This window comes from Zootermopsis nevadensis, unplaced genomic scaffold (genome assembly GCF_977971745.1).
Source record: "Zootermopsis nevadensis isolate Lab colony 2312 unplaced genomic scaffold, Znev_1.0 Znev_ptg000061l, whole genome shotgun sequence".
In the NCBI taxonomy this organism is placed as follows: domain Eukaryota; kingdom Metazoa; phylum Arthropoda; class Insecta; order Blattodea; family Termopsidae; genus Zootermopsis; species Zootermopsis nevadensis.
In genome coordinates, this window is record NW_028259192.1 from 509,990 (window position 1) to 1,473,315 (window position 963,326).

The following is a 963,326-nucleotide window of genomic DNA, read 5'->3' on the forward strand; positions in this document are numbered from 1 at the left end:
GGTGGTCAGAAAGAGGGGAGAGGAGGTAGAACATCGCTTTGATGCACAACGCAAGTCTTTTGTGCGAGACCTGCTTACTGGAATTTAAGTGACTTATATTCTCTTCCACGTTCTTCCTTCTTACTTTTAAAAGTTTGCCTGAAAAATAAATAATTATTTTTTTAAGTAATTTCGGAGGTATAATTTTGAACAGTGCTGTAGTGTAGGGTATACGGTGCTAAATTCCGTGCATCATCCGCAACTTCCGAACGAGTAGACTGTACTTCCAGCGCTTACCCTGGCCTTATGAAAAACTGTACAGGCCGGTAAAATAGGGCATTCATTTATTATGCTAATTTAGAGAATAATTGTAACTTGTTCATGTTTTGAAATCGACGTAACCTTTTGCTTTTTTCACGGCTACAACACAGATTCTGTTATTGTTTTTGGGGTCAGTTCAAATACGTTCTAGGAAGCCTCTTACTTGGCACTTAACAGAGCTACTTTTTCAATAAAATTAAGACAAAACAATCAACTGCGGATTTATTTGTTGAGGGTCTTTATTTCATTCAGGAACCTGGCGACAGTGTTACCAATGGGATTATCAAAAATCCGCGAGATTTGTGTTTTTTTTGTTGAAGGAATTAGTTCAAGAATTCACGCCACTTGCAGGTAAAGAACAGCAAAAGACTTCTGTGGCCGCTGGAAGTTTCCCAATCGAATTGGACGCTCCGGTAGGAGACATTTCCAACTTCAGTGTCCAATCAGTGGTGGGCCACGATATTTAAATTGCCCGAAGTATTTTTCTGTTGTCTTACAAGGAGTTTCTGATGCTGACTGGAGATTCGTCACTATCGAGGGGGGCGGCATTTTTGTTATCGCGACTTTTTCGTTCAAAGAACTGCCTGGCACGATCATCGCATTGCCTCGTGCGCTGATAGGCGATGGAGCGTGTGCCCGCTGAAATCATTTTTGACGAGACCACTTCCTTATGGAGATTTTAATCCCGTCAAAGAAAATTTTATCAGCTGCTAGGAAGTAAGTCGAGCTGAGAGCCAAATGGCGGGTTTGTGCTAAGACGTAGAAGTAAATCCCCAAAGAGCGGTATTAATTATAGAGTGTGCATCCATAGTTTACGGCGTCGTACGAGGAACAGATGGGGTTAGAGATCTGGATTATCGCGAAGATGTAACGAGGCATTTTCAACGAAAATAACAAATTATTCACGTCGCCTTTAAAGAGTGGAGGATGTGCCCGAGCCAAAGATAATCAGAGAACAATCTGCTAACTATTTATTTCACAGCTAATTTCTGGGGGGGGGGGCCTAGTATTAAAAAAAGGAGTTCGAAAAGTCTGGTATTACAGGAAAAATATGCGTCAGATTATATTTCGGGGCCATGTCGTGAATCTGTTAGATTCCAGTTTTGGTCAGCGTCCGTCTTACAGAAATCATCCCTTGCGGGACTCGAACCCACGTCACGTTTAAGGAGTGTCGGCCTTTGTTTTCAGTTTTAATATTCGTTTCTTAACCTCGAAGATGAGACAGCGTTTGCCCGTCACAAATATCAAGTTGTTCATCATGTTTAGTGAAATTTCGTGTGTTTATTCTAAGAATGTTACGAACCGCATAATGCAGGATTGCGGGCTTTTGAATGAGTTGGGACATTCATTGCTTATAAAATTGTATGTTTATCGCTTTTCGTAGACAAGGAGTATGAGCGGCGTGCGACTCTCGACTCAGTCGTGTGTCCCATGGCCACTCCGTTTAGCTCGTGAAGCCGGACTTCGCTTTCAGATGCGAAGGATCATTTCTCTCTGTCGTGATTCTGCGTGCTGGAATTCGCTGGCTGGAAAAGCGCATTCCCCCGCAGTTCGACTGTGATGCCCTCTGCCGCTGTCTTTGTAAATTGCCGGTCTCCTTGTCCGACTTTTTGTTGTGCATGCACACGGATGTCAGGGTTTGGTCAGTCATTATTTTATTTAGCGACTACTTTCCAACTGTATTCCGTGATTTGCGAATTGGAAGGGACGTGGGTTGAAGACGTCGTCGTCTATTTTAAGACATTAGGTGTCCGTCCCTATATTTGACTGGGAGACTGAGGAACACCAGGGAAAAAACATTAACCAGAGTAGGTACTTTCTCCTGGCCGAGGTTTGAACTCGTAACCTTCCGAGTAGGAAGCCGTAGTTAGGTCTTAGCCGACTTTGTGGGTCATTGTCTCTTGTACACGGGGGCGTTTTGCCAGAATGTGAGGAACCAGTTTGCGCGCTCGATTGCCAGTTGACAGTTGCATTGTGTGGCCGAGCCCAGTTTGGTTCCAGGACACTTTCTTCGCGTGTCTCGAACAGTTTTGTGACGCTCAAGTCTTCTGCCACTGAGGTAAGTCCATGACATCGAAGGGGTGTTCAAATTCTTCTGGGCTGCTCTTCGATTCCTGCTTCTCTGTATTTTTCCGCCACGCAGTTGCCTTTTGAAACAAAACACATTTGTTTGTTCGTAGTTTACGTAGCTCAGATTACATATCGTACGACGCTGCGATGATTAAATAAAGAATTAATTGGAAAGGACAAGGAAGGAATCGGTCATGGCTTCATTTAAGGTACTATCCAGGCACCTGCCTCGAGGAAAACTACGAAAACCTCTGTCCTGATTGGCGATATCTGAACCCGGGGCCTTCCGATTACGAAGCGGATGATCCTAGCCGTTGCTTTCCCGTTCACGATAACGCGTGATGCTTTTTAAGCTCGAAGGAACGAACGATAATTTAGAGCGAAAGTGCGACACGCCACTCACTGCTAGGGTAAACTCGGTTCATCACGAGTACTAACATGGCGTCCCATGATGTTCATTAATTCAGCCAGTCGGTAGTAATAACTGACGAGTTCGCTCTGTGGACATTCGTCGTCCTCATTTTACCCGACGGTTATAAAAAAATGGGCATCGTTAAGAGAATTTTAGGGACATAATTTTCAGTTTGCTTAAAAACACGAATTAGACCACATGATTTAGTGACGTAATTGTTCATGCCGGGTGTACTCTTTATATAACGTATATAACGTCTGCCCCTAAACCCCCCAGTTTATAAAATGGGCGTTGTTAGTGGTTGGCGTGCCACTGAAAATCCAACCGAAACGGCAGTTCGCGGTTCTTGCTTCATTTGTCGTCGGCTACTCGAAATGTCTCTTGTGGGAGGAAAAGCCTAGAACACAAGTCACGCTTACGTCTGTGTGAATTTATGAACGAGAGTGAGTTTCGTTTTGTGTGTCTAGATGCAGACATTTTTGTTTATGTGCATTCATGTTCGCACATGACACGTGTGTACACACGTGTGTGAGTACGTGTAATTTATGTCGACCGCGCACGTAATGTAAGTTACTGTAGGTTTTTATTCAAATTATTATTTGGTAGTGACTGTCTGAAGGAATGTAATGCTGGTCTTAGGTGTTTGTTGTGCGTGCGTGCGTGCGGTCGACTCATATTCCAACGATCACAGCCTCGTGTTAATTTATTTAAGTTCTAGTAATATTCAAGCAGCGACGTCGGTGGAATTTAAAGGCAGTGGTAAAGGGGGGGGGAGCCCCCTAGTCAGTCTGTCCGTACACAGAAAATAGAACGGTTTTTATGAGCCCTGCGTGCTGATTTGAGCTTGGAGGCCAAAGATCGGCGCCACTGTTCCGAAAATACTCCCCATTGTTTCCGAGAAATATTTAGAATTGCTGACACTTGGAACACGCCAAAATAATTTGAGGCTCTGATCACAGCGATTGCTGACAGAGGTCTCTAGTGTACTGGGAGGAGAGCTTGTTCGCGTGTTTCCTGTAATTTGTTGTGTTGGCTCCTGAGGGGACTACACAGCTGAAACAAAAGAACACCTCCGTGCGAAATGAGAACGGGAAGTCCCAGCAGGGACTAGGTACAGTAACAAGTTCGTTTATTTAAGCAGTAAATCGTGGTTCTGGTTTTGCGTTGCTCTCCGGAAGATTGCGTACTGCAAGTCTGAAGGTAAGATAATTTGCTTCCTGATTAAAACGATTGGGTAAATTCTGGAGTGTGGAAGTTCGACGGCAGTTTTGGAACACGTGTTCTGTCGCAGTCTGCGTGCGCCAAGACGCAAATGCGAGATGGCTGGATTAATGGTTGCGCCCTCGTGGCTTGGGTCTTGTTTCTTACTGCCATAGCATTTTCAATTGCCGTGTTCCCTTCAGAAATTTAACACTTAAATAATGTCCACAGATGCTACATGAGTCTTGCGTCTGTTCCGAACAGGGTCACAGTAACGATGTTTTGGACATAACTAGGGCGATTCGCCAGTTAATCTTCAAAATGTTCGCCTCCGACGAACTCCGTGACATGAGTTCATCTTTAAAAACTGATAATCTCTAACCAGGTCAATAAATCTTCAGCTTTGTGACACCCAAGATTCATATCCGTGTTCACAAAAGCCCGCCACTGGTCCATATCCTAAACTGGACGCGTTCAGTCAATACCGTCACGCTTTGTCTAGGATCCATTTTAGTATTGCCCTGCCATCGATTCTCAGGTCTACTAATTGATTTTCCGACTACAATTTCGTATGCTTTTCGCCAGTCTCTTCCATGCGTGCTACACACCTGGCGCCTCTCATCTCTTACTGTCACCCTAATTACATTCAGCAAAGACTGCAGACGTTTCGTGCATGCAGCGTTCTGTTACGCCACAATCTCTGGTTCTGGTAGTGCGTGTTTAAGAATTAATTGCGCTCGAAGGCTCTGTCGCAAAGTTACTCTCCCCATTGAAATCCGCATCCGGTATTTGTCTGCAGGAGCCCTGCCATTCCTCAGAATATTCTCTGCGTCTTATCGCGAAGGCAAGTAAGTGTAGATTGAAATAGGACGGACGGACAGACAATACAAGCGACAGTCAAACTGATTTCAATGGCTGCCTGATGTAATGACACGCACTGCGACAAAGGAACCTTCCAGAGCGACGATAGTGCGGTCTCGCAAGCGAAGGCCCTCTCAGCTTGTCTTGTGCCCGCCCGGTTTGAATCTCGGACGGAGCACAAGCTGTCCTGACTGATTTTTGCAGTTTTCCTCAGTCCTTCCAACCGAACGTGGAAATATTTATTACCTTGGAACAGACATACCGCTTCCTGTCCAACTCTCCCCAGTTCACCGTCGATCTATCGATGCGCCCATCTCAATCTAGTTTATTTAACTACGCTGTGTCAAATGCAGACGTTACTTAGGGGCGAACGATTCCATGAATGGTAAAGGGTAGAATTGCTATCAGAAATTGCGCAGTGTAAAACTGAACACTAAATTATTTCGTGTTTTCTTGAAAGTAGATCTTCGATGAAAACACTCTCCTTTCCCCCCTGTCTTTTTAAATTACTGTTCTGACGTCACAGGTTGGATGTTTACAGTTTCAGGCTCAAGATGTCTCTCTAAGGTGGAATATCCCGAGGCAACGTCACTGTAAAAGCGTAACAGTTCCATTTTTAGTCGCTGTGAAGGTAGATGTCAGCTCAGTTCAGTTATGACAGGTGGTGACATCTACACTCTCCTCGTGTGACTGATTCTTCATGTAGGCGTAATTTTAGTTTTCCGGTGTACTTGTTCGTTTAAATATTTCGACTGTACGTACGTAGATTTTTTTTCCCAGCGAGTTATAAAAGCTGCATAAAGAATTTTCTGCTGTAATATATATGACAGTACCCCTTTCCGAGGCAGTTGCAGTCGTCCTTTATTTCCGCCGTCATAACCTGTTAAATCTCACTGGCGATGAACAGAGCAAAGTAGACATTTGCTCACTTTGCAGCCCAGATTGTTCGAAGCCTGCGCCAGAATTGTCTCTTTTTTGACATAATCTGCGCATGTTTTTTTTTGAATAATCTGGACACAAAATAATTAAGATGTACTTAAAATACTTCAGGTCTTGTACTTTTCCGTCTACGCTCCGTGCAGGTGAGGATCTGCTGTATTAATGAGGTTTTTAATTATTTAAACTCCAATTTTTAGCAGATTAAATTCGGGAAATGCTTTGTGCCACTCAGTTGAGAGTCCATCTTGCCGTCTCGTGTCGTATTTTAAACGCAGATTGTTTCTTGATACGCGCGCACGTGTCTGGTGTCTGATTGCGAGCGCGCGGAATGTCCCCGGAAACGTTTTCAAGCCTTCGAAGGATTTAATTACAATATTTTGAGTTGAAAATCTCTACATGGGGCCCGATTATAAACCTTTTCGGAGCTATTGCTAAAAGCTAAGAAAATGGCTGTCCGACTAAAGACGACGTTGTTTGGTTTCTGTTCTAGCCGCGTGCGTCCAGCGATTTTGTTAGTTTGTCGGCCGAAATGAGGTGCGGTCCGACTCGTTTCGACCGCATCTCAGTTTTTTCGCGGGCAAAAACTTTGTCCAAGACCTCGCAGTTAAGAGGCCCTCGGTTATAAGCGGTCTGTTGGGTGTTAAGAAACGGGATTTGCTGTGCGTTCTGGTTGATATGGCAACCAAATGACGCTGATTTACTCAACGAATGATCCTCACGTTACTTCAGTTTACAGCGACAGGTCAGTGGCGGATGAGAATTGGCCCTGTGCTGACATGCCACTTCACTATTCGAAGCACCTAATTAGACCCATCGTAGGGCATCTGATATACACACGTAGTCGGTGTATAGTTCGGATTCTCTGAATATCAGACCTCAGGAATCGAATGCCGGTCCTCCAGAATGCGAGGCATGTGTTGATGACATTCCGACCCAGTGAACGCTGGATGGGGAGGGCCCCTCTCCGCTCATGAGGGCCGCAGTCCATAAAGCAGTCCTGCTTCGGAAGGAATAAAGTAGAACTGACTGCGTGTAGCAGAGTCCTCGAGAAGCTGCTGGTTGCTCCTCTAGTTGATGAATCCACCCGAATAATGTGGAACCCGAAGGCTCATCGCCGTGCTCACAAAAGCCCTCTGCCGACCCGCGTCCCTCCCAATCCAGACACTGTTACAAGCTCAGATTCACGTCACAGAAGCCACCCGTTCCTGGAAGCAGCGAGCTGATCGTCCGTCGTTCGTTCTTTGGGTCGGAGGCGTTTTTAAATTCCGTAAAACCTTTCTTTATGGCTCCTGGTAAACATCGCAGGTGAACGCATTTTGGTGTTCCCCCCCCCTCCCTCCCCCCACACGTCCTTTATAGACAGTTTATCCGCTGTTTACCGCCCCAGCAGAGTTCCTCGTTACTGGCTCGCTGTTCATTTCCCGGACTTTTACTGTCTCGTGCGGAGAAACGCCAGGCATTTGCCGTTCGCCTGGTCTGCAGAGCCTCGTCGATTGTTTGGAACGGCAAGATTTCTAGGGGCTGGAGTGAAGGCAGTGTTGGACTTGGAGCCATGAAATAAATCCTTTTCACAAACAAACGACAAATTTTTCCTCTAAATTCTTCCGTTGTTTTGGTGCGTTTGCCGCCTGTGCCAGGATTAAGAAAATCAGGACACGGAAGATATTTTTTCTTCGAAGGCACTGAAGACTCGCGTTATGTTTGCGGGTTTAATAAAGCGAAAAAATGGTAATCTAACTCTAAATTGTAAGATTTGAGGTTTTCACAGCGGTGAGTATGAAGATTTCTAAAAATAGTATTAAAATATATTAAAATTGTCCGTCAATCACAATAAAGTAATATTACTTTATTGTGATTGACGGACAATTTTAATATATTTTAATACTATTTTTAAATAAAATCACAATATGACGCACCTACAATATCTTATGAAGATTTCTGTCTTCTAACTCTAAATTTATTGCAAAAAATTTAAAATTAGATCTACAACGAGCACGTCAGAATTAATGTTGTATTTTAGTTTTCAATCGCCTCACCAGTTTTCTCGTTCTTTGTTGCAGATCTTGTGAACGTAGCTGCACTGTGATGGACCGAGATCACGTGACGACGGTGAGTTTGATGCATAAGTGACAATCTTTGATTTTTTTTGGGGGGGGTATAAGCGCTATCCATAAAAGTTGCGACAAACGCGGCATACAAGGTCCATGTTGAATTTCCTTTTTAAGAACGTAAAATATGTCTCTCCCTGTGAGATGAAGAAGGGATGCCATCACCTACAATGTATAGAGTAATTAATGTTAAAGTTTTTTGTGTCGAGCAGAACAGAGAACTGAGGTGAATTAAGATGCAGTTTTTTTAATATTGCTAAAAATTGTGCCTTTGCATACGCGTTAACCACCAGGTCGACGGCTGACATTTGTACCAAAGATGTATTGACGGAGTACTCGAAGGCACTGCACCCTGGCTTTGCTCTGACGTAACTCTGTCTACAAACATAATCCGTATTCAAAAGCGCATATGCGCGTCCATTCCACGTGCGTGGTCAATATCAGATCATTGACAGTGGGGACTGAGGAAAACTGCGAAGGATCTCAGGATAGCCGATACGTGGGACAATATTCGAACCCGAGACCTCCTGAACCATTCGGCCGCTATTTTGCAGGCAACAGAGAAATAATTTATGTTTCTGGGAGTAACACGTTTGAACAGCGACACGTATTGTCGATTTCCTCGGAGTGAGTGATCCCCACGCACGGCCTGACAACCTGCAGAAAAGAACCCTTAATATGCCGTTCTACGAACGGAGCTTTCCTGTGCGTTAGGGCAGATCGTGGAACTGCCAAGCGCGCGATTTGAACTTTACTGGGGACCCGGGTGCTTGCAGTCAGAGAGAGTCGCTGGCACGCCTTTAAATGAGTCCAGTCCGTACCGCAAAGAAAACACGACGCTTCACAATTACAAAGATCAACTGGTCAATGCAGTTTTAAGGAAATAAATCGATATTTTTAATTAGAATCATACGGAACCCAATAAATACAAAATTAAATTTTGCTGAATTTTGATAAGAGGTGGGACATAAGAAATTGTCATTGGCCCCAAAAGTGTTAACCAAAGGAACAAACGCCAAGCGTATCATACGCGAATTTTGTCCTGTAGCCTGCAGCACGTCCGATCTGCCGCTGGGAGCTTCTGGCTGGAACTCCACTCATCGCTGGAATCGTTTTCATGATTCTTTCTGTTGCCATGACTCAATCGTTTCGTTTCACTGAGACGCTGACTTAAGTAGGCAGTAATTGTGGCTCGTACGTGCATCTGACCTCATCTTCGTGGGCCACGCGCATTTGCACGTTGTTTCAGAGTGCTTTCTGCCTGCAGGTGCTCGAGACTGGTGATGTGTGAGCCTTCAGGCATGGAGTCCTGGCAGCCAATCCCACGCGCGCAGCCCTTCGTCCCGAAGCGAGGCGGGTGGTATAACTCGCAGGCGGTCATCGCCCGGCCCCTCGGAAGACGACGTGTTCTCACGAAGATATTCCAAGTACGTACGACGAAGACGACTCTGGCTTCGTCTGGGCGTGCTCGAGAAGTCTGGCTTCAGTTCTCGCCCCCAGACACGCACGAAGTTGTGACTTTTCTCCCAGTCTCTGATGTTCGATATTTGACTTTGCAACAAATGCTCTAATATCATCCATTGCCTGAGATGTTAAATGACTACATATTCTGATTTATAGGAGCAGAGAAATACCATTCGCCATTGGTCATCCTCGTCTGCTTCTGAATGTTTTCGTACTTTTGCTGTGGGAATGTGCGACACTTTTAATTTAGAAATAACCTTAAATAACCGAAACGTGTTAACATTAATTCGTCCATGTCGGATATTTTGGTTATACTGTCCTGGCTATTTACTTCCAAAATTTTATGTAAATTTATGCAGGAAATGTTACTCGGCTTGACAAGGAATAATAGTCCACTTTCTTTATGAAACCCGAAGGCTCATCACCGTGTTCACAGAAGCCCGCTCCATCCTAAACTAGCTGCATCGACTCCTATCTCCCTAAGGTCCACCCTAACGTTGTCCTCCCACCGACGCCTTGGTCTTCCCAGAGGTCTCTGCAAGAGAGAACTTGTGTCATAATTCATTCACAAAAAGAGGCAATGTTTTTTTCGAATGGGGATAATTCTGTAACAAGACTCATGGGAAAATCTCTCGAATTATTGAGAAAATAGTCTTTAGATTTGTCAGCCCCCAGTCCTCCACCCCTTGAATTCCTTCCCACTGATGTTCTTCTGTTTGCGTGACCAGAGGAGTCGATTGGCCGTTCAGGGCGCGAGTCCGTAAGTCCCTGTGAAGATTTGTCTCCAACTTGGTTCATTCAGTGAGGGCAAAATGCTAAAAATAAAGGTTCCAAAACTCTGACAGTATTTGTAAGAGAGATATGTTGAAATTAATTTCTGGGACTCACTATACACTTAGTACTTTTTAATCTATATCATTTACGCGCAATAACCAGAAAAGTAGTGCAGGGAAAGCAAGTCTTAAACACGGGTGGATGGATACATAACGAGATGTCACATTTGCAGGAACGAGTGAACATGGCAGGTCTTTTTCATTATTCGTTTCAGGGGCTGTTGGTTGTGGTCCTGCTCATTACAATCGGCATTAATATCATGTTCATCCTGGACACGAGCAGACGTCTTCACGATGAGGTGCTGACAACAGGTGAGAGAATCATTTCATGTTCCGACTTACAAACAACTTCCAGGTCATTGATTGATCAGTCTTTGGGCTATTTGATGCAGCGTTTCAGTCGAGAGTGCGCGCTTGTTTAAGGACTGGGCCGGTCCTGGCACTTCGGATACGGATTGAGCGGCCGTGAGTAACCGCCACATTACTGAAAAGTAGTTCCTGCAGCTGTTTAAACGGTTTTGATGGTCGTGCATTTATTCACAGTTTGTATTCAAGATGAAGGTGCACATTTTAATAATATGTTTATCTGATAAAGAAACTTGAATTTCGGACTTATTATAACGAACTTTCAACATCAGCCATTTTCGTATTCGCCACTGCGTGAACCTCACGTCCTACTTAATTTAAATATGAACGGCTCGATTTCTGTTGAAAAGTCGATGATTGATGGGCTCAGATGCTGTAGTTATCAAGTAAGTTATTTGAAAATGCAAACTGAAAAGGCCGAATTTAACAGAACCAAACTTGGTGGAATGGCTGAGTCGCTGAGAGTCACTTAGACGCAAGGCCCATGTTTGTTTTTGTATTTTCAGGGGGTGGTGAAGAACTGGTTGATGGGAAGAACCGGAGGAATAACTTGAGGCTGCAGGAGAGCCAGCCCAAGTCCCTCGCCATTGAGGTCGTCAGCAGTCAGTCCAAAGTGTCCGTGTCTGTCGACGGGACAACGGTAAGTCGCAGGAGTGGCTCTGAATTCATTCATTTTATACGAAAAACCTCGTTAAAAGCGAGAAACTAGGAACGAGGCTTATCTGTATATTTTTATAAATGGAGCCACTGGTCGTGACGTGTTGGACGTCCAAAACTTTGTTTGTCGTGCGAAGGACTAAACTGGCCGTTGTTAGGAGCGTGTTGTACACTTCTGGTAAAATTGTCTCTGATGTTAATTCATTTTTCGAACCATGAGAGTGTTGCAGTGCCTGAAAATTTGTTGAGAAGAATTTTGTCTTCTGAATCACAAGTCGAACTTCGTAGACGTTTAGTAATGCGAGTTTGATGGTCTTAAGAATTGCGCAACAGCAGCCTTCTGTGACTGATTCCAAGTCGGAATAGATAAAGCTTTGTGAAAATGACGCAGAGTTTGCATTCATGTTAGAAAAATAAAAATTTGGCATCACTTCTGGGAAAGTCTGTCTCTAATTAGAGATTTCCAAGCAGAAGTGTGTCGTAAGAAGATTAAAATTCATAATCTGATTAATTATTATTTAATTAGCTGCAGAGGGCAGATGGTGGGCGTAGCCTGAGTGTGTATTTTTCTGAAACATTGAAAGCATCGGCATTGAATCTTGTCAGTGGTGAGGGTTGAAGTCTGCATTTGGCGCATTGCCACGCCGACTACCAAGTCTTCCGATGGCGTCAAATGAAATGAATTACCGGTAATGTTCCTGCCTACAAAGCTAATAAACTGCAATGAGAGAAATTTAATGTAAATGTAGCTTGCTAGATCCTGGAAGACGATGAAGAGCACAAGAGACGGGGCATCCACGTTCTGGTGTTGAACCAGGCCAGTGGGAGTGTCATGGCGCAACGCACGTTTGACACGTACTCTCCACACGAAGACGAGGCGATGGCGCTGTTCCTGAACATGGTGTCTGATGGGAGAATCATCATATTTGCCATAAAGGTATAGAAAACCAAGTTGCCGATTGACAGAGTTTGGGAAACCTTTAATAGATGTCACCAGTGCCTAGGCGTCACTTGTGTTGCCTTCACTGCAACAGAAATGTTTGGACGCACGCACTTTATTACAGTTTCTTCAACGCTTTTGTGTTTGACTTGATTACGTAATATCAGATGGCTTTCAATTTCTGTTTCAATTGCAGGACGAAGGGACGTTTCAGATGAAGCAACCCGCGCGTGACCTCCTGAAACGACTTGGGTCCAAGAGAGCGCAGGTTATTGGCTGGAGAGACATGTGGGCAATGGCGACGCAGAAAGGCGCAAAGATGTTCGGAGAATCGTATAGCAAGAGTACCGAGTTCAACACCTGGGGAGCTCCCGTAGTTCTTCGTACGGAAGTTCCTCTTGTACCAGTGGAAGGTAAATGTGCATTAACTTTTAATTGTTCAGATCTTGTCTTGCATTGAACAAAAACAAATCATCAGTAATTGAATTCATTCTAATTCTTTAATTTGTTGAAGGGCCTGAGAGTGGCGAGAAATTCAGTTACAGGCAAACGCCCAGAAAGAATCTAAATAAAAAATAAAGCTAATACAAAAAGTACAAATGCAATAATAATCTGAGCCATTATGACAAGAAGAAAATTATGTGATGTTCAGAGAAATAATTTTTTTTTGCTAGTTCCCACTAACATAAGTGTTCTATGTGCACCAGTTTCTCTATTCAGAACTCAGTGCTCTACCGAGTTTACTGCCCTCACCTAAAAATCACACCCCTCTTCATCCCCTCACCCCTCGCAAACCACTGCCTCAGCTTCCCACAAATACGTGTGAAGTGTTACATCAGCGTCTTTTGTGCTACTGACACGACCTTGGATGTGTGACGTCATGACCACGTGACGTAAACCTGACAGTTTATTATTTAAAATAACCTCAAAGGTTGTTAATAATAAATAAATCGCAGTCGGAAAGTGTAGCGATAAAAATTATTGTGTCATAACTACTATTAAATGGCTCTAAGCAAATGCGTGTGTCCGCGTAGTAGTGCGATGTTAAACTCTTGTCACTACGTTAACTGGACCAGAGGCATGTGAAACTAGTGTTGGATTTAAGAAGGATTTCAGGTGAATGTAGGAATATTTTGTTGGATCATTTGGGGACACTTTGGAAAAGTTATCATTGGTATTTGGTTTAATTTTAATGTTTGTATTTATTGGTGTTTACATGTCATAGGCTCTTAGCTGTTGGCAGATGGAACTGAATTTAATTGAATTGAATAATAGATTATTCTACGGACATAACTCGTAGACGTAGTTCTCACCCAGACTCTGACGCACATTCACAAGTGCCATGTTTCTGTAGATTAGATACAGTTTATGTTTCAGTCATTTCGGTGTTGCTAATTGCTGAAATGATGTAACTGCTTGCAGACAGCGAGTGTGACTGGGCGGATACGGAAGAAAACCGACGACGAAGGGAGTTCTGTAACCATATCGAAGGGTATGGGAGCGTGTGTAGTTGCACAGACCCTGCCCCACTGATTTTCAACCCTGAACCAGTAAGTTCTGTGTCTGGTTGAATGCTTAATTTTTTGCTCATTGATAGTTTGGAAAGAAGACGCTTTTGCGCTTGTTCTAGATCGTAAGTGTGGCCTGTTATTTGTAGGCTGCTGAATAAGACATCAGTTTTGCCTGTCTACTGAGTCTTGTATCTGTCAGTGTTAAATTCTTGCGAGTATGTTATAAAAATTTAAAAACCTAAATTAAAAGGTTTTTTTTAAAAAAAGGAACTGATTAAACATGAATTTCTGTCATTTAGGACCATTACATTACAACTGAAGAATGTGTGTGGAAGGAGAGAAAGATATTTGTTAAATTATACTTTGGAAAAATATGATGTTGGGTGGTAAATCTTCACACAAAGGGGATCCTGTAGTGACAAAGTTTGGGAACCTAACCTAACCTAACATAACCTAACCCAACCCAACCTAACCTAACCTAACCTAACCTAAGCTAACCTTACCTTCCTAACCTAACATAACATAACATAACCTAACATAACATAACCTAACCCAACTTAACCTAAACTAACCTAACCTAACCTAACCTAAACTAACCTAACCTAACCTAACCTAACCTAACCTAACTTAACTTAACTAATTGCACGTGCATGTTTTTGTGTGTGTACTGGAGATCAGAAACTTCCCGATCTTCTCCTGTTTCCAGGTTCTGAATAACCAAGTTCATGACGTGCCTGTCGCAATTATAGCCAGCAACAGGCCTCACTACTTGTATAGGTAAGTAAATGTGGTACTGATTCTGGCACATTTTTCTTCTCTTCGAAACATCGCTGTTCTTGCAGCATGTGCTGGAATCACTTTATAAAACATTAATTTCAATTTTAAAAACTGTCAGACTAATTCAGGATTCACAGAAATGCTTGGTACATCAGCCCCAAGTGACGTAATGCCAACTTGACCTCTCAGATGAGCCATTCTTAGCGGTGCACTTCTGTTTTTCAAATTATGTGGTATCCACAGATGAACAACGAATTACAAAAGGTAGTGACGGAGGAGATTTTCCGTCTTCTGGGTTGTTGCGCTGTGTAGTCTGGTCGATGTTAACCAACGTTTCAGAGGTCATACTGCCTCCGTCATCAGAGTATGAAGACTTCCGTCTTCTGGGTTGTTGCGCCGTGTAGTCTGGTCGATGTTAACCAACGTTTCAGAGGTCATACTGCCTCCGTCATCAGGGCGATGAATGTCACCCCAGAAACGTTGGTTAACATCAACCAGACTACACGGCGCAACAACCCAGAAGACAGAAATCTTCAAATTTCTTATTGACGGTGAACAAAGTCGAATGCACAGAGGGATACTAGTAAACAGCAGGGAATATGATTAGCGAGACCAATCGCTCACCAAATACGTCAGCAACTTCTAAGACCTTCTGCTTCTTTGTTGTCGCAGGATGTTACGATCTTTGCTGTCAGCGCACGGAGCAAACCCAGAAATGATAACAGTGTTTATTGACGGATACTTTGAGGAACCTCTTGAAGTCACCAAGTTGTTCGGGCTGCGAGGAATTCAGCATACACCGATCGGAGTTAAGAACGCTCGAATATCACAGCATTACAAAGCGACGCTCACCGCCACATTCAACATATTTCCGAACGCCAAGCATGCCATAGTTTTGGAGGAGGACTTGGATGTATCACCAGACTTCTTCAAGTGAGTCTTTGAGGTCCAGATGGATGTACGTGTTTTCGCTGTCTATTTATGTACGAAGATCAATTTATTCTGTTCATTCTGAAATTAACTGTTTCCTTAATCAATGTCTTACCAGTTTACAAATCACAGTCTTGAAATAATTGTTCCGTTCTTCTTCCAGATGCATTTTTTCACTTATTCACAATAGCACTTCGGTTTGCTGGCCCGTACTCGGCACTTTGCACCCGCGCAGTTCTGCCCTTAACCCGTCTTTGCGGTAATTTAAATTCTGCGCTGCTTGGCGAGGAGTGGTGGCCATTTAAATTTTGCTCTAAAACACTTTATTTATCATAACGTTTGAACTATATAACATATAATGATCAATTCTTCACTGAAACCCTCTTAACCCGTTAATCCAGTAATAAACGTGGTTTGAACTTTTACCCTGTAGTAGGAATTTGACCACAAAAATTGCCATAATTTCTGAAATATTTTTCTAACGAGTGCCAAATTTTGAATGAATAATGAAAAAATCACATATGAGATAAAGGAACAACAATAAATATTTTTACAATTTAAAATGCATAAGAGACCTTTAGTTCAACTTCCTGTTTAATAAATCCTGTTTAGTATGGAACATCCTGAAACAGGAATCAACACGCACTTTGGCCGCTCCTGTGGCCCTGGATTTATGGAATGTTCTGTGTTTGTAAGGTAGTAAGTACATCCACTGTAATTACTGAGATAAAATTTAGAACGCGTGCTTGCATAATATGAATACGAGACTTGAGGGAACCTCAGAAACACGAATGGAATTACGCAACCCGCATGAGAACTAAAGTTGATTGGCGAACGTTTGAACCGCGTTTAGCTTTTGTCTGTTCAGATGAGTGAGGCTTTGGTATGAATGTCATAATGGAAAAAATGTGACAGAGAAACATATTAAGTCATTAAAATGTTGGTAATGTTCCAACAGAAGGGCGTTTTATGGACCCAAAATGCTATTTTGCCGAAGACCTCTTAAGCAGCAATTTATTGTATCGTGCATGTAATTAATGGTTCCTGGATGAAATTATTTTGATTTCATAAGGAGGAGACCATTGTACGCGGTGTCCTCGTGAGTGGATCTTACTCTTTTAGAAGTACTCCATCAGCGTTGTGGTTTATCGGTAATAATTGGTTTTCTAGTTACTTCAGTCAGACCCTGCGCTTGCTGGAGGAGGATGAGATGATATACTGCATCTCGGCATGGAACGACCAGGGGTACGAACACACTAGCGACGACCCGAGTCTGCTGTATCGCGTCGAGACGATGCCGGGCCTGGGATGGCTTCTCAAGAGATCTCTGTATAAGGATGAACTGGAATTCAAGTGGCCAACTCCAGACAAGGCCAGCATCACTAATTTTCTCTGATTAGTGTATATTCCTGTTTTGCACGAAGTGCGTAAAATGGCCTACGTGAAAGGGGACTCATCTCTGCCTGCCCATCCATCTGTCTACGTGTTTAATCTTTCTAGAAGTACCAATTTTGCTTGTCTACACTTAAAGTTGTTATTAAAACTTAATTTTGGCCATTGTAATCATTACTTTAAATTAATTTGAAGTTGTGCTTTTGTCTGAAACAACCCGTTACACAAAAGACAGTACGTAACATAAGATAATATCTTAGAAGAGGTAAATATTTACTTGAATATATTGAAGAGGGGAAGAAATTTATTACTCAGCGAAGTATGGCGTCTGTTACAGTTGGTTAGCTACGCTGCTATAGATTTATGCATGAAGCAAGTTTTGAACATAAAATGCAAATTATGTGCGCTGTTTGGGAGAGCAGAGAAAAATATTTGTATTTTTTTCTATCTGCCGTTCTAATGGGAGGATTGCCGCTGACAGTTCCGTACTTTGTTTTCAAGATGTGGGACTGGGACATGTGGATGCGTCTACCCGAGGTTCGGAAGGGAAGGGAATGCGTGATTCCGGACGTGTCTCGGACTTACCACTTCGGATCTTCGGGTCTTAACATGAACTCGTACTTTCAAGACGTCTACTTTAAAAAACATTCCTTCAATACTCAGCCCAGTGTCGAGCTCAAGAATGTGGACAGGTGACTTTATAAGAATTACCTCTTGATACTGTAAGAGAGGATGAGAAGGTGATGAACCTTGGTGCGTTAGTCATCAAGTTTATCATCTGATGACTGTAACTCCTGATCAGCAAATACTACTTATTATTTTTCTGGGGTTAAAGTAGCTGGAGTACGGAGTGGCACATCCACCTCCGTGTAGAGTTGCGGTTGAAAGTATGTGGAGCTTTGCGTCGTCTACATGACGTTATCCAGCACAGTAAATCCTTGTGACAGGTACATCATTGGTGGCAGACGATGCGCATTACAGTTGCATTGACCATGAGTGTTTACTACTCGGCATTTTGTGAGGGTTTTCATATCTCTTGCAATTAGCATTAATTTTAAGAAACTGTTCCAATGTATTATGTGTATCGGTGATAGTGCGGCTTTTATTCACTAACCTGGAAAAATATTATAGCTAATTCTGATGATCGTATGAAATTTTCAGTTTATAGTTCAGAAAATACTGCTTCAGAATATTTGTATTCCGTGGATATAAACACTAAAAGTACTGAAGTTGTGGAATTACGAGGGAAATTTTTTTAAAAAATTGCGGTAATACTTTTGATTATGTTTGTTTTTTGAGAAAAATAAATGTAATGTATAAATTACCAGTTTCAACATCATCTTGCCTATTGTACAGTTTGAAGGAGTATGATATTTGACGAATGCTTATTTTTAGTGTGAAGAAGAATAACTATGAGGAGCTGATAGTCAGCTTGATAAAACGGGGCACGGTGCTGGACCACAGCAAATCACCATGTGAAGAGAACTTCGTACCAGACAAGAAGGTCAGGACGCCCGGAATCTGTCTGATCTTTGAGACGTTTCCCGTGATTTCCTCGAGTCCCTCTGTTCAGAATGAGCCTAGTTCACATCTGCGTCTGTTCAGCTTCTCTACAGTTAATACACTGTGACAGACGTTAATTCTTTGAATTCTTCTTTAAGTCTTTCTCACCCATTTGTAAATCCACGTAGTAACACGTCAGTGACGGCGGTTGCATTTTTAGTGCTTCTGAAGTAGATCTTTGCTGATCTTAAGTATTTCCTTGATTAATTCAAACTTATGTCACTCTTCAAATAACATGGTAACTGTATTTTATTTTAGGGCGAAGTCAACATCATGTTTATCAAAATGGAAGAACCAAAGGATTTTGTAACGTGGCTGCAAGTCGCCAAGGTACGTTCACAAGACTTTACGGCCGTGTATATTGGAAGCAAAATTGAAATTTTGTATTTCAAATTCTTTATTTTTATTTCAGTGCTTCAAGATTTGGGATCTTGATGCTCGGGGTTATCACAAAAGCATGTGGAGAATGCATTTGAAGGGCAGCGAAATGCTTGTCATCGGCGTTCCAAACTCAGAATATGCGTAAGTGCAGAAAATACAGAAATACGCTCATGTTCCCTTAAACCGGTTGTTATACGATAATTTCTTTTGGTGTATTGATGTCTTATGCAAAAATGTTGTGTGGACAATTTAATTTTTGTGAATTGCATGGAGAATATCTTGACAGCTGAATAATTATTTAACGTTTCCATTTTAAGTATTATTTACTTTAATTCCAGTATGGACACACCAAAATTTAAGTATCAAACATAATAAACACCACAGATATGAATTCTGTTACTGCATTTAATTGTGTATAATACACGTCCTTATTATTGGTTTGGGAAGTTATAAAATCAAGTATTCACTTTGAAATAAGTAAATTACAGGTAGTGGGGAGGGTCAGATTTAAATACGGAGATATGATGATGGCACGTACATAAGTGAATAAGTCAAAAAATGTGCAGTGCATTGAGAATTAGTAATTATTCTTGAAAATATGTGAGTAATCTTGTACTTAAAGTTATTTCCTGTGCTGCCGTCAGTTTCTGCGCCTGTTTTGTTCCGTCCGTTATCTGGTTACGAGGTCGTCATAGACGTTTCAGTGCAAAACTGATGTGTGTCCACTACTGTTTCATTACTTGGCAAACACCATTTGTGAAATAATGTTTGCAGTGTTATTAAGCGGTAGAGACATTTTTTAAACTCCTTGTTGAATGTGCCTTTACGTGACATGTTTCAAATCTCACTTTTCAGGAAATACAAACCTTCGAATATCACTCCAATTTACTTGGAACCTCAGAAACGTAAGACTAAAGTTAGGTAGCAGGACTGAGTACTGGAGAGTTTCTGCTGTCCAGCGTTGCCATAATACCAAGTCATCTGCGAGCTGCGCCCATTGTCCAGCAGGCAGAAGCTGCTGACCGCTTGATGGATCACACACATAATTTCCGTGTCCGTCGAGAAACCTTGTCTTTGTAATTCATAAGATGCCAAAACTGTGCGCTGATACGTTAATGTGTTCTTTATGTTGTGTGACAATAATAGCGAGATGTATGCATGTTTACAAGAATGCCAAGTGTGTAAGTGAATGCATGCCTCTAGAAATGGGAGAGGAACAGCTGTGCCACAAAAACATAGATATCTAACGCTACAGTGTCCTTCTCATTTGTTATTGTGCTACATAACCCACTCTTAGAATTTGACTTGGGGTTGGTCGGTGCTCTGCACATTGCGATTTACTGTGGCGTAAACTGACTGAAACAGATAATGGGTTTTAGGTTTTCACAGCGGTGAGTCTAAAGATGGCTGCCTTCTGGGTTTTTGCGCTGTGTAGTCTGGTAAACATCTTCCGGACTACACATCGCTGCAACCCAGAAGACGGTCATCTTCATATTCGTCGCCGTGATAACTGCTAATCTCACGTGACTGAAATTGTTTCACTCATTTAGCTAGCCAATTTCTAGTGGGCTGGAGGTGGATTATTTTAATTGCTGACCGGAAAGGCAGTGATTTAATTTGTAATCACTTGCACTCGATCAGGGATATTTTATGTTAAAACACTTCAGTGATACCAACAAAGATTCCATATCCCCTGTGGCCAAAAATGGGCCGTCTGGCTTGTGTCTTTCAGTTAGGTCTTTAACACAATGTAAATAATTAAAATTGAAACTGCTTTTAAAATAAGAGAATAATGAATAGTGGGTTATGACCATCGAAATTTCAGCGGAAGGTCTCTGAATGTAGGCACTATATTCACAGTCTTGCAAACTTTCAGAATGTACTGTATCGCCAATCTTAAATCAAACAACGGCTGACAAAAGTTCAAGTCTTCATGATTCATAGCTCATGTGGGAAAATGACGGGATGTCTTATTTATGCTGCACGGGACACGAATCCAAATCCTTCTTCATCAGGTTATGGCCGGCCGTCGTCACAACCGATCGGGATCTCTCGGCTTGATTTCGAACATTAAAACTGTTGACCTGCCAAGGGGCACTCTCAAAAATGTTGTTTTCTAATAAAGACAAAGTCTCGAGATAATTTTGCCGTTATGAATTGTGTGACGTAGGCCATTGTGCTTATCCTTGTTTCAAACTGCATTACTGAAAACTTTATATCAAGCGTAAAGTGGCCTTTGCTTTGGTGCCTTTTGATGTATAACGTAGTACTGAAGTTCAAAACGGGAGTAAGGCTCAGCGATCTGTGCGCACATGTCTGTGAACTGAATTATTTGTGTTACGAACTCATGATGTGGAAGCACGATGGAATAGAAACTATAAACTGTGTGAGCAGTAAAAATCTATGTCGTTCCCAAACATTGCACTGATGCGAGATTGACGTGTCTATAGATGGGGCAGATTTTCTCTTTTGGAACTCTTTAATTTTTTTACTGAACTTCTCTTAATTTTAGAGCTTTTATTTTGAAATTTTAAAACCTACATGAAGACTGTGTGTTTATACAAATAAGTATTGTGTTCATAAATCTTCAGAACGTTTTTGTCATTATGCAATTTCGAAATGTTTAAAAGTATATGAGCGTAGTTCTTTGAACAGAGAAGCAGAACAAAGATGTTAAATTCATTACATGCCTGCTTTGCATTTATGTTCTTTACCACTACTCTCAAAGCTGTTGTGTTTATTTTATCATTTAAAGGATTTAATCTAATTTTTCTTATGTTATTTATGATCAAATCTCACCCAAATATAAGTAAAAAAGCTACGTAGTTTTGAAATTGGGAAACTCTTGCTGATGATATATTCATAGGCACATTCACAAGTTCAAAATTGTCGTGATCTGAGAACTGAGACACTATCTGAATCGTAAGTCAATTCTTGTACCTTAACCAGTTTTTGGAATTTTATAGGCCTTATAATTTGGATTATTTGATGGTAATTTTCTGTCCAATAATCCAGTGTGTGAATAGTGTCGTAAAGTAAATTGTTCAACTTCATAAATGCTACAGCCTTTCTGTTAAACATTCTTTAATGTAGTCGGTGTTTAACGAAAAAAAATTTTGTCCAAAATTAAATGTAATCAGTTTGTTGTAGGGGCTGACAGTACATGTAGAGGACGCAGTGATGCTTGCCTAAAAGCAGGTGGTACTGGAAAGTGGAGGATGGGAGCTGGTCGGGTGACAATACGCAGAAAGTAGTGCAGAGTAGGTATTATCGTGCCGTAATATTTTATGAACTAGACTAGTTTATGACCCATAAAAGTTGATGGCAATGAACCTTTCTTTTGTTAAACAGTAATACAGCTTATAGCAGCTGTAAAATGTCATTATAAAGTTAATTAAATGTTAAACATCTTCACAGCGACTGAAGCCAGATTCCTGACGAATTCACCAACCAATTAACTCCAGACTCTCATCAAATGCTTATTCTGCCAGACCCCACCATAGGCACCACCATAGCCTCGCTTGCATTCCTTGCTTCTGGGGTCACCACTATCACAACTTCATTTTAATTTTTTCCGTATTGCATAAACGGCACATTTATACGGACGTTGGATAGTTAGGAGTAGATTACAAGTTTTAAAATAAATTTATGTTTGAATTGTACTGTGTTTTTATCTTAGGGATATTTCTTCTTAGTATGAAAGTAGCTGGGAAAATTCTTTGGTCTTTCAAAGAATATTCTGAGAAATCTCTCCTATGTAATGCTTTCATTGTTTTATTAAATAATGTTTCTTTAATTATCGGATTTTAAAGAACAGCAAGCAAGTCGCATATCAACGTTTTTGTGGCATGACACTCTCTCACACAATACTTGGAATCTCAGCAAGACATTTTTGTTCATTGATCAGCGACACAACAGATGATTCTTAATGTTTGAGCTGAATTTTTACTGTATTGGACCATGTGAAGAATGATCTTTGTTAAAGAAAAGATTTTAAAACATGCTGAAGAATCCTCCCAGAACATTTTACTCATGCACTCCACGGCAAAATAACACAGTTTTTGTCACGAGATGGCTGTTATTTTAATGCAGTCTGAACGAAAGTGCAGCAGTTATTCTCTATGTTTGGATGTAGGGGATTTAATCCGCTGCCAGCCAGACTTTGTCTGCGAGGTGTAGCGTTATGCACAACTGTCTGGATAATATGTAAACAGTGGTGCTTGGTTGATCAAGGTTCAGTAGCAGCGTGGACTTCTTTGTGCTCGCTGTGTTTTGTTCGTGAGATTAAAAAGGTAAGCAGATGGAAGTGCGATTAAGAGACTGCATTCGTGTGTAATGGATCTCTTGGAATTTTAAAGGGCCATGAATATCCTCAGTGCTATAACTGGCAGAATGTGATGGATTTATTAAGTAACACTTTGCTTAAAATCATTTATGACAGTATATGAGGTCTTTAATCTTAAAAATAAGTTTTTAATTTCTGTGAAATTTTTAGTCTAGTATTTTTTTTAAAAAAAGATTAATTTCCAGTGCAGTGTAAGTTGAGAGTGATTATGTTGATGTTATTTGCAGTGAGGCATTTATGCTTGTTTTGACATGGAATTTTTTTCTGATATTCCTCAACCCATGTCCCCAACATAGCCCACACGTCAAGGATTTGCTACCCATATTAAATAGTAGACCCATTCTGCCAGCCGTAATTCTCATTTTCTGTTTTATAATCATGTCATTTCAGAGCAGTGGATTTCTTCTGTTAATATTTGCATGACATTGAATTTTTAAGAATGACTCCTCATTGGACGTGAAGAGTTTGTAAGAGATGGTGATGATTTTAACAATTTTATTAGTCAGGTCTGTTTCCTATTTTACTGAGATTGTTTTCAATATTGATGATTTTTTCCAGCAATATTAAATTTAATCAACAGTTCCGAATTAATTGGGTGTTCACAAATTTGTTTAGTAATAAGATCTTGTTTGGTCTACCACAGCAACAAATACACTGAAATGGATGTCCAACTTTGTTCCATTAGTTTTGCAAGTGAAAAATCCTTAGTATATAATTTCAAATTACCCTGAATATGTATGATTTGAGGTTTTCACAGCGGTGAGTATGAAGATTTCTGTCTTCTGGGTTGTTGCGCCATGTAGTATGGTAGATGTTTACCAACGTTTCAGAGGTCATACTACATGGCACAAGAACCCAGAAGACAGAAATCTCTTTAACCTGAATAAATAAAATCAGTGCCATTTTGTAGTGTCCTAAAAATAAAGGAAATATCTGTACAGTCCCTAGATGAAGCCTGGATAACTTCCGTGTTCTGCTTGGCCTACTTTTATTTTGATGTAAATGTACATGCATATTTATCAGAGTTAAAGTGGCTTACTCTCAACTGAATGAAACTGGCTTCAACGTACTGTATTTTGCTTTGGAGTGTGGTCTCTCTCAGACTGAGGTATTTTTCATTGGCTGCTGTGTGATACTGTTCTTGTGTACTGGATCAGAGAGATTTATAGCTATGATAGTTTAATGTTATGAACTGAGTTGAATATAAACTTTGTGTATAATATTTAATAATATTTTTATCCAGCTGTATTTGAAAGGTAGGATTTTTCAGCAAAAGAAAGTTTATTTTCATATGGAATAAAGTCTCCCCTCTGTACCATAAATTCAGACTGTATTCTTTTAAATGCATACCTGAATCCTTTTTGTGTGGTTCATAATAGACGTTGGTGCCTGGTACAAAATTTAGCTGTTTCATGTGAAGTTTGTAGATGTCAAAGCAGTCTAGTGCAAGCTTGCTCTTGTTACACCATCTATCATTCAGAAATCATTACCAAGCTTCTGAATTCCATTTGGTAAGTACCTGATTTGATTCCTGTCCAACCAGAGTACTGACTTTTCTGATATCAACCCTATATCATTCCAATCAAACTCACTGATTGCTTTTACTATGTATCAAATAGAAACTAATTATAAAATTAATAAGAGACATGACATTTTCAGGAATTGGTCACATATGCTGCAAATGTAAAAATGTGAGTTTGAAAACAATAATGTTTTAGTTTGTGTGCATAAGTCAAACGTCTAATTAGAACATTTCGCTGGTTAAAGTCTCCATGTTTAATTCAGTAAGAATCTAGTTCTGTATTATTTTCTGTCAAAAAGGAACTGAAGGACACAGAAATTAGAAAAATGAAATACATGTACATAGAATATTACAGTAGTGAGCTGAAAATGTGTTCTGTCTTGTGCTGGATGATGGAGCTCTTGCTGCAAATCTTTTCAGTGGGCTTGGCATTTCTCTCAAATCCCCAGAACTGATGTTGGTAATAGTTTGCAGGTTATGTTATAATGCTTTTAATAAGGTTCATAAAGGTAAAGGTGATATGCTTAATTAAGCACCATGCCATGTATGGAAGAATGGAAGTATAATTCCATGTATTCTTAACCATGACATGATACAGAAATATATGGCAGGGCATGTAGCATATGCAGAGAATTCATAAATGTGTACAAAAATGGTTCATAAACGTGTTGACTAAATACTGTCGGTTAAGGACCGGTAAAAAAATTGCAAATTACTAAACAGAAAAACCATTTACAAGTTTTTAACATCCACATTAGAGGGCAGGTAAGTTAACACACTTATCTTTCCTAAGAATCGACCATAGAATATAGCATATAATCGACTCGAAGAAGTCGATTTACTTCGAAGGTTTATGTATTCAGCCAATAGAGAGTGGAGATGGCAGACTGCAGACCACGTTAGAGTGGTTTTAACAGCGGCTGTGTGCGTTTTATGTTCGGTGTTTGGTTAGCGTAAGCCTTGGCTATGGCTGCAGATGATAGACTTAGAGTAATCGCTCGTCATCTTGGTGCGGGGAAAAAGAATGTTTTTCAAATGTCGGCAGCAATGCATTTATGTTCTTCTGAAAACCAGTCCTTTGAACCTGTTCGTGGGCGCGTAGCAGTTCCGACTGGGCCACAAAGCGACGCTAGAAAGCAAAGAAGTAAAACTGTTGATAGTGTTGTTCCTAAGAACAGGTAAGAGTTTTTATTGTATTTGTGTTGGGTTGCACAACATTTCGTTACGTATTTATTTCTTATCAGTGCTCCTAAGGCATTCAGCTATGCATTTTTTGTTTTTATGTCGGAGATTGACGTTTCCGATACCAAGTTACGTAGCAGGTGGTGATTGTTAATAAAAAGAGGGATTTTGTGGAAATAATGAGAAAGATTCTTTAAAACTGGACTTGGATTAAGTTTAAACATGCTTTGGGACGTAGGTAAAAGGGATAATAAATAGTGTTTGGAACATTGTTCGATCTGAAAACGTTCAATCGAAGCAGGATTTAAGATTCTCATGGCGGTGAGTACGAAGATGGCTGTCATCTGGGCTGTGGCACCGTGTAGTCTGGTAGAATTTTACTAAGGTTTTAGAGGTCGTTGCTGCATCCATCATAAGGGCGATAAATAAACTTTTACCAGACTACATGTCACAATAATGCAGAGGACAGCAATCTTCAGACTCACCGCTGTGAAAGCCACAAATGTTACAATTCTATTATGCTGTGGGTAATAGCCTATGTGGGCCCTAGAATAACATTTAATTTGTCTATGAAGGAAGAATGATCATTAAACTACTGCTGGGTGTCCAGTGCGTAGTCTGGCATTTCTGTGAGGTGGACATAAAATGTCAGAGACCTTGCATATTTGTTTGTGCATATTATTATTGGCACATTGCTCAGTAATAACAAATCATAGTGATAATAAACATAGCGAAAAACTGTCATAATTATGCTAATGTGGCTGTCAATACACAATCTACAGATGTCATGTAAATTATGTGTGCAGAAGTTTTTAACTTCATTAAATCTTTGCTGCTATAAGGAGTTTTTGGCAGTGTATATTTTCACTATAATGTTGACACGTTTGTTGTGCTATGTAATATGTGAAACTATTGCTGTGATTGTAATTCAGGGATAGGTGAGAGCATGTGACAGTACATTCATTGTCCAGGATCGTCCTTGAGCTTTTTTTTTGTAAAAAAAAGGAAGGAAAGTAGGCGTATGGTAGATATCACAATGCTTTCTGTTACCAACTTTTGAAACCATTAGCATTTATGAAAATTAGTGTACATGTTGTGCTGCTGGAGGTCACCCAAACCTTGTATTTTTTAATATCCTGAAACTGGTAATAGCAACATCGTGGGCACTTGAAAGTGTGAGGGAAACAGTAGCACCGCTTAATACAGAATGCTGAAATTACGTAGGTTATCAAATAAAATTATTAAGATGAGTTCCTTTATACAAAGGACTGCGTCTGCGTAGCACCAAATTTTGATGCCCACAGCTGTTATTTACGCTGTTTAGTACCTATTTTTGAAACTATAATTTAGTTCCCTTCTTTCTCAACTACAGTGTTTCTAATTTTATTCCCTCATTCACATCTAATTTTATATGGGTTTTCCTGTATTTCTTAAATCTGCAACATTAGTACAATTTATTATTCTCTTATAAGTTACATGCTCATTAATATTAAGCCATTTGCTTCTAAATCCTGCAAAATGTCCCAGTGTTATTTTTTCTAATTCTTCTCTTAATATTTATTGTTGTAATAGGTTATTGAAAAATATGCAACTTTTATTGAGGTTATTTTTGTGTGGATATAGAACATTAAATGTATCTCAGAAATTGTGTGAAATATTGTTTGAAAGTCAGCATTTACAGACATGGTGTTGAGGTTATATCTGACAGATTCAACATAGAATTTTTTGTGGGTTTCCTCAGTCCCTCCAGGAAAATTCCAGAATAGCATCCTAAATTAGGATGTGGGCGGTTTCTTACAGATTTCTCCTATTTATTACTCAGTGATCATCCCATTAATGTACATTGTGTATTCTAAACTTTGGTTAGTACCATTTGGAAAACCATAAATAAATACATAAAAATAAAACACTGTGACATTTTACAAGGGCAAGCAGTTATAAAGAAATATTGATCCAGAATTTTAATTCATGGTCTGCATTTCATTTTATTGCTATATGTATCATAAAATTATTCTTCACTTTACAGGTCAGGCATTCAATGCCTGCTGTCACTTCAGAGCTAATCTCCTTTTTAGCCGTCCTACATTTTTTCTTCTCTGTGACTTATACAGAAATGCTAATATAGGCAGTCACTCTTGATTATGAACGTAAATTATGGGACTGTGACATCAAGAGCATAATACTTGTGTACATTCAGGAAGTATGCTTTATGAGTTACACCTGGAACTTTTTTCGCTGAGTTAATAAAGAAATTGTGTAATCAAACCCAAATTCTCACCTTCAACCTTACAAATACCTGCATTGTTTAGATTATTAAAAAGGTTAATTAACAAAAATAACAATCATGTGAATACACACACACACAAATAGTTATCTGTACAGTACTTTTTCATATGTCCTTGTTATCATCAAGTTTTCGTATCATTATTTTTCAAAAAAATCTTTATTTTGTTTAAATTTTCCTGTATATCTAGAATATATACAGAATAGTATTGTATAATATCTATAGAAGAATTGTCATGTTCAGAGACATTAGCGTGCCTTCTGTTTCTGTTATGCAAATACTAAAATAGTTGTTATCAGCACAGTGCATTTTGATGTGTCCTTGTCGTTGTCAGTTATTTTAAAGAATATTAATTGTCTTACATTTTACCATAGAATGTGCTGGGTTTTAATGTCATTCAGACAGTTACTGCATTTGGAAGCGTTAGTTTCTTCGTTGTATGCCTGCTATGTCAATTTTTATCAGCAATGAGAACCTAAACACAATTCCTAAATAGAGGCCCACCTCTTGTTGGCCATCCATAATTCTAGGGCAAGACAGTGGATACTGTTTAATGTCCATGTATGGCCACTGAGCTGAGGTACTTCAGTCAGTGAGCGACTGGGTTACAGATTATTTAAGTGGGGTTTGATTCCTGGCACTGGTGTCTTATTCTGAGCAATATTAGCGATCGGTGTTATCTGTTTATTACTCTCCATTATTCACCTGTAGTCATTAATATTACAGACATCAACTGACAAACTTTGTTGAGACTTGGGATGAACATTTATTCGTTGGAGAGATCTCCTTATTTTAACTGACTTACTGGAGCGGAATTTTCCTTGAGAACCTGATTGCAGTTAATCAAGAAAATTTTCATCTTTTATGGAATCAAATGGTTCATTACCAAGTTCACAAGAGTCCGCCACTGGACTGTATCCTGTCCCTGTGTAATCCCATCCACATTGTGGCACCATATTCTTTAGTATTATCCTTAAATCTGTTTCTAAATCTTACAAAAGGGCCTCTTCCCTACAGATTTCCTGTTTAAAATTTTGTATGTGTTTCATATCTCCCATATGCATGCTACATGCCATGTCCATCTATTTTTTTATTCGATCGTTGCCATTGTATTTGGCAAAGAGTGCAAATTTTGAAGCACAGAACTGTGAGACTTTCTCCATCCTCCTGTTACTTTGTCTTAAATACCCTTAATCTAGGTCCTGCCCTCAGAGCAAGGCACCAGATTTCACATGGGCACAAAACTTAAAGTTCTGTCTATTTTAATTTTAGGTTTTCAGTTCAGAGAGAAGAAGAAACAAGATTGTGATCTGCATCGTAGCAAACTGTCTCCAGAATTTAATCTGTGAACTTTTGTTAGAATGACTTTTTTTAGGGAAATTGAAAGTAACAGAATGCCGACTATGTAACACATTTTCATTATTTACAAATAAATTATTGTACAGCCAGAACCAGTGGAAAATGTTTTTATGTTCCTTTGTGTATCGTCTGCACTCTGGTGTAAGGTTCTGGAAGGTAAAGTGGTAATTTACTCTCCGTTGTAGTGACAGCAATGCGCTTAAAATCTAGTGGTGGCTTTATTCTGTTTTTTTTTTTAAATGTAGGTTGTATTTCTTTTTATTTAAATACACTCTTGTCAACTGCGTAGGCTGTTACGAGGACTGTCAATATTTATTGGGAAACGTGTGAATTAAAACAGTGATTCGCTGCTTCAAGGCACGTACTTGTCCATGTGCGCACATGAGCACATTTAGCAAAGCTATAAAAGACATCATCCAGGAGAATTCTGAGATTTGAACTTGGTTCCCACTGGGGATGACCCAAGTGAGCAAAACAGTACACCAACACATTTTGGGGTTGTTGTTGATGTGAATTAGCTGATTATTTTATCTCATGAATGTCCAATACCTTTGAATTTCTTATGTTGTGCAGTCTTTATCTTGTCGTTCATTAGGTGTCTCTTTCTTCCTTCTTTTATCCTTCAATTTCTGAACTTGACTGTACTCCTTCACAATCTTTCACAGAGGCGGTATACAGTCAAACCAACAACCGGCTCCAAGTCGGTTAATGCACGGCGTGCATTGCGGTAGTGCAGTGTTTCCATACCGAGCGCTTTAAAGGAGACCAGCCAAATAGACTCTTATTGGATTGTGTGGGACTGCATGACAAAGAATTTGAAGGCATTGAACATTCATCATGCCTGTCTGTTTACAGATTTTCTTGCTTAGTTCAGAATGTACTTCTTGACTTCTGTTTCAGGCAAGAGTTGCTAAAATGGAATGGTTGGGGGTACAAGGATTCAAAGTTTGTCGTGGAGAACAGAATTATTTCCTTCACAGGAAATCGGTATGTCATCTCATTCCGAGTGGTTTTGAGTAAATGGGTTTGTATGATTTGTTTTTATGTGTTGAAAGTAACGGCACTTGTCATTTCTGTTGCTAGGTATGCCATTGGCGAACTCTCTCTTCCCTTTTTCACAAAGTGGGTTTTGGATAAATTTGATATTGATTGGGATTCTGCAAGAAGTTCTCAGCCAATGCCTAAAGACGACAATTTACCATCGCCCATTGTGGATGCAGGTACTGTCCAATTCTGTGATTTAGATTTGGTACACTATTCCAGAGCATATTTAAATATTTTTAGCATGTGTTAAGTTGCATGCCATTTGTGTGATCCACTATTATTTGCAGTGTGCTGCAGCCTGTATTTTACTGTAAATGTGCCAGCGACTAGACAAATCAACCACTAATACTTCTTGGTGATTTAACCTGTCAGAATGTTTCCTTTCAGTATAGTCTGTTTTAGTGAAAGATTTCCCAAGCCTGGAGTGGGGCGTGGTAGTAAAAATAATTTCTTATAACATGTCACCACATATTTTTTCGATCTATGATGGCTCGTTGTTTACGATCGTACAAAAAGTTAAATATAAGTAGTTTTCTCTTTCGTACAAGAAAATATCAAACAAATCCTGCATATTTTTCTAAGATCTGACAACAACTTCATGACACTACATAAATAGCACTAGCGTTATTTTCATCTCATCAGGTGACTGTTGGAGTTGGTGATTTTAGAAGATTAAAAAAAGGCGTAGATGCTCATATTGATTTTTTTAATTGACTCGCTAAGAGCTGTCGTTGGAAGATAAAAATACTTGTTCATTATTATTATGATAGATCTACTGACATGTGGAAAGCAGCAAACTGACAGAAAACTGTTTTCTTAAAGGCCATTTATTCTGTGACGACACTGGTTTTTAAAATGACATAGTAACTTATAGGTAAATGATCAGCTAACTCAGAATATTCTGTCCCATTGGTGTATAACATTTTTTAAAACTAGCTGATAAGGCTTAGCAGGTAATGTTTAATTTTTGGGGCTTATGTATTAATAACCCGTATCCCCGAAGGCCTTATCAGTTGTTTGTTGAAACAAAATTTGTTTCAGTTGTATCTTATCTTAACTACACAACTTCTGTCTTCAGTTCATCAAGGATTTGTGACACACTGTTTGATTTGCAGTTTGCATTTTCTGGGCACCAATACTTTGTGAGCACACTGTGCTGTCCATCCTACGAAGTGAAATTTTATGTGTGACACCAAGATAAGTGCCCACGGAATATGATTTTGGGCTGTGTTGATCGGTTGAGATCAGCAATCTTACTTGACATAAATGCTCGTTATGATTCTGTTTCACGTAGTAATTTTGAAAGTCAACTTTTGTCGCCCATGTACTCTTGATCCAGGTGGTCACTGTAGCGTACCACCAAACCATTAATCCTTGGAGTTGAACTCTGGTTGGCCACCCTGTGGTATGGGGCTCTCAGTCCTCTTTTTCAATATGATAAAGATTAATAGTTACTCAGGTAGTCAAGGAATTATTTTTTTTGCATGGATCTCGAAGGTTCAGCACATTTTTTGCAGAAAGTTATTCCATTAAATATGTTAATGTTTTGTATATATTAAAATAAATTCTAAATGAAACAGATGTGATACTTCTTCTGTTTCTTACGTTTTTTACTTATTATTCATGTGGTTAGCCATTTTCAGAAGGTTTATTGATATATAATTATTAAGCATAATTTATTTATAGGTTAGATAGCATTCAGTGTACCGAGGCTAGTGAAAGGATAGCAATGTAAATACTCCCAACTGCTTTCGTGTAGAATATTTAATAGACGTCCTCTTATGCTACGCATTTAAAGTATTCAGTGTGGATACGTACTAAATTTCTGTCTGTGTTAAGCACTTGACATCCTGCCTTCGTATGAGAAAAGTAAACTTTGATTTATGTGTGTAGAATACTTAATAGCTGATGCAAGTGAATGTGCTTAAGCGCTTATTACTTGTTTTGTGCCAGACGAACGTAAAGTTTTTTTGTTTACTTATATTTCTCTGCTTGTATGAAGCTATTTATGTTAACGAGCTGTAGAATAATTAGCAATAAAAAACTATTTGCAGTTATGGTGGTTAATGTACTTTGTGGAGTTGTAAAAATGTGGAGTCATTATTTTGTTTAGTGATGACAAAACCTTAGAGGTCAAATCATGACCTTGTGGGCTGTGGGTGTCCCACTTGTGGATGTTGGTTTGATTCCCGGTTGACCACACTTGTAGTCTTGTTTGGGATCTTGCAGCATTTATTTATTTTCAGTCCATTTTCTTCGCATCGTCTTCTTACGAAAGAACTGTAATAGTTCGCCTTTCTTCTGTTGAAGGCGTAAGTGGCTTAAGTATGTTTAAGAATGTATGGAGCTTTACCTTCACTCACGTTGTGCCTTTATGGCGTGATACTCGAGCAAAATATTTCTGTCCGTTTCAAGTCAGTTGTGTTGTTGTTATTTAAGCGCCGGTTTTGAATATTATCCTGTTGACAGGCTGACCCACAGCGACGATGATGTCGATAACAACGATAATGATAATTCTTTGATTTGTGAATTTGTGAAAGAAAGTAGAAATGATGCATTTAATTATATTTATTGCAGAATTTCTAGATGAGTTGCGTCACCTGCAGATGTCTTTTTCTCTTGATGGCGTCGATCGCTTGATACGGTCACATGGGCACACCCTGCACGACATCTTTATGTTGAGAGAAGGAGCGTTTGAACGGATCGCAGACATAGTGGCTTGGCCAGGTGAGGCAATGTGGCATGCAGGTATTTTGGGAAAGTAGGTAAAAGAAAGTGAATGAATCTATTAATATGGGCGACAAACAAATTGTGGGTTGCGTTACTAGGAATGTGAAGAGAGATCTATTGTAATCACTGCTCTCACTGAATACAGTGTTTGTACAACACTTTATTTCCTCACCAAGGTTGCTTTATGCTAGCTGTTGGAGCTTTGTAAATATTCTAGAATGTGTACAATAGACTTTTTGTTTTGTTGGAAGTTCAGAATTAAAATATGGTAAATTATTTTTTTTTCTTTGGGAGTATCTATGTTGGTAGGTAAATAAGTCAGTTTTATGTTCAGAAATAATATTACCTTGTCACACATTGCAGTCCGTGTGGAGAGAAATTTGTAAATTCTGCCTTGAGGTACAATTATGTAATGATTTACAGTTGAATGAGTCATGAGTAATTTTGGAAAAAATTGACACAAAACTGTCCCCTCACTCAGTGTGAAGCACCATTCAGACGCTTTCTTAAGAACTTTGAGCGTGTGATGATATGATATCACAGATTAACAGATTGTTTTCTAATGTGCCAAGCTGTGTTATTTAAATATGATTTCAAATAGAAAATTACCCATTAAAAATGATGGGAAGATCTAAAGTATTAATTAAAACACATTTTTATTGAATAGTCTAACAAAGCAGCATATAAAAATTAAAAAAATAAAAGAACTTACTGTTGCTTAATCAAGGAATATAATCTGGTTTAATGTAGTGCAAACAGTGATTTTAAAAATTGAACATCCAACCAGTATATATGTCAACGTACATCAGACGCTGTACATTATTTGATCAATTTGAAAAAGGAGATAGATATGGTAATTTGGCGAGAAGACGTGAAGAGGAGAGGCAGATTCAAAACCAGGCCCAGATGCTAGAATACTATTAAAAGTGGATTCCACATTCATCTCCAGGACACCAAATCTTGATACGTGAACTGGATGATCAGGGAGGCCATTGAGATTGAGCTACGGTCAGCAGCGTGAACAGGGAGGATGCTCTGTCATTCTTTTACAGATTATATGAGGTCATGTGAAGGCGTCTTTCAGTCCCAGACAAAACATTTCACCTACCACATGAAGAAACCTTTCTTAGTGGCTTTTGCCGGATAAATTAGAAAAAGATCATCGTCAAACAGGTCATGAAATATATTGTACTTCTGTTGTAGCGTGGGAGACGTCCGGAAGTTTTTTCGTGACTCCTTCCATCTCCTTACAGATTCTTCCGTGTTCCTGCCGAGGTGCTGAAAATGTCTTTAAATGTAAGAGAATTTGGTGTGAAGTGCTGAAGCAGAACTCATTGATTAGGATAATATGTCTGTTATAGAATGTCACGATGACATTGTAAAGTTGGTACAGCTTGCACAGAAACATGACGTTGTCATCATCCCTTTTGGCGGGGGTACCAGTGTGTCCGGAGCGGTGTCCTGTCCTGCTGAAGAATCTCGCACGATTATGGCCTTGGATACTTCACAGATGGTATGAAGTAATTTGATATTTATGTTTTCACTGCTTAGTTTTGTGATGTGTGGGTTAGACGGTGGTTCTCAAACTTCTTATATCTGCGAAACCCTTTTGATAATTACGCACTTTTGTAGAACCCTTGAAACTGAAACTTATATTTTTTAAGGAAACAAATTTTTAATTTAAAACTGGATATGCAGAAAGGTCCACAACCTACTTTTATAAACACGAAATATTTGCTTTCCCGATGTGACAGCAGGACCTGATTGCCGGCCACAAGGGAGTTGAAGTCGGATACAATTTTGAAAAGGGCCGTATCCTAATTTCGTGGTCTTCGTTAAACCTATATCAGTATTATGTATCTCTGCTGCTAGAAATTTTGAGAATGGTGTTTCACACGTATGTAGATTTAAATGGAAGTATCTTCTTCTCAGCTGTACTTGAAATGTGTGAAAAATCTCTCTTCAGACCAGCTCTAATTTGTTCAGAGGAATTATTGAGTGCATCTTTAAAATCTGTGTTTTTTTGAAATGTCAGTCAATTGTTTTGTTAATAATCCTCTGTGAGAAGGAGCATAATCAGGTTTCATAACTACTGAAAACCTTTGGCAGGCGAAAAATTCTCTCTCGATGCAATTTTCAGTTTTTATAAATGTTCTGATATTTCTGCAAGGACATTGTCACGTACCTGAGTCTGAAGTCTGTTAAAAGACTCGTCCAGCGTTGGAAAACAGCCTGTGGCGTGTTTTAAGTGTATGTCCTTCAGAACACTCAGTTATTTTTGTGCTGAGATAGTTGTACCTTGGGATAATAAATTCATTTCAGGATTATTATTGTGGGAGAGGGGGTTATGCCCATCTATCTTGTGTTCATGTTGTCTGTGAGTATAATACATGTGATGAGTCTCATTGCCGACATGCTGGGGCTTGTTCCGACAGAATCGTATTTTGTGGCTGGATCGAGAAAACTTGGTCGCGTGCTGCGAGGCTGGGATTATTGGCCAGGACTTGGAACGAGAGCTGCATCAGCAAGGATTCACTTCTGGACATGAACCCGACTCATATGAATTTTCAAGGTCAGTTTTGATCAGTGTGTTTCCTGGGCTGCTCAGCCTGCTTTCATCGCACTGTTGTATGCGGAATGTGCATCAATCAGATTTAATTTGGAACAAAATTGACAAATGTGGAGTACCACTTTACATATATATATATATATATATATATATATATATATATATATATATATATATATTTGAAGTTTTTTTAACAAAATTAAAGACAGTTATATTATATTTTACCAACAAATGACATAGAAGTTAGACATATGTATTTTTCTCTGTAATCCATATGTTTTTGGGTGTATTTTGTGTAGTGTCAGTCCACTATATTTCTGATTCCATCAGCGTAAAGTGTCTTCTGGTTAGGTCTTAAGCTGCATCTTTCCGTGACTCATTTCAGATGCAATATTATCAGTGATGTCAGTTCTGGGTGTTCTACTGATCTGCTTCTTCATCTCAGCGCAAGTTAGTGGCTTTTCAGGATATGTATCATCAAAACACGTTGGCAGTTCTGTAAAACCTACCCATTCATGAACATTGCCGTTGCTCATACGTTAAATTTTGCCACTTTTGGGTGTCCTCCGACTACAAAATCAGATCACTTGTATTTGTTGAATTCTGTCATTGGAGCCGCCATGTTAATTTCAGCACAGCAGGATTTTTCTCTTGGCCACGACGTCCAGATGGGCTCTGAGACCTGCCCAGCCTCCTATCCAGCATATACCAAGGTTCTTTTTTCAGAGGGAAGTGGTTGGGGCATGTACCACTCACCTCCATCTAGTGCCAAAGTTAAGAATGCATATTTTACCGTGTCTTGATGCTGCTGATTAATCTGTGTTGGTTTCGTGTTCAGCTTGGGCGGCTGGGTCGCCACACGGGCGTCAGGGATGAAGAAGAATATGTATGGCAACATTGAGGATCTCCTTGTACACGTGCGCATGGTAACTCCTACTGGGGTGTTGGAGAAGAGTTGCCAAGTGCCAAGAATGTCGTGCGGTCCTGATTTTAATCACGTAGTTCTCGGATCGGAAGGTTCGTTGTTTGGCTTTATGCATTTATATTCTGAGCTCCAGTAGACATATTTTAACATACCTTAACCCTGCGCTTTGCCCACAAAGTTTATTTTTCGTCTTTGGGTAAATGGATGTAATTACCCGAAACAGTTACGAAGTGCCAGAGGAAGTCACAAAATGTATCTCTTACAATATTATTGAAAACATTGCGTGCAAAAATTATCTCAGATTTTGGATTTGTTTTACTAGCAGATACTTTCGTTCTCTTAAATAATGAGATCTTAGGGGTCCTAGATGAGACTTTTTGTATATTTCTGAGTTCCTCTAGGCAAATGCTGGAATATGCTGTACTTCAAAATGGGTCATCTCCCTCGCTGCTTGCCGCACCCTTCCATATTTATTATTCTCAGTCCTATCTTATACCAGGGACTACGCTTGTGCTCGTGTTTGGAGTGCCTTAAATGTTCTCTTAAACGTGATACCTACTCTAAAGAGTCGTACGACAGCATTTTTCTCTTCACGTCACATGTTAATTACATTCATTATAAATTTATATGCATCCCCCCCCCCTTTCTTACCTTTTCAAAATGGAATTGAGTATGCGTTATCATCCCAATTACATAAATTCTGTGATACAGTACCTTGTTTATCTGTTTGTTTGCTTGTATTTGTTTTGCATGCCTTCTTCTTCTTCTTTTAATCTAATTTTCGTAATTTAATTTAATTAATATTACAAAGATATTGATGTATTCATCAGCAGTTTTCCTTTGTGTACGAACTTCCTCTACACTCGTGTAATTTTTTGATAATCTATTTGTTGTTATTGGCCTCCTGGCTGTTCGTGCAGCACGCCAATAATAAAGAATTGAAAACATTGAATTTTGTTGGCAATCGTGGTAGTCGTCTTTCATAAAAAGCAGGGCGACCTGCCGATTGACTGTCAGCTTCTCAACGACTTTGCTCTCTGTACATAGTGAAGTTATTTATTCCTTTATTTTCGTGTTCTGGACGTGTTTGTTTCTCCTTTCTAAGGGACCCTGGGAGTGATTACAGAAGTGATAATCAAGGTGCGTCCATTGCCGAAGTGCAAGAAGTTTGGTTCTATCGCGTTTCCAAACTTTGAGTCAGGGTTCCTGACCATGCGTGAGGTTGCAAAGCAGGTAAGAGGAAACAAACATGGCAGTTGTAGCTCAAAACTTTTTTAACGCCTTGAAGACTTCTGTAAGTGGCGTCATGCGACCCTAACCTCGCAGCTACTTTCAAGTGGCAACAGTTGCAGGCGTCTTCTTTTAAAAATATCTCGGAGATGTGGTACGGCTGTTCGGACAGAGCGGCTGGCCCCCACGCGTAGGGAAGAATGATGGCGAAGTGCGAGGGGCATGTTTTAAAGAAATTGTGGCCGTGCTATTTGTGTGTTAAATCAGGATAGGAAAGGAAATGAAAAATACTTGAGGTTGCAGCGTGAACACTTCTCGAAGGAAGAAAGTAGTCTGTTAGGAACTCGTCTGAGAAGACGAAGACTTTGACAGCGTTGGTGTAGTGGGCGATCGGGACAAATCTTTTGGTTCTACGACGGAAACGAATTATTTGAACGCACAAGTGTCTGTTGTATGCTCGGGAGAAATGTGGTTTCAGGGAGTGAGTTTTCCTGTATTAAATGATCATAATTTTATGTTGGACTATATTTTTAAAGGACGTATTCTTTTGAAGTTGCATGTGACACTTTATTCTCATCATTGGGTTCACAACTGCTGTGAAAATTATTTTGAGACGTGCGATGCGTTCTTTGTTATTGTGCACGAATAGTGAAAGTGGCGTATTTTTCTAATTTGCCGTAATGCATTCAAGAATTTCAGTAACGTGGAAGTCCTGCTGAAACTGAAAGGTGTTTTGACATTAAAACTTCTTTTGTGATGGTTTAGTGCATTTGTCGTTCTACCGGTTGTTGCTGTTAGAAACATGGAAATAAGTTAATATATAAACATACGTATCTACTCTTCTTGTTTATGTCCAAACAAAATTATCTGAGAACGATGTTAAGTAATCACAAGATGTTTTGGTGGAAATGTTAGTAGATCAAGAGAGAGGGGGAGGGAACTGGAGAAAGGTACGTGAAATGCAAGAACGCGCACTCCTGTGTGAAAGTTGACCCACAAGTGTGGAAACAGCTCGAGGAAGAAGTTAAATCAAGGAGCGTTAGGTTGTGAGTGGTCTGCGTGACTCGGATAAGGAGAAACAAGAAATGCAGATGAAATTTTGATTGAGAAATGTCATTCAGGGTCAATATTAAGCGGTTGTGACGATGGTGTTACACTCAGGGTCGCTAAATTCTTGGACTTTGTCCATCGTCTGGAGGATGGAAATGTTCGGTTTCCTAAACGCCGTGTTCTTCTGAATACCATACGATGGACGGACTCCAAGAATTTAGTGATCCCGAGGTCATTCAGAGTGTTCACATGGAGAGCCGCTAAACAATGACGAGGTAAATTGAAGGGAAGTAATTTTACTGATAGCTCAGGTGGTAGTTGCCAGCGTCTTACTATGAAGGATCAGATTTGCATTCAAGGCAGCCTGAGTTGGACGTAGTGGCAGTGGGAAGGGTTTCTCTGTGAATTTTTCTCTCTTTTCCTCCACCACTGCTCCATATTCACCCGTGTATCATCTGGGGGATGGACAGTAGAGGCCTCAGTTATACGGCTACGTTTTCGTTCCAGAGATGCCAACCGGCATCCATAAGGCTCATGGACAATGAGCAGTTCAAGTTTGGACAGTCACTGCGACCCGAAGCGGGGTACTTTGGCCTCTTACTGGATGGCCTGAAGAAGATGTACATTACCAAGATAAAGGGATTTGACGTGGACCAGATGTGTGTCACCACTTTAGTGTTTGAAGGTACGTATGAGAGATTTTATTTCAAGCCTAAATTAAATTTGAAAGATTTTTGCGAAGATGTTGATGTTGGTAAAAACTGCGCGGTGTTGTTATATCCTCGTGATTTACGTCTGTCTCATAAGTTTTCATAGCTGCCATGTTGGCGTTACTTACGGTTTGTCATTTATTATAAGCAGCACATTTTGTACAGGTGACCCTAATGACGTTGAAGTTCAAGAAAAGAAGATTTACGGAATTGCGGCTAAGTATGGTGGAATTCCAGCCGGAGAAGTAAATGGAGAACGGGGCTACATGCTTACTTTTGTGATTGCTTACATTCGTGTAAGTAAATTTCTGCTCTAACTTCAGTGTTGCTTAGTGTTTGGCTTGTATTTAAGTGTTTTAAAGAAATCGGTCGCGGATCACGATTTCTTCCTTTGCCTTTCTTGAACATTTAAATAAGTTCCGGTTACTGCTTATTCAGACAAATAATTTGTTATGTGCCAGAGGCGGAACGAACGCGTGTAAAGTGAGGGGATAAGATGATCGTGTCTGTAGTGTGCGTTGTACACCCATCATATACTACATACATGCTGTTCATTAACTGTTAACACTTTGTTTAAAATGTTCCTGATACGATATCTTGTTGTCCCGTTTGCTCTAAAAATAAAGATGTTCACCTGCAGTGTGGAATTTGGCATTTTAAATAGTGGTAGCTTGTTTTACCATAAATAGTTCATCACATATGTCTCATTAGATATCGTTTTCCCCCCTAACAGGACCTGGCCTTGGAGTATAATATCGTTGCAGAATCATTCGAGACCTCCGTTTCATGGGATCGTACTCTGTCCTTGTGTAACAACGTTAAACGTCGGTTAACAAATGAATGCAAAGGTAATTATTATTGTTGTTATATTATCCACTGAATCAACCCTTTGTAGCCATTTTAATGACATCAATTCAAGGAATTGTTTTGCATGAGGAAACCAGATCTAAAATTTTGTTTATCGTTAGTAAATTTGTTTAGAAAACTTTGTTTGTTTGTGTTTACTGTGCTTATGCAGCCACTGTATTTGTAATGAGTCCAAACAGAATGTAGAGACTTGTTTGTGATCTGCCATCATACCGATTGATGACCTCAAGAGACAGCTTTTTGTCAATGTAAACAAAAGGTATTTTGTGTAATTTTGGCATATTTATGTAGATTAAATGTAGTGGACTCCAGCATTTTACAGACAGAAAAGGCTTAAATTAATTCATAGGTGCCTAAGTGAGAAACATTGCTTGACTTTGTGTGCTTTTCCCTCCAACCTCCGTCCCGTCTTTTTTTGTGCCCTTGACGTCTAGTAGTGTCTGGCAAAAAATGAGCAGATGTTTCTCTTTGTTTCCAGCTGCCGGCATCCAGCACCACCTGATCTCTTGTCGCGTCACTCAGACGTACGACGTGGGCAGTTGCGTGTATTTCTATTTTGGATTCAAGTGGAATGGCGTTGGCAACCCGCTCGATACTTATGAACGTCTGGAGCAGATAGCTCGCGATGAGATTTTGGCTTCGGGAGGTAGTCTCTCACACCATCACGGCGTTGGTAAATTGCGATCAAAATGGTTCCCGTCTCAGGTGTCAAAGCTAGGGGTCGACCTGTACCAAGCCACAAAAAGGCAGCTTGATCCTAGAAACATTTTTGCAAATGGAAATATAAGTAAACTACATTCATGATTTTCCAGAGACGTAACTTACGACGGTACAGAATTTTTTGGCTAGTCATTAATTGAGAAGTAAAATGAAAATAGAAAAGAGAAAGGCGTGAAATAACTGAACTGTGTTAATTGTAAAAAAACTCTTATTTTTGCATTTCATTTGTTTCTTTGTGAATCATGATGTATCATGTTATCATGTTGCTTTGCGTAGTTCAGGCAGGATTGATTGTGACAGGTAGAAAGGAATTAAGTATGTGTTCAAAATGGCTGTCTTCTGAGATGTTCTCGTAGACACCGATCAATTTCTACCAGAGTACGTGGCGCGTCATCCCGGAAGACGGCTGTCACTGCGATGAGAACGCGAGGGCCCAGTCTTGTTGGTCTGCATGGTGCTGCCACCCAGTTTGAAGAATCTTAACTGCAATGTTGTTTAATGTCAGATGTTTTGAGTACAATTTTGACGCTTGTGGCAATATTTCTCAATTTTGAGAAAACATGTTTTAGTATTGAGAATTTGGTTGTTTGTTGGGTTTTTTGTTTGTTTTTTTTGTTTGTTTTTTTGTTTGCATGACACTTACGTGAGTTTAGATTTTCGCTGTAAGATTATGTTCATGTAATACGCAGCAAAAGAGTTAAGGAACGAGGTGTGAGTGAATAAAAGGATGACGCTGCAGTCAGTTTCGGGGGTAACGGAGTGAGATCAGTCACTTCTGATTTTATAAATCACCTTTACGTAGCTGAAAGGAAAGAATTTTGATTGCTATAAGTACGTGATTTCAGGGTTGATGAAATATCAAGGTAAGTGTGCATTTAGGTTGTACGTTCTGAACGTCTGCTGCTTTGGAATGTGGGACGTGTCACGACTTGTCCGTCTAGAAGGAATGGAAGCTGACGGACTTCAATGGAGCATGTTAGCGCTTAGACAACTGATAGTGAGCAGGAACCAAGGTTGGACATGAAACGTTACTGAGAACGCTGGATCGTTGTAGATAAATTGCTTGTTGGGGAGCCCAGTGCAGATGAACTTGATTGCTTTGTACTGTGCACATGTTCCACTAGCATCTGTGCAGTTTGTGCACGTTTTGTATCTCCACACCCAGATTGTGTTGCCGTGGCACGTAGCTAGCCTTGAGGACTGCGTATTCTGTACTGTGTTCATGGAAGCCATTGTAATATTTTGTGTTATTTTTTTAATGAAAGTCTTCTTTTAAAGTGCCTTATGTTTTAATTGCTTTAAATTTGTAACATGTGCAAAAGTTTTGGCTTATAGAGCTTTATAAGGGGCTTGTGTTCGTGTGTGATGGGTTTATGGCTTATTTTTAAGTCCAGTGTTTTATATGAAGTACTGTACAGAATGTCGTGCCATTATGTAATGGTTGTATCCTAAAATAATGGTGTTACTTGGTAATAATACAACATACTTGTGTGGTTCATGAGTGAAGCTTAACTAATTGATGTAATGATCATTTTCCCCCCACAGTTACGTGAAATATGGTGTGTAGGTTGGCGTAGCAGGTATGTATGCATGTGCGTTACTTTGTAGAGACATGATTTAATTCCTGGCCAGGTGTTGGCTATCCTGAGACATTGATGGTTTTTGCCTTAAAATAGGTCTTTGCCACACTTCTGCCCTTCACAGTTCATCATTCATGGAAATCAAATAATCTACCAACTTCTAAACTATATATATCATACTCTTGCATTTCTCATTTTCATGTTTTTATTCTGAAACAGTTAATCATTCACGTTCTTTCAAATAACTTTCTTTGTTGCTGTACGAAAGCCTTCACATTAATGTATTTTGGTTTCTGTTAATTTCATCATATATTTGTGGTTAAGCAGAGTGGTTTGGCCTAAGATCCGAAGACTTATTTTATTATCTGGGGGAAAAAACTATGTTGTGTGGCTTTTTTAAGCTGCAAGTTTCCTATAACCTCTACTTCATTTTGTCAATCAGTTTTGCATTGTTCAAGAATAAAACATTTTTATTATGAATGTTCATAAACTGGGTAACAGGAGTGAACAGTTATACCAACCTCTAGTGTCTGCTTATTTGACGAATTAGTCTGGTTAAGTGCAGTACATAAACGTGGACCTAATCTCTATATCACTATAATATATATGCAACTTTATAAAGTTTATTCAAGTTATAAGCAAGAGGAATCACCAGCGAAAGTGTAAACCTAACGTCTTAATATATGAAGAGAGAAAAAGTATTGCTATCGGACTTAACGAAGGTTGCGGAATTTCTATATTTCAGGTTACTCTTGTTGAGCAGTGACACCTGTGAATATTGTACAGTTGCATATAGTAGGCTGTGAATGAGCGAACAGTCGTTTGTTTCAAGGTAGTGTTTCCGTTCCCGTAATGGTGGTAACATTTGTACGTGAGGCTGTGGAGTTCGTGTGTATCGTGGAATGTGAATTGGTGTAAACTTCTGGACGATTTATTCTCTTCAAAATAGGAAGCTAGAAGTTGTCAACAAAGTTACCAGTCAAGTAATATCGTGTCGAAGAGCTCTTTAACCTGAAACCAACAGAATAGCCAAAGTGAGTACTTCGTTTGCATGCATGTAAACCTAAAACTACTGGAGTTGATGTGTCCATAACGATCAAAAGAGATGTAGCCTATGATCAAACTGTATTCGTACATGCCTGTCGTTGATTTCAGACGCGTTCAACAAGAAAATAATACGTTCGGTTTTGGTGTTTGTCACATCGAGGCTACCAGTACATAAACGGAACATATTAGATATGACTCAGACTGCACTACAAAATGTCTTTCTCCGTAAAATGTACTAAAGGAAGAAGATTACGTCACACATAATATTTACTTTATTAAAATTTAAAAATTTGTTAGGGCAACATGTTTCGATCCCATATGATCATCCATGATGGACGTCTTCGCTTGTTTGGTATGGAATTTCTTTGTCGTGCCATATGTGGAGTTGTTTCAGACGTTTCTCTTTTCCTTGAGTGTTCGTGCCAGTGCTTATAAGTTGCCATGGAATAGGAGGTGCGTTACTGCCTAAATATGCGTGAGTTATGTGGTTGTTTATTATGCAACTTCTATATTATTCTGTCTAAATAATTTCGTCCTGATGGTGAGAACTAAAATGTGCCCCATATTTATGAGGTGTTTGTGCAAGTCTTTCTAGCATCTCTCTCTCTCTCTGCGCGAGCTGCCCAGTTTGGGAAATGCAGCGTTGTGTTTTGCGTAGGCCTTGGTTGTTCCAGAAATAAAATACGAAGAGTTTTTAATCGCGTGTTTATCTCATCTTTAATTGATACGGTCGTAAAGCTTCGTGATGACAATTAGCACTGTCTTTAAGACGATTAGTTATTGGTCCCGAAACGGGCGTGGGTGCTTTTATCCACAACCTGACAAGGGAGGCTGAGCCAGGGGGCACGCTACCAGACGCATTCCGCCATCACGACATCCCTGGTTGAAACAAAGAAACTTATACGCGTTTCTAGACGACGATTACAAACTGTAAAATCCGTCGTCGTGTAATTCTCTCTATTCACCTATTTGTTCGTCTCTGTTTTGACCGTACTTAATTATAATTGCGTTATTAAATTGTTGAGAGTCGCGGAGTGAGGTGAGTGGTCGTCCCAGCGTGCACCGCGTGCAGTCTATTTGTTGTCGTGCTTGTGGTTCGTAATTGCGCTCGGGTTTATCATCATTAGACCCACACAGCTGGTCGCGCCACAGCGGGTAGTGTCACATTACCCTAACCCCAACCATTTCTCGCCTTAGAGACACCTGCGTGGTGTTTGCTGGCTTCTTTCAAGGGTTTTCTGGTCACTCCCACGCTCCGTCAGCGCTGTTAATCGCACAAAATTTCCATCTCAAAGATTAAATTCTAAATTATTTCTAAAATAAACACTTTTCAGCCTTTATTGATTAAAGTAACTCCCGCAGGTCCTAAACCAACAACCCCAAGGCCCACCTCCCTAAGATCCATCTTGATGTTATCCTCCCATCTCCTTCGTCTGACCAGTGGTCGTCTTCCAGAAGGATTCCATACCAAAATCTAATATACACCCCCCATGCATGCTACATGTTAAGCCCATCGGAGCCTCCTAGATCCCACGCTGCATAGGCGAACGCGTGTAGTTAAAACAGCGTCTTTAAAATTCCAAGGGCCACTGAGGAGGACATTTCGTGGTTTTCCGCAGTCCTCCTATGGGAGTGCCTTGTTAAAACGTACAGCGAGAACCTCAGAACTTACAATCTTGAAATGGTTATTAAAATAAGGTCAGAGGACGTGTGTGGGACTCGTGTGGCCTCGGGTAGGGTCCTTGAGACTGGGTGTCGTACATCAGTGGTTCTGAGACTTATTTTGCTCCCGGCGCGTGTAACTTCGATACGAAACGTCTGCTTCGGAAATCTCTGCTTCAGTTATCCACCCGCACGTGGCAGCCGTTCTTAAAGCACGCGGCTTCACCTGAATATGCTGCATTTTAAATAACTTATTAACAGCCAGAAAAATCAAACTGAGTTTTATTTATAAAGGAAACTGCGGGAAAAATTGCAAATCGAAGAACGTTTGAGGGCGTGTAGCACAGACGAGAGCGATGAGAAATTAATGCAGAATTTTAGAGATGGGTATTGGATTGAGCTGGCTCAGGGTAGGGACGCTGGAGGGATTACGTGCGTAACTGTGTGTTTGTACGTACGCGCGCTCATGCGCGAGCCCTTTTATTTTTGGGAAACTCCGTCTCTCACTTTCAGAGACGAACGTGAGAATTGTTTTTGACCTTGGAATCTTACGTCTCGCCGTTTGTGTTTCAGAGATCGTTTCACAATTTTCTAGCCACGTCCTCGCACACATTTTAGACTTTTTATTATTATTCGTAGGGGCAGTAAAGGCGACACTGATCCTCGATGTTACGCCGGACATTAAGCACTCGTCTTGTTCTTTTACCCCCCTCCCCCCCTTCCAGGTGCCCCCTTAAATCTCCTAATGACGGGCTAAGGCAGAGGACGCACGTCCCTCCCACACCGCATTGAATAATGCAGTTTGCTGTGCGGTGGATTGTTCTGGATTCAGCTTTTTTCTAATTTTATGCTCCGGTTAACTTTTGCTTTGTGGGCGCCGCGGGTTGGGGGGAGGGGAGGGGGGGGGCAACGGGCGTGGAATATTTTATAGCTGCGTCGTATGGAGCGTGTGAGCTTTTTGTGGTAACAGTGAACGAAGGAGTTCGCCCTCTTCGAGAACAGACGTACTTGAGACTGTGACAGGTGAGTAACACGACAGTACTGTTAATTTCGCGTTGTTCCTTTACTCAGGATAATGCTGAGACACAACTGGTGTTGCCACATTACGGTAGTCATGAAGCTGACAGTCGCTCAGTCGTTAATTCGTGTTTGTGTAGAAAAGATCGTCAGACTGTGTAGCAACTAATGTAGGCCGATCGATTGATTAGATCGTGCCATAATTTAAGGAACTGATATATCGACATTTGCCTGAAAGGACTGAGGAAAACCATGAAAAATGTAGATCAGGATAGCCGGTTTCCGGGCCGAGATATGAACCCTGGACCTCCCGAATACGAAGCAAGGCCGCTAGCTGGACACACGGCCGCTTCTTTGAGTAACATCACGTCTTATTTTGGTTTCTTACGTGATCGGATTCCGTGGGCGATCGGTGGCCAAACAAATTTTAGTTGCGTGAGCAGGCTAGCTCAGTCTAATTGGCCTTTCTCGAGTCCAGGTTGGCCCCGGGACCATACCACAAACCCTCTTATAAGGGCGGCTATTTGCATGGGATAAGGCGACCGGAACGTAAAGCTAACCTAACCTCCGTCTTCTTGCGTGGTGCTTAAATCTTTTAAAGCCCAGTGGTAACTATATATACCACATGCTTTAATGACTAGTAAGTTTATTTAGAGATTATTTCGTAAAACAGCCTTAACCAACTAATCGTTGACATAGAGCCGATCTGTGTTTTCTTCGCGGTACGGACTGGTTACTTAGATGAGCTTCGGGGTTAAAAGAGTTGACAGTTTGTTTCTGAAACGTCCGCTGTAAGGCAAAAATGATGTCGGCTGTGTAGCCTCTACAAATATTCCTGTTTCATTAATTGAATTTATTAATCGTCTGTTAATACTACTTGTTACGATTACGTGCATTTATTAGGCTCTTGTTGTGATGTGTTACTTTAGAATGCACAGTAAAGATTCGCGTTATTTAAATTAATTACAGTCTAAAATGTTGAGTCTTCATTTGCCTAAGTAGCGCATAGGAATCACATTAAGTGTGCGCCTGAACATTGCTTCCAGTTTTCTTACCCGGATCTGAGATCTGTAAGTTACTTCGATTATGTGGATGTTACTGCGTAGGAGAACTGAGTTGATCAGAACTCCTAGATGACTCAGGAATTCCTCATTGGGGCCTCTGCGCCTGTCTCTCGCGTACAAGAAGAACTCAATCTAACAAGACGTGACTCATCAGCGCTGTTATTGTGATACAATTTAATTACGGAATCGGAATTTGTGCTTCAAGTGACTACAGAATGCTGGTCTTGGGAAGGCCAGAGAAACAGGGCGCAGGTACAGCTAACAGGCATTGTGCTGAGTGCGTTAATTATCCATCTGGCGATGGCTGAAATTGTACATTTTGTGGGTACTGTAATTGGCAGATATTCCGATTAATTTTAATTGCTCTAATTTTACCCACGAATTCACACGGCTCTAGAAATTCATCACGTGGTTTTTGAATGAAGTTGTTAAAAATACGTTTATCCGTATTACAAACTTACATCGAGCAGGTTAGCTTAGCGATACAGCTCTAGACTTTCATTCTGAGCGTGTCGGTTCGAATCACGGCCGGGCTAACGTCTATCCCGAATTTAGATTCTGTTTGTCGTGCGTAGTTGAATGAATGTTTCTAGGTTTTATTCCAGTGGCTGGCAGGATGACCTTACTGACGAAGTGGCCCCAGAATCTGCTACGGGCACTGAGGAAGGAAATCGCAACAAACCTCAGTCTCCGCCCCGAGCGTCAAACTCGGGACTTTCGGAATAGGAATTAACCTCAGAGGCGGGTGAAACGCATTCGGTTGCAGAACTTACAGGGTTTAAATTGCCTCCGGTCTGATTAATCCGTGGCCTGCGTTGTTGTACAGAGCACAGAGCCATTCGTTGCTTGGTAACGTTGACCAAAATGTCATATCACGTCTTTAGATTCCAGAACTTGGACTGAAATAAGACTAACTTTATGCTTATTTCTTGTTTCGCCTTGGGCGATGTGAGGGGCGGTGTTAGTTCAGTTGAACAGGGCACTATCGCCGACGTTTCGGATCACCTTTCTTGGAGTTATATGATATAATTCTATAGTAAATCAGTTGTATTAGTCCTAGTGTGAATATTTATGCCCGTAATGTTTTTGTTCGCTCAGAGCATCAATGAATTAGGAATTTTAGCGACTTTCCCCCCCTTCAAAGAGGAATTTTAAGAGGTGCAGTCCTCTTTACTCTCCTCACAGCGGCTTCGAATCGTTATCAACTGACAGCGCCGATCGCATGTCGCGGGAACTGACTGTACTTAGTTGACCTGGCTGTTGGTCCATTAACCACTCCACTTCGAAATGGGGCACTTCACTGACCGACCTGCGTCATCTGTTGTGCTCAGTTTCAGGCCGTGTCATTAAGAAGCAAGTGGATATTTTCCTTCCTTGGAAGTAACTCGCTGCTGAACTGTGGACATCGTCAGTGGGACAAGGATTTGATTGACGTTATAAATTCTTTGTTGTCTTGTGAGAGACGCGAATCTCTCGCTTGTTTGATTCTGTAGCGTCGTGGGAGCTGAAGGGCTGTGAGCAGATAAGCGAGCGTGTTTGGCTGATGCGAAGGACGGATTGGGAATCTTTTTCATATTTGGTCTTCATCGTACTCGGTTCGCCACAGTCGTTTCTTGTTTGGTCTTTTTCCACACAGAAATTTATAGTCCACTCTAAGCCCCTTCACTTACACCACAAACACTAAGAGAGCGGTAGACTTAACAAATAATGAAATTTGGCGTTTAAGTTAAAGTCTCACATCACTCTTCTCTGTTTGCATCAGCAGGTTCTTTTCATAGCTTTAAATTTAGAGATTTCATTGGATGTTCTTCTGGGTCTGAATCGTGCGCTGTGTTCAGTCACTTCACAGTGGCGTTTAATTAACTATTAATAATTATTCCAGTTCTGAGCAGCATGAATCCTATAATTGGTATTAGTAGCCCATTTGTCGCTTGTTAACGTGCGTAATATATCCGTATTACGATATTTACCCCCCCCTCCCCCTCTGTACGTAACCAGACGCACACGTACGTATTTATCGCTGTTAAACAGCTACCACCAGACCGTGTCTAATTTACACGTAAGATTTGCGGACAGGTTCGTTGTAGCCACATGTACTCGTATTGCCGATTTATAAAATGTTTCTGATATGCATGAAAGTCGAAATGTTAGCTTTGTGTACGTTTTTTTTTGGGGGGGGGATTTAATAATGACTTTGCTCCAAACTGAGCGACATCTATCGTTAGACGTTGGTAAATATCACCTCCCTTTTACCTAAAAGTATTGCCTTCGATTTCTTCAGTATTACAGCATTTATTCGAGAGTGTAATTTATTATTGAGCCCAAACTACGATCGCGATAAACCTAATCTAAAGCTGAGTCTTCTGTCTGTAGCTACATTTAAGGGCGTTTGCTAAAATGACGTATTTTATTCTGAAAGACCGACACTTCTCTGGAACAAACACATACGCGTCACAAAACACTGATTTATGTACGAGATACTTGTAATGGTTAGGCTGATACTAGGTCTAATAACATACATATTATTTCCCTAAAATGGCGGACATACAGAGAAAAAGTTCCTGACTTGAAGCGAACCATTAAAGAAATACTTCTGAGGACAGGCGATGGGTTGGGAGACGCCCGGTGATCTCGCACGCGACAGGTGTAATACAGGTGTGCAGCGGTCTTAGATGAAGTTTCTGACGCTTAAACTGGGAGCAACGGCCGGTCACTTGATGGCCGCCATTACTGCGACATACGCGTTTTGCTTGGTGTTAGTTAGTGATAAAGCTTCAGATGCAGTTGCTAATGTGCTCACTCTTTTATGACTGATGTGAACTGTAGAAATATGTCGTCTGTGTAACTAAGCAATTTTTTCTCTTGTATCTCCAAAGATAAAGTAATAGCAGGCAGTTAGTTTTCGTAAATTGTTTCCGATACTTCTCGTACTGAGTGATTTTCGAACAGTTAAGGTAGACAAGGACAATAGGCACTGCTTTGTTGCCTGCCAGGCAAACAAGCTTTTTTAATAAATCGGTTAGCGCTGGGTTTTTGGCGGCTGTTGCAGAGTTCCGCTTATACGAAGCCGTTTCCGAGGTCAGGATTTCTTCGGCAAAGCCTTTGCACGACCGCCAGAAATTTCAAAACTTCGTACTTGTCCTTGTAGAATGGCTGCACTTCCAAAATCTGTGGTGTTAAGGAGAAGTGGGTGACGTTAGAAATTTTTGTTTTAATAATGAGATGACCGAGTGGCACATCTACGTCCATAACAGAATGGATTGAAAACTAATCATGGAACTAAATCACAATGCTTTTTAATCAGTTTCGTCGAAAACTATGTCTTCTCCTGAATTGTGACGTAACACCACAGATACTAGCTCTGATTAAATAAATATTAGTGATCGGTTAATTTTTAAACACTCTGTATAAGGCCACATCCATTACAACTGAATAACCGTGTTCAGTTTCGTTCACGCCCCCATACGTCTGAATCTCCATCATCTGTGCCCCGGCTTCTCTATACGCGAACTGTACACCTGGAGGAGAGTAGCGGATGCTGGCGGTGCAGGAGCTGGGGGAGGGGGCAGGGTTTCACAGCATCCTTAGCGCAATTAGGAGTCTAGATAGCAGTGCAGAGGTTGTATCCATCAGCTATGACTCAAGGAGTCCCCATGGTAACATCAATAACAAAAGTATACCAGAAGGCGATAAATTTGCGCAGATACCGGGTTGTTTTTCACTCTGCGATTGGTTGGTTCTCCTCATGCGATGGAAGGGTCCCTAAAGATGCATATAAAGGAGGGAGGAAACCTTCCCCTACCCCCTCTACAAGAATGTTACTGTCACATTTTAAATGGACGATGGAAAAGACAAGTTATGTATGCAAGGCAGAGGTCAAGATACGAAGTGTACAAATGCATCTCTTCTTTGTACTGGTGTCTTCACACGAAATGAACCACTGTGGGCCAGTTTGGCAGTGTGCAGTTTACAGCCGGTCCAATGAGTTATTTCATTTGAGACTACTTAAGATATTCTTAAAAGTAATTTCTTCTGTGGAATTTGCAATCCGAAAATGTTTATTGTAATAAATAATCACATGCAGGGCCCAGGGGTTTAATTGAACAGCTGACCAATGAATTATCTCCTTTTAGGGAATCCACATTTTCACAACTTGTTTTTGCAAGATATATACTTTCTTGTTACTGTTAAGTTTTATACAAATTTGCGAATGCTGTGTTACCTGAATCCACTTCATCTCCACGAGAATATGATACGGTGGCACTTGCTATGAAAACGTACGAATGCAAATGTAAACTGCGAGATTCTCGGACAAATTTAGTGTTTTCGTAGAAGTGCCAAGTTCAAATGGATTTGGAAACAAGGAATTTCGGATTCCCCTGACTTCGTCCTGGAATAAATACGGGACTTGACAATGCCTAGGCCACAATTCTGTCACGGGTCACCAGTCATAGGAGGAGGATCACAGTTCTTCGTAGTTCTGCACTTAATCGTGGGTTATTTAACGACGCTGAGTCAGAGGTTGTGAACATTTAAACGAGGAAGTCGTCTACGACCACTTCTAGATGATGTCTAGTATGAGGTGAGGTAAAGCTGAAACTTTTGAGATCAGAGATGTTATTTTTGAGGATTATGATGATGATGTTATAGGGTTTACCGCCATGTGCACTCGTTGGTATATACAAAGTTTCGGGGAGGCATACCATCTCCGCCTTCAGGGCTGAAGTTGGAGACAGTACGTTTGCCACAAATGCTGGCGTCCATCGATTAGTCTACTCGGCGCCAAAACTGAAATAAACATCGTAATCTAGCTCAGACTTGTTTTTAAGTAGACCCATGTAATGTACTACAATTGCAGAACGTTGTTTGTAGGAACGAGGGTGGGCGGTGGGAATGTGAGTTTTCCTGAACGCCCGTCACCAGCAGAATTAATCAGAGCTGAAAATAATTAGCGTCGTGTTGCTTAAAGTCAGAACATTGGCCGTCATGTGAGTCCCCTGTTCCTGCAGGATGGATTGGGAGATGCAGCGCGCATATTCCTTGCTTATTAACTGCTGTTTGTTGAGCGGAAACTCGTCACGTCCTGAAGACTCTCTGATGTAACTTCTCATTCGCCTATTTGTTTTAATGCTAACTGACGTCCTTAAGTAACGATTACGTCCGTTTAGCTCAGTGGTGACGCGTGTGGCTGGCGTTGGAATTGTACCCTGTTAGAAAAGCGTTGTGTTTGCTGGGATTTTTGTCTTTTTCCTCAGTCCCTTAAAACATTCGTGGATTGTCTTGAATAGGCCACAGTCTCTTCATAATAATGGTATGTAGTTGATTCAGGGTATGAAAAAAGAGAAATGAATAATAAGAACGACAGAAAAAAATGTACGAATTTCCCTTTTAAGAGAAAGACAAAGTAAAGTACCAGACAAGGAGAACTGGACGTTTGTTTGTTTGCTCTGAAGCCTTGTAGCTCTAGAGTCAGACTTCGTATTACAATTTTTCACGGGGTGCGTTGGACCAAACGCCTGCCTCCTGTGTAATGCATTTCTCAAAAAGATCATGTCGAACATTTTCAGTGTCAGCTTGCTTCCAATGGGACGTACGCCCGGAGATAGCTTTACGTCGTAACAGGTGTTGAGAACGCTGCATTTAAATGACCAAGTTGCTTTCATGCTTTGCTGTTAGAGGATCTTGGGTTATCTCCTTCTTACAGAGCGTGAAACGTCTTATTTAGAAAGTAGGCTTACGTTAAAGCATGTCATTTACTTTGTGCTTTGTATGGGTGCGAAACATGGTCTCTCACTCAGAGGGAGGAACACAGATTGCAGGTGTTTGAGAATCGGGTGTTGAGGAGGATATTTGGGCCTAAGAGGGAAGACGATGGGGCGTGGAGAAAACTGCACAATGACGAGCTTAAAAATCTGTACTCCTCCCCCAGTATTGTGAGGGTGATTAAGTCGAGAAGAATGAGATGGGCTGGGCATGTAGCGCGCATGGATGGGACAAGAGGTGTGCACCGGGTACTGGTTGGGAAACCTGAAGGAAAGAGACCGCTGGGGAGACCTAGACGTAGATGGGAGGATAATCTCAGGCGGGATCTGTGGGAGATAGGAGTTGAAGGAGACTGGATTTTGTTGGCCCAGGACAGGGTCCGGTGGAGGGCTTTGGATAATTCGGTGATGAACCTTCGGGTTCGGTAAGCCATCTAGTTAGTTAGTTAGTTAGTTGCTTAAATCGTAAACATACACGAACTTCCATTTTTCGTAATTCATATCGATTTCCGGATGTCAAAAATCCGTCGGATTACCGTTCATGGCATAAATTACTGGAAATTCTGTACCAAATGAAGACTGCGGTGTTTGGAGGCGTGTGTACGTCTTACGAAAGACGTCTCGTTGCGGCGTCCTGTAAGCCGGGCGACGGAGTCGTCGCCTTGCAGCTCAACTTAAACTTCGTAGTCGACGCACGTATTTTATTAACAACCTAACTGATGAATTTGTATCTTTCTGGTAAATACGGGTCGTGTTTAATTCGTTTCCCTTTGTTGTGGAATTTTTGTCTCTCCGCTACTTCATATTCCTGCCGCGTGGGGGCACAACTTACAGCGCGAGCCTTCACATGAACCTACTAATTAGCCCTTAAATGATAACGTAAAATGTTGGAACTCTTTTACCAAATGCGGAAATAGCACAGGTCTGTTTAACAGACTTTCGTTTTGTCTTGTTATCTCGTTAAATATATTTATATGGATACATATAAAAAAAATGTTTTTGTACTTTTTGGAAACTGCATATAAAATTCATCAGTTGTCGCTATGAATCTGAAATGACGCTCGAACAGAGTTCTTCTTGAACGGCAGACAGGACTTTCGGGTAGTTGTAGTCAAGGCTGCTTTTATGGCAGTCGCGTCTTATTTCCTTTAAATACACTTTAATATTATCTTCCCTTCTGCGCCAAAGTCTCTCGAATGGAGTCTTCTCTCCAGGCTTTCCAACTGAAATTCTGTCGTGTTTATTCCTACCTCGTGCGTGCTACGTGTTCTGCTCATCTTATCCTTTTTGATTGATCTGATTATGACAGTAATATTTGTTGATGGAACCAAATTTTGGAGCTCCATTGTACGATTTCCTGTCATTCCATCCCCCGCAGGTCTGTTTCATCCAACAGCTATTGCAATAAACCAGGAGCCGGGATAACTCAGTCGGTAAAGCGATTGTTTACTGGGGCAGAGGATTTTTCCTCTAGCCTCTGCGTGCAGACCGGCTCTGGGGCCCACCCAGCCCTCTATCCAATGGGTACCGGGTTCCTTTCCCGGGGGTACAGAGCGGCCGAGACTGGTCACCGGTTGAAGGACACCGATTTGCACGTGCTCCTTTAATTGTCGATTGTATTTTTATTGTGGCGATACGTCGAGAGAAGACGTTTGAAATAGGAATAATGGAATCCACGTCAGAATACTTTAAGGAGATGGAACGAGGCCTTTGACAGATGGCATAAGAATAGTTGCAACTGAACTCGTGCGTAACACGCGACTGGCAAGAAGTGCGTGTGGCTGACCCGGACAGAAATTGGCCCACGTTTTATGACTTAATAGTCACGAACATAACATTTGCCCGTTTAGAAATTGTAACCAGTTGGAATATCACATAACACATAATCGCAACGTAAGGCATGACGTAAGTGATGCAGTAAATCATCGTGAGAACTGTACATCTGCAAAATTGTTTAAAATGGCGTATATTGTATGAGGTACGGAAGTTAATTTGTGTGATGAGTTTAATATCGCCACTACCAAAGTGCAAATGGCGTACCCGGAAGGAGACTGGTGCAAAGTGGACGGCTTGTCAGATGGCGCGCGGCGTCGTGAGGAAATGCAGTGTGACTGACGTCGGCGACTGAGAGAGAGAGAGAGAGAAGGAGTGAGTGAGGGACCCGTGTCCCGTAGGATTCGCCCTGACACCGGAATTCTTTTCTTCCGCTGTCTGGGAACGCAAAAAACAAGGGAAAAGTAAACCAAATGTTTCAAATTAATTTCTGGAAAAAGAAAAATTTAAAAGCACGAATCCTACGAGATCTGTGGGGGGAATCCCTGCTGGATTGTGTTCATAAAATTTTGAACACTGAAATATGAATGACACGAGAAGGGGATTTCCACGCAAAGGCTTACTGCATGAATAAATTCTATCACGGAGTTGAAATAACACCAGTCCCTGGACACAGGAATGGAAATTAGCGCGAGTGATTTGCTCAAATTAAGAGGAGAATACATCTATATTTGTCCGGAATAATTTATTCGTGTCTTTTTCATAAAAAACAGAGTTTACGTTTGTTCCATTGTGAATAATTGTAATCTTTTTTTATGTTTTTTTATAAATAAAATATTAAATTGATTTAAAAGGAGTTTCGACAATTTTAATTGGAGAAAAAATATAGAAAATAAGACTTGAGAGAATTTCGTATCGAGAAACCACAGTAATTGATCTCCGTTTCAGCTGTTTTTATATGTAAGCTGCGTGGTTAACGAGATATTGCTTCAACTAGAATAAATAATAAGCCCATTGTGAATGACGGATTGGCGGTGATGCGTAGTTCGAAGCTTTTCAATTTCTCTCTCTCGTTTGGAAATAATTGTATGCGTTATTCACGCAAACCGTGCGCACTTAAGCTGGTATTCTAACGTTAACGCACAGTGGAGACTGTTTTTCCCACCCGCGTGTTTAATATCTGGCATTACCCATCGGATTTCGATTGAATCTGATATTTAGGTCTGCTCTAAAAGTTGGGGAGATAATTTAATTTTGTGTCGTGGCGGTGAAGTAGGACCTGTAGGCTACATTAAACTGAAATGGAACCGTAGTTCGCATACTTTAAAAAAAATGCGCATTGCACACAAATGGCGTTAAATATGGCCAAGTCTGTGGTTACCGTCTGAATATTATTTTCCTGAAATGATAAATATAAACAAAGTTTCTGAGAAGATAGCGTTAACTGCGGACACTCGTCGCCTGCAGCCGCGCTCTGGATGTTCATGATCGTGTTCACAAGAGCGCGCTGCCTGTCCTCACCCAGATACAGACGAGTCCAGTGGGTCTCACCCTTTCACGTTTTTATAATTTTTTATCGCACAATCGTTTTCACCTTGCGTGCTACAGTCCCCTGCCCATCATGTCGTCCTTTACTTTAACACCCTAATCATTTGTGCCGAAATACAAGGAATTATAATTGTTGATTCGTGTGGTGTGAACAGCTGTGCAACAAAGCTCGTTATCTGAGAGAGCTGCTGCTGTTCATTTGTTTTGGCTGCTGTGATATCCCTTTCTTGCATTCGTCTGCTTGTCTCTACTCCACACGTCTCATCTACGAAATACCAAAACGGATTTAAATAACAATTTTTTTTTGAGTTTACACTGAAAATTGTCAAGCGATTTTAATTTTCGTTTGTGTGAGGTTAGGTTAACATATAAACCAATTTTCTTTAGAAATGCCTTCTAGTATGAGAATGTTCAGAAGACAGAAAACGCGGACTTACTTAGAATTTACGTCTTTGATATTTTCCATAATCATTGAAACAGCTTTGGAACAATGACCGTCATTGTATTTTGTTAATGTTGAAGATTATTCATAGCTTCATACATAAACAGCTAATAATATTCGTAATTTAATTTCAATTGAAAAAGTAGTGAAAGGGATGTCGGATGTGATTACGCGTACGTAATTTGTATTCGAATTAGAAATATACGTCGTCTGAATTTGTTGAATGAAATGAGTTGAACGTTTTATTTTTTTAGAAGAAACTCAATATTTGTATGTTACAGTACATATTCAGTGATATGAAATCTAACTTAATTTTAATTAACCGGTTAACAATTTGTATTGTAAGAAATGAAAATGAGTACCAGGGAGGAATTTTGTGCGACAGAGAACCGACCTGGAAAATACGTGAGCTCCGGGAGGCTCATCGGCTGTGCGGGATTGTATTCTGAAGATAAAGATGGCCGGAGGCGTAGCTCATTGCTTTTAATGATTTTGACGTCGTAACAAGAAGAATCGACGCATAGTTTTTGAAGTTTGCGGGGCCCCGAATTTTGTCTGAGCTGTACAATGGAGTCGTCTCTGCTCAACAACTGTGCAAAATATTGCAAGACTAATTTGCTGTCTGTCATTAAAAACGAAATTTATTTACGTCCGATTCATACAGCATTCTTTTTACCATGTAATTAGCTTCCACTCATAAAGGAGCTTTGATTTAGTTCGCTGTGCAGGTCGTAAAATAAGTTCTTTTGTTTTCGCGAACGTTTTAATTAAGACTCCTTAGTTTTCATCTCGTTTCTCCCTTTTGTGCCGAGAATTGTCTGCAGTTTGATGTCACTCAGCCCTGCCTTTTGTAGCAAATGGTCCCGGAACAGGGAGACTGGACGGGGATCATCTCCTTCTCTCCTTCGTCCTCCTGCCTTATTCTTCTTGTCTTTGCTTCTGTTCCCTACTTTTCTTTCCTCTCATACTTGATTTATCTTCTTCTTTATTTCTGTTTCATTTTTCCTTCATTCTTTTCCCCATATTCTTACCATTTTCGTATTTTAGTCTCTCTCTCTTTCTCTCTCTCTCTCTCTCTCTCTCTCTCTCTCTCTCTCTTCTTTCTTCCTTCCGGAGAACACGTGCTCCGTCCCGCAGACGACAGGACCTTCACGAGACGCGATACAAACCAGAGTTGGTTTGAAGAAGTCAATCGTTGTCTTGGAGACGATAATGCAATGGGCATTTCTTTGCCGAGAGACCTAGGATTCCCATTGCTATGTGACGGCGTCAAAGAGGACTAATTTTGGAAAAAAATACCTTAATATTGTGATGTGCAGATCCCTAAGTCCTTCGAGGCGTTTGAAAGTGTTAACCAAGTGCTTTGCCTGTAGGCGCTGGTGAAACCATATAACTTTGATCCAGTTCCTACTCGGCATTCAAATTAATTCTTTCCTGATGTGAACGAGGTTTTTCGCTGGTGTGGTAATGCACTCGATAGTGTCCACAACCTAACCTAACCTAACCTAACCTAACCTAACCTAACCTAACTTATCCTAACCTAACCTAACCTAACCTAACAACCTAACCTAACCTAAAGTGTTGTTTGGAATTTATTATTTATCGTGTTTGTCGTTCAGACTTTCAAGTATCTAAATAACCGGAAGTCTGGCGTACTCCATGGAGGGGAATCGATCAGCTGCTCGATAAACTCCCCTCCCCCACCCCCGTCTCTGATGGATGCAATAAATCCATTCCCTGGCTCACAAGGAAAAGCCATTCTAAACCCTCTGTTTCAGTTTAAATGTTTTATTAGTCCCCAACCTAACCCTTAAGCTGGTGGACTGGCCGTTGTATGCTGTCCGCAGGAGATTATCAAATATAATTGCAATTACTCTCCAAAGGACTCACTCAACACGAATTATAAAGGTTTGCCTTTTCCATAACGTAACAATTAGTCTATCCTGTTCATTTGATTAAACCTGAACAAGTTGAAGAACCATTAGTTTCTGTGCAACAGACAAAATGTCTCCAAATAATCCTGTCTAGGAATAAATTTTAAAAGAGGACTTGATGAGAGGTGTGTTTTCAAAAATTATTTCGACACCTCTTGTCTCTCCGTCCCGAGACTTTTTCAGCATGTTTTAAGAGTTTAACGTGTCTTCAGTAACATTATTAATAGGGACATAATATTCACGAAGTTTTTCTTCATGCAGTTTCCCCTCATTCGGTCTCTGCCCGATCCGAAAGTTTTCCGAGCAAGTAATGTTGACGAGCGACCATTAATTTTCCTCAGCAGAATTGATTTTATTTCGCATTTTGCAGTCTTTCGATTTAACTTATTTAAATCTTGGTAAACAAAACGTAAAGTTGAGATTTGAGGTTCTCAGGGCGGTGAAGGTGACGACGTGTGAATTTGTAGGTTGATGAAAACGTTTAGGAGGAACCTGCAACCATCATCTTCAGGGCTGGGAGACAGTAGGCCTTTGTTTCTCAGAAACGCTGGCATTTACGTATGAGTACACATGACGTCACAACTCAGAGAAACGACATCTTCAAGTCGTAAATGATTTACGATGAACAGCAAAGGGTGTAGCTTCTTCTGCAAGAGAAGTGTTGCCTTTTTGTAACAAAAACGCTTAGGGTGTTTGCTCTACGCAGTGGTATCTTTCAGATTTTCCTTAATGAATTTTCACACATTTTCCAGAAGAAAGCTCCCGACTTTCAGTTGACTGGTTAAGAAAATCGCATTTAAATCTTACAGTTAATTCCCACCTGCAAATGGATGATAAGGTGTTCCATAATTATTTTTTTCTTTTAAATGATTACTGCACCGTGAAGAACCAGGGCTCTCGGAACTGAATTCAGAAAGATGTGGACAGGATGCCCCAAAATACTTATCACATATTTGTGGAGCGATTAACTGCTGTAGATATTCGGTGACATAACCTGCATTTCATTAACGTTTAACTGTCATCTCAAAGTCCGCCACGTGACGTCATACCTATTGAGTTCGCAACGGTTATTATTCTTCCATCTACTTTTTGGTCTATAATGTCGTTTTCCAAGAGAAGAGTCTACGTACACCGGGCTAAATTGTTTCATGAGGAAGTCCTCCGGATGCGGATTTGCGGACTTCCTTACACTGCCTGTATGCCACTTTTGCATGTTACCTCTCTCTTTCGTTTCAATAGGGCTTTATATATTGTAGCAAAATCCGCTACTAATTAAGTATTTCAGAGCGCCGTTTCATTGAAATGCAGCAGCAGTCAATAGAAGCATCAAACCGAAAGTGAAATATGATGAAATTACTTATCATTCCCCTGCAGAGCAGACCCCTCTATGAAAGATTCCCTGAAGTATCCTTTCTTTCATTGCGGGCTTATGGAATTACAGGGGATGTGAATAATAGCTCTGCCAGGACGCGTTCCAGCTTTCGACCCGAATACGCCAGGTTAGTGTTCAGGTCTCATTAACTGCAGCATTTTGTCAAAAGCGGCTCGTGAATCTCAAGTCGTCCTATTTTCCGTCTTGACGCCGACGTTAGCTGCTCTGGACGTTTCGTAGGCGCTGGTTACAGACACCGGCCTCGACGCCGCCTGATTAGTTTAGCTCCTAATGATTTTGACATCCCTGATGATATCCCCGTGTCAACGTTGAAGGCGTCCTGGTGTCTGTACCGATCTCAAAACTTGCCTTCCATCGCCTCTCATCTTTACACTTTTAATTACATTTATGGCGTCGTGTGGACTTATGACGCTACACCTGCGCAGTGGCAGTTTTCAGATTCTGTAATCACTGGACCAGTAATGGAAATAAGGCGAGCCTAGTAAATGTTGTCTATAGAACGGGACAGGCAACGCGTTCGAAAGTTCGCTGGTATGATATTCACGGACGTTGTAAATCAGTGTTTGTATTTCTGCTGTTAGTAACTGATACGGCGACAGACAGACACACACACAATTTCTTGCTGCAAAGCCAACAACGTGAATAAAAGATCCCGTCACCCCCCCAATATGTTTATAATATTATTAATAACATTGTGGATTTGAATCCTGTTCAGCACGTTTCAATAATTCAGGATTATCTTCAGGCACTCTCGTAGATATATTTTTTATTCTGAAGCAGAGTTATGTGTGACCTGCCACTGTCTAGAATTATGCCTTACAAAAATTATTATTAAGTTAAGAATTACAAATTAAATATTAAATATTGTGTTTTTGCAGTTAATAGTTGGGAGTAATATTGAAAATATTGTTTCTTATAGTCAAGAAGATTAAAATAATTGTAAATTTTACATTTGGCTGTGTAGCTGTAGATAATAGCATAAAATACAGGCAAAATAAAACATACATATGTTTAAAACATAAATATTTTAAATACTAGAAATTTGTTTGTTTTAATTTTTATGATACATAAATTTAGATAATTATAACTCTGCTTCAGAATAAGAAATGTATCCACCGAGGGCCTGAAGATGATCCTGGACCTTCGAAACATGTTTCCCAGAATTTAATTCTACTTTGTTAATGTAACAAATACACTGTATGTGTGACTGAATCTTTGTTCCTTTACATATAACGTCGCAAGAAGAAGGAAATATTGAATATTTTTAATTAAAGTGTCAAACAAATGTAAGAGTGTTCAAATAATCGAACCCAGTACTAAAGATTACAGTTGCCTTTGGGGGCGTGTCAGTTAATTAGCTTGTTACTCAGTACGAGGCCCCTGCTGTGGCATGTAATGTCTGCGAAAGCATTTACCCACGAGTTTAAATATTTATGTTTGGGTGTGTTAATTACGTCGAAATTTAATTAATCCTTGCAGAATGAATAATGCAAAACGCCTTGCTCCTTGCATCGCCACTTCATTGCGGCGTGCTACGTAGAAAATAATTCCCAAAAGTCAGTTCTTGCAAAAAATCTGCGCAAATTCCTTTTTCTTTGGGGGGGGGGGGGGTGAACGTAAAAGTCTGAATTTATTTTAAAACCGTAATTGATTTTGGTCTAGCGGTTAGAACGCTGGCCTTGTAATCCTGGGGTCTCGGGTTCGAATTTATAACTTGTGTTGGGCAAGGCCGTGGTCTAGGCAACACGGAGTTTTCCTCCGTGGCATCCCAACAATTACTCCATTCACACACAGAAGAAGGCAATGGCAAACCACTTCTGGATCATCTGCCAAGAACGTATATGAACAGGTCCCAGTCCGAGAAAAGGATGGAAGGATCCTGTTCATATGGACCTGTCCTCAGACAGAACACTAAATAAAAGGCGAAATTAAGATGGAAGTCCCTTATTTTCAAGGATACGATCGTTTATAAATTATTTCGGTCTGGTAATAGCACTGACGGCTGAAATAGCTAATGAAAATTCCTTCTTTGGAATAACGATGTCTGTGAGAATGAAGTTCTTAGTAGGTAAATTTTTACAGAGAAATGAAAGTTACGTAAGTGCAGATTCGATAAAATACAAACATGATTTCCTTGTGCTGTGAGCCACTGCAGTTTTGACGGAGACAAGTGTGGATAAAATTACTTAATCAAGCGTACGACCTGCATGGAGAATGATTCAGTTGTAACGATTAACATTTTGCCTTCATTTCGCTAAAAACATTTCCGTGTCCCACGCTTCGTTAATTTTTATTTCTAAAAATAACATCGCAATGCGTGTTAACTTCTTTTCGGTTGTCTGTGGCAACACAGAAATCCGATGTCATAACAGTGGATGCCGCTAATTATGTGATCAACACTTGCAATTAGGCTTCTGCCATATTGCTGCTGTTAGTGACGAGTTGTAGGCTTACAATATTCATACCGATTTTTACCAATTCTTACACTCGCATTTTCGTGTCAGGGTCCGGGCTGTTCAGAACATAATGCAGTATGTTCGTAGTAGAAGAGCTATTTTTAAGGAGACGTGTTTTACGTTTTAAGAACCTCGTCTTCTTAAAATAACTGCACGTTCGCGTTCATTTCTCTTCAGCTTACGTTAAACGAATCCAGAGGTTGGAATCCAGCTGGAATATTGGGGGGGGAGGGGTTATGGTTTTATCTTTCTCTGCAGGAGGGAAATGAAGCGAAGAGCACGGGGGGGGGGGGTGAAAGCAAGTTCGGCGAATAGTGTATCTCTGTTATTTCCTGAGTCATTATCGTATACTGAACGAAGTTTTCGGAAAATTAATTACCACGTTTCAATTTCCGAACCTGAATTGTTAGAATCCATTACCCGTGCCTTTAAAATGATACAACTGGGATGAGGCTCTGTGTATAGGTCGAGTTTATTACAATGAGAATACACTTTATAAGATTATTATCCGCGTATTCGTCCTGCTGAAATTAATACGAAACGTGTTTTAGCTTAATAGTGTCTGAAGATGTTAGTGAGCTGTGTTTATTGAAACTTGACAGCCGCCTCTCTGTCTGTATTTCTCTCCTGTCAAGTCAAATTGGAGTCAGCGTTCGTCACAGCTGATACGAACGAATGGGCCCTGATTAACGCTGAGTTAAACTGTTCGATAACACCCAACTGTTGTGTGGTCTCTCTTCCTGTATTTCCGTCTGGTTTTGAACTCAACCTTTTACAGCGTGGCATAGCCCAGAAGTTGATGTGTCCTATTCACTTTTGAAATCTTGCGATGCGCTTACGTTACCGAGAAGAAATTTGTCTAAATTTTGATTTTCGTAAAGCAACTTTGTAGGTCTATTAAATCCATTGAATAATGGGTGTTAATTGAAAATCAAAGCAATGGTTACATATTCAAGAAAAAATCTCGGATTATAAAATAAATTGGCACATTTTTGTTTCTACATTATCCAGGTAAAATAATCTACAATCAGCCTTTTACTTATAATAACGAGTGTTTAATTTGTTCATACTTTATTTAACGACGATGTCAGCAGATCAAACTACTTATGTCGCATTGAATGATTAGAAGGGATATGCAAGGAAGATGTCGTTACATACTTTAAGGAACAAGTGGGCAATCGCTTGGAGGGACTGAGGAAAACCAGGAAGAGCCTCAGGAATATCAACCACTCGGCAGCGACTTTGTGTTTCGGTATGTGCAATTCTATCTGCAGAATGTAAATGAAAGCAAGCAAATACAAACGCACGCGGTTCTTTTAAAATTAAAATTACGCAATTATTTTACTGAAAGCCTTCATGAAGACGATGGTATTACAGAATAGTTACATGTACTCCCTGAGTGCAGTGTGCTTTGGAGTGGATCGATCCTGAACACAGTCTTTGAGTTCAAAATGATTCCTACACCTTTTGAATAGATCGATACTCTCGCGAAATACGCGATAGTCACAATAATTGTTAACTCCCCTTCATTATATGAATTTCAGAGGTAGACTCCCTACGTCACTAAATCATGGAGATAAAACAGGTCTGGTCGGTAATTAAATGTTTCCATTGTAGGTGCTTCACCGTTGTGAAGAAAATCAATGCCGTAAGGGGTACATCGATAATTCTGTTGCACGAATCCAAATAGTAGCCCGTATTTCTAATTTGGTTTCAAAAATTGCTAGTAATAATTATGGTATAGCTGCAGACGCAGTTGTGTAGTAATTTATTGAAGCCTTGTTCTGAAGACCTCATGGCTGTTTTATAATAGGATTTCCTGTGCATCGTCTCTTCTGCCCCTAGAAGTTATAATTTCCGGCTGGGGAAAACGAAAAGAGAGGTTTAGGTGTGGGGGGGGGGTGCAATGTTAGGGGAAGCTACGTTTTGTCCAAGGCATCGTCACACGATAGGCTGTAATTAAATGCGTGTTGATCTGAATAAATGCCGTTCTATTCTGATGTCAGCGGAACGGTTTCGAAAAATGTTGCAAGTTATCTGAAATGCAGGGATTTGAAGACTGGCTGTGTAATGACATATAAATCACTTCCGGGATGCAGAATCTAAAAGTTACGACGACTCTTTTGTATGCAACAAATTTTGGAAATTTCAAACACGTGTAAATTTATATATTTACGGGTCTGAACGTTATGAAGATTTTAAATTCTCTGGGTTAGCACTCACAAAGAAAACCTAGAAATAAATGCATTGTATCTGCCATTGTTTTAAATTTGCAGTTTTACCTGATGAGTCATTTGGATTTAAATATGATTTAGGTTAAAATAAATTTAGGATTTGTAACCAAAATTTTATCTGCAGAGAGTTTCCTCTAGTGTTCATGGAACGGAAATTCGTTTGAGGCGGAGTTAAATTTAATGCCCGGGGCCTAGAAACAAACGCAGAGAAAAATACGTATTTGTTCGTGTCTCGTCGCCAGACCGTATAAGAGAATCATTATGCAAAGACAATTGAAAACTTTGTAGAAACTCAAATATTTACAAACGACGGTGACAAACCAGAATTGCATTCACGAGCAAATGATGCTTGCTACATGCAGTTCAGAATAGTTTGTCTTCTCACCTGCGACATGAAAATTTAAAGATAAAAAACTTCAGTTCTAATTGCTGTTGTGTGTGGGTGTGAAACCTGGTCTTTCACGTTAGAGGAAGAACGAAGGTCGAGGGTATTTGAGAACGGGGGGGGGGGGCTGAGGAGATGAGAAATGATTTCAGAATGCTGATAAATAGGTTGAAACTGGGTTTTGGGGGTGTGAGTTGGATTCATCTCGCTCAGGACAGGGGCTGGTGTCATGCTTTTGTAAATACGGTAATGAACCTTCGTGATCCTTGAAATACGAGTAATTTCTTAACTGTCTGAGGGCACTGTCAGCTTCTCAGCAAGGAACGGTCCATGGAGTGAGTTAGTTTGGGGTAACGCCATTGAATTTGGTGCACAGATTCTATCTTTGGGAAATCTGAAAATATTTTAAAATTACTTTGTGCCCACTCGTTTTGAGAATTTGTTCTTATGAGGCCCCCCTTTGCCCCTAACGATATATGTACTTGACGGAGTACCTGGACCTTAATGTCTGACCCTCGTGTTAAAAGGACCTGTAGGTCTTAATGTGTTAACTGGAAAAAATTGTTAACGACCTGTTTGTTTGTTTGTTACTTTCATAGAAATTTTCTTTCTTAGGGAGCTTCATTTATAATCCAATAACGTAACCAGATTTCATTCCTTATCACATCAGTTAATATTAAACTAAATTATTACCTCAGCTGCATTACATACATTGGCTGGGATACACGACATACGACATAGACGTGCTATTAAGTCGTAGAGACAAATCATCGATTACCATTTCGGATGTTAGCCTCGGCGTAGTCACACGCTCTTTCGGCTCTGGATCAGACTCAGTTTTATCCACGTCCAACGGTGGTAGAATAATTAAGAGAAAATCCTACGTCTTAACTTACACACAGTAACATTTAATGTAGGATTTGAGGTTTTCACAGCGGTGAGTCTGAAGATGTCTGTCTTCAGGGTTGTTGCGCCGTGTAGATCGCCCTGATGACGGAGGCACTATGACCTCTGAAACGTTGGTGGAAATCTACCAGATTACACGGCGCAACAACCCAGAAGATAGCAATCTTCAGTAACGTTTTAATTGCTGCTAATTAAACTGATTGGAATTTTTAAATTTGTTTATTTTTTGTACAAAATTCTGGTGTGGCTTTTAGGTGTCTGAAATTATGGAACGGAACAGACTATCAAGTTGTGAAGTCTTTGTTAATTTGTCACCTCTTCGTTGATACGAGCAAACGAAGGAACGCTGAGTTTGAAGACGATGCCTGAGCACAAACATTAGCTGGTTTGTTTTTTGCATTCCTGCTTGGCATTTCGTGGGATAACTTGAGACTCATCGATTGCCCAACCATCCTATTGTCTGCGGCCTTACTTATCAGTTTGTTTCCGCATTCAGCCGCTGTATACGTAATGGCGCTTTGTTCGGCCCACGGTTTATTTGCGAACTTTTACCTGGGAAAAGTAATCTCTCTTGCAAGTCAGTGCAATCTGGCACAGGTCGCACAAAAGACGGGGCAAATCGTTACGTACGCGGTGGAGGCAGAAGGCGAAGTGCCTCTCCAGTCTAATCTGCCGCCGTCATACGCGAACACCGTGTGAAGCGTCCTTGAAATCCGCTGTGCTCGTGGCAGGATGAAACTAGGCGAAACAGTTGTAATTGCATTCTACAGCACACACGAGTCCGTAAACAGTGCTTCATCAATTACCCGAGAGAGTCTTGTTAAAACAGCAGTCGTTTGTTTACAGAGGGCAGGTTAGCAGAGCGCGCGGTGTCTGCGGAGCGTTTAAGTAGCCGCTAAACTGACGACGCGGAAGGTCGCCCACCCACTGAATGATTATATCTGTTTGGTGTTCTGAAAGCGAGAAGTTCGGAAGGCACCGCAGGACCGGGGTCGCCTGTCCTTTTCGTTAGATCTCGATGGTTAATGAATGGACCGCATTAGTTGCGTTGTTCATTCTCTCTCTTTGTTCGATTTTCCCCTTTCTTTAAATCTTATTCTTTTTCAACGAAACAAACACCTTCTCTGTAATCCTCATTATTTGTACTTCCCTTTACTTTCATCATGCTTTAAGTGTCTACGCAAAGAATTTTTTTAAAAAAATAATTCACATATCTCGCTCTGTCCGTATGACACGTGACTGAACTCGCGAACTACTAAACGGATTTTCAAGAAATATGATTCAGGGGAATTTTACTAAATTTTGCAGACACATTCCAATCCCGGCTAAGAACAGGGAAAAAAAAAACGCGGATCATTCCACGAGTGCCAGACACTCCGCGCCATGACAACGTTGACGTCACCGGGCCCAGGTCTTCCTTTGAGGAACAGAAGTTCTTGTCCTGAATTGACTTTTCATTTTCACACAGACGACTGTCTCTGGGCTATAAAGCTGTGTACACTGATAGCAATTTACCGACGTTTCAGTGGCGCTACATCAGCTGTTGAAGGAGGCAACGAGCACATCTGAAACGTCCGTAAACTTCCATCAGCCAACTTGATTTCGTAAACCGTTCCCTTAGCTGTCTCTTTGAATTGTTCCATCCTTTGTTCGTCTCTGTTTCTGGTTTTCTATTAATCGCGTCCTCGTCGACAGCAGTTCAACGCCTGGAATCCAGCGTAGTTTATGATCGATTGCAGGGGTCTGTAGTGTAAGCTGTTGTAGTTGCTCAGCTCCTCTTGCCCTGATTTCCGCATCTCTTCCCGATGCAAATCTCTGGAAATCATTTCTCCCTCTTCCATCTGTACGTAGGTTTGTATGTGTACCCGACTTAACACGTTCTTCGCTCCTGAACTTGGAAACCAGAAGTTACCGCCAGGGCCCGTTGTGGCGCTGCTGCTGCCGGAAGTGGCGTGCATTAGTCAGACGGACGCGCGTTTGAGGCGTTGTTATTTCTCCTTCCCGCGAGTGACGAAGAAGAAGCCGGGACGGGAGATGGAAGTACGTAAATATTCAACAACAATTTCAGGGCAGAAATCATAAAGGTTACTTTTGTATCGCGCGGACTTCCGGACCTACTGACCTCGTATTGAGGCAAGGTTTCTACAACAACGCAAGCTTCGCCTTGTACACAGTCGTTGCTGCTTGCAATTGTAAATGTGTTGAAGAGAATTATTATTATTATTATTATTATCCCATTAAATATTCACCACTTTATGGGGTATGTACTTCCATGTACCCGAGACAGACCTTGTCCCTAAGGTACATAGGGCAGCAGCTATTTCCGGGATCCATATTGTTTATAGTAAGTGCCACATGTATTATATAATTTTATTTTATAAAAGCGTCTTTCAGATGATGTATGAAGTTCCCAAAATGGCGGTCTTATGCAGTTCCCTGATGTATTATTATTATTATTATTATTATTTTGTATTAAGAGTTCGTACTGAGTAAATGTAGCATTCATTGTATAATTAGCATTTGTCTTAACTAGAGTTGAACCGTTTTCGACATAATTTAATTATCTTAGATGAAGACAGTTCCAATTACATTTTTCCTGAACATCAACTCGAAGTGAAGACAGTTTTTTCTGCAATCTCCGCACCGACATAAACTGTGTTGGTGCTTGGTTTCTGAACTGCATAAGGAAGCCAAGTTTGCGGAAAACTGGTTTATCCATTCTGGAGCTTAGAGCAAACAGACACACAATTTCATTTTTAGGTACAAGATATTAAAATCGAATTTTGTTGAGTTGGAAACATGTTAAACGCCCACCTCATGCAGCGAAATGAAGTTCCAAGATGGCTAGACCCATAAACACGTGCTTTGTTTAGATTTGTATAACTTTGGCCTCAGCTTCATTCTTTCGACTTGACTCACATTTGAGATATGCTCAAGTGTTTTGGTTGATTGTCCAAGTACATTTCTCTTTTAAATTGACCAGTAACGTTCAAATTCATCCTTATGAGGTTCAGATATCCACGCTTTACTTTTGTTTATTAAACCGTGGTCCAGTGAAAACTTTTAATTAAATTTCAAAAGTTCGAACTGACAGGCGGCATTCGTAGACCGGATCACACCGTAAACATTGAGATAATATTAAGAAAATTGGTAGGCGTGTGAACTTGGTGATAAGGCTAATGTAATGGGAGGTCAGAAGTTAGGAGATTTTTGACTGCTCGCGGGACGACGTCTGAACACAAGAACGCTTTACCAGCCGAGAGCAAACGTTTGTTGGTGATCTTATTGCGGTCCTAAGGCTGTTTGCGCTGTGTGAATTCATTAGTCCAGCCTTGCTTAAATGGCGACTGTTGTCAGAGCCAACTGCTCCGGCAAGCCTTACCGACCTCCGGCTTCCTCATCCTCTCACAGAGCATGGCTACGCAGCTATTGAAGCTAAATAAGAGCAGGGCCACTCTGTCGGATATTTGGACAATTGCAGCTTCATTCGTTTAAATTCAGTTGCTTACTACCAGCTTCGTTTTCAGGGGCGGGGGGCTCAAATCTGGACCCGGAGACCGGCGATATTGACTGGGGAGAATTTCGCGGTTTTACTCAGTCCCACCCAGGCAAATGCCGGGATAACACATTGAATAAGGTCATGACCACTCAGTTCCTGTTCCCTTTCCGTTCATTATTCATCGATAATTCTGTCAATCAACGCTGCATACTCTCAGATGCAAAAAAGCATGTTTCCCCATGTTGCACTGTGACCCGTTTTCGTTGTTGCAAAAATTTCGCCAAACAGTGGTCTTGGTTCACATTTCTGCAACCAGAATTACGGAAGCGCACGAGTTTCGAGGTTCGGTGGGCAAGACACGGGCCAGTGGGGCGAAGCGCCTGTATGGTGTCCAGGCTTATGTTTGCCTCGCCTACTCGGCCAAGCCCCTCGGGCGCAGTCTTGGTTTTCTGGAGATCTGGGTGATTTAACCTGAGAGGGTAGAAGGAAGGCATCAGAACTGAGGGCAAAGCCCAGGGAGAGGCAAGTCAAAGGGGGCGAAGGCCTCGGTTAAAGAGAGCCTCTCTGTGTGGTGGAATCTGCCAGGTGAACGAAGCTGTCGTTGTTCAAACGCGGGCTTGCTTCTCCTCGGGTTATGTATAGGTTTAATGAACTTCGGTACTCTGAGAACGAGGGCTTAATGTATCATCAAGGTTTACTTCTGTACGACGTCTTCAATGCTTTTTGAGAGGAACTTTTTTGTAGGCCGGTCTGAGTTGTGTTGGGATCCGATTTCACGATTTTCATCATCTGTGATCAGACATGTAGGGGGCATCCGTCAAGGGACAATGCCCCTCTGCAGTTAAATCTGAGGTGTACTGGAAAATGACGCTCGAGTCTGAGCTGTCCACAGAAATACGGATAAACGCCCAGAGGAAAGGGAACTGGAGCAGAGAAAATTAGGTACAGTTGGAAGGGCGAGGGGTTCCTTTGCTCGCGCATGTTTTTAGAAGCGTTAGTAGAAACAGAAACAAATTAGCAGATGACCTCTGGCTGTTCGAGATTTCCGCTTTGCTTCACAGTGCGTCAGTAGCTACTGCGTTCTTTGTTTGATCTACTTCCGGTAGAAATGGCTCGGACAGCCCCTGGCAGTTCTACCAACAAATTTGTTGATGCGATACAGAGCCACGTGACGTCACAAAGATGGTCGCTAATTGAGTGGGAAATCTCTACAAGAAAGTTTACTATTCGGGCTAATAACTAATTTGTAGGTTGTGCTGTTTAAGTTTCAGTGTTGGAAGCCCGTGCTATTCTTTGTTTGAACTAAGGCACTGGGAATCTTAACGTTCTTTGGCCGTGTTCTTAATCTAGCTTGTGGTTCACTGCACACTTTCCTGCTGAATAGTGATTATACGTATATGAGATTTTACCACCTTCATAGGGCTGCTAGAACGCCAGAATATCCTGACTGATGTTTGTTGTGCAAAGCGTGTTACTGTTAAGTCCAAATTTTACAAAATTCTAAAGAATTCTCAAAATTGTAGAACATTTCAAAATTTTAAGAAAATATTCCAGTTTATTCAAAATTGTCAAGAATTTTCAGAGTTTTTGATAATTTTAAAAGACTTTTAAAAATATTCAAAATTTTTAATAATTTTAGAAATTTATAAACAGTTTAAAAATTCTACACTTTTGGAAACTTTCACATTTTTCACAGATTTGCAAAGACTTAAAATTTAAAGAAACCATTTTCAACAGTTTTAAATTTTTAAAAATTTTGCGTCAAATATGAGTCTCATATATTTAATTTACTACCATCGATCTACACTATCAACAATACATGGCGTGTTTGTAGTTTAACGACGCTGTTATACCGTTGAATGTTAGAATGATTAATATTAATACATTGAAGAAGATATGGAAGGAAGTGTTCGTTGCTTGATTTAAGGCAGTATCCCCCCCCCCCCCCCAATATTCCTGTAGGGACTGAAGGAACCACCGAAAAACCTGAGTCTGAGTTTCCTGTGTCAGGACCAAGAATTGAACCCAATTTCTCTAATATCATCTGCGTCTAGGTGTTGCAAGCGGCCTCTCCCTCTCAAGACTTTTTTGCCAAGATTTTGTGAGCATTTCTTATCTCCATCGTGCGTACTGCATTGCTAGCGTAGCGTATCCTCCTTAATTTCATCATCGTAGTAATAACAGTGGTGAAGGATACGACTTACGTAACTCCCATCATGCAATTTATATGACCTATCCTATTTCGCGACGTTCTTGGTTTTTGCGGTGGGGAATTGGTAGCACCCGCCAAACCCCTAGGCAGGAGGAACACCCATTATCGGTTGTCCGCGACTGCTTATTCAATCCTAAGCTTCCGGTGACCGTCTCTTCCATCTGCAACCTGAGGACAGGGGACACACTTCATGTTCTTTAGCCCAAACGAAACATGATCCAGCAACAAAGTACGGGCTACTAATCGACGGCTGAGAAGTTTTAGAGTCACCCAGACAATTTCCCACGTTTAATGAGTTCTGATCTTTCTTTAGTCTGTTGATGAGAACTCGCCACTTCATCGTATCCTGAGTCAGTCTGAGCATTCATCTTCAAAATCCGTTTTGATATTATCCTACATATTCCTGAACCTTTCGAGTGATCTCCTCCATTAACGTTTTACGACTGAATCATGTACATATTTTCTTCTCCCATGCGTGCTACATACCCTTTGAAAATTATCATTATTTCAGTGTGTATTTTCAGCTACAAGTCATCCTTTGGTGTATAAGAAATTTAGGGGCCCAAAATCTTTTGACTGTACAGTATTTTACAGCTTTTTATCGGCCCTGATTGTTGTGTGCGATCCCAGTTTCTATATTCTTAAGGCCTGACATATGTCTGTCTGTCTCTGATGTTGGTCTTTTTTAAACCCACGCGCCGTAGCACTTGCCAAACTCCCCTCATACATCTCTGATGTTGCCGTAACGAAGTTATTAAATTAAATTAGTTAATTCCCGATATTTCGTTAAATGGACAAGGAAGGTAAAATAATAAAAATAAAATAAAAATCAAACAAGCAAACACGGGATTGGTTGTTAACACTTGTGAGTTTATGGGTCTGCGGTTTTGAAATTTTGTGTTCAGTGTACAGGACGGCCACAAATTGGAGAAAATTAAGAAAGTGTTCAGCTAAGGATAAGGCGAATAAGAAAAGAGGGCAAGCCTTTAATACATAATGGGATACAATGAAAATGTGTGAAATAAATTGCTCTGAACACCAAAGAAAATAATCAGATATTAAATAAATAAATAAACAATAAACCCGTGTTCTTTCATCAGCTGACCGATCCATTCTTCATTTGATCATGCTAATTAAGCGTGGAAAAGTGAGCCAATTATGAAGCTCCTCATTATACGAAGTCCAGCTTCCTTCTGTAAGGTCGAAACGATCACCTCAGTAGAGGACTCCGCTCTGACACCCTCCTCACTGCGTCCGTCGTCCATCCAGTCGTTCGTATTGACCGAGGCGTCGCGTCCGAATCTAACGAGAAGTTGCTGACAGTTTGTTCTGAGTATCTGAGATTGTATCGGTGAGATGGCAGCTCACGAGTTTACCGAAAGTAATCAAGGAGGAAAGGTTCAGGTGGCTGCGTCGTTTGGTGGATTGGAGCCTCTAATACATTGTTATGTGTGGACGGTAATGGATTCTTTACAAACTTTTTAAGGCTAAGCTGAGATTGATTTATGTTCTTTTATACAGAATCTATTTCGAAGTACTTGGAATTTGAAATGTAAATTTATGTACAAACGTTGCATTGTTCCAGTTCACAAAAGACGTAAAAGAAGCTTGTATGAATTTCTAAGAAAAGGTAATGCAAATTTCTTCCGGTTTAGTCAAGACGTAACGTGTACTTACGTCTCAATTAGTTCAAGAAATTTTAACCACACTTAAAATTACTTAATTCTGATTGAAACTCGAGTGTCGAGTGGCAGAGCGGGTCACGTGGCGTTGTTTATCTTGCTAGATACGTTTTCGTTTTCAGACACGAGATGGGAAGAAGAACGATTCTGAACCGGGCGGTACAGAGCAGTCCCCGTACTTAATGGGCTCTTAATTTATTCCCGCGAATAAAATATTGATTTGTCTCATTCGTCCCAAAATATTTTAAGTTTGGACGATTATGCCGCCAGCTGTTGACTTACTGCACATAATCAACTGATTTGTTAATGGCGTTTCGAAGCCCTTAAATGTTATCGCATTTTGGAACGGTGAACCGTAACCTACGAATAAATAAATAAATAACATTGCTGTCAGCTTACTGACAGCATCTGTCTATCTCTATCACTCCTCTAATTGTATTTTGGCGTGGAGAAGTGCATTTTATCTCGCTCTGTATAAATAGAATCGAGATCTTTACTTGCAGTTCTGTTTGCAGCCTCGTGAAATGCACTTCTGACGCAAGTCTCTAGTGTGACGCCATCTTAGTCCCCAGTGTTTTGACACCGAAGTGGTCTGAAAGATGGCGTGCCGTTGAGAAAAGACTCCAATTTGTCTTTTTGTCATTAATCCCTTTAGCTGAGTCGAGTTCACCATTTCATTTATAGGTGGCTCTGTATCTCGTCTACTCGTGAGATATCGAGTGTTTCCAGCATTTTATGACTGGACATACAGGAAAAAAAAATACATAGACTATTTTACATCTTCATTTACCCGATTCTGATCGTTTCGTAATATTACGTGTCTTCCTTTACTCTGATGGACCATGTTTCACACACGTACACGTCAACATGGCTGTTGTACGTAAGACGTTTTTTCCTGTGTTGTTTAGTGATTCTGATTCTGATAATAATACTCGTATTAGGCCGATACGGAATGTGTTCTAATTCCAGCTTGTACCTACGTCGGTCATAAATCTCGTATTTACGTCTGGTCGCTGTGAAAGACAACAGATTTCTTACTTTCGGGCCCAGTTTATAAAACATACTCGCATCTCGTAGTGTCAGAATTTGAGGACGGAACACAATTGGGATGCTTATTGAATCGAGCGCTCTGTCGCGTAGGTTGGAAGTCTAACAAGCTTGTACATAATAGCCGAAGACATCGACCGTGTGAAAGGAGGATGGATCTGCCCTTTACATAATGGTCTATTGGTATTCAAAAGCTGTCGGTGGTAGGAGACACATATCATCGCTTTATGGATACATTTCGCTTGCAAGGGTGGGTTGGCGAATGGCAAGGACCTCGCTCAACTCACGACTGGATATTTTATTGCGAGGAGAGGAAAGATGTGTTTGTGTTTGTGTTGTTGTCTGAAGTGACACGGTGATATGTGAGAGTAAAAGCAAGTGTGACGCAAAGACGGGACGAGCAGAGTGGGCACAGAACGTATTATCCGCCGTTGAATTCACGGATTAGATAGTTTTGCTACCTGCTCAGGGTCTACATGTGTGATATTTTAGTGATTAGCTTGGACTCAGTGTTTGGAATAATTGTCTGGTGATACTGAAATATAATTTCAAGATTCCGACTATGTTAAAATTGTTCTAAAATTGTCATATTTTTAATTTTTCTAGGGTCTCTGCATTTCGTTTACCTGTTGGGTTCTTTTTCAAAAAGGATTTCTAACATTCACCCACCTACTTTCCATCCCTTCTGTTGCGTGGGTCTTAAACCTGGTCCCTCGCCGTAAATGTCTCTGTTACGCTCACAGAAGTCAGTTTGTCAGTCGCCGTGTTCGCTGAGTTGCCCCGGTCAACCCCAATCTAGCGCTCTTATTGGGCCGAAATTGTAGTTCAAGACATTGCTGGCGCCTGCAACAATTTGATTCGACTACATGCAGTACACGGCTGGCAAAGAATTTGTCGCATTAACACGGTGACCTCTACTGAAATATATCTGAAGTCATTCGTGATCTGTGGTTGTCACGGCTGTCTTCTGCAACGCAGCGGCATGCAGTCTGACAAAAGTAATTCCTGCCTCCATCATCAGGGCGATGGCAGTCGGTAAACTTCTACCGTCTCTCTGATGATGGAGGCAGTAGGGACCTTAAAAAATATTCGGTTTAGTCAGAAGGTCCGCGGGGTCACACGAGAGGCGGTTGCGCTTTTAGGGACGGAGTCCACCTCTGGATTATTTTCGGTTAGGTTGGGTTAGGTGCATTTAAGATTCAAAATCTGCAAAAGACGTCCCTGGCGTCTGTGTGTATTGTTTCGTTACGGATTTGCAGACTTGTTTAAACAAATTTCAGCTTCCTAGAATTTTGTTAACGAAAGCAATTAACGAAAGAGATGTGTACGAATTTCGACTGAAAAGTGCATTTTAAACAGCTTTATTTCTTGAGCGGCGACGGGACGTTGCGTTCACAGGAGATTGGAATTGTCCCTGAACCACTGCGGAGGTGTCAGATTTGGTTTAGCCGGTAAAGAAACTTGAGGCGTGAGGTCACCCAAGTGGCTCCTCTAAGTCAGCGTTCGTCAGGCGTTTTGCTGCCACGAAGTCCTCTTGGCGCTGATGATTGTATTTTTGCGGACTCCTCGAAAGAACGCCTGTGTCTTCGTTGTGACGCTACATTCAAGTGGTTGAGATCAGCCCATCTCGTAGAAGGAGACGGATTTATTACATTTTCCTAATGCGATGGGCGAAAGTTCGCTGAAGTCGGGTGTAGTGTCAGAAAACGTTTATCCTCACGTCGTCTTCTGCGGAATTTCGTCTTGTAGCACAGCCATTGCTGTTATTAATGTCTTTTGAAAAGATAATTAGTGTACACGAAGGTTAATTTCCTCGTGAGACCGTGTCACGATTGAAGCAGACGGCTTAACATTCGTAAGACTTGAGGTTCTCACAGCGGTGAGTATGAAGATATCCGTCTTCTGGGTTATTGCGCTGTGTAGTCTGGTCGATGTTAACCAACGTTTCGGAGGTCATACTGCCTCCGTCATCAGGGCGATGAATCGACCAGACTACACAGCGCAACAACCCAGAAGACGGAAATCTTCATACTCTGATAACGGAGGCAGTATGACCTCTGAAACGATGGTTAACATCGACTAGACTACACAGCGCAATAACCCAGAAGACAGAAATCTTCATACTCTGATGACGGAGGCAGTATGACCTCTGAAACGCTGGTTAACATCGACTAGACTACACAGCGCAATAACCCAGAAGACGGATATCTTCGGCTTAACATTCGTTTTTCTATTTAATTCGTTTATTGGAACTTCAGGATTAGAGCTATTACGTAATCCCACATTTCATGAAATAGCTGTTATGCATATTGAAACGAAACATGTTTTGTTCCGTTCGTGCTATTTCAAAATTAATGCCTTGGAATCAACTCTCTCGCCATTTATCACTTCTCGTTGCTAAGACTAAGCACTTTGTTTGTCGCGAACAGATGTTAAATGCAAGCTCCATTAAGGTAATTACCTATTGTGGACACTGTTTGAATTTTTCATGCGATGGAGTGGACGTGGCACTTTGTAGCACATCAAGATCCGTGATCCACTGATGTTGGCATGGAAACGTTCATTAGTGATGGAGCTGTGTGTGTGGAGCGGTAAGGCGCTGGACGGTGTCACAGTGAACGGAGCTCTTCTGCAAATGGAAAGCTTGATTGGCCCACAACAATTCCTGAGTGAGTCGCCGTTTATAAAAAGAGTTGTGAAATTCCGAGGCTGGAGTTTATAATGTGTGGAACTATACCTCAACGCCTCTATGCATTTTCACGGTGAGGTGGTTAATTTTAAGCAAAGGGACTTCAATTGGCTCGTATTTTGCAGAAGAGGCTCCAGGTCCCAAGTAATTTACGCTGACGTGCTTAAATGGCTTTTCTTGAATCAATACTTGTCACGACGTGAGATTGTGTTCCTGCAATTTGAAGCCGAAATGAAAATTACTCTCGAGACGGAGTCCGTATTGTAGTTTCACAAGGACACTCTCTCTGCTGGAAGCATGTCGAAGGAGGACGACGAAATACATTTCCATAATTCAGTTACACTTGTTTTGTAAACAGCGTATCTGATGTAATTTGCTGCTGGAAATTGAATGGCATTCACTGTGCGCACATTACGGTTCATTTACATATGAAGTCGCCAGTAGTTGGGTCATTAGGCAGTCTGCTAAACACCGATCACCGCTGTGCTTCTGACACGTGGAACTTTGTTTTGTGACAGGAGCGGCTGAGGCATACAAAGTTCCCTTCGTGTTAGCACAAAGTTGTTTCAAACTAATGACGTTTCAGTTATTACGCTGTAAGGAATTCGTGAAGCGAAATACGCACGATAAATGCGGAGATTGTGAGACTGATATTTCCGCTTGTCGTAAATCCCAATCCACTGTATTGATCGCCGAACGATGTTCTGGACCCGAAACAAGTCAGTTAGGTGGCATCATTACACCGCTGTCTGGGACTGAAGCTTTATCACCTGTACGACAACTTTAAGGCTAGTTCTGGACGACTGGACTGATGTTAGTCGGTAATAATAGACACTCTAGAATCGCGTTTCCCATCTAATAACTTCCTGGTGTCAGAGACGCGACCTTCGTGTTCGTATTGAAAGCCGGAACTTATTCATTATCCGTTAATAGAGCCTGAGTGTCGTTTGTTTGTTGACTTTAGCGAGTAGCTGAAAACAAAATATGAGTCAGAAGAACTGGAGGGTGGAGACGACTGGACAGGGCTAGACGTACTGGGTGATAATATTAAAATGGATCATAAATTAATTGACCGGTGGAGAGGTCTACGCTGTAGTAAAGGAGCTTTGGGTTCTACAACAGGCGGGGAATTTATTGACCAGCTGAGCGACTGTCGGTTTCTCAAGGACTTTGCTCGGCGGAGTTTGAGAATCTGAGACACAGTTTGAATACGTCGCAGGTTTAACGTTGAATTCTTACGAGATACGCGTGTAACGCAGTTCTGCCTGTTCCGCCACTGTTTACACATCAATGGTCCCCTTTGGCTGCGTGTGTGGGTGGACGTTGTTAGTTTTCATTGATGTTGCGTTTTGCAGACGTAATCCGTAACGAGTAGACGTGGACGCTTTCTTTACGTGGGCTGTGGTTTGTACGGTGTAACTGAAATGCGATCAGAGAGAGCTAGCTGCCCGCTTCAGTGTTTCGGTTCTAAGCACCTCGTATTTGATTCTGTGTAAAAATGTTGTTTTGCAATTGATGTTGGTAAAACTGCTGTCATTATTTACGAGATAAATTGTTAGTATTAGCTGAAATTATGAATTGTAAAATAGTATCAAAGATACTGGACTGAGAGCTGTGTTTTAAGTCCACCTGACGTCATATTTTCAGGGGCTTAAAATGTCGCGTTTGATACATTTCATTGCCTCATCTTTATCAATTCCTCGTGGCGTCTGTTTCGATTCTGTCTCTGAGAGTTTGTTTCTGTTTTGTGCGGTCGAAATTCGAACTCCATTTCGACAACGGAATCATCCAAATTCGAAAGAGTTCAGAGAAAGTTTCCTGCTTTGTGCCACGGTAATTACGAATGCATTTTAGTTACAGTAAATATCTCAGGCGGCGTCTTGATGACTTCCCTTATCAATTCGTTTAAGAACAAAATTAGCTTTTTTCCGTGTTTGATTTTGCTATTGTCCTGACCTCTGTACATTTACGGTTAGTCTTAATTTCAAGGTCAGAGGCGTACTGCGTGTTTTTGTGCAGAAATTGCCACTTACAAGGAATAAAATGTTTTGCTTGTTCAAATCTTATAATCTTAGACCTAACCCACACCCAGAATTTACTTCTAACTTTTATTGTCCGTATTCTGTGCACTCGGATCTTGTTTATTTTCGATATCGTAATGTCTTTTCCTTATCTTTACGTTATTTATAGATTTTATTCTATTTTTAACTCGTCCTATTGTTTTAGAACTTGGTTGTTACCGCCCTTATTGATTACTGTCAAGCAAATGGATTAATTAGTTAAGTAATTCAGTCTTTATCATAATAATTATCATCATCATCATCGATAGTCGGTGACGATTGTGATGAACGTCAGAGCACGTAAGAGCAGAACTGCTCTTCGCTTCCAAGTTAGGTTCAAATTCCACTTCGGGTGTAGATTTTGTAAACATTTACAATCATCGTTATTGTGGGGTTTGGATAAATCCAGTTAAGAGTCATCCGCAAAAGACTTGCTCGTGTTGTGTTGGTGGATGTGTATTCACGTTATCAGACTATTAAATTATTGTGATTATTAATATTGCTGTTATTACGCTGTGATCAGATCGTCGCCATTTGTAAGGCTGGTAAGTGGGCGGTAAAATACTCGATTAGTATTTATCAGGCAGAAGTCCGTTACAATCTCCATAGTCTTACTCAGTTCCTCCAAGACACCACTCATGTCGAATCCTGCATTACATTAGAATTTATATAACTTTGTACTTATCGCAGAGGGATGGAAGCGGTGTATTTAACGTCATTTCCGGTAACTCAGAAAATACAGAGTCGAATGACAAGTTGGATTAATGTAAGATGACTTTGAAGAGATGTGGAAAAAATCAATCTTGGCCTAATTTTTGTGCTGTCCATATATTTACCTGGGGAGGCTGAGGAAAAACAGGGAAACTTCAGTCAGCATATCCGGTGTTCGGGCTGAGATTTGAACCCTAGACGTTCCGACATACGAAACATCGTGGCCATATATATATTCCATACACAGGGGTTTGCCACAGGTAACCTGCGTCGTGGCACGTGAAGACACAAGCCGGTTTCTGAAGGCTAAATGTCGGATTGAGTCTCAGATCAGTTTGTGTTCAGCTGTTTGCCACGAGGTTCTGTTTAACGATGTGTGAGACGCTTGGTGAGCTTAAAGCGAAGAGACCACGTCACTGATGGGAGAATATTATTAAAACGAATCTTTGGGAAATACGATTTGGGATGGCGATTGGATTCGTGTGGCTCACGACAGGTATTGCTGGCGGGGTTTTGTGAACACGGTAATGAACCTCTTTTGGACGGCATTACTTTAGTCAGCAGTTATGTTGAACAGTAACTTAATCCGAGTTTCCCAGTGCCTCATAATTGGAGGGAACGGGAGACCGTAGTTTTGTGCCGGAAGTAATTTGCGTTCTCTTCCTACGTCCTTCACGCCACGTGGCGACTTCGTATGTTAAGAGTACAGCATGGAATGTCTCGTGATGGAAGCCACATTCCACCGCTCAGTTTAAATAAAACAAATGCAAGTTTTTTTGCTTGTGTTGTCGAGGCTAGAATCACGGTTTTCTGAGGCGTTTGTGACTCACAACAAGAAATTACAGCTTACACAGAAAACCACACCTCAGTTTTTTATTTTCTTATTGGATTTTAGGTATTTGTAAACGCATTCTGTAAAGACAATGGATGTTTATTAACGAAAGAAATGCTTTCTAGACAGAACATCAAGGCAGAATGTGTCTCGGAGTTGAGCCATCAAATGAGATTTACGGAGTTTATCACCCTCATTTCTTCGCATCCCTTAATTTAAGCTTTTTTTTAAGTATGCGCAACTCCCCCGTGTTTATTTTAAAATTGTAGCTAGAATCTTACATCTGTGTGTTGTAGAGACACAAGTGTCCACACTGTTTGATATCCAGAATTTCCCACTTCATCTTCCTTAGGTACAAATTTCTTTTTCTGAAAACTTCTGTTGACGGACGTTTGTAATTTATGATATTCTCAGAAAGTAAGAAACAGCTGTTCATGCAGTTAAATCAATTGGAAAAGTTTTTTTTTGTTCTATATATGCCTTGATATTTAGTGGTTTTGAGAGCAGCCGCCATGATATTATTATCTGAAACAAAGTACGATTGTTATTAAAATCTTAATAATTTAAATCAAAACCACGAAAGTTATTTCACATCTGCGCGTGACATTTTAATGTCTTCAGTTTTGTTCTGCGGTCCTGCGTTTAACGACCGGCCGCCTCTTGAAAGTTGTCACCAGCCGAGGGAGCTCTTCTCATCCGTCGGAGGAGCCCATAACCAATGTTAACTATATACACGTGCTTTAAGTGGTTCTGTGTGCCGGAGGAGAACGCTCCTCATTTGTCACTGGCTGGAGGACATTTTCGTAGTACAGTTCATTCGCTTTAGGAATGTACATTGTTCGAAGCCTGGACGGTGTAATTTGACCGGACATCGTCGTGTGGCGATACGCTCTACGTCATATCCTGGATATTCCTAACTCGAATCTCGGACAGGGGACTGTCCATTGTCACTTACGCATCTCTTAATTAATTTATGTCAATTGAAATATTTAAATATCTATGAGACTTTCCACTGCGCGTTCCTTCCACAACGTTGACAGATATTGGCTCATAAAATCTCTGCTATTCAGCCTTGTGCTAATTATAAACTTTTTGCGTTGAAATAAACCAAGATACAATTTTGTTGTTTACATCAAGAAACTTAAGAAAATATGCACCCACAGGGGGGGGGGGGAGATCAGAAGGGTGCAGTTGCTTTAGTTGTGACGTTTCACGAGTACGGTGTAGGTGGAGAGACATCTGAATCTACGCGGACGTAGCAGGAAGTTGGTCCACTCTTTCGGTGGCGAATAATTAATACTTACTGCTGTTATTATGAACCCACTATCAATTGCATCGAAATCGTTTGTTCCCCCGAAGGATCGATCTTTCTGCATTGTCGAGTCTGTTTCTGGTTCAATTAAAAAGTTAAACAAATATAACGTTGTGATCGGGCTAATTAAACATGCGAAATTTGGTAATTTATGAATAAACCAAATAGTACTACTAATGATGACGTGATATATAATGGAAGATCCTTTGGAACCCTATATGCACGCCATGACTAAGTGCGAAGTGTTTTGTAATTGTTCCTAAAACGGATAATGGGCAAAATTCAGTCCCTTAAAAGTGCATAAATTATTTATATTATGCTAATACCAACTTAAAGTATGTGAGTACTGTAAAAAGTACTTCAGACATATTGAGTGCGCATTTGGTGGCTTGCGCTCAAATGTGTGATGCCAGTCTGGAATTGGGGAGTTTAAATTCCACCGAGTTAAGTTGGTTCGTTGCCAGAGCGCTTGGGCTGCTGGGTTGGAGGATTAGATCACAACATAAACACGGGCTGGGATTTCCGTGGCTCATCTGTCCGTCCAGAAAATGTTTGCGACGGATGCTTGTAAGCAAGGCACCACATTCTGATTCGTGTTTCATTAATCATCACATCGATAAACGGATTAAATATTAAAGCAATTAATTTTAAATGACATGAAAATTTTATATTTTAGTGTGAAGAATCGAATTTCGAACAAAAATTGCACACTCGTTTTCGAACGTACGTAATAGAGTTTTCATAATGTCGGAAAGAAACTCTCAGTAAAAGCCAATCAATGCAATTATATTGAGAAGAGTAATAAACCTTCTTTCTAAATCCTTCATGATTGAACTGCTTAAACTATTAATGATATCCATTATTTAGTTTCAAATTATACAAAGACTACTCCAGGCACCGAAAGTTCTGCTTCTAAAGACTGGGGCACAATGCAAGATATATACAATATAGTGTATGAATAGATCCATCTATACACATCTATAAATTTTGCTACCCTCCTTACTCATTCTGATACCGACTCCTATAGAATCGTCACTCTCTCTCTCTGTGGCCTGTTCAGTATCCTGGCTCCTTCTCCCTCTTCGTGGTTTATTATCGAATCACGAAAGTTTGCAACCCCTCTCCCCACTCTCAGGCCTTCCTTTATCGTATCCTCGCCACATCAACACACCATTGGCCTTTGTATTCGTTCCTGTACCTGAAATCTCGTCTCTTCCCACGTATTGTCTCATCTTTTGTTCGGAGTAAACGGAGGAGTGAAAGGAGAATGTATAAAGAAAGACAGGATAAAAAGGAGACTGCTTACAGGTGAAAAGAAAATCAAGAAACAAAAGCACTTCTAACATTCCCCCCTTTTGCTCCGCCCCCCCAACCCCAAACTCCCGGGAACATTCGGAACAGAAAACAGCCCCCCGTTGTGTGTCGCGCGGGTTGAGCGCCTTAACACCACGGCCGGACTTCGCCCCCGCAGGTCTGTACTTCTCTTCACGTGACCCTTTCATACGAGTGACCTGCTGCCTCCATCATCAGGGATTATCAAGAAAGACTTTGCTAGGTTAGAGGACCGACTGCTATGACTCGAGATGTTCGTTTTCTCAGGCCCACAAGCAAATTCCGGGATAGTACCTTAAATCATGCCACGACCGCTTCCTTCGATACTGTTTCCAAATCATGAAATATCAGTCGTCGTATATGACGACGCTTCTGATGTACTGGACTTATGACAGCGTCGTTAAATAGGAAACCAATGAATAATAAAGCAGTACAAGGATCCAGTTGCATGATGTGAGGTTCTACACACAACTTACGTCCGTCCGTCTGTTCATTAGGTAATTCTGGTAGAATTAACATTACTCCCGTTTAAACGTCAATCAGCGTTTGTAGTAGCCGTGCCTGTGTTTGTCCTGAATGTACGCACGTGAAATTTCGTGTAGCCGGAGATTCTAGAGACGTCCGTGAATTGTGTGCTCAAGATTGTCAACATGACGAAGGCACAACCTTTTAGGAAAGAACTCTAAAAAATATTGAAATCTCAGCTCGAAATTACAAAATTTGATCTTTGTTTTGGGTGAAAATATATTATGCATTTTAAAAATAGTTATTAATTGAATAAAATATAAAAAAAAATTGTCGTAATGGACGTATAAACGGTCTTAAGACTTTCTGGGGTTTCTGTAAAGCTAATCATATATGTAGTTGGTGTTAATTATGAATAAACATGGGGGTTTGCCTCTTCTCACTGTTTTCGCGAGGAGAGCCGAGAGTACACGATCACTCATCTCCTTGCCCGCTTGAAAGCTAATGAGTGTTTACTTGCAAAGTAGTTAGGATGTAGGGCCACGAGGCACAACCCAAAAACCGCGGTAGAAACACGAGGTTTCAGAATTGTTTTGCTTGCATCTTATACGCGGAGCCTCAATTACCGACCCTCTTTGCTACGAAGGCTGTCTTCTGGGTTGTAGTGCCCTGCAGTCCCGTAGAAATCGACCAACGTTTCAGAGATCCTTGCTGCCTCCATCTTCAGGGCAATGATTCGTTCTGATGATGGAGGTAACGGGTAACATCATAGAACTAATTTGCTCCCAGATAGAAGACGGAGTCTGAAGGGAGTGGGGGGGGGGGTCAGGAAAGAATAGTCAGGCAATGCAGGTGCCCAGTTTCAGGATAATAAATTGCAGAAGTGGGAGGGAGGCTGGCCTGTACAGATTTCATCCCTGTCTGCGCCCCGAGAAACCTCCTTCCACCATATTTTCTTTCTCTCATCATCCTATATCCGTTTTTTTTTTTTACTGTTCTGTGTTTACGTACTTTTCTTCCAAACTCTCAGTTTTGTTTCCATGTCCATTTTAACGGAAGACTGTTGTCATCAGTCTTACTGTCTTGTTTCCCAGATATGAGAACCGTCAGGGACATTAGCGAGCGAGCGAGCGAGCGATCCATCCATCCTGCCGTGACGAGACCTTCTGTTGTCGTCCCCACCAAAGGACATAGCTGAAGGGAAGGATCCCGGGCTCTTTTGGTGCAGCGTCGTGTTAAATGCGGAATGTAATGCGCTTGGTTAACGCGAGACGTGTCACTGCGTTACTGTAACTTGTAATAATGACTGCAAGTTGCGAATTCGAAGCTAGATTTTAGAAACAGGCCTCTGGGTACTTGAGGTATTTTCGATTGCCTTGGTATCGCATTGAAGGCTTTATTAAATTCTTCAAACTTCGCCGCGTCTCAACAGTTTAACTACGGAGTGGTCATCCTCTCTTGCTGTGTTATCGTGAAGCTTCGGTTTCAAATATGGGCCCGGAGACGGCTATCCCGACTTTACTTCTCCGTGGTTTTCTTCAGTTTTTCCAGACAAATGCAGGGACATCACGGGGAATTAGTCCATGACCGCGTCGTTGAAGTAACCACAGATGATGATAATCAAGATTTTTTTAAGCTGCTTCTAGCCGTAACAGTGTACGGTGACTTCTCTCTGACTCTGCAGGTCATGTTCCCTCTTGAATGACGTCTTCTTAAGCAGTTTTATAATTAGATTTTGGCAGCCGCTCCTTCACATTATCGTGAATCTCATGAATGTGATTGTCCTTGTGGTTCCTTGCCATTTACATATCAACAGGATTTGAAATTTGGCTTTTTGGATTTATTTGGCATTGCTCCTGGGTTTGATTTAAATTTAAGTTAAAGGACTTACTCTCATCTGCATTTTAATTTATAATAGTTTGATACTCACAAGTCTTGCAATGTTTAGTAACACAGTTACATTTCAGATTTGTGATTCGGAGCAAATTGCGTATTTCTTGTCGCAGTAGATAAAGAATTCGAACAGCGAATCCAGTTTCCTTCATACAAAAACAAATATATCTCTCCGACTCGTTTTGTGGCATGAGATGCATAGTTCCACCGTCAAATGAGGAATGGCGAACAATGTTAACAACATATAGTGCGGTAGTGTGAGAACGCTGACATCTGCGGGATTATGTCGATATTACACATCAAGGCTTTTACTGCGATGTGCGTCAACACTTAAGTCCCTGTAGAATCGTATAATAACATTCGAACACAAACACTGTCAAACACTTCTCCAGTCTCTGTCAACTTTACCCAAGTACCTCCTCGCTCAAAACGAAACGTGAAAGACGAGGTCTAATTTCACACGAACAATTTTATTTTTTCGGTAGAGAATAGGAATCAGCGGTTATAAATCACGAGAAGAATACACGGAGCAAAGCGGACCATTGTCCACGTTGAATCGAAAACTATGGCAACAGAAGATATAAATAATCTGCAGCGGTTGTGCGATATTTATGGCGGGTATCTTGATTTAGCGAAGGTCTGCACCTCACTACAGCGGGGACCTCACCGTAAGAGACAGTCTCCGGAGCAGATACGCCTCTACAATTTATAACAAGGAATTTGAGCTGCGAGTTACAAATCCTTTATTTAAGATAATGCAATCGAGCAATAGAAATGTTTCTAACGTGCAGAACGTACGACAAAAATTAATTAACTTTTACAAGTGTTAAAATAAATAATTGATATGATTTGTTTGTTTTAATCTATGTTCGACGTGATATAACTTCACTGTAGATGGCGTCTGGTAAAACTAGGAACACCTCGAATCGAACCTGACCTTACCAGAGGATTCGTAGGCAGGAGTCGAGAAGAAACCGTGTAAAATATTAAATTTTCGTATTTGAAAATCATCTTTTGTCATTAGGCCTTGGGTGTGTTTTATCCAGGGTGTGAAACCTGCTATCTTCTACGTGATCTTCCAGGACTACTTTTCCGTCAGTGGAGTTTATTTGCAGGCGGAACTCATGCATGATACGTGGTTTTCTGTTCACCCGCGCTGTTGCTTTGCGCCACAACGACTCGGCTTCTCAAGTGGCCAGTCCCTGCTGTCTTCCTTAAAACACTCATTTTAGGTGTTGTCAGTTTTTATATCCTTGTTGTGGCGTCTGCTCCTGTGAAGTCAGAATCGGCCCCGTAACACAAATCTCTCTCCTCCCTGCCTCGGTCTTCATTTTTGCATACAGTGTCGTTCAAGCGTCCGCATGTTCTGGTTGACTTCTTTTTCCTTTAATTCTGTTAATTTTGCTTTAAATTTTGTTTTAAATTTCCAGTTTAAAGCGCAGTGACTCGTCACTTGTCAGTATTTTTGGTCCTGGCTGTACGGCCCCTCGTTTATCATCTAACCTGCATTTAAGGTTCTCAAGGCGGCGATTTCGCGCCGTGTAGCCTGGTAGGAGTACTCATCGTCCTGATGATGGAGGCAGCAAGTACCTCTGAAACGTCGGTACAACCCAGAACACAGCTATCTTCAACACATCATCTGATTAAAACACTGCATTTGTTGCTCTGTTCCTCAATTTATTCCCAAGTTTTGCCTTCATATATCATCTTTCCACGCCCCTTTCTTAATCGACGTCTTCGTAACAATTTTCCGTCTTCCTTGATTTTGTAGAATCGTTTATTTAACGTAATCGCAACACGAGGCGAGCATGTTTCGCCTGTAGGCTATCGAAAGTTTTCGCTACATCAGCAGAACAGAAGAACGTCGGTTTGTTGCATTCTAGAATATTCGAGCTGCTCACGAGTCGCAGTATCACAAGAATATCGCATGTGATGTCACTGCTATCACATGCCCCGCAATTAGCAAGAAGTCCGTGTTATCGCCACGAGAACCGTACAGATAATTTAGAGGGGGCGTATTGCAGCGTGGAAGCTCTCGTGTCGAGGGGCACAGAGGCCCGCAACCACGCATAGCACGAGCAAGATCTAGGCAGAGAGGAGAACTCGTCAACAGCCACATTTAAACTTTTCCCATCATGCACTGCAGTGATAGAGGAACACGGCTGAAACTGCTTCTGGTCACGGACGGACGCAATGTGGCCATCTCTCATTTACGCCGTCACGTCACGCGGAACGAAGCGATTTTTAAAAAATTAAATCTTTGTTAGTCGTCGGTTAAATCAGATTGCGCTCGTCCTCTTTTGGATTTCTAAGAGAACGAGGAGAGAGTCGAAGTTCGTGTAAATATTATTTAAAAAGCAGACTCTTGTATGACCCGTCAAAGTTTATGGAATTGAAACATTTTTGTTATGAACAGCATTAAAATTTATCTACGTAAATCGCGTTGAATGTCTTTAAATGTGGAATCATCCTCACGGCCAGTAAATTTGTTTGAGGCTACTTTTGCTACGAGTTGGCTCTTAAACACACGGATTTATTGATTATTTCGTGAGCCAAAGGACGAAAGTACAGTTCATCCATCAGGCACTTCAGCTGTCGAGAGTTTGTTCCACTTTCTTTGGCTTATTCGTTGAACAAAGTTTACATGTAATTTGTTCGTTTCTTCATCTCTGTTTCGTTCATCAAACACCTTGATGTCACGTGAGCCACCTTGATGGACCTTTTATTAAAATGACAGATGATTCAGCAACACACAAAACTGACACATGCGGAGATTAGCGGAAGCTTGTTGGACGTTTTTACCACAAACTCTACGAGTACATGTTGGTTTCATTCCCAGGACAAGAAAAGAAAAAAAGAAGAATTTTTAAACTAAAGTTGGTACACTTGGTAACAAAGATTTTGTGTGTTTGATCGGTGTATAGAATGTTATGTGGTTTAGGTTTTCCTTATGAAGTTCTAAGCATTTAATATCAGGCTAGAAATGTGTTTGGCCCCTTTAACGATTGGAGAGCCCCCATCGTCTTGAGGCTTGCAGAATATTCCTTCTTCAGGGCGGCGACGGAAATGCTATGTTGCTTTTCGCCTTTGTATACGGAGGAGTTCACGATCGTGGGAGGGAAGATTGTTAACAGGACGAGGTAACATCACTCACAAAATGCACTTTTTGGCATGTGTTGTTAATTGGCGTTAATTAATAAGGGTGTGATAATCCGGACACGTAGCACGCATCGGGAACAAATAAATGCTTGAAATATTTAAGGAAGCGGATTGCGATGATGTGACTTCGTTTAACTATCAAATCTAAAACTTCTTGACGATGGTGAAGAGTCATTTGAATAAAAATTTCCTTGGATATTATCCATCGTCTAGTAAATATAAAACGTAAAACGACGTTTCGGAGATGGGACTCTATCTCCGGAGATAGGGATTAGCTCTATCTAGTGGGCCCAACTTTGTAGGAACCTGAAGACGGAGATAGAGTCCCATCTCCGAAACGTCGTTTTACGTTTTGTATTTTATATTTTACTAGACGATGGATAATATCCAGGGAAATTTTTATTCGTTTAACTAGCTTAAGGAACTGTGATGACGAATAATCGAGTTCGTGAGTTTCTGAACAGCTGAATATCACCCCATCCGTACCTTGGAGTTAGGCATAGCTTATTTAATCTCTTTCATTAGCAGCAACACTGAGGTTGTTTATCTCAACTTCGTGTTATATTTACTAGTATTAGTATTAGTATTATCAAGAGCTACGAATTGGGAAGGAGCTGTCGTGGCGTATTTCATGCCGGAATTTTAGTGCGTAACTTTAGGGGAACATGAGTCGTGGCCTATCCCGAGAAGAAGGCAGGGACGTTCAGCACGACAAGCAGTTGATGCACGTTTGGGGAAACTTTGTGCTTAGTGGTTGGCATCATCGTGAAGTTTTGGGTACAGGTTGGTGATGGCGTAGGGCGCGTTATTAACATCGGTTGTAAAAAGAATGTCCGGAGGCTTTTATTAACACTGCACCGCGAAACTGGTGCTTTATGCACGAAGCCGAGTGCATTCTGTAACATTAGGCTCAGCCGCTGTAAAAGGAAGTGGCCTCGTTGTTGAAGTGAACTTGATGTCGGAGGATGGGTGTAATAACCGGCGGTTTGTTCGCTGGTTGGGAAGAAACCAGGTGATGTTCAGCATCGAGCTCGTTTGCGCGCGGATCGATTTATGTAAGGCAGAGAGAACATGGCAGGTAGACCGCGCGGGTCGGCACACCGTGGTTCTAGAGACCTGAAACAGGCTTTTGCTCGCTCCAATCGGACAGAGGCGGCCGTGTCCTTTAATGGTATCAGGGAAACTGCTTGAACATCTTGTCAGGTAAGACCAACACTTTTAACTTACTTTCATCTTAATAGTGAAGACGAACTCGTGATATTAACCTACCCACGCGGAAAGAACTGACGGATTTTTAGTAAAATTTGGTGTGGACATCATGCCACGAGAGGGTGTCTGAACATTTAAATTTGTAATGTTTTGCTGTCGGTATTACCAACTGAGCAAACTTGTCAAGTGCGGGAGGAACGCTGGCATAACACTACAGACGCAGGAGCCTAATATTTTGTGAGGCAGTTCGACAGCGAAACCTCGGAATATTATCTCCATAACAAATTTCCTGTCGTTAAGGTACGCGGAGTTTAAGCCCTGTACCAAAAGACCCCGAGATATACACTGTCCCCGCCCTAGTTAATCGCGGAATTGGAGGAGCGTGGGGGGGGGGGCATGTCAGAGGTCGGACACACGGGATTGGTGAAGTCAGCAGCCACTATTATGATATAAAAGGAAAGTAGGTTAACAGAAGACATTTGTGGGGTTTAAGTTGCGTTTTTGTTTGCAATAAACATAAGGCAATGGACGGCTGTGAAATGTGTGTCGTCAAAATGGATCTCGTGAGTGCTGTTGATCGGGACGCAGATCGATATCTCTGAATCGTCCTTCTCAGTGGCCTGCACGTCAGTCCTACTGGTCCAGTCGCAGTTGATGGCCCCTTCGCCTCCGGCCTTCCGCTTTCACCCTGAAAAATGATCTTTCCATTTTCTAGGCGTCAGGTCATCCGTGCAAAAACTCTCTCTCACCTCAGAAGAGAGTTTTCTTGATTGAGAATGCGATAGACTCTCAGGTAGTCAAGAAATTTCCAGACCCGCAACTCTCTGCCGCGCCTCTGAGCTGCATTTTACGTTTTGTCGTGTCTTCAGGGCAGGCCTTTCGTTTAATCTGTGACCGATTCATTGCCTGCTCCGGTTTTAAATCTTTGCCTCCCCGACATGACGTCGACAGGCAATTGTCATGCGGGAATTGCGGTTTGAATTTCTGCCGATTTCATTCAAACTACGAGCTTCACTTAAACGTCGTTAATATATTGCACTTGTCTGGATGACAGACATTTAAACCTTCAAGCTAACTTAGTTATAAATGAATTACCAACTGGGAAATGTATATATTAATAGAATCGGCGGATAAAGTAACATATCAGCCCCAAAAAGTTTATTAGGGACACTCAAGGACGAATGGTTTCGGTGGATTTGTTAACTTTAGTTCGTATTCGTGGAACGCATTTCTTTAATCGGTTATCATATGTTATTATAAAATTTCTGTGCCTCCGCCCATCATCTGGTGGGCGTAGATGGAAGGATAATATTAAAATGAGTTTTTAAGGTAAAAGTGTAAGACTGACGAGTAGATTAATTTGGCTATGGATAGAGACAAATTGGTGTTTTGGTTCCGCAAAAGACGGGCAATTCCTTTGACTGCTGAGCTTGAACCAACCTCATTTATGGTATTTATGTTTCTACCCATCGTATCGCCGTCCCATCTTATTCCACACATCCCTGGTTTTCTCGAACTCACTGATGCCATGTAGCCACTAGTGTTCGCTCGATTGAAGACGTACTTTATTTGTTTAGACGTGAGACACGAGTCCATGTTCTCGATTCACTTCTCAACGTTCTGCGGTGCAATGCAACATAAATATGACTTTTTGACCGTCTTCATGTTTAGTTCTGTCTTGTAAAAAAAGTATATACGTTTCAAATTTAAAACATTTTACAAATTGGGATCTAAAACTTGGATTTCCTTTACGTTTCACGGGAAGTGATATGAATTTTCGTTGCATTTCCCAGTCTTGAAGCATAGACATTGAAGTTGCTATTGAATCTCTGCGCGAACAGTTCTAGCGGGTTTATGAAGTTACAAAGATTTTGAGGTTAGGTAACGATATGCAGCGAGGGGTTCGCCGTAGCTCCCAAAGAGGAGGACGTAGGGAACTGGAGGAGATGGGTCCGTGTCTGGAGGGAAATTTAACCAACTTGTTTCGTGCCATGCAACAGACCACACGTGAAAAGGCAGTGGAACAGAGGCAAGAATCCTTACGGATGATACTTCTCTTACATCGGGAAGATATTTCATAAAAGTGATTTGGACCCCGAACTTCGTTCCTTCTCGAAACGTTGATTTTTTTTTTTTTTTTGATATTTGAGTCGATTCGATGTGTCCAATCCAGCACAGAAGGTGTCTTCCTTTAAACCTTTAGACAAAGCAGTAGACATCTTTCGGAATGGTTCTTAATTTGAACATGAAATGACTGGCGAATTTAAAGTGCACCCACGTGCCTCATGCGTTAGTGCACTGTATCTGGTAACTGTTTTGACATCAGTGTTTTGCAACTGTGGTCCGCAGCCCACCTACGGTTCGTCGCGTAATTTACGCCGATTGTGCGTCGTCTGTTTTACACCGATTAGTCCTTGGGTGATTAAAGCGAGGATCAAGTAGAGAAGAGATGTTGTTGTAACATTTAGTTGGAAAACCTTTAGGAAAGAGGCCATTTCTGAGAACTAGACGGATGACAGGATAATATTTAAACAGGCTCTTAGAAAATGGATCTCGAGGGTGCAAAATAGTTTTGTCTGGCCCTGAAAAAAAGGTTCATGACGACGGAATTTTTGTAAGTTCGGATTTCTAAACAAACAGGGGTTCTTATTCCTCCACTCAGGTACTTACTTTGGGGGGGGGGGGGCACTGCCCATGTGGCCCTTTCCTTGTTTTTCTGATTTTATTTCATGTTGCTTTGGATGTTCTGTTTCTGTACTCTGTGTGTTTATAATTACTTTATCACTGGCGATGCTGAGTTTCCTCTCTGTCTTACTTACATCCGCCGAGCGCCAGCCTCCCCCCGGCCCCCCGTTCCTTAAGAACCAACGTACTGAAAACACGTGTACCCTGAAGACATGAAGCCTCGCTGCGTACCCCTGACATGACCCGGGACTCCTTGAGGCGGTACACGCGTTCCTCTCCACTCAGGGGGACTTCTGAAAGTTGAAAACGTCCCCCCCCCTTCCAGCCGCAGTTTACCTGCTCGGGGTCATGTGAGAAAGAAATGAGCTGCGAGTGGGAGAAAATATTGAACACGTAAGGGACCGCATTCAGTGGCGGAGGGCGATGCGTGCAACATCGGCATATGTGACGGCCTTCGGAATCTGTAGGGGTTACAGAATGTGTCCTCATCCAACAGCTCTCTGCCCGCAAATGCCTTGTCGCGTCGACTACGACAGAGTTCGTAAGAATTACGGCGCACTCGTGCGGGGCCCGCGGCTCCACGGAGGTTCGTTAATCTTTGTCTTGTGGGGTCGCGGCGTGGGTGCTATAATGCGCCAAAACTGCTTTGATAATAAAGCATTATACTCTACAATTTAAGGTCCATTAGTATTTGCTTCACTAAGTTGCTGGATCGCAGGTTATTTATGTGGGTTGAGGGCCTCGGACTATGACGGGAGACCCGGAATGAGAGTCAGGGAATCTCTGCGTCAGAACGCGCGTTTCGGGCTGGGGCGCGCGCACAGATGTACGCATGCGTGGCGCGCCTGTTTTGTTACGGAATTGAAAGAAATAAAATATCTCTCGTGCGCCCTTCACACTTTCTACTTATTTTTAAGTTCAGTTGAATGTGAATTATTTTCGTTAGAACGCCATAATTTCACAGTTGTAACAAAATGAATGCGTTACCAACTCCGGAATACAAAACTGTAGACTGTAAATAAAAATTAAAAAAACTTTGGCAGTTGATGCAGTGTGCGAGTAATCAAGCTGAGAAACGGAAGCTGAATATTTGCATGGGTTTTTGTGTCTGGACGCTATTGAAAATGGAGAATTGAGAGATAATGTTACAATGCAAAACTAATCTGACTAAATCGTACCCACAAAGTTCCGCTAACATTTATCTAATTAAAAGCTATCCTCAAACTACGTTGAATTTTGTTGTTAATGCAGTAAAAACATCTCAAAGTCTGCCACTCACAGACCCTACATACGTCACGTGGCGTTTTTTGTTAAAGTTCGTAACAACATTGTTTTATATTCATATAATTAGTAATGTCTGATGTTTTAATACAAACGCATTTTTTGCGTGGTAACTGTGGTAACAGCTCATAACAACACACACGGTGACCGAACTACCCCTCTGGCGGTGTAATGCCCGGTAGCAATGCGACAGTGCAAGGCGAATTTGTTCAAATTGTCATGAGCCCGGGGCAGCTCTGTTTAATCTGCTGCAAATCGGCCTCCTCTCACCAAGGGCTTTATCCGCGATTGTACCGAAAGTAACATACGCAATTACAGGCTGGACCAAAGTCAGTCATGTATGTCCGCATACGCGAAATTGTTGCAGATATTCCATCATGGAGGAAATCCTGTTGAATGAATACAGAGCGGAGAGCCGGCAGTTCATTACATCGGACGTAAACTTGTAGATAATTCGAGTAGCTGGACATTGGGTTCAAATCTGACGCACCAGATGTCTCCCCTGCCACCAATATTACCGACGTACAATTAAAATTAAAATCTTGCACTATCTTTTCCAATTTGTTTTTATGTGTTTTCGATTTGGATTTTATCTTCGGAGCAGAGAATTTCGTTCAAGACAATGTATTTTTAAAATAATTCAGGTCTATACACAAACTTTATTTACAGATGTTAAAATTTAAAATTTGCGCTATTTTTAATTATAAAACACAAACATGACGCATTTAAACTTTAAATATTAAATCTTGTCCGTCTAATCACAATAATTCAGGTGTATAGAAGTATATGAAGCTTCAAAACGATAAATAATTCGTTTTGAAGCTTTATATAATTATATACACCTGAGGATGGTTCTTTTAGGAATTGAAACATGTCGTGAAACATGAAAAATGATGATCTAATGTAAATCGAATATTTCGATAAAGAACATCATTTAATAATTTAAATATTTTAAATGTTAATTATTGTAATATTTTAATATTTAATAAGAATTATTGTGATTAGACGGACAAGATTTAATATATACTTATTATATCACAATATGACGCAACTTTACCATCTTACAATGTATATTGTTTGTAATTACAGTCACATCCGAAACATGGTAAATAATTATCTGCTGGTCTTACACCTTCCCTTTCGTTCTTCAATTTGAAATAAGTTCAGCGAGCAAAGTTGGAAGGAATTACAACTTCCCTGCTGTAATATCTGTTCCTCTTTAATTACTCGTGTACACGTAAATGCACGCAGTTTAATTTGGGTTGAACATAAAAAGAGTGTAATAGCGAATGTTGTACACTTTTAATAGCTCGTTATAGCTTCTTTGCACTTTCCCTTAGCCATAATAATAATTATAATGAACGTAATCACCAATATGAATTAATTGTGGATGTGACTGTACAAGACTATTTGTTACATTAATTGAACAGAGGCAAAAAGACGTCGATTTTAACCGAAGACCGAGATCGAGAAAACAGAAAAGCAGTTGAGTTGGACGATCAGTTGTTCTGGAACATTCCTCACTAGAATCTTACACTCGATCACAATTCATCATCATCATAAGAAATATGTTGTGATCTTTGCGAAATTAGTCTCATGTTGGTTTCTGTTCTTTTCCAAATCGGATCAAAAGGATGAAGTGGACATGGACGGCAGAGATGAGAAATTCATAGAACAAAAAGTGAGAAAACATCTAGAAAAAACACTTCCTCACAGACACAGGCGTGCGTGGGATTATAATATTAAAATGGATCTTCAGAAAATATGATACGAGAGTGTGGAATGAATTGATTTAGTTTAGGACAGATGTCAGTGGGGGGGGGGGGGCTTTAATGAACCTTCTGGTTCCATAAAGGGCGGGGCATTCTTTGAGCAGCGGAGCGACTGGAGTGGAGTCGGTTGTTGGCTTGTAACAAGTAGCCAATTTTCGTGTACTCTTTGTCATGACGGTAATTGTCAAAAAAGTTTTAGAAAGGAAATGTACGAAGTCGTGCTGCAAAGTAATGCATTGTAATTATTTTCCGTGGAAAGCGGCCAGCTGTATCATCGAAAAAAAGACTGGCACTTTTCTTCGAATATATTTTGAGATTTAATATTTTAAACATAAGTACCCTTGCGGCCCACGAAGCAGGGCCATGAGTTTGTCGCTGTGCGTCGTGTTGGCGGAACGCTATCTTGCCCGTCTTCTCGTCCGACCTCCCTCATTTTTGTGAAGAGATGGAGTGAGTAGAGTCTGGGAGGCGGGTGGTCCATGACAGTGAATCCTCACGTTGCCATGTCAGGACAAATTCTACGAATGAGTTCTTTCGGTCTTTTCGGCGTTCCAAAGCTGCGCCGAGTTCGTGTTGGCGCTAGTGGACTTTGAAACCTGAATGCATACGCCACTGACGTCCCGGAAAGTAGAGAGAGACAAAATTCAGAACTATGAAAATTTGAGCAAAATTGCGGATGGAGAAACAGAATGAAGCAAGTGCGGTTAGTCGACTCAGCTACGTGGATTTTGGGTGTAGCTCTAGAGTATATTAGAGTTCCGTGTGTCCTCGTATTCTAGTGATTGAAAGTCTTTCCGCTGACAGAATTTGCTGTTATTTTCATTTAATTTCCCGTTGTCTGAGCTGTTTTAGTCATGCTCAGCGTGTCGTGGCTCGGTCGTCAGGCTTCTCGTTGCCATGGAAGTGACAGATATTTTTAATTAATGTCCAGCACAATATTACTTTCGCTGATAAACCGTATCTGAAGCCTTTAGACAACAAAATGGTCTTCATCTTACTTGTCACAACTTGTTCATTAAATAATTATGTTATTCTCAGACATTAAAAATGTTACGCCTGTGTGTAACTCGGATCTCTGCAGGTCAATGCCTGCCTGTTTCTTTTTTTTTTTTTTTTTTCAGACGTGCATTCAGTGGTATACGCGTTTTCAGATGACTAGTGATTGTACCTTCCTCCCTATAAATGCAAATAAAATGCATTTATCAATTACGTCATCACGTCAGAATATTGCAGTCAGAGCAGGAAAAATAGGATTTCACGTGTAGTCCAGGAACTGATTCCTGGTCAGTTTCATTCAGTTGTTTTTCGTAACTCTGCAAAACGGCCCCGGAACGCTGTAGGCCCACGTGAAACGAGCTGTTTGCGAGGTAATCCTGTTTGTCGTGCGCTGGCATCGTAATGCAACACAGATACATATGAATACCTGATGCTGATTTGTGCGCCCGGGGTTTTGTGCTACAACTACCACGCCGAATAGTGTCCACAGTCGGAATACTAGAAAGATCTCTTTTAACTTCTATTCGATTACCAGTTTCATTGAAGCACAAAACAACAGCTCCAATGTTGTTCCAGAATTGCCCGTCATTCTCCTGCAGCGCTGTGCTGGTCGCTTGGGACCGACCAGCGCGACAGGATAGTGGAGCAAATGGACCAAAACTTGCAGCATCTCCTTAGGGACCGTCCGTGGGCGGAGGTGGGGCGGGGCGGGCACAAATCTGGGCGTGATCCAGCCAAGAGAATAGTAAAGCCGGTGTGGGAAATGGAGGATAAACTCCTTGAAAATCCCTATCTGTATTTTCAGGTCGATCTAGGTTCAGGTAAGTTTCATGAAGCTACTATTTCGACTTCTCACCCTCTGGTAAACGTAACAAAACTAAATTTCTCAGACTAGTAATCAGCATTCGTAATTCGTGTTTGGGAGATCCAGAGTTCAAATCTCGGCCTGGGAATCGAGTGTCCTGACAGATTTTTCGTCAGGTTCCTCGGTCTCTCGAGTGACATACCGATATTTTTCATTAAATTTGGCCACTACCAATTCCTTCCATGTTGTTTTCAATTTATCATTCATTTGTTGTAAAAACATTCGATGCAATGTGTTCTGAGCTGTCACTGTCGTAAGTAACCTATGGATAAGTAAATTACTTTTTCATCATCAAGGAGAGGGAATATAAAATATACATGATTTGAATTATAAGAACGAAACTAATCTTATATTAATAAAATCCAATCTGTTACTTCGTAACTTGGTGTTAGCGTTTTGAAATATATGGAATTTGGAGTCAGTTACAATTGGCCTTTCCCTGTCTCTAATGTGTTTGACGATGTGCTCAGTTACATATACGTAAATGATTAAAGATAAGGTTTTGAAGTCTGTAATAATCGTGTGTCTAGTTACTAACATATCATGATAACAAGATTTAGTTCATTTTAGTGTATTTTTTTCAAATAGAAGCTTACTGAGGAAGAAAGCAGTTTCAATTAACCGAGTCTTCAGCCTTTTTTTTTTTTTTCCAATTTCAAGGAAATAATTTTTTAATATAAAGTTTGTAGAAACATTTTACATCCCTCAGAAATTGGTCCGTTTGCTTCACGTGAAACTCAAGGTAAAGATCTACTCGGTCTTTTCGAAACTCAATCACTGTCGCTTTCGTAAGAAGAGATCTTGAGAAGTGAAATTTGAAAATTAAGTTATCCTAAACTGCAGGAATGGACTCTTGAGGTGAAATCAGGGTTTCGTTTACTCTAAACATTATGTTCTCACCTTTCTTCTGTTCCATATTCTCGTCAGCTGCTCCTCTGTTTCTGCATTTCGGTTCAAATCTTCCGTTTGTTTTCCTTTCCGACTTGTGCAGTAGACTCGCTCCGACGCTGCGCGCCGATGACTTCCGAGCAGCGTCTGATGCCGGGCGAATGCCAAGTGACAGTTCCCTTTACCTAACAAGAAGAACAGAGTTTGATACATCTCGTTTCATAGGCGTTTTGTCGAACAAATGTCTGTTATCGGTCCTGACTGAAGCCTTCTTCGAATTGTTGAAGACAACATTGAAAATGCGTTGACAAGTGACTCCCAGGTTAGGTTAGGTTGCCACAAGAAGTGTTTTGCCATCATTCCATGAGCTTCAGCAGGTAATTCACATCAGTGTAATTAAAACCGATGGGATGAGTAATGTTCACCTTAACGTTTGTATTTTAAAATAACATTTATCTTTCTGCTGGTAATATTCAGTGTCTTGGAGGTAAGACTATTCTTTACGCCAATTGAAAAGGAAAGAAGCCTCTTTTCAGTCACCGCTGTTCTTACTACTGAGCTTTCTTTTACACGTGGAGTGAGTAAATTTCGGGTTACTACCGTTTGTAGGAGAAGGGTGGCCAGCCCTTAAAGACGGAGGTGTTACAGAAAAGAGAACAGGGATGCGAACCAATGGTCTGTACAGTGCAATGCTGAGGACATGGCAGCAGAACCGTGTATAAAAGGCCTTATTCAGTGTCACCGTCGGATGACCACTGGCGGCACGGTAAGAGCAAAGACCACATGGTGATGTCACCCGATTGAGGGGGACGGTTGTGTGCCCTGGAGTACCAGACGCGGTCAAAAGAATGAGCGCTCGTCCGCCTCGGCATTGCCTCTTGCTCGTGGCGTAGCACTCCCAGGTTCTTAGGCATTTCTGATGACGACCAGGTCGCTCAGGGGTCGTCTCCTTCGTCCAAGGTGCCGGGGCACTGCCACTGTTCTCCAGGATACTCCATAATACTCTCGGCTAGAACACTGACTTGTGCGAGCGTCGTCGTGAAGCCACTGGAATGTTTCAAGAGTTCTTCTCTTTGCCTCCGTTTATCCATAGTTGCTTTATCCGGAACGGAGTTTTTTGTCTGTGTCGTAATTAAGTTTCCGGTAATCGAGCCGGGTTTCGTCAACATGAAGACGGCGTAGAAATAGTTACGCCCTGTGATCTTGTATATCGAGACTACAATCAATAAGCTTGGCTAAAATGCAGCGTCAGCAAATGCACGGACAAGCAGGAATGCAGTTTATCCCAGAGGACTTACAACTAAAGGTCAGCCCAGTTAGGGGAAGTGGGGGACGAGATATCACGTGGAATTGTAGGAGAAGAGCAGACAGGACTGGGGTGGGGGGGATGTTCGGAGGAGTTTTCACGTTTTGAAAATAAGGCGTTCTTAGTTGTGTGCTTTGGATCTTTTTATATCCGGCAAATACCTTACATCCATTCAAGACGGTAATCTTAAATATTATGCAGCGAACTGCTGAGTTGTTCACCTCGTGCTACAGTCAACACAACTTGGATTTTTTGTATCAGCGATTGACACGAATGTACTCAATTATGCGTTTCAGAAATTATCCACCCCCTAAATTTGCTGTTGTTTGACGTAAGAGAAGGACAGTTAATTATATAAAATCTAGGACCTGTGGTTTACACGGCGGTGAGTCCGAAGATGGCTGCCTTCTGGGTTGATGCGCCGAGTAGTAAGGGCGACGAGGCAGCAGTTACCTCTGAAACGTCGGTAACATTCTGCGAGACTAAATGGCGCTACAGCTCATAAGACAGCCTTCATATGAAATGTGCGTTACTAATTCGATGTTCGTTTTGTCATACATTGCTTGAAGTTGTTTCATTCTATAAAATATCCCTGGAAAGTCTGGAACAAGATACAAAGATATGTCGACAACGATGGTAAACCTGGAGGGTAGAGGTGGGATTGCAAGCGAGAAACTACACCTGACTTATCTATATTAAATCTTCTGCGAGTTCAGCTGCCCCTGTGAAGGCTGCAGACGGCAGCACTTAAAGACAAGCGGAAGTCTTGTGAAGTTTTCCTCACAAGCATATTGCTTCCGGTTAGGCGACGACTTGTGAAGATTTCAGACGTTCAGCTCGTTACTTGTACTCTCCCCTTTGTGAACCATAGTTCAGGCCGGTCAATTCTTCCGGTTAACTAGAGCCTGATTCACGCACGCTGGCATCCACGGATATTCCTTTTATTCTCATGAGCTCACTGCAAAAATCGCATACGTACAGTAACGTTAAAAAGGCGTTTATTAAAAAAAAGCTGATGGCAACAACCCCATTTTCGATGGTGCAGTTTGCTCTAGCGTAAAGTTACGAGACTGTATTTCATATGGTCCAGCGGACACGTGTTCGAATAGAACTTTTAACAAGGCTTGAGTTGCTGTTGTGCTGAGCTGACATGCCGAACGTGTCTTCCGTGTTCAGGCTGTGTTCATCGGGTTGCTTCGCTGTTACAATTTACATGTGTATTTTATGTTCCACCGAACGGTAACTTACGTTGCATATTTTCTTATTTATTTATTTATTTAGTTTCAAAAAATGCAAAACTTGGCTGTATGTTAATATTGTGGACATGTCACTATAACTAGTTTCTATTCGTTCTTTGCACGAAATGCATAGCGAGAACGCATTGTGGGCTGATAATTTCTATCCGTCTGTCAAGTCGATTTAACTCGAGAACCACTGGACGGATTTCGATGAAATTTGGCGTGGAGGTTGTGCCATTCTGCCTAAGAATCGTACTCTTGAATTTGCTATGAGTGGTTATGAGGAAAGTCTTGAGGTGCTGCGGTCTGGTGGCCTAACTGTGAACTATCGAAAAAGGCGGTTTTATTTCTCTAAATGAACGTTGCACACGGCGCATGAAGATATTATGTATTTTCCGGCACAAAAAATATATTTTCCAAGCTTGCTTGATCAGGAACCCACCAAGGTTCAGTCACACTGCAAATACGTTTATTGACATTTTCGGCACGAAAGAGTTGATTGTTTTAAGCATGTGGTCATAGTTGTTTAACCTGTGACAGTAGACAATGATCATACTTAAATTAACATGGCATAAGCGTTGGACATTGAAACAGCTTGAAGATGGTTACTGTGTAGGTTTTTTGTTTAATTCTGCGAGGTATTACGAACTTTCTGAGAACGGTAGGAGCCGCGGCGATGTGCGACCGCTCATTGGTAAGATGACGTCGACCTGATGTCCGGAATATTAACAGCTGTGCAAAGTTACGCTACTTTGGGTAAGCGCTGTCGGATGTAAGAATCTTGCTTCGCTGTGTGGAGGGCCGTGGGCGATCGAACAGACGATTGGCGAAATATTAGGTTCTCAACGGGGCGAGTAAGATGATAACCGTCTACTGCGATCTTGGTAGAAATTTATCGACGTTTCAGAGGTGTTTCAGAGGTGTTTCATTGGGGTGAGCAGTCTTTCGTTTTAATGCATTGTTTCCAATCTGTAAATATCGGGAAAATATGGATGTGCACATGTGAGTTTAATGCTCACCTTAAAATGTGAATTAATTTTGAGATGTCCACGTGTAACAGTTAATTTGCAAAGCAACACTGAAAACTGAAACCAACAAGACAAGTAAAATTCGGCGTGCAATTTACAGAATTAAAGTTGCTTTTTCCATCTATTTTGCAACTTTGCGGTAGGATGCTTTACATACAGAATTTTCCAAAATATGTGCATACACATTCAGCGAACTAATTAAAGACATTTTAATAAACTAAATCATTACATACGTCACAATTGGTGAATTAGCGAATCTAGTGTTGGTGTTAAAAATGATCTCTTTTACCTTTGTGGTACGGTTGACAACTGACTGACAAGTTGCTGCTGTGTATACATGATTTTGGGGCTTCCTATACGCGTTGGAAGGGAAGTCCGCATTGATTAGATCAAGTATTCGAAGATCCGGGACTTAACTGCTGATGCAGGTATTATAGCAGACAGGATAAGACTGTAATAACAAACAAATTTTGTAATTCTGCGTATCAGAAATTTATAAGAACATTTTCCTCTTCTGAAACTGCGTTTTTCTTGAGAGAGAGATACAGTTTCTTGGAAATTTGTCGGTTAATAACGTACTTCATGGCGGTTCGTGTAGTCTTTTGTAGACAGAATATAGATTATGTTTGCTGTGGCCAAATAATTGGATTTTGTGATGGTTGAGGTTGCTTGTCTCACATGAAAAACGTCTATTTTAACATTTTTTATTCTGTAGCTGTGTCAAACGCTCATTACCCTTTCAGTGTTCTGGTAATACCAGTTGTTGACGACTTTAGTATATGATAATACGTTCGTGTTATAACCGCACGGGAGATAAAGTTGCCAACGTAATTGGCCGGTTGTAGGCAGATTTGTGGGTGGATCTCGCGGCTGAACGGCAATTAGTTTGGTCATGGCAAAGCACTGAATTAAAACTCGCAAATTTTGGCAGAAGTACCGAGAAGAACAGGCCGCTTGAGAGTGCGGTGTCGAATATAGTGGCTTAATACCAGTCATATGAGGAGGAGAGCAACATGCCCCTGTCTGTCTGTAGAAGACAAAGCTTTACACACGGTACACGTGTTAGGAAATATTAGAAGCAGGGCAACCAGTTCGGGGTGGGGGTGGGGGGGTTGGGGGTTGCACCTCTGTGTACGTGTTTGTGTATTTGAATTCTCTGCGTTCATTTGAAGCATTTGCTTTGAAGTTAGCATTTCAGCACACTGGAGCCGCACGAAATGTTAAATTAGTGATCCGTAGTCTCTCAACTGTAACTATATGCTTACTCCACGGCTTCATTAACATTACGCTCGGCTACTTCGTCCAGTGTGCTTTAATCAAACGAATGTTCCAGAGGATATTTGGCGATATTTTAAGTGTGGTGTAATAATCGCAACCAACAGGACAAAAAGTGTACAGCAGGGTACAGACATGTTGTAAGTCTACACAGTAATAACACAAAGCTTAGATTATTTATTAAACAAATAGCGACGTGGATGATTATCGCACTGCTCAGACAGCGAGAGCAGAAACATCTTGTTCAAGTTTCATCTCATTCGGGACAACGTAACCACCCCTCATTCAAAAGTGAACGAGTGTGTTTCAAAATTAAAAAGCATGGCGCAGAGGATCGCCGATGTATTTCGTACATACTTATGACATATTGTCACTCTGGGCGGAAATTAAATATTTTCCGTGTAATATTTGCACTCCCCAGAAATAATGTCGTCTTCACCGACATCACACACGTGCCCAAAGTTTAGATTACGAAGACTGCCTCTACATACATACATACACGTATCACAATCAGTGGCGCGCCATTGTGTTTCTGACTGAACACGTCTGTAATTGACAGGAGTCATTTACGAACAGTGTTCGGTCATACGAACGTTTTATGATCGTCATGGAGACGGGAAGCGATTAAAGTTTATCTCTACATTTTAAGAAGGACGTAGGCGTTGTAATGTTGGATTCAGCAATATACTCTTTTATGTATTTAACCACACACAGACACTAGACGCCATGTTTGCAGTAACACCCAGCGTTATACAGTAACACTGTTTGTTGACGTAAATTATATTTTCTAAAGTAAGTGTCTGAAGATGGTCGGTCTCCTAGGCCGAAACAGGTCCTTCAAAACAAAATATTCAGTTGTTTTATTACATGAAAAGTTGTAGTGGGTGACGGTGAACCACGAGTCACGTCATAGTACTCCGGCAAATCATGATTGAATAAATGTCACAATCGAGCAGTTTGGATCCACGTGTTCCCTGCCGCGTTCTAATAAGGAAGCTGTGTCCTGGCTGTGGCGTCGCGGAAGGCGGGTTTTCCTCCGGAAGATTCCATGGCGATGTCCAGACGATCTGAATATGGATTTGAGCTCGAACACTGGACAACCTATTATTCTTCTTAGCAGCGCTGTTTCTGTGGAGAAGTTAACTTGAGGGCAACATCTCGCAGATAGGATCTTGTGGATTTAGCCGTTGCCTGCGCGCTTGATCAAGTATTGAACAACCTCGATTTAAAATAACGGGTGATTCATAAATAAGTGTACAACGAGTTAGTTACATTGAAGTCCAGTGTCACCGACCGCCAATTTGTAGCGATCTGAAAGTTTTATTTACGCGGTTAATGGATGCTGTATCGTTCCATCGCGTCACATCTTGCTTGATCAGAGTCCGTCCAAGCGATTGCCGTGTCCGACGTGGCAGTGTCCTGAAACTGAGTGGGGGTCAGCGAAAACGGAGCACACAAAGAGCCTTCGTTTGCCGGGTGTATGACGTTTCGGCAGACGTGGTGGTGGTGGTACAGGTGACTGAGTGAGATCGAGCGGGTTTGCCAGCCGCTGAGACGCAGACGCAAGCATCCGGATGCTGTATTAGGGGAGAACGGCTTCCTTTATGTCGTTGGAAATAAAAGTGTTTGAAGAATTCCGCCGAGACGCAGATCGTGGACTGAGAATTTATGTGTTTCTGTAAACACGCGCATTTTGCTGCAATGTTTGGTATGCAAAGACGAATGTCGGAATTATTCTTACTGTTACGTGGAGGGAACTGACAAGTACATATCCTTCTCTTTCCAGACAGTGACTCAGCGCTTGTTCGAGCCACTGACGAAAGTCAACTGATGGCTCACCCCCCGCCCCCACCTGTCCCGGCTGACATTGCCTTTGGAATAAAAACGCCGAACCGCATCGACACGGATTTCTACCCGGCCCCTGAAGGTCGTGCCTGGTTGCGCCGATCGCGTTCATAAAGGTAAGTCGTGGCCGGGGTGCGCCCATAAACCCGTTGTTACGCTACGTGCGAATGTGTCGTGTCGATCTGTTTATTGTGTTTTGTTTCTGACTATACGAGAAGCCTCTTCCGGGGGGAAAAATCTCGGCAGAGTTCGCCTGGATAAATGATCTGGACGAAGAGAAAGGAGTACACTGCAGTGCAAAGACAATTTATCATTTTACTTCTTCCTGTCTTATTTCTCTGTAACTCCCTCGCCCAGGTGAGCCAAATACGCGCAGACTTGACAAATTATACCTGGAGTTTGTTCTAGGAGCGGGCAAATTGTGGGGGGGGGGGGGGGGGTGTTTGTGGACCACGTCGGATAACCCGATTGCGGGCTTGCTCTGATGAAGAAGCACTTTAAAGAAGAAACTTAACAGAAATGTTCACTTAGACTTCGGCGTATGCAGAGCCACAATAACGCTCCAGGCCCAAGCGTATGAAGGATTCTGTAATATGATAAGGAATGAGCGGGACGTACCAACATAACAGCCCGCACACACTCATAAGACTATGTTAGAGGCGCGTTTTCTTACATGGTGTAGACGTCTTGGAACTCCCTCTTTATTCCAGGTCCACGAATTTGCACATCGCCACACGGCCCTATAAACAATTTTCGTTGGGCTTAAGACTACTCTTTTTATTAATGGTCGTCCTGCACAGTCTGATAGGATATTGCAAATTATGATGGCCCGAAATTTTCCCTACATTCGATTAATTTACGCACAATCGCCATTCAATGACCTTGAAATGCAGTAGACCTGCGTTATCTTTCCGTGCTTGTTCCGGTCTTAGACGGCTCATATCAGATTCTCATTACGTGGACAGAATCTACGAGTCATTAAAATATACAGGAATCTGTGCTTCCTACGACGTTATATTTTGAATAAGTTGGAGAACTGAAACAGGAGTGTACAATACGTCTTTGTTAAGTGACTGAAGTATTAATAAAGATGGCCCCAATGACTAGGAAAAATAATGCAATGTAGTAGTCATTTATGCTTTAAGACTGCAATTACGAAACTGTTGTAATTGTGACGTAATGGATGGTGACATTCTGTTGAACACAAGAGCACAAGGCGAGCGAATTCCGACGTCACTCATTGGTTATCCGGAGTTTGACTCCCACCCTTTGTCTCGAGTGGCAGCTGCGACTACTCGAAGGATCAGTCGAATCTTATGATGATGTGCTCTCTGGCGGTTGCCGTGTTTGAGGAGGGAGGAGGCGATGTTGCTCAAGACTGACGATTTATAATTTTAGGAAATTTGAAAGTCGTTGAAAGCGAAGCTGCCAGATAAAATGAAGCAGTACATAGGAAACGGAAAGGAAGGAAGGAGGAATTAATACCAAAGAGAATATTCAAACAGGGGATGGGGCGGGGGCGGGGGCTTTGTGAAGTAGCGATGTATAAATTAAAAAGGCAGTGAGCCCGAAGCGCGAAAGATTAAAAAAAAAGGAATACGAAGAGAGGAAGAAACCAAAAGAAGAGAAAGTGAAATGGATGAGCGAAGGAAGAGAACAGCGGGAACACGTGGTGGAAACGTGAACAACATGAAAATGAGTAGATCAAGATAAAGCGGGGAGCGATGCGGGTGTGAAGAAGTGAAAGGAGAAAGACAACTCAGTCTGAGGCTCCGTTGTCCGAGAATGAGTTAATTATGTCCTTGTGAAGGGAAAAATTCTGTACGTGCCAAATTCGTGGGAAATATTTTTTTTGTTCGGAAACAGAAATATTTTGTCTTCTGGTAGAAGTTTACCGACGTTACAGAGGTCGTTGTTGCCTCCATCGTCAGGGCGATGAGTTATCATGTATCAAGTCAGGCAGCAATGACCTCCGAAACGTCGATAAACTTCTGCCGGACTACGGGGCGCTACGACCCAGAAGACGGCCGTCCTCGGACTCTCCGCTGTGGAAACCTCAAACGCGACTTGGCACTTTGGTGAACCCCGACCGACACAAAGCAAAATTGCGTTCCGGACTGCAGTGATTTGACTGGAGACAGACGCGCGTGTTCGTAAGGAGCATCAGTTGCGTTACCGAACTCAAGACTCCGGTTTATTGCCGGGTTTCGTCCCTTCCTCTTCGTCCCGCGTGTCGTCGCCTGTCTACGTCCTCTTCTCATATCGGGGCCATGTTCCTTGTTCTTGTTTCGGGAGACGCAGCGTCGAATGTTGACAACGAGCTGGAACAAATGTTACAGCGTCACGTATTTTCGCTTTTACACTTCCGTCTTCTTCTTCTTCTTCTTCTTTTCTTCTTTTCACCGTCTTTCGTCCACAGTTGTTTTGCAAAGTTGGTAATGCGTTCCTGTCGCTGTGGCTGCAAAGTGCAGCTGTTTCGTCGTTCTCGTAACAAATGTTTCAGCCTTCATTGAAACGGTGGTCTGTCCGTCCGTCCGTCCCTGCATGCCTGAAAATTACGCCTGGTGATGCAGTTTGTGACACGCGGTATGGAAATCGTGCAGCGAAGCTCCTCCTCGCATTTTCATTTCTTTGTCAGCCATACGAACGTATGAGAGAGACTGTACTGACGCTAGTTTAATTTAATACACAGACCTGAAATTTTGTTTTGTGGGAAGGCTCGGGGGATTTTTAGGGAAACTGAAACTAGGAGCTGGTTTCCCGCTGGACACATCCCCGTGTGAGGTGTATTATCGTGGACCGTGGTCGTGGGTAACAGCCCACGTCGGTCTGCTTCCTGTTACAGCTCCACGCTTCAGTATTAGATGCACAAATCTGCAGGATTTCTTCTAACGCGGTGCGAAAACTAGTCTGTTACGATAATATCGACGAATTGGCATCTCGTGTAATGCCGTGGTCTATGACGAGACAACGGTAAAATATATTCCATAACGAAAAGGTTTGAATTAAAACGAAAATACCTCAGTTCATTTGACCTCATCTCCAGATATATCAGCTCGAACTCCTGATGCTTAATGTACAGATCCCACCCTCGATTCTTAGCCCGAAAATCGGCTGTACTGAATGAGGCATGTCGTGGTTTTACTCAGTACCTCCAAATGCTGCGATCGTATACTGACTTAAGATAGATCAACAATTTTGTTTGCTGCTGTTACTGGTTGATGATTTTAAGTAGCCTTTACATACGCCGATGAAAAAGCGTCATTAAATAACCAGTAAAACTCAACAATGACGAGCGTTTCTGATGCTTGATGTGATCGGTGTAACTGTTCCTCTGTACGACTGTTTTGTTTGTTTAGTATAATATTAAAAAGTGTTCGGAACGCAACACAGAATCGGAATAGATGTGTGTGTGCGCGTGCTCTCTTTTTGATGAGTTGGTAACTTAAGTTACTTCCTAAGTCATTAGTTTTAGAAAACTGAAGTGTGAAAATAAATTTAAAATACGATTAATATAAAAGTGCTTGCCGCCAGAAATCAATGCAGAGATCCATTCGGAGGGATGTTCAGGCCACGACGTTCCGAGACAGATCTGGCCTAGTGCGTTGTGTGCGTTCTGGTGAAGATAATACGATCTCTGGCGTTCACAACTTTTGTCTAGAATTTGCGTTGTCCTGTAACTGCGCGCTTTCGAAGTGTATTTAAGGACCGTTGTTAAAACCCGTCAAAATATACGGGCCCCAGGGGGGGGGTGTATGTGTGGGGGCGGAGCGCGTATGCATGCACGTGTGAACGGATGGGTGTGTGGACACCTGTGTGTTTTCTCTGGAGAAATAAACATCCGGTATTCTCAAGACACAGAGCAGAAAATTACAGTCATAATTTCTGTAAGGAGAGCTGATGAAGAACAGCGGACAAAGACCATTTTCACACATTGCATTTTCTTATGTGTTCTCAGTCTGAGGTGCGGTGCAAACACCGAAGTCTGCACTCGATGCAAGTGTTCTTCGCACAAACAGATTTGTGTATGAAGTTTAAAAGATTTTCTGTTGAAATTGAAACAGCTGATTCAGTCTAACTCCCTTGAAAATTTCTCTTAAATGTCAGACGACCGAGAGTAGTAGTGTTTGGTCAGCCCTGTCGGTCTGATAGACCGCGGTTCGTTTCCCGACTAGGTCTTTCTTAAATGGAATTCTGTGTCTTCATCAGCAGTTCGTCCGAGATTCCCTGTGCTACTAAGACCAGCATTTCAGAATCTTCTAGGATCATAATTGTGAAGTCTGCAGGATTTTTCTTCGAGTAGTTTTAACCTGCGAATTGTGTAGAAGCGAGCTGTCAGATTCACGCCCCCGGACGTGTTTTCGCCGAAATTCACTGACATTGAGCGTCGTGTAATCCAGAAGCTGTCTCAATGCGAGAGCGAAGACCTGAAATGAGCACCGACTGTTCTGTCTGTTACAGTCCCTTCCCATTTGATAAGATGGCTGAAGCAGAAGGCAAAGGTGTACTTTTAGATTCCATGAACTTAATCGCCACGCAGTTAGACCGATTCATTTGCTGTGGTGAGTCCGAAGATGGCTGTCTTCTGAGTTGTAGCCCCGTGTAGTATGGTAGACAGCCACCAGCGTTTCAGAGGTCCATGCTGCCTCCTTCATCAGGGAGATTTACAAATTGTCAACCCATCTATGTGCCCAGCACGTCCCTTCACTTTGAAACTACATTGCGTTTGCTAATATTGCCGCAAGTCGCGTTCCTGTCCTTGATCCATCCGCTGACTGTTCGTTTCAAGAAACTCTTTCATTCATCGTACCATAAACAACGACTTTGTAATCTCCGTCAAAATTCTGAGTGAAACCAAGACATTAAGCCAAGAAAGCATGTAGTAGGTACGTCGATACAGGCGAGGCATGGTGGCTAATGGAATTCGTATTTGTGTCTCTTTCGAAATGAAGGCGCAATCTTGGTTTTGCGTGACTCTACTGTTCGCTTCACAACTTACAACTTTCCTTCATTCGCTTGTTAGAGACAGATGTGCAGTCGCTTAGAAATTATATACCCCAGGTCTCTGTAATAAGACAACAGATAAATAAATAGTTTTTCTTAACTCTGCTGTGTTTTAGAATATTGCTGACAGAATCCTTTACACCTCTCTCATCTGTTCAAATGTCTTCGAAGGAGGCGTGTGTTAAGATTTGTGTAGGTAGGTGGGTGTCCTTTGTATGAAGAATGCCTTAAAACAGGATATGGTGTGAAATATTAGGTTCTCACAGTCTCCTGGGTTGTAACATCGCGTGGACTTGTAGGTAGATGCCAGCGGTTTCGAGGAACACACTGCCTCCGTCTTCAGACTTGAAGATGGAGGCAAGCTGTTTGTCGAAGGATTCCAGCAGCTGTGGCTGTCAGTGGACGGACTTTAATAATTAGAGCTAGAAACTTATGTTATATTGATGTTGGTCCAGTGGCTGAACATGCAGAAAGAATGTTTCTCCGAAACGTTAGCCTCTGACTCTCTCGACATATTCGTCGCCACGGCAACCTCAAATCTGATGAATTGTGTTCTACGTTCACCGAACAACCATTTCATTTTGTATTGTAACTGTTTTGGGTAATTGCATTCCCCTCTTACAACCATTACACAAGTCTGGAAGTTCCTTTGGGAACTATTGCCTACTTCTAGGGAAGGGGAGGGGAGAATTTTTAACCAGATGATGGTACTCGAAAGGACACAGTAGTGCTATTCTGGAATTTGCCCGAAGGGGTTGAGGGAAATTTATAAGAAAGGTTGGCATCGACGTCATCGGGAATCGATACAGCGCGTTACCGGTACATAGTCGCATTATGGGCTGGGGTAATTACAAGTAGTTGGAATATTTGGGACATTTCTATTTTTAAAACCCCGAGGCACAGCGGATTAACCGTTAGTAGTGAAAGGGAGGGCAGACTGCGCATGTGCGGACTTTGACGTAAAGCTTTAGGATTATTATCCACTCTACTAGGGAGATCGAGGCGTAGGGCACGTAGAATGACTGACAAATTAAAGTGAACCTAAAAGAAACAGGATTCAAAGTTGAATGGATTAATGTAGCCTAGGACAAGCCTCAACGTAAATGCAAACGTTATAAAAATGTCTTATGGAGAAACAAGTTATTTATAAATTCACTACAGACAAAGGAAATCAGCAGACCGCCATGTTTTCTGCCATGTCTGCCAACCCTGTTTCGCTGAAAATTAGAATTTATGTTTTATGACATCGGGACAGATCTCGGCGGCACGAAGTTCATAATGATTTCCTTAAAATTCAGATAATTTGTTCACAATATCTTTAGGAGGGAATGCAGTTGTTGATCTTACACGCTTTTACTCCGTCATCGGCTTTGTTCGTGGGCCTTGGCCTACCAATTTCTCTCTCTTCTCCAGTTTTCCCGGCACGCATTTTGCTTGCATTTTGTGTTTCTCCCACACACACTGCTCCTTGATTCGATCGCCCTTATGATATCTGACGAAAAGTGCCCTTTGTCAGATCTTTCTTCCAGCCTTCATTCTGTTAGGAAGGAAGAAACTTGTAACTGAAGAATCGACAGCTTCAACACTGAAGCCTGTGGTTGTAAACGATTCAGAAAGATGTTTTTACTAGAGCCATTGCTTAAGGGCGTTTTCTTCCGTTATCCTCGTCCTCCGAAACGTCTGTTTGTAAAGTGACTTCCCCACAAGATTCTGTACGCATTTCTCCCTCCACCACAATACACGGCGAATCTTAATACTCTGAAATCGAGCAGGTTAGAGTAGCGGTGAGAATCTAGATCTGTATGTGGTCTGTACCGATTCGAATCCCGGCCGAACTACGAGCCATTGTGACATGTTCCTCGTTTTCCTGTCTCCACTTAACAGAGATGCAGGAATGATCGCTTTAAATAGACCACGGCCGTTTCCTTCCAAATCCTCGTCTAATGACCATTGACGAAACGTAACAAATAAAATGTAACATCAAACAAAGATTCTTGCATTTCAAGCACGAATGAGGTGAGTTGGGTGTCAACTGGACGTTGCGCTGTGTGTATGAGGGCAGCTCTTAATTTCTTCATCTGCAGGGTGGAAGAGTCGGCTTTGGTCTGGCGTGGCACCATCACCTAGCAACAGCGTCGGCACTCGCTTCGTCGAGGAAGTCTTCTGCATTCGCCGCCCCACGTCATTTCGATAACAGTCGGGGATATTTGCAGGAAGGGTTGAAATGGCGGATTTTGGTTCGCAAGGCGACATCGCGTAATAACTTATTCCTTCTTATTTACCCGTTAATGGACGCATTTCCCCTTCTTCCGTCTGTTCGTGCCACTCTTTCTCTCTGAGGTCACATTTTCCGTTTCTGCCATACGCCGGCTCATTTGCCCCATTCGTCTAGTTCAACCCTAGAGCCACTACCACCACTGCCCCATTTTACAGCTTTATCGATCGCACACCTTGAAATATTAAGATGGCAGCGTGTCACCGGGTGCCTAAAAAGCAACGTCCCTGAAAATGTCTACAGGCGCACGACTCTCATCCGACATGTGACATTGCATTTCGCTTTCCCGACTGGTTCCTTTTCAACTACGCGAATTTAAGCGAGTTGGAATACTCCGTTGTCACACACAATGCTTTGACTTCCGGAAAATGAGGGTAATTTCAATGTCTTCATCTTGTGTTGGTGATGAAGTTGATAATTGTAGTTTATTTTCTCTTCTACGAACGGATATTACAAGGAAGAAGCTGCTTAAGTGCCCACGATATCCATAAAGTCACTCTACGGATATTCATAAAATGTTGTATCAAAATCATCTTTTAGTTTAATCCAAAATAACAACATGGCTGTCGCGCAATCCCTGTTTGTCTTTCAGTTTATAGCTGGTAACTAGAAATCACTGTGTTAAATTATGCGTTTATGCATATATTAAAGACAAACCTACAAATACATTTTGTATACGAATCTCTCTCATGTATTAATTATGAAAATCACAGTGAGTGGCCGCATCAATCTCTCGTATTATATCTGGAAACTTTACTGCGTCGACGAAAATTAACAACCCAATCATTAGTTTTTGTTTGGAGGAACCACTGAGCGGACGGAATGTTTTGGAGGGAAATTCCAATCTTACGTTTCGGTCTCACTTGTTTCCGTGCAGTCTCGAATAAACACTTAAGATGAAAATCCTTGAGTCCATTCAACCAGACTGACACAGAGCCTGTTAGGGTGTTAATATTAGGAAGGGTTCCGAAAGGTGGATACTTATCTCTACCTAAATCGTACGCAGAATAGATCTTGATACCTTGTCCTCCCTCCCGCCTCAAGTGACGTCGCTCGCTCTTACGGCTGCAGCAAGGATTTCAGGTCAGCCTGAATGGCAAATCTGCCAACCTCAGTGGCGCAGTATTTAAACCGTTTGGGATTAAGGGTCCATGTGTCATTTGTTTTTATGGAATATTACCACATACCAAGTGACAGACTAACTTTCCCTTGTGTTACACTTAATTTAAAATCTTCTGAAGCTTCTGTTTTACTAAACAACTTTCAGACCGAGTTCAAGCCTTGTACCTGACAACTTCGAACAGGAAGAAACGAATTTCTTTACATTACCTTATCAATTCCAGTCAAACTGCAAAAATATTGCAAAATTTAACGTTTGTAATGCATAATATAATATTTTCGTACAAAATATATGAAGCGGGGATAGATTTGTACTTAACTTTTAAATAGGCAAACTGCTTTAGGGTCCTCCTTGAGATGCTGACAGTCGCTCAATAGTTCACCGTCTTCACAAAAGCCCGTCACCGCTAACACTGTTATGACGGATATGAGCATTAGCATGAGACACTGATGATGATCTGTTGCTAGTCGAAACGCGTCGGAACCCTCGAGAACTGCTCGCGGGCCAACAGAAAAGATCTCTATTGGTCAGCCATTCGTTTGATAATAAAGCGATGTCCTCCGTTGGTTACCAGCGCGTTAGTTCGTTGTTGCCGGCTAGCTGCCAGCCAGCGTCTGCACGTGACGGCAGGTCCAGCGTCGGATCAGCGCTCCTTATAACGTACATTACTGTTTGATGTCTCCATATTCAAAAAAATATTGGAATATCGGCGCGTGCAATCTGTCCTCCGTCACCCGCGCATTTGGCCGTGACACAAGACCGCCATCAGGCGGATCCCGACCCCGAAGCCGATAGGCGGTCAGGGCCTGCGATTTCCCGTCCTTTACCACGAGCTCTGTCATTCAGCGCGATTTTTCCGATGTTTGAACCGCAAGCACGTGACAGGGTTATTCATGAATGAGGGAGCGGAGTACCTGCCAATAGTTGGTAAGTGTGTAAGTTATGAAACACCCTGTTATGCAGTTTATATTTCCATATTTCTGACACTTCCTCTAGCTACGGCCAAAATAATTTCCTAAATGCCGAGCTTAAGGACGCCGTTCACGTGTGTTCTTCAGCGAAGGAAACAAATTTTTGTGCTCGTAGAGAGGAATAGGCAAAGTGCTTCTTTCCGAATTTCAAGTTATGAAACTGCAATTGCGCGAAGAATTTTGCGTGAAGAAATGAAGTTCTTTCTGTCACACGTTTTGTCCGTCCGAACGAAATTTTAAAATTCTACGGGCTGGAACTGACTGAAATAATGAACATCGAAGATGCTAAGGCAGTTTTGTCGAATTGTGTCCACATCAAAATTCCTGTAATTAAGTTTAGGATTTATATTCTCGTCTGTCTAATCACAATAATTCTTATTAAATATTAAAATATTACAATAATTAACATTTAAAATATTTAAAATATTAAATGATGTTCTTTATCGAAATATTCGAAAAATGGTGGTCTAATGTAAATCGAATATTTCGATAAAGAAAATCATTTAATATTTTAAATATTTTAAATGTTAATTATTGTAATATTTATATTCTCGTTGAGATAAATTTCATCGTAATACTGAGATTAAATCGTAGTAAACATGTTTCAGAACGTGGCGTGTATTAGACTGGCCAATCGCGTTGTTCAGTGGGAGTGTTTCTGGGAGATGATGGCAAGAGATGGAATGTTTCATACAGGACCTGTTTACTAATTTGGATAATTCAGTAACGTTTAAAGCGTTGAGTAACATTTGTATTAAAAATAATTTAATATTAAAGAATGCGTAAATACATTTACTGAAGGCCAAACAGACGGCCCGCTGGAAAAAGTGTTTGCCGAGGCTCGCCATTTATCGGAGTAATTCAATTTAAGAATCGATCAATGTCGAAGTTGAAAGTGAATGTGAAGTCATTTTACAGCGTATAAGTTGGTAACAAAACTAATGCAGCATGTTTTAATGAGGCATCTTTATACCTCACAGAACACTGTATTTTACGTACTAAGGAGGTGATGTATTTCGCAATCCAGTGCTGAAATTTCAGGCGATTACTAACAAAACAATAACGAAAAATGCGGACGGAACTTCGTTTGTGAACGACGACATTGAGAGCTGCTTCAAAGTCTATGTTGAGGAGGTGAAACGAAGGCCAATTCTTTATGTAAACAAATTTGAATAACCGGACTTATGCTAGAATATCCTGTTTTAAAACTGAGCGTTTTAAATAGAGCAAACTTCTGCAATGGCAGGAATATTCCAGGACCTACGAAATGCCTTTCGAAGGTCATTTCATAATTGTCATTGTTTTTCTAGGGATTTTGCTTTAAGCCGGCGAATTCCGCGCACGCTTGTGTAAATAGGTTAAATGCTGTGTTTAATGCATTTTTCTCAGGTTTAAAGTTCGCGGGATGTGTTCAGACATGTAAGCAAAATGGAACTGAAAATGAAATGAAAAGAACTGAACTTACAATTATGTTAGTGTAATGACTTTAATCAACCAAAGGTCTTACATAGAACGCCTAAACGTAAATATCAAGCAGCAATTTTTACGTAAAATGAGCCAAACTGGTTCAACATAAATTTAAATATTATTTAAATTATCAAAGATGAATTTACAGTTACGTACTCCATTCTGTAGTCGTCAAAGAGGACTTAAAATGCGTGACTTTCTTGAAATACTTCAGTGTTTGTATAAAATAATAATTATAAAACTCGAGGTTTGTCTCTTCAAAATATTTTATGATATTATTCTAGAGGAAGACGCTGGTAGACGTCAGAGTGTCCATAGCTGAGTGAAAAGGGGACTGATGCTGTTCTGAAGGCGACCAATTTTTTCTCAGTCTTATCAGGATTCAGTCAGCTGACACAATTTAAAGCTGAAAATATTTCCGTGTTCCAGTGTACTGAAATTGTGCTGCCGTTCATTCGACCAGAATGGCGGACGTCGCCTCGACGTTTACTGTCCAACTCGCGTCACATTTTTGAATAAGAAGAGGTCGCAGTTCGGATAAAGCAGTGTCTAATCAGTTTAGACGTTTAACTCAGTATTAATTCACTGAGAACTGCAAACATAATGCGACCAATCAATAGACCACGCAGTATGGGACGAGGGGTGGGGGGGGGGTGCAGCTGTTATATAACCACTGCCCCCGCAAAATCCTGTCATGAATAGCACGGCACAAACCCGCGATGACTGCGGGGGTGGGGGTGGCCGGCCATTGTCTCCGACGCTCTCCATTATCCGACGTCCTGTGGACATGATGTGTAGTCCATGGTACTAGATATGTCGTATTGCTCCTCAGATTGTGGTGAGCGCCATTGTTCTCTGCGGCCATGGACTGCCAGAAAACAGTCGGCGAAGAGCACTTCGCCCGCCGGCCATATTCATGTCTTTGCCCAGGAAGTCGATTAGAACAAAGCGGATCGCAAATATTCTGTCAAGCTGATGATTATTTTGTGCTCGACTCCGCTGGACCAGGGGTAGAGTAACAAAGTCATTGCCCCTCATTCAGTAGGTCGGAGGCTTATTTGCGTATTCTTGGGGCCCGTGCAGGCTCTCATTGCACTTCGGTGTAGGCTGTGACCTGCCAGCGAATCATTCATAACCACTGTATCGCCGTGAAGTGCTGTGGGGAGGTGCCTGGGCTCTACTCTTGATTTATATTAATCGGGAATATAGAATTTAATCGTTTCGATGCCAATTTTCATGTTCGATTTACCTTCATTTTGTGCGTTTTCTGCAGAAAATTGTTTGGCAGACTCCTTCTCGAAATTCTCAGATAGTCGAGTGGTTTAGGTCAGCTGCGAAGCCTTTACTGAGTTTCGGGGTTACAGTAAGGACCGGGTCATCGGGCCTGCTTCTGAAGAGTCAGAGAGCTATAAATATCCAGTCCACTTCCCTTCACTTCAATTTTGTGTACTGACCTGTATTGTACTACGCGATACTTGCACGCAGGCTGCTAGGCAGGTTGCAGTGTGGATGTTCTGGATTCAGCAGCAACAGCGTCTCGCTTTGCTCTCCCGACTCTGGCTGTGTCTTTCCAGACAGAGTAATTTAAATTAGTTTATTTCTTGTTGCACGTTTTACGCAATTAGCGTCTACCTAATTAAACGAGCTCGGGATGTGCATTTCGTCCCTGAATGCACTCAACATCCTTTTGGGGTTTTTTGCAACAAGCATTTAGAGGTATTAAATCTGCTTTGTTCTATAGTTCACACTTTGGCTACCAGATCGCAGCACCTCAGTGCCTACCTCACGGATTATCCTCGACTTTCATTTTATAACCACTGCTTATTAAAAGTACGTTTTTTAATGAGACTTTGTAGAATGGCGCAACCTCCACACCAAATTTCATCCAAATCCGTTCAGTCGTTCTCGAGTTTAGGAGAGACTTATGGACGGACGGACGGACGGACGGACGGACGGACATAATGCGTTTTCGCGATGCACTTCATGCAGAGAGAGTAGGCAACGAAGTCGGCCTGATGGTACCAATGTAAAATTACCCCCCCGTCTGCATTTTTTGAGAATTTATCCGTATAAATTATGCAATTAAGCTGAATTTAATAATTTGCTTTGTAAGTCACGTTATTGAAACATCTGTAAATCGCATTAGCACAGCACAGACGAATTGCTTGCTGTTTTCCAGAACCCAGCCGCGTCTCTCGTCCTCGCAAATTGGATTTATTGAACGACCTCACTCTTCTTATTATAAATGGACAACGTCGTTGGGAAAATGTCCCATTCCGTGGCCTTTGATCTTGTTGACAAAACAATTTTGCAGGATGACGGAATGCCTTGTCACTGGTCTCAGTACGTCAGGAACTTTGTAATGAAACGGTAGCACGAAGATGGATTGAGGGAAGGAAAATGCGTTTGGGCCAACCCGTCCGCCGCTCCAGTTCTCCACAGCCTTCTAGATGTGTCCGTAGCAAAAGTGAGCCAGAGGACAGAAACAATGAACCGAACGAAATTGACGTCTTGTTTTACTAGGAATAATTAAGGCCCTATGTGGAGTCTGTGACCCCAGTCGCGTGTGTGTTGGTATTTGTGCGTCGTGAAACACTTCCATTCAACGCGTGGGTTTTAAATGTCAAATGTATGGCGCAGAGGGAGGGTTGGAGTCAGTGAGGGGTGTAACGTGCGTGTGTGTTCGTGTTTAAGAGAGTCCATTTAGCATCTCTAAGTTTACTTGAACATGAGCGTACTTTATGCAAATTGTTAATTCTACTTTTTGTGTGTACGAACTATTACTCACTGTTTTATTCATTGTTCAGCACTACGTCAACAAAAGCCTGACAAATTTTTGCATGTGATGGGGTCAGTCGATCATCTAAGTAAGCCTAAGCGATCATTAAATTGTTCGTTTGAAAGGTACTTTTGAATTGAAACAGACCGCAGGACGTAATCTTTGGGTTACGATATTATTAATTAATTAATAAGTTTAGAAAATTATACATTAAACTACTGGGGATTTTAGAATACAAGAAAATAAATTTGAGTTAGACAACACCGTGAATTGGTTTTAAAGTCCGATCCAGTAAGATAACAAATGTTTTATGTCTGTTGGGGGGTGGGGCGTGGGGGTGGGGGGGTGTTGGTAGAACTGACTGTGATATGACGCGGTAGTATCGATTACAGTGACGAGATGGAGCTTCATGGCAGGCTGGGTTATCCCTTTAATCCAATGAGTTATGGACCGTCAATAAACTACACTCGAGTATACGCGATGAATACTTGATACTGCCACAGGGCGGACTCGCGTCTCGCGAAATGCAGACGCTCTGACCACACCGAGAGTCCTTACTGATTAATTAACAATTAACAAGCAGTAGTAACTAAACGGGAAGCTGATAGTGTCTAAGCTAGGAAAGAAATTCCGCGTTCTTTATGAAACCGCGTCCACTGGTCCATATCTTGAACCAGACGAATTCAGTCCGCTCCCACACACCCCGTTCTTAAGCGGGCTTTATGTGAAAGATTATGTTCCATTTAAATTGTATCCCTCAGCTAAAATTATGAAATAATATTAGTTTATAGTCAAGACTGAAAGAATATTCTTGTATGAAAAGTGGTCTTAGGCCCAAAATAGGATCTCACAGGCGGAGAACGAGCTGGTTCCCGCTCCCTTGCACCCATGAGCTTCCTCAGACACTATTGTGGTCTGCTGTACTAGAGGAGAGATTTGTGTAGATGAATAATTTAACGACGGCTGCAAACAAGATGTCGTGGTTTTCGATTCCATGGGAATATTGAGGCTGATTTTGTTTCTACGGTTCATACAGCGACTTTCACAGCCACGTGACCTTCATCCAGACTGACTTCGAAAGAATTCCGATCTCAGACCAAACCTTCTTTTGGTTTGACTGAGGACACTTGCCCTGAACATACTCAATTGCCGTTGCGTAGGATAAGCCACTGCAGAATTAACAACATAGGGGGTGTGGCAATAACTGAAATTGCTGTCGGTGTTTGTGTTGGGTTTTGTGATTGGATATGGCGTAACCAGGAATTCATGGACACTGAAATTGTCTTCGTGGAGGTCTGATATGCGACCGGAATGCAAAAATAGAGCATACTTAAAGTGCGTAGTAAAAATGTTTTTGGAACGCAAGCAATTGAAGCATGGCGAGAAAATAGATGATAACATTAATGTAGATCTTAGGTATGGATTAAAGGATCTTGTTCAGAATTATGTAAAGTGGCGGAGCTTCAGATATTTCATTGTCTTCGACCGGAGGGTTATGTTGAAAATAATACTAATGCATGTATATTCTTTATTTGAAAGAAATTTACGTTTGCATATAACGGTCAATGTACAGTCGTGTGAAAGTGTTATGTTAGCGAGCGCTAAGCATTGGGATGATAGAGTAACTTTAATCGTGAACGTCATCGTGTATTTAATTTGAATTTTTGAATGGACTTGTTTTGTTTGTTTCAGTGAGAACTAGGAATATAACTGTAACTGTGCAGTTACATTTGTACAGTCTCGCTAGACGCACAGACACATAGAACAGTAGAATCTTTCAAAGCGAAAAAAGAAATATTGAAGGGTGGGTCTAGAAGCCGCTCCCTACTTTCAGATTGCACAGACTTGATCCAGCGTGTGTAAATAATGACAGAAGGAACTTGTTCAGATTTTATTGGTCTCCTGGCAAAGTACACTTGTGGGGTAAGGTCATTAAAATGCTGGCATTCCTTAATTTAATGTTGATATTTTTCGAATATTTTCCTTTGGAGTATGCAGACCGCTTTAAACCTTAATCATCTTTATTTTTTGCTAATGAACGCCGTATTTGCCTGTTGTGACACTGCATGGAGCCATACGTCATTTTGTTTGTATTTTGTGACGTGGACGATTTTACAACAGAACTTAAGATGTGCACTTAACCAAACAGCAGGTCTAGAATGGTAATTACTTGCCTTTGACGAAGTGAAGGTGTTCGATTTGGAATTCATGCCGGAGCGACTGTCCCCAAAATAAAATTTGCCACGTTAAATTTATCGAAACTCGTTCGATTGTTAATGGAATGTTCTAGCTGACTGACAGTGTCGCCACTCTTACGCCATTTTTTTACCCTCACGAAAAGAACGACGACAAGAGCGATATTTATCTGCGTGAAAGAGAGGATGTACGTATTCGGCGCATTACGGACGATGAAACATTTGCCGCTGCGTTCTGATATTTACTTCGTCCGACGATGCGAGCGACAGATAGCGGGCTGGATGCGGACATTTTTCCTCTTTTCAGCGACCGGTAATAGTTAATTAATTCCCAGTTTAATTTCATTCGAATCCCTTTCATTAATTCGGTACATAAAATGATCAGCTTTCGCGGTCTGGATTACAATTTATACTACACGAAATATTTAGGCTTATAATGAGAAAATGCTGCCTGACATCCGTACAGCGACAACAGCGACACAAATAAAACGTCAGTATTACGAACTTCCCGTTTAGAATGACAAATGCTAGGTCTGTGTTGTCACAAAGGACAGACCGATACCACCAAGATATTCGACACAAAGTAACATAAAGATGTTACTTTTATCTCCGACCTCGTTATTATCTGATTTTCGACAACGGATTTCTAATTATTAATCTTTGTTTTTGGCTTATAAAACAATTATCGATCCAGCGTTATTAAGGCTTTGACCGGGATGTTAAATCTTATGTGGTACCGCCTGATTCGACTTCTAATGGTTAAGTGAAGTGTTTTCTTCGCGGTACGGTCTGGATTCGTAAATATTATGAAGACGAGCTTCGGCTTCAAAGGGTTAACCAGCTGATTTTCGTAATGGTGAGGTGTAGTGTTTTCTTCGCGGTACGGACTGAATTCATAAATAATATTCAGACGAGCTTCGCCTTCAAAGGGTTAACCAGCTGATTTTCGTAATGGTGAGGTGTAGTGTTTTCTTCGCGGTACGGTCTGGATTCGTAAATATTATGAAGACGAGCTTCGGCTTCGAAGGGTTAACCAGCTGATTTTCGTAATGGTGAGGTGTAGTGTTTTCTTCGCGGTACGGACTGAATTCATAAATAATATTCAGACGAGCTTCGGCTTCAAAGGGTTAACGGTACTAATGTGTGGTCTCATGGCTCAGTCCTTGAGGACGCCCGGATTTATGTCACGAGCCGTTGGTTGAGAAACACTCAGACGTAGGGACAACGGGACTGAACGCCTTCAGGAGCCTTGAAGACACCAGAGGTATAATTCTGCGAAACTTAAACCCCGCAAAGTGCTGTCGCCTGTCGTTCTTGTCTTGAAACAAATTAATTAAGAATCGTCGCGCTGTGCCGCTGGAAATATGAGAGGTGAGCCCATGTCTGCGGCGACAAGAGAGGCAGGAACTTGTTTTGTGATGCAAATGGGAGTGGAAATACACACGCCAAAGAGAATTAATCCTCGTGTAAAGAGTTACTGTCGTCTTTCTGGAAACCCGAATGAATGTGCAACTTGCAACAGGAGGCTGCCTGAGGGCGGAGAGATGAGCGTAAACACTGAACGAAATACGCGACAAACATCTGACGCGAGCTCCTGCCTGATACCTGCGTCTCCGGGTGCAAGTTATAAAGAGTTACTCGGCGATTACTTTTAACACGGTGTGCCGGAGCGGACATTCGGGTAAAAATGCTTGCATGGCAGGGAATATAAAACATCCCATGAATAGAAGCTTTATAGACTGGCCTCCGCACGGTGTTACAGTGGTGGAATCAAGGATACTCAGTTTTGCAAGGAATTTTGGTATGAGGCGATAATTCCTTTGAGATTAACATGCTTAATGAGTGTCCTGAAAGTCAGAGATGACAGTATAAGAAATTTTTGAATCCAGAAAGATAAATAGGTGACTACTAGTTGAACCGTTTGTGGGTGATGGAATTTTTTTATTCTCGCGATGGGGGTGAGAATGCGTCTTTGTAGAACCGCGGCCATCTCGTAGGTGATGATAACACCGGTGAATGTCTTGAGAGTGGTGGAATGATATTAAAGAGGTGGGTGGGAAACCGGAAGATATCCCAACGCTCACACTTGGACCACCCTGGACGTGAACCCGGGACTCCGCAGTGAGGAGATGGCGATATACCGCCTTATAGGAGGAACTAGGCTTTGGGAGACAGTATGAAAAGATGGAAAAGTGATTCTTCTTACAAGCGTTAGTCTGGACGGTCTAATAAGAGTAATTATTGCAGTCTTCTAGGCTGTAGTTAAAATTTGATGTCATACACTACGAAACCGCAGGAATAGTGAGCGAGTTAACGTGGGTGGGTGTTATATGACATTCAATCAACCACTCAGATCAAAAGTTATTATTGCGAAACACAGGGACACGATAAAAGATATTTTAAGAATGTCGTTTTCTAAAAAAAATAATGAAAGAGGGGGGAGAGATGAGTATTGTGTATAATCAATGCTGTTTAAGACCAAACATTCGACGTAGCTATCGCCCGAAATCCGAAGTCTTGCATTGAACTTCAGTCGCGAAAACCTACGGACAAGAAGAGTAAGTATTGCGCTCAACACGAATTTATATTTTCTGTCTTACAATGTCTTTGGCGATGGTGTAATATGTCTTCCCTGTTTCCTCGATTTTAAGGCTCAATTTTCCGAATTTTAAAATTTTTGAATTCCGTCTTACGTTTGATGTGTCCAAGCATAGATAAACCGTCTTTTCCCTGAAAAACTATCACCAATCAAGGGTTGCGCCTTTCAGTCTATGGTGTCCTAAAATCGAGTAAATTCGGTATTTTACGTGTTTCATGTTGGCAAGAAGTCTTAAAAATTACTTTATTCCGGAGGATGGATCTTCATTCGCCTTTAGGTAGAATAGAGGGGAGACAGTACTGTGCTGGATCCGGTCGAACGAGGTATTCCCGATCTGTAAGACTTTTTGAAAATACACTATCAGGATAGTAAAAGATAAAACAGGAAGAATTATACACCGTAGCAATAATATATTGCGAGCATTCGAAATGAATAGTACAACCTTAGTTTATTTGCAGTAGTCATCTGAAAAGACCGCAGTGAAGTTTGAATTACAAAGGAAACCACTTCGTTTGATAACCTCGTGACAGTAGTTTGTAAGAACGTGCCCGGTGGCTACAGCTGCACGTTTGCTTCGCTTGTATTTAACTTCCTTTGAAGCCGCGTGTCGTCGGCAGGAGAGTAAATAAATTACTTAACATAATTCAAGTTTTCTGAATGGATTTCAAACAGAAATTCCTAAAAGGCAAATTCGGTGATAATTACACGGGGTACTTCAGAGCTGAGTTTGAACTGAACTGAGCAAATATCAGAGTCCTAGAAACAACCCTCGAAACAACGAAACAACCTTTCTCTTCTCTGCCCCCACCTCGACTCGTCAGCTTAGATAAATCGTAACACCGCTGACTTAACATTCATTCAGTCGTCCGAAGTGCAGAGTAGCACAGCTTTTTATATTTTCTATTACTCCTTTGAAGCCGAAGCTCGTCCTAGTAACATTTACGATTTCAGTCCGTACCGCAAAGAAAACGCAACACTTCACCAATACGCAGATAAACTGGTTAATGCTGTTTAGGGAAATAATCGTACATTCTGTGAGCAAAATGGAATCATTCAATAGACTTAAGGTGGTGGTACATATAATTACCACTGAACGTTAAAGGGTTGAAAGGGCCAGGATCCAGTGGCTGACTGCTGCGAAAATTGTGATAATTCTACGGATTCTGCAAAGGAAATGTCGTGGCTTTCTGATCATCTTCAAGAAAGGTCACGCACTGTGAATTTATTTATGCAGACTTGTCTAGCAGATTTTTGTCTCTCGAACGATTTGAAAATTAATTCCTTTATGAAACACAAAAATATACAAAATTGCACATGACAAGAGAGAGGAATTCCAGCCGCCATTGAAAAGCTGTTTTTATCATAATTATTTTTATTGTCATGAGCGACATAGAATATTTAAACCAGCCTCAGATAAAAATGAAAACGAAGAACAAGTATTGGAAGACACTTATGAATATTTTGGATACAAATTATTACAGCTCATAAAAGTTTGTAACGTTGAAATCGAGCATTGAATTAGTTAATACAGTGACACGATTAAATTAAGTCACATTTACGTAAGCACGAAGTCCAGTGAGGTGACAGGTGTATGAGCCAGAAGATTCAAGCAGTGCACTGGAAGCCAGAAGGTCCAGGTCTCAGCTGACAATAGGAAAAGTCATTTAAAATTTTACTCAATCGCATCTTTTGGACTGCTGAAAGGAGAGTTTCGAATTATAAAATTTGATGATGTTGATGCGAAGATGAAATTAATAAATGGTGCAAGAATGACCTATCCCCCCGCCGAACGTATTTTGTTCTGATAAAGTGAAGAATCTTGTGGTTTGTTCGAGAAGATGTGTTAAAACCTGGGGGTCTTAGACTTACACGAAGAAACATGGCTGACACACGGTCAAGCGCTGTGTGGATGTTTTATCGCGTCTTGGAATAAAACTGCTTATAAGTTTTCATTTACGTGGGTATAAAGAGTTAATTTTCTGTTCGTGCGGTCGAACTCGAAAAACCCCTGCTCCGCTGTTGGGGGGATTTGAGTGCAGCTCTCCACGAAACTTTACAAGCCAGAAATTCAAGCGAAACACCGGTCTTCGTCTGAAAGCTGGGCCTAAATGCTCGCTAGTTGCTCTCTCCTAACAGCTCCCAGATTTTGCGGTTACCTAACTTCATCTTCGTCACAGATTTTACGCCTCGCCTGGACCAAACTACGAAGCAGCGCGTGCTACGATGCACATGGCGGCAAGCGATATTACAAGACCCTAGACTCTGCGATGTGGCGCAGCCCCCCAGAGATTCCAGATGATGATTCTGTTCCTTCAATTCTTTATTATTATTAGTGCGCTGTATCAACGGTCAGAAGGCCAATTACAGATAAGCGCAAGAGAGGAACACAAGAACACAGTAAAAATATAAAAGGTGAAACAAGCAGAATGTGTACAATCACGTGATTGTAGAGGACATTTATACATAAAGGCAACAACAAATTTTAACTTTCCAGAAATGTGGATTTCGAGTGTTCCGTTCGCTGTTCCTGTACCCCACACGGCCGTGTGCGTGCGTTCCCTCCCGCGATATTCTCATACTTCTAAACAATTCACGACGCAGCAGATTAGCGTAGGCTACGCTTGCGTGTCTCATGTTTCCTTAACTCACGACGTGTCGAATCGTTTGATATTTAAGTCCGGTTTCCGTTTCCTTTGAAGACTACTACAAGGTTCGTGCCGCGGCAACGTTGACACGGTTCAGAACACCTAAAAAAAATCTCGAAAGAAAATGTGTGCACTCGAGTACAGTCCTCTGACTTCGGGGGGGGGGGGGGGTCTACACCTTCTCTAGGAGGGTTAATGGTCGAATTACAATAAACAGAAGCTCGGGAAATTTTTTTTCCGAACCGGAAATCCTCACGCGTCTTTTGCAGCGTGCATTTAGAGGAATTAAATACGCAATTTTCGATAGTTCCCACTTTGGCCACCAGATCGCACCACCTCAGTGCCTGCCTCACGACTTTCGTCATAGCGCAGTTTATAATTTGGTTGACCAAATGTGTTTTCTTCTATGTTCCTTTTCACAGTCCTAGGATTTGTCGTGGACGAAGCGGTTCATGGTAGACGATGCTGTCCCCTCGTTGGAGTACTGATTCAGAGGAATTAATATGCAGAAGGTGGCTGTCTCCTGGATCTTGAGCCATGTAGTCTGGTAGAAGTTTACCGACGTTTCAGAGGTCCTTGTTCTTCCATCATCAGGCCGATTGTCACCCTGACGATGGAAACGGCAGCAACGATCACCGAAACGTCGGTAAACTTCTACCAGACTACAATGCGCAAGGACCCAGAAGACAGCCATCTTCAGACCCACCGCCGTGGAAACTTCAAATCGTACAATTAATTTGCAGTAACATTGATCTATGCAATCGATTTTATTTATTTTTCATATTCTTGGCTCTTCTGCTGAGTTCCATGTCCTAGTGCAAGGAGACTCCTGCTGTCAGCGCACAATGTGAACAACGAGAAAAAGGAACTGGACTTGAACCTGTGATCCCAATGCTCAGGAACCCAGAATGTGCGCGTCTCGTGGCCGATCAGATCTCCTCTGGGTTTTGTGACGAGACAGTTCGCCCAAGGAACGCTCAAGTGTCGGAAGTTGTACGTAAAACGGAGATCAATATAAGCAAACCACAGCACAAATAAACGTCAGTAGCGCGGAACGAATTCATTTTATTGACGGCAGGTACCAACTTGTCAAAGTCATCGATAATAGAAATTGAACTTGGCTGTTTCAGGGTGGAACGATTTTAACAGATTGTCGTTGGCGGACGCGCGTTCAATATAACAGGCGTCTTTCTTAAAGAGAACGACGGATGGTCCGAGCTCCGAGTGTGCCGCGAAATTTTGTGGAAAATCCAGTCGCTCTCCGCATTCTCTGTCGGTCTGTGTGCACGCACAGAGAGAGAGTCGTCTCACATCCCCCGGTTGGAATGCAATTGGATTTGCAGCTGGATACACACGAGGTGATCGGACTGTCTAGGTACGCCGTGTGCCTAAGGACTGGCAACGTCCTAATAATTGTTCCCTGACGGTCTGCGAGGCTGTTTCAGAACAGGACGACCTGGAGAGTATTTTGAACTGAAGATTAGTGACGAGGACTGCGAATATGGAGCTGTAAGAAAACAGTAATGCTGTCCCGCTGAACGTCATGTGGCGCTTGGGGGGAGAGCTGTGTGTAGCTCCTACTCATTCTTAACCTCGGCCCTATATAGGGTTGAGTGGTCAGCGTCACACCCCGGGAAAAGGACCCCGGTACCCATTGGATAGGAGGCTGGGTGGGCCCCAGAGCCGGTCTGGACGCAGAGGCTAGAGGAAAAATCCTCTGCCTGTGTAGGGAGTCGAACTTCCGCCAAGTATGGAGCAAATCGGTTTATCCATTCTCCAGTTGTAAGCGAACAGTCACGTAAATGAACACGTGTAGGCCTATCCACGATTTAAAATTTATTTTAGAGATAATTCACACACGGGGAAGGCACTTTTGTAATGTGGAAGAATGCTGTTTCCAATTGCTGTAGGGATTTTATAGTTTTACTCAGTTTTTGAGGGCGGGCTGGGTTTATGGATTCTGTGAAGTGCCTGAGACAAACAAAGAGAGACCGACGACCTGCTAAAGAATTACGCTGAGCCAAAACTGAATGCTGTTAACTAAAGGCATTTTGTTTATTCATTTGTTTCGTTATTATTTTTCTCTGAACGACTTTGGCGATCGTCTTGTATTATGTCACTTTCTTTATTTCTTCTGGACTTTATCCATTGTCTGTTTTTAAGGAATAGGGGAAAATATAACACCAGGAGTACTTTTAAGACAAAACACACTCAACGTGATGGACTCACAGGAACCAAACAAAGCATCAGGACTCTGCAAGTAACAAAGTGTATTTACAGTTCTCTCTGTGAGTGTGGGCAAAGATATACAGAAGGAACGGGCAGACCGTCAGAACTTGGAGTTACGAACACAAACAAATTCTAAAACAAGAATTACTGGAGATATCAAAACGAACTCACCGTATGGACCGGGATGAAGTGAAGTCCGTTCAGAGGAAGTGTAAGCAATCTGCCCACGTGACGCGCCGGAAGTTCGCAACCGAATTGTAGCCGGTTGTTAGGGAGGAGGTCAGAAGGAGTCAAGAACACGGGATCTCAAAACGGTGTGTAGGTCCGTGATCTTCTTGGGCTCAATTTTATCATCGTTGACTTCCAGAGACATTAATGTCAGACTGAGTTAAGAGTAATCTCGACCGTCCATATCACTTCATGGCGAGTATTATACGACCTGGTCTTTATTTTTTATTTAGTGTTCTGTCTGACGACAGGTCCATATGAACAGGATCCTTCCATCCTTTTCTCTTCTCGGACTGGGACCTGTTCATATACGTTCTTGGCAGATGATCCAGAAGTGGTTTGCCATTGCCTTCTTCTGTGTGTGAATGAAGTAATTGTTGGGATGCCACGGAGGAAAACTACGTGTTGCCTAGACCACGGCCTTGCCCAACACAAGTTATAAATTCGGGCACCGCCGGGAATCGAACCCGAGACCCCAGGATTACAAGGCCAGCGTTCTGACCGCTAGACCACCGTGGGAACGAGGTCCTATTGTAGTTTTTATGCGAATTAGAATTGGTTTATGCATTTTAAATTCCTGATTTTTACTTTATTTTGGTCTTATTATTTGATTTGAGCTCCTTTGTCCAGTCTTGCTCTTGCCAAACCCCTGTTCCGGATCGAAGTGCCCCTGCACTTGTAATAGTGCATTATCTCTCGCAGATAAGATCCTACCGCCGTATCCAGCAGGGTAGATGTTCTCCCCCCCCCCCGTTACGTTTCACCTGAAGACAAAGTAAGATCCAGTGAATATTACATAAGGTCTACATAAAATTCATGCATACAGTCAAAACTGTGTACACATTAAATAATACCAATGAATGAATGTTTTTGTCACTGATGATGACATCTTGAGGTCGAAACGCGTTAAAAATGGCACAAAGTGCTATTTAATTTGTAAACAGTTTTGATCGTGTGCATGATTTTTATATATCAATACACTGCACGGTATGCAAGGTTTTAAGATGAGGTCTGTAGTTGAAGTAGCGTCGTTAAATAGACTGAAAGTATTAGTTGCAGACGAAATGAAGCTGCGTCTTTGTTGTGACGCTAAAACCCACCGGATTGATTCTTGCCGTCGCGTGGTGTTGACGTTTGTTCGGTTATTGTTAGGACAAGCGACAGGGCGCCCTGATGAGGACCAAAACGGAGTCGTAACAGCAAGAAGAACTTCGCATATCGCAGCCACAGCTACTGGCTGTACGCCTACACTGCGTCGTTAAACGCGTTGCCAGAATCCTACGCGAATGATAAGATCTCTTAGACTTGTATGAAGATCCTAATTCGAAAATGGTTTAAATGAAACTAATGTCCGGCTACAGCCAATTAATTGTGTCTCAGATTGGAAGGAAACGAGAAACATTTTAAAACTTACGTACAGACGTTTTCCACGTACGTCGTCGCTTCTGCTGCTGTAAGGATCTGCGTCTTTTGACTGCTCTGTAGACGATGGAAGACGATTACACTCTCACACGCCCTCTGTAAGTACACGGTGAAACGAGAGCTTCATGGCGAGGTCGTTCTAATGTATTTCTCCTTCTGCCCGCTTGTTTTATGTTTAAAACTAATGTACGTGTCTACGCAAAGAGTCTACAAAGAGCTACAAGAGCGAGGAACGAAACTTCATAACATTTTTCGTAAACAATCCGTTGCAAAGACAGTAACAGAGACTTAAAATAATCGTAACCCGACTTAAGCAGTGTCATCACGCCTTGTATTTGAAAAAATTATCATGATCTATGATTCTATACTTAACTAAACGAAGACGAAGTGTTTATAACCTCCGTTCTGTGCAATACCTCTGCTATTTATTAGTGTAGTGAAGTGTACACATTGCAAGCATTCATTGTGATGTGTGTGCAGTTAAGCAGTTCTGCCAACTTATTTGTATCTGCAGTGAACTTCAAAATATGTCCAAGGATGCCATTTCATATCGAATATTTAAGTTGTCCCAAATTTGAGCACTGTTGTTAATAGCTTGACTGGCACGCCTATCAAATGTCCGCGTATGCTGTATGAACATACGGCGGACTTGTAAAACGACGTGTTTTTAAACACCCTGTAGTGTCAAGTTAACTGCCGCCCAGGTGGTGTGGTTTTGAGCGCGGAGAGGCACAGAAATAGTCACCGCTGGAAGGGGTTTGTGGAAGAGCTATTTTTTGCAATTCTTATCAACGCCAAGAGAAAAACGTATCCTCCTAACTTCAGGACGAGTTTGAAGGTTCGGCCACGATGCAGTCTGTAGGCCTGTAGCGCAATGAACTCGCACTCAGTTCGATACTTAGCGGCGTCTGTCCATTGCCGGCGTCTATAACTCTTGGCAGCGTCAGCCTTCAGTTTAAACTGAACACGACTCATGGATCCCTTCAACGGGACAAATCACACCTAGTTGGCAGTTTTACTCAGTTCCACCACAGTGCCAATCAAATTGGCCGTGGCTACGCTCCGTTGACGGTGAACTTCTCGCATCGTTCTAAGTTGATGCAGACCTGCACAAGCATTGAATAATGAACAATTAATTGCTGTGAACTGTTTGTGTTTGCGAAGCAATTTGGATCCTTCACTATTCGCCATTTATTCCATTTGGCGTCGTGAGACCTCTGCGAGCAAGATGGCTTACCGTTCAGTACGATAAAAATTAGTCGTCGCTCGTGTAAAACTCAAATTGACCTTTCTCGGTGTTACAGTATCGTAAAATAGGTAAAAATTAGCACTGGAACTTATAAAACAGGTCATTACCCACTCGTCGAGAGCCTCCAGCATTGATCTCTTCCGACGTCTTTAAAATCAACAAATTTGTCATTACTAAATAAGCTAAAGGTCAGTCGGTGTGACCTTCGCCGATGTGCTCAGTGCGTAGTACAACGGGACAGGGCCCACTAAGCTGCAGCGAGTACCTTACCCTGGTGGCATGCACTGACGATGAAGACAGTAGGGTCCTCTGACTGCACGGCAATACATCCCAGAAGACAGCCGTTTTCATCATGGCGTAAGGAGATTGGTCAGTCCTCAGAAACCCCTCCGAATTTCTATTGGGACTCAACCCCCGGGGCTTATGGCGACGAGTAGAACGATTTTCTCGTGGCACAACACGTGTTCATGCCCCGGACAAGATTCAAACCACTGAAATACTTTTTGTTTAAATCTTGTCAGTCTAATCACAATAAAATTTTTAATAAAAATGAAAAAGTGATGTTCTAATGTAAATCGAACATTTCGATAGAGAATATCATTTAATATATTTTAAATATTTAAATGTTAATTATGGTAATATTTTAATATTTTTAATAGGAATTTTATTGTGATTAGACTGATAAGATTTAAACAAATATATATTTAGCACAATATGACGCAACTTTACATCTCGCTGAAATAATTCTTTGGTCATAAGCGGCTTGACGAGGAGACTTAGATGTCAGCAGTTGAAGTGGGCAATAGGCCCGGACAGGAAAGAAAAATTGTTGTGGTGGCATTTGCTCCGTCCGTGGCGACGGGTACAGAGTCTTCCCCCGTCCCCATATCAAAACTGCAGCGGAGCAAGTCACGATACTACCAATGTCAGGGGGGCGGCTGACGGCGAAGTGATGAGGGGGGAATGGAGGGGAAAGAGACACGCAGCGAGAGAGAGAGACAGAGACATCGAACGCCCCTCGCCCCGTCAGCCCCAGCCGGCGATGCGCCACCGACTTGTAGCTGCTCGCTCGCTCGCCCAGTTTGAATGCAGGTGTCGCCTCAGTGTGTGCGCGGCGTTCGATGTGGCCGGTGTTGAGCTCGGCTCTGCGCGCGAAACGACTTCGCTGTTAGACTACGTTACCACATTAGTTAGAGGCTGTGTTAACCACACGTGTTAGGAGAACCAGCCTTCGTGCCCAAGAGTTATCAACCGTCACAGGGGCGAGGAATGTGGAAACAGGTCTGTTAAATTAGCTTCTCTGTGTAATAAAGTTAAGGCGGGCAGAGACTTCTTGCCGTGTTGGTGGTTGTCTGTGCATCAGGGACGAGTCGTAACTGACGCCCAGTGCCTGACCCGTGGGAAATATGACGTAAAAGTCTTGTTTGGTGCCGGGAACTTGCCTCTTCATGTCCGTTACAGCTATTAAGATATTTATTGCTCCGTACATTATTTTTAACTCTCTCTAATTACTGTTTTTTATGTCAGATGGTTAATTTCTGCACGAAACAGATGGCTTTACTTTTGATGTTGGTAACTAATAAATAAATTAGTGTTAACAAAATGGATTTTTTGATGCCCGCGTTCCCGTCTTAAGTTCTTTCTTATACGCTGTTAATCACGTGTGTGTTGAAGATACAGATTGACAGCTTGTTAATTAGTGGTTGGGTGAGGTTATGGATTCACACAGCAAATCTGTTTGCTACTAATACGGGCACAAGTTCTAATAGGCGAGACGAAAGCGGTGTTGATGACATGGAAATGTCAGTAGCCTCCGTCTAATTTTTCGATAATACAGCTCGTTGGTTTGCGGGCAGGGAATTTATAGGATAGGAAGAATGTGTTTGTGGTCTGGTGTAAACGTTTCACTGAAATGGTTGTTATGCTTGTATCCCAATTATGTTTCTGCAGAACACGAAAGAGGCAGCACTCGCGAACGTTGGAAAGGGAGTCATTTCTCCTTTAGTTCACCGCGTATTAAAATGGGGTTGCTAGTACCTGGGGACATGATTTGCGCGATTGTCAAGAACTTACTCACGAATTAGTCAGAAATCAAACCTGACTCTAGTCATAATCATTTACATGTTCAGCTGTTAATGTTACAATGTAATGACTATCGATGTGGAATCTCGGGATGCCATTGAAATAGGAAATGGTTTTTTTAACACCTGACTTAGAAGTAGCCGCGCGCAAGGAAATTAGTTGCAGATTAAATAAGTAATGGGTAAGAATGCATGTGAAAATGGTTACCGGATAATTGGGCAGCAGCTCTTGAAGCTTGTTATTATTATTATTAATGTGGTTAGTACTGCACGCGTGGACTTTATTCTGACGTGGCCGCGCGCCAAGTTCAGCAAGAACTATGAGTTCCATCCGCCTTGTGCATTCCCATTTGACTATTTTACAGTTGACCATCCGAAAAAAGTAATGCTGACGTAACAGCTACCGTTTAGGGAGACAAATAATAAACGTAAAAATATTTTGTGTAGATTAGTAGAGCGAATATGCAGTTTGGACAGAATCTTAAAATGTAAATCGCGTGGATTTATGAACGACATTTCCTCGTAATGTAAAAGTAGCATTTCGAAAAGCAAATTGTATTTCTAACGCGATAAAATGAGCATAGCGTAGTAGGGTTTGAAGTGTAAAGATGGCTGTCTTCTGAGTTGTAGCGCCGTGTAGTTTACCGACGTTTCAGAAGTCCTTTCTGCCACCATCGTCAGGGTGATGAATAAACTTCTGCGATATTACACGGCTTTACAACCCAGAATGCATCCATCTTCGGAACATAGCTGATGAACATTACATAGGGACGATCATTTTACAATTTAACTACGTATTTTATGAGCACAAACGAATTCGTGAATGGCGGACAGAGCAGTCGGTGTAGTGACCGGGTCACTTACTGGAGGACCGCAGGTTGCTGAACCCTCTGTGACATATATAGGTTGAGAAGTTTGAAATGATTTGGTAGGAAACACTTCGGTGTCCGAACGCGGTTCTCCAAATTAAGAGACCACAACGTCTGTGTGTTCAGTTCAGCTGTTTGGACTGTACCTGTTACGTAATCAGGGCGTCAGATTACTTGCACTGGATTTCATGAATGTAATTTACGTTTAAACTTAAACAAGTTTATTATTCGATTCAACCGTAACTGACTCTGACGCCAGATCATTGTGTCAGTGAAATGACATAACAGTGTAATTGCAAAAATAAACAAATGCATTTTTAAAATAAAATACAAACACTAAAAAATTGTGTAAAATTGAATAATGACCAGTACGAAAACACAACATGATTCTGCGATATAAACTCTGAGCATTTTTGTTGATTTTTCGTTATCGTGTACTGTACCAACTGACAACAGCACCGGAGGAGATGAAAGTAATTAGAGAAACTTCTGTTTTCGCGGTTTTGTGGTTTAACGTGAAAATGTAATTCAGTTTCTCCCGAATACAAAACTTTGCTTGTAGAGGCTTCTTCACAGCGATTGGTTAGTAATGCTTTTTATGATGCCGTATCTTAATGCAGGAAAGTGTTCTTTGAAAAACGTTTATTCACTGAGCTGCTCAGAATAACCTCTGACTTTAAATACCCTGTCCAAAAGAGCCTGCAGACGAATAAGGTCCACACGCCCACACCTCCTTCTTTAAGATACATTTTAATATCATCTTCCATCAGTCAGTTAGCGTCATGATAAGTTCCATCTGACACCCATCATCAAGAGCAAATACATCTTAAAGTAGATCTGTACTTAGCTTGTTCTTTCTTAAGATAATTCATAAGACAATATTAGTCTCGTGTAGGTCGAAAATGTTTTTCAAGATAAACCATAAACACTTGATATTCGGTTTCATACTCAAAAACCTAAATTTTATACGGCAGAGATTTTACTGAAGTTGCATGGATTTTGTTCCGTTCTGTACATTATAGAAGATCGTGTTTTCCTTCGAAACAATTTGATTCTTAATTGTTTCGGATTTGACATTAGTGTACGCACGTGACTGTGGTGCTGTTCATGACAGTGCACACAACATTTTAGCGAAATATGTTTACGTATGTTATAGCGTGTCGGTAAGATTCGATCTAGGAATTAAAATATTAAATACTATTCGGATAACGAGCGTTTCTCATGCTCGAAATTTGGTTAACCAGCCATTTAAGACTTCAAATATGTAATAAAATTACGAAAAACTCGGAAATCGAGACGTGTAAAATGCCGTACTACATCATGCATTGGTCCAGACTTTCGTCTTGCTTTTTTAATGATTGTTGCCTGGAAGTCCTTCCGTCTGCCTCTTCCAGACTTGAACGGAGATGCTGTTACCTGTTTCTGAATTCGTCTGGAGACGCCGAGAATCGCTATAAATATTACCCCCAGTGCTGTCAGCAACGCGTATGAGGCTCGAGATGCGTTTTCCACTTCTTTATTTATTCTTCTTCTTCTTCTTCAACTATTTTCGTCCTTTCTCGATCATAATTTCCTTCCTCTCTTTCCTGTTTGTGTATTTTATTTGTCGCACGTCCTTGCTTTATTTTACTGTTTACGCGTCTTTCGTGTTTCCTTCCCGCCCTCATCTTTTGATAAAATCGCCGACGGAGGTGGAGAGCGCTAATTGGTTTCTGCGTTCTTTTCGACGTTCGCCAGTTCTGACTGTCTTCGAGCGTCGTGCGTCGGGATGTTCCGTGATGTCACGTCCCGTGCGATCGGTTTGCCCCTGTAGTTCGGTTACCCGCCGTATCATCACACTGCAGTAGTGAAATTCGGGTAATATCGGACTCGTATCAGGACAGAACACGACCGCGTATTTGGTTTCGCGATTAGCAGGTTTCGCTCTGCGTCCGCATTTACTGAACCGTGCAATGGGGATTCCACAAATGAATACTAATACACAGGCAGAACGGAGTTTTTCTCTTTCAAATACAAAACCTGGAACTGTACATTTTAGCGGCACTAGTATAATCGATAACGCTACTTTTACTACACGCTATATGGGTTATTCAGCGATGATCTACCAACAGCTGAGATACTGAACATGTTCGTTCAGTCTTAAGACAACTAACTGGCTTGTACTCAAGATCCGCGCTCGGCCAGCTAACATGGCGCGGCTTCTCGTCGTCTTAACCACTCGTTAAAGGCGAAACTCGAGGGAGTACGTAGGATTTGATGTTCTCACGATGGTCTTCTGGGTTGTAGCGCCGTGTAGTCTGGTAGAAGTTTACCATCGCCCTGATGATGGAGACAGCAAGTACCTCCGAAATGCTGGTAAGCTTCTACGCACTGGCTCCCAGGTTACTTCTTTCATGTCTAGAACTCATTCAGTGCTAAGTGGCTTCTGCAGTTGATACAGTGTTATTAAATAGCCGTCAGCGGAGACCGCGCGATGTTTAATGACGTACGAATCGTAGTGGTGCATGCAGGAGTAAGCGATGATCTTATTGAACTATCGCTCTGTTTCCCTGAAAAGGCCGTCCGCTGGACACCGACATTCGGAACATCCGAATTTCGAAACGGGAGACGTCAGTTCGATCCTCGGAGGACACAGTTTGGCCTGTTGCGGTTAGGCTAGACGAACGCTGAAATAAAGCTTTTGAAGTAATGTGCCCGGAAAATGATTTTCTAACTGAATGTCGCAGTCGAGTGATGAACACGTTGGGATTCCGGGCTCGAATCTCGGCGCTCGGCTTTATTCTCTCTGATATTACCATCATTCATCCTCAGTCCCTTAAAACAGGCCACGACCTCGTTATTTAACGTCGTATTCCGTTTGTCGTTATAACCTCTTTAGTGATAAAGCGTCGATAATCGACTGAACAGTCGACCAGTGTGTTTGATACTGTGTGGTGTCGAGTGTAGGAATACGTTGAGATTCTAATGTTTTTAAAAGTACAATTTTCTTGATTATTGTGTAGGTTAGTTTTAGCCACAATAAATCTTTCCTGCTGTGTGTTATGATACTGAAGCCATGAAATTTACTTCGCAAAGATCATCAGAGCAGTGGGCGACCGAGTTATCTCAAAGTTACGAAGTTACGGATGCTGCGTTATTCACCAGTAAGAAATACTCATAGGCCTTCTGCGAGTAATATGAATCGAGTATTTCACTTTTAAATTCAAAAATGTGCCTGTAAATGTTATATACAAGAAGTAGGGTAGTTGGTAGGTCATGATCCAGCCGTAATATTTATAACTTTATAATTCGACATCCTCGTGTCTGCACCAGGGGGCGTGGAACTAGGTGGGAGAGGGTGCAGCGGGGAAGATTGAGGGAGGGGGTGACTTGTCTGTGGGGAAATTGCACTGTAAATACCACTTTTCACCATGTAATATCAGGATGACAACTTCGAGGAAAATGAAATGAGCGGGAAATATAGCACGCGTGTCAGACATGACATTTGGTGGGAATGAGATAGGAGTCGGTCATTCGCGAGGCTTCTACCTACACGGAAAGACGCGCCTACACAAACCTGAACCGTGACGGTATTTGAACCCACGATCGCAGTTATTCGTGTGAGAATACACTGTATCTCAAATAAACAGGCGCAGATGTCTGAGAACGCTGCTCCATGTTGAATCTGCCTTTCTAACCTTTTGTGTCTGAGGCGTCCTGGGAACGGTGTGCTGCTGTGTTTATTGCAAACATTTCGATTTTCAGTCGTTCGCTGTTGATTACAGCAGGCTGTGCAAACGATGTCTTGTCCGGCCAACAGGTTCCCTTCTGCTCCCACAATGATCGCTGACTATGAATACAATTAAGTACCGGGTTTTATTGGTACGTTGTTTAACCGTGCAGTTTAAACTTCGAAGGTTTTATTGCATCGAGGCAGTGGTTCAAAGTCCTGCTTGGAATTCTGGGGATTTCCTGGTTCAAATCTCCTCCCGAAGCCTAGCTCTTTCGGCTGAGGAAGATCGTGGTTTTAATCGGTCACTCCGGGCATATTCTGGGATCGGAGTTTTCGATTTCCCTCGTAGTTTATTGTTTACGCTGTACAGTCTGAGCTACTGACAGCGTCGTTAAATAAACAACTAATGAGGGGGAAATCCTCATTGAGATGGTGCGGGCTGCGGTGAATTGAAAAGGCGAGTAAAGAAAGAGGTCGTGGTCTATTTTAGAACGTTATAACGGATTTCGTACAGAAGGTCCATGTATGGTTTTCCAGTTACCACTGTCCTCGGCTGCCCTCGTGTTCCCGTCGGTTCGGAGTCTTGTATCTGGGATCTGAACCTGGTGGTGACTCTGACTCGAATGTAACCCAGGTCGTCAATCCTGTCCACAGCCCATTCGTGACATGAAGGCTTAGGGAGTACCTCATTCGAACTCTGGAGGAGGTAGGGTCTGCACATTCTTAACCTTGACACCTGTTGGACGTCTCTTTAACATCGTCAAAAGAGGAGACGCTGAGGTGGGGGGGGGCCCTCGGTGTGCGTCATAGATTGTCTACGCGTGGTGGTTTTGCCTTTCCCGGGATTCGAACTCCTGTGATCCATGCGGTAGCTGGGATCTTTTCTGTACTAACTGGAAAGAAGTGTTTTGTTTGATTGGTTGATTTTTTGTTATTTATGTTAGGGAACCTGATGAAAGGTTGTAATACGTCATACTTCCGGGCTGTAGTTATCAGGAAATGCCCAGGATGCCTTTGCCGCTGTACACGGGCGTCCGATTTATCTGCGCTGTGCTGACTGGCTGCCTGGGTTTTTGCTGATAGCGGCCACGCCAACTTCTGTTCGTCACGAAGACTGGCCTCGGACCTGCAATTCTGGGCACTCGCTACGATAATACGATCTGTCTTTCCGCCTGTAACAGCTGAAATGATTTCCACTGCATTTGGTGTCGGGGAGAGTAACTGGAATGTGCCAGTTTGGTGAGATACCGGCGAACGCCCTAGAATTGTCGAGTTCTTGTGCTGCGTTGTCCCAAAACACGACCGGAATGTCGTGGCGGAAAACGGTCGTGTTCCTGCCGAGAATCGAACCACGATAATGGCAATCGTATTCGGTGACTGACAACTCACACTTTCCCATATCCTATGAGTAATGCGGAGGGGAGGGTTTCTGTTCTTCGTAGACGCTGATCGCTTACCTGCTTTCAAATCCGAGGGCCGTTCACTTGAATTCCCAAAGAGCGTAAATCTTCATAATGTAGGACCGTTCGTCACGGTCGAGAGGTTGGCACTCCTACTTCTGAGTCGGGAGGCCCCTGGTTCGGATCTCCGCCCGGAGACATGCTATCCTGCCTGAGGTCTGCCGTAGTCGTTTCCAGTTTCCTCAGACAAATTCCGTCGGGACAGTTCCGGAACTTGGGCGCTGTACAGTCTGAGCTCCTGACTGACCACAAATACAATTCGGGGTGTGGAGCGTTTTGCATCTTTTCCCAGGCAAGTAAGTTCCTACGCGTGTTTTACAGAACTCTTTTATTTTTTATTTCCCTCGTCTTTATTAATTGGGTTTCCAAACGAGGAGCTTTTTATAACACTAGCAAACACGTTTTAAATTTGTGTAATGGGGGACAAAGTACTTCGACCGTGAGCTGGAAATTGTTTCAGTGGATTATATGCAACTCTTATAGAAATAATTCCCAATGTCGGTTTATGTAACGGCGGTGTTCTGAAAACTTTATGAATCAAAGGAGAGACTTTACAAAGGAAAGTAAATATTTGAAACGGTCCTTTGAGACGGGAGTCGAAGGGTCGATACAGAAGGTCGCTTTCCTGACAGACGTCACGTGACGTGAGTAAAATTAAATTTGCTTTGTGATGTAACTACGTATGAATTTTTTCTTTTGTGAATTGCTGGTCTGCGTGCGTGCGATTTTAAGACATCATAAAATTGCTAAATGTGTACTAATTGCGTTTGTGATCACATGCGTGTTCACATACACACGCAATCATGCAAATTCCATTTGGAAAATAATTTGCCTTCGGCCTTTTGTATGGGTGTAAATCCTGGTCTTTTCTTAGAGGAAGAACGCAGACCGGGGGTGTAGGAGAAGAGGGTACTGGGGAGAATATTTGCATCTAAGAAAGTTGAAGTGACAGGAGGCTGGAGGATACTGTTTAATGTCTGTACTCTTCACCAGGTGTCACCAGGATGGTAAGATAAATGGGATGAGGTAGGCGGGTTGTGTGACGCGTTCGTACATAAGCCCAAGGGGAAAAGACAACTCGGAAGACCCAGTCGTACGTCGGAGGAAAATATTAAAATGGAGGAGATAGGATTTTGGTTATGAACTGGATTTGTCTGGCACGTGATAGGAACCTGTGGATTCTTGTGACCACGATAATTAACCTTCTGGTTCCATGAGAGGAGAATTTCTTAAGTACCCGAGCGTAGATAATTCAACTTCTCAAGAAGGACTCTGTTCCGTGTGGAGTTTCTAGTTTGTTGGTTGGTTTATAAATTATGACTTGCATTACATATTTATTGTCGTGTTTAAAAGATTATTACATTGATGGTTAGTAAAGCCTAGAATTAAGTACCACATGCCAACGCTCAGCTGTCTGCTTGCTTCGAAACGATTAAATTATGAGAAGAAATTTCAGCAGTTTAAGTTAAATAACAAGAGAGTGAACGTGTCACGTAAACATGGACCAGGGCAATGAGGATCGGAGACCTGGTGGCCCAAATTGCTCTCCGCAATTGACACCTCGATCCGACAGCGCCATTTTAATGCTTCAGGGACTGTTATTTTCGTGGAGTCGCAGCATCTCTGAGTTTTGTCCCGTCCGAGTGGGAACACACTGTAGCTCAGCTTACACTGGGCGATGTCTTGTGTCATTTAAATATCATCGCGAATATTTAGTGACTGCGCCTAGTAATAAATAAAGGTTAGCATGAACAAGCTGAAGGACTATAAAAGAAAATTTGAAGAATAAGATCATACGAGCTAAGTGTAGGCGCGCGGACTACTTTTTATAAGTAGAACGGAAAAAGGGCATTACAGCCTTGTTACAGAGTTGACGGTCCCCGATTAGGCCCGCGGTGGGGGCGTTGGAAATATATCTTTTCGCTCGACGTCCGTAATAGCGCTCGGGTCACACCCAGCGCCGTATCCGACGTACGAACTGCTGAGGTGAGGAAGGAACAGTCGAGTTTTGCCAAAGTACGTTCATCCTGCTGACCTATTTTAATTTCACGTCCTCAAGAGTTTCAAATGTCATTTTTGGAATCGTCCATCATGACTCTGGAGTCGACGCAATGACTGCAGTGTAATTATCTCTACAGTCATTGTTCGCTTCATATCTTGGGCAGAAGATTTTACTGCCATAAAACAGTGGTATTTTAAAATGTTTTTAGTTTTTGGTTGGTCACCGCGGAAGAATACCCGCTTTGTATCCGAAATCCCCCAAAATATGTCGATATTTTGTCTTCCAGTACAGGGTAATATTATAACGGAACTATGAAGTGTTCCAGGAACAATCTCATTTGGTTCGCCGCTCTCCTACCAAACATTCGACGCCAGATGACCGTCGTAATTACTTCTGGGCGAGTAGGGTCTTCTCTGCTGGCGAGCGGCCCTCGTGGTAACTTCGTTGAGCTGCTCGGATGTTTAACTTTCTCCGTTGACAATTTAGATTGCCGGAGCCCGAACAACACACTTGAGAGAGAGCAGAATTGTTGCCGCCGGCAACTCGAATCTGGCAGTCGGTATACGGAAAGGCGTGCAAGGAATCTTTTATGTGTTTTGGTCTGTTTTGTTCTTTACAATTCGCTAATCTCTGTGAAATGTGACGGGGAAAAGTATAATTTTGAAGATATCCGTCTTCTGGGTTATTGCGCTGTGTAGTCTGGTCGATGTTAACCAACGTTTCAGAGGTCATACTGCCTCCGTCATCAGGGCGATGATCGCCCTGATGACGGAGGCAGTATGACCTCTGAAACGTTGGTTAACATCGACCAGACTACACAGCGCAATAACCCAGAAGACAGAAATCTTCATATTCACCGCTGTGAGAACCTCAAGTCTTACAAGTATAATTTTATCGCTGTAGCATACTGTGTGGTGCAGTGAGTTTGTGGCTAGGTCAATCTGCAAAATCGGGAGGCTGTATCTTTTTATTTCATAATATATAATGAAGACGGATGTATTTTTGCTCTTATGTGTGGTGGTTGTTAAGGCTTCATCTGTAAGAATATCTGCACTTTATATCGGCGTTCGACTGTCGATTGGTATTTCATATTCAACTATGAAGCAATTAAGTCAAAGTAGAAACGTCTGCGATTGCAACTCCTTGTTACTTTATTGTACGTGGTAAATATACACGATTACCGGAGGGGTTCAGTGTTTTTCTGAGAGCGACAACTATTGGTAGTTAATGGTAACTACTCCCATTTGTTTTCAGAAGTCTTGACTTAACAAACAGCGCACGAATTGTTTAATGGATTAAACTTTTAAATACTCCTACATAGGAAAGAGTTGTAATGGCTGTCTCTGCCATTAACTGTTCGTGTACTGACGAAGGTTGAAGGAAGGTGAACTATCTATACATGTGTACGTAGTAACGAGCAGAATGCTTAATATTAAATCTGTCTCGTTGTTTATAAACCTAACTCGAGACGCCAGTGGAAGTAGCAGGAGACGACGTCTGTTGGCGCAAATAAACATCCGTTTTCCGAAATAAGTTCCAGACGGCTCTCGGCATTAATAGCTCACCGTCTCTCGCCCTTGTTATGCGATTCTTTCTTTGTGGTGCCTGCAAACAATGTTTAAGTAGGCTCAAGCTTTATAATTCCGGCTGTTTTATCGGGTCTGCTTTCAAGCAGCGGAGGTTTGAGTTTTGCTTTAAAATATAAATAAAGGATGTGAGTTTCCGTCATTCAGGAGCGGAATTATTACAACAGTCCTAAATTTGTTACACTAAGTACCTGAAATAGAGTAGTTTTTGAGTAGTCACTCAGTACTCATTGAATCACTTAATAAGTTTCCCGTATTCACAGGACTCCGCTAATGGCATGTATCCTTAAGCCAGATGAATCCATTCCACACTCTCAGATCTATGTTAATGTTATCATTTCATTAGCCTGTCTCTCCCAAGTAATTTCTTCCTTAAGATTTTTCGACTAATTTTTTTTATTTTTGCATCTTTCCCGTGCGTGCTACATGTCTCTCTCATCTTATTATTCCTGATTTGATCACTGTGCGGTTTTCTCCGCACTTATGTCACTGTTTCACCAAAAGCTAGTTACAAGGACGCGGTGGGCAGATTCATCGCTTAGGTGCAGACGCCGCCTCTCGGGTCACGACGTTCACGGACGCATTTGTGCATTCTGGAACTGTAAGGACTGAACAAGTGGAGGATGGTGAAGCTTTCTCGTACAAGACGAAACGGAATTGATGCTAAAGCAGGCCACAAAGGCGTATCTCGTGAGACTCTTTGCATTTATGTGTTTAACAACGTTTCGGCGAAAATTTCACTTGCCATCTTCGAGGTGAATGTGTAGTGGGGCGAGTACTGGAAGCCTGATCGCAGGTTCTGATTGGTGGAGCGGAGGACTGAGCCGGCGTCCAATGGGAGCGGAACATCCGGGGGTGAGAAAGGGCTGTGACCCTTACGTAGTTGCGGGGATTGTTCAGGTATAAAATGTAAATAGGAGGCCCCTGGGGGTCAAGGCGGTAGTTCGCAAGGCTACTTTGATTTCATCGCAAATCATTCCCATTAATTGCAGACTGGCGTCTTGGTAACAAAGCGGTTGCGATCATAAGGAACCTTCCAGCCTCATTCTGGGAGTAGAACACGAGCCTCGTGTTTGTTGCGTATATTTAAGAACCATTCTGTATATTCTTGAGGAACTGCGTTTCTGCTGTAGGCCTGGGAGATTATTTAATTTTTTTTCCCCAGACTAATGGCATGTTCGGTCAAGACCGTCTTCTTCAGAATCCCTACCCGTTCACCATTCATGACAGTATTTCCGTCATTCAACGCCGTATTCACATTGAATTTTAGCAGAGTCGCTTAATCTCTGGTTTATAGCGTAAGAGTCTGTTACTGGTAAGTAAATGTCCCCCTTCGCCGCTTACCAGCGACGAAGGTTCAGTCGGTATGGAGCAAAGGCGTGAAGGGACGACGCGATTGCAAAGAAATACGAAATTTGAGTTGTTTCATTGCTGCTTCGCTTTTTGTAATAGGCCACAACATCTCCCTGTTCCTTTCAGATCATCATTTGTCATCCTGAACGTGTTCTTGTGCCACCAGGCAGTTGATACAACGTCTTAAAATGCCAAGCCGAGGACATTTCACCGCCACAACCAGCATTAGGAATACTGTAACATATCTTATGTTCGATCTGAATGTTTTGAATCGTATAAAAGTTTGTAATTTTTGTTTTTTTACAAAAGCTTTAATATTTACATTCCTCTGTCTCTTTATGCATTTAAAATAAAGCCGTTTTCGTATATCTAAGCTCCACCCGTTGAAAACCACGACTTAGATTCCAAATATGACGCTCTGTTTACTCCTTCTGTTACGAAACGTGTTTTTCTCGATACCTTGTGATGAATTAGGTTCTTAGCTCAGCCTTGGAACTACGTCGGGACTGATTCGGGTGCCTGAAACCTGTTCGTGGTAAATAACGAGCGGAGTGACGCCCAAAACCGAAAAGTGGTCTTCTTGTCAAACCTTGGGATTGGGCGGTCCCGGGATCAAGTCACCGTCGGTGGAGTTCTTTCGCTCCGTCAAAATGCGTTGATGGCAACTTAAAATATGCCACGACTTACTCGTTCCTCGTTCTTGATAATTTGACGGTATGTCGACTGTGCAGCTGATAAAGTGTTCTTAAATTAGCTACACCGAGTAATAGTAACAAAATCTCAGGCGGGATCTATGGGAGACAGGAGTTGAAGGAGACTGGATTTTGTTGGCCCAGGACAGAGTCCGGTGGAGGGCTTTGGTTAATTCGGTGATGAACCTTCGGGTTCGGTAAGCCATCTAGTTGGTTGGGTCCACTATTTGGGAAGCCTGAGGGGAAGAGACCTCTGGGGAGACCTAGACGTAGATGGGAGGATAATATCAGGCGGGATCTATGGGAGATAGGAGTTGAAGGAGACTGGAGTTTGTTGGCCCAGGAGAGGGTCCGATGGAGAGCTTTGGTTAATTCGGTGATGAACTTTCGGATTCCGTAAGCCATCTAGTTGGTTGGGTCCACTGTTTGGGAAGCCTGAGGGGAAGAGACCTCTGGGGAGACCTAGACGTAGATGGGAGGATAATCTCAGGCGGGATCTATGGGAGATAGGAGTCGAAGGAGACTGGATTTTGTTGGCCCAGGACAGGGTCCGATGGAGGGCTTTGGTTAATTCGGTGATGAACCTTTTGTGTTACCTAAGCCATCTAGTTAGTTAGTTAAGTATTAGTAAGTAATAATAGGTGTATACGATATCCGAACCCGAATCTAGGAAGCGAATAATTTGTTTTCCCTTCTGTTCGTGCTTCATTCTCTGTGACTTTGCCTTTTTAAAATAGAATTTCGTGATTTGAAATGGCGACTGCAGCATTCTTGATTGTGGCGTCCTGAATATGAGTACGTAGTTTCTTCTCAGACGACCGCAGTTTACAAAGTAAAAGTAATTCGCGAGTTTCAGAACAAATTTTACAACAAAATCCCCGTGTACGTAGCCCTGTTTATCTGTTACATTTTTACCTTCTAATTAAAATTTTTCGGTTTCTAGCCGGTGGCTGTTCGCCGCCATAAATGTAGCCACACAGATTTCGGTTTGTAGGAAGACGAGTTGATTCCTGCTTACGTAGTTCTGTCTGTTACAAACTCTGTTTACGGACTCTGCGTGAGCTTTTGACATCGGAGTCGGTGTTGCCGTGTGAGACGTGTTCCGGAGTTAAGTGGGCGCGGGTGGCCGAGGCGATCTCCATTACTAGCGCCAAACGACTTCAGGTCGTTGCTGCTCTGAAGCCTGGAGACCACCGTGCGGCGCCCTGCGTCGCTTTGCGTAAACAAAGGGAGCAAGACTGATTGTGAGGAAGAGAGAACCTCCCCATATGAAAATATGCGGTTGTGATTATAATAAAAACTCGTCAGATGCTTTTATTGGTGTTTTGGTGTTTCTCACGCTGTGTGTGATGAAGTACTCCGAATGTGGCGATCTGGGTCCACAGTTACTTTGACTCATGGTTACCAACGGAAGTACCTGCTGACGTCACCGCCTGTGTTGCGTCAAGAACACGTTTGGCATTTCAGTGTACCCCTTTTCAGTGTTCTTGTAACTTGTTTCAGAAATGAAAGACGTAACTGAAAGCATGTTTGTGGTGGTTTTATTAAATCTGAAATATAATTAAATTGGGGGTACACTTCGGACAGACACAAGCTCGGAAAGTGTAATTTATGCCGGAAAACACGCGATATCATCATGCGTTCTTTGCAACGCACGTTCAGATGCACTAAATTAGCTTTGTTCGATAGTTCCCACTTTGGCCACCAGATCGCAGACTTCCCTCATCCGTCATTTTGTTATCACCGCTCGTAGGATATAAAAAGTGCGATTTTGAGGTCAGCCTCCACATCAAATTCCTCTCGAGTTAATCGACTGGACAGACACGATCGGCCGTAATACTTCCTCGCTATGCATTTCGTGCAATGAACGCATAATAACCGGAAAGTCCAACACTGCTGAATGTGGTCAATGTACTCCCCGCGCTAGTTAAGATATCAGGAAGGAGCGGCGGTGCGAAGTGAGCCGACCCCATGGTTCAGAGACAGGGACCGAGCGTTTCTACTTAAAAGAACCGCTTGAACAGTCGACGATTCTTCAAGTGTTGTTATGCTCGCCCCGAAGAGCCCGCGTAGCTCCGAATCCACTTGCTAGCTGCTTTCTGCCCTGTTACCTCATTGCTAGCTGCCACGACTGGTTTCACGCTAAATGGGACACTGTTTAATAATAGCGAAGAGGGCCGTTTCACACTATCCTTATTCAGAGACGACTCTCGTTATACGCGCCTTCTCTGTCCTTGTTTCCGCGGCCGCTGAGTTGCGCGCGCAAGTGCCGTTTCTACTCCGTTCTCTATGAACTCAGGCCTCTCATAATGGCGTGATACTCGGGACGTACGCGAGCTATCGATAGATTCGAAACTTCTTGGCGGCGTTGCGTCAAGCCATTCACGATACGCGAGCAGTGTCGAATGAGGAATGACAAGCAGCAGCGGTGACCTGTCACGATCCGCTCCTGTAGGAACAGTAGAAAGCCAGATAATCCAGGATAGCCGGTTTTCCCAAGGGTTCAAGTCTGCGTAACCCTCGAATGCGTGACGAGCACTTTTCCGAGTTTCGCTGTGTGTGTGTTTGAGAGAGAGGCGACTTTGCAAGGGACAGGAAACTTTCTTAAAGGCCATGAATTGATATGTACAGGGCGTCCCAAAAAGTTGTATAAACATTATAGTAAGGAGTATTAACCTTGTTTGTTGTGTTTACGGGAGGTGGTCATTTCGAAAACGTACACGAAGGACGCAAACGGATTAAGTCTTTGCAGCCGTGGAACCAATTCAGATACCAATGTAATGTTTTTCGAGGTTTTTAAATAGTGAAAATCCAAGGCAATAGTCGAAAGTCTGTTTTTAATTACGCTGTACAGTTGTCAGTGATACCTACTTAGGTACCATGAAAATGTTGCAAGTACGTTCCTTGAATTGAAAACTTAGGGGCGTTCAGCGACTGTTTGGAAGTTCTGAATATTGCGTTCATTAGCGTAAGTTTTGTCTTCGTAGTTTTGATGAAAAGTAGGTAATTGAATGAGCACTTGAAAATTAAGTGCGTTATAGTCGTGGAATGTGATATGGATTGTGACGCCGTGCAGCTGCCCTCCGAAACGTCGGTAAGCGCCTACGAGACTACGCTGAGTTTAAGTCCAGAATAACACTGTCCATATTTTCTCAGCCGTGAAAAACCGCGTGTCTCACGTACGGAACGTTCCATTTCGCACGCAACGCAGAATTTCGATGGGAATTGATATTCGAGAATGAAGACGCATTCTGCTCGTGCACAGCTTACGGGCAACTGGCGTGAGCAGCGGCCTAGCAACTAGGGTGACCTTGGTTCGAGGGGGATGGGACGGAGTGTTACACGGAGCTGGACCTGCTCGCAGTTTCAATTTTACGCCACAGTTCGCCATTTAAAACTTATACACCCTGTAGATTATACATAGCTACCGTGTGTTTCCTCTGGGTTCAGGCCCAGAGCAGTGCATGCAGGAATTGTGGTGGACAGCGAGTCAGTGGCATCGTGAACATGCCCCCAGAGACGCATTGCCGCCCTGCCAGGGCGACATGTCATCAGGTCCGACCAAGCAATTTGCTGGACTGAACAAAGTAGCCCACTTTACTTATATACAGAATGCCCCAAAAATACGTATACATATGTTCGATAAATTAAATTAAATACATTTTAATATATCATTACGTATGTCAGTAGGGCCACTTAGTGAATTAGCTTATGTAGTTTAATCTTGTGCTGTGCACGTGTCTGCAATTACGAGAATATGACATTCAGTTATTTTGGACTTGATTATGTATCCTGTTATGAAACGCAAGAGTTAACGATTACGACGCAGATGCTCGACGTCCCTAATTTTAAATGATGTGTCTTTCCTTGCAACCCATTGTTTTACATCTTCGCTAATAATTTTATTGGGGTTTATATCGAGATGTTACGGCGGAAGTCTCAGCACAGGACGTTCTTTGCCTGCTAAAATCTGATGACTCACAAAATATTCGTGCTTTGATTTATTTAATTTGATTAAATCGTACAGTCGAGCTTTCAACACGTCACAAAGTGGGATGTTTATTTCCAATAGCCAGGCTTTCATTTCGTCCTTCTTTGATTAAGACGTCGGTGGTTTGTCTGTGATTCGAGGCGTTATCAATGACCAGAAAGGAGATTGCAACGAACAGGTGGCATGTTGTTAACACAGCACAGACTGTACTGACCGACGGAAACTCCTTCCTTCCTTCATTGATTGGTCCGCATACTGGGCTCTCCCTACAAGGTCAGCGGCCATGATCGGTGGATTCAGTTCTACTGTTGGTAGACGGGCATTAAATGCCTCATGCCCTCAGTATTTGTTCATATGCGTTTAAAATTAACGGTATTAATATTTTATAGTATCGTTAAACGTTTGTTTCGTACGACGTATCGTTTTCTGCCTGATAGTGGAGGACTTGAACACACAAAATACACTTGTACGTGATGCGTTTTGCGTAAGTTTAGTGTTGCTGTAAATAAGTTTATGTAATATAATCTATGTTTCGTTTGACAGTGTAAAATAATTGTATTAACGCGCTAGGTAATTGAACCTGTAAAGTGAAAAATGCTGGTGTTTAAGCAATGAAAAATACGAGCTCCGATGTAAAAGTTACGTTTGAATCCGTTCCATTCCATTCCAGTGTCGTATTTGTGTCCACACCCGATCTTTTGATAATTCCGTACTTCAGAAGTACTCTGATGCACAACTCTTTTACTCGCTCTGTGGAGGACAGTCCTCCTTTAAAATGTAGTATCTGGTCAGCTGATCAAGAAAATCCCAGTTTTTTTATGGCCTGAATATATTTTTAGTTTTACTTCAGCTACAGTCGATATCGCAGCACTGCGCATGCGCGTGTTAGCTTCGCCGTGAGCGTCCAATTATCTGCTTGCGTGTAATGACTCCGCATTGCATGAACGAAATTTTATTAATCTAGATATTAATAGTTATTATTGAAAGTGTTTCGACAGAATTTGCACTGGCGCTGACTGCCGCTCCTCTGGAAAAATAAACGAGCCTCTTCTGTTTGCAACTACATCGTTTATTTTGTACAAAATTTGGTGCCGCGGTGAGGTGAGGTATGTTTGCCAGAAACGGCCAAGGGCCAGAGAGTCCCCCGTGAAAATAAGCCCGTCGTTAAATGTCTTGTCACGATTCCTGTAGATGGAGAAGCATTCCATAATTAACAGGACTGGGGAAATGTACCTTACTCCCTGGAGTACACTAACATTGCAGTGTTGGACGCAACAGGGGTGTCCAAGGTAATTGTTACGATGCGGTGCAAGAATGACCTAGGTTCACGTTGTGGCTATTGTGCGACTGGGAGGACAGGGGTGTCCAGGACCGGAGGCCAGTGGGGCAAAGCGCGCTGGGTCAACGTCAGAATAATAGATTTAGAAATCCCGGATATGCCGGGCAGAGGAGAGGAGGCCCGGGGGCAGAGTCCCTGGAGGTGTCAGACCCAGGAGTTTACAACCCAGCGAGGGCAAGACTGAAGGGGAATCCTTACGATTTTCCGAAGGGAGTGGATTCCCTTTTCCTGATCCCAGATGACGCAAGCCGAAGGGATTAAAGGCTTGGGCGGAATTATTTGCCGCGGGGGTTGGACATGGGTGGAAGTCTGAAGACTGCAGATCCTGCTTTCGGAGCGCAGTCCTCTTATGCGGGGGACGCCATTCTGGTTGCATACTTTGTGTCCGGGTCCGCGACGGAGACAGACAGACTCGAACCGGCCCGTAAGGTGTTCTTCGCTCATGCTGGAATGTGCAGTGCGCCTGGTAATGTCGAGATACGCTGACCGTGGTCGACGTCTAGTGTTTCCGTGCTCCTTTCCCGTTCGACGGCCGTGTATGCGCGGCCCTGTACTAATAACAAGGTTTTATTTTGTTATTTTTGTCTACATTTCGGCCCACAAATCAAGTTATTGATGTAATGATTCTGAAATACTATCCGGACTTAACGTGACCGCGTTTAAGCGTCTGTGGGTGGTCTGCATGTGATTCCCCGTCCATCCATTACAGTTTCTCGTTACTGCGGCGCCAAAATGTGGGACGGACGCGTGGAAGAAAGAGTCGATTGAAAGAGGAAAGGAATTGACATCCCGTTTGTTGTAGAACCCAAACAAAGCGATGTTTGTGGTGATGCTTCTCCCACAGATAACGCTTTTGTCAATAAATAATGAAAATAAAATATTTGCTTTACCGTTGATTGCGTTTACAAAGTAAAACAGCGCTGACGTAACCTGTCGGTGAAGTAGATTCTCTGAACGGAGTGTTTCAAAATTCGGTTTTTGTTTTAAAGAAACAAAAACAGTTGTCCGTTATTGTATTGTTTAACATTTATCTTTTTTATATTTACCGGAAGTTGAGATACAAGAAAAAGAATGTCCATTACTGTTTACTTGCAATAACAAATTTATTAAAATCGGGCGCTTTAAACTTACCGAAGTATTTTTATTTTTGCTTCCAAAGCCAAAAAAATCATCAATCCTGATTTTGCTTAGTGAAGTCTCGAAATGTAAGGCAATTCGAAATCCTTGAAACTGCAAGGGGACTCACGATCACGCGATCTGTGCCTCTGATACAACAGTTTATGTAACATTTGATAGTTAACTTAATTTAAAATTACTTCCTCGTGTCACTGCACGTTTTGCCGATCATAATTTTTAAATATTTCTTAAAACTTATAATACTAGGTCTTTTTTGTTGTTTCGCGACCTTTCAAGGTAGGAACAACATTTGACTTTAATTGTCGTAAAATTGTAAAATGTTTGGTAGCTGATAGCATGAAATTATTTTCTGGTAATTCATCTCAAAGTCACAGAACCTGAGGACAGAAGGAAATACGTTTCGGATTTAATGACAGTAGGGGATGAATTACTGAATCTCCGTAAACATGCGCGCTGGTGATTACACATTCTTTTACGTAATTCGCAAAAGAAGATAAAGTGTTTCAAGTAACTCAGAATGCAAACTTAGCGACGAATCTAAACTTTTGGGTTGCGGGAACAATTCATAGGGACGATGTTCTCTTCTGTTCTTATTACACGATTAGTACAAAATAAACGCAAGAAATTGTTCGCCACGTCCGTCCGTCCGTCCGAATGTTCCAACTACAGAAGCGCAGGACAGTTTTGGACTAAATTTAGTATGTCGCTGTCACTGCGACGACGTTGCTTGCTCTCTCAGTCGTCGTCTGCACGCGAAGGACATCTGGAATGCAGAAAGTCCTGGTCTCTGCAGGAGGGTCAACGTTCGACTCAAGGATCTTAAATGGGAGAAGCGGATTCTTGTTGGCGTGTTCTGATGTTTCTTCATTACCCTGTAATAATTGACGTGGTTTTAATCACAGACCTCAAGAACGAACTGTTGAAGTGAGAAATTTCGTCGTTCGGATGTTTTTTTTGGAGGCAACTTTAAACGAGACCCGGCATAATTCGACTCATCACACGTGGAGAAACTTACCTGGCTCTGCGTCCGTGCGTCTACTCCGTTAAACATTACGTAGTCTTACAAATAAATGCTAATATGAAGAAGACGAGAAATGCCGAGTAGCATTCCTCTCCTTCTGTACAGAGGACCAGACCTTTTGGATCTCGTACCTTAATAACCTGTATTTGAAGGGGAAGGGGGGAAATTGGTTTGTCGTTACCTTTTGTTGCCCGTTGTCATCATCATCATCATCATCATCATCTCCTCCCCTCCGCGCCCCCAGAAGAAAATTATCATGGCAATAAGACAGAGAAATGAGATGCAGGACAGCGAAGGCCAATAAGAACCGAGAGGAGCGGGGGAAGGGGTCAGTTTGCTACGGGTGCACCAAGGATATAAACCGAACCTGGTCTGACTGCATTTCTAACATTTTCCAGCGGCTTAAACAACGCTTTAACCCTAAGAAGCACGAAGCTCGTTTAAATAAGAATTCAGTTCTTACCGCAAAGAAAACGCGACTCGTTTCCATTACCACGATCAATTCCTCGCAGTCGCCGTTTGTCTGAGAATCAGATTAAATCCGTGAATATGATCTGTGGGGAAAAATTGCAGACTTACTGAATTGAGAAAGTTCCTTTCAAGGAACATGGTCTAGTCAGATGCTGTCGACTGAAGTCAACATCTGTAGATCGCGAATGTCGACCAAGTTGTGTTTAGTTCGACAGTCGCCAACTGCGAGGCGCTGCGTGTCGTCAGACGCCTCAAAGTGTCAGGAGAACGTGCATCTAAGTATTAGAACCGAAATGATGTTTAGAGCCGAATTGTAAGGGGAATTTCTGTGCTTTTATGTAGAATAACAGAAATTTATATAATTCTTTGTTAGATACGCTTTCGGCAAAGGTAAAAGGAGTGTACGAAGTGCAGGCCGTACTTCATCAAAAACGAAACCTATTCATTCATGCCAAAGAATGGAGGTTTAAATTTATTATATTTGTAACAAAGATTCGTCACCTCATTTGAAATAAAAAAATGACATTCGTATTTTTGTTGCTGTAACTTTAGAAGCGTAAATGAAAACACGTAATTATTTAAAGCTTCGTATGTCTTGATTCTTAGCATTTGTATTCGAATTTTAACTGACCGTATTTTCTGGCATTGTGCAGGGTAGGTGGTCAGAAATGCTCCTTTCAGAAAACAATTATTTTCTGGGCCTTTTTATAAAAAAAATAGAGGTCGTAATTTTTTTCTTAAAGTAGCCAAATTATCCCAAAAGTTGGTGCTAGCATTTCTTAAAAACCTTCTCAATATGACAGAAGAATAGACTCTTAGCGTGGCACGTGGTACCTCCGTGTTTCTGAAGGGTTTAGAAGTTGAGTGTTTTTGGAAGTACCGAAATATCTTGTGTGTCTGACCGTAATGTTGCGTTTGGAACAAACTCTCCTGCCTCTGAAGAGGACACCGGTTCGATTCTTGTGTGATTGGCAACATAATTGAGACTTAGCGAGAATCCATCCGGTCATGGTGTGCGTCGAGGTTTGACATGCTGTAATGTTTCCTCCTGGAATGATCTGTTTGCCAGTCTTGAGTAATCGCATTGTATCGAGCGGTAACTGGATTTCCTGTTGTTATTTAATTGTAACAGCTGTTAGCGAGTGTCCATCTACATCGCAGTCTGGCGTTCTTCGAGGTCATTGTTTACAGACTTTTGAAAATATTCCACATCAAAGTCTCTATTCTGCACGAATTCTCAGTGGTCTTATTTCAAGCCCTAATCGTATAATGTGCGTCGTGTATTAACCGACTAAAGGCCACTTGTTGGTTTGATTCTGATACAGTCACGTTCAGAAATAAAGATGTAGAACAGCCAATAGGATGAAGGAAGGTCACTCCGCACCCAGCTGATGTAAAGACTGATGTTTTCAGGTAAGAGTGTACAGCGGTTTTGAGATATGAATTTGTTTTGCGGGACTGCATAACATAAAGTTCTAAAGCACCGAATGGCAGAGAGTTTTTAGTTTTTTTGAGGAATTACTGCTACGTACGAAAATACGTCCTGTTTCGTCCAAGACAAGACCATCCAGTTACGGTGTCCGCCTGAACGTCCTCCTCTGCTCTCAATTTCTTTACGTCAATTCTGTCTCGCTTAGGTGTTGGTTGCTGCTCTCTTTGTCTCATACCCCAGAATCGGATTTTCTTTATTGTAGCCAACCCCCGCAGGTAAATTCCCCTAGAAATTAGGCCACACCTGCTCCTGCCATTCGCCCAATGCGCTGTTTCAAGGTCATGAACGCCCTGCTGTGACGCGAGGTGGTGTGTCGTCTCTCCTCTTTATATGGACGTTTGTTAGCGACGACCGCTTCATATCCGCTCATTATGAACTGCGACGCGTGGCTTAGGCCAAGTTTCCTGGAACGATTTCCGTGGTTTTGCCCCGGTCAGGCAGGTTTAAAAATGGACGGAGACGAATTTCTTTAAAATTCTTCTGCTTGTACGTAATCTGGGTTCTTAGTTTCTTTTTACCTTGTCCATCGTCTGGTGTTATAAAAGACTGGACGTGTCCTCGTCTTCGGGTTAGGGCTCATACTCTGTGGGGTCCATTAGAATCACGTAATTAATCCCAGTCACTGGGTACAATTAATAACAAAAATTTTTAGGGGAAATTTGGGATGTTTGAAATTACTATATACGCTTATGTTGGGAATTATAAATTATTGATGATACAATTCAGGGATTTATTTGTGTACGTGGTACACATTCCCTCGGCTTGAAGTCATATAACTTTAGCTTTCTACAATTGTAACATTAGCATATTTATAAAAGAATGTATATTGCATTGGTCGCTAAAGGGGATCGGAAACCTGAACGTAGGCGTTATTCTACGCTCTGCGTCAACTTTACCGCGACCGAGTTCTGCGTAAAGCTCGTTAAAACAGCACTTCAGTACTTCAGGCGTTCGCAGGGTCGTCATGTTGGTATTATTGATGACAGGGAATGAAGTTGGGCGTGTCCAATGCGATGCTGCACAAACCATATTTTACGAAAATCAATCAATATCGTCGAAACATGTTAGTGGGGGGGGGGCACGTACTTGTACGCATAAATTCCGCTTGATGACGCAAGAATGTGTTCTAGAAAGAGGAGAATTTCCTCACATCTCGCTTGACAGATTGTGTCACACGAAACAGCTGCTTCTCTGCCATTAAACATCCTGTGAGTCCGCTGTCTGCGGCCGGGGCTGGTGGCTTTTCCCAGTCAGAAGGTCTGGCAAAATTGGCAATTATTAAAATGTTGCCAGGGTAAGAGGCTGCCGGATGTAGACCAGCGGGTGGCATTTATTTTGCCGACCAAAACGATAATTAGCGGCAAAGCGCAAGACTTCGTCCCTAACTCTTGCAAACTGTGAGTGGATGACAGTGCCGCACTACGAGAAACAAATGGGGGTGTGTGTTTACAACGACTTAAGGACCTGACGAGTTCAGCCGAAGGGTTTTTGCTGCTGACGGGGAAGTTGTCTTTAAAAAATCCTTGGTTGGAGGGGTAGCTAGGAGATGAAGCAAGTGTGAATAATATTTAAAACTCCAGTCCCTACCTCAAAGAAAACGCGACGCGTCTCCACCATAAAGACCAGTTTGTTAGGTCTGTTTAAGGAAATAACACGTATTTACTGTGAGAACCATACAAAATATATGCAGAGATGTTGATTATTAAAGCAGGTGGTACGCATAGTTACCACTGAACTTTGAAATTGTGTATTCATTATAATTCATGGTCGTTTACTTCACCTAACAAAGTAGTTTAACACGATTTGTCTACAGACATTAGTGAACCAGGCATGATAATTGTAAGTTAGGTGCTTGGCAGACATTCCGAACAAAAGCTTTGTTACAAACATTTGACATGAGGGAATACTGGAGGGGATGCTGGAGGAACCCTTTGGTTTCTTACGGGTGTAGGCCGGCCTGCCTGCTTCTTTTGGAAGTCTACAGACTGAGTTGATGTTCGCGGTTCAAACTGCTGTGAATGTTTGCTTCGTACGAGAGGCTGTGTGTTCCGAAGTATGTAGATGAAAGCAGTGTTTGTATAACTCTGTGAGATGTCTGCGAAGTTGGGAGAAATGTGGGCAGAATACAGTGTTACAGAGCCGTTAAAGGCGGTGGTACATACAGTTACCACTTGGCTTTTGACGTTTACGTTTTCAGACTCGCAGACTGCACCGAGCTACTCCATTCCTGTCATCCAGAGCCTACGGTTGGTAGGCCTGCATTATTCTCTAACTCGATTTGTTTCCGTACCACGTCACTCACCCACGTTAATGGTCACTAACGCAACATTCCAACCACAGAGTAAATTTATGGGTTCTGTCTCTTTCCCACAATAAACAGTCACCATTTTCATAATGAACTTACCGAATAATCTGACATAGCGGTAATGCATTTGAACAGCACTGCCAAAAACACCTGGGCCGAATTCACAGAGAGACAGACATAGACGGGACCATAAGGTGTTAATGCGCTCACGGTGGTTCGAGACTTTAGTAGGAAATCCTGGATGAAGAATAATTTCAAGCGATGGTGCGGATTGACCCTGAATTAACCCTAAATACGTTCCAGTAACAGACACGTCAATGAACCGCTGAGTTGTAAAAACCAAAATTGTAGGGTCGTCTCATCGACCATATGATTTTCCAGGTGGTCTCTGCCCCACTAATAATAATCATTCTAGAAAAATTGAAAACAATTTCGCTGATGACACGGAAGCCGTAAGTCACGAAAGTGAAAAGATGCGGCGTGTCCGTGCGCAAATTCTTTTACCCAAATGAACGGGTCTCTGCGAATTTCCGTCTTAGAAGGTTCTCCGACCCAATCTTCCTCTCTAATGTTAGGCCAGCGTGACTTTTGACTGACGACGAATCACGTACAGTAACGATCCATCTCCATCGAAATTCTCACGTCATCAGTGACAAGGAGCAGTGGCGGCTGCTGCAGATATTTCCAGTTAAAAAAATATATCATAACGGATAAAAATAATTGTGCTCGTCAGTGACTTAATGCGTGCATAATTAATGATAAGTTGCGGTGGTAGGAGATATAATCTATAATTTGACAAGCTATGGTTGTAATAAATGGCAGGCTTATTAAACTTCCTGGCACTTACGTATTATAGCTAACTCGCAGTGGCGGATCGCATGGAAATTGTAATACACACTACTAATTAATAACGTTTGCCCCCGCCTTTTTGGCACATGTAGAGATATCTGAAAATGTATTTTCTATAAGAAACTCACAGCCCTCTGTACGATAGAAATCAGACTGAATCAGAGTTATGGCACTTATTTTAGAAGCACGCAGCTCGAGAAATTTAAAATCTGCGTCACTCTTGCTGAGTGTCATTACAACTCACTTTGGACCTGTGTTTACGTTTCGAGATGAGAAATGCTTTCCAAACTTCAGCTGGGAGGAAGACGTAGGCGTATATGGGAGGATAATATTAAAATGGGATCTCTTGGAAGTAGAGTACGAGAATGTGGGCTGGATTCATCTGACTCGGAATCCGGGTCAACGGTGGACTCTGGTTACCACGGGAATGAGCCCTCAAATTATTTTTGTGGCGGAGCATGTATTGATAAGCTGAACGCACTCTCAGCTCGTCTAGATGGACGCTGCTACATGGAGGTGTGTTTCTGGGCTGTTATTTTGTGAAGACGCAGCCTGCTCTAGATCCGGATGTACGAGTGTTTTTGTAAGAGAAAAGTTTTAAGCTATTTCTTTTGAAACCGTGGCGTGTAGCCCAAATATTTATCAAGGTTAGTTGGCGAATACCGGCCAGTGAGCGACTGACAATCCTGAGAGACACTGCACAATTATTTTTAAGTTTATCCGACGAACTTTCGGTGCACGGCTTAAAAATGTCACAGCAGCTTCTCCCACAGACATCCAAATTAAACGATAAAAAAAATTCATTCAGCGATACAGAAAGCCAGAAATTCATAAAGATCCCTGCACCAACAAAATATCCAACCTGAAATATACATGCGAACGAATTAAAGAACGAGGAAAAGTGCGCAGAAACTCGGAAATTCTCAGTCATGACGTAATTTTCGTTTAACCGGAACATGTGTGTGTGTGTACTATAAATCACTCTTGCATGCTACTGAAATGAGTAAAACAAGGCTTCAATAGAGAGAAACGAGCGGGTTCTGCCAGCCGCTGCAAATTATAACTACTGACAACGTGCTCCAGGTACTAATTCGCGTTGTCACTACTGCAGGAATTAATTTTTTATTCGGCCGTCGTCTGCGAACACGATTTCCATCTCCCCCTCTGTCCTTCTGTTTCAGGATCAGACCAGAAACGAGTAATTGGGAAGGTGTAATAAAAAGACACGGGATCGTACGTTACAATAACGCGAAAAATGTTTACGTTTCGTTCATCGAATTCTCCAGAAGAAGGGAAACACGTGATTCGGCAGCGCGCAGAGCAGCGTTATAAGCTGCCCGTCCGTAATTTTGACACAGGTGAAAGTTTAGGTTCTCACGGCGACAGTCATGAAGATGGCTGTCTTCTGGAATGTTTGGCCGCGTGGTCTCCAGACTTTACACAGTCTCTGGCACTGAACCCGATCTTAAACGAGTTGAATGTAGTTCACAATGGACATTAAACTTTTCCCCTAGGATCCATTTCAGTGTCACCTTCCTGCATCTGTGTCAGTCTTTCAAAATGTCCTTCCCCGCAAGATTCTGCACGCGCTTTTTGGTTGGTTATTCGACACAATTATGCGACTTTTGAATCCATGTGGTGTTTAAATCTGCAAACAGCTCTGTCGTCTTCATAGTAAAAGTTGTTATCCTAGTGCTGTTTGAATCTGAGGACTTCCGTTCGACACCGAATGAACTGCGACAGGACCTTGTCAGTAAAAGTTGGCTGGGACCTTTCAAATCTGCTCTTATTTAATCAGGAAGATACGTCCAGTGGCCTGTAATAATATGCAGAGAACGGGAGACAGAATGTTTAGTGCGCTTCAAAAATAAGATTATTATTTTATATCTTAAAGATTATTATTATCATAATTATTATTAAAATTATTATTCCATCTATTCACCATTTTACAGGACATTTACTTCTATGTACCTGAGACAATCCTTGCCCCTGAGGTACATAGGGCAGCAGGTATTTCCGAAATACTTTTTGTTTTTAATACGTGTTACATTCATTAAACAGATTTCGCTTGAGGCATTATATATTTTACATGAGCGTCTTTCGAATGATGGACGATGTTCCTAGAATGGCTGTTTTCTGAAGTTCCCTGATGTTTTGTTCGCCCGGGATGTTGGCCCCAAATATTTTTTGAGTGACTTTGAGAGAGTTCCAGTTTTATTATTATTATTATTATTATTATTAATTGAGGATGAGGAAATATAATTCTCGCGCGTTTTGGATAATTTTTGTTGTTTGTCAGAATTCGTGAACGTAGTCTGTTTCCTGCGAAAAGTATTTAGTAATTTGTTATTTATTTATGGACGCTGTCAACAGCTCAGGTTATTCAGCGCGCCGATGCGTTAGTAAGAAACAACGAAAAAAAATTGATGTTAATGAGACAAGATGCCAGGGCGTGAATTTTTATTTATCTCGTTAAGGGAAACCTCTAGTGGCGCGTTCCAGCGAACACAAAAGACGGACGTCGTGCCTACCATGAGTGACGGATGTCTTCACAAGAATTACTTTCTTTCATCGAGTTGGTTAGATGAAAGGGCTAGCGATATTTTTTAAGCTGAGAAACACACAGTCTTCCCCGTTAATAAACCTCATATTATTTCTTGCGAAAATGCGATTTTTTGTTGAAATTATCTTTATGAATAAAATCGCTTAATCCTTGGCAGAAAGGAAGAGGTAGACTCAGCGTAACCCTGCGATGGCACGAACGTGTCACCCACACACGCACGCACGCACAGACTTTGGACAGTCGGATGCTGTGACCATGAGGTGTTCGTGCTACGCGCGCATGTAAAGAACGCCTCTTAATGAGAATCCACTACGAAAGAGACATTTATTCTTGATCGAGTAGCAAGTAGCCTGCAGTGTACAGAACAGCCCTAATGTGTAGATAATTCCTGTTTCGTGTTCGTGGTTGTTTCACGTGATTTCATCAATTCGCTAACTAATGGGTGCAATTATCATTCTCTCTGGAGAAATATTACCGAACGAAAGAGCAGAGATGCTTTACGTAGTGCCTCGTAATTGCGGTACAAAGGAAGTCAGGAGGAAAGAGTTTATTATCAACTTTACAGACAGCTGAAGACGTTTAGACTTCAGTACTTATTTTGTCAGACAGAGAACGCTGCTGAATGGTTTTGGTGAGTTGTGTACGCGTGACAGTCACGAAATTATGGAACTAGACTGCCTACCACGTTTTAAGAGGTTGTGAACAAGTACGAATGACGGGCTTAAGCTAGACAATGAATTTCTTCATAACTGAGTACTCGATAAACTTCCTTTTCCTGCACAAAATATATGTAAGACGTTGTAACGACCTGCGTTCCACCAGCACGTTGCGCCATTTTTATTTCCCCTTGCGTTAAGCCGTTTTTGAAACGAAAGGAGAAGTCGACATGAGCGCGGATGTCAGGCTACAGATAACAAACTTCATCCAAATACCAGCAGTTTCTGAGGTTAAACACTAACTTATTTGCTCACTTTGTGCACAGAACACATGCACATTCCTCCCTCTGAGCACGCAATCCCGTGACATTTGACACGTGTAAGCCAATTTGAAGCTTGGCTTCGAAATATCTTTAGACCACGTGTTTTTAAACACGTACAGAAAAACTTCGGCGATTAGGAAAATAAGTAGGCCAACTTAGTGCCTGAACAGTATCTTCAAATAGGCCACGACATTCATATGCACTCTTTAATGCATTTTCTAGTTCTATTATACCTTCTGTAATTGGCTAATCGTCGTTAAATAAAGTAAAAGGAAAATCATATGTGAGCTTTGATTGTCGATCGTAATCTACAATTAAAATCTCGACGTCGATGTTTGTTAAGCAGTTCTCGATTTAGATTTAATTAAATTCCGTCTTCGGAAAGCGTGGTTGATAAATTCTGACAAATACAGACAGACAGATGAAGCGTATGAAGACTAAACGGTTGTAATGTGGGTGGCTCCCGCGACCAGTTTCACACTCCGCCAGACAATCCGATTGTATCGCGTTGATAAGGTCGCTGAAGTACCTTCCAACTTGTCCTTGTCTCTTTCCTCGGAATCTTCACAAGACATCAGCTTTATGCATCTCAGGATGAAGCTCTTCAATAGAACATTCCTTCCCGCTGACCGCGAAGACCTCCGAGTGTTCTTGGCCTCGGCACTGTATGGAGGTGAGTGCGAGCTTCACGCTCAGGCCGAGTTGTCTCCCGAAAAAAGGAGGTCGTGATAACCGTTGAATAAGTGGATAGACGGACTGGAGTAGGCGAGGTGTCCGGCTGGGATCGAACCGTGGTCACCCACTCAGTGCTAGGAGGCTGACGTGTTTGCAGTAATTTAGACTTGAAGCATTCTGAGAATATATAACGATGCTGTTTCTTGTGTAGAGGTCATGATGATATGTGAAGGATCCTGAGTTGTGAATTCGAGCGCCGTAGGAACCTGAAGAAGCCTCCTTGTGGCCTGTTCGAAGCTGCCGTACGAGCACTCGACTGGGCAGATTGAACATCGCGAAAATTCGAGTAAGAATACCCGGGGTGCCAGTCGAGTTTCGAACACGGCGTCCCGTGAAGCTGTTTGACACAACGCGGTGTAAATTTGCTCGGTTTGGTGACTTTGGGGAAATGCTGATGGGCTGGTTCTGCCCATCAGCCTGTTGAGTTTGCCCCATCGCACGCCCTCCGCTGGAAGACACCTGCTGGATTCATTGAGGTCATAGGGCGTTGTCGTTGACTGACATCCGTGGCGTTATTAACAGTGGGCGGACAGAGGTGTCATGTCAGCTCGTAGATCTGAAACAGTGCATTTATTCACACTACCCATTGCAGGGCTTTGGCTGTTCGATGCGATAGTATCAGACCAGCCTTGCGCTGTCCTCGGTTCGAGTCCCACTCAGAGATTGGGCTGAATACCAGTTCGTAACTTGTGTTTCTGCCCTGGTAATGTTCGCACCCCCTACCTTCAGAGCAAAAAATGGATTTCACGGTTTACCTCTGCGATTATGATAATTATTAGCGATGGGAAGGATTGATTCTTAGGCAGTTTGAAAGGGAGTTTAAGTATCTGCATTGAAGAGAGGGAAGGAAGGAAATTAATACCAATATCAATATAATATTAATGAATATTTAAGAAGCAACAGCAGAAATGAAAACTTAGAAACGTAGCTGATAAAAACTTCATCTAACCTCGAGAAGCCAACCGTCACTCAACTAATCAGAAAGCCAAGAGTTCATGACCGTGATCACAACAGCCCGCCAGCAATTTCTTACCTAAACCAGATGAATCCAGTCCGTGTAACTTCATGTCTGAAGTCCGCATATTTAAAATTTCTGAAACAGGTTGAAACCAAGCTCTTCCGTTAGGGCGAAACTGTGTTTCCTAACCATACAAAAGAACAATTTAAATTATATTTATGCGTATTTTAATCTTTGTGTTTTTAGGTGCGAGACGCGAAGATAAATAACGCTTTGATCCGCGAGGGTACGAGCGTTCCGCGAATTTAATATGCTTTTAATTTAATTCTGTCGGTCACAAGTATTTGAACGTTGACATATTTTCAAGTGCTTCGGCAACTGTCTTGTGGGGAAAGCAATTCTGTCCTGCGAATGCATGAAAGTGAAAATTCACGCGGATGAAGGGAATGAAATTTGAAACGAAATTCATTTCGGTTGAGTTCATTGGCATAATTGTTTCAAACTGATCACTGCGGAGGATAATGAACATTTTCGTATAACTGGCTAAGCATCATTTGTTAATAAACTTTGTTACAGGTTTTGACAGAAGGCAAAGAAATATCTGCACTGCAGATAAATAATTAAACCAATGGAATATTCCTCGATTAATTATAGTAGAATTAACATTGGCCAGATATGTTAGATGTCCCATGTTACTCGGATATTTACGATTCCAGGATGAATTTGAGTTCTGAGACCTTCAGCCCCTCCACATTTTCAGTTTTTTATTTGAGACAAATTCTTTGAGCAGACCTTTGTACGAGACGAACGCTTGGAACGCAGAGAAGTGTCTAATTGAGATTTCTGTAACTTTTTTTTTTGTGAGAATGTAAATGTTTTAAAAGTATACATTTCCTTTAAACTGGCATCCCTGATTAAACGCCTTAACCCCCCCAAAAATTACCGTTTTAATGGTCAAATTCCTTTGTAAAGTAAGTACTTTAGAATCTGTTCCATTTCAGCTGTTTACCATTTCGCACTGCGATTCACTTGAAAATTGTCAGAGCTGCAATGAAGGTATTTAAAAGAGCACGTTTCTGTACCTCTTTCCTCTGAGTTTGCTGTGAGCGAGTGCAGAGCAGGATAAAATAAATGAGGACGTATGTGGCGGGCTTAAAGGATATTTTATAGGCGCCATAACAACGTCTTCTTGCGAAGGGATGTTTCCTGGAAAACCAATGAAACACGCGCCGGAGTTTACAGCTCAAGAATTTAGGAATCATGCTGACAGTGAAGATCGGTTGGCGAAGAATTCTTATTAAGAACAAGACACAAACAAGGAATTTGGAGGGAGGGGGGGGGGCAGTATCAGGAAGATAGAAGCGTTTAGTTTTCAGTCGCTATGGACACAACTCGGTAGCATTGTTTCATAGAATGGCACAGCCTTGAAAACGTGAAGGTGGCGTGGAGGTACGCTGTCGATAGCTGACTGAAGCGTAGTCAAGGGACGGTAAAGTGCCTCTGTCGGGAATCGAACTCAGCCATCCAATACGTCGTGTGATACTGTGCTAGTCCCCGGCTCGAGCGTTGGCGCGGTCCACTTCTTCGACTCTTAGAACGCCCAGGACTACGTCGACGGTCTAGAACAGCGCGTTGTCCTGTGCAAAAAGGACCTTGAAGTGTTTAGGTTCCTTGTCGTCATAAGGATCTTGGGGTTATTATGCAGTATAAGAAGTCTTGCCTCGACGTGGTTGCACGGCGGAAGGTAATGTAAATGTTAACATTTAAATGTTTAATCTCAATGGTTACCTTTTCTGTCATGGGGTGGGTTCGGTCTGCCAACCCACGTTTAATCTCATTGTCGTTTATGCCAGGTTCATGCAACGTTTTTCGCGTGTGCGCTGTTTGAAATAGACGACAAGAATGTGCTATGTTTTTACGTAACGTGATCTTTAATGTTGTCCTAAGAAGTGAGCGTTGGAATGAATGAATTTTATTGAAGTATTATGGTCCTGTCTCTCCACTTGAAACAAGCCCGTGGTGGAAAGTGTCTCAGCTGTGCGTCCCATCGGTAGGGCATTAACTCGGTTCACGTTTCCTGCCACGTGAAGAGACGATTTGAAGCCACTCACGGGATGATGACAGAAATCGCTCACGTTCACGGTCGTAACTCTAAAGTGCCATGAATCAGACGCCGTACTGCTCATGGGCCCACCATGGATTTCGGCGAGGTCTGTAAATTGTATTTGAAATTTTTTTGTAAATGGACACGTAAGAATATATGTATTTTTTTTTAGCTTGTACAGTGCAAATGTGAGATTTGTGTTGCTATCATATTTGCAATAAATGAACATTAAAGTCAGTAAAGTATGCAGAATAGCGAAGAGTGTGTTAGCGAAAGAGGAGTACGCCGGTGGAGTACGCTATTGTTTTTGTGGTAATAGGACCAGGTCACCCTGCGCTGCTGTAGTGTAACAGCGTTAGTCGTTATCCTGGCATCAATATGTCCTTTCATTCCGCCATTTTACAAAGTGTTCCTACAGAATTTTACAATTTTTTTTAGAAAATATAAAATTTTCTTGTCTTGAATCTCCAACGTTCGTTGCCGTCAAAACAGAAGTCTGTCATAGGATCTTACCCTGGGAAAATTAATATACTTCTCATATTAATTAATCTAGTTGTTGTAAGGTATAATAACATTAAGCTTCCACGCGTACCTTTTTTGTACATTGCCTGTTTCAATTAAGCTTTTCCAACTGAATGTTCCTACGTATTTTTGTCTTCATCATGCGTGCTACGTACCCGCCCATCGTGACGTCATAATCCTAATAGTATTCGGTGAGGGGCGCAGCTACCCTCTACCTGCCTGTCATTTTATCTCTCTCGGTCCAAACATTCTCTAAATAATCTGTTTTTAAAAAACTGAATCTGGGTGCATCGCGTAGCGTGAGAGACCAAATTACAGTTTACGGGTTTTTATATAGCAGGCGGTAGGATGAAAGAATTTTTCTCGTGAATACAGTTACTGCTTATCACAGATATTTCAGCTTTGAAACATTTCGAAAGGATGTTTGAATCACATTAATATAATAATGATTCGTCCCGTCTTCTGATGACCAGACCCGAAACACGAAACTCAGCACTGTTCTCGTTTTGTCTCTTCACAGTGAATGGTTATAACCTCGCCCTCCTCCTCTCGGCGCCGAAATTGAGGACCGTCCTCTGTCTACAGTCCGTCGTGACCGCTTGATAATTCTCCCTATATATATTTCTTTTCACTCGGTATTGCAGACAGCGGAGAGCGACGGTGAACCCTGGATACATTAAACGTCACTTTTACGTAAGTTTCGTCGTAGATATTCAAATGCGACAGCAGTTTTATGTCAGCCTTCGAGCTTCGAGTACCGTTCAGACCGAATGTACTTCTGAATCGCCTTGCCGGACGTACGCCTTCACGTTTCTGAATGTCTAATGAAGTTTATTTTATGTTCTGGTGGATTATCCTCGTACACCAGGTATCAAAAGAATTGATTAGGGCTGTTTCAGTGTTGCCTTCTCGCTTTGGATAATCAGATTTGAAGTCCCATATAAATGCAAAGTTGTGGGAGTAATAAACACGCCATAAATGCGAAGAAGTAACTTTCTCAGACTTTTTATTTAATCTCCACGAACTTAAAGTAATATGGAAGAACGCGAGTCCTCGCTGCAGGAACGGAACCGGGGCTGGACCGACGGCTGACTTTTTCTTAGCAACTTTTGGCGTTCATGAAAGCAGCGAACAGAAGTAATTCTGCACACTCGGCGGTGATACGTGTAATTTTTAATATATATAATTCAGTCGGATGTGGCGTCTGCTTGCGAGTGTCGAATTCAATCGCCAGGTGCACCCTCAGTGTTTGTTCGTGGAGACCGACCCAACACGTGCGTCTTTACCGCGTTTGTGTCACGACGAAACTGGAGTTCCATAATTTGGACTCTTTAAATTTTATTAAAATGTGTTTTAAGGAAGTAAGGTTGGAGGGTGCGATCTGTCTGAGGTTTGCGGACCTACAGTAGGCTGTTGTGAGCGTGGTGATGAACTTTTTGGATCTCACAAAAAAGGGCGGGGAGTTTCTTGACTAGCTGAGCGACTATAAGATTCTAAAGAATAACTCTGTTGCGTTGACTTGGTGCAGTATTACATATTACGTGCTTCAGAGTTAGAGTTGGATTTTTCACGAACGGCGAAAACTTGTTTCGTTATGAACCTTTTTAAAGCTTTAAAAAATATATTCAAAATGAGAAGACGAGACGAACTTCTTCCGATAACAACGAGCTTGATTTATTTGGCTGAGTAAAGTTGGTGAATTTTAAGAGTTCATCTCCTTGGTCTCTCCCCTCCCCCTCCCCCAAACCTCCGCTGGAGCGCCCGTAGGTGTGAAGTACGAAGTTCAGAGATTACGAATTTCATAAGCAGGATTTAGAGCAGTTTCTGGGCGAGGGCTCAAGTCCCTTCTGGTGATGATCAGTGGCGTGTCTTGGAGAAGTAAACATAAATATTTGTATTCATCTATAAATTTGCGTATTTAGTTGTAATAACAAAAATGTGGATTTAATTCCGATGCTAAAGAAACTACCCTGAGTTAGTATTTTACACTTTTATTATTACCGAAACATTAAAAGAAATCCTCGCTGTTACTCATATTGTTTATTTATTTACGTATTTTTAAGCTCATGATTTGTTTAACGACACTGTCATTGTGTCAGACTACGTAACTTATAATGACAGAATGATTGAGTAATTGTAAAGGGTCGCGGCCTAATTTGAGATACTTGTGAAAGATACAGCGTCGTGTAATATATCGCGATATTGTTTCCTTTTGCGTGTTTAATATTTTTTGAACGCTCTGCATTAAACATTAGCTTGCCCGTGTTGCTAAGAAGAAACTGAATTTTGTCTAAGTTTCTCTTACAGAATGTGGTGAAAGTTAAAGCTAAATTGGGCCGCTCTTAATTCCCTTTGTGAGTTTTCTGAAATGCCGTGCGAGTAACTTTCCGTGCACCACACAGAAAATCTTATGTATTAAATAATTTCATTACTCAGTTCTAAAACGTGGGGTAAAGATAACAAACAATTTTATTCAATGAAATATTCTGGGGCAGTAAGTGTTGTCGGTTGTCCAACGTTTCGGGGACCATCTTTAGTGCTGAAATATTAATTTCTATGTTTAACTAAAGTGGCTTCGCTGTTATGATAATTGAACTCAAAATACAAATGTCCTTAGAGAGAGGAATGTTGGTTGCATTATCGAGTTCTCTTGACGTGGGTCAGGTGGTTTGGGCCCTCTTACAGCTGAGAGACAGCCAAGAGGCGAAGTTTGATTTCTTTTCCAAAATGTAGCTGTCTACATGAAAATGACCTCATTAAACTTCATAAACTTCGCGATTTAAAATGTGGTTAAGGGCTATGAAGTTTAGCGGAATTCCAGAAAATTAATATAAATAAAATAGGGACCAGTTTCGAGGGCAGTGATTGACCACAAGAGTAGCGTTAATAGAATAAAGCATAAATATGACATTAGAGCGTAAGTGTAACAGAGAATCAGCAGGTAGTAGACAGAATACGTGTCATCTTCCTGGGGTTATCGAAAGAATACTTGTTACTTTCGCTCTAATGGAATTAAAACGCCATTGGCGTTGTGAAACGTTTATCATAGGTGTCTAATACTACATGTTCCTAATTAGGCCTGCATCTATACGTTTTATTTTAAACAATTACTTTGTGAATCACCAAGTTTCTTTCACGGATTCTAAAGAAAAATGAAAATTTTCTTCATTAATTTGTCGTCATTTTCATTACTTTAGATAAAGTTGTGTTTTCAAACTAGACGTATTATTGAGACGATGAAATGAAGGAAGGTGCGATGGTCAGGTAATGCAGCACGCATGGGGGCGACGATGAAAGCGTGTATTATCTGGTCGGAAAACCAGGAGGCAAGACACTTGCTACTGGGTACAGACGGGAAGATTCTAACCGCACTGATGCTCTGGCCTTCATCCGCCTCGGCTTAGCGACAGTCTGCGTGCTTTTGTGAACACACCAGTGATTCTTCGGGTGTGATTAAAGGCGAGAAATATGTTCACCAACTGACCAATAGCTTCTTCTCTGTCCGTGGAATTTATTGATCGGTGGAGAGTGTATTGCGGTTAATAAAGTAGTTACTCGGTTGGAAATGTACAGGCCCGCTCGTGCCACTGCTCAGTATTTGTCATTAATTATTTTCATCCTTATTGTTTCTGTACCTAAAGCTCGTGGATGTCAAGGAGAGTGTTCTGTGTCATTGCCAATTGTCTAGAAATCTGATGGTCGAGCTTCGAGGCAAATTGAGGGTTACAATTGCCCGATATGGACCATAATGTAATTTCCTCCCCAACTTTAAGTGCTTACCCCACACCACGCGCAGACTGGTCGTAAATGCCGTGGGAAATGAAACATTTGGGTAGAGGCGATGTTCCCATTTCGTGTTCAGTGTGTTCACTTCGTACGGAAGTCGTGTACCACCGGGCAACGAGGTGTATCCTCCGCGATAAACATGTGTTGTGGTAATGCACATATTACAAATACGTGTATGTGCTTAAGGGACGGGGCTGGGGGCTGTCAGTCAACTGATTATCGATCCTTTACGTTTCGAAGATTCGTGATGATATAATTATTTTTGCTGTTTCGTGTTCTTGCATTCGGTGCAGATTTAAGTCTGTTTCGGAGACGCCCGTGAGTGGCGGCGAATATGATGACGCACTTGTGTGTTGAGGCGTAGTGTGGACGCTTTTCGCTGTTGAGAATGCTCGCGATAAGTACTGACTGTCAGTTGGATCCAATCGTTGTTTCATCTTATATTTTAATACTGTAATTGTATATGTAGCGATTTTAATCGCGTTGGACTTGGAATTACAAGCAGTGACTGTACCTCTGATCACGAAAAGTCTTCTCAAGATATTGTTTACATTAGTCTGTATGAAAAGCAGCTTGTCTTTTAACCGTGTACTGTAAACGAATCTGATGATGTTACTCGTAAGAAATAAATATTATTTTTATTTTGTATTTATGTTGTATGGTAAACCTGTTAATATTTACGCATATAAAACTATTTTGTTGTGTGTGAGACGGGCTAATGTTTTCATATATTTCCTAAATTATCCCAGAAATGAGTGATATAACGTGGTATTGATAAGGTTAAATCAAGGTTTGCAAACAGGCCTTTGAGGTTGTATTTTATCGTTCCGACCTAGTCAGAGTCTGTTCTACAGAAATAAAGTTCCCGAAATAATTATAATTAATCTGCGTATGACATTTGAAACTGCAAGCTATAAAATCTACAGTCTGTAGTCGTGGTTCGACCCTAAGAGGTAAATTGTATTTTGCTGTTGGATTGCAGGACGTAAACTTAATTTGCGAAGAAGGAATATTATTAGCAGAAAGCCTGTAAACGTGTGTGACTGCGAGAGAGAAAAAGCTATATGGATCCTGCTCCGAACTCTGCTCTCTTTTTAATACAATAAGCCAGAGTCTGTCTGCAAACTTCCATTCTTTCTTCAGGTATAGACAGTTAATAAAACAGAATTTAGCGTTGTTTACACTTCGCTGTTTGTCTTGTGTGAAACATTTAAGTTGTCGTAGTCGAATTTCCTCTGATTCTGTTTGAAGGCAACTTTAAGACGTATACATGTTTATATATTTAATCTAAATCGATATATCGACTTTGTTATTCCGTGTCATGTGAAGTTTTAATATTAATTTTCTTTTCTTTTGACAGTGATGAAGGGAGGCTGAACCAAAGACTCAGAACTGTAGCAGCGACGGGGTGCACGAATACACCATTGTGGCGGTGAAGAAATAATAGTGCGTGGTTTCGAGAGAACTTTAGACTGTCTTGGCGCGTGTCAGGGCGGCGGCTGTAGACCTGAGTGGACGCTCCTCTCTTACGACTTCATTTGTGTGTGATGGAGCTCTGTAATCAAACATATCGGTACGGATTTTAGGCCTTGCTCCAGGTCGAGAATATAAATTTGCGGTCCTACGATTATCTGCCAGCAAGGTGAATAGCATAACAAACAAGTAGAAACCGTTTAGCACAATTACCTCTCGCCTTTGAGTCAAATAACATGTTTGTTGAAAAGACTACTACAGGAACCAATTAATTAAACACTACTTACCACTGCGAGAACAAGTGTTTCGTTTGCAAGTAGCAGTCGTCATGAAATATAATTGTGTTTTGCCACTTTGAACAAATGGAAAACCTCGTCCAGCGCCCATAAAGTGGTCATTAAAACTACGTAGATCCAGTAAAAAGTATAAAAATCATCATCCCAGGATAAAGTGCAGAGAAGACAAGGCCTGCTGTGTTTATAGCCTGGGAACGTTGGAAGATTATCGCACAAGTAACCAAATCTCGGAAACAAATATTGGTTAAGGAAGATAAAACTTGCCCACGGCTTCCTATTTAGAGGGCGTTTGCGCTCTTATGTTTATTGCGAGGTGAAGAAGGAGAGAAAGTTGTAATGTGCGTGTGAAACCGCCATGTTTCTGTTTGCACCGCGCGGTTTGTGTCGCGACTGTCAATTGAGTGCGTGTTTTGTTTTCGTTGTGTTTCTATATTCGGTCGTGGCGCTGTACGCAGGGTTAGGGCTTCTCGCTTCGTTACAATAACAATTTCAATAATTTTTAATTGTTTAAAAAAGAAAAGTGTTTCGTTATTAAGTGTCTCTGTTGTGACTGGAAGTGAAGCTGATTTTTCTGAAGTTTTGATGTCTGATGAACTCCTGAAATTGCTGCTGCTGTGACGAGGAAGACCTCCTGGTTCAGCATCTGCGTCATTAAGGTAAGTGATAGATAAGTCACTTCTTTGCCCTTTCGTCTGAATATGTGCTCATTAATTTTCATGGATTTGTGAGGTACCGAGGAACACTCACTTATCGAAAGTAGAGAATTGATTCTTTGCATGCTAGAGGAATATTATTTATTCAGGTTGGTTGTTAAAATATTTTCCTCGCACAGTCAAATGTTTCCGCGTGAGAAAACCTTGGCAGTTTGTGTTTAGAAATTTAAACTGAGTGACGTAACATTTTCTTCGATCTGTGATCAGCGCTAAACGACATCTTCTGTCTGCTTCAATTCTTGACGCGTCTAAGTTTTGTAACTCTGTGTCCTTACGACATTCGAGGTAGCTGTTCGTAGGGGGAGGGGAGGCGCACGAGAAAACCTGTGCTTAGGAGCAGAAAATATTTTCCTTAAATGAAGTAATCAACCGATAGAAAAAACTGGCTCAGATATGAAGTTTCCTGATATTTCCTATGATTTTACATTACTGTATGAATACACAAATTGTTTCATAAAATATGTCTACGAGTTTGTAATTTGTCATCGTAAGTAAATTTACGACCATTGCTGAAGTAAGTAGTAAGTGTGGACTAGCGGCCGGGGGCAGGAAATGTCTTGACTAAGTGAGCTACTATTAGCTTGTGCGACATAGTTTATAAGACGGTTTCATGACTTATCATTGAAAGGAAGTGCAGTTGAAGACTGGCTTTAACCTCTTGCTACTGCACGTTTATTGAATACAAATGGGCGAATGATTTTCGGTTATTGACCATAGCTCAGAATTTCATATTTCTGTTCTGATTGGTTGCTGTTGTCGTCCCCTCCCAGCCTCCGAAAACTTCTCACGACTCTGAAGAAAGTGGAGTTGTGGTGTATCTCAGAGTGAGTTGGTTTTCTTATCCGGTTCAGATATGAGTCGCCCAGATCTTCCCAGAAGACATGGACGGACATACATCTCGATCAGAGACTATTTTGTGTTTCGAGCAGTAGCCCAGTAGGTCGGAGATGATGCTGTTACAAACATAACAGATCTGTTCTGAACTTAAACGTGTCGCTGTAAGGTCAAAGTGTGTACCTTGCCCGAACTCTCACACCTCAGTTCGTGCTTCGACGTGGAAGTGTCTGCCCGCTCCAAAGACGTCCCATCGCCGCTGCCCTCTGTCCAACGGCGTTGCAACTAACAGTCGTTCATAAATTTAAAAATTGCTACACGGAGATTCGATTACGTGCTAAGCTTTGGCACGTCCACTTATACGGGGTACCTTTAGTAAATTTATAAACAGATGTTAACGAATCCCGTTCAAGCGTAGGCCACAAGAGAACGAGGAACTGTTAATCTTCCAGAGGTTTTACTGATGTCAATGAAATTTGCCTCTCCAGTGCAATGTCCTTTCTAGTTCTCTGTGATCCAGCGAACGAATTAAATTTTCGCGCGCGTTTGTGGTGTCTGGCAGACATTGTCAAAGTTTCAATGGGTCAACCAATTAGGATCGGAGTGAATTTCCCCGATTGTTTGTGCAACGCTGCTCCAAAACAACACGGCAGAACAAAACAAAACAAAATATCGCTGCGCAGAAATACATGCCGCCTCCAGTTTTTATGAACCTGTATGAACAAATGAAATCCGAATAAAGTAGCGTATAGCAATTTGTATTTGTGTCTGTGTGCGCAGATTAAACAGAAGGGTTTGCAGCGTATTTGTTCGTTGAAGCAGGTGACAGTAAAAACAAACGTTCTCCATATTTCGGGACATTACGTTCGCATGCAAATATAAGAATAACCTCTAAACAGTATCTGCGTTTGGACGCTTATGTTGTGAGTGCAGAGAACTAAAACATGGTCGTTGAGTAGCCTAAAAACTGCCGGAAGAAGTCGACGCGTTCTTGTGGTCACGTCGTGAGAGCTGACCGGCGTTAAGGATACATAATTGCTGTCATAGCAACAGCGGCAAGCACACTTCAGACGACAGGTTGAACGGCTGGAAAGGCGGAAGATTTGCTCTGATTGATACAAATGAAATGGAACTGCGTTGTTTATTTACGCAAGACGGGGTTAAAGGTGATCGCTTGCTCCAGGGTCGAAGCTGAGAACGCTGACGGTAGTTGTGTGTCCCTTCATACAGTTGCCTTAAAATAGGCCGCTTTCAGTAATTAACAAAATTAGGTAAGCCTGGTGTAGTAACTGGTCGTTTTAAGAATGTTCGGAAAATGAAGTTCTCCGTTAAAGTACATGTGTCCCTTTTCCGTGTACAAGATGGATTCTGTGCACACTGTGGTCGCAAGACAGAGACGGCACGCCGATGGTCATCTGCTCTGCCAGCGAAGAAATCGTCGGGATCGATTTATTAAGACGTGTGTTCCTTGCGCAAAGTGCGTTTAATGAACGCAGGAGAGGGAGGTCGGCTTTGCGTGTGCGCGTGGCGAATACCGAAAAGTACTGAAGGTTTTCTCCGAAACTTGGTACTGAGAAGTCTAACAATTTTACGGCGAATTTAATTTTTGCTCGTATCGGTCATTTATTTTTTATTATTATTAGTGTTCTGTCTGAGGACAGGTCCATATGAACAGGATCCTTCCATCCTTTTCTCGGACTGGGACCTGTTCATATACGTTCTTGGCAGATGATCCAGAAGTGGTTTGCCATTGCCTTCTTCTGTGTGTGAATGGAGTAATTGTTGGGATGCCACGGAGGAAAACTCCGTGTTGCCTAGACCACGGCCTTGCCCAACACAAGTTATAAATTCGGGCACCGCCGGGAATCGAACCCGAGACCCCCAGGATTACAAGGTCAGCGTTCTAACCGCTAGACCACCTCATCTTATTATTATTTAGTGTTCTGTCTGACGACAGGTCCATATGAACAGGATCCTTCCATCCTTTTCTCGGACTGGGACCTGTTCATATACGTTCTTGGCAGATGATCCAGAAGTGGTTTGCCATTGCCTTCTTCTGTGTGTGAATGGAGTAATTGTTGGGATGCCACGGAGGAAAAAGAAAGAATTTTTTGCTGCGAAGGCAGTGACGTCTCTGGCGGAATCAAACAACCAGCAGTAAGTGCGCCTAAAGACCGTCTTGCACAAAGAACTCACCTTTTGACAAAAAAACTTCTTCATTGTCTGTATCCTTATCTGATGCATTCTTGTTTGTCGGACATCTATGAGTTTGAACTTACAGTAATTATGTTAGAACTGTCTATCTTGCAATGAGACATATAAATTCATCACCGCATAAACAAAATTCCTCCTTAAGCTCTGTCATGAATTAACTATTCTTTGTTGTCACGTTATATTTTTCATATATCAGCTTTATTTTCATTTTCTCATGTAGGCCTAGGCGTTTCCCTTTATAAAGTCTTCTTCACTTCTCTTACTTCCTCATCGCCCGAGTTGTCTCTGGGTCGTCGTCGCAGTCCACCTGATTAACAATTTTATTTCAAGAGAGTCGATCACGAGATTTCCATTCGATGTATATAATTGTGATATTATGTCCAAAAGCAGAATATTGTTACCGGAACAGAGTTTAGTTTAGAAAGACATTTCAGTGTTTATTAAAAAGAAAACGCATCCGATCACATTATTTTACCAGCCTACCAACTCTACATAGTGAAGGACTGATGAAGTCATTACAATGACGCAATCAATTACTTCGACCTGTAAACATGCTTCTAGGCACAAATTTATTCCAATTACGGCACGTGATTATCACAAAGCGTTTTAATAAACTACCAATGCGGGCCAACTCCTCTCTCGCACAAGACCACTTAGCAGGAATGGCCTTAATTTTCTCACAATTATGAAAATTGTGATGGCATTTAAGGTTTTGCTGTGATCTTTCCATGACCTCCGGCGCAATTACCACCAGCAGTGTGAACGAGAGGGACGATGGATAGGCCTATATGAGGGATCAGCGAACCACGTTGTTTGTTAGTGATAGGTTATTCAGCGAGAGAGAGAGAGGTCGTCACTGGCAGGGAACTGGAAGGAGAGGCAGAGGAATTTGCGGGTTGCATACGCAAATAAGACAAACCCGTGCTATTAACGCGATATTGAGGAAATCTGAGACGTGTATCAGAATATCGGCTAATACGGCTGGCAGTCGAGACCTGAGAATACTTTGCGCGAACATTCTCTGACGGCCGTAAACTTTCGAAACTCAGGAAGTTGACGGAGCTTTGGTTTGATACATGAAGCATATGGCCGTAGCGTTGTGCCTTTCCGCTGTTCAGTTCCTCCTGAATATTTGAACATATAATAGAACGAAGTTGTTGTTTTTCGAGCTTTCAGGTAAAACGGCAACGTTTTTATAGACTGTGACGACACGTGGCTCAGTAGGTTACTAACGCAGTAAACCGGCATCACAACTCCAAGAGCAAAAGTCTCTTTGCAGCGCACCAGTGTAAGTGCTCACACTTACGGGAGGCCAAATGGTTTATCTTCGCGTGAAGACACTTGGAAGTTCGGGGCTTATCATTCCGCTAGTCTTCAATGTGCGAGTGCCGCAGAATTGTCAGTCTTCACACAACCGAAGCCTCGCTTCGGGCACTCGTTTGGAAGTGCGAGATTAAACAGGACGCAACTTGAACTTGGATTCCGAGGGTCTTAAGATGGGAGATGAGTGGTTCCCTTGGCTGCGTCCTGATTAGTGGTGTTGAACCATCCGCTTACCAGAGAACTAACCTGTTATGTTCGTGTCTATTTATATTTGCGTACCAAGACGACCCAAAAAAACAAATTTTGTTTCCTTCCTGCCATTTAAGCCTGCGTGTACAGTCCGTCCCACAACCTCATAATATGCACGTAACAGTAACGGGAGACGAATGTATTGCATTCATTCTTAATCTTTTCTCCTCTGCTGTATTTTGGTACTGGGGATTTCACTACAGTCTCTCACGGTCCTTAATTCGAATCTGGGTACAGTTTGTTCGTTGTGCCAGAGGACTGTGCATGACGTAACACATTGAATTAATTATTAAATACCCTATATATGTATATTAATTTACTAAAGACAAAAAACCTTCAACGTGAATGTACTTTTTTTTTACAGTTGATGCATTGCTTTGATTGCCGTTGCCATGACAAAGCGTGCCCGTCAGTTTTTATAAACTGCTTTCTGCAAGGGAAGATTCAGAAAGTCGTTCATAAATATGTAAAGTGAAATCACTTGAACTCACCTTCCTTAAGATTAGCCTCGCTGTCAATCTTAGTTAGGGCTTGGCGTTGTAGCAGGAGCAGGAAGGGGCGAGGTTCTTAGTTCAGCAAGAAAATTGCCAGAGATTGAGGGCGTGAAGCGGACACAAAGACGATTTAATGACTTTTAAAATGTAGTTTGTTTTTGCGGCACAGTACCTAGATACCTGGAGCCATGTTTTGTTTTTTTTATATATTAAACACTGATTAAAAATTACAGATTTTATACTTAACTTCTTTGCATTTCCTGAATCTAAACTTGTGGAAACTATTTTTTTAAAGTTGATGGCTGTCTTCTGGGTTGCAGCGTGGTGTAACCTGGTACAAGTCACCTTGATGTTTTGTATGGGTTTATCCTGTAAATTTTCTTGAATAGAGAGTTGGCCTTGCATTCGGTTGCGGTCCGAAGTAACATCACATCTTCCCAGAAATGATTTTGTGGTTGCGTACACAAAATACGTCGACAATGCGACGAGACTTTCCGTTGAAGCGCCAATTGTCTCTCTGCAGATTTCCTTGAAATAAACCATGCGTATCCTTTAACTTCAGCATAACCACCGTTTCATCTCGTACCTGTATTTGGCAGACCGCTGTTAACTTACGAGCTGAGCAGGGCTGAAATTCTGTCACGGAAACGGAGCCCTCGTGTTTTGAAACCGGAACTTGTTCCCGAGCCCTCGGGGTGTAGCAGCAAGTTGGAACGTTGTCATATTTATTATTGCTTCTGTTATGAATAGGCGAAATTCAGAATTCACATGTGGAAACAGTGAAGGACGTCAGGCTGCTGTAAGGAATGAAAATAAGAGACAGAACAGTCGGAAAAAAGAACGCAGGAACAGAGAATGCAGTAATATGTGTGATAAAAAAACGCGAAAGTATGACAGCGAGGAGGAAGCAATTCTAGACGAGCCCTCCCCCCCCCCACCCTCTTCAATCCACAGTGGATTTTCTTTTTTCAATGTTCTGGTTTCATTTGGAACTTCACCAGGTTTTTGCCTTCTCCCTTCCATTCGCCTGAATCTCTATCTCCGTTCTTTTGTTGAAAAAGTTAAAAATAAATTGAGAAACTTTCAGCAAAAGGGACTCAACATACGCGCTCCTGGCGGCTTGGCATCTCAACGAAGTCGCGTACAGCCCGGAAGAAACCACGAGGAGAATTATCTAAGAACTTACTTACTGTTCTTCAAGTTATGCCCCAGCCTACGTCACTGGTTCGTAACCTAAGGCAGATGAATTTAGTCGTCACCCACATGCCCTGTGATACATTTTAATATTATTCTCTCACCAACGCCTTGGTCTCTTCCGTCACAGATTTGGATAACATTGTGCGCGTTTCTCGTCTCCACCCCCCCCCCCCCCATGCAGCTAACAATGTCTGTGGAAGATTACCAGTCATAAAGCTCTTCATTATGCGGTTCTCTGTCCGCGTCAGTTTTCAAATTCTCAGACGTCCTTAATCACACTCATGAACGAAAGCGTACAATAGCAGTTCTTTACCTTTTAAGTCGAAATGGACGTCTCGGTGTTTACGTCATGTAGATCCGTAAGTGGATACCGAAGTATCGGAGAGACACGTACTGACCATTTTCAGCCATCTTCCCCGATGCGTCGGTTATGTGCCTCAAGACCCCACGGCGTTAGAACCCAGGAGATCAGCATCGATGCCTTCACTCACGTGAGAACCTCAAATTTCGCCTTTTTTTATTTTTACGGTTTTAGATCAAACAAGAAAAGACGAAACTTTCTAGAATAAAGGGTGACAATTAAGTGCAATACTGAAATAAGAATCAGTAAATTAAAAAATAAAACTGTTGCGTAATGCATGGGGCAGTAAGATTACCTGTATAGGTGACAGACAGAAATGCTAACCTAACCTAAACTAACCTAAACTAACCTAACCTAACCTAACCTAACATAAACTAACCTAACCTAACCTAACCTAACCTAACCTAACCTTACATAACCTAACCTAACCTAACCTAACCTAACCTAACCTAACCTAACCTAACCTAACCTTACATAACCTAACCTAACATAACCTAACCTAACCTAATGAGACAAATATGAAGCAGAGCAGGTTAGCGTTGCGCCATCTCTCTGCTCTTTTGTTCTGGAAGCGCTTCTGTGGTGACGTAATCGACTAACTTGAGTTTCACTTGTTTTCCTCAGACTTTCCGGGGGGGGTAGGGAAATTACCTTGAGTTTTTAAGTGGTCCACGACGTCTGCTTCAAAATCCATAAACCTGCTTCCACTTATCACCGTCTTCCTGTCTTAATCCGCATTGCATGATCCCTGCAGTAATGACAGCGTCGTTAAATAAGTAAACTGGCAGCAGAGGAGGGCACAGGAGACAGGAGACGAGAAGATGACTTGCTCCTGCATTCGATACTTGGCTCTGCTTCAGGTGTCTTATTTTTGTGGTGCCTGATCTTGATACAGGATGGACCAGTTTGTCGCTGAAGAACAAGCATCTCCTTACGAACATGCGCTCATCACTTGCTGATGGTCCAATTGTCTTTGGGTTCACGCCCCGCGCCGTGACCATGTTTTAGTCATAACATACGTTTTTTTGGTTGAAATTTCTGAAGGACACACGACGCACGTGTAGATGGGAGAAAAATACTAAATTTATGTTAAAAAGGAGTGAGAATGGCAGCAAATGAACTGGATTAATCTGGCTCATGTAGGGACCGGCGGCGAGCTCTTGTGACCACGATGTTTAATTTTTCGCTTCCTCAAAGGGCGGACAGTTCCTACTCGGGGGCGTCGTCCCCAGTGAGCTTTCAGATGTTCAACTTTGGTCGTACAAATTCATCGGAATTCGTCTTACACTGGCGTTGTGACCTTCGGTGCGTGTTTCTGTGTCGTGAACTTTGAACACGACGTTCTTGTGCTAAAACTGCCACGTTGCTAACATACTGACGACCTTATCCATTGATGGACCGAATTCGTACTCTCGTCTTTCAGATAACATTATTCCGGTATCACGGTCGTCCTGAAGTTCGGGTAGAACACACACACACACAATCCAGAGACCGAATGCAATTTTCTGAAGCATTTTGTCTGTTCTCTACCTCTCTCCGTGAATACTGGAAGATTGCCTTAAAATAGACCACGATCGCTTCTAAGTCCTTTCCATTTCTCGTTAGAAGCCCTCATTTAGGGCTAATTCAGAGCAAAACAGTTGAGAAATCACTGTTAAGCGATCTGTCGTAGTATAAAGTTCAGTTCCTGTCGATTGGATTTAGAAGGCGTGGGTGGCCTCTCTTAGACGCCTTTCTATTTGGAAGTCAGTCCGAGGGCCGCGCTCCAGTTACTGTCGGGGCAGAACAAGAGAAGGGGGGGGGGGCAGCGCTTGCCAAGGTGGCCGCGTGCCAAGTAGCCCATATGCTAAGTACTGTTCTTCTTTGTCTTTTTCTAGTTGGTAACATTGTTTGGTCCACTGGACTCGTTTCGGGGTTGAGGCCAACTCGCTCGTGGTCTGCGTTAAGAGACAAACTAGAAATGATAGCTGGCGGCTTCTTGCTGGACCACGACGAACCTGCAGCTAAAATCTCAGCCGGCGGTCCGCCAACGCCATAAGATGCGTCTGTGTATTCACATGTTATTTAGCGGCGCCGTATCAACTACAGTTTGTATGAGATTTGTTTGACACATCATCGTCAGTGAGCGGATTTCATCACTGAATATGTTACTGGTTTGTTAATTTTCGACTACATCCGTCGTCTGTCGAGGTTTTTGCAATCACCAGATATAGCTGGAGGCATTTGGACACATCAGGAAAGCTCGGTCTACCGGGTCCCACGAAAAGCTCGTTTAGGTTAGGTGGCCACTGGCCCGGGAATGTTTCATCGACGCTGTGGGTTTGATGAGCACAGAGTTCATTTTGCGGGTACAGACTTTGAAGCACCATTATATAAGGTATTTGGGTTGACATATTTGAACAATCTAGCGATGATATATGGGCCCACCGAGCGCACCCCCCCTTTCCATGTGAGATAAGATAGCTTAGCAGAGTGCTCCAACATGGCCAGACTCCCACAGTGGGCTGTAGACTCCTGGATGTTCACCGTTAATACTGAAGGTCGCCACTGAACATGACCCTGGGTCACTTCACTCACCGCCCATATTCACAACCTGCTTTCCTATGATTATTAGTCTTATGAAGTATCTTCACACCTTCTCGGCTTTCCGAGTTTTCAGGTCGTTTTCCGACGAAAATTCTGTTCTTATTCTTAGTTTACCCTGCCCCATCTACATGTTCAGCCCATCAAATATCACTGTCCTGATAACATTAGGTAAAATCATGAAGTTTCTCGTCTTTTCTCACTTACATCATCCAAATTAGTTGCTGTTCTATATTCGGGAACAAAATGAAGGTTTCCATATGAGTGGTCTTTATTTCAGGCACCGTGTAGGTACTTATCGGATGGAATGGAGACAGAGTGGTCAGAGACCATGACTAGGGACAAAATCTCAGGTGGTCGGGTTGAGAAGGCTCAGTCATCGCTGTCGCCGAGGTCGAGGCGTAATATATATTTGATATTCCCGAGGAATAGCTGGGGTTGTGACTCGAAGCGCGGGTCCACTGAGTTGTCCATGATCGTGCCGTGTCCAGCGATAGGATTTAGTGGCATTACAAATTTAATGCCCCCAAGGCCACAGCAATGTCGTACAATGTAGGAACGTGAACAGATCGGGGGCACACGAGAGTGAAGACAGCTCAGAACTCGCAGTGTGACAAAGCTAGAAACGCTGTGCTGGTAAGTTTGAGCCGCGCGGTGATGTTCCTCCGCGTTCGTGGCGGCGGCTGTAGGATAGTTTAACCCTCGGCTTCAACAGCTGGACGTCAGTGTATTTTTCGATGTGTCGGAAAACTTGTCACTTAGGCTGCTTTTATTCCGCGGTCTTTGGCAACAGCGGAAGGCGCACGTGTCTCGTGTTACAAGGAAAGCTGCGCCCAGTGCTTTGGAGGGCGTAGGGCCTACTCGCACGGTTCATGCTCGTCGTCGCCTTGAAATATGCCGACACTAACTCTGCGCTGAGCGATGTTGTTTTATTTTTACCTACGCCTCTCTGCTCTTGCGCGAATTTCTTCGCTCTTTTTAAAAACAAAGTTTTCGAAAATAAATCGACCATTTCCTTCCCTTGTCGAAATTACGTTGTTCGTAATTGTCATAATAGCTTGCACGAGCTGCTGCTATCATCATCATCATCATCATCAGTCATCTACTGTCCGCTAAGACAGAGGCCTTCAGCTAGGCGCGTCATTGCTGCAAAAGAAATTCAGATTTTTGGACACACTGTTAAAAAATTGTCCCATTTGGGGACAGTTTCTCGATACGAGAGTTTGTAGATCGATTATGCGCATTCTGTTCAGTTTTGTCTTTACTTTTTTTATTTGTTTATGTGTTTGCCTGTCACAGGTCGTTCCCTCTAACAAAGGAATTGAATTATTATTGCTGTTAAATCTGATTGTCAATAATTCGACCTGACACGTTATTTTTTACAATGCGTTTTCTCGGTCAAAGATTTTCAGTGTTCGCTGCCACGTGATTACGACATGAAATATGAAGTACTTTTAGAGTGCCCTTTGGGCAGTGATGAACCTGCTTCTTGTTCATGGCTGTGTACGTCTGAGATTTGAAGCACCTGATGATGGGGACGGAGTTGATTTTAACCAGCCGATAACCCGAGAAGACTTATTAATTTTGGTAATCGCGAAAGATTCAGATCGTAACACCTTTCAAACTAAAGTTATGCCATCCTGCATAGCGACTCGACCCAGAAGACAGTCATTCGGTGAAGAATGGGGCCCGTTCGTGACGTCTTATGTATTTTGCCTTTCTGTCGAAACGAAAGAATGTGGTGACCGATGCAGTCATTGCATTTTGTGACAGTATTGAAAGACAGTCTGGCCATGAAATTAATCACAGTTTGCATTCTGTAACTTTTTAATGGAAAAAGTTATGAAGTCACGAAGGAGAAAAAAGGATAATCCTCACTACACTCGAAGCACGTGAATAAGAACTTTCCTTCTACAATTCTTTTGCAGGCCACCGTTGAGGTCAGTTTTCCTGTCTTCCTTTCACAGTGGCATCAGGAACCGTGGTCTTAGACTCTTTTTTTTTTTTGGGGGGGGGGGTCCAACTTCGTTATGAACTTTAAATTGACATAGGCCTGTAGTCATGTTCCTTATCAAGATGTTGGTGAGAGTTTTAGACCTTAAGCTGTGCTCCTTCCCCACACCCCGAGGTTATTCGAGGGTTGATATGGAGGGCGCATGTCAAGGCGTCAGCAGGGCGAACGCCTGAACGATTTTCGTACTCGACGCCCTCAGTGGCTGAAATATCACTTAAAATGCTGATGCTAAGCTTTTTACTTTGCACAGTAACAATTATTTTTCATTGTACTGCCTTAAATATACTCTACTCAAAAAAAAAAATTAAATTAAATTTGTATGGCTTAATTAGATCCACAGTTTAAGCTATGACCAAGTGTACAGCATTTTTCACGCTAAGTTCTTTCGAACTTAAGCGCCATTTAAGTAAAGGTTCTCTGTGACAGACACGAACCAAATACAGATTCGCGACGTTCACTCTTTTGTAAATATAACGGAGATCCGGCCAGTGGTTAATGTGTTCCACCCTCTGGACGGACAGACAAACACTTGTTGCATTCGTTGCAATAAGCCCGCAGTGCAATTGTACGAACGCACTGCGCGTTAGTTAGACGTGGTTTCGGAGAGAGTGAGCCTGTTCTTGTCGCAAGAAAGGAAGTTAACGCCACTGACGTGAACAGTTGAAGCACTTTAAGTCTGACGGCCGTTGATCGATGGACTGGCTGTTGTGCATTTGTCACGAAATTTGTGTGACAAATTCATTTGACTCGGGGAGCAGATGAATGAAATGTTCGACCCAGAAATGCGGGTCTGTGCGAGATCCAGGCAGAACATGATTCTTTCTCGACTCACGGCACAGCTGAGGGGAATCGATTAGATATGGGACTGAATTCGAGGTTAATATTAAAGTTGATTTTTAACTAATTGAGTCGGAATGTTTAAGCAGAACTCTTAGAAGGTGGAAAGCGTCTTGACCAGGTTAGCGACGATCAGCTTCTCAAGATGAACTTTGCTTCATGGAGGTTTTCTGTCTCTCCAATTCTCCGCGACATCCTCTTCAAGGCGGTTTAGCTATCGCGAGTGTTATCAGCAAATGAGATGTTTTAATCGTGTTCTCAGTTTATCTAACGGAAGTTAACAACTTCTCAAGTCATTATGGCGTCGGACATGGCGGACGGCTGCCAATAATCAGTTCGGGGGGGCTGAGTTGAAGGAAAACCGTATAGAAAACCAACCGGTCTCCTGGTCGAGATTTGAACCAGTGACCTTTTACTTTCAAATGCGATGCTGAAGTTGGCTAGAGACCAACTCGACGAGAACTTTGTTTCTGCTTTAAATAGACGGAAGTTAATCAGATACGTTATTGACGCCTTTTGGTGACTGTCAGCAACACTGCTGACACCAAGAGCCCGCCAGTTCCAACCGTCCTCCTGTCAGAAGTCCAGTGCGCAATCACGGTTTCAGCCAGTTCTCCAAACACACGACCTCCTTGAACTGCGACCGTGTTATTGAGCACTCTAGTTCATGGGCGTGCCGCTACGAGTGGACAGCGCTGGCAGTAAAATGGACGACGTAATTACCAGTCGTGGCGAGGAAGAATGTAATTGACACTTCTCGGTGTTACGAAGCGTAAAAGACTCTACGCATGTGCAAGGAGGGTCGACATGAAAGCTGTCTTTTTCACAATTGGTTTCGGTGCTCTGTTGTTGAATACTCAAATTTGTTTTTCGAAGATGATCAGCAGTGGAGATACAACTTGAATGAGACAGGCGGGTGGAGATAATAAATAGAAACAAAATTGTTGTCGGAATACCCGAATGGAAGACCCACGCGTTTAGTGTGGACACAAGGATTTTAAGTGAATGGTATATAAAGGTGTGTGCTGGATTAATATAGTTCAGGGTAAGTACCAGTGGTGATCTGTTTTGAACACGGCGGCGAGTCTTCGGTTTCCGTAAAAGTCAAAGAATTCGTTGACTAAGTGAGTGATTGCCAATTCCCAAGAAAGTTTTTGTTCAATGCAGATTAATGCACGACGCCGACAGAGCGGATTGATTAGTGGTGACGCCAAAGACTTGTTCTAGGCTCGAATTCCGATCGAGGAACGACTCATTCAGACTGCGTTATTTTTTTTTCAGTTGTCCCCCCGAAGAATTGCGTCATTGAAATATTAAAATACGCTACGAACACTTCCTCTGACATCCTCCGTAAATGACTGATTGCACGTCTCTCGTTTGACATGATGTTATCTTTTCAAAATCGAAGGGGATCTGCGTCATTTCATCGGCGGTAAACACCCGACCCCTAGTGCCAAGATTCTGAATGCGTGGGCCATTAACTGGCTTCTGGCTGGACGGCCCGGGTTCGGATTCCATTAGTGATGTCTCCGCCACGGCCAGTGCTGCCGCAGTGACACCTTCTAATCCAGAATTTTCTCGTGATACTTGAAGCTCGCGTTTTGTTGAAGACTAGTGAAGAGTTTTACTTAATGTCGTCTCTTCGGAGGCGGGAGCTGTCTTCAGACCGTTGCAGATTTTAGAAGTAGAAGGCACTGTCTCTTAATTGGTGGTAGACGTAGGAGCTCGCGAACCGTCTAGCCCTGACGTGGGTAGTCGCTGTTTGCTATTTTCGATTGCATATGCCAGGTGCGCCTCATAATAGCAGCCCACGCACGGGGTATTCCCACTACGTCATGGCTAAGTCTGATTGTTAATGTCCGTACTTCGACTCTTGACATGGGAACCAGCTTACTTGTTGTTCATCGTTTCCGGAATAGGGCATTTAAATGTACCGGAACAGACCGCCGATGCAGTAATCATCACACCCTCCTCCTCCTCCTCCTCCTCCAACGGTCACATTTTGATCGTGTTCTTTAATGTTGTGACGCCATATTTTATGAAGTTTATTCCTGAAGATGTAGGCGATATATTACTCCGAAGCATTGTTTTACATGGCTACATAGCGAAGGTTTCAAGGTAAGACATATAAGACGCTGGAATTATTTAGGTTGCCTCTCTGTGAAACTGTTTTCCAATTAATAATGTACTTTAATCAGTGTACAGGTTTTTACGAAATTGTGTATAAAAATATTCCAGGGACGGTGACCCTGAATCAGCATTTGGTCCACGTATTTACTGTCAAAAAATGTAAATATGGCGATGACACTTTTTTATAGAAGGAAATAACTTCTTTCAATGATAGTCTTAAACATTTCGTGGAGGTTCGATTTCAGGTTCTCATGGCTGAGATTATGAAGGTGGGTATATCACCGCGTGCCTGTGGTCAGGTACATATTTACCGACGTTTCAGAGGAGCTTATTGCCTGCGTAATGAGGATGATGAGTCGAGCTGTCAGTCAGTGTCTACCAGACTGCACGGTGCAACATCGTGGAAGATAGTGTACATTTGTTCCTCTCAAGAATCTCATGACAGAAGTGTGAAGTGGCCCAGTTTCGTTGCCGCAACGTCTTAAAGGCCTGAAATGAGGGAATTTTAAGCCTGGCGTGAAGCAGTGGCTTCAGGCTCCTCTTATCTTAAACGTATTGTATGGATCAGTGTTTTAGCTCAAGAGCTGTCTAGTATATCACGAGGACTTGTCTGACAAACATATAATAACCAAAAAAAAAATGCATTTGACATCTTAAGCAAAGCAGTTAATTGCAAACAGTAGTTACTTCACTGTTTGAAGAAAGTGGGAGACAGTAGTTTTGCCAGATGATTCATGGTCTTCGTGTACATAGGCCTATATCATGACGAGGAAGGCAAAGTTGGAGGTAGCTGACCTATGCAGCACTGAAGTACGAATTCCTAGTACAGACCGTGTGTCGAAAGAACTTGTTGAAATTGCTCCATGCAATTGACTGTGTTGACGAAACAAGAAACGTTTATAACAGGTGACTAGTAATCACGAACGCCACAAGGCCTATAATAAACAGTTCCGACCCGGAGGGCAGTCCATTCGGAAACGGTGAAGGAGGGCTGATATCGGCCTTTGTCACGAGGTCAGCGCTCATTAGAACAAGAAGATTCACATTGCATTTCCACCAACAGTTTAGTGAAAAGAGCTGATGGAAGAAGACCACCTGGAAAACCAAGATGTAGATGCAATTGCAACGTTAAAACATGTAAGCAGAACATCGGGTTTGGACTGGATTAATCTGACTCAGGATAGGGATCAGGAGTGGGCTTTTGTGAACACGGAATGAATCTTGAAGTCCCACAAAACGTAGGAAATATCTTGGCCAGTTGAGCCGACTATGATCCTCTGAGTGAAGACTGCGTTATGGAAATCTCACTTCGCGCTTTTGTCAATAAATTATTTTTTTTCGAGTGTTATTTCAGGTTTTAGTTTCGCTGATAAACACGGTGCCCAGCGCTAGTATCGTGGTATGATTTAACGGTGACTGAATACAATGAATTGTGTTTTGATTTGCCTTTGACAATCCCAGACTACTGTTGATTTACGTTAGCAATATGTAGCCCTATGTTTTATACACTACAAATAGTTTCGTACAACAAACAAACAAACAAGCAGACAGACAAACATACCCTGCAAATAGTTTGGAATAGGAATAGGTATTTAAAATTTGGTTTTCACAGTTGGTATGTCAGCCTTGTGGCGGAAGAACAGCTCAAATTCCAGCTGGATAATATCCTTTTATCTGTTCGGCCCGGGAACATAGAATGCAGATACACAGGGTGAGCACAAAAGAACTTCACACTTTCAAAATGACACAGAAGACAAATGCGGTCTCCTTTGAACTTCACGCCCACACCAGTTGATAGAAAAACTCTCAAAGTTTTGCCTATAAAGACCCGAGAGATTGTTATTGCGAGCCTCCGCTAGATGCCACTAGTTTTGAAAATGGCTGCCCCCACAGCAGAGGACTTAGTGTGTTCTGCAGTTGGCGAAGACAGAGTCTGTAACAGCTGTCCAAAGGCCATTTTGCACAGAATTTTACATGGTACGACCCCACCCCGCCGAGAATCCACTTACGCCGTAATCTTTGCCAGAGTCAGCGAATCACAACTTCCATAGCGTCCATCACCAGGTCCACTCTGCACGAATGTTGGGAGGAGTTCGATTATCGTCTCGATATCCGCCGTGTGACTCGCGGAGCAAATATCGAGTCTCTGTGAGATGTGTACAAAATTTTGAGTGTTTTTCTATCGACTGGTGTGGGTATGAAGTTCTAAGTACGCGGCATTTGCATAGTGTATCATTTTGAAAGTGTAAAGTTCTTTTGTGCTCACCCGGTATATTTGTGTCTGTAACTGTTGGATATATCGTGTATAATTTACACAGTTTAAGCGAAACTACAAATGTCCATGTGTGCGGTACGGACCATCGGCATATTTTGCAATCGACACTTTATACTAAAACAGAAGGCGTGTTCCGTTTGACAATTCTTTTATTTGGTTTCGATTAGTTTCAACACCAGTAGCCAGGAATTTTGTTTTGTTTGTTGAGTAATCTGAAACATATTCTCGCGAATGCACAGGCATTGCAGATGCTCGCCTGATAATTACTGATTCTGTTTTCGTTTCATCCCGAAACATTGTTTTTTCCTTTCGGGCGTCCTGCGTCAACTACTTTAGAGCATGGCAAGCCAGGAAATGGCCCATTCATAATATCAACAAACGTTCTTCCAACTTCTTCAGTTCCCATAAGGAATTCGTCTCGTACCAAAACGCCTTACAACATTCAAAAGCGATATTTCTGCCATGGTTCTTTCTCTCTCACACGAGTGTCAAAAGAGCGCTCTTTACGTTCCCTTCATTACGATCCTCGCTGTGCAACAAGCAGCGTTGAAACAACATTATATTATGTAAAAGTCTCCCTGCATCCCTGGCGTAGTATCACGCGTTTCATTTAAGTATTGAACACGGAAGTGTGAAAAGAACTTTGTGAGTGTTGAAATAATCCTTTAGAATGCTTGGCGTGACAATTAGAGCGCGCCCGTTTTCTGCGTGTGTCATAAATGCGTCGTACAGAGTAATCTTTGTCAGAGAAAATACACCGGAACCCACCAGGCTGCGCTAAAAACAATTTTAAAAATTTTGATAATCGGTTTTGTGAAGTTTAACTTTAACCGACTTGACTGAATTAGAAACATTTTAAATATTTTCCTTTATCATTATTTCTGGCCATCGGGGAGGAGATACTTAGTTCAGTGACATGGAAACGGAGAATTCAACCTGGCGATGGTCGTATTGGATCGAAACAAGTTGTTTACGTGAACAGAATGTGTTGAAAAACCAAAAATACGTGACACTGATCCAAATCGCAGATTTTATATGTGAAATATTTAAGCGAAATTCAATATTTAGGTGTTATAAAAAGGTTTCCAACTGCTGTACACAAAAGATTGTTTCTTGTTGCTGTCGGAATGTTTAATCTGTCTGCGTTGGTGCCCAGTTCTGTTCTTCGCCTTCCAGATAACACCGGGACTCAGCTACGTCACAAGCGTCTGCTAAGTTGGCGACTAAGTTCGTATTTTGTTCCCGACTGAACTTAGAAAGCATGGACGTCGTAAATCACTGTGTAGCCGACGTTTGTACATGAAGACAGTTCCGCGCCGAGAGGTGAACGCAATTTATCCCTTGTCATTGCTGTCCTTAACACCGCCGAAGAACACGTCTGTTTCCAATTAGTGCCCTACATCGTATTTGCAGCTCCAGTTCGACTGCAGCTTCATTTGCCATCTAAACGAGGCTGAAAGCTTTCATTCAACGTATAGAAAGAGAGACGGAAGTGGAGGTTTGTGAGCCCACTCAAATTAAATTCTAACGAGAAAATAAGAGCATTTCTCGAGAGAATATTATTGAATTTCTTTCCCATTTCCTCAGTAGACCCTTAAGTTTCCATCCTTCAATACCCAGAGCTTTGGAATTTCTGTCTGAATTTATCGTTGACTGGTTTCAGTTTACACGAGAATTAGGACTGTCGAATTTCGTTTGCACGGACACTGACAAGTTTTAAGCGACGACTTTCGAAGTAGCTTTTCTTTTTTTGCTGTAGAGAAGACGAGGGGCGCGGTCCGTCCCTCAGACTCGTCAGTCGTTGCTGGTCCAGGTGTCAGGTCGAGCGGAAACGAAATATTGCTGAATTCCGCCAACAGTGACGTCATAATATTATTATTATAAGATAGTATATTTGCGTCATATTGTGAATTAGGTTAATATTTTAATATTTTCCGTCAAATCACAATTTTTAATAAGATAATAAAATATAAAATATTTAAAATATCATTTCACGTTCCGCATCGAATGTATCTTATTAAAAATTGTGATTTGACGGAAAATATTAAAATATTATTATTATGTCGCCTTTGTGGTGCACAGTGAAATATTTGCTTTATATTCAGAAGTTTTTTCAGTGGTTTGGCGGCGAGCTGCTTGCCCGACAGGAACCCCCGCATTGCCATCAGAATTCTTGTGAGAATAAAATTTTAATTTACCTCTAACTGAAGACGAAGTTTCCCTACACAAGTAACGGACTATTGTTTGATTTCTTTGTTTTATTTGCATGTGTGCGTGTGTGATGGACGCTTCTATGCGTCGCATTGTTTTGTGTTTGAAGTGGACTCTGCTGGCGAACTAGGTCCATTGTGATCGGCCTGTGGATCGCAATACAGACGAGCGGGATGTTTGCTCGGTCAAGGTCAATGCAAGATTCATATACAGCGCATGCAAACCCAGAGATGTGAAAATCCCGGCGGACATGTTGCAGATGTATTGATATATGTTTTATCGTCAGCTGGACACGAATGCTTTTGTACGAACTGCATATTTGTAGCTCGTGGCCAGGGGAGGGCGTAGTTGGGTGAATTCAGTTGTCCTTAATAATAATTTCTGCTCATTTTTCCTCAAAATGAGCAGAAATTATAGTTATTTTATATTATTTTTATTAAGACACTGCTTCGTGTAGGTACAAACTTTTAGTCGATTGGATTAAGACACAGCATCACGCTTATTTAAATTTGTTCTCGAAAAGTAAGTTTTTAATGAAATTCAAGAAAAATTCTGTCTTAATGTTGGTAGAATTTGTCCCTAAAGGCTTTGTTGTAGATCTCCTGGCAGGTGTGAAGACACGCCATGAGACGTATAGGGAGCGTGGAGGTAAAATTCCACGCATTCTTAACTTATGCGCCCGAAAGTGCGAGGCACCAGCTTCACTCTCCGCCCGTTTTATCCCCGTCATAATAATTATTGATATCCCTCGAATGAAAGGCTGAATATCTGAAACATGGTCGTTCGTAACGAGGGATGTTTGAAGTTGTACAAACAGTAGAAGAATGGAGAAAATTACACAATGAGGAGCTTCATAATTGGTAATCTGCGCAGAAGAGAGGCGATAAGTATACGCAGAACTGTAATCATCGCCCTGATTGTGGAGGCAGCAAGTTCCTCCGAGTATCTTCAGACTAAACGGCGTAACATTCCAGAAGACAACTGTTTTCATACTCGTCTCCGTGGGAACCTAAAATCTCGCCATGCAGTTGGAAGTTTTGAAGACCATTTGGGCTACCTAGGCGTCGATAGAGGATAATATTAAAATGGACCAAGATGACGCTTGAAGTGAGGGTGTGGATTGGATTCATCTGGCTCAGAATCTGTGTTGACCGTATGGGTGTGAGGGATTTGTAGAAGAGGGGACTTTGCTGCGTCTGCAAACGACGGACTCTGCGCTGGGAAGGAAAGAGAGAGCTCCCACCGCCCCGATCGTGAACTGAGTACCGTATTTGTGCCTGCCTCAAAACACAATTTACGATGCCAGCGAGACAGGCAAGGCGAGGGGGGTAAGTACAAAAATCAGAAATTATTTAATTTGCCGCTAGCTTGAGTGGCGCTGCCACTGCTCTGTGGCCCGATACGCGTCAGTGCAGGGGATCGCGGCGCCAGACCCCAGGGGCGCAGTCATATATTTTGTTACATAAAAAATTCCTGCCCTCCAAAATGTTGCGGTCTTCTCACTTGAAAGCCCCCCCCCCCGCCCGCCCCCCACATCGCAGGACAGACCGCAGAGCGGAACGAAAGAAAGAGAGAGCGAGAGCGAGAGAGGGAGTGACAATGTAGGAGCCGCGGAAGCTGGAGGAGATGGAAATTCGTTTACAAAAATGTCAACATGATTTTGACAACTCGTGTCGGCGCAAGAATGCTATATGTGCCTCGTCCAAAATTTTAAACGCTTCAGACACTTTTTTAATACTTTAGTACTGTAGTTTTTTTGCAGTTTATTTATTTATATGCTATTATTTATAATTTTTCTAAAATTATTATCAGACAAACACTATTATTCAATAAACATGCGATTGGTGGGACGTGCAGAAGGAACGGGACATATGTGGAAAATACGATCCAAATGCTAACTGAAATGCTGAAGGAAAGAACCCACTTAAGAGACATAGACACAGATGGGAGAAGAACGTTAAAACGAGGGCTTGATCTTGGCACAAAACGGTCCAGTGTCCGGTATTAAGAGAATTCTTGTCATGTGTACTAAAGGTCAGCCGAAACAGAATTGTGGCCGTTCCGAGGGTTTGCACGGTCTGGCACAAGTTTTAAATTCTCTTTGAAGACCTTGGAATATTGTTGAGGGAAATTGCACTGAGTGGCTGACGAAGATGTGTCAGGTACACACAGAATAGAATTTGCTCTTGTTCTCGGTCTGTGAACACGTGAAGTTTAGAAAAGCGACGATAGACAGGCTGTCCCGCACGAAAACGTTGCTAGCTACAATAAAAATGTAGGTTAGGTTAGGTTAGGTTGGGTTAGGTTAGGTTAGGTTAGGTTAGGTTAGGAAAGGAAAGGTACGGTGAGGGTCTTGTGTAATTTAGGGTGACCGAAATTGTATTTCGTAACTCATCTGTCGTTAAACAATAACGTTTCTGTTCATCTTATTCTATTTATGAAGTCCAGTTTTATGACGCACCCTATAAAGTGAAGTGAAACGCTGTTTTTATTAAAGACAATTTTAAATCTTTTAAAATCACATAGATATAAAAAAAAGCCTTAAACTTTCTAAATTTGCAAAAAAAAAACTGCTAAGAGAGCCTAAAACACAGAGTGAGCAAAGTAAATAGAATTTAAAATGACATATATTTAATTAAATTATATTTTTAGCTAATTGTGAATTTGTGTTTGATTTTAGACTTACGTACAGAGCGGAAACGTTTTCTGTGTTCATTCGTGAAGGGTTTGCTTCTTCGTATCGATTGGCAGAGTAGCGATGTTTGATGGCGTATGTAGTAGACATATTTTCCAGACCAATTGTTTCAACACTTGTTACGTCATTGGCTGTGTGTTTCGCCTGTTGCAGACACGAATCTATTTTCTCCTGCGTCTTCTTCAACATTCGCCACCGATAAAAAACGCTTAAATAAAATTTGCTGACCTTCGATATTTGATCTTTCATGTCACCCGCAAATTGTTCTCTAGAATTAATCAGTTCCTAGAAAATGCGTGAGTTTGATTTGAGCGTTGTGTGGAACACCGTTTCAAACCGTGGTCCAATTAGACCGACAGACACTGTCTTGTAGATTACGAACGCATGTGCGTCGTTTGTTTATAATTTCCTTGGCATTTCGTGCGCTCGCGTCGCTTCATTAGCGGATGTCATGTTTCACTCCCCTGTCGGTTGTTTGTCCAGTGGCGCTGTGGCGTATCGATTCAGGTCAGTGTATCAGAACGAAGAAGGAAATTGCTTTAATGTTTTTTGAGGCCATATACGTTGAATGACCTCTGTGAGTTATTTCAATGCCTGGGAGCGTTTCATTAGAACCCCTGCCTATTATCTAGCACGTAAAACATTTATATTCATAGCGTTTTGTTTTCTTTTAGAAATAACACGAGAGAGAAACAACGAGGTCCTGTTTTTGTTTAAATTCCTTCTTCCACTGCCCTAAAATACCCTTCATCCCTTCTCTCCCAACGTTATGCAACCACCGCAGCTATTTACGTGTATTCGTGTATCGATGTTATGTGCTCCACCGACCGCATTTCTCTTATGTACGACGTATTAACGTGTCTGAAAACATTATTCGTTTTTAAGTTGTGTATCAAGTACCTACTTCAAGCGTGTGATAGGTTCATTAGGTAAGTCTGTTTAAGTCGTCATTAGAATTGTCAGTAAGTCGTCATTTTGCCTACAGGGTGTGTTTGTTGGTTTCATGTTATGTTCAATGCAGACAGCAATTATTTCTTAACATCTGAGGTTCTCACGGCTTCGAGTTTGAATACGCCCCTTGTAGATGTTAGAGCGTGCTGCGAAACATCCTCAAACGAAAGTCGCCCTCGTCATTTATTTAGATGAGAGTGGTCTTTGTAGTGGAGACGCTCTGTGTTTTCTTTGCGGTACGGACTCAATTTGTAAATAGTATTTAGACGTGCTTCGGCTTCAAAATGTAGAGTGCGACACAGTCAGCCAATTTAGGAAAGAAACAAGAAACTTCCTCCTGATCGTCGTGTCCACTCACGAACCCACGTGGGACGATGTGAGGGCGGGCGACGGCCCGCACCGCGACTTGGAACCGACAGTCGTTGGAGTAAAGGAAAGGAGAAATGACTGGGAATTGAGAGAAAGAACGAACAGAAGCAGGAGATAGTAGCAGAGTATGAGACGGACTTAGGAAGAAATACGTTTATAAAGGAAGAAGCAAAGTGAGGAAGGACGCAAGGAAACTTTGATTAAAGAAACAGACTTTACGCACGGCCGGGCAGTTTTCTTCGATGCGCGAAGCGATTTGCATCCCCTAGAAGCCGCGAAGGTAATAGTGAAATTGCACAGAGAATGTCTTTAAAGACATTTCAGTTACGCGTATTGATTTGTCAACCCATCGCTGATTTCGGATTCACTTAAAATTTGTCACGTTTCGGTTGGAAAGCTTTTGCAAAAGGTGAAGAATGAGACCTCGGAAACATTTTCGATAATCGATATGTTATTCTGTGACAATCGAATGTTTCTTTGTGCTGTCGTACCATAACTTTTGCTTCGGATGCTTTTCTTGTTGGGATCGTTTGTTGCTATTCAGCGGCGCTGTGTGATCTAGTGAACTTATGTCCAGTGGTGAATTCGAAGGTTTCACAGCTGGTGAACGGGAATTAACCAAACGAGGAAGGATCAGATGCCACGCAGACGTTACTTACAATGAAATAAGAAGTAAGTTGCTTCAAGGCCGTCAAACAAACCCCAAAGATGGTGATGGCTGTGTTCTGGGTTGTACCGACGTTTCAGAGGTCCTTGCTGCCTCCATCATGAGGACCCAGAAGACAGCCATCTTCGGTCTCACCGCCGTGAAAATCTCGAATCCTCATTGACTTATTTCGGTTTATCAGGACAAATGATGGGTCATTACCTTAATCTAGGCCAGCATCACTTTCTTTTACATCCTTCCTAGTTAATTTTCCTGCTGCTGTTCTGTCGTCAGATGCCACGTAGCTGACATCGTCGTCGAATAAACCATAAAGATATTCTAAGCCGTACAGAAGGCCCAAGTCTGAGGTTCTTGCGTACTCCAAACTGAACCCCAAGCTGGAGGACCACCTCTTTTCGGATGTCTGGCGATCTGCTCCCTTCGGAACCTCGTGTCGTGATTCCGAGCGAGCCACTCAGCTTGGCGCCAGGATTTCCTTGCCTTGACTTCCGGTGTGAGTGTCAGTCATTATTTTTATTTTTCCGGGCGCAGCCTTGAGTCTCGCTTCACTCGTGGGTCACGCCTCGCGTGAAACATAATCAGGATCAAGATTTATGTCGAGGTCCAGAACTGTGTTACAGCTCACGTGGGGTCTCGCCTCGCAACGAAACCCTGGAGGAGCGTGCAGGTGTTGGTAAATTATGCGTAGTTTAATTAGACTTGTGTGTGCGTGCGAGTGCCAGGTATGCTCTTCGCTGAGTGTGTGTCCTTCCAGTACGCCTGCTATGAAAATGTTACGCGTAATTAACTCCCCGCTGTGTTTCTCATTCTGAGATAGGGTGAAACACGTCTGGGTAAACATACAGTTTCAGAAACCTGCTGGCTGTATTTCTAAATAATAACATTAATGTTCATCTCCAGGCTTTTAGCTCTCGCATCTTCTACCAGCGTTTCCGTAATTAATGTTTATTTAATTGTATCCGTTTCATCGTCTTGGACGTGTCTACGCAACGTAAAATAACTTCGGCCTCCGTGTATGCATTGCGGTACAGCCTACTGAATTGTCGTTTAGTCTTAAAGACGGATTTGTATTATACTCCTTACCAAATTTCTTGGTCGACTGTTTTGTATTTCTGTTTCATACCCAAAATGTCGCTGGGGTTGCCGCGGTTTTCCTCAGTCCCACCAAGAAAATGATGGGGCGAGTCCTTAAAATAATAGGTCAACACCGCTACCGTCGAATTCCCTTTCAATAAATCATTTATAGTCATCCCTCATTTGACGGTATTATCTGAAACGTCGGCAAACGTCTAGCAGGCTACCGGATGTACAACCCAGAAGACAGCAATCTTCATACTCACCCCCGTGAGAACCTTAAATTTCACCATATTTTATAACACTTGAAATTATTCCAGGACTATTTTCTTCACTGTGCATTAATTCTATCTTTCTTCGCTGTTGTCTGCAATCCTGACAGCGCAGTTAATTAAATAACAAATGTAAATTATGTAGAATTTCAGGTTTTCACGGCGGTGATTACGAAGATGGTTGTCTTCTGGCTTGTGGCGCCAAGTAGTCACGTAGAAGTTTAACGACGTTTCAGAGGTCCATGCTGCCGCCATCATCAGGGCGATGACCCTGATGATGGAGGTAGCATGGACCTCTGAAACGCTGGTAAACTTCTACCAGATTACACGACGCAAAGACCCAGAAGACAGCCATCTTCAAATAGAACTTGAATGGGGCTGTAAGTAATGGCGGACATTTACGCCGAACATCATGAAACTGTGGTATTATAAGTGCGAGAATGTAAAGAGACTTTCATCAGAAGAAACATTCTGTCCCGGTTCCATGTTCTGTTTGTAACAAACGAAGTGCAAACGCGTGAACAGAACGAAAATGCCTCGGAGTTTGGGTCGTCATGTGAAAGTCTTCGGGTTACGAAATCGGCTCTTTATTTAAAAGTGCAGCGAATGTGTTAACAATCCACGTGATATTTTAGGACAAGAGGAATCAAATATGCAAGTAATCGTGGGTGCCAGCAGATGTTATGGAAAATGTATGAATAATTTCGTATTAGCTAGCGAATTCTGCTGCTCGCATCTTACATGTGATTACGTACATCTTTGGAAGTGGTCCAGTTGGCACTTGGTGGGAGAGGTTCTATTCACGGACTGGGTAGCGGAAATAATGGCTTATTATTATTATAAAGAGCGAACGAGTGTTAGCTCAAAAGTTGTGCTTTTAAAATGGTGTCGTTTGACTTCAAATTTTGACGGAATGTAACTTTACTTAACTTTAGTTTCGGTTTTAAGTTAAGGACGACTGAGGTTTTGAACGATAGTTTTATCACAGGATTTCCGTATATTTTTAGTTTCGATATTATTTTAATTCAGTGCCTTAGTTAGAACGATCTGGTGAACAAAGTTATGCTATGTCTGAGTAGAACACCAAATCTTACAGTTAAGAAATATGTGTGATTCTGTACCCAAAGTTGTGTTAAATGAACTTTGGTTTTAAAATGTGTAATTGCTGGAACCTGTTCAATGACTGCGTTCTTCTACGGTTTGGGTAAAAGTGGTATAAGTTATGCAAAGAATTTTGGAATTCTTCGGTACTTCGCAGTTGTGGACAAATGGCCTCTTTCAGTTCGTGATCGAGTCCCAAAGCTAAATGTTAAATTTGTACGCTCGGTAGTTTAATGACGCTGTATTAACGATGGAGGTTGAATCCCCGCTGAATGAGAGGCGACTTTGAACAGTGACTCCGGGACGGAGATTTATCTCGAGCGACCAAATTATAAGCAAGGTTAGTCTGTCTGAGGTCATTAGGAGAAGCAGTTCGATTTTTTGAGCTACGCCATTCATCGCCGAAATGATTCGACACGAAAAGAAAAAGTCATCGGTGTTTTTAGCGGAATTGAAGTCGGCTAAGAAGTTGTGATCGCTCTGTATGTACGCGTCCCTGGCGACGAATATAAAAATCATGAGCGCATATGGAACGCAGTTTGAGAAACAGCGTGTTGTGACGACACGAGACATTGAAAAGTTTAGTTCTCCGGGCGTCGCGGACTTCCGGTATGAATCATCTTTTCTTCTTCAATTGTGCTGTTTCTGTATTTCACTTGAGTTCGTTTTTAATCGAAGATCGTCCCTTTTGTCTCCTACTTTGCTTGAATCCTGCTCTCCCAACCGTTGAAAATTACGGTTTACAGTTTGCCTTTGGATCAAAAGTTTCCAGTACCAAAAACGGGCATGCGCTTACGTCCTTACGACTTCAGACAATTCCCCCAATAACAAGTCTTTCGGGTCTATTTTTGCTTGATTTTATTCCATATATTTGTAATATTAATAATGCATTTTTTAATACATTATCGTGTTCCTGAAATGTACTTAGTGCCTCTAACTAGACGAGGCTTTATTTTTGCAACGTTCATGGGATCCAAAAATATGAAGAGACATACGCCTGTTATTCAGCTTAGCCTATCCTATTTTTAATTTTTTAAAAAGTTTTAAAACAATCTCGTTGTAGTAGCCTCGTGTAGGACTCAATAGCTACTTAAATCATTTACTCTCCAGTGTTAACTGTATGTACCACTTACTGTCATAATCAATAACTCCGCATTTTTCAATGAGTTTTTTTATTTTGGAGGGTGGGAGGGGGGGTTGTATGACATCGCAGTGAACACTAATATTTCCCTAGAAAGCATTAGCCAACCGGAATTTATAATAGAGATGCTTTGTGTTTTATTTGAGGTAGAAACTATTTTATTGGGTTAATATTATTTGTAAGAGCTGCTGCTTTAATGGACCAAAACGCTCAATCCCTTATTGTTATGTTGATGGTGATAAATAATATTAATTTCACTTCGCTGTATCGGTGGACTGTTATAAGAAATGATGGTCATCTTTTAAAAAGCACAGCAAAGTTCAGGAACTGGTCTGAAAATACACAGTCGTGGGGGAGGAGACAGGAAGTCATCTGCAGTGTTGAATCGACAAACCGAACTGTCTCCGTCTTCACGGTAGAAGATGGAGACAGTGCGTTTTCCAAAACGTTGGTGTCTACCGCAAGAGACCGAGGAAAATCACGTCTGTACGTTGTGTGATTAGCGACTGAGTTTTGAGACAGTCACACTCATGTTCTCATCAGGTGACAGCGTGTGGAACTCTTTGTCGAATTCCCTTCCTTCAGCTGTTCTTTTCAATTTCAGGAGCCAGACTCGCTTTGCTGACGTCAGACATCTGCAACTTGGATTACTGGATGACAGGGTTTTCGATATATTTCAGCGCCAATTCTGACGGACGGTCTATATAAAACACATTCTTGAAACGTCGGTTCTTGTGGTTCTGTCTAGACTCAATGCTGTTCTTCTCTGTGTGTTATACATCCGTTGAAACTGTGTCCAGAATTGAACAAATTTAATGTTGGAATTCGGACGGCGTTCGTGGTTTCTCATCAGCCTTGTCACTTCATCTACCGGGTAGAACATGAGTTGCCATTTCTGCTCGCTTGTTAACGTATCTTTCCGGGCATCCACATGAAGCGAGAAATTGCTCGTAAACTTCGTCTCTTTGAATGAAGGACGGCTCAGGTGTCAAACGTCAGTGGTCCATTCGTGTCTCAGACGTCGAGCGTCTGAGGCACTGAACTGGGCAAAGTATTTACTTCAGCTGCACGTGGTTGAGGTACCCTTCGCATTCTTTCCGAGAGTGAGAACGACGAAGCTACAGAAGGCGGGCACTGAAGTCGCCCATAACTTTGTTTCAGGATTGTTAAGTCGCTTCTTCTAAGATTGCCTCCTAAAGACTGTTCAGAGGACGTGGAGGTTTTTTTTATGAACTGGGTTTAAAAGACCAAACTCGTAACGACAGCTTGCGGAAGACGGACGCCTGGTGGTTATCTTTTCCCCTATTCACAAGTCAGTGCAGTGCAGTACGTTAAAATGTTTTCTTTTGCGTGTCAGACAACGAACTTGCAACTTTCTCCTGTGCAAAAAGAAATTTTGATTCCCGCAGATGTCCAGGTGCTAAATAATTTATGTCTCGAGGCCGCCCATGAAACATTCGAGGCTTCCGTCTGCACGTGAACATTGGCAAAGTAAGTCAGTGACAATTGCTTTGTGGTTACGTTTAGGATGTCCTCTTAATGCCTAACACAGATGCTTAAATGTTATGTTCGTCGTCCATGTCGAAGGTCGTCTTCACGTGGCGCGCAAACTTGCACAGAGTTGAGGAGCCATCAGCTTCGAAGTGTTTCTTCCACCTCAGAAGTTTGCACAGACGTCATTTGTTAGCTTGGACGGGGGAGGAAACGAAAGGAAATGCTCAGGTAGAACGGAATGTAGTGGCATGATGCTGGTGACAAATTTAGTAGAAGTAGATCGATTAGTTGTGACGTCACAGGGACACAATCAGACCGGAAGCCTTCGTCATGCGCCTCACTTCCGTCATAGAACAAGTGTGTTATCGTATGATGCAGCCAGGAGAACACATTTTCCAAACTCGTTCTTTGCAATTCTTCATCTCGCAGTGTTCTTTGTTCCGTAGGTTCTCAATGTCCAACCATAAACGACCTTAAACATTCGAGATATCTGGGAACTTTTAAAACAACATAAACGTATCTTAAGAGGATCTCTGTTTTATGATGTGTACCCAACTTCTGTATGATAATCCAGTGACATCGGTGCAGCTCATTTGTTAACTTCCTGTAAAGTAAGAATTTAATTGGATCGATTTGAGTCAAAAATTAAACCCTCCTGACAACGTTTAGCGTACGTCTCCCGTTATCAGATGTGGTAGAATTTCCTTCTAAATTGAAGGCCAACTTTCAGCACGTAACAATTTCATAACAGCGATTTCAGTAACTGCCGTGTCCAAGGCAGCTGCAGACGGAAACAGGCCTGTTAATATGCTGTTCCTGTGATGTTCAGTGAACTCTGTCCACGCCCCAGACTTCATAGAGCTGAGAAGGGAATTATCGCTTTGCTAGAAAAGAAATTTCCCTCTATTTTTTTTAAAAGAAGCAGAAATATCCTTTCCATATTCCAAGAGTCCGCCACATTCCACATTCTCACTGTTATCCATGTTAGCCTTATCACCCCTTCTGTAACACGGTCTCATAAATTATCTTTCAATTTAGGTTTTCCGATTAAATTTATCTGTTTCTTCTATAATGTTTGTTATTTATGCTACATGCCTCACTCTTCGGTGAGTTCAGGCAGCCACGTGTCTTCAAAGTTTCTGTGTTTGCGTTGTTCGAGAGATCGATGTGCAGACTACCTATCATATCGCACTCGTATCGATACATACATTTGTATAGCGGAATGTAGGTACCCTCTTGTGGGTTAAAGGTTTTAAGATAAATTTAAAAAAAAAAATGGATCTTCTTCCCCTCCAAATTTCTGACACAGACGACTGGATTTTAAATAGCCTGCAGGCATAATCGTCTTTTACATTAGCTCTGGTGATTACCCACGTATTTTCGTAGTGGTAATGATGTCTTAACAACCCTCATGAATCAAGTACCGAAGTTAATAAAATTCCATCTCGAATCTCTTGATGGCGTTACACCGAAAATCTGATGGTGAAATGTTTATGTTGATGACGGACATCACACGCTTTGCTTCTCAGCCAAGTTCAGTTTATTTTGTAAGATTCATTTGCATATTGTCTTCCTTCGAACGTCTGTAAGCGCCAGGCGAGCTGTTTCGACCACATCGTCTGCATATTTCATCCTCCTTGCCGTCACTTGTCTGCTCTGAGAGAGCGATGTAATCGCAGTTTCTTCTGTACTAAATTTAACTAAAGGGTGGATTTAAAGTACAGCGAACATTCCGGAAGGACATTCTCGTTCTTGTGACATTTTATTTCTAACATAAAATTGACATGCAAGGTTTACTGCTGTCTCGTGTCGTGTCTGTTCCGTGAACGAAAATATACTATTTTTTTTTTCATTCACCGCACAGAACTGTCATTTTTATTTCCTCCCGCCACACACACCCCCCCCCATCACCCCTAGACCGCTTTTGAATTTATTTCACAACGCTCACTGAGTTGATCTGGGACTGTATTGACATTTATGCAGAGCTTTGCGTTCAGTTCGGTCCGCTGCTTACCATTCACACATCCATGTGTAAAAATGATGTGTGGATGTACAGAGACATTTAAGGACACTCTTATTCATTTGCACGAGATTATAAGTTATATTCATCCGTCCAAATTATTTGCTGACATGGGTACCATATTCTGGTGTTAAGTGACAATTTATTTTATTTATTTAGTGTTCTGTGTGACGACAGGTCCATATGAACAGGATCCTTCCATCCTTTTCTCTTCTCGGACTGGGACCTGTTCATATACGTTCTTGGCAGATGATCCAGAAGTGGTTTGCCATTGCCTTCTTCTGTGTGTGAATGGAGTAATTGTTGGGATGCCACGGAGAAACCGTCGGAAGTTTTTCTCCGTGCTTCCGATACGGAATATGCTGACTTTTCGCAACGAAAACTTGAAATAAAAAATAGGCCGATTAATAGCGATTTGAATCCGCCTGTCGTTGAGGGTTTTTAAGTGATGTTGGAATTTAGTTGAAAGAACTCCCAGACAGCCCCAGTAATTACGTCTATGTTCTATCTGTCATGAAGATTCGAAACGATTCAATTTTGCTGTGTATCTGTTTAAAGAATCAAGTGCAGGAATATCGGAAATTGTAAAACAGCGAGATGTATTTAATGTATTACGTCATGTATCATATGCGTCCGCAGTGGAGTACACCTTTCCCCTTCCGGGCTATTTCACTTTAATGATTTGCCCTCATTGGACTCGTGGTTAGCATTTGCTCTTTGACCTCTGATTAAAACATTGAAACAGGAACAAAATTTGTCCTGGAGTTTTTACTATGTAAATATTTTTATTCGCTCCCCGTCTCACTTGTTAAATTTTTGCATCCGTTAGTTTCCTTCTGCGAGGATTGGTCGTGGTGGTACGTAAACTTTTGGAAGTAAATTAACTATTATATAAGGAAATAACCCCAAAAATTTTAATTGTTCTGTTTGTTACATATCGTATTTCCTTGTAACTTTACTTTGCTGTCATTTCATTAACTAACTAACTAACTAGATGGCTTACGGAATCCGAAAGTTCATCACCGAATTAACCAAAGCCCTCCACCGGACCCTGTCCTGGGCCAACAAAATCCAGTCTCCTTCAACTCCTATCTCCCATAGATCCCGCCTGAGATTATCCTCCCATCTACGTCTAGGTCTCCCCAGAGGTCTCTTCCCCTCAGGCTTCCCAAATAGTGGACCCAACCAACCAGATGGCTTACGGAACCCGAAGGTTCATCACCGAATTAACCAAAGCCCTCCACCAGACCAACAAAATCCAGTCTCCTTCAACTCCTATCTCCCATACATCCCGCCTGAGATTATCCTCCCATCTACGTCTAGGTCTCCCCAGAGGTCTCTTCCCCTCAGGCTTGCCAACCAATACCCGGTGCACACCTCTTGTCCCATTGATGCGCGTTACATGCCCAGCCCATCTCATTCTCTTTGACTCAATCGCCCTGACAATATTGGGGGAGGAGTCATTGTGCAGTTGTCTCCATAAACCATCGTGCCATTTTCATTATATGTCTGCAGTTTTATTAATTAACGTGTATTTGCAAATGCGATGATAATTAATCAGCTATTCGCCCAGCCTTCAGGTTGGTTCAGAGTTAGTTAACAGTCTGATCGTAAGCTTATCCTCCTGTTCCTTAGTAAAGTTGCGGCGATGACAGAGAGTTTGTCACGTAGCGGGCACTCATCGTGAACTAGGAAGTGAGATCAGAATATTAATCAGTTTGAAGTGGAAACGCCTCATAAATACAGCCGAGTTTCGTAGAGACAAGAAGTTGTTCTGTCGTCCAAAAAAAATACAGGCGTGTGAGTTCCTTAAAATTTTATTTTCTTCTGTAAGTATTAATTCAAAAGCAAATACTGACATTACTTAAATACGTCTTTTATTTTCCCATCCATTTTATTTGTGTCTTGAATCCGTTCCGAAATTTTTATATTTTTCTGTTTTTCAGTTGAATTATTTATTTTGAAAATATTTCTCGTGTTTATTATACGTTGTTTCCGCTAAGTGCATGGTTAGAACGCGTTATGGGTTGTCTTGTCTGTCCTGTCGATTCAACTCGAGAACCACTGGACGGATTTGGATGAAATTTGGTGTGGAGGTTGTGCTATTCTGTACGACCTCAAAATCGTACTTTTGAATATCCTGCGGATTGCAATGTAATGCTAAGTCATTTAACGATGCTTTGTCTGCTAGATAGGTTATAGAGCCCCGGCAATCGGAGGAGGAAACCTGTAATGTCTCAGATATTTTGACTCCGGTGTCAGTATTTTAGATAGCATTTTCAAAGTAGTATTCCCGAACTTGCTTGAAGAAAGTGGCGAGAACTTAAATCTGTCGTTCCGAATAAACCCATTTTTTAGTCGATATTAGGTACTAAGTAAGAATAGCCACCAGTGGTTAGAGGCGGTACCATTTTCGGTTTTAGGTATGTTGGCAGCCCTGTAGTGACAGTGGTCTCCGAGCGGAAAGCAAGGACCAATTACGGGTCGAGACAACAGTGAATGATTTATTTGTACTCAGGAGAGCCGGGTTTGGTTCGCGTTCGAAATCTCTTGAATTATTTCAATGCGATTCAGTTGCGTTGACATAGAGCGGTGGTGCGTTGTGTTCAGCTGTTTGAATGCCCCGAGAGAACACACTGTTAATACCGAAGGACCGTGCACAGTCGGCGAGTTCCATGTTAAGCGGGTCGCCTGCCAGCACGGCGCGGTGCGTCACATAAGACGACTTTGCTTTGATGTTGCCAGACGCAACTTCAAAGTTTCACACGGGCGTGTTATATGTCTTTATGTAGTGTGAAGGCGACCATTAAGTACCACCAGATATTTCACTGCAGGTCTGCATGCATATAACTGTATTAAACACATATCGACTTACCAGATGCTAAGTAAAAACTTTATGCACTTGACAGGAGGCGATTTAAAATTACGAGCTTCGTTACGCTTTTCAGACAGAATTCGAATAGTGTCACGAGATGAACCTTGCGATATTTTCACATTTCTCGGTTCGTGATCACGACAGATTCTCTTTTTTGAGGTCCCCACGGGCGAATATTGGGAATGTAATCCTTTCGCTGTGGAAACGAGGCGACCCCGGAATGCCTTCTGCAGCATATCTAAATTATCCTGGAAATACAGGCCCCTGACTCGGTCGTCATGAGATCGTTGCATTCGGAGGACGTTTCGGGCGCAACTAAATCGCGTACCGCCAATCCTAAATGCAGTCGTCATTGGTCCTAATTTCCTTATCTTGCGACGCTGACATTTATTCGGAAATTGTTTAACATTTTCTACAGCAACGGCCTGGATGCTTTAAAATTTGCTCCAACTTTCCGACCGTTTACGCGTGAACGGGAAAATATTTTCACGAAGACGGCCGCCCTCTGGACTGTAGCTCCTCGCAGTCTGGTAGGAGATTGTCAACGTTTCGGAGGTCCTTACTGCCTCCATCATCAGGGTGATGAGCGAGTGACAACCGAGAACACAGCCATCTTCAGACTCACCGCCGTGAAAGCCCCAGGTCCTTAACGTGGGTCTGTGTGCAATGCTGCTCCAATGACACAAAATGAAAAGGGGAGTCATTTAGGAAGTTCTGCGGTTATACGTAGATCAGTGATTTTAGGCCGCATTGCGAGTTAGGTCTTTCCTGTTCTTGAATATTCTCCTTACGCAAAACTTCTCGAAAATATTTTTGTTTCATTTCACACAGTATTTTGAACATTACTTTTCTCCCGTTCAGTGGAGCGCGGTGCTCATTGGGGCGTCTGATTTAAATATCGCTGCAAGTGTCTCGGAACGTCTTCAAGAAAGGTAGGAGGAAGGAGAGGCCACGATTGATCTACAATCGACTTTGTTCGAAATCTTTGTAGTTTCATCTTTTCCTTCTTGTCCCTTGTAGGTATTTCATTTGTGAGTGAGAGGGAAATTTGCTTCTTAACTCTAATTTTAAATTATTCGTAGGATCACAGGGTCTCTAAAGGAATGCTACGGATTAGACTTAAGAAGGAGTCAGTTGCTTTTAACAAGCCCGAAGTTTTGCAAGTCTCAAATTTAGAAAGTATTAATTTCTAATATCAAGGTGACAGAATTTACGTCGTTCCAAAGAAGAGTGTCTTAAGGGCATTCAGGGGCACACACCGTGTTCCATCAGATTTCCAAAGAAATTCGTGGACTCAGGACTCAGACTGGTGAATTCTGGCAGACCTCGTTTCACGATATTATATGAGTAATTTGGTTGAACTACAACATACATTTTGAGATGGTTGCCTCTCCGACTGATGCTGCCTTGAAAATAACAATCGTGTGTGCCATAAATGTTAGATTTAGTTGTTATAAGTTTAAAAAAAATTTTGCAGTAGAACATTTTATAGCCGAGGGATTCTGGGTCTCGAGGCTTGAGCATTAAGAATTTTCAACACCCAAACTAGAACATATTGTGGGGCTAAGCAAGCCTACGGTCTGTCCCAGCGAAGAGGATTCACTCTTGCTGTCCTCAAACCTTTTAATATGTCAGGTGGTTTAACATATGGGCGGCTCTTTTGAAGTTGTAAACAAGCAGCGTTTGACGCAGGTTTCCCTGGAAACTGGTAAATAAAAACTGTGTTGTTGAAAGCCAAAATTAACTTCAACAGACGTAACACAGAAATCAAACCAAAAACTGATTATGGAAAAGTAATCTGGTTTAATTACACTGAATATTTATTCCATTTAGATTGAGGTTCATCACATGACTAAGGATGTCATTTGATTGTCTCCTTAACAGCTCTGGAGTTCAAGTTAAAATGTTTGGTAGTTGGTTTGCTTCGTGAATAAATTTTCATGTTCACTTTATGCACCTAGCTTTAAAAAATACGACGCGGAGACGATCTAGTAATGATATTACAAACTCGTACGTCGTGAGGAAGAATTTCCAAAAGTTTTAATTATATTACTGAAGTCTGTTCTTTGCTGAAGTCTCAACTCGAAATGTTTTTAGGCCTCGATTAAAACGTGAATTTAACCCGAAGTACGAATGTCGCCTAAATAACATTTAACACTTCAGTTTATACCATAAAAAACAAACTACAATGCACCATTGCAAACTCAGTTTGTCGACAATGTTTGAGGACGTAATTCTGCTTAAAGTGGGGGGTATCTTAAGATATCCATAAATACAAAATGAAGAGTTGCTGATTGGGCCTTACTCTTAATCTAGCTCTAATACCTTTTAATGTACAAGTGTAATTTTTGCTGTAATTCTCCCACGCTACGCAGCGAAAAATCTCAGCTGTACTTTGCTGTGAGTAACTTATTCTGAGAGATTCGTAGTTAGCACAAGATCGCTTTGAGCATAATCGTGTCTGCAGTGTTTAAATTCGAATGAAACTAGACGAACAGGAAGATAATTAATATAATTAACGGGATCATCTTCTGCTCGTGTTCTTGAATTTTCAGATCGACAAGACTCGTACTTAAGGATGTATAAAACATGACGAACTTAACTGTACTTTAGAGTCTGTTGCAGAATTTAGGGCATTAAACTTACAAGTACAAATGTAAACTGAAGCCAGAATATGCCGCGTGGTACATTGAAATAATCCCGCAATTTTGTCTGTTTAAGTCGTCCAAATGGAAGTGAGGTGTGTTTAGAAAGAGGTTGAGGATTTCTTGTTACGGATTCGCACTGCACCGTGTTTTGGATCTCGCAGTCCGGGCTCCGTTCTGGAAGGGAGGGCTGGCAAACCCTGATTAACTGCAGCATTTCTAAGCTAATTATTCGGCACTAACTGTGGGATTGCCTTTCCGGGGCGTTGGGAGGCTAATCGAGGTTTTGTGGATTGTGAACGGCGAAACTTTGGGCGAGGGGCACGGAATATGGCGACCGACGGTGGCTTTGTTTAGAGCTAACGCTGGCAGGCTTTGTGAAACTTCTGGCGTTACGACGCTCACCTTATGGACGCGCTGGAAACGTCGGTGGTCGCGTTACCACTCGTGCTGTTGGCAGCTTTCTTGTGCTGCTCCTGGCTTCGACCCCCCCCTCCCAGGTTCATGGGGTAATTCTAGCCTTGTGGCTTAAAATAGGCCATGACCACTTCCGTACAGTTCATAATAATTAGTTTATTACGCTGTGTGTGGTTGTCGGAGCAGCTCTGACTGATGGGAGAGGGAATGTGTTTTGTTTTCCATTTGCTTCGAGCTGTCAGGAGTTCAGAAGCCTTTATGGATAAACACAGATTAACAGATCGAGGCAAATAAAAGAACGAATTGACTCAGGTACATCGTTATTTGTTTTCTTGGAAGCGCGTAATTTTGGTGGCAGTTTGTAGTGGATCCAATTCTTCTTTGTTTTCCAACCATCTTTACGTTCTTCGTTTCGTAATTGAGCTTTTTTGTAATAAACGTATTCCCATTTGATCTTTCTTTATTCTTTTTTGTTAACTTTCTTTCTACTTCTGCCTTTATACTTTTCGTCCTTTGCCTTTCTCTCTTTCTGTTCCATTGCATTAATCTGTTATTTTTACTCCCTTTGTTAACTTAAATTTAATTCATTTAAGTTTTTTTTTCCGCTCTCCTGTTAATTATGTTTTTCGCAGTTCCCAGGATTTCGCGCTTGTAGTGCGCGGTGTTCGCATTCCAAGCCACAGAAGTGGAACGAATCAACTGCAAGCCACAGATAAACGCGAGCGGGAACTACCGGCTGTTTGCATATGTTACCTAGGCAACTGATTCAAAACCGATATATAATTAATTGTCTGTTTTAATACTGGAAAATGCCCTACTTTCTGAGCGACTGTGTGTGTGATTCTTTTCTGCTCAAGACACCCTCTTTCACGTGGGATTAGTTTCTGTGTGACGGTGTTTTTTTAGGACTGGTCCAGTTCTTTTTGGCTTTTGTTTTGTTCCTTCTTAACCAGGATCGCATCTAAAATATTTGAAATTTACATATCCTCAGATGAAGTATGGCTTATTCATCCACTAATAGCGTGTTCGTACATCCAGGACACAGCGAAGTATGAATTAACCTCAGACGCCGATTACATCATCCTTTATACACCGACTCTGTACCATGATAGATGATGATGATGATGATGATGCAGTATGTAGGCAAAAAGTATACCAAACCGATCGCATTTATTTTCTTTTTTACAGTAGTAACGAAAGGTTGCTTCTCTGCTGCAAATACCTGACTTGGGGGGGGGGATTTTGCATTTAAATTTGCAGCGTAAATAAGATTTCGGTTCATGTCAGTTCTGTAAATTATAGTTAGCCTTGTAATCCTGGGGTCTCGGGTTCGATTGCCGGCGGTGCCCGAATTTATAACTTGTGTTGGGCAAGGCCGTGGTCTAGGCAACACGGAGTTTTCCTCCGTGGCATCCCAACAATTACTCCATTCACACACAGAAGAAGGCAATGGCAAACCACTTCTGGATCATCTGCCAAGAACGTATATGAACAGGTCCCAGTCCGAGAAAAGGATGGAAGGATCCTGTTCATATGGACCTGTCGTCAGACACAACACTAAATAATAATAAGATGAGGTGGTCTAGCGGTTAGAACGCTGGCCTTGTAATCCTGGGGTCTCGGGTTCGATTCCCGGCGGTGCCCGAATTTATAACTTGTGTTGGGCAAGGCCGTGGTCTAGGCAACACGGAGTTTTCCTCCGTGGCATCCCAACAATTACTCCATTCACACACAGAAGAAGGCAATGGCAAACCACTTCTGGATCATCTGCCAAGAACGTATATGAACAGGTCCCAGTCCGAGAAAAGGATGGAAGGATCCTGTTCATATGGACCCGTCTTCAGACAGAACACTAAATAAATAAATAAAAGAGCAACGAACTTAACGCACACTGTGGTAGCGAGACCCCATATTTTGCCACCGTTTAAGGTTTACTGATGGCTGTTTACATCAACAAGGATTGTAATTTCTGTCTCACATCATGGCCGTGTCTGTCATGTTAAAGATTTGAGAAGAACGATATCGTACGATGTTCCCTGCAGGTGAACCAATAATATTTGTCTAAAAGTGGCGTTGTACGAGAGTTAGGCTATTTGGGATCATAATTATTATTGTATTTTAATTAGTATCGTTATGATAGCGAACTCCATGAGGCTAATGTTCACTTGGGTGAGTTAGGTTAACGCACGGACCTTTGGTCGATGGGGAATGAACCGCTTTGAAGGAACTGCTGTGGAAGATGGTAGGAGGACGACATTAAACGTTTGTTAGAGGGGTGAAACGTAAGTGGATGATGTCCAAAAGCGGGATTTGGTGGTAAAGAAGTGGGGATCTTCGGGGTTTTGCTCTTATGTAGGTACATCGTCTGGTTGGTGGAACATAATCTTACCCCTTCACAGAGTGTGAATAGAATGTTGTCTGTTTTCTGCTAGAAGAATGGCTTGCAGATTCTGTACGGTGTACAACTCATAAAATTCCGCAACTTATCTTAAACACATTTTCGCCTATTGAATATTTAACGAGCCGGGCGCAGTGGCCGCGCGGTCGCTGGGACCGTGGGTTCGAGTCCCACTCAAGGCATGGATGTTTGTCCGCGTCTTTCTGTGTTTGTATAGGTAGAGGCCTTGCGTCGGGCTGATCACTCATCCAAGGAGTCCTACCACTCTCCAAATGGATCAATAAAATGAATAAATAAACCCCGACACCTACGGGCAAAATAAGATGAGAGAAAGACAAAATAATTTCCGACTCCTGTCACGTGTTGTTGTCGTATGAAGTACACAAGACGGGAAATGCCTTAATTTGTAAATGTTTGTGCTCCGCAATGGAATACACCTTTTAACTTTAATTTTATTCATACTTTAATCGATTTAAGCTCTGTACGTCAGCCCAGTCACGGAGAAGCTAATGCTGTGGTAAAGCAACTACCGAGTTCCGCCCTCTGTGTGTCGTTAATTTTGATTATAGCAAGACCGTGGGAGATGCGACAACGTGGACCATTCATACGTCTTCTGTACGCGTCATATCATTGGCGCTGCATAAATAACGCGGCTCTTACGTTAATTGTCACTTCCTGAATCCCCTTTAAGCAGGGAGAGACGCAGCTTAGATTGAAATCGTAATCGATTGTAGGATTTTCACAAACTAATTAAACGAGGCGTTGTGATATCGCAGGTGTCATTTTGGGTTTGACGCAGTGTGAAACTGTGTTCTGTTTCGACTCTGAGTTGTTGTTTAACGACGCCGTCGACGTCGTACTGGACGTTCTCGGCTGCGTTGTGAGACGAGGACGCGTCGTCATGATTTCAGGGAAATTCGCAAACGTGAGTAGTTTCCTCAGTTTAATTAACAGCTGGAAAGCTTGTACCTGCTTCGTCCGATGAGAACAGAACAAATGTGCGAGCCGATGTGGGATGGGTGTTAGATAAATCGACCGTGGCCTATTTTATGTGCCATTCCGACACGGGATGGGAAAAGTCGCTTAGGCTGAAAGCCTCGTTGTGCCGACTTGGCTCTATTTCCAGGGACAGCCTCGGCTGGAATACTGAACCTCAGTTCCCCTCGGTTGCCCGTGGGTCCCTGAACTCTGTCAGTCCTCGAAGGCGCAAGTGCCTCCCGAGTTGACCTCCTGGTTCTGTCGGCCCGTGTGCGGTTTATATAAGGAGGTAACCGACTTTGGTGACTGGAGCCTTGCGGTGTTCAGGTGTGGACATGCCAGGATCTTCGCATTTACATTTCCTGTTCCTGCTCGCTTGACCGATTTTACTGACCTCATTTTGACTACTCGGTCGCCGCCATTGCACCTGAGGCATAAAGCAGCTCTCCAACATCTTCTGTGTAACCTACCGTAGAGATTATAAAAGGTTTATGTGACGGATGTGCCTTTTAAACAACAGTCCCATTGGACTTGATTTTAAATGTAATTTAAATGAAAATTACTTCAAAGTACAATTTTAACTACATACAGAACTACGTCAATTTTAATCTTCAGTTTTACCTCTGTTTTCATATCTAGTTGGCATAATATACAAAGATTGATCTGAGGATGGCATAATTGTGCCGAAACATATCGCCGTAATAAAATTTAAAAAATGTTAGAATATCACGTGTGTTAAAGGTTTTAATTACTACATAATTTTGTGACGAGGTTTGTATTCATTAAACTTTGTCTTTCAAGGACAATGCTATTACAACTCAGTGAATTCTTGTATCAACTGTTAGAGTCATTTGCAAGATGCAAGCAAAATAGCTCTGCAGATCGCGAGGCGATGAAAAGCCACAATTTATGCCTTCATAAAGTCATGGTCACTGCATTTATCCCATTTAAAAGTGTTCCGAATATCTTCACCAGTTGGTACTCTGTTGTGACTCAACTTCCGTATTTCACGTGCCGTCTTCATTATGTGCTGAAGGAACTCATTTCGGAAGCAACAGTTTCAGCTTTTATTGTGTTCAACAGAATTTCGCAGCCACGGGACTGGAAATCTGATTTTGAATCTGCGGAGAGATTCGGACCGGGCGCGACTTGAGCTAACCTGCCCGACAGGAGTTGTTTCGGATTGCGGTTTGAACTGTAATCACCAATAATATCATGGCGGCGGAGCGTTTAAAATCAAAGCGCCTTTTATGGCGTTACTCGCGTTTTTCCCTTGTCCTTAACAAAGCTAATGAAATAAAAACTCCGAAGCAGATAATTACTCGGTTGTGTGTGGATAACATGACGACGCAATAACGAGGAAGTACCTGGCGCCTTTGTATTTATAACCGCGTTTAAATTTTTAAGGGCTTTATTTTTAAACCTTTAACGAGTAAGGAAGTTTCGTTTGGTAGGGGATATCTTCGTACCTCAATTAATATTGTACGTGTTTTAGAAATCGGATCTTGTAAACCTAACAGGATGGGATTGCATGCAAAATGTATTTGGGCTGAAGTAGGCGTGATACCATACATCGAAAGCCACAGAGACTGTCTCTAGTAGCGTATAAAATGAGGTGCAGATTGGAAAATTGACATCCAATTTTGCACGTAAACTCCTTGGATCTCAATTCAGACGTTATCAGTACAGTATGCAAATCGCTTTACCTCGCTTATCCGCCACTTTGCTCCGTTTGATTGTACAGACACGCTAACATTAACGAAGTCTTGTATATATTAATTACAGATAAGTTATGAATGTGTAAGGCACACCATTCATTTTTAAGGCAATTTGAGATGAATAAACATAAGTTTGAAATAAGGTTATCATGCTCTAAGTTGGATATATCGGGAAGGAAGTATGGAGGTACTGGAGCGGCAGACGTGTATATTCCTAAAGGGACTGGCTCTTGGATTTATCGTTCAAGAAAGGGACTTGGCGGCCTTCGTGTCCACGCATTCCTCACTTACAACGGTGAACTCTATGATGGAACTAACCTGAACGCCTTAGGACTGATGTTTGCTTACCTTTAAGCGAGCTTCTGTCTGGGAGTCGACGTCGGGTCTTTGATAATAATTTCCCCTGTGCAGTTCTTTACTTGAACTTATCTACTAGCTTGCGATGCGCATGATACTTGCAATAACAAACAAACATTTGCCTTGATATGGCTGGCTTTTATAGCTTATGACGCAACACAACTAAAATTGAGTACGAAACTGAAATCATAAGCAGAACATCCCCCATTTAAAAGGGACTCTTCCATCCTCCCCTATGACACTCGAGTCGACGTCACCCTAGTTGCTAGGCCGCTGCTCATGTCAGTTGCGCGAAAGCTGTGCAGGTGGGAGCGTGGAGAAAGCGTGTTGATTCTCGAACGTCAGTCACTTTGCATCGAAATCGTTCGCTAAGCATTTGCCAATTCGTGTCCTGACAAGGACGTACCGAGAAAGGCACCGATGCAAGGACTCGTGTCAGAATGTCGGGACACAACGAAAGTGTCTGTCTGTGACGAGTGCTCATTTGGGTTTCATCTTAATAATAGAAATTCGTTTTACAATTAATTTTGTGTGATGTGTCTTTCATTGAGAAAATAATATAAATTGGACAGATGTTATTGCCTGACAGAAAATACCTGGACTTGGCGAACTTCGGAGTTATCAGGTCACATAGTGGTTTTTTTTTTGAGTGCCCACACGAAAGATTCCAATTTAATGTTTTACATTCTCGCCGATGTCCTTATTTCGAATTCTATCCATAAAACACAGTGTGCTTCTGATAACCAATTGATCTGTGACGAAATGCATGGTACTTAAATGAAGAACAGTTGTCGGGTCATCGCGTTGTATAATTGAAATAACAGGCCTGAATTTCGTCAGGTAATGTTCTGTCCCTCTACGGGAACATCGTAGAAACTTAATATTACTAACTAGGGCAGTCACTTAATCCCTTATGGCAATGTCAGTTCGTGTCCCGCAAGTGAGTGAGTGACTAACCATGAAGAGGCGAAGGCTCCGCGGATGAGGCGTCGGAACAGACAAGCGAATACACGGTTTATAGTTGCCACACTGACGGTTTCAGCAGATTCGTTAACAAGACCGAACACCAGCCATTACAATTAGTCTCTTGCAAGTGTCGTGTTGCATTGTTTGTAAATATCATTGTTACTGCAATGTAGCCTCTCACAATTGAAGCTGTTGTACCACGTCTAATGACTACTTACGTAGACATCTGAACTTGGCATTGGGATAATTATACCAGACACGATTATAATGTTGGTATCCCTGTTTAGTGAAATTCTAATCCCACACAAAACACGGGGTGGGGGGAGAGACAACAAACGGCCCGCGTGAGTAGTTCTTTTTGAAGTTTCGAGATCCCCTCCGCGATGTTAGTGGCTCTGTGTCTCTCGTCTGCTGTTGCATTGTCTTTAAGTGCAAATGATATCCATTACCACTTCAGTGCGCTTTTAGCTGTAAATGCTAGGGTTTCACCAGCCCGAACCTTCTACCCTTTAGCGGCTAAGTTCAGTGGTCTATATTTCTGCCACAAAGTTCCAGTCCCTAGACCAGCAATCGGCTCTATCTGCCCTTCCCACAAACAAAGCGCGCTCTACGCCAGACAGCTGTGAAGAAAAATGGCGTGGATGAATGAGTGAAAGGATCCACACAGCGTCTCCAGCAAATACGACGCCAACACTTTCAAGGGAGGGGCTTAAAATTACTGTTGTTGTTAGGGCGAAGACTGTCACTTCAACAAAATGACCTACAGATGGCAGGCACGACTTCACTACAATTTCCTGTTCTTTGGTGACGTCAAACACTTCGCTTGTTATTATAACCAGCAGGGAGGTCGAATTTTTTTTTTTTTGAGACTGTCTGCGACAGAGGGGGAATTTTCTTTGCGTGTTAATTAAGTTGGCGTTAATCTTCTTTTTGAGTTGCAGTAATAGTTTATTTTTTAGTGTCTACTGACTTCAAAACTAAAGTTTCTTACTGTCATTGTAAAAGCCGTGCTTTCAGCAACATTCACTGTCAGAATTAAAATTATCTCAGTACTCGGTGTTGCCAACTTGATAAATGAAATACATCGCCTGCCATTCAGGGCGAAGCGGGTACATTTCTTTTTCGGAAGACGAAGCCACGGGCTGATCGAGGAAGAGTAGGCCAATTTTCCGAGGGGCTGCGGAGTTCATTGAAAAGGTATTCTTGTGCGTACGTCAGCACGTCCTTTGAAGTCCTTGTTTTTTCGGAGCTACCGAACTTAAGAGGTTAATACAATGCACGTAGTTAAACAACGATGTAGTGAGTCCTGAAATTGTGTCCTCGGTCTGAGTTGTCACTTTCGACGTTACTCATCGCCAGTTGATGCAGCATCGTTCAGTAATTTACGAACCGCTACATTTTCATCCACTGGACACAGTTTTAAGCCGGTTGAATCCAGATTAGACCCCCTGACTTTCCCACTGCTTCATGAAGACCAGTCGTGCACTGCTGATGTATTATCTAGTGAAGGTAAGTGAGATGGGTTAGACATGTAGTAGGAACGGGAGATACGAGACACCGCATCGAATTTTTGTAGTAATTTCTTGGCTAGCAGAGCGAATGCTGGCTTCTGGGGAGGAGGGAAGGTTTCCTAGGAATACGAGGGCAACTCAGCAGTGACCAAACGTGTGGTCACTTGTGATTGCCATAAACGTAAAGACTTCCACGGTTAAAGGTCGCGACTGAGCCGCCCAGATGGCACTGCGCGGAGACAGTTGACTTCAATTGTAACTGCCAGCCCGAGAACTTCTTGGCCGTTTTATGACAAGAAAATTAAAAGAAACCTCCAGGTTGAAGGACTGCGCTAAAAGGTATTCTACGAAACATATCAATTAGGGTAAAGTCGCATGAATGCCCACGTTCCACAAGGGGTGCAAGATAAGGGCATTAACATTTTATAACCACGAGCTTGTAATAGCTGCCTCTCCGTATTCAATTTTGTATGAAAATGAAGCATGCTGATGCGGCCTATGTATTCAGCGCTTTAAAATGTCTCCCCACTTCTCCTCGTCTCTCCCTCTCTCTCTCTCTCTCTCTCTCTCTCTCTCTTACCTACCGATAACTTCATCGGCGCAGTTTCCCGCCCTTCTTCTCACCTCGTGCGGTGTGCGGGCGGATCCATTCGCCCCGTTCTACCCTGTGCCATGAATATTGATATCATTTCCGACTGGCATATGTCAGACATAAATTAGTGGCTATGAAAATCGAAATCGGTCTTGAAAACATTCGACCACCAGTCTCTTGATTTAACCTCTCGATATGCGTTAACATCGAATCACGGTGGTCTAGCGGTTAGAACGCTGGCCTTGTAGTCCTGGGGTCTCGGGTTCGATTGCCGGCGGTGCCCGAATTTATAACTTGTGTTGGGCAAGGCCGTGGTCTAGGCAACACGGAGTTTTCCTCCGTGGCATCCCAACAATTACTCCATTCACACACAGAAGAAGGCAATGGCAAACCACTTCTGGATCATCTGCCAAGAACGTATATGAACAGGTCCCAGTCCGAGAAAAGGATGGAAGGATCCTGTTCATATGGACCTGTCGTCACACAGAACACTAAATAATAATAATAATATGAGGTGGTCTAGCGGTTAGAACGCTGGCCTTGTAGTCCTGGGGACTCGGGTTCGATTCCCTGCGGTGCCCGAATTTATAACTTGTGTTGGGCAAGGCCGTGGTCTAGGCAACACGGAGTTTTCCTCCGTGGCATCCCAACAATTACTCCATTCACACACAGAAGAAGGCAATGGCAAACCACTTCTGGATCATCTGCCAAGAACGTATATGAACAGGTCCCAGTCCGAGAAAAGGATGGAAGGATCCTGTTCACAATAATAAATGTGTTAACACTACCGCCAGTGATAAAATTGTACCAGGTCACCGTGCAATATATCCGCGTGTATTTGCACCTAAATATGATTTGTACTTATCTGAAGAGGGTCTTCCTTCACCCAAAAATTTTATTTACATCATACTTCGGTATGCGTATTCACGTAATATTTAAAAAAAATGCGTACGAATCTCCTGGAAGATTCAGAATTAGGAAGCATAAAGCTGAGATGGATCTCGGAGAAATTTGGTATTAAGAGTGCAGATGGTTGGAAATGGTAGAGAATGCCATCGAGCGACCAGTTTCGGATCGAATTAGCATTTGGTGAATATAAAATTGTACTGGAGGTGAAATAATTGTTTAGAGGCTACCATTTGCGTCAACATGTCGTATAATTGACGCGTGTTTAAACGACCATGATTGATTTATAACAGAATCAGAATGTTTTGTGTTGTAACTGTGTTTATGTGGGCCTGTTTAATTTCCCTGCTGACGTACTCCATTACAAGTTAAATGTTTTTAAATAGCAGATTTCGTGCGAAATTGAAATATTACTCCCTAAAGGCGCTATCAACGTGTCTTACTTTTTCCACAGAATTTCACGCTCTTGGTTGTGTTGAAATTCGGTTAAGAGCACCGAGGTCGAAGATTCTCAAACGACATGGCATCCGTTCGGATTATCACAAGAATCGATCAGTTCGTGATATTTATGTTCATAATTAAATCATGTTACTGAAAGTCAGAGACGAGCAGACATACTGCTTCAATGCAGTTACAAAGAAAGAATGCCTAAACACAAAATCTCTTGAATTATTCATAAACAAGACGTAAGACAGTCGTGAAATAGGCTTTGCTGTGAGTAGACCTTTCCATGTATGGACAAATACCGCTGTATCCTGACGATGATAGAGAATACCAGATATAAACTTTTTTGTGACACGAATACGTACCGGGCGCCGTAAATATTAAGACCAATAACGCCACTGATCACCGTAGGATAAAACAGATGTCTCGTGGCCTCCGATCGCTGTAATTCACACAAACTAATACTTTATCACTTTATTCAAGTCGGGATATGAACTCGTGGTCTCACAGGTTATGGACCTTTGTTCTGTACTTGCGTCTGGATTTTCAGTTCGTCACTGCCAAAATTTTATGCTCAGATGTGCATTTAGGGACTTAGCGATCGAAGAGCTACGTACAGAGCCGTCCGTATGCAAGTTTCCAGGCGCCCTCTACTTCTGTCCGATTTAAAAAAAAAAACATTGGGATGCGCCGACAAAGTTTTGTACAACTTTCAAATAAAAGGAAATCGTGAAGAGCCCTTCGACGATTCTCAGGCTATAAGAAGCGGACGAAGACACGGGGACGGTCGTAGACTCATTTTATGAAAATTCTTATTGCGTAAGCATGGTAAAGATGGACGCAGCTGCACCAAATGCAGTGATTACAAGAACAGGGTTGAGACGATAGCGGGGGGCGGGAGACATGCGGCATTTGCATATTTAGGAAAATATTTTGTGACGGGTTAATCCAGTGTTTGCGAAGATAACATTAATACGAATTTTAATTACTCCTTAACTGGATTCATTACGTAGGACTTTAAGTTTTTAATTGCGGTGATTCTGAAGATGGTTGTCTTCTGGGCTGTAGCGATCTCTAGTCTGTTAGAAGTTTACCGACGTTTCAGAGGTCCCGGCTGCCTCCATCATCAGGGTGATCGCCCTACTACACGGCGCAACAGCCCAGAAGATACCCATCTTCTGGATTTATTACGTTGAAAATAATCTATAAGTTTATATAAATTGTAGATGGTTGATTCCTGGCATGTTGATCCGCGATCTTCGCCCTGATGATGGAGGCACTAACCACCTCTGAAACATCGATTAATTTCTATTACACTACGCAATTCAACATCCCAGAAGAGAGCGATTTTTACTCTCGCCGTGAGAATTTGGAGTCTCACCTACCATAATTTTGTTTTTATCAAGTTTTAGCTGTTATGGAAATGTCTGTCATTGTCAAATTACAGCTCTAAATTATGTAGTCATATGAAGGGCTACGTAACTCGCTCAAGCGCCGAAGCAGTCACGTAAAGAAGGTAAGCAGGGTTACGCTGAACCTACGAGAAGGGTGAGGGCAGGCATATTACTCCGGTAAGCGTTTCATTGATTTCTCCCGGAACCGTGTCCTGAATTTTGCATGAGTTTATTTGTGTACGTTTGTAGCCCGTCCAGTGTACAAACCATCACAGCGGACAATAGTTGTTCTCTCTGCGGTCTGATACATTCAAATGGAATAAAACCCTCTTGTGATGAATACCGTTTTGAAGACAGAGACCACACAACCGCTGCTTTGCATTCGGCACAATAATTAATGGTCATTTTCAGAGCGGGTATTTGGGAAGAATGGTTACATAATTCTGCCATAAATGAGGTTTAGGCTCACAAAAGTCTGCATTGAAATCAGCCCAGTTCAGTGATTTTCATGGACGTTGAGACCTGCTACCTCGCTTCGTGTCGAAAGCGTAATAAGGCTCGAACTCCTTCTCCGCTGCAAGAAATTGGAATCTCTCAAATCTCCTGGGCAAAAGACACGCGAGTGGTTTCCGATGCGGGCTGCTGCGATGGGATTTCTTTGGAACCGTCTTCCCTACTATTATATAGAGCGCATGTAATTTAAAGTCTGCAGGGTTAGGCCTACTTGTCGACACATTTCCGCGCTGCTTCTGGTGGCCTCTGCGACGAAGGAGGAAGTGTGAGGGGGAGGGGGAGTTACTCTAAGGCCCTTTATTTCATGGTCGTGCCATGTTTTGAAAATATGATTTCGAGATTCAAATTACCTGTCGACAAATCACCCTGCACGGAAACGCCACGGTTTGTACGCTTTGGGCGGGGTCTCAAATGGATCATTCTGTATAAGGTAACACAAAGAAACGCACAAACCAACTCCTCTTAGGGCGGTATCGCACTAGGATGCCAACGGGAGGCCGTGGCGCAGCTGCCAGCATCTCGGCCAAACTCAATGTATTAATTTAGTAGTCATATATCGCACCTGGCATCCGTCTGGCAGCGCTTCCAACTTGGCATCGCTGTCAACCACGATGCCAAGTGAAAATGTTACTGGCATCGCTGCCACGGCCAAGGACAAATCAACGTCACACGACAGTCTGAGGCCAGTCCATTGACGTCCGTGCGTGTATGTGCTTGTGTGTATTTCTGTTTCTTCCAAACGTGGATAATTTCGACACCGAAAGATTGATAATTGAAATTCAGTCCCCGACTATGGGATTCATCTGCTATTGAATACGCAAACCGGGACTTGAAAAAATGAAACTGGGTAGAACTTGTGGAAATATTTGGAGGAGGAGATTTATTTACAGTAGAAAAGAAAGAATTAGCTAAGAAGTGTTTCTATGGCTTTATTTGTGGGGCCCCTTTCCAATATGGCAACTTGATTTTTAAGTTTTTTTTTGTTTAGTAATCTATGCATCTATCTATATATCACAAATAATGTGAATTAAGAAGAAACCTGCTTTTATAATTTTTTATTAAATAAAGTTTGTTCATGTAATATTACATGTGATTTGCAAGAACTGAAATATTTCAAATTCAATAATGGTATGGACGTGCAAAGTGTGTGTATGGATAATTTTTTTTTACTTATTTCTTTATTACAGAATTGAAATTCACTCCAGGTATGTAGTTTTGATAAAGGTAAATCTCATTTTCTCAAAAGTGATAAAAGTGGACATTTCTCCTTGCTAATAGCCTTTCATTTCGTGATCTCATAATGTTGATCCATCTGTTCGCTCGACTGGCGTCGAAAGCTGGCAGCTTGTCTGGCAGCTGGACGCCATGGCATCGCTGTTGGTGTCGCTGCCATGGCATCCTAGTGCGATACCGCCTTTAGCGTCTGTTACTTATTAAACACACCGAATATCTAACTTCAGATCTTTACACGACATTTAACTTAAGAGTTTTGACATTGAAGGTACTTTGTTCTTCAGTATTCATAAATACAGTGGCTGGGTGGCAGATGACCGCATGTGTCGATGTCGCAGATACACCGGAAAGCTTTGTCGGATCGTTCACGGCACTTAACTGGACCACGTTAACCGTAAAGTTCGTCCTGCTATTTTTCCGTCAATTTGCTTTATATCCGTTCCTCACGGGATACGGCATTTTATGGTTCACAACTACCAGGAAAGTTATTTCGCGGCATGGAATAACCACGAGGCTTAAGCTTTCCTTTGCGCGAGCTCATTATGCCTTATTTATGAGCCTTCTTCCAAGAAAACTGTAGATTACGTTGCGTAGAAGGAACCGGGATCTGTGGAACTAAATTATGGGCCGAAATTAAATTCGGAACCTGCTACATTTGTAACGGATACAACTAATCTCTTTAAATATATTCATGATATTAGGTATAAGAAAGTAATTTACTTCAGCATATTACGATACATACCCCGGACATGCTGCTACCCGCCTGCAAGGTCTTCACGGCCCACAGCAGACATCTTCAGCGTCAAATCACAGATGGATTCATTTGGATCAGAATGTAACTCATGGATGGATTCTTTAAATTGAATAAAAATGGAGTTTATTGAACTGGTAACTATTAACTGATAAGGAATTCATGTACTTGGTTGGTTGCTTAATTATTTAATTTCTTGTTAGTCAAAATGTATGCCTAATGCTTTGACAAAAAATCTTCTCTAAATAGTAAGGGTGACAATTACACCGGAGAGGAACATAAACTATTTGCGGCGATTACAAACTGACGCTGTCTGTGTGCCGCGGTGTTTGATGATGAAACAATTTTGTGATTATAACTGCACGTTTGCCTGATGATGGCTACAAAGAACATTAATGGAAAGTTAAAAACTTGAAGCTTTGCCTCGTATTCAATATAAAACGTCTGTGGTTTCGCAATATTCACAAATTCGCGCTTGTTCGTCGCGAAGAGTTGTCGTCGAATCCTTGCACGTCGTGCAATTAGGCCTACGCGTGTTACAAACTCCTGTCACGTAACAGCTGCGAAAAGCAAGCAAATCGCTTGCACGTAGCAAAAATGTTGCTCTTTAAATTGAAACTCTCATTGAAAACACAGAGAGGCGGTTCGAATTAAAAGTCACGGGAGACGCGGTTTTCACAGTGAGTTTTGTTTGTCTACACGAGAAACGTCCGATTCATAAAACTGCAAAAGTTGAGGGAAACCACACAACTGAAAATTAACACTCAACAACACGTCAATGGCGAGTTAGTAACTGCGTTTTAACTTTCATCTCCCGGTAACGGGAGATGAAAGTTTGGTACAAAAATGCGATAAAAGTAACTGAATTAAAATATTTTAATAAAATTACACATAAAATGAGGTCGGTACCTCAGAGGATTAAATAAAAGTTGTAAGCGCGTTCGTAATTGAGAACATGTGCTCATATTTTGTATTCGACCTCCTAGCGACTGCGTTCATGCAGAATTGCCATCTTAGGGTCATCACGACGCATGTGACTGTAACTTGGATTGAGGCGACATTTCAGGTTCTTATGACGGCCAGTATTGTAGTAAACGTCTACCACACTGCGCGGCGCAACATCCCAGAGGAACGATTTCTTCATGATTTGAGTAGTTCAAATTTGACCCGGAATTATTATTGTTCGTTGTGAAGATTGATGTTGACCGATGCTATTTTTGGGCAGCCAATTATGTACATACACGGGAAGAGTAATTAGAGAAGTCTGCTAAGTTTGAAAGGCACTTTATTGATAGAATTCCGGGTCACATTTAAACCTCCTACGTAGCTGTTGCTTGTAACAAGTGTAATCGTTTGTTCCTGTCTTAAGGGATGTCATGTAGTGTATCAGTGTCCATTTATGCGTGATCCGTACAGGAAACGAAGTATCCTAACAGCGGTGGAGTCGACTAGCTCAGTGCACTTTCAGCTGAGGGGTAACCCGAATAACCAAGTGCGAGGCTGCTGGACTGAGCTTGTGCGCTGTTACTCCGGCAGGAATATTTTGCGAATTTATTTCTGACCTCCTGTAGCTATTGGCTGTCGGCAATCTTGCACGTGATGCACGGAAACCATGACATTGAACACCTCATTTTAAGTACAAATTTTCATTATTCAAGTACTTGTACCATTCTCTCAAACATGGCGTGTCGGGGTACGTATTGCATTAACTGCTCAGAAAAAATGCCATTGTTTCTGGATTATGATTGTACATCACCTTCATTTCTGGCGGACTCACGGAGTCTCAGTAAGATAATAGCTTACGTCATTCCGCCAACATCCAGACTGAACCAATTAAAACGTAGCCCAAAAAGAATAAGCGTCCCTTCTACGGTACAAAGTGAAATCACCTCACCCGTGACGTTCAAGTCGTCATCCTGATTGCTACGCCGCTGCGCACGCCAGTTGCGCGAAATCTGTGCCGGTGTATTCACGAACGTCACTTGGCGTCGAAATCGTTTGCTGCAGGTCGTGAAGAATTTAACAATTTGTATCCTGAAACGGGAGCCCGGAGCAAGGCACCAATGCAAGGACAATATCAGAATATCGGGACACAGGAAGTGTCTGTCTGTGACGTAACTTCGTCGAGCGATAAAACAGCTGAAATTCCGGTCGTACCGATTTCAAGCAGTGCATCAGCTGCGACAACGGGACACGGCTACAAGAATTCAATATCGATTGTCGTTTGTTTCGTCGCTTTGTGCGTGAAGCAGAATTTTATTTTAAATAAAATCTCTGCAATCTATGTTTGTTATTAATAAATGGCGGTGAATTTATTTATTTATTTACTTACTTTGGTATCAGAATATTTGATTTTAATTAATTTTGGTTTATAACGTTCCTTGACAAAAGGTTTCTGATAATGGTATTATCTGAATATAGAAATCATAACAACAGCTTGAAGCCTATAACAAAACTTATTATGAACTTTAACAGATGTCAGTGGGTGTTGTCAAAACAAGCACTGAAGTGAAACTGCAGATTCTATTATCCAGCTTCTCTCGTTTGTTGAGAACAAATTTATTTTTCCGTTGTCCTCGGAATGGTCTTCAGTATCACAACAGAGACAAATGACAGTCGCTTGAATCTTTGTAGCAATTAACATTTGTAGTAATTGCCTGGCTTGCATCATCCGCTTAGATCACAAGTGTTCGGGATTGAACAATAATTTAATCTTCAACCGCAATGTATTTGGCAGACGTCGCGGATGTTGTGCCCATTCGTACGCCCAAACTAATGGCGTGTCTTGATGACTGATGTTAATTTGCTGCCCAGATCTGAATGAAATCTTCTGCTTACGTCCAATTGATTCCGCATGGAGACAGTTCGCGTGTGTTTAACTCAACTGGCAGAAGAATTCACTTCCGCAGTGAACTGATGTTTCATTTGCAGAATTATCCTTAGCCAATCATTAAAACAAATTTCCCATTGATTAGAATATGTAGGCTTATTCTATTGGCTATTCTGTATGAATCTTAGAGTCTCTTACACTGACCGAAGTTAAAATGTAACAAGATTTTTAATTTACAGTACCAAGGGAAGATTAATGCACATTAAGGGGGCTTTAGAACAATTATATGAGAAAAAGAATCCATCATTCTTGGCTAAGAAAATAAGCCAGGTACAAATTTTTGTTCCTAAAAGGGCGGGGAATTTCTCGACAGGCCTAGGTACACTTGTAAGAGGACTTTGCTTTATGGAGTTGGCTGGTAACTTCAAGGAAAATAACAGGGTGTGTCAAAGTTATTTACAAAAAAATATTTCTTCACTCTCGATTGGCTTCGCTACTTAATGCGCGCTCATTCACAATCTCCCGGTTGTTGTTATTTATTTACTTTCGACGTTGAGTTCGTTTTTGCGCCGCTGGTGTAATCAACATGGCAGCTCCGCGTCCAAAGAACAGCGTGCAGTGATTATGTTTTTGTGGGCTGGTGGTTTAGAGGTTGGTTGTACCGAAGTTGCCTCAGGCTGTCATCAGAATATGGCGAGAGAATTTTATGTCAGCGAAGTGCCCTAGCAAGTCTTTCACAAGGCTGACCACGGATGATTAGGCAGACCGGCTGCTGTTCTGTCCACGATAGACTTTCTTCATTTCCACAGAGAAAAACATCTCACACCGGCAGAGGGACAACCATTTAATCCAACCTGTGGCCCGCCCTACGACGCGGTGCCTTTCGGCGTGACATTGCCACTGGTGACGAAAGGTGGAACCATCGTTGTGAGCCGGACAGCGGTCGCTCAAGAGTGGTTTAGAACCATTCGGTGTTTGCTGTTGACACGAGATAAAATCTCAAGGAAGTTTTCTGGGACGTTTTCAACGACCAGCCCTTGAGCGTTGTCAGAAATGCTGCTGGCATGTTGAAGCTAGCGATTAGCGCAGGCGACGTCTGTCACAAGGCGCTGTACGTTAGTCGAAGCTGTTCAAACATTCCGCCTGCTTCGTTTTGAGTCCTAGAACATGGGCGATGTATAGAGCCGTGCCTAACCTTGCCCGTCAAGACTGTCGTTTGTTTGGACACATGAAGAGTATTTCAGAGGCAGCCACTTCAACCGGTCGCTCATCGCCTGCCCCGTATCCGAAAAAGTGTATCTTTGAAAGCTCTAAAAGAGCGTGTAGAACACGGCGCCGAGTGTGTTAACAGACCGGATTCTGTGTTAGAAATTACTCTTTTTTTTAGCTAATTGTAATAACTTGAATTAAGTTTTTAAACTTATGAGTGGCGAGATAAGTTGAGGAATGGCGTGTTTCGGAACTTGTAATTTCTTAGGTTAAGAAACTCATTTGGAATGAAACAAAACACTTGTCATTTTGATAGGCAAACTGCTCTTCACGTTCTGCAGACCGCGATACATCAGAGCCCGGCTATTAAAATGTGGTGGTTCTTTCCCCGAACAAATAAATCGTGAGTTATATTGTAAATGTGAAAGTTTTGTAGAAATATTTCCGTTCAGTAAGTTACGCTGTTTCATTTGTCTCTTCCTTGTGTTTGAAGTCCCCCCCCTTCTACTTGTATCGAACGTAGTCGTGTTTGGTTTAGGTATATCGTTTGCTTCTTGTATTTGCCAACCTCGTTTGCTTCGGGCCAACATAATGAATTTCAGATGAAACGGTGAATTTGAAATAAGACACTCAGTCGCGACTGAAGAGGCGACTGGCGGATAAAGTTGGCGCTAAGAAAACGGGGTTTGGCGATGTGAACTGGATTCGACTTTCTCAGGGTTGCGTCCAGTGTGTGAACGACAGCGAACTTCGGATTCCATAAAAAAGGCAGGGCGATTTTTGACTATATACTCGACTGTCAGCTTTTCAAGAAGGTGTTTTACTCCATCCAGTTAATTAGTTGGTTAATACACATATATTTATGTTATTATTGCAACTTTTTCTATCGTGTCATTATAAATCTTAAGGCGTTTTGTAATCTCATTTAGTAAAAAAAATATTTGTTGACAGTCATCGTAAGAAACTGTGTCGCTAAATTCGGTCTCTGTAACACATAAGTGTTGTGACTTAAGTTGAATATTTTTGTGTCAAGTTATCCAGTCTCTCATGAACTGATCATTTGAATTACGCATTACCAACGTTATAAAATTAACAAAACCCATGGAGCAGACTCGTTATTGAGACTACTCAAGAAATCAGCATTTCCCTTTGCTTAATGAAATTGCTTATTTCTTCGTTAACGAGAGTCGGCCATTAGTCTTAGTGTCGACCCGCACATGCGCATTCAGCAGGTAACTTTATAAGCTATCGTGGCAGAGATTCGTCGCGGGTTTCCTCAGTCACTCTGACAAAATTTCAGTAGTGTGCGTTAGATAGTGGTACTAACACTTAATTCAAGCCGTCCCTAATCGTATTTCTCATTAATAATCCTTTTAGTCGACGTTGTATGTTCTGAGCCCCTGCCAGCGTCGTTGTGTGAACCGCGGATAAATAAATAAATATATTTGTGTCTGAAATGAGGTGTCATATCTCATTGATAAATGAAGGATTTTGATATTTCAACACTGATCTCCTGCTCCACGTGCCATCCACTCCCTTGTAGCACGTAATCTCTCTGCGACAACCACGAAGAGCCTTTGTTCCTCGTGCAGCTGGTGCCACTGGTCGGATCATTTTCATTGTCTGAATTGTTATATAGCAACAACACATAACCTCAAAAGTGATGGACGTGGAGCCCTCTCATTAACTAATCCAGTATTAAAAGTTGTTTCCCTATTGCTGACAAGATAGGGTACAGAACGCAAACCTTGAGGCACAAGGAGTATTTTTAAAATGAACACACTGATGATAATTTTGAGGCTAAACTTTCGATCGGAAATTGATAACGCGTGTATTGTTCTAAATAGACCAACACCGCAGAGTAATTTTAATGTATTGTGGTTAATAATACACGCCGAGGATAGTGGATAACAGGTGTGGGGTTTATAAGTTGTTGAGGCATGTTTCAAGTAGCGGTTTAACTAACTAACTAACTAACTAACTAACTAACTAACTAACTAACTAACTGCTCATGTAATCGCGGTGTTTACGTGGCGTTGGGTGCGAACAGCTCAGGTTTATGCCCGCACTGCGTCGTGCTGTCACGTGGACACCGAACACTTCGTGAAGTCCGACATTAAGTTAATGTCGCTCTCGGGTGCGATGTTCATCGTCTTGTACCGTCAACTTCCTTCCGAAGTGAAGACGTCACCTTTTTGGGGGGAAGTTGCATTATTGAACACCCATTTAAAGTGCGTTGAGCAAGGCAAACACATTCTACGGTCTTCGATAATGCTAGTTCGATGTTGAGGCAACTGTAATCTAATTCTGAACGCTTCAGAAATAGGCGATAGCTTTCTTGTGTACCTTCGGCCCCCGGAAGACACTTCATTGCTGATACGGTGGCTGTGTCTTGTCGCCTTGTTGGCAGCTTGCTTCGTACGTCATTTAACGATGCTGCATCAAGGAGTTCGGGATTGATGGTGGTCTTTGAAAACAGTTCAGAACCGAGGTGCATTGTGTGATACCAGGTTCGACGTAGCATTGCAGGAGTAAGCATAGTTTAAGTACTCCCCGGTACTTAACTAAGCATCGATACAAACACACGTGTGGTTGGCTTCATGCGTTCTTAACCTCTACAGCGGACAGAGGTGAGTCGTCAGCTTCACGATCCAATAGGTTTACCCCCCCACCCCCTCCAGGAAAAATAAATCCAGTGGGGTGGGCCCAGACCCAGACGTGGACGTTTCGACAACGAGAAAGGTCCTCTCATGCCAATAATCGAACTCTGGATGTCACGCCCTGAGCGTCGCCGCAGAATTAATGTTTGTGGATGTGTTTATCGTAGCGTCCTTCGGCTTTATCGAGGTTACGAATTCCCATTGGTGATGTCTCGTGTTGAATGATCGGGATTTCGGGTGGCCTGCCCCACAGGCGCCGGTGAAAGGGCTCAGCTCTGACTGAACACCGCGTTCAGTTAAGTCTCATCCCCACCAGGAACAGTATCGCGTCTTTTTTGGGACAGCAGAAATCATTATCGTTACGTCTGAAAATAATTTCACTTGTCTTTCTCTGAACCGCAGTCGGAAGAATGATCTGAAATTCGTTTGACTGCGGATCTGTCGTGGTTTTATTCCACGCCTTCTTAATGGAAATTTCCGTTTCCCTTACGTCAAACGCCATTTTTTTTTTTAAAACTTCAGTTCTTCACGCATTTTGGTGCAGCGGTGAACAGTTGAGGAGTTTCTGCAGAGAAATGACGCGAGTCCTAAATTAAAGTTTTTGGGTAATCCGTTTTCAGAACCTGAATTTTGTTGAAAATTTCTCGACATTTATATTTCGTACCAATGGATGTTCATGTGTTGCAACTTACGAATATATTTTGTTTAGTTATACCGAAGGAAGACCAAAAATGGTGGACATGAGTTGGTTTTATTTTAAAATACGGCAATAAAGAGCGGTTTTTTGCAGGAATGATATTGTTTACTGATGCAACCAAATGTATCCTGTAATATGACGACTGTCTTATTTTGGGGTAACGTTTTTTTGTAGAAATCCTCCAGTTTCCTGCAAGGACCGCACGCGACACTCGGTGTTCTTAGAGCATGGCCGTCTCCAAATTTATGGCAGACATCGGCCGAGCTTGACGCTGATATTTCTGGGGTTCCAAGTTCAGATGAACTTAATCTTTCGTTCTGACTTATGGACAGTTCTTGTCCTCTTGAGTTCTCGGCTTAACTTCGCGACTTTTCGTCTAAATTGTCGCTTTGCTACGAGCATCTGCTTGAATGTCGTGATGAACTTCAGCCTTCCGCGTGTCTGTGTGGCCCACACTTTTTATTCTCCCCGTTTCTCAATCGTATATTCTCTTTAGTCGTCGTTCTCATCTATAAAACAACAGTTTCACTTACGTAACGCAGAAGGGAAGAAGGAAAAGGACTGGCACAGGCTACGTGATGAATAAAAAGGGCGGACTTTCCAGTCTCACTCTGTTTCGGTTCGCAAAGTGTAATTTCACCCATCCCTCGGTAATTTGTGGTCACGCATGCCTTGTCACGTGCCTTGTAAGCGCGTACGCTCAGTGACACTTCGAAATATCAGTTTCATTTGGTGCGGAATGATTAAACGTATAATGACTGGTTACTTGAAAGTTGTCAGTTGGTCTCACACCCTAAGATTAAATTATTCCAGGTAGTTTCGGAAGAGGCAGTAAGACGGTGGATGGGAGGATTATGTTTAAAAATATCCTACAGGAATTTTCGATGTGGTTCAGGATAGGGACCGGTGGTGGGCCTTTGTGGACGCAATGGAATTTCGGGTTTCAGGAAAAGTGGACAGAACTTTGTCACTGGGCCTGGGAATACTAATTTCTCTCGACAGGCTTTCCTGTTCTCCATGTAATTAGTAGGAAATCACATGCAGGCGATCGAAAGGCAATGTTTATTTAATGATGACGTATGGAGCACTGACCATCGCGATTGCATTCCTCAGGTTCATTATGAGGAAGCGATTTGGCGAGCGGGCACGCGTTTTAGGACAGTTTTGAAAATAAATACGAGTGGGTACGTCGAGTTACTCTTGGCTTTTTCCTTTAGCAATGTATCTTCGTCTCTCCTTTAACCGTAACACCAGTTTCTGACTAATTTTCGCCTGTATGTCTGTCTGTTGCTCTCTCCAGTGACACAAAATTGTACTCGAATGGTGCTGTCAATTTAAATAAACCATCCCAGCTCTTTGTTATCGTCTCACTGTTTTTGATGCTAATAAGCGTCGACAACTTTAAGAAGCAATAAGAAATACATGAAGAGACACATCAGATGATGGGTCGGAGCTTTGTCGGAGTTGATTTGCCGCCACGCCCGGCGTGAAGAAACACAGGAAGATGGAAGAACGTGAGCAAACTTAATTCGAGAATCCACTTCACCGAGTCGCAGGATCGATTCGCCTTCGAGTGCCTTGTGCTAGTGACGTATGGGGGCGTGGGGCTGACTGTTCACTCTGCGGCCTCTCTTTCACGAACCCCTTCAAAATTCTGAAGATATGTTACAATGACAAATGCCGCTCGCCTTCATACGCTTCCATTTCAGTCGTGGCAGATCAAACGAGAACGTGTGATCAGTGAGGCGGAATTCGAAATTAATGATCATTTAGTTGCCTTAACATTCTACAATATTTGTAGCAACATAAACTGGACATTCGCGAGGGCTCATCGCAATCGCACAAGTTGCCCCACCTGTTCGTTCCTACGTGGGGCTGGCGTGCGTTGCATCGAGGAAGATAGGCGGGCTATCTCAGAGCTTGAGCGCGTTCGCAGTAGCTTCTGTTTCCCCACTAGGTTGTCAACCGCAAAGGAAACTAGTGGTCAGTACTCTTGCGTCGTACTCGGGAGGTCCCGGACCGAAATCTCAGTTATCCAGATAAATAGTTTTATTCAGTGCCTCCAGATAATTTCGGGTGTAGTACCGAAAAATAGACCACGGCCACTTTTCCCCTGTATTTTTCAGTTTATTATCCTTCATATTATTCGCCGTGCGAGCGAGGTATAGACAGAATCGATAAGTGGAAATAATCTAATATTCTTCTCTCACAATAGCCAATGTCACGAGTGCCTGCGCGTGATTCGAACTCACGTTCTGCCACGGGTAAGTCGCATTTATAGCTGTCGTTCTGGTCTGCCCAGTCAGCTGTAGTGGACCTCATTCAGCAACTAGCTCGCAGCTCCCGGTCCTATAAATGAATTTTTAGACAATGTTTTCTAGCTGATCGTCTGCAATCCTCTCTTCCGACACCCAGGAGGCGGTTCGTGATTGGTTTAGAATTGGTCCGTTACGGGTCTGAGGTTTTTCAATTGACGCCTTAATAAAAAAAAAATGATGAAAGAGTTCTTTCTCGTTGTGGGTTTTCGTAAAGCTCTGTCAGAGAGACACACGCAACCTCATGGCGTGTCTCTAGCCCCGTGTTGTATTTTAATACCTGAATCATAGAACTCGGTGCCGGCGTCCCTGCTCCAGGAGTGTTTTCCCGTGAACCTCGGGTTTCACGGAAATCCGTGTATCAGACCACTCCTTCTTTTATACCGGGTCCATACGCGTTTTCTCATTCGCAGCGACGTGGGAAGATTAAAGCGTACATTTCTAAAGCAAACACCTTCGTATCAGTTTATCTGGGCCCTGCGCAATGTTTGTATCCGAAGCCTCACAGTGGTGCCAACTCCTTGTAATTGAATCTGTGTATTCCTGCCTGTCTGGTATAAGCATTAGCAGCCACGTGAAATTCCCAAGGGGATCTGTGCTGTGGTATTCGTCGCTTCTTCGTTTATGAAATTTTCTGAATTATTTTCACCTGTAATTTATTTTAAGCCCTAGGTCGCCAGACTGTGGTTTTGCGCCCCACGTCCTCTGGATCAGGAGCTTCTTGCCCTCCTCCTAACTAAGTGCTTGGTTGTCAGGTGGTCACGCTGCAGTTAAAGTGTTGATACTTTCATCTCACCAAGGTTGATGATGTTGATGATTGGTGTGTGTGTGTGTGGGGGGGAGGGGGGTTGACATGATAAATTCCTGAATAGAAGAGTTCGCTTGGGAGACATGCGAGGACAATATTAAAATTGTTCTTGAATAGAATGTGACGACATAGACTGGGTTTATGCAGCTCATGACAGGGGCCGGTGCTGGTGGTTTGTGAAAACTGCAATGAATCTTCTGAGATGTAAAAAAACTTCCCCCGAAAATGTTGCGGTATGGGGGGGGGGGTAAGCTTATTGTGTTGCGTGCGTCAAATGCAGGGCTATGCCGACGCTGCAGTGACGCAACATCCTTGAGGCTACGTCACGAGTATTTCCGTGCGTGGCGTGTATTTCATCATGGATGTCATTTATTCTTACAGAACGGTTGCCATAAAATTGTTTCGTAATGAGAAGTCTCCCTCCCATTGACTCCACTGAAATGACAGTCGCATTTCGTTTATGAAGACCAATTTTTCGTTGTCCTGGTTTGGAATCCCAGACTAAGAACAGATTATTTGCTTTAAAGCTGATCATTCCTTCATTGGCTTGCTTTCACGAGTATTAGAATGTTTCTGCCACTTTTATTGAAGCTGTAATCATCTTTCATGACGTATTTTGTTCCTGAGACACTTCGTTGAAGAATGCAGTCGTGTATTCTGTTGAAACTCCATTGGGTAATTAGTTTAATGGGGAGGAAGGCAGTGATGAATTTTATGATAACTATGATTATCAGTCTTGATGAATCACTAATTGCCCTGATGAAGGAGCCAGCAGGGACCTCTGAATCGTCGATGAACGTCTACCAGACAACACGGCGTTACAACCCGACAGACAGCCATCTTAATTTATTTTAAGATAGTCGGACCATTTTAAGTTTTCATACATCAGATTATAGAACATTTGTTATCGTGGTAATTTTGTTGCCACGATGAATAGTTCAATGCCGTGTAAAATCGCGCATTTCTGAAGACTGATAGGCTCTCCGATTGTAATATTAACTACGTAGGTGCATTAGGCCCTTGCAATTTATTTATTTCGCAGTACAAATGCAACGGCGAAAGTCGAATGATATTTTGTTAGTGGTAGATGCATTTTGGTAAATATTTGTTGTGTTGCTAGTAGTCTGACGCGGTAAGTACTTTGTGATTCGTGTATTTCATTCGCACGGTATTTTGGTTTGGGGAAAGTGGTTTTGAAACACGGAATTGTCGGAAAAGAAGTGCTTGGATTTCTCGATCACTCCGACACATTCACATGCCGCTATGTAACGATCAACACATCAGAAAAGTTTTTGTTTTTTTAAGCAAATTTATGACATCGAAAGCGAAAATGGATCTGTCACTGTTTTGCAAGAATCGATCCTCGCCTCACGCGTGACACCAGCTTTGTCGTACTTGGATTCCTGGTCGATGGGATGGAAAATGAAGCTCACATCCCAGCATCCAGATCTCACGACGTACCTATTGTTTCATGACGTGTGTGCAAAGACATTTTATACTCGTAGGAGGAAATTGCCGGAGCTGTAGCGAAAGTTTGTCTGAGCCTGTTACCTTGTACCCGGGTCATTTTTATGTACGGAAGAGCTGAAATGGTTCTCATACCAAGACCTTTCTTTAATTTATGGATGAGAGAGTTTGGGGAGTTGAGCTGAGCGGTTACTGCTTCTTGCGGGAGGCTGAAACATTCGACGTCGAAGATGGTCTTGAGAGTTACATTGACGTTTGGACTTATCGGTGGGTACCAGCGTTTCTGATGAACATGCTGCCTCAATGTTCAGGGCTGATGATGGAGGCGGCACAGTCCAGAAGACCATCGTCCACATCCTCACTGCCGTGAGAATCACAACTCTGAATGACCGGCGTCGGTGTGACCTCGTAGAACATTCATTCTGTTGCAGGCTGGTGGAGCGCCGTGCACTTTGCCGGCCTCGTTGCAGTGTTCCGAACAGAGCCCACCGGCGGAATCATTTATATGTTATGTAGGCGTTTTTCGGAACATGTCCAAGCCTTCGCTGTGCGTGCATGCGCACAGCTCTGGACTTTGATTGATCGTCGGTTCTCGTGTTCTGCAGTGTGTGTGTGTACGTACTAGGAACGCGTGTTGCATGGTGACAGTACGTGCTGTGCGCAGGAAGGGCACAAGGGACAGTCACATTTCCGTGTCTCGTCCAAAATGTTCATTGCGTCGTGTTTCCCCTTCATCTGCTAGTTACAGATTTGAAGACGCTGGTTCACGAGAGAAGTTCTGTTACTCGTATTTGCTGGCATATATACACATCAGTTTGTTGTCAAACATTAATTAGTTCTTGGCATTGTCGGCTGCAAGTTTGTAAGTTCGCTGTTAACTCCGATGGACGTCGGAAGACAGTCTGACATCTCAACCTACGCAGATTTAGAAACATGTTTCTAGTTTTGAAAGGAAGAATATTTCTTTTATTTAAAGTAAAGTGGATGACCAGTTCGACACTGAAGGTGAAGGAAATGCTGATGTCTTCGTTATTAATTTTAAACCCATAATTCTTCAACGTCTGTAGCAGTAGACTTGCTTACCCACTGCTCCTGTCTCTGCTGTTGAAATCAGCTGCGTCGCGTCGCGTCGCGTCGCTTTGGATGGTGTTCCGTCCTTTATCACCAAACGTTAGTCTGACATCCGTATTCTGCCTTAAACTGGTCAGACCTTTCTGTTCCCGTGAAGGCAGGCGTCCTCTTCTTCTTCGAGTATTCACTAAAGGCAGCTGTTGTTAGAGACCGACACAAATATTTAACATTTGTTCCAGAATCTTAGAATTCATGATTTATGACCATTTGTGCTTTCTAAGCACAGACTTAAACGTGATTCCACCTCTGCCAGTCCGGTTACTTATCTTAACTCCGTCGCGTCTCTGTGAGTTCACAGAGACAGGCTGGTTCTCAGTTGGTTACACACCTTTTTGATCAAGAGACAACTTCTTTCTGGAACCCTTTCTCGTTCATATTTTTTGAAGTCTTCACTTCCACAGGAATCCACTCAGGACCTTTGCTTTCCAACATATTAATTAATTAATTAATTTTAATTCTAAGTACCTTTCGTTTCCTGATGATTTTAAAATATACCACGTGAAGTACTTCAGTCTGACACACTTCCTGTGCAAAAATAATGTTTCGAAAACTGTATGGCCCTCGATGTTGGCAAAATATGATTATGTAACCTTGACACATCAACTGAAATTATAAATTGCGTAATAATCTTATTTCACGTTCTTGAAGTCTTGTCGTTGGACTGTGATCTCTGTTTTCATCGCCGCATTGACTACACGTTTTTACTCAAGGCTCAAAGCGTAGTGTTGTCACTCGTTACATTCCGTGTTCCACTGCTGATGGCCTCTGTCCTTTGTTCGCCGCCCTCTAGAATATAATTCTGTTGTCTAGAACCGCGGGACATCGACGGATTCCTCCGACCTCGAAAGAGTTAAAAACTGCGACTCCTCGTGCCACAGCCGACGTTTCCGTGCCCGTGCGATACGACAATTATGAAGGTATTTCAGTGGGACTGAATCCCTCAACGCCTTATTCAAAGGGACTGTCCTTTTTCCTTATTAACGCGTTTAAAAGCAAAATTATTATTCGATATTTTATTCTGTCAGTGCGCGGGTACCCGCTGGGATAATCTGACACTGCCCTACATTCGTGGTTAATCACAGTTTCAAGGTCAGACCGTCAGCCAGATTTATTGCTGTTTGTAAGGACAGAGACATTTTAAACCAAGATTATGTTTCTCTGACGAACATTTTTGGCATTAATTATAATTGGTTTTTTCTTTTAATTTTCCTTTCCATGCTCTCTGCTTTTGTTTATTCTGCATTTGGACTGCATTTATGTTAGCCCTTAAAATGTAATTTTATTGTGCGCTGTTGTGGGTTTAGTGCGTATCTGCAAGTAGCCATGTTCGGCCGTTGTCAGGCCGTGAAACAGAATTTCCTAAATGGGTTCATCGCTCATCGGGTCCTTGTCTCGAGACCTGCGGGTTGCCGATACCCGCGTGCTGGCCGGGCCATTATCCTTGATGTGAGTCACGACGGCTTCCTCCCTCCTGGCTTTCTGATCAACCGGTAATTTATTACTGTCTATACTTAATGAGCCAGTGAAGAGATCTGAGGAGAAGAAAATTTCTTCCCTCATTTCAACGAGATTAAATAGGATTTGCAGATGGTAGAGCGTCTTCAGGAAATAATCCCCACGATTTCTTCTGTCCAGATTGGCGCCTGCAGTCGCCCTCATTTCTTCTTATTCTTCTTCTTCTTCTGTCATTCTCACCCTCCCCTCCCCTTCCTCCTATCTTTAGCAACCTCTCACCCTTTACTGTACCCCCCACCCCCTCAACCACCCTGCCGTCCCTTGTGTTTGCTAATTCTGTGTCCTGTGGTGACAATTTCGGTCGCCATTGTGAGTAAAATGAATTACAGAAGCGGGTTCTGTTCGACGTCACTTCCTCCAAAGCGGTTCCGGGCTCTTGTCCAATTGTTTTCGTGAGAAATTTCCGTGAATGTGACTGCATAACGAATTTTACGCGACGCTTCCAGACGCGTTAAAATCGAAACGAACTACGAGTTCCAGAGCGCCGAAGGCGATGAGACACACCCACGATCCCTCGGGAACTCGCGAGCTTCAGCGACACCGATGTTTATTTTTAGCGTGGTCGAAGACCATAGTTTTGGTAAAGTGGTTAGACTTATTGTTCGTGCCATTTAACTTTGCCCCTAATGTTAAAGGGAACGCCGTGGGAAAGGTTTGTATGAGACGCTCTGCGCATGCTCTCCTCAAAAGACGTGAGCGAAGTGCATTTGTAGCAATGGAGCGAACACCGCCGCACCGAATGTTATTTGGTCGATGGATGCGTGGTTTGCCTTCCCGTTGCGTAAACAAAGACGTAACTAGCTGAGCCAAAATCATCAGCGCTCAATGCAGTCGCCAAGTAAACTGACGCCGACGATGTATAAATTGGATTTTCAAACATGGGGCAACATGTTTTACGCTTGAGTAGATAAAAGTTTAAACGTTTAGATGTTACGGGAGCCACAAATTAACATTAATTCAGATTAAGAGAAGAAACACTAGGACAGTTTTAGTCAACAGCCAAGAAATCTTTATAATCCTGTTAGCTTCCCAAAACACTCACAAAAGTTATCAGTTCATTCCGAAAATCGTGGGTAATGCATGATCTTTCGTTCAGAGCTGACAGACCCTGAAATTAAGACTTGGAAAATGGACGACGTACTGCGGTCCGAATTCTACGAATACGGGAGGGGAGTCAAATGGGGTGGGTTGAGATCGGTCAGACGCGTTTAGTACTGAAATGCAATTGGTGGAAAATGGTAACCTAATCAACACCGGAGTGGATGAGAGTACAATATTAAAGTTGAATTTGTTGTGGAGGTACAAATGTGATAAAGTGTAAGTGGTTTAACGTCGTGTTTAACGGTGGAATTTTGCAACAATTATATTGAGCCCCGGTTAATTACTTCGGAGTTAATGAGCTGTAGGTACACACGGATCATCCGTTTGAGTGCGGTAAGAATGACGTTATGTCGTATTTCAAAAGTACGCGTTGTACGTGGCACGTGTTTTGCTCTCCTGTGAAATTCGCCATCACATACGATTTCTCCCTTTAGGGTATACGTAAACTACGCATGGGCGTTATGCAATAACGAGCCCCGAAGTCTCGTGGGGACTAGATATTTGCTCTGTATCCATTTATATCTCCCCAAGTCTTGGTTATTAGACGCGAATTTTGTGGTTGTGCAGAATGGAACTCTTCTGTGGCATTTGTCTGTTAGGGGTTGGCCAACGTGTCAGGTAGCAGGGACACTAATCCATCCAGCGCATACAAACAGGTTGAACTGTGGCAAAATAGGAACCTTCCTGAAATAATTGAATGCAGAATTCGGTTAACGAGTTGCTCGTCACTGTCCGCTTTGGAGGCTGAGTCAATACAAGTCGTCATTAAGCGACAGAACAAATGTGTATTAGAGTCACGTTGATGCCATTTTGTGTACCCTGGACTCTTGGCGATTAATGGAATATTTGCACACACAAATCGCATTAAAATGTCCCACTCCGACGTTATCGTGTGACAGTTCACAGAGCAAAGCCTCCTCACCTCTTACATCCCCGATAAAATGTTCGTAGGCGGTAATGTACAATTTTAAGTTAGTTCAACAAAATAACAAAGTCGGTGGAATCAGAACTGGTTCGTCACTTCTGTCCCTCACAACCTTCTATCCTGACATCCGTTATGTTATCTTTCCATCTCCTTCTTTTTCTTCTAAATACACGCTTTTTAAAAATTTCATTATCCAAGAATACTTTTGACCCATTCGCTCTACGAATATTTTTCTGTATGTATCGCAAAGTATGCAGACCGATGTCCAAATTCCTCAGAGCAGTGTATCTCAACCCATGGTACGCGTGCCACTGGTAGTACGCGAGCCAATGTCGAGTGGTACGCGAAGTAAGTAAGAATATCAAAATATAATATTAACATAAATAATTTTTCCCTGAACTCATTTGGTTAGTGATACTTTTAATTTGTTGAATTAGAATTTGGTGGTACGCCAACGAAAAAGGGGCGAGAACCCGTGCCTCAGAGGTTTCTTTGGAATACAATCTTTATAAAAGTATTCTTAAACTGAGTCCAAACTTTATGCCTGTAAAATATCTAAAAAAATTTCAGTGACTACGCGTTGCAATATAAAATGTTTTAATTGGTACCCAGCGCGCCCACGATAACTCACCTCATCACCCATCTTGAGTAGTAAATGCTGGTTCATGTAGTGAAAATTATCGTCGTCTTTATTCGGACCAGTTGGTTCGTTACTTTTTTAACAACCGGTCCGGCTCTGATCTGCAGGAACCGCTTTAGGAAGTCGGTGGAGTTCCGTATATAGGAAGACAATTTTCCTGTTTAATCTGTTTTTAAATTTCCGGTTCCTCGCGCAAAATCTTTCGTTTGTTGGAAGTCGTGGTTCATTGGCTTCTTACAGGTTCTACTCTAGACCGACACGTGCATCCCGCAAGGCCGTGTTACATCATGACGCAATGATACAGCGATTATTAACACCTGAAAGGACCGAGGGTTTGTAATGACAGAAAACGCAATCAGTGAATTGAGTAATCACTCTTCCTGAGCTTAGATTTTAATTTAATCGTACAAGTCCCTTGTTCCCCCACGCCGAACGCTTTCCTGTCGTAAATGAAGAGAGAGATACACAGACAGTCTTATCTGAATGCGCCGCGACGTATTTTAACCAAATTAAATAACAGCTGATGTGCGTCTTCAGCGAAAGAAAATGTAAAGCCACGCCTGGAATTCGAAAGGAAACGTCTTAAAAATTGATTGGTGTTCCGGAAATTTCTCGAGCATCTGTGATATTCGTGGGTTGCTAACCGCAGTGCGAGAACTTCGAGAATAAATGTTGTATGTGTTTTTCTTCGAGAAACGTCAACATGCTTTATTACGACGTCAGATATTTGCCTACTTTTCTGTTAGTATCCGGGAGGCGGTTTTGTGCTTAACTTTCAGAGTTGACACAATGTCCCCCTAGCTCCCTGTTGCACGTAGGATTTTTTGTGCCTAAAGTGAAATGAGGACAGGCCCACTTTTATTTTCGTCATTCACCTGAAAGTTAAGAAACAGGTAAGACGCCTGTGCGAAGTGATATTAATACCCATAACATGCGAACGATATTTCGTACACAGCTAGTTGCCACGCCAGAAGTTTGCACGGCCGCCAGGTTGGTATTTCTGTTGAACAGGAGCTTACAAAACACAATTATTGACTTGGTGTTTAGACGAAGTTTAATTAAAATCAATCACTTCTCTCTGTTGTTATGAGACGATCAGACTCGACTCAATGTCCTTCAGGATTGTAAATCCTGGGTTTTACAAAAGGGTTCTTTGAGCAATGTGTTTGCGGACCATAAGTGATTCAAACCTTGCAGTTTGTATACCAATTTCATACATTATCAAAGTGGAACTCAACTAGTTTTACAAAATAATTCACTATGTGATAACTCACTGGTTCGACCAGATTGCTGGTGTAGACCGCGGGCAACATCGTAATGCTTTATGAATTGCTTAGTGCCATCTGTGGTTTGGCGTCGGGTAACCCTGGATACCAAACGAGGTCTGAAATCACCCGCGCCCTCATCCCACACCGCCAAAACCACGCTCGTCATCCGCACGTTAACCCGGACCGCCAAATGTTGAAGCTCTGCGAACAGCAGGTATACGGCACACTGGAGCTGAAACCGATGACCAACGCTCAGCTTTTATGACTTCAACAGAAGGCGAATGTTGAGGGTAGTGACGCCTGGTGCGTACGGGGAGAAGCAGGTCAGTTAAAGAAGCCGATGAAGACGTTTGAAACGTAGTCAAAATTGAGATCCAGAAATTCCGCCACAATATTTTGCATAAAGTACCCGTTCTTCCATCGATTTCCAAAAAACTGAAGAGAAAGAGAGAGGGGGAGGGGAGACTGTGTTCGTGCATTTAAGAACCAGTTAAAAAAACATCACGCTGTACTACGGACTCCGGACACATTTTCATTCCTTCTTATACTAGTTTCAGTAGGTGTTTTTCTCTGACGATTTTGGTTTTCGCTGTCACTCATCTCATAAGTTCCTTTATAACCCATGCGCACCTGTCGTATGCGGCAGGCAGGACCAGCCGGCATGTATTGCAATACGAAGCCCCTGCGGTCCAGATCTGCCCCTAGAATAGACTCAGAGTGTGGATCGTGTTTTCGTCTGTTGTAGCGAAAGAGACGAGGATTACAGGCACGTAGTGTACGTGCTCCGAGCGCGCGTCCGCTGTATCTGTATCAGTCCTTTGGACTGAGCTGGGGTGGCGTTATCTGGGCGAGACCTGAAGTAGGAAGATGGCTGTCTTTTGGGATGTTGAACCGCGCGTTTCAGAGGAACGTCGTATCTGAATCATAATTCACCCTGGTTTTTTGAGACAGTGAGCTCTTCTGAGACGTCCGTTGTTTTCTGCCAGACTGTACGATGGGACGTCCCACAAGACAACACGGTTATTGACTACGGGCGACGCCAGCTGCCAGGCCTATACGCGCGCCCTCATTCAGAATGACCAAGCGACGTTTCGCCTGAGGAAGTGGAGCCCACAGAATAGCCGAACTGGCACAGTATATGAAAGGAGTTCGGTCGTCGTGCAATTATCCTCAAGTAATCAACGCGAACATGATGTCACGTGATCCATAATCATTACGGATTGCTGAAGTCTTGGTTCGGTGACGTTCAGAGGTGATTTCCTGGAACACAAACAAAAAATTTGTAGTAAGAACGCTGACAGTTATTACTCGGCTTTTTTTCGATAACCCACGAAAATAATTCCTCTCGGAACCGTAAAATTTGCATAGTAGTGAGATTGGATGTAGAAGTCAATCATGGGGGTTGGCAACACTGATATTACTACCGCAGCAAATGAAGGTTAGGTTGCAACCTGCCGGCCGTGGGGCTTTTTAAATCGACACGTTTCTGTTCTAAATATACGTAAGAGAAAGAGAGAGACAGACAGACTGTGAGTCCTGTCCTGTCGAAATTACTCCAAAAATCCCAAACCTCTTCTCTCTTCATCCAGTGCTCGCTCATTATTCCTCCTACAACCCCCAACCCTCTGTCGTAAGGGAATGTTTCGGTTAGAGGGGGTGTTTGGATGATAGCTCATGAATTATTGAAGACTCATTTACTCTCTTCAGTGTTCCCCGGAATTTCTGCTAAATTGTTTTCTTTTAAGGCCGGTACACTTTCTGGACAGGCACAAGACTTCGCCCGCTCTTAAAAGCAGATTCATTCTGTCGTTAATGTAAAAAGGAAACATTTATCGCATCTTAATTAGATATTTATTATTCAAATCAAAAAGGAATTTTAAATAAGCCCCCCCCCCCCCCCCCCCCGAAATGTCTCTGTGTATGCCAGTCGGATCTTTAAAAACCCAATAATCTTTACATGACATTAATTTTGAAGCAAGCGGACGGGTCTTTATATTTGCAGGTAAATCTGCTATGAACACTGATCTTCACAGAGCGTCTTGTCGATCGTCGGTGTCCTCGTATCAAGTTTGCACGGCGTCCGTTCTTTTCCGGTCTGCGCGCGTGTGTCCTCAGTGGGCGATTACGCACAGCAAACACGGCCATGTCTCATGCTGAAGCTGTGAAGATTCAGGGTTTATTGTGCTCATATATTTCGCTCGACTTGTGGAAGATATTTGGAGCCAAGAGACACGGGGTGGAGGGTGACTGGGGAAGATTGCGTAATGACGAGTGGCATAGGTTATACGCGTAATGTTCAGAATCCATTATAAGCGTAATTAAAATTGGAGAGTGAGACAAACGGGGCATGTAGCACGCATGGGAGAGATGAAAGTGCTTTCAAAACTTTAATTGGGAACAGTAACTTGGAAAACCTAGTCGTAGATGGGAGGATAATATTAAAATGGATCTTAGGGAACTGGATTTTGAGGTTGTGGAGTGGACTCATGTGGCTTAGGTAGGGAATGGTGGCGACCACGGTAATAAAGGTTTTTGGTTGCCTAAAAGAGGGGAATTTCTGTTCGGATGTCAAGGACTCTACTCCATGGAGCTTGTTAGTTCCATTTGTGGGGGTGTGATGCTTCAGACATCTGGACTTAGCAGATTGCAGTGTGTTTGTGTTTTATATAATTCCGCTTTTTAGAGAAACTGTATTGACATTGCCAATTAAACTCGAACAGCAAAGTGGCCGATTCGGAAATGCTGTTCTGTTTATTGTGAATTTAGCAGCGTTACTGGAATTACATTTTTATGAACGTAGAGCTAGTACTGATTGATTATTTGTAGCTTTTCAGGATGCAAATTTCTTGTTACAATGTAGATATATATATAAAACGAGTGAAGGAGTTTACATTTGTACTAATAACGTGGCGAATGTTAAAAGAGTCACTCCCGTTCAACCCGTTTTTAATAATCAGACATTTATTTTCGTTCCTTCATTCTCATTCTCGTTGATTAAAGTCTTAATCCGTAGGGCGGCTGTGAAGAACGCCTCCGAAGGAGCGTATTTAAATCAGAAGCTGTTGGTTCTGTGCTGACTTCGCTGAAGACAGATTCAGCCGTTCCGGGTGTTCACAGGGACTAATTTGGCTGCTGCTATTAATGTGCTGAAGAGAACGGAGAGAAGACCGACTCCTTCCCCCACTCTGCCTCTTCACCACAAACTTAGATTTATATAACGGTACCCAGCCCCGTACTCATGCGCCATTCTTTCATGCATGTGCGCGAACGTTTCTCGTTTGTATGGAGGTTAAGGCGGTCTTACAACGAGGATGTAATGGAAAGGCAAGCGATAAACGACGTTAAGTCGTGGACACAAACACAGCGAAAGATGAACCAGGGCGTTGATTGATTTTAAATTAATGTTCTTATATCTTCGGGACCCGAGAGTTATTTTTCTCAAGACAACGGCAGCGATGTGAAGTCTGCACGTCAGCGTTCTTGAGAACAAGGCGGGAAGTAACAGGATGCTGGAGGAAACTGTACATGACGGGGAACTTTCTGATTTGTTCGCCACGTCAGGTTTTATTGGGGTGAGCAAATCAGTGAGGGTGAGATGCGCGGTTTAGTCGATAAATCCTTTTGTAAAGACGCCACTTGGAAGACCTGGACACAGATTGGACGATGATACTAAAATGTATCTGGTGGACTAGGTTGGATTTATCTGACCTGGTGACCTGTCGCGTAAGTTTCGGCAAAACAGAAGGAGGGGTGGGGTAACTTGGCAAAGTGTGCTACTGTTAGCTTTTGAGGAAGTTCGTGTTTACTGCTCGTTGGAAGAGGTCTTCACGGTCAGTACCCGGGCTTACACGCGCCTAAGAACTAAGAGTTGAAAGAAGAGTTTCGATATTTGTTTATACATGCGATGTGCAGTTGAGTGATGCGTACCGTAGGCAGAACGGGAATGGACCAAATAAGGCTTGAGTGTTGAGGGGCGAGGACTGGCCGTGGAAGGGGTTTAGACCCCGCAAATTCTGTGTTCCGCTTGTAACCCCCCGGTGACGTGTAACGACCATAACGCTCGCTTCGGTTCTGTTTATGCAGCCACGCCCAGGACATGGAACTTGACAGCCTAGCCGAAACAGGGGAGAGTCGATAACGTTGGGCAAACAGAATTTGCCGCGGAAGGATTTGGAGATGTCAGCCGAAACTCGGACATTCATCCGGCCTCTCGGGTTTTCCGATTCATGCGAATTCCTGTTTCGCCTGTAGATTTGTGTCCAAGGGCTGCTGGAGACTGCGCGTCTCGAATTGCTACTGATAGGTGACAGCAGTTTCGCCACAAGCCTTTCATTTTGATGTTGAAACTTTCCCCCCCCCCCCCCAAAAAAAAAAAAAAAAAAAGGGGGGAGGGGCATCTTATATGTGACGTAAGCATAGTGAAAATTTCTGGACAGAGGCCATTTTTATTACCCAATGAGAAAACCTTTACGCAGCTTCCAACTATTACATGATTTGTTCCGTTTCTGTTAGCTGATGCACGCCGATTTCTAAGTTCTATCTTGTACCTCTAAAGCCTGATTTAAACGTTGATTTTCCTTTTAAAAGCCTGCCTAGCTCAGTCAATATAGTGATTGGCTACGGACTAGACGTCCGGGGTTCGATCCCCGACGGGGACACAGGATTTTTTCCTCTAGCCTCTGCGTCCAGACCGGCTCTGGGGCCCACCCAGCCTCCTCTACAGTGGGCACCGGGATCCTTTCCCGGGGGTAAATCCGGCCGGGGCGTGATGCTGACCACTCACCCCCATCTAGTGCCGAGGTCAAGGAAGAGAGGAGCTATACCTCCACTCCCCCCAAGCGCCTACATGGCGTGTAGTGGGACAGATTCACTTTTGCTTGCGTTTAAAGAAATATATTCTCGTCACTATAATAGATTTTATTGTGTGGTTAGTCGTCCTGATTCAGGTAGCCAGTAGTATATATCATTAGAATTAATTCCAAATGTTTTTCCAGTGCACTTCGTGATACTTGTGTTGAATCCTACTTTTCTTTCGGGATATTTTATCTTGAATTTATATAACGGATGATCATTTGCTGTCGGAACGTCGCCCCCTGGTGTTCAGCCAATAGCTCTGTTCCGCGCTGCGTTTATGTAGGTCATACGCCACACGCGATGCGGGTCCCGTTGGCCACTATCGCCTCCTGTTTGCTCGTTTTCATCAGTGAATGCTTTGTCGTCAGTCCTACCACTAGAATATCACGTGATACGCATATAAAATTTTGTTTACAAAGAGTGAAAAATGACGGTTAGTAGCAAGCGCCAGGATGCTGAACACGAGAGAGGTCAAAATTAGGCCACGCACAATTTCATAGATACCACGCAGATTTCTAGTTTGTCGCTTATTCTAGACAAGAGGATTTGACTTGTGTTGAAGCTCATTTAACGTCGCTGTTGAAATACGTGCAGGAATTAAACAAAGCGAGCGTGTGAGACGGTGCACCGATCACACACGGAAATTTTTGTGAATGTGACGTTCTGCTTTGGTTATTATTTGGAAATTCAGCAATAAACCTTTTATGGAAAGTCTTGAGGCCGATTTACTTCACATCCGAAACAATACGAAAGCAATTTGGCTTTTCGCACGTGCACTTTCTTGTCTAAGCGTCGTCTCTGGACCACTGATCCATGTTCAGAACGGTTTTCATGAAACTTGTAATTAATATTTTTGCTCGTGGCTACAGTAACCGGACATTACTTTTTGAAGGCAAATTTATGTTTAGAACAGAAATTAATAACCAGAATCGGTTGTGATGTGGAAGGCTCGCAACACGTCACAAGTTCAGGGGCGTCGCATCTGCTACGAGACTGCGAAGAATCGAAATTTTTCGGACCACAAAACTATATAAAATTTTAATTTACGGAACGTGGTTGGTTCTTGAGTACAAGGTTTAAACTTACCTCCCAGTTAGGTTTTTTTCTGAACAAGGTTTTCGGTTGAATAAGTCTCAGTTATTGGAGCACGACAACGCTGTGAAGTCTTGCGATGTGTTTGTCGCCTGCCCCTTGTAACTTTGTAACTCCGTCTTACAGATGCTATTAAAGCTCTGCCTTGTTAACACACGTACTAAAGAGTGGAAAACGGCTATGATATCACGGCAGAACGGAAGGAATTACGGAATACATCGCACTGTGACCTTTCTGAAATACCAATTTCTATAAGTCGTGATAAACATCTGTAGACAGATCGAAGCAGTGCCTGGACGATTATGCCGGATCGTATTTATTCTAACGATATCTAGTTGTTGCAGTGCGTGACTTTGTTTGTGAACACGTGAATTGCTTGATGTATGGTTGCGCAGGAAATTATACAGATAACGCATTACTTTGACGTCTACTGATGGTGAACAAACGCTCAGACGGCGTAGCCCTATTTGCATACAAAATACGAAACGCGCAATGAAAGTTGAAGGAATATTAATTTTCCGGTATAGATTTTATTACAGCAGATAAATATTAGATAACACATAAGAACATCGTAAATCTGTGAAAATATTTAAGCGACTTTGAAAGAAGAAAAATGACGATGTGACTGTGAATTTTTGGAAGTGAGTGCCTGGGGCGACTTCATGATTTGGGAAAGGAATCTGCTGTTACTAGAGAATGGGTGGAAATGTTTTTCTACGGCCGTGGCTTCAGGAAGTTCGCCTTATTTCCTTAAGAACACGTTGTCAGCCTTGTTTCTCGTATCTTCCGTGGATAAAGCTCGGCGATCGATCATTGCCAATTTTCGTCGTTTCTCCTTCACACGTAACAGTGGCTGTCCTCGTTATTTGATAGTTTTCCCCCCCCCTTCACCTACGTCATTGTCACCTTCCTCATCATCTTTGCTGTTGTCGCCTACCAAGATCTGCAATTGCTGACTAGAGGTCGCGCGAGCAGTCGTGCGCGATGTGTAAGTCGAGAGAGGGGGTGTCACAACGCGCAGTGCTGCCACCACAAACTTCGGTGGTTCACCCGTGAACCTCATGATCTCTTCTGCGGATAAAACGCTTGAGTGTCTTCAAGAATTCTAGGAGCTTGTGTGACGCCGTGTTTTGTTGTAGGCGAATACCGATGTTCATCCTAAATTGTGGCGAGATTCAAGCCGTTCACTTCCGTGAAAATCTGAATCCTGGGAAATAATTCTCAGTGCTCTGGGAACCTGGAAAAGATACTCTATAAATACATTTCCCGTGTCCCGTAGTCAACCGTAACTTAAAATACCACAGTGAAAATTTAATTTTTAACGTCCAGTATGCAAGTCTGTTATCTAGGTCAGAGTTGTTACAACTTTTATTGCTGGGTACGTTTGAAAAAAAAGTCAATTGTCTTTGATAGACGGAAAAAGTAATGTTTTACTCGTGCGTTCATCGGAGGCCATTTTTATTGTGGAAACTACCGAGTGTCTTTGTTCGTCCGATTCACGAAGTAGAACTTAAAACTCGTTAATAATGAATTGAGTCTTGAGACTTTAAATTACTTGGCTCACAGTGGCTTCAGGTGGTTTTAACTTTGTGAGGAAAATAACTTTTGCGGCGGCGGCTACAAACTTACACATTATTTAATATTCATAAAGCGTTTTCTGTCGATATCATCTCCAGAAATAAAACCCAGCCGTTCATTACTTATTCTTGTGTTAAATTGACGAGAATGAACCTCTTTTATGTTGGACAGCAACAAAATTTGTCGAAGATTACCTTTTCAAATCGCATTGAAACTAAAAAAGGTTTTTAAAACTCCTTTGTAAAGAAAAATTTACTGTGAAAATATCTTGATGTTGACTGGAACCAGATTCCTTGCTAACCCACCGGTCGCCTGACTCCAGACTCCCGTCACAGGGAGAGTCCGCCAGACCCCACAGTACGCGCCACCATGGCTTCATTTATATTTCTTGCCGCCAGAGGCGTCACCGTCAGTGCACAGCTGGGAAGGCGCAATTATGATGATGTCAGGTGTGACGTACATTGGCTTTTATTTTAGGAACAGATGTGGCTGAACAAATAAGTTGAAGCAGTTAGAAAACATGTCAAGGGTGCGATTCAAGAAGATGACGACACTCCTACGTCACAGTTCGTCCAATCACTTGCCACTGCAAATGCGCGGTGACCTGTCGGAAATCTAGACTGAGGTGTTTCGTGGTTTTACTCAGTGTTGCAGTTGAAGCCTGTCACTTTTGTTCGTTGCCAGTACCAGGGTAAGGAGATTCGGGTATTTGGGCAAGTCCGGTTTGGCGAAGTTGCAGATGGTTATGCAGCGTGAACAGACGATTTAGACACGAACGCAAGCCTCAAATGGTAGGGTTTTTTTTCTTCTAAATTTCGGGTGCATGCGAACGAATCTTTGCACAAATGCACAATTATTTTAGATTTTTAAAACAAATTCAGTTTCGGGAGAAGATGTTCTCTGTACTGTCGTCCCGTCCGGATCTTCGATGTTGCCATGGCCCGGGTCTGAAAGTGGAGTTCAAAATGCGAACGACTGAAATTCCAAATGTTCTTCTCCGTGAGTGGGGAAAGTCGTCTCTCGACGTGGGGGGGCAGAACATGAGCGGAGGGTGAGGGGTTGATGGTGTCTCGGAGGAAGTGTCCGGACCCAAGAAACGGAAGGATGAGATGTTCATACCTGGTGTAGCGCGTTTCACGGTGTTATGCACAGGCCGTATGACCCAAAGTGACGTGTTTGATGGCATTTATGGTTTCGGTTGCCAATTGAGAATATTTCATGAAAAGAGACTTTGAGATCGAATCACGCCATCTTTGTACTTTTAAAGTAGATGGGGAGGTTGCGAAGGAGCGGGTATTTTTGTCGAAGTAGACGATGAAACAGAGCGAATGGAATTTGGCCTTCTAGAAGACATCCCGTGGATGTAGTTTAGGCTGTCAGGATGGGAAGTCTATGAAAATGGGTCGTGTCTGAAATAACCTAACCTTAGTCTGAAAAGCTTAAGAATGGAGACTGCTTTGAAGGTGCTTCATGGGAGCATGGAATTAAATTAAATTAAAAAGGTAGGGCGTGTGGACTGGTTTCAGGGCACAGTTGCGGTCTGCTGGCAGGCTGCTTTCCGCGAAAGAAGGCGAATTTCTTGGCCGAGTGAGCGGATTATCGCTTTCTTAAGATGAACTAACTCAGTTCCATGAAGTGGGCTGGTCTTACAGAGATTCAGCGCTCACAGGCCCGATCTTCAGTGACCTGACTAATCCGAGACGAGCGTCGTCTCAGTTTCTTCCGCTTTCATTCAAGTTCCGGGGGGAGACGCGGCGTTCGACTGGACGGTGGATGTGCTTCGGATGTTTTCCAGCCGTGCGGTTTCGAGTAGCATTTCGTTATTCACGTGCTTTTGTCCCGCTGAAAGGACGGGAACTCGGACTTTGGTTGCTGTTGGCGCTTCTGTGAGCCAGCGACTTTTGTGGGAGCGTTCCTACAAGAGCATGTGTTATCTGCAGCTTTCGCGGCGACAAAATACAATGAATTCTTCTCGGGTTACCGGCTCAGTACTCTGAGGACGAGGACGAAGTCGGTTTCCGGAACGCAACCACCCGACACGTCTGGTAGCAATTTTAGCGACTGTTTTGTCGTAATTCCCCCCGTCTGTCGGGGGTTGGAGGGTGAAGGAAAGAAGCTGGGGTGTGAAAAGGGCCCACATTTTCACTTAATGAATCAAAAGTTCTGGGAGGGAAAATACAGGATTTCGTTTGTTTCACATCCTTCCAACCCCCCTCCGCCGCACTACAGCTCAGTGTTTGAAAATGGCTTTGACTCTCTTTGAATAGCATTTCTGTCGCAGTTCTTCGGTATATGAAATATCTAGAATGAGGTGAGCAATTTGTTATGCACTCAATTCACTTCCCTTATAGAATAGAATATTATTTAGGAATGTATACGTATTTTTTTTATTAAATTTGGTTTAAAATTGCTGTCATAGTGCCACGCGATCTACCTTATTCTACAATCTTTCGAGTATCAGGACTTACGTGTCGAAATGGAAACAGTTTTCCAACTCGATGACCTCAGAGCTCATATGGCCACAAACCTACGTCTTTTAGACGATGTTAAGTCTTTACAAATTTTCCATTAAACATTTCGCGTGTTGCATTTACCAACAACTGCACATTAAGTTTGTTTGTGTTAGAAAAGTCTCACGTCTAGTTGATATTTTGTGCAGTGATGGAGCACTGAAGTCTTTGCTTCGAAGTTTACTCGAATGAATTGCTCTGGATGCTGTATTTGGAATTAAGCTTCAGATTTCTTCCCAGAGATTCCTTCTGAAAGAGTTGTTACATTTTTAAATATTCCATCACTGCATTAGCATATCTTACGGATGCGAAAATTGACGTGTGTATATATATACAACACAAACAAATGTTTCATGCTCCTCTGTTACTTGTTTAAAACTGTTTGTGTGGCAGTGACGGAACATTAAAGAGTGTATTTTGTCAGTGGAGTTCAGACATTACGCAGCCTGCAGAATTACGTCATCGGTACGTGCGAAATGTTACTCTGGTTGGTCGGCCTAAAGACAAATTGTTACAAAGGGCCCGAAACTGCTCGTTTTCCCTTTAATCCGCCACTAGCGTAGCAAATTGAACTCCTCGTCATCTGTTCCAACAGCTGACCCACCCGCAAGATCGAGTCTTAAAATGACAAATGCCGGTGCATGTGTACTTGTCACATCCGCTTTGTAGTTTCGCACGGAGGAGAGACAATGGCGGCTGGAGTACGTTGCTGATTGGTGCGCGTATATCTCCATAGGTCACGCATTCTGTACAATAGGAGCCGATTAGATTCAGGGAGTCGTTCCTAGCGCTCAGTCCAGGATCTTTTTTTGCGTTCAAGATAAACAAAACTGTAATCCTCCTTGTAATGCGAAACTTCGTATCGTGAATTACGGAGAGTGGAGGCTTACAGATTTGGGATTCACAGAACGGGATGCTGAGGTGAATGTAGGGCGGGACCAAAGAGCGATGAAGCACTGCATAATTAGAAGCTTCATGATCTGCGCTGTTCGCCAGATGGTGTGTGGGAGATCGAATTAAGAAGGCTGTGATGGAGACTAGCGCCGCCATGTGTGAGAGTGATGAATCTGAAAAAATTGAAGAGGAACGCGTAGATGGAAGCCTAATTATAAATTGATCTTGAAGGAATATCTTGTGTACTGGGTCCATCTGGTTACTCTTTATTTTTAACACCATAGCAAACCAAGTGAATTTGCTAAACTGCCCGTGGTTTAACTAGTCTATTCATAAAACTGTGAAGGAAACAAAGTATAGTCTTTGCATTTATTAATAGGGCGCTGTATTGCGCAAGGCTGTACTTTGTTCCTACTGTGAGTGCGGTCATTAGGGGAATCGATGATAATTATGGTTTGTTTCCTTACAGGTATGTTCACCTGCGACTCGAGGCTGTGTCAAGTGATTAGCAATTGGTAGGTAAATCAACACACCCGGCGACCTGAAAGAGACGCTGGTACGTTTGTGGGCACTCAATTCAATTACGCGTGCAGTGGAAAGATTAGTTGCTTGGAAATAATTTTGGATGTTGTTATTAAACGGCTGGAGATAACATTTTTGTCAAGTGACATGAAAGGGAGAATTGTCCAAACCTTGTTTGAAATGTACAATCAAATCCTCGATATTCAGACACACGTGGAAGGTGAAATAGATTTTAGGAGCCGTACGTTCCAAAGGCTTTGTAGTTAAAACTCACTTTGCCTACTAAGCCTTTTACATTCGCAACTGAACCAACAGTGTGACAGCAGAACGCAAATGTTAAGTTGTATCTTAATGTTATCAACATTCCCGTTTCTTGCGTATGATTTAATCATGCATTTTGTGTCACCTGATGTTGGTCGTTCAGTACATCGAAACATGTAGTAGCCTTGAAGTACATAATAATACAGGGTGAGTACAAAATAACTTTAGACTTTCAAAATGCTACACTAAGGAAAATGTAGCGTACTTAGAACTTTGAACCTACACCAATGAATAAAAATTATAGTAGATTTTTTAAATAAAATCAGTTTACATTTATTGCTGAATTTATGGACACACTGTAGGATTTTACGAAAAAAAATTTCAAAGTGGAGCATTTCTTGTCCTTATCGTTTTCTGTAGCTCAGGGTGTGACGGATGGACTGCTGGCTCTTTGGTGATTCACATGTCGTCATTTTTGCAGAACATGTTACATGGTGTTGCTCCCGTAGCCGTCGGTTTCCATGGTAACAGTACAGTCTGCTTGAACCGAATTTCTCGATTGCTTACGTTACCTGCGCTCGAGTCCTCGACCCAGTGCTCGGGCATGTTCTGTACGCCAGATGATGGGGGCAGATGGCGTGTGAATATTAACAACAAATTTCCGTGTCAGTCAGATCCAGCGTCATAGAAAGTTCAAAACTCTGGGTCTGCCTGGGCAGACGCTTTTTCCGCTGTTAATAAAAGAGAGAGAAGGAAATACAAAACAGGCAACCAAATTGGTTAATTCCCCATTGGAATCAAACTCTCTTAAACAATGGATTTACTAATTGATTGATGACGCACGTATGGTCTGCAACATATCCGCAATCGGAAGTCTGTTTCAAACTTTGCATACGTGCGTGCGTGCGTGCGTGTGTTGTGATGGAGCAGGGCAATGAGATGGGTTGGGAATGTAGCGCGCGTGGGGGATTATACGAAACACACGAAAACGTTATTCAGAAACGTGAAGGGAAAATGCCTCTTCTAAGATCTAGACGTAGATGGCAGTAGAATGATAGAGTGGTTAAGAGGTAATTGGCCGGCTGTTATCAACACGTGCTCTGTAAGGGGCGGGGGAGTTACTTTTAACTTCTCACCAGAGACTAAGTTCTGTGCAAAGGTAAGAACCGTCTAATGTCGTAGAAGTTGACCGACGTTTCAGAGGTACGTACTGCATCCATCATCAGGGCGAAGCATCAAAAGGATCAGTGTTCTCTGAAACGTCGGTCACTTTCCTCGCGACACAGTATCCCAGGAGGCTGTCATCTTCGTACTCGGACGCCTTGAGAATCTGAGATGTTACGTATTTAGTGCTTGTGTCCGAATCGAAAGTTTCAGCCGCTAGCAGACCGAGCACTGGGGGGCAGAAATCGTATTTATTTAGTATTTCGAGTTGTTTTCGATTCCTGCCCATGGGTAGTTAAATATTGAATCGAAGTTAATGAAATATCGTCTTCGGGGTAATCATAATCAAATATTCATTCTGATTCGAATGTGATTGCTTTGCGCTTTTGCATATTTAATTTGACGATCCTTGTGAATCCGTCGTGAACGTGCGCCTGCGACTGGAGACAGCAAGGAAGTGTTCGGCGTGGACGAACCGGCGCATCGCATTGCGTGGCGCAATGTCTGTGTAATGTATGCGATTTTAACGCACAAATAGCATTATTCTGTAATGTTTACTTTTATTATGAACACACACACTCATCGTCTCTCCGCTGGGATTTCGAATGAGCTGAAACTCGGAAAACTGGTGTCGTAAAATGTTGTGAGGACGAACAGCAGGGGTGGCTCATAGTCTATAGAAAACGTTGCTTTCATCAATTTTCATTTTCTCGAAACTGAAGATGGATCCTTCAGAAATGTCGCAAACCTTTCGTATTATTACACATCATCAGAATTAAGGAGAGGGTGCCCCAGTGAAAACCGAACCTCTTCTATGAGTAGAGGACGCGAAATATAGTAAGTGTTTCTTTCCGAGCTCAGATTTGTTGCATTACTCAAGTCTTAAGAGACTCTGTGACTCACAAGTTTGTTTCCATTATACGTGACTGTCAGTTCATGTGCATAATAACATTTTCATTTCCTCTTGATAGGCGTCATAATTGAATTTTATTAAAAATTCCGTCGTCTCTTTATTTACTCCAAGTAAATATGATCATTAACAAAATTTAACGTGATTCATAAAAACACTGTCCTCGTGCTTTGACCGGAAAGTTAAGAACCAAGCTGTTTGATGAGCACGTGATGTTTATTCATCAGATTAAAAAATGTCATTGAGCCTGCGTTTTGAAACCCAAAACGTTATCAACACCTTCTAAAACCAAAAAAACTTTGTCATTGTATTTATTCCTTAGCCATTTTGTATTATGACAACATAGTGTACCGAGATCAATTTTAATATTATCATCCTTTCAAAGCATTGCATTACGTTTCGTGATCATGATATCTACGTCCCCTTCAAATACAATCGCATGTTCCATCTCTTTCAAATTCTTGGCGTGATTTCTCTTATCAATTTAGGTTGAGAATGCGGTGTTTACATGCCTGTAAGCCAGTTCAGATCAAAGCCGTGAAAGGGCATGAGTTCTACTCCGAGCGAAAGTATTTTGATTGTCGGTACAATTAACGAGAATTATTTTGTACGATGTCGCGTTATAACTTGAGAAGCTATAAATCTATTTATTTCGATTAACTTTTAAATTGGAAGACCTTGCTGGTTCCCCCCCCCCCCATCCGCCGTCATGTGTGAAAATCACCTGAAAGTAGCATCCGAAATCTGAATCACATGATACAGTCGGTCACTCCAGAGTGACATCTGGTCTCACGAACAAGGATCGGGTGTTTTTTGCACAACATTTCAGCTGATTCAGAAGGTGAAGATGGCCTCTTCTGCGTTGTTGCGCCGTGTAGTCTGGTAGATGTTTACCGACGTTTCAGAGGTCCTAGCTGCCGCCTTGGTGATGGAGACTTACGGCCGTGAAAACCTTAAATCCTGCTCAGATTCAAGGAAGTCTTGTTGGAAGGAACGTTTTTAATGTCTGGTGCTTTGATCAGAACTGAACCTCTAGTCTGTAGTCCAGAGGAATTAGTCTCTTGAGCGCATCTTGTAATCAAACATAAAGCCATTTGTAAGACTTGAGGTTTTCACAACGGTGAGTATGAAGATTTCTGCCTTCTGGGTTGTTGCGCTGTGTAGTCTGGTCGATGTTTACCAACGTTTCAGAGGTCATACTGCCTCCATCATCAGGGCGATGAGTATGAAGACATCCGTCTTCTGGGTTGTTGCGCTGTGTAGTCTGGTCGATGTTTACCAACGTTTCAGAGGTCATACTGCCTCCATCATCAGGGCGATGAGTATGAAGATATCCGTCTTCTGGGTTGTTGCGCTGTGTAGTCTGGTCGATGTTAACCAACGTTTCAGAGGTCATACTGCCTCCATCATCAGGGCGATGAGTATGAAGATATCCGTCTTCTGGGTTGTTGCGCTGTGTAGTCTGGTCGATGTTTACCAACGTTTCAGAGGTCATACTGCCTCCATCATCAGAGTATGAAGATTTCTGCCTTCTGGGTTGTTGCGCTGTGTAGTCTGGTCGATGTTAACCAACGTTTCAGAGGTCATACTGCCTCCGTCATCAGAGTATGAAGATTTCCGTATTCTGGGTTGTTGCGCTGTGTAGTCTAGTCGATGTTAACCAACGTTTCAGAGGTCATACTGCCTCCGTCATCAGAGTATGAAGATTTCTGCCTTCTGGGTTGTTGCGCTGTGTAGTCTGGTCGATGTTAACCAACGTTTCAGAGGTCATACTGCCTCCGTCATCAGAGTATGAAGATTTCTGCCTTCTGGGTTGTTGCGCTGTGTAGTCTGGTCGATGTTAACCAACGTTTCAGAGGTCATACTGCCTCCGTCATCAGAGTATGAAGATTTCCGTATTCTGGGTTGTTGCGCTGTGTAGTCTAGTCGATGTTAACCAACGTTTCAGAGGTCATACTGCCTCCGTCATCAGAGTATGAAGATTTCTGCCTTCTGGGTTGTTGCGCTGTGTAGTCTGGTCGATGTTAACCAACGTTTCAGAGGTCATACTGCCTCCGTCATCAGGGCGATGAATATTCAGACTACACAGCGCAACAACCGAGAAGACAGACATCTTCACAAAGCCATTTGTTTCTTGCTGCACTTAAACAATTAGTCTGTTAAAGTGAGCCCTGTGTATTTGCCAAGAACATCCAGAACTTCGTGTCGTGTTCTTCCGAAATGTGCGGAAGCAATTAGTTATTGCGTCTCCCACTGCCCCCACAACTCACCTTGCCTTAATTACAAGTAGAAGCTCGCCTTTTGTTCAGCTAGACGTCCATCCAGGTGAAAAATGACCTTCGTTGTCCAGAGGAGCGTCATGACAAGACGGCCACAAACGCTTGAGTCACGGCATCCTCCGTCCTTGTTAATGACCAAGACTAATTGTTCCTGCTTTAAATAGTCCAAGCAATTTGTACCGGGTGAGGGATGTGTTCAGTTGGACGCAACAGCCTCCTTGAAACATTGTGCTCCACTGCGTGGGCGTGTCGGAAATGATGAGGATCTTCAGTAAATATCACGCGTTCTGCACGCACATTCTGGATGATAAGGCGGCTAACATTTTCGTTAACATTGTCCCCCCCCCCCAACTATTGTCTATTTTCAAAACCAAAACGTGAAAAAATTATTACATTTCATTTGTCGCACGCTGTCTGAAAAGGAAACTTACTTGGTTTCCGTTTTTTTTAAAAGAAAAGTCTTTCAGGTCGCCTAAAATCTTCAACGCGTGCCACACGTTGAGAACAACTGTCCAGGGTTTTTAATAATGCGACACGCAGGCCACGCGTTATAACACCGTGAAACAGACGGGTTTTATTACATTGTTCGGACTATAAATAAAAACAACCGATCCGTGAACTTAGTGGAAACACCTCTAATTGTTTTATTCAGCCAACCGCTGGCAGCCGACTGTCACGTTGCTAATTCATACACACACACACACACAAGCTGGAAAGAGCTCTGAGCCGTAAGTGTGCGCTGCGTATTTCGTTTGTTTCCAGCGGTAAACAAATTTAGATTCCCCGTGGATTACGAAAATCATCGCTGCTAGAACAAACATCCAGCCGAGGAACAGCACCGCGCAGTTACGTGCTTCATGAAATTAACCTTCATTTGAAATTGTACGTCATACCTTCGCATTTAACGTGTGTTTGGGTGCACGGAGACTGCTTAAAACGGAGATACGGGCGACTTGAAAGTTTAATACGGATGATTGCATCCAGATAAAAAAAATGTATAGATTTTATCGTTCATGTCCGAATGTCCTCCTTTCCTAAGACAAGTCCAACCGATCTTAGCGTTTCCATTAAAGCGAGAAACATGGATACTTAAATTTCAAACGTCTTATTAAAACTTTGCTGCCTGAAATTTCTCGAAAGTTGTTTAAAAACTCAGTCCCTACCGCAAAGAAAACACGGCGAGCTTAAATTTGAAGCCGGTTTGTTCACGAAACGCTTGAAACACTGTGCGACAAAATACATAATATCAATGAATGTTAACGACTGTGGTATATATAATTACCACTGAGTTTTGAAAGGATTAATGTTTATAGATTTTAAATGTAGAAGACAAAAGAACATACTCTGAACTCCCCAAGACTTTCATCTGCTCTCAATTTCTTCTTAGTGCCTTTCCAAAATAATTTAATTCTGATTTATCTCAATGGATTCATTAGCCGAATTTACTCTCATTGTACGGATTTGTGATTACGAGACGTTGATGTGTTTGTAGGGCCTGCGGTACTTCGTTTCTGTGTCTTTACTCCTGGAACTGCGTAGCGTCTAATTGAGCGTCTGTGCTTTCGCCCCGCGAATTATCATCTGCAGGGGCAGTGACTGACGTGGTTCATCCACTTCTGAGAGCAGAGTTAAGTATGGGAGCGGGGAGAATTTACGCGAACATAGATTTAGTAAAGCTTCAAGAGTAGATACAGGGATAACATTAAGATGGATGTTACAGAAATAGATTTTGTGGATAGGAGGTCATTTGACCTTGCTTAGGATCGTGTACGGTGTTGTCAAGATTTTCAGTTCTGTTGCTGTAAATTTATTTATTTGATATATTAATGTTATCACTTTGTGTATAAACATTGACACGAACTATGACAGTAGTTGCAGCTTCCTTAAATGTATCCTGACTCAGGGAAGGATGTGAAATAACGCGAAGATGAATGAGGCAGGATTAAAATAAATAGGTTAAGTACGACCTCAGGGCACGGCACATTGAGTTACACATTTTAATGCTCCTACATCGTGAATGATTTGTGTTTATAGTGGATACTCATGTTAGTGTTGATCAGTAATTAATGTCTCATAGACCGGAGAAGCTCGTTGTTGCTCGGAAGTACGCTGCTTTATAGACGAAAGTAATCTCTGAGCAAATTTTAAATTGTTTAAAAACCGGATGGCCGCTGTTCGATTCCGGTAACACCACCGTCTTTTTAATATTGTTTTGCGTGTGGTGGTTAGCATTTACGTTAATTTGTCAGTTTCGAGCTCCAGGACATTTTCATGGAATGTCGTGTCCCTGTATTTGTGAGAGAACACAAATTTTGCCAGTCGTAATTTTTATTTATGATTTAAAGTGTCGTAGACAATCACGAGGTGCAAGGCCTATACTTCCTTTTCTCCGTTCTGTGATGTTAATTATCGCATTTCTTTTTAGCTACTCATGCGAACTTGAGTGTGGTTACAGGTTATAAGATTAGTTACAAATCCGGCGTGAGACGTGACTTCATATTTTATAGAAAATTAAACATGACGGCGCCGTGACATTGTCAGTTCACAGCTGGCAACTCGGGGGTGAGGTAGGGTAACTGTTGACCTCTACTAGCGGAAACTTCGTATCACAAAAGACCGCTGACTGCAGACCGTTAACTTTTATGCCCCCCGCTGACCGCCCTGTGGTCAGATACCAACCAGTGTTGTACCTGAAGATATTTGAGAGAAGATATTAACATACGTTTGCGTTAGACAGCTTTTTAAACTAAGATAGATTAAGCAGGGCATTCACCTGACGACGGATCCAATGACCGGGGTTTTATTCTCTTATAGTAGCGAATTATTCTGTCTATTGGCAGTCACATTTGATACTGGGGGGGGGGGGTGTATTTACCAGGGGTTTAAGCGGTCGGAGCGTGAAGATGCCACTCACTTGCATGCAGTAGTAATGCCAGTCTGACGTCATATTCTTCCCTGTCTTTTCTTCGATGAAAATTTCGTACAATATCCTCCTTTCTCGCCCCTTCAAAGCACATTATTTATATTCATATGTTGTAAATAGCGCCCATATTTTATAAGAACTCTTGCTGGGTACAGTTAAAATTACTTACATGAAAACTTCAGGGTTCAGGAAGGAAACGCACACGCTTGACATAAATGACCCGGGAGGTTTCGTACTGGGGCACGTCTTTAGACGGCGATCGTGTAACTTTGTACACAATTAGAATTCAGCTCGAGTGTGCGTATCATGGGGAGTTTGCGGTGTTTGGGGACAGGAGACAGAAGCTGCTTGTTCCCTGTCCTGGCCGCATGTAGAGGGAAAAGTACAGCTCTATGTTATACGGAGGCATAACAGATATCCGATTTGCCTGTCGTGGACGGACGTCAGACGTCGAATAACTTTCAGTGCTCTTACCCATGTCGAATAACACGGTCTGTGTTCAAGCCTGGTCGATTTCGGAGGGGCTGATGGGAAAGAAAAACAAATGGTGTCTCAGTTGTTGTTGTTGAAGATACGAAAATGATTTTTTTTTGGTTCATGTTGGTTCAGAAAGACGGAAGAAAGTTAAGTTCAGACTCAGTTAATTTCTGTTTTTAGTATATAAGAACATTGTGATGGAGTTCTCGAGTTCTGTTTGCCTTTAAATACATTTCTCTCTGGAAAATCTTAGACTAATGTCTGTACCTTCCGTCTAGACTACGTTACCAGTGTCAAAGCAATTGCAAACTCTATCTTATCCTTCCATTTTGTAACAGACAGTGTAAGTTTTCTGGACTTTACTTTCATCACAAACGAGTAGGCCTCCAACAAGCATACGCTCTGATGTGTTTTCCTGGATGGGAAGTTACCTCATTGCAAATTTACAATTCGGTGATCCTAAAATCTGGCAGCTGCTGAGAGGTTTCTGTTGGTGTTGCTAGTGCTCTCAGTGTGCTCCGTGATTTAGCTGCTAACGCACATTCATGAGCACGTTGTGTGTTCTTATCTCGGGCAAACGATAAACTAGGCAGCTTATTGTAGATTTATCACGAACTCCGGAAACACTCGCCTATAAGCGGTGCCACATTCCGTGAGAAACTCACGTTTTTAATAGTATTAAACAAAAATGGCTACCCACTGCGCTCACGGGTCTCTGTTTGCGGCCCTTACGTCACTGACAGACGGCTCATCGCGTCCGACGTCGATGCTTCTACTCAGGATACAGGAGGAGACTTACCACGATCTCTGAGATACGATGTTTGATCAAATGTTTTGTTTTACAGAAAATATTTACTGGCATCTAATAATAAACACTGTTCTCCTTCACCCACTAATAACGTTATGAAAATATACCCAAGAATACACCAAAGTCACTAAAATTTATAATGAATTTAAGCTGTAAGTGGGTTTAAATTACGCGTTCCATAACAACGCTTTGATAATCTTACGTATTGTTTATTTACCTTCATATCATATGATGTAAGACAGAGGAAAGGAAGAAAGAAATTTGTGGTAAAAAGATCATTATTATGAGCTTAAGATTCCTTAGTTTTATGACAATTTACGGTTGTATCTAAGTTACACGCAAAAGAGTGCGTACTGTAGATGGGGTGGGACAGTAGCACGCATACGGACGTGAAAAATTCATCTTCATCTGGCATACATTACAGAAGTCAGCTGATAAATACTGCTTAGGGAAATAATCACTGTTCTTTACGACAGTCATACAAAACTCTTTGCACAGTGCGGACAAAATGTAGAGTTACTATTACATTAGGTGGTGCATATAGTTACCACCTGACGGTTTCATTAATACCCTCACCGAATGGGTTGTCATGATGTCGATAGTTGCCCGTGAAGACGAATTAGTCCTCCAGGCGCTGTATCGTGCTTTAATCACGTGTTTGTAAATGATAAAAAAATAACGCGGACACTGTCAGTTTCGTATAAGCGCCATATTGAGTATTCCGAATCAATCTTAATGTCGCCAACACGGAATGAAGACGAATTATGACGGAGCGGTTCCTGCCCTGGCTTACCCTTGTTTACCTGCAATTAATTCGATTGCGGGGACTTTATGTTCGTAATGTTGGTTATTCTGACTTCGACCCAAGATAAGCAGCGAGTCGTTTAATCTTCCGCGCGAATTTCCTTGTGAACAGACAGCCTGCGTCTTATAAATGAATGGCCAGGCATTTTGTGCGCTCATGCAGGCGTTTCTGAGGGAAGGAGAAAGTTGTCAATCGTTAATTATGGATAGAACGGCGAAGAAAATTAACTGACGAGAAGCCTCATCAATTATTGAAGATGGCTGCCTTCTGGGTTGTAGCGCCGTGTAGTTGGCTAGAACTTTATTTATCGCCCTCATGATGGAGGCAATAAGGACTTCTGAAACGTCAGTAAAATTCTACCAGACTAAACGGCGCTGCAACCCAGGAGACGGCCGGCTTTGGACTGTCTGCCGTGCGAATCTCAAGTCTTACGTCATAATTTATCGTCTTCGCATTGAGTTAAGACTGAGACGGACGAGGTCTGTAGCACATACGAGCGAGATATTTTAGAGCAATCTCTCAAAAGAATAAATCACTTGAGAGACCTAGGGGTATTTGAAATGGGTCTCTGACGAATGTTTATGAAAATGCCGAGTTTTGATCTGATCATTCGATTTCCTTCAAACAGAAGATTTTCCGAACACCCAAGTAGTATTCATGGAAAACCATGACACGGAAAGGAATAGTTGTTTGTTCTTTCAAATGGTTCTGACTTAGTTTAAGCGGTGCGTCGCGTTTAGGCTTAAGTTAAAAATGAAGTGCCGATAATATTATATCAAACCATGACGTATTAGACAAGACAAAAAATAATTAAGGCTGAAAGTTCGTCGTTTATTCACGTCCTGAATAATTGTCGAGGTCGTTACAGGAAGGACATGATGGGCTGGGCATGTAGTTCGAATCGAAGAGAAAGCGAGGCGCGTAGCTCTTTTCGACATCGGTAGGGATGCATCTCAGTTGGTGTTCGCTTGGCAGACAGAGATTAAAGGGGAGGATAATACTAAAATCGAACGCTCTATCGAGTTTTATGTCTCTCTTTCCAGTTGTGAGTTAATGATTGAAGTGGCGTGCGAGATAGTTAATCGGGTGTTAATTGCACTTAAACAGAAGAGCCGAACGCTTGACTGTGTAAGCTTCTAACCACGCATCAAAACAAAATTTATGTGCTAGTTAATTGTATGTTCTTGGGGAGGAAAATGTTGTAGCATGCGTCAGTGCGTGAGTGTGCTCTCCTTCCAGCAGCAACACGCGACGTTTTCTCCTGTGTTCGACGCCAAGAGACGGAACCAGGCGAGGACGTGGCCGGCTACACCGCCGCCCCTGTGAGCAATAAATTAAATTAACAACTTTTCCTACGAAGTTTAAGCTTGTTAAAATCTTATCGGTAATCCGCAGTTTTCTATTACGGCACGGAGAACCGCCGACGAAAAAGTCCCTTGCCGCTCGAAACTTTAAACTCTCGCCCGGTTACTCACAAACGATGTGATTGAGAGTTGACTCAGTGAATGGCTTTGTGGCTGGAGACAGTCTCCGAAACGTCGGAGTTCATTTACGGATCGACTTTTAATTCTAGTTACCGAAAGCTAAGAAGTTGTTGAGTAAAGATTTACATTGAAGATGAGGCAGCTTTCTCCCTTTATCAACCTCCCTTTATCGTCCCGAAGACCGGCTACCCTGACCGGATGTTCGCTGTCTTCCTCCGTGCCTCCAGACAAATGCCCGGAAAACACGTCACTTCCTTCCGTATCTATCAAATTTGTTAATAATTATGACTCAACGCGAAACGCAATGTGAGATGTTGTAAGCGCCGATAAGTGAATCATGAATGAATGAACTCGAAGGAAGGGGAGGAAACAGGAAGGTGATCGAAGGGGCAGGTCTGTCTGTGGCCTCGTGTTCGTTGTGCGTTACCGAAGTTGTGATTTGAATAACATGGGGCTCGCTGCTGGTATTCATGATTCACAAGGCACGACCTTGTTCATCCACTTGACTTCGGACAATTTTTATCGTCGTCTCAGACTTTATGCAAATCCTATGAAGTAAGTTCAGAATTAGTTCCGTTTACTCAGAAGCTGATTTATGCATTACGTCTGTTATAGAACACGACTGCTAGCATTTAAACTCCGTGAAGCCGGACGGATATCCTACAGGCCAGGAACACGCGGACGAATACAAGCCGGTTCTTAAAGCGGATGAAGCGAAATTATTACCTCAGTATCTGAAAGTCTGAACATTTATGAGATTACACATGAAGCTCAGTTGCGACTTTCGTGTGTGTTTTGTTCTCCTCGTGCTGTCACTGAGATTATACTTATTGTTACCTGGACTCCATTATTTTTTGGCTGAAAATGTCGACTGAAGTCCGTACTTAATCGTACAACTATAACATTTCAAGATAGCTGGAAAATCAAAATAGGTATGTGAGTATTGAGCAGAGTGTAATTGATGTTCTTGGAACAGAGATTACGTACACTTCAACTCCGACTTCTCACCTGTCGTTGCTTTGAATTGAGTCATCCTCAGGCGCCAGCCGTGGTCGCCGAGGTGTTAATTAAGACATGCGAGATGTGCGGAACACATACACGTGTGTGTGTGTGTGTGTACACAGGATAAATGCTCAGTGCCTCCGAATGGTTCATGTACGCACAACGTATTAAGGCTTCGACCGGGATGTTCTTTTGTTAAATCTTATGTGGTACCGCCTGATTCGACTTCTAATGGTTAAGTGAAGTGTTTTCTTCGCGGTACGGTCTGGATTCGTAAATATTATGAAGACGAGCTTCGGCTTCAAAGGGTTAACCAGCTGATTTTCGTAATGGTGAGGTGTAGTGTTTTCTTCGCGGTACGGACTGAATTCATAAATAATATTCAGACGATCTTCGGCTTCAAAGGGTTAAAGTCTCTTGGGCTGGTGTGGAAAATATCGCCACCGCGATGTACGTTGTGCATTAGCCAACTAACAGCCAGTCGCTGGTTTGTTTGTATACAGCCTTTGTAAAGAGATTTAATGGAGTACAGTCACGTGCAGAAATTAGGGCATGGAATAAGGAATATGATGAAGACACGTGCTGCAGTACGAAATAAGGACTGATGTTTTCGAGTAAGAGTGTATAACGGTTGTAGTGCGGGGCTGCATAACGAGAATTCGAAGGCGTTGAACATTCGCCCTATTTTATGTGTGTGTAAGCTTTGTATGTACATGCACACATAAATGTAATGTTGGTTTCATGAGCTAGTTAACGTGTGTTATTGACACAACCTGATACTGAATATCTGGTGAGCTTGGTTTCGACTCCCTGCTGAGGCACTGTAGTTCGTGTCTACTTCGCCCGACCAGGTCTCTGGTTCAGTAGACAAGCAGTGACCAGCCAACCCATTCCATGTTCAGTGTCTTCATGTAACTGACCTCTGACACCCAACGATTTGCTGACATTCATGTGCGACGGTTACCGTCCGTGATTCGCTGTCTGAAAAAACTCGGTTTGATTTCCTCGACTTATCTCCCCGACTGTATCTGCCTTGTTACCTTTAAGTATTCCTCCACATCTTTCAAAGGTTCTGCACCGCTTATACAAAAGCCCATCATCCTGACGCAGACTAAACGCCCCCGGACTCGCAACCTGCAGTCCTGGCATCGTTTGTACTGTCAAGGTCCCGTCTACTTGGCCTTCCCTTATATGAGTCTGGGAGTGGAAATTGAGTGACGTCAGTGTGGGATCAGAGGAGTGAGATGAAGTTGCAATGCGTTCGAATCTAACAGCGAAAACCTAGAGACAGGAATCGTTTGCTGTTATAGCCTGGAACTTCAAGATGATTCACCAATGATTAACTGATAAAGTTATGGAACTTAGTGGTCGCGGTCTGTTTAATTGCAGTTACGGAATTTATTTGGTGGTGGTGATAAATCGGGAAGAGCGTGGAATGGAGAAAAAGCCATTCATTTAGATAATTGCCTGAGTGGTGACTAGGGAAAACTACGAAGGGCAATGGCAGCCATGTTAGCCGGCATCCGAGTCAATACTTAAACCCCGTACGAACGGAAAATGAAGTCACAGTGACGAGAAGTTCTGCCGCAAACTGCCCCTGAGTAGTTACGTGTAATTAATTGCCTCAAAATAAAGACTTTCATCAACTTTTGTTTTGTAAAATAGTGAAATTATGTCTAACCACGAAAACTGTTCTAAATCACTCGTAATGTCCTTTGATCTCATCCGTGAGAAATCTGACACAAAGTGAATTTATAATGATGTTTTAACATCTGGATATCTTGCGATAATTGCGTCATTGATTACTTTGGAACCTAACAACTTCTGTAGTGTATAAATACAATAAAGATAGTTCCCTTCTTTAGTTGAAGTCGAAGGTTCATTATCATTCTCAGCAGCTTGGTACCGTCTTGAACCAACTGAATCCACCCCCAGATATTCACATCCACATTACCAATGAATAATTTAAACATTTTGGCAAACCAATACACGGTCTGGATTCTCTTTCGTACTTATTAAACTCTGCTCTCTTTAGGATGGAATATGAAATCAAGTAATGAGTCGATATTACAGCTGACAGCTGCAGTGTATAGTCTCACGGGGGAGTTGGCGAATCAGTAACAACTCTCATTCCAGAGGTACCCGCTTCGAAACAAATTCGATGACCCACAATATCTATCTCGACTTTTCCGCCCCTCCTACAAAATACTGGTATAAATATCTCCTTGATGCAGAACCCTTCTTTAGAAAGCGAAACAACTCATCTGAACAAGAACGGCCCTACTGTTTATGGAAAACAATTCTCAGTTACCGCGATCATAACATCCCCACCCTGAGACTATTTTCTCAGCCATTTTAATTCAGTTTACATTGTCTCGCATTATTTTGTTTAAGACCAATCTTAATGCTCCCTCGTCTACACCAACTTTTCTAAAGGACGTTTCCGTCCTCTTATATTTTTACCTTCCCGTCTCGTTCTGTCCGTCCTCGTACTCTTATTATAAGTCTGACGGCCATGTATGCATGGGCAAGCTTCATCTGTCCTCCTCTGCCTGAGGCGCTGATACGATATTTCTGTTCAGTGATTTTGCTGGCACCCGAAAACTGTCCGCGGCTTCCTTCCTCTACATTTGTTTCAATTCTGTGTCTTCCATCATCAGATCAGTTCTCTGTATCATCTTCAGCAGACGAGAAAAATCACGTGATGCCAAATTCTGTCGCGATCCTTTAGTAGAGAACCCTCCGTCTGAGCTCAGGAAACACTTGCCATTCCTCAGAATTACACTGGCTTACATCACTGATTCTTATGTAAGTAGTTAAATCCTTGTTTGGGTGAACGTGTAATCTGTGTCAGATTTCATTTGTACAGGCGAAATAATTGCATCCCTTCAATCTTGCTCTAGTAAATTCACAGAGTCTTAAACTTTTGCGTTTCGAGCGGGGAAAGTTGTCGCCATTTTAATGGCGTAGCATAAACTGCTGGAATGGGTTTTACGACTTCGAGACAATCTTATCCGGATGAAAGCCAGCTGAAGAGGGATATCTGTTACTTCCGCTTGCGGGCTCTTTCGCGCGCTCACTTGACGCATTGTCGACGCGCTCAGTTACAATTATCTTGGCGGAATCCCTAATTACAGAGCGTTCGCCGACATGATTGTCTCATCCTTGGACCTGGAATACGAAACTGAAAGAATTTCAAGTGTCTGTATGTCTGTCGCCTTCTCGTTCCTCGACTTTTCTGAGGGCGAGGCGACTCCTGGCTCAGACGTTCAACTGTTCACCCGACCGTCTGAACGTTTCACGCCCGTCAAACTACAAACCCACCCATTCACCCCCCGCGTTCACTCATTCGTTACCTTGTACGGATGTGTGTCTCGTTATTGACGCATGAAGAATCATAATTTGAAAATGGCTGCCTTCGGCGATGATCGCCCTGATGATGGAGGCGGTAACAGCCTGTGAAACGTCGCTAAGTATCTGCTAGACTTAAAGAAGGCTTGTTACCTTCAGAGTAGGATATGAGATTCTCATGACGCTAAGACCAAGCCTTCCGTCATTCTGTAGTTATGGGGCCGCCTTCTGCTTTGACCATTTATACGAGAAATATAAGCTTACTCAATGCGTCTTAATACAGTTGGATTAAGTCCATACTCAGGCTTTTAAACTTTATTTTAGCTCAGGCATGTCTCAGAGACAAAGAAACACATCTTTAAAGTCACATTGATCGAAATTTAGTAAAAATAGCTTATATTACCACAAAATCGCCAATTATAATGACATTTCATGTGATAGAGTAATTGATTTTAATGGCCACGAATCACGATTTTTTTTATTTCAGTTTTTGGACAACATCGCGATTAGATATTTAGGATCTGTACATATATTACGCATGGGAAGGCAAGGGTTTTATATTTTAGATGTTGGCAGGAAATATCAATAAAGATAACTCGTTGGAATATCAATGGAGAGATAAGGTACAACGATATCGTATCGTACAATATGTTATAATAAAATCGATCTTAAGGAAACGGGTTACGAATTGTAATGGATTAGTTTATATTATGGTTCAGTGGACTGTTTGTGTTATTGGGATTCAATACCAGCGGGAAAGTTCATTTATAACTAAAGAATATTGATTGTCCAAAGAAAGCCCTGATCTCCTTTGACAAATTCGTTTTGTTTGTTACACTTTATTCCTTTCGGTCTGTCTGTCTGTCTGTCTGTTTCTTTCGATTTATCAGTTGGCTTGTCTACCAATTTTCGTTTCATAAAATTTTATCGGGGGAATAACCGCAGATTTACAAGCAGATTGAACGTTCACTAAATCCGACCTCTACTTGTGATTCCCTAATACGTATGCATCCCGTCGCACTTCAGGGCGTCCTCTGTTCCCCGTATAAAATCCCGCATTGCCGTCAGAGCAGAGTGTGGTCTCTGGTCCCAACATAAATCCATTCACACTGCCAGCAGGTCGGTAAGCCCATCCAAGTAGTCTACAGCCTTTGCAGATTCGCTTCAATAAAGATCCTCCGCGGGTTTACTCGACTCAAAATTAAACTCTCATAAACTTGCTTAAAGAAGTTTCCCGAGTCGGACGTAATTTACTTAAAAGTAAACGGAAACCTAGGCCATACACAAATCAGAAAAGGAAATACAATTTCGGCGCCTTATTGTGATTGAAAAGCAGCGTGGAGGCTTTTGTTTGGTACAGAGCGCAGAATTATAAACAAAACACGAGCGGAAAATTAAGATCGCTCCTATTCTGAGTTGTTGCGCGGTGTAGATCTCCCTGGTGATGGAGGCAGCAGGGACCTCTGAAACGTCGGTGAGCGTCTACCTGACTACACGGCGGAATAACCCAGAAGACATCTTCAGACTCACCGCCTTGGTAACCTGAAATCCTACATCAGAGCGGAAAATGCTTGTTTCTCCTAACTGATAAATTCTGTTTCTTAATGAGTGAGTTTTCAGGTTATCACAGCGGCTAGCATGAAGATGATGAGTGTTTTGGGATATTGCTGTTTGTAGTCCGGGAGATATTGACTGGATGTCACGTGTTCTAACTTTAATTTCCCCTTAATTTTCGCTGCCAAACTGAAACCTACTTAAATACTTAGTACGTCCGCCATTTTAAAACAGTTTGCCTTAAGGACAGTTACATTTTTGAAAGTTTCTTACCATACAAATTTTTTCGATCCCATTCTACGTGAATTTATGGATTAATAAATTCTCGTATTTGTTCTACAGCTCATGGTATCATTTTTTTTTTGTTTAATAACAATAATCATATATGGCGAAGTGTTCGCATTATGAAGCTCTGTATTGTGTGATTTTCTCCAGGCTCCTGTCGTCTCTGTCCTGAATCCAAATATTCGTCTCAGTTTCCTCTTCTGAGGCACTCCCAATCTTTGTTATGAATTTCAACACGTTCCTAATTCGCAGTTGGCGGCTTTCATATGAATTTGCATTTGTATCACTCTTAATTCCTAAAGGCTGTTTACGAGTTTCAAACATCGTTATTGTTTACAAAAACGACACAAGTCTCCGATTTACGCCCACGCCCTCGTGTGGTTTGACAGAGTTGACAGTTGGTTTAGCAATTAAATTCCCTCCTTGTCAGACTTTTCTGCACAATGCCAGGAATTCACAAGTATGCGATATGCAACGCACATTTTATGGAATTAATGAAAACAGGAATTTTGTTCAAACCATCATTTAAAAAGCCACGTCATCATTTGTTCTGCCGTTCTTAGCTTGAAACATGTGTGTATTAATCAGTTCTCTTACGGTTACGTGTCATACCTTGGTTAATAAATTAACCGTAGAATAAATATACAAACTGCAACAAATGTCGGTGTTGCCATGGTAACAGGAGTGTCCTTAACATTTTTATTTGGAAAACGCGGACGTCGCCAGAGTTATTTTAGAAAATTTTAGAAAATTTATTTAAGTTGTATTAATATAATGTACACTCGTTAATGCACGGAATAATTTTTACACATAGGTAATGCATTGTTTTGTAATCGCAAATTAAATACTCTCACTTAGGTTAATTTCGCGCGAATGAAAATGTAAACTAATGTCTTCTGTCTGTGGCCCTGTCACTCTTGAACTCTGTAGTGTGAGAAATGAATGGAGCGAAGAAATCCATTAACGACGGAAGAACACATTTTCCAGATGAGTTATTTTGCAGTTTTATCCTCCGGTGATCTCTGCTCCCATTTTTCGTTGTAAATGTATAGCCTTCAGTGCTACCAACAGTACAGATACTACACTATTTCCTCGTGGGTCTAGTTTCTACACACACAGGAAACACGAGAAATATAATCTGAAAGCAGGAGACTAATTGAAAAATATAATAATAGATGGAAGGATGACATTAAGCTGTATCTATATGTACCTCCTACTTTAACGATTCGTAATTCGGCGTTTTAAAAACAGGGTGTTCTTGTGGCTTTCACGAGTACGCAGCGATTATTTCCTTAAACAAGATTAACCAATCGATGTCTGTAATTGTGAAGTGTAGTGTTTTCTTCGCGGTACGGCCTGAATTCTTAAATATTATTTAAAAAAGGGTTAAAATTGATGCTGATCATTTACCCCATCTGGTGTCGAGGTTAAGAATGAGTAGGAGCTATACCGTCTCTTCCCCCAAACGCCTACATGGCGTATAGCGGGACAGCATTTTTTTTTTTTTCAATTTTGTTTACCGACATTGAAACTCGCGTATGGGACTAGTCAGTAAGTTTTTCGAAACACCAGATTTGTGTCTGGAGTATTAGATTACTGCCTTCAAAATGTCAGTATGAGGGCTTCGAAAGTCTCGACCAAGTATTTAGCATTCTTCGTATTTGGGAGGTTCCTGGTTCTGGTCTCGTCACAGATTAGGGCTGTCCAGACTGAGGCTTTTTGTGGTTTTTCAAATCCTCCCAGGGACGCAATGACCGTTTCCTTCCATATCCTGTTCAATTTTTTTATCCGACGTTATATCTTGTAGTCTGAGCAAACAACAAACAAACAAACAAACGTGTATGCGGAACAAAGTCTAGATAGTGAATAATTTTAAGGTAATCCACCATCGTCAGAATCCTTTAGAACTGAATTAACATAAAACTGATTTGAAAAATACGTGGACTGCTTTTGATTCTTGTGGAGTCCAGCAGATGAACAAAATGTCGCCGTTCAGTCGCTGAAGGAGGCCTCAGGAAGCTCCTCGCCATGGCGACAAGGCACGTGTAATGTTGGTACACGTAGTTCGTTTCATTGTTTGACCGTGTTCCACACCCCCTGAATACAAGGTATTTAACGTTAAATCCGAGATTATCCACCGAACTGTCTGGTTCCCATAATGAAGATTAAAGGGCACAATTTTCCACTTCCCTGAAAGCTTTCCTCCCAAAATTTGCATAAAACGACTGTTAGAGGATTTGCCATTAAAAGAGCAGACACGTGGTCGGATTATTCAGCAAATTCTTGTCGAAACGAAAGACGTCTTGTGCATTACAAAGAATTCATAGCGAGATGTCTAATTTTTAATGGGCTTCTAGCAAGTTTCGAAAAGCGGCCTCAAACGAAAATATTAGAAGAAACATTGAATATTTTACCTGCGTTCGTATCACAGCTTTCATTTGTATAGATTCTGTAGCAAAATGAAACGGCACAGACGAGGAACATTGTTTTGAGATGATCCAACGTATCGAAATTTTGAAACGAAGTGGACTCTGGTACATTCTGTATTCGTATACGACATACAGGATGTTTCAAAATTCTATCGCAAATTATAGGGCGACTGTATGTGTGAACCACACTTACTGACACCAGAGAGCAAATTTTGTTGCAACATGCAAATCCTCGCTCATTTCGCATTTCTGATAACTGATATTGGATTATTATAAACCGTGAAATTTTATCTTGTATAACTTTTATCGGAAGAATTTCCACACCTTTTTCATTGGACCTTTTATAGTGATGTCCTAAATGTATATCATTTTTTCACGTAACTTAGGAACATCCTGTATAATATTCCTCTTTACTGAACGATGTGTTACTTTCTCAGTTCACTTGCAAAGCTGACATCACTTAATATAGCTCTTGGAAAACATCGTGGAGCGAATTGGTGGCGGTAAACACGACGAAGCTCGGACTGAAGGGGGCATTAGGATCGGTTGTTGAGTGACGTTCTGAAAACACGCGGGGCTGAGAGAAATGAAACAAGAAGGCGAAACACCTAAGATTAAATGATAAGTAGCTTTATGTTTATTATATTGCGATCGTTGTATTGCAACGTTTATTTAAGCAATGAGATGCATGAATTTCAGTCCAAAGAGGCGACTACGCAGATTTGATTATGGCGTCCCAGGTCATGGTTCGGATTATTTGGCGCGTAACTGATCCTGATTCATGTAACATTAAACATATGTAAAAGTTATCAGGATATTTTCAAATATTTCTTTAATTAATCTACGAGCTTTGCCTTCTGGTTTCCAGCTTTCCAAACCGCTTGTTACATGACTTTTTGAGCGCGTGACATCTGTCGAGTGGGATTCGAACCCACAACACTTTTGTTCAGGAGCCATGCTCTGGATATCAGCGGAATTATAATTTTAATATGTATATATACATCACTTGATGATATGTTGGAAGAAATTACGGACCAGGTAAAGATGTAAAATAAGTACATTTTGCCATCGCTTTGACGGGCCAACGGTTCATTACAGATTCACACGTAGACCTGTCACACAATTGTTTATTTTTCAGTGGAACGCAAAAGAAAACAGAGAAAACTCTGCCTTTATCTCCGGCTTGGGCTGGTCTGCGCGTATTCAGTGTTTAATTAAAAATTACAAGGATCCTCCCGTCCTCCAGATACTTCCGTTAGCTAATTAAACCAGGTTCGCTGTTTTCGAGGAGATAAGTTATTAAATTACGTCGCTGACTCCTGTATCCCAGTCATTCATCTTTCAACACCTTTCTTCAATAACGCTTGAGCTGTACGAGCTGTGTGTACTTTGGTCTGTATGTAACTTGCTAGAAATACGGCGTTATCTTCCGTGCATCCTGTGTTATTGGTATAATAATTTATTCTTACACTATCGTAACGAGGTGTCGTAGTCTCAGTTGAAGGTACCACATGGATAGAAAATTTACAGTTAAACGTCGCACTCAAACTGCTTATATGAGCCGCTGGATAGCGAAGAGCCGACTAAGTAAACACGCTTTTAAACTTGTTTACTTTATCCGGCTCAAAACCACAAGCAGTAAAGCGTTTCCTGTGAATCAGACTAGCAAAGTATTTAAACTACTCACCCACGTGTCTTCTGGATAAGTATTTATGAAATTGCTTGTTGAAAAGTGTGTGAACGGGAGACAGGTTTGTGGGTTCCCAAAATATTGTTTGGGAGATGTCTGTGGTGATATCAGATTAAAGTTAAAGGCGGCTCTTTGTACTGAAGGTAAGAAAGAGGTTGAAACCCTTCGACCCTTCAACTGCTCTCCTACCGAACTTCGTCAGTTGAAAGCGCTGGCCGATATCGGCCCTTTCCAGTCGATGTGACCACTGTAGGATGAACCCTCGGCTTGTAGCTCTGAGGCGTCTCTCTGACATGTTCTATAAACCTCAATTTTCTCACGGTTGCTGGGATTTGTAAGTTTTCCTCGATTTCTTTACCTCATTTCCGATCTAAAACCCGCAACCGCGTCTCGGCTGCTTCTGGCCTTAGTTCGTCTCTTCTCAGGGTCCAGCTGTCACTGTCGTGTCCGTGATTCTCAATTGATGAAGCAGCTTCAACAGCACTTTTTACGTATTTTATATACTTTACTCTATCTAAGTGAAGATTTCCGTCTTCTGGGTTGTTGCGCTGTGTAGTCTGGTCGATGTTTACAAACTTTTCAGAGGTCATACTGCCTCCCTCATCAGGGCGATGAGTATGAAGATTTCCGTCTTCTGGGTTGTAGAGTCGTGTAGACTGGTAGAAGTTTACCAACGTTTCGGAGGTCATACTGCCTCCGTCATCAGGGCTATGAATGTGATCGCCCTGATGACGGAGGCAGTATGACCTCTGAAACGTTGGTTAACATCGACCAGACTACACAGCGCAACAACCCAGAAGACACAAATCTTCATACTCATCGCCCTGATGATGGAGGCAGTATGACCTCTGAAACGTTGGTTAACATCGACCAGACTACACAGCGTAACAACCCAGAAGACAGAAATCTTCATACTCATCGCCCTGATGATGGAGGCAGTATGACCTCTGAAACGTTGGTTAACATCGACCAGACTACACAGCGTAACAACCCAGAAGACAGAAATCTTCATACTCATCGCCCTGATGATGGAGGCAGTATGACCTCTGAAACGTTGGTAAACATCGACCAGACTACACAGCGCAACAACCCAGAAGACGGATATCTTCATACCCATCGCTGTGATAACCTCAAATCTTACTCTAAGTACTTTATCTCGAGCAAATGCCGTCATTTTCGCTTTATGTGAAGAGACGTTCAAACTATATTTCCCTGCGATCCTCTTGATTAATGGAGAACGTCTTGTGATTCGTCTTAGTTTCGACAATTATTCTGACCGTCGGTAAAGAGGAAGGCTCCATCCACAGTCAAGTGCGTCGTTAGTATGTCAAATCAATTGCGGGCAATTTCTTCTAAGTAAAGACTGAATAAAACGGGGGAATTGTTTCTGTTGTCATGTTGCCAACACTGATCGTTACGAAATTGCGGGAAAGTTCTGATGATGGCGACTCAGGTAGCAAGAAACGCAAAATAGTGAGCAGTGAAGTCTTGCGATCGTGAAACGAATGCACCCGTAAAACTTTTGTACTTACAGTGCGATCTGCAAAGATAATGCAACAAATTATATTTCTGTTCAACATAAAAGCGTGATTCTTGTCAGCTTTGAAGGGTCACAGAACGCGTTTGAACCTCTGAATATTCTTGTTCCATGCACAAGTGGCCCACCCTTCCTTGTTAACGAAAGCCTAGTCTGTTTTTGGGATATAACTTTCAGTTTCCACGTGGGTTTGTGGATATTTTAATGTCTAAAAGAGAGTCTTAGTGGTTCTACGTTTTGTTTCCGGGTACAGCCTCCTTCAGTGATACCACATCTTCTATCCAGATCGCTAGCTATCACAGCATGATAACTTTTGTTTACATTTTCGCAGAACTCGTTCGTGAAATATTATAATTTTACAAGTCTCCTTCTCTCCTTTGCTTTTGGAGATACGCACTGACAGACATCTGCCCTCTTTAAGCCTCAGAACAAGAATTAATTAACTTAAAATGTATAAGAATGAACTGTGATAGATATGCAAATATTCTGTACCAATATGGCTTCTCCAGTAGAAATCCACCCCCCCTGGAGCTTCTCTGTAGTATGGAGTCAGACTTTTACATTGGAACTCACTCAACCTTATTTTCTGTTTTAAACAAAATTTTATACAGTGCACGTGTGAATTTCAAAATAAGGTCTTTTCTAACGCTGAGAGATTAGTGACGCTTTAACAGATTATTTGTGTGTCGTATCCGGAACATGAAGGTAGCAACAGTCCGCCCCGTGGCTCGTAGCCGTCAGACAGCCGTCCGTTGTTGTTAGCTTGTGCTGGACACGTGAACAAGTCGGCCGAACACTTTCGCAGAATTATACGGGCAGTCTGTAACACGGCGTGTTCCATTTAAAACACGGCCATAACTATACGCCAACATTTGTAAGCGTTGTTGACATCCATGTAACAATACAAAATATTTCTTCTCTTGTAAGGATTTGCCTGCCACGTTCTTGAAGCCACACAAACGCTTCTTCTCTCCCGACATTATTTCGCCATTCGGTGTAATGTTGAAGCAGATGATTTCACTGCGTTCTGCTCGTGAACGGACCATGCTCGCGGCAAAGGGTGGCCTGAACTGGGATATTAGATTTTTCACGGCAACGCCTGATACCTGTTTTGTGAGGACACAGTCCTGGCGACGTCGTGTTCCGCATTTCTACAGGAAGGGACCGACTTCGATAATAACAAGCTTCCAGAGAAATTGATAGGACCTCGTTCTCTGGCCTCACTCCACTTGATTTTATCTTTTGGTGGCACATCAAGGATCCTGTGTTCGTGCCTCACCATTGACTGCCACTTCGATGGATGCTGCTTGGAGGACAAGCGATGTAGTGGCCGGGATCGGTTATGGAAGGCTCTTTTCTGGTAGAGACTTCGCAGAAACCACGATGGATCTTTCTGGTGGTATTTGGACCTAGGTTTTTTTATGTAGGCTTTTGCAAAGGAAGATTACCACCGACCACGTTGTGATGGTCATTTAATTAATTAATTAATTAATTAATTAATTCCTGCGGACTCATATATTTCCCCGATGACTGTCAGGAGTCAGAGTGACAGGAGAATAAAACTTCCAAGCATTTTGCGTCTGGGCCTGGGTTTGAAGAATGTGGAGCCTCGTTACCTCGTCCCCCATACACCATGACACGTGATAGAAATGTTTGTTAAGACACATTAAAGCCTCTTCTTACCAACCCCTGCTTCAGGTAAAGTAATTTTACTGCAGACTGACGAGAACGTGTTGGACTCTAGTTTCTTTGTCTTAATGAGTCCAAGAGTAAACTGTTGGACTCAGAAGGAGCGAGACATCCGTCACCTTGATGGAGAACATGTCACACAGACATCCTGTGACCCCCTCCCCACCACCCCAGCTGGAACACGGATTGATAACTTCTCCGTTCCCGTGGGAGTTGCGCTCGCAAAGTTGTACTTGCGCAGTCTGCGTCCTGGAGGGATTCTCACCATTCCTCTGCACCCAGAAGCCCACCGCTGTCTCTCAACGGGTTTGGAAGGGGCGCATCCTGTGTCTTGTGCAGGTAACCGAAGACGATGTTGCTCAACATGACAGTGCCTGATGCTGTTGCCCGGTTTTAACCAAAATTGGCGCGTGTCGGCAACATTCAGCGCTCTCTAGCCGTTGCGTTCAAACGGTCATGGCGAAAAGCTGACATGCGCAGTTTCGTAACCTTTTCGTGAGCCAAATTTGCGTCTGGGGACGCGTTTACAGATTTATCTTTCCGCTGTTACGCACCGTTGCAAGTACATCGGCTCGAAGTGGCTCGGTGCTCCGCGTAACGGTGGTAATTGTGAAGGGAGCGTGGGATGTCCTGTGCTCATCAGGGAGCTGATGATCCCGGCAGAGGGACGTAATCCCACTCGCAGGAGAAATTGCGCGGTCGGTCCGTGTGACCCGGGCGCCCTCGGGGGTGTACAGCAGTTTGATCGTGGAAATAAAGAGGAGAGGTAACTGTGGGTGGACCTCAGAGTCTCGGCCACTGGACCGACCATGTAGCACGCACTCGCGTCCTGTGTTTCTTTTGTGTAACAGCCAGGACCGTTCCTTAAATAAGCCACGGCTGATTCTCCACATCCAAAATAATTCATCTCCCAGTCTTTTAAACTGTAACATTATCAATAAGAGGACAAATGTAAAGAAAGCGGAGAAACGTAAATGATACAAAGCTCGTCTAATAATATTTAAGAATTCAGTCCGTACCGCAAAGAAAACAGCACACTTCACCATTACATAGTTCAGCTGGTTGACGAAAATAATCGACGTTTGTACTGGGATTCATACGAAAGCTATAAATACTGTATGTGGACAAAATACGAAGTAGCTTAAAATCAAGAGAGGTGGTACATATAGTTACCACTGTCGTTTAAAGTGTTGCCGGAAGAGTATTCCGAGATGAATAGATTGCTTCTCTGGTTTGTGAAATGCATTAGGTATGAGCGGTTACATTTAAATTTCGGTTCGTGGACACCATAATTACCAAAATTTGCGCCTGGGCTGTTAGCCTTGAGGCTCCAACGTTTAACGTCGACTTGTTAAGCAACCCACCGCCATCTGTAGCATTTCAAAACACCCGTCGCATGATTAATCATATGAAACTTTTTTTTTTCGAGAAAATACCACTTTCATTATTTGTGGGCTGTCAACAACATAACAATGTCTCTTCAAACAATTTGTGTGATGATATATCACCTGGCAGACAGAGGCTGAAGACATCGAAAACTAATGACACCCATTATTCAAAATGTTGACAGGTTCTTAGTTAATTACCTGGTACAGAGTTGTATGGGCAAAGTATTTGCGTTTGAGGAAACCTTACATTTTTTGTTTAATTGTCTAATCCAGTCGATTTGAATGAAATGTAAGCCATATCTAAATTTATTCGACTTTCCAGTGCGTTTAGAAAATAGTGATTAAGTCTGACATTTAAAAATAATACGATTCGTGTTGGTTGCAATCAGCCTACATCTGTCTCAGTTATCCCTATCAAGAACAATAATAATTTAAATAATTTATTAATTTGTATAAAAACAGCAAGATATTCATTCACTGAAAATGAAACACAGATTATAAAATATAAATACATTAACTACTGCTGTATCAAAATTTATAAAATAAAACCTAAAGTTTCTGGACAAAAAAATCTTTTTACGTTAACTAACTAGTCATAAAATAATACGCCAGTGTTTGAAATACAGTCCTTTAAGAAGATGTGGGTATTCGTGCAGAATATAAAAAGAAGATTGTTAATGCAGGAAAAATACGTGCTATTATATATCCATGTGCAGTCACCATGACGTGGTGCAGGCAGATGATGTAAAAACGGCTTTTAAAGCCTTTAAAATGTGCCAGGTTGGAAGTGCTTTGTAAAAGATCGTAACATACCAAAATTATATTAAAATCGTCAGTTAAGATTAAACTTAAGATCAGATCAAATCCTGGAGATACAATTTTGAATTTTGCCTCTCTGTTTACCTTGTCTAAAGTCACAAGTATTAACAACATAACTGTATATATTATTTTTATGGAAGGCCAAAATTTTGTCTCTCCCCAAAGAAATGATGATTTAGTAACGATATTTAAGGGCGTGGTGCAGATGAAGATGTGAAGATTCGAAAGGTTAAGTACCAAAATACTGGAGGCTGGAGTGAAGTTCACGGATAATGGTGTGATAGGACAATCCCAAGAGAAGAGATAACTTGGGAGACCTGGGCATAGATGGCATGACGTCTTTGATGAATGGGGTGGTAACGTGTGGACTGGTTTCAGTTACCCCATTACAAATGCCAATAAAGTTTGTGATTCTATAAATATGGTGGATATCTTCATTGTCTAAGTTAGTGTCAAGTGCGAGAGGATAATTGCTAGCCAGAATAGGTTTCAGGCGTTCGGGTTAATTGTTCCCTTGTCATCACGTCTTGGCTCGCCCTGAGGCCGTGGTCTGATAAGGCGATCCGTAGTCATAGAGGATATGCTGAACAAACAGCTTCCTGATTGGTTAGCCTCCGACATAAATTTATAATCTTGAGGAGATTATTACTCAAAAGGGTTTTAAATCTTAGCATTCGTACAACAAATGTCAAAAGCCTAGTTCTAACAGAATCTGCGAAAACTTTAAAATATGTATTTAAATTTCCTTAAATATCCAAGAACGAAAATGGAGCTTGACTGAACCTTAGCAAGATGTCATGAAGTATTAGCTTACCGAGTTTGAACGAAATCGGTCAGGTGGCTGGATGCTTCTACTAGCGGACAGACAGACAGACAGTCTGAAGATCATGAAAATAAAAGTCTGTGTTTTTGTAACTCAAGTAAGACTTGTTATTATGGAGAATGGCATCTGGACGTGGAGTTACGTGGCTGTGAGCTTTGTTACTGTGGATTTACTTATGTCCAAGGCTGCCTATCCTTAGTTATCTGGATTCTTGGATTTCCCACGAAACACGTAAGTCCATACCGCAGACCGCTCAAGTATGAAATTAGATTGTCCTTCCCAGACGCCTTAAGAGGATTCGGGAGCTGACAGTGTCCAGGCCCCAAGAATGCGGTGGAGAATTTGCGTTCAGCGGCCACCGGCGTCTGAACTGGGGGCGTCAATGACGGACACACGTGGCGCTACCTCTGATCGAACTTGGTGTAGCGACATCTTCGACTTTAGGTGATAAACTGCATCGAGTGTTGAACGTTTTTCCAACGTTTCGAGAGACATTTCAGGTGCTGTCTTCATGGTGTATGCCTTCGGGATAGGTTAGGATTCACTTATACAGACCTATATAAAGACTTCTTAAGCCCGGAAAAACACAGTCATCATGAAGATGGTAACTACAGTGCTTGTCGATACGCTGAAAAACCTACTAAATTTGATGGGACTTATTCATGAAAGCCGAAGTTAAACATGATATTTGTTGTGGAAAGAATGTTACATTATAAAATTAATTCATATTGTGCCTCTAACAATTTATTCAAGATTCATGTTAAATTGTAATAAGTGTAAGTCAGTCTTGACTGACGTGATAATTTATAGACTCTTTACTAAGGAATTTATATTTGAAAACTCACGAATAAAATTTATTCAGAGCTGTGTCAGGAGGCCGTACATGATGAGAAACAGACTTACATATCGAAATGAACACTTCCAAGCGTACAAACGTTAATAGTTGTATTTTTCACCTTCCATATTCGTATCTGACAGGGAAAATGGACGCGAGTTCAATTAGTTAAATTAATTAAGACATAATCGTGGCGTTTGCCTCGAGGAACGAAGGACAACTGAATTAAATCTCTGCTGGTTTGTAGCAGACTGCATTATGGAAGATTTTTATACCCCGTCCCTTATAAAAGGGGCAGGCGGGGGGTACATTTCGGGTGGGATTAAATCCTTCCAGATTCATTTCGATGGAGCGTGGTCTGCGTGAGCCTACGCCGAACAATTCTCACATGGCTTTAGGGGCTGTAAAATGGTAAGAAATAGACGGAAAAGACGAGGAGGGGATAGTGGAGGAAAGAGTTTGTTATTTGCCGGGAGGTTACGTGAGACGAATTATCGAATTTCGACACGGGGCAGAGGATCCGTGTCGGTGGGATGATTTGGTGCGGGCGGGCACCTATCAGTGGTTCCGAAGACCAAGGTTCTGGGATAGTTTGACTCGAAACGGGAGAACTGACTGCTAGTATCATTTTTAGTTATAATTCTCACCGCGATTTTATCTGTTCCACAATATTTTGTTGTAACTGCTCAGTTTACGAGAAGATTCTTAACAGAATCCTCAGAATTCCTATCTCTCCAGTCCAAACTATTAGCAGGTACTCGCCAAACTTAACATTAGGGAACGGAAGTTGTATTTTAACTGAATGTCCGCTGTAAGTAGTACTTAACTAAGGTAATCGATATGTGGAAGGCACGATTTTTGTGCTATCGATTTCGAGTGGAATTTTGGTACATATATTTTAGTGTTTTAACACAAGGACAAGTCGTGATTCTGTTTTGTTACATACAAATTCGGAGTCGTATTTTAATGCCTCTGTTCTGGAGGTTTCTGAAGTTGACGATTGTCATTATGTGGGTCTGTGCGAAACTTTCAGCCGAGTTTTGCTGCACAAAAAGCCGGAAGTTCTGTAGTCTCTGTACCATTAATGCAAACGAAGAGTAGTTTCTGGCACGACAAGGCGGTGGAACGAGAGGAGAATCTGGCAAATAATTACTAATGCCCGTGTATTCATCCGTAAAGATAAATGCCAGTTTATTTCAAGTTATTTGCAATTTACTGTTTGGCCACAGATAATATTAGAACAATAACCTATAACAGGCGTGTCATGGAATTTGAAGTTAGAGAAAAGTGTATGCGAGTGACGTACTTCCGGAAATACAAAGAGATCATTATCGATTGAGAACGGTTGTTTCATTGCAACAGACAGACTAACAAAAACCAATAACAGATTTCTGAAACATCATGTCGATGATTTCTATCCAGTGTCAAAGTATGTAATTCGTTCTTCCACTGTAGGATACCAGGTACAGTCTTTTTTTTTGAGACGCGAATTTTAAGAGTACTAACCCAGTTCTGAATTCGAGGTAGGAGAGACGTTTTCTGTTATTAATCTTATTCAACTTGGCAGACATTGATTCTTCCACCTCTTTATTCTGCTGCAGCATAAGAAAACGGCTTCTGTTCCTATAGAAACCGTGTGATCGGGATCGGCGTGCTCAGTGGCGGCTGGTGCACACGTGTCGCCGAAAAATCCTGCAACGAAGTCGCACAGACAGTCGAACAGAACAAATTAGCGGAATATTATGGTAAAATTTTAGTTATGATTTCTCTGTTCGTTATGTGGGAAATATTTTTTAATAGTTACGTTCAAATAGAGACTGAGAAGTACGTCAGATTTTTCCTAATCGCCTAAAGTCACTGACCTTATCCGGTGACCTACTTTTAAAGATGGAAGTTGTTCAAGATAGTCGCGAAAACACCAAGCTACTCAATCTGAACATAACAAAAATTTTGAGAATTAAAAAATTGTTTTATATTAAGTTTTTACAAACATAAAGGATAAAATAAAACTGTATGAATCGTATTATAGAAACTTATTTGTTATATAATTTCCCTAAAGAATCTGAGGTAGTTTATAAAATGTCTGGGCATTCCATAGAATGCCTGAATTTCATACTTTGCCTATTGACTTTAGGTATTCTATACATTGCCGGATTCCATAGTTTGCCGGTAACATATTCGCGAGCAGAACTCGTGCGAATTCTGTCAATTACCTTGCATCGTTTGCTGAAGTTTGTTAAGCGTTTCGCGGCACATATCTTGACAGGTTTGTGCCGGATTAGACAACAATACAAGGTCTGGTAACAATGCTTCAGAACGCAGCGAATATTCGAGAAAAGATGGACAATTTTAGCATCTTCCTGGAAAATAAACACAAAATACAACTCGTTTCTTCTGTGTTAAATTGATCGCTAGGTATTTGGATGACTTTATAATTATTTTCGACGAATCTTTTACCACAGCTAAAGACATTCTAGAGATCATAACGACATGCACAACAATTTAAAATGCAAAATGGGAGCAGAAAATAATAAGAAATTAATTTTTAGACACACAAAAGAATTCCAATTAGGCATCTACAGGTAACCCACATTCTCAGACGTAATAAAACATCAAACCATCCTAATTCTCACAAACGAGCTGCATTCAATTTCCTTGTGAACAGATTGCACAAAATACTATTTTCCAAAGAGGACTTTGATAAAGAGACTAAGCTTATTCAGAAAAATATCATAGAATAATGGTCATAATTCTAAAGACATCAACAAATCCTATGACGTAATCAAAACACCAAAACCCCCAGAAAACTGAATACCACATCAGATTGTTGACTGTACATCCGAACTGCCAGACATTGAAATGAAACAAAAATAAATTCTGAGTGCAATATAGAAATAAGGAGTTGGGTCATAGCTTAGCTAGCAAGTACTTAAAGTGTCTTTAAATGACAAACTCCTCGAAGACTTTATTATTGTGAAGATTCAGAATAGGTTAGGTTAGGTTAGGTTAGGTTAGGTTACGTTAGTTTAGGTTAGGTTAGGTTAGGTTAGGTTATGTTATGTTATGTTAGGTTATGTTATGTTAGGTTAGGTTAGGTTAGGTTAGGTTAGGTTATTTTTTTCCATTATTTATTTTTTCAACAGATAAACGCGAGAGAGGACTATCAAAATTACTTTGGGACAAGTTTCGAAATATACAGTTTTGTGATTCATTTAAAACAATTTGTGGATTGAACTTTGACGCTACTTGTCAATAATTTTCGTCTGCATATATAAAGTTACCGACCCTCGCATTTATAAGCTCGAATTTATAGATACAAAAACATTAAATGCCATTTTGATGTACTAAGTATCCATGTCGTACCGTAAAGTTAAACAGTTTTGTCACGTTTTTCTTCTGTTATGATTTGCAAGCGATTTGCCGTTAAGAGACTTTCAGTGAGATCTTAGGATGATCCGGCCTGACTCCACGGTCCATGAGACCGCTTACCGAGTCATCCGCTGTCTTGACTGGGTTCTGCGGTGAGATCTGATGTTCTGGTCGCACTGAAGTTCGGAATGTTATGACACCGTGCAGTCTCGTCGTCTGTACCAGCGTTACTGAAAAACGAACGCGCTGCCACCATCTTGAACCCCACAGGGAGTCACAACCCACGAGAATAACACTGTCAAATTCTGTAGCTTCTCTCACCTTACGATCATGGCTGCTAGGCTCACATATTAATAATGCATAAGCATTTTCTCATATCACTTGGTGCATACATAACTTTACTTGTTGATGAATTGTAAAATAATCTGAAGAATTATGATTAATTTTTTTTTATCATAAAACAACCTTCAAAGAAATGCAGTTGATAGAGGGAACCAGATCATGTCGAAAACTGTCTTAAGCTGAATCTGTGTGTGTCTGTTTTCCATCCGAGAAATTTCCCTAAACACTCGTTAATTCCTCGCATGCTGCGAGCCTGTTTCGAGTGCGGAGTGACGCGTGAGCTCGACAATAACGTTGCGCAGAGACGCCGCTGACTGTCGTGTGGCACGCCACGAATATGCAACAATACCGACATGCCCCCTCCCCCCGAAACGGTTTTTCGAATAGAGTGGCTCCCGGGTTCTTAGCCGGCGACATTTGAATCACAATGTTCCTCGCACTTCGCCCGCCTTTCACACTTTGCTTAGCTATAAATATCCCTCTTTCATGCTGTGAATGAAATATTACACGGCATTAGCGCCTTCTGGCTCCTTCTCGCTTGTTACAGCGATAATCCGCAATTATAAACCGGAACGAAATGACTTCGGTCTTGCAGATTCGCGAGGCGGTCCGAGGGTTCGACACTTCTCTCTCAGCAAAGCAGACGCGAGGAGAGGTTAGGTTAAGTTAGGTTATGTAGGGTTAGGTTACGTTATGTTACGTTAGGTTAGGTTAAGTTAGGTTAGGTTAGCTTAGCTTAGGTTAGTGGGCGTGTCCATTCGCATTAATTCTTGAACGAATGTCGAGAAATCTTCTTTTGACAGACTACGTAAAATAGATTTGAGGTTATCACGGCGATTAAAATGTGCGTTGGTATCTTCTGTAATGTGACGCCTTGTAGTTTCGTAGGTGGTTACCAGAGTTCAGTAGGAACGCATAGCCTCCATCTCCAGGGTTCCATCGAAAAGCTTGTCACCACCGATAAAAATACCTATCGTCATGACAGCCCAGTAATGCGGGAATGAATGGTCGACTCTGAAGTGGCGAATAATTGAAATTAATGCTAAATTCAATGCTTGGCGTCATTAACCCCCAGTATCAATCTGCTCCGTTGCTATGGTAAGTCTGTTTAATTAGGCTTACTATTGTTTATAATTGTTTAATTTTAACCGTCTAATCACAATAAAATATTTTATTAAATATTAAAATATTATTACTACAATTAACATTTAATATTTAAAATATTTAAAATATATTAAAATGATGCTCTTTATATCGAAATCTTCGATTTACAATTAGGGCATCATCTTTTTCACGACATGTTTCGGTTTTCAATGAACCATCTTCAGGCTTACTATGTACGTGTACTTATATACACAGCAAGGCAGATCGGTAAGTGTCGACTCTTTGAGTCATTTGTAATTGACTAATGGTAAATAATGGTTTTACTTTTAGGTTATATGTTGTCTTGTTACACTTTTCGGTAAAAATGTGTTCTTAAGTACCACCGGTGATTTTTCGTGAGAACGTAGCGAGCAATTCTCTATTCATGTATTATGTGTGGATAACAGTACTGAAAATAATGAATGCATTCTATAATTGTGCTCTTCGTATTTTCCGTTCCACTTTCACAGACCCTGAACTCAGAATCCTGTCACCCGACATCCTGAAACTATTTTCTTACCTCAGGGTAAAACAGAAAACAGCGGGCAGAATTACATTTCACTTTAACAGCTTTTAGTTATGAATCCGAAAGACAATTTTTCTCAAGCGTAAGATATAAAAAAATCGAATTTAATCTGCTTACCGTTCTAAATGTAATTTCGGTTCTTTATTTTCGTTTTTGAAACTAAAATGCCGTTTGTTTGCTGATTGGGTACTTAAGTGTTTTTTTTTTTTTTTTGGTGAAAACACTTGAATAAATTGTTTAAGTACGAAATGAGTGCAATACTTTGATAGGCCTTTTCAGAGGATCAGATATTAGAGGCTCTAAGAAACAAATGTAGGTCATTACTTATGGACAGGCGGTCACTAAGGATGGGGGCAGCACGAGTAGAAATCTCGAATAAATCTCATTTTGCTTCGAAGCTTAACACATAACACCTTCTAGGAACATCAGAAGTCGCGCTGTCCTGGCCCCCGGCTTACACCCCCCCCCACCCCCCACCCCCCACTGCCATCTGCCGCCCCTTCTGCTCAGAGTTCACGGTGTAGCAAAGGGACAGACGCCTTCCCAATTCCCTACTCAAGCGCGAGCAGTGGAACGCCATTCTGCCTTCCAGCATGTGATTAAACTTCACGTCACTTCACTTCAGTTTATTGATTGATAGAAACGTGTCGTTTTGTTCTTTTCACATACGAATATTCAGTTTCTGTAATCTCGTCACCTGCACCCACAAAGACCAACAGGAGGTGATGAATGTAAAAAAAATTTTTTTTTTTCTTAGAAATGGAATTTATAAAACATTCATTGTACTCGCGGTGCTTTGCATTCTCATAATTCGTAGCCTGCTATTTTTTTTCTATCTTTTTTGTTTGTTTCTTTGTAAGAGAAAGTTTGAAAGTCAAGTGGTAAAACTGATTCGGACCTATTTGTCACTAATCAAAATTGGAAGGCAACAAATCTATGTTCCAGTGACGTTCGCTATAAAAGCGACAGGCGATGAATAATCCATCAACATTCTCTACTGGTCAGACGGGCGTTTTTTGTATAGACGCTTGTTGGAAGTGGCTTACAGATTGTAATTTTGTTTATGCATTGGCTAATATAATATTTATACGCGTCGAAAAGAAAGTAATTTCAGATTATTGAAGAGTGTACTAGAATGTAATTAGTTTTGCTGGAGGAGATACTGGCATCTGATACTGAAGCACTTAAAAATTTGTTTCAATCATAAGAGAGTAATCACGCACAAAGTTCAGCCAGTTGCATCCACTCCCATCTTATCTTATCTCCTTAGTGTTTCAAGAGGTTTCACCACCAAAATTCTGTACATATTTCTTGTGTCCCCCATCCGAGCCCTAGGAAACGTACTCTAATATGTAAAAGTAAATTATAATGACTTGGTTTTATGTGATTTAATGTTTTTGGTAGGAGACGAGGAGACAGGGTCGCTGTAACTGTTAGGAAAACGTATAGTTTAATAGACGAAGTTTTGTGATCACTGTAAATTATTACGTTCAATTTAATCTTTCAGGCCATAAGCTCATACATGAACCACGATGAACTGTTTAATTCAAAGTGAAATGAATTAATGTATATCACAACTGAAGCTTGTCTGTTCCATGTATTAAAAAAGTTCTTGACTTTTGTTCAGAACTGCTGTTTCTCCCTGAGACGATGAAACAAACAAACAAACAAACAAACAGAAGCTTGAATTTTCTGATGACGAATGCACTGCGCAGGGACTGTACTGTTACTGAGAGCCATTTGTTGGCATGCGTATCAATCCCATTGCTCTGTCTCAGCCCGAAATTTCAATGATTCAATATTTTCATCGTGTTTTATTTATGTTATTTGGATTGTCAGTGGCTGGATTTTTATTCCTTGTCTCTGCTGTTCACCGCCTTCGCCGTTCTGTGCGAGTACAGTCACTACAAGACAAGTGACGACTTCATAAAACAAGTATGAACATTGTGACATGTCAATCTGTGATGTTAAATATAACATTATTTCTCAAATCAATAAAATCGATGTGAAATGGATTTGTGTCGCTAACCTTAGGTGCACGGAAGTTTGAAATAGCGGCCAGTCCGTATATAAATTATGTATCTTATAGATATTTATTAATAGTTTAACAAACGAAGCTTTTTCAGTAACTCAGAGTTGTAGCGTCTAATGAGAGGATGATAGTGGGTAATGAATTAGAAAGGATGCGGAAAGATGCGGTCGTGACCTGATTTAAGGTACTATTACGGTATTTGCCTGAAGTCACTGAGTAAAACCACGAAGGCGCGCCACCCGTCAGGATGACCGGTTTCCGGGCCGCGATTTGAAGCCGGGACCTCCCGAATGCGAAGCGGGAATGATAACCACTCGACAAAGACGTTCGGTTATGAATAGTTCTTATATGAAATTGCAATGTATCGACTGTTGTGTTATTTAGCGATATTTTATCGACTCCATAAGGTACAGACCCAGAGCTTCGAACGATCGTCTGAGTACATTATGTAAGGATGTGGTCGTGGCCTATAGAAAGGCTTTAAAAGCTGTATGTAGCATCAGGTAGACAGTGGAAGGACGATTATGACTTAATAACTGGGAAACACTTGGAAGGAAGTGGTCGTGGCCAATTTTTAGATTCTGCTCTAGTGCTTTGTTGGAGTGAACGAAGAAAATGAAGAACGAATTCCACTGAGATTTGGCTTAACACTTACAAGGCGAAATAATATTATTTTTCGAGCAGCCAGCTGTTTCTAAGACTACGTGTGTCTCTCCATCTTCAAGGTATGTTTGAAGAATTACTAAAGTCGCTGATATTTTTTTTATAAATCAGCTGGCTGATTATGGAGTGTGCCATTCGGTACTCAGATTCAAAATAAATGCATGGTTGCTCATAATGAAGTTGTTCAAGGGTATGGAAATATTACGGATCCTCGTGTCGAAGCCTGTAGATTTGCATTTGGCGTGCTACTAAACTGTGCTCACGTGGCTGGCGATCGAAAGAAAGTAGGAATGGAGGAGCGAACGTAATAAATTGTGGGTCTAAGATATTAGGGAAAGTAAAAGATGTTCAGAAATGAAGGCACGTATTACAGCTTTCTGTGGACAGAAGATGAAAAAGTAGACATAATTGTTCCTCAGTTTATTCAATTAGTTTTCTATGCGTGAAGTTTGTCCTTAATGTTTAAAATTTCGTATGGTAAAGCTGTTTAACGCTTAATATAAGAAGCTTCAGTGGCACACGAGGTCGTTGCTTATAGAGAAGTGTGGACAATTAGTTTTGAATCGCCCTCACAATTTCTCCAGACGTTTTGCCACCGGATAAATGAACTAGTTAATCGATTTTGTGGGTGCACTGTCTTGCCAACGATTGGGAGGTCACGTGATTGATCTGTGCAGCTGCTGTTCTGACTTGTTTCTCGTAACTGTGCAGATAAGACGTAAAATAAATTGCATTTCTAAGTCCAGTGTTTGTAGTCAAAAGGTAAATAATCTGATATGCAGGTCTGAGAATGGCGGTCAATGGATTTCGGAGGTTTGTGGCTGGATTGTCGTTTACATTACGACGTGTGTACGCTATATAGGCTTTGTATTTATATAAAGCAAAGAAGCATCGCTTAGACCAGTGGCCTGGAGCAGTCAATGTTATTAAATTATGATGCGGGAAGACGATAGAAATTCTGTTGCGTTGAATTTTGTAGGAATTTTTCTTTTGTCATGTTTCTTTTGTAAGTATTATAATATAATATATGTTATTGGCTGTCCTTCTCGGTTGTGACGTCATGTGGACTCGTGGGTACTTACCAACGTTGTGGAGTAACTTTCATCTTTGAATTTCAAATGTCAATATTACGTGGAATTTTATTTCAAACCCGCCATTAGTTCAGTTAAAAAATAAAGACTCATTTCTGCCACTGGCAGTGTTAAACACCGACGTTCTATGAAAAAAGTATCCTTTGGCAAAAATACCATCTAGGGTTTTTTTTTGTAGATAGGTTAAAGTATGTAGCAGTTGGTAGCAGCGTCAGTCATCTGGGTGGCAATATGGCTGACGGTGTTTGCGTGTAGTATGAAGTGCTTTCAAGGACATGCGATTCTGAAGTGAGGTAAGATGTACTTTTACACATGTTTGTGATATGTTTTGTAATTTATAGGACGTGATGCTTCGTATGGAAAATGTTTAATGTGTAAATCTATTACAACGATTCGAAACTACGATTTGTTGGGTGTATTATAATTTGCCGCTGTTAGTAAGGAAAGTTTCGTGTAGATGGCAGCAGATATTTGAGAACAGAAGACGTGCGTTTAGATGCCAGTAGTACGCGGGCACTCAGTTAATGTAGTACATGAAATTCAAGATACAAGCCAGCTTCGGCGAACAGACTACCCGATTTTTCTCCTGTGGACAGAGGGAGGACATAGAATTCGAAAATTGGGAAAGAATCAGGAGTCTTGACGAGGTCTCATTTCGAAAACAATCTCGTTGAAAAATTTGAAGTTATTACTGCAGCGAATATGGAGATAACTGTCTAGTGGGTTGTTGCCCTGACGTTTACCGACGTTTCAGAAATTATTGATGTTGGAAACAGTAAGCAACTCTGAAACGTCGGTAGGGCGCAACAAATCGGAAGACAGTAATTTTCAACTAGACGAAATTCTTAAGTAAAAAGTACTTATAACAGGAAACTTAACTGAAAGTTTACCATTAAGCATATAAATGCTTTACTTTCAGGTTTAGGTAACAACCTTGCCTTACACACACGTGAATACTGAATGTTAATTTTAATTGCTTGAATTTTTAATCACAACTAAGCTCTTAACCAGAAGAATATAAATGGATATAAGTATTCTTCGACCACTGCTTAGTACTAGTTCAGTACTTTAGCTTAGAGGAATATTTGAAAATAAATTCACTCTTTCATCCAACTTTATTGGAGGGAGAAAAGAATATTTTCAATCGAGACGATTTACAAGGAAAATGTTAATTTTCGAATACGACATGGGCTGATGGTGTTTCAGCATCCGTCTGAATGAACATTTCCACCTAACTTTACCTAACCAAAGTGACCTGACCTAACTTCACGTGGCACAGTCCTTTAGAATCTGACAGTCACTGAGATAGTGAGGAAATTCCCCGCCTTTATAAAACCCCAAAATTCAGAACAGTGTTCACAACAGCTTGCTAGCAGTCTAATTCGTGAGCCAGTTGCATCCAGTCAACACTGCTAGCGAGACACGTTTCGATATGGTCCTCCAATGCACGACTCTGTCTTTCAGGCTTCCAGACAAAAATTTTGTAATATTTTCTCATCTCCTCATGCGTTCTGCAGCCTTGCCCTTATTTTATTTGAGGACTAACTAACTTACTAACTAACTAATTGGATGTCTTACCGAACCGGAAGGTTCATCACCGAATTAACCAAAGCCCTCCACCGGGCACTGTCCTGGACCAACAAAATCCAGTCTCCTTCGACTCCTATCTCCCATAGATCCCGCCTGAGATTATCCTCCCATCTACGTCTAGGTCTTCCTAGAGGTCTCTTCCCTTCAGGCTTCCCAAATAGTGGACCCAACCAACCAGATGGCTTACGGAACCCGAAGGTTCATCACCGAATTAACCAAAGCCCTCCACCGGGCACTGTCCTGGACCAACAAAATCCAGTCTCCTTCAACTCCTATCTCCCATAGATCCCACCTGAGATTATCCTCCCATCTACGTCTAGGTCTCCCCAGGGGTCTCTTCCCCTCAGGCTTCCCAAATAGTGGACCCAACCAACCAGATGGCTTACGGAACCCGGAGGTTCATCACCGAATTAACCAAAGCCCTCCACCGGACCCTGTCCTGGGCCAACAAAATCCAGTCTCCTTCGACTCCTATCTCCCATAGATCCCGCCTGAGATTATCCTCCCATCTACGTCTAGGTCTTCCTAGAGGTCTCTTCCCCTCAGGCTTCCCAACCAGTACCCGGTGCACACCTCTTGTCCCATCCATGCGCGCTACATGCCCAGCCCATCTCATTCTTCTCGACTTAATCGCCCTGACAATATTGGGGGAGGAGTATTTGGTAAAGAATATCTAACAAATAGGAACTTCCCTTATTATGAAGCCTCATGTCACTTTATTTTGGTGTACATCTGTGCCTTTAGAAGTTGTGTATAGAAATTGACGAATAATTTTCACTAACCTCCGGAAATAACGTGGCTGTAATCTCATTTTAATTCAGTAGTCAACGAATAGTGTCGTTTGGCCGTGAGCTGTTCGTTAGTGGGGGCTGCGGTGTACACCCCTGGTACAAATGAACCAGGCCACATGCAAACGCAGAACTAGCGCCAACGGGCTCTGTTTGTCACACGTACAACAAACTGAGGCAACGAGATTGTCATCAGGTAATTATTTAATTATTAATGACTAATGAAACTGTCAGAGTTTTTTGTGCAAACTTCACAGCGCCCCCCCCCCCCCCAAAACGTGCTTTGTTTATGGCATTATATTACACTGTTTATCCGCGTAGCTCGTTTTTAGATTGATGTTCGTTCTCGTCTGGTGACAGGAGATAGGAACTCATTTCGAAATGCAGTTGGTGCTGTCAGTATCTTAATCCAGTCAGCCCCTTCTCTGTCCTACAGGCGCATCGCTCGTAAGGAGTTTTCAGCACACCTCAGAATTGCAAGACAACTTCATAAATTGCATTTCATGTTCTCAGCACAAAGTAATAGGGTGTTCAAAAAGTTTCCCGCGTCACAGCCACCTAACCACCAAACGGATTTATACGAAATTAGGAACTGCAAATTTCTCTGTGATCCATATTTTAAACTGTTAACGAAGCAAAGATTGGACTCGTATCACATCGAACAAGTTAGGAAATTAGAAACGGTTTAACAGTTCTCGTGCCTTCGCCGTAATTTGTTCCTTGATTTCTGCGACTTTCCGGGAAAGTTCTCGGCGGGGGACTCCCCACGAACTCACTCACTTCCTACCGAGTGGGTACTTGGGGTTATTCAGCCAGAGCCATCTACTGCTGAAATCGAGAATGGATGGAGTTTTACCTCCAATCCCCATACGGCTTCATAGTTCGGAGTGTGATTATTTTAACATAATCAGCTCTGTCATCGAATAAAATATGTTTGGTACAAGGCCTAGCCTTGTCTTGAAAATGATTATGAAATTCTCACAAAACATGCAGTTATAATTCTCAAAAATTGTGCGTTTTCAGGAAATTTTGTGTGTGCTCGCGTTTAAGTAGCATTGGCACTGCACTCCCGCGTCGTATCTGAATGCGTCTAGAAGTTCACCGTAGGTCAACATTTTCGCTGTAGAAAAGAATGTTTTCCTATTTTGTATTATTTTATGTAGCCAAACAGCCTTCTTGTTGTTAATGTTTCTGTATATAAATTTGGTTTGCTCCTTCTCAAGGGACGAAGACAAATTATCTGAGATGTATTTATATGATATTTTAAATTCTCCCATATTTTTGCACCAAATAACATATTTCTCAAAGCAAAGTAACTGGTACGAAACTTTGTATTGCACGATATTGTTTTTGTTGTTGGTGTTGTTGCTATGTGTGCTTTTGGCGTTGAATTACAATGAAGATTTCGAAGAAACCAGACCGAAATTACAAAGGAAAATAACAGAAACGTAATAATTCCTGAAGTATCGAAGGTTAAATTGTATTCCGTGGTAAGAGAAAAGAGGTAAAGTTCTCTTTGCGGTATATTAAACACCACGCCTTAATGACCTACTTATTCTTGTGTTCAGATAAAATACCAGGCTATGAAGACGCAGACCCTTAGAGCTCAGTGGTAACTATATGTACCACATGCTGTTAGAGTCAGTAAATCTGTATTTTGTATGTGAATTTCATATTATTCATACTGTAAGCGTAGATTATTTCCTTAAACAGCAGCTGATCTTTGTGATGGTGAAGCATTGTGTTTACTTTGCGGTACGGGCTGGATTATTAAGGATTAAAAAGCTTCAGACGGTTCATCTAATGCAACGCTATAAAAAGTATGGGGAAGCGGATTGTAATTTTAACCACGGCCCAAGATGACTGTTTGTGGCCAGCATCACGCTTCGGCTACTTTACCGTCTTATGGGAAGGCCCTGGTGTAGAGCACAGCATAGGCTAAGGTATCCGGGCCTTTTGTGTCCTTTGGGGTACAGAAATTCGAAGAGTAAAATTTTGCTCGGTATTCTACCCACCACCACCACCCAGAGGACACTTTGGTATTCATAACGGAGAACACACGTGACCGCTTCGGTTGTTGTTCCCCGTAGCTCCGGGCCGTCGGGTCTCAGGAGGTCCACAGAAATGCGTCTGTGTGATATCTGGTTTAGTCCTAACTGCGATGTAATGACGTTTCGGGTACCCTCGTTTTCGGTGCTACGAGGCCGGGGAGTTCGGTGAAAAGGGTTGGCACACCGTGGACGCTGAACGATCTTCTAGTTCTTGGGTATTTAAAAAAAAGTGACAGTTGAACCACGGTTCCGGAGAATCTGACGTAAATACGTCTATACGGAAAGGAAGTTTATATATTGGCTTTATTCTAAATATTTCCTTTATATATGCTTTACAGTTGAGTAAAGTTTGATTAAGACATTGCTTAATCAACTTGAATTAGTTACGCTTAAGATGGGTCTGTGGTAGCTGAATGTAATGTAACGTTTTCTAGGTAACAACAATTCCGAGTAAACACGACGTTCCCTAGGTAACCAGGCTACACTTTTTCGTTTCCCTTTTTCGTTCCCCTTTTTCATTCCCCTTTTTCGTTCCCTTTTTTCGTTCCCCTTTTTCGTTCCCATTTTTCGTTCCCCTTTTTCATTTCCCTTTTTCATTTCCCTTTTTCGTTCCACTTTTTCGTTTCCTTTTTTCGTTTCACTTTTTCGTTTCCCTTTTTCGTTACAATTTTTTGCCAAATGACCCTTCCTTATAGACGTATTTACGTCAAAAAACTGTACGAAGTGTGGACGAGGGGGTAAGGATTTATAGCAAGGAGAGGGGATTGTTTTATCGCTGATTCATGTTCAGTTGTTTTGTTGACAGGGACTCAACCCGCTGTAGATACGTGTTTGTGGCAGAACTGATAAAGTATGATCCTCGGATGTGATTGTTCTTTATGAGCTTAGCGTGTGTGGGCATCACGAAATTGTTAGCTGGAATTTTCCCTTATAATTATTGACGCACGTTAAGTTGGACAGATGGAATCTTACCGGGAAGGGCTCGTAAACCAGGTGGGGGGCGTGCGTCAGAGCACTGACATGCCTAGAATACTGGAGTACCGAATAAGAAGAAGATGGAACATCAGAAAAAAAGCAGTTTTGTATTTGTATGAGAGCCGCATAGTTTACAGTGACCTTTGAATAAAATGGAGACCTCCTGCTACATCTCTTGCACGGGGCAGACTCCTTTAGAAGCCGATGGTCGCTGAGCTATTCAAGAAATTCCTCGCTCTTTACTACAGTGACATCTTATGTTTCTGTGTTACATTTTCCTACTTCAACGTTACAATTCCGTTCCATCTGACCACATGTATAAAATTTGTAACTTGTGAACGAAAAGTGTATCTGTTAGAAAACTCTTTTAATGTAATAAAACAGAATGTTAATGCATAAATTTTTATGTCCCACCTACTTTAAGAATCGATATATGATGTAGTTTTATTTTTAAGTGTTTCATATGGTTTTCAAAGTAAACAGAGATTATTTCCTTAACCGGCTTTAACCAGTCGATCTTCGTAATGGTGAAGTTTAGTGTTTTCTTTGTGGTACGTTCTGAATACTTAAATACTTTTAGAGGAGCTTCGGCTTGTGAAGGTTTAAAGCAAGGCCGTAATTGCGTGGTTCGAGACATGCAGTGCCTGAAACCTTCAGATTTCCAGGATCCCGAGTCTGAATTCAGCTGTGGAACTGCTGCTTATTCACATATTTCAGAGATGGTGGAGATATTTCGGTGATTTGGTACCTCACACAAGGAGACACGCTGTGTGCCTTAAATAAGAATTTTGAGAACTTCTGGCAGAGCACCAGTTGGGCTGTGGAGGAGGCTAGTAGAGGAGATGAGAGGCATTCTTCCGTGTCATGTTACAAAATATATGTTTCTCCGCAGCTACAGGTCCTGCTTGAAGTTGGAGATCTCTGGAAATTCATTGCTTTGTTCTTATGTTTGCTGCATTATATCGTGCTTTTATTTTGTTCGAAGCAGATGGTGGCACAATGCAGCTCGCGTGTTGTAACCCAACATCCTTCTTATTAAGGTATGAATTCTGTGGGCGGAGATGCGATATATCACACGCCCTTCCTCCTTCTGGTTTGATAATTGCGGTAAAGACAAGATGGTGGCGATTGTATGAAGGTGTGTTGTCACTGAAGACATGGTGTGTGTTCCGAAACAAAACCACCTTAATCTCTTTGTTCTTAGTCATACTCCCAAAAGCCTTAAGGAAAATTTTTATTTAATCGGAACCGGTTACTCGATCTGAACCCTATGTTTGAATGATAAAATCAAAAGGACTTCATGGCAAAACTTAAAAGTCATACTATAATACAGATATTTTATTAGTGATGTTATTGTTCGTTATGCCGAGGGAAGTTTTCGTCCGTCCGACGTGGTGTTGTGTTACATTCTATAAAAATTTACCGTCTCAAAATATGCTCGCTCTTCGAAGATATATTACCATGCATTGTTTCAGAACCACATTCCAACTCACATATTTGTGATTCTGTCATGTATTTATCATCAGTTGTAGGGATTTGAATTGTGCAAATTTGTGGTTCCATTCCAAGACTTGACGTTTGTACCAAACTTTGTGAAAATCGCTCGGTTGGTTCGAAACTTAAAAAAGGACATACTTGCATACAAACCGCGTGGTAATCTTATCAGTCTGCTTTTACTGAAAGGTAAATGCCCTCTTGAGATAACCTACCGCTTAGAAATTGCACAGATTTTGTTTTGCAGAAAGTGGACATGTGAAACATGTATGAAGTTACTTAAGTTCTTCGTTTTAAGTAGAGAAAAATACAGGAGTTGAGTCAGTCGACCTCGCTTGTCATGGAGTTACGACGTCATATGTGCGTAAATTTAGGGTTGTCATGGGATTTTAGGTTATCACAGCGGTGAAAAAAATCAATGTTTGTATAACGCCCTGTGGACTTGCATGTAGATACCGACGTTTCGGATAAACTTACAGCGTACAACTTTAAGGCTAAAGACGGAGACAGCGTGTTTCTTTGAGTGTATGTTTCCAACCTAAGCTGCGAAAAATGTTTGACGTTGATGTGAACTCAATGACAATGCTGAAGTATCACGGCTATTTGAACTTCGATATTCGCAGCATCAAAGCGAGGCGAAGTGGACCGTCTTGTCAGCGTCGAGTTAATCGTCACTTCTTTTGACGATGCTCCACCGATAGCGCATATTGGGGAGGGTCCGTGAAAGTGATCAATTCCTTTACACTTAGAGGGAAGATGTCGGGGCCAGCTTCAGCGAAACTTTTGTGGGTTTTATTACAGCAAAAAGGGGAAACCGGAGTAGGATAATTTCGATCAGAACGACAGCTGTCCTGCCCGAGATTGTAATTAAAAACCGTCCATTTCGTTAAGTGTTGAAGGATATATTGCCGGCTTTATCATTTGTAATTCTGTCGTAATCACCAAATGTTCACCTTTATTTGGTTCAGAACATTTAGCATTTTCATAAAAGTACTTAAAAATTAAAATGTACGGAATTTCAATGTTGCCTTTTGTCTAGTGTGTCCGTCGCCTTAGTAGAATAACAGAGATTAACAAGTTTGGATACGTGCTGGTATACTGCGTTCCAGCCTGTTTTGTCCGCTGAACAATGTTAATTTGAACCTCGGAGCGAGTCACTTACCAGAACGGATGGCAGGAGGCCGCGTACAGTACACTCCAAATAAAATATCACCACGTTATGTATCACAGGAAAGTCGATTTTGATACACATCTCTAGAATATTAACACTGCAGAGAGTATTATCTTCTTCACAACTCTTCGGTCATCTTCCAATTCCTCCGCTCCTCACAGACCATCGCTTCATCGATTCATCACTACCGCTGCAGCTGTTCGCTCCATTATCTTCAATTATCATGCGTTCAATAGCGTCTTCGATTATTCCTTCTTGCTCATAATAAATTTGTTCTAGTTTCTCCACATGCTGACATACAATATCCCATTCCTCTTACCAAATTTCTTCTAATCTCTGGCGACACAGATGCTCGACGTCCCTAATTTTAAATGATGTGTTCTTGCTTGCAACCCATTGTTTTACATCTTCGAAAATAATTTTATTGGGGTTTATATCGAGATGTTACGGCGGAAGTCTCAGCACAGGACGTTCTTTGTCTGCTAAAATCTGATGAGTCACAAAATATTCGTGCTTTGATTTATTTAATTTGATTAAATCGTACAGTCGAGCTTTCAACACGTCACAAAGTGGGATGTTTATTTCCAATAGCCAGGCTTTCATTTCGTCCTTCTTTGTGTAAGACGTCGGTGGTTTGTCTGTGATACGAGGCGTTATCAATGCCCAGAAAGGAGATTGCAACGAACAGGTGTCATGTTGGTAACACAGCACAGACTGTACTGACCGACGGAAACTCCTTCCTTCCTTCATTGAGTGGTCCGCATACTGGGCTCTCCCTACAAGGTCAGCGGCCATGATCGGTGGATCCAGCTCTACGCGAGAAGACGGATAATATAATAGCATAATGGAGTGCAACGTAATTTATACTTAATCTTTACGGAAATGTTTGGGGCGATAAATCAAAAATTCCTGAAACTGGAGGGAGATGCCACAAGTCTTCTGTTGGAAATCCTGTTGCTCAGTTAGTCTGTAGTTAATGACTTAATCAGATGGATTGAAATACATTTTGCTATCTTTGAGATTGGGACAGTTGGAGCAAATCTTTACACGACGAACTGAAACATAATAAAACCAGTAACCCGTCTTTCAAATGGAGAACGAACACGCAACAATTTTTATCACAGCGATCAACGCAGAGATACGTAAATGAAAGAATAATTGGTCCTAATATCCTGCTGGAGTGTTTAGTAAAAGGAGACGCCTTCATTGATCGCGTAGGCTCGCCCGTCGCACAGGCAAATGCCATTATGTTATGTTGGTCCGCGCCGTGAACACTGTTATGATGATTGCTTGCGTCAGTAAGTCTAACGTGCGTGAATTTTGTTGGTGGATAGAATTCCGGTGTTAATTCGTTACTTGAGCAGGAATACAGTTTGTATTTGTGCAAAGTTGGTCGTCTGCCTCCTTCTTTGTCCGTCAGTGGATGGGACGATAATGTTAAAATGGTCATGAAAGGAGAAATGCGGCTTGAGCTGTGCGTTCACTTCATCTGACTGTACAGAAGGTCCAGTGGGACTCTGTTCTAAACACTCCGATGTACATTCAGGTTCCACAAAGGCGGAAAATCGTCCAGACTCGCTGGATGACTGTCGTGTTTATTTTTCATTGTTTTTGTTGATAATTCTAACGTATTGCAATGTGTCCAAAAATAACCGATCCTTACGTAACATAAAGTAAACTTGCCGAAACGTGATATGATGATCACGCGTGCTCAAGCGTGACTATGCGTGACGTGCGGTCACGTCATGACAAGGGATTACCATAAGTGTTCAATTGTGACGAATATTTACAAGTCGTGAGCAAACGTGACTAAGCGTGATGAAGCGTGATGAAGCGTGACTAGGCGTGATTTACTGTAAAGGCGTAACGAAATGTGGCGGGAAGAATCGAATAATGACGAATTTTAACAAAGCGTGACCATTGTTGACAATGCGTGACAAAGCGTGACCTGACGTGACGTTCTGTAACGGCGTGATGAATTTTGGCCATAAGTTTCAAATCGTCTCAAAAGTTTAAAAAAATTACCGAACGTAACAAAATACACTAACCTAACCTAACCTGACCTAACCTAACCTAACCTAAACTAAACTAACCTAACCTAACCTAACCCAACGTAACCTAAGCTAACGTAACCCAGCACATGCTAACCACTATTGACGTGTAGCTGATAGATCGGGAGGAGGGGGTCGGGTCAGTGGAGGTCATCGTTGACGCGAAGAACAGGAAATTAGTGCTTTTGGAAATTAAAACTTTGTTAAAGAATCTGGTTTTACTTTGTCTGAGTCTTCTGTGTTTCTAGGCATAACATAAAGTTTCGCGAACCGTAGATAGGGAATGATAGTCATGTGACAGGGTAATGTTTGCCTCGGTCTACCCGTGCTTGAAACACTGTCATGATTTCTCTGCAGGACAGATTAGCTAGCGATGAATTATAAGATGGTCAGCGATTAATAACTTGGAGGGGATCTGGAAAGAAGCGGTCGTGGTCTGATTTAAGATTCTATCTTGCATTAGTCCAGAGGTACCGAGTAACACCACGAATAGCCTCAGACGGGGTATCCGGGCTCTGGGAAGTAAATTTAATCTCGGATTCTCTGCGTAGGATATACTGCGTGGAAATATTATTTGTATGATTTGATAGCTGTCAGACGTAACTGAGTAAAAACGCGTCCTTCCTTCCAGATCTCTTCTAGAGTAACTACGGTGCTTAACTCCAACACCCGAATTGATTTCCGGACAATGAGCGAGCACGTGAGGTTCGAGTCTACGTCACACCGTGCCGTCGAACGGTGATGTCACCCAAGGAAATGTGTGTTTTTATAGGAACAGCGGTCTTGAGTCTTAAGTACTTACAGCGTCTTTAAGCAAACTACAAATAAATAAATCGCTGATTTGTGTTGACAGTTTTCAGTATGCGGCGAAGCATAAGGTGTGGAAAAGTAAGAAATTGGCAGCGCTACAACCCAGAAGACAGCCATCTTCGTACTGAACGCCGTGAGAACCTGAAATCATTCCAAGCCATGAACTGTACTTTCCTTCCCTACCTTGAACTTTCATAAAGGAGTTGAGGTGACGTCCTGTGTCCTCTGCGTTATTTTATCCCCACTCGAAGCCGCCTTCTGGTGCTAGGGGTTTGTAAAATACTATTGTTTCCTATTGACTCGCATTGCTTTGCGTGCATTCGAGTTTTCTTTCGTATTTATTGATTTTAATATTTCGCTTTTGTGAAAGTTTTGTGTGATTCAAGTTTTGGATTCTGAAACTGCAGTACCTTTCAATTTTGTTTTTAATTTTTCCTTTCGAAATCCCGGTTTATGCATCGGAGAATTTTTGTTATATGATAAAACTGTTAATATCGTACGCGTGTTAATGTTTCGTTAATTTTTTTACTGTTTCTGTAGAACGAGAGAAATGGGTGTATGGATATTTCAGAGCGACGTAAGTTACTTATAATGAGTGCGAAGTACAGATTTAAACTGGACTCGCATCTGCATGAACCACGCCTAGAAAATTATGCCTTAAATTTTCTAAATTTTTCGGTGACGCCCCTTTACATGGTGAGTCAGTATTTATAACACCATTGGTATGAAGGTTATTTCAAAAATCCTCCGCAAAATTCTTATGTGAAATTTATTATATATAAGTGTTGTGTATAAAGAAGATATTTTATTAGGCTTTGTGCAGGTTGGAAGATACTATTTTAAAACGCGAAGATATAAAGTGTGTGCCAGTAGACCCTCCCTGTCGAAAGTAGTGATGGTGAAATGGTTGAAATGTAGTCTTTTCACGCCTCGTTGCATTCGTAAGAGCTTGAGATGTACAAAGAATAACACAGAACTTAATCGGGCTTTTACATTGCAAACTGAACACATACAGTGTGTGTCAATAGACCCTCAATGCCACAGTTAGTGATTTAAGCATGAATACAATGTTATGTGCTTACAGTGGTCTTCATCGGCTGTAGCCTTGTCTTATGGTGCACCGTGTTGTTCGTATTTGGTAAATGCGGATTGTGAAGCAGTTCATATCTTGTGTGGTCTGTGGTAATAGACCTTAGAGATACTCACCTGTTTCCCCTGACGTTGGAATTTAAGAGCCTTATCCACAATTATTCGAAGTTAACATAAATGATAATTAACAGCTGTTGATGTGTAGAGGTAAGACGTAGGTGAAACGATTAGATTTTATCTTCAGCATAGGAAGTTTAGCCTCGTGCTGAATCCGAGAAGTTCTCCGTCTGTCTGCTTCATCTCATAACCTTTCGTGGCTCCAGATTTGGTTTATATGGCGTTTGGTATAAATAGTTGGTTATGATGTTGATCTGTGTTTAATTAAATGCGTACGTCAGGTTTTGTGTGTGTTAGACTGACAAATGCCGGACTGTGTTGAAGCAGGGATGGTTGATAGGCGTAGTCCTCGTTTTTCGCCTTTCAGGTGAAATATTTGGCCTCGAAACAGAAATAAGGGAACGGACATCAACATGAAAAATTCCAGTCACTGCATACTGGATTCGTAGAATGTTGTAGGAAGACACGATAAACGTAAAGTCAGCTCGTTCACGTATGAGAAGCAATTTCATGAATAAACAATCATGGAGACACAGCACAAATAAGGGGAATTAGAGAGGCGGCCGTCTGCGTGCAGTTGCTGCAAACAAACTCCCAGCGGGGCCGATGGAAAATCTCTCGAGAAATCAATTGGACTGCATTGGCTGTTGCCTTGATTCGTCTTCGCGCAGCCTCCTTCTTCTCTCCACATGGTTACATACAGGGTGTTCGCAAACACGGAACTCGTGACGAGGCAGTTTGTTCTGGGGACCGAACGAGGAAAACCAAGGAAGATGATGGTAATGATTTGAACTCGGGATTTGTAGGTGAGGGGAGGTCAGAGAGGTTAGATCGATTTTAGTCGTAAAGAGAGGTAGAATTCAGGTTTGCAAGATGACGTCGGTTTTGAGAGGTGAGATAACATTACCGATTGGAGATTTCGAAGATTTTTTCAACTTCCGTTCGGTTATCTTAAGGTAATTTATGTGAAGGTGAGTATGGGTTTAAATTATGTTAGCTTGGTTTAGGTTAGGATACGTTAAGTTAGGTTAGGTTACAGAAAGGTGAATTGCGAGTTCTATCTCCAATTGCTACACTACTTAATTACTTACAAAATATTTATAGAACTCTTCATGTTTATAGCCACGTAAAAATTCTACCACAGATGCAATAAATTTGAATCCATGTGAAACAATGTTTATTCTTCAAGAAATAACAGATTTATAGACGAACAACAACCCGCTTGAGTTTGTAAAATGTGCGTTAAACATGATTAATATAGCCCTATCATTCCTGGTTTATTCCTGCAATGAAAATAATTTGATTAAATCTGCGAGTGAAAATTTCCCAGCCCATCTACCACATCCACGTAACGTCTGATATTTCGACACCTGATGATATTGTTCACTTAAAATAATCGAGTGATGACTTCCCGAATTAGGCACTGTTCGTGGGACACGCTGTACATCCAAATTTACTTTAAAGTTTATGTTGCATCTTTTATCTCTGTTCGTGTATTACCTGTAGGCTCACATGTCTGTGATCTAACGAGCCGCCACTGGAAGCAGTATTTTTTTCTGCTGACGAGAGATTTGGTGTTCCAAAAAATTTCAACTGAGTAAGCCCTTGGCTAATCATGGAAAATACTTCTCCATTTTCATGAGCTGTATATCTCGCTGTAGCTTGATGGGCAGAATGGCTGTAGCACCGTGTTTTGCAAACAAAATGTCACATGCATGAACGCACTTTGTGCGTGCAATATACCTCTGGCCACGTTATGAACGCAGTGCATGAAATGTATTACTTTGACTACCTTTAGAGCATAATTATTCCGTATGGTACACAGTCGGCACTATCGAAGGTACAATCGATAGCATGTTAATGTAGTTGCTGGTTTCACCATAATCCTGCGTAGTTACATGTTTCGAAATTGTCTATACTTCAGTGCCCAGTTTATTTGCGAGCGTTATATTGGTCTCCAAAGAAAAGTTAATAAAACCAAGTACAATATGAGACTCTTAAGAATTAAAATCTTGAGACATTCGTAAGAAACGAGATGTGGATAATAATATAATTTTTTTCACAGTAATGAGACCAGACGTGGTTCATACAGAAGTTAAAAATTCTATTATGAACTAAAATGACTGCATTTCATCAACTTTAGTCGGGGCGAATCTGTGCGATAGAGATCCGTTAGAAGAAAATACAAGGGGGTCATTTCTCCTTTGAATCTCACTGTCTCAGATCAGGGGTTGGTAATCTAGTTGCTTTTCTGGGTGTATTGGTTTCCTTCTACTCCGAAACTAGTGACGGAAGGCAGAACGCACAGTTTTTGCTCCGACTGCAATAACTTCCAAATCATTTAATGCAGGGTTCATATAAAAAATATAGATATTTAAAAATTCAGAAGTTTTTAAATGCAGTGTTATAGAGAAAGAATTGCGAGGAACAATTAATGACGTGTACATATTATTGTTACACTTGGCGCACTATTTCTATGTGAAATATGAACAGACGCAAAGAACTGCTTGTCTGATCTGATTTAGAGGATGCACTGTTCTTGTCTTAAAGTAAAGTCCTCATGCCCATTTACTTAGATTCTGCCTGTTATTAACCTATTTGTCTCACTTCCTCGTTTTAACCTTCTACGTTTACGTTTCATACTTTTTATAGCCTCTCGTTTTAATGATCTATAAAAAGGACTTAAAAAAGATCATCATATTAACTTAAATAACAGCGAAACATCGTTCCCCCATTGAAGTCAACGTATAACTAACTTAAGTAGTTAGAGAGTAGTGGGTCTCTTAAATTTTATAGTAGCTTGTTTGGAAGACATCAGTTTCTGAGGGGAAACTTGGCTGTGGCATTAACTCGTGACGAACTCCAGGCTCGGCTCGGGTCGGCTGTCTGGAAGCGGTAGGCTTTATCGCCTGTCGTTATTTTAAACGTTTTCAGGAGACGCACGTGGAAAATGGAGCACATGTAATGCAATGAAAACGTGTAATAACTCACGCTGATTCGGAACTCTTCTTATGTGATGTTCTGAGAGACAGCTTTGTTTCCACTGAGTCACTGGCGTTTCGAAAGTTGGGCTGAAACTTTTCGTTTACAGTGCTATCCTACATATTATCCGTGGCTTGTTTAACGACGACGTTAATAAATCACGCTGTATGACGTCAGACGAGGTAAGCACTCGGTAAATATTCAATTGGATAGGGCGAGGAAGGAATTGGCCATGACCCTTTTTAAGGTACTATCCCAGCGTGTACCAGGAGGGACTGGATAAAACCACGAGAAGCCCTTAATCCGGGCTGAGGTTTGAACCGTGTATTTCCCGAATGCGAAGCAGGAGTGCCAAAGATTTTGCTGTAACGTTCCATATGTGTGCTTCTATACTATAAATTTTCCCTTCTGTATGATTATGGTACCTACTGTGTCCTTAAGAACAGTACAATAAAATAATTTAACAACATTGAACACCACGACTCGAACATCCATGCTTGACTAATAGAATATTCTAATTCCCTGTTTCAGTGCCTCGTAAAATAAGATTTACTTCAGATCCGACATTTTGTTTCATTTTAATAAATTATGTTGTTTTTTTTGTAAATGCCCAGCTATGTTTTGTGCGTTTCAACAGATGAAACTCAGTGACTTTTATGAAGTTTGGATAACACAGGGATATTTTTTGTTTACGTTTGGAGAGAAGTGTTTCACTGTGATGTTTCCCACACTGCTGTTCGAATCGATATTGTTGTGGTGAGGAAATATATTCCGTTAGTTAAAAATGTCAGTAATAAAAGAGTTTTCCGTCAAAACCAGCTTTAGAGGAAGTGAGCGTAATCCTTATGAACAGCACGACAGGCATTTCAGAACATTATCAGCTTCAGTTGGTCCCAGTGATAATAAATCATAGTGAACAACTTAATCTAACCTCAGTGCTTCAAGGAGACAATAAGGCGTTGTAATTGTGTAAGCACAGCTTGTAATGTTCATAACAGTTATCGTAATTTCAATGTTAACCCGTAATAATTATTTGCAGAAGACAAATCCGTCAGAACGAACCGAGAAATTTAAATCGTTGACTTTAAACACATGAAACATCCAACAGAACGTTTCTCCTGTGTCTCCTGCTTTAACCATATTTTAACAACTAATTAAGAAAACTGTTAAAATGCGGAACAGTTTAATTATTTTAGTGAATTTTGTGATGTATCCGCCATTAAACGCATCTGCCGAATGCAGACAAGAAGAGAGAGGCCTGAAATGTTCACCGCACTTTAAAATTACGATAATTAATAAGGCAGGGAGATAAGAATGTAGTTAGAACAACGGACTGCCTGGATACGATTTAATTTTAAAAGTTAAACAGGTACAGGACAACAGGACCTTAAAATATGTTTTGCAAACTGTTGCTTGTCTGTAGTATTATGGCGACTGGTTGAGGACTGGACGACCGGGGTTCGATCCCCGAAGGGGGCAGAGGATTTTTCCTCTAGCCTCTGCGTCAAGACCGGCTCTGGAACCCACCCAGCCTCCTGTCCAATGGGTACCGGGGTCCTTTCCCGGGGGTACAGAGCGGCCGGGGCTGTATAAATGTGTGTTTTATCATTTTATATTAACAGAACAGTAAATTTACTAGTGATGTTTGTAATTCAATTCATTTATAATGACGATAGCAATAATAATATTGCGACTTGTATTTTTTTTGTGAGAATAAATGTGATATCATATTTTAAGGAAAGCACATCATTTGCAGATATTCTGAAGTGCTCAAGAATAGAAAAAAAAACATATGGACCAAAGAAGGATGATGGGAATTTAAGAAATTTAATAACGAGGGACGTAGTGTTGTTAAGGCATTTTAATCTGAGGGGGTGAAGGGGGGATTGTGGAGATAATGCATTCAGAATTTTAACGGGGCAACGCTTGGAAAACATTTTCTTTGGAGGCCGATAAGGACACTTTAGAAGAACATAAAAATCCATAATAGACAGGTAGTTTGTGATGATAGCGGATGGCTAGAACTGGCTCGGGGCTGTTGTTACTTAATAATAGTAATATCATTACCATCGTTCTTATTGGCTAGAGGTAAATTCCGAAACGGCTCTGTAAAACGGTGCAGACCTGCTTAGAGTTTAAGGTCGCTTCAGTTTGGAAGACGCGGTGTTCAAGCACGCGATGCTGTGTGCGTTCAGTGAGGTTCAACCGAGGCAGATAAATGGATCTGCTGCACGAAACAGTTTCTTCGTTGTGAACCATAAGCCGCTGGAGTGGACGTTAACCACAAGCATAACTGCAATCAATTCGCTGCTGAATGCAAAGTATAACTTTTCACTGAGCCAGGTGAGGGCAATCCACACTGTAACGCTCTTTCAAGATCCATTTTAATATTATCCTTTTCCAATCTACCACCTAGGTCTTCCTACTGGCGTCTTCCGCTGGGATTTTCGGCTAAAATGTATTTTTGTATCTCTCCGTTCGTGCAACATGCATTACCCATCGATTTCCCTTGACGTGGTCATCGTAATATTTTCTGGTGAGAGCAGACGTTTCGAAAGGCCTCGTCACTCACCTGTCGCAGAAATGTAAACAAAGTTATGCTCTCCTGCTACGCGCCATGTGCGCGCTGAGGGGGAGAGCAGGTATAGCTCCTACTAATTCTTGACCTCGGCACTAGATGGGGTTAGTGGTCAGCGTCAGGCCTCGGCCGCGGTTTGTCCCCAGGGAAAGGACCCCGGTACCCATTGGACAAGGGTCTAGGTAGGCCCTAGAGCCGAATCTGGACGCAGAGAATCCTTTGCTCCTGTCGGGGATCGAACCCCAGCATCGAACCGTCGTACTTTATTTAGTGTTTTGATTTATATGCTGATGATAATGTTGCTATGGAAATTTATGTATTACCTTCGGAATTAATTGTTGTGGCCAGTAATGATGGTGGGAACTAGCTAATCCCCGTCTACTAATGACCCGGGGTGGAGGGGAGAGGGGATGCTGCGGACTGTGAATACGAAACTCGGGGGGGGGGGGGGGGCGTATGGCACTGTTTTCAAATGTAAAGTGGCGTCTGCTGGTACTTCATTAGTATTTGCAACAAGGTGGCTTGTGTGTGTGTGTGTTTTTTATTTATTTTGAAAACTACAGCGGGAGTTGGAATGCTTTGATCAGCGTTTCATTACAAACACATATATATATATATATATATATATATATATATATATATATATATGCTTCCTTGCCCTCTCTGCTTTATCTCCATTAGGTTTTATTTTTTGAATATCAGGCCAGTATTTATGATTTATTTAACCTGTATTCTAAATCGTGAAACGGTCTCCAGAAATTTATAGCCGGAGGGCTTTTGGCTCTTTCATGATACGTATTTCGTGTGTGCGTTGCTTTTAAACTGCTGCACGCAGAATGCGTACCATCGAAATTAAGTTTTGTTCAGTGTCTTACAGCTTCCGTGTAAGAGCGGAAGTGTGCACTGAAACTAATTTGTACGGAGTTATCAACTCGAGTCAAATTCATCCGTTTCTCCTAGACTTTTGTGATTGACGGTGTTTGATACAAGGATTCTGAAGATGAAATTTATAACCGAGAGGTTAATCGTAAGGCGAGACTGGGAAATTACTGCAGAATAAGGGATTTTATAATTCACACTTCGCATTAGTATTGTATTCGTAACATAAAATATTTTTTTACGGTGAAGGGTTACTAGCACTACGCCCAACCCCCAAGCTGGAAGACCACCCCTTATCGGCCGACCTCTACTCCTTACCTGAGGACGTGCCTAGTTAGTTATTAAATGAGGGTGTGGCGGTACAGAGTAAGAGACACGATAAATGAGTATAAAGTTTTAGTCGGAACACCTGAAAAGGAGACGCCACTTAAAAACCTAATATTAGACGGGAGGATAATACTAAAATGGTTCCTAAGAAGGTACGAGGTATGGCTGGACTCAGTGTGGTCCTATGTACAACGTACTGAAGATATGGGTTGCAATTTTAGGCTATCTGAGCGGTTCTGTCCCACAGATTTAATAGCTTGTCTGATCGATTACTGTACAATGTTGCAGAGGCAGACAGTTTGAAACGTCTGATCTTAACTTGAAACGTACGTAACCCTGTTTTTTTTTCCAGACCACTTAGCCCTCTTTTCGTCTAAAGCTTTGTTGCTTATCTAGAGCCACATTTATATGTACCACGTGATATTTAAGCGTTCATCCTTTGAACACCTTGTATTTAAATGCAATTTTTTTTGGCAAGGTTGTTTGTAGAGATATTTATTTTCTGGAGGGGGGAGAAAGACCACCTAATAGAAGGTTCCCAGGCAATGTTCACTCGTCCTTCTGGTATGGATGAAGTAATTGATAATTAGTGACTGCTTGCTAGACGGCGGAGTTTTGATTTGCTTGTTGTTTGAATGTTGCAGCTATAATTTGTAAAGTTAGGTAAGTGAGTAATTCTAAAGGGGAGAGGGGAGACATTTTGATGAACTGAAGTCGGGAGAGCTTTATGAAAGGATGCAGTAGCAAGTTTAAACTTGCGAACTCAGCATTTGCTTATGACAGAGGGAAACTTTAAGGCCAAATTTTATCTAAATAATATTCAAGAATTCATTCCTTACCTCAAAGAAAACAACACTTCGAAATTAAAAAGATCAATTTGTTAACGCTGTTTAAGGAAATAATCGCTCTTCACTCTGAGAATCATACGAATCCTATAAACAATATCTGTGGGCAAACTGCAGAGTTACAGAATGTTAAAACAGGTGGTATATAAAATTACCACTGGGCTTTAAGGGGATAAAGAAAGTACACATAGAAGCGGGTTCTTTCAGTGTCCAGTCCGACCTCCACAGAGTCCCTGCTGTTTTTTTTTTTTGCATTACATTGCATTACGTTACGTTACTCTGAGAAATGTCTCACTAAACGCCGAATATGCCCTGTCGTTGCCCGTCATTGGGATTTCTTTAACGTCCGGCGCCTGACACGAATAGATTAATAATTCACGAAGCTTGCAATCAACAAACAGTAAGTCCCTGACAGGTTAAACTTTGTCCTGATGATTGTGATTGTCTTTTGCAGGTAAGAAGTTGGCCAGAAACGTTCAAGCGAGAAGCAGCAAACATTTGAATATGTAAGTAGTTATTTATTATTGGTTTAAGTACACAACATAATAAAGATGAAACTTGTGTTTTATATTTGTGCACTTTGGAAATGACGGAGAATGTTTTTATATCATGTATTGATTGTGAAATTAGAAACGTGATGTTATTATAATAATTAAAAATTAAAGAATCGAATAGTGTTATTAACAGCATTAATAAGATATATATTTATCTGTATCTCACTCTAAGACACTCACATCTAAAAGAGACGAGTAACAAAGAAGGAAATCATCATCATACGCCGATCAGGCTAAGGATTAGATGGGCAGGACGTGTAGCACACAACAACGTGGCATGTAAAATGCGCACGTTTTAGTTGGGAAACGTTTTCGGAGCAACCTACTTGTGAGACTGCACGTAGATGAGAGGATAATATTAAAATTGAATGTAATGTGAGCGCGTGGACTTGGTACAGCGTACTCTTACTGATATTGTGACAGGCTGCTATGTCGCGTGGCATCGAATCGCTGGGCTCCGTTAAAAAGGCCGTGGATTTTTAAACCAGGTGAGTGACTGTCTCCGGCCTTTAAGTCTGTTTTCTAGTGTTTCCCGTTACGTTGTTTTTGAACTTACGATTTCATGAAGTTTAAATATTTTGTTGTTGTCCTAGTGATTATATTATTGTTGGATGTCGACACTCCTCAAGGTAAATGTTCATTTCGTCTAAATTCAGACATTCTCTTTCTTTCTTTCTTTCTTCGTAGTATCAATCATTTATCGGTTTTCTGCAGTTCACTTTGCACTGGCGAAGTAGTAACGTAGTCGTAACGTCACGTGTCTTTACCTCCTACCTCGCAGTTAAAAATCACTTGATGAAACAGGACACATGAGAGGGCAGAGGTAAAGACGTGAAAGGAAGGTACGTATAGATAAATAAAGAGTTACGAACCTTCACGGGCAGACGAAGGAGAAACTTAAAACGGACAAGTTCAATTCTCTGTGAGTTTTCGAGTTTGTTCGGGCCGTAGAATTTTCGATGTTCTGTGTCTAGTCGCGTCCGTGCCAGTTAACTCAATTGTTTTTGACGTAGTGGCGCCACTGTCTGAATCGAACGGACGAAAAGTTAACGAGATGGGGGGGGGGGGGGAAGGTCTGTAGTTTTATGAGCGAAACAGTTTCAATAAATACGAGGGAAACAACATTTTTTTTTTAAAAAAATACGACTTTCATTTGCCTCGAAAGTAACTTTGGCAGTGCTAAAGAACACGCGCGGATAACTAACACGCCTTCGCTCGGTTGCACGTACTTGGTTTACATTGTTTCGTCTCTGCAGACGGATGAAGTAAAATGTCCTTTCGGATCATTTGCCTTCCTGCCCCCTCTTCCCACTCGTGTGGGTTCTCCCTCCTCAGCCTTAATCTTCGAGGCTGAACACTTCTCTCCTGAGGATGGACGCAGTATGTTCCTCCGAAACAGTGCTGTGTACGTAAAAGTACAATAGCACGCCAGTCTCACCGCTGAATCGATAACGTTCAGTCTGGAGTAATTCTGATATCGATGTGATTCATTGGAGGAAATATCACGTGACACCTTGTAGAAGCCATTATCGGTTGGTACTCTATTAACATGCTGTATCACCTGTAGAATCTGTATATCATCAGAGTGAAGGATGTTCATGGATTGGGGAAATGCGTGTATATAAACAGTGGCGCTCTGTTTCATTAGTAATACTATTATTCCATCTATTCACCACTTTATAGGGTATTTACTTCTGTGTACCTGGGACAAACCTTGCCCGTGAGGTACAAAATGCAGCAGATATTCCCGAAATACATTTTGTTTTTAATACGTGTTACATGGACATTATTTTATTAGATGATGGATAATACGCAAGAAACTTTTTATTTTAATACATTCAAGAGAATTTCCTCTACTTTGCTTCTAATACTCGCCAAGTTCCATCCTTTTCAAAATCATCATTAATAATTTCTACTAAAAACACTTGGTAAAAACATTAAAACAATTTGCAGTGTTCTGGAGCATAATCGACTGTTTTACGCCTAGAACACAAGCAATCAAGAGGCGGTTGTTGGATTTAGCAAACGGGGCTATTGCAGTCGTAAAAAAATAAGCTCGCCCTTAAGGGAATTATAAAAAAAAATTCAAAAAACAAAAAACTTCGTCTCATACAAGAAATGCAGTGTTTTACAGCAGAGTGCGGGAAACATATAAAAGGGAAATTTGACTCCGTAAAGGTGGCTGTGCTTCAAGTCAGAGACCCCCACGAGGCCTGCGCCTTCTGTTAACGCAAGCAAGGGACGGAGTTCAGCGTTAAGATGCGATCATGGCGTTGGGGCGGAATACTTGCCCGGGCCGACTGAGATGAGTCGCCCCTGAGCTTTCTCGCCCTCTCTGACCTGTGTTAGCAGCACTGAGAGAGAGGGGGCTATAATTGCGTTACGGTAAACAGTAGCTGGAACAACGTCGATGTAAAATGTCGGCTTGGAAGTAATTTACCCTCTCCGTATGTACAACTCTCGCCCCCCGCCTCCTCGTGCTTTCGTAGTGGGACGAGGTAAGGAGGTGGACGATCTCCTTGACTCCCCGCGCATGAACACAGAGTGAGGGCACAATGATGTTACAACTTTTTTCGCAATGCTCAGAAATCAAATTAACTTCTCTCTGATTCGGAGTTTTACAAAAGTTTCAGATTTAAACATAATCTCATTTCAGAGCGAAGGAAACAAGGCATGGCACGACACAGACTCTCATTTACTTGATAATTAGCGTTATGATACGACCTTGCGTAGAGGCTGGTCTGCGGTTCCTGTCTCCTTCTTCCTCCGGACAGACGCTGTGGCAAACTACGGGTAAGATTGAACTTTCATTTGGACATAACGTTGGGTATTCGGCCCCATTATAAATTTTACTGTTTGTGTGTCATCGTGGTTACTTCGCCTTAATCGACGTCATGGAAACTGTTTCACTGATTTCGAAATTGACGTAATGACTCCGTACGTCTTCCCGTGCGAACACGTACTCGACGTCATTGCTACATCGACGTGGCGGTCGTTCCAATTATTGACGTGGGAGCAGCACTGTCGCTATTCAGGGCCGTGTCTGGTATAAATCAGTTGACAAATAAGACATCAAACGGCGTGAAATGTCCAAGTTCGATTACGAGAAATCATGAATGATTAAAACAACACGTGATTTGTGTACGGTGACTTGTAAATGACTGTAGTGGTGGTAGATGTTTTGAAACCCGTTGAGTTTGATCCGTTAACCTCCAAAACGGACGGAGCTAAGGGCGAATACTTTTATGGTACTTGTAGTTTCGACGTTTTATGTTGTACAGCAACAAGAATGTGGCGTATGGTCTTTCTAAATGGAATCAACTTATTCCATCGAACATTCTCCAACCAGCCAAGAGATTCAAGCACACCTTTTACGGAACCAGAATGTTTATGTCCTAATTTCACTATTTATTTTGACACTAACCTCCCACCTAGACTCAGTCTCTTCCCTTCTGATCTCCCGACTAAAATTCTCAAATCTTTCTTCCAGCCTCTTTCAGATTGCTGATAATTTTCTATGTAAAGTAGATACAATATGAAGCTCATTACATTTAAACTAAGCGTGATTTTAAACTCGTAAGTGTCTTAATAAAAACGTTTTAATCAGTTTTATTGTGGTTTCGATTTGAAACTCTTACTAAGACAGAGCTCCACGTTTAAAGTAGCCTGAGAGAGAGTTGTTTTTTTTTAAAAAAATTCCGTGGATTATTCAATCCGGTGACAAAGGAGCTAAGTCGCCATTAGTTTTTCCTTTTTGCTCTGTTTTCCTTGGTTTCACATGAAGCCGTGTTTTAGTTTCGTGGTTGTGGTCACCCATCCGCAGAATTATAAAACCACTGTTGTTGGCAGAGCCAGCTACCGACAGACGCTTCGCATTAACACAGACGCACACAACAGTTGAGTCAGTAGAATAGACGTCGTTTAAATCAGAAATGTCAAGTAAAGATTCGGTTTGCGCCTCTAAAGAAAACACATCGCGTCACCATTACAAAGATTAATTGGTAATGATGTTTAAGTAAGAAATAAGATTTCATCCAGAAAGTGCTGTGGTCTCAGGTGTTCTTTAAGACTGCCCAATCTAAATTAAAATTCAAACTGCTCCACAATTTTTTCACAAGCCTCTCCAGTTTAATGTTTTTGAAAGTTAATTTAACTGTTCTCGTTTTGTTGCGTGCGTACAGACAGACCGACGCAGCGATTTCATATTTTGAACGGGCGTGCGGGAGGCTGACGAGCGAAAAATGATGTAACGCCACTGCCTGCTTGCTGAGCGAACTGAACATCTGTAACGAATGTTTTAGCAGAGCCAGTGAGTCGAACGCTGATGGCTGGCCGCATTTTTGTTTTCCGAATTGTTCAGTATTATTTGAACTGTGTGATTTCATTCACATGAAAAAGAAAGTGTTTATGAAGTGTGAAATTTGCAGACATTTTAACTGATTTTAATCGCACACAACCGAAATCATAGCATTTTTTATTATTCTAAAATTATGTTGGATATTATCTATTTGTAGGATGTAATTTATTTATTTACGATTCAATTACTCCCGTAGTGGAGTTTGTGTAAACTACATTATTTTACTGGTATTCCAGTATAGCAAACTCCTCTGCCATTTTACCACTAGAACGGAAAGCGTTTCAGATAAATCTAAAACAGTGGGCAGTATCCAACGTCATATTCGTATAATAAAATCCGTGGTGTGTGTACACACACACAAACACACACCTGAAGACGGGAATAGAGCGAACTCCCGAAACGTCGTGTGTATCACGTACAACTCAAAGATTGGGCGTGGTCCAGGATAATATCGGCCTAATTAACCCTTTGAAGCCGAAGATCGTCTGAATATTATTTATGAATTCAGTCCGTACCGCGAAGAAAACACTACACCTCACCATTACGAAAATCAGCTGGTTAACCCTTTGAAGCCGAAGATCGTCTGAATATTATTTATGAATTCAGTCCGTACCGCGAAGAAAACACTACACCTCACCATTACGAAAATCAGCTGGTTAACCCTTTGAAGCCGAAGATCGTCTGAATATTATTTATGAATTCAGTCCGTACCGCGAAGAAAACACTACACCTCACCATTACGAAAATCAGCTGGTTAACCCTTTGAAGCCGAAGATCGTCTGAATATTATTTATGAATTCAGTCCGTACCGCGAAGAAAACACTACACCTCACCATTACGAAAATCAGCTGGTTAACCCTTTGAAGCCGAAGCTCGTCTTCATAATATTTACGAATCCAGACCGTACCGCGAAGAAAACACTTCACTTAACCATTAGAAGTCGAATCAGGCGGTACCACATAAGATTTAACAAAAGAACATCCCGGTCGAAGCCTTAATTACCTTCGTCACATTTATAGAATAAACTTTAGTTTTATAAACTTAACAACGCGCAGAATACTAGATACAATTTATTTCGACGTGAAATGGAATAATATTGGGGGTGGGGGTTATCTGAGATCAAATTTATTTTGAAAAATGAAGTTTTTGGATTAATATGTGGTGTCTAGCCTAAAAATTCACGTGGAAGTCTTTTCGAAGGATTAGAGGTCGTAGCTCCTCTATGTGGATACATATTCTCATTAATGAACTTCATTCTAAATAACCAAGACATTTTTCATACTAGTTTCGCTGTGCATATTGAATCAGCTTCACAGATCAATAGTCAACCTCTCACGTTTTTTCATAGAATTGCAAATGACATCGGCATTTCTGTCAGACTAAAATTTTATCTTACAGTTTGAAGTTGTAATAAAAATATACTTAATGACAGACTTGTTTTTACTCTGTTGATGAATTTGTAATAATAAAAGAAAGTCGTAATGTTCACATAGATTCTCTTGTATTTATACCATGTAACGTTTTTTAAAATAAATTTGCAACTTTTCGCTGTTTTATGTGAAATGTTTTATTATGACTTTATATACATCCAGTTATTATCTAAGTTATGAATCCAAGAATACACTAAATATTTATCTGCGTGTAAGTGTTAAGCGTCAGTATTTCTCTCCAGTTTTATTTTTTCTGGATGCAGTTTCACTCGTGACTCGAGAAAATTTATGAAGATTCTTCTGAACACTGGCTGCACTAATATATCGCAAAGGGGACTTCCTACCACCTTTCCAGTGTTTACAGGCGTTCTGGAAAAGTATTACTAAAGCACGGTAAGAATCCACTGAAAACAAAATCCCTGCTATTGGAAATTCTGAAACATGCGTCCGCCATTTCCTTGGCAACGATTCGAAATCGAAAAACACAAGACAGTCACATCATAAAGGCTGAGCACTTCGTTAAACACTGTGTAATTTCGCATTCATGGCAAATACTTGTTCGTTCAAGGGTTATCTAGGGGAGGGGGGGAGAGACAAAAAGCAAACTCTTTCCTGGTATTCATTTTGTCTGTTTTAGACAGATTTTGAACTCTTCTCTTACACTCAACCGCCTTCCACCCTAGCTCATTTTCTTCTCAGTCTGTTGTTTTACTTTTATGTCTTTTTATCTTTATTTTCTACGTCAATGAATTTAGAAGAACTCGATTATTTACTCATAAAAGAGAGACGGAGACAAGAAAATAACAAAGTAAAATTACGTGAAGAAGTGCCCGGAGATAAAACAAAACAACATGAAAGGAGGAGAGGAAAAGAGTCAGAGCACTTAACGATTCATAATAGAAACATTTTTTATGCCATGAATTAAGTGCGTGAGTGAGTAAATAAAAGAAATGTCTTCCCTGTGATGCGTTTGTAATGTCTCTTAAACTCTTTGCAAAACGAATGCCTCGAGACCAGCAAAATACCAAAATTACGCGTAAATATGTACATTTGTATTCGGTGAAAACGGGGTCGATAGAACAGCGTGCTACCCTCTCGTTCACTGAGATTGGTCCTCTTGAGCTGTAACACCGCGTGCCCTTGTTTCAGAGAAACGCGCAGTATCCATCTTAAGTCCTGAAGAAGGAGGTATTATGTTCATCCGAAACGTTGGTTTCTGTCCATGCGTAGGCCCGATTTCTAAGTTTGTGTCCTATGTCACGTGAGAACTAATTTTACGGAGCACAGTCCTCATTGAGAAGCTGACAGTAGCTCACTTGGTCAGTAAATTCCGTGCCTTCTTTTAGAACCTGAAGGTTCATTCTTATTCACAGCCACTGGACCCTCTCTTGAGCCACCTTAATCCAATCCACTCTTTTCTGAGGTTCATTTTAATATTATCCTGTCTGAACACAGAGTGATCTTCTTCCCGTCGGGGTTTTGCAACTAAAATTGTGTATACATTTTTTGTCTCCCATGCTCGCTACATGTCCATGCAACCGCATTGTCCTTGATTTGTTAATGCTAATAATAAATGTTTTTTTAAATAGTGCAGGTTACGAAATTCCTCGGTACGCGGTTTTCTTTAGAGTTCTGCCACTTTCCTTCTTGGGACGATCTATTTCGCTGTCACCCTGTAGTTCTCAAACAAGATCTCGATACTGTAGATCGCAGAAATACATTCTGTCATTAACTCTTCGTTTTCAAGATTATAAACACAATAATAGGCCTATTAGTGTGAATATGAAACTGATTGTCTATGCTAGTAAGTTATCATATAAATATCATCCCTGGTTTTAGTTTTCAGAATTACTGAATGTGTTATAGTTTTTATTCTGGGTAGTGATTTTTTTATATACTGGAACTGTAGACAACTTGGAAGTTACAAAGTCAACCAACAACTCGTAAAAATTTATCGACGTTCATCGTCCTGTTGAAACTTTACGAAAAATATGAATTTTTCTACTAATTAACTTACGTCAAGAAATGCGTTCAACATCACGTGAGTTTTAATGGCGAAAAGTGAGCCGCGATTTTAAGGCAACTTCTGAACCCGCTTAGGACTGGCAGATGGAATAATTTTCTTAAATGAAGTTTATAAACCACGAACATACGTCCCTGTAATTATTTCGATACAGCATTTAAAGAGTTCAGTGAACTGATGCAAAAGTGATAATTGATTGTCGCAACAACAGAATTCGGGTTTAATCGATTCATTGCATTCACACAAATTCTACATTAATTAAATTAGATACCGATGTGTAAACATAGTTGGATATAATGTTGCAGCTTTGAATTGAATGAAATAACGCATTTTTAATGGTTACCGCGAAGTAATGAGGTGAGTGATGCAAACATCCATATCAATACACATGAATGCGTTTCAGTCCTACTTACCTGGAAGGCTGGCCGGAACACAATGTCGATTCTTAATAGAGTCTGAGGGTTTTTTAACCACAATAACACGCACTTTGTTCGATTACTTACCTTAACGTCTGTAAACTTCTACCAGGCCACACGACGGAAATGCCATAACTGGTGGAATTAGGGATTAGATGAACAGCGATTGCTATTGGAACTCGACGAAACCAGAAGTAACATCAATTTGGAATCGGAAATCCTGAAATGAAATGCTATCTTGGGGGATATGTACTATGTTATTTTTTATTTGTAGTGTTCTGTCTGAAGACAGGTCCATATGAACAGGATCCTTCCATCCTTTCTCTTCTCGGACTGGGACCTGTTCATATACGTTCTTGGCAGATGATCCAGAAGTGGTTTGCCATTGCCTTCTTCTGTGTGTGAATGGAGTAATTGTTGGGATGCCACGGAGGAAAACTCCGTGTTGCCTAGACCACGGCCTTGCCCAACACAAGTTATAAATTCGGGCATCGAACCCGAGACCCCAGGATTACAAGGCCAGCGTTCTAACCGCTAGACCACCGTGGCACATGCACTATGTATGGGAGAATAATATTAAAATTAACCTCTCAGAAGTAGAGCAAGCTCTGAGGATGTGGACTGGATTAAAGTCGTCATCACTGTCCTGACCCCATCACTTGTTAATGTAAATCGTTTGACATGAAACTAATTACCGTATCCAGCAAAAGTTGATGCAAATGGAAAACCGCTGTTGGCGAGGAATTCCTGTATTATATTCATCCAAGCTTTAAACATTAAGTCGTGTGTCATAGCAACCAACATACATGGCATCGTTGGAGTCAGTTTATTTTACTGCATTTAATCCGGTTGCTTTGAAGTCGGCTCAGGAACAGCGACTATTTACAAGTACACACACAGTAAAGAAATGAGGGTCGAAGTTAAACTGTACAGGTAGAAAATTTGGTATCGCCGTTCGGTTCGTACAAAGAGGGGCGTGGCACTTCCAAGTCGATGGGTGTCCAAATCGTAAGCACCGCGTCTAGGCGAGACGCTGACATTCAAGCTGGAGACACGTGACCCGTCCCAAGATGAAGCTGACAGCCACGCAGTGATCTGATGAACACCTTAGGTATGTCGGGGTTTGTCTTGTATTAGGAGATCAAATTAAGTCATGGCGTACCCGATATCTTATGGATCTCAGCTGTGATGTAATCGGCTCTAACAGCGCTGTTCTCCTGCCATGCAACACGACAAATTTAATGCATCTCTTGCCAGCATCAATTGCTAGTAGTTTTATCCTTACATTTATCTTCTTCTTATTCTATGGCTCTCCGGTCCGTATTCGGTCCATGGCCTCCTCAATTCTCCTCTTCCATTCGGTCCTTCCGAGGTTGAGGTTTCGAAACGTCTTCCTTTTTACGGTGCAAGGTTGTTAGCCTTGCGACCAACCCCCAACCTGGAGGACCAGGGTACCTGTCTTAGCCTGACCTCTCCCCTTCGACCAATCTGGCTAGGGAGGCCCTACCAGTAGCTCTTGGGGTCACTGAGGTACTCGAGCCCCACCACCACGACAAGGTCCAGGTACCATTAAGTGGGGTTATCCTTACATTTACATCTATTTTATTCAGAATTTTGGCCAAGGTTCTTAATTATCAAACATCGTTACAGTTACGTATTCTCGTCCAAGCTATAACTTTATCATGTTAAACTGTTCAGTACTCTAAAATTGCGCACTTCAATTCCTTTTCGCCTTTGTTTGTCAGGGCGTACTTCCTCATAAACATACCCCTTTGATATATCGCTTTCATCCTTATATAGAAACAACCCGCGGCAATTCTGTCAGTGGAATGGCGCTGGAAGTCCCGTCTACATCACACAAACGAACATCTGTGGACGAAATGGGTTTCTTTCTCCGTTGGTAAAGGCGGTGGGAACGTGAAACTGACCGCTAGCACTTTCTTGCAAAGCTCCAGAATGTGCAAAACTACGCGTCTGGTCCCATGTACTGTTTTATTTCAAGCAGCTTATGCGCCGTGCGCCATGTTACGGTTTTAAACCCTCAAAGGGCGAAGCCTACGGTGGTGGCTGATGGCAGCCGCATAATTGTACACAACAGGCCTGTGCGTGCGTGCACAGCTGCTCTGATATTTCGTATGCGTGCAGATTATCTTCGTGTAGTTATCAACTTTTCCAGCAAGATCACGAAATTCAACTGCAAAACAAAAAATTCCCCAACCTAGTTAAGCCCTAGTCCCAGATATATCAACACATTTTTAAACGATTCATAGACGGAGTTATTTTTCGTGGTAATAACGTTTTAAAGTCACTGAGTGGGATTTCGAGAATTTGTTTTACGAGATTCGTTCAGAGGGCAGCCAACTAATGTTAATGCCCGCTCTTCAAAGCAAATTTGTATTCCGCCCGGCGATAAAGAAGTTTTTATCAATACGTACCAACCATTAGCATTTGATGTAACATCTCGTATTCTGCTTGTGTTCTGACGCTAACTCGGCGCTCCGTAGATCAGTTCTGACGTCAGAATCGAAATATGTGATTTTGGATCTTGAGATACATGAATTTTGATCTTAAGTATGTGCCATGTTTGTCGTGCTGTCAAGAATGCATGGTTATCATTCTGGGCAGTGAATCCCGTGAAATTCCGCGGCTGGAGGACTCCCCACCCAGTAGGTCTTAATGCAAAGTGTCCGATCGAGACTGGCATGTGTTCACAGGTTTTAGTCAAACTATCCAGATCCGTTGCAGACAGACGTAAGGCTTGAAGAATTTTAATAAACGCCCTGCAAGGAATTGAACGTCCTTAAAAATTGAAATTCGTGTTTTTCGTCAGCATTACGTTCAGTTATAATGAAATAAGCATTTTCAGAGATTAAACCGCGAGTTACAGAATTCATAACATCATTTTAAATACTTTCATACACGATCCATACCAGATCGATGGTACTTTTATTAATGCGCCTTACTCTGGTGATTTGGGAGACCGGGAGCTAACTTCTGTCTCTAACGTCCGGCCCTTGGTATAAGTATTTTCACAGTTCTGTTGCTGATATGTTTATTTCTGCTTTTAATATCAAAACCCCGGAACTGTTGAAAAATATGAAATTAAATGCTGAGTTGGGGATTATAAATTGCCGCTGGTGAGGATTCAAAATCTGCTTCTGCGTAGGATAAGATAAACTTTTTTATTCAGTCGAAACCAGATGGCTGACACTAAACATGTCTGGATACTCTGACACAATTTGGAAGCATTTCAACCTACTGTTACATGCCAGAAATACTTTACAGTCTCAGGATTTTTGCAGTCTAGATCGTAAACTTGTCTGCAAAACGTATTAAGCGATATTTTGAGTTATAAATAAATACGTAATATTGAATTATTTACGATCACGTGTGAAACACACGCAGATAACGAGGTCCAGTGAGAAGGAACAGAAATGTTAAGGTTTGATGTGTAAATTTGAATGGTTGGTTTATTTGCTTTTAGAGTAAAGGATATATGAAACAGAAAGCAATTTTCAAGTTTGTCGGATATGAAATATAAAAGTTTGCGATATTCGTAGTATGTTTTGCCTCAATTTCAATGTTGTCTTGAACTGTTCCCGATAATATAAAGAGGTTCTTATTAAGATGTTACGCATTCTTAGTTGTTGTTAAGAGATCGATCTGAAATCGCGGCTGAAGAGTTTGTGTGAGAAATGAGGAAAACCAGACTAAAAAAGTGGACAGGCGTTTTTGGTTCTTGACAGAAGCCAAATTTTCGAACAATGTATGCTGTGTTGTGCCAGCCATTGTGTGGGCTGATCATTTAAACACGTGCGCTGTCCTCAGAGTTATGTTTTCTCCTTCTGTGACATGGTAAAACCTCAGTCTAGGACTACAAGTAGTCGTTCTCTGTTGTCAGATACCAAAGTTTCGGAGGTTGTTACCGCCTCCATCATCGGGGCGACAAATAAACTTCTACCAGACTACACGACACTACAAACCCAGGATACAGCCATCTTAATACTCACCGCCGTGAAAACTTCAAGTCATATTTAGTTAATTGTAATAGCATTTATAAGAATATGAAACAGTCCACACGAAAGCACTGCGTACGATTTATTTTTCTAAAGGTTAACCAGGCTAAATGCGCCTCTCGAAAAGAAAACGAATTTCGTACTGCGTTCAAGGAATTTTAATGTTTGTAGCGAATTATAAAAGTCTTGGACAAGTTTTAGCCTACGTCGTAATGGCTAATGACTTTGTTTGAACGCCACCAAATGACGGACTACCAACTTTTGTACACACACGTTCTGAAATGAGCAACCAGCAGCAACACGCCTCACACATGCGTACATACGCAGAGCGGAGTATTGCGTGCAATACGCCTTGCGACGCACAAACGAACAGCTTTACAATTCTTACAAATCTTTAGTTAAAGCAGAGACCATCATTGCTTGAGTTATCGGGAGACAGAAATGCATGCAGGCAAGGCGTAAGAATTAATCTACTAAAACAAGGGACCGAACTCAGGAACGATGTAATAAAAAATCCAATTTCTTCGGGCGAATGTTTTAGCGAGACTTTCTCCCGTCTCTCGCAGCAGAGACCTCGTCCCAGCGCCACCACCTGCCACCCTTCATTGTCTTCTAGTATTTCTCCTGCCATTATTTCCAGTTGATTTCAAACACACCATTTGCTTTGTTTCTTTTGTCCGTAATACTTTCATTCCCTCATACAGTTTCTTTTTGTGTTCTGAACGAGTTTTCAATTCGGTTTGTGCACACACACACACACACACACACACACAGAAGGGAGCATCTGGGAAAAAATTGTCTTACGACCGTGCAACGAGCAGAGTCTGACCATTTAAAAACATGCGGCCGTCGACATGCGTGACAGAGGGACAGACTAATACGCAGGCAGTGTCATTTCTAACATAGACAGTCAAAATCAGGTCCCCCCCTCTGACCCTCAACTGTGCAAAACACTCTCCTAACCTTTCCCGTCACGTCTGAGGCAAAATCATCTTAGTTGCTAGGCCGCTGCGCACGCCAGTTGCGCGAAATCTGTGCCGGTGTATTCTCGAACATTATTTCGCTCTGAAGCCGTCAACTCTGTCAGTGAAGCATTTAACAATTTGTATCCTGAAACGGGAGCCCGGAGCCCGGAGCAAGGCACCAATGCAAGGACAATATCAGAATGTCGGGACACAGGAAGTGTCTGTCTGTGACGTAACTTCATCGAGCGATAAAACAGCTGAAATTCCGGTCGTACCGATTTCAAGCATTGCATCAGCTGAGACAATTGGACACGGCTACAAGAATTCAATATCGATTGCCGTCTGTTTGTAGTAGTCAGGATTGCGTTTTAAATTAAACGCTTCGTACAGACACATATCAGAGGATAATCTGCCCTGAAGATGGCACCATGATGGTGTATGGAGGACGTGGCGATTTGTCGTGACACTACTTCGAGACAGATGGCTACTCCTCTCACTCCAGGGGAAGGGCCTCAGGCAAACATCCGACGCGATACTGGGCTGATTCTTCCACGGTCCCGTATGCACCAGACGACGAGCAGACTTGACGCTGCCCCAACCGGGAATAGAACCCAGACAGTCATGGCCACTCATAGTCACAGATTTATTCATGTGCTGTGATGAAAAATAAAATAAAGCAACTCTCTTTACGTACATTCTATCCATTGGATATTCTAGAATAAGAATGTTGGACTCTTACTCTACTGAAAGTTCACTCGGGCGATTGAAATGGTTAATGCAGGCTCTGAATACGGAAGTAGAGAAAGATAATTAAACCTCTGGCTGTCAAAAGAAGCAATTCAATTCGAACAAGGGGTGGAGGTCTCTGCTCAAACTTTATTCGCCCATATCCGAACGAAATTAAAAATAAACATTGGCATAGAACGTGTGACTTCTCCTGCAGCCATTCGCGGAAAGTCTGCATGGTGCTACACTTGAATTCGTACTACGCAAGTCTACTGCTTGGCTTCGTTAATTTAATTATACTGCGTTTGCGTAGCCTGTGAACACCAGGCTCTGAAAACTGTCTCCGGCATTCACGTCAAATACAAATCAGGTACGCCAACTTACCTTAGGAGATGGCCGGTGGAATGCGACAAATTCAAGTTTCTGAATTCTTAATTACGAGCAGTGGAAATGGAGAACTTGTGACCAAGGTCGTGGCCTCGAGGTCTGCTGGTGTGGTCTGTTAGTCGTAGTGATGTTAGGTGTGGGGATCATTGCTGGCATTAGTTATGTTGGTCCTCCTGGAAGTTGTGTCAGTCGCCTTAGTCGAAGGGGTTGGCTACTGGTTGTGGTGGCTGAGAACTTTTCTGTTGGTAGCAGTTTGTCGATTCTTCGACATCTTATTTAGCTAACATTCAAGCAGTGGCTTCTACTTAAATTAACTAACATAAGCAGGACGAAGATATCCGTCTTCTGGGTTATTGCGCTGTGTAGTCTGGTCGATGTTAACCAACGTTTCAGAGGTCATACTGCCTCCGTCATCAGGGCGATTCATCGCCCTGATGACGGAGGCAGTATGACCTCTGAAACGTTGGTTAACATCGACCAGACTACACAGCGCAATAACCCAGAAGACGGATATCTTAATACTCACCGCTGTGAGAACCTCAAGTCTTACATAAGCAGGACGACTTGTACTTTGCACCTATGTTATTCTTGAAACTAAGAGATGTCGTACACCTTCGGTCGTACAAAAATTAATTAAGAAGTATTTGGGACGAAACAGCTCAGTCAGTCTAGTGGCTAGACTACGCAAAGTTCCACAAAGTTAGAGCTTGTTGTGTGGTTTGTAGAAAATTATAAAATCCCATAGAAGTGAAATGCATTATGCCTGTCGTAAAGGTCTCTGCTTCCGAAATGGTCAACGATAAGAACTTTTACCCCAAAAAATGATTATTTTTACATTAAAATAAAAGTTGCAGTTCTGGAAACAGTTCCGTACAAAATTCTCTCTTTCGTCAGACCACAAGAAGAAAATAAACAAATTCTCACAACATGTACTAGTAGACTATACATAAACCATGAAAGAAGTTAGGCTACAAGCTTAACAGACGTTTCAGTTCCAGAAAAGTAGTATGCAGGATGTTTACTCGACGTAATCTTGGCCTTCAGTTCCAACTTACGAACTGGTTCAATACGTAAGAACAGTTTCTTAATTTTTTAAAGCAGATTCGTGACTTATACGTACCGCCCACTTTAACATTCAGTAATTCTGCATTTTGTCCACAAGTTGTATTAGTGGGTTTCGTAAGATTCTCTCAGCAAACAGCTGTGATTTCCCTAAATACGATTAATCAACTGGCCTTTTAAATGCATAAGAGGTTTTTTTTTTTTTTGTATTTTGGTAATAAGCTAAGTTTAAAGTAATATATATACGCCACGTCTTAGATCTAACACCTGCTTCGAGCGATTACCGGAAATATCCAAGTCACTCAGACAGAAGAATGAAATCTGTCATGTTGACGAAAATGTACTTCTTGGTTTTGTGCTTGATTTATTATGAGCACACGGTAGCATAAACACTGGCGACTGAGTATTTGTAAGTCAATCAATCAACCCATCACTAACCAGAAATACAAAAGAAAATATGTAATCGAAATACGTATCTATTCCTCCACTCTCACAGAGTCACTTCTGTACTGACATAAACCTATGAGCATTCATTATTTCATACGACAATACCGAGGACTGACAAAAGAAACCAATTCTGCAGTTAAAGCAGCAGAGACTGAGCCCGGTACAAGGCACAAAGCGACCCCCCCCCCCCCCCCCCAATCCATGAGCTACGAGGGCCCCAGTATTTTCTCACAAAATACAAGACCAGAATAGCAAAAATTTCTAACTTCATACTGAAAGGTTCTGTTTCCACAGCTCCGTAGTTTTAATGGACTTTTTTTTTTTTTTTTTTGAGGAAATTCTCCGGCCGAAGCTTCTCCGACTAAATGAATGAAGATGACTTTTCTGTCGTCTCGGGAGCTGTTTTTCTTGCATAAAAAATATTCGTGCTGCCATTTTGATCTTTTATCCACACAGCTTTATGCCATGTGTAGCGCTGGGAGAGAGAGAGAGAGAGAGAGAGAGAGAGATTTCCATTGGAAACCAAACTTTTAACTTAAGTGCTGTTTCGAAATTCAGAAATCTACATGTTACACATTTCAACTCACCTTTGTACGTACGGTGGCTTCGCGATTAGATTCTCAGCAAAATTTCGCGTCCTTTATCAAATCTCGGACAGACGAAGCTAGCAACTCCTATTGAATTCTTGGTATGTGCTTAATATTTGCAGATTTTGAGTCTCTGAAAGAACCTGTTTCATTGAACGTAGTATCTAATTATCTTCAAGTTCTAAAGAAAAAAAGTAATGTCATAATCACGACAATCATTTTCGTCGGTGGAAAATGATTAACATTTAAAGCGAGTTCACAGAAACGGGTTGTTAAGAGTATGTACCTGTTTGATGTGGCTTAAGACAGGAATTAATGTTGGTTCATTGCGAACAAGGTAAACGGTATTTAGGATTTTTAAGGGACGGTAAAATTACGGATTAATGCGAGGGATGAATCTGCCCTATGGACGTATTACAATTGTGTTCCTGACGACCAGTACAAATTGACCGCTTACTCGGACGTTGAGCCGTGTAGTCTAATAGAAGTTTACAGACGTTTCGGAGGTGTTTGCTGCCTCCATCATCAGGGCGAACCCTGTTTACAAGTCATCTTCATTACGATGATTGTTGATAAGAAAGGAAGCGATGGTTGCGTTAATCCTTACAAGTAGATGAACCGCAAAACGATTTTCATAATAAAATTCTGTCGATTTGTTCAACGTTGTTGGAGTAAGGGGAAGGTATTTTCGTTTATAAAATTACTTTAAAGTTCCTGACACGCATTGGTTAGCAGCCTAGATGGATCTCTATGAAAATATCAATAATGCCCTTGCCAGGAATCGAACCACGGACGTGAAATCCATGCCTATAGGATTTTAGTAGTCACTTCCGACAGCAAACGTTTGCGGATAGAATTTAAACACTGTCAACATATAAACGGGACGTAATGCACTGGACTAAACAAACGCGTTTATACACCAATATTTAGATTTGAAACGTGATTAAATTGGACAACTGACTGGCGGAGTACAATGGTATATAAGGGGCAAAAATCCGGCCTTTAAATCTGCATTTATTTTAATCCAGGGAAACAAAAAAATATGCAAAGTTTAATCTCCAGTGGCGCTGCTGTAATCCAGCCTCCGACCTCGTCTTTTTAATTAAGAACTAGAAGCGACATTGCGTCCGGGTATTTGTGGCAGAGGGTAATGGTCCCCTCGGGGTTCCTTACGCGTCACATAACCATGATTCTTAAGCAGTGGAGCCGACACGCTAACAACATATCTTGCGCTTAAGGACAAGTAGATTGCTGTCTTTACTAAGATCTAGTAACACACCTGTGGTACAGCGATGCTGTAACAAGTACTGATGGTGAAGATGATTCTACTCAACTCTCTGTTTTAAAGTTCTTGACAACAGCTGCATAACCACGATTCATAAGAACCTTAAGGCTTCCTTAAAATCTGTCATAGGTGCAAATCAGAATAAAATATGTTACAGACGTAATAAATCAGCTCAAACAAAATCAGTTTTAAGCACTGGCATGCTTAGGTCACAGTGTGAACATAATTCGACTTTTGTTTCGTGTTCGTCGCCAGAAATACGCACGCTTTCAACGATCCGATGTGAGAGTCTCGACACTCATCACGTTTGATTCCATTATTCAACTTCGCCTTACCGCATTTCAACAAATCGTGAAGCGACAAATATTCTCCTGTCTGTGTACACAACTCCCAGTAAGCTGCTTCGGAAGTCGTAATGGTCTTATGCGATCCGTGATTGAATTGTAACAAACGAAGACCACGGGGATTGACATTAAATTTAACAGAAAAAGGAAATCTGTCAGAAAATCTGCAGACAACGTCGTCAACATTAAATATCTGGGCGTGAATATTAAGAAGGAGGATCTGAGGACGATGAATTTCATATTTCGGAATAAATAGTTACAGAGATCCGATGTTATTAGACCTGGAGATCAACATGTATAATGAGCAGAAGATTAATCGTGCATAAACGAGACGGTTTGCCGCTTTGCCAGTAATACATGCTTCAGTAGCTGAGGCAGTTTTGCAGTCAAAAAATGTAAATCTGAGGCCCCTGACAGTCGAGGCGGTGGCTCGTATGGTCCCATAAGGAGATTGCCAATCATTCCCGCCTAAACATTGGCGATAAATCTTATATAAATAATGTGCCATGTCTCTGCACAGTTGCCATATCGTCCCAACAAACCGACTTCGGCCATATTTTTTTGGTATATTTTTACCTGTTACTGTTCATTTGTCTTCCCACTGCTGAGTAACCCTAAAAAAAAATTATATTCAGCATGTTCAAGGCCTGGGAAACGTGCATTTTAATAAGAACAGTTTAAATTCATGAGATGATAATGTTGCGTCATATTGTGATGATTATAATTGTTTAATTTTAACCGTCTAATCACAATAAAATATTTTATTAAATATTAAAATATTATTACTACAATTAACATTCAATATTTAAAATATTTAAAATATATTAAAATTAAAACCGAAACATGTCGTGAAAAAGATGATGCTCTAATTGTAAAATCGAACATTTCGATAGAAAGAGCATCATTTTAATATTTTAATATATTTTAAATATTTTAAATATTGAATGTTAATTGTAGTAATAATATTTTAATATTTAATAGAATATTTTATTGTGATTAGACGGTTAAAATTAAACAAGTTTAAATTCAGTTAAGATAAAACGTCCTGGGAAATTTTAGTTGTGAAAACAGTGTCTTTTAGATGTGGTCAGATCATAAACCACTCTTTGGAGGTGGCAGTACATTAATTTGTTTAAAAAAATGCACGGCGTAAACGCGTGGAGTTTGGTAACTTCTAAAAGCATCAGTATCACTCTAATTGACTTTATTAAAGACATTTTCAAATAAAATCCTTAATAAAAATGTGTAGTTCCACTCTGCAAGCATTTTACTTTAGACGTTTTATTAATAAATTGTAACAACTTCAAAATTAATATTTATCGCGATTACATAATAAAATATACACAACTTTTAATTTTGTGGATAAATGTAACATATTTGTATTCCGCGTGATAAGTTTTTCAGATATCGTCTTTTGTTCCCTGATTGAACTTGCGGATTTGCAGAGTCATCTACTGGCATTATTATTAAACCCACGATATCACTCTTGCTTTCAGATAAAGAATAATTTCCAGCGACATCAAAACTCTCTGTGTTTAATCTACACTTTTACTCTACGACGCACAGTACAATTTCAAAAAAACCGACGTCAGGATGATGCTATAATAATTAATTTGGATGTGAATGAAATTCAAAAGATTACACTTGTTAAAAATAATAATATTTCTTTCGAGTTCTTAATTTGGCTAGTTGTTTGTTATTTTGGCAGTCACTTTAAAAGTAGTTAATCTGTTTCGACACTTCTGTCACCACGGTAGAAGTTGTAAAAAGATTGCTTATGAAGGTATTACACTTGCAAAACCATACAGAAGTTTTTTTTCAGTTTAACAGCGGGTCTCATTTATAAGGCAATCGGAAATCGCAAATTCAAAAACTTTCCCATCGCGTCGCAAGCGAAATACCTCCTCTTCTTCTCGAGAATAGAAAACGGTGCCTCAGTTCAGGAAAAAAACAATAGAGAACGACGTTGAAGAATGCGTGTTGAAGTCCTTCGTAGAAGTGTTGTGCTCAAAATTCCTTTCCGAAGGGTTTGCGGGGGGGGGGGGACGAAGGGAGGAATCCGGTGTCTCTTTAGCCGAATTCCACTTCGACACTTTGTGTGTTTTGTCAGTCAGGTTTTTACCTTGCGTGCGCTTATTTTATCGCTGGAATTGGTGTACAGGATTCTCGCAAAAGTGTTTGTTTGTTGGTTTCAAAACTGCCAGTGATCAGGTACAATGGAACAATATTTCTCTCCTGTCTCGCCCCCCCTCTTATTTATTGGGTCCGAACCAGTTTTCGATCATGAAAGAATAACAAATGATGCAAATTTTGGGATTGCCTCTTTCATTTTCTTCAACGTGCAAACATTTTAAAAACACAGATTTGATTTTGTAGCTTCTGAACTGATACGTCACTCTAAATTCTTTTCATAACATAAAATTACCTACCTAAATGGATCAGGGTCCCTATTGAGAGACTAACAGTGCCCAGCTGGTCATCGTTAGCCTTTTTTCTAAGGACCCGAAAGGCGTATTACCGTAGACAATGTCTGAGATCCTGGGATATTTCATTACCTGCGTTTAAGAAGCTGGCACATTTCAATGCTTTGAGCGAGAGGAACTCTCATTTCATATTTCAATCGGAAGTTTAAGTCCCAGCGATGCAGGACTTCGCCTGTGCGATGCTTATCCGTTTTAGACTGAAGGAAGGCTCCAGATACGAGTGCGGACTTCGAAATCCTTGCGTCGCAGAGTGAGTGCATGTATAGCTCCGTTAATCGGCTGACAGTGTGAGATTTCTTTGGTCTTAGATCGCTCGTGATCAGCATTATTAAATTTTTCACAGTCTTCATTCCACTTTCTCTGTCTTGGGCCCAAATATTTCAAAAGCCCTTTTCCTGTCTTTTCCCTTAACGTGAAAGACGAAGGTGACTTGCACTGTAGGATGACATCAATAGATCTGGACAGTTTACATGTTTGACTTCTTTCCGTAACAAAGTTTCTGTCTTGCTCCTATCATACGAGACAAATTGACCCCCGTGTTCAGTCGCGTCCCCAGGGTTGCAGGCACCTGCAGCCAAAGACTGCGCTGTTGTTCCAATGACACCGAACTCTAGGGAGGACTGTGGTTGCCTTACAGCTGTCCCTCCGTCGAGGAACTAAATTCACGACGAATAATGCAGTCGACATGTGGCAGTGATACCTGAGCTTTCAGTAAAATAATTTTGGATTTAATTTGAATAAATAAACGTAATTATAGCGATGATTTGTATTTATCAGTCTCAGATCTGCCACCAAGTTGTTATCACCCTAATCAACCTAGACGCTTTGAGGGATTCATACGTCGTGTATAACCTACGCAGTTGATTTCAGAGCACTGAAAAAGGTTCTGCGCTGGTTCAGGATTGGGTCCACTCTCGGAGACAGATCGTATCTTAATCATCGTCGCGTTGTAATGCCACGTTTCTTTCGTTATGGAACAAATCACGTTCTCATGGCGCCTGTCATCTTCGATAATTCTTTCCCAGTATTTGTAAGTTAGGAACGTATAAACGCTTCGTGGTGTAGCAAATGTCAGCATTCTTAGGGGACTCTCCTGGCCTTAGACCTACGTGATGAAGGAAGTGAGCGTTCGAGGAGAAACGGAAAGCCGGAGGGAGGAAGAGTGCTAGAGAATTTTTATCGTGCTATGAAGACGGTGTGCGCGAAATGTTTAAAATTCCCATCAAGAAACGAATTATACGTGGAGATTATGGTCACACTGCAAAATACGAATGAAGATGGAACAAAGCGTGTCTTGAGATAGGTAGCAAGGAAGGAGGGGAGAAGGAAATGGTAAAATATGTTTGTCAGGGGACACATTCCGCTATGGGTCACATACGTGGGGGTGAAAAGTGGATTCCATAATGCAGGCTTCCTTCATATCTTTGTTTCTTCTATTCTATTTCTTCTGTTCTCTTCTTTTTCACTAGGTTTCCATTCTTACGCGTGTGGAAATGAATCAGTAATGCGGAATTGAGGAAAATAAAGTCGTGGATGCGAGCGGCCTCTGCGTGAACCCAGAAACCGCTTATAAAATGTGTTCTCGCTCGTTGTATTGCACATATATTTTTTCCACACAAAACAACAAACGTTTCGGGAAGATTTATGACCCCTGCTTTTATTTTAAATTCTTCTGCCCGTAAAGAAGAATTGATATATAAAATTGTTTGTATAGACAAGTGATTCTTTTCTCTTAAAATATTAGCCTGCTGCTGTAGATGGTCGCTACTCCAAAGTTGACAAGTGCGACTTGAAATGTTTTTGTCGTCGGCATTCGTATTTCTCAGACCTGTGTTCGTATATGTCGATAATATATCAGCCCATATTTCACGTTCCTAGCCACGTTTCTTCATCACTTATGGCAATGAAACCAAGTTTTAAATACATGAATATTTCTGTCCTCTGGGTTGTTGCACTGTGTAGTCTGGTCGATGTTAACCAACGTTTCAGAGGTCATACTGCCTCCGTCATCAGAGTATGAAGATTTCTGTCTTCTGGGTTGTGGCGCTGTGTAGTCTGGTCGATGTTAACCAGCGTTTCAGAGGTCATACTGCCTCCGTCATCAGAGTATGAAGATTTCTGTCTTCTGGGTTGTTGCGCTGTGTAGTCTGGTCGATGTTAACCAACGTTTCAGAGATCATACTGCCTCCGTCATCAGAGTATGAAGATTTCTGTCTTCTGGGTTGTTGCGCTGTGTAGTCTGGTCGATGTTAACCAACGTTTCAGAGGTCATACTGCCTCCGTCATCAGAGTATGAAGATTTCTGTCTTCTGGGTTGTTGCGCTGTGTAGTCTGGTCGATGTTAACCAACGTTTCAGAGGTCATACTTCCTCCGTCATCAGGGGAAATGAGGAATGCTTACAACATTTTGATAACGAAATCTGAGGGGAATATGTGACTGGAAGGTGCAGGTGGGATGATAGTATTAACATAGATCTTAGTGAAGTAAGATTGGAGGTTTTGTGCTGGAATGATCTGGTTCAAGATGGCGACCGGTGACAGGCTTTTGTGAACAGGGTAATGAACGTTTGAGGTTTACAGAACGCGGGGAGTGCCATGACCAGCTAAAGCTATCATCAGCTTTCCCCTTTTACAACTGTTACGTCTGGAGACTGATACGTTCTTCGAATTTCCTGAATCAAAACGACGTTTTGTTGTCGTCCTTTTGGCCGGGTTGCGTGAAATTCTCCTCGCACGTGGATGAAAGGCGACAGACACTACGCGGACCTGGCTTTCTTAAGGAGATGGTTTCATGCACCGATTTGCCGATAAAATGTTTTCGTGCTGAAGAATGTGAACAGGATATTAAATGTAGGCGGAGCAGTGTGACATTAATTTTTTTCCTTCAAATTTCTGTGGAACCTGTAAATAATCGTGAACGGGGTGGCAAGTGTTACACTATTTTTCTTGATTCCTGCAGTTTCCGATCGAATGTGGCGCCTATAACTTGGCGTGGCTTCGCATTCGGAAATAACATTACTGCGAAGCAATGAACACCTGATATTATTGTTAATAATGTTGTTAGTCTTTTACATTGCTATTGTTCATATTGGCACATTTGGAGGAGGGCTGTCTAGTCGTGTTGGCACTTCTGGGATGACGGATTCGCTATGAGATCACAAATGCTAGCACATAACATAATATAATTTGAAACAATGATGATGATAATAGTGAAGGAAAATTTAAAACTGTAATGTAATCCATCACGTTAAAGTGTGGGGGGCAGACATTGGGAGGAAAAGAGTCTTACAAACAGGCTTTATTCTGAGTTTTGTGCAATCTCGTTTTTATTTCCAAATTTGTGCCTAATTCGTCCAATTCTTGTAACATCTGTTCTTCAGGACACAAAGGTATAACACCAGGCATTGGTTCCAAGTTTGTTCTCACTTGGATGATGTCAGAGTTCTAAGTGAAAACAAACATATTTCAAGGACTTCGGTGATTCACGAGACTGCATATCCGGTAAGTGTCTTTTACACACAACATAACAATTCTCGCGTGTGGTGATAAACATGGTAATAAATAATCTCGTTGCAATCTCTTAGCAACCAGACGGGTTCGTGATGACGACATCCACCACTCCTTCAACCTTGCCAGACGCTCGGTCATTGAACAAACCAGAATTGGCCCACAGTGAGTACCTCGCGGTAGAAGATCCTCCTCGTTCCAGCGTTTCGAACCATCCTGAGAGTCTGCATCGAACGCGCAGAATTTTTGTTTTACTACGAATTTGGTGATTCTTTGTTCTATTTACATTGGTTTTGTCTGTTAGCTTCTGTGCTTATAACCAGTGAAATTAAACGTGGTATTAGCGAATATTAACACATGAAACAATTAAAGCTGAAAGCTGCAAATGAAATCAACAACTTACCCAGTAGATTTCTAGGCAAGAGGAATTTACTGTGCGCGGTGTACAGTGGTTTAACCATCATAACTCGGCCTTGCGGGATTACAAATTGCCGTGTCCTCAGGACACGTGTAGTGCCAGTCGCCAGGGCCTAATCGCTGAAAGCGAGAGACATCCTGCGTCGAGGTAAGGTTCACACTGGGACACAGGGATTTTCAGGACGTGGCTTGCAGACTCAGAGCCACGTTTTGCCCTATCTTATTCACTCGCCGAGGGAAATGCGACACTTTATTAAAAATGCCATTTCATGAGGCATACTTTTGCAGAAACTCCACATTTTACTCAGTAATGTTTTTAACGGATCGAGTCATTGGTGAGATACTTAACGTTGCTTATACATTTCTGTTGCTGTCTAGTGTTCACCGATGACGTTTCTCATGTAAGCTGAATAATTTGCCTTCGGCCGACTTATCGGCAGGTACCTACGAGATTATATTAAACTTAACTGTTTTTCATCGTACAAGAGGCTATTACTATGTACGCGAGCCTCACAAAACACGTCAGAGGACCTCATGCGGCGCGCGATCTGCGGTTTGATGACCGCTGTTCCAAGAGATGAGTAATTTAAATTAAACCTCTAAAGCCGGGTTCACACCTGCGCGTTCTGCCGTAACGCAACCCTGCAACCTTTTAAGTGTCGCGGCGTACATGTCAAAATTTGCTGTTTATTTACAGAAACAGAGGGTAAGGCTCGTCATGTAGTAGATACGAGGGGCACCACAATTTATTTTAATGACAGAATTTCCTTTTCTTAAAAGAAAAAAATTGTTTCGGCGAATATGAAAATTTGAAGGTGTTTTTAATACGAAACGTCGGGGAAAATACTTACTCGAACTTAATAAATATAAAGGAAGAAGTGCATGAGGACACGTGCCAGGCATAGAAACCAGAAATGCACGCAGTATATTGATTATGAAACGTGAAAATATCTACTTCTTCGTGGCGTGTTCCTTCGACCTGGTCAGAACATAAGACGCTTCATTGTTTAACGACGCTGTTAGTGGCTCAGACTATACAGCGTCGATTGATAGTGCCATTGATGAATGGGAGGGGATGTGGAAGGAAGCTGTAGAGGCACAGTCATAGAATTCCCAGGAGTGACTGAGGAAGACCACGAAGAATGCTTTCAGGGTATTGGGCCTCTGGGCCGACATTTGAAGCAGTGGTGCTTGAATCTGCTCGGTAAGAACGCTGTGCAGGACTGCGCTTGGTAGACCTGAGTGGAAATTTCACGGACGTTTCGGAACTTACTGCTGGCATGCGTCCGAAATGCGAGGCATCTCTGACCACTGACTCGATGTTCCGGAGCGATTAGCTTTAAGTTCAATTTGTTTATTACGACGCGTGAATTATAAAGCACATTCAGAGTCTGGGCGTTGTGTGATCCTTTGGAAAATCGGGTGTGCGCTACACGCCATGTTGTCTACCGCCGTTCATCCGCAAATTTTATGGTGGCATAGGCGTTTTTTTTTTCCTTCAACTGTCGTCTTTTGTTCTGCAATCCAAGTCATATAATCCATGGGCTACTACGACACGGTATTCAGTTCGAAAGTTTTTTGTTCGAGAAGACAATATGAAAGCGGTAATGAGGTATAACGTGCCTCCAGTAAAACAATGACCCCTTTTCGACTGTCGTCTCTCCAGTGTGTAGAATCCATAATGAACACTGTCTGCTCGCCTTTGTTCGCTCAAGGTAACGAAGCCGTGCTGTCGGTTGTCTCTGCATCCATCGCTTTCTCGTGCGTTGTAAGCAAATTACATTTGCACTTCAAGAAGACGACATGAGAGGCGTCCTTTATCCGGTTATTAAATAGAGGAGGATCGCGTTATGTGGAACACATACCACGTGTGTGAGAAACAAGAATTGCACGCGAAATTTTGGTTATGAAACCTCGTGGGAAGTTTTAGGGCTGATGAAGGCAGGTGTTAGGATAGCATGAATAAGTAGCGTGTGGATATGTGAACAGGATTGGACTTCTTCAGGTTGCAGTCCCGTGACGATATTTTCGTGAACACTCTTGAGCACTTTTCTCTTTAAATTAGTTTAGATTTTTTTTAAATGAATTCCTTGTAGCTTAGTTTATAACACAATTACACAGCATGAGACAACTCGCATGCTCTTGTACAACGAAGTTTCGCGGAGGGCACGTGGTTCTCCGAATTGTGACGATGTGTGGGAGGGACTTCGTCTATAAGACAGAGTGCCGTCACAATCCAGAAGACACGAGTCCTCAATGTCACAGCGTCGGTGACGAGACCGACAGAACACAAGAAGACTCCTGATTTTGAATGCGAATGCGTTTCGAAACGGTAAAAACGTTACTTGAAGTTTCTACAGCGAGTAAAGTCGATAAAGGGCTCTCAGGTCACCACCCGCGTCGAGTGTCGAAAGGAACCACCGTTTCGGGATCGGATCCCTGATGATGGGGACGGAGATGCCTGCCGAAACGTTGGTTTATATGGCAGATTCATGCGGTTAGTGACCCGAAAGCATTTTATTGAGTGAGAATATAGTTTTACCAGAACACTTCCACGTGGTTACTTTTCTGAGATTACTTTGTAAGTAAATGTGTAGTAAATGAGCTGTTTATGGCTGTCTCAACGACATTTTTAGGCCTATGGTGGCTTTAAACCCCTGCCTTCAGTGACCCCAACGTTATAACGGTTAAAACGTTTCAGGATGTTTTACTGTCATCATACTAACGCCGTACAAAATTGACCCTTAAAATGTATATAAAGTTTGGTTCAGCTTTTATTGAATCCACTTTTCTATGTAGAAGAATCTGAACATTTGAAGGAATACAGGGTGTTCCAAAAAGATATATACACATTCGTTGAATTGAATAGAAATTTTAATAAACTAAAAAGTTACATACGTCAGAATTGGCACGTAGTGAATTAGCGAATCTGGTGTTGGTTCTCGAAATGTTCACCGTTATTAGCTTCGTGGCGCAGTTCGCAACGGCGAGCGATTGAATGAGAAGCTGTCGTTAAAATTCAGTTCCTGCGGAAGGCGGTTCAATTTCTTGCCGGATCCTTTGAACTGTTTCTGGCGTTGTGCTGTACACCTCGTCCGTGAAGTAACCCCACAAGAAAAGTTTAGGTGGGGTTAAATCTGGCGAACGTGAGGGGGTACTCAACTTATCCTCTTATGTCCAATCTGTCGATCGGGAAAAGTGTTGTCAAGACAGGACCTGACATGACGATGATAATGAGACATTAATTCGCGTTGTCGATTCAGTTTGGCTTCCTTTCAAGAGCGGGCTAATAAATAGTATTCGTCCCATTAGAGGCTGATATTAAATCGGAATCATAATAGAATCGCCCGAGGAATATTTTTGTTTAGGGCCTAAATGAAAGTAGATTTCAAATAATTATCTAGGCACGGGATTTGTGATGTCAGATGTTTTGCCTTATGTCAGTCACAGTCTGGTGAACGCATTCAGTGCCCTAGGGATTTTGTAAAAGTACTGTAGAGAGTTTTAGAAGTTTGTTGGGTTGTGAAGAGCGACCAGGTGGAATTTAAAAATCAATTACCGTGAATTAAATAAAGTTAAAAGTGAATCCCTTTTCCTTTAATACAGCTTAAGTTTTATCCTCCCATCACAACATCATATAATAGGTAATGTCAAATGCATGAACCTCTCTTTTCCTGCCATAACGGGGCATTTTCAGAGTAAGAAGCCTTCAGACAGGCGTTTACAGTTGCGTGAGTCCCGCCAGAGTGAAACGACTGTGATGTTAGGCTCAAAGCGAATACTTAAATAATACTTTCAGATAGGCCTCGACCGCTTCCTGGAGGAAGTTTTCCCTTCGTATCGTTCGCCTCAAACCATGACGTTGCCAGAGAGAATTAATCGGTCAGAATCTTACTTTCCAGATGTGGGCCGATAATAGAAATTTCTGATCTGCTGTTTGCGAACAGGAGGGTAACAGTGGGAACCCAACTCCTTTAGCCAGTGGTTAGTGTTGAACAGCTTCGACACTGAGCTCACTCATCTGGTGGTGGAACTCGTTCGTGATTTTTGATGACAATTGAACTCTGATATTGATATTTTTAGTAGATTCACGCAGTAGGCTTATGCGGTTTTGATATAAAAAAGTGAAAAAAATTCATACTCAGTTACCTGATTTAACAGTAATTTATTATACGTATAACTGCCAACAGGTAGGAAATTTGTTGTTCGTCCGACATTTTCAGTGGAATAATTTTGAGCTAATTATGTCTGCACAATTGTTCTTTGTAATGGAAGTGTTTAATCTTACTATCCACGGAAGAGGCTAAACTGGCTGGAGAATTTTAGTCACGAAACCTTAAGGCTAGATACCTTTTCAAACACAGGAAGTTGGCATTAAAATCGATCTTAGGAGAACGTGGAGTTATAATGTGGACTGCATTTATTAGCCTCGGGATACAAATCAGGGGGTAGACTCAAAGACGATAATGAACCATCAGGTTTTAAAAAAAAGACAGCGAATTTATTGACCAGATGAGCGACTACTAGTTTCTCAAGGACTGAATTTCGTGGATTTATGCAGTGTATGAACCAGGCACATAAAACTTAGCACTAGAATATCGGTAAGATTAAACAAACGCGGGTCGTGGTGTCGCTTCAGATTAATAACAGTTCTTTTGTTCAGTTTCGCTTTGAAACTCGAGGTTTTAATGTGAACGTTCTTAATCCCGTCGTTCTGAGATGAAGGAGACTTGGCATAAAAACAGTTCTATTGGGAGTTACGCATGGAATCCTAATACCAGCTCAATGAGTTTGCGTAACATTTTAGCAGCCATTTTTATGGGGGCTTAGCAACGAGATGGTTTCTTTATCCATTAGTGCGTGTTTTTTTTTCCACGGAGTTACAATTGATGTGAATCTAATAGAAGGGGCTTGCGATTAAATATATTAGCTGCTCTGAGACTCGAAATAGACCATGTACAGCGGAGAACGCGCCTGGAGTCTGACGATAACACTCAACTCTCTCTGGCGTCGAAGTTACGAATGCGTCGAGCTGTGAAGTCCCATTTCCATGGACCGAGGCTTCATTGAACACGAGGACAAGTTTGCCTCATCATTGCACGGTCATTTTTGACAGTGGTTTGTGAAGATTACTATGATATTAATTTTACCGACCGTCGGGGTCGAGTGGTTAGCATTCCTGCGTCAAATGCGTAAGGTCCCGGGTTCAAATCTTGGCCCAGAGACCGGCTATCCTGACTGAGGTCTTTCGTGGTTTTCCTCAGCTCCTCCAGGCATATGCCGATATTTGACCTTGCCTTAGGCTACTACTGTTTCCTTCCACATCCTTTCCAATTCATTATTCGCTGTCAGCTTCTCATTGGGCGCTATATTGTCTGACACACTGAAAGCGTCCTTAAATGAAAAGATTTTATTTACAGTCATACGAATACGAGAATAACATTTTTTTTAAATTTTTATACGAGCATAATTTTAAATAACAGGCAGTGCGTAATATGAAAACAATGAATCATCGTAAAACTTCATCGTTCTGAATTTGTTGCCAGTATTAATGCATTTAGTTAGATCATTTCTTCTTAGATAACTGTGAGACGAGCCGAAATGCGCCATCCTAACTCGACGTAACTCGTGTGGTAAAACAGCTAGACGTCCAGTCAGTGAAGAACGAACTCCATTTCCCGAGTAATCGATTAGGCCTTTTCGATGGCTCTAAAAGGAGAGAATATTACAGTCACCTTGTACCACTCTGTCTTCCAGGACAGGGGTATCCAAACTGCTCACAAGTGGGTCCCTGGTCAATGAACTCTATGCCGACATTTTTTTAATATAGGCGTAAAATTTTCAAGCCTAGGGTCTTCTCGCATTAAAATGTGGTACAATTAATTGAAAAAACTACAGTATTTTTTGGAATTGTTTCCGATATGCAGAGCTTAAATTCTTTAAATGTATAAATGACACAAAATTGTGGTCTAGGCTAAAAGGTAATGTTACACACTGCAGTGGCTGTCATGCGCGTTTGCAACTACTAAACTTTTGGTCGTTATGTTTAGTAAGAGAAAATGAACGTTAATAAATTTGTCATGGGCTGTATTTTGAGAGCCCCCTTTCTATAAGAACAAACATTTTTTTTTTTTTTTTGGCTGAAAAGTGTTTCAATCAATGAACTGCCCAGAAAATCGAGACAGTTGCATTTTGTGTTGAATGAAAGCAATAATATCGCGCAAGATTTACACTGGAAGTGAGAAATAGTTGGTACGAATTTCGTGAAGTCTGCAGACCCTAGACTCAGCTTCTGATGACTTTTCTTTGAGACGGCTTTTTTCCGTCGGCGTCCGGTCTGCTTCCTTTCAAACCATTCACAGGTGAAGGAGAGCGACTGTTGCCCGTGACACTCCATTCATTGTCTTCGAAAATCTTCTATCAACGAGGCCAGAGACTGAATCCCCGTAATCAAGAGGAATGCGGAAAAGCATCTTATAAATCTTCTTCAGCCCAAAACGAAACGAGACATAAATGTTTTTCTTTTCCTTCTTCTTCTTCTTCTTCTTTTCGAGAGAGCGCCTGAATCAGTTCCAGAAATCTTATTTTTCTGCAAGGCGCATTGTACATTTCAGTCTTTTGATAATTGTATTGGATGTTGTTTGTGTCTTGTTTCGTCTTCACAGAGATTGCATTCATATGAGAAATGCCTGCTGGCATTGCTTTTATTCGTTTCTGAACGCACTTCGTTGCCTTCCTCCTTATAACCACATCTCGTCCGTATTATTTGTTTTACTCGCAGAAAACATTTATTAAGGAACCTAATATTTCAAGATGGCTGTCTTCTGGATTGCATGTAGCGCCTTGTCTTTTGGTAGACGTACACAGACGTTTCAGAGATGCTTTTACTGCTCCCATCATCAGGACGATGGGTGCAGATTGACATAAAGTTTTAAGAGTTCGTAAAGAAAACCTTGAAAATGACGTGTGATTTAACTAGTTGTAAGTGCAAATTCAAAATTTCAGCTTCTCGTTGTGATCGGTTGTAATGCTGAAATCGAAAATTTGTCGGACAATTTTTGCCCAATAAGATTTCTGGTCTACGTTACCTTCCGTATCGAATGTGCAGAATTGTGTACTGAGCGCGTAGCGGCTGTAGACCGAAGACGTCATGACTTCGTTAATGTTGCAATAACGTGATGCTGTTGTGATTCTGTTTTTAGTCAAACAAGTGGATTTTGTGTTATTTTACGAATAAAGCCAGAAGCACTTCACAGGATGAACAATCTGCAGGAAAATTGCTGGAGTTGAGAGGCTTTGAACCTACTAATTTATGATGTGAAAATAAGTGACAGACCAGGACATAATGTCTTCAATTAGTGAACAAGAAAAATATTCCATTGGGGGTATGCATTATATTATTTGCAGTAATCATTATTCCCTGGTGGGCACCGTTCGCAGGGTTTCTCGTATTTGTTCAAACCATGGACACATCGGAGGAGTCATTTTGGGGTTTACGTGTAGAACGGAAGGCGCGTAGATTAATTTTGTAGCATATTAGAAAATTTTCCGCCACCAATGATGGGAAAGTAGGATTTAAAAACACATTTTTATTTAAAATCCTAACCGGAACGTAAGAATTGCAGATTTTTATAAAGATGATGATATCTGTGTTCGTCTTCTGCGTTGTAAGGCCTAAGGAACTTTAGGCATATTCCCATGTTCGGAAGTAAGTTACTACCTCCGACTTCAGACCTGATAACGGAGGCAGTATGTTCCTACGAAGCATTGGTATCTGCCTACAAGACGACTCGGCGTCACGACTCCAAAGGCAAACGCCGACATTTTCTCCATTCAAGTTTCTTCGTTGGAGTCTCTGCCTTATTTAGATTTGCCATCTTTCGTGATTCCATCAAAGCTCAGTCTTCAGATGTTCAGTTTGTCTCCATTCTAATCTCGTAGCCCTGCAGATTTATTAATACGCATTTAATGACGATGTTTATACTAAAATGTAATTTCAGCGTCGTAGAAACGATAAAATTATAATGTATTATGAATTAGAATTAAAGGAGAAGGAAGAAGTCGTGGCTCACTTTAAGCTGTCGTCGCAGAATTTGCCAGCATTGCCTGAAAATGATTTGTGACACGCGTCAGGATACTCGTTGTCGAGATTCTAATTTAGGATCTCAAATACAAGTCAGTTGCGCTGAAACGACTATCAGTTTATTTTATATATATTTTTTTATTAATTATAGAGGCATGGAATTAAGGCACTGATCCGCTTATTCGAAACGTATTTTATCGGTCTAGCGGTTAGAACGCTGGCCTTGTAATCCTGGGGGGTCTCGGGTTCGATTCCCGGCGGTGCCCGAATTTATAACTTGTGTTGGGCAAGGCCGTGGTCTAGGCAACACGGAGTTTTCCTCCGTGGCATCCCAACAATTACTCCATTCACACACAGAAGAAGGCAATGGCAAACCACTTCTGGATCATCTGCCAAGAACGTATATGAACAGGTCCCAGTCCGAGAAAAGGATGGAAGGATCCTGTTCATATGGACCTGTCGTCAGACAGAACACTAAATAAATAAATAAATAAAGTATTTTTATATTTCAATTCAGTGTCAGTTTTGAAGGTGGTCCAATGTTACGGCAAGTATATCCAGACACAAATAATTTTCGTCATTTAATTATCAAAGTCTATTTACGGAGTTTTCTTTAAATTAAATACAGACTGCACCCCCCACCCCCAAACTCCACTGCAAATGCTAAATGTTTCTTTAAGCACGTAAATGACTTCAGTATGTGCGCTGTGTTATGTAATACGTTCGACATGTGGCCAAAATGAAAAAGTCTCCAACAACAAACTGGACCGAACATCCCATCCCTTTGTGCTCCGGTCTCCCTTAATCACTTGATAGAGAAACTAACAAAATAAACTTTCCTTTGAGTCTCATCCCACGGTCACAATAACTGACACGTTTTGGAAGATGAACACCGGCCATGATGCGAAAATTACATCGCTTTATGCGATATAAATTACACAGGACCACACAAAGGATGCAAAATTGGCAGCAGAGGACACTAGAAAGTCCATTACGAAAGTTGTTTAGATTTGCACTGCCTTTATGGAGTCCATGTGAGTTCTCCGTGCCCAAATCGAGTTTCCTCACAGTTCTAAAAAAAATCCGCTTATAGATAGGCCCATGTACATGTAATTCAAATGTACAGACCATGTACCAGTTAAAATTCATTGATACAGGATGCTGTTTAAAAGGCTAATCGCATACTCGGCTGTCTGCAAACAAAATTGTTTGTCTGTTACCGATTCTCTCATGTAATGCAGGTGACACGCATCCTCATCTTAATTTATGATCTGTCTCAAAAACGCGAAGACAGCTTTTTCTACATCATTTTCAATTTATCACTTGCAATCAGCTTACAGTGCTATGCCGTTCAACGTTTAAAGACATCATTATCTGATCGAAAACTTGAAATCAACCAACTCGCTAGGTGTCGTAATTTTGCTAGACATTAAACTATTTTGTCTTTGACTGTACCCGCTCTGTTGTTCAGGGGGCAGTGAGCGTAAGATTGTGATATACAGAATGTAGATTTTGTGTGAATTTTTCTAGCTACTGGATATTACTATATGTATCTCCTGTTTTCGCTTTGATATGGACGTAGCAAATCTCCAAGTTTGTGCTCGAAAGTAATCAGGCTTGATGACGTCATGACGTCTTCGCAGCGTCGCGCCGTGTTTGTAAGCGATGCTCGCTACTGTCGGGGGCGGGGCGAGAGTGTACGGGTTCCTCTGTTTGCTTGACGTTCAATGGGGCACGCGGTGTTATTTATACCTTACCTTACCCAAGTCAGTTTACCTTTGGAGTTGACTGGATAGAGAATCGGTTGAATCCCTAGGGATCACTGGATTTTCAAACGAAAACCCTTTCATCGGGGCGACTTGTTCAGTGACGGGGAGCGGCACATTGCCGCTCATCTTACGGTAAATACTGTAAACAAGTTCTCATTATGGCCACCAGATCTCAGCACCTCCATGTCCTCGTCACGACTTTCCTCATCCGTCATTTTGTTGAGATTGGTTTGGCATGTAGCAGGAGCTTTAAGGCTGTGAAACGCATATTGAATTCGATAGGAAACCTGAGTGGAAGAGTTTACTTGGGAGATCTAGACGTAGATGGGCAGGTAATATTACGAGGATGTTAAATATAATTTATGTAAAGGTGTGTGCGAACTTGTATCAGATGGGACCTTGTGAACAAGACAATGAACTTGTTCTATAAGAAGCAGGGAGGTTTTTTGGACAGCTGAGCAAATATAAGTTTCTCAGTGCCTTCGCTGTATGCAGATAATTAATTACATATAGACCGTGGTCATTCCAACAGCATGAAATGTGAGTTCTTAAGGATTCTCGGAGTCCGTCTTGGCTTCTTTGATCTCATTTTCCCAGAATTCCCTAGGCGAGGGCTCCTAACCTTCGTAAAAAAAGAAATCTTATAAAATTGTATGCCTATATAATTTTCACGTCGCTGAAACTTAAGAATGTTCTGGAAATATCTGATGTCTGGTGCAGCTTAATTCTTGCCGAATTTTGATTAAGTACGGTACAAGTTTGCTCACGTAGTTTTGCTGAATATCCGTCGGTCAGGAGAGATTGATGGCCTACGTCACTTGACGATTTCGACTCATTTAATTACGTCTCCGTGTACACGGAGTTTAAAAATTTTCTTGCAGAAATTTAATGCCAGTGTTCGGCTGAATTCATCGTTTCGTGACGATGTGCCGGAATAGATTGCATGCAGTTTACGTTATAAAAAACAGCGTTTATTACGGAAATACTCAGGCCCCGTAATGATTTCTTAATTACAATCGTTCTGTGAATCATGTTGCCACGTATTCGTGTGACTCTTTCCAATTTAATTTAATTACTTTAATTAAGTTCCTGTTTATTATTATTCTTGTATGTTTGTTTGTTGTGTCTAGTGGATATTTATTTAGCTAACTGATCTTAATAAGTTATTATGTCGGCCCTGCTTTCACCGTGTTAAAGTCGGCTTCTTCCCGACGTTTCAGAGGACCATGCAGCCAGCATCGAAAATCAGGATCAGTATCGAGACAATTTCATCTTTGTTTAATCTTTCTGCATTGTTTTAGTGGCTTTCAATTTTGTATCGTAAATTTGTTTTTGCAGTGGGTCGAGTTATTACTTACTCTGCTTTTCATACTTTCAGCGCTATCTCCTTCCTTGAGGTTATTCCGAAACTTTAATATTCTTTGAAGATCCTCTTTGGCTTTGCTGTTGAAAGTAGTTCATTTGAAAGAATAAGACAGGAAATAATACGGGCTTCAGAAATGAGGGAATGAGCGAGAATTTTATTTTTTATGAATTCATGGACGAGTGAATGTTTGAATGAATCGAATTAGTAGATTGGATGAATAAATGAACAATCGGAAGCAAGAATGAATGACAGAAGACATTGAAATTAGTATTAATTTTAACTTTTGAACAGGAGAATTTAGTGGGATGAATGATGGAAATAGAGAAATAGGCCAGTGTGGGAAGAGACAATATGCAAACGTCAGAGGTGCGTCGGTCGAAGGGAGAGCAGAATTTGCTCGCGAAAATATTGAACAAACCACAAGTACAGTGGGAAGGGGGATAGCACTTCGGTACAGTCTGTGTCTAACAAAAATGCACAGAGAAGAAGATGCAAACGGTGACTGAGGGTCTTAAAATTAGACATGAAATTAGTGGAGTTTCGGCACTGATTAGGCTCTTGCGAGTGGCTTTATCTGACCCCGCCGATGCAATCCCCACGCTTCATCAGATGACAGTAGATCACCCGAAGCATTTGACGGGACAGGGCAAAGACGTACCCACGAGAAGGTGTGTGTGGCCTAGTTTCCGTAACACTCTTGACATCCATATTTTGGTTAGTGCCTGAGGAATTCAGTTGGTACTCAGAACTGAACCGTCCGAGTAATTGGTTCTCCGTTGCATCGGCGCGTAACATTTCTTACGTGTATTCAAGAGGTACCCCCGTTCGAGTCTTGTACGATGTACAGATACCCGTCAATTTTTATGGGTAGTTTATCGTGAAATGGATAGAATTGTTAACCACTTTTCGTGTTCCGTAAAGTGTAAAGGTTTAGTACAAACGTCGTTTAGCACGTCTCAGAATTCGTCAGTAACGCCTCGAATGATTTTAGTCAGCAGCAAAAGTTCCGTTCGGGGTGACATTTCGTGGCTTGTCGAATCGATCTTGTCAGTTTGTTCCTTCAATTTCCTGTTACCCGTGTTCCTCAGCCGCCCTTCATCCTGAATGAGTAAAGAAATGTGTTCGCGTGACGTGTGTACGTACATGTTGATGCGAACACATTAGTGTTTAGTGTTTTATTTAACGTCTCCTGATTTCATAGTTTCACGAACGAGAAACACAAAAATCAAACTTTGGCTTTCGGGGGGGATGAGCCCCGTTGAATGTTGAAACTTGTCCAACGTTTCGCCAACTATATCAATTGCCATCTTCAGGGCGAGTGTTTATTAGTTGGGGGTTTTCGGAAGACTTGCATAGAACAGGCTGCGATGCTTTTCGAAACGATGACTGACTTCGAACGTTCTATGGAACTCGCCCCTGAAGCCAAAGTTGTTCACCGAACTCCAGCCGGGAAAAACTGAGCAAAGCAGACGAGGATTATTTAAATTGAATATAATGTACGAAAACGAGCAGAAACAGTGCGGGACCGGCGTTATGAAATCACATTTAAAAATTGTTCAAGATTACTTTTTATTATATATTTATTTATTATTTTCAGTCTATACACAAACTTAATTTTTAAAATGTTGTTTTTAAAATTAAAATTAAAATTTAGCGCTTTTCATCGTTATTACGACGTTACATTTCAGCGCTAAATTTTAATTTTAATTTTAACAACAACATTTTAAAAATTAAGTTTGTGTATAGACTGAAATAATAAATAAATATATACTGAATTTCAACACAAACATGACGCATCTAAACTACAAATTATTTTTTATCGTTTGAGGAATTTTAGATGTTCGAGGCAATTATGTGTTGACAAACAAATACGAATTGGCCGTGATTTGAGGCTGTGTTTGTGTTTGTTTCATGGGAATTGTTTTATGTGGGGCCATGGCAGATGCGTGTCGTATACTCCGGAAGAACGTGGTCATATGATTTTGAAACTACGTGTAGTGACCGAAACGGGCTTCTCTTTTATCATATTTTATTCCCCTTTCCACGTGCTGCCCGAGTTGCATTATAACGATTTCGCTTGGTTTGCTGTAGACGCCAGCTTCGGAATCACGTATGGAAAGAAGAATCGTCTCCCGTTGTTGGGCTACAGATGTTGCTTAATTGTGACCACCGGTCTGGAAGTCAAGTTCCTGCCTTAAATTTCCTATTGCGTTTCAACATTACCGCTTAGTGTCCAGTTACGCCGAAGTTCGTATTGAAATGGCGAAGTTGAACGTAACACGTAATAAAGTTTATCGTGCAGGAGAATTTGTTACGGATGGTGAACACGTTCAGTTGAAGCGAATGACGTTCAGATACAGCCTGTCGGCCACTGACGCGGAATAAAGTTGTTTGATGCAAAGTCCGAAAGACGATTGGTCCTTCTGTAATGAGTCGCGTAGTAGACACGTGGCTTAGGTTAGCATTACACCTTTTAATTGGCTGGAATAAATAATAACATCAGCCACTTTATATTTTCTCCTATACCCTGGCCTTGTAATCCTGGGGTCTCGGGTTCGATTCCCGGCGGTGCCCGAATTTATAACTTGTCTTGGGCAAGGCCGTGGTCTAGGCAACACGGAGTTTTCCTCCGTGGCATCCCAACAATTACTCCATTCACACACAGAAGAAGGCAATGGCAAACCACTTCTGGATCATCTGCCAAGAACGTATATGAACAGGTCCCAGTCCGAGAAAAGGATGGAAGGATCCTGTTCATATGGACCTGTCGTCAGACAGAACACTAAATAAATATATAAATAATAACCCTGATATTGCTTTCTCAGTTTCCTTCCGTTCTGTCTGCCTGGCGACTGCTAGGAGATTATGTAATATGAAAACAAAACGCGATTTATGTACACAAATATTTCGTCACTGTATAATCGTATACGGTTAATGCATGAAGCGATCCGTTTGGCATTTAAAACATTTAACCGCAGTCCATATAAATGGCGGTTGTGTGATGTCACGTTCTTTAGTACTTAAAATCCGGCATATAGGTCACTCTTTTCGTAACATTGTTCTCAAACTGTGGTGGTAGATTTTCTCTTGAATCGAAATACAAAGTTTTTCTACCAACTCACTTCATTTCACATACAATTTCTTATAAGATTAAGGGCTGAGGAACTAAACAGATTAGAATTCCTTGCAGTTTATTCGAGAGACTAGAAGGAAAACTTGAAAAACACTAAGGAAAATTTGTTAATATACAGATTCAATATTGTTATTAAATTCAATATAATTTTGCTTGAGATAATTAATATCAGAGCCCTGTGTGAGAAAAGATAACCACGCACTTTGATTTTGCATGGATAAAGCCTTTGGAACGGGGTGTTAATAAGGCAGCGTAGTCTGTGTTTAATGTTGTGTGCATGTAAGAGCCAATGGGGGAACAACTTCACTACAACAAGCTCATACTGAATAAATTGGCATAGTTGCTGTGGTAACGCTCGTGGTTTGTAACTTACCCCGAGTAAACGTCCTGTGAGACTGTTCTCAAAAACACGGCAGCTTGTTATATAATTCTTCCACGTCAGTAAACCTCACGGAATAAGATTAAAACATTCAAATGTGTTTCGTAATTATTATTTGTGATTTGACGATGGTTCTAATAAGAGCTGGTTGTATCTCGATAAAAGTTTCGTGGCTCTCTTTACGAAGTTGTATAATAGACGCTGATTGATGGATTTTCGTATTACTCATTATGAAAATGCTGCAATTCCAAATCACCAGCGCTTAACATCTAACTCAGACTGCACAGCGTAGGATGATGGGATGATTAATGGATCACGGATACGAAAAGACGTGAAACGATCCTGGGCATGGCCTAATTTATGATTCTAAACCCGGAATTCGTCTAAAGGGACTGAGGAAATCCTCGAAAACCTCTTCAGGCCGCGATTTGATCCGGGGACCTCTGGAGTACGAAGCAGAAGTTGTAATCAGTCTGCAGTGAGGTTACATCCGGTTGTGTAGACGTACGATGGCGTGTTGATTGCATCTGCATTTCTTTTGCGAAAGGCAGATCACGTTGATTTATTTTTCTATTATTTCTGTGAAAATAAACTACCTACATCACTGTTAAAAAAATCCCCTTGTTTCAACACAAATACATGCATTGATTCAAAATAAAAAATGTTCGATAAACTTTCATTGGTTGAGATGCTGGGATTTTTTTTTTAATTTTACAATGAGGTTAATTTTTGACTTACGCAATTTTCCTCAGAAACATTTAAATTGTTGTTGTAAGATTTTCTTTGCCAATATTCTTCTATCTATGCTTAGACTACTGATTAATGACTATATCGAATGTTGTTAATATCACACACACAGCCATCGCGTCTAACATTACTGGAGAGTTAATGTGTAATCGTAATAAATTATTATAATACTCTGATTGAGCCTGTACAATTATTGCCTGCACATTGAAACCGTGTACAAGAGATAGTTAGCATTGTGCCGGATATAATGGAATAAATTGATGTAATCCTTTGTCAACACTTGGCCATATTATCGAAGCATTCGCAATTTAGTTCCTAGACCAGGGCCCCGTCGCACACCTGCTCGGTCCTGGTTGTGTTATTTCGAAATAGTGACCCAAAACAGTTAATTATTTTAATCCGTCTTATCACAATATTTAAAATTTCTTATAATTAAGATAATAAAATATCATTGATGTTCCATATCGATTGATCGATTTACATTTTGGAACATTTTACACAACATGTTTCAGTTTTTATAAAACCATCATCAGGTGTAAAATATCTACGAACTTAAAACTCAAATGTGATTCCATTTGGTGAATCTTTCTGTTTCAGGATTATATTTTTGAACAGATGGCGATGTTAGCTCTTTGTACAACTTATGGGCCGTTGTCTGTTATTTGGTGTCATACCAAGTGTATGTTCTCTACACTCTGAATAGCATTTGAACTTCTTGACCGATTTTCACGAAACTTGGTTTGAGGCTAGGACCGTGGCTATATGGAGCAGAGTTCTTATTGAGAAGCTGACTGTGGGTCAGATAATCGAGAACGCAATGTTTCGATACCTCGATCAGAACCATAAGTTAGGAGACGGCCTATAGGCCACTCATGAATTTAGTCCGAAGTGCGATATTTTCTTTTGATAGGTTTGCCTGTTTGTCGATTACTGTTTTGTGTGAAGGTTCTGAGCTTGAGTAAATTTCTAAATTGTGGTGTTGCAACCACGATTGAATCGAAGCTGACATTGCACTGGAATAAAAATTAAGGCACATTTCCGTTTATTCTGCTAAATATTTACGTTGCGGATAAGGGACTTTACATTCACAGTAGATTAATATTTAATATTTTCCGTCAAATCACAATTTTAATAAGATAATAAAATATAAAATATTTAAAATATCATTTCACGTCCTGAGGACGGTTAAATATAACCGAAACATGTCGTAAGAGACGTTCCAATTTGTAAATCGATCATTCGATGCGGAACGTGAAATGATATTTTAAATATTTTATATTTTATTATCTTATTAAAATTGTGATTTGACGGAAGATATTAAATAAATTCACAATATGACGCAAATATACTACCTTATTCACAGTAAAATAAATAGAGTAATCTTCGAAAACTGTTCTCGAATTCGAGGTGATTAAGTTAGCGAACTACATAAGAACGCACGACGTATTGCAGTCAGTTGATAACCTGTTGCCGCTGCAAGCAGATTCCTACTTAAACACAACGAAGACCTTCGTGAAGGAGATAATTGCACTTTTATGATACCAGGAACATTGTTCCTAAAATCTTATAAGCAGCCATAAGTACCGGATGATCGAAAATACACACAACCCAGATTAAAATAGGTATTGATGACTGGATTAAGAAACACACTGTCACTGTGACTATACAAGAGCCCGTGCGTCATTCAACAGTCGAAGTGCAAGGATGTCTTTTTCACAGGTGCAACGAGTGTTTGTTTTAGAACGCTACCCGGCGTCTCGTTCTTACGTAACTTGCCTTAAGGAGTTCAGGGACACATTTCCCGATCATCCTGTACCGAACGAATCGACCGTATTTTGTCTGGTTAACAGTTTTCCGTCACTGCAGAAACTCTTCGTTTCAACTTTGCTAGGAAAGATCAAGAAACATGAAGATTAGAACTGGCCTGTGACGATGCTGATGACAGTTGCTTGAAAGGAAATCGGTCAAGAGATTGGTGTCTTCCGGGTTGTTGCGCCGTGTAATCTGGTAGTGTCCACCTACACGGCGCAACAACCCAGAAGAAGTACCACCGTGAAAACATCAAATCCTACGAAATTGGTCGAGTAATAAACATGGGGGGGAAATAAAATACGTTCATGTTTAGTCATTAGATTCCAGGGTAAATCTATACTTAAAGTCAGAATATTTGAACATTATAAGTGAAAATATATGAATTGATTAATGTAGGCCTTTTATAAGCTTACACGTTCATTCGATATGTTGAATGTCTTCCATTATTCCGATGAGCCTTGAAAGGAAGCGTAGTTCCTATTTAAGAACATGACTTAATCCAGCTCAAAGCGTATTAAACGTAAATATTACGTCTTACGCACTGCGGAAAACCCACATAACCTCACATTCGTTTCAAAGTCTATTCTAGGGAAGACTGAACTTGAATGGGCTGTCTTTTGCGAAACAGGATATAAATTCCGTGAACTTCTGGAAACTGTAACTTCGATACAGAACGAGAAAAATCACTGACGTCCTGGTCGAAATTCCCACTTGTAACTCGATGTGTTCTTTGGAGTGGTTGGTAACTTCAATATATATATATATATATATATATATATATATATATAATGTGCCAGCAGATAAAAGGAGAAAGGAAAATGAAACATAAGAACAGAATGAAAATTGTGGATCGAAACTCGGAGGAAAGTATGGAAGTATTTTTTCTGTTGCAGTAGATCAAGGATGAAAAGCCTGGAAAGGACCTACTTCTTTTTTCAAGAAGACGAAATAAAATGATTTCCATTCCAGCGAACTGAATATAATTGAGTCTCCCGTCCCCCTGGTTCTCTCCTTCACTGTCTGCCGCATTCCGCGTCCCCCCCCCCCTCCCCATCTACAAGGTACAGTGAGACACGAAACAGATAAGGAGTGAGTGAGGGGGTGTGGGGGGTGGAGACGTAGTCGAAGCGTCGAATCTGTTCGCTGTGGGTTTGGGGCGACCGCCGCCCGATTGGTCTTGCGGGAAACGAGTACGGATTTTATGTGGCAAAGGAGACACGACGCGCCTTAAATCCCCACGCGCACTTCATTTCTGTTATAAAGTGACGTGTCCTTCGTTACGATGCGTCAGGTTAGGTTAGGTCAGGCTAAGTTAATTCAGTGACACAGCAAATCTTACAGAGTGGAACAACAAGCTGAGCTGAGCTGAGCTAACCTATCACGGGCATGCACCACCGGCAACATAATTTCATGGGACACGGAGCTAAGATCATTGCCTTTTGTGTGGATCAATGATCCTGCTGATTACGAAGTTGAAGCTCTCTGTTAGTTTCTTAAATGTAGAGTCCAGTTAATGTATTAAATACCCACGTGTTCTGTTATATAAGCTGATTCAGTTCCTTAGCTGTAACGTACGGATGATTTTTTTTATTGCTGTATGTTGGTAGACGTGGTACAGCTGCGAAAACCCCAAGTGTCTCATTTTTTACGCAGAGAATGCTCTTAATTAAATTTATGTATGCAAGGATTGGTGGTCATTATTTTCAGAACTTGTTAAACAGCTCTCTTCTTAAGTGCAGTGGCGTAAAAGTACTCGGCTATGTTTTCCAAACGCTGTTCCCGTGATGTCGAAGGATGTCTGAGATTGAACGAGACGCCATCGAGGCGGAGGGGGGGGGGGGTGGATGCCCCCTCTGGCCTTATAGAGCAGAAATTCAATAACCTTCCATACTCCATGGCGATACCAGGATCTAAACAGGAACGATTATTATGCAAAGAGGTTGGGAGTTTTCAATAGAAATTCGATATCGCGTCCTCAGGGCTGACTTTCCGTCTTTGCGTGGTACACGACAGTCACGTTATTTGCTGCAAGGAGATGGAAAGTTAAAGGACAGCGTTGTCGCTCAGGTTTGTTTACGTCCGTATAAATGTGTGCTAGGTTATCGTGGACATCCTGATTAAAGAACGTTAAAATGTGAACAAAGGACACGCGCGGTCGATAATTTCTTAGAATCGAGAACAATTTTATCAGTGAATTTAAATAGTATATAATACTTCACCTCCATATCATAATGTTATGTTCAGTACGTTTTAAAATTTCACCAGTCAGCAGAAACACAAGGCAGACTCTTTAATCCCTGCTAGGCGTCAACTTTGTCTCTTTATCAACGCAGAATATTGTTTTTTATCCGCTGAGGCACAGTTATCGAAATTAATACGAACGTGACGTAAATATGTGCAAAGTGTCAATGCTTGTTTTATTCATTATAAACCTACTTGTTTTGTTTAAATAATGCTAAGCGTATGATAGGTCTATATTTTTATTTAGTGTTCTGTCTGACGACAGGTCCATATGAACAGGATCCTTCCATCCTTTTCTCTTCTCGGACTGGGACCTGTTCATATACGTTCTTGGCAGATGATCCAGAAGTGGTTTGCCATTGCCTTGTTCTGTGTGTGAATGGAGTAATTGTTGGGATGCCACGGAGGAAAACTCCGTGTTGCCTAGACCACGGCCTTGCCCAACACAAGTTATAAATTCGGGCACCGCCGGGAATCGAACCCGAGACCCCAGGATTACAAGGCCAGCGTTCTAACCGCTAGACCACCTCATCTTATTATTATTTAGTGTTCTGTCTGACGACAGGTCCATATGAACAGGATCCTTCCATCCTTTTCTCGGACTGGGACCTGTTCATATACGTTCTTGGCAGATGATCCAGAAGTGGTTTGCCATTGCCTTCTTCTGTGTGTGAATGGAGTAATTGTTGGGATGCCACGGAGGAAAACTCCGTGTTGCCTAGACCACGGCCTTGCCCAACACAAGTTATAAATTCGGGCACCGCCGGGAATCGAACCCGAGACCCCAGGATTACAAGGCCAGCGTTCTAACCGCTAGACCACCTCATCTTATTATTATTTAGTGTTCTGTCTGACGACAGGTCCATATGAACAGGATCCTTCCATCCTTTTCTCGGACTGGGACCTGTTCATATACGTTCTTGGCAGATGATCCAGAAGTGGTTTGCCATTGCCTTCTTCTGTGTGTGAATGGAGTAATTGTTGGGATGCCACGGAGGAAAACTCCGTGTTGCCTAGACCACGGCCTTGCCCAACACAAGTTATAAATTCGGGCACCGCCGGGAATCGAACCCGAGACCCCAGGATTACAAGGCCAGCGTTCTAACCGCTAGACCACCGTGGCGATAGGCCTACGTATATAGAAGGATAAATGTACGTGGGTAGGCAGGTACGCTGTATTTTGCAATATTGGACGCAAATTAAAACTTGTGGTAAATAATCAACATATGCACAGGGAAATTATCTTACGTGGGCTACCGTTAATGTGGTCACTTCCTTGCTTGAGTGCAAGCTGTACCTTGCTGTGGAAATGCTTACTCGGATTCGAACCGGGAACGATTGAAAGTAGAGTTTGAACGTCAATTGAAGCCTATTAAATGTTTGACAGTAACCGTTCGTTATTGTGTGTAAGTTTTTCGAACAGAAATTAAAGGAGACTCCGCCTTTGTTCCTTACAATTAAGTAACAAGTTTTGAAATATGTTCTGTAAACATACCGAATTTGTAAGATGCATACGGCAAGACTCGGGCGAGTGTCTTTTCATTAAAGTGACTGCGTCTGAGATGTATTTCGGGAGCCCTGCCATTCTGAGGTTTGTGCGAGATGCTTCGTAATAAGATTGTATTGTCGTTTGTCTGCCTGCTGCTGGAACGCGAAGTGACTACTCCCCCCCTTCCATGACCCTGTTTCTGAGGTCTTCTTTGTAGTTCCGTGTCGTGTTCCTTACACTATGTAGGTGGCTGTACCCGATAGAAGGTCGCGTAAAAGTGACGTAAAGGTTTGCTTTCGGTTCGATTCTTGAAGTTCGGACTTCTCTTAGCTTTTCTCGTTAGGTCATTCACTATGGGGTTGATATTAGCGTGTTGTTACGTGGATTGTCCAACTTGGCGTGAAACCCGTCGTGGCAGCGAGCGAACTACCGGGACAACGCAGAACATTGGGGGTCGCGTGCTAGGAAGTGGGTTCCGAGCTAAACTGGACTGTGTACTATGCAGGTTGTGCCAACGTAAACGAATAAAGTGTAAAGGGAATTTTGTGAGAGAACTTGATTTAGCCGCATGCGTGATTGTTTTCCGTTTATAAAAGAAAGTGTATCTTCAGGGCGTCGATGACATCCTTTGAGGATAGAAGGGTGAAGGAGGTTTTGGGAAGTTAGCAAGTGACAGGCGAGCGATTCGGTACGCGCAGGGAACGCTCCAGACGCGGACATCAAGGTATAAAAAAAAAGAAGTTATTTTATAAACACACGAGACGGTGCCTTTATCCGACGTCGCGTTATTGAATTCTGCTTTAACTTTGTTTCAGAGACAATTTCTTGAGCTCCGAAACTCTGTTTATTAATTTATTTTATTTTCCATCCTCGTCTAAAAATCACTTACCACTGCTGTCGTCTTTATTTTACTTATTTAAAGTGTATCGACCGATAAAATAATTTAATTAAAAGTTATATATGACAATAAGAAGCACACATTTTATGATTCCACTAAATATAAATGTTTTGTAGGATGAACCGTTTCTGCGTTGATCGATGATATTCGATTTGAGGCAGATGCATTGTACGATTTATATTTAATCGATACGAACCAAAATTATATGCGGTGTAGACGATCAGTACAATATTTACTGTAATTCCGCTCGGGTATCACAGCTATTACGCGTACGAAAAAATGAAGTCGGAAGCGAGATGTTACTCCGAAACGTCTGTAGCCACCTAAAATACTACACGCCTCCACGACCCGGGGTGTTCAAAGACAGGCAGACGTCACCCTAATTTGATCGCGTTGTACAGTTTGCGTAATGAACGCGGCGAAAGGTGTTACTACGCCGTGAATGATAACGGGTCTATGTGGCGTTGAGGTTGTCTGACGAACGTGTATCAGTGTACGTCTCTCACCTGCTTTTGATTTCTTAATCTAGGACCTCGCCTAACTTCAGTAGATTAAAATTATCAATACTTAACGTTTCGAGGGGCTATTCGTCCTACTTCTTCAGGTGTAAAAAATGCCGGAGGTAGGTGAAAGCATCCTGTTGGATTAAGGCAGACGGAGCTAGGCTAACTCTCTATCCGTGTCCCCCGCAGGCCATTTTTTTTACACATGGAGAGGACGAAACGTCCTTTCCAATCGCCCTGTTTTGATATTTTTAATCTATTGACCGTGGATGAATATAAAGATATATTAACAATCCAACAGTCAGGTTTTATTGATAGATCGAAATATACGGACTCACTATTATGTGTTCGTTTTATGTATTTTATGAAAATAACGAAAAACAGTCACTTTTGTTTGCAGTGTAATTTTTATTTCAGTCCCTCCACGCAGCCTTGACTATGAGTTGTCATCCTAATTACAAAAATTTCTTGATTTTGCATTTTCTTTGTTTGTTTTTATTTTTCAAGTTTCGTTCACCTTTTAACGTGACTTTGTCTAATTGAATTGTTTATATTATGACGATGGCGATGTTTTCAGCAAAGTTGCCTTTGTATATTTTCTTTCTTCAAACTACGTATTTTTTTTACAATCTGTTTTAATTTTGCTTATATCTCTGTGCTGTTTCTTTAATTAGCCTTCTCGCTGTTGATTCAGCACACTGACAAATAAAGAATTGAATTGAATTGAATTATGCCGTACACGAGCTTTCTTATTCTTTAACGATAGTCCCTCATGAGCTTCGAAATGATAAGTAATTATGGGTTTATTATAGATAGTGACACACATAGGCCTCTGTTTAATTAACGTTGTTGGTAGAACTGGCAGAAACAGACATGTTTGACCATTCATTCGCTTCGCTGATTCGTTTGCTGAATTACAACTGTTCCCGAGGCATCCGTGCTGTGAGCGATTGTCTTTTGAGCATCCTCATAGATAATTACAATCCAGAGATTGATTATGCATCATAATGGAAATCACTGTGCAAACATAAATGCTCCGAACTGGGTTCAACGCAGGTCGATGACAATCACAGAGCTCGGTACTAGTGGCATCTAGTGGAACATCGGTGAATGCGTCGGCATAAAATTGTTCGGGTTGCGTCTGTCTGTGGGCAGGCTCAGGCCAGTAGGCCTGTAATAATAAAATAATAATAATTATAATTTTATTATAAAACCACCAGTAATAATTTAAGAACTGTATGAGAAGGGAAAGAACTGTAGAAGAAATGAATACCAGAAATTAGCAAATTTACATTTTTATTTTCTCCTTGGTTTGAAATTCAATTACATCTCAAAATAATTCGACTGCAGTCCGATAGAAATTTACGGAAGTTTCGGGCATGAACACTGCCTCCATCACCAGGACGATGTGTGTATCAAGGTTTATAAGTATTTTTACAACAACACAAGCGCCAAATACGAATTCACATGAAAATTATATTAAAATTCGTAATGAAGTAGGTATGTCTCACTGTCCGCGCGATCACTGCGTTGACGTTTGCAGTAACTTTTAACGGCTGTGTTTGTAAAATGTAACCAGTTAAAAAACAGTAACAAGATACACGCTTCAAATAATGAAAGAAGACTCGATGTGGCGTTGGTTGACATTTTCTGATACTCGAGTGTTTGGTCCCTTGAAGGACCCCAGGGTCCTTTGTTTCGCCTGTTCCGCCCCCAAGTTTCTCGGGCTAAAATAATGCGGTGGGTAGTGACTGTCCACTTCGGATGTTCGTGTGCCTCCGGCCGAAGTTCTGCGTAGATACTTCCGGTTCGCACTTGAGGCCACTCGGCCATATTAAAACTTACTGTACTGCAAGGGTCCTGGGGTTGAAAACTCTTTGAGGAGGAAATGATAATTGAAGAACAAGGCAACTTTATCGGTCGTCCGTTTTTTTACATTATTTCTTCTCTCCTCCCTTGTATGTTTAATTCTTTCAGCATTTCGGCTTGTCTTCATTCAAACTCGTAGCTTATCCCATATTCCTTTCTTGCTTTCGTTGTCTGTTTTCCTTCCACAATGTTTACTTTTGTTCTCTTCCTTTGTTTATTTAAAGACACTTTTCAGTAGCTCAGACAATATAGCGTCGAATGAGAGGACGGCAGTGAATAGTGAATCGAAAAGGATGTGGATGGAAGAGGTCGTGGCTCAATTTAAGGTACTATCCAGGTATCTGCCTCGAGGATCTGAAGAAAACCACGATAAACCTCAGTGAGAGTAGACGGTCTCCGGTCCGAGATTTCAACCCGAATACGAAACTCGAACACGACGTTCGGCCAACATTCCTCAAAACCTTGTACTGATCTTGTGATCTTGAAATGACTTATCCATGACCTCAGACTGACATAAATATGGTCAATAAGGTTCTTACAGATCGGCAGGAATATGCATTTCGAAAAATGACTGTAGAATGTCCTTGAAAAATTCAGAGCCCTCTATTAGGCAAACCATTGGACTGATTTTGTCGAGACCTTGACATGTCACTGATCTATCTGTGACCTAAAAGAGACATGAATATGGTCACAAAGATCCCTGCAGATCGGCAGAAATATGCGTTTTAAAAAATTAACTTCCATGACCTTGAAAATTTCAAAGGAATCTATTAGGTAAGCCCTACGACTGATTGTCGTGAACTTGACATGACACTGACCTGTACGTGACCTCAAACTGACACGAGTGTTTGTCACTCAGATTCCTACAGATAGGCAGAAATGTGGCTTAGAAAAATTGACTTTCAAATTACCTTCAAAATTTCAAAGGCCTCTATCCGGCAAACCCTTGGACTAAATTTGTCGTTACCATGTCATGAAGATGAACTGTCTGTGACCTGAGAGTGACGCGAGTGTTGTCACTCAGATTCCTACAGATCGATAGAAATGTGGCTTAGAAAAATTGACTTTCGAATGACCTTCAAAATTTCAAAGGCCTCTATCCGGCAAACCCTTGGACTAAATTTGTCGTTACCATGTCATGAAGATGACCTGTCTGTGACCTGAGAGTGACATGAGTATTGTCACTCAGATTCCTACAGGTCGGCTGAAATTTGCGTTTGAAAAAATAACCTTCGAATGACCTTGAAATTTAAAAGCCCCCTATTCGGAAAACCCCGTGACTTACATTGATGTGCCTGTGACATGACCTTGATTTATCTCCGACCTCTAAGATTCGTGAGTATTTTCAGTGTGATACATAACCCTTCGTTACGTGCTATTATTTCTATAAGTAGAATAATAACCATTAGGCTTTTATTCCGGAGGTACTGGTTCGTATCTCGACCGAAGTGCCGATCATCATGAATGAAGTATTTATTTGTTTTTACCATTGCATCCAGCTGAGTGTCGGGATGCCGCATGGCTATGTAATGACCACTTAGTTTCACGTTCTTATAGACCCATTTTTCAAGATCAGAGTACTGTATCATTCAACGCCATGAATTTATGTTGCTGATAAGAGCCGACGTGCCTCTCTGACGGAAAGGTGTTATTTGCCTACCGTGATCCCCTTTTACGCCTGTTGAGCAGGAAGCCACCGTAACTACAAAGTGAACGTTTGATAATCCGCGTCTCTTTTACAAAATAGCGAAATTTTTCCACCCCCTGGAAGCTCAACGCTTGGCGTGAGGGTGTTCTTTCCTGGAAACATAAAAGAACAAATTTAAACATATGGAATTAATAATGCAGTATGCCTGTGCAGTTTGTCCTGACCATTTAATAAATATTAATTACTTTGTTATTGTTCCTTTTACCACTGTAACGAAAATGAAGATTAAAATTTGCATATTCATGAATGTGGAGGGCGAGTCGTAGTTTGTACCCTGCAACTTGAGTTATGCAGCTGAAATTATAACACAAGTTAACTTCATTAACGCCAGGTGTTTTCATTACTGCTGTGTGGTGGTTAGAGGATACACGTTAAGTTCTTTCGGGCTTAGCAATTCTGACGTGAAAGATGACATTTGGTTTACGAAGGCACTGAAATTTTGTGGCGAGTGAAGCCTTCAGAGGAGTGAACTACTTTATTAACAACGTAACCAATTTTATTGATTAGAGTACCTTGCAAATTATCCACAATAATTACAGATTTTAAGGCTTAGGTTCAATGTCTTTTCTAAACTTTATGGCCAAACAAATCCAAAGTCATGTCACCGGTGGGGGGGACGTTCTCTAGTTATGGAGATCAGCTGGGGATACATATACTTGTTCAATTTTATCAGTCTAATCACAATAAAATATTATTATTAAATATTAAAATATTACAATTAACATTTAAATATTTAAAATATATTAAAATGATGCTCTCTATCGAAATGTTCGATTTACATTAGAGCATCATCTTTTACACTACATGTTTCAGTTCTAAATGAACCATCTTCAGGTGTATAATCCATATAAACTCAAATGTAATATCCTAAGTGCAATCATATCATCTCATGGGGATACATACTTAATAAGCAGTCGCCGACAGCCGACAAGGGGTGGCTCTAGCTTGGAAATGTGACTGGAATATAACAACTCATCGTACACGACTGGAATGTTCAAGACATATGGAAGACGTAGTCGTAGATTGGAGGATAATATTAATACCGATCTTAATTAAATAGTTTGGGAATGTTTATGCCGGATTCATCTGGCTCAGGATAGGTATCAGTGGCGGGTTCTTGTGAACACAGTATTGAGCTACTGGTTCCATAATATCAAGGTTTTCTTTTCTTCTGTTGCTAAATGAAATACTGTTATCGTCTTAGGTACGACTCTCGAGGTGAAGGTAGACAGAACTTATTGTTATTTGTTAGAGTACGTGAGGCAGATTATGAAGTCCTGAATACGCTTTTCGAATGAGGACAATGCGGTAGTTACGTTCGCTTGCGAAGTTTTGTCGGCGAAGTGACTTTTGGAAACACGTAATGAAATGTAATACCCCCGCCCTTTTTTAGAAAAGTGTGATTGATATTCTGATATTGGTACATGAGTACAAGTTAAAGATAATTGAGATTCCTTCCTTCTCGATAAAATAAGGGGAGATGTATTTTGGTAGCGCTTTAATCCCAAGAGAAAGGAAAAAGAAAGGTGTAAGGAGAAGAATAACACAAGAAAGCTCTCAACGACTCAGATCGATGAGTCGATTCTCGTTGCCCCGCTGACAGCACTTTGGTTCGGGCATCGAGAAGAAAAACGGAACACAGCGTCGAAGTCATTACACTGGTAACAACTGATAGAGTTTCATACCCACGTCGGCCATTTCTCGCTCCACAAGACATGTGGGCCCCTGGAATTCAATTGCTGTTTGCGAACCGGCTTTGTTTTCTGCGCACGCCGAGAAGCGTGGCGTTTCGTCAGGGGTCGACTCTTAGGAGGAGAGAAAAAGCTGAGATTAATTATAAAAGTAAGAAATGACAGACTTAAGGAAGTAAAGAACTTAACTTGAAAGGAATTTTTGGCAGAAAGAATTGAAGATCCAAAGAAAGAATAAAACAAAGAATAAAACAAAGGGAATTAAAGAGAGAAATAACTAAGTATCAGTTCCATTTTTTTGTTAGAATGAAGATCAAAGTGGCCAAACATCCAAGTTGTCTTATCTTTTATCTCGGGAGCCTCAACGTTGTCGGGTGTAATCGTATAAAGTGTTTTGCTTTATCGCAAACTGCGTCTCTCGCCCAGTCGAGGTTTACCTGTTACTCTCGATAAACCATTCCGTAAGGCCCCTGTCCGATCCATTGAGTCTTCCGCCTCAGTGAAATTCTTCCTATTCAAGTGCGCGCATTGCCTCTAAACACTTCCGCGTTCCTTCTCAGTCACACTGCAAAAGATCTTCCTCTGTGTTCCTGTTTTAAACTAGACGTGTTTCTTATCCATTACACTAACTAACCAACTAGTTGGCTTACAGAACCCGGAGGTTCGTCACCGAATTAACCAAAGCCCTCCACCGGACCCTGTCTCCTTCAACTCCTACCTCCAGATCCCGCCTGAGATTATCCTCCCATCTACGTCTAGGTCTCCCCAGCGGTCTCTTCCCCTCAGGCTTCCCAACCAGTACTCGGTGCACAACTCTTGTCCCATCCATGCGCGCTACATGCCCCGCCCATCATCCATTACACTACTGCAACTAATTCCACTTCGATATATATAAGAGACATGTGCGCCGATGTTAATTCTATGCAACCCGCTCTTCCAAGATCCAGTGTGTGTGTGTGGGGGGGGGGGGTGCCGCTCCACAAAGCACTCGGGCTGGGAGATCGGCTGTCCTCGTTCGTATTCTGGAGTTCAGGGTTTCAAACCTCGGCAAGGAGACCGCTTATCCTCACAGACAATTTCGTGTTCTTTCTCAGCCCTAATTATGGTATAGCGCTCTAAAATATGACCGCTCCCTTTCATTTATCTTCAATTCACTGTTCACGATTCATCCTGGCATTCGACGTTACATAATACAGGACGTTGAGATACCGCCGTTAAATGAAGCAAGACTCGGTTAATACGGCCGTCGGCTTAGACGTTAATTTTTCATCCTTATCTGTTGATGTTATGGTGTGGATTAGATTAAGCCGGCTCAGGATAGTATCGAGCTTTGGGTTTCAGCGTGTTCTGTAATGTTAAAGGCGGCCATTTGTATGAATATTGGATTCTGTATTATGGCTTTGCATTTAATTACCCTGGAATCAGGTCTGCGAATCTCACTATTAGTCTCGATCGACTTTTCTTAATTCGACACCTGAACCTGCATTGGTTGGTTACGTCTATGTTTCCACTGGTATCGAGTGTTGGTCATTGCAGTTGAAGGACAGTGAGCGACTCGTCTCTTGAACTGGTCTGCTTTGAGCGACTGATACAGCTGTTGGTTACGTCAAGAACTCTTCTGTCATGTTAGCGTCCCAAGTTTTATTACGTTCAATATAAAAGGTCGCCATTATATCTGCCCTCAGGTACTTTAATACACTCCACATCCGCGCAACGCGTGCCTTTAACATCCAATTTAAAGTTGACTGTTAGAAGATGTCCTTATTTATATGTTTCTGCGAGGTCTTTAAACCCCCCCACCGAACTCTTAAACGTAAGGACTACCCATCGTCGGCTGTCCACTTTAGGACGCGCCATGCTATGACGTCTAGGACCGACTCACCTGGGTAGAATGTAAATGTGATAGCGTTTCTTGGTGTGGGCCTGAGCTTAGCGGATTCCCTGCTGCTGCTCAAATCTGTTTTGTAATCTTGATCCAGTTTGGATTGCTGAACTGATTTAATTCCCAGCTGCAGTTTTACCCCTCGGTTCAAGTGGGTTTGGTGTCGGTGATGTTAAATTGGTTGAAAGCGCCGTTATAGCCCTCGGTCATTCTGTGATCTTTCTTGTTTCCAAGGACTGAAAAAATTCGGGGTTTTTTAACTGACAAAGCTCTGAAGTTTCTTGAATGTTGAATTCGTTTCTGTCTTTTTTGTGCCAGATTTTAGCGTTTTCATGCGCTTGTCTTTTGTAAACTGCGTTAAGTGTTAGTATCTTAGTCTTTTTCGCAATTAACAGAGGTCTCTGAAACCTTATTTCACTTTTTGTATGAACACTAATCAAAATTTTTGCTCAGCTCACGTGTTTTCACGTAGACGTGTTCTATGAAAAGGCTTAATTTCGTACTGAATCCGCCCTATACATTTTCAATCATTGTCCCATGATACATTCTTACAGGAAGTTCTGTCGAATGCTGGTTTCCACCTACACTCTGATTTCCTATTTATTGTACAGTATTACCAATTCAAGATGGTGGATGATGCACGTTCTTAAATCTAACAGAGCAAACGTGTCGAACGTAAAGTTACAACTGGAAGTTGACGCTTCCTTGTGGAAATGTGCATCGTCTGTCTATGTAATGCATAGGATGCAGTTTGTCAATGAAACGCGTGGTGCACCTGGTCGCTATGCAAATAGCTGTGCATATGCCCCTGGCTGAGCGGCAACACGACTGACATGACAGCCTGTTTATTCCATCTCACTTGTAAACAACTATTCTACCTTAATGACGTAATTCGCCAGGGAATGGTCAGTTCTATGAACCCTGGATGTATCATAATCACACGGACACTTTGCTCGATATCTTGGAAAAGCAGGGTTCACCAGGTCAGTTCTCCGATGGCGAGTTACGTTGCAGAGTTCCAAAGGATGGCAGGTTAAATGTGTGGCCTGACATCATGACGTCAGAATATACTACGCCAAATTGTTTGCTTGGAACTTTTGACAGATCGTCGTAGAATCTTAACACATTATCGTGGGTGGATAATTATCATTGCTGCCCTAGGTCCTGAAGTGCTGATCCCTGTTGCAATAGACAGAGTATGGTTCGCAGAGTCGTTAATAGAGGGCAGTGCTCGTCTTAACAGGTTACGTAAAATGCAAACAGTAGAACTTCTGACGTAAAGAACAAACGTAATTTCACAGTGGATCTGTGAGCAGGAGGCCTCACGTTGCTGCAAACTCTTCAATGGACTACATCCAAATATAGCTCACGATACTTTAGAATTTTGTTGTAAAACACGAAGATTTCAGAAAATCCGGTATCCGGACAAACGTTCTACCCAGGGACCTCCCAGATACGGATCAGGAGTGAGTGATAAGAGCTCAGCCCGCGACTTTGAAGAGGGAACAAGCCGGTTGTCCCCTAACGCGAGAGAAGGCCACTTCACTGCACGACACGTGTTCAGTACGAGCGATGCTGTGGTGCGCACGTGTCAGTATGAACCGGATACAACAGGTCTCATTTATCACGCGACGCCCAGATAACGGGGAAAGGGGGGTCTGTAAACGGAAGTGATAAATTGCAAGCCAAACGCTAATTGTAAAGTGTTACAATTAAGTCTTAACGATTAGAGTAATCCAATATTGCGTTACCAAGGTTACAATTCTTCTTCCAGCGGAATGTCACGGAGCTGAAACACGTGACTGAATTGCATCCTCCCATCTGTTCCTGGGTCTTCCAACTGGTCATCTTCCTCCAACACTTCCTTTGAATACCATCTATAATGTGATTCTTACTTTCTTATCTATTCCATGGAATTTTATCAGTGGTAATATCCCAGGTATTAGAATCTTTGCACCACTTCTATTTCATGTTCGTTGATCTTTATATGATGCTCTAATGATCTCCTTCTTGTTTGTATTGAGGCTGACTGATTTGCGGACTGCGAGTTCGAATCCAGGTGTGGCGTATGATTTCACGTCCGTGCGTCTGTACGTGTCTGTGTGTTTATCACTCAGTCAGGAGTGTTGGCGGGCCTTAAATCACAAATATTGAACCAGTTAGGTGGATTTTGCTCATGAACTGGATGTAATCCTGCCTTGAAGCTGTTCGGTAAATTTCTTAAGGCCAATGCTGCAGACTGACACAGGAGTGGTTCTAATGCCACATAATTTGAGACCCAAAATTTTTGTGTGGTGAAAAATCGTTAAATATGTACAACTCTACTCTAGTATTTAATATTCTATTGGATTGCTATAAATAGCTGGGCGATAACTGGCGGGTTATTGAGGTTCGGATTGTGACAGTTTTATGTGAAGATAGATTACAAAATACTTACACATGTGATCTGAATATGTTTGCTAGTTAAGAATGCCAGGTGTCATGACACATTTTTTATATAAACAGTTTACTAAATTCTACAAATATTAAATTATAATTGATGCTACCTTGTCTAATTAGGAGAAAGCGATGGTGCCTTTAGAGCAGAGTGGTGTCTTCGTTTCTTCTACGAACCAAACCTTCGTAAGGAGTATGAACTGAACTGTTGCTCATTAACTGGACTTCAGCGTACGTTTTGTGTATAGTTCACAGTTGTGCCACTAGTGATCTCTGAAGTAGAGTAGCTCAGTAGTGAAGTGTTCGTCTTGATATTAGCAGCTTTTAATCCTACATGACAATGCGATGCCGTGGACGACTGCAAAGAATCACCACTTCGGCTACACTGTCCTGGGCAAGCCTCCAAACATTCCGGGCCACGGGCCGCTTGTCTTAACCAGTAGCAACTAATTAAATGAGATTAATCTGTGTGTTGGCTGGGTGTTCCGTCAGCTGCTTGCTTTGTTAGGCAGATGTGCGGACCACTGACAAGACGAGTCAAGTTTCAGTTCAAGATTTACAAAGCGACCGCAGTGTCAATCAAAGAGACCACCTGCTACGCTGTAACGCTGTCTGTTGTTCTGTTGTTTGTCTCTGATATACAGGGATTATATGTTCGTCCTCTCTGCCTCGCCCACAATCTGTAGGACCGTGGAATCTCAGAAATACGATTTTCAATTCTGGTTCTTCGCAACTGACGTCTTGGACTCCGAGTCCATCTTAGAGGCTGGCGGTAAAGAAACTCTCTTCCCTTGATAAGAAGAGACAGTTGTTCGTCCTTGTCCTCGACGGGATGAATAAGGATTATTCGTAAGGACGCGAAATTTAATCAGTGCACGTGAGATTTTGTGAAAAGTTGTTATTTTGTGTGTAATTTGCAGTTGGTTGTAAGTGATCACGAGCGTTTCAAGGGAACATTTTGAGTGATAATCAAAATGGAATTGGCTCCCATTATGAATAGGGGAACTAGATTATTTTAATTTCTTTATTTTTATTTAAAACCTCAGGTGGTCAGTACATTCCACAAGAGGCATTCATTACCAAACGACAGGTAACTAAAGATTAAATTTGACGAATTTCGGTGTTTCCATGTATTAGACAAGGACAGTAGATTTGTAGTTACCAGCTGTTTTCAAGATGTTTAAATCATTCAGTGCAGAAGAAAAGCCCTCGAACCGACGTCTGACGAAGAGGATTCTTCCGTAGGACCTCAGGATTACTTACGTGCTGAAAAAATTAACATCATTCACGACAGTCCGAAAACGGACCATGTCGTGAGATAGTTGAGCCCAATTCACAGCTTTGTATAACAAAACGTATTGTACTGTTATCTCCTTCGACGTTTTCTGGTCTCCCAAATGTTATTTGATTCTGAATAAAAACTGCGAAGTGCCTCATTGCACGCTTTCTTTATCGGTTCCTGAACACTAGCTGTTTAAGGTCGAAACAGTTTCATCAGCACCTTGTTCTTCACTCAGCGTGAGGCGTCACGTTCCACACGAATACAAAATCAATCGGTACATATATTTTAATACAATAATTTATTTACCGTCTATACACAAACTTAAAAATGTTGTTAAAATTACTTAAAATTATAACATTTTTTCATTAGATACTAGATCTTGTTACATTTTAAATTGACGACATGTTTCGATGTGTATTACACCATCATCAGGTCTATCAATTTTAAAAACTGTTGCACATCTTGCTTTGCGTATATTGATTTGTTTGATTTTTAAGTCTCTTCCTTTAAATGTTGTGCTTGGATGTTTTATATCTGTAAAATTAATTTTCAAATCATGATTTTGGATATTGACATAGGAAATATAATAATTTACAAATTTAAAGAGTTATTACCGTAATATAACGTAATACAAGTAAAATTGATTGACCTGATGATGGTGTAATACACATCGAAACATGTCGTCAATATAAAATGTAACAAGATCTAGTATCTAATGAAAAAATGTTATAATTTTAAGTAATTTTAACAACATTTTTAAGTTTGTGTATAGACGGTAAATAAATTATTGTATTAATAAACACAAACATGACGCAATTAAGATATAAAATATATTTTAATCTTTACGTCTCCGGATAGGACACAGAAAAACAGGACTTTTATCCTCAATTATAAAATTATATTCTCTGAAATTATATTTATGAAAACGTGTGATCATTTGTTGAAGTTTATAACACTGTAATTTAAATGTTTTACTCATTATTTAGTATGTGTAAGGAAAGCTGTGGATTTCGCAAAGTTTGTTTAATAATTAATTTAATGTAAGTAGATTCCATTCTCGGAAATGTGGTTTCTGATGTTACGTTAGATAATTCACGTACATACCTTGCGCAAATAGCTCTCTGCTTATTTCACATGCCACTAATAGTTCAAAATTATTGTAAAACTGAACAATTATGAAACTTTACTCATTTCGCGTAGCCATTTCCGTAATTATTACTGCAGCCCAACCGTTTGAGTTTGTTACGAGCTTGTTTGCTACAGTTTTGGACTCAATCCTGTAATAAAAGTTTGCGATAGTGAAATCGTTGCCTAACTTGTGGAGAGCAAAGTTCAGGGTTTAAACTTCTGACCACGTGTGGAAGGGAGAACTGCGTGTTGAATTCGTAATAGTGTACAGAGTTTCATATGACGATGTTCGCATGCCAAGACATGCGGAAACCTCGCTCCAAAATGTATAAAATTCTCTTGTGTCATTTATTTTTACAATTATTTTTATTACATTTCAGACGGAAAATTCAGGTCAAAAATCTCGTCGAATCTTCAGATGTTGCTGGGAATGTTAATACAAACAAAGTCTGAATGCACGACATGATTTCTCCCCTTTACAGTTGGGTTATCGTTTGTTTGTTCGTCCGGTTGGAAGATTATGAATCCACGGTTCATGAACTTTCTGGACCTAGGCCTTCGTAGAATACGCTGCTTTTGACGTAAACAAGAAGAAAGTAAATTGTCTGTATGAAACTAAACGTTTACTACATTTAACGAATTCAAATGGACCAAAACCTGATCGACTATGAACAAACTGAGATCAAGGAAAATTATCATCGAATAATACGGCAGGGTGCACGATAATTCAGTGGTGATTCTTTCCACCAACTGCAAACGTTTCAGATGAAGCGAGGAGTTTTCAATTTTGCTTTGTTTGTCTGTAATTACATAATTTATATGCATGAAATAAAAAAATACATAAGGACGTCCATGTTACATGAATGTAATCGTTAATCACCTGCAGTTGGCATTACATTAATTCCGAGTTCCATTAAATGTGCCATGTGACTGCGCGAAGCTTCGACTGAGGCCATGTTCCCTTCTGGGAAATGCCTGTCACGTGCGACGTAGGCGTCGAACTTTAGCAAACAGCCTGTATCTGCCTGCACTGAAGTACACTCGTGAGCTGTACAAGTGAAGAAGACACTTCTGGGCTGTTTTGGTAGTAGCGTCAGAGGTCAAGGGTGCTCCACGCTCCCAAGACTTTTCTCTCTGCGCACTCCAGGGTATTAGAAGACAATGACACTCCATTCTATTGTTATTCTAGGCCACTTTTGTGTGGGAGAAGCAGAGAAGAGGAAGCCTTGTCTGTCGCCTAGGGAAGAAACAAGAAACAAAAACAAAAGAGATGCAGAACTTGAAACTAAAAGACAGCTTGTTTCAGTTGTTCGTGATTGGTTTTTACTGGCATGTACTGTGGGGGTTCAGAAAGCATCCAACAGGTCATTGACGAGACGTATTCGGCTTTTGGGGGGGATTTTATAGCCTCACTTGAAGAGAATGGAACTTTCACAGAAATTAAGACATGAATCGGATCGTCTTTGCGTTTGTAAATGACACTTACGTATTTACATTTATAAAATGGCGTTAAATTGGTATCTACGTTAGCTGAAAAATTCGGATCTACTCCTGTAAGTGTTGGTGACATACGTTTACACGTCATGATGTTGTGTAATCAATAGGGGTTACTGAGGAAAATATCATGGTCTAATCATACAGAGTCTGTTGTTTGTATGAAACTTTTTAGGATCATTTTAATGTGATTTTAAAGTTGTGACATTTGCCGTCATTATAGTGTGATTTCTGTTTCTTTTGCGAGAGTTTTCACGTGTAATTATGTCATGACATTTGTGGGTAGAAGACGTGATGTTCGCGGAATTTCCTGTCCAAACGAGTCCGTATTTGAAGTCCGGATGAACTTTGTCCTTATAAGCATGGACTTTTTTTATATTCCACTAAAAAAATTAATTATTTTGAGACAGCGAGGGTGTTCCATTATCCCCGCACACGAAAAACACCCTGAGAGAGTGAAACACAACCGTTCACGTGCGGCGAACCGGCCCTTGCTGCCTTGTCGTGACAATGCGACATTTGGATTTCACCCCGGCGAAGAAGTGAGACACTTCGTCGTAACTCAGTTCGATTCCGTGACACAGAAATCGTGACAGTGATCCCGATGTCGCGGCATCGGACCTTCTGAGGTTTCACGGTGGCAAATGTCGTTGGAATTCGATGTCGTGACCACGGTGTCGTGACTTTGTGTCACACGAAAATGACCCTTCGGAACAGAATGGGCTGTGGCAGGTCGTAGGGGTAGGAAAAGGCGGGTACATTTCGCTTTCCCGTCTGGTTTGTCCGCTCTGCGTGATGAATTTTGATACTCCTGGATATCCGGAGACTTTCCCTGCACCCATTCCACCCAGTTTCCGGGATAATGTCTTCGCACAAGCCCTGACTACGTCGTCCGCCTCCCTTCACAGCTTATCTTACACAATGTTCTAGCCCCATTTGACGCTGCATAATCTTGGCACAAAACCGCCACGGTGGTCTAGCGGTTAGAACGCTGGCCTTGTAATCCTGGGGTCTCGGGTTCGAATTTATAACTTGTGTTGGGCAAGGCCGTGGTCTAGGCAACACGGAGTTTTCCTCCGTGGCATCCCAACAATTACTCCATTCACACACACACAGAAGAAGGCAATGGCAAACCACTTCTGGATCATCTGCCAAGAACGTATATGAACAGGTCCCAGTCCGAGAAAGGATGGAAGGATCCTGTTCATATGGACCTGTCGTCTGACAGAACACTAAATAAATAAATAATAATAAATAATCTTGACACACGGCGACAGTGATGCTTATTCTTCAGAAGGTATAGATGTATGATTGAATTCTGTAAATCGTCACCTGAACTTCAGATGTTTTCTTTTCCATTGTCTCCTTCTCTTGGAAAGTACGTATTACAATGAAAGCAAATTTTGAAATGTTGCATAAAATATGAACCTCTAAACCACCGGGCAATTATATTTGTCATCTGTTGTGACATTCGTCAACTCTTCCATTTTGCTCACGGAGTCGCTTTGTGGGTTTTGCGTGATTCTCAGATGAAGAGCGATTAGTTTCTTTAACAGAATTTCATCTTTGTAATGGCGAGGCGTTGTATGTCCTTCAAGGTAGGAACTGAATTTTGAAATGCGTATTACTCACGTGACCTGAGGTTTCGCTCGGTGAAACATCAGTGTAAAAATTTGTGGAACGCTTTCAAATAAGCGAATAATGCAGATGACAGCTGCCGTTAGGGCTGTCTGTTTGAATGTCGGACTGCTAGCTGGAAGTGAGGATGCACCCGGAAGGTCCTGCGACCGGTCACTTCTACCACGCCTGCAGTGATTCTTCACGGTCGTATGACACTTTGTTAAGTTTTTAACCAAATTCTATGTTACATTGAATGCCTCTTATGTAGCCTGCCCAGTGCCAACAAAATTTTTAAAATATCGCTCTAATTTAGCACCCCCTTTCTCGTTTACATCATCGCACTGACTCAAGGTCAATATCGGAATTAAAAATTCCAGTCGAATGCAGGAAGACTGCTCAGATTTCTTCTCATGCGAACAGCGTAGAACAGTCCAATTTTCGTAGCACCTACAAACGCTTTGTCTTGTATTCAACCTACTTTTAACGTAAGGACGAACGTGCACTGCCTGGGAACATTGACAGTCGGGAAAGTTTTGTTTCCTCCTCTATTCGGCCTTCAGAAGGCAACATGGCGATTAAATTACGCTGCTTCGACTCCAGACTGGTTTCAGTCGATTATAGAGAAAAGTGAAAATGTGTTGCGCTCTGCACACTTTCTCAGAATTTAAGGATGTCGTATATTTATAGTTTTCGAGTTGTATTGCACTTTGGATGCGTGAGACTGCATACTAAGTTACGAGCAGACGTTGTTTGTGGTACATGTGTGTCCTTTACTCTTGCCTCTGTAGAAGTGGATCGTAAATTCTATCCGGTTTTTACAGATGTCACGTTCTCCTGTGTTTAAATATAAATATTACGTAGATCGAGTAATTCTTGTGAAACAACTTTCGCTACCATTAAGATACAGCTCAGCAAATCTTAGTTGAAACGAAACGTACATTTCTCATTACGCAGATTTTCTGAGTCGACCCATTAGGATTAAGATACTCAGAAATAACGATGCCGTGGACCCATACAATGCGGAGGTCAAGGGACAGACTTTGCATATGCACGGTCACAAATAATGTAAGGATAGTAGATTACGGGCAGCGGGTTGCAGATTATAAGGCGTCATTTAAACCCATTTGAAGTCCGAGCTCGTCGAAATAATTCAGTCCGGACCGCAAAGAAAACATTGTACTTCAACATTAAAAAGATCAAATAGTAGTCGCTGTTTACAGTGAGAGTCTTACGAAACCCATAACTGAAAAGGCGTTTTGCAATCCACTTTCTTTCATGGATGCCTGTATTTCATCCCAATCTTACTGTTTCTTTACAAGATTCGTAAACCCCGCTGCGAGTAAGTGCAGTGGATTCCGGTTTAATTGGGACACATCGGGACTAGAACACTTTGGCCCAATTATGCGAAGTTCCACGTAAAGAGTTAAAAAGATTTGTTCTTTTAAGATTTATCCCAAATAAACGGCTGCCCGGGTTAACCGATGGACCAATTAACTGGAATCTACTGTATCCGAAAAGGCTGGTTAACACTTCGAGGCGTCTTTTTCAGGGGTCATGTGGTATATCACACGCTATTAAAATACCAATGGTGGATATTCGAAGGCTAATTGTGCACTGCGTGTGGAATCTTGAATTAGAATACTCTGAAGAAGTGATATAAAGGCGATATGCTGTTGGAAGCTTTTCAGTTGGTAGCTGATACACTTGAAGTACGTAATCGCTGCCAAGTTTTGAAGAGAAATTTATTCGGTAAGGGACACATAAGGAAACGACATGAATAAGGTACATAATGACACGAAATTGAGCTTTGATGATCATGTAACGAGCAAAATGAAATATTATGTAAAATAAGCGATGTAATGAAATTAATTATAATTTTACATTATCTGTGAAAATAATTCATTTAGTTTTTTTGTGACGTCACTTTGATGTTATCATGCGAGCCACGAATAAATCCAACAAATAAAGGAAATACAGTGGAACCTCGATATACCGCCCCTCGTTATAGCGCGGCTGTGATTATGTCCCCTGGTACGATTACATATGTTTTATATTAGATGAATGTCCATTTCAAATACAACGCGGCTAGCTTATAACGCTGGCACTGAACCTGTCCCCTGAAACCCGCGTTATTTGGAGGTTCCACTGTATTGGAATATTTTCATTGTTTGATTGAGAACACTGATAACGCTGTAGCTCAAGGTCAGACCATGGCATGCTGCAAGTGTGGTTCAGTTATAGTCTGTTTCTACCGAGTGTGGTTGCCGTAATGTGAATATTGTAATAGAATTCTGTCAGGTATAAATGGACTAACATTAACGATTATCTGGTTTAAGCCACCTCTAAATAGTGGTGCATATATATATATATATAACCATTCTTTTCCATTATAGTCCAATAATCACTTCATAGTCGATATCCAATTTTAGCCATGAAGTTATGTATGCATGCTCCACTACTTGTAATGTGTGCGTGTTTAACCTAAATCCTACACATATTTTGAGAGGTTAGGTTTTGGTAGGCGTCGCAGTGAGATTATCGCTTCTGGTATCTTCTCGCATAGCATAAAACATGACTGGGATTGGAGCGATGTTTCGAAATGCTATTCCATGACGTAGATGTTGTACGAAATTCGTGACTTCTAAAATCATATCAGACTGTGCATTAACAATTTGCTCTGTGAATTTATTCTTATTAGAATAGATTATAATCTTTAGTAACAAAATCCATCTGGATTACTTGAAATTTAATGGAATTATGTAGATGATATTCCCGGCTTTTCTAATTTTTGACAATAACCCTGGCTGATTTGTTCTTGTAAGGGACAAACAGTAAGGATTTAAGAACATGTTCCTTTATTTTTATGTGGCTCAGTACAGAAACTAGAAAGTTTTTCAGTATCGGAATGTTGGTAGCAGGAGCTATTGATCTACAGTGTACGCAGAAATTGAGAAATGGCCTGAAGGCATTGAAACTTCTGAAATTCGTATCTTTACCGACGGACTTTCAAAAGAAACTCGTAATATATCAGCAAATCCTTGTTCATTGAGTGGAACAAATAGGAACAGTAAATGTGCACGGACATAACTTTTATTAAACTGGAAACTTTCAATCTTCCACGTGTGGATGTATATATATATATATATATATATATATATATATATATATATATATACCCGAAATAATAATGTAACGTATGGGCCATGGTCACACTTGATCGCACACGGCAAGAGACAAGCTGTTAAAACCGGAAGGAGATGACGCACAGAAATCAGTCGGTCCTTAAGGGAGAAGTCCTTTCTTCCATTTCTCCTTTGATGCGTAAAAAGGACTTTTATTAAGAGGAATATGTGGTCCGTGCGCTCCCGACTGGCTCCTTGCTTGTTTACGATAAGTACTTTACTTGTTCATACTTGTTCAATTTTATCAGTCTAAAATATATTTTAAATATTTAAATGTTAATTGTAATAATATTTTAATATTTAACAATAATATTTTATTGTGATTTTAAATATTTAAATGTTAATTGTAATAATATTTTAATATTTAATAATAATATTTTATTGTGATTTTAAATATTTAAATTTTAATTGTAATAATATTTTAATATTTAATAATAATATTTTATTGTGATTTTAAATATTTAAATTTTAATTGTAATAATATTTTAATATTTAATAATAATATTTTATTGTGATTTTAAATATTTAAATGTTAATTGTAATAATATTTTAATATTTAACAATAATATTTTATTGTGATTTTAAATATTTAAATGTTAATTGTAATAATATTTTAATATTTAATAATAATATTTTATTGTGATTTTAAATATTTAAATGTTAATTGTAATACTATTTTAATATTTAATAATAATATTTTATTGTGATTTTAAATATTTAAATTTTAATTGTAATAATATTTTAATATTTAATAATAATATTTTATTGTGATTTTAAATATTTAAATGTTAATTGTAATAATATTTTAATATTTAACAACAATATTTTATTGTGATTTTAAATATTTAAATGTTAATTGTAATAATATTTTAATATTTAATAATAATATTTTATTGTGATTAGACTGATAAAATTGAACAAGTATATATTCAACACAATATGACTCAACATTATCATCTCATGATAAGTACTTTCTTCAGATACCAGGTGTCCCTTTCGTTTTTAATGTGACATTAGTCTCGTCGTCTGCAATAAGACAAGTGCGACCCACAGAATTGTCCGTCGCGTTATTGTTTCTGTATGAAAGCGAAACTTGGCGTCTCGTTTTGACTTTGTCCACGCTTTAAAGTCACGGAGCTTCCGCCCTTATCACAGCAAATGAAACTGTCGTAGTATTTCATTGACTAAAGGCTCCGTTATACTGAAACGTACGGAAAATATTTAATTCCAGCCCCCAATTTAAGCTTTCAACGCGGCAGCTAATTTTTATATATTTATACACTTTTTGTGTACGTCTCCAAACTCAGATATGGATCATTCGAGAACTGTAATGGATCTTTGGAAAGTTTGTGAAATATCTTTATCAGCTGTAAAATCTGTACCGCTACGCGCCATGTAGGCGCTTAGGGGAAGAGGTGATATATAGCTCCTACACGTTCTCATCCTCGGCAATAGATGGGGGGTGAGTCGTTAGCTTCACGCCTCGGCCATGCTTTACCCCCGGGAAAGGACAGTGAGTGTCCCACTGTGTTAATTTACAGTTTCTACAGGTTCTGGTCATACGTTGGTGGTACTGACGGAATTATTTTATTTTTCAAGAATCTTCGCGGGAACAAGGCTGTTACAGGTTAAAAGATTTTTAATCAAGACGCAACTGGGTCGTAGCTCCATCTTGCTCGTCAGTAGTTCACTTAACGACTTGGTAGAGGGCGCGCACTGTCTCCTTCCTGTTATGTTTGTGGTACCAGCAGTTCATTAATGAAAGTCGTGTAAACATTATGCGTGTGTGATGTGTTCATATAGCAGTGGTTGAATCGTGTAGCACTTTTAAAATAAGGCGTGTTTGTACGCCGTAGCCACAGCATTAGAGTGTATTCTGATGACAGAAATACTCATATACGTTTTATAGATCAACTGTGGCTCATTTTGAGGCCGTGCTTAGCCATCAGTTAATATTGCATGCCTCATTATTAGAGCCCCTGGCATATCCGGACTTAAATATTTACATGCCTCCCCTCCATTGCGGCGATGTGGGATAACTGTTCTGTGCCCGGTGGATCTGTGAATGGATTATGAACCTGCACGATAATTTTCTTTGCCCACGTTTCGCTAAAGACGTCGAAGGAACGGGAGAGCCCCTTTGCGAGTGTTAACGAAGAGCTTCACAGTTGTACCCTGCGCCAAATTCAAGGTGGCGAAACACTTCGGACATCTGGAAAGAGGATAAATGCGTACAAAATTTTAGTCGGAAAACGTGAATCGAATAGACTACTTACGAAAAATGGGCGTTGACGAGAGGATAATATTAAAATAAATGTTAGGGTAAGGAGAGTGTGACGTGGTCTTTACTGTATTCACCGTCCTCAGGACAGGTTAGGTTAGCTTAGATTAGGTTAGGTTAGGTTAGGTTAGATTAGGTTAGGTTAGGTTGGGTTAGGTTAGATTAGATTAGATTAGGTTAGGTTGGGTTGGGTTAGGTTAGGTTAGGTTGGGTTGGGTTAGATTAGGTTAGGTTGGGTTGGGTTAGGTTAGATTAGGTTAGGTTGGGTTAGGTTAGGTTAGATTAGATTATATTAGGTTAGGTTAGGTTGGGTTGGGTTAGGTTAGGTTAGGTTAGGTTAGATTAGGTTAGGTTGGGTTAGGTTAGGTTAGGTTAGATTGGATTATATTAGGTTAGGTTAGGTTGGGTTGGGTTAGGTTAGGTTATGTTAGGTTAGATTACGTTAGGTTGGGTTAGGTTAGGTTAGATTAGGTTAGGTTGGGTTAGGTTAGGTTAGGTTAGATTAGATTATATTAGGTTAGGTTAGGTGTTTGTTTTGAACACGGTAATAAATCTTCTGGTCCCATAAAAGTTTCGGATTTCTTGACCGCCTGTGCGATTGCCAACTTTCCGAGAAGAAACTTGTTCCACGGTGCATCTTACGCCATTATCCTCAACCCGTCGGGGAGAGGGCTACCGGTGGCCTCCGCCACTGCAACCAGCGTCCCGACGCCTCTACTCACTTATTCTCCAATCTCCGGATGTCCGGATGTACAAGGCAGAATCCCCCAAGAAAGGGAAGGAGGAGGCAAATTGGACCGAAATTAGAAACAAACTGCTGTTGAGGGAGGAATCCCTTAGCAGCCGGAAGGGAACGGAAACTTCAGCCTGGAGAGCGGACGTATCAAGGGATAAAAGGGGCTGCCTGAGACTTCGGATGCTCTCTGAATCCCTCACTGGATTCTGCCAATACAATGCAAATCACAAACAGGTCTAAAGCAACTTACTTATTCATTGCGTTTGCAATAAACTTTCTGTCAGTAATTTGTTGACCGGACGAAGACGTTAGTAGCGGAGGCAGCGGGAAAAGCAATGGTGAAAGCAAGACCAAGAAGAAGAAGGAGAAGGAGGGGAGAATGTGGAGAAAAACAATAAACAATAATAATAATGATTATCATCCCATCTATTCACCATTTTATAGGGTATTTTCTTCTGTGCACACGAGACAAACTTTGACCCTGAGGTACAAAGTGCAGTACCTATTTCCGAAATACATTTTGTTTTTAATACGTGTTACATGTATTATATAGTTTTATTGTTAGAGATGACTAAAACATTTTACGACAGCGTCTTTCGAATGATGTATGAAGATCCCAAAATGGCGGTCCTCTGAAGTTCCCTGACGTCGTGTTCGCCCGGAATGTTCCTCAAATATTTTCTGAGTGACTTGGAGACAGTTCCAGTTGCTCGTATAATTATTGGAATTACTTTTGCTTTAACTTTCCACATTCGCTGTATTTCAATGAGAAGGTCCTTCTGTTTCAAGATCTTCTTCGTTTCCTTCTTAATTACATATCTGTCATTTGGTATTGCTATATCGATTAAGAGACAAGTCCCATTTTTGTTTCGGATTATAATATCTGGTTGTTATTTGGTTATTATTATTACCACATCACTTCTGTTTTATTTCGCATGGAGACACGTTTCGGTTTGGGACAGCCATCTTCAGGGCCATTTTCATTATGGTTCTTTTGATAATCGCCGTCTTTGTGATTCGTTTGATGATTCATCTCTCGCGCCAAGCAAGCGATAAAGCCTCGTTATGAAAAATAGTCAGAAATACGCAATCAAGATGGCGCCTGGCTGAGCCGAGATGCGTCTAGTGTTTAGTGAAGACGTCCAATTACACGTGTTCAATGCCGTGAGTTCTGTTAAGTGAGTGACTGCCGGTCCTCGTTCGCTTCGCACACTGACGTTGTGCTGGTAATGATCGCCGTGTGTCTGGACATTAGGATTACGTCATTTGGATGACTCTGACGAAGACGGCTGGATGGTGGTTCTGGTAATAGCAGGTTTTGCTAGGTGCACGCATCGCTGTGCCTAATCCATGCTAGGCAGTACTTCTACATTGAAGCTCCGTTTCTAAAGATCCAAGGTTTACGTAATCATTTACTAAGATTTATTCAGTTTGCTGTTGTACACAAGAACGATATGTTAAATTGCTGGATGGTGAAGATTGATTCTAAGTAATATTTAAGAATTCAGTCCGAACCGCGAAGAAAACACAACACTCTCCCGTTCTATAGGTCAATGCTGATGAATGATGTTGAAGGAAGCGATCGCTGATTGTCACGTAAAGTGTTACAAATATTTGTCACTGCGCTTGAAAAAGTTAAATTTACCACTTTAGACACGACTAAAAAATTATATAAAATATTTTTTTTTCATAATAAGCAACCTGTATGTGAATTCCAGTGAAAAGGATGGTCCATTATAAGATAAACTACCACAGAAATACAATGTTGAACGTCGTACTTTGTGTGAGGAACGTTTGATATACGACGTTTCGGGAGTTGGCTCTTCTGCTGTCTTAAAGTGACTGGTTGTCGTTATAGTGATCAACACGGACGTCTAGTGGCCAGTGAACAAGCATGGTATTTGAAAGGTCCCGCGTTTGGTCACGAACGTTTTCATTAATAACGCAGAAAAATTTCAATGTAATTACAACTATTTAACTGGAGATGGATTTTCTGTGATTCTAAGAACAAACGCCAATTATTTACTTGAAAAGAATTAAATATTTTATCATTATTAACGCCTTCCGAAATCGAGAACTTTCCGGAAACAATTCGATTAGGCACTTTGGGCGAACTTTGAGACTTCTGAATCGTAGTTGGTGGGAGCCACCCTAAGGTGAGGGTGAGGGTGAGATTTAGTTTCTACACTGATTTAACCCCCTCCCCCCACTCGCCCCCAAGGGTTTAACTCTAGTGGTGACGCTGGAGAGCCAACAAGGCGCCCTATTAGAACGGCAACGGTCGCCAATTTGCGAGCACGGCGCTGAAATTAAGGGATGTTTCCGAGGCGCCTGCGATGTTTGACCATGAAATTAAAACTCTTCTCTTCCAAAGCGTCCGAAGAACACTGTACCACCACGTTTATCTTCACTGCATTAAATGTTTAATGATTTGTTGGGAATTTGTGACTGAAGCCAGTGTTTATCGCCCTAATGCACTTTTGCATTAGGGCTGCATTTTTCTGAATTAACATTCTGAACGTTGTAAATAAGTTCTAACTCTGTTTTTCGTACACTATTCTGAACTACTTTCTTACGCATGCCACCGTGAATATGTTTCGTTGTATTAGTTTTAATCAATATGATCCGCACTAATAAAAATAGATATTTTATCTGTACAGGGTGTACAAAAATAATGTGAGCGGTTTAAAATATTTGTTTAATGAAAACTAATCGACACGCCTTCTGGGGCTTGGTTACCATTTTATCGTCATGTCAGCAGTTGAGCTCCTAGTGGACATAATTGCAGTTACATCACTTCTTGCGTATGCTACGAACAGCCCTGCGAAGCCCCCACTTAAAAATCTCTCTGACCGTCCGTCTGTACGCAAATAGTAACTAGAGAACACTGACATTATTTTCACGAAATTTTATACCAAAATCTGTTGACACTTCAATCTCGATTAAAATCGAACAGATACAACCAGCGCCTTACATGAAAACCTAGTAATTTGAATCTACCAATTTTCGTTGTTATTAGTCATTAGCAAGGACAAGACTTTAATTTTGCACCTTTGTGAATATTTCAAGGTGAAGGAGACTAACCCACATGAAGTTGCTATTAAAATTTATAATTTACACTCTTATTGCTTTAAAGAAACGTAATTTTATTATGTTTATAGAGAAGTAGCTACGCGTTACGCCTGTCGGCTGTCTGTTGCATGTATCCTTGACGTGGGGGCTGTGAAACAAAGCATAATCGCGTTGCGTATCGAGCCCGAACAAGGACTATTTCACTTATTTATTGAAGTCGAGCGCTCGGTACAGGTTTCACACACAGGACAGTAACAAGTCTGTGTCTCGTTATCATAGAACGTAGAAGAATTCAGTGTAATTAATGCAAGTAGTTTGTGTCGAAGTTATAGACTAAGAAGGCGCCCCATTAACGAGGTGCTTGTCTGTTTCCCCTTTCCCTAATTTGGTTACGTATAATGGAGTTATGGACACTAATTGTCCTATTTTCGTGAGACCCGGCTTGAACAGCATTCTCGTGGAGGCCACGTGTAACTGTTTAGATTCAAAGTGTAAAGGAATGATGATTTGTATCATAAAAGAATATTATAAAAATACAAATTAAAATTAACAACGTTCCTTTGCGTCAAATATTTAATTCTGTTTAATATAACTGCAAATTTACGTGTTAAGTTTGCGTAAAAGGGTTTTTGTCCAGAAATTAGGCGTGCTGCCTGGTCCTTTGGTCCGCGCGGCGGCGAAGATGGCTGTCCTCTGGAGTGTTGCGCCCTGATGATGGAAGCAGTCAGCACTTGTGAAACGTGTCTCTCATCTTTTAATAGATTACAGGGCGCGAAATCCCCTATGACAGTCATCTACTGGATTTAATATTGTTTCCAGACGTTGTTTCAATATTTTTAAACGAAACCTGATGATGTTTGTGAGTGGATAAGGATGTGGAAGGAGGCGGCCAGGTCTGTTTCAAGACGCTGTCCCAGCACTCGTCTGAGCAGAGACAGGAAATACACGAAATTATCGGTTGTCTTACGGTATCGTCGGGTTCACATTGGACAAGTCTCGAGCTGTTGGTCCATTGAGCCTACTTGGAAGCCCTGATTTTTCGTGTTTTGTCGTTAAATCTGCTATTTGACCACGTGCTCAGTTGGCATTACCTCCGCTTTTCGTCAAATGTTCTAGCAGAATCTTTCTTGAGAAGCTGTTTGTCCCTCAGACGATCAAGATATGGAACGCGAAGGTCCATTATCTGGTGTACCAGAGCCCATCACTGAACGTATCTTTAACCAGATGAATCACATCCAAATCCTGGCACCATATTTCTTTAGTATTCGTTTTAATATTATTCTTGCCATCATCGCCTGGGTCCCTCAAGATGTTTCATTTCTTCACACACTCCGCTGAAACCTTCCCGTGTACTTCTCGTCTGGCTATTGCGTGCTGCATGTCTAACCTCAGTGTCTTTACACTTTAGTCTAATAGCTTAATATAATGACTTTGAGGTACGTAGTTCTTGTCCTTCGGCCTTCGCGCCTGAGGTTCAGACATCGGGGACGGGCGGCGTCGAATGTTAAAAGTTATCCAACGTTTCGTCAAAGTACATTAAAGTGCCACCCTGAAGATAGCAACTGCGATGTTTGCCGAAACGTTGGAAACTTTTAACATTTGACGCGAAGCATCCCCGAAAACAGAAGTGTTTCGTTTAAAAGACTTGGTTCTGGCTGTTGAGAGATCCGGCTGAGTTCGTTTAGCTGTGATCACAAACAACGATTAAGACACTGGAGCGATGGTAACTGACGGCGTCGTGTCTAGATTCAGGACAATAGCTCGCCCCCGCCCGCCCGTCTCTCGCTGTAATTCAATGGGCGTGAAGCGTGTTCAGTGGACAGTGGGCGGTGCAACATCCTGGATCGTGAAATTCCTGCTGTTATCTCTGGAGTCACATTCCGCTTGTATGTTACAGGCTGAGTTTAGTAATTCATGTGTCGAGTACATTTCATACGCATTTTCATGTCGTTTTACAATGAAAGTAACAACACGACGGCTCTACAGACGAAAAGGAAATTTCGACTTCATGAGGATACGATCCTGCGATCCCAATGCGTATGAGAAAGCTACGCTACAACAGAACTTACGCGAATCATGACGTAATGGCATTGATTTGTGTTCCTTCAAGAAGACATTAAGAATACGCGCCTTGTATATTTGGAAACCAAAAGTTGACGCAATCCTTTATTAATAATTCATAATTTTGCAAAGAATGCGTGTGTTCATTCCAGGACCGCACGTCTCCAGTGTCGTTAAATTCATGCTCTGAAAACGACGCGATTTGACATGTAACGTTTTTCAATTTCCTACAGTGCCCGAATTTATAACTTGTGTTGGGCAAGGCCGTGGTCTAGGCAACACGGAGTTTTCCTCCGTGGCATCCCAACAATTACTCCATTCACACACAGAAGAAGGCAATGGCAAACCACTTCTGGATCATCTGCCAAGAACGTATATGAACAGGTCCCAGTCCGAGAAAAGGATGGAAGGATCCTGTTCATATGGACCTGTCGTCAGACAGAACACTAAATAATAATAATAACAGTCCTGGCGCCGTTTAATAATTGTTTATTCATGAAACGGTAGCCTAGTAACAAGAATCAGTAAACACGGATTAAAATATTGCCTTGGGCACTATCAATCCATGTGTAGTTACCCGGCATACAGTCTTCCACGGATAGACGAGAAAATACGAAATCCCGTGAGGTTCTTACGTAATAGATAAATTATTCATGATCGTCAATGTTGATATTTTTTTCAATAAAAATTAGATTCTTCCAATTTGTTTTAGCATGTACTACTATACTAAATTTAATGAAAATTTAATCAACCTGAGCGGCGTTACTACATTCTGACGGACTCTACAAACATATGAACGTGTTTTAGGATATCTGGTCGTACAAACTTCAGCGAATTGATCACAGCGAGATAATGTGTATGTACGTAATATTAATTACTACCTTATGGTTTACGGTTGGTGCACGTCATACCTGAGTTTTACAGCTGAGTGATTCAGTTACGCTCCGTTCGATAAAATGATTACCTTCTTCGCCAGCAACATTTCTGGCTCTCCTTATTATTTTTAAATGTTACACGTATCATAACGGGGATGCATACCTGGTGTAGGGCTCTAGGATCTGTTCATAGGGCTTATAATTCTAGCTCCCCTGGAAGTTAGTTTTATTAAACTTACGTAGACTTCAACTTGCGTCAGTTCGTCCTAGTTTCACAATTAATTCCGAAGAAATTAATCTTTTAAACTCTTCGCTGTACACAATCCCCTCCACGTTTTAGCATCGCCGTTTCATCCCTGAAGACAGCATGTTTATCCGAATCGTTGTTCCGATATAACATCACAGAAGTTGTATTACCTGCTACCTGTGGTGCTAAAAGTTGTCTGCGTAATTACTGTAAGAAAGAAACATCGTATGGTTGGTTCTGTCTGTTCGTTGCCATGGAAACTGTTCTCTGGCAGTGGTTACGCCATTTGCCGTGACTTTCTAATTATAATCGCTAATTACGCATCTGATAGACCGTTGTTAAATAATCTTCGAATGCATCAGTCCAATCCCTGACGGGCTGTGGTCGGTCAAATGAACCATACCACGTGCTAGTAATGCAGGACCCAGACGGAAGCCATTAGAGCGTCATCCGGTGTCGAACACGGGAGCGAACCCTGTCAAGGCAAACCACACGTTGCAGCCGTGGATGCAGAGCGAACACCTCCATAATCTGGCCCCATTACGACGTAATTAGAACATGATCTTGCTACAAGCCACTCACACAGTCGCTGATTTATTTATTTATTTATCAACACCGTATCAACTGATTGTTTTATGGCGAGAAATTAAGAGAAATATTTTGAATAGTGACTTGTAAAGGGCGAAGTGTCCGTGGGCTGCTAATATATTGTTCGACATTTTGTGACGAAACTTTGCGTAATATTACAAATATATATCGATAGCTGGTATTTGATAATGAGATACGAACCGGAGTTTCCCGGATTTTGAGCCAGGAGTCAAGAGATTGTAAATAATTCTCGGTAATTAAGTGTCTGACGTAACGAGGCTCCGCGTTTGGGCGCTGCTTAAGTCTGCACCAAAATGCGTTCAAATGACCAGACTTATATCAGTGATGGGCGTCGTTGTTGCATGTTCGAAGGCTGATTCTGGTTAATTTCTAGGCTCGGAGTCTTCATGCCTTGACTAGAAAATTCCATAGGTCATAGAACTCTCTGAAAATGTGACAGTAGCTCAGCTGTTCATTGCCCTTTCTTCTGCAACTTGAAAGTCCATTATTGCAGCTACTAAGCTACTAACCCAATTCAATCTAGACCGCTCACTTAAGCTCAAATAATGTATTTTTAATATTATCCTTGCATCTATACTTAGTTTTTTCGAAGTAGTTTCTTCCTTTGATGTTTTGTTGCGCGATTCTGATATTTGTCGTCTCCTTCAGTTCTTCCTACGAAGATCGCCAATAGAAGAAAATTAAAATATGCCACGACGATATCTCCCCGCGTCCTCTGATGTATCATTCATAATCACCTTCCGTTTCACCGCTGTGTTACCTTCGAATATTAGCAAACCCGAGTCTTTGCACGAAGCGAGCGGAGTAAACGTGCCCTCTGGGTCTGCCTGTGTATTTTGGCGTGTTCCGAAATTACGTGGCGCGTTTGGTTTTGTGGGTCGGAATGAACATAACTCGGCCGTCGGATTAATAAAAAAAACACTTCACAGAAATCTTAAATAAAGCGTTTTGCATTTTATTAAAAAGAAGTCGTACCTTGGTTAAGTGGTATCATTAATTCTGTTGCAGAAACAGGTTTCTAATTGAATTGAATTATATTGAAAGTTAATTAGGCAATTCACAGATACCAGATTTGGAAAAAGAAATATGTGTTATCCATTAGACTATCCATTTCCAGTCTCGTTTTCTGCAAGAGGGACACAACTCCTTACCATGCGTTCGTGTCTAATTATTCATGGACTAGCAACAACTGCACTGTCCCCAAGGAGCCGCATTTGCTGTGCACTGAACACGCCTTATTCGCCAGGATAGATTACGTTGCGTATTTTTAGAACCTGCTAAATGAGGTTCATGGTCGGTTGCGGGACCCTCATAACCAAACCACGACACACGCTCCGTGTAAGGATTCTTTTATTATCCTGTTTTCATAGGTTCAAGGCTTGCAATGCAAATACCTGGTAATTCGTGTTTGTACAATCTAATACCCAAGACAGGGGTGTCAATTATACATCAGTAAGTAGGATTTGAGGTTCTGACGGTTGTGAGTACGAAACGTCGGTGAACGTCTACCAGACTACACGGCACTGCAACCCAGAAGACAGCTATAATAATCAGTTATCCTACTTCAATAGTTAAGACGTTTCCTCAGTAATCCCTTACCAGAGACTTTTGTGCGTGTGTTATTCATTTCACTAGTTGTAGGAAGTATGTTCTCCTACCGTATTATTGTGACGTAGCCCAAGCCCGCGGATATTTTGCGTCCAGTGTAAGCTGCGTCTCTCGGACGACTCGCCCGGGTGAGGTCACAGAAATGGCTTGGCCTCGGGACGAACGTTGGCCGTGACTATTCTGATCCTTGCGGAGATATTTTGTTGCTGTTGTAGTAATATTTCCTTTTTCGTGCTGAGGTTCAAAGATTGAAAGGCAGCGACGTTTTTCTTTCATATTATTTACGGACAGTGTGACATAATGATCGCTTGATGCATTAAACGATTTTGAGGCGGCTGAATCTGCCGCTTAAGAACACAGGCGTCAGTTTTAGACGCAACTGCGTTTTCGCGACTGTTTCTATGGAATTGCCTCGCTCTTTACGCAGGAATGACTTATAAATGCTGTTACCTAATCGAAAGTCTTTAAGGTTACAAACGTTTACAATCAGGCAATTTAAGTCTTGGCGCTATGAGCATTAATTTTATACAAAGAGGAATAATAGCAACAATCATGAAGTGGATTTGCCACACCCATGCGTCTCGCCATCATGACCCCAGTCTCCTGAAGGATAAACTATTGTCATTGAAAACAGGTCTATCGATAGACTTCAGTGTTTATAGCTGCTAGAGTACAGACTGGAAAGAAAGTTAAGAGATTTTCGGCGCTGTGCGATGCTAATTGTGATCACATGAGCATTTGTGAGCAGCAACTGAAGAATTTATTTATTTGTTTCATAGTACACACGTCTTACCGTACTCGTAAGAACCTACGAATTTGCTAGCGTCGAAAGAGGGAACCCTGCTGAATAAATGTACATCAGACTCCAAACAAATTTTTTAATAAAATGATTAAGAACGTTTCTCTGGAGCGACATATTAATTTTAAAACTCAAACCCCTCGTATGGCTACTCGTAAATAATTAATTAAATAATTCATAGCCTATTTTACTACGCTATTTAAGTAGCTTAGACTATATAGCATCGAATGAGAGGGTGACAGTGAATTGGAAAGGATCTGGAAGGAAGCGTTCGTGTCCTAATTTAAGGTACTATTCTGACATTTACCTGGAGGTACTGAGGAAACGCACGAAAAACATCAGTTACGTTAGCCGGTCTCCGGGCCGAGGTTTTAACCAGGGACCTCCCGAATACGAAGCAGTAGTTCTAAGAACTTTACCACGAAATTCGGTTTGTGCGCCGACAAACACAGACATAGTACTTTTCGAAAAAAATTTCACGAAAATTTTTTTGGCTCAATTTCAGCTAGTTTTGAGTACGGACTGACGAAGCCTGAGATCCGTTTGGCGCTTAGTCCGAATTGTCGACGTGGAAGTTGTCAAAATATCGGGCGCTGCTCACGAACTGCGGGTTGCTGTTTCTGGGGCAAGGATTGTGTTGCCGCCAGACGTCTGCGTTGTGTTCTGAGATTTTGTGCTGGGGACGCACTTCTGGATTTATCGTCGCCACGGCGACGGACGGACGGACTGGCCTCGGGGAACGTGAGATCCCATTTCCTGGCATATCCAGATGCGTTGCGTTATTCTTTTTGCGATGAAAAGTACGCTGGAGTGAACATCAGACAATTAATCGAATTAATAGATACATACGCCTAGCCAAGCCACAAATGAAGTATATTGCACTCGTTAGCGAATCATAGTCTGTCTTGTGCGTCTATCAGATCATATTCAATAAGTTTTTGTATTTGAAATTCGGTATTCTTGAACGGTAACCCTGCACACATAAGACCCCTTTGGTGATTTTCGAAGAATGTGATTTGATCTTACCATAATGTTTTTTTTTTTCGAAGTGTTTTCCATCATATTTTTTCAGATTCTAGTCAATAACGTGGTACAAGTATTGACTTATCTGACATAATTACTCTTTCTTTGCAGGTAAAAGTTCATCCGTTGCCTGTGACAGGAGACCGGTGGGAAGACATTTTGCCCGCTGTCCTGCGTGAGTATAATTAAAATTTCCCGCATCTACAGCGATCTGTGTTCGTTTCACGTTATACAAGCGTATCTTTTAGTAAGATTTTAAATGCGATACAGCGTAATTTTGAAGATAATTTAACCTTTCAGTTATCATGTGTACAATGAATATTGATAAGTATTATAGACGCTGAAGGAGGAATTAAGATTTTCTGAGTATGTGATTTCGGACTTTTGTTCCCATATACGCGGTGCGCGAAGCATTAGTGCTTACTTATACCTTACAGGGAATCGCAACCAAGGCGAATGATTGTGTGGCGAGAAAAGGAACTATTCGTCTAACAGAACGCGTGTTACGTTAGCCAAGGACATTAACGCCCTCACTGGCCTTCGTCAGAATAGACTGCGATCTGAAATGCGTGTTGTTTCCAGTATTAATGTTGGGTGGCGCCATTTTCAGATTTAAGCGTTTCGCGAAAAGTAATCACAAGGACGTACAATGGATTACGCCAGTCTCAGGGTCATAATTGTCTGCTCGGATTTTTAACTCGTCTGCTTTCCCTCTTATAGAGGAAACCATCCTATTATAAATTGCCGCGAATCACGGAGAGACCTTTTCTTCGTCGTATTTATGAAATCAGTTTGTCGGAATCGAAGTGTTTTGTCCGCCCCGCCCTGAGAGAGGAGACCGACGTGCGACATTGCAGGATTCACCACGATCCATCTTCGTTAACTTCTCGGCCCACCTTGTGCTCGCCACGTGAATTCCCGTCCCCCAGCGCACAAAAACTTTACTGTCTCATTCATTCTGCTGCTTTGTGCCCCAAAATTTTCTGCACTGAATGGAAAAAACTTTGTTCCTTTGCAACAGTTCTGTAAAATTCACGAAGGCAGATCGGCGGCCTACGTTTCGCTCCGGTCTTAAACAAAAACGTACCGTTTCTTCCGTTCCTTTTATTTATTCAACTTCTATGTTTACTCGCTGTCTCCTGTTGTGTGATGTCCGTCGTCCACTCTTGGTCACTCGCCCTGACGTAAAGACCTTTTTGAGAAACTTCGACAGCAAAGAACTGAAGTTCAGATGTTATAAAATAAGAAAGTAGCATGAACGTGGATAAAACTACAAAGTCTGAGGCTTCATAAGTTGTACTGTACCAGGCCACTATCATTGTCATTTGGGGGGCAGAACTGTTTTAAGCCAACGCTCTGTCAATGAACATCTAAATCATCACGTGGACAAAAACTCACTGAAAATATTTGTCTACCTACCTCTCAGTTCTTAGCCTCGCCAATAATAAAGTGATAATATAAATGATTAGTTTCATTTTAATATTATCCTTTAAACTGTATCTACATTTCACAAATGGTCTCCTTCCTTAATGTTATCCTGTTGACATTTTTCAGTGGTTGTATGAGCTCTGTCTCCATTGATTTCTTCGTTCTAATAACATCTGGTGAATTGCAATTACGGAGATGCTCAGTGCACATCCCCCTTATTCCCCTCTCATGGTTCCGTAAATTCTCCTCAACACCCCACATCTGCGAAGACATTTGAGTGCAGGGCGTCAAGGAGGAGACAGAAGATTACAAGCGTCGGATACGCTCCTTTGCAGACGTCGGCCGGCACAGGGACCGCTTAATTCACTGTCTGTCCCACTTATGACGGAACTCACACACCCCCCCCCCCCTCCTCTACGTATTTGCATTCCCCTGTCACCAGTGGCGGATCAGCCTTCGACGAATAGATCGACCCACGAGGAACTTCAGTTAGTATTCCCTGTCTCCGTGCCGATGTTTAAAACCTGGACCTCCAGAATTCTAACAATTTTACCGCCACGTTCGGTATTTCATTCGAAATTCTAGTAAAATGTACTGCAGTGTTAAGGTACATTCCTACGTAAAATTAATAGCAGTCTCCGGATAGGATTCTACAAACAATTTCAGACAAAACAGTTAAAAACATGCATAATCTAGTCTCCTCTCTCCTTTATTTTAAAGCCCTTCCATCAAACTGACGTCCTGATGATGGAGGCACCAGTTACCTTTGAAACGTCGGTAGACTTGTACCACAGTAACATGGCGCTACAACCCGAAAGACAGCCATAGTTATTCTCGCTGCTAGTGAGAATCTCAGACACTTCGAAGTAGACAGCAGATTTCATACGCTATTATACTGAAATATGCAGAGTACAGAAATGTTAAAGTTTTATGAAACAAGGACGGATACCGGGGAACGATAATAATTTTAAATCTGATCGTTTCGTTTAATGGACTGTGTACCGAACATGTGCCCTTAGCTTAATATCAAATGGAAATTTACAACATGGCGACCGGAGAGCCAGTTTTCCCCCCAAAAATGTAGAATTCGTACGCGTATTACAAATGTTGTAACCGACTGTAGCATTTCCATTGCTCCAACAACCTGGCGTCTGGTCTTACTTCTTCGGTTCTGCAATATTTTATAAGCCCCGGAGGAACACGGGTATTTCTGTCCGCGCCACTCCTCTGCGAGTTTCCCACAGCCTAGATCTCGACGTCTCTGAATTATAGATTCATCTGCTTCGCCGGTTTTGTCCTGGGGTAACCGGAGATGGCTTTCACTCTGCGACCCCGTCACATTCTGTGCGCGCCCGCGATCATCACCGACCGCAGTTAATATCTGATTGACGCGATCGATTGTTTAATTACCGCATGGCATGGTGATGAAAACCCGACAGATCATTATTTTGGGGATCAAGAACTGATTTATCTCTCGTCCCATTATAAGATGCAGTTTCATTCCAAATTACTTTCTGTTAATTCCTTCCACAATAGTAAACCGCAATGAGTAGACGAAGGTAACGCTGAAAAATGCGTGTTAATTTTCTATTTCCTAATAGTTCGGTCTGATACTACGAATCACGGCTGCTTGATATTATTCAACTCATAAACATTTTACAGTACAAACTGTTAACCAGATATTATCAAATCAGTGACGATTAAACCGACGAAAACATAGGGAGACGAGAAATGCATACAAAATTTCAGTACGAATATCTGACTGCCTGGATAATATTAAAATGATTCTCAAAGGAATTGGTGTGTCTTGCATTACGTTTCTGAGGATAAAGTCCGGTTGTGGACAACCCGTTATTTAATTGCAATATTATTTAGGATTGTCATTGCCCAAGTCCCATGCTAACTTTTCCCGAAACTTCAAATCCTATTTGATAAGGTTTAGATAAATACCAAGTTTTGTCGCTTTTAATACCACTGAGATGAACATGTAGTGTTATTTTCACACCAGCCACACTGCGCTACTTAAACACCCCGAATTGGTTTATGTACACAAGATCTTGTTAATTGCTTGGAGCAGCTTCTAGGCGCATGTTGTTACTGATGTAATCATCATCGTCATCATTAATGACCCCAACGTGTAGCCTGTATAAACTCTCAGGAACACAAGAGGCTCGCAGTGTAGAGGTCGGGAATACGATGTTAACATTAACAGCTTTAGGGCAAACTGCGTGTGTGAGAAAAATTTCCCTGACTTAATGTACGAGAGACGTAATTGCAGTTTCAAAAAATAACTCCTGTTTAACGCGAACATCCTTGCCCGATGACGTGTTCGCAGGGCGCCGATCCCGAAGCGTCCCTACGCTCCGCGTCTCCCGTGAGCCTGTCCCAGTAATGAGTCTTCTGAAATAGATCCCGTGATAAACTCCTGGGCCACGCAAGTGTTCTTTTGTGTCATCCGCCCTGGATCTTAATCAAGGTCGTCTGCCTCATCTCTTGTAATGAAGACGTACACTTCAATTTCGTTATTCAGTCAAAATAATCTGTTCATTTCAAGTAAAACGTGGTTTTTATCTTATCAGAAGAAATTCTAGAACATGCCTTTGTCTTTAAAGTGCTTTTATCTCGGTGTGTGTGGCGGGGCTGTATAGCAAACAGTTCTGTCGCGTTCCGTACAATTTGACCTCTGATTTTTAATAAAGAAAGCCATAGTAACCTAACCTAACCAGAAAATTCTTAACCGAGTCACTTCTTCGAGTAGAACCAAAATATTTCTTCTTTTAAGATTTCCCGTTATGGCAGTTTTGGAATGCATAGCCAAATCTTATTAAAACTCCACAGACAGCGAACGGACAGAGTAATTTTAATAGGCACTGCACTAAGCGACGAACGTTCATTAATAGACCTTAGAAGTCTTCTTGTTGATAACCGATTTCTGGTTATAATTTCCGTAAGTACAGTTTTGACTAAGTTGATCAGATCTGACATTGGGGTTTTGAACCGTCTTTAACTCTGGATTATTGAATAAATCAGTAAAGCGTGCCTTATAGCCATCAGCAATGGGGAAAACTCGATTTATTTTAAGAATATGGACCCTCGTTATATGACAGGGCCCTTTGAATTTCATTTGTCATCGTAACACAAGAATTGTTTGCCTCAGAATCGAAAACACATTCATTCTTACGAAGAAATATTCAGATGTGTATATTCCGTTAAAATATTGATTGATATTACGTTATGTCCAGTTTTCAGAGCGATATACTTTATTTAACGTAATATGGGTTATTGTTACATGTAATAATAATAATAATTTTGTTTTTGTTTCGCGTGTTTTGTGTAAATTAATATTCAGTGTATTAATATATAATTCCAGGTTAGGCCGTTGAGGTAAAGTTTAAAAACAATTTAAATTGTTGAATTCGAATCGTTATTATTAATAAAATATCACAAAACATTATACGTAGTTAATTTGGATGTCATTAATAACAATTTTTTTTAAATTCTGGTTTATTTTTAATGCTGTTTAGAGCAAATATTAAATAATAATGAACAATGTACAGTGTCTTTCGTGCCACAGGACAAATAAATACATACATCTGAGCGCATGTCATTAATCGTGTGACCTCAAGTTCATTGTGTTCTCAGTAGTCCATATTGAGAGGAAATTAGATTTGAAATTTTGCACTACGTCGTGAAGCGGAAATCCTGGCTTTCGATTCTTCGGTCCACAGCCTGTTCGTTTGAAATGTTGTCCTGGTCTTCAGGGGGGACCTACGAATTGCTGGCTTTTTCCGTCTTGTCCCCAGGCAGTCATTTTTATCGCTCGAAGCCAGTGCAATTATAGGTTGTTTCATCGGTTGTTGCAACTTTGCTGACAGTTGCGCAGCGATCCGCTCGTACGGAAAAAAAACTCCGCTGGTGGACGTTTGTGCGTTAGTTATGACGTAGAATTCAAGCAGGCGATGCACTACGTTCAGGATATTATTATTATTATTATTTAGTGTTCTGTCTGACGACAGGTCCATATGAACAGGATCCTTCCATCCTTTTCTCGGACTGGGACCTGTTCATATACGTTCTTGGCAGATGATCCAGAAGTGGTTTGCCATTGCCTTCTTCTGTGTGTGAATGGAGTAATTGTTGGGATGCCACGGAGGAAAACTCCGTGTTGCCTAGACCACGGCCTTGCCCAACACAAGTTATAAATTCGGGCACCGCCGGGAATCTAACCCGGGACCCCAGGATTACAAGGCCAGCGTTCTAACCGCTAGACCACCGTGGCTATACGTTCAGGATATAGAAAATTATATCTGACTCAGTCCATGCGGCAGGGACCTTCTTGAGGATCTGACAGTGTCCTCAGCTGCTCAAGAAATTTCTCCAACTCTAATGAAACCCGGAGGTATCTTATCGTGTCCGTAAGATTCCGTCACGGGTCTGTATCCTGGTACAGACGAATCAGATCCACGGCCTCTGACACTGTTTTCCCAAGATTCATTGTAATAATATACTTGCATCTATACCTAGGTCTCCCGTGTGGTCTCTTTCTTCCAGATTTTTCGACAATACTTTTGTACTAATTCGTCATATCTTCATTCGCTCTACATGCTCTGCCCTTCTCAAACACCTTGATTTGTCAGGGAAAAACCCTTATTTGTGAGTATTAGAGAATCATTCTAACACTGTAAATTGTGTGCGTTGCATTACGAAGATTTTAAAGGGTTTTTTATTATTTTTGCAGGGTAGAAATAGGAAAAAGTTAATAAAAATATATGGAAATACAGAAAAAGAAAGAGAATGAAATGATAAGTAAACAGTGAGAGAGAATAATTAAGGAGAGAGACGAGAATTACGGAGAAAGTGTGAATAATTAATAGCGGAGAAATTGCATTAATTAGTTGAGGAACAGTTGTTAAGTCTGGATAAAAGTGGATAAACCAAGACAGAAAAGGTAACCAGAGAGAGAGAGAGAGAGAGAGAGAGAGAGAGAGAGAGAGAGAGAGAGAGAGAGAGAGAGAGAGAGAGTGTAGCCAAATGCCAGAATGATTCAAATTTGGTTGGTGACGTAGAAATAAGTACTCAACATTATGGGACACGAATTAATTTAAGGTTAGAGATGGAAATATAATTTAGCCATGACTGGAACCAGCGCATGCTAGAATGCAACACATAAGTAGTTATATAGTGTGTTTATAGCGCTATATTAATGCAGTAAAGTTGTTTGTGCGTGATAATCTCTCGGAAGAAGAAACTATTTTTTAACTATTTAGGTCACAGTATTTCAGCCTCTGAGAATAACGATTTAGAAGTGAAACAGCGTAAATTTAGTCACATGTGTGAGACGATAAGAACTGAATTGTATAAAAAGGCGAGGGACACGAGAAATGAAACACTTTAAAACTCTAATTATTCGAAGATTAACATACAGCTCTGAAATATGGGCTCTTAGGAAAACATGGACAGACAGTAGAAACTGCAGAAATAAGTTATCTTGGAAGTGAGGCTGGCTAAGATTATGCGATCAGATCATAAACACAACAGTTAGAATTTATATTTAATTAATTAATCTTGTCCGTCTAATCACAATTTAAAATTTAAAATTAAGATACTTAAAATACAGTTAAATTAAATTAAATATATATTTTCACAATATGACGCAACTCTATCATCTTATAGTTAGAATTTAATTAAATTACATTTATTTGAGGTATACTAGCTACTAAAGAACGATGCACTTAATTGAATCTAACATGTAAAAAAAAAAAATCGAAATGCAGTCACGAACAGTTGATGGGGAGTGTAACTACACAAGAGCGGGCGATGCTTCGTTTTAAAAAAGCAGCCAAATTTAATACGGACGTATTGAAGGTGCTAACCTTGATGATGATGATGATGATTACTGAGGCAGATAATGACGAGCGTGCGAGGTGATCGTGGAATGGCCTACGTGCATTAGCAGGAACACGCGTTCGGCTGGTTAATTTGTGGCTTTGTTCTGGTGCGATTGAAACATTGAATTCACGAGTAATGAAAATTAATTACTGAGGGGCAGGCCCGAATATAATTTGGAAATAAACCTTTAATTAGCCCCTAACATCGATGTAGACTCTTGTTTATTTTTAAACCATAATTTTTGTGCAAAACAAATATTCATCTACGGAGCATGTGCACCCACACTGCATTTTCAATGAACTGGTCATTAATCAGCAACCCCTGAATATCGCGCATGCGCAGTTTCGTTTGTGTCGGCAAGAAATGATTGGAATTACAGCGTACAGAAATGTTTGATACGCGGTAAAAAAACACGAGCTCTGTGCTCATGCGTGTAGGAATTGAAGCAGATCACACACACGACGTTGTTCTTGGGTTTTCGATGACGTTTCGGCAAGAATTATATTTGCCATGTTCACGATGATTGTGTAATGGTTTGGCGTGTCTCGAAACCTTAAACAAGGCATGTCGTACATCGCTTTTTTGGGTTTGCTGGTGCTGATTGATGGAGAAAAAGATCTGGCTTCTGCCCCAGCATCCATCAACACCCATCCATTATATATTCAACCTGAAGATGATAACTGCAGTGTTTGTCGAAACACTGGATAATTTTCAACATTTATCTTGTCTCATCTCCGAAAATCAAAGTCGCACATTGTATTCTTTGGCTGTGTAACGACGCTTTTCAACTGCTTATATTATGCACCTTTAGATAGTATAATAATTATGAAATAGAATGGGAGGAAGTGGTCGTGGCCTGTGAAAGGTGGTATCTCCGCATTTTTCGTACAAGCACCGAGGAAATGGGCGGAAGTGTCCAGCCTGGATATTCTGTCTTCGGAAGAAATTCGCATTCGGAACCTCGAGATCATGAAGCAGGAATATCGGCCATAAAACTGGTACATGTGATAAGTAAATTTGTAATGAAGGGTTTTATTCAGAAAGAGAAGTATAGATTTGAATGGATTACCAGATTTTCATACACACTGTAACGACGGAAAACCTGTACGTTTGGCTGTTAATTTGGCCTGAATGCGCTGTGGGGACTTCAGCCTCGCTCACGATCCATCTCTCTCTCCCTTTCTGTCCCACTGCGGTTCAGAAGAGACGCAGTCATTTGTCGAGAGTTGTCAGTTCACTTTTCAAAAGTAACGCCGTCAGTTTGTGCCTACTAGTCGCCAAACAACTTCGCACTAGAGGCGTCTGCCCGGTAGCCCACAGCCCAGTCAGCGATGAGTCTCGCACATTTTGATGCTCAGTTCTCTGCGCCTCATTTGTCAAAACAATCATGTTCATCGTCTTTCTAATTCGTGTTACATTTCGCATTATCGTGTCATTAAATCGCCACTTTGAACGATATATCTGTCTGTTGTTCAAATATCTAGTGCGTGTGTTGGACGAAGGCTGGGTCGTTTGGCCGTACAGTCTGATAGAAGTTTGGCGATGTTTCAGATGTGTTTGCTGCCTCCATCTTCAGGAGTCAACAGACCTTCATCCAGACTCCACGGCCAACCCAGAAGATTTCTGTCTTCGTAATCGTAATCTCAGATGTGTTTTAATTTTGACAAATAAAATTAATTAAGCTAATTAAGGAGACTTGTATGAGCAGGGCACGTAGCATGCATGGAAAGGCATTACTTATATCTCAGGAAATTAGAGGAAGAGACAGCGAATAAGATCTATCTGTAGGAAAGAGGCTCTTAAATTTTGGGATGTGTTATTAACAACACTCATTTCACGTTCCTAGCTTCGGTCCACGTTAAAGTTCTAAGGAGTTGCTTATTGCGTTAGATGCTTTGTCCGGTGGCCTGTCCCCCCCTGTCGCCGTGGAATTGCACGAAGTGACCATTCCCGTTTCTAGCATTTGGCTTGGCCACTAAACGTGAGGTGCTCATTTTCGTCTATTTGTGATTTCAGAAAGACGAGGGAATTTATTTTCTTGTACATTCATTCTGAGTTACGTAAAATAGCCTTGGCCACGTGCGTCAAAATGGCCACTCTTCAAAGTTGCATTTTTTTTTCCCCTTGTATCTGGAAATTTATATTCAGGCAGCAGTTCGTGAGACATAAACGTCGTGGTTCTTATGTTATACTTTACAGCAATGCTGTCCTGTAATGGCAGACATATTATCGAGGGTGCTAATGGCTTTAATGTGTAGTGAGATCAATTTCCAGTTTTAAAAATTGAGTTAAAATGTCTTATCGAGTTTCTTTCTTCCTTATAAACATCTACTTAATTCCAACCACACTAACATGTAGCATGCACAACTAGGCCGGCCCGTCTCACAAGGTAGCAGCATTACTCCATCGACGGGGCGTAGCCTTCAAGAGGAAATTTTATCTTCCAAATTGGGAAAGAATCGAGTTCAATTTGTGCTTCGTATTGTCTCTTTCTAACGCAAGACCACGCCATTCATGTTAATCTCTGTTCTCAAGGCTGTCTGAGACACGTACAAAATCTAAAGTCGTTATATCGGTTAAATTAATAAGTTATGTAGTCGCTTACAACCGGTTAAAGTGTCTTGTGCAGTTTTTCCTTCAAGTGATCGGTATGAAAATACAGCAATGTACGATGTGGAAAATCCGACTAAGAGCCTTCTGATGGTTCGTTCGTTTGTGCAAGCATTCTAATGTAGTATCTTGGCGTTCAGAAACGAAGGTGTGGAATAAGGAATATGATGAACACAAAGAGAAACGACTGAATAATATCACCCACGAAATGAAGACTTTTCAACTAAACACGCGTAATTGGTTGTTGTGCGGGACTGCATAACAAGTATTTCGAAAGCATTCAACTGTGTTCGATGGACCTGCCCGCTGGTCACCATCCTAAAAGGGATTAATTTCTTCCCACAATTCCATCCTATTTATTTAATATCTATTTTAATAGTATCCTCCAATTTCCGCCTGGGTCGTCCAAGTGGTCTTTTCCCTTCAAGTTTTCCCAACAGAAATTCTGAGCTGATGAGGTTTTACGCTGTCATGGCTAGTGGGAAAAGGTGCATATTTCGTGGGGAGCTGTTAGAAACATCGCAGTCAAACATGCCGACAGACGGTTTTCTTACTGAAACGTGTGTAGGGGGAGTTCTGAATACGTAACATTGCTATCCACTACGTTCTGACGTGCAGATACCTATAATTTTTAGCCGAATGCGTTGACGTGAAGAATTTCAGTCTACTATAGCGTAAGATGTTCGCTACGGTGGTCTAGCGGTTAGAACGCTGGCCTTGTAATCCTGGGGTCTCGGGTTCGAATTTATAACTTGTGTTGGGCAAGGCCGTGGTCTAGGCAACACGGAGTTTTCCTCCGTGGCATCCCAACAATTACTCCATTCACACACAGAAGAAGGCAATGGCAAACCACTTCTGGATCATCTGCCAAGAACGTATATGAACAGGTCCCAGTCCGAGAAAAGGATGGAAGGATCCTGTTCATATGGACCTGTCGTCAGACAGAACACTAAATAATAATAATAATAGCGTAAGATATTGGAAGAAACGCTGCTTCGATACGTAAGAGTTTGAGTCTTAAGGTGTTGTGTGTCACCAAGGCATTTCAAATTCGTTGGAAGGGAGGACACTGGGCGGAGCTTCCATTCCTTTGGTCATTGTACTAACGAACAGGAAGAAAAAAAGAATCATTTAAAAAATTGCAGTGGAAAATTCTGACCAACAGGTTCTCATGGACGATGGTAGAAGCCAATTAATATAAAGAACTAACATTTATTCTCCTTGTATTTATTTTTAACCGAAATAATATATTTAATAATCCAGTCCGTACCGAGAAGAAAACACCACGCGTAACCATTAACAAATATCAACTGTTTAACGCTGTTTAAGGAAATGATCGCTGTGGACAATGAAAATTATAGTCACGCTAAAAACGTTAATACAAAAAGTAACTTTATCGGTTCTTAAACCTGGTGGTGCGCATAGTTACCACTCGGCTTTAAAGGATTAAATGTACTCGTAATTGGACAGAACTCTGGCGTAATATTGTCGTTGACACTCTACGGAGCTTTCAGAATATTGTATTGTCGTCACATGTAAGTCTGTCTGTACGTAATTTTTACTTTGGTATTTTGTTGGGATTTGAGTAGATATTCACTCACATTTCACAAGTTTAGGGGCCAGGAACCTGTTTCCGGCAGAAAAAAACCTCTGATTGTTTCTAAAGCCTGACTAACTCCACAGCACACAGTCCTTGATCAGCTGATAGCTCAACTGATCAAGGCATTCCTCGCCCTTTATGGAACCGGAACGTTCTGTGCATTGTCCAGAATAATCCGCCACTGGTCCGTTACATGAAACATTGCAAAGTATTTCGAACCGTCAGACTATGACCTTTAAGACGCATTTTAACTAAATAAATGCACATTTATGATTTTATTAACCGTGTCTTTTGTTTATTTTATATTCTATTATAATATGTTATTCGTGTAAGCTTACCGAAATAGTCTCATCTGTAGCAAAATTACGTAATATGCCCTTCTAATATTCATTAATATATTAAAAATAATTAAACGTGTAATTAAGATTTGTTCTGATTATTACGTTCTGTTGGCCAGTCGGAGAACCAGATTGTCATGCCGATGATAATAACGAACTGTACAAAATTATTAATTTCTTCTCAATCCGCTGAACGCCTTGCTTAATCACAGATTCTAGGGCATCTCTCCGGAATGCTGGGCTCCATTTGACTTCATTGCCTCACAGATTACAGTCGGTCTGGTAACTTTCCTCCTTTAAAGCTTCAAATTACGTGCTTAACCGACCGCGTACTTTACGTGCTTCAGAACGGACGGAACTTCGAAACTGCACACACCACGTGTAACGACAAACCGCATTATTTGCGTGCGGAAGTAATTTTCCTATCGTACTGTCAGTATTAGTTATGATTTTCTTTAATCTTATGGAATGATATTCAGTCTGTGGATTTCTGAAGCGTTTTAGTGATTGGGCAGTAGATATTATTTCCTCGCGAGAAATTATTTTCAGCCACAGGACTCATTTCTGACCATAATAGAATAATGGTTCATTTATCCTCGAGTTTGTTAAGATTGCGTCCTGAAACAAACGGATAAGGCGAATTTAGCCAAGAATAAAAATTGTTTGCTTGTCGCTGAATTAGAAATACGTCGTTGGAGGTTACAGACGTACCATATTTTATAAATATCGTAATTCGATGGATCCGTTTCTGTTCTCATTTTGTTTCGAAGGAACTAATGTGGGTCAGTAATCTCGCAGACAGATTCACAGACCAGTCGTATGAACCTTCATGTAAGCGCGCTTAAGTACCTCCACAAATCACGACGGACGGAACTTAACACCAGAGCCGCTAAAACGAAGTACTGACCACGTGCTTAGGAACACACGAGCGTGCTCATGGAGCGGCAACTGAGACATTATTAAATCACGCACAGCTGGAACTATTGTCCTTGAGAGCAAGATACGTGTTAAATATTTAAATATTTTTTGTTTCAATGGTTGTAGTTTTGATTTCAAAAAGTATTGCGGAAAATGTGCAGAATTTTTCTAACAGTATAACTTGGGTGTGAGGAGACAAAACGAAAGCTTGACCTTTTGTGGAAAATTGTCAGTCAGCCCTGAAGGGCCCCTAAAAATACCCCGTGTCCTTATCTCTGTGCCTTGCAGCTAGACATTTACATTCCCGTGTGGGCGGCTTTAAGTTCGAACAAGAGTTGGCCCCGAACGTTGCAAAAGATTGTCGTGAAATGCAAAAGACGAATTATTTGAATACGTTATTACTATTAATGCGATCAAATGGTGAAAAAATTGATGTGGGTGGGACATGAGTGCGTACAAAATTTTTAATCGAAAAACCCTGTACTGAAAATACAACTGTGATGACTATGGCGCAGATTGGAGGATGATATTGAAATGCATCGGATGCAAATGGGATTTGAGGGTGTCGACTGGATTCATTTTTCCCTTTATAGCCCCCCCTCCTCCATGGTGGGCTGTAGTGAAAATGATGATTGTAAACACGCGGCCATCTTTAATCTCATCTCTGAGCTTTACCACACTTTCACCATCAAAATTTCCCTCGTATTACCTGTTTCTTCCTCCTATGCTAAGTACCGTAGCAGTCTTGTACGCAGAGAACGAAATATAAATGTTCTAATTTTGCTAGTGTCTTCGTCTCTGGCCGCACATTTGAATATTCCACATTTTATTACATTTTCAAATAACCGAAGTGCCATCTTAAATGGCATGATACGAAGCGCCCCTGTCGAGTCTCGAACTGCTCGAATTGCCTAGAATGCATGTCGCAAGCCAACCTAACCTAACCTTCCTTAGGGTAATATTGAAACTGAGTCCTTTTGGAGGGCCTCGCCCAGTTTGAGACCCCGAAAGGTGGTCGTCCGCCTGCCTTCTTCGGCGTCTAGCCACTGCGTCCAGAAGGCGCGCTCGGTCATCATCTGCATTCGCATGGTTGTCACGTAAACCTATTACGGCAAGGTTTCGGCGAAGGACGAGCTTCTGTCTACTGTCTCGCTGGAAAACATCATCCCTCTCATGTCTAAAGTTAACTAATTTCATACTTAGGGGTAAGTTACGAGCTGACATGTTATAGTGGTGTATGTATTAAGTTAACGGCATTTTGATGTTCTGAGGAATAACTAAGAAAATATTAAAGTTTATATTTAAGTTGCGCGTTTGAAGAGTCATGTCACGTAATTTTCAGGCCCGTGTTACTGAAACTACAAAATTGACATAGCACTTAGAATTTTAATAAACTTACTCAGTATGCCGACACCCAGTTTACTTATTTCAATGAAGAGAATCCTTTCTGAGAAGTATGTAATATATATTCCCCGCTCTTTGCTAAAATCTAATCCACGCTACATTCCCACATCTTGTTTATTCTAGATAAAGTTGATCGTCCCTTACACACCTCTGACAGACGTCACCTTTTCCCCTCCAAGATTTCATATTAAAATTTTGCATGCATCTCTTGTCTTCTCCATAAGCTTTTAACTACTCACTGAACAGCACAGATTGTTATCTGCTCATCAACCAATTTTTTCCATCCTCTGGTAATTTCTTTGTTGTTAGTATAATTAACCGCCACGGTGGTCTAGCGGTTAGAACGCTGGCCTTGTAATCCTGGGGTCTCGGGTTCGATTCCCGACGGTGCTCAGAGATTTATAACTTGTGTTGGGCAAGGCCGTGGTCTAGGCAACACGGAGTTTTCCTCCGTGGCATCCCAACAATTACTCCATTCACACACAGAAGAAGGCAATGGCAAACCACTTCTGGATCATCTGCCAAGAACGTATTTGAACAGGTCCCAGTCCGAGAAAAGGATGGAAGGATCCTGTTCATATGGACCTGTCGTCAGACAGAACACTAAATAAATAAATAAGTATAATTATTTTCAGGAAGACATTAATCCTAAAATTGAACGAAAACCCTAATTATTTAAAGACTATCACGTATCATGCAGTGTTTAATGTCTCGGTTTGCATTTATTTACTCTGTAGGAACATTCACTGCTCCACGCTCATCTAGAGTTTGTACTCAAAAACAGTTTCTTCTCTCGCGTGACGTTGGGTTCTAGGCTTATCTTAAGCCACTCATGCATTTGCTGAGCTGTTCTAGAAGCAATTTGTTGCGACCAATGCGATCTGGATTTGATTGGTTGTAGCCGGTTGTCACTTCACCCTGGTAATTCAGATGCCGTGATTCTCACAAAAGCTGGTGGCCACTTGCAAGACCACAGTGCGTCATGAAACGTAAGAAACCTCCGTCAGACCGAGAACTTTCCTGTCACCGCTGTGCTAACTTCTAATGGTATAAATTAATCAAAAACGCATGGGAAAGAAATGTCATTACTGTAGTCAAAAACATTTTAATATAAGGTAGAGTTGAGGTTAAGTGCTACATGTTTCGACTCATAAATAGGGTCATTTTCAATCACATTCTATCAGTACCGAAGTCAACGATACCTGCCTATATAATTTTACGTATTAAACGCTTTGAAAAGTCAGACAAAATGTAAAACATAGAAAATCATACCGGAAGTTTCCGTGTGTGTATGTATTTATAACATGGAACTGAAGATGGCGGTGTCTATAAATCGAAACATGTAGCTCGTGTGAAGAATTGTGTTATCTGGCCTTGTGTTAAACGTATATTGAATGCATTACTGTTCCATGTTTTGTTGTTAATTTCTGAGGGATGTACCTAATTAAATATTGCAACGTGAAACTACAGGATGTTCAAGTACAGCACTGCCATGAAAAGTGCAGTGTTGATGTTCGGAGTCCTAACACAATAAGTATTCGCATAAGAATTTCATGGATAAATATATTTCTTTTGGTCACTCACGTATTTTTGTATTTTCGGACGCGCGTCATTTATTATTTCAGTAAAGCTTTGCCGCTGTACGCCACGTACGCGCTTGAGGGGGGGGGAGGAGATTATAGCTCCTAGTAAGTTTTAAGTGAAATGTTTTTGGAAGTGACTGTCGAGAGGAATGAGTTTTCTCGTTTTTAAACTTTTTGTATCAGACTGTTCTGAAGCACAGGGGAAATTTTATTAAGGTTTTATCGTCCCCAACCATTCTGCATCAGCAAACGAGATTTTCTGTAATCCGAGTGTACAAATAAGTTACTTTCACTGCTGGAAATTATACTGTCCGCCCCTTATAATTAGTAAAATGAATGTTAATGGATCTAGAACCAATGTGTTGTAAACATCAGCATATGGTATACGTATTACGTATCTCGAGTCCACTGTCAATTAGCGATTATAACTTTTATATATTGTCTCCCATTACAGAGATTAACATCGCGTTACAGTAATGGATTTCCTTTGAGAAGTACCCGCACACACGTCTTTGTCAACTGATGTAAAAGATGCGTGGTGACGCGGACAGCATCTGATACATGGTTCGCTTCAGTTTCCTAGCACGCCTTCGGTGTATGCAACCCAATCAACTCGGAGTAGCTGAAATGCGTGTCCGGATTTCTAAATAGGTTGGGAGAGCGGGGGTAGAATCGGTTCACCGTGGAACCGGTTTTCTCTTACATATTTAGTCGGCCAATAAAGATGCCTGTGTAATGTTTTGTCTCGAAGTGTAGTCTAATTTAAAGTTCCAGCTCTTTTTAAAAGAAACGTGGGTGTCGCAGTTGAATGGAAGAGTGGCGTATGCGACTTCGTTTCGAGAGATCTGTACGCCCTACAGACCTTCGGATAGAGGGCGTCGCCAGTAATGACGCCAGGATATGGAATAATGAGACTTATAATTTAAACCAATGACAGTCCTCCTGTGGCTGTGGCGAATACATCCGCCATTTTGAATCAGTTTATGCGCCTTGTATGTATAAACTAACAAATAATCGAATGTAAATTTATGAACGTCTGTTTATATATGCGTTACTGTTGTAAAATTCAACTGGTATTAGAACTGAAAATTATTTGGTTCATGTTGACTTAGAACGATGTATCGCAAGCCCACATCCTTTCCTTAGGGTAAAGGTGAGCTAATGAGAGCTTTAATGTTCTCTTTGAGTCCCGCTGTCAAGTTTTTGAACTAGGAGACCGGTATTTACGAAATTTGGCGTGAGCATTTTGTTGCTTCTGAAAGCTGCGGCCGACCTCATACTATCAAGTCAGCGATAAAATCAAGTCAGTGGTACGAACACGTCTGGTGTGAACATTATGCAGATTTGCGGAGCAGAAAAGACCTGGCTGCCATGAGAAATATTTAATTTTTGTGTTCACTCGAACTAAGCAATTTGTATATTAAAATTAATTATAAACAAGTCTGCAGTAACAAACATTAAGAATTCTTTCCAACAAGAAAAAATTATTATTGTTGTTATTATTACACACAATTTAAAGCAGTAAACCAAAGTGTTCATTAATATATAATTATATCCTGTTCGCCAGCTAAGTAATATATCATTAACGGAATATAAAGGTGCATCCAAGATTAGCTTATATTGTAGAAATTAACAATGCTGACGGATTAATTATGATGAAGGGGTGTACAGTACAAAAAATACTCATGATTTCTACCCGAGCCTTCAGGGTTTTTTTTTTTCCTTTCTCTGGGAGTTTACAAATCTTACAACCTTCCACCCCTCCATCAGCGTGGAATCTATTTTATTTAATTTCCATCTACATATCTGTATGAATAAAATGTCATGGCATGAATTTAAAAGAGGATAATTAACTATTAGTCTGCATTGAACAATTGGTGCTCAGGACTTTATGGGAATGTGACTTAATGCGTCTGGAGTTGTTTAAAGAAATAAAACTTAATTTCAGACATAACCTTTTTTAAGGATGCAGTGAATTAGAGACATCTGTTTCAAGGGACGAATAAAATGAAGGAGAACGACCAATGAAAGACAGAAAGGAAGAGAGAAAAATAAGTCAAGTCTAGAAATAAATTTGCCGAGGATATCAAATAAATTTACGATGATTGCGGATGAGTCTATAAGAGCATGGCGCCAACATTCTAGCACGAATTGTCCTGGGTGGTAACTCTTTTATCACTGCACATCCCTTTCTGCTATAAATTCACAACTAATTGCAGTCTCCTGGCAGGGCGTCTGTATGTCTCCGTGGTTGATCCAAAGCGTCGCATTTTTGCAGCAAACCTACCAAGTTTGTTTTTTTATAGTGCTGGAGACACGACGTCAGAATTGATGCAAAACAGACAAAATATCTGTCCGCCTGACCTCCCCAATTATTGGCACGTTTCGTATTAAAAATTACACACGAGTTTAATTTTTCGTTAAAACTGGAAAGCGGCGAACATCACATTACATGAACCCCGTCGTACGTTTTGAGGCCAATTTCATTCCAGTAACTACTTCGTATGCCATTAATTTCACTAAAATAATTATAAATAAAAATGAGATAAATGTTTATGCAATTCACGTTCCCTCTATTCGTCGTGTGTGCTTTCATAATGAGTCTCATGTAAAAACCTACTTAATAAATTTCATTTTCATAAATTATATCATTTTACCGGCCGTTCCAGCTTCAAATGTAGAATATTTTCATGTTTCATTTGAGTTCAGAGTTGAAATATCATTGTAAGATTCCAAGTATACTAAAAACGTAGGACAGAAGGGCCTAGATCAATAGTTCTCACCCTTTCGCCTGAATTCTTTTTGGAAATGACCTCATCGACCTTTGTGTTAGCTTTCGCCTCATTACGTGACTACGGCGAATTCCACTTCAATCTTGCACGGTTGGCTGGGGATTCTTCTGCAGGACTCCCCGGTGTCGGAAATTACATGTCACGTGATTGTATCGCACTGAAAATAAACTTGAATTCGTCGTCAGGAATAAGTACAAAGTACAAGGAACTGTGAAGCTAAGCCGTTGATGCGTGGCTGTTATGAAATCAATTTTATGAAATCGGTGCATCCGAGGAGAAGAAATCCTGCCATTGAATGAGAAATATAAGCCATGTGTCTACAAAAAATGATACAACGTTTATAATATGCATTTCATACGGATTCCTGGTACAGATGTCGACAGCGGGACTGAGAATATCTCATATTCATCTCGCATCCCGTCTTTCAGTGCACTTGCGAATAAGGAATGTGGGAACAACTGTTCCCAAGATGAAGACTGATCTAGTGAGCTGCTGTGGCGAAGTGAAACGAGAAGAAAGATATTTAGAGGGAAATGTATTGGAGTGAGAAATGATAGACGGAAGAGACAACATTTAAGAAAGTAATGTGGATAGAAATTTAAGATAATGTCGTAAGAGGGAGGAGGAAACTGCAGCAAACCGATGGGAGTATGAGAAAATGTCGAGGAATTTTCGGTAGAACGTACAGAGCGCAGACTTCCAGATGTACGGATCTTATATTATAACCTTGTACCTTCTTATTTGCCACGGTGGTCTAGCGGTCAGAACACTAGACTTGTAAGCCTGGGGTCCCGGGTTCAATTCCCGGTGGTGCTCAAATTTATAACTTGTGTTGGGCAAGGCCGTGGTCTAGGCAACACGGAGTTTTCCTCCGTGGCATCCCAACAATTACTCCATTCACACACAGAAGAAGGCAATGGCAAACCACTTCTGGATCATCTGCCAAGAACGTATATGAACAGGTCCCAGTCCGAGAAAAGGATGGAAGGATCCTGTTCATATGGACCTGTCGTCAGACAGAACACTACAAAAAAATAACCTTTTATTCCCTGGAGTTTTCCATTTCAATTGACAGCTGATTTGAATCTTACCAACTTCGTAATTTCGTGCGTTTTGCCGTATTGTTTAGGGACGGCTTCGAACGTTAACGTAAGATTTAGTAAAAATCGGTCAGTTGGATAAATTTTGGAGGTTCTTATGAAGAATTCTGTCTTCTCGAATTGTTGCGCCGTGTAGTTCTGGTAGACGCTTTTCGACGTTTCAGAGGCGCTTCACACCATTACGGCCCCATGAAAGAGCAAACCACTTCGGGTTGGCCAGGATTCAATCCCATGACGCATGTCGAGCGCACAGATTCGCCCCGACCGCAATGAGGTTGTCTAAGTAAGGTAAATGTCTACATGTTTTTTTTAAATAATTTGTAATGTGTAAAGCACTTTTACAGTCTTGTTACTTCGCTGTGCTTTGTCCATGTTACTTAGCGACTGTTTCTTTAAGTCCTCTTATGTTTGTATAATATTTTTATTAAGCCATCTGAATGCTATTCGTAATTGGAACGCAGATTCAGTGGAAATATGCTTCTGTGAGCGACGAATAGTGTAGACCACTTAGGTTTTGACAGAGACTCTGCCACAGTGAACAGTAAACGACGCTAGATTAGAGTCCAGGTAAATTAAGGCGAGGCAGTAGGTGCGCTGTGCCTTGAGCCCTTCTTACACCGGCGATTCTTGGGACGTGTGGCCTAGAAGAAGTTTACTGATGTTTCGGAGATGCTTACTGCCTCCATCATCAGGGCGATGAGCCGATCATCGCCCTGATGATGGAGACAGTAGACCTATAGAACGTCATGGACTGTTGTTGAATTGTCGACAAAGCCATAATTCGTACCTCAGTAGCGTACAGTCGCGCGTTCTGTATTGCAGGAAAATTGCGTATTTGCAACCTGTAAACTTTGCTGCGTGCGCATTTGTCGCAGAAAACCGTTCGTTTTCACATTTCTTCGATTTTATTCTTAAATTTTCGAATTTGAACCGTGCAGTTGGCATAGCTCTAGGGTTGTGACGGTAGGACATGGATTTTTCTTTTCCTCAGAGTCCAGTCGAGCATCCTGCTCTGATGTAAAGGACCTGTCCGCTCATGTCCGTCTAGTGCCACGAGCTGTGCCTTCTCTTCGACGAGGTGTCCAGGCACATGGACACGCTTACCGAGCTGTGCTGTTTTGTGTGTGCGTGAAACTGAGTTTTTCAGTTTAAGGAAAGAACGCGGAATGGAGAAGACTACACAATGGGAAGATTCTCAATTCGTTGTCGTCGCGCGAATATCATTAATACGGTCGAATAAAGGAAGATCTTCCGAACAGGGCGAAGATCAAACGTGGAAGATACGAGAAATTAGTGCAATTTTTAAAAAATTGAAGGGGCAGGGTAAGATTAAGACTAATCTTAGTCTGAGGCTGTGGAATTGATTTATAATTCTCAGGATAGGGGCAAGTGGTGTGCTGTTGTGTGTATGGTAATGAACTTGCGGGTTGCTACCTTGTCAGCATACGTTATGTAGGGCCAGTCAGTTGCTGATATGTTTAACATTCCATGACAAAAATTAGAGATCTTCGCCAGTCTAATCAATTCATATTTTTTTTTAAAAAAATGATTTCTTTAACGTCCAGTTTGATATAGTATAAGACTACATAAAATTTTGATTAGTCAAACAGCTGACACCACGAACTGAGGGTCTTATTCGCTGCTACAGGGCGAGGCCCTCCAGTGTAACAACCCCGCGCCGGCTTTCAGTCATTGTGACACCGAAAACATATTTGTCTCCTGTTTTCCCAAGAGAACCGGAATTTTTCGTATCAGTTGACGTTGTCTGCAGACGCTGTTAGACCGTTCGCATTTCTTGAAGTTCAGATCGGTCAGATAATGACGCGGGACATCCAATATGTCTCATTAGCGTTGCGAGACCCTCAATCTGAACTTACATCTAACATTAGCTTAGCGACGTGTTGCTTCGTCCTGACTATTCGCGTGGACTTTGGAAACAAAGAACGCTGATGGCCACTTGCCACAGATAATTTGCATGTAGGAACTTAGACTATTTAACGACACTGTATCAATTACAGCAGACGTTACCTATGAAGTACGATGTGATAATTCTCCAAATATTTGTGATAACGTCTTTATTGTAGCAGTGCTGTTTTGGGACTTGTACGTTTCTTAAGTTATGTTTTATATAAACGACGTTTCGGTAATTGGCATTACATGCACTGAATTAAAAGACTTAGCCTGTACATCGCCTGTTGTATGCACGTAATTCGGTAAAACCCAACAGAATGGATTTTTAGCTGTTATTACCCGAAATATTCACACCGTAAATTCGCGGCTATCGTAAGTCTGATCCTGGACATAGGGGTGACGTCAGCTTTTGAATAAGGAGTCGTACACCTCCGTAGGTGTTCTGTTACCTTGCAGAATCAATATTAGGTAAGTTATTATAAATGAATAGCAAATGCATAGTTCATTGTACGGGACGGAGGAATGTCAGAAAAATGCGAAACTGATTCTTGGACCCGAATATTTGTGGACGCGATAAAAGTGTGTCACGTTATGCTGTGCGAACAGCTGTTTACGAATGCGAGCTTATGAGCACACCACCCCCGGCAATTAATTTACGCACGCAGTAGAGTAAATAATATGCGATGAATTACGGGGATCCTCTACAGTTTATAATTGTCAGAGAGCCCCTTCTCCGGGTGTTTATATCTTCCAGAACCCCGGTTCGGTGCTGAAAATTCGTAAATAACAGGACACAGAGACATGTTTCACACCTTTGCTGAAGTCTGCGGATTAAAGCGTGCGCAGACGCCTGCGTGAACGTATGTGGAAATTAAAGGGGACGTATTTATAAGAGACGGAAATTTTGGTGTATCAGCTTTCAGATGCGTTTCATGTAAACGAACGGATAAGTTAACTTTTCTTCTCTGTGACTTGTCTGCCATTCTGAGTTGCGACGCGAGTTTCCTCACGGACTGTATAAAGTTAAGCACGAAGTGTAGTCTGGTAGAAGATTACCGACGTTTCGGAGGTGGTTTCTGCCTCAATCATCTTGACGATGAGACTCAGACTGAGGGAACGTCTACCTGACTGCACGGATTTACAACCCAGAGGATAACCACACACCGTCATGAAAATCTCAGATGCTAATTAATTCGTAAAAAAATGCTTATTTGCTTAATAATTTGAAGGAACGGGCAGTGAGACCCTACGTTCCAAGCACATAGGCTGTTATTATATTACCCATATTATCATTCAGTGTAAGATTAAAATATACAAAAGCATAATTCTGCCTGTTGTTTTGTTTGGGTGCGAAACATGGTCTCTCACTCTGAGAGAGGAACATAGATTCAGGTGTTTGAGAATCGGGTGTTGAGGAGGATATTTGGGCCTAAGAGGGAAGACGATGGGGCGTGGAGAAAACTGCATAATGACGAGCTTAAAAATCTGTACTCCTCCCCCAATATTGTCAGGGTGATTAAGTCGAGAAGAATGAGATGGGCGGGGCATGTAGCGCGCATGGATGGGACAAGAGGTGTGCACCGGGTATTGGTTGGGAAGCCTGAGGGGAAGAGACCTCTGGGGAGACCTAGACGTAGATGGGAGGATAATCTCAGGCGGGATCTATGGGAGATAGGAGTTGAAGGAGACTGGATTTTGTTGGCCCAGGACAGGGTCCGGTGGAGGGCTTTGGTTAATTCGGTGATGAACCTTCGGGTTCGGTAAGCCATCTGGTTGGTTGGGTCCACTATTTGGGAAACCTGAGGGGAAGAGACCGCTGGGGAGACCTAGACATAGATGGGAGAATAATGTCAGGCGGGATCTATGGGAGATAGGAGTTGAAGGAGACTGGATTTTGTTGGCCCAGGACAGGGTCCGGTGGAGGGCTTTGGTTAGTTCGGTGATGAACCTTCGGGTTCGGTAAGCCATCTGGTTGGTTGGGTCCACTATTTGGGAAGCCTGAGGGGAAGAGACCGCTGGGGAGACCTAGACGTAGATGGGAGGATAATCTCAGGCGGGATCTGTGGGAGATAGGAGATGAAGGAGACTGGATTTTGTTGGCCCAGGACAGGGTGCGGTGGAGGGCTTTGGTTAATTCGGTGATGAACCTTTTGTGTTACCTAAGCCATCTGGTTGGTTGGGTCCACTATTTGGGAAGCCTGAGGGGAACAGACCTCTGGGGAGACCTAGACGTAGATGGGAGGAAAATGTAAGGCGGGATCTGTGGGAGATAGGAGTTGAAGGAGACTGGATTTTGTTGGCCCAGGACAGGGTGCGGTGGAGGGCTTTGGTTAATTCGGTGATGAACCTTTTGTGTTACCTAAGCCATCTGGTTGGTTGGGTCCACTATTTGGGAAGCCTGAGGGGAACAGACCTCTGGGGAGACCTAGACGTAGATGGGAGGAAAATGTAAGGCGGGATCTATGGGAGATAGGAGTTGAAGGAGACTGGATTTTGTTGGCCCAGGACAGGGTGCGGTGGAGGGCTTTGGTTAATTCGGTGATGAACCTTTTGTGTTACCTAAGCCATCTGGTTGGTTGGGTCCACTATTTGGGAAGCCTGAGGGGAACAGACCTCTGGGGAGACCTAGACGTAGATGGGAGGAAAATGTAAGGCGGGATCTATGGGAGATAGGAGTTGAAGGAGACTGGATTTTGTTGGCCCAGGACAGGGTGCGGTGGAGGGCTTTGGTTAATTCGGTGATGAACCTTTTGTGTTACCTAAGCCATCTGGTTGGTTGGGTCCACTATTTGGGAAGCCTGAGGGGAACAGACCTCTGGGGAGACCTAGACGTAGATGGGAGGAAAATGTAAGGCGGGATCTGTGGGAGATAGGAGTTGAAGGAGACTGGATTTTGTTGGCCCAGGACAGGGTGCGGTGGAGGGCTTTGGTTAATTCGGTGATGAACCTTTTGTGTTACCTAAGCCATCTGGTTGGTTGGGTCCACTATTTGGGAAGCCTGAGGGGAACAGACCTCTGGGGAGACCTAGACGTAGATGGGAGGAAAATGTAAGGCGGGATCTGTGGGAGATAGGAGTTGAAGGAGACTGGATTTTGTTGGCCCAGGACAGGGTGCGGTGGAGGGCTTTGGTTAATTCGGTGATGAACCTTTTGTGTTACCTAAGCCATCTGGTTGGTTGGGTCCACTATTTGGGAAGCCTGAGGGGAACAGACCTCTGGGGAGACCTAGACGTAGATGGGAGGAAAATGTAAGGCGGGATCTATGGGAGATAGGAGTTGAAGGAGACTGGATTTTGTTGGCCCAGGACAGGGTGCGGTGGAGGGCTTTGGTTAATTCGGTGATGAACCTTTTGTGTTACCTAAGCCATCTGGTTGTTTGGGGCCACTATTTGGGAAGCCTGAGGGGAACAGACCTCTGGGGAGACCTAGACGTAGATGGGAGGAAAATGTAAGGCGGGATCTATGGGAGATAGGAGTTGAAGGAGACTGGATTTTGTTGGCCCAGGACAGGGTGCGGTGGAGGGCTTTGGTTAATTCGGTGATGAACCTTTTGTGTTACCTAAGCCATCTGGTTGGTTGGGTCCACTATTTGGGAAGCCTGAGGGGAAGAGACCTCTGGGGAGACCTAGACGTAGATGGGAGGATAATCTCAGGCGGGATCTACGGGAGATAGGAGTTGAAGGAGACTGGATTTTGTTGGCCCAGGACAGGGTCCGGTGGAGGGCTTTGGTTAATTCGGTGATGAACCTTTTGTGTTACCTAAGCCATCTGGTTGGTTGGGTCCACTATTTGGGAAGCCTGAGGGGAACAGACCTCTGGGGAGACCTAGACGTAGATGGGAGGAAAATGTAAGGCGGGATCTATGGGAGATAGGAGTTGAAGGAGACTGGATTTTGTTGGCCCAGGACAGGGTGCGGTGGAGGGCTTTGGTTAATTCGGTGATGAACCTTTTGTGTTACCTAAGCCATCTGGTTGGTTGGGTCCACTATTTGGGAAGCCTGAGGGGAACAGACCTCTGGGGAGACCTAGACGTAGATGGGAGGAAAATGTAAGGCGGGATCTATGGGAGATAGGAGTTGAAGGAGACTGGATTTTGTTGGCCCAGGACAGGGTGCGGTGGAGGGCTTTGGTTAATTCGGTGATGAACCTTTTGTGTTACCTAAGCCATCTGGTTGGTTGGGTCCACTATTTGGGAAGCCTGAGGGGAACAGACCTCTGGGGAGACCTAGACGTAGATGGGAGGAAAATGTAAGGCGGGATCTGTGGGAGATAGGAGTTGAAGGAGACTGGATTTTGTTGGCCCAGGACAGGGTGCGGTGGAGGGCTTTGGTTAATTCGGTGATGAACCTTTTGTGTTACCTAAGCCATCTGGTTGGTTGGGTCCACTATTTGGGAAGCCTGAGGGGAACAGACCTCTGGGGAGACCTAGACGTAGATGGGAGGAAAATGTAAGGCGGGATCTGTGGGAGATAGGAGTTGAAGGAGACTGGATTTTGTTGGCCCAGGACAGGGTGCGGTGGAGGGCTTTGGTTAATTCGGTGATGAACCTTTTGTGTTACCTAAGCCATCTGGTTGGTTGGGTCCACTATTTGGGAAGCCTGAGGGGAACAGACCTCTGGGGAGACCTAGACGTAGATGGGAGGAAAATGTAAGGCGGGATCTATGGGAGATAGGAGTTGAAGGAGACTGGATTTTGTTGGCCCAGGACAGGGTGCGGTGGAGGGCTTTGGTTAATTCGGTGATGAACCTTTTGTGTTACCTAAGCCATCTGGTTGTTTGGGGCCACTATTTGGGAAGCCTGAGGGGAACAGACCTCTGGGGAGACCTAGACGTAGATGGGAGGAAAATGTAAGGCGGGATCTATGGGAGATAGGAGTTGAAGGAGACTGGATTTTGTTGGCCCAGGACAGGGTGCGGTGGAGGGCTTTGGTTAATTCGGTGATGAACCTTTTGTGTTACCTAAGCCATCTGGTTGGTTGGGTCCACTATTTGGGAAGCCTGAGGGGAAGAGACCTCTGGGGAGACCTAGACGTAGATGGGAGGATAATCTCAGGCGGGATCTACGGGAGATAGGAGTTGAAGGAGACTGGATTTTGTTGGCCCAGGACAGGGTCCGGTGGAGGGCTTTGGTTAATTCGGTGATGAACCTTTTGTGTTACCTAAGCCATCTGGTTGGTTGGGTCCACTATTTGGGAAGCCTGAGGGGAACAGACCTCTGGGGAGACCTAGACGTAGATGGGAGGAAAATGTAAGGCGGGATCTATGGGAGATAGGAGTTGAAGGAGACTGGATTTTGTTGGCCCAGGACAGGGTGCGGTGGAGGGCTTTGGTTAATTCGGTGATGAACCTTTTGTGTTACCTAAGCCATCTGGTTGGTTGGGTCCACTATTTGGGAAGCCTGAGGGGAACAGACCTCTGGGGAGACCTAGACGTAGATGGGAGGAAAATGTAAGGCGGGATCTATGGGAGATAGGAGTTGAAGGAGACTGGATTTTGTTGGCCCAGGACAGGGTGCGGTGGAGGGCTTTGGTTAATTCGGTGATGAACTTTCGGGTTCGGTAAGCCATCTGGTTGGTTAGTTCATTCGGTGTTGAACTACGTTTTCATGACTTTCTGGTGGAAGTAGTCGACGAATTGTCCATGCGATGACACTAGGAAACCAAGGCGCAAATCTGAGCAGCAAAATGCCTAGTTTATACGACGATGAATCATTCACAGATACTCATGTCCGTTGAAGGCATTCGCCGTTTCTTACAAGTTTCTAGTTTGGTTTCTGCGTTCTTCTTAATTTTTAAATGGGTCTTAATTTGCTTCCCGGGTGTTCCCTAATAAATCAGTTTATTCATTTGATAAAGTAGTACAATTAAAACTGGTGTGACTTTCGGCACTAAAGGAGATGATTTAAGATAAAATTTCCCTTCATCACACACCACTCCTCCCCCCACCGGCCCATGTCGCTACGATGGAAGGAAAGTGTTAGGCTAATGGCACATTAGCCTAACACTTCTTCGGTGTGGTCCACGCCTCTACGTTCGTTTTCATTTTATTATGTCCACAGATTACAATCAAGGAGTCACATTAATTGGCTTATTGCGTGGCAGGGTAGCATACCTTCAAGGCTCTGTGTGAAATTCGTGATCTTACTTGTGGCTGTGTGCTCCAGCACTGGCTGCGAGGCGAGGCTGAAACATTGTAATGTAAAGTACAAAACGTAGCTGATAGTTTCCTGCTCAGTAGTTCCATGTATTGAACGCAGAGGGCGTAACGAAACAAATTAAATATTTATTTGCAGCAGAGACTTGATTTGTGTAAATAACTCGTTCTGTCACTTGATGTGAATCGTGTCGTCTTACGTTGATAGGTCCACAAATTAAAAATGTTTTTAAAAATAAGTGCCCTAAACTTAAATATGGTTGGAATAAATGGCGTGAATTTGATATTTTACGTGCGGGATGATTTCTGATTCAAAGAGATAATCTGATATTATCAGAGTACTGAAGTTATTCAGGTGACGTTGGGCAGGAAATGTAGCACGAATGGGGGCGGGCATGAAGTGTAAGACGAGCGGGCATTGTCTGGGAACCTTATGACTATAAGCTTCTCCACGATTAAATGGCTCTCACATCTTCATATTATATCTTTGCTCCATGATTTTTACTATCCTTCATTTCAAAGTGTTAACCTGTGAGATATTGCTATGACTTTGCTATTAGTGTCCTTATTTAGTGATCAAACTACTACAAACTATTCATCTCAGTTTCCACGAGTCGCATATTTGAGTTTAATCCACATCTTAACGAGCTCACAGATGAATTAATATTTTAAGGGTTTTTTTGTCAATCAACTGTAATTTTACAGTAATTACGCGGCTTGTCTGTTACACTTCGTACCCTAAAATACATTTAATCTATCGTGTTATCAGTTCATCCATGTGGCTCCTGGTTTAATGTGTAACGTGGTCTTACCTAAATTAGATGGCAGTTTAATATTCCTATTATATTCTAATTTCATGGCGAGAGTAATTTACGTCAGATGAGAAAACTTTAATTCTAAAAGTTACGCGAATTTCAATAAGCTGTTCAGGCAGATGAAATAAAAAATGTTGAACTAACTGCGGTTCTAAGAAACCTTCTGGTAGATGAACCTGATTATCACACAACGTGATCTTGAACTACTGCCAATGGCGTCCCATACCCTGTCCCAAAAATCTGCAAAGTTCTCAGGGTTTTATACACATTTCGTAACACTGAAAATTTTTTACAACTACTTATTCGTAGAACTCAGAAGTTTGAGTAACCGCGTTTGATGTAACGAAGTAATTATCACACTCAGTTTTGAGTCTTGTCATCTGTTGTCTTTAAAAAAACAATATTAACCTTGAGGGGGGGGGGTTGAGAAATATATACAAAATTTTAGATGGGAAGCCTGAAGAGGAGGTTAGACAAACATGGTAGGATAATATTAAATGATAAATTTGGGAACGTGGATTGGATTCGTATGGCTGAAATAGGGTTTAGTGGTGTGTTCTCATTAGTTTGACATTGAAACTCCGGAATCCACAAAAGGTGGGTAATATCTTGAGTAGTTGATCTATTATTAGCGTTTCCGTTATTAAATAGTTAAATTAAATTAGACCAAAGTATCACAGTCTCTTTATATACTTGTATTCGGCATGATACTTAATTTCGCCTGAAGGTGGAGACTCAGGGCTTTGTGAAATGAACGTGCTGAAGTATACTTGTATCAGAAAGTGAAGAAATTAATGGTTATAATTATATTTTACATTATTATTACTTCTGCCTTATATTCGGAGGTCTAGTGTTGAGGTCTCAAAAGCGAAAATCGAAAATCCTGACTGAAGATTTTCGTGGATTTCCACAATTCCTTCACGCTACTTAACGTAAATCACTTAAAAATGCTTCCTTTTACAAACTGACAACCAATCGATCACTAATTCTCTTAGGGAAGTTATTGTCTTGGTGCTTCCTTTTAGATTAATTGAGAATGCAGAAATTGTTTGACACAGAAGTCTTAACAATCAGCGGTCTCTGTCTGTGATCATCACAAGCAGAATCTTAAACCTGCTTCAAATCACACAAAACTATAACAATATTTCATATTTAACACTAAGGGAACACGTTCGAATTTCTTTACGTGGATTGTGTTGAAAGGTTTATACCTCCAAAGCGAGCGAAATTTTAACATTTTGAGCACAGCGCCTCTGTATTGTAACGGAAAAAAAAACAATTATACAATTATATTTATTATTTTTATTTTAGTGTTCTGTCTGACGGCAGGTCCATATGAACAGGATCCTTCCATCCTTTTCTCGGACTGGGACCTGTTCATATACGTTCTTGGCAGATGATCCAGAAGTGGTTTGCCATTGCCTTCTTCTGTGTGTGAATGGAGTAATTGTTGGGATGCCACGGAGGAAAACTCCGTGTTGACTAGACCACGGCCTTGCCCAACACAAGTTATAAATCTGAGCGCCACCGGGAATTGAACCCGGGACCCCAGGCTTACAAGGCCAGCGTTCTAACCGCTAAACATTTGCCTATTTGACATTTCTTGTGTTTTGATTTTAACAACATAAGCAAAATGAATAAAATTTCAATTACTAATACTGTGTTATATGAATTCTGTGTCAGTAAAGGACTTGGAAGGCATTTTGTAGATTATCTGTGCCTTTTTTGACAGTGTAGTAACAAGCGCTTTCGTCTATAAATACGAAATACCTTCCCCCATATCTCACGCCAGAATGAAATAAAATATTGCCGTTGGCATATCTATTGACTTATCGATATATCTCGACAGCTGTGAACATATGAGGTGTCGTGTGTTAATGGAGGCATTATTTTGCGCGCTGCGAAAAATAATTCTTGTTGCAAGCATCCCGTCGTTCGTGGCGTGGAACAATTTTGGCTGGATAACTACGATTTCAATTTCTGTAATGGGTTTTGCGACTGTGCTCAGAAATTATTTTCAGTCGTCACAATCATGCTAATAAAAACTGATTCTGTTCCAATAGCCTCTGAAATCACTGTTTTATTAACGCCTTCAAGTCGTTATTTCGATGCGGATTGCTTTGATTGCTTTGTATTACCGTCACTGTCATTCTCACACGTCCTCGAAATTAATTCCCGACGTTGATATCGTATGTCGTTGGCCTGGGGTAAGTAGACCCAAATTTGTTCCCGAGTTTGGAGTGCAAGGGTTCGAAACCCCGCCGGTGAACGTTACAATCCCGTGATCAACATTCCTGCTCTTTATTCGAGAAGTCCCTTCATCGAGACCTTACGTATTCCTTCCAAAAAAAATACTCGGCAATACCATTTCCGTTCACACCCTTTCGAATTCATAGTTTTATAAATATTTGTTGCATTTAGCGGAGTTCTAGAGTCGACTATCACGTGGTTATGTTACTTCGCTTCTGGCAATGGCATATTCGTTATCCTCTACTGTTTTCGTGATAGATGCCTTTTTTAGTGATGCAAATTTTGTTAAATTTCTTCAAGTACTATTTCGCCAAACCTCAGCTTTATCCGCTGCACCAACTACTTGCAGTTTTTCAGAAGTTCTATTTCACTGATCGTTATAAATATTGATTATAAAACGTGTTTCACAACATAACTATAAGACACACGTTGATCAAAGCGTGTAAACACAACGTATGAGCTTCTGTAGCCGGCATATTTGCATCGTTGAACTAAAACGTGCAGCTCGCAGTTACTCGTGACTAGCTATACATCGCTGGACTGTCACAGGCGACAAGAAACTACTGGCACATCGCGTTTAGACTCGACACGGATCGATCGATCGATAGATCGATATTGATGTGCGTTACAATATTTATTGCTTTTAAGTGCGCGTCACAACAGAGCTAGCCCTGTAATTACTCAGACAGAGTACACCCAATAGCCACACACTCATTAGGGAGAGTCTGATGAAGTTTAGTTTTCGGATTTGTCAATCACATTCGAATTAAATTCTGTGCGTTTACACTGCGTGGGACGAATCAGAACTGCAAATTTACCTGAACAGGACTCAAGTTATAATTATTATATTATAGAGTTGGAAGGTTTCGTCTGCTCGTTTTAGTGACATGTGCAATGTTTGTCGAGTTTCTTTCTGTGGAAGGTTCAGTTCAAACTAAAATGTGTTGCCTTAAATATGAGTAATTTATCGTAGTATTTACGAATGAATGAAGCCTGAATTATGCGGAGGCATGAAGAGTTCAGTTGGTGTGTGGCCTCTCCTCAAATTGCAGAACTTAGACATTAAAACACGTAACTTTAGTGTACCTGTTTCTTCGTGTATGTGTTGAATACAGGATGCAAGGAAAATATTTGAACCCAAGACAGATGAAGTAATATGTGACTAGGAAAGAATTCGTAACGATTAGCTTCATGATTTGCGTTCTTCGCTAACGATTATTCCTGTGGTCAGATGGGCAGGACACGTAGCACGAATGGGAGTACAAATTTCCAGTCGTGTTGATGATTAATATTGTTAGCTCAGTTGAATCAAGGAGCATGATTTGGGCAGTTCATGAACAGCGCACACAAAGGTGAGAAGTTTTACAAAATGTTCTCACAAATCCTCAGTGGGAGTAACCACTTGAAGGACCTTAGCGTGGCTGTAAGGATAATATTAAAATGAATCGTAGAGTGATACGGTCTGTTCAGTTTAACTGCCTCCAGGTGGGGTCATAATCATCTGACTGTGACGCCGGTGTTGACTGTTGCACAATGAATTAAGTCATGTCTTCAGATAAGTAGTTATACTACTTACTTGTTTCGATAATTGGTCAGTAGTTGGGCGTGGTATGTAAGGGCTGATTTTGAATGTGGGGCTCCAGCGTTCTCTTGTGTTTGAACTTCGCAGTTCCTGCTACTATTGCCTTCTTCTATCGTCTTCATAGCATATTCCTTCCTCCCTTGAGGCGCCCTCTGAACCGTCGAGGGTTGGGGGTGCTAGCTTATACGTCGGGTCACTCAAAGATTTATACTGTCCTCAGGAACACTGGAAGACGGGGAGAGTCCGTTCTCGTATTCATAAAAGACGTTGGGTCCGAAGGAGGGGGGGGGAGCTACAAATGGAGTACTTGTTTCCTCCTGCATTGAACTTATCATAACCGCGAGTACAATATATACAGAGTGTTTCTTAACCAGTCTACCGTACATGCCCGGGGCTGGGGGGGGGGGGGGATCGGGAGGTAAGTTAGAGTATAAAGTGCTTTACAACACAATATACGAGGGTCGCTCATTAAGTAATGCCCCACATTTTTTTTCTCAGCCAATAATGAAGATAGAAAAGTGTACTTTTACATGCTTGAGATTTGATGTTTCCCGCGTTCGTGTACGGAGTTTCAAATGATTCCAACCGATAGCGGAGCTGTAGTGAACTGTTAAAATGGCGTCTGTGAACGACTCTCGTTACAAGCAACGAGCTGTAATTGAATTCCTTGTTGCTGAAAAAGAAACGGTGGTGAACATTCATAAACGTTTGTGTGCTGTGTATGGAAGCTGTGCAGTCGATAGGAGCACCGTTGGTCGCTGGGCTAAGAGAGTTAAAGCTTCAGGAAGTGAAGAAACCGAGCTCCGTGATCTGCCGCGCTCTGGGCGTCCTGCCACAGCCACCACTCCAGACATGTTGAACCGCGCGGATGCCATTATTCGTGAGGATCGGCGCATCACAACTCGACAATTGGCCCAACAGCTTTCAGTCAGCAATGGAAGTGTGATTGCAATTATCCAGGCTCTCGCATATTCGAAGGTGTGCGCAAGATGGGTTCCACGAAGTCTCACAGCAGACCACAGGATTCAAAGGAAAACGATTTCTTCTGAATTGTTGGAGCGTTTTGATGCTGAGGGAGAGGTCTTTCTGTCCCGGATCATTACAGGTGACGAAACCTGGATACACCACTTTAAGCCAGAGACAAAAAGGCAGTCAATGGAGTGGCATCATCCTCAATCACCGAGAAAGAAGAAATTCAAGACAACTCCCTCCGCCGGAAAAGTCATGATGACTGTCTTTTGGGACAGTGATGGGGTCATTCTTGTGGATGTGATGCCAAGAGGTGCGACCATCAATTCAGACGCGTACATCAGGACCCTGAAAACCCTCAAGAAGCGTTTTCGACGAGTTCGGCCTCACAAGCATCCAGCAGAAATTTTGCTCCTGCACGACAATGCACGCCCTCACACAAGTCTGAGAACCCGGGAAGAAATCACCAAATTGGGTTGGACGGTGCTACCCCATCCACCCTACAGTCCAGATCTGGCACCCTCCGACTTCCATCTCTTTGGGCCACTTAAAGATGCTATCCGCGGAACAAGATTTGAAGATGACGAGACCGTGATTCAAGCAGTGAGGACATGGCTACGTGCACAGGACAAGAGCTGGTACCGGCAAGGCATGCATGCACTTGTTCCACGCTGGCGTAAAACCGTACAAGTTGATGGGGACTATGTGGAAAAATAGTATGTGTAAAGGAAACATTGATTTATATTGTCACTAAATTTGAGCCATCTTGAATAAATATGTTCTGAGGAAAAAAATGTGGGGCATTACTTAATGAGCGACCCTCGTAGATATAGGATGAGGTGGGCGAGACATGTAGCACAAAGAGCTGAGAATGGATACATACTGTTCGTCGGAAAACGTCAAATCGTGCAACACTTAGAGATGCGTAAGGCGTGTTTGTGAAGATAATATTAATATAAAACTTGTGGACTGTATTTAGCCGATACATTTTTATTACATTTCCTGATGTATTCACTTGGAATTACGTAATGCAGCCATATCGACTTAAAGAGTTCTGTGTATTCACGCCATGACATACGCAAACTTCTACCAGACTACACGGCACAACAACCCAGAAGACAGCCATCTTCAGTTCTTATATTACATATTATTATGCTTACAGGCACGCACTGTTTCTCTTTTTTTTTTAAATATGTTACCTGATTTTAAACAGTTCAATCTTTATTGATGAGAATTTTTCTACTGATTTAAAAGAATGCAACCCCCTCCAGATTACGTAAAATTTCGAAACAATGTGAAAATATCCCATGTGAAGATCTTTGAAGTTCAATTAAAATTGGCTCGGAACTTTTTACAAGTCTTTACTTGTCTTTTTGCAGAACAGTCATATTTTTCATTGTAAAAAAGGGTTCTGACGGACAACGGCAGAATTTGCGAAGACCTTGTGCTGTGTCAGCTGTCCTAACGAGGCGACGCGTTCAAAAGGTTAGATACTGAACGGTAAAATTGCAGTTGAAACTTCCTTTGTCTTCATGAATACGTAGTGATTAGTACGAAGGATATGTTTTTGAAGCTGCCAAACATTTCAAAGACTGTATAGGCCTTTCAGAGACGCACTTACAACGAGAATCCAATATCACGAGTCAGTGGAGATGGTGATGAAGATTCAGCGTGTCGTCTTCTGATTGGTTAGTTTTATAGCTGATCACGTGATCGTGATTCTTATAAATCCAGGACATACAGTCGTTTTTCCTAACCCGGCATTCCGGAAAATTGTCCTTTTTTCAGTCAGCCGCGCTAAAATTCTAACTTGTCGACAGCGAAGTGTTTGCAACTGATGTAACTCACGCACTGGAACTGTTTGTTCCGCTTTTCGCCGATGATTAAAAATGGCAGAAAAATTCGCGTCTTGAATACCTAAATCGTACTGCAAAAAGGTGGCTGTTTCTACCAGAAATCCGTAGAAATTTACGAGCTCTGATTGACTGAGCAACACGCGAATGGTTTACACGTTAAGCACATTTTTATATATCATACTCTATCGACATGAAGTTTTAATAAAGCGATTTAAAGGTACGGATGTGCATTTAGGTCTAAAATGATCGAGAATCCTTGAATTACGAATTCATTTTGACACTGAACGATCACAGGACCAATTCCGTCTGCACCTTCCTTTGATTTTCGTGTTTTGATGGTCAGATTCTTAGTGTGAATTTTTTGTTAATCGGTCTGCGATAGTATCTAGGAGCTGTTGTTGATCTTTCCCGCGAGATAAATACCAGCAGAATATGAAATGAGACGTCGAGTACACTAAGACAGACAGACAGACAAACGAACGATCATAATGACTGAATGCTGGAATACAACGCAACCCGAAGCTCAAAGAGGAGACAGACAGCTTTATAAGCAGTTCAGTGTAGCTGTTACATTACCAGACAGCTTTCGCGTTGGCGTGAATAATAAACGCCTTAATGAACTAAACGTTTTGAAGTATTAGACGGGGGGGGGGGGGGGGGGGTGGAGCTGACGGCGACTAGCAGGTGTACGGCGCTGTAAGCACTTCCCGCGTTCAAGACGTAATGTTAAGTGTGGTATTGGTTGCTCGTAGCGTAATTCACTTTTTATTTGAGGAGTCGGGTTTGTGTGGTATCGCTTTCACTTTGGAGGTTTGGTCGTGGGAGACGTACTCATAAAATTGTCGTAGAAGTAAGTACTTTCATTATTTTACTTGTGTTATTTTCAAGAAACGCCCTAGAGAAGTGACTGTTCCGCGATGCGTACGTGTGTTGACAGTAGCATCTGTGCAGTTGATATTTTCCTGTGTGGATTGGTCGTATGAATAGTCATTATATTGAGTCGTTTTTGTGATTATAATTAAGGTGTATCACAGAGATTTACGTAAGAATTATAAGAAACAGGTACCAATAAATTATCGATTATTTTAAAATTCTATTTCTACCAGAGCTCAGCCAGGCGAAAAACCCTTTTGCACCGAATATACCCGTTAAGATGCGATGCTGAGCTGGATAAATGTAATTGCCGTATTTATTAAGGCAAGTTCGAACATTTTTCTGCTTACTTAAAACATAAACCTTCAGTGTTTTTAATTTTCGTAACTCTGGAAACACATAGATCTTTGAAAACATGAATCATCAGAAGTTGAAGGTCGAGAGTGAATGTAATCTACAAAATAGGTTTATTTAACCACACAAGGACGCTGAACTGCCTTTCCGAAGGAGACCGCTGTCCCGAGAGGCAGAGACGATATTTTACGACGTCATAGATTTGACGTAAGATGAGCCGAGTGAAAGTGATGTCAATAACACATCCAGTCTCCAAGTGAGTATTATCCGTCGTATAAAATTTTTAGTGCCTCAAGCAGGATGGCATGCAGACGAACAGTCGAAACGGAGAGGGCGTAATAAGAAATGTTACGGTCCAGACATTTCTTATTGTTCTTCGTGGATTTCTTCTCCCCGATGCTCTGGTTGGAGACAGTAACCCGAGCGAGACAATGGAGTATATCAGCCGCTTTTGCACTAATAACGTGCTGAAGACTCTTATTAAGGTAGGTGAATCGCGAATGCCCTCGAGAAGGGTCAAATAAATGCGATGACGACGAGTAATTTGTAACTGAAGGGTTGGCATTGCTGTAATAAACCACTTGCAGTCCGGCTTAAGTGCTTGGTATCAATTGGAGAAATATATTCCACAGAAGTTACAAGAGAGATTTTCATACATTTTTTGTGTGTATTTTAATAGTCTAGTACCAAATATTTGTTCTGTAAATAAACAGAAAGGTACAGGTGAGTAAAGTGTCCCTGCCATTAATCCCCCCAAAATAAAATATTTTCTAAAATGAAATAGCTTTTACCATTCACGAAAATACGCTGTGATGTTCATTAATTCATTTAATATGGAATAAATATGCTAGCGACGCCTATTTGATATTCTTTGACTAACGCGTGTATCTACATGCGAGGTACAAACACACACATTCTGTTGAATAAAAACAAATTATTTCAAACTTAGGGGCGAATGATTTTACGTTAAGTTAAAGCAGCAAAGTTTAATATCGCACGTAAATAATTGACGTAAATTTCCAGCCACCGACTGACAAAAATCGAATTCCGTATTGGGGATTCGTTTTTAAAATCTGTTTCACGAATCTGCGATTCCTTCTAGGTCTGCTTTACGTAACCCACTGATTCCCAAACTTTTTCCTTCATTACCCAAAACCGCGTATCAGAAAGTCCTTTTTTACCCAATGCAGGTAAATTATATTATTTTAAATAAACTAAAAATAAAATAAAGATTAACTTTTCCAATTGCGTACGGTACTATTTATAAACACGGCCAGTGCGACACACCGCCATAGCTAACAACACACTGCACCTAAAGTTTAGACTAGACGACTAGAACTTTAGATTAGGGGGGCGGTAGGTGTAGACTTATTTTTTTCAATTCTCCACGTGCATGCGAACACGGCAAAGATTATTGAATCTAATAACAAGCTTTATATTTTATTTATTTATTTAGTGTTCTGTCTGACGACAGGTCCATATGAACAGGATCCTTCCATCCTTTTCTCGGACTGGGACCTGTTCATATACGTTCTTGGCAGATGATCCAGAAGTGGTTTGCCATTGCCTTCTTCTGTGTGTGAATGGAGTAATTGTTGGGATGCCACGGAGGAAAACTCCGTGTTGCCTAGACCACGGCCTTGCCCAACACAAGTTATAAATTCGGGCACCGCCGGGAATCGAACCCGAGACCCCAGGTTTACAAGGGCAGCGTTCTAACCGCTAGACCACCGTGGCGGTTTAATAACAAGCTTATGGCGTATTTATTAAATAACAAATAAACACTTGTTAGACTGTTTCAGAGCATCGGTGCACAGAGACTGCTCGCACCGAAGTGATGTACAATGTGCCGATGGGCAAGGTTAAGTAAGGAAATTATCCACATCACTTTCGGCTTACTCCTGTTTCAAATTCGCGTGTAGCCAACCCATTTGTGCCTCTCGGCATAGCTGCTGACAGGTATCCGGGTATCCGAGATTCCGGCTGGTCCAGAAATAATCTCAACTGATTTAAATGTCTTATCTAACAGCAAACACAGATCCTACTATTAATTAGATGGAGCTCAAATCGAATTTTCACGATTACCTCAGAGACGGTTCATCGCGCAGTCTGAAAATTTCGTTTTGATGAACATTTAATGAATTACAAGGAAAACGTCCTGAATATTTTTAAGGTTGTTACATTAATGTCTGAAATGTACGTAAAGGAATCGACTTTTGATGTTCATTTGTTTGTCTTAGTATATTATGTACCTGAATAGAATGATTTTTATTATGTTTATGAGTTTAATAGGAAGGATAATGCATGTTAATATGATTTGAAGCTTAAATATGAAGTTACTTGATAAGCATATGACGATGGAAAATTGTTACAGAAGGTAACCAATTTCAGGTGTTCTGTATAAGTGAGATCACACTCTTAGTATCATTAAAAAGAAAACTCAGTTACTCCGGTACAAAAATTGCATGAGCGATAATCAGACACGAATGTTAGCGACATTATATAGAACCGCATGAAACGCATTACACAGAATCTATTTATTTGCTTACTTTCATATCATTTAAGGACGATTTCAGTAGCGTCGACGATGTGACGTGGAGTGAGAGGATGATTAATGAAAAATGAATTAGAAAGTATGTGAACGGAAGCAGTCTTGACGTAATTTAAGATACTATCCTAGCATTAGTCTGAAGGGACTGTGGAAAACCACGAAGAACCTGAGTTATGATAGCCAGTCTCACGGTCAAGATTTAAACCCGCGACCTCCGGAGGAGTCATGACCGCTCTGCCACGACGCTGAATCAAGCATCAGATTGAGTGCCAACCGCTACGAAGAAAATTCCCTCCGTTTTTCGGGATATTTTGGCACTCGCGTTTTGTGGTTGGTATTGTCGGGGGGGGGGGGGGGGGGCTACCGGTCATGTTTGCCTCTTCGTCACTTTGTGTTCTGTACAGAATTTGTTTGAGCGCTCCGGAACTTTTGTTAAATTTCGTCAAAATGTTTGCATTGTCCTTCGTTGGTCCCCTCACAATGACAGTGTACTATGTAAATGACGTGCTCCCTTTAATAACACTTTAATTAATTTGAGTGGCCTTAATTGAATGCGGGAAAGATTTGTACGACACTTTACGTGTCTAAAGCACGAGGAGAATCCATCGACAGTCTTTTGTTTGCGTGTAAAATGGTCTGCGCTGTTAGTTTACCGATTGAAAGCGTGTCCAGCCCTTTTCATTATTTTAATGTTTCATGGCGGCCATTCGGATGAAACTTAAGACAACTGAACTCGAAGGAGAGGCTTTTGAATAAGTGACGTATTTTTTTCCAATTAAATCGTTTAGAACTGGGAATTGTCCACGAGGGCTTTCAGAGAGAAACTCCTCCCTTCAACATATCAGGTGAATAAATCGCTTCAAAATTTGTTCGCAAGTTTATTTTGTAACGTCGTTTCAACTGGCGAAGTCCATATAGCCTTGAAAACTCTTACACACGCGTGTTTAGGCGTAAAACCGATCAAGACGTGAGTGTGATATATATACACTCGGCCGGGGCGTGATGCTGACCACTCACCCCCATCTAGTGCCGAGGTCAAGAATTGAGTAGGAGCTATACCCCTCTCTCCCCCCAAGCGCATACATGGCGTATAGTGGGACAGCTTTATTTTATATGCATATATATGTATTATATGATTTAACGTAAGTTCTAAGGCAACTTTAAATGAAAGGGTGAATTATGAGGGCTGTTTACCCACGTGTCCCAATTGCTGCACGAACCTCGTGGGGTGTGAATTCTCACAGGCTGCTGAGTGACGTTGTGGGGAATGGTCGTGGAGACCTGCTGCAGAATTGAGACTCAACTCTTTAGATTAAAAATATCCCGATTAAATATGGCGAAGTCGCTGGGGCGTGTCTAATCGCGTGTTACAAAACATACTTAAGCCGCGAAGTTCTTAATGAGTTAATTATTCTGTAACTTTCGAACCCTGAGGTGTGAGGAGTTTGACAAATTTTATTTGAGCGAAGAGATCGCTACAACCCGGAAGACTGCCATCTCAGAGATGCTTTCTTAATCTTGCAACACTGCATCTTTTTTACGCTTTCTTAATCTTGTATTAACAGATATTTCCAAGTTGGGACGGCTTTTACAGGAATTATGGAATTCTGTAAAAATGTTATTATATTTATAATCTGAAGATTAACTTTGGAGACTTCCATAAAGTTGCTACGTATCTGCAGTTTAGTGCTGGTTCAAATATCGGTCTGATGCGCACGCTACTCTAATAAACTTTTTACAGAGTTTAAACAAGTTCACTTTCATAAAGAGTGGCACTTATGGGGTGTTTCACTGCCCCCCACAAATCCTTCTGCCCGGAATCTCGCTCGGTACTTTATAACTTCTTTGCGTGGTAGAAGATAAACGCTGAAGGTCTTACTCCCAGGTTTGCAGACTCCATTTCCCGGACATGAATGACCCACAGTTGTTTCTGCAACCATATTAACTGGTTCTATTATTAAACAGTCCTAACTAGAAACATGGCGGTACCCTGAGAAGAATTCTAAGCAGATGAGTACTGGGTTCAAAAGACTCGAACTACTTTTTCATATGAACCTTGTTTCTGAATCATATAATCTTGTAGGATTTGAGGTTTTCACGGTGGCGAGTCTGAGTATGGCTGTCTTCTGGACTGTAGCGCCGTGTAGTCTTGTAGACGCTCACCGACGTTTCAGTGGTCCATGCTGCCTCCATTATAAGGGCGATGACTCAAGCAGCAAGGACCTCTGAAACGTCGGCAAACTTCTACCAGACTACACGGCGCAACAACCCAGAAGACAGCTATCTTAAGATATCCGCGAAATCATGAAAAATTTTGTCAGAAAACCTCTGTGAAAGCGTCCACTTACCAGACCACGAAGGAGACGGAAAAAACTACCATTAAGACGTTTGTTACGTACATAGGATTAAATGAATGAAACTTGTTAAAGATATTTTTGGCCAGCTATGTTACTAGCAGCGTTGGGCCGTCTGGTACCGTTACCAAGGAAAGTATTCGTTTGTTAGTTACTTTAAAGTTTGAACCTTCGTATCCTTGTAACAAAGCTGTTGTAAAGAACTGCAACTCGCTGAGATAAATTGATCGGGCCGTGTGTCTCCCATCTGAACCCCTGTCTTGGCGAGGCAAACGCCAGATTGATACTAACCACGCTTACCCACCCGTAGACCCGAAAATTCGGACAAGCAATTATAACCAATTTAAGAGGAACCGCGTTCTCCTGTTTCAGAAACCTTGGAAAAGAAGCGACCTGCTTTCTGGATTCTTTCAAACTTTACCTTAGCATCGCTGGAAGTGGACACGCCTTAACGGTAAGTACATTTCTGTTAATACTAAACGTTATGAAGTGGATTTTAAAAGTAGGTTTTAAACTTGTATAGGATATTGCCCTTTTGTGAACTCTGAGCATGTATTGCGTATAATGCCGAGCACTGACCTGTGACTGTGACTATTACGTTCTGGCAGAAGGCCTGGACTTTTAAAATTAGGGGCTTGTGAGAAATTATCCTCTCAGACAACTTGTCCTTTCTGAGAAGGAATAATGCAAGATATTAAATGTGATTTAAACACGTGACAGTGAAGTTGAAGTTTGACTGATGTGGTTTACGGAGACGTTCGTATTTCCTAGGTGAAGTTTTAGGTTCTCACGGGGACTAATACGAAGATGACTGTCTTCTGGGTTGTTGCAACGCAAGGTTACCGACGTTTCAGAGGTCCTTACTGCCTCCATACTCAGAGCGATGAGTAGACCACGAAGGTGAAGCCAATTCCTCTACGCGATGCAGCATTCCAGCAGATAGTCGTCATAAATGACCGTATTTTTCTACCTTCGTAGCAGAAACGATAAACTCTTTTTTTTAGAAATCTAATTAATTTAATATAAACTGTAATTATCAGCTGGTACTGTAATACCGATCTGGCCAGAGGCCTTCTACGATACACAAACATAAATTTAATTAATGTGGCTTGGTCAATTAGGAGAAATAGTCCTATAATGTAATTAACGACGAGGGATTGTATGTAATATGTGGCGTGAAATCATCAATAGGGTAGTTTCAGGTGGTAATGAGACGCGTATTACATTTCCGGGCTATATTCTGGCAGGAAAGCAATCAGGAAGTGTCTGAGTAAAATAGGGAAACGTATATTATATTCTTCACTGCGAGGCCTTTGCGCAATCAAGCATTATTTCTGTGGGAAATGCATATTGATTCTAAAGCCTGAAAGGAATAGGGCACTTTGGAGGCCTGAGGTTATGTAGGATAATATTAAAATAGATGTTGGTTAAGTAAGAGTTTCAGGGAGTGAATTCGTTACGTTCGGGTCATGGTATGTCATGTTACCAGTTGCTGCGAACAGGGTATCGATTTCCATAGAAGGCTGAGAAATTCTTGTCCAAGTTACCGTTTTCCATCTTCTTGTTGAATGATTCAGCCCCTTGAAATAACATACTTGGGCAGAACGAGTAATTCAACATTTAATTTCGAACAGTTAGTCCCCGCGGTGGTCGTGTGTGTAATCAGTTTGTAGCTGGATCATGCTGCCTTCATCGTCATTATCCCTGAAGAAGGAAGGAGGCGGTACTGTTGCTGTCTGTAAACAAGTCCGCAACCCAGCGAAACACTATGGACATATTCAGAGCCCTGAGAACCTCGTATAACACATCACGTACGAGTGACGTCATTTTAAAAGTCAGTGGTTTCTGTCTTAAAATGTCAGATCCCTTTCCACTTAAAGGAATTAAATTTCTGCGAATTAAGTCCTTGCTGAAGACAGACTATCAGGATTGTTAAGTGTAATGAAATGCGGCGAGTTAAAACAGCTAACACACCTAGCTGTTAATAGACACGTGATTGATTTTTAATTATTCCTCTCTCGGGACGTTGTTTCAAGGTTGTCCACTGAACTATAGTCCCACGTGTCACGTTACTGACACGTGGGGCGCTCCTGAGTGTTCACGAGCAAAACCGAAATCAGTTGACGTCTGGCGGGTAAACACCACGATCCTGGGTTGGAAGGGATCCCCCATGACTGCGTTTCGTTCCATCACGACAGATCCAATTTAACTGGTGTTCGGTCGGTCCTTCACTTTGTGTCCTGAGTTAGTTACATACTTGTAGCACTAGACTGACAAAACAAACTTTAACAGCATCACGCAAACAGATCGCTGTTATCGACCTGATCACCATCAGACAGAGAGAGACATCTCTTTCGAAACGTGTCAACACTGTAGGACGAGAGAGAGAGGGGGGGAGAGAGTGGCTCGTCACATCCGTTTTGCCTGTTTTCATTAAATCACTCCAAGGATTTTGCACTGACGTAATTGAAGGCCTGGATCGACGCTGGTCCAGGTGCCGCTGTCCGCGGAATTAATTAGTAAGTACAGTTCTGAACAAATTACTTACAATTCAGGAACCTCATGATATAGGCCTACTTCAGGGGTGGACATGCCTGGGCGTACAGCTGTGTTACACGACAACTGCATGGTGTGGTAATTTTGGACACTTCACCGCCCTTAAACGTACTTAAGTTTCGAATCAAGCACACAGTATATTTGTTCTTATGTTTGGAACGACCTTATAATGTTATCAGTTGGAATGTGATGAAAGAATTATTTTTAGGGGCATGTAGGTAAGGATTGCGAAGGAGGTTGTGGTATATTTGAAGTACTGTCCGTTAATTCAGCTGGATGGACTGAGTAAAACCACAGGAACATTATTCTTTGATAATTCCTGCTGACATTCTATGTGGTACGTCGCGATTACTGGAGACGTACATTGCCAGGTCACTTAACGTCCACACAAGTTCTCCGTTGTTAAGAATGTCTGGCTACCTCCGTGTCCTTTCTTACCATCTCAAGGATAAGATGAGAAATACATTAAGGGATGAACATTGCTTCCGAGTGCTTTAGAACGGGGTGTTTTGTGAATATTTGGACGTTACGGGGAGTCAGTAACAGGACGGTGGAGCTTTTAATGTTTACTGTGAACAAGTAGACTTATCGTCCGGGTGGAAGTCATCTTAAAACCTTGCATACCGTGTAGTGTATTGGAATATAAAAATATGCATACAAACAAAAGTCATCAACAGATGACATAGAATCATTGATAAACAACATCGTTAGAAATATATGCAAATGAAACCCCAAGCTCCAAAACATAATACCTTAATCAAATTACGCATAGAAAACAACCCAATTAGACCTGTAGTAAATTATAGAAATGCTCCCACATATAAAATTTATAAATTTATTGCAGAATTGTTAAAACAATATTTAGATCTGCCGTACAAATATAACGTAAAGAATTCCGTACAATGCGGAGAAAGTATCAAAAATATTATTTTCCAAACCACTTATACACAATGATAACGCTAGACATTTCTAATTTACACACAAATATCCCAATAATAGAAACATTAGAAATTATATAAACAAAATTAGAACCGGACAACGAAGAAACAGAAAAAGAGATATGTGACCTTCTCGCAGTAACCGTTAACCAGGATTTTTTTTCGAATTCAACAACACTTGGTGGTAGCACCACGATGATACAGCTATGGGATCCCCTATTTCTAGCATTTTGTCTGAAATCTTCCTACAAAAATTTTATTTACACAAGTTTTTATACAACCCAGTAAATATATAAACTAATGGACGTAAGAAAAATAATTTCGTATATTTCGTAATGGCTTCCTGAATTCAGGTGTGCCAACGGTTGCAAATGAGATTTGTGGATTTTTCCACCGATATTTTTCGATTTTGTCTGACGTCTAAAACTACATGTAGAGTAAGACTACGGGTAGGATCACTTCTCCGGACGCTTAATTGGTTGAATTATTAACCATCGGTATCGTTGATTACGCTCTGCCTGTCTGATCCAGTGAATCAACATTTAGTTTAGTTTATTTTATTTATTTAGTGTTCTGTCTGACGACAGGTCCATATGAACAGGATCATTCCATCCTTTTCTCGGACTGGGACCTGTTCATATACGTTCTTGGCAGATGATCCAGAAGTGGTTTGCCATTGCCTTCTTCTGTGTGTGAATGGAGTAATTGTTGGGATGCCACGGAGGAAAACTCCGTGTTGCCTAGACCACGGCCTTGCCCAACACAAGTTATAAATTCGGGCACCGCCGGGAATCGAACCCGAGACCCCAGGATTACAAGGCCAGCGTTCTAACCGCGTGGTAGTTTATTAAATACGACTCACTTATATAAATGATAAGTTTCGAGTGAACTGTCCCTTATACTAGTTTGGACAGCCCTGCACAGGGACGATGTCTTGAAAGTGACGCCGTCTCAACTGAGTTGTCTTGTTGCTGGATTACATAAATACGAGAATGAATGTAGCTCAGTATCTATGAGCTCGTATGTGGACTGAAATTGATGAATCTTAGATGAGCCTGTGAGTGAAATTTTATTCTAGTAGAGACTGGACCATCAGATGCCGTGCATAATACGCGAAGAGGTTTGTTTATAAGCGATTTTCACTACTATTAACTGGAGAATTGATAGGTGGTATGTTATGAACTTTTATTTTAACCGCGTGATTGCATGTCACAGGTATTGGAAAATATTCTCTGTGAATGTTAAAATCAACCTCCTGTCAGGGCACAGTAAACTGATGCTTGATTAAAGTTTATAATTAAATGAACTTTCAGAAATTCGTGCTGATACATTCCTGTAAACCTTAATCAAAATCAATAGCTTTTGCTGCACACACTGTCATAATAGTCTGCATGATCACGTCCGTAACAGTAGACCAAATTTTTCCGTTCTATTAGGAATGTGTTGCTTCATGTTTAAACACATTCTGCAGATATGGTAACCTGTTCTCCTGCGAACCAATCGCTCCGAATCGCTTGTTAACCTCGAAGTGTCTCATTTCTTAACCCGAGAACTCAAGGTTTGGAGCATCAGAGCCTCTTATTTTGTGATTACTTGTAATTAAACAAGTTTGCTTAAATGTCGTCATTGCAAATTTCGATTCGATGCAAAATTACCTCCGGATCAGATTTCCGGCATTCGCGGGCCGCCAGTTGAACCACGCTGGTCGAAATCATGTTCTGTGATTTCAGTTTTTCCGGTTAGCCTATAAACGCCACACAAATCCTCTCACTCGTTAAAAATAATTGTTTCGCAGGTGAAAAAATACGAAATTAAACTGCATGCCAGTTAATCACTGACTTTGCCTCCGCAAAGAGCCTGCGACCCCTGAGAGAAACGAACTCCTGCCTTCCAGCACGTTTTAAAAATAATATAACAACAATAATATTTAAGCCAGGAGAAATGTATACGCGAGCCGTCTCTTTGCCTAGTCTACTGGAGAATTTAATGAGGTGGTTGCCTTCCTTTGGAATGTAGCGCTCTGTGAACTGAACTACAAATTAATTGGATTCCAAGCAATCCCTGTCTCAGGGGATAATATTGTGCATAGTAATTAGAGAGGCGACTGCTAAATTACAGGCAGTATTTCGTTTATTCATTGTCTTATTTGCACTGACGTTTAATTAACAGCGTCGTCATCACAGCGAGGAAAGTACAAATGGCAGGATACGAAAGAGAGTTTTAATATTTTGAATGCGGGCACGAATTTTGTAAGCCGTTTGTGTCTGTCGTGTGTGCACTTTCTTGAATCGTGTGTGTTAGGGGGTCGGACTCGGCTGAAATCAAAATTAATTTCGCTTCGTTTTTTAGTCTTTCAAAGAACTCTAGCGCAGAGGAATGAATGTTCTCGTAAAAAGCATTGAAATTAAGTTTGCTCTCTCGCGTGTCTGTTTACCCACGTCCTGTTAATCTGTGACAGCTTCTGTGTAATTTTAAACCTTCACATGTTCACAGAGCGCCAACGGGACATTTAGGGCGGGAGGATTCTGGGCTCCTGTATGTGTGCGTCTGTATCACCCCCCTCCCAAATTTCTTTAACCCAAAGATGGCTGTCTTGTGGGTTATAGAGCCGTGTAGTCTGATAGAAGTTTACCGTCTCCCTGATGATGGAGGCAGCAAGGACCTCTGAAACGTCGTCAAACGTCTGCCAATTCACACGGCGCTACAACCCACAAGACAGCCATCTTCATGTTTAGATTAGCCACTACGTAATCAGCAAATTGTGTTTTAACGATCAGGCTTATTTTGATAAAATCTATGAAGTTTATTAACAGAGGGTACCGATATGACGAAAAATTCAAATTACTTTCTAACTATAAGTATAGACCCTCATACCGCATTTAGTCGAAATCCGTTAAATGGCCTTGGAGATTAAATTTTGCTGTAGGTGGACTGATATTTTGAGGTAAGAACATTTCCTGCTAATTACGAGTTGATTTCATTCGTATTTTTGAATGGATCGTACAAAGAATTCCTCCCACTGTCTTGGTATCATTCAGTGATAATGTGTTTTTTACTGACCGGACCTCAGAGCGTCGTTTGCCCTGATGGTTGCACAGTATAAAGTTTGGTGAGACGGCCACCGGTACTTTGTGATGAAGAGTTCGTTGGTTCACTGCAGTGTTGATACTCGACGATGTTGTACAGGACCTGCGGTCACTGAAGCGATGAACCGAGTATACGCGCGTGTTTCTGATACATCACAGGGTGCGTGGTTGAGCTGAAATCGTACCTGCCGATTTAATTAACAGAACAACCAGTATTTCCCGATCTGCAATACGCTTCCGTTCTCCCGCTGGTAGGGAAAATTTCATCCCGAGGCAATGAACCCCCCACATACGAGGATATTTACAGCTATATTCTTGCTCAATAAGAATGTGCTTAAATTTGGAAGTAGGGGAGCATTAGAAATTATATTCGTGCTTATATATGAGTAGATTTTTAGAGACGTCACACAGATCATGCCTCATTTTCGATGTAAAAAGGCATTTTATATGGTAAATGAAATTGTGAGTGAGCGTTTCTGTTCTTTGAATATTGGCAATATTTTATTGTGAATGCATGAATTCGTGCTTGGCTCATTATATGATGCGAACAAGATCACGAAGATCGCTTTCCTCTGGGATGTTCTACTGTGTGTGTTCTGGTACATACTTACCGACGTTTCAGAGGGCCTCACTGCCTTCGTCTTCACATAGATCGGTCCACTAGATATCGCCTACATGGTGTAAAATACCAAAATACATCAAACTTCATAAGAAGTATGATCTGAGGTTCTCACGGCGGTGAGTACGAAAAGATGGCTGTCTTCGTCTGTTAGAAATTTACCACCCAGGAGACGGCCATCTTCTTACTCACCGCCGTGAGGACCTCAGATCCCACGATGTAAGGTGACTTTGCACTTAATTGGAACTGAAATGCAGTACGTTGGCCCTTTGAAATGTCATATTTAATAACGATAATTCATAACCAGTTCTGTGCTTAATTTTTCAGAATTTACTTTGTGTAAAAATATGCAGATATGTTGAGTTTTGTTGAGGCCTGAAATTCACCATCAGATCCTCCTCAAGCTGTTTTTCTACCGAAGTTAAAAGCAAAAAAGATGGGTCGGTGTTCGAACCACGTTCCACTTCAAGTCGTCTCACGTGATAGTGGCATTAGCAATGTAACTATAGTATGGACGTACACACACACAGCTTCTTTGTAAGAGTTCCTTGTTCGGATTCTGAACGTAATAAGTCTGGATCTGTGATAACCCCGTCCTGTAACTACATTCTCTTCATTCCTTGAAGTGGGGACTAGATCGAGTGGTAGGTCCTTCAGTGAGTATAATTGAGACAACTAAACGACGTTTTGTGCAAAGTAGCACATCCCCGCAGTCTTATCCCCACTTTCCTAATTAATTCAGTAGTCTCATCCATTTAATTCGACATGTAACGCCGAAACCAGTGTCAACGTAGACGTCTTTTGCGTGCAAACGCGCAGACTGAGATGCGAGGACCAGACAAAGAACTGTCGCACTGCGTTCTGTGTTAGCACGGTAGATATTTCAACGTAGGTCACATTGTATTGTATCCAGGGTATAAGCCAGTCGGATCGTGAAACTATCTCGTCTTCTCCATATTCTGACGAGGTTAAGAATACGTGGAACCCTGCCTTCGCTGTCTCATCCATCTTCATGGCATGGCGCCTAGGCACTGTGACTATGCCATTTTGCCTTAAAGTATTTTTACAAGAAATAAGACATGAAGTTGATAATCATAATGACCGGGTATGTTACTGCTTAACTAAGTTACAATATGACGGACGTAATTAAATAAATTACTGCTTTACTATGTAACTTCCTGGTACAGGAACTTTCTCGTGCAGATCAGATTTAAAAAGAAAATTTCGCTGTTCGGAATTATATCAGTAATATCACAAAGTATTGACGTAGAAAAAATAATTCCTCTGTTTTCTTACATCTAAAATCTTATATATATATTTATTTTGTACAGTCTATACACAAACGTTTGAAGTTTATTGGTGTTGTAAAAATTATATAATATTAAAACATTTTGTTGTGTAAAATATTATATTAGCGCTCTTAATCACACAACAAAATGTTTTAATATTATATAATTTTTACAACACCAATAAACTTCAAACGTTTGTGTATAGACTGTACAAAATAAATATATTTAATCAAACACAAACATGACGCATATAAGATACAAATCTAAAATCCTGTTTATCGTCCAAGGAACGGTCTTTGAAATTCATAAAATTAAATGCTTCAAGCTATTTCCTTAATATATTTTATTGCTTTGTGGAGAGTCCACAGGTTGTGTGCGGTTGCGACGGCCTTCATATGAGGAATTAACTAAATAAGCAGTCATAGACGGCTGAAAGAGGGTGGTTCTCCTGCTTGTTACTTGGGCGGGGGACCTAACGACTGTGTATCGCTCTTCATGTATTATTAAGGTAATCGATTACAGGAGACTGGAGACAATTCGATGAGGACAGGTTATTTTGGACAGAATCGCTTCGCAGAGCGTCTCATACTTACCGCCTTCCTGTAAACGCCAGGGAAACGTGACTCTATGATTAATTTATTGAAAGTTACCTCGTACTCATATTATCGTACGGATTTGCATTGTGAATATTGAATAGCTTCTTCAGCCTATTACTCCTTATGAAATAATATTCCAGTCATAGGCAATCCTAAATTTTCGCGCGTGATGACTGATTTATTGTTGTTACGTCTGATCTGATACCATCCAGTTCAATCTCCATTATCCCTTTCACACGTTGATTAACATTTAAGCGTCCATCAATGAAATGTGATTACTTTGCCTTTTTATTACCAAATTACTTTATATATGTAAAAGAGTTATGGAAATGTACTATAATACACAATCGCATTATAGAAGGTCACACAAACCAAATTCATTACATGCATAGCCTATCGTCAATCATTACTCGTGCGTTATTAATCCAGTACCAGTCATTCAGGCTTGTTATTAAACTCTTTGCTACACAGCATCGAATCCTGCAAGGGAATGCGTTTCTGGTTCCCTCAGTTGTCTTCCACGGGTGACGCCACTACTTCGAAACCACGGAGGTCTGTCTTGTTTATTTTTCATATTGCCCTATAAATGAATCATCTTGTGTACTTTTAGTAGCTTGCCGTTTCGGCACTCTGGCCACAGTTTGTGTAGGCTGCTCGACTTTATCTCAAGGATTCCACACGAAACGAGTGATGTTATGTCACTTTCCCTCTGAAGCTGTGGTGATGGTATTGAGTTCGTTTTAAGGGAGTATCTCTGATGAAGCTAACATGGAAGCTTTTATACAGAATTCCGCATTACCTTCGCAACAGGAAAGGAGCAGAGGTGAACTCATCACCGGGAAATAGGGGTGGTTTAGTTCGAGGTTAGCTGCGGAGTTGGAGCGAGGATGCAAATGAGCTATGAAGCTCACTTCCTGTAAGCAGGGCCGTATGTTGCGTTGCTAACACCGCCTCATATTAGCGCGGGTCGCCTTTCTACGTAACGAGGAAGTTGCCTGCAGGGAAAGGAAACTTGCACTTGGTAAAATGACTTGAGCTGCAGGAAGAACAGAAGATTCCAGCAGACGCCAACAGCAAGAATATGTGGCCGATTCCTCTGGAAACAAGGCCCCAGAACTGGCGACCAGTGGTCCAGTGAAATGCGGCATTGTCACATTCCCCAATAATAATAAACGTAATTAAGAAGGAAACAAAGAAGATCTTGAAATAGAAGGACCTTCTCATTGAAATACAGCGAATGTGGAAAGTGAAAACAAAAATAATCCCAATAATTATAGGAGCAACTGGAACTGTCTCCAAGTCACTCAGAAAATATTTGGCCAACATCCCGGGCGAACACGACATCAGGGAACTTCAGAATACCGCCATTTTGGGATCTTCATACGTAATTCGAAAGACGCTGTCGTAAAATATAGTCATCTCTAACAATAAAACTATTATAATACATGTAACACGTATTAAAAACAAAATGTATTTCATAAATACCTCAGAGGCTAGGTTTTTCTCAGGTACACAGAAGTAAATACCCTTTAAAGTGGTGAATAGATGGAATAATAATAATAATAATTCATTTAAATTAATGTATGTTCTTAGCAACAGACAAGCAAGGTCAATTATAACCGAGTACTAAAACGTCGTACAGGAACAAATAATATAATATACAAATGACGGAGCAAAATTATGAATAACAAAAACATAACGAAACACAGTCAATTGTGATTTTATGAAACCCACAGAGTATGGACAAAGTAAACTGAAGTAAGTCTCAGTAAAAAGCAACGTTATTAAGATATCCGTTAACAAAACACCATCTTTATTGTACATGTCAACTTCTTTGCATCAGAAATAAATCTGGCTGACGGTCTGACCTTGAAACTGTGATTAACCACGAATGTAGGGCAGTGTCAGATTATCCCAGCGGGTACCCGCGTACCGACAGAATAAAATATTGAATAATAATTTTACTTTTAAACGCGTTAATAAGGAAAAAGGGCAGTCCCTTTGAATAAAGCGTTGAGGGATTCAGTCCCACTGAAATACCTTCATAATTGTCGTAGACGTTAACGTAAACTGTTGCAGACACTCGAACAATTTCTGTAGGGACGTCGGGGGAGAGGAAAATGAATAATAGCGGAACAGAGGATTGCTGGAATTCTATTGGGTCACTCCAGAATTAATCATAGACTGAGAAAACCACAGAATTCTGCGGTTCTCAGAGGAAATCATATGTTTGCGTCTCACGAGATGTATCGAATATGAGACAGTGTGAATGGGGTAATTGAGAGTTACTATTTGATGACTGCAGGTACAGTCTCTTTGAAGTAAGTTCGGATGGGGTTCCCGAACATGAAGCAAGAGTGCTAACCACTCGACCTCCAGTTCGGTGGAAAATCCTTGGTGCGGGGAGAATTCGCCGATCTACGAATAAATACAACCTACTTGCCAGAGAAAGAGACACTTCGGCGAATCAGCGGTCTGATACACTGACGAACATGTCCCATGCCGAGTAGTATTTCTGTAGAAGCTAGTAGTCGCTTAGCTAGTCAGTTATCCCGACTTTTATGGAACCCTCATTACCGTGTTACAAGAGGCCGCCACCGGTCACTATCCTGAGCCAGATGAATCCAATCCATATTCTCCCACCTATTTGCTAACGACCCATTTTAATAATATCTTACGATTACCCTCGTTTGTTCCGAATTGTCGCCTCTGTTCAGTAATTCCACTGTGTCCAAGTTTTGGAAGTTGCGTTCCATCTTTATCGCGGGAACCAGGGGATAAAGTGAATTAAGGTAAAAGCCATGTAGGCACTTGGGGGGAGAGGCGGTACGGCTCGTACTCTTTCTTAACCTCGTCACTAGATGGGGGTGAGTGGTCAGCATCACGCCCCGGCCGACTTTACCCCCGGGAAGGGATTCCGGTACTCGTTTTATAGGAGGCTGGGTGGGCCCCAGAGCCGGTCTGCAGGCAGAGGCTAGAGGAAAAATCCTCTGTCCCCGTCGGGGATCGAACCTCGATTGTCCAGTTACTATACTGACTAAGCTACCTCTAAGGGGGCAAATCTTTAAATTTATGGATTAACGTAGAAGGAAGTGAAATCTGAATTGGAAGCATTGATTGTCGATAATTTGTGATTAAATTAGCATGAGGTTCTATTATCTTTATGACTTGGAAAGTAACCCTTTAAGGCTCAGTGGTGACTGTGTCTCACCTGCTTTAGTAATCATTTACTGAACACTTTGATCACGCAGTACATTTATGCGTTTCGTATGGTTATCAATGTAAACAACGTTCTCTGCAGAGCCTGGCTCCCTCAGTTTGTGTGCAAAATTCCGGCAGGATTAAGTCTATAAAGTGGAAACTCGGGAAAGAAGTAGATTCGTTGCAACAGCAGTTTACAGCTGCTCTGTAGCTGCTAGCAACGGCAATTACAATCCGCAGAGATGTAGACACAAAGAGTTTGCAAACTTTAACAGTTACAGTGTCTTTGAGATGTATCTTAACGTTTGGTGTGCGGTTCCGACCGGTGGTTTAAAAATCTCGTTCTCTAGTCAACGTCGATTTGATATTCTATTATAGTCGTAGAATGAAAATAATAGTTTCAATGTAGACATTTAAGTGTTAAACTCTGGTCCCCGTGCGTGGCTTCCTCTTGTAAATTAATCATAATTAACTGGCCCGTTGCATGCGAGGTAAGGCTATCGATAGTTCGTACTTGGCTCACTTTCGTTTCGAGGTAAGGGCTTTAGCTATCTTGTTGCGTGTCTCCGCCAATAACTTTTCAATCCATTAACGGATATCCGTAGAGCTTGTTACGAGCGTCGTGCTTTTGGAAGCAGGAACACTAACATACTTTCTACCACCTCCCTGTCGTCGATAATTAAGCTTTGCAAACTTCTGAGGTGACCATGCGACTAGCTCCATTTTATGTAATCATTTCATATTGTTCTTCTTAACGGATCCGGAAATAATATGAACGTGTTTATCAGGCAACTGTGTTGTAAATTACATGTTTTTTTATTTATGTAACGACTTGTCAGTAGTTCACAGTTAAGACTACATTATCGAATCATACGACTGATAAATGAATAATTAATTGGAAATTTAGAAAGCGCGTGCGCTTAAGTTGAAAGCGACACGTAGGAAAACAGTGTGAAAGTTCCAGATTATTTTGGTTGAAATTACTGATAGTGGAAGCCATTCTTCCCAGAACTCGTTCTTAAGCAGGCTACCGTCTGTCAGTAAACACCATCGCCACTACTTTTAAGATGATGGCTGAAAATGGGCGACAGTTTTATCATAACAAAGCAATAACAGTGCCTCTCTAAATAACGTTAGCGAGTCACTCTTTGACAGTGAATTAAAAGGTTATCAAGTCCCCTGCAAAATCTGGCAAAATATGTTAGTAATTAATTTTAATCTCGAATAATCGTCTTATCTATACTGAAAATTTCATTTACAGTTGTGCACATCCATATTGGCAGACAGTTCCCGAAAAGAAATGCTTTCTTTGTTCTTTTTAACAAACGGACAGACGTGTTTGCTTATCTGTCTGGCTCCCAGTGTGTTGCGTCCAATGTTTACGAAGAAGAATTATATATTTTATTAAGTTCATACGTTTTGTCTTTAAAGAATGAACAAAGTCCCCTTCTCAATACAAAGCAGATATAACACGAGGGTGCAAGTCTGATGTAAGTGCCTTTAGTAGAAATATCGAAACAGTAACTTATTTGAGCTGAAGCCGACCGTGTTTCTGTAGGTAGGAGTTGCATCACGCTAGACGGTCCTAGCCTGTTATTTGTCTAATTAACTAGCCGCCCGTCCATCTATCCTAATGCCTATTTGAATGATTAGCTGTCTGTCAATTTGACCACGTGTACATTTAACTAACCAGCTCACTGTTCTTGGTTTAAGGGGAGGGGGAGGATACACGAACTATTATCAAATTATCAACTACACGAGTTAGTTTCTAGTACAGCAATTTTATTCTTTCAGTAAGATTTTTTTTTCCTTGTATAAACGTCGACCCAGTTTCAGGTTCCGTATTATTATCATCATCATCATAATAAATTTTAATTACATAGATCTACGTCCAGACAACCCGACTTTCAAGTTTTACGCTTGGATAATCCCTTGTTACCATAAAAGACGTTGAATATCTTGATTCGTGTAGTCAGGTAGAAGTTTGCCGACGTTTCAGAGGTGCTTGCCGCCTCTGCCATTAGGCGATATAACATAGGAAGTGGTTTGTTAGTCTTAAGGTTTCAAAATATTAGGCAAACATGATCTCACTTATCGGTCGCTGTTTCCATGTGACGTTGTTAAGGAACGGTTCGTAGTGGTCGGATTTTCATTTGTTCATCTGTGTCCCCGCGCACCTAATTCATTCTTTCCAATCCCAGCGTGTGCCTGTGTTATTTCTGTGACCGTGCGTTTGATCGCCTGTCTGACAGACTTATTACAGTCGTATGGCTGTATGAAGGATCGAGAAAGAAATTCTGGAGACGGCCTCGATGCCAACACTCCATTAGAATGTTCCCAAAATTGAACTTCGACAATTCGTCTTTTCAGAACTGGGGCTAACTCCGCCTTCATTTGTGAAGAACTTTCTCTTTTCTCCTGCCTTTCTCCTATTTCCTTTCTCTTTCTTGTAACAAATTGCAATACTTTAATAAGAAGCCTGCGAAATGGTACAGCAGTTCCTTTATTAAAATCATCCACTGTAATCCTTCGGGTCGCTTCAGTTTTTTCGACGATGGGCCCGTTAGTCTATGACGGGCTCTGTGTTGGCACGGGTTCATATCGATTCACGGCTCGAGGCTAAAGTCGAAATAGTTATGTAGAATGCTTGGACCGATCTAGACCAAACAGCGTACTTCAATTTATTTCCCGAAAATCATTAGGCCTGCCTTGTATTTCAGTAACAAGATTGAGTGTTAGAAACCGATTAACACTCTGACGCCGAATGAGAGAGAGAGAGGGGATAAAGTTGGAGTAGCTGCAGGCACGGCGTTTAGCCGGGAAGATTGTATAAATTCACGTCTACGAAGGTCCTCAGTCAGAAACCAAAGCTCGTCTAAATAATTCTTAAAAATTCAGTCCCTACCGCAAAGAAAACAGAACTTCACCATTAAGAAAAATAACTAGTTAATGCTGTTTAAGAAAATAACTTGTATGTATTAAAGCTTGTCCGTCTAATCACAATAAATTCTTATTAAATATTAAAATATTACGATAATTAACATTAAAATATTTAAAATATATCAAATGATGTTCTTTATCGAAATATTTCATCATTTAATATTTTAAATATTTTAAAATGTTAATTATTGTAATATTTTAATATTTAATAAGAATTTATTGTGATTAGACGGACAAGATTTAATATATACTTATTATATCACAATATGACGCAACTTTACCTTCTTAAAAATAACTTGTGTTTAGATCAACAATCATACCAGCAAACGCATAAATACAAAATGAATGGTCACTGATAGTTCAAACAGCTGGTACATATAGTTACCACTGGGCTCTTCAGGGTTAGAGCATTTACGTTCGAGACATGCTTTATGTTCCATGTGTCGAATGCAAAAAAACATAATTGTTACAGAAGTAGGGTCGAATGAGTTCTTTATTATTATTATTGTTCCTTATAAGAGTTACAATTGGTCAATAAAGCAGATAGTCCTGATAAATGAGCAAACCCTCGCAAGACGAATATGTCTTTCGCATTGTGTTCGGTATTCGGAAACACCCTGTACAATACTGAAGTCATACTCTGCCTGTAATCTTTGCTTGTTGAATTTCGGTAATCTGTACGTATTTTTCATGTCCTTACGATTAAACTAAAGTGATTTATCGATTTTATTTGAGAATATGCACAGTATTTTATTTTAATAACGTTTCACCTCATTGGCGTTAGACAGTCTTTTCTGTCTTGATTGGGATACTGTGAATGCAAACTGGGCATTGTCTCGAAAGAAAGTAGAAAGTCCCAGCCTTTATACTGTTAACCGCCGAGTCCAATCGTACTGCAGTGAAAACTTAAAAGTACTATTGAAAGATAAAATGTGAGGAAGGGAGGGGGGATAAGGAATGTCTTGTATCGGAATTTGGCCAACACACTCGTCTCCTCTCTAATACATGGCTGAAGAACGCGGGTAGCGAGCAGTCTTTCACCTTAAGAAAAACTTTATATCACAAGACGGTGGAGTTTAGGTCAAAGTGCTCAGAGCTAACGCAGTACTTCACTGTAAAGTAGCGTTCTACTGTCCACCCCCCCCCCCCCCTTAAAAAAATAAATCTCTGTGTGTGGTTGAAAGAACGGATTGCACATAGATTACTGTCTTCTGCGTCGTAGCTACGTGGAGTCTGGTAGAAGTTTGCTATCGCCATGATGACGGAAGTAGCACGGAACTCCGAAACATCGGCAAACTACAACCCCAGAATACAGCCATCTTCAAACTCGCCGCCGTGAAAAACATTAAATCATACGAAGTTTGACATGTCAGTTGTTATACAAAGTCTCTCTCTTTCTCAAAAGCGAGTTCTTGGATTAAGAAGAGATGACAACGTTCTGTCCGCAAGATGGTTTCCTTAAGCGCAGACTAATGAAGCAGATTTTTTTTTCTACGAGTAGTAACCACGTTCACTGTTTCTGATAACAAATATTACCATCACCTTTGTCCCCATACAACGAAAATATTCTAGCATTGCCCTTTATTTTATCAATTCCTCTCGAGATGCTGACAATTCTTGCTGTGAAGATCACCTGAATTTCGGAACTGACTGCATTTTAAAGCACCACCGCGGTTTACAGTTGTGGCTAGGAAGGAACAACATGGCGGTTGTATTGGAAAACTTTTTATATACGTTTTTCTGCGACAGATTCCACGCACAGGAGAAAAGGAAACCTTTTGACTTCATTTCAGATTCGATTTCTTTCTTCTCTACTCTGCCTTCTTCCTGTTCTGTTTCCCGAAAATTCTAATGGAAATATAAACGTTTCTTCAAATTGTCGAGTGTTGTCATCATCATCATCATCATTCGATTCGTGGATTGATTTCATTTGTTACTTTGTGTTTATCTAATTCCCTTTAGCAATACATGAAGTGGGAAATAAGGCAAAATTCTTGTGGGACTCGACAGATGCTTGGAGCTCCGGTGATGTCATCACCGGAGCTGGTAACGCGGGGTGCTAGAAGAATGAAATCTATTGCGCACTTCGCTGACTTCGTACCGGCGCGAATAATTTTTAGCTCCACCCGTCCTCTCCCTCTCATACATTGTTTTTCGTTTTGATCAGTAAAGTACCACTTTTCAAAGTAAAGAGACGGAGATATTAATGACTGAGTACCGGGAGTGTATACATGCAATCATATCCCCCGTCTTCATTGTCTTCACGAGTTACTAACTCCATGGAGCCGAGTCCTTCTTGAAATTCTAAAAGTACACCCAGCTACTGAAGAAATTCCACGTTTCTTTTTACAACCCGAAGGTTCATCACCGACTTCACAACAGCCAACCGCCGGTCCCTATCTTCAGCCACATGAATCCATTCAACACCATTTCCTTAGAATCTATATTATTGTTATCCTCCCATCTACGACTAGGTCTTCCGAGAGGTGTCTTCCTTCTGGCCTTCCGACCAAAATTTTGTATACACCTCTCACCTCCCCATGCGTGCTACATGAATTTATATCCGTCATCATAATCACCACTGACTGAACAGAATTTGTCTTGCCTGTTTCTAAACCCTCTAGCATAAATATCGTTACTGGCTAGAAAATTGTTGACCATATGAGCGACTTTCGACTTGTAAAGAAGGAATCATCTTCAGTGACTTTATTAGTTACTTGATGTCTGTACGGATTTTGTAATTCACAGTTCCTAAGCTTTGTATATTATAATTAACTTTCATTACGCGTTTGCAGAGGCCGTTTGTTTTGCGTTTCTTGCACGAAAAACTTAGCTAGGACGCATAATGGGATGGTCGTGTCTGTCCGTCCTCCTTATGTATGTATGGTGTGGTATTCTTTTGTTTCTGCGAGGAGAATTCAGAATTCAAAATCTGCAAAGAACGCTTGCGAGAGCCGTGTGTTTATCCCGGGTAAAGATTACACATTTCATTCTTTGTGTCTTCTAAAAAGGCGGTCTCCCGCCAGTCTGTTTTTGTATGTAACCGGACGCCCGGACAGAGACGTTTTATACAAAGGGGCACAGTGATACAGACTGCAGTTTCTCTGCTCCGTTCGGGGGCCCTACAGAGTCATGCGGGTTGCAGCACAGACCCTTTTGAAATTGTTGACAAAAGAACTAGTTTCCTGTCTCAGAAGACTTCATTGTACGTACATTAAGATTCTTCATGCAGACGAAATGTGTTGAGTACAAGTTCATTATTAAAAAATATACCATAATACGCCTACCTATTGCTAGACTACAAGTGTTGTAAGTCTCTGGAAGAGAAGAGAATGCTTGAGGGTTGGGCTGTGGTGACCTCTAATAACACGACGCTCCAGTCTCAGTACACACTGATCACGCTGACTGTGTTATCTGCCAGACGCCTGCGTCGTCTTGTTTTGTATTTAAGTATGTCGTGTGTTTGAACTAGTTCTTGGAGCTTAATGCATCTCAGAGGGGAGAACTCAGTGGTCCTCCGAGAGCTTGTTGACTCGACAGCGGACGAATGTCTGTTCTGGGCAAACAAAGAATTGTCATCCCGGTCATAAATGTAACTTTTAGATATAACTTCATGGTTCTGTTTTGGTAAGAAACAGTAATCCGAATTTAAATTCTCCACAGTCGTTCATCACAACAAAATTTTATTATGAGTACCTCGGTTTGAAAAAATAAAATTTGTAAAAGTGACATTTCAAAACACACCCAATTTCGAGAAGCTTCATTTTCGGTGGTACTCCTGTAAGTTCTTTATCAAAGATTTTTAATTTTCGCCCTGCGTGAAGATATTATTTGTCTGTCGGTGCTCTAATATTGTTTTAATTATTGGTAATCGTGTTTTCATAAAATTGTACGTGGAAAATTCTTATTGCGTTCCGTAGCGTCGAAAGTTATACTTCTTAGCACTAAATTGAGTCCTCTTCCTCAACACAGATGACTTTTTACTGTCAAAAGTTACAGTACGCGTCTGTAATCTTGAGACTTGTAAGGGATGCAGGAAGTCCAAAGCGTTAAAGGCAGACACCCCACTTCTACGCCCCGCAAGTCTCAAGATTACAGTCGCGGACTATAGCTTTAATGTGTTAATATCCGCAATGGAAAATAGTTTACAAAAACTTATAAATGTTAAGACGATAAATAATAATACGAATCTTGCCAACGTTTCATGGGATCGTATCACCCCTTTATGCTGACACAGACGAAGGCGACACGTTCCTCCGAAACGTCGGTGACCATGTAAAAGGCTACTCGGCGTCGCAGCCCACAAGAACACAATTGACATCAGCGCCGCCCTGCCGAGATGAAAATTCAGAACGATCATGTTTGTTTGTTTGTTAGTTACTTCATGGCGGGCTCGTACGCGATTGGACACCCGAGCTGACACCGTCCACGTCATTGACAAGTTTGCCGACCCCTGCTATAATTATAATAAAAACAGTAAAAAGAAAAGTACGATTAATATTAATCATTTGTTTTGAAAACTGAGTTTGAAGAATGCTTTTAAGTGTTCAGAGCACGTGGTTTCGCATAATGCGTAATCTGTGGACTGCTCGGCGTGGGTAACAAGTAGCCCCACTACCGGAACCCCCCCCCCCCCCCCGGACACACACAGCTTAAGTACATTTTACTTGAGTCAACGCTGACCGCCCTGGAAACTGAGTGTTGCTACGGAGAGGTTGCAGTATATTAATTAACCCGAGCGTTATAGTTATATTTTAATCGCCTTATCTACTGAGCGTTATGCACACGTTCGTAATATCTGCTTCTAAAAGACCATTGTGTGCCTACAAATCCGGCGAACAAATCAGCTAAGGTTTATACACTCAACGGGGCATTTAATTAAACATGCACACTCGGTCTTTATATAAGCAGGAAACTGACCTCTGGTGCAGATTGAGACCTTACGAAGGGCATTCGTTGCTTGGTGCTGTACTTTTTACGCGCTACAAATTCGCCAAAGAGTTTACACAAATCACACGGTAACTGTGACAGTCATTTGACGGTATTTTACATCCTTTGGGCAGAAGATCGCGGTTTAAGAGTTTTAAATGTGTATCGAAAAGAGACTCTAATGAAGGGACAAGAAATTCTCACGTGTAGGTGACGATTTTGATGTTCTGGGTTGTTGTTGCCGTATGATCTCTTTTGGTAGACGCCATCTCTCTTGAGTCTACTCGGAGTTACATCCCGGGAAAACGTCGCACGTCTCGTATATAATATCTGCACTTGAAAAAAGGCTCATGACAGTGAAATAACGAATGACCGGAAACCATCTCAGTGCACGGCCCACCTATTCACCAAGTCTATTTCATTTGATGACATTTGTAAAGAAGCAAAGTCCACATCTGAAGCTGATGCTGGATTTTCTAGAAACATTGTGAAAAAATGTGAGGACATCGATAACTATTTCATGCAAAATTTTGTAACAAAAAACACGTTTCCCACTGCCTCAATCTTCATCATCCAATGCGTGTTATTTTAGGTAGTCGTCGAGCCACTTCCTGTGAGGAAACATGCGCCGTGCGTGTGTGGTTGAAGCGTTGTCTGGGTAACCATCGCCGGAAGTACTTCGCTCCTGGTTCGGCGACAGTTGGCTTCACCGTCAAGAACTCTTTACGTTTTGCATATAAGGGCGATTTCAGGCTAAATTTGCATTTCAGCTGGGCATTAAGAGGAGAACCGCAGTGGTAATGACATAATTAATAAGAAATAGGAGCCTTCTTCGGAGTTCTAACAGCCCACTAGCATGTCTCTGAAGGTGATACTTCCGAAATGCACTCGGCCCTCAGTCCTGCTTCTTAACTGATCTTCAAGTATCTGCTTACCTTCTCAGGAGGCGAAATGAACCCGAGGCGGCGTAGGAAAGCTCAGTTCACACTGCCACCGATGTTCGTATTTGTGCGTAGCGTGAAAGTAATTTTTCTTTTCTCCGAAGGAAGAGTTGAAAACTTTTCTTGTACAGGCGTTAGCTATCTTTGTGCATAATTATCACTTGCATTGATGATACTTTATAATATTGCCATAGTTTCGCCGTGTCGCTGATTCATTTTCCGAGACAGATCACCTTGCAACATACAAGTAGATAAATTTTCACATCATGGATCACGTGACACTTTTTGTTGGTATCAAACCGGACGTTCTGGTAACCACGATGAATTCTAAATGCAATTGAAAATGTCCCGTTCCTGAGGAAAGTAACTTAAATTTCGGGGACATCGTACGAGATCCTTAGATTTCCACTATATCTCGGTCGGTTTGAATAAGAACCATGTTTCGACCTTTGCCAGCGGATTCCCTTTGTAATTAAGAAGGGGATTTTTGTTTCCGATGCGAGAATGTTGGTGTATAGGGGGTTGACTGACAGGCTATGAGACAAGTTCCTTTCTGGAGTATTTCAATCCTAAATGAATCTGTGGAGGGATGAGGGGGGAGGACTCCAGCACATTGCGTGTTCAAAGTATCTCCTATTCTGCAGAACACAACTCCTGGCACACTCTGTAGGCACCATCATTAAACACGAAAGTGGTGTTTATTTTGTTCCAGCTGTAGTTTTAATTTTCTGAAATATCAGTCGAATTGTGAAGTCAGCTGACACGGGATGTAACTGGCAGAAATCTTCCATTCTGTTCTCCAGGACTGAATCTTGACTTTGAGCTAGTCATGTTTTTTCTCAGTCTCTCCGGACGAAAGTTAGACGTGATCAAAAAGCCTTATAGACGTTTTATAGATATTCAGAAATAAGTAATTTTTGTAATACTTTGCACACTCTAAAGCATGTTTATTTGAGACATATTCGTTGGCGTTGCAACAACTTCATGAACGTCCTGTACGTTCGTTGCCTGAGGATGCTAATTTTCTTACGAGGAAGAATATGTTCTTTACAAACCTTAAAGTTTAGCATCCAACCTCGTGCTGACTTGAGACGCCTTTAAACCAGAATTTTGATTCCATAATTCATGTTGAAGCATCGCGTAGGCCTAGAGGCCTACGTGATGTCGCTCGTAGGCTGAAAGTTCTACAAACAGCCTAATTTCCTGTCCTCCCATTCTGGCGCCCGTATCTGCGTGACACTGCATTGAATTTAACAGGAATTTAGATTAACTTTCCAAGTGTGTCGTGTGGTTGCAGTCAAATGCAGTCCTCCAGTTTGGAACTGAGAACACTTCCATATTATAAATTATCTGCCTTTCATGATCTGTGAAGTATAAGCTGAGCGTTTTGACCCGAGGGTTGGAAATGGCATTTGTCGATATTGGAATGCAGTTATTAATGTTCATAAATGCAGAAACATGTGAATGTATGTATTCGTGTATCGTTACTAGATTTCAGGGAGAATCGTATAGCAAAAACAGCTTTTAGAACGGACGGCAAATTTCGCATACTTCGAAATGACAATTGAACGTCGGCATTTTCTCTATGCGGATATTAAGAGCGGATGGAATTCTAGAAATGCTTACTGACATTCGGTTAAGAATTTTTATCTTTGTGATCTTCTGGAGGCATCACTTCGTTCTAAATTAAACTTTTGTCTCAGACATTAACGCTGATAATACAATCTACTGTATACAATTTCATCGATCCTGGTTATACGAGGCGCGTCCTCAAAGTAAGTTTCCCTGGGGCCGTTTACAGAAACAAAACACAATTTCATGGAAATATTTATTGCAACAGATACAGCAAGTGTCCAGCTATTTTTCAACATATTCGCCACCGGAATTGAGACATTGGTCATACCGTGGGACCAACTTTTGAATACCTGTGTCGTAGAAGTCTGCCGCCTGGGATTGGAACCACTGTGTGACAACCATCTCCGCCTCTCTGTCATTCTCAAAACGCTGACGCTGACCGGACAGGAATTTCTTGAGGTGTAGGAAAAGATGGAAATCACTGGGAGCGAGGTCCGGGCTGTAGGGTGAATGAAACACCTCCCAGCTGAACTCCTGCAGGAGACTTGCTGTCCGTCGAGCCGTGTGCGGCCTAGCGTTATCACTGATCGCACTTCACAGTCGGCGGGAGCTGGAATAAGAACCTCCATCTTCAACAGCTGCAACGATGCTACTGTGAGAACGCGGGAGGTGCCGTTAGTGCATGCGCCATGCTACGTCATTGCTCTATCACGTACGCACAGTCGCTTCGCGCAATATAAGGTTTGCTAGCTGTGGGGCGAGTGGGAAACTTACTTTGAGGACGCGCCTCGTATGTTGAAATACCAAGATGGGAGTGGCAGATGATGTTGAAATGGGTCTTCTAAGAACTACGACGACTTACACACTCAAGATCAGATCTCTTGCCCCATTATTAGTGCATTTGAACTTCAGATTTCTGCTATTAGGTCTGCAAAATTAGTTGACAAATGGTTTTCATGATTACGTAACTTCTGTTAGCAGATTTTAGTGTTAATTTGTACCCAAAGAGAGCGAAAAGGGTAATAGAACAGACGTGGATGTTAGTATTTTTGCTGATAGTAATATTCCGTGTCATTTCTTTGGTTAGGCGAAATCCGCATTAGATTATCGCATCAAGAGTTCCAGGAATACGAAAGAAACAGAAGCAGAATAATAATAAAGAAATCTTAAGTGCAGGAAGAAATTATTATTCGGTCCTCTGTATCTGTTTCCTATTACGTATTTTCCTTTGCTTTCAAAGGGGCAGACTAGTAGAATATTTCGGGGGTGGGGGCTGAATAAATTAGAACTCGTGATTCACTTCTTCTTCTTCTTATTCTGTACCGGTCCTTTGGTTAGTATGGACGAAAGGTTCGGCAGTGTTTCACCGACGTGAGAATGCCCAGAATTAGGACCTCGAGCACGTACATTCGTAGCCACGAAGTATCAGACATAAAACTTCTGCGCCAGTGGATATCAGCCCATAAAACACACCCTTCACTCTTGTACAGACCTGTACTCCCTCCCTCCCTCCCTCCCTCCCTTCATTATTGTGTTTTGCGTAACTCTTTTATCATAGGTTTTTCTAATTCCTTTCTTTCGTGAATAGAATGTTAGGTTAGGTTAGCATGTATTTGGAATTGGAATATTGAACGGGCCAAAGTGACGGGCATCTCAAATAATACGTATTTTATAAAACGTGAGTTTGGAAGAAAAGAACAGTCTAGTGTATCAGATGCTGAAGGAATTGTGGGGTGTCTTTAAAATTTGAGATATCCTGACAGAGATGCTGTTGAGAGGCAGTGACTTGCTTTCCCTCTGTCTTACTCAGTACGCTCTCATGTGAACCTGTTGACACTGCAACTTTCTCCTGCAACCGTCTACCTGCCCGGCGCCATCTCGCAGCGATTTTATCTAACTAGATGGCTTACCGAACCCGAAGGTTCATCACCGAACTAACCAAAGCCCTCCACCGGACCCTGTCCTGGGCCAACAAAATCCAGTCTCCTTCGACTCCTATCTCCCATAGATCCCGCTTAATATTATCCTCCCATCTACGTCTAGGTCTCCCCAGCGGTCTCTTCCCCTCAGGCTTCCCAACCAATACCCGGTGCACACCTCTTGTCCCATCCATGCGCGCTACATGCCCAGCCCATCTCATTCTTCTCGACTTAATCACCCTGACAATACTGGGCGAGGAGTACAGATTTTTAAGCTCGTCATTATGCAGTTTTCTCCAGACCCCATCGTCTTCTCTCCTAGGCCAAAATCCTCCTCAATACCCGATTCTCAATCTGCAATCTGTGTTCCTCCCTCAGAGTGAGAGACCATGTTTCGCACCCATACAAAACAATAAGCAAGATTATTGTTTTGTCTACTTTCATTTTCAGGTTCTTAGAAATTAGACGGGAATGCAAAATATTTTGAACTGAGAAGTAGCGAGCATTTCCAGAATTTAATCACCTCCTAACTTTCTCGTGAATATCATAGTAACTGCAAATAATTAAAGAACTCAGCGCAGTATAATCATTCCTTCGAAGCTGGTTCTCGATTGTCTGGTCAACATATTGCCAACATTATGGATCCCGAAGTTACGTTGACATGCTCACAACCCCCTTCCCCCCTGCTTGTTATTGCACTTTACAAACTCCACTCAGTTTCTTTATGCTCCATTTTAATATCATCCTTCTCCCATCTGGCCCGTGCTTCGTCTCCCCTCTTCGATAAAAAATAATTTGGTTACGTACGGAACCTACTTAGTGCGTGCTGAAGAACGACTCCGAATGCAGAAGACAAATGTACGTATGACAGGCCAAAAAACATGGCTGTCCAAGAGCTCACTAACTAACCTCATGCAGCATAATAGTCCTTCAGAAGGGAATCAATTTCTCACCTTTGACGTAACCCAAAGTTTCTTTAGTAAGCTCACAAAAGCCCGCCTTTGGACCCTGTCGTCCGCCACGATTTTCCGTTCTCTTTACTGAAGATTCTTTTCAGTACTCTTAAGACAATAAACTCCTTGGTCTTAAAAGTTTTCTCTGCCCTATAAAGTTTATCAACACAATGTTTGCGGGCCTACCTTTCCCCATACATCTCCCTTGCGTGCTACATGTCTCACCCCATCCATCCTCTTCGTTTATCTCCAGTCTCCCCTCACACAGCCTCCGCCATTCCGTGTACCAGATTGACATCTTCACCACCAGAAGAACATCAGATCTCGTCCTCGAATCTTTGTGACGCCCTCTCTTAGAGTGAGCGACCTACGTTTCAGGCGAGAGTGCACCAAGTAGAACTGTATGAGAGATATTGTTTGTTGTTCTGGAGAGAGAGGGTGCTCCCTCCCGAAACACTGGCTTCAACCTCCGATTCCTCACGACGCCACAACACAGAAGAAGTGAAATTTTTGTTTCGCGTGTTTTAATCTTCGCGTTTTGAGATATAGGCACTCCTGCATCTAGGGATTTCTTGTTAGCTAATGCAACGTTGATGCGTGTGTTTGCAAAGTAACTCCCGCACGGAGTTACTTTGCGATTTCTGCAGTAACCTCGAAGTCTGGTGCCTCACGTCACTTTATTCTGTAGTTCTAACTCCTCTGCTGTCTGATTTACTCATATAATCGTGATGAATCCCTGTAGGCGGTTCAATTTTAAAACCTAATCAATTATTCATGAAGAGATGAGAATCTCAGCTTTAATTGTGCTCGTTCCCTGACTTTCCTCCAGAGAATTGCCGAAAGATTCTATCACTTCCATTAGCTTGTGAGAGCTGTCAACAACAATTTCGTAGTCAGAATTAGAATATAGACTCCCCCTACGTAACCTGACGCGAACAATCTTATATCATAACGCTGGCTTCACGTAAATATTTGTAAGAGATGGGACATCTGAAGTACATTTTATTTTTTAGAAAGGTGGCATTTCATGTTTTAACCTCAGTGATAAAAGTGTTTAGTGTTACCTTTTCTTGCGTATACGTAACTAATGATTTTTGTGTTATATAAAATGGTATTTGTTTGAGTGTGTTTATGAAATAATAACAGCAGAATTAACCTCCAGCGGTGTTGATTATAATTTGACGGTCTAGCGGTTAGAACGCTGGCCTTGTAATCCTGGGGTCTCGGGTTCGATTCCCGGCGGTGCCCTAATTTATAACTTGTGTTGGGCAAGGCCGTGGTCTAGGCAACACGGAGTTTTCCTCCGTGGCATCCCAACAATTACTCCATTCACACACAGAAGAAGGCAATGGCAAACCACTTCTGGATCACCTGCCAAGAACGTATATGAACAGGTCCCAGTCCGAGAAGAGAAAAGGATGGAAGGATCCTGTTCATATGGACCTGTCGTCAGACAGAACACTAAATAATAATAATATGAGGTGGTCTAGCGGTTAGAACGCTGGCCTTGTAATCCTGGGGTCTCGGGTTCGATTCCCGGCGGTGCCCGAATTTATAACTTGTGTTGGGCAAGGCCGTGGTCTAGGCAACACGGAGTTTTCCTCCGTGGCATCCCAACAATTACTCCATTCACACACAGAAGAAGGCAATGGCAAACCACTTCTGGATCACCTGCCAAGAACGTATATGAACAGGTCCCAGTCCGAGAAAAGGATGGAAGGATCCTGTTCATATGGACCTGTCGTCAGACAGAACACTAAATAATAATAAGATGAGGTGGTCTAGCGGTTAGAACGCTGGCCTTGATATCCTGGGGGTCTCGAGTTCGATTCCCGGCGGTGCCCGAATTTATAACTTGTGTTGGGCAAGGCCGTGGTCTAGGCAACACGGAGTTTTCCTCCGTGGCATCCCAACAATTACTCCACTCACACACAGAAGAAGGCAATGGCAAACCACTTCTAGATCATCTGCCAAGAACGTATATGAACAGGTCCCAGTCCGAGAAAAGGATGGAAGGATCCTGTTCATATGGACCTGTCGTCAGACAGAACACTAAATAATAATAAGATGAGGTGGTCTAGCGGTTAGAACGCTGGCCTTGTAATCCTGGGGTCTCGGGTTCGATTCCCGGCGGTGCCCGAATTTATAACTTGTGTTGGGCAAGGCCGTGGTCTAGGCAACACGGAGTTTTCCTCCGTGGCATCCCAACAATTACTCCATTCACACACAGAAGAAGGCAATGGCAAACCACTTCTGGATCATCTGCCAAGAACGTATATGAACAGGTCCCAGTCCGAGAAGAGAAAAGGATGGAAGGATCCTGTTCATATGGACCTGTCGTCAGACAGAACACTAAATAAATAAATAAAATAAATACCGAGCACAATCATCCACAACTACAACAATTCTCGAATCTCTTTACCATTGCAATAAGTGACAACACAACAGCTGAGAAGTATTTTATATCGTTCTGCGAAATCATTTGTTTCACTTCGATTTAGAGATTTGCCACAGCCTTCTTCAGGTCGTATCCAGTTCACGCGCGGCTTTGATTACAAGTAAATCAAAGCTGTGTCAATACTACACAAACATGCCGTCGCTATCTCGAGTAAGGCTTTGTTTGCGATATTTTCAGACAAAAAAGCAAGATGGTAACTTGCGAGACGACGGGAAGTTCTTACTGAAAACAGCACGCCTCGCTGAACGCGGTGTGCTCCAGTGGACAGGCAGGCAACTGTAAAGGTTTAACATGACAAGCAACGTTCTGTCTCGTAACGAAGTCTCCGTAAAACATAAAAAATGCAGATCGAGCTGCAAGTCTCCTCCATCTAAGTATTGCTGTTTGTCAAACTTAAATAAACATCTGCACACACGTAAAATACGCGAGAGACCCGCAGATGAATTATATTAGCCGTGACCTGTGTGGCCATGGGCGATGTGCAATGCACTAAGCGTTCGGAACAGGGGTGTACAACTCTTCGGCTGTAAAATCCATAACCTTTATGAGGAATTGTATAAGAATGCATTTATTTATAGTTTATTTAACGACGATTTTTCAGTAGCTTAGACTATATGGACTGATATTTAATAATTAATTGGAAGTGGTCGTGGCCTAATTTAAGTTACTGACCCGCATTTGCCCGGAGGGGCTGAGGAAACCCGCGAAACAACTCAGCCAGGCTAGCCGGTCAATGATTTTGGACCCCCATTCCTCCCTGCCAGGCTTTCCCTTTCCTTTCCTTTCCTTTCCTTTCCTTCTACTCAGCGGTAACTACTGACAAGCGAATGACTGACTGCGTTTTCGCAGGACTGTGCTCCCTAGCGGGATTTATACCAGAGATCCCCACTACGCGATTTAGATGACTCAGTCGCTGTAATTGGTGGTAAAACCATTTCTACTAGTTTTCTACACCCTCGGACGAAGAAAATTAAAGTTCGCAACGTGCGAGCACCGTAGCAGCTGTGAAATGGGGTTGTTTTCAACCAGACGAGGAGCGTCCCTTGCCCTCTTGACTCACTCTTCCACTGACTTTGCAACTTTGCCGATTCAACAGGCTTTCGTAATGGATTCCAAAACGTGGAACGGAATAATGGTCTTACTTCGCTAGAGCTTCGTTTGGAAGCCTCTCGCGAGTGGGGTAACAAAGAAATCGACAAAGTAGGACGAGGAAAATTCTGCAGACAAGGGGAAGAAATGTCTTGCACCAGCAAACGCATTAGAAAGAGACGCGTTCCAAGTTCCATCGGAGACAAAGCTTTACACGTCGGAAACACACGAAAACGGTGAGTACGAAGATGGCTTGTCTTCTGGATTGTAGGGCCGTGTAGTCTGGTAGAAGTTTACCGACGTTTCAGAGGTCCTAGCTGCCCTCCTTTATCAGGGCGATGAGTAGAAAAACATTCAGTCCGTACCGCAAAGTAAACTCAACACTTCACCATTAGAAATATCAGTTCATTGATGCTGTGAAAATCATACAAGAGTCATTAGCACAAGATGTATAGCGTTCGACCGTCAAAGAGGGTGGTATATACAATGTATACCGGTAATACGAACGAGGACAGGAACCTAAACGCCGATAAGCTCCCTTCGCTTGCCAGTCAGCGCAGAATCCCGGCATATTTCATCCTGTGACAGCACGAATCCCATGAAGCAGTGCAAACCGGAGGGGCATTGATAAGGAACCGAGTGCGCGATGTCTTTAGCAGGCCGTGAGGAGTCTCGAGATAAAAGGAAAGGAACGGAATAATGCAATGGGCGAATTTCTTATCGCTGTTCGTACTTGTACGCCATAAACATTGCTGGCCGATCGATCGGTCTGTAACAACGTAGCTCGCAAGAGTGCGGTCCATAAAGATAGCCTATCTCTGTGAACAGAGCGAGCCAGGCCGTTCTTCCGTGTTTTCTTTTCTCTGACGAAGTCGATAAATCAACCAGTGCCATCTGTACTTTGTCTTAGCAAGATCCTGATGTAAACTGACGGGTGGATAATTCGTAGAGACGAACTTGCAGTTTCCCCGACGTTTGAAAGGTAATTGCTGCCTCCATCATCAGATTGCCATGGTGATGGAGGCAACAAGTACCTCTGAAACGTCTGCCAATTCACACGGCGCTGTAACCCAGGAGACAGCCGTCTTCGTACTCGCCTCCGCCACAGTCTCAAACCTCTGACGAGTTCAGTCGACAACTGCCAAGGCAGCTTTCTTCCGTGGCGTAAGAGCCCTCTGAGGGCCAAAGCCGACTAGCTGGCTGCTGGCCTCACATACACGATCATCCAACCAGATGTAGGGTGACGTGTGGTCAGCACGACGAACCCCCAGCCATTGCTAGTTTTCATGACCGGATTACGCTACTCATTGTAGCTCCCCAATTTCCTCACGATGCTGGGTTGGCACCGGTCCCATACACCGGTCGAAAGCTCATGAGAAAATTTCTTCTCTCCCGAGACTCGAACCAGCGCGCATTCCGTATCGCCGGTCCGAAGCATGATGCCTCAGACCGCGCGGGACTTTGAATTGACAATAGTAATCTTGCCCTTCTGATTCGCCCCCTTGATAGTATTTGCTGAGTAATTCAAATTATTAATATCTTTATTTATCAATATTATAATGTACATGTCAATGTATCAGTTATCAGATTTTCTAACAAGCGTGTTTTAATGTTAATTTATGCATATGTTAATCCCTGAACAGAAGGACCTTTCATCGAATGCATCGTTAAACACGCGTATTTGTATGTATGTTGCATGGTTAGTATTTTTATTTCGCGCAAGTAATGCCCGATGAGTGATTAAGTTAACCTGTTTTTCTGTATGAGTTGGTTTCAGCACCAGGAAAGTCAGTGGACTTAGCGTGTTTCAGAACAGCGTGGTTTGGAGAATATTTGAACACAAGGGGTTAAGTTAGAGGAGAACTGAGAACATTAAATAACGAGGAACTTCAAATGACTAATTTGTACTCTCCGCCAAATGTCATTGAACTCATCAAACAAAGAAACGCAGGATGGACGAGTCACGTAGCACGCACGCACTCATAAGTATGCATAATATTGTAATCGGCTAATCTGAATGTAGAAGATTTCTTGAAAGACCAGGATATTATTAAAATGGATCTTAAGCAAATATTATATGAGGAAATAGACTAGATTTATCTAACTCGGGATGGGGACACGTGGCGGTATTTTGTGTACACGGTAACGAACCTTTGATTTTCATAAAAGGCAGCTGAACGACTGTCAGATTTTAAAAAGTTGAGTGCTTCATGTAGATGTACAAGAAGTGTGGACATCATGACTCTGTTTAAGCTTGGGTTAAATTCGGAGGAACACAGGAAGGGGAGAGAAACAAAGGATGTCGTGTAATTTCCTGGCTGGTTGTGCCTTCGATCGAAATCGATACGGAAACCGTTTCAGCGAATGACATTTTCTCAAGCCGAGAGACATTTTCTGTTCTAAATGTGTTAGCTACCCAGGAAGACGCCCCAGTCCTCGTGGTATCTGACACTCAAACGATGTCTTCCTGGCAGAGATTTCTCGCAGTTTCTCTCGTCTTCTGTATCAGAATGATTCGCTTTGGCTCAACTTCCGTTTCATTTAAGCGTGGCCTCTTCTGAGGTCACTCTTGTACTTTCAAGTACACAGAAATGGTTCGTGAAACATCGCTTCCTCGTGTATAATGGAGTGTTCCTTCAGCTGTGGCACGCCTAAAATGTAGACTACTCAAAACTGAATTGTGAGTAACATCGTAAGCTTATTTGTTGTTTAATACAAACAAAGCATCAGCGAAAGAGCTGTATTTTATTTACAGATTGAATTATTACGCGTTGATGCATAACGCGCAATTGGAAATTAACACACATGAGGATGGTCATGTCTCCCTGTCCAAAACATCAACATGGCGGGCTATCAAACTTCTGAGGTGGCATTGACACTAGCGCCACTCGCATTAGGGCCAGACAGTGATGTGTGGTAAATAATTTTCGGAAAGTGCCAAATCCTGGTTAATAATTCTTTGTCTGTAAGACTTGAGGTTCTCACAGCGGTGAGTATGAAGATATCCGTCTTCTGGGTTATTGCGCTGTGTAGTCTGGTCGATGTTAACCAACGTTTCAGAGGTCATACTGCCTCCGTCATCAGGGCGCAATAACCCAGAAGACGGATATCTTCAATTCTTTGTCTGATGTAAAATAACTCGGCTACTGCATGAAAGGAAAAGTAAAATGACTTTAGGATTCGATCCCATGACATTCCCACCCCATAAGAGTCTCGTCTGTTACCCCAGAGCTAAGACGCCATAAGACGTGTTGTTTTTTAATTTAACTTAATTAAAGTATACTTTGAACCGTGTGTTGTCAGAGTAAGTAACTGGTAAGATCTCTAATTCGTAACTTACAAAGAACTCGTGATGGCCGCGCGGTCTGAGGCACGGACCTTGTGCCGCTTGGTCGCTGGGGCCGTGGGTTCGAGTCCCACTCGAGGCATGGATGTTTGTCAGCGTTTTTCTGTGTTGTGCTGTCCTGTGTACAGGTAGAGAGACCTTGCGACGGGCTGATCCCTCGTCCAAGGAGTCCTACCGAATGTCTATAGATCACCTCTTCCAGTTGATGGATATAGACTGGCCACGGAAGGCAAGGCGAGACCACCGCGGTATCTTCGCAAGTAAACCCTGATGGGGTCACGACGGTCAAGCTGACCATAGACGATAAGAAAAAGAACTCGTCTGTGTGTGTGTCTATTCTTGTTAAATATTATTTAGAAGCCCTTCGGCTTTAAGAGAGAAGTAGAATCGAAATCCTTACTCTCCAGTGTGAGAAACTGTTCGATGTTTCTCCTTAAGAGTACTCTACGAAGGACCTGACCTTACAGAGTGATTAATGACGTGCTTCCTTACGTGTCCTTAGCCCCCCCCCCCCCCCCGTAATGGCAATCGAAGGGATGGGCGAATTTCAATGTAACTTTGCGGACAAATTATGCTAGTGGAGGGTTCTTAACACTTTAATTTTTTTTCATAAAGTTTAAACTAAATTATAAATAGTCCAATATTCGTTCTGTTTTCATTTATGTTGGAATAATAATAGCACCATAGCAGTTGTCTTTTTGAAAGCTGACTCCATCGAGAATAGTAATTGTTCATCAGCTCAGCTAATCGGAAAGTGCCTTACCTGTTATAAAGCCTGTAGCTCACATTGAACGCCAATTCTCGGTATCCAGAATCAATAAATTCTATCCAGTCATGCCCTCTCTTTCCTTGCGATTCATTTTAATATTATTATCCCATCTACGCTTAGTTCTAGGTAATTTACGCTTTTCACGGCGAAATATCTCTATGCATTTCTCACCTATGCAAAATTACCTTCCTTACTTTTATCACTCTTTTAAAATCTGGCTAATAGTACTAATTGTAAGACTCATTAAACCTACGCTAATGTTTCCAGCCTACCGTCACCTTTTCCCTCTTTCATGAAAAAGCATCCCCAGGTGCCTTCCGTCTGTGTCTCTCCTTCGGGACAATAAACCAGGTTTTACACCCATACAAAACAAGTAGTGCAATTACAGTTTACTAGGTTTTTAGGTTTTAAGACAGAAGGCAGATATCTTGAACAGAACGCTAGAAAGCAGGAACTGAATTTAATCCGGTCTTTGCAAGATGTACAAATGAAATGAACGCATGTGATGACTGTCTGTCAGTCCGCACGATCGAAGTCGAGAACTGCTGGACGGATTTGGGTGAAATTTAGTATGGGCATTATGCCATTGGGAACTATACATTAAAATCGTACTTTTGAATTTCATACACACTCAGTAATACCAACAAACCGAACGAACAGATTTATGGGGTGGAATCGATACTAGCGCCACTTTCAAAGATTTTTTGCAAAATACAATTTTGAAAATTTAATTCCTCTTATATTATAAAATAAGGCCATGGCGGCTGCTTGAATTAAATAAAGAGTTGACTTGACCGGGAGTCAATCACATGACCCCAAGCGTTCTCGTCCAGGACGCTACGACAGGGCCAAGGCACCTTGAAATTTATAGGTCTCGATTTACGATACTTACATCTGGCTGAACAACTTTCTTCGATAACTGCATTCTTGTTTCCGACTGTACGTCATTAAATATTATCATTACGAGCGTTCTGAAGCCAGAAGGTGTAGCCGAGCATTATGGGTGTGCGCAAAGCATTGTGGGACTGCTTTCCTGACGCCGCTCTTCGACTGCATGAGACGCGAAACGACGCCGCCCCTGGTCTATCCAACCATGATATGATTGAATGAAAAATTGTGAATGGATTTTGAGAGAAAGTAAATTAGACTGAAGAAGGAAATACGAAAGTTACTTCTGGAGGGTTTTTTTTTTTGAAAAAAAAAATGAAATACGAGGTAGCAGAGAAGAAATGTGTAGTAAGTTGCAAAGTGGTAGGGGGGAGACACGGAGTGGAGATGGTTAAAGGAATGAGGAGTGTAAAATTGAAAAATGAGAAAAGTTGTCGCTGATGTATCGCTGCACAAATTAGTGTTATGTCTCGTCGAGAAATTTTCTTCTATCCGTCCAGCCACAATGTAACTGTGGTCTCCCTCCCAACTTCCTCCCCTCCTTTTCTGTCTCATTTCCTACAATTTTCCCTCTTCACAGCTTTTATTCACTCCATATCCTCTTATGTAATGCCGTCCTGAGCTTTTCGAATGGTAAATTGCTTTTAAAACCCAGAACTGCTATTCTGCTTCTAAAAAGTAATACCGCTCTACGAACGAATAAGTTCATATGAATGGGATTAATGTGCAATACTGGTATAGAAACAGAAGCCTATTACATTTGGACGTGTAGCACGCATGGCAGCTGTGATACAGAGATTATGGGGGGTTTGTAAGGTTGGGGGGGGGGGGGTAGTGGACGTATAGCTCCTAATCTTTCTTGACCTCAGCACTAGACGGGGGTCAGCATCACGCGTCGGCCGGCTTTACCCCCGGGAAAGAACCCCCCGGTACCCATTTGATAGCCGGAATAGGCCTCAGAGACGGTCTGGATGCAGAGGCTAGAGGAAAAATCTTCTGCCCCAGTCGGGGATCGAACCTCGGTCGTCCAGCACGTGGCTAGTGACTGTACTGACTGAGTTTTTCCGGGACATTATGGGGATTTGATATTGTGAACAAAAGAGCTTCATAATGAAGATCTCCAATTTTTTTAACTTCGAAAATATGATTAGGATCATCAGGTGGAAGGGATGAGCGACATTGAAGCATAACAGATGTTTCAAGTATGTACATAATTAATGAAAGAGCTCAGTAGGAAGAACTAGGCTTCGATGGGAGGCTAATATTTAAATGTATTTTGAGTAAATGCGTTGGCTGGGATTGGATTCGTATAGCTCAAGGGTACTGATCGTTGCGGGCTTTCTTGAGATACCAATGGGCTTACGGGTTCTTGACCACCTAAACGATTATCAGCTTCTGAAGAAGGGTTCTGCTCATCTGAGTTAATTATTTATGTTACCGCTCATTGGCTGATGTTTTGATGTTCCCCTCAGTATTTTCTTAGCCCTAATTATGTCCCCATTATCATCATTCAGGATTTGCAACGGGATTTTTGTCCGGACACACCTCCTCAACACGAGTCGGTTAGGTCAGTGAGTACGGGCCGGACGATCCGGGTTCCATCCCCAACAGGAGTAGACGATTTTTTCTTACTTCGGCGGTGAAACCGCCTCTCGGGCCAACTCAGTCTCTTGTCCAAGTGGTACCGTGAGAACTATCCTTTTTAAAATCTTACATTTTTTACTTTTTGAGAAATTTCTGAAATTATTTATATTTATGAAAAATTTTCACAGTTTTGAAGAATTTTAGAATTTATAAAGTCATCCCAGCGGAGAACCGGTCCGGCAGAGACCGGTTAAGACAGAGACCGGTTCCGGCAGAGTCCGGGTCCTGCAGACACTGGCTTCGTCAGAGACCGGAACCGACAGAGACCGAGTCCAGTTCCGGCTAAGAAACATTTAATTTCTTTTTGAAAAATCAAAAAATGTTGGAAAATGTTCAAAAATAGCACAAAACTATTTTTTTTTTGGAAAATCCCAACTTCAAAAGAATTTTCAAAAATCCCGATTTTTTTATTTCACGGTTTTTGTGACATTTGTGATGTTATGAAGTTCTTGAAATTTTTTGAAAATTCTCGATGTTTGGATGTCGTACCACCAGGCACAGGAAGCAGCAGAGACCGGGTCATTGTGAAAGCGCCTCCTGCAGATGCTGGACCGCCGGGGACCTGGTCCGATACAGATCAGTTCCGCCAAAGGACCGGGTTCGGGGAATTTTGAAAAAATAATTTAAATTTTTCAAATTTTCCAAAAATCAAAAAATGTTAGAATGTTATAAAGCGCACTAAACCGCAAATTTTCGAAACATTTGAAAATTGTTTTGAATTAGACATTTTTCAAGTTTCTTTGGTTTTATGCGCTTTTCAGGACAATTTCCAGCATCTTTTGATTTTTTTTAAAGAGTTCAGACTAGGTCTGCACGATCCAATCTCTCCACGACCCAGTCTCTGAAGGGGCGTCTCTTCAAAGACCGGGACGTGCAGAGACCGGATGACGCTTAGACCGAGTCAGGCAGAGACCGGTTCTGTTTGGGATCGGGTAGGGAAAATTTTGTAAAATTTCACTATGAAATTTTTTCAAAATTTTTGGGTTTTCTGCGCTTATCAGACAATTTCCATATTTTTTTATTTTTCGAAAATTTTCAATTTTTTTTTCAAAACTCTCCCCAAATTTTTTCAAAAAATTCTTGGTTTTGTGCGCTTTCCACACAATTTGCAGCCTTTTTTGATTTTTCGAAAATTTTGAGGCACCGACCTCGATCGTCTGAGACAGTAGATCAGAAACAGTTCGACACAGACGAGGTCTGCAAGGCATCAGCTGGTGAGAATTTTTAAAGAAATTTTGAAAAATTTGAAAATGTTCGAAAAATCAAAAAATGCTGCAAATTGTCCAAAAAGCGCACAAAACCAAAAAAATTTGAAAAATTCCACTTTCAATTTTTTTAAAATTTTCAAAACATTCTTGGTTTTGTGCGATTTTCACACAAGTTGCAGCATTTTTTGATTTTTCGAAAATTTTGAAAATTTTCAAAAAAAATTCAAAACTCTACCCAAGAGATGCATGCCAGCCTCGGTGGATGCCTCACTCTGTCTCTACCGGACTCGGCCTCTCTCTCACCCGGTTGCCATCTGCCTCGGTGTCTGCAGCAACCGGCCTCTGCAGGACTCGGTGTGTGAGCCGTGTTTCTGCCCGTCTCGGTCTCTGCCTTACGTGGTGTCTGCGGAACTGGGCCTTGAAGAGACGGCACGTAAAGGGTCGTTGAGGCACAGACCGCGATCTTCTGAGACAGTACATCAGAAACAGTACCAGAGACGGAGTCAAGCACAGACCCTGTGAATCACACAGAGAGAGTGATGCGAAGACGTGGTGAGTCACAGAAAATGGGAAGCAGAGATCGGGTGAGGCAGACACCGAGTCAAGCAGAGACCAGTGAGGCGCAAAACGAGTGACGCAGAGACCTTGTTAACCAGACACGGAGTCAAGCACAGACATGGTGAATGACACACCGTGTAAAGCAGATACCGGCTGCCTCACATCCCGAGTACGGCTGAGACTGTGTGAAGTAGACAGTCCGGCGGAGTCTAGTCCTGATAGGGATGGGACAGGTCAAATTTACAAGGAAAAATTTTCAAATTTTTCGAAAAATCAAAAAACGCTGCAAACCTTCTGAAATGCGCACAAAACCAAAAGTTTTCTGAAAATTCGGAATAAAATTAAAAGTTGAATTTTTTTAAAAAAAATTGGTTTTGTGCGCTTTTTGGACGATTTCCCACGTTTTTCGATTTTGCGAAAATTTCGAAAAAATTAAAAATTTAAAAAAACTAACCTAACCTAACCTAACCTAACATAACCTAACATAACCTAACCTAACCTAACCTAACCTAACAAAATAACCTAACCTAGCAGACAAGACTTGGGACAAGAACTTCTCAAGACTTGGGACAAGAACTTCTCAACACTTGGGACAAGAACTTCTCAAGACTTGGGACGAGTGACTTCTCAAGACTTGGGACAAGAACTTCTCAAGACTTGGCACAAGTGACTTCTCAAGACTTGGGACAAGAACTTCTCAAGACTTGGGACGAGTGACTTCTCAAGACTTGGGACGAGTGACTTCTCAAGACTTGGGACAAGTGACTTCTCAAGACTTGGGACAAGAACTTCTCAAGACTTGGGACGAGTGACTTCTCAAGACTTGGGACAACTGACTTCTCAAGACTTGGGACAAGAACTTCTCAAGACTTGGGACGAGTGACTTCTGAAGACTTGGGACAAGAACTTCTCAAGACTTGGGACGAGTGACTTCTCAAGACTTGGGACAAGTGACTTCTCAAGACTTGGGACAAGAACTTCTCAAGACTTGGGACGAGTGACTTCTGAAGACTTGGGACAAGAACTTCTCAAGACTTGGGACAAGTGACTTCTCAAGACTTGGGACAAGAACTTCTCAAGACTTGGGACGAGTGACTTCTGAAGACTTGGGACAAGAACTTCTCAAGACTTGGGACAAGTGACTTCTCAAGACTTGGGACAAGTGACTTCTCAAGACTTGGGACAAGAACTTCTCAAGACTTGGGACGAGTGACTTCTCAAGACTTGGGACAAGTGACTTCTCAAGACTTGGGACAAGAACTTCTCAAGACTTGGGACGAGTGACTTCTCAAGACTTGGGACGAGTGACTTCTCAAGACTTGGGACAAGAACTTCTCAAGACTTGGGACAAGGACTTCTCAAGACTTGGGACAAGTGACTTCTCAAGACTTGGGACAAGAACTTCTCAAGACTTGGGACAAGAACTTCTCAAGACTTGGGACGAGTGACTTCTCAAGAATTGGGACAAGAACTTCTCAAGACTTGGGACAAGGACTTCTCAAGACTTGGGACAAGAACTTCTCAAGACTTGGGACGAGTGACTTCTCTTTGAGAATTTTCAAATTTTTTTTTAATTTTAAAAAAATTAAAAACGACTGCAAATGGCGTGAAACGTGAAGAAAACTAAGAATTTTCGAAATTTTCGAAAAAAAATTGAATTCAGCTAAGACGGGTGTTGCACAGCCCTAAACAAGCAGACAAGACTTGGGACAAGAACTTCTCAAGGCTTGGGACGAGTGACTTCTCAAGACTTGGGACAAGAACTTCTCAAGACGTGGGACGAGTGACTTCTCAAGACTTGGGACAAGAACTTCTCAAGACTTGGGACAAGTGACTTCTCAAGACTTGGGACAAGAACTTCTCAAGACTTGGGAAGAGTGACTTCTCAAGACTTGGGACAAGAACTTCTCAAGACTTGGGACGAGTGACTTCTCAAGACTTGGGACAAGTGACTTCTCAAGACTTGGGACAAGAACTTCTCAAGACTTGGGACGAGTGACTTCTCAAGACTTGGGACGAGTGACTTCTCAAGACTTGGGACAAGAACTTCTCAAGACTTGGGACAAGGACTTCTCAAGACTTGGGACAAGTGACTTCTCAAGACTTGGGACAAGAACTTCTCAAGACTTGGGACAAGGACTTCTCAAGTCTTGGGACAAGTGACTTCTCAAGACTTGGGAGTCTAGTCCTGATAGGATGGGACAGGTCAAATTTAGAAGGAAAAATTTTCAAATTTTTCGAAAAATCAAAAAACGCTGCAAACCTTCTGAAATGCGCACAAAACCAAAAATTTTCGGAAAATTCGGAAAAAAATTAAAAGTTGAAAATTTTCAAAAATTCTTAGTTTTGTGCGCTTTTTGGACGATTTGCCACGTTTTTCGATTTTTTTGAAATTTTTCGAAAAAGTTGAAATTTCTCAAAGTGACGTCTCAAGACTTGCGACAAGTGACTTCTCAAGACTTGGGACGAGTGACTTCTCAAGACTTGGGACAAGAACTTCTCAAGACTTAGGACGAGTGACTTCTCAAGACTTGGGACGAGTGACTTCTCAAGACTTGGGACAAGAACTTCTCAAGACTTGGGACAAGGACTTCTCAAGACTTGGGACAAGAACTTCTCAAGACTTGGGACAAGGACTTCTCAAGACTTGGGACAAGGACTTCTCAAGACTTGGGACAAGTGTCTTCTCAAGACTTGGGACAAGAACTTCTCAAGACTTGGGACAAGGACTTCTCAAGTCTTGGGACAAGTGACTTCTCAAGACTTGGGAGTCTAGTCCTGATAGGGATGGGACAGGTCAAATTTAGAAGGAAAAATTTTCAAATTTTTCGAAAAATCAAAAAACGCTGCAAACCTCAAATGCGCACAAAACCAAAAATTTTCGGAAAATTCGGAAAAAAATTAAAAGTTGAAAATTTTCAAAAATTCTTAGTTTTGTGCGCGTTTTGGACGATTTGCCACGTTTTTCGATTTTTCGAAATTTTTCGAAAAAATTGAAATTTCTCAAAGGGGTACCCCTTTGAGAATTTTCAATTTTTTTTTTAATTTTAAAAAAATTAAAAACGACTGCAAATGGCTTGAAACGTGAATAAAACTAAGAATTTTCGTAATTTTCGAAAAAAAATTGAATTCAGCTAAGACGGGTGTTGCACAGCCCTAAACAAGCAGACAAGACTTGGGACAAGAACTTCTCAAGGCTTGGGACGAGTGACTTCTCAAGACTTGGGACAAGAACTTCTCAAGACTTGGGACGAGTGACTTCTCAAGACTTGGGACAAGACCTTCTCAAGACTTGGGACGAGTAACTTCTCAAGACTTGGGACGAGTGACTTCTCAAGACTTGGGACAAGTGACTTCTCAAGACTTGGGACAAGAACTTCTCAAGACTTGGGACAAGTGACTTCTCAAGACTTGGGACAAGTGACTTCTCAAGACTTGGGACAAGAACTTCTCAAGACTTGGGACGAGTGACTTCTCAAGACTTGGGACAAGAACTTCTCAAGACTTGGGACAAGGACTTCTCAAGACTTGGGACAAGTGTCTTCTCAAGACTTGGGACAAGAACTTCTCAAGACTTGGGACAAGGACTTCTCAAGTCTTGGGACAAGGACTTCTCAAGTCTTGGGACAAGTGACTTCTCAAGACTTGGGAGTCTAGTCCTGATAGGGATGGGACAGGTCAAATTTAGAAGGAAAAATTTTCAAATTTTTCGAAAAATCAAAAAACGCTGCAAACCTTCTGAAATGCGCACAAAACCAAAAATTTTCGGAAAATTCGGAAAAAAATTTAAAGTTGAAAATTTTCAAAAATTCTTAGTTTTGTGCGCTTTTTGGACGATTTGCCACGTTTTTCGATTTTTTGAAATTTTTCGAAAAAATTGAAATTTCTCAAAGGGGTACCCCTTTGAGAATTTTCAAAATTTTTCGAAATTTTAAAAAAATTAAAAACGACTGCAAATGGCGTGAAACGCGAAGAAAACTAAGAATTTTCGAAATTTTCGAAAAAAAATTGAATTCAGCTAAGACGGGTGTTGCACAGCCCTAAACAAGCAGACAAGACTTGCGACAAGAACTTCTCAAGGCTTGGGACGAGTGACTTCTCAAGACTTGGGACAAGAACTTCTCAAGACTTGGGACGAGTGACTTCTCAAGACTTGGGACAAGAACTTCTCAAGACTTGGGACAAGTGACTTCTCAAGACTTGGGACAAGAACTTCTCAAGACTTGGGACGAGTGACTTCTCAAGACTTGGGACGAGTGACTTCTCAAGACTTGGGACAAGTGACTTCTCAAGACTTGGGACAAGAACTTCTCAAGACTTGGGACGAGTGACTTCTCAAGACTTGGGACAAGTGACTTCTCAAGACTTGGGACAAGAACTTCTCAAGGCTTGGGACGAGTGACTTCTCAAGACTTGGGACGAGTGACTTCTCAAGACTTGGGGCAAGAACTTCTCAAGACTTGGGACAAGGACTTCTCAAGACTTGGGACAAGTGACTTCTCAAGACTTGGGACAAGATCTTCTCAAGACTTGAGACAAGGTCTTCTCAAGACTTGGGACAAGTGACTTCTCAAGACTTGGGAGTCTAGTCCTGATAGGGATGGGACAGGTCAAATTTAGAAGGAAAAATTTTCACATATTTCGAAAAATCAAAAAACGCTGCAAACCTTCTGAAATGCGCACAAAACCAAAAATTTTCGGAAAATTCGGAAAAAAATTAAAAGTTGAAAATTTTCAAAAATTCTTAGTTTTGTGCGCGTTTTGGACGATTTGCCACGTTTTTCGATTTTTCGAAATTTTTCGAAAAAATTGAAATTTCTCAAAGGGGTACCCCTTTGAGAATTTTCAAAAATTTTCGAAATTTTAAAAAAATTAAAAACGACTGCAAATGGCGTGAAACGCGAAGAAAACTAAGAATTTTCAAATTTTCGAAAAAAAATTGAATTCAGCTAAGACGGGTGTTGCACAGCCCTAAACAAGCAGACAAGACTTGCGACAAGAACTTCTCAAGGCTTGGGACGAGTGACTTCTCAAGACTTGGGACAAGAACTTCTCAAGACTTGGGACGAGTGACTTCTCAAGACTTGGGACAAGAACTTCTCAAGACTTGGGACAAGTGACTTCTCAAGACTTGGGACAAGAACTTCTCAAGACTTGGGACGAGTGACTTCTCAAGACTTGGGACGAGTGACTTCTCAAGACTTGGGACAAGAACTTCTCAAGACTTGGGACAAGAACTTCTCAAGACTTGGGACGAGTGACTTCTCAAGACTTGGGACAAGTGACTTCTCAAGACTTGGGACAAGAACTTCTCAAGACTTGGGACGAGTGACTTCTCAAGACTTGGGACAAGTGACTTCTCAAGACTTGGGACAAAAACTTCTCAAGGCTTGGGACGAGTGACTTCTCAAGACTTGGGACGAGTGACTTCTCAAGACTTGGGACAAGAACTTCTCAAGACTTGGGACAAGGACTTCTCAATACTTGGGACAAGTGACTTCTCAAGACTTGGGACAAGAACTTCTCAAGACTTGGGACAAGGACTTCTCAAGTCTTGGGACAAGTGAATTCTCAAGACTTGGGAGTCTAGTCCTGATAGGGATGGGACAGGTCAAATTTAGAAGGAAAAATTTTCAAATTTTTCGAAAAATCAAAAAACGCTGCAAACCTTCTGAAATGCGCACAAAACCAAAAATTTTCGGAAAATTCGGAAAAAAATTTAAAGTTGAAAATTTTCAAAAATTCTTAGTTTTGTGCGCTTTTTGGACGATTTGCCACGTTTTTCGATTTTTTGAAATTTTTCGAAAAAATTGAAATTTCTCAAAGGGGTACCCCTTTGAGAATTTTCAAAATTTTTCGAAATTTTAAAAAAATTAAAAACGACTGCAAATGGCGTGAAACGCGAAGAAAACTAAGAATTTTCGAAATTTTCGAAAAAAAATTGAATTCAGCTAAGACGGGTGTTGCACAGCCCTAAACAAGCAGACAAGACTTGCGACAAGAACTTCTCAAGGCTTGGGACGAGTGACTTCTCAAGACTTGGGACAAGAACTTCTCAAGACTTGGGACGAGTGACTTCTCAAGACTTGGGACAAGAACTTCTCAAGACTTGGGACAAGTGACTTCTCAAGACTTGGGACAAGAACTTCTCAAGACTTGGGACGAGTGACTTCTCAAGACTTGGGACGAGTGACTTCTCAAGACTTGGGACAAGTGACTTCTCAAGACTTGGGACAAGAACTTCTCAAGACTTGGGACGAGTGACTTCTCAAGACTTGGGACAAGATCTTCTCAAGACTTGAGACAAGGTCTTCTCAAGACTTGGGACAAGTGACTTCTCAAGACTTGGGAGTCTAGTCCTGATAGGGATGGGACAGGTCAAATTTAGAAGGAAAAATTTTCACATATTTCGAAAAATCAAAAAACGCTGCAAACCTTCTGAAATGCGCACAAAACCAAAAATTTTCGGAAAATTCGGAAAAAAATTAAAAGTTGAAAATTTTCAAAAATTCTTAGTTTTGTGCGCTTTTTGGACGATTTGCCACGTTTTTCGATTTTTCGAAATTTTTCGAAAAAATTGAAATTTCTCAAAGGGGTACCCCTTTGAGAATTTTCAAAAATTTTCGAAATTTTAAAAAAATTAAAAACGACTGCAAATGGCGTGAAACGCGAAGAAAACTAAGAATTTTCGAAATTTTCGAAAAAAAATTGAATTCAGCTAAGACGGGTGTTGCACAGCCCTAAACAAGCAGACAAGACTTGCGACAAGAACTTCTCAAGGCTTGGGACGAGTGACTTCTCAAGACTTGGGACAAGAACTTCTCAAGACTTGGGACGAGTGACTTCTCAAGACTTGGGACAAGAACTTCTCAAGACTTGGGACAAGTGACTTCTCAAGACTTGGGACAAGAACTTCTCAAGGCTTGGGACGAGTGACTTCTCAAGACTTGGGACGAGTGACTTCTCAAGACTTGGGACAAGTGACTTCTCAAGACTTGGGACAAGAACTTCTCAAGACTTGGGACGAGTGACTTCTCAAGACTTGGGACAAGTGACTTCTCAAGACTTGGGACAAGAACTTCTCAAGACTTGGGACGAGTGACTTCTCAAGACTTGGGACAAGATCTTCTCAAGACTTGAGACAAGGTCTTCTCAAGACTTGGGACAAGTGACTTCTCAAGACTTGGGAGTCTAGTCCTGATAGGGATGGGACAGGTCAAATTTAGAAGGAAAAATTTTCACATATTTCGAAAAATCAAAAAACGCTGCAAACCTTCTGAAATGCGCACAAAACCAAAAATTTTCGGAAAATTCGGAAAAAAATTTAAAGTTGAAAATTTTCAAAAATTCTTAGTTTTGTGCGCTTTTTGGACGATTTGCCACGTTTTTCGATTTTTTGAAATTTTTCGAAAAAATTGAAATTTCTCAAAGGGGTACCCCTTTGAGAATTTTCAAAATTTTTCGAAATTTTAAAAAAATTAAAAACGACTGCAAATGGCGTGAAACGCGAAGAAAACTAAGAATTTTCGAAATTTTCGAAAAAAAATTGAATTCAGCTAAGACGGGTGTTGCACAGCCCTAAACAAGCAGACAAGACTTGCGACAAGAACTTCTCAAGGCTTGGGACGAGTGACTTCTCAAGACTTGGGACAAGAACTTCTCAAGACTTGGGACGAGTGACTTCTCAAGACTTGGGACAAGAACTTCTCAAGACTTGGGACAAGTGACTTCTCAAGACTTGGGACAAGAACTTCTCAAGACTTGGGACGAGTGACTTCTCAAGACTTGGGACGAGTGACTTCTCAAGACTTGGGACAAGTGACTTCTCAAGACTTGGGACAAGAACTTCTCAAGACTTGGGACGAGTGACTTCTCAAGACTTGGGACAAGATCTTCTCAAGACTTGAGACAAGGTCTTCTCAAGACTTGGGACAAGTGACTTCTCAAGACTTGGGAGTCTAGTCCTGATAGGGATGGGACAGGTCAAATTTAGAAGGAAAAATTTTCACATATTTCGAAAAATCAAAAAACGCTGCAAACCTTCTGAAATGCGCACAAAACCAAAAATTTTCGGGAAATTCGGAAAAAAATTAAAAGTTGAAAATTTTCAAAAATTCTTAGTTTTGTGCGCTTTTTGGACGATTTGCCACGTTTTTCGATTTTTCGAAATTTTTCGAAAAAATTGAAATTTCTCAAAGGGGTACCCCTTTGAGAATTTTCAAAAATTTTCGAAATTTTAAAAAAATTAAAAACGACTGCAAATGGCGTGAAACGCGAAGAAAACTAAGAATTTTCGAAATTTTCGAAAAAAAATTGAATTCAGCTAAGACGGGTGTTGCACAGCCCTAAACAAGCAGACAAGACTTGCGACAAGAACTTCTCAAGGCTTGGGACGAGTGACTTCTCAAGACTTGGGACAAGAACTTCTCAAGACTTGGGACGAGTGACTTCTCAAGACTTGGGACAAGAACTTCTCAAGACTTGGGACAAGTGACTTCTCAAGACTTGGGACAAGAACTTCTCAAGGCTTGGGACGAGTGACTTCTCAAGACTTGGGACGAGTGACTTCTCAAGACTTGGGACAAGTGACTTCTCAAGACTTGGGACAAGAACTTCTCAAGACTTGGGACGAGTGACTTCTCAAGACTTGGGACAAGATCTTCTCAAGACTTGAGACAAGGTCTTCTCAAGACTTGGGACAAGTGACTTCTCAAGACTTGGGAGTCTAGTCCTGATAGGGATGGGACAGGTCAAATTTAGAAGGAAAAATTTTCACATATTTCGAAAAATCAAAAAACGCTGCAAACCTTCTGAAATGCGCACAAAACCAAAAATTTTCGGAAAATTCGGAAAAAAATTAAAAGTTGAAAATTTTCAAAAATTCTTAGTTTTGTGCGCTTTTTGGACGATTTGCCACGTTTTTCGATTTTTCGAAATTTTTCGAAAAAATTGAAATTTCTCAAAGGGGTACCCCTTTGAGAATTTTCAAAAATTTTCGAAATTTTAAAAAAATTAAAAACGACTGCAAATGGCGTGAAACGCGAAGAAAACTAAGAATTTTCGAAATTTTCGAAAAAAAATTGAATTCAGCTAAGACGGGTGTTGCACAGCCCTAAACAAGCAGACAAGACTTGCGACAAGAACTTCTCAAGGCTTGGGACGAGTGACTTCTCAAGACTTGGGACAAGAACTTCTCAAGACTTGGGACGAGTGACTTCTCAAGACTTGGGACAAGAACTTCTCAAGACTTGGGACAAGTGACTTCTCAAGACTTGGGACAAGAACTTCTCAAGGCTTGGGACGAGTGACTTCTCAAGACTTGGGACGAGTGACTTCTCAAGACTTGGGACAAGTGACTTCTCAAGACTTGGGACAAGAACTTCTCAAGACTTGGGACGAGTGACTTCTCAAGACTTGGGACAAGTGACTTCTCAAGACTTGGGACAAGAACTTCTCAAGACTTGGGACGAGTGACTTCTCAAGACTTGGGACAAGATCTTCTCAAGACTTGAGACAAGGTCTTCTCAAGACTTGGGACAAGTGACTTCTCAAGACTTGGGAGTCTAGTCCTGATAGGGATGGGACAGGTCAAATTTAGAAGGAAAAATTTTCACATATTTCGAAAAATCAAAAAACGCTGCAAACCTTCTGAAATGCGCACAAAACCAAAAATTTTCGGAAAATTCGGAAAAAAATTTAAAGTTGAAAATTTTCAAAAATTCTTAGTTTTGTGCGCTTTTTGGACGATTTGCCACGTTTTTCGATTTTTTGAAATTTTTCGAAAAAATTGAAATTTCTCAAAGGGGTACCCCTTTGAGAATTTTCAAAATTTTTCGAAATTTTAAAAAAATTAAAAACGACTGCAAATGGCGTGAAACGCGAAGAAAACTAAGAATTTTCGAAATTTTCGAAAAAAAATTGAATTCAGCTAAGACGGGTGTTGCACAGCCCTAAACAAGCAGACAAGACTTGCGACAAGAACTTCTCAAGGCTTGGGACGAGTGACTTCTCAAGACTTGGGACAAGAACTTCTCAAGACTTGGGACGAGTGACTTCTCAAGACTTGGGACAAGAACTTCTCAAGACTTGGGACAAGTGACTTCTCAAGACTTGGGACAAGAACTTCTCAAGACTTGGGACGAGTGACTTCTCAAGACTTGGGACGAGTGACTTCTCAAGACTTGGGACAAGTGACTTCTCAAGACTTGGGACAAGAACTTCTCAAGACTTGGGACGAGTGACTTCTCAAGACTTGGGACAAGATCTTCTCAAGACTTGAGACAAGGTCTTCTCAAGACTTGGGACAAGTGACTTCTCAAGACTTGGGAGTCTAGTCCTGATAGGGATGGGACAGGTCAAATTTAGAAGGAAAAATTTTCACATATTTCGAAAAATCAAAAAACGCTGCAAACCTTCTGAAATGCGCACAAAACCAAAAATTTTCGGAAAATTCGGAAAAAAATTAAAAGTTGAAAATTTTCAAAAATTCTTAGTTTTGTGCGCTTTTTGGACGATTTGCCACGTTTTTCGATTTTTCGAAATTTTTCGAAAAAATTGAAATTTCTCAAAGGGGTACCCCTTTGAGAATTTTCAAAAATTTTCGAAATTTTAAAAAAATTAAAAACGACTGCAAATGGCGTGAAACGCGAAGAAAACTAAGAATTTTCGAAATTTTCGAAAAAAAATTGAATTCAGCTAAGACGGGTGTTGCACAGCCCTAAACAAGCAGACAAGACTTGCGACAAGAACTTCTCAAGGCTTGGGACGAGTGACTTCTCAAGACTTGGGACAAGAACTTCTCAAGACTTGGGACGAGTGACTTCTCAAGACTTGGGACAAGAACTTCTCAAGACTTGGGACAAGTGACTTCTCAAGACTTGGGACAAGAACTTCTCAAGGCTTGGGACGAGTGACTTCTCAAGACTTGGGACGAGTGACTTCTCAAGACTTGGGACAAGTGACTTCTCAAGACTTGGGACAAGAACTTCTCAAGACTTGGGACGAGTGACTTCTCAAGACTTGGGACAAGTGACTTCTCAAGACTTGGGACAAGAACTTCTCAAGACTTGGGACGAGTGACTTCTCAAGACTTGGGACAAGATCTTCTCAAGACTTGAGACAAGGTCTTCTCAAGACTTGGGACAAGTGACTTCTCAAGACTTGGGAGTCTAGTCCTGATAGGGATGGGACAGGTCAAATTTAGAAGGAAAAATTTTCACATATTTCGAAAAATCAAAAAACGCTGCAAACCTTCTGAAATGCGCACAAAACCAAAAATTTTCGGAAAATTCGGAAAAAAATTAAAAGTTGAAAATTTTCAAAAATTCTTAGTTTTGTGCGCTTTTTGGACGATTTGCCACGTTTTTCGATTTTTCGAAATTTTTCGAAAAAATTGAAATTTCTCAAAGGGGTACCCCTTTGAGAATTTTCAAAAATTTTCGAAATTTTAAAAAAATTAAAAACGACTGCAAATGGCGTGAAACGCGAAGAAAACTAAGAATTTTCGAAATTTTCGAAAAAAAATTGAATTCAGCTAAGACGGGTGTTGCACAGCCCTAAACAAGCAGACAAGACTTGCGACAAGAACTTCTCAAGGCTTGGGACGAGTGACTTCTCAAGACTTGGGACAAGAACTTCTCAAGACTTGGGACGAGTGACTTCTCAAGACTTGGGACAAGAACTTCTCAAGACTTGGGACAAGTGACTTCTCAAGACTTGGGACAAGAACTTCTCAAGGCTTGGGACGAGTGACTTCTCAAGACTTGGGACGAGTGACTTCTCAAGACTTGGGACAAGTGACTTCTCAAGACTTGGGACAAGAACTTCTCAAGACTTGGGACGAGTGACTTCTCAAGACTTGGGACAACTGACTTCTCAAGACTTGGGACAAGAACTTCTCAAGACTTGGGACGAGTGACTTCTCAAGACTTGGGACGAGTGACTTCTCAAGACTTGGGACAAGAACTTCTCAAGACTTGGGACAAGAACTTCTCAAGACTTGGGACGAGTGACTTCTCAAGACTTGGGACGAGTGACTTCTCAAGACTTGGGACAAGTGACTTCTCAAGACTTGGGACAAGAACTTCTCAAGACTTGGGACGAGTGACTTCTCAAGACTTGGGACAAGTGACTTCTCAAGACTTGGGACAAGAACTTCTCAAGGCTTGGGACGAGTGACTTCTCAAGACTTGGGACGAGTGACTTCTCAAGACTTGGGACAAGAACTTCTCAAGACTTGGGACAAGGACTTCTCAATACTTGGGACAAGTGACTTCTCAAGACTTGGGACAAGAACTTCTCAAGACTTGGGACAAGGACTTCTCAAGTCTTGGGACGAGTGACTTCTCAAGACTTGGGACAAGTGACTTCTCAAGACTTGGGACAAGAACTTCTCAAGACTTGGGACGAGTGACTTCTCAAGACTTGGGACAAGATCTTCTCAAGACTTGAGACAAGGTCTTCTCAAGACTTGGGACAAGTGACTTCTCAAGACTTGGGAGTCTAGTCCTGATAGGGATGGGACAGGTCAAATTTAGAAGGAAAAATTTTCACATATTTCGAAAAATCAAAAAACGCTGCAAACCTTCTGAAATGCGCACAAAACCAAAAATTTTCGGAAAATTCGGAAAAAAATTAAAAGTTGAAAATTTTCAAAAATTCTTAGTTTTGTGCGCTTTTTGGACGATTTGCCACGTTTTTCGATTTTTCGAAATTTTTCGAAAAAATTGAAATTTCTCAAAGGGGTACCCCTTTGAGAATTTTCAAAAATTTTCGAAATTTTAAAAAAATTAAAAACGACTGCAAATGGCGTGAAACGCGAAGAAAACTAAGAATTTTCGAAATTTTCGAAAAAAAATTGAATTCAGCTAAGACGGGTGTTGCACAGCCCTAAACAAGCAGACAAGACTTGCGACAAGAACTTCTCAAGGCTTGGGACGAGTGACTTCTCAAGACTTGGGACAAGAACTTCTCAAGACTTGGGACGAGTGACTTCTCAAGACTTGGGACAAGAACTTCTCAAGACTTGGGACAAGTGACTTCTCAAGACTTGGGACAAGAACTTCTCAAGGCTTGGGACGAGTGACTTCTCAAGACTTGGGACGAGTGACTTCTCAAGACTTGGGACAAGTGACTTCTCAAGACTTGGGACAAGAACTTCTCAAGACTTGGGACGAGTGACTTCTCAAGACTTGGGACAAGATCTTCTCAAGACTTGAGACAAGGTCTTCTCAAGACTTGGGACAAGTGACTTCTCAAGACTTGGGAGTCTAGTCCTGATAGGGATGGGACAGGTCAAATTTAGAAGGAAAAATTTTCACATATTTCGAAAAATCAAAAAACGCTGCAAACCTTCTGAAATGCGCACAAAACCAAAAATTTTCGGAAAATTCGGAAAAAAATTAAAAGTTGAAAATTTTCAAAAATTCTTAGTTTTGTGCGCTTTTTGGACGATTTGCCACGTTTTTCGATTTTTCGAAATTTTTCGAAAAAATTGAAATTTCTCAAAGGGGTACCCCTTTGAGAATTTTCAAAAATTTTCGAAATATTAAAAAAATTAAAAACGACTGCAAATGGCGTGAAACGCGAAGAAAACTAAGAATTTTCGAAATTTTCGAAAAAAAATTGAATTCAGCTAAGACGGGTGTTGCACAGCCCTAAACAAGCAGACAAGACTTGCGACAAGAACTTCTCAAGGCTTGGGACGAGTGACTTCTCAAGACTTGGGACAAGAACTTCTCAAGACTTGGGACGAGTGACTTCTCAAGACTTGGGACAAGAACTTCTCAAGACTTGGGACAAGTGACTTCTCAAGACTTGGGACAAGAACTTCTCAAGGCTTGGGACGAGTGACTTCTCAAGACTTGGGACGAGTGACTTCTCAAGACTTGGGACAAGTGACTTCTCAAGACTTGGGACAAGAACTTCTCAAGACTTGGGACGAGTGACTTCTCAAGACTTGGGACAACTGACTTCTCAAGACTTGGGACAAGAACTTCTCAAGACTTGGGACGAGTGACTTCTCAAGACTTGGGACGAGTGACTTCTCAAGACTTGGGACAAGAACTTCTCAAGACTTGGGACAAGAACTTCTCAAGACTTGGGACGAGTGACTTCTCAAGACTTGGGACGAGTGACTTCTCAAGACTTGGGACAAGTGACTTCTCAAGACTTGGGACAAGAACTTCTCAAGACTTGGGACGAGTGACTTCTCAAGACTTGGGACAAGTGACTTCTCAAGATTTGGGACAAGAACTTCTCAAGGCTTGGGACGAGTGACTTCTCAAGACTTGGGACGAGTGACTTCTCAAGACTTGGGACAAGAACTTCTCAAGACTTGGGACAAGGACTTCTCAATACTTGGGACAAGTGACTTCTCAAGACTTGGGACAAGAACTTCTCAAGACTTGGGACAAGGACTTCTCAAGTCTTGGGACAAGTGAATTCTCAAGACTTGGGAGTCTAGTCCTGATAGGGATGGGACAGGTCAAATTTAGAAGGAAAAAATTTCAAATTTTTGAAAAATCAAAAAACGCTGCAAACCTTCTGAAATGCGCACAAAACCAAAAATTTTCGGAAAATTCGGAAAAAAATTTAAAGTTGAAAATTTTCAAAAATTCTTAGTTTTGTGCGCTTTTTGGACGATTTGCCACGTTTTTCGATTTTTTGAAATTTTTCGAATAAATTGAAATTTCTCAAAGGGGTACCCCTTTGAGAATTTTCAAAATTTTTCGAAATTTTAAAAAAATTAAAAACGACTGCAAATGGCGTGAAACGCGAAGAAAACTAAGAATTTTCGAAATTTTCGAAAAAAAATTGAATTCAGCTAAGACGGGTGTTGCACAGCCCTAAACAAGCAGACAAGACTTGCGACAAGAACTTCTCAAGGCTTGGGACGAGTGACTTCTCAAGACTTGGGACAAGAACTTCTCAAGACTTGGGACGAGTGACTTCTCAAGACTTGGGACAAGAACTTCTCAAGACTTGGGACAAGTGACTTCTCAAGACTTGGGACAAGAACTTCTCAAGACTTGGGACGAGTGACTTCTCAAGACTTGGGACGAGTGACTTCTCAAGACTTGGGACAAGTGACTTCTCAAGACTTGGGACAAGAACTTCTCAAGACTTGGGACGAGTGACTTCTCAAGACTTGGGACAAGATCTTCTCAAGACTTGAGACAAGGTCTTCTCAAGACTTGGGACAAGTGACTTCTCAAGACTTGGGAGTCTAGTCCTGATAGGGATGGGACAGGTCAAATTTAGAAGGAAAAATTTTCACATATTTCGAAAAATCAAAAAACGCTGCAAACCTTCTGAAATGCGCACAAAACCAAAAATTTTCGGAAAATTCGGAAAAAAATTAAAAGTTGAAAATTTTCAAAAATTCTTAGTTTTGTGCGCTTTTTGGACGATTTGCCACGTTTTTCGATTTTTCGAAATTTTTCGAAAAAATTGAAATTTCTCAAAGGGGTACCCCTTTGAGAATTTTCAAAAATTTTCGAAATTTTAAAAAAATTAAAAACGACTGCAAATGGCGTGAAACGCGAAGAAAACTAAGAATTTTCGAAATTTTCGAAAAAAAATTGAATTCAGCTAAGACGGGTGTTGCACAGCCCTAAACAAGCAGACAAGACTTGCGACAAGAACTTCTCAAGGCTTGGGACGAGTGACTTCTCAAGACTTGGGACAAGAACTTCTCAAGACTTGGGACGAGTGACTTCTCAAGACTTGGGACAAGAACTTCTCAAGACTTGGGACAAGTGACTTCTCAAGACTTGGGACAAGAACTTCTCAAGGCTTGGGACGAGTGACTTCTCAAGACTTGGGACGAGTGACTTCTCAAGACTTGGGACAAGTGACTTCTCAAGACTTGGGACAAGAACTTCTCAAGACTTGGGACGAGTGACTTCTCAAGACTTGGGACAACTGACTTCTCAAGACTTGGGACAAGAACTTCTCAAGACTTGGGACGAGTGACTTCTCAAGACTTGGGACGAGTGACTTCTCAAGACTTGGGACAAGAACTTCTCAAGACTTGGGACAAGAACTTCTCAAGACTTGGGACGAGTGATTTCTCAAGACTTGGGACGAGTGACTTCTCAAGACTTGGGACAAGTGACTTCTCAAGACTTGGGACAAGAACTTCTCAAGACTTGGGACGAGTGACTTCTCAAGACTTGGGACAAGTGACTTCTCAAGACTTGGGACAAGAACTTCTCAAGGCTTGGGACGAGTGACTTCTCAAGACTTGGGACGAGTGACTTCTCAAGACTTGGGACAAGAACTTCTCAAGACTTGGGACAAGGACTTCTCAATACTTGGGACAAGTGACTTCTCAAGACTTGGGACAAGAACTTCTCAAGACTTGGGACAAGGACTTCTCAAGTCTTGGGACAAGTGAATTCTCAAGACTTGGGAGTCTAGTCCTGATAGGGATGGGACAGGTCAAATTTAGAAGGAAAAAATTTCAAATTTTTCGAAAAATCAAAAAACGCTGCAAACCTTCTGAAATGCGCACAAAACCAAAAATTTTCGGAAAATTCGGAAAAAAATTAAAAGTTACAAAATTTTCAAAAATTCTTAGTTTTGTGCGCTTTTTGGACGATTTGCCACGTTTTTCGATTTTTCGAAATTTTTCGAAAAAATTGAAATTTCTCAAAGGGGTACCCCTTTGAGAATTTTCAAAATTTTTCGAAATTTTAAAAAAATTAAAAACGACTGCAAATGGCGTGAAACGCGAAGAAAACTAAGAATTTTCGAAAAAAAATTGAATTCAGCTAAGACGGGTGTTGCACAGCCCTAAACAAGCAGACAAGACTTGCGACAAGAACTTCTCAAGGCTTGGGACGAGTGACTTCTCAAGACTTGGGATAAGAACTTCTCAAGACTTGGGACGAGTGACTTCTCAAGACTTGGGACAAGAACTTCTCAAGACTTGGGACCAGTGACTTCTCAAGACTTGGGACAAGAACTTCTCAAGACTTGGGACGAGTGACTTCTCAAGACTTGGGACGAGTGACTTCTCAAGACTTGGGACAAGTGACTTCTCAAGACTTGGGACAAGAACTTCTCAAGACTTGGGACGAGTGACTTCTCAAGACTTGGGACAAGTGACTTCTCAAGACTTGGGACAAGAACTTCTCAAGGCTTGGGACGAGTGACTTCTCAAGACTTGGGATAAGAACTTCTCAAGACTTGGGACGAGTGACTTCTCAAGACTTGGGACAAGAACTTCTCAAGACTTGGGACCAGTGACTTCTCAAGACTTGGGACAAGAACTTCTCAAGACTTGGGACGAGTGACTTCTCAAGACTTGGGACGAGTGACTTCTCAAGACTTGGGACAAGTGACTTCTCAAGACTTGGGACAAGAACTTCTCAAGACTTGGGACGAGTGACTTCTCAAGACTTGGGACAAGTGACTTCTCAAGACTTGGGACAAGAACTTCTCAAGGCTTGGGACGAGTGACTTCTCAAGTCTTGGGACGAGTGACTTCTCAAGACTTGGGACAAGAACTTCTCAAGACTTGGGACAAGGACTTCTCAAGACTTGGGACAAGTGACTTCTCAAGACTTGGGACAAGATCTTCTCAAGACTTGAGACAAGGTCTTCTCAAGACTTGGGACAAGTGACTTCTCAAGACTTGGGAGTCTAGTCCTGATAGGGATGGGACAGGTCAAATTTAGAAGGAAAAATTTTCACATATTTCGAAAAATCAAAAAACGCTGCAAACCTTCTGAAATGCGCACAAAACCAAAAATATTCGGAAAATTCGGAAAAAAAATTAAAAGTTGAAAATTTTCAAAAATTCTTAGTTTTGTGCGCGTTTTGGACGATTTGCCACGTTTTTCGATTTTTCGAAATTTTTCGAAAAAATTGAAATTTCTCAAAGGGGTACCCCTTTGAGAATTTTCAAAATTTTTCGAAATTTTAAAAAAATTAAAAACGACTGCAAATGGCGTGAAACGCGAAGAAAAATAAGAATTTTCGAAATTTTCGAAAAAAAATTGAATTCAGCTAAGACGGGTGTTGCACAGCCCTAAACAAGCAGACAAGACTTGCGACAAGAACTTCTCAAGGCTTGGGACGAGTGACTTCTCAAGACTTGGGATAAGAACTTCTCAAGACTTGGGACGAGCGACTTCTCAAGACTTGGGACAAGAACTTCTCAAGACTTGGGACAAGTGACTTCTCAAGACTTGGGACAAGAACTTCTCAAGACTTGGGACGAGTGACTTCTCAAGACTTGGGACGAGTGACTTCTCAAGACTTGGAACAAGTGACTTCTCAAGACTTGGGACAAGAACTTCTCAAGACTTGGGACGAGTGACTTCTCAAGACTTGGGACAAGTGACTTCTCAAGACTTGGGACAAGAACTTCTCAAGACTTGGGACAAGGACTTCTCAATACTTGGGACAAGTGACTTCTCAAGACTTGGGACAAGAACTTCTCAAGACTTGGGACAAGGACTTCTCAAGTCTTGGGACAAGTGAATTCTCAAGACTTGGGAGTCTAGTCCTGATAGGGATGGGACAGGTCAAATTTAGAAGGAAAAATTTTCAAATTTTTCGAAAAATCAAAAAACGCTGCAAACCTTCTGAAATGCGCACAAAACCAAAAATTTTCGGAAAATTCGGAAAAAAATTTAAAGTTGAAAATTTTCAAAAATTCTTAGTTTTGTGCGCTTTTTGGACGATTTGCCACGTTTTTCGATTTTTCGAAATTTTTTGAAAAAATTGAAATTTCTCAGAGGGGTACCCCTTTGAGAATTTTCAAAAATTTTCGAAATTTTAAAAAAATTAAAAACGACTGCAAATGGCGTGAAACGCGAAGAAAACTAAGAATTTTCGAAATTTTCGAAAAAAAATTGAATTCAGCTAAGACGGGTGTTGCACAGCCCTAAACAAGCAGACAAGACTTGCGACAAGAACTTCTCAAGGCTTGGGACGAGTGACTTCTCAAGACTTGGGACAAGAACTTCTCAAGACTTGGGACGAGTGACTTCTCAAGACTTGGGACAAGAACTTCTCAAGACTTGGGACAAGTGACTTCTCAAGACTTGGGACAAGAACTTCTCAAGGCTTGGGACGAGTGACTTCTCAAGACTTGGGACGAGTGACTTCTCAAGACTTGGGACAAGTGACTTCTCAAGACTTGGGACAAGAACTTCTCAAGACTTGGGACGAGTGACTTCTCAAGACTTGGGACAACTGACTTCTCAAGACTTGGGACAAGAACTTCTCAAGACTTGGGACGAGTGACTTCTCAAGACTTGGGACGAGTGACTTCTCAAGACTTGGGACAAGAACTTCTCAAGACTTGGGACAAGAACTTCTCAAGACTTGGGACGAGTGACTTCTCAAGACTTGGGACGAGTGACTTCTCAAGACTTGGGACAAGTGACTTCTCAAGACTTGGGACAAGAACTTCTCAAGACTTGGGACGAGTGACTTCTCAAGACTTGGGACAAGTGACTTCTCAAGACTTGGGACAAGAACTTCTCAAGGCTTGGGACGAGTGACTTCTCAAGACTTGGGACGAGTGACTTCTCAAGACTTGGGACAAGAACTTCTCAAGACTTGGGACAAGGACTTCTCAATACTTGGGACAAGTGACTTCTCAAGACTTGGGACAAGAACTTCTCAAGACTTGGGACAAGGACTTCTCAAGTCTTGGGACAAGTGAATTCTCAAGACTTGGGAGTCTAGTCCTGATAGGGATGGGACAGGTCAAATTTAGAAGGAAAAATTTTCAAATTTTTCGAAAAATCAAAAAACGCTGCAAACCTTCTGAAATGCGCACAAAACCAAAAATTTTCGGAAAATTCGGAAAAAAATTTAAAGTTGAAAATTTTCAAAAATTCTTAGTTTTGTGCGCTTTTTGGACGATTTGCCACGTTTTTCGATTTTTTGAAATTTTTCGAAAAAATTGAAATTTCTCAAAGGGGTACCCCTTTGAGAATTTTCAAAATTTTTCGAAATTTTAAAAAAATTAAAAACGACTGCAAATGGCGTGAAACGCGAAGAAAACTAAGAATTTTCGAAATTTTCGAAAAAAAATTGAATTCAGCTAAGACGGGTGTTGCACAGCCCTAAACAAGCAGACAAGACTTGCGACAAGAACTTCTCAAGGCTTGGGACGAGTGACTTCTCAAGACTTGGGACAAGAACTTCTCAAGACTTGGGACGAGTGACTTCTCAAGACTTGGGACAAGAACTTCTCAAGACTTGGGACAAGTGACTTCTCAAGACTTGGGACAAGAACTTCTCAAGACTTGGGACGAGTGACTTCTCAAGACTTGGGACGAGTGACTTCTCAAGACTTGGGACAAGTGACTTCTCAAGACTTGGGACAAGAACTTCTCAAGACTTGGGACGAGTGACTTCTCAAGACTTGGGACAAGATCTTCTCAAGACTTGAGACAAGGTCTTCTCAAGACTTGGGACAAGTGACTTCTCAAGACTTGGGAGTCTAGTCCTGATAGGGATGGGACAGGTCAAATTTAGAAGGAAAAATTTTCACATATTTCGAAAAATCAAAAAACGCTGCAAACCTTCTGAAATGCGCACAAAACCAAAAATTTTCGGAAAATTCGGAAAAAAATTAAAAGTTGAAAATTTTCAAAAATTCTTAGTTTTGTGCGCTTTTTGGACGATTTGCCACGTTTTTCGATTTTTCGAAATTTTTCGAAAAAATTGAAATTTCTCAAAGGGGTACCCCTTTGAGAATTTTCAAAAATTTTCGAAATTTTAAAAAAATTAAAAACGACTGCAAATGGCGTGAAACGCGAAGAAAACTAAGAATTTTCGAAATTTTCGAAAAAAAAATGAATTCAGCTAAGACGGGTGTTGCACAGCCCTAAACAAGCAGACAAGACTTGCGACAAGAACTTCTCAAGGCTTGGGACGAGTGACTTCTCAAGACTTGGGACAAGAACTTCTCAAGACTTGGGACGAGTGACTTCTCAAGACTTGGGACAAGAACTTCTCAAGACTTGGGACAAGTGACTTCTCAAGACTTGGGACAAGAACTTCTCAAGGCTTGGGACGAGTGACTTCTCAAGACTTGGGACGAGTGACTTCTCAAGACTTGGGACAAGTGACTTCTCAAGACTTGGGACAAGAACTTCTCAAGACTTGGGACGAGTGACTTCTCAAGACTTGGGACAAGTGACTTCTCAAGACTTGGGACAAGAACTTCTCAAGACTTGGGACGAGTGACTTCTCAAGACTTGGGACGAGTGACTTCTCAAGACTTGGGACAAGAACTTCTCAAGACTTGGGACAAGAACTTCTCAAGACTTGGGACGAGTGACTTCTCAAGACTTGGGACGAGTGACTTCTCAAGACTTGGGACAAGTGACTTCTCAAGACTTGGGACAAGAACTTCTCAAGACTTGGGACGAGTGACTTCTCAAGACTTGGGACAAGTGACTTCTCAAGACTTGGGACAAGAACTTCTCAAGGCTTGGGACGAGTGACTTCTCAAGACTTGGGACGAGTGACTTCTCAAGACTTGGGACAAGAACTTCTCAAGACTTGGGACAAGGACTTCTCAATACTTGGGACAAGTGACTTCTCAAGACTTGGGACAAGAACTTCTCAAGACTTGGGACAAGGACTTCTCAAGTCTTGGGACAAGTGAATTCTCAAGACTTGGGAGTCTAGTCCTGATAGGGATGGGACAGGTCAAATTTAGAAGGAAAAATTTTCAAATTTTTCGAAAAATCAAAAAACGCTGCAAACCTTCTGAAATGCGCACAAAACCAAAAATTTTCGGAAAATTCGGAAAAAAATTTAAAGTTGAAAATTTTCAAAAATTCTTAGTTTTGTGCGCTTTTTGGACGATTTGCCACGTTTTTCGATTTTTTGAAATTTTTCGAAAAAATTGAAATTTCTCAAAGGGGTACCCCTTTGAGAATTTTCAAAATTTTTCGAAATTTTAAAAAAATTAAAAACGACTGCAAATGGCGTGAAACGCGAAGAAAAATAAGAATTTTCGAAATTTTCGAAAAAAAATTGAATTCAGCTAAGACGGGTGTTGCACAGCCCTAAACAAGCAGACAAGACTTGCGACAAGAACTTCTCAAGGCTTGGGACGAGTGACTTCTCAAGACTTGGGACAAGAACTTCTCAAGACTTGGGACGAGTGACTTCTCAAGACTTGGGACAAGAACTTCTCAAGACTTGGGACAAGTGACTTCTCAAGACTTGGGACAAGAACTTCTCAAGACTTGGGACGAGTGACTTCTCAAGACTTGGGACGAGTGACTTCTCAAGACTTGGGACAAGTGACTTCTCAAGACTTGGGACAAGAACTTCTCAAGACTTGGGACGAGTGACTTCTCAAGACTTGGGACAAGATCTTCTCAAGACTTGAGACAAGGTCTTCTCAAGACTTGGGACAAGTGACTTCTCAAGACTTGGGAGTCTAGTCCTGATAGGGATGGGACAGGTCAAATTTAGAAGGAAAAATTTTCACATATTTCGAAAAATCAAAAAACGCTGCAAACCTTCTGAAATGCGCACAAAACCAAAAATTTTCGGAAAATTCGGAAAAAAATTAAAAGTTGAAAATTTTCAAAAATTCTTAGTTTTGTGCGCTTTTTGGACGATTTGCCACGTTTTTCGATTTTTCGAAATTTTTCGAAAAAATTGAAATTTCTCAAAGGGGTACCCCTTTGAGAATTTTCAAAAATTTTCGAAATTTTAAAAAAATTAAAAACGACTGCAAATGGCGTGAAACGCGAAGAAAACTAAGAATTTTCGAAATTTTCGAAAAAAAATTGAATTCAGCTAAGACGGGTGTTGCACAGCCCTAAACAAGCAGACAAGACTTGCGACAAGAACTTCTCAAGGCTTGGGACGAGTGACTTCTCAAGACTTGGGACAAGAACTTCTCAAGACTTGGGACGAGTGACTTCTCAAGACTTGGGACAAGAACTTCTCAAGACTTGGGACAAGTGACTTCTCAAGACTTGGGACAAGAACTTCTCAAGGCTTGGGACGAGTGACTTCTCAAGACTTGGGACGAGTGACTTCTCAAGACTTGGGACAAGTGACTTCTCAAGACTTGGGACAAGAACTTCTCAAGACTTGGGACGAGTGACTTCTCAAGACTTGGGACAACTGACTTCTCAAGACTTGGGACAAGAACTTCTCAAGACTTGGGACGAGTGACTTCTCAAGACTTGGGACGAGTGACTTCTCAAGACTTGGGACAAGAACTTCTCAAGACTTGGGACAAGAACTTCTCAAGACTTGGGACGAGTGACTTCTCAAGACTTGGGACGAGTGACTTCTCAAGACTTGGGACAAGTGACTTCTCAAGACTTGGGACAAGAACTTCTCAAGACTTGGGACGAGTGACTTCTCAAGACTTGGGACAAGTGACTTCTCAAGACTTGGGACAAGAACTTCTCAAGGCTTGGGACGAGTGACTTCTTAAGACTTGGGACGAGTGACTTCTCAAGACTTGGGACAAGAACTTCTCAAGACTTGGGACAAGGAATTCTCAAGACTTGGGACAAGTGACTTCTCAAGACTTGGGACAAGATCTTCTCAAGACTTGAGACAAGGTCTTCTCAAGACTTGGGACAAGTGACTTCCCAAGACTTGGGAGTCTAGTCCTAATAGGGATGGGACAGGTCAAATTTAGAAGGAAAAATTTTCAAATTTTTCGAAAAATCAAAAAACGCTGCAAACCTTCTCAAATGCGCACAAAACCAAAAAGTTTCGGAAAATTCGGAAAAAAATTAAAAGTTGAAAATTTTCAAAAATTCTTAGTTTTGTGCGCGTTTTGGACGATTTGCCACGTTTTTCGATTTTTCGAAATTTTTCGAAAAAATTGAAATTTCTCAAAGGGGTACCCCTTTGAGAATTTTCAAAATTTTACGAAATTTTAAAAAAATTAAAAATGACTGCAAATGGCGTGAAACGCGAAGAAAACTAAGAATTTTCGAAATTTTCGAAAAAAAATTGAATTCAGCTAAGACGGGTGTTGCACAGCCCTAAACAAGCAGACAAGACTTGCGACAAGAACTTCTCAAGGCGTGGGACGAGTGACTTCTCAAGACTTGGGACAAGAACTTCTCAAGACTTGGGACGAGTGACTTCTCAAGACTTGGGACAAGAACTTCTCAAGACTTGGGACGAGTGACTTCTCAAGACTTGGGACAAGAACTTCTCAAGACTTGGGACGAGTGACTTCTCAAAACTTGGGACGAGTGACTTCTCAAGACTTGGGACAAGTGACTTCTCAAGACTTGGGACAAGAAATTCTCAAGACTTGGGACGAGTGACTTCTCAAGACTTGGGACAAGTGACTTCTCAAGACTTGGGACAAGAACTTCTCAAGACTTGGGACGAGTGACTTCTCAAGACTTGGGACGAGTGACTTCTCAAGACTTGGGACAAGAACTTCTCAAGATTTGGGACAAGCAATTCTCAAGACTTGGGACAAGTGACTTCTCAAGACTTGGGACAAGATCTCAAGACTTGAGACAAGGACTTCTCAAGTCTTGGGACAAGTGAATTCTCAAGACTTGGGAGTCTAGTCCTGATAGGGATGGGACAGGTCAAATTTAGAAGGAAAAAATTTCAAATTTTTCGAAAAATCAAAAAACGCTGCAAACCTTCTGAAATGCGCACAAAACCAAAAATTTTCGGAAAATTCGGAAAAAAATTAAAAGTTACAAAATTTTCAAAAATTCTTAGTTTTGTGCGCTTTTTGGACGATTTGCCACGTTTTTCGATTTTTCGAAATTTTTCGAAAAAATTGAAATTTCTCAAAGGGGTACCCCTTTGAGAATTTTCAAAATTTTTCGAAATTTTAAAAAAATTAAAAACGACTGCAAATGGCGTGAAACGCGAAGAAAACTAAGAATTTTCGAAATTTTCGAAAAAAAATTGAATTCAGCTAAGACGGGTGTTGCACAGCCCTAAACAAGCAGACAAGACTTGCGACAAGAACTTCTCAAGGCTTGGGACGAGTGACTTCTCAAGACTTGGGATAAGAACTTCTCAAGACTTGGGACGAGTGACTTCTCAAGACTTGGGACAAGAACTTCTCAAGACTTGGGACCAGTGACTTCTCAAGACTTGGGACAAGAACTTCTCAAGACTTGGGACGAGTGACTTCTCAAGACTTGGGACGAGTGACTTCTCAAGACTTGGGACAAGTGACTTCTCAAGACTTGGGACAAGAACTTCTCAAGACTTGGGACGAGTGACTTCTCAAGACTTGGGACAAGTGACTTCTCAAGACTTGGGACAAGAACTTCTCAAGGCTTGGGACGAGTGACTTCTCAAGACTTGGGATAAGAACTTCTCAAGACTTGGGACGAGTGACTTCTCAAGACTTGGGACAAGAACTTCTCAAGACTTGGGACCAGTGACTTCTCAAGACTTGGGACAAGAACTTCTCAAGACTTGGGACGAGTGACTTCTCAAGACTTGGGACGAGTGACTTCTCAAGACTTGGGACAAGTGACTTCTCAAGACTTGGGACAAGAACTTCTCAAGACTTGGGACGAGTGACTTCTCAAGACTTGGGACAAGTGACTTCTCAAGACTTGGGACAAGAACTTCTCAAGGCTTGGGACGAGTGACTTCTCAAGTCTTGGGACGAGTGACTTCTCAAGACTTGGGACAAGAACTTCTCAAGACTTGGGACAAGGACTTCTCAAGACTTGGGACAAGTGACTTCTCAAGACTTGGGACAAGATCTTCTCAAGACTTGAGACAAGGTCTTCTCAAGACTTGGGACAAGTGACTTCTCAAGACTTGGGAGTCTAGTCCTGATAGGGATGGGACAGGTCAAATTTAGAAGGAAAAATTTTCACATATTTCGAAAAATCAAAAAACGCTGCAAACCTTCTGAAATGCGCACAAAACCAAAAATATTCGGAAAATTCGGAAAAAAAATTAAAAGTTGAAAATTTTCAAAAATTCTTAGTTTTGTGCGCGTTTTGGACGATTTGCCACGTTTTTCGATTTTTCGAAATTTTTCGAAAAAATTGAAATTTCTCAAAGGGGTACCCCTTTGAGAATTTTCAAAATTTTTCGAAATTTTAAAAAAATTAAAAACGACTGCAAATGGCGTGAAACGCGAAGAAAACTAAGAATTTTCGAAATTTTCGAAAAAAAATTGAATTCAGCTAAGACGGGTGTTGCACAGCCCTAAACAAGCAGACAAGACTTGCGACAAGAACTTCTCAAGGCTTGGGACGAGTGACTTCTCAAGACTTGGGATAAGAACTTCTCAAGACTTGGGACGAGCGACTTCTCAAGACTTGGGACAAGAACTTCTCAAGACTTGGGACAAGTGACTTCTCAAGACTTGGGACAAGAACTTCTCAAGACTTGGGACGAGTGACTTCTCAAGACTTGGGACGAGTGACTTCTCAAGACTTGGAACAAGTGACTTCTCAAGACTTGGGACAAGAACTTCTCAAGACTTGGGACGAGTGACTTCTCAAGACTTGGGACAAGTGACTTCTCAAGACTTGGGACAAGAACTTCTCAAGACTTGGGACGAGTGACTTCTGAAGACTTGGGACGAGTGACTTCTCAAGACTTGGGACAAGAACTTCTCAAGACTTGGGACAAGGAATTCTCAAGACTTGGGACAAGTGACTTCTCAAGACTTGGGACAAGATCTTCTCAAGACTTGAGACAAGGTCTTCTCAAGACTTGGGACAAGTGACTTCCCAAGACTTGGGAGTCTAGTCCTAATAGGGATGGGACAGGTCAAATTTAGAAGGAAAAATTTTCAAATTTTTCGAAAAATCAAAAAACGCTCCAAACCTTCTCAAATGCGCACAAAACCAAAAAGTTTCGGAAAATTCGGAAAAAAATTAAAAGTTGAAAATTTTCAAAAATTCTTAGTTTTGTGCGCGTTTTGGACGATTTGCCACGTTTTTCGATTTTTCGAAATTTTTCGAAAAAATTGAAATTTCTCAAAGGGGTACCCCTTTGAGAATTTTCAAAATTTTACGAAATTTTAAAAAAATTAAAAACGACTGCAAATGGCGTGAAACGCGAAGAAAACTAAGAATTTTCGAAATTTTCGAAAAAAAATTGAATTCAGCTAAGACGGGTGTTGCACAGCCCTAAACAAGCAGACAAGACTTGCGACAAGAACTTCTCAAGGCGTGGGACGAGTGACTTCTCAAGACTTGGGACAAGAACTTCTCAAGACTTGGGACGAGTGACTTCTCAAGACTTGGGACAAGAACTTCTCAAGACTTGGGACGAGTGACTTCTCAAGACTTGGGACAAGAACTTCTCAAGACTTGGGACGAGTGACTTCTCAAAACTAGGGACGAGTGACTTCTCAAGACTTGGGACAAGTGACTTCTCAAGACTTGGGACAAGAACTTCTCAAGACTTGGGACGAGTGACTTCTCAAGACTTGGGACAAGTGACTTCTCAAGACTTGGGACAAGAACTTCTCAAGACTTGGGACGAGTGACTTCTCAAGACTTGGGACGAGTGACTTCTCAAGACTTGGGACAAGAACTTCTCAAGACTTGGGACAAGGAATTCTCAAGACTTGGGACAAGTGACTTCTCAAGACTTGGGACAAGATCTCAAGACTTGAGACAAGGACTTCTCAAGTCTTGGGACAAGTGAATTCTCAAGACTTGGGAGTCTAGTCCTGATAGGGATGGGACAGGTCAAATTTAGAAGGAAAAATTTTCACATATTTCGAAAAATCAAAAAACGCTGCAAACCTTCTGAAATGCGCACAAAACCAAAAATGTTCGGAAAATTCGGAAAAAAAATTAAAAGTTGAAAATTTTCAAAAATTCTTAGTTTTGTGCGCGTTTTGGACGATTTGCCACGTTTTTCGATTTTTCGAAATTTTTCGAAAAAATTGAAATTTCTCAAAGGGGTACCCCTTTGAGAATTTTCAAAATTTTTCGAAATTTTAAAAAAATTAAAAACGACTGCAAATGGCGTGAAACGCGAAGAAAACTAAGAATTTTCGAAATTTTCGAAAAAAAATTAAATTCAGCTAAGACGGGTGTTGCACAGCCCTAAACAAGCAGACAAGACTTGGGACAAGAACTTCTCAAGGCTTGGGACGAGTGACTTCTCAAGACTTGGGACAAGAACTTCTCAAGACTTGGGACGAGTGACTTCTCAAGACTTGGGACAAGAACTTCTCAAGACTTGGGACAAGTGACTTCTCAAGACTTGGGACAAGAACTTCTCAAGACTTGGGACGAGTGACTTCTCAAGACTTGGGACGAGTGACTTCTCAAGACTTGGAACAAGTGACTTCTCAAGACTTGGGACAAGAACTTCTCAAGACTTGGGACGAGTGACTTCTCAAGACTTGGGACAAGTGACTTCTCAAGACTTGGGACAAGAACTTCTCAAGGCTTGGGACGAGTGACTTCTCAAGACTTGGGACGATTGACTTCTCAAGACTTGGGACAAGAACTTCTCAAGACTTGGGACAAGGACTTCTCAAGACTTGGGACAAGTGACTTCTCAAGACTTGGGACAAGAACTTCTCAAGACTTGGGACAAGGACTTCTCAAGACTTGGGACAAGTGACTTCTCAAGACTTGGGACGAGTGACTTCTCAAGACTTGGGACAAGTGACTTCTCAAGACTTGGGACAAGAACTTCTAAAGACTTGGGACGAGTGACTTCTCAAGACTTAGGACAAGTGACTTCTCAAGACTTGGGACAAGAACTTCTCAAGACTTGGGACGAGTGACTTCTCAAGACTTGGGACAAGTGACTTCTCAAGACTTGGGACAAGAACTTCTCAAGGCTTGGGACGAGTGACTTCTCAAGACTTGGGACGAGTGACTTCTCAAAACTTGGGACAAGAACTTCTCAAGACTTGGGACAAGGACTTCTCAAGTCTTGGGACAAGTGACTTCTCAAGACTTGGGACAAGTGACTTCTCAAGACTTGGGACAAGAACTTCTCAAGACTTGGGACGAGTGACTTCTCAAGACTTGGGACGAGTGACTTCTCAAGACTTGGGACAAGGAATTCTCAAGACTTGGGACAAGTGACTTCTCAAGACTTGGGACAAGATCTCAAGACTTGAGACAAGGACTTCTCAAGACTTGGGACAAGTGACTTCTCAAGACTTGGGAGTCTAGTCCTAATAGGGATGGGACAGGTCAAATTTAGAAGGAAAAATTTTCAAATTTTTCGAAAAATCAAAAAACGCTGCAAACCTTCTCAAATGCGCACAAAACCAAAAATTTTCGGAAAATTCGGAAAAAAATTAAAAGTTGAAAATTTTCAAAAATTCTTAGTTTTGTGCGCGTTTTGGACGATTTGCCACGTTTTTCGATTTTTCGAAATTTTTCGAAAAAATTGAAATTTCTCAAAGGGGTACCCCTTTGAGAATTTTGAAAATTTTTCGAAATTTTAAAAAAATTAAAAACGACTCCAAATGGCGTGAAACGCGAAGAAAACTAAGAATTTTCGGAATTTTCGAAAAAAAATTGAATTCAGCTAAGACGGGTGTTGCACAGCCCTAAACAAGCAGACAAGACTTGCGACAAGAACTTCTCAAGGCTTGGGACGAGTGACTTCTCAAGACTTGGGACAAGAACTTCTCAAGACTTGGGACAAGGACTTCTCAAGACTTGGGACAAGTGACTTCTCAAGACTTGGGACAAGAACTTCTCAAGACTTGGGACAAGGACTTCTCAAGTCTTTGGACAAGTGACTTCTCAAGACTTGGGACAAGTGACTTCTCAAGACTTGGGACAAGAACTTCTCAAGACTTGGGACGAGTGACTTCTCAAGACTTGGGACGAGTGACTTCTCAAGACTTGGGACAAGGAATTCTCAAGACTTGGGACAAGTGACTTCTCAAGACTTGGGACAAGATCTCAAGACTTGAGACAAGGACTTCTCAAGACTTGGGACAAGTGACTTCTCAAGACTTGGGAGTCTAGTCCTAATAGGGATGGGACAGGTCAAATTTAGAAGGAAAAATTTTCAAATTTTTCGAAAAATCAAAAAACGCTGCAAACCTTCTCAAATGCGCACAAAACCAAAAATTTTCGGAAAATTCGGAAAAAAATTAAAAGTTGAAAATTTTCAAAAATTCTTAGTTTTGTGCGCGTTTTGGACGATTTGCCACGTTTTTCGATTTTTCGAAATTTTTCGAAAAAATTGAAATTTCTCAAAGGGGTACCCCTTTGAGAATTTTGAAAATTTTTCGAAATTTTAAAAAAATTAAAAACGACTGCAAATGGCGTGAAACGCGAAGAAAACTAAGAATTTTCGGAATTTTCGAAAAAAAATTGAATTCAGCTAAGACGGGTGTTGCACAACCCTAAACAAGCAGACAAGACTTGCGACAAGAACTTCTCAAGGCGTGGGACGAGTGACTTCTCAAGACTTGGGACAAGAACTTCTCAAGACTTGGGACGAGTGACTTCTCAAGACTTGGGACAAGAACTTCTCAAGACTTGGGACGAGTGACTTCTCAAGACTTGGGACAAGAACTTCTCAAGACTTGGGACGAGTGACTTCTCAAAACTTGGGACGAGTGACTTCTCAAGACTTGGGACAAGTGACTTCTCAAGACTTGGGACAAGAACTTCTCAAGACTTGGGACGAGTGACTTCTCAAGACTTGGGACAAGTGACTTCTCAAGACTTGGGACAAGAACTTCTCAAGGCTTGGGACGAGTGACTTCTCAAGACTTGGGACGAGTGACTTCTCAAAACTTGGGACAAGAACTTCTCAAGACTTGGGACAAGGACTTCTCAAGACTTGGGACAAGTGACTTCTCAAGACTTGGGACAAGAACTTCTCAAGACTTGGGACAAGTGACTTCTCAAGACTTGGGACAAGAACTTCTCAAGGCTTGGGACGAGTGACTTCTCAAGACTTGGGACGAGTGACTTCTCAAAACTTGGGACAAGAACTTCTCAAGACTTGGGACAAGGACTTCTCAAGACTTGGGACAAGTGACTTCTCAAGACTTGGGACAAGAACTTCTCAAGACTTGGGACAAGGACTTCTCAAGTCTTGGGACAAGTGAATTCTCAAGACTTGGGAGTCTAGTCCTGATAGGGATGGGACAGGTCAAATTTAGAAGGAAAAATTTTCAAATTTTTCGAAAAATCAAAAAACGCTGCAAACCTTCTGAAATGCGCACAAAACCAAAAATTTTCGGAAAATTCGGAAAAAAATTAAAAGTTGAAAATTTTCAAAAATTCTTAGTTTTGTGCGCTTTTTGGACGATTTGCCACGTTTTTCGATTTTTCGAAATTTTTCGAAAAAATTGAAATTTCTCAAAGGGGTACCCCTTTGAGAATTTTCAAAATTTTTCGAAATTTTAAAAAAATTAAAAACGACTGCAAATGGCGTGAAACGCGAAGAAAACTAAGAATTTTCGAAATTTTCGAAAAAAAATTGAATTCAGCTAAGACGGGTGTTGCACAGCCCTAAACAAGCAGACAAGACTTGCGACAAGAACTTCTCAAGGCTTGGGACGAGTGACTTCTCAAGACTTGGGATAAGAACTTCTCAAGACTTGGGACGAGTGACTTCTCAAGACTTGGGACAAGAACTTCTCAAGACTTGGGACGAGTGACTTCTCAAGACTTGGGACAAGAACTTCTCAAGACTTGGGACGAGTGACTTCTCAAGACTTGGGACGAGTGACTTCTCAAGACTTGGGACAAGTGACTTCTCAAGACTTGGGACAAGAACTTCTAAAGACTTGGGACGAGTGACTTCTCAAGACTTAGGACAAGTGACTTCTCAAGACTTGGGACAAGAACTTCTCAAGACTTGGGACGAGTGACTTCTCAAGACTTGGGACGAGTGACTTCTCAAGACTTGGGACAAGAACTTCTCAAGACTTGGGACAAGGAATTCTCAAGACTTGGGACAAGTGACTTCTCAAGACTTGGGACAAGGAATTCTCAAGACTTGGGACAAGTGACTTCTCAAGACTTGGGACAAGATCTTCTCAAGACTTGAGACAAGGTCTTCTCAAGACTTGGGACAAGTGACTTCCCAAGACTTGGGAGTCTAGTCCTAATAGGGATGGGACAGGTCAAATTTAGAAGGAAAAATTTTCAAATTTTTCGAAAAATCAAAAAACGCTGCAAACCTTCTCAAATGCGCACAAAACCAAAAAGTTTCGGGAAATTCGGAAAAAAATTAAAAGTTGAAAATTTTCAAAAATTCTTAGTTTTGTGCGCGTTTTGGACGATTTGCCACGTTTTTCGATTTTTCGAAATTTTTGGAAAAAATTGAAATTTCTCAAAGGGGTACCCCTTTGAGAATTTTCAAAATTTTACGAAATTTTAAAAAAATTAAAAACGACTGCAAATGGCGTGAAACGCGAAGAAAACTAAGAATTTTCGAAATTTTCGAAAAAAAATTGAATTCAGCTAAGACGGGTGTTGCACAGCCCTAAACAAGCAGACAAGACTTGCGACAAGAACTTCTCAAGGCGTGGGACGAGTGACTTCTCAAGACTTGGGACAAGAACTTCTCAAGACTTGGGACGAGTGACTTCTCAAGACTTGAGACAAGAACTTCTCAAGACTTGGGACGAGTGACTTCTCAAGACTTGGGACAAGAACTTCTCAAGACTTGGGACGAGTGACTTCTCAAAACTTGGGACGAGTGACTTCTCAAGACTTGGGACAAGTGACTTCTCAAGACTTGGGACAAGAACTTCTCAAGACTTGGGACGAGTGACTTCTCAAGACTTGGGACAAGTGACTTCTCAAGACTTGGGACAAGAACTTCTCAAGACTTGGGACGAGTGACTTCTCAAGACTTGGGACGAGTGACTTCTCAAGACTTGGGACAAGAACTTCTCATGACTTGGGACAAGGAATTCTCAAGACTTGGGACAAGTGACTTCTCAAGACTTGGGACAAGATCTCAAGACTTGACAAGGACTTCTCAAGACTTGGGACAAGTGACTTCTCAAGACTTGGGAGTCTAGTCCTAATAGGGATGGGACAGGTCAAATTTAGAAGGAAAAATTTTCAAATTTTTCGAAAAATCAAAAAACGCTGCAAACCTTCTCAAATGCGCACAAAACCAAAAATTTTCGGAAAATTCGGAAAAAAATTAAAAGTTGAAAATTTTCAAAAATTCTTAGTTTTGTGCGCGTTTTGGACGATTTGCCACGTTTTTCGATTTTTCGCAATTTTTCGAAAAAATTGAAATTTCTCAAAGGGGTACCCCTTTGAGAATTTTCAAAATTTTTCGAAATTTTAAAAAAATTAAAAACGACTCCAAATGGCGTGAAACGCGAAGAAAACTAAGAATTTTCGGAATTTTCGAAAAAAAATTGAATTCAGCTAAGACGGGTGTTGCACAGCCCTAAACAAGCAGACAAGACTTGCGACAAGAACTTCTCAAGGCTTGGGACGAGTGACTTCTCAAGACTTGGGACAAGAACTTCTCAAGACTTGGGACAAGGACTTCTCAAGACTTGGGACAAGTGACTTCTCAAGACTTGGGACAAGAACTTCTCAAGACTTGGGACAAGGACTTCTCAAGTCTTGGGACAAGTGACTTCTCAAGACTTGGGACAAGTGACTTCTCAAGACTTGGGACAAGAACTTCTCAAGACTTGGGACGAGTGACTTCTCAAGACTTGGGACGAGTGACTTCTCAAGACTTGGGACAAGGAATTCTCAAGACTTGGGACAAGTGACTTCTCAAGACTTGGGACAAGATCTCAAGACTTGAGACAAGGACTTCTCAAGACTTGGGACAAGTGACTTCTCAAGACTTGGGAGTCTAGTCCTAATAGGGATGGGACAGGTCAAATTTAGAAGGAAAAATTTTCAAATTTTTCGAAAAATCAAAAAACGCTGCAAACCTTCTCAAATGCGCACAAAACCAAAAATTTTCGGAAAATTCGGAAAAAAATTAAAAGTTGAAAATTTTCAAAAATTCTTAGTTTTGTGCGCGTTTTGGACGATTTGCCACGTTTTTCGATTTTTCGAAATTTTTCGAAAAAATTGAAATTTCTCAAAGGGGTACCCCTTTGAGAATTTTGAAATTTTTTCGAAATTTTAAAAAAATTAAAAACGACTCCAAATGGCGTGAAACGCGAAGAAAACTAAGAATTTTCGGAATTTTCGAAAAAAAATTGAATTCAGCTAAGACGGGTGTTGCACAGCCCTAAACAAGCAGACAAGACTTGCGACAAGAACTTCTCAAGGCTTGGGACGAGTGACTTCTCAAGACTTGGGACAAGAACTGCTCAAGACTTGGGACAAGGACTTCTCAAGACTTGGGACAAGTGACTTCTCAAGACTTGGGACAAGAACTTCTCAAGACTTGGGACAAGGACTTCTCAAGTCTTGGGACAAGTGACTTCTCAAGACTTGGGACAAGTGACTTCTCAAGACTTGGGACAAGAACTTCTCAAGACTTGGGACGAGTGACTTCTCAAGACTTGGGACGAGTGACTTCTCAAGACTTGGGACAAGGAATTCTCAAGACTTGGGACAAGTGACTTCTCAAGACTTGGGACAAGATCTCAAGACTTGAGACAAGGACTTCTCAAGACTTGGGACAAGTGACTTCTCAAGACTTGGGAGTCTAGTCCTAATAGGGATGGGACAGGTCAAATTTAGAAGGAAAAATTTTCAAATTTTTCGAAAAATCAAAAAACGCTGCAAACCTTCTCAAATGCGCACAAAACCAAAAATTTTCGGAAAATTCGGAAAAAAATTAAAAGTTGAAAATTTTCAAAAATTCTTAGTTTTGTGCGCGTTTTGGACGATTTGCCACGTTTTTCGATTTTTCGAAATTTTTCGAAAAAATTGAAATTTCTCAAAGGGGTACCCCTTTGAGAATTTTGAAAAATTTTCGAAATTTTAAAAAAAATTAAAAACGACTGCAAATGGCGTGAAACGCGAAGAAAACTAAGAATTTTCGGAATTTTCGAAAAAAAATTGAATTCAGCTAAGACGGGTGTTGCACAACCCTAAACAAGCAGACAAGACTTGCGACAAGAACTTCTCAAGGCGTGGGACGAGTGACTTCTCAAGACTTGGGACAAGAACTTCTCAAGACTTGGGACGAGTGACTTCTCAAGACTTGGGACAAGAACTTCTCAAGACTTGGGACGAGTGACTTCTCAAGACTTGGGACAAGAACTTCTCAAGACTTGGGACGAGTGACTTCTCAAAACTTGGGACGAGTGACTTCTCAAGACTTGGGACAATTGACTTCTCAAGACTTGGGACAAGAACTTCTCAAGACTTGGGACGAGTGACTTCTCAAGACTTGGGACAAGTGACTTCTCAAGACTTGGGACAAGAACTTCTCAAGGCTTGGGACGAGTGACTTCTCAAGACTTGGGACGAGTGACTTCTCAAAACTTGGGACAAGAACTTCTCAAGACTTGGGACAAGGACTTCTCAAGACTTGGGACAAGTGACTTCTCAAGACTTGGGACAAGAACTTCTCAAGACTTGGGACAAGGTCTTCTCAAGACTTGGGACAAGTGACTTCTCAAGACTTGGGAGTCTAGTCCTGATAGGGATGGGACAGGTCAAATTTAGAAGGAAAAATTTTCACATATTTCGAAAAATCAAAAAACGCTGCAAACCTTCTGAAATGCGCACAAAACCAAAAATGTTCGGAAAATTCGGAAAAAAAATTAAAAGTTGAAAATTTTCAAAAATTCTTAGTTTTGTGCGCGTTTTGGACGATTTGCCACGTTTTTCGATTTTTAGAAATTTTTCGAAAAAATTGAAATTTCTCAAAGGGGTACCCCTTTGAGAATTTTCAAAATTTTTCGAAATTTTAAAAAAATTAAAAACGACTGCAAATGGCGTGAAACGCGAAGAAAACTAAGAATTTTCGAAATTTTCGAAAAAAATTGAATTCAGCTAAGACGGGTGTTGCACAGCCCTAAACAAGCAGACAAGACTTGCGACAAGAACTTCTCAAGGCTTGGGAAGAGTGACTTCTCAAGACTTGGGATAAGAACTTCTCAAGACTTGGGACGAGCGACTTCTCAAGACTTGGGACAAGAACTTCTCAAGACTTGGGACAAGTGACTTCTCAAGACTTGGGACAAGAACTTCTCAAGACTTGGGACGAGTGACTTCTCAAGACTTGGGACGAGTGACTTCTCAAGACTTGGAACAAGTGACTTCTCAAGACTTGGGACAAGAACTTCTCAAGACTTGGGACGAGTGACTTCTCAAGACTTGGGACAAGTGACTTCTCAAGACTTGGGACAAGAACTTCTCAAGACTTGGGACGAGTGACTTCTCAAGACTTGGGACAAGTGACTTCTCAAGACTTGGGACAAGAACTTCTCAAGACTTGGGACAAGGAATTCTCAAGACTTGGGACAAGTGACTTCTCAAGACTTGGGACAAGATCTTCTCAAGACTTGAGACAAGGTCTTCTCAAGACTTGGGACAAGTGACTTCCCAAGACTTGGGAGTCTAGTCCTAATAGGGATGGGACAGGTCAAATTTAGAAGGAAAAATTTTCAAATTTTTCGAAAAATCAAAAAACGCTGCAAACCTTCTCAAATGCGCACAAAACCAAAAAGTTTCGGAAAATTCGGAAAAAAATTAAAAGTTGAAAATTTTCAAAAATTCTTAGTTTTGTGCGCGTTTTGGACGATTTGCCACGTTTTTCGATTTTTCGAAATTTTTCGAAAAAATTGAAATTTCTCAAAGGGGTACCCCTTTGAGAATTTTCAAAATTTTACGAAATTTTAAAAAAATTAAAAACGACTGCAAATGGCGTGAAACGCGAAGAAAACTAAGAATTTCCGAAATTTTCGAAAAAAAATTGAATTCAGCTAAGACGGGTGTTGCACAGCCCTAAACAAGCAGACAAGACTTGCGACAAGAACTTCTCAAGGCGTGGGACGAGTGACTTCTCAAGACTTGGGACAAGAACTTCTCAAGACTTGGGACGAGTGACTTCTCAAGACTTGGGACAAGAACTTCTCAAGACTTGGGACGAGTGACTTCTCAAGACTTGGGACAAGAACTTCTCAAGACTTGGGACGAGTGACTTCTCAAAACTTGGGACGAGTGACTTCTCAAGACTTGGGACAAGTGACTTCTCAAGACTTGGGACAAGAACTTCTCAAGACTTGGGACGAGTGACTTCTCAAGACTTGGGACAAGTGACTTCTCAAGACTTGGGACAAGAACTTCTCAAGACTTGGGACGAGTGACTTCTCAAGACTTGGGACGAGTGACTTCTCAAGACTTGGGACGAGTGACTTCTCAAGACTTGGGACAAGAACTTCTCAAGACTTGGGACAAGGAATTCTCAAGACTTGGGACAAGTGACTTCTCAAGACTTGGGACAAGATCTCAAGACTTGAGACAAGGAGTTCTCAAGTCTTGGGACAAGTGAATTCTCAAGACTTGGGAGTCTAGTCCTGATAGGGATGGGACAGGTCAAATTTAGAAGGAAAAAATTTCAAATTTTTCGAAAAATCAAAAAACGCTGCAAACCTTCTGAAATGCGCACAAAACCAAAAATTTTCGGAAAATTCGGAAAAAAATTAAAAGTTGAAAATTTTCAAAAATTCTTAGTTTTGTGCGCTTTTTGGACGATTTGCCACGTTTTACGATTTTTCGAAATTTTTCGAAAAAATTGAAATTTCTCAAAGGGGTACCCCTTTGAGAATTTTCAAAAATTTTCGAAATTTTAAAAAAATTAAAAACGACTGCAAATGGCGTGAAACGCGAAGAAAACTAAGAATTTTCGAAATTTTCGAAAAAAAATTGAATTCAGCTAAGACGGGTGTTGCACAGCCCTAAACAAGCAGACAAGACTTGCGACAAGAACTTCTCAAGGCTTGGGACGAGTGACTTCTCAAGACTTGGGATAAGAACTTCTCAAGACTTGGGACGAGTGACTTCTCAAGACTTGGGACAAGAACTTCTCAAGACTTGGGACCAGTGACTTCTCAAGACTTGGGACATGAACTTCTCAAGACTTGGGACGAGTGACTTCTCAAGACTTGGGACGAGTGACTTCTCAAGACTTGGGACAAGTGACTTCTCAAGACTTGGGACAAGAACTTCTCAAGACTTGGGACGAGTGACTTCTCAAGACTTGGGACAAGTGACTTCTCAAGACTTGGGACAAGAACTTCTCAAGGCTTGGGACGAGTGACTTCTCAAGACTTGGGACGAGTGACTTCTCAAGACTTGGGACAAGAACTTCTCAAGACTTGGGACAAGGACTTCTCAAGACTTGGGACAAGTGACTTCTCAAGACTTGGGACAAGATCTTCTCAAGACTTGAGACAAGGTCTTCTCAAGACTTGGGACAAGTGACTTCTCAAGACTTGGGAGTCTAGTCCTGATAGGGATGGGACAGGTCAAATTTAGAAGGAAAAATTTTCACATATTTCGAAAAATCAAAAAACGCTGCAAACCTTCTGAAATGCGCACAAAACCAAAAATGTTCGGAAAATTCGGAAAAAAAATTAAAAGTTGAAAATTTTCAAAAATTCTTAGTTTTGTGCGCGTTTTGGACGATTTGCCACGTTTTTCGATTTTTCGAAATTTTTCGGAAAAATTGAAATTTCTCAAAGGGGTACCCCTTTGAGAATTTTCAAAATTTTTCGAAACTTTAAAAAAAATAAAAACGACTGCAAATGGCGTGAAACGCGAAGAAAACTAAGAATTTTCGAAATTTTCGAAAAAAAATTAAATTCAGCTAAGACGGGTGTTGCACAGCCCTAAACAAGCAGACAAGACTTGGGACAAGAACTTCTCAAGGCTTGGGACGAGTGACTTCTCAAGACTTGGGACAAGAACTTCTCAAGACTTGGGACGAGTGACTTCTCAAGACTTGGGACAAGAACTTCTCAAGACTTGGGACAAGTGACTTCTCAAGACTTGGGACAAGAACTTCTCAAGACTTGGGACGAGTGACTTCTCAAGACTTGGGACGAGTGACTTCTCAAGACTTGGAACAAGTGACTTCTCAAGACTTGGGACAAGAACTTCTCAAGACTTGGGACGAGTGACTTCTCAAGACTTGGGACAAGTGACTTCTCAAGACTTGGGACAAGAACTTCTCAAGGCTTGGGACGAGTGACTTCTCAAGACTTGGGACGAGTGACTTCTCAAGACTTGGGACAAGAACTTCTCAAGACTTGGGACAAGGACTTCTCAAGACTTGGGACAAGTGACTTCTCAAGACTTGGGACAAGAACTTCTCAAGACTTGGGACAAGGACTTCTCAAGTCTTGGGACAAGTGACTTCTCAAGACTTGGGAGTCTAGTCCTGATAGGGATGGGACAGGTCAAATTTAGAAGGAAAAATTTTCAAATTTTTCGAAAAATCAAAAAACGCTGCAAACCTTCTGAAATGCGCACAAAACCAAAAATTTTCGGAAAATTCGGAAAAAAATTAAAAGTTGAAAATTTTCAAAAATTCTTAGTTTTGTGCGCGTTTTGGACGATTTGCCACGTTTTTCGATTTTTCGAAATTTTTCGAAAAAATTGAAATTTCTCAAAGGGGTACCCCTTTGAGAATTTTCAAAATTTTTCGAAATTTTAAAAAAATTAAAAACGACTGCAAATGGCGTGAAACGCGAAGAAAACTAAGAATTTTCGAAATTTTCGAAAAAAAATTAAATTCAGCTAAGACGGGTGTTGCACAGCCCTAAACAAGCAGACAAGACTTGGGACAAGAACTTCTCAAGGCTTGGGACGAGTGACTTCTCAAGACTTGGGACAAGAACTTCTCAAGACTTGGGACGAGTGACTTCTCAAGACTTGGGACAAGAACTTCTCAAGACTTGGGACAAGTGACTTCTCAAGACTTGGGACAAGAACTTCTCAAGTCTTGGGACGAGTGACTTCTCAAGACTTGGGACGAGTGACTTCTCAAGACTTGGAACAAGTGACTTCTCAAGACTTGGGACAAGAACTTCTCAAGACTTGGGACGAGTGACTTCTCAAGACTTGGGACAAGTGACTTCTCAAGACTTGGGACAAGAACTTCTCAAGGCTTGGGACGAGTGACTTCTCAAGACTTGGGACGAGTGACTTCTCAAGACTTGGGACAAGAACTTCTCAAGACTTGGGACAAGGACTTCTCAAGACTTGGGACAAGTGACTTCTCAAGACTTGGGACAAGAACTTCTCAAGACTTGGGACAAGGACTTCTCAAGTCTTGGGACAAGTGACTTCTCAAGACTTGGGAGTCTAGTCCTGATAGGGATGGGACAGGTCAAATTTAGAAGGAAAAATTTTCAAATTTTTCGAAAAATCAAAAAACGCTGCAAACCTTCTGAAATGCGCACAAAACCAAAAATTTTCGGAAAATTCGGAAAAAAATTAAAAGTTGAAAATTTTCAAAAATTCTTAGTTTTGTGCGCGTTTTGGACGATTTGCCACGTTTTTCGATTTTTCGAAATTTTTCGAAAAAATTGAAATTTCTCAAAGGGGTACCCCTTTGAGAATTTTCAAAATTTTTCGAAATTTTAAAAAAATTAAAAACGACTGCAAATGGCGTGAAACGCGAAGAAAACTAAGAATTTTCGAAATTTTCGAAAAAAAATTGAATTCAGCTAAGACGGGTGTTGCACAGCCCTAAACAAGCAGACAAGACTTGCGACAAGAACTTCTCAAGGCTTGGGACGAGTGACTTCTCAAGACTTGGGATAAGAACTTCTCAAGACTTGGGACGAGTGACTTCTCAAGACTTGGGACAAGAACTTCTCAAGACTTGGGACGAGTGACTTCTCAAGACTTGGGACAAGAACTTCTCAAGACTTGGGACGAGTGACTTCTCAAGACTTGGGACGAGTGACTTCTCAAGCCTTGGGACAAGTGACTTCTCAAGACTTGGGACAAGAACTTCTAAAGACTTGGGACGAGTGACTTCTCAAGACTTAGGACAAGTGACTTCTCAAGACTTGGGACAAGAACTTCTCAAGACTTGGGACGAGTGACTTCTCAAGACTTGGGACGAGTGACTTCTCAAGACTTGGGACAAGAACTTCTCAAGACTTGGGACAAGGAATTCTCAAGACTTGGGACAAGTGACTTCTCAAGACTTGGGACAAGATCTTCTCAAGACTTGAGACAAGGTCTTCTCAAGACTTGGGACAAGTGACTTCCCAAGACTTGGGAGTCTAGTCCTAATAGGGATGGGACAGGTCAAATTTAGAAGGAAAAATTTTCAAATTTTTCGAAAAATCAAAAAACGCTGCAAACCTTCTCAAATGCGCACAAAACCAAAAAGTTTCGGAAAATTCGGAAAAAAATTAAAAGTTGAAAATTTTCAAAAATTCTTAGTTTTGTGCGCGTTTTGGACGATTTGCCACGTTTTTCGATTTTTCGAAATTTTTGGAAAAAATTGAAATTTCTCAAAGGGGTACCCCTTTGAGAATTTTCAAAATTTTACGAAATTTTAAAAAAATTAAAAACGACTGCAAATGGCGTGAAACGCGAAGAAAACTAAGAATTTTCGAAATTTTCGAAAAAAAATTGAATTCAGCTAAGACGGGTGTTGCACAGCCCTAAACAAGCAGACAAGACTTGCGACAAGAACTTCTCAAGGCGTGGGACGAGTGACTTCTCAAGACTTGGGACAAGAACTTCTCAAGACTTGGGACGAGTGACTTCTCAAGACTTGGGACAAGAACTTCTCAAGACTTGGGACGAGTGACTTCTCAAGACTTGGGACAAGAACTTCTCAAGACTTGGGACGAGTGACTTCTCAAAACTTGGGACGAGTGACTTCTCAAGACTTGTTACAAGTGACTTCTCAAGACTTGGGACAAGAACTTCTCAAGACTTGGGACGAGTGACTTCTCAAGACTTGGGAAAAGTGACTTCTCAAGACTTGGGACAAGAACTTCTCAAGACTTGGGACGAGTGACTTCTCAAGACTTGGGACGAGTGACTTCTCAAGACTTGGGACAAGAACTTCTCAAGACTTGGGACAAGGAATTCTCAAGACTTGGGACAAGTGACTTCTCAAGACTTGGGACAAGATCTCAAGACTTGAGACAAGGACTTCTCAAGACTTGGGACAAGTGACTTCTCAAGACTTGGGAGTCTAGTCCTAATAGGGATGGGACAGGTCAAATTTAGAAGGAAAAATTTTCAAATTTTTCGAAAAATCAAAAAACGCTGCAAACCTTCTCAAATGCGCACAAAACCAAAAATTTTCGGAAAATTCGGAAAAAAATTAAAAGTTTAAAATTTTCAAAAATTCTTAGTTTTGTGCGCGTTTTGGACGATTTGCCACGTTTTTCGATTTTTCGCAATTTTTCGAAAAAATTGAAATTTCTCAAAGGGGTACCCCTTTGAGAATTTTGAAAATTTTTCGAAATTTTAAAAAAATTAAAAACGACTCCAAATGGAGTGAAACGCGAAGAAAACTAAGAATTTTCGGAATTATCGAAAAAAAATTGAATTCAGCTAAGACGGGTGTTGCACAGCCCTAAACAAGCAGACAAGACTTGCGACAAGAACTTCTCAAGGCTTGGGACGAGTGACTTCTCAAGACTTGGGACAAGAACTTCTCAAGACTTGGGACAAGGACTTCTCAAGACTTGGGACAAGTGACTTCTCAAGACTTGGGACAAGAACTTCTCAAGACTTGGGACAAGGACTTCTCAAGTCTTGGGACAAGTGACTTCTCAAGACTTGGGACAAGTGACTTCTCAAGACTTGGGACAAGAACTTCTCAAGACTTGGGACGAGTGACTTCTCAAGACTTGGGACGAGTGACTTCTCAAGACTTGGGACAAGGAATTCTCAAGACTTGGGACAAGTGACTTCTCAAGACTTGGGACAAGATCTCAAGACTTGAGACAAGGACTTCTCAAGACTTGGGACAAGTGACTTCTCAAGACTTGGGAGTCTAGTCCTAATAGGGATGGGACAGGTCAAATTTAGAAGGAAAAATTTTCAAATTTTTCGAAAAATCAAAAAACGCTGCAAACCTTCTCAAATGCGCACAAAACCAAAAATTTTCGGAAAATTCGGAAAAAAATTAAAAGTTGAAAATTTTCAAAAATTCTTAGTTTTGTGCGCGTTTTGGACGATTTGCCACGTTTTTCGATTTTTCGAAATTTTTCGAAAAAATTGAAATTTCTCAAAGGGAATTGAGAATTTTGAAAATTTTTCGAAATTTTAAAAAAATTAAAAACGACTGCAAATGGCGTGAAACGCGAAGAAAACTAAGAATTTTCGAAATTTTCGAAAAAAATTGAATTCAGCTAAGACGGGTGTTGCACAGCCCTAAACAAGCAGACAAGACTTGCGACAAGAACTTCTCAAGGCGTGGGACGAGTGACTTCTCAAGACTTGGGACAAGAACTTCTCAAGACTTGGGACGAGTGACTTCTCAAGACTTGGGACAAGAACTTCTCAAGACTTGGGACGAGTGACTTCTCAAGACTTGGGACAAGAACTTCTCAAGACTTGGGACGAGTGACTTCTCAAAACTTGGGACGAGTGACTTCTCAAGACTTGGGACAAGTGACTTCTCAAGACTTGGGACAAAAACTTCTCAAGACTTGGGACGAGTGACTTCTCAAGACTTGGGACAAGTGACTTCTCAAGACTTGGGACAAGAACTTCTCAAGACTTGGGACGAGCGACTTCTCAAGACTTGGGACGAGTGACTTCTCAAGACTTGGGACAAGAACTTCTCAAGACTTGGGACAAGGACTTCTCAAGACTTGGGACAAGTGACTTCTCAAGACTTGGGACAAGAACTTCTCAAGACTTGGGACAAGGACTTCTCAAGTCTTGGGACAAGTGACTTCTCAAGACTTGGGAGTCTAGTCCTGATAGGGATGGGACAGGTCAAATTTAGAAGGACAATTTTTCAAATTTTTCGAAAAATCAAAAAACGCTGCAAACCTTCTCAAATGCGCACAAAACCAAAAATTTTCGGAAAATTCGGAAAAAAATTAAAAGTTGAAAATTTTCAAAAATTCTTAGTTTTGTACGCGTTTTGGACGATTTGTCACGTTTTTAGAAATTTCGAAATTTTTCGAAAAAATTGAAATTTCTCAAAGGGGTACCCCTTTGAGAATTTTGAAAATTTTTCGAAATTTTAAAAAAATTAAAAACGACTGCAAATGGCGTGAAACGCGAAGAAAACTAAGAATTTTCAAAATTTTCGAAAAAAATTGAATTCAGCTAAGACGGGTGTTGCACAGCCCTAAACAAGCAGACAATTTTCGGAAAATTCGGAAAAAAATTAAAAGTTGAAAATTTTCAAAAATTCTTAGTTTTGTGCGCGTTTTGGACGATTTGTCACGTTTTTAGAAATTTCGAAATTTTTCGAAAAAATTGAAATTTCTCAAAGGGGTACCCCTTTGAGAATTTTGAAAAATTTTCGAAATTTTAAAAAAATTAAAAACGACTGCAAATGGCGTGAAACGCGAAGAAAACTAAGAATTTTCGAAATTTTCGAAAAAAATTGAATTCAGCTAAGACGGGTGTTGCACAGCCCTAAACAAGCAGACAAGACTTGCGACAAGAACTTCTCAAGGCGTGGGACGAGTGACTTCTCAAGACTTGGGACAAGAACTTCTCAAGACTTGGGACGAGTGACTTCTCAAGACTTGGGACAAGAACTTCTCAAGACTTGGGACGAGTGACTTCTCAAGACTTGGGACAAGAACTTCTCAAGACTTGGGACGAGTGACTTCTCAAAACTTGGGACGAGTGACTTCTCAAGACTTGGGACAAGTGACTTCTCAAGACTTGGGACAAGAACTTCTCAAGACTTGGGACGAGTGACTTCTCAAGACTTGGGACAAGTGACTTCTCAAGACTTGGGACAAGAACTTCTCAAGACTTGGGACGAGTGACTTCTCAAGACTTGGGACGAGTGACTTCTCAAGACTTGGGACAAGAACTTCTCAAGACTTGGGACAAGGACTTCTCAAGACTTGGGACAAGTGACTTCTCAAGACTTGGGACAAGAACTTCTCAAGACTTGGGACAAGGACTTCTCAAGTCTTGGGACAAGTGACTTCTCAAGACTTGGGACAAGTGACTTCTCAAGACTTGGGACAAGAACTTCTCAAGACTTGGGACGAGTGACTTCTCAAGACTTGGGACGAGTGACTTCTCAAGACTTGGGACAAGGAATTCTCAAGACTTGGGACAAGTGACTTCTCAAGACTTGGGACAAGATCTCAAGACTTGAGACAAGGACTTCTCAAGACTTGGGACAAGTGACTTCTCAAGACTTGGGAGTCTAGTCCTAATAGGGATGGGACAGGTCAAATTTAGAAGGAAAAATTTTCAAATTTTTCGAAAAATCAAAAAACGCTGCAAACCTTCTCAAATGCGCACAAAACCAAAAATTTTCGGAAAATTCGGAAAAAAATTAAAAGTGAAAATTTTCAAAAATTCTTAGTTTTGTGCGCGTTTTGGACGATTTGCCACGTTTTTCGATTTTTCGAAATTTTTCGAAAAAATTGAAATTTCTCAATTTCTTTTTTTTGAGAATTTTCAAAATTTTTCGAAATTTTTAAAAAATTAAAAACGACTGCAAATGGCGTGAAACGCGAAGAAAACTAAGAATTTTCGAAATTTTCGAAAAAAAATTGAATTCAGCTAAGACGGGTGTTGCACAGCCCTAAACAAGCAGACAAGACTTGGGACAAGAACTTCTCAAGACTTGGGACGAGTGACTTCTCAAGACTTGGGACAAGAACTTCTCAAGACTTGGGACAAGGACTTCTCAAGACTTGGGACGAGTGACTTCTGAAGACTTGGGACAAGGACTTCTCAAGACTTGGTACGACTGACGTCTCAAGACTTGGGACAAGTGACTTCTCAAGACTTGGGACAAGAACTTCTCAAGACTTGGGACGAGTGACTTCTCAAGACTTGGGACGAGTGACTTCTCAAGACTTGGGACAAGAACTTCTCAAGACTTGGGACGAGTGACTTCTCAAGACTTGGGACGAGTGACGTCTCAAGACTTGGGACAAGTGACTTCTCAAGACTTGGGAGTCTAGTCCTGATAGGGATGGGACAGGTCAAATTTAGAAGAAAAAATTATCAAATTTTTCGAAAAATCAAAAAACGCTGCAAACCTTCTGAAATACGCACAAAACCAAACATTTTCGGAAAATTCGGGAAAAAATTAAATTTGAAAATTTTCAAAAATTCTTAGTTTTGTGCGCGTTTTGGACGATTTGCCACGTTTTTCGATTTTTCGAAATTTTTCGAAAAAATTGAAATTTCTCAATTTCTTTTTTTTGAGAATTTTCAAAATTTTTCGAAATTTTTAAAAAATTAAAAACGACTGCAAATGGCGTGAAACGCGAAGAAAACTAAGAATTTTCGAAATTTTCGAAAAAAAATTGAATTCAGCTAAGACGGGTGTTGCACAGCCCTAAACAAGCAGACAAGACTTGGGACAAGAACTTCTCAAGACTTGGGACGAGTGACTTCTCAAGACTTGGGACAAGAACTTCTCAAGACTTGGGACAAGGACTTCTCAAGACTTGGGACGAGTGACTTCTGAAGACTTGGGACAAGGACTTCTCAAGACTTGGTACGACTGACGTCTCAAGACTTGGGACAAGTGACTTCTCAAGACTTGGGACAAGAACTTCTCAAGACTTGGGACGAGTGACTTCTCAAGACTTGGGACGAGTGACTTCTCAAGACTTGGGACAAGAACTTCTCAAGACTTGGGACGAGTGACTTCTCAAGACTTGGGACGAGTGACGTCTCAAGACTTGGGACAAGTGACTTCTCAAGACTTGGGAGTCTAGTCCTGATAGGGATGGGACAGGTCAAATTTAGAAGAAAAAATTATCAAATTTTTCGAAAAATCAAAAAACGCTGCAAACCTTCTGAAATACGCACAAAACCAAACATTTTCGGAAAATTCGGAAAAAAATTAAATTTGAAAATTTTCAAAAATTCTTAGTTTTGTGCGCTTTTTGGACGATTTGCCACGTTTTTCGATTTTTCGAAATTTTTCGAAAAAATTGAAATTTCTCAAAGGGGTACCCCTTTGAGAATTTTCAAAATTTTTCGAAAGTTTAAAAAAAATAAAAACGACTGCAAATGGCGTGAAACGCGAAGAAAACTAAGAATTTTCGAAATTTTCGAAAAAAATTGAATTCAGCTAAGACGGGTGTTGCACAGCCCTAAACAAGCAGACAAGACTTGCGACAAGAACTTCTCAAGGCGTGGGACGAGTGACTTCTCAAGACTTGGGACAAGAACTTCTCAAGACTTGGGACGAGTGACTTCTCAAGACTTGGGACAAGAACTTCTCAAGACTTGGGACGAGTGACTTCTCAAGACTTGGGACAAGAACTTCTCAAGACTTGGGACGAGTGACTTCTCAAAACTTGGGACGAGTGACTTCTCAAGACTTGGGACAAGTGACTTCTCAAGACTTGGGACAAGAACTTCTCAAGACTTGGGACGAGTGACTTCTCAAGACTTGGGACAAGTGACTTCTCAAGACTTGGGACAAGAACTTCTCAAGACTTGGGACGAGTGACTTCTCAAGACTTGGGACGAGTGACTTCTCAAGACTTGGGACAAGAACTTCTCAAGACTTGGGACAAGGACTTCTCAAGACTTGGGACAAGTGACTTCTCAAGACTTGGGACAAGAACTTCTCAAGACTTGGGACAAGGACTTCTCAAGTCTTGGGACAAGTGACTTCTCAAGACTTGGGACAAGTGACTTCTCAAGACTTGGGACAAGAACTTCTCAAGACTTGGGACGAGTGACTTCTCAAGACTTGGGACGAGTGACTTCTCAAGACTTGGGACAAGGAATTCTCAAGACTTGGGACAAGTGACTTCTCAAGACTTGGGACAAGATCTCAAGACTTGAGACAAGGACTTCTCAAGACTTGGGACAAGTGACTTCTCAAGACTTGGGAGTCTAGTCCTAATAGGGATGGGACAGGTCAAATTTAGAAGGAAAAATTTTCAAATTTTTCGAAAAATCAAAAAACGCTGCAAACCTTCTCAAATGCGCACAAAACCAAAAATTTTCGGAAAATTCGGAAAAAAATTAAAAGTGAAAATTTTCAAAAATTCTTAGTTTTGTGCGCGTTTTGGACGATTTGCCACGTTTTTCGATTTTTCGAAATTTTTCGAAAAAATTGAAATTTCTCAATTTCTTTTTTTTGAGAATTTTCAAAATTTTTCGAAATTTTTAAAAAATTAAAAACGACTGCAAATGGCGTGAAACGCGAAGAAAACTAAGAATTTTCGAAATTTTCGAAAAAAAATTGAATTCAGCTAAGACGGGTGTTGCACAGCCCTAAACAAGCAGACAAGACTTGGGACAAGAACTTCTCAAGACTTGGGACGAGTGACTTCTCAAGACTTGGGACAAGAACTTCTCAAGACTTGGGACAAGGACTTCTCAAGACTTGGGACGAGTGACTTCTGAAGACTTGGGACAAGGACTTCTCAAGACTTGGTACGACTGACGTCTCAAGACTTGGGACAAGTGACTTCTCAAGACTTGGGACAAGAACTTCTCAAGACTTGGGACGAGTGACTTCTCAAGACTTGGGACGAGTGACTTCTCAAGACTTGGGACAAGAACTTCTCAAGACTTGGGACGAGTGACTTCTCAAGACTTGGGACGAGTGACGTCTCAAGACTTGGGACAAGTGACTTCTCAAGACTTGGGAGTCTAGTCCTGATAGGGATGGGACAGGTCAAATTTAGAAGAAAAAATTATCAAATTTTTCGAAAAATCAAAAAACGCTGCAAACCTTCTGAAATACGCACAAAACCAAACATTTTCGGAAAATTCGGAAAAAAATTAAATTTGAAAATTTTCAAAAATTCTTAGTTTTGTGCGCGTTTTGGACGATTTGCCACGTTTTTCGATTTTTCGAAATTTTTCGAAAAAATTGAAATTTCTCAATTTCTTTTTTTTGAGAATTTTCAAAATTTTTCGAAATTTTTAAAAAATTAAAAACGACTGCAAATGGCGTGAAACGCGAAGAAAACTAAGAATTTTCGAAATTTTCGAAAAAAAATTGAATTCAGCTAAGACGGGTGTTGCACAGCCCTAAACAAGCAGACAAGACTTGGGACAAGAACTTCTCAAGACTTGGGACGAGTGACTTCTCAAGACTTGGGACAAGAACTTCTCAAGACTTGGGACAAGGACTTCTCAAGACTTGGGACGAGTGACTTCTGAAGACTTGGGACAAGGACTTCTCAAGACTTGGTACGACTGACGTCTCAAGACTTGGGACAAGTGACTTCTCAAGACTTGGGACAAGAACTTCTCAAGACTTGGGACGAGTGACTTCTCAAGACTTGGGACGAGTGACTTCTCAAGACTTGGGACAAGAACTTCTCAAGACTTGGGACGAGTGACTTCTCAAGACTTGGGACGAGTGACGTCTCAAGACTTGGGACAAGTGACTTCTCAAGACTTGGGAGTCTAGTCCTGATAGGGATGGGACAGGTCAAATTTAGAAGAAAAAATTATCAAATTTTTCGAAAAATCAAAAAACGCTGCAAACCTTCTGAAATACGCACAAAACCAAACATTTTCGGAAAATTCGGAAAAAAATTAAATTTGAAAATTTTCAAAAATTCTTAGTTTTGTGCGCGTTTTGGACGATTTGCCACGTTTTTCGATTTTTCGAAATTTTTCGAAAAAATTGAAATTTCTCAATTTCTTTTTTTTGAGAATTTTCAAAATTTTTCGAAATTTTAAAAAAAATAAAAACGACTGCAAATGGCGTGAAACGCGAAGAAAACTAAGAATTTTCGAAATTTTCGAAAAAAAATTGAATTCAGCTAAGACGGGTGTTGCACAGCCCTAAACAAGCAGACAAGAACTTCTCAAGACTTGGGACGAGTGACTTCTCAAGACTTGGGACAAGAACTTCTCAAGAGTTGGGACGAGTGACTTCTCAAGACTTGGGACAAGAACTTCTCAATACTTGGGACAAGTGACTTCTCAAGACTTGGGACAAGAACTTCTCAAGTCTTGGGACGAGTGACTTCTCAAGACTTGGGACGAGTGACTTCTCAAGACTTGGGACAAGTGACTTCTCAAGACTTGGGACAAGAACTTCTCAATGCTTGGGACGAGTTAATTCTCAAGACTTGGGACGAGTGACTTCTCAAGACTTGGGACAAGTGACTTCTCAAGACTTGGGACAAGAACTTCTCAAGACTTGGGACGAGTGACTTCTCAAGACTTGGGACAAGTGACTTCTCAAGACTTGGGACGAGTGACTTCTCAAGACTTGGGACGAGTGACTTCTCAAGACTTGGGACGAGTGACTTCTCAAGACTTGGGACAAGTGACTTCTCAAGACTTGGGACAAGAACTTCTCAAGACTTGGGACAAGTGACTTCTCAAGACTTGGGACAAGAACTTCTCAATACCTGGGACAAGTGACTTCTCAAGACTTCTGACAAGTTACTTCTCAAGACTTGGGTCAAGAATTTCTCAAGACTTGGGACGAGTGACTTCTCAAGACTTGGGACGAGTGACGTCTCAAGACTTGGGACAAGTGACTTCTCAAGACTTGGGAGTCTAGTCCTGATAGGGATGGGACAGGTCAAATTTAGAAGAAAAAATTATCAAATTTTTCGAAAAATCAAAAAACGCTGCATACCTTCTGAAATGCACACAAAACCAAAAATTTTCTGAAAATTTGGAATAAAATTAAAACTTGAAATTTTTCAAAAATTCTTAGTTTTGTGCGCTTTTTGGACGATTTCCCACGTTTTTTGGTTTTTCGAAATTTTTCGAAAAAATTGAAATTTCTCAAATTAAAATTTTGAAAATTTTCAAAAACAATATCAAAAGTCCCCAAGATATGCATGCCAGCCTCGGTGGATGCCTCACTCTGTCTCTGCCGGACTCGGCCTCTCTCTCAACCGGTTGCCATCTGCCTCGGTGTCTGCAGCAACCGGCCTCTGCAGGACGGTGTGTGAGCCGTGTTTCTGCCCGTCTCGGTCTCTGCCTTACGTGGTGTCTGCGGAACTGCGCTTTGAAGAGACGGTACGTAAAGGGCCTTTGAGGCACAGACTGCGAACTTCTGAGACAGTACATCAGAAACAGTTCGACACAGACTAGGTCTGCAAGGTATCAGCTGGGGAGAATTTTTAAAGGCATTTTGAAAAATTTGAAAATGTTCGAAAAATCAAAAAAAGCTGCAAATTGTCCAAAGAGTGCACAAAACCAAAGAATTTTCAAAAATTCCACTTTCAAATTTTTTCAAAATTTTCAAATAATTCTCGGTTTTGTGCGCTTTACACATAATTTGCAGCATTTTTTGATTTTTCGAACATTTTGAAAATTTTCAAAAAAAATTTCAAAAGTCTCCCCAAGAGATGCATGCAAGCCTCGGTGGATGCCTCATTCTGTCTCTGCCAGACTCAGCCTCTCTCTCACCCGGTTGCCATCTGCCTCGGTGTCTGCAACAACCGGCTTCTGCAAGACTCGGTGTGTGAGCCGTGTTTCTGCCCGTCTCGGTCTCTGCCTTACGTGGTGTCTGCGGAACTGGGCCTTGAAGAGACGGCACGTAAAGGGACGATGAGGAAAAGACCGCGATCTTCTGAGACAGTACATCAGAAACAGTCCGACACAGACCAGGGCTGCAAGGCATCAGCTAGGGAGAAATTTTAAAGAAATTTCGAAAAATTTGAAAATTTTTGGAAAAATCAAAAAATGCTGCAAATTGTCCAAGAAGCGCACAAAACCAAAATTTTTTGAAAAATTCCACTTTCAAATTTTTTCAAAATTTCCAAAGAATTCTTGGTTTTGTGCGCTTTTCACACAAGTTGCATCCTTTTTTGATTTTTCGAACATTTTGAAAATTTTCAAAAAAAATTTCAAAAGTCTCCCCAAGAGATGCATGCCAGCCTCGGTGGATGCCTCACTCTGTCTCTACCGGACTCGGCCTCTCTCTCACCCGGTTGCCATCTGCCTCGGTGTCTGCAGCAACCGGCCTCTGCAGGACTCGGTGTGTGAGCCGTGTTTCTGCCCGTCTCGGTCTCTGCCTTACGTGGTGTCTGCGGAACTGGGCTTTGAAGAGACGGGACGTAAAGGGCCGTTGAGGCACCGACATCGATCGTCAGAGACAGTACAGTTCGACACAGACCGCGATCTTCTGAGACAGTACATCAGAAACAGTCCGACACAGACCAGGTCTGCAAGGCATCAGGTGGAGAAATTTTGAGAAATTTGAAAATTTTCGAAAAATCAAAAAATGCTGCAAATTGTCCAAAAAGCGCACAAAACCAAAAAATTTTGAAAAATTCCAGTTTCAAATTTTTTCAAAATTTTCAAAAAATTCTTGGTTTTGTGCGCTTTTCAGACAATTTGCAGCATTTTTTGATTTTTCGAAAATTTAGAAAATTTTCAAAAAAATTTCAAAAGTTTCCCCAAGATATGCATGCCAGCCTCGGTGGATGCCTCACTCTGTCTCTGCCGGACTCGGCCTCTCTCTCACCCGGTTGCCATCTGCCTCGATGTCTGCAGCAACCGGCCTCTGCAGGACACGGTGTGTCAATCGGCGTCTGCTTTACACGGTGAGATTCAGCGGGTCTCTGCTTGACGGCCTCTGACTCACCCCGTCTCTGCGTTACTCGGTCTGTGCCTCACGTTCCTCGCCTCATACGGTGTTTGCTTTACCCTGAATCTGCGTGACTCGTTGTTGCCTGACCCGGTCTTTGCCTCAAGCGGCCTTTCGATCCAGGGCTTTGTACAGACGACCAGGCATATACAGAGAACGGTTGGTGCAGACACCGAGTCCGATGGAGACCGCGTGAGTCTGAGACAGTTTGCGGCACAGACGTGGGTCATGCAGAGATCGGATCCGGCGGCGATCGTGCGGGGATGAAATTGACAAAAGTTATGAAATTTCGAAAAATGCAGGAAAGTGTCCAAAAAATCGCACAAAACTAAAAAAATTGAAAAATTTCTAATTCAAATTTAATATAAAATAAACTATTAGTTATCTTCGCTTTTCATGACATTTACAGCGATTTTTAATTTTCTTAAAATTTTGAAAAACTTCAATTTTTTCAAAATTTGTAAAAAATCAAAAAAATGCAGGAAAATGATCCGGCTTTGCTTTTCGTCGTGGTGTGTTGTCATGTCGTTCTGTTCGGCTAGGCTGGTAACGAGGTTTGCCTGGCCATAGGACATGATTTGTCGGCCCAGCGCGTGGAGTTGAGTTGGGAGTCGTTCTAACCTCTTTCTGGGTATGCGTCTCGGGATGTTTGGGCGTTTTACTTGGCTTAGGTGAAGTGGACGTAGTACATTGCTGTCATAGGTGTGGGATTTGTCCGTTCTGGGTTGGCCGTGTGTCTGAGCTACGGATGCATCTGGTGAGAGCTGTAGTGGGTATCATGCCGAAAGAGGGTTCTTTAGTCAGTTCGCCAGATGGGACTATATTCCAGTATTATAAGCATCGTCTGTGTGGTCTTAAAGCCATTAGTTTGTACAAGGAAGGAGTGACCAACCAAAAGACTAAGTACATGTTAGTGTCTCGTCGTCAGAAGACACGCGGGCAAAATTATCTTAGGGTGGTTAATAAATCCTTTCAAGGTTTTACAAAGTTCAAATATTTTAAACAATAACAAATCAAAATGGTACTCAGACGTAGATGGGAGGATAATCTCAGGCGGGATCTATGGGAGATAGGAGTTGAAGGAGAATGGATTTTGTTGACCCAGGACAGGGTCCGGTGGAGGGCTTTGGTTAATTCGGTGATGAACCTTCGAGTTCCGTAAGCCATCTTGTTGGTTGGGTCCACTATTTGGGAAGCCTGAGGGGAAGAGACCGCTGCGGAGACCTAGACGTAGATGGGAGGATAATGTCAGGCGGGATCTATGGGAGATAGGAGTTGATGGAGACTGGATTTTACTGGCCCAGGACAGGGTCCGGTGGAGGGCTTTGGTTAATTCGGTGATGAACCTTCGAGTTCCGTAAGCCATCTTGTTGGTTGGGTCCACTATTTGGGAAGCCTGAGGGAAAGAGACAGCTGGGGAGACCTAGACGTAGATGGGAGGATAATCTCAGGCGGGATCTATGGGAGATAGGAGTTGAAGGAGAATGGATTTTGTTGACCCAGGACAGGGTCCGGTGGAGGGCTTTGGTTAATTCGGTGATGAACCTTCGAGTTCCGTAAGCCATCTTGTTGGTTGGGTCCACTATTTGGGAAGCCTGAGGGAAAGAGACAGCTGGGGAGACCTAGACGTAGATGGGAGGATAATCTCAGGCGGGATCTATGGGAGATAGGAGTTGAAGGAGAATGGATTTTGTTGGCCCAGGACAGGGTCCGGTGGAGGGCTTTGGTTAATTCGGTGATGAACCTTCGAGTTCCGTAAGCCATCTTGTTGGTTGGGTCCACTATTTGGGAAGCCTGAGGGAAAGAGACAGCTGGGGAGACCTAGACGTAGATGGGAGGATAATCTCAGGCGGGATCTATGGGAGATAGGAGTTGAAGGAGAATGGATTTTGTTGACCCAGGACAGGGTCCGGTGGAGGGCTTTGGTTAATTCGGTGATGAACCTTCGAGTTCCGTAAGCCATCTTGTTGGTTGGGTCCACTATTTGGGAAGCCTGAGGGAAAGAGACAGCTGGGGAGACCTAGACGTAGATGGGAGGATAATCTCAGGCGGGATCTATGGGAGATAGGAGTTGAAGGAAACTGGATTTTGTTGGCCCAGGACAGGGTCCGGTGGAGGGCTTTGGTTAATTCGGTGATGAACCTTCGAGTTCCGTAAGCCATCTTGTTGGTTGGGTCCACTATTTGGGAAGCCTGAGGGAAAGAGACAGCTGGGGAGACCTAGACGTAGATGGGAGGATAATCTCAGGCGGGATCTATGGGAGATAGGAGTTGAAGGAGAATGGATTTTGTTGGCCCAGGACAGAGGCCGGTGGAGGGCTTTGGTTAATTCGGTGATGAACCTTCGTGTTCCGTAAGCCATCTTGTTGGTTGGGTCCACTATTTGGGAAGCCTGAGGGAAAGAGACAGCTGGGGAGACCTAGACGTAGATGGGAGGATAATCTCAGGCGGGATCTATGGGAGATAGGAGTTGAAGGAGAATGGATTTTGTTGACCCAGGACAGAGGCCGGTGGAGGGCTTTGGTTAATTCGGTGATGAACCTTCGTGTTCCGTAAGCCATCTTGTTGGTTGGGTCCACTATTTGGGAAGCCTGAGGGAAAGAGACAGCTGGGGAGACCTAGACGTAGATGGGAGGATAATCTCAGGCGGGATCTATGGGAGATAGGAGTTGAAGGAGAATGGATTTTGTTGGCCCAGGACAGGGTCCGGTGGAGGGCTTTGGTTAATTCGGTGATGAACCTTCGTGTTCCGTAAGCCATCTTGTTGGTTGGGTCCACTATTTGGGAAGCCTGAGGGAAAGAGACAGCTGGGGAGACCTAGACGTAGATGGGAGGATAATCTCAGGCGGGATCTATGGGAGATAGGAGTTGAAGGAGAATGGATTTTGTTGGCCCAGGACAGAGGCCGGTGGAGGGCTTTGGTTAATTCGGTGATGAACCTTCGTGTTCCGTAAGCCATCTTGTTGGTTGGGTCCACTATTTGGGAAGCCTGAGGGAAAGAGACAGCTGGGGAGACCTAGACGTAGATGGGAGGATAATCTCAGGCGGGATCTATGGGAGATAGGAGTTGAAGGAAACTGGATTTTGTTGGCCCAGGACAGGGTCCGGTGGAGGGCTTTGGTTAATTCGGTGATGAACCTTCGAGTTCCGTAAGCCATCTTGTTGGTTGGGTCCACTATTTGGGAAGCCTGAGGGAAAGAGACAGCTGGGGAGACCTAGACGTAGATGGGAGGATAATCTCAGGCGGGATCTATGGGAGATAGGAGTTGAAGGAAACTGGATTTTGTTGGCCCAGGACAGGGTCCGGTGGAGGGCTTTGGTTAATTCGGTGATGAACCTTCGAGTTCCGTAAGCCATCTTGTTGGTTGGGTCCACTATTTGGGAAGCCTGAGGGAAAGAGACAGCTGGGGAGACCTAGACGTAGATGGGAGGATAATCTCAGGCGGGATCTATGGGAGATAGGAGTTGAAGGAAACTGGATTTTGTTGGCCCAGGACAGGGTCCGGTGGAGGGCTTTGGTTAATTCGGTGATGAACCTTCGAGTTCCGTAAGCCATCTTGTTGGTTGGGTCCACTATTTGGGAAGCCTGAGGGAAAGAGACAGCTGGGGAGACCTAGACGTAGATGGGAGGATAATCTCAGGCGGGATCTATGGGAGATAGGAGTTGAAGGAAACTGGATTTTGTTGGCCCAGGACAGGGTCCGGTGGAGGGCTTTGGTTAATTCGGTGATGAACCTTCGAGTTCCGTAAGCCATCTTGTTGGTTGGGTCCACTATTTGGGAAGCCTGAGGGAAAGAGACAGCTGGGGAGACCTAGACGTAGATGGGAGGATAATCTCAGGCGGGATCTATGGGAGATAGGAGTTGAAGGAAACTGGATTTTGTTGACCCAGGACAGGGTCCGGTGGAGGGCTTTGGTTAATTCGGTGATGAACCTTCGAGTTCCGTAAGCCATCTTGTTGGTTGGGTCCACTATTTGGGAAGCCTGAGGGGAAGAGACCGCTGCGGAGACCTAGACGTAGATGGGAGGATAATGTCAGGCGGGATCTATGGGAGATAGGAGTTGATGGAGACTGGATTTTACTGGCCCAGGACAGGGTCCGGTGGAGGGCTTTGGTTAATTCGGTGATGAACCTTCGGGTTCAGCAAGCCATCTGGTTGGTTAGTTAGTTTTCAGAGAGGTCACCTGCACTGTGGCATGGGACTGAACGCCCATAACAGACACGTTTTTACCTGAACCACGTTGTGTGATGTGGAAAATCCTCATGTCTTGATATGCTTTATTCGAGTAGGCTTACATGAATCTTTCACTTCACGCATTGCTACATGATGGAAGTCGTTCTTTTTACACTGCAGCCGAAGTTAAGATTTCCCAATTGCACGGCAAGTAAGAAGTCTGCTTGACGATAAGTTGGAAAGAAAATGTTCGCTCACTGCCATGAACAATGGTCCCACCGCGGGATAGAAATGAAGAACGTCCCTTCGTTGTGTGGCGGGCTCTATGATCTATCATATGAGGAGTCGTTACGGGAACAAACGGGTGTTTACAAATTTCTTTACAATATTTTAGCATAGGCCCGCGCTCTTAAGGTCAAAAGTTACGTCTTACATCCTGATGTAATACTTTAGACTCTCACTCAGTGGCACTAGAAATATTCGGTGTCCGTGAGGGTCGTCGTGGACATTCTGTCGTGCGCAGAGAAAGATCAGAAACGTTGGAACATCTGATACATGTTTCTTACGCGTGTTCAGAATCGAACGTCATAACAAATCGACAAGCACTTGCAGTTTAGGGTGCCGAAGGATCAGACCTTGTCTGTTTTAATACCAGGTCTGTTTATAACATGCTACGACAGATGTTTCAATTTTCCGAATTAGCTTTTTTTTTAACACTTCCGACATCACGTGAAAATGTGTCTTGCCGTCGTTGCACTGTTAGCTTGAATGTAGTTCATTATGGCAATACAAAATATAATATATTTTCCATGACGTCTGTCATAAAATTCGGTTGCCCATCTCTTGATATTAGATCAGAAATAATTCTGTAGTGCGTAATTAACCACAATGCTTTAAGTAATCTGACACTTCTCGGTTTACAGCATTGGTGTGCATTTGGATCGGAGGTTGACAGACTCTGGATCGGGTCATGTGATTCCGCAATGGAGCTCGCAGTTTGATGACATTACGATGACGATGATGCAAGTAGGAAGGTTTCTATGCCGATATGAAAGCGGAAAATGTAACAGGAGAGATGACGGAAGTATAGAATTAAAACTGACCTTAAAAGACAGGAGTATGAAAATGTTGATAGGATTCATGTGGCTGAGGATAGTGCCCAGTTGACCGAAGTACTAGTACGCAGAGGATCTGTTCGTATAAGAGGCTGGGAAGTTTTAGGTTAGCTCAGCGACTCCCATCTTCTCAAGAAGTACCGTATTGATATAGATAATACGGAAAATCACGTTGAGTGGATTTGAGTGTTAATGTGAATAAAAGCTTACGAGTGAGGGAGGAAGGAAAGATACAAATATTTTGCATGTAACTTGAAGAAACGTGCGTCTGGGTTGTAGCGTGGTACAAGTTTACCGACGTGTGTGCTGTGCCCCCATCATCGGACCCACCGCGTGTGAAGACCTGAAATCCTACGAAGTATGCAAGATGCATAACGCCTAGATCTGCAAGTGAGTTTCGTTTTGAAACATCCTCTCGTTTCCGGTCAGTGTCTCTGAGGGAGAAGATACCATCTTTCCATGTTCGTTCTCGGAACTAGTTACCAGTATAGGACGAAATAAAACAGTAAAGTTTTGCGAAGGAGGAGGATCGGTTCGCCCAGTCATTTCTCCAGCTTGCCTTTGTGCGATTCTGTGTTACTTTCTCTCTCTTCGAATCCTGAGATTTTCCACATGGTTTGTTCTTACTGCATTCTGTACCTATTTAACTTGTCTCGTGTGGTTACACATAGAATTTTTCATCGCCCGCATCCCCTGTTCAAGTTTAGGCCATCCCATATCAGATCTTTGTTTAAGTGGAAGTCCCAAGCATTTTCATATTTTTATTCATTAGCTTTCATTGTATTTATTCCGGATTTTAAAAACGGGAGTTCTCCCTCGCCATCAGTCGCTGACCTCAGCGTTTAGCTCAGGCGGTTGCCTCCATAGAGGAGGTCCTGATTCAACTCCAGAGCAGTTAATGTGGGCTGATAATGAGACACTGGAGCTTAAGTTTGTCTGAAGAATTCTGTATACAGTGGAACCCGGTTAATTGGGACACATCGGGACCAGAACACTTTGGCCCAGTTAAGCGAAGTTCCACGTAAAGAATTAAAAAGGTTTGTTCTTTAAGATTTTTTTTATTTTATTTAGTGTTCTGTCTGACGACAGGTCCATATGAACAGGATCCTTCCATCCTTTTCTCGGACTGGGACCTGTTCATATACGTTCTTGGCAGATGATCTAGAAGTGGTTTGCCATTGCCTTCTTCTGTGTGTGAGTGGAGTAATTGTTGGGATGCCACGGAGGAAAACTCCGTGTTGCCTAGACCACGGCCTTGCCCAACACAAGTTATAAATTCGGGCACCGCCGGGAATCGAACCCGAGACCCCAGGATTACAAGGCCAGCGTTCTAACCGCTAGACCACCTCATCTTATTATTATTTAGTGTTCTGTCTGACGACAGGTCCATATGAACAGGATCCTTCCATCCTTTTCTCGGACTGGGACCTGTTCATATACGTTCTTGGCAGATGATCCAGAAGTGGTTTGCCATTGCCTTCTTCTGTGTGTGTGAATGGAGTAATTGTTGGGATGCCACGGAGGAAAACTCCGTGTTGCCTAGACCACGGCCTTGCCCAACACAAGTTATAAATTTGGGCACCGCCGGGAATCGAACCCGAGACCCCAGGATTACAAGGCCAGCGTTCTAACCGCTAGACCACCGTAGGTATCTTTAAGATTTATCCCAAATAAACGTCTGCCCCGATTAAGCGATGACCCAATTAAACTGTATATGGAGATTGTAAAGGATTTAGAAGGAAATGGCCCTGAAATTGTTTAATGTACCCTGAAGAATTTTTCGTAAGAGATGAAGCATTGTCAGTAATCACAATTACGAAATCTCTTTACGTGGTTTGTCCACAAAAATTCTACGATGTCCGATGAGTAATACAAAATATGAAACGACCACCTCATATACGGTGCGATATTATATACATTGTCTTCATACGTCATAAACGTTTCGGAGGAAAGTACCATCTCAGTTCAGAGTAGAAGGATACCACCGCCATACCTTAAGATTACATTAACGTAATGCCTATTGGAGGTTGAACTAAAATTACGTGATGGCCAGTTCATGTCTGGAACTCGCCTGAGGTAATTCTGCAATCTTCGCAAAGATTGTATGACGACACTGAAATATCCGTATATTATACGAACATTTAACAAATATGTATGACGAAACCCTGCTTACATTTCGGTTGTTTCGAAAAGGGAAGACGCCATTTGTAAACAAATGTTTATATTTTATTAATACGATAATGATGTAATGGATATTAGAGAAACAGGTTGTCGAGCTAACCCGTGATCAGCATTCCGATGACATAGAATGTGGTTCGTGTGAACATCGATGCTGTACCAGTGAAAGTAGGGAATTTATTAACATATTGAACAACTATCAGCTAAAGGAAGAAGGAACTTGGTTGACTGATTGGTTATTAATTAGACAATTACATTTTCTGTCTTCACTTAATCGAATAGTCACTGAATCCGTCAGTCACCTGTTACGTTAGTCAAAATTATTAACTCATTTGGTCAGTCGGTACGTACGAGTTACTTCTTTGGGACAGGAAAGGACATTCTTTACTCAAGTTGTACGTAATGCGATTTTCCCTAAGCTTTGTCCCTTAAGAACTGCTTTCTTGCACTCCGTACAATATTCCTCGCCCCCCCCCCCCCCCCCCGCCAGCCCAAAAACCACTTTGCTATTGGATTCCGTTTCGTGCTATTACCTTCAGATTATCTTCTGTCTTTCCATCTCTCGCATTCTCTGTTCCCTCTCTCCTGGCCTCAGATCGTGTGTCATTGCCAGCAGTTTCGTGTTTAAAGGCAAAGGCTTTTTTAAATAATATCGGGGACCTGACTTTTCTCAAACATAACTTTTCCGGGACTCGGTCTGTATGAGATTATTCATTGCTTTGTCCTAAAGGAAAAGTTGTCCCGGTGGGAGGTCTGAGCAGGTTTTAGTCGACGTGAGGTGACAACATTATGAACTAAGAAAGTCCGCTCGCATTGGGCGCATCTGAAGGAGGAATTTTACCGCCATAACACAAACACGGGAAGCTACGTTTTTCGCCGTCCTGTTGTGCTAGGCTCCTTTGTGTGGAGTACTTCTGGAGTATTCGATAACAAATCGAATGTTCAAGAAACCCCAGTGTTTATCAACTTATGCCCTGACAAAGAAACTTCTTTCGAGCCGAGTTAAACCGAAGGTACATCCCCCACAATCGTTTCACTAAAGTGAAATTTAACGTTATTCTGCCGTCTGCGTCATGGTCTCTCAGTTGCTCTACTTCCATAAGATGTCCCACAAAAACTAGTCTACGGTTTCCACTGTTGACCCACGTGTGGTCCGAGACATAGCCGCCAACTTGCAAACACCAAACCTAACCTAACCTAACCCAATCCAACCTAACCTAACCCAACCTAACCAAACAAAACCTAACCCAACCTAACCTAACCTAACCTAACCCAATCCAACCCAACCTAACCTAAGCCAACCTAACCAAACAAAACCTAACCTAACCTAACTAAACCTAACCTAACCTAACCCAACCTAACCAAACAAAACCTAACCCAACCCAACCTAACCTAACCTAACCAAACAAAACCTAACCCAACCTAACCAAACAAAACCTAACCTAACCCAACCCAACCTAACCTAACTCAACCTAACCTAACTCAACCTAACCTAACCTAACCAAACAAAACCTAACCTAAACCAACCTAACTCAACCCAACCTAACTAACCTAACCTAAACTAACCCAACCTAACATAACATAACCTAACCTAACCTAACCTAAACCAACCTAACCTAACATAACCTAACATAACCTAACTAACCTAACCTAACCGACAGCCGCCACAAATTACGGACTTGTCTTCGTGAAAGTTCGATTCCTTTTCGGTACACTGTATTTATTTTCCCTCCTGAGTAGGAAACAGGATTTCTGCCTCGTGCAAAATAAGTGGAAGAACTAAATAAATGAACTTAATAAAACTTTTGCGTTCTGTACTAAATAACATGCGAGTACCTGAACATCGTTCATTATATTGGACACAGGAAAGAAAGCTCCGCGTATTAAATAAAAGAAAAAATGTAAAGTGTATGAGCTACGTCATCTTACGTACCGCTTAAAATCGTACGTCGATTGGTTTCTGCGACACAGGGTCCTCTTTAGATGGTGGAATTTATGGTTTCGGGTATTCATGCGTCCACTTGAACTTATTCCAGCGACGTGTCTACTTGAAACTTCTCTGACTTATGGATTCGTGTGATAGCGCAGTGCCGTGCGATCCCTATATGTGAGTAAAGGCGGTCGGAGCGTTAAGCTCACAATTCAAACTCCTGCTATTGCCTGGTTATAAGATACTTGGTGTCACCTCCATCCGTTCTGGTGCGTCGAAGGTTAATTCTGCACTCCTCCCCTTGTCCCGTCTTTGCGTTCATCTCATCGACATGGTTTCACGAAAATTACACGTCTGAACACTCCAGAACCACCTCCTGTCTGCTGTGCGTAAGAAAGCGATTTATAAACTGCAAAAACTGCATCCTTTTGGCGTTCAATTCCTTGCAGCCGAAATTAGTCTAAACAACAATTAAGTATTCAGCCCGTACGTCAAAGAGATTACACTTTACCATTACAGAGATCAAATTATTAATTGTATTTAAGGATGTTTTCGTTGTTTGCGGTGAGAATCATACAAATTGCGCAGTTACTGATTTTCTGCAGCGAATTTTTGTTCCCACTGGGATCCAAAGACTGAGACCGCTGACTTAGACATTCGCCCACACGAGTATCCTCACCTTCAGGGTAAGGACAGCGGAAAGCAATACGAACAGCACCTTACAGGCAGTCGGATCTGAGGTCCCTGCAGGGACAAGGACTTCTGAGACCTAAACTCGATAAAACAAACAAGCAGCACGAAGCGGTTGTTTCCGCCCTGGAAACTTAATGACCAGTGTGTGTTTACGTTTTGGTCCGCTGTACCGGCCGTTCTGGATCGTACACGGAAGCACTGTGGTACTTCAAGGCAATAATTTTATACACGGTGACCGCAACAAACGTTCGACCGTTTAAAAATTCATATTTCATTGATCCAAATGAAACACACTGTACAGTCTCTGTACGCCTACAAGTGTCCTCCTGTATCGTGAAGGCCGGGCTGGAAATTCGGTGTCGTCCACTCTTACAAGTTTAATTTTCAAGGGACTTGTAGATCAGTTGTAACATCTGAGAATTATTGGCAGGTAGAGGTGAGAATATCCGCCACGGTGGTCTAGCTTTGTAATCCTGGGGTCTCGGGTTCGATTCCCGGCGGTGCCCTAATTTATAACTTGTGTTGGGCAAGGCCGTGGTCTAGGCAACACGGAGTTTTCCTCCGTGGCATCCCAACAATTACTCCATTCACACACAGAAGAAGGCAATGGCAAACCACTTCTGGATCATCTGCCAAGAACGTATATGAACAGGTCCCAGTCCTAGAAAAGGATCGAAGGATCCTGTTCATATGGACCTGTCGTCAGACAGAACACTAAATAATAATAATAATAAATAAATAAATAAATAAATAAGAGGTGAGAATCATTTTACACTTATATGTCTTATGCTCGTAAGCAGCTGGCAAGAAACCGATCTACTAGCCCCTTGAAAATATAAACTTGTAAGAGTGGGCTACACCGAATTTCCAGCGCAGCCGAAACTTAACCTGTGTTCTGGGTAGATGTGAGTCAAAATTTCCAAATACCTGCTCTACAGGAGTAAGGGCAAATCTACAACTGGGAGTCGAACCTCCGTCGTTCATCCCGTAGGAAGTCGCTTTGCTATTTACTATAATGCTCTGCAGTCAGTGTTAACCGCCGAATGTAGACCGGAATGGAGAACGTTCATGGTGAAATGCCGCTGGTAATTATCGTGACATCTAGTGCGAAGAGGTTGTCCCGGAATTTTGGAGATTTCACAGTCTCCCACAGCTCACAATAATGTATAGTCACCTAACACATCTCACAACGTCAGTACAGATTCATACAGTAGCCAATTAACTAAAGAGTTAAATGTTCCAGTTGTAATTTTCCACAGTCGCTTTGTGTTAAACAAAACAAAGTCCAACTTTTAATCATCGTCCTTACTAAGGGTGAAGTACCCCTATAATTTACTTAACTTAAGTTACAACATCAGTAATGTGTTTCATCTGATAACTCGCTCTGATGGCTCACTTTCGTAGTAGTTGGTAATAAATGCACTTCTGAGCAATTTATAACTAAAACTGAGATAGAATGTAGTTTATGTTTATGTCCGCCAGGGAACTGAGGTCCGGTGGAATGGGGGTCGTTATGCGAACATTTGTCGTATTTCTGATTGCAGCTGCCCCGTTCTAACCCTACGGCTCGTAAAATTAACACATAATCGGTAAGTCCAGTCCCCTTGCCCATCATTAATGAACGGATTTTAATTAAATTTGGTACTGAAACTTAGGCTAGAAGCTGTCGATCAAATTCGATTTTCGTTCCCGTCTCGTTGAAGTATATCCCACAATTTATATGGATCTTTATATACGCGGAAAATATATTAGTGTGTTCTCAAGGACTGGTTACCATTTTTTAATCATGTCACGAATACACCCTAATGTTTTACGATCTATTTTAATATTATCCTTCATTCCAGTCCTTGGTCTGCCAGTTATGACGTGTGATACTTAATGGTGACGAGACGTAAACACATAGTCTGTTTACTTAAAATTTGTAGCACGCATCGGGTTGAACTAAAATGTTTCACCACGCCCTTCTAAAGCTTACCTCGTACATCTAGTCGGAAACTTGCGGGGAAACAAGCGAATGAAATTAGCAGTCTCAGAAAGCCTTAAAGCACCTTAGGAAAGAGCTCTCTCCGTTTCCTTGTAGATCACATTATGAGTTTCGCGAAAAATCTCTCTCCACGTAGCAGCTGACGTATTTTGTTGGCGAGGAGATCGCATGTGTCTTTCAGCTAAGGACGTGAAGCCAATATATCGGCCTAGGTCTTTCCTCCACGACTAACATCCGCCCACGTACATCTCCTTCAGTGTTTCCCGATGCTGACTCGGATCTACTTTGCCGATACAGATAGATGGTTTTTCAATGGTCGAGACGACAGAATGCCCTGTCTTCTGCAAACTCTTAACAGATGAGACAACAAACACTTCAACTGTCCAGTCAGAAGGAAAGGTTAAAGTTAGTCCTCTGCCTCAGCATCACGCAAGAGGGCGTGGAGGTAAAACCCGCACGAATTCCCCGGCCTTCAAACTCCGTTCAAGGTATCACACGCGTTACAAATTACCAACAGCGCATGAACCATCAAAGCAGACGGAGATGAAACTGTTTATCGCAGCGTTGAAATAAAAAATGTATACAACTTGTTTTAAAAACACATTGTGACTTAAGCCAGATTCGTGCAAAAACGCACCAACACAAAATAGACCGCCACACCCCCCACCGTAGGTGCCACTATATCGTCGTTTCCACATCTTGCCACCAGAGTCGCCTCCGTCGGAACTTCAGTCGCCCGTGTTATAATCTCTGTCCGTCAGTTTTTCCAGCTGGAATATACGCATTTGTCTTCTCTCTCGTTGTGAATACATTCCACTCCCATCCCACCCCCTTCTACTCGATTATCCTGATAATTTTGCGTGAAGAGAATGAACTACGAAGCTCTTCATTGTGGAAGTTTCTGCATTCCTGGAATATTAGACGTTCTTTGCAGACAGAAATTAAAGATGAATTTATATTCAGTAGGTTAGGTTATGAAAGAGATGTGTTCAGGAGCAAATCGATACCAGAAATAAAGGCACAGACGGCTCTACTGTCCGAAGAATTCCAGCGTCTACCAATGACAAGTGGCGCTGGAGTTAATAAGCTTCTGGGTACGGGAAATCTTGGCTGGAGTCCAAAGTTGCGGCAGGGGACACTGAAAGCCAACTAACTCGTCCGGGCCATTGACTACAAAAGAAGTCTGGTGTTGCGAAATTAATTGTTTAAAATATTGGGGGTAGGAAAGGTTTTAACTCACCCTTAAGTTAAGACCACGGATTTTATACGCGACCCAGTACTTTCATAACGTGAATATAGAGTAGCCTTATAATAAAACTACTTTATTCGGGGGGGCTTTTTAGACGTAATGTCGGTTGTATAACATTGTAACTTTCTAGAGCAAGGTTTTGCTATTAACGCGAACTCTCTTAACGTTAAAATCCCGCAGATGTCAGCACATTTATCATCCGGCGCTATTGTTCCGTCACTTGTTATGCATTCAGCCTCTTCTTACGTTGTCTGTGAGTTCTCTTCTGCTGTGTGTTCACGATGGTTCGAATCTCAACCCGGAGACAAGCCCACTGTGTCGCATCTTCTGGTGCAGGGAATGGTTTAAATCAGCCACGACCGCCTTTCCACTTCTGCCCCCATCATCGGTCATGACTTTCCCGTCGTCACTCGGGTGTTACAGAGGTCGTTCGGCTTATTAAGCGTTGTTAAACAAACAAAACACTTACGTATGACGTCAAGATGGATCTCTTCCTGTGCCTTACTAACTGAGCCCTGTGGTCACGAATTGTATGACTCGTCTTATAAACACTGGATCGATCCCCTCTCGAGGTACGGATATTTGCCCCTGAGTTTCAGCTGCCCTGATAATAGAGGCAGTGTGGCCCTCTGAAACGCCGGTAATGAGCCAACTTCTGTACGTTACCAGCACCCACACGAAGGTTCAGTACCAAATTGTATTCGTGTTGAATCTGAGTAAATGTGATTGCTGTTTGATGGCACGAAAATTGCTTTACTCACCATCAATAGGCGTGTATTCTCTAACACTCAGACAAGGAATTCCCCTGGGGCTCATCCCACCTTTGCCCATTTCCTCCGGTTCACTGGACGCATCTCCTAAAAGAACTTCTTCGAGCGACGAGTCAACATTTGCACTCCGGAAGCCACTGCTCGTATGTTCTTGCAACTGCGGTACGTGTGTCTCAAACGGAAGGAGGGACGTAAGTTGAGGGTGAACGGCTGCAGCATTTGGGCCAATAGGGGGAAGAAATAAGGCCCGGGTTGGACAGAAAATTTTGAAAGAACCGACTGGATAATCTTCAGACGATATTAACGAGGCTGAAATCGAAGATGCATGTAACACTGCCATCAGATATAAGGGAGGTGCCTAAAGGGCTTCAAAAACAACAAAAACTGAACTGAATAAAGTACCTGAGAGAACTGGTCGTAGATGAGATGATAATATTAAAAATGTATCTTAACAAAATAATATGTGAGAGTGCAGACTTCATTAATCTGACTCACGATTGGTTACGGACGCCTATAAAACACGGCAGTGAGTTTTCATGTTCCTGATAATTTCACGACGAGCTCATCGTTTCGTGTCGACCTTTTCTTGAAATACCTTAATTTATTTTTAATTTCAATTCTCTAAAATCTGTCCTGTGTAGTTCAGAAACAAGCTTTAGAAATAATTGTGTCCGTTCTGAGACCTGAAGATCTTGGTCTTCTCACTTGCAACGTCATGTTGACCTGTAGATAGATACCAGTGTTTCGGTTGCACATGCTGCTTCCTTCTTCAGGGATTTGATATTTATTTCAGAGTGTAAATTACACCCTTGGGAAATACATGACAAATTAGATGGCTTATTAAGAAGATGAGGATTAAAGATAGCGTTAAAGCCTAGAAGAACGACGCTAAAAAGTATTTTCTGCTTGGATTCACTCCGAAGCGTGTGTGGGCCAGCTGGAGGACTGGTCCTCTTTAACGATGCATTTTCTCTCTCTCTCGTGTGTTTGCCTCTGGCGGATTTTTTTCTACTCTTTCGCTATCCTAATTCTGATAGCTCGTAGGCGTTCTTTACCACTCCCCTTCACATAATCGATTTTCTCTTCCTGGACCACATTCTCACTCTATTCGCTTCTTCCTTCTTCCTCATATTCACGTAACTTTGTTTGTTCCCCTCTTTCATCGGCTTATTCTTCCTCGTATCTTCGTGCGACGAGTGTCAGGCGTCGAAAATGAATCCCGAGGGAATCGGTGAAGGAAGACAGACCCGTTGTAAGGGAGTGACCACGCACGTGTTCGGATATTCCGAGGATTCGACAGAGAAGATGAGGTTAGGAGGGTCGTAACGTGGAACCTCCTTACAGCAAGGCAAACTCCTTGCCTAGATTTAACTTACTCGCCTGTATCTTTATATTGTGTGCCATTTAATTTATTTTCCAGCACGCAGATGGCGGCTACAGTTTCTTCTCTTGCCTGAGCTCCTTCACGTCTGATATAATTTCGTTTCTCTACTCTGTAATTCTCATTCATTATGAAACTTCATTTAATATTATAAGATAATTTCTTTCTACTCTCATCCCACACATTCGTATTCTTTGTGTTCCTCGCAAACGTCCACGCCTTTATCTCCTCATTTCTCTTACACAGTTTCCCTGCCGTACGCATTCTACGAAAACCCTGACAATTCCTTTCGGTTTTCTGCTAAAATTTCCCAGACAGTCTCCTTCGACTCCTGTCTCCCATAGATCCCGCCTGAGATTATTCTCCCATCTACGTCTAGGTCTCCCCAGCGGTCTCTTCCCCTCAGGCTTCCCAAATAGTGGACCCAACCAACCAGATGGCTTACCGAACACGAAGGTTCATCACCGAATTAACCAAAGCCCTCCACCGGACCCTGTCCTGGGCCAACAAAATCCAGTCTCCTTCAACTCCTGTCTCCCATAGATCCCGCTTAAAATTATCCTCCCATCTACGTCTAGGTCTCCCCAGCGGTCTCTTCCCCTCAGGCTTCCCAAATAGTGGACCCAACCAACCAGATGGCTTACCGAACCCGAAGGTTCATCACCGAATTAACCAAAGCCCTCCACCGGACCCTGTCCTGGGCCAACAAAATCCAGTCTCCTTCAACTCCTATCTCCCATAGATCCCGCCTGACATTATCCTCCCATCTACGTCTAGGTCTCCCCAGAGGTCTCTTCTACTCAGGCTTCCCAAATAGTGGACCCAACCAACCAGATGGCTTACCGAACCCGAAGGTTCATCACCGAATTAACCAAAGCCCTCCACCGGACCCTGTCCTGGGCCAACAAAATCCAGTCTCCTTCAACTCCTATCTCCCATAGATCCCGCCTGAGATTATCCTCCCATCTACGTCTAGGTCTCCCCAGCGGTCTCTTCCCCTCAGGCTTCCCAACCAATACCCGGTGCACAATTCTTGTCTCATCCATGCGCGCTACATGCCCAGCCCATCTCATTCTTCTCGACTTAATCACTAGACTGTATTAAATGTATAAAGATCCGTGGTTATAACTTCGTACGCTGAGAAGGATTTCGCTCTGTTGTGAAAGACGGAACCATTTTTAATCAAAAACATGGCTGCCTGTCCCAGAGACGCGCTCTGATGCTTCAGGACAAGCACGAAACTGATTGCTAACATTACAGGTGTTTACGCCGACGAATATGAAGATGGCATTTTGAGCCATGTAGTCTGGTAGTTTACGAACGGTTTAGAGACACTGCCTCCATTATCAGCGTCTATCAGCGTGTATCAGGCTACACGGCGCTACATCCTAGAAGACGTCCATCTTCAGGGAACTGTTTGCTAATGCCCGGTCCCACTGCTTACTTTGTGTTTAACTCACATCTCGTCACAGCTGAACAGCGAGACTGTCTGCTCTGAGTTCCTCCCGTGATGTCTGTTTACGTCGTTGTGAAACTGCAAAGTAATATACTCCGAACATCTGTATGAATAAATGATTAGAACGCCTCTGGTTCTCGTGCCTCCCTGTCTGTCCGTCCATCCGTAGTTTCAAAGATTTACTACGTGCGATCCGGCAGTCTGCTTCCTAGGTCAGGTCAAGACCCGGAACAGACGCTGGATTACAGTCTTTTAAGACCCAGGACACTGAACACGGTCCGAACGTGTCCACTCACCATCGAGTCACAAACAAATTTAGTCCCCTACAGATACTAAGTAATGTTCTTCGTTGACACGACTGTACCATGAAGGTAATCGCTCACAATTTGATAACAAAATTAAGTACGTGTGTATCTCTACCTCCACTCCCCCTAGACGCTGTCACAATATAGGGAAGTATGAAAAACTTACGTATATTTATTTGTAGTTTACGGCGGTGAGGTTCGACTTCTCAGTACGAGGTGCGATCGGAAAGTTTCCAGACTGCGCCTATATAAAAAAAAAAACAGTACACTTATCTCAGGTATTAAATTCATCCATCACCCTCGAAGTAGTTCCCCTGGGAGTGAACACAACGATCCCAGCGCCGCTGCCAAGCCTGGAAAGCATCCCTGGAAATCTTATGGTATCAATGCATGTTTTCAAATATGGCCGCCCCTTGTCCTGGGCGTAGTCAGACTACACGGTGCAACATCGCAGAAGACAGAGGCATCTTCACAGTCGCTACCGCGAGAACCCGACGTTCCACGGCACTTTATGAAATAACGCGTAAGAATTTCCAACGGGGGCTTCTCCGGTCGGCTGTCACTGCAGAATGGGGCCCCATTTGGTACAATCGTCTCCAATCTAGACATTCCTCTTTCCCTTGTTTCGTTTTTCTTGTAAACTAGAAGTTGAAGACTGAACCAAGGGCAGAAGATGGCAGAGAGAGAGAGGGAGAGAGAGAGAGAGAGAGAGAGAGAGAGACCAAATAGAGTTCTCGTACATGAAGACTCCATGAAATGGATTTCGGAGACACGTGTTCACGGACTGGGGGGTAAACGAGGATGAGGGTGTCACGTTATATAAGCCTGGATAAAAAAACCACCAGCGAAGTCAGTGTTTTACCGCGGTCAGCACTCTCTTCGTCGCGATTGCATGATTTGTACTGTTCAATAAATATAGCTAGGTTGATCAAATCGAGGACGATGTCATTGGCGGAGCATTTAGCTTGCGTGGAATAAGTCTATGACCTCACACGTGTCTTCCGTGACGAAAAACACGTGTGATTACCAAATATTTCGCTCGATGCATCAAACCGCAAATGGATTCCTGACAGAAGCCAGTCAATTGTTAATGTGAACAGAAGGGAACGGAAAGGAAAAGCCGGTTTCATAATACATACTTGCACGCAACGCTGAATGAACTGCAAAGTTACGTAGAACCGAACAACACTTTCAGTCGTGTACGAGTTACATTGGCCAGTCGAATGGGCATTTTTGTTTGAGATTTTAAAAGATTGAATTCGAAGCGATTCAGACTTACTTCCCTGGAGTGACCGAGGAAAACCAGGTCCGAGGCGCGAACACGCAACATCCAGAATAAAGGTGTAATTCGCCGTGGGTAAACACGGGATCGTGTCCGTGTGCAGTCGGCGGAGGCGTTGAAAATGCCCTGTTAATGTCTCCAAATGTTTTGTATCACACACGTCGTTCAGTGCTTCGGGACCCAAGACGCACTTTTCTCAAGACGGGCTTTTCATGCTTTAGTTCACGAAGCAGGCGGTAATGGCGCTGTCTTCCGAAGCTAGCGCGATCCTAAATATGCAACGCTGAAGCCAACATCACCCCCTCGCCCCCATCCCCTTCTACAGATATGCTTACACAACCCCTGACCTGCGAACTACCGCCTAATCTAAATTGCAGATTTCATTAAAATGGAGGCAGGTACCTGAATACCTCTTCCGCCTTTACGAAAATAGGCTAATATGAAGTCGAGAAAACAGGGAGGGGGGGGGGCTGCTTATATTCGACGCTTGTACAGGGGCTGCTTATTATGAAAACGTAGGTCAACGTAATTATTCCAAAGATTACATTCATAGGCACGGCTCCCCGAGCTGAAGGGATGAACATTGTAATCGTTTAACATCATTCTTACAAACCACTCGTCTCTCTCCCTATTTCATTTCCTCTTTGTGAGCCTACACCAAACAATTTTTAAAAAGTCTTTCGTCCATATCTTAAAATCAATGAAGTTTTAAGGCACTGATGAAATCAATTCCGTAAACTTTATGGAAATTCAGTGCGTCCGTAGAACCACCTCACTTTTTTTTTAAAAAAAAAAGACGTCTTGTAGTAATGAATTCTGAAATATTCGGATGAAATCCATTCCTTTATTACAATTTTAGTTATTACGTTTTGCCTTAAATCCGTTCGTTCGAGCGTAACCTCAACACTTTGGAATATATAGAAGTACGTTTTAAGGGAAGGAAATCAATGGTTAATTTCCGCCGCCATCTTTATCATCATCATCATCATATAGCAGTCAAGGTGTCAGGCGAATTGTTGACACGCCATTAGAGCTAAAGAGATTTCCTGATCGCATGGGTGTCATCGATGACCCTGTATGTTTAATTTGTTTTAATTAACATTAACATATTCCGTCTTGATAATACGCCATTTTTATATTGCTGTAGGGTAGTATGGACAATACTGGATCTGAAATAATTGAGTCTACTTCTTTGCTACCACAGTATCCTTCACAAAAAAAAAATGCGATTAATACAGGGTGTCCCAACTCGGGACCCAGTTACTGGCATTCGAGCTGTGACTAATTCATTTCCCGGCAGCTCGCTTGCTCGCTGCAGATGCTACAGCGTTCTGAAGTGCAGGGTTTTACGTTAAGTGGAACACCCTGTATAGTTTCTGGCGAAGAGATGCATTTAAAGGGAAAGCGAATCATAAATTATTATCGGAAGCTCTTGTTTTGGTAGCAGGCCTATACCGGCTTGTTGTAGCCGAAAACTCTCTGTGTGACGCCTCTTTCTGACACTGTGAAGAGATTAATTAGCGCACATATGTAACTCGGCTTGCAGACTGCAGGGCCTTCCTATGGGTCGTTAGTGAGTGAAGAGGCAGACATATTGAATGCAGATGGCGTTCACTCGAGTGGCATTCCACAACGCCATCTGCAGCAGTCTGGCCTAACCACAAGCAAGGACGACGAGGATTGTGGTAAAATAAATGACGAGGCTTGTGATTTGATTGAAAGAGTCATTAAAACAACAAAACCAGTGAATTACTTGAACATTAATTAATGCATTGAATAAAGGACAACTGAATGTTTCAGAAATTTGAATCTAAGATGAAATAATCAAAAATGGAGGATCTCAAGATTCGTGATATTGAGCTGGAATTATAAGATCACTTAATCGAGGAAGAACAGGTGGGCGGAAATTAGGCTCATGAGATAAACGCTCAAACTTTGGGTCCTGGGGATCCTAGGGAAAGAGAATATTGAACGACATGAAATCGATTTTACAAATACATTTTGTAAAAATGTAAAGCACACTGAGTTGATCTTGTGTTAGGTTAAGAGTTCTTGTGAGGTAATGAAATGACAGAACAGATCTTGAATGTGACTTCTATCTCATGTTTCAGCTTCTTAAAACTTCTCAAGAAATATTTAACTGAGACTGTTAGGCGGACACACCCGTTGCCTTATGGGAAAATTAATGAAACGCGTGTTTTCCTTATTCATTCTCTGCTGAAATGTAAATTTAAGAACATCATTAATTGATAAGCAATGAAGAACGGAATATGACTTGCCTTCCGCGTGATTAAGGAAGCTGTTTAATTATTTATCCTGCACCAACGGTCTTCAGAAGTGATGACCGTATCTTTGTTTGATAAGAATAAATATAATACCAACTGAACACAAGAATTTGCTGATACATCTGAATGTAGTTAAAGAGACTGAAAGTGTGGGATTATTAAACAATGTTTCTGAGGTTTGCATTCACTTTTAATCAACCCTCTTAGTACATGTGGTTTATGCTTGTGATGAAACGTTTATGAGGTAAACGAGAGATTAATTTGGTTTTTCAAATGACGTCAGATGTCCCTCCGATCTCTCAGAATTTTACATTTATAAATCGTTGGTTCTGTTCGTAGAGACTTTATCAAAACGTTTCGCAACTATTTATTTTAAACCTATCAACCGGTTCAGCGCAAAAGACATGTTCTTTGTCACTCTGTAGCCAACTGCCGTGTCACAATCTAAAACTCTTTTCTCGTAACTGAGTTATAATATCTTCTGCTTTAATTACTGTTGTATAGTTAAATTTTATCAGAGACTCTGTGTGTTCTAGTTAGGATTTTGTGGCATAATTACCTGCTCACTGTGCACAGGAAAGATAAAAACCTACTGAAGTTCATGCTACAGTTGATAACAGTACTTTATACTTCTCATTCCTTTCCGTCCACAAAAAACGAGGAGAAAAATTATTACAGTTGCGGTCTCTTGGCTCAGCGACGGGAGATTCAGGGGGAGCTGCTAGAGAAACCGCTTTGCTATTTTAGTTCGCACAGATGTGATTTTAAAAATCTCTCCTTTCTCTTTGTTATAATCTGTGCCCTCTATGTTAATAGCAGTAAAATTCAGGAAGGGGACTTCACCACCTATTACATCGCAGATATGGCCCTGTAATTTATAAATCCTATGGTAATAGTTATACTGCAATAGATGGTAGGGGGAGGAGGAGGGAGGGGAAACAGACGGTATAAAAAGAGCTTCAGAAAGAAATATCCTGTTTCAATTCCGCGTGAAAAACGAGTTACTCCTACGGCGCTGACAACACGGAATCTGTCTCTGGATTAGAGGCATTATCCGCAATGATTTACAGTCGTATGTTCCAGATGGCGAGGCCCAGTGTTGACCCTCCCATGGTATCAGGAGCTTGAGAGGGTCGTGCCACACCCCCCACGTCATTAAACGCGACACATCAGGGCAAAAACTGCCCAAGTCCAGCTCTGCACTTAGCAGAATACTTCATGCTTCGACTCTGGACTTAGACGCTCTAAAATTATCCCCGCGAGCCTCGGATTCTTTTCTCTTCAAGGCAGATGAAAATTGTTATCCCCATAGTGATGACTGATTCGTATATTATACCACTGTATCAACTGCAGAAGTCATTATTTATCTGACGAGATTATCGTGCGAGATCATCTGAAAATGACTGTGCACGAAGTATTCCTGGCTTATTTGGAGTAAATGTTCAGATTTCATCTGGAAAGGCAGAAAACGTCAGCTGGAGCGATTTCTGCTTCAAAGAACGCTTTGCCTACGTCATCAGTAGACGTGAAATACGTCACTTCTTTATACATTGAAGCAAAGTATGAATCAGTGCAGAGATAAAAAGAAACCACGGTCAGAGGTTTTTGAGTACGTCTTCAAAGTTGTGAAATTCGGCCTTTAGGTTACGACTCCGAGGTTCATATGTTGCTGAAGATAAGTGCTGTACAAACGTCCTTGACAACACAAGTACAAGGTCACTGAAAAAGGCACCGTTTCGAGCGTCCGCATCTGGAACCGTGTCCATGAATTCGACTGTCCAATGCAAAAAGTTTCAACAACTATTTTGAATTAAGATTTGATTTACAAGGATGACACATGTGTCGCGTTCACTGTATGTACTTCTAGAAGCGTGAAATGAGAAAAAAAGTAGCAGATACGGGACTTCGGGGTGTGCAACTCCTTCATGTTATAATGAACAGCAGATGTTAAGGTTCTGAACGACTTGCTTGATGGACGGTGAACGGGGCGGCCAGTCGTGGTGACTGCAAGAGGCATCGGATGTCTCGAGTGCTTCTACCTTTCAATTCCCAGTCAATGCAACAGTTACAGGACGTCACTTCGAGAAGCTGAACGTGCTTTAGGTTCAGTAAGACTCACGCGCGCAAAGCTAATGCCTCGTAACTCTTTTCGCGTCTCAGAATCAAGAGAAATTTCTCCGTCAGGCACGGCCCGCCTGCCTCAGTCATGGAGGCCTTCAGCCAAAATTAGTTCTACTTTAAGTAGTAGCGGCCGTCAGCCAAATCCATCCCAACACCCCTGGGTTCAATTCCCAGACATCCATACAACCAGCGTTCTTTTCGTGAAGAACAATTTCCCTGGTGGGATCCTCCTCCTATTAGTAACAACATCCCCTAGTCTGATTATGTCAAAGCCTTCCGCCAAGACAACTAATCCATTAGTGTAAGCAAATCTGCATTCAGAGGTTATAAGTCGTTCTGGGCATGCGCAAGTCTCCGCCCTTACTTAGACGTCGACTGTACTGAATTGATTTAGTATGGGATGTTTAACCTTCTGGTTTACCAGCAGAGAATGCGTTGATTACATCTGTACGTGTGCACGTAATCAGCCATACAATTACTGATCTAACAGGGCAGTTGAACCTTTGAAGCCGAATCTCGTGTAAACATCATTTAAGAATCCAGTCCGTACCGCGAAGAAAACACCACACGTAACCATTACGAAGATCAAATGGTTAACGCTGTTTAAGGAAATAATAGATTTTTATTCCGATAATTAATTAACCCTTCGAAGCCGAGGCTCGTCTAAATAACATTTAAGAACTCAGTCCGTACCGAAAAGAAAACACTACACTTCACCATTACAAAGATCAACTGGTTAACGCTGTTTAAAGAAATAATCGGAGTTTACAGTGAGAATTATACCAAACACATTAATACAAAATGAAGAGTTACTGATCGTTAAAGCAGGTGGTACATATAGTTACCACTGGGCTTCAAAGGGTTAATCAGTTACTGATTTGTCAGGATATAGTTAATTCTTCATTAGTTAGTTGATCAGGTACTCTCTTTTTCCCTTTTGTCGGCCTGTAAATCAACAGTTAATCACCCAGAGAGTCGATCAGCCAAATAATCGATTAGTCGATTAGTCATGCAGTTGTTGGTCGTGAGTGAGTCTTGTCTGCCATTGCTAATAGGGATCCTTTACGTTCCTTTCTTACAGAATAAAATTGGAATGCAAAATCTCTGACGCTTTCCTGTCCAGGTTGGGCCGTCATACAAATCACCCCATTTGCATGAAATATTATTCGCCGAGGTCTAATCAAATTTACTTAATTTCTGGTTTTAATTCCTGTGCAGAAATTATGCACTCGGGAGTTTCCTCAGGAGATGAAATTAGCGATACGGTCATGTATGAACATGTTTACATTTCTATGTGAGAAATACTTTTATTAATTTTCGAGATGTTTTATCTTAACCTAAACACGCTCTAATTTGCAACATTATCCGATTCCACGCTGCAACAGAGAACCCGTAGGAGAAATTACGAGCCGTGAGCTTAGATTTATTGCATTAAAATTCTGTATAACATCAGTTTCATCCATTTATTCATTATTAATTACCACTCATTACGAAACAGAGATTCCTACGTAAACTGCTCAGTGTAATATCGGGTTATGGCACAAAGATATGACGTGGCAACGAGGCACTTTACATTAATAGGTTATATAATGACTTAAAAACCGCCACGGTGGTCTAGCGGTTAGAACGCTGGCCTTGTAATCCTGGGGGTCTCGGGTTCTAATTTATAACTTGTGTTGGGCAAGGCCGTGGTCTAGGCAACACGGAGTTTTCCTCCGTGGCATCCCAACAATTACTCCATTCACACACAGAAGAAGGCAATGGCAAACCACTACTGGATCATCTGCCAAGAACGTATATGAACAGGTCCCAGTCCGAGAAAGGATGGAAGGATCCTGTTCATATGGACCTGTCGTCTGACAGAACACTAAATAATAATAAGATGAGGTGGTCTAGCGGTTAGAACGCTGGCCTTGTAATCCTGGGGTCTCGGGTTCGATTCCCGGCGGTGCCCGAATTTATAACTTGTGTTGGGCAAGGCCGTGGTCTAGGCAACACGGAGTTTTCCTCCGTGGTATCCCAACAATTACTCCATTCACACACAGAAGAAGGCAATGGCAAACCACTTCTGGATCATCTGCCAAGAACGTATATGAACAGGTCCCAGTCCGAGAAAAGGATGGAAGGATCCTGTTCAAATGGACCTGTCGTCAGACAGAACACTAAATAAATAAATAAATAATGACTTAGTAAGGTGCCGGAATGCTGGCTGAAGGGGTCGGTATTCAAATCCCTGTAGGGACTTTTAAATTTCACTCTTCACCACAAAGTTCGTCTATATCTGGGGACCGAGAACGAAATCTTGGCTCGGGATTTGGTATTTTTCTCGCCTCCTTTAAAACCGGAACAATTCACCACACACACTCAGAACACTTGGAACCGTTACCTCCATGCCCTCTATACGCTTTACTTCGTCATGAACGGCAGCACGATGTTCGCTGAGATTCTTCGTGTAACTGAGAGAGAGTCTCTGTGGATGTTAACCGGGTTAACGCGATGTTGAACCTGGGACTCGCAGATTTGAGAATGTTAGTCGGGTTCCATTCAGCGCAACATTTTCCGGCAAATGTTAAGGACAGTCTCCTAACACGTTTCTTCGTAAAAGCTAAGTTACCGACGGCGAAGCCTGACGCCTCATCAAACACACGATCCGCGTTATTTCCTACAAGACCAACAGCAAAACGGGAATCTTAAAGGTGATTGTCTCATTGCGTGACGTAAAAATGATGTCACGCATTTAATAAATAAGCAACGTATGAAATGAATGGTTTTAAACGAAACTGTCTCGAATAGTGTCTCTCACTGTCCGGACTGTACGTCTGTACGTGAGATGAACAGTCCACTAGTTGTTACAAAAATTCCCCAGTGGACCCAGGAAACATTAACATTGCTCGTAGTTAACGAAATTAGCAATAATTGCCAGAAATCTCGAGGGGGGATGCTAGTAATTACTGAAACTCCCATGATCACTGTAACTTACAGGCCCGAATGGTTTGCGAGTGTGTACGTACACATAAACTATCTATCTGTTAACGAGATTTCATTTAGGACTTCAAACAAAGTGCCGAATTCATTTTATTTCACAGCTTATCTCGAAATGAAATAAGTCCTGCTTCATAAATCTGGTTATAATTCCTTCGTGTGGAAGCATTTTAAAAAAAATTGATGTCATGTGTCATAACTTACAATCCCTTGTTCATTTTACGATATTACCCATTAAAATTGGTCTCTACTTTCTATCCAAAGATAATCTGAATCTTAGTTAACAACAACTAACAAGCAGCAGAATTCTTCTCGAGAAAGAAATAATATCTCAGCTGGTCGAATAATTCGCTTTCCCGAATAGTCTGTAATGAGAATGTTCATTGCCGCGTTGACAACAGCCCACGTTTGTACTCCGTCCAGAGCCAAAACAATTCATATGAACACTTATATCCATTTTAATATTATACTGTCATCTACGCTTGACTTTTCCTTCTAAAATACTGCACGGATTCCTCGTCACTTGAGTGACGTCACGTGCCTACCTCGCTAATAATGTCGGACGATGAGTAGCAACTGAGGAAAACACCCACCCGATCGGCAGCTCCAAGCAGAAATCGATTCTCGTGGCCCCAGTTAAAAAGGCAGATTCTTGCTTGCAGAGACGTCGTAGGTATTCGATTTGAGATGTGATTAAACAGGGCACGCGTTTGTGGACGGATTACTATGCGTTTGTACAGGCAACACCAAAGCCTGTAACACGAGTTTGTCATGGACAAACAATTTGAATAATTGGTCACACGTACTCCGGCCAGCAGCAACGACCTCATGCCTAATGTCTTAATGATGATCATTGTGTTGACAGGACGATTTAAAGTAGTTATTAGCTGTTAGTGTTAGATAAATGTAAATTTACTTAAGTTGGCTACACTGTGTGTTACGAAGTACGTGATAGGGCGAAGGGCAAATACTACACGAGCAGAGCAGTCCAACTGCTGAACAAGAAATTTCCCTCCTGTTTGTTGGATTTCCTAAGTACTTTCACAAAAATGTTTTAGTGCCTTGAATTAACCTATGACAGCGTCCCACCATAACTAAATATAAACTAACTCTGTGAAACAATCTTTATTGAAAAGGTACGCTCAGCCAGTCAAAAACTTTACGTTACTTTACTCCAAGTAATTTTTTGAACCTACTTTACTCTGTGTGATTTAAAAATTACATTAATCGTTGTCATTTGTCACTTTCAGGTAAGTCTGAGACGACTGTCTGCAGCCAAGAACACGGCGATCCCTATTCAAGTAAGTTGATTGTAAGTTAAATGATAACCAGAGCCTGTATTAAGACAACGTAAATAATATTAAGCCAGAGTTACTCCAAATAAATACCAAATAGGCTACTTTAGCTTAAATTCGTAAAAGAGGTTCCTTTCTAAACGTCTACGAATTGTAGGTAGACACCAGTTTATCAGAGGAACACACTGCCTTCACCTTCCTGCCGGAAGAAACCACGTGCTGTACAGTAAGACACGTGACCGCGGTCGGGGCACGTACGGAGCGCGCGTTCTCAAGTCATGGAACCTGGAAAGGCTATCTGGTGGTCATAAGATACTTCTGTTTGTCCACACTCACGTCGACGGCCTCTGGCACCTCAGACGGGAGACTGATTGATGATGGAATTCTGCTGGTGGAGAGGATGAACCAAAGCCAAGCATTTAACACTTTCCACCCCCTCCCCTCACCCCTGTCTTGTCCTATACCCGCATGTGTCGTGCCCCGTCTAGAGAGGTTGAGCTACAAGGAAACTTTAGTCCTGGAGGAATCTGAGAGAAAAGAGTCTCTTCTCCTTTTCGCCCTCGTCATTTTTCTTTCTTTGTGTACTCAATAAATGGTCGATTATGTCTGTCTTCTGGGTTGTTGCGCCGTGTAGTCTGGTAGAAACTGGCCGACGTTTCAAAGGTCCTTGCTGCCTCAATCATCAGGGCGATGACCTCTTGAAGACTGGTAAACGTCTATCAGACTACGCGAGGCGCAATATCCCCGAAGACATTTATCTTCATAATCGTCGCCGTTAGAGGTTTATGGAAAGAAGCTGTGAGTGGAGAAGTGGATTCCGATGAGATGTTCGTCTGTTAATGGCTTCCAGTCAAAGACAGACGTCACTGTGACCGAAAAACAGAGAAGCTCGCGTTTTAAAAGATCGTCACACATTAACTCGTTTGAATGCGTGATGATATCGCGTTCATGAACCGAAATTATGTAGCATTTCTGTAAAGTGATTAATAAATCCACACGTCGATACACGTAACCTTTTATAACGCATCCGTTTATTAACACAAATACTTTTACATTGCGTCGGAATTTGCTTTTGAAAATAATGTATGTATCTAATCCAGAGACTCATATTAAAGGAACATTTACTAACTAGCCTCCAGTTGGCGCTTCGGATACTCGAGAATTAGCTTTCGATTCTTGGCTTAATTTATTGTGGTTTCCTTCAGGACAGTTCTGGAACATTAACGTAATTATTGCTCCTTTGTACTCGCCTAACTTAGGTACCTGTGAAATCGTCGTTAAAAATTAAACTACTTCTTACCCTGAATCTTAGGGCAAAGGTCACTTCGTAAAGAATTAGCGGGAGTTCATACCCCGATCGTCGGCCTTGAGACTGCTTTCCAGAGGATTGTTCGTGGTTTTACTCAGCTCTTCCGGGTAGTTTCTGGAATAATAATCGTCTAAAACATGCCACGACCACTTCCTTACAAATATTCACCAATAATTATCCTGATGTTCTTGTACTGATACATCATGCGAACGATTTCAGTAGCTTCATTAAGTAAACGAAGAAACCAAATTTAATAATTAATTCATTTACGTCTATGTCTATGAGATTCTTCGAGAGAAGGGTCAGTACTCGGAGACCCCGATGCATTCGCCTCTGTGCGGCCTGTCCCGTGGTTCTTATTCTTACTGATGTTAGTCTTCAGTAAACTAACCTTCCGTGTGGAAATTATTTCAGGTATTACGACATCCTTGTTTCTGTGTGTCACTTACACTCTTGGCAATTGCAAGTAGCCTTCGAAGCTGAAGGGTCCCTAGTCGTACAAACTAAGAGACACGCGGAGGAACCGGATGTCTCCCCCTTTATCAGTTCCCTCACCAACAACCCTTAGCTGTAATGAACTGGGGACATGCCAGTTCTCTGTACGGCAACTAATTTCGCTAGCTCTCGTATATATTACTGCATTTCGCGTGGCTGAGTGAAACGTGTTACCTGAGGCCCACAACATCAAATTAATAAAGTGGCTTGTTTATTTCGTAGGCAAACACCATGCTTCAAGCGAATTTACTTTGTACTCATATGATCAGTTTTAATCTAGGGCTTAATTATGTAGGTGTGTAATTATTTAACTAAACACGACGTTCATTAGGATTGGGTTAGAGACTCTTCCTGTGTGATGTGGGATCGTTGAGTTTGTTTTATGTACAGGATGTTCTGAAATCTTACGCTCAAATCTGGATGACGCTTTCCTCGGCCCTGTGATGTTTTATAGACACGAATAATAAGCTTCAGCATGGAGGCTTATGATATCCCTGATCTGATCTGGGAACGGCTGTAGGATTTCAGAAGATCATTAAAAAGCTACATTTTATGACGCAATCTCAGGGGTCAATTATGTTGTTGGAAAGTTCATTGTATTATCCTTCATTCTTAACATCGCTTTCTTATAACAATATCGATTTCCATGCCGAGAGAAATACTTCGTTAAATGTAACAGTGTTTCGACTGGTAAATCTTTGGTCTCCTCAGGAAGGTAAATCAAGGCTTACGTGTTTTCCAGGGTTATGTCTCTCAGTTATCCGTGCAGAAGATGGTGACTGGTGACTGCTATGTTAGTTACCTTGCGTTCCCGCCTGTACGAACCTCGGTTATGGCGTCTCTTCACGCTCAGTAAATTAACATCATCAGCACAGGCGCGTATTTTGATGTACGCCATTCAGTAACAGTTACTACCTGTTTCAATGTTCCTTCCTAACTGAGCGTTACAAAACGAGGTCTGAAAGCAATGGCAACATCGAATCTTATTCTTATTCTTCTTACAGGTCATTCTGAATAGCAAATGCTCTCCGGTTATTTATAATAAACCACATTGGGACACTAGAGGCTAGTGGACAGGTGGGGCTCGAAGTAAGTACATGTTAGTGTCTCGTCGGCAGAAGACAGGAGAGCAAAATTATCTTAGGGTAGCTAATAAGTCCTTTGAAAGTGTTATAAAGTTCAAATATCTGGGAACAACAATAACAAATCAAAATGATACTCGTGAGGAAGTTAGGAGGAGATTAAATTCCGGAAATGTTTTCTACTTCTTAGTTCAAAATATTTTGTCTTCCCGTCTGGTTTCTAGAAACCTAAAGATTAAAATGTACAAAAGCATAATTTCGCCTGTTGTTTTGTATGGGTGCGAAACATGGTCTCTCACTCAGAGGGAGGAACACAGATTGCAGGTGTTTAAGAATCGGGTGTTGAGGAGGATATTTGGGCCTAGGAGAGAAGACGATGGGGCGTGGAGAAAACTGCATAATGACTAGCTTAAAAATCTGTACTCCTCGCCCAATATTGTCAGGGTGATTAAGTCGAGAAGAATGAGATGGGTGGGGAATGTAGCGCGCATGGATGGGACAAGAGGTGTGCACCGGGTATTGGTCGGGAAGCCTGAGGGGAAGAGACCTCTAGGGAGACCTAGACGTAGATGGGAGGATAATGTCAGGTGGGATCTATGGGAGATAGGAGTTGAAGGAGACTGGATTTTGTTGGCCCAGGACAGGGTCCGGTGGAGGGCTTTGGTTAATTCGGTGATGAACCTTCGGGTTCCGTAAGCCATCTGGTTGGTTAGTTGGGAATCGAGACAGCTAGGAAGTTTGCGAAGATAATTCAATGTCAGGAATCAACTGTCAGCCTGCCTTATAACTCACGCGTAGAACTTCCTTCCATGTAAATGTACAGGTTCAGAATTAGTAAATGTCAGCTGCAAGCTCCTTGTACTTTCAGGTACATAATTACATGGTTTTATGACTTATTGCATTGAGGAGAATTTCAAACGAATTGTTCCTCTGTATATATGTACGTAATAATTTATCCCTCGGCCAGAAATTGTTTGCTTTAGAGCATATTATTACAGTCCAGAGAAATATCAGATTCTGCGCATTTGGTTATAAACGTACATTACGCGTATGTTGTAGTTAATGTAATTTATAAAGTATAAAAGACGTGAAATGTATTATAAGTTGTAGTTATTACTGTCAAAAATTCGTACCTGAGAGTCGTAACATCGCATTCTTAATAAAGAAAATTATTTTATAAAATGCACACATTGAATTAAAAAGACGAAACAGAAATTAGGCGAGATCCAGCTTTACTACGAGTTAAGTACACTTACTTATGACGCTGTAACTACAGCTTTTAAACAGATTTGTGAGGAGGATTAACTACCTCCACAGAAAGAGACCTCTCCTTCAGAAGCTGATAGTTGTTCAGATGAGTAATGAATTCGTCAGTTTTATTAATCCCGAATTATCATTACCGCCAATTAATTCAGCCGTGAGCCTGATATTATTCAAATTCTCGCCAATTCCAATTCATCTCCTTCTTCCATGAATTAATCGTTCAAATATTTATACAGTAACCAACAAAGTTATTTCCTGTTTCTTAGGGCCGAATCCTGTCCTCAACACCCGACCCTTAATGTACTTTGATTCCTCAGGGTGACAGATAAAAGATGAACCAATAATTACAGAGGAATTTGGAGGCGTCTAGATCTACTCCGATCTGTTGCGACCTTCACTATCATGAGACATAAGAAACTTCAGACATAATGTTTCCCGGGCACGACTCGAAGGCCTTCCTACAAAATACAAAACGCAGCTGACAATCGCTGCGGTCAGAGTTCATCCAGAAGTCTGTCGAAGTAATTTCAAACCTCTGAAGATGTGTTTAATCCTTTAAAGCCAACTGTAACTTCTGACCAACGTGATTCAATAATCACTAAATCTTCATATTTTGTATATGGGCTTCGATGATTCCCATTGTAAACAGCGACTATTCCTCAGATAATATTAAAAAGGTCATTGTAGTTTGAAGTGTGACGTTTGCGGTACGTACTGAGAGGTCTTAGAGATAATTTAGACGAGCTTCGGTTTGAAAGAATTTAGTCACGAACTAATATGCGATAGGAAGTGGTTGTTACAATACAATCCGTCCCTGGACAGTCGCCCCCGTCAACACGGCGTTCAGTTACGCCTGAGTCTTCCTCGAGGGGGCGTGCCCTTCCGTCGTGGTTACTCAACACGAGATCGTTAAAATGCCATTATCATTGGTGTACGTACAGAGCCAATGTATCGATTACAAATCGATATATCTCCTAAATTACAGTTCGCATGTGTCTCGACGCGGACAATCGCTTTCTTGTGACAGCAGTGGGATGCATTTCTGGTTTCCTATCGGAAAAGGAATCATGGCAGTTAGTTACAAAAAAAAATTCTAGACGAAACGAGTGGGATAAAAACGGACGCAAGACGAAAGTAGAATTGAAGTGGAATATGCAAGTCTTACCCTAGAAACAAGAGATTTTCCTCTCGCCGTAACGACCCCGGGGACATGGCCCGCTACGGCCTCCCCTCCCCTCCCCTTCCCTGTATCTACTGGGGCACAAATTCTGGAGCGCGGTCGTGTATCAATGTGAAGCCTTTCTTGCCTTCTCTGCATAGGCTGATTCTTCGTTTGTTAAGGGACGGCGTCTTCGTGCCGAAGGCCCTAACAGGTCCTCACCACTCTTACTTCGATGCTCTGCAGTCCACATTTCATCGGGAGACCCCAACAACCACATACATTACCCACATAGCACGTGACCTCGCGTATTCCATAAGACGTAACGGGAAGTTAATTGTCAAGATCGCTCTCAAAACGTACTTAGTTACGCTTACCAAATACAAATTATTTTCTCTACAAGTCCTTAAGTCCTCTCATCAAATAATTTTCCCTGTGATTAACCCTTTGAAGCTGAAGATCGTCTGAATATTATTTATGAATTCAGTCCGTACCGCGAAGAAAACACTACACCTCACCATTACGAAAATCAGCTGGTTAACCCTTTGAAGCCGAAGCTCGTCTTCATAATATTTACGAATCCAGACCGTACCGCGAAGAAAACACTTCACTTAACCATTAGAAGTCGAATCAGGCGGTACCACATAAGATTTAACAAAAGAACATCCCGGTCAAAGCCTTAATTAATTACGACGCCAACAAGACGTAAGAATCTGTGGAGGTTTGGTTCCACGCAGTCTTAACTGTAAAAGCGACTTATCAGCTTCACGCTTAGGTCGCTTTGTCCCATAATATAAAACACCTGGTATCGACTGAATGTGATAACAGGTTAGGCCCTTACGGCTACGGGTCTGGACCTGATGTTGATGAGAACATTTTGTCCCCAGAAGACAGCCATCTTCAGACTCGCCGTCTTGAAAAACTCAAATCCTACAAAGGGAATCGAAGTAGGGCCGTTCAACCCGTAGCCAGTCACCGTACTGAGTAAGCAATCTTGGTTCCGTGCAATTCTTGTTCTCAAGAGACTGACCGATTTTTGTGAAACTCGGTGTCAACGACACACCATCGACGAAAACCTCTCGCCAGTACTACCAACGTAATGGCCGTAACATTTTATGACTCGACGAGTGTACTGGTGACATTAAACACATAATATTGCCAACCTCCAGTATGCTGTACGATGATAAGTGTTTGAAAGATAAATATTTTATGAAGGCACTTTATTTTTCTTCCGAAACATAAAAGCACAACCTAACGATCATGCTGTGTATTCTCTCTTTCTGGAGATAAGAGACACCAATACTTCAAAGCCTTATAACAGACGCCATAAACAGATCTAGGCCTTTTGAAGACACAGTAGTTACGACACGTACGAATTCCGAAATGGACTGAGCCAACGTAGAATATCTTCAGTGCGTGCCAAAGATTAGCCTAGATTCAGTATTCCCCTAAAGATTCACATCGCTGGAAAATCCATAAACTATACATAAAAATACAAATCCCATGACATGTACTGATTAAGAACGACACGCGATAACTGAATTTAAAGAGACTCGTAAGTACCAAACAGATTGCTTTATGCACTAACTGCATATGGCAGCCACGGACGTATATCGCTTTATGCATTGCGGGGATACCTTACGTATGTGGTGTTTTAACAGCCACCAGACAGAATGCTTAGAAGCAGGGTATGAGGTATTTTTTTAAGTTAAAGTTTTCACTAACAGCAACTAATTGGACCCCTGATTAACCGACCGGGGTTTGATTTTCAATTTGGAAAAAATCCTTTACTTTGCCAACGTATGCAGTGCGGTCCCTCAGTGAACGGATATGAAATGTAATGAGTGTTTTTGAACGAGAGTCTAGCGTCTCACCCTTTCACTAAGAATACATTTAACTCAACTCATACACTTTTCATTCGTCTTCATAATGGGTGGGGTGATTTAGCTCAGGGGTAATTGAATAAGTGCATTGCCCACAGGAAGTACAATGGTTTACTCCGTCAAGAAATGCACATTTAGTAGTCATTTTAATATAGAATAGTCATGTGACACATAGTGACTTAAAACTCCCTGTGTGAACGTAAGAATGTGGATGTACACTCAGTAGTTAGGTCAGGTTAGGATTACGAATTGTAAGGTACTGGCCCAGATAATACAGTCATATTACGTGCTCAACATGGGCGTGCGTGAACACAGGGAATTTTTAAAACACCCTGTATAGTACATCTAAATCGTAAAGGTAAAGAAGAGGAACTTTAAGAAGGAAATAAAACTTGGACAACACATATAAAACACGAGAGAATAAACACGTCGGCAAAGTGACAGCCCATTAGAAGTTCTATAAACTGACGGAGAATGTGCATACAGTGACTATACTGCATGCTTTATAGAAACAGACAATTTACTCTTTCCTACTTTAAAGAGCAATTATTATACTTCATTCGGCTTTAAAATTGATATTTTCAACATTCATCAGTACCCACAGAAGTAATTATAAATCGACATATCTCTGCTTCGTAAGTAACAAATTAACATCGTACGGTTACCATATTAGAGCTTTTTATTAAAACAGAAGTTCGGTTGGAGAGATTTGCAGTTCTTTGACACTCAATTTCGTAGAAAATCCTACAAAAACTCTTCTGTAAGCCTTCACAGATTATATAAAAGACGCACTTGTAATTTCTCATTAATTTAGAAAGTTTTTAAGACTCGTATTTCTCCAGTTGTTAATAAGTCTAGACGGCTTACTCATCGCCCTGATGACGGAGGTAGCAAGGACCTCCGAATTTCGGGTATATAAATGTTAATTTTGTATTCATTTCCTCTGTAAGGAAAATGGATACTTATCAAATTTAAACTGTGCCTGACATTAATAATCGAATCGCGGTTACCATCAAACCGAGGCTTTTAACAAACTGAACGTGTGCTGTTCTGAAACTGAATTAATTCGTCGTCTTCTCAAAATCTTCCTCAGGTTCCAATTTCTCTCTTGGGTAAGTAATTTTTAAAAAGTTTCCAAAATAAGAGTTTGCCAATAATTCTGTACATGTAGGGGTCCATTTTGAGCAATTCAAAGCTGCTGTTCCATGAACCAGCCAAGTAAATAAAACGTTACTAAGATATAAAACAAATCCTGAAGCATACTTTCCCGTTACATGCCTGAAGTTTCTTTCCGTCTCCTTTCCAAACAATTTCCGCCTCCTGTATGTAATTTACATTCGTTTTGTTGTAAGTTATTTGTTCGGATTCTCAGACCGACAGGTGTGATAAAGCAACATACCCGTTCCTTCGGATATCCGAAACGAATTCGTCACAAAAGTAAAGCCACAATGTTTGTCCCCTTATTTCCCATGTTTCCGTTAGGCTTCTCTCTTCTCGACAAATTGCTTACCCACGAGGGTTTCCTTCGACCAGCTTGTCTTCTTCTCCTAAAACTTTTTAGCCTGGCCAGGGGCGTGTTCGGATGTTTCACGACGCATGAACAAATTAACACAGAGACGAACTATTTATGCCTATTTCATCTTGCTTTAAAGAGTAATAAGACATTCATTAAAATAAAATATCTTATTACAATGTCAAACAATTGCATTTGTTATCATGAATTAGGAAGATGTCTGCTTTAAGGGTTACAGCGACGTGTAGTCTTGTAGAATTTTACCGATTCAGAGGTCCCTTCTGCTTCCATTATCAGAGCGATGAAAGTTCGACACAAATAAAAGTGAGATAAAAATTACCTTCAAATGACCTTGAAAATCTTAAAGCCGTCTATTCGGCAAACCCTTGGGCTGATAGTTCCGTGACCTCGACATGACCTTAACCTATCCCTGACCTCAATTTGATAAGAGTATGGTACTTCAGGCATCTACAGTTCCGCAGAAATAAGCGTGAAAAGAAATGACCTTGAAAATTTTAAAGGCATCTATTCAGCAAACCATTTTGCTGATATCTCCTGACCTTGACTGGATCCTGACCTATCCGTGACCTCAACTTAAATTAAGCGTCAAAATTTACCTTGACATGACCTTGACGTATACGTGAAAATCCTCTGTCCCCGTCGGGGATCGAACCCAAGTCGTCCAGTCCGTAGATTCGCCGGCTCATTCTACAAGAGAAGAACAGAAGTGATTGTTTTTTGTAATGTTACGTAACGCTTCTGTACAACTCGGCAAAATAGATCTTCATCTGCTAGCGCTCAACAGCGATTAACGTTAATAGTTCAATTTCGCAACTTAAGAAAGTCTGATCGCACGGCTATTAATATTTCCGGGCTTCAGTTCGACGTCATCTTCCGAATTAGAGTCTTCCGTTCTCTGGCAGTTCGTATTACCTCGCAGAATTAAGTACGTAGATTATGTTATCTGATACTTTAGAGCAACATTATGCGATTTATACCATCAGTTCAATTGATCGCTTGATTTTTCGAACACTGTATGCGATAAGGCATCATTAAATAAAGCAAGAAACAAATATAATTTAACTGTCGTCATCATATGCTATCTGAAAATCTGTTCTGCATTAAAATTTAAACATTTGTCTACAGTTACACGAATCATTTACCCTGGGGACTGACTTATCTGTATCAACTGAATGAATGGAATTAATTAGCGTGTGGTGACCACGAAATTAAATTCCACGCGACTGGGTGACAACCATCTGTATTAAAATTTCAATTCGATTACTCATTTTTTTGTGCGCGACAGTTAATGTGTTTCTAAAATGTCAATTAGTGTCTGATTTTGGCGTTGAACTTGTTTAACAAACCCGATTGAACACTGTGTAACTGACACAGCCATTAACTTCATGCTAATATCAATCACGCTTATAATTTGAGACCATTACCGACAGCTTTAGGGGCACTGAACATTTCAAATTGATAATCAGATTCTTGATAATCGGAAACTGCGTAAGAGTGACGCACAGAGAACACCGGAAACCGGAAGCTGACAGCTGTCCTTGGTAACTTGCGGGATTGTTCTTTATCAGACCGCAAGGATTTCTGTTAATTCCAGGGGTTACTCTGACTTAAAGTGTGACCAGACATCTCGAATGAAGCTTTCTGCGATAAACCTGTCTCTTCCGCGAAGTCTGGGGTAGCGACAACCTCATTTCTCGAGGCAGGACGTGACCAACAGTTTTCAAGTTGATTCGCTGTCTCTTCACCCCTCCCAATAGATCTCCTCACTGGTGCCCTGTCCTCAAAAACCCTCAGGTTTGAATTATAGGCCTCTGGAATGTTAGCAGAAATTCAATATAAGTTTCACAAACTTTAAGGACCTTCAGTCTCCGAACCTTCCATTCTTAAGAAAATTGTGATACGGATCCCTTAAGAGGGACAGCACGGCCCTACAACCCAGAAGATAGCCATCTTCAGACTCACCGCCGTGAAAATATCGACATTTTTAATTTTTAAATACATACAAAGTAATTTGTCACATCTTTGACGAAATATTGGAACAAAGCTTGCATAACGATATCGTAGCATGAAAATCCGTCATATAATGATATCGTCTTCTTTACGACCAAGGAAATACTGCTGACAGAGCATGAAACCTCAAGAAATGTTGAGTGAGGGGTTTAAAGCGTCAGACGAGTAGACGCAGTCTGCCCAAAGGACGACGCTGCTGGAAGGGGTAGCCATCCGCGACGCTGGTCAGACTGACCAGAGCGACGGCTGAGTCAGCTAGCAAGGTGGTGCTGAAGACGTTTCGGTGGTAGAGGCGGCTGTGTCGCCTTACTGGGCCGCTCCCAAGCATCATGAGGTAAAATAGTAGGATAGCAAACGATTTGCCGTCTCGAGCATTTTGTGTGTGTGACAGGAGGTAGATGCGAGTACTCTGTGGAGTAGCTTCATGATAAAAATGTGTAAATAAATTGTAATGTGTTCAGGTACAAAGAAGATAAATAGGTGTACCCTGCCAAGTGAGATACATCCCTACACAGTCGCCCTGAAGATGTAGACAGTAGGCACTTCTGAAACGCCGGTCAATATTAATAGCTAGCAAAGGAATCGATAGTCTGAAAAAAGGTCATATTATTACTGTCATGAACAAACTAATTTTTAAAGTCTCTTTCAAGTAATGAAGATTCATTACAATGACATAAATGTAAAATTTGGCATCATGTGGGCACGCTCATAAAACGTGCATTACTTTGTAAGTGTCAAGTAAGCTCAGCAGATGAATATAAATTAGCGCTCGCACGCCCACAGCCTGTCTCCAAGAAATGTTTAAACATCTTTGGTATTCGATCAATCTTGTACTCATTGCATTTAATGTCGTCTTCAAACTACACAGAACTTTACCGTCCAGTAATTTCAATATCAGGTTGATGACTTGGGGAGAATTTGAACGGATTTGAGAGGAATTTGTCGTGGCCTACTTTCAGATTTAAACCGATTTTTTTTTTTCCGAAGAGTTGACGAAGAAAATAATGAAGACATTAATCAGGATAGATATTTTTTTTTACCAACAATATCTAGAATATAAATCTTATGGTAATATTTGTCAGTCCCACTGTTGTCACTGTAAATGTATCTGAGTATTTTATCCAGTGACTAAGGTCCATTTTCCAATTCAAATTAAATTGTATGTGCCATATGTTTCTGGATGTGTAAAGTATTTCTGACAAGTCTAAAAAAAATCACGATTTCCTTATTAACCTTTCACATAAGCAGGGTTTTAGTGCTGTGTTAGTCAGGCAAGCGAAGGTCTGGGAACAGATCGGGCGAAATGTGAATTATGAATTGTTCCTTCAACGCAAACTGGGCGGTACATGTTTTAACACTGTCGATATTACAAGCTGTTGGGTAGATCATGTCCTCTTCTTTAAACATGGGCTGTATGAAAATTGTGTATTTTATGTACAGTACATAATTTTAGTGAATACAACCTCTCATTGCTTGGGACATGCTATTCGTAACACGTTTCGTAATTTTAATATACAGATTTTTTTGTTTAATTTACAACAAATATAAACACCAGCGCCAACAACGCATATGTATTGAAACAGAAATGGTTTCAACGTGATTTATAAACCCATATTGAAAAGGGTTTGTTAACAAATTTCGTATATAATTTATTTTGTATAGCGATATAATATTTTTGTTAATGGCGTAATAGTGATAGGTACATGATAATGAGTTTAATTATAAAATTAAACTGAATTCAGTGTTGTTATTGTTCTGAAACTAACGGGAGGCTGGGATTTATATTTCTTTTGTTTTATTCTGTCCTGTACCCGTTCTTTTGTCACGAATATTGTGTAAATAATTGTTGCAAACGAATATAAATGACAGGGGGGGAGTTGGAGCTGTAATCTCATTTTCCTCAATAATCCGCGTATTATTATAAATCAGGTGTGGCAAAATGAGTTAGTAGTGAGGGTGTTTAGTCTGTAAATTATTTTATAGTTAATCGAACTACGTTTTTTTAAAATCTTTTTATACCTAATACAACATTTTGATTAAAAATCCTTAACGAGAAACTAAGCGTAAGTGGGAGGATAATATTAAAATGGCTCTTAAGAAAATGGGGTTGGTGGGAGTAAACTTTTTTCGTGTGGATCAGGACAGAGTAATAAATATTCGTGTTCCATAAAAGATGATAATTTTCTTGATTATCTGCGCGGTTATCAGTTTATCAATAAGGACTGTGCTCCATTCATCTTATGCCTTATTGTTTTCCGTACATATTCGAGTTAATTTGCATTTTAAAATGATTAGTCTGTTCCTGTGCCGTGCCTGTTCGTATTATCACACTTGGACGGATTGTGTGAAGGCAACTGTTTCATTGTCATGCGCTTCAAGGAGCTGGTGTGCAAATAATTCAACTCAAGCGCTTCTAGAAGGCACTTGGTTCTGGAGATTCAGGTTAAAATGCCGCTAAATGAAGCAAGTTTAGAATGACAATGCTTTTAATTTGAGGAGATTGTGTTCAAGACATCGTCGTAAAATCGTATAATGGAATTTAAGCGTTCTGCTGTGCGTTCTGAAGCCCGTAAATCACTTTGGCAGTGGATTTTAGCAGCGAGGAAACGGTGATTTTCAAACAAGATTCCTCTCGAGCCCCAAGAAATCTCTAGAAATGCCTTTTGTGATTTTGACATACGATGAAAAAAATATGCATTTTATAGTCTACGATTAATTCTAAGTATATTTTATTGAACTTTTAAAACCGATTTACGAGGGTCGCTCATTAAGTAATGCCCCACATTTTTTTCCTCAGAACATATTTATTCAAGATGGCTCAAATTTAGTGACAATATAAATCAATGTTTCCTTTACACATACTATTTTTCCACATAGTCCCCATCAACTTGTACGGTTTTACGCCAGCGTGGAACAAGTGCATGCATGCCTTGCCGGTACCAGCTCTTGTCCTGTGCACGTAGCCATGTCCTCACTGCTTGAATCACGCTCTCGTCATCTTCAAATCTTGTTCCGCGGATAGCATCTTTAAGTGGCCCAAAGAGATGGAAGTCGGAGGGTGCCAGATCTGGACTGTAGGGTGGATGGGGTAGCACCGTCCAACCCAATTTGGTGATTTCTTCCCGGGTTCTCAGACTTGTGTGAGGGCGTGCATTGTCGTGCAGGAGCAAAATTTCTGCTGGATGCTTGTGAGGCCGAACTCGTCGAAAACGCTTCTTGAGGGTTTTCAGGGTCCTGATGTACGCGTCTGAATTGATGGTCGCACCTCTTGGCATCACATCCACAAGAATGACCCCATCACTGTCCCAAAAGACAGTCATCATGACTTTTCCGGCGGAGGGAGTTGTCTTGAATTTCTTCTTTCTCGGTGATTGAGGATGATGCCACTCCATTGACTGCCTTTTTGTCTCTGGCTCAAAGTGGTGTATCCAGGTTTCGTCACCTGTAATGATCCGGGACAGAAAGACCTCTCCCTCAGCATCAAAACGCTCCAACAATTCAGAAGAAATCGTTTTCCTTTGAATCCTGTGGTCTGCTGTGAGACTTCGTGGAACCCATCTTGCGCACACCTTCGAATATGCGAGAGCCTGGATAATTGCAATCACACTTCCATTGCTGACTGAAAGCTGTTGGGCCAATTGTCGAGTTGTGATGCGCCGATCCTCACGAATAATGGCATCCGCGCGGTTCAACATGTCTGGAGTGGTGGCTGTGGCAGGACGCCCAGAGCGCGGCAGATCACGGAGCTCGGTTTCTTCACTTCCTGAAGCTTTAACTCTCTTAGCCCAGCGACCAACGGTGCTCCTATCGACTGCACAGCTTCCATACACAGCACACAAACGTTTATGAATGTTCACCACCGTTTCTTTTTCAGCAACAAGGAATTCAATTACAGCTCGTTGCTTGTAACGAGAGTCGTTCACAGACGCCATTTTAACAGTTCACTACAGCTCCGCTATTGGTTGGAATCATTTGAAACTCCGTACACGAACGCGGGAAACATCAAATCTCAAGCATGTAAAAGTACACTTTTCTATCTTCATTATTGGCTGAGAAAAAAAATGTGGGGCATTACTTAATGAGCGACCCTCGTATTAACATTTGGGATATAAGCATAAGAACTGTGGGTTATTACCCTGAGATATTGACTTCTGGAGACCCGAAATCTGAAGTATGAGACTTACACACACACACACAAAAAAAAATTGTTACATTCTGTATAGATTGTTTTAAGAGAAGTAATTCAGTTACTGAAACAAAAATTAAAAATGGCCGTCCTCTGCACTTCAGCGCCATAAAGTCTTGCAGAGGTTTTCTGAAACCTTCTGCCTTCATAGACAGGGTGACGAGTAATCAACGCGTGAGAATCTCAAACCTAGTTCGCATAAATATATGTATCAGTTGGTGCAGTGCGGCTGAAACAAGGAACATGTTGGAATAGCAGGACATGGCAGGTCTCACTGTAGATGCTTTACGGGGAGGTCGGACCCGGCCCTAATTATAACAGTAACAGGGTTACGACGCGGCCCGCCATATTTTATAACGCACTTAAATAATTCTAGGCTGTTTGAACGAAGGGTTGCTAGTCCTTGGTCATGACACTCCATACCTACAGAATGTGGCGTCACATTCCAAAATGATTTCCTTCCGTCTGTCGTCCCTTGCCTACAAACTCATCTTTGGGTGGACACAATTTCATAACAGAATGTATTCAGGTCGATTATCGAAGCAATGCGAGTTCGTGAATGGATTCAAACGTAGTGGCGTAATTGATGAAATTTAAAAATGACCTCCGACTGACAATTTGTGCTTTGTGATGTGAGGTTGTGTAGCATAACTGAGCGGTAACCTTAAACCGGGCTATTTCTTTGTATATACTTAAGATTTACTTGTGTTATAAATAAGAATGCGTCGTACCGATCAATCCCCTTTTATGGTCCATAGAGCACATTGTAAAGGACAACTTAAGCCTTGGCGTTTGTGGTAGTTCAGTACGAAATATGTGGTTATTCATCTGTTCCTGCAGTATATCTTCCCTCTAATTTACAGCTCAATAAATTCTACGAAGTTTTGTTGCCAGCCAAGCTCTCATTTTCAAGTGGAGTGTATTTCAACGTCGGTCAGTTTTGGATTGAAGAAATTTCTGTACACGGATCCTGGAACGTTCTTCGTATTTCATTTTTAAAACTGGCTCTGACTTTTGCAATTCGCTGTTTGTTCTTAGCCCTAAATTTGCCTGTTACATTAACCTTACATCAGGCTAATAATAAAGTTTATTACGGACGGACGGAGTTATTAACTGACAGACGTTTTCACTGAACGCGTATAAACTCAGCAAGGGGAACGCACGTGGCAGCTATAAACATGCTCCACTAGACACGCGTGGTACGGTAGTAAAGTAGATGACACATCTCGATACTTCCCACCAGCATTGTTTATTTTTTATAATCATATGAATTCAACTTACAATTCTATGCTACAGTATTAACACGGACAATATGAAAACGCAGTCTGTATAAATGACTCCCATTTATTAATTAAATATTCTGTTTACAACCAGACACGTCGTACGTTCTTCAAACGCCAAATTATCTCCAGATGATCTTAGAGCTTCTTTAAATAATTCCTTCAACGATGACTGGAATAAATCCTTTGAAAGGGTTACAAAGTTTAAATATCTGGGAACAACAATAACAAATCAAAATGATACTCAGGAGGAGACTAAATTCTGGAAATGCTTGCTACTTCTCAGTTCAAAATATTTTGTCTTCCCGTCTGAATTCTAAGAACCTAAAGATTAAAATACATAAAAAGATAATTTTACCTGTTGTTTTGTATGGGTACGAAACATGGTCTTTTACTCTGAGAGAGCAACACAGATTGAAGGTGTAATAATACCTCGTGAATTAAAGAAATATTAAGCAGTTCTATTCACCCTCTCAACACTTCATCCCCCGTAGGTTCTAATATTCTCCTAAACACCCTCTCTTCAAACACACTCAACCGCCTATAACGCGGAACCCTCGAAGATTTATGTCACAAAATCAATTAAAGTTTGTACCAGTGATTACGTGGGAACGGTGTTTCTTTCGTGTGAGAAGTGAAGCACTACACTTGTAAAACATTAGTTTCAGTCTCCCATTTGCATCGCGAGGTGAAAAGAATAAGTACTTGCAGCTTAATTTGTCGTAAGAAGAATTCTTGAAAGTTAAATAAATCAAGTTGAAATGCTCACAGAAACGTGGTTCGCTGGCGATAAACTTGCGAAAATTACGATCATAAATTGCTTTCACCTTTCAGTCTGGTTCTCACTGTAACATTAAAATATCTTTTCTGCTCATTTATCACTTCTCACATACTCATACGGGGGGAAAAAGATCACGGCAGACAAGAGACTTGGTTATATTTCCATAAAAGAAGTACCACTGTCCTCTTTAATATCATCTGTATAAATTTATTTATACACTGTCCATTGTAATGCGCTCTGGATTAAGTTTATATTTGTTCTGAAATGTTCAGGTTTGTAAATAACTAATGACATACGTATTTGTCAACCTTGTCGAGTGACACAAGTTTCTTCGTCCTACAATGAATTCTTCTCGGGCTACCAGCTCAATAACCAGAGGACGAATATTGTTCTCGAAGCCTTGGTGTTTTCTCCAATTAACCACCTTACACGGCTGGTAACCCGAGAAGAAGGATTCATTATCGCCGTGGAAGCTTGAGGTCACTTATTCTTATCGTTGCCAATAATTTATATTTTTATACCCAATTCTACTACAATGTTCCCTGCGCTGTTGGTTCAGTAACCAATAATTGTTTATAGCGGCTTAAATAATCCAGTCTCTAATCATCCTCGCAACACTTCTCACTTTATCACGAGTATTTCATGTTTTTTACGTAAATACGTCTATAAGGAAGGGTCTTTCGGCAAAACAGTGGAACGAAAAAGTGTAACAAGTGTACCTAGGGAACGTTACATTACATTAAAATACATTTCATTACATTACTTTACATTACATTCAGCTACCACAGAGCCATCTTAAGCGTAACTAATTCAAATTGAATAAGCAATGTCTTAATCAAACTTTGCTCAATTGTAAAGCATGTATAAAGGAAATATTTAGAATAAAGCCAATATATGAACTTCCTTTCCGTATAGACGTATTTACGTCAGATTCTCCGGAACCGTGGTTCCACTGACTACAATCTATTTGAAACGGAATTGTAGTTATAAAGAGAGCGTTAATAGCTTTCCATTTGCTTCAAATATTCAGCCACCTGCAATGCCCGCTACTTAACAATGTATAGTTATTAATCTCTCAGCTGATCCAAAAATTTCACGTCTCTTATGAAACCTGTTTACCGTTTCACAAGGGACTCCCCACTGAACCAGATAAATCCATTAAAAAAACACTTTTGTGTTATTTTCCGAATGTATCACACGCCTGAGTCTTTCCGTTCGATTTCTTGTCTGAATTAATAGAAAGATGTATCAGGGGGTTGAGAAATTGAATTGTGGGCGGGGGCCTTCATACTTCGTACTGTTCACGGGGTATTATCAGGGTGAAGAGATTATAGGATGAGATGGGCAGATCATGTAGCGCACGCAGGACTCATGAGAAATATATGCAGAAATTTCGTCGACAAACCTTAAAGGAAGTCGTCATTTTTAAAACCTACGAGTAGACTGAAGTTAACAAGGTCTAAATGTAGCCTATAATTAGCTCGCTGGTACTTAAACCTATTTTTACTGCAAACAGAGCAAAGTTATCCTTGAGAATCTGACAGTACGCTCAGCTAAATAAATTCTCCGGATTTTATGGAACCGGAAAGTTTATTACCAGCAGACAGCGTGAATGTGGTATTAAAGTGAAATGAATGTCGGTGAGATGGCTCGCAATGAAATTACCAAATTGTTTCAAAAGTAACCGTAACTTATTACGAACGGGGTACATCAAAACCCCGCGTTTCGCCATTATACAGCGCCTATTCTAACATTGTCATAATGACGCATCGGATCTAAATTAGCTTCATGAAAACGCTGACTGTAGGACATGTTCATTGCTGTCAAATTACTAGCTATGACGTAGGGCCTTTTGAATTTCACATTAGCTCTAACCCGTTGAAAATCATTGCGCGTAAAGACATGTTATGATTAGTCCACGCGCGTAACCTACGCGCTCATACACGTTATTCTTTTTGTTATTTCACAAATTTGGACAGAAGAGGACTCAGCCGTTCCCTGGTTTCAAGAGACGGCTTTGGGATGTTTGTGTCCTATTCAAGGTATTTCTAAGTAAATAAAACTACAAAGCGATGGGCAGTATCACGACCACCGGCTTTTGATCGCGATGTTGAAGTTACGGGTTCAATTAAGGTACAGCGTGAATGAGATGGGAAAGCCCACAATATTTTAGCATAAGAACGTGAAGGAGTACGGCTATTTGGATGAAATAGACGGACTGAGAAACAAATACTTTGTATTAAAAATATTAAAATTGGCCGTCAATCACAATATAAGATAATTAAAAGATTAAAATATCATTTTACGTTCCTCATTGAGTACTCGATTTACATGTGGAACATTTACGACATGTTTCGGCTATCAATAGTGCCATCATCAGGTGTTATGTTATAAACTTTTTAACTGAATTACTGATTTTTAATGCTTTTTAGTTTTCATTTTTCTTATCATTTTTCTCGTCCTTCATATTGTATCTTCATCCGTTGTTGTGTCACATGTCACTAATATGATTGTATGTCGTAGTGATGTCAATGTTGTGTATATTAGACTGTGAAGTAAAGCTTTCAATACTATTATTAATGAAAATTGAATATAGAAAACAAAATAAATAGATGAAAGTAATCAAGTAAACTTACCCGAGAAGTAATATCGTAGCAGTATTATTTATTAAATAAATCACAATATGACGCACCTACAATATCTTATAAATACGTTGTGCTTTATCAGCCAATGGATTCTCAATACACCCAGCAAATTAGTGTCAGCAGCACGGAACTTCCCTGTTTCTAGGCAAATCTGTACTTAAGGAAAATAAATGGTACGATTTCAGGTTCTCAAGGCCGTAAAGATAGTCCGTCGATGTCTTGTGGGTTGTACGACGTTTCGATGGAATTTAGGCAGCGCTTTGAACCCACAAGTAGACCGAAACGCGGTGTCACAACGCAGAGAACCACTACGGACAACGTTGAAATTAAACGGGACTACGACCAGTTTGAATGTCTTCTTTTCGATTAGTAATATTCTTCATTACACACATTGAAGTATATTCTATATCTTCAAAGATATTTTAATGTCAGAAGTTCATGACAGAGCTAATTTGAATTCCATTTGACGTTTAATTAAAGTAAGAATACAGTTATATCGATATTAACCAAAATTAATGTCGCCAAAAACATCCCAGCACAAACGTTTATAAAATTTCGTTCTGTACTTTAATGAATGTGACTTGCAGACAGACAGATACAAACTTCAAATTATGCTTCCAATTTCTTCACTCGAGGTAAAGAATCTATAATGACTCGATGATATCTGTACAGGTGAAACTGTGGCTCGTGGCTGAATGTCGAACAATAATTTAATTTCATGGACATGGACGATTTGAGTTACATCGATAATCGTGAAACATTGCATCCTGTAAAGATGTAATGGCGTAGGTGATATTTCGTTACAGATTACTTAATTAATTGATTGACCACTCGTTAGTCAGTGCCAATTAAATGACAACGGATTTGTACATTCGGCCTGTTTGAAAATGTAACGACTGTAAAATATTAGAGGCAATTATTTCTCGCATCAGTTGCCAGATTAAATGGGCCAGTCGGTGGCAAGTGTGGGATAGCATAATGAACAAGCAAGGCAAAATCATGCATCCGTACGAAACAATTTGTTCTTCGTTTCCTTGTCTGACTTCTGTCATGTATGTTTTGAACACCGTGATTTTACTCAGTAATTTCAAGGGAATTCCGAAGTAGACTTGAAACTCCTTTCCGTGTAACAGCACTCAGTTACATAATCATCTACATATCAGTCGATGATAAAGAACATCTGTAGTAGATACAGCATGGTTAAATATTCCACTAATCACTTGTTCGTCGAGATTGTTCTCCTCGTCATGACTCAGTATTAACGCAGTCCTTTCAGATCCTTACACAGTTTGTACGCGGGCTTTTTACGTCGAGAGAAAGCCACATTCCCACCTTCTTGAGCCGAAGTTAATAACGCGTACATTACGCGAGCGTGCGGCCGGCCTTAATAAACCACCGCTTCTAATCACGGCAATAAGTGTCATCGTGGAACAATCCATACATCCGTAATTAAATCACAAAGCGACTCGACCCCGCTAATTTAAAACTGACGCAGAAGGGACATTTGTGGCAACGACGTAAAGTTCTATGCAGTGTTACCAACTCTTCAGCTACAGATTTATGTCATCAAGCCCACGTGATATCCATCAACGGAGCCTCCTCGCTATTTCGAAACACCGTGTACATTTCCGTAATTCATGCTCTGACTTTAAATAATAAAGCAATTTATAAACGAAGTACTCAATTTTCGTACTTCGTGCAAAATATAACGCTGGGATTCTTTGCCTTGCATTTTTAGACACAGTGAATTTTCACCGACTGCTCAAGACACTTCATGTTCACAGACGTAAGAGGTTCAGTGACGGTGACTAAAACTGTCTGGCTGACACCTGCAAGTTCTTGTCACCACGGAAATTCAGCCACCCTCCGTCTCAGTTCAGTAACTTAAACCTCGAGACAATCGCGATATTAGTGGTGTACCGACAATCTCATGTATTCTCCACTCCGTCTGTCAAATTCCAAGGACTTCAAGACGTGGATATGTCAGGTTCCTTGAAAGTCTTCTAGAATCGCCCATAAATACCATAACTCCTATTTCACATAACCTGTGCAGTTGATATGGAGTAATTAAATTTGTGAACTGTCATTGATATCTGTATAAAAATATATCCATCCATTTGTCCGCCCATCACCCCAACCAACAGCCCATATATTCATTTTCTCTGGTTGATGTATCATCCATTCATCCACTGACCCATCCGTCAAATCAACCATTCGCCCGTGCACAATTCTGTACACCAGATCACATAATTTGCTCGTCTGCTCATCGCATTTATCGTGTGAAGTCGAGGACACTCTGAAGTTGGTTGCGGAAAATATGTTTTTTGTGTAAAGTTCTCTCAATTTCACACTTCAGTGGTTAACCGCCAGGCCATTTCTTCCTAGAATGAACCGGATACTGGCGGTATAACGGGATAGGGCCCGTCCGCCCGCCCGCCTCATTGCACAGCAGCGAAAATAATATGGGAACCGTGTTATATAACACACGAAGCGTTAGGACCACTTCATAAACACATCAGGCCGTTTACTGCTTCTTAAACTGCGCGGGATATGTCTAAATAATGCGTTTCACATTCAAATAAATTTTGAGATGTATTCTTCGTTGTCTCCTGCACAATTTTAAAACAGCACACTTTTAAAAACACAGCATCGACCCCTATGAAGAGGATAACGTAGCTTATGAGTGTTCCTCGATTCATTTGTTTGTAGGTGACTGTCTTCTGCCCTGAAGATGGAGGCAGAAATTACCTCTGAAACACCGGTAAATTTGTACCAGACCACACGGGACAACCTCGGAGATGACAGTCATCCTCGTACTAATCGTCGTCAGAACCTGAAATCTCAACTGATTAACTAATTTAATTTCAAGTTCATGTATTTATTCTACAGTTACATTGTGTGAGAGACAGGACACTTACTCCCGACACTGAAAACGCAAAGCGTCCTGACGCATGTGAAAGGACGAGGTCTTTTATGTGAGTCAGGACAAACTTCATATGGCAGAGTTCTCCTTAATCTTGCGTCAACACAGGTGGTGCTCCGTGAATGTGGACGGTTTCAGGAGCCCCGAAGCCACACAGCGCTGACAACCTCAATCCATTTTCTTTATAGTTGTTCTGGTTATCACACGAATCTGCTGCTCATTGTGTTTTATCTGTGTGCTTTTGTTAACTTATTTTCGGTTTAAGTCGAAAGAGAGCACTCCCACGTCAATCTAACCTAATCTAACCTAACCTAATCTAACCTAACCTAACCTAACCTAACCTAACCTAACCTAAACTAACCTAACCTAACCTAACCCAACCTAACCTAACCTAGCCTAATCTAACCTAACGTAACCTAACCTAACCTAACCTAACCTAACCTAAACTAACCTAACATAACCTAACCTAATCTAACCTAACGTAACCTAACCTAACCTAACCTAACCTAACCTAAACTAACCTAACATAACCTAACCTAATCTAACCTAACGTAACCTAACCTAACCTAACCTAACCTAATCTAAACTAACCTAACCTAACCTAACCTAAACTAACCTAACCTAACCTAACCTAACCTAATCTAAACTAACCTAACCTAACCTAAACTAACCTAACCTAACCTAACCTAACCTAACCTAATCTAAACTAACCTAACCTAACCTAACCTAAACTAACCTAACCTAACCTAACCTAACCTAATCTAAACTAACCTAACCTAACCTAACCTAAACTAACCTAACCTAACCTAACCTAACCTAACCTAACCTAGCCTAATCTAGCCTAACCTAACCTAACCTAACCTAATCTAAACTAACCTAACCTAACCTAACCTAAACTAACCTAACCTAACCTAACCTAACTTAACCTAACCTAGCCTAATCTAGCCTAACCTAACCTAACCTAATCTAAACTAACCTAACCTAACCTAACCTAAACTAACCTAACCTAACCTAACCTAACCTAAACTAACCTAACCTAACCTAACCTAAACTAACCTCTCCGCTGCTCTTGTCAGTTCCAGGCAGTTTTTCATGACGAATACCAGAGAAAAGAATTCCTTGCTACAAAAATACTAATAGAACACAGAAAGAACTTATTTATAACAAAGAGTGTCGTTAGGAATTTTTTTATCATAAATTTTGTTCGTACGAGGCGCGTCCTCAAAGTAAGTTTCCCACTCGTCCCACAGCTAGCAAACCTTATATTGCGCGAAGCGACTGTGCGTACGTGATAGAGCAATGACGTAGCATGGCGCATGCACTAACGGCACTTCCCGCGTTCTCACAGTAGCATCGTTGCAGCTGTTGAAGATGGAGGTTCTTATTCCAGCTCCCGCCGACTGTGAAGTGCGGTCAGTGATAACGCTAGGCCGCACACGGCTCGACGGACAGCAAGTCTCCTGCAGGAGTTCAGCTGGGAGGTGTTTAATCATTCACCCTACAGCCCGGACCTCGCTCCCAGTGATTTCCATCTTTTCCTACACCTCAAGAAATTCCTCTCCGGTCAGCGTCAGCGTTTTGAGAATGACAGAGAGGCGGAGATGGTTGTCACACAGTGGTTCCAATCCCAGGCGGCAGACTTCTACGACACAGGTATTCAAAAGTTGGTCCCACGGTATGACCAATGTCTCAATTCCGGTGGCGAATATGTTGAAAAATAGCTGGACACTTGCTGTATCTGTTGCAATAAATATTTCCATGAAATTGTGTTTTGTTTCTGTAAACGGCCCCAGGGAAACTTACTTTGTGGACGAGCCTCGTATTTAAAGCAGTCACTTATGCAGCTCAGGTAAAATATTAAATTTTGATGTGACACTACGCCAAAGCTGATTTAAATTAACCCGTGGACCGAGGTCTGCCCCTCCGACTACGGGGTTAAGAAACATTGCACTCTCTTTCCCGAGTCCGATTAGGACTTCGCCGTTCCTATTCTATTCGTTTCTCCGCAGAACAATTCTTCTTACCCGTGAGTTTGTACCTACAGCCCCTAATTTTAACTACCGTCAGTTCTCAGGTCTTGTTCGAGGAGTCGCACTCTCCCTGACGCCCTCATTACACATTCCTCCCTCTCTCCCTCACTCACTCGCGGCCCTCGAAAACATGTCGCCTCTTTCTTGCACGGTACAAGAGCTCGGCCAGCCTTCACACAAGTTGAGTGTTGCAGCTGAGTTCTTGGAGGTTACCGAGGAATGGCAATGACTCTACAGTCCGGAAAAATCTGCACAGACCCGCGTTCGGCGAGTCTTAAGACGCCTTAAGTTCTCTCACCACCAGGATCTCTACGTTTGGAGCTCAGATGAAGATCCGACAGCATAGCTACAGTTTTCTGCCCAAGCTGGGGTTCCTCATGATGGAGGCATCAAACACCTCCGAAACGTCGGTAAACTTGTACCAGACTACACGACGCTACAACCCAGAAGAACATCTTAAATTTCTCCTGCTTTCTGCAAGGATTATGCGGGATCCGTATGTCTTCTTCACGCAGAGTATAGTGAACGCGTAATAGGGAGGTATACCGTCCTTTGTTTACATAACAGGGAGTGTTTAACATTTAATTTCCCACGTGGTATTGCCGTGATGATAAAAGCACGAAACGACAGATGGGTAGAACGGGGAAGGCGTCAAGAATTTGGTTGTAAAACCTCACTTCCAAGACCTAGAGATAGATGGTAGGATATATGAGAATGGAAGATCGAGGAATGATCTGAAAACGCCAAGTGCTGAATGCACCAGATGGCCGACAGCGTCAGTCGCTTGAAACCGTGGCCTACCGCTCCAACTACTCCATGCCCTGTGACCCGGACTGAAAGAGCGCCCAGTGCCAGTGGCTTAGCGATGTGAGGTTTTGTTCCTACCCCAATTTCTCCTTCACTTGACTGCTAGTCACGTGATCACATTCAAAAACCTCAACCGAACAGTCAACAACAGGCGCGGAGGTCGATTTTCAACGTGTGACGTCATTTACCCAGCGAAATTTCCCGTAGTTCGTCTTTTCTTTGCGCGCTGGTTCGGAGTCTGACAACGGAGACGCTGTTTCCAGCTGATGTTTCATCGGAACCCTGTTGAAAGCCTCTTAAGGCCGCGTCTGTTCCGAAGTTGCAAACGCGTTATTCAGAGGCGGAAGTTTACAAATTGCACGACTCTTTCCGGCGATGTAGAACTCATTAAAATGTTCTGTGTTCGTAATTCGTACAGCTTTTCGCCAGATTTAGCAAACAAAGCCTTTTTAATTAACTGCCTAGGTCTTATTTAATGCATTTTGTAAAGTTTTACTCTGAAATGAAGAATATATTAACATATGACTCTGAAATATAAAGTTTTTAAGACAATAAACAGACTTAACATAGAATGAAACGAAACAGTGTAGTTTTTACGGACGTTCAAAGGTGGCAGCACTGTTCATATGTCTAACGAAGATGTAACCTGTGGTCTATTCAGCGTTCAGAAAAGACTTTTTTAGGCAAGCCTTAACTTCCAACTGCGTTATTACTTAATATTAAGTCGTGTTTCGGTTCACCTTCTCACAACGATGTGCAAAGTGGTCAAATTTGTTTTGTAGAATTTTGTAGATTATCGTTTCGACATAAGTGTCTTTCAAAAATAATAATAATATGATGATAGATTTTTCTGAAGGCGTTCAGGTGCACATGCGAACATATATACACGCCCTATATACGTAAGAACTTCGACACTCGGCCTCCAGTTATGGCTTACTGAAGTTTGCTGTTCTCTAGAGGCCGGTTCTGTCAATTGACAAATTTGAAATAAGCCACGGCCGACACCCGCCAAACCCTTACAAGTCACTCGCGCTTTTCTCGTCAAATTAGACTTTGTGTGAGAATGTGTGTGTGTGTGTGTGCTCTACGCGGTTGATTATGAATTAATTGATCTATTTTGATGAATCACCTTAAAATCTAACTTACTAACAGATTCATTACTGGTAATATAATTTAAATTTATAATACGAATGTCAGTCTTTAAATATTTCTTAAGACACTTCAGTCATACCCACACAATAAGATACCTTTAAGCTTTATTTTAATATTATCCTCCAATGTCAGCGACGGAGTTGTGGAGTACCGGATTACCAGAGATTGTCTCGTCAAATTTCTGTACGTTTTTCTTGTTTCTGACATCCGTGTCAGTTGGTGGGCACACTTCCGTATATTTCGTCTTTATTCAGCAAATATTTTCGAATTTTCAGTTTTCGCATCCTGCTCTCACAAGCCATGCAAGGTGAATGCAACTAAGAGTACCTGCAGGTTGTATGACTTCCAGGGGCTCCACGTCTTCAAAGACGCAAAACGCCCTCGAGAGTTTTGTATTAAAAATGTGTGCCACTTTGATGGAAGCATCGGAAGACAAACGTATGACAGCCGTATGTGGGATGACATCTGTTAACTCGCTCCTGGAAACTGGTGTTGTCATAGAAACGATTATACAATTATGCTTATAAAAAGAACTCCATGCACACTGAAGCTGGGGTAGAGGGGGATTTATATTAAAATCTCTGAGTTGGGGGTAGTTTGAGGTAGAAGAGAGAGAGGACGTTTCAGTTGAAAATGGTAACCCTCCCGCCCCGCTCTCCAGTTCCGGACTCAAATCCAATCAGCGCTGGATGAAAGGGAATTATTTTCGAGCTTGGGGGGGGGGGGGGCCTTCGTGGAAAAATGAGCTAGGGGAAATATAGGGCTCGTAATAACTGCGGGGGAGTGGAGAGGGGTGAGCACCGTCTGAGGCATTCAAAGACCACCAGAAGTGGAAAAAGAGAGAAAAGACTTGATATTAAACCGAAATTACATGCTTAGTTGAAACCTCCTGTGGTTTTTAACGATGGTTTCTTTATCTGTAGTAATATAAAATGGTACACAGAAGAAAACACGTGGTTTTCATACTGAAATATCGAACGAACTGAAGGCGTGCACAGAGCAGAACACGTAAATTAATTTCATTTTAAGGAAACCACTTTCCTTTAATTCATTACACTAATTAAATATCAATATTTGAAGTTATTAAACAGTAATCTGAGAGACTGTAAATCTTTTCAAAATTGTTAACAAAACTTAAGTTTGTGACAGTTCAAAAAATTCTTTAGTTATTTCTTCTCTTAATCAAATATTAGCCACATACGAGCTCTCTCATCGACACGCGGGCCGCGGGGTACAAATCAGCGTAATGTACTGAAACGTCGTGGTAGATTATTAAAGGTAATACTGGCTTCATGTTTATGTAATTTTATTTTAAGATCAGCTACAGATCATCCACGTAAACCAAATAGTCCGTGTTCCTTTCAGTTCCATGTATTTGCTACCCACATCTTGGCAAATTTAATTCATGAATCAAGGGAATTAGCCCTGTTCAGGAAAGGAGTAACGACATTGTGTCACCCTGAAATCTTCCTCTGTTAATCATGACGGTTCTTGACTGCATTAACTCCTGATTTGCTTTAAACTGTAGCATTGCGTTCCATTTCTCAGCAGGTAACTTGCAGAATTAACAATTATTATTATTATTATTGCCGTATTAAAGTGACAAATTAACGCGACAGCTGAATAAGCGTTAATAAACTGAGTGCGCTCATGTGAAGCACATGACGGATCGGTATTCATGTACCACCACAGAACACCCGGGCAGAAGCCGGTACTCAGACCTTGGTAACTGCGATGCGTTAACTCAGATTGATTACTCATTGAACGCTTGCGATACTGAGCACTCTTGTGGCAAACCCTGGAACTAATACTCGATTCACACACACACACACACACACCTAAGTAACTAATTATCCAGCGAGCTCTATGGAATCGTGGAAGTGCACAAGAGACCACCACTGGTCCCTATCCTGAGACAGGCACATCCTTTGCACACCCTCCAACCCCATTTCCCTAAGATCCTTTTTAATATTATCCTCCCTCCTACGTTCTACTAGTATTCTCTGTTTAATTAATCAACCTTGTCCGTCTAATCACAATTTAAAATTAAGATAGTTAAAATATCATGTGATGCTCCTTATCGAAACATTCGATTTACATTTGGAACATCACATCACATGATATTTTAACTAACTTAACTTTAAATTTTAAATTGTGATTAGACGGACAAGGTTGATTAATTAATTAAATATATATTTTCACAATATGACGCAACTCTATCATCTTATCATAGTATTCTCTGAACTTCAGGCGTTCCAAATAACATGCATTCTACGTGCCCCCCCCCCCACACTTTCATTAATACATATTAATACATAGAGACTATTAATTTTCGTTAGGCACACGACATAATTAAGAATCAAATAGCAGGACCTTTCATGAAGGGAATTTACGTAAGTTACCAAGACAATCTCCCTTGAAAATGAGCAGTACAGAGGCTATCTTCTTAGAAGAAGTTACCTTGAACAGTAACTTCTTTTAAACTGCTCAAGAACTTTCCTATCATTTATGGAACCGTAAAGTTCATTACCTTTCTAACAAAATCTCGCCTTTTTTACCATATCCCGAGGCAGCTGAGACTATTTCATGCCCTCCGGTTCTTTCAGAATAATTTTAATATCCTCCTCCCATCTGCCCTGAGGTCTCTTTCCTCGGATATCCTTACTAAAATTTCTCGCCGTGCGTGCTACGTTCCCACCCACTGAAATCGTCTTGATTTTGTTGCCCAAATAGTATTTGACATGAAGTCGACTGTCTTGTGGGATGTGCCGTTGAAATGGTAATACCGAAACGTCGGTAAACTTCTGCCAGACTACGAGGAGCAACACAAGACCCATACTCCCAGCCATGAGAACCTGAAATCTTACTAATATTTGGCGTACTGCACAAATTATAAAGCTCCTCATTTTGATTCTATTACCATCTCTCTCTCTCTCTGATCTTCTAATATCCTTCTAAGTACTTTGCTGTCAGACATCTTCAGCGTGTTTTTCTCCGTAGGGTGAGGCGGGGAAAACCTTACTAAATTTCTTAATTCCTGTATCTTAGTCAAATATTTAAATGACATATTTGCTATGTTCGTGTTATGGTTTTAACAACAAGCCAAGGACCCAGGCACGATTCCTGCAACGCCTTTCTGAAGGCAGGCTATTTTAAACCCGAAATCAGAAGCCTGGCGTTAACAAGGAGAGCTAAAGAGAGCGACCGGAATAGGAGACGTGAGAGAGACTTTATTTCTGGAATGAGAAATAGCTTCTCTTTGTTAGAAGCTTCTCAGACACTGGCCACCCTTCATTCTGATAAGGGATGAATACGGGAGAAGACGCTGAGGTGAGAGAGTGGCGTAGATGCTGGACGCAGAGACAGCTGAATTTCGAGTTTCTGACTAATGGATGTTGGAACAGATCATTTGGAGGGGCAAAGCGGAAGATGTTATTCTGACGAATCAGACCGTAAAACTTGCATCAGATGCGTGAAGAGGCAACTGGAAAGTTGGCAAGAATTTCAACATTTCCTTAAAGACATACGAGGACCATGAAATCTTGTCTCGAGATGGCCGGATGCTGGACCATCGAGACGCACACTGACTGTTATCCAGCAAACAAAAGAATATAGTATTCCCTAAGTTTGTCTTAACATGTATGCCAACGCTTTGTTTATAATTCCAACAGGGATTTTAATATCCAATGGGACAGAGTTTTTCATAAGCTAATAGTACACTCAGTGGAAAAAATTTCCGTCTTTTATGGAACCCAAAGTTTCATTGCAATGTTCACAAGAAACCGACAGCCGTACCTGTCCTGAGCCAGACGAATCCAATCCACGGCATCCAAAGCTACTTTTCTATAACGTATTTCAATGTTCTTTCGTCTGTTTCCTTCAGGCTTACCAACCAAAATTTTATTCGGAATTATCTTCCTTGTGGTGTGACATACCTCGTTATATTTCAATTTATCATAAAAAACTTAGAAAGTGTTTCTGAATATCTCGAGGAAATGTGTTTTGTTGTGTGCGTAAATTTGAAAGGCTACTTCGAGACTTCGTCCAATATTAGAGAGCTCTGTTTATTTCCTTCTTGTGTGTACAAAAAGTATTCATTGTGTACGTATGAAATCACTGGATGAAAAGCCACATGCTTCGACACCAGTTTATCATCCTCAGGACGTTTCGTAATGTTTGTAATACAAACAGCGTATTAAACTAACTATCATGTTTGCCAATTGCGAAATATCTCGTAAAATGGACCCCTTAAGGGAATTACGCCTTTGTTGTTGGATAATTAGTTTAGGCATATTAGTTAATTCGCTTTACCTTCAGGACTTAACGCCATAGTTCTGCAGCTGTGGGGGTAATTTTGCCTTAAACTTTGTGCTAAGTGGATGAAACTCCATTTTGTTAATGACCTCAATTTAAATGAGCTCTATTTGATGTCACGTCCCATAAAAGTATTAAAGGCTTCTTGTGTGTGGCACGAGAACACGAATTTCCTAACCACTGTTCTTACGGTACTCGTTAAGACACTTTATCTAAACAATTTGTGACTCTTACTCAGTAAAAGTGTGGGGGGCGAGGATCGATTTCATCCCCCGTCATTCTATCTGACTCCACGTGGCCTACACTCAAATTCCGAGGTTCATTGCCGCATTCACAACAGCCCACCGCCGGTCCGTATCATACGCCACATGAATTCAACCCATACTTTCCATAAGATTCATTTTAATATTATCTTCCTGTCTATACTTAATTCTTCCGACTGTTCTCTCCCCCTCAGGGCTTTCCAATCAAAACGCACACCTTTCGGGTAGAAAACCAATTATATGCCTATTGGGAATTTTATGTCGGCTAAGTTTTGATATTTTCGACGTTTCGGGGATTGTCTATCCTCCTGTCTCTACGCGATTGGTTACCATTCTAATTGACGGGCTGGTAAAACCTTTATATTGCGTAATGAAAATAATAATAGCGACCACTGTTGGATTTCTCTGTCGCTATGTTGACAAAAAAAATCAATTTAAGAGCCTACCTCTGAAATATGTTGCAAATGCAATATTTGCCTACGTCAGAAAATGGTAAATGTCCAAAAATATATTTGTATAATGAATGAGACAGTCACAGATCTTACGTGATCTTCTCGTGTCACCCGAGGAGTGTTGTAAGATCTGGGGTGTATTTGGGGGGCGGTTGTGTGTTTTATGAACTGTGAGGAAAACGCATCAGGAATTTCACCCACGTCCTGTGTTTATGTTCCCTTCGCAAGATGCACACAGCATCCAGCAGCGCCTAGCAACTGGTGTCACGCTGTTACTAAAATTCATTTGCTCCACTGCGCATTATCCAGCAACAAAGCAAATGTCATGACAGTTAATGCTTGAAGGGTAAATCCCCCTATAACTGTGCACCCCCGACACAATTTTTGTTAATTTTATTACAAAACAAACAATAACAAATATATTTTAAAAAAAACAACAGAAGTCAAACATCTGTCTGAATGACAACCAGTCCCCGAAGACACGTGTCATGAAAATTTGCCATCGACGTTAACAGAAGCCCACGGTTCGACCCTGTTCTGATGCAGTTCGCGACATTTGTTTCATCATGTTCAATTTCAATGTTTGTCTTGTCATTCAATCCTTCAGTGGCCCAGGCGGAATTTTCGGACTGTCGATTTTGATCTTCTGTGCTGTGACGTCATGTGGGTTTCGGAGGAAAAAACTACTTCCATCTTCAGGGCTGAGTGTTGCTGAAGAAGTATGTTGGCTAGCCCACAGACTACAAGACCATGAGCAGATCGGCTTTGTAGCATGAAGGCCACAGGGCAGGCCACGAGGTGGTGTTATATCGTCACAACAATCTAGGACCGAGGTTAAGAATGCGTGGAGGTATACCTCAACTCCCACGGGTACAACGTTAAATCCAGTGGTAACTATATGTACCACCAGTTTTAATAATCTATAAACTTTAACTTTCCCACGGAGTGATTTCTGTGGGTTTCATATGATTCTCAGTGTAAACGTCGATTATTTCCTTAAACAGCGTTAACCAGTGTTTACTTCGCGGTACGGACCGAATTCCTAAATATCATTCAGACCGGATTCGTGCTTCAAGGGGTTACGTATGAATTCTGGGTTCAAAGTTTATTTCTGGTCAGTGAATAGTTTGAAAATACGGGAACTGGCCGTCTTACTTAACGAAGTCCTGGAATCTGCGCGTGGATCAGTGTCACATACGTCACGATTTAAACTCTCCTCTAAATAAATACGTAAGCCGTCGCGAGTTTCGATAGGCAGCTAAGCGAGGAGCTGCTATACGATCTTGGCAGTGTGAGACGAATTTTCTGAGAGTTGCTTCTGAAGCAACTCCTAAATTAACTGCCGTTAGGAAATATGAAACAAGAAATAGCACATAAAAATAAAAACGAGAACTACTCTCGGGATGGTTACGACTTGCGAAATTCCTGAAGGGTGACGCACGGAATCAGAGAAAGGAGTCGGTGCAGTGGCGTATCAGACAGGCCACCTAGTGGCTAACGCTTCTGCCTCTATCCGATACGTCATAGGTGCCTTGACTGCGTTTGTCGTGAGCTTACTCAGTCACTCCAGAAATCCCCCCAGGACGACGAACTCCACTATACGGAGTCAAATTTGTGAAACTGATAGTCGAGAAATTCCGCACATTTTATGAATCCTGAACATTTAATTGTTGTGTTCATAATCATCCGCCACTGGACGTGTCCTGAGTCAAAGTTCAGCACACATTGTTCCTTTTATGTCTAGGTCTACCAAATAATCTCTTGTTCGCAGTGCGATTTCAGGTTCTCATGGCTGCGAGTGTGAAGGTTGCTGCACGGTGTAGTCTTGTAGAATTTTACCGACGTTTCAGAGATGTTTGCTTGTCCCACCATCACCGTGCAGAGATAGGAAATGCTTGGATCTACAGAATACTGTTTTAAACGCCTTGATAAAAGAGGCTACTGGCAAGACGTAGGAGTAGATGGGAGTACAAACCAAATTTTTAAAATGGTCTCAAACAAATAGCATGAAAATTCGTGGGTTAGCTCGAACTGGAACAGGATAGGGACTGGTGGAGGGGTTTTGTGAACACGGTAATGAGCCTTCAGGTTCAGACAGCCGAGGGAAATTCCCTAAACAGCTGACTGACTGTTTCTCAAAGACTCTGCTCCGTGGAATTGGTTAGGATTGAAGTCACAAGTCTGATAACATGGTTGGAAGGAATCTTCACAGGATGGACCCTCAACTTCTGTGAGCTGATGTTGAGACGGGCCTCATGTGGTACAGAATTAGTATTCATGACGTAAGGAACGCGCATTAGCCCATTATTTCACGGGTCTGAAGTAATTCATGATACGACAGTAAAGGACCAATAGCTTGCGAGAGCTTAATGTGCAGCCGAAATAGAGAAGTGGACCATCTTTGTTCAATAACAGCAGAGTTTGTACTTTTATTGGCCTTCGAGCCAAATAATATTCTTAGTACGAGGGGAACGAATGGTACCTTATGGCTCCGTAAAATAAAAATAAATAACATCCTTGCGGTACAAAAATATCTGTGAGCTTTAGTGGTGGAAAACTTTGTAAAACTGCGCAGAGGAAAATAACAGCGGAATGCTGTAAGCAGCTTGGTATGGCTGAATAGCTATACACAGCGGTAGTTCAGACGGGCCAACAGGTTATGATGGCTTGTCTTCTAAACCTCCCCCGCACAGAAGTTTCTTCCTACTTATTGAATGTAGACTTGCTCGGTCACGTTTTCAGAAAAGAAAACGTTACGAATTCAACTTTCGTATCCCTAGTCTCAGCATCCGGTAAAAGATAAACGTTAATTCTTATGTACCAGAACGAAAACAAGTGATATTGGGCAGAAAAATGGGTCACGTGTCAGATGCGTCTGTTGTTACTGACCACAAAAACGAATTAAATTAAAATTAACCCCTTGAAACCCATTAGAATTACATGTACCATCTACTTTAACTCTCAATAAATATTAATTTTATATTCATGGGTTTCATATGACTCTTAATGCAAACAGGGATTATTTGAAGATTTCTGTCTTCTGGGTTGTTGCGCTGTGTAGTCTGGTCGATGTCGTTTCAGAGGTTATACTGCCTCCGTCATCAGGGCGCCCTGATGATGGAGGCAGTATGACCTCTGAAACGTTGGTTAACATCGACCAGACTACACAGCGCAACAACCCAGAAGACAAAAATCGTTATACTCTGATGACGGAGGCAGTATGACCTCTGAAACGTTGGTTAACATCGACCAGACTACACAGCGCAACAACCCAGAAGACAGAAATCTTCATACTCTGATGACGGAGGCAGTATGACCTCTGAAACATTGGTTAACATCGACCAGACTACACAGCGCAACAACCCAGAAGACAGAAAACTTCATACTCTGATGACGGAGGCAGTATGACCTCTGAAACGTTGGTTAACATCGACCAGACTACACAGCGCAACAACCCAGAAGACAGAAATCTTCATACTCATCGCCCTGATTATGGAGGCAGTATGACCTCCGAAACATTGGTTAACATCGACCAGACTACACAGCGCAACAACCCAGAAGACAGAAAACTTCATACTCTGATGACGGAGGCAGTATGACCTCTGAAACATTGGTTAACATCGACCAGACTACACAGCGCAACAACCCAGAAGACAGAAAACTTCATACTCTGATGACGGAGGCAGTATGACCTCTGAAACGTTGGTTAACATCGACCAGACTACACAGCGCAACAACCCAGAAGACAGAAATCTTCATACTCTGATGATGGAGGCAGTATGACCTCTGAAACGTTGGTTAACATCGACCAGACTACACAGCGCAACAACCCAGAAGACAAAAATCGTTACACTCTGATGACGGAGGCAGTATGACCTCTGAAACGTTGGTTAACATCGACCAGACTACACAGCGCAACAACCCAGAAGACAGAAATCTTCATACTCTGATGACGGAGGCAGTATGACCTCTGAAACATTGGTTAACATCGACCAGACTACACAGCGCAACAACCCAGAAGACAGAAAACTTCATACTCTGATGACGGAGGCAGTATGACCTCTGAAACGTTGGTTAACATCGACCAGACTACACAGCGCAACAACCCAGAAGACAGAAATCTTCATACTCATCGCCCTGATTATGGAGGCAGTATGACCTCCGAAACATTGGTTAACATCGACCAGACTACACAGCGCAACAACCCAGAAGACAGAAAACTTCATACTCTGATGACGGAGGCAGTATGACCTCTGAAACATTGGTTAACATCGACCAGACTACACAGCGCAACAACCCAGAAGACAGAAAACTTCATACTCTGATGACGGAGGCAGTATGACCTCTGAAACGTTGGTTAACATCGACCAGACTACACAGCGCAACAACCCAGAAGACAGAAATCTTCATACTCTGATGATGGAGGCAGTATGACCTCTGAAACGTTGGTTAACATCGACCAGACTACACAGCGCAACAACCCAGAAGACAAAAATCGTTATACTCTGATGACGGAGGCAGTATGACCTCTGAAACGTTGGTTAACATCGACCAGACTACACAGCGCAACAACCCAGAAGACAGAAATCTTCATACTCTGATGACGGAGGCAGTATGACCTCTGAAACATTGGTTAACATCGACCAGACTACACAGCGCAACAACCCAGAAGACAGAAAACTTCATACTCTGATGACGGAGGCAGTATGACCTCTGAAACGTTGGTTAACATCGACCAGACTACACAGCGCAACAACCCAGAAGACAGAAATCTTCATACTCATCGCCCTGATTATGGAGGCAGTATGACCTCCGAAACATTGGTTAACATCGACCAGACTACACAGCGCAACAACCCAGAAGACAGAAAACTTCATACTCTGATGACGGAGGCAGTATGACCTCTGAAACATTGGTTAACATCGACCAGACTACACAGCGCAACAACCCAGAAGACAGAAAACTTCATACTCTGATGACGGAGGCAGTATGACCTCTGAAACGTTGGTTAACATCGACCAGACTACACAGCGCAACAACCCAGAAGACAGAAAACTTCATACTCTGATGACGGAGGCAGTATGACCTCTGAAACGTTGGTTAACATCGACCAGACTACACAGCGCAACAACCCAGAAGACAGAAATCTTCATACTCATCGCCCTGATTATGGAGGCAGTATGACCTCCGAAACATTGGTTAACATCGACCAGACTACACAGCGCAACAACCCAGAAGACAGAAAACTTCATACTCTGATGACGGAGGCAGTATGACCTCTGAAACGTTGGTTAACATCGACCAGACTACACAGCGCAACAACCCAGAAGACAGAAATCTTCATACTCTGATGACGGAGGCAGTATGACCTCTGAAACATTGGTTAACATCGACCAGACTACACAGCGCAACAACCCAGAAGACAGAAAACTTCATACTCTGATGACGGAGGCAGTATGACCTCTGAAACGTTGGTTAACATCGACCAGACTACACAGCGCAACAACCCAGAAGACAGAAATCTTCATACTCATCGCCCTGATTATGGAGGCAGTATGACCTCCGAAACATTGGTTAACATCGACCAGACTACACAGCGCAACAACCCAGAAGACAGAAAACTTCATACTCTGATGACGGAGGCAGTATGACCTCTGAAACATTGGTTAACATCGACCAGACTACACAGCGCAACAACCCAGAAGACAGAAAACTTCATACTCTGATGACGGAGGCAGTATGACCTCTGAAACGTTGGTTAACATCGACCAGACTACACAGCGCAACAACCCAGAAGACAGAAAACTTCATACTCACCGCTGTGAGAACCTCGAGTCTTACAGGGATTATTTCCGTAATCATCATTAACACGTTGATCTTTGTAATAGTGTTGTGTTTCCTTTGCGGTACGGACTGATACTTGAATGTTATTTAGACTAGCCGCGGGAAAAGAATCGGAGAACCCTTAGGGTTCGAGTCTTCAGATGTCGGATTGCTGGCATCTGGAAGGTCCTGCCACAGTCTACTCCGATCAAAATCTTCCGTGGTTTTCTCGATCCTAAAGCAAATGCTAAGTTGGTACACAAATCCCACGTTGTACTAATATCAAAATTGAACCTTACCTTAAACATTTGTAGTTTTGAAGTCTTTACGTCTTCGGGAGAGAAATCTTACTCGCACGCACTTCCGGTGTTCACATTTCCGCCACCGACGACGAACCTGCGAATCAGAAAAAGGCAGCGTAAATGACGTGGTTTCCAGTCTGTGCCCGTTAAAATAACGAGAAGGTACGCACTTCTGTAATGAAGTGTAGTGATTTCTGTGGCCACAGGAATGCAGCCGGCTCTAAGTCCTGTTATAACCTGGAAGTCTCCCGTTTCCCGTGAACATTCAGTGGTTAGTTTCGTGGTAGTAATGTACATTTATGCTCGTACCTTCCACTCTTTGTTAAGGAAATTCTGCTCGGGGTATTTTATGCATTTCTGCGACATTCATTGATCTAGTAAGCATTTTCATCTTTATAGCTGTCTTTATCATCATGAATACTGTCTCCCCCATCTGGCTGCATGTTAAAGTACAAACAGAAGACAAGACAGAATGAGAGAAGGCCTACTTAGGACTCTTGTAATATCGTGTCCACGCTCGGTTGGAAGAGTGCGCGCGCACATTTCAAAATTAAACGTTTTGTGGTCTAGAGCAGTGGCATTCAACCTTTTTTTTTTTGTTCGCGTACCCCCAGATATAATTTCTCTTCAAATTTGTACCCCAAAAGTTGTTGGTGTATAATTCAAGTTATACATAGTATATAATCTACATCTAAAATAAATTAAATAAATTACATTACTGATTATTCAATGTTTATCATAAAATAATATATATTTTTTAAAATTTCACGTACCCCCTAAGATGTCTCCGCGTACCCCCAGATATAATTTCTCTTCAACTTTGTACCCCCAAAGTTGTTGGTGTATAATTCAAGTTATACATAGTATATAATCTACATCTAAAATAAATTAAATAAATTACATTACTGATTATTCAGTGTTTATCATAAAATATTTTTTTTAAATTTCACGTATCCCCTAAGATATCTTCGAGTACCCCCGGGGGTACGCGTACCCCAGGGTGTATACCACTGGTCTAGAGGAAGTTGTAGAATATTCCTGTGGCGAGCAGCGTAAAGTACACTACAGCTAACTACAGATCTATTCGTATGCATAGGCCGTGCGAGAATGTCTTATTCGATAACGACAATAATAAGCCGAAATTAACATTGATGACGAAATTAAGAGCAATATAAGTTCGGCGAAAGCATGTGGCCATTCATTTTTTAAATTATCTTCTCATATTTTATCAAAATACGCCCCTCTGCCATACAACTGAGGAAGAAAACAGATCCAAAGTCCAAGAACTGAGTAATCCACATTGCAACACAGCCTTCTCAGAAGCCTTTGAAAATGACGTCACCAAACGTCATTAGAGTGATTAAATCAAGGATAATGAGACGGACGGGGCATGTAGTAGGCACTGGAAAATGAAAGATGCATACGAAATTTCTGTAGGAGCAATTGTAAGGAAGATTTCACTGTGGAAACCTAAACATACGTGGGAGGATAATATTAAAATGGATCTTAAAGAAAAATATTACGAAGGCGAAGAGTGAGCTAAATGATGGGTCGGGATGGGAACCACCGAACAGTCAGAAGTCTTTCGTAAATAAAGTACACAGACGGCAGGAACATTCGGGATTATATGAACAACAGTCAGCTTCTCAAGGAGGACTCTGTTCCATGCAGTTACATAACAATGTGAGAATTCTGGGAAGAAATAAATGACGGCATAAACATTGAACTGACGCACTTTTTTGTCCTCCAGATACGAAACTCAAAGGGTTTCGACTCTTTTCTCTGCTTCCTTCATCAGGTAAAGCATGAAACAACCAGTCGCGTGAGTTTCCAGGTTCTTACGTTGTCGAGTACGAATATGGCTGTCTTATGGGTTATTGTGCCATTGTAGTCCGGTAGAAGTTTAGCATCGTTTCGGAAGTCATTGTTTCCTCCATCATCAGGACGATCGTACCTCGTAAGCAGTCTGCATCTAGTGCAATGTTAAACAGTGTGAAGAATCGCATTTCTTAGTCCAAGGATTTTCATGTCTATCAAGACAAACTAACCTAACCTAAACTAACCTAACCTAACCTAAATTAGCCTAACCTAACCTAAAATAACCTAACCTAAACTAACCTAACCTAAACTAACCTAGTCTAACGTAACCTAACCTAATCTAACGTAACGTAACGTAACCTAAACTAACCTAACCTGACCTAAACTAACCTAACCTAAACTAGCCTAACCTAACCTAAAATAACCTAAACCTAAACTAACCTAACCTAAACTAACCTAATCTAACCTAACCTAACCTAACCTAATCTAACGTAACGTAACCTAAACTAACCTAACCTGACCTAAACTAACCTAACCTAACCTAAACTAGCCTAACCTAACCTAAAATAACCTAAACCTAAACTAACCTAACCTAAACTAACCTAATCTAACCTAACCTAACCTAACCTAATCTAACGTAACGTAACCTAACCTAAACTAACCTAACCTGAACTAATGTAACCTAAACCTAAACTAATCTAAACTAACCTTACCGACGCAAGGTCGTTGAATAACTTGAGAATATTTAACTGATGAAAGAGACGTGAATGATGAATAGAATTGAAGGAATTAAAGAAATTTTAAAAAAATGAATATGGTGGAAATAAGACCTAAAAGTACAAGAAAAAGAGAAAAGATAAATCGTAAAAGAAAACAGGGATCGAGGAGGGCAAAAGGCTGTTTGTGTAACCTAGGCCACGCCACTTCCCGACCAGACGCGCTGTGTCAGCACCGCTGTTAACGAACCTGACAAGCGCCGGTCACTTACAGTGCCAGCAAGACGGCGTTAAGTGCTGGGACTCTCGCATCAACTGATGAGGCTCCTTCCTACCGCGAGAACTCTCCCCCCATGACAGGCATCCTGTCGGTCAAATTTCTTGACGGATACGTCAACGACAGTATGCTTCTCTGAAACGTCGGTAAACTATCAGATTACACGGCGTCACAACCCAGGAGGGTACCTGGGTTCAATCCCCGGTGACTTAAAATGACATTCCTCATAACAAGCTTACTGTAGGCCGAATTTATTAAATTAAGATTACTTTGATTTAAGCAAAGTGTCTGTTCTCCCTAAGCTGTGTCCTGATATTTACCGACGTGTTAACTAAGTGGTAAGCGGTTAGCAAGGAACAAATGCCGGTCGTTTCTGGTCTCCAGTGCCGTCAAAATGGGCCTTACATTACCACTGTAACGTCAGCTTATATTACAATTAATCAAGAATATCGGCCCATAGTTATAAATGCACTGACTCGTATTAAACCTGTATCGTATGGCATAGCTGGGCAATTAGGGCTGATTCAGTAATTATCAAACTTTACGTAGTCCTGAACCCGGTAATGAAAGCTTTTCGCAACTAAATTACCCATAAAGACTTGAAATGTAACAAAACAAAAGGATCTGTTTGTAACATAACACGCTCAAGTGTTCAGAAAGGCGATGCGATTTTTATAAAGCCATCGTGTTTCACTGATTACAACCTGTTGTTCCAGTCCTAGAATGTTTGTGAATTATTGGGATTGTTCTGTGTCATCGTGTGTAACGTGAATTTCTCTGTCGTGTGTATATTACATATGAGTAAAGTAAGCGCTTACGATGATTTCACATTTGTTTAAAATTAATACGTATCAGCATTGAAATGTACGAGGGGCATATTGCCTGTTCAGTATCTCAAAACTAATAATTTAAGTGTGACGGAATGGATGGTAAAAGCAGACGTAGGAACGTACGTTTACTCGAAAACTGACTGGTAACCTCCGACCTGTGACATCCCAAATTATGACCGCCCTGACATATCCGCGCCTTACGAGTCTCCGCATAAGACAGACGTAAGAGTAGGATTTGACATTTTCCTGGCGTCGAGTCCGAAGATGTCTATCTTCTGGGTTGTAGCGCCGTGAAGCCTGGTAGAAGTTTACCGACGTTTCAGAGGTGTTTGCTGACTCCATCATCAGGGCGATATTGGCATTAAACGTAGGCTTTTGTCTTATTTACAGTTTTACTCTGATCCCCATTAGGACGTACCACCGCACACACCAAAATAATGTTTCACATTCGTGTGGTGTCTACTTCAGAAAGAACCAAGGGCACAGGCCCTTTGCCAGAAATTGAAACCTTACCAGTAGTTGAAGAGTTATGTGCAATTTCCGTACTGTGCCATGCCCATTGTTTCAAATAATTCTTCTCTTTAAACTTCGTACGTAGCGCATAAATTCTCTTTACACCAACAAGGTTTAAAAAAAACCAGGGTATTTTCATTAGTATAATTGAAAATGCAAGACTTAATATTCCTTTTCTATACCGATATTATGTAGTTTTTAATTATAATAACTATACACTAAGATAGAGATGAACGGTTATGACATATTTTATGAATCTCGACACATAAGCTATGTGAATGTGCAGTTACTTTGTTAAATTAAACGAGTTAATATCACTGATGGCTTTTGATTAATTTGTTACTTGCAAATTGACAGAAATTCCTTCATTGTCTTCGTGACATTTAGTACACCAGCTTACAATGTTCCAGTTCCTTAATTTTGTTCGGTGTTCGCTGAATTTTTATTCGTACATGCGAAATCGGCAGTTCGCAATGCCCTTTTTAGGAAACATGTCACAGTGTATTTTACGTAGGCCCGTCCCTTCAAAACAAAGGCAACATTCGATCAATTAAGTACTGAAAGTTTTGTTAAATTTGCCAAAGTGTTTTCAACAAATGTAACCAACCGACCAATCAGAAACTGAACTGTAGGTGTAGTAAGGTATGGAGGAACGTATTATGTGGGAAGAAATCGAAATTTCTCCTGGCGAAACACAGTAATTACGGTCGGAATGAACATGAAATTATTCGTGCCGTAACACGTCATCCATCATTGTTTTTATAGGAAAGAATAATAGAATTTCTGTCTCCTGAAAACTATATCGCAATGCTTTCGTCCCCATCTAATTTCTATAATTAAACGATACACCACAACACAGCACGTTATAAAGCACGGAAAATGCTTACGACTTTCATACAGCGAGTGTTTGTAATTACGAGACATAAAAGTTCTGTCGTCAAGTAATACTGTCACCAAGGACATCTGGGACTTGCGCGGTATAAATAATGTAGAGGAATAAATATTTAAGTAAAAATTTTAAAAAGTAATATTAGCAGTGGATGCTTTAAAAATAAAATTAAAAATTAATACCGACTGTAGATACACTGCAGTCTTGAACAAAGAGAGATTCGCTACGAACTTACCTGTCTGCGACCGAGTTTATGGAGGATATTGTGACGATGTTCACTGATCACTTCTCATTAGGCAGATCTTTTTATTTATCTCGAGCGCTGGGCATCTGTTCACCTGGTGGGATCTTGGGTGTACGTCGTGGACTCAGTTTCGTTGAAATAAAATTCTATTGTCATGATAAATGGGAAAGTCCCACGGTTAGGGTATACAACAAAACAGATTTGAACCGCTACTGATACTGAATTGGTCGTCAGAAAAACCACACGAGTCCACAAAACTCACTTTCGAGAAAACTAAATAGCAAACGAAAATTCAAACTGTCTTTGTTTTTCCCGAAGAACAACCGACAAGTATCTAATTCATTTTATTGAGTTATGGCTCACCAACTCCTTTCCGATCCAGATTTATAAGCCAAAGTTGTTTTTGGACTCACAAAAACCCACTTAATATTGAAGAAATTTAATTAAGAACCTGTGGATTTATAGTGGCTTCTTCACGGTCAAAATCCAAACTTGGAAGTCAAATCAGCCAACGACTCGTGTCGTTTTGATGGTAAACAGACTACAGACAAGGCTGTCCACTCGCAGTAAAGTCTTTCACTGATGTGGTCCTAGTGGTAAATGAAGAATTTTCTCCTGGCGACAATAACTCATTTGTCTCACAACATAAACTGATTTTAAAATTACCCATCCAATCAGAAACCAGTCCACCATTTTCTTAACAACTTAGGAGTCCTTTGAAACGCATCAGAACGTTTAGAAAGTGATTTCACTACTCAGTCGTCTTGTGTTTAAGTAACATTCCTCAAAATTCATTCTACGCGTAGTGAAGTAACCTCCGTACCAACGACTTAGCATCATCGATCTATAAGACGCTTGCTGGCTCCTGGGTTCACGAGTATTAGAAATTCATTGTCACATAGACCGCTTTTACCGTGAGGTGTGGTATTGGGAAGTTTATCGGAGAGAAACCACACCCTACAACAATGATCAGGTTTTGTGAAAACAATGGGGCAGGTAAACAAACTACGTAACAGTGTTACCACAACACCGCAGCAAACAAGCTCCGAGATTTTTCAACCTTTCGAGGAGCGTGTGGGGGCCCAATTAAGGGTCTCTCTACTCCCGACTGCCGATTCGATGGCGGAACTCCGACAGACTGACTTCTCACGGAAATTCTGCTGTAGCACGGAATACTCTGTACTTCGCCGTCATTCATTCTCGCGTGATGAGGCTTACGATAACGCCCTTGCTTCTAGCCGTAACCGGGTTTGACTCTCTGCCCGGCATCTGACGTATTGTCATCGTCATTTTATTCATTTTCGGGTTACTGCCCAATACCACGTAATCTCATCAGTTGATACAATGTCCTTAAGTCTGACTCTCGTTCTTTACGTTTGTAGGGACCCGGTTAACACGCCGATCTGGTGATCTGAAAGTTTGTGTCGAATCCCCGCCACTTTCCGACTGAGTCACTCTGGATGCTGGCTATCTTACAAATGCGAAGCTGTACCACTTCAACGGCAAAGTGAACTATATAAATATACAAGCAGTTCTAAAAACATGACTCGTTTTACCGAAGTATTTCTATATCCTAGTCATGAGCAATGTTTTTACGACTGTTCTATCTTTTGTTGTCTCAAAGTGTATCCGCCTTGCAGAGTAAAGTCTGCGCTGTCCAAAAAAATTTGTCTTAAATACGTAGTTAGAATATTCAACTACAGAACTTGGTCTTAGAACCGTCTAAGCGGGAACCATACGTACTTTCGTGTAGATGTTGCGTTAAATAATATACGACTACCAGATGTTACATGACGTCAGCACTGAAAAGGCTCTGGTATCAGACGAGCGCGTCGCATCTTGGCCCCGAGAACAGATAACAGCGGTCGCTACCCGAAACCAGAGCCCACCACAGGAATCTGTCCACTCTCCCCCCCCCCCCCCCCCCCATCGTACCCGCACGTATAAAATCAGTCACCGCATCAGAACAAAATGCTGAGGAGAAAATGCCCTGCTTTGTTTTGAAACTTTCATCTCGTTAATTTCAGCAGATTACGTCGGTAATATTGATAACGAGTACCTATATAAATGGAGGGAACACGAGGTTTAAAAAGTTGTACATTCAAATTAAACAGTGAAAGCCCGTATCACTGAACAATTCACAGTTATTACAATAGGCCCAACCATTGCAATATCCCAGCGACTCGTCATTTATTCAAATACAGATCATGGCGAGGCTATTCCTGATGATTAACTACGCACCACAACCCATTCTGACAAATGGGGGAACCCGAGGTATTTCTGCAAACATTCTTAACACTTGAGGGGAGACAGATTTGCGTTCCGCCGGCCATGCCCCCGAGAAGAGAACCCGGTACCCGCTGGAGGGCCCCAGAGCCCAATGGACGTTTCGGCGAAGATAAAAATTCTACCCTGTCCAGGATCGAACCCCGGTCGGTACACTTATTGAACAGAAACTAGAAATTAATAATTATACAATTCAGTTATCGATTTGAGTGTATAATTTAAAATTCTTTTAGCGCAGATTTTAGGTACTTTAAATTGTAAAAAAAAAAATAATATCTAATCTTCGCCCACGTACAAAGTGGTTCATGTGACTGCAATAAGTTACTCGTTAACCCTTTAAAGCAGGGGCCCCAGTACACAAATTTTTATATGAAATTGAAATTGTGGGGTCGGTTTTTTGGGGGGTGGGCGGTGTTGGTAAAAACTGAAAATATTGCAAAATAATAAATTACCTGGTGGACATGGCGTCAGGCGACCGCTGTCCCAGAACATTCGAGACGAAACTTAAAGCACAGAACCAGAGAGACATTTCCAGATGTTTACCGAAGGGAAACCTGAAAGTAAGTGGTTCAAGGCAGAAATCGTGTCAGGAGAGGGTGGGGGTGAGAGGGAGGGAGGGAGGACTCGCATGTTCGACAGGACACGTTCTTAAGTAGACTCAACCAGTTGGTGGCGTAATCGGTACAAGACTCATTTGGCGATGATTACAGCGCCGCCACAGGACACAACGGTGTATAATCGAAGCTGAGCGCTGCGTTCAGACTTCGATTATGAAATTCAAATTAAGCCTTCGGTCCACTGTCGCTGTGTCGGCACAAAGCCACATTTCACGGAAGGTGAGCTTCAAAACAACCTTAAAACAACGCTGAAAAACGGCATACATGTCACAGACGAACGTAAGGTGCCTTCGAACATGCAAAACCGGCTCCAAGCGTCGCGACGCCACAATTACTACAAGTGAGCTTCAGGGTTCGTTTGGGAACGGCTCTGGAAATCGATGCTGAACGTCACAACCATTGGCTTAGATAACAGATCTCGGGACGTCTCTGATACAAAAACGATGCCTTAAAATGCACCCCCTTAATATTAAATATGTCTTTATTAATTCCTTCACATTTTACACAACCGTTACAGTTGATACAGCAATGTCAAGTAACCCATGAAGGTTGCAGACATGCAGAAAGTTCCAATTTGAATTTCGCATAAAGAATTCGCAAGTTTAAGGCGTCGCAAATATAAAGAAACTCATATTCAAAGTTAAAGTTTTTTGGTTACGTATCTGAAGCTCTGTGCATTACAGAATCAATGGTGATGTTTGGTGTTCACTTTGTTTAAGCATCCGTTCCTAGGACAATTCCTTAGACAGCTGAGCTGGTATATCCAAAACACAAGGTAAGAGTCTTCGACTCTCAGCCATGTTTGTTTCTCTCTTGACTGCTAACTTTACCTAACATTTCATTTTCCATTTGTTTGTTCAGTTTCTCTGATTGCTTTCCTGGGGACGTGTCCTTTTATTTGTGTTCTACTGTGGCTGTGTACTGAACCTATGGAACAAAAACAAATATGATAAGAAAAAGTTAAATACATCATACAATATCCCGGTCGCCAGGGAGCCTATATTTCAAAATCCTTCATTTCAGATCCACGTAAGATTTGAACTGCTGTTACGAAGCCAATACGATGAAACTAAGAAATTAGCCGGTGTTCATAAACCACATGACGACTAACAAAAGTCTGAACCACGTTAACTAAACCCGCAGAGAAGAGTCGATCTTGAAAAGCTAGTGGTTGCTCAGCTGGTAATAAAAATATATCACGCCCTTTATTAACCCGGAGGATTCATCGCAGTGCTCAAAAGTCACATCCTTCCACCCGAAGGATGTCAATGAACAGAATACACTGACTCAGGTGTGGTCATGTCTGACAGCTCCAGACTGCACGCAAAGGTGATCACCTAATCTCTCAGTCTCTTCTTCACTGCCTTCGTGGTGTTATTCTTTATTTAAAAAGTACTTCCTTCTCCTACGTCTACCATAACGTACGTACCCAGGGAACTGCATAGTTTAGTAGCTCTGTTCTCAGCCCCGGAAACACCGCACCTACACAATAGGTCACCTTCACGTTCCAGCACTTCGCTTGTAACACGCGGGAGCGAGTAATTCAATATTATATCTCCCATCCATGCAACATTTTACTCAGTACCGCCTTCCGTAAATTTATTAATTTATGTTGAAAGTAAGAATTTGAAATATGCATTTTCTCCGTTCTTCGTAGTTGAGTAATCTTCCGGCGTCAGGAACCATAACAAGCCAAAGGTGATGATTATATTTCCACCACCAAGTACAACACTGACCAAGACGTTTCCAACTGAGAATCTCTCAGCACGTTCGACATATAAATTCTAGAGTAAATACGTATCTGGAAATAGAGACGTTTCCAGACTAATGTCTGGTGACACGACATATCTTAAAACACTGAACCACTATCTATAGATCTTAAAGCCTTACATACCGTGAATTGTATTGATAAAATCATGCATTCTAACAAAACTGTTTACACTTGAAAATACACTTAGTGGAAAAAGCGTTTCGACCTCAAAAGGTCATCATCAGTGGCAGATAAATTAATTAATATTAAATCATACAGTTCATAGGATGAAGATATCCGTCTTCTGGGTTGTTGCGCTGTGTAGTCTGGTCGATGTTAACCAACGTTTCAGAGGTCATACTGCCTCCATCATCAGGGCGATGAGTATGAAGATTTCTGTCTTCTGGGTTGTTGCGCTGTGTAGTCTGGTCGATGTTTACCAACGTTTCAGAAACGTTGGTTAACATCGACCAGACTACACAGCGCAATAACCCAGAAGACGGATATCTTCATACTCACCGCTGTGAGAACCTCAAGTCTTACACAGTTCATAGGATGATGGTTAGTTATAATGTATAAAAGGTTGCATTTTACCAAACCACACTGGGCGTTAATCGAACAAGAGTTGGTGTATTATCTAAATTGAGTTACTCAGCTTTATGTCATCTGGCCTGAATTCTGATGTTGGTAAACGTAAAATTTTTGGAAAAATATTACACTGAAATGTTATGTGGTGTACATGAAGATAAGAAACTGGGTGGTTTTGTAATTTTATAGACTGGGACTTGGACGGGAGGATAATATTAAAATGGAACCTAAAGTATTAGCGTTATATTAAAATCATCTCTGTTTTGGTTCAAAAATGTAGCCGGATAAAACACCATTTTAATTCTAATATATTTTGCTGTTTCTAAAATTCATTTGTGCCTGCTGATTAATACAACGCCACTTTATGTAGTGAATGATAAATGAGTCGTGTGAAATCTTATGTGGCTTATCTCAGATTACTGTCGCCCGGCAATCTGTCTTACGTTCAAGTTAGAACCAATACTTCCCAAATGCAGTAGATGAGCATTACGTATTTCATGCGACTCCAAACACGAGAATTAATATTGGTTGATACACTCAAAAATGTTTTACGCACGTGCAACTATTATGACGCTTTTAAATCGACGCAAACTTCTCGATTTTACCTATTTCCATACAGGGTGTCCCAAAAAGATGTTTCCACAGCAGCAACTTTGGTGGCCATTTGTCAGTCAGTTACTCACCCCTGTCAGCTGCGCCACGAAGTTGACGGTGGTCGTTGTTAACACCTCCACCAGGTTCGCTAATTTACTAAGTGCCAATGCTGACGTATGTAATGGTTTCGTTTATTAAAATGTACTTATTATTGAACGTGTGTATACATATTTTTGGGACACTCTGTATTATCCTCAACACTTGTTTTATTTCATATATCCCTAAATTTTAATCACCTTTCTCTACAAGATATGTGAAAAGTGTGAATGTTCCTAAATGAAATGCACACCGTGAGAAATTTGTCGTCTGCCTTCCGCTGTTTGATCGACATGACTTGAGTACATCCATGTGCGTTGTGACTTTTATGGGCTAACTGAATTCATTTATTAAAGTGCTTTGCAACAGCCAGAAAGCCAGTTCCAGAAAAGAATATGAAAGGGACAATATGTGAAAAATATACATAACACGTCCCAAATTCAATAAGAACCACACACAACGCCGCATACAAAATAACATCTAAGGAACACAGGCAAAGGGAAAGAATGTACAGAGTTATGAGAAATCTAAATCGAAAAATGCATTTTTTGAAGATCAGTGTATCCTTCAGATTGCATTAAAAGCAGAATAGTCCCTGGTTATCCCTCATTAACCCTTGAATTAACAGTGATATTCCTCGTTAATTAGTACATTCAATTTATTACAATTTCTTAACACGTGTGTACAACAATAACGGATCGGATTATCAGCTAGAGTTTGAGGTCGATTTTGAGAGATTGGACAACGCCTTCGATTTTTAATAAATATCTTTTTACATTGGTGACTTTCTATAAATCAGGGTGAAAATGAAAACATTATGTGATATCTGGGTCTCTTACGGCTGTGGAGATGTAGATATTATCTGTTTGGACGCCATGCCGACTTCTAAGCAGGTTTCCGCCCTGAAAATGGAGGCAGTATATTCCCTCGAAACGTTGGTATCTAGACTACCTACAAATCCACGCGGCGTCACAAAGTAGCCCTTGAAAAATTAATCAGACTGTTTATTTGTTTAGTGTTCTGTCTGACGACAGGTCCATATGAACAGGATCCTTCCATCCTTTTCTCTTCTCGGACTGGGACCTGTTCATATACGTTCTTGGCAGATGATCCAGAAGTGGTTTGCCATTGCCTTCTTCTGTGTGTGAATGGAGTAATTGTTGGGATGCCACGGAGGAAAACTCCGTGTTGCCTAGACCACGGCCTTGCCCAACACAAGTTATAAATTCGGGCACCGCCGGGAATCGAACCCGAGACCCCAGGATTACAAGGCCAGCGTTCTAACCGCTAGACCACCTCATCTTATTATTATTTAGTGTTCTGTCTGACGACAGGTCCATATGAACAGGATCCTTCCATCCTTTTCTCTTCTCGGACTGGGACCTGTTCATATACGTTCTTGGCAGATGATCCAGAAGTGGTTTGCCATTGCCTTCTTCTGTGTGTGAATGGAGTAATTGTTGGGATGCCACGGAGGAAAACTCCGTGTTGCCTAGACCACGGCCTTGCCCAACACAAGTTATAAATTCGGGCACCGCCGGGAATCGAACCCGAGACCCCAGGATTACAAGGCCAGCGTTCTAACCGCTAGACCACCTCATCTTATTATTATTTAGTGTTCTGTCTGACGACAGGTCCATATGAACAGGATCCTTCCATCCTTTTCTCGGACTGGGACCTGTTCATATACGTTCTTGGCAGATGATCCAGAAGTGGTTTGCCATTGCCTTCTTCTGTGTGTGAATGGAGTAATTGTTGGGATGCCACGGAGGAAAACTCCGTGTTGCCTAGACCACGGCCTTGCCCAACACAAGTTATAAATTCGGGCACCGCCGGGAATCGAACCCGAGACCCCAGGATTACAAGGCCAGCGTTCTAACCGCTAGACCACCTCATCTTATTATTATTTAGTGTTCTGTCTGACGACAGGTCCATATGAACAGGATCCTTCCATCCTTTTCTCTTCTCGGACTGGGACCTGTTCATATACGTTCTTGGCAGATGATCCAGAAGTGGTTTGCCATTGCCTTCTTCTGTGTGTGAATGGAGTAATTGTTGGGATGCCACGGAGGAAAACTCCGTGTTGCCTAGACCACGGCCTTGCCCAACACAAGTTATAAATTCGGGCACCGCCGGGAATCGAACCCGAGACCCCAGGATTACAAGGCCAGCGTTCTAACCGCTAGACCACCTCATCTTATTATTATTTAGTGTTCTGTCTGACGACAGGTCCATATGAACAGGATCCTTCCATCCTTTTCTCGGACTGGGACCTGTTCATATACGTTCTTGGCAGATGATCCAGAAGTGGTTTGCCATTGCCTTCTTCTGTGTGTGAATGGAGTAATTGTTGGGATGCCACGGAGGAAAACTCCGTGTTGCCTAGACCACGGCCTTGCCCAATACAAGTTATAAATTCGGGCACCGCCGGGAATCGAACCCGAGACCCCAGCGTTCTAACCGCTAGACCACCGTGGCGATATAATCAGACTGTACCCGGATAAAAATGTCTCCACAAATAATGAATGCGCTGACATATCGGATGTGATTCAACTCAGTTCCCTGGTTTAAACTCTATTTTCGATCAGGAGAGAGATGTGTGTAATCCATGGGGGAAATGGGTTATGAGGCTGTTAAAACACGTTTCTTCTGCATCAGGGCGTCACTCAAAACTCTCTACATCACCCGCTTAATTACAAAGTGGTTGTTTTGAGGCGCTGTCCTCAGTTCGTTTGAGTGTCGCTGGTGAATAAACTGTCGTGGCCAGCGGCAAAGTGATTTCCTACGCTGTGGGCAGTGACCGCTAATCCCGTGCTGTGCGCGACACCACCTTAAAGCAAAGAGTACCTCAACCACGTGTGAAGGGAGCCTTATCCATTAAAGGAACAACACCCTGGATCACTCACTACAAATACAAGATCTGCCCTCTCGGGCAACTCCTTTGTTTTCTTACAGGCAGACATTTTAAGGACGTGAAACAAATGAAGCGAACAAAATTTTCAAAAACCAACTGTAACATAATCACGGAAATGCAACACGAAACGGATTTCTTCAAAACAATGTTTTTTTTGCGAAGCAGACGACAGACAGACAGACAGACAGACATATCGAAGAGACCCCCAATCGATTCCTGACACATGTTGACTATATTGCAAAGAGGAAACAACAAAAATATATTTTAAAGTTCGAATGTCCACTGCATTCGTTAACTTTTCCCGATGCTCGATGTTCCTTTTATGAAAAAGACATCCTCGCACTTCGACTGTTACAAGACAAATGACGAACTTGCGCGAGCAGGTTACAACATCACGTGACCTTCGTGGGCTCATGAGTAAGTGTTTATTAATCCAGTTGAACTGAATCGAATTACAAACATCAATAAACATTTTTATACGGTTGTATGACTTTTCGACCACCCTGTACAAAATATGACTGTCGTCATGACGAAGGATGATTTTCAACAAGGCGCCGCACGTCTCGTTGAAGTCCTTTGTTCCATTGCATTCGAAGGATACAAGGTTCGGGGACTTACAATACTGTTCACGACAGAGCTTTCATAGTTTTATTCAGTACCTCCAGCCAGATTTTGAGACAGTGACCGTGAGCGACCCCTACACGTTCGTCGGCTTATTAACTTTTTTTAAGCATTGAGAATTTTAGCAATTATTTGCGAAATAAAGTCCTTAACGCAGTTTGACACAAATTTTTTTAAAAGACGCCCTGAAGTCCTACGTACGAAATATAAAGACACAATAGCATTTTATCTGAGCGTTTAATTCATATATCGATTGCAGATAGAAGCGGAGTACAATTAAATTATAGGAAATTTGAGGTTTCAAAGTTCCACGTCCCCCCCGTGATATTCGGACCCTGCGAGTTATAGCCACATTACCATTCATTTTCAGATTACGCGAATGTGACGTTGTTCTAACGTTATATATATATCGACGCTAACGAAGGTGGGAGGGGGAGGAATAGAGGGGAATGAGCGTGGGTTAATACGACCATATCCGGAAATATCCATTATACGAGACACACCCCCGGTGCTGTGCAGTCGAGAGCTGTAACGGCCATCCCTTTCCATTCAACGAGTTGGCAGCAAAAATGTCCACACAATAGACAAGCGGTTAATTACGTCATCAGTCTTGGCTGTTCGTCCGTGTGACCGCCATTATTTTACAAACCGCAGAAATGAACCAACTGGAAGGCCCGGGCTCCATTCATTCCTGGCCTGACGCCGCGTTGGTGCAATCCTAGGAATGCGACACGCATTGTCTCGTGTTAACATGAAACGAGCATTCTGAGGGGGGGGGGAGGGGAGGTATTGCTATCTGTGCACCTCATACCCCCTCCCCACTCTGCCGTGGTAATCGTCTTTCATCGTGGTAACATGTTCACTGTGTAGAATTTCCGCATTGGTACACTTCACACGATGTACAGCGAAACCTATGTCAGTAAAAGATATTAAACGTCGATTAAAAAGTTAGTTCTTGTGTAAATGTTACTCTGTATATTGCAACCTTCATAAGTTTTTTAAATTCTGATTCATATTTTATGTTTTAACCCTTTGAAGGCGAAGATCGTCTGAATATTATTTATGAATTCAGTCCGTACCGCGAAGAAAACACTACACCTCACCATTACGAAAATCAGCTGGTTAACCCTTTGAAGCCGAAGCTCGTCTTCATAATATTTACGAATCCAGACCGTACCGCGAAGAAAACACTTCACTTAACCATTAGAAGTCGAATCAGGCGGTACCACATAAGATTTAACAAAAGAACATCCCGGTCAAAGCCTTATCGATTTAGAATTCTGCACATATGTGCACAATAATTAATTTAATCCTATTCAAATTTCATAAATAATTATGTTTTATAGTTTTATTTATTCGTTTCCTGTATCGAATAAAGTAAATACGTGACTGATATAGACCCAAATTAACCATACATGAATTTTAACCTTCAAACATTTCACGTAATTGTGTGTTCAACCTAAACGTAAGAAGCCGTATGTGACTTCAAGCTTTCACTGAATTCGATCAAATTCTCTGGGCCCACAAAAGCCCTCCATTTGAACGTGTAGTCAGGACCTTCAGGCCCTGTTTCTGTACGTCGAATTTAAATATTATTTGTGTAATTGTAATATTGAAACGTCGTGACAGAATCACTTTATATTTTAAATCAGTTAAAAATATTGTACACTAAGTATCACACCGAAGCGTATAAGAACACACATGAACGCTGTCCACCGGAGGAAGACCCATTAGTGTAACTGTTAATATTTGTCTAGTGGAGCCAATGCACGAGGACAAATTCATCTAGGAACTCAATCCATTAATTAAAAAAGACAGAAGATATTTCGTGTTATATTGTGATATTTTAAATACTTTAAATTTAAACATCTTGAGTTAATTTCACGATCATCACATAATTTTTAAGTATGAGTATATGTACGTTGGATTCAGACCTTGTATGTGATTGATTAAAAGTATTTTTTTTAATTTTAATTAGCAAACTGTATAATTACCTGCGACATTCATGAAAACTATTCCCAGTGTATTTATTATCTGTAAAATAAAGTTTGTTAATGAGTTTTAGGTCGATACGTATTCCTCGTTGAGTGGCTGAGTTATCATTTAACTACGTAAATTATTGATATTTGATAAACGAAATGCTTGTTTCCTTTGTGTGTGTGTGTGTCACGCGGATTGACATCCACACATGTCGCCCGACTACGCCACAGTGCGAGGCCGAACTGTGGCATTACAGACCACAAGCAAATCGAAGTGACGCCCTGTTCTCGTCTGTTTCAGATGACTCTCCACCTGACCATAACCGCGCTTCTGATGCTGGGAGTTGCACCCCCTCCTTGCTGGGGGCAACAGGTAGCCCCCTGCACCTTCAACTCCATGTGCTCGTGCAAGTTTGGAGGAGGAGACACCCGGGGAATCCACTTCACCACCCCCAAGTCTCTGGACAGCGTCAGAGACATCATCTGTGTCGGCGTTCCGTTCTCAAAACTGCCCGGTAATTCCTAGATTTGTTTGTTCTTGAGGTTTGACGAGAAATTGGCAAAAAGATACACATCCATCGTGTGCAAATTCTGGTCGTAAAAAGGGCCGTCGCACTGTCGGATGCTGGATACAGCACTGCGGAATTTGAGGGGGCAAACAAGACTTTTCATTGAGGTCATGGTCAGGAGGGAGGACTCTCTTCAGAACACAGAGAAAACTTATGATGTCATGTCCTTAGGATTCATGACCTAAATATCCAGACGCTCGGGCCGGATTCTTCCGGGAAATGAGGTCCGTCCTGTCCTCATGAACTGGGAACATGTTTTCTCTCTCATAAAGTAACGGGACCTTCTCGCAGAGAGTCTGAAGGAGCCGACAGAAATTACTGTCAGGTACAGGACATGACCTCATCTTGACTCAGCCTGCCTCTGCATTATGCTTTCCGCCTTCTAATTTTCCTCATCTCGTCTTCCTGTCCTCTGATTGACCAATCCTCTTGCCCTTCTAGACTACACGGTGTGACAACCCATAAGAATAGAATCTGAACTCTCGCCCCAAATGTCACATGAATTATGTTATTTAACTGTGGGTCTCTGGTCGCAAGAATTGGTACGGCCGAGTTCAAATAAAACAAAGGTTGAAAGGTCATGGGGACGGGTCGCGTTGCTTGTGGCGAACTACGATGATTCTCGGAAGAATCTACGCGACCAAGAACATATTTCGACACAATTTGATTTTCTCACCAGATTCGATGTTGACAATTTTTTTTTTCAATTAAATACGTGTTACAACGAAAGAGCCTTTGGGGTCACGATGATAAAACACCACCACAAAGCGTTGTCAAACAAGACGTTACTTAAAATGTGTCCTGTTTGAAAATAAACAAATCCGGTACTTTTGTAAATGCATAGAAATTTATGATTATCAGAAAATATAACTTGATTAAAAGGGATCATTCGGAAACATTCGAGAATATTTTGGTGTTTTGTGAAGGGACCAAGGGAAAACGTTGGCTATATCTACTCCTCCTTAAGAACAATGTTTTCCTGAAGGTGGAAACCCCGGTCGTCCATGACTGTTCATTACAGCGGACTGTTAGCGTAAAACCAACTGCTAACAGCAGTCGTACAAATTCGTACGACCGGTGACAGCTTCGTGTTTCCCTCTGAAGGAAGTAGACTTGTCGTTCGTATGTCATCCCCTGTGAAGTAGTGTTCCCTCCGTACATGGACTGCGGAGTTTTGTCAACACACTGTTATGCTTGTTGCAGAGTTCCCGGGGGGACAGGTGGAGCACGTGGATGTGGTGAGCTCCGGTCTGGAAGAGCTCGAAAACGAGGCGTTGAGCGGCTCACAGATCCAGTCGTTGCGGCTAATGAGCAACAGGATCCAGCACGTGGGCGAGCGGACGTTTAGGTAAGACGTTGACGGGAACTTCGGTCTGACCGCCATGTTTACAGGGTTTATAACAACTTATAGGAGCTTGTTTGCGAATTACACTTCCCTCTGCATGCTTCTTCGGGGAGTTTATGAGCCGTTAGGTCCGATAAAAATTTTCCGACGTTTCGGAGGTAATTCCTACCTCTATCATTAGTACGCCTGGAATTTATTTGAGATAAAACCGTTCCTGGCGCGCTTTTTCCTTATCGCCTTGATGATAGAAGTAAACATCTGCCAGACAATAAAACGCAAGAACCCAGAAGACCGCCATCTTTGGCGTCATACTTGTCTGCAGAAAATTACATTTGTGAGTGAACTGCAGGCGGATAACTCGTTACTTATAAACTTTCAAACGGATTCAGTTTTTAATTCCTCACGTGTCAGGAATAGTACACGAAAAGTAGTCTGGTATAAGTTTACCAACGATGGGTCACACATCGCCCTGATGATGGAGGCAGCAACGACCTCCGAAACGTCGGTAAACTTCTACCAGACTACACGGCGCTGCAGCCCATGATTTTCTGCCTGTCAGATTCTGGTTTCGGCTTTGCGTGTGCGTAGTTAATTAGAATTAAAGTCTGAACTCGCAGACCAGGAGATCTGTCAAGAGTTTCCTCAGGTGCGGTGCTGGAATTAATTAATGACAATGTTATCTGGCGCTGGGAAGTCCCGTGTTCTGTACCAAGTGAGAAGAAACCGTGTTAGCCCAGCACGCGTGTGGCGTTATAACTAATTCCAGTTTAAACTAACATATAATGAAGCGTGTTATTTTTTTAATTGAGTTCCAAGCTCGCCGGGGGCTTCAACAGAGTAGGATGAGGCTGCCTCCAGCGAGGGACGTTTTCTTGTTTCAAATTTTCTTAGTCATGTAATCGCTCTGCTTAAACATGAACACAGTGTAACAAAAACTCTTTGTTTGATACGTCGTGTATAAATATGCATCCAGTGTAAATATTTATCTTTCCATTTTGTGCTCCGAGTTCAAAATGATTCAAAGGCCGTTAGTAAAACACGGTTTATTTAATGTGATCTGTGTTCTAACTGATTGTTATTTTGTTTAAAAGCCGAATAGCCCGAAAGGCACAGTGTATGTGTTCTACGCTTTTGTCCTGTTAAATTGAAGTTCTGTTTAACTTGGTTTATTGCACAAAGTTGGCTACCCTGTAAGGGAAAGGGAGATCAAACCAGATCACATCACGAAGTCACTTCAGCCCTGAAGATTGAGACAATTTATTTCTCCTAAACGTTAGCATCTACCTGCCAGTCCATGTCACAAAATTCCAAAGCAACAAAAATTTTCCTCAGACCTCAGATTATCCTACTCTCTCTCTTAAAATTTTTGATTCCATTTGGAACTAAATTCTGTATGTTTAAGCGCTATTTACAGATTTTTAATACCAGACAATTAAAAACCTCTGTGTTTGAAGGTACTCGACGAATCTAGGGGGAATAATTTCTCGGAAGTGATTGACAAGTATTGTTGTAAATATGTGTGAACTATTACAGGCAACACGAAGATCGAACCTGAATTAACAACGAGCCATTCCTTCGTGTGGAAAATTTTAATCAGCTTAATTCATTATAACTTGTCAGAGAAAGCGATTCGTCATTTACATACATCGTTGATCTACAGATGAAAAACAAACCACATGCGAAAATGTCAACTCGCACGAGGAAAAACGAATGAAATTAACAGAGCTAAAACAGATCCGACGCCAGCCTGCGTATTCAGCACTCACGAGCGTCCCACAATCATGCGACAGCTTCGTCGAATTCTTAGCGCGGAGTCCCGGGATCGCTTCTAGGACACTTCATTTCGGATTTGTGGTGGACAAAGTTCAGTTTTCCCCCCCTTTCAGTATAATTCCATTGCTGCTCAATATTCACTCGTGTTATCTATCACCTGGGGGATGGACAAAGGGTCCGTAAGCGACGGTATTTCTACATAGACATACTCCGATGTCATCACGACACTACAGCTGTAGTGAAGAATTCCCTTGAAGTCTGACGTGGAATTACTTTTTCCGGTTGAAAATGTTATCTGCGGTTCATTGTGATTTGAACTTCGTTATGATTTCATTGGCTGTCTTTATGATTCTGTCCCGCGTGGTCGCATACTTTTTTCTCTCCGCGTTGACGTCTGAACCAGCCTCCTTATTAACGCCAGTGTTTCTATTTGTACTGTTTCTTATATTCGCCCAGTGATCGTTATAGTCCAGACCAGTTTATGTGGTCGTATCTTTCATCAGTAAGCGGTAACTGAAGACAAATCAAGTTTCCGTTCAATTCCGAGCTGCCTCTGACGCGCCATTAAATCTACAGCAGCTCGATCGGTAACTTATTGAAGTCTGCTGTTTAGATGCGACATCCTCGCTTGTGTTAAGGCCTCTGCTAAATGTTTCAGGAAAAAAGATGTAGGTTCCTACCAAACACCACCTCGCCAATTCGTCTGATGCCCACACAGCACAAACCGTTCCACCATTTCTGATTATGTGACCGACTGAGATCATTCTCCGAGCGATACTGCGCTGAAGTGTCTTGAAGGAGGTACATACGCCACTTATTTGGCTAACTCCATCTCATTCTTCGAATTTTTACTGTTACACGTTTGATTAAGACTTGAACGTTTTTCCAATACCTGGCAAATTACACCACTTGATCGATTACAGTTACGAAATGTAATAACATCTCGTTTGCACTACAGTAATAAGTAATTAATTACACAGAGCAGGTAATCAAGAAATTGTCAGCTTTAGTGGAACTCGAGATTTGAAAGCCGTTTCTACATTAACCCGGCTCCTTATCTCATCCCAACCCAGGAGAACAGTCCAATTAATTTTTATCTAAGGTACATTTTAATATTATCCTCTCATCTGCAACTATAAGATTAATTTTACTGTGAACTTTTTATCTAAGGTACATTTTAATATTATCCTCTCATCTGCGACTATGAAATTAATTTTACTGTGAACTTTTTATCTAAGGTACATTTTAATATTATCCTCTCATCTGCGACTATAAGATTAATTTTACTGTGAACTTTTTATCTAAGGTGCATTTTAATATTATCCTCTCATCTGCGACTATAAGATTAATTTTACTGTGAACTTTTTATCTAAGGTGCATTTTAATATTATCCTCTCATCTGCGACTATAAGATTAATTTTACTGTGAACTTTTTATCTAAGGTGCATTTTAATATTATCCTCTCATCTGCGACTATAAGATTAATTTTACTGTGAACTTTTTATCTAAGGTACATTTTAATATTATCCTCTCATCTGCGACTATAAGATTAATTTTACTGTGAACTTTTTATCTAAGGTACATTTTAATATTATCCTCTCATCTGCGACTATAAGATTAATTTTACTGTGAACTTTTTATCTAAGGTGCATTTTAATATTATCCTCTCATCTGCGACTATAAGATTAATTTTACTGTGAACTTTTTATCTAAGGTGCATTTTAATATTATCCTCTCATCTGCGACTATAAGATTAATTTTACTGTGAACTTTTTATCTAAGGTGCATTTTAATATTATCCTCTCATCTGCGACTATAAGATTAATTTTACTGTGAACTTTTTATCTAAGGTACATTTTAATATTATCCTCTCATCTGCGACTATAAGATTAATTTTACTGTGAACTTTTTATCTAAGGTGCATTTTAATATTATCCTCTCATCTGCGACTATAAGATTAATTTTACTGTGAACTTTTTATCTAAGGTGCATTTTAATATTATCCTCTCATCTGCGACTATAAGATTAATTTTACTGTGAACTTTTTATCTAAGGTACATTTTAATATTATCCTCTCATCTGCGACTATAAGATTAATTTTACTGTGAACTTTTTATCTAAGGTGCATTTTAATATTATCCTCTCATCTGCGACTATAAGATTAATTTTACTGTGAACTTTTTATTTAAGGTGCATTTTAATGTTATCCTCTCATCTGCGACTATAAGATTAATTTCACTGTGAACTTTTTATCTAAGGTACATTTTAATATTATCCTCTCATCTGCCCTTCAGGTCTGAGGACCATCCTATTTCCTGTCTCCGCCCGGACTGAAATAGAAATTTCGTTTTCTGATAATTTAGACTTCACCGTCTTTGACGAACACAGATATTTGCCCCTCCCACTCGCTGATGTAATCAAGAGAATGATGAGCGGTACATGCAGCATGCAGAATACGAGTAGGGGAATCTGGGGAGAAAGTTGATCTTTAAGGGGTAGGTTTTGAGATGCTGGGCTAAATTGAGTTGGCTCAAGACAAGTTGTAACTGTCCGTACATGACTTGAAAGATACTGGTATGAAGCGTGTCCCTTTAAGACGAAAACAGTGATGATCTTCAAGCGATTTCAACTTTCGTGATGATGTATTCCGAGTTGTCATACAAGACCAAGAATCCGAAGTACTCTAATTGCACTGTTTCGTGAACACGTTCGCGTGGAGTTTGTGGTAAATTTACAATTTAACGCTCACAGATGTGCCAACGGTACGCCCGGCTGTAACATCTTCTTCACAAGACAAAGAACGGAAGCAACGGATTAATTTAGATAATGGATTAAGCTAACTTTTCACCAGGAACGCGTTATTATGGTCCAGAATTCGTTTATGCTTCGTTCTAAGAGATGTAACATATTCAACGTCCTGATGACGGAGGCAGTATGACCTCCGAAACGTTGGTTAACATCGACCAGACTACACAGCGCAATAACCCAGAAGACAGAAATCTTCATACTCATCGCCCTGATGACGGAGGCAGTATGACCTCTGAAACGTTGTAAACCTCGACCAGACTACACAGCGCAACAACCCAGAAGACAGAAATCTTCATATTCATCGCCCTGATGATGGAGGCAGTATGACCTCTGAAACGTTGGTTAACATCGACCAGACTACACAGCGCAACAACCCAGAAGACAGAAATCTTCATATTCATCGCCCTGATGATGGAGGCAGTATGACCTCTGAAACGTTGGTAAACATCGACCATACTACACGGCGCAACAACCCAGAAGACAGAAATCTTCAGACTCATCGCCCTGATGACGGAGGCAGTATGACCTCTGAAACGTTGTAAACCTCGACCAGACTACACAGCGCAAGAACCCAGAAGACGGAAATCTTCATACTCTGATGACGGAGGCAGTATGACCTCTGAAACGTTGGTTAACATCGACCAGACTACACAGCGCAACAACCCAGAAGACGGAAATCTTCATACTCTGATGACGGAGGCAGTATGACCTCTGAAACGTTGGTTAACATCGACCAGACTACACAGCGCAACAACCCAGAAGACAGAAATCTTCATACTCTGATGACGGAGGCAGTATGACCTCCGAAACGTTGGTTAACATCGCCCAGACTACACAGCGCAATAACCCAGAAGACAGAAATCTTCATACTCATCGCCCTGATGACGGAGGCAGTATGACCTCTGAAACGTTGGTTAACATCGACCAGACTACACAGCGCAATAACCCAGAAGACAGAAATCTTCATACTCATCGCCCTGATGACGGAGGCAGTATGACCTCTGAAACGTTGGTAAACATCGACCAGACTACACAGCGCAACAACCCAGAAGACAGAAATCTTCATACTCTGATGACGGAGGCAGTATGACCTCCGAAACGTTGGTTAACATCGCCCAGACTACACAGCGCAATAACCCAGAAGACAGAAATCTTCATACTCTGATGACGGAGGCAGTATGACCTCTGAAACGTTGGTTAACATCGACCAGACTACACAGCGCAATAACCCAGAAGACAGAAATCTTCATACTCATCGCCCTGATGACGGAGGCAGTATGACCTCTGAAACGTTGGTAAACATCGACCAGACTACACAGCGCAATAACCCAGAAGACAGAAATCTTCATATCAGGAAGACATACCTCACTTTTGAGCGAAACTGATTCGTATTACGGCTTCTACTGATGGACAATGGTTTTTACCTTTCTTTCATTTCGCCTAAGGAGCGGAAGGGCTCAGGACAAATGACCTGGAACTTAGGAGTGCAGAAGGGCAGAGGAAGGAATAAACCTGACCCCGGGTCCGACCAACTGCAGCTGATTACTCACGGAATCCTTTCGGATTAGACCATTACTACGTAGTGCCGAGCGGGTTGCCGAGTCTCAGGCTAAGAGTGTATTAAGACGTGCCGGAAACGAGGGTAATCGCAGTCCTGGATTCGCCGAAATGGTGTGCAGAGAGACCTGACAGTATTTGACGTAAAACAGCGGTCGTCTGTGTGACTCAAGACTGAACAGTGTTCGTAACACTGCAATGACGTACGCATCTGACGCTCATATGTTTTATTATTTAACAGAACGCTGGAGAAATTGATGCAACGAGATCTTTAATAAATCCTTATCAACAAAAGAGATCAGACCAAGGCAGATAAAATTTATCACGAATGAGAATTGCGTGTATATTAGTTGTGAAGTTGGAAGACCTAAGCATAGATGGGAAGATACTATGTAAATGCTTCGGAGTGTGGGCCGATGGTGGGCTCTCCTGAACCGTAGCGAACCTTTGTCTTCCATAAACTGCAGGGAATTTGTTTACTAGCTGAGATACTTGTCGTTTCTCAGGGTTGGTAACGCGTATTTTTCTGTGTTCAAAATTCCATAATTCCAGCGTTAGTACGTCTAAAGCCTTGCTCTACGGAAGGAGAAAACTGCGTAGTGATTATAAAATAAACGAGCGAATTATAATCTTATGTATGAGAGGATAACATTAAGATGTACCAAGAGCATGCTTCGATATCATCAACTCTGGACCCTCGGGATCTGTTACCAACGTTGATTAGTTGTATCGGCATTTTTTCGCAGCTGGGGGGCCCCTTGTTTTGCGACATCCCGCTGTACAAGTTGCCTTTGGGTCGAGATATCAGCACTTCTCGGGGCAAGACACTTTTGCTGGGAGTCAGGGTCGTTACGGGTTTCAAGCGATTAGTGAGATGAGTTGGCGGTGTGAACAGTTACAAAGACGGAGTCCTTGAGGGTACAGCAAATGGTTAACAGCGAACAGCAAAGCTGAAGATTATGATTGTCATTAAACCACACAGAGAGACTTCACTCAGCCGCGTAACAAAGGCTTATGCACCGATGTACGATGTGTGGTATTCACAAATATCACTCAGTGTTCGTAATTCGAAGTCGAAGTTACTCCAGTATAATCATTCGTTACCTAATGATGTCATTTGCAGGTAATACCAGCCAAAAACTTAAATAAAAATGAAATTACATCGAAAAAGAAATTGAAACAAAGAACAAATTTCGGGACAGTTTGCTACCATTAATTTCAGTATCAGAATCTCCTCTCTTCCCGTTTGATGGTACCTGAAACCTTAAAGATGAAAATAAAATTTAAAAATCCCTAGTGTTACCTGTAGTTTTGTATTGGTATGAAACTTGGCCTGCCATTTAGGATTACACAGACTGAAGATATATTTGCACAGTAGACAGGTAATTCCTTATAATTTTTCGCTTTAAATTGTCCTAATCCTTCATTTCATTTATTTTATTTCATAATAATTATTATACTTTGTTTAATTAATTATCAGTAATCTGATTCTTCTTATGACATATATATATATATATATATATATATATATATATATATATATACGAGGCTCGTCCTCAAAGTAAGTTTCCCTGGGGCCGTTTACAGAAACAAAACACAATTTCATGGAAATATTTATTGCAACAGATACAGCAAGTGTCCAGCTATTTTTCAACATATTCGCCACCGGAATTGAGACATTGGTCATACCGTGGGACCAACTTTTGAATACCTGTGTCGTAGAAGTCTGCCGCCTGGGATTGGAACCACTGTGTGACAACCATCTCCGCCTCTCTGTCATTCTCAAAACGCTGACGCTGACCGGACAGGAATTTCTTGAGGTGTAGGAAAAGATGGAAATCACTGGGAGCGAGGTCCGGGCTGTAGGGTGAATGATTAAACACCTCCCAGCTGAACTCCTGCAGGAGACTTGCTGTCCGTCGAGCAGTGTGCGGCCTAGCGTTATCACTGACCGCACTTCATAGTCGGCGGGAGCTGGAATAAGAACCTCCATCTTCAACAGCTGCAACGATGCTACTGTGAGAACGCGGGAGGTGCCGTTAGTGCATGCGCCATGCTACGTCATTGCTCTATCACGTACGCACAGTCGCTTCGCGCAATATAAGGTTTGCTAGCTGTGGGACGAGTGGGAAACTTACTTTGAGGACGCGCCTCGTATATAAATATTTGTTTAAATCTTGTCAGTCTAATCACAATAAAATTCCTATTAAATATTAAAACATTACTATAATTAACATTTAAATATTTAAAATATATTAAATGATGTTCTCTATCGAAATGTTCGATTTACATTAGAACATCACTTTTTTACACGACATGTTTCAGTTTTAAAAGAACCATCTTCAGGTGTATAAAATTATATAAACTTAAATATAATTTCTTAAATGCAACTTTTAGTCAGGTGTTTTATCAGATTTCAAATGATGTTTTTTTCCAGATTTTATTGTATTTTTAATATCGAATTCGAAGGAATTTTATTGTGATTAGACTGACAAGATTTAAACAAATATATATTTATCACAATATGACGCAACTTTATCATCTCAAAAAAGTAAAATAAAACTATCTTTAAAGAATAATAAATCCACTTATCTGAACATAAAATAACAAATTTTGAGTTAAATGAGTAGTTTGTCTTTTTTGCAATTGCATCGAGACCGGCTTTGGGTCTCATCCAACCTTCTTTCTAGGGGGTATCGCCGACTTTTTACCGGGGTTTGAAGCCCTGATGAGGGAGAATGCAGACAATAACAAGGGGCAGAAGAGGTGTCCACGCACGCTTACTGTAAGGATATGAAATTGTTGCAGGTTGCAAATTATACGAATTAGGGGCACAAGCAAAACTTCACTCGCTCTTCTACGAAGTCTTTTAAAGCTGTACGGGACGTTCTAATGCGTGCGTGACCTTGAGTTATGGGCGCTGTGCGTCTGGAAGGCGTCTCAATAAAGAACGTAACAGATGCTCCTATGTGAACGTTCCTTGGGACGCTACGCGTTATTTTCCCACTTTGTTTCAGGACTTGCGCGTGTATTTCAGCTTCAAGATCCTGGCAAAGAATAGCTCTCTTCCCTAACGTGGCACACACCACAAGGTGTTTCAAACAAAAGTATCGATATTACGACATGTTAAATAAAAGATAGTGTAATTGCGCCATATTGTGAATATTATAACAGTTATTTATTTTAATCCGTCTGATCACAATATTTAAAATTTCTTATAATTAAGATAAGAAAATATCATTGATGTTCCATATCGATTGATCGATTTACATTTCGGAACATTTACACAATATGTTTCGGTTTTTATAAAACCATCATCAGGTGTAAAATATATCTAAGAACTGAAAACTCAATTATGATTTCTGTAGTTTTTTGGTGGTGTTTCATTACGTTTGTTTTTTCCATTTTTGGGCGAAGGTGTTGTTTTTCTTAAATGTTATTAGATGTACATATCGGCCAAAGATGTAGGAGTATACTATTCGAAGACAGTAGTACTTCTGGACATATCGGGACACTCACTCCTACATCTTTGGCCGATATGTACATCTAATAACATTTAAGAAAAACAACACCTTCGCCCAAAAATGGAAAAAACAAACGTAATGAAACACCACCAAAAAACTACAGAAATCATAATTGAGTTTTCAGTTCTTAGATATATTTTACACCTGATGATGGTTTTATAAAAACCGAAACATGTCGTGTAAATGTTCCGAAATGTAAATCGATCAATCGATACGGAACATGAATGATATTTTATTATCTTAATTATAAGAAATTTTAAATATTGTGATCAGACGGATTAAAATAAATAAATGTTAAATAAAGCTTTTAATTACAATTTCGCGTCAGAGTTTGGAGAAGCATAATCATAATGCTAGATATATTTACTACGTGCTTGGGAGTTGTTTGACGACGTTTAATCACTACACAGGCCTGGTAGTCTCAAAATAGTGTCGTGAAGAAATTGAAAGAGGGAAGGGACAGACATATTTTAAAGACACCAATTCTCTCAAAAGCTGTCTTCTGGGACATTGAGTGGAAATCGGAATGTCCGTGTGACAGACTGATGAAATTCGCGTAACCAGAGCGCAGAACTTGTCACAAACAGATCAACTGCCTTGAGTATCAAATGGGCGTTGTCTCACAGACAACACCGCACGAAGAAAAATACAGTGATTAATTATTGTTACGTCAGAGGCTACAAGTATTAAGTTATAGATTTTAATTGTATTATTTATATCTGGATAATAAATCTTCAGATACATTTGAATCTGTGTAAAGCGATAAGCCATATTTGCAGATGCCAATAGACGAATCAGCTTTGAGTGACGCTGTTGCCTGGGGCCGTAAAACATAGACCACGCTCAAGAGAAGACGTAAGCACGGCTTTAAATGACACGGTCCTGTGTTCACGCCCATTACACTCCATTATGAAATTATGCTTGCAGTAATGCAGCGTACTGGCGTCCATTAAGAGTTAAGTTGTGAAACGCGCGCCATTTTGGTCTACTGTTTAACAGCGCATGTGTGTAACACTTCGTACCATGTGCTGGACGTGAAGGTTTTCAAACACGCAAGAACAATGCGTTTGATTCCTTCCTTGATATTTATCTAAGGACTCATTCAGCTGAAAAGTGTTCGTAGTTTGTGCGGTTCATATTTTATGGGCTACGTGGTTTTTCCCTCTTCAAGATGTTAGTTAATATTTGATCTGCCTGTGAGACAGGGTGGGGGTTCATCCGGCAATAAAATACCTCCAGTTCGGGATTAATTCTTGCGAGTTGTGTTTGATCTACGCCGTCATCTACAAAAGAGTGTACGATTATAAACTCGCGTCGAGTTGCGGATAGATAAAAGTCATAATTTTGATTTGGAACATATGTTGTGTAGTGCAATGCATTATAATATATAAAAATTAAATAAATATTTGTACTTTATTTTACATTTCACATTCTGCTGATTAATAACTGAAGTTTCATGGTTTTAAATCTAAACAGAGAATTAAACACTTGAAGCAAATATCGCGGAACTTTGCAATTGTAAATATCGACATCAAATGATCGCATGCAAATATCCAGTCAATACTAAAGTGGGAAAAAAAAAATGACACGATATAAAATTTTGCTTATCACATTAAAATTATATAATTGTACTACAGGTGGTCTGAATTATATTGTCGTCAAACGTTTGACAGTTCTGATGCCTGATGATAGGCACATTTAACCCGAAACATATAACAATAAAATTTAATCACACGACGTACGTCAGATAAAGTTATTCATTGTACGTTTTTATGTTAGAATTGCGAATCAAAATAAAGAAAGTGAGTGTAAGTTGGCAAAAAGGAGAGCAGAATTTAATTATTTTTAGTCTGTACCGTAAACAGTGTCATGACTGCAAGTGTAAACCTCAGAACCGTACCAACTGCGATGTGAGGAACCAAGCTCAGTGCAGGAGTGAGGGGGGCACTGAACTACAGCCCCTATAAAACGACCTTTTATTGCCCTTCTGGACGACCCCTCCACCCCCTCTGCCCCTAGCTCCAGCCCTTTTATTCCCTATATTTTCTCATAAATTTCCCAACACGTCCCTCTCAACCCAACCCTTAAACAGATTTCGGATTTCACAGCTTATGTTGGCATTCCTGCTGATCCTTGCGCCTCGCTGCAAATTCTTTACACGACAGAATCCCTTTGCAGCCCTGGGAATAAAGTTTTCTACCACTCGTCATCCCGAAAAGGAAATTCGAGAGTGTACAACAGACAGCAAAGCAGAGCGAGTCTCAGGAACTTAAGATTTCTTACTTTAAACGTATAAATATACGTTCCTACTATAAATGTGCATCTTCCTTTTCAATTTTCACGTTTTGGCATGAGTCTATATGGCGAGTGTGAAAGACCTGTCTTCTGTAATGCAAGAACATGTTTTGAATACAACGAAACAAAGGGACATCGCATTACACGAAGCAAAGCAGGAAAATTACTCTCTGTGCAAGCACATGGAAGCTCAGGGGTGAACAAACACACCATGTCACGTCCGTAATGATACCAACGTTAAGCGAACTGCGTTTTATTAACCCCAGGACAAGCTTATAAACCACTAACATAAAATACTATTAAAAAAACTAGCTCCATGAGGACAGTTTTGCTTCATAGGCTAATATTCGCTCAGCTCACCGAGAAATTTAAAGTTTTAAAAAAGAACCTGTACAATAATTTCCGTGTTCGCGCGAGTCAGCCACTGGACCACATCTTCAACTTTGTTGAACAACTATTTTTTAGTATTATCCTCCTATCTCTGCAAGTGATTAAACTGTGATGTGTAGGATTGTGTACAGTCAATACGCCTTTCGCGACCTCACTTGTTTGTAATGAGATTACTTTAAATCTTATATCGACAGCATTACTTTCCTAAATCTGTCCGATAAGAAGTCGATGTAACTGAGAAAGGCAAAACATATGTGAACATGTGTTTCAAATATGCTATGGGTGTCTGGTACACTTATTTACAACAAGATGGCTGTCTGAATTAATTAATTAATTAATTAATAAAAGCACCATATCACTTTGAATGTACAAGAACCCATGCAGGTTTCGTCATCTTATAACCTGCTCGGGCCAGTCCGCCATTCATCTTTCAACAGACGAAGTGCAAGGATGTCTTTTTCACAGGTGCAACGAATATTTGTCTTAGAACGCTACCCGGCGTCTCATTCTTACGTAACTTGCCTTAAGGAGTTCAGGGACACATTTCTCGATCACCCTGTACCAAACGAATCGACCGTTTTCCGTCACTGCAGAAACTCTTCGCCGGTTTGCATCAGACACGAGGAAGAGAGTGAACTTGGTTCATCGACGCTCAATATAACACCTTTTTTTGTTGTTGTATTTCTCGTTATTTCAGTATAATTTATTTTTAGCCGACAACACGTGACAGGAATTGGTTACATCAATTACTCGATCCACTCGTGTGTAATTCTCCTCAATTACAAGATTTTCCCGCGAGGCCCCTCGGCCTGCGTTCATTTTTAAACAACAGAAAATAATTGTAACCCCTGACGTAGTAGATTTTTCAAAGAGACAGTTGTCACTGAAAGCGTTATTTATATAACCTAATACTGAAGCTATTATCCTCGCGCGTCGTTAAAGGAAATGACCTAATTAATACGTCAAGACTTTATCAGACACTGCACAAAACAGTCTTAAACAATTTACTCACCGCCTCACCATTTAACAAACACACTCCAAAATTCAAGTTTTAATTCACTGGAAGAGGTTGTAAAATTTCCCTATCTTTCTTACTTCTCTAAACATTTTATTCTCCAAGAACACTTCATATTTGTGCGCTATATCCTCCCCCTATCTTGAATCTCCTTTCATTCCAACTTGGAACTGCGCATTCAGACTTCTCGTCGGTACACTGACGAACTTACAGTAACGTAAGACGAGAATAAACGTAAGCCCCGGATTCAAATCTCTGTTCGGAAACGGCCTAACCTGACTGAGAACTTCCGTGATTTCCTCAGTCCCTCCATGACCGCTGCCTTCCACATCCTTTTCAATTAATTATTCCCTGAGCTCCTTTCAATTCGACGCTAGATCAGAACTGTTAAACAGCACGCTCAAACAAAACACAGACCAAAATGCGAACGTCACGCAGATGTACAGTGCGTGCTGTTTCGATAAGGCAGTCCCGTGGCTGACTACCGTTCAAGACAGCAAATTTTAATCAGACTCTAATCATTTTACAATATAAACTTGACTAAAGTCTAACTAACTACAAGGGCCTAAGGCACTGAATACATCAGTTGACGTAACTGGATAATTTAGAATTAGTTTTTTGAACAACTCGGCCACCAGATGATGAATTAGAGAGACGAAATACATCGCCCAATATTATAAAATAAAATAAGTTTATGAATCATAGTCTGGACGACTTTTTAGTGTTGATATCAGCAATGCGCCATGTTTACCATTACAATATGGCACTTAATATAACTGCTTTTATTATTTAAAAACAAAAACATTGAAGTCTTTGTCTTTGGATCGTGTCCGGAGCTCTCAACTTATCGATATCTCGAACCACATTTAATATTCCTTATCAACTCTATAGTGCTGCAGAGTTGTCAGTTTTGCTCAAATCGATCGCCTCTTGACTTGCAGTTTGATGTCTGAATGTTCGGGATTTGTGTCCCGCTCGGTTGCTTCGAAAATTATTTCTGGAATGGTATATATAATTTGTGCTCACCCTGTGAATGAGGACGATTTAATAACAGTTCATTGCAGTTTATTACAAAACTCTGGGCAAATTCGTTCAGAGAGACTTCATTTACTTTCTCGAACAAAATCACTGACTTATTGTTTGCTTAAAAATAAAGAGATTGGTCTATAACTGTAGACTATTTGCGCTTATTCTGTATCGAAGAAGTTCCTCGATTTTCCTGCATGTTCAGTTACCTTCATTCGTTCTGGATGCGATCTTCAGACGAAGACACAGGAGCAGAAACCAAACAAAGGAACAGCCACTCCATCTAATTTGGGGGCCGCAGTCTCCCAGTCCCACCTTCATTTAATTCTACGTTTGTGCCCAATTATCCATATCGCAGTATCACAGCTCACTGGGAACGCAACTTCCAGGAGGCTGGAGTCTCATAAAGAACTTTTCTTTGTACTCATTCCGAATCTCTGCGTGTGAAAATATTTTTGCCTCCAGAAAGTTGCATTTCGAATGTTTTACTCGCTATTCTGTTTCGTAATATAATTCGCTTTCGTCAGTGTTCCGTTTTACCCAAGCATCTAGGATCCAAATCCATACTAAATCAACATTCTGTAGCAATTTGCATATATATACATTTCCCTGTCGCATTGCTCCCTAAGAGATGATAGCAATTATTCAGCTGGTGAAGAAATCGCCCGCTTTTGTAGAACTCGAAAGTTCATCCTGAGACAACTGTAAACACTTTCACAACTTGTTTCAGTAAGAACAATTTTAATATTATCCTCCATCTAAGCTTCGATCTCCCTCAAAGCTGAGTTTTGTGGGTGAGAATTGTTTCCGGTATCAGTTTTAACAATAAAAGTTTCTCTATTAGATGACAGTGATTTGAAGAACGTGTAGACATAAACTCGGAGACAAGGGAGTATGTTATATTATTGATTTGTAATCACAGCACGGGGCAAAATCTTAATGCGAGTATTGCTAATAAGTCTCTAGAAACTGTAAAGCTTTCAAGTATAAATTACATTCATTATGAAATTATGGACATGTCAATTGTTTTAGTTCAGAATTTTTTCTCTGAAACTGGGGCCAAGAACGTAAATCGTGGGTGTATGACCACAAATTCCTGAGGAAAATATCGGTCCTAGAAAGAACGGTAACAGATGAATACACATTACATAGCGATGCTCATAATTCGACCTCATTACCCGTAATTGTTCGAATAATTAAGTCGAGTGTGGTCTTTAAATCTGAAGGGATGCGATCTCTTGGGACAGCCAATGGCATATTATTATTTTTATTTATTTAGTGTTCTGTCTGACGACAGGTCCATATGAACAGGATCCTTCCATCCTTTTCTCGGACTGGGACCTGTTCATATACGTTCTTGGCAGATGATCCAGAAGTGGTTTGCCATTGCCTTCTTCTGTGTGTGAATGGAGTAATTGATGGGATGCCACGGAGGAAAACTCCGTGTTGCCTAGACCACGGCCTTGCCCAACACAAGCTATAAATTCGGGCACCGCCGGGAATCGAACCCGAGACCCCAGGATTACAAGGCCAGCGTTCTAACCGCTAGACCACCTCATCTTATTATTATTTAGTGTTCTGTCTGACGACAGGTCCATATGAACAGGATCCTTCCATCCTTTTCTCGGACTGGGACCTGTTCATATACGTTCTTGGCAGATGATCCAGAAGTGGTTTGCCATTGCCTTCTTCTGTGTGTGAATGTAGTAATTGTTGGGATGCCACGGAGGAAAACTCCGTGTTGCCTATACCACGGCCTTGCCCAACACAAGTTATAAATTCGGGCACCTTCGGGAATCGAACCCGAGACCCCAGGATTACAAGGCCAGCGTTCTAACCGCTAGACCACCGTGGCACAGCCAATGGCATAAGAGGTCATAACGTTAAAACGGAACTTCATTGACTGTACTGAAATTGTTCATAATACAGTCCCGTACTTTTGTACACACAGTAATCAACATCTGAATTCTACGAAAGCACAGAATTCCCTGACCAACTGCGCAACTATAAGCTTCTCAAGTAATTCCCTGAACCACAGCACCAAATCCTTTGAAGGGACAAGCCCTTAGTGACGCACTGGTACGATAAGGCTGTAAGGCGAGTTCATTTCTCTCAAAACACCTTACATTTTCTGTATCAGTGAATGGAGTTCAATACGAATCGAATGGCGAATTACATGCAATTCGCCACAGAGTATTAGAGATTTAGGGTGGGCAAACGTTTGTTAACAGACAATAGAGCCTGTCGGTACGAACGTCAGACTAGAGACTGTGACACTTTTGTCCCGTGATTAATTGTTCCAATTCAAGGCAGAATCCTAACCACGAGACAGACGTCGTCTGCTCGACGTCGATTAATCTGAATACGCTCAAAGGATCCACTTTGTTAGTGATCTACGAAGTGAAATATATTCTTAATCCTGTACACAGTAAATCACATTGCAGTTTCGTGTTCATGTTCGTGGATTCATCACTACTTAATTCGTCTTGGTTTTGTATAAAATTTGTAAACATGCGTTTATCGAAGCCGGCATTGGTTTTTGTAAGTGCATAATATCAGCTTCTACCGAAATGCCTGTTTCTTGTCGAGAACCTAAGCTGACGTGATATTTGAGGAAACATTTTTTAAAGATAAGAGTTTTGTTCATCCTTCTTATTTATACAGTGATATTAAATGAAATGCCAACTAACTAACAAACGAACTAACTCCCGCATCGGTTCTTCGGAACGAATATTACGAAAAATTTGATAAATTATTTTCCAACAAATTTAATGAGCCATGTCTGTCTACGATTCAACCCCAGAACCGTTGAACGGTTTTGAATAAAATTTAGTATGGGCGTTATGCCATTGGAGAATAGTTTAGAATCGTACATTTTAATTTCCTACAAAAAGTAATACCAATATGGCGGACAGGCAAACTTGTGAGGTGGTATCGGCACTAATGCCACGTGCAACACGGCCATACAATGACGAATGATTTTTGACTTTCGGAAAATAGAAAACTTGGTACAGAATTTATTTGTGGCAGGTGCATGGGTTAAGTTCTGACATGACGGAAATTCGATCCCGTGACCCCACACATCCAAGTACAATATGCTACCACATGATTTGTATTTCTGGAAACTAGATTTTGTACTGACGTAAAATTTATTGAAGATTTCTGTCTTCTGGGTTGTTGCGCTGTGTAGTCTGGTTGATGTTAACCAACGTTTCAGAGGTAATACTGCCTCCTTCATCAGGGCGATGAGTATGAAGATTTCTGTCTTCTGGGTTGTTGCGCTGTGTAGTCTGGTCGATGTTAACCAACGTTTCAGAGGTAATACTGCCTCCTTCATCAGGGCGATGAGTATGAAGATTTCTGTCTTCTGGGTTGTTGCGCTGTGTAGTCTGGTCGATGTTTACCAACGTTTCAGAGGTCATACTGCCTCTGTCATCAGAGTATGAAGATTTCTGTCTTCTGGGTTGTTGCGCTGTGTAGTCTGGTCGATGTTTACCAACGTTTCAGAGGTCATACTGCCTCCATCATCAGAGTGTGAAGATTTCTGTCTTCTGGGTTGTTGCGCCTTGTAGTCTGGTCGATGTTTACCAACGTTTCAGAGGTCATACTGCCTCCGTCATCAGAGTATGAAGATTTCTGTCTTCTGGGTTGTTGCGCTGTGTAGTCTGGTCGATGTTAACACCTCAAATCTTACGTAAAATTTATTATTTTTCATACCCCTGTTCGAATTTCGCATTGCCAGCCTTGTTACATCCTTGGCGCAGTTCGTCAATAAACCGCCCAAGTTAATTCAGATTAATTTTAAGACATTCTCACAGCTTCCTTTAAGTCCCACACACGGTCCAATTCCCTTAGGTTTTCAGATGAACATGTACACATCTCTCCCGTATCATCCATGCTACATGTTATTCCCATCAACTAGTTGATCTTAAACCCTGTTAATTAGTATGTATCTGAGAGTACAATTATTAACTACGTTCCTTGTCCAACGTGCTGAGCGTCATATATCTTAGAACCCAGTCATCAGATCCGCTTGTAACGTAAAACTGTTATGTACATTTAATGAACCCTTTATAACATCTGGAATTAAGTACAAATCTGATGAGAGTAACTATGTTTTCAGTATGGATTATCCGCAGTGCAGGCAGTTCGATTAATACTGCAGTGTGATTAGTTCACGCCTCCCGATAATTTTCGGTACAGCCGCGGTCATAAATGTGTGTTAATGGATTCGGACAATAGACCACGCTTAGTGCTGCACATAATTATGTGACGTGTCGTCTTCGGTATCCATCACATTGAGGAAGACGGATTAAGGACGTGACAGTACAAATATCCTGGCCTAAGACGGGAATGAGGAAAATTACAAAACACGGAAATTAACAGTACGTACTCATTATTTGGGACTGTTAGAACGGTTGAGATAAAGTGTATAAAATGGGCGGGTGATGTAGCACGCATTGACGAAACGAGAAATGCGTTACTGTCACTGGATCGTCTGGTATTCTCAAAATAAAACGACATGAGGACGGAAAAATAATCAGCTTCCGAAACAGTGTGTTCATTTCCGAACACCAGAGGTGGACAAAGCCAACAAACCCTTCGAAGCCCAATGGTAACTATACTTACCATCTGCATAAGCAGTCATCAACTATTCATTTTGTGTTAATGGTTTTCGTATGATTTTCAGTGTAGACAGCGATTATATCCTTAAACAGCGGTAACTATTTAATCTTTTGTAATGGTGAAACGTGGAGTTTTCTTCGCGGTACGGACCGGATTATTAAATATTTTTTAGATGAGCTCTGTCTTCAATACCTTTACCAGCAGGACGATCGGGCACTGCCTGGGGAACTTTGTAGCCGCAAATGAACGTTCATGCCCCCCCCCCCCACAATTTCTTTGGTTTCAAATGCGTAATATGTTTATTAATGACTTATAAATTTTGGAGTTCAGAAGAAGACTGGCAGGCTCAGATGTTTTATGGAACTTAACCATTACGCCATACGCACAGTAATTGATAATGACAAAAAAACTATGCATTATTACAGTAGCCCGAGCTTTGTTAGGTGTTTTAATTACCATTTCCATCTAAGGACATGAATGTTTAATATTAATTGGAATTCTCCGCGTACAAACTTCCAGAGGCAATTAGTCACAGGCTAAAAACAAAAGTTGGCAGGATCCCATGTGTGAAGTTGTGCTTGGCTTTTGCGTGACACTTAACCTGCCATACATCTGAGTATTACTAATAAATCAGGAAGTAAGCACGGAGTTGAAACAAAAAAATATATTACAGGGAACGAGCCGACGTTGTTATGAATTGTTTGTAACGAGTGAACACATGTTGGCTTTCGGGGTTTCCAAAACCATTCGTATGTTTTATATTAAAGGTGATTTTGGGAGGTCCGCTCTTTTGTACCGCGGCACAGCCTAATTTGTCAAAGACACATGACAGAACACCACAAAACTTCGCCTCATGAAAATGGGGTACGAAAGTGCATTTTGCCTTGAACATATCCGTACATATAAATCCTTGTCCCGTGTGTTTGCAGCCAAACGATAACAAAACATAACACGCGTTGAATATAATTATCGATGATGAACCAGTCTGCGTGTGTTATGATTTACAAATGCGAAAGATGAGATTCTGCCTTTTTCTGACTGAAACAAGCGAATATACGATTTCTTGCAAAAATTAGCGGCACGCCAACGGAACACTGAAAGCAGCCAAAGGAATGTAATTGTGGCCAGTGTCATCTAGAGAAATTAGAGTGGGAGGGAAAGTAGCACGCATGGGAGAAACGAGAAATGCTACTGAAGTTCTTGTTCGAAGCCCTAAAGTGAAATGACCGCTTGGGCGCTTATGGGAGAATAATATTAAAATCAACACTGAATAAAGATGGTTTGAGATGTGGTTTGGATTCAGCTGGCTGAACACAGTAACGAAGAGTCGAGTTCTGTAAGAGCAGGCGAATTACTTGGACAGCTGAGCGACTGTTAGCAGCTCGAGGAGGACTGCGCTCCACGGGCGATGTCGTTTTAACGCGCGGTCCTTGTGCCTGAACACAGAGTACACACTCGTTCCTCGCTCTTGTCTGATGCTCTGTTTGTTCTTAAGTTCAGACGACGTAGGACGTACGAAATAATCGCATTATCGGCTGCCGCCGCCCCTGCTATGAATACTGCCCGCAAAGCAAGACACACGCTGCTTGCTAACGAGAGGAGCGGGTGGCCGTGTCCTGGTGTGGCGACTTCACGTTCGTGTTCTTCGCGTCAGCCGTCATCCCGCTGATACAGCAGATTCTTCGCCCACAACATCGCCTTTGAGGCACAAACAGCAATCAGTTTTCATGAAATTATTATTTATTTACTATCCCGACGCCTCTTTTCTTCAACCAATGGTCAGCCAGACCACTTAACCTTCCAGTTTATGACTGCAGCAATTTCTTTGTTATGTAGAGGTCATCATCATCAACTCACTGTCTTGCAGGGTATCGTATTCAAAAGAGAGGGATAAATGTTTTATTCTTATGTTTATTATTATAATTATCCACCTCTGCCAGTCCGGTTACTTATCTTAATGCCGTCGCGTCTCTGTGAGTTCACAGAGACAGGCTGGTTCTCAGTTGGTTCCACACCTTTTTAATCAAGAGACAACTTCTTTCTGGAACCCTTTCTCGTTCATATTTTTTGAAGTCTTCACTTCCACAGGAATCCACTCAGGACCTTTGCTTTCCAACATATTAATTAATTAATTAATTTTAATTCTAAGTACCTTTCGTTTCCTGATGATTTTAAAATATACCACGTGAAGTACTTCAGTCTGACACACTTCCTGTGCAAAAATAATGTTTCGAAAACTGTATGGCCCTCGATGTTGGCAAAATATGATTATGTAACCTTGACACATCAACTGAAATTATAAATTGCGTAATAATCTTATTTCACGTTCTTGAAGTCTTGTCGTTGGACTGTGATCTCTGTTTTCATCGCCGCATTGACTACACGTTTTTACTCAAGGCTCAAAGCGTAGTGTTGTCACTCGTTACATTCCGTGTTCCACTGCTGATGGCCTCTGTCCTTTGTTCGCCGCCCTCTAGAATATAATTCTGTTGTCTAGAACCGCGAGACATCGACGGATTCCTCCGACCTCGAAAGAGTTAAAAACTGCGACTCCTCGTGCCACAGCCGACGTTTCCGTGCCCGTGCGATACGACAATTATGAAGGTATTTCAGTGGGACTGAATCCCTCAACGCCTTATTCAAAGGGACTGCCCTTTTTCCTTATTAACGCGTTTAAAAGCAAAATTATTATTCGATATTTTATTCTGTCAGTGCGCGGGTACCCGCTGGGATAATCTGACACTGCCCTACATTCGTGGTTAATCACAGTTTCAAGGTCAGACCGTCAGCCAGATTTATTTCTGATGCAAAGACGTTGACATGTACAATAAAGATGGTGTTTTTCTGACGAACATTCTATAGCATTAATTATAATTAGTTTTTCTTTTAATTTTTCTTAACTTAATTATTAATTAGGTTTATAATTACGTATTTGGTTCAAATGTTCAGACGTTTTTCATCCTACCACAATTCTTTTTAGTTGATACGTCATTCTCACACTGGTTTGTCCATGATCGATGTTCGCTTCAGACGTAGGCTCGTCAGCACTGATTTCTCCCGGACATGCCGACCGTTCTACTCCTTGTCCTGAGCACGTGTTAGAATCGATTGATACCCACGACGTCCATTGCCCGTCCTTCCCCTATTTGAGCCATCACAAAGCGTCCCGCGATTTTCACAGCCTCTGACCACAGATCATATCACATTTAGATCGTTGTTGTTCTGTGGTGTATTGTCTCGCTGTAACAACTGTTTCTCGCATGATAACACTGTCACCAAAGGCCAATTACGTGGACATAACTGAGGGTACCCACTGTTTATATCAACCAGCGATACCAGTACTGCCAACATAATTTATGAGGTATGTTGAAGTACCGTCAGAAATTTTGAAAACTTCTACATTTATCAAGCCTAGAAAAACATAGCAAACAATACAAATAGTTGTCTATAGCTGCAGTAACCTATCGCTCCGGATTCTGTTTCTACATCTTTACTGGAATTAAAGAATTGAATAATTGGGAACCATGGAATAATGCTCCATCTTTATATAAAACGTCTGCCATGAGCAGTAATAGATATATTTTGTGTTACTCTGTTCATAATAAAACTTCATACGCTCAAAAATATATCTCTTACAATAATACCTTAATATCAGCAGTATCTAGACACGACTTTGTTACATTGAAATCTCACGTCTTACGACATTTATACACCCACACCTCAGGAGTATGCAAATTCTCCCAGAACGTAAGTACAGAAGCACAGATACCATATCACACATTCTGCTTCGGTGGGTCCATTCTATGCATACACGCCCTGCAATCAGCATCTCATTCTACAGGTCTTCATGTTTGATTTAATTTGAATTGATTTCTCTTAAGAGACAGTTCAAGTCTGGCTGAAAACATTTCAATTAGACTGCTTCATGCCGCGTAGAAACAACGCGCAGATGTTAATTAGACCTGTATCTAGATGTGTGAACACAGACCTCACGTCAGTAGAACGCTCAAGAGGCGCGTTAAACTTAGACTTGCAAGTGCCCTTCTTTTCAGGATCTTTCCAATTTACCATTTACAAATCATTCTACCGAACTACGCTACATGAAGTAAGATACTGAAATAACACTGAAGAATAACACAATTATCAATAAATCAGGCCATTACTTAATAAGATTTGCTCACTTAAGGCTACACTCTTAGTTCGCGACAATCAAAATATCAGATAATTGAAAAAAGAACTTATACACGAAACTTAATACGAAGTTTATAGTGTCGTAACTTGGACGTCAGTGTACGGTTTGTGAAAACTTAGTGTCCTGCGTTGTAGGAGAGGCTTTGCCCCGCGTTATAAGAAAGGTTGTATATATATATATTAGTGTTCTGTCTGACGACAGGTCCATATGAACAGGATCCTTCCATCCTTTTCTCGGACTGGGACCTGTTCATATACGTTCTTGGCAGATGATCCAGAAGTGGTTTGCCATTGCCTTCTTCTGTGTGTGAATGGAGTAATTGTTGGGATGCCACGGAGGAAAACTCCGTGTTGCCTAGACCACGGCCTTGCCCAACACAAGTTATAAATTCGGGCACCGCCGGGAATCGAACCCGAGACCCCAGGATTACAAGGCCAGCGTTCTAACCGCTAGACCATATATATATATATATATATATATATATATATATATATATATATATATATATATAGAGAGAGAGAGAGAGAGAGAGAGAGAGAGAGAATTAAAACTGCTCAGAGTTAAGAGACAGGAGATTTTGTCAAATTTAAGTGAGATTTGAAGGAATTGAGTCAGCTTTCGAGATATTAATCTTACTCAAAGATTTATGAGAGCAGGAAGACAGAGTGGCCGGGTGTGGCACTTTGCACACGCCCTCTGCCCCCCTTGTTACATTCTATTCACACGATGCAAATTTTATGTCGCTGTGACAAAGAGGAATAGAGAAAGGCGGGCTGCCTACCTCCCTGTGGTCCTGTTCCAAAGAAGGAGCTGTGACAAGCTGGCAGCGGGGGCAACCACTTTGATGTGTGACAATAAATCTCTGGCAGTTGCACGTCGAATGCCCGAAAATCAAACTCTTTTAAGTACGTTCGTACTGAGTGACACCTTCAGTGTGTACCTGTCACGTGGTTTAACGAATGATGAACTCCATAACCTGTGCTCGCCTCTCCGGGTAGTACCAGGTGATCATTCGAGGGCTACAAATGGCGGGCCGCGTACCAAACATGATGGGAGATTAGGAATGCGACAAGTATTTTGGTTGGAGAAGTCGAAGGAAAGAGACCTCCCGGAAAACCTAGAATCAGATGGACTGATAATATTAAAATTTATCTAAAGGAAGTAGAGTCAGAGTCTTAGCGGTGCCCCACGCGAGGAGCACTCATAACAATCTTCTTCTGAATAAACTTATCAAAGGTGAATATATATCGCTTTTCCATTATATAAATGCCCGTTCTATTCCAGCAGCGGACCAAGAATTTGAGCAGATTGGAAGGACGGATTTTGTGTAAGATAACCAAGACCATTTAATTGAGCGAACGAGACCAAGAAACACTGATATGGAAGTATTAAATAATTAATTATATTTAAGCTCATGTAAGAAAAATGTTCTGCTCGAAGCACTGTGGAATATCAAACGAATAATTATTCTTGTAATGACTCTTTATGAGAAACTGCAGCTGAGATGTACGATGCGGAAATTTATAAAATTAACTTAGAAATCAGCTTCCGGAGTGCCTCCTTAATATCCCGTTTCTCGAGTTCTCAGAAGCTCTGTTAGGCGCTACCGGGAGGGGAGGTCTACAAATGAACGCAGGAAGAGCAAACGTGTGACAACGTTCGTTCAATTGCACGAAAAAAATAATTAAATTTATCTGGGTTTAAATATGTAAGAAAGGCTGTTACAAGTACAAATTAAGAGCAAGACAAAATTGAGAAACGCAGCTCAGAATTCTTTGTCTTTCCGTCTGATATATATATATATCGAATCGAAAATATCAAAGCACAGTACACAAAAATAATGATTTTTGCCCGCTGTTTTGTATGGGTGCGATATTCGGTCTCTCAAAGGCTGGGCGTGTGTGAGTAGAGGACCGAGAGAAAGCATTTTGAACGCAAGAGGGACGAAGTGATATGGAGCTACAGTAAACTAAATGGTGACGAATCCATGGTTCGTACCTTTCACCAAGAATTATTGGAATGATCAAATCGAGGTGGAGATGGGCGGACATGCAGCGCCCGTGGGGGACGTGAGAAATGTCTACAATATTTTTAGGGCGTGTCTGAATGAGATATTCCACTTGGAAGACCAAGGATGACAGTCTTCAGTGTCTCAGAGCAAAAAGCATCGAATAAGAGTGCGAATATTACGTGTTCCTTGTCTGGGGATTTGCTGTACGTGTCTCCTTTGTGTTTCAGCTCGATGGCCCACGTGCTGAGGTCCCTGGACCTTAGTTACAACGAGCTGAACGAGGTGCCGTTCCACGCTCTGAAGCCGCTCACGTCTTTGGATTGGCTCAACTTCCACAGGTAACTAATTACCTGTTAACTCTCTTACCCGCAGTCTAACACGTCATCGTTACTGTGGCTGCATTCCATGCTTCAGAGGAATTAGACTCACGGGTTAGGTTAGTCGTTCTTCCAGTCGGATTTATTACAGTACATCATGCACCAAGTAACACCGACTAACCAGTTACAGATCATGAAAACCCAAAATTTTATAAGGTCTTTATGTCATTTTCATTTTTTCTCTCTTCAAAAAAATAGTGTTTCTAAGACGGTGAAACATGAAAAATGATGGTCTAATGTAAATCGAATATTTCGATAAAGAACATCATTTAATATTTTAAAATATTTTAAATGTTAATTATTGTAATATTTTAATATTTAATAAGAATTTATTGTGATTAGACGGACAAGATTTAATATATACATAATATATAAAATAGTGTTTATAAATACGTGCACACATTTAGGGTGTTTATCTTACACAGAATGGTGCTATTTCTTCAAATCTCACGAGTTCACGTGATTGCCACGCTGGTAATGTTAATGTCAAAGTTCTAGAACGTAAAATGTAAAGACGACTCCAATTACATCGCCATACCAATCTTGATTTTAATGGCGAACATGTGTTGCTCTTATCTGTCAGCAAATGAATCGGAGATGGATTTTGTCATTCGGTGGGGGATCAGTCGCAATGTTCACTATCATCACACGATGCTATATTACCCCCATAATAGGTTCAACACGTATCGTTTACCGACGTGTTTTGATAAAGTCAAAATTTCATTCACGAGGTTAAAAGCATTTTCTCTCTCAGGAACCAAAACATTTGAATGTGCACAAATATATTTCCGTTGGTTTATATATGTGCTGGAAGCTTGGTCAACAACTTTAAGGCAGTTTACTCAAGTAGCATGGGGGTTTTAAAATGCAATTAGAATCATACTTAGAAGTCACATATGGAAGTTGGATTTGGGAGAATTTTGTTCACGCGGACTTAGCAGTACCCTTCCCGATCCGGTAGCATGGCGTGTCACGCGATGTTTTACATTTTTTATTTCTCAAAAATGCGGACCTTCGTCGCGGTCAAAATTTTCTCGACACGAGAGATCAAAAGAGGTCAAAGGATATGCTATTCTGTTAGAACATCCTTTAAGGGGAACGCAAAAACTGTGAGAAGGTGATTCTCTTTTGGTGAACTCTGAAGTTAAAACTTCAGCTCCAGCTGTTCAGTATCCCCTGCAGTCAAAGGAAGTTCCGAAGCTGCGGAGTAAAGAGGGATTCGTGTGTTTCGATTTCAAAGCATCGCCGTTTGCCATGGCCTTATTAGCACATCCAAGCTGTCGTAAATTATGAAAGCGACGACGAACGTCGAGTTCGATGTCTCGATCGAAAACTCTGCCGAGTTAAACGCCCCTCTGAATTGTTTTAAACTATGAAGAGTTCTGGAGAGAAACAAAATTATGTGAGCTATATTTATGTTGCACAGATATCGAGTCCCACAAATATCGTGTTGATGATGTTAGGTTTGTGTGACGAAAGTTTATAATCCAAAAATAAAATTAAGCTTGACTCCCGGGATACATCGCCTGGCCACCAACCAATTTCTTTTGCAACTCAGAATGTATAATTAATTTATTATTTCCTGTTGTGAGTAATAACAACATGGACTTGCGAATTTATGTGCTGGGAGGGACACTTAAAATAGGGCCTGGAATAATATTGATAATAGATATTCATAAAATATTCTGCATGTATATAAGACATTTCACTGTAGATTATAAAACAGCAACATGAATATGGTTGGTCTTCTGGAGTCTTGCGCCGTGATTTGTGATAGGCGTTTCGGCAACGTGGGTAAAATTAAACCAGACTAAACGGCGCTACATCCCATAGAACAGCCATCTTCGTATCTACAGCTGCGATAGTAGAAAGACGTGTCAAGAACTGGATGAGTGGGGCTCTACCGCAGTGCAGGAATGACAAGTAATTTCTCCGCCACTGCTCTTATACACTGGGGCTCAAGGATACATCGGTCGAAGCGTCAAGTTTATCGCACATCTTTGTCTACCATCATGGAAATTTATCCCCGACTTCACACGTTTTCACTGTATAGTGCTTACGTTCAATAACACCTTAATCGTACCTAATATAACCTAACCTAACCCAATCCAACCCAACCCAACCTAACCCAACCCAACCCAACCCAACCTAACCCAACCAAACCTAACCCAACCAAACCTAAAACAACCTAACCTAACCCAACAAAACCTAACCCAACCTAAAACAACCTAACCTAACCCAACCAAACCTAAAACAACCTAACCTAACCCAACCTAACCAAACCCAACCAAACCAAACCCAACCAAACCAAACCTAACCCAACCAAACCTAAAACAACCTAACCTAACCCAACAAAACCTAACCCAACCTAAAACAACCTAACCTAACCCAACCAAACCTAAAACAACCTAACCTAACCCAACCTAATCTAACCCAACCTAACCAAACCTAACCCAACCAAACCTAACCCAACCCAACCCAACCTAAACTAAAACAACCTAACCTAACCTAACCTTGCACGTTTACGTGCTTTCAAGGCATTTGTACGCCTGCTTGTTCGGACAATAAGACTTTTACACCGAATTCTTAACGTAGCTAAAATGAGACTGATGGGTATGTGTTTTAAACGTCATTGGTTGTGATAAAGAGCTTTACTGTAGTATAGGCATAACTCGTCCCAAAATCACAAAACACCAACTGTTGTTCGCATTATCTGGCTATTTATCATGATACCTTATTGCTATATATACATACATAATACCCATTACCCTACCGAGTCTTGTGGCTGACGCTAACTTCCTTATCCTGAGAACGTCGTGCCTCAACACTGCTGTCGTGGTAAGCCTGGCGGCGACAGGCACAATTCTGAAGCATAAAGCGGATCGTTTTGTGGCGACCGCTGTAAAGATCGGTCCCAGCCTGGCATTGGTGATTAAACGTTGCTGAGTAACAGAGCTCATTAGATGCCAAAGTAAGTTAATTACGCCAGAATCGTGTGTTGTAATTGTAAATGAAACTGTGGGTATGCATATTCGCGCGTAGCTCGAGAAGAGAAATGTTGATTTGTCCCAAACCCGGCATGCTTATTACATGGAATCACGAAGAGACTCCGAAAAGTGTCCTTTGTTTAAGTCCCGGTGAGAATGTTTTCTTGCTCGGAGACTACACGATAGAATAATGACTAATACAAGACTGTTTATTTCGGCGGAACGAAAGTCACACCCCGAAAAATATCTCGAGCATGAATTCCAGTCTGATTTATGAATAATAATAATAATAATGACAGGATTTGAATCTTTCACGGTGACTGAACATCATAATTCTTTGCTACATTTTCCTGTCATATTCAATGATACGAGCCGATTTATCGGACCTGTGAGCAGTTCTGTGGCAATAAATAATCGGCCGAGATACTCTGTTGGTACAATATGCATCCCGAATAAGACAATTATTAAATTCGCTGAATATTAGTTGTACGACCGGGTCAGATTCACTGGACTGTAGGATAATATTCTTCTGCATGCGGTCAAGCCCGGTACTGACACCTTTTAAATACGCAGTGTGTACGGGAAGTGATTTTCCCGAGAGTCAATCTGTCGGAACAGTTTTGGCAAGTCTAGAAAACGATCGGGCTGGCTAGCGGTGTTTCGCGCATGCGTGCTGTGCGATCTTGTCACAGATCAGCCGAGGCCGGTCTCAACACTCGCCTCATTTATCGAACAGAACTTGGCGTTACGAAAATTTTAAACTAAGCGTCAGAATTTACTGATTATTTGTGATTGGTTAAACGACTATTCTAGGAGATCGAAGTTGGTTGAACCAGCGAGGGCGGGGCGAAATTGAAGTCAAGTCATCCGGTTATTTTAGTGATAGACACATTCGTCCATACACGCCCCTGATGCAAAGAAAATCATGCATGAGACCCAAACGTCATACTAAAATTAATTTAAATTTTGTAGTCAACTTTAATAGTGAGTAAGGTTGTTCACGTGTATTGCACGGTGTCCCAAAAATATTTATACACAGCATCAACTTTGGTGGTCACTTGTCAGTCAGTTGACCAGCCCTGTCACCTGTGCCACGAAGTTGACGGTGGTGATTTATTAAGTGCCAATGCTGACGTATGCAATGGTTTTGTTTATTAAAATGTCTAAATTTAATTCGTTTAATGTGTGTATCCATCTTTTTGGGTCACTCTGAATAAGCAGGTTGAAGTTCAGTGGACACATACTCCTGTCTTGCACGCAACATTATCACAGTTTCCACCGCGTCCTCCGATGTGCGTGGAGCGACTTGGATACGTCAGTCAGGAAAACTTTTGTGTGGAAATTAACAGCTGTATCGCCTTTTTCTCTTTTCGTGCATAATGAAAACACAAAAGCCCTGTTACTCGCTAGTAAGCAGATCGGCGCAGATGTAAGTCTGTTAATAAACACTGTGTCAAAGTTCAAATATCTGGGCAACATCGAATCGCATTAATTAAAAAAACAATGAGCCCACTGAACTCGATAGATTCTTTCTACCACTGAGTGCGGACTCCTCTGCTCTATTGGGTTATCAGTTCACGACTCAAAACAAAATAAGGTCTCAATTTATGTAAGTGAAATTTCGGTACGATTCAAAAAATATTAAGGTCTTCGGTGACGTAGCTCGAGAAAAACAGTAGATCTACTTAAAATTGTCAAGAATAACATCTATTCCCTCTAGGAATGTGACAGTTTCTTCACGAAACCAATGTTATGTTGGACAACCATCACGGGTTCTATAAAGTTTGCCTACTTATTTATGATCTCGCTACTTTTCCGATATTCGGTATTACCACATTTCAGGTCTATATGCAATGTCCTGTAAGTATGGGACCGTAGGAAAAAACTATTTTTTACAAAACACTAAAACATACAGAGACGAAAATGTTAATGCAAATCATGTGTTTGCGATATCAAGTGTTATAAAATTTGAAGAGTTAGAAATGAAACTGTTAATTACGTAAAACACGAAAGTGGGAAAACGATAATGACACAATTTTTATTTTATTTTTTGTGTATTTTATATTTTATTGGAGTCAGTCCATGCGCGATTATTATTCGATGAACAAGAAGCATACTCCAGTTTTGATCTAATTAAAGCGACATGGAAAACAGTGAAGCTACCTGAAGCGAGGAAATTATCGTTACTATAACGAATAATCCCTAATGTCTATAGTGTATGAGAATAAATAAAATAAAAATGTCAATGAAAATACATTTTACTACGTAACATAACAAAACGATTTGTTTTTCAGTGAGAAATCATAATTAAAACATAATTGACACAGTAATTAAAATGGACACTGTTTTCCGTCATAATAATAATAATGTTCGCGAGGCATTACATATAAATACAGTGAGAGTGCGATTTCGTATGAACTTGTGAAATATATCATTATATGCATTAAAATCACGCCTATGTTTCAAGCTTTTATAAACACTGAATTTCCAGTAAAAATGAATATTTGTTAAAAGAAAGTATCCATTAACGTCAGCATTGTGCGTACAAAATGGCGAACTCATTTATTCAGAGCTACGTTTTCCGGGAATAATGCGTAATATTCAGATTATGCGTGTACGCGACTCTCATTCCTACGCACAGACCTCGTTAATTTTATTCATGATCTGATCGCACTGGGCATTACGTCACTCTTAAGCGCATTTCTGTCCTAATTTCTGTTACGTGTTTGGTCTGTGTTTGAACGAAAAAGCTTTTACGAGGTGCGATCGGAAAGTTTCAGACTGCGCCTATAAAAACCCGTACACTTATCTCAGGTATTAAATTCATCCATCACCCTCGAAGTAGTTCCCCTGGGAGTGAACACAGCGATCCCAGCGCCGCTGCCAAGCCTGGAAGCATCCCTCGAAATCTTTCTTTGTCAGCCTGTCAAGCACCATCTGCGATTCTGCCTGAATCTCTTCTATCGTCTCAAATCTCCTTCCCTTTAGCTGAATTTTCATCTTTGGGAAGAGGAAGAAGTCACACGGAGCTTAGGAAGGAAGTTGGGGTCGGTTCTTGCAAGATCTTTGAGCTCCTGACAAACGAGAAGTCGATTCTGCTTCTGGTCCTCAGACAGGATGCGTCGCATGTGGAGTTCTTCCTTTAGAATCAGCTGACAGGTCCCATAGCCTATCCCAACAATGTCGCACAAGTCGTTGATGGTACGACGTCGATCTTCGTGAATGGCCTGCCGAATCTTCGTAACATTTTCGGGCGTTGTGCTCGAAGATGGTCGTCCAGAACGCTCGTCATCATCGACAGAGGTTCGGCCATTTTTAAAACGTGAATGCCACACAAAAGTTTGTGCACGACCCATTCCGGACTCCCCAAATGCTTGCTTTAGCATTTCATAGGTTTCCGTAGCCGTTTTGGCGAGTCTTTGGCAAAATTTGATGCACACGCCATTCCGAAATCGCAGGAGGGTCGGTGTAATGAACTACCAAAACGCCCGTAACTAAGAAACAAATGCTAATTCGATGATGCCGGCTGGCACACTGATTCATTATGAATGTAGGCCGCACCCCCTAGCGGCAGAAGCTCGTACTACATCCGGTTCGCCCTCTATTGACACAGTCTTGAAACTTTTCGATCGCACCTCGTACGTATACAGTCTCGTGTTAGGTTAGGTTACAGCGTTATATACGATGAACATTAGACGAAAAGCGCCTTCTGATGTCCGTACGTGTCTCCCCTCTGACTCCATATCTTTCAAATTTACATGATGAGTTTCACGATTGATCGGTTCGGAACTTTTTCATGCTTTCTGTAAACTTAAAGTTTAAAATGTACAAAACTAGAAATTCATCATTTTCTTTTCCCCCGTGTAGAACCTGGTGTCTTACCCCCTAAGGGGAAAATTTAAATTGAAAGTATTTGTTTAAATCTTGTCAGTCTAATCACAATAAAATTCCTATTAAATATTAAAATATTACTATAATTAACATTTAAATATTTAAAATATATTAAAATGATGTTCTCTATCGAAATGTTCGATTTACATTAGATCATCACTTTTTTTTACACGACATGTTTCAGTTTTAAAAGAACCATCTTCAGGTGTATAAAATTATATTAAACTTAAATATAATTTCTTAAATGCAACTTTTATAGTCAGATGTTTTATCAGATTTCAAATGATGTTTTATTCCAGATTTTATTGTATTTTTAATATCGTATTCGAAGGAATTTTATTGTGATTAGACTGACAAGATTTAAACAAATATATATTTATCACAATATGACGCAACTTTATCATCTCATAAATTGAAAGTATTTGATAAAAAGGTACTGAAAATATTTTGGGCCAAATGGAATTATTTCAGGTTTTATACAAGAGAGGATGATTTTTTTTAATTAGCCTGAGCTACTGTTAGGTTCTCATGAAGGTCTCCACTCCAGACAGTTCATTTCCATCGCAAAATGTTTTGTAAGACGAGTCTTTACTAGGAGGCGAGAAGCGTCTTACATCACTTTTCATACTTTATGCGTGTAATGTAGCAAGCTCTGTGAAGGCGTCCTCGTGGCTGTCGGAACCAAGAGGCATTGTCATTGGCTCTGCTAGAAGTTATCGTTTGTAGTGTCGAACGATCTCGTGTTCCTCCGCTCTGCATATCTGACTGATTGCATTACGGGAAGTTTACCGTCTCCGGAATTGAGGTGACGCCTCCGGTAGATAAGAACGATTTGCTGATTGGACGAAAGGGACTGAGCCCCTTTTTCCCACGTTACAGCAATCAGATTTCGTCACTGACGACCGTCGATGGCGAGGGGGATTGGTCCATCATGCGGGAGACGCTGACCAACATGTTCCTTGGGGATAACGACCTCACGGAGCTCCCGAAGGAGAAGACCAAGAACGGAAACGGAGACAACAATAACAATAACAACAACAACAAACACCACAACTGGAACGGAAACGGAGGCCGCACGGAGGAGGGAAATGGATCCGGCGCCTCACTCGCCGAATGCCGAATGCTCACCTGGTTGAACCTCGACAACAATAAGGTACGATATACAGAGTGTCTGGGACGCACATGTTCGACGGTAGCGTGCTCGCCTGGCTCAGAGCCGCACCGGAAGTGATGTCAGAAGCAAGGTCATGTTACAGAGGATTTAAAAAACGTTGTCCTGAAATCGGAATAAAACGATTTCATGGAAACGTCTGGTGTTGGAATCGCGTAATCATGATTCTTGATAAAAGCAATAATTTCTTTGCGTTAAACTTGTTCGTCCATTCCCGCTCACAGCTTGAATGAAACTAAAGATGTTAAATTATTTGCCAAAAAGGAAATTCCTATGCAGTAGATAATTATCTGAATTTTGAAATTATATTAGTCCGTAATTCCAGCAGACAGTTTTCACACCAAAGTGTAATTAAAAAGCTAAAATCAAGTTCTTTGTCTCGGGAGGCGGAATCACGTCGTTTCTTTAAGACGTGCATTTCAGGAACTTTAATAGAGACGTAAGGCGAAAAACTTGCACTGGACCGTACGAAAATACATTGCAATCTGGTCACCTGGATTGAAGTACGTGAGGATATGGCCCAATGAAAGTTTCGGAAAGACGATGGTCCTATGACGTGGGAAAATGTTCATTGCAGTGTTCAAAAAAGGCCGCGCATTACACCTTATGCTGAATCACCGTCACTCGTAGACCCACTGTGGTGACAACGTGGACTCCAAATGCAAACAAACAAAAGTTTTTTGTAGTTTATCCACTCCACGGTTTGGTACCGCAAACCTCACAGAACGCGCCACTACGTTCCTTCCAGCGTATTATTCGCTACCAACAAAACGCGAATCTGTCACTGAAGAAGGCAACCCTAGCTGCAGTTTTGTTTCTTTGTTTCCATTTCAGGAAACTAGTGAAGTGACGTCACACGTGTTCTCATCCGTCTTGGAAAGACTTAAATATTTTAATGGGTCGGCTGAGCCCCTGGTTCTCTTAAATTTACGATTTTCAGGAGACGTCCTATCAATCAATCTCTCTCTCTCTCTCTCTCTCTCTCTCTCTCTCTCTCTCTCTCTCTCTCTCTCTCTCTCTCCGTTTTACCCATTTTCATCCGTCTCCGCTCGGCAGACTTATCCGCGCCTTCGGATTAAACAAGACAACAAAAGCTTCTCCACGGTCTCTTTTTAATACATGTTTAAGCCTTTCACATCCGATGTTCATGGTCTTTAACCCAACACTGTTGCTGTCTCACTGTTCTTCATGCTCCGTCACGTGTGTATGTCTGCCGGTCAATAGGTCGCGTTTTTTCCTACGAAGTTTGTATTATTTTTCCTACCCCTACTCATATTCTTGTTGCTTGCTACCCTTAACCTTACCCCTCCACCCCCGCCTCGTCAATTGGCCTTGCTGTTGCTGGTTCGTACACTTCTGCACCCCTTCCGTCTCAGGTTAGACCATCCAGCTCTTAGGAGGTCCGAGGGGCTCGCTTCACCAGCAGCGGGGCCACTCCCAAAATACTGCGCCCCCTGGGGACAACGGCAGGCAATGCCCCTCACCCCTAGTTCCAAGCGGGGTGAATCCATTTCGATCCATTTCTTAACGATCCGTGAATATATTATCCTGCCATCTACGGATTCTAACTGGTCTCCTCTCTTCAGATTTTTGAACCAGAAATTTGTCTGCATTTCTCAACTCTCCCATGTAAGCTGCATCTCCAGCCCATCTCATATTTCTGTTGGCATCGCCCTTATGATATTGGCAGAGAGATACAATTATGATTTCCTTATAAATAGTTCAACTTCAGGAGTACAGTCATTCTTTATACGCCACTGACAGTTACGACACTGTGTCACATTAGATGGGTGAATGTGATTTACTCTAAAACCAATATTATGATGTCTAAATAAATGTTTATTCATTATAAAGTCAACAAATACTTGTGTAGGGCGCCTATTATAAACAATGTCGCGTATTTTCGGTTCAATGTTACCGATCGGCATTATTTATTCATGTACACTTTCAAATGTTCGTTTATGTTGTCCCGTTTTTTTTGTTCTGTGTGTACTTAAATATTTAAAGCCGGATAATAGCTATTTTAGAAGTATAATAAATCAGTTTAATTTTATTGTTGTTTCATGAACATTTTATGTGGTCTACTCGTAGACTTAGAATATTTCCGGTAATAAAATGCCCTGAAACTTTCATAACTGGTCACGCTCCGTGTTTCTGCGATGTTCCAGGTGATGACACTTGAACCTGGCTCGTTACCAGAGGCACTCCAAACTCTGAGCGCGTCCCACAACCTCATCTCGAGGTTCCCAGCCGAGGCGCTGGACAATCTTCAAGGACTAGCGTGGCTGTACCTTCGAGGAAACTTCCTGGAAGAGCTCCCCGAATACACTTTCAAACATCACAAGAAACTCGACAAACTGGACCTAGGCGAAAACTCCATCCAGGCAATACCTCACAACGTCTTCAACAACACGCTGACCGTCCGAGACCTGAACCTCGATTTCAACCAGCTGAAGACGCTCCCAGCACAAGTCTTTCGGGGCCTTAGTCCCAGCAGAATATATTTGTCCATGAACAAGCTGGAAGGAATGGATGACAGGGCATTTGTAGGGATTGGTCACATTCTGGATTTTCTTGACTTGGAGCAAAACAACCTGCAAAGAATTCCGAAAGCCCTCAGTCAGCTGAAGAGACTGAGGTTTCTTTATATCCCGTCCAACAAAATTAGCGAAGTATCAGACGATGCTTTTGAGAGTTTCTCGGGGTCTTTAAGAGCTCTGTCATTGTCAGGAAACCAATTAAATAAGATTCCAAGAGAAGCTCTCAGAGACTGCAAGAAGCTGTCACATCTAAATGTTGGTTATAATCAAATTTATGAAGTCGAAGAGGAAGATTTCTCAAGATGGGGTGGTTCATTAGACACTTTACTCCTGCGAAATAATAGAATCGCTCGTCTGGACGCACATGTGTTCCGGGCGACTCCACGACTGCGAGAACTAAGCCTGTCTTTTAATAAACTGAGTGATGTCGATCCCGATGCCTTCTCAGACGTCGCCGGCAGCCTGGAAAATCTTGAAGTGAGTTTTGGGATGTATAGGGAGGACTTCCCTGAAGACTTTCTCAAACCGCTGAAATCCCTTCTTTGGTTGGCGTTAGACAACAATAATATTCGTACAATTTCGCCAACAGCATTGTACACGTTCGGCCAACTTCAGTATTTTAATTTGGATGCGAATCGATTGGAGTATCTACCGCCCGGAGTGTTTCATCCCAACGTGCACAAAAATCTTCACGACGTTAGGTTGTCGTACAACCACCTGCAAGTCCTGTCTTCTGAAACATTTGCCTCCCTTCGAGAGTTACGGACCGTCGTTCTATCTGGAAACAGAATCAGGACCGTGAAGGTGGGAGCGTTTAGTGGTTTGCCTAACCTTGTCACCCTGGTAATATCGGACAACAAAATAAACTCTCTTGAGCCTAGGACATTCACAGAGTTACCAAATTTGATAAAGTTGGATTTGCAAAACAACGAGCTGAAGGAGTTTTCCTTGAGCGCCTTCCTGAATGTGACCGGGTTCTTCATGCCTATGACCATAAACATCTCGAGGAACCAGATATCGTCTCTCTTCGTAGGAGACACAGGTTCCCCCTTGCACGTCAAGACACTGGATATGAGTCACAACAGGGTTCTAGAAGTACCTGTCAACTTCTTACAGAGCTTCTCCGATTCTCTACGACGACTCCACATGGGTTACAACAGCATTGGTCACCTAGATCCGGAAGCATTTGGGAACCTAGAGCTCCTAGAAGTGCTCACTCTTGAACATAACAGCATCGTAAACCTCAGGAAGAAAGCATTCGAGGGCGTCGAAGCTCTTCAGGTGTTAGACTTGTCGCATAATCATATCGAACAATTACAAATTGAACAGTTCTCAAATTTGGAAAACCTCCGGATAATTGACTTATCGCATAATCACGTCCGGTCACTACCTCGCGATGCGTTTCAGAACACGAAACTCGAGAGGTTAGACCTCTCCAATAACGAATTTGTTGTGATGCCAAGTAGTGCTTTGGCTGAGGTGGGGTTCACGTTGAGGCACCTGGATATGTCTTACAACCACGTGGAGCACTTGGACAGCACGATGTTTCCTGACACGCCGTACTTACTGGGGCTTAACCTGGCGCACAACAAACTCACGATCCTCCCGGACAACGTGTTCACGAGTCTTGGCGGTCTGCTCAAACTTGACCTCAGCAGCAATTCCCTGAGAGCAAACTTCAAAGAGTTGTTTCACTACGTGCAAAAGCTCAGGCGGCTGAGCCTAGCGGACACGGGCCTCAAGGTCACGCCGAACCTGCCACTCCCAAACCTAGTGACCCTCAACTTGTCCTCCAACTCCATCGATGAGATGCCGGTGTCTGCCGTCGGCGGGCTGGAGCGACTCAGGACTCTGTATTTGAATGGTAACTGTTTCACGTCCGTACCCTCTCAGGCCTGGTCCCACATGCCGCTGCTCAAGACGCTGGACGTCTCGAAGAACAACATCAAGGTAATGCGTGCTCCAGCTTCTCTTCCAAATTTCCTCTCTTCATCTCTCAAATTCTTCTGTACAAAAACATTAAAAAGCGTTTCATACAGCATAGGCGACTGAATTTTCGCACGAGCTGACGTAGTCTTGTGGGTGGGTATCAGTCATCTTCCAGGGTTATTTTGTCATAAGAACAAAGACACACGTCTATGACACAGGATAAAATCTACAAAATTTACAATTGTATCAAGTCTCAATCTTAAATATAAATACTATTTACATGAGACACCTGCCAAGCGTAAGGACGACTTTGCACTTTGAAGGCCGAGATTATTCGTGAGTTAGGGCTATATTTCCTGCGAATCTGAAGGTTAGAGCTACGACAGGATCCACAAAGTACATTGTGTTATGTGTATTGCAAAAAATAAATAATTAAACAGTTCGTATATGAAATTAGAAAGTTTTAATACTATGTTGTTCAAACTTATGAAATATATTAACCTTTAATCTGATAGCAAAAGATATATATATACAGCTCATAAATGTTGCATACATCAACGAATTTAGCGAGTATGAATAAAGTTTTTGGCGTCGTCATCGTAATAATTTTGAATGTCGTATATATTTCTCACATGAAATCATTTCATTCACAGATTATTACGAAGGAAAGCTTCTCGGCACTGATCCGCCTGCAGTCTCTAACCATCCAGGATTTACCACTGGAGAGATTCGACGCGGATACTTTGACCAGACTCCGTCTTCTGACATCATTACGAATTCAAACGTGGCCTAAAATCGAGAAATATCGATTTCGTCTCGGTAGCGCGTTATCCAATATACCGTCATTACGTAAGCTTTCCGTTCGAGTACTGGAGTCATCGCTGACGGACCAGTTGACGGGGGCGTTCACTCCGCGGCTGAGGCACGTGGAGATCACGGGAAGCGAACTAAGGAACATTGACGCTGAAGCTTTCGAAGGCATCGAGGAAAACTACGAGATGGTGCTGCAGATAAGAGGGACGCAGATCGAGGAACTTCCTGCAGGATTATTCGCAAAGCTGGAAAAAATCCCTCACTTGTCTTTAGACCTCAGGGACAACCGACTGTCGTCACTGAGCCCAGGGACGCTCTACTCCAACGGGACAAGCTGGGAAAATGTTGGCACGAGACTTATCTCAGGTAAGCTGCTTTAGGTTAGGTTAGGTTAGGTTAGGTTATGTTAGGTTAGGTTAGATTAGATTAGGTTAGGTTAGGTTAGTTTAGTTTAGGTTAGGTTAGGTTAGTATAGGTTAGGTTAGGTTAGGTTATGTTAGGTTAGGTTGGGTTAGGTTAGATTAGGTTAGGTCAGGTCAGGTTAGGTTATGTTAGGTCAGGTTAGGTTAGTTTAGGTTAGGTTAGGTTAGGTTAGGTTAGGTTATGTTATGTTAGGTTAGGTTAGGTTATTACATTTCGTCACATTGCCTCTGTCGGTGCTGGGTTGTAGCTCCGTGTAGTCTGGCAGAAGTTTACCAACGTTTCAGAGGTTCTTGCTGCCTCCATCATCAGGGCGATAAATAAACTTTTACCAGACTACAACCCAGAAGACAGCCATCTTCAGACTGACACCGTGAGAACCTCAAATCCTACTTCGTTGATAAATATCAGGCCTCAGCCCTGATGATGAAGGTAGTATGTTCCTCTGAATCGCTGGAAGGCCTTTCTGCCTACAAGTCGACATGGCGATCCTACCCAGAAGACCGGCATCAAGTTTTTTAAAACCCTGTTATTGATAAATTACGAAACGCGTAAAATAGCGAGCTTTCGGGTTTCGAAGCGTGGCCCGCGCTTCTGTGACGCTGGAGAAACTCCGCAGGATCCAAAGGAAACTGTCGACTGCAAAGCAAAGTGTTGTTCCAAGCGGTTACTCATCTGCACGGTACACTTTTTTTATTTCAACCTTTATAATAAACATTTCCCTTCGGTTCTTAATGCCATCAGAGGTTCAAATTTCCGACGACCGTGATATTTCGCGATGCTATAAAAAAAAAGAGAGATCACGCCCCAAAGTGCGCAATAATTAGACATTTCAGCTCAGAGGGGGAATTGTAGTCTCGCTTTTAGAGCTGTGGATATTAAGAGGCAAAACAGAGCATTCACCATGTTTTCAAATCATTCTGGAGTGCAGCGTAAACATTTTACGAGCATTCGCTCTTACTTAATAATACGGGCGGAGCGATGTATATTGATCTGGATTTGTTATTCTATTGATCTGCGACTGTGAATCATGCGATTAAGCAGTTGATATTTCTAACGGTGAAGTGATGCGTTTCCTTTGCGGTACGGACTGAATCTTCATTTATTACTCAGACGAGCTTAGACTTTAAAGGTTTCTTTAAGAATATGCAAGGAAGGGGTTGTGGGATATTTAAAAAAAATTCACCCTGAATTTTCCTACTCTGTTGAGGAAATTCATTAAAAGCCTCTGACGACCAAAGGCTTACAACTCCCAAACGCACATTGAAACACTGCCACCCGATACATGCTGAATATATGAATCAGGATAAATATCCTTGGCAGTTCATACGACATCATTAAATAACATGTAATAGCCACATACCTCATGTGTGGCACAAAATCATATGCTGTACCATTAAAGCTGGGAACTTGAGTTTATGATTTAAAACTACACTTAAAAATTGCACGAAGAATATTCATCTTTGACTTCTTAATATCGTACTTGAATAATGTCTTCTTTATTTAGCTGATCGTTACTTAGTTGAAGAAATTTCTTATTATTGAATTGGATTGTTCATCGTCGTGTGTACAAAAGCTCGCTACTGTAACGTACCCGGAGTAAAATTCATTACAGTTCTCACTCACGTAAAGATGTGTTAATAGAACTCGAAGTGTGTACGTAAACACATCACGTAATAACGAACCAGAAGAGGTCTAAGAATATTTGCATTAGACGTCAATCCCTCGATTTACGAACGTAATTTGTTCGATTAAAAATGTTCGCAACATAAAAAAAATCCCTAAATCGAAACGGAATTCCCATTAATTTCAGTGTAAAAAAATCTGACTGGTTTCCGGTTTCCTGAAAAATCACCATTATTTATTATAATATTGGACAATCATAAAATTAAGAACAGTCATTCTCTTTTATGAAATTTATTACGTATTAAACCCTATAAAGCACTAATGAAATGTTAAATCAGTTACCGTGTGCCATTTAACACGATAAATTTCGTAAACAAAGAATAAAGAATCGACATTTTTAAATCCGTAATTACTACGATATGAAATTAATTAGTTATTTGTTGCAGAAAAATAATATAATGTTTTTTTTATTTCATTTAATCATGAAAATATTTTGCCTAATAATTCTAAACTATTCTGCATTTAAAGTTAATTCACTTGAAACATGTAATGGCTGTCACAAAGTTCTTGTATCACACTCTACATACTAGACGTGTTATTGTATTAATCCATCCAAGTACTAACATTCTACCAGTGGCGACTGAAAATGAATCTAATGATCATAGGTGGACGTATGTGTCCCTTGCAGTACCGACTGAAGTGAATGAATCTTTCAGCTAATTAGGTCACGTGACATTTTTATCGAATCAATTAAGAGACGCGTATAATTTTATGATTCATTGCCAGTAAACTGTGTTCGTTTTCCTTGACCTGAAGGATATGGCGCCTTAATAAAAATAAAATATAAAAGAGTCATGAAAGTATACGCTTTAATGAAGCCACTCGATTTTATGAACAACTTAAAATTCACAACGCCGTTTCCAATTATGGAACTCCATAAACGAGCGGTTAATGCACCCATTAAATGAATGAGAATCTTTACATCCGAAAACTTTATGACGTCTCTGAAGTCCCTACCATCTTTGAAAAAGTCTTTAATATATGATTTCCCCGAGTAATGTTTATTCACCCATATAAGAGCCTAAAATCGGTTATGATAAACTTCTCTGTTCAGCTTAAATCTAAAATGACTTACACTCGGAGCAAATTCGATTCCAACACCGAGAGAAAATAAGTTTGCTGATACTAAAATTGCAAGAAATTTGACAGTGGTTAGTTTAAACAAATCACCGAAGAATCGTGAACGAATTCTGTCAATTAAAGAGATTCCTTAACGAATATGTCTGTCTTCTGGGTTATTGGCCGTGTAATCTGGTAGAAGTTTACCGACGTTTCGGAGGTCCTTGCTGCCTCCATCATCAGGGCAATGAATAAGCCGTTCGAGTTGAAAGCGACAGAGTTAAAGGGACCTACACAGATTCCTTAACGTCTGTACAGATCAGTGAATGTTGTTTGCATTTGTCTGAATTTATATATGTATTTGATTTCACATTATCTCTGTGGGCTGAGTAAACTCACGATAAGCTTTCGTCATAATAGTCGTCCGTGGCAATAATCTTCATCCACGAAAACAAGAAACAAAATTACTGGGTGTGGGGAACCCCTGTGTCCAGTACCCAAGTTTATATATCTCTACGTATGTTGGCATGGTCGCTGTCCATCGTGAAGGGATAATTTTTACCAAACTTCGTATGCTTATTCCTTGAGACCGCAAGACAACACACGTGGGTCGAAACTCCTGAAAATGTATTCTCAGTTCGATTCCCGGCGAAGGCGTTTCATGTTGCTCGTAATGTGAGCACGACGGAATAACCGACCAGAGGGCTTCTTTCGGTGGGAACAAAGTTTAAAACCCCAAAAATCTGCCCTGGGTTCGAGCCTGGGTGACGACGCTGGATTTAAGAATAATTCTTTTCTATGATATTCAGTTATGCGTATGGAGTTGTCAGGCTCGTGATAAGATTTTTTGGCAGTAAAAAAATTATATATGAAATGCAAGCATTTCTAGGATCTCCTCACAGTACCACTGCCGGCTTTCTTAAAGTTCAAATGTTCCGGAGACTCGAAGTTAAGACGGACAAAATTCAGACATCGACACTAAGTTTATGTACACACGTTATCTTGCCTTATCATCGTCATTTCCTTTCGAGAAGTAACTTATTTCTTATGGGCAATGTCTTGTTCAATAAGATTTCAGGTTGTAACACGACTTGACTTGTGAATTCGAAAGTACTTCTAAGAAATTGATCGTGCCATAGGCCATAGTTAGGACACTGTACCAGGACGTGTGAAGTGACGGACTGTTCCACGACATAGAATTGCAGATGGCGTTGATCAACCAGACTTTTGCGTCTTGGAAGTTTTTCTGACTGCATTTAGTACGTACCTCCGCCAACTATAAACCTCCTCTTGTTTAGTGGATCTGTGAGTCGAGATTAGAACCCAAAACTTCCCAGACAAATCGATAATAGTAATAATGATAATGGTAATTAATGTGTAATTGTATTGGCTACTATTCAAGAGAAGATAACAGATTAGTTTCTCGGAGAACCTACACAAAACAGTCACGTATAAATGTACATTTCGCTTTTCCCCCCAGGGATGTAGTTGATATGGCGGGTGGGGGCGAAGTAGCGATGACCCCCGTCGGTCATGGCGGCTCCGGTTTTATCTTAAAAAGGACAAAGCTTAGGGGCGGCGAGGCACTTGAGTATAACATCGGCTGCCGGCGATACATCAGGCGCGGAGGGGAGGGGAAGAGGTCCACTAAAATGTTACGACATCCACTGACCGTTTCGGAAGGCAATTTCAGACTTTAAATGCCATATCAGCGCCCTTATTCAGCGCCAAAGTAGTTCGTCTGCAATACGAACGAGATTTACAGGCATGGATACTCTAATAGTACCTCTGCGTGAAGGAGTACACCATTCTTCAGCGGACTCCTAGCAGAATTTTTATTTATTTAGTGTTCTGTCTGCCGACAGGTCCATATGAACAGGATCCTTCCATCCTTTTCTCGGACTGGGACCTGTTCATATACGTTCTTGGCAGATGATCCAGAAGTGGTTTGCCATTGCCTTCTTCTGTGTGTGAATGGAGTAATTGTTGGGATGCCACGGAGGAAAACTCCGTGTTGCCTAGACCACGGCCTTGCCCAACACAAGTTATAAATTCGGGCACCGCCTGGAATCGAACCCGAGACCCCCAGGATTACAAGGCCAGCGTTCTAATCGCTAGATCACCTCATCTTATTATTATTTAGTGTTCTGTCTGACGACAGGTCCATATGAACAGGATCCTTCCATCCTTTTCTCGGACTGGGACCTGTTCATATACGTTCTTGGCAGATGATCCAGAAGTGGTTTGCCATTGCCTTCTTCTGTGTGTGAATGGAGTAATTGTTGGGATGCCACGGAGAAACCGGGGAAGCCCCCGGAGGTAAACTCCGTGTTGCCTAGGTTCTTGCGGCCGGTTGCGTCACATTTAATGACGCTGTATCAACTACAGAGGCTTGTCAGATGAGTTTAAATTGGCGGCCAGGACTGTGGTGCTAATCGCAGGGTATGTTCTCCTTCAGGGTACTGAGGAAAACAAAGTAACTTTTAGAATCGATCCTGGTATGTCCCGAATACAGACAGGAAGGTTTACCACATAAGCTAATCCGGTTGTTTGCTTAACGATGATAAGCCAATTGCTGACGTTTTACAGCGTTCAGTGGATTTTAAATGTGTTTAAATCCTGCCCAGATGCTTTATAGTTATGAAGAACCATTAGAATTTAAATTCCACGGATGAACTCTGACGACTTCATAGACAATATATATTAATATATTTAAATTAGATTTCAGTCATTTGCGATCCAAAATAATAAATGCAACGGAAATCAGACAATTTGCACTGTGTAATTAGTTATGGCTTCTGTAACATTCGTAACTGACATAATTTAATGACGCATTAAAATGGGGGGCAACAGAACGGTGAATCTGAATACCACCGACACCACGAATAATGCCGATAATAGGGACGTATTGGAATTTTAGTAGAGAGGTCTGCTAGTTACACCTGTAGTCCAGCCTCTGTAAACATTCCATCGCCACAAGGAGAAGTCGGATATCGATTTACAGAGAATCTCGATAATAAAGAATAATGCATTCAGTCTACTTGTGTGATCTCTATACTAATCACTATTTCATATGCTCATTTTTAAGAGAATCCTTTGTGGTTTTTTGGATGCAATGCCAACTGTCAGAAAATGCAACATGATAACTGCTTGGAGTTTCCGCGACCGTCCACATTTGTCGCAGAATTTTCAGGTTACGTACTGCTCCAGAAAGGTAGAAATAGTCCCACTGTTTCGGAGGACACAGCCCTTCATTTTTCAGGGTTGAAAATCATATTTTTATTGCCAGCGCGCTCTGAACAAAACGACACTTATTTCTCGGAGAAGGTCGAATGCCTTTAGCATCTGTCCTTAGGATAAAATCACGTACAGACTAGCGCCACTCTGTCTTCGTCTTGCCATGTGCACGAGTTCAAACTTTTCGAATCAGTTCACCCAATCTGACAGAATCTGCAATGAACGTTGTTCCATTAGGGACCACCGCAATTCCCTGCAGCCAGGAAAATGCAGATCTCGGGCGAAGTCTTGAGGTGGAAGCTACACTAGCGACATTTGTTAATCATCCTACCACTCGATGGTACGCTACTGAATAGAGTCCTTATATGAATAACACAGAAATAGAAATAAAAGTTCGTCTGTTGTACACGAGAAATTTGTGTCCTAAGTTCTTCTTATAGCCACGGTGGTCTAGCGGTTAGAACGCTGGCCTTGTAATCCTGGGGGGTCTCGGGTTTGATTCCCGGCGGTGCCCGAATTTATAACTTGTGTTGGGCAAGGCCGTGGTCTAGGCAACACGGAGTTTTCCTCCGTGGCATCCCAACAATTACTCCATTCACACACAGAAGAAGGCAATGGCAAACCACTTCTGGATCATCTGCCAAGAACGTATATGAACAGGTCCCAGTCCGAGAAAAGGATGGAAGGATCCTGTTCATATGGACCTGTCGTCAGACAGAACACTAAATAAATAAATAAAGTTCTTCTTACAACTTATAATTTTATATTTGAATTATCTAATCCTTAGGCCTGCTGGCATTATTTATATTTAATCGCAATGCGCTAATACCTGCCTCTGTGAAGTTAAGTTAACCAGCGGGAGACAGAACAACGTTAATGAAAAATCATAACTTGCCAGGCCATGCTTCTGAATCAATCCACGATCAAAGGGATGCTGTTGGTCTCAGGTATCGGGATGTATTCATACTTTTGAGGTAGCGTATAATGAACAAAGGCTATCTTCAGACGGCGGGGGTGACCCCAGACTGTCGGTCTTATGCTCTTTGAAGAGAAAAGATGGGTCCAGTGGACAGCACGTGTCTCTTCTCACAAGGACCTGAGAGACAAAGCGAACGCCATAATTCACGTTAATACCATCCTTACCTTGATAATGAGATATAATTTCAAGGATAATGTTTAAGCCTTACATCGCGCACGGATATTTACGCATGACAACGTGGATTGTTTATAAATAACATTGCGCGAGGCGTTAACATTCGCCTCCAGGAACATCTGAGACGTGGGTGTCGCGCCTGAAAATGGGAGGAATTTGTGGAAATGGTGAGCATATGAGAGCCCTCGAACACAACAAAAGCTGTACGTCGGTTCGTACTGGAGGATATAAGAATCATTAAACCTCCCACCATTCTAACGCTGTTATCCAATCTAGGTTTTCGATTCTCTGTAGTAATACTCCATTAAAAAATTAAAATTGGGCTGACAATCTGCCTGACCCGTGGTTCAAAAACGGATATTAGTATTATGACCTATTGTAGAGTACCTCTGTTTGAGTACGATGTCATTTGACCGTTTGTACGTGTCTCTTCGACGCCGTAATTATTTTGTGGACATTTGAACTTTTGTGGCTAGAAAGTACAGCACCGTCCATTGAAAGCTACTAAATGAAGTTACCATCCACGGCGAACGATTTAATTAATGCGTTCAATGTGTTAGTGTAATTAATTTCTCGTAAGATTGTTAACGAGTGATATTTTTGGTTGATAACGCAAGCCGACGTTTCGTTAAAACCTGTGATGCTATATATATTTGCGTTGTGACATGATGCCAACAAATCTGCAGTCTATATTCAAAACGTCCTTTATGATTTGATTTCCTGCGTCGTGGACAGTGGAAATACGGAATTATTACTTCAGGTTGGGACGTCTTACTAACAAACGCTGTTTGACTCCTTGGCACATACTTGGGGATGAAAATTTTTAGAATTTTTAATAAATTACATTGTCATTTTGAACTTCCAGATTAGTTTAATATTAGATTCTTTATCTTCTCCTTTTATGACAAGGTCTTTCAAGTAATTTCTTGTTTTATGAATTTAAAATCAAAATTTTGTGCGAATTTCTGTTCTTCAAATTACATGATACGTGCCCAGTCCATCGCATCCTCCATTATTTCATCGTCTTAATAATGTTTGGCGAAGAGGAGACACACAAATATGAAGCTCCTTCTTTTGTAATTATCTCCAGTCGCGTGAATCCGCCCACTCAAAGCTCCTAAATCTTTGTTTTTTCCTTGGGGTAACAGAACAGATTTCATGCCCACATAAAACCGCAAATTAAACTGTAATATTCAGTTTGTGTTGTTCTTAATTATTTAATGATTCTTGAGTTCGAAATTTCACAGCGAAAGATACTCTCTCACGTCTACGGCTAAAAGTTAATTTGCTCTTAATTTATTAGTGACTGCAATATTGATTTTCTGGAGTCCTTCCAGAATGGTTTGACTCTACTTCTGCCACGAAACTATGTAGTTTATACTACATAACTTTCATTCTCTGTCTCAATTTCCAGACCACTGAATATAATCGACGCTAGTGAATCTGTGTTTTTATTCAGGAATTGACTTTTTCACGAAATAATTACAATTATCAGTAGCTCGATTCATTTGAGGTTTCTCTTTCAACAACAATTTCCTTTAAACCATAATAATCTAAAGCGAATTACTGAGTCATTGCGAGTAAAGCATCTCCTCTGTCCAGAGAACTCTCAGTGAGAAATCAATCACACAGAAATTTACAGTAGCTTTCGTTTCGAAATGACCTTAACACTTCTTCGTTTAAACTGTGTCATTACCAAAATATTACTAATTTGCTTCCATAACAAAAATAAATAGATGAATAAATTAATTGTACGTCACGTTTAACTGATTTCGGGTTTAAATAACATTCGAGGGGAAAACTTTGCGCAGAATTACAATGCCTGGATTCACATGAATTTGTTAAAACTTTAAAGCCAAGTGCCAACGAATCGTCCCATCTGCTTCAAGAATCAGTAATTTTGAATTTTTGTACTTAACAGTTTCGTATTATTCTCAGAATAAACATCTATTATTTCCCTTAAACAGCGTTAACCATTTGATCTTTGTAATGGTTACGTGTGGTGTTTTCTTCGCGGTACGGACTGAATTCTTAAATGCTATTTAGACGAGCCTCGGCTTCGAAGGGTTAATTAATTATCGGAATAAATATCTATTATTTCCTTAAACAGCGTTAACCATTTGATCTTTGTAATGGTTACGTGTGGTGTTTTCTTCGCGGTACGGACTGAATTCTTAAATGCTATTTAGACGAGCCTCGGCTTCGAAGGGTTAATTAATTATCGGAATAAATATCTATTATTTTCTTAAACAGCGTTAACCAGTTGATCTTCGTAATGGTTACGTGTGGTGTTTTCTTCGCGGTACGGACAGAATTCTTAAATGCTATTTAGACGAGCCTCGGCTTCGAAGGGTTAATTAATTATCGGAATAAATATCTATTATTTCCTTAAACAGCGTTAACCATTTGATCTTTGTAATGGTTACGTGTGGTGTTTTCTTCGCGGTACGGACAGAATTCTTATATATAATTTAGACGAGCCTCGGCTTCGAAGGGTTAATTAATTGTCGGAATAAATATCTATTATTTCCTTAAACAGCGTTAACCAGTTGATCTTTGTAATGGTGAAGTGTGGTGTTTTCTTCGCGGTACGGACAGAATTCTTATATATAATTTAGACGAGCCTCGGCTTCGAAGGGTTAATTAATTGTCGGAATAAATATCTATTATTTCCTTAAACAGCGTTAACCATTTGATCTTTGTAATGGTTACGTGTTGTGTTTTCTTTGTGGTACGGACTAAATTATTAAATACTATTTAGACGACCTTCGGTTTCGACGTTTTGAGTGAATAAATGTATCAAGTACTTCAGAAACATTGGCATTAAACTCTGGAAACATGTTGAGTGTCCGTGGCCGCTACTTTCTCCAGAAATGGTTGGAAGTCTCTGGAGACTGATTTAAAAAGACGGAAAAGAATTCGAATGTGGGAAAAAGAACAATGAAAACGTCGAAGGTAAAACCAGGCCCTTCAGTCACGTTTAAAGTAGATGCCTCAGCGCGTGACGCCGGACGTCGATTTCTTATTCTTATTCTTCTTCTGTTAGGCGAGAAGGAAAAGTTGAGAAACACGAACTTTGGCAAAAAGAAGACACTTCTGAACCATTATATTTCATTGGTTTCCACTCAACACGAGACTTATTTTGAGCAATTTTGGTTATAAAAACTAATTCACGGCGTGCAGTTCCGCTGTTTCATGTTAAGCTGATCCAGACACTGTGCTACTATACAACCCGAGTTACACCTACGTCTCTGACAGAAGGAAAAACCCTCCATCAGCTTACCAACTTCTCATCGTTCAGCTTCCAATTTCGAAGTTCATTGTCTGTCGCCCTGATGATGGAGGCAGTATGACCTCTGAAACGTTGGTTAACATCGACCAGACTTCACAGCGCAACAACCCAGAAGACGGAAATTTTCATACTCATCGCCCTGATGATGGAGGCAGTATGACCTCCGAAACGTTGGTTAACATCGACCAGACTACACAGCGCAACAACCCAGAAGACAGAAATCTTCATACTCATCGCCCTGATGATGGAGGCAGTATGACCTCCGAAACGTTGGTTAACATCGACCAGACTACACAGCGCAACAACCCAGAAGACAGAAATCTTCATACTCATCGCCCTGATGATGGAGGCAGTATGACCTCCGAAACGTTGGTTAACATCGACCAGACTACACAGCGCAACAACCCAGAAGACAGAAATCTTCATACTCATCGCTGTGAGAACCTCAAATCTTACATATTAATTATGTCCGGTTTCAGTACACTAGCTGAAACTCTATTGAAAATTTACATAACATTTTAAACAGGGCTCTATCAATAGTGTGGGGCGAAGCCGGAGATTAGCCTAGAAATAAAATGACTTCCCTGCGTGAAGTGATTAAAAAATTCCTGCGTGCTGAAGGAAATGTTTGGTTTGGTCAGCCTGAACAAGTTCGATCAAAGCGGTGGGACTTATTACATTCTTTTCTCTAATCTCGCCTGTTCTTGTCGTCACTAAAACGAAAAGACGCGGTGAAGCGAACCAAAGTTATTCTTCAATATCATTATCTCACTTCTGAACAGTTTCTTCGTGTTTACGTCGTGTGAACGTTCCGCTCCTGTTTGTAATTATCGGTAACGTATACGTCATAAGACGTCGTATTACAGTTTAAAAGCCTCTCACGTCTCCTGGTTTCCATTTTCGTAATTGCTCGCTTCAAAATCCAGGGTTAAGATGAGACATCTCGGTTTCTTGGTTCAGGGGAGAGTCTTTCCCTTTCAAAGTTCACGTGTCCGCACCTGATAAAATTAGAACATACGACACACAGCAAAAGCCTTGGCGTTAAAACTGAGAATAAAACTCAATAAATATTACAAAAAAAAACGTCCATCTTCCAACCCGTGTGAATGTTTACAAACGCACAGAGATAGTATAGTTGCGTCATATTGTGATATTAATTAAAATAATTATTATATTTGTTTACCGTCAAATCACAATAAAATAGTAAGATAAGATAATTAATTAATTAATTAATAACGAACCTCGTTCTGAGATGGTAACACTTCTGGATCTCTCCTCTGAACACATCTGAACCGATTGCTATTTCATATATGACTGACATAAACATCAATAACACCACCTCAACAATAATGTTATATTAATAATATCTAGACACAACTTCCATAAAGTATACTGAGAAAGATGATAAATAGTATAAAATTGTAAAAACTATAAATAATTGTAATTTGAGTTTAAAAGTTTATAATTTACACCTGATGACGGTTTGATAGACCGAAACATGTTGTGAATGTTCCGATGTAAATCGAATGCTCGATATGGAACATAAGATGATATTTTAATCATTTTAATTATCTTATCTTACTATTTTATTAGAGCCACGGTGGTCTAGCGGTTAGAACGCTGGCCTTGTAATCCTGGGGTCTCGGGTTCGATTCCCGGCGGTGCCCGAATTTATAACTTGTGTTGGGCAAGGCCGTGGTCTAGGCAACACGGAGTTTTCCTCCGTGGCATCCCAACAATTACTCCATTCACACACAGAAGAAGGCAATGGCAAACCACTTCTGGATCATCTGCCAAGAACGTATATGAACAGGTCCCAGTCCGAGAAAAGGATGGAAGGATCCTGTTCATATGGACCTGTCGTCAGACAGAACACTGCAAATAAATAAATACTATTTTATTGTGATTTGACGGTAAACAAATATAATAATTATTTTAATGCACAGAGGTCAACGCGTAATGCACTTGAACGGGTATGGTGGTCACCCCTGACCACTGGAGGTCGTCCGTCCGTAGCTTTGCCGTCGGTTTTCTGAACAGCTGCGGTCACCATGTGCGAGTACGACTGGTAACCTAGTTTGCAGGAGCAACTGGACAGAGGGAGACTGCGACAAGTGACAGGCTCAGGGTAATGGATGGGACTCTAATGGGACGAGAACGAAAATGCAATTGAAGGCACAGTAAAGTTGGTTGTATCAGGACTAGAAGTGGCCGTTACTAGAAATGAGTTTACGATTTACCTGACCTAGTTTCAGTCTGCAAATTGAAAATTAGTTTCCCGTCTATTTAACTGTACCAAATGCAATTGGATGCGAGGATCCTTTAAAGAATAAACGCGCACAGTTACTTACGGATTTTGCAGTCTGTCTTCCTGTCACGTGGTAGTGCCTACCAGAACACTTCCGTTTCCTCAGTCGATAATTTAAAAAAACACGATGACACATTCACAATTTCTTTCTGCGAAAATATATTTTCCATCCCGCAGACTTGTCCGCTTTCGATAAGAGAGAACATTACAGTGTATAAGTCTATAATATTACGTGTTGTTTACGTCTGTATGAAATTTAGTTATTTATTTATTTGTACATATTGTTTAAATCTTGTCCGTCTAATCACAATACATTCTTATTAAATATTAAAATATTACAATAATTAACATTTAAAATATTTAAAATATTAAATTATGTTCTTTATCGAAATATTCGAATTACATTAGACCATCATTTTTCATGTTTCACGACATGTTTCAGTTCCTAAAATAACTATCTTCAGGTGTATTATATAAAGATTCAAATCAATAATAGCTTAAATACAATTTTTTAAATACAATTTCTATATATTATTATTTTAGCGTACATTTTTATCAGATGTTTATCAAATATTAAACTATGTTCTTTTCCAGATTTTATTCCATTTTAATAACATATTCGACGTTGTTCTGTATATGTACATCATGCTCAATATGACTTCAGTTAATTATTGTAATATTTTAATATTTAATAAGAATTTATTGTGATTAGACGGACAAGATTTAAACAATATATATTTATTATATCACAATATGACGCAACTTTACCATCTTATTTATTTGTAATTTATTTAACGATGCTTTTTAAGTAGCTCAGACAATATAGCGTCGAATCTTGAAGGGACTGGTAGCCGATTTCCGGGTAAAAGGACAATCTTTCTGAATAAGAAGATGCATGATATCGATAATCCAAACGAGTCCGTGCTCAAGTATCGATCTTAGCTCTTGTCTTTCTCGTCACTTCTCCAACTTCTCGAGATGATTAAAACCCATCTCCACTGTGTCACGTGACGAAGGACGATTAAGTTGCGTCTTCGGATTATGTCTTCTTCTCTGTCTAACGAGAATGAGATGAAAGTCTTCTCACGTTCCTGAAATATTATTTCAGGTCAAAAGTGAAGAGTGGTAGAGTTACTAACCGGAAAAGAAAGGCTATTTTAAGGTTCCAATAAAGTAACCGACGGTCCGGGTAGATTACTTCAGGTTCGGCTCGTTTACCGACGCTGTTTCAAGTGGAAAATGTTGTATGACGTCGAAAGATGACGAAGCAGGAAGGGATCTGAAAAAGTTTGAGTCCTCAATACACGAATTCCAAGTCACACGGCGAGACTTTAGGAAAATCACGAAAATATCGATCAAGAAATTCTTTGGCCCTGCGGATTTTTAGACCGTTCGTTGAAAGTATTCTGTCGCGGTCAAAGGTCAGAGTAGAAGGACATTTGGTGTTTTTCCGTGCTGCAACCGACGTCCTCCTCGCAAAGGACCTACGGGTCTCCGCTGAAGTGTTAAGCACGCCTGAGATGAGCTTTTGTTAATCATGCGCCGAACTTATTGCAACATTCACTTTTTTTTTACAGTTGTGAAAATAGAAACTGTATCGGATTGTTGCTACATCTGCTTCAAGATGTGCGAAGTTTACTCTTGAACACAGGACTGTGTATCTTTTCTTTCGTTTTGTTTACAAATCGTGTGAAATCGAAGGACATTTGTACTGTTGGTACAGTACAGAGTATTTGTTTTTAGTCACATTAACTTAATACACGTTAAGCTACTTATTTGTCACCAAATATTATTGTGGCCAATAAAATTGGAAGGACATGTAGTATGCGTGGGAGACATAAGGTTCCCATGTAACACTTCAGTCGGAAAACTGAGAGGACGAATCCACCTGGGAAATCTAGACGCAAATGGGAGGATAATAAGAAAAAGTATGCAAAATAAGTAAATAAATATGGTATGAAGGATTCACTACCTCAGTGTGGAGTCCAGTGTGGAGTCCAGTGTGGAGTCCAGTGTGGAGTCCAGTGTGGAGTCCAGTGCTGGACCCTTAAGAAGTTTCTGGATCTCATAAAACGCGGTGACTGCCTGAACATTGAGGCAGACTCCAGCTTAATCTTATAATATATTAATTACATGCTTTTAAGATATTTAACTCTGCCTGCATTTTGACGTAGCCTCACAGACAAAAGCACAAGACATAGTGAATGTTAGAAGCTTGACGCTGCCAAATTGATTTCTTGTTCGAACACAAAACTTTTGTTACTTTTTAAACGGGAGAAATTTCTTAAACGATTCGCCGTCACAATGTTGTCATAGAGTGGCGTGAAACGAGATTTTGCAACACGCCGCTGTGTGTGTGTGTTTACGGGCAGGCGGGCGGGCGGGAGGGCGGAGGGTTTGCAGGACCCAGCTGGCACATCCTCTGCGATCTCCCAGGAGACATTATCCTTCACTGTCCATTATGAAGCATTCTTCCCGTCTCCGTGTCTACAGTCTAGCAGCGAAGAATTCTCTCACTCAGCAGGGAATTTCTTTTCCATGGGAATCAATTTAATATCCTATTTCTGCAGATGAAACTTGTATTATGTCTGCGAAGTGCGTTACTTTTATTAGGATTTCTGGAGCCATTTCATCGTATTTTCTGGACAGTGACACACGCATTTTTTAACTTCCTTTTCTACCATTCTCTGTCGCTCCCGCATTCTCCCCTACGTTCCATTCGCCATTACCTTCTTCAGACACTTCGTTCTTTTCTCTTATGTTCTCGTTCCGTCGCCAGGCGGCCTTGTCCTCAAGGGTAACCCGTGGACGTGCGACTGTGGACTGGTGTGGCTGGGCCATTGGCTGAGGCGGTGGTTGCGGGAGACGATGCAGATCCACACCGTGGTCCTAGAGGGGGCACAGCAGATGCAGAACCTCGCCCGGGAAGCGACCTGCACGGACCCCAGGACGGGACAACAGACCCCGATACTCGATCTCTACCCCGAAGACCTCAGCTGTCACGCCAGTGCGCTGAGCAGAGGAGGATCTTCCTCGAGATGTGCTTTCAGTAGCAGGCACCAGAGGACGCTTGTCGTGTTACTTCTCATGTACTGGTGGTCTTGGTGACGTCACGCTTAGGGTTTCTGTCGGTGAATCGGAAAGACTGGCTGGTATTTTGTGTCTTGTGGTGAAGACACGTCATCCGGGGACAGGGGGAAATTCAGAATGAGAGTAATTAAAATATGCATAAGCAGGTCTGTGAAACGAGATATGTGTGGAGCTGGAACGGGGGTACTTCATAAGAAATTACGTAAAGCGGATATCGCCTCAAGGTGAAGCTGTGGATTAAAGTCTGAAGTAAGGAGCTTCTGTGTCTTTGCTGTTCTACAATTCTATTCGGAAAACGTCAGTGCGTTATTAAACAGCTAAGGAACTGGACTGAAACTGTTTAATTGGGATTTTTTTCGAGCTGAAAAACGTGAACGTCAAGGAACGCAACCGAAACATACTTACGAATTTGCAGTCAAAATTTAATTAAAACTACATTAACGCTTTGAAGCTAAAAGAAGAGAGAGAGAGAGGAAACAGTTTTGCGCGGGGGGGGGGGGGTAGCGATAGGCACAGCTGTTTTAAAATCTAAGCCAAAGCTCATCTAAACAATATTTAAGAATTCAGTACCTACCGGAAATAATCGCTGTTTTGTTCTGAGAATCATATTACGCCCATAAATACACTCTGTGGGCAAAATGAAGAATTACTGATTAATAAAGAAGGTGGTACGTATACTAACCACTGAGCAGGGGCGACAAAGTGGTGTAGGTGTCAGCGTGGAGGCCTCGTTAGTCCCGAGTTCTGTTTTCTAAAGATGCAAAATCTTATAAAATGAACAATAAATCACCAATGAACAGTAACGTTTATATTCGGTCAACACAATTCAAAATTCCAATACAGTTCCATTTCCGGTGCGAGGAGTTTTAAATATTGTTCAACAGGAAGAAAGTTGACTTCTATCTACGTACTGGTAGATAATTTCTTTAGTGAAAGTAGACATTCTCATTCTTCCTTCTACTCTATTTTATGGTGGTTGAATATTTGTATTAAAATCTCCGGACACAAGACAAATTACCAGCGAAATCGATATGAAATAAAAAAAAATGGACCACAATCTCGCGGCATATTTGAGTAATTACAGGGTCACCATACGCATGCAAAGGCCTACATCCTTTTAGACGCCATAGAAATTAAAAACAATTTATGTACTGAAGTTTCCATGTAAGTATTAAAAAGAAAAGTATCTAAGCAATAAGATATCTATATCAACTGCCCACAGATTCCCCGACAAAGAATTTTCATTCTTGCGAGCTCTAAAATGCGTGTCACTCATGCTTACAGCCGATTTTCAGTACAGTGGAGTGGAGAATACATGTTTTCGATGGAATATAATCTAATTCAGTTGCGTAGTACACAGAATATTTGAAAATGTGGTGCCGATAATCTCTACCGGAAGGTGACATTTGTTGCGAGGACCCGGGGGTAATGTATACGACAGACGAAATACACAAAAGCACACACCTTTTCAGTGACTACCTCGTGGTCATTGAAAAAGAGTGAAATATTATATTAAATATGATATAAAATTAGCTGTAAGTTTCAAATCGTGCTGTGGCGAACTGTTGGAATCATTTGCAAAAATGTTCATGTGTGTGAGGGCTTGGGATTCTATTGATTTAAAACGAAGTAACTGAACTGGACATGGCAGCTGATATTTTATTTGTTTGCGTTATATATATATATATATACACGTGTTTTTTATTTCATACGTAAAAAAATCATTTTATTGAAGCATAAAGCTCCACATTTTATTGGATATTTCATTTTAAAAGTAACATTTTTAAACATTATGTGTACGGATGAATGTTTCGTTGAGTGGTCACTACATAGTTGGGTTAGAAAGACAATGTTATATGCACGAAATTCGATTATATTTTATTTCAAATACACATGCTACCTTCCCCCTTTCTCAATGAGACACCCTTCAAAATAGAAAAACCCAGGCTAATGAGATTCTTTGTACATTAAACTCTGGGGACGCATGAAACGTGTTTGTACATAATTACCGTTAATATCTGCCCTGAAGCACCGAGGTCAAATTAACAATTTTGTGACACAGAAACACTTTTCACGCTCCACAAACTCGGTATTTGTGTTCGAGAATTCTGCCATTAACATCGTCGAAAGAAGTTAATTGTTCATAATCATATAACTTTGTATTATTTTTTTTCCACGAAACGTGTAATTATAGAGCATTCCTATAAAATTCATAATAAATATATTTTGCGCTTGTTCCCGTCTAATTAACATATGAGAAAATTCACGTGTATCGTAACGATTCAGGAACTTCGGTAATTTGTGTAGTGCGCCAGTGACGTCATTGTTTGCTTGGATCAATTACCGTATATATATGCAGGTAAGGTGTGATGACGTCATCGCGGAGGATTCTCCTTCAAGATTAGGGAGGGAGCAAGCACCTCTGAAACGTCGGTAGACCTCTACAAAACCACGAGGCATAACGACCCAGAAGACAGCCATCTTCAATGGTTCGTAAAGGACACGCGGTTGTTAACTATGCAAGACTCCGGTAGAGACTCATTCTGCACGAGTCTCAAGAACTTCATTTAAACGTTTGGTAATATTAGGCTATTAAAAGAAGTTCTGGATTGTCGGAGAAGGGGGAAAGTGGAGCTGTACCCTTTTATAGTGCCTCACGCATAAAAAAAATAAACAAGTCAGTTGACTTCGAAATGTTTTAAACTTTGTTCTTTATGTCTGAATTACCAGGAAGTTACAGCGCCGCCTAGGCTTTCTGAGTGTGTGTTGAGATAGGAGGAAGAGTAGAGTAACACCCTGTATCTTATGAAAATGAATCTTTTGTAACAAATGTTAATATTTTTAAAAAAAAATGACTTCGTCCTATTTCAAATACCCAGCAAACTTAGAGATGGCGTTTAATAATGTTTAGATATCTTTGACAAGAACTTACAAACCGAGAGCAACAAATACAACGAGGCCCTTCTGTTACAGTTATTGAAAATTGTCAGTTCTGCGTCGAAGTAAATTATAATTGTCTCCGAATTACAAGGACTGAACATGGTTCTATGCTAAGGCTCGATATATTCACGCTGAGAAATGTGTTACAATTTTAATATTATGCTTTGAAATTAATTTTTAAATTTTTGTTCCAATCGTTTCACGTTAATTGTGTTATGATCTGCACAGTTCGCCATTAATAATAATTTTTACCCCGTTCAAGCGTAAATGCTCCTCACAGCATCATTTAAGACACCGTAAAAATAATGATTTTGTGAGCGAAACAGGAAACGTGGTCTTGCAACCTAACCAAGCATACCAACCCAGCCAAAATATTACTACTACTATCCTACTCCAGTGCCTTATTAAATATATTATCCTTCTCTTTGTGAAGTTTAACTGTATTATTGTACATATATATATAGTAGTTATCTGCCATAAATATAGCCAATATATGATGAACAGGAACTATGAAGTTATTTGCTCAAGGGCAATAAGAGTTTAAAAGATTCAAGAAAATGTCGAAACAAATGTTGTTGAGACGTAGAAAGGATAAAAAAAGCATCACGTCCCACCCAGCATGTAATGTTAAAATATATTGAGAATTAACTTAAATTGGACAAGCTCGTATCTTGTGAATACAATGGAATTACAGATTAATTTTGTAGTCTGCGTTGGCTCTCATTTCTTACGTCGTGGTGACACTGAAACACAAACGCCCATAACACGCCTCTAAAGTCACAAATTTCATATGCGCGAACTTTTTTTTAAAAAAAAATCATTAACATTGCATGTGAATTTTATACTAGTCTGCTTGCTTTAATTTCACTGTGACTTATTTTAAGTACATATTTATTACACCTATAAGAATACCGTGGTTTATAATGATGTTGAAATTTGGAACATGAGATATTAAACATAATATTATATTAATAATCGTATTTATAAATTTAAAATTAGACCGTTCCGCAGTCTACCTTCTCTAAGTCGAATCACCAGAGATGCTGTATTCAAGTACGCTGTCTCTCCCGGGGTTGGCAAAACCCAATTTCAAGTATCCGCGATTCTTCAGTCCTGCCCAGTTTTGTCCTCTGTGGTATTTAAGTTTTTTTCGTATCCGCGGTTTCCTTTACACACAGGAACAAACGTTTGTGTCGTAAACACGACCCTACGGGGTAGGACGAGGTTAAATATTACCATTTCGGTGGTTCGGTTTGCGATACATTAATTTTAATGTCTAAAGTAAAACTGCAGAATTGTATTCAGTAAGCAACAGGCAACTCACGAGGCTGTCGGCTGGACAACCGCGGTGTCTCAGAGACGTAACCTCCTCGCACATTACATTTCACAGTTTGCAATTATATGACGTATGAATTTTGTGACAGGCGACGTTTTGTGCGTTTGTAATGTTCCAGAAAAATAACACTTGATAATTTCTGTACACTGTATCTGTAAATAAACTGTAATAAGTTTTCATAAGATAAACTGTTCTATCGTTAATCATTATCAACTGGTTTGATGACTGTTCTTTCGTGATATCAGCAGGTATGTTGGATATTTTCAATTGTCTGATATATTTTTTACAAAGTGTATAGGACGTTTCGGGAGTTGGTTCTTCTCCCGTTTTCAGCTGATCGGTTGTCATTAGTTTGACATGTATTATTCAATTTCTGTTTTAAGACTGGTGACCTCGTGTTGTGCTATTCAGAAGGCGTATATTCGATCTCAGTCGTCATACTAATCCTGATAAGAAAATCAAATAAAATCTTTCAGCATAATGACAATCAATTAACTTGAATATGGGAGAAAATCCGTCTAAAGAAAAGCCATATAAATTAAATGTACCTTACATAAAAGAATACAATCGACCATTGGCACAAACATTTGGACCTTCGGAGTTCAACAAAACATAGATCAAGATGATGATTTTCTGCTGGGGTTTCTTCCACGTGTAGACTCTTCGATAGACGCGAATGTAACGGAGAAACATACTGTCTCCATCTTCAGGGCTGATGATGGAAACTGTGTTTCTCATTCAAGTTGGCATCAACCCAGGAATCTACACGTCACAAAAACCCATCATCATCAACGCATACCGCTGACTAGGTTTACAGAGCATACATAATTACGTGTATTTGTAAACATTTGGAGAAATTCTGTCATCATGTGTATCCGCATGTGAGCTCTCAGTTTATACAGCGTTTTCCGTTTAGAGAATATTCTCTGTACGTCTGACACAAATGTAAAAGAACTTTAAAGGTTTCATGTTATAAGAAATAAGTACTTATTCAAAAATGTCTGTTGCTGTTTCAGTGGAGTTTAGTTGTGTACCTAAGTTACGAATTCGTCCGCCTATTGTAGATTTGCCAAGACCTGTATATAGCGCAGAACAGAGCACATACAACGTCAAAACTACAATGGGCAAAGTAGAGGTATTTTAACTCTTCATTTACTAAAATGAAATGCACACGTTTTCTGAGTGAACGCAACTAATTTCGTTTACTGTAATTAATTTTTATAGCTGTGGGCACAATTACATGTATTATATAATAATCCGTGCGCGCACACAATGTAACACGCTGTATCTTCTATCTACATATAAAACTATTTGTTACGAAACTAATTTTGAGTATTAAAATCACGCACTAATTTGTTATGTAAAGAATTTTAATTTTATCACATATATCAAAAGTATGAAAATACATAACCTATTTTAAGTAATGTATAATGCTTTATACATTAATACATAAAAATAATGTTCATTTTAAAGAAATGTGATCAAGGAACATCATGCATTATAAAAAAAATAGATGAACAATTTTTTGAACTAACAAGGTACTGAACATCTGTTCTCGTCAAGAGGAACTGAAACAAAATGGTCGCTTAGCTTTCTACTTTACTAACCTATCAGAAACAGAAACATTTTTGTACATGAATTCTTAAACGTGTAAAAAAAAATTTAATAAAATGAGAGTGAGTGGAGAGGAAAAATTATTGATATAATAAAGTTCCACGTTGAGTTTTTTTAAGGTTGTGATTATTTGTGATTGTTTGTGTTGTCTCAAGAATAACCAACCAAGACCACGCCGTACTTTCTTTATTTGCTAAATTCTCCTAAACCACCCACATTTGACTTAAATAAGTGTTACAAAGTAGCAATGTGTGGTATCTTGATAATCTGCTGGTTTCAAAAAAAAAAAGCACTTTAATGTCCCAGAAGACACCGCGTAGTGAGGGCGAGGAACCTAGTTCTGGCTTCCGTAAGGTATTATTACTCAATCAGGGGGGGGAGGCCCCTCGAGAGAAGCCCATAAACTTTATAATTACAACCATAACATAAATAAATGCATGTGACCATTTAATTACATACACTGGATTCCGGTTAATTGGGACACGACTAGAACACTTATGGCCCGATTAAGAGACTGCCCCAATTATGCGAAGTTTCACTTAAAGAATTAAAAAGGTTTGTTCTTTAATATTTGTCCCAAATAACCGGCTGCCCCGAGTAACCGATGACCCAATTAACCGGAATCCACTGTAGATGAATAAGGTCATTTATTCTTTTAATTAAAGGATAATTGAATAAACGATAAACATAGCACATTCTCTTTAACGTCTTATCGGTGCCGTATTGGGACGGGCCGTGGCCAAACACAAAGAAATAAATATATACAAAAGTATTTAACCTGTGTAATATGTTGTTATACAAATTATAAATATAAATACTAATGGACACCTTAGTGCAGATCATTTGCTTCAAGGTATTTTGAGTTAATCGCTGATTAAAAATCATATAATAGCGAAGCAACTATGATAAGAAGGAACGACGAGACAAGTTCCAAGCATTTGTTGTAAATCTTTGTTTAATTAAACTAACAGAATATGGCACTGTATTCGAACGTAACAGGCTAAGAAACTTCAGCAATTACGAATTTCGCAATTAACTTACTCTTCCTTTCTAAGACGCAGTTGAAAACAATAAACTATGCAAGGATTACGTATTCTATATTATAACATCAGTCCACAATAAAATTTTATGAAAGATGAGAAGATATTAACTTATAACATCCGCCTAAAAATATAAATATAACCATGACGAATTGAATGAAACACCATCAGTTCTAACAATCTCACCAGAATTACAAAAACCTTCCTGTATCTATGGCATAGATACTCTACGTTACGTTACTGCACGTCGTTGCGTGAACCTACGTATCAGTGTTCCAGAATCCCACAGACTGGAATCCCTCCACAGGGCAAGTTGAGTAACAAGTCCTGATCGCTGCACGATATTGCCTACAGCCAACACGACCTCTGTCCAACTAATTCGTACGGACACACATCTGGACAGGATCGTATAGCCTTGTCCTCTCACCCACACATGCAATGTTGGCATGGCAACTGAGGAGGAGATTCCTCTCAGCCCATTTTAGAATTCCAAATCGACGCAATTACCAAATAGAATTAGGAATAACGTAAAAGTTCTTAATTAAACATTGCCTACTGCGGTCCCGCGAATGACAATTGTAAGTATTCACAAGAACAAAAGTTTCAGATTAAAGTTGTTATTATTAATCTTGCGATTTGCCATCTTATTTACAAACTGCTGATGATGATGATTCTTCACGAAAACACACACACATAGGAATCGACAAAATCCGTAATCCACATCTGACTTAAAGCAACGCAAAGTTTACTGAAATTCATTACGATCTTAAGCACCCGTGTAACGACATAAACTTGCAAAAACAACAGCCATGTTTAGACGATTGTCTGACTCATCTCAATGAACCTACGACATGAAAATTCAAAGCAATCTAACGCTACGTAAACTTAATAATACCTAAATTAAAAAATACCTAACCTAACGTAAACAAATTGACCCTACCCTAATTTAACATAAATTAAAAACCTAATACTAACTTCATATGACCGAACGTTAACAACCTACATTAACCTAACTTAACCTGTCCTGACGTCACCCACAAAACCTAGCGTGAGATAACCCAACTACATTATTAGATATTCATAATTTTCAAATGTTCAATTTTACATTATTTAACAATTTTAAAAAATTATAACTCATCAAAAATAAAAAAATTTGCAACAACTTGGACATTCAATAATTTCTAAATCTTCTAAATTTTCTAAATTTACGAAGCCCGTACAATTTTAAAATTCCCAACAACTTTCGAAATTTCAATATCCAGAATTAAGAATATTTCTGACATTCGAAATTTCAACATTTGAAATGGGTATGTACCCCCGGTACCCATTAGGAAGAAGAAGGATGGGTGAACCCCAGAGCCGATATTGGAACCGTAGCGAAAGGTAAAAATCGCTATTTCTCCTTGGAATCAAACCCCGGTCGGTTATCCCATAGCAGAGCTTACACCAAGAGAGTTAATCAATCTTGCAATGTGCCAGCTGGATTACGTTACTAGCCGACGTTCTATGGGGGCCTTGTAAGACAAGTCAGAAAGCATTCCTATTTAATTAAAGCCAAATCTGACGTGTAATTAACTGTTTTGATACTCTGAGTTGAATTATGGCAAAATACGTCGACGCATTTTTATTAAATTGTTTGTTGTCAATATATACACACATACATAAATAATTCAGAAGGCCAAATTAGTTAACCGGGTAATCACAAGGATTTTCTACAATTGTGTGGTCTGCTACTAGAGGTGTATTTTTCTGTGGAAGTATTGCGATGTATTTATATTAGCGGATTCTAATTAAACCTGATGTTTAATGTATTTAAGACGATAAATGGGTGTAATTCAGCTGGATAAATGAACAACACCGCTTCATATGAAGTCCTTAATCTATTCTTACAAAGCCTTCCGTCACACAATGTCCTCCCTCTTGTTGGTTGCTAGGAGACCATACGCTAAGCCGTGTACAAAGGTGTGTCGACCGTTGTTTGGACGCTGGGAAACTGAGCGCTGTGTGACCCATAAAATGACCTCTGCTGTCTAATTCCTATTCAGTGATATCTGGAGCAGCGGGTAAGGCTATCACATTACAATCAGGCGCGACTGCAGTTAACAATTTGGACCATGTGATATCTTAGTTACAAGCTTATAACCTTTCAAGCTGCGTGGATGTTACAAATCCAACCACCGTTGTATACTGCTTATTTACGAGGTGCGATCGGAAAGTTTCAAGACTGCGCGTATAAAAACCCGTACACTTATCTCAGGTATTAAATTCATCCATCACCCTCGAAGTAGTTCCCCTGGGAGTGAACACAACGATCCCAGCGCCGCTGCTAAGCCTGGAAGCATCCCTGGAAATCTTTCTTTGTCAGCCTGTCAAGCACCATCTGCGATTCTGCCTGAATCTCTTCTATCGTCTCAAATCTCCTTCCCTTTACAACAGAAAGAGTCCTCATGGGGCAATCCTCATTCTTACCTTGTGTGCTTGGTTTAGGAGACTCTGCTATTTAAAATGACACGAAGTTATACTTTTAAAAACTGCCTTATCAAACATCTTATTATAAAAACAAATAACTAAAACATTCAGACATTTAACATGTAAAAATGTAATAGTAGTTTAAAGTAAATTACACGATGAGTTATAGTCAACTTATCTCTCGGTCTTAGCGGTGGCAATGACAAACATTTTGGATAAACTGTTTAAACGGCGAATGGTGAAATACTCTGAGAATACCAGGTCCAGAGCAGCTTTCTCTGTGATAAACATTGCCCTGGGTTTAACCCCGGACCTCCGAGATAACAAAGTAGTAGTGATGGTGTGAAAATCTAAGACGAACATTGGGACACCATATCACACGACGCTGGAAAGTGGGCGTCTAGCGACCGGACGCCTACTGTCCCGACGCCGACATACGATTCTGAGCCAAAATAAAACCGAGCACGTTAACTGAATAATTCCTGGGTTTTCATTACGTGTTCCTCAGTATTTTTGGACGAATAGCATGATAGTAACTTGGGACAACGATGACGACATCTTCCCAGAAGGGGGGTGTGTTCAAATCTAGCGCCACTTGTCGCTTACTAAGCTGTTAGCTTCGTGGGTATTAACACTGCGTGTACTTCCAGGAAGTTACCAAAGTTTCGGAGGAACTTACTGCCTCCTTCTCCGGGGTTGAATCTGTTTAACCAATCAACGATCTGAAACGAAAATTGGCCCTAAAAACACGTTCTGTTCCCGGTATTTGTAAAATATAAATTCGAAATACGCGAACACGGGAATTGGAATCAGCAGGGTTTATGATCCATTTTCAAAACGATTATATTTCAAATGTAGGAACTCTGCCAGGCGCGAGAGGCAAAGTTTAATCTGAAAGTGACAAGAAGTTACAAATTAACGTTCGGCGTTTGACTCCCGATACAAGGCGCGGACTAATTATGTTCGCCAGAATTCCTGTGTGTCCACTCCTAACCGCCACGGTGGTCTAGCGGTTAGAACGCTGGCCTTGTAATCCTGGGGTCTCGGGTTCGAATTTATAACTTGTGTTGGGCAAGGCCGTGGTCTAGGCAACACGGAGTTTTCCTCCGTGGCTTCCCAACAATTACTCCATTCACACACAGAAGAAGGCAATGGCAAACCACTTCTGGATCATCTGCCAAGAACGTATATGAACAGGTCCCAGTCCGAGAAAAGGATGGAAGGATCCTGTTCATATGGACCAGTCGTCAGACAGAACACTAAATAAATAAAATAAATAAAAAAATGTCCACTCCATATCCGAAGAGAACAGCGGAGAATTTTCCAAAGCGCGGATCTGCAGGGGAGTGAAGCTAACCGCTCATGTTTAGAGTACGTGGAGCTCCACCTTCGTGAACTATAATTCTGTAACCATTCTGGGATTTAATCTGGATCGCTCTCTGTCAGTGCATGAGCACTTAACAGGTAACGAGCGAGTTTCAAGAAATGAACCACTGAAGCCAGAAACTGTTTCACACTAGAACAATTTCCTAATTAATGAAGCTCATTCCATTTAATCAGTATATCCAAAGCTGCTGACACCAACTGAAAACTTAAAATATCACTCAACACGCATGAGTAGCTTCGTGAACGTTTCTGAATACAAAAATTCCCTTATTCATGGCCCCTTCTCCCCCAAGCTAAGCGCTGTGTAGTCAGAATACCGAAAAGAGACCCTTGGGATTGAGCGCCTACACCATGAGACCTCCTACAAACCTCTCCAAAAATTTCAAGAAATAAGCAATGGCTCACGTGTAACTTCCGAAGTCACCATTCATAACAACGTTCCCATTTTTCATGGATGTATAACATCTTAGAATATGCCATAACTCCCTTAATCACATCTTCAATATCAGGCACAGATTCCATGACAATCATCGTTCGACCGGTGCGTCGCATAATTCATAACAGCAGATCCATTTCGGGCTGTGCCAAGTGATTCAGTCTCATCCCAACTCATTACAACGCCTTCAGTTGATACAAGGTCGTAAAATAAACCAACACGTAAAGAAGTCCGTAGCACGTTAAATGCATAAGATATCTGTCTTCTGTAATGTTACGCGTATATACTGGCCGACGTTTCAAAGGTTGTTGCTGGTTCAATCATCAGGGCTATAAATCTCAAGAAACAGAGTCGCTAAGCTTTCTTAACCTGAAGTGCTTTGAAAAATCCGTGAAAGCAACGTAAAGTAGTCTAAGAGATTTACTTGGGGACATTTTAGGTTCTCAAGTTACCCAGTATGAAGATGACTGTGATCTACGATGTTGCGCAGTTAAGTCTATCTCGTCGATGGAGGCGGTACGCACATCTGAAACGTCTTTCGATACCTACCAGGCTACACGGCGCAACATACCAGAAGACATTTATCTTTATCATCGCTGTGAAAAACTAATTTTTTTATTAAAATGCGTTCGTGAAATGAAAACCTTCCACACAGAATGCTATTCTGCTTCACGGAGCAGACGCCGTTTAACAATCACCAGGAACTGTCACGTAACAGAAAGGCTAATATTTTGTTCTTCGCGAGAGCCGTCTCGTCTGATGCTTCCGCTGACTCCCTGGAGCATCAGTGCCAGCAATTCCCCGACAGAGTTCGCAGGGTATAAATTCCAGCCGTCAGGCAAAGCAGGGCGATCGTGTGTGTGCAGATCCTGTCCCACATGAGCACTAAGAGAGTCCAGTCTGAAGCTGGAGACGCCTAAGATGTGAGCTGTCCCAAAGTTGCTGGTCACGTCTTGTCTTTACGGTGGTCGCAAATAGGCTTATCGCTCGATGTCCACCCGCTCTGTACACAGAGTGACGGCCAAGCACCTGGCTCGGCTTAAAGGTGGCTAATGCGAGAGATTTCCGATCGCTCGAATAGCCCATGGGACAGCGCTAATGCCCTTAATAAGTGCTCGCTCCGGGAGATAGTAGTAGTCCGAATAAGGTGTTTTGCCTTATAGGCCGACCCCTCAAAATAGGTCCACACCACGTTCCTTGAAGCGTCTAGCTGACTAGTCACCTCCGTCTAATTTACGAATGCGTGGAGCTCGTCGTGATTGCAGTATCATCTGCATTAATTAGTTTCGAAGATATTTGTCAGGAATTTATTCTGCATGAATATAAATAACATTTGAGTCCGGTCTTATTTCTCAGTTCGCCACAAATTTGTTGAATTCTGATTCATGTTACACAAAACTAACTACGTAAAGTAAACTTTCACGTTTTAGTTTCATGTATGAGAATAAATCTGAATGAGAACTAATATTTACAGTCCTTTAATCGTAATTCTTAATATGATACTATTAAAATTAATTAACCCTGTTAATGTAAGAGCAGGACGCTCTAATTTCTTCACAATATTAAGGCTTCGACCGGGATGTTCTTTTGTTAAATCTTATGTGGTACCGCCTGATTCGACTTCTAATGGTTAAGTGAAGTGTTTTCTTCGCGGTACGGTCTGGATTCGTAAATATTATGAAGACGAGCTTCGGCTTCAAAGGGTTAACCAGCTGATTTTCGTAATGGTGAGGTGTAGTGTTTTCTTCGCGGTGCGGTCTGGATTCATAAATAATATTCAGACGATCTTCGGCTTCAAAGGGTTAAAAAGTCCGCGGGTAAGTCTCCTTTCATTTAAAAATTACATTATTATACAGCGAACCGGTCGAATGTCTGCAGGTTTCCGTCTTAGCCTCTAAGAAAACTAATCAACTTCCAGTAATACAAATCATAAGGTAGACAATCCCTTAATAAGATTAACATGGCAATTGTATTAGACACATATAGTCCTATAACCATTGTCCCATAAGGTTAAAAATCGCTTACCATCATTACCATGGAAACTGTTACACAATAACAACACACATAAGCGTGACGAACATTGTTCATTATATTACATTCAGATACTGTGGTACATTTCATAACAGCTGTCCTTTACTAGTGAACATAAGTAATAGTCATGTCTCCTCTGTTTCGACTAAAAAGAACACAAGCAATTTACACAGTTGTTAACCAGTTAAAGCCAAGTGGTAAATAGACGTACCACCTGCTTTAACTACCAGCAAGTGTATTTAATCCAGACAATTCTCAAAATAACAGCAATTAACTTCTTACACAACAAACGAGTTGGGCCTTGTAACTGTGAAGTTTCGTTTTCTTTGCGGTACGGACAAAATCTTCATTGTTATTATGAAGTCTTTGCAAAACGAATGAAATTAACGAATATGTCGCTTGTCATATCCGTCAGTTTTTGTTTGTTTGTTTTTCCAAAAACTCGGAGCAACATGGTGGACGAGCAAACTTCTGAGGTGTGATCAACACAAGCGCCATTTGCAAGAAACGCATATGTGTATTCCGGGACGGGCTATAACAACAGGCAAATGCCGGGATAATACATTAAATTAGGCCACGACCTCCTCCTTTCACATCCCTTCCAACTCATATTCACTACCGCCTTCATTCAACGCTATGTATTTTTACATACTGAAAACGAATCATAAAAAAACCTATAAATAAAATATTAATTAAACCTTTCTAGTCTTGTTTAGAAGAACTTCGCCTTTAATGACTTAAAAGACGTGGAGAAGCTAATGACTGCTTCTGTAAACCTATGGCGTGCCCTAAATTTTGTTTACAAGATCCGGCCATTACAGTGTATAAAACATCACATCAGATCCATTAAAATTAATTAATGACTTGCTACGAGGAATATGGAAAGCGGTGAAACATACTTTGTTTTATAAATATGAGAATGAAGAACTACAAATTCATAAGATAGTGTAGTTGCGTCATATTGTGACCTATTAAATTAAAATTAAATTATTTTGTTATTCCGTCAAATCACAATGTATTTAAAATAAGATAATTAAAATACCATTCTGTGTTCCATATTTAATTATTTTAATTATCTTATTTTAAATACATTGTGATTTGACGGAATAACCAAATAATTTAATACAAATTCATAACAAAATCCAAACGCCTGGATGTTTAAAATGACGGATGTGCGTTGTGGCGTCGAAGTTTTCAACATGGCTCTGATTCCGACTGAACCTATATGCTCTGTCGCTAAAATTCTATTTTTTCCTTTCAAATATTTAAGTTCTTAAATGGCATTTTGCTTGTAACAGCGATAAAAGTAAGAACGAATGGGATCGTGTTATTTCCACGACACTTTCAATAGCTTCGGCAGGCATTTTATATTCTCCCTCTTTAACTGCATTTGCAGTCATAAACACGCCATAAATACGTGTATCGAAGTAACACTTGATATCGGTGTCCAAACTAATATCAACGCACAAGTACAGAACTGGAAATGAAAAAGGTCTTCCAAGCATTGCACCGTATGACTTCCTTAACTCCGGTTCTTACAACAAGAACCAACAGTGTCACCCAAATAATCAACACCAAAGCCCGAAATTGTACACGATCTGAACAAGTAACCCAGGAAGTTTCCCCATCAAAATTCTGCATGCAATATGCCAACACCGCCCTACCGTATCCCCCCCATAACGTCACTGACCTAATAATACTACGAGACTGTACAAATCACGAATCGTTGTCCTAATTCACTCACTTATTCATCCTTCGGTCAGTCAGTATAGTCACTGACTACGAACCGAACGACCGGGGTTCGAGTCCCGACAGGGGCACAGAATTTTTCCTCTAGCCTCTGCGTCCTGACCGGCTCTGGGGCCCACCCAGCTTCCTATCCAATGTGTACCGGGGGTAAAGCCGGCCGGGGCGTGATGCTGACCACTCACCCCCATCTAGTGCCGAGGTCAAGGAAGAGAGGAGCTATACCTCCTCTCCCCCCAAGTGCCTACATGGCGTATAGTGGGACAGCTTCACTTTTTACATCGCCCCTCTTAAATCCAAATATTATTTTTCGCCATTTTGTTTTTAGACACTCGTAATTTATTATCTTCCTGCGGAGTACCGTCGTAAACACGCCTCAGATACCTCGTAAACTGAGCTCATAAACTTGTATAGTACTCAGGGATCCTGATGAAATAAGTCTTTAAAAATGGGCCGATATATAATAAAACAGACAACGCACGTAAGCTATGTATGTTATTAAAGTAACCAGAAAATAAGTCTGACGTTTCGGCAATAACTATTTTAAGCTCGTTTCTGATAGCAGAAGATTTTCCCGGGGCCTCGTGTATCTGGCTTCACGTCCACGTCAGTTCATTGCAATGTCACAGCAAATCGCGAAACAAATATTACATGAATCCGCTAAAGGAAAAAGTATTACATGAAACAACATTACACAGTGTAACATAATACATCATATTTGCAAGTAACAACATAACCACTATAGCGTAACAGATTAATTTAAAGATTTTAACATAATACCAGCGGATTGACCGCCACGGTGGTCTAGCGGTTAGAACGCTGGTCTTGTAATCCTGGGTGTCCCGGGTTTGATTCCCGGCGGTGCCCGAATTTATAACTTGTGTTGGGCAAGGCCGTGGTCTAGGCAACACGGAGTTTTCCTCCGTGGCATCCCAACAATTACTCCATTCACACACAGAAGAAGGCAATGGCAAACCACTTCTGGATCATCTGCCAAGAACGTATATGAACAGGTCCCAGTCCGAGAAAAGGATGGAAGGATCCAGTTCATATGGACCTGTCGTCAGACAGAACACTAAATAAATAACCAGCGGATTATTATATTACATTTAATTCACACAACATTTCTCCCTCGGAGAAATCAAGTTTAAGGAAATAATGTCTGTCTGTCTGTCGTTAAACTACAAATTTCCACCGAAAACGGCCATAATCACTTTCGATCAAATTGCACCCAAACAACACAAATAACAGTTGTTATATGCGCCACGTATAAAATTTTGTCGATGATAAAAATAGTTTTCTTTGACGTACGGACTGTATTCTTAAATGTTACTCGTACGTGTACGAGTTTCAGCTTCAACGATTTAAGTACCACGCCACTGCAGGTACAGCTTAGCGCATAATAATTAAATCCGATTACAAATTGACTCACCTCAGGGAAAAGAGCCTTCGACAACCATTGGACAAGAGGTGAGGTGAGTTCAAGAATCTCTCGAGACGCGGTGGGGAGCAGAAATATTTCTGACCTTCCCAGGAATCGAACCCCGCTTAGTCGCATTATATATCTGATGCGTGCCTTCGCTTAGACCTGACTGTACTCGCCGCAAGACCTCGCTATAAATTAACCTCCCTCCCTCTCTCTGTATCTCTAAGGGCTGGAAGTGTGGGATTTTCTCCTTCTTCTGTCTCCGTAAGGAATTCAAACAAGAGTTAGATCCTGCTGTAGTTTACATCTGTAGCAGTAAAATTAGCCATTTCTTTTATCTCTCTGAGGAAACATTACTTAGACATGCACAGTCAACAGCAGATCCCCTCCGCCTTAATTCCACTTCCCGCATAACAACACGAGAGCAGAGGCAGGCGGCAATTCGACATTAAATGAATATCAAAATTCACAGTGCAGGTCACGGCCAAGACTTAAGAGTAATTCTCTTATTCTTGGCGAAGTCCTGCTTTAAATCTCGGTCCGGTATATTGATTGAGGTTTTTCGTGGTTTCTCTCAGTCCCTCCAGGCAAATATCGGGATTACGAGGTGCGATCGGAAAGTTTCTAGACTGCGCGTATAAAAACCCGTACACTTATCTCAGGTATTAAATTCATCCATCACCCTCGAAGTAGTTGACAGTCGAAGTGCTTGACAGGCTGACAAAGAAAGATTTCCAGGGATGCTTCCAGGCTTGGCAGCGGCGCTGGGATCGTTGTGTTCACTCCCAGGGGAACTACTTCGAGGGTGATGGATGAATTTAATACCTGAGATAAGTGTACGGGTTTTTATACGCGCAGTCTTGAAACTTTCCGATCGCACCTCGTATACCTTAAATTAGGCCACGATCGCTTCCTTCCACATCCTTTCCGATTCATTTTTCATCATCAATGTTGTCACTCGAAGCTATATGCCCTGAGCTATTAACAGAATAGTACGGTCTATAAATAAGGACGTCTACACGGCTTTTTATATAACTCACAAATTAACATCTTAAATATCACACACATACAACTCAGGCCTATTTAAGGATCACGATATTTGCACGAAATATTCAGAGCAGGGTAATGTAGCGGTAAAATTCTGGACCTGTATTCGACAGGTACCCAGTTACTTCCTCGGCCTAATTAAAGCATTTTTGTTCATCCCTGTCTTTCCAGACGAATGCTATGTTCAACCATCCTCGAACATCCTTTCCTACACACCATCCGTGATTAATTTTCCATCAAATTTGACGGCATACACGTCGAAGACGTGTGTAGACTGAAATAATCTGTGCCCAAAATTCGAACCAAGGACGTTCTGTTGGCAGAGTCAACTTGTAATAGAACACGATTCTCGTAGCGAAGTAATGTCGGTCACAGCTCCGAGGCACGACGCCTGGTTCATTTCATTCCATTTCGCAGTGCATGACTGTCCAGCGGCCATGTCTACCTTAAGGGTATTGACGGAGGATATTGGATTTTACACTTCACCAATACCAGCTTATATTACTATGCGCCTGCTACGTCAGACCTTGTCGGAGTCAAACTGCCATCTGCGGTTGGTATTTCAGACCTTCGCCGCTGTCTGAAACATTCGTACGTTTAATCTGACATCAGTTTACGTCATCAAAACACACAACAAACCTAACCTTCGTGCATTATTAGAACAAATTATGCTTCAAATTTTGTGTACTGACGATTTCGGATATTATAAACACTCAATCAACTGCGAAGTGTTGTCACTTTGCCATGCCCCATACTGTTTGGCGACCTTCTCATCTTTTAATCTTACGGTAGGGTGAGACTATGTGTCTCCGTGCCCCTTTGTCCGTTCCCCAGACGATGACACGAGTGAATATGGACAGCGTCAGAGGAATGATACTGACAGAGGAAAATCGAAAGACTCGGAGAGAATTCTGTGTGTCCCAGGGTCACTTTGTCCACCATAAATCACACATGGAGCGGACTAGGGCCTACGCGGCGGGAATTCAATGTCCTTATTTCCAACGGCTGATGTCTGGTTCCGAGATTAATACTCCGCAAGTCTTCACGGAGAGGTGTTCAAACACACAGATGCAGGCAGAGGCCAGATGTATTTTCGAGTCGCTTTACCCACTATTTTATGAAGTGTTCTGTCTGACGACAGGTCCATATGAACAGGATCCTTCCATCCTTTTCTCGGACTGGGACCTGTTCATATACGTTCTTGGCAGATGATCCAGAAGTGGTTTGCCATTGCCTTCTTCTGTGTGTGAATGGAGTAATTATTGGGATGCCACGGAGGAAAACTCCGTGTTGCCTAGACCACGGCCTTGCCCAACACAAGTTATAAATTCGGGCACCGCCGGGAATCGAACCCGAGACCCCGCTCACAATCGTATTTAATGGTAAGATCTGTGACAAAAAGGTGGCGTTGATCCTTCGGGTTCCGCTAAGAGCGTGACAGTGAGGAATCCCGTACGAGGCGTCGAGTATAAGAGAGAGTGATTATGTATGATGACTTTGATAAGAACGGAGATGGAGCAGCCGTGGCAAGTTTCAAACTGACAACAGTAATTTGCTTGAAATGGCCTGGGAAATCCAGCTAACATGCACAACTTTCGTACCGGATACGCTACGTTCAGAACATGTCACGTTCATTACGAAATCCCATCCGTTCGATGCGTGAATCACGCACGTTTTCCGTCCGGCAGTTCGACAGCATGTCCAACTGGAGCGCCCACAACAAGGAAAAGGAGAGATATTTTATGTCCCTCTGTAATGTTACATCTGCTTTCCCCCCCCCCCCTCCCAATATTTATCAACAAAACAATTTATTACTCCGTGTAGTATGATGTTTGTACTGTCGATGAGCTCTGTCAAAATCAGATTTTTGTACACAAACATCAGGACCAATGACACCTGCTTCCTACTCGGGAGATCTGGGTTCACATCTCAGCCCGAGGACAAGCTGCTTTGAGTGATGTTTTGCAGTTCATCCCAGCAAATTCCGAGGTAACACCTTAAATTAAGACACACGACAACTTCCTTCAGTATCCCTTCCAATTCATTAATCACTACTCATTTCCCAACGCGGCACAAACTGACAGCGTCGTTAAATAATCCATGGATAAATAAAACACAACCAATGATGGATTAAAACAACAAAAAGTTTAATTATAATGTGGTAACTGAGCCTGTTACGTAAAATCTAATTAATTACAGCAAGAAAATTATTTCTGGGTGGTTATAATTGTGGCTGTGGACAATGTTAAGGTACAATCCTGGAATATAGACAGCGGAAAAGTACAAAAACTTGCGAGAATATTCCAGTATTCATAGACGTTAACTCCCGAATATGAGCGAAGTCTAAAACAGTAAAACGTTGTGTGCCTTACATCCGGTTAAGAAACGTATTTTTCCCCTCGAACGACCACCTCGACTTTAAAATCATTAATCAGTTCTAAACGTGAAGATGTAGCCCTACGATAATCCCCTCCCTCTCATCAGAGAAATTAAAACAAAGAAACTGTTTTTTAATACCTCTAAAATCTCAAATAAATCGTAAACTTTAAAAGCTACGATGTTCAAATCCTTTTAGTAAACCAACTGCAAGACAAACAGTGGGACAGGACACGAACACAAGTTAATCCAATTAAAACGTTTTCAGGTAAAACGTACAGAAAACTTTCGAATTTCAAGATAATTAATCCGATTTCTTCCACATCGGCGATAAGGGATTGTCTTACTCCATCCCGTTCTAATTTTTCTCTGGAACAGAACAGCAGCTTAAAATCTTTACATTAATTGAAAAACCAAACTATATTTATACTCTCACATCAAAAGAGTAAAATTATTACATAAAACAAAGTTATGTAGTGTGGCATAGCACTGAGCTATAGTGCGAAGATGAATCATAACAAATTCCTAACCTCTGCACGAGATGCAGACCAGTTTCTAGCTTAACGCTCCTCGCCTACTCTAATTTTCTCCCATCTCGTTTTCGGTCTACCAAGTGACGTTTTCCACGCGACCGAAATTTTATAAAAATTCCTACTTAACACAACGACAATACCAAATCAGCGTCCAATTTCCTGCTAATTTTTCAGGGGCTGCTAAATGCTCAGCTGTCCAAAACAAAAGTGCACTGCGAGCGCTTTGTACCTACAGAACGAATAACATAAGAACAATTCGCTCCACTGCTGTGTCCACTACAAGTTATTGAATTAATAAAGCAAAGCATTAAATCGTAATTACGAATCACTCCAATGGCCTTCTACTTCATAACAAAACTTAAAGAGAAAGAAGCCTTTCAGAGCTCCTGGTGATTTCTTTTTAATTACAAGAACCCCGCAGAAGCGTTTGATGTCCTCTTTCTTCAGTGCATTTGTACTTGCAACCCTGTGTTCAGACCAGAAAATTATTTTCCTTCAGATCAATTACCTTTTGTGCTCAAAGCGAACAAAAGAATGCCCTCAGAATGGGAAAAAAAATTTGACAGCCGCCTGAATAGACGTTGCTCCTCACAACGGAAATAAGACGAAAGTTAATTTGTATTTTGCACAAAAGGAAATGTGTTTTGCATCAGTGGTTATTTTTACACTGATTATTTCTCGTGCATTGTAATTATTCTTATTTCGTACAATCTTAACATCTTATTTCCACAAACTACAGGCTATTTAAATGTTTCAGTCACTATTTTAAAGCAAAAAAAAAAAACTTAAAAAATAAAACGTGAAGCGGTGTAATCAGTACTTTTGAATTTTTGAATACGCTGTCTGTAAATTCTGACGTGTTCCAAAAACTACGCTATGAAATGCTGAGTGTGTTTTATAAAGTTATGTCGGCCTCACATAAATTAAAATTTTGCCTGGATTTATTTTTCTTTAAAGTTTAAAGTTTAAATGCGTCATGTTTGTGTTTTATAATTAAAATATATAATATAATTCAGGTCTATACACAAACTTTATTGACAGATGAAGATGATGCTACGCATCGAAACATGTAGTAAATGAAGGCGCAGTATTGTAACATCGTAGTAACGATGAATGGCGCAAATTTTTAAATTTTAACATCTGTAAATAAAGTTTGTGTATAGACCTGAATTATATTATATATTTTAATTATTTTTCTTTGTATGAAATGAAAGCATATAAGAAGTATCTGTCGTCATGAGTTATATTAAAAAAAACTTTCACCCCACCAAAACAAAACCTGTGAAACCATTGATAATCGCACATACTGCAAATGATTAATACCAAACTCTTTACCTTGTGTTTATGTTACTGACGTCTCACTACGCAAATTTGGGTTCAAGGCTTCGACGTGGAATTTGTGGTCGCCAACGCTGAGACCTGGTCTCTGGTTTTCCCCAATACACCCTTCAAGTTAGTTATTATAAACAATTTTCAGCATTCAGCGGTTACTGCAGTATCACTAAGGAAATAACCTCACTAAATTCTAACTCTCCAGGGTGACAACCCCCCCCCCTACCCCCCGGGTTTATGAGCATTCCATCGATCGTATCTGGACTGGACTAAACTGCTTCATATTCCTGAGGTTTCCGCCTCGAAAACGGTTAACGATCTAGTCGAAGGTTAGGTTAGGTTATTCTGTGTAACCTGAGAAATGAGAAGAAGTCCATAATCTGATCTCAAACCCAAAGCCCAGATTCAAAAAATTGCACTATATGATGCAAATATTATAATACGAGTCCATGACAACTGTGAGGTAAATTTATTTTACAACCAGAGCTGGAAACTGAGAAGTATCACATTCAGTGAGATTCTAAATTGCTCTACAAATGAAATTAATCCCAAGAGAAAATGTTAAATATATTATGTGGTAAGGCAAATTATATTTATGATTTTTATAATAAGGCTCGTAGGTTCTTACTAACGTTTCGTAGGAACGTGTCGCCTCCATATTCAGCGTCAACGTATAAAAGTTTTGATGTTAACAACAATTTTCTCTTAGTGATAACGATACTGCCTCATCCTTACATTCTTAAACCGATGTAATCGATCTACTGGGAACGCAATGTTCCAAGTCCGGTTCTTGCAACTTTTGGGAAGACTCTGGAACGCCTTGGTCAGTATTCCCTGGCCGATAATCAAACCATTTACCTCCGGACCACATGCATACCGCTCCACCTGTTGTGGTCGAGCAGAAATTTTATTACCCCCTGATTCATCGTCAACGTCGTCCACATGGAAGTACTCCGACAGTCAGGCGTGTTGCCAACTTGCTCTGTTTGCTACACAGCACGGTGACCTCAACACGCTTCTACATTTGGGGGTCAAATGAAGAGTTGGTAGCAGAGTAGAGGATGGGGGGGGGTGTTCATCTGAGTAAAACAATAGAAGTTCAGCACGTGGGTCCATCTTGCAGACAGCTCTCTCTCTCTAGAAAAAGATTACAAGGCGTACGTTCTGAAATGTTAGCGGTATATGAAGAAGCAGTGATTCACAAACACTGTATCGCCCATTCTTTGATGTATGCCCGAAAGACTGGTTCGATGTCAATGGACAAAATTATCTGAAGATAGTGTAATTGCGTCATATTGTGAATATTCTAACAATTATTTATTTTTAATCCGTCTTATCACAATATTTAAAATTTCTTATAATTAAGATAATAAAATATCATTGATGTTCCATATCGATTGATCGATTTACATTTTGGAACATCCAATGTTCCAAAATGTAAATCGATCAATCGATATGGAACATCAATGATATTTTATTATCTTAATTATAAGAAATTTTAAATATTGTGATAAGACGGATTAAAAATAAATAATTGTTAAAATTATCTGAACACAAGCACTCAAATTAACATACGGCAAGCAACGTGAGATTTGTCAGATAAATAAAATATTGGCCTGACCTGCTACGATATCTGGCTCTCGAAACAACCTCCCTCATACACATCCACATCTTAACACGGAAATGTCAAAGAAATGATCTCACGTGTTTTGATATTAGACGACTTACAAAAAGTGCGTATATGTAAATTAAACATTCAGGCACTTAGTAAAATTGCCTTTTCGTCAGAGCCGAATGCAAAAAGATTTTTGAACCTCTGTGATGAAAAGAAATTCTAAATGCTACCTCTGAAGGGAAGTTTAAAGTGCGTAGACCTAAGGCCTTTAATGAAAGAGTTCAATCAGTTTTACCCAAGAGAGAAAACGTTTTCAGAATCAATGTCATCTGAAGCGAATAAGCCATGTTTTATTTTTCAATCGTTATATAAAAAAAAAATTAAGTCTTAAACACGACTTTGTAATGACAACTTCTCACAGACTCTGACATACTCTGTGTACAAAAAAAGCTTTTTTTCTATTTATCACCACAGCAGTAGCCAGCCAGTAGTATGTCCACTAATTTGCTGCAAGGCTGGTTGGAGTATAAGTCACGGATCTCTAAATAAACGTAACTAACTTCAGTCTCACATAAGGCGGTCCTGTTACACGTGTTAGTTCAAACTCCAGTACAAAATAAAATAAACTTACAACATGAAACTTAGTTTCACTCTGGAATTCTCCAGCGACCGTGTGAGAAACAGCAGCAGAGACATCTATGTTCTTGCATACACACACATAATTCATACGAGCACATACAGAGCCACCATATATAAGGACGTATGTGCAAAGAGAGATAAGTCGTTCGTGCACTAAAGCTGTTCGACACAGATGACGTACCTCTACGCAACGATCAAAGTGCGTATTATCCCTTTCCTTAGTGCAGCTCCGTTTCTGATAGTAGCAAGAAATATCCGTGACTTTTGAGCAAACAAGACGTTTCAGAGCATATAAGCGTGGATATAAGTGCGTCATTCAGTAGAAGCGTTTGCTCACTGACGTTAAAATCAAACCACGTCGACCTCCGGTGGCGATATTCTGCTTCGCGCGCGAGTGTGTGTGTGTTTTTCGTGGTTAAAATCGCGGCCCAGAATCTGTTTATTGTAACTGGAACGTTCAGGCCCTCCAGGAAAATTCCCAGGTGACACAGTTCGATAAGCCACAATTAATTCCAATTCATAGCTCACAAATAATCAAACATTCTGCATGCGTGAGTCACACGACTATCTACCTGGAACTTATTGCACACCCTGAAGACATCGTCATCAGTGTCCCACGACCGTCTCGAAACATTCTGTTACCTGGTGTCTGACCATTATATATACACATTACATTTATAAATAAAGAATTATTAAAATAAATGTCGAGATGGCCCCTCAAACAGAGTTAACAAGTTGATTTTTTTTTAATGGTGAAGTACGGTGTTTTCTTTGCGGTACGGACTGAATTATTAACTATTACTTGAGCGGGGCTTCGTATTCTTAAACGGCCCTCCCGATTTAAAGTCACCGAAATTTTCTCCCTTAGAATGAAACCCACTACATTACTTAATCACTTAACTTTCCAAATTATAGATTCAGCATTTTATCATAAGCAAATTCAAAATTTCCACCGTTTCTGGTAGCAAACTGTCACTAATTATTACCCTAACGTCTTTACGTATCCTTCATCCTTATCAGAAGGACGAGCGGGCATTGCCTGGGAACCTCCTAATTATATCTTAGTCTTTCTTGCCACCCACCCACAGAAAATAAGTGTCTCTCACTTCTCCCTCACCAATTCTATCTTTGCTTCTACTCTCTTGATATCCATCCTCTCTCTCTGTCTCCCTTCTTTTCATCTTCGGCTTCAAAGAGTCGCTAAATAATCTCGTAGTTAGGATTGCTTTGCGTAATACGTAATATGGAAAATGAGGAGGTCTTTCCAAATATTTTTCCGTCGTCAATCAAGAATATTTCGATCTCATTGCACGGCAGGGCCTCTGAAGCTGAAACATCGTGGCGAATGTACAAAAAGCTTGTAGACACGAATTAAAATGGAGTTAACCAAAGGAAATACAAAACCTGAAAACAGAAAACGACTGAAGAAGTAAAGACAATGAAGACGAAATTTATGAAACGAAGATTTTGATATGTGGAAACACGGGTTCGAGCCCTGACAGATTTATAATTCACAACTTTAACCTCTGTACTTAAAAAAAATTCTACAAGGCGCTAATACCTATCATTTTTATTTGGAAGGTACCCGCTTCGAGTCTCCCTCAAGGCAAACCCTACTATAGAATTTTCCCTGAACTACCAACTAACAACTACCATCCACTTGTCTCATCCAACACCGACCATAAATAACATTTAATCCATTACTGCATTTACAGTACCTGGGTTGCGAGCTAGACGACCGGGGTTAGACTTCCGGGAGGACAGGATTTTTACGTTAGCCACAAAGCCCGGACCGGCTCTGAAATCCACCGAACCTCCTGTCCAATAAATACCTGGGTAAACTGGCCGAGCGTGATGCTGACCACTAACCCTCTATGACAGGGTTAATGTGTGGAGCTACACCCCTCCCACCCCCACACCCCCATTCGTCTGCATGGCTTGGTGCGTCGTTAAGTACCAGGGAGGACTTAGCCTGAGCCTATAACTGCAATAGTTCAGTTTTGTAGGTCCTACGAGCAACATCAAACTTTTGGATTAGACGACAAACAAGGATGTCGAAGGATGCAGTCAGAAAATATTTCTAAGATAATATTTCAGGGGGTTTTTTTCCTATAGGAAGTAGAGGAGTGTTGTGAGATTTGGTGTTCTCAAGGCGGTGAAAATGTCGAAGTTCTTCTATTTCGGTCTTAGGTAGATACCGGCGTTTCGAAGACGCATTCCGTCTCCACTTCTGAAACCTTGTTATCTGCCTGTGAGTCTATAAGTCAGGAGAATCGGAAGTAACATCGAGAATGGATCTCAAGACATCCCGGAACAAATGTGAGGTCGTGATCCCTGAACCATCAGGATCTGCCGCTCAGTCAGTCAGTCCATCACGGTGATCTAGCGATTACGCTGGGAACACCGATGATAAGGTTTGACTTGCCCGCATTATTCCACATTTCCAGTTCTCTTAACTTAACATTTTACAAGTGTGGGAGATAATAAAAGTTCAGTTTCTTTGCTAGGCTCAAATGGTAATCACGCCTCACAGGATTAAAATTCTTCTCCGGATATTTGACTGCGGAGAAAAAATGAAAAATATATACTACACGAATTTAATTGAGACAATTTCCTCTCGTGGTAAAGAACAGTATCAGAGTACGTATACTGAGTCCGGAGATCGACTTATGGTGACATCTGTAATGATGTAAATTAATGTAATGTCCGCGGAATCCAGGAAGACATCAGATCGTTGATAATGAGGACCGAAATAATTCTCAAAACTAAAAATAACATTTATAATTATTACACTAATTAATACCAATAAATTAACAATTAATTTTAAAAGCCCAGGAAACCAAATTGTGGATATTAACGATAATATCCGTTTCTAAGTTAAGGATATGACGGGTTTAGAAGTAAAGCGACCTATTTCCAAGTCTGATCATTCCTGTAACCTACCTTTTTCTTACGTCAACACGTTCCAGAGCTTTGGCATTACAACGTACAGTTTAACACAGCTGACAGAATTCTCTGCTAATGTGAAACACAGTGAGACGAAACGTGTAGACGTAAATCAAAGTCACCTTCGTTTTCCAACGCGTCCAGAATTCTTTCTCCTGGACATTGCACAGCGACTCAACACAGTATTTATTTTTTCCTTCTAAACATAAATCCGCGTGGATCTTTTCGTGTTTGTTGACGGATTTGGTTCAACTCTCACTCTAGGGCGCGTTTTTATTGACAGTAGCTTATCCTCCAATAACATGACACTAAAACAAATCACTGTTGATCATAAGAAAGTCTTGATGAACGCCAGGACAAATCTACAGAGCTACAATTTATTAAAAGATTCGATGTGTTTTAAAAGAAATATAACAGTGAGAGAGGTGTTAAAGTCGTGACTGTTCTGCCTCCTGTAGGGAAGTAATTGAACTCAAGTTGCTTGTCATAAGAGATGTCTGTGGTAAATTTAGACTGGAGAAACATGAAGACATGGGGGAATAAGAAGGTCCATAATAACTAACAAAAAAATGTAGTGTAGTTGCGTCATATTGTGATTTATTAAATTAAAATTAAATTATTTGGTTATTCCGTCAAATCACAATGTATTTAAAATAAGATAATTAAAATAATTAAAATATCATTCTGTGTTCCATATCGAATAATCGATTTACAATTGGAACAGTTACAACATGTTTCGGTTTTATTAAACCATCATCAGGTGTAAAATTATATTAAATTTAAAACTCAATTACAATTTTTCGTAGTGTAGTTTTTTGGAGGTCGTGTCCAGATATTTTCATATAATGGATCAACTTTATTGTTTGAACTGATGCTTTTGATGTTTACATCGGTCAGAGATGAAATAGTAGACAACACAGTTGTGTCTGGAGGTGATCCAGAAGTATTACCGTATCCGATCAAGGTTTATTACTGAACGACCACATTAATTCATGTCAGCAGATCACCTATTCAGATAATCTGAGCTACTTATCTAGTAAGTTCCATTTTAAGACTGTCGTCCCACTCCCCTCCGCGTATCTCCGAGGGCAATTGTGCAACCAAAGTTTCCTTATTTCATTCTCTGTGCATCCTTTCTGTGTTCAATGTCACGTCAATTCCATCACTTCTTTGATCTAAGAAGTATTACGCAGTTAAATATTCTCCGTCATTGTGTGATCTATGTCCAGTCCAAACATTCTCCTAAGCAGCCTCGTAAAAGAATTTCAACAATACAAATTTTAACATCTGTTGATCGTGAAAAACCAATATCGAAACAGATGCGACTTGCAAGAACGCCTAACAATTCTTGTACATTCAGCTGTTTCCGTGTTCGATGAAAAAATTATCTGGAATAAACGCTGTTAGGTGTAGAATCCTATATGCTTCTTTCTAAAGTCTGTAGTGGAGTCAGATTTGAGGAGCGGGTTAAAAAATCCGAGTAACGAGTCGATACAGACATCGAGGTTCGATCTATCAAAGATTTTATCCACGGCCTTCGCTCAGAAATTCCTTGAAAACGAATCTCGCTACTGAAATATAAGAATTCTTACTTCTCTTATTTGTTTTATTTAATAACTACACAGCTCGCAGGGGTAGTTTAACAGCCCCCATTAGTTTAGTCTCATATTTACAACTGCGAACAATAAAATGACTTCGACTCCACTAGGATTCGATCCCATGACCGTCTTGACGAGAATCCATAAGGCAAACTACGTCTTGTAATTGAATTAAAAAATTTGCATTGCTTAAGTATGACGGGATTTGTGATGTTTCAGGTTATCCCAGCGATAACTCATGGCCCTGATGATGGATAAAGTAAGCACCTCTGAAACGCCGGTCACTTTTTACCAGACTATACGGCGCAACTTCCCGGTGGGCAGACATCTTCGAAAAGAAATTTTTTGAAAACAATAAGGGATAAACTTAACGATATCCAAACGTGACTCCTGTTCAGGTTATTCGATTAAAATCACGAATAAATTTCCTAAAAAAATCAGGCACGAACGGAGGAATGTCACGGGCCTATATTTTTACTCCGACCGGAACAAAAATTGCCCCATTTTTTCCCCAGAAAGGTTATGGGTTCAGTACTACGCGTGACTGGCGCATATTTCATTCTCAATTAAAATGGCTGGAGCATTCCTCTTTGTCAACTTTTGATTGCTAATTCCTGTTAACTGAAGCAGAATAAAAATTATACCAGATACAGAACAAGCCATATTGTGGCCATACAAAAACACGAGAGAACATCAACATAACAAAAATAAAACGAATATAAAAATGGCGCTCAACTTGCGTAATTAAAAGGCTTTTGTTTTCAACACTGTCAAATTTTTTGATGCCGTCCTACTTGGTATTTGTGTCGTGATAATGAATGATTGGCCTATCTCGCCGGTGAATAATGAACATCTCCCAACAGAATGAATGCAGACAAGCGTAGCCGATCGAATTTCCAACTGCATCAACTTTCACAACCTGATTACGAGGGTCACATCCCACAGGATGTCCCGGGACTGCAGGCTGTTCCGAAAAAAGTATAGGATGACTCAAGGGCATCATTTGTGAAACGCGGTTTGTTGCAGCACGAGTATAAGAATTGCGAATGTTAGCCCTGAAGATGTGGACAGCATGTTCCACCGAAACGTTCGTATCTATCGACGAATCTGCAGTAGAACAAAATCATCATTAGGATTCCACTACACAGTTCATAAATTCTGATGATGTGAAGATTCAAAAACTTCCTAGGATGCTCGTAAATTGCCTATACGTGGGCATACCCGAAGAAGTTGAATGGAATTTGTGTCGAGAGGAGTATCTAATAGCAAGGCAAAGAACTGAACATCCCACAGGATGCTCAGTAATATCGAAAGGTGACGTTAAATATCACAATATGTTTACAGGGTGTTTAAGAAGTAATAATTCGTGTTAAGCTATTCAGATTAATAAGCCATATAAGGAAATAATTTCACAACCTAAGTACGAAGGACTTCATTGCGTGTGACTTTGTACTGTCTTTCATGGAGCGTCTTCTCCCACTCGAAACGTAGATTTTATTTGAGAGAGGATAAATTTTATCCGCGTTATGACTGACTGTTCATATGTAAATATTCTTGATAAGTATCTTGCTTATAATCAAGATACCTTCTTTTACATGGCTAGACTCATTTACTTGTATCTTTCCTTTTATATTTAAAAAAATAACATCGCATATTTTAATATTTATATTTTCATAGAGGAAGAAGTATCCAAAGATTTTTTATAATGTTGGTAAGAATTCCATGAACTTAATGACGTAGATTATCTTTCAAAATTACTGGTAACTTTGATTTGCTGAAAATGAAAATATGTTTAATTAAGCAGACCGATAGTAATTTCTGGCTACAGTTCCGTTGTTTCACAGTGCACTAATCATATACGTAAGTAATTAGCTTTTTCATAAAATATCCTCAAGAGGACGTGATAGCTGACTGACCGGCAGTCGTGTTCTGTTTGGTCATATTGACTGTCAATTAATTCGAATTCTGCATCCATTAAAACGGAAATTACATCCGACACGCATATATTATTTCCAAAATTATAGCTGAATATTTGTTTATATTAGTGTCACTCTCTCCTTATTGTTTCATTTTACAATGCAACGTTAAAAATATCGCAACATATGACGTCACCATATGTGACGTCTGGATCTCTTTGTGGTTAATCCATTGAAAATTGAAAGATTTATGAAGAACAGCAGAAGGGCGGAAGGAAACAGAAAATTTTTAGGGAGAAGTGGGAGTGGGAGGAGTCAAAAGGTCCTCTAAATATTAATTCGATCCGTACCGCAAAGAAAACACCGTACTTCACCATTACAAAGATTAAATAGTTAACGCTGTTTAAGAAAATAATCGCTGTTTACACTGCGAATCATACGAAACTCATTAAAACAAAATAAATAGTTAATTATTGTTGTCTTTAAAGGATCAACTAACTGAGATAATGAATCCCGAAGGATCAGCATCACTAATACAAAATCCTGATTCAATTTCGAATTGCGGTAAGAAGATCACCAGACAGAGATACCTTTAAGGTTTTCCTCAGTCTCTCCATGATAATACGACCCGTGAATCAGAATACTCCAGGCGTTCCGCTCAATACAACCAAAGATTTTCTGGGCTGGGAAGTGTCTCAAACTTCTGCCTTCTCTGAGCAACGTGTACTGAGCTTGGATACACAGTCGTAGAATCTGCGATGTTACACACGCACATGTCATACTTTAAGTACTAACGTCGAAGTCACTTATAAATCCATGGTTTATAAATTAGTGAGCTGAGCCAGCCACGTGGAACTCCAAGTATAAAGCATTAACCCATCGCCCAATGGGAAGACTCATAAGGCTCAAAATGGCTTACCCACTATGTATTAGCTTATGAATATAAATATCCCACAGGACTTATGTTACCGTCGCTTTTGTAAAATAGCTGTGGGCTGGCGGTCTTACTGCCAGGGGAAATGGAATGACCCTTACCATATAACGAGCGTGTGTGTAGAGGTAACTAGCAAAGATTCGTCTTCGAAAGAAAAAAAAAATCAGTTGCAAATTCCGGCACTCGTAAAAGTTTAATTTTTTGTTTTCTCACACAAATTATAAAAACAACGAAGTTTCCAAAGAAATTTCACTTCTGACAACCCTTACCTGCTCGCACCACGTCAAATTAGTTCAAGGAGCGACGATTTTGACTTGTCCGCGACAGTGTACGTGGTTCGTATCTCATTAACAGGAATGTGTGTCTTTACTGAAATTACATCAGTGGTTCAAAAACGTTTCTAATTGGCGGAATAATGAAACAGAAGAAAGCGTCTATCTTCCGGTTGGCAGCGACGCCCTGACCTCTGGTAGAAATTTATAACAACAGACGGCGCTACAACCCAGAACACAGTCATCTTCATACTCGCCGCCGTGAGAAGCTCAGATCCTACTAAATAACTACTAAAGATTGCTGTCTTCTGGGTTGTAGAGTCGTGTAGACTGGTAGAAGTTTACCGACGTTTCGGAGGTCCTTGCTGCCTCCGTCATCAGGGCAACGAATATTGCCCTGATGACGGAGGCAGCGTGACCTCTGAAAAGTTGATGGACACCTACCAGACTACATAGTGTAACAACCCAGAAGACAGAAATTTTCATGTAATATACATTAAAAATCAAAATGTATTTCAAAAATAGCTGCTGTACTATGTACCTCAGGGGCAAGTTTTGTCTCGGGTATATAGAAATAAACACCCTGCAAAAAAGTAAATATACGTAATAAAAAAAAATAATAATCTGTACTTGGCGGCTGAGGCGGTAAATTTGGGGCAGGTTTAATACAAGCCGCTGATTATTCTGTTGCAGGTAATCAATACGAATACGCCACAGAACTGTGTACCGCTTATGATTGGTCTCGTCTGGAGGGGAGGAATGGAGCAAACACACTCCCCATTTCAGAAACTTGCATCATTAAAATAGTAAGTTAATTGAAACAAACAAAGAAAATGGAAAATAAAAAACATAAAAACAGACATACATTAAAAAAAAATTCCCTCTGGCCCGAGCTTATACAAATGGATGCTAACACAAACCTGTTCACACAGTCCACAAAGAGTGCGCTCCCATAATCCCCACACGTAATCTGCAGACAGACGGACAGACAGACAGTCCAGTGCGTCACAGTTAGACACGTGTAAGCTAGTGTTGAAATTCTGAACGCGATATTTGACAATCTGTAATTTATTATTGGCTTATTTAAAGACGTTTTCATTTATTCACATTATAAGATAATTCCAAGCATAATACGATGATTAGGGTATAATAAATTTAAAATGATGAGGATGGAAGCGACAGTGACTTCATGTTAAGTTAATCGCGTAATTGTCTTGGCGTAACGAGCAAAACCAGTAAAACCCTCAATTAGATTGGCAGATATTTTGGTAAATATTTAGATAATCCATGACCCAAATTTAAAGTATCATGTATCATTCTTCTGATTACTTGTGTGACTGAACGCATCTTATACAGAGTGTTACGTTCTGCGACACACGATTTAAACCTCAAGCAGGTCCACCCCCGAGTAACATACCTCCCACAAAGCACTCGAATGAAGACCACCAAGTTTCCTAGGCCTCTGCTCAATATTGGCAAGAAATCGTCTTGCTTCTACACTCTCTGATTGCAAGTGGGGATTAAAATTAAGTTAACTTTCAGACATTTTCTCTGCTCTCAATGATTTGTGTATTTCAATACGAGATTACTTCGAGACTATAATTCGGCTAACAGGAAGAGCACCAAAGATCTGGGGAAATCCGAATCTGTGGATTTTAAGATGAAAGAAGGACAAACCGCTTTATTTTCAGTATTAATTTTTATTCCGGAAAATGATAACTGTTATTCCTCAATAGGCGTACAGGACGTCGTTGACATCAGCCACAGTGTTCCCGAGAAAGTGTCCCACGCACTTTTCGTTACGAAACCCGTTTGATGTCGACGTAGATGGGGTCTCGGGTTCGATTCCCGGCGGTGCCCGAATTTATAACTTGTGTTGGGCAAGGCCGTGGTCTAGGCAACACGGAGTTTTCCTCCGTGGCATCCCAACAATTACTCCATTCACACTCACACAGAAGAAGGCAATGGCAAACCACTTCTGGATCATCTGCCAAGAACGTATATGAACAGGTCCCAGTCCGAGAAAAGGATGGAAGGATCCTGTTCATATGGACCTGTCGTCAGACAGCTCACTAAATAATAATAAGATGAGGTGGTCTAGCTGTTAGAACGCTGGCCTTGTAATCCTGGGGTCTCGGGTTCGATTCCCGGCGGTGCCCGAATTTATAACTTGTGTTGGGCAAGGCCGTGGTCTAGGCAACACGGAGTTTTCCTCCGTGGCATCCCAACAATTACTCCATTCACACACAGAAGAAGGCAATGGCAAACCACTTCTGGATCATCTGCCAAGAACGTATATGAACAGGTCCCAGTCCGAGAAAAGGATGGAAGGATCCTGTTCATATGGACCTGTCCTCAGACAGAACACTAAATAAATAAAAATAAAAAAAGTATTGGAGGACCCGATTATTGAAACACAAATTGAAGAGGCGCTTCGCTTAGATTAAAAAAATGAATGGATGAGTCCGTTCTGAACGGTGGTAAATTGAGACAAGGGGATAATCGGAAGTGGAGCCTTCCGAACAATCCTTCCGCTCGTGATCATGGATTTTCAACACCTGCTGTCACGAACAAGGAATTCGGAAATTGGCTTCAGTCAGAGCACGAAGCCACGTTTTGAAGAACAAGTTGATTGCCTGATATGATCTCGTTTAAGCTGAACAGTCCCTTCGCCTTAGTTATGTTTTTTATTAAATTATTTTATGTGTTCATTACCTGCTTAGCAGATGGGCCAATAATTTATGTTAAATCACATTCAAATCCATAGTATAATATTAAAAATATTTATCATTATTTAACATTTAACCTGCGTGATATTTTTTTATGATACATTACCGATATACTTTTCTTTAGTAAATATAATTAAAAGTAAAGCTTTGGCTATCAGAGCCGTAGTTTGGTTAAGATTGGCTAAGAACCACCGGTTTAAGGGATTAAGAATTAGGCTGTCGTTATATGCGTTTTGTCTGTCTGTCCCACTACAAATTATAGCGTTTTTTTTTAAATTTGTTAGTAGGTCATAACTTGAGACTCCTTTAATCGTATTTGATAAGATATTTAATATCTTATCCAAGGTGTAGCACACGAGGGGGAGATGAGAAATACACACAGAAATTTAATCAGGAAGTTTGAAGGAAAGAGACAAGTTAGGAGACCCAGGCCTAACACATGAAATTCAGTTCCACATTCGTTTGAAAATTTATAACACTTTTTATTTCGAATTGCTCAGCTTAATGGCTTTTTGATTGTAGGCCGCTCCGGTTTGGGATAGGGAAACCATTTCGTATTTACGAACTGCGTCCCAGGAGAAAATGCATCAGACTTGCCAATCATTTACTGTTTACAATAATTAGGATTGTTTTTTTTTTTACAGTGGCTGGTCGTTTTAAAACAGCAGTAATTTATCAGTTCCTGTAATTTTGTGTTTTCTTTGGTTTTGGAACGAATCCAAGTTGTTGAGTTCTGAAGATATGTAGCGTTAACGAAGAATTATATTATGTGTCAGAGTCCTCCATGTCTTGTACTGGGTGTCTGTTGACAGTTTAGTCTTCTTCTCATTGCAGATTATGAGAAATAAATTAAGAAACCTTCTGCATACAGCGTTTTCTTTTTGAAACGTAATCATTTCTTATTCACATGAACCCCTTCACGCACAAAGCGATGAAACAATCGATATTGAATTCTTGTAGCCGTGTCCAATTGTCTCAGCTGATGCACTGCTTGAAATCGGTACGACCGGAATTTCAGCTGTTTTGTCGCTCGATGAAGTTACGTCACAGACAAACGCCTCCTTTACCAATAACCACGTACCTCAGGGTGGTGCAGGCAGTTAATATGCAGACTTAACTGAAGATTCAACAATTAAGGGACCCTGATGTTATAAAATGTACAAATTACTCCTTTCGTCACAGCACCCCCTTCTCACTCAAGATACAGCCTTCTAACAGCAAGGCTGTCCTTGCAAGGACAATCAAAAGTGAAATATTCCTGGCCGAAGCCCGTCACATTGCCAAAGAAACACTGATGTGAATCAGCGTAGAGCTACTGATTACAGTTCATCACGTCTTGTTCCAGGAAGGAAGAGACCATCCCAAAAATATCTTCGTCATTTGCGATAGTATTCAAAGTGTAAAGACATTAAACCATTTTTACATCAATCAGACAAAACGTCGAGTAATATTAAAATTTTACTAAGAACTTTGTTTGCCCACTTAAATTAGCATAGCGGCACAATTTTTGGTCTCCCCCCCCCACAGATTAAGAACCTATGCCCTAGGAAAAAATTAAGTGGACTGGAAATTTTTTAGAATTCATTCAGTATCACGTAGTCACTGTTTCCGATTGTAAAACATTTTGCTCGTACTGTACGTTCATTATGTCAGCGAAGGCAAAGGATCGGGTAGTCTCAATTATATTATTACGTACGTACGTAGATAACCAAATGTGTTTTTTTATATATAAACAGCTTTTGTCTAGGCATTATTACCCATTTGATGTAATCCCCTATGTAAACAAACTCACATCAGCGTAATTATACCAATGTTCATACTAGTTTATATAACAATACACGTACAATGCAGACAGGCCTACTGTAAAATTTATTTCTGCAGTAATCGTGTAATTCAACTGGATTTACCTTCAGGTTATTCTCAATATGACGTCATTGTTTCATCCCCTGCCAAACACCCTTCGCATTCCCCACCCCCCCCACACACTGTATAGTTGCATGTGGGGGGTGTACCACCTCCCCTAAATATTTGCATTCAGTCATTCAGTCAATGACACCGGCGCACGCGCATTAAAGTATTAATTTCGACGATTCTGACCAATACTCACCCTAAATTAACGCATGGCCAAATATGAACAGTTGCATCCTTTGGCGTGAATGATGACGTAAGGCGTCTCGTGGTATCTGGGCTCTGTCTAATACCATTACCGGCGGGGTGACACGACGGGCAATAAAAATGATATTACACTAGACGGCGTGCGACCTTCCGGGGAGAATTTAAAGGTCATTATGTCGGAAACAACAGTCACATGAAGAATTTTTAGATTACGTAAGTTAATATAAAATAGTTTACACGAAAATTCCTACAGTTTCAGTTGGAATCCCTGAAGGAAATTACAATTCTAAAGACCTATGCGCAGACAGGAGGATAATATTAAAATGGAACTTGCGGAAATACGGTCCCAACTGTGTTTCTTCGTAGTGGTCACTTCCCTTCAGCCTTTGCTTTGGGTCGCTCCTCCCACAGACAACATCGAAAAGCACCTGCTACACTCCGAGCGGTACTTGAACCCGAGACCCCTGGTTCTAGCCCGCTTTGGACAACGTGATTTTCCGTATCGACAGATGGAGCTCTTGGGATTTTGAAATTAGTTACAAATGTCACCTACTTTGAACTCACAACATGGTCGGTTAAAAATTAGACTGAGATAAATGTTAACAGAATTCACTACCAAATTCAGATACTGTACAATTTTAATTAATGTTATCTCAAATAAATATCTGCTACGTATTTGTTACTTGCAGCTAATTCTACACGAGCACTCTTAATGAGATGTCATAATATATTTAGAAGAGAAATTCTCCAAAAGTTCTACACTTTAATTAAAATGTAATCCTTTTAAATACTATGAAACTGTTACACTCATTATCGTTACAGCTTTATTATTAATATTCATAAACTCAGCAGTGATTCCATATTATAAAATCCAAATCCGTCTGTAATCCGACCTGAGTAACACTCACATTTATGACGGTAAAAGCATCGTAGCGGTTCACAATTTGTTATTCCTGTGACAGCCGGTGTCCAGAAGGTCATTAAAGTCGGTCGTCACACCAGGGTAATCGTCCTGGTTCAGAAGTAGACAAAACACGCGTAATTTCAGGAGTCGTGCTTCTGTCGACGAGAATAAACAGCAATTGTAGAATGAGAGTGAGTTTACCTGCACCAGATTCGAACAAGAAACGCAGAACACAGATGAGATATCCCTATGTCAGTCTATTCGGTCAAATTCATGTCAGAAGTCCATGCTGTCTCCATTTTCAGGGCGATGGCTCTTAGCAAGGCAGCAAGAACTTCTGAAACGTCGGTAAACTTCTACCAGACTACACGACGCTACAACCCAAGACCTTGAGCGGTTAGAACGCTGGCCTTGTAATCCTGGGGTCTCGGGTTCGATTCCCGGCGGTGCCCGAATTTATAACTTGTGTTGGGCAAGGCCGTGGTCTAGGCAACACGGAGTTTTCCTCCGGGGGCTTCCCCGGTTTCTCCGTGGCATCCCAACAATTACTCCATTCACACACAGAAGAAGGCAATGGCAAACCACTTCTGGATCATCTGCCAAGAACGTATATGAACAGGTCCCAGTCCGAGAAAAGGATGGAAGGATCCTGTTCATATGGACCTGTCGTCAGACAGAACACTAAATAATAATAAGATGAGGTGGTCTAGCGGTTAGAACGCTGGCCTTGTAATCCTGGGGTCTCGGGTTCGATTGCCGGCGGTGCCCGAATTTATAACTTGTGTTGGGCAAGGCCGTGGTCTAGGCAACACGGAGTTTTCCTCCGTGGCATCCCAACAATTACTCCATTCACACACACAGAAGAAGGCAATGGCAAACCACTTCTGGATCATCTGCCAAGAACGTATATGAACAGGTCCCAGTCCGAGAAAAGGATGGAAGGATCCCGTTCATATGGACCTGTCGTCAGACAGAACACTAAATAAAAAAAAGAGACGATGAAGTATTTCAAATGTTCCTTATCATTTTGAAAACGAGAGGTAAGTGTATGTACCACAGCTTTAAAATTCAATAATTCTGCATTTTGCCACCAAATGTATTATTGGTTTCAAATGATTCTCAGTGTGAACAGACCTAAACTTCGAGCCTCCTCTGAGCAAAACCAGCGACTATCAGCGTAAGATAAGGTATACATTGCGGATAATTTTCATAATTATTGAATTACGCCACTGGTAAGTTCAAGTGTTTACAACGGCAAAGCTCCAGGAACTTTCGAAATTTTCTCACTCTATGCACACGAAATTGGATAACATTTTTCGAGGGACCACATCGCATATTCTACACGGGAGATCGTTCTCTGATCTAATTCGAAGCTAAACTACCTCTGTACCTGATACAGTATCGTTAAATGCCTCTAAGAATAGAAAAATCTGCAAAGCACAACCTTTCGTATAAGTCACTGCTCTGAATGTAATGCAACAGGATTTTTCAAATACTTCTATGTAAAATTATTCACACAAACGTGCACCTTGACGATGGTAGCAGTATATTCCTCAGAAACATTGTTATCCACCTGTAAAGCCACGTGGTATCACAACTCAGAAGAACACGACTTGAGTTTTCTCCCACATGGGAACCTCAAATGCAATTTAAATTAAATCTATTTGTGTATTTCATGACCAGAAATCAGCACAATCAAAGCAAAGGTAATATTCATTCTACTGTCACTTTGGTGATTCACAGGTAAAACATAACAAGAAAAGTCTACAAAAACTTTGAAAGATGACGAACTCCGACGAGGAGACCGAACGTTCATGCTACAAGAGACTATTTGCTAAACACAGACAATGCGTTTACAGTTGTGACATTAATTAATGGAGAGCCATCCCCACCCCCACAGCTCGTGTTATGTAACACTCAACTTTGGTACACCACACTATTTAATTAAATGCACTGTGGTTACTTTACGATATATCACAGTGGTTTCCATTGCTTTCTCTGTGCTAATTTAATTAGGAAACAGTTTTGAAACCGGCGAGACAAACCGAGAATCCAAATGTTTTACACGTATGTCGTACGTCTTATTCGTTCATAAGTTATAAGCCTATTGTATTAAGAAAGTCTACTAAATGTGAGACATGAAAATGTGTTGAAAGCACCTGCAGTCCTGCGCTCGATTCTTCGATTCTTCGCTAGGCTCTCTCCTTGTCTCTTTTCAATACAAATCCCATAGAAATAATATTTAAGAATCAAGTCCGTACCGCTAAGAAAACACCACACTTCACCATTACAAAGATCGACTGGTTAACCCTTCGAAGTCAAAGTTCGTCTAAATATTACGTATTTAGTCCGTACCGCGAAGAAAACATAACACGTGACCATTACAAAGATCAACTGGTTAACGCTGTTTAAGGAAATAATCGCTGTTTACAGCGAGAACCATACGAAACAAACAAATACTCCGGTGTTGAAGAGATGCTTATTCTTAAACCAGGTGAATCACGTGGATTCCATTTGGATTTAAAGGATTTACAGCTGAAGAAGACAGCAAACGCCTAGTTTACGGTACTATTCCGGAATTTTCCTGGAGAAAATAACTGTTAGGATAACCGGTCTACGGGCCGAGGTTTGAAATTGGAACCTCGCGAAAACGAATCAGGAGTGGTAACCACTGCCTGCCAGGTTAGGTTTATTTCTCATAGACCTAGAGCGAATGCCAATGAGGTAAGAGCTTCGTGGAGGATAGAATTGTACAAGTCGTGTTCCTTGGTATCGAAAGGAAGAAAGATAATTTAAGAGTTTCTGCATGTTCTGGAGGAATGCGTCGTGGGACTGTACCCTCGCCGATAAATACGTCAAGTGTTAGTGTGGGATAAGACAGGCACAGCTTCATGAAAATGTTAAAAACACGGTGACAAATCCTGGACAGGAATAAACAACCTCGGAAACATGAACATTTTCCTGCGATCGGATCGTGAAAACAACGTTTCGCTATAGGCCACTTCTTACGCGGAGCGCATAATCTGACCGGCCATCACGAAGCTTTATTTGAGGGAAACACAAAACCCATTACTGAACCAAGTCATGTGGAAATACGAGCCAAATATTTTTTTTTAAAAAAAAACTGACAGTTTTTTTAATCAGAAATGAGGGTGTCGTGGTTGTGACGCAGTGTTATCTCGATGAGATACCATGGAACTAGCCGATCATATAAACTACCGTTTACAACATTCTGTCACTACGAAACGCCTTCTTAATCCAGTAACAAATTTATTAGCCAAGAGTTCCAAAAATACTGCCTGCATATTTTCAAGTTTTGTGTTATAACTATTTAACAACACTCACTTAAATGCACCAGTTATATTATTTAAAAAGTTTTCTTACAGACTATAGGGAACAATCCCCGAATATGGTCGCTTTCAAGCCAGAAATATGATTGACGTTGGGAAAGGAAGTGGTCGTGGCCTATAACGAGGAACTATCGAAACACTGCAATTACCTACATGTCGATATATATACAGTGGCAATGTAATAAATTTATTTTTAAACCAAAGGACTACTTCATCTTCGCATTTCTACAATCCTTCCATCTACACCTTGGTCACTCAGACTGACTATTTCTTTATAAATTTTGCATAATTCCTCATTTCCCTTACAGCTAGCGTCCAACGCTTACCTCATCATCTGACACCATGTAAAATTATATTCTGTGACCTTTAACGAATAGAAGGAAATATCAAAATAAAATATGCGTAGGTAAATTATGCCAGAAACGCCACTGAAATGCGGTGGCCAAACCAACTCACAGTTCGCCCTCGCTGCGTTCAGTAAAAGGCGACTGATAATATCACAGTAACAGTAACGCAAATGAATCGTAAGTAGACGAGCCATTACGTCACGTCCACGTGGGCTCTGATGAAGCTCATTAATGTCACAGTTCGTGGCCCCCGGAGTAGATTCCCGGACTTTGTACGAGGGATGTCAAGTTTTCGTATCCCGACACGAGAAGGATGGACATCCCTTGTCATGTCAGTATTTTGTAGGACACTACTCATTTATGCACGACAATTTGTTGGGAGGTCCTACACGTGTCTTAAAACCAAAGGCGACGATGTGACTGGAACCGGGACCCTCCTAAATTCTAGAACATCGATCACTCAATAAGAGTCGATACCCGTAAATAAAAATCAGTAACATGAAGATGGTGGTGAATGGTTATCTCCCGAAACGTCGTGTGTATCATCTCTACTTCAATCGATGAGCAGTAACATATTTGATACTATCATAATGAATCACCAATCGTCATAAACCTTCAGGGAATCAAATCACTGTCTTGTGCTGAAGAGAGAATATTGAATAGTGAATGTACTTTCTGTTTCACTGATATTTTAGCAGAAAGGCCCATAAATTTTCCTAAAGAACTGAACGAGTTTTTCAATAGTTATTATTTAAAGAGCCGCGCGTATTTCACAGGGAGGTGTAATAAAAAATATTAATAAATCCTGGGATAATCCAACAGTAAACTGCAAGCTGGACTATTTGTTTGGACAACTGACTCCATAGCAGGCGTTCAAATGATCGAATCAAGTAAACTTCATGACTTGAGGTTTTACATACTTTAGCTATTTTTAATATTATTGATTTCTGTGATAACTTATATCAAACAGTCAGAATGGACGAATTAATAATTTTTTTTGACAAGCGGAAAGTTAAACTTTTATTTGGAGCACATAACCCCCAGTTTAATCACGAGCTGGTCTGTGTTTATGTCATAGCAATGTTTTCGAATCCATACTCGATGTGAATCAAAACACTTGATACTCGGTCACAAATGTAATTTAATAGATAGATTTGAACCGGTCATTAGTTAAAAGTGCCATTGAGAAGTGGACACGTATCTATGCTACGTTCAAAGCACTTTGTGAAATTCAGTGAACTCGTAAAGCGATTTGATTTCTAATTAAACGGTCTAGTAAATAATTGTTATTTCAGTTCATTTAACAGTCAGAAATCATTTATAGCAATAACGGGGTGAGCCTGGATACGCGTTGCTTTTCCATTACATGTATGATACAACGTGGAACTTTTAATGACCACCCGAGAATAGAGGGGGGATGAAGGGTGAATTCATGGCCCATACAAAGTGCATAATTTTCAAGAATAAATCCCCGTCAGGACTATGAGGTCGCGGGTAGCCAAGCAAAGAGACGGTCATTCAGAGAGCTACACTAACTGGAGAAGTGTGGGGTTAGGTTAGGTTAGTTTAGGTTAGGTTAGGTTAGGTCAGTTTAAGTTAGGTTAGGTTAGGTCAGTTTAGGTTAGGTTAGTTTAGGTTAGGTTAGTTTAGGTTAGTTTAGGTTAGGTTAGGTTAGTTTAGGTCAGTTTAGGTTAGGTTAGGTTAGGTTAGGTTACGTTACGTTACGTTAGTTTAGGTTAGGTTAGATTAGGTTAGGTTAGGTTAGGTTAGGTTAGGTTAGGTTAGGTTAGTTTAGGTTGGGTTATGTTAGGTTAGGTTAGGTTAGGTAAGTCACATTTTAATCTGATATTAAACTACGAAAAAAGTTGAAAACATCAGCATATGTTATAGTTAAGGATTGTTCAACATTAGGTAAATGGGGGTGCAGTTGAACCTACGTATACAGAAACTTACACTCACTCGAAATTTTCTGTAGCTGGCTCAGAAACACGGTGACAGATTTCTGCCTGCTCAAACCCCCCCCCCCATGAAATTCTTGGTACAGACGACATACGTCAAAGAATGAACATCTAAGAAAAACAAGCCATGGCCAAGATAACGTTGCAGAAAAATGCTAATAATAACTATAAAAATAATAATATGTATTACATATCAGACGAAATATTATATAAAAAAAGCAAAGATGACCCCTTCAAATAATTTATTTTTGTAACCAAACTGTTTGTATTTGTTTGCTCTAACGCGTGTATACTTGCGATTAAAGACTTTACAATGCGCTAGGCAACGGCGCTAGATGGCAGAATGTTCAGTCATTGTATAGCTTTTATAACAGCTTTCAGTAAGAGTGACGGAAAATTTTAAATAACGAAACACGAAAGGAATAATTTCCCGCTGAATTTCAGTGTTCTGCGTCCACTGGCTAAAAACACGGCTACCGACGTACCTGTAGCGTAGGATCTCTGACGATCCTTGTACATCGTAGCCTATAAATTCAGGAGGAGAGGTTGGGCACCAAATGTTTTACTGCGCGCTTGCTTAAATAACTTAGGTCCAGGAAAACTATTGCGGTGTGGTGGTTAGCACACGCGTTTCGTTTCTGGAAGGAAGCCGGTTCGATTGCCACCCAGGGCACCGTACATCTTGACCGTATTTATCCTTTCGTCGTCACAGACGAACATGGGAACAGTGCCTGCAAACAGTCCACGACTCCATACTATCTCGTCCTTAGTACTAACTACACAGAAGAGCTAACAGTTGCTATGCTGATCGAGAAATCCCCCAAAATTTATACAACCCGAAGGTCCGTTACCGTTGTTCTAAATGCATTCCACTGAACCCTATCCTGAGCCATATTAGTCCAATTCGCACTCTAAAAGCCTCCCCTAATTTGTACGCGTTTCTCATCTCCTCCATGCGTGCTACATGCATAGGTGTTACCCTTTTTATATCACCCAAATAATACTTTTAATGCATTTTTAGGAGATTACTATGAACAGACTTGTAGCTAGCCCAAGGAAACAAGAAATGCATACACACTTTAGGTGGGTGTCTCTTAGAAGACGTCCACTTGAAAGACTTAGAAGCAGATGAGAGAATGTAAGTTCTGAGGACGTGGTGTGTTTGTAACAAAGGATCGTGTCGAATGGGAAGCTCCTTTACTAACAGTTTTGAGCCATCTTTCGGAAAATATTTGCCATTAGTAATATTCTTCTTGTGTATTGGTGAGATCTTTCAACCCTGACCCCAGTTTCTCTTTCGTTGCCTCCAAGACCTCCTCCATACAGCACTCTACTCAATGAAGCCCTCAAGCAGCCAGCAATTATAATCAGAAATAAATGACGCATTTAATCCGAAAGTAAATTCGATCCAGGCTTCCATTCAAATGATCGCATGTGTCATTGTCCCTGACACAGAGGCCGAAATAACTTACAAACTGGTCCAATAGTTGATTGCAATCAAATGGCTGCTGGAGACCATTAACTGAATATATTTAATAGAAATCAACGTGCAGTGTTCTCGTCTCCATCTGTAAAACAAACAGCTCACTATGACGTCCAACAAAACCAAAATTGCGGTCGCCAGGGAGACGGAAATCTGCTGGCACCGCTGTTGGTCCAGAGCAAATTCATCGGACTGCTGTGCTCTTAAATAAGACCGCTCATAAAAGTCCACGGAAGGCCCTTTCAGCAGTCGATAGACAATTAGGAACCTTTCGTCTGAGGCTAAACGCACACCGAAGCACGGTTATACTGGGCGCAAAATATCTGCAAACCTGAGCTACGTCACTGTAAGAGTGGAAGGGGGGTGAGTACGACGCCTTAAGCACCATCGATTCCCTCCTCCTGACCCGTACGTTGGCTGGCTGGTCCACAGCGGTCAACGAAGCTCGGAGATATCTTGCGGCGAATACAGACGAGACGTCAGAATAAAAGACAAAGACATGATTAGTCCTGTTTTCCTTTAAATTCTACATGCCCCACCAATCTCATTCTCCTCCATTTTGTCACCGCAGTATCCGTCAACAAATACAAATGTGACTACGCCTTATGCAATTTTCCCCAGTCATCTTTTACATCCTGTCAATTAGGACCAAATATTTTCTTCAGCGCCATGTCGCCAGACTCCCCCAACCTAGTTATTTCCTTAAAGCAAAAGACCAAGTTTTATCCCATGCAAAACAGCAGGTAAAATCATGTACATTTATTACAATTAAATTTAAAAGATTTAATTGTTTTTATATATATATATATTTATATATATTTTTTATTTCCGCCTGGATTTAGTCTGTACACAGAAATATTCAGGCAGAATTTTATATTCCTGCACTGGTACATTTTAAATCCATATTTTGTATAAAGTTCAGTTCAAATTTAATTTTGGTATGGTATATTTTTAACGAGGTACAAGTCTGGAGCAGTACACACGTATTTCGTCTTGTGATTAACTCGACAGTAGATTTTTACCATCCGTAGGCCCACATAAACACATCAAAATGACACAGAAAAAATTTCGGAACTACATATTCCAGAGTGGGGGGGGGGGGAGGGGGAGGTCCTATGTTACGAACAAACAAACAAACAAACGAAAAAAAACATAAGTTAAACGGATTTTTGGAATAATGCGCTCGAGAGTTCTTCCTGTGTGTACGTGTTACAAGCGACCACTGCCGAATCAACAGAGCAGGAAATGTGTTGGACTGAATCCGCGTCCAAACAAGGGAAAATCTCGTTCAGAGAATTACTTTTAGAATACAAATGTAACTAACTGCATGCAACAAAAACAGATACAAAGCAATTATAAATAAATACGCAGCGGATACTCATGCGTGAAATTAGCTTTGCTATAGTAATTTTAATTGGCGTAAAATTTAATTTCATATTCAAAATCACGACAGATTTTAAATTTCATTAAACTGGAGTTAAAAACATCGGTCTGAATGTTTATGAAGGATGTGGGACTGTTTTATATGAAAATTCTTCGAAATAAGAGGAGAGTGGTTGTCGGGGGGGGGGTCACCCTTACAGTCGGATACGAGGTCAATGACCCCAAATATTTCACTTACTTAAATAACTCATATATTAAATATCAGAAATTTGAAAACTGTGTAACACTTATATTGGAAGGTCACGAGTGTTCTACAGACCGTTAAAAAGTTTATTTTTATATTGAAACACATACAATATGATTCTTTAAGACACGCTGCAAACCAACTCAGCTCGCATAATGAGTGAAAGATAAAGAATACAATGGCTCAATCTAGAAATGGATGGCGACTAGAAGGAAAATTAAAGCTTATTCTCCGCTCCACACCAGTTACGGGGTAGATATTTAAAACTTTAGAGTCTGATACTTGTAACCACTAGCGTAATTTCATAATTATTACACTTGTTGGCAAAATTTGCAATTTATTAAAACGTTAGATACAATGTACATGATTCGTATATCTGGCTCCTAATGTATGTAGTCAGCATCGTAAGGACTACACCGACGTTTCGGGTTTATTAAATTACATGTTGTTACCGTCTGATTGAGTATTCCGTGGCAACAAAACCACTTCGAGCGTCTGTAACCGTAGTTATACAAGAGATTTGCATGAATCATACAATTTCATACTTGTCTCACACATTCATGAAACGTGTCTTCTTATTTTAATTTCACCAATATTCAGAACAATATTTGCTGTATCTACGATGAGAGGTTGGGTATTTGCGTGTTTGTAAATCAGAGGCAAATGTAAGTAGCAATTAGACCTCGGACTGCCAAACAATGACTATTCACATTGTTTGTAAATTATAATCTCTCTCATCTCCATACACTAGTTACGTGTTGCATGTTTATTGAATCAGTGTTCGATTCCGTATAAACTTAGAAATTTAACAACCGAGACCAGACGGTATTTGAAACGGTATTTATAAATTATAATTAATCCATCAGCGTGGCGAGTTCATTGTTTATTGTTTACCAATCTTGACAAATTTGACAATTGGCTTCATAAAATGTACACATTATCATGCGAGAAAATCGTACAAAAGTGGGAATTTATTAATTACCTACACACGTAAATTTTGTTAAATATCATCATCATCTTTCTGGAAATACCCCCATTAATTTTGTAGGATATGACATCACAAATTCGCGCCGTAGCCATGTTCAAATTTGTTGACTAACAAGTAAATTTATTTCATGTAAATCGTATTCATGTCCATATTCTACCCTCGAATGGTACATCTGATGTCGTCAATCTACAGAGTGAATGAAAATTTTGTACTCCCGCCATGTTGTTATTTTAACCTAAAAATAAAAATTATCTAAAAATTACATATTTTTTTTCCGAGGCTCTATTGCAGTGTAACGTTTCAAACCCTATGCAGGACCAGAGGGTCACTCCTGAACGCAATTCGCGGCGTGCGAGGGGGTGGGTTGGGGTAGACGGGAGGGGATAAAGTAATTAACCTTTGTGAGCCTAATTAGCTGCTGTGTGAGCTAGAGAATTGTCTCCGAGTTTGGAGGAGACGCGAACTGTAAGGGGTAGGTTAGGTTGTACTCAGAGACACCCTTAAAGGAGCGAAGGAAGAATATGACGAAGGGGTGGTGGGTGTTGTATTTGGCTTTCCTTGTACTGAAATGCAGGGGCGCTCTCCGTCCATCTACTCACCTGGGCGCTGAGACATACTGTCTCCAAAGCTTCAGTTATTAAATGACGGCCCCTCTCAGGGAGCACCTGGAACCTCCCGTTTTCTAAGATTTTTGAGTTCCTGGCTTAATCACGCATAAATCGTAGCAATAATTATTAAATTCAATCTAATCCATTTATTAACGTAAATGACAACAGGCGAACGCTTAAATTGAAATCATAATAAAATACCCACAATTAAAGACAAAATGAGATATAACGAAATATAAACATTATTTTGATTAATAATAATTTATACAGCGCGTGTGTAATGTGATGTTGAAACAGGTAATTACTATTGCGACTAGATTATTTGTGTTTCCGTGTTAGATTGACTGCATGTATTTATTATATTATTTTTATTTAGTGTTCTGTCTGACGACAGGTCCATATGAACAGGATCCTTCCATCCTTTTCTCGGACTGGGACCTGTTCATATACGTTCTTGGCAGATGATCCAGAAGTGGTTTGCCATTGCCTTCTTCTGTGTGTGAATGGAGTAATTGTTGGGATGCCACGGAGGAAAACTCCGTGTTGCCTAGACCACGGCCTTGCCCAACACAAGTTATAAATTCGGGCACCGCCGGGAATCGAACCCGAGACCCCCCAAAAATAAAAAAAATTAAATAGGATGGCTGCTTTGGGGGCTGAATGTCATATTACTTGTAATTCAGCAGACCAACCACTCCAGTCTGCAGTTGATGTCAAATCTGTGTTATAATACCAGCAGAAAGCTCTGAGGATCTCTATAAACTCGATCTGTGAGGACCGAAAATTGTTTTTTCATTTCCCGAACTCTTAGGGCTCGTACCCCACCCTCACCGTGACACGGGCTAATTGCCTTCTGGGAAACGTTCGAGCGTTTCTAATTACAGATGAGATTCTTCGTGTTTAACCTCTCCATAACCCGTTTTCCATCTGATAAAAATTTTTATTGAGCTCCTAACAAAGTGAATGTCAGAGGGGAGTGGTCGCGAGTGACAAAGGTCGGATCCCCTATCCTGTGAGTGTACTTCAAACACACAAAGACGGCGTATGCCCCCTTCATCTTCTATAGTACATATCATTAATGACGCTCCGTCCATGTATCTTACTCATGGTTGGATGTGTTCACACCCATCCCTTACCATTAAGGGTAGTTTTATTAAAGGATCCGGTGTGGGCGGTAATAATTAGCCCGTGAGGAAGACTTAATGAGGTCGTAAATAAGGGTGGGGGTGAGAAAAATGGCGTCTCTGACAAAGGGTTAATTCGCATAACTGCACGTTACAACAGAGCCAATACCACTGAGATGAATTATATTTTTTTTTTATCTCGTGAGTTATTTCTTGCCACGAAATTGTTAAATAACAAATTTGTATTATTATTCTTGTTCCCACTGTCCATTCTCCGTGTTCCTATTCGTGCTATTATCACTGCCCATCTAACAACCTCGATGTACGTTCATCCCTTACGTGAGTTCCGGAGCCCATGTGCATTCAGTCCAGACCCTTAGAATTGACCTAATTGAGAACCATTTTAATATTATCTCCCATCTCTTTCCTTCTGTTTATCCTCGTAAAACTTTGTGCGCACTACATTTTCCATTTTCCCAACGTGTTCAGAAGCACAATTTGGCGGACTGCACTAGTGACAGCTGGGCATGCGTAGTCACGTCCTGCATCCTCCGCGACCCACAAACCAACATGGCGGTCGCAGTGCATTTACTGTGGTCAGCCTCAAAAATACAAATACGCAATAAAAAGGGAAAATGACGTTTAATAAAAATCTCTTTCACAATGGTCGCCAAACCATCAGCCATGATTGAAACAGGAATTATTTGCAATCTGCGAATGCTATGGGCTGTTTGAGACCAACCACCACGTGATTGTTCCGCATATTCAACTTAATACTGTTTGATGAACTCGGTCCATCAAAACTATATATGAGACACGTGTACAAACTCTCATATTTCTCGCTTTTAATCTGAATTTTCCGATTTTCACGTCTCCCCCCCCCTACAATTGACCTTGTCTGTATTCTCTCCTTTTTAATTTTAATGAGTTTTTTCGTCGTGTAGTCTGACGATGGAGGCAGCAAGTACCTCTGAAGCGTCTGTAAACTTCTTAAAGACTACATGGCGCCACAATACAGAAGACAGCCTTTTTTCAGACTCGCCGCTCAAGTCCTACACATTCAACTTTAATGTTTTTCGTTTGTTCTCGTCATTCTCAGAGCTTTGTTTTCTTCAGACACTTCTCGTCTCGTTAGCTCCGCACGATTTCGAGAAAAAATCGAAAACATCGTTCAAACAGGCCCCGATTGAGACTCTGTGATTCCCTTATAGAACCCAAATAAGTTGTATATAAGATTATAAATAAATATCGAATCTTATTTAAATGAGTACAGGAGAATGATTCTTCACGGGACGAAATAATTTTAAAAAAATCAAAAATCTTGCATTCAACGTCTGTTAGGAAACATTCAAACCACTGTCTTTCTTAGATTCAATGGGAAATTCAGATTCACAGGCCCTTCAAATACGGCAGAGGTATGTGGGGGGGATAAAATGTGAGCCTCTCAAGTCGTGGGACACGCAATCTGGCTCTATAACCTGACATTTATTTCAGGTGAGTTTAACTAATGGCTTTATCTCGGGTTCAACACGTCCGGGCCCCAGAAGTTGGTAAGAACGGATAATGTTACTTCCCTACTCAGCTACTTCCGATAACAGCCCCCCCACCACCACCACAATAACCAATAGCTGATACACTCGGGGCAGAAAAATAATGAACAGAAATATTAGGGCTGAAACCCGCACCCTTCCCCAATCTACCCCTCCCTCTCCACCAGCGCAGTCTCACCCCTCCCCTACTTTGGAGAGGGAGACGTCTTCATTGTCATTATCTGTTTCATATTATTTATGATTTACTTAGCTAATCTGTTAGGCGCAATGGCGCGAATTTGTTGGAAAGATTTTTGTAATGGGCCTGAGCGAAACATGACTTCTTCAGGAAACGTTACAATTAATTGATTGTGATGAAATGTCTCGTTATTTGTCAATGAGAATTCATAACAAACCCATGTATATGAGGCATGAAGATTTATGCAGTATCAGGTCTTATACTAAGGATGAGAATGTTGTACTCACAACAGAGAAGAAAGGCAGCCAAGATTCGTTTGCTGGATGCTGTTCATGACACGCGTCGACAGGACGTAAGAACGTACCTGAAAAAAATTCATGAATGAAATAGGATAACCCTAACATTAAGCATGCAAACCTTAGAAATAAAAGAATATTTCGCGAATATTTTTCTAAACTAAAATTAGAAACCATTCGTCTATGGAAGCAATGGTGACATCTCTAGTTACATTTTGTTACCAAATCAAAGAGGATAACATTTGTGAAGTATGTAGCATGCATGGGGGAGATAAGAACTCACATAAGTAATTTTACTCGGACAAACTAAAAGACAGAGACTAGTTCGGACACCTATAAGTTAATGGTAAGATAATATTAAATGTAATCACAAATATATTGTAAGACTGAGGACTGCGTTGCACAGAACAGAGTCCACTTACAAAAAAACAGTACCTTTGGGTGACATACCGGGTGGGAAAATTGTTTATCAGCGCCTGTTAGCGTCTGAAAACTGGATCTGTTAAACTGAGTTAGTTGGTTTAGATCAGGGGTGACCAACCCGCGGCCCGCGGGCCGCATGTGGCCCGCCTTGAACATTTTTCCGGCCCGCGAGATTCATCACACTTTTACAAAATATATTTATTTTATAATGGCAATGTACAATGTACGCTTAGTATCATTATTATTATATTATCTATGTTTACATGTAAGAATAATAGTAAACACAATAATAATAACTCATTATGTTTCAATTTTTCACTCCAAAACAATGTCTATAGTGTATGTAAATCTAATATGGGGATATATAATTTTATATGTGGCCCGCGGAGTTATGATGCATTTCCAAAGTGGCCCGAAAGATCATTTGGGTTGGCCACCCCTGGTTTAGATCAATTTGTTATTTACCGAGAACTTACAAACCCTAGTATTATTAAAGGTTATATTTTACGAGCTTGAGAATCATTCGTGCTTTCTGGAAAAGCTAATCGGGCTATCCATAATTATAATGATCATATTTTATTTTGATTGCGAGGTCTTTCGGATATTTGCTTGAAAAATAACACCAAATCACGGCGCTGCGTTGCAGTGAACATATTAATATCGTGGCGTTTTTCGTGATATCTTGTTAAGCATAACAAATCAATTCCGCACGGTCATACGTACGGTCCAGTCCCCAGCGGCTAACTGAATCCTCAAAGCGATCAGTTATCTTCTCAAAATGAAGAGAAACTTTTATTACTTTTTATTTTATATGTTCAACAACAAAGGCAATAGAAGTGTGCTCCCTACACGCACTTCAGAGATTTATAACGCGAAAAACTTTGTTCAGTTCAGAAAGGGCTCGTCTTCCGTTTAGACTAGAGGGAAACAGCACTCCACAAATTTTCCTCTGCGAAAACTTTTCGTACAAGTGTTTCCAAGGATAAATTTTCTTCAAAATTGTCTATCTTACACGTAATTTTACATTTAAGTAACTAACTAACTAACTAGATGGCTTACCGAACCCAAAGGTTCATCACCGAATTAACCAAAGCCCTCCACCGGACCCTGTCCTGGGCCAACAAAATCCAGTCTCCTTCAACTCCTATCTCCCGTAGATCCCGCCTGAGATTATCCTCCCATCTACGTCTAGGTCTCCCCAGCGGTCTCTTCCCCTCAGGCTTCCCAAATAGTGGACCCAACCAACCAGAAGGCTTACAGAACCCGAAGGTTCATCACCGAATTAACCAAAGCCCTCCACCGGACCCTGTCCTGGGCCAACAAAATCCAGCCTCCTTCAACTCCTATCTCCCTTAGATCCCGCCTGAGATTATCCTCCCATCTACGTCTAGGTCTCCCCAGAGGTCTCTTCCCCTCAGGCTTCCCAACCAACACCTGGTGCACACATCTTGTCCCATCCATGCGCGCTACATGCCCAGCCCATCTCATTCTTCTCGACTTAATCACCCTGACAATATTGGGGGAGGAGTCATTGTGCAGTTTTCTCCATACATGTTCTTTTGCGTATATTCGCTTAAATTATGAAAGGAAATTCTGGGAAAACGTTAGTTAAATCTACCAGTCTCTAGAATCGATTCACAGAATTTTCGACTCGAGAGTCAGGAACCATTTTGTTCTGAATCTCTCTTCTCGTCACCAACTCTAAAATACAGAGCCCTCGTTTCTGGTACCAGAACTCCGATAGCCAATTGCGTACGGGTCACTCTACTGATGTATAACAACTCCGTTTCCTTATTCTCCGATACGCGGGCCACTGTTTGACAGACATGTGGATTACAGCATTAACGTCAGGCAAAGCTCGTGATATATTACTCACATCTCAACACAGATTATTCACAGGCGGGAAACACAGTAATTAATTTTCCCGTCCGAAGCTTCGTGTCAACTTAATACACTTTGCAACAGTTCGACACCCTGAAAAAAAAACGGATATGCAACCACACCAACGGCATTGTTAGTCGTGAGGTGACCCTGCCCTCACACGTGGACGTCACCCACGGACCACGCAATCTTTACTTTCCTACGGCATTCGTCTTTAAAGAAACATAAAGATATTCCTTCGTCATCATGAACCAGTCTACATAATAACTGTTCTGTGGTCTAGCGGTTAGAACGCTGGTCTTGTAATCCTGGGGTCTCGGGTTCGAATTTATAACTTGTGTTGGGCAAGGCCGTGGTCTAGGCAACACGGAGTTTTCCTCCGTGGCATCCCAACAATTACTCCATTCACACACAGAAGAAGTCAATGGCAAACCACTTCTGGATCATCTGCCAAGAACGTATATGAACAGGTCCCAGTCCGAGAAAAGGATGGAAGGATCCTGTTCATATGGACCTGACGTCAGACAGAACACTAAATAATAATAAGATGAGGTGGTCTAGCGGTTAGAACGCTGGCCTTGTAATCCTGGGGTCTCGGGTTCGATTCCCGGCGGTGCCCGAATTTATAACTTGTGTTGGGCAAGGCCGTGGTCTAGGCAACACGGAGTTTTCCTCCGTGGCATCCCAACAATTACTCCATTCACACACAGAAGAAGGCAATGGCAAACCATTTCTGGATCACCTGCCAAGAACGTATATGAACAGGTCCCAGTCCGAGAAGAGAAAAGGATGGAAGGATCCTGTTCATATGGACCTGTCGTCAGACAGAACACTAAATAATAATAAGATGAGGTGGTCTAGCGGTTAGAACGCTGGCCTTGTAATCCTGGGGTCTCGGGTTCGAATTTATAGTGTTGGGCAAGGCCGTGGTCTAGGCAACACGGAGTTTTCCTCCGTGGCATCCCAACAATTACTCCATTCACACACAGAAGAAGGCAATGGCAAACCACTTCTGGATCATATGCCAAGAACGTATATGAACAGGTCCCAGTCCGAGAAAAGGATGGAAGGATCCTGTTCATACGGACCTGTCGGCAGACAGAACACTACAAATAAAAATAAAAATTGGCGGATTTTTATCAGACTTCGTATGAACGTCATGCCTAATGCGAACACAACGGGTAACAAACTTCTGCAGATGGAGAGACACTAGCGCCAATTCAATTCGTATCTGGAAACAGATCTTCGAAAAATATTCTAATTCTTTCAGCCAACGTCGTCTTCTGTTAGTGAACCAAAGACGTGACACGTTGCTGGCGATAGCTAACGAACAGTAAAGCTACGAATGTGAAATTATCACAGGCAAAACCACAAAATTCTTGCTCGAAGCTTTACATCAAAGTTTCAAAGTACAAGGACGTGTCTTCTTCAAAGGTTCGTACAACAATTTTATTTTACAATATTCAAGCCACATGTATGGAACTCTTTAGTTCGTCATCTGGCGCCTGATTTGTTACGAAAATTATAATTCTACATTAGTTACTTTCTTGCATCGAATATTAAATAACAGAACTATTTTTCAATTAGCATGGAAGATGGCGTGCTGTGTCGTTTTCATGGCAACACTGAAGAAAATATAAACAAATAAATAAATAAATAAGTCTAGCTGAAAATCATGACAAATCTCGGTCCAGTCATTGGCTATTCTGACTGATAATTTTCGTGATTTGTTAAGGGCAGAATCTACAGGCATAAATTTTATTCAAAAATGGACTCTATCTATAACATATGCCGTTGAAAGAGTGTGTCGTTAAATCAAAATATTAAAATTTTCCATTTTTGAAATAAAATTATCTCGCGAGATTTCTTGTCTCACTTGCAAACCGAACGTTCCTTTTTGTAAGCACAAAAGCAGCTGGTAAAGAGCATCTCTTGAGAATGGAACTAAAAACCACTCCACCGGACATTCATGAAATGTTTCTGAACCGCATTAGAAAGAGCTTTTTACTACACAGCCGACAAAATCCTTCTTTAAAATTCTCCCAATTCATTAAACGGTATAAGAATTCTATTCATTATAAATATCACGACTTTTGAAAGAAAATTAATTAAAAAGAGAATACGGTTCTACAATTCATAGAACTTACTTCTGCAATATAGTTTTATTATACATGTACAGAATTAAAGAACCAATAAACCGATTTTCGACAGGAACCAGTATCAAACTCGCGAAGATAACATTAATGTTAGGGTAAAATGTAACTAGATCGGGTATCAGGGTGTGAAAGGGGGTTGGGCGTGGTGAGGAATGTCTGCAACAGCAGGAAGAAAGCAACGCACCAAATTACAACAGAACAGTCGGACACTGAGGAACTGCTTGTGCGGTAACCCTCAGGACACACTTGAGAATAAGATCGGAGATGAACATGCTCCGAAACGTCGTCCAAACAAGCGTACTCAAGAGTCATGTCTAAGAAAATTAAAAATTACCAACTAAAAATACAACTTTTCTGATCATTACAATAAACTAAAAGTTGTAAAGAAATTCCGTTCATTCAGTGTTGATGAATATATTTTTGGTTCAGACATAGATCTGCATCTTAAGATACTACAACATTGTAGTTAAAATATTAATTGTAAAACATGGCCTCAATGAGAAAACTGACTTAAACAGTATAAAACCCTTAAATATCAAGACGTCTCCTATGGAATGTTAAAAATTATTTTGTAATTTTTGCGTCATAAGTGCGTACTGAGGGCCACTGTGGGGTCTCGGGTTCGATGCCCGAATTTATAACTTGTGCTGGGCAAGGCCGTGGTCTAGGCAACACGGAGTTTTCCTCCGTGGCATCCCAACAATTACTCCATTCACACACAGAAGAAGGCAATGGCAAACCACTTCTGGATCATCTGCCAAGAAAAATTTCGTCCAAGTTATCTGTCGCACATCGGACACGCTTTCAATGTCAATCCACTCGATCGGAGTTGATCACGTTTTACGCTACAGTTTCCTGCCCGATTCCTTTTTAGTGGATTTCCACGTGCCTTGCTCCCCGCATGAGTGCGGTTTTCTCTTGTTGCATTGGTCTTAATTCTGTTGGACATTTTCCTAACTTCGATTACATGTTGTCTTCCTTGAATCCTGAAGCATTTCAATTCAGTGTGAATCTTCACAACTTTCTTATTTATATCCATCCACGTCTTTGTCTAGACAAGTTGCTTTTGTAGTGTCGGGGTGTCAGACCCGATCTAGAAGATTCAGTCATCCTCGACATTTTTACAGCACTGAAGATTCACTTAACATGCATTAAGTAACTTCATGACAGTGTTTACAAAATACGACACATTTCTGCAGAACGTAATTCTGCATTATAAGAAATCCTGCCCGTTAATTTGGTCGTCGAGATATCGACTTGGCATGTTGAACTCACTTCTCCCCCTCCAACCAGCCCACCTCACCCCTTTTACTCAGTCGTGTACCGGGGCCACCCTAGACTTCTAGCTGTCACTCAACCCCCGACAACCTTGCCTCTAGGGGGATTTATACCAAATTAATAACACTATGGGTTATGTAACGTTACGCCCTACCTCTAGACTCACCCCTAACCAAATCCCTTTCCCCCCCCCCCCCCGCTTCTCCTGTGTCTGATTTTCTCAAACTACAGCGGAAAGCGACTGCAAAGACCTCATACTCTGCGTTTAAGTGTAACGCCAAGTTCTAATTTAGAATCTGTCACTCAATATGAATAGTACCCCGTCACCCACACGATCCTCTCTCTCTCTCTCTCTCTCACCCTCTGCTACGTTCAATTCCGTTAACAATAAACTAGATTCATCCTTCGCCCTGCGCTGAGTCGCCATGTTAACACAATTACAACAAGCTTTTAACTGAATCTCGCATAAAAGAACAGTTAGGATGTCTGAATTATACATATTTCGTACCCACAAAGCAGGTTCGAGCAAAACTTCGTGCGGGAATTATTCCCAAACAGCACTGAAACGGATTTGTTCGAAGGTAATTTAACATATAATTTGGACACGACGTGCTGGTACGCAAGCGAACAATTTGAAACATCTACAGCAGTGGTCCCCAACGAGGTGCAAAGGCTTTTTGGGTGCCCGCGGAAAGAGGTTATACTGAATAATGAAGGCCGTTCAACCACGAACATTATAAAATCAAAGCACAGATCTCGATTTACTGATGCCCATCTTCACGATTGTTTGCGAGCAAAAACATCATCCTACACTCCCAAATTCGAAAAACTAGCCGATTAAATGCAGCGCCAAACATCCCACTTGAGTAATAATAATTGTACTTATAAAAGTACGTATTTTTGATTGTATGGTTTCTTGTATCATTAAACGTCGTGTTGTTATGTGTATTATTTGGTGTCGATATCTTATTTGTCCAGAGTAAGACAATTTGGCTTTTTAATTGGTTGGTGCCCGCCACGATCTCATAAACTCTCAAATTTCCCCGTAGGCACAAAAAGGTTGGAGACCACTGATCTACAGGGTGTTACCATTTCATATAAGTTTTTCCCATTTTATTATATCATCTGGTTATCAACCGGGTTCATGACATAAAACTGTAACCCTAACGAAATAGTTTATTTTACGAAGAGATGAATAATCTCCATCCATCGGAACGACAGACACACCCCATTTTTCTGCCATAATGAGAGTTCTCACTTCCACTGCCAAATGGGCGTGTTTCAAGTGCATTCAGATACACACAGATTCGGCACAACTGCATATCTGATAGCATTATTTCGAAAGCCACGATTATTAATGATTCCAAACTTAGGCGTACGCGAACCACATGTTCGCATATGTGATACTGCAGGAAAGTATGTAAAAATCTGCCAACTCATACCCCCCATATGCTGTATAGTAGCACGCAGGCACACGCAAAAGCAGCTTAAGGTACATGTTGCCGGGATTCATATATCAGCGTACAACAAACTAGGAGACTTTGTGGTCTGGGATTCAATACCAGTTGAAAACACTTTTGATCAAATCACGTGTATTTCCTCTCCTTAGGGTAGGGCAGGGATGTTGTACTCACAGTGATTAACCTGTAGCCCACGTAACTAATGGTATTCATCTTCATAGATCCTGCAGATAAAGTTATAAATCCTAGTAGAACACAATCCAGGCGGGCAGAGACGATAATGACAAAAGATAATATTAAAAGGCAAATGTAAAACAGCTCCCAGGAGCCACCGGATAGGAAGATGAGTGGGCCCCATGGACGATCTGGATTGGTCGTGACGAAAATAAAGATCTCTGTCGTGAATCTAACATCGACTGCTCAGCTGGCAGTCTGGGGACTGAGCTATCCGGCCAGAGATTAAAACAGAATCGAGCTGCATCCAACGCAATGAATATCACTCGTGCTCAGGTTTGTTTTAATTTCACGGATCTCTGACAAAAAAAAATCAAAAAATATATGATATACGAGAAAAGAACACAAGCAGAAATCCGCCACTGGGCTCACGACGCCAGGTGAGAAATCAAAATAACTGCTAAATGTTATCAGTTTCTGTGCATCCTGCATCTGCTAAGTGACGTGCAACCCGTTATGATCCATACGCCAGTATTGCAGTGCGCCGGTCACTCGTAGCCAGAAATATTGATTACGCCTCTACACAGATAATAACGTTATCCATGCCAATAAAACTGGCTGTAAAAGGTTGTCTCCCACTCCACAGCTAAGCAACTATCAGCTAAAAACATTTATGTGTTATGCTCATGTACTGATAGGTCATGAGATGTTTTGACAACATTTCGGACGCAAATATATGACAGTCAGAAAAATACGTTAATATCTGTGATCCTACGTCGGTATTATTATTATCGTTATTATCATTAATACCAGTTTTTAAGATTTATTATTAGTAGTATGATATTATCATTATTATTGTTGTTGACATCATCATCCCAGATTTAATAAAATATTAAAATATGGACCATCACCATTTGAAGTCCGAAGCTCGTGTACATAACATTTAAGAATCCAGTTCGTACCGCAAAAAAAACACAACAATTCACCGTTACTAAGACCAACTACTTAACGCTGTTTAATTAAATAATCGCTATTTTTACTACAGAATCATACAAAATGAAGATTTGCTGACTGTTGAAGGCGGTGGGACATATGGTAACGATTTTGAAAGGCTAATTAATGAACTATACTTTCAGGTTGTCGAATGTATAAAAACAGGCTCTAGAATAAGATCGCGGACTTACAGTCGGTTTCTTACGAAAGACTTTTCTAAATGATTTCAAATCATGGATTCATCATCTTGTTCTTGATACAGGTCAGTGGCGGTCTCCTGTAAAAACAGTAATGGACCTTCGCGAAAAGTATTGACTATTGAAGCGACTATTAGCTTATCAAGATGGAGTATGTTCCGTCGAATTTAATATCATCTGTTATCATTCATTTAAAATCATCTAGTATTTCGCCTGCTTTTCAAAATAAGAAAAATGCAACAAGATGAATTAAATTGGAAAGGAATGAAAATGGTAGTGTTTTTATATGATACTTTGTAACTGCGTACAGTTTACGTAAGCAATGATTATAAACACCCGTCTTTCCACAATCCATAAAAGTGTCTTTATGTATGGAAATCTGTCCAGCCATCACCCACGTTCCTTCCTCCTAGGCACTGCGATTGGATAAATGGTTTTACGGTAATGCTGTGGCTTAAAACACGTGAGGCAATGTATTTTAACACCGGATGCACTTGACAGACAACCTCAAACAGGCCTGATCGGCAGGTTATAGCAAAGCAACTTGAAGGAACCCTTCCTTAATTTTCTAATAACTTCACATTTTGTAGAACCCCATCAAATCAAAAAAGTCGCCAAACTTTCCCTCTACTCCCACAGGCACTTGTCTATCTTTTTTCGTTACATATCAATCGATCGATAGATCCACTCTAAGATCGTACTACCAAACCTTAATCGATAGCTCGTCATGGTAATGAAGACTGCCTAATTACAACGTACTAAAGCCGCCTCAGTCTGTAGATAAGAGACCAGAACAACCGTGAAAAGACCATAATTAATTTGTTCCCTGGAGGCTGTGGATTCCCTGACTTACATTTCTGTAATCAGAGGCCGAAATTTGTGAGAATTAGATTAGAAGGAGACGGGAATAACCATCTACGGACCCTGTGTACTCATTGTAATATAAAACAGCTGCAAATCCACAAAGCTTTAACGTTTTGCCAGCGAAAGTCCAATTTCATCAAACCTTTGAAGCCGAAGACGGCCTACTAATATTTAATAATTCTGTCCGTACCGCGAAGAAAACACAACACGTAACCATTACAAAGATCAAATGGTTAACGCTGTTTAAGGAAATAATAGATATTTATTCCGATAATTAATTAACCCTTCGAAGCCGAGGCTCGTCTAAATTATATATAAGAATTCAGTCCGTACCGCGAAGAAAACACCACACGTAACCATTACAAAGATCAAATGGTTAACGCTGTTTAAGGAAATAATAGATATTTATTCCGATAATTAATTAACCCTTCGAAGCCGAGGCTCGTCTAAATAGCATTTAAGAATCCAGTCCGTACCGCGAACAAAACACCACACGTAACCATTACAAAGATCAAATGGTTAACGCTGTTTAAGGAAATAGTAGATATTTATTCCGATTATTAATTAACCCTTCGAAGCCGAGGCTCGTCTAAATAGCATTTAAGAATCCAGTCCGTACCGCGAAGAAAACACCACACGTAACCATTACAAAGATCAAATGGTTAACGCTGTTTAAAGAAATAATAGATATTTATTCCGATTATTAATTAACCCTTCGAAGCCGAGGCTCGTCTAAATAGCATTTAAGAATCCAGTCCGTACCGCGAAGAAAACACCACACGTAACCATTACAAAGATCAAATGGTTAACGCTGTTTAAAGAAATAATAGATATTTATTCCGATTATTAATTAACCCTTCGAAGCCGAGGCTCGTCTAAATAGCATTTAAGAATCCAGTCCGTACCGCGAAGAAAACACCACACGTAACCATTACAAAGATCAAATGGTTAACGCTGTTTAAGGAAATAATCGCTGTTTATAATGAAAATCATACGAAACCCATAAATACTAAATAAATATTTACTGATCGTTAAAAGCGGTGGTACAAATAGTTACCATCGATCTTTAAAGGGTTAAATAGTTGCCTTGAGATCATAAACCAAGGTGATGCGTAGATCGGAAGGAAAGATTTTACATGTTCTGAACTCTTTTCAAAAGTATGTTCTTCATTAATACCGGCAGATGTTCACCGCCTTCCCGAGAGCACAAGTTCTGTTCGTGAATACTACACAATGTTCGTAATTGCACACATTTCACGCAGCGGCCTAGCAACTACGGTGACGTTGACTAGAGTTTGATGGGGGAGGATGGAAGAGTCCATTTTACATGGAGGGGGTGGAACTGTTCATGGTATCACTTTTGCCACAGGCTTGCATTTTAAATTGTACGCCATTAATATACGCGGTGTTTTAAATACAGGGCTCCACTTCAGAGACGTGTTATGTGCAGAGACATACCAAAAACATCTATGTAAACATTGGTCACTCGACGCTTCGTTCTAAAACTGTGGACCGCAATATCAGCTCACTTAAGCCCAGTGAATGTATATTTATTGTATCGTCTTAAAATTATTGTGTATTCTACAATTATTAGTCATATCGCAATAGTCCTGTAATGTTTTAAGTTCACGCTAATGTTCTTAATGAGGCGTGAAGCACAAAAGCAACATTTTGAGCACCTTTTTTGTAATTCATTGCCGTCAAAACAGTAACCTGTAAGGTGTAAATCAACTGCTAACAAACACTTCCCCGTGAATGGGTTTCCGGTCATTGTTTTAACCTTGTCCTCTTAAAATAAAATTGACCTCAGCACAAAGACGAAGCGTCCGAGTTTGAAAGATAGAAGTGTCGTGTATTTCAGAACACCCTGTATATAAGTGCATATGAAATTTTGTGACTGGTGGCGGAAGTAAGTGATGACAGTTTGCCAATACTGACGGCTGTCATAAGTGAAATGTGCACAGGAACCAAAGCCTTTAACATCCGAATGAAAATAGTTCCCATGGCAACGATACGAAATTTTAAAACCAGTAGTTCATACAATGGCCGTTATCCGTCACTTTTAAAATATTGGTTTGTTCTGTAGTAGATTATATAAAAAAATGGCGCGTCTCGTCCAAGAACTTGACAACAAGGTGATTATATTAGTCAGCGACTTGGAATGGATAAGAGAGGAAGCGGTCGTCGCTCGTATCAATGTACTATCCCCTAAATCTGTCATGTATCACTTAGAAAGTTATCATAAAATTAAGGCAGATTATTGGCGTTCCGTTTTCATTTCGAATACGAGTGACAAGCAGTACCGCTGAGCCAACCTGCTTAGTTTGTAGGGCATAATGCAGAATGACTTTCAGATCATCGAGATCTGCGAATTTTCCCGAATTATTCCTTGGTGTAGCCGATGCTAGCAATGCCCCCGTTCCAATTCACGGATACAGCACACGCTCGTAATAAAAAATGAAGCTTCAAAGACTCTAATAACAGAGCAAGCCGGTTTAATCTACTCCACATCACTTTCCCTTAAATCCATTTAGACATCATTCTTCGTCTCTGTAGTAAAGGAAACTTCTGGTTTTCGTGTACCTTATTTCCCTCTTTCGTTAAAGTCTACGTGGATATTCTTTTCCCCTCAGCTCATGTAATTCTGCACCAAGTTCAACGCAATTAAATGACGAAATATTTTCTAATTTTAAGTTCTAACTTGTTTCATATTTTGTTTCTAGTACCACACTCAAGGCTCCGAGCAACATGGCACCAAGAAAATTAGAACAAGCAAAGTTTCAAAAACGAGACAAGTATGGTTAATTTTAAGCTAAATTAGGTGGCATAATTCTTATCCCCCATGTTGTAATGGACACTAACAAAAACGCAGACCATGAGACGGTTCTTAATGCTAAATATAACTTCTAGGGTAGACAAAAACAGAGATAATGTAACTTCGTGTTTAAAATGTCTCAAACGGGATGGAAAGTCAATTGAATAAAAATTTCCTTGGATATTATCCATCGTCTAGTAAAATATAAAATATAAAACGTAAAACGACGTTTCGGAGATGGGACTCTATCTCCGTCTTCAGGTTCCTACACAGTTGGGAGATAGGGATTAGCTCTATCTAGTGGGCCCAACTGTGTAGGAGCCTGAAGACGGAGATAGAGTCTCATCTCCGAAACGTCGTTTTACGTTTTATATTTACTAGACGATGGATAATATCCAAGAAAGGTCCGGAGATAGGGATTAGCTCTATCTAGTGGGCCAAACTGTGTAGGAACCTGAAGACGGAGATAGAGTCTCATCTCCGAAACGTCGTTTTACGTTTTATATTTTATATTTTACTAGACGATGGATAATATCCAAGAAAATTTTTATTCAATTGACTCTTCACCATCGTCAAGAAGTTTTAGATTTGGGATGGAAAGGTTTTGTTACCAAGGAGACGAAAATGTCCATACTCTTTTGCAGAATAGGACACCCCCAGAATGAGAACCTCGGTCAGGTACAGTAACTCTGAATATGTTGAAATATCAACTATTTAAACGAGATTTCTTGAATATATAGTTTTACCATGGTTTATGAAGTCTTTACGTAAGATTAAATTTTGAATTTCGGAGTTCTGAAACACTGAAGAACGAATACAGACCATAGGTTCTAAGAATAATGGGGTACTTTCGAAAATACATGGACCTAAGGAGAACGAAGTAGAGAATCAAGGAAGTTGACGTCGACAAACTTCGCGGTTTGTGTTTGTAACTTGGCAGAATCAGCAAAATTGTGAGGTCCAAAATGCAGCGTTGAATTAGACATCGACACAGGACGAGGAAAACAAAAAATGCATACAGAATTTTGGTGAGAACATGAATATCAACTTAAACGTGTTTCATAAATTTGATGCCATGTAACAAAGCAAAAACAAAGAAAAATACAATCAACAACGAAGTGTTACTCGAGAAGATTTTGTTGAGTTCAGTCGCCGTGAAAGCTTCAAGTCCTTATGGGGGGATTTCGAACACACAAAAAAACATTTTGAAGAAATGAGCTGAAACAGCCTTTGTAACGTGAACACCGGTGTTAAGAGGGCAATTATAGTCCTCATACACTCAAAACGTGAAAAACATCAACTTTCTTAAAAGTATCTCAATCATACTGTCACTATGCAAGCATGTAAGCATAGTCGCGATCAAACGTTTCGACCATCATTGCAGTTGCCATCTTCAGGAAGAATGTGTGAGTGGGAAGTAAAAGACACACACACGCTATTTTAAATATACTTTTCTGTTCTAAGGTTGCATGGGACACTTTGGTTCTTATTATGAACAGCAGGAAAGGGTAAAATGTTTTCTAATAAATATAAATTCACTTCTGACAGAAGCGACTCTGGTAGCAAGAAATTCAAACAGAACCATGGTGGCGCCTTGGTGAAGTCTGGTGGAGTCTGCGTTAGTATGAAGTCAGGCAGTCGGTCCTGTGTCCTTGCGTTTGGTAAGAATCTGGTTTTCAGTCGCCGTGAAGATGTCATATTCAATTTACCTCGAAAAGAATTTTTATTTTGATCTGTACTTTCGATGTGATTTGGAAATATAATGCTAAAATAATATGGATTAATGTTCAACATAAGAAAGGTCATTCTCGTTAACTTTGACGGGTCATTTTATACTATCTGTTTTAATAAAAACGAAAATGATGATGATGATAAGGGATTATAGTGATTATTACGGTCATTATAATGGTGATTATGTGCACGTGATTGGCAGCACTGCCAGAAGTCAGCATCATCAGATCTGAGATAGGATGATTGCTCCCCGGTTGAGACACTTTTGCGAACACAGGGTAGACAGAAAATTATTTATTTGATCAGAAAGGAAACTACGAGTTGCTGCCTGTCCCATCTCCTTCAGTATCTAGTCATTCGGTCATTATTTCCGCTCCTCGTTTCGAGGGAAATCGTCTAATTACTACGTCTGTAATATCAAAACACGGGAAAGTATCAAATCGATCTTGAATTTTCATCACTGTTCAAACTTCACACGGTTTGGAATGTGACTGTCTTCTTGGTTGTAGCGTCGTGTAGTCTGGTAAACGTTTACGAACGTTACAGAGGGCATCACTGCCTCCATCATCAGGGCGATCGCTCTGATGATGGAGGATTCCAGACTACGCAGAAGAAATCTATCTTCGGACTTGTCGCCGTGAAAACCAAAAATCATCTCTTGCGCAACTGGTGTGAGCAGTGGCCTAGCAACAGTGGCGGCCTTGATTCGAATGTAATTTGGTAGTGGGCTTACTTCTGATTTAATTTTTGTAGCATATTACGTGATTTTTTGTATCGCATTTCGCGTGGTGCATTCTGTATATAATCCTAACATAGATAATTATATAAGTATCGTGTTTCTTAAAATTATGTAGAAATCCCAATCAAGCACAGACGATAATATTAAAATGGCAAGACGCCAGAGCTCATAAAATTTATTTCCATAATGAGATGTACACGTATGGTCCTCAAACCTATGTTCAAATTTTAAGGAACTCATAATATTTTACCTTAAAATATTTGGAGCTAGCAACATCGGTAAGAGATGAAAGTCGTCTAAATTTTCCCCCAAAAACAAATTGGTACAATCACTGAATCAGGGGCAGAAGGAAATATTTCTCGTTCAGTCGTATTTCTCAGATGTAAAAGTGGCACGGACGGTCTAAATATAATTTAGCTACGAAGATCTAGATCCCTGTAACACGCCGCGGAAAGGAATCGACGTCTAACATATTCCTTACCCATAAGTAGGACTCCCCTCTCGTTCCATTAAGAACACTACGCGGGGAAAAGTCTGTTTCGCGGAAGTATTTAAATTCGTAAGAGACACATCTTTATTAACTTACGCCACTCTTACAGATAACGTTTGGCAGAAGATTGCGATAGGGAAGTTGAACATTTATTGCAAGCTACGGGTATCGATACTAATCGTGTCGATTGGTCCAATTCCAACGGGCTCGGACTGAAAACGTTAATTACCACTTCGTGGGAGTAAGGAAGAGTTGATATCACCTGCCACGACGAGTTATGAGTCAAACAGAAAACATTTATCTACAACTTTAAATGCAAAGTCAGTAAAATGAAAGATAAGTGATTTTCAATTCTTTACGAAAGGGTGTAAACTTTACAATATAATTTTTGGGAACTTCCTTGCACTACAGGGGCAGAGTTGAAGTGTAAACTGAGAAAATACTTTGCGTTGAGTGGGGCTTATCTCAAAAGAGGTGTAGGATTCGTCGAATTATCATCGACTATGACAGGCAAGAGACCGTCCGTCAATAGCTCCGCCATGTGGTAGAAAATTCCTCATGTATCCACAAAAATCACGAAGGTTCCATTCCGGTAGCTGACGTCATCTGAGGATGCTGTCAAGCTTGGGACGTAAATCTTTATCCGCTGATTTCTGACTTATATCCAGGGAATTCCTGAAGTCTGTGTGAATAATATTGTCTAGAATATCTACAACAGACCCCGATTCAAATCAGGCTGTAATTCCACGAAAAGTTTAAAATAGACTAATGTTTTCCTAACGAATAGTGCAATAGTACAAAGGCAATTTAAACAACGCTGGCATTATGCCACATAGAGGCTTATTTGAAGACGTCCTTTAAAACTGTCGACCGAGGAACAAGTTAGAAAATAATTTCACTGGCATGTCAACGATCCAATTATCAACACCAGTTCCTAACAAGTTTCAGTTCCCAAATTAACAAAGAAAAAGACAATATATTAAGTGGCGTCTGATTTCATTTCTCTCTTTCGTTGTTAGAGTAAAATAGACTTTAACACATATACTTATCGTAGTGAGGCCAAAACTCAGAATAAATTCATGTTTCCTGCACGTATATAATAATTTCCTTTCGCAAGATTATTTCGGATTTCGACAATGCTGTACCTGGTTTATTAAAAGGACTTGTTTACGGTGTAACGCTGTAAACATAAAATTAAGAATTTATTAGATCAAATATTACCATTTGTTAATTTTTTTATAAACTTAGAAATTATCGATAAGATTATTTATTCTTATTAACAGATTCTCAATTCGAAAATCCCTTTAGAAGGGGGTTTCAGTCTAAGCAAAGTCTGAGACAATTTGTTTCTCCGAAACGTCGATATGTACCTACTACGCCACAAGAACAGGGGGCACTTTTTACGCCTATTTTGAAACTGAAGGAGGAAAAAGGTGGAAACAATAAAATATAAAAAGGAAGACAGATAAAAGGAGATATGAAATAGATTTACATGTATGAAATTATAGATGCGTGCTACTAAGAGATCAGGGTGTTTTATGTCTACGTGAACTTTCGGCCATTATCGATTTGGTGCCAAACTACACAAAAGTATAAGCAAGGACCTGTAGGGTTTCATTGAATCGTGAAAGCACGTGGGTATGCTCCCTCAATTACCCATTCACAGCTTCTTGTATACGCGGAACAAGGCTCAGTAAACGGCTTTCCGATCCAGTCTCCATCTTAACAGCATCTGAACCTCAATGTATCATACATCCCTCTCGGCCACTGAATTCTCAATAAGTAAATAATTCATGGCAACGCTGGAACTGCTCTGACAGAACTCGGAAGTGCTTCAGAATTTCCATTGGTCGTGAATACAAATGAGAGCTTCCGTGCAAAAACGACACATTCCACACATCAGGAAAATACATGAAGATGGCACGTTCGTCACCCACGTACTCATCAAAGCGAGGACGTATTAAATCGACATCACCTCAGAAATACAGATATCGTATCGTATTTGAACCTACTAACGAGATAACAACAGAATTTCATAATAATATTAAAAACTGTCAACGTTCACGAAACATTCTTCAGGTTATAAAGTCGAGGATTATGAAATGAGCTGGACATGTAGCACGCACGGAATATATGAGAAATTCATACGTAGTTCTAGTCGGAGGATTCGAAATCTATAACAAGTGCTGACAGAATGATAATATTAAAATGGATTTTAATGAGAATATGGATTGGATTAATCTGGCTAAGAATAGGGTTCAATGCTGTGCTATTGTGAACACGAAAATAAAATGTACAAGTCTGTATATTTAAAAATTGTAACTGAAAAGAGACCGTCAAGTCATGATTGTTCGGAAGGGGTAAGGCTTTAAAAGAGACAATGTACAAATTAAATATTAGCATTTTTATACGATGTTTTAATTCCAGTATTAAATTGAAGTGACCTAGAAAATTTTCGAACAGGACAGACGATAGCCTGACCCAGATTCGAATCGAAGATGTCCGGAATACAAAGCTATAAACTCGCCAATGCATCAACCTGGTAAGAGAACAGTACAGTTCCTCAGCATGTATAAACAATTTCCTTCGTTCCTAGTTAATCGCTGATAAACAAATTCTAAATAACACATCAATTAATTACCGTAAATGTAATTTTAATTTTCAGTGCAATAAACGCTTGTCGTCTTTTCAGAACAGAAAAAAAAACTAGTGACTTCAGAGCGTGAGATGTTAAAAATAAATGCCGCCAATATTATTATTTTTCATTTCGCTTTATGAATTGACTTTAGCGCCTTCTTGCACTGTATTGTTTAAGCCATTACATAGTTTGCTCGTTTTTCCTGACGTAACGGTCGAGTATGAATGTTTATAAAAAAAACATCAGACAACAATAAATAATAAGGGTATAACGAATTTGAATACTTTAAAATAAATATAGTATTCAGATACTGGAGTAACCAACTATTGTTAAGCTGCAATCGATATTTTTTTTTAAATCGATCATAACTGCTTACAGTTCTGGAAGGTTAAAATGATACGCACATCGGGTACCTGCGTGTTTCATAATTCACCTTTTAATATTCCAAGGGAACACGTAAGTCCTTCGTTGGGGCCCTGTTAATTGGTCTCTTTTCGTGATTCAGTTAGGGCATCAATGTAACACGACACTAATTGAAAGAATTTTATGAAACTTTATGTACTAAATATACATGGGATTTTCAAATCCTTTGTTTCGAAAATTATTCAAGTGGCGAAACAGAAAATTCTGTGAACAACACTAGACTAAAGTTCATGAAACGTGATATGGACTCGAAATTTCGGAGAAATACTTTCAACATTGCTCTGTGCTTCACATCATATAAACGGTAAGTAAGCTCACACGAGAAATTTGTAAGCTAAAGGAGAGAGGGTGTTCCTTTTCATCGATGCATCCCAGAAGGACCACACGTAACCATTACAAAGATCAAATGGTTAACGCTGTTTTAGGAAATACGTAATAGATATTTATTCCGATAATTAATTAACCCTTCGAAGCCGAGGCTCGTCTAAATAATATTTAAGAATCCAGTCCGTACCGCGAAGAAAACACCACACGTAACTATTACAAAGATCAAATGGTTAACGCTGTTTAAGGAAATAGTAGATATTTATTCCGATAATTAATTAACCCTTCGAAGCAGAGGCTCGTCTAAATAGCATTTAATAACTCAGTCCGTACCGCGAAGAAAACACCACACGTAACCATTACAAAGATCAAATGGTTAACGCTGTTTAAGGAAATAGTAGATATTTATTCCGATAATTAATTAACCCTTCGAAGCAGAGGCTCGTCTAAATAGCATTTAATAACTCAGTCCGTACCGCGAAGAAAACACCACACGTAACCATTACAAAGATCAAATGGTTAACGCTGTTTAAGGAAATAATCGCTGCTTGCAGTGAGAATCATACGAAATCTCTAAATACAAAACGCTGAATGGAACGTATAATTACAATTGGGCTTCAAAGATCCAATGGAATCTTCGGAAAATATCAGAAGTGGTGGGGTACTACGCGTGTCCCGGTGACCGACTATTCGGGCCCCCAAAAAATTTATCACGCAGATCTCATCAGTTCGCAGACGCGATAAAGCAAGTACGAACATAACTTCTTTGTGTGAAAACTCTGATGAGTTCTTGGATTGTAATTTAAATGTTTTTCCTGGTGACGTCTAACTTCTTCTGTTGAACTTTGCGTAATGTAAATTAGACACGAAGTGAGAGACTGAAGAGAGAGAAAAATACAAATTAATAAGAAATCCAATTTCGGCTCTTATTTCACGCCATCTGACTTCATGATCTGAGAAAAGAAAATTCTTATTACAACACCAAAGATTTGTTATTTTACTTATATAAAGTCACCTATGAATCCGACTTCCATTTTACGAACGAAATTATTCGACGTATCTCGATATTACGTGAAGATAAAAACAACATACATTACGCCTATAATTATATAATATATAATATACTATATAATTCTGAATTGCAACCATTAAAATATATATTAATACGGGCTGCGTGACGTTTCGACCAGACTTTAGATTATTCTCTTGGACATCTGCTGAATAAAACTAGGCACTTACGAACGTCACCCGGGACACACAGCGTATCTTCGGTTGTATTCGTAGTCAAAATGGCTTCCAACTTAATTTTTTGTATGCTGTTGTTGTTTCCTCGTGCATACGGTCGAAAATTACAATACTAACGACGTTTTCATATGCACAGAAGGAAGTAGTGTTTGAAGGAGAACGCGGTCGTGCTATACGGATCTGCCAATCGAAGTACCACGTAGACAGACGTCAAAGCACCGAACAACATCCGAACCCGTGACCCCAGTGTTCAATGGAACAACTAACATGTCGGGATTTTTTTTTTAAAACCTAATTGATTTCGTGGCAGAAATACACTGAATTCACCGTCAACATTTTCTGTGTCTGTTCTCCATTATGGACGGAAGTCAACAACAAAAAAACCCTGTGCGTGGTACATCCATTGTTCTCTTCAAACAAACGCCAACTAGGAGACCTGCACGACAGATTTATTAGCTGGATGGTAATATTCCAAAGTTACGCGCAATATCACGGAAGGAACTCCTAGAGCTCTCACGGGATTATCCTAGGATATTGTAAACTAACGCAGGAGTTCGGATAATCCTGCCATTACGTATACCAGGCCTGGGCTATCGAAAAACATCCAGAGTGGGAAGTTGTACCTCGGCAGAGATTACACAAAGTTTCAGTCTGCACGCCTGCAACTCCCACTACCCGGCATACGAGAGTCTGCCCACCACAAAGGAGAGAGACCTTTTCCAGTCCATTTATTTACACTTCATTTGAAGATGCTGACACTAGGATGACGAATGATGGACTGAAAAGAAAATGGATGTTGTCATGATCTAATTTAAGGTAGTACCTTCAGAATTTCCCTCGATGGGTTGAGGAAAACCACGAAGACCTTCAGAGAGCACAAAAAGTTTTTGAACAAGAAATGCACCAGAGACCTCTTGAAACATTCGGTCAGCTCATCAAGAAATTTTCCATCTTTTATTGAACGTCGTTCATAAGAATCCAGCCCATAAACAAAAAGTCAAGTTTCTTTAAAGTGCATTTCATACCACAATACACAGATCAACTTACTTTCGTGGTTAAGTTTTCTTCTGTTCTAACAGTTGTTGGTAACCCGCGTAGAAGGCGATTTTAACTCACAAAGCAACCGATAAACCACGCATACAATTCAGGAAACCAAAACAGCCAGTTCGCCACTGATACGCTATCATTCTTGCCAAAAATAAAACCTTAGTTGAAGAATCTATAACATTATTATACGTGCTTTATTTCTGTCGAAGTGGATTGGAAGAACAAGTGATGATGCCATCAAGAATTCGCCCTGTGATATCGAGTTCATCAGCCAGCAATTTGCATATCTCGGGTTTCCGAGCAACCCCCTCCCTTCAACCCAACTGCTATTTTCAGGGGAGACTTCTCAGCCCGCATTCTGGCGAACGTGAAATTTAAAACTCAAAGATACTTACGTATCTTTTAGTCATGGGAAGGGAATTTTTGGATGGATCAAGACATAGGAGAACATTAAGCCTTGCACTTAGAGAATCCCAGCAATTTATAACTCACACCTATGGACTTAGGTATAATAAGTTTCGTAAATCTTTATTTTTATATTTATTGTACCATAAATGCGAGTGATGAATTGCCAGGGTCGCAGAAGGATCCGGTCATGGCATTATCAACGCATTTGCATTCATATACTGGGACAGCCAGTTTACTGTAGAGATTCGAACCCGGTACTGTGGTACTACAAGCCACTTCACTGAAACATTCACTGATTAGCGAGTGAGTACATTGGTACAACGTCGATACGTATTACATAAAGAATTGTATATTTATCAAACTCAGAAGTGCTTAGATAATGGTTATTTAACTATGGCATATCAGCTGCTCAGATTGTTTGCAGTCAAATATAATTAAGTAGATGACTGAGCGAAATATATTAGTCAGAGTTGTGAACACTACAGCCGAGATTCAAACAGCGTACCTCGAAGAAATATCAAAATGTATTCGCTGTGGCTCAGTATGCAAGCCATGGTCACGGAGTCCAGAATATATTGACATTCCAAGACATTATGACGATAAAACTCAAAAACAAACAAAGATTCTCTAAAAATATATTAATTTATTTTATGAAGAAATATTCAAATATAATTAGGGTATATAACTTATGCAATAAGTACATGTTAGTGTCTCGTCGTCAGAAGACACGCGGGCAGAATTATCTTAGGGTGGCTAATAAGTCCTTTGAAAGGGTTGCAATTTTCAAATATCTGGGAACAACAATAACAAATCAAAATGACACTCATGACGAAGTTAGGAGGAGACTAAATTCTGGAAATGCTTGCTACTTCTCAGTTCAAAATATTTTGTCTTCCCGTCTGATTTCTAAGAACCTGAAGATTAAAATATACAAAACGATAATCTTGCCTGTTGTTTTGTATGGGTACGAAACATGGTCTCTCACTCTGAGGGAGGAACACAGATTGCAGGTGTTTGAGAATCGGGTGTTGAGGAGGATATTTGGGCCTAGGAGAGAAGACGATGGGGTCTAGAGAAAACTGCATAATGACGAGCTTAAAAATCTGTACTCCTCCCCAAATATTGTCAGGGTGATTAAGTCGAGAAGAATGAGATGGGCTGGGCATTTAGCGAGCATGGATGGTACAAGAGGTGTGCACCGGGTACTGGTTGGGAAACCTGAAGGGAAGAGACCGCTGGGGAGACCTAGACGTAGATGGGAGGATAATCTCAGGCGGGATCTATGGGAGACAGGAGTTGAAGGAGACTGGATTTTGTTGGCCCAGGACAGGGTCCGGTGGAGGGCTTTGGTTAATTCGGTGATGAACCTTCGGGTTCGGTAAGCCATATAGTTAGATAACTTTTACATGAATTTAAGGTCGACGTGCTACGTTGTCTGAATTGTGGGTAATATTAAATAAAGGCGCCAAAGTATTAATATATACATTCGCCTTTACTTCGGTACAGAAGGATTGACAATATTTATTTTGTCGAAATGCTTTTGGGGTGCGCGCCAATTCTAGCCTTTGCCTCCTCGAATGGTAGGTCCAAAGGGCTGGAGGGCTCACCGTACAGTTGGCCGAAGGACATCCCATATAAGAATAAAATAGGGAACGCGAAAGGCAGCGAACAAATATGAGTGTTCAAAGCAAAACTGTAATGCACTAACCCACATGGATGATGAAGGGTCTCCTGTCGTTTTAACGACATCATCAAATGTAGACGCAACAAACAATAAATAAATTAAAACTCGCCAAAATTGTGTTCCATTGCCTCTGGAAACTTTATAATGGATCCAGTTTGCTCTCTGTTCCGAAACGAATTCTAAAACTCTGTTAATCAGAACATCATTAACGTTTGTATTTGGTGCAACAAATCTTTCGTACGGAATCAAAAAACCTGGTATGATCGAAACCTAAAGTTCGAGAATTACCTTTCCTTAATTACTTTAATTTAACTTGGTCACATCCGACATTATCAGTTAGTCAAACGTCTACTGCCTCAAAACGACACAGTGAATATAAATCGGCTTCACACATTAGTGCTGACCTCTGAATGTACGACTGCAATCAATGAAATGTTTGTAAGACTTGAGGTTCTCACAGCGGTGAGTATGAAGACGGAAATCTTCATACTCTGATGATGGAGGCAGTATGACCTCTGAAACGTTGGTTAACATCGACCAGACTACACATTGCAACAACCCAGAAGACAGAAATCTTCATACTCATCGCCCTGATGATGGAAGCAGTATGACCTCTGAAACGTTGGTTAACATCGACCATACTACACAGCGCAACAACCCAGAAGACAGAAATCTTCATACTCATCGCCCTGATGATGGAGGCAGTATGACCTCTGAAACGTTGGTTAACATCGACCAGACTACACAGCGCAACAACCCAGAAGACAGAAATCTTCATACTCATCGCCCTGATGATGGAAGCAGTATGACCTCTGAAACGTTGGTTAACATCGACCAGACTACACAGCGCAACAACCCAGAAGACGGATATCTTCATACTCTGATGATGGAAGCAGTATGACCTCTGAAACGTTGGTTAACATCGACCAGACTACACAGCGCAACAACCCAGAAGACGGATATCTTCAATGAAATGTTTCTTTACAACTAGTTTTCCTAAGGACAATATTTAAAAAATAATAAATACTATCACTTTCTTACTCTTGGCAAAGGCCCTAGGTAAAATGACCTCCTTCTCATGAATTACTCATTTCTACCATCAAATCGACGGTCAGCAGGTAAATATATCGACTGACAAATGAAAACATGTTCTGTGCTGTTAGGTCTGTGTACAAAAATGACACACAACCCTAGTGTGTCATTAAACACGACGTTGGCTGAACTTGTTTTCCAAACCAAAACACAACAAACACAACAAACACTGATCGAAGCAATTAGTATTAATTGTGACTTATTTCCGGAAGTTTTCACTGGATATCTGTTTTCAGTAAACTGATGACTAAACGTAGGCCTGCAATGTCGACTACATGTGCCAGAACACAGACTCTTAAACACAAACCATCGCTCACTGAACTTCAGTACCAGGATGACCAGACTAACAGCGCAAAACCTAAAATGGTTCGACGAATGTATTTGCCAATAACACAAGTGTATCATTTTACCCAACTACGTCATTTTAAGGTAGTATATTTGCGTCATATTGTGAATTAGGTTAATATTTTAATATTTTCCGTCAAATCACAATTTTAATAAGATAATAAAATATATAAAATATTTAAAATATCATTTCACGTTCCGCATCGAATGATCGATTTACAAATTTGGAACGTCTCTTACGACATGTTTCGGTTATATTTAACCGTCATCAGGTATAAATTAGATTGGTAAAATTTAAAACTCGAATTACAATCATTTACAATGTTATGCAGTTTATTAAAATGTTCTTATCAGATTACTCTTATATATTAGAACGAAGGTATTGTTTTTTATATGGCGTGGTTCATCTGATGTTCAATATTAGTCGGTGATGAGTTGATAGAGATATGACGTGTCTGGCGGAAGACATCTAGAAGTATTACTGTGTCCGGTGAAATGATATTTTAAATATTTTATTATCTTATTAAAATTGTGATTTGACGGAAAATATTAAAATACGTCATTTTAGACTAATCTCCCCTACTCCAGTATATTAGTTTCGGCAACGTCTGTTTTAAGAAAAGCACACGACAGCATCTGCTTTGGATAGTCCAAGGGTAGAGCTTTCGTGTTAACCGTGTTAGCCTGGCTAACACTCTGGAAAAAAAGTACCCCGTATGAATTAATATTTTTGTGTCATACGCTGTAGTAACTGGCAAGTGAGATCCGCCCACCCTGAAGTATCCTACAGGCTGTCACAATTCAGATAACCCAACTTGATTTTTCGAAATACTATTCACGTTGTGTGAATTTTCGTTTCAACGAAGTATTTTTCTTTTAACATTGCGAAATTCTTCGTATGTAATTACACCGCCGAGCACTGAATCTATTACACACTCTACCACGTTTTTCACATTCTTCGTCTGTCTGTCTGTCTGTCGTGCCATGTCTTCGGAGTACAGGGTGTCTAATATTAGGGGACGCTAAGGTTTGAACAGCTCTACAAAAAATAAATAAAGTGGAACATTTAAAAAAAGTATTTATATATAATCTTTGACTATTAAAGTAACCAATGACATATTGAAAAATGACAATGTAAAAAAAAAATATAAATTGCACCGTCTTGCCCCATATACGTTATTTGTTCTGGAATGCTTCATAGTCAACAAATCACGTTTAGAGTAAACAAATTCAAAATTTGTCACAGTTAGTCTGTATACCTGCAGTAGAGACTCAGCCAATGAAATGTATCATCAGGTTGCCTCTGAGAGTGGGTATAATCCCTCGAAAGCTGTTGGACTAGGTTTGTGCTACGAGCGAATGCATCAGCCAGGAGGATGTACTCGGAGTCACGGATTTAGATAAAGTTCTGCAAGCCGTATCTTAAGGTTCATAGTTCATTAAACTCACAAACTGTCTGAAGAGAAAACTTCGTACACACACCTAGGTATATCATTTATAAAATAACTATAAATATTATGATGATAATAATAATAATTTCTGCTAGTATTTCATGAAAAAGAGTAATGAATCACTTCATGCCAACACCGATGACGAAATTATGATTATCTCCTCCGCGAGTATTGAACATGGGAGTGTACTACCTGAAGAAGGCCGGAAAGGGTCGAAACATAAGCTATGTCTAGCAGGCAACCTTTTGACCCCTGATACTGCCTAGAAGTCAAAATTTATGAAAGCGATCAAAAAACACGAATTTTTTGGGTGTTGGAGAGTTGGTGTAAGTGTCTGAGTTAAAACTTTGGTTTTATTAAAAGTCAGTGTAATGATGTTAATATATATTAGATGAAAACATAAATATAATCTTTTAGATGCTGGTAAGAAAGTTGGTCCAGAAGTTAACGCAAAGAAATCTAAATATGTGTTCATGCCTTGTTAACAAGAGCACAGAGAAAAATCATTATATAAAGTTATCTAATTGATCCTTTTAATAACGTGGATAAATTAAAATATTTGGGATCGATATTAACAGAAAATGACTTACAGAATACATTCTGGAAATATTTGCTGATTTCCCGTTCAGAAACCTTTGTCTTCTCGTCTACTATCTAAAAATCTAAGGTTACTGATGATAATATTTGGACCTGAATAATATTAAGTGACAGGAGAATGGAGTTAATTACATAATGATGAACTCCAAAAAATTATTTGGATGATTAAATCATGGACCGGACATGTATTGGGCATGGGGAAAAATATAAATTCGTGCAAAGATTTTGGTTGTAAAGCCTGAAGCGCTCAGAAAACCTAGTTTAAAATAGGATGATAATATTAAAATGGATTGCGGGTGTGGATCGGATTAATTTTTCCCACGGTAATTTATTGACTAGCCACTCAAACAAGGAGTCTGCTATATGGAGTTAGTTAACTGGTTCGTTAGTTGACAGTTACGACGAAACTTTGAACATCAAAGTGACTGTACTTGTGTATGAATATGGCATTACGCGTAGACAGTGAAGCTATGAAACGACCGGGGATGGGATGCTGTGTCGACGCCTGGTGAGTACAGGGAGACGCGTGTTGCCACACCGAAGGGAATCTGGAGGGAGTGAAGTTAGATTAGGTTAATTTTCCATCATCCCCACTGGATTCTGTTTCTGACTCACTGGAAACTAAGACGAGAGAGCCCATGGATTTGGGTGGTAGTGTACAGCTTTAAAATATTATAATTCCATGCTACTGACCGCCCGTGTGTGAAATTTTGTGACAGCAATGACTGAACTGAATTGTAAAAGCCAATACACCGTAAAATTAATCACTGTGTGTACGAATGTCCTTTCAGGAGACACGTGATTAAAATATTAAGTTCCTCCGTTGAATTTCATACAAAGATTAAAAATTAAATACATATAAAGACACGCCTTTTTTATGTAAAACTTTGTTTCAGAATTTAAAACAATACAGAATATGACATGAGTTAAAAAAAAAATAGCACGAACTGAAGACACACAGTGAGATATTTTATAATTCAGTTCTTTACGACGAGACACGAGATGATCATACGTCCATCCGTCTGCCATTTATACTTCCTTTCAATTGTACGACTTTGTAAAGGACTTTTATCAAAGATGCTATGACAGACGATTTTAATATCACAGATTAAACCATTTTCTTTGGAAAAATAATGAAATCGATTATGAAACCTGAGGTCTTGCAGCTGAGTACAAACACGCGTCTGAAATGTTGGTAATTACCTACGAGACCGCAGTCGGGATGTGTGTATCATTTAATTACGCTATGTCAACTGCAGTAGTTGCACATCGTAAAATCAGGTGTGATTATAATTACGAATTGCGATAAAGCGATCTGATTTAATAGTCAGGGGAACTTATATTTTCTTAGACATTCATCTGACCCGGATCTTTGAAGAACTAGGGCCTGGAGACGTGGTCTGGGGCCATCTGCCCTAGGGCGGGGTTGTTTTCAATTATATTTCTTGTTTTAATAAATTCCAGGTGTAGTTGATGGGGGAGTCAGCTAAGATCCACGTAGAAAAACTTAACTGTATTAAAATGTTAATCTTAACTACTTTGGATTCTAGTAAGAACTGTGTGTGTTTATTTTTCATTATAAATTCAAATATCTTTTTTAACATCTGCTACTGCACTGTCTTCAGTAGTCATAGCCAACTGAAAAGGTACTGAGAAAAACATTCTAACACCTCAGTTACCTTAACACATTTATTAGCCGAGAAGTTAGAAGCGTCGGTGCTCTAGACCAATGGTATTCAACCCTTTTTGTTCGCGTACCCCCAGATATAATTTCTCTTCAACTTTGTACCCCCAAAGTTGTTGGTGTATAATTCAAGTTATACATAGTATATAATCTACATCTAAAATAAATTAAATAAATTACATTACGGATTATTCAGTGTTTATCATAAAATAATATATTTTTTAAATTTCACGTACCCCCGAAGATGTCTTCGCGTACCCCCAGATATAATTTCTCTTCAACTTTGTACCCCCAAAGTTGTTGGTGTATAATTCAAGTTATACTTAGTATATAATCTACATCTAAAATAAATTAAATAAATTACATTACTGATTATTCAGTGTTTATCATAAAATAATATATTTTAAATTTCACGTACCCCCGAAGATGTCTTCGCGTACCCCCAGATATAATTTCTCTTCAATTTTGTACCCCCAAAGTTGTTGGTGTATAATTCAAGTTATACATAGTATATAATCTACATCTAAAATAAATTAAATAAATTACGTTACTGATTATTCAGTGTTTATCATAAAATAATTATTTTCTTTTAAATTTCACGTACCTCCTAAGCTGTCTTCGCGTACCCCCGGTGGTACGCGTACCCCAGGTTGAAAACCACTGCTCTAGGAAACCTGCTTGGAACATGCGACTGAGCTCCATGAACTGCCCCGTGTTTGGTGACGGTGAGTTGTAAATTTCATGACGATAGAACGTATTTGTTCACCGAAAAATTATAATCGTCACAGACAAACACATTACAAGAGAAAATCCCTTCCCGCTGTAATCCACTACATATTTGTTATCGACCGTGACATTTTTTTTATTTCGCACGCGTTCTGCCCCGCTATTATACCAACTGCACGTAATTTAACGGATATTTGAATAAAGCTATTTGAGTAGAACCATGCATACAATCAAAATGTTTGGCATGCCTGTATCGTGTGCAAACCACTAAAAAAAAAGCCACTTATGGCTCGTTTATGCTATTAAAATACAGCATCGAAAATAATTAATTTATAGGAATTAATAAGACATAGACTAAAAATTATAGTTCAGTAAATACAGCTGCTTTTACGTTCTGTTTTTTATACTGATTTTAAACGCACTGAAATCCATTGTCAATAGGGATCGGCTCTATCGATTGGGACCTACAGAGTAGGTTTTACCTGAAGACGGAGATAGACTCCCATCTCCGAAACGTCGTGGTTTTGTTGGTTTTATTTAGTCTTGCACGATGAATAATGCCCTGAAAAGTCTGTTTCAATAATAATTATGTTTTGTGTACAAGCAAGTACAAATAAAAGTTCCTTTCGCACAAAATCAAAGTGGAATGAAAGACTGGTTCGCTATATGCCACTATTTCACCAAGCACGAAGGATGATGGCAGCATTACTACTTCACAGACGTTTTAGAGGCGACTACGGCTGGGATCTTGCCCAGGATGGCGATTTTCCTTTACACATACCATTACGATAATCTTCCCACCTAATTGGATATTTGATGGTACTACAGCCTTGTTGTCCATAAGTCAATACGAACTACACGTTAATTAAAACCTTCTTACATTTACCGGAAGTTGAATCGGTAACTTCCTCACTCAATGGAGCCGAGACGTCGCTCAGTCACTCAAGAAATTCCCAACATTTATAGACCCCGATGGTTCATTACCGTGTTCTCAATATCCCGCCACTGGTCCAATCGATATTAAAACTTCCTTAAACAGCGTTAACCATTTGATCTTTGTAATGGTTACGTGTGGTGTTTACTTCGCGGTACGGACTGGATTCTTAAATGCTATTTAGACGAGCCTCGGCTTCGAAGGGTTAATTAATTATCGGATTAAATATCTATTATTTCCTTAAACAGCGTTAACCAGTTGATCTTTGTAATGGTTACGTGTTGTGTTTTCTTCGCGGTACAAACAGAATTCTTAAATGCTATTTAGACGAGCCTCGGCTTCGAATGGTTAATTAATTATCGGAATAAATATCTATTATTTCCTTAAACAGCGTTAACCAGTTGATCTTTGTAATGGTTACGTGTTGTGTTTTCTTCGCGGTACGGACAGAATTCTTAAATGCTATTTAGACGAGCCTCGGCTTCGAATGGTTAATTAATTATCGGAATAAATATCTATTATTTCCTTAAACAGCGTTAACCATTTGATCTTTGTAATGGTTACGTGTGGTGTTTTCTTCGCGGTACGGACTGAGTTCTTAAATGCTATTTAGACGAGCCTCGGCTTCGAAGGGTTAATTAATTATCGGAATAAATATCTATTATTCCTTTAAACAGCGTTAACCATTTGATATTTGTAATGGTTACGTGAGGTGTTTTCTTCGCGGTACGGACTGAATTCTTAAATGCTATTTAGACGAGTTTCGGGCTTTAAATGGTTAATTGTTTTGGATAAGATATAAATAAATATGAAGTTACAAGAGACAATCTCAGCTACAGAGCTTTAATTTCCCACAATCAGTAACATAGCGTGAGATATACGCACACTAAATGTAATTAATATAAGATTATCGAAATTATGCATGTGCAATAATAGATCTACTGAAAATTTGAAACTTTTTTTGTCAAAGGCGAGGCGAAAATGTTCATGTATCTATCAGCTTTATAGACTTAATAAATCAGTGACGTCAGCGGTACTGAATTTAGTATGAACACAGACTGACCTACTAATTATGACTGAAATATGCAACAGTGGCTTAAAACTTTGAGGTTGCAACCCACAAAATTGAGGTAGTCAGAATTTACTTCATAAACCTGGCCCGGACAAAGTGCACATGAGGAAACCCACGGCAATGCCCACAATTCAACTTCATATGCTACGCGTTCTCCATTTTCAGGAAACAAATGAAATGGAGGACAAACAAGCATCGTCTTCAAGGAACAAAATAAGATTCCGATCAAAAATGATATTAAATTTCAATAAGATCAATCTTCGAAATTCAAAATGAACCACAAGTTAATTAAATTCATGAAATAAAACATTAATGAGTAACATCTGGTTTCATTGCGTCGGCTTCAATAACATGTGGCACGTTTAATAAAATGGACCGCCACGGTGGTCTAGCGGTTAGAACGCTGGCCTTGTAATCCTGGGGTCTCGGGTTCGATTCCCGGCGGTGCCCGAATTTATAACTTGTGTTGGGCAAGGCCGTGGTCTAGACAACACGGAGTTTTCCTCCGTGGCATCCCAACAATTACTCCATTCACACACAGAAGGAGGCAATGGCAAACCACTTCTGAATCATCTGCCAAGAACGTATATGAACAGGTCCCAGTCCGAGAAAAGGATGGAAGGATCCTGTTCATATGGACCTGTCGTCAGACAGAACACTAAATAATAATAAGATGAGGTGGTCTAGCGCTTAGAACGCTGGCCTTGTAATCCTGGGGTCTCGGGTTCGATTCCCGGCGGTGCCCGAATTTATAACTTGTGTTGGGCAAGGCCGTGGTCTAGGCAACACGGAGTTTTCCTCCGTGGCATCCCAACAATTACTCCATTCACACACAGAAGAAGGCAATGGCAAACCACTTCTGGATCATCTGCCAAGAACGTATATGAACAGGTCCCAGTCCGAGAAAAGGATGGAAGGATCCTGTTCATATGGACCTGTCGTCACACAGAACACTAAATAAATAATAATAATACCAAGAAAATGAACGAATGAATGCATATGACATTGTCTTATAGGTTTCACTTACCACCGTTTGAAAATTAAGAGCAGAGAAAAAACACATCCTTAGATTCCAGCTTAAGTATTCTTACTTAAACACAAATTCTTAGGACGATCGTGACGTTTAGTAACAAAAACAAAGGTAGACAAAACTTCGCCCTAAAATATAGTAAGTACTGCTGGAAGATATTTCAAGGTTCTTAAATTCGTTTTTAAAACTCAAACACAAACTCTGAAGTTGATAAGTCATTAACAAGCTTTTGCCACAAGTTTAGCATTTCTAAAACCTCATCACAAAGTTAAACATTTTTTAAAAGATGAGCTGCTCCTTGCGTCAGGTTACAAAATGGGGCTCCTGTACGTACCCCCTCGGAGACTGTGAGCCAAAAGCAAATATTTGACTGCCTTGTATTATTAACTGTCATTTCTGTTCTAATTTCATGTTTGGTCTTCTCAAATATTTACAGAACATTAATATTTTGCCGAACTCTGGTGTAAAACGCTGTTCATGGTACGGAAACAAACGAGCATCTGATTCGTTGCCTGGTACAGAGAGAGGCTGAGGAAACACAACTTTCAATCGCAAACACATATTACCAACGCAAACATCGGGAAACTCTGCGTAAAAAGTTGGCAACGAGCTTGTTCTGCCATCTATTTTTCATCGATAAGTAACATAACGCCGATAAGTTGCCGGTTACGAGTTAAGTCGATAAAACAATTAGTTGCTATTAAACTAATACAATTTCTCTCCCATCCCCTACAAAACATAACTCACTACTTCACTAATGTCATCCATCGTGTGGAGATTCAGCTCCTCAACATACAAACACTTCAGGCGTGTAACATTTCCTTAACATCTAGGGATAACTGATAAATCCCACTGGCAGATAAGAGACTTCTGGTGACTTGCGTTCTGCCCAAAATTACTTGTTCTAGTCGTGTATTCATAGTTGTAACGTTTATAACCTCGATCGTAAGCCTGTACAGGCCTAGTGTCCTCACATGGGACTATAAGACATCTTCATATTTGCAAAGTAATTAGCAAATTGCCTTCCTTGACACAGACTGTTTTCAGCTAAAAGGACAATTTCCTTCCTCATTCACACAAAACGCTCGACCGTTTTAATTATAATAATGGTAAAGTTCAGTTGGATTTTGTCAAAAGCACGTTGCTGGCCCCACCATTTTGAAAGACACAAATCACGTTAATAAAACTATTTTAATTCATTTGTCACGTAATTAAAGTTTTTATACGTTTGCAAATTTAATTAATATAACGAAACCTCTAGTAACCACAAAGAATTACAATACATACAGACTACTTTTGTTATGTTTCGTGTGGGCAAATTGTAAATGTAATTAATAGAATTACACCGATTTATTTATTTATCTGCGACCTGTATTTCCCAACAGCGCATCAGAGCTCATCTCTACAAGCAGGTTTCGAAAATGACCCATTTTCAAATAAAGTAACGAGTAGGTTAGTTAAGGCGTAAAGTGTCTGACTTGCTTACCGAAAAAACTTCAGATTGGATCTCGGCCAGCATATTCTTTTTAATAAGCACTTTCAGGCACATATAAAAACTAGAGAGAAGATTCTGTCTCGAGAAAATTACACCCTTTCAGCTGTTCAAGGATTTTCTCCCTTCGGAAAAAAAATACACGAGTGTTTATTACCGTGTTTGCATGATCCCGCCATAATGGACGTCCCCCCCCACCCCCCCACAATATCCCCATACCCTTATGAATCGTCTCCTTCCTCATTCACACATTTGTTAGACGCCTGTTTAATTCTTGGACATAAACGTAAAATAAAGTTCGTCCCTGTCTCTTAACTTGACATCACGCCATGAAGAGACGTATGGGGGGTAATAGGGGTATGGATCCATCCTTAACTTTGGAAATATATGGAAGTGAGCGGCGAGCGTCACGCTCCGGTCGGTTTGCTCCCATCAAGAGGGCCCCCCCCCCCTCCAGATAAGCAATTAACTTAAATCATTTTAAAAGATGGTTGTATTCTGGGTGGTAGCGCCATCATCAGGGCGATGAGTAATTAGTCATTTCCCTGATGATGGAGGCAATAATAAACTCTGTAACGTTGGTAAACTTCTAACAGACTAGAAGCCGGTACAACCTCAAATCCTACCTAAGCCATTTTATCTTAAATAAATTGATGGAAAACATTTCAGAAATTATGCGTGGAAAATGTTTCAACCTTTACATGACAAATGTGATAATTTATCACTAATTACCATTGTGATAACTGTACTTATCACTGGCAATAAAGGATGTAATTTCGGGAGTACGGACTCGTTTTAACAGTAAAAAGTTGTACTCCGACATTTTCAAATCCGTTATTCTAAACTGTATAAAAATTTACCGTCCTCTAACTTCATCTATTGCAGACAGAAATGTATCCTTCCACCCAGACGGGTAATGTCACCTCACTTAGACAGCGAACGGTGTACTTAAAACGTGAACAGACTGTAAACGAAATTAATAATAGAAGTCGTAAAGTTTTCACGGAATCAAAAATTATTTTCCTTTGCGATTTTGAATACCTAATTGGCCTTTGTTTAATTTATCGCTAATACAAATGTATTTAATATGTCAAATGCACACGGCCGGGGGGGGGGGGGGGAGCGGAAACTCCTCCACCAACTGAAATTCAAATGAATTAGCTAGCGAATAATGCACTTAAAACATGGACAGACTACAAAGTAAATTACTGATGGAACTCAATTCAGGTTTTACATGTAGCCTATAATCTTTTACTGTAAAACAAATTCAAACTACACAGTAATTAACTAACCAACTTCTCCTTCATTTTATTAAACACTCATAAAAATCAAAGAAACCTTACAAATAAATTTAAAAAAATTTAAATTTAATCTCATTCCACCTAAGGATGTTTCACACTGCAGGAAGTAACAGCATAATTAACTCATTACTTCTTAAGCAACCAACTTATTATATTAATTTATATACGCGTCAAATATTGTCCTCATTAAAACCAGGAAAGAAACATACACTTCAAACAATAAAGTTGATCCATTATATGAAAATATCTGGACACGACCTCCAAAAAACTACACTACGAAAAATTGTAAAAAATTGTAATTGAGTTTTAAATTTAATATAATTTTACACCTGATGATGGTTTAATAAAACCGAAACATGTTGTAACTGTTCCAATTGTAAATCTATTATTCGATATGGAACACAGAATGATATTTTAATTATTTTAATTATCTTATTTTAAATACATTGTGATTTGACGGAATAACCAAATAATTTAATTTTAATACGATAGTTTGTAAAATAAGTTTTCGACTCTACAGAAGCTCAGTTCTTACGGGCTGGGTCTTGATTCTTTCCGGCTTCTGAACCCGGATCATAAATCACGGAGCACTTTTTACATCGCTGCGTAGAATTCGGCTTAGGCCGTACTTGTCCTTGATCTGTGATGGGTCCTTGGTTATCGCTTAACAACGCATTTATATCACACTCATTAGATCGTCGAACGGTATAACGATCTGTGAATTATGGGAGGAAACAGTCACAAACTTTGTGAAATATCCCAGCTTACGTGTACAGGGACTGAGGAAAACTATAATACTACAAGGATAGCCAATTTGAGTGTCGAAAATCGAACCCAGGATCTGACGTTAAAAAAAACGTCTATAAGTGTTTGCGCGCGAATTGAGAGAAGAGACGAGAGACCGTCTATTAAACACTAATATTTTTATAACCAATTTACACACACTGTTTAATAAATAATTACACAAAGCATGCCCTCAATAAATGTGACACGGGAATTATAAATTAGTGTGATGATGGTGGAGGCAGCGAGTACCTCTGACACGGAGCTACAACCCAGAAGACGGCAGCCATCTTCGGACTAGCAACCGGGAGAATCTCAGGTGCTATTTAATATTAAGCTTAGTACCAAATGTGGCCAATGCAAAGACGTGGCAGCACTTAGTGTTTACCTCCGAGCTCTGCAGTCTTAAATAATATATACATCCAAATTGGTTGTTAGTGTCTCTAGTACTATTTAAAATAGGCGCACGTCAGGGCGAGTCGAGAAAGAATCGATATGAACATTAGCAGCGCTCAGTTATGTTCAAAGATGGATACAGTGTATATAAAACTGGGAATAAGAAGTGTCCTGGATAAGACTTTAGCCTGTTAAAACACTGATTTAATAATAAAAGGGAGTTGGTTACAAATTGGCTCGTGAGGGAAATGTGAATGAGAGGCTAAAGTCAGTAACTGAGGATTCCGCGGGCAACGAATGGAGAACCCGTTTCAGGCCTCTGAAGTCCATCGGTAAACTTTACGTACCGCCAGATTAAACATTCAATAACGCTGTACTTTTCCCACAGAGTAAATTCAGTGGTTTCGTATGATTCTCAGAATAAAACAGTGATTATTTCCTTAAACAGCATTAACCAGCTGATCTTTGTAACGAGGAACACATATACAGCTGACAAAGAAATTATAAAATTTGTCTCAACACGTTAACGCGCTGATTGCAAGGCACGCGTACCTTAAATTAGGCCACGACCGCTTCCTTTCACATCCCTCCTAATTCATTATTCACTACCTGACAACCGGGTGAGTACAGTCTGTTTAAAAACAAATCAGCTAACCGACTACAGCGCTGTGGTTCAAACACTGTTACCTCGGTTTCTTTGTATGTGGTCTAATAGAAATTCACTGACGTTTCGGAGGTGCTCACTGCCTCCATCATCCTGTCATTCGACGGTATATAGTCTGAGCTATCGAAAAAGCGTTGTTAAATAAGCTATAAATTGTACATCGTCTAGTAAATATAAAACGTAAAACGACGTTTCGGAGATGGGACTCTATCTCCGTCTTCAGGTTCCTACTCAGTTGGGCCCACTAGATAGAGCTAATCCCTATCTCCGGACCTAGCTCTATCTAGTGGGCCCAACTGAGTAGGAACCTGAAGACGGAGATAGAGCCCCATCTCCGAAACGTCGTTTTACGTTTTTTACGTTTATTACTAGACGATGGATAATATCCAAGGAAATTTTTATTCAATTGACTCTTCACCATCGTCAAGAAGTTTTAGATTTGATATATAAATTGTACGACAACCCTTTCAGAGAAGTTAAAACAACAGAGTACCCTAAAATGCAACCCGACTGTTTAAGAGTGCTATTAACAAAATATTGGCATCTTATGTCATTCTGAACAACAACAAAAACCTAGTTTTCACTCCTACAAGGATTTATTTTATTTAATCAAGACTTACTTGGTGACTCTTTGTCGTTCTGAAAGCATTTCTAATAACCAATGCCTGACTGATAGGCCTCACGCCACTAGCAATTGCGTTCGTGACAAGACTGTACCTGCGGATTTCAATAAACAACAGAATAAAATTTAAATAAAAATAATTTGTTAAGTGTGTTGAAACTAGTTTTAACATTCAACGCTGTAACATGGATACTTACAATCAGAAATACAAGCGTATTGAAAACAACAGATACGAATTTTAATTAGAAAACTATTTAGATTAAACAAGATGGGGTAGAATCAGAAATGAAATCTTTACAGAATAAGATGGAATCGAAATTTTTAATAGAATTATAAAAGGAAGAAAGTATCCACGTAAAAAGACTGGTTAGACTAAGGATATCGAGAAGGTTAAATGAAAGAAAATTGGTTCAGTCAGGAAGTAGAGATGTCAAGGAAATTAAAATTGAAACCCGGTGGTAAATTACCAGAAACGTCTCGTCCATCGACCTGTATTAAACGTAAATGATGCTAGGTGAATAAGAAGAATAATAAAGAACGTAATATGTCCGCAGTCACGTCTCGAGCTTGTTCGTATCGACGTGAATGGGTTAAAATATTAATTTTTACTTGAGACATTTCCCTCTCGTTGCAATTCTGCGCGTAGTGTCGTATTTTAAAGTCAGCAACAGAAACGGCGCACGGGAGAATTTTGCATTGCAAATGTTGGCAGCAGACGCAGGGACAATTAGCATGCTGACACTGTCTGGTGTCTGCGCGATTAGTCCCCTCGAGAAGGGGAGACCGCGGTTCGTCGAAACAGCTCCTGGAGGAAACAACGTCGTTCTTGTAGTACGTCTTTACACACAGAAAAAAACACTATTTCATGTCTTATATAAGATTCAATAGCCGCCACGGTGGTCTAGCTTTGTAATCCTGGGGTCCCGGGTTCGATTCCCGGCGGTGCCCGAATTTATAACTTGTGTTGGGCAAGGCCGTGGTCTAGGCAACACGGAGTTTTCCTCCGTGGCATCCCAACAATTACTCCATTCACACACAGAAGAAGGCAATGGCAAACCACTTCTGGATCATCTGCCAAGAACGTATATGAACAGGCCCCAGTCCGAGAAAAGGATGGAAGGATCCTGTTCATATGGACCTGTCGTCCGACAGAAAACTAAATAAATAAAAATAAAATAAGATTCAATATAACATCCTTCGGGATCATTTTCAGGTCCATATTCATTTAATTTCATGAAACACTTCCCTCTTTCGAAAACTTTGTAACGTTTTAATAACCAATAAGGCAACTTATCATAAAACTGGTGTAACGAAATTAGACCATTAAGTTGTGTATGCTAGTTATCAATTCATAAATCCGCTACAAAAATTTAAGCTTTTAATGAAAATCTGTTTCGACGAATCGTGTTCCATTCTTGATAAATTTTCTTATCTTCATTTTTTTTTATATATATTCTGTCGTCTTTTGTCTAGACTTTTCGCGTCATAATGCAGCATTTTACGAGATTTTTATAACACGAAGAATTCTGAAAAGCAACGAGCAGAAACAGACAAATGAATCTTGTGATTATGTCGTACCGAAAGTTTTGACTTAACAAAATAAAATATTAAAATTAGTTACGGCTACGTTAGACACGAAGAGGCGAGGAGGAAAAAGTGTGTAGACAGAAAACAACGCGGATAAAATGAATTATAGGAAAACCAGAGATGGAGCGAAGAGAAGATAAACATTGTTCGTGCTAAGCCGAAACTTTCCCATCATGCAGTTCGCCTTTTCTCTATAAGGAACTTCTCTCCCACTTATACCACAAATAAAAAGTTGACTTGAACCTTTTTAAGTGAAAAGACGAAAAGGTGGATAGAATAAAGACGGGTGGAGTACAGACACGTCTGAAATGTTCTGTTCTCGCAGCTGACTGTCGTCTGGGACGTTGAGATTTTGGCATCATCGCCTTGATGATGGAGGCAGTGAGCACCTCCGAAACGTCAGTGAATTTCTATTATACCACATACAAAGAAACCGAGGTAACAGTGTTTGAACCACAGCGCTGTAGTCGGTTAGCTGATTTGTTTTTAAACAGACTGTACTCACCCGGTTGTCAGGTAACTAAACAATTTAAACATTTCTTTGCAGAAATTTTCGCTGGAGAAAGTAGAATGTTCACAATAGCATTTCCTGCACACATGACACATACTTAAAATTATGAAGTTCTTCGCTATTCAGTCCTGTCCATTTATCCGACAGTTCCTTCCCCAAACACTCCGCTGAGTATTCTTAAACACATTTAATCTGTGCTCTACATTTTACATGAAAAAACATCTGACTAAAATACAATAATATATAAAAGTTGCATTTAAGAAATTATATTTAAGTTTATATAATTTTATAAACCTGAAGACGGTTCTTTTAGGAACTGAAACATGTCGTGAAAAAATGATGGTCTAATTGTAAATCGAATATTTCGATAGAGAACATCATTTAATATTTTAAATATTTAAATGTTAATTATTGTAATATTTTAATATTTAATAGAAATTTATTGTGATTAGACTGACAAGATTTAAACAAATATATATTTATCACAATATGACGCAACTTTATCATCTCATGAAAGACCAAGCTGAATACCCATACAAAACACCGGGTAAGATTATACGTAAGCTTACGTGTGTTTTAACTTTCACGTATTTACGTTGGAGACTTGAAGACGAAAGAGCATCATTAAACAATACTAAAGACAGTGAAACGAACCAAGTAATTAAATCCATTAAACAAATTTTTTCTTTAGAAGCTGATAGTCGCTCAGCGAGTCAAGAAATTCCCCTCCTTTTGCAGAACTCGAGCGTGGATTATCGTATTCAAAATAGAACACAAATCTTTTCTACCCTTGGCCAGATGAATCTGATCCACTTTTCAAAGTGTCAACACCCATTTTAATATTATCCTCCAATCTATGTCTATGTCTATCAAGTGACCTTTTTATTTCACGACTTCGACTAAAATTCTGTATGCACTTTTCAGTTCCTACGACCAGACAGTCTCCCCGTTTTTCGTTTTATCACTTCGATATATTCGGTAAAAAGTACCGTCTTTAAGCACCAGGCACACAGAATTACTTGTGAGTGTGTTCATTCGATTAATGTTACCAAATACAAAATATTCGTAATTACAAATCCAGAAATATCTCGTTTAATCGGAAGTTTTAGGTTTCGGAAACGTCACTTAGGAACCAACGCATAACGATTTCCTCTGTCATCCTGTAGTGGCTCGTCATGGCCACAGATGGAAAGGTGATCAATTGGGGGTTTGACTATTGACTTTACTGGAGTACCCCCAAGATGAACAGAAATGTACATCAATTAAGTTTCCAGCAGAATCAGCAGCGGAGGAACCAAAGGGGAAGTACCCCTCCCTCTTTCCACTCCTTCAGAAGTTTCAGCAGAGAGCAGAGTCTCTTCTGCAGGCCGATGTATTTTCCGGTGTGGCACTTTTCCCAAAACGAATCTTTTGTCTGTAGGAAGAAGTGGAATCTAAAGAAATGGAACTAAGAGCATCAAATCAATTTCCTGTTGTTTGGTTTTAACCCCCCCCCCCCCCCCCCCCCGATATCGGACGTTTCTAGAAGACCGTTCATGTTGTGTACCTCGGAGACAGACTTACCGTTCGCTTCAGAACTTTTGTCTTCCTGCGTTCTACACGTAAAGGCTAGTAGTTTACGAAACTACGGCACTACCTTTCGTTTTACGAGATTATAAATTTCTTCTCAAGGGAAGTGTACGTGGATTGTGTAAGCGAACAGACTTCTGAGAAGAATATTTACATCCAAAGAAACCTCATAGAGCTAGAGAGAACTCCGTAATGACGAGTTCCATAATTTGTATTCAAACCCAAATAACATTAAGACGATCAAATCAACAAGGATGATGCTGGCGAGGCATGTAGCACGCATGACACAGTTCATAAACGAGCACGAATTCTGAGGGGAAGAGATTACGTGTACGAAACAGGCGCTGACCGCAGGATAATATTAAAATAGATCTTACAACGGTAAAATTTTAAGGTTGTCGCCTGGATTCATCTGGCTCAAGATATGGTCCAGTGGTGAGGATCTTTGAACACAGTAACGAACCTTCGAATTCCAAAAAGAAAGACGGGAAATATCTTGACTAGCTGAGTAACTGTTAGCTTCTCAATACTAAATCTGATCCATTGAGTTAACTAGTTGCAGTAAAAGTCTCCTTTTGAATCCTTTTTTTTTTACATATTTTGTGCGTAAGGTGACTTTTGAGATTTTACACAACCAAATCTCTCACAAAATTAAGATCTTCTAGAACAAAAAAAAAATTCGTCGTACGTCTGTCATCCATTGTGTGTACGTCATCTCGTTAAATATGGCTGCCTCGAGAGTAGCGAAGGGGCTCAGTTAGTGCTACGTGTTATTGGTAAGTTACGTAGCGGTAACTGATTACCACTCTTCCACCAACACGCATGAAATGCAATATGATAGGTCGGAATTTTTTTTTACAAAGACGATAATTTAAAAAAAAAAAAAAAGGTATAATAATCGAGAAGCTGCGAAGCCACGTGTTTCTTTTCTGATTCGACGGAAATTTGTTTATTTAATCTACTTCAACAAATCCGGCAGCGGTCAATTAACAAATATTCTTAAACAATTAGTTCTTAATACAAGGCATTTTAATACATTTTATTACGATTCTAAAAGGCGAGTCTGGAGGGGTTTCGAATGAAGTTACTGTGGCCTGTTTCAAGGCGGGCTTTTTACCCAGAATGATAATGGAATCAACAGAAAAAAATATACGAGTAGTCAGTTTAATATCCGACTTTTCAAAGCCGGGTAGCTTCAAAGAAAAAGAATATTTTATCCATTATTATTAACCTGCTCAACTTCTATCTGCAGGCATTTATGATTCGCTGCACTTTTGGATTGCTTTTAACTTAATTGTAATGGATATGTCAGAGACAGATTTTTGTTTGTCTGAAAATGGAGCTCACACAGATACTTCCTTTCCACAGTGCGTCAGATTCAACTTCGATAAACTTCCAATTTTAACAGCATCAAGAAATATTTCCAAGTGCGCCCAGTGGATTCCACTACTCTTTCTCAGTCCCCTGGGATTGATTGGGTACGTGTCAAAGGAATAAGACCTCCAGTTCTCCAGTAAAGAAATCTCAACAAAACTAAGAGCACTGCTTCCATCTTCAGGACGAAAATCCGTGGTTATCGCCCCGTTAGAAAGTGGCTTGCAGTGTGTCTCATAAACAGACTTCTAGACTGTTTTTGATTATTTTACCTATAAATAACGTAAGATTTAGGCCCCTTCTGCACGCAAGACAATTATTTTCTAACATCGATATATTATTTTCTGTGATAATTAATGCTGGTTCCACGCTGAGCCTTGGCGGGGACAGACAAGCGTTGTTTGTGCAGAAATGAACTGGCCAAAGGACCAATACAACCGGAGGCAAGTAACAGAGTCGTAATTCATGCTGTTTGAACGTTCAATTGATGTATAATTACGAGATAGTATGTGTTAATCTGACACAATTAGATGCATAATCGCTGTTCACTACTGCATTATAAACCAGTCAATCCAATAGCACAAATATTAGTATATCTTATGCATTCCAATGGAATTCGCGGGGTGTGATATTCAAGTCGACAAATATTATTAGGGTGATTGCAGCTCATGTAGAATGGAACAGGACGAGGGCCCGTCTATTAGGCATCACACCCAGGGCCCCAAAACAACGGACACAGATGACAGCGGCCGGAGCGCGAAGCTGACCTCTCTCTCATTAAATTAGGTCCCAAGATAGATTTTGCCTCTAATTCGCCTTCATGATGTGATGGTTAGACACAGATTCGGATAAAGTTCAAAATTTAAATACATCCGCCAACTATTACTGAAAGATATTATTAAAATTGAATTACGGAATTGCTTTTAATAATTTCACAGATGACATTTTCGGACGGATGGCTGAATGTCGGACAAGAATGACCTCTACATTAGGCATTCACTTGATATACTGTGCAAATAAGAGATTAACAGATTTCACGATAGTTTATTTAAGCCTTAAAACGTAGTCTTCGCGTTCATCAATTATTCATGGATGACGCATCTATCCGGAGCTTCGTGTCCGTCTCCTAACGAACGAAGTACTAAATTAAGTTAAAAAGAATAAATGAAACGTCAAAGACGGGAATTTATTAAACCGCGGGTCATCGCGGGAATCAGAAATTCGTTGCTTTGCTACGATAGGAAATTCGAATCGGCTTATCCTGCCTCGTCTTACTAAACGTCACAGAATGAATCAGTTTCAAGAAAGGTAATAAAAGATCGTCCTTTGTTTCCTTGTATCTGTGATTCCCCGACTGGAATAAGTTCCGATCGAAAGGATTCCGCGGCAGATATATAAAAAAAAACACAAAGTACAAAATTAATCCTGTAATTTATCAACAGAATAACTTACCGCAAAAGCGACACAAGTATCACAGACTAAATTTATTCCGATAATACTTGGCGATAAACAATGATAATAAGTGTTCTAAGGATTACTGATAATTAGCCCGGTGTTAGGTTAGGTTAAAGGTACCGAAGTAGACTGGTATTTTATGGCCTGTATGTAGTACGCATAATTTTTATTTGTAGTGTTCTGTCTGACGACAGGTCCATATGAACAGGATCCTTCCATCCTTTTCTCGGACTGGGACCTGTTCATATACGTTCTTGGCAGATGATCCAGAAGTGGTTTGCCATTGCCTTCTTCTGTGTGTGAATGGAGTAATTGTTGGGATGCCACAGAGGAAAACTCCGTGTTGCCTAGACCACGGCCTTGCCCAACACAAGTTATAAATTTGAGCACCCCGGGAATTGAATTTAGTCATAAAACTCGAAAGAAGAGGCCATCTGGGAAACATAAAGCTACCTGAGAGAGGAAATTTTTTTTTTAAAAAAATATGATTTTGTTTAATCTGGCTCAGGATAGGATCCATCGTCAGGCTATTGTGAACACGATAATGAACATTTGCTTTCTAAGTTACCGGCTACATTACTGGATAGTTAAACATGTCAATTCCGCTCCGTGACGTAATCTTTGTTGTAAATTCTGTTGATATTTTCACCCATTAACGCGAATTAGCGGACTTAAGAAGGAAGAAACTCGATTGATTTCTGACACAATTATGTCCGACCTGCGTCTTTCTTGAAACTTCGAACTATGAGAATTAAAACGATAAGATCAATAACATGGTAGTTGAACTAAGGCCATTCTTGCATTACGAAGCTCAATCGGTTAAGGAGAGCCAGGCGAAATGGCGCTGTTATACAATATTTATTGCTTAATTTGTTTCTTGATATTGTCCTTCGCTACTGTAAAAATTGTCGCTTTAAAGAATGGCAAGAGAATTACTGCCCTGCACTGCCAAAGATTCATATTCGTATCGAGTACATACAGAGTGTTAACAAAAATAGTATTCAGTCTTTGTCTTCAATTTTCAAGCATCCTATACGAAGCTCGAGGCATCGCAGGGGATACACGGCTTGTTGTATATTTTTTCGAACATTTTATATTTGAACATGTGTATATTAAGATCACATCGCCACGGTGGTGTAGCGGTTAGAACGCTGGCCTTGTAATCCTGGGGTCTCGGGTTCGATTCCCGGTGGTGCACAGATTTATAACGTGTGTTGGGCAAGGCCGTGGTCTAGGCAACACGGAGTTTTCCTCCGTGGCATCCCAACAATTACTCCATTCACACACACAGAAGAAGGCAATGGCAAACCACTTCTGGATCATCTGCCAAGAACGTATGTGAACAGGTCCCAGTCCGAGAAAAGGACGGAAGGATCCTGTTCATATGGACCTGTCGTCAGACAGAACACTAAATAAATAAAAATAAAATAAGATTCAATACAACATCCTTCGGGATCATTTTCAGGTCCATGTTCAATTAATTTCATGAAACACTTATTTTGAAAAATAAATCATTTTTCTCATATTTTACGAAGCTCTTCCTGGATTAATATTTCAACTTGCGATTAAATTTAGGTCGTTGACATTATATATATATATATTATAAATAAGACGTGTCCTAAATTTAATGTTGTTCATCAATTCTGACCCTCACTCGCTGCAAAAAAACTGACTACATCATCAAAACGCTTTTTTAAACAAAGTGTAGACATTTTTCATTACACAGTAGAGCACAATGTTATAGAAAATCTACGCGGAGCGCGCACAAATAATTCGGCGGTCCACGCGAGGCTCGCCGTCCGCGAGTTGAGAACTCATTATTCAAACTTTAGCGTAGTTGCTGGCACTCAGGCCTCCCACCCCGACAGACCACAAGACAGGACGTCCGACACTTTTTCAGTGTGGAAAATAAGTGCGTTGTTAAATAAGTTGTAAGTAAAGTACCACGTGGTGACAGTTCCTACAACCCATTATATCAACTCTCAAGTTGTTCATAAACGTACTGAAAGCATGTGAGACGGCAATTCGCCACTGACTTCACTTATGTAGCCAGTTCGTCACTGCGTAGTGAAGGGTTTGGCGTGAGGGGGGAAAGGGGGCGAAGCCGTCTGAGCTTCATCAGACGAGAAGCGGGAAACGAAGATTCTGTGATTTGTACAAGTCGCTGGCTGTGACCATCTCGTTAACTGCTAAGCTGCTGCTTTATATATTTTGGACTCTTTCTTGTAATCTGCAGAATTAAGGCAGAACGTATTCAACGGCTGGAAGGTAAAGAGAGAGAGAGAGAGAGAGATACGAGCAAAAAATTTGAGCACCTTTTTACGTGTAAGTTAGAAATTTAAAGATCATTACGCTTCACTCATTTTGGTAAATACTGATTGAAGACGTCTCTGTTCCTACATTAACATTTTCAGTTTGTTTGCGAAATGTCAGATGACCACGTGGATTAGCTGACTAAATTTATTTTTAATAAAATCAATTAATTCGGCTAAAAATTAAAAGGTACGTTAACCACCACACCATGACAATGGAGATAAAACTATAAACATTTTTAACCTCCGCAATATATAGATATTAAGGGTCAGTTTCACGCTCCGTCAGCTTTACCCCTCAGTAAAGATCCACAGTAGTCACTTTAAAGACTATTGCCCTGGTCCCCTTGCGGTCTGCAATACCATCAGCCAATCAGTTTACTGACTTAGCTATAGCTAATTAGTTCATAACGTGTGACGTCCAACGACCAGTAACACTTTTGTTACAGACACTGAAAACGTCGGTCTGCTCCAACGTTTGTAATATCTGTCGTTTCGACATCATTCTTAATACAAACAAAGATTTGGTCGTAACAAGATGGCCCTTCCATTATTCGCTGTGAATTTCCATAAAAAATAGTTTAGAATTTTTCACCTTAAATCGAATTAATATGCTTCATATAAAAGAAAAACAAGGTTACCTCGTGCTAACTATAATCATTTCCACACAAGAAAAAAGTTACCTTGTTAAAATTATTTTTAACGAGTTATGCATTTCTTTATTGTCTCCAGACGTAGCAATAAGAGACCTGGTTCTCCCTAAGATAAAACCCAACGGTATAATTATGACTACTGTACCATCACACAACTGTCAAGTTTCGTCTGTCACAAACCACAGCCAGCAAAGATGATGTTAAAAATGGTGTATCTTTTGTCCCAGAAGAGAGGGCGTCTTCTAATGAGACGGGGTGATTTTGACAGCGTCGTCCAGAGAGACAAAGGCGATTCTTTTGCGAGTTTCTAATTGCCGGCACATCTCCGCAAATCCTATACGACTTAGTTTCGACGAAGGCAGACCATTACATTCCACATTCCCGCAGTAATAACGCAATAAGTTTCATGTAATTCATTTGCAGAACGTCGTAGTTCGTAACCAGCGGACATGTGTCCCTCTTTCACAAAGGACTTGTACGGACATGAAACCGTAATGTTCGAAAAAGATCGATACATCGCGTGCTGGGGCAGAATCGAATGAGCTAAGTCCTTCGGTACTTCAGGAGGACAACCAGCCAGCTGATCAACCTGGAGGTTCAGCCAAATTTATGAAGATAATAAAAAAGAGTTTTAAAGTCACTGCAGAGTAGAACAGCGATCTCTTAACCTGAATGCAAGGTTTAGTCTGCGCCATGAGAGGGGGGGACCTTATCAAAAGAGCCTCTGTATCTCACGAATGATTGTGACCACAAACTGAGATGCGAAATCAATAAGCCTGAGGGTTGTTAACTTTTATGATTGAGATATTTTTATCTAAAATAACTTTTTGTTGGCGAGTGAACAGAATAGATCTGACTACACGCCACCGATTCCAAATCCTTTTGATGCCAAAGCTCGTCTAAATTACATATAAGAATTCAGTCCGTACCGAAAAGAAAACACCACACGTAACCATTACAAAGATCAAATGGTTAACGCTGTTTAAGGAAATAATAGATATTTATTCCGATAATTAATTAACCCTTCGAAGCCGAGGCTCGTCTAAATAGCATTTAAGAATCCAGTCCGTACCGCGAAGAAAACACCACAAGTAACCATTACAAAGATCAAATGGTTAACGCTGTTTAAGGAAATAATCGGAGTTTATTAAGAGAGTTATACGAAACACATTAATACAAAGTGCAGAGTTTATGACCGTTAATGTAGGTGGTACGTATAGTTACCTCTGGGCTTTAAATGGTTAATGTTCAGTACCTAACCCCACGAGACATTCTTTTTAAAACCTCTGCCTTGAACATGGATAAGATTACACAAAGCACGGAGCAGTGAACTTAAGAATATGTGAAGTGTAAGTTCGCCATGAATATTCAGAGAAAAATCATGCAAAATCATGCTTGAGTTGAAGATGTTACTCACGAGAAAAGTGTTTATATTCGTATTAATAAAGTGGGAACAACTGGCGACCTAACAGAGAGGAAGCCAATTCTTCAGGTCGACTCTTCAGATCACAAAAACTCCTGTGGGCTCTGCCCCAGAAAGTAAATAAGCAGAAACGACCGCCAATGTTATGAATAACACTCCATATGTTCCTCTTCGCTGTAGGTCTCTGATAGCTCCACGGCTCAGTAACCAACGCCCACGCCAAGAAAAGACCAGTCAGGGTGACCTCGCCAATTAAAAGGGCGGATTCATGGAATGATTACGAGCCCTTAAGACAGAGCCTTTGTTTCAGAAAGAGCAAAGCAGACAGATTCGACACAAAGACGTGTATCAGCCCATTTAATCCTTTATATTTCGTTTGTAATTTAATGTTATTTAATTACATTTAATTCGTTTTAAATTAAAATTCGTATGAAATAACGTCTGAGAACCGTATAGCAGCATTGAGCTTATAAATCCATGATTTAGCACTGAGCAGTCATCAAACATCAAAGCGTTTGAATAACGTTTAATTGTAGAAGTGTGCTCCTCTCAAGACGGGTGATACGAGCTCCAGGAACATTTGAATTTCCAGTGCCACCTTCGCCTCGTCTCCTTCGACTTTAAAGTCTGCCTCAACGTCAGGGAAATTCCTACTCAATCAAAACAAATCGAATTTACGAACTGTAATTACATTATTTTAAAGGGAAAGTTTAGAAAAAGGCAGAGACGCTGTGGAGAAAGCGGTCAGAACACTTTAATCGCGTTTAGCCATCAGTAATCACACGTGAGGTCGGCAATTCCAAGGTGCTTGAATGTGTGTGGAGCGTCCACCGCACGTAGAACGTAACAAGACTCGACTTCTCCCTCACACACGACAAGCCAATTCTTCTCCCTCGACTCCCTTCTTCCTAAACATCCTGACATACGAGGCGCGTCCACAAAGTAAGTTTCCCACTCGTCCCACAGCTAGCAAACCTTATATTGCGCGAAGCGACTGTGCGTACGTGATAGAGCAATGACGTAGCATGGCACATGCACTAACGGCACTTCCCGCGTTCTCACAGTAGCATCGTTGCAGCTGTTGAAGATGAAGGTTCTTATTCCAGCTCCCGCCGACTGTGAAGTGCGGTCAGTGATAACGCTAGGCCGCACACGGCTCGACGGACAGCAAGTCTCCTGCAGGAGTTCAGCTGGGAGGTGTTTAATCATTCACCCTACAGCCCGGACCTCGCTCCCAGTGATTTCCATCTTTTCCTACACCTCAAGAAATTCCTGTCCGGTCAGCGTCAGCGTTTTGAGAATGACAGAGAGGCGGAGATGGTTGTCACACAGTGGTTCCAATCCCAGGCGGCAGACTTCTACGACACAGGTATTCAAAAGTTGGTCCCACGGTATGACCAATGTCTCAATTCCGGTGTCGAATATGTTGAAAAATAGCTGGACACTTGCTGTATCTGTTGCAATAAATATTTCCATGAAATTGTGTTTTGATTCTGTAAACGGCCCCAGGGAAACTTACTTTGTGGACGAGCCTCGTATTATTCGCGAAGTCCTTGCTTCAAATCCCGATCCAGACGCACGCTTTCTTTTAGAATTTCCTCAGTTACTCCAGCATGTGACTGCATGGTACTTTAAACTGCTATCTAATAAATGCGGTAATTCTCATAAACCTCTCCCCAATTTATTTATTTATTTATAATTTATTTAACGATTCAATCGCGTCGAATTTGACAGGATATACAAGGAAGTGGCCGTGGCCTAATTTGAAAAAAATATATACTGACATTTCCCTCGAAGGACTGAAGAAAATAGAACAGCCAATTTCTGACCTTGAACCCCGAAGCTCCCAAATACGAAGCAGACGTGACCACTCGACCGAAATGTACGGTCCCTTTCCACTTTAACGCCAAACCCTGTCTCCGACGACTGAGTTGTAATATTGCGGGATGAAACTTCACTGTCAGAATTTAGGGGAAGATCGTGTTCACCTGTAAAATGGCGGTTCGCTCTGTTTAACGTGGAAATCAACGCAATGTCGCACTTCAAACTCGCCAATCTGACCAAATGTCACTCCAATCCCCCTCAATTCCATTCCCGATGCCCCCACTTCTATTTCCACCCCTTTCTGGTTTTCCTCAGTTACTCCTAGCAAAATGTGGGATAAAATATTGCTTTACGCGATGTCTGATTCATTCCAGTTCCTTTGAAATTCATGATTAACTAATTACCTTATAATTCGATGCTGAATAACCTAATTAACGTTTCAAAATATGGTTAAATAATCATGTATCAATTACCATTGTTTTTGTGATCGGTCTTTCTTTCCCAGTGCATAAATGTTTATTTTTCCCTCTTAAATAACCTTACGATTATAAAATGTATGAAGAATTTACAAAAATGAGATGGGATCATTTTTCATCGATGTTTACACACACCGAACGATTAATTAAAGTTATTTTTCGTAACAAATAAATTGTATGTCATAACGATCCATACATTCTTCAGTCGTTAAAGAGTTTCTCATGATACGTGGGTATCTTACTTTCGTAGAGAGATGCGTCTGCCGACATCAGTACCGTCGTTACTTGATGTGATGTTATTAAAAAAATCGAGTAACAACTAACACATGTACAGTTCTGTGAATCATATATGGAACATTCGCGTCTTGTCACTTTTCATCGTCTATTTTTTCCTTTCGTCCTTTGTTTCAGGTTATATTTTTTAGCTACTAATTTGAGACGTTCCTAATTACGAGTTTGTAACAATTAAAACGCGAAGTCATTATACCGCCGTTCCTGTTCTTCTTATTAATTTTATTTTATGTTTCCTGAACAAACATCTCTGACTGCTTAAATGAATAGAACCAAGGGATCGTCAGCCAGAAGGCAAAAAAACCTTTTCTAGGGCTCCTCTTCTGACTATTTTTAATTATAGTATTTCTTTGTCCGTTCCTTTAATTATTCTACCTTTCTCATCTCATTTCTTTCCCCCTTTTACTTGGAAGACTAAAAAATATGAACTGAAATATGAAACAGTGGTGTTCGCTTTGAAAGATTAATAAGAAAAAAAAAATAACCCTAGTAACACACCCCAAAGATTCAACACCGCTGAATATAAAACGTGTCTTTGGTATATTACACTGAGTCTGTTCATTTCGTTACACATCTTCAACATTTGCTTCGCTAATGACCACTTTAATATTATCCTGAAGTCTCTTCAGAGCTCCGAAGTTACTATTTACGTCTCCCTCCGCCCTGGCAATTATAATTTCCCTACAAGTTCCAGGAAATTTGTGTGTAAATTATGAGGTTCCTACGTAAGAACATTTTCCATACTTAACGAGCTGTCTGAACCGCGTAATTTACAGAGTAGAATGAGAAACCAAGATATCCCTAAATGTAGAGTGAGTAAGAATTTAGAAGGCTGTACCTTGAATGGAATTTATAAATTTGGTTTTAGTGACAGTCGTATCACTCAGTATCTGTCATCACTAGACGACCTGTTCTGTATTCCGGAAGACCCTTGTTGAAACACTGCATTGGCAAACTGACTTCAACTGTGAGAGATGTTTGATTCGAATCTTTTCGGGAGTGCGGACTGTCCTGGCCGAGATCTTTCGCGGATTTCCACAGTCGTTTCAGAATTCATCTAACGTCGTCATCCTTTTAGACGATCTGATAAGGTAACCCCTGTAGTTGATACAGAATAGTTCAATAACCCATTATCCCTCGCGCACAACCGTCTACTGTGGGCGGACACCGACGTTTTTCCTCTCTCAAGTTCTCATTCCACGTTATTTCACGTCTACTGTTGACACAAAACCACAATTCGTGTTGTCCCTAAACTCCCCAGTGACTAATCTCCATGAGGTTAACCAATCAGATATTCGTGCCCCTATCTTGTCTCTCAGTGCGTGTTACAAGTCCATCCCATTACACCCTCTTTGATTTAATCACCCTAATAATAGCATCGTTAAACAACCTACAACTCCTCATTATGAAGCTATTATCGACGTAAATGACCCACCTCATTACAACGCACCTGGCTGCACCATCACGTGACTTCAGAACCAATGATTTGAGACGACGCTCCCAGCGGTTGCGTCTTTGTTAAAGTTTGATTTTTTATTCTATGTCCTTTCGGTCTCCCTCCTCATCATCAGATTATTCTTCTATCCGTGCGCATTCCCCATTTACTTAAATACAGACACCAACCCTCATGTTAATTAGCGCCAATTTATTTCAAAGACTGAACAAAATTTGTATTCCTCAAAACATAATTTTGTACATATTTAAGACTTGAGGTTCTCACAGCGGTGAATATGAAGATTTCCGTCTTCTGGGTTGTTGCGCTGTGTAGTCTGGTCGATGTTAACCAACGTTTCAGAGGTCATATTGCCTCCATCATCAGAGTATGAAGATTTCCGTCTTCTGGGTTGTTGCGCTGTGTAGTCTGGTCGATGTTTACCAACGTTTCAGAGGTCATACTGCCTCCATCATCAGGGCGATGAGTATGAAGATTTCCGTCTTCTGGGTTGTTGCGCTGTGTAGTCTGGTCGATGTTTACCAACGTTTCAGAGGTCATACTGCCTCCATCATCAGGGCGATGAGTATGAAGATTTCCGTCTTCTGGGTTGTTGCGCTGTGTAGTCTGGTCGATGTTTACCAACGTTTCAGAGGTCATACTGCCTCCGTCATCAGAGTATGAAGATTTCCGTCTTCTGGGTTGTTGCGCTGTGTAGTCTGGTCGATGTTTACCAACGTTTCAGAGGTCATACTGCCTCCATCATCAGGGCGATGAGTATGAAGATTTCCGTCTTCTGGGTTGTTGCGCTGTGTAGTCTGGTCGATGTTTACCAACGTTTCAGAGGTCATACTGCCTCCGTCATCAGAGTATGAAGATTTCCGTCTTCTGGGTTGTTGCGCTGTGCAGTCTGTTAGATATTTACCAACGTTTCAGAGGTCATACTGCCTCCATCATCAGGGCGATGAGTATGAAGATTTCTGTCTTCTGGGTTGTTGCGCTGTGTAGTCTGGTCGATGTTTACCAACGTTTCAGAGGTCATACTGCCTCCATCATCAGGGCGATGAGTATGAAGATTTCTGTCTTCTGGGTTCTTGCGCTGTGTAGTCTGGACGATGTTTACCAACGTTTCAGAGGTCATACTGCCTCCGTCATCAGGGCGCCCTGATGATGGAGGCAGTATGACCTCTGAAACGTTGGTTAACATCGACCAGACTACACAGCGCAATAACCCAGAAGACAGAAATCTTGTACATATTTAATTTCAATACGTCACATGCGCTGAGAAGTCTCGTGTGACATAATATTAAGTAATATTTATTAAAAAGATTTCTAACTGTGCTGTGAGATTGTCAGTGATGGTCTTTTAGGTTGGTAAGACTTAGAGGCTTGTAGGAAGACAATCATCTTCAGCCCTGAATATTGAGGCAATACGTTCCTTCCGGTACGTTCGTACCTGCAAAGCCGAGAGTTTCAGCCCGCAGTCACAGAAGTTTTGCGACAGACAGACAGGTGGAATTGCGATTCTACGCGTTTGATTTCAGTGAAGACTGGAAATGAATTTTGCTGGTTTCAGTGGTAGGAGTCGGTACTTTGCACGGTTAAATGATTTCCTTCTGATGAACGTCGTTTCAGCAACTTACTCTTAAAGGATCTACGCTGTAGTTAAGACACTTTCGCTCTCGGGAACAAAACAAACTACAGAAATATGCTGACGGGTATAATTTGCTCTTATAGAATTTCTAGTTCTGGGTGTGTTAACTCCGATTTAGGGGGGGAAATCGCACTGGAGACACGTTTGAGAAACAGACAACATGGAACTGTACATGAGTGTAATCACGACTGATGTAAAATGACGTATACTCAATAAACACGCAGATCGTACATATATTTTTAAAGGACCAGACTCGTTGAAGACAGTCATGGCCGAGATTCTATATTTCAACAAATACACACTATAAAATTTCTCGGATCTTTGATTCCAAAGTAACAATATTTCCATAGACACCTTCACTTTTGAAATAAATCCAGGTATATTACCTGTATAAAATCATTTCCTAACCAATTTCTAAACAGGGCAAGGAAAAGTCTTTATAGTTTAGTCGAATGAGACGGTTTAGACTAAATTCTTCATTAACTGCAGACATATTAGACCTTACAGCATATTTTTAATGCTCTAATTAAGCATTTGCATGCAGATTTAATACTAAATTAGGTTAGGTTTGTACAAATCTCTTTTTTCCATCCAACACTCCCCAACTCCATTGCAGAAAGGTACGTATGTGTGCGATGCTACACCTAAAAACGAGAGAGGAAACAAACCACTTATTTTAATCCGACTTGGCAGCATTATACTGAAAAGATTTCCTCAACAGTGTAGAGTGAAATTCTCTCCGCTAGGTGGCAAAAGTCTACGAATTACGATGATTCAGCATATTGTTTCCTAACCTCTCCGCCAGATGACAGAACCAATCGACTACAATGATTCTGTCTACTGCTACTCCGCCAGAATCACAGACAAAAAACTGTGGTTCACGAATAAATTAAACGTCACATAAATGCCAACTTCCGTCGTGAACAACTTCACAGATTCTATTGCATTCCTCGTAATTACGAACAGCCCCTAAGGAAACAAGCGTGATTAACATAATCCGATTAAAACCAAGGTGACTTTTAGACAGTTTTATCTTAGTATTTCGATTTGTTCAGCGTTGCGTAAATACAGCATAAAAAACATTTTCTCTTTATGTACAATAAAACATGGCACGTGTTACAAACAAACAGTTGCAATTAAATTATTTAAAGAGTCAAAGTATACATCGGATTATACAAGATTACAAACTAAACATAGGAACGTCCTAATTATTTACTCAGCTAATGGGAGAATACAACATCAAAGAGAGAAATTTTTAACTCACTTGAAAAATCTGTACACACACACACATAAACTCCCCAAACCTGGACTTCGTCTGAAACCGAAGGTTCGCTGACGTACAATGCCTTTCAAATTATTGCCATAATCTTGTCTGCCCATATAGACCACAAGAATATGTTACATATATTAACATTATTACAATTTTCAGAAAGCAGTGTTGCAGTAGAAAATGGCTTAGTGTCAATGACGAAATATTTTACGCAATGTGTATTAATACTGTATAATTAAGAAATGTACTAACATATGTGTACAAAATCAAATGGAGATTAAAAAACATCGATAATGCATGATTTGGAATGGGGGAGAAATCTGTCGAGCAATACCAGAACTATAAGACGCCGGCTACCTGTCCGTGCGGAGCTCAGTTGGACACTTTTATCTCTGCCGAGCGAACCATAATTTAATGATGTAACTGTACACTGGACAAGCCAAGAAGTGTGATTTGGAACCCAGGAAATTGAAAAAGTTTATGTGGTACTATTTCGGTTATTGTGAAGAATTCATGTGCAATGCGGTGCAGTATTTAGGCGTCCCAATACGAAGCAGAAACGCGATGATTTTAGAATAATTCTACGTCTGCAGGCCCTCCACGTTGAAAGCTTGAGGCATGTTGATCGTCAGAAGCGAATATAAGACGAAAGGAAAGTTTGTTTTAAACATCCACCAAACATGAAACATACTTTGCATCATAAACACCCCCCCCCCCCCCCCCCCCCCACTCTACGTAATTTTTGACCATCAGCAAAGCTCTGCGTCCTTTTCCTCTCATTATTTATTAACATGAGAAGGAAAAGGGTAACTCTGCTCCTTTTTTATTAAAAAGAGCAGTTCACGAACTGCGAGTGAAGTTCGTTCGAAAGGCGTGCATACGAGATTCTGTACTATGCAAAAAAAAGCACACGCTGGAACCAGAGCTTCGTGCATGTCACGCCAACGAAGAAGCAGCGGGAGGTGGAAGAAGTTGCGGGCGACGCCGTCGCCAGTGGCGGATATCAAGTACTGGCGAGTTTTTTTTTAAAAAAAAAGCCTCGGTAGACATTTTTGTTTCGTGTATCTACGGTGATCAATTCGTGTACAACTACACACGAAAAAAATCTGTTCCACAAAAAAGATTCGCATATCTTTAGGGCGGGGCATGTAACGCGCATTGGGAAAGATTAGAAATGCGTACAAAATTTTGGCTGGGAAGTCTGAAGAAAAGATACCACTATAAACACCTCGGCATCGAAGTGAGGACGATATTAAAAAAAATCATTTATTAAGGAAATAGTGCTGGAGGGTATAGATTGAGTTCATCTGGCTGAGGACAGGAACCATTCGCGGACTCTTGTGAATACTATATGAGCATTACGTTCTGTAAAAGGCTGGGAATTTTACAAGCTGTGCGTAATATCAGCTTCTTAAGGAGGAAACTGTGAGTAGGTTTCTGAAAGCAACTTACGCTTTGATGAGTGTTCAGGCTGGTTACACGATAAAGAACAATCACAATCCACAAGCCCAACTATGTAAGGCAAATAGAAACATCTATTTACTAAATTACGATAAATAAAAAATAATAAATAGAAGGCACATAACAGCCCTACTTACAGTTGAGCAAATGCGCTTGACCTCCAAACGACTTCGCTGCTTCGTGAACCCGAACAGCCACCGAGTCACTTCACTTGTCAAATGGGCACTGAACATCTACCATGAAAACACTTCTCCTTAAATCCCTTAGAAACTTCGAGAACATCTTGAACGTTCACTTCGCTTTTAATTCTTTACACAAAACTGAACAGTAAAATTGAAATGCCTGTCTGTCTGTCTGTCCGTATGTGACATCTACGAAATTAGTCGATAGATTCAAATTAATAATTAGTGTTAGGTGTCCACACTAAACGCATAGGGCGTATGTAACGTTGGGTTCTACCGGGAAATCCTTGCTTCAGACCTATATAAAACCCAAACCGCGAATTTCACATTTCTCAAACATGGCTCGTCATAACGGTACATGATACAAAATATAAGTCTACAACTTTTAATATTTAACGAAATGCAAATATATAGTTTCTGCCTATGCAGTGTGATATGTGAAACTGGATAAGATTGGCCTTAAACAGCGGATTTATTACACAACACGACAAATGGGATACGCGAAGTAACAAGGAACGTGTTGCACTTTGTTGATACACAACGTTCGTTTGCATTGTAATAACATCTTCACACCATTGAGTTCAAAACATGAACTATTCGAACACGGAGCGTGACACAATGACAGATCGTAAGATATTATGATTACAAAAAGATCTAGAAATATATACTCCTTAAAACATTGCCACTGCAAAACACCGACACAAAACACCACGCCAACTCAACTGTCAGCAAACGTGTTACTTCTGATTTAGTAATGGCGCACTGCAGTCGTACCACTGAAAGCAAACACATTTCCCGTTAATTAGACGACTAACCAAGTGACAGTCATGTAGTGAGGGCGCTGTGTGTACATTACTCCACTCCAATAAATCGTCTTTAGACCACAGTTAGTCGAATTCCTAATGTTTGTAGACCTAATATGAAAAAGTTATAAGCAACAGTTACACCATAATAAGGAAAATGTTGCAAAAAAAAAAAACATAACCTATGTTCATGTGTTAATGAATATAAATGCTGTTTTTAAGCAGAGATCGATTAATAAGTACTTCATGTTTCTTTTCCGCTTCTCTTTGTGGTTAATAAGACTTATGAATATGCTTTCACAATTGAACCGAAATTAATCACTCCCTCAGAAGTCCTACACTTCATCAAGGGACTTAGGGTTGGCAATGCTACAGACCCGAAAGGTATTCCGAATAGGGTCTTGAAACACCTGCAAAAGAGCATTATAACCTTGAAGATGGCTGTCTTCTGAGTTGTAGCGCCATGTAGAGTGGCAAAGTACTCATCGCCATGATGGTGGATGCAGCAAGGACCTATGAAACGTCGGCAAAATTCTACCAGACTACATGGCAAAACCCAGAAAAATGCCATCTTCAAACTCACTGCCGTGGAAACCTCAATCCTGCGCTATAACCTTTCTCACAAATATAAATGACATTAACAGAATATCACGTGCTTACGACAGAAAGAAAGGTAAAATGTTTTTTATTAGATTTAAAAAGGGAATGGTTTTAATGTCTGTCTGTAAATGTTGCAACCCTTCAGCAAAAAAGAAACAAGTTCCACCCACCCATCACACCCTCCGCAAAATGGCAGTTTCACATAAAAATTTGTACAAAATACGTACCAGACAGTACAAGAAATAACAAGCTCGTCTTTTTTCCCGTCACACAATTGCAAAGATTCATAAAAACTTATTTTTTTTAACGTCTGACACAAAACGTGGCTCACGTATTCACGTATGTTTGTCCGCGTCTCCTCTTCCAGCCTGATGGATAAAGACTGGGCACGGAAGGCAAGGCGAAACCACCGTCGTATCTTCAAGAGTAACAGCCCCGTAATGGGGCTGCAAAACCAATCCTAGGATTGACTACAAAAAAAAATGTAACATGGAAGACATTGAAGTATATAAATCTAACAAAATGACATAAAAACCTCCATAATTTATTGTGTAAATATTAAAATATTATAATTAACTATCATCTAAATTAAGTGGATTATTCAATTAACACCTATTAAAAAATTCTCCTCGTGGCAACTCTTCGCTCATGACAGCGCTTCAGTGGGTGCACGAGTAAAACAGATGAAAGTAAATGCACGCAGCTTAAAAAAGAATAATTTCTTTTAAATGAAATTCCTTTACTGCACTCAGAAAATTACAGCAAACAATACAACGCCAAGATCTACGTCGACTTATTAGTGCAAAACAACACAGATACGGCAAAACCCTCTTACGAAGCTCCTTCGTAACTCGTGAATCGCTATCCCACGTTTGTAAAAAAAAAGACAACCTGTCAGGGCTGGAGAAATGTTTCAAATTTGCGTAACACAGATATAAGTGCACCTACATACGCCATAACAAATTTAATGTTTGGTGCAAATACGATGTTTCTAAAGTAAAGCCACATTTCAAATTTCTATAACGAACAACAAATCTGAACATCAAACTCAAATTTCTGAAATTAGCAACCATCAAACAGTAGATCAACTGGACAATGTATATCATCAAAAATCCTCTTAGCATCGCTACATTTCTTAATTGTTTTTAATGTGCACCTAAAAGTAAAGCCGTCCCACTGTACACCATGTCGGCGCTTGGGGGGAGAGCAGGTATAGCTCCTACTCATTCTCGACCTTGGCACTAGACGGGGGGCGAGTGGTCGTCAAGTCCCAGCCGCGCTTTACCCCCGTACCCATTGGACAGGAGGCTGGGTGGGCCCCAGAACCGGTCTGGACGCAGACGCTACAGGAAAAATCCTCTGCCTGTCGGGAATCAAACCCCGGTCGTCCAGTCCGTAGTGTCGCTACACTGACTGAGCTAACCTGGCTCTTTCAATGTACACCTTGTCCAAGGAAATTAATTTCTAAAGGAATATAAACATTTGACATAATTATAAGAAAAAAGACGCTACGGAAGAAATTCATAAGGGGGTTTCACTTGTTTTGACATTACAAACATGAGTACATCACTTCATGATCAGCGCCAGATCACTCATTCTCTGACGGACAACAAGTGTTTCTGCACCATTTCTTCTTTATTAATGAGATGTGTCGTTTTATTCACGAGTTGCATTAAGGAGCTGAGATGATTGGACCAATCATTAAGAACATCATTTGGATCCTTGCTTTGTGTGAAGCTCACTACACCGGCCGGCCGGTCTGTCTTGGCCAGAACCGTCTTGTTTACTACAAGATTTGACAAGAAATCCTCTGTCTCCTAAAACATAAAATACAGCACAGTTATGCAACGTGAATACACAAACTAATTAACTAAATACTCACAAGAAATACTTCCAAAATTCCATAAAAATCCATAACATTTCAAATACAGATTGTTACACAAAATAAACCGCATAACGCAGCGACGTTATTTCACCTAAAATTAAATTAAGTACAACAATTCTGTAATTTCTGTTCAACTAAATACGAATTCCAGAAGGCGTTCAAGGATAACGTTCTGTTTCAAAGATGACAATCCCTTACCTCCACAGGTAGATCCAAAAGTTCAGCCATTCGCTTCAGAGTTATTCTAGTGTAATACTTGGCCATCACACGAATATTCTGCCGAGAAAAAAGCGGAGATATCACTTTACATAAACATTTGAGACTGTGGCATCTAATGGAAGTTACTGAGCTAATAAAAGCAGTTAATAATCTGTAAATTATTTAATCATGTAACGAATATAAAAAAGAGATGAGAAGATGGATGGAAACTTTATTTATTTATAGTTTATTTAAAGATGCTTTTTCAGCAACTCTGACTTTATAGCATCAAATTAGAGGACGGCGGTGAATAACGAATTGCAGGGAAAGTGGAAGGAAGCGGTCATGGCCTAATTTAAAATACTATCCTGGCATTTGCTTGGAGGGACTAAGAAAAACCTCGTCAGGATAGCCAGTCCCCACGCAGACATTTGAACTCGGGACCTCTCGAATGGGAAGCAAAAGTGCTACGGATAGAAATGACTAACTGGCAGGGACTCGGAGCAGGAAGTACAAAGAGTCACAACAAACTTAAAGAATTAACCCAGGATCTGGCTTAAGAAAGTAAGGGAAACCAAGTAACGTTCAGTCTGGACAGTCAGACAGAATGCTAGGATTTTAATGTGCTCAGTCTGCGTAGTGCTCGGGGGCACTCAACGAACTGCAAAGTAACCCCATTACTTCTTCCTCATTCTTCTAAATTCACCTTCTAGAGCAAAAACAATGCCCGCAAAACTACAGAAGCAGTCACTTCTGCTAAGATGACTCAAATGTGACTTAATTTGAAATAAAAAGTATGTCTGCAAGTCGACACTAAAATTAAAAATACATTCTCATAAGGTCTAGCAGGTGAACGTTTTCCTGAAGCATCTTATACGTACATGTTCAACAACCCTACTCCTCAAATCTTTCCACCTCTTCTCGCCCTCCTCGGTGTCCGGGTTGAAAACATCCGTTGCTTTGCACTTGGCTGAACCCTGCTTCAACTCCTTTTCAAAGATGTCGCATAAACCCGACCATTTAATCAGCTCTGGATTTATGAACAAACGCAGTAACTCTCTACAGAAAGAGACAACAAGGCTCGTTAAAGATAAATATATTCGCAAGCCCTAAAAAAATGTTATGTAACAAACTGGTAAACAGCATTTGAAAAGCCACTTTTTCAAAGCCTAAACCTTTCTTTACGATATAATGATTTACGTTTTATATGAGGAAGTAAAAATAATCCCACTCAATCCCAGTATAAAAGTGATGCATGTGCTCCTGAAATGCCACGACTAAAATGCTTATTTATCGATTCGCTGATGCCATGACACGAAGTGTCGCTGTAATACTGGTGGAGCAAACCTTTCGAAGACTGCATTCCTCAATCGTCTTCATTTCTGTATTCATCAAGAACCAAAGTGGCGAACAAATTCAAGTTAAAAATACATTTTCAAATGTTATAAAACATACGGCATGACACGTCCATACTTACTTGTACATGGGGATCTCCTCCAATAACTTGTCTTGAAGTACGCGGTGCGTGAGGTCGGCTTGCTCATTATCGTACGGTGCCAACACCAAGTACAATACCACATTCTGCAGTACCTGGTGGCGCTGAGAAGCGTCTTCTTGGACGGACGGTGTGTTCAGAACAGCGCGGTAGTGTTTGCAAGTTGCCAAGTATGAACCCTCATGTTGATCAAGCTCAATCATCAACCTCAACAACAAAATAATTATCAGTCGCATACTGACGCTGGAATAAAACGGTACTCGAGAATACGTCTATAAGTACCAAAATGTTGTAAATGAACATGCGCTCGTACGTTTCAGATTCACTCACTGCCACAAAAACCTGTTCTCAACTAAAGGATTAAAATTAAAACAAAAACTAAGCACAAATTCGAAAAAATCGACTCCTGAGACACTAACAGTCACTGGACTGATAAAGAAATTCTTTTCCTTTTGACAGAAATCAAAGGTTAATTAACCACATTGACAAGAGTTTGCTACATGTCCCTATCCCGAGTCACAAGAACGTATCCGCAGAATTATATTCAATTTATAACCCGTTTTAAAACCGTCTCCCATCTGCAACCAAGTGGCCGAACATCACAGTCAAGTGGTTTGAATTCCTGCTTCATATGTCCATGGTCTGTGGTTAATATATTGGCCTCGAGACCACTGTCCTGACCAAGATGTTCTGCGGTTTTCCTCGGTCTCTCTACGTAAATATCCATATAGTACCTTAAAATTGACTATGACCACCTATTTCCACAACCTTTTTTTTTCTGTTCCACTACACGCCATGCAGGCCATTTGGGGGGGGAGTGGAGGTATAGCTCCTACTCATTCTTGACCTCGGCACTAGATGGGGGTGAGTGGTCAGCGTCAAGCTCCGGCCGTGCTTTTTACCCCCGGGACAGGAGGCTGGGTGGGCCCCAGAGCCGGTCTGGACGCAGAGACTAGAGGAAAAATCCTCTGCCCCCGTCGGGGATCGAACCCTGGTCGCTCAGTCCGTAGCCAGTCACTATACTGAATGAGCTACGCCGGCTCACATTTCCATAACCTTACCAATTCATTATTCATTAAACATACCCCCACTCAGCACTATATAGTATAAACTGACAGTGCTGCCAAATAAAACACAAATGAATAAATACGCCGATGTATTCCAAGCGGTATCTGGTCATCAGGTTTTTAATAAAAGGGTTTATGCATTTCTCATACATGTCCCACCCATCCCATCCACTGTGAATCATCATAATCATACGAATGCCATTATTCTCAATTCCTTCCTAAAATTCAAAAGAATAAACAAATCAATGCAGGGCAGAAAACTTAAATACAGTCAAACCAAGCTATATCACACTACAACCTGCAAGACGAGTTTAAACGATAAACTCAAAAAAGACGCGGGAAGTCGATTTAAGCGGATCTACCTCCTGATCGATTTCCATCACTCACCGATAAAATTTCAGTTTCAAATCCTGTGTCCCATCATCATCGAAAAATTTTGTGTTAATTTTTTTGGATATGATCTGGGTTCGGATATAATCTTTCTTGGCGAGGCAGAGGCGCATCTGCTCCAGGATCAACTCAACCTATATTTAGACAGAAAACATCAGCATCATTCTAAGGATAAAATCATTAATATTTCAGCACCTAAACCTTAAGATTTTCAAGGCTATACGCTACACTTTCACTCTGTTATACAGTAACATTAAGTAGGATTTGAGGTTTCCACGGCGGTGCATCCGAAGACGGCCGTCTTCTATGTCATAGCACCGTGTAGTCATCGCCCTGATGACAGAGGCAGCAAAGACCTCCGAAACACTGGTAAACTTCTACCTTACTACACAGTGCTACAATGCAGAAGGCAGCCATGAACAGTAATATTAGTCCTCAAAAGTGAAGGTAAAGTTAATTAAGTCACATGGCATTAAGAAAACACATTATAGTTCCATGCAGAATTTTGGATTCCTCCTTCTTTGGAAATATATTACTACGTTGCACGTCTTTCCGACCGATATACGATTATTTCAGACGCTGGCCGACATATTTCATGATGTTGGCGTGAACTGCATGCCTTTGGAGGCCACCTCCACCTTAGTACCTTTTTAACTCCAGCACCAACATTATAAAACAAATTAAGAAATGGATACGTATCGCAGCAATTCCGGAGTCAAACATAAAAATCCACTAAGAATTTCTCAGGTTATTACAGATAAGACATGGTGAAGCCAATGTTGCATCTTTTTGCAACTCTTGCATACAGTACCTACAGTAACAAATTTTTATTTCCTACGTAAGTTACACTTTCATAAAAATGACACAAAATTCATTCTCATTCCAGCATTTCAGCCAGTCTCCAGAAAAGAATTTCACTGTTAACATCAAACTATAAAACACAATGTTCCTTGTTAAATATCGTATATATTTCTTCATGCATATTTTCTTATTAATTCCTAACACCAAAAAAGAAATATGACAATTTTACCTTTTCACGTTTCTCCATGGAACCATATGTTTCAACTTGCAGTTCTTGTATGATGTTTGCTGCTTCAATAATGTTTCCTTCTTCTTCCTTCATTTTTGCTAATTTGTGCGTTAAACGAGCTCTTTCTACTTCAACGTAGATCTGAGCATACAAGGAAAAGATTTTAACTCTAAGAAAAACTTTAATTTTTTTAAAATAGCATGTAATAAATAACAGAATGGAAAACAGAAACCTGACACTAATACACAATACGTATTATAACACAAGTCACTGACAGCTAAACTGCAGATTACAGTACAAATCTCTCATCAAATTGTTTAATGGTATACTCACATCCCACACAAAATATCTTTCCTCTTTAAGTTAGGTTATGATTAGTTTAATTACCTTGCATTAGGAGGGCTCATACTTATAACCTGCACTTAGCATGAACGATTGTAATTGTGAGTGTATTTTAAAAAATCTTTACCTTCCCTTCAGTGACATTTCTCAATGTACCAATCAGTTTAAGTTTTGTCTCCTTGTCTGGAGTTTGCTCAACATACGTACAACATTCTTGCACCATTTTGGCTACAGCTTGTTTCAGCTGACTTCGACGTTTAGCTAATAAGGCAACATGCTCATTAAGAGCATTCCAATTTTTTGCCTCATAGCAGATCTGTACAATTGCCACCAACACACGGCCTGTAGATACCATGTCTGCTCCCTAAGAAATAAAAATTGACAATGTTTGAGCATTAATCATACAACTGATCACAAACTCCCTTCAAGTAACATCAAATACACAAAACTCACAGTTCGAGTCTGTTTCTCAAGGGCTAAAAGAGTATCAAGTGCATCCTGTATTTTCCCATCTTTTGCTAACTTCTGGCATTCTGGTATTTTATCATCACATGTTGAACTATAGTCAACCTCCATCTTCAATATACGACCAGAATCTGTTGGATTTTCTCCCATCTTGTATGCAATTACTATGTATCCTGAAACACAATAATGTCATTCTTAAGAGATAAGGTATGCAATAACTAATTTAAAAATGACAAGGAACTTCCTTCACGTACCTAAACACAAAATGAGAACACTGCCTTATATGGAGTAAAACAAATGAACTATAAAGTATTAAATACTTTTATTGCGACGAAGCACACAACGTCAAAACACCAAATTAACACAATTATCAATACCAGTGTACACTGTATAAAGAATTATCCGGCTTTCATCATTGCGTCGTCACTCAAATGCGCTTGTCAGCTTCCGTTCAACTCTGCCTAGCCACCTTCCGCTCGGAACTGTATTCAAATACACACTCACTCATTTTCTTCCAGACTTACTTAGTTTGGTTTACCATTACCTAACTAAACATATCCATAATCCTCCGTAATTTATTATAAAAATTATGAAAAGGTAAACACCTTTTTATCCTTCCTACCTCAGAAACTCTTTAATAAACAGTACCATTCAGGCGATCAACTACTGCCTTGTCAAAGATTATTTCTGGGAAGTTAGGGATATTTGTTGAATGTAGGGACATTATATTCAATGTAAAAAGAAAATTGAAAACCAACCATATTTACAAAAAAATTCATATTGTCTTAATTCATTATGGGCTTCATAGTTTATATCGGTTTAAATTTTCAGTAAGTAAATTTCAATTTAACGAGTCAACCTGATTGGGCGTCTCTGGATTCAAGTGGAGTATTGTGCGGTTAGGTTGGTAGTCATCTCAGGGGTTAAGGCGTGCGCATTCTAGTAGCCAATGATGGCGTCTCGTCAGTGAGAAATATTGCGTGCAAAGATTGTTATTTGTGTTTACCATACGTATTATATTTCACTGTTGTGTATTGTTGATGTAATTCAGGAAAGTAATTGGCATTTAAAATCCGCAATGAGCAAGTACATGTATTCTACAGCAAATTTATCAGACAAGGAATTAAAGGACCAAGGAAACAGATTTTTCAGCTTGAGAAAGTATGAAGATGCAGTGTCGTGTTATACAAAAGCCATTGTACGTGTACACATTTTCGCGTGTTTCAGTTTATAAACTGTTTGCATGTTTCTGATAGGGCATGTATTGAATGATGTATATGGTTTAGTGCCTATGGTTGATACATTCTCAAGGTCGTCTAGTTACAGAATTGTTTGGTAATTGAATGTGAATGTTAATTCAGTATGTAAATTCGGTGTTAATAATTGCAGATTAAAAACCCCAACATCCCAACCTACTTCACTAATCGGGCCCTTTGTTATCTGAAGCTGAAACGATGGGAAGCATCATGTCAGGATTGTCGGCGAGCTCTTGACATGGATCCTAATCTGGTGAAAGGACACTTCTTTCTTGGCCAGGCACTCCTTGAAATGGACAACTATGATGAAGCAATAAAATATTTACAGAGAGGTAAACAAGACAATTTTCAGTCACTGTTATGGCATTGTTTTCATTTAATAACTTGAAAGGTGATTTGTGACAAAAAAAATTTCAAGTGGCAAGCATGCAATCGTACTGAGTAGACACAGAATTTGAAGACTGGACATAAAAAGGCATAACAGCAGGATATGTTTCATTTAGTACAACATGTAGAAGACAGCTGATAAACAAAATCTTCTAAGTAATCTCTTAACATCACCATTGTATCTATATTCCTGGTAATGTTTACTTATCACAGTAGAACTATGATGAAGGCATTGTGCTGATGCTGTTAGAAACAATCACAGTTTATTTAGGTTTCATATTCATATTTGACAGCCAGGAATTGAAAATCGGCCACGTAGCCTGTCACTGTGGATCTCGTTGATTGCTTTATACATTAATGATCTTGTCCTCTAGCAAATGACTTGGCTAGAGAACAGAAATTAAACTTTGGTGATGACATAGCAAGTCAGCTACGAGCTGCTCGGAAGAAGAGGTGGAATGTTCAAGAGGAGAAGAGGATAGCACAAGAAATTGAACTGCAGGTATTTAAATCCTGAAAATGTTTAGCTTTTGCCAGGACTTTTTCAAATTGATAGGGTAGAGTCATGTTCTCCATACACATTCTAAAGTACTTATCTGTCAAATGTGCAGCGGAATGAGATGGGACAGGTGGATATGTCCAGGAGGAAGAAAGGGGGAAATCAGAGAAAAATAATTTTGGAATGGTATATTTTGAAGGGGGGGCTTCACAGAGTGATGACATTGAAAACTGTTTTACATGATTACCAGGTAAATAATTATTTTTTATGGCCATTACAGTGGCTGTTAAGATACAAGAGAGACAAATTATATTAATTTTTGTTTTTTGCTAAAACTATGCATCTATTAAAACTGGAATGGTTTGAGACTCATTATTTTACATTTTTATTGCTGTTAATTGTTTTCTTAATTTATTATACTCCCACTCCAGAAAGAAGAAGTAGACTGTACTGTATTATTAATGTTAATACTGGTCCGTTGTTTCCAGTCTTACTTAAATAGATTATTACGTGAAGACGCAGAAAGGCAAGTTGAAAAACTGCGATATGAAAATAGCGCCAATGAAGATCAAATACAGGACAAGATAACAGAAGTGGAGCAGCAAAGTGTACGTAACTTTTTTTGTATTCATTATATCCGGTAGTTTCCGTATGTTTTTTCAGTTGCGCAGGCTTAAAACATTGAATGGCGGTAAAGTATTGAGTTGAAGGAATATGGAAGGAAGCAGTCGTGGCCTGTTTTAAGGAACTGAAACTCATGAACATTTTCAGCGAGCATATTGGTGTCCAAGCCTCGGACACCCCGAACAAAAATCGCGGCCACTAACAACTCTGCCGTTTATGGGTTTCGGAAGGGGACAATTTTGGTAAAAGAAAATTGTGTAGAAAGAATGGCTGCATTGAACGTTAAGAAAGGAGGAGCTATTCAGAGTGGTGATTTGCTTTCAGCAGAAAATTCTTAGAACAGCTGAATAATCGTCAACATCGTGAAGACCGTAAGACTTGAGGCTTTCGTGGGGACTGAATGCAAGAAGATTTCATTACTGTACCAGTTAGTTTGTGCCAATGATGGCCTCTGGAAAGAAATGCCAGGTTGACATTTAGGAAGATACCACATTTCAGACGAACACACTCATCTCGTTACTATCCCGAAGACCACGAGATCTCTGATCTCATGGTTATTTACAGTGTCTTATTTTTATTCACAGGAAAACATCACAAGTGAATTGAACTCAATATTTGCAAAAGTCGACGACAGACGAAGAGTAAGTGTCGTTCTGTACGAGTCTACTTAAAAATTTTTGCATGACGTGAACTTAAGAGATTCATTTGCATGTAGTGGGATTTTCTTTATCATAAACTGAGATGAGATAAAATTATGGTTGCACTAACAGTTTTATTTATTCCGTCCAGAAACGTGACGTTCCAGATTATTTATGTGGGAAAATAAGTTTTGAGATCCTTTGTGAACCCGTCATCACGCCCAGTGGTATCACGTATGAAAGAAAGGACATCGAAGAGCATCTGCAGGTTTGTAATCTTGCCGTACCAGTCTCGGTATTTCTTGTAATACGACTCCAGGCCGTAATTAACGAGAGCTTGTACCAGTGGCCGTATGCCTCTCAAGTGTCAAGTTCGTTGTGTAAGTTTTTGTTATCGTATAATTAGAGTATAAATGTAATAAAATGTATAATAACCTGACTTTACCAGCAATTCTTGTACGGTAGTGAACGAAACTATAAAGTTACAGGTGAGAGTAAGAAAACACACATGGATAGACATTAAAATAATTAAAACACATCAGAATTCAGCGTGTTCTCAGGATCCAAAGACACGTTAATTCCCTGACTATTAAAAAAATACAAACTACGCGGATTATGAAACTGAGGACAACGTTTACAAATATTTTTGGGCAAGTCGGGAAAGAATGGGTTAACAGGTGGCCTAACTCGTTGACTGTTCGATGCAGACGATTGCAGCTCTGCGCTCGATCGCACTTTGACTGCTCAGAAATGAAAAAAAGGCACTGGACTGATTTTGATGTTGAGTTATTTAGGGGATATTTTATACTTCAAGCTAAATTCCGGTCTGACATCACACGAGAAAGCGGAGATGTTCCAGATTCAGAGTACTTTTGAGTGTTATTCATAAGATTGTATACAGAAAAGGGCATGCACGCAATTATTATACAGAGTGTGTGAACCATGTGCATAATTATGATTCTCAGAGATTTTCTGCTGAAGTAAGCTTTCATTTAGTGCTTTTGATTTGTTATTGATGATGGTGAAAATTTGGGGGAAGAGAGTAGGAAGACAGGGTCTTGAAATCTTTGGAAGTAAGATCCTTGAATTGGTAAAGTTTAAAAATTCTGGCGTACTTAAATTTCTTATAGTTTTACTATTTCTGACGTTTCACAACCATAGTTCAACGGTTCCTGATGAGGTGTTGACAGTGTGCATAATTATTCTGTTGTATTTCGTAACTGAAACCACGTTGGTTTGCAAGTTGTTTCTGTCTTAAGGTAGAAGGAAAACCCTACGTTGCTAGACCCTGTAGTCTAGATGACGTCAAGTTTGGACAATCGGCACAGATGGAGAAAACTCAGAATTTTTAACCCCAATCCAAAATCATCTGTGGGAGATAAGAAATATTTCAAAGTTGTAAATCATAAAATATCAAGTGTACGACGTGTTTAATTCAGCTAAACAGAAAATAGTTTCCACGTCAGAAATCCACCATGTTACGTCTCAAACCACGCCAAGTCCGTACAAAGACGTAAGAACGGGAAAGAGGGTAAGGGAATAAAGGATAAATACGTGCAGTCAGCCATCTTGCCCAAGTTTAGAAAACACTTTGACCATGGATAAAGTCCAACGGAATAATTAGACACGATTTAGGAAGCGTGTTTTACAAAAGAACATCATATCAAATTTAAAACTAAATCTGATTAATTTAATTCTCTTCTCCACAGAGGGTGGGACATTTTGATCCTGTAACAAGAGTGAAGTTAACGCAAGACCAGCTTATTCCAAACTTTGCGATGAAGGAAGTGGTCGATGCGTTTCTGCAGGACAATGAGTGGGCTTTGGATTACTGACACGCCATGAGAAAATATGTTATTCGTTATCCTTCCAGCCATGTGGAAAGCTACAGAGTGCAAATATTTACATAAATAGCCTATGCAGGACATCGTAGTTTTGGTTTTGATTGCAAAATATGTGGCTCATGCCCTGATGATAATATTGTAGCACAAAAATGTGAAACTAGGCTATAAAATTAATAAAATACCAGACCACAGCGTATAGTGTAAATAACAACTTGGTGTCGAACCCTCCGCCGCGTATGTCGGAACTCGAGCGCTGCCCATCGTACTCCTACTTCGGGATGGGAGTCACTAGGGCGTTATTCTGTCCTTGTCTTTGTAACTTTTGTTTTGTGGGAGTATTTAATTGGGGAAATTTTGAGATTATTACTTTGGATTCTGTTCAGGATATCAAGTAAAATCTTTATATAACAGTTTAGTTTTTCGATAACGTGTGGTCAGTATCAAAAAGTGTAGCTGGTAGGCAACAGAAGTGGTTTAGAGTATTTGAAACTACATAAAGGAAAGTATAAGTCGGATTATAATATTGCTCGGTCAACTAGAGAAGCTACTAGTGTATTTATCTCATCTGTAAAAAGAATCTTGAAGGATGGAAAGAGATTTTCTTCTCAAAATCCTGCATTTCCATCGCCAAAAAAGAAATCTCTCGGAAAGAAACGAATAGAATTTTGCAGCGGTTGGCTGTCTTCTGTATTGTAGCTCCGTATAGTCTTGTAGCGTTTCAGAGGCCCTTGCTGCCCCCATCATCAGGGTGATCATTAAGCTCTGCGCATGGAATTGGTTTGGAAATTGACGGTTTTCGCATACCCTCGGCCTGACAAGTGGGGAGTGGCGTCACGATCAGGTAGGGGCCTGGGAACCAATAGGAACTGCAACCTGACAAGCAGGAGGCGTAAGGACTTGACAGAAGGATCTGAGAAAGCAGCCCTCGTGGTCCAGTAGATGATCACTGGACATACGTTAGGTGGATGGATGTGATGAGGAAGAAGAACGGTGAAAATACGGACGTGCCGAGGGCTGGGTTGTATCCTCAGAATGACTAGCGACAGTAGCCCAGTTGGAACTGGCGCTGCTGTATTATTAGATGCTTCCTATGTCCATGACCAGCTCAGGCGAAGGCCGTCCTCTGTTCGTGTTTGGATTTAGCTTGATCTTGGTTGACTTCCTGATCGTCCAGTGCACACATCTGGATTTGGCGGACAGGATTGCGATGTCCTGGAGTTGAATGCCGTGGCCCAAGTTGATGCTGTGTTCGGCCATGGCGGATTTGTCTGGATGCTGCAACTGGATGTAGCGCCGGTGCTCCTCGACTCTGGTCTCGATAGAATGGCCGAACTGCCCAATGTAGACTTTACCACACTTGCAAGGCACGATGTATACACCAGGAGTCTACAGAGTCCCAGGTCATCCTTCACAGGCCAAAGGAACACTCGACTTGTGCTGCTTGAGAGGGGACGGTGTCGATCAGCTATCGCTCCCACCTTCTGTCACTCTTCAGAAGTTCTGCACTATGATATAAATCTGTAAACTACTCTGAAGTATTTTATGTTTTTACGGTGGTGAGTTCAAAGACGGCTGCCTTCTGGTTTGTAGCGCCTCCATCATCAGAGCAATGTTGGTAAACATGGAACGACAACCCAGAAGACCTCTGTACATTATTCAACCACCATTTTATGTTACTCAAAAGAGTTTTGCAAATTGTACCTCGCTGATTGGCGTCATTGACAGGGAAATTTGAGTCTGTTAAAGCAGTAAAAATCTTTGCATATGCCAATAAGTGGTCATTCTTCAGCGTAACAGTTTGTTTTCATGAAATTGCTTGAATATAAAACTTACGAAAAAAAACAAAACTTATATCATTAACCCCCTAAAGACAAGCCCAGATTAAAAGAAATTAAGTTTTTAACTAAAATGTGTTCAGAGAATGTATAAGAGGTTTTATTTTTTCCCCTTCTAGACATTCCATTTGTGAGGTACATTTTGATTCTTCTTAAAGATGTCTTAAACCTTTTCCTTATATAATTATCAATATTATTGAGAGAATGATTTCTCGGTGGAAACTTTTATTTGAGATGTTGAGTGTGCTCTTGTGACTAGATAACCGTATATCTCAATCAGTTTGTGGAGTGTTTATAATTTTGAAAAAATTGTCGTATGAAGAGCTGTGGTCGATTGAGTCCCTACCATTTTTTAATATTTAATTGGCAGATTCAGTTTCGTTTCATCTGTTCGTGTAATTTTAACATTACGACAGATTTAAGATGAGGGTGCACTTGCATATACAAGCCTATATAATTGTATGTGCATTTCCTTTTTGTTTTGTATGTTTATAAATGGGCCCGTTTCTCGGCTTATACTCTGTAATGCGACACTTAATTTAGTGATATCTATGATTATCATGTACAGATCACAAAGAAATTAATTTGTATAGATGTTTTTGTTTCTTGTATTGGTAGATCTGGATTTTTATCTTAAAGTGGTTGTAAATACGTGAAAGTGGTTTTTATAATAAAAAAATTTCAAAATGTTACACGATACAAGAAAATTTTCATGTATCAAAACCTCTTTATAACAAAGCAAATTATGGATCTCAGGGACTTATATTTAAGCCCATTTCTATAGGCTGAAATCTATATAGCGTGTTGACGAATTAAAGCTGTCCCTGCGCTTAAGCACCACGCCGTCGGGAAATATGTATCTGTGTAACAAATTCCAAAAGGCTGGTTTTGAATTTCATTACATGGAAATTTCATTGTATTTTCCTATCCCGTCCTTCAAAACCTTTACGTCGCATTTACAGTAAAAGTTGTATTAGGTACCGAAACTCGACGCAGCTCAGAGAAGAAGCAGTCGCACACGTGAGGTTACCTTGACCTCGCTGTGCCCAGGAGTCAGGTACATACTTAGTATATAAGGAGTTAAAATGACTTCATCCAAGACCAAAGCAAGGGATGAAAAGGCCATATTATTAACTGCATTATACTTTGTTTTCTATAAATTTATATGTTCACAGTGTTATGAATATATCATTTATAAATAAATCCCACAATGGTGCAACAAATGAGATGTGGATGTCAGCAATTTAAAACTAAACAATATACCTAACCTCATTTCCCCCTCAACAGCCTACACGGCGCACAGCAGGACAGTTCTACTTTTTAATATGTATATCGAAAAGTGAGAAACTAGAATACTTTTGCATGTTCGTAATTTGTTTTTCAAATGTGTCTAGCGTTTTTTACTATAGTGGTTCTTACTTTCATATCTTGCTCACATAACCTCAATATCATAACTCCTGTTCAACTATTCTGTATTCAATAACTTAAAATGGAACAAGGTTACGTATGTTTTGGCAGTTTTCATAACTTCTTCCGTACACTTTAGATTCTGTGAAAATATGTAATACTGCAGTAACATAATCCAAGAATGTTGAAAAATGCGACTGAAGTTTATCAGTCTAACTACACTGTTGCACTCCACACTTCGATTAATTTCTCTGGGGATATAATATTTCTCTTCCTGATCAGTTTTATTCATTCTTCAAAAATAAAAATACACTTTCTTGCAACTGCTGCTACAAAATCAGTGAGCAGGGACTAAAGAACTACACCACTGACGGAATAATGCTACAGACCAAGATGGCATCTTAACTGACTATACTGTATAGTAACAATTATTTAAAAAAGAACACGTGATGGATAGATTATTACAATATCCCCATAAAATGTATTATTATCCTATGCAAAGTGACTGCTTCGAATCATTAGACAACATAACTGAGACACGCTCGTGTTTTAAAAATCTAATATCTTTAAAATCAAACTTGCAAATTAAGGAGAAACTTCGCTGTGAATATTAATGTGTGGTGACCTCTATTACTGGGAAATCTTCGTACCTAAAGGAAGCATGATGTAATTAAACAAAATTACACACAGTAGTGTAGTATTAAGTGCAGGTACAGACCCTACAATCTTATAAAGTATCTTTATTTGATATGTCAATAAAACTCTAAATAGCCGTCTATACATTCGCAACATCGCCTCTTCACTATGACGTATCTTTCATATATACATACATATGTATAATATTTACAATAATCGTGTTATATACTTTTAAATTGGTGTAGGTTAGGTTAGGTTTTGAAAGATTGCACAAATAATGGAATAGGTCTGTAAAATGCAGCATAAAATCAAACATAATTTGTTATTTTACACGGCACTTGTAACCCTGTTTCACAGTTAGAAACAAGGCAACCATTTTGTCAACTTCGTACATTAAACGTGGTGAATTGAAATGGACTGCCATTTATGTTCCAAGCAGCGGCTTTCACGACAGACACGACTTACGCTCGTATTAGAAAACTATTCAGTTACCTCGTATTCAAAAGATACTTTTTTTACCTGTACACATAAATCACAATTATAGACACGGCAGTCCGGTTTTCTAATACGAGTGTCTGACGCGCAACGTACAAAATAAAGTATCCATGATTTTTCAGGTGTTCACAGGATTGGCATAGACACTTTTAATACCACGTTGTTTCGTGAACAGTTCAGGCACTACAGTGTACAAACAGCATCCCAAAAATGTGCCTTTTGTATAATGGACCATGTTATCTTCCCCATTAATATATTTATACCACTTTATCATGTTAATTCCTCTATATTACACTCAATAATAATTAGGCTCATCTGACCTGCTGCAGGCATCACAAAACGGCACGTATTCACACTTTTAGATACGTTCCTAAATGATTTCTTCCTCGGAGTTCATATTTCATAGTTTTCCAGCTTTTTTAATAATATACTTGAGTAAAAAAAAACCTGTCACACGTGATGTTTGTAGTTATTTCTTCGTTTTATTCGTTTTTATGATCAAATGTACGCGGTGGATGCGAGAAAGTAAATGAAATATACAAACATAATGAATACTCTCGCTCCTGCACTTTGCAGCTTAATTTAATTTAATTTAATTTAATTTAATTTAAATTAAATACCACCTCTGGTGAATGCAAACAGGAGATTAAAATTACAACTACTGAAAGCACTCACTGCTCGTAAGACGCACACCAATGTTACGAACAGTTAGACCTTGAACACTATAACAAAAATTCTAAACGTCGCACTATAAATGATTACGATGTTGGAGGGGGAAAACAAGAGTGATCAAGGGTTACTCTTGTGCCAATAAAATCCTAGGTCACTGTTGCAAAATTTTAAACCAAGTTCATAATTTTAAAAAAAAAAAAAAAAAATGTTTCAAGGTCACTAAAAATGACATGAAAGATGTGACATCAATACGCCCGAAACGTCTATTTGCTTTGCTAAACCATAATGAACACCTACTAACGCTTGTATCATCAGTTTCACATCCCGTTGCTGGCTTCGGGATTAGAAGTGTCAAACCTTTCAGTTCTGTGCCGGTTAAACAGTATTATTAATAAACATATTTCATTATATAAATTTTATACGTCAAGCTGTCATAATAGTTATATTTTACCAAGGTTTTGCATTTGTACATTCTTTTAATTTTATTTCGATAAAATCTATCACAATACAAAGTACGAAGACCCAAAACCATGCTGCCCCCACCTCAGAAGTCTGCGTGGCCTTAACGGTATTATTATTACGAATGTATAAATTTTGTGTTAAATGGTTGTTCATTACGTTCAGAACTGAATTAAGACACAGCTCGCTAAATGAGTTTGAAGAAGGAACTTTGTTTCTTTGGAACACTAAAACAGAGGTTCTGCCTCGGAAATACATCCGGCACCAAAAAATAAATTTTCTCTCTCACGTCGCTGGACACCCTATAATCTCTACAGCTGATGTAGTGTTGTTAAATAACCAATGAGTGAATCAGAAATTACGTCAGAATTCAACCACATTCAAAAGTTATCAAACAAGGCACAATGAAATATAAAGTGTCAATATAACGTAACTTCGTAACCAATGCAAAGAACATAAAATACAGCCCACAAATCCTCGTTTATGAAAAAAATAAGAATCATATTTAAAAAAAAACTTTTGGTGCAATTATTAAATAGGAGACTGCATTACGAGACCTGGTGTTCGCCTGGTCTTTGGGTTGTGACGCAGGGTTGAAGGCATATTATTTGATTTGTGACTCCTGAACACTTAAAGTAACACAAACATTTTAAGCCTTCAGAAATTAAACACTAAAGTACACTTAATTTGACTCAAATTCAGTGTTCTCATGGCATCTTGTCCGTATGATAACACTAAAAATTAGGGGAGTAAGTCGATTCGATTCCTCGTCGTTAATCAAACGACTAAAAATTTGTTTTGGTAATAACGTAAATCAGCGTGCATTCTCGGAACAATTGTAATTTTTATCATTTTATAATAAAAGAAAAATTAGTTTGTTACAAGACTCAGTGTCATTTTATAAATTATAATGCATTAAATTTAAATCTTATTATGGTGTAACCGTACAATGTGGTGACCGGTTGCCTTTTCTAAGTCGAACGTGTGTTCGATCTTGTAACCACAGACGAAATTCAGCAATAGAATAGTGAACTTGGGTTAAAAAATTATGTCACAATTAATAATTGTAAATAAAGCACCAATTTGGCATGTTTACAAGACAAAGTTCTTCCCATACGACGTAACAAATGTAATACTTGAAACTACAAAAGTTCACATAAACTGGGCAAGCAAGTAGCTTTAAAGTTACTACCACATTTAGAAATAAGTTCACTCTCTCTCTGGATTTAAAGCTTATTTGAATAATAAGCTACCATAACCTCAAAACAAACTTAAACTCAAGCATGCCCAATTTTATTTATTATCCTCGCATGTACAAAACACACGAAAGACTGAAGCTAAATTATAACTACTCACGATTTCAACTTCGTCAAATATACCACAAAGACTTCAGCCCAGTTTAAACGGTATTATAAATTAGTATTTATCTATATGTTATATGGGGAATTCATAAACACATTCTAACAGGAACCACAAGCGTTTGTGAATGCATTTATAAAAAACTGTTGGGTATCATTAATACATTATGAAATTGTATTTCCTTACTGTAATATAAAAATACTGTTCATTGCTTAGTAGAGATTCTTAAATATTAGCATTCCTTATTACAAAGACGTAATACGACACATTTGTAACCCACTAAGTTAATTATAATTACATGATCACATATTCTATTAAACTGTAAAATATTCCGTCGACGTTTCATATTAAAACATTAAAAATAACAGACCAATAACTACGTTTAAAAATCCTTCTATAACCAGCACTGGCATTGTGATTATTCAGCAACACAATTTTTTCTGAACAATTATGAAATTGCTGTACGTGGGAATACTTGTGATTACAAAATCAGAAAATGAATTTACTTACCCAATCTGTTAACACTCCACTGTTCCAACGCTTTAACCACGCCCTCCTTGCTAAAACCATTACCATTTCATTTATAAATGATAAATGCCGAATATTCACAACAGATTACGCCGCGGTAGCATAAAGTAGACCCATTTCCGTATGCGCGCGCACACTGCGCGACTGCGCAGTGTTTCGTATTCATGTAATTCCTACGCCACAATTTACAGGTTTCCTTACGAGGCTTAGTAGACTCCACAGCCATTTCGAAACCACATTTACCAGGTCACACAACGCAACAGACTATTATTGGTGTCATCTAAACACAATGTAATTTATACTGCAACGCATATAATGGATTTTGAGCGGAGTTACTTAATTCTTGATCTCTAAATCAAGGAGTATGGCATTTCTATTCATTGAATCTTATTCTGTCGACAATACCACGTATGATCTTTCCGCCTTTGAGGTACGAATTAAGATCTTTGCCACGGACTTCCGTTCACGATACTAGAAACAATAACTCAAACAGCTGATAATGCATAATAATTTACATTTTGTTATCATGCTGAACAGGCACGTTTGCAGATCAAAACTTTCTTGTAACCTGAAAAGCTTGATATGGATTACATCAGTAAACACAAAACGTGATATTAAAAGTGTCTATAACCCGGATAGTAAGTTTTTGGGATAATTATTTGGTTCATTTTGAGTGAGTATTCCAACTCCACTGATCTAAAAAAATGTTCGTAACATAATTTGAGTTCCACGAAGAAATACCCTGATAGATTCTAGGGGTCTTCGAAGGATAATTTCGAGCATGTCTGTTAGGGTACACCAGTAACACAGAAAGTCTTTTAGATCCGCAATGGAAAGTGTACGCCAATTTGAGACGTCGAATGGACAGAGGGCGGGTTTTAACACAGTGCAGCTCCTACCACTTACGGTGTCGATCGAAAAAAGAAAACAGGGAAATTTGTTTTTCAACATTTTCTAGCAGCTCCATGAAAGGATTTCTAAAACGGACGTCATGGTCATAATTATCTAACTTCAAGGAACAGAGTCCTTCTTGAGAAGCTGGCAGTCTCTCAGATGTTCAATAAATTCCCTACCTTTTATGGAACCCGAAGGTTCATCACCGTACTCAAAAGAGCCCGCCACCGGTCCTTATGATGAGCCAGATCAATCCAATCCAAACCCTTCCTAATTTTTACGAAAGACTTTAATAATATCCCTAACATCTTCCAAATAGTCTATTCGTTGAGGTTTCCGAATTAAAATTTTGTAAAGATTTTTCACCTCTCCCATTCGTCACGTATCTCGCCACAACGTTCCGTGTAGAGCACGTATTTTGGTACACTGTCTGAAATGTCTCCAGCCTCCCTAAGGGAGCCCTGCCCATATTAAAAATTGGCGTCGTACTGAGGAAGTGGCGATGTTTAGGCGCCACGATGCTTCTGGGACAATGAGCAGTTCCTTCCCAATCCTTAAAATACGGGTTTCGAAAACGATGTAGACACCAAACGGACATGCGCGAGAGGACAGCGCCATTTTGAAATTTCGGACAATAAATAGGTGGATTCTTGGAGAAGAACTTTTAAGGGAAATCTTTGAGACCCTCGGCTTCTGATGAAACTCCCTGCATTATCGCTGTAGTGTGTGAAAAATGGACTCCGAATTGGACTCCACAAGACGAGTGAAGACTAAGTTAAGACTGGTACGAGCTGCAATGGACGAAACAGATCTTACATGGTTTTCACGATCGAACAGAGACAAACTAGGACCTGGATCCGGACAGATTTTCGATTATTATTATTATTATTATTATTATTATATACTATTATGTAGTATTTACCGCAATCAGTTTTGTAATAAGGTTCCTGCGAGTAACAAAGCCCGGCACTCTGGGTTTCGGTAATTACGTGCATTACATGGCCGGTCCAATTATCAAGACTCAGTCGTACGTCTTAATTTCAAAGATTTAACACCCATAATGCTGAATTGCTTGTTTATATCCGAGATGATTCCTAAAATAGCGCATATGGACGTATATTTTTCAGAAAAACTTCTTTTCTAAGCATTTTACTTTCGTTTTATCCTCAGGCAGGTCTTATTACCCACGGGTACCTTACATTCCTCCTTGATACCAGCAGCTAAAGAAATGAAAATTTTACGAAGATTGTGCACAGGTAAAGCGATGTTATACAGGTGTTCCACAAGCTCCCGTCCATTGGAGAACTCGGTTATTTGGCAAAATACGGAATTGTATAAAGAGAGAGAAATTGTTGCAAATCGTGTCTTTGAAGCTTAGGTGTTGCAATTCTTCAGATAGGACGATAGAATGCGACGTTGCCACGTTGACATGACAGAGAATGGGGGCTTTTGCCCCGGGCAGAGACAAATGGCGGCGAAAAAGACACTGAGGGATGCACTGAACACGAATTGGGTGAAACCAGGAAAATACCAACGACCTCGGAAGTGCAGTGCCGACGTAACTTTTTTTGTCGATGAAGAAAATTGATCTTTGTGGGCGAGAAATCCCAACACCCGAGACCAGAAACGAAAGGCTTGCAAGAACTTCTCCTCTCTTTACATTTTTTTCCGTATTTTGCCGAATTATATAATTCTCCTACGGCTGGGAACTTGTGGGACGCGCTGTATATGATGGTAACTTCAATTTGTCTAATTGTGCAATTTTACATTTCTATGACTCAGTCACAGTAAAAAGTCTGCAAATGAGGCACACTATGTCTGTTTATTATTATTATTATTATTTTTTCCAGCTAATTCTAGAAGAATGACGCCAACTTTGTCCCATTAGGTGCTAAGGAGGACCCTTAGATAAACACGAGAAATTCTACGTGTCCGCTGTTTTTATGACCAAATTTTGAATCTATTCAAGATCTGGAACGTGGGGTATATTTTCGTGTGAGTACAGGCTGCCATTTCCAGTCACTCATTCAACTGTCTTTTACGTAGGCCTATATTGACAGTTGTGTATCGTCGATGTATCAAAATATCTGGTCGTGTAACACGGAGTAAATGTTTACACGAGTATTGAGAACGATTGTAGGGAGATAAAATATCGATCAGAGAGACAAATGAGACCTTTGAGAACGTGTTGTCCCTTCAGTGATACGATAAACAGCTCTGGTAGGAAAAAGAGTGACCACTGGGTATCATTTGAAATGGGATCATCGTCTTTAGTGTGATTTTTTTTTTTAAATTTTAATCGTTTTAACGGAGAAACCATTCGTGAGCAAAATGAAATTATAAGGTTAGAGATAATATTAATAAATTAATAATTGTAGTTAGTCTGTGGAATGTTTAAAATCATTTGGCGTCATTATTCTAGAGGTTTATTTGTTATATTTTATTTTATAGTAAAAAGGAAAGAAATTGTAAAAACTGGAAACGAGACGAACCCGAGAAGAACACGTTTATATAATCACCTCACGTGTCTCTTCCTGTCTGCTGCAGTTTCGACGGACTAAGAACTATTTCGTTCTGCAACAGACTGTCAATGTCCGAATGTTTACCAAGGGAAGAATAAGAAGACAATGGGTCGTGCAGGTCTTTTGAAATCGCCGATGACATTTCCAGTTCTTCTTCCAGTTTATGGGCGTCGGGGTCAGGGTTTACGAGCCCGATCCTCGTAGACGGAGGAGAAGTCACAGTAGTTGCCGCCACCGCCTTTGAGATCGCTAGTGTCGCGCCGCCATTTCTATGAACACTAGTCAAAGATGTTCTTCGCTTATCACCGTCACGATATCTTCCAGAACCCTCGACACTTCCGGCGACTCGTAAAATTCCACCAATCTCGTTGCTACTTTCAAAAGTACTTATATCAAAACTACCTGAGTCCAATTTCTGCAGTTCTAAATCTAACGAACTGCTGTGTTTTCGCTTGGATTCTTGACGTGATCCTAAAATATCTTCCTCGTCGTCGTTGCTACCAACGAAGTTAGGAATGTTGATCGTTGGGATTTGCAATGGGTGAGCGCGGTTACTGAAGGTCGAACATTGTCGTTCGTGCTTCAAGAACAATGATGATGATAATGATATGTCATTTTGTTGGCGGTGGTTGTGTCCGGAAGATCCTGATGGTAAGTTAGATGTCGTTGCTGTTTCAACTGGTGTAGTTACAATGGACACAGTCTTCTTGTTGATATTATTTCGAAGAAGTTTGGTTTGATCTGCCATCGCTATGTCTTCTGTACGATTATGATCTTTGGAATCACTGTTTGCAGTTCCGAAGAAACTGTTATGATTGAAATGTCCTGCAGATGGCTGCTGTAGGAGGTCGCCGAGGTGACTGCTCTTTACAGAATTCTTATGGCGATGTCTGTGTTTGTGACGTCGCTGGAAACATTTCGAAGGGCAGACGCAGAGGAAAATCCTGATGAGACAGCACATCAAGCCACTGCCAATCAGCGTGGGGCCGATGAGACGGAGCTCCAACGTCTTGAAGCCTTTCTCTCCTGTTCCGACGAAGGATATGACGAGGCCAATGGCGATAGTGCCCAGACCGACGTAGAGCAGGGCGTTGGCAGCCGAGTTCTGATGCCCGTACAGACCCCCGGCGTAGTCCTCGTCGTCCGAACTGCTACCGCTGAACGACGAGTCGTGGATCTGGACACACAAACATTGGTTGTTATGCGTCATAGCAAGAACGCATTATGGGTTGGCCCGTCCGTCCAGTCGATTTAACTCGGGAACAACTGGACGGATTCGGATGAAATTTGGTGTGGAGTATGTGCCATTCTGCACGACCTCACAACCGTACTTTTTAATATCCTACGAGAGGCGATTACAAAATTTACGGATGAGGAAAGACGTGAGGTGCTGCAATCTGATGGCCAAAGTGGGAACTATCGAACAAACCGAATTTAGTGCATCTAAATGGTTTTCCGAGAGGAATATACTTTCGAAGATAGTTAACTGTAACAAACTTAGTAACTAACGCCGTGGAGCAGAATCTTGCATGAGAACCTGATAGTCGCACAGCTAGTCAAAGATTCCCGGCCTTTCATATAAACTAAGGTTCATTACCGTGTTAAGAAAAGCGTGTAACAGGTCCGTGTTCTGAGCCAGATAAATCCAGTCAACACCCTTTTATCATATTTTCGCAATATAAATTTAAATATTGTTCTCCATCCAGGCCTAGGTCTTCCGAGTGGTCTCTTCCCACCCAAATTTTGTACAAATCTGTCATCTCCTACATGTGTCTCCCTCCTTGGTTTGATCACCTTAATAGTAAACGGTGAAGAGTGCAGATACAAATAATAAAAGCCTATTAGGCCGAGTTTTGTCGAAAGTGGTCAAGACGTGCGGAGCCTGAAACGGTCGGACCTGGGCAGCTTTCGAATTATTTTCTCGAAAAAAAATATAGAATATCCAGTTTGCTTGGAATTCCAATATCAGAGGGTTTCGTGGCATTAATTCCTGACGACGAAAACAGCAAAAGGCCGCCTTGACAGGGCTACCCGCATAGCATCTGAATTCACAATTTTCTGCAATTGCGTGCGGCTGGTCACCATGACGACGGGACGGAGAAAAGTTCTGCTTCAGACGCTAATAATCGCACAGTTAATGAAGAAATACCACGCCTATTATGGAACCCTAAGTTGTTCGCAACAACCAAGCAGTGACCTTACCATCAGCCAGATAAATCCAATCTGCATACGAACAACAAAATTCTCTAGGATACATTTTAATATTATCCACTTATCTAGGGTAAGTCGCTCAAGCGGTCTGTTCCTTCTGTAATTTCTGACCAAAATGCTGTGTAAATCTCTCTCTCTCTCTCCAATGCGTGTTATATGCCCCGTATATCTTATCATCCTATATTTGATAATTCTTCAAATGCCCTCATAGGCCTAAAATAGCGGTCCGGCCAACATGTGCTTCTAATGCTGAAGATAATAGTATGAGGACGGACGGACAGACGGACGGACGGACGGACAGACAAACCTACTCTCTTCACTATCATTTCACTCAACGCACTTCTGTAAACAAATAACAATAATTAACTCTGATTTTAACCTAAACATCTGGGTTCTATATATAAGTAGAGTTCTAACCCGCTAAGCAACAACAAGCTTTTTAGTTAGTACTCATAACTGGAAAATCACTTCACTCAAACATTGTGAGATTTCAGGTTCTCATGGCAGCGAGTATTAAGATGGCCGTCTTCCGCAATGTTACGCCGTATGGTCTCGTAGAATCCGACGTTTCAGAGATGCTTATTACCCCCATCGTCTCCCTGATAACATATACATTTTGCACGTCTGAAACGTCGGTCAAGTTAGACTACACGTCGCAACGTCCCAGAAGACACTATTCTTCGATCTGAGCATGTTAAGTTTCGCTTATTAATTCGTCTGCCTTCGAAAAGGGGAGTCGCGAGTGACACATTACAACGGGTCAGAGGGACTTACTCTGTTCTTCTTCATCCATCGCCGATGAGCTTCCGTCGCTTTGATCCGGTGGTTGACGGCTACCTCGGCGGCTGACGCCCTCCGCTGTCGGTCTCTCTCCTGCCATGCCGCCTTGCCCTGTTCAACGCACAAACATTACTTTGCGGTGTGCACTCAACCTTCACATCACAGCACACACCCACGTGATCTCCAAAATACATTTTACCTATCTCCACCTCTTGGTTTCCTGAAGGTTCATCGTCCCTCGAATTCATCTACCAGACACTGTTAATTACTGTGCCCTCAGTTAATTATTAAAATTAGTTAAATATCTGGGAAGATTCTACGGAAATTCATACGAATATCATCTGCAGGATGAGTGGCATATGAACACGAAACTCTGCTATAAAATTATTAATTACATCGTAATAAGTAATTACGTCAAAGTATTGCGTATGACATTTTGGGTTATTTGTAAATCAGGCCTGAAAAATTAACTTTACAACGTTTACATAAAATTAGATTTAAAATTAAAAATATTAGAATAGAATCAGCATGGCTTCTTCAAAATTATTTCTAATATACTTCGTTCGATTTCAGTATCAAATATTAATAATAAATCTGCTATTACAGAAACCATTTCGAACAATCTATTAGACTAATTATCATCACTTTAAGATAATTTCCCACAAGACGCCATGAAAAACAGTTGAAGACCGAGTTCCGTGTGTGCAACGAGATATTTCATCTCGGAGAGACCTGAGAATTCAGCGTTGATGTTATTGGTGAATGTTGTAATGAATATCTGAGGGCACGTGAACTACTTCAGGAAACTTGTAACTCACAATCAAATATTCTATACGGATCTATGCAATTTTGAGTGCATAGATGAAGGTCTATAGGCAGATAGCTGCTTCATAGACACTTGAAGTCTACTTCATAACACAGAGATAGTTTAATTTTACGAACTTAACTGAACATTTTAACTCAAATACTGCCCTAAAACTGGTGAGATTTCAGGTTCTCACGGCTACGAAAATAAAGATTACTCTTCTTGGATATCAAATCTAAAACTTCTTGACGATGGTGAAGAGTCATTTGAATAAAAATTTCCTTGGATATTATCCATCGTCTAGTAAAATATAAAATATAAAACGTAAAACGACGTTTCGGAGATGGGACTCTATCTCCGTCTTCAGGTTCCTACACAATTGGGCCCACTAGATAGAGCTAATCCCTATCTCCCAACTGTGTAGGAACCTGAAGACGGAGATAGAGTCCCATCTCCGAAACGTCGTTTTACGTTTTATATTTACTATGTTTATTCAACTGACTCTTCTTGAATGTTGAACACTGAAGTCTGGTAGAATTATGTGTTTAGATTTTATTTTCATTTTTTTTAATTACACATTGCACTGCTATATAGACCTTCATATATAAACGAATTGGTATATACAATTTCCGTGTACTGCGAGCTTTTTACGAGATTTAGGATTCCATTGCATCTGGCAACTGATGAGCGTATTTGGAGACGCACGTGGTCATAACAATACTTTGCACTGTGGGCACGTTCTAATAACACTGATCAATGTAAACCTTCAATCAAATATCTGTTAACCTTTATCAAGTATTGCTAAGTATGTTTCACTAAACAGTGTCCTGAGTCCAGGCTTTCTGGTAGAATCTCGTTGATAGAATTATGAAAAAAAATAATTTTCTCTACAAATAAATCGTTTCACGCTTTTACACAGATGGGAATTCGCCTCGTTACTCATTTTATCAGTCATAAAAACCAGAAAACGTCCAGCAAAAGAGAAGTAACATACAAACTACAGGCTACTGACATGCAACTTTTACTAGTGGCTAATTTCCTGGGGACTTGCTAATGAGTTGTATCGATTGTAGATTTCATTTTGTTTTGAGTCCAGTCATAAAAACTATTTTATAGTTTTCCAGTGCAACACACTTACAACTCTACAGAACATTTAAACATGCTACACTGCACTACACTAGACTATACTACACTACAAACAACAATACTCTAAATTACGGAGCGAACCGAAAGCATGTTTCAATGTAAGAGTATATTCGTGCATTGAAGTGCATTCAAGTGCATTGAAGTACATTGAAGTGCATTGAAGTACATTGAAGTGCATTGAAGTACATTGAAGTGCATTGAAGTGCATTGAAGTGCATTGAAGTGCATTGAAGTGCATTGAAGTACATTGAAGTACATTGAAGTGCATTGAAGTGCATTGAAGTGCATTGAAGTGCATTGAAGTGCATTGAAGTACATTGAAGTACATTGAAGTGCATTGAAGTGCATTGAAGTACATTGAAGTGCATTGAAGTACATTGAAGTACATTGAAGTGCATTGAAGTAGATTGAAGTGCATTGAAGTACATTGAAGTAGCACATTCACGAAGCTTAATTTCAGCGGTCGGAGTCCAGTGCATGAGATCTATTTTGGCTTTTGTGCAGCTTTGCTGAAGTTCTTCCGACGTTTCGGCACACTGCCGTTTAATCTTCAGGGCTAATGGCATGGACAGAGAAGAAGAATGACTGGATCATGTGATGTACTGGGCACAAGCCAATGGCCTTGCTTGCATTCGTAACATAACCCGTTAGTTAAGTTTGTTATAACAAAGATCAAATTATTAATTATGATATTTTTCTGGCGTAAATCTGTAAGGATCTAGAATCTAACGTTCCTCTAAAGTTGAGGTTTATAACATAATCTTAATCAGAAGTTATACAATATCTCTGACATCTTAATGCCTTCATACTATTATTTATTATATTATACAAAATTATCTTCAACTTTTTTTCATTTATTGGTATTAGGTTTGTATATGAATGGTTAAGGACCTCGAGGTGTTTGGTTATTTATTTTGCTTATAAATGGTATTTATTTATGGATTTTCTTGTGGTACAGAGACGATATTTGTGGACGTTCTTTTGTTTTTAACCCATCAATGGCATTTACCCTAAAAATTACATCCTCGATGTTAGCTGAAATGTTGGAAAGACTTACCAAACACAAAACACGCTCTCACATGTTCGATATCCCATAATCAGTGAGTCAGACTAACTTTTGGACTCATGCTGATAACTTTCGAAAAATTTTATCAGCTCGTGTTACAATCCGGTCCTAACAGACGGTGAAACAAGGTAGGAGCTATGTCACCTCGGTAGACGCGAGAGTTTTCTCAGGGAGCCAACGTGTTGGGGGTTGGAAGTGGGGGCCAGCAAACATCTAACAGTTAAAACACTGGCATGTCACGTGATCGACTTGGAAAGGTTTTCTGGAACGACTCAAGAAACGAATCGCTAAATGATGACCAAATACTCTCGTCACGGCTCAGTGCTCAAACGCCCCCGATATATTTCCTTTCCTTAGTGTGAGTTCGACGCCCATACGAAACATCTTACAGTTTTGCATATTTTAAACTTTACAGTGTTTATAGCTGTTTTCTGTTCTGTGAAATGTTTCGATGAAAGTTTTCGAATTAATGTCTCCACAACAGAATTCCAAAACGGGGCTAAGTCGCCCACGAAAAACTTCCTTGAAAAATGATGACAGATGAGGCTAGGAATCAGGGCTTCAGGAAGCCATTTCTGTCGACGGACTAACAATGCGCTCATTCTGGCCGACTCTGACGAGTTAAAACGAGTTTCGACCAAAAACTATCGATCGAGCATCGCCCGTGTTCCTCGACTGGTTGAAACTGGAACAGGGTTAAGGACTTTTTGTTCCGGTCCTTGTAGTCACGAGAACATGAATATTAGTTCGAGATAAGACATTAATTAACAAGACGTCTGATTCAGATAAACATCACATAAACAAGTGGACGAGACATGATGGATGTACGTATTTGTTCCTGCGTCAGGATACAGCAAAACACTGCTCAGACCGTATCATCGGACAATATATAGGGATAGTTGAACAGTGAACTAGAAAGGATGTTGAAAGAAGCGATCGTGGTATAATTCAAGGCACTGTCCCGCAATTTACCTGTAAGACGGAGTAAAACCACGAAAAGCGTGTTAGGATAGCCGGCCCCCGGGACCGACATTGAAAACCTAAGGAATGCTAACCACTCGACCGCGAGAAACTGTGTCATTAGGTGACCAAAGTCTCGATCAATAAACAGCGCCGTTCCTACCCTGGCACTACTAAACATACAGAGTGTTCCAAAAAAGAATTTGCAGACAAATTTCCGATCATGTCGTACTTCAGATATATAATGCGTTCATAAACCGTTCATTCATTGGACGGGGTAGAACACGACCTGCGAATATGTGGAGAGTCACTTCCTCAGCGAACTTGTTCTGTCCCCACACGCGTCGTCGAAGTAAATTCAAAACGGGGTCGTCGGTCAACTTCAGTTACGTCTCACCCCGCCTTCAACTTACAACAAAAAACCTAGCTTTGTTTCCCCCTGCGACCACTAAATATTTAATTTCAAAATACCCGCACAGTTTTAGCATTTCAGAATTTTTATGTGGTACATGAAGCTGTGTTTAATTACCGGAAAACTTTCCGCTTACTTTTTGTGTTGTCATCTGCACTCCACAACGTAAAATATTAAATTATAACAAAAAACTAAAATTTTGTCTGGATTTCTTGCATCAAAGGGAGAACAAATATTGAGATCTAAGTTTCTCGCGCAGGTGAAAACGTAGCTGTACGTCTTCCGGGTTGTGACGCCGTCCTGCCCGAGGCCAGGGTACTGAGGGGGGACCTTTGGGGCCCCAAAGGGATAACTTGGCGGGAACTCCTCGCCTGATCCTATTATCATGAAACAAACATAAAGGAGGGTGAGATTGGTCAGGCATGCAGAACGCATAGGCAAAATTTTGGTCGGATAACCTGAAGAGAGGGCATACGTAGGAGTCGGGGTGTAGGGTCTGTCCTGAATACGATAGTGAGCCTTCGGGTGCCATAAGAGGCGAACAACGAACTATCTGAGTGACTATCAGCTTCTCAAGCAGGTCTCTGCTCCGTATAGTTTCACCCTGAATGTAACGAAACACGCAGTGAAGATTTTTTCACATTTAATATAATTTAACAAGAACTTTTATCAATTTTCTGCGTTCAATGCGATTTGCAAAGATAATTCTGCAATAAACTGTATTACTGTTCAACACACACAAAAAAAATTTCATTCCCGTCAACTTTAACGGGTTACTCTAGCTGGTAAGAAACACTAATAACACTAAGTACATAAAACAACAACCTATGCGTTTTGAAACTCTGTTTTCCTGAACATTCCACCCCTCTGAAACTCATTAGCTCGGTACGAATGAGGTCAAGATACCTAACCTAACCTAACCTAACCCAACCTAACCTAACCTAACCTAACCTAACTTAACCTAACCTAACCTAACCCAACCCAACCTAACCTAACCCAACCTAACCTAACCTAACCCAACCTAACCTGACTCTACGGAATAGAGTCGTTTCTAAAAAGTTGATAGTAGCTCAGATAGTCAATAAGTTTCCCGAATTTTTAAATTACCCTGTTCACAAGAGCCCGTCCCCGGTCGTATCCTCAGCTAGATAAATCCACCCTAACAGCCACTTAAATTTTATATTCCCATCTACGTCTAGATCTTACGAGAGGTCGCTTCTCGTTAGGTTTTCCAGTAAAAAAAAATTGTACATATTTTTCATCTCCCCCATGCGTGCTACATGTCCTTGGTGTGATAATCCAATAATATATTATACAAGTTCTCATTGGTTGGCCTTCTTCAACCCCTTCACTCGATCTCCTTTTGTGCCCAAATGTTCTCCTCAGCGCTCCGATCGTTCGGTCAAGCTAATGACTTGTTTTGTTTCCCTGCAGACCAAGACCTGAGGGGAAATCCCGTTTTCCGTCACTGGCTGCCAATATCGAACGCAATTCTCTTACAGAAAGCACTAGATTCACCGCCTACTGGATCTTATCGAGACACGCAACCCTAGACGTCTTTATTTACCAGGACACTTGAAGATGACATTAAATTCAACGAACTACCATCACAAATTCAGGGATGGTACCTTAAATTAGGCCACGACCGCTTCCCTCCACATCCTTTCCAATTCATTACCCACTATCATCCTCTCATTAGACGCTATATAGTCTGAGTTACTGAAAAAGCATCGTTAAATAAATATAAATAAATAAATCATGTTACGCCCTCGTTTTGGCTGACTGATCGATTTTATGGGTGACTAAGCCGGCTTTGAGGGTGCGCGGGACGGGGTTCATAGCCCTGACAGATCTGTGGTTCAGCCAGACGGTTTATACTGCTAACGAGTTGTTTTGACACTAATGACGTCAGCATTTACCGACGCTTTGAACTTCGTACTTATAATGCCAAAAAGTGAAGTGTTCTTTTAATTGTCACGTGTTCCTGGTCCCTTTAATGTCCCAAAGCGATGATCATCGCCCTGATGATGGAGGTAACAAGGACCTCCGAAACATCGGTAATCTTCTACCAGACTACCTCAAATCCTATGGATATGCTTTTGTTTTTATTGTCTCAGGGTTAGTGACGTAGGCGAACGCACGGTTGGTTCACGGGTACTGTACGAAAAAGTTTCCTGCTTTACGTATTTCCCAGAAACATGGCGAGGTTCCGTGACGGACTGAAACAGTCATAAATCGCCACGCTCACGGAAAACATTTCCATTTCCCAACACAAAAATGATAACCGATTATAACTTGTGAAAAGAATTTAAGCCTTTAGAGATTCAAAGCAGTATTTAGGGCATTAATGTGCTTTAAATGTCATCACAAATGTATAAAAAAAATAATACTGTACCTCGTTGTACACACGAAGTGATTCAGCCCGCCGATTTCGAATGTAATGCCATCCGGACTTGTAGGTGAACACCAAAGTTTCGGCGAAAATGAGGACTGATGAAGGCAGTGTGTATGTTATCCGAAACGCTGCTACCTACCTACAGGTCCACATGGAGTTATAACCCAGAACATCCAAATCTTTATCCCCATGATAAAATCAAATCAGAATTAACCCGTCCTTTTTCGGGAAAACCCTTTCCCTCGAACGTATCCCTTAAGATAGGCCACAACCACTTCCAAACCCCGAAAGACTAGACTATCATTTTTATTTAGTGTTCTGTCTGAGGACAGGTCCATATGAACAGGATCCTTCCATCCTTTTCTCGGACTGGGACCTGTTCATATACGTTCTTGGCAGATGATCCAGAAGTGGTTTGCCATTGCCTTCTTCTGTGTGTGAATGGAGTAATTGTTGGGATGCCACGGAGGAAAACTCCGTGTTGCCTAGACCACGGCCTTGCCCAACACAAGTTATAAATTCGGGCACCGCCGGGAATCGAACCCGAGACCACAGGATTACAAGTCTAGTGTTCTGACCGCTAGACCACCGTGGCGTTAGACTATCATTATCAAAGTACAATATAATTCGACCATATGAAATAACGTTCTCAAAACTTATCTCATACGCTTAAGACGTTGCCGTTTTGGTCCTCGCGTCTTCTGAACGAGATGGCGTATATTTGTGCCGTTGCTATGGGCAACCGGGGACGAACGCAAAACAAAGTGATGATGCAGTGCTTTGTGACAGACAGAAGGCCGTTCAAGTACAGCTCTTGGCTTTGTTTCGTCGTCGTACAAAGCTGCCCACCCTTACTTCAGAGGCACGACGTAAAAATTGTGTTTATAATTACGTTTTCTACAAATTGTGTACTCAGTCCACAGTTCTGTGCACGTCCATTTCAAAGTACGTTTTGATAATGAACAGCGTCGTTTTCAAAACATCATACAATTCTGTTGTCAGTCAGATTAATGAAAAAAAAGAGAGAGGTAGTGGCTTCCACCTACATAATTTCTGTACAAACGACATGTAATGCGGGTAGCAGGCCTGTCCATTAGCCTTTAAAGGTTAAACAGACTTAAAATGTGACAAATCAGCTCTAACACTGGTCTCAATTTTAATGGGTGATTAAAACGCCTTTTTTTAAGGGGTGAGAGAGAAACAGTTCTGACAACGACCGAATATAATTTGTAATGGGTAATTTCAGTGTACGTTGCGTTAAAAATCAGGGGTGTAGAACATAGTGACCGCAGATTGCTGACTTCTGTGATCCTTCGAAAAATTGGTAAGCGCCTACAAGACCTCACGGGAATGTGTCCCAAAGTCCGGAATCGGCATTTTAACCCGTTACGACCTCATGTCTCAGACTGTACAGGAACGGGCAAATGAGAGGTCATTTTGTTTTGTTTTTAAAAAAATCGTAAAACCACGAACACCTCCGTCAAAATATTAAGTGCAGTCGTGGAGTAAACTGAACGCGAAAGTTTCTTCACACGGCGACCGAAGCCTGACTCCAGACTCCCGCCACAGCCCACCGTAGGCGCCACAACGACCTCTTCCTCACAGTCTAGTGGTCGGAAAAGACATCAATTATCGGCATCTGACTCAAATCGAAGACCTGACTGCAAGAACTCACAAGTGGTCTCGTATCCAAAAGACGTCTTCTGCGTTCCAACGCTGTGTGCACTTGTAAATAAATACCAACGTTTCGGAGGAACATATTGCTTCCATCATCAGCGAAGTTTCTCTAGCACCAAATTATTCGCCTGTTTTTGGTACAGGAAATAATAAACAAGTGGACTTATGTCATTCTTGAAAGTATTCCTTCAAGGCATGTCTCTGTCGTGAGTTTAGACAGTACGTTCTTCATACAATGAGCACATACAAATTTCTACCTGAAACACGAAAGCTTTGTGACGTCAGGAGACGGATTCCGGCCATTACAATTCTTACAACGAGACAGCCCAGCTCATAAGAACGTAAGTTGCCTACAAAGGGAATAAGAAATTTGCTTCAAAGTATTCGACTCGTTATGAACAACATAAGTCAAACAATTGTCACACAACGCGAGGTGTTTTTGGTACAAGAACCAGTTCCACGTCACGCGATCACGAAACACAAAGAGAAGACGAAAAAGCAGAGAAGAACAAGGGACACACCCAAATTATGACTAATTTCCGTCATTTCGCAGACGAAAGGGCAGACGTTTTCAGAGATTAATGTAGGGCCACACCTCAAAGCGTCAAAAAACTGGTTCATGGGGTCATGGGGGGAGGGGGTCCTTCATTCCAGGGTCAGTGCAGACAAGAACGAAAGGGCCAGAACAGGGCTGACCAAAGTAACCGATTCCGATGAAATGCAGACTCTTAAAAACCAATCAACGTTGAAACACAAGAGACTAATTTTAATAGGCTAATCGTAAAAAACGTAACATGGGTAAAACTGAAGTCCTTAAGACCGCCTGATCCTCCCTGATTTGATTCTATCGACGGCTGGCTGAAAATAATTAATATTTTCCTGTACAGTCAGAAGAAGATCAGAAATATTGTTTAAAACCCAATGTTTTCTGAACTGACTGTATCATTCCGGTCACATAGGTCATTGGTATTCAACCTTTTTTATTCGCGTACCCCCAGATATAATTTATCTTCAAATTTGTACCCCCAAAGTTGTTGGTGTATAATTCAAGTTATACATAGTAATATATAATACACATCAAAAATAAATTAAATAAATTACATTACTGATTATTCAGTGTTTATCATAAAATAATTTTTTTTTAAATTTCACGTATCCCCTAAGATGTCTTCGCGTACCCCCGGGGGTACGCGTACCCCAGGTTGAATACCACTGACATAGGTCACAGTACTGCATTGCAGCAAACTGTCTTAAATAGCCCCCAAGTGATAATTGTTGCCACGATAAAACAACCCGTAATTTTGAAGCCATTCAATGAGTGGGTTAGCGTGAACGCAGAAAGGAAACTCACTCCTTCCAGATTCTAATGAATTTAAAATATGGACTGCGCACGCGCAGAGCTTGTGTTGTATTAGGCGGTCATTATGAGAGATAACACGCAGATGTTTTCATAGGATTTACAACCGGAAATCGTACGGTTTCGCGGAACCACGTTTCGCTGTTTTTAAATCGCTAACACGAAGTAACAAACAGAAACCGGTCGAACAGCTGTTTCTAGGAAAGCTCCACAAAAGAACAGCCTTCCACTACTTCGTATGGGTTATGTGGTCCTCGAATTCGGCACGGATTTTAGTTACCTGTTTATTTAAAGACGCTTTCACAACTGAACACGTTTCACAGGCCTAAAGCATAGAACAAAACTATCATGAATTAAATTAATAACCTAACCTAACCTAACATAACCTAACCTAACCTAACCTAACCTAACATAACCTAACCTAACATAACCTAACATAACCTAACCTAACATAACCTAACATAACCTAACCTAACATAACCTAACATAACCTAACCTAACATAACCTAACATAACCTAACATAACCTAACATAACCTAACATAACCTAACATAACCCGTCCTTTAAAATTTCATAAACATATAGATAAATGTTAGGCTTAGAAGACAATAGGGCCTCCTGAAGATGGTCTAGGTTACTGACCGAAACATGTGGAAATGAAATAAGAAAATTTTGATAAAATGTTGTGTAGATGGGTTTAAAATTATTTTGAAGTTAAAAACTGTATGCAAATACAGAGGTATGACTAAATTCAGAGAGAGAAATAACATACAGATCCATTTATTTAATTAATAAATCACGTATCAGCAATGGTAGATCCATCGCCATTCTGTTGTCTGATTGGTAAATTAAAAAATAACACGATAATCACGATTAAGTAAACGGGCTGTATTTTATATGCATAACAGAATATCATCGACTATTAAATACGTTTATTTAATAGTAAGTGATGCGTAGTGAATTATTTTCTCATACAAAATTTTCAAATGTAAGAGTCGATATTTAAAGTAAGTTTTCTTGTGTACTACTACAATTAAAGTAACGTGAAGATTAATTAAACCCACAATACGTTCCCCCATTTGCTTCAAGATAAATGAATAATAATTTCAATTCGAGGCCTAAATATCACATTTTAGACTGGCGTAACGCAATTGTGGATTTCACGTTAATCTTTAAAAAAAACAACACAACATTTAAAGCACACAAAACTGAACATGCGAAGCTTCGAAGCTTTGTTTCACGTTTTTTAGAAGAGCAAGTGTGTGTTTCGGTCGGATGAGGCTTTTGTTACAGTGCTTGGAAAGAAGACAGAAGAATGTTACATCCTGTGGACACAAGATGAAAAGATTTATAAAAAAAAAAATCCCTGTGCCACCACGTGACGTAAACCGAGATCACATGAAACGAACCGAGCCAGAAAACTACTCGCAACTTCGATTTCAACTGTTTAAATTAATAAAAAGTGGCAATACTTACTTCTCAGAAATTATTTATCAACGATAAAAGATTTATGACGAAAGGAAACTTAATAATTGGCTTAAAAGAATGGACAACCCTGAGAAAATCCGGTAAAGTATTTTGAGAGATGTTGATGTCTTCGCTCTGGATAATTACATTTGATTACGATATCTGAGACGAAGAACTCATGAGCTGTATTCAAATATCTGCATTGAAATCAGCCACAGAGTGTACGATACATCATCTTAAGGAGTCTGAGGCCAAGGTGTAGAGGAGAATATTTGGACCCAAAATAAAGGAGAGAACAGGAGGATGGAGAAACAGTGATAATGGCGAGTTTCGTAATGTGCGCCCTTCATAAAATATTATTTACGGCAAAGAAAATAAAACAAGGATGAGACACAGAAGTTTAGTAATGAAACCTGAAGGTCAAAGGTCACTTGAAAGGGTTGGAAGTGGATGGGGAAGATAATATTAAAGACGTTTTTAAAAATACGGAGGAAGAAATGGATTTATTGGGTTCAGGAAATGGTCCAGCCATTGGAAGTTATTTATAAGTTTATGAATATTCATGTTAAAAGTGTTGTTATGTCTCTACCAGCAAAGCGACTATCAGTTTCTCGGAGATTTCCGCTGGCTGCATGGCAGAAAATGATTGTGAACAGTAGCGAGTGCTGAATGGAACTTGCAAAAATTGCAAATATAATTTGGAAAGTTTAGGGTGTTGAGGAGGATATTTGGGCCTAGGAGAGAAGACGATGGGGCATGGAGAAAACTGCATAATGACGAGCTTAAAAATCTGTACTCCTCCCCCAATATTGTCAGGGTGATTAAGTCGAGAAGAATGAGATGGGCTGGGCATGTAGCGCGCATGGATGGGACAAGAGGTGTGCACCGGGAAGCCTGAGGTCAAGAGACCTCTGGGGAGACCTAGACGTAGATGGGAGGATAATCTCAGGCGGGATCTATGGGAGATAGGAGTTGAAGGAGACTGGATTTTGTTGGCCCAGGACAGGGTCCGGTGGAGGGCTTTGGTTAATTCGGTGATGAACCTTCGGGTTCTGTAAGCCTTCTGGTTGGTTGGGTCCACTATTTGGGAAGCCTGAGGGGAAGAGACCTCTGGGGAGACCTAGACGTAGATGGGAGGATAATCTCAGGCGGGATCTATGGGAGATAGGAGTTGAAGGAGACTGGATTTTGTTGGCCCAGGACAGGGTCCGGTGGAGGGCTTTGGTTAATTCGGTGATAAACCTTCGGGTTCTGTAAGACATGCAATTAGTTAGTTAGAAGGACACATTGGCCAAGACTAAACCATTTGTGATCACGAAGTAAACAATTCGACCCCCACAGGCCCTAGATGCGCGTTTTCGCTTTCTTGTTCTACTTTGTTTCATTTTATGTTCTGATTTTCTGTGAGTGTCGTTTTGTAAAAGTACGCACAAAGAAACAATTTTGGCGCGTTCGGTGTGTCATTGCATCCTGACAATTAGCTCGCGAATGCTAACTTCTGGCACTCCTTATAATTGGTCTAAAATAAGCTGAGTGGATCAGCAAGGAAACTTCAGTTTGACATCGGAAAAAGAAACAGTCCAAAGCTTCACAAATTTATACGGTGCCACGTCATGATAAGTCATTTTGTTTCGTTATGTGGAAGGACATATGGCAGGAGAAACGCGGGTTGAATATTAATTGTGAGTTTAGTTTTAATCCATTTAATGCGATAAATATTTGCCTTCTGGCTCGGGATGCGCGTAGAATCCAACATTGTCCGAAGTAAGCCAGAATTGTTAAAACTGCCCAACGACCGTTCACGAGATTTTCTCGAGTTGTTACATACACACAGATGATTGAACGGGTGGACTGCATAATCATGGCGATTCTAATCGGCGCGCAAATGCAATCTTTCCGCTGAAAAGCACCAATCAGAATGGATTTCCGAAGCTTAATATGCCTTTAATTTCGATTGTGACTTTTACTCCATTAATGTGTTAATGTCGATCACAAAAACTTAAAATTTGTCGAATAATTATTTAGGAATTGTACTGTGATTTAGTCCTGGATTCTGAATACAAAACGTTGACGTAAAGATTTACTTACATTTTTCGATAATTTTCAAAACAATGGTTTTTCCATGCTGTTCTTAATAAACACACGCTTTAACGTTGTAAATTAATGTCATGGAAACAAACACGTGACTTTTTATCATAATCGTCACCACGTCTTCCTGATACACATTTCTGAACTGCGTTCAACAACAAAAAGAGAACCGCGAGTTCCTAACTAAAATTTTGAAAGCATTTCTCATGTCCCTAACTAATTCCAAGCAGCAGAGTCCGTTTTTGAGAATCTAAATATTACACTCAGCCCAATTTTTACTTAAGTAATTCCAAAAAAAATACAAAGTCAGAAGCCCGGAGCAACATTCTGTGACATTTTGGTTCTTACGGTGGACAGTTACCACCGCCCCCCATCCAAGAAACTCAAAACTGGAGTAGCACCCCTTGTCGGCTGTCCGCGACTGTTTATTCAGTATATCCGCAGCCAATAACCGTACGGCGAACGCCCGGCGACGTGACACGACCTGAAGATGTTCTCACTGAACCCACAGATGCTACATACCTCGCCCATCTCATTCTCATTGATTTGATCGGCCAAACAGTACGCCGTGACGTCAGACACGCAATGATTTATGGGTTCAGTAACTGCGCGCCTTCAGATTGAACCAGAGAAATATAAAAGACACAAGTCAATTATATCAAAATTACTATTTAATATTTTATTAATTGAATAAAAATTTTCTTGGATATTATCCATCGTCTAGTAAATATAAAACGTAAAACGACGTTTCGGAGATGGGACTCTATCTCCGGAGATAGGGATTACCTCTATCTAGGAACCTGAAGACGGAGATAGAGTCCCATCTCCGAAACGTCGTTTTACGTTTTATATTTACTAGACGATGGATAATATCCAAGACAATTTTTATTCAATTGACTCTTCACCATCGTCAAGAAGTTTTAGATTTGATATAATATTTTATTACTGATGAATTTAAATAGGGCAGTGCTGAACGGAGAGACGCCCAAGGATTGAGGTCACACACGGCCCACAGACGGAAATTTTACAACTGCGGGAGGAGGTCAACTAATTCGTACAGACAGTCTGAAAAGCCACGTAGGTCACTTTCTAGCTCGGTCCATTTCAATGCAGTGCAGCTGTACTGAGATTCAATGGCATGTGTAGGCTATATAACATATAATCTTAAGTACATATAAAAGCCAAGGAAGCGATAGATGATACTAAATACACAAGAGAGAGACAGAGACAGAGAGAGAGAGCCAAGGGGTGATCAATAACTCGCTGTTGAACCTGTAAACAGAAGACAAACAGAGAAATAGTGCAATTAGTGATCGTCAAATTAATTATGTGCTCTTGGTACAAATCTACAAACATACAGAGAGGGGGGGAAACGGGAACAAATATGTAACTAAAAATAAATTTTCTTCAAAATCTGCTCTCATTATATATTCACAGAAAACGTCTTGGTACAGAAAATTCCTTTGGCGACAGGAAACCTGTTTAAAGACAGACCTGTTAAAAAAAGGTCAACAGTTTCACCTTTAATTAAATAAAACTTGTGTCTTGATAAATATTTCACGGCGAATCACTTATGGATCACAGAAAAAATTCTACGCGTAATTATTTAAGAAGTGCTCTAAAATTTGAGTGGATTACGTCAGAGTTGTTCATAGGAGCTGCGAGATGTTGGACTCATTTGTTTAAAAAGTTGTAAGCCGTTTTTGCACGTATGAACACACTAAGCACTGGATGGACAATTTGTAAACGCACCTGAGCTTAAAAAGTTATTAATTCTGGTTTAAGCCATTTTATTATAAATCGTAATTTTGCACAAATTTAACAACGAAAATACTAATATTTTTATCTAGGTGTTAAACACGTGTTCCACGATTGCGCCCATGAGATGTTTCGCCCTTGGCTAGTCTCGGAGTAAAGGCAGTTAAGCTTTATCTGTAAAATGTATTTTTAATTATTTTCTGTACCATAAATTGCAACTGTCATGACATAAAGACTTCAATGTAGATATACGAGTGTGCACATTTACAATTTACATTATCCTGAGGCTGACAGTGGTCCTCGGATTTCTAACACAAAGCAGGAAAACACGCAAGACAGTAAGCCATTTTGAAAGCATTAAGCACCATACAACATCAGAGAAAGACAACATTACAACAGCAAAGTACAGTGAAACTTTGTCTTAAGTCTGGTGGCTATCAACAGCAAAGTGAATTGCAGGTGAGTTCAAAAGATTCTTTGACAGTCGTCTTCGAGAAGTGGCGTGGTTGTGCTTCCATCCTCCTGGACCACAGTTCTCTCTTTCGAAGGACTGAACATTTCTTCAGCATTACTAATGATTTAATCGTTACATTTATACGTCTCAAAATTTAAATAAAATACAAAACCTTAAAGCTTTAATTCTCAAAACCACAACACGGTGATCATTTCTGTTAATTAATGTATTTATTTATTTATTTACTCGATTAAGCTAGCATCGTACTTCGCCATTCTCTTACAATTATTTTTCCAGAGTGGACTGAGAAACGTTCCAGCAACGTAAAGAATTTTAGTGCCCTAAATTCCGACACGCGCGTTTACTGAACTTACAGAGATATTTCGATAGCGTCCTCTCCAGAACACAAAAATAATCGAAAACATCGATTTACGATGACGCATTTAATACGTCACTGTTACTTAATTTCATACGATAAATTATGTTTAGTTCTGAACACTGTTACTCCTTTTTAGTGAAGATGACAAACCAGCTTTAACAATAAATAATAATAATTATTATTATTTTTATTAGTGGTGGTTGTAATAGTTATAGTATCAATTAACTTTTTTCAAGGTCACAAATTCTTTGCTGTAACCTTAAGGTTAATGTTACTAATTCTGTAGAAAGGTTTGAATGATATATTAAGATTTAATATCTTCAAGATACAAGCGCATTATTACGAAATTTAAATTTGTTTTCCGCCGAAACAAACTCGAAAGCACAGTCATATAGTTCGGACAAGGTTAACGCGTATTTATTTATTTGTGTTTAACGACTTGAATTTTTCAGTAGCAAGACCTGTAATTCATTTTAATCGAAAGTTTTCACAATATTTGCCTACACAAATTTTTGATGATTTCAGTCTCATGAAACAGAAAATTAATTACAATACGTTTATAAAACGATAAATCCGTTCGTTTAAAACGCCATAGAAGTGAAATGACGCAGAATCCAAGATTTTCAAAAGATCTTTTTATAAATATTGTTACGGACTGTCTCAAGGGAGAGAGGAGCTATACCTCCTCTCACCCCAAACGCCTACATGGCGTATAGTGGGACAAACTTATGAGCCGGGATAGCTCAGTCAGTATAGTGACTAGCTACGGGCTGGGCGACCGGGGTTCGATCCCCGACGGGGGCAGAGGATTTTCCCTCTAGCCTCTGCGTCCAGACCGGCTCTGAGGCCCACCCAGCCTCCTCTACAATGGGTACCGGGGTCCTTTCCCGGGGGTAAAGCCGGCCGGGGCGTGATGCTGACCACTCACCCCCATCTAGTGCCGAGGTCAAGGAAGAGAGGAGCTATACCTCCACTCACCCCAAACGCCTATATGGCGTATAGTGGGACAAACTTTACTTTACTTTTACTGTCTCAAGGGATTCCTCAGGATGAAACGAAAAGCGAAGAGTTTCCAGACGAGTAAATCTCTCCGGAGTTTCGCAACTGAACGCTACGCTAGGAGGATGTCAACACGGACGGAGCTGGGTCATACTGAACGTACCCACTGATTGGGCGGATATCTTGGGAAGGGTGCAATTTCTTTTGTTGCTACGTTGCTGGGCAATTCGACACGACCTCTTCTGATCTTCTTATTACGTTGTTTTTGCTTTTCTCTGACGTACAGTGCTGCCTGCATGCCTGAAGTTGTGGTCATGTGTGGCTATCCCTGGCGATGCTGAAGGAAGGTAACGAGGAGAAGCAGGGGCCACTGGTCTCCTGGGGATGTCGCAGGGGCAAATATCTGCGATTCAGCAAGGCCTCTAAATTGCAGACACAATTATGGACAGTCGTGAAAGGAAGTGAATATCTTTCTGCAGGAAGTTGATTCTACGACGACATTTTGCTAAGCCCAGTTCAACATCTTGGAAGGTTTTCTACAATCTCGTTCAACTGGCTGCAAATAAACATGTATTAAAGTTGGCAAACTCGGCCCCGCTGCCTTGTTCAAGGTGGAAATGTCGATTCTTACTCAGTTCGAGGGGGGGGGGGGGGGGGGGGGGAATGCAAATTAACTATGAACAAAAATCAAAACATGTAACCCACATCATAAGTTTCTGAAGTGCGCCGAGGGTACACAAACACGTTTTACTTTCGGTCAAACGTAAAATTCTTCGAAATGCCTATACTAAAATCCATACGATACAGGCCTATATAAACAGAATCCAATCAATTAACCCCATGGGGCGGTCCTACAGAAGTTGATAGCACGCTCCGGTTCTGAAAACATTCCGCACCATTCACGAAACCTAAAGGTTCATTACCGTTTTCACAAAAGCCAGCCACTGGCCCCTATTCCGAACCAGATCAATTCACCCACGAACACTATTTACCTGACATCCATTTTAATATTATCATCCCATCTGCGCCCACGTCTTCCGAATGTTCTCTTCCCTTCAGGATTTTCAACCAAAATTTTGTATCAATTTCTCACATGCCCAAACTTCATCCAGTCATTGTATGACCCCGAAAAATATATGGAGAAAATTACAAATTATGGAGCTTCTCATTATGTCAGCCTCCTGTAACTTCATCCCTCTTATACCCCTTCTACAAGTTCTTCTTTCTTTTCTTTCCCTTAACATGAAAAACCAGGTTCTCCACCCATACAAAACAGCAGGTAAAATTATAATTCTCTATATTTTAGTCCTAACGTTTTCAGATTTCTGACAGGAAGACACAAAATTCTGGCCTTCAATCTGGTGACGAGACACGAACACAGCTTTCAATGAAGTTTCTCTGCATTTACTTAATAGATCATTTTCCTTACTATGATCCAACAGAGTTTCTGTATTTTTAAGTTATTTACATTTATATGGATTTTGAAACAAATTACGTCATTGCAATGTTTTATCAGACATATACTAAGTAACTGCATCTAAGCGAATTCAAAGTAATTACAGCAAGAAGGAAACCAAAATGGTTATCTGGGTCTAACATTAATATAAATTTAAACCAGTTTAGTGACTTTTTAAATTGAAACAGATAATCAGATATCGTATGTGCATCAGAGAGACGATCTCGTCACGTACGACCTAGGAGGAGTCGAGATGTTTAGGAGTTAACACAGAAAGTTAAATTATTCGCACATTTGTTAACACACTATCCAAAAGGAAATTATGGTATATTTCTCCCTGAAATTGTGGCGCCACTGCTTAGCCTGTTAAAAGAATACAAACATCAGCTCCACTGAGTAAGACACAGGAATACGTGTGTGACGAAGTGTACAGCTGTGAATCTAGTGAACGAGTACACACATAGAAACCATAAGTACATTAACAATTACAGTATTTTAAAATTATTATTAGGCTTGAAACATCTAGGACAAATGCACCTGAAAATAAAACAAGGATTAACATGTACGATGTCTTTAAAACATCAGTCTATGTTACAGGAGTTGAAATCCTCCAGTCGAACACCGTTCAGCGTGAAACAAAGGAAGTGAGGTTCAGACTGGCTCCAAAGAGACAGGAAAATAAAATTTGTGTGTGTGTGTGCTGCGTGTTTGCGTGCGTGCGTACGTACGTGTGCACACTAACATAAACGTCGCGTGCTGCCGCAGTCAACAAACATACTTGGACCCAAATGGTTTACAAATTCTGGTGTTGACAAAAACATGCGATATTTGCCAGTTTCTGAGTTTTTTCAATCTTGAACGTGGCTAAAACACACTCTGCCAATAAATCATCTGGTATATTTGTGAACATCGTAAAAAAAGATAAATCACTGTTTGTACAGAAAATATAAATGACTCAGGAAAGTGCTTTCTTTAGTATTAAGCTTACGTCCCCACCATAAATTTATAATTCCAACCGTTCGGCAGAAATAAACATCACAAGATATGACCTTGAAATTTCAAAGGATTCTATTCGGCATACCCTTGGAATCATATGCCTGTGACCTTGACATCACCTTCATCTAACCATGACATCAATTTCACATGAATATGGTCATTCTGAGATATAACGTTCGGCAGATATTAGCATGAAAGAAAATGACCTTGAAATTTAAAAATACTTCTATTCGAAATAATCTTTGGCTGATATTATCGTGACCGTGGCATTACTTTGACCTATCCATGACCTCAGATTGACATGAATATGGCCATTAAAGTACTTAGGTCGGCAGAAAGAAGCGTGAGAAGAAATAACCTTGAAAATTTTAGAGGCCTGTCGCCAAACCTTAGGCTTATGGTGCCGTGACCTTGCCATGCCCTTGGCCTGTCCGCGACCTAAAATTGACATGAATATGGTAATTCAGATACCTACAGTTCGACAGAAACACGCGTGAGGCAAAATGACCTTGAAAATTTTAAAGGCATCTATTCGGCAAACCCTTGGGCTTGTATTGTCGTGACCTTGAACTATCCGTGACCTCAAATTGGCATGAGTATTGTCAATCAGATACCTACACTTCGGCAGAAATAAACATGATAAATATTGCATTTGACATGACCTTGAAAATTTTAAAGGCATCTATTCGGCAAACCCTTGGGCTGAAAATGTCGTGACCTTGACTTGACCTCAATTTCACACGAATATAGTGATTCGGCAGAAATAAGCATAAGAAATAACCTTGAAATTTTCAAATGACCCCCGCCATAAATCCAAAAAGATACAAAAGCCAAATGTTCACGAAACATAACCCCCCCCAATTGTTCTGCAAATCCACTGCCTCCCTCGTTTATGAAAATTATCACGTACGGTGAGATGGATGAAACATGTAGCACGTACAAATTACTAAAGTTTATGCGACGATATCACCTGGATCATATTAAAACTGACCTTGAAGAGCTTGGTGTGACGATGTCCACAGCATTCATCGGCATATCCGAAGTTTTTACGGTTTTGGAAATGTGAATTCTTGTTGTACTGTAAATGGAGGACATATTTCCCCTTTCTCAAACTTTGTGTGTCACCTAGAAGATTGTATGGCGTCGCATTCCTTAAAACGCAGCAGAGAATTTATTGACTAACCAAAGCGACTGCAGTCGTACTTTTAACCCACGACAGTTTCTTTCTTAGTCTTGAATCTGAATTAAAATATCAAATCGTATGCAATTTATGAATTGATTTTTCATATACAATTAACTATGTAACTGTAAGATAGAATTATTATTTTTAAAACAACTTTTACGCAATAAATTAAATAATTACAATGTGGGATTCAATGATAAGGTAAAGTTAGGTTGATAATCATCCAAATGTTGCCTTCAAATTTAATGACACAGGAATTTGGAAGTGAACTGAAGTGAATATATTGTCACCTTGAAGTGACTTGGTTTAATATTATCAGCAATGTACGCTGATTGGCTGAAGTGGGGATCGAACCCGGGGTTAGCATAGAAATTACACCCTGAGTTTTGTCTGGTCCTCTGTGGATTAAGCGGTGATAGATTCATCTTATAATGGTGAAAACTCTTTGAAACTGAACAAGTATCGTGTGTTTGTTAATAACATTCCACATTTAGTAACAAAACACACGGACTATTACGTGTCCTTCGAAATAAACCAACATGGCTGAGATAACCAGGTTCAACCTTGTCAGCATAGCAAGCGTTAAGCATTTCTAAGTGTTTCGTGGTGCTTTGGTGAACAGGGCAAAGATGCGAAGTTAAGACACTCTTGCCCGCTCCGTTCTGATCTGTTTCATCCATAAAACACAACACAAATATCCGTGCTTCAGAACACTACTCCATTTAAGCCGACACACAAGATAACTAGAGAGTCATTCTGGAAACTTCTTCACAAATTTGTAAAATGTTCTTTTCGTAGGTTGAGGAATAATTTTGTCCTTGGTTGCAAACTTGTCTGAGACGAACAAACGCTGTTATTTTATAAAAAGCTGTCAAAATTGTAAGTTAAAAAAGGGGTTCCCCCAACAACAACAAACAAATGACGACGCTGAATTTTTGAATTCCTTTACAATTACATTCTTACACCGGAACTACATATCGGTGCCACGATAAAAACCGATTTCCTTTGTGACGAAGGTCGATTCATTTTACGAAAATTATGTCGGACATTGTCCACTGATGTAAGATTATATGACAAAGGATTCTTCAGAATTTGGAGCACTTTTAGTCTTCAAGTAATTGTCACTGACAGATTTTTGCTGTATTTTATATTAAGACTAGTGACAAAGACTGATATCAAAACCGGAATTAAATTAAATATACGTCATTAACTGAAAATGTGCATCACAATATTATTAAAAAGCCAATTTTGTATTCCCCATTATCCATGTGAACCGCTCCACAGGGAAATTTATTTAACAACATTATTTTAAAACAAGTTTCGTGTATAGACTGGAAAAATAAATATATGTATTGATATAACACAAACATGACGCAATTAAGATATAAAAAACGAACTGCTTATTTAAATTTTCATTCATATCAAAATACATTTAATTTGTCCTTGAGAATGTAGCATAATATACCAATAATACTTAAGCAAGTCTACAATATAGCTACAATATTACTTATTTTAACGAACTGAAATAACTACTATGTAAAATAATATTCACGAATTAAACACGTTATTATTTTTAAAAAAACTGTTCAAATTTTTATCCGTTTTAGACCTTTAAATCAAAAATCATTTGGCATATATAAAAATCATTCTTCCTTCCCCCCTGGAACGCCTACAATATTTTGCAAAAAAATATATTTTTTTTTTTGTATATTGCCAATCATACATTTAAATCTCTTCTCCAACAACAACACGATCTAACTTTAAATTGACATTTGACCTGTTTAACATTAATTCGGGTTAGTTCGTGACGCCTCCACCAAACTTCTCATCCCTAATTCTGAATTTCTGTGTTTTCAGGCAGTTTTCAAACGTAAAATACTTTATCGCAGCTGTAATTACGATTTCATTAGAGAACGCACATTCGAGAGAATTATCACTTTGCACTATTTTGTAATGACAACAAATTCCTTGCATTTGTCACGAGAAGGTCCAGACTTTAAAATTCTGCGTGGCGTAACTAAGGAAGCCAGAACATGAATTTAGAAGATTTCAGCTGTTTTTTAATTATAATTTAAGTCAACATTTGTGTCTGCAACGTTTAGGATTTGAGTTCTTTCTTCAAGACTTCATGAACAATTATGAAGCGGGGAATCCCGATTTCCAGAACAACTCTATGACAAGACCACCAACCTCTGGGGATAAATCCGCGCTACCGAAACTGGTGATGCGACCATTGAATTCCGAGTAACTCGGAGGCTGGAGCAATTGGGACTTCGCTTCCCTGGACATTTGTAGCAACTCATCGTGATTTTGTACTTCAAGATGAAGGGATTGTTGGTGCCGGATTGGGAGTAGTGGTGTCGATGGAGGTTTGTACGTCGAGCGCTGGCACTCGGCAGCCTGCAGGCGCTGTTGGCGTCTTGCCTGTCTCCGGGCAAGGGACAGGCCCCCCGCCGCGGCGTACATTCTTACCGACTCCTCTTATAGCCTCGGATGCTGCCGACGTTTGTTGGTTACTGTGCTGAAAACAAAGGAGTCAGAAACGTCTGTGCCAGTCACTGCTCACGTGCATTCCGGGATGCGAAAATTTCGTGCGAATTTTTGTCAAAGAAGCAGACGGAAAAGAACACAGCAATGCATGCGACTACAGTGGAAATTACTAATATTCATTGACGGATACGTTCAAGCGATAAACTAAGATTCAGAGTTCTCAAAACATTACTTTGTTATTTATGACATCACGAGTTGACAGGTGTAATCGAGATTTATTTCCATTCGAAACAAACGCACAACAAACGTAAATTACAGTTCTGACAAACAATTCCTTGGTCTTTCCTCTCAGAAAGAATATCAACCTCACTTTCAAAGTCATAAATTTAACATGAAGTCTAGTGTTAGTACTCATTCTACGAAACAAAATAAATTTTTAGCCCCAGCTACGTAAAACCAGATATTAATGGATTTTGTGTTTCATAATTTGTAGCTCTCCCTACACATAATAAGGCCGACAAAATCAAGGAGGATGACGTGGACGAAGCCTGTGAGAGGCTAAAAATACATAAATAAATACTTTAGGGATACCTGAAAGGAAGAGACAACTTGGAAGACGTAGGAACAGATGGAATGACAATATTAAAATGAATATCAAATAAAATGTGTGTGGCGGTTGGAATGGATTCATCTGGCTCAGGATAAGGAACACGATAATGAACCTTAGGGTTCTATAACAGGTGAGGGAAGATTTCTGTACAGTTATACTTGAAGCTGACAGTCGTTCGCATTTCCCGTCTGCGAGTTAAAAGTAGAAGGAATTCTGGAAGAATAAATCAGCACCGTAGGTGATAGTGACGCGTTCAATTGCATGGTTAAATTATTCAATACGCTGTTAAAAAATTCCCCTTATTTAAGGGTTACGTAAAATATGTATCTTTAAAAGGAGCATGTGTATAAAAATGGTAATCTACTTCAGTTGCACGATATTATTCGTCAATGCGAGACACGCAAGGCAGTACAATTACTGTAATACACAGACTTCACGACATGAGATACAAATTAAAAAGAATCCACAGAGGCCATAAGCCATATTTTAACCACTTCTATACGCGATTCGCGTTTATTTCAAATGCATTTCCATGAATGCAGAGTCTTCGATTTTCCCGGATACGCTGATAGTTGTGTTCCTTAACCTCAGCATATTACAGAAAATGTCTGCACAGAATTCTCATAACCAACTACACCCCTCCGCCCTCATCTTGAAATTTTCACCAGACCATAAACCCACATCTGCAACACCCTGTATATTTTTGCTATATTGGACTACAAATTCTCTCATACTAAATTTACTAAGTTTTACAATATCAGACCACAAAAATAGGATTGTAGATCAGTGTTCGTATTAGGTACATTCTATGAATGGATGAACCACAAAATTATTACTTCACGAAATATCAACGAGGGGTAAACAACACAAGGTTCAAATTTTGTTTATAACCGCCATTATTTTTCAGTAGAACCAATAATGTTACTTCCGAGATAGAATAATTTTTTTTTTTTTTTTTTTTTTTTTTTGTAAAGGTCTGTAGTAAGAAATATGGACATCGATAATAAGAGTATAATTAAATTAACTATGACATAACGCCGTGAGATGTGGAAAGAACTGGAATAGTTTGTATGGAGTAACGTTGGTTTGATGAGACTTCAAAAAGTTTCTACTAATTATAACCGAACGCAGTTATTTTTCTTGTAAACGATTCAAAGTCCCAGGTCCAAGAAAAATAAAAAGTTTCTTGAGGTTAGAAACACGACTTAAAAACCAACTAATGTCCAGTCATTGAAAAAATTTCAGGAGTCTAGAGTCCATGTATCGATCCACCTTTCGTGCACAAAATATTTCACTGCTATTCGCTTTAAGTTACACGAATAAATAATCAAGAACAGTGATTGGCTGTATGAATCAAAGCGTTGATAAATCTGGGTGCTTCACCTATGACACGGCAAGTCATCACGACCACCAACAGAAACAGCATCGTAATGAACATCATTATATCACCGCCACACCATGGTCATTAAACAATTTAAAGTTCTGGAACCAACGAACTTGAATTTTATCTGAGTCCTTTCAACTGTCATGAAGAAGACATCATTCAAGAGAGTCGAAAGCTATTAATTCACATCTTTAATTCGTCATACGGGAAATTTTAAAGTCTGTTATAAGGAAAATTTTCCGAAATATATTGTGGCGTATTTCGAGGCAAGCCGGACAATTGTCAAATACAATTACACCATGGACGATACAGAAAAGCTTCTTTCTCCCAAAAATGTCATTTACGACTACAGATCTATCATGATTCCCGTTATCAGGCTGTCAAAGCCATCTGCTGGCCTCAGTTGTCTAATTATCTCTTCAAAGCTTGTACCCGAGTTCTTATTTAAAGTTAATTTAAACCTCATCATTAAATGATATGATAAAGTTGAGTCATATTGTGATAAATATATATTTGTTTAAATCTTGTCAGTCTAATCACAATAAAATTCATATTAAATATTAATAATTTAAATGTTAATTATGGTAATATTTAATAGGAATTTTATTGTGATTATACTGACAAGATTTAAACAAATACTCATCATTAAACTTTGAAGCACGGTGGTAACTATACGCACCAATTACTTCAACAATCAATATCTCTTGCAGAGGATATTATTCATGGGTTCAATATAATTCTCGCTGTATAAACTGAGATTATCTCTTTAAACGGCGTTAACCAGTTGAACTTCTTAATGGTGAAGTGGTGTTTTCTTTGCGGTAAGGACTGAATTCTTAAATATTATTCAGGTAGATGATCCTTATAGTAACCACTAGGTTTCATAGAATTAACTTTGAGTAAGTCTTCCATAAAATAACACACATCGGCCATGGCGTCAGCTGTTCCTTTCGCCACCGACTGTGAGTCACTTAAGCAACGCCCTCTCATATAGGCCTACACTAAGAATTACACAGGCCTAAGTAATTGTTATTCCCTTCAAAGAAAATAATTACGCAAATCTGCAACCTCCTGACTCTGATATTTTGTTCCACGAAAGAGGACGGAAAATGTATTAATTCAGATTAAAATGCTACTTACATTACATTATGCACGTATATAAAATTTAAATTTGTTACAAGGAAATTTAACTGGATGAGGAAGGAATTGTGCATATAATTAATGCCCTTCGTAATACAACCGCAATTTTTTTCAAGCTAAATGTACGCAATGTTATTTTGTGTATAATGTAATGTCTGTCTGCACACAGTAATACAAATTTTATAGATCCAAACACTTATTTTATTATAACATTGGGAAACATGCTTCAAACTGCTTAGTTCCTCAATCACTGACGCCGAATTCAGTCCGTACCGCGAAGAAAACAACATTTCACCATCACAAAGACAACCGATTAACCCTGTTTAAGGAAATAATCGCTGTTTAAAGTCAGAATCATTTGGAACACACATATACTAGAAGAAGGCTGGTCTTTGAAGGGTAGAACACATCTTTCAATACGGTATATTAATATATCATTATATTATTATGTGTTCTTAGGTGTCAGTGACGAAACCACCGTTTGTTTGCGAACTTTTCAGTTTGTTTAAAACACAGTTTCCCTCATTCACTGTTAATTCGGACACACACACAGCAAACGAAACAAAGTTTTTTGCTAAAACATGCACATTTCAACGTCAGTACATTAAGCATGCATGCAAAGACACGTGGTCGAACGACCAAAACCCCACAGAGAATCGAACATGTACAAACACGTGCATTATTTTAAAGATCCATTCAAACTTGTGCATTGTGCAGAACTCACAAGCCACTAAAATATGTTTCCTACAAAACTGGAAAACACGTTATTAAAATAAACTTACAGTTCAATAATATAAATCAATTGGTCCAGCCCACAGATGAAAATAGATGTCGTTTAGTGACACCTAGATGAAACATTTATAATAATAATTTTGAACATTAATGAAACACGGTAAAACAGCGAAACTATCAAACAAATCAAATCAAATCAAAGAATGTAAGATGACATGAAAAACAAAAACGCATAGAAACTTTTAATTGGAATACTTAACTTCCATTGCAATTACTTATTATTTTATTTATTTATTTAGTGTTCTGTCTGACGACAGGTCCATATGAACAGGATTCTTCCATCCTTTTCTCGGACTGGGACCTGTTCATATACGTTCTTGGCAGATGATCCAGAAGTGGTTTGCCATTGCCTTCTTCTGTGTGTGAATGGAGTAATTGTTGGGATGCCACGGAGGAAAACTCCGTGTTGCCTAGACCACGGCCTTGCCCAACACAAGTTATAAATTCGGGCACCGCCGGGAATCGAACCCAAGACCCCAGGATTACAAGGCCAGCATTCTAACTAAACTCAAACGGATTTCCGCGTGTTTCTGATAAAGGATGTCGAAATTAAGTATAATTTCTTGGCCATTGTCTCAAGGTGATCATTAGAACGAAGTCTTGATATAACGTTCCACATTCCTGAAGAAGGGAGCAGAGAAAGTCTCTGAAACTTTACGTCTTGGGAAACCAACGATGACGAATAAAGTGTAAACATTCGAAAGAGGGGAAAACAAGCGACGACCACGTAACGAAGAGCTTCATAATTTTCAACTTCTCGTCTCGTTCTTACAGTAACAACCAGCAGCTAACATTTATGAATATGATAATTCACCGTTGGGTTCTGGAATGTTCCATGTAAATTCCATTTTTTTTTTTTTCCAAGTTCCGCCTCCAATCTTTTCCGTACTTTTGGTTTATACTGTAGAATATTTTCTGGTACCAGAGTCCTATCATCTGTGAATCTATCCAAATGCTTGTCTCTGCTCATCTACGGATTTTACATCTTCATTTCCTTCCTGATATCTTCACCATTAATACGGTTTAGTCCTAAAGTTCTCCCCACCTTTTCACAGAACCACGACGCCGAAATTGCGGTACCAGTGGTTATTTTGACTCTGGATACGTAAAATTGAACGTGGAAGGACAGGATAATGATCGATCTGTTTCCCCACAATCGATCTTCAAAGCTAGGGCACACGTGTATAAGTCACATCCCTATCACGTGTACAGTACGACCCAGTTCCTTATCCGTTTAACTTCTGCGCCTTGTAATGCGGCAAAACGCAATAAACAGCCACTAACGGCTTGCGGATACCGACCGTTTCCTGTTCCCGACTTTCTCTGCAGGGAGCGGTAGAAATGTTTCATCGAGAGCCAGACATTCTTAAAAATGACTTCCGGTAAGGTATTATCCTCAACGTTCTAGGGTACAGTCCACGACAATTTCATCACATTTTTGTAACAATAACCTGTAACCTTTTTAAATCGTGTTACTTGAGATAACATGCAATTTTTGCTGATATTTCAATTTCGTGTCCCTCAAACTTTGGCTGCAAGGACGACAGTGAGAAGAGGCTGTCGTCTGTGACCTTGAGAATGCTATCGCTCGGTTCAAAGCCCTTTTATGCGTTTTCAGCAAAACGAATTTCGAGTTATAATAAGAAAACTATGTTCGCACCGACTATCTTCGGTGTGGATATCAATCTCAGTATTTCATGACGAGAAACGTAGAGGTTGCTTGAAAATGAAGTTTTGGGAAAATATTTGAACCTATAGCAAATGACGGAGAAACTGAAAAATATATACTAATGGTAGCTTTAGAATTTGAATAATTACTTAAAAGAGGAATTAAACAAGGAATATGAGACTTATGTAGATACTATCTGCAAGATGGACCAAGTCAAATGAACACAGGTAAAGAAAATCGTCTTCACATAACAAGAACTTTATAATCAAAGATTAAGTATGAATATAAGTGAGGAATTCAGTTTACAATGAACAATATATTAAGTAACGCGCCGAGTCCGAACTATGATACCACGTGATGTAGCGTGCAGTATTTCCTCAGAGTACGAAAATATTCATTTCTTGCATCTTTTTCAAATTGTTATTTGTGATGCATACTCTATTTTTAATATTATATTAGCAAAATTACAACTGCAAACATCAAGAAATTTTAGAGTACGCTCCTCTAGATATTTATTGTAAAAAAAATGTCCCAACGAAAGTTGTTAAGAGTTTGGAAGTCTGTAGCATTTGGGCAATGTTACTGGCTGTCCCTTGCGGGGGGGGGGGGGGGGGGCGTCCAACACTGACAAAGCTACGTTGGATACAAAATTTAATATTCTGAACGAATAAGTACTTTGATAACTTTACATAAACTGTCCAAGCTCATGAAATTATATTTCGCAACACGTTATGAAATCAGAGCAGGTCGAAACTCGTTCAAACCCTTTACAGCGCAATTTAGACAGAAGCTTGTTGTTGCCGAGATGGTTAATAAATATCAACTATCTACGGAGACATATGGTTCATCATCATTTTCAGAGAATCCCGCCAATGAGCCAGATGAATCCAATCTACATCCCCACACCGGAATTTAAAAAAAACATTCATTTTCATACATTCCTCTGCCTTCTTCGCAATATACGCCCTGATGGCGGAGGCAGAAACAATATCCGAAACGACGAACAACATTCCACTCAGACGCGGCTTATCGCCACTGTCACAACAGAATACTATACAGCGCCAGGCCCTAGCGGCAACTTCTCCGTCTCTAGTGATATGCGGGAAGCATTCAGGGATACGACAGGCGCCCTCGGTCGCACGTACCGCTCGAGTTACATGCACGAAATCTTATTGATTGCACCGCCCCCATTCCGTACAGTGACTTAAATATTGATCATTAAACAACGAGCATAACACGCATGTGATTAATTCCTTGTGTTTTATTTGGGACACTGACAAAGCATTCTTTTGTCTATCGGGGCAAAGAGACCGGATGATTATTTGATTGTTTATAACCAATTCTAAGGCCGAAATAGCCGAGGAGCCTAGTCCTCGTGAGTAGAATAAGAAATTTCAACAAAACCCGAAAATTTGACAATATGGTCCAGCTAAATCCCACATTATCAAAACCTATTATCATATAAGACGTTCAAGTGCCCACTTCCGGGGATATTCCTCAATCAGCATAAGATATTATATAGTAGACTGATATCCGAGTGGATGTTTAAGAAACAGGGTGTTGATTGGATTCTTCTGGTTCAGGATAGGACAAGTGCTCCATCTGAGTGACTATTACCTTCTCAGGTTCTCTGGTTCAAAGGGTTTTGCTGTTAATAATAATAACAATAATTTTTATTTTTTATTTAGTGTTCTGTCTGACGACAGGTCCATATGAACAGGATCCTTCCATCCTTTTCTCGGACTGGGACCTGTTCATATACGTTCTTGGCAGATGATCCAGAAGTGGTTTGCCATTGCCTTCTTCTGTGTGTGAATGGAGTAATTGTTGGGATGCCACGGAGGAAAACTCCGTGTTGCCTAGACCACGGCCTTGCCCAACACAAGTTATAAATTCGGGCACCGCTGGGAATCGAACCCGAGATCCCAGGATTACAAGGCCAGCGTTCTAACCGCTAGACCACCGTGGCTCGTAATAACAATAATAATCCAATTAAATTTCATTATGTATGATCTGAAGCTTTCACGAGGACGAAGATGGTTCTCGAAACGATGGTGTTTTGTTCATTAAGCCACCTTACGCGAGTACAAATGTCTGGGCAGAGCAGTTACTTAACAGAGACTGATATTCTTTAATAATCCAACGACCAAAGATTTAGGTCAGGGGTTATGAAATCGCGGCCCCGTGGGCTGCATGCAACCCTCCAATGTGGCTTATACCGCCAGAGTGGAATTAAAGATTCTGAAATAATAAAAAGATAAATTATTTTCGCACAATTTATTTCTAGAGAAAACAGGGTGGAAAATGAGTTTCCCGGTCCTATGAAACCACTTGGCTTCCCAAACTCCGGTGTTTATTCTCTCTGTTAAGTACACAATTCCCTTAATTAGGTCTGTCTAATCCATCTGATTAACTCCAATGAAAAGAATCCCATCCATTCATTCATTTAACGCGCTTTCAACTTTTAGGATTATATGCCGTCGAAGAACACTAAATAATAAATTGGAAAGGATTTGAAAGGAAGAGGTTACAGTCTAATTTAAGTTTCCATCCCGATATATCTCCACATTACTGAGGAAAATCACGAAAACTTTATCCAGTATAATCGGCCCTCGGGCTGAGATATGAACCCTAGACCTCCCAAATAGGAATCAGAAATGCTGGCTACTCGACCGCAACGTTTGTCTAATCCATCACAAGCTGACAGTCCCTCAGCTGTCGTCTACGGAACCTGGATTTTATTACCATGCTCCTTAAAACCCACTTTAATATTATCCTCCCGTCTACGAACGCCTCTGCAGAAGCTGGTTAAATCTTTTAGTAGATGCGTCTCACTTAATGCAAGAGTGTCATTCGGAACAGTTTCCTAGGAACCGCACATTAACCACTGTTAGTGGGTAAGCCATTAAACAGCGTTATGTGATTGGTCCGTTACAACCCAGTTAAATTACCGAGCACTGAATGTCCATGGTTACCGAACGGAACACAGAACGAGCCAGCCTCTCTCACTGTCTCCTGCATCACGTCGCTAATATTTCACCGACAGCATATAGACGCAATGTTCCGAAGCACAGAGTGACGTTCAATGCTTTCAAATTATTTTACGTAATGCGTCTCGCACAACCCGTGAAGTCTCTTACGCCGTTCTTGTTCCACGCCGTTGGTACAGAAACGCAGTTCCACAGCAACAGTTACCGTGCATTAACAGCCTAAGAGCCGGTTGCTGGTTTCAGTGTGTGCTACCCAAAAGTTCAGGGAATTTGCCTCACAACTCCTGGTTTCCACCGTCTCCTTCGAAGTAGTCCCCTTGGGCATGGATACAGCCATACCAGCGTTTTTTTCCCATGATTCCATGCATCCCTGGAAGTCTTCAAGTGCGAGTGTCTTAAGCATCTCCTCCGATTCTGCCTGGATCTCCTCAATTGTGTCAAAACGACGGCCTTTAAATCTAAATTTCATTTTGGGGGACAGGAAAAAGTTGCAGGGGGGGGGGGGCCGAGGTCAGGCGAATAGGGTGGGTGGGAAATCAATGTCGTATTTTTGGAAGCCAAAAACTGCCGAACAACGAGCGATGTGTGGACGGGCGCGTTGACGTGTTGGAGAACCCAACTGTTATTCTCCTATTTGTCTACGATCTGCAACCATAGCCTCTGGCACTTTCGAGATGTTTTCCGGTGTTCTGCTTGTCGATGGTCGTCCTGAACGCTCATCGACGTCGACAGACGTTCGTCCATCCCTTAAGCGTTTGTACCACAAAAAAGTTTTACTTTGACTCATAGTATTCTCACCAAACGCTTCCTCAAGCCTGCGGTGGGTTTCTACAGAAGTTTCTTTAACTTTAAAGCAAAATTCGATGCAGATTCTTTGCTCCTTAAAATCTCCACAAAAACGCACGAGACTCAAGAACACGGCCTCTCGCCTCCACGGCTGTTGGCACACTAATTCACAAAGGGTACTGCTCGCCCCATCTAGCGGCGGCAGGCCATTCCACAATTCAAATTCCCCGAACTTTTGGGTAGCACCATAGCCTTTATAAAAACATCGTAATTGATAACAAGAAATGTTCACAAACAAAAGAATGGAATACGACATAGGATGAATGAGAAAATAAGACCTTGTACGGTGACACGCATTACATTAGATGGTCAACGGTTCGAACACCCGCTACAGTACAAAACAAAGACTGATGTTTTCACGTAAGAGTATACGAGTTGTTGTGCGGGACTACATAACAAAAAAAATTCGAAGGCGCTGAACATTCATCCACATTTAACAAACCTCCCACATGTTAGGTAACCGCATAAAAACATGCTAGCATTAAAGTTACATGTATAGAGATTAATAATTTAAGATATACTTTTACGTTCGTGTCTCAAACCCACTGTAATACACTTTCTTTTCAGAGAAAAATATTACAGTAAAAGCAAGTTTACAACAAAACGTATCCATTCACAGTTTATTCTAAGCCACGATTAATGAGATTGTTTTATTTATTTTCGGTTCTACTGGATTCAAAGCAGGTCTAAAGAGAAGACAAGTAAACCTCCGATATTCAGTTTCGGCTCACGGGTTTAACGCATATATTGTGGGTCTTCATGAAACCACAGATAACTGACACATGACTCCGTTTACTCAACACGCACGCTGCATGCTGAATATTGAACGAATATGGAACGCAATACGTGTGTGTTTTCCATTCTCAACATTATCTATACGTCCACTTTTAAGCCGATTTGGTGTGTCCAAGTACAAATAAAGTGTCAATTTTCACTGACCGGTACAAACAAAATTCGAATTTTTCACAAAATTTCGAGGTGTTCAAAAGTTTAATGAGGCCAGCCTTGTCGTACGAACCACTTACAGTGAGCTTTCAGGTTCTAACGGCGGTGAGTAGGAAGACGACAATCATACGGGATGTTACGCCTCCTTGCATGATATAAACTGACCGACGTTTCGAAGGCGCTTATTGTTTTCATCATCAGGGGCCTAGTGACGGAGGCAGGAAACACATCTGAAACGTCTCTCAAACTCTACCAGACTGTCATCTTCAGCTAGAATAACCGTGCATCTAATTCGCTTAGAATATAATTATCTTTGTAAAATTATACTAACAAAGGGGTCAACGACCTGAAACCAAGGATCTGTGTAATTAGCTTCTTATTTTAAAGAAATTTCCTTAGTTCGATACTTTAATTAAGAATGTGGCATAATTTGCTATCCTTTAAATCAGTAGAGAGAGAGAGAGAGAGAAAGAGGAAATTGGTGGGGGAGAAGTGAGAGACACTTCGATATCTGGGGGGGAGAAAGAGCATCTTATAGCTAGAAGGTCCCCAGGCAATGCCCGCTCGTCCTTCTGTTAAGGATAAAGTAAGAGTGAAGGCGTTAGTGTGATGATTGGCATAAAAGACGGAATTTTGAACTTTGTATTAGCGAAAGCTGAGACTATGAGGGGAGGGGGGTAAATTTTGACGGCGTTAAGGGGAGGTAAATTTTGATTAATTTAAATCGGGAGGGCTGCATGAGAAGCTTGCAGTGGCGACTTGGAACTTGGGAACCATCTCAGCATTTGCTTGAAGACAGAGGAAAACCAAGGAAAACCTGTGTCGAGATGGCCGGTCGCAGGACCTTCCGGGTGCGCACTGACTACTAGCCAGCGTCTGATTAATATTTAAGAATCCAGTCCGTACCGCGAAGAAAACACTACACTTCACCATTACATACATGAACTCGTTAATGCTGTTTATTGAGAGAAATATACGAAAGCCATAAATGCAAAATGAAATGTTACTGATTGTACCACTGGACTTTAAGAGGTTAATAGGAATTAACTGAAACTCTTACATATTCTAAAGTCTCACGAAATGGGTTATGGTGACTGGGGAAGGTATCTTCAAGGAGAGAGTTCATTCAGTGGTCACGACAAAATAGTTCTTGAAGACAATAAAAAAATTACGGCGACATCGATTTTATACAAATCTTTTCATCATTTCCAAAAGCTTTAGTTGAAACTTTATGTTTCGTTATAAAGCCATAGCACGTCATTTAGCCACATTTAAGTGCTGGAGTTGATAAATTAGTAAACTTTGAATGGTGTCATTCTGAATAAAAGCTAGACGCGGGCCATATATTAAGACGAGGAAATTAACTAGCTTATTAATTCCAGCTACAGGCCATTAACGTCGAATATGCACAAAAGACGTCAAGTTTTTTAAGGACGCGGGGGCCATTGCTGAGAGGTCGATACAATGATGTGTGAGGAAGCCTTGGCAGAAGAGGCGACGAACTGGGATGCTATTGATCCCAGTAACCTTTGACCTTATGTCTCAGGCAGCGTCCGTCATGCGAAATCCTAACCGCAAAAATTATGTTATCACATTCTTTGGCGAGCACTCTTCTAACTCATCGACAGCATCCCTCCATGATGCAAAGCGCCTTCTTAATTAACCTATCCTCTTCAAATGTAAATAGGACATTAAGATTTCTCCACACAGCACTGTTGCCAACTTAGAACTACGTATGACCGCCAAACTTTAAATCTTCAGAGATAAATATACATCGCTTCAAAGTACCATCTAATATCCCTTCGATTTTCATTAACATCGGCCATGTTTTTTGTTATTAAATACTACGTGAATCACTGACCGAGCTCTGATGTCTTCATTTCCAAAATCAGCCTCCAGTAATACGAGAATAAGTGAGCTGGACGAGCTGAGAAAGGTATAGACCAATACAGAAATGATCTAGGAGGCACTGTGCCGAGAAGAGCCCTTACTCAATCGGGATTCGAATCGGATACCTCAGGAATGCAAGATACCGGAAACAGAGTGGAAGAAGATATAATAAGTATATTTAAAATTTATTCTTCAGAGTATAATGTGTAATGAAACCCCATGGACAGTATTTTACGCTAGTACACAGACAGACAGACAACCTGTAAAATGGTATGAAAATAATAAAATATTTTAATTCCTTTATTAGTGTGTTTGCGAACAGAAAATATCCGGTAACCAGCAAATATTAATAAAAATATAAAACACCTTAGAGCACACTGAAAAGTAACGAGATTAAAACAAAAGCAGCCTAAACACCTTCCCGTATGAATAAATGGTACTCAAAACAGACGGTGTTTTGGAGCTACACGAGTACCAACAGTGCGTAAGGCGAAATGGCAATTTATTTATTTATTTCGCTATTAAAAACATTTTAAAAATATTACATCGAGGTGCTATTTAAAATAAAAACCATAATTAAGTAAAATATCAAACTGAGATTACAATGATGATAAATATAATCGAAATTAGAACCCAAAAATTTAAGCTTTGTGGCAAGGTTCCGTGCTTTTATCCAGTTTCTTTTCCGTTAATCAATAAATTTATGAAAGTGTTGCAAGTCTGGCATGCAACAATTTCATTTCGACAGGTACGATTTCACGGCTGAATGAATTCGCCTGCTTTACGAAATTTTACGAATTCCTGAAGTTATGTAGCCCGGAACAAGATGTTCTGAATGGAAAGATGGCGGATGAAGTGAAATTTGCTTAGATGAAAAATAACGGGAGGGGGGGGGGGCAAGGAAATGTCTCAACAGCCACTTCTTGGTCGAGTTCCAAATTTGGAAACACCAAAACGAGAGTCACCAGCTTTGCGATGATGATAGAATCGCTACACGTTCAAATGACTGCATCTTTCAAGAGGAACTACTTTGCTACTCATTAAGTAATCTTCGCGTTGGTCCAGACAACAGCGTTTGGCTGAAGAATCCGATAGCGTTTCAATTTCCAGCATGATCACTTTGCCGATAACAGGAAGACACTGGAACGGATAGACGGAGGCAATATCACTTCTCCGCGTTACAGAGAAGCTGCCCCAGTGAGGGTTTAATAAACTGCAGAGAAGGCCCCATTTGAGACGCACAATTACATTGAACGTGTGTGTTTTAATGCGATTATGAAAGAACTGAATAAATGTAAATAAAAAAAAAATAAATGAATGGTGACTAGGCAAGGAATTGGAAAGGAGGTGATTAAACGGACTACTCAATACGGGAACCAATTAGAACCTAGACTTTAAAAAAATTACAATGATACACTCACACACAGAAGAAGGCAATGGCAAACCACTTCTGGATCATCTGCCAAGAACGTATATGAACAGGTCCCAGTCCGAGAAAAGGATGGAAGGATCCTGTTCATATGGACCTGTCGTCAGACAGAACACTAAATAATAATAAGATGAGGTGGTCTAGCGGTTAGAACGCTGGCCTTGTAATCGTGGGGTCTCGGGTTCGAATTTATAACTTGTGTTGGGCAAGGCCGTGGTCTAGGCAACACGGAGTTTTCCTCCGTGGCATTCCAACAATTACTCCATTCACACACAGAAGAAGGCAATGGCAAACCACTTCTGGATCATCTGCCAAGAACGTATATGAACAGGTCCCAGTCCGAGAAGAGAAAAGGATGGAAGGATCCTGTTCATATGGACCTGTCGTCAGACAGAACACTAAATAATAATAATAATAAGAGGTGGTCTAGCGGTTAGAACGCTGGCCTTGTAATCCTGGGGTCTCGGGTTCGAATTTATAACTTGTGTTGGGCAAGGCCGTGGTCTAGGCAACACGGAGTTTTCCTCCCTGGCATCCCAACAATTACTCCATTCACACACAGAAGAAGGCAATGGCAAACCACTTCTGGATCATCTGCCAAGAACGTATATGAACAGGTCCCAGTCCGAGAAGAGAAAAGGATGGAATGATCCTGTTCATATGGACCTGTCGTCAGACAGAACACTAAATAATAATAAGATGAGGTGGTCTAGCGGTTAGAACGCTGGCCTTGTAATCGTGGGGTCTCGGGTTCGAATTTATAACTTGTGTTGGGCAAGGCCGTGGTCTAGGCAACACGGAGTTTTCCTCCGTGGCATTCCAACAATTACTCCATTCACACACAGAAGAAGGCAATGGCAAACCACTTCTGGATCATCTGCCAAGAACGTATATGAACAGGTCCCAGTCCGAGAAGAGAAAAGGATGGAAGGATCCTGTTCATATGGACCTGTCGTCAGACAGAACACTAAATAATAATAATAATAAGAGGTGGTCTAGCGGTTAGAACGCTGGCCTTGTAATCCTGGGGTCTCGGGTTCGAATTTATAACTTGTGTTGGGCAAGGCCGTGGTCTAGGCAACACGGAGTTTTCCTCCCTGGCATCCCAACAATTACTCCATTCACACACAGAAGAAGGCAATGGCAAACCACTTCTGGATCATCTGCCAAGAACGTATATGAACAGGTCCCAGTCCGAGAAAAGGATGGAAGGATCCTGTTCATATGGACCTGTCGTCAGACAGAACACTAAATAATAATAATAACACTCATCTACGTAACTCTGCCGGCTAGCTTTACAACAACAACAACTGCAGCGAAAAAGCTTCATTCTAACTCCAAGATTAATAATCCGAAGGGATTTGAAGTCATATACAGCTTAACACATTCTAATGGTTTACGAAATCAGCCGTACAACTTATAATCTTCTCCAATCCATTTTATCAGTTTTAGACTCCCGATAAAAAATATCTTTTCCACTCCAGGTCAAAGTTCCTACGCTTCCACGAATAATGTCACGGATAATTTTAAATAAATCGATCCCGAATCCATGTGAATGTTATCTGTTTCTAATACGTACATGATTTAGGGGTCATATCCATTAGTTTTGAACACCAAAACAGAACGACCTGAAGATGACCAATTAAGGTCGAAACACTTAGCGGATCTTAATAAACATTCAGACTATAATCAAAACTTGTTTCTGAAACAACGTTGAAATGTTCAATTTATACATCAAACAATGATAAAGTGGTTAAATGTTGGCCCGCAGACCGCGGTTGGATTTCCATGAGCAGTAGAAATTTTCAGGTTAAACAAAAATACGCTGATAATGCACAAGACGAACACCTGAATTGTAAACGCTGTGAAGGTCTTGAAATTCTACCGAGTACTGCCAAGGGCTGGTCACGCTTTCTGGGTTAGCAGACAATAAATATCCTTTTTTCTTAACGTTATCTCTAAGAAAAGCAAATTAAGTCACGCAGACATTTTTACACTCATCTGTGAAACACGCTACCAGAATAATAAATTACAATTTCTAGACTGAATCTCCGAGCCTCAAATTACATTGCAACAACCGATCGACTGACAGAAAAGAGACAAGACGAACTGTAATTGCACTGAGGGAAATCTTCTCGGGACGGGAACGCGTGCCGAGTGCAAACTTCGGTTTCCCGTATGCAATTTTAGTAACAATAAAAACCTAGCATTTTTATACTGATATGCCCATCCTTTGCGAAAGAAAACGAATATAGACTAAAAAGGAAAAATTATCCAGTATGCCAGTTAGAGCCACGGTGGTCTAGCGGTTAGAACCCTGGCCTTGTAATCCTGGGGTCTCGGGTTCGAATTTATAACTTGTGTTGGGCAAGGCCGTGGTCTAGGCAACACGGAGTTTTCCTCCGTGGCATCCCAACAATTACTCCATTCACACACAGAAGAAGGCAATGGCAAACCACTTCTGGATCATCTGCCAAGAACGTATATGAACAGGTCCCAGTCCGAGAAAAGGATGGAAGGATCCTGTTCATATGGACCTGTCGTCAGACAGAACACTAAATAATAATAAGATGAGGTGGTCTAGCGGTTAGAACGCTGGCCTTGTAATCCCGGGGTCTCGGGTTCGATTCCCGGCGGTGCCCGAATTTATAACTTGTGTTGGGCAAGGCCGTGGTCTAGGCAACACGGAGTTTTCCTCCGTGGCATCCCAACAATTACTCCATTCACACACAGAAGAAGGCAATGGCAAACCACTTCTGGATCATCTGCCAAGAACGTATATGAACAGGTCCCAGTCCGAGAAAAGGATGGAAGGATCCTGTTCATATGGACCTGTCCTCAGACAGAACACTTAATAAATAAATAAATGCCAGTTAGAACCTTGGTACAGAGCCATTCTGGAGAAGCTAATAGTTGCTCAAGTCGTCAAGAAATTCTCTACCCTTACACATCCCCCTTAATACAGGCTGAGCACAAAAGAACTTCACACTTCAAAAATAAAACAGATAGGAAATGTCACTGTTCAAACAAGACACGTCAATAAGACAAATGCCTGCGACGTCGTGCGACAGAACTCCGACTTCTTTAAACGTCCGCTAATTAATCTTTTGATACTGTGGGAAGGGAAACCCTTGCGAGCTCTGTTTACAAATAATTCAGAATGTTTGTACTTTAAGACTCGAAAATGAACATTTCTATTACTGTCACGCAATGTCTTTTAATCTGAAACAAGAGGACGTTCTACTTATAAAATGTAATTATTAATTTACAGTCACAATAAAATGACAATATACATCTTAGAATAACAGAATTATTTATTAATAATAAACTAAGATGGCTTAGGAGGAAGTCGTAGTGACGTTTTTTGAGACGGCGAACCGGCTTAAGCCTGTCGGTGATGGAGACCACAAACATCATCGGAATTTGAGACAAGATTTCGAACCGAGGCCTCCAGAATAAGAATCAGAAACGCTAACCACTAAGAGTACCACGTTCAGAAAGAATTTGAACACAAAACTGAAGAAGGCACGTGGCTCAAGATGGCATCAAATCACAAACATATCGACGTACATGGGAAAGATTCATTCTTGAGAACTAATGTTAACATTAGTCCCTTCCCTTGGAAAATTATTTATTATTATTATTTAGTGTTCTGTCTGACGACAGGTCCATATGAACAGGATCCTTCCATCCTTTTCTCGGACTGGGACCTGTTCATATACGTTCTTGGCAGATGATCCAGAAGTGGTTTGCCATTGCCTTCTTCTGTGTGTGAATGGAGTAATTGTTGGGATGCCACGGAGGAAAACTCCGTGATGCCTAGACCACGGCCTTGCCCAACACAAGTTATAAATTCGGGCACCGCCGGAAATCGAACCCGAGACCCCCAGGATTACAAGGCCAAATGTTGTGCATTTCCGTCTACATGCCCAGCCCAACCTTAAGTTCATCATCAGAAAAAATATTTAGTAAAGATGACAAACTGTAAAGGTTCTCTTTACGCAATTTTCCTCAGTCTCTTCTACCTTCATTCTCCATTACCCAGGAGCGAACACTGTTCTCAGAGCCTTGAACCAAGATACCCTGTGCAAATTGCTCATACTTACAGGACGTAAGATAGGTGGAGGCCGGAACAGGCAAGGAAAATATTTTCTCTCGAGTTCGTAGCTTTCTGATTCAGACGATGACAGCTGCAAAAACCATTTCGCTTACGTGAGGAATCACGAACATAAAACAGAATATCAAGATGCTATCTCAATGAAATACGACCCTGACGAGTCAAGGCGTGTTAGAGTAGGTAAGTGATGACCCCGCTTCAATACCGTGCGCAGACAGAACGCTCCAGAGTAGTTTGACACTACAGTGCAACGTCAGATTTTAATTACGAACGTACCGGGTTCGAACCCCATCGCAGCCTCGACTCTCCTAATCCTCTGGTGTTCTGCCCAATTTCTTCCATGCAAATTCCAAAAAAACATCATCATAAAATATGACACTGCATCTTATTTCGAGACCATCTCCCCCACTCCACTCCGACTTAAATGTCCGAACCTAAGTACACCTAACTTCACGAGTTGAAAAACAGTCGTTAAAAACCTAAATCTAAATTATTTCGTTCATTTCTTTGTTCAGGGACGCTCAGTGGCTGAGGCTTGGAAATCGGAAAGGAAACGTGGATGGGAAAGATCATGACTGAATTTAAGGCACTACCTTGGAGTTTTCTTAGAGGGAGGGACTGAGAAAAATCAAGAAAAATCTCAGCCAGGAAAGCCGATGTCTGCGCCTTATTGAATTCGACAGTTCATACCAAGGACCAAAATATATCAGATTTTTTCTACAGGGTGTTCAAAAATTTCACTGTGCGCCTATAACAACCCTTATTTATTTTACTTTACAATACATACAGCATTTAAAAGAGCTACAGACGTTGTCGGTAATGTCAACTGAAATACCTTCGAACATGAACTTCGATGTGCTCTTATGGACAGCGGTACATCAGTACAAGTTTCTGTAGAGTAATTCCAACGTTTCCCATAGAACAAGATGAATGATGATTCTATGCAGAAAGTTAAAGTAAATTGTTACAGATGGACACTGACTTCGAGAACACCCTGTATACTTTCAAAAATTGGCTCAATTTAATATTAATTTTATTACAGATTCAAACCACTAAGATGTGAATTCCAAACCCATGTTACATTCTGCGTACATGCTTAAAAGGCAAACAGAATATTCGCCCGTGACTCCAAGTTCACTTTGCGGACGGAGGGAACATTTCAATGTGCCGGTTGAATAAAGAAAAACACACGTCATTTTCTAAAGGTCTTGGGTGAAGGAGAACAAAAGACTGCAGCCTAGTCACACGCAATTAAGATACGGTTTGGAGCAAAAATAGATTCCTTACTTCTGTCCCATAAATACCAAACCAGGCTTGCCTCATTTTCATACCGCACATTGATCTATGACTTCAAAAATATACCTCACGCCGACCACTGCACCAACTTTCAGGTCCCATGACATTTAATACGTTCAAATTAGGTCAAAGGTCATTCAACGAACAAAGAAAGGGCAGGCCTGTCTGTCCTCGTGTTCCACACGCATTTTAAATTCAAAATTTATTAAATCTGCGAAATTCTGAGTTGCAGGTGATGAATAATTCGAGAATTTATTCGGATCGAATAAAATATCGATAAGGGTATCGATATTGGTCATTCCTTTGCTAAAGACTTAGAGCAACTGGAGTTCCACGAGGTTTCTAACTCTGTACGCATTTCTTGTTTCTCCCATCGCACAGAGCCAGTCTCATAGCAACCTCCTCCTCGTTTCCCATTTCCTACTCACTTCATCTCTCTTATGGCCACAGCAGAGCACCTGGTTCACCAGAGATTTATTCCCGTCCCTCACTTACCATAATTTATTATTAGGCCTACTGAAATGTCGGAAAGAACACATCCGAGCATCCTGGAACAAAATTGCGCCAAGCAACGCAAAATATCTGACAGATCAGACGGGCAAGGAACTAGTTCCGAACATCTTGCAAAATCGAACAATAGCATCTGTTACAATTACTGAAGCTGTCGTGATATTTTACTTAAATCTGATATCGAATCTTATCTATAACAGTTTTACCTCAAATACCTCAAATATGTAGGATTTGAGGTTTTCACAACAGTGAGTCTAACCTAACCTAACCCAACATAACATAACCTAACCTAACCCAACCTAACATAACCTAACATAACCTATCCTAACCCAACATAACCTAACATAACATAACATAACCTAACATAACCTAACCTAACATAACATAACCCAACCTAACATAACATAACCTAACATAACCTAACCCAACATAACCTAACCTAACATAACATAACCTAACCCAACATAACCTAACATAACCCAACCTAACATAACATAACCTAACCTAACCTAACCTAACATAACATAACCCAACCTAACATAACCTAACCTAACATAACCTAACATAACATAACCCAACCTAACATAATCCAACCTAACATAACCTAACCTATCCTAACCCAACATAACCTAACCTAACATAACATAACATAACCTAACATAACCTAACCTAACCCAACATAACCTAACCTAACATAACATAACCCAACCTAACATAACATAACCTAACATAACCTAACCCAACATAACCTAACCTAACATAACATAACCTAACCCAACATAACCTAACCTAACATAACATAACCCAACCTAACATAACATAACCTAACCTAACCTAACATAACCCAACCTAACATAACCTAACCTAACATAACCTAACATAACATAACCCAACCTAACATAATCCAACCTAACATAACCAACTACATTAGTTTTGACTAACGTAAACAGACACACACACGCGGTCACAATGAGAACGTAAGCCAATTTTTTCCTTATAAACGTAAGCAAGAAAAATACAAACTAATACAGATGTTACTTTGACTGGTCTGAATGGCGTCCCTCAAACAAAGCTGATAAAAACAAAGCTGAGTAAATTAATCATGCAGACCCCGGGCAGGAGAACAATGCGTCATTAAAGATAACGAATGCAGCTGATGGATCAAGAATCTGGCCCGCTGCAACTGTGGGCATCAACGCCTGCCAGCAAACGAGGATACGCCATGGAACACGAGAACATCTCCTCGCTTTTGTGACAGGAAACGAGTTTCCGGAAACAGGAGAGAAGCAGAAATGCGGCCGCCTGATTGATGGAGTTCATCGTTAGACATCCGTCGAAGCAGCAAACTGCTACGTCTTCCGCTGCAGATCTATAAATCCAGTGATCGCGAGCTATTGCCTATTTTTCCTTCGGACTATTTCACGACGCTGTATTTGATAACACAAAACTAAGCGTTCGTGTACATGTGAGTGCATAATTAAACATCATCACATCACACAACGGAGTTACAATTATTAAATCAACACAGAGTGGCGGTACGTGTAGAATGAATGCGTGAACAATAAATCAATACACGAATCTGGCCGTAAAATCTCAAGTCAGGGGACATTTAAAAGATGTCGACACAAACAAGTGGACCGACATTTTTTGAAGATAGACTCGAAACACTGTTCATTACCATCATCAGCACCAGCAGTCAAGGACTACGTTTAAACCTGTTCCGGCTCTAAAAATGTGTTGTGACCATCTGTTTCTTGGTCTAACGGTTGAACCTTTTCCTCCAGGACTGCGTTCCAGTACCTGCCTTGGGGGAAAAGTATTGACTGGTCGAGCTGTTCACAGATCTGTAAAACAGCTGTATCTTTTCCTAGGATACTAAGTTAAACCACGGACCATAGGTCAAAAACTGCATAATTTGGGTAATATTTCTTGCGCCCTACATTTATTCTAGACGTGAGTAGAGGATGACCTGGGCAACTTATCTGGGTTGTTGCATAAACAGTAGGAAGGAGGTTTTAAAAGTCAAGACGCCTATTTTAAAATATTAAGTCATGAGAAGAGATGTCAAGACGTACTTACTGTCAGTATCTGACTCTTATTAGTCAATGGCATTAGCAGTTGACTGTACTGTTCTATTAAGTGTCAGATCATGAAACTTCTCTAGTTTCTGAGTAAAGAAATACGAAAGATTTTAAACGTCAAACCATTAAAATTTTTAAAACAAATAGTGTAGATGAATCCAACGTACGTAGGATAAGAAATCAATTTCACCTTAATTATACCGAAGAAAGTATGCCAGACAAGAAAAGTGGGGATAAATTAAAAATATCATGAATTAATAATCCTAAAAGCAAAGCGGATGACGTATTTAAGCAGAACATCGCTCGGTAAGTAAAGCAGCGAACGAAATTGCGAGGTAAATCTCATATAATTACAAAATTCTGAATCTTCCAAACCATTTATCCTCGTTCCTAACGCATCCAAATAAAATATTTTACAATAAATACTCCGTCCACATTCCGTCACGAAAAGACGTACACAAAGAGCACAAACATAGCTCATTAGCGGTCAGCTTGATAAACATCCTTAATGAGACAAGTAACTTTGAGCTTCCAATCAACTCTGCGGAAATGGAGTCTGGACGGCTACCTGACTGTAAAGCCGTTCGCCCCGAAACGAGTTAGGACGAGGCTTGTTCTGACTTCATGAGGCGGGGTCCGTCCATCTTGAGAAGGCACGACGCACACACACAGACTTCCGAAGGCGCCAACTACAGGCATACCTCGGAGATATTGCGGGTTCGGTTTCAGACCACCGCAATAAAACGAGTCACGCGAATATTTCGGTTTCCCAGTGCGTATAAAAGTTATGTTTACGCTATACTGTAGTCTATTAAGTGTGCAATAGAATTGTGTCTAAAAAAAACAATGCGAGAATTACCGAAATGTGACACAGACACACGAAGTGAGCACGTGATGTTGGAAAAATGGCGCCGATAGACTTGCTCGACGCAGGTTTGCCACAAACCTTCAATTTGTAAAAAAAACGCAATATCTGCGAAGCGCAATAAAGCGAGGTATACCTGTATTTAACCCTTTCCAGCCAAAGTTCGTCTAAATAATATGAAAAAAAAATCATCCACGTTCGATCACATTATATCGCATTCATTACAAGACGGACTATTGACTCGATACTAACAAGTTTTAATCTTTGTCACAGACGGAACCCAAATACATTTTTAGTTTATTACATCTTGTGGTAAAATGCGAAAAGAATTTTGCAGTGAAAACCAGTGTGGAAATATCACACGAAAATCAGAAATTAGGTGTCAGTAATGTGAAATGAGCTGAATGTATTGGGGTTCGAACCCTGTGAAGGTAATAAACCCTGTTTTCAGACTCCTATATATTTCATTCAGGAGAACGCTCAATATCACCATATTTCGGTTGTTCCAAGTCCAGTGTTACGAGACGCATCGCCTCGCCTCCGAGCCGGTTTAATCCAGTTTTTATCATTAAAGATTACAAGGTTTCCCTTTAAATTCATTGTATGGGTTTGTGTTAGTAATATGGACAATATACGGAGTTCTACAAACCATCAAGTGTCATCAACTACGAACCATTAAGAAGTGTTTGTTAGTAACGACTCGTAATGCTGAAAACGTGTATACATAAGATACGTATCAGCTTGAATTATTGATTACCCACGTGCATAGACGACAGCTAAACGCTCTAAATTATATCCCACCTGCTTTAAACGTCAGTAACTTTTCATTTTGTATTTGTTTCGTATCATTTTGAGTGTAATGAACTATCATTTCCTTAAACGACACTAATCAGACAATCTGTTGTGGCAGGATTTGTGTTGGCTTATAAAACCAGGCGTATGAAATGGAGACAAGGAAGATTTGGAGATAAACTTGTGGAAAATAAAAGTTTAAAATAATACAATTCTCTGGATGGCCTGGTCTGTGTGAACAATCCAATACATTTTACGTAACTTTGACAGAGTGCACAATTCTGTTAATACTTTTATATCTTTCTTTCTTTTGTTCAATTTTAATGTATTTTCCTACTTTACGGTTTGCGACAGTCTTTCCTTACGTAATTTCAACTCTGTTTACATTGTGACGTCACACGAACGCCATGCTGATTGAGTACGTGATTTGAAACTAGACGTGTGTCACATTTCACAAAACTAATCAGAATTTTTATGAAAGGCGTTTAAAAAACTTTTCATTTGATCAGAGCAATAAGAATTATGTTTAATAACACCAGCAGAATGAGGTATTCAGAAAAAAACAGACAACACCGAGGGCGTCCGAGTTATCGGAGAGTCTTCTGATGCTGTAAGTAACCTCGAAGGACAATCTGGAAAGAAACATCTGAGTGTCGATGCCCGTCTTGGACGTGGTGGTAAGGTTAGCAAGCCAGGCTCGAGTGGAAAGTGCAATAGGCGATTCAAACTTTACAATCCGAAACACCGTGATGAGACAGGAAGTTCTGATGGTACAGTCGTCAAAACTCCAAGCATGGATTCAGGTGACCGGAGGATATTAAAGCGTCTCAGGCGCTCTGTACCATTGGTGCTCAGCCTTGAAAAAAGAATACGTAAAGCAACCATGTGGTTCCAAGTTACGATTCATCACGGAGGGAACTTCAGAAAGAACTATTTCCTTAAACAGCGTTAACCATTTGATCTTCGTAATGGTTACGTGTGGTGTTTTCTTCGCGGTACGGACTGAATTCTTAAATGCTATTTAGACGATCCTCGGCTTCGAAGGGTTAATTAATTATCGGAATAAATATCTATTATTTCCTTAAACAGCGTTAACCATTTGATCTTTGTAATGGTTACGTGTGGTGTTTTCTTCGCGGTACGGACTGAGTTCTGAAATGCTATTTAGACGAGCCTCAGCTTCGAAGGGTTAATTAATTATCGGAATAAATATCTATTATTTCTTTAAACAGCGTTAACCAGTTGATCTTTGTAATGGTTACGTGTGGTGTTTTCTTCGCGGTACGGACTGGATTCTTAATTTTTTTTTTTTTTTTTTTTTTTCAAATGTGCTTTAGCTTCAAAGGGCTGAATCGATACTCACTTTCCTCGTAAAAAGAAACACAGAAGGTAACCTCCGAGGTATTCATTACGGTATGGGCGTAATCGATACTATTAATGCATGTTTGTCATGTGCTGGTAAAACGTCAAATGCCCCTGATGTTAAGTGTATGAAAGGAACATACAAGTGACACTCACGGGTCTGGCCTTGAAGGAATTGAATAAAATCCATCAATCGATAAGGACCTCAGAGCCAGTCTCGGGTCGAATTAGAAGTGCTGATCTGTTCCATGATAACTGGTTTCGAGACGAGCAGATTCATAGACTGACAGTGCAAAACTCGGGGAGTTTCTGGGAAGGAGCGTTGAACAGAAACCTAGAATTACAGGCGTAGTAGAGAGCTTCATTTTTTTTTTACTTTTAATCAAATATTTTGGCAGGGTTCTCAGCATGTGGTCCTCGTACCTTTTCCGTAACGATAATGGGATGGCTTCTAAATGTCTCGATATTTACCTACAAAAACTTAACAGCGAAAATAATCAGTTGAGAAATCCAGTCGGAGAGTTGAACCACGGACCTTCCGAATACGAATCAGGGTTTAAACACCAACCCGAGACGATCGATATGAAGCTGTGTCGTTAGTTACGTAATTACAATCGTCGCCAGACGTCTTTATGGCTTTGGGGGCGGGGCCACAGGCGGCAGAGGGGGGGGGGAACGTGCTGCCCCGAGCATCAATATACATTAAATCAAAAACAAAAAACAAAAACAATCTTTCCCGTTAACTTCACGAGTAGCTGTAATAACGAGGGGCGCAGAGCGTCCATAAAGATTCAGCAGAGACGTTCATTATAAGGATCGAGAAATAATTACAGCGATCCAGCCAGATCGGCTACCACAGCACCGGGCCGTTCCGAATCTTTTACCTGGCCGTGCCGAATCTTTTACCGGGCCGTGCCGAATCTTTTACCGGACCGTGCCGAATCTTTTACCGGACCGTGCCGAATTCAGCGCATTCTCGTGACCAGTATGACAGCAAACACGGCGACCATGTAATTTTAATTCAGACGTCCCGCGTTCGATCCGAACTGTCGCCAATTACATTTCAAATCTATCTTGTTATGTTTATATAATAGCCAATGTCCGTCACGCTTGACTGTTGGAAGAGACGCAACAAATGCATACGGCGATATGGTGGCGCCTACGGTGGGGTCTGAAGTCAGGCGGTCGGTTCTGCGTCGGGACGCCTGGCATGAATTTAATTACTACGACAAGCAAGCGGTTTCACTAAAAAGTAATCCTTTTATCTCTTGGTCTTCAATTATCGCAATCAGAAAGAAAAGTGTAATTTATGACAGCAATTTCGAAATTCTGAGATGCATCTCGTTGTGAAATTCGAGTTCTAAACCAAGCTCAGAATGAATCATATATGGCCTGTACAAGATATTTCATTCAAATAAAAATTCCACGTCTGTCTGTCTGTCGCAATTTTCGAAAAAATGGAACCGAAGCGAGAACGCCTATGGAATGACAGTGTACTCCAAGGGGAGTGCCCTTAAAATCTTGTGGTCCCTTTGCGATTTATTGAACTGTGAGTGCGATACAGCCCTAAAGTTTCTGCGAATTGAGAATTTCAGGCGAATCTGCAGTGGCCAACTTTAAGCTATTATTAATATTAACATTTCGTTTGGAACGAATGAATTAAATATGCAATATTTCAATTACGACAGACACTTTCCGAGAAACGGTTACCTGCAGAATGTGAATTGTATAATGTATAATTACAAAAAAGAGTATGATATCAACTCAACACACAATGGTCTTAGGCTATTTCTATTTCAAGATACCACTTCATAAATATTAAGCCGGTAAACAGAAGGATTTTTAGGTATGCCTTTTTATTATTGATGGGTAACTCACCAGGACATACGTACGCTCTGTTCGGATGAGCAATGTGTACTTTGTAACGTCGAGGTAATCCGCCATCCCCTCAGAAACCATGAACTCTCTTACGGGGTAAAAGAGTGACAGTGGAACCACGGTTCCGGAGAATTTGACGTAAATACGTCTATACGGAAAGGAAGTTTATATATTGGCTTTATTCTAAATATTTCATTTATACATGCTTTACAATTGAGATAATTTTGATTAAGACATTGCTTAATCAACTTCAATTAGTTACGCTTAAGATGGGTCTGTGGTAGCTGAATGTAATGTAAAGAAATGTTTTATAGGTAACAACAATTCCGAGTAAACACGACGTTCCCTAGGTAACCAGGTTACACTTTTTCGTTCAACTTTTTTGCCGAATGACCCTTCCTTATGGACGTATTTACGTCAAAAAACTTCGTGGCATCGGCGAATCTAAATCTTACGAGCACTGCAGTTAAGAACACGACGTATTAGTTCATTCATTTACTGAATGTAATCTTGTTATCAGCGACTGCAAATTACAGACAGACTGACATGCTGTGCTTTACAAATGCGTGCTCTGCAAACACAAAGCAGTGACTGATCCCCTGACCCTTCTGCAAACAAACGAACGTCGGGTTACGATAGTTACCACACACACGGGAGGTTCCGGACTTTACGTAAACGTGTGATTCACTTACCACAGATGTGTTTTACAACGATGTTATCGAATTCTGAATACCCGCAAATACGTCAAATTAAAATGTGTTTAATAACACGACGTTTCGGAAATGCCTTTCCTTCTGTCACCAGGTGAAAGAGAAAATGATGTGGAGATTATATAAGTTTTCCAATCGACTCAAATGATCATATTGTATGGTTCAGTGTTCCCTAGGCGGTGTACCGTGAATTTTTTATAATAAATTTTATATTCGAACTTTATAGCTGGAATAAAGCAATAGTTTGTCTTACGTAATTATAATTCGTAACATACACTGGTTCATCATAGACAGTTTTATTCAAACTGTGTGATATATTATAGAATAAGAGTTTATATGCAGATACATATTTATTACCATTTATAATTTTTTACTAAACGTTGTGTTGTGTCTGACAAATTACGGTATAGCGCGGATGAAGAAAGCTTTCGGTGTAGTTTCACCAGGTTACGTAAGCAGAACTAGCTTCCGAAACGTCGTGTTCTTAAAGTAATAGACAGAGCAAAATGTACAAGCATATACTTCAGTTAAGAATCGGAGGGACTTAGATATTCTTATAATAAGCTAGTTTTATTAATACTTCCATAACTTTCAGAACTTACATTTTACAAAAAAAAAATCTTTTGAAGAAAGAATATTACGAAAATTATTGTGAATCTGTACAATTGAATAATTCGTTTTACGACAAATCTAAGAGCCTTGTAGGGCCACTTCGTGTGATAATTCATACTAAGTTTTTCTGATGTAACGTTTACCATGAACTATGACATACAAACTGACTCCTATATAATATTTTATGATACAACAAGCTTACAGCTGTCTCTGACAATTCTCTAACAACGCCTATAAAACAGCATTCTAAAACATTTCATCACGAGACACAACGTATCTGAAAACAAACTATTTTAAATTGTTTAAAACTAGCTACAAACAATGTTCTTTCACATAACCATAACAATTCTTAGTTCCATTAATCTTAATTGATTTCTTAACCGCTACAAGTTTTGAATTAATGTACGTCTGTATGTAAAAGGTACAAAGGTATAGCTCTCTAGTAAATATCGTAATATTTAGGGCCGGAAATTATCCACAGATCGCAGCACAGTCACTTGATTCCACTGCAACCAACTTTCGAATCAAAATTCCTCAATTTCGACCAACATTAGCAACGATGATTTCACGACTTTTGTCGACATAAATTTTATCAGAGAGTCACAGCGTTCTACCGGAATGTCTATTATTATCGGATTCTTGCAGGATATCAACATAAAAGAAAAATAGCCTATACAATTTTTCCGCGGTAACTTAAGAATTTATATTTATCATTCAGTAATGTGAAATAGATTACTGTCCTGTGTTTCTTAGTTCAAAGAAACTCCACTTGGGTTCGATGTTACCAAACCCAAAACAATGACAAAAACAACAAAAGTAAATATGTCAGTAGAATTGCTGCTTTATGCAATCCATCATAAACGTTTCGGATAAATGAAGCCAAGCAGATTCCAAGCAAGCAGGAGAGAAAACTTTACAACTAAAACTATCAGAATAGTCGCTTGATGCTGGCTGAAGTAGATTCCTCTGTTAATTTGCATGCCTGATGATTCAATGATTCAAACACACTGATTTTATCCCCAAGAAAAGTGGGTGTTTAATGAAAAAAATTAAATAATTAACACAAAACAAACGCTTCATTAAACGAAAACCTGAAATATAAAAAACTGTAATAACACAAATACGTACTTTTAGTTATATAAATACTTTGTTACAATAACCACATCAGAGATCCAATGACTTGACGTGATAAATGATTTTCCTTAGACTGAATTTTCAAAATAAGGCTCATATTATTCTGATTCCACAGTCACATTTCAACTTTCACTGTTACATTCTGTAGAATTATCGGCAGTTTTCTGATATCCTTACTCGTTTCATTAGATCTAACAAAATCTACAGATTCTTCTGATTATGTATTTTAAACCGATAGATACTTCTACAGTTAATGTAGCAGTATTTGAAGGTTTACAGCACAGATAATGCAATAATTTGGAGAGAAAAAAATATAGGATTATTATTTTGTCAATGCTTCCAAGACAAATCCAACGTAAGTTATAGCTAAATTCATTTAATTACGTAAGAAAAACGAGCGATGAATTTCAAATCATGGGTTAGTCAAACAGGAGCTTTGTTGTTGTTGTTTTTTTTTTCGGGGGAGAAAATAAACAGAACCTCTTCGATAAATCGATGTAAAAAGGGGGTGAACACAAGTAATCGATTCTGTGGAAATCGAATGTTAATATTAAAACACATCAAATAGACGAATATTATTACACCAAGACCAACGAAAATTTAAAAATTTATAAATAAACGAATAAAACTCTTTCACTATCTAGAGGCTGGCACTTCAACTAAAGATCACGGGTTTCAGACAGTTTTTCGACTTAAAATTACTGATTACAAATTATATACCGGAATTGGTGTGCATTTCCGGGGCTAGACGTGACACACTTACTTGGTAGCAATAATAAATTATCCACATTTTATCGTCATTGTTATTGTTGGCAGCGAAATAGAGATTCGGCCTTGAACAATTCTTCAGCAATTCGTGCCTTCAGACTGAAGCGTAGTTCGTCGTTGCCAAAATCACCGACTTCTGGTATTGTGATAAGACGGTAAAAGATTTTGGTACCCATTTCAGCTCTACATGACACGAATACAGACAGAAATGTCATAAATCTGACAGAATCTTACTGGAACAAATAGAAATGAAGTCGCCAGTTGATACAGCAACATTTTTGTACTAATTTCATTGAAGAAACAGTTTTCAGAACACTTTCAGGATTATTTTGTCAATGTTGTAAATATTTTTCATCGTCCATGAATCGTTTAAGTTGGAAATCTCCAACATCAAATGCGGAATTCTATTTAAACTCTTTCAGTCACGCACTTCGTAATAAAATGAAGTGTAAATTCCCCCCTTCCCCCCCTCAAAAAAAGTATCCAAAACTAAAATATAAAGTGACCGCAAGCCCGAAGCAAATTCTTAATAAGTACAGCTCAGCATATAATTTCTTACTTTAAAAAAATTCAACACAAGAAAGTTTTCGTTCCCTTAATAAGTTTTTTCAAGTCCAAGGCGCAATTTCCTGATTAACGACTCCTTCATGTTTTTCCCCAGTACCACAATTAACACGCGGTTACGCCCACTTCTAAGATTAACACAAATTTTAATAATACCAGAGCTAGAATACGAAATTAATGAGTTGAACATTTTAAATCTCTGTTGCAGAAAAAAATCAATAATCCATCTATTCATTGAAAGGGGTAGTTAAGGGCTTAGAAGGTTGGACAATCGACAAGGGGTGGTCTTCCAGCTTGTAACAGCATGTTATGAAATGTCACACATAGGATTTTATAAAAGGCGGATGATTTCTTGACTAGGTGAGAGGCTATCAGCTTATCAAGAAGAGATCATCTTCATGTAGTTAGTTCAAGACAAATTTTGATTCTGTTTATTTAAATCGTTTTCAATAATTAATTGTAAATAAACTTAAAATTTCCCTCCAGCTGCCTCAAAACAAGATAAATCTTTCGTAAGGAAATATTTTGACTCACAGTGCACTTTGACCTCTAATAATACGGGATCAATGTCTGACCTCAGTGGGACGAACCAAGTCATTGCATCTCTGACGTAAAACTACATAACACAAATTAATATTAATAATTGCTCTGTTCATCTTTCCTGAAATAAATAGAAAGTTTATATGGGGGGGGGGGGCGCATACACTGAAGTTTTAAAGCCTGAAAGGAAACCTGAAATTTGAATATTTATTATATATTACAAGACAGTTAGCACAGCGCTGTATAAATATACATAAATGTCACATGATACATGTTCAATTAAATTGTATGTATGTATTACAAAAATCCGCACCTGAATATAGACATAACATAGAAAGATAAATTTTCAATTATAAATTACAAATTATTATTTAAATATTTACGTGGGCTAGAAATTAAAAAAACAGTTAAATCCAAATGCCATGAAAGAATTTCTCTGAAGTCACCATCTGCCATTAGGTCAGTGCAAACTTTTCCACAGACCATGAGCTCACACTTTACAATGTTTACTAAAGACATTTTAATCAATGCTCCATACCTGTAATACTTCAAAGCCTAATTACCCTGTAAATATTATTACAGCTTCATTAGACTTTACTGAGCGATGTTAATTAATTCCAAAAACCACTCCATAATGACGTAAGAACCACTGATTCAAGTACCTGAACACTTGTAAATAACTTTAAATTAAAAGTACGGTACGTCCGCCGATAAAGTTTAACGCATCTGTGAATTCCCAGCTCCCGGATGGAACCGCATCACCGCTCAATACGAGGCGCAACAGGTTTTCCCCGATACAAGACAAGTGTCGCTCTGTAAAAATTTCGCGGTTTCTGCGGGGAAACGAGAGATGGCAGCTCAGATCAACTTTTATCAGTGAATTCATTACGTAAACAACGGAGTGGTGAGTTCAATGCTTCATTTGTCCTGATATTAAACAACTTTAAAAACGGACACGAATAAATATTTAATACATTTCTAGTAATGCATCATTTAATATAAGTATTGTATTGTAAAATGAATAAATAAAATTGCTTTTTTATTAATGGTAGCTGCAGGAAAGTTGTTGAAAAGTTTATAATCTAATTTTCGCTCATTCTAACTTCTCTGTAACACAAAGACGTTTCCAAAGATCAAAATACACGATACAATTTTGGTAAGTCATGTCCGAAAACACGTGCTGTACCTGCTAGAGTGAATATTAAGTAGGAACAGTCAATAAAATGACTTGTCTCAACAACAACAACAACAAAATTTTTGAAAATACCATATTTTTCGTTTTGTAAATATAATTTTGAAACGACTGGTTATTTTTTTATCTTTATTAAAGTAATATGAATACTGCAAAAACACACGATTTCGTAACAAAAAAATATCAGAACACTGAAAAAATTAACAGTGGTTACATTTTTCCATATTAATCAAGAAACAAGCTCAATACTTAGATATATGACAAAATTAATACTGGAACATCGACAAATATCATATTTCCTTGGCTCCCGTCCTCGAGACAACTCACAAATCAAGTTGATGTGGAACTCACCTAAAGCGTCATTTTGAAAAGCCACGTCCAACTAATTCCAGAAGCTACCTGTTCCTTATCGCCATGACGACGATCGATGTTCAACTGTTATGTCGCTGCATCACGCGTATTTTCTCACTTCCGGATCGGACGGTGACAAACACAACATGGAACGTGACTCCATTTCCGCCGAATTCATCAATGTCACCGACCGATGACACTTCATCCCATTGGTGACAGAATTATGTTAATCAGTTCCCTACGGGCTGCATTTCATTGGGTACTAAGTGAAATCATCTGGAGCTATTTCCATTGATGAAGTACTACGGCTTATCTGCTGAAACAAATCGAGTTATTTTGCTTCTGGATTAAACTACGTTTAAGCTCGCTCCGGAGATAAGGTACAATTTCTTCCAAAAAAAAAAATCCGGAAAACAGCGAAACGAAGTTAATTTCCCAGTCGCCGACATATTCCTGGCTACTCCACCATTTCCACATCCTACACTCACAATCTGTCACTCAAAGATCTCTATTAATGTTATCTTTCAACCTCTTTGTCAGTATAAACAGTGGAAGTTTTGCAAAGGTATTCCCGCCAAAATTATGTAAGCATTATTCGCCTATCCCGTTCAACTTCTTTCGACCCTTTGAAGCCTGATTGTTCCTATACCACCGAGTGTATTGCCTCATGTTTTTTTTTTTACGATTCTCAAGGTAAACAGCGAAGATTTAATTAATTAATCTTTAAACTGGAGATCGGGGCTGAATCTATTCTTGGACGAGCTTTGGCCAAAGACACCCTCGTCATTTGTTATCTTGGGATTATGGGGTAAAAATAAAAGTCATTATCCGCGTATGCCCCACGATAAAAATTCAAAATTCCATTCACTAAGAGATTAGGATGAAACAAGATTCTGGACATGCTAGCTAACCAGCGACCAGTTTTAACTGGAGAAATACAAGAATTAGCTCGCCTCGCTTGTAAAATTAAAATGTCAAGGGATTTATCATTTATGAAAAACAATATCGTTCAATTTCCAAACGAACACCGTAACTGAGTTCCAAGTAATTTGGATGTAACTTGTTGAATATCAGCGAGAAATTCAATACACATTAAAGATGAATATATAAATAATACTAAAGAATTTGACTTGTAACTCCTATTTATAAAGCATTTTAAATATTTATAAGACGTCAATCACAACAAACCATCTGCAAATTTACTCATAAAACGACGGATTGAAATGAACCTAGCAACAGATGACGTGTTCGTATCCCAGCTAAGATCTTTGAAAAAACAACTGTCTAAATCACAAAGCTCCTTCTGGAAATTGATTAATATTAAATTTAAATTTAAATTATGCTTATTGTTTTAAACACTCAAAAAGAATATTTTATATTTCCACAACACAAATACCACGAGGTCATCCATTATCGATCTGTTACCGTAACACGTCAAAATATATTACAATATTCCTACAGCTGATAAAACAACCGATACAATCGAAGTTATTTATAACATCACACCACGACATTGCCCCATATATTCGTCCCACCTGCGCATTTTAAATACGTATTAAAAACCAGTCGTATCACGAACGACACGCATTTCTGAACAGAACCATTTTCAGGCGAAGTCATAAAAAAAAACTACCGTTCACACGTTTCAAGACCGCCTTTAATAATGTTACCCATTTGAACACTTCCCGTCGAACGTTCCACAGACACGAACCACAACTTACGTACGTTCTTTAACAGATGACGTTTGTTTCAAAGTTAACGTCCGCCCTCATGCCAGATTTTTACTCGACACTTCGAGCGCACAGAACCAACTGCCTGACTGGTTCGCCCGCCGCTAGACGGCTCTGACGACGCGCCCCCACAATGAGATAACTCCATTGGTGGGGGGGGGGGGGAGAGGGGTTAAATTTTGCTGGCAAACAAGTGGACCGGATACAAACCTCGAACTTTTCTTAAATGAAGACTAACAGGTTGCAGATCTACGCCCGCATAAGTAAGACGATGGTAATATGGCAGTCTGATATCCTCCGATATATCCGATAAGCCGCCACGGTGGTCTAGCGGTTAGAACACTAGCCTTGTATTCCTGGGGCCCCGGGTTCAATTCCCGGTGGTGCTCAGATTTATAACTTGTGTTGGGCAAGGCCGTGGTCTAGGCAACACGGAGTTTTCCTCCGTGGCATCCCAACAATTACTCCATTCACACACAGAAGAAGGCAATGGCAAACCACTTCTGGATCATCTGCCAAGAACGTATATGAACAGGTCCCAGTCCGAGAAAAGGATGGAAGGATCCTGTCCATATGGACCTGTCGTCAGACAGAACACTAAACAATAATAAGATGAGGTGGTCTAGCGGTTAGAACGCTGGCCTTGTAATCCTGGGGTCTCGGGTTCGATTCCCGGCGGTGCCCGAATTTATAACTTGTGTTGGGCAAGGCCGTGGTCTAGGCAACACGGAGTTTTCCTCCGTGGCATCCCAACAATTACTCCATTCACACACAGAAGAAGGCAATGGCAAACCACTTCTGGATCATCTGCCAAGAACGTATATGAACAGGTCCCAGTCCGAGAAAAGGATGGAAGGATCCTGTTCATATGGACCTGTCGTCAGACAGAACACTAATAATAATAATAATATCCGATAATCGGAACCCCACTGTTCTGTATTTATCTTATTTTCTCGATTTCTGTGCCCTATATTAATCCTTTAAAACCAAATGGTAACTATGTGTACCACTTCCGTTTAAAGAGCGTATAATGGTTGTTGTATAACGACAAATTCAAAGCCACTGCACATTCATCTTGCATGTATCCAGCTGTCAACACCCCCGAAAGAGGGAAATTCTAGCGGAAACCGGAAAAATGTATACAGACGTTCCGGGACCACGACGAAGCTGGGAACATTGACATTTTCCTGGTGTCCTACTCACACAATTATGCCTGTATCTGTTATATAAGAGGAAAGAAGTCAGAAAATGTAAGTGTTCCCCCGAGAATCTGTAACCAGGGGTAACTACGTAGAACCCGGAAGATTCTACACACATTCACTTCGTGGCACGGATTCGTGTTCTTTGAAAAGTTGTCTCGTTATTTCTCTCCGATTCTAACGAAAATTGGGAATTGCCTATAAATTTTATTAAAACTTCCAAGTTTCCAGCAGAATGAGAATCCGTTCTCGCGTTATCGTGCGAAGTTATTTTAATAGGCTCTCTCCATAAATGTGAACGCATCTAAAAATACTGTCCACAGAGTCTAACTGCAAACTTCCTGTGTTGGCTCAACACTGACTTATGCTTTATTTAACGACGCTACAAATAGCTCATATCACATGGCATCGGATGATAAGTGAACAACGAATTGGAAAGGATGTGGAAGGAAGTGGTCGTGGCCTGATTTAAGACACTATCCAGGCTCTACCTACAGAGACTAAGTAACTCAGGACAAACGAAGAAGGAATGCTAACCACTGAACAGCGACGTTCCGTGTCTACTGGTTCATGGCAGCGGTAGGCACAGACGAACGTTCGATCTACCGGAGTATCGACTGTTATCGAACTGTGACGATATATATCGATATATACACGGTTAAGAACAAACTCTGGTAAAGTTTATGTAACAAGTAAAACGTGATGTCCTGAAGGCGGCGTGTATGAAGATGTCTTGGGTTGTTGCACAGTGTAATCTGGTAGAAATTTCCCGACGTTTCAGAGGTGCTTGCTGCCTCCTTCATCAGAGCGATGATAGAGGCTGCAATCACCACTAAAACGTCCGTAAACTTCTACCAGATTACACGGCGCAATATCCCAGAAGACGGAAATCTTCAGTAGAATTGATACATTTTAAAAATTGGTAAACAATATTGGTTAATTTACTAAAATAAAACTTACTTTTATGAAAGTGTCCGTGTAAAGTTATCAGATCACAGATCATCGTCAGGTCGCGGACGGAGGAGACGGTTACCTGATATGGAGGTCAAGGGAGGTTATATTCAACAAGAAGCTAAGGACAGTCGACAAGCGGTGGTCCTCTACCTTGTAGATGGCCGGCGAACTACCAACTCCTGGTCGTATAAAGAGTCTCGAAGACCAAGACATAGATGTGAGGATAATATTAAAATATATTCTATGGAAATTGGGGTTTGGAGGTGTGGATTTGATTACTCTGACTTTGAAAAGAGACCGTGGGGGTGTTGTGAACAAGATATTGAACCACAAAAGACGGCGGATTTGCCTAGATTGGCGTAATACGGCTTCTCAATAAGGATTCTCTTCTTTGGTGCTTATAACTGATCCATCCAGCCGTGTTTTTGATCATTTTACGAACGTACTTACCTCAACATCATGTTGTTTTTTTCAGTAGACAAACATTTTGTCGTGTGTTCTGCACGTCTGTAGCTTAAATATCACAGTCTTGTTATTCTTGTCGTGTCGGCATTGTTTACCTCGCCAGTAGCTGACGCCTAGGTAACGTCACGCCACGTAACCTGGCGCTGGAACAGGGTTATTACATCCACTCGGTCACTGACTGACATCCGCGCTGAAGAATGGATAAACTTCGTTTCCAACTTCGCCGACCCGAGGGGATTCATTACCCCGGGCTGCGTGCTTTAATATCTTCGGATCCTCCTTCTCTCAGCCCTTTCGTAAAGGCGTCCGTCCTCAGATCGTTTTCATTCACACACTGAAGCCTGCATAATATTTAAGAATCCAGTCCGTACCGCGAAGAAAACACCACACGTAACCATTACAAACATCAAATGGTTAACGCTGTTTAAGGAAACAATAGATATTTATTCCGATAATTAATTAACCCTTCGAAGCCGAGGCTCGTCTAAATAGCATTTAAGAATCCAGTCCGTACCGCGAAGAAAACACAACACGTAACCATTACAAAGATCAACTGGTTAACGCTGTTTAAGGAAATAATAGATATTTATTCCGATAATTAATTAACCCTTCGAAGCCGAGGCTCGTCTAAATAGCATTTAAGAATTCTGTCCGTACCGCGAAGTAAACACCACACGTAACCATTACAAAGATCAAATGGTTAACGCTGTTTAAGGAAATAATAAATATTTATTCCGATAATTAATTAACCCTTCGAAGCCGAGGCTCGTCTAAATAGCATTTAAGAATTCAGTCCGTACCGCGAAGAAAACACAACACGTAACCATTACAAAGATCAAATGGTTAACGCTGTTTAAGGAAATAATAGATATTTATTCCGATAATTAATTAACCCTTCGAAGCCGAGGCTCGTCTAAATAGCATTTAAGAATTCAGTCCGTACCGCGAAGTAAACACCACACGTAACCATTACAAAGATCAAATGGTTAACGCTGTTTAAGGAAATAATCTCGCAGTTTATTCCGAGAATCATACGAAACACATAAATACAAAATTAAGTTTTACTGATGGCTAAAACAGCTGGTATATATAGTTACCATTTGGATAAAGATGGAAAATCTGTTGATTACCACTGTGAAATGGTATAGATGTCAGCACTCTTTCGTGCTATGGAAATCCGGGGTTCGAATCTCACCCAGGAAGCCTACTTTCTTGACAGAGAATGTCCAGTACAGTCACTCCGGGTGTACATAAAATCCGTCTCGACTGTGTACAAGTTGTTTCCAACTCGTCATACGTAATAATTACATCACTGAGTGCTACATGACCGATGTAGTTGATAAAGGACTGTTAAATAAACCAGTCAAGTAAAATTAACTGCTTGCCAGTTGGGATAAAAGAATTTGTTGCGGGAATTTTTTTGAAGAGGAAAATACAAAGATAATATTAAAATGAAGCCGGTTTCCTGTCATGGAGGTTTTGGAAAAAACAAGCTTTTTAATTTTCCATTCCAATTGTCGTGAATTCAGAGCGTTATAACTTTTAAAAATATCTCAGAATTCACAAAGTAAAAGACACGTGGTTGGTTTCAAAATGTGCTTAGACGAAACCCACTGATAAATACGCAACCCCTGACCCGCAGGCTGCATTCGGCCCGTTGTCACAGAGTAAAGTTTCACAATTGAAACCGCGTCATTTTTTTAATTGACAGATCGATAGTTTTAGTCGACCATTTACGATACTAGCGTCGATTTCGGACTTAATATTCAAACAGGCCACGATTATCTTCCAATGGTCACAAGTCATTAATCATCTCTTATACAGGGTGATTATTAATAAACTAAAAGCGGTCAAGACGTAGATAAGAATAAACACTTTCGAATTAATTCGCTATCTGACAATCAATTGTTTGTTAAGTCCCTTATATGCATTCTGTGACGTCAGGGAGGACAGATTTGGCTGCACGAAGTATCGCTTTGACGGTAAGACAATCAGACAAAAGCCTTGCCTCTACTATCTAAATAGTTTTTGTTCACTGGAATTGAAACGGAAAGTTATAGAAGGTCATGACATAACGTTGCGCGTGGGTCACGCCACGAAGTGCTGATATCAAGATACAAAAAGGAAGAAGAATAAATTTAACAGATATAGGTCAAGGGAGCAGTTAGTTCGATCTAATTTATGAAATAAAATGGTGGGGTTTTAACTCCTGGCAGCGCGAGAAGATTTGGACTGACCCTAAAATATAGACGTATTTACGTCAAAAAAACACAACCAATATCTAATCGTTTCAAACATTTAAATCAGAAAAGAATCGGTAAGGTGAGAAGCCGTTATTGGCCTTGAACTTATTGAAAGCTGTTGGGTTCCTCCAAACCTTTGGACTTTATATCTCACGCCAACATTTTACGCATTTGGGAAAGGTGAGAAATGAATACAAAATCATTTCGGAAAATATATACAGAAGATACCAATGAGAAGAACGAAGATCAGATTAAATAAATATATTAGAAATATCTAAAGCACCAAGGAATTCGTTACAACAAAAATCATTCGCACTGCTGTGATCGTTTAACGGGGCCTCTTGCTCAGGGTTCCCGGAATTGCAAGCAGTTAAGGTGGCGACTGACTTGTAACATTTACTCGTAATGTAACATTCGCAGCGAGCATGTTACATTACACCACAACTGGTGAGGCGCGTCGAACGCTCGGCTCGACTGTGCTCGTGTGTGCTCCATTCATTTCATTTAATATGTCGGACATGGAGGTTGTGTTATCTGCGTTCCATTTAATACGCTACTGTTATTTAAAGAACTCGTGAATGCTCGTTACGACGCCGCTCGACTGACTGACTGACTGACTGACTGACTGACTTGTAATGTAACCCTCAAAGGGATTCTCGAAAAAACCGACAACACGAGCGCCCGCGAGCGCGAGCGGCTCCTTTCGCTGTCTTCACTTGTGTAATGCTCGATTTGTAACACGTTATATTACAGGCAAATGTTACTAGTCAGTCGCCACCTTAAGGGGCAGCTGTCAGATTCGGACAAGTCCCCATCACACGAGCAGAGAATTACTAAAAAAAATTAATGCTATGAATTTACGACTGAGAAGTGCAGAATTTGGACAGAATTTGCTTGCAAGGAAATCAACTCGCATGTCACGTTGAAACAGACTGTTTCCATTTTGTAAAAATGTACAATAACAATAATAAATACGACATCAACGGAAAAGTTGGCAAATAAAACAAAGAAACGTAATTTACGTGTTTTGACAAATGATACTCGAACAGCCTCCTTAAGTATAAATTAATAAACGCCAGTGAGACCTGTTGAATGAATTACTTAACAACGCTCAGAAAATTTCTCAGGTTTTTTTTTTTCATTTGCAGAATAGTATTAAAATACTGGATGCCAAGTTTGAAAGGGTTTTTTTTCTCAAACTATTTTTGGGAAGATACCTGAGAAAAACAAGTCGGTCGATTTTTTTCAGAGGCCCGACCGAATTCAATTTTCCCAAGATCACGCATTAAAAATATCCTCGTAACAAATTCTCAGCTCACCAAATTTAGTTTAAATTCAATCCACACACTGTTCTCTCGAGATTCATTTTAATATTATCCTCGTATCGAGGCGTGTGTCTTCCGAGTGTCCTGTCTCTTCATTTGTTTTCACCCAAAATACTTAAGAATAATTAAGAAGCAGCTCACTCAAGGTATCCATGGCAACCGATAACCAACATGGCGAGCGTCAGTCATGGGAACTTGATCTGAGACAATCAGAAAGTTCTGATCTTTGAACACAAAAAAAAAATTAAACCAGAGCAATTTTTTCGACAAACAAGATACTCTAATGAAGATGGCTGCTTCCTGGGATGTTACACCGTATAGTCTGGTAGATCGACCTGATGATGGAAGCACCTATCACCTTCGAAACAGGCGCAATAACCCAGAAGGCATGACAGGCTTATCTGTGACCAGCAGACGCCTATGTCTGGTCTATATTTCGTATCTACGTGCCTTTTATGGTCCACACAAATACATCCAGCGAAATGGACAATGAAAAGAAAGATTTAGATGTGGGAAAGACACTTAATTCACTTAACAGAGCCAGAGTTATGGACAGCTTTCAGAATTTACTGACTTTTATATTATTTTCTGAGACAACCAAGTGAGGAAATCAATAAGGTTCATTTCATGCATCATTAATCTTACACGAAACTTGAAGACGTAAATGAGATAGATATTATGCATCGTCTGCTTCTTGTGGCTTTCAAAATGATGGCTGCAGGACGGAGGAAACAGGGTGTGTATCAACTAAGTTTGGTTTCCTCACTTCCTGATTCAACTGTAATTTGTGGAACACATGACACGATAAAAAATAGACGGAGTCCTAGAGAAATGATCTGTAAAGCCATGAATAAAAATATCAGATCTAAAACTTCTTGACGATGGTGAAGAGTCAATTGAATAAAAATTTTCTTGGATATTATCCATCGTCTAGTAAATATAAAACGTAAAACGACGTTTCGGAGATGGGACCTGAAGACGGAGATAGAGTCCCATCTCCGAAACGTCGTTCTACGTTTTATATTTACTAGACGATGGATAATATCCAAGGAAATTTTTATTCGACGGAGATAGGGATTAGCTCTATCTAGTGGGCCCAACTGTGTAGGAACCTGAAGACGGAGATAGAGTCCCATCTCCGAAACGTCGTTTTACGTTTTATATTTACTAGACGATGGATAATATCCAAGAAAATTTTTATTCGACGGAGATAGGGATTAGCTCTATCTAGTGGGCCCAACTGTGTAGGAACCTGAAGACGGAGATAGAGTCCCATCTCCGAAACGTCGTTTTACGTTTTATATTTACTAGACGATGGATAATATCCAAGGAAATTTTTATTCGACGGAGATAGGGATTAGCTCTACCTAGTGGGCCCAACTGTGTAGGAACCTGAAGACGGAGATAGAGTCCCATCTCCGAAACGTCGTTTTACGTTTTATATTTACTAGACGATGGAAAATATCCAAGAAAATTTTTATTCGACGGAGATAGGGATTAGCTCTATCTAGTGGGCCCAACTGTGTAGGAACCTGAAGACGGAGATAGAGTCCCATCTCCGAAACGTCGTTTTACGTTTTATATTTACTAGACGATGGATAATATCCAAGGAAATTTTTATTCGACGGAGATAGGGATTAGCTCTACCTAGTGGGCCCAACTGTGTAGGAACCTGAAGACGGAGATAGAGTCCCATCTCCGAAACGTCGTTTTACGTTTTATATTTACTAGACGATGGATAATATCCAGGGAAATTTTTATTCGACGGAGATAGGGATTAGCTCTATCTAGTGGGCCCAACTGTGTAGGAACCTGAAGACGGAGATAGAGTCCCATCTCCGAAACGTCGTTTTAAGGTTTCATATTTACTAGACGATGGATAATATCCAAGAAAATTTTTATTCAATTCATAAATAAAAACTTCCTCAGGAAAATAAAATCACGTACTTAAGTAATAGCGACGATAAACTTCAGTTGAATAAGTTCTATAAACAATTTAAGTTACAGTCAACACCAGGTATTCAGACGGACTGATACCTGGTGGCCAGTTCCTTTGGAGTTTAAAATGGTATACACTAGATTGAAAAGCACGTCACGTTCCTCAAACGCGTTACGCACAGAGCAGTCCCTGACTTACTTTAAATAACGCAAAAAGCAGTGTTCACTCAGGTTCATCGTCCTGAGGCACCAATAACGAACGACTTCAACGCCACCGACTGTCGTCCAATCACGTCTGGTAAATCGAATCCCCCCCCCTCTCCAACCACCGAATGATCCACCGGGCACTAAAACATCGCTTCGGGACGTGACACGCAAAAGGTCAACTAACCATGGTATGCCCACTCGCATGGTTACGCGCAACACTCTCATCCCAGCTCCCGGAAAGAGCTGCATGACTCATCGCCAGACGCTAGTAGCAACTGCAGTTAAAATTATTCACACAAACACTACAGCTCTTAGTGGTGAACGATGCAGTTCCAGCCGAGGGCCCGGTTGTGACAGTTGCGTTTACCCGTGCTGATACATTCACCGTCTGATTCGGTGTTGGCGTTGAAACTGTGCCTTTCGGTTCATAATGTGACCTGATTCCTTTCCGACAGAGAATGTCTCCCTTACTCTTCAGACACTTACCACTCAGCAAGGAAATACAAGATTATGGGTTCGATTCCAGACGCTGTCACTAATGTTAATAGCAAAGAACAGAACTGAAATGTCTGACAGTGGATCAACAACCAGTAACCTAGAACAGTGGTATTCAACCTTTTTTGTTCGCGTACGGTGGTCTAGCGGTTAGAACGCTGGCCTTGTAATCCTGGGGGGTCTCGGGTTCGATTCCCGGCGGTGCCCGAATTTATAACTTGTGTTGGACAAGGCCGTGGTCTAGGCAACACGGAGTTTTCCTCCGTGGCATCCCAACAATTACTCCATTCACACACAGAAGAAGGCAATGGCAAACCACTTCTGGATCATCTGCCAAGAACGTATATGAACAGGTCCCAGTCCGAGAAAAGGATGGAAGGATCCTGTTCATATGGACCTGTCGTCAGACAGAACACTAAATAATAATAAGATGAGGTGGTCTAGCGGTTAGAACGCTGGCCTTGTAATCCTGGGGTCTCGGGTTCGATTCCCGGCGGTGCCCGAATTTATAACTTGTGTTGGGCAAGGCCGTGGTCTAGGCAACACGGAGTTTTCCTCCGTGGCATCCCAACAATTACTCCATTCACACACACAGAAGAAGGCAATGGCAAACCACTTCTGGATCATCTGCCAAGAACGTATATGAACAGGTCCCAGTCCGAGAAGAGGATGGAAGGATCTTGTTCATATGGACCTGTCGTCTGACAGAACACTAAATTAATTAAAATTACCCCCAAATATAATTTCTCTTCAACTTTGTACCCCCAAAGTCGTTGGTGTATAATTCAAGTTATACATAGTATATAATCTACGTCTAAAATAAAATAAATAAATTACATTACGGATTATTCAGTGTTTATCATAAAAAAAAAAAATTTCGAGTACCCCATAAGATGTCTTCGCGTACCCTCGGGGGGTACGCGTACCCCAGATTGAAAACCACTGACCTAGAACACACACAGAGCAAACACCCGAAATAACGTATATATGGCGGCCAACACGCGAAATAATGTTGACAAAAATGAAAAGATTCTTTTTCAGCAAAATAATAAGTGTCATAATACGCGCTTTTAATTTCCTCTCGTCACTTAACGGCGCACTCGACACCTTTTTAACGTCGGGTTATGAAATACTGCAGAGTACCATCTTTTAAAAAGTATCCAGCCTTTTTCATGAAGATCATTTTATGTATAATACAAGATAAAAACTTAGCAAAGCTGTGAAGCCTAATTTTACGAGACAATTTAATTCTTACAGTTAATGAGTCAGTGTTCAGTCGGCGTAAGGAACGTAATACACACCATAACCACACGTACAAAATTTAGTAAGAAACGCTTCGTGGAAATTTTATGAACGTGGGACAATTCAATGGTTCAAGATTTTTGATGCGAAAAATATCTCGTGGCCGCTGTAGGAAATCATGTCCCGAAATAGACCCCTAATTTGTTTCAGTAGATTTTAAATTTGACCAAAATTTGTCAGCCTTTTAAAAAGATATAAGACACGACAGAAAATGTGAACGCCAGGGACTACACTTAAGGCTTAAGACTCTGCATTCTTCAGGAAGTGATTTGTGAATTGTGATATGCGCCCATGAAACAAAATTAAAAATGTACTACGAAATCATCAATGACTTGAACAAGATCATCATCCATAAGAAATTGAGAGACCAGAGGAAAAGCCATTCTTCTGTCTACATTTCTTCAAAACCACACTAAAAATCATGGTTTAAATACACATTATTAGTTCACATTTTCCAAACAAAAGCTACTTTATACACCGTACATGTCATTTTGTTCAACGGTCTAAATTGTCAAGTCTTCTTCAGAAATTCTTAGGGTGCCATTTTAATATTATCAAACACATAACAAGTAACATGTATCAAGAGGACAGATGAAATCACTTGATCACATGATAAAATCACGGAAGACTAGTTAGAACACTCAGTAGCAATAAGAAACGCGTATAAGGAAATACGCCAATCTGGATGATAATATTAAAATGGGTTTCAGAATGTGGACTGGACTCGTCTCTCTAAAGCTCAGATCCTGCCGCGGGTTTTTTGCGAACACTAAAAATGAAAATTCACGAGGTGAGCGACTAGTAGATGCTGGAGAAGGGTTTCTAAAGGCAGGTCCTTCGTACCAAGATACAGAGCACACATTTTCTGTAGTCATGATACATAAATTATCCCCAGGAATCTGAATTTAATTTTATTTAAAAAGAAACTGAAATACAGGGAGTTGTTCGCTTGCGTGCATTTTCGCCATAAAGCAATAGACGTTAGCTATTGTTAGTGGCAAAAATCCTGACAGCGTGTTTTATACGCGTAGGCGTTCTTTACTGGCAGCCGTTTCGATATTTCCTGGATACAGGAGACACGAGTTCCCCAGGAACACAGGGCCGATGTTCAGATAAGAACTACACGTTACTTGAAAGTCTTACATACGCCGACAGATAAATTATATTCAAAGGCAAGTACAGACTGTACCACCAAAAATGCAACACTCCAACCATCGCTTGTTACGGTAGAAAACTGAACTCAGAACGAGATTATCCCCAGTTATCTCTCAACCTCCCGCAATAAATTCGAAATGTCACACTAGTTGCTAGGCCGCTGCGCACGGTAGTTGCGCGAAAGATGTGCGGGTTCCAACATGGCATATTCATTAGCAGAACGTGTTTTTATTCGAAACCCTTTGCAACGATGTCTTCCAGCTTCGTTTATGAGAGACATTTCACGTTTGTTTTCTGCTAATCCTCAGTTCTTACCTCAAACCAGGTTGTAGGCCTTTTTAAGAAGGTATCAAAAGTAAGGTTAGGGTTACAATTCTGCCTACAGTCTTTCAATTATAGAATAATATCTTCGGCTCATGTAGACTATTTCATCAGACAGAGCTCGAATTTATTTTATTTTTAATCGGGACGACAGAAACATAAATTTTTTTGGTCATAGGATCACTCACAGAATTTTAGACTTGTTTTCCTGGCGACTATAATCGTCGAGCCGTTCTCAGGAAATGAACTTCGACCTTTGAAGTTGCTAGTGACGTCAGAATTGTCTAGGCAACAATTACCTTTAACGTGGGAGTAGTGTCTGACGTTTGTCTGGGTAATGGCATCGTAAAGGGGATTCCCCATCCATGTAAAATGCCCGTTAGGCCTATTTCTGTTCGTTTTTAACAAAATTTGAATTGATCGACTTTTTTTTTTTTTTGTAAATCTACCAAGTATCAAATTTCAGGCGTTCTTGAGTTGCCAACCGGCGCCATTTTTAAAGACAAATAGTAAAATTAAGAAGAGGCACGTGTTGTGACTTCAGGCATTTGTAAACATCAATGTGATTGCAGTTGAAACATGTAAACACGCGCTATTACGGAATCTCCAGATATTTTGGCACAGAACGTACCGATTCAGAGGTTGGAAGATATTTAATTCCAGCGTTCGAGACCAGAGTAGTGGGATACGATTTTAGTGAGTGGACAACCTGTTCCTAACCTGAAGAAAATTATTACGATTCCACGTAAAAATAATTTGCATTTAATGCTACAAAAACATTATGAACCATGAGAGTATAAAAATAATAGAAAAATATAAATTATTTCCTCGTCATGACCTAATATATTTTTCTATTACAGTGAAGGGAACACACACGTCAACACTTGTAAATGTGTTTCTATGGTAACCCCATTACAAGGAGACAATAGGTCTTATACTTCCTACGACGAGAAACAACGTCAGCATGATTTGACTCACTCATGCGTTCACGTGCCTGCTTTTGTGGCCAGGTGATGAACATACTGAGACCTGGGTTCAGTAGCAACCACCGTCACTAGCAAAATTTCTGTCACCACAGACAATCACCCGAAACGTCAATATAGCCATCTCTCGAAACGTCGTTTACAGCAGATATACCCGAGATAGCACACGGATAGGAGTTTTCCTCCGTGGCATCCCAACAATTACTCCATTCACACACAGAAGAAGGCAATGGCAAACCACTTCTGGATCATCTGCCAAGAACGTATATGAACAGGTCCCAGTCCGAGAAAAGGATGGAAGGATCCTGTTCATATGGAGGACCTGTCGTCAGACAGAACACTAAATAAAATAAATAAATTAAAAAATTCATATAGAAGTTGAAAACGCCATTCACAAAGCTTTCTTCGTACGAAGATCAGTTCAAGGACGGCAAAATGTGAGTCAGACTTCAGACGCTTTCAAAAAAAAAGTCAGCTTGCATGTAATTAATTTCTGTTTCTCCTCCTTTGTCTTCGCAAAACCTTGGGACTCTCGCTTACAGCGGCAACTTTCTTCAATGATAGTCACGAGATTATTCTCAGGGACATTCTGCCTGCATATTCGGCGCTGAAGATGGAGACAGTATGTTCATCCTAAGCATTTGCGTGTGTATCAACAAGTCGACACGACTTACATTCCCTTTAGCATAATGAAACCTAAAACAAGAAATAATCTCTTGGCGCTTTAATTTGGTATTCTGAAGGTATCTGGTTCGAATTTCGGAGGTGGTTACAGGTATCCTGATTCTTGAGATTTTCTTCAGTCCTTCTCGAACAAATATACGAGCAATACTTGATAAAAGTCACTAACACTCATTTATGTTTATCTCTCTCTCTCTCTCTCTCTCAATCTTTATTTCTCGCTTCTTTCGCTAAGGATTCCCCACTAAAGCGAAACCTCCTTAACACAACGTAAATATAAAACGTAAAACAGACTGGGCAAAGGCACTGTTTTCAAGGTTAGAAAAAATAATTTAAATGAAAGTTGCTGGGTTGGTCGTTAGTTATCTGTGATTATGGGGTACCAAGAATAGAAATTTCATTAAAATACAAATCAGAAAAGTATTTAATTTTGTTGATTCAGAACAGAACTACCAATTACAAAATCGATTTAAAAACGTCAGAAACGGAGCTACACTTTTTACGCGTTGATCGCATCCCTGCCCTTTCACACTAACAATCCCCTGGGATCTCCTTTTTACCGCGTAGGGCCACCGATTTCCAGCTTAAGGTTGTAACGTGTCGAAAATCAACTTTATTCTATACAGCATCGACATCTATCAGACAGTCACGGAACTACTTGCAAATATCGACCAACCACGACGCCTTTATCCTCCGTCTTCCCCCCCAACCCTTCCACCGATCAGAAATTTCATAAACGCTCAAAGAATATTTGGTTAGGTTTTTATTTAACACCAGAAGAGTTCCCGCAGTGTTATGGCGGGAAAATTCATCGAATGATTCATTTTTCGTCGAGCTTTATTTCCCGGGAGCTTAATACAGGCGTCATATTTCGAAACTCATCGCCGAATATCACAGAAAATTATTGTTATTACCTTGAAACAAACACCTTCACCGGGACTAGAAACCATGAAAGACTTCCGGGGGTTTTAACCTTTGTTCCTGTAAGCTGCTCTTTAAAATATCAACTTTGGTCTTGACTACGTTCTTCTAACGCCCGTGGGCTTTCGAGTTACAATAAATGCCGTCTTCGAGAATCGAACTCAGGACACTTTTTTTTTTCTCCAAATTTTTGACCTTTCTAAATTTTCTCCCTGGTCTAAAGGAATTAGCACATTAAGTTTGGTGAAAATCAGATAATCCATTTAGAACTATAAGCGAACGTACACATACATTTCCAAAATTTAAATTTTTTGTTTGATATTAGAGTAATTAGCTCTTTCCAAAAAAGTTCTATCCTCGTCGTCTCTCGACATTTTACTGACACCAAACTAGAAGCTTCTTGGACAAAAACTCAGCGACCTTAATCAGCGAAGTACATCCCGTGCAGATGACGACAAAACGAAGGTAAAGTCGACCATTTTGAAAGAGCGTGACACTCGAATATCGTATCAACACGACCATGAACACATTTATAGAAAATAAACAGCAGAATGATTGGTTTAAGGCAGCGTTAGTTACGGAAGACTGAAGAACGAGGAGCTTTGATAGCTGTGAGATGGGTAGAGCAATTAGAACGCATTACTGAGATGAGAAATTAGTACAAAATACGTCTGAAATGAAAACCTGAAAAGACGAGACCATCTGACAGCATATAAGTTATTTGCAAATAAAATAAGATGCGATACATCTCATTTTCCCTCTCGTGAACAGGTTAATTTATTTTAACTTTCAAAGCCTGTTGACCACATAAAAGGAAGTTGCTGTAATACGGTCTACTGAACCGATTACTGTCACTCTGGTGGCAGTCAGAGTAACAACGACGCATTATATTGATCCAGCACAGACACGCGTGCCATCTGTCAACGTATTTCAGAATGTTGAGTTCTGCTGTAGAACCTAGATGGCAGCAGAGGCTTAAGGGTAGAACACTAATGACGTAAAATGTAATTCAGAAAACGATAAGCCAACTGAATTAATACAAATAATAAAAACTAATGTTAGCCTTGTCATACTTTAACGAAATTTCTTGATTGGCATATTCCTTTTTGTTTAATGTATTATGGCATCACAAATTATACAAATTGATATGTTACATTTCCAATTAACTAATGGTAATAATATATTAGTTTAATGAATACGTCTACATTTTGTTGGTGTAAGTTGGTGCCTGATGTTTTGCCTGTGGTTATAAGTGAAATGTATCTCTAAGATCAATATCACCGTAATGACTGACAAGTCAATGTTGAATGGAGGCAAAGTGAACTACCAGACAATTATGTCACAACTCTGAGAATACAAAGTCTGCAGAATGTGTGTCATCCCCACTACACTCAAAAACCCTCTCTCACTCCCGATGTTTAAGCTCCTTGTAATCGATTCTGGAAGGGTTCATACACAGTAATGTTAAGGGTGAGTTTGTGTGGAGACAAAAAAAGGGGCCCGAACAGCTGACACCAGTACCGTCCCTTTAAATACAAGCGATCGTATGCAACAACGTTATCACCCTGAAGACGAAAGCGGTAAGTTCCTCCGAAATGCTGGTAAGCACCTACAAATCTACACGGCGCCATAACATATAAACCCAGTATACAAATATTTATCCTCACAAAAAAAACTCGAATCTCAACGAATTTAACACTTTAAAGCCAAGTGGTAACTATATGTACCACCTGCTTCAATAATAATTAACTATTCATTTTGTGTTAATGGGTTTCGTACGATTCTCAGCGTAAACATCGATTATTTCCTTAAACAGCGTTAACTATTTAATCTTTGTAATGGTGAAATGTGGTGTTTTCTTTGCGGTACGGACAGAATTCTTAATATTTACACGAGCTCCGGCTTGAACGGGTTAAACGTTCCCTTAAATTTATTACAAAAATTATTTTTCAAAGACATTAGTTTCGATTTCACGTCACTCACTGGGCTCTGTGTACAATTTACAGGTTACACAGATGTAATAAATTGTCTACACACCCAAAGTAATCTAATATGCTACCAACAAAGCTAGTCACCAGTAGCTAGCCAGCAACACACATGACTGCCCTGTGCTTTATTTTCACGTAAATATGCCACCTGCAACACATCCAATTATGTTTCAAGTAAGGCTCGCAGAAATGAACGAGCTTCGGGCAAGTGAAGTTTTGTCTGGGTCTTTGATGCCTTCCGGTGGAAGGCAGTCGGAGCGTGAAACTAACATCCGCCTCAATCTTTCTCCAATGTTAAGAATGCAATGAGCTTCACCTCCAACCCCCCTCTCTTACATCTTCACAGGCCTGGTGCACACAAAGATAATTATGCATTTTATATACCGGGTGTTCATATTAAATGTCTACAATTTACAGTGACACTGCTCATGCACTTAAAGGCACAGGAATGAAAACTAAACGCATTTGAATAGGCTATATGATCAGTTTATCATTGACACGTCTTCGTGTCTTGGCTTAAGTCAAAAACGCTGCGTGTATTGATTTAAGCCATTCTTACTGACCATAAACTATGCAGATGATAAGAGTCTTATAATCATCAGATATTTACCATTTAGTTGCAAAAAAATCGGCTACTAGCTTCGTCATGTCTGTCTGTCTGTCCGCATGTAAAAAGAACAAACCTTTAAGTCGACTTAAATGTAATTTTATATCTGGGATTGTTACTGTAAACTGTGGGGATTATTCAAATTTGTTTTAAATATCAGGCAATAATAATAGTCCATTTACATTATGAATTACAAGCGTTTGTCTACTCGTCTTATAAACAAGACTGGAAAGGTATAAATATTGACATCTGTCACGGAATTAGCAAGAATTTCTGTATGTATTAGCAGGCCTCCTTAATTGCCTTCTTACATCATTACAAACTGGTACGAGCTTACAAGTTAGTTAGTTAATCGCGGTTACTTATTTACTTTGTCAATCGCTTAGTTACACTGTATTGGTGGAACGTAAGGTGACAATGTTTTGAACAACCACACGGTATCTGCCAACGTGCTTCGTGCAGAGTACAGAATGAAAAACTTCTCTATCAGAATGTGTAACGGAAACGAGTTCATTGCTTCTGATGGATTATTTAAGTATCTGAGGAACCAATTCTGATCAACGGAAGAGTTTGCTAGTTTGAAGTAAAAAACCTTCAGAAATAAAAACAACTTTAGAAGACCAGCGAAACATCTGCTGTTTTACTGACATCCAGATGTCAATTAATAACGAAGCAAACTTATCCCTGATTAAGTAAACACAAAGCCATTAAGGCGTATGGGGGACTGGAGGCACAGCTCCTCGCTTGTTACTCTCGGTATTAGGGGAGATAAGTGGGCAGCTTCACGCTCCGGTTGCTTTGACCCTGAAGAAAGAATCTCGGTACCCACTGGACAGGGGGCTGAGTCGGCCGTGTCTGGACAGGATAGCGAAGAGAAGAATTCTTCCCCGCCGGGATTCGAACCTCTGTTGTCCATCCCGAAGGGTAGTCACTGCATTGACTGAAATCCCTTCCAACTAACTCCACTATTAAGAACCTATAAGGTTTATTTCTCAGTAAAGCACGGTGTGATTTGTGTAGAATTCTAGAGAAAATTAAAGAACGCACCTTATAACGTGTTACAGAGTCCCTCTAGAAGCGAGAAAAGCAATACTTTCATTAATTATTGTTCTTTGCAGTAAATGAGCGGCAGAATTACGAGCTGAATTTCATCCGGGTCCCTCTAATGGCAATTTCTCGTCTGAGGTCATAATTCCCGTTTCCACCACAAGCACGTTGTTCTGGTTCAGCGCACGCATCTCCAAAATAGGAGCATAGCCAACAGAACTGTGAGCTGTAACTCAGGTTTAAGCCCAGACAGACTTAAATCTCTCACAGAAATTGCAACTCACGTCAGAACTTGACTTAACCTGCATTATGGCAGAGACGAATGTACTTAAGATACGCAAGAAACAAAATACGACAACCTATTTATTCACAACGTGACACAGAACGAGAGACTAGAATACAATACGAGATATATCGTATCGAACCTGGGAACAAACACGTACGCCATCTTGAAACACAACCATTAAAGTAAGTGGAAGGTATGAATTTATAGCTAAAACTTGCCAACAAAGTGTTAACTAAAATAAGTATTTTAAATTCCAAAATTTTATTTTCCACAGTGTGACAGTACACATGTGCTATTTTAGCATTAAGCGATCAACATGAGCATACAGTGAAAAGTTGTACATGTCCTTAACAACGTTTTCTTCCCAAAACTACTGAACAGATTTCGATTAAATTTAGTATTACCAAGTCTCAAACCTAGTTTGTCGGAGAATGAAATTTTGTGTCGTATCGATTCAACTCAAACTACGTTGATCTCGAAGCGATGAAATCAGCGTTCTTCCCTTAAAGTAGATAGACCAAGTTTCATACCCACACAGACATAAATTTTAACACTCCTCCATCCTATTCGGAACGACACGGATTGAAATCTCAATCCGCATACAGCCTATCCTGACTCCGATTTTCTATGGTTTTCCTCAGTCCCTACAGGCAAATGTCTCTCCCTCACACATCATTCTCTAAAATTAATCTTTTCCCTTTGAACCCAAAGCTCATCTAAATAATACTTAAGAATTCAGTCCGTACCGCAAAGAAAACACCACACTTAACCATTACATAATTAAGCTGGTTAACGCTGTTTAAATAAATAATCGATGTTTACAGCTAGAATCGTACGAAATCCACGAACAAATGCAGAATTACCGAATGATAAAGTAGGTGGTATATATAATTACCACTGGTCTTTCAAGGGTTTATCACCACATCATTTGACGCTGTATAGTGAGAGCTGCTATAAACGTCGTTACATGAGTTGAAAATAATTTACATTAAAAAACAGGTTAATGTAATCGATTCAATTCCGGTTCCAATAAAAAACACTGAATATTTAATTTGTATCTTATATGCGTCATGTTTGTGTTTGATTAAATATATTTATTTTGTACAGTCTATACACAAACGTTTGAAGTTTATTGGTGTTGTAAAAATTATATAATATTAAAACATTTTGTTGTGTAAAATATTATATTAGAGCTCTTAATCACACAACAAAATGTTTTAATATTATATAATTTTTACAACACCAATAAACTTCAAACGTTTGTGTATAGACTGTACAAAATAAATATATACCGAATATCTAGTTCGTCGTTATGCTGTAGGTTCGTATAACATTTCTTCGATTACTTGTTGCTTGGTTCAGAATATTTCTCGGCATTTTGTGACTGGGCGCTGGCCTCGGATCAAGAGGTCTCAAAGCACAATGCGGTGTGTGAGAAGGTTTTTTAACCTGCAAACGCAGGAAGGAAATTCGTAGCTTGCGTCCGGTTTCTAAGCCAGATAACATCGGGGTTCATTATTCTAGGAACATGCTAACCCAGGTCATGTACCCGTTTCACCTGAAGTCCAATAACATGGCGTGTCAATAAACAGCAGACTTTGAAATGATAAAACTACATCTCTATGTCACCACGGCCCTCACAGAGACGACATTTGGGCCCCGTTCGACACCAAGTACGCATGTACACATTTGTACGGCTTTGTTCAAAATATAACATCTCCAAAGAAACAACTTAGGAGGACATCTTTAAAGTTGCACTGATAGACTATTCTCCTGTTAGAAATTTTATAAGAGATATGAGATCAGAGACGGGCCAAATGAATGAGCACTTACGATAAACCATTATTCGTACTTATTTCAAAAAGATCAATTCTGGGGTGATTATGTATTGATCAAACATCACAGACATAGAAGGACTGTGCCCAAATTTGAACTGATTAATGTTTATCACGTCAAATAAGGAAGCCAAAAATAACAGGATATTCTGCTACACAAATCTATTTCACATCACTTTTACATGCTCTAAGAAAATAAATATTAAATAACAATAGTGATACGCGATTATTGTATAATAAGATGACATTTTAGTAGTTTGCTTTATAGAATTCTGATTGGTACTAAAATACTTCACAAGTCGTTTTGGCAAGTGTGGAGAAAGCTAATCAAAGAGACACGTTCGCATATATTTAATTAAATTACGTCGCTAAGTAACTTCAGTTTATTAAACGTCAGATGCAACCAGAGATTTAAAATTCCAGGAAATTTTGAACCATCAGAAGTAACGTGGGAAAAAAAATGGAAATCCGAATGAGAAAACAGGATATACAGTAAAACCTCTCTAAGTTGGACACTTGTGGTTCCACGAAAATGTGTCCAACTTATAGAGGTGTCCAAGATAGAGGGAAAGAGAAAAATCAGATTGTGGTCTAATGACAATATAATCTATTTACAACTACTGAAGGCTTACTTGAATTAAGAATTAATGACAATAGTATTAATAATAATCTTTTGAAGCCCACTCCCATGCATTGCACATTACACCCCAGCCTCAGTAACATTTTCTAAAGTTAATTCCACTAATTTTCGCTTCCCCATCGCAAAAACAAAAATTCCATTTCTGTTAACACAGTCTGAACTCAAATGCAAGTGGAGTTAAAACTGTGTCTTCTGCGATACTGTAGTCCAGTTAAGGGTTCAGCAAAAGATTAGTTAAACACTTGCAATGCATTCCAATGATGGGTTCAATGTCCACAAGACAATCCTCTAGAGAGGAGGCATTCATCAGTCAGAAATTCAAAATAACAAAATATTTAACTGAAAAACTTTCCCTGAAAAGCATCGAAGTTAAGTGCATGAACCTGTCCAACTTACAACAAAAGCGGTGTTCACGTTCCTGGATAAAGGGGTGTCCAAGATATAGGGTATTGTGGACATGTAAAATTATAGGGTATTCGCCGGTTCCAATTAAAAGTGTCCAATATAAAGGGGTGTCCAAGATATAGGGTATTGTGGACATGTAAAATTATAGGATATTCGCCGGTTCCAATTAAAAGTGTCCAATATAAAGGGGTGTCCAAGATATAGGGTATTGTGGACATGTAAAATTATAGGGTATTCGCCGGTTCCAATTAAAAGTGTCCAATATAAAGGGGTGTCCAAGATATAGGGTATTGTGGACATGTAAAATTATAGGATATTCGCCGGTTCCAATTAAAAGTGTCCAATATAAAGGGGTGTCCAAGATATAGGGTATTGTGGACATGTAAAATTATAGGATATTCGCCGGTTCCAATTAAAAGTGTCCAATATAAAGGGGTGTCCAAGATATAGGGTATTGTGGACATGTAAAATTATAGGGTATTCGCCGGTTCCAATTAAAAGTGTCCAATATAAAGGGGTGTCCAAGATATAGGGTATTGTGGACATGTAAAATTATAGGGTATTCGCCGGTTCCAATTAAAAGTGTCCAATATAAAGGGGTGTCCAAGATATAGGGTATTGTGGACATGTAAAATTATAGGATATTCGCCGGTTCCAATTAAAAGTGTCCAATATAAAGGGGTGTCCAGGATATAGGGGTGTCCAACTAGAGGGGTTTTACTGTATATGGCAAAACAAACATTTCACTTTCAGCAATAAAAAAGTTAACACTTCAACACTTTGAGAAACTCTGTGTGTATGTGATGCGCAGATATTCTATAATAAAAGTTCAGTCGCCACGGCAAACTGGCTGCCTCAGAATCGACGTAGCAAAACAAATAAATTTCTACGTCGAAGGTCGTCCGTTGACACGAAATTAATACAGTCTTAAGAAACATTCTGACTGGACTGGCGAAGTTAATCACATACAAACAGTCTGGCCAACTTCGTAATATGAAAATCCATATAATTATCAGTTCCACCCCTCAGATTGTTCCCACCCAAAATTCCGGCTCGCATGTACAGTTGTACCAACATAAAATATTTCTGAAGTCGTTACGTTCGTCCGTGGAAGGAAAGTGTTTTATGATTGATGGTTGCACTGCCTTGAAATCGGGACAAAGACGGCTTTGTTTCCCCCGCACGAAGACCGACGTTTCAGCTTTCAAAAAAAGTTAAGATTAAAAATTCAGGACGTAATCCCATCAATCACAGATGTCGTCCCAAGCGCACACCAAACTTCCCGGTCGACATGCTAGTGTCTCTTTCTTCAATTCGTACGACTGTTGACGGTAACAACTTACCACACGCCTGCCTGTACAAGATGGCGCCTTCATATCAAACCAGCAAAACATTTTACAACGCAAATTTTTCTAGCCTTTGAATAGTATTTCTTATCGCCGAGTAGGCATGTTTAGACTACACGCTCCACACGACGGACAGAGAAGTGGTCTATAGAGCACGGCGGTTCTGATTGTGGCAGAGAGATAAAATTCCCGGAAATTTTTAATCCTGGCAAGAAACGAGAAGGAAGGAACAAGGCCAAAGGAGAAACACATACAAAATGAAAGTCTGCCTGAGGAACTCAAGGACGTACGTAACACACTGAAAATCTTCTGTCTTCTGAGTCGTAGCGCCGTGTAGTCTGGTAGAATTTTACCGACGTTTCAGAGATCCTTGATGCCTCCATCATCAGGGCTACCTTCGGACTCACCGACGCTAAAACCATAACTCCTACTTCTCGTCACCTTTATTGGCTTGTTTCTGAAGTTGAGTATAAAAGTAATTTTGAAGACATCGACTACTTAAACTCCAGTTGTGGCCTCAGATTCATACAGCAACACGAACAGTCTTCCTCAGTGCCTCTGCAAAAATTCTGTGACCACCTCTTTCCAAATCCTTACCGACTCACCGTTCATGATTATATTCCCACCTTGAATGAAGCATAGAACATTTCTGATATTAAGGTACTTAGCTAATCTCTGAACTGTGGCTACGAATATCAATCACAGGACATTAGCAAAAAACTGTGTCAATATAACGATAACCATTCATCTACATACGGAAGTACAGCCAACTACCGAAACGTCGAATAGGCTTATATTAGCGATAACAGCCATGTCCAACATAATATTGGTACAGTGTTTATTCGAAATGATTAATTTTTATTGGTCCATTTTCTCGGGAGATCAGAAACAATTGCTTGTCGAGCTGGTGTGAAGAAGAGATGTCTGTTCCTTGGGGGTGGAACGACACGACAACTCAGAGACTGGAACGCACCCGGAATTCGGGTGGATCGATGGAACAAGTTGCTCGCTCCGTGCCGGAGCTGCCATCACAAACTGTGCCACGGCACACCGAACCATTAACACTTTAGAGCCAAACCACAGCTACAGCTCGTCTACAAAAGCATTCCAGCGTGCTCCTTGAATAATATATTCCGATTATTACCTTCAACGCAGTTGATTAAAATCTTAGAACAGTCATTTTATTAATGGAAACATGTTTCGATATAAAAAATACCATCTTCAGGACAATCTGCGCCAACTATATGCTTAAAATTAAAATTAACGTTAACATTATATTTAAAGTTAACTCGATAAGGAGCTCTTTGTCAAATAATTGATTTAATTTTAAATTAAATGTTTAAAATAAAATCGAATGGAAATATTTTTTGATAAATAGCATAAAATTTTAATATCTAATAATGTTGCGACTAGTAAAATTATTGTTTTAAAAAGTTAATCAAGTGTGTTGAAGTTAATAATCACAATATATTATAAATGTCTAACCTAACAGGGATAATGTTATCCATCCATCCGCCCAACTTCCCAGTGGTCTACATATTTCTACATGTTCTCTCCGTACCTACCCACCCATTTTTCTATCACTCGTGCATGTATTTATATTATTTACAGCTCTATCTGGTGGGCGCAACTGAGTAGGAACCAGAAGACGGAGATAGAGTCCCATCTCCGAAACGTCGTTTTACGTTTTATATTTTATACTAGACGATGGATAATATCCAAGAAAATTTTTATTCGAATGACTCTTCACCATCGTCAAGGTAGATTACCGTAACATGTTTTGAATGTCCATGACCACGAAAGAAAGAAGACGCCATATTATAAATATACATGAAGTTGATAGAAAACCTCGCACTGGAACAACAAATAAATAATTTATTTTTTAAAGGCATTATGTAACATAAAAACAGTGGGTCGAAGGAAAAGCGAGAGACGACAATTTCGCTTTCCCGAAGTGCACGTGCGAACAACAAGGAGTAAAACGTATTTTCTATCCCTGCGCTAGTAATTAATTACGTACTATGGACGGACGGACAGACACGAGGCAGCCTCAAAAATGTAGAGAGACGCGTCGATGCGTCGGGATTAAAGTGCATCAACGCGCGAGCAGACGACGGAAAATACCAGGCGACGCCGAACGCCAGGATCACCGTCGGTCGGACTGTATCGATTAGCCCAATCGAGTACACGCGGGGCCATCTATCGATAGTGTGTGTGTCCAACACGTGATCAGCTGCGGTATGTGGCAAGGTCAGGACACACGGGGATACCCCTCAGGGGGACACTTTCATGTTCAAGGGGCGCGTCCAGACCCGCTTCAGCGCGAATAATCTCGGTCACGCTTCCAGATTCTGGAGAATTTCAAGGCTTTCGCGGTCAAAAGTTCAACGGCGCCAGTAATTTATTAAAAAGAAAAGAAATTTCATCTCTTTTCAAGGGCAGAATTAGATAAAAATCAGCACGTAACAAGTATTGATCTTTACATCACGAACTACAGGGGTACCCGCAGTGTTACTGCGGGAAAATTCGACAGATGCTTACATTTCTTATCAATCTTTACTGATCGGGAGCTTACCATGATAATTCGTAGAGTACATATTTTTTGGGACATTCTGTAAATGCGACGCAAAACGACGCATGGCTGATGGTGCGGTGGATCGGAGCGTCGTGATACTAACAGACGGAGGCAATCGTTGTTTCCAAGGACAGAGAAAAAAAAAATTAAGTCACGGGTCACTGAGAAAACGATCCATCTTAAATAATCCATTTGCCCCTCGTTACACAAAGACGTACTTCATTTACCTAATGAACTTTCAGTGACGGTGTTATGACATCAACGGGAGAGTAAGTAAGAAAAACCTTCTTAGTATGATCTGCGCGTACTACGTTAAATGATGTGCGGTAAATATGACCCCGCTCTTGAAGAACGTCGCTGTACGACAGCAAAGCGAGGCATCACTTTCAAGGTCAAATCGCATTTAAATTTTCGGTGAAAGAGATTTATCCGCTTGTCAAACAAAGCGATGAACCCCATGAAGTTTCTGAACCAAATTGAACAAAACGCATCTAAACTGACTCTGGCCTAACCCAACCTGAATTTCGCCATACGATACGACGCTGGCAACCCGACGCCGAGCGTCGTGACAGGATAAAAAGCGATAGTCACAATCTCGATTAATTATCGATATATACGAGAACCGGTCTGGACGCAGAGGCTAGAGGAAAAATCATCTGCCCCCGACGGGGATCGAACCCCGGTAGTCTATACCGTAGTTAATGAATATACTGACTCAGCTTTCGCTGCTTTTAAGAAACTGAAAAGTGGAATTCAATTTTATCGAATGCTTTTTTGAAAAAGTCGACGTAAATAATATCGATACGTGTTCGGTTATGACATGCATTACGTACATTCTGAACAAAGTTTATTAAATCTGTTTCTCTCCTTTCCTGAGTATCCAGTGCTCTGACCATGACTCAAGCCGAACACAGCCCAAAAACAGACCTAATCTTCTCGGTCACTTCTCTTCGGAATCATAAAAAAAATAAGTTGCTTCTTAAATCTCCTCCCTGATTGGATTGAAAGCCTGCGTGCTTAGCAGTGAACAAGACACGCGACCAGTTTCTTTTCTGTGAAACATAACCTTTCACATTTTAAAGAAACAAAATTAAAAAGAATAATTTCCTCCCCACAAGCTGACCTTATGACAGACTGTAACGACATTTCGTGACCACAGCCTTAAGAACAACAAAAACAACACGCCTCCTGCTGGGTAGACAACATATCGTACATGTCCCATGCAATGCAGTGCAACCCAATCTCATACAGTGAAAGTTTTGTCCTCTTGGAGCCCAGACTCGTCTACATTATTTAATAATTTGATATGAACGTAAATACGAAATGTGAAATCGCTAAGTCGAACAAGGGCTGTAAAGGGTTGAATCAATTGGAAGAGGGACTGCGGAAGATTGCCTGAAAATACAAATCCTGAACAAATTAAGTCAAACCAACACGTACAAAGGGGAAAACTGGATTATCCTGGCTGCTAATTCCGTAGATGCGTCCAGACGATTGGTATTCGCGTTACAGGTTTCACCCCTAGCTCGACCAACAGGCCCAATATTAGGCATTTGTCATCCCTTCACCTGAAGATGGAAGAAAGACCAGGTTCCGAAACGTTGTGACTCCAAAACACCCAGACGATGGACAAAGTTAATAAAACAGATATTTACGTTCTGTTGGGCGTTAAAAGAACGTATAAAAATCCAAGTTAGTTAAATTTATTGTTTCATTTGTTGCTACTCAGACAAACTTGGCCATCCATCTTCCTTAAGTATACAGGATAGAAGCCGAGTCTTGTTCTAGGAGAATAGCAAAACCTTGGCAGACACGGAAAACCTCGAAATTAAGTAATATTCAGACACGACTGATGTTTGAATATCCTTCATTGCACGGAAAATATCGAGCGACATTTCCTTTCCCTAAAAACAGTTTTAAGTTTTTAATTAATGAGCGTATTAGTTTTTAATTACTTGTATGTCGTCTGCTATATGCAAATAATGTTTAATTAATTAATCTTATTAAACAAATAATGTTTTAGAAGTGCTGCATAGTCGAGGGATGACATTAAACGTATGAAAAAGATTTATTAAACAAAAAAAATTGTGACTCATAGCGATAAAATTATGTCTGGTATTACCCAGGTTCCACCGCCTCAGATACCATATACGAGGCGCGTCCACAAAGTAAGTTTCCCACTCGTCCCACAGCTAGCAAACCTTATATTGCGCGAAGCGACTGTGCGTACGTGATAGAGCAATGACGTAGCATGGCGCATGCACTAACGGCACTTCCCGCGTTCTCACAGTAGCATCGTTGCAGCTGTTGAAGATGGAGGTTCTTATTCCAGCTCCCGCCGACTGTGAAGTGCGGTCAGTGATAACGCTAGGCCGCACACGGCTCGACGGACAGCAAGTCTCCTGCAGGAGTTCAGCTGGGAGGTGTTTAATCATTCACCCTACAGCCCGGACCTCGCTCCCAGTGATTTCCATCTTTTCCTACACCTCAAGAAATTCCTGTCCGGTCAGCGTCAGCGTTTTGAGAATGACAGAGAGGCGGAGATGGTTGTCACACAGTGGTTCCAATCCCAGGCGGCAGACTTCTACGACACAGGTATTCAAAAGTTGGTCCCACGGTATGACCAATGTCTCAATTCCGGTGGCGAATATGTTGAAAAATAGCTGGACACTTGCTGTATCAGTTGCAATAAATATTTCCATGAAATTGTGTTTTGTTTCTGTAAACGGCCCCAGGGAAACTTACTTTGTGGACGAGCCTCGTACTTTATATGTACACATCAAATATACCTCTGACAAGAGACAATGTTCAAAGGATGAAGGTTTAAGATAAAAAAAGGCATTCCCCGGGTCTGTTAATAAAGGCGAGGCTTAAAATTAAAATGCTAATATGCCTGTGTGTCGGTGTCTCCGAAACGTCTGTGCACCAAAAGCGAAATTTCTCAAAACAGATTTTCATTAAGCTCTTTGCGAAATTCACACCACGTGACTTTTTTTTTGCCTAATTTCCTTTCATCGATAACATCTGCAATGTGACTGTGAACTTCTGAGGTGGGAGTGACTTTAGCGCCAGTCAAATTCTGTGTGGAAGAAGATAGTCTAAAAATATGCAACATCTGCTCAGGTAATTTTCTAAGAATACAAAGCAACAGCAGACGCGCGAAATGTAGTCTGTATTTATATTTAAGTTTTACAGCGATAAATAATCAACTATTTGGAACAGGCTTATAAAGTATCACTCTATCCCAGTGATATTCAACCCTTTTTGTTCGCGTACCCCCAGATATAATTTCTCTTCAACTTTGTACCCCCAAAGATATAATTCAAGTTATACATAGTATATAATCTACATATAAAATAAATTAAATAAATTACATTACTGATTATTCAGTGTTTATCAAAAAATATTTTTTTTTAATTTCACGTACCCCTTAAGATGTCTTCGCGTACGCGTACCCCAGGTTGAATACCACTGATATAGATCATAAACAGATCTTACAAATTGGGTACGAAAATTGTCATATATTTTTAATTACGCGCCTAAAAACGGAGGAAAATTTGAGGTTAATTTCGGCGGAATTTGTAGGATGTGATATTTGTCATCGTATAAGCAAAATTCAGCGGCCATTCCTCACCTAAGTCTCTCCTTATTCACTACTAGATGGCTCTAGCAGACAAAAATCAGGATTGAGTAGAAATTGTGCAGAGGCAGCGGGCTTGTAACTCAGACGTCTAAATTACACCACCATGCACTTAACAAGCGTCGAGTCTCTGCTGCAGTCAACAGACGCCTACAGGCGGTAAACCTCGGCCCGTCTCGTGTGTGTATGATATTTGGATTGAGCTCTGTCCTGCTCCACCAACTTTGCACGTAAATATAATCGAAATAACTATCACGTCATGGGTTGCTTTGTTACCACGTTCTGTCCCGCACGTCAGAAAGCAGTTTCACCCTTTCAAACAGATAGGGATCGCAGAAATTTCTTATAAGAAAACGTAACATACTGAGAGTTTCAAAGTTTTATTTAGTTTGTTATTGTGAGCATTACGAAGCGATGAAAATTTGTAAAAATAGTTCCCAGGTCAGTAATATTTTCATGTGTTTTCCGACGTAATTTTCTCGGAATTAATTCCGCGGACAAATAAAATTTAGAATACGCAGTACACCCAATAACAGATAAGAATAACTGTACATTTTAAACATTTTCTCATTCTGTCATGAACGTATTTATTTTTTATTTAGTGTTCTGTCTGACGACAGGTCCATATGAACAGGATCCTTCCATCCTTTTCTCGGACTGGGACCTGTTCATATAAGTTCTTGGCAGATGATCCAGAAGTGGTTTGCCATTGCCTTCTTCTGTGTGAGAGTGAATGGAGTAATTGTTGGGATGCCACGGAGGAAAACTCCGTGTTGCCTAGACCACGGCCTTGCCCAACACAAGTTATAAATTCGGGCACCGCCGGGAATCGAACCCGAGACCCCCAGGATTACAAGGTCAGCGTTCTAACCGCTAGACCACCGTGGCGGCCTCATGAACGTATGCAGTTCAAAAATCACTTAGAATAAAAAAAGGATTTTTTTCTCTCTGTAAATGTGAACATGAAGGCGGTCCTTAAGACATATAAGTCATTATTTCTGGGAAAGGTTCAGTAAAAATTCCTTATCAACTATCATGAGGGGAGTTCAGGAGGTAAATCACGCGATAAGATGTGATTCCGGCTGTAATCCGCTGACGAATACCTGAAAATAAGCACAGCTTTCCTGTTTTGATATATAGAGAGTAGCCATGAGTAACCCGAGTCACGACACCAGGACTCTAAGATCTGATATCGCGCGCATGAGACATACACGCTAACCACCAGGCACGTTTTGCGTCTCGGGAATGCAAAGTCGATATTTCAAACTCTACCACTTACGTATCAGAGCGAAGTTTGCTGTTGCGATGCGACAGCAAACTTCCTGTAACAAGACGAAACCCGAGCAATCCAAGGCGGGAAATGACGCGAAGACGAACTGACTGTTGCCTGTTTCTTTGCGGGCGGTGATTAAGTCGAGAAGAATGAGATGGGCAGGACATGTAGCGCGCATGGATGGGACAAGATGTGTGCACCGGGTATTGGTTGGGAAGCCTGAGGGGAAGAGACCCCTGGGGAGACCTAGACGTAGATGGGAGGATAATCTCAGGCGGGATCTACGGGAGATAGGAGTTGAAGGAGACTGGATTTTGTTGGCCCAGGACAGGGTCCGGTGGAGGGCTTTGGTTAATTCGGTGATGAACCTTCGGGTTCTGTAAGCCATCTGGTTGGTTGGGTCCACTATTTGGGAAGCCTGAGGGGAAGAGACCTCTGGGGAGACCTAGACGTAGATGGGAGGATAATCTCAGGCGGGATCTATGGGAGATAGGAGTTGAAGGAGACTGGATTTTGTTGGCCCAGGACAGGGTCCGGTGGAGGGCTTTGGTTAGTTCGGTGATGAACCTTTGTGTTCGCTAAGCCATCTGGTTGGTTGGGTCCACTATTTGGGAAGCCTGAGGGGAAGAGACCTCTGGGGAGACCTAGACGTAGATGGGAGGATAATGTCAGGCGGGATCTATGGGAGATAGGAGTTGAAGGAGACTGGATTTTGTTGGCCCAGGACAGGGTCCGGTGGAGGGCTTTGGTTAATTCGGTGATGAACATTCTGGTTCGGTAAGCCATCTAGTTAGTTAGTTTATTTACTTTAAGCATAAATTACAATGTATATTACTATAATTCCGATATAAATTCAATAGTCAGAAACTATTTACACTCAGCCTAACCTAAACTAAAGCCGGAATTAACCGAGCCAACTACAGTAATCACAAGAACAGCAGCACACTGGTGAATAGCGTACCGGTGGTATAATACCAACAGAGGCCTTACCAAACAGTACGCCGTGCATTATAGATCGCTCCTCCGTCTTCCCTGTTGAGCGTACTGCCTACACTAAGCTATCAGGGGCTACATTACGAGGATCACGTACAAACATCAGCACAGACGTGAGCAGACAACGGATCTTATGAAGTTAGCAGCGGAAATCTGTCGCTGCTCGCTTCACGGGGTAGTCCAAGTGGGATTTGCGATGGACGAAATGACAGTGACACAGGTTTTTCTCCGAGTCCTTTGGTCTTCCCTGTCAGCATCCACAATCATTCATGAATAATCACGAACGTAAAGAGATGTCATTGTTACTCAACACTTTTCAAATAGTGAGCTTCGGTCATTTGATCCGAGGTCGTTTTTGCGCAACAACGATCCCTGGTAATGCGGTTCTGCGCACAGGCGCATATACGGACGGATCCTCGAGGAGTTTTCCACTAACTCTACAGCGTGAAAAACACCTACAAACGGAATATCGAAGGACCTCAGGCTTAATTTGGCCCGCTGAACGTTCTGCCTTCAACTGTTATAAAACTCCCATACAAATCACATTACGTCACGCCATTTTGCCATCAAAGAAAGTCACGTGCGTTATTTTTTTTTTAAATAACGCGAAAGGTGAAATTATCCATTCTTATAAGCACGCCATTTTAGTATATTGTAGTCCCCCGCCCCCCGGGTTTATCCGCAGTACCAACAGTAAAAAGTGACGGCGATGTTGCCAACTTCGTCGTAATTTTCATTATCGATGACGTAAAGAGGGTAGGGCCTTAACGGTTCGTCCCAGATAAAAATTCCAACAGTTGAGACCAGAAACACGTGATTAGCGTATTCTTCTTCACACTATTCCGCATTTTACCAAATAACAAGACTTCTCCTATGGCCCAGGACTTACGGGACACTCTGTATAGTCATTCGCAACTCTTCGTTTCACGTAACCTTCTAAATTGACGGCTGTAATTGCGGGAAAATAATAGCTCAAAGCGCATTAACAAGTCATGAGAAGGGAGAGACAAGATCACGAACCAAATGACCATCACTTGTCTTGTTGTAATGACATTAATTCGCTAAATCGACCAAAAATAAAGTCACTGTACAGATGCAGTGGTGATAATGACAACTCTGTTAATAGCCCCTTCTGCGGAAGTGAGTTCGCAATTTGAGTGAATTCTGTCTCTGACGAACCACCAAAATACAGTGTATACATAACATCACTTGTAACTGTCTGGTACTAAACAATCCGAACATTCATTCCCATCGGACAAAAATACACAGCTGTACCCTGTCCTGAGCAAGATTAATTCAATTTACATTAACATTACTTAGCCAAATTCAATAATAATATTTAACCCAAAGGTTTCCATCCCCACCCCACCCCCAGGGCGCTGTCCATACGATCACACCGACAAATTAATCACGTATCTCATCATCTGTTAGTGAAAAATGAAGATCGAACATCAATAACATCAAATTTGACACTAGACTACATTAAAACCCATTTAAATTGAGTTCAGAATTCCACGATGAAGCTTAGGGAAATCCCTAAACATTCATTTTAATATTATCATTGCAGATTTCATTAAAAAAATTCTGTGTCATTCCCTATTTATACCATTCTAAAAAAATGTCTAGTTCGTCTTAACTTCATTTAATTAACTACGTTAAGAAGAAGGCTAGAATAGATTAAATTACAATATTCTATTAAGTCCGTGTTTCTTCACTGAGTAAAATTGCTGTCATAACAGACTCAAAGCTGAAGATCAGCAAATCATGAAAAAATCAGTACCATTATAAAGGTCAGATTTCCCATCATTAAGAAAAATAATTTATACTTAAGGCGGTCTACACGCACCTCAGAACAAATTATGGACTCGACGTTAATCTATGAATGGCCTAGAATCCGGAACAATATCTTTATCAATTTTAATTAAATTAATATTGTAAAATCTTAACAAATTCGAACTATTGCTGATAATTCACCTGAATACTTGAAAGAGGGAGCTAGAAATTGATTTTGTTTTTTTAATAGTTACTGAATGATAATTAATTCAGCTTCAAAATCTCCCATCTCTACACTTGTAGGGGAGAATGTAATTTGTCATTTCACAGCCGACAGTTTATTTTCCATTGGCATAATCTTGACACTATAAATCAACGGGTACACTGAATATACACACGCAAAAGACAGTGTTAGGACGTACTTCAGGATAAGAGGCTTATAGCTCCTTGCGGAAGTGAAGATGGGACACTGAAGGATAAATTGAATCGGTCATTTGAATAACCACACAAGTCCACAAAACTCTATAGAGAATACTTAAAAGTTAAAAAAACAATTGCTCGTATTGTTACGTCTTTCATCACTGCTAGGTTGACCTACTTACGTCACTATCAGTTTCAGTGGTGTGTTTTATAGCGAGTTAGCCGATTTCGCTTACCAGGACTCATGTCGTTTTGATTAAAAACACGCTTTAGATAATACTGTCCACAGCAGTAAAGAGTTGGACTAATGTGGTTCTTTTAAGAAGCGATGCATTTACCCCTGGTCATTGCCATGGTAGCAAAAGCTCGATTTTCTAAAAAAAAAAAAAAAATGGACTCACGTGGTTTTCCAAATGACCTATTCTTATCTCTAGGCAATAATTATACGTCTATATAGTAAATTATTTGAGAATGTTTGAAAATGAAAGTATCTGGGTATAGTAAAGGCATGCATATTAAATATATGCTCGTTATTAATCAGTTCGAAAAATAATCGTAGCTCTCAGGATACAAATTCATTTTTATAAACCGTATTGTTGCAGACAGAGCACCAAATCTGGTATTGCGTCAAATGTCTATGAACTACAAAATTCGGAATAACGAAAGGCAAAAGTGTTGTTTCTTTTGCGTGTCTAAGTTTGCCTAAGCACGCAACACCAGACATGATGTCGGAAATATGTTAATTGCCGGTTTAAAACGTTTAAACAAGTTTGTACTTGTTCTTACTCCGTCCAATGCCCACTTTAGGTTAGGTTAGGTTAGGTTAGGTTAGGATAATAAGATAACTATCTTCAGGGATGTTGCGCCATGTTGTCTGGTAGATGTTTACAGATTAACTTCTCGCCCTGATGATGAAGGCAACAAGTACCTCTGAAACGTCAGTAAACTTGTATCATACCACACATCGCAAAATCCCACAAGACAGTTATTTTCATATTTGCATCCGTGAGAATCTGAAACCTCACACGTATTTAGGTCGCCAAATTCACAACTTTATACCTCGTCTCAACAGATTTGAATTAAACTTTTATGTCAAACATTCTTTCTCGTTCAATAAATAATCCTTTTGGTGTAATCTCATAACAATTTCAAGGTCAATAACATGGCGGGGATGATATTAAAATGAATCTTATAATTTTAATAGTTTTTAAGGATGTAAAATTGATAAATCTGGTTTTGATGTTTCCAAAGCAGAACCTTCGGGATACAGACGGACAGACAAATATAATTATTCTCTTCATCCTCAGCTGCCTTGTTCTTCATTTATGTCCCACCGGAACCCCGTTCATCGAAATTACTAATCAAGTGCCCTGAAACCGAATGTCTTCAGTGACTGGGATATTAAATTCTCTCTGTCATCATGAGAATTTCAAATGAGCTGTGGGAAGCAGGTTTGTAACTGTCAGCAACCAAATGTCCCTCAGCAATTCACGTGATATTAAAGGTCAAAATTCAGAGAAGGGACATTAAACTGCGCTTGCGAAGTAAAGTTCTCTGGGCACTATGAAATCGGTGCGGACAACAAGGCTAAAAATATTAAAACAATTATAAAAACGTGTGTATGTAAAGTATTTGTCTCACCCAAAGCTTGAAAGGATGTACAAAAATCGTATTTCTACACATCACTCAGTTTAAAATAACAAAATATTAAATTTGTAGCTTAAATGCGTCATGTTTGTGTTGATTAAATATTATATTTATTTTCACAGTCTATACACAAACGTTTTAGTTATATTTTACATATATATTTATATTTATTTCCTATGTCAATTCCATAATCATTTTCATGATAATAATTAAACATTAATTCCACAGAAAATAAACATCTGAATATAAACAAACAACCCAGCATGAAAATAGAAAATATACAAACAAACCACAGATTAATATAATACATTGCATAAAAATATCTAATAATTTTAAAATATTATAAAATTTATATAAACCTGAAGATGAGATCTTATCCATCGAAACATGTCGTTTAATAAATAAAAGAGCGCTAAATAATGTAAAATCGTATTTACGATTAAAAGCGCCAAAAATATAATATTTTATACTACATAATGTTTTAATATTATATAATTTTAACAACATCATTTAACTAAAACGTTTGTGTATGGACTGTAAAAATAAATATATAACAAAATATTAGTTGAAAATCGAACGAAACGCGGGTGAGGTTAGGTCTGTATCATCTTATAATAATACGTCTTCAGACTATCTCAAGATACGCATAACGGTGTGTACTAATCGTAATAAACTCTGGGGTTTCACGATGACAGGGGATATATTGTTGGCTGATTAATTATGAGCGCTTTGACGTGGGAGTCATTAATAATTCCGAGTGAACTGTAAAGTTAGCGCAGAAGAATAGGCGACATTTTCCCACGATAAGACGACTAATCCATACAGAATCCTTTGTCTTCCCGCAAAGCCTACAATTTACGAAAGTAAAATTTCAACTCTTTTTTTGTTGTAGGTGCGTTCTAATGGAATAATTGAGGTGTTAGAACAGGATACTGAAGAGAATATTTGGATCCAAGACAGGGAATTAACAGAAAACCGAGACAATTACATAATTAGTAGTTTTATAATTATGTCTCCAGCAGATATCAGTAGGGTTATTCAATCAAAGAGGTTTAAGTCGTCGGGGAACGTAGTACATACGGCGTAGGTGAGAAATAGTCGAAAACCTGAAAGTGACAGGCCATCTGGCCCCATCCTAGCAAAAGTAAATTTCATTTTTCACTTCTGACTTCCAGAAGACGGAGCCATTACACCTGACATGCAGTAAACACCAGTACCTGATTCAAACGAACCAAATCGTAGAGGACACGGTCATTAAATGTGGAGAGGACGATCTGGTACCATCAGATACCAGAAGATGGCATTGCGGTGGCTTAATCTGACTTTTTATTAAGTGTTCTGTCTGAGGACAGGTCCATATGAACAGGATCCTTCCATCCTTTTCTCGGACTGGGACCTGTTCATATACGTTCTTGGCAGATGATCCAGAAGTGGTTTGCCATTGCCTTCTTCTGTGTGTGAATGGAGTAATTGTTGGGATGCCACGGAGGAAAACTCCGTGTTGCCTAGACCACGGCCTTGCCCAACACAAGTTATAAATTCGGGCACGATCTGCGTGCATTTATAACAATAATTCCGTTAAATACAGTAAAGTGTTTTATATTATTGTCATTATTAGTGTACGAAAGCGAATTGCACGAAGCCACAAGTCCCGCAACGTTTTCATTGTTTCTAAAACAAAACAATAGAAATCCTACAAGGCACAGACGGAATAATAACCTAACTTTCCCACAATGAAGACACAAAGACTTGGCTTCCACTAATACGATTATGAATTTAAAAAAACTGTAAAACTTTTATCAGTTTACTTTGTCCAAAGGATGAAACACAGACCGTGTTTTGTCTACGAAAAGCTCGAAATTCTTTATATATTTATTCAACTGGTTTCCTCTTTGGAAGCTACAGCCATTTCTACTTCGTCCTATCGCCACAGAACGCAATGTCTCTACCGTCGCTCTTCCTCCGTCTCACATATGAACTTTATATGTGACTGTTACGAACAAACAACGTCTAATTAAGTTTTAATTTCCAGCGTAAAAAATACAAGTTAAATACATTACTACAGCCAACACAAACTTTGAAAAATCATTCTATATTGACAGTGTTTATCTCTTCAATTATATAATAATTTAATAATACAATGCTCGCATTTTAGGCATGATAAATACAACATGTTTCGACCCTATCTGGTCATCTTCAGGTGGTAACGTGTATATTAATTAAACTACCGCAGTAAATGCAATATGTAGCCAGATATAAAACTTAAAATTCACAAACGCAAAATGTCCAAAACCCTTGACTTTTTAAAGGTTATGACATCGACAATAAAATGGTTTATAAATGAATAAAGGTTTTATCCGCACTGTTAAATTATTGACTAATGGGATTATTTTTCTGAGTTAAGTTTTGACTGATTAAAAATGTATATTGTAATTCTAGAAAAAAACGCAACAAGGTGCTATCTCACAAATTAGAAGTATAATTTCTTTATCAATGTGTCTATTTCAAAAACCTGTAATAGTAACATTTTAAATTTATTGTTACGTTCATGAACTTCCAATAATTATGCTACTGTTTCGCTAGAAGTTTTAAGGTGCTGCATAGCTGATGACACAGAGACACTTGGTCCACTGCATAAACCTTAGGATATACAGAAGCATTACTGTGCAAATATTACAAAATATCTTGTAGATCGACTTTCGGATTTGTGTATCAACAAGCCGATCAAATATGGCAAAGAAAACGAGAGAGTCTTTTTGTATGTGTTTTGGTTTACAGACGTAAGCCACACAAAAATGTTTATACACAAAACTAAACGCTGTGGTATTTAAATAACTGTAAGCTTAATTCCACTACAAATCCATAGCCTGTTCCTTGTATTTACAAACTAAAACAAGATTCCTAAGTCTGGGAAGTGTTTTCCGTTGCCAGGAACGTGATATTTCAACAACAACAAAAACAGACGCTTATAACGTAATCTCCTTTAAGTCAGCGGTGACTTTTCCAAAACAAAAATTACCGTAAGTGATAATTCTGAAGTGTTTTATTTAATTCAATCCTGGTGCTAACATAAATACATATTTGATGGTGTCCATTCTCCATCGCATGGGACTGGAAAGGCGAAAAAGATTAACTATTTCAGATCATGGAATTTAAATTTCCATTTACGTCTGTTAAAAATGTCTTTGAACATCTTTAAAAATTCACAACGTAAGAATATTATATAGTAAAGTACGAAAACGACCAACTAGCCTAAAGAATGTTCTAGTGAAACCTTCAATATCAAATTACCTAAGCAAATTCTTGTTCCACAACTTAACAACAAATAAAACCATGAATATAACTTCTTTGTTGTCCATTCCCTATTCAGTATTTTGAATGTAAATAAATGTGAAAAGCATTTTATTCAAATGTAAAGAGAACTGTGGAGGTTTTTCATGTGGTTTTTGTAGTAATTGAAAACTACAAAATGTTGTTAGTAATATATAAATCAATTTAGTTTAAATTAGGATATTTTTATGCAATCTACCATCGCCAGAATACTTTAGAATTGAAGGATATTTTTACTTTCCTATGGTGAAACAAAGAGCATGAGATGATGCTAGAACAACAACAACAACAACAACAACAAAAATTCCACGCCACATTTTTAACAATTCTGTACTTCCAATGTAAACAGGAGTATGAAGTTTAATAATGAATCATTGTTTAATTATGAGTTAAATTTATAAAGAACCGAACCCAGTGCATTTCGAGTTCAATCTTTTCACCAAAATAAAGCAAACAAGATCCTCTGAAGGATGTAATTTTGGGTGGATATTAATTGTGACATAAAACAGAATGATTTTAAATAAAATCCTAAACATCAATGAACCAAAACAATTCAAGTTCATTTTTTTTACAAAACTACAAAAAATATTAAATGAAGTTAAAACACTAATAAACACAAACTCGCATTCACACGTGACAGTGTAAATCAGTGTAACTTATAAAAACACTGGTAACATCTGGAAAATACACACACATTCAAACTAGTACTGATTTTTCTGAAAAGAAACACAACTAGTTTTTTGAAATAAGGCATGCAAATACAACACAATAAGACAAAATGCAGCCATTCAACAAGATTACAACATAACAGATTGTTACTCATTTCTTTGCTGTGCAAAATAAAGCAATTGATATTTTTATAAGACGTACGGGCGTGTGGTCCACATTAAATAAAGTGAAATGTATTGACAGGTTCACATCAAATGATCCCCAGTGTTCGAAGTCAACCAAATTGATGCAGATCAAAGAAAACATAAAATCAAACTAATATTGGTAATTTGATATTTTCTTTTCTATAATGGTACCCACAGGGTTTATGACATGAAAAATTTAGAGATAATAACGAGGATAATAAAAATAATAATAACACATCATTAATACAGTTTAAATATACTGTATTCCTAGTTAATATTCCTGAGAGCAACTATATTGAGATTAAGTAGGTTTCAATTGAAGCTTGGGACAAAATGATGATTTTGAAGTTTTGGGAGTCCTTAAAATGAGTTTGAACGTCACTCTGGAATCTGTTCAATTAAATAACGAAGGGTGTTGATTTAATTACACTTTACAATAATTAAATTACATTAAAGGAATCCCTATATACTTATAGTACTTAGTTGAAGGTAAATATATGATGTGTTGTATTGGTGTAATTAAATGATTTCAGATCATCGTTCAATTCAGTTTGACACTGGGGTCAGAAAACAAATAAATCTGGGCCTAATTACTTGCAAAAGTTGCAACAGAAAATTGCCTTCCCAAAATTAACCTAAGTGTATGACCTTCAAGAATATTATATTTTAGCAGAATTATGACAAGAAAACACAATAGGTTAGGGTGAACTGGCAGTATTAAGCTGTACTGTTTTATATAACATCAAGCATAGGTATTCAAATCCCAAATACAATAGGCTATCACAAAATTGCAAGCACATTACATATTTTACTGCAGTGTCGAAGACACTTGTTCTACTTCATAAGAATAACAATGCCCAAGTTTTAGTTCTATGCATTGTGATAATCAAAGAATTTAGCATTTAAAAGCAGTAAAATATGGAATGTTCAGAACAGATGCAGTTTCCTCAGTGCTTCAATAAACATGCAGTCATTACAAAGAGGTTAGAAACAGAAAAGGCGCTTACCGATAGCTCGGATACTTGTGACAATTCCTTTGCGATCTGCCATTCCACACTCGTGAAATCTCAGTAACCATTTTATTACTTAAACATTCGAACCAATGTAAACCATCACTACTCTGTATTACTACCACTTTCATGAACATCACGAAGGAAAACTTATAAACCTTCTACACAATCAAAACTTGTGATGAACAACTGACTGCCACCTAAGATATGTGGCTAGGTCAACGAAACATGTGCTCCTTTCAGGAACTCTGCCAATACAACAACGCGCGCCAAAGTTTCCCTCCCACGATGCCAGGTTTAGTGATATTTTGATTCGACTTCTACATGGTGCGAAGTAGAAACCAGGAAACGGCGCAAAACCGACACTTATATGATGCTTCTGGCGCCGTTGCTACGGACAACACCCAGGTTTAGAACATGACGCATGACCTGAAATTTCAAATCGAAGTGGGGAGGGGCGTATTCCCGAACACTTTTTGGTCTGCGGTTTCTTTTTAAAACTGATTCTGTTATAACCTATTAAACTGCAGAAAATGACTTGATAACTTGTTCAACTTGTTGTTTATCTGAACAATTATTCACAACAACCAGTTATTCTGACATAATGTAAGTTATAAATTAATGATCAATTTTCGTGTTACCACTCAAAGATACCAATGTTTTGATACGAGTCCTTAAAAAATAATTTGTGACAACGAAACTTGATGATCAGTTTTATCTTCAAGGTATATTCCACTGGGTTAAGCACGCAGACTGTTCGCGCTGCGCGGCTGGTAAGATTCCAATGCTACCAATGTCCATTCCTCGAATTTTCTTTTGTCGGATTATTACAGTAGACAGTTGAGTGGTGTAATGTTGGCTAACATGCGAAACTGCCAACTGCTGTTACAAAGACGTAGTATATAGCTTTCATTTACTTAAAAGTTGTTGTTTCTTCGATAGTTTATGAAAACAGACGGAATCAAAACTTACATTGTATGACCAATTTAGCAACTCTGTCCGTTAAGACGTGTAAAATTAATTCATCCCTGAAGCAGGTGATTCATATGGGCATGGCCTTGGTAACACGGAAGCCAAGATGGTGATCACGTAGGAGTGCTTGGAACAACGACATCCGTATTCGGTGAAGCTACAGCGTAATAAACGTTGCACAGATACATCCGCGTGTGAATCTAGTCAGTGAAGGTAGGCATTACGTTTCGCAAGTCGTTTATGTGATTGTACTGTTTATCAAAATTCGAAATCTCAAACCGAAAACAACCTAACCTGATAAAGGCGTAATATTTCACGCACGATGCCAGCAAGCGGTCCAGTTTACCAACCTACAACGGTTACATATGAACAACAGAACGATTGGACACCGATCAGTAACTTGTCGCAGTCTTTGTTTCGTAATGGTTCTTCTCGAACAAACTGTATCCAGTTGGCTTTTCTTATGCTTGGTATAATCACTCTAGCTGCAGGTCTTGTCATGATCGTAGAAGGGTCTGTGGATTTGTATGACACAAAACAACATGATGCAGAAGTTGGTGAGACACCAGATAGTGAAGCAAAGTCAGACAGCGATCTGTTTATTGTTATTGGAGGGGTAGTGGTTCTGTTGTTGGGTATTATGTTTCTTGGGTTTTATCTCCGCATGATTTGGAGGAGGAAAGTATGCCCATGTTTTCCAAGTAAAGAGCAGAGACTTGCAAGACAACTAGATAATCAAGTTGGGAATGGACAGGTAAGAAACTGTTGCTGTATTAAACATAATGTTGAAAAGTATTGTCACTAAACACATGACTACAAAATGTGCATAAAGCAACATCCTTCTTGAGAAACTAATACTCAGCTTGTCAAGATATTCCCTGCCTTTTATGGAACCAGAATGTTCAGTCTCCACTTTCACAACAAACACTTGTGTTAGCACATAATATTCAGATCAAGTTATTAATATATCATAGAAGACAGAAACTTTAGAATGCTCAGATCTTCAAATTATTGTACTCTTCATGTCAGATTAAATTTTGCACTTCATTTGTGGATGGCACAAACACAGTGATTGTTGATGCTTTACACCCCTGACGGTCTGCCTAAAAACATTATATTAATGGAATTATTTATTAACTTTATCATTATTAAAAACAAGCCAACGTGAAACTGTCTGATAATATTCTGCTACTCAGTTATGTTGTGCACGAATGTGATGCCGCAAAGCAGCTCGTGCAGTTTACTGATTTATATACACGTGAATTTAGAGACAGGTAACTTTATCACAAATGGAATGCAGTTGGCAGGAAAACAAATGTATCAGTTATTATTTAAACAGAGAAGAGGTTCGTTCGTAGCCTAAGAAAGTTCTTCTGTGGTCAGCGGACAGGTGAAATTTAACGCTGTTTTGCAGATCTTGACATTGAACCCGTCGACAGATCTCCTTGTGACAGCTCAGTATGCGCCCGTATCAGAAATTTCATACCAGCCGCCTGCTGTCTCAGAGGAAGAGGAGACCCGCAAGTTGATGGGAAGCGACAACAAGGAATGGTAATTATTACCGTCAGTCTACGATGTTTAGATTTGATATTTGAAGAATCATTACTGTTATTTATATGTGCCTATATCATTAGGGTTTTACGTTAGGTGTGATTTCAAACACTGATTAACAAAAATCATCACAGAGATTCAGAAAACAACTATTTTGAGATGTCAAATGTTGGAGGAGGGCTGTTGAATCCACATAAATCAATATGAAACTTACCTTCATTGCCCATTTTACTTTAAATTCCTGCCCATCTGAATATAAAAGCTGGTCAACTTAAAACTTGAAGCTTCTCTGGATTAAAACTTCTACTATAACAGCTTAAAAATCATTAGTTACTTGTAGCGAGTGTATTATTCATGATCATCATATTTTCTTGTCTCCATGAACCTCACACCAACAGTAAGATAAATAAACTTTAAAAAGGACAAAATTAGTCACACACATTACTTATGTAACTCAGAATATGTAAGATGTAATGTCTTATGAATTATTTTAGAATTAAATAATAAAGCTCTTAAATACTCAAGACAATCCGCAAAATATATAAGGGCTCAGTTCTGCAAACCCTTACATAAGTTGAATTTTATGTATCTCGGAAATTACCGTAAGTTACGTATTTTGAAAAAGAAAAGAACATGGGCTACGTGCTGTCAACTCACCAAGAGATGACGTTGCTGTGCAACATACTGACACCATCAGAGGGAGATGATCATGATACACGCGCATATTCTGCCACTAACACGAAACTTCAGCAAATCAGAATTTTTGTAGGTGGTTCTAAGAACTGAGCAGACTTATGGAATTTTTAAAGGACAAAACAAAACATTCCAACGTTCATATGCCTGTGTGTGCATGAATAGGCATTAAACACAAATGTATTTTCTTCTGTTTTTTTACTTTCAATTATGTCATCATATTCTTCTCTTTGTCGGTCTGCAGTTTTAGAGCTCGCTTTGCTTAAGAGATAACTAATGCAGAGTTTCTAACTTTTTCAAATGACCGAGTTGCTTTCTTAGACCTGTGACAAGATCAACTACGTCAGAGGAAACAAAAATTGCATAAAGACGCAGAATCAATCAAACCGATCCTTCATGATTGACATTCTACCATTTTGCACTGCTACATCCAACTGACGCATGGTGACGGTGCGAAATATTAATGTTTCATTCCTGAACAATTTAATTAGGATTTGTAGGGCCTGAATAGTTCACGTGTGGCGTCGTATGTTTTTTTAAGTGCCATTTTGGCCCAGATAGATAATTAGACTCAAAAATTTGCCTTTCATCTAAATTTCATGACAGTTTGCTTTCTTTCGCGTGGCTTCTGAAGATGCTGGTCGACTCGTATTTGAGGTCACCCTAGAACTGAGCCAATGCGGTATGTTGGTCGGAGAATGGCTGTCAGCTAGTTTCAATCCAGAGAGGATAAGAGAGACAGAGATGCTCTGTGATACACATTAAAATACTAGCCATTTCTACCAAACACATAATTTTACATAAGACTTGAGGTTCTCACAGCGGTGAGTATGAATATTTCCTTTTCTGGGTTGTTGCGCTGTGTAGTCTGGTCGATGTTAACCAACGTTTCAGAGATCATACTGCCTCCGTCATCAGGGCGATGAGTATGAAGATTTCTGTCTTCTGGGTTGTTGCGCTGTGTAGTCTGGTCGATGTTAACCAACGTTTCAGAGGTCATACTGCCTCCGTCATCAGGGCGATGAGTATGAAGATTTCTGTCTTCTGGGTTGTTGCGCTGTGTAGTCTGGTCGATGTTTGCCAACGCCATGATGACGGAGGCAGTATGACCTCTGAAACGTTAGTAAACATCAACCAGACTACACAACACAACAACCCAGAAGACAGAAATCTTCATACTCATCGCCCTGATGATGGAGGTAGTATGACCTCTGAAACGTTGGTTAACATCGACCAGACTACACAGCGCAACAACCCAGAAGACAGAAATCTTCATACTCATCGCCCTGATGATGGAGGTAGTATGACCTCTGAAACGTTGGTTAACATCGACCAGACTACACAGCGCAACAACCCAGAAGACGGAAATATACATAATTTTACCATCAGTATATCATGTATGGAAGGAGAATCTTATCAGATGGCACTGATCAAGCAATGGCCGAATCGCATTAAAGAACATGTTCACATCATTCCCAAGTTTTTCTCCCCTCCCCATATGTGAAAAAGCACTTCATACAAAACGTACGGGCATGTTTATCCTGCAGTATCAAACTTCATTTGCTTTTGCATAGTAATTACTAATGCATGAACGTAAAATGGAAAAGCAATGTATATTTCATGAGGCTACCTCGTCATTTTCCCATAATGATAATTATGCACTTTTAACGATGAGAGAGGGGATTGTATAAAGTTCACGCTGCTTCTTTTGTGATATTCTTAAAGGTAGCGATTGATAAATATGGCATAGGTGACATTCGGTGTTATTTTCATTAATGAATATCTTATTCATTCTAAAAGAACATAAAAATGTTTCAAGTCTCTACAGTAAGAGCGAGCACAGACTCTTCCACTATAAAGCAATTAGTTATTTTCATGAATAAGCCATAGGATCAGTGTTTAAACATTGTTTACCTCATTAAAACAAAGTTTAATTCTTGCTAAATTCTTATAGGATTTATTAAGAACAAAGTAGTTCAGGTATTCTGAAGATTTTCAGTTTCCTAATCTGTATTTTTTGTTTATCATCGAAAGAATTAACACAGAATAACAACACAACAAATGAGGATCATAACTTTTTTTGGTAATACATCCAAAACCTTCTGGCACAACAGTTCTTTAGTATTTTACATAAATTTTCACTTTCTTCTTCGTAAAAAATCGTATATTCTACAAATTTTTCATAATCTTATCTTACATAAGTGCGATGTTAGGGCGTCAGAAAATGACACTTGTTAAACAGGTTTGTCCTTAGCGGATTATAGAAATGGACTCCTGTTTTTTAAACATAAGTTGCGGTGTTATCTGTAGGAAAGAGTTATGGAATATGAACCAATACAAATCTTCATCTTTCATTTTTATGGAATAAGCCACTATCATACCGCCACGGTGGTCTAGTGGTCAGAACACTAGCCTTGTAATCCTGGGGTCCCGGGTTCAATTCCCGGTGGTGCTCAGATTTATAACTTGTGTTGGACAAGGCCGTGGTCTAGGCAACACGGAGTTTTCCTCCGTGGCATCCCAACAATTACTCCATTCACACACAGAAGAAGGCAATGGCAAACCACTTCTGGATCATCTGCCAAGAACGTATATGAACAGGTCCCAGTCCGAGAAAAGGATGGAAGGATCCTGTTCATATGGACCTGTCGTCAGACAGAACACTAATAATAATAATAATAAAGCCACTATCAGCGACATATTCATCAGCGATTGACCTCAAAACGTGAATTTGTGGTTTGTTGTTGCTTTTGGAACAAAATGTAGTGTTCTAGTTCTCCTTATCACTTTTCTCTTATTTACATATTCATTACACCTCACGTCATTCTATTTGTGAGGCATGCGTCCTTTGTAATGCTTCACACCAACAAGTATTAAGTTGAAATAACATCCGTTTTCGTCTGTGACCTCCGATCACAGACGTGTGTGTGGTCAATCTTGTGTTCTATATTTGTATTTGTTTGCCGATCTTTTCGTAGAAGTGAATGACTTATAAAATCAGCTTGGCTGTGTAACTGCAAAGATTAAGGTCGTAGCGATACTAACTGAACCAGTCATTTGCGAAACCATTAGAGTCCACAAAAGTCACTACTGAGAGAAGTAAAAAACCATTTTAATTAACACTGCTGTTTTATTTATTTTTTTCATCAATAAAAATTGACAGGCAGTTCACTTAAACTTTTTATGCACACAGAGTTTTGAGCTAAAGTTATTTCTAGACTCATGTTGTTTTTATAAGTACCCCACATAAAATTAAAAGGAACACTGCGTGACTCATGTGGTTATGTCTTTTGCAATTGCTGTGGGTTTGATGGAACGCATTAGTCCCTGGTAGAAATTGTTCAGTTTTCTCAAGAAGTGGACTTGTGTGGTTTTAAAATGACTTATTCAATGGCATTTCTCTCTGAAAGACCTAGTAACATATATATTTTTTCTAAATTATATTTTTGTACCCAATCAGGGAGTTAGGGTTGCATCTGATATTACATAACCCCCGAATCTGTCACAGCATCAATAAATCAGATGCTGAAATACGATCAATTTAATTGTAAGAGGATTATTGAATCTTAAAAGTAGATGCAATATCAAACTTTGTGGGCGTCTGCTTGGCAGCTGAATGAAGCCAGGAAAGTCTTCCCTCTTTATTATTATTATTTCTGGAGCAATTTCCAGAGTATAAATCACATTACTCTGGTGTAATGCTTAATTTAATGACCTTCAGGAAACCAGCCGACCACTGCCCGTAACATTTACAATTGTTAAAAAATATGAATTTAAATGTGTAGTTTGCCTTGCTCTGTCCTGCAAACCAAAGCATTGCTTACTGTATTAAATTTATAAAATGCTCTTTTGATAAGCTCTCACATAATGATTCAGTGTTTCAGCCGTGCATTTATCCAAAGGCATGAGAACTTCCTAAAATTAATCAGCTGACGTTCGGAGATTATGTAAATGTTATTCACGTTATTTAAATAACTAAAAAACTAATGCCACAAATATAAGAGAAAGAAACTTTGTAACGACTAAATTACCTGCGACTGAACCCATTCATATGACATTCTGTAGAAAAAAGTGGTCCATAATTGATCTGCAACTTGGATGAAGTCGTGCCTAAAAGAAAAAAGTGTCTTTAAATTAAACTCACGCCACTGTGGTCTAGCGGTTAGAACGCTGGCCTTGTAATCCTGGGGTCTCGGGTTCGATTCCCGGCGGTACCCGAATTTATAACTTGTGTTGGGCAAGGCCGTGGTCTAGGCAACACGGAGTTTTCCTCCGTGGCATCCCAACAATTACTCCATTCACACACAGAAGAAGGCAATGGCAAACCACTTCTGGATCATCTGCCAAGAACGTATATGAACAGGTCCCAGTCCGAGAAAAGGATGGAAGGATCCTGTTCATACGGACCTGTCGGCAGACAGAACACTAAATAAAATAATAATGTCGTGCGTATCGAGCGTGGTTCCAAAATACACACATACCTTCTTTCCGTATGTACACATTCATTCTTTCATCTATCCATTTTTCTTTCCACGTGTTCCCTATAATTAGTTTCTTTTTGTAAAATATATCAGCAAAGTAAACACACAGTTTCTGCGGTTTCCTGTGTTACGCTGAATGTGTAAAAATATGGTAAATTTGTTGTTTCTCCTCTCTTCCTCGCTTTTAATATAATCAGATAAACCATCTGTCACAGATAAAACTCTTATACTTCTAGTGAGCAGGTGTGTAGTAAATTGTTTTAAGTAACATGCTTACTAACATCTGCGTATGTATGCATCTGCTTGCACGTGTCTGTTTCAGCGTTGAAGAGAGTGAACGCATGCTTGAATCAGACCCTCGCATCGTTCTCAGACCTCGTAGCCACGTTGAAGAAGCCTAAACAGATGAGAGGTACATAGTATAATATGAACTAAATTTTTTAAAAAGGGATTACAATTGTTCTAATACTATTTTAAGTGACGTAGCAAATACGCTGGACTGTACAGTCCATTTCTTATCAGCTGTGATTGTAGAACGCAACAGATCCTTTTTTTATTATTAATGTTATTCTTCTAATTTCAGTGGCATTTCAAGGATTTCTAGCATTTCATCTATTAAACGCAAAGTATCCAGTGGTTCTTCTAGACTGCAGGCACCTCTAGCAGGTGTCGAAGAAATTACCCCGTCTCTCCGCTCGTCATTTGCGAGCGTCTACTATAATATAACACCTTATGAGTCCATGTCATCAATTAATTCAGGTGGCAGTGATTCAGATTAATCCGAGCAGCTTACATTTTATAAAAGTTTTGTCGCAATATCTCAAAGAACAGCTGGATTATTCCGTTGATAACTTATCATTTGTTTTGGGTGTAGATCTGTACAAATTCCTTCGGGCGAGAGTGAATTGGCTGAATTTTAAATCGGCAGCGTTCTGCCGAACGCGGTTTAATACGTAATGGTTGATGTATTGAAGGAAAAAAAGAATGTCCACAAAGGTAAAAATATTAATTCTATAAAAAAAGTTATTTCATGTCTGGAAACTTAATGATTTGTGAAGAATGGTGTTAACAGTTTGACTCCATCTTGACAGTTTTGATATAACTTGGTTTTGCGCAACGAACTGTCTTCGGCAGCTGCGTTTGTTTATGTCTGTTACGCAAACCATATAATCTTGCAGCGTTTACTTAATCTTTTAACTTTTGCGGAAAGTGCTACTGACTTCGCCGTCATATTTTCAGTGTATTTGTAACACAAAAGTGTTCTGCAGTTGTAATTCGCTGCCTTCCAAATATAAAAAAATATATCTTCATTTCCTAATTTCGGGTGCTACTTTCTTTTTTAAAAGGAATTTTAAAGAATTTTTAAATTATAATGTTCTGTTCTATATCGATGGCACAGTGCAATGGCTTAGACACAGGAAGAAGGTTTTGTGGAATACATTTCGTAAATAGTAGCATTCTACTTTGAATTATGTAATGAGAAAATCTGAAAAATGAAACGTAGTTTACAAAGTAAATAATTTATTATATGAATAGTATTAAAAATATATTAAAATTGGCCGTCAATGACAATATAAGATAATTAAAAGATTAAAATATCATTTTACGTTCCTTATCGAGTACTCGATTTACATGTGGAACATTTACGACATGTTTCGGCTATATATAGCCGTCATCAGGTGTTATGTTATAAACTTTTTAACTGAATTACTGATGATGGCTATATATAGCCGAAACATGTCGTAAATGTTCCACATGTAAATCGAGTACTCGATAAGGAACGTAAAATGATATTTTAATCTTTTAATTATCTTATATTGTGATTGACGGCCAATTTTAATATATTTTTAATACTATTTAAATAAATCACAATATGACGCATCTACAATATCTTATTATATGAAAAGCAATAAAATGTTCGCTCATAGGTGTTCGTTGATGTGTACTTAATTTTTTTATCCAAGAATTTGTATTCAATACGTCTGCCTGTATTACTGGGGAGAAGTTTTGGAAATGTAAGATTTGTTCTTAAAAGAAAGGAAAAACCATAGTTTTTACTAACGGCTCTTGTTGTGCTGCACGACATACAGCTAAGTCATATACTGCGTTTTGTCCCAGTTTGTGGTAACCATGCTCAAAGTAGGTACTGACTACTGCATCCCAAATTCCTGTTCATCATTCTAAGAGATTCATTTGATGCCGTATGACCTCAGGAGGAAAAAGAATGTAATACAGAATTTTCATTTATTTCTACACTCTTTATCACGTGTTTGCCTAAACATTTTATGGTACCACTAACGTTGCCACTAAGAATGTCTTAATCTTCCCCTTTTAGGATAATTTCTGTGTTATACAGATTGGCTGGAAGTAATACACAACAGAATTATGGTGATGCAGCTGCATTGGTGAAATAGTTACAAATTTAGTAGAAATTTTCACAGGAAAAGTGTTGATAAAATGGGGTTCAAGAAAGTGCGATTCCTCTTTGTCTTAATCTTCCATAATTAAAAAGGTTTGTAATACTAACATCTTCGAGTGTACTTTTAATGGAGGTCAAACTACGCGCATTTTCATTTGGACCTGTGCCTTTGTGGACGCTCGTCACAACTGAGCTTTTACCATCGTAATTTGTAATTAACTGGCACAGTCCAGTTTAGTATGAAATCTCATCTTTATTGTCTACATACTCATCTTAATTTTATTTAATTTAAGAATTTTATGTATTCTGTACTTAATGTTTAGTCATTAGTAATAAGTAAGCATTAGGCACTTATTTTTGTTCCTTCATTTGGGCCCATAATCGTACAAGCATTTTTAAGATTGGAGAATTCTTCCCAGGCCTTACTGAAAATGTTTTCTTCCAAAAATCATTCTATGGTTGTTGACTCTTAATTTAAAATCTTTTTGTGTATTGTAATGATTGCTTCTTTCTATCTTAACATATTTGCCATTTTAGAACGCTACATATAACATCCTTCTGAAACCGCAATCACAGCAGAAGTAGGACGCGGTAAATCTTTCATATTTGAATATTACGCAACAGTTTCAACAAGTTTTCTGTATTAACCTTTATCTGGCCGTAGACTGGATTTTAGCTTCAGGGTTAACGGTTTAGCGAACGCGACGCGTGGTCAGTCGGATCACGCGTAAACTGCAATGCATAAATATGGTCTTTTGAGACTGGCATTTAAGTTATCGAAGCACAAACCTGCATATTATAATGGATGTAAAATGATCTTTATATAACTTCTTTGTGCGAGAATATTTTTATCGTTTAGAAATGTAAGAGATGGCCCTCCGGTTTAAAATATCCCATCTTTATTTTATACTTTAAATTGATTTAAGTTAGTCGTAGTAAACTTTGCTCTCTGTTAGGAAAAGCGTAATGATATCTTGCTTGATGTTACGTACTTCGCTTACTAGTGCCGCTAATAATAATGGGCATATGTGGTTTGCTTTCCCATATGCAGGAGTGTATTTGCTGTGGGGTTATTGGGGATCTTAGTGCTGCGTTGATTTGGAGAAAAAAATTGAATAGTGAACACAAGTAATGAAGCAAGATTTCACTGGAAACTGTAATTTTAAAAATGTAGTTTCAATGTATTTTCTTTTATATTTATATGCAGTTATTTATTTTAAGGAATTTTTAGGAAAGCCCTGTATCTGTTAAATTAAATTGTTATAAGACCTTCAGTTACAGGAACCTAATTTATAATTATCGTCAAAGAAACGCAAAATATTAGCCATAACGAAGCTTTACAAGAGATCTTTCTTTCTTTCATTATGCACATTTTTCTTTGCCTTGCGCAACTTTGTATTTAAGTAGTTTTAATTAAATGTGATTGGGAGATTAGGCAACTTTAATATGAGACTGGATTTTATTGTCATTTGTTCAAGATTATTTTGACAGCTGTAGCTCTAGACTAGGATGAGGTATGAATCTTTAAAAGAATAGTTTTCTTTCCTTTTTTAGGGGGAGGGGCACTTTATTTTGGCTCTTCCCCATTATACCCTGATTTTGTTAGAGTAGTTAAGTAAAAGTTACGCTGTCCGTTACATATAACAAACAACAAACATGTATTGGGTGAGTGGAAATATATTTATGGAATTTGTGTGAAATTTTCCATTAAAATAATGCATCTCAGTCTAATAAAATCACCCGTTAATTCTAATTCCAAACATACATTGAAGAAAATTATTGTATCAAGCGTACATTCTGCTTTTGCCACCGAGGCTGTTCCGCGAATATTTGGTTTTTCTGGTTATACGTTCAAAAACCGATGCATTTTCATCATCGTGACTAATCCCGAATCACCAGATTTCTTGGCAATACACAAAATGGTTAATTTGGTGCACATGTGCGCCATCCTGTTTTGTTTTTTCTGTGTTTTCTTTTATATATTTGCGCTGTAATTCATGAGAAAAATGCAGATATATAATGAATTCACAATAAATAAAAAGCACAGTAGCCTTTTATGCATCACTCAAATAATTTGAAAGCTTTAGCCAAGTTATGTATTGAAGTTGATGTACTGGCTTGTTGGGTATAGTTTAAAAAAAAAACTATTTGATATATTTCTAAATAATTGTTTATTACTTTAAATGGTTGCACATGGAACAGTAGCCAATTATATGACTATAATTTTAGTCTCCTTCATGCAAAGCAAAATAAGGAACCATGAAAAACAAAGTTGTCTGTTGATGAATTTTATTCAGACTAATGTATTTATGAATTTACATATACTTTTCTGTAAATGTCCATGACTGAACATTGGGTCCTGTGTGGTTAGCATTCTTTGATTTATATTCAGGAGGTCCCAGGTAAAATCTCAGTCTCAGCCGTTACAGGCAAATTATGGGATAATTCCTAAGTTAGGCCATGACCACTTCCTTCCACATCCTTTCCGACCCGTTAAACATCTTATCATTCAGTGTCGTGTAGTTCGAGCTAGCGACAGCATTGTCGAGTAAACAACAAAAAATAAATAAAAACCACGACTTTTTGTTCTGACCTTGTCCGTTGTGGTATTTCCAAAATTCTTTGTTCGGGTCGATTTTTGGTGGCCTTTTATTATACATGAATTAAAAAGTGTTATTTGCCGACTATAGTCATACTGCATTTTACTTATGTAATTATGATTCATTTAGGAAAATGTAGTTGGTTAACAAGGCGAAAGTGCAAAGCTTTTATATTCTCCAAACACGTAATTGGTGATACTGTTCCACGTATATGTTATATGTCCTAAACTTGAGTGTAATAAATTGTTCTAAATAATTTTGTGGTGCTTTAATCTCAACCTCTCACACACACACACATTTCTCAATTTAAATTATCATTAGAATTTTTTCACTTATCTCAGTCACTTACTTATGGTTTAAGTACAGACTGTACCTTATAACCAATATGGGGCATCAATTGTTAAATTTATCTTTAATTTTGAATAGTTTCAGCAAATGTATGTGTCATGTTCACGTGCTTGGCAGTTGCAAGTTTGAATACGCCTCGGCAGTGCATTTTAAACAAAGATTACAAAAGAAATCAGTCTTAAGAACTAATCTGGGTTATTGGGACACATCACTTTAAAAATAGGTTAGGTTATGTTAGTTGTCATTTATTGAAATAAAATATAATAACTTTCAAGTATATGTTGTTTATCCACACATTAACCTAAGATAACCTAACCTAACCTATTTTTAAAGTGATGTGTCTTAATAACCCACAAGTACCCTAATCTGTTTCACTAGATATAATATTAATTCATCGCTTTAGCCAATTTCTGCCACCTAAAACTGTGGCTAATTAAAGAATTTTCTATATTTAAATTTGAGAAAGTAACCAGAGGCTATAGAAAGGTGCAAAATGAGGAGCTTCGTAATTTGTACCAACTACACGATGCAATAAGCATTGATACACCATCTCGAAAAGTATGTAAGATGTCTGACTCAACATTGTGAGGTTAAGAAATGTGAGATTGTTTCCAATCAAAATTCAAATGCAACAGGTCATCTGAAAGGGAGATAAAGACAAAATAACTTCTTATTCACCCTTCAAGTATTTAATATTATATAAACTACATTTACCTTAAAATGTTCATGGCCACATTCTCTCTGCTTACAATGGCTTGCCTCCAATCATTTGATTCTACAAAACCCAGAGGCTGATAACTGCATCTTCAGTGACCTACAAAGCATGAAAAATACAATTCATGGATGCCAAGAACTGCCGAGATACATTCATAGATTCACAAGTAACAAAATTGGTACTTAACCTTAAAATGGTTGCTGTGAATGAACAATAATGGACACGGGACATGATACGATAATCTTTTATTAAATGCTAGTGTCTTAGTATATAAAAACAGTGGTTGTTCCATGTATTTATGAATATTAACAATAAGTTACAATATAGGTGACAAAAATATATTTCATCCGTACAAAAATGAGGCAACTTTGCTGGAATGCCATCAACTTATCACTGCCCCATAAAAAAATTTCCTCTTCCAATTGCTTTTAAAAGTACAGAGAAAGTTCAATCAAATATGTAAAAAAAAAAAAAAATAATGCAATGCCTCAATAGATATAAGAAATAATTTCTCTTTTTATGTTTATAGACTAGATTATGTGACAGTACATACATACATTTTTAATGTGTGCAAACATAAGCTGCATATTTATTTCCATATATGGCAGATTCCCCTAGGCATAAAAAGTTATAGTTGTCAGGTTCATCACAGGACAGAGACACTAAAGCACGTAAAGCTGTGCATTCGGACGCGAGCTCAGCAACAGACGCAAAGCCTGGTTTAACTAAAGAAAAGATATGCACACGCAATAAAACTTTGATGTGTGTTTTTGAATGTTTGTGCGAAGTGACATCAATTTGCAAGAAGAAAAACATGATTTTCGTAAACATCTCGTGTGACCCATTTTGACTGCTCGTATTGTATTTAACATACGTTACATCCAGCGGGTCGACAACTAGTCTTTCCGAAAAGCAACACTTAGTCAAAGCCGAGATTCATTCATTGAAATTACGCTGCACACGGGTACATCATCTCAGTTCGCATTAACTGCTAGCTACGGACTGGATGACCAGGGCTCAATGTTTTGTGGAAGGAGCAGGGATTCCTTTCTTCAGCATCGTGCCCAGACTATTTCAGGGCCCATTCAGCCTCCTATCAAAAGGGTACAGGGGAATCTTTTTACAGAGGTTACGAATGTTCAGAGCTTTACCTTCACTTACCTATTACATCGTAATTTTGTGGTGTTCAATTACGAGCAGGGACTGCTTTTTTATTTCACACTTATTCTTTACTTCACATTGAGATACGTTTAATAACACTGTAGGAGTTTACTTCAGGTATCAAGCAAATTGTTGTCATTCCACTTTAAAATTGTATTTTATTATATTATTACAAGTATTAGCCACTGAAGCTTCGAGGCGTCTGTCAGCGATCTGCATGATTCATTGCATCCACCTCACGCAACGCCTGAGCAACTTCAGCCAGTGTTGCAAACATAACCAAACATTCTGGACGCCTGTTAAGTACCGGGGGCATCTCGTAGCTTCTTGAAAGGTTACAAGTTCTATTACTACAGTCGCTTCAAGTACAGTAAAAATATAATAATAATTGTAATAAAGTAAGTAAAAGTAAAGCCGTCCCGCTACACGCAACGTAGGTCGTTTGGGGGGGGGGGGGGGGGGGGGGAAATAGCTCCTTCTCATTCTTGGCCTCGGCACTAGCTGGGGGGGTGAGCGTTCAGCGTCACGGCCCGGCACAACATTGCCTACGTTAAATTAAGCGGAAAAGATGAAAAATAGGCAGGCATGGTTTCCATTGGAAACTGGTCACTTATCACGCGCATGGCAGATCCTACTACGGACGAAGCAAATAACGAGGCGACCTCATATAACAGCGATCTGTCCTTCAGCACTGCTCTCAGAGACGGAAATTCAGCACACCATATTAATATCTGTCGAAAACACGTTACGTTAAAGCCGTCCCCAGTGAAGGCAACAGTGCGGATGTTAATCTCTTGTCAACAGCTGAATTTCCAATATTCTGAAACAAAAATTACCTTTAAATATGTAGTAAAGAAAATAATCACATACAGAACAGAATCTTAAACGATACATTATTATTGAAAACACAAAATTAAAACAAATAAAAAACGTAATCGAGTTTTAACACGAAACAATTTGATTTAAAACATTAACCGATTCAATGGTCCAAGGTCTTCCTTTAATAATTTACATTATTTTTATCTGATCGAGAAATATAATAAGATTTCAGGTTCTCATGGAGTACTTGTTTCTGTTAGGGACTTTTTCATATTTTGTGCAAAATACAAAATCTTTTAAAATCTTAATATCCTAGGAATGTCCAAGAACTTTCACTTCCTTTAAAACCTCTTAAAAATGTGAACTGTAATTAAGTCCAGTTTCATATTTTTTATTGGTTTTATGAAAAGACAATTAAGTAATAAAACAATAAAAACATCCTCTGGAAATAATTTATAATACCTTGAGAGGTAAGGTTACGTCACCGGTCGTCTCCAGTCTAAAGGGGTCTTAGTGACGACTCTCGGCTACTCCCGGTCCGAGTTCTGGCTGTCTTCGCCACCACGGCATCCCACTCTGAGACACCTCCAACCTGTTCACAGCTGACGCTGCATTCCCAGACCTACAAAAAGGAAAGGAAATGTAACAAATTGATCCTGCAAGTGTTACCTTCCATCATGTATCATCCACAGCCTCCGCCATCATCAACTTTTATGAAATATTTCAACACTAATTTCGGTAAGACTTCGTAAAATAAACAACAAATATTCCCAGCTAAGCACGTCCACACGACGTCACAATCCAGAAGAACGCCATAGAATTAGTCCCTACGAACAATATATCAGCGAATATTTTTCATCCGATGCAGTCGACAAAGAAACGAAGATGACTTCATCGCTGTTAAACGAAAGAAACGAACACCACTCACTGCATTTTTTTCACGTGGGTGGAATTAATCTCGTAACTTAACATCGCGTGATCTGTCTCTGTCATGCCAACTTATAATTTGCGCGCTAAAGCATTTGTTTCGTGTACGCACCAAATAAAGCTGTCAGCACTGTTTTCTGGTCTCGTACATAATTCTCGATTTCTAACTGGTTCCACGCTGACTGATCTCGTTTCCTTTCTCAAACTGCTTGTAAGAACACGTCAAATTGCCCTAACCACGAGCTTCAGGGCGTTTCTTTACATATCTTTAACTTCATCTGCCTTCCAAACAGTCTTACTAGTTTCGTAATGGCGAATTTCTGTATATTCTTGCAGATTAACTGAAGTTCTGTTCGTTTTTTTCTTTTATTAATTTTCCGGTCTTCTGTATCTTTACCTATTTTCATGTTAATTCCATTTGGTACTACGCCTGTCTGTCTCCCTATCTTTTTAATTCACCATTTCTCGTCAATAAATGTTTTCTGTGTCTCAGTATCGATCTACAAGACGAGATTCTGTCGATTTGTTAAACTCATTACGTAAAGTTAAAAGAGAATCGAGTGTTCGACATTGAAAGCGAAAGTATCTGGGGTTCACCTAACCTCGTCTCCAGAGAACATCGGGCTTCTTTTCTCAGGGTTAATTCGGCCGGGGCGTTAACCTACCTGCTCACCACCCTCTAGTGCCGAGGATAAGAATGCGTGAACCTTTACCTCCACTCCCCCCCACACACCTTCGCGGCGCTGAACGTCTTTTGTTTAGTATTTTTTCAGGCTTTGTATTCCTCGAAGTTGGTACAGCTGCCTTTCCGATCTCTCTCCGACTTCATCCTGTCTTACTCAGTCTTATCGCCTTTATCTGTCACTTTACCTCGTTCTTCTACCCACCCCCAAACCTCCTGTGCGTCCTTTCGTGTCCTTACACAACATCCACAACATTCATCATCCTCCTGTCCAACTCTACTCCCCTGCCGTTAAATAAAGGAATGCAAACACCATTCGTTTCTCAACCTATGGTACGCGAACTAAGTAAAACAAATCAAAAGATAATATTAACATAAATAATTTTCCCTGAACGCATTTGGTTAGCGGTAAATTTAATTTGTTAAATTAGAATTGGTGGTACGCCTGAGAAAAAAGGGCTGACAACCCCTGATATATAAGATTCTCTTGAACAGGTTGCTATGGAATTCGAAGAACGTTGCCGTGTGCACGAAGTCCGCCACTGGACCATATTCTGGCCCAGTTGACATCTTCACAAACAGTTCTGCCAATACACGCATGTAAATATCCCACGAGTGTCCTGTCGCCTTTAAGTTTTTCGGGAGAAAAATTCTGTAATCACTTCACATGCCAATTTAATCACCTTAATAATAACACAGGACTGTGAATTGTGTAAACTCTTGTGTTTTTATTTGCTCTGTTCGCTGGTTAAATCCAATCAAGTCTCTTCATCAATGTATTTGTTAAGTTCCGTCGAAAAGCGACGCTAATTAGTTCAAGTTTAAAAACAAATGAATACATCGCAGCGTCACGAAATACTACCCAATTAAAGACGGCGAGAAATTCAGAGAACCGTAAACAGAATCTTTCTGTTCGCCCTGAAACAGAAGACCGCTGACATAACTTATGCTCCGCTGGTTTTACGTCACCAGGGGCATCTGACCCTCAGATCGCATACATTATAATCTTAATTGACTTCTCGATCAACATATTGTGATGATGTCACTGACAAATGTCGTGTAGATAATTAAAATTAGACTTATCTTTGTCTGGCTGAATCGAAAATTATTCGAAGTTACCACACACACATCTTACGGAACATAAAACTTCGAAACATTTTCAAAGAATAAAGTCTAAATTACATTTCTGCGTGGCAGTTACCATAGAAACACAGATCCTTACATGTGAACAAAATATCAAAGGAGGTTTGTTAAGTTTATAACTCAAGAAAGACTACTCGGAAGACTTGGACGCAGACAGGAGTTCCTAACAACATTCTTGTACGCATTTCTTATGTCCTCGATCATATCTGCATGTCCAGCCCATCGCAGTTTCCTCGCCGTGTGAGATTTGAAGCTTTAACGGTGACTCAATGCAATGACGTCTTCTGGGGCCAACAGCCATGTGATAATGGAGTCATCCGACGTTTCGGAAACTGGTTATCTCCTGATGATGGAGGCAGACAGTCCCCTTAACGTAGGATGTTAATCTCGCCGTCTCACAGCTGATCGCCCGAGAAGACTTCACCGAATACGATCTGGGCCCACCATTCAATTAGTACCTGCGGCTCTATCAATGGAGCTCAGTCTAAAAATCCGTGGAGTTTTACCTCCATTCTCCTTTTAAAATCATCTCGTTTTATAATTTTCTCCGCTTAATTCATACACAGAAATTCTTTCGCTAGAAGTCCCAGACTTTCAGTAATAAAAACACGTTTTGTGCACGAAACATCCATATTTTGAAACAAAAAACGAAATGATTTAAATAAATAATCTAAAAATCATGACGTCGGTATTTCTCTAATTTATTATTCTTTGCACTCGTGACATCTAGGAGTGCAACGCGGAACTAACTGTGCCGTCTGTATACCAGTGGCATCTGACATAATTACCGGAAACTTCATTCGCTAAATTGGGGGCGCGCATGCGTCCAGCTGTAAAACAGACACCGAGGACGATCGCCTTCAACACTTTACGTGGCGAGGCGAAATACGCGATTCTCAAATGTTACTATGACTTTCTGATGTACGAATTGAGAATTATGACGAAGGAAGATGTCAGGTGCCTCAGAAACATTCTGCTGTTACTACAGTCCATGTTCAGACCAAAGTTATTTAGCCCAGAACCTCTCAAAGACGATTAAGAAAGCTTTCAAGCCTTTAATTTTCACCGTTTTAGTAAAACAAGACGGCATTTTCTCCGCCAAAAATCTTGCCTAAATATATTCCACGTTTCATGTATCACTCGGCAGACAAGCGGCCGGCTGCTGCTTGGGGAATGACGCATGAAATTTCTGCGGTGCTGTACTTAAACCGCGGAACGTCCTGCTATCTTTAGAATGCAGCAGGCCTGCATGGGTCTAAGATAGAGAAAACAAGGTACCATATTTTTTTTTCATCTTCGCGTCAGGCTCCCCCCTCCCCTGGGGGGGAAGGGAGTGGGGGACACTCAGCATCACGTCTCGCAACGCTATTTCACCACCTGTAGCGAGCATCAATGCCTCACACACCCCCTCTACGCCCTCCAGCAGTTTGTTTGGACAGCCGTTTGTAGTAGCACGAAGTTTCAGTAAAGCACATTCAAAAACGCCATCCTACTTGAAAAGCCAATAGTCGCTCACCCAGTCACGAAATTCTCCCGTCTTGACAAAACAGATTCCTTAACATGTTTATAACACCCATAACCTGAATCAGATTAACGATTGTCCTGATGATCGAGGCAGCTGGCACCTCTCCGAAACGTCGGTAAACTTCTTCATACTACATGGAGATACAGCTCAGATGACAGCCTTCTCCAGTCCATATCCCAATATCCCGTTTTGAGCGTTTATTCATACCAGCAAGCTAGTGACGTAGACGAAACGCAAGGTTTGGCCCCGAGTAGCTCCATATATTTCAAACGCCACTGCTTTGTAACGTCACCTAGTTAGACGATTTAAAAAAGACACACACAATTCGTTTGAAAACAGACTTTTTATGGGTAGAAGAATATTTCGTTTCGTATTTTACAACACTGCACCAACTATCGTCAATGGATTACGCGAATGATATTCATTAAGAAATTATGACCAGAATAAACTCGAAGATTACGATATATATTTTTTATCTTGATTATATATTAAAATATATAAATTATAATTTTAGTAGTGTCACGTGAGCGAAAGCTTGGTTCTTCCCCTGAACGAAAAGGTGTAATTGAGAACAAAGATATGACAGCAAAACTGACAGAGAATTAAATAAATTTAAACAAGGATCTTCATAACACGTATTTTCTTACGAAATGTTATTTCGATTATCCCATTAATAACCAGAGCGCAGAGAAATGTATATAGCATTTTGCTTTAAAAACTTATTTCACGTAACTTGCTGGTACACGGACAGATGGCGTTGATATTAGTTTTGAAGCGGGCATACAGACATGCCTAAGATAAATTAACCCTTTGAAGCCGAAGATCGTCTGAATATTATTTATGAATTCAGTCCTTACCGCGAAGAAAACACTACACCTCACCATTACGAAAATCAGCTGGTTAACCCTTTGAAGCCGAAGCTCGTCTTCATAATATTTACGAATCCAGACCTTACCGCGAAGAAAACACTTCACTTAACCATTAGAAGTCGAATCAGGCGGTACCACATAAGATTTAACAAAAGAACATCCCGGTCAAAGCCTTAATCTAAACGCGCTATAGATCACGTGCGTATTTCATTCGTCATTTGTTTTTTATTATCGTAACGTTCGTGAAAATGTAGGTGAGGTTTTTCACACGCCTTTGGTAGAGCGAGACAGCTCTTAACAAGGATGTCAAAACGATTTGTGAGAAGGGACTTTTTTGTTGGAGAAATGATGACTGGAAAGTATTTCCTTTTAAGTGAGGACGGTGCTAAAGCGTACAGCTCCGCCTGTCTAATCGTCCAGGCAAATTACTTGCGTATAACGAATATGAGCAGATTTATTCTCAAAACCAACTCAGGAGTTCCTAAACTGTGGCCGTTATTGAAATATCAGGGGGATATCAGAATGATCGTCAGAAGCATTTGTTTTAATGAGCGAAACGTAAAGCCTAAAATCGGAAGGTCCTGTCAAGGGTCAATTTGAAGTTTTAACGAAGAAATTTTGGGGTGAGCTACTGTAAAAATTTTTTTACGATGTCACTCGATGCAGATATTTTTAACTGAAAAGAAATATACGATATTGTAACAGGTAAGGTGTCTTTTGTTTTGAGACTGAATTAAGTAAGAAACAATAATAATTTTGAATTGTTAAAATAATGAGGTAGAAATCGGGAAAAATCTATCGTCGGCGCATTTAATTTTGAACGAAAAAAAAATTAAAGGATGTGACGTCACATTCATTCTTATATTCAGTAAGCTGGATTCTAGCATCCTTCATATTTCCAAAGTACAAAATCGATCGCTTTATGCATTAAATCCAACACTGTTCCCCAGTGAACACAGATCACTAAACGGAAAACGTGTGTGGGTCTCGTAAGAGTTACAAGGCAGACTAGTTCCATCTCTCGGCATGTTTGTGCATCACGTAGCTGAAAGGCCACTTCTTTTGTTTATATTCCACGCGAGCAACATAACCTCACATAACTATAAATCATTTGCGTTAATGGGTCAACATGTGATTTGCAACAATAATTATACCTTATTTACCTGTGTATTAAACGCAGAGAACTTCAACTTAAATCTCGTATTCTTTTGTTTCTATTGGATGTACGTACAGTTTTTAATCTTGCCGACAAAATTGGTTGTTAATTTCCCCGAAGACCGCTCAAGGCAAAACTCAGTGAGAATTAGATTCAACTTCGATGACATAAAGACTGCTTTCTTGTTTGTAATAAAGCAACTTGATTCAGAGACGATCTGTTTTAAGTCTCTGCTTCGTTGCACACTTAATAGACTACAGTATAGCGTAAACATAGTTTTTATATGCACTGGGAAACCAAAAAATTGTGTGACTCGCTTTATTGCGGTGGTCTGGAACCGAACCCGCAATATCTCCGAGGTACGCCTGTATTACAAAATGTGTAGGTGTCTCAAACGTGATGAAGTCGATATTTTTTTGTTTCAAAATATTTATTGGAGATACGCTGGAATTCGGCGTCGTTTAATCAAGACGTCTACGTGGCGGACAATTACAGTGTTGCCACATCTTACATTAAAAACACGTTATTCCATTTGTAATACAAGAAAAATTTTAAAAATCTGGGACGAAAATTTGATGAAGTTGTATCAACTGCATAGGTTGAGGTGATATGGTTGAAGGATTCAGAAAATCCAAGTGGCAGTTCGGCGAAGTGACTAGGTGGACAACCAGCGCCTTTTATGCGTCCAGATCACCTCTTGGACCACCCAGAAAGTCGGTACCGGAAAGGAACGCTGACAAGTCTCCGGCACATAATTCCGAGTCTTTTACGTCCACTTCTGATTGCAGTTTCACGGCGCGGCGCTTAAAGACAGGGAAAACTTTACGTTTTACTGACGCTCAGCAGAAAATAATTTGGCTAGACGTGAAATAATGTTTGCAGATGCACTGAACACAAAAATAAATCTGAGTGGAATTTGCGGGCAGCCAGCAATCCGCGGATCACTAGCTGCAAACCATAGAAGAAGAAGAAGAAGAAGAAGAAGAAGAAGAGGAGGAGGAGGAAGGAGAAGGAGAAGAAGAGGAGGAGAAGAAGGAGAAGAAGAGGAAGGAGAAGAAGAGGAAGGAGAAGAAGAGGAAGGAGAAGAAGGAGAATGAGAGGAATGAGAAGAAGAAGGAGGAGGAGGAGAATGAGAAGGAGGAGAAGGAGAAGAAGGAGAAGAAGAGGAAGGAGAAGAAGAGGAAGGAGAAGAAGAGGAAGGAGAAGAAGGAGAATGAGAGGAATGAGAAGAAGAAGGAGGAGGAGGAGAATGAGAAGGAGGAGAAGGAGAAGAAGGAGAAGAAGAGGAATGAGAAGAAGAAGAAGGAGAAGAAGAGGAAGGAGAAGAAGGAGAATGAGAGGAATGAGAAGAAGAAGGAGGAGGAGGAGAATGAGAAGGAGGAGAAGGAGAAGAAGGAGAAGAAGAGGAAGGAGAAGAAGAGGAAGGAGAAGAAGAGGAAGGAGAAGAAGGAGAATGAGAGGAATGAGAAGAAGAAGGAGGAGGAGGAGAATGAGAAGGAGGAGAAGGAGAAGAAGGAGAAGAAGAGGAATGAGAAGAAGAAGAAGGAGAAGAAGAGGAAGGAGAAGAAGGAGAATGAGAGGAATGAGAAGAAGAAGGAGGAGGAGGAGAATGAGAAGGAGGAGAAGGAGAAGAAGAGGAAGGAGAAGAAGGAGAATGAGAGGAATGAGAAGAAGAAGGAGGAGGAGGAGAATGAGAAGGAGGAGAAGGAGAAGAAGGAGAAGAAGAGGAATGAGAAGAAGAAGAAGGAGAAGAAGAGGAAGGAGAAGAAGAGGAAGGAGAAGAAGGAGAATGAGAGGAATGAGAAGAAGAAGGAGGAGAAGAGGAAGGAGAAGAAGAAGAAGGAGAAGAAGAGGAAGGAGAAGAAGAGGAAGGAGAAGAAGGAAAATGAGAGGAATGAGAAGAAGAAGGAGGAGGAGGAGAAGAGAAATGAGAAGGAGAAGAAGAGGAATGAGAAGAAGAGGAAGAATGCGAAGCAATGAACACGTCACGGGCAATTTAAACCGCGCTGTGTCCAAATTCCAAATGCATCGAGTCATAACATAATTCAGAGGACAATAATAAAAATGTGCATTATCATTTCAAGTTCAATTCAAGACGCGAATGACGACGCGCGCGAGAAGCAACAAAAGCATCAGAACCGGCGGCGCACTTCAAAGGCAGGGTAAGGATCGGTAAGGTACGCCCTAGTCGCTCTGGGGCTTCAAGCGGCGTCCGAGTCTGCCGTTACACCTGATCGGCGGTGGCACTTCCTTACAGATTCCTCCCTATTCACAATTAACACGAATCTCTAAACCTTACGACAGTGCTCAATGTTACGAGTGCCAAGTCTTCGATGTGAAACGTCGGTTTTCGAAACTGAATAACGCAACCAACATACATGAGGAAACCGTATCCAGCCTTGATAGACCTCTGAAACGTCTGAAAACTTTGAATTCACCGCCGTGAAAACCTCAAATCCTGCTTAAGACATGGACGGTCTTGGCCTTACCTCAAGTAGCCTCTGCCCAAAACGAAAGACGAGAAAGTTTTCGTCTCTCCTGCTAACAAACCGCGTCGACCATGCAGATTAAGGCTTTGACCGGGATGTTCTTTTGTTAAATCTTATGTGGTACCGCCTGATTCGACTTCTAATGGTTAAGTGAAGTGTTTTCTTCGCGGTACGGTCTGGATTCGTAAATATTATGAAGACGAGCTTCGGCTTCAAAGGGTTAACCAGCTGATTTTCGTAATGGTGAGGTGTAGTGTTTTCTTCGCGGTACGGACTGAATTCATAAATAATATTCAGACGATCTTCGGCTTCAAAGGGTTAATCTTGTACAGATAAAGAACTGAAAATTCCAGAAGCTGACGAAGCAAGGCTCCATTCTGGAGTTGTGTGCCGTGTACCCTGCCACGTCATCGCATCGCCCGCAATTTCCCCCTCAAGGGTGGGACCGGTCCTGCCCACGTCCGCTGCATCGTATTCCCCGGGTGGCCGCCGAGTGTCTCGACACCTTCATCTAGTTCTCGAATCGGCAGTGCAGAACCAAACGCTTAGGGCCTCGTCGGTCCATTTCCGAACCAAACATTCTCCGGTACAAACTTGTCAGTCCGTCACCACAGTTCCTTTACGCCACTCTTTGATTTCGTCCTTAGGGCGTCTGCAAATTTCGTAAGACCTCATTTAGAAAGGGGCGTGGTCGACCGGAGAGTGAGAGACTCGTGTCATTTCCAATTTATGAACGCGTGGACACTTCGTTTGAAGGTAATTAAAGATGCTGTTTCGGAACTGGATGAGATAGAGGGCGATATTTAATGACGAATTTTAAATAATCTGTAGGAATGTGTCGTACCAGTGGATATCCTCAGTCACTGGAGTTATTTTCCTTGTAATCGACCGCATTCCCAATCACGTGTCCGTTCTGCCAACGTCCTTAGAGAAAATATCCCTTCAGATGATTCAACGTTCTGAAACAACTTCCCTGGATATCAATTCGCCTCTTACCTGAAACTCGGCTGCAGGGAATAGGGAAGGTGCGTCATGTTCCCGCTGCGTCTTTGGTTGTCCATCGAGGTCGTCTGCTGTTGTACCAGGCGCACCAACAACGGCTGGTACTGGTGTTGACTGGGGGGGATCCTCTGCTGTTGGTGTGGCGTGTTCCCCGTAAGGTCCTGCAGAGGAATTACGTCGCCGTGCGATGGGTTGCTACGCCGATTGCCTCCGCCGATGGTGACAGCGTTTCGCTGTTCTCTGGTCGTCCGAAGAGCTCGTTTTCTGCGTTTCACATTGCGACGAACACAGCACTGGACGGAGAGTAGCAGGGTGCACACCATGGCTATCATGCACCCGATGTACACCAGCACCAGTAGGTCACCACCGCGCGACTGGCTTCGCAGAACTCCGCCGGCGATGGTAAGGGACACCCCGGTCAGGATACCGGCGATGAAGATCACCTGGTGACGGGGCAGATGACACAACGTCTTCAGTAGATAGTGGCAACCAGAAGGTAGGACGGAAATTGGACGAAGGTAGAGAGACGGAGAGGAAATTGTGAAATAAAGGAAGAAGATGAAGGGAAAGGAAAATGAATAAAAGTAAAGGAAAGGAAAGGAAAGAGTAACAAAGGAGAAAAAGTTAAAAACTAAGAGAAATGCCAGAAGATGAATGGAGAAAATCACGACCATGAAGAGAGTTTCATCGTAATTTTCTCTCGTATCCTGCAGGACTTAAAATGACGAGTAACGCACCGCAGACGCCATGAATCAATGCACGCACCTGAAGGCAATAGTAGCAGAAGTTCTCGAAGGCTACGCAGTGACCGCCACACCCATCGACCGCGCCACCACTTCCGCCGCCCGGGGAGCTTGCTGGAGTCACAGGACGATCCCTGTCTGAGGGCGCCCTCGAGGACGACGAGTAGTGTTGAGACTTGGTGATCGCCGCGGTGCCTGAGGCGTGAACCAGTAGCGGGTTTGCGGGCCCCGATGAATGAGGGCCTTCCACAAGAGCTGTTGGCATAAAAGGTTGGTGCTCTCACGCCACCACTACACCAGTAATTGCGGGACATCGTGATCTGAGAATCCCCCGCCCTTAATTCGTGCACGATTACTCTTACCCTGGACTACAAAAGGCCAATTTTCTTCCAAAAGAATCACATCTTTGCTTACCTTCTACTTGGTCCGCGGGCTGAAAGTGTCCTCCACTGCGGAGTTGCTGGTGGTTGTAAGATATCATGGCTCCCGGAGGCTCCGGATGACCGTGTGTCAGCCATAACGAGGAAGGCGGTCCAGGACCGCGGTGTTGCTGATGTTGGTGATAGGTCCGACTGCTGGACGAGCTGTTGGTGGACTGAGACTCGCGGCATTCCAGCTGTTGTTGTTGTTCCGATATCCAGGGGTTCCTATGACAACAAAGTCTAACAATTCAACATCCAGGGCCCCATGGCAACAAAATACTAAGCAACCCTGAACAAAGACGTTAACATCCAGGAAGCTGTTACGCCCCGGCGGCGCTTTGCCCCCAGGAATGGACCCGGTACCCACTGGACGGGAGGCTGGGTGGTCCCCGGACGCAGAGGCGTCCCTCGTTCCAAGTAGTCTACCCGAAGAACCAGATATACCTCGAGCTGTGGATGTTACCAAATAGCGTTCCACTCCATAATTCTGTGTGCATTCCTTGTGTCTCGGATCACAGACTTCTTACACGTCAGTTTGCTTCTGATGTCCAAATATTTACTGAAGCACTTAGCAATTTTGTTTTTAAAAAAAGAATCAACGTGTGTGTTCGTCCATCAATGAATGAGACCAACACAAAACAAGTTTAAGACTTGCCTAAATGTTCTGCACCCTTTAGTAGAAGCAAAATACACCTCATGGGGCCGTCCATGTCAGTCCGTCCGTCTGCCGCTTCTGTGATTACATTACGTTAGGTTGGGTTTTGTTGTTTTAGTCTCGATTCAGAAACGTTAAATTACAATAAATGATGCGATTTGAAGTTGGAACCTGGAATTTCGAACACGGAGATCGTGAACTTACATTTGGATTATGAAATTACACCAAAAAAAAATTGAGACTTTCAAAATCTTGAAAAATTTTAAAATTATTAGTCTAAAAATGTGGAAGTTACAGATTATTTAACATTTCGTGTATTCTTGTAATTTTTTTTAAAAAAAATTGAATTTTTTAAAATTGTGTTCTCAAATTTTTAAACTCTGTAAATTTTGAAATTCTTTTTCAAGTTTCAAAAACTCTGATTTTTAAAATCTTGAAAATTCTTTAGGTACTGGAATTTTTAAATGATGGAACACTTTTAATTTTAAATTTGAATTTTGACAGTTTTGGAATTTTTTTTTAAATTCTGAAATGTCATGCTATGTGGTAAATGTTCAAATTCGAACATGGAAATTGCGAATTTCTTACTTTTGGATTTTGATAATTATGAGGGTTTAAAACGCTTGGCTATCGTATTTGATACAAATTATACCATTTTTGAATTTGTTATTCCATTGTTTGCCCTGCTGACGTCATCACCCGTAGAGAACATCTTTGGAATTTTACTTTATTCTAGAATTTGTGATTCTAGTTAGTTTGTTAGTCAGTTAGTAGAATTTTTTAATTTTCCAATCTTGTCATTTATTACATCCTGATGTGTTTCGTGCTACGTCATGAAAACGGGTCATTTTTTTCTGTTATTCAATTTGATTGATCATCGTTCATTATTCTAAAACAAGACAACCACATTTCGGGAGCTAACTCTGCCCCTCCCGCTCCCCCCAAGGTAAAATTACATATTCTGTTGGGTCCAGAACATGCTCATCGATCTCGTTTTCGAGTAATGATCGATGGATCGAGACGAGAAACCGAGAACATTGAACGTAACGCAGAATCCTTAGAAACTTTGTAATTACTTTGTAGATATTCTGATACACTGAAATAACAGCCTTATCAGTCCGAGTGGTACGAGAACGTGCGAGATACGAACAGTAAAATTAAGAAGGCTGTGCCAAATGTTAACACGCAGTCAAACACTAACTTGTGTGTAGCTACGAAGCTCGCAAAGTAAACATCGACATGTCGTCATCTCGGAAAGCAAACTACAAAGCGAATACCAGCAGCTCACAGTTCAAACAGCTCTGCTTTGTCCTGGGGGAGTGGCGGCGGACAAGATCCAAAGAGGACGAACACAGTCACGTCGTGTTAGAGAATTCGGCTAACACCGAAGTATGACGAATAATAACAACCCCGAACATTGTGTTATACCTGGCAAGACCGACACCTCCGTTGGCAGCAATGCTCCGTGTTTTAGTCAACACTTTCTGTTACAAGGGAAACCAAATTGTAATTCTGAAGCTTTTATTATATACGAGGTGCAATCGGAAAGTTTCAAGACTGTGTCAATAGAGGGCGAACCGGATGTAGTACGAGCTTCTGCCGCTAGGGGGTGCGGCCTACATTCATAGTGAATCAGTGTGCCAGCCGGCATCATCGAATTAGCATTTGTTTCTTAGTTACGGGCGTTTTGGTAGTGCATTACACCGACCCTCCTGCGATTTCGGAATGGCGTGTGCATCAAATTTTGCCAAAGACTCGCCAAAACGGCTACGGAAACCTATGAAATGCTAAAGCAAGCATTTGGGGAGTCCGCAATGGGTCGTGCACAAACTTTTGTGTGGCATTCACGTTTTAAAAATGGCCGAACCTCTGTCGATGATGACGAGCGTTCTGGACGACCATCTTCGAGCACAACGCCCGAAAATGTTACGAAGATTCGGCAGGCCATTCACGAAGATCGACGTCGTACCATCAACGACTTGTGCGACATTGTTGGGATAGGCTATGGGACCTGTCAGCTGATTCTAAAGGAAGAACTCCACATGCGACGCATCCTGTCTGAGGACCAGAAGCAGAATCGACTTCTCGTTTGTCAGGAGCTCAAAGATCTTGCAAGAACCGACCCCAACTTCCTTTCTAAGCTCCGTGTGACTTCTTCCTCTTCCCAAAGATGAAAATTCAGCTAAAGGAAAGGAGATTTGAGACGATAGAAGAGATTCAGGCAGAATCGCAGATGGTGCTTGACAGGCTGACAAAGAAAGATTTCCAGGGATGCTTCCAGGCTTGGCAGCGGCGCTGGGATCGTTGTGTTCACTCCCAGGGGAACTACTTCGAGGGTGATGGATGAATTTAATACCTGAGATAAGTGTACGGGTTTTTATAGGCGCAGTCTTGAAACTTTCCGATCGCACCTCGTATAACACACGGACTGCAAATTCTTCGACACATGTTTGGCCAGACAAGTACCAGTTACCTTCATGTTTACTGTACATCCAAGTAGAGGTTACATACAGGTGTCCCAAGATGTACACACACATTCAATGAATTAAATAAAGACACGTTAATAAACTAAACCATTACGTGCATTAGCAGTCGCACTTAGTGAATTAGCGAATCTAGCGTACGTTTTCGAAACTACCTCTGTCGGCTTCGTGGCGCAGACGACAGCGGCAAGCAACCGAATTAGAAGCGGTCACGAAAGAATTATTTTCTGGACACCCTGTATGACATTTCGGCAGTAACTGAATATTCTTACTGTGTCAAACCATCAAGAAACACCTGTATTTATTGTCTTGCAAACGGCTCCCAGCATGTTTTTGCATATTAATTGCCTTCTATAAGAGTTGTTTCGCTAGCTGCACGGCGCAGAGATCTCCGTAAGAAGCTAACAGTCACTCAGCTGGCCAATAAAACTCCCCCCCCCCACCGGAAGATTCATTACCATATTCAGTAAAGACCATCACAAGTTCGTATTCTGAGCCAGATGAAACCAGATACATCCTCTCCTCTAAAATCCATTTTAATATTATCTTTGTGCAAGTTGTTTCATATTTCCGACAATATAAGCATGCATCAACCACACGAAACTTCCTTGATTTGATTCCACAAACAAAATTTGGACAAGACGGCTGATTAGTCTGACGGAAGCTCATCGCCCTGACGATGGAGGCAGCAAGAACTTATGAAACGTCGGTAATCATCTAACAGACTACTACCTGAAATCTCGCATTATTTGAAGAAGAATATGAATAATAAACTTTGTAGGGCACAGAACCGAAGGGCAAAGTCCATTTCCAATCCACATAATAATCGAATGCATTAGGTTTCATTAATGAGAGAACATTTCTTATTAAAGTTTGTAAATTAATTAACAGTCATGATTTGTCATATGTGTTCTGAAGGTTATGCGATAATCGGTGCGTCCCGACTTGCGTACGCGACGCAAGACTGCACGCACGAACGCACGCACGCACAACAAAGTGTTACTTAGAATGAACGATGAGGCGGGCCAGTAATCTATTTAACCAGACTGACGTGATCGCGAACTCGGAGTGTCGACTCGTCAACAAATCACGTTCACGACGCCAGAGACGCCGACTTAAAAGATTTCATGTCGAGATCGTCAAAGCGAGGTGAAACACGCTTAAGGCAGGCAGATCTATCTTACTGTCTAATGATTATGATTTATAAAGGGGTGTGATGATCCAGAAAATCATCACAGTTAGATTTATGTTCTGAAAAACTGGAGATTACGGAAAGTCCAAATGCATGGACAGTTGTATTCAGAAAATATGACGAGACCACTCGAAAGATATTATTAAAAAGGATCTTACACAAAATGGGTGTAAAGAAGTGAGATGGATTAAACTAGCCATTATTGCTAATCGATTTGTACGCAACGTCAACACCGCAGATAATCTAAATAAACACGGCAGTTATCAAAAGTGGACACAAATGAAAAACAGCTGACGCATGAACCCGCGGTAGTCAAAATCGCGGTTAGCGGATGGTCGAACGGGGGGTGGGGTTGCATTCAGGAGCAATGTACTTTTAAGGCGTCTGTCTTTTACCGTCAACTTTTTTTAGTCACCCTGTACTACACTACTCATTCCTGTAAACCTAACTTCCAAGCATGGAGACAAAGATTATGAAATAATTGTACTCATACAACGCAGTTATGTTGTTTATGTTTTTGTGTTAAATGAGAAAAATGGCGAATAGAAAAAATTCTTATCGAATAATAATAATAATAATAATAATAATAAATGTAATTAAGAATGAAACGAAGAAGATCTTGAAATAGAAGGACCTTCTCATTGAAATACAGCGAATGTAGAAAGTGAAAGCAAAAGTAATCCCAATAATTATAGGAGCAACTGGAACTGTCTCCAAGTCACTCAGAAAATATTTGGCCAACATCCCGGGCGAACACGACGTCAGGGAACTTCAGAAGACCGCCATTTTGAGATCTTCATACGTCATTCGAAAGACGCTGTCGTAAAATGTTTAGTAATCTCTCACAATAAAACTATATAATACATGTAACACATATTAAAAACAAAATTTATTTCAGAAATACCTCAGAGGCTAGGTTTTTCTCAGGTACACAGAAGTAAATACCCTATAAAGTGGTGAATAGATGGAATAATAATCATTATTATTATAATGTTTGTAAAAAACTAGCATTACTGCTGATCCAGAATGAACTAATCCAATTTCCAGTGCTTAGGACCAAGGAGAGAAACAATTATGGTCAAGTTATCTTGCGGAAAAAAGGGCACAGACTTCCGAAACGTCCTACAATAAAACTTCTAGAATGCACACTACGATATAACCGATATTATCCTAGATCAGCTTCATGTGACCTAAACTGGGGCAAACTTCTTACATTCTGTCGTGTGACGTCGCCAGTAATGTTAAAGGTATTTGAGTTAATAAGCGATAAGTGGCTATTCCTAAACTTAATTAAAATGCAAACTTCGCATACGACTCTAAAATGTTTACTCTCTCAATCACAAAACCTACTTTTTTCGCAAAGAGACGAACACCACTCCGATCTGCCGAGTTATCATGAAAAATCTTCTCACCATTTAAAACTAAGTGGTAATTTTACGTGTCATTAACATTCAATAACAGAAGTGTTTAAAAGGTTTCACGTGATTCTCAGAATAAACTGTTATTATGTCCATAAACAACTTTAATAAACTTCGTTTTTCGAAAGTACATATGTCGTTTTCTTTTAGGTACGCGTTGAATTTTTAAATATTCTTCTGACGGCATTCATGTTTAAACTAAAAAGATCTACGACTCTGAACTTCACGGAAAGTTACTAATTGCGTTCTAATATTGTAGCAAAAAGACTGTGACGAAGATAAGAATCCTAGCATGCCGAGACTCGAACCCCCAGACCCCGTAATAGACGCGTGTTAGGTTCGTGGTAAAACAGCGCCCTGTTCTGAAACACGCGCAAACAAACAGAGTCCTTACCTGAGTTGTCGATGCCCTGTCGCAGGCGGCTCGGTGCTGCTCGTGTAGCGGGGATACCTGTACATTGCTCACTCTCATTGCGCCGATATCACCCTTGCCAACCTGAAAACAAGACATTAATCCGTCATTTCCCGCCAAAAAAGAACCTAACCTAACATTTCTCTTCTCGGGAACGCTGTCAATCCTCTACGTGAAAAACCCTACTATGTAAGACATCTGTCTTGTGGGCTGTGGCGCTATGTAGTCACGTAGAAGTTTACCGACGTTTCGGAGGTCGTTGATGCCTCCATCATCAGAGTGATCATCGATTCTACTTTACCCTACTATAGGATTACTACTCGCTAACAAAATAGTTCGAAAACATCCACACACGACAACAAATACGTTAGTCAGAAGGTCGATATGTCGGACACTTCTAGAATAAGCTTAAAAATAAATTCAATCCGTGTCTGAGCGTCGATGACAGACTGAATCGAATCATTTATCTTAACTCTTTTAAGCCTAAAACCCAGAGAAAATATTAGGAAGTAAGTTGAGTAATGAAAGACACTGTTCTAAACAGGGGTCGGGAAGAACAGAGATAAATTTACGGCTATGAAGGTTCCCAGGCACTGCCCACTCGTCCTTCTGGTAGAGTTAGCTCGTAGGGTAGGGTAAAGCGTTTGGAAGTGGATAAGGTAAGTCGATCAAAAGGTGAGCAGGTTATTAACTGCATTCGACCGGAATTTTGAATTTTGATATTAAACTTCGGATGGAATTTTGATGTTGATATATGTGGTAGGGGGATATTTTTTATGGTTTTATTGGGAGGACTGCAAGAGAGGCATGCAGTGCGATGTCGAATTTTGGGTACCAACTCGGCATTTGCTCTTTCGACCGAAAAATATACGGGGTTAGCCTGTCGCGGGAGATTCCTAATGCCTACTGACTTCTAGCCAGAAGTCTTCGACATTTAAACACGCGAGCCCTGACGGTAACTTATTTTTGGCTATTATTTAGAAAATGACCCATGTTCATAGGATTTTTGATCCTGGAACACGCACACGAAGTATGTAAACATACGTCTGACTCACCCTGTATATATGTGCACTTTTTTAAAAAAAGGTCTTGTTGCTACTGGGCACTGAAGGATTAAAAATATATGTGACAAAATAATCGTGTTTGGAAACATTTAAATGGAGCTGAGAATTCCACGTTCCTTAAGCGAAAATAGTTCTGCCATATCTTGCCCCGTAATGCAGATTGGTCTGTCGAAGAAATTCAACGGCGATTTAAAAAAGAAAGTTGAACCTGGAATAAAAATGATTCTGTCCCGTTCATGCGTCTAAGAGAACATTGTTTCTGGGGAATTGAGCGCATCTCTCGCCCGGACACGTTGGCCAGCAACTGGACCAGGGCAAACTCTTCATCTTCGTCGTCCAAACCGATGGAATGACCTACCGCGGGCTTCGCTGGGTTGCGTGTTCGACGAACAGGTTCCTCGTATAATGATTTGTGCTATCTCTAACGACTGACTCGTGGAGGATGTGGAAGGAAGTGGCCAAAGCCTAATTTACGGTACTATCCCTCTGTCCGCCTGTAGAGACTTTCGGAAACCCATGAAGACAGAGCAGCCGGTCTCCGGGAAAAGATTTGAACCCGAGACCTCCAGAATACGATCCTGGTGTGTCAGACCCTGCATATAACGGAATTTGCACTGACCAAAAATCGGTTTTGTTAAATAACTTAAATGCTTTGCGGAATACGGATTGAAAACGTTGTAAATTATCTCTAATAAATAAAACAACATTACAAAAGAAAGAACCTGTTTTACAGTTTCTCTAAGCAAAAAATGTTTTTTCCATAATGTTCTCCCTGGAATGCAGGCTACCTTAAAGGAACAGTTTTAACAAAATTAGGAACTGAACCGGTTACAGAGAAGAAATGTCGAAAAATTTCCCTTTGGTGCCTTACGGGATAAAAGAATCCCCACTGTTTAAAACAAATACACAGGCCTACAAATCCTATTTTACACGAACTTATGACATCCCACGGCCTAATATTAATCATAACTAGTTACTATCAAAACTTAAACTGAATGCAAACGAGGAGTCCCTCAGAAGGTCACAGGAAGATCATCTAGGTTACATTACCGCGTTCACAAGAACCGACCACTGGAGCCAGACGAGTCCAATCCACACCCTCCATCCCTGTTTCTCTACGAGTCATTTCATCCAATTAAATTAGCCCATGACTAACAAAGATGAATTGTTAGTGATAGTTATTATTTATTTAGTGTTCTGTCTGACGACAGGTCCATATGAACAGGATCCTTCCATCCTTTTCTCGGACTGGGACCTGTTCATATACGTTCTTGGCAGATGATCCAGAAGTGGTTTGCCATTGCCTTCTTCTGTGTGTGAATGGAGTAATTGTTGGGATGCCACGGAGGAAAACTCCGTGTTGCCTAGACCACGGTCTTGCCCAACACAAGTTATAAATTCGGGCACCGCCGGCAATCGAACCCGAGACCCCCAGGATTACAAGGCCAGCGTTCTAACCGCTAGACCACCGTGGCGGTAGTGATAGTTAATCAAACCAGAATAAAGAGATAAATACCAATAATAATATGAAAATATTTTTACCATTACATTACTACGAAGTATAAAAAATTCATGTCATTAAATGCGAGGTTCAATAAATCACAACAGCTGGTATGAACCATAGACGGGAAGTGTCGTATAGTCATTATAAGGGCCACCCTTCATTTCAGTGCAACTGTACCCTATACATCTTACTACAATCGAAATTTTGAGACTTCCGAAAAAATAATGGCATTGGATCTGAGGGGAACACAACAATAAAACAGCATTATCACCGTCATATATCACCGGGCCACATCATCACCGTATGATCCGCATTTGCGTTGAAATACGTCCGGTAGATTGGGGTGACATCATCGAAAACTACCCCTACACTGCTCACATTAACTGGTGACTGCCTTTAGTCGAGGGGAAATACCCCTCCACGTAATTACCTCTCCCATTTTCCCACGTCCTTCTGAGGAATACATTACGAATATAATTTTGTACATTGTGACAAACTGTAATGCCTACAGGAGGCATTCGATTCTAAAGCATACTTAATGCCATGAGACTAGTACGTCTAATCCATTAAATAACATTAATAATTATTCTCCCCAAATAGGTTTACGTCAGTCATAGAACGGCGTACGGTACACGTGCCCTTAGCCGGAAAGCCTGGGACCTTACACTTCGAATTTTCCGGATTTTGTACTTTCGTACAGAGGAATTTAAATACAGAAAACATTTTATGTGTTGAGGCGCGATTTATCTACAATTCACAATTCGTTCTTTTAACAGAAATATAAAAACCCTCTGAAATCTGGGGCGGTGGAGTTTTCATCATCTGTAAAACGCCTCAACTCTTCGCACGTGAAGCGAGCTCTAATGGCAGGATGACCTTGAACAGTAGCGCCACTCGCACATGGTGGTGAGTCAAAGAACCTCAAAGCACCAGTTTTAAACGTCACCTGCACAGGAAAATCACTGAGAAAAAGAAAAGATTTTGTTCCTGCTGGAATTTGGAATGCAGGAAATATGTTGAGACACTATTTTTTAAATAACCAAGTAGTTAGTATGCTACTGTTCTAAATACATGTGCCAAAGGATAACAAACGGGGGGGGGGAGCAAATTGGACAAATTCCTTTAGTACCACATGAACGTGATAGGAGTACGTAGAATATATTTTCAAAATGAGAATTTTGAACGACAGGTTACATAAAATAGTAATGCAGTGGTGTTAACAGCAGCAAATTACTCCACGTTAAAAAATCTAGTAAAGATTACGATGTTCCTACATCGAGACAGTTCTCCTGATTACGTGACAACGTAATTCGGTTCAAGCCACGACTATTACAGGAACTGACTTTGATCTTACAAAATTTAGGAGGCGGTTCATAAGGAAAACGGGCAACTCGAAAGTTTTATAAAAAAAGGATTTTAATATAAAGAATGCGACCGATTTGGAAGTTAAGAGACAATGTCTGGTGCGTTTAATTTTAAGAATTGTTTGAAACAAGGACAAAAGATTATCTTCCAAAACGTAATCTCTTCTTTTCTGCTTAAATAAAACACGTACCAGACCCACACGATCATATTAAGGACGTTTTCAAAACTTATATAATACTTACATAAAATTAACGCGTCATAGCTCATCGAGAGAGTTAAGGACGCACTTCTGCTCGTGGAGTACAGCCCCATCCATCTGTAAAGCCTATGAATTGCCTGCTTTAAGCCAGAAAACGGGGCAGTGAAATGCGAGTTCCATAGTTCGATCCTCGGTCAGTGCCAATGTAACAACGATGTTCAACGGCCCTCGTTCATTCATCATCTTAAGAGACTGGGGGGATGTTCGTATCTCGGTCAGGAACTGAATATCCAACGAAGACAAATCAGAAATTCGAAACCAGCCTGAACAGAAGTTTAACAAACAAACCCAATCCAAACTAAGTAACCACCGCCTTCTCAACAAACGACGATGTCAGAGTCTTCAAACATTTCGCAAATCCCCAACAGCATCCCAGTAAAAGGTTCAAGAGCTCTTGAGACAAGAAACAAACCTTGTCAAAAATTTAAACCTTCTACATCTGAAAATTTTAAAACTTCCTCTCTCTCTCTCCCCCCCCCCCCCCCCCCCCCCCCCAGTCTTAGCGCATTTTCCATTAAGACATGGCCTCATATATTTAAGCGTTAAACCAACAACTCCTCACTCATCCTCCAAGAAAACACAACAAACTTTTACTGAAATAAACAAAACTTTTCCTCTTTCGAAAGTTGGCAAAATTGAAACATTCTCCACACCCATCTGCCTTACATTTAAAGACCCATTATTTTGACAGTGATAATATGAAGGCTGAAAGAACCGGGTGTTTCTTGTCAGAGAGTTGACAAGGGTAGCTCGAGGGATAAGTACAGCCAGGCAAACAGGGGGAGAACAGAAAATGACTGTTCAACTGCGGTGCTATATAAGAGGGTGTCTGCTTTTTGTCACCAGTCGAATAGGGGTCGTGACAAAAGTGAGGGGTGGTTTTATTTGAAGAAAAACTACCCCTGCTTGCTCGTATTTTGACACAGTGTGAGAAAGCGGCGTGAAAATTCGTACACTGCTCACTCTTGACCTCCGCTTAGGCTCCGTATAATAGACATCACGCAGCCCCTTAAATTGTAATAAAACGCGAAGCATCGAAAGAGAGCGCACACGAAAACTTCCAACTCGTCTATCGAAATAATTCTTGACGGTGGCGACTCTGGTAACAAGAAATTCAAAGAGAAGTTAGTGGCGCCTATGGTCGTGTCTGGCGGAATCTGGAGTCGCGCGGAAGGTTTTGTGTTGGTGCGTCTAGAAGTTTTAATTCGTTATAAACATAATTTTTTTTTAAATTTTTGTATAATTACACTAAAGGCGAACAGAAATTCCGATAAGAGAATTTCATAGAGAAATTGCGAGATAAAAATACATCTACACTTATTCGAACCGAAGATATTCACGTCTTCACAAAATTCATATCAAAATACTCTTTCGTATAAACTTCATGGCTGTACAGCGAACAGAACGCAGAAGGCGGAGGGGGGGGGGGAGATTGCGGCCGGCCTCCACAGCGTCACCAATTTTGGTCATTTTCGGGTTAGAATGACGCAGTTCTCGTCTTAGGGGTAACGCTTGCATTTCCAGAACTGAAGTATCGCAAAGCTGTGGGTTAGAAATTTGTATATCCAGTGTCTTATTTCTTCAAGAAAATCCTCTTCAGAGATTCAGTAAACACTCGTCTAAGGACCGTCACGTAAATACGCTGTATTATAGAAATCTGATAACGATGGGGCGTGGAGGAAACTGCACAATGACGAGCTTAAAAATCTGTTTCCTCCCCCAGTATTGTGAGGGTGATTAAGTCGAGAAGAGTGAGATGGGCGGGACATGTAGCGCGAATGGATGGGACAAGAGGTGTGCACCGGGTACTGGTTGGGAAACCTGAAGGGAAGAGACCGCTGGGGAGACCTAGACGTAGATGGGAGGATAATCTCAGGCGGGATCTATGGGAGATAGGAGTTGAAGGAGACTGGATTTTGTTGGCCCAGGACAGGGTCCGGTGGAGGGCTTTGGTTAGTTCGGTGATGAACCTTTTGTGTTACGTAAGCCATCTAGTTGGTTGGGTCCACTATTTGGGAAGCCTGAGGGGAAGAGACCCCTGGGGAGATCTAGATGTAGATGGGAGGATAATCTCAGGCGGGATCTACGGGAGATAGGAGTCGAAGGAGACTGGATTTTGTTGGCCCAGGACAGGGTCCGGTGGAGGGCTTTGGTTAATTCGGTGATGAACCTTCGGGTTCGGTAAGCCATCTAGTTAGTTAGTTAGTTAGATAACGGCCCTTTGTTCTTCGGAATCTCACAAATGGAGTGACGGATTAGGACGAAATTTGGTACGACAGATTTTTCTCTAAATTCTGGTCCTTCAATTATTTGTACGAGAACCATTATCTTCGCTTCGGTTTTAACAGCAGCCCCCTACACAGACAGGAAATGAAAAGGATAAGCTACCACCCCCACCCCTCCAGGCCCTAAGGGGTGGAAGCAGGATTTGAATGGCTCAATTGGTATGTTACTGTCAGTGTTCCTCAGGTATTTGAAACACCAGGCAGCAAACCCCATTAGTTGATAAAGCAGCCTCATCCATCACTCTGACGCACAATCCATGTTGATTTACGATATGGCTGCAAAGCCTGGGTCTACCTTGCACTGAAAGCTAGCCATAAAATTACTCTGAAAAGTGGACAACATCGGCTCAGCATTACAGTGGTAATGTGCGATATCAGAGCCGGAAACAAAAGTTTCTAAACTAATTCCAAACGGATCTATTCCACAATGTGCACAAACTCTTTATTGGTAATATTCCGCACACCCCCACAAACCATAACAAGCACATGAATCAGTTTTATTTAGCTCACAACATACTTTGTTAAAATCTATGATACAGGGTGTGCACAAAAGAACTTGAAATTTTCAAAATGATACAGAAAACCAAAGCGGCGTACTTAAAACCTCGCACCCACACCAATCGATATAAAAACACTCAAAATTTTTTACTCACCTCACAGAGCCTCGATATGTGCTTCGTGAGTCACGTGACAGATGTTGAGACGATAATCGAACTCGTCCCAAACTTCGTGCGTATTGTCCCTAATGATGGAAGCTATGGCAGTTGTGATTCAAATTTATTTTACCAGGCGTAAATAAATACTCGGTTGGGTGATTCCATGTGAAATTTCGTGCGAAATTCACTTTGCACAGCTGTTACAGACACTTTCTCCGCTAACTACAGAACAAACCAATTGCTCTGCTGTGGGGGTAGCCATTTTACTAAAATAGTGGCATCTAGCGGAGGCGCGTAACAACAATAATCACCCGGGTCATTCGAAACAAAAGTTTGAGGTTTTTCATCGACTGACGTGCTGCATTTAAGGAGGCCAGGGTCCACCAAAGACCGTAGCGCCAACTGCATTTGCTTTCTGTATCAATTTGAATGTATCAAGTTCTTTTGTGCTCACCCTGTATTTCCCTCCTGTCTCCTCAGCTTTTCAAATGGGATATTACAAAACTTGTCAACAAAAATTCCATCCAATTCGTCATCATAAACCACTTCCTTAAAGTCAAACAGAATAAAATGCTTTTGTGTTCGTGTCACACCAAAACAAACAAAGCACGTTTATACTCTAAAGTATTTATAAATCGTGTATTCACTAATATTTATCGAGATACGGGACACATACTATATACATGACGTTCATACCAAGTTTAATAAAAATTAGTTACTTGATAAAAGTTTCAAAAGGAGCACATATACCCACTATTCGATTTACAAACGTAATTCATTCGATGAAATACGTTCATAAGCTGAAAATTCATATATATCGAAAATTAAATTCCAATTAATTTTTATGTAAAAATTTTCGACTCCAAGAAAAATCACCCCACGTATCTTAGAATGCTGTACACTCATAAAACTATGAGCAACACTACTTTTTTGTGATAGTTACTACGTATTTAACACTATAAAGAACTACTGAAGTGTTAAATGAAAAGTTTACATTGTACAGCATTTGCTGTACAATGTATAAACATGAAATTTTAAAAACACAGTTTTCTTTACATAGAAGACATGACATTCAATCGAGTTTACCAGAATGTCAAAGATCTCACGAAAAATAAAATCAAAACAACGTAACCATAGCAACTGAAACGAACAAGGATGTCCAGGCTCCATTTCCTGACCTCTCTTTAACCCTTTGAAGCCGAACCAGTGAGAGAGAGAGAAGAGAGAAAGTGGGGGGGGGGAGTAGCGATAGGCACTACTGTTATAAATGGGGGGAGGGGTATAAAGTTAGTTGTGGGCTATGAAGGTTCCCAGGCAGTGCCCGCTCGTCCTTCTGGTATGAATAAGTTTAGTGAGGACAAGGGATTTAGGAGACAGGATGGGGTAAGAAATAGGGTAGGGGGGGAGTTGATTCGGGTCTTTGCGTTAATTTTGAATTTTGATATTAGCCTTGGGAGTGGCGTTAGGAATAATTTACGTTAATTTTTGGGGAGCTACTATAGAGCGGAATTTTGATATTACTCTGAGAGGGCTGAATGGGAGGCATGCAGAGCAACGTGGAAATTGGGTACCAACTCAGCATTTGCTCTAGTATCGTCTGAATATTATTTATGAATTCAGTCCGTACCGCGAAGAAAACACTACACCTCACCATTACGAAAATCAGCTGGTTTACCCTTTGAAGTCAAAGCTCGTCTAAATATTACGTATTTAAGAATTCAGTCCGTACCGCGAAGAAAACACTACACCTCACCATTACGAAAATCAGCTGGTTAACCCTTTGAAGCCGAAGATCGTCTGAATATTATTTAAGAATCCAGCCCGTACCGCGAAGAAAACACTTCACTTAACCATTAGAAGTCGAATCAGGCGGTACCACATAAGATTTAACAAAAGAACATCCCGGTCAAAGCCTTAATAATGGCGTTAGAGGCAAAATACATCGTTTAAAGAGACGTGTTTCGTGGCCTAAAGGCTCTTTATTAGGCAAAATGGTGGGGGGGGGGGGCCTAGACCGATCTATAAATACCAATTATGAAGAGATATTTCAGATTCTCACGGTGGCTAGTATTAAGACGCCTTCTGAGTCTGCGCCGAGAAGCCTGGTTAAAGTTTACCGACGTTTCAGATATGCTTGCTGCCTCCAACACCGCCTTGAAGATGGATGCAGAAAGTGTCTCCGAAACGTCGGTAAATTTCTACCGGATTACACGGCTCAACGATTAATAACGATGCCGTCTACAGTAATTATAATAACGTGGATAATTTTCACTTCTACAGACTCCGATCTGCTTGGTTGAATCTCGGAAGATTTGATCTGCCGCCATGTTCGTAACTGCAGACATAGAAAATTAGTTCGTTCATAGGCCACATTTACAGACGTTTCGTCATCTTTCTCCAAACAAACTGTCCCATGCCTCGCTCCAAGGAGATTTGTCGTCAAACCGAAAGCTTATGTGTACAATTCACCGCTGTATATAAGCAACTGTCTTGAAGAAAGATTAACACTTTCAAATATTTATAACCACAAAATCATCAAGAATCCACTAGCTGTGTGGGTGGAGACGTTCCAAAAAAGTTGGGGCCACCGTCATCAGGACCGGTGATACAAGTCAATAGTTGAAAACACCGCAGTGACCTCTGGTGGCATATTTTTCATACCAAGCTTAACGACGATCTGAAAATGTGTTCGATTCCACCAGATCGCCATCTTGACTAAGCCACGGGCTGGACGACCGGTGTTCCGATCCCCTGCACTCGGGTCTCCCTATCCAGGGTGTCTTGGGGATTTTTCGTCGGGGGAAGTGTTGAGCCAAGAACACGTAAAGCTATAAACTTACACCCCCTTACATACGCATCCAGAGGTACTTAGTTAAGTAAGAAGGGCAACTTCACTTTGAACGCATGGAAATAGTGCCCGGGCAGAGATACGACGAGAGCTTGTAGCAAGAACACATTTTAAGTGCGGGTCACTGACTTGAAAGTGTTTCTATAAGTGTTCTGTTCCAAAACATTCTTGTTTGGTTTGAGGGACACGCGTGTTTCATTTCGATATCGTCATGTTCAGTTACAGGCGTCCGTTACTGAAAGCGTTTCGGTGCCAGCCTTTAAAATTAGAAACTTTTATTTTTCAGGATTTCTGATTTTTTTTATACAAAACGAGCTAACGGATGTCGGAACTTTCATATTAATGATTCGCTCATTTTCATATAAAAGAGAAGCGGGCGTTTTAACTCAAGGTACGGAATTTCTGGGCCGATGTGATGGTGCAGATTATCCGTCTGAAAGTTTCTAGTACATTCGTTCGCCACGTGACTCCCTGCGAGAAATGAGCACATGTTTCGGGATTTACAAAAACAATCATTGATAAAACGGATCGTTGTCGAGAATGACGTTTACGATTCAGAATATTAATCTGACACAATGAATTTGTGATAAACTTAATGCGAGTAACTTGTTACAGGGACGTACTTAGTTCGAATCTTGAACAGAACCAGAATTATCCTAACACGGCATCTTTATCAAACCCAATTAATTTGCATGAACATTCTCAGGTCGCTAAAATAATTTAGTTAGCGTAATTTAATTCTGTTCACTGGCACATTTTACCAAATTCTTCTACACTGTCTTGGAAACGCAGAGGGGGAAACAGTACACAAAGAATTACCATCCAAGGAGGGCGGCGTACTTTTTAGATAGAATTTCCGAACCTCGAAAGGTGCGTTCACACTACTAATGTTCGCGCTCCGTAAATGTGGACGGTTACACGAGCCCAGTGTGGCCGCATCTCAAGACTAGAGGAGGCCTGGGGAAAACTCAAGAATACAGTTGGAAGAATAAGAAATCACAGATAAACTGACGTATTTTTAACCCGATGGTACGTAGAGGCCCTGAACTAATTCTCACTGCAGGGGAAATTCTTTTAATAACTCTTAAAGGAGAGAACTTTAATTATACAAAATAGCCGAGTCCTGCTGTTGAAGGATTTCCGAGTGTACTCTTGAGGGTGAGAGTAGAAAACCATTAATCTCGATTGCTACAAGTTCAGACGCGAGTAGCAAAATGCCGGATATCACCAGTTGATAGGAAACCAGGTTTGGGCACTTGGTCGCAGGTGGCGACTGAAATTTCACATGTGCCATTCTTGCCTCCCGTTTATTACATGCAAGGCGTTTCTTTATCACTCTCTAAAATTTGTATAAATTCTTTATTATTAAATTCAAATGTATTAAACTTTCACAGATCGATCTACTATTATATTATTATTTAGTGTTCTGTCTGACGACAGGTCCATATGAACAGGATCCTTTCATCCTTTTCTCGGACTGGGACCTGTTCATATACGTTCTTGGCAGATGATCCAGAAGTGGTTTGCCATTGCCTTCTTCTGTGTGTGAATGGAGTAATTGTTGGGATGCCACGGAGGAAAACTCCGTGTTGCCTAGACCACGGCCTTGCCCAACACAAGTTATAAATTCGGGCACCGTCGGGAATCTAACCCGAAACCCCAGCGTTCTAACCACTAGACTACACAGAAGTGTTATCCGACAGTAATTCTCAAACAACCATCGACGTTACATGGATTCGGCAGTTTACACGTCGTGAAGTAATTGGACAGACACGAAATAAAGGAGGAGCCTGTAACAGGATATGTCTAGGCTTCAGGTGAACTACACTCACAGACGACGACGAGGTCGTCAAATTCCATTCAAATCAGTTCGGTGTGCGGACGGCCTTGGAGCGGAAAACGTGTCTTTGAGTCTGCCTACCTACGCGGGGCCGGTCTCTCCCACTGCAGCAAACACTACATCGCTCTATTTTAAGTGTTCGCTTGCAGTGCAGTTTTTAACTTAAAGGTCGGACTCGCTGCAGGTTCGTTCATTATGAAACGCTCGTATCAATCCGGAGTTTGCTTTGAGAAGACGATTATGAATTAATACTTTGCTTCCGAGTGGACCCAATGGACGAGAGTGTGAGGTCGTGGCATCCTCAGGGAATTTGTAAGGACTGAGTAAAACCCGGAAAGTCTCAGGATAGCAGACGACACTCCGCTGAAAACTCTCTCGAATACACGCATAACTGCTCCAGTGTATAGCAATGAGCTGCTCTAAAACTCCACGCATTCTTAAATTCTGCTGTCAATAGAGGCGGGATTATAAAAGTCCGCATTTTATTTAAACTACCCTACAAGTTTATTTGTTCGCATGTTTTATGTCCAAAATAACTTGGTGAATTTTCATTAAATTTGGTATCGGTGACGACGAAAGAAAATATCATGGAGCAAAAAACCGGTGCATGGAGAACAACAATTCTTTAAATTTATCGAAAATACTTTTAGCGATACGGCGAATACAGGATGACATAAAAAGGAATTTATCTGTAATACTCTCAGTGGTGCAACAACCAAGTGTTTTCGTCATCTGTGCAAATGATTTTAAACTCCGAAACATGAACATTACCACAAGGTATCAGTACACAGATCCTCAAGGTAAGGGCACGTGCGTCTGAATGCAGACAGACCCATATTTCTGACCGATTTAAACCAACCCTGGAATGTGTAGACAGATTTTAGTAAATACCCCCCATATATCAATAAAATATTCTCGGGCAAACAGCCGCGTTAGCTGGTTACCCGTAGTAAACCGACGTTTCGGGAACAAACTCTGTCACCATCTTCCAGTCACATCAGAACCCTGAAGATGGTGACAGAGTTTGTTCCCGAAACGTCGGTTTACTACAGGTAACCAGCTAACGCGGCTGATTGCCCGAGAAGATTTCATTGATTGTACTCGCCGCGAAAGTCTCAAATCCTATACCCCTCATATATATTTTCGTGAAAATCTGTTCACCGGTTCTCGAGTTGTTACATTCCAAAAGACGGACAGACAGACACGGTGAAGCTAACAAGCGCATTTCAGAGCAACTTCAGTTGCAAACACGCCCGAAAATTAACCGCGGACAATCACATCAAAGATTTCACGATCATAATTGAGAAGATAGATTTTACTTTGATTCGTTTATGCTCTATCAGACGCAGAGGTTTTGAGGCCAAGATACGTGGGTCGCTTAACACTTTCTGCCATGGCGGATTCTGCCGGAATTCCAATCCAATCGGAACAGCACACAGCTACAGTGGCGTTGGCAGAGCGACCAACCAGTTGTGAAGAAGAATTTCTTCAAGGTCAGCTACTTCAATAAGCAATTTCCGCGTTAAATGTTGGCAACGCTGTATTAATATTTTCTAAATCACATTTCGCACATTGGCTTTGGGGCATTCGGCAAAACACAAATGAACTTCAGGTCCATGTACCTAATATAAATTGGCTACAGTACGGTGATGATTATCTGGACCGCTGTCGGAGAAGAACGCATACGAGAGACATTCTCGACTCCTTCGGGGTCTGTAACACGGGATTTAAGATTTCAGTACGAGGAGATTCAAATGCATGGGAAATCTCAATCCCCTATTCTGTCTGCTTCAAAGGACGCAGAACCATTTTAATTTCTCTTGGAGTCAATCTAATCTGACATTTGGAATCTGTGTTCAACTTTCAAAGTCAGAGGCCATGTTTCAAATTTCTATAGTAACTAAACTAAGAGTTAAAATGCCCCGGTTCGATTCCCGACAAGGTAAGATATGTATGTTTTCAAAATTAAATTTTCAAATATATTATTTAATTTTCTATTTCTAATTTATTAATATTCATTTAGTCTTTATATTATTTACTTTACAGGATGATACAAAAACAACAACAAAACGTTCACCCACACAAAATCATGTTAAGCACGACGTACATACGGAACAACTTCGAATACGATATTAAAAAATACAATAAAATCTGGAAGAAAACATCATTTGAAATCTGATAAAACATCTGACTATAAAAGTTGCATTTAAGAAATTATATTTAAGTTTATATAATTTTATACACCTGAAGATGGTTCTTTTAAAACTGAAACATGTCGTGTAAAAAGTGATGATCTAATGTAAATCGAACATTTCGATCTAATATATTTTAAATATTTAAATGTTAATTATAGTAATATTTTAATATTTAATAGGAATTTTATTGTGATTAGACTGACAAGATTTGAACAAAGGTAAGATATGTCTCTTTGCCGCAACGTCCAGCCCGGCTCTGGGACGCACCCAGTTAATGGGTACCGGTGTTTTATCCTACGGGTTAAAGCGGCCGGGGCGTGAAGCTGACTTACTTCTTTCTAGCGTCGAATTAAGAATGCATGGAGCTAACTCCCACTTCCCCATACATCTGCATGACGTGGTGCTTAGTTAAGTACCGGGGGACAACTTTAACTTACGAAAGAAAAGAAAAGTGAGCTGTAATTCTGGCTGAACAGTTTAGAAAGCTGACAGTGTACGAAATAATTGTTTACGTAACCAATAACAATTAAAATCTTATTATAATCTCGTCCCCAAAAGAAAATGGTCACATGTCAGATACAGACAGACAGACAGACACGTTTCCTGAAATGCTCGAATGTGACAAAGCGTAGGTCGTGCGTTTGTTCGCGCAAGTTGTGATTTATTGCTAGGGGATGGGGGGGGGGGGTTTTTACAGTGTGAGGCTGGATGACTTTTTGTCAGAATGCTCATGGGGTGACACGGAAGAACATGACAGACAGACACAACCGGTGTTGGCGAGAGACGCAGACTAAGAAAATGAAAGGAATTCTTGAAATGTGGTCCCAAGTCGACTACATATTCGGCCTTCCTGGTTTCGTTGGTCGCAGGTGGCGACTGAAATTTCACATGTGCCATTCTTGCCTCCCGTTTATTACATGCAAGGCGTTTCTTTATCACTCTCTAAAATTTATATAAATTCTTTATTATTAAATTCAAATGTATTAAACTTTCACAGATCGATCTACACACTTGGGAAATTTGTTTGTTACACTAAAACATGTTCCATGTGATTCCCTGAAGATCATGGAATCGAAGAACAAAATTATCGAGAAATTTGGTTACAGTTTCTGTAAGAATTGTCTCATTCTCTGAATGGACGACACTCCTCATTTCCACATTTGCGTTCATGTTTTTCATGTTAATCCAAGGCACATATATGAAAAAACATGGAAAAATAAGTCAATTTTTAAACATTAAAAATGTACAAAACATACGGTATGCGCGCTAATATTAATTTATGAAACAATTTGGAAATAAGCTTATTTTCATCTCGAATCCTTATAAAGCTTGTATTTAAATAACACAATATAAGCGTACAAACAGTGAACCACACATCTCTAAATCGTTTTAATCGCTATCTTTTTTATAACGGGTCTCATACAAAGTTTCGTCAAAATCCTTCAGATATATACATCGGGGATCCCGGTAGGAAGGTAAAATAAAACACTAACTAAACCTGGTAGGTATATTTTGGGCCAATATATATATATATATATATATATATATATATTATTTTTTTGGAATGTTTAAGATTTTCCCTAAATGTCGTCATTTCATGAATTTTCCACACCAGCCCCGAAACGTGATACGGGCCCGACCTACCACCGCGATGTCATTAAATCGTATTGAAATGAGACTTACTACATCTGAATCGACGTCAGTTTCCAACGTCGTTAAATAAACACAGAAACCAACTTTGAATTTTCTTACATTACGTGAGGAGACAGTTCGGATCAAAACAAAATGTTCTTTATATTCTGATTTTTTTACCAACTTAGTTAACTTCGAAAAAAACATTTCACACTCATTCCAATTTATCACGCGAGCTGATCTTTTCAGTCCAGGGTGTCTCAACCGGTCGGCACGCAAAAATGTCATTGAAAACCCAGAGTAAAAAAAAATGTATAATTCTAACGCATTAACATCGATAAGATTAATTTACACCGGCGACTAAGTTCAAGCTGACATTCCTCGTGCCACGTTAAATTACGCGCAAAAACTGCTCAACGCCATTTTCGGGTAATGGACTTCGTGTTTTGGACAACGGAAACATTAACAGAATGTCGGGAATGTATCTTGGGTCAACCAGACTGTACATTGCTGAGTTATCATGTTTAATATTAATAATAAAAATAGTATAATTGCGCCATATTGTGAATCAAATATTAAATTAAATTAATTATTCGGTTTTGTCCGTCTAATCACAATTTATATTTAAAATTTACAAATAACATAATTAAAATATCATTTTATGTTCCAAATGTAAATCGATTATTCGATGTGGAACATAAAATGATATTTTAATTATCTTATTTGTAAATTTTAAATATAAATTGTGATTAGACGGACAAAACCGAATAATTAATTAATAATAAAGGTCAATACTTGAATTAAATTCGATTAACAGCCAATTACTGATAATCCAAAAATAACACAAAAGAGTAGTAGTAATAATAATAATTATTGTTATAATCCGAAACAAAAATGGGTCTTGTCTCTTAATCGAAATTTCAATACAAACTGACAGAAATATAATTAAGAAGGAAACGAAGAAGATCTTGAAATAGAAGGACCTTCTCATTGAAATACAGCGAATGTGGAAAGTGAAAATAATCCCAATAATTATACGAGCAACTGGAACTGTCTCCAAGTCACTCAGAAAATATTTGAGGAACATTCCGGGCGAACACGACGTCAGGGAACTTCAGAAGACCGCCATTTTGGGATCTTCGTACATCATTCGAAAGACGCTGTCGTAAAATGTTTAGTAATCTCTCACAATAAAACTATTATAATACGTGTAACACGTATTAAAAACAAAATGTATTTCAGAAATACCTCAGAGGCTAGGTTTTTCTCAGGTACACAGAAGTAAATACCTTATAAAGTGGTGAATAGATGGGATGATAATAAATGCGAAGGCCAAGGGACAACATTAGAGCCTACTAGGATATCCCTTACGAAATAATAAAGATTATTAATATAGAAATGTCTTCGTTGTTCATGTACGAAACCTGACATTTGCATCTCGGTTCTAAGCACATCCGTTCTTTCGTGTGTTTGAGGGACGTGATCCGTCAGTCCTAAGAGAAAATACAAATAAAAGCAGTCGATAAAGAAGGCAGCTGCCACTGGAAACAAAACTCGCGAAAACGATATCGATATGAAATGGAAAAAACTTCTGGGAAAACATGTTTAGGGCAACAAGGGAACAAAGACTCGTTCTGTACCACTAAGCTGTTTTGTTGTTAACAAGCTACGAGACGAGTATATCGAATTGGGAACTCTCGCGTACACAAAAAAAGTGATTCCCCAAGGCCATCTATCTTGAGATCATTGTTAGCTAATAAAGAACGGTCAACGATGATAAATTATCAGGGGGAGAACTTCAAAGACTTACGTAGTGCCAAAATCTGCAAAACAGCGTTGTCAAACTTCGTGTCCGAAAAAGTCTGAATTAAGGCTTTGCCCGGGATGTTCTTTTGTTAAATCTTATGTGGTACCGCCTGATTCGACTTCTAATGGTTAAGTGAAGTGTTTTCTTCGCGGTACGGTCTGGATTCGTAAATATTATGAAGACGAGCTTCGGCTTCAAAGGGTTAACCAGCTGATTTTCGTAATGGTGAGGTGTAGTGTTTTCTTCGCGGTACGGACTGAATTCATAAATAATATTCAGACGATCTTCGGCTTCAAAGGGTTAACCAGCTGATTTTCGTAATGGTGAGGTGTAGTGTTTTCTTCGCGGTACGGACTGAATTCTTAAATAATATTCTGACGATCTTCGGCTTCAAAGGGTTAATGAGAACGTGGTCACGACCTTCTAAAAATCTGTGACAACGTCCAGATCATTATAACATCTACTGCCATCTTCAGGTGATATTCTGACAAAATCTTAGGTGCATTTGCAAACACGTGACGTAAAAATTCGCCATTTTAAGACGGAAATATGGTATGACACGAGGTACGGCAGGGAGTATATGAAAATAAAGTTTTAAAAATCTATTGAACATTTGAGCTGGACTCGAGTATCTGAGAACGGTTTCCAGTAGCTGGACTTTTGTGATTACGGTGATGAACCTTCCGCCCCATACCAAGAAACTTCACACAGTTATTTCACTGTACGAATTTAATACAACGCCCAGTTTAATCCCAATCTTTTATCTTCGTGTGTGAAACAGTTGCCTGCCATATTAGACGCCGTAGTTTCAAAATTGTTCAATGTCGCATTTAGTACGTTAGACAGCGAGACGCGAAGTATTTCTGCCGCGAAACGACGCTCGTTTTGTCTGGACAGTATGTACTTATCTACTCCCCTTGCCTCTGATGTCTAACGGATGTGGAATGTACAGATTCGCCCCGACTACAGTACTTCCCCTTAGACGGCGTTTAAACAACTGACAAGAGGTATCGCCCGAGTGCAGACATTTGCATCCTGTAACATCGCAATTGTAATATGAAAACGCCTTCACATGTGTGTATTGCGTTGTGAAATTCAGCATTAATATTACTCTTATTATTTATTATTATTATTATTATTATTTAGTGTTCTATGTGACGACAGGTCCATATGAACAGGATCCTTCCATCCTTTTCTCGGACTGGGACCTGTTCATACACGTTCTTGGCAGATGATCCAGAAGTGGTTTGCCATTGCCTTCTTCTGTGTGTGAATGGAGTAATTGTTGGGATGCCACGGAGGAAAACTCCGTGTTGCCTAGACCACGGCCTTGCCCAACACAAGTTATAAATTCGGGCACCGCCGGGAATCGAACCCGAGACCCCAGGATTACAAGGCCAGCGTTCTAACCGCTAGACCACCTCATCTTATTATTATTTAGTGTTCTGTCTGACGACAGGTCCATATGAACAGGATCCTTCCATCCTTTTCTCGGACTGGGACCTGTTCATATACGTTCTTGGCAGATGATCCAGAAGTGGTTTGCCATTGCCTTCTTCTGTGTGTGAATGGAGTAATTGTTGGGATGCCACGGAGGAAAACTCCGTGTTGCCTAGACCACGGCCTTGCCCAACACAAGTTATAAATTCGGGCACCGCCGGGAATCGAACCCGAGACCCCCAGGATTACAAGGCCAGCGTTCTAACCGCTAGACCACCGTGGCTTGTGATTAAGCCTCTCGACGATGAAGAACTTTCCTTTAAATATCATTTTCTGTAACGAGATCACTTTCTCATGAATAAAGCCGCAGGGTAACATCAGCGTTCTTCTGAATTGATAAGGAGAAATGACGGCATGTCTTGTGACCTTTCACTCACCCACCCCCACCTTTTTGGATAACCTATGACCCCAAGGCACATCATCAGACGGTGGTTATAAGAGTTATTCATCTTTACTGTACAACTGTATCTTGTCTTGAGGTTGAATTAAAACTCTTACGTATTAGTATCTACAAACTATCATCTACACTTAAGTTATTTCAACTTATCCGCCAATCCGAAATACTACCAACATCTAAGAAATCCGATTACCAACTTTACCTCAGGCACTTCCAAATATATTACAATCCTGACAAAAACGTTTGCGCTCAGTTTGGTACTAGATGAAACATCAATTGAATAAAAATTTACTTGGATATTATCCATCGTCTAGTAAATATAAAACGTAAAAAAAGTAAACGAACGTTTCGGAGATGGGACTCTATCTCCGTCTTCAGGTTCCTACACAGTTGGGCCCACTAGATAGAGCTAATCCCTATCTCCGGACCGGAGATAGAGTCCCATCTCCGAAACGTCGTTTTACGTTTTATATTTACTAGACGATGGATAATATCCAAGTAAATTTTTATTCAATTGACTCTTCACCATCGTCAAGAAGTTTTAGATTAGAATGAAACATATTTATATAAAGAAACCGCAATAAGCCGTTTAAAAATACAGGGTTATTCATAATTCCCTGACACATTACAAAAAATCACCAGACTTGAATGGTGCAAAGGATGGTAACGTGCGACATGCCGATATAAAGAGAAACTCTCCAAGTTTATTTTACATATCTCATAAATGCTCTATGACCAAGAGCTGCTTTGTTGGCCACCCCGATCACCTGACTTCAAGTGATTTTTTTTCATATGGGGGTACGTAAAGGACCAGGTCTTTGTACCGCCTGTGCCACGGGATCTGTCTGAGCTGCATTTATGATGTATGTAAAATAAACTTGGAGAGTTTCTCTTTTTATCGGCATGTCGCAGGTTACCGTCTTACGAAAAGTGCTAGCTGTAATTTTCTGATCCAATTTAAAAACTGTTACGAATTTTTTCCCCGCAAAATTCTTCAATATTGAATTTAATTAAAATCGGGTTATCCACTCCCAGATACATTCATGCATAAGATATATGATGATCACGCCCTACGTCACACCAGCCTTACTTTCTGTCCACCGAAGGCCAGTGTTCGACCCGACGGACAGACTGACAAGAGATCTTCTCCCCTCCGAGTGGAATCTCAAAATAGACTTCTTCAGTAGCCAGCCTCCACCAGACAATCAGCTTTAAGTCGATGATCGATGTTTATCACGTTGGCTCCACTGTGGAGGTCACAAGCGTTATCACGTGACTACAGATGTCAGCGGTGGGTCAGATGTCAGCATCTTTTACATGGAGGCTCAGTCTTTGGTGGTGGGACACGCATTCGGTTGACCCGTGACAAGTGTAGCAGAAAAACTCTAAATCCGTCACTGCGTGTTGTTACTGGTAAAAGCTAGGAGCCCCCTAGAAAGAATTAGAAATCGTAAGTTTCGGTAGAAAAGCAAATGTGTGGGGTAACACTCGGTGTTTATACCTGTTTTTCGCAACAGCTGGGCCTAAAAACTATTTCCTATTAGGCTAGCCTGAGTTCCGTTTCTACCATAATTACGTCTTCACGAACACGTTCAGTAGAAAAATGTCTTATCATTTATAAACACTTACTTGTTTAATTTCTTTAAGTGATAAGTGGTTTGACTTAGTAACTCCTAAAATCAGAAGTAAATTCAGATTCCCACGTAAAGTTGACGTCTGAACAACAAGTGACTTATTCGTAGAAAATACCAGTTCTGTCGACTTCAGTTAATGACTTTTAGATTTTACTAATGACTGCTACTAACAGATTTCGGGGTTTTACTGTAACAAGTATATAAAGCTAACGTCTCCACCTGACGTTGTAGGCTGTCTGTGTTTCATTCAGCACCAAGTATGAGGTTGTGGAGGCATTCTCCACACATTCTTAACCTCGTCCGGCACTGGACTGAGGACAGTGGTCAGCATTCAAGCTCCGGGTGTTTTACCGCCAGAGTCTTTCCGGACGCGGGGAATAACAAAAACTCCCTGCCGGAAATTGGCCAAGTCAAGAATACGTGGAGTTTTACCTCAATTCCCACAGCGTCCACAACTTAGTACGTAGCAACTAATATACGCTATAGACAGGGATTAACTTGCTTTTCATTATTTATGAAGTTCAGCGCAAATCCTATTATACAAGTGGGGAGGAAATGTGAGGTCCAGGGGCCGAGCACGTCATCTGACGCGGTAACGCGCTGACTTGTATCCGGTTCGAATCTCGGTGGAAGAAAGAGCTACCCTAAGTTTTGTCGTGTTTTTTTAGATTTCCACCATGTCCTTTTCAGGAGAATATTACGATAGTACTTTTAAACAGACCATCGCCTCAACAGCGCTAATCTCATCTCAAAGCTAAACAGCTTCGGCAGTTGATAAACCGTCTTCAACATGCAATTGACTAAAAATTTTGACCACTTTTCACGTGGTCTGGACCAGTGGTATTCAACCTTTTTTGTTCGTGTACCCCCAGATATAATTTCTCTCCAATTTTGTACCCCCAAAGTCGTTGGTGTATAATTCAAGTTATGCGTAGTATATAATCTACATCTAAAATAAATTAAATAAATTACATTACTGATTATTCAGTGTTTATCATAAAATAATTTTTTTTTTAAATTTCACGTACCCCCTAAGATGTCTTCGCGTACCCCCAGATATAATTTCTCTTCAATTTTGTACCCCCAAAGTTGTTGGTGTATAATTCAAGTTATACATAGTATATAATCTACATCTAAAATAAATTATATAAATTACATTACGGATTATTCAGTGTTTATCATAAAATAATATTTTCTTTAAATTTCACGTACCCCCTAAGATGTCTTCGCGTACCCCCGGGGGTACGCGTACCCCAAGTTGAATACCACTGGTCTCGACAACCGGAGTTATAAAGAACGCCTGTACTTGGCAATTATGCTCTCGGCGTGAAGACCACCAACTGATCTGGTTTATGGAATTATGCAAATTTCGTGAAATTATGACGTAGTAACAAGTACTTTATTACCATCGCGATGAAACATGAATGGTGAATTCATTAGAATCAGAAGGAGTGGTCGGGAGGTCTGGTTAAGTTAGTTTACAAGAGGATTTGAGTCAGCGTGACACCCCAAGGACAACCAGTCCGCCGAGTACCTCGTCTCCCTCGCCCACTTTGGGTGCGACACAGACTGTACTTGTTACAGCCTCATTAAATCATAGCGAAGATGCTGCATAACAAATTCAAAGCAACCATAAAAGTTTATTTTCATCACGGCTTAAGAAAAGGTAAGGTGTCGCTTCCAAATCTTACCAACTGGAAGAATGGTATTCCCCTATCTCAACTATACCCATGGCATTCATCACTGCCATCTGTCGTCACTTCGAAGAAGTGCACTGAATTTCAATTGTCTCCAATCTTATTGGGTTTCCAGGACACGCGTGTTTTCCAGCTTTCAGAATTTGAAATTTTTAATCTGGTTTCAGAATCAATCGACGATTGAAAATGATTAGTAGCTGGAACCAACCGAAGTACGTCACTCTTGGTAACTGTGGCTTTGAGAACAGATTTAACGCAAAAATTTTAACCCTAACAAAAATCAAAAACCCAGTCTGATTCCCACTTCGTTAAAAGTTTGGAATCTGTGACATGTGCCATCTTTCACTCCCACGCATTAAAAAAACAACTGCAAATTTTAATTTCCATCTTGATGTTACAGCGGAGACGAGGATAAAGGTAAAATTCGATATATTTTTTTATCAAAATTAATATTACACCAAAGAGATCATTAAATTATTTTAATATATTTTTAATTCAAAGACAATAAGTTGTTAGATTTTTAATGTGACTATTAGATCCGGTTGGAGGCATTTGGAAGACAGCAAACACGAGATTTTCTTAGAATTTGTCACCAAAAAAAATGCTCATAAATCATTCATTCAACGCACAACATCTTCAGTTCATTTACACATCAAAAACAGCAATTGTATCGTAACTGTTTGATCTACTCGTCATGAGTTCGTCTGTCTGCGGCTGAATACACATTCACGCACTGTCACAATTTATGTCCACGTTTCCTTAGCACCAAACGCCTTAAAATGAATGGGCCCTACCCTTCAACAGGCAGTTCATAAGCTTCGCTCGTCGGAAATGATTACGCACAGGCCAAATGCCAATTACTTCTCGCAGTACTTGCAAGCCTGCGATTATTACCTTAAAATCAGTGTTCGTCGAACTTTTCACCCGTGGCACACCCTCGTCACACCACAGAACTTCGCCTCACGAAAGCAGGTACGAAACTATGTACGAGGTGCGATCGGAAAGTTTCTAGACTGCGCGTATAAAAACCCGTACACTTATCTCAGGTATTAAATTCATCCATCACCCTCGAAGTAGTTCCCCTGGGAGTGAACACAACGATCCCAGCGCCGCTGCCAAGCCTGGAAGCATCCCTGGAAATCTTTCTTTGTCAGCCTGTCAAGCACCATCTGCGATTCTGCCTGAATCTCTTCTATCGTCTCAAATCTCCTTCCCTTTAGCTGAATTTTCATCTTTGGGAAGAGGAAGAAGTCACACGGAGCTTAGAAAGGAAGTTGGGGTCGGTTCTTGCAAGATCTTTGAGCTCTTGACAAACGAGAAGTCGATTCTGCTTCTGGTCCTCAGACAGGATGCGTCGCATGTGGAGTTCTTCCTTTAGAATCAGCTGACAGGTCCCATAGCCTATCCCAACAATGTCGCACAAGTCGTTGATGGTACGACGTCGATCTTCGTAACATTTTCGGGCGTTGTGCTCGAAGATGGTCGTCCAGAACGCTCGTCATCATCGACAGAGGTTCGGCCATTTTTAAAACGTGAATGCCACACAAAAGTTTGTGCACGACCCATTGCGGACTCCCCAAATGCTTGCTTTAGCATTTCATACGTTTCCGTAGCCGTTTTGGTGAGTCTTTGGCAAGAGATTCAGGCAGAATCGCAGATGGTGCTTGACATGCTGACAAAGAAAGATTTCCAGGGATGCTTCCAGACTTGGCAGCGGCGCTGGGATCGTTGTGTTCACTCCCAGGGGAACTACTTCGAGGGTGATGGATGAATTTAATACCTGAGATAAGTGTACGGGTTTTTATACGCGCAGTCTTGAAACTTTCCGATCGCACCTCGTACCTACATATAAATCGTTGTCTCTAACAAGATGGAAGATGATCACGCTCTACGACACATCGGCACACCAACAACGAGGCTGGTGTTTTACGACGACGTAATAAACTGGGATTTTCATGTCTAATCTGGCAAATAACTTACTGAAATTCGGGACATTCCCAGCGCGATCGAACAGTGGTTCATAAATAAAACCTATTGGACTAATGACATTGTTTTATTCAACGATAAACATTTACTTTTACATTTTGAAGCCGAAACTCGTCCAAATAATATTTAATAACTCAGTCCGTACCGCAAAGAAAACATCGCACTTCACCGTTTCGGAGATTAACTGAAATATCATCATCACGCTCGTAAGGGCTCGCCACTGTACCTATCCCGTGCCATATGAGTCCAATCAACACAAATATATTCCTTTTTTAATATTCGTTTCAATCTTGTCACTCCATCTACGCCTAGATCTACTAAGTAGCTCTTTACTTGTGGTTTTTTTCGACTAAAATATATTCAGGCTATTACAGAATATTTGAAATTGTATTTACATATGCCTGATTTTTTTTTGTAGGTTCATGTACGGATTCTAAATATGAAAATCGTCAAAACCTGTGATTCCAGAGTGGCTTTATTAAACTGTGATTAAGCACGTTCACAACGGGAGTTGCCACAAAACCAACTTACTACTTTAAGTAACATCACTGAGCACCCCAGGATATTACAGAGGGCGTCTTCAGAAACGAGCTGTCCGGCCATTTTAATGCATCATGTACCATAACAGAAGGCTTGTTATACCACGTACTGATTATACATTATCTGAATTCCCCTCCTTCCATCCCTACCCCCTGTCATCATAAATGTGTCTGGATGCTGCCATAAATCTTGTCCTCATGGCTGATGAACAGCTGACAGACGATTTCCGTTCCTCCAACCCTCTCACGCTCCAAGCCGTGCTTACACGATGAAAAATTGTGTTCATATTCGAAATCGCGGGTGTTTAAAACTCAGTTACGCACGACGGTACTAAAATTAGATCAGAATTAGCTTATCCCCTCTCAAACTCCCAAAATACATTCGAATGGTCATCTTGGTTGCTAGGCCGATGCTCACGTCAGGTGCGCAAAATCTGACGTGGTGTATTCACGAACAAAACGTGTGTTCATTTTCAAACGTCACTTCGCATCGAAATCGTCTGACGAGTAAGTACCGGTATCAGAATGTCGGGACACAGGAAGTGTCTGTCTGTGACGTAACTTCATCGAGCGATAAAACAGCTGAAATTCCGGTCGTACCGATTTCAAGCAGTGCATCAGCTGCGACACTTCAATACCGATTGTCATTTGTTTCCTCCTTGAGGGATTCGTGAATTTTGGTCAGCGTTGCGTTTTAAATGTAACACAACGTATAGTTTCGATTTTAGTCGATAAGCCGACAATAACACCGCAAACCAACAACTTTCTTATCACCAAACCAACATTTATTAACAATTAACTTTGCCAAACGCGTTTCAACTTCATGAGGTTCATCTTCAGTGGCTGGAGGACGTGTTCAAGAATTTGCAGACTTCAGCGAGTGCTGTTTGAATCGATAAGGACGAGATTCAGGAAACAAACTTCATGTCTTGCTAACAACAATTATTTGCCGATGATACAACAATGCGAATATTTATTTATTTATTTAGTGTTCTGTCTGACGACAGGTCCATATGAACAGGATCCTTCCATCCTTTTCTCGGACTGGGACCTGTTCATATACGTTCTTGGCAGATGATCCAGAAGTGGTTTGCCATTGCCTTCTTCTGTGTGTGAATGGAGTAATTGTTAGGATGCCACGGAGGAAAACTCCGTGTTGCCTAGACCACGGCCTTGCCCAACACAAGTTATAAATTCGGGCACCGCCGGGAATCGAACCCGAGACCCCAGGATTACAAGGCCAGCGTTCTGACCGCTAGACCACCGCGGTATATAATGCGAATATTCAGAACAGAAGTTCACTGTCGTATCTGTTCTGGATAAACCGATTTTATAACTTGTAAATGACCGAGTAGGAGTGTCTCCTAAAGCAGGTCAGATGAATCAGATTCACCGACCACCACGAACGAGTAACCGGTTCCTATCTGCCGGTACACTCATTCCTCGTAATGAACAATTTAACAAATGCCACAGAACCGATATGGACAAAGAACTTGGCCTGTGTATGACGTCACAATACTAGGAAATTATTAGCGATTCTACGAGTCATTCGAAACGCCTCGGCCACACGACTTGAAGCGCTGTCCAGAACTGAAACCAGAGATGATAAGACTTCCACGACGACCGCCTAGCAATTTGCCTACATCCAAACTTCTCGAGTGGGAACATGAAACACCGTAAGCCAGCGACTATCGACACAATTAATCCGAGTTTATTTTTCGTATCTCCCTTGCCATAAATCTGAGAGATAAAAACGCAATGTCAAACTTCAATATCTGAAGGACTACAAGAAAAATTTACAACTAAATTGTTAATAAACTACTTTAACTACATGTATATAACCTAGCATCAAATATCTGTGATAAAATTCAATATCTTTTCTTTGAAACGTCCTGATGACGAACTTGTGACGAACTAGTGACGCAATAATCCACAACTTATAGCATTAATTTGGAGGAAATACTTAATCTCACTGGGATTATTACTTGAACAAATATGGTACACATGACAAGTGATATTTCGGAACCTAAATTACTGACAGCTTCCAACGAGTTCTTTATGTCATTGGTATTCAACCTGGGGTACGCGAAGACATCTTAGGGGGTACGTGAAATTTTAAAAAATATATATTATTTTATGATAAACACTGAATAATCAGTAATGTAATTTATTTAATTTATTTTAGATGTAGATTATATACTATGTATAACTTGAATTATACAAAGTCGAAGAGAAATTATATCTGGGGGTACGCGAACAAAAAAAGGTTGAATACCACTGTTTTATGTCACCAGAGAGCGTAATTTCACAATCTCCGGGCTCAGAAGATAAAACAAAAGTTAAAAGTCGATGCTGTGATCAGACCACAACACGTTCAACTCACCTTCAGCTAAGCACGAAGCAGAGACTGTACCATGACGTATTCTCCCCTCTTTTTTTAATCCTGTTATGCTCAAAAAAAACTCCGTTGTGAAAATAACAGCGTCTTATTCGTTTCTTCTGGTTACGAAATAAATGTTTCTCACCTACTTCGAAAAAAAATTGTATGTCTGAATTTAAATTGGGAAACTATAAAAAGAAAAATCTCTACGAAAGTGTACACAACCACAAACTCACGCACACTTAGTTCCAACTTATTCTTCTTCTCCTGTCTTCTTTTGTAAGCTTTGGTCTCTCTTTGGTCATTCTAATTTACCATATTCTTTTTTTATTTTCGTGTACGTGGTCATTCGTCTGAGATCACAACAGAAACTCCAAGGTCCTCTTCAAAAGACAGCTTTCTGTACCTTATCCCTCATTCTCACTTTTTGTATAATTCCTCTTCAGCTGCTGGAAGTATTTCTCATTCGTTGAAATTGCTTCGTCACGTTTGTAGTTTCATTGTCATCTTCTCCACCAACTGAAAGTTAAGAAAAATCAGAGATGAGATCACACGAATTGGAAGCAATGAACTCCTTTACCAAGTATTAATCTTGTAAATAAGACGTTCTGTCTTCAAAAATAAATGCGACAGTGTCACTGTACTTCACGTTCATCCACAGGAAACCGTTCGGCTAGAACGTCCAATTTAAAACGACACCGATGTTGGATGAAACAGCAGTGGCCAGTTCTGTGTATGACCCGACATATTGTTACATTCACTGACGACAGAGAGAGAGAGAGAGAGGGGGTTATGAAATCAGTCAACATTCTCAAAAATAACATCAGTCCATTGTGAGTGCAGACGCACTCAAAACTTCGTAGCAAAATTTTGCAAAACAAGTGACGCGGTTCGTACTCGTTTAACCGGCGAAAACGTGACGAATTTTTCAAAACTTTTTTTACGAAATATTCTTAGCATGTTTAATGCACTAAACTTATAGAGGAATTTCGACATGGATTTGCATGTATTGCAGTTATTAATAATAATCATTATTCCTAATTTTATAAATTCACAGATTTAGTACATTGTATTTGTTTTGAACATTTCGTTCTCCTACGAGAACTTTGTTCAATTGAATTGTTATTGTTGCCTTCGTGAATTTACGTAGTCTAAACCACGTAAGTCTTTTTAATAATGTTTGTTGTAACTTTGCTGGCGTCATTATTATTTTAATTGGCTTTCTGGCTATTTTGATTCGGCACAGAACTGAAAATAACTTAGCACTGCGGTACCATTTGTGGAATAACAACAATAATAATAATAATAATAATAATAATAATAACAATAATGGATTTGCGCACAATACTTACACACCATTCATGACAAAGTGTTAAAAATGCTATCGACAATTAACAAACGCGTACAGTCCGGCTAAGAACGCTGGCCTTGTAATCCTGGGGGGTCTCGGGTTCGATTCCCGGCGGTGCCCGAATTTATAACTTGTGTTGGGCAAGGCCGTGGTCTAGGCAACACGGAGTTTTCCTCCGTGGCATCCCAACAATTACTCCATTCTCACACAGAAGAAGGCAATGGCAAACCACTTCTGGATCATCTGCCAAGAACGTATATGAACAGGTCCCAGTCCGAGAAGAGAAAAGGATGGAAGGATCCTGTTCATATGGACCTGTCGTCAGACACAACACTAAATAAAATACAGTCCGGCCTACCATAGGGATAAGAAGGCTTGTGAAACATAAACACAGACACAGACCTCGAGCATTATCTCGTCATGCACTGACGGTGGAAAATTAACAGATGAACAGCTGACAAGACACAGCAAACAACAAACATGATTACAACACATGCAATGTAATTCAAGCGATGGCAGTCTTCAGCAATCCCTGGCAGTTGTGGCGCTACTGACAACAGATAAGCTGTCTGTCACAATCATACCGTGGTTCTCACACCGTAAAAAATGGACGTTCAATGTTCTTCATCTCGATCGCACGTAAATGAACAATGCCATTACTGTCATTAACGAGGATGATCCTAACAAAGAGAGAAGCACCGAAGTTTCTAGAGACATTCAGAAACTCTTTGTGAGAGAAGAAATGCTACCCGCTAGCTCTGTCTTGACCATTCCTCCAACAGAGCTGAAAATTGTTAGTCCACCGACCCAAGGCTTTCAAAGGCTGATGTAGACTCGTCTGTATCAGTTGATTCATTATCCGAATAAATTAATTACAGAATCAATGTAATAATTGAAGAAAAAATAAATACACGCATTTCTTGCTATTTTTTTAAATTTATTTTTCATTTTGGAACGTATCCTTATTTTACAAATGTATGTAAAGGTCGAATCATTTCACGCGGTGATTTCTCGGAACCAATTAATCGCGTAATGCGAGGAATTCCTGTACGTTCAAATATGTCCTACATACAAATCTACTGTTACAAGAGAAATGATTATTGAAGCCATAACAGATTACCTCTGCATTTCGTTAAAACATAAACTGTAAAAAAATTCAATTTTAAACGGTTTTGACGGTGGTAGTTTACAATTAGATAGACCTAGTCTCTGTCACTGTTCAGTCTAAGGCAGTGGTATTCAACCTGGGGTACGCGAAGACATCTTAGGGGGTACGTGAAATTTAAAAAAAAAATTATGATAAACACTGAATAATCAGTAATGTAATTTATTTAATTTATTTTAGATGTAGATTATATACTATGTATAACTTGAATTATACACCAACGACTTTGGGGGTACAAAATTGGAGAGAAATTATATCTGGGGGTACGCGAAGACATCTTAGGGGGTACGTGAAATTTAAAAAAAAAAATATTATTTTACGATAAACACTGAATAATCAGTAATGTAATTTATTTAATTTATTTTAATTTATTATTATTATAATTATTATTATTATTTTACAGTAAAATTCTTGGAATTGTTATGATCATGTTTGAAAGCCACAGCAGGAGAAGGGTATCGTGGTTCAAGACGTAGGTTTGAAACTCAAAGGTTACGAGAGGCAAAGCCAAGGTTTTAACCACGATAAGATCATCAATTTACGAAGTACATTACGTTGCGTTAGAAACAGAATTCAAAGCAGCCAGACGCTGGCAGAGGAGGGCGACACGGATGCTTGTACGGTTAGTTACCTTTATTAATCTGTCTATTCTATGTTGGTACCTGCAACAAACCTCGGGTCCCTTCGTGGGGCTGCAAAAATCCGCTTCCAAATGGTCGATATCGCTTACAAAGGACGTTTCAGACAATAATATTTTGTTGGGTAATGGAAAAACGCCGCTCGGTGTCTCTTTGCCTAGAATCATGTCGCATAGGTTTCCAGGTCCCCCTGTTGGCTTCAGATACATTTCGAGGTCAGCGTCCCTTCCGAAGCCTCGTTTTCGAACGTAACCTCGTGCCTCTAAATATAGCGTCTTTTTGGCGTCGTACCGATTTTGAAAGCGCCACATTTCAAATCACTGCACCCGTGGAATTTTCAAAGGATGGGCAAGATAATCCTCTGATAGGTTAAAGTGCGCTTAGGGAATAAATTCGAACCCGGTACGTCTTGAAAACCTGGGAGCTATGTTAGAATTTTCGGTACAAAGTTTCCAAAGAGTGAACACCCGTCGTTGGAGAAGATTCTTTTGACATAAATACGTCTATAAGGAAGGGTCATTCGGCAAAAAAGGGGAACGAAAAGTGTAACCTGGTTACCTAAGAAACGTCATCTGTTTACTCGGAATTGTTGTTACCTAGGAAACGTTACATTACATTACATGGTCTAGCGGTTAGAACGCTGGCCTTGTAATCCTGGGGGTCTCGGGTTCGAATTTATAACTTGTGTTGGGCAAGGCCGTGGTCTAGGCAACACGGAGTTTTCCTCCGTGGCATCCCAACAATTACTCCATTCACACACAGAAGAAGGCAATGGCAAACCACTTCTGGATCATCTGCCAAGAACGTATATGAACAGGTCCCAGTCCGAGAAAAGGATGGAAGGATCCTGTTCATATGGACCTGTCGTCAGACAGAACACTAAATAAATAAAACATTCAGCTACCACAGATGAGTGTGACTTCGAATGCCACAGTTCAAATCCTTGGTCACAGACACACTGTGCCGAAATTACGTGACAGGATCAACAGATGACGGTGGAAGGGTTTACGCGGTGTGTCCCAATCCGAAATTTTGATGTCATGTTTACGATAAAAATTACGCTCCCGTCCCTAGTCCTGCAGTACACAAACTCTTTTAAACAAATTTTTAGAAAGTTTGGGAATGGAGACACCGTTAATTAACAAGTCTAGAAATTGTTTGTGTATTTGTTACAACACCAGGACAGCGAACCTCTGTTTCATTTGACTGCGTTCGGAAATAAATACGCGATGCACTGTTGCTTATAAACAATTGAATAACTAAAGCGAATAAATTGCGGGAGTCCAGTGTTGCCATCGGGCACAGCAAATTAAAATTTCCCAATCACATTGACAAAATATTTAACTTTCAGATTTGGGTTTGCGTGAGATTTGGGACGTACAATACGTGGCCTTCTGTTTCGAGTACTCATTGTTTTTTCGTGTAGGCTGATCTCCTTGGGACTATTTCTCAGAAAACGATTCGTTTAGGTTTGTAAAATCGAATTTCTGCTAAAAACCGTGAAGTATCCGCTACTGTCTTCCAAAAAGAGTGAATTGTTTCGCGCAGTGCACGCTGGGACCCCCAGAAACATTGGATCTCAGTAAGACACACCTTCAATCATGATCGCCTCTTAAGAAGGGGTTGACAAAATATGAATTTAAACTTCGGTTTATGTCGTGTGGAACGTAATAATAAATCAGGGAAGGATGGGATGGCATGGGATTGTAGCACGCATAAAAGGTGAAATGAAAGAAATCACTCAGAGAAGACTCTGGGGTCGGTGGGAGGATAATATTAAAATGGGTTTTAGAAACAGGATGCCATATTTTGACTGGATTTATTGGCGAAATCTACTAAAAAAATGTTACAATTTGTGGTAAACACGTCTGATTATGTGTTTTATTGCGTACAGATCGTATTTGGGTGCATTGCTAATTAAAGATACGCCACAGACGAAAATCAGGGCTGAAGATAGCGCAGTATGTCTCTCCGAAACGTCGGTATCTACCTGAAAGCTCACACAACCCAAAAGACTGACACAAACAGTGGTACACATTTCGGGGGTCACCATGTTTTTTTTTCAAGGTTTACAAAGAAAAATTACTTCAACAAAACTTGCACTTTTTAAAGATTCATAAGTAACAAAATTTTTGGAATTTAGATTTTTATCAAACTTGGAGCGAATATTACGTCACTAAAATATACTTTAGTGACGTAATATTCGCTCCAAGTTTGATAAAAATCTGTCAGTCGGTTAAAAAATAAAGGGGAACACGGATATGATAATCATATTTTATTATAACTCACATCGAATTTGGAATTTCGTCCCATAAAGTGCAAGAACGCGATAAGTCCACTGGACAGAACAGGGGTTGATTACCACCAATTAACACGTGGATTTGTGTAGCTGGGAAAAAATGAACAAGTTGATTATGTACGGTCGTTATAACAAATATTAGGGTCACGTGTGGCTTCTCCCTCCAGCTGTAGTGGTCGACCTTCGTCGGCCACGGCACAGGTTTACCCGAGACGGCGTTGAAGCCGAACTGGACCGCGGCGAAACCACTAGCAACAAAGACGGAAGGCCCCCTAACCGCTGGATGCAAATGAAAACCGCGTTCCAGAGTCGGAACTGATCACAGGCCACACCGAGGAGTTCTCAACCTTTGGCCCGCTCCAGCTCTCAGGATTACCCGCAGAGACTTCTTAAAGCAAGTGGCGAGTTCCCGAAAGACCCCGAATAATAGAAATCTCACAATTTTATTTACTCTAACGAAACAAGCAAGCAACGGAAACGTGTTATATTATTAAATACGCTGAATATTTAAAAATAATTACCAGAAATACGCACTGCAAACAATGACAACATTTATTTTTCTTGTATTTTGTTCGGAAGATTTCGGATGAGAGAGTTCGCGTTCGGATGGCAGCCAAAGTGGACGAGGGACTTATAATTCTATCACGCTGTACGATGAAAAAAATATTCACCTGATACAGCGAATGTCAGTAGGTCAACTTTTAACTGCAGTCAGAAACTGTACAGGTTAACGAAGAACGTTAATTCAAGAATTAGGAAGAATTTTACTGGCTAATGACGCAAAGACATTAATTAAACCTCACACACATTAAATATATTACTGAGACAAAGGCAGTGTTAGTCTACGTGTCTCATTTAGACTGATTTTTAGCTTTCAGTAATGCCTTAGAAAAAGCTTCATACCCTGATGATAAAGGCAGTAAAACCTCTGAAACGTCGATAAATTTGAGTGGTTAATCACGTAGCATGAATGAAAAATATTATCAAAGCGACAAGCCCTAAACGCACGAAAGCATTACTGCGAAAAAGCAAAGTTTCTTGACCAAAGGAGAGATTACAAGTGTGCACATTTCGAGTAAGCTGAGGGCATAATCGACTTCTAAAGTCCAGTCCACGCGCTCACAAAGTGGAAAAGTCAAATTGAAAAGTTGCCATGGACTCGCGATAAAACATTTCATAACAACTCTTAACTGAACCCGACCTCTGAGTGAATTCGCTAAAATTAGCTCAGAAATAACGACGACTTTAGGCTTTACAGATAAAAAAAGGTCAGATGGGAAAAGGTCGACATTGGACTACCAGACGATTAAACACGTTTCCATGGAAACTAATTGCTGGTGACTCCGATGCGTAGTTAAATATATAAAGAATATCCCAAAAAGATGTACACACTCATTATTTGAATGAAATAAATAAATTTTAATAAACCAAACAATTACATACGTCAGTATCGGCACTTAATGAATTAGCGACTCTAGCGTACGTGTTCAAAATGACCACTGTCAGCTTCGTGGCACTGTCGATAACGGCGAGCAGCTAACTGACCGGCGGCCAGTGAAGTTATAACGCGTGAACACCCTTTAGAAACACCTTCATGACAGATAAGTGTTGGTTAGTTCGCTTGCGACAATTTTTTAAACCACTATTTGCATATCATATCGTATTATATTTATTACACTTCGATTCAGCAAAGGTAAATGCTTTTAATTTCTATTTTTCGCTCACGATTTTCAATTAAAATGTTTTTTTAAGCGACATTTCGTATTTTCCGTCATAATTTCCGTCGTAATTTACTAGTGACAACGTTAGTTAGTGACAGGAATCAGGGAACACATTACTTACAGGCCCTCCATGTGAAAATGTTATGAATATAAAGCCTTAAGGATAAAACTGACGATACAAAGGACAGACCTGGGTTTCGTGAGGTCTGTAGTTGATCGATTCCCCACGTTACTTCATAAAGAAATTATTAGGCCGAGAACAAGACCAGCGGAAAGGGGGGAGTACCAGCACGTCGTGGACATTGATGTTGCTGGGATAATATTAAAATGGATCTTGGACTGGACTAGTCTGGCTCAGGACATAGAAAAGTCGCGGGTTCTTGTCAACACGGTAATGAACGTTAGGATTTAATATAACGCGGAGAATTTTCATTACCAGCTGAGCGACTGGTAGCTTTTTAAATAAATAATTTTGTTCCATGGTCTTCGTACCTCTGAATTTTTATGTGTACTCTTCGAAGTGTAATTTTCCCCCCTTTTAATTTTTGTGAATTTAATTATTATACTCGAGTACTTGCACACTATTTAGAGTTTCAAAATCGGACCCTTAAATTCTAAATCCTTCCACGAAAAATCTAAAATCGTAGTCTAGAATGCTTTATAACAGATACTAAAATTCTTTAAGGTGCTTTATTTTAATATTATCATTTCAGTTCAGTCCACATGTCCTAGGTCTCTTCCCTTGAGACTTCCCGTCAGAAACTCTGTATGCATTTCTCATTTAAGGCCAATTACCCCACCTCTATTTGGAATCATCGTTAACAGGATCACGTGAACAGCAGATACTATGACGTCATCATTACTCGAGTTCTCTCCTGTCTATGGCGGTACGCAATTCTTTATTTTTTATGTTTGATTCCTCTGTAAAAACTACGACACGTTCGAGGGATTATAAAAAAATACGGAAAAATGTCTTTACTGCCTAACAAAACACCATTTCACATGCAGGGCTTAGTACGTAGTTTAAAATGAAAATTTAATACAACACGCAAAGATTTTATGTGACTGGTTTGTAGGCACTTGAGTTCTGAAATCGGCAAATACGAGCCGATTACAAAAGCTGGCCGTGTAGGTTCAATTTCTTCAACACCCACTGATTTTTGGCGTCTGGAAACCTTCCAGACGCCATAAATAAGATTCTGTAAGCCGTGCTCAGGACACGCTAATTGCGATATTGGTCGAATAACAAGTTTCTCGACGCTTTCACATTCCTTCTTCGTAATCTGCGGCCCTCGGGGTTTGAATTTCGTCAGGCAAAAATCCAAAATGGACCGATTAATCCAACGCGTGCAGTTTAAGGGCACCAAAGCCAGAAATTATATTTTTATTTTTGAATTAATCACTTATTAATTTCTGCTATCACAGAACTTTATCTACGCACTGAAACTACGGGCTGAAAAACTATTTTTTGTCCGTAGCGCCAATACAAAGAACTAAGGATTAAAAAGTTGAAGGTGAAATGGAATCGGGCGCACTTAAAGTCTGGACGTACAGCTTCAGGTGAACTTCCTTTAACCCTTAAACCGATGAAGGAAGAAAGGAAAAGTGAGGGGGGGGGGGGCATAAATTAAATTTACAGTTACGAAGGTCCCCAGGCAGTGCTCGTTCGTCCTTCTGGTAGAGAAAGGGTTTGTAAATGTAAAGCATTTGAAAGTGGAGTAAGGTGAGAAGTTTGTCAAGGTCTTAGTGATTTCGTGCACAATTCTGAATTTTATTATCAGTCTTGGGGGGGGGGGGGGGGGGGGCTACTTCTAGATGAAATTTTGGAATCTGAAACCAAAGACGATTGTTAAACAGACAGATAATGGGTCGATAACACGCAGTTATTTACAAATTTGCTCATTAATAATTTGCATAATTTATATTTAAACAAATATTCATTGTGTACCTTACAGCATCGTTAGTTTACTACAATTACATACCTCGAACCAATCAAAATTCTATTTTATGCCTAAATGGCATGTAAGAAGAAGAATAACTTTATGAGTTCTCCACGAACCATCAAATACCAAAATTCCTTACGTATTTTGCAACAGCAAAGAATACAGTAGAATTTTTATAACGTATTAAACACGTCTTAATTGTACATATCGGAAGTTCGAATAAGAAATTAATTTCTGTAATTTCGAAACTACGCGCCTCCGCTGATTAATATTTCACAGCTACTGATTAGGAAAATGGCACCATCGCGGTAAAACTCTTTAAATACAGGAACTACTTAGAGCTGCCAAAATCCCTCCAGTTTATAAATTCCACTACCAAAATAAACTGGATGAGAATGTAAATGGCACATGTCACATAAACCAAAACTTTCGCCAAGAGAATAAATAAAACTGTTCTGTGTTTCTGACGGTGAAAATGTCTAAAAAAAAATCCAGCTCTCAGTTGACATTTAATTTGTTGCTATGGTTTCCTTACCTGTTAATAAATACAAATAAATAAATGAAGCTGTCCCTCTATACGCAATGTAAGCGCTTGGGGGGGGGGGGTATAGCTCCTACTCATTCTTGACCTTGGCACTTGATGGGGTGAGTGGTCAGCATCACGCCCCGGCCGCGTTTAACCCCCGCGATTGTACAGAAGGCTGGGTGGGCCCCAGAACCGGTCTGGACGCAAAGGCTTGAGGAAAAATCCTCTGCCCTCCCTTAGAGGATCGAATCCCGGTCCTCCAGTACGTATAAAGTCACTGTTCTGACCGAGATCCCCTGGCTTTCTTTACCTGTTGATAGCCGGAATTACATAATTATTGTCTTTGTCATGTGCCTTTTACATTCCCAAGTATTCAATTAGAAATACGACAATGAGAGAAAAAATACTCACTTACAAAGAGACCCATTGGTGCTCCACACAATCATCTGTTTCACGAAGTCACAAACGTATAGGAAACTTCCGTTATACAACACTTAGAAAATACACACAATTCTGATGGTCTTAAAATAGATATCAGTACAAAACGACACTGACCCTTCCCGTTTCTGCTTCTTCTGAGGAACACACACGTTCACGTTTATAAATCACTTTTAGAAAACATTTCAGGCCAACTCGCGCGCACACACAGTGTTGTAGGATTCCTTCCAAAACAAAAACAAACCATTCCTTTACCATTAAACATAAATCACAGAAATGCAATCTGTATTCCCGTAGTATATTCCTTTCTGTTAAATTACACGAACATAAAGCCACAAATTTTTAAGCGGTAAAAATCACGCCATTTCTAAACGTAATTAAAAACAGAAGACAATCGCACAGCGCAACCACACACTTACTTCAACCTGACTACGGACAACTGGCTGGTTTCTGTGGCAAATTCTGAATAGCTCTCCCGATCCAACCCGAAGACGTTCGGATATCTTCGGGCTACACTTCCAGTGAATTCATATGATATGGAGTGGTCGCTGTAAACTACAATACATCGACGCCATGTCTTATCTAAAGTTCAACGTAACATTGAAGGCAATGTTTCTCAAACTGTGAGAAGTATCTCACAGTTTGAGAAACATTGCCTTCAATGTGTGACTACGCTGTGTACATCGATGATTATCTTTACGTGACTAATGTTTGGTTGGACTTCGAATTTCCCCATTTGTCTACGAGAGACAAATTCATCAACATGTATTTACCGTGAAAGCTGTTGCGTTCACAAAACAGATACAGTAATAACTGTTGAGAATGGTAAACATTGGCAACAATGCACTTTCGGACGCGTTGCATTATGGGAGAATTCAGCAGCACTTGCTACAACAATGCGTTGTTTTATTATTTTGTGGTTTGGTTGATGGTTATTGATAAACTGTCCTTTATTGTTCCACAAAGAATGAAATCTAACGGGGTTAAATCTATCGAACGTGATGCCCACTGCGTCCGATCCACCAATCAGGAAGCTGTCCATGAAGAATTTGTCGTGTACGTGGGCGAGGTAACCGTTATGTTGGAACTACATTGTGGGGTGGCGTTCAGCAGAGTGATACAGAAATAATAAGTAACAGAATACAAGCCTGTGGGTCTGACCATCGCTAGGACGTGTTGGTATTATCTGTGGTACATTCCTCAGGCTGCAAAACCCAGCTTCAAATAACACCGCTTGCACTGGTCAGGGCGTCTGTACACTGAGCAATAAACAACTTTATCTGGCATCAGCTATTAAAAAAGAAAGTCTTAAATCGATCGCTATGCTTCGGATCTATTTCATAATAGTGTAGAAGGAACGTAAATTTTCCCTTCATGTATTCTTAGTCGGAGGAAGTCATGTAAGGTTGAGAAGAGTCATGTTTGTTTACGATGACTGCGTTATGGAAAATACCAACATCGACTGCCTTATATTGTACTCTGCATTGTTGATTAGATTTTGATAGTTTGGATAGATACTTTACATGGCTTCTGATAACAATGTTTGCAACTAGAGCATATTATTATTGTCAGACGAGGTATCTCGGTATGTTTATAGTCT

At 40.8% G+C, this 963,326-nt stretch overlaps 8 protein-coding genes and 2 long non-coding RNA genes across 42 annotated transcripts; 5 read left to right on the forward strand and 5 right to left on the reverse strand.

Annotated features, from left to right (window-relative positions):
- Positions 1-9,157: 9,157 nt before the first annotated feature.
- On the forward strand, positions 9,158-24,371 carry LOC110826579 (protein O-linked-mannose beta-1,2-N-acetylglucosaminyltransferase 1). Its single transcript, XM_022057347.2, has 14 exons — positions 9,158-9,317; positions 10,403-10,499; positions 11,060-11,193; positions 11,968-12,147; positions 12,347-12,563; positions 13,573-13,700; positions 14,368-14,438; positions 15,111-15,371; positions 16,539-16,740; positions 17,262-17,452; positions 18,156-18,264; positions 18,582-18,653; positions 18,736-18,845; positions 19,560-24,371. Exons 1-14 carry the CDS (start codon positions 9,174-9,176, stop codon positions 19,627-19,629), a joined length of 1,986 nt encoding a protein of 661 aa, XP_021913039.2. The 5' UTR covers positions 9,158-9,173; the 3' UTR covers positions 19,630-24,371.
- A 1,052-nt stretch (positions 24,372-25,423) lies between these two features.
- On the forward strand, positions 25,424-42,742 carry Agps (alkyldihydroxyacetonephosphate synthase). The gene is made up of 12 exons (XM_087340461.1): positions 25,424-25,749; positions 30,297-30,383; positions 30,480-30,616; positions 33,018-33,167; positions 34,532-34,683; positions 35,606-35,742; positions 36,578-36,756; positions 37,770-37,897; positions 39,452-39,629; positions 39,820-39,950; positions 40,388-40,502; positions 41,000-42,742. Exons 1-12 carry the CDS (start codon positions 25,538-25,540, stop codon positions 41,323-41,325), a joined length of 1,932 nt encoding a protein of 643 aa, XP_087196587.1. The 5' UTR covers positions 25,424-25,537; the 3' UTR covers positions 41,326-42,742.
- Positions 42,743-43,609: 867 nt separating this feature from the next.
- On the forward strand, positions 43,610-691,680 carry LOC110836787 (uncharacterized). Of its 7 annotated transcripts, none has more exons than XM_087340435.1 (11): positions 43,610-43,855; positions 105,667-105,841; positions 171,276-172,340; positions 430,775-430,856; positions 602,412-602,625; positions 603,883-604,027; positions 629,469-629,579; positions 637,376-637,649; positions 639,836-642,157; positions 642,790-643,315; positions 658,884-665,197. In XM_087340435.1, the coding sequence occupies exons 5-11, from the start codon at positions 602,412-602,414 to the stop codon at positions 659,210-659,212; spliced, it is 3,921 nt and encodes a 1,306-aa protein (XP_087196561.1). In that variant the 5' UTR covers positions 43,610-43,855; positions 105,667-105,841; positions 171,276-172,340; positions 430,775-430,856; the 3' UTR covers positions 659,213-665,197. The 7 variants fall into 7 exon arrangements, with proteins under 7 accessions (XP_087196561.1, XP_087196560.1, XP_087196566.1 ...); XM_087340434.1 differs by lacking the exons at positions 43,610-43,855; positions 105,667-105,841 and adding exons at positions 133,002-133,189; positions 389,184-389,247; XM_087340437.1 differs by lacking the exons at positions 43,610-43,855; positions 105,667-105,841; positions 171,276-172,340 and adding exons at positions 252,596-252,610; positions 310,498-310,549; positions 389,184-389,247.
- On the reverse strand, positions 379,187-385,476 carry LOC147871138 (uncharacterized). Its single transcript, XR_015532613.1, has 2 exons — positions 385,026-385,476; positions 379,187-380,163 (listed from the first exon to the last, which is right to left on the reverse strand). It is a non-coding gene; the product is annotated as an uncharacterized LOC147871138 (long non-coding RNA).
- On the reverse strand, positions 537,744-767,478 carry LOC110836788 (uncharacterized). Of its 3 annotated transcripts, XR_015532588.1 has the most exons (5): positions 766,672-767,478; positions 710,075-710,151; positions 585,376-585,472; positions 557,007-557,097; positions 537,744-537,964 (listed from the first exon to the last, which is right to left on the reverse strand). It is a non-coding gene; the product is annotated as an uncharacterized LOC110836788 (long non-coding RNA). The 3 variants fall into 3 exon arrangements; XR_015532589.1 differs by lacking the exon at positions 557,007-557,097; XR_015532590.1 differs by lacking the exons at positions 537,744-537,964; positions 557,007-557,097; positions 585,376-585,472 and adding an exon at positions 594,184-594,495.
- Positions 767,479-768,642: 1,164 nt separating this feature from the next.
- Rpn5 (regulatory particle non-ATPase 5) lies at positions 768,643-788,178 on the reverse strand. 6 transcript variants are annotated; one of them, XM_022065010.2, is made up of 9 exons: positions 787,613-788,178; positions 774,980-775,164; positions 774,654-774,890; positions 774,185-774,325; positions 773,152-773,288; positions 771,680-771,904; positions 771,084-771,261; positions 770,203-770,280; positions 768,643-769,936 (listed from the first exon to the last, which is right to left on the reverse strand). In XM_022065010.2, the coding sequence occupies exons 2-9, from the start codon at positions 775,139-775,141 to the stop codon at positions 769,712-769,714; spliced, it is 1,383 nt and encodes a 460-aa protein (XP_021920702.2). In that variant the 5' UTR covers positions 775,142-775,164; positions 787,613-788,178; the 3' UTR covers positions 768,643-769,711. The 6 variants fall into 6 exon arrangements, with proteins under 6 accessions (XP_021920702.2, XP_021920698.2, XP_021920701.2 ...); XM_022065006.2 differs by lacking the exon at positions 787,613-788,178 and adding an exon at positions 775,614-775,753; XM_022065009.2 differs by lacking the exon at positions 787,613-788,178 and adding an exon at positions 775,597-775,654.
- Positions 775,912-780,435, forward strand: STUB1 (STIP1 homology and U-box containing protein 1). 2 transcript variants are annotated; one of them, XM_022065011.2, is made up of 7 exons: positions 775,913-776,189; positions 776,381-776,579; positions 777,009-777,136; positions 777,622-777,741; positions 778,342-778,398; positions 778,547-778,663; positions 780,105-780,435. In XM_022065011.2, exons 1-7 carry the CDS (start codon positions 776,070-776,072, stop codon positions 780,228-780,230), a joined length of 867 nt encoding a protein of 288 aa, XP_021920703.1. In that variant the 5' UTR covers positions 775,913-776,069; the 3' UTR covers positions 780,231-780,435. The 2 variants fall into 2 exon arrangements, with proteins under 2 accessions (XP_087196603.1, XP_021920703.1); XM_087340477.1 differs by lacking the exon at positions 778,342-778,398 and having other exon boundaries at positions 775,912-776,189.
- Positions 788,179-788,489: 311 nt separating the features above from the next.
- Positions 788,490-891,815, reverse strand: LOC110830287 (uncharacterized). 11 transcript variants are annotated; one of them, XM_022064998.2, is made up of 5 exons: positions 853,926-854,123; positions 849,593-849,905; positions 816,826-817,156; positions 794,032-794,148; positions 788,490-792,223 (listed from the first exon to the last, which is right to left on the reverse strand). In XM_022064998.2, the coding sequence occupies exons 3-5, from the start codon at positions 817,099-817,101 to the stop codon at positions 791,045-791,047; spliced, it is 1,572 nt and encodes a 523-aa protein (XP_021920690.1). In that variant the 5' UTR covers positions 817,102-817,156; positions 849,593-849,905; positions 853,926-854,123; the 3' UTR covers positions 788,490-791,044. The 11 variants fall into 11 exon arrangements, with proteins under 11 accessions (XP_021920690.1, XP_021920688.1, XP_021920689.1 ...); XM_022064996.2 differs by lacking the exon at positions 853,926-854,123 and adding an exon at positions 851,318-851,415; XM_022064997.2 differs by lacking the exon at positions 853,926-854,123 and adding an exon at positions 851,263-851,343.
- Positions 891,816-892,020: 205 nt separating this feature from the next.
- LOC110830255 (uncharacterized) lies at positions 892,021-904,152 on the forward strand. 2 transcript variants are annotated; one of them, XM_087340479.1, is made up of 4 exons: positions 892,023-892,906; positions 893,567-893,703; positions 899,200-899,289; positions 899,461-899,600. In XM_087340479.1, exons 1-3 carry the CDS (start codon positions 892,475-892,477, stop codon positions 899,276-899,278), a joined length of 648 nt encoding a protein of 215 aa, XP_087196605.1. In that variant the 5' UTR covers positions 892,023-892,474; the 3' UTR covers positions 899,279-899,289; positions 899,461-899,600. The 2 variants fall into 2 exon arrangements, with proteins under 2 accessions (XP_087196604.1, XP_087196605.1); XM_087340478.1 differs by lacking the exon at positions 899,200-899,289 and having other exon boundaries at positions 892,021-892,906; positions 899,461-904,152.
- Positions 896,326-962,181, reverse strand: LOC110830254 (uncharacterized). Of its 8 annotated transcripts, none has more exons than XR_015532586.1 (11): positions 961,700-962,180; positions 951,649-952,164; positions 924,040-924,141; positions 917,890-918,122; positions 917,498-917,730; positions 916,727-917,175; positions 907,402-907,561; positions 906,121-906,940; positions 904,959-905,058; positions 899,159-899,274; positions 896,326-898,506 (listed from the first exon to the last, which is right to left on the reverse strand). XR_015532586.1 is itself a non-coding variant. In XM_022064932.2 (9 exons), exons 4-8 carry the CDS (start codon positions 924,102-924,104, stop codon positions 907,450-907,452), a joined length of 1,092 nt encoding a protein of 363 aa, XP_021920624.2. In that variant the 5' UTR covers positions 924,105-924,141; positions 944,500-944,840; positions 951,649-952,164; positions 961,700-962,181; the 3' UTR covers positions 905,188-906,940; positions 907,402-907,449. The 8 variants fall into 8 exon arrangements, 6 of the variants coding, with proteins under 6 accessions (XP_021920624.2, XP_021920623.2, XP_021920621.2 ...); XR_015532585.1 differs by having other exon boundaries at positions 896,326-898,803; XM_022064932.2 differs by lacking the exons at positions 896,326-898,506; positions 899,159-899,274; positions 904,959-905,058 and adding an exon at positions 944,500-944,840 and having other exon boundaries at positions 905,188-906,940; positions 961,700-962,181.
- Between the last annotated feature and the right edge of the window lie 1,145 nt (positions 962,182-963,326).

Excerpts from the sequence above, each read along its gene's own strand:
- LOC110826579 (XM_022057347.2), top strand. The coding sequence starts at position 9,174 with ATGTGTGAGCCTTCAGGCATGGAGTCCTGGCAGCCAATCCCACGCGCG. Across the intron at positions 13,701-14,367 it reads TGATTTTCAACCCTGAACCA|GTTCTGAATAACCAAGTTCA; the intron begins GTAAGTTCTGTG and ends TCCTGTTTCCAG. Across the intron at positions 16,741-17,261 it reads AGTGGCCAACTCCAGACAAG|ATGTGGGACTGGGACATGTG; the intron begins GCCAGCATCACT and ends TTTGTTTTCAAG.
- Agps (XM_087340461.1), top strand. The coding sequence starts at position 25,538 with ATGGCTGCAGATGATAGACTTAGAGTAATCGCTCGTCATCTTGGTGCG. Across the intron at positions 30,617-33,017 it reads ATCGCCCATTGTGGATGCAG|AATTTCTAGATGAGTTGCGT; the intron begins GTACTGTCCAAT and ends TATTTATTGCAG. Across the intron at positions 39,951-40,387 it reads TTGTGATTGCTTACATTCGT|GACCTGGCCTTGGAGTATAA; the intron begins GTAAGTAAATTT and ends CCCCCCTAACAG.
- LOC110836787 (XM_087340435.1), top strand. The coding sequence starts at position 602,412 with ATGACTCTCCACCTGACCATAACCGCGCTTCTGATGCTGGGAGTTGCA. Across the intron at positions 642,158-642,789 it reads TCTCGAAGAACAACATCAAG|ATTATTACGAAGGAAAGCTT; the intron begins GTAATGCGTGCT and ends TTTCATTCACAG. Across the intron at positions 643,316-658,883 it reads TGGCACGAGACTTATCTCAG|GCGGCCTTGTCCTCAAGGGT; the intron begins GTAAGCTGCTTT and ends TTCCGTCGCCAG.
- Rpn5 (XM_022065010.2), bottom strand. The coding sequence starts at position 775,141 with ATGGGAGAAAATCCAACAGATTCTGGTCGTATATTGAAGATGGAGGTT. Across the intron at positions 771,262-771,679 it reads GAGGAGATCCCCATGTACAA|AGAGTTACTGCGTTTGTTCA; the intron begins GTAAGTATGGAC and ends CTCTTTCTGTAG. Across the intron at positions 769,937-770,202 it reads TTTTGGATCTACCTGTGGAG|GAGACAGAGGATTTCTTGTC; the intron begins GTAAGGGATTGT and ends TTTATGTTTTAG.
- STUB1 (XM_022065011.2), top strand. The coding sequence starts at position 776,070 with ATGAGCAAGTACATGTATTCTACAGCAAATTTATCAGACAAGGAATTA. Across the intron at positions 776,190-776,380 it reads CGTGTTATACAAAAGCCATT|ATTAAAAACCCCAACATCCC; the intron begins GTACGTGTACAC and ends TAATAATTGCAG. Across the intron at positions 778,399-778,546 it reads AAGTCGACGACAGACGAAGA|AAACGTGACGTTCCAGATTA; the intron begins GTAAGTGTCGTT and ends TATTCCGTCCAG.
- LOC110830287 (XM_022064995.2), bottom strand. The coding sequence starts at position 817,101 with ATGTACGCCGCGGCGGGGGGCCTGTCCCTTGCCCGGAGACAGGCAAGA. Across the intron at positions 794,149-816,825 it reads GCGCGGATTTATCCCCAGAG|GGCAAGGCGGCATGGCAGGA; the intron begins GTTGGTGGTCTT and ends TGCGTTGAACAG. Across the intron at positions 792,224-794,031 it reads GATGGATGAAGAAGAACAGA|ATCCACGACTCGTCGTTCAG; the intron begins GTAAGTCCCTCT and ends TTGTGTGTCCAG.
- LOC110830255 (XM_087340478.1), top strand. The coding sequence starts at position 892,475 with ATGCCAGCAAGCGGTCCAGTTTACCAACCTACAACGGTTACATATGAA. Across the intron at positions 892,907-893,566 it reads ATCAAGTTGGGAATGGACAG|ATCTTGACATTGAACCCGTC; the intron begins GTAAGAAACTGT and ends GCTGTTTTGCAG. Across the intron at positions 893,704-899,460 it reads GGAAGCGACAACAAGGAATG|TGGCATTTCAAGGATTTCTA; the intron begins GTAATTATTACC and ends TTCTAATTTCAG.
- LOC110830254 (XM_022064935.2), bottom strand. The coding sequence starts at position 924,104 with ATGTACAGGTATCCCCGCTACACGAGCAGCACCGAGCCGCCTGCGACA. Across the intron at positions 917,731-917,889 it reads GCCCGCGGACCAAGTAGAAG|CTCTTGTGGAAGGCCCTCAT; the intron begins GTAAGCAAAGAT and ends TTATGCCAACAG. Across the intron at positions 907,562-916,726 it reads TCCCTGCAGCCGAGTTTCAG|GTCTGGGAATGCAGCGTCAG; the intron begins GTAAGAGGCGAA and ends TCCTTTTTGTAG.